This window comes from Sus scrofa, chromosome 16 (assembly GCF_000003025.6).
Source record: "Sus scrofa isolate TJ Tabasco breed Duroc chromosome 16, Sscrofa11.1, whole genome shotgun sequence".
Taxonomy (NCBI): domain Eukaryota; kingdom Metazoa; phylum Chordata; class Mammalia; order Artiodactyla; family Suidae; genus Sus; species Sus scrofa.
This window is the reverse complement of record NC_010458.4, coordinates 63,117,813-64,174,463: the sequence shown is the minus strand read 5'-3', so window position 1 is coordinate 64,174,463 and position 1,056,651 is coordinate 63,117,813. Positions and strand designations below refer to the sequence as shown.

At 43.1% G+C, this 1,056,651-nt stretch overlaps 9 protein-coding genes, 6 long non-coding RNA genes and 1 pseudogene across 39 annotated transcripts; 7 read left to right on the top strand and 9 right to left on the bottom strand.

The window, feature by feature from the left end:
- On the bottom strand, positions 15,535 to 31,196 carry IL12B (interleukin 12B). Its single transcript, NM_214013.1, is given in 8 exon segments — positions 15,535 to 16,595; positions 17,078 to 17,209; positions 18,573 to 18,730; positions 20,411 to 20,613; positions 22,207 to 22,324; positions 22,884 to 23,159; positions 27,130 to 27,217; positions 31,144 to 31,196. Coding segments are annotated over 6 exon segments (975 nt in total). The 5' UTR covers positions 31,144 to 31,196; the 3' UTR covers positions 15,535 to 16,595.
- Positions 32,230 to 84,687, top strand: LOC106508256. Of its 3 annotated transcripts, XR_002339668.1 has the most exons (5): positions 32,230 to 32,354; positions 36,243 to 36,466; positions 53,996 to 54,302; positions 62,433 to 62,576; positions 80,074 to 80,126. It is a non-coding gene; the product is annotated as an uncharacterized LOC106508256 (long non-coding RNA). The 3 variants fall into 3 exon arrangements; XR_002339669.1 differs by lacking the exons at positions 36,243 to 36,466; positions 80,074 to 80,126 and adding an exon at positions 84,482 to 84,687; XR_002339667.1 differs by lacking the exon at positions 36,243 to 36,466.
- On the top strand, positions 163,626 to 624,341 carry ADRA1B (adrenoceptor alpha 1B). 3 transcript variants are annotated; one of them, XM_021076920.1, is made up of 9 exons: positions 163,626 to 163,697; positions 297,927 to 298,056; positions 334,053 to 334,144; positions 336,959 to 337,014; positions 473,922 to 474,212; positions 542,582 to 542,739; positions 561,236 to 561,314; positions 571,680 to 572,821; positions 623,206 to 624,341. In XM_021076920.1, the coding sequence occupies exons 8-9, from the start codon at positions 571,873 to 571,875 to the stop codon at positions 623,811 to 623,813; spliced, it is 1,557 nt and encodes a 518-aa protein (XP_020932579.1). In that variant the 5' UTR covers positions 163,626 to 163,697; positions 297,927 to 298,056; positions 334,053 to 334,144; positions 336,959 to 337,014; positions 473,922 to 474,212; positions 542,582 to 542,739; positions 561,236 to 561,314; positions 571,680 to 571,872; the 3' UTR covers positions 623,814 to 624,341. The 3 variants fall into 3 exon arrangements, with proteins under 3 accessions (XP_020932579.1, XP_020932580.1, XP_013840339.1); XM_021076921.1 differs by lacking the exon at positions 542,582 to 542,739; XM_013984885.2 differs by lacking the exons at positions 163,626 to 163,697; positions 297,927 to 298,056; positions 334,053 to 334,144; ... (1 more) ...; positions 473,922 to 474,212; positions 542,582 to 542,739 and having other exon boundaries at positions 561,112 to 561,314.
- On the bottom strand, positions 205,288 to 292,354 carry LOC110257290. Its single transcript, XR_002339713.1, has 4 exons — positions 291,586 to 292,354; positions 212,360 to 212,409; positions 207,856 to 207,926; positions 205,288 to 205,397 (listed from the first exon to the last, which is right to left on the bottom strand). It is a non-coding gene; the product is annotated as an uncharacterized LOC110257290 (long non-coding RNA).
- LOC106506544 lies at positions 432,282 to 473,124 on the bottom strand. Its single transcript, XR_002339712.1, has 5 exons — positions 473,032 to 473,124; positions 437,106 to 437,228; positions 436,755 to 436,886; positions 435,309 to 435,703; positions 432,282 to 433,913 (listed from the first exon to the last, which is right to left on the bottom strand). It is a non-coding gene; the product is annotated as an uncharacterized LOC106506544 (long non-coding RNA).
- Positions 437,565 to 440,440, top strand: LOC106506543 (annotated as a pseudogene).
- On the bottom strand, positions 597,923 to 614,864 carry LOC110257291. Its single transcript, XR_002339714.1, has 3 exons — positions 612,913 to 614,864; positions 608,449 to 608,692; positions 597,923 to 598,044 (listed from the first exon to the last, which is right to left on the bottom strand). It is a non-coding gene; the product is annotated as an uncharacterized LOC110257291 (long non-coding RNA).
- LOC110255245 lies at positions 634,953 to 651,268 on the top strand. 4 transcript variants are annotated; one of them, XM_021076918.1, is made up of 4 exons: positions 634,953 to 636,672; positions 636,751 to 636,948; positions 645,447 to 645,662; positions 651,110 to 651,268. In XM_021076918.1, exons 1-4 carry the CDS (start codon positions 636,431 to 636,433, stop codon positions 651,234 to 651,236), a joined length of 783 nt encoding a protein of 260 aa, XP_020932577.1. In that variant the 5' UTR covers positions 634,953 to 636,430; the 3' UTR covers positions 651,237 to 651,268. The 4 variants fall into 4 exon arrangements, with proteins under 4 accessions (XP_020932577.1, XP_020932576.1, XP_013840338.1 ...); XM_021076917.1 differs by having other exon boundaries at positions 634,953 to 636,948; XM_013984884.2 differs by lacking the exon at positions 651,110 to 651,268 and adding an exon at positions 647,608 to 648,103 and having other exon boundaries at positions 634,953 to 636,948.
- On the top strand, positions 658,947 to 716,114 carry TTC1 (tetratricopeptide repeat domain 1). Of its 3 annotated transcripts, none has more exons than XM_005672575.3 (8): positions 658,947 to 659,077; positions 660,400 to 660,760; positions 691,252 to 691,312; positions 692,742 to 692,854; positions 697,631 to 697,667; positions 703,299 to 703,447; positions 705,832 to 705,886; positions 715,483 to 716,108. In XM_005672575.3, the coding sequence occupies exons 2-8, from the start codon at positions 660,431 to 660,433 to the stop codon at positions 715,614 to 715,616; spliced, it is 879 nt and encodes a 292-aa protein (XP_005672632.1). In that variant the 5' UTR covers positions 658,947 to 659,077; positions 660,400 to 660,430; the 3' UTR covers positions 715,617 to 716,108. The 3 variants fall into 3 exon arrangements, with proteins under 3 accessions (XP_005672632.1, XP_003134145.2, XP_020932575.1); XM_003134097.5 differs by having other exon boundaries at positions 658,995 to 659,103; positions 715,483 to 716,114; XM_021076916.1 differs by lacking the exon at positions 658,947 to 659,077 and adding an exon at positions 659,137 to 659,264.
- PWWP2A (PWWP domain containing 2A) lies at positions 724,467 to 764,566 on the bottom strand. 10 transcript variants are annotated; one of them, XR_002339711.1, is made up of 4 exons: positions 763,897 to 764,566; positions 741,380 to 742,344; positions 732,834 to 732,912; positions 724,467 to 729,394 (listed from the first exon to the last, which is right to left on the bottom strand). XR_002339711.1 is itself a non-coding variant. In XM_005674533.3 (4 exons), exons 1-4 carry the CDS (start codon positions 764,475 to 764,477, stop codon positions 726,864 to 726,866), a joined length of 1,680 nt encoding a protein of 559 aa, XP_005674590.3. In that variant the 5' UTR covers positions 764,478 to 764,566; the 3' UTR covers positions 724,467 to 726,863. The 10 variants fall into 10 exon arrangements, 8 of the variants coding, with proteins under 8 accessions (XP_005674590.3, XP_020932569.1, XP_020932573.1 ...); XR_002339710.1 differs by lacking the exon at positions 732,834 to 732,912 and having other exon boundaries at positions 724,467 to 726,877; positions 727,692 to 729,394; XM_005674533.3 differs by lacking the exon at positions 732,834 to 732,912 and having other exon boundaries at positions 724,467 to 726,877; positions 729,275 to 729,394.
- On the bottom strand, positions 826,995 to 841,134 carry LOC106506541. Of its 3 annotated transcripts, none has more exons than XR_001301908.2 (4): positions 839,893 to 841,134; positions 833,440 to 833,586; positions 828,917 to 829,290; positions 826,995 to 828,203 (listed from the first exon to the last, which is right to left on the bottom strand). It is a non-coding gene; the product is annotated as an uncharacterized LOC106506541 (long non-coding RNA). The 3 variants fall into 3 exon arrangements; XR_001301907.2 differs by having other exon boundaries at positions 828,917 to 829,081; XR_002339716.1 differs by having other exon boundaries at positions 840,218 to 841,134.
- Positions 870,789 to 876,870, top strand: FABP6 (fatty acid binding protein 6). Its single transcript, NM_214215.2, has 4 exons — positions 870,789 to 870,923; positions 872,039 to 872,214; positions 873,682 to 873,771; positions 876,756 to 876,870. The coding sequence occupies exons 1-4, from the start codon at positions 870,857 to 870,859 to the stop codon at positions 876,807 to 876,809; spliced, it is 387 nt and encodes a 128-aa protein (NP_999380.2). The 5' UTR covers positions 870,789 to 870,856; the 3' UTR covers positions 876,810 to 876,870.
- CCNJL (cyclin J like) lies at positions 884,168 to 947,524 on the bottom strand. Its single transcript, XM_003359830.5, has 6 exons — positions 946,638 to 947,524; positions 946,132 to 946,246; positions 911,725 to 911,938; positions 890,603 to 890,905; positions 888,616 to 888,775; positions 884,168 to 886,233 (listed from the first exon to the last, which is right to left on the bottom strand). The coding sequence occupies exons 2-6, from the start codon at positions 946,192 to 946,194 to the stop codon at positions 885,810 to 885,812; spliced, it is 1,164 nt and encodes a 387-aa protein (XP_003359878.3). The 5' UTR covers positions 946,195 to 946,246; positions 946,638 to 947,524; the 3' UTR covers positions 884,168 to 885,809.
- On the bottom strand, positions 988,526 to 1,007,377 carry C1QTNF2 (C1q and TNF related 2). Of its 5 annotated transcripts, XM_021076524.1 has the most exons (5): positions 1,007,235 to 1,007,377; positions 993,844 to 994,052; positions 991,774 to 992,026; positions 989,302 to 989,319; positions 988,526 to 989,097 (listed from the first exon to the last, which is right to left on the bottom strand). In XM_021076524.1, the coding sequence occupies exons 1-5, from the start codon at positions 1,007,347 to 1,007,349 to the stop codon at positions 988,706 to 988,708; spliced, it is 987 nt and encodes a 328-aa protein (XP_020932183.1). In that variant the 5' UTR covers positions 1,007,350 to 1,007,377; the 3' UTR covers positions 988,526 to 988,705.
- LOC102168193 lies at positions 992,336 to 1,041,121 on the top strand. The gene is made up of 4 exons (XR_001301904.2): positions 992,336 to 993,189; positions 997,675 to 998,801; positions 1,037,766 to 1,037,833; positions 1,040,170 to 1,041,121. It is a non-coding gene; the product is annotated as an uncharacterized LOC102168193 (long non-coding RNA).
- SLU7 (SLU7 homolog, splicing factor) lies at positions 1,028,809 to 1,056,038 on the bottom strand. The gene is made up of 16 exons (XM_003134093.4): positions 1,055,645 to 1,056,038; positions 1,053,510 to 1,053,695; positions 1,052,269 to 1,052,422; positions 1,051,855 to 1,051,935; positions 1,051,135 to 1,051,299; positions 1,050,035 to 1,050,103; positions 1,047,404 to 1,047,451; positions 1,047,077 to 1,047,208; positions 1,046,581 to 1,046,678; positions 1,045,797 to 1,045,864; positions 1,045,523 to 1,045,662; positions 1,044,221 to 1,044,382; positions 1,042,035 to 1,042,139; positions 1,041,807 to 1,041,878; positions 1,041,144 to 1,041,260; positions 1,028,809 to 1,040,507 (listed from the first exon to the last, which is right to left on the bottom strand). Exons 2-16 carry the CDS (start codon positions 1,053,677 to 1,053,679, stop codon positions 1,040,328 to 1,040,330), a joined length of 1,761 nt encoding a protein of 586 aa, XP_003134141.1. The 5' UTR covers positions 1,053,680 to 1,053,695; positions 1,055,645 to 1,056,038; the 3' UTR covers positions 1,028,809 to 1,040,327.

Below are 1,056,651 nucleotides of genomic sequence, written 5' to 3'. Positions count from 1 at the left end.
CCTTTTCTAGGGCCGCCCCTGTGGCATATGGAGGTTCCCAGGCTAGGGGTCTAATCGGAGCTGTAGCCACCAGCCTATGCCAGAGCCACAGCAACCAGGGATCCCAGCTGCATCTTCGACCTACACCACAGCTCACGGCAATGCCGGATCCTTAACCCACTGAGCAAGGCCAGGGATTGAACCCGCAAACTCATGGTTCCTAGTCGGATTCATTAACTACTGGGCCACAACGGGAACTCCCCACTAATATTCTTCTATAATAAAATTTATTTTAACAGCCCCTGATCTCCTGAATAGTAGAAACTTATTCTTGGTCATTTTGGAATTCCCTATGCTTTCCTCAGTGTTGGATCTAAGCCCTGGGCTCTAACATTGTGCCAAACCATTGGGGGCCTGGGATTGAGATGGACAGGGTGCTGGTCTTTGGCTGTCATTTAGCCACACTGGTATCTGCTAAAGTCTCTGAAATCTGCTCCAGACCTTGGCCACTGGTCCACATAGGCCATTGCTACCTCAACCCTTCTTCCAAGTCAGGACCCATTTTTCTCCTTCTTATGTCCATACTTCTACTAAATGCACAGAATTCTGTGGTTCCCTCAGCCTTGAGTCACTCTGTGGAGCCAAAACCCTGTGCTACCTTAGAGCCACTCTCAGCAGCCTTCCTAAGGCCCCCTTCTCCTCTCACAGAAGGGGAAGCTGAGCCAAGGGAAGATGCTTGGAAGCCTCCTAGGTTTTCTCTGCCCAGGGGCACTATGCAGTCATTTCTTTTCTGAATCATGGTGCTCTGGGTGTGGGGCAGCCGTGGCCTGTGGTGTCTTAAAGCTGGATCTCAGTTTCCTGACCAGGGATCAGATGTGGGCCAAGGCGGTGAGAGCACCAAATCCTAGCCATTAGACCACGAGGGGCATATCTTCTTATCTAATAAACATGTAAAATGCTTCTTAGATGAGAAGATAGGCCCCTCGTACAAGAGCCAGGGTTGAGTTTATTAGGAGAGAAGATGTGTGGGAAGAAAGCATGGGGGTGCTCAGAGAGAAAGGGAGAGCCGTGTGCTTTTGGGTGTTTTAAATCACCTCTGTGGGGGTAGTTCTTCCGGGTTTCCTCTAGCCAGCCATCTTGCTGTGTCTGGCTCTGAGTCCATATTTGGTCTGAGTCAGCCCCCACCCCCGCCCAGTGGGCATGTGCATTTTTAGCCAAGTTGGATTCCTGTGCAAAGGTCTCTGGGAAGTTAACAGAACATCTTATGGTCTAATGTCCCCTTCCCTGAGGATCCTATTTGTGCATGTGTAGCTTGGCAGGGGGTGGGAGGGGAGTGCTTGAGGTTTCCTTGACCTCAAGAATGAGAAATATGTGGTCTCTTTATCTTTTATCCAAGCAAGACTCAGCTCCTCCTTGCTCCTGCCATTATCTTTAGTTCGAAGGATCTGTTCACAGGGGACAGATTCCAGCAGCTCAGCTTGGGCCCATCTGTCTTGTGCTTCACTGGTACCTCTCATGGGCACCACTTGAGAAGGCATGCATTTGCTTTATCTTTGATCTCATAAACCTTCATGGAGTTCTTCCTGCCCCCTTTCTTCCTGGGGTTATTTTTTTCCTCATACACTTACTCAATTCCAGAAGAAACTAATCTAGTTGGGAGGAAGTTTTGATCTAACTTATCCCCTGTGTTCCCGAAATTATTGCCTAGCTTTTGAGATTCAAAAGCCCAAGGCCAATTAATTTATTCTCTGTTTTTCTCTGAGGTACCCATTCCCCAAGGCAATGAATGGCTGTGTGAGGGGGAGGAGCAAGAGGTGCAGAGAAATACAGGGAAAAACTTTGTTTAATATTTCAAATTTATCAATCTACTATAAACAGTATGTTGCATCTGGTAGACATGCAATGATGTGTTTGAATCTGTTAAAACACCAAACAATTTTAGGGGGGCCTTTCTTTCCAGATCAGGCTGTTAAGGATTGTTATCCTTGGGAAAATATGATTTATGAATGGCATTCCCTGATAAAGCAAAGTTTATTTTATTCCCACTTTTCCTCGGATGCATCCAAGCCATGAAACAAGAATTACTTGAGTTTAAAATTATACTTAGGGGGAGTTCCCGTCGTGGCGCAGTGGTTAACGAATCCGACTAGGAACCATGAGGTTGTGGGTTCGGTCCCTGCCCTTGCTCAGTGGGTTAAGGATCCGGCGTTGCCGTGAGCTGTGGTGTAGGTTGCAGACGCGGCTCGGATCCCGCGTTGCTGTGGCTCTGGCGTAGGCCGGTGGCTACAGCTCCAAATTGACCCCTAGCCTGGGAACCTCCATATGCCGCGGGATTGGCCCAAGAAATAGCAAAAAGACAAAAAAAAAAAAAAAATTATACTTAGGGACATAAATATTCATAGAAGCATTATTCACAAATAGCCAAAAAGTGGAAACAACCCAAATGTCTATCAACTGATGAATGGATAAGTAAAATGCGGTGTATTAATGCAATGCGATAAAAAGAATGAAGTACTGATACATGCTGTGACGTGTTTGAACCTTGAAAACATTATGCTAAGTGGAAGAAAGAAGTCACAAAAACCGTATGATATAGTTCCATTTACATGAAATGTACAGAATAAGCAAACCCATGAGGCAGAAAGTAGATTAGTGATTGCCTTGGACTGCTGGCAGAGTAGGAAAATGCTGGGATTGGGGCTAATGGCTAAGGGGTGCTAGGTTTCTTTTTGGAGCATTGAAAATATTCTAAAATTGGTTGGGATGATGGATGTGCAACTTTGTGAATGTACTAAAAGACACTGAATTGTATGCTTAAATGGTCAGTTGCATAGTGTATGAATTATACTCACTAGTTGTTAAAAAACCTTGATATTCAAATTGTAGTAGCTAATCATGACTTCAGTTGATAGAAAAGTGAAGCCTGATGTGAGAGTTTATTTATATATATTTAAACAACGTTTTCATCATTTAAAAGTAAAATTTTCCCTTTTTGTGGATCTGGGCCTGAATGTAAACTTATAAATTGCTTATTGGTATATATTAATTAGCCTTTTAGAGGTCAGTACTTAGTATTTCTCTTACCCAGTGAAGTTTTGTTCCTGAATGCAAGTTTTTATGCTCCATGCTCAGTGAGGACAAACAAACTGAAATGTTGGAGTTTGGAGCAGAGAAATGTTTGTTGCAGGGCCAAGCAAGGAGAACAGGTGACTCTGCTCGAAAAACCCAAACTCCCCAATGGTTTTCAGGGAGAAGTGGTTTTTTGTTTGTTTGTTTTTTTGTTGTTTTTTGTTTTTGCTTTTTAGGCCCACACTTGCGGCATATAGAAGTTCCCAGGCTAGGCATTGAATCAGTGGAGTTGCAGCTGCTAGACTACACCACAGCCACAGCCACATGAGATCCGAGCCACATCTGTGACCTACACCATAGCTCGTGGCAATGCTGGATCCTTAACCCATTGAGGGATTGAACCTGCATCTTCATGGATACTAGTTGGATTCCTAACCCACTGAGCCACAATGGGAACTCCAGGGAGAAGTTTTTATAGACAAAATTTGGGGTGCAGAGTGTGTAATTTTTCTTCTGATTGGTTGGTGGGGAGGTAATTGGGGGCATTCCAGGATTGTCAATCATCAGCCTGCCTTCTGGTTTCAGCCAGTCTGGCGTCTCAGCAAATAGTTACCATCTTCCACCTTGCCTTAGTTCCTGAAGAAGAGCTGAAAGATTTTGTGTATATTCCTTGAGGAGGAACCAGGACCCTGTCCCAAGGCTGCACTCTTGTTTCTTCCCTTCCCTGATTAGCAATTGTTTAAATCTGCCCTTTGGAACTCGGGAAAAGTCTAGGAGGCTGAATGAGGCCTATTTCCTACAAACCAGAAATGGAGGACCCAGAAAGGATTTGTACACAGGGGGGCCCCACAGGTTTCAGTTTCAAAATTTACAGAATTGAAATTACTCAGATTTAAATTTCAAAATTTATTTATGTACAGAAAAGACATATAGCAAAAGCATTTGAAAGCAGATGGTGGATTTTTCTGAAAAGTACAACATTTGGAGTTTTCATATCACGATCCAGTTAAATCCTTTTGATTTTGTTACCAAAGTAAACTTGGGTCTGCTCGCCTGTGCAGTAAAGCTAATCTACCGACACCAGGTTGTGGTGAAGGGAAGTACAGTGTTTAATGCAGGGGGTCAAGCAAGGAGTCCAGGACGTCTCATGTTCTCAACACTCGAGTTCCCTGATGGGTTTCAGCAAAGTTCTTTTAAAGGCAAGATGAGGGTATGCAATTGGCTCATGCACAGTTCTCTGACTGGTTGATGGTGAAGTAACCAAGTGATGTCACAGGGGTTGCATTATCAACCCTTAGATGCCAGTTGCTCTGGGGGCTCCAAGCTCGTGGTCATCAGGTAGTTAATCCTTCCATTTGATGAGGGTTTTGGCCTCTGCAAAACAGCTCAGGAAATGTACATCGATACCATTATCTAGGTCTTTAGAGAGGAGCTAAAGCAGAGGATATGAGGGAGGGATCTGCCCCTAGAAGGCCCCATTTTCACCCTGCTCCCTCTTCGCTTATGAGCCATCCTCCTGGTGGAGAGAGCTGGCTGCCAAAGGGGAAATGGCTGGGTTGAGAGCTGGTAATAATAAAATTCAGCTGCTGAGCCAGGCGGGCATACTCTGAATTCTGACCTCTTCAATACAATAACATTTTTGCATGATTAAGTCTGCACAGTTTGTTCCAAAACATTACCTTGCGAAGCAGGCTGTTCTGTGCCTGGATAGCATCCTAAGCTTGGTCCTCGTGGTTTGTGAGCAAGGAACTGAATACTGAAGGCTTGTACAGAGTAGACCATGGACTGGATCAAGCACAAATGGTCACCCCAGGGATATGTGCAGGGAAGTGGGGGCCAGCCATGCCTTGTATTTCCTATGGCAGCATGTATCAGAGATAACAGGTTCTGCGTCTAAGGATCCAGGACTTACAGGCCAGGGTACGTCAACGCATTTGCAGACTCTAGAATCACCCTTAGAAAATCATGTCCTCCAGAGCTTACAGAGAGGCTGCCTGTCCCTCACAGAGCATGTGCAGACAGGGGATGGGCTTTAATTTGGCCTTGTGGCTGATTGGAAAATATTTTTACTTTCTGGACTTTTCTGAGCAGGCACAGCATCCTTTCCTCCTCCAAGCCCCTAAACAGCCCCCCTACCGTCACTGGAAACAACTGTAAGGGTCTTTTAATTTTTTTTTTTTTTTTTTTTTTTTTGCTTTTTAGGGCCACACCCATGGCATATGGAGGTTCCCAGGCGAGGAGGTCAAATTGGAGCTGCAGCTGCTGGCCTACACCACAGCCACAGCAACACCAGATCCTTAGCCCACTGGGTGAGGCCAGGGATTGAACCTGCAACCTCATGATTCGTAGTCAGATTGGTTTCCTCTGCACCACGATGGGAACTCCCATAACATATGTTTCTGTTCAAAAAATACAGCGAAGCCAAAAGAAGGATATAAAAAAAAACAAACAACAACAACAAAAAAAAAAACCCCTTAAGATATATCCATTGTTATCTCCTTGGTATGTATTAGTCCTATCCAACAAAATGAGATGAGGAGTTCCTCTCGTGGCTCAGTGGAAACAAATCTGACTAGTATCCATGAGGACGCAGGTTTGATCCCTGGCCTGGCACAGTGTTACTGTGGCTGTGGTATAGGCTGGCAGCTACAGCTCTGAATCAACCCACATCCTGGGAACCTCCATATGCTATGGGCGCGGCCCTAAAAAGTAAAAAAAAAAAAAAAAAAAAAAAAAGTTGTGGTGGGAGAGTAAGTTGGAAGTTAAAAAGCTTGAGACTTAGCAGCAGAAATCTGTCAATATGTATAGCAAAAGGGGATGGACACAAGCACCACCCCCACGGGCAAATGAGGCAGTTGTTGCCCCTAAAGCAGAAGTGGGATACTTGCTGCTCCTTTTCTTGAAATGTTTCCTGTACCCCCACCTCCACACCAACTACAGGGCTTCTCCCTCACTTCTTTCAGTCTCTGCCAAGGCTTTGCTCAGCTACCTCATCTGAGGCACCATCCCTCTTCGCTCACACTGTCTGAACTAGAGGTTCCTTTGTGTGCCATTCTCTCTCCCCTCACTCTGCTCCATGTTTCTTCAAAGCAGCTGCCACTTACAGGATTTGTTATTTTGTTTGTAGTTTATCTCCCCCAAGAAACCATAAGCTCTATAGGGCAGGGGTTCAGTTATTTTTGTTCACTTTGGTCCTGGTACTTAGAGAAGAAGCTGACACATCCTGTGTTTTCAGTTAAGTGGTTGTTGAATGAATGCCCGATTGATTAGGAGAAGGATACCTGAAAAGAGGAGTAAGCAGGCCCTGTTATTAGTGCAAATAAATGTTTTCATAAAAGACAAAGTCATGGTTTTTCTTTTTTATAAGAAGAGCAATTTTGTTTTCAAGTACCTAGAATAACATTAGGCTAACTAAGGACTTCTGGAATGCTGTGGGATTTCTTTGAATGAAGAGATGAAAATTGTATCTAATTAGCATTAATTTTTATGTGTAAGTGGGTGCATCTAAATTGTATAAAAGCAGTTCTCTTGAATCATTTAAACATCCTCTTTCACCCTTCAAAGCATTTAACACACACTTCCCTCAAAGATTCTATTAATGGGAACTGAAATCATGAAGTTTAAATGCAAAATAATGGAGTTTTTTTCCTTTATGGAGATACGAAGTGAATACCTCAGAAATGGGCAGACCCAACAAGCAGTAACTAAGGACCCCGGGAAGTTAACTCATTGGCCTTGGATAACCTCAAATTTATTAAAAAGAGTATACAAAGAAGGGAAACCCTTTTTATGGGAGAATTCAAATTTAAAAATGTGGCAAGAATTATGAAAATAAAAAATCAGCATTAGGCAAAACAACTGCTGCAGGCAAGTGTCATCACCATATGCTAAAATTAGTGGTTGAAAGTATAATGGGAAAGAGGCTATTAACATAGGCTCGAAGTATCTCTCCATAAGATATACTGATTTTCAAGAGAAAATAGAACCTTCCCAGTGAAGGAGCCTGGTAGACACTACCTAATCAGAGTTAACGTCACCAGTCCTGAGGCTGCAGCACATCAGCTCTGTGATTCACTGAGATGGGCACAGTATCACTGTGTGGGAGCCTTGGCAAAAATGCAGAATCCAACTTAACCCTGAGGAAATGTCAGGCAAACCCAAATTGAGAGGTACTTGACAAAATAACTGAATGCTGCGCTTCAAAAAATGTAAAGATAACAGTTCCCTGGTAGCTCAGTGGGTTAAGGATCGGTGGTGTCACTGCTATGGCTCGGTTGCTGCTCTGGAGTAAGTTCAGTTCCTGGCCTGGGCACTTCTGCCTCTGCTGGCATGGCCCCAAAAAAAAAGGAGAGATGATGAGTGATTAAGGAAGACCAAGGAACTTGGATTTGAAGTAATTATGGGGGGAAGGAATTAAGTGCAATGTTGGATCCTGGAATAGATTCTGTCCCAGAAAAAGACGTTTGTGGGACAATTAGCAGAATCTGGGTAAGGTCTGTGGATCAGTTAATAGTATTGTATCAATGTTACTTTCCTGGTTTGGATACTTATACTAAGATTATGGATGCTATCAACATTAAGGGAAACTGGGTAATAGCTATAAGGGAATTTGTATTATTTTTTAGTTTTTTTTCTGTGTCTGAAATGAATTCAAAGTTTAAAAAAAAGGAAAGATAGGCAGATTTATTTGGTCATCTGAATTGAGCAGAATAATGATGTTAACAGTAATAATACTGGCTGTTATGGGTTGGATCTTGCCCCCAACCTCAGTTCTAACACCCTCAGAATGTCACCTTACTTAGAAAAAGGAACACTGTAGATGTAATGAAATTAAGATGAGGTTAGGGAGTTCCCGTCATGGCTCAGTGGTAATGAACCTGACAAGGATCCATGAGGAAACGGTTTCAATTCTTGGCCTTGCTCAGTGGGTTAGGGATCCAGTGTTGCTATGAGCTGTGGTGTAGGTCACAGACACAGCTCAGATCCCACACTGCTGTGGTTGTGGTGTAGGTTGACATCTACAGCTCCAATTTGACCCCTAGCCTGGGAACTTCCATACACCAAGAGGGCGGCCTTAAAAAGCCAAAAAAAAAAATTAAGATGAGGTTATGTTGGAGTTGGGTTTCCCCCTGGGAAACCTAGGTTTTAATATGCATCCTCTCTCTGGCAATCAGCTATTCATTTAAAAGCAGTCTTCTGGAAATTATAACTTAATAGAATGGGAACTGCCAAAATGGAAGTCAGGAGCCCCAAGTTCAAGTGTGGACCCTGGCATTAATCAGGCTCCAGGTGCTCAGGCAAGGTACTGACCTTCTCTGGCCTTCAGTTTCCTCACCTTGAAAACTAGAGGTTCTCAAACTGTGCCCTGCTGAGTTTAGGGGTGTTGAGGTGGGGCCCGAAGCCTCTCAGTGGTGAATGGGGAGGTGGGACTGAGCAGATGGGAAGATTCAGCCAGAGCAGCTCCACTTTTGTCTGTTTTATGTATAGGACTTAATAAAAATTAATTTTTAATTATGCAGGAAATCTGCTAATGCATCCTTTTTGTAAGCAAATAGAACATTGTAGAAACAATTAAAGCCCCACTGGCACCCATCCTTCCCAGACCCTCTGTAACTTGGGAGTTCTTTGAGATTTCCATTTGAACGAAGGGATCCTGGCTCAAACAAGTTAGGGGACTATTGGTCTGGTTATCCTCTAAGGACCCCAAAAGTGCAAATAAGAGGGATTTCAGAGAAAGGGGCAAGCCGCGACTGGAGAATGTTCTGGAAGGTTGAGTGGAAACCCATGCAATGATTTGCTGAAACAGAATGTCATTCTGGGTGCTGTGATTTGGGCCAATGTCACTGCTGTGTGCTGGCAGTGTACCTGGGAGAGGGCTGGTGGGTGGGAGGACATAGATTTCTGAGTTAGAACAGGAAGGCTTATGTACGTGTCCCAAACCTGCCCTCATCTCCATGGGGAGGGACAGTGAGGTGGCAGTAGGATTGCTTTTGGGGGGCTGAGTTTAGAAAAACAGCAGCTGCAACTAACATTGTGTGCTGGCTAGTGCTGTGAGTCTGATCTCTATTATCCCTCACAGCTTCTCCGGGAGCTGTGACCCTGCCAGCGTACTTGTTTCAGAGGTGAGGAAACTGAGGCAGAAGAGATGAAGGAATGGCCCTGGGGCACATCCCTGTCAGTCGGGAGTGGGGATTTGGGCCTGGGCCAGGTGTACATACCTGTGCTCTGCCCTCTCCAGCCAGTGCCTGCTGCCACTGTAATTACATCCTACCTATATGAGTGCCAGCTGGTGGGTGTGGGAAGGATGAAGCTCACTGGACACTGTTGTCTGTCTAAGATTTGTCCCCAGACTTTCCCTCTCTCCCAAACTCTGGGACCATGAGCAAAATGCTCAGTTCCCTGGACTGCCCCCCTTGCTCAGGTTAGCAAGCAGGTAAGGAAGATGCCAGGGTGGGTGGGGGTGAGAATGGGGGTGGGGTGGCTAGGGCGAAGGGCAGAAGAGGGACGGTTTGTGCTCTTTATAAGAGGAGAAGGGACACTAGTGAGGGCCGCAGAGCCCTGCAGCTTATCACTGGGGCATCCACGCGGAGAGAGGCTGCTCACGACCATGCAGGACCCAGGCCTGGGAGAAGGAAAATGCGAATCAACTCCACTTTCTGCAGGAGGCTTTTCATATGCACGCCTGGTCTCCTGAATGCTGATTTTATTTTTGCATTTTATGAGCTTGAGGGAATTCATTTTCTTGGTATAATATGACCCTCTGGAGAAAGTCTTGTCCAAATCCATTTTGCTCACAGATTCTGTCCTGGAAGAGGGGCTGTACTGAAATGAAATAGAAAGAGGTGATTAAAGTCTGATTTATAGGTGAGGTGAATTGGTAGTTTTAATGCCGCTATTGTATCCAGGAAGGTGAAAGGGAATGAAAAGCTCTTCCTGGGAGCTGGAAGCCTTTGTAAAAAGCAATATTTAAGGGTGCACATGCTCTTATGCCATCCAGGCTGTATTTTAATATATTCACCATGTTTGCCCCTTTTCTCTCTCTCACTAGACTGTACAATCCTTGAAGAAAGGAGCTGGGTTCTTTGCGTCTTGGTATCCCCCACCGGGATATTTTTGCAATTTTCTTTATAAGAAAGGGATTCTACACTGAGGAGCTCTTTAGTCTCAGGAGACTGAGCTGCCTCTTTTTTTCCCCATTGGCTAATTAATATGCCCTCATCCAAACCCAGTTCTTAGAGACATCAGGGCCTCCTAACAATGACTCCTCCGTCTCCCCGCCCTCCAAAAACACAGGGTCTAGAATTAGCCTTCTTTCAGGTGAAAGTACCATGATAAGAATATTAGCAGTAAATTTTTATTGAGGATGTCTGTGGGTCAGATAATTGTCTAGGCATTTTCCAAATGTTAACGCCATTTAATCCTCACAACTACCCTGTGAAATAGGAACTGTTATTGTCCCATTTTACAGATGGGAAAACTGAGGTTTGAGGTGCTCCAGGAAGTTGTTCAGGATCACAGAGTGAGTCAGTGGAAATAGTTACCATGTGCTGGCTGCTTACTGTGGACCAGGCGCTTTGCCAGTCATGTTAAACTGATGATCTCATTTCACATGTTCTTAACCTTCAAGAAATGACCTCCAGTGCTCAGAACGTAAAGCTTAATTCTTTGGAGGCTGGAAACTGTGTGAGGGCAAGGTCTTGTTCACCCTTGTATCCAGAAAGTAGAGGCTGGTGCCAGAGGCAGAGTGATAACACAACCAGTGTTTATGGAGTGAATGAAGGAACAGCAGAGGTGTATGTCCCATGGGATCTGCTTGTCCAGACCACCCCCATACCCACCTCACATAAACATGTGAGTCCTCCTAACACTACGGCTGCCCTTGGAGCAGGCTTCCTGGACATGGTCACCTCTCTGCAGGCACATAGGGTATCACCAGGACCCTACCTGGCACTGCTGGAAATCAAGTGCTCCAGGGTTTCCCCAGGACCATGCCAACTGTAAGGGACACAACCAGATTTTCTGGGTTTTTTAAAAATTTTTTTTATTAAAAAAATTTTTTTTTATTACTCAAATGAATTTATCACATCTGTAGTTGTATAATGATCATAACAATCTGATTTCACGGGATTTCCATTCCACAGCCCAAGCACATCCCCCCACTCCCCAAACTGTCTCCTCCAGTGACCATGAGTTTTTCAATGTCTGTGAGTCAGCATCTGTTCTGCAAAGAAGTTCAGTCTGTCCTTTTTTCAGATTCCACATGTCAGTGAAAGCATTGGATGTTGGCGTCTCATTGTATGGCTGACTTCACTTAGCATGATCATTTCTAGGTCCATCCATGTTGCTAAAAATGCTGGTACTTCGTTCCTTTTAATGGCTGAGTAATATTCCATTGTGTATATGTACCACATCTTCTTGATCCACTCCTCTGTTGATGGACATTTAGGTGGTTTCCATGTCTTGGCTGTTGAAAAGAGTGCTGCAATGAACATTGGAGTACATGTGTCTTTGTGAGTCAGGAGTGGGATTGCTAGATCAAATGGTAGTTCTATTTTTAGTTTTCTGAGGAATCTGCATACTGCTTTCCACAGTGGTGGTACCAATTTACAATCCCATCAGCAGTGTACTAGGGTTCCTTTTTCTCCACACCCTCTCCAGCACTTATTATTTGTAGACTTTTTGATGATGGCCATTTTGGCTGGTGTAAGGTGGTACCTCATCATGGTTTTGATTTGCATGTCTCTAATAATGAGTGATGTTGAACATCCTTTCATGTGTTTCTCGGCCATCTGTATGTCTTCTTTGGAGAACTGTCTGTTTAGATCTTCTACCCATTTTTTGATGGTTTTTTTTTTTTTTTTTGGTATGGAGCTGCAGAAGGTGTTTATAAATTTTGGAGATTAATCCCTTGTCAGTCGCTTCATTTGCAAGGATTTTTTTCCCATTCTGTGGGTTGTCTTTTCGTTTTGTTTAGGGTTTCCTTTGTTGTGCAGGAACTTTTAAGTTTAATTAAGTCCCATTTGTTTATTTTTGTTTTCACTATCATTACTCTAAGAGGTGGATCTGAGAAGATGTTGATATCATTTATGTCAGAGAGTGTTTGGCCTGTGTTTTCCTCTTAAGAGTTTTATAGTGTCTGGTCTTATATTTAGGTCTTTAATCCATTTGGAGTTTATTTTTGTATATGGTGTTAGGGAGTGTTCTAATTTCATTCTTTTCCACATGGCTGTCCAGTTTTCCCAGCACCACTTATTGAAGGGGCTGTCCTTTCTCCACTGTATATCCTTGCCTCCTTTGTCATAGATGAGTTGGCTGTAGGTGCGTGGGTTTAATTCTGGGCTTTCCATCCTGTTCCACTGATCTATATTTCTGTCTTTGTGCCAGTACCATACAGTTTTGATGATTGTTGCTTTGTAGTATAGTCTGAAGTCCAGGAGCCTGTTTCCTCCAGCTCCATTTTGCTTTTTCAGGAAGGCTTTGGCTATTCTGGGTCTTTTGTGCTTCCAGACAAACTTGAAAATATTTTGTTTGAGTTCTGTGAAAAATGTCCTTGGTAATTTGATAGGGATTGCATTGAATCTGTGTATTGCCTTAGGTGGTATAGTCATTTTGATTATATTGACTCTTCCAGTCCACGAGCATGGTGTATCTTTCCATCTATTTCTATCATCTTTGATTTCTTTCATCAGTGGCTTATAGTCTTCAGAGTACAGGTCTTTTGTCTCTTTAGGTAGGTTTACTCCTAGGTATTTTATTCTTTTGGATGTGATGGTAAACGGGATTGCTTCCCTAATTTCTCTTTCTGCTCTTTCATTGTTAGTGTATAGAAATGCTATCGATTTCTGTGTATTAATTTTGTATCCTGTGACTTTGCCAAATTCGTGGATGAGCTCTAACAATTTTCTGGTAGCGTCTTTAGGATTCTCTAGGTATAGTATCATGTCATCTGCAAATAGCGATAGTTTTACTTTTTCCTTTCCAATTTGGATTCCTTTTATTTCTTTTACTTCTCTGATTGCTGTGGCTAGGACTTCCAAAACTATGTTGAAAAGTAGTGGCGAGAGCGGACATCCTTGTCTTGTTCCTGATCTCAGCGGGAATTCTTTCAGCTTTTCACCATTGAGAATGCTGTTTGCTGTGGGTTTGTCATATATGGCCTTTATCATGTTGAGGTAGGTTTCCATTATGCCCACTTTCTGGAGGGTTTTTTTAATCAGAAATGGGTCTTGGATTTTGTCAAAGGCTTTTTCCACGTCTATTGAGAGGATCATATGGTTTTTATTCTTCAGTTTGTTAATGTGGTGTATCACACTGATGGATTTGTGGATATTGAAGAACCCTTGCATCCCTGGGATAAATTCCACTTGATCATGATGTACAATCCTTTTAATGTATTGTTGGATGTGGTTTGCTAGTATTTTCACAACCAGATTTTCTGATGCCAGTTCTATCCTGGCTGGCCTGGCTGCTTTGTCTGACTTGGCCAACAGCCTCTCATAGATGAGGATCTGAATGTTTAGGAAAATGACTTTATTTAATTTTCAGTTTATTCATTTTCTTTTTAAAAAACAAGTATGGAGAGTTAATGTTTATTGGGTACAGAGTCTGTTTGGAAAGAAAAGAAAATTCTGGAGATGGATGGTGGTGATGGTTGCACAACAATGTGATTGTAGTTAATATCACTGAACTCTGTGCTTAAAAATGGCAAGTTTTATGTTATGTGTTTTTTGCCACAATTTTAAAACCACATATATGGGTCTGTTTTTCTAACATGAGAAGTCTGGGGTAGGTAGTTACGGAAGTTGTTTCAACCCTTTGATGATGTCATTAGGGTCCCAGCATCTTCTTATGTTCATAATCTTTGCATGGTGGTTCCATTCCGGGTGCAAGGTGTCCTCTAAGACTTCTGACATTCAAGGAGAGGAGGGGAGATGCCAGCCATAGCTCAGTCTTTTATCAGGAGAACCCCCCCTCCTTGAGAATTTTCTTATATCTCACGAGTCAGAACCGGGTCTTATGGCCTTGCAGGGCAGCTGGGGCCAATGGAGAAGTGATTACTTAGCTCCCAACCTTTGAGCTGAAGAGGGAGAAGGCAGGTGGGAGTGAGAACTGATTGGACAACTAGCAGGTTGTGTCCAGTGCTCTGACGAGGGTCAGATGGTCATGTAGGAGGGCTGGCCAGGCCCAGGGCTCAGTCTCCTGGTTCCCAGCTCTGAGGTCTTCTCCTAGGACATTTGATACATTTGTAGTGGCTAGTTTCCCAATAGAATGGACTGTCCTGGAGAATATCTTTTCAAAGAGAAACTCTGTCCATTGCTTACATGTAACTGAAAGTAATCAACTGCTAAGCGGTCTTGTTAGTAAAGCACTGGGCATGGTGGGAGTTGGAACACCTGAGTGGTGCCCCAACCTGGCCATAAATTTGGGACAGGTTCCCAGGTTTTGTGCTTATAAAGTATGATTACTTTTTTCTTAGTTAGTGTGATCATTAAGTGCCCATTAAGTGTTTTGGTGTCTCTATATGAAAGGCCTTGAGGAGGATACATAGTCGTTATTAACGAACCATGTGAAACCTTATAACCCAAGATGGTATGTTTCAAAAGTTGGATGAGGGTGACAGAAACGTCACACCATCCCTGTAGGACAAGAGCAGAGTGGAGCGAGGGCTTCAGGGGACACGTAAAATAAAGAGTGTAAACGAACATCCCTATTCTAATTACCTTGCCACCTCGAGGAAGTTGAATGGGTGCACTTAGCTTTTGAAGATAGCAGAGCATGGACACCACTCTCTCTGGTCCCACCAGTTGCACTTTCCATGGGAGACACCACGAGGAATTGGCAGGAATATTTGAGCCCAGAGTGAGCACCTCCCCTTCTCTATCAAGCCTTCCTGGGTGACTCCAGGTTACACAATTGTTCTTCATTCTCACCCCAGGGTACCATATACACTGAGCATTTTAGTGTTGGGTGGTATTGAAGTTGACTTTTCATCCCAGTCTCATAAGCTGTGCCAGGAGTGGGCACTGTTTGGGGGTGGAAACCTGAGGTTTTTCAGACTTCCTCAACCCCGAGGCCTATCTTATGTCCAGACACATGGCGAAGCCTCAGTAAACATGAGCTGACCCTACAGGGATGGGCTGCACATAGCTCTACCAGGTCGGTATTTTTTTTCATGATGCTTTGGAAATGAGTAGAGTCAATTCTAGGTTCAAAGGTGAAAGAAACAAGGGTATCCAGTCCCCGAAGGGGCTTAATGCAGTTCAGCGCCTTTGCAGAGTCCCTTGTTGTTGGAACACAGGGACACCACCTGAGCTCAGCGAGACACTGACTTTGGGGATGCTATAAAGGGAAAGGGACACTCTGCAAAACTCAAAATGAAATTGTGTCAAGGAGGGGCCAGAGTTTCAGTGGTTGTGGAAAAACACTGCAGTCCTGGTAAATGTGGGGACAGGATATCCAGTCAACTGAGGAAGCTCAACAAAATATTATTGCAAAGAAGAATTATATTTTATTTGTATACCATCAGAATATAAAAATAAATAAGTAAACAGAAAACAAATGGAATCACTTTACAGGAAGCACATTCATTACTTAAAAGTAGCATTTTAATGGCTAGGCACTTTCTGGTCACATCTGCTTCTCATGTTCCCCCATGCTGACAAGTAAGAAATTCTTGGCCTTTTTCCTCCACATCTGTCTGCTTCTTCATGTGGCATTAAGGAGCAACCAGCAATTCTGACAATTTTATATCCTTAACCATAACTACACTTGTCTTCTGTCTTGAATCATAAGATCTTTTTACTTTCCAGAGACTTATCATGTCTCTCCTATGTCTTACAGATAGAAGGGGGTGGGGAGTGAAGTTGAATTTCAATTTCAATCATCATTTTTTTAGCTCTACGTTCAGGTATCTAAAGGCTAAACTTGCCTAGAGGTACCAGTGGCCCTGAATTACCACCACCCCTTCAAGGAAGTTTTCATGGACACAGGAACTAACATGTACTCTCCAGGACCTCCTCAAAGAGTTTGGGTCTCCATGCCTCATTTAACTATCTCTTGTGTTCCCACCCATCAAAAATGTATTGTGGCACTGGAATTAGGACATTATGTTCTTACTGTTCTTACTCTTACTGAGGGCACTTGCAGGCTAGACTGAAAAATTGTCAGTATAAATAACACATACATTCACATTTTGCATAATAAGGCCCATTCCTCATAAATCAGGTCATGAGTATATGAAACATACATCTTGGCACACACATGTTAAATAATAGTAATAAATTAATAAATACATAAATTACTTAAATATTTAAATAACATAAAAGTCAGCTGTGATCTGCTAGCTGGAAAGCCTATAAATAAATTAGTTGATTGTTTCAGTGGACATTTAACATTTAAATAATAAAATACAGCAAAGACATCTTTATAATCCTAAAAAAAAGCAAGTTGGTAGAAAATATCTTTGGGGGAGGGGTCTGCTCCATCATGTCTTTTAACAATTTAGCATAATCCACTTTTCCTCCATGGTTTTGTCCCAAGATTAGAACCTGAAAAAGAAAGCTGAAAGTCTATATGGATTCGAAATTCAGCAGCAAACCCTTCTTTGTCAGATAACACATTATCTGTGGCAATTGGGTTTGGGGATTCCATATCAGAAGGGTCCAGCCCTTCCTTATGTGACTGATTTTGCTGGTACCATGCTTGCTGAATAGCCCCCAGGGATCCCCAGCTAAGATTCTCATTCCTGGGAACAGCTTGCAGGCCACCCATGCTCTGACCTCTGGCTACTTCTGTTTGCCTTCCCTTCTAGAAGGGCAGGACCTGTGTGTCCCTGTGCCCAGCATAGGGCATGGAATAATATGGTCATCAACTAAATATCTGTTCATGACCCAATGTATGTTTCTGCCCTGGCAACTGTGTGTTGGGCACTCCATACCCCCTTTCTTGTCCTGCAGCATCCCCACCATTGTCCTGCATGTGGGTACACTGAGTATGTAAGGTCTGGGCTGGACCTCATGGGCCTGCTCACCTAATTGCAGGACACAGATGCCCATTCACTCCAGGAGGAGCTGTAGTAGCGGTCCCGGGCTTGCACGCGGATGTTGGCATCCTTGTGGCATGTAACCTTGGCTGAGATTTGGTCCGTGAAGAGTTTATCTTTCTGCAAAGGAGAGGGAAATCTTTGGGAACACAGTCTTAAGATGGACTGGGCATATTTTGGCAAAGCACAAATCTCCCCATATAACCACACCTTGGTCTTGGGGCACCTCACTTGTGATTCATTGGGGTGTGTGTGTGTGTAGAATTTGCACTATCTACTGACAGAAGCTCTCAACAGAGACTCAGTTTTTCTACTTTGTAAGATCTAAGGGATAAAGTGTTGGGTCCAGCTTTCGTCTTTCTAGCACAGCTGCCTTGCCTGGGCCCCATGTGGACTCACCTAGTCCAGGCCAGTGGTGGGACTGAGACAGATTTGCTCTAGCTGTCCCCTGGATATTCTGAAATACCATATCCTGATCCTTTTATCAGAAAACTCGTGTTCTATCCCAGGCATTGCAACTTATTAGCTAGCTCTCTGGCCACAGGAAAATGTCTTAGGCTCTGTATTCTCAGTTTTCTCATTTATAAAAGAGGGGTAATAATCACCACTTCTTCACAGAGTTGTACAATTTAAAGTAGCAAAGTATTTAACCATGTAGAAAGTGTGCTATAAATACTACCTATGAATGATACAGATCTTACATGGGAAAGTATCTATGCAGGTTTTGAATAATATTTAGGTAACATATACTCCAGAATAGCTTTTCCCTACCCCACAAAAAAATTCTTAGGAAGTGACTGGATCACTGAATTCTGCCATAGGCTAACCATTACACCCTTTATCCAGTTATTTCTAAAACCTGGGTCCAAGGAGACTCAGGCTTTATAAAAGGGCCTCTAAGGAAGGTTCAGGTAAGGAAGTTTGAAAGCCACTGCCATAGCCTATGTAAACACCAACATTTTGTAAAATAAAATAATTTCACAAAATGTGGAACAGCTGGGAATTATCTGTTTTTGGCTGAGAGAGAGTAGGAATATTCTGTCATCCATTATATTCATTCATCTGAAATAATATTAGGCTCCTTGAGCCCAGATGTCCTATGCCAGGACAAGTTCTGAGAGCAAGAATTAATGATCAGCCATACTGGTGGCAGTAGGGAGGTTAGGTACATGGTCTTGGTGTCCTGGAGACTGAGGTTGTGCCCTGGTTGTGCCACTTCCTGGCTGGGTGGCCTTAGGCAACTCCCTTAACCTCTCTGAGTTTAAATATCATCGCTAGTGAAAGGGAACAAATAACACGGCCTGTCTTTCTGGAGTAACTGTGAAGATTAAGTGAGATATACCTGTGAAGCCCTTAGCAGTGTTTCAGGCACCTAGAAAGTGTCAAATAAACATTGGCTGTTCTTATCATCATTAATCTTCCCCTAGATGTGGACATGCATAAAGCTGACCCCAGAATAGATGGCCCCTGAATCACATCGTACCTTTTCTCTTTTGTTCTTGCCCTGAACTTGAACACCAAACATCAGGGAAAAGTAGGAATGTGGGGTGCTCCAGGTGTCAGGGTACTCCCAGCTGATCTCCACGTGTCGAGAATTCTTTAATGGATTCAGCTGCAGATTCTTGGGAGGGTCTGGTTTGACTGTGGAAGAGAGAGAAACACCCTTTATTTTCCCAAGGGGGCCTTGGAATGAGGTGGTTCTGGCTTTTGATCCCACTTTCACCTCCGACCAGCTCTGAGTCCACATTATAGATACTTAGCTTCCCCAAGCACGTGGTTAGCAGATGCGAGGAACCCCCGCTGGCTGGCGCTCTTGTTGGTGCCCTGGGAGGCAGCATTCACCACGGCCGCCTCCTTTAGGCTCAGAATCCTTCTCATCACTGCCCAATCATACGGGCCCTGGTGGCAGAACCACCTCTGCTTGGAGGAAAGTTCTTAGAGTCAACAAGACCCTCACATCTGGACTTGCAGTGAAGGGTCACCCTCTCTGTAATCAAACCCCCTCTTTGCCCCAAACTTGGAACTGGGCCGAGCCTTTCACTGGGGGCAAGATGAGGGATTTTTCACTTAGTGTTCTTTCTTTAGTCTTTTCATGGAATCTGACACTGCCTTGTCCAATAGCAGTTATAGCCAAATTGTCTCTATGCTTGGGGCACTCAGGTATTCTCTTAAAATCCCCCATTAGGTGGCAGCCATTGGACTGTGCATGGAAAGGGAAGCCATGAGGGTCAACAGACTATCCTCAAGTAGTGTGCCTTCTTCCAGAAAGGTCAGGGGTGGGGACCGTCCACGGAACAGGCTTGGGCTCTCTGGACCCAGCACCTCTCTTCACAAAGACCAAGGCTCCTAGCACAATGCTCCATAAATATTCTTTCCTCTGTTCTTAACACGATGACATCTTTTCTTTAGGACTCAGCTAAGTGCCACCTCTTCACAGAGACCTTCCCTCACCACCCTGTGTGCACAAGACGCCACCCTTGGCGTTCCCATCGTGGATCAGTGGAGATGAATCTGACTAGCATCCATGAGGACGTAGGTTTGATCCCTGGCCTTGCTCAGTGGGTTAAGGATTCGGTGTTGTCATGAACTGTGGTGTAGGTTGCAGATGAAGGTCAGATCTGGCATTGCTGTGGCTGTGGTGTGGGCCGGCAGATACAGCTCTGATCCAGCCTCTGGCCTGGGAACCTCCATATGCCATGTGTGTGGCCCCTCCCCCCAAAAAAAGATCCCACCCTCTCCTTCCCACCAAAGGTAGTCTCCCCACAAATGCTAGAGCAGGTTCTGTGATTCGATCACCTCTTATTTCATGATGCCTGTTGAGTGGATAGATAGTAAAGGAAATGACAAGTGGCAAAATCTCCATCTGCCAATTAAAATAGATGTCCATTTTGGAGGGGTTTGTATTCCAATAAAAAGTCTTTTTCAAATGCTAGGGAAACATTACCTGGGAATAATTGCAATTAGTAGGGGGACGCTCAGGTCCTGCATATAAATAGCATGCTTCAGGGAGTGCTCTTGGATTCATCACAGAAGATGCGTGGGCAGCAGAATAGAAGTGTCATCAAGAGTCTGCTATTTCTAGTGGGGGCAGATCTGAATTGCGAGCTGTGAGGTCTGCAGCAAGCGGTGGAACCCAGCTAGGACTCAATTTCCTCTTCCTTAAAATGCAGGTAATTGTATCTACAGCGTAATGATCTTGGGGGGGGCGGGTGCACAATAAATGAGATAAAGCACGTAAACCCCTCATTCCAGTGCATGGGGCCCTGTGAACCTATGACGGATATTAAACCTTATTAAGCACATAGAATCCAGCAAACTCACTGATGTCCCTGATGAAGAAGCTGCTGGTATAGTTTTCATACTTGAGCTTGTGAACAGCTTCCAGCACGACCTCAATGGGCAGGCTCTCCTCAGCGGCTGGGCAGGCACTGCCCTCCTGACACTCCACTCTGTACTTCTTATACTCTCCGAGGTCCTCTGAGAGCGTTGCCGTGCCACATGTCACGCCACGGGGGTCAGTGGAGCTGGAATTAAAGAGGCATTATCCTGTATCCCTCATTGGCAGGTGAATCCCTAGCAGTGGCAGCCAGACGGCCATCTGAGGACACGATTTCTCCAACTGGTTTGGTTCTTCTCAAGGGGATTGTTCTCATGTCCTTTCCATGAGAACAGGCTTTGCCTCTAGGTAATACAAATGTTTAGAAACCATTCTGCACTTACGTGCCTCTGGCCGAAATGAATCCGAACATTTTTAGAGCCAAAGTTCCTGGTTAGATCTCCTTATTAAAAATAGCCATTTCTTTTCCTGATTTTAATTGCAAAAATCAATATATACCAATTAGAAAAAAATTTTAAAAAGATGTCTATAAATGAAATTTGTATGCCTCTTTTAACCCAAATTCCTTTTTTAACGCTAATCTAACTCCATAGATAGAAATGCTATTGACAGCTTATTGTATTCGACATTAACAATAATCCCAGACATTATTCTCTGATTGCTTAAAGCAATCAATCATATAGCCACATGTGTATACACACACGTACACATATTGTGTATATATATATACAGATAGATTTATGACTAGGATCTCTATATATAAAACTAAATAAATACATTTATACATATATGCAGTTATATATTTGTAAATAAATTAATTTTTATATACGCAATAATTATATTTTATATATATATGCATATATATATATTTATAAACAACCATGTTCCCCCTTCTGAACACATTATGGGGACTGCTCCATGATTTGAGACTGCGTATTAAGCTGGGGTGTCATGCACCACAGTTCATTTAACCCGTGCCCTGCTAATTACCAAGAACATCACAGTAACCCTTGCATCTACGTGTCTGTGCACCTGTACAAGCATTTCTTTAGTAAGCATTTTCATTTTAAAGATGAAAAAGTAAGACCTCCAAGGTTAATTTACTCTGTTAAATAGTGGCCGGGCCAGGATAGTCACCTAGGGTTCGCTCTGTTGTCCTACATTGTTTGGGAGCTTAGATGAGAGGGAAGGAAGTCACCTAGAGGGGCTAGTGTAGGTTCTGTATCCCTGGGGACGGGTTTCTCTGGGGAAGCCCAAGTGCACTGGACAAACAGTGAACTTCAGATTAGTGGTGTCAGCAGAAGAAAAAGGGAATTGCAGTGGTCTTGGAAAAATTTCTAGAGGCTTCACAGAGTTTTGGAGTCTGCCTCAGGGCTTTCAGGACCTATGCCCTAGAGCTCTTGTTTCTATTTTTGACTAGAGGGGCAATTCTGGCAAGTCCTTCCTAGCTTCGATCTCTCCTTTTATCCTTCCCGGTGGTGCCATGAGCCTTAATGAACCATCGCCAGGCAGTTTGGATGAGTGGGTTCAAGCACAGCAGAGGCTATTCCCAGGACCCAATAACGTCCTGCCCTAATGCATACATTTGTTCAGGCAATTAGCTTAAATCTCCATCTTCTTTCCCTAATTTAGGCAAGGGCGTATGTGTGGGGGTGGGGGGTGGGTGTTGAAAAAAAATAGGTTTGCCTTTATTTTCTCCCTTAACTGATAGACCATTGCTAGGCTGCCCTTATTTTCTGAGTGAGAAAGTTCTAGGAGAATGCTGAGTGGTTTCACTTACCCTCTGCTGCTTTTGACACTGAATTTCAAATCAGTACTGATTGCTGTCAGCCACCAGCAGGTGAAACGTCCGGAGTAATTCTTTGCCTCACATTTTAGAAAGCTCTTGTTTTTGGGCTCTGGATTTGAAAAGAACAAAAATTCAGTGTTTAGGGGTTTTCTTTCTTTTAAAATTATGAAGATTTTTATTGCGATGAATCACAGGCCACTGAATAGCGAAGATAATCCATTAATTTCCTTGGAAAATGCTGCTGTTCTCCTTGAAGGTGGTTCAGCAAAGACTGGGACTGTCTCAACAGGATGCTGATTCTATAGAGTATACTACATATCGAAAGGAGGTATTAAGTTTTTTCAAGGCTGTCAGCCCAGTGCTGAGTTATGCACTATGCACGTTAACTTCCATTCGCCATCCAGTAATGTCACTGTTATTTAAAAAGAACAGCAGGAAAAGCATGCAATCCCCATGAACTCAACATGAGATTTTGATGGCTAATAACCCAAAGTGTCCAGCAAAGGAAAAACAAAGCAAAGGAAAATGTAGATTTCAGGTGGTTCAGTAGGAGACTTGATATTATTTCTTTAACTACATAATTATGTCTTGCCTTTTAAATTTTTATTTTTTTCAATCTCTTTTGGAGCAAAAGAGAAAATTGACACCATCCAAGGGAATGGAATTACCTTTCTGGTCTTTTAAAATATCAGTGGACCAAATTCCATCTTCCTTTTTGTGAAGCAGCAGGAGTGACTGGCTCAGAACTGCGCCTCCTTTGCGACAGGTGTACTGGCCAGCATCTCCAAACTCTTTGACGTGGATGGTCAGGGTTTTGCCAGTGCCCAAGACCTCACTGCTCTGGTCTGAGGTCCACGTGATGCCGTCTTCTTCAGGGGTGTTGCAGGTGAGGACCACCATTTCTCCAGGGGCATTGGGGTACCAGTCCAACTCTACGACATAAACTGGAGAGCACAGGGATTGGGGGTCAGGCTATAAGCTCCACGAACTCCAGGATTTTTGTTTTTGTTTGTTTTTGTTTTTTAGGGTTGCACATGCGGCAAACGGAAGTTCCCAGGCTAGGGGTCAAACTGGAGCTACACCTGCCCGCCCACGCCACAGCAACGATGGATCCGAGCCTCGTCTTCGACCTACACCACAGCCCATGGTGAAGCCAGATCCTTAACCCGATGAGTGAGGCCAGGGATCGAATTGGAGTCCTCATGGATACTAGTCAGGTTTGTTACCACTAAGCCACAACGGGAACTCCCCGACTGTGTTTTTTGACCACCTGGGCAGCTGCACAGCTGAAGCACAAACTTGATCAAACAGCTAAGTGGGTTCCGCGGGCGCAGTGTACGTCCGACAGGACCATGGGGCGGGCGGTCCTGCCTGCTAGTGGCGATCCGGCGTGCGTGGCTGTGGTGTAGGTTGCAGCGGCCGGATCGAGTGTGGCTCTGGTAGCGGTGCACAGCTCAAATGACCTAGCTGGAACTCATATGCCAAAAAAAAAAAAAAAAAAAAAAAAAAAAAATAAAAAAATAAAAATAAAACAGCTAATGCTTACTGAGATCATCCAGGGAACTGGGCCCCACTTGGGTTCAAGGTTGTAGAAGACAGAAGCAGAGTTTAATAGTGTTCATGGACTCATTACTGTTAGGCTGCCGTTAATAATTAACCTCTGATTAGCTGGCTGGTGAGGGAAGCCTTCACACACCAAAAAAATGAAAACAGCACAGTATTCCTTCCTGAAGGCCTGGTGGAGATGAGAAGCTTCCAACACAATTCACTTTCATAGAAACTAAGTGTTGAAAAAGATAGACCAGCACTGACATACTGTCCCCACTAGCTGGCTGGGGAATTGGAGAAAGATGTTAATCACCTGAGCCTCAGTTTCCTCATCTGTAAAATGGCAATAATAATAGTCTCTGCCTCATAGATTAGGTTGTGAGGATTAAATTAAAAAAACAGGTAAAACATTTAGCACAGTAGCTGCCACTCAGCATTAGCTGTTATTGTTATTCACAGACCAATGGTCAGACAACTGTTCAGAGAAATTGCCTTCCAATTTTCCATGGGGATTTAAGGATTTAGTTCCCTACTGCATGGAACTCACCAATGGAGATTTTCATTCTCTGTTTTTTTTTTTTTTAAGCTATTTTACATTTTTATGAGGCAATGCAGCAGATCCTAGTCTTCCCATTTTAGAGAGAAGGGAACCGAGACCATGAGGTTAAGCAAGGTTACATCAAGTTAGAAACACAAGAGCTGTATCTCAGATCTTCTGCTTTGCAGCCTGGCATTGGGTCTTCAACACTAGTATCTAAACTGACACGTGAAGAATACCATTTCAGAGTATGTCACATTAAGTCTTCATTCATGCATGCATCAATTATTAATTAGATGGAATTGTTTAATGCAGTGGTTCCCAAAGCATGATCATCAGCTACTACCAGAGGCAGCAGGTGAGACTCTGTTAGCATTGCAAATTCTCAGCTGCATCAGGAATTTTGACACTGGCCCAGTCACCTGTTTTTTACCTCTCCAGATGATTTTGAAACCCACTCTAGTTTGAGAGTCACAGTGGTTAAAAGCCTAGATTTTGGAGTCACACAGGTCTGGGTTTAGATTTAGTCTTATCTCTTGTATTAGCCTGTGGCTTTGAGTAAGGCAATCAATTACTCTGTTTCAGTATCATCATCTTTAAAATAAGCAACATACTAGTACTTGTTCCAGAAGGTGGATATATGAATAACACCAGCTAATTCACATAAGAGCTTGACACAGTGCCCTTAAAGGCCCTATAACTGGTGGCTCTGGTGATTGGCATCCAAATGTAAAATGCTGTGGAAAGTCAAGTTTACGCTTGACATCAAAGGGACTTGTAACTGAGTGGGTAACAGAGATAGAGGTACAAAGCGCCTGGGGCCCAACTCTCAAAATCGCCAGCTTTGCTGCCACAAGACCACGTGGCACCTTTTGGCTTTCTCTCGTTTTTCTCTGTCCCAGGGGTGACTGAACAGCATGGCCATTTTCCTGTCACAACTAAGACTCAGAAGCCGTCCAAGACCCTTGCCCAAGGGCAGGGGAAACAGTTGTGAAGGCAGCCTGAAGAGGCAGGTCTAGAACCTGTGCTGGACTGCATCTCATTGTACCTCCACAATTGGAAGCCGTCTCCGTGTTCTTGCATTGCTCTCTGCGGTTTTTGTGGTTTACCAAATCAGAAGTAACTGGGGGTGGACTATGCAAAGGCCAACACTCCTGAGCTCACGAAAAATCCCAGGGTTGGAAGGGATCTGGTATAATCATCTGACTCAGGCCTTTATCTTTTTTCAGGGGAGGGTCTAGAACTCTCTAACCCTCCTGGGGCAGAGCAGAGACACCTGCTCTGCCTTCTTCCAGAAATTCTTAAGACTGGAGGAATAGCCCCCAATTTTTTTCAGGCATGTTAGTGTTGTATCCTCCTCACTATTGAAAGATCATTTCTGATCATCAGCCAAATGTCTTCATTTTAAGTGTATAACTATTTCCTCTTGCTCAGCTGTCCAAGGACAGAGGAAACAATTGCTTCATGTCCTTCTTGTAAAACCATCTTCAAATACCTTAAGCACAAGCACTGAAGCAAGACAATTGGGATCAAGTTCCTGTTCCACCCTTACTAGGTATGTGAAATTGGGTAAGTTACCTAATCTCTGTAGCCTCTATTTTTAACATCTGTAAAATGGGGTGCAAATATTCCCTATCTCTTATGGACGTTGTGAGATGCTTTGCTCAATGAATAGTCACTGTTATTATTATACAATTAAAGACAGTAGTTACCAACATTATTAAGTTGGCTTTAATGAGAAACATCTGAGGGTCTTTCAGGCCAGCTCACAATCCGTTAATACATATTTACTGTGTGTGAGATACTAGAAGGACAGAGGGAACTTCTTATTCTAATAATACCTTTTGTTCTACTAATAATTTTTATTGATCACTGGTGTAATAAATAGGTTCTCTTGAATCACCAGAGACATTATTTTAAACAACCCAAACAATAATACTCGCTAACATTTACTGTCACTTCATCATCTGCTGTCTTCTGCATTCTCTAGTACATTTAATAATCCATGTAGGAGTTCCCGTTGTGGCACAATAGTTAACGAATCTGACTAGGAACCATGAGGTTGCGGGTTGATCCCTGCCCTTGCTCAGTGGGTTAAGGATCTGGCCTTGCTGTAAGCTGTGGTGTAGGTTGCAGATGCGGCTCGGATCCCGTGTTGCTGTGGCTCTGGCGTAGGCCTGCAGCTACAGCTCCGATTCGACCCCTAGCCTAGGAACCTCCATATGCCAAGGGATCGGCCCAAGAAATGGCAAAAAGCCAAAAAAAAAAAAAAATTCCATGTAGTAGGTATTATTTTGTAATCCTCAGTTTACAGTCAAGGGAACTCAGGCCCAGAGGTGACCCAGCTCAAAATCACATAACCAATAAGTGTCAGAATCAGACTGGAACCCCTGTCAGTGTGAATCTAAAGTCCATGCTTTCCCCAAAGTGCTTGGCCAGAGCTAAGCCATCTCGGTGCCAACTGAGGGGGTGATAATTTGTGCTGGAATGGAAGATGATAGACATAGGTCTTAAACATTTCAAATCCTTCACTCTGGAATCTTAATCATATGATACAGCTGGTTTTAGTACGACTGGCAAAGTCCACATCCCTTCTTCAACCACAGTCAACAAAAACCTCCTTCTCTGGTATGGAATGTGGAAGCCAAACAATAGAGGTACCCTCAAGGGTGAAGCAAGGACATGGACCCATGTTTTCCCGGAGTGAGGCTCTCATCGGAAGCCCCAGTGCAGGCCTGCCCACTGCAGTCTGACTTCCCAACAGGGACTGCCTGACAGTCCTGGCTTAGATGCTGGGCCTCTGTAGAGAATTAGGAAAGGCTAGTTACCATTTTTCTCCAGTTCCCATATGGCCACGATGGGAGATGCCAGCCAAACCAGGGAAAACCAGGAGACAACCAGCTGCTGAAGGTGCATCTGCAGGAGGAGGAGAAACAGAGGAGAAGACAAGAGCAAGAAGAGGAGAGAATGTCAATAGTTACGCAGTCACCTTTGGAAACCATATTCACATTCTATCGTACATTGTTTTTGATCTTTATCTTCCTCTTCTTTTCACTGCCAGGTTAATACTCAGTGAATTCCAGAAGCCTCTGCCAGTCTCTGGCTGAGAACATCTCCAAATAGAGAACCCCAGACTATCTGGAGCTAAAAGAGACCTAAAGCCAGCCAGCAGATATAATCCTCTTATTTTCAAGATGAGAAACTTAAGGCTAAGAGAATGAACATGGTTTGTTGGGTCTGACATTTAGACATTATTTACTTGGTACCTCCTACATAAAGGGCACTGAGCTGGAGCATTTGACAGTGAAAAGGGATTTTTACCCTGGACCCTGACTTCCAGGCGCAAATACTTTCATTCCGCATTTTTTTTTTTTTGCTTTTTGAGGGCTACATCTGAGGCAAATGGAAGTTCCCAGGCCTGGCATCAAAAAGGAGCTGCAGTGGCCAGCCTACCCCACAGCCACAGCAATGAGGGATCCAAGCTACATCTGCGACCTATACCATAGCTCATGGCAATGCTGGATTCTTAACCCACTGAGCAAGGCCAGGGATTGAACCCGCATCCTCATGGATATTGGTCAAGCTCCTTACCGCTGAGCTACAACAGGAACTCCCCACAAATGTTTCTTAAGTCAGTGTGTTGAATACCTTCTCTATAGCTGGGGAGAGAAACGTCACACCTGTGTTGCTATAGCACAAGGCAGTATGTGTGGTGAGTAACCCCAGGCCTAAAGGACTTGGACTGAGGGAGGAAAGGTAATACTGAAGACATCTTTCAAGTTCTGGCTATGAGGCTAGACTTTGTTGGAGAGGTTTACTCTCTCTCCCTGTTTAGACTGCAGTTGCTCTAACTCAAAGATTACTTCCTCCCACATTATGTAACCAGTGGTTTTCAAACTGCAGCATATGTCAGAATAGTCTGGAGGCATTGCTTAAGCACAGATTTCTGGCCTCCACTCCTATCCTGACCCTAGAATGTCTGACTCAGCAGGTTTGGGGGCGGGGGCCTGAGAATCTGCATTCCTCCACGTTCCCAGGGGAAGCTGATATTGCTGGTTTGAGGATTATTCTTCGAGATCCATTGGTGTAATCCATGTTCAGGGTCCAGGGCCCCTGAAAATCAAGATGCTCTTTGGGAGAAGACCATAAAATATTGATCTATCCACCATGAGATAAAGAAATGCATAATTTTCTGCTAAATCAGCCACCGTCTTAGAGTGAAACTCAGTCTAGATTAGTATCCAGGGTTTATGAACATCTTGCTATACCCCACCTGTGAATTAGAGAGCAGTGATTATTATTTATTTTCAGTCTGTAACACCTCCACCTATCTTGGAGACACCAGTGTTCTTTGGGAACATGGTTCCAGAAACCATTGGGCTAAATGAAGAACAAGACTGAAGTTTTTGACCAAATATCCATCTCAAAGGGTTGCTGGGAGCCTGCAGGGAGATGACAAATCATGGAAGCCAATCACATGTGTTAGCTTGTACCAAGGGAAGAGATAAAGGGAAAATCTGATTTTCCTCTGTGTTGTATGTGATGGATAAGGAAATAGAGGTGCTGCAATTACACAGGCCTACAAAACCCAGATGTCGGCACTCTGGGATGGGAAGCAACAGAGATTCCTGGCACCTCTGGTGATTCCGTTATGCTCTCTTAACTCTGGGGTTTCCCTTTGGCTAGGTGCCTGGCACTTCCTCACTGGGCCTCAGTCAGAGGCATCTGAGAATTTCAGGTGAACGCCACCTCAGGGTCAAGGGAGCCATGGTGATGGTTCTAAAAACAACTCCATCTTTGCATCACCTACATCTGAAACCCCAGGACACTGGCAGAATGTGGCAGATGGTGGTGGGTCACTGTCTGAATCAAACCCAGGGGAAACCAAAAAGGGAGCAGCATGCAGATGCCCTGCTGTTCTCTAGACCCCCTGAAACCATGGGCTACAGTTCTGGTTCCACCCCTTGCTAGTTTCATGATACTAGCCAAATTACAATCTGAACCTCAGTCTCCTCAGCTGTAAAATGGACATAATACCCATCTGAAAGGGTGGTTGGGTTTTATTCCACAGCCCACATTTTTTCGGCATGCTAAGTTTGAGAGTTTGAAGAATTAAACATTTTAAAATAATTTCATTCGTTTTCTAAACTCTGGAAATCCTTGTAGGAGGGACACAGGGCCCTTAGGTGTGTTCAGGCTCTTTAACACTGGTGCCAACATGGGCATGCCAGTGACACTTGGCTGGGCATCCCTTTTTCAAGTCTTATTCTGCTTGTTACTTTTTTCATGAGAAAAGCGAATCATTATTTAAAAATAAAAAGACGTAGTCATAAGAGGTGTGAGTAGCACATGCAGAGGGTCCCAGTTCTAGAGACAGGCAGACCTGCGCTGGCATCCCAGTTCTGCCACTTGTTGGTGGTGTGACTCTGGAGGAATCATTTGACCTCTTTGAGCCCCATACTTTTAATCTGCAAAATGGGCAGCTGGTTGTAATGAAAACATAATGAAGTAATTAACATAAAGTATCCAGATTGGTGCCCTGATGAAGTCAGGACTCCCAGCTGTTTCCTCTTAGAGCACCATTCCTCCTTTCATGGGGCTGATTACAATGCAATCCTGTAGTTACTTCTTTTTTTTTTTTTTGTCTTTTTAGGCCATACCCACGGCATATGGAGGTTCCCAGGCTAGGGATCGAATTGGAGCTACAGCTGCCAGCCTACACCACAGCCACAGCAATGCCAGATCTGAATGGTGTCTGTGACCTACACCACAGCTCACAGCTACACTGGATCCTTAACCCACTGAGTGAAGCCAGGGATCGAACCCGCAACTCATGGTTCCTAGTTGGATTCGTTCTGTGGCACCATGAGGGGTACTCCCCCTAGAGTTACTTCTTTCATGTTTCTCTTTCCCACCATACTGAGCTCTCTGATGGCAGAAATTATGTCTGTCTTATTCCAGAGTCTAGCAGAGAGGGTCCAGCCTAGAGGGGTTTAATTAATTATTAAAGCCTGTGTGAATAGACAGAAATCATAAAATTTCAGTAAAATGAACTCTTAAGAGGCTGCCCAAATTCCTTCTAATATCTTGAAATTCCTTATTTGAAAAAACTGGGCCATCAGCTCCAGTTTAGTAATCTTTGTCTTAAAATGATATTTTAACCTGATTGTTATTTTTTTTCTAACCTGAAAATTGTCGCACATAATTTACGTGGGTAACTGTAAGACACCAGTACAGTAGACTATCATTTTTCTTCCTTCTCACATTTTAAAACTTCAGAAAGTAGTTTTAAACATTGGTGTTGCTTTCTATTTTTAAAGTGATTAGTTAATGCAAAAGATCTGGGTAACCCAGCTGTCAGTCTAGTTGACTGTCACAGCTCTTAAGCCTGTCACAAATATGGGACCAACTATGCTCACTTATGCGGTATACGTATGAATTCAATTATTTATAGAATTCATTCTTATTTACTGAATGAAAGCTTTTGAAAAGTTTGTAGTTATAAGGGAAGCTGTTACTATACCATCCCTTAACTGGTGAGTATTAATATTAAGGAACACACTTTTACATACATACCACTTTAAAACAAGACAAACTTTTCTATAAAATATGCGTTTGTCCACAGACCTTAGTATACAATTATTATTAGTTGACTTTTAAAACTAATACTTTATACATGAATCCCCAAAGCACTGACTTTTCACTAGTGTCCCAGAAAGTAATGCTTTCAGGAGTCCACGCACTCCACGATGCCTGGTACAGGGGTAGCACACGAATGGTGTCCACCCCTGGACAGACTACGGGCCTGTGGAAGGGGTGGCAGGGCCTAGGGAAGTGCTTACCTTGCTCTGGTCAGGCTGCAGAGTTCGTCGGGTCTGAAACCGTTGTTGCTTCTGCTGCTGCTGCTACTATTGGACCTTATATACCCTGCTCCTACTAAGCTTTCTGATGGAAACTTAAACTAGAAACTGACTTGTTCCAAGTTGCAACACTGAAAACAACTCTCAAAACCTTCTGGGGGAATTTCAAGAAGTTCCTTTTTTCTCTCTCTCTCTCTCTCTGTGTATCAATAATGCAGAAGGAACATAGGCATCAAAATCCCAGGTAGTGAACTAAGAGGAAATGACTTTGGGGTGGGGAAAAAGGAAGGAGATGGGATGCTCAATTCTTTGGGTTGACATCATGGCCAAAGTGCTTAGAGACAATACAGGCAGCCTCCCTGGGCTCCAAAGACTAGAGAAGAAGGAAGGCCAAGGAGAGGTCACCCAGGAGGATGAGTTCAGGACAGGATCCAGCAGTTGTATGCCAGAGCACCCCAAAGTAAAATCTAGGTTTCTTCTGAAGTCAAACAGGATGAGATGAAGGGCAAAAGCACCCTCTGCCACATTATTCCTTTAACATCGGGATTCCAGAAACACGCTATTAGTGGTCCATGCAAACCCCCCTCCCCCGTTGTGCTCCATGCACGCCCCCCCCCAAGTGCACAGTCATGCAGACACAGCCCTGGGGAGATGATAAATGAACATGTGTGTATTACTAGTAACACTCAAATATACAACAGTACTGCCTAGCTCATAGGTACTCACTCATAGATGGATGGGAGCAGAAAGTGAAATATCCACAGTCAGGCATACAACCCATGCCACACTGAAGGCACATCCCTTTGGGCACCTATGTTATATCTCCACACTCATTTGCACTCAAATCTATGGCCCAACGAGCTCTACACAGATGCACAGAGTTAGAAGGACTATCTAGAAATTTCTAGCAGAATTTCACATTGCTAAGAGGGGTACAAAGTTGTACACGGGTGTACACGGATCGTAGACATCCCGACCCCCACCTGCACAGCAGCAGGAGCACCTACACCAAGTACTGCAGACAGAAAGATGAGTGCCATAGTCAAATACGTACGCCGCCGACAGATGGCGCTACTGCGAGGCGGTCCTTGCGCGGCGGCGACGCGGACCGGGAGCGCACCCGCCGGTGACTTCTGCATGTTGGTCTCCAGTCCCAGCCGCGAGGGAAGTTCCTGGGGCCGGCCGGGCGTAAGGTGGGTGCAGATTTCCGCACTAACTTTCCTCTCAGTCTCAGCCGGGGAAAACGGGAAACCCGGGCGAGAGCGGCGGAGCTTCCCAGCCACACACTTCCTCTCTCCCTCCGGGTGTCCTGGCGGTGGGAGGGCGGAGGCCCTGCTTAGCTGGCAGTCCCACTGGTTATCCGACCTTGTGCTTTGGTTTGGGCGGGGACATTACCTCTCGCTCAGAGCGCCTTCTCCGTCGCCTCTGTCCTCTAGGCTTTAAGTGGAACGGAAGTTCTTTTCAAATGAAATAGCAAAGCTAAACATTCTAGGTCGAAAATACATGATTACGTGAACAAAGTAGGTTGCATTATATGTTGGTTGAATGTGTGTGTGTGTACGTGTTCAAATGTGCATGTGCCTTTTACAGTGGGCCTCCCTGAGGAGTATAGCCAGGTGGTGATGGGGAAGGGGCCTTTCCACAGTTTACCTTTGTTGTTGTTATTTTAGGATATGCACCGCGCATTAAATATGTTGTTAAAAATAGATATTAAGTTGGGGGGTTCTTTCTGTAAAAATGCATTCATGTCCCCTGATATATCATCAGATGTTACTAAACCGAAATTTTAAAATGAATTTGATGTGAAATAGTTTCACTGATTCATTTATAATGGCTGTACCACTGCAGGTGGGCCCTTCTGTGACCCTCCATAAAAACATTCATACATAAAATAAGACAAAACATGTTTTCAATGTGTTCATAAAAGCATCTTTAAAATTTTAAAAAATCGATCTGAAACAATATCTAAGTAAGGACAGTGTGCTATTTATGCACAAAAAAGATCAAGATCAACTTTTTCCACTCAGATTGCAGCCCCAGGGCCAGTCCTATATAAAAAGTATGGGGTCGCCACTGTTCACTTACCCCAAGGACAAGTACTAAGTGTTTAAGAGCATAGGTTGTGTAATTAGAGACCTGGATTCCAGCACCTGCTCTGCAAATTACTTAAGTAACTTCTCCAAACCTCTGTTCCCACATTGGTAAAGTGGGATTGGTAATAAATAGTACCTGATCTTGGGTTTGTAGTGAGGATTAAATGAGATACGATGCAATGTAGTTATCGCAGCCTCTGGCTAAGTGTTTAATCAGCAGCTATTTTTACTCGTTTATTCATTTACCCTGCCTGTCCCAGGAAAACTCTTGGTAGCTCACTAGCAGACATTTGAAGATGGCAAGAGGAATGAAAGAAGTCAAGGAATTAATGAGAGGAGCCAGAAACAGGGCTCCTAATCATCCTCATGCCATGAAACCGTATGGCAACAGTTGGGCCATTCATTTGGCTCTGAGCGTCCAGGTATCCAAGATGAGAAAAAAGAATCTGTCCTTGCCCTACCTCTGCCCCAGAGGACTGACTTCCTGTTTTGATGAGGCCACTTCACCCACCAAGGAAAGTAGTTCTCATACTTGATCTACAGATAAGAAAAAAAAAAAAATGAGGTTTTTGCCCCCCGCCCCCCAGAGGTGGAGATTCGCTAGGTCAGGAGTGGGGCTGAGGAGTTTACATTCTAACAGGTTTGCAGGTGATTGTGATGTGGGAACTGTGGCCCACACTTGGGGCATGCTACACAACCACTGTGGCCACTGCCCTGGAGATACATCCTGTGCCTTACTCATCTTGGGATGCCCTGCAAAGCCGACCAGCACTCTGGTGATGTCAGCCAAATGCCCACGTTCTGCTTTCACAGAAGAGGTTTATCTCTCTGTCCCACTTCACCTTTCAGACCCTGACCCCAGGCGAGCTGAGCCAAAGTTCGTGATCTCTCTGTAGCTTCTCCTGTGGGAAAGGAAGTTCGGTGACAAACAGGAGGCGTGCGGAGCTCTGAGATGGAGAGGATCCCCCTAGAAACTGAAAATAACTTGAAGAATTTTTTTGACCACAGATCTTTTTTTTCTCTGGAAGAATGCTGTGAATTCTAGCACAAGTTTCAAGTAAAGGGGAACCCACGCATACTCTCTTAAAATTGAAATGTTTTAGGAGTTCCCTTCGTGGCCCAGTGATTAATGAACCCAACTAGGATCCATGAGCATGCAGGTTTGATCCTTGGCCTCACTCAGTGGGTTAGGGATCTGGCATTGCCGTGAGTTTTGGTGTAGGTCACGATGCAGCTCGGATCTGGTGTGGATGTGGCTGTGGTGTGGCCCAGCTGCTACAGCTCCAATTCAACTCCTAGTCTGGGAATTTCCATATGCCGTGGTGCGTCCCTAAAAAGAAAAAAAAAAAAAAGACATCTTTTAGAAAATTGCATAAGCAATCCATCTGGCTATATAATTGGATTGTACTATACATATTCTTCAGCAAGTTGCTCTTTTTTTCATTTTTTAAAGTTTTATTTAAGTATAATTGATTTACAACTTTGTGATAATTTCTGCTGTACAACAAAGTGATTCAGTTATACATGTACACACATCCTTTCTTTTTCAAATCTTTTTTTCAAATAGACCATTACAGAATATTAGGTAGAGTTCCCTGTGTTCTACCATAGGTCCCCATGGCCAGTTGTTTCAAATCACAAGTTGCTCTTTCATTATTATAGTCTCTTTTGTGTCCGGTGACCTCCTGTGTCTTCCTCTAGGTCATCTGGACTCTTCTATCTGGGTCACGTAAGGTGCTTCAGACTTTCTTCCCCAGCCAGCTTCTCTCAAGCTCCTAAAGTGGCTCTTCAGTTCCAGGCATTTATCTACACAGGACAGCTTCTTGGACAGCAAAAGGCCATCTTTTCTCGTGTGTCTCTTTTCGGAGCAAAGACTTTGTACCAGGAGCTCCCATGGCTTTCTCTTTGTCTCCCTGGTCCCCTACAGCCAATCACTGTGAAGGAAGATGGGCTCCCAATGAAAGTGTGAGCGAGTCAGGTTTGCCCTGAGTTGTGAAGGGATCAGGATTCCACAGGGGTGTATTCTGCAACCAGGTGGAAATGGATGGACCATCAAGAGGCAGATGTGCCTCTCGGGTGAGCCCCAGTGGTTCGTGCTGCTGCCAAAGTGAAGAAATATGGCATTTGTGGGGCTCATGAGGACCAAGGCTTCTTCCCCTAGATGGTCAGTTGCTTTTGAAGAGACGCTTGCAGTTTAAAGGCCTTGGCAGTAATTCCTATCTGCCATCTCAGAAATGTGTGCTTCTGCAGAGAAAAGCCTGGAAGGCTTTATAGCCAAAAATGTAATAGTATATATACCTGAGTGGTATGAATTGTAGATGATTTTTGTCTAATTCTTTGTGATTTCCTAAATAGTCCAGTGTGTCTACAATGAGCTGGTATTACTTTTCTAATCCGAAAAAAATGTCATTGAAGAAAGAGATGAATGAGGGAGTTCCCGTTGTGGTGCAGGGGAAACGAATATGACTAGGAACCATGAGGTGGTGGATTCGATCCCCGGCCTTGCTCAGTGGGCTAAGGATCCGGTGTTGCTGTGAGCTTCGGTGTAGGTAGCAGATGTGGCTTGGATCCCGTGTTGCTGTGGTGTAAGCTGGCAGCTATAGCTCCGATTAGACCCCTACCCTGGGAACCTCCATGTGCGGTGGGTGCGCCCTAAAAGCAAAAAAAAAGGAAAAAAAGAAAAGAGATGAATGAAGCAAAAAAAAAAAGGCAGAATATTTACTGGTTAGGAATTTATATTCTACAACCAGACAGTCCCGGGTTAGATCGTGAGCCCTATGTCAACTGTAATTGATTGCGCTCCTGGATTATAACCTTCTCCTGGGATGAAAGTTGCCAAGTCACTGTGAAGTGCTGTACTTTATGGGTGGTGATAGAAAGGCGTCTGTGCTAGGAATGATGTTCAGGCAGAAGACTGCCTGAAGTGATCTTATTCAGTTATTTCAAGTGTCCTTCAAATACTGTTTTTTTTTTGTTTGTTTGTTTTAGTGCTTTGTAAAAGATCCCTAATGTCAGCTTCATCTTAAAGAGACAAGACGTCTTCACCAACCTCCTCCCCTTCAGCCGTATCCATAACTCTGATCACATTTCTACAGTGTCATCCTTCTCTCCTGAGCCCGGGTTAAAAAGGCAGCTGGTGTCAGAAGTAGTTACGGCTGAAGCTTATCATCCAAGTGGGTATCTCAGGCTTGCTCTACTGGACTGACAGCAGAGTAAGTCATATATTCCACTCTGAAATTGATTTCTCAATTTGCATATGGAAATCTTTTTCTCTTCCTTTCTACATGTGTTTTTATGTTAATCCCAGTGAAAGGAATGGGTGTGTGGACAGCCGGAAGGAAGTGGGTATGGCCTGGGCTATAGAATTGCTGAGGTATTTAAATGCTTTTGCTGAAAGGTGTGGGAACAGTTGGTCTGGCCTTGCTGTCAGCACAGACAGGTAGAACAAGACAAGTGGGACAAAGATGGAGACGGCAGGCTTCTGGGGCAAAGCCCTATCGTCTGCATCTGGTGGTCCCTTTCGACATCAACTCAAACCAAGATAATTACTGTATGTCAACTGGCTGCCCCTGCACTTGTAGGATGAATGGTTAAACCATCCTTTAATGAAGCATATTTCCTGCTGTTACTCATCCTAGAGCACATAGAATTCTTTAAGTGAGAAGTAATGTGGCCAAAAATCAGGGCCTGGGATTTGCATCTTCCATTGTGACTTGGTTTGGGAACTCACGTTTGAGGCTCCATTTGTTTTTCTGTTCATAGGAATTTATATTCATCTGGGCTTTTGTTATATCTTGCTCTAGAAATCTGCTCTGGAAAATAACTATTGACCCTAGTCTCTTGCCCTGTCATTTTCTCTCCAGTTTTGAGGCTTAAAAAATCCTCTCCATTTATCTGTCTTTATGTTTGATGGTACTCAAAAAAACAAACAACAACAACAATAACCAAAAAAAAAAAAAAAAAAAAAACCAAACCAAAAAAACCCCATGCTGCTGGTTTAAAAAAATCAAAGAGTACAGGAGTTCGTGCTGTGGCTCAGAGGGTTAAGAACCTGACGTAGTGTCTGTGAGGATGCCCTGACTTCTCTCAGTGGGTTAATCCTCAGGCTGTTGGTATGGGCCTCAGCTGTGGCTCCAGTTCAGTGCCTTGCCTGGAAACTTCCATATGCCACAGGTGCAGCCCTGAAAAGAAAAAGAAAATCAAATAGTACCAAGGTTATTAAATGTATTTACCTGCTTGAGGTACCTTATATACTCCCCAGTGTGAAAATTGTTTATACCTCAGCCAAGTCAGGCTGTCCTAAACTTATCCTTCACATTTGGTGATGATTTTCCAGTCATTTTACTTGAATATATAACAACTGAATATGTAACAACCAAGTAGACAGAAATTTAATTTTGTGCTTTTTTTTTTTTTTTTACTAGCTGAAAGATGTTCCTTTAGGCCTTGGGAATTAGTATCATAAGACTAAGACTTGGGCATTGTGACAAACAGGTTACGTTCATGGTGGGGAAACTTGACAAGGCATGAACGTTAAATGATGCCAAGATGAAAGTGTAGCCACACCCTGAATGGGTGATTAGAAACCAAATGAATTTATGCCTAAGGCATTATCATGTTTGGGGTATAAGCAACAGTGGTGATGAAATACCACTCTGTAGGATTTGGGAAGCCAGAGAAATTTAGGAAAAAAAGAAAAGCTGCATCCTTACGAAGAGCAAGATGCAGCAGATCAAACAGATCCTGGAGTTGAGCAGCCCTGGGTTTTGGCCTCAGCTCTGTTCTACTAGCTGGATGATCTTGGGAAAATTACTTCAACTTTCCAAGCCTCGGTGTTCTCATCTGAGGAAGGAGGTACTACTTATAGTACCTACCTCAGAGGAGTTGTCAGGATCAAATTATATTTTGTGTAGAAGGTGGATCAATAGGTGATAACTCTTATTAAAATTAAATAATATAAAAAAGAGGAGTTCCCATCGTGGCTCAGTGGTTAATGAGCCCAACTAGTATCCATGAGGATTCGGGTTCAGTCCCTGGCCTTTCTTAGTGGGTTAAGGAGCCAGCATTGCTGTGAGTGGGGTTATAGGTCACAGACGAGGCTCGGATCCCCTGTTGCTGTGGTGTAGGCTGGCAGCAGTAGTTCCAACTCAACCCTTAGCCTGGGAACCTTCATATGCTGTCAGTACAGCCCTAAAAAAAGACCAAAAAAAAAAAAAGAAAAAAGAAAAAAAGAAATGTGGTTGATTGCCAGACCAGCCTCTGGTCTTATATTCGAGCAATCATTAGGTCTTAGACAAAAGCAGGTCATTAGGTCAGTTGCAAAGCTTTTACAAATTATTTTGTCTTTATTTGGTTGTTTATTTAATTCATTACTTTTTATTTGGCCCCAGTTTTACTGGGCACCTGTTTTGTGCCAGATGCTATGTCAGTGTAGGAGGAACACTGTCCCTACCAGTAATGTCTCATAGTAGCCTGGGGAGCAACCAAAAAGCCAAGAGGCAAGGATACTGCAGTGTGACACATCTTACTATGGTGATTGGGGCAGGGTGCATTAAAAGACGTGCATTTTTGGGGTGGTGATCAGGGAAGGCTTCCCAGGAGAGGTGATGTCTAAGCTGAGACCTGAAGGATGAGGAGTTTGTGAGAAATAATAATGGCAAACTTATTGAATATTTGAAATAATAGCTAACTTTTGTTCTTCTGTCTACCAGGTACCATGCTAGGTGTTTCATGTGTGTTTTCTCATCTAGTACTGACAACAAAACTATGAGGTAGATGCTATCCTACCCACTTTACAGATGAGAAAACAGAGGCTCAAAGATGTAGTTAACTTGCCATGGAAAATGTAGCTAGTAAGTGGGGAATCTGGGACTGAAACACATCATATGTTTGAGTCCTTTGGTACCACCCGTCATGAAAGGTATATTTTGTTTATAAAGTGAGGGCAACTCAGGTTAACAGGAAAGGCATTATCCTCAGCTAAGTCATATGTATATAGGAGGCCAAAGGGATAAGTGGTTTTCTGAGATGTGGAGACATGTGAAATGGGAAGTGCAGAGAGCTCTTGAGAAGAAGAATGACCCGATTCCAGTGGTTTCTGAGAATGATGCTTCCCATATGAGGGTCCGGTGCAGGGAGACTGGGTGCAGAAGGCTCAGGAAAGAGAATGCACAGAAGTCTCGTATGGATGAAGACACCGCTCATGTGTCCTCCCCCTGCACGTAGCATATCTGCTCTCTGATGATGCGCTTCCCAGGTGCCACTGGGTAGACACCAGGTTGCACTGTGCTTACTTTTAAGCCTAGAATATGAAGAGGGCTTGTTAAGAGGAAGCAAGCAAAGGATTGGGAAGATCAAGCAAACACACTTAGTGCTTAGTGTCATGGTACAGGCCAGGTCTAGACAAATTAGCAGTTATCTAGCTAATACTTTCCATTTCTGTTATCCAACTGGATAATCAAGTTTCCCTACAAATTCTTTTTGTTTCTGATCTTGAGTTGAGCTAGGACCACCAATAGGTCTGGGAGTTCGTTGCTTATGTATCAGTTTTTGCAGTGATTTATATATTCTAAAATGAGCAATAAATAGATAAATAAATAAAATAAAAAGAGCAAGAGTCATTTGGACCCATCAGTTTCTGAGGCCAAAACTTCTCCTAAGAATGACCTGTAGGCTTCAGTGGGGAATCCTTGGATGCTGTCTTCATAATGACAGCTCACTTCTTTTTGAAACACTTATTTCTTGCCAGACACCGATTAAGAGCTTTACAGTTAGTTCTCATAGCAACCCTTTTATAGGCAAAGTCACTGAGTGTAGAAAGACAGAGTGAGTAACTTGCCCAGTGTGAGCCAGCAGAGAGATGGCAGAGCTGGGATTCCTGGTCTCAATGCTGCCCTGGACCACCTCTGCCCAGGGCTGGCGATGTAGTTGGTCCTCATTGTTGTCTGATGGACTCTTTGCCAGAAAAGCCTTCAGAAGGCTTTGGGCTTGAAAGGACCCTAGTCAAAATCTGATCATTTGTTTTCAGTGATGGACTGATTGACAAATTATGCGCTAAGTCACTGTGCTAAGTTCTGTGGACACCGCTGTGAGCAGAACAGCCAGAGACTCTGCCCCCCATGGAAGGAAGAATGGATGTGCCGAGGATGGAATGCTGCAAAGAGGATGAATGGTGGGCGAGACAGAGTAACAGGGAGCCCTTGCTGCAAGAGGTCAGCAGAGCCCTTTCCTATGAGGTGGCATTTAGGATGGGACCTATGAGAAGTGCCCACCATGGCAAAGAGCTTGGTGTCTTTGAGAAACTGAAAAGAGGCCAGTGGGAGGAGAGATGCCCAGTGAGGCCGTGATGCCTTGGCTGGATTCTGTTTCAGAAAGGCCTTGTGTACTGGGCACCTCAAGCACCAAAAGGTGGAAACATTACTGAGCTGAAGCGACCACTGGATGCAAACCAAGACCAGGTACAAATGAGGTTCCTGGGGGCTGCAAAGCATCACTGACTAGACCAGAGGGTTTCAAACCAACTCAGTTTATGGAATGCTTAGCGGCCTAGTGGGATTTTTTTCTTGGTGCCCTTAGGCCAAAAGAAATACATAATGGTTCCATTTATAATTGTGTTCTTTTTTTTCTTTCTTTCTTAACAGCTGCACCTGCAGCATATGGAAGTTCCTAGGCCGGGGTTTGAATCAGAGCTGCAGCTGCTGGCCTACACCACAGTAGAGCAAGATCTGAGCCACATCTGTGACCTACGCTGCTGGCAACACTGGATCCTTAACCTACTGAGTGAGCCAGGGATTGAACCTGCATCCTCATGGATACTCGTCGGGTTCTTAACCTGCTCAGTCTCAATAGGAGCTCCTTTCATGGCATTCTTAAATCACGCAGTTGCTAATGGGATGCATGTGCCTATTAGGCACTGGACAACTGCTCAAACTTTGGAATCTCTGGAATCAGATTGGATACTTCCACCTTCATTCCCTCTGCCACAGATTGCCTTGTGGTACTCGATTTTTATCACAGTTGCTGAAGGAAATATGACCTCACAAAGATATGGCATCACTGAATGGAAAGCAGCATGATCTAATGTTGACGCTGAATAACCTTGGGTTGGTGCAGCATTCAACAGATGTTGAGTATTTCATGTTTCTTTCCGGGGATTTCAGGGGTCTCACAGCATTTCCATGAATTTATATGGTGCCTCAGGGTGACTTGGTTTCCAGTTTAGGGACCACAGAAACAGACATATTACTTTCAGAATATAGAACAAAGATATTCCTTTGCTGCTAAATCCTTTCTCAAAGCCACATTTGAGCACCTAGTAACATTAGGTGTGGGGATTCCAGCAGGAAAATTGTCACCTTTTCTGGAAATTGTGTCCTGTTTGCCTATAAAACAATAGGGATGGCCCCAGAGTGCTACCTCAGCCTGGCTACTTTAGAGGAGAGGGGGGAAAAGGTGAGAAACACATGTAGTTCTTCAGCACTAGCGTGAAAGCATGTGCTGTTGAACAAAGAGGAAATGAGTGTCTGATGTGCAATAGTGATTAGAGGTCCCCTGATGAAGCAATAAATGCCGAGATTCTGAAGGTTGTTGTCAGAACCTGCAGTTAAACTGGCCAAGCCTTGGGGCGTTGTCCCTTGTAATCAGGAACATCCTGCCAGAAGGCAATCATAGGACATGCAAAAAAGGAATTCGACACCCAGCTCCACCAGCACATTCCTTTGGTTGCTCTCATCTGTTTTCTTTCTTTTCTTTTTTTTTTTTTTTTTTTTGGTCTTTGTCTTTTTTAGGGACGTACCCACGGCATATGGAGGTTCCCAGCCAAGGGGTCTAATCAGAGCTACAGCTGCCGGCCTACGCCAGAGCCACAACAATGCCAGATTCGAGCCACATCTGCGACCTACACCACAGCTCACAGCAACGACGGATCCTTAACCCACTAAGCAAGGCCAGGGATCGAACCGCAACCTCATGGTTCCTAGTCGGATTCGTTTCCGCTGCGCTGCAACAGGAGCTCCTCATCTGTTTTCTTAGCTGGATGCCTTTCTTGGTGAGTGAGAGAAAGTGTGAGAATTAGTGAGCAGCAGATAAGCAGACCTGTCTTTGGAATGCCCCAGAACCTTGATGCAATCAAAGTACCGTGTTTTCTTAATGAACAGTAATGGGTAGAACCAGCTGACTTGAAGGCAGTTGAACTTTCTCTTTCCGCATGATATCATGTATGCAAATTTTCTGGGCTGGTTGAGACACTTATGAAACCAGTTCCCACAGCAACAGGGAGATTACCTTACATCATCCTTGGGATGGTTCAACTCAGGAAATCAGCTGGAGAATCCACAGTATCACTCAGAGGTGGAATGTGTTCTCATTGGTCAACATTTTAGGCATGAGAAAAATCTACTTTGAGTGAAGAAGAGCTCTTAGGTTGGTTAGGCCATCTCCTTCTGTCTGGTAGATGATTAGAGACACTGGGGGGAATCCTAGCCTTGGAAATTTTGCACTTGTAGTCACCACATTGAATGGTCCAAGTTCTCTTTGCAAGGTGAGTGTTCTCCTGGATCCACTGATGTGTCATGGTGTGCCACCTGGAAAGTGGTATCAGTGGTTAAGTTATGTAGAAAAAGCATTGTGTTTTTGGGGGCTGAGAGTGGGGATGGAAAAATAGCGGTTTATCCTTTCGAACTTGGTTGATCTGAACTGGAGCCGCCTTTCCTTGATACATACTACATTTATTTATTTATTCATTTATTTATTTTGCTTTTGTCTTTTTTAGGGCCACACCCATGGCATATGGAGGTTCCCAGGCTGGGGGTCGAATTGGAGCTACGTCTGCTCGCCTACGCCACAGCAACGCAGGATCCAAACTGTGTCTGTGACCTACACCACAGCTCACAGCAATGCCAGATTCTTAACCCACTGAACAAGGCCAGGGATCGAACCCGCAACCTCATGGTTACTAGTTGGGTTCGTTAACCACTGAGCCAGGTTGGGAACTCCACATACTACATTTAAAGTAAACTCATGCCACTTTCTGTGGTGGCATACAGGGCATAGTTAAGCATCATGATCTCTAAGAGCTTAGTTGCTTAAACACTGACTCTACCATCTATTGTTTATATGGCATTGGGAAGGATATTTGATCTTTCTGTGCCATACTTTCTCATATTAAATGGGGATGGTTTTTCTAGTGCCTCTACAAAGGGCTGTTGTGAAGATTGAAGGAGATACTGTACGGAGAGGACTCATATGCTCTATGAACACAACCTGGCTTATCACAGACATTCAGTACCTACTAAATATTTTTTTTTGAGACACCTGTCATCCAGGACTATATAAATAGATTACAAGTTCCTTGAGTCAAGATGCCTATTTTTTCTTTCTCTTCTAAGCCTTTCAATCTTTAGAACAATATTGGGCACACACTTGGTGCTGTTGATGAATAAATTATAAAAAATGTTTGCCAGTGAATACTCAGGCATTTCTGAAAGCTGCAAGAACTCTCAGGGGGATGAGGGGAGAGAGAGAAACCCAGTTGCAGAAGCCCCTCTATAAGTCACATGGCTTCTGGCACCATCTCTCCTGGTTCTCCCTTCTCTGCTGATACTTCCTTTTAAGATCCAAAAGGGCACAGCTGACTTAAACCATCTCCAGGGCCAGACACTCCTGGGTGAAAATGAGGGGCTTCTCGAGAGGAAATGAAAGAAGGTAGAGATGTGGTTTTGCCTTAAGTTTCTCTGTTGTGAACCACTGGACGGACTCATTTTGAAATAGAAAGAGGGGCCTGAAAGCGTGATGTAAGTGCAGGCGTTTGAAGTCTCTGCTGGAGAACACACAGAGGTGAGGAGGGATTCTCCAGAATTGTCTTGCTGGAGTCTTTGGCTAGGATGTGGGCTGTGGTAATGGAAAGGGCACAGAAATAGAAACTAGACCATCTGGGGTCTTCGATTCCGTGTTTTCCAAAGGGCAAGTGCCATGTGAGGCGATATTAGGCTGTTAGGGGAACAATTTGTAAACAGTTACTAATTGCACATGAGAACTTCTTTCCATTTCAAGGTTTTTTCTGATTCCCTTGAAGAGGAAGTCTCAGTTTTGGGCTAGTGTGTCTCTAACGCCTCTCCATCATTTGCTGAACTATCTTTTTAACAGAGAGGCGTCCTCAGATACAGAGGTTTCAGAAGGCAAAAGTATCAGGTCCAGAGGGTCTCATCCTTGGCTCTCACTCTACAGAAAAAGAGCTGTAAAAATTACTTTTGCCTGGTCTCCTCCTTCCCCTGAAGAAATCTGTTTTAATCGGTCAGAGATAGGGCCTGGGCATTGGGACTTTTCAAACCTCTCCAGGCAACAGTTTCTAATTAGAATTTTATATTGTATATATTAATCTATTTATGGCAGGAGATCCTGATTTTCTATTTAAGGTAATGCGGTAGAATTTCTTCTCAATGTCAGTCGATTTAGGTAAAATTAGCAAGTGTCTGTTTAAAAAAATGGCACAGTGCAGGTGGCATTTAGATATGGAGATAACAGTGGAGTTCCCCTTGTGGCACAGCAGAAACAAATCCAGCTCGTATCCATGAGGATGCGAGTTCGACCCTGGCCTCACTCAGTGAGTTAAGGATCCGGTGTTGCTGTGGGCTGTGGCTTAGGTTGAGACACTGCTTGGATCCTGCGTGGCTGTGACTGTGGCATAGACTGGCAGCTGTAGCTCTGATTTGACCCCTAGCCTGGGAACTTCCATATGCTGCAGGCGTGGCCCTAAAAAAAAAATAAATAATTGAAAAGAGGTTCAAACTCAAATGCCTTCAGCACCAAAGAGGTGACCCAAATGTATGGCTCTGCCGAGGAAATTGGGAGTGGTCAGGGCTGTGGCCAGGTGAGAGCACAGTCTCATCATAAAGGTATTCAGATTCAGTTTCTAAAAATATGGTGTGATCTAAATAATAATTCTGCAAGATAACAATTGCCGGTTCTTGGATATGGCAGTTTCTAAGATCTCCTTTAGTTCTAAAAATAAGTTTATGATAGTAAAAGAAATTCAAAATTTCTGCTAGAGGTTTTTGATATGATGGCTATATTCAGAACCCAGGGGCTTCCTTGATTATAAGGCCTAACACTTATAATAAGAGCTAAAATTCATATGCTAAATTCTTTAAAACCGTTGTCTTATTTAATCCTTTCCGTAGCCCTGTGAAGTCAATACGTTTCTAACTGCCTCATAACAAATGAGGAAATTGAGAATTTAAGTCTTTTGTGTATGGTCTCTAAAACAGCACCATCCAATAGAAAATATAATGTGAGTCATGTATGCCATTTTGAATTTTCACAGTCATATTTTTAAAAAGTGAAAAGAAAAAAGTGAAATTAATTTAATAATATATTTTACATTACTTAGAACAATATCATCTCAAAATGTAATCAATATTAAAATTAATCACTGAGGTAGCTTACATTGTACTCAGTACTTGAAATCTGATTTTTTTTTTTTTTTTAAACATAGCTTAGAGTTTCCAGTGGGTTAAGAATCCAACTGCAGTGTCTTGTGTTGCTGTGGCGTGCAGGTTCAATCCCTGGCCTGGGAACTTCCATAGGCTGTGACTGTGGCCATAAAAAATTAAAAAAATTAAAAAACACCCCCCAAGCTTTATTGAGCTTTAATTTATATACTATACAATTTCCCATTAAAGTGTACACTTCACTGATTTTTAGTACATTCACATTTGTGCATCCATCTCCATAGTCAAGTTTAGAACCTTTTCATCACCTTGAGATGAATCCCATACTCTTTAGCTAATTACTCTCCTGGTACCCTGGCCACCCTCTCTTCCCTAAGTAACCACTCATCTACTTTCTAAGGGTTTCCCTACTCTGTTCATTTCATGTAAATAGAATGATACATAGTCTTTTGTGACTGACTGCTTCTTTTGTTTTCAAGCTTTATCTGTGTTACATGTATCAGTACTGCATTCCTTCTTATGCGCAAATGCAAATAATAATATTCCATTGTACGGCTGTATCATGTTTGGTTTGTCTGTTGATGGATATTTGAGTTGTTTTCACCTTTTAGCTACTATGAATAATCCTGCTATGACATTTATGTACAAGTTTCTGTGTTGACATGCATTTGAATGTCTCTTGGGTAATTACCTAGGGTTGGAATTACTGGGTCATATGGTAACTCTATGCTCAGTCGTATGAAGAACTTCCAGGTTGTTTTCCAAAGTGACTGTACCGTTTGACGCCCCCTTCTGTAGTGTATGAGCTTCTATAGTCTTACCAACATTTGTTGTTTACCTGACTTTTTTATTCTAGCCGTCTTTGGTGGGTGTGATGTAGTATCTTATTGTAGTTTTGATTTGCATTTCCCTGATGACTAATGATATAGATTATCTTTTCATGTATTTATTGGCCATTTAAGACCTTTCATGGAGAAATGTCTATTCATATCCTTTGCCTCTTTTTAAATTGGGTTATCTTTCCATTATGTAGTTATAAGTGTTCCTTATGTATTCTAAATATAAGTCCCTTATCAGATAAATGATTTGCCAGTATTTCCCCCCATTCTCTGGGTTGTCTTCTTACCTCTTTTTTTTTTTTCTTTTTTTCTTTTTAGGGAATCACCTGTGGCATATGGAAGTTCCCAGGCTACGGGGTCGAGTTGGAGCTGCAGCTGATGGCCTACACCACAGCCACAGCAACACAGGATCCGAGCAACATCTGTGGCCTATATCACAGCTCACAGATCCGAGGCCAGGGATCAAACCTGCATCCTCGGGGATACTAGTCGAATTCGTTTTCACTGCACTACATGGGAACTCCATCTTCTTACCTTCTTGATGGTGTATTTTGAAGCAGAAAAGTTAAATTTTGATAAAGTCTAGTTTATCTATTTTTTTCTTTTATTGCTAGTGCAGCAAAAGCTCTAGGATGGAGGTATGTAGTTGTAAACACTTCATTAAGTGAAAAAAAAGATCTCAAATAAGCAATCTTAATTTATACCTTAAGGAACTAGAGAAAGAATAACAAACTAAGCCCAAAGTTTGCAGAGGAAAGGAAATAAAAAATATCTGAGTGGGAATAAATGAGAGATAAAGAGACAATAGAAAAGATAAATGAAACTATAGCTTTTTTTTTTTAAAGATAAAATAGACAAACTGTTAGCTAGCTTTACCAAGAAAAACAGTGAGAGGACTCAGATAAAAATTGGTAATATTCTTGTCTCTAATTGTGGCTTTTCTTTTTCTGCCTAGAGAAGTTCTTTTAATAGAGCTGATTTGGAGGTGCTGAATTCTCTTAGCTTTATGCTTGTCTGATAAGCTTTTGATCTTTCCATCAAATCTGAATGAGAGCTTTACTGGGTAGAGTATTCTTGGTTCTAGATTTCTGCTCTGCATCACCTCAAATAAATTTTGCCACTCCTTTCTGTCTTGTGGAGTTTCTGCTGAAAGATCACCTGTTATCCTTATGGGGGTTCCCTTGTATGTGATTTGTTGATTTTCCTCTGTGGCTTTTAATATTTTTTCTTTAAACTTAAGTTTTATCAGTTTGATTAGTATGTACCTTGCTGTGTTACTCCTGGGTTTATTTTGTACAGAATTCTCTGTGCTTCTTCTGTTTGAGAGAGTGCTTCCCATTTTTGGGAAATTTTTAGTTATGATCTCTTCAAATATTTTCTCTGGCCCTTTCTCTCTTCTCCTTCTGAAACCCCTGTGATGAAAATGTTTAGTGTTGTCCCAGAGGTCTCTTAGACTCTCCTCAGTTTTTTTCATTCTTCTTTCTTTATTCTTTTTTTTTTTTTTAATGAGAGTTGCAACATTAATTTCAGGTTCTCTCTCTCTCTTTTTTTTTTTTTTTGTATTTTTTTTTCTTTTTTGCCACACAGGCAGAATGTGGGAATTCCTGGGCCAGGGATTGAACCTACACTGCACAGCAGCAACCAGAGCCACAGCGGTGAGAATGCAGGAGCCTCAACCCACTAGGCCATCAGAGAACACCCTCTTTATTCTTTTCTGTAGCAGTGATTTCTGCCACTCTGACTTCCACCTCAATTATTTGTTCTTCTGCCTCTGTTAACCTGCTATTAGTTCCTTCTAGATTATTTTTCATTTCAGCTATTGTGCTGTTCACCTTGCTCTTTAAATCTTCTAGCTTTTTGTTAAACATTTTTTTAAGTTCTCCATCTGTGTCTCCATTTTTTTTCCCAAGTTCTTGGATCATCTTTATGATCATCACTCTGTTGAAAACATAGAGTTATTCATGGAATGAATGGGCTCTATGCTCAGGGTCAGAAGGTCTGGATTAAATACTTCTGAACCTATTATGTATCAACTGTATCAACCATGTGAACTTGAGCAATCAAATGAAATTAAAAAAAAATTTGTATGGCCACACCTGTGGCATACGGAATTTCTTGGTCATAGATTGAATTCAAGCTGTAGCTGTGACCTATGCTGCAGCTGTGGCAATGCTAGATCCTTTAACCCACTGTGCAGGGCGGGGATCAAACCCGCACCTCTGCAGTGACCGAAGGTGCCGCAGTTGGATTCTTTACCCACTGTGCCATGGCAGGAACCCCTCAAATGAAATTTTCTTAGCCTTAGTTCCTTTATTTATGCAATGAGGATAATAATGTTTCTCTGAGATACTGAATATAAAAGTTCTTTATATGAAGTATAAAATCATAATGAGACTTTTTAATGTGATAGAAAATGTCTTATATGTCCCAAATTTCTTTCTCTTTGGATTTCCATGGTATTAAAAATTCACTCCTTTGGAATAGACATTTTGTTGTGTTTGGTTCTGGCTAAATTATGTTTCCTGGAAAAGATAACATTTTTACACTTCTGTAGCCTTTAACATGTCGCAGGAATTCACAGACTTCATTGTCACTAAAGGCATGGGATATAGGAGAGATATCTTTTGATGGAGAAAGCAGCAAATAAAGATCTGAAGCACGCAAAAAGGAAGTTCTGGAAGGGCAATTTTAAATGAGCACTAGGGAAAAATTAAGAAGTCTTTTATTAGCTGGGTTAGGCTAGGTTATGCTACAATAAAAATCCACCTCAAAATTTCAGTAGCCTAACCCAGGAAAGGTTAGTTTCTTGTCCATATAAAGTTTGCTCTGAATCTATGCTACTCTCCAGGGATGGAGGCAGGAGTAGTTGTGTAATTTACATTTTCGTGTGGGGGACATAGTAGGAAGTCTTAATTAAACAACTTTAATAAATTTAATATAGTTTAAATGAGATAATTAAAATCTTCCTATGTCTTGGTGGAAGATTTTACAGTTTATGTAGGAATAAACTTTAAAATATATTTAATATACTATTGTGATTCTGTATGGTTCCTAATTTATTATTATTTTTTTTTTATTTTTAATATATTTTTATATACTATTGTGATTCTGTATGGCCTTCCACCTAGAGTTTAGGTATGATTATTGCATTCTCCTACTGAAAGTTGTATCATGTGGCTTAATGAATGTATGTGTTTATGGGGGGGGATGGGACACATCATTTGAGTTAGAACATTAACAAAAATGCTACCATTTATGTACCATACTAAGGGCTTTAGATATCCTGTCTCATTTAATCCTCAAAACAGTTTCCCGAGGTAGGTACTAGTGCTGTACCCACTTCATAGCGAGGGAACTGATGTTCAGAGGTGTGAAGTAGTTCGACTTCAGTCACACAACCAAGTTAGACCAAATTCAGGTCTGGTTGGCTCCAGAGACCATGACCTTAACTATAATGTAATGCTGCCTGTCCCTTCCTGTCTCTGGATAGTACATCCTGGGTGTACAGATTTATCGACAAACCAAAATTGATGAGGATGATAAATGCAATAAAATGGTGGGGGTTATATTTGATTTGGCAGCATTTGGGCTCTAGTTTAGGCTGCCAAAGGTGTCCTATTGTACATGTTTAACATTCCTTAACATTACTCCTTTCGGTTAAGACTTTGTGTGTGGTACACCCATTTAAATGCAAATATCTTTCTCAGGCGCAATAATAATTTAACGGCAGTCATTATGACTACATCATCAAAAAACCCAATTTCTGTCATCAGGGAATTGTCAAGTACAGAAGCCGAAATTTAAAATAGAATTGCTAGAAGGCAATTAAATGCAATATATACTCAAATGAGAATTTAACTATAGTTGATTGGAAGGTGCTTTTCATATAAACATAATGGGAAAGCCAGTGATGGAATGGTTTCATAATGGTCAATTATAATAATCAGGAAAGACTTCTTGGAGTAGGTGGCACTTGAAAGGAGTCTTGAAGTCCTGGTTGACATGAAAACTGTATGTTTGTCTAATAATCCTGATTTCCTAAACCACTCTCTAGTAATTGTCTATTTTTTTTCTGCCCGTAACAGTCTCTCTCCATTTTCTCTTCTTTCTTGACACTAATTTAAAAAATGTAACAAACCCGACTAACATCCACGAGGATGCGGGTTCAATCCCTGGCCTCAGTGGGTTAAGGATCTGGTGTTGCCAGGATCTGTGGTGTAGGTCGCAGACACAGTTCAGCTCTCGCATTGCTGTGGCTGTGGTGTAGGCTGGCAGCTACAGCTCTGATTTGACCCTTAGCCTGGGAACTTCCATTTGCTGTGGGTGTGGCCCTAAAAACACACACACACACACACAAAATGTGACTTGAGTAGGGCTTCATCTTTTCAAAGATCTCTCTCCTAGGTAGTGTTCATTGGCTTAAAGGTAGGCACTTGATCTACTCTGAACCAGTCCTGATACTCAAACTTACAGCCATCATTGATGAGTTCAGTGATGGGTAGTTGACCCAAGACAAACCAATCAGCTCTGTTTGTAGGATTTTTGAGTTTGGGACTAGAGAAAGTAAGTCTGGGCTCCTCTGTGGGTTTGTGCATTGTGAGATCTGAGATACTGGAGCTGCAGGCAGCCATGCTTCTGGCTGATCTATTTCAAGAAACAATAAAGTTGACCTGAAGAATGAAACAAATGAGAGGCGCAGAAGGGTGTTGGTAGCATTTAAGTTTCCGATTCTAGGGTCTTTGAGATCCACTTTTATGCACAGGTTTGGTTGTTGAATCTTCATATGAACAACTTCTAATATTCCCCGCACCCACCCCGACTCCCACCATCTATCTTTTGCCCTAAGCTTGTCTAAGTTGAATTTTTTTGTCACGTGCGACTAAAAAGAGTTCTGACCAGTATTTCATTGTGACTTCACATTGAAATACATAGAGAAGGGATTATCTTTATTTTATAGAGGAAAAAGTGAGGCTCAGAAAATATAACTAAAATACTAAAAAAAAAAAGAGAGAGAGAGAGAGACGATCCAAAGCAAATACCCACATACCCACTCTTCTCACACAGGAGAAAACACTGGTAGGTACACAGAGATGCAGGCAGGGAAAGTTTAGGAGACTCAATATATAAACTATGAATAAAATAGTTTCCCATGGTTGCAGGTATTTTGAGTTCTCTGATGCCAAATTTTGGTATCATTTTAGGTTGGGTTTTTTGTTGTTTGTTTTTGTTTTTGTAAGCAAAACCTTGGCTTTTGAGGAAAAAGTAGGAAGCCTGATTCCACCACAGCAGCCACTTCCCATTTTACTTTAGGTCCATGGGGTTACCCAGGTCTGAAATAAGTCATAACTCTCTGTTTGTCTCTTAGTGATGTAATACTGAAAAGAATGGCTTTGACAAGGACCAACTTCAAAATGGTACTTCATGATTGTTTCATTCTTATCAAAGCATGCTCAAATCTGCATTAACGTAGGGATACCGAAAATTCAGAAAGAACAATCCCTGGAATTTAAGGACAAATTTTGTTGTACTGTCTTTAAAAAAAGAAAAGATGGAGTTCCCGTTGTGGCACAGTAGAAGTGAATCCGACTAGTATCCATGAGGATGCAGGTTTGATCCCTGACCTCACTCAGTGGGTTGGGGATCTGGCATTGCCATGAGCTGTGATGTAGGTGGCAGACTTGGCTCTGATTTGGTATTGCTGTGGCTGTGGCTGTGGCATAGGCCAGCTGCTACAGCTCCGATTGGACCCCTAGCCTGGGACCTCCATATGCCGTGGGTGTGTCTCTAAAAAGAAAAGAAAAAGAATTTAGGACATTTAAAATTTTATCTCCCTTTTATTTTGAATAAGATTTAAGGTGGTTTAGAAAGATATAAAAATATAGAAAGACAATAAGTTAAACATAGAGGAAAAATAGAAAAAAAAAAAAACAACAGTAAGAGTTAGAAGAGGGGCTTATAAATAACACATGTGACATAGCTCTATATATATTTGACAGCTGGTCCCCAGTTTGGGCCTTAAGCTTTCTTGTCAGTGCAACAGGGAAACCCAGCCAATTACACAGTTTGCAATGTCCATGAAATAAAACAAAACCAAGTCCTTGGGAGAAGTACAACTGTATCTAATCCTGTGACCAAAAATAAATGTGCCTCTGGGTTCTTACAAAAAGAGTGCTATGTTATATAAAGTCAAAGGCCTCAAGGGCTCCTTCCAGGAGACTCAGGGATAAGGTTCACAGCCCAGGTTCTCATAGCCAGCAGTATTATTTCTCAATTTTTCTTTTTCTTTTTCTTTTTTTTTTAAGGGCTGCACTTGAGGCATATGGAAGTTCCCAGGCTAGGGGGTCACATCAGAGCTGCAGACACTAGCCTCCGCCACAGCCACAGCAACACAGGATCTGAGCCATGTCTGAGACCTACGTCAGAGTTCACAGCAATACTGGATCCCTGATCCACTGAGAGAGGCCAGGGATTGAACCTGCATCTCATGGATACTAGTCAGGTTTGTTACCACTGAGCCACTACGGGAACTCCCTGTTTCTCAACTTTTAATCATTGTTATGATTTCTGCCATATCTACTTACTACATTTAAAAATTATTAACCTAATGTATTTTTTGTCTTTTTTTTTTTTTTGGTCTTTTCAGGGCCACACCCATAGCGTATGGAGGTTCCCAGGCTAGGGGTCCAATCGGAGCTGCAGCTGCCAGCCTATGCCAGAGCCAGAGCAATGCCAGATCTGAGCTGTGTCTACAACCTATACCACAGCTCATGGCAAGGCCGGATCCTTAACCCACTGAGCCAGGCCAGGGATGGAACCGGCCACCTCATTGTTCCTAGTTGGATTCATTTCCACTGCACCATGATGGGAACTCCAAACCTAATATATTTTTATATTTTTAACATAGGTTTCACTAGTATTCTATTTTAAACTTAATTTCATCTTAGCAAGGTAGATGGGCTAGCTCTATTTTTCTAACACTCTTTAAGTTTATAAGTCTATCATAACCAAAAAATTTCTGATGTACCCTCCTCCCTCCCCACCCCAGTGCTACACTTTGGGAAACACTGCTTAGGGAAAAAGACAAATGCAATATTTGAATAACCATGACCTCATTACGTTTTTGTTTTTGTTTTTTTTTTTTGCCGCACCCACAGCATGTGGAAATTGCTGGACCAGGGATTGAACCTGAGCCACAGTGACAATGCTGGATCTTTAACCCTCTAGGCCACCAGTGAACTCTCCTCATTATGTCTTAATGTCTCTCTAGCGAAATATTATGACCATCAGAGTTGAGAAAACTGAGGTTGAAGAATTTGCACAAGGTCCCACCATAACCGAGCCAGATAAAGCTCAAGTCTTCTAATGAAATTCCAGTCCAGATGAATGTGTGGAAGGCCGTTGCCCCAAACCGAAGTTCAGGTCCTGTTTGACCGTTTGGCCCTTTGCTTCCTCCCAGGATGCCTCACCCGCTGCTTGGTGCACAGATGCCAGCCTGTGGTTATTGGAACCTGTCTGCCAGACCAAAGGGAGGAAATCTGCCAGACAAGATGTGGAACCTAAAAGCGGAACGTCACTAACTGCTGTGGGCATCTCTGCCACTTCATGACCCGTGGACTTTTGGGGAAGTATTTTTGTGGCTCACCAGTCTCTCATTAGGCAAGGGCCAGTTCTCCTGGGCTGGCCTTCTCTACTGGTGGAAAGTACAGCTGGGAGATTTGGAATGGTTGCTGTTTGACTCTGATTCTTGGCCATGAGCTTTTTTGGTAAGATCCTGAGCTGAAATTTGCTGTTGAGGATTGCAGGATTCCTTCTAATCTTTGGGAATGTTTTGAATCATAACTGGCAGTGGCTTTCCGAAGGCAACTTGAGCAAGCTCAGGGAAGAAGCCATCACCCTCTCTCACATGAATGTGCCTTTGGGTAAATCACCCTGAACCCCAGACCCAGAAATGCCATCTGCCTTTTTCCTGAGCCCTGATTTAGAGTGTAAACCTTTTTCTTCTTTTTTACATGAGTAGATGTATTGTTTTCTGCTTCCTCCTTCTCTTAAAGGGATTTTTAAAGTCTCCTGTAATTAAAAAACTTTTTATTATTGAATATTTTTTTATTTTGAGATAATCATAGATTCATGTGCCTTTGTACAAACTGCTGCAGAAACATCCCATGTACCCTTGGTCCAGCACCAGGGATGAACTTGGGTGTTTTCTGTCAACATGAGACCATGTGTTAGTTTTACCCATGGTTTCAGGCTTTATCACTCAGGAGGTACATCAACATTTATTTTGATATCAAGTCGATTTGTTTCATATTTCTTTATTTTTCCATTGGCAAATTCTTTTTTGTTAAATTATAGTTGATTTATAATGTGTTAGTTTCAGGTATACAGCAAAGAGATTCAGTGTGTATATGTATGTGTTTCTCTCTCTATAGTCTTTTTCAGATTCTTTTCATTATATGTTATTATATGATATTGATTATAGCTCCTTGTGCTATACAGTAGGACCCTGTTGTTTATCTATTTTTAAAATAGTGGTGGGTATCTGTTAATCCCAAGCTCCAGATTTATCCCTTACCCCCTCCCGTTTAGTAACCATAAGTTTGTTTTCTATGTCTGTGAGTCTTTCAGTTTATAAATAAGTTCATTTGTATCACTTTTTTAGATTTCACATATAAGTGATAGCATATGATATTTGTCTTTCTCTAACTTCACTTAGTATGATAATCTCTAGGTCTATCCACGTTGCTGCAAATGGCAATATTTTGTTCATTTTTATAGCTGTGTGTGTGTGTGTGTGTGTGTGTGTGTGTGTGATACATCTTCTATACCCATTCATCTGTTTATGGACACTTAGGTTACTTCCAAATCATGGCTATTGTAAATAGTGCTGCTATGAGTATTGGGGTGCATATATCTCTTGAAATTAGAATTGTCATCTTTTCTAGAATATATGCCCAGAAGTGGGATTGTAGGATCATACGGTAGCTCTATTTTTGTTTTGTTTTGTTTCTTTTTAGGTCCGCACCCATTGCATATGGAGGTTCCCGGGCTAGGGGTCCAATCGGAGCTACAGCTGACAGACTACGCCACAGTCACAGCAATGTGGGATCTGAGCTCTGTCTGTGACCTACACCACAGCTCACGGCAACGCTGGATTCTTAACCCACTGAGCAATGCCAGGGCTCGAACCCACAGCCTCATGGTTCCTAGTCAGATTTGTTTCTGCTGCGCCATGACGGAACTCCCTGGTAGCTCTATTTTTAGTTTTAGGTTTTTTTTTGTTTTTTTTTTTTTTTTTTTTTTTTTTGAGGAACCTCCATACTGTTTTCAGTAGTGGCTGTACCAATTTACATTCCCACCACAGTGTAAGAGGGTTCTCTTTTCTCCACACCCTCTCCAGTATTTGTTGTTTGTAGACTCTTTGATAGTGGGCATTCTGACTGATGTGAGGAGGTACTTCGTTGTAGTTTTGATTTGCATTTCTCTAACAATTGCTGATGTTGTGACTTGCTCCATATTTTCCCCTTGCCTCCTGTGGTCTCTTCCCAAGGGTGGCTGTTAGCCTGTATATGCTTTGAGTAAGACAATTTGATATAGGCCCTGTAGTGTAGTGGTTCATACTCTGGGTTTGCTTCTTTGATCTTCCATTTACCACCCTTGTCAGAGGGTGTGTTGTTTACTCTCATTGTACCAGTTACTTACTTATAAAATAGGGATAATTTGACCTATGTCCAAGGATGGCTTGCAAATTACACAATATCATTAATATTAAGGACCCAGAAAGATATCTGGCATACAGTAAGTGCTCTACACATGTTAGCTATTATTGTTCATATTTCCTTCTTCCTGGCCCTCCTATTTGAGGCATCTATCTACTGTTTCTGATGCATTGGTCCCCTGGGAAAATTCACTTGGTGTTGCCCAGAGCCCTCAGGATGCCAAGGCTGCATTTATTAATTCATTAAAAAAAATGTAATCGAGGCCTGCATGTGTCATTTGGTTCTAAGCATTAGAGTCATCAGCTATGAACACTGTAGAAAAGGAGCTTGTGTGCTAGAGTGCAGGACTGACAATAATCATAAAACAAAGAAATGAGCAAAACACTTTCCACGTGCTCACTGTTACGAAGAAAAATAAAATGGTGACATGATAGAGAATGAATAGGTAGCTACTTCACATTGAGTGCTCAAGAAAGGCCACTCTGAGGAGCTATCATTTGACCTGAGGTTTGCACAACAAGAAAGTATCATCTCATTTAAAAATCTAGAGGAAGAGGGGTTCCCACTGTGTCTCAGTGGTTTAAGGACCTGACCTGGTCTCCATGAGGATGAAGGTTTGATCCCTGACCTCACCCAGTGGGTTAAGGATCCAGTGTTGCTGCAAGTTGCAGCATAAGTCACAGATGTGGCTTGAATCCTGTACTGACATAGCTGTGGAGTAGGCTGGCAGCTGCAGCTCCAATTTGACACCTAGCATGGGAACTTCCATATGTTGCAGGTGTGTGCCTAAAAAGAGAGAAAAAAAAAAAATCTAGAGAAAGAGTGTTTTGGGCTAGTGGAACAGGAAGTACAAAGGCCCTGGGGCAGGAATGAACTTCACTGGTCCAGGGAACAGGCAATAGGTCAGAGTGGCTGGAGTACACAGATTACGGGAGAAGAGGAAAGCTGATGAAGTCACTGAGCTACCCAGGGGCCATACCACACACAGGCCTGGCAGACCAAGGCAAAGGTTTTGATTATCTTTTAAGTCCTAGACAGAGGGTTTGAAGCACAAGAGTAACACGACTTGCTTTATGTTGAAATGTCTCACTTTTGCTGTAGCATGGAAAGATGGATTGGAGGGTAACAGGAGAGGAAGCAGAAAGGCCATCAGTCTCAATGTGAATAGGTAGGGAAGTAGGTAGGAAAGGCAGGGAGAATGGCTCCTTCCTAAACTCTTTCCTTTTCCATTCATTCATTCATTTATTCCATGGCACTTTCTTGAGTGTCTGTTACGTATCAGCAGCATGTTAGGCCTGGGACTATACTGATATATGATATTGTTAGGAGCTTTGCTACCACTGAACTGTCAATGAAATGTCCCTCTCAGTTTCCTGGGTCCTCGAACAGTGCTGTCCATACATCTTCTTTCATGAACCTTAATCCTACAGTCGTGTACCTGAACCAACCACATGCACCTTCACGTGGGCTCACCACTGGGGCGAGGAACCATGTCAGATTCTATTCTCCTAGGTACCCATAATGTCCTGCCTCCCTCAGCAAAACACCAGAGATGCAAATGTGGGGATGCAGAAGAGACGTGGGGGGTGAAGGAAGGCCTCTGAACTGACCCACCAGAAGCCTAGAACCTCCTGGAAGCCCGAGTGTATTTGTGAGCTCCACGTTACAGGGGCCTCTACCTCCAAGGATCGTTGAAAGAACCGCAGGTCATAAAGATGACCTTTGTTTCTGGTCTGTTATCAATGAGGTCATGCTTTTTTTTTTAATAAGATAATTTTTTTTAAGGTAGTGAAACAACATAGCCTAGTATGAAGAGCACTTTTTCAGATTCAATTCACAACCACAGTTTCTTGTGTGAAATTCTGGGTCTAACCACATTTCTCAAATGGTAAAGAAAATGGGTAATCAGCTTTTTTTTTCAAATGAAACCAAGCACCTAATAACTGTCTTTCACTGTCTGATAGTCAAACCCATGAAACTAACTCCGAAGAAAGTCCACTATGTAGGCTAAACGCCATGATATCTTCTTTACAAAATAGAAATGACAGTTACAGTTTTTCATGGCGAGAGGGAGGTTCAAGTTCAAGGCACCAATGACCTTGTGGGTTCTTGGGGTCAGAGACCTACTCTTTGGAATGAAGAATACCCAAGGGGCATTCTAGAAAAAGGACAGGTGAAAAAAATCAGTTTAAGCTAGCTTCAGAATTTTTTTTCATGGCAGGATAATCCTTTGTTTCAGAATATTATTCAGAGACCCAACATGAAAAAGAGAAAATAGGATCTACTTTGAAAGTGGGAGAGTAAGAGTAAGGCTCGGCCTGTTGCCACCCACCATACATCTCTCCATCCCTGGCAAGTCTTAGAGCCTGAGACCTTCAGGGAATCTAGCTGGAACCTTATTGATTTAAACCATGTTAGAGAACAAAGATTGTGTTAATACCTTGCCCCCAAGTTAAATTTTCTTTAGAGTACACCATGTGTAAGGCACTTTGCTATCGAAACAGCGTACGTACCCAGTGCTACCCTTGATCTCATGAAATGTCAAGATGAGGTTCAGGGCGCTAGATCATGCACCCAAACTTACACCGTTACTAAGGGGCCAAAACTCAAAACTGGCACCAAAGCTTTTGCTTTTAACTAGTAAACTCTCCTGGCTCTTTCTCTTTGGCAGATTTCTTCAATTCTCATCAGAGCACAAGTATTTCAGGGAATGTTTATAGAAAGGAGACAGGGAGGAGGAGGAGAAAGAAAGAGTAATATGGAGGAGGCCAGGGAGAGTAGGACTTAGACTAGTGACAAAGAGGAAATTAGTGTAAAATGATAAAAACCCAAGGAACCAGCTGCTAAGAAATGAAACTCCATGGAAAATCCCAAGAAAGATAATACCAGGATGAGAGAGAATGAAGAGGTGGGGGTTCAGCTGTAAGATCACTGCTTATCAGTGGCTGAAATGCCAAAATTTCAACCAGGGCCAGACCCTAGGTTTCTATTGCGGTCTGATTACTTTGTCCTTGAAAGCTGGATTAATATTCACCAACAAACAAATCAACTTCACGAACAGATCAGGAGACTGGTCCAGGACATAGGAGTCCTGCAAAATTGACTTGGACTGCAAAATGAACTGGATTTTGGGCAAGCTCATAAAGCCAGACAGTGCCCAGGCCTTGGATGGTGGCTTTCCGTAATGTCAAAGCATCATTTTCCCCCCATTTACCGAAGTTTTAGCTAGGTTGCTGAGATGACTGGCTGACAGTGAACTCACCCAGGGGACAATCCAAAAGACAGGAATCTGACTGTGGGATGTATTGTTCTCCAAAGGAATAAAGCAGGGAAAAGAAACATCTTGGCTTGTTTGTTGTGACCGGTCTCTGCCATTGGTTGGTTCACTCAATACCTCTAGTGTTGACACAGTGGAGCACCCACCTCACGGGCAGAGTTGGTGGCAGAGCTTCTAATACTGTTAGGGGTTGGCTGAGTGACTGGGTGACAGTTGTAGGGAAGTGCCTGCCCCGAGTGTGAGGGGCAGATGGCTACCTGATTCTGTGCCTCTGTTCATCTCTCTGAAGCACTCCACTCATATTTATGCCTTACCTGCTTCTTCAGGTAAGGGATGTGGGGTCACAAGCCAGGAGTGCTGGAAGGCACCTCGAGTCTTATAGGAAGGAAAGGAGAGAAACATTCAATGAGGATATTCTGTATCCAGGCAATTCACAGGCCTTCTCTGATCAGATTTTTTTCTTTTTTTAAGGATAGGCACTATTACCTCCTTTTTTGTTTGTTTGTTTGTTTTTGGGGGGAGGGCTACACTTGTGGCATATGGAAATTTCCAGGCTAGGGTGGAATTGGAGCTGTAGCTGCTGGCCTACAGCCACAGCCACAGCCACAGCCACACTGGATCCGAGCTGCGTCTGCAACCCAACCACAGCTCACGGCAACACTGGATCCTTAACCCACTGAGTGAGGCCAGGGATCGAACCCTCATCCTCATAGATACTAGTTGGGTTCATTTCTGCTGACTCACAATGGAAACTCCTAGTATAGCTCCATTTTGTAAGAGATACTCAGAAGTTTCTGAGACTTGGAGAGATTGTGTTGTCTGTCCAATTCTTCTCCACTCCTTGTTGCATCCCCTTCTCCTTTAGCTGCCCTGCATCCTTTTAGATGCTTAACCCAAACTCAAGGACACCAGGATAGACACCAAAAGGCTGGTCAGGGCCACTCCATGGGCTAAGCAGATAACATGGCTATGGGAAGCAGTCACGAAAGGGGTAACAGGGAGAGGAGGCTAACAAATGAAAAGTACATGTAAAGGCATTCAGCTTTGAGGAAAATACATCGGTGAAAAGGATAAATAAAGTCAGAGCTTTCCAGCTTGTAGCTTCCTGACTAGATCAATCCAATTCATTTCCAATCCCAGGGTTTAATTTTTTTTTTTTTTTTTTTTTTTGCATCCTGTCAAAACTAGCATATCCCTTTTCTGTTCTCTTCAGGCTCTGCTTTCTGTTGGTAGGAGTGGGTGGTGGCAATGAGCTAATCAGACATGCTAACCTCTACTGTGGGCCAATTAGCCAATGGGCAGCTCTTCCCATGACTTATTGCCATAATTGGATTAAAGTACATCCCTTCTGATCTTGACCTGAAGGATTGACAAATGGTGGGAATTCACACTTCTGTGCCCAGCATCCCTGGGGACAGCACCCAGTACAGGGCTGGACAGGAACTGACGTGTGACCCAGCCTGTTTCTCTGCAATTGTGGCATCAATAAAATGGCTGGAGTCTATTATTTGGACTGAGAACTCTGGTTTCTGTATTATGTGGCGGCCCTACAAGGGGGTGGGAGGTGACAGGGGTGGGGGAACCATGACAATTTTAAAGTTATTTCTGCCCAGCTGTATTGAGAAATAATTGACATGCATCACTGCATCAGTTTAACGTGTACAGCATGATGGTGTAGTTTACACAGATGGTGAAATGATTACTGCAATAGGTTCAGCTAGCATGTATCTTCTCGTATAGATACAGTCAAAAGAGAAGAAAGAAGAGTAAAGGAAAAAAAATTTCTCCTCGTGATCATAACTCTTAGAATTTACTCTCTTAACAACTTTTCTGGACTGTATGCTTGAGTGTAGAAAGATTGTAATGAATGTAAAATGGGGGATCTGGGAGGGATTTTCCATAATTGTGGAAGCTCAGGTTTCAGAAAAATAAAGACATGCATTATCTTGGGTTTGTAGAAAGTTTTCTTGTTTACACAAAGGCTTTCCTATTCATCATTATATTCAGGTCTCTTACTGGCTCTCCGCATGGAAACGGGGAGGCAGTATTATTTCCACGGCATAGATGAGGAAACCCAAGTTCCCAGAGGTTGAATTTCCCAACAGCCAGTGCACACATTGCGCTAAGGGCGTGGGTGTGGCAAGCCTTACTTCAGTGGCATCTGCAGTCTTGCGGTTAGATTTCAGGTGTGGTGAGGAGAGGGTGGAGATGTAAGATAATTCCTCAGATTTCAACACTTGGCAAGGCTGGCTGTTTTGCATAAGCTGACAGCCAGCTCTGGTTCAGGTACTCTCCTGACTTTACTTTCCAGGTTTAAATTGGCTCCTGGCCCTGGGTTTCCCAGGTATGGAAATGGCACCACCACTGCTTGAAGCAGAGGAGCAGCTGGAGCGCCAGGCCCTCAGCCAGCCTCACCCTCCCACTCTGGGGCAGGTTGGAGGCTGGGTCGCTTCTTCCCAGTGTCTGTGCTTCACATGCCGGTGCCAGCTTCTCTCCCTTTTTTCCTTTACCCTTCCCTTAATTATGTGCCATGGAAGGGGAGATGTCTCTTTCCTCCTTTCACCTCCTTTGCCTCCAAGGAGGGTGAGAAAATGGCAAGAAAGTCAGGCTGGTTGAGGGCAGTACGCCAGTCCGAGTGCTGTGCTCCTGACATCGGAATGTCAGGGGACTTTAAGTTCACTCTCGAGGACCTCACAGCTGTTTGGGATGGTTGGTCAGTCACATAGCAGTGTATATGAGTTAGGAATCAAAGCAACAGAGGTTTTAAGAGTCTTTCTTTCTTCTGAATTCCCTGATGTTTGGAGCTTGGTGGCCCAGGACTGGTCTGATTGCTCTGTGGTGTCAGCATTATGCAGATTCCTTCTTTTCTCCTGATCCTTTTTTTTTTTTTTTTTTTGAAGGATTGCTTCATGGTCAAAAGATGGCTGCTAGAGATCCAGTTTTCATGTCTCAAACAGGAAGAAGGAGAAAGCACTAAATGCCAACAGAGTCTAAGACCAGATTATACCCTCTTTGAACTGATTTCCTGGAAGCCCCGCACCAAGGTATTGACTTAACATTTCCTTGGTTGCCCCATCTGCAGAGGTGGCTGGGAGATGTTGTGTCTGTTACTTTTTTTTTTTTTTTTCTTAATTTGGGCATATTGCTATCTCCGACAATACAGTCTTTGTTATTATGAAAGAAGAGAAGCAATGTTGGGTAGATCACTAGTAGCCTGAGCTAATCTAGACAATTTTAGTGCATGGCGGTACATTCAGTGCATTCTGCTGAATGCGTGGTTAATTTATTTAGCTAAGTAATTACACCACTCTGGGTCTCAATGTTCTTACCTTCAAAATGGACATAATAACACCTTGTAGTGACTAAATTTTTAGGAGCATTATGAAAATTCAGTGAATTTTATGTCACTATCTTAGATCTACAGGAGGTATACCAGAAGTGCCTAATAAATGTTAGTTGTGCTGGTGATTACAGCAGGTAATGATGATCCATCTTTTTTTTTTTTTTTTTTTTTTTGGCTACACTGTGCTTGGAGTTCCAGCTAGGTCTAATGGAGCTGTAGCGCCCACGCATGGGATTGAAGCATGTCTGTACCACCAGCTCACGCCACGGATCTTTACCACTAAGTGAGGGATTGACCTGCATCCTCATGGATACTGACAGTTTACATGCCATGATCTCTGATCTTGTCAGACCGCACTTCTGCTCGTATGTGTGTTTATGATTCGTTTTTTTTTTTTTTTTTTTTTTGCCATTTCTTGGGCCGCTTCCAGGCATATGGAGGTTCCCAGGCTAGGGGTCAATCGGAGCTGTAGCCACCGGCCTACGCCAGAGCCACAGCAACGCAGATCCGAGCCGCGTCTGCAACCTACACCACAGCTCACGCAACGCCGGATCGTTAACCCACTGAGCAAGGGCAGGGACCGAACCCGCAACCTCATGGTTCCTAGTCGGATTCGTTAACCACTGCGCCACACGGGAACTCCAAGTTCTTTAGTGGTCAAATAGGAGAATGAGAGAACTTGCCTCTTTGAAATGCTCTCATTATGGAGATGATCCGTGTACAGAGCTTAACAAAGTGTGTGGTGTATCACAGGTTCTCAGCGAATGTTACTCATTATGATGGGAAGCATGGAGAAGGGGTGTGTGACCGACTCAGTGAGGCTCAGTCAGGAAGGCTTCCTGGGTTAGTGGTCCTGGGTTGTGTTGGGGCAGGTGTAAAGGGGGAGCCAGTGAAGAAGGTGGGCAGGGTGTCACCAGCTCATGGTCTGTTTTCAGAGCAATGATGAGAAGCGTCTGGTGAGACCGGGCCTCAAGGTCAAGGTAGGAAGCTGGCTGAGGTGAGGTAGGGAGGAAGGCAGTGTTTGGGACCTGGAGGGCTTGTGTGCCATGATGAGGAGCCAGCACCCTTGCTGCCCATCTCGTGGGGCTGGTTCCTGAGGGTGGATGAGGTCACATGCACAGAATCAGACAGGGAGTTAGCTGATCTGAACGGTGCTTGGATTGTTGGCATCTGTAAACTGCTACCTGTTAACCGAAGGCCTGAGGCTCCAATGTTGCTGGGATCCTCTGCGAACAGGCCATTAATCAAATAAGGATGGCCACTTTGGCAGAGAAGGGAATGCTAATACCTGGGAGGCTGATCTTATGACTGGGAGAAAGGAAGGCTGCCAAAGGCTCTTGCAGGGATACTGTGTAGCGTAGGGAACTGTATCCAATCTCTTGGGATAGGACATGATGGAAGACAGAATGAGCAAAAGAATGTATATATATGTATGATTGGGTCACCATGCTCTACAGCAGAAATTGGCACAACACTGTAAATCAACTATACTTTAATAAAAAATAATGTTGACCCATTTCTACCGAGCTTTATTCTCCATTAGAAAATAAGGACAGATTTATTTATTAGATTCCCCTAGAAATTATGGTGTTTTGAGGCAGCCCAAGAGGTAAATTCAGAGGTGAGGAGAGAAAGAGGAGGTGCTAGGAAGATGGGGACATGGTGCTTAAGGGATCAAAGGGGCAGCTGGGGCCTCCGTGGGGAGGTAGAATAGAAATAGCACTTGACGTTAAGTCCTGAGTACTTGAGTCCAGTTTCACCTCTGACCCCAAGTTCCCCAAAACTATGTACAGTGTTCTGTAAAAGACGGACAATACTTCCGCTACTGGCCTGACCAGGCTCTTTGATCAAATGAGAAAACACATGGCTGGAAAGTGCACCCAGAATAAAATGCAACCACTGCCCCCATCTCCCAGGCCTCCTGACACATAATAGGACACACTAGCCTCTTTCCCACCTTTATCCATGTGATCCTTTTCCTACTAAAACATTTTTAAAATTTTTTGTATTTTTTATGACCGCTCCTGGGGTTTATGGAAATTCCTGGGCCGGGAATTGAATCTGAGCCACAGATGTGACCTACACCACAGCTGTGGCAACACTGGATTCTTAACCCACTGAGTTGGGCTGGGAATTAACCCAAGCCTCTGCAGCAGGCCAAGCTCCTGCAGCCGGGTCCTTAACTCACTGCACCACAGTAGGAACTCCTGTTTGGAACATTCTTCGGCTGGTGCTTTCCAGGCTTCTATCAGTTTATGTGTCACTTTCTCAAAAAGGCCTTCCCTGGCCTATAGACAGCATGCTCTCCCCTCTGAGCCTCTCCTGCCTAGGACAGTTCGTGGTTAAGCACTCAGGCTCAGAATCAAGTCTCTCAGGTTCAAGTTCACCTCCGGCACATACCAGCAGTGTGACCTTGGGCAATCACCCACATTCCCTGTGCTCCCCTTTCTGCATTTGTAAGGTGAAGGTTATAAATAATATATACCTCACAAAAGTAGTATGGACAAGGATGACTTTAATAGATGTCAGCTATTATTACTATTTATCAGAGCAGGGCACTTTATTTCCTTTCTAGAACTAACCATGTTTATAATTAATTTATTTGTATATATGCTTATTAGCCATCACTCACCCTTTTCCATAACGGGATATTGATGAGGGCAGTGATCATGTCTTTCTCATCCTTTCTTATATACTCTGAGAATAGCTTGGAACTAGAAAATGCTCAAGAAATAGTTGTTGGGGCCAGGAATGTACTGAATGATCATTTCCCAGAATCAAGCCCTGGGGTGACCCAGGCAGTCCCAGGACCCACCAAGGAGCTTGTCAGATGGTCCTGCTTTGCATTTCCTTGTCCCCTTGGTAGGGCTTTCACTTATGTAATGGAACAGCACTGTATCTGAGGGCTTCCCCTCCAGCCAGCCCAGTATTTGACCACAAAAAGGGGGAAGAAAAAATAAGAGAAAAAGAAGAGCTTCAAACTGCATACTTCTTGGGACAGAAAAATGAGCTGTCTTTTTTCCCAGAGTCATGTGAGGGTATAGTGACTGGTGGCAGACTGGGCTGAGCCTCAGAGCAACCAAGCCATGAGGAATCAAGGGCCCCAGCCTGGGTGTCAGCAGTTGAGGCTTTTTCCACCCCTGACCCTAACTTGCTGTGCAACCTTCATCGAGTCACTTTCCCTCTCTGGATCGCTTTAGTGTCTCCTATGCAAATTGAGGGGATTGGAATAAATGATTAAGGTAGAATGCTCAATGCAGTCTTGGTTTTGCCTGTAGATCAAATAATAGTATAATTATTAAGAATATCCTCTTTCATTTTCTAAGTGACCTGAATTAGGTGATAAGTTATAAGGTCCATTTGATTCAAGTCACACTGTTTCCATATTTTTTGATATGATAAACAGCGCTACAGTGAAACTTCTCATGTTTTTTTTTTTATTTGACAAATATTTGATTAGTACCTATTACATGCCAGGTATGGTTCTATGTGCTGGGGGACTGGGAAGAATTGGACAGATAAGATCTGTGTGGAAATTACATCTTTGTGAGGGAGGCAGATGATAAACTAGAAAACAACAACAACAAAATAAATATTAGGTAGTTAACAAGAAAATAAAGGAGAAAAATGTGATAGATGGTAATAGTGGTCCTACTTTATAAAGTGTGGGGAACATTCTCTTTGAAGAGGTTGCATTTGAGCTGCAACCTGAATGATAAGGAGCCAGTTATATAAAGTCCTAGGGAAACTATACAGCACATGCAAAGGTCCTGAGGCAGGAACAGTGCTGAGTTTGAAGAACAGAAACAGAGCCAGCATGACTGAAGTAAACCAAGTGGTTGGAAATGAGGTTAGACAGATAGGCAGGGATCAGCCCTTAGATTACATAGGGCCAAGGAATTTGAGTTTCATTCTTAGTGCAGAATATCAGTTTGTATTTTTTTTCTTTTTTGGCTGCCCCTCTGCATACGGTGTTCATAGGCCAAGGATCAGATCTGAGCTGTAGTTGTGACCCACATGGAAGCTATAGCAGTGCCAGATCCTTAACCCACTATGCTGGACCAGGGATTGAACCTATGTCCTGGTGCTGCAGAAACGCCAATGATCCTGTTGTGCCACCAGGGGAACTCCCATGTTGTATTTTTTTTTTTTTTTAGGGCCACACCTGAGGCATATGGAGGTTCCCGAGCTAGGGGTTGAATTGGAGCTACAGCTACAGGCCTATGCCACAGTCACAGCTACACCAGATCCAAGCCATGTCTGTGGCCCACACCATAGCTCATGATAGTGCTGGATCCCCAACCCACTGAGCGAGGCCAGGGATCAAATGCACGTCCTCAAGGTTACTAGTCAGATTTGTTTCTGCTGAGCCACGATGGGAACTCCTCAGGTTGTATTTTAATCACTGGAAAATCATAGAATAAAATTAGCTCTGTGTAGAATGGACTGTGAGAAAAAATTTCACGTATCGGGTTAGTTGCAGCTCAGAAAGCCGTTAACTTCACCCCAGGCTCTGTGGCACTGTGGAAAGAGAATGAACATCAGAGTCAGAGATCTGTATTCCAGCTCCATTGGTATATATCCAAAAGCAGTGAAAGTGGAATCTTGGAGAGATTTGTAAATCCATGTTCATAGCAACATTATTTACAATAGCCACAAAATGGAAGCAACCCAAGTGTCCACTGATGGATGTGTAGATAAACAAAATGTAGTATATAGATACAATGGAATATTATTCAGGCTTGAAAAAGGAGGGAAAGTCTGACACATGTTACCAGATGGATGAACCTTGTAGACATTGTGCTAAGGGCAATAAGCCAGACACAAAAAGACAAAAACTGTAAAGTTCCGCTTACATGAGGCACCTAGATAGTTCAATTCACAGAGACAGAAAGTAGAATCGTGGTTGCCAAGGACTAGGAAGAGGTCAGACTGGGGAGTTGTTTAGAGGGTATGGAATTTCAGTTTTGTAAGATGAAAAGAATTCTGGAGGTTGGTTGCACAAGAATGTGGATGTATTTAATACTACTGAACTGTACACTTAAAAATGGTAAAAGCTAGTAAATTTTATGTGTTTTACCATAATTAAACAATTTTTAAAAATTCCAGCTACATCATTTGTGGGGAGTGTGATTTTGGGCAGTGTGGGCAGTGGCCATTAATCTCTCTGAGCCTCAGTTTTTACTTATGTAAAATGGAGACAGTAATATCTCCTAGCTCTTGTGAAGACAGGCTCAGATGCTGTCTGTTGTAGAATTTCATTGCAGACTTTGGAATCTCAGGCTTCCTAGCCTTCCCAGGCAACTCCCAGACCCCTTCTATGAATCTTGTTTGAGTTGCCCTTGTGCCTATATAGAATAGATGCTCAGTGAACGTCTGCTAACTGACTGGCTGACTGGACCCACTTGTGTTGACATGATCTAGAAGAAGCCATATGTGCAAGGAACTATGTACCTGGTACGTAGTTTCACTCCATAAATATTTATGCAACAGGTGAATGAACAAAGTGGATGATACATCTGCCATGAATTGTAAAACAGGCTGCTTTTCCAAAATATAAGCAAGATTTTTTTTCTCCTCTGGTACCATAATACTTGCTTCAGAAAACAAAATAACTGAAAGCCCTTCTGACTGAGTCTTGTGTGAGCATCTGTAAAATTTTCTATTCCTAGAAAATAGCAAATTTCCACAAATTCAGTGGCTTAAATAATAGCAATGTATTACCTTACAATTCTGTAGGTCAGACGTCTGACATGGGCTTACCAGGGTAAAATCAAGGTGTCGGTGGGGCTGTATTCATGGCAGGAGGTTTCAGGGAAGGACCTATTTCCTTGTACATTTGGGTTTTCTGCAAAATTTATTATTTTATTTTATTTTTTTGTCTTTTTACCTTTTCTAGGGCTGCTCCCCTGGCATATGGAGGTTCCCAGGCTAGGGGTTGAATCAGAGCTGTAGCCACTGGCCTACACTACAGTCACAGCAAAGCGGGATCTGAGCCATGTCTGAGACCTACACCACAGCTCAAGGCGTTCCTTAACCCACTGAGTGGTGCCAGGGATTGAACCCGCATCCTCATGGATACTAGTCAGATGCGTTAACCACTGAGCCACGACAGCAACTCTGGTTTTCTGCAAAATTTAGTTCTTGTGGTTATAGGACTAAGATACTGTTTCCTTGCTGGCTGTCACTGAGGGCAATTCCCAGCTTCTAGAGGCCACTTACGTTCCTTGACTTGTGTCTCCTTTTTTCATCTTCAAAGTCAGCAACTCTGACACAGAAGAGAAAGGTTCTCCACCTTTAAGGACCCAACTAATTAGATTAAGCTCAGCTGGAAAATCCAGGCTACTCCTCTCATCTCAAAATCCTTACCCTTAATCCCACCTACAAAATCCATGTGAGAGATGAAAGATTCTGGGGATTAAGGCAGAATGTCTTTGGAGGGTTATTATTCTGTCTACCACTTCATCCATTATCACTTTGGAAAAATTGGTTTCTCAGAGCAGGTAATTGTCTCTTAGCAAAGAGCTCTGGGAAATGAGGCCAGCCAAAGGGAATTTTGGATGAAGGGCAGAGGGGAGGCATTGGCAGTAAATGTGTTGGCAGACCTGAGAGGGATGCGACAGAAAGGTTCCTGGTTTCATGGAATCGAAGTTGCTGAAAAGAAGAAAGATGTAGTCACAAAGGCCAGAAAGTTAAACTTGGTGTGTCTTTACAGTTTCCCCTCTGATTCTGCTCTGTTCTGCCAAGGAACAAGCAATCTTTACCTGCCAGGAATAATCAGAATTCTTTCTCCCATCGTTTTCTTCAGTTGATTGATGGGTTGTTAGTGGTTCATTGCTGCCAGAATGAAGAATGCATGTCTTCTTTGCTGGCTTGGTGAAGCTTCCAGATGTTATCAGAACAGGCATGACTTCAGCTTAGCCAGCCCTGGCATAGACTCTGCATGTTGTCATTGGCTCCTACAGCAGGTTCATCCACTAAGCGGGGAACTGGTGGCGTCTGACACAGACCTTTATGTCATTTCTGGATCTTCCTTTCCAGAGAGTCTTAGTAAGTTATGTTACTAAGATGCTGTCTATTTCTTTTCTTTTCTTTTTCGGAGCCTTTTCTTTTTCTTTCTTTCTTTCTATCTCTTGGCCATCCTCCTTTCTCCCTCCTTCCTCTCTTTTCTCTTTTTGCTAGCTTCCTGATGTTTTAGGATGGAAATAATGGAAAAGAATAGAAGCCAATTCAACTAGGGAAGCAATCCAAAGAAGGAGTGTGCACCGTTGTTGTGTGTGATTTCAGATCCACTTGTTTATAACAAAAATGAAATTGTTTTTAAGAGTGGAGTTGTTTTGGGAGTTTCCATCGTGGCTCAGTGGTTAACAAACCCAATTAGAAACCATGAGGTTCTGGGTTTTGATCCCCGGCCTCGCTCAGTGGGTTAAGAATCTGGCGTTGCCGTGAGCTGTGGTGTGGGTTGCAGATGCGGCTTGGATCGGGTGTTGCTGTGGCTGTGGTGTAGGCTGGCAGCTACAACTCCGATTCAACCCCTAGCCTGGGAACATCCATATGCTGCTGGGGGGCCCTCAAAAGACAAAAGATGAAACAAAAAAAAAACAAAAAGAGTGGAGTTGTTTTGAGCTAAGAATGCAGTTGTCTTTATAAGTAAAGTTGTTTTTATACGAAGAAGGTGCAGGAGATGTCTCAACATCCATGGTTGCCAATAAGCCCTCGGTAGCTCAGCTTCCCACGGGCCCCACTGGGAGTTTAGCATTAATATGAAGAAGCTTCTATGATGAGGGGACCATGTAGGCTATAAATACCCAGAGTTTGAGAGGATAATCCGAAAGTTTGGGTTTGGGCAAGGTGACCCTTTGCTGATGTAAGCAGTGCTCTGAAGACTTTGGGACGTTATGTCCTGCCCGGGTAATGTGGTGATGGCTACTCTTTTAGCCACAGTGGGGAAAGGGATGCAGGGCCCCACGCAGGAAATCACAAATGGAGTTTCCCTAGCAACGTGCTTCAGCTGCAGGGGACTTTTGTCTTGCTGGTAGCTAGATGTCAGGTTCTCAGTTGGCTAAGCTGACTCTCCTGCAAAGGCACACCTTGATTAAATTAGGACTTTATTCCTTTCCTCTCCTCTTGCCTGGAACAATAGTGTAATTAATGTATTAGTGGTTTGGAATATGTTATTTCTTTATTGGCTTATTAAGAGACATCACTCTGTATGCTATTAGCTTGTGAAATTATTACAGTTCCTGAAGTGCACCTGTGTTAAATATTGTCAAAGACAACCTTGGGCAATGAGATTCTGCTGTATAGAACAGGGAACTATATATTTAAGCACTTGCGATGGAACATGATGGAGGATAATGTGAGAAAAAGAATGCATATATATTTATGACTGGGTCACTTTGCTGTACAGCAGAAATGGACAGAATATTGTAAATCAATCATAATAAAAAATTTAAAAAAAAAGACAATCTCGGTCTTGAAGCGTCATTTGCCCCAAGCAAAACTGAAGTTCACTGTTCTAATTTTCCTTGTTGTGATAAAAGGAGTGTATTTTCTGCAAAGGAACATATTTTCTGGTTCTCTTTGGGGAAATGAGGCAATGAGGCTGAAGTGGCCCTGCCCTGGGGGGTGGTGGGCTGTGTGCTGCCTGTTGATGGAATGCAGACTAAAGCCAGAGGGAGGAAATGGCCACTTTGAGGCCACCGGGGTTATAGGTTTCATAACCCATGGTGGTAATAATTCTCCCGCATGTCATCCTGCAGTGGGATGGCGAGGAAACTCTTCCCCACTGTTTGCTCTGAAAGAAGGTGTGTGTTGGACTTGGACTTGGACTTTCTTGATGCTGCCCAGTGGGAAACCAGAGTCTCATCGGCTGTTAATAGAGGTTACAGCTCTTGGGGATGGAGGTTGTGACAGAGAGGAAACTCCCCCCTCTGCCCCTGACCACACTGTAGCTTCTCTCACCCAGTCACTCAGATTGTTCCAACAGAGGCTGCTCTGGGCAGGACATTTGGAAAAGGCATTAGAGGGTTGAAACTATTGGTGTGGTGTCGTCAAGAAGACTCTGTGGGAAACCCAAAGGAAAAAGAGGTAGTTGAGCCAAGAAAGATTGCTAGAATTTTCTTTGGCTTGAGACATTGTAGACATTTGAATAATCATAACCAAATTAATATTGAGAATTATAGTATGACTTGAGCCACAGTTATGTGCTGATCGTGGTTTTACATGGTTTATCTTTAGTTGTTATACTAACTCTAACTCTGTGAGGTGGGCATTATCTGTATCCTATAGATGCTGAAGTTGAGAAAGAGATTAGGAGAGATATCAAAGGCCAAAGGGCATGGGGGTGGGGCTGAGATTCAAGTTCAGATTCTTTGTTTGTTTTTTTTGTTTTGTTTTGTTTTTTGCTTTTTAGGGCTGCACCCTCAGCATATGGAAGTTCTCAGTCTAGCAGTCAAATCGGAACGACTATGCCACAGCCACAGCCAGAGCAACGCCAGATCAGAGCCGCGTCTGCAACCTATACCTCAGCTCATGGCAACCCCAGATCCTTAACCCACTGAGCGAGGCCGGGGATTGAACCTTCATCCTCATGGATACTAGTCAGATTCGTTTCCACTGCACCACAGTAGGAACTCCCAAGATTCATTAATTTTAAATCTTATTTTCTTTTTCCCTTCCTCCCTCCTTCCCTCCCTTCCTTCATCCCTTCTTTCTTCTTCTATTTTCTTTTTGTCATGCTTGCTTAATATCCTCTTTTAAAATAAATAAAATGTGAGCTCTCACTGTGGCTCTGCAGGGTAAGGACCACTTAGTGTCCATGAGGATGTGGGTTCAATCCGCGACCTCACTTAGTGTGTTAAGGATCTGGCATTGCTGCAAGCTGTGGCGTAGGTCACAGATGTGTCTCAGATCTGGCCTTGCCGTGGCTGTGGCAGGTATGGCTGTAAGAAGAAAAAAAAGGAAAAAAAGTTACACTTAGTGGAAGTCCCTTTGTGTCCCTCCTCATCTCATTCCCCTTCCTTCCTATCCCGAGGCAACTTCTCAATTGACGTTCGGGAATGTCACTTCCATCCTCATTGTGTATGTCTATGGCCATAAATCTCATATAACGTGGTGTGTTTTAAGATTTTACATATGTGAAAAAGGGATAAGAACTCATTTACAGAGAAAGAGATACAAATGGCTATTAACTACAAGAAGAGATTCAACATCTCATTCATCAAAAGAGCAAGGTGAATGAAATCACCTTGAGATACCATTTTTTAAACCTGTTAAATTAGTCAGTACTCAAGATTTGGTAACACAGTGTGTAGAAGAGGTTGTGGGGAAAGGGGCACCTAAATTTTGACTGTGTATTAGTAAATCAGTATAATCTCTATAGATGACAATTTGACAATCTCTATCGTAGAGCAAATGCAAAACATTACAATGGAAATTCCATTTCTGGGAATTTGTCTTTAGATATATTTGAATTTCTTTAAAAGCCCATGTTTAAGGTTATTCATTGAAGTATTGCTTGTAATAAAAAGACTAGAAAAAAAATCCATGTATCCATCAACAAGGGACTGGTTGAATAAATTGTAGGGTATCCCCATAATGGAATCCTCTGAAGTTCTGAAAAAGAATGAAGACACTTTCTGTGCTAATATGGAAATTTCTCCAATACGTATTGAGTCAAAACAAAACAAAACAAAACAACAAATTGCAGAAGAATGTGTACATAGTATGTAACCTTTTTTTTTTTTTTTTTGCAGCAAAAGTGAAAATGAGCCTAGTTATCCATTGTTTTTTGTTATGTGTGTAAAGAAACTCTGGAAGTTTATATATAAAAACTAATCACAGTTTTGCACGTGGGAGGAAAGAGGGGTGGGGTAAGAGAAAGAGGAAGATATTTAAATGGATTCCTTACAAATCTTTTTGAGCCATGTAGATGGACTGTGCTCCCTATTGCAAAAGTTAAATGAAGTCAGAGTGATGTTGCACTGTGCTTGTCACTCCATACCTAACCTTTTCCAGTCTGGTTTATATGTTCAAGGCCTAACGGTGTGGTCATGACCCCCATCTTGCCATTCATTATGCTGCCTTGAACTGTAGAATTTTACAACTGGAAACATTCCTGGGGATTACCCAGCTCTCAGCTTTCGCATTAGAGGAAAGAGAACTGAAGGTGCTGAAGTGGCAAGTGGTTGGCCCAGCAGGCCAATGGCAGAATCGGGCTTGCCCTCAGTTCTGCCCACCCCGACTGGGAGTCTGGGGCTGCCATTCCACCCTCCTTGCCCAATGCCAAAACCACCTCTGGATTCTTACTAAGAGGTTAGTAACTTTATGTGTTATCCTTTCCTAGGGACATTTGCTTTTCCGAAACAAAACAAAGATAAGCAACCATCTTCGACCAAAAACTGAGTGGTCACCGTTTTAAGCCATAGGGGTTATTCCAGTCTCAGAGGGTATTAGAGAAAGATGCTTTGGGGTGAGGGAAATGGTTGGGGGTAGGGGATGCTAACAGTGGTGGTGTTGGTAGCCAAGGATGGGGTAAACTGTCTAGTATCTACTTTCCCCTCTTCTCCTCCAAAATAAATAAGTAGTAAAAGCAAAGGCAACTATAAACAAAAGACAACTGAGTCATCACTCTCTCACTTATAAGATAGGTTCTGCCTTCAGCTCAGGAAGGAACCCATTAGAGGTTTGGATGGGTGATGGTATTGTTGCAAACATTGTTCATGTAACAGTATGTTATCAGACTTTTTGTTGCCGCAGAGACAGTCAAGGCATTACTAAGAAACCCCCCAGCCCCCACCCCAGCAAAGGAGAACTCTGCCAGTCATTGCTCTGGTCCACTTCTCTGCCATCAGGCAGTACCTCATTAACCATCCTGACAGATGAGCACCTTTTAGAATTTACCTTGATCAATGACCCCAGACCTTCTGGAGCTCTTACAGTCAAGCACTCTGTCAAAGAAGTGAGAATACAAAACTCAATAAGTTATGTACTTTCCCCTCAAGTTAAATGGCATAGATGGGTGTCTCCAAAAATTTTATAGCAAGATATTTATTTTTGTTTTTCTGGCCTTGCTCATGGCACGTGGGAGTTCCCAGGCCAGGGATCGAACCTGTGCCACAGACAGTAGCAACCTGAGCCACCACAGTGACAATGCTGGATGCTTAACCCACTGTGCCACAAGGGAACTCCTGCAGCAGAATACTTATAATGGAGTTCCTGTTGTGGCTCAGCGGCTAACGAACATGACTAGTATCCATAAAGATGGGGGTTCGATGCCTGGCCTCGCTCAGTGGGTTAAGAGTCCGGCATTGCTGTGGCTGTGGTGTAGGCTGGCAGCTGCATCTCCAATTTGACTCCTAGCCTGGGAACCTCCTTATGCTGCGGGTGTGGCCCTAAAAAGACAAACACAACAACAAAATAGATAAACAATGAAGGAGCAGCCCTTTCCAAGCTTGGAACTTTGATCACATTTGGGATTTTACCATATTACTTCATGCAAATGCTATTATATTAGTAAATTCCACTAGCAATATAAATAGGTTTCCTTTACTGTTCACATTTCTATTCTATTAACCATTTTTTTCTCCCCAGTCTTCTAGTAAAACTGATGCTCCACGAAGATACCTGTGTTGACTAGTGTATTTGGATATATTATGTGTGGAGCCCAGATCTTTGTGTACTCAAGTTTAAGAAGCATGGATTAGCCATAAGTTGAAAGACTTTTTTTTTTTTTTTTTTTTTTTTTTAAGAAGGCCAGACAGTAAATATTTAGGCTTTGTGGGCATATTGTTTATGCTACAACTGCTCAGCTCTTTCTTGTAGAGTAGCAAAAGCAGCCATAGACAGTATGCTAATGAATTGGCATGGCTGTATTCCAATAATCATTTGTTTACAAGACAAACAGATTTAGCCTGTGGCCTGGATTTGGCCTTTGGGCTGTACTTTACCAACTCCTGGATTAGACCATAAAAGCCCAAGAGTTTATAAATGGAAAATATTTTCAGCTGGGACAGATAAGGAAGAAGAGTGGGAATAGAAATACCTTTGATCATTGAAGGCTACACAGTATTTCAAAGAGTAGAGAGGACACGACAACATTTTTAATAAGCCAGGGTAGACAAAAGTGAATGTTTTTAGATTTATGGATAGGTAGGGGACAGGAAGTACAGTAAGTAGATCAATTTGTCTGGAGGAAGGAAGTCATGTCTAAGAGAAGCATTCTTAAGTTTCAGGGCTGAAGTTCCTGTCGTGGCTCAGCGGAAACAATTTGACTAGGAACCATGAAGTTGAGGGTTCCATCCCTGGCCTTGCTCAGTGAGTTAAGGATCCAGCGTTGCTGTGAGCTGTGGTGTAGTTGCAGATGCGGCTTGGATCGTGTGTTGCCGTGGCTGTGGTGTAGGCCGGCAGCTGTAGCTCTGATTCGACCCCTAGCCTGGGAACCTCCATATCCTGCGAGTGCGGCCCTAAAAAGCAAAAAAAAATAATAATAAAAAAATAAAGTATCAGGGCTGGAAGAGACTTTGCTGATTTTGCTTCTCATCATATTTCCTATTGATTGGGCAATTGAGGTCAAGAGAGACTTTAGATCTGGAAAGAGCCTGAAGAGTACTTAGCCTTGAATACTAAGCTAAGAGATCTCCCTTCTGCCGCATACTGCTCAGTGAGGTTTCAACATTTCATCATTTGAATGTTTATTTGTTAATCAACTTGCTACGTGCCTCATGACCAGATGTCTCCCAGGATTTCCTTTGGGATGGAGTTACTTCTCAGCCCCTGTACACCATTGTGTTTCCTTTCTGGACAAGCGTCATTGATTATCTTACTTCTGTCCTTAATCCCTCCAAGTCATCCTCTAGGAAACAACCTGAAGGCTCTTTTAAAACATATAAACCAGGGAGTTCCTGTCGTGGCGCAGTGGTTAGCGAATCCAACTGGAACCATGAGGTTGCGGGTTCGATCCCTGGCCTTGCTCAGTGGGTTAATGATCTGGCGTTGCGGTGACCTGTGGTGTAGGTTGCAGACACGGCTCGGATCCTGCGTTGCTCTGGCATGGGCCGGTGGCTACGGCTCCGATTGGACCCCTAGCCTGGGAACCTCCATATGCCGCAGGAGCGGGCCAAGAAATGACAAGACAAAATAAATAAATAAATAAAATAAAACATATGAACCAGACCAAGTCACTGGATGGACTCGATGGAAACTCATCAATTTCTTTGTTTTCTTCCTCTTCATGTTTGTTATCTGTCTCCTCTCACCCACCACCCTGCAGACACACGTGCCTTCCTCTGTTCCTTGAACATAGCACACTCCCGGCCTTGTCCCTCTGCTTTTCGCTTGGCCTGGAAGGCTCTTCTCAACCTTCAGGCAGCAGCTGTGGAGACTGAGACAAATCACTGGGTTCAGGATATATTTTGAAAGCGGCAGAGTTGGCGCCTGTTGAGCAACTGGCCATGGAGGGCTGGGCTGGTGCTGGTGGGGGTGCTGGTGAAGGGAAGGCAGAAATCAGGGGTGACTGCTGAGTCATTGTTCCAGCCACCTGCTCCTCACAACCACCAAGGAGTCCTAAGCTCTAGGGGTCTGGGATGTCTAGGAATCTCTCACTTAAGACAGCTGAGCCTTTAGCGCGAAATGAGGTAGGGAGCAAAGTAATATCGATGGTTGAGAAGGAAGAGAAATAGAAAGGTGGGCTATTTGAAAACTAAAATTGCCTTGAATTCTATTACAGGCTGTCCTGGAAACAAGAAGAGGAAGATAGGCTGAGGGGGGAGGTTAGTTTTTAACCGTTTTTTTTTTTTTTTTTTTTTTTTTTTTTTTTTTTTTTAAGGGCTGCACCTGCATCATATGGAGGTTCCCGGGCTAGGGTTCTAATCTGCTGTCTACACCAGAGCCACAGCAATGTGGGATCTGAGCCACATCTGTGACCTACACTACAGCTCACAGCAATGCTGGATCCTTAACCACTGAGTGAGGCCAGGGATTGAATCTGCGTCCTCATGGATGCCAGTCAGATTTGTGTCCACTGAGCCATGACGGGAACTCCCTACCAAGTGTTTTTCTGCCAACAGAGGAAGAGAGACCAGAACCACAAACGAAGTTAACATTTTGTACTTCAGCATCATTTGATCTTAAAAAAACTCCCTAATCTTAGGAGGGGTTGTCCCTGGATAAGGAGTTCTGTTCTGAACTGCAAGATCTGAGTGAAGCATGGATGAAGTTTAGGGTCCCTTCCTCAAATCACTCCTCCTCCGCATCCCATGATGCTGGAATTCCCCAGGGTTAACTTAACTTTCCTTTTGGCTACAATTAATGAAGCTCATTTAATGCATTCCACTACCGTGTCTCAGTTTACAGATGAGCTAATTGAGGCTGGGAGAAATTAAACCGTTAGTGCGAGTTCATACACCTGGTAAACCACACAGGGCAGGAAGAGGACCCAGGTCTGTTTTGAGTCCAAACTCCTTCTGTCACACCAGCGGCCCCAAAATATATTTACTCTTTTAAAACTGGGTACCTTCTCTGTCGACTCTGTTACATGGTACATTAAGCAAGGTAGCCAAGTTCTCAGATTGGGGTGGGCTTTGGGGTCAGGGGGGCTTGGGTGTGAGTCTTGACCCCCTCATTGATCGATCAGTTGTGTGATTTTGGGGAACCTAACCTTCCGTCTACTCAGAAAGGAGGATAGGCTGTGAAGAAGAAGTCCAATAGTATGTGGTAAACATTTTACAAGATGATTTTAATTTTTTAAAGCTGTATATTCTTTAGCCATGAGCTAGCGGTAGCAGAACGGGAGAACAGACAACAATGATCAGAACAATAGCTAATATTTACTGAGTGCTTAGGATGGATCAGACATTGTGCCAGGTTCTCTCCATGTCCTATCTTCCTTCATTCTCCAAACAATTCACTGAGGTCTGTACAATTAACAACATCAGTGCATGAACAAGAAGCACATCCAGCTACAAGTAGAGGAGCCAGGATTTGAACCTTGGTGGATGGACCTGGGGGCTGGTGCTCACCACCATGGGATAAGCTAGCATAGGTCTTCTTGGGAAGTTGGAAGGAGGTTGTGATGCTTGGGGGCATGAATGGGGGGCTTTGGTCCTGGGGCAGCAAGGGGATTTGGGCATTGGAGAGCAGAGAGGAAGGTGACAGGAACAAGGCTAAGATAAGATAACCATGGACTGGGGAGTTGGGTGTTTGAAACTACTGTCGCCTGTGGGGTGATGTTGAGGTAAGGCAGCTGAAGCTTGATTCCCAAAGTCAGCCTGTTGGATTTGCCCTTACCTAGAGTCGGTCTTCTGACGGTCTTTGAAACCGTGTTCCACGGTCCCTCAGGGTTCCCCATGGGGTGGGTGAATGGAGGTAGCTCCCTTTGAGATACAACTTAAAGCGCAAGGATCTGAATGATAAAGCTTGGTGAATTTTTATATATGTGTGTGTCCATGTAGCCACTGCCTAGATCAAGATAAAGAATACTCTCTGCACCCTGGCCCAGCTCTCTACGGTTCCTTCTAGGCAGTATCCTCCTCGAAGGTAACCACCATTCTGATCTGGCCTCTTTTTGAACTTTGTATAAATGGAACTACAAAGTTTACGCTCTTTTGTCTGGATTCTTTTGCTCACCATTATATCTGAGAGATTCATCCATGTTTTTTGCAGGTGGCAGTAGCCTGTCCTTTTTTGTTGCTGCGTGGAATTCTGTTTTGTCACTGCTCTGGAATTCTGATATGTCACTGCATATCACTATTTATTGATATTTTCCACTGCTGATGGATGTTTGGGTTGTTTTGAGGTTTTGGGTTTATGAACATGGCTGCTATGAACACTTGTGCACAAGTCTTGTGGTGGACGAAAATGCTTTCTGTGGAGTCTCTACTCCTGGGTGCATCTAGGGTGGCTGAATATTTAGTTCTGGTAGTTCAACTCTCCTTTTGAATAGATGTTTCATAAAGCGGAGATCCTCATAAGGTTTCACTTGGGGAAAGGGTGTGGTTGCTTAAGATTTATCTTAAAATAAAAGTAAAAACGCCTCCAGTGCAATCTTTTTTTTTTTTTTTTTTCATTTAAAAATTCAGGACGTGAGTCTCAGAGAGGAGAGTGATTTGCTCAAAGTGTGGGAAAGCTGCATCTGGAACCCAATTACTAGACTGGAAGTTTCATATGGACTTTTTTTTTTTTTTTTTTTCGCTTTTTAGGGCCTATACCACAGTCGTAACACAACAACGCCAGATCTGAGCTGCATCTGTGACCTGCACCACAGCTCATGGCAATGCTCGATCCTTAACCCATTGAGCAAGGCCAGGGATCGAACCTGCATCCTCATGGGTACTAGTCAGTTTTGTTATCTTTGAATCACGATGGGAACTCTTCGTATGGACTCTTGAGCTCCCTGAAATGGGGGCTAAATATCACTCAAACTGGCTGCTGGTCAGATGTGGAGAGGACGCCACCATTCAAGTCCGAAGCCCTGGGTTCAAGCCCTCATGCTGTCACTAACCAGTGTGTGACCCAGGGCAGGATGCCCACTGCTGGGAGCCTCAGTCTCCATCGCTGAGAAGTGGATGCTCCTGCTTGACAGCCTTCTGGGATTAAAGGAGATGACGGTGTGGAGACTCTATAGGCTCAGGAGTATCGTTAGCATCATTATTGTCAAAATGTATTCTAAGGAGTGCTTTCGTAGTCATGCTGTGTTCTTGCAATATTAATGCCTATAATAATTCACTGCTTTACATTTTCTCCACTGTTGGTGGGGATGTTAATTGGTACAACCACTATGGAAAACAGTATGGGGGTACCTCAGGACACTAAATGTAGAGCTACCATATGATCCAGCAATTCCACTGCTGGGCATATATCCAGACAAAACTTTCATTGAAAAAGACACATGCACCCACATGTTCATAGCAGCACTATTTGCAATAGCCAAGACATGGAAACAACCTAAATGTCCATCGACAGATGAATGGATTGAGAAGATGTGGCATATATACACAATGGAATACTACTCAGCCATAAAAAGAACAAAATAATGCCATCTGCAGCAACATGGATGGAGCTAGAGACTCTCATACTAAATGAAGTAAGCCAGAAAGAAAAAGACAAATACCATATGATATCACTTATTTGTGGAATCTAAAATATGGGACAGATGACCCTATCTAAAAAAAGCAAACAAAACAAAAAGCAAACAGAACATGGCCAAGAAGAGCAGACTTGGGATTCCCGGGGGTGGGGGGAAGGGGAGGGAGTGGGAGGGATGGGCATTTTGGGGGTTTGGGGAGTGCAAACTGCTATATCTGGAATGGATGGACAATGGATCCTACTCTACAGCACAGGGAAATGTGTGTGATTGGGTCACTTTGTTGTACAACAGAACTTGATGAAACAATGTAAATCAACTATAGTTAAAAAAAAAAGCTAATGTGGGAGTTCCCATTGTGGCTTAGTGGGTTAAGGACCTTATGTTGCCTCTGTGAGGATGTGGGTTTGATCCCTGGCCTCGCTCAATGCGTTAAGGATCCGACGTTGCAGCAAGTGCAGATGCCGAGGTGCATTGTGAAGGTCGCAGATGCACCTCGTATCTGGCATTGCTGTGGCTGTTGTGTAGGCCGGTGGCTGCAGCTTGACCCCTAGCCTGGCAACTTCCATGTGCTGCAGTTGTGGCTGTAAAAAGAAAAAAAAAAAGCTTATGTGGCAGATAGACTTTTCCAAAGATGGCCATAGCAACGTATGCCCCATCCTACATGCTGCGCTTTGATGGGACATTTTTATAAAGTGACACATTTCCATTAAGTGTAGGGGCCAGAGGGTCAGTGTTCTCCCTTCTCAAACCTGGGCAGACCTTTGTAGCTACCTCGACTTAACCCATCTTGGCAGAAATGATGGTGTGTGAGGATGAAGCCACAGTTAGAAAGGAAAAGTCTACATTTTGTGGGTATTTCCTAGCGAGAACCGAAACATCCCTGGGGAAACACACCGCAGTAGTTTTTACCTTTCTGATTTCACATTGTGGTCCTTTTCATTTCTCAAGTCTCTTCATTTAAACTTTCCACACAAAGGAAGAAACTTCTAGGTAACACCCCCTCGAGTTAAACGTGAGACTAGAACTGGGTGCTTCTATGTTCCAACTCGGGCGGAATTGTAGTCCTTAGTGAAGAGCCCTCTGACTCCTGGAAAGAGACCTAGGGGCCACATCCTCCTCTGGGGTCTGGGAGTTGGGGGGTGGGAGTGTGGGTGAGGGCGTGTGCACCTGGGATGAAGATGGCTCGCCTGAGCCTGTGAGGACAGCAGACTCCTTTCACCCTGAGTCCTAAAGGTGGAATGACATGGATGGGTGTGGGTGGCTGAGAGTCACATGGAGAACTAAATTTTTGCCTCTTCGCTTTTCCTGAGAGCTCTAGATTCCTGTGAAAGAAGGTCCTTCTGTCCAGGAGATCTTTACTACAAATTTAAAAATAACAGATACTTCACATATGTAAATTGCTTCACCTATTGGGAAGCAGGTTCCCATGTGTTGCTTATTTGATTTTTCCAATAGCCCTGTAAAAAGCCAGAAACTGAATCATCAAGTTCATCATTTTAATTTTCCATTTAAAGGAGCTGAGAAGGTCAGGGCCTTGCCCATAATCCCATAGCTAGCAGGCAGAAATGCCAGTGAAAGAACAAGGTCTACTGGCTTCTGGGCTAGTTTCCTTAGCACAGATTCCAGTGGGAGTGAGAGTTTGGGGCACCAGAGCAGATTGATGGCAGAGTAACTTGAGGGGGTTAAATTACCTCCTCACTCTTTCACCCATCAGACTGCCCAGTAGCTCTTTGCTGTAGGCATATTGTTGGCTTTATGTGGAATAAAGTGCCGTAAGTTGGTTACCTCTGTTACCCCTATCAGAAAAGAACCGTTATATCAGTCATTTACATTTTAGTGAGAATTTCAAACCTAAGTTCCCTTCTCAGAGATACTTGCACCTTATGTCTTACCTCTTAGTGTGATTTTTGACACCTGGAAAAGCATTTTCTCAGGGGCAGGCTGGAAGTGCATAGAGAGATTTTATAGACACCCTGGCCCCCAATGACATCATATCAGCAGATGCTAACTGCTTGAATCACAAAAATTCAGTTATCAAGTGACTGGGTGCTGGGCGCCTGGGACACAGTGATGAGTAGACTGTGGTCCAAGGAAGCAGTCACAGTCTGGTAGGGTAGACAGGCAAGGAGGCAAGTATCTGTAATATTATATGGTCAGTGTTCTTATAGATGTATTCAGGGTGCTATGGGTTCAAGTAGGCACTGGAGCAGGAGTGGAGGATGTATCGGAGCTTCCCTAGAGGAGGTGACATCATTTGGGCTGTATCTGTAAGAAGCACTGGAGTATCTTAGCCCAGGTTCTCTGTAGGAGCAAGTCAGCTGATGCTATGGAGATGTGCAGCCTCAGGGAAGCAGGTGTGAGGGGAAGGTGCACGTGTGGAGAGAGGGTAACAGCTTACAACAAGGGGTGAATTACTGCATGGGTCCAGCTCTGGAACTAGCAGGCTGCTTGCTCCATCATGCTGAACATCCTCAGAGAGGCTTTATGGAACTCTGTCCCTGCAGTATCCTGTTGGGGGATGGAGAGGAAACATTTCTTATGCTTCTCTCCCATTTCTGATCCCCCAGTGGCCAAAGTTCACCTCCTGGGGGGCGTTAACTCTCATGCATTTTTAGTTCAAGTCACAGGACCTGCAATTGGCAATTTCTCAGAGTCTGAGTCTGGAAGTGATGGGAGGTGCCAGGAATCACCAGTGGCAGCCTTAGTGGCAAACGCTGGTGGCCCTGGTGGTTGCAGGGGAGATCACCGCAGCCTGGAGTAGGCATATCTGCAAGGTGCCAGGGCATTTACACACACTGGAGTGTCTCATTCTCACAGTATCTCTGGGATGTGAGTTGCAACATGGACCCCCCTCCTCCAAAGATATGTTGAAGTCCTAACTCTTGGTATCTGTGAATGTGACCCTATTTAGAAATAAGGTCTTTACAGATGTCAGTGAAGGCATTCTCATGGTGATGTAGCCTTAATGAACCCGACTAGTATCCATGAGGACTCAGGTTTGATCCCTGGCCTCACTCAGTGGATTAAGGTTCTGGTGTTGCTGTGAGCTGTGGGGTAGATTGCAGAGGTGACTTGGATCCCGCTTTGCTGTGGCTGTGGTATAGGCTGGCAGTTGCAGCTCCAATTAGACCCCTAGCCTGGGAACTTCCATATGCCTCAGGTGTGGCCCTAAAAAGACAAAAAAGAAAAAAGAGAGAGATGTAAATGAAGATAAATCCTACTGGTGTAGGGCTGCCCGCAATCCAATATGTCCAATTGTCTTTAAGAGGAGACGCAGAGACAGTTACATACACGGAGAAGAATGCTGTGTGGTGACAGGGCAGAGATTTGAGGGTGCATCTGTGAGCGAAGGATTGCTGACAAAACTAGAAGCTGAGGAAAAGGCATGGAGCAGCTTCTCCCTGGAACCTCTTGAGAGAGCACGGCTCTGAAGATGATCTTGGGCTTCTACCCTCCAGAGGAATAATGTGAGGGAAAAAATTCTTTTAAGCCACCTGGTTTGTGCTGTTTTCTTATGGCAGCTCCAGAGGGACGGACAAGCCGACCAGAAGCACAAGATGCAGATAACTGCTGCTGAGACCTGTAGAGTGAGCCAGGGTGATGACAAGGCAGTGATGCTGATGATGGAGAGAGCTAACGGCTGCTGGGAACATTCTACATGATGAGTGAGGTTCTTTTTTTTGATTTTTAAAAATTATTTTATTGGAATATAGTTAATTTACAATGTTAGGTTGATTTCTGCTATATAGCAAAATGGTTCGATCTCTCTCTCTCTCTCTCTCTCACACACACACGCACACACACACATCCTTTTTCCTATTCTTTCCCATTGTGGTTTATCATAGGATATTGAGTATAGTTCCCTGTGCTGTACAGAAGGATGGAGGTTGTTGTTTGTCCATCCTATATATAATAGTTTGCATCTGCTAATCCCAAACTCCAAATTCATCATCCCTCCCCACACTTCCTCCCCCTTGGCGACCCACAGTCTGTGAGTCTGTGTCTTTTTTTTTTTAATTGTTATTTGTAAATAAGTTCATTTGTGTCATATTTCAGATTCCATATATAAGGGATATCATATGGTATTTGTCTTTCTCTTTCTGACTTACTTCACTCAGTACGATAATCTTTAGTTGCATCCATGTTGCTGCAAATGGCATAATTTCATTCTTTTTTATGGCTGAGTAATATTCCATTGTATACATGTACCACATCTTAACCCATCCCTCTGTCCATGGACATTTAGGTTGTTTCCATGTCTTGGCTATTGCGAATAAGAGGTGGACACTGTTCTGAGTGCTCTACATGTATTTATTCATTTGATCCTCACTGGACCTGGTAATGAGCAGCTTTTATAATCTCCATTTTCTGAATAAGGATAGCAGGTAGAGGGTCTAAATAATGTGATTAATGTCACAGGCAGTAGAACTGAGACCTTGGCCACAGAGCCTGTGGTCTTTGCTTCCACGCTGGGTTCATTCATCTAAGGTTGTAAAATGCCCCCTCAGTGCTAGACATTAGATGCTAGGTACAGAGATGAACATGCTTTGGTCTCTCTAACCCCAAAACTCTCACTGTCTTTCTGATCCAATCTAGCTGATGACCCCGCCCACACACTGGAGAGCTGTGCTGTCCAAGTATGACAGCCACTACCATATTTCAGCCACTGAGCTCCTGAAATGTGGTCAGTTTGAACTCGCACATGCTGTGTGTGTAAAATACACACTGGGTTTAGAAGACCTAGTACAACAAGGATGTAAAATACCTCATCAATATTTATTTTACTTTATTAAAAATTTTTATTGGAGTGTAGTTGACTTACCCAGCTGTAAGTGTTGTGTTAGTTTCAGGTGTACAGCCAAGTGGATCAGTTATAAATATATTCATTCTTTTTCCCATAGAGGTTTTTACTAACTATTGAGTAGAGAGTTCTCTGATGGCCTAGTAGGTTAAGGCTCCCACATCTTCACCACTGTGGCTCTGATGACTGCTGTGTGGTGTAGGTTCGATCCCTGGCACAGGAACTTCCCCATGCTGTGGGTATGGCAAAAAAAGAAAAAAAAATTAAAAACAGAATGAAGCAAGAGAGAACCTGAAATAAACATTGCAACTCTCAGTCAAAAAACAGACTATTGAGCAGATTTTCCTGTGCTCTATAATAGGTTCTCATTAATCCTCTATTTTTCACAGTAGTATGTATATGTTGTGCTTCCCTCCCCTTTCTTCCCTCCCCCCAACTCATCAATAATTTTTAATACTGACTGTGTGCTGAAATGATTATGTTTTGGATACAGTGGAATAACTAAAATATATCATTCGAGTTCATCACACCTTTTAAAAAAGTGGCTATAAGAAAATTGAAGTCACGTGTGCTCACGTGACACTTCTCTTGATGGTACTGCAGTAGAATGTGAGTTCCTTGAAGACAGGTGCCATCTCTGCCCCCTTTACATCTGGTCCCAGGAGCCAGGACCAACATTCAATGGTCCCTCCATACATAGGTGTTGGACAGTGGAGTGAATAAATACACGAATAACCAAATCCCATCCTCTCCTTCATCTGCTCATCTGTTCCTGAAACACGTAGGTTGGACCTCACTTTTACCTTGCTTTGTCTCTCTGGGCAGTCTCTCCATTTCCCTGAGGCTTACAGAGAATGGATGCTACTCTGTGCCAGGAAACTAAGAGGCTGGATGCGTGGAGGAATTTGGAGAATAAAAACAGAGTATTTCCAACCACAAGGGCAATTACCACTCACTGGGTGCAAATTACTGAAGAAAAAAAAAATGTGCCTGCTGTTGTTCTCAGTGCTTTATCTGGAGTGAGTCATTTAATTCTAACAACCTATGATGTCAGTCCAGCTGTCAACTCCATTGGACAGATGGGGGAAATTAAACCTCAAACAGGTTAAATCTCACCCCCAGGATTACATAACTGGATTCATACTCAGTGACTGATACGACACTGATATGGCATCAAGCATAGGGAAGGGGGGACTGGTGTCCCCCACACCAACAAGAATAATCCTGCCTCGGGTTCCCTTTGTTCTGAGGCCCCAGAGCACCTTAGACAGCAGGTACGCCAACTCTAGGGACACTGGGGAACATATCAAGTGTGGGTAGTACCACAAAGCATCTGGCCACATCCTGCCTGTGCATCCAGCCATTTCCTGTCTCTGCATCTTCTTCACTAGATGGCTGGGATTCCCACAGGCTGGCTCTCTTCTGTGCCCGTGATGTGGCAATGAGTGAATAGGTGAGTGACCATCCCAGGTCAAGGAACAACCCTCACCATGCCCTCTGATGACATATCCCTCCCCGTCCTACTGGACCTCAGCTTCTACAGCCAGGACTCTCAGAGAAGCCCCAAACCCCTTATCCTGGCACCACTGAGGGAGACATGCCAAACTTCCACAAGTCTGTGTTAGTTCCTCGTCCCTCCAGGCCAGGTGGTGGGTCTGGAGGTCATGAACCCAGGCACTGGGGGCAGCAGAGTGCAGGTCAGTTCTGAACCTCACCTCTAATGAGCTGTATACTGTTGGAGAAGTCATTCTTCTCCAAGGCTCAGCCTCCTCTTCAGTGAAATGGAGATAACAAGAATCCACTTGTATTATTACTACTCCTGGTCAGGGTGTCACCCCCAGCCTCTCCTTGACCTTTGCTGACCCCCTATTTTAAACTGCTACCATAATCCCCACTGCTGCACAGATTAATATCCGTTTATTTATAATGCCATGTGGCAGTGTTCGTGGATCTGGCAGGTTCGCAAGGACCTTGTAGGTAAATAGTTTACAATTTACCCTTAAGCAGGTGCTTGAACACCGCAAGCCCACTCCCACCTCAGCATCTCTGCATGTGCTAATTTGCTTGCACGCTCCTTGCCCCAGATTTTCTCATGGCCAACGTCCTCTTATCCTCCAGGTCTTTAACCAATGTCTCCTCATCATGGAAGACTTTCCTGACGTGCTTTTCTCCCTGGCCCGTCTCACCTTCCCCCAGGGCACTTATGCTCACTTGGACACCTTGTGCGTTTATCAGGTCACCATGTCCCCTTACTTCCCCCTGAGAGGTAAGGCATGGTTGTGAGGGCGCCATTTTGCCTGCTCACTGTTGCACACCTGAATTAGCGCCTCCTGGTACAGAGTGGGTTCTCGAGAAACAGTTTTGAATAAATGAATATGCATACCTACACATTTGTGTGTACATAGATGATATGTACCTGGATGGAGTGCATTTATCTACTTTTCCTCATTGATCCATTGCAATACTGAGGCTCAAAGCTGAAAATCTGCTTCTAGAGCAAATCTGCGGAATCCCATAACTATAAATGAGCCTTGTGCTCCGTGACCTTCACAGCTACGTCATACCCCTCTGCATTTCATTTCCTTATTTTTAGGGCCACACAGGCAGCATATGGAGGTTCCCAGGCTAGGGGTCCAATTGGAACTACAGTTGCTGGCCTACACCACAGCCACAGCAACACAGGATCTGAGACGTGTTTGCGACCTACACACAAGTCATGGGAATGCCGGATCCTTAATCCACTGAGCAAGGCCAGGGATCAAACCTGCATCCTCATGGATCCTAGTTGTGTTTCTTACTGCTGAGCCATGATGGGAACTTCTGCATTTCACTTCTTCATCTAGAAAACAGAATAGAAATAGTCCTTACCTGATGGATTTTTTTTTTTCCTTTGAGGATCAGATGAGTTAACCAGTGCTTAGAGCAGGGCTTGGTTAGAGGAAGCAGTAAATAAATATTAATTAAATATGGACCGTTATCACTGGTTTTTAGTGAGAGGTATACCTGGGTGGCAGTGTCTTCTGAGGCACTTGACTATGCTGGAGAATTGGAGTGCTTCCTGGTGAGAATGTATGGTGTACATTTGTTTGATGCACATTAATTGAACACTTACTGTATGCCAAGCATTCTGTCATATACTGAAGGTCAGAAAATGAAGACATTATCTCTTTTCAAGAAGCTCTCAACCCACTTAGGGTTACAAACACATTCATTTACATATTGAAGTATTGTTAATAGTAATTATGGACAATATAGTTGATAATATGTAAATAACAAGTAATGAATTATTAACAAAGATTGTATTTAATCACACAATGCATATTTTTGGGGTTGTTCCTATGAACGCATGTGTGGTACATACCATGATGGAGGGCACACATCTTATAGCCGAGAGGGGAGAGAGCCACGAAGACAGCACAGGTGACAGATGGCGGGAGGCTACCAGCACACAGGGGAAGATGCTCAACTCCGTTCTGGGGGCAGCCAGGGAATCTTGAGGAGAGAAGGGGCATTGCAGCTGAGTGGGAGGGATATGTAAAATCAGTTGTGGGAGGTGAGAAGAGAATGTTTCATGCTGAAGAAATAGCTTTAGCAAAGGCCTGAGGGGAGAGTGAGTGGGGCATCTTATAGGGACAGAACAGGTTTTTTTTTTTTTTTTTTTTAGGGCTGCACCTGTGGCATATGGAGGTTCCCAGGCTAGGGGTCGAATCAGAGCTACAGCTGCTGGCCTTTGTCACCGCCGCCGCAGCAACACAGGATCTGAGCTGCATCTGTGACCTACACCACAGTGCACGGCAACGTCAGATCCTTAACCCACTGAGCAAGGCCAGGGATCGAACCCACATCCACGTGGATACTAGTCGGGTTTGTTACTGCTGCACCGCAACGGGAACTCCCAGAACAGGTTTTAACTGCAGAGAAGGGGAGAGGAATGACAGGAGGTAGGCTTGCGAACACAGAGGCCATGGAGGGCTGTGAGATCCGTTAAGGGTTGGACTTTATGTGAAAGGTGTAAGGAATCCAGTAGGGAGCATGTAAAAAGAGTCATTTAATGTGAGGTGCTGGAGCTAGCTTGTACTTGCTCACAGGGGCCAAGGGTTCAATTTTTAGGAAATTTGCAAGCCAAATTTGTATTAAATCACCATAGCTTGCAATCAACGATGGTAAGAGCATTTATACCATGGAAACTGGCAAACACTACAAATCATGGCTCCCCTCCCACTCCGCCTCCCCAGAGAGCTGTAGTTAAACATTTACCACCACTTCACTGCCTTTTTGTTTGTTCGGGTATTTTTGTTTTGTTTTGCACTTTTCCTTAAAAGAAAAATGTCAAACAACCCAAAGTGCACAGCTGAAAAACCAACGATCTCCATCCTTCACCAGCCTCCACAAAGATGAGAAGGCTTTGCTCATCTTTCCTAACACTGGTACAGAAATATAAAAACATTCATCCATAGACAAAGGGTTGTTTTTTCCCCCAGCAGATGGTATCATGCTGCATAATAACTACAACTTGCTTTTTTCCTATTTTCCATTTCACATTAGACATGGGCATCGACACCTATAGCTCTTATTCATCCTTTTAGAAAATTAGATTATATTCCATAGAATGGATGTACCGTAACACACCACAAAGGGTTTCAACAGAGGGCTGTGTGAAGCGCTTGGGGGATATAGAGAATGAGGCTGTTGGTGTTACCTTACTCAGCGTGGGCTTCCCAGAAGAGGTAGTATTTAACTGGGTCCTGGAAGATCAGTTGGGAAGGAGCGGGGGAAGGCACGTCCTATGGAGAGAGAGCAGCAAGGGCTGGAGGTGAGAATCTGAAGGCCAGGGAAGGGGCTTGCCCCCTCTCCTGGGGCCCTGGGCAGCCATAGCAAGTCGTGGAGCGCCGGTATGGTGGGCATTGCTGAACCCTGCATCTTAACAAGCCTAGCCTGGCTGTGGTGTGGAGAATGGATTGGAGGCAGAAGGTCAAGTGCTATTGGAAACCAGCTCCTTTTGTGCAGTGATGGTAAGTGAGAGTTAGGAGGAGATGATAGACTGTGCCTGCCTTCCTGTTTTCCTTGACAACATTGCAGGAGAACTTGTCCCACGCAGGTCCCAGCTGCCTCTCTCGGGAGTCAGTTCATAATTGGCTGCAGAGCATTCTGGGAAACAAGGGAGATTGCTATGAATCTTTGTAATGAAGGATATAATGGGTTTACACCTGATCTGGGGACCTCCCTTCCACCCAGGCCCCTGCCACAGTCAGTCCCCCGAGGGCTCTAGAAAGTGGGCGAAAATAACAGCAGGAGTGGGCACTTTCTCAGTGTCAGCCTCTGTTCAAGGCTCCTTACCTGTGTTAACACCCTTAGTTCTATATCCGTGCTTCTCCAGCTACTCCAAAACTATGTTAGTTTGAGCATCTATTTTTCTCATTTGGACATTTTTTTTGTCTTTTTGCCTTTTCTAGGGCCTCTTTCGCAGCATGTGGAGATTCCTAGGCTAGGGGTCCAATCAGAGCTGTAGCCGCCAGCCTATGCCAGAGCCACAGCAACGTGGGATCCGAGCCGTGTCTGCAACCTACACCACAGCTCATGGCAACGCCGGATCGTTAACCCACTGAGGGAGGCCTGGGATCCACCCTGCAACCTCATGGTTCCTAGTTGGATTCGTTAACCACTGTGCCACGACGGGAACTCCCTCATATTGGAGTCACCTCCTAAATGGTCTTTCAGCTCTACCTTTGACTCCATACGGTCTGTTCTCTACACTGCAGTCAAGGTGCAAGTGTTCAGTGTATTAGTGGAGTGTGTCCTTGAAGGAACAACAATTGTTCACCCCATTTTTACAGGTGAGAAAATCAGAGAGATAAAGTAACTTGCTCAAGGGCCAGCCAGTGAGTGGAAGCGCTGGGTTCACACTCCAGAGCCCAACCTCTTAACTGCTGTCCTCTGCTGCTTCTCCATGTTCAGATATTGTGCTTATTATTTGTGCAATCATTACAGCTCCTATTATTAGTTCCCATTTCATAGATGAAGAAACTGAGGTTCAAAGAGGGTTCACAGTTGCCCCAGGTCTCGCTGCTAGTGAGTGGCAGAGCCGGGACTTCAACTCACATCTGTCAGAATCTGCAGCCTGAGCCACGCCTTCCAGGAAGGGAAGGGGGTAAGAAAAGATGAGAGACGGTAAGTATGGGGATCCAGCTAGGACCCCTCACCAGAATGCGGGTGTTCTCCAGCCTCTGATGTTTGGGTCTAGCATCTTCAAAAGGATGACTTTTGTTTTCATAGTTTGGAAATCCCGTAGCACAGCACACACATCATGAGCAACGGCTCTGCCTGGCCACACCCACCTCCTCTCTTGGCCAAGACTGCCTTCAGGATGTGACAGCAAAATCTTGCCTCAGAGTTGGAGTCTGCAAAAGACAGGGCTCCCCTCTGGGTCTGGGGGATAGGTGTTTCAGGAAGTGGTTTCATCCTGCGTGGAGAAAACTCCTGTCCAAACCTGGTCTCACATTTCAAAACTCTGCTCCCAGGCAGTGGTATTGGTGCCCATCCGTGATGGGTAACAGACACCCAGTGATGGAGTCTGAATCATTGCTCAGGGGCCACCACAGGCTAGGGAAGAGCCGAGAAACTGGCATATAATGAATCAGGCATCGCTTGGTTTCCTAGCCAGCCTCAGAATTCACTGATGCTCACCTTGCAGAGCTGGCCTTGAGGAAGCCAAGAATCAGTATAACAGTAACTCACATAGGGAGCACTTGTACGAATCAGGAATCAGCATGTTACACACACCATCCGCTGAATGGTCAATGCTGTGACAGGTTTTATCACTCCTGGTTGAGAGATGGGGAAACTGAGAGTTTAAGGGGCTTACCTCAGAGCTGAGTCTAGATCTGAACCCAGGTCAGACTCGATATGCACAAACAGAACACTTGCACCTTGGCTGCTGCATAGAGAAAAGACTGTAGGGGGTCAGGGGTGGAGCCAAAAGAGCATTTAGGAAGTGACTTCAATAGGCCAGGTGAGAAAAATGGATGCTCAGACTAACATAGTTATGGAGTACTTGGAGAATATAGTTGATTCACAATGTTGTATTAGTTTCAGGTCTACAATTCAGTGGTTTGATATTTTTATAGGTTATATTCCATGTAAAGTTATTGTAAAATCCTGATTATCTTCCCTGTGTTCTACATTACATTCTTGTATCTTATTTAATTACCTAGTAATTTGTACCTCTTAATACTCTTCCCCTGTCTTATTCCTTCTCTAACCCCTCCCCACTGGTAACTACTCGTTTGCTCTCTATCTTTGAGTCTGTTTTGTTATACTTGTTTTTTTAGATTTCACATATAAGTCAAAGCATATAGTGTTTGTCTTTCTTTATTGGACTTACTTCACTAAGTATTTAACTCTCCAGGTCCATCCATGTTTTTGCTAATGACAAAATTTCATTCTTTCTATGACTGAGTAGTATTCCAGTGTGTGTGTGTGTGTGTGTGTGTGTGTGTGTGTGTGTGTGTGTGTGTGTGTATACATACCTACCACATCTTCCTTATTCACCTGTTGATGGACACTTAGGTTGCTTCCATATTTTGGCTGTTGTTGTAAGTGATACTGCTATGAACATAAATAATGTGGTTACATGGTGCACATATCTTTTCAGGTTAGTGTTTTCATCTTCTTCACATATATGCCCGGGAATAGAATTGCTGGGTCATCTGATCATTCCTTCCTGCTGTGAATCGTGGTTTAACACCTGACTTCACTTCTGGACTCTTAAGTGCATGAAGGAAGGGCCAGGCTGCTTTGTGTCGCCAATGCATGCCTTGTGTCGAGCCCAGGAAGTGGCATATAGTGGCATATAGTAAGAGTGCAACACAAAATTATTGACTGAGTGTATAAGTAGGTGCTGAATGCAGGACCTAAATGAGCAGATGGCGTTCCCCTAGCAGAGCAATGCAGGTGTCTCTGAAAGGTTGTTTAAAAGGCAAATATGATACCAAATCTTACTCCACTTACTTTAATTACAATACTAAGGAGGAGGAATAAATCTCGCTCTTGAAATGCAATAAAGTCATACTCTAAAATCTGGGCGGACTCTTCCACTCGCTTATATATTCAAATAAGACATAAATAATGGCACCTAAAATAGGTTCCTGACTTGGCTCCACCGCTAACTAGCTGCTGATTATGGACAAGTCAGTTAACTCTGCCTGTCACTATGTGCCTCGTATGGTTTTGGGAGGCTCTAGGTTGGTGGTGTGAAAACCCTTTGAAACCACGGTCTTATTTATTATCCATTCTTCTCAGCCTTGTTAGTAACAAGAAGGAACAGGCTTTGAGCCAGAGAGAGTGGAGTTGATTTGCAGGGCTGGAGGATTGAGGCCACAGAGAGGAATGAAAAGGTGGAGAGATGCTTCAGGGGGTGGGTAAAGGGGGGAGAGGCCCAGAAATCACGAGGAAGGGGATTATGTCCTGCGGGCTAAGCATAAGGGGGGAGGGGGTGACTGATGGTTTCTGAGCTGGGGAGGGTGACCTGAATAAAATCCCCCTGGTGGCCGAATGCCCACATGAGGGAAGGCAAAAGAATAACCCCTTTGGCTGGCCGTGTGGTTACACCGGAGTGATGCTGGGCATCCCCTAGGAGACCGTGGCTGCTCTGGGCTGCGGCTCTGAGCACAGGTCTGTGAGGTTGCACCCCGCCTGGCAGCCGTGGGAGGGCAGAGCGTGGAATCCCTGGGAGTGGGCATGGGAGCCGCCAGCCCAGAGCAGGAGCAAAGCCAGCAGGGCAGAGCCCAAGGCCAGGTGGAGAGTGTGAGGAGGAGGCAGCCCGGAGGGGTCGTCCTGCACAGCCTGCCTGGGTAAAGAGGCTGCAGTCCCCCTGAAACAGCCCACAGTTCCCGTGTGGGAATGGGGCGCCATCGTTGACAGCAGGCATTTCCAGAGAGGCTGGGTTTTAAATGTGGGATTATGCTATTTGCAGTTAAAACAAAACCCAACCAAACAAACCAAAAAAACCACAGGCCCAACAGGACAGGTCTGAGGCTGTGCTCGGGCTTCTCTTGTGAGATCCCATTTGATCCCTCTCCCTCCCCTCCCCCTTCAAAGGAAAAAGCCCAGCAAACTCAACTCATCCTCCCTCTCCATCCTGTTCACGCCGTTGTCCGTTCTCCTTGCTGGAGCATTTAGTAGCAGCAAAGTTGGTATTAGCTGGAGTCCACTGAAGATGAGTCCACTCGTTCATTCATTCATTCATTCAACAAACTTCCCTCTAGGTATCACACACCGCTTGGTGCTGCGAACACCGCCGCTGTGGTGATGAATGCAGAATTTACATTCCAGTGGGAGAGGAGGACTATGAGACGTAAACAGACTTGGAGGAAAGTGTCCGCTTGTGATAGGCCCTGTGAATAAAGATACCGCGGGGAGAGAGAGAGCAGATATTTTAAGTAAGAAGACCAGCAGAGGCCTCTGTACCCTCCTTTTCCCATGCTCTCAGTGATTTAACAAGATGTCACGGGGCTTCCCTGGCCTCACTCATGGGTGCTAATGAGCAGCTGGGTGTTGGCTGAGTAGCTGCAGGGATTAAAAAGGGTTTCCCCTCCACCCTCTGGCCTCTGAAGTAGCTCAGCCCCAGCCAAAGGGAGCAGGTGCAAAGCCCAAATCCTGATTAAGAGCAGGAATTCCCTTTTGCTTGTACAGCTGGAAACATCTGACGGCTGAGTCTGCTGGGAGGGAGGTTGCAGGGGAAGCGCCAGGCTGTGGTCGTCCATCTCCTGCTCGGGCAGGCTGATGTGAAGGGGAACAGACACACGGTACAGGGTAAGTCAGAGTAAGCCTCGCTGCGCCCCATGTATCTCCTGCCTTCCAGGTATCCCTGATACAAGTCTTGCCATGGGTTACTCACTTTTTTGGAAGGTGAAATGGCATCTCGAAATCTCTTCTTTACCAAGACAGATAATTGTGGGAGGTGTGACAACCTCCCATCTTGAAGAGAATGACAGGGTTCTTAGCATGACCCACACAAGGCCCTGTGTGATATGTAGCCCTCACTCACTCCCTGGTTGGGGCTGCAAGCTCTTGGGGGCCCAGTGCACAATGACCGGTTGGCTCACTGCATGATTGTGACCTCTGGGAGGGCAGAATTTTTGTCTTTCTGTTTGGGTTGGATGGCTGCTCTGTGGCCAGTGCCTGGCTCCTGAGAGGCTCGCTCTGTGTTGTTGAATAAGGCATAACGTGAGTCATGAGGTGGATGTGCCAGTAGGGCTTCTTTTAACATGTGTAAAGGACCTTCTGTGTGTCCAACACAGGGCGAAGGCAGTGGTTTTCAACCCTGTTTGCAAATGAGAATCAATCGCCCCCGGAATTTTTAAAAATCCCAATGCCTGGCTCCACCCAGAGCTGTTCTATCAGAATCTAGAGGGGGAGGGCCTCCGTATTTTTCCACATTCCAATGTGAGCCAAGCGTGAGGACCAGGGACCCAGCTGTATTCCACTTGGTGCTGAAGGCCTGTGTACATCAGAATCACCTGGGCAGCTTGGTTACTGCTCAGATGCCTAGGGCCATCTTCAGAGATTCTGGACCAATATGTTTGAAATGGGGTGGCCTGTTTATACTAAAGTTTAAGAACCTGAAATATCTTGTTGATGTCTATGGTTATCTCTGTTTTACAGACAAGAAAAAAAGAGGCCAAGAGAGGCTACATAGTTTGTCCAAAGGAACAAAATAGGTGACTGGCATTACTGGGATTGGAACCCAAGGCTTTTGGAGCCATGGTCTGGGCTTACCCATGAGCTCCTCTGCCTTTCCTTAGTGATGAAAACCCTAAGTGTACTCTGGGAGTAAGGGGACAATTTGATTTTGAAAATTAAATAAACTACTATTTTCAAGATGGGCAAATTGGTATTACTACCCCCATGGGAAGGAAGCAAGTCCAGCAGTGCATTGACCTTCATCTCTAGGGTCACCCTGGCTTTAAGGGGATGAGCTGGGATTCTGACCCTGGTTTCCAGACTCCAAATCTGGCCCATTTCCCTTAGATCTTCAATTCCACATTAGCGAGTGAATCACTGAGGACCTAGGGCATCTGGTAATTTTGTTGCTTGCGTCCTGCGCATAGTAGGTTCTCAAGCAGTGAGATTTACAATGAGCAGCCATGGGGGTGGCTGGCTAGCCGGGTGGGTGAGAGAGGGAGTAAAGGATTCTGGGTGCAGCTTGGTCTCTGTGGTGGGTTTACTGTCTCTATTTTTCAATTAGAGTTGATACCACTAGAGGGCGATATCGGACAAGGAAAAGAACAAAAGATGCTTCTCCGCTGTTTCTAGGACTGGAAAAAGTAATATGTTTGTGGCATGGATTTAAACCGGAAGGGGAGGCTCTAATTCACAGAGCAATTAAAGTGAGCTTTGTTTTCCCCTGGGCTTGTAGGCCATTGGGAACCTTCTTCAAATGATGGGAACACATGGGGCCATCCCTGACCTTTCTAGATTTAAAATCAACAGATCAAGGGGAGGAGAGGGGACATCTTGGCTTGAAAAGTGGATGCTTATTGAATAAAAGGCAATTTTTAAGAAAAGACATTCCGTAGCTTCCCAGATTTTACAACATTGATGGGAGTTAATGTTTCGAGTATTATGATGGAGGTGAATGCTGAATTAATTTTCCATAAATAAAACCATACATTTTCACAGACTGCTTTTTCTGCCCTATCATGGGGGTGTGAGCTCCTGGTGGGTGAACATTCTCTCCCCTTCCTTTACCCACCCCATCTCCTCTCCACGAGCCCTGGAGTCAGATAGACCAGCTTCGAAGCTGGGCCATGTTGCCACTGGTTTTGACTTGGGGTAAGTCACTTAACTTCTTAGAGGTCAGAGTCATCAGCTGGCAAATAGGGAGAGGAATGATACTGCAGGTTTGTCATGGGGTTCAAATAGAACACGTGTGGGAAAGTCCCAGCTTGCTGTTGAGCCCTGGACACATGGGAGCCTTTTCCTTGGGATCAGCGTCAAGACTGAGAGGTAGGCTAAGTCTCCTTGGGAATTCCTAGCTTCTGCCCCTTCCCCTTCCTCTCCTCTCCTTTTACACGAGGCACAGAAAGTTCAGCCTTCAAAAGAACAGCCAAGTCAACAGTGAGAACTAACCAGTTGCTCTTCCCTGGGGGCTACCAGGAACTCACCTCAAGATTTGCATTTTAGGAGAGGCCTGAGTTGGAGAGAGACCCAGAGGAAAGACTGTTACATGGTGGCCTTTCAGAATCAACACCTATTTTGTGCTAATAATCATGATAATTCTAAGAACATTTCCCAGCATGTATGCTAAATGTTTTATATGCATTGTCTTTAATTCTTACTACAAACCCTGTGAGGAAGGTGTTTTATCAAGTTCTTTTTGCAGATGAGGAAATGGAGAATCAGAGAATTTAGTAGCTTGGGCTGAGGTCACACAGCTATTAAATGGCAAAGCTGGAGTCAACAGCTCTGCTGTTGCTGTTGAGAAGGGGGCTAGAGTAAATACATGCATCATTCACACCACTCCATGTGGATGTCACAGCAAGGTGTAGCGTGTCGGGGAGGTTGAAAGGAAGGAGAGGACACGTGTGACAGAGAGACCCAGAAAAACGGAGGTGGTACCATTTGAGCAGTGCCCTAAGGACCAGAAAAGTTTCCAGCAGATAGAGATGTGAAGGGAAGAGGGCATTACAGCTGAAGGATCCACTGAGAGCAGAGGCAGAGAGGCTGGCAAGCATGGGGTTTGCTTTGGGGACATGGATGTGTCCAGTAGTACGTCACTGTATGAGGGTGGTGCTACTTATTAGTATTTTCCCTTGTTTGGAGAAGGAATATGAGGCACAGAGAGGGCAGTTAACTTGGCTAAAGTCACACAGTCAAGTGGTAGAGCTGGGATTTGAACTGCCGTTTGTCTGACTCCAGAATCTCTTTAAGGTGGAGATCATGATGGATCTCGGCTCAGTCACTAAGAAAAAGGCTTTAGTACTTGCAGCTTCTGGGCAGATTCCAGGCCCAGCAGCCCAGCCATACCCAAGACAGCAGACCAGTGTGTGCCCCTCCCTAGAAGGGTGTGGGGCCAGGAAGGGGGAGAATATTGAGGAGCAGGACAGCGTTCAGATCCTAAGACAACTGTGGTAGGACATATGACCACCTGCCTTCCTTCCCCTTGTGCCTTGGCATCTGGTTACTCTCGCTCATTCTTTTGCGTTGAATCATAATAATAGCCCATTAACCACATGCTGACCCTGAAAGAATAATGAGTTAGGAGGTGGACTTCGGTTTAGAGACCTCTTGAGGTCACAGAAGTGGCGGATGGAAGATTCAAGTGCAGCCAGTGCTGCTGGCCACTGCCCTACTCGCCTCCTGGTGATTCTCATCCTGGTCTCAGAACAGCCCCAGAGAGGTAGGTCCCTGAGGCTCAGGGACTCGAGACTGTTGAGCCTGACTCCTGGCCCCCTGCCCTCCAGCCCTCAGAGCCTCCAGGCACCACCACCTCCTCCGTCGTGTCCCCAGGCAGCAGTTGTGATGGACCCTGAGTGTCCCCACCATCCACAGGTCCTGGCCTCAGGCTCCTGTCACCTGAGCACTCTGCCTACAAGGGCAGGAACCCCAGGCCACTTGCGGATCTGTTTATGTGGGTTCTAGGATCCATAGGATCTGACTCATTTCACATCTGTGACCAGAAACCACCTCGGCCCTGGAGGGACATCTGTTGGGGAGGGACAATAGCCAGCGATGGACCAAACAGAAGTCTCATTTAGAGGAAGGTGAGGTGTGAGGGGTGCCGGAAGGGATTCCCGCTGCGGATTTAGAGGGATTTCCAAGGTGGTGGGCAGAGTGGAGACTCACCTCTGTGTCTTTGTGGCGGAGAAAGGAAAACAGGTGTGTATTCATTCTGTCATTTGGTGGTTCATCCGTTCACCCAACATACACACATCCATCACCTGTTCTGCCTCATTCACACTGGGTGTAATTGAAGCCGTGGGAATGGAGGAGGGAGGGTACTAGCCATGAGTAGTCAGAAGTGAGCTGAAACCTCTGCCCATTAAAGCTGGAGATGTGTGTGCCTGGAATGGCTAAGACCTTACTGACGTGGAAACCCTGCCCATCTCCATGCCCGAGTTCTGTCTGAGGAGGCACGGGGGCTGGGGTAAGGAGAGGTCTAGGGTCTCCTGGGTGTTAGCTCCCTTCTCAGGGCCTGAGGGCGTTTAATCAGCCTTCGAGAGATACTGAGTCACTGGACACCCTCGCGTCTGAGTCAGCCCACGTCCCGCTCCCAGGAAGGGCTCCCAGTGTCTCTCAGAGGCAGCACCACCTGCCTGGTTTATTGGAGGGGCGGGAAGGCAGGGGTGTGCCTGTCCTGGACAGAGGGCTGCAGAGTGTAGTCAACATGGGATCCCTCATGACAGCAGCACACAGAAAGCATTTGCTGGGCTTGAGGGTGCATGACACACAATTCTGGTAGTTGTAGCATGTTGGTCTTTTTAAGATAGTTTCTTGGGCCACTTTTAAAATAATAACAGCTGACATTTATAGCATCCTCATTGGATTCTAGACCATGTGCAAAGCATTTTACCGGCACCATCTCAATTCATCCTCACAGGTGGGCACTCTGGCTGTGCCCATCTTACTAATGAACACATGGGAGCCCAGAGAGGAGAGAAGTGCCTTGTGCTGGGCTGTGCAGTTTGGAGTCAAGGGACCTGGGTGTGAGCCCCAGCAGGCTGATGCTAAGGCTCCTACAGTTGACCACCTTATCACATAGCTGCTGCCTGGTGTGTTCTTTCTGAGAAGATGGATCTTTGCCATGTGTATTTTCTTGGCCTCATGCTCAAACACACCCGAAGCTCATTCCCAGCTTTCCCATGGGCTGGCACGTGACTTGGGCAAGTTGCTTACTTCTCTGTATCTGTCTTTGTCTTTTGTAAAATGAGATAATTGTGCCCATTAAAATAGGATTTGGGTGAATCTAAGGGGAATGACACATAATGATTGTGGAGCATTTAGGGCCATGCTTGGAATGTAGTAAGTGCCTGTGGCAGATGGTACTGCCCAAAAGTGGCTGTGTCAGTATCTATCCCATCCCACGGGCTCCTTTCCTTGTGTTCTGGCAATACTTCTTCATTGACCATTGGGTTTAGAGTGCCTCCTCTTGAGCCAGGATGTACCTTGCTCATCGTCTTGACCACCAGAATATGATGGAAGTGATGCTTGGTGACTCCTGAGACTAGGTCTGAAAGTGTCCACTGGTTCTCTCACTCTCTTGGGACCAGAGCCCAGGGAACCGTGACGCAGCATGTAAGTTGCTTGGTTACCCTGAGGCTAGCATGCTGGAAGCAGCACGTGGGGAGACCCCCTTCAGAGATGGAGCCCCAGCTCGTCCAACCCCCAGACCTCTGAGTCTTTCACTTGAGGCACCAGGCAGAGGGTGAGTAAGGCTGAATGCCTCGCCTAAGCTGCCACCGCTGACACCGAGTGGAGCAGAAATGAGCTGTCCTTACTGAGCCCTGGCCAGGTTGCAGATTGGTGAGCAAAGTAACTGTTTTTGTTTGAAACCCCTGTGTTTGGAGGCGGTTTGCTATGCAGGACTAAATATGAGAGCAAAGCCCAATCACGGCTTCTGGTATGATTACTCTGCCTGGATGTGCACCAATTCCAGAAGCGAGTGATGAATCAGGAAGATGATGTCCCAAGATGGGGTAAGTTGGGGGCTTGGAAAATCCAAAAAGCACGTCATTTGGGGAGCTAACAAATGGCTGTAGAGGCTAACTGGCTCGTCTGAGACCAGAAGGTTTGGACTGTGCAGACGAAGGACAAGCAGGAGGCAAGCCCTCTGTGTGGCCGTGTGGGGAGGGGCATTCCTCCTGCACCTCATCCTTGGGAGACCTCTGTGAGTTAAGATAATTTTAAGCTTTCCTCACTACTTCCATGTCAATAGTCTCATATCAGCCACACTGTATGCCTCCAGGATGATGTAGGACTGGAATTATTTACTCCACACTCCTGCCGGGCCAACTGAGGCACAATGAGGGGAGGTGGCAAGATTTGAGGACTTGTAGTTGCTTAGGGACAGAGCAAAGCAAATATATTCTCCTTGCTTTCAAAGCCTAACTCTTCAACTTGCTAGCTGTGTGACCTTAGGCAAGCTACTTGACTTCTCTGTGCCTCAATTTTTCATCTGTAAAACAGGGATAAAGATGACACTGTTTTAGAGAGCTGTGGTGAGGATTCAATTAGCTCTTTCATTCGAAGTGCCTAGGACATTCCTAGCACGTAGGGAAAGACTAGGAAGTGGCTGAATTGGCTTTCGAATCATGTAGTCACTGCCTCAGTAAACCATACTTTATACCCTGTAGGAAACAGTGTTCCTCTCACTCGAATAAGGTGAATGAAGAGGGTTTTGCTAAAGGTGAGGGCAGAGTTAAAGGAATCCAATAAGGGAAGTTGATGTATCCTTGGCGCTAACAAGAGCTGGCAGCTTTCCCTCTGCTGTGCTTGACCGGGCAGGGGAGAGAACAGTTACTGGGGCCAGGAGAAGGTGGTGGGAGTTGTAGGGTGCCTGGCAGGACCCGTGGCCTCAGGTAGAGGGAGGCAGTGAACCCAGTGGGAAGGAGCTGAGAAAGTAAGTATCTCGACCTCATTCTCTCCTCCTCTCCAGTCTCCTGCCAGTGCTTTGATTGGCATAATCTAACTGGAGGCCAGAGGACAAGAGATCCTATAGAAACAATCCATAAATGTTACCCTCCTCAGGGCACAAAGGGTTGAGACAGGTGGAAAGTGCGTCTCGGAACAGCATATGGAAAATATCCAGCACATGCCAAACCAGGTCCCTCTGCAATGTGCTGTTCCAGATGACTGTACTTTCTCACTGTAATGCTCCTTCTGATGTATTGTATCTGCTGGGAGACTAAGCACGTGGTGAGCACTGTGTCAGATTTGTCCCTAGACCTATTCCCAGTGCCTACGCCTGTGCCTGGTTGGCAGTGGTGCGCATTAGAGCTTGGAAAATGAGTGGGTGGATATGTCTGATGTCCCCTCATGGGCCATAAAAGTCTGTGGGAACAGCAACTCTCCCAGCACACTGCTTGCACGTAAAAGGAACTATTGGGTGAATGAATGTCTGTGCAATTGAATGCATGGATGAATCCTAAGGAAGGGCTACCTAGAAGAGCCGATGGTGCCAAGTGCATGTCAAGATTCAACCTCAAGTTAATTAAATTTACCAAGACCTGTTCCTTCCTCAGAGGCACGGTAATGCATACATGAGTCTTCTCCCACCTGTATTGGCACCTCCCTGGTCAGGTGGCACCACCTCCACTTCCGCAGAAGCAAACTAGGGATAGTTGCCTTAAATCCCCTGCTCAGCGCTAGTAGAGGAGTGAGTTGTGGCGATCAGACTCTCCCTGGGCATGGCCTCTCAAATCCTCTGATGATGAAAAATGTGCACTTCTCTTTGTTCTCTCTCTCTTTTTCCCTTTAAGTTGATCACAGGTAGTATTTGTTGTGTTCATTCAAAAACCTATTCACTCAGACTCTGGGAGAATTCCAGGCTCCTCTGGCCATATGGTGATATGGTTAAGTCTTGGGCTTTGCAGCTGCACTGCTTAATTTGAATTCCACCTCTGCCACCTCTTGGCTGTGTGACTTCAGGCAAATTACTTGCCTTCTCTGTGCCTCAGTTTCCTAATCTTCAAAATGGGAGGGTCCAATGCGTTGAAGCAGGCACGTACTTTTAGTACAGTGCCTGGCACGTGGTGAGCACTCCGTCAGTATCATCAGGGTCTTGACCATTCTAGCAACTTGAGAAAAAAAAATTGATGGAAGTTATACTTCTTTGAACAATGGGGAAAAGAAGAGTCACAATCATAGAATAAATTGGGATGAATTAGGTCTCCTTGTGTCTTCTGGCCCACTCTGCTCTAGGGTAGGTACAGAGGGAAAAGGCTCTAATGCTATTTCTAAAGGAGGCATTCAAAAATGAGCTGGTGCCTTTTTAATTTTTCAAGAAAATCTAGAGGCCCATGGCTGTGTCTGGTATTCTCTCTCTCTTTTTTTTCTGGGAAAGTTCATGGGTTCTTGGCTCTAAATACGCTTAGGTCGCTATAGCTTCCCACAAGGAAATTAAATTTTCAGGACCTGCACAAAAGTTTACTTATCACTAATATAATCATCGGTGCTGTCACTGTAGAGCTGTAGGATCCAGGAAGGCGGAGGATGGGATTTGGCGGCAATGAAAAATCATTCCACTGCTGGCACTCTCTCTCAGACATGCAGACCTGTGTCCCTCAAACACACACCAGCCCCACCATGCACGCCTATACACAGTGGGATGGGGCTTCCTCAGGAGCAGTTATTATCCTGAGTGATTAAAACAAAAAACAAAAAACTTCATCCCAACTAGCCTTTTGGGGGTGCGTGGTTAGCCTGGGCCAAGCATTGAGGCAGCAGGAGAGAGCAGGATGCTACCAGAATGTTTATGTCCTGGTCTTGCCTTCCAGGAGATTCCAGGAGATCACAGAGCCATGTGCTGGGGGACAGAGAGACACCTACCAATAGAATGTAGACTGTGATAAGAGCTATGTAAGAGGTTAAAAAGTTGCCAAAGTTTGCTTTCTTTCTTTCCCTTATTTGTGTGTGACTCTGGGTAGTTTCACACATTCTCAGTGTGGTTTTGGAGGCAAGCAGCCTTGTTCTTTATCGGTCTGGATTTGGCTACAGATTTGCTTCTTAAGAGTAGTGAGTGACACTTTCCGAGGCTGGTGTCTTAGTCTGTAAACAGGATATTAATATCACCTCCCTGGATGTGTTAAGATCACATTCCACTGCAAATAACAGAGGTCAGATGGCTGTGGCTTAACCAAAGAAAAGCTTATTTTTCTCAGGGAAAGTTCAGAGGTAGGCAATCCGGGCTTGGTACCGTTGCTCAAGGGACTCAACCAGGACCTGGGGTCTTGTTGCCCCCTAGTTCAAGGCCACAAGGTGACAATCTGAGTTCCAGGCAAAGTGGCTGGAGGACAGCTATCTGTCCCCCTTTGAAGAGTTTTCTGGAGAGCCCTACCTAGTGACTCCATCTTATACTTCATTGGTCACAGCTGTGTTGGGATGAGCAGCCCTGTCTGCAGAGGACTCTGGGATATCAATTATTTTAACTGGACATATGGTGATCTCAAACTAAGCTGAAGTCCTGTGAGGGAGCAAGAAGGGGAGGGCCCAGCACTATCTGCCACACTCTGTTGGGGATTTGAGAGGTTTCGCTGAGATTATTTATGTCGAACTCTTGACCCAGTGCCTAACATGTAACTGTCATTATCAACTGAGACTCTTTCCAATGTCTTCCCCAGGGATCCCCCAGCAGAGTGGACAGTGGAAGCTCAGGCTCCTTCCCTAAGGGACTCCCCCCTCCTCAACCCCTGCTTGTCAGAGCCTGACTCATGCCTCATGACTCAGACAATCTCAGCTGCTCCACAAAGTCTTCTTGCATCTCTCTGGTCCTCAAAGGTATCACCTGCTCTTTGGCCGACCTGTAGCCTGAAATGGCATTACTTGCATATAGTGTAACATATGTTTCCTGGAATGACTTAACTTACCCCCATGTGTTTATTTTTTTTCTCCCAACTAGGCTGTACATTTCTTGAGGGCAGAAATTGACTTATTCCTAGATCCCTGCCTCAGAGCTCTTGCTACTGGTTCTTACCCATAGAAGATGCCCACATTGAATAGACTGTAGGGTATTGGGAGGCAGCCAGCTTTTGTTTAAGTTGCTAGTAGGGCTGAGATTGTGGTACTCCAGAGATTGGTCCACCTATGTGCAGTAATGAATCATGTTCTTTTTTTTTTTTCATGTCAAATTGTCAGAATGAATCACTTTCTTTGGGTCACATGCTATTCTGTCTACATGGTTTTTCAGAGCTAAGACAGCCAAGATGCGGTTGAGTAAACATGCATTGGGGCTACTCTGAAGAAGAGAGGGGATAAAAAGTGAAGTTTAGAATACCTGGATGGAATCAAGTATTCATTCATTCATTCAACCCTCTGAGCGCCTGTGGTGTGCCAGGCAGAGTGCTGAGTGTGAACCTCATGATCCTGTGCCACATCCCACAACTTCTTCCCACCTTGAGGCAAGATGAGCACCTTTGCACAGCAGTACTCACTTTCTGTGGGTATTGACTCAAGGGGACTTCCTGAGCCCATCAATTTCAAAACCATTTCCTAAACATGACTCAGCCACTTGCTTTCAAGGGGAGCCCTGACAAATAATTAAGAAAGAAGAATGTGAAGCAGGACTACCATGGATGGGAAAGACCTTTTTTTTTTTTTTTTTTGGCCAGCTCATGTCCTGCTCCCTTCAGGGTCTCCAAAAGAGCTTTCTGTGGCCCCCACTCTCTAGTCCGGTGGAAAAGAAAGGATTTGTCTTCAAGCAGATTAGATTTCATTCCCTTAGATGAATGAATTCAGCAAATGATGTCTGAGCCCTTGGTATGTATAAAGTACTTTGCTGGCATGGGTGACAAGAACACAGAGACAGTAAGTCAGTTAAGTAACTGATTAAATGTTTGATTGGACTGTGCTGGCTAATGGGAATATCTTCATCTTTGTAAGACTGATAGAGGACTTTCTCTGTGCCAAGCCTGTGCTTAATGCTGATCATACTTTTTCTCCTTGCATCCTCTGAGGATTTACATCAACACTTGGAGAAAGGTGGAAGATGGAATAATTATCCTTTATCTCCCCCCAACTTCTGCTGGATTCTGTGTTGAATCTGTGAGGGAGAGGGGAAGGTGGGGGATCTGAAATTCTGGCAAGAGACCACTTGTTGGTGGGGCGCCCCATGCCAACACAGGATGACTTCAGGAGAACAGGAATGTCAGAATTTTTAGGTGGTGAGGGCCTGAGATATCTCGCCCACACCTGAGTCTTTCTAAAGTCCAGAGGGCGTGGATGAGATCTACAAATGTCCCCGTGTCCCTTGATAGGGGCGAGGAAGGTAGTTAAGAAGTCAGAGCCAGATGCCTGCCATGAGGTCACTGGGATGTGGTTTGAAGGGATGTCATGGCAGAGTCTTCTGTATAGATGAGCTATAGGTGGGGCCTCAGGATCAACAGAGCCAAAGAGATGCTGAGTCACAGGGAGGACAGCCTGCATTTATGGTGCCACCATTATATCAGCTGTGGACCCTTGAGAAGTTGGTGTGAGCGGTGACATATCTCAGTGGAGGCTAGCCATGATGTTGGGTGGTACCTGGATCTGCCAGGATGACAGGCTTTATCTGTAACAGATGACCTTCCCACAAGGCTGGGAGGGTGGGAAAAATCCTTCTGGGAATTTAGCTTCCCCCTCAAGGGAGACAAGAAGAAGAGGGAATGGGGAGAACTTTCCATTCAGTGGAATAAATTACCTCCATAGATAGGGGCTTTAGCCAGAGAAGAGATGGCATTATCTTAATGTGGAAAGATTAAGAGTTTTTTCACCATTTGTAGGAACAGTGGTTCCAAGTTTGTGACTATGAGTTTTATAAACACAAGAGGAGTGTAGGTAAAAACATCCTCAAATATTTTCTTTTCTGGTCTTCTACTCTTGGCTCTCCTCTCAGAGAAGCTCCTCATAATCTGAAGTGCCTGCCAGGACCCAGGTAGATATTAAACCCATGAATAATGGCTGAGGCTTCATTCGTCCCCTCCACGGTTTCCCCGAGGGAGCATGTATTCACATTCATCTTTTAATCAATGAAGAAACAGGAGGATGACTTGCCCTTCGGAGCTGAGAGGAAGACCGGATGCTCTTGATTAGAGTCCCTTGGGCTTCTGGTTCCTTCCAGGCGGGGTCAAGGTGGCCCTGGGAGGAGGGCGTGCGAGAAGGGGCAAGAGGTGCTGGCGGGAGAGGTGCCAGCTATTCTGAGCCTGGGGCTCTTCCTGTCAGGGACTCCATCTTTACTCGGACCCCGGGCCCCAGGTCAGAAGTTCGGCTCACTTCTCCAACACCCACTCTCAGATTCACACACACACACACAAAACTGTCCCTCACCACAACAGCGAGCAGTGACCCTGCCCTAAAGCCCTTTCCTCTTCCAAAGGCGGGAAGAGGAAGGAATTATGGGAAAAAAAAATACCCAAACCAAAAAAACCTGCTCTGCAGGGAACAGCTTCATTCCTCCCTTCCTTGGAGTACGAGCGATTCTACTTAATTTCTTTCACACCAAATGAGAGTACCGAGGGCCTTGAAACATTTAAACGGGGTGACCCCCACAGTGTGGGTTCAATTTACAGAACCTGGATACACCAACTTACAAACGGGATCAATTCAGAGGTGATTATGCACTTTATAGGCAGTTGTTTTGCTTCAGCATGGGATTCCTTTGAGCTGTGGCTTCTTACAGCGTTTAAGAATTTGCTTATAGATCATGAGTATTTGATGGAAGGCGGAGGCAGAGAAAGAGTTAGGAGGCATTGTCTGCTATAGATCTGGGAGGAATGAAGGAAAAAAAGATGAAGTGCCTCCATAATTATATAAATCAATGGGGAAAGAGGATGGATTTCCCAAATTCAAGGTATACAGAACTTTGCATAGCATTGTAAAATAAGAGCTTATGCAAAAGCCCAACATTTACTGCTATATACTGAACTAGATGATTTACTTACATGAATCCTCACAACAGCTGTGAGAGGTAGGTATTATTATCCTCATCTTGCAGATGAGTAAACCGAGGCCCAGAATGGTGAGAAACTTGTCAAAGGTTCCAGATGTTTCAAGTTCACATTACTCCATAAATCACCAGTTATCAATCTAATCGTGGCTGTGTATGTAGGTCTCCCTCTCTCTCTTTTTCTTTCTTTTTGCCACGAAACACAAAGGGTTAATCAGTATTCACTTCTCCATTTGAAAAATGTTCTTTAAAAAGGAAACTATTTTTGGAGAGAGTGAATTGAAGAGTAAACACGAGTCTCACTGTTAGTTTATTTTCACTGAGTGCACGCACGCCTCCAACGATAATTCATCCAGGATGTGAGCTGGAACTCATTAGAAGTCACTGGGCCTGGGGGAGAAGATAAAACCACGATTAAAGACATCTGAGCCCTTAAGGACAATTTATTATCTTGGATTTCATTTTTAATAGGAGACACTAATTCACACAAAACGTCCCCGGGGCAAATGAGCAGTGCCTTGTAATTGTTGTGGGTAAATGGAATGTCCAGGTCCATGCTGGCTCCTGAGCTGAGCGGTGTACCAGGCGTGCACCAGAGATGCCAGGCCTGGGAACTCCTTGGAACCTTGACCAACCTGGCATTGGAGGGAGGACGATCTCTCGTAGCGCCACGAAATGGAAGATGACTCCAAGTGGTCCCTTAGGTGTTGGCTATTTTTTTTTTCCCTCAAAGATTTCTCCATTCATCCCCCTGGGAGGCTAGAAACTTGGCCTGTGAGATCAGGTTCAAAGCATTAAGATAGGTAGCAGGTGGTGGAGAGGAGAGACTGACTTAATGAGAACCTGATTCTTCGGGTTAGCAAAGTGGGTGATAATGATCCACGATGGACCTCGGGTCCCTTGTCTGCAAAATGAGGTGATGACGCAGCCTCCAAGTCCTTTTCAAATCGGTGGCAGAGTTAGAAAGGCAGAGCGGGGGAAGGCTTCCTCTTTTTCAGTCCCCTCTTATACTGGGATATTGGAAATGCCTATAACAAGAGCAGCAAAAGAATGTTGATTGTTTACTCATTGCCAGATGTTATGCTAAATTCTGTAAATATTGGGGCAGTTCTTTGAAGTAGGCGTTGTCATTATCTCCATTTCATAGTGAGGGAATTGGGAGCACAGACGGGCTGGGAGACTGGCTCAAGGTCACATGAGTCTGGGTAGTGTAACGTCAGCATCTGCATTCTCAGTCAATACAGTCTGTAAAAATGGGAATAAGGGTGCATCTACCCCAGAGGATGACAGTGAGGATGACATGACATTGTGAACTAAAGTGCTTAGCAGAGTTCCTGGCACATGATAACAGCTTGTTAAGTAAATTGGGTTTGTGTAGCTTGGAAAAGCTAATGAGAATAGGAGACTTAATTATGGTCTTCAAATATATGAAGGATTTTTAATGATTCACTTATGTTTGATGAATATTGAATCCCTACAGAGCCAGCCTAAATGCTTTGTATTATTCTTAAGTCTCTGTCATTCAGGAAGAGAATTTAATTTAAACAGGAGAAATGTAATTAGACATAAAAATAACATGACCTTTATACTGGGTATAAAATTCCAGAATAAATGATTGCAATTAGCTGTGAAAGTTGTATTCATAGTGTTTAAATGAAGAACCAGTATTTGAATAGCTTCCGGGTACAATTGTGCAGGCTGTAGACTGCACAAAATCAGGGGCTTCCATTTATACCATAGTGAATATGTGAATAGGCATTCTCTGGAGTTGCATAGTATACAACCTGGATGGCCCTTTGTGGCAGTCCTACCTATTAGTATCAAAGTGTTTAGCTTGAAGCTGGTCTCATTCCAGGTATAGGAATCCATGGCTTTGAATAAAAGTGGAGAGTTGAGGTAATTATCTAGGAAAGATAACTATGTGGCTTGTACCATACAGCTCACCATTCAGGGTTCCATGGCAGTACAGTTGTAGATGACAGACCATGGCCTCAGAATTCCTCCCAATGCAACACTCAAGGGATTTGCTATCAATAAATCAGATCTATCACTCTGGCTGAAACGAAGGTGGTTTAGCACAGTGATCGGTAGACATTCTGAAGTCAGAATGACTGGGTTTGAATCTGAGCTCTGCCACATATGACAGTGGTGGTGTTCACATTGTGGCTCAGTGGGTTAGGAACCTAATATAGTGTCCATGAGGATACAGGTTTGATCCCTGGCCTCACTCAGTAGATGAAGGATCCAGCATGGGCACAAGCTGCGGTGTGGGTTGCAGATGTGGCTCGAGTCCAGTGTTGCCCTGGCTGTGGCGTAGGCCTCAGCTGCAATTCCAATTCGACCCCATGTGCTGCAAGTGCAGCCATATGGAGAAAAAAAAATGATACTGGTGACAGTCAATCAGAACAGCCACATTTTGCTGCAAATAACAGAAACCAAACTAAGAGATATAGAGGGATGCCCTCTTAAGAAACACTGTATCACTGAAGCCCTTGAAGGAGCAGAGGATGATCATATATGGAAAAACTTAAACATTGATGACTCAGTGCTGAAGTGATTCATGAGAGTTTCAGTTCTCATTGTAAAGCAGATTCAGGAACACCTTGACTAAATATTTATATTTTTAGTCAAAATATATGTATATATATTTTTATACCACTTATCACTCTTATACATATTTTTAATCAATGTATAAGAGTAATAAGTGGTAGAAGAAATCTTGGAATGAGTAAGTCTAAATGTACTCTTTCACCAAGTATAATATAAAAATTCTAAATAGTTGTAGTATAGTATCATAGTTTATTTGGCAGCATTTTTTTTTCTTTCTTGTTGGACACAATGCAGTGGTGCATCTTACAACTGATGGCCTCTTAGACTAGAAGAAATGCAGTATATCCTATCCCAAGAAGGCCAGAGGGAGGGCAGTGCTAGGGTTGACTAACTCAGCAGCTCAGCAATGTGGTTAAGAATGTGGGTTCTTTTCATCTTTCCACACTGCCATCCTTGGTCTGTTGGCCTGTTCTTTTAGGTGGCTTCCGTCATGGCCCCAAGGTGGCAGCCCCAGTTCTAGGTGCTGCATGCAGGTGACAAAGTCCAGAGGCAGAAGGGGAGGGCCTCTCTCTGGAATCTTGATTTGGTCAGCAAGGATTCCTAGCAGACTTCTTTTTGTGTTTTACTTTCTGTAATGGGCTCTCCCTTTCCTGATCATCTTCCACATGATTGGGGTCACCATTGGTTTAGGCCAATTACGATGAGTCCCTGGGCCTCTGGAAGGACTCCACTCCCCTGAAAGATGTGATCCCTGACGGAACTGTGTTTCTTTTTCTTTGGCTGCACCTGTGGCATGTGGAAGTTCCTGGGTCAGGGACACAGCAATGACAACTCCAGATCCTTAGCCCACTACACCATAAGAGAACTCCATGATTGAGTTTCTTTTTTTTTAGATTTTTATTTTTTTCATTATAGTTGATTCACAGTGTTTTGTCAATTTCTGCTGTACATAAAGTGACCAAGTCATATATATGTGTGTATATATTCTTTTTCTCACATTATCTTTCATTGTGTTCCATCATAAGTGACTAGGTAGAGTTCTCTGGGCTATACAGCAGAATCTCATTGCTTATCCACTCCAAATGCAGTAGTTTGCATCTACTAACCCCAAACTCCCAGTTCATTCCACTCCCTCTCTCTCCCCTTTGGCAACCACAAGTCTGTTCTCCAAGTTCATGAGTTTCTTTTCTGTAGAAAGGTTCATTTGCGCTTTAGATTAGATTCCAGATATAAGTGATATCATATGGGATTTGTCTTTCTCTTTCTGACTTACTCAGTATGAGAGTCTCTAGTTCCATCCATGTTGCTGCAAGTGGCATTATTTTGCTCTTTTTTATGCCTGAGTAGTATTCCATTGTGTATACATACCACATCTTTTTAATCTAGGCACCTGTTGATGGACATTTAGGTTGTTTCCATGTCTTGGCTATTGGGAACATGATTGAGTTTCTGATAGCAGGGGAGAGACACAGGAATGACTGTTGATTAGTCAACCAGAAGTGTCTGCCACCCTCGATAAGTTGCTTTTCTTTGTCTCAGTATTTTCATGTATAAAATATGATAATAATAACTACCTCAAAGGATGGTTTGGATTAAATAACACATATAAAGTACTTAGAATAGTGCCTGATAGATGGCAAGGACTCAAAAAGTGTTAGCATTTATTGGTACTGTTGTTATTCTAGTTGTTATTGTAATTTATAATGCCACCCTAAATCTAGATAGGTAAGAACCCAGCCTGCCAGTGAAGAAAAGGAAAATCTGGGCCTGAATTACCTAAGATATTGGGACAGACACTAGTCAATGAGGAAGGTTTTCTGGGGGCAAGTCCCTGTACTAGGTGTTGTTTACAATTTGGGGAGAGTTAAAGGCTTGAGGAGCTTATGTTCTGGTTGTAGTGGCAAGACTTACACTTGGAAAACAAGCAGAGAGCCTTTTACCTCCTAACATTTGCGCATATTCTTCCTTCTTCCTGCAACACAATTTATCATTACCTCTTCCCAATCTTAGCCCGACAAACTCCTATTGATCCTGCTGTGTCAGCTCAGGTTCTTCCCTGTCCCCAAACTTTAGGTAACCTGTGTATGCTGAAGATTTTCATAATCTCCACCATGATAGCAGTATTATAGTGCAATTTCTAGTGTATAACACAGAGTAACTGTGCAGTGTGAGCTTGTTAAATAAAGGAGTAAATGAATGTGTTTCTCTCAGAACTCTTAGTTGTGACAGAAAAATCTAATATAACTTGGCTGAATCCAAAAGAAACTGATGAACCTTATAACCGAAAAGCCCAGAGGTTGGTCTAACTTCAGGTATGGCTTGATCCAGGAGTTCAAATGATGACATTAATATTCTGTGTCTTTACATTTCTCAGCTCTGACTTTCAGAGTGTTGGTTTTATTTTTTGGCTTTCCATGGCATTCCTTGGTATTTCCAGATTTTTATCTTTCCAATTCAATCCCAGTGGTAAAGAACATGTTCCTCTTTCCTACTAAGTCCATCAAATGTCTCATTGATTCTGATTGGGTCATATGTTCATCTGTGAGAATCATGGCCAGGGGTGGAGTTGGGGTAGAGGTTCCCTCTCCTAGAGCATATGGACTATGAGAGAGTGAGAGGGGTAGTGACTCCCAGAGGGGAATTTGGGATACCACATTAAAAGGGAGATAATGGGTGCTAGACCACAAAACAATAAATGTTCACTATAAATGAATGAATGGGTGAATGAATAAATTATATAGGACCAAGTCATAAAATTAGATATTGAGAAGAAAGTGTTATAGAATTTGTAGCAGGGTAGAACAATGTCCATATCCCAATCTCTGGCACCTATGAATATATATTACCTTACATGGCAAAGAGGAATTTAAGTTGTGAATGGAATTAAGATTGACAATCAGCTGACCTTAAATTAAGGAGATTATCATGGATTATCTGGGTATGCCCAGTGTAATTACAAGGTTCTTTAAAGGAAAAGACAGAGGCAGAATAGAATGTCAGAGTGATATGATGTGTAAAGGACTCAACTCACTGTTGCTGGCTTGAAGATAGAGAAAGTGAACCATGAGTCAAAGAATGCAGGCATCCTTTGGAAGATAAAAAAGGCAAGGATATAGATTCTCTCCTAAATCTTCCAGAAAGGAATATTTTAGTGAGATTCATTTTGGGCGTCTGACCTGCAGAACTGTAGGATAATACTTTTGTGTTGTTTCAAGCTACTATGTTTGTGATAGTTATAACAGCAATAGAAAGCTGATTGAATTAAAACAAAATAGTAGATACTCCACAGGAGAATAAATGAATGCATAAATGAATGAATGATACGGGGTCATGTAATGAAATCAAAGAGAGAAAAGTGCCGTAGAGTTTGAAGGGGGGAGAGTACTTTACTGATGTCGTCAAGAAGGGTCCTGGGGAGGACAGGATTGTAGTTGCAGTATTTTGCAAGCTTAACCAAAGGAGAGAGACTTCTGGCTGAGAAAAAAATGGGAGGTTCAAAGGCAGGAATGAATTGATACATGGGGAAATTCACTGAAATTGTAGGTTACAGTTGGAGAAGAGTATGAGATTAGGTTGGGAAGGTGAGAAAAGGGTGACTGATACAAGTTCTGCAGGTCTGGGATAAGATATTTCTATTTGTTCCAGTTAGCTGAGAAGGGAGGGTAGGCTTTTGAGCAGAAATTGTTTCTGATGAAAAAAGTGGTGCAAAGGCCGGATTAGGGTCAATGGAGACCAGAGCTTGGCTAGGCTGGTAGTGTGGAACTGGAGACAGGCAGCCTGTCTCCAGGAGCAATGGCTGGAACTCAGCAATTAAATAGAAACGAGAGAGATTGCAGGGAGCCTTGGAAGGTAGGGGATATTAACCTGGGGCTCTCCTCTGTCTATGACTTCAGGTTGTCAAAGATACTCCTAAGATTAGAAGCAAAATTTTGGGTGTTGGCGAGTTTCCCTGGGAGAAGGTCCACATCCTTATTAGATTCTCAAAGGTCTCTGTGTCTCCAGAAAAGTAAAAGTCACTGATGTAATTTTAATTCACTTTATTGAAGAATAATATACATACAGAAAAGTGCACATATTGTGAGTGCATAGCTTGCTGAATTTGCACAATCTGAATATCCCTAAGTAACCAGCACCCAAATCAAAAGACAGAACCCTGGCCAGGACCCCAGCAACTGCCTCTCAAGCCTTTCCTGTCATGCCCCCTGCCCCTCCCAGCCACCCTAACCACTGCCTTGTTTTCTAACTCTGCTGAAGCGTGAGCCTGGGGCTGCAGGGGGCCAGCCCCATAGGAATTGAACCACCATTTCTAGAAGCAAGTGTAGGCTAGAAAACCACATATTGTGGCCTTCGTCCAGCAGTTTTGAGATAAAATTGGATAAGAGAACTGCTTTCCAAACATCCCCGTGTGGCTTTAGCTCAGGGCAGAACCCCTCCAAGCAGCCCCCCTCTGATCTCTGACCATCTGACTTGCTGCCAAGGCCGAGCTCCCCTCCAGGGCCTAAAAATCTCTGTGTTTCACTCTGTTTGCTGCATTAGTCACTGTAATCCTGGGGGCTGGGCCTCAGGAAGAACAAAATCTAATTTGGGCATTTCATTTTATGAGTTGATCATTATTTGGTTTCCTCTCCGGTTCAGAATCAAGGGCCAAGAACACAGGCTCTTAAGTACATAGTTACTGTGGTGTGTTTTTATGCTGCCGCGAGTGGCTGAAATGCGTTGGAGGGTAAGAGGATTAGACCGAGAACGGTGTCTGGTAAATATTAATAGGAAGTCATCCCTCGAGGGTGATATAGAGCATTCCAGCAGACCTGAGGCTGGAGGAGACGCAGATGGGACATAATAGGGTTCAGAACCTGTTTGCCTTTCAAACAATAGTCAAATGAATAAGGGTGACTGGATTTCAGATTCAGCTTCTGCCTCAACACATAAAAGCAGGGAACCCAAGCAAAAAGAAATGAGGTGAAGTTTTTGTGTGGCCTCACCAAGAATAATGGATACTGTCAGGGGAGAAAAAAAAAAAAAAGAAAATTAAGTTTCCTCAGAGAAACAGGGAGGGCATGTGTAAGGGGAGGTGAGACGACCATGCCTTCCTTGGTCCGGGGGCAGTGAGCCTGCCCTCCCCGCTGGCCACATCAGGTACACAGGCGGGTCACAGCCTGTCATAGCTGATTATGAGGGGCTGCCCTAATTCTTGAGTTCTGTTGGGATTTGGTGGTATTGATTTGTGTCGGGTTCAGCATCGGCTGGGCTTTTAAACTCTTGGAGAGAGTTTCATTAACATGGGCAGAGAGTTCCCCTGGGCAGACTATGAGGTGGTGGCATTTGTTTGGGTCATGCTTCCCTCTTCTCTCCCTTCCAAGCCATCCTCCTCTGCATTTTCCCTCTGCTGCTCCTCACACCCAGCTCTTCCTTTTTCTTCAACCTGAATTGGCCCTATAGTCCAGGGAACCCCCCCCACCCTTTCTAGTGCCCAGGCTGTGCTCGTTAATGTTGAAAAGCTGTCAGGAGCAGAGATGGTACTTTCAGTGTCCTCTCTGCTTTTTTGTTTTGTTTTGTTTTATTTGAGAAAATGTATGGTCAAAGCTAGTAAGATTTCAGAAAAGCTCTTTAAAATGTTAATTCATTCCTAATTACACTAGGAAATAAAATATATTTATTTGAACATAAAATAAATAACATAAAAAGGTGCTGTAATGTAAAAAATTAAGGTGCCCTGAAAGCTTCCATTTAAATGTGGCAGAGCGAATAGCTCTATTAATCTGGACTTCCTCCCCAGGCCCAGCGAAAATGACATTAATTCACTGAAGATGGTAAAACCCATAAAGACAGAGAAAGAAAATGAGAAAAGTCAACAGGATGGAAGATTGGAGGTAGGAGTGCTAAGGGGCTTCTTAAGGAGTTAGGGGAGCTGAGACCTAGGAGCCTGTAAGGTAGGGGGATGGGAGGCTATAAAAAGCCCATTGGGAGTTCCTGTCGTGGCTCAGCAGAAATGAATCTGACTAGTATGCATGAGGATGCAGGTTCAATCCCTGGCCTCACTCAGTGGGTTAAGGATCTGGCGTTGCCTTGAGCTGTGGTGTAGGTCACAGATGCGGTTTAGATCCCATGTTGTTGTGGCTGTGGTGTAGGCCAGCAGCTAACTACAGCTCCTATTCAACCACCCCTAGCCTGGGAACCTCCATATGCCATGGATGGGTGTGGCCCTAAAAAGACCAAAAAAAAAAAAAGAGAGAGCACATTGACTCACCCCACAGAATGTCTACAGATTCAGGAGTTGGAGGCACTGGGCTCCTCTGCAAGCCAGGATGCAGGTGGCCAGGATGCAGGTGGCCCAAATACAGGATGAGTTTAAAATCTGATTAAGGAGCAGTTAGACCCCCAGGCTCCCCCTCCCAGCCTGAGAAGCTGGATAACTCTCTGTTCCTCCTCCCAGCTGACCACAGAAAATGTCTTTTTTGGAGAATTTGAACTTGAGAGGTTCTGGGCTTGGGACACAGCTGAGCATAGGGGTGATGTGCTTCATTGGAAACGGTATTAAGTGAAAGGCTCTCATTGGATATGGAGAGACCCAGCATCCTTTCATCACTCAGCTCCCACAGTGCAGTGGTCTGCCGCCCACCTCTACACAGGTTTACTGGATGGATGTTCTCGGGGGCACTGAAGCAACACAACAGATAGTCTATAACTATGGGGTCCCTCCTGGTCAGTACTTCCCCCGTAAGTGAGTGAACAGTCAAAGCCTTTGTCTGAGTCTGTTTGGGCCGATTTAACAAAATGCCACAGACTAGGTAGTTTATAAACAACAGAAATTTGTTTTACTGTTCAGGAGGCTAGGAAGTCCAGGATCAAGGAGCTAGCATGGTTGGTGGGGCCCTCTTCTGGGTTCATAGCTGGCACCTTTTTGCTGTGTCCTCACATAGTGGACGGGGGCAGGGACTGTGTGGGGTCTCTGTATAAGAGCATTAATCCTATTCAGGAAGGTTCCATCCTTATAACCTAACCACCTCCCAAAGGCCCCATCTCTTAAGACCACCACAGGCATTAGGATTTCAACATATGAATTTTGTGGGGGCACAAATATTCAGATGATAGCAGCTTCCTTCGGTGTAGCCAAACACTGAGAACAGCTTCGCACTTGAAACACAGACAACAAAATAAATTAATGGGAGAAAACAAAATATGGAGGAACCAAAGACAATGGAGTGATAAAGAGAAAGGCTTAAAAAAGCATTGTCTTCAGAGAGTTGAGAAATCATGTCTATGAGATAAGAATCGGGTGTTGTAAAGAGTACTATTTGACAATTAAAAATTTAGAAATAATGAGTAAACATTTCAGTAAAAGTCTGTGTGAGACTTTGAAATCAGGCTTGTAGTTACCAAAGGGGAAAGGTGGCAGGGAAGGATGGATTGGGAATTTGGGATTGGCATGTGCACACTACTGTGTATGGAAGGCATAGTCAACAGGGACCTGCTGTAAAGCACAGGGGGCTCTACTCAATATTCCGTGATAACCTATATGGGAAGAGAATCTGAACAAGAATGGACAAGCGTGCGTGCGTGCGCGTGCGTGTGTGTGTGTGTGTGTTTGTATGAATTACTTTGCTGTACAGCAGCAATTACGACAAAACTCAATTACACTTCAATAAAATTTTACAAAATGAAATAAAAGACCATGCAATAGAGTAGAGAAAATCTCCTTGAAGGTAGGTGGAAAGGAGGAGAGAGAAGATGGTAGATAGAGGAAAAATAGAGGATCTGTTTCACAGGCCAAATATCAGTTAATAGCGACTCCGGAAAGAGGGAAAAGGAAACTAGAGGAGAAGGTAATATCAAAGAAATAATATTTCCTGTAACTGAAGGACCTAAATTTCTAGCTGCAAATTGTCCACCAAAGCATTCACAACAAGGACAGCAACAGGACCTACATTGTTAACTTCCAGAATGCCAGAAGCAGAGATGATCTTAAAGCTTCCAGAGAGAAGAAACAGGCCATGTACAAAGGAAAGAAATCAGAATGGCATCAGGCTTCTTAACAGTTACACTGGAAGCTGGAAGTCAGTGAAAAAGTATCTTTGTATTGTTGAGGGAAAATGACATCCATTCTGGAATTGGTTTCCCAGACAAGCTGTGAGTCACTTGTGAAGAATGAAAAAAGATATGTATGATCTTGAAAATTTTATATCCCATAACATTCTTTCTCACTTTGTGTTCTGCCACCTTGAAGGAGTACAATTAGAAAGAGAAATTTGGAGTTCCCGTCGTTGTGCAGCAGAAACGAATCTGACTAGGAACCATGAGGTTGCGGGTTCAATCCCTGGCCTTGCTTAGTGGGTTAAGGATCTGGCATTGCCATGAGCTGTGGTGTAGGTCGCAAATGTGGCTTGGGTCTGACGTTGTTGTGGCTGTGGCATAGGCTGGCAGCTACAGCTCCAATTATACCCCTAGCCTGGGAACCTCCATAGGCTGCTAGTGCAGCCTTAAAAAGACAAAAAAAAAAAAAGGAGAAATTCTTGGCATCCAACAGAGATGAGAGCAGGAGGGAATTCCTAGGCAGATGGTGAAAGAGGTTCCAAAAGGAGAGCTGCCTAGCAGGTGCAGAAGGCACCTAATAGGTTGGAAGTAAAGGATAAAGGATTCCAGGGCGGATGCCCCTAAGCAAAGGGGTTGCTAAGAGATTGCCAGTGGATTTGGATACGCTGAGAGAAATTTAGAATCCCGTGAGGGCATTTAGAGATAAAGTAGTGACAGATACATAGAAAACTAAGCAAACAATAATGTCAGTCATGACCACAACAAAAATAAGGCCAAACGACTCCAGGAAAATAAAAAAGTTGAATAAGAAAGAAAATGAAGTCATAGCATGGCCACTTCTGTGAACAACACGTACACGATTATAGCATTGTCAATGCTAGATGATGATTAACAAAATCGTGATCTAGGGAGTTCCTGTTGTGTGGTTCAGCAAGTTAAGAACCCAATTAGTATCCGTGAGGATGCGGGATTGATCCCTAAAGATCCAGTGTTTCTGCAAGCTATGGTTGCAGATGTGGCTCAGATCCCGCATTACCATGGATCTGGTGTAGGCTGGCAGCTGCAGCTCTGATTCGACCCCTAGCCTGGAACCTCCATATGCCACAGGTGCAGCTGTCAAAAGAGAAAAAAGCAATAGCAAAAAAAGAAAAAAACCCCAAATTATGATCTCAATGTGTTAGGAGAGTGGAGAAAGAGAATGAGCGTATGGGGAGGGGAAACATGTGAGAAGGTCAGGGCCACAGAGGAAAGTCGATTGATAAATTTTAAAATGGGGAGTTCCTTTGTGGCTCAGTGGTAGCAAACCCGACTGGTATTCATGAGGATGAGGGTTCGATCCCTGACCTCGCATAGTGGGTTAAGGATCTGGCGTTGCTGTGAGCTGTGGTGTAGGTTAGACATGTGGCTCAGATCCCACGTTGCTGTAGCTGTGGCGTAGGCCAGCAGCTGCAGCTCTGACTCAACCCCTAGCCTGGGAACTTCCATAGGCTGTGGGTGTGGCCCTAAAAAAACAATATATATGTGTGTGTATATATACATATATACACACACATATACATATATATATATAATGAAACATTCAGGAAACACTGGCTCATGAATATTATTTAATATATGAAAATAAATACCAGGAGAAACATTCCGAAGAGCTGAAAGTCCCTGGCCCTAGAGAGGGAATGGGGTACTGAGACTGATAAAGAGAACTCTTATTTTTCTGACAAAGGCCCTGTAGAATTATTTGACTTTTTAGAAGTCTTATAGTAATTGTTCTCATAAATTTAACAAAAGGAAAAAAGGATCTTCTAATCCTACCTTCTACATATTAATGGTAAATAGTTTGGTGAATATTCTTTTGGTTTTCTGTGTTCTATAACACAAGTATAGTTTTTTATTTTCCCATCTTTGAATAGTTGTTTTCCTTTATGCAAACCGTCTTCCATTTTCCTTTTGACTTGAATCTTCAGTAATTTTTCTATGTTAGAGGGGTTAATAGTAATACTTCTTATTAAATGTATGTTTATTTAGTCACAGTTGCAACCTTCTACCTTGGAGAAACCTTACATCTTATACATGTAAGTGGGACAGCCAGCCCCCAGGGCCCCATTTTCTCTGGGCATCCCTTCAGCTGGCTCACCACTGGGTATCATTTGTCCCTACTCCTACTCAGGTATTAATCAATCAGGGCTTAATCAATTATGGCTTCTCCCAGACACAGATGCAATTTAATGGATAACTCCTGAAGATTAAAGAAAAACAACATAACTTTAAGAATGAGCTGCTAATAAGAAAGTTCCAGCTGCTTTCACAGAAGGTAGAAGGGGTGGTTTCTGTGTAAAGAATTTCCAGTATAAATACTTTCCTAATCCTGCTTCTTGTTTGGGAAGAGGGAACTCCCCAGTGTGGGAGGTATTGGTGAGAGGCTGTTCTCTGCCCTTTCTGTAGAAATCCTCCCCGTCTCTCCTCAGCCCCAGGCAGCCAGGGGATGGGCACATGCTCCAGGCTTGACACCCTTTACCCAGGACTTTGACTTGGAGAGTGACACAGAGATGGAGAGATGCTGTTCATGGTGGTGTGCCATGTCCATGCCGCATCCCCAGGCTTCCTCCCAGCCCCTTGTCTTGTCACTGTGCTGTCATCCACTGCTGCCTGTTCTTGCTACCCTCTCTCTGGCCCTGACATCTGCCCTCTTGAACCTGTTCACCGTTGGGCTGAGCAGAAACCTGGTCCCTCCATTTCTACAGTGCCAAGAAGCCAGGACGCAACCTCCAAGGGGAGCATAGTGATGGCAGGGGACAGTGGAAGAGGAGCACACGGGATAGAACCACCTCTGAATCTAGTGCAAATCTGCCTTGCTCACAGCCTGCCTCTGTGTTAGCAGGGCCAGCAACTTCCCACATCTGTCCTCTTCTCCTGTGGAAGTGCTCTAGGTAGCTTTCAAACCCCAGGGAGGAGAAAGGGTTTCCTCTACTGCCTGTGCAAGGACCGGGCTCTTTCCCAGAGTGCCGGCAGTGCGAATGCTATTTCTCTTCTGGACAAAGCAAATTCTGTCTTCTTTAAGAAACTTTGGTCAGGTCCTATGGCCAAGACAAGACTACTCCAAAATTGTTTGAGATGGATACATTTCCCAAACTCTGGGTGATTCAGTCTTACTTATGGTCATCTGTCACCCTAACAAAAAACAGGGTGTAATTACCTGTCCTGCCTGGGTTTGGCAGTTGGAGATTTGCTGCTCAACGCATGTGTCTGCTTAACCAAGTGGTGGAAGATGGACATGCAACGCTCACTAAGAGATAGGAGTCACAGTCCTGGTAGCCCCGGGAATGCCCAATATCCATGTGCAGAATCTGTGATTAAAGCCGGCACAGAACATATGGCTCAGGCTCAAGGCTAATGAGGCCTCTTTTTCACATCCTGACCCATGTGCTCAGGCATGCCGACAAGCAGTGGGAGATGCAGCAGATCCCACATCCATTTTCCCACCAGTGATGAGGACAAGGATGGCAAGCCTGTCTTGACCATCTAGCTGGGGTGGGCCAGCAGGACCAGCAGGAGTAATACTGCTCATGGTAAAATGTCAAACAGGGATGGCCAGGTGGATTAGCCTCCCCTCTGGTTACGTGGAGGAGGGGGTAGAGGATGAAGATGAGGATGAATATTGTTCTCTGGGGAGGAAAAGGGGAAAGGATTCTCCACAATACCTAACAGAGTACCTGGCATTCGGTGTCTGCTCAGTAAATGTTTATTAATGACAAGCAACACATGATCAGAAGCTAAGGAGACACACAAGACAAAGAAGAGTTCAGAGAAGCCTTCGTGGAGGAGGGGCACCTGTCATCTCCCCCACACGGCTCCTTCGAGATTATTTGCTTAAAAGGTTTCCCTAAGCAGCTAATGCACATGGAGTTCTATGGCCATGGAGAGTAATTATCTGTCATCACTTTGGGTTGGCGTTGACTGGAACTTCTGGATCCATTAGTAATTGTCACTTAAGTTGAATATAAATAAATGATATGAGCTAGATGTCCTTAAATTTCATCCCACTAAAATGACCTCCTAAAACTTAGGCCTTCTAAGGGGTTACTGACAACAAGAAAAATAAATTTCAAGAAAGCTTCCGTGTACACTTGACTAACAGCTGAATCACATCCAAAAGTCATATACCAAACATGGAGTCTCTCAATCCTCCATTCTTATCAATAAATCACCCCAGCTGCCAACCCACACCCATGCATAGATTTTGGCAGACAAGTGACAAAACTGAAAAACTTGAATGTCCATGGCATCATTGGCAGGGAGGAGGAAGGACGCCAAGATGAGAGAATGGAGTACACAGAAGATTTGTACCAAGAAATGTCCATGGGCTGGTGAGCACTCACAGCTGGCTGCTGAGTTAACCTGCTCATTCATCACTCTGCTTCTCAGTCACAAGGAAGTACTTGATATCCTAGCCCAGGAAAATTGCCTTCTTAGGGGAAGAAGGTTATTGACAAGAATTTAGGGGTGCTTTGGGGATATTCCAAAAGTTTGTGAATTGCCAACATGTCCCTCTGTTTGCCTGTGAGAAATAATGTGGGGGCTGATCCCCTCAGTTCAGGCTTCTGCTGAGAAGCCAGAACTGAAAGCACCAAGCAGACCAGCCGGCTCAACTACAGACCATGCCGCTCTCACCCTACCCAGTCACCAAACCTATACCAGTGACCTAATTCTTAGAGTGGTCATGCCAACCTCACACTTTTTTTGGTGGGGCAAGGGGCAGGCTCTAAAGTCTACAGGGCTAAAGGGGGCCTTAGGATATCTCCCCTTCCCTTGGCCGTGCTAAATGCAGAGCCTCCATTTGCCAGAGGAACCTTTCCCTCGTCTCTGGAGACCGGCCTCCTTCTCTTCTACTGTGGATGAGCTTCTGCCATGTGGAAGAGGATGTAGAGTTAACTCCAAGTTCATAGCAATCAAACCTAGCAACCTTGAGAGAAAAACAGAGGACTTAGAGTTCAGAAGACTTAGAAATCCAGAAAAGACTCTTAATATTCTGTCTTGGGTCTCTTGCTCTACCTTTGAACCAACTTCTCCAGCCAGGGAGTTGGGAATGGGCCATATAGTGATTCTTTCAGAGGGAAGGGCATGGAACTGGATTGAAAGTCCCACCAGACTCACAGGGGAAACCTGATAAGGTGGCAGCGATGCCGTAAATGGAAGTGTGTGTTTGGGAAGGCTGTTATCCAATGAACCAGGCAGGAGAGAGTAGATAAAGCAAAGTGGCTTTGTACCCCCACACTGGGGAAATCAGAAAAAAATGAGCAACTGGGTTTGGAGTGAAAAAGAAGCAGACCATGAAGAAATCTGGAAGTAGACAGTGATACCTGAAGCTTTCTTTAGGATGCTAGAGGCTTTAGATGTGGATGGAGAGGAAGCTGTTAAGGCATCAGCCAGGCCCTGGAAACTGCTAGAAAAGTGACTGCAAGAGCCCGTCACACCTCTTCCTACGTGAAGGTCTGTGGACCCTGCCTGGCTGGAGGAAGCATGATACTGACCCTTGGTGGCCTCTTGGTTTAAACTTATTTTCTCTAACTTAAGTAACAAAGATATCCTGGCCTCTTTCTCATTGCTTTGGGAGATTTCTTTCCCATTGCTTGTGGTCACTGAGCTGTCAGAATGGCTGTCAGTTTAGCTAGAGGAAATTTAGTGCTTTTATTTAAACTTTGGAACAATTTATTGTATCCTGAAAGGCAGTTTGCATCATGGTACCATAAGCTGTGATGGAACCCCATGGATAGGGAGGGAGTATTGAATATTTAGAAACACAGGTGTGACCGCAGGAGCCACAGGGAAAATTGGGTCAGCTAAAAGGAGATCTGCTGCTTTCCTAGGAAAGGGAAATCAATGACAGCAGTATGGTCCTCCGACATGCCTCTAAGGTAATATTTTGGTGTGGCAGCACATATCAAAATCACAAATCTGCTTGCCATGGATGGCTCCTGAGGTTGAATGTTGAAGGGTGCTTGGCATATTGTGTTAAGAAGGATTCAGAAGCAGTACCTGGGCTCAGCCAGAAGCAGTGCCTCATGGATACAGTGAAGAATTCCAGTGTCATCAAAACAGAGCATGGTGGTTTACCTCCACTGTATTTGTCTTCTTCAAGCATGCGAGACTCTCATTCCCAAGGATTTATCCCAGGAAACAACTGCGATGGAAGAAAAAATGCTCGAGGCCACGGAAGTGTTCTCCTTGGTCTCATTTACTTCAGCAGCAATTTGTTCTACAGAAGGGTAATGGTCACTTGTCAGAATTAAATTGTTGACCATGAAGACCGCAGAGAAATACAGGAAGATGTGGTACATATTTTGTTGAGGAAAAAGCAAACATTTATATGCATGAAATGATTGCAAATGGATTTTTAAAAAGACCTATAACACATACATATTTGTGAGCATAAAGGGGCCATTTCTTTCATGTTCATTAGTATATGGAACCCAATTCCTATCACATAGCAGGTACACAATAAATACCTGTAGACTATTTTATTGCTAGCTTTATATATTTTTACAATAAAATAGTTCCCCAAAGAAGGAATAAAAACCAAAACCAAAAATCCAAACTGCAGAAATCATAATTTGTTCTGCCTTCTCAGTCAGCATGGCATCATACTAAAACTCATTCTGGGACTTCACTGAGCAACTCCAAAGACATCTGTAAAATTCCTCCAGGCAGTCACACTTACCAAGAAAGTCTTAGCCACTCTTCCTTTGCTTCCAGATGCTCAGGCTTGGGCTTCTGAAAATCTGAAACCACCTTTGTTTATTATTCTTCCTGAGATTGTTAACTTGCCCTCAAGAATGTTTTTCTTTCATTTTGTTTAGTCAGAGAGGTAACAACCTATGAGAATGACTTCAATAGCATCTCCAAGGCCAGTTGAAAGTTTTTGATGGAATTCAGAATTCATATCTGAAGTCTATGAATATGGTTACTGGAGTGATTGACAGATTGAGGCCAGGTATCAAACAGACCTCCAATGTTGACAAAACCTCTGCACGTTGGAATGAACTCTAAATATGTGGACAAGTGATCCATTTCTGTGTAACTTCACTAACTTCAGAAACTCTCCTAATATTCCTTAATTCTATCAAACAATAATTATTCTTTTTCTCGGATCTGCACAAAGCACTCAGAACTCTCGACTAGGAAATTAAAATTTATTTTCAATTTCCTTGGCCAAGGCAAAGGCAAGGGCAAATTAACAGTCTGTAGCATGTCTGGAACTAGAAAAGCATTGAAAATGTGATGGGGAATTACAATGTAGGAAAGTCGTCCAAAGACAATGCAATATTTAGCTGATGGTAATCTCACCAAAATAGACCTGGAGGACAGAGGCTGCTGGATGAACAGGCAGTATCTCTGGGAGCAAAGAAAAAAATGGATAGAGGAGGCGGTTTTTGCAGTGATTTAAACCAAGGAAAATAAAAGCCATGGTGTATCTGTCTACCCCAATCTAATATACAGACAACACAACATCTGTCTATTTCACTGGGCCCAAAGTAGTCAATTCACTGTCACATGTAATTTACTCATTATACAGTAATAGTTTTCTGTCTCTCTTTATTTCTCACCTAAATATCTTCTGTTCCTAGTTCCTTCTTTTTAGTACCATCATTTTTTATTCTAACAATAATTCTTGCATATATCTCCTCTTCAAATTTTATTGCATGTCTGTTGTGAGCAGGCACTATGTAAGCACAAGGGATAGAGGGTGAGTGATAAAAAATGGTTAGGGACACAGGCAATTACAATTTGGTGTTATGATACAAGGATGTATTAGGTGCTCTCAAAGCACTAAGGAGGAAGCCTAACCTTAGTTGGCCAAGGCTTTCTAGAAGAGGTGGCAGATAGGCTAGGTCTGAAGATAAAATGGCTTGGGTGGTGGGAAGAAGCATCCTACATCTTGTATAGATGTAGAAGCATTCTGTAATCCTTCTTCTCAGATAAAAGAACTGTTAACATTTATGTATGTTTCATACCAGTGTTTTTCTTCTGCATGCACACAGACAGGTAGGTAGATGTACAGCTGTGATAACAATAATGATTATATAGATATTCATAAATTTACAGAACTGTGATCATAATCCCTATGTATTGTTCAATGCTGTCTTTCCATGCCTTGAAATATGTATCAAAAACATGGATTTTAATACATGAATGATATTATATTGTGTAGATGTTTCATAATGTATTTATTTGCTCATTCTCTCTGTGTCCATCAGAGTTTTGTTTTCCAAGTCAGAAGAACCAACCCTGGCTAAATTAAGTGGAAGAGTAAATATGGTAATAATATTAGGTAGTCATAGAACGTATGTAAGGGCTGGGGAAAAGGTTAAGAAAAAAGGCAGGTAGACTCAACACTGGGAACTCTATATAGGGTTGACCACAGAAAGCAGTTTTTGCATTTACTTAGGTTCCAATGTTCTGAGAAGGAGCATCTTGCTGACCAAGCCTAGGAAGTGTGTCCCACTGTACCTACAAGGAAGTCGACTTTTCTGTGTTCATATGTTCAGCCTGTATCTCATTCAAATTATATTTTGAAATCAAACACCTACTGGCAAAGTGCACAATTCAGTAAATAAGTTGTTTATTTTCTTGAGTTTATTTGAGATAATTACCTTTATTGATTTTCTTCCTCATTAATTTGATTAATTTAGGGGCTGTTTCTTTTAATATGCTATAGAGAAGCCATTTCTTTTTTCATTCTGGATGGGAAGTGTTTACAAAGGAGAGAATGTGTCTGAAATAATAGAGGATTGAATTCTGCAGGTGAAGCTCTGAGAGCAGGGCTCACCCTGCTTCAGTGTGATGCTGCTGCTGGCTTGGGCATCTTTCTCCCAGACCTCCTGGTAGCAGGCGTGCGGCACATCTCCCGATTATCAGTCCTTTCAAAAGGCCATAGCAGTGATACAAGTCCAACTGCCCCTAACCTGGGATGAACATGAACACTAGAGAAGGATGAACTATTTCATGACTCTTCTATAAACTTAGAAGAATGTCTTTTTAGCAAGAATTGGAAGGACATGAAGAACGTTAGGGCCTGGGCTTCCATTAAGTGAATTCGAGTGGGGTCTGGGAAGAAATATTTGACGAGGAGTCTGGGCCCCAGAATGCTGGTCCTGCTTTGCCATCAGCTATCTCTGTGGCTTTGGGGAGGTCATTTTACTTCTCTGGATTTCACCAGGGAGCAGGCCACAGGATCTTAAGGGAACTTTCCCTTCTGATAGCCAAAGATTCTAAGGTAACTTACTTCAGATTTTTTTGATATTGTCTCGACTTCAAATGGCGTATCTTTCACTTTGCTGTCAGGTAGGAAGGAACTGATTGAATAAACGTATATCTTTCCCCCTTACTCTCAAGCTCAGGAGCCTCTCTGGGGCCTGAAAGACCTAGCCAAAAGTCAGGCATAAAACAGACTGAATTCTTCTAGACAAAGTCACTTGTTTCCCTCTGTTTGCATAATTTGATTCTAATGTTCTGCCCTTGTCAAGTTCTTTCCTGCTTGTAGACATTTATGCAATGGGTTATAACTGTATTATTTTATTGTTGGTCGTTAACCATGGGTGAGTCACCTTTTTAAATGGGTTCATGTGGCTTATTAAGGATTCCGTACACAAGGACTAGAGATAAGTCTAGACTAGAGATTTTGGATTGCTGGCATGAACAAACATTGCTGGGTGTCTGTGCTTGGCAGGCAGCCAGGTTGGTGCCAAGATTTGATCGCTTGGGTGTTCTCACAGCCATGTGGCTTCAGGTCCAGGTGATAGTGCACATTCATACGACAGTGGGCAGGGACACCTCTCTGTGAAGGAATATTGAGCTCATTGAGAAGTTTCTATAGCATAGAATTGTTTTCAATTTTCTCTAAGTACATACCTGGCAAGGCTCAGAATTGGATCAGATCCAGTTCTGCAGATAAAATGCCCCCAAACACATTTTCCCTGGAGAAAGGCTGAAAATGTATGCACATTTGTATTTGTCTATTTAAGCAAATCTCATTAATGTGAATGATACAGAAAAATATACAGTGATGGAGTGGTTCATATTCTCAGGCTAGTCTGGAAGGGACTTCATTATGGTTCAGCAGGAAGTTCGCATTTACTGAGGCTGTTTCTACATGAGATCTTTACAAATGTAAGACCCTTGTCCAGGGGTATCAAATACATGGTACTCATGCCTCAATTCTTCCTTCCCAAGGCCAGCGCAGACATGGGTAATGGAAGATGACATTCTTTTCTGCTGAGGCAACCAGACATCCAATGAAGTACCTTATCCCTCCCCCGCCCCAAAGTGTCAACCAGCTTGTCTGTATGGGAAGTCACCTCTGTTGGAGTAGAAGGGAGATCCTGTTACTTCTTGGATATGATTTATGTTACAAAATCAAGTTCTGCTAAGCTCATAAACCAATGGACCAGAATGTTAAATTGATTTTCATTGTATTTGCAGAAGCTTAACTAAGTCCCCAGAGTTGAAGGCAGTGAGTGGTAAGTACTCATGCCTTCTGGGAAAAAAGACGTTAGACACTAGATTCACCCATGGAGAGTTACTGAGAGTCAGCAAAAATGGCACCTCCTGTCTATTGCTCACCTCCAGCCTATTTAAGAGGAAGACTAGACATTGGAGAAGATGGGGTTGACAGAAGGGATGTCTTAGGAGAGCACTTTGGACTCCTCCTGACCACCGTTACCACTTCCAGGTGAATAATAAAAATTCAGAACAAATGTCTGGAGGTACTGGGGGTACCTCCCCTTGCCTAGAAGACTCTGAAGGATGGAGGTTGGCTGGAACCTCCTGTGATGGTGCAGCCAGGAGGGAGGGTAGCAGTGGAAGCATCGATCCTGTGTCATTTGTGGGGCAGGATGATCGTGTTTCTGATGGGCTAAGTAGAAGGTAGGGTAGTGGAGGGTAGCCAGGATTCAGGTACTCTGAAAAGCCCCCACCTTAGAGGGATACTCACCAATCCTTTTATCCAAACGTAGGTTCAAAGGTTATGTCCTCAGAAATGTCTTCTCTGACCACCTAGGCCAGTCACACCTTATTACACCTCTTGGTTTATTTCCTTGGCAGCATTCTGGCACCTGTTCAAGCCTTTTTTTTTTTTTTTTTTTTTTTTGACGGGGACCTGGAGTTAAAGGTATAGAAGTGAAGTTTTGAGGAAGGACTCTCAAAGAGGCCAAACTTTAAAGAGTAAAAAAGTTTATAAGATCGTATTCAACTTATTAATTATTATCCCCAGTGCTCAGAACAGAACCTGACACATAGTAGCTGCTCAATAAAAATATATAGACTAGTAAATCTCTGCCAACCAAGAGCCCTAAGAGGTCAGTAGATATCTACTGGTTCTGTGAAATGCAATTTCCTCAGTCTATAGCCTGCTTGTCTGTGTCTGAGTCAGAGGGGTTTAGTGGGAGAAGCGGCCAGGAACTCCAGATTGGAATAAAGCTTGTCCTCATTGGGTTTCTATTTTTCCTATGCTTTACTGCCTAGATAATAGTGAAGCAATTATTTCACAAAGGTCTTTCCTTCTATCCTGGACTCTCCTAATCCACAAAGTCTCTGGTCCCCTGGACACTGACATGAGTTCTCAGTCAGTTTTGATTAATTTGCTTTGCAGCCAGGTGCTCTTCCCAGCCTTGATATGTCTCCAGGCTTCAGGGAAAGTTGAGCACTTGCCCAGATGTTTGGAGACAATCTAGAAACATGGAAACATACAAAGGCCATGCATTTGCTAATATTGCTTGTGGCTTTCTACACATCCTCCCAAGGGTAAAAATCATTTGCCTTAAGCAGGTGTGTATCCTGAATGATAGGGACCCCAAATAAACACATTTATGAGAAAAACATGGGAAAACCAGGATATATATATATATTTTAAGTCATTGATTTTTCCATGCTTCTGATTGGAATCACAAATGAAATCTCTGACAACCCCAGTCATATGCTGATGAAGGAAATCATAGCCTGTCCTTTCTATAAGATCTTTTTTTTTTGAATGACAGAAATAAAAATCCTCTACTTTGCTAGCATATTACAGTTTACAGGCATTTCTACCTATTTTGTATCATTTGCTTGAAAAAAAGTTAACCATCTGCTAAACTTTCAATCCCTCACAAAACTGAAGAATCTTCTGGGTGTTCATTTAATAAATGAACGCCTTTTGGAGTACAGGGTTGAGACATAACTACCATTGCATGTTCCCTTTAGAGTTAAGAATATACATGACAGGTCACATTTTTAAAAAGTGGGCAAGGCTGTTTTGTGAACTAAAAGGTGCAAAAAAATGTGCAGTCAGGTCTATATGTAAGATTTTCTTGGCCCAGAGTGAGAGTATCTACAAATGGAGGCTCGCTTACATATGTATGAATATTTAAAATGTGTAAACCAGGAGTTCCCGTTGTGGCTCAGTGGTAACAAATCCAATTAGCATCCATGAGGATGTGGGTTTGATCTATGGCCCTGATCAGTGGGTTAAGGATCCAGCGTTGCCATGAGCTGTGGTGTAGGTTGCAGACATGGCTAGGATCTGGCATTGCTGTAGCTGTGGTGTAGGCCAGCAGCTGCAGCTCCCATTCAACCTCTAGCCTGGGAACTTCCATATGTTGCACGTGTGGTCCTAAAAATGCAATAAAATAAAATAAAATGTGTAAACCAAGCCAGGAAACTGCTGAATGAGATACATTCCACCTTCCTACCTTGATAAGTAGACCTTTATAATGCTCTGGAGGGCCAGGTTTGAATTGAGAGTTTGTGGACACCTCAAAGAAATTCCCTGCAGAACATGGTGGGGTAAGGAGAGTCCGACCTGGGTGCCCGTCCTTCTTGCTCACTCCCACCTCGCTCCTGAACCACAAGGAGCCTGAGCACAGGTGAGTGCACACCTAGCCCCACATAAGCAGCATCCACACCCTCTCAGGAAAGAGGCTCTGGGAAGGAGGTCTGCATGGTCCCAGAAGTGGACTCAGGGCCAATTTGGCAGGAAAGGTGTGGGTGCAGGAGTCTGGTAGACAAATTCCCTTGGTCCCTGGGAGTCTTCACTCCATGGGGAGAGGTATGGTCAGAGGAGGGAATAGGTTTCTCTTAAGTTCAGGGACTTGAGCAGGGTCCTCCTTGGCTGGGTCTAAAGGAGGTACTGAGTCCAGTGATAATTGGAATTAAACTGAGTGTTGTTTGCTCAACCTGTATCTATTACCCTTTACTTTAAGTGGACATTTATAAATGCTGCACTAATCAAGGGCCAATTTAAAATGAAGCTCAATTTAGTCTTGACTTTTAACAGTCATTTGGGGCCACTTGGGAAAGAGTATCTGAGAGAACAAATGGACCTAAATTTGAAGTAGGAAAATAAAGTGTGCTGGTGCTAGTCTATACAGATGAATCAAAAGAGCAATCACTGTAATCACGATGCCTTTAGTAGTAGAGTTCTTTGGTTTCAAAGCTCTTTCATTCATATGTGTATTTGTATATATGTAGCAAAGGATTCTTAGAAGAATAAGCACATGTACTTTGAAGTTTGAAAGATGTATACTCTAGGCAAATAAAAAAGACACCCAACTTGACATGTTGAGGAGTACATTTAAAGAGAGTCCATCGTGGGAGTTCCCGTCATGGCTCAGTGGTTAACGATTCCGACTAGAAACCATGAGGTTGTGGGTTCGATCCCTGGCCTTGCTCAGTGGGTTAAGGATCTGGCGTTGCCATGAGCTGTGGTGTAGGTTGCAGATGTGGCTCAAATCCCTCATTGTAGGCTGGCGGCTACAGCTCTGATTTGACCCCCAACTTGGGAACCTCCATCTGCCACTGGTACGGCCCTAAAAGACAAAAAGACAAAAAAAAAAAAAAAAATCCACTGGCCTGAGGGGCCAGTGTAGAAGGAAAAATCAAAGATGACTATCAAAGTCTTCAACTTTGGGCCAGTTCTGATTAGTCTATAGTATCTGCTTGAAGTGCTTGATTCAAAAAATCTCAGGCCATGCTCAATCTTAGCGGTTGGTACTGAATTGGGTCAGATAGGGGCCATGTTGGCATGTATGCCATGAATGTGCCACCTTTGGGCTTGTAGAATGCATGTGACAGACACTAAGTGTAAGCAGGATTCTTAGGGTCATCTTTTGAAGTTGTCAGCAAGGAGGAAAATCAACCCAAACTCTTAACAAGAATCCTGATATTCTTGAACATTTCTGTCTTCCTCATACAAAAGTGATTCATCTCTGTTTTCTTTGAGAAAGATCTTGCTTTCAAGGTGCTTTCCTGGGTTAGAAAAAGATGGACTAGACACCTGCTAAGGTATTAATTGGTGATAACTGGATTAATATGAGATTTGTGTTTTCTTCTCATCTCTGTCACTAACTAGCTGTGTGACCTTGAGCAAATCCCTTAAGCCCTCTGGACTTCTCTTTCCTTGTCTTCAAAATAGGGGTACTATCTCAGTGTTTCTCAGAAGTTTGTGAGGCTTAAAGCAGATAGTGGCAAAGCAAGCACTTGAAATTAAAAAAAAAACCATTGTATAGATGTAACCTATCATGATTCCATTAAAAAATGAGCAAATTGGACTAGGGTAGCTTTTCCCAAAGTTTGTTGCTTGAAATCTTAGTTCCATGGGATGTCAACAGGCATTACACTAAACCCATCAAACAAACAAAAAATGTTCTCTGGTCAAATGAATTTGGAAAACTCTGGGCTGAACAAACTTAAGTAGGCGTCATTGCCACAGAAATTATTAGCTTTTACTGTTTAATGTGCACTGTGAATCTTTAAAATTGGGACGTGATATGCAGTGGTTCATACACCTATTTGGATACAAGACTCTTCTAAAAATATTAGTCCCTCAGAATTCAGTCCTTTGGAAGTCATTGAATAATCTGCTCTCTTAAGTTCTCTTCAAACTTGAATGCCCTCTGATTGATTTACTTATCAACAAATGTTTCTAGAACTTCTGTCATGGGAAGCTACTGTTCGATGTGCAAAATATATCAATGTACACAACAGAGACAAGAAGATCCCTACTTTCTTAGGCCTTACCTCCTAATGAGCTTTGATGTCACTCACTTAAAGGATGCTTATGCTTAGAGAAGAGAATGGTGTCCATTAACTCAAAGAAACAAAACTTTTGAGGAGCGTTGTTACAAACAGAGAAAGCCAGTGGGGAAGGATAGTTACTGGGCAGGTAAGGAAGACTGCTCTTAATTGTGACTCCTGAAACAGCCCCTGAGTTAAGGTTAAACCATGAGCGTTGTTGCGAAGAAGCCAATGCCTTTCTTCCTGGGGACAGTAAATAGATCTCATTCATGCATTTATTCACTCATCCATTGACTAAATACTTCTGGGCATGATACATATCATTCACAGAAGTGCATAAGATACAGTCTGCACCATCAGAGTCAACTTTAAGATGGGAAGGCAGGTAAAGATGGTAGTGATCGCAACTAAGCATGTTCTGTGTGCCATAGTGGGATGTAAATGGTGAGGTGGGAGCATGCTAATAGGGCATGGGACCCCAGATTTTAGAGAAGGCATCTTTTTTTTAAGTTTGTTATTATTATTATTTTTTAACAAGTATTTCCCCAATACAATTTTTTTTCTACTGTACAGCATGGTGACCCAGTTACACATACATGTACACATTCTTTTTTCTCATGTTATCATGCTCCATCATAAGTGACTAGACATAGTTCCCAGTGCTACATAGCAGGATCTCATTGCTAATCCATTCCAAAGGCAATAGTATGCATCTATTAACCCCAAGCTCCCAATCCATCCCACTCCCTCCCCATCACCCTTGGCAACCACAAGTCTATTATCCAAGTCCATAATTTTCTCTTCTGTGTCATATATTAGACTCCTGATGTCAGTGATATCATATGGTATTTGTCTTTCTCTTTCTGACTTACTTCACTCGGGATGAGAGTCCCTAGTTCCATCCATGTTGCTGCAAATGGCATTATGTCATTCTTTTTGATGGCTGAGTAGTATTCCACTGTGTATATTATACCACCTCTTCCTAATCCACTCATCTGTCAATAGACATTTGGGTTGTTTCCATGTTTTGGCTATTGTGAATAGTGCTGCAATGAACATATGGTTGCATGTGTCTTTTTCAAGGAAAGTTTTGTCTGGATATATGCCCAAAAGTGGGATTGCTGGGTCATATGGTAGTTCTATGTATAGATTTCCAAGGTACCTCCATACTGTTCTCCATAGTGGCTGTACCAACTTACATTCCCACCATCAGTGCAGGAGGGTTCCCTTTTCTCCACACCCCCTCTAGCACTTGTTATTTGTGGGCTTATTGGTGATGGCCCATTCTGACTGGTGTGAGGTGGTATGTCATGGTCGTTTTGATTTGCATTTCTCTAATAATCAGGGATGTTGAGCATTTTTTTCATGTGCTTGTTGGCCATCTGTTGTTGGCACTCTTCTTTGGAAAAATGTCTGTTCAGGTCTTTTGCCCATTTTTCCATTGGGTTGTTGGCTTTTCTGCTGTTGAGATGTATAAGTTGTTTGTATATTTTAGAAATCAAGCCCGGTTGTCAGTTGCATCATTTGAAACTATTTTCTCCCATTCTGTAAGTTGTCTTTGTGTTTTCTTTTTGGTTTTCTTTGCTGTGCAAAATCTTGTCAGCAGACAAACAAAAGAAATAAAAGGCATCCAAATAGGAAGAGAAGAGGTAAAACTGTCACTGTATGCAGATGACATGATACCACATATAGAAAACCCTAAAGACTCAACCCCCAAACTACTTGAGCTGATCAACAAATTCAGCAAAGTAGCAGGATATAAGATTACCATTCAGAAATCAGTCACATTTCTGTATACTAACAATGAAATATTAGAAAAGGAATACAGACATACAATACCTTTTAAAATTGCACCCCAAAAAATCAAATACCTGGGAATACACCTGACCAAAGAGGTAAAAGTCTTATATGCTGAGAACTATACAACATTAATCAAGAAAATTAAAGAGGATGTAAAGAAATGAAAAGATACTCCATGCTCCTGGATTCGAAAAATTAATATTGTAAAAATGGCCATACTACCTAAAGCTGTCTATAGATTCAATGCAATCCCTATCAAATTACCCATGACATTTTTCGCAGAACTAGAACAAACAATCCAAAAATTTACATGGAACCACAAAAGACCCAGAATTGCCAAAGCAATTCTGAGGAGCAAAAACCAAGCAGGAGGCATACCTCTCCCAGACTTCAGGCAATATTACAAAGCCAGTAATCAAGACAGTGTGGTACTGGTACCAAAATAGACACAGAGACCAATGGAATAGAATAGAGAACCCAGAAATAAACCCAGATGCCTATGGTTAATTAATCTTTGGCAAAGGAGGCAAGAACATAAAATGGGAAAAAGACAGTCTTTTCAGCAATTGGTGCTAGGAAACCTGGACAGCTGCATGCAAATCAATGAAACTGGAATACACCCTCACACCCTGCACAAAAATAAACTCAAAATGGCTTGAAGACTTAAATATAAGACAAGAAACCATCAAACTCCAGGAAGAGAACATAGGCAAGACATTCTCTGATAGCAACCTTACAAATGTTTTCTCAGATCAGTCTCCCAAAGCAACAGAAATAAAAGCAAAAATAAACCAGTGTTTTTCTTCTTTTTAGGGCCACACCTGCAGCATATGGAAGTTCTCAGTTCAGGGGTTGAATGGGAGCTGCAGCTGCCGGTCTACACCATAGCCACAGCAATGTGGGATCTGAGCCTCATCTGCAACCTACACCACAGCTCACAGCAATGCCAGGTACGCAATCCACTGAGCGAGGCCAGGGATGGAATCAACAGCCTCATGGATACTAGTCAGGTTCTTAACCCTTCGAGCCACAGAAGGGACTCCTGAAATCTTCTTTCTTATAACTCTCTGCTGGCTTCAGTTCTTTCTTGTCAGTAGAAACCCTTAGTTCAGTGGCTGTAAAAATGGTGGACTGTGGCAAAATCTGGCCCGAGACAGGATCATTCCTAGCACAGTTTGAAATATAGTTGAGGGTAAGTGCTTCAGGTGGGTAGGCAGGGTCTTTTACCTGTGGTGCCCATAAGTCCCTATTATCCTACTCCTTGGGAGCTTCCAAGGGTTATACTTCCTGCTTGAACTGGGAAGGGATTTGATTTTGCAAATCCGGGTCTAATTCTTTCATGTGGTACTTGATAAGGTATTTTAAAACTGTAGTGTGACAGATAAAAAAGGGAAGTGGGAGGGAAGAGAAAGAATGGAACTTGAATTACACAGTTCGGTGAATTCTTCTGCTTCAAAGCATCACCTTGAGGGGGATGTACACTTTGTCCAATGATACTGCTTTTGCTCAAAAGGATTTTCAACCTCCTCTTGGAATTGTTTTCAGAGCCTGAAGCAAATCCTTTGAATATCATACTGGGGGCAAATCCTCATTCTTTGAGAGTGGTTCTGACTTTTGGAAGAAGCCATAATCATTGGGAGCTGAGTGTTGATGAACAGGTTGGCTAGCACCGCTGCCCGCCTCCTCCTTTCTGTGTTTAGAGCAAACCACAATTTTGCAATCATGAGGCTGAGGCTGAGGTCCTTGCAGACTCATTTAAATTGTTTTTTGTTTATTTTTTATTTTTAACTTCATTAATTTAGTATCCAACGTATTCACGTGGTTCACATTTCAAAGGGCACAATAGGATAAGTGGTGAAAAGTCACCTTCCCATCCTTGTCCCCACCCTCTACCCCCAGTTTTCTTCCAGGTTTTGTATGTATTTTTCTAGACAGGTTCTGTGCCTTGAAGAAGCCCCAGAAGGGTGTCTATAAATAATTGAAGCATTGCTTAGATGCCTTTTTAGGATCACATCACTACCTTGTGTGTAAATTCTGCTATGTTTGTGCCAAACAAAGGTCTCATTATTTTATCATTATCTGACCTTAGGTATAAACTGCTGCCTTCCTTAGGGTTAAAGTAGGGTCCTGAGAAGTCTCTGTAGTGGGTGGTAGTCTCTTGGCTTAGCTGCCTGAGCTGTGGGAAGAGACCTGGTAAGCGAAATGAAGGTATCTATTTGGTTTCCTCATCTGTGAGATGGAACAGCCCATTGTAGGTTATTGTGAGGATTAAGTGAAATGATGAATGAGAATGATCCAAGGAGGGTATGATGGTTAATTTTATTTTTTTAATGGCTGCACCCGAGGCATATGGAAGTTCCCAGACCAGGGGTTGTATTTGAGCCACAGCTGTGACATCCTTTAAGCCACTGAGCCAGGCTGGGGATCAAACCTGTGCCTTCACAGCCACCCTAGCCGCAGCAGGAATTCCTGTGATGGTTAATTTTATGCGGAAAATTTGGCTAGGCTATGTTGTCCAGTTGTTTGGTCAAATGCTAGTCTATGTGTTGCTGCTGTGAAGGTACTTTGTAGATGTGATTAGCAATCAGTGGACTTTAAGAAAAGCAGACTACCCTCCACAATGTGGGTAAGCCTCACCCAATCAGGTCAAGTTGTCTAGGGAAGAGGAATTCTGCTTCAAGCCTGTAATTTAAACATTCTTCTGTAGTTTCCAGCCAGCTGGCCTGCATTGTGGGTTTCAAACCCCAGATTGCATCAGCTCTTACCTGAATTTCCAACCTGCTGGCTTGCCTTAGAGATTTTGGATAAGCCAGCCTGCATAATCATGTGAACTAATTCCTTGAGAACCCTGAACCCTGATGCAGAGGGAGAAAACTCTGGGGTTTTGAGGTATGTGTGTTGGGGAAGGGATTACTTAAAACAACAACAACAACAACAAAAACAAAACCACAAACAAACAGTGGCTTAGCGGGTTAAGAACTCAGCCTGGTCTCTGTGGGATGTGGGTTTGATCCCTGGCTTCAGTTGGTGGATTAAGGATCTGGTGTTGCTACAAGCTGCAGCATAGTTCACAGATGCAGCTCAGATCTGGTGTCACTGTGCCTCTGGTGTAGGCTGGCAGCTGCAGTTCTGATTTGAACCCTAGCCTGGGAACTTCCATATCCTGCAGGTATGGCAATAAATAAATAAATAAATAAATAAAATTCAAAACAAAACAAGCTTTAGTCCTGGCATTTCCACTGGACAGTGAGCAGCCCTGAGCAAGACTCAGTACTGCTAAGCTCTAATTTCCCACCTCTCAAGGTTGCCGGAAGAAAGATTCTGAAAATGGTTTGTCAGTCATCATACACAGGCAGGTGATTATTATCTGGGTCTGGCTTTCTATGAATGCACACTTATTTTTAGGGTCACCCTTTGGTGGCCTCCAGACCTACAACTCTCCAAGATGTCCCATTCCTAGACATTGATTCTTGTCTCCATCTCTTGAGCCCACACCTGGAAATGAAATCCAATCCTGTTAGCAAGTAGTAGTTGAGGGGGCTGAAGAGCCCCATCCCAGGCCTCAATGGGCTCCGGAACCACAGGCATGGAGAAGTAGAGAAAGAGGAAGAGAGGAACTCATCGAGATGGGAGCAGGGAAGCGGGAGGGAGGAGGAGAGAAGGGGGGTCGTGTGCCAGGATGGGTTCCTGGGGGTCCAGGGCTGATTTGCTGGGATAGCTGGATCTGTACTGCAGATTGCAGGCTGATTGCAATAGATTAGCCTGGACCTAAAAGGGGCCTCGTCAGAGCATGAATACAGCACTGAGTGTTCATCCTGGGGATAGAGCCAATCAAACAGGAGAGGGTCAGGGGGAGAGGCACTTTGAATAACCTGCCTCCTTTACTATCACAGGGCTTCAAAACACTACTTGGTCCCATTTCCACTTGTTTTTTCCTTCGCCAGCTGGCCCTTGAGAGGGATGAAACTTTCTGCAGTGTCTGAGACTCCCCCGTGTTGCTGCTCACCCTATCCTGATGTTATCTCATCACTCAGCCCTATTCTTTCATACCACTTATCACAAGCTGAAATTATTTGATAAATAATTGTTTACCCAAACCTGCTTCCTCCACTAGAATGTGCCGTGAGATCAGGACCCTTATCTAACTTGTTCATTCCTGTAGTTATAGCTCCTGACAGGGTAGTACATGTTAATGCTCAAAAAATTTCATTAAGGAATGGGATGAATACATATAATTTACTGAGGACTCTCTGTGTGCCAGGCAAGGAGCCCAGATCTGTGCAGGCATTTCTCATCTTCTCTCTCTTATTTTATTTTTGTCTTTTTTTTTTTAGAGCTGCACTGGTGGCATATGCAGGTTCCCAGTCTAGGGGTCGAATTGGAGCTATAGCCACTGGCCTATGCCACAGCCACAGCAACACCAGATCCTAGATGCTTCTGCAGTCTGCAACCTACACCATAGCTCACAGCAATGCCGGATCCTTAAACCACTGAGATCCTTAAGGATCAAACCTGTGAAATAATGGATACTAGTCAGATTCGATTCTACTGAGCCATGATGGGAACTCCCTCATCTTCTCTTAATGATAGTTCTGTGACGGAAATATGACAGTATTTTACTGATAAGAAAACCAAAACTCAGCCTGGTTAAGTAACATGTTCCTGGTAATACAGTCAGAGCTGGGATTCTAATCTAGGTTTGACTAATTCCAAAGTATAGGTTCTTAATCACTATGCCAGGAATAAAATATGCTTCATCTATAGTTTCAACATGAATTGATTGGGATTTGCTTCTAGGAGCTGTTAGCTGGAAGAATATTGAAGCATTTCCCTGACTTAGCAGGAAGAGTGCTGAGATCAATTAGTAATGTCTGCAAGGGGTAAGGTATGATATTTAGTGGTACATGTGCTGTTTGGCATTCTTATATTATTTCACTCCCTAAAGATATGCAGTAGAGGCAAAGGGAAAAAATGAAGAGAGGCAAAGAACAATTAGGAAGCAGAGCACTTGATTTCTTTTCTAACACCAGTTTTCACTTCTTGTTACCACTCATTTCTTTGCAGTCACAACACAGCTACCTTTAGGATTGTTTGGCAGATAGAATGCAATCAGAGGTAGGAACCAGCTTTGAAGAGTCTTGCAAACAAGGGTTGATCTATTGCTTAGTGAATTGACATCATGTTGATGGCCGGGTGTGTCTTCAGGTCATGTGACATTTCTTTGGGTCTCCAATACCTTTGTGCAAATGTGCTATTATTATTTCCCAAGGACCCTTCTGTGATTGAAGGAACAGGGAATATGGAGAGGTAGGTGACAGGCTGCCAAGCCAGATTTAGGGGATTGGTGACTGGTTTCAGGTAAGCCTTTGCAACCCACTGGTCGTGGGATAATCACCATATGTTTATTCTGTGTAACAGAAACTTGGGAGGGGGCATATAGGATGTTGATTAAGATTGGGGCTTGTAGATTTTAAGTCCCAATTTTGCCACTTACTGTGTAACCTTGGGTAAATCATATAACCTCTTTGAGCATTGGTTGCTTACTTAAAATAGCATCCTATCAGGGGCTTATTGTTTTTTTTTAATGATTTTTATTTTTTCCATCATAGCTGGTTTACAGTGTTCTGTCAGTTTTCTACTGTACAGCAAGTTGACTCAGTCACACATACATATATACATTCTTTTTCTTATATTATCATGTTCCATCATAAGTGACTAGGTATACTTCCCCGTGCTCTACAGTAGTATCTCATTGCTTATCCATTCCAAAGGCAGTCGTTTGCATCTGTTAACCCCCAATTCTCAGTCCATCCCATTCCCTCCCCTTCCCCCTTGGCAAGCATAAGTCTGTTCTTCAAGTCCATGGTTTTCTTTTCTGTGGAAAGGTTCATTTGTGCCTTATATTAGACTCTGGATATAAGTGATATCACATGGTATTTGTCTTTCTCTTTCTGACTTGCTTCACTTAGTATGAGATTCTCTAGTTCCATCCATGTTGCTGCAAATGGTATTATTTTATTCTTTTTTATAGCTGAGTAGTATTCTATTGTGTATATACACATCTTCCTAATCTATTCATCTGTAGATGGACATTTGGGTAGTTTCCATGTCTTGGCTACTGTGAATAGTGCTGCAATGAACACGCAGGTGCATGTGTCTTTTTCAAGGAAAGTTTTGTCTGGATATATGCCCAAGAGTAGGATTGCTGGGTCATATGATAGTTCTATATATAGTTTTCTGAGGCACTTCCATACTATTGTTCACAGTGGCTGTACCAATTTACATTCCCACCATCAGTGTACGAGTGTTCCCTTTTCTCCACACCCTCTGCAGCATTTGTTATTCCTCGATTTGTTAATGATGGCCATTAATGACAGGTGTGAGGTGGTACCTCATTGTAGTTTTGATTTGCATTTCTCTAATCAGGGATATTGAGCATTTTTTTTCATGTGCTTGTTTGCCATCTGTTGTTGGCTACCTTCTTTGGAAAAATACCTGTTCAGGACTTTTGCCCATTTTTCCATTGGGTTGTTGGCTTTTTTGCTATTGAGTTGTATAAGTTGTTTGTGTATTTTAGAGATTAAGCCCTTATTAGCTACATCATTGCATCATTTGAAACTATTTTCTCCAATTCTGTAAGTTGCCTTTTTTTTTGTCTTTATAGCAGCACCCGCAGCATATGGAGGTTCCCAGCCTAGGGGTCTAATTGGAGCTGTAGCTGCTGGCCTATGCTAGAGCCGCAGCAATGCCAGATCTGAGCCTCGTCTGTGACCTACACCAAAGTTTATGGCAATGCCAGATTCTTAACCCACTGAACGAGGTCAGGGATTGAACCCACAACCTCATGGTTCCTAGTCAGATTTGTTTCTGCTGCACCATGATGGGAACTCCTCTTTTTTTTTTTTTTTTTTTTTTTTTTTTTAATGGTTTCCTTTGCTGCAAAACCTCGTTAGTTTGATTAGGTCGAATTAGTTTATTTTTGCTTTTATTTCTGTTGCCTTGGGAGACTGACCTGAGAAAACATTTGTAAGGTTGATGTCAGAGAATGTTTTACCTGTGTTCTCTTCTAGGAGTTTGATTGTGTCTTGTCTTATGTTTAAATCTTTAAGCCATTTTGAGTTTATTTTTTGCCTGGTGTGAGGTTATGTTCTAGTGTCATTGATTTACATGTGGCTGTCCAGTTTTCCCAGCACCACTTGCTGAAAAGACTTTTTCCCATTTTATGTTCTTGCCTCCTTTGTTGAAGATTAATTGACCATAGGTGTTTGGGTTTATTTATGGGTTCTCTATTCTGCTCCATTGGTGTCTGTATGTCTGTTTTCATACCAGTACGACACTGCCTTGATTACTATGGCTTTGTAATATTGCCTGAAGTATGGGAGAGTTATGTCTCCTGCTTGGTTTTTGTTCCTATATCAGGGGCTTATTGTAAGAAATAAATGAGACATGGAAGGAAACAATTTGGCTTTGGTATAAAGCAAGCACTCAATGCATGTTTGTTATTATCTGTGATGAACCTATATGCCTATGTGGAAACTGGAAAATCAAGGCAGTTACCTGAATGAATCTATGTTGCCCAAACAGATAATTGGTGGGTTTTTTGTTTTTGTTTTTGTTTTTGTTTTGTCTTTTTGCTATTTCTTTGGGCCGCTCCCGTGGCATATGGAGGTTCCCAGGCTAGGGGTCCAATTGGAGCCTTAGCCACCAGCCTACGCCAGAGCCACAGCAACACAGGATCCGAGCCGCATCTGCAACCTACGCCACAGCTCACGGCAATGCCGGATCGTTAACCCACTGAGCAAGGGCAGGGACCGAACCCGCAACCTCATGGTTCCTAGTCGGATTCGTTAACCACTGCACCACGACGGGAACTCCGGTGGTTTTTCATTTTTGTTTGTTTGTTTGTTCCCCCTAGTTTACATCTGGGTGTTTTGAATACTCAGCCTCAGTGTTTTTAGGACCAGAAAAGATAAAGGCAGTGTTGTTCAGAGCTCATCATCTCCTTGAAATATACAGTCTGCTGTCCTTGTTGCTACTGTCAGGTCTCTCTCTAACTAAATAAGGGGAAAAGCCATCCTCCCACTGTATGCTGAAAACTATTTTGAAAACATAAAGTTGGGTGTTGTTGCACTTGCTCACAGTGGAAACCCACTGGTCCAGAACAACCCCTCTTCCCCTAATTTTCCATAGGAAATGGCTTGGATCACAGCTACCTATCATTTATTGAATAGGAGGTGTGTGCTGGAACTTTATGCTCTTGACAGCCATCTAAGGCAGCCACTCTTTCCATCTTGGTTCTGAGATGAGACAATGGTAGCCCAGTATGTTTACATTATTTGTCCATAGTCTGGTAGTGGCAGACCTGGGAATCAAACTCAGGCCAGCCAGGCCTTAGCAGCCCCATGCTTCCCAAAAGCCACACTACCTCTCAGAAACTCAGGCTTAATGAAGATGTCTTTTTGGCAGCGGAAGTCAAATGCCAGATGTGTAAGTCAGGGGCTGTGAGAGATAGTGGAGGGGAGGGAGCTGTGGTTCTTGCTCCCTGATGCACACCTAAATCACCTGGGGAGCATTCATGAGGTAGAGATGCCGGTTCAACCCTCAAAGACTTTGATGCTCTTGATCTAGGATGGAGGTGGAGCTTCTCAGGTGGTTCTGATAGGTTTCCAGGCTTGAGGACCATTGAAGCAACAGAAGAAGATCAGAAAGGGTTTAGCAAATTCCTTGTGATTAGGAACTTTTCTCCCTTCTTGGAAGTGGCTGATTCATATTGCAGGTGATGTACCTTCATTTCGGTATCCCCATTGGTAGTGTGTGGGCAATGGAGCTTGACAGCACTGCAGGGTGTTGGGTGGAAAAATAGCTTGTAAAGTGCTATTTAAATGGAAGGCATTGGGATGAAGTGTTCCTGGGGCTTGAAATGACCTGATTTCAGTTTCAACGTCTTGGTGCTCTGGGCCACATCCCTCCCAGTTCCAGATCATCAGTAACCACTGAGGACCAGGGTTGGAGGTATCTGCTTGCACAGCCTGGGGTAACTGGGGAACTCTGATTGCCCCATCCTTTGACTGAGGAAGAGTGAGCGGATGCATAATTAGAACCATTAATTGGCTCTCAAAACGGAGAATGAGATTTGTGGCTCCCTCTCACAAAGGAAATATGAAATAGTAAACACACTTCTAGTTATGGATGGGACTAGACACACAATTAAACTGAATGCTAATGGCTGTCTCCTGCTTCCTGTGAACATTTCACCGTGGCAACCAGCAGGTGCCCTTTTCTTGCCTTCTCGTTCCTCTTCACTTAATTCTTTTCTGCCATGGCTTTTTGGATGATAATGGGCACATGCCTGAAATAATAGTTAAAAAGAGAATTAAAATTTTTTTAAAAAAAGAAAATTAGATTAAAGTAGGTTTTCAGCTTCTCATGCTATTTGCTTGTAGGATGTAGTAATCTCAGGTACTGAGAACAAGCCAAGACAGGTGAACATCTTTAACTGATATGCCTATTTTTAATACACTGCCTACCAAGGGCACCAAAGCTGGCTTGACTTCTGAAGCTTTGTCAGTAAATTGTGGGAGTAGCAAAATTAAGGGCTTAAGAGTAATAGCCCAGGGGATTGAGGCTTTGGGGTATAAGCCCGTTGCTGTTGCCTAAACGCTAGGTGAGGTAATTTCCCTCTATATGCCTACTTTCCTCTGATGTGAATCAGGGATAATAATAACCATGTCTGGTAGGGCTATATTGGGGGTGGTGGAGGTGGAGTGGGATAAGGGTGTGGGCTGGTTCATGAAAAATAGGTATAAAGCTCTTAATATAGTGCCTGGCACATAGTAGGTACTCAATAAATGATAGCCATTCTGATGATGATGGTGATGAGTAACACTGGCTGGGCAATTTGAGGCCATTAACTTCCTTGAGCTTCACATCCTTCATCTGTACAAGGCAAGCTAACACCAGTACTTGGGGCATTTGTTTAAAGCTCTGGATAAGAATTAAATGATGGAAAGTACTTGGCACAGGGCTTGGCACATAATAAGAGTTCAATAAGGACTTGCTGAATGAATGGAAAAAAATAAACAAATGCTAGACCAGCTGAAGAAGCCCGATCATCAGACCTGGAGCGTCTGATATTAGACACGGAGGGAGAAAAATACCAATAGCCCTGGACTTTTTGTCAGTTACATTTTTTTTTAGCAGCTGCAGACTTCCCTTTGCTTCTTCTCTCTTTGTTGCGCCTGCTCCTCCCTTATCAAGAGTGTGTGCTAGAAAAGAGAACACGTGATGCTGACATACATAAATGAAATCCCAGTGTCACAATGGGCGCCTCGGACAAGAGGGGCTGTGAATAACAGCCTCCTATGCATATCAGCTCGTGAAGCTGGCCCTGGGCTCTTGTCACCTGCCCCAGCCGCCACGTATCCAGCGTCCTCACCTAGCGCTCCCTCCCAGTCTGGTCTCCAGGGCAGTGACTCACATGCTGACTTTGCCTCCTCTCTGTCCTGCACCACCTTCAGCTCCCCTCCCCTCCCTGTCCCAGATCTCTCTGGAAGAAAACAACCTGGTAAACCAGGGGCGGGCATAGCTGCTTAGTCAGCTACTCACAGGAGTAACTGAATTGTCTTTTAGATAATACTTAGGGTTTTAATTTCAAATTATGAAAGGGATACTTTTATAATTTGAAAACTTCAGGGGAAGAATACGGAGAAAGAAACCAAGCACACGGAAGTAAATGAACATCGCGAGACCCAAGGCAACATCCCAAGCCAATTAAATCAGAATTCCTATAAATGGGATCCTATATCATCATTGCTTTTTATTTTTTATTTTTTAATTTTAATTTTAATTTTTTGTCTTTTTTAAGACTGCATCCGTGGCATATGGAAGTTCCCAGGCTATGGGTCAAATCGGAGCTGTAGCTGCTGGCTTACTCCAGAGTCACAGCAACACAGGGTCCGAGCTGCATCTGTGACCTATACCACAGCTCACAGCTGGATCCTTAACCTGCTAAGCAAGGCCAAGGATGGAACCTGCGTCTTCATGGATGCCAGTCAGATTCCTTTCCGCTGAGGTATGATGGGGACTCCCATCATTGTTTTTTTAAATTTTAGAGGTGAGTCCAATGTGCAGGCAGGGCGGAACCATCAACTTAGAGATACTTGCCAACAGCGCTTTGAAGTAGTTCTTGTATTTTTCTTTATTGTTATATTTGGATCATACTGTATATACTATTTGAAACCTGATTTTATTTTCTTTGGCCTGACAATATATTATGAATATCTAACCCGAATCATTAAATATTCTTCTGTGACTTCTATTCTTCTATGTAATTTTAAAAATTGGCTATGTAGTTTTCCATCTTATGGACCGCACCGTAATTATTTTTAGCCCATTACCTATTATTTGGCACTTTTCTAAAATTTTACTGATTAAAATAATACTGAGATGTATTTCTATTATCTCTGATACTTAGCTAACACAAACAGTATATGAGCGTATGCTGGATACTATTCTAAGGCATTAGGTGTATTTTATTTAGTCTCCAAAACCAGCCTCTCAGGTAGGTCCTGTTATCATCCCCATTTTAGAAGTGAGGAAACTGAGTCTCAAAGAAGCTAAATCACATGACTGATTAGAGGGTGGAGCCAATCTGACTCCCAAGTCCACGCTCTGGAATTAAAATTGCTAGATCAAAAAACATGAACATTTTCAAGGTTTTGTCTTTTTTTTTTTGTTGTTGTTGTTGCTATTTCTTGGGCCGCTCCCACGGCATATGGAGGTTCCCAGGCTAGGGGCTGAATCGGAGCTGTAGCCACCGGCCTACGCCAGAGGCACAGCAACGCAGGATCCGAGCCGCGTCTGCAACCTACACCACAGCTCACGGCAACGCCGGATCATTAACCCACTGAGCGAGGGCAGGGACCGAACCCGCAACCTCGTGGTTCCTAGTCGGATTCGTTAACCACTGCGCCACGACGGGAACTCCTCAAGGTTTTTGAAACACTTTGCCAAATGGCCCACCAGAAAGGTTTTATCCACTTATTTCCTCACCAGCCACATAGGTGAGACAGAGCAGGGCTCTTTGAGTTGAAAAATCATTCTATAACCAAATGATTATAACCAATTATCTATTATAGCAAAACTTATTGAGTTTCTGATGTTTTACTGGCCTAAAGCTACTTGCTCAAGGGAAGCTGATTCAGCTTCTTCCAGCTGCTCATGAGAGTGAGTGGAACTGGTTTTTGGGAACCTTAGAAGGAGGACAGAGGAGTCTTCACATCCAAGAGGACAAGGGAGTCCCAGGAAAGAGAGATAGGTGAGAGAAGAGACTTCTGGAAGCCCACTGAGGGGCTCCATGCGTGCTTATGTGTCTCAAATACAAAACTCTGTGCACCACGTCCCCAGTTCTTCTATGTATTTGTCAAGTCTAATAGCTTGATTATTATTATTTTTCTTTCGGAAAAGGATTTTTAACTACATAAGACTTTTCCTGTCATCCCTTCTCCCCACCACATGCACACTGATATTACCCTTGTTTCTGAGGGATTTCCTATTTATAGCAGGAAAGTAAAAGAACTTGCCAGAACTATGAACTCCTTGAGGACAGGGGCCTGTGTCTTTTTTTAAAATTATATTTATTCTCAATGGAGCTGGCAGGTCATAATTTTTATTTCTATTCCCAGAGCACCACATCCTATTAATTGATGCTTTACTGTGGTTGTTACAGAGGCCCAAATCAAACTCTCTTTAAAAAGGAGGAGAGTCTAGGATGAAGAGGGAATATGGTTGAATTCAGAGATTTGAAAGATGTTGTCTATCTGTCTTTCTCCTCTCTGGGCTGTGCTAATTCTTTTTAACATAAAAATGGGCTCCCTTTTAACCCTCCCACTGTTGGTGGGGATGTAAGTTGGTGTAGCCACTCTGGAAAATGGTATGGAGGTTCCTCAGAAAACTGAAGATAGAATTACCGTATGATCCAGCAATCCCCCTCCTGGGCATATATTCAGACAAAGCTATAATTCAAAAACAAAATACATGCTCCCCTATGTTCATAGCAGCACTATTCGCAATAACCAAGACATGAAGCAGCCTAAATGTTTATCAACAGAGAAATGGATTAGAATGTGGTACATGTATACAGTAGAATACTACTCAGTCACAAAAAGAATGAAATAATGTCATTTGCAGCAATATAGAAGCAACTGGAGATTCTCATACTAAGTGAAGTCAGAAAGAGAAAGACAAATACGATATGATATCACTTATATGTGGAATCTAAAATATGGCCCAAATGAACCTATTGAAGAAATGGAAACAGATTCATGAACACAGCAGTGTGGCTGCCAAGAGGGATGGGTTGTGGGGGGGATGGACTGGGAGTTTGAGGTTAGCACATGTAAGCTATTATATATAGAATGGATAAACAACAAGGTCCTACTGTATTCAATATTCTATGATAAACCATAATGGAAAGGAACATTAAAAAAGAACATGTATATATATGTATAAGGGAATCACCTTGCTATGCAGCAGAAGTTAACATAACATTGTAAATCAACTATACTTTAATAAAAAAATAGGGAGTTCCCTTTGTGGCTCAGAAGTAAAAAACCCAGCTAGTATCCATGAGGGTGCGGGTTCGATCCCTGGCCTCGCTCAGTGGATTAAGGATCCAGTGTTGCCATGAGCTGTGGTTTATTGAAGACATGGCTAGGATCCCGCGTTGCTGTGGCTGTGGCTGATTCAACCCCTAACCTGGGAACTTCCATACACCCTAAATAAATAAATAAATAAATGTGATGTGGATTACCTAGAATATTAAATGATGTAGACATGAGTATGCATGAGGTATATTATTATTGCATGTATATTTGTGTGTATATTTTAAATTAATTCATTCATTTTAATGAAGTTTTTATTTTTTAAATAAAAAAAAGATGAGCTCCCTTCACATGGCCCATTTCTTCTCTTGGATTTTATATACAAGTACTGGGACAGAGAATTCTCTTTTGTCTTGGGCCTGGCTAATCTGGGTTGATGAGGCCAGGAGCTGCCTGTGCCCATCTCCTGCCATGGGATCCCAGCTTAACCTCAGGGAGAGAGAGGACCGCTCTCCCCTAACATCTGCATGTCAGTCCCAGAGAGGGACTGGCCGACTTGGCTCGAATCACACCAGATCAATCAACCATCGCATCCAGTGGGATAAAGCGTCATAAGAGGCTAGACCATTTCTGTGGTACCTTATGTGGTAGGATGCTGCACCTGGTACCCACAGGAAGGGATTGGAAAATAGTGCCAGGAAGACAAACTAACAACGAACTGTGTTCAGACTCCCTGTCTTCCTAGCCTGGGGTTTTAAATTAATTCGGATTTTTTATTTCTGGGGTTAATGGCATGTTCTTTCTAGTACTTTCCATTCTGTGGATAAGACAAACACTTGTTTTCATCAAAATATGATTTTTTTTTTTGGTGTTTTTGCTATTTCTTGGGCCGCTCCCGCGGCATATGGAGGTTCCCAGGCTAGGGGTCGAATCAGAGCTGTAGCTGCCAGCCTACGCCAGAGCCACAGCAACGCAGGATCCGAGCCACATCTGCAACCTACACCACAGCTCACGGCAACGCCAGATCGTTAACCCACTGAGCAAGGGCAGGGACCGAACCTGCAACCTCATAGTTCCTAGTCGGATTCGTTAACCACTGCGCCACGACAGGAACTCCAAAATATGATTTTTTTAAAAAGACTTCCTCTTTGCTCATTGCTTTCTTATAATTTTAAATATGCAGATATCGTCACATTTATTGCCAAATTTCTCAAATGAGGAGGTCAACCTTTGAAGCCTCCATGTCTCAACCAGTTACTCACTATAACTTGCTTTAGGGAGTTCCTATCGTGGTGCAATGAATCTGACTAGCATCCACAAGGATGCAGGTTCAATCCCTGGCCTCATGCAGTGGGTTAAGGATCTGGCATTGCCATGAGCTGTGGTGTAGGTTTCAGACGTGGCTTGGATCTGGCATTGCTGTGGCTGTGGGTGTAGGCTGGCAGCTGTAGCTCTGATTGGACCCCTAACCTGGGAACCTCCATATGCTGTGGGTGCGGCCTTAAAAAGACACACACACACAAAATTGCTTTAAATATGGGGTCTGGACACGCATCTCCACTGCAGCAGCCTCTTGTAGGCCTCTCATGACCCCTGAGTCTCTGAATCCATTGTTATTTCTTGGCCACGTTCTCCTTGTTGTTCCGACAGTTCATAATGTGCAGTCTTCCTTTTGAGAGCTATCTCCATTTCAGGAGCAAAGAATGTCTTCGTGAAGGACCTGGATAGACTGTTTCCCTTCCTGGCACTTCTGCCCCTTGGGGTCTGGTTTTGTTCTCCGCCTGTAAATAGAGGTCAGACCCACTGTTTGCTCCCCACCCCCAACACCTTCCATCTGGCTCTGTTTTGCCTTTGGGTGGCAGAATGGACTTGCAGAAGGAACATAAGCTTTGGAATTAGACAAATTTGTGTTCGCATCCTGGTTCCACTGCTTACCTGGTGTGGGGCCCTCATTGAAGTGACATTTTCCTCCAGATTTCTTTGGGCATCAGTTTCTTCTGTAAGTGGAGGGAAACAACATCACCTGCCTCGTAGGATGGCCACGTAGCTTTACAAGTGAGGTGGAGGCACAAGGCCAGCATCCCAGGAGGTGTGCCAGAGATGCAAATTCCCTTTCTCCCCTCCCCTCCTCACCTAAAAGATTTGGCTTGTCCTTTGTCACCTTAGGAATCAGCTCAGTTATACAAATCACCACAGTTATACATTCTAAAAAATTTGCCAATCCATCATATATTTTAAACTATATTCTTACCTTCCATATTCTAAAAAAGCTGGCCTTTAGAAACAAACTGAAAGCTAACTATTCTTTGGTAAAAGCTTCTCTGCTTTTTTGTCTATATAACACTACTTTTTCCTGTCACTCTTCCTGGTGTACAGCCATCTATCCCATGCCCTCTCCCCTCCATCCTTTTCAGCACCTGCTCCATTTTCCTGTGGAAAGAGCACACTCTCTTCTTTTAGGAACTGTTCCTCTTTCTTGCCATCTGGCTCTGGAAGGCTGAGGACTATCATGTGAGCAAAGCTCGAACCAATTGTCATAACTCATTCCCTCGCCAGAGCAGGTGGCTGAAGAGTTCCCATCGAGACGCAGCAGTAACGAACCCAACTAGTATTCATGAGGACGTGGGTTCGATCCCTGGCCTCGCTCAGTGGGTTAAGAATCCAGTGTTGCCATGAGCTGTGGTGTAGGTTGAAGGTGCAGTTTGGATCTGGAACTGATGTGGCTGTGGTCTAGGCTGGCAGCTGTCGCTCCAATTGGACCCCTGGCCTGGGAACTTCCATATGCCACAGGTGCAGCCCTAAAAACGGCAAAAGAGAAAAAAGAAAAAGAAAAAGAAAAAAGAAAAGCAGTTGGCTCAGTGGTGGCCACAAGATCCGAGTTCGGTTTGGTGATATCCTCCTCTTGAATTTTATGTGTGGGTTCTCAAGACATCTTCTTCCTCCTTGAGCATTGCTAATCGAGACTGATAAAGGCTGGAGCTGCCTGTGCCAGGTCTCCTGCTGTGTGGTAAAGCTCTTCCGTCTTAGCAGAGAATGAGTCCAACCCATGGAGAGAAGCAGAGAGCTGAGCTATGGGGTGAGGAGGGAGCAGAGAGATAACATCATTTGATTTCCTGAGGACACTCTAGTCCTGACCTTCCAAGATATGAGCCAGTGAATTCTGATTTTTTTTCTTAAACCAGATTGGTTTGGTTTCTACTTCTTGAAGTCAAGGGCCCTAATAAACTTCTAAAGAAATGGCTACCTTATAAATGAGACTTGTGTATGTGTCACCACAAAATCTGACAACCAGGCAAAGTTGCTAATAAGGCATAGAGTCACATATTGAATTCCTACTAAGGGCAAAAGGATCTGGGGCTGCAAAGGCCCTTCTACATTTTTATTACTGGAAACTGGCATAGTTCCTGGAACATAGAAGGTCCCAATATGTGTATAGGAGTAAAGTAGGGCATGAGGGGAGATCTAATTGGTTCAGTTGGCCAGTCACCTTTCGGTCCAGGAGAGTCTCATTGGCCAGGCCACTGAGTCCCACATGGGCCTTGGCCAGTCCATACCCTGGCTATCTATAGGTCAGGCCAGTTGTGGGTAGGGATTCATGATGCAGAAAATAACCTTATTGCATAAGGATTCTTTAATTTGACTGTGGGATGGCAGATTCTTGAGTCTCACAAGGGGACAGAATAGCCTGGCACTTTAGCTTGGCTTGTCCAGGCCATTTGAGCCCTCGATGAAAGGTTTGGAGAACCACTGGGGGAGCTCCAGAAAAAGCTGAGCTATTCCTGTCCTGAGGGTCTCCCCTGGGCTTCTCTTCCAGAGCAGGGCAGGGATCCCAGACAAAGGGGGTAGTTCTCTGAAGCCACTGGAGTCTGAGCACCTGCCAGAGGTTGGCTGACTCCAGGGTGACCTGCTGAGGCCTGCTGGTGGGAAACAAGCTCCAGCTGTGGGGAGCCTGACTGCTGCCTCTTCTGGGGACCGGGAGGCGGACTGCTACCTCTTCTTGGGATGGGAGCCTAGGAGAGCAATAACACTGCTGGTGTCAGCCTGTTTCTGACCATGTCCCCAGGCTTTGTTCCCACTGTAAGCTGACGCTGGTGGAGAAGGGCCCCTCACCTCCTCCTCGAAGAGTCAAGGGGTCTCAGGGGCAGAGTTTATTCTCAGACACCAAGCAGCTTCCTGTAGGGCTACAGAGTGAGTGTAAGGAAAGCAAACCCCACAGAACAGGCTTGGTGAGGAGGGCTTGGCCTTGGAGGGTTGGCGTTTGAAGTCAGTTTGAATCTCTGCCCTGTCTGCACAGCAACAGAACTAACCAGGAGGCAGTGAACTATACCCAGAGGGGCCCACAACAGGGATCTGGGGACTCAGGGATTTTCCCAGCTTTCTCTAAGCAGCTGTGGGACCAGGGCCAAGCCTCAGTCTCCTTATGGTAAACTTAGATAACTTGGGTCACTTGCTCTTGGAGGATTTCTCTTGGTGAGTAATCACACTTCCCATTCAATGATTGATCTAAATTCACTCTTTCTGTTGAGATGATCAGTCTGGAAAATGTGGGCCTCAAAGGTGATTTTCCTTATAGGCAGTAAAGGATGGATGAGAAGCAACATTATTCCAAATGGAATGACAATAGGAATAATTGTTATAAGAATGATAATAACAAAATGACCATTTAAAAAATACTCACTCTGGAGTTCCCGTCGTGGCTCAGTGGTTAACGAATCCGACTAGGAACCATGAGGTTGCGGGTTTGATCCCTGGCCTTGCTCAGTGGGTTAAGGATCTGGCATTGCCGTGAGCTGTGGTGTAGGTTACAGACACGGTTCGGATCCTGTGTTGCTGAGGCTCTGGCGTAGGCCAGTGGCTACAGCTCCGATTAGACCCCTAGCCTGGGAACCATCATATGCCGCGGGAGTGGCCAAAGAAAATAGCAAAAAGACAAAAAAATAAAAAAAATAAAAAATACTCACTCTGAGCCAGACTATTAAGGATTTTACGGTATATTACTGTATGGATATTTTACCACACTCCTCTGGGATGCGTGTGATGATTCATGTTTTAGAGATGAAACTGTTTAAGTTCAGAGAGGTGAGGTTACTTGCTAGTGGCAAAGCTTAGATTTGAACCTAGGTCTGCTTGTTTCTAAATACCATGTTCTTGTCTCCTCTGTTATCAAGTGGGTGAGTGGTACCTTACACTTGATGCGGTGAAAACAAAGATATATAGAGGCAGCAATTACTCACCGCCCTGCTTAGAAGACAGGGCTGATTGTCTCTCAGTTGTTACTGTGTCATTTAAAGCCCTCAGCAACGTAGCCCCAGACTTCTTTTCTCAATTTCATTGCTCACTTTCCCCATTACCTTCATCAGACTCATGCCTCATTCAGCACACTCCTGCTCAGGCAAGATTCAGGTGCTGTCACAGTTTTGAAGATAATCTCTGGTTTTCCCAAACAGTTAGCCAAGTGCCCTTTTGCTTCCGTGGTAGCATGCTACCTATTCTGCAATTACGTTTTAGTCAACAGTCATTTAATGCATATTTACTGAGTGATTCTCTGTGCTTAGTATTATGTTAGGTGCTTGTGAATTTTCTCCTGTCCACTCTCCCTACCCTCTAAGCAACCAACACATAATCAAACTCACAGATCTTTTTTATCAGAGATGTGTCTTATTCCCTGTGAATCTCACATAATTGACAACTTGGCCTGGTACATTAAAGATCCTTGATAGCTATTTGAAATGTCGATACATGACCTAGAACCTACTCCATTTTTTTTCATTTTATTATTATTATTCTTTTATAGTTATTTCCCCAATATTTTTTTAAACTCCATTTTTTGAATAATGGCTAGTTTCTTTCCTGTACATCCTTCAATAGATTCTTAGACTCTTGTGGACAGGAGCTGAATCTTATGTTGTTTTGTCCCCTTTGAGAAGGAATTTAATACATGTTTATTGGATGAATGATTAGTGAGAAGGATGAGTTCTGGGGAATGCTTGTGCTAATTCTATAGGTGTTGATGAAGCACCTGAGATCATTACTTGAGTGGGCACCATGAAGAGTCAATCCCGTGTAAATCTCATGACTCAATATCCCGTGTGTCTAGTGACCAGGCTTCTGCCTACAGAGTAACATGGGAAAGATTCAGCAGAGGGAGAAAGCAGGCACCAACAAGACACCACTGCTGGTCCCTGGCCACGTCCTCAGCCCACCTGTGGCTGCGATTCCCACAGCGTCCCTCCCTTAGAGGGCTCTCTGCCTCTGGGTAGAAATGAATGTGGCCTGTGAAAAAGCCCTGAGATATTGCAGAGATGATTGCCCTGTATAATTCAACAGTAACTAAAGCAGAAAGAAGGATTGGGACCCTTCCTGAGTCCAGAATCATTGCTCTTGCAACTAGAAAAAGCCAGAACAGGTCATTTGACCTGATTCTAATATTCTGTGTGCAGAAATGATTGAGTGGCTTGGGCCTCAGAATTCTCTTTGGGAGGAGAACTGTCTTGAGACCCTGGGGACAGAGTTGGCAGGAGACAAAGTAATGAAGAGAGAACTGGTGTTTTTTGCATAAAAATAAATAGGGGTTTTGCTTGAGAGAATTTGAAGGAAGAGAGGAAATAGAAGGGAGAGAACCCAGCAAGGGAATATTGGACCTTGACATTTGCATTAGTGGAAATTTTAAGAATAAGGATGTGTGATTTTTGACTGCACATTTTTTGTGTGTGTCTGAGTGCTGTAAACTTTCTCTGTCTTCAATAGACACACACAAACATACACACACACAGACACACACGTCTTGCATAAGTGGGTTGGTAGGGGGAAAAAAGAAAGAAATTGTAGAGAAAGTGCTGAGTTTCTTGTTTGTATTGGCGCAAAGAACCCACACAGGATGGTGAGATTGTCCATTAACTGAAATCATTCAGTGGAAGCAGGTGATTAAGACAGAGGTAACAGGACATCCTCAGAAGTGTGGACAAGAATTAGGATTAGGTATTATAAATAGGATGGGGTCTCAAACCAATTTTTATTTGATTTTCAAAGAACAGGGACATTCACTAGGGTGTCTGGTTTTAAGTAGCAGAAGTGGATTCTGGCTAAAAAGCAACTAGAGGACTTTATTAGGTGGATTCTGGGTGAGAATCCAGAGAACTAAAGAGAAAATTGAACAATCAGGTCACATTGAATAGGAACTAGAGGATACTTCTTCAGAGCATCCCTGTGGGGGTGAATCAGCCCAGCCTTTTGCCATGCTAGTGAGGCTCCGCTGAAGATCAGACTTCAGAGAGGAAGTTTTATGGAGGAGTTCGGGTCACACATGCCAGGACCCACCCGTCCCCATACTTGGCTGGAGTAACATGGAGTCATTGACTGTCATCATTGACCACCTTCTCAGGACCACATGAGAGAATAAGAGGAGACTTTTCAAAGAAAGGAAAGGGGTACTGTAACCAAAACTCAGAGGAAGGGCTGCTGGGCAAGCATAAGCAGCAGGTGTCTACACTCACATACCTTGGCTAGGAGATGCTGCTGCTGCATGTACTGTTTGTAAAAATACTGAACACAGGCGGTACAAAGTTCAACCATGGAGAAAGGTATTAAGATAAAAGTGAGGCTCCCCTTCACCTCTGAGCTCAGTTTGTCCTATAGAGGCCACCACTCTTTCTTGTGTCTCCTTCCATGTCAACACACACACACATGCTCTACTGCTGCCACCATAAGGGCCTGTCCCCCAGACTCTGAGCCCTTTGGGGGCAAAGCCTCCTTACTTGCCTCTGGGGAACTGACAACTAGGACAGTCTGGCTCCCCACTGAAATTCAGCAGCCAACTGCTAAGAGCCAACTTCTTGCAGGAGGGAGAAAGGGAGGGAAGGAGGACAGATTCTGTCTGAGATCATTTGGTGCCTCACTCCATGATCTATGAGTTGCTTTTAATTTCCTGTGCTCAGCTGCCTGGCAGCCTGATGAAATGAAGGAGATAGCAGGGCTTCAGATCTGGCTGTGCCTGGCCCAGGGCTTGTCTGCTCACTGCAGGACCATGATCTCTAGACCCTGAAGAGAGAAAAGCTCTGTGTGTGCCCCCCGTCCTCCGTGTAAAGAGGGTGCAGAATGGGCTGCTCAAAAACTAACACCCTTCCCAGAGGCGGGGCAAATTTCACTACTTAGGCTTTGGGTGTAGACAGGGATGGTTTGGTTCTGGCTCTGTTGCCTCCTGGCTAGTTGCCTCATTCTCTGAGCCTCAGTTTCCTCAATCATAAGTAGAGGAGGTAAGTAGAAGGGACCTCAATTAGTTCTTATGAGGATCCAAAGAGCATGAATTCAATGTGTGAAGCAAGGTGCCTGGGACCTGGCACATACTGAGTTTGTGCTTAGTATTATCATCATTCTTTCTATTTACCACAAAGTCACCAGGATCAGTTCTCAGCAAAATGGCCCAACTGGTGACTTTGTCTTCCATCTTTCCTTGAGCGCACCTTTCCTTTCCAGGTACAGTGTGGTTTGATCTTTCCTCATCTCTTCTGATATGGACAATAAGAACTCCTTCTACTGTTGGCTGCTGCTACTGCCAGTCTTACCATCATAACCACCTGCCACTGATTCAGTGTTAATTTTATATCAGGCATGGTGCCCTGAGCGTGAGGTGTGCCACCTAATATTTAAACAGTCGCTATTCCCACTTCAAGGCTGAGAAAATGTAGTCACGTAGAGTCAGGGTGATTTCCTCCCGATTGAGTGACTAATTAAAACCAGCATTCTGTTTTTATAATAGGATGTAGAGATTTAACGGATTATCTTCACCATTAGGTTTGCATTTTCAAAGTAATCTTCAAAAAGAGGTCAGAGTTTACTCGGAAGAAATGAATTGATAACTGGAGCAAGTCAAACTTCTTTGATGGGCTTGGGGAAGAAAGACTTGTGTTGGTGAATAAGAAATGCTTTCCTACTACCCTTGAAATAAAATAGAATCCATTGCCTGCTCCATCTCAAGTTAGGAGCAATCCTAAATGTATCTGTGAGAGAATAGTTCAAAATTCCTTACTGGGTTTTTTGTTTGTTTGTTTGTTTGTTTGTTTTTTTTGGCAAAACAGAGTGGTTGATTCTTAAGAATTCTACTTCCTTATGCATGAGATTGGGTAACAAACACAACTCTTCTCCAGACTCAAGATCTCAAGAAAACCAAAGACCTTGCTCCAACTTCAGTGAGGTTCTACTGTTGGGTACTGAGACTTCACCCTGAGAACCCACAAGGCTTCCTGTTTGTAGATGTTGCTGCAGTGACTTGCCCATCTGGTGTCTGGCAGGTGACAGGGATGGACAAAGGAAAAGGGAGTCAGTCGAATAGGGGCTGGACACCAACCCCAAATATGACACATTCTCCAGCTCCATGAGCTCTTAAGGGATGACTGGTCTCATTATTTTTACAAAGACTTCCAAAAAGTGGGAAGTGAGCAGGCTTGGGTTCCATACCTGCAGTCAGTGAGTGACATGCTCAGAATTCACTTGAAGAGGCGTCTTTGGTGAGAATAATTAGAGTGTGCAACATCTATGTAGCTCATTGTTCATCAAGGGCTTCTGCTGTCTTTCTTTGTCCCCTTTCCCCTGCCTCCCTTTCCTTCTTTGCTTCCCCCTTCATTTCTCCCTCTTCCTCCTCCCATCCTTGTGCATTTCCAACTTTTTAAAGTTGAATAGAAAGGATATCTCATGCCCAATTCACACTAAGGTAAGTGGCAAAAGAGGGACTGAGACTGTAAATGCCATCACCACCCTTGGCGGTGGTGCAGTCCTTGCTCTGTTACTGGCAACTCAACGCCTAAGAGCACCTTCCTTCATCTCTCTAATTCTCTGCTTCCTCTGGAAACAGGACAATAATAGCAGCTACCTCAGCGGGTGGCTGTGAGGACTAATTGAGATATGTAAAGTACTTATCAGAGTACCTGGCACATAGCAAGTGAATGTCACTTTATTCCTATAATCCTAGACACTGTCATCATGTAGATTTGGGGCCAATTAGCTGACTTCACATATTGGACTCATGTTTATATGGTGCTTTGCACTATAAAAGATTTATTTTGCAGTGCCATAATTCACTTTCCAATGGGAACTGCTGTATAGCACAGGGAATTCTAGCCAATACTCTGTGATAATTTATATGGGAAAAGAACCTGGAAAAGGATGGATGTGTGTTTATATATAACTGAATCACTTTGTTGTGCAGCATAAATTATAACATAATAAATTATAAATCAACTATACTTCAATAAAACTTAAAAAAACCCTCCAAAACCAAAGAACGAAACAAAGAAAGAGAAAATATAATTCACTTTTCATTTGGCAAAGATGTTAATACCTAGTGCTGGTTAGCTTGTGGTGAAATGGGGTTTGGTTCCTCTCATCAGGGCTTGCTGCATTCACACAGTGCTGTGGATACTATTACACTTTATATAGTCTTACAAGGAGGTGAGCCCGGTTCTCATCCCAGTGATGGGATGGGACTTGTTGTCAACTTTTGGAAGGCCGACTTCAGTGTTCACTTGACACTCTAGAAAGTTCCACTGGAGCCAAAGCAAGATCAACTAATGTCTGAAGATGACATGAAGTGACCTGTAGGGATTTAGACAAATCAGTAAGCATTCTTCAGGGAGCGGCATTAAAACAAGGGAAAGAAATTGAAAATGACTCATCTGTGTGTGTGTGTGGTCAAATGGAGGAGGAATGTTTCAGACTATTGTTTATGGCAATGGAGGAATGACCCCTGAAAACTGGAGACCTTAAAAACACACTTGCAAACCCAGTTGGATGACTCACAGACTTCTCAACCTTCCCTGTCCACACCTGCACTTTTGATTCATTCCATCCCATCCATTGAACCCATTTCAGGTGGTTCCACATGTGCTCAGTTAAAAAACCCAGGTGGCATCATCAATTTCTTCATTTTCCTAATGCCATCCAAGTGATCAGAAGTCCTGTGTTTTCTGCCTCCACTGTGCATCTTTCATCAGTCCCCTTGTCATCTCCCTGCCACTCGCCCCTTCACTGTACCATTACACAACCCTGTAACTGCATTTCTTGCTTCCACTTTTGCCTCTGCGAATCCTATCTCCACAAAGCAGGAAGTGATTTTAGGCATCTGGGCAAAGACTTGGAGAGGGCCTTTGAAAATATGTCTGATCATGTCACTTCCCTGTTTAAAAATCCTCATCAGTAAGATGAGGATGGTGAGCATGTCTTCCTCCTAGGGTTGATGGGAGCAGTAAAGGAGAGACCTCACCTTAAAAGGTCAGCACACAGTGTGTGCTCAGGAATGGTAGCTGTTCTTGTGGGGGACATGATGGTCCCTGCTCTCTTGGACCAGGTTTCTTTAATACTGACTAGGAGACAAGAGACCTGTCCTCATTTGCCATTCATTATCTGTCTTCATTAGCTCTGTAGTCTTGGATAAGCTGCTTAATATCCTCTGAACCTCAGTTTTGTCATCTGTGAAATAGGAGTGATAATATTACCTGCCTCATTAGGTTGTTGTGAGTATTCATTGAGATAGTACATAAGGTGCCTGGCATGATACTTGACACATAGTAAATGCTGAAACAACAGTAACTGTGAGTTTCTGTTATAATTGTTACATCTTGCTGTCTCCCTCGGAGGTGGTTGGTTTTCAGTAATCATCATCTGTGGTACCCCTGACTGGCATGACTGGTGCAGTTTGCCTACCTCTGGGGTAAGTTCAAGACTCCAGTCCTCAGTATCTGGCAAATAAAATAAAGATGGACACACTGGGAGCATTTCCTCCTGCATCTGCCTTGACTCCTTGCTATTTAGGAGCTGTGTGTTGTGCATCTTTTGCAGGTGAGGCCACTACCATAGCACAACTGGGATGCCATATGCAGAATGACTGGTTCTGGTTTGCCACCCCATTGTTGCCTTTGGCATTCAGGTCTTTGATGGAGGGATGCCATGGTTGCATTCTTCAGAGCAGCAAAGAGAAAACAGCGCAGCTCTTGCCAATTTCCTTGAGCTCCAAGGGAAAGAAACAAGTAACATGAGTAACAACATGAAAATGAGATTGGGGTTGTGTTGGAATGAGCTGAAAGCCTTAGGGGCATGCTCGAGGAACATCGTTGTTCCTATCTGGCTGCCTGGGATTTTTCATACTGCTGGGTGTAATTTGCTAACAGAAGAGAGGCAGTATTCAAGTGACGGAGTGGAGACAGGAGCCCTGGTGACATGGCACCTAAGGAGAGGGAAGACTGGACAGAGAAAGGAGTGATGTCTACAGAAGACTAATAGATTTCCAGTGTAGTGTGTGATGTAGACCTCTCTTCCTCCCCTAGTTCAACTCATAAAGACACTTGCATTCATCTCCTGTATATGGGGAATTGGATCTGCTTGGGGGCATGTGGCAGAGTGCTAAATGTAAACTCAAGGTTGGCATTAGGGAAGAGCAGAGGGAGTCAAAGGGAACCCTGCATGTACTGATCACCATTGTATAAAGACGCAGTAACTTGCTTGGTTATATAAATCTTATCCTCCCCATGAATGTAAATGTTATACAGAGAGTACTCAGATTGCTGTATTAGTCTGAATTAATAAGAAAAGCTGGCTAACATAAACCTCTCTTTCTCCCACTCTTACCCCCTGCAAAGAGAAGGAGCATTGTTTAGCTAAAGCAAGTTGGAGGAAATTATATAGGATCTTTGGAAAACGGGAGGAGACAAGAAGGATTCCTTCAGACTAGAGAGAGAGGGAAGAGAAGCTGCTGATACTTCGACTGTTTTGTTTTTTTAAAAATCTGTTGCTGCTTAAAGAAACATCCCCAGACTTGATGACTTAGAACAGCAACAACATTTATTTTGCTCATGAATCTGTAGTTTGGCCAGGGTTGGGCGGGAACAGTGTGTTTCTCTCTCCACTCAGCTGGGGTGGCTGGAATCTTCTCCTGGCATGTTTACTTTCTGGGCTAGCAAATTCGTGCTGGCTGCCACTGGGGGTCCTTGGCTGGGGCTGCCGACCAGCACACTTACTCCTTCCCCTGGGGGCCTGAGCTTCCTCTTCACCACGTGGCGGCCAGGTTCTCAGGTGAGCATCTTGGAAGTGAGAACCAGGCAGAGCTGTGTCACCTTTTCTAACCTAGCTTGGGAATTCCTGCAGCATCACTTTAACTGCATTTAGTCATTAGAAGTGAGTCACCAAGTGTGTTAATTTGCTAGGGCTGTCATAACAAAGTACTAGAGGGTGGGAGACTTAAAGAACAGAAATTAATTTCTCACAGTTCTGGGGACTAGAAGTCCAAGATCAAGGTATCAGCAAGGTTGGTTCTTCTGAGGAAATTAATTTCTCACAGTTCGGGGGGCTAGAAGTCCAAGATCAAGGTATCAGCAAGGTTGGTTCTTCTGAGGACTCCCTCCTTGTCTTGTAGACTAGCTGTCTGCTCCCTGTGTCATCACGGTCTTCTGTGTATGTGTGTGTCCTCTAAGCTCTGCTTATTAGGGCACTGTTCAGATTGCATAAGGTCCCAACCTAATGGCCTAATTTTATTTACCTCTTCAAGGGCACAATCTCCAAGTGAGGTCACATTCTGAAGTACTGGGTGGTCAGACCTTCCGTTTATGAATTTTGGGGAGCAGGGGTGGAAGGGGAGATGCAAGTCAGCCTGCAATACCAAGGCTAGCCCATATCCAAAGAGGGAGGAATTAGACCCCGTTTTTTGATGGGAGGAATATTAAAGAATTGGCAGATGTGTTTTAAAACCACCACAATGGGGCAAGTGTTGGGGGTTTTGGCAAAGGCTGTAGTCGATAGGACCCTATGCCCCACCTCCACCCCGCACCCTGAAGAGGTTGTGGAATCTCAGAGAACAGAGAGATAGATCACAGCTTTCAGAATAAAGCACAGAAGTGTGAGCAGCATGGCAGCACCAATACGGTGAGACCGAGTTTGGTTCAGAAGCAAAGGGAGGCTTTATTCTTTGAACGAAGAATAGAGAAACCCAAGCTCCATCCACTGTGGAGCGCATGCTCTCTCTCTAACAGGTTGTGGGCGGGGCTGCTTTATAAGGATCTAGTTCTCCTGGGGAGGCAGCGAGTTCTCCCGGAAGGGTGCAGGTGCTGCTCATGCTCCAGATGGGGCATCTATGCAGTGTCTCTACGCTTGTCCCGCTTCGGTCATCTTGGATTGAGGTTTCGCCCTCGAACTCTGGTCTGAGGTGCCAAGCACAAGGCCTCTGCCTGTGGTACCCTGTGAGCTGGTGCAGCCAGACTGAGCGCAAAGGAAAAGGAAAAAAAACCAAACAGGTTAGACTTTATTACCCAGATTCTGTTTTTATTCCACGGGAATTGTTTGTGGGTTTTTCTGCTGACTCATCTTTCTTAGGTCCTGCTTCTCCTTCTTAAGGGTGTGCTGAGCGGGTGAATGTCTGTCTTCTGTAACTGAGTAACGCGGATTTGGGCACTGTCATAACCCAGGGGAGAGGAGCAGAACTTCTCCACAGTGGCCTTTAGATGTGTTTGGTTGTCACCAGGCCTCAGCCCTAACTGTATCCCCGAGTGACCACCATTTGAAGCTGTATAGATTCTAACTTTTGGAGACAAAGGATACTAGACAGTATAGGATGCATGGCCCTCACATTAGCAAGAGAATAAGCGTCATTAAGGGGCTCAGGAAAGGTAAACAAGTGACTCTAGGGAGGGCTTTTTTGACCCTGTTCTACTTTGTTAGGCCAAATTATGCTAAATTATTTGAAGGTGAGGCTGGTCAGTTTCATTGGCCATTATCACTGTGGGGGTTGTTACCTTTTTTTCTGTTGTTTTTTTGATGGTGTTATAAGTAGTTCCTCCAGCCAAGGTCCCTAACACCCCTCTGAGTGCAATGATTCCTACAATTAGTAGTCCCTTCCTATTTCAGATTGGGCCTGACATCGAACCATCTGTGAAATTCCATCCTTCCTGAATACCCCTGGTCACATTTCTGTTGTTTTTCTGAAGAGAAGCTTCAGGTCAGAGGTTCACTTGAGTAGTCAAGGGGTTCTGTTGCCCCAGGTTGTCTTTCTGGAGTTTGGGGCTTGTGGCTTCTCCCCTCAAGTGTGATGTCTCCTCTGAGTGATCCTTGTAATTTCAGGGCAGAATAGGAGGTTAGGGTCATTGTGTCATGCATTTCACTCAGGAGTGAGTTGGTCTTGTGGGCTGCTGGTTTTCCACAGCTTCAGGCTCATCTGGTCTCCTGGGTGTAAGGGATGGAGGGCCAGGTGGGTCGTGGCAGGCGGCACCTGGTTACCATATTCCATGAAGGCTTTCGTGGTTTCGCCTACCTGGAGGGCATACTTAAGTTGTTCCATTTCAAGGGGGCTAAAGTGTTACCTCTCTGGCTTGGGAAATGGGTCTTCCCATACATGACATCAAATGTATTTACATTTGTCTCTTGGAGCTAAGAGTATACAGAGCAGAGCACCTGGGAGTAATTTAATCCAATTTTCTTGAGTCTCTTGGCATAGCTTGGCTAAGGCTTGTTTTAAGGTCTAATTGAATCTTTTTACTCTCCCTGATGATTGGGGTATCCAGGCTGAGTGAGAGGTCCATTTTATATCCAGGGCTCTTATTATCCCTTTTGTCACTTGAGACATGAATGCTGGGCCATTATCACTTTGTAGGGGTCCTGGGATCCCACATGTGGAGATTATCTCTTTTAGGAATGCCTGAATGTCACTTCAGCTGCTGTTTCAGTTCTACCAGAGAACCCATCTACCCACCCTGAAAACATGCCTACTAGCACCAGGAGACACCGGAAGATGCCCGATGCTCTCAGTATGATAGTGAAATCAATCTTTCAGTCTTCCCCAGGATATGCTCTTCTGGTCTGAATGGATCCTATCTGGGGTATGGTGTTGGGTTGTTCCTTGTGCCAATGGGATGTGTCTCATCTATCCAACTGATATTTTCATGCCAGGAGTTACTGTGACCTCAACTAACCAATTACATTGGGCTTCCCACCTGTAGTGAGTTCCTTGATGAGCCTCCATTATGGCTTGATAAGCTACAGTTTGGGGAAAAAAGTATTGCTCATGTTCATTAATTAGCCACCTAACGTGGTCTCCTAGATCTCTATGGAAGCCCCATTGTTGGCTTTGTCTAAATCTTCCTTTGTTAAGATTGGGGAGCAATTGGATGGATCTGGCCTCTTAGGTATGAGGGTTAATTGTCAGGTTACTAGTTTTAGGGCCACACTTTTGACAGTTTCATCAGCTTTGTTTTTTCCCTTTATTATTTCTGCATTTCCTTCATGATGACCCTTAGAGTGCATCACTGCCACTTTGTTCAGAAGTTGCACAGCTTCTAGGAGTCTCAGTGTGTTTAAGCCATGTTTCACCTGCTTATTCTCTGCAGTAAGCATACCCCTTTCTCTTCCAACAGTCCTGTGTGCATGCAGAATGGCATTTGGCCTGCTGGAACCTGTGTAAACATTTAAGATCTGCCCTATCCTGAGCTCTAAGTCTCAGGTGAGGACTATCAGTTTGGCCTTTTGGGCTGAAGACCCTGGGGTTGGGCTTCATGCCCCTATGACTTGGATCTTGGAGGGCACTGCATATCCTGCCAGCCTTTTCCGCTCCGCCATAAAACAGCTCCCATCTGTGAACCATTCCTAATTAGCATCTGGGAGAGGCTCACTTCTAGGTCAGGGCAACTGGAATGGATCCTGTCTGCAGGACCCTCTTTCTGTGGGTAGCAGGGTGGTAGGATTTAGTGTGTGACAGGTTTTTATGGTACCACTGTATTGTACTAAAGCCTGAACCTGTTTTTTGGAGTCCATATCGTGCAAACTTTTCAGCCTCCCTTGGCAGGGTGGTGGTACTTGCTACTGCCCGTATCATCCCTTGGTGGTTGGATCTAATTGTTAAGAGACATAAGCAACCACCTGAGTAAGGGGTCTCAGTTTTTGAGCTAATTTCTCAAGGATGATTCTCCTTCTCTAATAAGCATAAAGGGCAAAGGGTTTAGCTGAATCTCAGAGGGCCAGGGCAGGGGCCTGGAGGAACTGATTTTTCAGTTATTGAGACTTTCCTTTGTATTCCAAATTCTACTCAAAAGGATCATCATCCTTTTCTTTCAACTTTTCATATAGAGGCCTAGATATTAGACCATAATTAGGGATCCATATGCAGCCAAACCCAGCCACTCCCCCTCCCCCCAGAAACTTTTGAGCTGGCTTCTAGTTTTAGGAGGGATGAGGCTACAAATGGCTTTTATGTTCTTTTCTGAGGTAGGCGTCTCTGAACTTTCGTGAGAATGAAACACAGGTAGGTCACCCCAGTTTGTGATATTTGAGTCTTTTTCTTATATCCATTATTGGCTAGGTGGTTCAAGGTGGTTACTGTATTTTTGTCAGAGGCACCTAAGTAGGGCTGTTGATCAGAATGTGCTGTCTACATCCTGAAGGAGAGTTCCCTCCTCCAGGTGTAGGTTTCTTAGATCTTTATCTAAAATTTCCCCAAAAGTGGGAGGGGGAGGGCAGATTTTGAACCCTTAGGGCAGGGCTGTTCAGCAATATGATTGTATTTGTTGCATGTTTGGGTCCTGCCACTCCAAGGCAAAAATTTCTTGTAACTCTGGGGCTAATGGAATACAGAAGATGGCATCTTTTAAATCCAATACAGAATAAAAGGTCTTGGTGTTTGGTAGAGTAGCCAGTAAGGTGTGGAGATTAGGAACTACTGGATGGTGGCTTGGCCTTGGTGGCTTGTCGACTGCCCTAAGGTCCTGTATCACTCAGTATTCCCCACTGGGCTTCTCTGTGAGTGTAAAGGAAGACTGGACAGACAGGCTGTATTTGCATATAAGGTGAGACGTGAAGACATGAAAGAGGTATTGTTCTAGGTCCATGAGTGGCTGACCCAGCATCATTCCTGGTGCGTACAGTAGGTGAACACATGACCCAAACTTTTTCATCCACCCTTGTTTCAGCCTCAAATTAACTCCAAGTTTCTGGCACCAGAAAGGACAAACTGGCCAATCAAATGCCTATTCATTGCCTACTCTTCCTTTACCACACCAGTCTCCACAGATTAAAAAAAATTAATAAATTCGACTACATAAACATTCAAATATCTTTATGGAAGCAAATTCCACAAAGTGAAGAGACAAATGATAAAATGGTACACAATATTTGCAACACATACAATGGACCAAAAGACAATTTCCTTGTTTTACAAAAAGCTCGTATAAATCAAAAAGAATAAATATGGACAAATAAACCAAGACATGGGCAAAGGATATGAAAGGTAGTTCACAGAAAAACAAATGCAGACAGCCAATAAATGTTTAAAGAGATGTTCAACTTTCTTCTAATTAAAAACTTGCAAATCTAAACAATGAGGTGCCATTTTTCATCTATCAGATGGGCAAAAATCTAACAAGTTTGAAAATACCCAGTGTTATTGAGTGAATAAAGAAACAGAGACTCATTCACAGTCAGTGAGTCCATGTAATATATTTGTTGGGCATTTGGGCAACATCAGTCCTAATTGTAAATACCCTTTGACCCATGGGCAAGAGTTCAATGCACATATATATTCACAAAAGCAGGCCAGATTATAGCTACAAGAATGTTCATTAAAGCATTGTTTGTAAAAGGGTAAAACTGGAAAGGGCTGTAAATGGGGTTGGTTATTCCAGTTATGGCGTATCCATATGACAGAATGTTATTCAGACGTTCAAAAATGTGCTAAACCATTTTGAAGCTATTAAAGGACAGAAGCAACGTGTAGAACAGTACTCACAAAATGGTTCCATTTGTGTGAATAAAAATGGATATATATGCTAATACACGCCTAAAACACTTCTGGAAAGATTCACAGAAAAAATTTTGGGAACGAGGTAATAGTCAAGAGTGAGAAAAAGCAATTTTACTTTTTTTTTTCATACACTTCCATTGTATTCATTTTTTTAGCTTTTAAAATTTTTATTATAGTTGATTTACTATGTGTTAATTTCTGCTGTATAGCAAAGTGACTCAATTTTACATGTATATAATCGTTTTCATATTTTCCATTATGGTTTATCACAGCATATTAAATATAGTTCCCTCTGCTATACAGTGGGATGTGGTTGTTTATCCATCCTATTTATAAGTTTGCCTCTGCTAGTCCCAAACTCCCAATCCTTCCCTCCCTCCACTCTTCCTCCTCCTTGGCAACCACAAGTCTGTTCTCAAATCATTTGCATGTCTTGCTTTTATTTTATTTTTCGAAAAGATTTACAGAAATCTCCCTGTAGTATAATAGCCTATTTACATGTCTGTTTTCTCTATGAGTCTGAACTTACTGGTTTGGGTGGGGCCAAGCAGAGTCTACCTCTGTGCAGGAGGAATGACAGGTGGTGGTAATGCCAGCCTGATTTCTGAAGTCACATGAGATCCTGGTGGGAGGCTTGGGAAGCTGAGGTATTCTGTGAACAGAGTAGAACAAAAACAGTGAAATGCCTGGTTAGTGTTGAAACTTCTCTGTACTTCCAGACTGGTGGGAAATAGGAAAACTTGAATCAAAGGAATATATATGCTTTCTTTCTTGTCTCCCAACTTCTCATCAGTTCTGGTTAAAGTTTTAGAATTGCAGTCTGGAGCAGAAGTTAAATCTACCAACCACTGCCAAACGAAAAGAGAGTTTTGCAGATGTCAGTTCTTTGTGTGTGTGTTTGTCTTTTTTTGGGATTTAGGACTGCACCTACAGCATATGGAAGTTTCTAGGCAAGGGGTCCAATTGGAGCTGTAGCTGCTGGGCACAGCCACAGTCACAGCTACATCAGGTCTGGGCCACATCTATGACCTACACCACAGCTCACTGCAACACCGGATCTTTAACCCACCAATTGAGGTCAGGGATTGAACCTGTGTCCTCATGGGTACTAGTCAGATTTGTTTCTGCTGACCCACGACGGGAACTCTCAGATGTTGGGTCTTGAGCACAGTACCCCAAGAACAGTCTTTTGACTTTGGGGACATCCTCTGACTTTTTTTCTCCAAGCAGGAGTGCTGGCCCATGCAGGAACAAGACAGAAGTCTGGTAATTGTAGGGTGATTCTGCATAAGAGCAGAACACAGGTACTTGGCATCAAACTACTCTTCCGCGCAATGAGTACCAGGACGGAAAGTGTGACCCACCGTGTCGGTGATCCACATCCTTCAGTCTTACAGCCAGAGTGTGAGAATGTCAGAGTAACAAACGAACTCAAGTCTTTTATTCCCAGTCTTCATCCACTGTGGAAATAACACACAGTGTATGGCAGCTCTCAAACTTAAGCAGGCATCAGAATCACCTGGAAAGCATTTTAAAAGAGATTGCTGGGTCCCATCCCCAGAGTATCTAATAGCACAGATGGGACATGACAATTTGATTTCTACCAAGTTCCTAAATGATGCTGATGTTTTTGGTCTTGGGACCACACTGGTTTATAAGGACACTTCACAATTTTTTTTTTCTCTCCCGTTAATCATCCTCACATCCCTTAGCTGTTCTCAGGATCTCTCCTTCAAATTCATTCATGAAGCCATCTTCTTTTATGATCTCTAAATCTTGTACCTCTCTTCCCCTTTCCTTTTTCCTGCCATGTGCATGTGCCAAAAGACCCTTCTAGCCTCCCTGAAAGGATGTGGAGAGGAAAAAACTAAGCAGGCAAAGCCAGACTCCTCTTTCACAGATAGGGAGAGGACTTGGAACACTTATTTGTTCATTTTCAGCTTCCCCTTGGACAAGTGGACATTTATCTTCTATCAGGGGCTGGGCATACTCTCAGCATGCAGCAGGGGGTAGGTAGCTTTTGTTTCTGAATCAGCCTTGAGGCCGCCTACGGATGTGGACCACAGAGGGTCCTTGTGGCCTCGTTCCCAGAAGGGAAATTTTGGCAAAAATAGAGAAAAGCCATCCAGAATGTTTGTTTTTAGAAGCTCACTCAATGGGGCCTGGCTCCCTGCAGAGCCCTCTCTGCTTCTTGTTCCTGCTTCTCGTTCTCTCACTTCCATGGCCTCTCTTCTGCCTCCTCCCCTGGATGCTCCAAGGACCTGCCTTTGAGGGCAAGTGTCAGGGCCCACTGGCAGGGATTATTCCAGCGGGGACCATGGCTCCTGGGGAAATAGAAGTTGGATCATTTTTTTTTTCATTGTTGGAAGATAATAGGACCTTTTTTTTTCTCTCTTTCTCCATGTTCCTAATAGAAAAGAAAAGGAAAGAAAAAGAGAAGGGAAGAAGGGAAGGAAGGGAGAAAGAAAGGAGAGAATTTGATTTAAAGTTTACTCAGTCATTATGGGCTGAACAAACCCTGTTCAGAAAGCCATCCTTCCTCCTCCTCTGAGTGACATCAGTCTCCTATATAGACATGGCTCTTGTCCAAATTCAAAAGCATTTTTCTAGAAAAAAAGGAAACTGAGCCCAGCAGTTAAATGTGTGGTCTCATGGAGTGGTGCTTTCTAAAGTTGGAGGTTATGGGTATCCCCTGGGGAGTCATGGTAAAATGCAGATGCTAATTCAAGAGGTCTGGGTAGGGCCCGAGACTGCGTTTTTAATGAGCTCCCAGGTGATACTAATGTTGCTGCTCTGTGGACAACACTGTGTAGCAAGGTTGTAGAGGGCTTACAAATGGAAGTAGCTTTAGAGATAAATTCGAATCCAGTCCTTTTGCCAATAAGATAACCGATTTCTGAGTAGTTGTGGGACTTCCCCAAGGCCATACAGCTGGTTAAAGGCAAAAACTGCACCCCCCCACCCCCAGCACTCTTTCTACTTCCCCAGAAGGAAGGTGAGCATATAAAGCAGGTGCCCCCAAGTTAGGGCCTGGGACTGTGACCCTCTCCACTTAGCAGCTGATTTGAGAAAAGTCACAGATTTGAGAAAAGCACAATTGGGTGTTTCCTTGGTTGGGTCTGGTAATGTATGGTGGTTGTTAAGTTAGAATCTTAAATGAGTGCCTTTATGGTCCACCAGGCACCTCCTGGGGAGACAGAATTGCCTGGAATCATGGGCTGGGCTGGGGCAGCTAGGATCCTCACCGGGGCAGAGCCTCAGAATAAAATCTAAGAAGTGGCGATTGGTATACTAGAAACCTAGTGGATGTTTGATTCCTGAGAGCCCTTGCAGGAATCTCCTGGGCCCTCTCATTTTTATATTGCTCCTCCTCATCATTTTGAAAGTAGCACTTTGTCCAAGACAGCTGGGAATCCTGGAACTAGAAATAAAATTTCCCAAGTGGGAAAACATTTGTTCTGCTGTGTTGATCAGGCCAAACCACTGTGACAAGCTGGGTTACTACAAGAGGGCACCGATATTGAATATTTCAAGACTTATAATTCAGGCCTGATTGTTTTACTTACCAGCTCTGGAGAGAGTTCCTAGGAGGCTAGTACCATTCACTCACTCGCTCACTTAGTCAATCCACAAACATTTATTGAACACTAACTCATGTGCCAAAATTCAAAGACACAAAAAATCCTCTACGCTCTCAAGAGATTCATAGCCTAACATGGGAGATGGGTAAGCCAATTAGTACTTACTATATAGCTGAGTGGTGTAGGAAACATGGTGTTTGGAGCATAAAGGAGACACAGTGACATCAGATTTGTTGGTGGGAGAAAGCTTCCCAGAAGAAGTGATAGTTGAACTGAGTTTTTAAGAAAAGAGTGGGACGAGGTGGGGTTACAGAAAGAGCCTTCTATGCAGAGAGAACAGTATGCACATGGCTGGGGCCTTGGAAATGCTCAGGGGATTGCAAGTTTTTAAGTGTTGTTGGACCACAGGGTTCATGGTGGTGTCACATGGGTGGGTCAGGTCATGAAGACCTTGTGCTTCCTAAGCTATGGCTCAGTTTCAATTAGATAAAGCTGTGAGGTGAAAGTTTATGTAATTAGTTACAATAATAATTATAATCATCATCATAATTACATTTATTAAGCCTAGTGCTATAATTTGATCTTCGCAGTAAACCTATGAAGTAGCTACTGATACTGTACCTGTGGCACACATGTGGAGTTTGAGGCTCAGAGAGGATAACACAAAGCCATGCAGCTGAAGTTCTAATACAGAGGACTTGCTTTCAACCCCATCAGATTCAGGCCACTCTTTCATAACATATATTTTTAACCCTCCTTTATCATTGTGAAATGAAGTTCAAACATAAGATTCATTTAAATATATAATTTGGAAAATAATATAGTGCCCACCCGTAATGTAAGTAAAAAGAAAAATAATTTAGAATAAAATAATACATATTTCAGTGTGGAAATGCTCAGACCTGACTATTCTAGAAGCCTTATAAAGTAGTCGATGGTTGTACTTGGATGTAGAATCACCTTGAATGCAATAGCTGCAGAAGCAGACTGGTATGTCTGTGTTGAAGGAATGGATACTGTGAGCTGTGACATGCAGAGTGAACTGATTTTCTGAAATGGGGAGCCAAGCTTGGTAAGGGATGAATAGCAAAGGACAATGTTCTCTCAAAAGATTGGCGGCAAAACTGGGACGTGAACTCTGATCAGCTAACTGCAGAGCAAACTGTCCCCTACTTGGGGAATATTGTTCCCTCCTGAAGGTGACTTCCTATCTCAGGGGTGGCTGGGAGGGGTCTGAGGAAACCCCTGGGAGATAGGAGTGTGGTGCTGCTGAGTTCAGGGTTCCCCATAGCACTTTGGGATGACAAGTTGGGTTGCCTTGCCTGCCCGACCTTGTTCTCCTAGTGGTTGAGGTCTCTTTAGTTCTGAGCTCTTGGCTGAGACATTTCCCCAGTCCTTCAGTAGGGACACCCAAGTCTTTTGACTAAGCTATAGCAGGAGTCTAACCTCATCTAACCACTTGTGGGACATGTAACACTTTGCACACTGGACTTAAAGAATAAGGCCGAGTAGCTGAGCCTCAGTCCCCCAAACCGGGGACCTGAGGCAAGAAGTGGGAGCCCTGCACCAGGACCACTCCCCACTGCCCACCTGACTCCCCCTCCCCCTACGGCCCCTGCCCAGGAGGCCTGTGACACTCCTGCAAGGACCCCTCAGGACCAGACTCTGAAACCTTCCAAGCTTTCTTTTCACTTGTCTTTTACCTTCAGCAATGCAGGGTATCAGCCAGGCCTCTCAATGACAAAATAAAGCAGCTATTTTATACCCACCCCCTGCCCTAAAAAAAGGCTTCAGAATAAGAGGCTGTTCAGTGATTTTTTTTTTTTTCTGTCTTTTTGCTATTTCTTGGGCCGCTCCCGCAGCATATGGAGGTTCCCAGGCTAGGGGTTGAATCGGAGTTATAGCCGCCGGCCTACACCAGGGCCACAGCAACGTGGGATCCGAGCTGCGTCTGCAACCTACACCCCAGCTCACGGCAACGCCGGATCGTTAACCCACTGAGCAAGGGCAGGGACCGAACCCGCAACCTCATGGTTCCTAGTCGCATTCGTTAACCACTGCGCCATAACGGGAACTCCCTGTTCAGTGATTTTATAAGTTTGTCCCAAACCCCTGTTTTTTGGTTATCTGTTAAACAAACCTTAGTAACCTAAAATTACAATAATTGTTTCTCAAGATGTTCTGGGTTGACTAGGAGGTTCTTCTGATTCACACAGTGTGGCTGGGGCACTCAGATGCCAGTTGGTCACGAGGGACTCTGTTTATCCCTCTTTGTGAGCTCTTCCACACGGCTGTTTAGGCTCCCTCACAGCATGTCTGCTGAATTCCCCAAAGAATCTCTCAGTGGCCAAGACAGATGCTGTGTGTCCTTTTTAAGGCACAGTCTCAGAATTTGCACAGTCTCTTTTCTGCAATATTCTTAGGGTCAAAACAAGTCATGGAACTAGTCCAGATTTAAGGGGAGGTAAGATAGAGCCCATTTTTGGATGATAAATTGCAGAGAATTTATGGCCATCTTTACTCCACCAAAACTGACAATGTTCAAAGCACAGTGCTATGTTCTTGGGAATATTAAGGGTGAGCAAAATCAGACATGATCTTTACTGTCATGAGTGTATAATCTAGTGGCAGGAGAAAGAAATAGGTTAGCTACACAAGTACTTGCTTAAATCAAAGGGCCATGCAGGGAGGTGTTTGATGCTTTAAGACCATAAAAACAGGGAACAAAATCAAAAACAAGAAGGTCAGGGAAGACTTACCTGATAAATTAATACACAAGCTGAGATCTGAAGAATCAGTGAAGGTATTTAAGTTGTTTATATGCCTAGTATATGGTAATTCTTCAACTAGTATTTGTTGAATGCACAGTTAAAAGAATGATGAGCATATGCAAAATTTTTGTGGCAGGAAAACCAGTGCAGGTGGAGAGTGGAAAAGATGCAGGATGTGGTGTGAGAGCAGGCCAGAGGAGGATAGACCATCGTAGCTGTGTTGGGGACTGTCTTGGGGATTTGGGTCTTCAGTCTCAGAGTGATGGGGTTTAGGCCAGAACAACGCGGTCTAATAAGGTTTGGGCTTTGGGAAGGTCACTCTGACTGTAGTGTGGAGAATCGCATGGTTTGGAGGGGTAGGTGATAAGTGGGAGGCTCAGAGAAGAGGGATAGGGGAGAGTAGCTAGGATGCTATACAGTCATCCAGGCAACTGATGCCAGTGTGGTGACCAAGTGATGGATGTAAAGAAAACTCTGAGGAGGGAGTTCCCATTGTGGCTCACAGGTAACAAATCCAACTAGTATCCATTTGGATGCAGATTCGATCCCTGGCCTTGCTCAGTAGGTTAGGTATATGGATGGCATTGCCATGAGCTGTGGTGTAGGTCACAGACATGGCTCAGATCCTGTGTCACTGTGGCTGTGGTGTAGGCTGGCAGCTGCGGCTCCAATTCGACCCCTACCCTGGGAACTTCCATATGCCACATGTGCGGCCCTAAAAAGCCAAAAAAAAAAAAAAAAAAAAAAAAAAGAAAAGAAAAAGGAAAATCCTGAGGTCCTCTGTCAAGACTCTGGGAAGAAAATGGCTCTGGAGAGACAGGATTAAGAAGGACTGGAACGCACCTTCTCTCATAATAGCAGCAAATTACAACCAACTGCTAAACAACCTTCAACAAAATAAGACTGCAAACTATCAAAAAAGATATCCTGCTCCAGAAGACAAAGAGGAGGCCGCATTGGGACAGTGTCAGGAGCAGTTAGGTGATATAAGCTACCCAAACCCCGCTGGCTGGGGGGCCTACAGGCTAGTAAGTAACTATCACAGAGGCTCAGCATGGAAGTGAACGTTCTGAGCACCACATCAGGTCCCCGTGCCAGGGCATCTGGCATTGGGAGGAAGAGTCCCCAGAGCATTTGGCATTGAATGCCAGTGGGGCTTGTGCACAGGAGCTCCCAGGACTCGGAAATGGAGACTCCATTCTTGAAAGGTGCACACAGGCTTTCATGTGCGCTGGGTCCCAGGGCAAAGCAGAGACTCCATGGGAATCTGGGTTAGACCTGCCTGCAGTTCTTAGAGGATCTCCTGGGTGTACAGGGGTGACATGGCACGTTGTTAGGGGAAGGACATTGGAGGCAGAGGTCTCAGGAGTAATCGTCCGCATGAACTCCTTTAGAAGTGGCTATTTTGGAAAAGTCTGACCAGTTCCTCTTCTGTCAGCTGCCCCCCAACCAAAAGGCTCTGAGCCCTGGAAGGCAGTTTGCGGCATTCTCAGAGAAAGTCACTGGAGAGACAACCACAGCTTGCTTTTGCCCCTGGAACTGCAGTTCAGGCTGGGGCACCTTCTCTTACCCCAGGCTCTGAAGAGGAACATTGATTTCTGCAGCAGAGAATGTAATTCGGGCCTTTGCTTTCACTTTCAAGTCTCTCCTCTTGTGCTGCTCTTACCCTGGGGCAAGTGAGACCATGGCTCTGGCCATGGATGGCTGTGAACAGGATGAGGCTGAGGAGAGCAGGGTTCTTTACTCAAGCGAATGCTGTTCAAACGTGGTGTGTGAGTCATTGGCATCTCCCTGAGACACAGTAGCCACAGAAACAAGGGCCGCATATCTAGGATGCTCCATCAGTGGCTTGGTGAGAGTGTTGCTTTTAAATTTTTTCATTTTGGAAAATTTCAAACTTATTTACAAAAGGAATAGTAACATGAAGTGCACCATCAGCTCCAACAGTGATCAGCTCATGGCCAGTCTTGTTTTGCCTAGGTTCCCAGCCTCTCTGCCCTGCATCATTTTGAGGCAAATCCTAGATGGTACAGAAATTCATCTGTAAATATCTTAGTATGATTATTTAAAAGACAGGGACCCTTTAACTTTAAAAAATAAGCTTAGAGGGAGTTCCCTGGTGGCCTTGCAGTTAAGGATCTGGTGTTGTTACTGCTGTGGTTTGTTGTCACTGCTGTAGCCCTGTAACTTCTATATGTGATGGGCATAGCCAAAAAAGCTTAGAAATATTAACAATTAGAAATAGCATATTTGTAATTATATGTTACAATGCAAAGATTAAGAGCATTGTTTTTTACCATCAAATAATTAATAGATATTTGTGCACTTTGCCCTAATTGTCTTATTTAAAAGTTTTTGTTGTTATTTGTTTACCTGAATCAGAATCTAAATAAACGCCATACATGGTAATTGATTACCATGCCTTTGAGGTCCCTTGTAATCTATAGGGACCTATTGCTCTCTTTTTAAAATTTGTTCTTCTATCCTTTTTTGGAAGAAACTGGATAGGGTGACCTGTAGAGTTACACCCACCGAGATCTTGCTGACAACATCACTGTGGTGATATTTAACACATTTCTTGTTTCCTTGTGCTCACTGTAAATTGGTAGCTGGATGTTGAATTTTTGTTTATTTTTATTTTCTTGTCTTTTTAGGGCTGCACCTGCAGCATATGGAAGTTCCCAGGCTAGGGGTTGAATCGGAGCTGCAGCTCCTGGCCTACACCACAGCCAGAGCAACACCAAATCCGAGTGCGTCTGTGACCTACACCACAGCTCACAGCAATGCCAGATCCTTAACTCACTGAGCAAGGACAGGGATCCAACCCACATCCTCAAGGATACTAGTCAGGTTCATTACCACTAAGCCACAATGGGAACTCCTGGATGTTGAATTTTGGCTATACTCACAATCAATATTTTTCAACAAGACTGCTTCCTTGGTGGTGTCCTGTTCTTCTACCAGGAGGTACACAATGTCTGATTGTCTTTCTGCAGCATGAGCAGGTTGATCATGGCTTAGATTCACTAATTCATATTGCTAAATGGCATGGACTAATTTTATATTTCACCTTTTTTTTTATTACCTAGAATACCCCTGTGCAAAGAAACTTTCCCTCATCAACTATTTGGTTATGCTGAGGCATAGTTCTTATAGGAAAATATAACTAATTAATATTCAGTTCTTTTCCTTTATTTACCAGTTTTCTAAATAATATGTTGATTCCAAAGCAAGATCTAAGGGTAATTAATGATTATTTTTAAGTATCATGAACTTAAATATATTAGATGTGATTTGTTGGCTAGATGCTCACATTATTTCACCTTTGGCTAATGGGAGTTTCTTCAAGTTGGCTCCTGAGTCCTTTTGATACAATTGTCATAATCTTTGATAGTCTCCTTGCTTTCTGGTTTGACAAAGTTTCCAGCTCATTTTGTACATTTCCTGCCCCAGACATGAAATCAGTCATTTCTCTGAGGCGTCTTTGTTTCTTATAGTGAGAAATGGTATTTAAAGATAACAATCTAGACACAAGGAGTGCTCAGGGCTTCTGGATTGTTTTTAAGCCTTTTCTGCAGACCTAGGAAATATGTATCATGCTGATATGTATCACACAGATAGTTTTTATTCAGGTTCAGCCTTACAGGGTTTTACTCACTACCGTCTGTCTTACACCCGTCTTTCCTTTCTCCCATGTTGAAAGTCTTGGTTTTCTATGGTACAAAATTATTCATTTGACTTAAGCCCGCAACAATCTCAGAATAATAATACCAACATTGCTGCCATCAATACGATTAGTTAAAAAAAGCCTCCCCCCTCCCCACCGCCGCCCCAGGTCCTTATGTACTTAGGATATGTCTTAGTGGAGCTATACAGTCAATTAACTGTGCTTTAAAGTCAGTTTGAATAGTTCCTCTATCTGTGGTTATACCAACAACTGATTACACACTTAAATTTCTTTGCTTGATTTTTACCTTGAATTTTTAGGGAGGGCTTTATAAAACAACATGTATTTTTAAAAAGTCCCTGCCGCCTCAATTCCTTCCTTTTTGCTCTAAGTAACCACTGAAAAATTTTATGTTCTTTCTGTTGCATAGATATTACTCTATAGATGGATAAATAATGCTTCATCCATTTAAGTTGTACCCACACTCAGATAAATTGTAGTATCTTATACATATTTTTATCATTTTTTAACTTGATGATATATCCTGAAACAGCAAACACTGGGTTCAAATCCCACCTATGCCTCTTGGGTCACCTTGTGCTCTTAAGCCCTCTGAGCCTCAGTCTTCTCATTGTAAAATCAGAGTAGCAATACCCAAAGTCAAGGATTGTTGTGAAATTTACATAGGTATATAAGTACCAGCACAGTATATGACACATAGTAGGCACTCAGTGTGTATTGATGAGCCCCTCTTTGTCCCCACCAGTGTTCCATATTGAAGCCTGAGAAGGGTAGGTGGGCAATTTGAGGGTCATTGAATAAAGATGCAAAGAATTACAGTGTTAATCCTGGCTAGAGCCCTGAGGGAGCTCAGCATCTCTCCTGCTTATTTGGCAGGGAGAGAAATAGAGACCTAGAGGGACCAAGTGACTGGCCTAAGGCTACAGACCAGGATGGGAAAAGTCTGCTGGCCACGCCCAGCCCAATTCTTGTTCAAAGTAACTTTTCTCTAAAGCAGAGTTTATCTTCTGCAGTGGGTAGAAGTTTCTCTGCACGTTCCAGCATTCTCTCTGTAAAAGGAGGAACCGGGTGAGGGATGGGTCAGGGAAACTATGCCTTGAAGAAAGTTTCTTCCCTCCCTTGGTATGTAAACATAGTAACACGGCTGGGGCTGATCCCTATCACTGAGCAAGGGCTCATGAATACATCCAGTTGGGGATTGTGGCCATGATAAGGAAGTTCAAGGAACAGTCCTTTACCCTCAGGGGGCTTTAAAACAATTAAAACAACTTCATGTTCATTTAAAAACCAAACATGGGCTGTAAAATTGTGTGTCAGTGCTTAAAATAATAATGCATTTTAATAGCATTGTCTTATATTCATTACCTCAAACTTTGGAGGTTGTAACTATTATTACTTCTGTTTTGTACATATGGAAACCAAGATTTGAGTAGATCTGGTAACTTTCCCAGGGTTACACAGCTAATGAGCAGAAAAGCTGTGTTTGAATACGGATGCTGACAAGACCAAGACGTTGATGCATTTCCACTCTAACCTGTTTCTGAGCTCATTTGTTTTGGGGACAAAGAGAAGGAAAAAAACCAGGAAGAGTATATTTGGGAACAGCTTGAAGGCACTTGATAGTTAACTGATTAAGATCAGCCTTTCTTTCATTCATTTTGTGCTTCTTAAGTGCCTTTAGAGTCTGGGCTCTAAAGCCAGGCTGCCTGGGTTTGAATCCTGCCTCTACCACTTACTAGCTGAGCAGGTGACTTCTCTGTGTCTCAGTTTCTTCATCAGCATACAGGGGGTAATAGTACCTACCTCATGGGCTGTTAAATTCATTGGTAAAAGCATTTAGAACTGTGCCTGGTCCGTGCTAAGGGCCCAATAATCATCCTTATGTTGCTTCTGCAACTGAATGATATGTTTGGTGATCTGAGTTCTGGGCTCTGGTTTGGCTCTATGCCCCAAGAACGATGTGACCATGGGCCCTTATCTGTCACCCTTCAACCTTAATTTCCTTACCTGCCAAAGTAAGGAAGTCTCTAAAGTCTTTCCACTTTGAAGTTTCAGTGTTTGAGGGGGGGGTCTGTCCTCTCTTACCACAGATATGGGAACCCATCTTAATAGCATAGTGTCGATAGCTGAAAACTCATTTTTAAAATGACCCTATTTCACTCTTAACAGATGAGGAAAGGGAGGCTAATGCCTTTTTCTCCCCAGTCTATTTTCTTTTTTTTTTTTTTTTAACATTATACACTATTATGTAAGTTACAGGTATGTAATCAGTGAGTCACAATTTTTAAAGGTCATACTCCATTTATAGTTATTATAAAATACTGGCTGTATTCCCCATGTGGTACAATATATCCTTGTAGCTTATTTTATACCTAATATTGTATACCTCTTACTTCCCTCCCTGTAGATCAACCCCTCCCATATCCTTCTTCCCACTGGTAACTACTAGCTTGTTCTCTGTATTGTAAGTCTGCTTCTGTTTTTTTGTTTTTGTTTGTTTGTTTGTTTTGCTTTTTAGGTCTGTACCTGTGACATATGGAAATTCCCAGGCCAGGGGTTGAACTGGAACTGCAGCTGCTGGCCTACGCCACAGCCACCGCAACACGGGATCCGAGCTGTCTGCAACCTACACCACAGCTCACGGCAATGCCAGATCCCTGACCCACTGAGTGAGGCCAGGGATTGTACCTGCATCCTCATGGATACTAGTCGGATTTGTTTCCACTGCACCACCAGTAGGAACTTCCTCATTCTGTTTTGTTATATTCACCATTTTGTTGTATTTTTTTAGATTCCTCATATAAGTGATATCCTACAGTATTTGTCTTTCTCTGACTTATTTCCCTCAGCACAGTGTCCTCCAAATCCATCCGAGGTGCTGCAAATGGCAAAACTTCATTCTTATTTATGGCTCAGGGGAGGGAAAGGGAGGCTTATGCCTTGTCTACTGTTTTTCTCAAAGTATGATCCTCAAACCTCCCACTTCAGAACCACCTGAGCTGCTGTTAGAAATACTGATGCCTGGGCTTCAATTCACCCACCAAGTCAGAGCTTCTGGGTGGATCCTGGATAACTACTATTTAATAAGGGTCCTGGGTGATTGCTGTGGAAACTCATGTTTGAGAACTGCTGGAGAAGAGAAGAGAGAAAAACGAATGCCAGCTTTAAGTGAGATAAACCAGAGCAGGGTTCTCAAACTTGAACGTGCCCTTTTGTTGGTTGAGAAGCTTGGTTAAAATGCAGATTCAGATTCAGGAGGACTGAGGTGGGGCTCAAGAGTCTGCATTTCTTCCAAAATTTCAGATAAAGGTGAAACTGCTCATCCATGGACCATACTTTGAATAGCTAGGCTTCCTCCCCCATTCATGAGCTGTGTGACTTTGGAAAAAGTATTACTCTCAGCCCCAGGTTCTTTATAAAGACAGAGAAAGAAAGTGCCTACATCATAGGATTATTAGCTGTGTTAAACCAAATACCATACAGAAAGCTGCTTGCCATAGCACTTAGCATGTCGGCAGTTGTACAAGATATAGCTTTGTCTCTGTATCTCTGAATATCTACTACAATAACACAAGTTCCATTGATTCAGACTTTGTGGCAGTGGGACGCTGGAAATGTACATTTTTAAATGAAGACCTGTAGGTTACTGTTATGCACAAGAAAGTTGATAACCTGCACTTGTCTCTGTCAAGGGCAGGAAAATCCCCAACCTAATTCTGAGCTCTCCAAATCCCACAGGCATCAGTTTGAAAATGTTTTATTTAGGAAGCCATCTGGTGAGGCCTTCAATAAAACTGTTGCTCCCCAAACAGCACAGGTAATGAGAGTTTTGTGAGGCTGCTTTCATTGCTTTCTAAGCATCATACATCGGGAGACCCCTGTTTCTCCTCAGGATGTCAAAAGTGGACCCAAATCATCAAATACGTGAGCATGACAATCTAACTCTTCTATCTGGGCAGGCATGCCAGGAAATAAATGGGAAGGGGTGCCTTGGATGGAATGCCAGTTCACAGGCTCAGAGCTCTCGACGGTGACTGAGGTTCCTGTTGGAGAGAAATCCGTTTGCACAGCAAACCATTTCCCTTTCCGTGTGGGCCTCTGGCTATAACCTGACCTGGATTTAGATTCTGAAGTTTTCACTTATTGAGTTTGGGAAATGCAATTCACCAAATCTTTATTGAGCATCCATCGTGCTAGGCACTGTGCTAGGTGCAAAGTCACAAGACTAGCAAGACAGTTAACATCCTCGGGAGAAGTGTAGCAGGAAATAAGTACATAAACCAACAAATGAAAAAATAAGACCATTTTATTTTATTTATAATGATTTTTACTTTTTCCATTATAGCTGGTTTACAGTGTTCTGTCAATTTTCTGCTGTACAGTAAAGTGACCCTGTCACACATAATGCATACATCCTTTTTCTCACATTCTCCTCCGTCATGCTCCAACTTAAGTGACTAGACATAGTTCCCAGTACTATACAGCAGGATCTCATTGCTTATCCATTCCAAAGGCAATAGTTTGCATCTATTAGCCCCAAATTCCTGATCCATCCCACTCCTTCCCCCTCCCCCTTGGCAACCCATATTAGATTCCCATGAGGGCTAGGAAGGAAATAAGCAGAGAAATATAAAAGAAAAAGATGAGACTGTTGTGTGAAGAGGGTTAGGAAGGACCTTTTTGAGGAGGTGGTAATTTAGGTAAGGTTCATAGCATGAGCATGAATTGGCTCTTCATAGAGGAGAGGAAGAACAGCCCATGAAGAGGGAACAGTGTGTGTGAAGACTCTGAGGAGGTAAAGAACTTGGAACTGGAAAAATATCAGCATAGCTGGGGAGTGTGTGTGTGTGTGTTAGGGAAGTGATCCCAAATGAGGTTGAAGAGATGACTAATAATAATGGGTATAACTTCTTGAGGACTTACCAGTGTACCAGACCCTGTTTGTTCTAAGTGCTTTGCCTATAATAATTCCTTGCTGCTTACAACAACTTTTATAATATCCATTCTACAGATAATGAAACTAACGCACAGAATGATTGATCAGGGTCAGAGCCAAGTAGGACCTCATCTACTAACAGTTTTCAATGTCTGTTCCCTGCAAAATATGAGATCAGATAGCCCACTTTAGGGACTCTTTACTCATGCCTTGCTTTTTCTAGGCCTCTCTCCTTACCCTTTTGGTATTACTACCTTCTCACACCCCCACTTTTATACCCCTGTTCCCACCCCCAGAGGTTACACAGTATCTTAAGGAGAAGTTGAAAGGTTGGAAATTGTGGGAGTGGGGGGATTGCTCTAATTTTGGCCTATTATGGACAACCAGCTAAGAGTTATTAATTGTTTTCCTTTTCTCTCATGATGACATTAAATAATCATTCAGTAAGAGCAATGTGGCAGACTGGTTAGGGTAAGGACTCAGATGGAACAGATTTGAATGTCCACTCCTCCATTCACTATATATTCTGGAGCCTGAGAACCTATCAGGTATAAGAAACATCATTAAGGTAATAAAAATGGGTCAGTGGAGATAAACTACACAAAAAATGTACATCAGTTGTGAGATTACCTTTATTCCAGAGATGTTAGAATGTGAGAGGGAATATACATGGTATTTTAGAGTCAAGGAAATAGGGTGGGACAGTCGGGTAATTTCTCTAAACCTCAGGTATCTTATCTATAAAATGTGTATAAGGACCCCTCCCTTGCTGGGTTATTGTGAGCAGGTCTTGATTTGTGAGAACAGGCAGACTATATTCTCAAGGTGCTAGTGAAGTGGAAAAGAAATGTGCAAAGTTCAGCTTTGATGAGTGAATTCCAAATTTTGCAATGACACCTTGAGAGAGACGCTATTTTAATTTCAAAATGCATGCAGGCTTTTAAAATTTGATGGACGACATGTATTTTCATGTTGAATATGCTTGGCGGGGTGCACTGTCATCTTTCCTGTGCCCACATTTTCTGGAAGTTTAATCTGTACCCTGTTAGGAGTGAATGAAATAATGCACGGTGTGTGAGTAGCACAGTGCCTAGCACATGGCAAAGGCTTTGCACATGAATTCTTTGTCATTATCCTCCACATCAGACCTTTGGTTCTTTAGTGGGGGGACATGAAGGACTATGACCAGGGTGACCGTATAATTGTCACCCAAACAGACAATTTTGAGAGTGCAAGAAGTCCTATTACTCATTAAATAGCAATGACGGGCATAAACGGAGACCATCCCTTGTAAGCCAGGACGTGTGGTTTCTGTAACCACAAAGTCCTGATCCTATTGTCCAGGAATTTATTGGCTACTGGAGAGATACTAATAAACTTGCACCCCCACATTTTATGGGGTTCAAAGCCTTTCCAAGCCATGAACAATAGTCTACCTATGTAAGAGTTCTTTTTTTTTTTTTTTTAAACTGTGGTCCAAGTTGCCCATAACAAAAGATTTTGGTTTGTGCATGTGATTTTATTATAATAGAATTTTTCTTTGCAAAAGCTTCAGTAAGCCATGGGGATATCCTCCTGTGTGATGTAACAAAAATTCCTCTCCCATCTCTGGAGAAAAGACTTTGTAAATTACAATGTCACAAGGAAAAGAAAGCCAATTAATTTCAGACTCCACCAACCTGGGATCTCTATTAACTTGAGCAGAGGCTGGGACTGATTTTTGCTTTTGCTTCAGCTATTTAATGTTTGTAAAAATGCATTTTTTTTCTTGCATATGCATGAAGTAGGGGCCTGGACATAGGGTTTAGAGAGACTTAAAACTACATGATAGTAATAGCTGATGTATTTTGAGTGCTATCTGTGTCTTAAGGAATTTGGCTAAGCTTTTCTTCTGTATTAATTTATCTAATTCTCACCTATGAAATTGGGACAGAAATTGAAGCCTAGAGACATTTGATTAATTTTGCACGGTAAATGAGAAAATGATGGCGCCCCAAAACAAACTACTATCCTCTACTATATTTTAAGTAAAATATTTTACTTACATTTAATTGATATGAGGTTATTCTGGGGATGCAAAAGAAATAAAAATTGTGTAGTTCAAAATTTGCCTTTATTCTGAAGCCAACAACACCTTGTATGTATAGCTTATATTCTAAGTTTTTATTTTTATCTTCCCTCTAGACTTTGAGTAACTTGTAGTTATATGCAGATCTGTCATATTTGGTGTTTAGCACATTGCCTGGTACTCACATTAGTGCTCATTATTTTGCTTACTGATCGATATTTATTTTAGGCCCTTGGTATGTCAGGCACTCTGCAGAGTATGGGGATAAACAATGAAGAAGATCCACCTGGCTCTTGACCGAATCCAGGTTGTTATCCCACAACCCTAATTCATCATTACTCAATGCATAGTCACAGGAAGGACAATTGAGCCACAAAACTGGAAGAGCCTTAAATTCTCTCTAATGTCACTCAGAGTCACAGGCAACACAGAGCCTTCAGGTTAAGAATAAGAGGGAAAGATGAGCTGTTGCCTAGACATGTAAAAATAATGCAATTTTCCTCCAACCCCAGGGTCTATACAGATCATCTGAGGAACTTGTGAAAAATGCTAATCCAGACACTGTTCCCAGAGGATGTGATTTAGCGGGTCTGGGGCACTCAAGATCATTTTTTCATTTACTTAGCAAATACTTCTTGAGATCCTACTATGTGCCAGGTGCTGTTTTGGACTCTGAGGTTGAGCAGTTAATAAGCTAGACATGTCCTGACCTAGAGGGAGCTTACATTCCAGATCATTCCAAATTGGGAAGAATTTTATGAAGTAGGTGATGAGATGAAGCATGGCATGCTAGGAGGGGTAAGGGATTGCTTTATGCTTGGGGGTCACTTGAAAGCTTTACAAAGAGCTGATATTTGAGTTGACACTTGAACTGTGAGAATGAACTAGCCATGCAGAGAGCTGGGGAAGAAAGTTCTAGGGAAAATGTCTGTGGGATTGCCGTGTAAAAGGAACAGAAAGACCAGTATTGGACTAAAGCGAACTACAAGATGAGATCAGAGAGGAAGGACCAGATCACATAACACCTTGTAGGCCATAATAATGGGTTTGAGTTTTATCCTAAGAGCAGTGTGAAGCCTTAGAAAGTACTGAAACAGGAGAAAGCCATAATTCTTAAACTACACGTTGAGAAACACTAACCGTGGGGTTTGACCTTAGCCAAAGAATTAGGCTCCTGGGAAACTCACCTTATCACCTTTCCACCCATCATTTGTTCTTCTCAGAGTATCTTTCCTTTGCAGGGGTGGCCTTCTTCCTCTGTCACTGTTACTACCTGAAGGCTCAGTGGACACGTTCGACTGAGGAGCCAAGACAAACAGTTGACACAGTCACCTCATTAAATGGTTGTAGCTGATTAACTAAGGGGCCTACACTCCTTCGGAGGCCCTAGTGTCCCAAGGAGAGAAAGAACAGCTGTTTCCTCCGCTCTCATTAAGGACTTAAGCCTTCTTGATATTAAAGAGCTTCCATAAACAAAACCAGAGATTACTGGATGTTCGCATAGAAATTGTTTGTGTAACTGAAGGGCTTCTGCATAAAGGGGAGCCCCAGGGTTGATGAGTAGCATGATCCCAAGGCCTGGAGGGCCGGAGGGCCAGGGCAGATGCCTGAGCTGCATGGAATTGTCCTTCGTGGGTTAATTTTGTTCTCGAAGATGAATCCTGGACCTGAGGAATTGATTATAATAATCTTGTTTCGCAGGCTCGGCCTCAGACTACTGATTGAGCGCTGAGTTTATCCTGCATGGCTGTGCCTTCTCTCCGGGTAGCTCAGGGTTACTTTTGAACTAGGAGTGTATGCCTGGTTTATCTCCCCAAGGTGGCAGCACAGTATTCTTCTTGGGTTGTTCTTGTTTTGGGGAGCATCTCTGTCTTACATCCCCAAAATGCAAGATGATGGAGAGCTTCCGGAATCTTCTAGATAATCCAGGTGACACTAGATGTTTATTCCTAGCAAGTCCTCTGTGAATGTCATGTTATGCATCCTTGAGACCCAGGCCAGCCCTCCCACCTCTTTGAGAACTGCCTTCTCCTTTGGCCCCCATGTTTATAGGATGGGATCCTTGCCTTTCCGGCCAAGGCTGTTAGAATGAGATATGAACCCCTGAGTCAGTGTGGGCCAACAGAGTCTCTGTTCTGAAATATTGAAATGGAGATGCCATCCATTCTCAGCTGGTTGCTAAAATCAAAGACATAGGAACTCTAGATATGTGCTGTCTAGTTTCTGCCACTAAACATTGGTCATTTGAAATGTGGCCAATCCAAATTGAAATATTCTGTAAGTGTAAAATACACACTAGATTGCAAAGACTTGGTGTGAAGAAAAAATTGACTATCTCGGTAATTGTTTTGTATTGATCCTATGTTAAATTATATTTTGAATATTTTGATTAATGGTATATTAAAAAAATAATTTTACCTTTTTACCCTAATGTGTCTACTAAAATGTTTTAAATTACATTTGTGGTTCACATTGTATTTCTTTTGGAAAGTGCTACACTTGATCTTTTCCCATGTGCCTGGAGAAAGAGAAAATTGATCCACAGGGAAAGAAGAATAAAGCAGATGCTTAGAGAGATGCACATAAAAAAAGAACCTGTGACTCCAGAAGGAGAGAGAGAGAATGGGAGAGGAGGGAGAATGAGAAAGAGAAGAAAGAGGAAAGGAGAGGGAAGAGAAGAAGGGGTGGGGAGGGATCGACTAGAAAGAGTCAGAGACAGAGAATCAGAGACAAAGTAATAGGAGAAGTTTGCCTGAATTCCTGATCACAGTTCAGTTCTTGGTTTCAGCCCATGGAGAAGCCTATCAGCCTTTCCGGTCACTTGGTTCTAAGAGACAGCTCCATGTTCTTTTAATAATATTTCCTTTTTGGCTTAAGTGTATTTGAGCTCTTGCAGTGAAAAAAGGTATTTCTAAGACCCAATGATCTGCTGATTGGTGAAACACAGGAATAAGGTTAGAGTATAGATACCATGATGTAGCCTGTGATGGCAAATAGCTGGCGCATTAGCTACCGGTTTTTTTCTATGCCATGCCAGACATTGCTAATCAGTTACGACCCTAGGCATGACTTTAGAATCCTGTTCAGTGATCTCTGATCTCTGGTCAGCCACCCTCAATAGACCAGGAATGGCATATGAGGAAAACCTTATTTGTTATAGGGACAGTTGTGGACATAAAAGCCCAAGGAGATGCAGATTTTTGGTCTACTTGACACATGAACTTTTTTTTTTGGTCAAGTCATTTCCTTTTTCTAAGCCTCAGTTGCCTTGTCTATAAAATGACAATAGTGGTAGTACCTACCTACAGGGTTGTTGTGAGAAATGGGTATTATAATAATAGACACAGTAGCCCTTGGAAGTAAAAACAAGATCCGAGTTGCAATTCTGACCCTCAGCATTAAGAGCCAACCAGGTTCTCTTCTTCCCTGCCCTTGGCCTCAAGACATCTTTATCATAGAGGGGCACTGGGTTTTGGAAACAATTCCCAATAACTCTTTTAAGTGAAATGGTGTTATTTTGAGAAGCCAGCCAAGGCCTATCAATTTCAGGTCTTCTTATTTTATTGTATTTTATTTTTGCTTTATTTTCTGCATAGAGGAAGTTGGCACTAAGAGACAGTACTGAAAAGGGAGATTTTGGAAAATGACTCATCTGGAATTTACTGGAGGCATCTGAAATTGGTGGAATTTCAGCCTTTGGGAGAAGAAGAATGTGCATGAGAGAGAGAGAGAAACAGAGAGATTGATTGATTGATTGGTTGATGTTCCTAAGTGCTGTTCTGTCCCTGAAGCATCTAGAAAGCAGTTCTCGGGGAGCAAGAACACAGTATGACTGAGTCTGGGTCTAAGGCAAGTGGTGTTTCTTCTTGGGTTGTTAAAGTGTTTGTTGAAGGCACAGTCCTGTGGATTCAGGCTAATGAAATCTACTCATAATTGTGGCAAGAATGTAGGACAGTTTTTGTTTAAAATCATCTTTCTCACTTACCTAATAAGCATAATCAGAAGTGTGAACTGATATGGTCTAACTTGGGGTTTCGAAAGTATGGCCACCATACCCGTAACGCACTGTTTCCCTTCTTCAAGCACGAAGAAGACTGTCATTGTGGAGTTCCCGTCGTGGCGCAGTGGTTAACGAATCTGACTAGGAACCATGAGGTTGCGGGTTCGGTCCCTGCCCTTGCTCAGTGGGTTAATGATCCGGCGTTGCCGTGAGCTGTGGTGTATGTTGCAGATGCGGCTCGGATCCCATGTTGCTGTGGCTCTGGTGTAGGCCGGTGGCTACAGCTCCGATTGGACCCCTAGCCTGGGAACCTCCATATGCCGCGGGAGCGGCCCAAGAAATAACAACAACAACAACAAAAGACAAAAAAAAAAAAAAAAAAAAAAAAGAAGACTGTCATTGTGACCACTTGTGAATCATATGCACGACCAAGGGGATGTATCTGTCATGACACTGTCCATCTTCCCACGTCCTGGCTTCAAGAGCCTTCATCCTAAAAGTACTCAGGAAACAATATAGTACATTTGATGATAACTCACAGTTATGTTACCCTTAAAATGTGCCTTCCCCTATTCTAAGAACTTTACACATATTCATATAATTTAATCCTCACAACAACACAGAGAGGTAGGGGTTGCTTTTACGCCTGTTTTATAGATAAGGAAACTGAGGCACAGAGAGATTAGGTGATTTGCCATGATCCTTCAACTGGTGAGTGGAAAAAGTTACACTCTTTTTTTTTTTAATCTTAGTATTTTATTAAAATATAGTTGATAATGTGCCAATTGCTGCTGTATAGCCAAGTGACCCAGTCATACATATACATATTCCCTTTCTTACATTATCTTCCATCATGATCTTTCCCAAGAGATTGGATATGATTCTCTGTGCTGTACAGTATGCCCTCATAGCTTATACATTCTAAATGCATGAGTTTGTATCTACTAACCCCAGATTTCCAGTCCATTGCACTCCCCCCTTGGCAACCACAAGTCTGTTCTGTCTATGAGTCTGTGTCTGTTCTGTAGATAGGAACTTTGTGCCACATTTTAAATTCCACATATGAGTGAAACCATAAGGTATGTGTCTTTCTCTTTCTGAGAAGTCATACTCTTAATGACTCTCTGGAGACCTGGGCCATGAAGTAGGAAGAAGTGAATTCCAGAGCTATTATGAGGAAAGATCATTTTTAACCATCTCCAGAAATAACAATGCAGAATGTCAGGACGGAAAAGGAAGTTGGTGACTGCACAGGCCTCCTTATTTTGGAAATGAGGAAACTGAGTTCCGGAAAGTCTAAGTTCTTTGCCCAAGATCATGTAGAGACTAAGTGGCAGAGCCAGGAGATAACTCAAGTGTCCTGACTCCTGTTCTGTTGTTGATCCGCGGTTCCCTCACTGCCGTGTGTTCCTGGTGGAAAGTTCTGTCCAACTGCTGCCCATGGCATTTCAGGTTAGGTCTCCTAGGATGCTTCCTGTTCCTCTGCTTTGGCTGATCTTTCCTACAAAAGGAGTTGAGGTCCCAGTCTTGGAATTCAAATATGATTTCTGTCTCCTCCCTTTTGGCATTGTCATCAGTTCACCCTTCACATTTCCGTCAGACTGTGTTTCTCACACTGCTACTTGACAATTCATCCTTCCTCTGCTCTAGAGTTTCGATGGTCTTCCATCTCCCCTAAGATGTGGTGCAGGGGGCCACTTCCCTGGGCACAGTGATGGGTCCAGAGTCATGCATGTGGCCTTGGCTGAGTCACTGATACTCCTGAAACTCAGCAAAGGGTTATTCTCTTTCCTAGGGAGTCCTTAAGCGTATAGGATATTTGCCTGGTGGGCAAGCTGAGATTTGTCTGAGAAAAAAGCAGCACAGTGGCAATTCATGGAGCTAATCATATCAGCCAATACTTTCACTTCTTACTGAAGCCAATTCAAATTGGATTTCTGAGAATTTATAACCAAATTCTGCAATATTCCTAATTTACCAATATATCAGTATTTCTTCAAGTTTGTTCCTAGACAATCCATTAATTAGATAAATGTCAAGTATCTACCATAAGTATAGGCAACAAAGACCAATAAAGGTGAGTTGGACACAGTCCTTGCCTTCAATTGCCTATTAGTCCAGCAGGGAAGCTAAGACTCGTACTTAATTGTTGAGTATACAAAGCAGAACATAAAAATGGCCTGAGAGATGCAAGCAGCGTGCTGTGGAGGTACAAAAGGAGGAAGAGTCCGCACTCAGTTGGAGAGCAGAATAAGGCATTTCTTAACAGTATGCAAAATTTGAGATAGGATGTAAAGATTTGGCAGGAATGATAAGAATTGAAGACAAAGAGACCCACATAAACTAAAACACAGAAATGGGAACTTTCTAGACACAAAAGGGGAATAAATAGTCCAGATTATTCAGAGCAGGTATTTCAAAAGGAAGAGTACTAGTAAATTCAATCTGTGTGTCAAATATGACAAAATGTGGCCATATTAATATATATTAATGTCATTCCACCTAGAATAGATTAGGATCATGTCTGTCAGGCAAACAGCTGTCTCTTCAACACATTCTTTTTTTGAATGAAGGAAGAAAAGAATCTTTACCCTTTTCTCTCACTATACAGAACTTCTACGAAGGCAGGGAACACGTTCTTGGTCTTCATTTTATCTCCAACTCCGAGCACCGTATCTGGCTCAATAAATATTTGTTGAATAAATTAATGAGTATTATGGAAGGCTTTCAATGTCAGACCAACAGCTTTGTTCCTAACTCAACAGATAATGAAGGATCCTCAAAAACTTTCAGGAAAACCCAATATTTAACAAGCACCAACGATGTGCCATTTGCTCTGCAGATGTGAGGGCTGTGCTTTAGAGAGAAAGACTAGGTAGTAGTGGAGAGAAAGAAAAGACATTGAAGTAGCTAGTATCACTGTTAACTCGTATCAAAAGTTATTTGAACCTGATCATGAAGACAGTGTCATTAGAATAGAAAGCAGAGAACACCTACGAAAGATTTGGTAGCAGTCTCAGTAAAGTAGTCGGGAAGAGGATCTGAGGGATGGTGTCGAAAAAATATTTTCCAAAGATAGCCACAACAGTACCTCCTTTCCTACCACATCAAAAATAAAGGTTAATTCCCCTCCTCTTGAATCTGAGTGGCCTTATTCCACTGCAACCAAAACAATTTGGTGAAAGAGACATATATGACTTCTGACGGGAAGTTGCAAAAAGTGATCCAACTTCTGCTATGCTGTCTGGAATTTTTTCACCCTTGATATCTTCAGTCATCATGTAAACAGCCTGGCTACTCAGAGGTTTCCATGCTACAAGAAAGCCCAAGACCACGCTTACAGAAAAAGAGAGAGAAGCTTGAATGGACTAGCAGGTGCAGCCCCTCACTATTCTAGCACTATTAAGAAACATCAGGGAAGAACGGCCCAGCTAAGGCCTTCCTGAGTTCCTGACCCACAGAAACCATGAGAAATAGTACATAAAGTTGGTGCTAGTTATGTTGAGTTTAAGAGTAAAAAAGCAATCTGCAGACATGATATCCTGCTCTCTGCTGGGAATATGGATCTGGAGTTTTTTTAATTTATTTTTTATTTTTATTTTATTTTTTTTTTGCTTTTTAGGGCTACAGCCACAGCATATGGAAGTTCCCAGGCTAGGGGTCAAATTGGAACTACAGCTGCAGGCCTACCCCCACAGCCATAGCAACATGGGATCCGAGCTATGTCTGTGACCTACACCACAGCTCATGGCAAGCTGGATCCCTGACCCATTGGGTGAGGCCAGGGATTGAACCGGCATCCTCATGGATACTAGTCCGGTTCATTACCACTGAGCCACAGTGGGAACTCCTGGATCTGGTAGTTATAAATAAAGGCCAGACTAGGGAAATGGACTGAAGCCTCACTGAAGCATCTATGAAGTTATGAGGAAAAAGTTGCCAAGGGAGAGAATGTGGCCAGAAGAGAGGAGGGCCAGGGCCACATTTGCTTGGGTGAGGAAGCGGAATTTGTGTAGAATAAAGAGGTGTTATTAGATGGCTGCATAATTATTTGTTGGTTCATATGCTTATTGTCTGGCTCCCCTGACTAGACTATTAGATTCATTAGAGCAATGATCAAATCTGATTTGCTGCATTAATAAGTACTTTAGTCAGGCTTGCTATAGTAACAAACTGCCCCATAATCTCAGTGGCTTCCTGCAAATAACACTTTTTCACTCCTATAATACTCATGTTCTAGTGTGGGTCAGAGTGGCTCTATTCCAGGCTGCCATCTGCTCCATGTACCTTCTCATTCCAGGGTTCAGTGGAGATAACAGTCTTTAGCTGGGATATGCTTTTATTGGGAAGAAGAAGAAGAGCAAGACGTCTGCGGAAATTGGTGATACCTTTGAAAGCTTCTGCTTGGATGTGCTGTATGTCACACCTGCTCCAATTCTGTTGGCTAGGGCTTGACACGTGACCTAAGCCAAAACAACCTCTAAGCAGCACCACAAGTTATACTGTACTGGATGAATGTATACCCTGTTACAAAGATGTGGGTGGGGCTGAAAGATTGCAAACCATAATTTACCCCTCCCACCAAAGTAATCCTCACGCTTAGCACAATCCCTGTTAACCTAGCAGGTGCTCAAAAATATTTGTTGAATAAATGAATGAACATGATCAGGGAGGTAGAAGAAGATCAAAACATAAGCAGTGTTCAGAAACTCAAGGAAGATTTGACCTCTTAATTTCAAAAAGAATCTGAGAGCAGAAAACATTAGACTTTATGAGTCCAATGAGGTCATATAAGTGGACTGCACATGTAAGTGGACTTTCCTTTTCCATGAGAAATTTCACAGACATTTGACTCAGGTGTGGATTCTACAAAAGGATTCATTTGCTTAAAGTTCCAGGACAGTTCAACTCCGCATCCTTCCTGAACCCTACCCTTCCTTGCTTGCTAGTGCCATTTGGATCTCTTAGAAATGGAAGCTGTTTGGTGTGAGATTGGGATGCAGATGTTCAATGCACCTAAAACTATGTGAACTATCAAAGAACTATGTGATAAAAAAGAAGCCATTCTCCACATCTTCTGTGTGGCACAAGATCAGGTCATGTTCTTTAAGAGCACAGAGTGGGCATTGCAAAACTAGCTGTGGATATGGAAGAGGGGAGAAGAGGGACTGGGAGTTGGCCCAGTAAACAACACAATGAATGAGAATGCTGCTGTGTTTTAATTTAGAAATATCCACGTAAGCTATGCTTGTTAGCTTTTTTTATTTTTAATTCAAAGTAATGAAAAATTGAAAGGAAATGAGATGTTCCATGAGATTTAGCCAGACACTGAATAGGTCTTGTGGAATCTGACTTCAAAATTAGTTATGGATGGCTTTTGGCAAAACCCACTACTGAGATTAAAACACTGCTTGCCTGTTCCTAAAAGGCAGTGGTGTGTACTGCAAGGCCCCTGGTAGGCTATTGCAAGGTTCCCTGTCATTGTCCTATTTATAATTAACCTAGAAGATAAATTAAAAAAAAAAAGTTTAACTATGTCATATGATATATACCCCGCTGGGGTTTTTTGGCCAAGAAACAAGATCAAATAGTGAAGACAGAAACTTTTTAGATTGGTTTCTGAAATTATTTGTGTGTGTATATAGTATGTGTATGCATGGGTGTTGGGTGTGTGTGTATGACATAGAGATGCAACAGTCTGTGAATTAGAAACTATGAGAAAAGCAAGCACTGATTCTTTTCCCATATAGATTATTACAGAATATTGAGTTCACTGAGCTATACAATAGGTCCTTGTTGGTTATCTATTTTACATGCAATAGTGTGTATATGTTAATCCCAGAATTGATACACACACACATATCTGAATCACTTTGCAGTATACCTGAAACTAGCGCAACATTGTAAATCAACTATACTCCAATAAAAGTTTTTTAAAAATCAAGAGGAAAAAAACAACCACTGAATGATTGTAATACTTTTCTTGCATGAAGCTGAGTATCTCACGTGAATTTGTCTATCTTCAATATCTGAAACTATTTGGGGGCAGTGAACTCTGAAACCCTGAGTATCTAGACTTAACCTTATCTTGAACTCTCAGCAGGAGCAAAAGGGAGAAATGGGAGCTTACTCTTCTTTTCCTTCTAGCCAATGGGTAGTTTAATAGATTTTCATGTTAATGCAGCAAGAGCCTATGGATCAAATCCACTTGGTTTTGTTCTGTCATTTTGATTTCATACATCATTCTGGCTTGCCAGGTATCTTGATAATTGGGTAGAAGGATGAATACAGATTATCCCTCATTGCTAGCAAGCATTTGCGTGTTAGTGCTCAATGCTCCTGCCATGCTGATCTTTTTGTTCATGTGAGCATCTAAGCTGTTTCCAGGCTCTCTCTGTAGACCTCTCCACTCTGTCTACACTGTGTTCTTTCTCCATTGCGCTTTCTCATAGCATCCTGCTCTTTGAACTTTGTGATTCTCTATTTGCCTGTATGTTTATTGTTGTCTCCGACCACACTCTGAAGATAGGGATAGACTCTATTTGGTTTACCACTGCTTCTTCAAGTACCCAGCAGAGTGCCATGCATATGTATGCTTATAGTTTCTGGATGAATAAAAGTTCTAACAGTAGATTAGTAATATCCAGGAATGTTTCACTTTAGAGATGTCAAGACTTCGGAAGTCATGTGAACCTCATAGCAGATCCATGTTAATTGATAGCAGTTTTGTTATTTTCAGTCTATTCTACAGGGGTGCCACAGTTTATTCTTCCAGCATTTGGCCTTAGTTTGTTCCCTGTTTCTGGCTATAACAAGCAATGCACCAATCAATATTCTTTCATATATGTCTTTGTGCACATTTGTAATGATTTGCCTAGGGCATATGCCTAGGAGTGGAACTGCTAGGTAATAGAATATGCATATCTTTATCTTTACAAGATAACACCATTTATTTTCTAGAATGTCTGTTCCAATCGTCACTCCCAGTAGTTGTCTCTGAGTGTTCCTGTTGCTCCACTTCCTTGGCAGTGTTCAATTTGAACAGATTTCTTAACATTTACTAATCTCGTGGGTGCAAAATGGTGGTTTCAATTTTCATGAATCCCATCTGTTTAGGCCAGAGGTTGCAAACCAGCTGTGCATGGCTGAATATGGCCTGCAGTCTGGATGACATTCATGGATATGTTCTGTTTGACCAAAGGGTGTTTTTGAACCAAAAAATTGAAGTAGTTGCCAACATTTGAAAATTGGAGGATTTCACTGAAGAATCTGGATTTCTGTTTTTTTCTTGAGGGAAAAATGGGATGACATCACTACTCAGAGCCCTTGTTCACACGTGGCAACAACGGGCAGTAGTTGAAGGGCAACTGCTTTTGCTTGTCGGGTAGGGGATGTACTTTGAAAACCAGCCACAGTCATACAGCCAACCTCTATCTTTTGGTTATCTTAACTTTTTACCCTCTCTAGGTTTTTAAATTGTCTGCCCTGTTTTGAGCTTTCATAAATAAAGACCTCAGAAGTGGAACAGTGGTAGAAGTTACCCCCTCCACCCAAGTTACGCCAGGAATAACTCTGCATAACAGAGCACTGGACACATGGTTCCACGTAAAGCCCAGAACAGTCTCTGAGCTCAGGGCCTCTTCCTCTCTGAAACCTCTCCATCATCTTGCTGTGCTATATGCTCCCCTTTTCCTACCCCTTCCTTGGATATGATTTTCCCTGATTCTGAACTTCCTGAGCCTCTTGGTGTTCACTCTACTCCTTTTCACCATTTGTTATGGTTATTTGTGTACTTGCTCCCTTTGCTCTAGTTTGCAAAACTTGTTGAGGTTTGAGACCATGTATTTACATGTTTTTATTTTTAATATTTGTTTGGTTTTTATTATTCATGGCACTTGAAAGTGGTGGCTTGCACATGGAAGTTTCATTCATTCATTCATTCATTTCAATATGTATTTACTAAGTGTTCATATGCCAGGCCTTGTGCTAGGTACTAGGACCATGAGATGCCATCATTGTCCACAAGGATCTGACAGCACTCCAGGAGAAAGGACCCCATTTGTTCATGTGTTTATTCCCTCAAACAATAGACTTATTATTGAATGCTTACAATCTAGGCATTGTACTAGATGCTGGGGAGTAAAAACAGACAAGATCCTTGCATCATGGAGTTTACAGCCAATGAGGCAACAGATACTCAGTTGCTGGTAACTCAAGAAGCTGACCTAGTCTGTGTTGGACAGGGGTTGCAAAGTTAGATTTGAGCTAAGATTGGCATGATAAACATGTGTGAAAGCCCTATAGTGGTAGGATGGAAGCCCAGCTCACAGACCAGGAAGCAGACTCAGTGTGGCTGGAGCCTAGTTTTAGGCACAAGGTTGTGGGAGATGAGGGTGAAGATGAAGATAAAGGTCAGACCCCAAGTCTGGAAATGAGTGCAGTCTAGTATTTAGATGCTAAAATGGAGGTGCATGGAATAGAGACATTCAGCTGTTAATTGAATTAATACACAGCTAAGTGAATTTATTAATGACTGTTCTAGAAGCTTATCATCTAATAGAGAAAATAGAATGTCTAATAAGTTATTGTTCTTTAATCATAAAAGGGAAGAATGGATGTTGAACTTTTCACAGACCTGCAGATTTTGCACTAGCTACAACAAGGAGAATGCTCTGAGCCTGGAGATTTATTAAAGATGGATGGTTCTTTGCCCTCACACCTCACTGAGAAAGGAATAGTCTTCCCCAGGCTTCTATAGTCCCTGAAAAGAGCAGGATTGTTGCCTGTAGAGGATTAACTGAAATAGGTCCATAATGAACCAGCCCTAAGTTATTGACAGCACTTGGCACTTAACTGTAAGGAGCAAGTCTTATTTCTTAAGCTCTTGCCTTACCAGTGTACCTCGAGGCTTCCAAGGTGAACAATCCTAATAGGTAGACTTTTTTACCTCTCTCTAAGGGGCTGAGGATGACTGAAACTTCCTGCCCCTGAGTTGATATTCTAGGCCATGCCCTTGGCTGACCTTTGTCAGGAACACAATTGAAATCTAAAGCATCCTTGGGGAAACCTCCCTGGTGATCCAAGGCCACTCTTAAGAATGGAGGAACTTATTTCTTATAGAATTTATTAAAGTTGATTCCTAAAAGTTATAGCTACGATGTGTAACCTGCTGCTGCCCTATGGCTGGGTTGTTTGTTCTACTGTTATCAGTCTATCAGATATTAACATAAGGAGCCACCTTCGCCCTGATAGCTGGTCCCTTTGCTCACTCTGTCCTTTTGTCTGGAATGCCGTCCCCCTTTGCAATGGTCCTGCCTTCCAAGAAGCCTTTCCCAATAATGCCAGACCGCAATGTTACATCTCCTTCCCAGCCTGCCCATAACTCTTACCAATTACTCTGTATATTTTTGTATTTGATTATATTATTTGCACTTTTTAAATTAAAATATAGTTGATTTACAATATTGTGCCAGTTTCTGCTGTACAGCAAAGTGACTCAGTCATACATATATACATTATTTTTCTAATACTATCTTACAATATATTTTATCCCAAGAGATTGGATATAGTTCCCTGTACTACACAGCAAGATGCCATTGCCTATCCATTATAAATCCAACAGTTTTCACCTACTAACCCCAGATCCCATACCATCCCCTCCTCCCCCACCTCCTTGGCAACAGCAGGTCCATTCTTGATGTCTTTGAGTCTGTTTCTGTTTTGTAAATAGGTTCATTCATACCATATTTTAGGGATATCGTATGGTATTTGTTTTTCTCTTTCTGACTGACTTCACTTAGTATGAGAATCTCTAGTTGCATCCATGTTGCTGCACATGGCATTATTTCATTCTTTATGGCTGTATAGTATTCCATTGTATATATGTACCACATCTTAATCCATTCACCTGTCAATGGACATTCAGTTTGTTTCCATGTCTCGGCTATTGCAAATAGTGCTGCAATGAACATAGGTGCAGATATCTTTTTGAATTGTAACTTTGTCCAGATATATGCCTAGGAGTGGGATTGCTGGATCATATGGTGGTTCTATATTTAGTTTTCTGCAGAACCTGTTCTCTGGGTTCCTACTGTTCTCCCTAGAGGCTGTACCAATTTACATTCCCACCAACACTGTAGCAGGGTTCCCTTTTCTCTACACTTTATCCAGCATTTGTTATTTGTAGACATTACTGATGGCCATTCTGACTGTTGTGAGGTGGTTCCTTGTACTTTTGGTTTGCATTTCTCTAATAATTTGCAATGTTGAGGATCTTGTCATGTGCCAACTGGCCATCCACCTGTCTTCTTTTGAGAAATGTCTATTTAGGTCTTCTGCCCATTTTCCAATTGGGTTGTTTGGGTTTTTTTGTTATTGATTTGTATGAATTGTTTGTGTATCTTGGAGATTAAGCCCTTGTTGGTTGCTTTGTTTGCAACTATATTCTCCCATTCCGTGGGTTGTCTTTTTGATTTTTTTAAAAATGGTTTCCTTTGCTATGCAAAAGCTTATAAGTTTGATAAGTTCCGGTTTATTTTTGTTTTTATTTCTTTTGCTTTGAGAGACTGACCTAAGAAAACATTTGTATGATATATGTCAGGGAATGTTTTGCTTATCTTCTCTTCTAGGAGTTTGATGGTATCATGTCTTATGTTTAAGTTTTTAAGTCATTGTATAAGTAAAAATGACTTATACAACTCACCAGCAAAAAAGCCAACAACCCAATGGAAAAATGGGCAAAAGACCTGAACAGACATTTCTACAAAGAATATGTACAGGTAGCCAACAAACACATGAAAAAATGCTCAACATCCTTAATTATTAGAGAAATGCAAATCAAAACTACCACGAGATACCACCTCACACCAGTCAGAATGGCCATCATTAATAAGTCCACAAATAACAAGTGCTGGAAGGGGTGTGGAGAAAAGGGAACCCTCCTTCACTGTTGGTGGGAATGTAAGCTGGTACAACTACTATGGAGAACAGTGTGGAGGTACCTTAGAAAACTATACATAGAACTACCATATGACCCTGCAATCCCACTCTTGGGCATATATCCAGACAAAATTTTCCTTAAAAAAACACATGCACCCGCATGTTCATTGCAGCTCTATTCGCAATAGCCAAGACATGGAAACAACCCAAATGTCCATTGACGGATAATTGGATTAGGAAGAGGTGGTATATATACACAGTGGAATACTACTAAGCCATAAAAAAGAATGAAATAATGCCATTTGCAGCAACATGGATGGAACTAGAAACTGTCATCCTGAGTGAAATAAGCCGGAGAAAGACAAATACCATATGATATCACTCATATCTAGTATCTAATATACAGCATAAATGAATTTTTCCACAGAAAAGAGAATTATGGACTTAGAGAATAGACTTGTGGTTGCCCCAGGGGGAGGGGGAGGGAGTGGGATGGATTGGGAGCTTGGGGTTAACAGATGTAAACTATTGCTTTTGGAATGGATTAACGATGAGATCCTGCTGTGTAGCACTGAGAACTATGTCTAGATACTTACAACGAAGCATGACAATGGGAGAAAAAAGTATGTAAGATGTATGTGTAACTGGGTCCCCATGCTGTACAGTGGGGGGAAAAATTGTGTTGGGGAAATAACAACAACAACAAAAAAGTCCTCCAGGGACTGTTCCAGAGTGAGTGAGTGATGAGGTGAAAGATGGCATAAGGGGATACCTGAAAGTAAAACAAAGTAGTCTGGAGCAGGATGGCATTTCCCAAATTCACAGTCCTCATTACCAAGCAGTATGGTTATTCCCTTTTCACTGTTTCTCCATTCTCAAAGAGGAAAGTTTGATGAGTTTTCATTTGATAGAATCCTGGTTTGATGGTCCTTGTTCAGCTCCACTTGAACCAATGTTAATTTCCTTTTTTTTTTTTTTTTTTTTTTTGTAAAGAAGAGCCTTTACCCTGGGCTATAATCCTTTAATAAAATATTGTATATTTTAGCTGGGATTCAATGTAATTGTTCTGCAATTGAGTTTTATGACTATTTTTTAAGTAATACTGTTTTCTCCATTAATAGTACATATAAAGTTTCCTTTTATGTATATTTTTAGCAAAAAAAGAAAGAGATAATCCAAAATTAAGTAAATGAAATATAGGATGTCCACAGGAAAATAAAATCATGAAGGTGGAACACAAATGACTGAATCAAAAATCCCTAGGCTGATAGTTAGAAGGGATAGAATTCTATACAAATTCTGCCCTTCAGAAATTATGCAACCTTGGGAAATTCATTTCCCTTGCCTGAGCTTCTCATTTTCTGATCTGTAAAGTTGGACAAGACAATCACCATGGTTCTGTCTAGCTTGCATATTCTAACATTCAGTCAGGGGAGGTGTCAGAAAAGCCTCCTTGATAGTGGAGGGCTGAGTTGACTTGGAAGGATTTGCTTTGTAGGGAGGTGGGGAACAGTGAGACTGAACAGATGCACCGTGCCAGGGACACGCAGGGTATATTTATTCTCTGGCTATATTTATTCATGCTCACCAGCCCCAAGTTGCCGTCCTTATTTTAGTACTGAATATGTTCGTTTCAGACACCCAAACTTGGAATTGGCCAGTAAATCAATACCAACATGTGACCAATTGATCTCTACCTATTTCCCAGATTTCCTTTCCTTATGACCTTGGAAAAATATGTCTTTACCCTTCTTAAAGAAAATGCTCTTAGTGGGTCCTATTCCCTATTTTCTGACTATTAAGTCTATAGACAACACTTACCAAACTTTTAGCAGGTAGCAGGCACTCTGCAAAGCACTTTAAGCATATTAATTAGCTTAATATTGCAACAGTTTGTAGAGGGAGATACTGCTGTTATCCCTATTTTACGAGGAGACTGGGGCTCAGAGAGTTTAAGTGACTCTTCAAGGTCACATAGCTTATAAGAGACAGAAATGGAGTTCCAGTACAGGTCTGTTGAATTACAAAGCCCATGCTCTGAAATCTTTACATTATCCATTTTTATCATTTTCTGTATCATTTTTTTTTTAAATTGAAAGTGAAAGTCAAAGAGTTGAGAATCTAAAATTGAGAGTTTCTTTTAAAAATTTAAATTCATTCAAGACATGTTAATAGAATGGAGTACTATCATTATTAAAATCACAAGTGTATGGGCTGGGCCAGTGCAGGAAAATGTTTGAGTGAAATACCCTGTGAAGAGGGGAGTGTATGTACTGATTGCAGCTCTGCTAAAGCAGTCTTAATATATAGCGGCATAGACTGTAGAGTATCTGAAGGATTTAGACAGTTCAGAGTGTAATGTGTTTTAGACACTTTTTCTCTGCAAGGTTACATAACTCCTTAATATGCAAATTTATATAGAGAAGTAAGGCAGTTTTTTTGAAAGTGCATAAAAAAGGAGTAATTTGCCCCATTGTGGCTAGAACTCTGGGTTCACACATTATAGGCCCACTTGTAGTATTTAGTGAGCAGGTGATTTCAGGAGAAAATTTTAAAAATTTCTCCTGAATTCCCATTCCTTTCCTGTCCTGAATCAACTTAATTGAATCAGAATTTAGTGAGAATGTTTCTATGCCCAGAAGTTTGTAAATATTTTGGATAGCATCCTCAAGGAAAATGCACATGTGAACACGCTTGTAATACTTTGCACTTTCTGTGGGCCCATAAGCCCCTGGTCTCAGGGGAAGCCCCCTGCTTAAAAAAAATTTCTTCTGGAGTTCCCGTTGTGGCTCAGTGGTTAACGAATCCAACTAAGAACCCTGAAGTTGCGGGTTCCATCCCTGGCCTTGCTCAGTGGGTTAAGGATGTGGCGTTGCCATGAGCTGTGGTGTAGGTTGCAGACTCGGCTCGGATCCTGTGTTGCTGTGACTCTGGCGTAGGCTGGTGGCTACAGCTCCGATTAGACCCCTAGCCTGGGAACCTCCATATGCCGTGGGAGCGGCCTAAGAAAAATGGCAAAAAGACAACAACAACAACAACAACAAAATTCTTCTGAGGTCGCAGCTTGGACAATTGGAATAAAGTTGGGGTGAACCTGAAAGGGTCTGGGTTTCATGGCAGGAGAGCAGAGATGCTCATCCTGGCAGTCTCTTACCTTGGTGTAAGGTCTTGTCATTTTGTTTGCTTTTTGTTTTTAAACAAAGACATTCATGACTCCTTGATCTTCACAGCTACCTTCCAGACCACACAGGGCAAATGATTTACACTGTTGTTTTAAGGGTGCAGATTTGGGAGCTAGTTGCTAGTATTAAAATGCCAGTTACTTACTATCTGTGTAACATTGGACATGCTACTTAGTTTTTTGAAGCTTGTCTCTTCTTCTATAAAGGGGAGATGATGATAATGATGATGAGAAGGAGGAGGACACTGCGTAGCTCCCTGGGTGGTTGTGAACATTCACTGATACATGTCATGTAGGCACAGAGAAAACCCTAAGTATGGTCACTTTCCATATCCACAGGTTCTCAATCCTCAAATTCAAACCCAAATGCAGATCAAAAATATTTGGAAAAAAATTCCAGAAAGTTCCAGCAGGCAAAACTTGAATTTACATAGCACTTACACTGTATTGACAACTATTTACATAGCATTTACATTGTACTAGGTATTATAAGTAATTTAGAGATAATTTAAATTATACAGGAGGCTGTGTCTAGGTAATATGCAAGTACTATGCCATTTAGGATAAGGGATTGAGCATCCTTGCATTTTTTTTTAATATTTTTTTTTTTATTTTCCCACTATACAGCAAGGGGGTCAGGTTATCCTTACATGTATACATTACAACTACATTTTTTCCCCCACCCTTTGTTCTGTTGCAACATGAGTATCTAGACATAGTTCTCAATGCTATTCAGCAGGATCTCCTTGTACATCTATTCTAAGTTGTGTCTGATAAGCCCAAGCTCCGATCCCTCCCACTCCCTCCCCCTCCCATCAGGCAGCCACAAGTCTCTTCTCCAAGTCCATGATTTTCTTTTCTGAGGAGATGTTCATTTGTGCTGGATATTAGATTCCAATTATAAGTGATATCATATGGTATTTGTCTTTGTCTTTCTGACTCATTTCACTCAGTATGAGATTCTCTAGTTCCATCCATGTTGCTGCAAATGGCATTATTTCATTCTTTTTTATGGCTTAGTAGTATTCCATTGTGTATATATACCACCTCTTCCGAATCCAATCCTCTGTCGATGGACATTTGGATTGTTTCCATGTCCTGGCTATTGTGAATAGTGCTGCAATGAACATGCGGGTGCATGTGTCTCTTTTAAGTAGAGTTTTGTCCGGATAGATGCCCAAGAGTGGGATTGCAGGGTCATATGGAAGTTCTATGTATAGATTTCTAAGGTATCTCCAAACTGTTCTCCATAGTGGCTGTACCAGTTGACATTCCCACCAACAGTGCAGGAGGGCTCCCTTTTCTCCACAGCCCCTCCAGCACTTGTTATTTGTGGACTTATTAATGATGGCCATTCTGACTGGTGTGAGGTGGTATCTCGTGGTAGTTTTGATTTGCATTTCTCTTATAATCAGCGATGTTGAGCATTTTTTCATGTGTTTGCTGGCCATCTGTATATCTTCTTTGGAGAAATGTCTATTCAGGTCTTTTGCCCATTTTTCCATTGATTGATTGGGTTTTTTTGCTGTTGGGTTGTATAAGTTGTTTATATATTCTAGAGATTAAGCCCTTGTCAGTTGCATCATTTGAAACTGTTTTCTCCCATTCTGTAAGTTGTCTTTTTGTTTTCTTTTGGGTTTCCTTTGCTGTGCAAAAGCTTTTCAGTTTGATGAGGTCCCATGGGTTTATTTTTGCTCTAATTTCTATTGCTTTGGGAGACTGACCTGAGAAAATATTCATGATGTTGATGTCAGAGAGTGTTTTGCCTATGTTTTCTTCTAGGAGTTTGATGGTGTCCTGTCGTATATTTAAGTCTTTCAGCCATTTTGAGTTTACTTTTGTGCATGGTGTGAGGGTGTGTTCTAGTTTCATTGCTTTGCATGTTGCTGTCCAGGTTTCCCAGCAATGCTTGCTGAATAGACTTTCTTTTTCCCATTTTATGTTCTTGCCTCCCTTGTCAAAGACTAATTGACCATAGGTGTCAGGGTTTATTTCCGGCATCCTTGCATTTTGATAAAGGGAGCAGGGAGGTCCTGGAACCAAGTTTCTATGGATACAAAAGGAAGTATGAATGACACAAGCAGCAGTGAGACTCTATCTCAGATCATTCATCAACTCCAAATCCATTTCTTATAATTTATAACAAATTATAATGCATTCATTTTGTATTTTTCTGCCAGATGTAGTTCTGTAGCTATATAACTACATATCATATTTCCCCCCTTTTTTCCCTCTTTCACATAAAGTAAGCAGTTTTTTAGAGAAATTTGTGAAATGGATCAAGAAGTATTCCTGACAATACATCTTATTTCATAGCAAGGTTAAAAGTTTGTTCTTAAGACATACTTGTAAAATTTTGTCATTTAAATCAAAGGCTTCACTGAAGAAAGCTTCCTAGTAATTTATGTGAAATTGCCAGTGATTAATCCAACCCTTTCTCTGCCATCCTTCCTTGTTCTCTCCAAGGTCCTCCTTCCCTTATCCTGCCTCCCATGGCTCCTCCCAACACCCCCTCCCCCATCTTTCATATCTTGGTTCTGGTGTTTCTTCCTCAATCTTCCCTGATCACCCGGACCCCCTCCCCTGACTCTCCCCTGCCCCACCCCAACTAGCAGCTCCTCTGCTTTAAATTCTCCTTTGTTAATGTATTTATCTCTGTTTTTAATTAAATTGAGTAATTCTTTGACTCATGTCTCTTTATCAGACTACAGCAGACATGAAACAGAGCCCATATATTTGCACCCACTCTTGTGCTTAACTTTTGGTTGAATAAACCAAAATAAACAATTTCGTTGAGGCACTGACTCTGTGCCCAGCACAGATGGTGCCTCTCATCCTCATATCGAATTTGGGGGCAGAGGTGGTATTTTATTCATTTCATACCCCAAGCAAGCAGAGGGTCTGAGGGGATAGACAACTTGCTTCAGATTACAGGGCAGGTAAAAAGCCGAGGCCCCACTGCCTCCCATGATGTCTGGAAGCCCAGGGATACCACAGCCACTTAAAGGCTGGAGTATGCAAACCCTTGGGGGGGCGGCTGGAAGCAGGATTCATGGAATTCCCCAACGCCCCAGAGAGCAACAGTCCGCTGCAGTCTATTAGAAGAGCAAACATCGGAAACCAAGTCCCCCAACTAATGAGGTGCCTGAAGTTGAGATGTCACTTATAATCTCTTTCTGTCTACACAATCTGGACCAAAATTGAAAGGTGGTAAAGAATCCTTTCCATTTTTCTAAAGGAAATCTAAACACTTGAACATTGAAAAACAGCTTGTCATCAGAGAGAAAGTTAAAATGGGTTTCAGTATTAACTTCTTAATGATTTTTGAAATATGCAGATCTTGTTGGAGCAGATGTGCCTCAAATGGATGGTTTCCAGTGTCCTGTTAAGATCTGGGATGCCTCAGAGGCTATAAAAATAAAATTCTGAACACAATTTTATTCTGGCAAAGGCTCGGTAACCGTTCTGGATTGGACCAAAATATCTAATTGGCTCAGGCAGAGAGGATCAATGGCATTTTCCAATTGGTGAAGTTCTTATGTGGAGATAAAGTGGAATCATGGGATTGTAATTAGTCGTAATTATAGCAATAGTTTCTTCTGTTTTTGTCTCTTTGCTGAGGTAATCGCCTGTGATGGCTTTGGAATAACTTGTTCCTGAGCCTGGGAAGGGCTCTGAAAAGGAAGTTTTCCATTCAGCTCCCAAATACTCTCCTTAGGCATTAGGACAAAAATGAGTTGTTTTAGAGTTATTCGTGTCAAAGGGCCCTTTTTATTCTTCTTCCTCAAATGGAGGCACCAAGACCACTACAAGGTGCAACCAACTTTGTCACTAATGGAGAAACACCGGCCCTAAGGCAGGAAGACCAATAATGAGGAATGAGACCAAGCAGAGTTTCACTCCCCTTGGGGAAGGCAGTGAGTCAGATGTGCTGCCTCACACTGGGCCGTTTGCACAACTGCTTTTTTGTTCTTTTCCAGCGGTGGGGTGTTAATGGAGGTAAATTACTACTGGCATGTCTGGAGCACACCCTCTGTGGGACACTGGTTCTCCTCTTCCATCTCTCATCTGACTGCTGATTTCTGTTCTTTTCCTCCACTCGATAAGAAAATCCTTTGGTGAAAATATCCATCACATCATTCCTTTTGTGAGCCCATTCTAGTAAGAGATGGAGAGTAATACGAGTCCTAGAAAATTGTGGAAACAACTTACCCTAGGCAAGTGTACATTCTTTATCAGATTCCAGGCCCCACTGACATGTGGAAACATTTTAGACAGGGTCAAAATGAATTTTACTGCTTCTCTAGAGGGAAGGTCTGTCTAGCAGGATTTTTATTCCTCATAAGTAATAAGCATAATAAGACACAATTATATAGCAATTACTGTGTACCAGTCAATCACCAGTTCTTTCTTGCATACACATTGAGCTGCTAGCATTGTTGGAACCATTGGGAGTAAAGCAGGGACACTGTTGCAAACCTAGTCCTTGCTCTGGCGGTGCTTACCTTGCAGTGGGAAGATGCCTGTTTGAAGCCCGTTCTTTGTCATGAAAAGGAATTAGACTTGCTTGGTCATTCTGGGAATCAGAGTTAGGGAAGAGACAGTGGAATTAGAGGGAGGTAGATGGGCTTAGGCCAATAGTTCTGAAGTGTGGTACTGGACCTGCAGCTCCTGGAAACTTGTCCCAGTCACACATTCTCAGCCCCACTTCAGAGCTAATGAGGCAAAAACTTGTGTTTGACAAACCTACCACTGATGGTGACGTTTAGACACATAAGGAAGAATACTCCACCCAGAGAAGTTTTCTAGCATCAAACCGAGCTGTCACTGCTGGTGGAATGGCATTTTCTGTCACTGGATGGGTACAAACAAGACAGCTTGAAAAAGTGAAGGCTTGGACTTTAGCAATTCCCAAACTTATTCAACAACATAATTTTATAATTACAAGGTACTGACAGGACACAATGGGAGCTAATAAAATATAGTGCACTGTTGCATTAAATAAAGTAGATGGTGCAAAAGTGCTCCCACATGAAATAACTGCTGCCAGAAATTATCAAAAGTTGTTTTTATAGTTCATAATGTACACAAAACACGTCAGGGTAATAAGATAATTTAAGAATGTGTTAATATGAGTATTGCTAATATAGACATTCTCCCACCCCTTGCAAATACCCAGTACCATATCAAGAATGAGAAAATCAAATGCTCTAGTGTTTGTTTCATCCTGAAAATATACTCTAGAATAAAGTGGAGGGGAGCGGGAATTATATTTTTAATCTTTCCATTCTTTCCCATGACTTTTCTATCTCTCCATCACTCTCTTTTTTTTGTTTTTTTTTTTTTTGTTTGTTTTGTTTTTTTTTTTGGTCCTGGCAGTTCTCCATCCTTGGCTTGAAACCCTTTGGGTTTGGGACCTAGTGTTTTCCTCTACCTCCCTCCCCCAAATCTCAGCCTTCCCATTCTTTCCTATATTCTTGCTCCCAGGAGGCTTTATCCATCCTGATCAGCCCTCCAAGTTCAGGGCATCTATCTGCTCATGAATCTGTGCTGATGGTATTGCAGTTGGCTGTGAGTTGTCAGTTTATCTCTTGGAGAACCTGTTTCCTATTTAAGTGGAGCCTTCTAGAGCCAGTGCCTATTAGGGAGAGAGTTTTAGAAAAGACAGCTGGGAGAGGTGCACAACATGGAGAGAATTTCTCAAGGTTGGCCCCTGGAATAATTCCCTGAGTCAGAATTATCAAAGTGTTTTGTTAAAAGTAAATTGTCTGCTCCTACCCAGATACGTGAAATCATGAATCTGGAAATGGTCCCTTGTTTTTGCCTTTTTACAGTGTCCCAGGGGAGTCATGCTCATTCAAGTTTGGGAACCATGGGAGCCTGGTCCCTTCCCTAACTCATGCAGAATCACTCTTCTGTCCTCAGTCAAGTCCAGACTTGACCTGTCTAGTATTTTCCAGAGTGATTCTTCACTGGAGTTGCAACTACCTCAGGAACTGAAATGGATGGTGAAATATAACCATCAAGTTGGCTTAAATTGGATACAGCCTGGGGAAGAGATGGGATGTTTCAGTTGCATTCCTGTTACTCATGTGAAGTCTCCACCAGCTACCTCCTTGGCATTACAAATCAGTTTGCTTTCTCTGCGGTGGGTCTGGGGGTAAGGTGGGCAGTGTGGGGATGACGGGATGAAGACAGGGAGGCAGGAACACTTTACTCTGCTTTCCCCACAACTACTCCATGCAAATAGAGATGTTTAGGTCACTTGTCCTCTGTGATATTTTGGCCTCATTTATAGTGGGAATTAACGTGATCAAGAGGCAACATTCTGGGATCCTTTGCAATAATCTAAAAATAAACAAAGCCCCAAAGATCCATTCCTTCTTTCCAGTAATTTGAAGGAAGGCAGATGGTGCCCAGTAACCTGATTTGAATTGCCAGTAAAGCTCATCTTTTTGCTAAGCACTTGCCGTTAAATTTTAACGGATGGTGTCAGGAGGTGCAGAATGAGTTTTGAGAAAGGTTACTTTGGGCCTCTGGGGTGGGAAAGTAGGGAAATGGAATCTGTCTCCATAAACCTTTGCTGTGAAGGAGGGGGCTTGAAATTTAAAGATTGAAGGGAGAAGTGTGGCAGAAAAGGATGACTTGGCAGGAAAGTGGTGAGTTTCAAAGAACCTTGACATCCAAGTTGTAAACTTGAGGCCATCAACTTTGTCTCACTTATGGCTACCTTCCCATAGCCATATGGCTACGTGTGGCTACCTTCCAAACATCCTTATATGTTTGATGGGTAATCAATAAATGCTGGCTGAGTGAATGAGGAAAACCCTTGACTGGTAAAAAGGATAACCAGAATAAAGAGGAAAGAAAGTAGGACCAAGACAGGCTAAGAATATGCTCCCACAAAGAATTGCAAAGATGAAAGCAGGAGTCCTAGCCTGGGAGCTTGGGTTCCAGTCCTGATCCTGATATTATGTCACTGATAAAAGTGTCATAAGCCACTAGATGGAGGAAGGTGGGGATCACATTGTGTTGGTGACCTGTCTCCTTCCTCTGGGACCAGAACCCAAGACTCCAAACCTTCCAATGCTGTTTCCGTAGATGTCAACAAACTTGTGTGCTTAGTGACTGGTTTATTGATTTTTCTAACTCAAAATGGATAATTTGGTTGATTTTTTTTTTAAATGTCAAAATGGATAGAGTGGAAGATCAATAAGATCCGTTTCAACCCTAAAATTCTGTCGTGTATTTTATTACATTTGTAAAGGGCCAGGTTTGGTTTGTTTTGTTTTGTCAGTACCCAAAATGTTAGGGTTCCCAAACCTGCCTAACTCAGTTACTGGTCTGCGAAATCCTGAAGGATTTTCCTAGAGAAGAATCAGTTGTGGCCTGGCTCTCTTTGCCTCAGGAATCAGGCATCTTTCTCTATTGCTGGATTTGGATAGCTTTTGCCTGCCTATTAACCATTCCTGTTATTCCTTTCATCATGCCTCCCCCTCATTCTCACTTCATGTGGTTATGGTTGGGCTGACCCTGCTCCCACCCTGCCTCCCATGGGTGGACACTTGACTAATGTTTAGCCAACTAGAGTATTGTATAGCCTCTGGCCACAGTACTGGGTTCAAGATGAAAACTAAAAACAGCCTAATGAGACAGCCTCATTTGCCAAAACAATTGAGAATGTGGTTCCCTGTTTTCACCTGAGTTTCACCTAAACTATAATTGTATATGGCCATCAGCTCTTGAGGGGAGCCTAGACCTGAGAATGAGGCCAACATGGAGGAGAACAAAACTGAACAGTGAAGAAAGAAATTCCTGGTGCTGGCATATGACCATTTTTTAATTAATTAATTAACTGCTTTTTAGGGCCACACCCATGCATGTGGAGGTTCCCAGGCCAGGCTTGGGAATCAGAACTGTAGCTGCTGGCCTACACCACAGCAACGTGGGATCCAAGCCACATCTGCACCTACACCACAGCTCAGGGCAATACTGGATCCCTGACCCACTAAGTGAGGCCAGGGATGGAACCCACATCCTCATGGATACTAGTTGGATTTGCTTCTACTGCCCCACAATGGGAACTCTTACCATGTGACCATATAGATCAAGCTATACCTGAAGGTAGTTCTATCCTGGACTCATCAGTTCTATGAGCCAATGTATTTCCTTGTCTGATAAAGTTTATTTTAATTGGGTTTTTGTCACTTGGATTGAAGAATGTCCCAAGTAACACAGTTACTTTGATGCTCAGGGTGAAATGCAAGGACAAGACAAAAGGCCATCTGTAAGGTAATGAGCAAACATAGTGAGCAAGAGCACATAACCTGCTGAGTTTGGATAATCCCAACTAGCAGAGGAGCAAACTTTAGTACTACTACTTTGTTATTTTATGGCTAAATTGCAACTAATCTGTTTATACCTGACCTGTTACAGTCACAGAGGTAGTATGCCACAGTGAGGGTTTGGCAACGTAGAGTCCTCAAGTTCTGGATGTTTGTTGAGAATGCAGATTCCTGGGCCTACCCCAGAATTATTGATTCACGTCTGAGTAGAAGACTGGAGTTGGCTTTCTTAAAAGATTCCAAGGATATGCATTAATGTGTGAGGTATAGGAGAAGGAGATCAGACTTTAAAATTAGATGGTCTGGATTTGAACATGGCCTCTGCTATTTCCTATATGACCTTGGGCTAGTAGCTTAGTTTCTATTCAACCTCAGTTTTCTTATGGTAGGATGTGGATAATAACGCCTCACAGGATTGTGAGGATAAATGAAATAATGCATGCGTATAAAGCTCTCAACCAAGTGTTTTTATATAAGAAGTAGTATTTTTATTAAAATCTAAAACTATAAAAGAAAGGAGCAGGCCTAAGAAAGCTCACAAGGAAGAGATAGATGTTATGTTTGAACTGTGGTGCTCCCCAGAATATGACATAACATGCACAGTGGTTAGAACTGGAGGTTCTGGAGTCAGAAGGCTGAATCAAGTTCTGATTCTGCCACTTACCTCTTGCGTGACTTCCTTCTTGACTGCCTTTCTGCCTCAAGTCTTCTGATCTGTTAAATGAGATTAATGGTGGTACTTAACTCACTGGTCTTTTGGTAATGATTCAGTAAGATAAGGAATGTGATGGAAAAAATTTTTTTAAAAATTTAAAAAATAAGGAATGCAAAGGACATGACAATGGTAGTTTATGATGACCACTTCCTCCTTTTCCTGTTACAGTAATGCTTCCCCATGTGCTTCACAGCCACATGGACTTAATCCTCTGCGATCTTCTCCCACAGGCCCCAGACCCTGTTATAGCGTGAAGAAATTAGATTCAGAGAGAGAGGGCCTTCTTGAGCTGAATCCCCCATAACGAGGGCTCCAGCTGGGAAGTAGCAGAGGCTCCTGTTTTGTCCTGTGGGGGCCTGGTTTTTTGTGCCAACAGCATACATGATAGGAGAAATGTCTAGAAATTCGAATTGGCATTTGCAAAGTGTCAATGCTCTTAGCATTTTCTTTCTGACGAAGCCTCAGGAAACCTCAGGACCCAATGTATTAAGCAAATGAAGAATGTTTGGGCCCCAGGTCCTGCTGATGGATGCAGCCCTCTAGTCCTGCCTGCTAGCTCTGTGTAGCTATTGAACGTTTACAATCCTGTTCAATATGACTTTTCAAGTGGAAAAGGTCTAGCAAGCCATGTAACAAGGAAATGGCTGCAGGAGCAAAATGACTGGCTATGCTGTAAAAGTGCTTGGAGGAGTTTGAAGGAGTGTCTACACCTGAAATACAAGTTGGGTCTCATCTTCCTCATGTAATAAATGAGATGATCTTTAGTATTTCTTTTAACCTTGACTTTAAGATTTTTAGATTCCAGATTCTATCATGTTATTCAGAAGTGCTTCTCTTAGGAAGTCTCTGTATCCCTCTGAATTGCCAACAGTGGGAAATAGGATGGGTGACATCTGCAATTGAAACCAGGCCATGTTTTTGAACAGTTGGCAAATCTAAGTTATTCTCTTCTCACTAGGATGGGTGCAGGGTTGCATATTAATTTACAATTACTCATAAAGTAGACAGCAAAGGCTTCTCTTTTGTCAACACTTGGACATACAAATTAGGTAATATAGAATGGGCAATGAATATTTATTTCATTTCCACCTTGCCTCATGGTGCCAGTCACCTTAAATGAGACCAGATTAACATCAGAAGTGACTCACACTTGGTTAGGTATCCAAGTCTGCCCCCTCAGATTTGCTGCATTTGGGCCTCAATTTGTCAGATGAATTCTGTTACTAACTATGCAAGCACAGAAGCAAAACCACATAAGCCTATCTCCAGTTTATGGTGACGATGAACTTTAGTATTTCAAAGTGGTCTTTCGTTCTAACAGTATGACAAAACAAATTCATAGAAAGACTGAATAAATAAATAGAATTTTATAAAATACTCCAGTATAAAAGACAAAAATTTCTACAGGCAAGAAAGAAACACAGAAATCAAAGTCAGGACAATAATGAAGGGCTGACATTTCAGCAAAATTTCTGACCCAGATGTAGGCTTTAAGAGCTGAAGCTTTGGGATCTGACACTTGCTCAGGTATAGAAGATGTGACCTCAAGTCCTCAACAGCAGGGAAATTAGAACAAGCTTCAGCATAAACCTGGGAACCTCCTCAAGCTGCACTTTTAAGGGAATGGCAACTGTAACAACTCTACATTTGGGTCTAGGAAAGAAGCCCTCCTTCTAAGGCCCTGGTTTAAAAGAAGAAAAAAAGTTGTATCTAAGAAAATAAAACCCCAAGTCTGCACCATACATAAGTGTGGTATCCAAATTATACTGGTTACAAGTTAGCACAGACTTCTAAAGTCATTGCCCAGGACTGAGGGATTGCCCAGGACCTAAGATTTTCAGTGCTAAAATAGAGAATTTCTGGCAAACCAGAATGGTTTGTCACCCTGCATCAATTGGTAATTAAAGTGAGTTTAATAAGGACTTATTTACAAATGAATGGACAGGGTTTGGGGAACCTAGTAAGGAATGATGCCACACCCTGGGCCTACCAGTCATGAGGAGACATTGCCACCCCTAATCCTGAAGGGGCAAAGAGAGACTGTGGTTACTGAAACCCAGAGAAATAATCTCCCTGGAGCTTGCTGCCTGCCAGGCGCCTTTAATGGAGAAGATCACACCAGTTTCCTTCTCCCTTCCTTCTGAGCTCCTTTTGGGGCTTCCCATTGGATAAACTCAACTAAAAGCCAGAGGACAATGGAGCCCATTGTCATAGACCATATAAGTCCACCTCCTGAGACCCGGTGACACAAGGTAAAGAAGGATGCAGAATGGATCTTGACAGACAAATGAAAAATAACCAGGAAAAACCCTTAATGAAATTGATGGTTGAGTACCTGAAATGTCCATCTCCTGTTTAGTAGGTCATACAATATCAGAATGAGAAGAATACAGGGTAAGGCTTAGGAGAACTGAGCCTTGTGGTACAACTGGTATTCACAATCCATGGGACTTTGAGAAAATATCTTTCTTTGCATCACACTACTTATCTACTAATTATGAAATCTTTCTAGAACAGAAGTCTCATGCTGGACATCCATGGATCAAATCTTAATGCATATGTATATTGTTGGGCCAGTACAATATTTTAAAATAAACATGACATCTCAACATTGAAAACGTCAGGAGAATTTACTAGTTTAGTCAGCATCCCCCCCCATTCCTAGTTCCTTAGACTCACCTGGCTTACTCCACTCATTTATATTACCTGTCTGCTCTCCATCAGAATTTGATTTTGCAACCCTTGAATGAGCTCTTTTAGCTTTCAGCTGTAACAGTCTGTGAAATTTAAGGCATGCTGTATTTTTTGCATATGAACATAGGCTTTTTGAATTTTCTAATCTAGGTAGATTATAAAGTTGGCAGGTGTTTATTTTTGCATATCTTCCTTTACATCTTAAACACAGCACATATGCAGTTTTATGAAGCATATGGTTTTCCATGTGCCTAAATACACTTTGTTGATTTTTCCTTTTCCCAAGTTCTCCAAAAGCCCAGTAGAATAAACACAAGCTGCCACATGGAAAACAATTCTGAGGAAGAGCCCAGCTGGGGTGGAAAATGTGAGGGGATACGATAAGCTGCCAAGTGACCATATTCTGGGTCCAAGTTTCCCTAGTTCATGAAGACTACGATTCTTTTTCTCCCCCTTTTCATGGTACATGGTGAGCATGGGTGTGAACCAGTTTGAGTGTGGAACTGCCTTTTGCTTTTTTGGCTTATGATGAAGGATGGAGCAAAAAGGCAAATTTGGCCTCTCTATGGCCAACCTTGAATGGAAACACCTGGAAATGTTTTACTGGGTGATGGGGCCCTGAGTTTTATATCTCCTGACAACAGTCATGGCAGGAAGTCACAGCAAGGAGGAGACTGTTTTCCAGGCCCAGAGAGAAGATATTCTGAAAAGAAAATTTTCTCCATAGACCAGCCCTGTTGAAGAGATGCTAACAATGAGCTTGTTGGGTCAAGGAACCTTGAGGTAGGTGTTAGTGGGAATTGCATTTAGATTCCCAGAAGGACTGAGAAACTGACACTGTCTAGCCAGCATTTGATACTGAATCTGACTGCTTGCCCAACTCAAAAAGAATTTCCCCTTCAGCCCTCCCTCAGCACTTCCCCTGTTACACTGTTTCAGTCATTGCTGGAAGATGATTAGGCCAAAGGATTAAAGTGTTGAAAAAGAAGCTTCTAGCTCCTTTTCCAGAATAAACAAAGATTTGGGTTGAACATAACTTGTGAACAAGTGTTAGTTTTTCTCAAGGAAAGGTAAGTGTGTTTTTGAGTGTTGCAGGCTGAACTGGCACTGATGAAGTTGTGAAGGAGAAAATTTGGTCTTAACTGTATCCCCCTTCCTTTCTGGGACTTTTTTTGTTGCCCATAACTTGCCATTCCTATGCCTTCCTGCATCCCAGCACTTCCTATTGTCTTTATGTACCTATCTTACCTGCTAGCTACCTGACCCTCGGCCCCCAGAACAACTTACCTCTCCTCTATGTCCCTGTGTCATTGAGATTTCTTGCCGGGTTGGATGACCATAGAATTTAGTGTTCAAATCAGGACACTTAAAAAAAAATTGGGGTGGGAGTTCCCGTCATAGCTCAGTGGTAACAAACCCGATTAGTATCCATGAAGTTGTGGGTTTGATTCCTGATCTCTTGCTCAGTAGGCTGAAGGATCTGGTGTCGCTGTGAGCTGTGGTGTGGGTCGCAGACATGGCTCAGATCCTGCATCATTGCTGTGGCTGTGGCATTGGCCACCTACTATAGCTCAGATTCGACCCCTAGTCAGGGAACTTCCATGTGCCGCAGGTGTAGCCTTAAAAAGACAAAAAAAAAAAAAAAAAAAATGGGGTATAGTTAACTTACAGTATTGTGTTAGTTTGAGGTGTACAACAAAGTGATTCCATTAAATTTTTAAGATTATAATCCATTATAGGTTATTATAATATATTGAATATAATCCCGTGTTATACTGTAAATCTGTGCTGCTTATTTATTTTTTGTATAGTAGTGTCTGTTAATCCCATACTCCTAATCTGTCCTTGCTTCCCTCCCTTTCCCCTTTGATAACCATAAGTTCATTTCTATGTCTGTTAGTTTATTTCTGTATTGTATATAGATTCATTTGTATTATTTTTAGATTCTACGTGATATCATACAGTATTTGTGTTTCACTGACTTAATTCACTAAGTATAATATTCTCTAGTTCTATTCATGTTATTGCAAATAGCAATATTTCATTCTTCTTTATGACAATATTTCGGGGTGTGTGTGTGTATACACTATATATTAAGCCAGTAATCTGTTGATGGACACAGGTTGTTTCCATGATTTGGCTATTATAAATAGTGCTGCTATGAACATTGGAGTGCATGTATCTTTTTGAATTAGAGTTTTCATTTTTTTCTGGATGAATAACCAGGAGTGGGGTTGCTGAATCATATGGTAGCTCTGTTTTTAGTTTTTTAAGACACCTCCATACAGTTTTCCATTGTGGCTGTTCCAACTGAACATTTACACCAACAATGTAGCAGGGTTCCTTTTTTCCTACACCCTCTCCAGCACTTATTATTTGTAGACTTTTTAATGATGGTCATCCTGACCAGTGTGAGGTGGTACCTCATTGTGGTTTTGATTTGCATTTCTCTAATAATTAGCGATGTGGAGCATCTTTTCATGGAGTCTTGGCTATATGTATGTCTTCTTCTGTTTAGGTCTTCTGACCATTTTTTACTGGGTTCTTTGGTTTTTTTTTTTTTTGTCACTGAATTGTATGAGCTGTTTGCATATTTTGGATAGTGAGGATATTAACCCCTTGTCAGCTACATCATATTTTAAATATTTTCTCCCAGTCTGTAGGTTGTCTTTTTTTTTTTTGGTGATGAAAACCAGTGCACTTTTAAGAGGAAAAGAGTGCTCTTAATAATTAGACCTACATGACAATGTTTTATCCTCCCAGAGAATATATTTGTATTTCCACAGGGGCTTTCTGGCAATTAAAAAAAATTAAAGTATAGTTGATTTACAGTGTTATATTTATTTCTGGTATGCAACATAGAAATTCAATATTTTTATAGGTTACACTCCATTTAAAGTTATAAAATATTGGCTATATTTCCTCTGCTGTACCTTACATCCTTATATTCATTTTATATCTAGTAGTTTGTGCTTCTAGTGATATCTATATCTTGACCCAACAAAAATTTCTAAGGTTGGAGATTTTCATACCCTGACATAGTAGCAGGTGAGTTGAACAATTTGGAAGCAGGTAAGGCTTTTGTACCAGGTTAAATCAAACCAAGTGAATGCCTAGGGAGTCCCATTTGGGATAAATAAATCTGACACCTACCCTTAGAAACTTTCAATTTAATTTGGAAAGTCAGTACTGGTGGGGATAAAAAAAAGTGCTTGAGACAGGTTTAGAGAAAAAAACTAGCATATGTTCATTTTTAAATGCTTTATCCCCACACTTCCAACAATGAAAAATAAAACACTGAATTATTATTGACATGATTGGTAATTTTTATTCTGTGCGCAGTCAAGAAGAAGTAACTAGACCACAAAATATGCAGAATTGTTAATGTCATATGAATGAAACAAACTAGAGGCAGAGACAAATAACCAAGGAGAGCCTCTTCGGGGTAGTCAAGGAGAGCCTCTTGGAGGAGTTGGCATTTATCTGAGACCTGAAGCATGAGAATGAGCCAGCCATATGAAGGTACATGGGAGAGTATCCAGCAAAAGGGACAGCACATGCAAAAGCCTGGGTTACTAGTGCATGCTTAAGATCCTGAAACAAACTGATATGCCTAGAAGGTGGGGATGATATGTCTATCAGTACTGTATTCATTCCTGTAATTTGCTGAGAAGTTTTCTGTTGTATGCATATGATATAATTTGTTAATTCATCAGTTGATGAACATTATGTTGCTTATAATTTTTGGCTGATATGAAAAAAGCTGCTGTGACTATTTAAATGTAAGTCTTTGTGAAACCTTATGTCTTGGGTACATGCTTAAGAGGAGTTGCTGGGTTATGTGGTGGCAATTGGCTGATTGATTTTTATTTTTGTTTCTCTGTATAGGTCCTACTTTCTTGTTTATGTATCATATATATATTTTTTCATTGTAAACTTGACATTTTACGTAATATAATATGGCAGCTCTGCAAATCAGATTCCTTCTCCTCCCAGAGTTTGCTGTTGTTGCTGTTTGTTGTAGTTAACGTTGTTAGTTTGTTTACTGACTTTTCTGATCTATTTCTGTAAAATCTATATTCTTTGTTGACTGTGGCCAGGGCTTAGTTAGCTTAGCTGTCAGTTAATGGTTAGACAGATTGCCTTAAAACACCAAGAACCATCATGACTCCCAGTCTTTGAAAAGGAGCTCTGTATGAGTGTTTAAGTGTGCCTTGAACACTTAACCAGGCAAATGAAAGCCTCGGTTCCTGCTTGCACAGAACCTCACAGTCAGACAGAAATGAGAGTGTGGTGCTTTCTCAGGTCTTTCCTGTGCCTGTATACAGTCCCATGCATGCCCATAGCTTTTTAGATTCTCAGGAATATGTCAAAGCTTTTCAAACACCCATATGGATATCTCATTTCCCCAACTTTGCCTTTCAAGGTTTTTGTTAGTTCATTGTGTTATCTACCAGCTCAGACAACCATGAAATTAAGCATTTGCTTGTGACTGTTTTTGACAAATGCCCATAAGGAGACACTGGGTGAGCTCTGACTCTGGTCAAATAAATATAGCTTTGAAAGTGAGATCTTCCAGAGAACTACCAGACATGTCAAATAATGGCAGTTCTTTGGGAATGGGGCTTTGAAGTACCTCAAGTCCCACAATACCTCCTTCATTATGTGCCTTGCTGCTGGTTTTCACCATAATTTGAGACTGTTAACTTTCAAGGCTACTCTAAATCTAGAGAGTGGGGATAGGACTAAAGCAAGTTTAAATGCCACAAATTGTTGTGACTAAGATTTATCTGTGTTTCTTACATAAATGCTCCCCAGATTGCTTCCAGAGTATTTGATTTCCATATTTATAAAAAGGTTGATTCTAACCTTACTTTGCCAATTTTTCATTGCTTTTATGGAGGAAAGAATTTTCAGAGATCCTTACTCTGCCATTTTCCCCATTTAGCTTTAATTTGCATTGCCATAATGACAAATAGTACTGAGCATCTTTTCATGTGCTTATGCGCCATTGTTACATTTTTGATGAAATGTCTATTTAAATCTTTTTTTAAAATTTTTTCCTAATTTTACAAATTACACTATTTTTCCTCCTATTAATGAGTTATGAGAATTTTTAATATATTTTTGTATACAAATCCTTTATCAGATAATGTTTAGCCAACATTTTATCCCACTCTGCAGCATATATTTTCTATTTTTATAATGGTATCTTTCAAAAAGAAATTAAAATTTTTTTGATGAATCTACATTTATGAATTTTTTCCTTTTATGGTTTATGTCTTGTGTTCTTTCTAAGAAATCCTTCCTTGACTCAAGGTCACAAGATTTTATTCTAAAAGTCTTATAATTTTAGTCTTATGTTTAGACTTATGAACTCATTTTGAGTTCATTTTTTGTATATTTATATCCACTCACACCATTTATTGAAAGGCTATCCTGTCCCTCACTGAATTACCTTGACACCTTTGTCAAAAAAGTCAATTGACCATATATGGTGGATCTACTTATGGATTTTTTACTCTGTCCCATTGTTAGATGTCTCTCCTTATATCATTATCATATTGTTTGAGTTTATAGTAAGTGTTGAAATTGTATGGTTTATGTCCTCCAATTTTTGTCTCCTTTGTATAGGTATATATTTAACTTTGTAAGGAATTGCCTATAGTAGTTCAAGTGGTTGTGGATTTTATCCTCCAAACAGCAGTGAATTTGAGTTCCAGTTTCTCCACAAACTTGTCAACATTTGGGTTGTCTGTCTTTTTAAATTTCAGCAATCTAATTGGTACTTCATTGTAACTTTAATATCCCTTGCCTTGATAACTAATGATTTAGAGCACCTTTTCATCTGCCTGTTGGCCATTCACGTGTATTCTTTTGTGAAGTTTCTTTAATTGGGATTTTTGTTTTTGTGCTATTTGTTCTACACACACACACACACACACACCCCAATCCATCTTCTCAGTCTGTGACTTTTTTCATTCTCTTAATCATCTTTTGATGAAGTCCATTTGATCTTTTTTCTTTTATAGTTAATGCTTTATGTTTTATATTTAAAAAGTCTTTGCCTTCACCATGGTTTTCAGTTATTTTCCTAAGTTTACCTCTAGAAGCAATAGAGTTTTATTTTTTATGTACAGATCTGTGTTTCACTTTCAATTATATTTTTGACCATAGAGGGGTTAGTTTCTTTAATTTTCCAGATGTTCAGCCAGTTGTTCCAGTGCCAGTCCTTTCTCCTTTTGAACTGCCTTAATGATTATTTAAAGGATATTAAGCAAAGAAGGAATGTGATGTGTTTGCTAATGTGAGGAAAATGGATGGAAAGCTGTGGGAATATCTGTGAGAAGGCTACTGTAGCAATCTAGACTTGGTATGATAGTGGTCACAACCAAAGCAGCAGTAGTGGAAATAGAATCATTTGTCTAAACTAATAGTTACTGGTTTGTGTTGATCCTGCATGTTTCCCACTCTTACCCATCTCTACAGTTTCAGTGCACAGAAAAGGATAGCATAACATGATGGACAATTCCATGAGTAATGAGTTAAGTGTTAAGATTTTTTTTTTGTCCAGGCTCTGCCACTGAGACTTTACTAATCTTATGACTTATCATTAAAACCTGTTTTACCATTAAAAAAAAAATTGGTCATCAGTGATGTCCTACTCTACCCTAAATTTATGATTCTCTGCTATTCTCTGAATATTCCAGGAAAGTTGGTCAATGAATTCCTGATATCATTAAACTCTCTTTGGTCCTTATTTGAGCTCTCTGTCAACTATAGAAAGCTATAAAATACATTAACCATTCCTTCCTTTTTGAAACTCTAGTATTCTTGGGCTGCAGTGCTTCTACTCTCCTGATTCTCTAATTTCCTCTCTGGCCATCACTGCCTACTCTCCCTTTGCACAACTTTTAAATGTTGACTTTAGCCACAGTTCTTGCTATGAGCATCTTCTAATTATCTGTGTTTTTTGGGGGGGCTATCTTGTCTATATTCATGACTTCAAGTTATCTGGATGTTATTGACTCACAAATTTCTACCTCCAGGTTAGGTCTTTTTAAAAAAATTATTCAATGACTTTTATTACATTTATAGTTGTAACAGTATAGTTGTAAACAATCGCCAAAACCCAACTTTATGGCACTTCCATCCCAAACCCCCAGCCCATCCCCACCCAAACCCCCAGCCCATCCCCACCATCCCTCAACCTGTCTCATTTGAAAAACATAAGTTTATGAAAGTCTTAAGTCTGTATCTGTTGTGCAGACAAGTTCATTGTGTCCTTTTGTAAGAGTCCACATGTAAGCAGTAGCATAGGATGTTGTTGTCTCACTGTCTGACTAACTTCACTTAGCATGATAATTTCTAGGTCCATCCATGTTGCTGCAAATACTGTTATTTCTTTCCTTTTAATGGCTGAGTAATATTCCATTGTGTATATGTACCACATCTTCTTTATCCACTCCTCTGTTGATGTCTTGGCTATTGTACATAGTGCTGCAATGAACATTGGAGTATGTGTCTTTGTGAGTCATGGTTTTCTCTGGATAGATGCCTAGGAGTGGGATTGCTGGATCAAATGGTGGTTCTATTTTTAGTTTTCTGAGGATTCTCCATACTGTTTTCCACAGTGGTTGCACCAATTTACACTCCCACCAACAGTGTAATAGGGTTTCCTTTTCTCCATACCCTCTCCAGCATTTATTGTTTGTAGATTTTTTGATGATGGCCATTCTGGCTGGTAGAAGTTTGTACGTCATAGTGGTTTTCATTTGCATTTCTCTAATAATGTGATGTTGAACATCTTTTCATGTAATTTTGGGCCATATGTATATTGTGTTTGGAGAACTGTCTTTTTAGATCTTCTGCCCATTTTTTGATGGGTTTGTTTGGGTTTTTGGTATTGAGCTATAGGAGTTATTTATAAATTTTGGAGATTAATCCCTTGTCAGTGGCTTCATTTGCAAATATTTTCTCTCATTCTGTGTGTTGTCTTTTCATTTTGTTTAGGGTTTCCTTTGCTGTACAGAAACTTTTAAGTTGAATTAAGTCCCATTTGCTTATTTTTGTTTTTATTGTCATTACTCTAGAAGGTGGATCTGAAACAATATCGCTATGGTTTATGTTGAAGAGTGTTTGGCCTTTGTTTTCCTCTAAGAGTCTTATAGTATCTGGTCTTATATTTAGGTCTTGAATTCATTTTGAGTTTATTTTTGTGTATGGTGTTAGGAAGTGTTCTAATTTCATTCTTTTACAGGCGAGGTCTTAACTTCTAAACTTGGTTTTTAAATGGTCACCTGCACTTGACTATCTCCTAAGTCACTAACATCTCCCCCTAAACTGCATCCCCTCTTTGTTTTCCTGATAACTGACATTGATCCAGCCTCTCAATTTCAGATGCCTGAGAGTCATCCTAAACTCTGTTCTCTCCTTAACGCTCCACACCCAACTCCCCAAACCATTTATCTTTCCTTAATATTTTTCACGCTCTAATCTAAATTGGAACACTTGGAAAATGAAGGGGACACAATTAGGACCTAAGCCAGAACAAGTGATATAAACTAGGAATGCTCTAGGCAGTGATTTGTGATTAGCCAAGACCTGAGACACAGAAAGAATTCCAGAGTGGTATGAGAAAGCACATTGCTTTTGAAAAACTGTGAGAATGGCCATCTGGCTAGTCTAGGGTGTATGTGATTGTGTGAGGGGGAAGGTAGAGTAGTGAGAGATGAAGCTGGAAAAGTAATTGTAATGTCAGATTCTGCAGGTTCAAAATGTCTCTTACCTTTAGGATGAACCATGAATGTTATTGGAAGCATGCTTAGCATTTGTTTCCCCCTCTTTCCTAACAGAGCCATTTCCATGTAACCACATGCTTCAAGAGAAACTGATCCTACCCCTAGCTCCACCAGTGGGTCTAACTGGTCCAAGAGTCACTTCTGTCCCTTTGCCTGGGATTGTTTCATGGAGCACATGACCCTGCTTTAGCCAATGGTACATTAGGAGACTCTCTTAGAGGGTGTCCAAGGAAAGTTTTCTCATTCCTAGCAGAAAACCAAAATGATTGCCAGATCTCAAAGTCATTTCTGTAATCACTGCAACCATTTTAGTTACTGATCTGAGGCTAAAGCAGTCATTGATGGTAGAGTGAAGAGATGGAAAAAAGCAGGCTTCTGGATGACTGTGTGAGCTGCTGAACAAAATCCCTGCCCTACCTCTGGACTTCCATCAAATATGAAGCAGTACGTGCTTTATTACTTAAATCTTTTTGAGTTGAAAATTTCTGTTACCAATAACAATAACCAATAATGCTCTGATATACCAAGAGACTGAAGGATGTGAAATAATGGGCTTGATTTTATGAGAACTAAGGGGAAGTGTGACCTGACCTGCATGTCACTTCCTGTCCCTATCACTTGTTTGACAACTGTTGCTGCTGTTTACTTGACATTGTATTGTTGTCTTTCTGATATTTTTGAATAATCAAATGTCTGGAACTTTTTTTTTTAATTTGGGCTATATCTCTGCCATATGTAAGTTCCCAGGCTAAGGGTCAAATCAGAGCTACAGCTGTCGGCCTACACCACAGCCACAGCAATGCAGAATCTGAGCCACATTTGTGACCTATGCCACAGCTCATGGCAATGCCAGATCCTTAACCCACTGAGCAAGGCCAGTGAGCCAACCTGTGTCATGGATACTGGTTGGGTTTGATATTGCTGAGCCATAATTGGAACTCCAATGGTTTGAAAACTTTTTGAATCAAGGACAGAGAAACCTTTTACTTCTTTGTAGCCCTACAACCCTTTACATAATCCACACATTTTTGTTTATTCCACCCACACAGCTTCTTTCAAAAGATGACTGAAATGTTATCTCTATTTGGAGATAATAATTAGTCTCATCTTTACTGGCTTCCTCTTGAATGTGGAGGGAATTATTGGATGAAAGAATAGGAACATGGTGGCCATGTGGCCTATTGCCCCTGAGTACTACTTGGAGACTAGCCTGGCATGGAAATGACCAGATGTTTGAAGCCGAGCCACTGGTGAGTGAAAGAAATAAGTTAGCTGTCATACTTCCCTTTGCGTGAATGGTTTCTGCATTGCAAAGCTACTGGTGCTGATAATCTCATACAGCTGCAATTGATCACTTAACCCCTTCCTAAACTTGGAGCTAGAAGACCCTGGAAGGCCAGTTAGACCTCATGGGTGTGGGTACACTAGTGTTCATCTCGTACAGGCTTTGCTGGAAGAAGTCATCTCAAATCATCACCTAGGTACACAGGTGTTTCTGGATCTGAGGAAGTTAACTGTAAAACGTGAGCAATGGCTAAGTAAAGGCAACAAGAAGGGAAGTAGAGGGGTTTATTAGGCAGCTCTGAAAAAGCAAAGGAAAGGCGATGGTCTAAAATGTAGGGAGTACCAAAAAATAAAAGTCTTTTAGTTTACTTGAAGACATAAGCAGAGTCTCTCTGCCCCCAACACCATCCTCCCCCCACCATTTCCCTCTTTCTTTGGATATCGACTGTTTTCGAGGCACTGGAAATATAGTTGTGATCAATAATGTGCGTAATATTTTATCTCATGAGACTTTGGGTCTAGCAGAAGTGACATATAGACATAAAACTGCTCTAAGAAATATTTAATTTCAAATTTGGCAAACTTGACCAAGGACAAATGCTGTCTTTTGAGAGAATGGGGGTCCTAACCTAGCCTGTAGGGCATCAGGGGTTTACCTAAGGAAAGAACCCTGAATCTGAGAATAGAATGATGAGAAATTGCTGACCAGAAAAGGCAGTTATGTGTTGGGCCAAGAAGATAAGGATAGTGGGCAGGCAGGGAGCAGAGGGGGATGGGAAATCTCTTGGTGGAGGGAACAGCTTGCCTGGGGGCCTGATGAGGAGAGAGTAAATAGACGGGGGATTTGTGAAAGTTGGAGAGGGAAATAGGGGTTGCATCCTATAGGGAAAGTATCAGCAACTATAGCCTTTAGACCAAATCCAGTATCTCCTTTTTAAAATAAAGTTTTATTGGAGCAGAGACATGTGTCTTCATTTACATAATGTCTATGGTTGTTTTCATGCTGTGATATTGGAAATGTACAGTTGCTATAAAGACTGAATGGCCTGCAAAACCTAAACTCTTTATTATCCGACTCTTAAAGAAATATTTGCTGACCCCTGCGGTAAGGTCTTACAGCTGGGCATGTGGTGAAGTTTTTTTTTGTTTTTTTTAATTACAAATACAATAGGAAGGCTTTGAGAGGAAAGCAGGGACGGAACCTAACGAGATTTCCTTTCAAAAGGAGAACTCCAGGCACAGTAGGGGAGGACAAATTAGAACTGGGGACCCTTTGCAGATACAAGGAGCCTCAGAGTTTCCAAGAGAGAAGGGCTGGTGGTTTGGACTAGAGGTATGCCAGGTGGATATAGAGAGAATTATAGGCATACCTTGGAGATACTATAAGTTTGATTCACCTTCACCACAATAAAGGGACTATTTCAATAAAGAGAGTCACATGCATTTTTTTTTTTGTTTTTCCAATGCATTTAAAATTATGTTTACACTATACTGTAGTTTCTTAAGTATGCAGTAATGTTATGTTGAAAAACAATGTTACATACTTTAAAAATAATTTATTGCTTCAAAAATGCTAATCATCATTTGAGGCTTCACTGGGTGGTAATCTTTTCACTGGTGGAGGAGCTTGCCTCAGTGTTGATGGGTGCTGACTGATTGGCATGGTGGTTGCTACAGGTTGGGGTGACTGTGGTAATTTCTTAAGATAGCAAATTAAGTTGGCCATACTAATTGACTCTTTCATTATTTCTCTGTAGCCTGCATGTAGAATGTCTTTCAAAACTGGAATCAGTCCTCTCAAACTCTGTTGCTGCTTTATCAACTAAGTTTATGTAATATTCTAAATCCTTGGGTGTCATTTTAGCCATCTTCATAAAACGTTCACCAGGAGTAGATCCCATCTCAAGAAACCGCTTTCTTTGCTCATCCATTAAGTTTTATCAGGAGGTTGTAGTCACATCTCAGGAATTTAGTCATGTCTTTGAGCTCCACTTCCAATTCTAGTTCTCTTGTTATTTCCACCACATCTGCAGTTACTCCCTCCACTGAAGATCTGAACACTTCAATGTCATCCATGAGGGTTGGAATCAACTTCCAAACTCTTGTTAATGTTGATATTTTGAACTATTCCCATGAATCATGAATTTTTTTTTTTTTTTTGGTCTTTTTGCCTTTTCTAGGGCTGCTCCCGCAGCATATGGAGGTTCCCAGGCTATGGGTCTAATTGGAGCTATAGCTGCTGGCCTATGCGAGAGCCACAGCAACGCGGGATCCAAGCTGCATCTGCGACCTACACCACAGCTCATGGCAACGCCAGATCCTTAACCCACTGAGCAAGGCCAGGGATCGAACCCGCAACCCCATGGTTCCTAGCGGGATTTGTTAACCACTGAGCCACAACAGGAACTCCGAATCATGAATATTCTTAATGACATCTAGAATGATGAATCCATCCAAGAGGTTTTCTACTTTGCCCAGATCCATCAGAGGAATCACTGTTTATGGCAGCTGTAGCCTTATAAAATGTATTTCTTAAATAATAAAACTTGAAAGTTGAAATTTCTCCTTGATCCATGGGCTGCAGAATCGATGCTATGTTAGCAGGCATGAAAACAATATAAACCTCATTCATTGTCCATCTCCATCAGATCTCTTGGGTGACCAGGTGCATTATCAATGAGCAGTAATATATATATTTTTTGTCTTTTGTCTTTTTAGGGCTGCATCTGCAGCATGTGGAGTTTCCCAGGCTAGGGATTGAATAGGAGCTGTAGCTGCCAGCCTACGCCACAGCAACAGCAACGTGGGATCCAAGCCAACACCTGCGACCTTCACCACAGCTCACAGCAATGCTGGATCCTTAACCCACTAAGTGAGGCCAGGAACCGAACCTGCAACCTCATGGTTACTAGTTGGGTTTGTTAACCCCTGAGCCACGACGGGAACTCCAGCAGTAATATTTTGAAAGGAATTTTTTTTTTTCTGAGTAATAGGTCTTAAAATATTCATTAAACCATGGTGTAAACAGATGTGCTATTATTTAGCCTTTGTTTTTTCACTCATAGAGCACAGCAGAGTAGACTTAGTGTAATTCTTAAGGGTCCTAGGGTTTTTGTAATGGTCAGTGAACACAGGCTTCTGCTACAAGTTACCAGCTGCATTAACCCCCAAAGGATAGAGTCACTCTGTCCTTTAGAGCTTTGAAGCCAGGCATTGACTTCTCCTCTCTAACTATGAAAGTCCTTGGTGGCATTTTCTTCCATCATATCCAAAATAGGGTTGTTTCATATACGCTGAAAATCTATACTTTAGTGCAAACACCTTCATTAGATATCGTTAATTAGATATCCTGGGTAGTGTGCTGCTTCTGGCACTTCTGTGTTATGGAGATGGCTTCTTTCCTTAAATGTCATGAACTATCTTCTACTAGCTTCAAACTTAATTCTGCAGCTTCCTTACCTTTCTCAGCCTTATTGAATTAAAATTAGAAGGCTGGCTTTGGATTAGGCTTTGGTTTAAGGAAATGCTGCAGAAGGTTTGATCTTCTATCCAGTTAAAACATCTTCCATGTTCGCAATGAGTCTGGTTCACTTTCTTATCATCCATGTGTTCACTGGAGTAGTGCATTTAATTTCCTTCAAGAACTTTTTTTTGCATTCACAGCTTGGCTAAGTGCTTAGCACAAGAGGCCTAGCTTTTGGCCTGTCTTGGCTTTTGACATCTCTTCCTCATTAAGCTTAATCATTTCTGGATTTTCACTTACAGTGAGGGACGTACAACTCTTCTTTTCAATTGAACACTTAGAAACCATTGCAGAATTATTAACTGGCCTAATTTCAGTATTATTGTGTCTCAGGGAATAGGGAGGCCCAAGAAGAGGGAGAGAGATGGAGGAACAGCCAGATGAAATGGTGGAACAGTCAGAACACATGCTGTGTTTATCAAGTTTGCAGTCTCATATGGGTGTAGTTCATGTCGCCATCCACCCAAATTACAACAGTAACATCAAAGATCACTAATCGCAGATTATCATAACAAATATAATAATAATGAAAAATTGTGAAATATTTTGAAAAGTACCAAAATGTGATACAGAGAAATGAAGTGAGAGAATGCCTTTGGGAAACCGACACTAAGAGACGTGCTTCATGTAGGGTTGCCACAAACCTTCAATTTGTAAACAAACAAAGGCAATTAAAGGAGTTCCCATTGTGCCTCAGTGGGTTAAGGAGCTGACGTAATGTCGGTGAGGATGCGGGTTCAATCCCTGGCCTTGCTCAGTGGGTTAAGGATATGGCATTGCTGCATGCTGCTGCGTAGATCACAGATGCAGCGCAGGTTCCATGTTGCTGAGGCTCTGGTATAGGGTGGCAGCTGCAGTTCTAATTCGACCCCTGGCCGAGGAACTTCCATATGCTGCAGGTGCAGCCCTAAAAGAGAGAGAGAGGGAAAAAAAGGCAACTAAGTAAGCACAACGAAATGAGGTATACCTGTAGATGGATTTGTGATCTCTAGGAGTTGTGTGGGGTAGGGCAGGGCTTGGTGATCAACTTGGATCAGGGAGAGAGAGGATTCCAGGACCATTCCCGGATTTCTACCTGGTTTACCTGTGTGGATGAGGATGTCATCAACAGAATGGGGAGCACCAGAGCAGAAGCAGAATTGAGAGGGAAAGACTTGAGCTTTGAGCTAGTACCTGCCTAGTTTACTACAGTGGGTGAATATAACCCATTCTTTTTATAGAACCTGTAGATGAGTTGTACTATTTTTCTCTAAAAATAATATGATAACCTCCTTTGTGCATTTCCTCGATTGTTTCCTTAGGATACAATCCTATAAGTAGAGTGGTTGGGTAGAAGGCTATGTACCTTTTTAAGCAATTTGATCTGTATTACTGAATTGCCCTCCAGAAATGTCATTTCAATTTATACTTCCACCCGTGTGTGTGGCTGAGGCCAGGTTTGGTTCAATAGGCAGCATATTACTCAGAGTTGGGTGTCAGAATCTGTCCTATGACTTTTTTTTTTTTTTAAATCTCCATTGCTTCCGGCTCAAGGTATCAGTGCTTTAAAAATTTTCCATGTTTGAAGGGATTTTTGTGGTGCTGATATATACTTTGACCATTTTATGGTGGAATAACATTTTTCAGAACTGTGGTTGACATTCAAGGCAGGAATCCTGGCACATGAGCCTTTCCTGTTCCACCTCTCCTTGGTGTGATATAAGTTAATTTACTACCTGAGTCATCTTATACCCTACAATATGTTAGCTGGTGTTCTGGGTCATATCTCCTCTCTGTCTCCAAAGAGGCTTTTGTTTTGTGTGGCACATCCATCCTCAGTCAAGCTCAACAGCCTTTATCCAGCCTAGCAGTTTTAGCTGCCACCCAGTTGCAGCCAGGCTAATGAAGCCTTTTGGCACAAGGATCAGGTTTGTAGTATCAAGGAAGCTTTCTGGGGTCATAGTGAAGTGGGGGGTTTGGCTTTGGAGCAAGAACCCCCAATCTACCTATTATTGATTGTCTGTCTTGAGCGGCCCCGTGATTATTCTTTTTCTTTTTTCCAAGTTCTTGACCATTTATTAAAAATTTAATTTCCAGGAGTTCCCGTCGTGGCGCAGTGGTTAACGAATCCGACTAGGAACAATGAGGTTGCGGGTTCGATCCCTGGCCTTGCTCAGTGGGTTAAGGATCCGGCGTTGCCGTGAGCTGTGGTGTAGGTCGCAGACGCGGCTCGGATCCAGCGTTGCTGTGGCTCTGGCGTAGGCTGGTGTCAACAGCTCCGATTAGACCCCTAGCCTGGGAACCTCCATATGCCGCAGGAGCGGCCCAAGAAATAGCAAAAAGACAAAAAAAAAAAAAAAATTTAATTTCCAGAGTTCCCGTCATGGCGCAGTGGTTAACGAACCCGACTAGGAATCATGAGGTTGAGGGTTCGGTCCCCGCCCTTGCTCAGTGGGTTAATGATCCGACGTTGCCGTGAGCTGTGGTGTAGGTCACAGACGCAGCTCGGATCCCGCGTTGCTGTGGCTCTGGCGTAGGCCAGTGGCTACAGCTCCGATTCGACCCCTAGCCTGGGAACCTCCATATGCCGCGGGAGCGGCCCAAAGAAATAGCAAAAAGACAAAAAAAGATTTAATTTCCATGTAATACAGCATTGTAAGTCAACCACATGACTTCTGAATTTACTCTCTCATCTGTAAAATGGGATTTTTACTAGCTAGTTGATGAGTTTTGGGGAAGGGTAGCAATAAAGCTTGTCAGGTAGTAGGTCCAGTCCTTGGCACTGAGTAGGTGTAGGATAAATGATACTTTATTAAAAAATAAAGCAGGAGTGGTGGTGTCTGTGGAGTTTGAAAGGGCTGCTCCACTTCATGCCTTTAGTTCCCTAAACTCTGAGACCCTAAAGTCTCTCCACACAGCAAATTGATCACAGTTCCTTATTTAAAATTGAGGAAGTGTTTCTGAGAAGGGAGAAATGATAAGTGAGGTTAATTTTCCAATCCCTGGTCAGCTCGCAAATGGAAAAAAGTCATGGATAAAATGCAGTGCAGGACCTGTCTTCCCCAGATGTCTTTCTCACCAGCTGGATGTACCTCCTGAAATCTCTAACATGTATTTAGGTTAAAATGTTACTAGTGTTAAAATACAGTTATCTTTTAGAGGAGGTGCAAGATGATCTGGGGGTAAGCTCTGCCACTTTTTACTGTGTGAACTTGGGCAAGTTACTCCATATCTCTGTGCCTCAGTTCTGACATCTGTAACAATAGGAATGAGAACAGGGTTTGGGGAGGAGTAGATAAGATAATTCCTGGGACGTAAGTACTCAATAAATTTAGCTGTTGTTAGTAGCTATTGTTAAACCCTGCGAAGAAGAGATGGGTGATGATATGACTCCACTGGGAATAAATTTAAGTTGCTTTCTCCTTCATGTAGGTCAGTCTCCATAGCCTTTGCAAAATAGGCACTATTTTCTATTCCTGTTTGACCTAGGAGAGCAACCAAATCTCAGAAAGATTAATTGGATCTGAGTCACATACCTTCCTCAGGATGCACTCAAGAAACAGGGTATAATGCCCACCCCTCCTTCAGCTGTGATTATAATAACCCAAATACCCCTTCTGACTTCCCAAGAGAGGGCTGGTGGTGGTAGCCATTGACGTCTACCTGGGCCTCCTCTCAAGAGAGTCCTGTTGAAGAGCTCCCTAATGCTCTCCCTTTTGGAGGAAGGCAGGGCCCTTGCTTGCAGAACAAGCTGCAAAAGCAAGGTCACATCCTATACCTGGAGGCCACAGAGATTTTACATCTCAGCTCATACAGCGATGACTCGGCATTTAGAGATGAAAAATCATCTCCAAAACTACGTAGGCGACTTATTTACAGATGATTGATCCCACTGTGTACTACGGCCAAATCCACTTCTGGCCTCATGCCTGGTAACGTGGGGAAAATACCACGGCTGCTGTGTCTAGGGTACATTTCCATCTGCCAGGCATTCTCTTGTTCCTGGGGGAAGTGAGTCAACAGTCTGTCGATACTATGGATTTAGTGTCTTCATGTGGGTTCTGGTGTGAGAGTTTTTGTAGTGCTTTACACTCTCCCACCTCTACCAGTCACAATTATGATATCAACCCCAGAGGCCAGACACTGGAGTCTTCTCTCTCCTCCATCTTTAGATTGTCTGCCTGATAGAGTCAGAGAATCCTAAGTCCATTCAGTAGGTAGTTTATGAGTGCCTACTCTGCGCTCAGTGATGTCCCAGAATAGAAGGGAAGTCACCAGAAAATGCGGCATAATTAGATGAAACTGAGCTCAGACAATAATAATTACAATATCACCTATTGATTAAGCACTTTGTTGCCATCCACTGTGCTAGAAACATTACAGTTCATCCTTCCCTGATCCCTCCATTGCATGTGCTATTTTCATCCCATTTTACTCTTATTGGAACAAAACACAGAGAGGTTAACAGGCTGCCCCCAGATGGCACAGCTAGGCAAGTGGAGTTGGATTTCAAAACCATTTCAAATTGGTTTTTGGTATTCATGATAGTTATGGCCTATCAAGTCCCCATAAACAGTGAGTGAATACTGAACCATTGCTTTTAGGGGAAATACAGGGTTAGGGTGCTCTTGTTGTCCCACACCAACTGTAAATGTGTGGGTTGAGTGACTCAAATTGTTTGATGCTTTGCATGTGTCTGTAAATGACTACAGAAATGCCATGAGTATTGACTTTGGAGTTACAAATACATTTTAGAAAGTCGGCAAATTCAAAAACATGGAGTCTGTGAATAATGAGGATTGCCATAATCTTACTCCACAACATCTCTCTGGGCTTCTTCACCCTTTATAATGCTGTGGCTGACGGCCTCTAGGATGACCCCCAGTGGTTCCCACCTTCTAGCCTTCATGCCCTCGGCAATTCTCTTCCCTTGAGAATGTCCTAGACCTAGTGAGTGATTTCTAAGAAGTAGAATGTGGTGTAAGGTAATAAGATGTCACTTTCAAGATTTAATTACAAAAGGACTATACCTTCCATCTTGGACACCCTCCTCATGCTCTTGCTGGCTCTTTGGGAAAGCCAGATGCCTTGTTATGAGTTGCCCTATGAAGAGGCAAACGTGGCAAGGAATTGATAGAGCCAGCTAGGAAATGGGGCTCTTTATTAAGCAAGGAAACAATTCCTGAGTGAGCAGATAACTGGTCAAGCCTCAGATGAGACTGCCCTGGCCAACATGTTAGTTGTAGCCTTGCAAGAAATCTGAAAATCAGAGGCAGGAAGCTCAGCCAATTTAAAAAACATTTTTAAATATTGTGTTAAGCCAGTAAGTTTTAGGGTAATTTGTTATCTAGCAAAAGATAACTAACGTAACCAACTTCTTCTAAGCTGGATTTGTTATATTGTGTAGCAATAATGTATTTACACAGAGAGAGCAGGCTGGATTTGACCCAAGGATATAGCTTGCAGAACCTTGAAATTACAGTGCTCCCTTTGTCCCTGAAAAACACATGTTTCCCCATCATCCCCTTTCATATCTCACTTGACAGATTCTCAGATCCCAAACCCAGGACTCTTCATGCCTCTGTCAGCAGCCCTTCCTTCTGGCTCTGGCTGTCAGTGTCATCACTGTCATTATCCTGCTCCTGCCAAGCAGTGTACTAATCACCTCATGAGCATTATTACATTAATCCTTTCAACAATATGGAGAGGTAGCTATCATTCTCCATCTAACAAATGAGAGGGCTGGGGCTTAGAGAGCTAAGCAACTTGTCCAAGGTTACTGTAACTACTTAGTGACAGATGTGGACCTAGCTCTCCTGATTTATAAATACCAATCTTTTAATAAATTCTCTACTAGCTCTAAATAGATGATTTTATTCTAGCATGATGAGAAAGATCACCAAAGTGAAAAAGAACCTCAAGTAACACATTGAATCTCTTGATCCCAACTGTAGACTTCAGAGAGCTAGAGCTGTGATCACTAGGCTAGTGGTTACATGAAGGGTAAGCATCAGACTCTCCTGGGGAGATTGTGAATACGCATGCACATTTCTGGCTTGTGCCCTCAGAAATTCTAATTTCACAGACATGGGATGGGGCCTAGGAATCTGCATTTAGACCAGCACCCATGATGATTGTGGTCTAGGAATCCTAGGTCCAGTGGGAAGCATCACAGTTTCTGAGATCCTGCTAGAAAGCTCTGCAGTCAGGGTGCTATAACTAAGATGCTTTCAGATGCCCCTTTCTGAGTTTCTGGTCCTTTTGAATGACTCAGTGGCACCACAGACTTTGCTGATATACTGCTAATAATGACCTAATACCACACCCTTAGAAAGCATAACTGTTTCACTTGAAGTCTCACACTAGGAAGACAACAGACAGAAAGTCTGTTTTTCTCCCCCTGCTTCCTGTGTCCTTCAGCCCCATTCCTGGTGTGTCCATGCATACCAAATAAGTTAATTTTATCAGAAACCTTTAATACCTTAATATGGATGTCTCTAGCCCCACTGAGCTTTGGAGGGAAGAAAGGGGATCATCTGCATTTTAACTTTCTATATAACTGCTAGTACAAATAAGTAAGGGATGGCCCTGCTTAGCACATAAGGGGTTGGCATTTGTGGGAATGTGGAGGTTAATGTAGATTTTGCACAAATGATTTTTTTTCCTGCTTGGTGATTTAGACGTTCATCTCTCTCTCCTTGCAGCAGCATCTTAGCTACAGCGTGGGAGTCAGTGAGAGCTCTATTTTGGAAGGTGGTCCTATCCTTTCAAATTGACAACTTGCTTGCTTTTTGGTCAATCCTCAGATGCCTGCTCCAGACCCATTCTTTCCAGAGGTGTCCCACTCTCCCATTGAATGAGAAATGAATGCGCCATTGCAGTCTTGCAGGTGCAATGCATCATTCTGAGCCAGTGCGGGCTCCTTTGCTTCCACTACACACATGCCATGAATGCTCAATTGGGACCACTGGCTTTCTCCAACCTGACTTCTCATCTAGTGGATGTTGTTTGCGTGACGGTGGTAGAAAGTGAATAATATAATGTATTTCCATGAAGATACTTGTAATCAAATATTTCCAGGTCCAGTGTTTCAAATCACATTATGATGTGTGCTCTGGGAAGAAGTGATATAAGAGTGTGTGTGTGTGTGTGTGTGTGTATGTGTGTGTGTGTAAAATTGATCAGCTTTATCTCCTCATCTGTTAGAATAACACAAAGCAGCTCAGGCAAAAACAGGAAATGGGGGTCAAGATGTTTCATTTGTGACACAGAATAATCCATGACTTAGGGTATTTCATTTGATGAGTTTAAATCACAGTACTGAGGAGCACAGATGCTGAATCCAGGCTCCACCACTCACTGCTCTGTGACTTTGACCACCTTCCATAACCTAAATTTCAGTCTCTTTATCTGTAAAATGAAAGTAATACAAGTACTTCCCCCACTGGGTTGTTGCAAAGAAGAAATGAAATGGTGTTTGTGAAAGTGCTTACCTGCCTGTCATGTAGTAATTGCTCAATAAATGTTAGCTATCTCTTCATTATATTTTCATTCAGAAAATATTTATGGGGTGCCTTTTATGCACCAAGCACTGTTTTTAGGTACTGAGGCTAAAGCAGTGAATAAACATATAGGAATCCCTGAAGAAGTCAGACAAGTTAACACAACTTGGTAATGAGGGCAAGCACCAAGCAGGGGAAGGTGCTCGGCTCTTTTTCCTGACTGCCCTCCTGGGAGCCTTGTGGGGTATGAGGAGTGGCTTGGAAGTCCTGGGCAGCTTATGATGATTAGAGAAACCTTGGATAAGAGGCATAAAGAGATTAGTTCTGACCTGACCGTGTCAAGGCAGTCAGTATTGGACGCAAGATGGAGCCAAGGGCCTTTGAGGAGCACACAGAGTTCTGGGCCCCCTCTTGTCCCTGGGCCAGTTAGTGGAGGCTGGGGAATGGCTGCTTGTATAGACCATGATTATCATCTTTGCTATAAAACTTTTCTAGCTTGGGATCAATGGTTGGGGTGAAGGGGGCTTCTAGATCTCCAAAAGTTCTATGCAAAATAATGTACATTTGTGCAGGCAGAATGATCATGAATTTCATCTCATACTCAAAGGAGCCTGTGACCAAAACTGGGTTAGGACTGCTTGTCTCCACATTCCTAGGAAGAGTGAGCACACCAGACCATGCCAGTCTGTACCTAATGTTCTTGCATAACTGTGAAGAGGGCTTCCTTTTACTTTCCAAGCTGTCTAGGTGACTTTTTGGTTTTTTAAGCTGTAAGGCTTCTACCTTACTTCTTTGTATTGTATACATCTGTATCTTTTAGATGACTTTCAGCCCTGAATTGAAAAGAAGTCTAGAATTCTGTTCCGGTGGGATGTTGGGATCAGTGGTAATACCACTCACTGACTGCCTAGGCTGATGTCCCTGGGTACCACCTGTCTGCACAGAAAGAAACATAAGTGTCTTTGCTGTAGGAATCATTAATAAGATTTCAGACGATTCCTTCCAACAGGCTGGAGAGTGTGTTTCTGCTCTTGCCTTAATTCTCCTCTCCTATGCTTCCTCATTCGCAAGCTGATAATAAGACATTGTGCCAATTCAGGCAGTAGGCAGGATGAGGCAAAAACACAAAACACCTGGATAATCAACAAGATAGATGATTAGAGCTGACAGCCCCTAACGCTGGAGACTTAGGTCACAAAAATCCCCAGTCTGTTTCTGTTGACCTGAGCATGAGGTATGTGTCTGCATGTCCAAGAGGCTTAGCCATAACGGTGGCTGGAATATGCTTCCCTTCAGGAACTAAAAAAATGTCTGAATTTTGCTTCCTAATCAGCAAAACAAACAGAAGTAAAGGGAAAGTACATGTCAAACAGCATAAAGAACCAACAATTAAACATAGATGAATGACTTAATTTAGAATGTTCACTCCAACTTCCTACCTTTTTATTTTTCCTCTTTTGTCTCTTTATGAGTTTACCATTTTCTATGCACAAGAAAAAGAATGATTTTGGCTAACGACTTTAGACTTCCTTGGGTTTTCTAGACTTGGAGAGCCAGGAAATAGCACAGGGTTAGGGATAGAGGAAGAGAAACAAGAAAAGAGCAAGTAACTGTGAATCAGAGTGTCCTTTGAGAGAAATATTCCAGCTCACTTATGTTTGAGGTCTAAGGCTTTCAGTGAATGTTACATTTGCTCTATGGCTTTGGTATAATAAGTGAAAAATGACCAGAGATAGAGCTTTCCAACCAGAAGACTCCTATTTCCATATTTCTTTCTTTCCTTTTTCTTTTTTCTTTTTCTTTCATTTATTTATTTATTTATTTATTTTTACATGGCTGCCCCTGTTGCGGCACATGGAAGTTCCCAGGCTAGGGGTTGAATCAGAGCTGCAGCTGAGGCCTATACCACAGCCATAGAAACACTGGGACCCCAGCTGCATCTGTGACCTTGCTGCAGCTCGTGGCAACTCCAGATCCTTAGCTCACTGAGTGGGGCCAGGAATCAAACCTGCATCCTCAGAGAGACTATGTCAAGTCCTTAACCCGCTGAGCCACAACAGAAACTCCCCTATTTCTTATAGAATTATTGAATATAGCAAAAGATTATCCAGTATGATATTATCTGACCTGTGTAAAGCACAGCTTCCTATCGATATACCTCCACAGGTACATACACATTCCCTTGGGCACATACTCCGTACCCCAGCCTTTCCTTGGGGGCTTTCTGCAGTCCATGTGAGTATGGATCAAAGCTCTGAATGCTCTCTTTCCAGAAGCCACCTAGCTGAGCACAGGGGATTAGCTCTAAGGTGAAGTTCAGAGTCTTCAGCCAGAGGTGGGACCCTCAGGCACCAGAAAAGCATGAGCCCTGCAGTGGGAGCTAAGGTCATGGTTCTCTGGGAGCTCAGGGAACTCATCCTTGGTACACACTAAGTTTGACTAGTATACATGGTGGCTCTGCTAGTTCCACCAGTCAGGCTGTAAAGCCACAGACTGCATTCATGCAAATCAGGCAACTCTAAGGTATAGATCCTGGTAGTATGCAGTGGCCTTCCCAGGGACTTCGACAGCTCTCGTTATATTTGGGTAATAAGATATTACATGACTCAGAGATGTAATTTAACACATACACCATACTCTGCAAAGGCCATGGTTCATAGTGGGTCTGCAGGCATAGTTTTTTATTAGTATTGCGTTGTTTTTGCCCTGACAGCATTTGGGGTTTTGCTGTGGTGGTGGTTGTTGGTTTTGGCACTCACAATTTTAAAACAGTGAGATTTCACATAATGACCCAATTTGTTGTTTTTCTTCTCTTCACAAGGTCTAGTTTCCCTAGGTCCTCACTACCACCAGCCAAACGGAAGCAGCCATTTGCTCTTCATTTAGCCCAGTTTCTGTCTGGCACAGTGCTCTGTCGCTGCAATCTAATCACTCTGCCACCTTGATTTGGAAGCCCAAGTTCTCCTCTGTGGTAAATTTGGGCCACTAAGCCCCCTCCTATAGAATCTGGCTGGTGCAAACTGGCGATGGCCCAAGGCTCCATCTAAGGAAGGAACTTTCTAAGGACCACCTCTGCTCTTTCTGACAATAGATCTGCACTGGTGATTGCCACCTACAGAGCTTGGCACACTGTGAGCAATGGTGCCCAAATTGCAAAAGGAGAGCCCGTGACCCCCTTTCAGATGAGTGTATAGGTATAAAAGCCCCCCATGAGTAAAGGGAAGGAGAAGTCTGTTGGCTATTTTCTCATCTAACCTCCTCATTTTATAGATGAGAAAACCTAAGCCCAAAGAATTCCTGTGATTATTCCAAAGTCCTACACCTTGTCAAGAGCAGATCCTACTAGATCCAGGGTAAAGATTCAAGCCTTCTGATCCTTGGTCCAGACTATTCCCTGCTTCTTTTTTCTTGCCATTATTTTGAGCATATTACCCTGGACTGAAGTCTGTTTCTTCCCCTCCCAGTGGAGGCCCCTTAATAGGTGTTCACCCTCCTTGTTAGTCAGTGGTCATGAATTTCACAAATACTGCAAATGTGAATTGTCTGGGTTGCATCTCCCAGTTGGAGTCTAGGGCAGTCAATATTTTCCCAGGGTGTTATCTCTCAGCAAGACTGAAGCCAATAAGTGGCAAGCAGGCAATCAACAAGTACTTATTAGTCCCCTGATCTTTGTTCAGCTTTCTCAAGAAGTATTACATTTAATTCCTCTTAGAGCAAGTGACAGACATCCCTGTCACAGTTGCTTAAGTAAAGGGGAAATCTGTTGGCCCCAGAAATCAAAGCATGAATATCCAGTTGTGGGAAGGGCAGGGTCACAGCTGAGCCTTGGGAGAATTAGAAGCAGAAAATCAGCAATATCAGGACTCTCTGGTTCTCACATCTACTATGCCCTGTGTGTTGGTCTCATCGTCACTGGTAGAAAAATGTCCACCAGTGTTTCCTAATTTTACGCTTTCTGCCTCTGCCACTGGGGGAAATTCTTTGATCGATCTAACCTAGGTCAGGTGCCTGTCCCTGACCCATCAGCCACAGTGTGGGTGGGGAGGAGGGAGATGCTCATCCAGTGTGAACCAGTCGGCTGGGACCTGGGATGGCTCCTCCTGTACTAAGAAGACAGCTTCCTCTTGAAGGAGGGTGTGAAAGTGGTGAGGGTCTCAGAAAAGGAGAGAGAGGAGCCTTGGAAAACTGTCTTAATCTGATGGGGTTGTTATTGTGAAATGCCATGAACTGGGTGACTTAAACAGTAAACATTTATTACTCATCTTTCTGGAGGCTGAAAATCTGAGATGAGGGTGCTGGCTGGCATGGTTGTGTTCAAGTGAGAGCTTGCTTTCTTGCTTAACTGAACCTTGCAGTACCTTCTCTCTGTGTCCTCACATGTGTTTTTCTTTGTGTGATAACCCTCTCTTTTTTTTTTTTTTTTTTTTTTTGGTCTTTTTAGGGCTATACCTGTGCAATATGGAAGTTCCCAAGCTAGGGGTCTAATCAGAGCTGCAGCTGCCAGCCTACACCATAGCAACATCAGATCCAAGCCATATCTGTGACCTACACCACAGCTCATGGCAATTCTGGATCCTTAACCCACTGAGAGGTGCCAGGAATTGAACCCACATCCTCATGGATACTAGATGGGTTTGTTACACTGAACCACAATAGGAATTCCTCGTGTCTCTTATTAAGGGCATTAATCCCATCATGACAGCCCCACCCTCATAATCTCATCAGACTTTAATTACTTCCCAAAGACCTCATCTCCAAAAATGATCACATCGAGGGTTCAGGGTTTCAGTGTAGGAATTTGGGAGGGCACAAACATTCAGTCTGTCCTAAAGAGTAGACATTGCATCCAGTATATCTGCCCACAGAGTCTTACAATTGAGTGAGGGTTAAAATTTACATATAGAAGCATCGGTGATAAAAGACTGCCTTGCATGTCCCTGATGCATCATTGATTATGTGGAGGAGGCATGTCAAGAGGGTGCTCCTATAATCAAGGATGACACCCCACAGAGTTCAGGCCTTCTCAAATTGGTATACTGGGGTAGAAGGTGCTTGAATAAACACGATCCTTTTTCCTGGTGCCTCAGTTTTACTCAAAATTAGGTGTAGGTAGGGGGAGTCCATTAAAACCAACATATGACACATACATTATAAAGGATAATATGCAATTTGTATGATTTTTAAAAAGATGAAGTTCCCATTGTGGCTCAGTGAGTTAAGGACCCCATGTCTCTGTAAAGGTGCAGGTTCGATCCCTGGCCTCACTCAGTGGGTTATGGATCCAGCATTCCTGCAAGCTGCAGCGTAGGTCACAGATGTGGCTTGGATCTGGTGTTACAGTGGCTGTGGGGTAGGCCACAGCTGCAGCTCCACTTTGACTCTTAGCCCAGGAACTTCCATATGCCACAGGTGTGACCATAAAAAGAAAAAATAATAAGTAAAATAAAACACAATTTAAAAGATGAAAAAAGAATGTATACATGTATGTGTAACTGGGTCACCATGCTGTGCAGTAGAAAAAAAATATATATATATATAAAGAAATAAAAGTTAAAAAGAAATAAATAAAAGGTGAAGAAATTCAAGCTTTTTGGCCAGTCCCTTTCCCAATACAAATTCACACTCTACTGTGTTAATGAACTTTGGTAAAGAAGTTTAAAAAGTCTGCAGGGTAATCGTGAATTCCTGAGTAAACTCCACTTGTAAGAGCCTATGTGGGCTTGGGGTACTTAGTAGCTCCTCTGGGCTAAAGGAATTTGCTGTGGGTGAGGAGGGATGAGACAGGCTAAAAGGAGATGCCTGAACTCCCACTGGCAACAGTATGTAGATTTTTATCTTACTTTGGGAAGTAGAATTTCCTCAGTGGCACCACAAACCAGATGAGATTTAATTGGTTTATGCCTCTGTAATCTCACTTCTGGGATCTAATTTATTATTTTATAGTTCTACAACCTCAGTTTTGGGATCTCCAGACTGTCCTTGTGATTCGCATATCACTTTCAGGACTTTCTAGGTAAATGCTGCTTAAGTAATGCAAATGAGAGGGGCTATTTTGCTAATTAGATGGATTAGATTGAAGGGTACCAGGCCTCAAACTAATAGGAGAGACTAGAGAGAGTATGGCTTTAGGATGAGGTCAGTGGAGGTAGAGATGGGAGGCCTGTGGATAACTTTTTTTTTTTTTTAGTGGAGAAAGAATTAGTTTGGAAACTTGAAGATCTCTGTTGGATAGCTCCGGAACACCTACTTTGTGCCAGGTTGTTTTTCTACCTGTTCCAAGGGGAGCCATACCCTTGTCTAAGGCACACATCTCCACTTGTGTCCTGAGCACCTTCCTCCCCTCCTTATCGTGGATCAGTTGATTGTCAGTAATTACCACTTCATGTGTTTACTTTTGGCCTCTTCCTCTTACTGGTGTCTTCCATCTGTGTTAAAGACGGAGAGGCTCTTCTGTCCATCTCCCATATTATTGCCGATTCCTCTCCAGCCACACTGACGTCCTTGCTTCCAGGCGGACTCTTGCTCCAGGGCCTTGTACTTCCTGCAGCTTCTTGCTGGAATGCTTTTCTCCCAAATATTCATAAGCTTGCTTTCTTCCTTGAATACATTGCTGAAATGCTTTTCCTCCCAAATTTGTATTCCTGAAGACATTGCTTAGTTGTCATCTTCTTGATATAACTTTCTTGGCCTTGAAATCTAAAATTTCTTCTCTCCTTCCCCAAGCTTATCCACCTCCCTGCCTTTTTATTTCCTTGGTAATTACTATTGTCTGCTCTGCTACATATTTTTCACTTATTTTTTCTCTCTCTCTCCCACTGGAATATAAACCACATGAGGGCAGGGATTTATTTTTTATTTTTTTGGCAGAAGGTCTTCTGTTTACCAGTAGATTTCTAGACCTGGCACACAATAGGAACTCTCTAAATGTTCACTGAATGAATGAATTTAGTCATTTGGGTATCACCTCTATAGTTTTTGCCAATATTTTAATTTTAATTGGTTCACCTTTTTTTCCCCCTGTCTTTTTAGGGCTGCACTTGTGGCATGTGGAGGTTCCCAGGCTAGGGGTCTAATTTAAGCTGCAGCTGCTGGTCTACACTACAGCCACAGCAATGCCAGATGTGAGACGTGTCTATGACCTACACCACAGCTCACGGCAACACCAGATCCTTAACCCACTGATCAAGGCCAGGGATTGAACCCGAGTCCTCATGCTGAGCCACAAATGGGAACTCCCCTAGCTCACTTTTTAAACTCTAATTTTCTTATAAAGAAACCTTATATCACTATTAATGGAAAAACCAGTATTGTTTTGTATAAATAAAAAGTATGCCTCAACACATTTATTATAAATGCATAGTTATTATATAAAAGTTTATTTCTAGGGAGTTCCCGTTGTGGCTCAGTGGGTTATGAACCTGACCGGTATCCATGAAGATGCAGGTTCGATCCTTGGCCTCCCTCACTGGGTTAAATGTTCCTGCACTGCTGTGAGTTGTGGGGTAGGCTGGCAGCTGACCCCTAGTCTGGGAACTTCCAGATGCTGCGGGGACAGCCCTAAAAGAAAAAAAAAAAGAAAGAAAAAAAATAAGTTTATTTCAATATAACTCAAACTTGATTTAGCTCCAGTGGTATTAAAATGATATTTTGAAGTACATTGCATTAAATGCCTATATATTTCTTGAGGTTCTGCCCTAAGTTGGTCTTTTCGATATACTTTCTATGGGCAAATTCATCAGCAGCACATCATCTCATTTTCCACATTGTTCAAATGGCAATTCTCTGACACCATCTGGATGTCCTATAATTATTTCAATTCCGACCCTAACTCCCTAGAGTTAGTTCAGACCCCATAAGTTAAGGACAAGGTCCTTTACAGGTTGCCCCCACTTCGGACACAAGCCATGAGTCTCAGGGATCACCCACACTTCTGGTCCCCTCGTATTTAATAATTAGCTGAAACAACTCACAAGACCCACTGAAAGTGCTACACTTAGGATTGTACTCTTATTATTAAGGATATAACTCAGGAGCAGCGAGATGCACAGGGCAAGATCTGAGGAGGGGGGAGGGGACACAGGGCTTCTCTGCTCTCTTCTCCTCGAATCCAGGCACATGACCCTCCTCCCATCACTGCAATGTGCTCACCAATCAGGAAGCTCCTCTGAGCCTTGGTGCCCAGAGTTTTTATTGGAGTTTTATTATATAGACAATATTGATTAAATCATGAACATGTGATTGAACTCAATCTCCAGCTCCCTTCCCTCACCTGGGGTTGGGCTGACCTAAGGTTCCAATCCTTTAATCATGTGGTGGGTCTTTCTGGTGACCAGCTCCCATTCTGAAGCTAACTAAACCCACTAAGAGTCATTTAATTAGCATAACAAACACACTCCTGTCACTTAGGTAATTCCATCTTTTTTCAAGCTTTGTGCCAGGCACTGGGGACAAAGACAAGATATATTTTTTTATTATGTCAGACACAGATATACATATGAATCACAAATTTATTAGCTCAGCTCATATCTCTCTTGTGAAATTGAGGGTCTTAGAAACAACTGCTACCTGGGTGTCTTTTTTAGGAGATACCATGGTACTTATGATCCATCAGTATCTAAAAATAAACACTTCTCCCCATCCCACCACCCTATCCCACAGATAAATGCTTTTTCCTGTATTTCCTCTTAGTAAACATCATTATATCACCATCCATCAAGCTGTACAAGTATGTAACTTGCTTTGACCAATTAATTTAAGCATAAGTAAAGTGAGAGTGTGCCAGTTCTGCACAGACACTTTGAGAAAATAAAAGGTTTTTGTCAGACCTCTTAAACTTTTGCCCATAAAGAGTAAGAACCAGGTAGTCATTGCTGTCTTAGCCTGAGTTTTAGAATAAAGACTCATTGAACATATTTAAATTTAAACCATAGATTGGAGATTATCCTAGTCTAGTTGAGCCAAGCCAATCCATAGGCAACCTACATTACCATAAACATGAAATAGAGACTTCTTTTTGTAAACCACTGAGATTGGAAGGGGCAGTATTTGTTACACAGCATTGTCACAGCAGAAATGTGACTAATACATTGGGTATCCATCTAATAACTTTGGTGGGGATAAAAAACTACATGGCTGTAGCTATTTCCCAGGATACAAAAATGCCCTCAATTTTTTTCTGGTGACACACTATTAAAGTCAGTGCCATGAACTCAGTGCTTTTTTCTACACACTATGAATCTTAGGATCCAGACATGGCAAGACAGGGCTCCCTAAAAGAATCTAACCTATTTATATTGGAAAATCTACCTTATATTCACAGATGTTTCTCCCACAGCTTGAGTTTTCATAAAGCAAACTAGATGTGGTGGTGTCAGTCACTTAAAGCATACAATTTTAGCTGTGTGGAACAATAAGTCTCTAATATAACCACAGGGGAGTTGCCACCACTTAAATGAGAAAAGCTGGTCTCCCAAGGCAGTGAAGCACATTGTTACCTGTCAGGGTATTGAGTTTCTCAGTGTGGGTTTTCTTTTGTTAGCCATTCGAAGCTATGCATTCAGCTACTGCTTATTTCATTTTGTGCTACCAATGCATGGTAAAATGGATGAAACTGTGTGAAAAAACCTCTTTAATTCCTAATCTCTTTCTCCACTACTAAAACTTTCTTATATTTTTTGTTTTAAATCAGAAATGGGTTTTAAGATTTATTCTGGAAATTTTCCATTTTGTAAATGGAAATAATAAAAATAAAATCTAAATTGTAAGGCTAAAAAAAAAAAAGGGAAGCAATCAAGGATAGTGGTTATGGTAAAACCCTATGAATTAGACTTCTTTGAATTAGACTTTGAATCCAGGTCCCATCAAAAATGGTGTAAAAATGACTTAAGTTCCTAGCCTCAGTTTCTTCATTTGTAAAGTGAGGATAATAAAAGTGCTCATCTCAGGATTATGACAAGTCAGTGAAATAATCTTTTGAGGCTTAGCACAGTGCCTAACAGACAACAAATAGCCAGTAAATGATAGAAATTATGATAGGGAGAATTTTGTTAGTGTAGTTTTTCTTAGGAAAGTAGCTGTTCATTATAGAAAGACAGGCTGTATCATGGCATTTGCTTTGACCTTTTTATTATTGGGGGAAAAAAAAAAACCTCAAGACCCAAATTGTGATTAATTTATACACTGTGTTTATGAACAGCTAAGCTTTCACTACTTCAGTTCTCTGAGAGGAATAAGGGTCGATGACACAGAAAATTTGGACTCACCACAAAATGAACACTTCTGGAACCTTCATTTAGTTGCAATCAAAATAGACTGGGCTCTCTGGTAATACACTGTGGGCAAGTTTCCAGGCAAACACAGAGTGCTCTTGGATCCCTCCACACATAGCACACTAGAGTGACAGCAACTGTGCTGTAGATCAGCCACGGTGAAATGTCTCTCCAGTGAATTTGCAAGGAAGATAAGAACATTCCAACAGCTGACGTGTTGCCCAAATGGCAGGTCACCTCACTCTCAGGTCTACTTTTTTCCTGACTGCAAAGAACACCAGGGTAGACAGCCTTGGGTTTATGAAAAATGTGATTGCTAAGGAAAGTTAATTCTTTACAGAAACTGCAAGTTGATAAGGGTTCAGATTGATAAGAATTTGTTATAAGACATATTTGACGTTTACCTTGAAAGATCCTGTGAAGTACATGTGTGTGTGCCAGTGTGTGTGTATGCATGCACATTGCTGGTACCTTTTGTTTGAAATGAGCAAGCAGTTATAAATTATATAAACCAGCCATTTGAAATAATGTCTAACATTCCTCCCCTGGAGAAAGAGAATATTTTCTCTCCCATCTAGGCATTCTGTTTCTGAGTCCATTTACTTTCTGTCAACCACTTCGGAATGCATTTAACTTAAAAGCGAAGCTAGGAAAATTTACAAATTTATTTTCTGTAATACAGAGCTTGGGACTTGTTCCCATTTGAAGTATGTGTGTGTGTGTGTATATATATACACACATCTATATATAGACAAACACATACATACAGTCTTGAGTTCACTCAGAAAATAAATAATTGCTATGTAATCCTAGAGCAAAGATTAATATGACTCACATGAAAAATTAATGAAGAATCACAGTAAAAATACACTTTATTTTCCTAGAAGAAAATGCAAGGCATTTTACCTCTCCAAGAAACAAAGAATATTATATATATGTATATATACGTATATATACCATTATTCAATAAATAAAAAAGAAAAAAATATACATATTAAGTATACCTTATGAGGGAGACAGTAAAGAAGAAAAGAAAACAAAAGATAAAGGGGAAGAAAGAGACATAGAGAGAAAGTATAAGTGAAAAATGAGATAGCTACACACTAACATAAATGCATAAACATAGTGCCAGACATTTTCAGAGGGTAGCATTGCTCTGTATTACTCTTTGAAGGCAGTTATTACCGTCTCTAACACTGGGCCCCAGTTCAGATGTTTGGTTTGTGGCTCATGCTCTGTAGCCTGATGAAATTTATTTAGTAAATGGTCAGACCCAGCCCATAGTTTAGGGTTTCTTCTGCTCTGCAGTAGAATCTGGTGGAGATGGATGATATTCTCTTTAATTGACTCACTGCGTGAGGCTGAGGGCCATTTGAATCCCTCTTGAGAGAGACAGTACCGAATGACAGGTGAGATTAAATTTTCTTTATACATAATCATATTGTTTTATTTGCTACAATAAGCAGGAAATAAAATGAAACAAACGAATCTCATACACACCCAGAAAGGCCATCCGAGAAGAACCTGTGAAAGGGACTAAGAAGGAATGTTTTGGGTAGAGGCAAGAGGAAATCCCTAAAGGGTGGTGTCCCAGATGCCAAAGGAATGGTTAACCTACATCTCCTGGAATTCTACTTAATTTTTTCCAGTAATTTTACTGAGGTATAATAAAAGGCATAGTAAAATGCACACATATTGAACACACAACTCCATGTCTTTTTATCAAGTATATACCCGTGTAATCACCACCAAGATAAAAATGTCGAAAAGTTTCATATCCCCAGAAAATAATCTCATGTCCCTTTCCAGTTAATATCCTTTTCCCCTGCACTCCTCAAAGTAGTCCTTTAGCTCTACAGGCCAGTTTCCTCTGTTCTTGAACTTCATGTAAGTGGATTCAAATAGTGTCTATTCCTTTGTTTCACATCATTTGCTCAGCCTACATTTAAAAATTCATTCATGTGGTTGTCGGTATCAGTAATTTACTCCTCTTTCTAAATAGTAGTCCATTGTATGAGTATGCAGCATTATCTATTCCCCTGTTAAGGGACATTTTAGGCTGTGACAAGTAAATGCACTACAAATACTCCTTTACATGTCTTTTTAGATCCACTCATTTCTCTTGGGTACAGACTAAGAGTATAATTGCTAAGTCATGAAGTGGGTGGAGGTTTAACCTTATGAGAAACAGTTTTCCAAAGTATTGTGCTAGTGTATGCTTCCATCAGCAATTTATGAGCATTCCAGTTGCTCCATGTCCTTACTAACATGTGGTACGATTAGTCTTTTCAAGTTTAGTCTTTCTTGTTCCCGTGTAGGGTGGTATCAGTGGTGTCTCACTGTGGCTTCAATTTGCATATCCTTGATGGCTAATATCATGTATCACTTTTTCATATGCTTATTGGCCATTCAGATATTTTCTTTTGTGAAATGATGCCTACAGTTTTTTACCCAGCTTAAAAACCTGTTTTTATTTTTAAATTATTTTAACTTAAAATAATTTAACAATTTAAACATTTTAACTTTAAATCATTTAAATCAGTTATTTGTTGGAATGTTTAGTAGGTTTACATTTAAAATGATTACCAGTAATTTGCTGTCTTGTTATTTGTTCATCCACTTTTCCTGCCTTCTCTTGGATTCAAGTGTTTTCTATTTTTCCATTTCATCTTCTGTGATGCCTTTTGCCTATATTTCTTTGTATTATTTTTAGTAATTAAACATTTAGAGACTATAATCTTTATTCTTTAATTTATTACAGTCTACCTTATATTATTTACCAATCTATCAATAATGGTAGAACCTTACAAAAGTACAGTTCTGCCTTTTGTCATGTATTTTACTTTGTATATATTATAAACCTGAGGATATATTGTTACATATGCTTTAAAAAATAGTTTTGTAAAGAAAAATATTTAAATCTTCCTTTCTATTTCTGCAGTATTCATCCCCTTAAGTGTTTTTCATTTCTCCCTGTAGCTGTGGACTTAGGTTACATCTGGATCATTTCTCCTTTAGCCTGAAATATTTTTCTAGTGTTTATGTAGACCAGGTCTGCTGGTCATAGGTCCTCTGTTTTTGATTGTCTGAAAATGTCTGAATTTTGCCTTTGTTTTAGAAGGATATTTTTACTGAATAGAACATTTTAGATGGACAGTTTTCTTTTTCTGTCAGCACATTCAAGATGTTGTTCTGTTGTTTCCAGTGAGAAATCAATTGTGATAATGTTGCTGTTTCCATAAATGTAATGATTTTCTTTTCCTCTGATTGATTTTTTAATTTTTTATTCTTTATTTTTTGTCTTTTTAGGGCCGAACCTGTGGCATATAGAAGTTCCCGAGCCAGAGGTCAAATCAGAGCTGTAGCTGCTGGCCTATGCCACAGCCACAGCAACGTGGGATTTGAGCCACATCTGTGACCTACACCACAGCTCATGGCAACACCAGATCCTTTAAGCAACGTGAGATTTGAGCCACATCTGTGACCTACACCACAGCTCATGGCAACACCAGATCCTTTAACCCACTGAGCAGGGCCAGGGATTGAAACTGTGTCGTCATGGATACTAGTTGGGTTTGTTACCGTTGAGTCACAACTAGTACTTCTTTGATTTTAAGATTTCTTCCTTTTTTTTTTTTTTTAAAGCAGTCTGTAATGTAGCTACAAGTGGGTTTTTTGGTATTTTTTTCTGTTTTGTGCTTTTAAAATATTTGGGTTGAAGTATTTTCATCTGTTTTGGAAAATTTAGGGCCATCATCAATGCAATCTTTTTCTCTGTTTTCTCTCTTCTTTACTCCTGTGACTTCAATTACACTTATGTCATTTGAATTGATATTGTTCCATAGGTCTTTGATACTGTTATTTTTTCTCCTTTATTTTTCTCTCTGTGCTTCAGTTAAGTAACCTCTATTGATTCTCTTCCAGTTCACTAATCTTTATTCTGTTCTGTCCAGTCAGCTGTTAAGCCCATTCAACAATTTTCTTTTTCTAAGATATAGTATATTTTAGTTACAGAATTTCTGTTTTGTTCTTTTGTAGAGTTTTCATTTATTAGACGACATTCTCAATCCCTATCCCCATTGGCTCCTTCTTTTCTTCTAACTTCTTTAACATATTTGTAACAGTTATAAGTCCTCTGAAAATTTCATCATTTGGCTCATCTCTGGGTCTGAATCTATTGATATGTTTTATGTCTTTTAACTTTGAGTCACCTTTTCCTGCCTCATCATATGTCATAGTGTTTTATCAGCATGCCAGACTTAATAAGTAAAAGACCAGAAGAGACTGAATTAGATTATCATTTCCACCAGAAAGGGCTGACCCTCTGTCTCACATGCAGCTATTTTTAGGGGCTGAGCTCATCAACCTGGTTAGCAGTCAAGCTACATTGGAGCTGGATGGCCAGTAGAGTTAGTTTTAGTTCATCTCTGGTTTAAATATCTTGAAGGAGACTGGTACCCCTCCCACCCCACCCCCCGCCCACTCCAGCAGGTGTGAGGATATTAGCACCATGACTATGAAATTTTCTACACCTTCTTCTAGGCTGTCTGATCATTCCACTTATTGAATGAAATTCCCATGAGGGAAAATTGGTGGATGGGGAGGGCTAGTTCTGAGTTTGGGGTTCTTCCACATTCCACTGTGCCATGCCAGCCTGTACATAGCCTTTAAAAACTTGGCTGATTTCCCCTTATTCCCATAAATTTAATTGCTCTGTCTACCACAGGCTTGCTTTTCCCCCAGACTCAGTAGATCCCCTAGAGATTGAAATGGTCTCCAGTCTGTGCCCATCTAAAAAAAGGTCGTCTCCTTGTCTGGATTTCAGTTTCAGATTTTTTTTTTTTTCATTTACAGACTTAAAAGGCTTCAGAAAGATGTAAGGGGTTGGGTTTTGCTTTGCTTTTTTTTTTTTTTTTTTTTTTTTTTTTTTGTCCTTGGTTTGTTTTGTTGAGTTTTTGTTTGTTTTTTAGTTTACCTGGGTTTTTATTGTTGTTAGGGAGTGATGGTGTTGTATGAACCTTAGTAACCTGATAGTAGAATTCTTGAATTTGATTATCACTGAACAGTAGATTCCTTTAACAACCCATTTTATTTTCAAAATAAGGTGATTAATGATTTATGGAATTATAATCCACCTGTGGATGATTTTTCCCAACTGTAGCGCCCAAAGCCAGCTAACCTTCAAGATTGTACTTTCCTGCCTCTTTGAGAGGCTAACATAGAGATCATAAGAAAGGCCTATTTTACAGACAGGAAGGGAAGGGTAACTAATATTTGTTAAGTGCGAGAATGTAGTGTGTCCCTAAGAGTTCTGCTTGGCCCTTTACATACATTACTTTAAATTTTAAAATGGGAAATGTTTATTGGGCATTTACAGTAGGGTAGAGGAAACTGGTCAAGATGGAGTTTGCATGGGAACCATGGGGTCAAGGTCGCAGCCAGGGAACATGGACAGAGATGAAGAACAGGTCTTTCTGAGGGAGGAGGGGAGCTATGTAGTTAGTGTTGATCTTGGGAATGAATTTACTTGTTCCTGATTTAGTGTGTACCAGGAGCCAGGAAATGAGGCATCTGGACCCCACATGCAAGCTACACATGCTGATGCTTGGTTCTTTGTTCAAAAATAGGACCCCGTGGGCGCCACCAGGGTGGGAATCTCAAACACAGGACAGTCTCACAAATGTGGAATGCTTAGCGACCCTGAATTTCTCACTGCATTATGGACATTTCACTTACTTTTGCTGTTCTGTTTCCTGGGAAAGATTTTGTTTGGCATGGAAATAATGACACCACATGGCAGTGCCTTAAGGTGAAGGGCTTTTAATGCAGCTTGGGCACAACTGATGAAATTGTGAGTAAGCTACATTATTCTCTGTGGGAAATGGTACATTCTGAATGATGTTCTCCCAAAGTTACATGATGCCTGCTGTAAAGAAAATGAGTGGTTTCTTCCTGTGCTTGTCATGTAGCCCTTATTTCTACTCTGCAATTCCACTTCTCATGCATTTTCTCTCCTCTTCTCTTCCTTTTCTTCTGACTTCCCAACCTTCTTCTCCCTTCTCCTCCCTTTCTTTTGTTTTCTTAGCTGCTCTTTTCTTTCCTCTTTCCCTCTAATTGTAAGTGCTGTTGGTTTCACTAATAGTCCTTTATTCTTAACTTGGGGTGATCAGTGTTATCATTATCTTCTTAGGCTTTCACATAGTGCACTTAAATTTTTCAAAGCCTTTCAGATGTAATAATAATGACTATGATGATGATAGCTAATACTTGTATGGTGCTTACTTTGGTTGGTTGCTTTTACTAAGTGCCTTACATGTATTACTCATTAAAGCCTAACAAAGCTTTTTGAAACATGTTATTATTTTTATCCTCGCTTTGCAGATTAGGAAACTGAGGCACAGAGAAATAATTTGCTCATTTGGTTTACAAGTAGTGGAACTGCAATTTTTAATCCAGGCAGTCTATCTCCTGGGTACTTGCTTTTTTAAACACCATCCTAAATCATCTCTCATTTAAACTACCTTATTATTATTCTAAGCCCAGGGGATCTCTAGAGAAGACACTATTTTTCTTATTTCAGAGATGAAGAAACTGAGGCTAGAACTGACCAGACACTCTGAAATGATAGACTTGCAATAACTTTTTGAGGAAGATAGGGCTTTAGCCTTGGGAATGGGAGGAAAGCGAGTGTGTGTGTGTGTGTGTGTGAGAGAGAGAGAGAGGACTTAGGACACTCATTGTTTAGGAAAGATCTCTCCTTTACATCTTTATATATTGGGTTAAAAATCACAGAAAACCTAACAACAACTAAATCATAGATTTATTTCTTAGCAAAACAAAGTAGAAGTTCCAAGGAAGGTTGATAATTCAGCAAGATCATTAGAACCCAGCCCTTTCCATCCTGCCATCCTCAGCATTTTAGTTGTTCACCCTCATCCTGGAGGCCTCATGATTGCAAGGTAGCTGCCTTAGCTACAAGCATCACATTTTCTTCTGACCACATAAAAGATAGAAACAAAAGCAGTCAAGATGTTGAGAAACTGCCTCATGTGTGTCTCTCTCTTTATCAGGGAGGAAAGTATTTCTCAGCATATTTCTCATTCCATTTCAGAGAGCAGTACTCAATCATGTGGCCACAAGGAGAGTCTGGAGATTATCTGACAAAAAAAAAGCTGAGTTTGCCATGATTAAATTAGCAGAAGCAATCATGATTCTTCTCTCATGGCTAAGTACTTGGCAACCCAAACGAAATCAGGTTTAAGTTAGTGCTATGTTGTGTACATGGTAATTACCTTAAAATACTTCAGCGTAAATAGTGATGTGTATGTGTGCAAGTTAATACTAATCAGCACTCTAGGAATGAGTGGTTAATTAGTATATGAAGAGCCCTTATCTGAATGATTACCTTTGGGTTAGTTAATTAACATAAGGAATGTTATGAGTAATTTTTATTGGTGAAATAAATTGTTGAAGATCTGTTAGAAGTGGGGTGACAAGACCCACAACCTGTGCGTGAATACAGTAGGAGAGTCTCATATGCTCAGAGAGCAACACCAGAAGTGGAAGTTCCAGAGCCCCTTGGCCTGCATCTTCCCGTGGAGGAGCCCACCACCTGGTCTGGTGATGAGGCCACTGATTAGGGTTTAAGAGCATCCATTTCTGAGGGAACTGCTCTTGCAAGGGGCTTTCTGGGGAACCTAAAGGTAGAAAGAAGGGTAGTCTCTCCTTAGACCCAGATGGTTGTTTGCCTGCTTGGTAATAAATATCTGTATGCTTGGTGAATTTTGTCTGAGACTTGTTTTTAATTGAAAATACCACCATAGAACAAGGTTGCTAGAACAGGACTACTGTACCTCTTTCTCCCTCTAACCACCAGAGGCTATCAACCAAAAGGAATCTGATATTTGCCAAACGGTCAGCTTAGCTTAGGTCTCTTCACTCGAGTCAGCCCAGGAAGAAAGAGGGATCGCTGTCGAAGAGACTACCAGACTGGGAATATCACATAACAGGATTTTAAATTGAGACCATTTCAGTGGAAACACCACAATATAATAGGAATGAAATTCCAAAGTAAGATAATAAACCAAAATACAATAAAAAATAACCATTTTGGAGACACCAAATGATTAAGAGTAGATTTTGAAGAAGCATTTGTGAAAAACCATCTTTACATTGATTGGATGCTATTTGGTAAGACTTAACCTTCCAGAGGCAGAGGTGGTGGGTGGTTTACCCCTTACCTCAAGTGTAAGGTCAGAACTTTGCCAGAAGATCACTTGACACATTGTTATATGTCCCTTGGAGATAAAGTGGGCATGACTGACTAATGTTTCATACACACTTGAGAAATGTGATGAATTTCTAGGTGGAGATGGCAAGGCAGAAGGAAATGGAATTGCTGCTATATTGGGAGAAACTTCTGTCTCCACTATTGGAGGTGAAAGGTCCAGGGACACAGAGGGCCAAATATGGAATCCATGGTAGAAACGTTTGCATAGAGCTATCTAAAGAGGAATCTTGGAGTTTCCTTGGTGGTGCAGCAGGTTAAGGATGTGGCATTGTCACTATTGTGGCTTGTGCCTGATCCATGGCCCTGGAATTTCTGCATGCCATGGATGCGGCCAAAAATATAAATAAATAATAAAATAGAAAGGAATCTTTTCCCAAAGAGCTTCTTCCAGAAAGCAAGTCACTCCTGCAGAGAGCCTGTATGATACCTTTCAGAAAATAAACTGAAGCTGAGAAGGAAGGTGGGGAACATTCATATGAAAGAGGAATTTTGCCTGAATTAGGAGAATAGCAGACAGAGGGACTCAGCTGAAGAGCCCCCAGAAGAACCCACAAAGTGCTCAGAAAATAAAGAACCAGTATACACCTCTGCCAGGCCCATAGAGCCCAGAGTCATCTTATAGCAGTGTCAGATGAATAAGTCTCTCCCATCCATCCCTTTCCGTACTCCAAGACTGGGGAGAGCAGAAGCCATGGTTAGTAGTCTGAGTAAAGAGAAGTAGAGAAAGAAATGAAAAGTTCCCCCCATGCCTCTGTTTAGAAGGCAGGAGGCTGGCACATGCCTGGCCCTACTGAAGCAAAGGAGAAAGAGAAACCCCCCAGTCTCATTTACAGTCCACTTGATTACCACAAGGGGGTAGGCGTCATAAGTACCCGGCTGAGGCCATGTTTGCTACTTAAGGTGATGGTAGGACTTGCATTTACCCAAGAGTGGTCCAGGAAGTCCTAGGCCTGCTGGAATTTCTGTGTGCATCACTGAGCATATTTGAAACGATAGGGGACTCCTCAGCTCACATAAAGGGACCCCCTATTGGACTCCTTCCCCAGGTCTTTGACCTCCTTTGCTCTTTACGCTCATCTTCTGTTTCTTTTTCTTGGTTTCTAGATCTGTTATCTTTTGCTGTGTAACTCATGACCACAAATTTATTGACTTAATACAAGCACACATTTATTATCTCATCATTTCTGTGGGTCAGGAGTCCAGGCCTGGCTCAGCTGGGCACCTCTCACAAGGCTTAAACTGAGGTATCAGCTGTCACTCTGATCTCTTCTCAAGGCTCCACTGGGGGAAAGACTGGCTTTTAAGCTCACAAAGCTATTGGAAAAATTCAGTGCCTTATGGCCTGTTGGATTAAGAGCCTCAGTTTCTTGCTGGCTGATACATGAAAGCTACCCCCAGGTTCTAGCTGTTTTTTTATAGAATTCTGCCTTCATTTCTTTGCTGCATGAACCTTCTGATCATGGCCACTTGCTTTACTAAAGCCTGCTGGACAGAGTCTTGTTTGCAAAACTGGTGTTAGAAGCTCTTGTAATTGGAGTCTTGACATTCATTACTTTTGTCGTCAGTTCTTTTGGTTGGAAGCAAGTCACTGGAGGGATTATACAGGATGTGAATACCAGAAGGCAAGGATGGTTGGGGGACCATCTTGGGGTGGGTCCATCACAGCTTGTAATGTCTACACCTTGTGCAGCTCTAGCTTGGTGGATGAGGATAGGAAAAGTCAGCAAAATAGCTTCAAGGTGGAATGCCTATTAGACACATGCAGTGTACTATTGTTGAGGCCAAACAACTCACCCAGTACAACCCCACTGGATTATTATGGTAGAAAGTGTCTGCCTCTTTTCTCAGTTTTATCCACATCTCCTGCTATACCTGTTGGGAGTGTGCCATGGCTCAGAAGCGGCTGGGTATGGTCTCCAATTGAGACAAGAGCTGAGGGGTAAGAAAAGTCATCCCAACACACTAACTTGTATGAAGCACATGCTAAATACTAGACTCATGGTAAGCACTTTATATGCATTGTTTTAAAGAATGCTCTCACTCTTATGAGGGAGGTACTCTTATTAGTGCCATATTACAAATGGAAAAAAAGGGAGGCTTAAAAGTTCTAAGTAACTTGCCCAGAGTAAGAAATGGAGCCAGGACTTGAAATAAGGTTAGTCTGCCTCCAAGCTACTCTTACCACAATCTTAAAGAAAATGTAGGCACCTCAGCAAATTCAGGGGGCCTGCAAATAGTACTTTATTTGGAATCAGGAGATCTGAGTTCAAGTGCAGCGCAGTCTCTTATAATCTGTGCTTTGGGGCTTCTTACTTGACCTCCTTGAATCTCTTTTTTTCAGTCATTCAAAAGGGAATCATAAATAATTTCATCATTCATATGGAAAAAAATAAACTTTGACCCTTACTTCACACCATGCACAAAAATTATCTTAAAATGGATCAAAGTCTTAAATGTAAGAGATAAAACTATAAAACCTAAGTTAGGCAAAGATTTCTTAGATGTGCCATAAAAGTAAAATCTATAAAAGAAAAAAATTAATAAATTGGACTTCATAAAAATTAAGAACATTTGCTTTTAGAAAGACACCATTAAGAAACAAAAATATAAGTCACAATCTAGAGAAAGTAGTTGCATAATATATATCTGATAAAGGGCTTGCATCCAAACAATAAAAATAATATAGCTTAGTAATAAGACAACCTAATAAAAAAAAGGCCAAACATCTAAATGGACACATTACCAAAAAGATATTGGAATAACAAGCATATGGAAAAATGCTTAATGATATTAGACATTAGGGAAATACAGTTAAATCTACAGAGAGATGTCACCACAAATTCACTATGCCATATATTAATTATATCTTTGAATCTTAACCAAGACCCTTTAAGTGAGGCACTTATTCCCATTTTACAGATAAGGTTCTTGTATTAAGTGGAAACTCAAGGTCACAAGCTAAGATGCAGGGCATCAGGCTTAAAACTCAGCACTCTGGTCCCAGTGCCCAAGTGCTATCATGACTCTCTTACTCTACTCCAATATCAGGTTCAAGAGGGCAAAGACATCACCTGTCTGGTGCACAGCTGGAGCTCCAGTTCCTTACATGTAGTAGGCACTTGGTCTTGCTCATGAATGAAAGCCAGTCAGTGCACAGTAGGGCTCAGTCAGCACTTTCCTACCATCAAAGAGCCTTTGTGAATGGGCAAGGCATACCTACTATGGTTTGGGATGCCCTTTTATGATGCCTTTTATTTGAGTTCAGAAAACTCTACAACTAGTCTTGGGTGGGTCCTCTTCACATTCCCCCGATCCTCTCCTTCTCCCCTTAGTTCCTCTTTTTTCTTTCTTCATTCCTCTTCTCCTTTCCTCTCTTCTTTTCTTTCTCTCACCACACGTGCAGTGTATGGTAGTTCCCAAGCTAGGATGCAAAATCAGAGCCACAGCTACAGTCCTACACCACAGTAACACTTGATGTGAGCCACATTTGGAACCTAGGCAGCAGCTTATGGCCACGCCTAATCCTTAACCCAATGAGTGAGGCCAGGTATCAAACCTGCATCCTCATGGACACTATGTTAGGTTCTTAACCCACTGAGCCACAGTGGGAACTCCTCTTCTTTTCCTTTTCTTTAATGGAGTAATGTGACTTTAACTTTGTCCATTGGAGAGGACACATGGTGATGCCAACTGCCAGGATAAGCTGTGGGGCTTCCTGGGACAGCATCCCTGAGGCTACCTGGCCTGCCCCAAGGCCCTGTTCCACCTGTGGTGAGCTTTTGTGGGCCTTCGCTGCCCACAACTATGAGGGAGCTTGGCTGGCCCACCCCTTCTACCCAAGGGAGGTTTGTCAGCTTTAAGTCAATCCACTGAGGAGCAAAATATGCTCCTTTCTAAGAGAGAACACAGAAGGGCCTAAGAATAGTCAGGTGGAGGAAGCAGGCAGCAGGATTCAAGTCAGGCAGGACCTGGCACCACACCACTAGCTAGGAACCACCTTTCTCCTCTGAGGGTAGGAGACACAGAAAATAAAGTTTGCTTCCCCCTCCCAAGAAGAGGGGAGGATGGGGGCTAAGTTGGATTTGCTTTCAACTCTTGAATCAACATTGAGCCTGCCTTGTCTGCCAAGCCATATGGTTTGCAGAGAGGCAGCTGCAGACTGGGTTTTGGCAGATGGAGGGAGCTATGCTGAAAATGACAGAGTCTAGCAACGGGGAGGCAAGGGGGCTGGTAGGTGAGAACCTGAGGAGGAGGCTGACTGGGAGCAGGAGGAAAACCTAAGAGAAAGGCAGGAGACAAAGCAAAAGGAAGTATTTTCTGATAAATCAGGTAAAGAAAGGGGGAAAGTATTATTTGTCTTAGAACATCAAGGATCCCGTAGTACAGATGCTTGCATGGCTACACAATAATTCACAAGCTTTTTTTTTTTTTTTTTTTTTTTTTTTTGGTCACAGTCCTATACTACCTATACTATATTTTTTTTTAACATTTGGCTTTATAGTGACTCTTGAAACACTTAAATTTATTTAAAAAGGAAAATGTCATCACTGCTACATGTTGAAAGTTTGTTATAATTGGATGGGGATAAGGAAAAGGAAGACAATATGGTGCTGTTAAATTCTAAATAGATACTGTTGCCTCCTGAAAATTCTGCACTTGGACTTCCTCTTTGTTAAAAAAAAAAGGAATTAGAGTGTTAAAGACAAAATAGCATAAAACTGAGACTTCTTAATTGATATGATCAGAAAGTTTGAAAAAAAGAACATTTATCATTGTGTTAATCAGTGTTATTTAATGCAACAGTATATCAGTGATTCATGTTTTACTAGAACATTTCAGAAAACCATGACAGAAACAGCAGAACCAATTCCTAGGGACCTAGGAATTAGAGGCTTGGACTTCCAGTTGTAGCTCTGCTACTATCATCTTGGACACATTTCTTTGCTATAGGTCTCAATTTTCTCATCTCCTGGGAGGAATAGAGTTGAACCTCCCAAGAAATTGCAACTTGGTTTCTTGTTTTCAAGTTACATACTGAGAATGATTCTGAAGCTGTAGCTGAGCTTAGTGTAGGAAAGAATGTCGTGATAGGGAGTTCCCGTCATGGCTCAGGGGTTAACGAATCTGACTAGGAAATATGATGTTGCGGGTTTGATCCCTGGTCTTCCTCAGTGGGTTAAGGATCCGGCGTTGCCGTGAGCTGTGGTGTAGGTTGCAGACGCAGCTCGAATCCCGTGTTGCTCTGGCTCTGGTGTAGGCTGGCAGCTACAGCTCCAATTTGACCCCTAGCCTGGGAACCTCCATATGCTGCGCCAGCGGCCCAAGAAAATGGCAGAAGACAAAAGACAAAAGACAAAAAAAAAAAAAAAAAAAAAAAAAAAAAAAAAGAATGTCGTGATAGATTAGTGATGTCTGCACAGGTGCAGAGCTAGAAATGGTGAGATGCAATGGCCATCTACTATTCCTAGATTAGAAAATCTCTAGGATATCCTCTGATGTTGGCAGCCTGTGGTTGCATGATTTACTTAATCAACCAAGAACATATGTGCTTGTTTATTTTCTCATGACCAATAGCAGAGTATGAAATAAGACAATTTTTGTAAGTGATAAGCAAATACTCATTGAGCATCTACATTGTGCCAGGCCTTGAGCTAGGGATGTAAGGATGAATAGTAAGATATAAACCCTGTCCTAGTGGAGCTCACAGTCCTGGAAAGTGTGGGGAGGCTTAATGAAGATGCATAGGCATATTTCATGTAGGTTTTACATCATGTAGTGAGTACATTAGGAGTACGTGAGGGATATTGGGAAAACTCAGAGTCCCCTTGATCAAAGGTTTCCTAGAATCGTATTCTGACCAAGGGGTGATGCAGTCCAGTACTCTGGAAGTTCTCAGGGATTCATGGAAACTGTTATAGTTTGAATTGTGGCTCTAAGAAAAGATATGCGGAAGTCCTAACTCCTGGTACCTATGAATATGGCCTTATTTGGAAATAGGGTCTTGTAGGTTGTTTTAAGCTGAATTGCTCCTCTCTCTGTCAACCCATAAAAAAGTTGTGTTGGAGAATCCCAATCCCTACTACCTCCAAATGTGACCCAATGTGAAGACAGGGTTTTTATAGAGATAATTGTTAAAATAACATCATTAGGGTGTTCCCTAGTCACATATGACTGATGTCCATATAAAAGAATGGGGAAATTTGGGCATAGAGACACACACAGAAGGAAGATGATGTGGAGAGACATAGGGAGATACAATAAGATGGCCAAAGATAGACTTTGAATAGATCCTTCCCTCATGTTACCCAATAGAAGGCAACACCCCACTATGAACAACTGTATGCCAACAATTTGACAACCTAGAAGAAATGGACAACATTCTAGAGAATTACAGCCTGTCAAAACTGAATCAAGAAGAAATAGATCAACTGAACAGACCAATCACAGGAAATGAAATTGGATATGTAATGAAAACACCCGCTATAAATAAAAGTCCAGGACAACATCGATACACAAGTGAATTCTACCAAACATACAAAAAGGAACTTACACACATCCTCCTTAAACTTTTCAAAACTGTTGAAGAAGAAACACTACCAGAGACATTCTATGACACCACCATCACCCTAGTACCAAAACCAGACAAAGATACCACCAAAATAGAAAACTATAGGCCAATAACTTTGATGAAGATAGACGCAAAAATTCTCAACAAAATTTTAGCCAACCAAATCCACAACATATAAAAAAAAATCATGCACCACGACCAAGAGTGATTCATCCCAGGTTCATGAGGATGGTTCAACATATGCAAATCAATCAATGTCATACACCACATTAACAAAAGAAAAGTCCAAAAGCACATGATCATCTCAATAGATGCAGAAAAAGCATTTGACAATGTCCAACATCCATTCACGATAAAAACTCTTACCAAAGTGGGGATAGAGGGAACATACCTTAACATAATCAAAGCCATTTATGACAAACCCACAGCAAATATAAGACGCAATGGAGAACAACTTTTGAAAGCCTTCCCACTAAAATCTGCAACAAGCCAAGGATGCCCACTTTCACCACTGTTATTCAACCTAGTATTGGCAGTCCTAGCAAGAGCAGACAGACAAACAAAAGAAAGAAAATGTATCCAAATTGGAAGAGAAGAGGTAAAATTGTCACGGTATGCAGATGACATGTTACTATATACAGAAAACCCTAAGGACTCAACTGAAAAGCTACTTGAACTGATCAACAAATTCAGCAAAGTAGCAGGATATAAGATTAACATTCAGAAATCAGTCACATTTCTGTATACTAACAATGAAATATTAGAAAAGAAATACAAAAATACAATTCCTTTTAAAATTGCACCCAAATAATCAAATACCTGGGAATAAACCTAACCAAGGAGACAAAAGACCTACATGCTGAGAACTGTAAAACATTAATCAAGGAAATTAAAGAGGATGCAAAGAAATGGAAAGATATTCCATGCTCCTGGGTTGGAAAAATTAACATTGTAAAAATGGTCATATTACCCAAAACCATCTACAGATTCAATGCAATCCCTATCAAACTACCCATGACATTTTTCACAGAACTACAACAAACAATCCAAAAATTTACATGGAACCACAAAAGGCCCAGAATCGCCAAAGCAATCCTGAGGAACAAACACCAAGCAGGAGCAATAACTCTCCCAGACGTCAGGCACTATCCCAGAGCCATAGTCATCAAGACAGTGTGGTACTGGTATCAAAACAGACATACAGACCAATGGAACAGAACAGAGAACCCAGAAATAAACCCAGACACCTATGGTCAATTAATCTTTGACAAAGGAGGCAAGAACATAAAATGGGAAAAAGAGAGTCTTTTCAGCAATTGGTGCTGGGAAACCTGGACAGCTGCATGCAAAGCAATGAAACCGGAACACACCCTCACACCCTGCACAAAAATAGACTCAAAATGGCTGAAAGACTTAATGTAAGACAAGACACCCTCAAACTCCAGGAAGAGAACATAGGCACGACATTCTCTGATAGCAACCTTACAAGTGTTTTCTCAGATCAGCCTCCCAAGGCAACCGAAATGAAAGCAAAAAGAAACCAATGGGACCTAATCAAACTGACAAACTTTGGCACAGCTAAGGAAACCATAAAAACAAAAACAAAAAGACAACTTACAGCATGGGAGACAATAGTTTCAAATGACGCAACTGACAAGGCCTTAATCTCTAAAATATACAAACAACTTATACAACTCAACAGCAAAAAAGCCAACAACCCAATGGAAAAATGGGCAAAAGACCTGAATAGACATTTCTCCAAAGAAGACGTACAGATGGCCAACAAGCACACGAAAAAATGCTCAACATCGCTAATTATTTGAGAAATGCAAATCAAAACTACCATGAGATACCACCTCACACCAGTCAGAATGGCCATCATTAACAAGTCCACACATAACAAATGCTGGTGAGGGTGTGGAGAAAAGGGAACCCTCCCGCACTGTTGGTGGGAATGTAAGTTGGTACAACCACTATGGAAAACAGTATGGAGGTACCTCAGAAAACTATACCTAGAACTACCACTCTTGGGCATATATCTGGACAAAACCTTCCTTCCTTAAAAAAGACAAATGCACCCATGTGTTCATTGCAGCATTATTCACAATAGCCACGATATGAAAACAACATAAATGTCCATCGACAGATGATTGGATTAGGATGATGTGGTATAAATACACAATGGAATACTATTCAACTATAAAAAAGAACAAAATCATACCATCTGCAGCAACATGGATGGAACTAGAGACTCTCATACTGAGTGAATTAAGTCAGAGAAAGATAAATACCATCTGATATCACTTATATCTGGAATCTAATATATGGCACAGATGAACCTTTCCATGGAAAAGAAAATCGTGGACTTGGAGAACAGACTTGTGGTTGCCTAGAGGGCTTTGGACTGGGAGGGACCGGGAATTTAGTGTTAATAGATGCAAACTATAGCCTTTGGAATGGATAAGCACTGGGATCCTGCTGTGTAGCACTTGGAACTATGTCTAATCACTTATGATGGAGCATGCTAATGTGAGAAAAAAAGTGTATACATGTATGTATAACTGGGTAACCATGCTGTACAGTAGAAAATTTATAAGAGCACTCTAAACCAGTTATAATGGAAATAAATGAAAATCATTATATAAAAAAATAAAAATAAATTAATAAGTCCACGCATAACAAATGCTGGTGAGGGTGTGGAGAAAAGGGAACCCTCCTGAACTGTTGGTGGGAAGGTAAATTGGTACAACCACTATGGAAAACAGTATGGAGGTACCTCAGAAAACTATACCTAGAACTACCATGTGACCCAGCAATCCCACTCTTGGGCACATATCCAGACAAAACCTTCCTTGAAAAAGACACATGCATCCGCAAGTACACTGCAGCTCTATTCGCAATAGTCAAGATTTGGAAAGAACATAAATGTCCATTGATGGATGATTGGATTAATAAAATGTGGTATACATACACAGTGGAATGCTACTCAGCCATAAAAAGAACAAAATAATGCCATCTGCACCAACATGGATGGAACTAGAGACTCTCATACTAAGTGAAGTAAGTCAAAAAGAGAAAGACAAATATGATTTCACTTATATCCGGAATCTAATACAGTGCACAAATGAACCATTCTACAGAAAAGAAACTCATGGACATGGAGAACAGACTTGTGGTTGCCAAGGGAGAGGAGAAGGGAGTGAGATGGATTGGGAATTTGGGGTTAATAGATGCAAACTATTTCATTCGGATTGGATAAGCAATGAGATCCTGCTGGACAGCACTGGGAACTGTATCTAGTCACTTATGATGGAGCATGATAATGTGAGAAAAATGAATGTGTACATGTATTTGTGACTGGGTCACCTTGCTATAATGTAGAAAATTGACAGAACACTATAAACCAGCTATAATGGAAAAAGATAAAAATCAATATAAAATAAAATAAAAAAATAAAATAAGGAAACAACTTGATTTTGAACTTACAGTCTCCAAAACTGAGAGACAGTGCAATTCTTTTTTTTTCATGTATTTTTTTATTAACATATAGATGATTTACAGTGATGTGCTAATTTCTGCTGAACAGCAAAGTTACCCAGTCATACATAAAAATATATTCCCTTTCTTATGTTATCTTCCACCATGGTCCATCCCAAAAGATTGGATACAGTTCCCTGTGCTATGTAGCAGGAACTCATTGCTTATCCATTCTAAATGTAGTAGTTTTCAACCACTAACCCCAAACTTCAAGTCCATCCCAGTCTCTCTCCCCTCCCCCTTGGCAACCACAAGTCTGTTCTCTATGTCTGTGACTCCATTTTTGTTTTGTAGACAGACTCATGTGTGCCGTATTTTAGATTCTACATATGAGTGATATCATATGGTATTTTTCTTTCTCTTTCTGACCTACTTCACTTAGTATTATAATTTCTAGTTGCATTCATGTTGCTACAGATGGTATTGATTTCCTTTTTTATGGCTAAGTAGTATTCCATTGTATATATATATATATACCACATCTACAGTGCAATTCTATTGTTGAAGCCACTCAGTTTGTGACACCTTGTTGTTGATACTTTGTTACAGAAGCTTTAGCAAACCAATACAAAGATTTTTAAATGCAGGATGAGGTCACACTGGATTAGGGTGAACTCTTATTCATGACTAGTGTCTTTATATGAAGAATAAATCTTAGAGACACACATACACGGGGAAGAACTCCATATGACAATGGAGGTAAAGAGCACAGTGATGCACCTACAAACCGAGAGATGCTAATGATTGCCATCAACCACCAAAAGCTGGGGGACAGATATAGAACCAATTGTCTGTAGAACCATCCAGAAGGAATGAGCCTTGCCAACCTCCTGACTTCAGACTTTGTCTCCAGAACTGTGAGAGAATACAGTTTGTTTTAAGTCACTCACTTGATGGTGGTTTGTTATGACATTCTTAGAGACTAACACACTGATCCTTTATCTTGCTCTCTTTCCCCCATCCCACCTCTTATTTCTCCTTCTCTGGGACTCACAAAATAGACTACGCCATCTACCAAGGTGAACACCATGTTCAGGAGATGAAAATGTAAGGTGTTGATACTTTGAAATGTTGACCTTAGTTTTCCCAGTACTTTCCGTAACCATTACCTCTTTTCCCCTCACATTTGGATGGCTGGGTGCAAGTTCTCATTGCACAAGTAGGTCTTAGCTTTGAGTTTACAGGGTAAAGTTGAGAGGTCTTATGATGGGAAGAAGAGAACAGAGCAGTAGCAGTGTTCTGTGTGGGGCAAATAAGGAGAGATAGATGAGAATAGGACCCTCTCGGTGGGTGCCACCTATTGCTGGGCTGGATCACCCCTTCTCAGTCCTCCTCTAACCTGTGCAAGACCCCTGAAGCTCAAACACAATCCAGGAGAGATCAAGGGGGGAGAGAGGTGCAGGCGTGACTGATAACGATTCCATTGCCAGTAGAATGAGATGTGTATTGAGGGACAAGGTGAGAAGAGGGACCCAGAATACAAATGAAGTTCAATTTAGAAAACCCAAAGTGACTTTTTTTACAGTTGAAGATTGAGTAGAGAGAGATACCTGCCACAAGACTGTGATTCTTCTTTCTCTGGAGGTGAAATAAGCTCAGATATGACTTGTGTATTTGAGTTTTATTTATTATTATTATTATTATTATTATTATTGGTAAGTTTATTGAAGCATAACATATATCCAAATCAAAAGCATACAGCTCAACTAATATTCTCAAAGTAAACTTATCCATATAATCAGCACCCACACAAAAGAACATTACCAGCAATGTAAAAGCCTTCATTACCTACTTCCAATTTTACTAACCCCTGCTACACCCAGAGGTTAACCACCCTCCTGACTTCAAATAATTGCTTAGACTGTTTTTAAACTAAAATGGAATCAAGTCCAAAGTGTAGTCTTTTGTGTCTGACTTATTTTGCTGAACAAGTTTGTGAGATTCTTCCATGGTGTCACAAGAAGCTGTAGTTTATTTCATCCTATGACTGTAAGGTGTTTCCTTGTCTGAATATTCCAGGACCTCTCTATCAACTCTGTTCTAGGCAGGCATGGGGGCTGCTTTTACTTTTTAGCTATTGCATTTAATGTTACTATGAACACTCATGTACATATCTCTTGGTGCACATAGGTTGGCATTTCTGTTGGGAACAATCTGAGGAGAGGAATTTCTGTGTCTCAGAGCATGGTTCAGTTTTAGCAGACACTGCCAAACAGTTTTCCAGACTGATTGTACACTCTCATCAGAAGTGGACAAGAGTGAGGGTCCATCCACATCCTTTCCAATACTTGTATCGATTCTTTTTCGTTTTGGTCATTCTAGTTTAAGTTAGGGTTTTGGTCAGTGTGTTTCTAGGATGAGCACAAGTAGTGAGTTATAACACACATTAGTGAGACACTAATTCCAAGATGCTGCATGGCATTTTCCTGATCATTTCCTGTTGTAATTGGCCCATCTGCTCCTCTGCTCCCTCTGCTAGGGAATTTGGGAACAAAGGGACAACTCTGTTTTCACCACCATATAACATGGACATGGAAGAGAGGTCTTTTTTTTTTTCTTTCACTTTTTAGGGTTGCACCTGCGGCATACAGAAGTTCCCAGGCTAGGGGTTGAATCAGAGCTACAGCTGCTGGCCTATGCCACAGCCATGGCAACATGGGATTTAAGCCACATCTTCAACCTACACCACAGCTCATAGCAACACCAGATCACTGACCCACTGAGGGAGGCCAGGAATTGAACCTGCATCCTCATGGAGAGTAGTCAGATTTGTTTCCATTGTGCCACAAGGGGCACTCCCTGAATAGGTGTCTTTTGAGATCATCTGTCTTACTTCCTCTTTATAGTGATGAGAAAATTGAGTAGGGGGGATGAATTTTCCAGAATCTTCCACCTTGCTGACACCTGAGTTAGGACTAGGGCTCAAGCCTCTGATCATGAATCCACTGGATTTTCTACCTCCCTATTCTATTTCTTCATTATAATGTCCAAATTTTACCACCAAATTTGGCAGTTGAGTTATCATCTTGGGAAAGAGTAATCAATACGTATCAGCCTAGGTCTGAAGTATGAGCCCATCTCTTTGGGTAATGTGGACAGTCATGGGAGGGTTTCTAGATAGAATGGATGAGCTGCATTCTTCAGCCTAGTCGTCTGCTCAGAGATTGAGATGATATTGCATTTCAGAGTTTCCCAAAGCCTCTCTAATCCTCAGTTCTCATCAGCCTTGGTATCTGCCCTCCAACTCTGTGTCCTAGTTCCCAGACAGAGCCATGCCATCAATCAGGAGGGGGTGCGGTGATTGTGTTTTTTCTCTCTGTCTCCCCATATTATGTGTCTTTTAATGTCAATAAACTGATCTAGTCACTTTTTCTTAGATAAGGAGAATACTAAGACTTATGGAGTACATGCTTTGTACCAGCTACTACATCATTTAATGCTCGCATCAGTGCTGTGAAGCCAGCACTCTTTTATCCCTATTTTTAAAATGAAGCATGGGAATTTTACAGACATCAGTTTGTCCAAAGACCCACTGTGGTGGAGCCAGGACCTGGTCCCAAGAATTCAAGGCCACACTCCAAACCAGGGCCTGGCAGCCTCCGTTACTGCAAACCATTAACATGGGATTCAGTAGGGAGAAAATGCTGCTCAGGGCATGCTTTCTTTAAGAAAACCATATAAAGGAAAATCCGAAGCTATAAAGCAGATGTATTTCCTTGCAGAAGAAACACGGTGTTGTTTAAATCCAGCACTCCACCGGGAGCACTTAAAATGTTTGTTTTCACAGAATTCACTACTTGACTTAGGGGCTTGGCAGAGTCAGAGAAATGCAACTAGAGTGTTAGGGAACTTCTAGCCTCCAGTGATCATTGGGAAATTAAGATAAAGCATCTCTTCATTGGAAGGGCATCAGGGAGGCATTGTGTAATCATAGATTTTAGAGCTGCTCCACAGGCAAAAATACCTATGGGTAAAAAAGGTAGTGGGGAAAGAGAATTGCAATATACAGGACAAATTCAAGAGGGCTCTCTTCTCAGAGATGGAGGTTCTTTTCCTGAGAAGTGAGAGGAAACTATTGCAGAAATGAGATTCCACAGGGAGAAGTCAAAGGTACATCTTGCTCTGATGGTAGAAGGGATGAACTTATATCAATTAGGGAGAAGGATGTTCAGGAAACACATAAAAATTTATGTGAAATCTTGACTGCGGGTAGAGGTCAGTGTTGGAAATTTTGATTTTAAACCTTTGAAGCCTGCTTACCACATCCTCCCTCGTGTCACTATCGACTCTTCTGCCTAAAACCTGCCAGTGGCCTCCCACTGCAGTTAGAATAAAACCCAAACTCTAGCCCATGTCCTGCAATCCATACCTTGTCTGGCTCCTTTCTGCCTTACCAGCCTCTTCTCATCCCACTCTCCTCTTTATTTCTCCAGCCACACTGGTCTGGTTTCTGTTTCTTGAACATGCCCTACTCATGCCTGCTCAAGTCCTTTGAATTCACTGGTTCCTCTACCTGGAATTCTCTTTCTTGGCCTTTGCGTCACTGGTTTCTTCTCATCTTTCTAGTCATTTTTCACCCCCTTAGAGAGCTTCACATTTATCAGGTGATTCCACCTCCTTCATAGACTTACCATAACCTCTAATTAGCTTGTTTATGTGTCTTTTTTTTATTATTATCTATCTTCACACACTAGATTGCAAGCTCCAAGAGTGAAAAGAACTTGGGTTTTCTTTGGTATCATTCGTACCTAGAACAGGGCTAGGGATTGCTGGACACTGAATGTAAACTTTCCAAATAAATGAATAAACTGCCAGTAGAACTAGATATCTCGCTAACCATGTGAAGAATGGTAAAGTTCCTACTAATAAACACTGGTTTTAAAAAAAAGAATAGGATCAGCCATTTTTTAAAATCCAGCCTAAACCTTCTCCTATGATTAAGAGTACCCCATATCCCAAATATAAACCCATCAAGTACAAATATCTGAATTGCAGACAATGAGATTGATTTCTTGAATCACATCATGAGGGGCTTTATGAACCCACTTACTCATGAAACTGGTAAAAATTATTTAAAAACAACCATTTCAAGCCTCTGAAAATGGTCCTAAGATTATATAGCAAATGAAATATCTGTTCAAAAGAATCTATGAAAATTTTGTAAGAAAAGTGGGAATCTGTGGTTTTGGGGAAAAAAAAACAAAAACAAAACATTCCCTCTATCTCCATTCTAAAGCCATTAGAACTTCACTCCAGACTGCTGAAACTAAGAACACAGGACTGCTTCTACCCCTGGTTCTGGATGGAGGACTTTCTTCTAGGAGGAGCAGGATATCACTTCTTTTTTTCTTTTCTTTTCTTTTTTTTTTTTTTGTCTTTTTGCCTTTTCTAGGGCCACTTCCTGTGGCATATGGAGGTTCCCAGGCTAGGGGTCTAATGGGAGCTGTTGCCGCCAGCCTACGCCAGAGCCACAGCAACGCGGGATCCAAGCCGCATCTGCGACCTATACCACAGCTCACAGCAATGCTGGATCCTTAACACACTGAGCAAGGCCAGGGATTGAACCCACAACCTCATGGTTCCTAGTCGGATTCGTTAACCACTGCGTCACAACGGGAACTTCAGGACATCATTTCATATCCTGTCCCCAGTGACTTGTTGCTGAGGCTAAGTCCCAGATGAATGTGATCTAGAGGAGGAGGCTCCTTCTTACCCTTTGCAACTCAAAGAATGGGGCTCTAGATTAGGTATGGTGTGCTGAGAATACTGGCACCCTAGCCGCCCCTGCTCTGGCTCATAAGTTTGGGATTTCATGCCAAGAGAAACAAACTTAGAAGAACTCAGGAAGCAGATCAAGATGGTGGAGGAGTAAGACATCTCGCTCAATTTCTCCCACAAACACACACACACAAAAATACATCTACATGTAAAATGACTCGAACAGAACATCTATTGAATGCTGGCAGAAGACCTTAAGCCTCCAAAAAGGGCAAGAAAATCTTGACATAACTGGGTAGAACAAAAGAAAAAGAGAGAAGGAATCAGGACAGGACTAGCATTCCTGGGAGGGAGCCGTGAAGGAGAAAAGGAACCCACATCCTGGGAAGCCACCTAACCGACTGGGAGATCAGCCAGGACAGAGGGACCTCAAAGTCTCTGAGAAAAGTGCAGCAGCTGTTCTGAGGAGGGCAAAGCAGAGTGAGAGCCGCACAGATAATCTGAACCACTGGCCCAGACACCACAGCCTGAGATGCTCAGGCAGGGCCTGGGTGCTGAGACTCAGACTCTGGAGGTCAGGCATGGGGAGCGGGCTGGTGCTGACTGTGTGGGGACAGCCTTGGGGGCTAAGGAGTGATGTGCCATGGGCAGGGGAGTGGAACACCATGGCAGAGGGAAACTGGGAGAAGGTCTGGGCCTGCAGGAGAAGCAAGGTGCCATTGTTGTGTAAGGTGAGAGGAGGGGCAGACTGCCACAGGAATCTCCATGGGCATGCGTGAAGGCTCTCGGAGGGCCAGGTGACTCTGACACAGTCTACTGATGGCAAGAAGCCATTTGCTCAGGCTACAGGAGACTGGACACTTCTGTGTGAGCTGGGGGCAGCATGGGGCTAAGTGCAACACAGTGCCCTTTGTGTGATCAGCAGGTGGCAGGGACAGACCCCAGAGGTCTTCTTGGAGGCCAGAGGGAGGCATGGCCTCCCACCACTGGAGGCCTGCAAGTGGGCTCTGCCTGCAGCCCCAGTCACTTCAGAGGCTGGCAAAAAGCGCATGCGCGGGGGCGGGTACTGCTACCAAGCACCACATGTTGCTCTCATGCCCCTGGGAGCATACCGCCCTGCAGCTGCTACAGCCAAATGCTTTGGGTGGCTCCCAGATGCTTGATCACTGTCCCTTCCCAAGACACTACAACTAGGAACAGTTGGTGCAGCACCTCCTGCATGGGCTAAGTGGGATGGGGTACTTCCTGTGCAGCCTGCAGGTGACAGGGCAAACCACTGCAGTTATCACTGACTCCAGAGGTGGATGTGGCCCACCACCAATGGGGATCTCTGAACCAGAACCACTTGCAGCCCCAAACACCTCAGAGGGCACCACAGAGGAGGACATTGTGATGAAACACCACCTGTTGTTGCTCTTGCTTCCCTGGGAGCACACCTGCTCAGCTATTGCCACTGCCAAGTGCTCTGGGCAGTGTCCAAATGCTTGATCACTGTCCATTCCCAGGAACCTGCAACTAGGAGCAGTTGGTGCAGCACCTCATATGGGGGCTAAGCAGGACAAGGTGATCCTTGCATGGTCTACAGGTGGTGGGGGCAAATTATCGCAGTTATCACTGACTCCAAAGGTGGGCATGGCCCACTACCACTAGGGGTCCGTGGACAGGCACCACCTGAGTTTCCCATTACCTCAAGCGCACCACAGAAGAGGACACTGTGACCAAACACCACCTGTTGTTGCTCTCGAACACCTGGAAGCACACAGGTGCAGTTCTGCTACTACTGAATGCTCCAAGCAGTGCCCACATGTTTGGTCTCTGTCACTTCCCAGGATGCTGCAACTAGGAGCAGCCTGTGTGGCACCTCCTATGCAGGCTAAGTAAAACGGGTTGCTTCATGCAAGGTCTGCATGTAGTGGAGGCAAACGACCACAGTTATCACTGACTCCAGAGGTGGGATGGCCAACTACCATTAGGGATCATTGAACAGGCACCATTTGCAGCTCCAGTTACCTCAGGGGAGGGTACTGCAATCGGATACTACCTGTTGTTGCTCTCACTCCCATGGGAACTCACACAACCTGCTGCTACCACTGCCAAATGCTCTGGGCACCTTGTCAATCTGCATAAGGCTCATTACCACTTCTCAGGGCCCTGCAACTAGGAATAACCAGTGGCACCTTCCTGCAGGTCCTTGCTGCTGTTGAGAGCCCAGCAACCAGGCACTGACTATTGGCCCTACCCATTACCTCCTTCTCCCTAGAAACACACTCAGCACCCTGGGGATAAAAGCTTGCTCACACTAAAGGAAGAGACAGCAAATATTCAAACTCCCACACCAAAAATAAATACTAACCCCCACAAAAAAAAAGGACAAATGGGTGCCCTTGCATAGACGTAGCCCCCAAAGACTACAGTTTGGCTTCCCCAAATTCACAGAACAACATAAGCAAGATAAAGAAGCTCAGAAACCATTGCCAGTTAAAGGAAAAGGAGAATTCACCTAAAGTAGCAAAAAATGAAACAGACTTCTGCAGTCTGATAGACATTGAGTTCAAAAGGGAGGTAGTGAAAATACTGAAGGAATTAAGGCTGAATATGAATCAATTAAGAGTGGAGATAAAAAGTAATGCAGATTCCTTTAGAAAGGAACTAGAAAATATAAGGAGGAACATAGAAAAATGAGAAAAATCATTTCAGAGATGCAAACTGAACTAAAGGCACTAAAGAGCAGAATGAATAATGCAGAGGAATGAATCAGCGACTTGGAAGATAGAATAATGGAAATCACCCAATCAGGACAGCAGACAGAAAACCAAATGAAAAAACACAAAAGCAATGTAAGAGATCTATGGGATGATGCAAAGCAGGCCAAACTACACATAATAGGAATTCCAGGAGGAGAAGAAAAAGAAAAGGGGATTGAAAACATATTTGAAGACATTATGTCTGAAAACTTTCCAAATCTAAAGGAAACTGATACCAAGATACAGGAAGCACAGAGGGCCCCAAACAAGTTGAACCCAAATAGGCCCACACCAAGACATATTATAATAAAAATCGCAAAAGTTAAAGATGATGAGAGGATTCTAAAGGCAGCAAGAGAAAAACAAAGCATTAAGTATAAAGGAACCCCCATAAGGCTATCAGCTGGTTTCTCTACAGAAACACTACAGGCCAGAGGGGAGTGGCAAGATGTATTCAAAGTTCTGGAAGGAAAAACCTTGCAGCCTAGAATACTCTATCCAGCAAGAGTATCATTTAAAATACAAGGGAAATAAAGAATTTCTCCAACAAACAAAAGCTGAAAGAGTATAGAAATACTAAACCCATTCTGAAAGAAATACTGAAAGGGCTTCTTTAAATAAAAAGGAAGTAAGAAGAAATAGGATGGAGGAAATCACACCTGGAAAGCAATCACCTAAATAAGGCAGCATATAGATCTAAAAGACAAAAAACAAAAACAAAAACAAAAAAACCCCAAAACTACTGTATAAGCAATGATAAACACAAGGAACAGCAATAGGATGCATATGAAGATATTGAAAAAGGACCACAAAATCATAGAATGTGGGGAAGGAAAGTAAGAAAATATAGATTCATTTTTTTTAATAAAGTGTTTGAGTCTATGTGGCTATCAGGCTAAAGAAAACAGATACAGGAAGGGGTTAACATATTTAAAAAACAGAGCAACCACAAATCAAAACCAAATATTACATTCACAAAAACTAAAAAGAAAAGTACTCAAGCATAAAATAAATGGAAATCATTCAACAAAAAAGAAAGGAAAAAGGAGAAACAGAATCAAATGGAAAACAAGGTTTAAAATGGCAATAAATACATATTTATCAATAATTACCTTAAATATCAATGGACTGAATGCTCCAATCAAAAGAGAGTGGCAGATTGGATAAAAAAGCAAAAACCTACAATCTGCTGTCTACAAGAGACTCACCTTATGGCAAAGGACACATATAGATCGAAAGTGAAGGGATGGGAAAAGATATTTCATGCTAATGGACAAGACAGGAAAGCAGGAGATGCAATCCTCATATCAGACAAAATAGACTTAAAATAAAGGCTGTAAAGAAAGACAAATAAGGACACTATTTAATGGTAAGAGGATCCATTCAAGCAGATATTACAATCATCAATATATATGCCCCTAATATAAGAGCACCCAGATACCTACAACAAATACTAATAGACTTAAAAGTAGAAACTGATGGAAATACAATCATAGTAGGAGACGTTAACACCCCACTCACATCAATGGACAGATGCTCTAGACAGAAAATCAATAAGCAACAGAGATCCTAAATCATACAATGGAAAAATTAGAACTAATTGACATTTTCAGGACATAACATCAAAAAGAAATCAGAATATACATTATTCTCAAGTGTACATAGAACATTCTCAAGGATTTATGACTTACTGGGGCACAAAGCTAACCTCAACAAAATTAAAAGTATAAAAATTATTTCAAGTATCTTCTCTGACCACAATAGAATGAAAGTAGAATTCAACTACAGAAAAGAAATGAGAAAAAACAAACTACATGGAGACTAAACAACATGCTACTAAAGAAACCAGTGTGTCAAAATGCTCAATATCACTGATTATTAGAGAAATGCAAATCAAAACTACCATGAGATACCACCTCACACCAGTCAGAATGGCCGTCATTAACAAGTCCACACATAACAAATGCTGGTGAGGGTGTGGAGAAAAGGGAACCCTCCCGCACTGTTGGTGGGAATGTAAGTTGGTACAACCACTATGGAAAACAGTATGGAGGTACCTCAGAAAACTATACCTAGAACTACCACTCTTGGGCATATATCTGGACAAAACCTTCCTTCCTTAAAAAAGACAAATGCACCCATGTGTTCATTGCAGCATTATTCACAATAGCCACGATATGAAAACAACATAAATGTCCATCGACAGATGATTGGATTAGGATGATGTGGTATAAATACACAATGGAATACTATTCAACTATAAAAAAAGAACAAAATAATGCCATCTGCAGCAACATGGATGGAACTAGAGACTCTCATACTAAGTGAAGTAAGTCAGAAAGAGCATAACATGTGGTGTAGGTCACGGATGCAGCTTGGATCCCGCATTGCTATGGCTCTGGTGTAGGCCAGTGGCTACAGCTCCGATTTGACCCTTAGCCTGGGAACCTCCTTGTGCCACAGGAGCAGCCCAAGAAATGGCAGAAAAGAAAAAAATAAAAGAAAGACAAATACCATCTGATATCACTTATATTTGGAATCTAATATATGGCATAAATGAACCTTTCCACAGAAAAGAAAATCATAAGTCTTGGAGAATAGACTTATGCTTGCCAAGGGGGAGAGGGATGGAGAATTATGGATTGGGAACTTGGGGTTAGTAGATGGAGACTATTGCCTTTGGAATGGATAAGCAACGAGATCCTGCTGTGTAGTGCTGGGAACTATATCTAGTCACTTATGATGGAGCATGATAATGTGAGAAAAAAGAATGTATACATGTATGTGTAACTGGGTCACCATGCTGTACAGTAGAAAATTGACAGAACACTGTAAAGCAGCTGTAATGGAAAAAAACATACACACACACACACCCCCCAATGGGTCAATGAGGAAATCAATAAGGAAATTTAAAAATACCTCGAGACAAATGATAATGAAGACACAACCACTCAAAATCTATGGGATGCCACAAAAGCAGTGCTCAGAGGGAAATTCATAGCAATACAGGCCTTCCTCAAAAAAGAAGAAAAATCTCAAATCAACAACTTAACCCATCGCTTAAATGATTTAGAAAAAGAAGAAAAAATAAAACCTAAAGTCAGCACAAGGAAGGAAATCATGAAGATAAGAGAGGAAAATCAGAGGTTAAAAAAACAATAGGAAAAAAATCAATAAAACCAAGAGCTTGTTTTTGAAAAGGTAAACAAAATTGACAAACCTCTGGCCAAACTAAACAGGAAGAGGAGAAAACCCCCCAAAAAAAAGAAATGAAAAAGGAGAAATCACAACAGATACTGCAGAAATACAAAAAAAAAAAAAACAAACAAACAAACAAAAAAAACTTCTAAGAGAATACTATGAACAATTATATGCCAACAAATTTGACAACCTAGAAGAAATGGACAACTTTCTAGAGACATACAGCCTGCCAAAACTGAATCAAGAAGAAATAGATAAACTGAACAGACCAATCACTAGAGATGAAATTGAATGTAATAAAAACACTCCATACAAATAAAAGTCCAGGACGAGATGGACTCACAAGTGAATTTTACCAAACATACAAAGAGGAACTTACACTCATACTGCTTAAACTTTTCCAAAGTGTTCAAGAAGAAACACTACCAGAGACATTCTATGACACCACCATCACCCTAATACCAAAACCAGACAAAGATACCACCAAAATAGAAAACTATAGGCCAATAACTTTGATGAAGATAGACGCAAAAATTTTCAACAAAATTTTAGCCATCCGAATCCAACAACATACAAAAAAGATCATAAACCATGACCAAGTGTAATTCCTTCCCAGGTTCACAAGGATGGTTCAGCATATGCAAATCAATCAATGTCATACACCACATTAACAAAAGAAAAGTCCAAAAGCACATGATCATCTCAATAGATGCAGAAAAAGCATTTGACAATGTCCAACATCCATTCACGATAAAAACTCTTACCAAAGTGGGGATAGAGGGAACATACCTTAACATAATCAAAGCCATTTATGACAAACCCACAGCAAATATAAGACGCAATGGAGAACAACTTTTGAAAGCCTTCCCACTAAAATCTGCAACAAGCCAAGGATGCCCACTTTCACCACTGTTATTCAACCTAGTATTGGAAGTCCTAACAAGAGCAGTCAGACAAACAAAAGAAAGAAAATGTATCCAAATTGGAAGAGAAGAGGTAAAATTGTCACGGTATGCAGATGACATGTTACTATATACAGAAAACCCTAAGGACTCAACTGAAAAGCTACTTGAACTGATCAACAAATTCAGCAAAGTAGCAGGATATAAGATTAACATTCAGAAATCAGTCACATTTCTGTATACTAACAATGAAATATTAGAAAAGAAATACAAAAATACAATTCCTTTTAAAATTGCACCCAAATAATCAAATACCTGGGAATAAACCTAACCAAGGAGACAAAAGACCTACATGCTGAGAACTGTAAAACATTAATCAAGGAAATTAAAGAGGATGCAAAGAAATGGAAAGATATTCCATGCTCCTGGGTTGGAAAAATTAACATTGTAAAAATGGTCATATTACCCAAAACCATCTACAGATTCAATGCAATCCCTATCAAACTACCCATGACATTTTTCACAGAACTACAACAAACAATCCAAAAATTTACATGGAACCACAAAAGGCCCAGAATCGCCAAAGCAATCCTGAGGAACAAACACCAAGCAGGAGCAATAACTCTCCCAGACGTCAGGCACTATCCCAGAGCCATAGTCATCAAGACAGTGTGGTACTGGTATCAAAACAGACATACAGACCAATGGAACAGAACAGAGAACCCAGAAATAAACCCAGACACCTATGGTCAATTAATCTTTGACAAAGGAGGCAAGAACATAAAATGGGAAAAAGAGAGTCTTTTCAGCAATTGGTGCTGGGAAACCTGGACAGCTGCATGCAAAGCAATGAAACCGGAACACACCCTCACACCCTGCACAAAAATAGACTCAAAATGGCTGAAAGACTTAATGTAAGACAAGACACCCTCAAACTCCAGGAAGAGAACATAGGCACGACATTCTCTGATAGCAACCTTACAAGTGTTTTCTCAGATCAGCCTCCCAAGGCAACCGAAATGAAAGCAAAAAGAAACCAATGGGACCTAATCAAACTGACAAACTTTGGCAAAGCTGAGGAAACCATAAAAACAAAAACAAAAAGACAACTTACAGCATGGGAGACAATAGTTTCAAATGATGCACTGACAAGGCCTTAATCTCTAAAATATACAAACAACTTATACAACTCAACAGCAAAAAAGCCAACAACCCAATGGAAAAATGGGCAAAAGACCTGAATAGACATTTCTCCAAAGAAGACGTACAGATGGCCAACAAGCACATGAAAAAATGCTCAACATCGCTAATTATTTGAGAAATGCAAATCAAAACTACCATGAGATACCACCTCACACCAGTCAGAATGGCCATCACTAACAAGTCCACACATAACAAATGCTGGTGAGGGTGTGGAGAAAAGGGAACCCTCCCGCACTGTTGGTGGGAATGTAAGTTGGTACAACCACTATGGAAAACAGTATGGAGGTACCTCAGAAAACTATACCTAGAACTACCATGTGACCCAGCAATCCCACTCTTGGGCATATATCTGGACAAAATCTTCCTTCCTTAAAAAAGACAAATGCACCCATGTGTTCATTGCAGCATTATTCACAATAGCCACGATATGAAAACAACATAAATGTCCATCGACAGATGATTGGATTAGGATGATGTGGTATAAATACACAATGGAATACTATTCAACTATAAAAAAAGAACAAAATAATGCCATCTGCAGCAACATGGATGGAACTAGAGACTCTCATACTGAGTGAATTAAGTCAGAGAAAGATAAATACCATCTGATATCACTTATATCTGGAATCTAATATATGGCACAGATGAACCTTTCCATGGAAAAGAAAATCGTGGACTTGGAGAACAGACTCATGGTTGCTTAGAGGGATTTGGAGTAGGAGGGACCTGGAATTTAGTGTTAATAGACGCAAACTATTTCCTTTGGAATGGATAAGCACTGGGATCCTGCTGTGTAGCACTTGGAACTATGTCTAATCACTTATGATGGAGCATGCTAATGTGAGAAAAAAAGTGTATACATGTATGTATAACTGGGTAACCATGCTGTACAGTAGAAAATTTATAAGAGCACTCTAAACCAGTTATAATGGAAATAAATGAAAATCATTATATAAAAAAATAAAAATAAAAAATTAATAAGTCCACGCATAACAAATGCTGGTGAGGGTGTGGAGAAAAGGGAACCCTCCTGAACTGTTGGTGGGAAGGTAAATTGGTACAACCACTATGGAAAACAGTATGGAGGTACCTCAGAAAACTATACCTAGAACTACCATGTGACCCAGCAATCCCACTCTTGGGCATATATCTGGACAAAACCTTCCTTCCTTAAAAAAGACAAATGCACCCACATGTTCATTGCAGCACTATTCACAAGAGTCAAGATTTGGAAAGGTCCCATTGGTTTATTTTTGCTCTTATTTCTATTGCTTTGGGAGACTGACCTGAGAAAATATTCATGATGTTGATGTCAGAGAGTGTTTTGCCTATGTTCTCTTCCTGGAGTTTGATGGTATCCTATCCTATATTTAAGTCTTTCAGCCATTTTGAGTTTATTTTTGTGCAGGGTGTGAGGGTGTGTTCCGGTTTCATTGCTTTGCATGCAGCTGTCCAGGTTTCCCAGCACCAATTGCTGAATAGACTGTCTTTTTCCCATTTTATGTTCTTGCCTCCTTTGTCAAAGATTAATTGACCATAGGTGTCAGGGTTTATTTCTGGGTTCTCTGTTCTGCTCCTTTGGTCGGTCTGTCTGTCTGTCTTGATGCCAGTACCAGACTGTTTTGATGACTGTGGCTTTGTAATATTTTTTGAAGTCTGGGAGAGTTATTGCTCCTGCTTGGTATTTGTTTCTCAGGATTGCTTTGGCGATTCTGGGTCTTTTGTTGTTCCATATAAATTTTTGGATTGTTTGTTGTAGTTCTGCAAAAAATGTCATGGGTAATTTGATAGGGATTGCATTGAATCTGTAGATTGCTTTGGGTAGTATGGCCATTTTTGCAATATTGATGTTTCCCTCACACCAGTCCAAATGGCCCTCATTAATAAGTCCACAAATAACAAGTGCTGGAGGGGCTGTGGAGAAAAGGGAACCCTCCTGAACTGTTGGTGGGAATGTAAACTGGTACAGCCACTATGGAGAACAGTTTGGAGATACCTTAGAAATCTATACATAGAACTTCCATATGACCCTGCAATCCCACTCTTGGGCATATATCCAACAAAACTCTACTTAAAAGAGACACATACACCCGCATGTTCATTGCAGCACTATTCACAATAGCCAGGACATGGAAACAACCCAGATGTCCATCAACAGATGATTGGATTTGGAAGATGTGGTATATATACACAATGGAATACTACTCATACATAAAAAAGGATGACATAATGCCATTTGCAGCAACATGGATGGAACTAGAGAATCTCATACTGAGTGAAGTAAGTCAGAAAGAGAAAGACAAATACCACCTGATATCACTTATATCAGGAGTCTAATATAGGGCACAGATGAACCTTTCCATGGAAAAGAAACTCTTTAACTTGGAGAACAGACTCATGGTTGCCAAGAGAGAGGGTGAGGGAGTAGGAGGGAGTGGGAGATTGGGGTTAATAGATGCATACTATAGCTTTTGGAATGATAAGCCCTGGGATCCTGCTGTATAGCAGTGGGAACTATGTATGGTCACCTGTCATGGAGGATTATAATGTGAGAAAAAGGAAAGTATACGTGTTTGTGTGACTCAGTCACTTTCCTGTGCAGCTGAAAATTGACAACATTATAAATCAGCTATCATGGAAAAAATAAAAATCATTATAAAATATAAAAATATTTTAAAAAATTAAAAAAAGAGGACCCCAGATTACTACACCCTTCCACTAAGTGCTCAGCTCCCAGAGTGGGAGTGTTACTCTCAAAGATGCAGGCCGTTGTCTCTACCCCCGGCTCCAGAACTCTGGTTCTAAGATTCTCTCTGGGGGAGAAATGGACCATAAAATAGCACCTGATTTCTTCCCAAAGGAAACAACTTTGTTTGCAATATTGTGGTGTTCAAGCCAAATGGTGCTCTCAAAAACAGTGGAAGTAAAGATGAAAAGCAATTGGGAGGACATTCCTAGTTTCGAAGAAGATACAAGCTAAACTGCAGGCTGACTATATTGTTGGACAGACCTAGGAAGGTCAACTGGGAGGATCCTTCCTGGAGCCAGAACAAATGCCATACACTGACCTCAGGAATGGTTTCTTCAAGGGAGCATCTCTGTTTGGATTAGTGTGCAGAGAAGTTTATGTTCAAGAGCATTATTCAAAACAATAGATAAATCAGCTGGCAATCAGTAGAACCTTACATCTGGGTGTGGCCCAAGAAAGAGATGAAGAACACTCTGAGAAACTGTTATCACCTAGAGTGACTGTAAGCATACCCAGAATTGTGCCCTCCTGAGTTTCAACATAAGAGTGTTAAAACTGTGATGGAGTGGGCGTGCAGGGGGATATACTTCACTAAAACAAACCAGCCAATCACTAATCAAGTAAATAACAATAATAGCATTAAGAGATAAGGAAGTACACAATACATTATGTAAAATGTCCAGTTTCCAATAAAAAGTGAGACAAGCAGAGAAACAATGAATTATAATACATTTACTGGAAAAGAAAGTAGATGACAGAAACTACCTGGGAAAGTGACCAGATTTGGGGTTTCACTGAAAAAGTCTTCAAAGTAACCATTACAGATACATTCAAAGAATTAAAGTAAACCATAATTAAAGAAGGAAGATACAGTGACAATGTTGTACCAAATAGAGAATATTGGTAAAGAGGTAGAAATTATGATAAAAAATTCATGGAAATTTTGGAACTGGGAATTGCAATACCTGAAATAAAAAATTCACTAGAGGAACCAGTACTAGATTTGAATTGGCAGGAATAATAATTAGAGAACTTGATATAAATCAATCAATTTATATTCAATGCAAAGAGAGAAAAGGATGAAGAAAAATGAACAGAGCTTCAGATAAATGTGGAACACCATTAGGTGCAGTAACATATACATAATGGAAATGTCAGAATGAGAGGAGAGAGAAACACACAAAAAAATTAAGAATAATGCCCGGAAACTTCCACAGTTTATTGCAAAACGCTAATCTACACATCCTGGAAGTTCAGTGAACTCCAACAGGCTAAACCCAAAGAGGATTACAAACATCCAAATCATAGTAAAAATGCTCATAGTCAAAAACGAGGGGAAAAAATGTTGAAAGCAGCAAAAGCAAAAGGAGTCATTACTTACAGGGGAACCACAGTAAGATTAACAGCTGACTTCTCAGTAGAAACAAAAGGAAGCCAGAAGACAATGGGATAACATGTTCAAAGAAAAAAAACCTGTCAGTCAAGAACCCTATACTTTAAAAAGCAATCTTTCAAAAAGATGAAGGGGAGGGAAGAAAAACAAAATCCTTAAATAGTCCCAGATAAACAAAAATGGGGAGAATTTGTTGCTAGCAGACTCAGATTATAAGAAATACTAAAGGAAGTTCTTCAGGCTGAAAGGAAAGGATCCTGAATGGTATTTCAAATCCACACACAAAAATCCAAAGATCATCCAAAAAAGTAATTAGGTAATTATAAGGGACAGTATTAATGCTTATTTTCTCCTTTTTTTCTGTTAACTTATGCATACTGAGGAGGAAGATCCTGCTGCCAGTCCCAAGTAAGGATTCCCACTATGTGAAGGATGGCAAAGATAATAGCAATACCAGTCACAGTAGAGCCCACAGATCTTGGCCACTGCATCTTCTGCAAATTTGGAGTCACCAAGGAGAACTCAGCACAGGTTCTGGTTGAAACAACACTTAACTCACAAAAAGGAGAAAACATACAGCAAGATCAGCATCTGTGGTATGTCCTGATCTTACATGGCTAGTGGGTCCTTTGAAAGAGCTGATAAAGGGTGTTGGAGTGTGTGCTCCCCCTGTCATGCTAGAGTTTAACACCTGTTCTCTCCCCCTGGGGGAAAGATATACTAGTGCAGCTGGCTGGGTGGGTGCTATATTGATGCATTCACTTAAGCAATACAAGGAAGTTCACTATATAAACAGAACAGAAGAAAGATTTTTTTTTCTAATAGAAGAAGAATGAGAGACCAAGCAATAGCTTGGCCCCTAGCCACCATGCAAAGGAATGTTCCATGCTCAGGGCACTATTTCAGAAATCCCAGGGAAGGGCAACACATCACAGAATCGCTGCTTCCCCAACAGTATAAAAAGCAGTCACACAACCAAATATGTATAAAATATATTGTTGGACTGAAACATAGAGAAATATATTTATTTTTTTTAACTTAATGATTTTTCTTTTTTCCATTACAGTTGATTTACAGTGTTCTGTCACTTTCTATTGTACAGCAAAGTGACCCAGTCACACATACATACACACACACATATATATATATATTCTTTTTTTCACCTTATCTTCCATCATGTTCCATCACAAGCAACTAGATATACTTTCCTGAGCTACACAGCAGGATCTCATTGCTTATCCATTCCGAAGGAAATAGTTTGCGTCTATTAACCCCAAATTCTCAGTCCATCCCATTCCCTCCCCTTCCCCCTTGGCAACCACGAGTCTGTTCTCCAAGTCCACGATTTTCTTTTCCATGGAAAGGTTCATCTGTGCCCTATATTAGACTCCGGATATAAGTGATATCAGGTGGTATTTGTCTTTCTCTTTCTGACTTACTTCACTTAGTATGAGAGTCTCTAGTTCCATCCATGTTGCTGCAGATGGCATTATTTTGTTCTTTTTTTATAGTTGAATAGTATTCCATTGTGTATTTATACCACATCATCCTAATCCAATCATCTGTCGATGGACATTTATGTTGTTTTCATATCGTGGCTATTGTGAATAATGCTGCAATGAACACATGGGTGCATTTGTCTTTTTTAAGGAAGGAAGATTTTGTCCAGATATATGCCCAAGAGTGGGATTGCTGGGTCACATGGTAGTTCTAGGTATAGTTTTCTGAGGTACCTCCATACTGTTTTCCATAGTGGTTGTACCAACTTACATTCCCACCAACAGTGCGGGAGGGTTCCCTTTTCTCCACACCCTCACCAGCATTTGTTATGTGTGGACTTGTTAATGACGGCCATTCTGACTGGTGTGAGGTGGTATCTCATGGTAGTTTTGATTTGCATTTCTCAAATAATTAGCGATGTTGAGCATTTTTTCATGTGCTTGTTGGCCATCTGTACGTCTTCTTTGGAGAAATGTCTATTCAGGTCTTTTGCCCATTTTTCCATTGGGTTGTTGGCTTTTTTGCTGTTGAGTTGTATAAGTTGTTTGTATATTTTAGAGATTAAGGCCTTGTCAGTTGCATCATTTGAAACTATTGTCTCCCATGCTGTAAGTTGTCTTTTTGTTTTTGTTTTTATGGTTTCCTCAGCTTTGCCAAAGTTTGTCAGTTTGATTAGGTCCCATTGGTTTCTTTTTGCTTTCATTTCGGTTGCCTTGGGAGGCTGATCTGAGAAAACACTTGTAAGGTTGCTATCAGAGAATGTCGTGCCTATGTTCTCTTCCTGGAGTTTGAGGGTGTCTTGTCTTACATTAAGTCTTTCAGCCATTTTGAGTCTATTTTTGTGCAGGGTGTGAGGGTGTGTTCCGGTTTCATTGCTTTGCATGCAGCTGTCCAGGTTTCCCAGCACCAATTGCTGAAAAGACTCTCTTTTTCCCATTTTATGTTCTTGCCTCCTTTGTCAAAGATTAATTGACCATAGGTGTCTGGGTTTATTTCTGGGTTCTCTGTTCTGTTCCATTGGTCTGTATGTCTGTTTTGATACCAGTACCACACTGTCTTGATGACTATGGCTCTGGGATAGTGCCTGACGTCTGGGAGAGTTATTGCTCCTGCTTGGTGTTTGTTCCTCAGGATTGCTTTGGCGATTCTGGGCCTTTTGTGGTTCCATGTAAATTTTTGGATTGTTTGTTGTAGTTCTGTGAAAAATGTCATGGGTAGTTTGATAGGGATTGCATTGAATCTGTAGATGGTTTTGGGTAATATGACCATTTTTACAATGTTAATTTTTCCAACCCAGGAGCATGGAATAACTTTCCATTTCTTTGCATCCTCTTTAATTTCCTTGATTAATGTTTTACAGTTCTCAGCATGTAAGTCTTTTGTCTCCTTGGTTAGGTTTATTCCTAACTATTTATTTTTTTAGGGTGTGATTTTAAAAATTATTGTATTTTTGTAAGTAATACAATATATTTGAAATGTATTTGCCAATAACAGTACAAAAGAGAGTGGGAGCAAAGCTGTATTCAGCCAAGGAAATGTTTACAGATGATAAAATGATATTTATAATAATGTATTTTTGGCTTTATATCATTAATAAATGTGTATAGATTTGTAGATATCCACAAAAAGGGGAAAATGAATAAAGCTATATAGAAATAACATTTCTATGTATAATCAGACTTAAGCTAGTGTAACCATGAAGCTTATTTCATACAGTAGAAAAAAAATGTATTGGTTAAATAACTATTAAAAAAGTAAGTTATAATGTAAATAGTAAATAAGAAACAAAATTTTAAAAGTCAATTTAAATGTTTCATTCAAAAATATTCACTTAATGCAGAAAAAAGCAGTGAATAAAGAATATAAGAACAAAAATACAGGAGATACATCAAATATAAACAGTAAAATGACAGACATAAATCTGATTATATCAATAAGAACATTAAATGTAAATGGATTAAACAATCAAAAGGAATTGATTGTCAGATTGGATGAAAAAAATAAGATCAAGCCATATGTTATCTATAAGAGGCATGGCTGTAGCTTCAAAAAGATAAATAGATTGAAAGTAAAAGGTTAGAAAAAGCTAATATCATGCAATTAGCAACCATAAGAAAGCTGGAGTGGTGTATCAATATCAGACAAAATAGACTCCAAAGCAAGAAATGTTACTAGAGATAAACAGAGACAGTTTAAAATGATTAAAGGATCAATCCTCCAGTATAATATAATAATTATAAACATGTAGTAACAGAGAACCATGTACAGGAAGCATAATGTGACAAAAATGGGTGGAGAAATAGACAATTCAATGATGATAGTTGGAGACTTAGCACTTTATCTTCAATAATGAGTAGAACAATTGAACAGAAGAACAGCAAGAAAATACAAGACTTGAACATGACAAATCAACTAAACCTAACAGGCATTTATAGTATGCTCCACCCAACAACAACAGAATATATATTCTTCTCAAGTGTACAGGAAATATTTTCCAGGATAGACCATAAGCTATGTGAAATTAGAAACCAGTAACAAAAAAAAAGGGGGAAACTCATAAATACGTGAAGAGTAAACAACACATTCCTAAACCAGTGGGTCAGAGAAAAACTCAAAATGAAAATCAGAAAATACTTTGAGATGAATGAAAATGTAGACACAACATACTAGAATTTATATAATGCAGGTAAAGCATGGCTTAGAGGGAAGCTTATAGCTGCAAATGCCTATATTAAGAGAGAAGAAAAATTCCAAATCAGTAACTTAATCTTCTACTTTAGGGTATTGGGAAAATGATGAACAAACCAAACCTAAAGAAAGAAGAGGGAAGAAAATATTAAATACTAGAGCAAAATGAAGAATAGAAAAACAATAAAGAAAATCAATGAAACCAAAATTTATTTTTTCAAAAACATTGACAGAATTTACAAACTTTTATCCAGATTGATGAAGAAAAAATAACACTCAGGTTACTAGAATCAGAAATGAGAGGACATCACTATCAACCTTACAAAAATAACAAGGAGTGTGAAGGAATACTATGAACAATTGCATGCCCATAAATTAGGTTACTTAGAATAGATGAATTCCTAGCAAGGCACACACACATGAATACATAGGACTCAAAAAGAAGTAGTCTGAGTAGACCTGTAGCAAGTTAAGAGATTGAAATAATAATAATAATAATACCCCCAAAGATAACTCCAGGCCCAGATGATTTTGCTGCTGAGTTCTACCAAACATTTATAAAAGAATTAATATAAACTCTTCACAAACTCTTTCAAAAGACAGAGGAGAATAAAATATCTCCAAACTCATTTTATGAGGCCCGTGTTACCCTGACACCAAAGTTATACAAAGACATTACATGAAAAGAAAATGAGAGACCACTGTATTTGACAAATATGGATGCAAAAATCCTCAACAAAACACTAGAAAACTGAATCTCACACCATATGAAATGCAGTGTGCCATTTTGCTTGTTGCCTCCCTATCGCAAAATGGAAGCTCCAACTCTACACATCACATCTATGCTCAAGGCAGGAAAAAAAGGGGGGTAGTACAAGCATTTCATTTTCTTGTATGAGTACTCTTACTTGTATCTTTTGTAAAAACCAGTCGTTTCCAAAAGTTTCTCAGCAGACTTTCACATTTATTTATATTATTGGAGAAAACTGGGTCTTTTGGTCACCCCCTAGATACAAGTGAAAATGGGGAAAAGGCTGAGTAGTAAAAGTGAAAGAATGTCAAGGTTGGCTTACAACAATCATGATTCATCTTTTGAGGCTGGAAAAAGTCCTCCCTTGAACAGAATCAGGATTCTCTTAGCAGGCAGGAAGCTGGGTAGGCTTCTCACAGCATTTGCCACAACTACCATGCCATATTTTTTTCCCAAACCCTTGTGTCCTCAGATTCTAACCTGTGTCATCCTTACAGCCTGCATGGTAGCCATGTAGGTTCTGTGTTAAAGTTAGACTCTGATAGGTGAGTGGCTCAGAGTGCCCTATAGAATTTTCTACAGTGTGTTTCTTGGAATGAAAACTGGATTCTGTGGTCAAAACCTTTAGGGGAAATATTATGTTTAAAACTTGGTGTTTAAGCTAGGGTTATCGTTTGCTGAGTACCTCTCATAAGACAAGAACTGTGTGAGGTGCCTTAGAAGTCCTATCTCGTGTAATCTTGGTAACCCTATGACATAGGTTCTGCTGCAATCATCTCATTTTTACAGATAGAAGTCCAAGTTTTGACAGGTTAAATAGCTTTTTCAATGATGTACAGCTGTTAAGTGACAGAACCAGTATTCAGATCAGGGGACTCTCTTCCCACAGCCAATACTCTTTATGAAAGATTGCCACAAAGCTAAAAAGATTGCCTTGTTCCAGGACTTCTCAGGGCCTTTACTGTACTAGAATGTGTTGTGTAAAATAAAATGTATTAGAACTTCCAAGAGGAAGGTCTAAGTTATTGACCATGGAAATCTCTATTCATCAACTATCTAGCAGGACTTTGAAGGATTAGTGTCCTGAGTAACACAGTCCCGCAAATACTGGTGTAGTGAAAAAACATTGAACCACGAATTAGAAAACATGGGTTCTCTCTGCCATTCCCCAACCTACTTCCCTGGTTCTTCTAGCTAATTCTTAACTGCCTCTTAAAAATTCACCATCTCGTTTCAGCATATCATCTCCAGATAGCTTTTCTGGATCTCCAGGCCTGATTTTCGTGTTCCATCCTATGATTAGATACTGCTCTCTGCAGTGATTTCCCAACAGGGAGAAAATGCCCCCTCTCCAGAAGCAGTAACAATGATTGGAGACATTTTTAGTTGTCAAAACTGGTGTAGGGGCAGGGTGCCATGGGCATTTGATGAGTAGAGGCCAGGGATACTGAGCATCATAAAATTAATAGGGCAACCCTCCCCCATGACTGAGAATTAGCCAGCCCATGTCAAGCATGCTGATGCTGAGCAATCCTGATCTATGTTTATTTGAAACATATTACCTAGCACACTGCCTGAATCTGGTATTTATTTGTCTGTGTTGATCCCTCACCCATTGTCAGTTTCCTGACTAGAAATCAGGATTTCTCAGGTCACAGGCAGGTCTTAACATCAACCACTTAAGTAAGGGGTGAAAAGTTGTAGTAGGTTCATTTGGGAGTATCTATCTTACACATGGCTCCCATTCTTGAACACTGCTGCATGTGAAATTGATCCCAGAAGTAAGTTTGTACCACATGACTCTTCTTTTGTCCTAATCATTGGAACAGAGGTAGATATGAGCCCATCACATTTACTCTCCAGGGAATTTAGGTTTGACACTGAGAGGAACTAGTCAGCCTCTGCTGGTTCTTTTGAACTTGAGGCTTATCAAGCAGCCATCTTTGCCACAGTATGTGAAAAAATCTGATCAAAGGAAGAAAATGAATCCATTGCAGATGGGTACCGACACAAGAGAATGTGGCATTCTGGAGACAGTATCCCTGGTTCCTAATGGCTTTCGATTTGCTGGTTCCACTTGATACCAGGAGCATTCCTCTTGTACTTTCTTTCTATGGTTCCATTCATATACCCTTATAAGAAAAAAGAAAAAAAACTCCCTCTCTTATATGTTTGTCCAAGTGGGTTTCTGTTTATATGCTACCAAAAAGTGTTGATTAAGCTACAAGTCAGGAAATATAATGCAGTTTTCTTAGCCTTTAGTATAAGTTTCTTCCTTTCCCCCAAACGTGAAAGTTTGGAGGAGAAAAGAAATAGATCAGAGAGAGTGTATGAAATGGACATTAGAAGTCAGCTCTATAGTTGCATTTTCAACTACAAAGGGTAGCTGGAAAGGCCATCCCTATTTTTAGATGATTACCCAGAAAGATGTGACTAATGCCTGGGGGGCTTGCTTTAGACTCTAAACTATATAATGCTACAGAAGCCTGAGTTTGCCTCTGTAAATGAAAGGCATTAACAATCTACTCCAGTTTCAATACATCAAAAGAGGCTTGTGGAGACAATTATTTGCTCAAGGGGCACATGACCTTGTTGGACCTGACATTCATTTTCTCTTCCTTTGAAAACAATTAAAATTACATAGTTGAAATTGTGCACACTCTTTTGCTTCTTGATGACTACCACAAAGAAATAATAATAATGTTAATAATAAGTGGCTGTTAATTTGAAATAGACTTCTGGAGTCTTTTTTAAAAAAAGGGAAAGAGGCAAAATGAAAACTTCTCTGGATGTACAAAGGTTTCCGGATATGGCCATGTAAACCTGAAGCACCCTTGGCTGTGATGGCTGGAAAAGCACAGGAAATAGTAGCTACAGTGGATGGTGTTAGCCTGGCCATCAAGTTTGAGTTCTGTGGTTGGCTCCAAGTTGGCCCAAGAACAGATTCTGTCAACAGTGTGTTTTCATACAGGGCCAGCCATTTCCCTGAAGCAGGCCGACCCTCTGCTTATTCCTTGACCTCCGCCCACAAATCTGGGATGGTTTTCTAGAGAAATAGCTGTTACATTCCCCTGCCTATTTTGTCCTTGATTTTCACAGCACAAATGCCAAGAAACATTCACACAATGGATTAAGGTACCTCTGAGATCGCTACTGTGCTCAATGGCAGACTGCGTATTTGCAAAAGCTTGCCTACGTCTTTGTCAACACACGCCATTTGTTCTTTTTCTTTACCTATCAAAATTCCACCCCTTATTATTTGAGGCAAGGGGTAGGAGAGGAGGGCCCTACTGACCTTTGTTTCCAGACCTCAAAATAATTTTTTCTTAATTTATTTGCTTTGGTGATCCCCAACTCCAGGCACCTTCCTTCTTGGTGCTGGTTGAATTATAATTCTTTTTTTAAAAAAAAATCCTATTTTCTTACAGCTTTTATTTTAGGCTATAGATCTTCATAGGTATAGAGTGTATTAGGCAAGCCCTTGGTTTGGCACATCTTTGCTTTCTGCTTCCTAAACCTTCAGTGTCAGGATTAGATGTGGAATAACGAGTTTAGATCATTTTATTAACTTTGTAATTAAACAAAAATCTCAGATTCAGAAAATTTTCTATTGGCATGAAAGAATTTTTTACATTGATTAAAAGAAAGTATAGGAAAGAATAAGATGATTTCTTGGATTATTTCTAGCCAATAATCGGAGTCAGGATTTCTTTGACTCTGAAGAAAAATCCCAATGCTGGCTCACTCACACTTCTCTTTCAGAAGCCTCTATTAGAATGTGGACAAGCAGGAGTGGGGGAGGTCTGTAATTTTAATGGGACTGCAGAGAGTACTTTAAAAAATTGAGCATTTCCATGAGAACAAATATAATAGCTCCTACCTGATGTCATAAGCATTTGTTCTCTTTAAGAATCCAGGCGTGCAGGCAAGTTTTTCTGACGTAGGAGATGACTGGGTCCTTCAGGACACTGAAGGGTGTCACTTGCAGGGCACTGTCGGCTCCCTGCTTTGTGACTTTCCATGAGTCTGGGCTTTGATTTGATGTTGCTTCTCTAAAGCCACGGACATTGCAGCCAGGCAGTGACTCAAGCAGATGGCTGACTGTGACAAGCCTCTTCTGATTGGTAATAAAAATACCAGAAGCTACACTGCATTGTGTACAAATACGTGAGGCTATTGCAGATTCCTTTGTATATCTGGATTCTATTTTGAGAGTGGGTTGATCTTTTCCATGCACAACCCTCACAGAATGAGCAAGCACGCCAGGTGTGTGTCTGAAGCATCTACTGCAGTTTGTGAGAGTCAAGATTTTTTTTTTTAATCAGCCTTCTAAACCTTATTTTTCCCCTCTAAGGTTTCTGACAGGCTGTGCATGGTTTGGGGATAGGAGAGAGAAAAATTTCGATCTTCTTATACCATCAGAGATACTCCCAAATTGAATGACTAACTCACCCTGTATTGCCTCTCTCTTCCCTTCAGAGATGCTGCTAATGAACAAAACAATGAGGAAGCGTAGAATTGAGGGTGGGAGCAGACCTTTGGGCAGGAAATCCATTCCCTGGGCAATAAGTCCAGTCAAGAGTTGATTTTGAACTTACTTTGCTTAGGTTATTGCGTTTGGTCATGGACATTTCAGCATCAGCATCACCTGGGGCACTTTTACAAAAATGCAAATTCCAAGGCCATGCCTTCCGAGGTCCTAATTGAGCATGTTTAGACTGGAACCAGGGCATCTTTATTTTGAAAAAGAAGCCTAGATGATTCTAACCTGCTACTTCTGCATTAAAATGTAATATGATTAAGTTTATAAGTCAGAGGGCCAATTGCAACCCTGAGTCAGCTAACTGCTAACTCTGTGGCCTCAATCTGCCAATCATATGGATTGTGGGTGGGACAGAGAGGAGCAGTGGGATGGAGAGAAAAGATAGTAGATATAGTAGATGAGGGGTCTGAAGGTTCCATTTCTAGTCCTTGTTTTGTCATTTATTAGCCATGTGACCTTGGGCAAATGTCACTGGGAGGCTCAGTGTCTCATCTGTAGAATTCATGCCCTGCTTACCTCATTGGGTCAGGAGGATCAAATGAGAAATAACTTTCTAAAACATTGCATGTTAGAATCACAGTATTTTTATAAAGAAGCAGTATTTTCCTCTTTGAATCTAATGATGGCATACTCATACTCAGCATCCCCAGACCCTAAAACCTTTGCTCACTCAACCAAAGGAAGCCTGGTGCGTTGTTGTGGTCGATTCTGAACACAGCTGTCACAACCTGGGAAGGCAGTGGTTTTCAGAATTGCCAGTTTCAGAGTTCCCATTGTGGCTCAGTGTGTTAAGAACCTGACATAGTGTCTGTGAGATACAGGTTTGATCCCCAGCCTCACTTGGTGGGTTAAGGATCCAGCATTGCTGTGGCTATGGTGTAGGCCAGCAGCTGTAGCTCATAATCGACCCCTTTCCCTGGAACTTCTGTAGGCCACATGTGTGGCCCTGAAAAGAAAAGAAGGAAAAAAAAAAAAAAAAGAAAAGAATCACCAGCTGCATGCATAAAAAGGGAAGATTCTGGGGCTCCTTTCTAAATCAGAGTCTCTAGGACTGTGAGCGAGAGGCAATGTGCCATTTTAGTAATACAGAGATCATTTGTATTATATTAAAAGTAGGGGAGGAGTTCCCACTGTGGCGCAGTGGGATTGGCGGCAGCTCTGCAGTGCCAGGAAGCAGGTTTGATCCCCAGCCCAGCACAGTGGTTCCAACTGCAGCTCGAGTGGGGTGGCCAAAAAATCAAAAATAAATAAATAAATAAAGTAGCTGGGTAGTAATAATGGAAGTTGGGGGCCTGAGAGCTGACTATGACCTCCCAGGCCTCTCTCCTACTTCCTCTGGCCCAAGAATGAGATGTGTCTTTGTGCCCCTATCCTCACCTTTATCTCCCACCCTTCTCCTCTAGCCCATCCACTCTTTTAACCTACTCCTCAGGCCAGTCCAGCTACACGCTACTGCAGCCTTGGACCTCTGCTCCAGAATTATCTCCCTTTGTCAAGCCTCGTTCCCCTCCTGCCATGTCTCAAGCTACCTGCCCCCAGTGCAGTTCCCATGACGGTGTATAGTAAAGGTTCTGTTGCTCTCAGGACTCAGCTTTTGTTTTTGAAACATATTTTTTGCATTTTATCATTTGACCAAAGCATCCTGTCCAGGCATTCCTAGAGAAATTCTGATAGAGGAGTCTGAGCCATCATCACCAGGTCAGGCAGGATGATGGTGGAAGGAAAGGGTACAGTCCCCGAGTCTGTGCAGCCGTACAAGCCAGGCTAGTAAGGCTTAATGCTGGTCAGCCCGATTCCTGGACTCCTCCATCCTCTCCCCTGTGCCCTCCCTTCCACTTTCCAAAACAAGGCAACAGGGGGTTTTCCTCTCTGAACATGGAAGGTCTCCATCCCCCGGCCTTCCCTTATTTTATTACCCAGCTCCAGAGAGTGATGTGGCTCTGATCTGACACGGCTGCCGTGGATTTCCTAAAGGCTGCCAGTTCCTCTCCAGGGAGCTGGAAGCCTCCTTTCTGGGCAGGGCCTGGCCCATGGAGCCCTGTGTTTCTGTTGACGGATTTCTGGTGTGACATGGAGCTCATCGTATCAGAATTCTCAAGGCCAATGTTTTCCCAAAGTACCATTAATGAAACCTCATTCCCCGCGTCCTGTGTTTTGTTGAGGGCAGTATGTCTTCAGCCAGCAAACAATTTTTAAAGATTGTTTTTGCTTATTTTGAGGGACAATATTTAAAAACAAACAAACAAACAAAAACTTCCTGCTTTTAAATTGAAAAATAAAATGGACAGAAAATTAGGAAGATAAATATGGGGGGAAGGGTTGGAAAAAAAACACATTTTAGTGATCTTCAGTGGGGGTTAGGAGATGACAGGCCCTCCGTTTGGTAAGACAGCAAAATCAGGCAGCTAAGGGTCATAGAATGCCAGAAACGAGGGAAACAGAGAGGGGCCAGAACATAGTAACTCTTTTATGATATCCTATGTCTTACAGAAATACTTTCAGGAATTAGAGGCTGACGTGTCCAGCTGCATCTCATCAACATCTTGAACAGGGGTCAACAAACTGCCATTTGCCCCCTGTTTTTATAAATAAAGTTTTGCTGGAACTTTGCCATGCCAATTCCTGTTGTCTCAAGCTGTTTAGTTATAGACCAGCAGAGTCGCTATAGCAGACCATATGGTCCAACACACCCAAAATATTTGCTATCTGTTCCTTTACAGAAAAAGTTCACTGACCCCTGGTCTAGAATGTTGTATCCCCTGGAGAACTACTTTATAAACGTGTCCCCTTAGCAACAGAGTGTATTTTTGCAAAGCATGTTTTAAATGTAGATGGCCATGAAAAAGATATGGGGTGTTATGAGGAGGGCTAAGAATCACAGTCTAGCTACTCAGCCATTCCTCTGAATCCTGTCCCCCAGTCGTATCACCAGAACTCAGCGTTCTACGGAATAGAGTTTGAAAATCACTCAGCACATATGCTTCTTGAGAGCAGGGTACTGCCTTCGTTTTTTATGTGTCTATTTCACGACTGACTCATAAAACACATTCAAGATAACATGATGGATGAGTAATAGAATGAAACACTCCCATCCAAAACCCCAAACCCCACGGCCACTGTCAAATCTGTCTGTGTACTCGGTCATCTAAACAACTACCCCAAGATTAATTTATGGCTGCTATTTCTTTTTCCCATACCCTCATGTTGCCGGTTTCTGACCTTAGTCCTATCCCTCTGCTGAAACAATTGTCATTGAGGTGCCCAGTGATATTCTTAGCTACCACAGCCCTGGATGTTCTTTGGTTCCTATTTTCTAGTGACCCGCTAGACGTTTGACAATTTGAATCTCCCTACCCCCTGGCTCCTTGTTCTTCTGGATTCTCCTGGTTATTTGTGTCTTTCTCTGATCTTTGCTTCCCTGTCTCTGTAATGGGCTCTGTTTCTCTGGCCTCAAATGATGGCGTAATTTGAGCCTTGACATCACCTCAATCTCTGTTTAAATGTTGAGCACTCACAAGTCACTAGTTCCTAAATTTCAGACTCATTCACCTCATCCTCTGCTAGACAACTCCACCTGGTACCCCAAACGGTACCTGTCTCAGTCTGAGTTCCCCATGGTCATGATGAGCTGCTTCCTCTTCAGTATTCTCTCTTTCACTTGATAACATCATCGCCTGGCGAGTTCTTGCCAACTTCAACCTTATAACTGTGGCATTTCAAATCAAACACCAAACACCAAATTTTACGCATTTTGTGATCTAAGGATTTCTTGCCTCCATCCCCTTTCTCCACCTTTCATCACCTCTCTTGGGATGGTGCCACAGTCTCATAACTGATCTCCTGAGGTTTGTAGCATATCCCAATCTCCACTATGCAACTCCAGAGATTATGTCTCTCACCCTTCCCCCAGCACTCACCTATTTACATGCTCTGAAAGGCTTCCCAGTGCACATGGGATAAAAACCAAAATCCATTAACATGGCTTACAAAGCACTACAAGGGTTGGTCCCTGTTTTTCTCTCCAAGCTTATCATGCAAAAAAAAAAAAAAAGTTTTTTTTCACTCATTGTCCTCTAGCCATGCTGGTCTTTCTTTTTGTCATATATGCCCTGCTCTTTACAACCAAGCCTTTATTCATGCTGTTTCCTCTGCCTGATATGGTCTTTCCTAAATAACTCCTTTTTGTCTTATAAGTCTTAGCTCAGACACCACTTTCTTGGAGATGCTGCTTTCCCTGAGCAAGCCAAATGTAGCCATCATAAGTTCTTAGGGCATCATGAACATCTGCTTCCTAACTCTTGTCACAGCTGTCATTTTACACTTGTCCTTACAATTATTACTTGATGTTTCTCTCCACTCACTAGACCCTAATCTCCAAAAAGGTAGGAGCCAAGTCTGATTTTGCTCCTCCACATATCCAGTGCTCCCTATCTACAGCCTCCAGCACAGGGCCGTCACCTGAAATGGTTAAGTGAATGAAATTTCATCCCTTTCATCCAGAATTGTTCCCCTTAAATCTTCCCTGAGTACATTCTACCTAAAAGACCCAGCAAACCTATTCCAGCCTGCCCTTAAATGGTTCCTCATTGGCTGCAACATAATGTCAAGCCTCATGCCATGCAAACCCTGTCATGATTTTGATCTTCCGTGCTCATCTGCGGCCCTCACTATCAGACATTTTATACTCCCAGGATCCAGATCCACTTCCTGTTCTCAGCCTATTGTGTCCTTCCTGGCCTGTGTTATACCTACAGGCCTTTGCTCCTTGAATAGGCTTCAGCAGGATTTGTAGATTGTTAACATTTAAGCATGTTGCTCTTCCTCCCTCCCAATTGACTTCCCCCTCTCTTTCTCTTCTCTGTCTCTCTTTCCCTCCCTCTCTTTTTTTCTACGTGTACGTGCACTTGGGGGAGCATTTGAGAATAAGTTGAAGCCATCAATGGTACTTCACCCCTGAGCATTTCAGCAGCTATCATCTAAAAATAAGGCCATTCTTCTCCACAACCACAGCATAATTATCATGCTTGGGAAATTTAGCATTAATATAATACTATTATACAGAAAAAATTCATGTTTCCCAGTTATCTCAGTAGTAAACTTATAGCTTCTTGTTTTCTTTTGTTTTCCATCATTTCATTCCCCCAACCCCATTCCTCTATTCAATGTCTGTTTTGCTGACTCTAATTCCTCATTTCCACACTTATTTTGAGAAGGGTGAAGATTGAGAGCTGTACATCAAAACCTGTTTCTTTTTCCTAAGCTAAGAGCTTGACCTCATTTCTGAGTCCCCCTTAAAGTTAAGTGTGTGATTTTTTTAAAAAATCCTTTTAGGGCTGCACCCCTGGCATATGGAGTTTCCCAGGCTAGAGGTCAAATCTGAGCTGTAGCCACTGGGCCACACCACAACTCACTGGACCACACCACTGCTCACAGCAACACCACAGCTCACTGGACCACACCACAGCTCACAGCAACACCAGACCCTTAACCCACTGAGCAAGGTCAGGGATCCAACCTGCATCCTCATGGATACTAGTCAGATTCATTTCCGCTGAGCCACAATGGGAACTCCATATGTATGTGATTATATGACCAAGTTTTAATAGCTGTAATGGGTGCAATGTCAGGGTTTAAGTTTCTAAGAAGTAGCAAAATCTTATGCTCTTCTCTTTTGCCAGATGAGTGTAGACAATGAAGACATGGCTCTGGGAACAGTGGAGCCGCTACAAGATAGGAATCCTGGGTCCTCAAATCACTAGACAGAAGAGAGTCTCATGCCAACCAGGCTCACCTGCCTTGAGTTTTTAGGTGAGCAAAAATACATTTCTATTATGTTAGTCTTTATATGTGGGGATCTATTTGTTAGAGCAGCCAGTGTCACCAAATGGGGCTAGTGATCCTTCTATGGAAAAGGGACTATTGCAGTTTTCTTGTCCAGAACCTCTCATCTCAGGAGAGAATGAAAAGTGGAGGGGAAGGTTTGAGCCTCACAGGCTGAAAAACAGGTGGTCCTAGGAGCTATTACCCTGAGTCAGAGAAGGAGCTTCAATAGATGCAGGAACTCAGGACATGGAGTCTCATGTCCCAGATATCTCTCTTCCAACATGTGTGTGTGCTTATGTCTAAATATCCTTTGTGCAGTGAGGAGTCCATTGAAATTAAGTAGCACAGAGAAAATAATCAACACGAAGAGTTTTTATAAATAAAGAACTAACAAAATGGAAAGAAAAAAAATCCATGAAAATTTGGTTTGACAGTATGAAAGTAATATGACTAAATAATTACAGCCATTATGTTAACTTCTCATTTTGTCTAATTACCACACAGCACAATAAAAAGATTTATCATTAAATATGTCAGCTTTCCTTTGTTGTTCATTTATTTGATCACAGTTCCAAACTTTGTTCTTGAATGTACAGGCTGCATTATTTGTTCATGTTGCTGCTCACAGCTTAAAAAAATTAGAGGGAAACTTTCTACCCTCCTGTCATAAACCATATTAACACTGAGTAAAATTTAAGAACATTCTGTCGATATTGAAATCTTAGGGTTCTTGCTAACTTGTTTTAATTTTTGACTGTGTGAATTGAATTGGAAAGGTGCTGAAGAGTGAGAACTGTTTCTGAGCAAGGGATCTGAAGCTTTCCATGAATTCTCTGGTCTGGCCAAAGCCTGGTTGCTTCATGCCGCACTTGTGGTCAGTTAGACCAGATAGGGTTTGCTAATCAACCTGACTTTGCTTACAAGACATCAGCATCTCCATACATTTGATTAATTGCATGTATTCCTGACAGTATGACTTGTATATGTTAATTGTATAATAATATACCAGTGGCATTAAAGTGTTGAGGCAGAGTTACTCTGCACGAATAAAAATGGAAAACCTCACACTGTAACATCAACAGATGCTATAAAATAATAACAGCATCTGACACTGACTGGGCAGATACAGTATACTGGCCAAGCACGGTTCTGCGTTATATCCTAACGGATCTTCACAACAGTCCCATGAGGGAGCTTTAGTACTTCCTCATCTAAACTTTGAGAGGAGATGGAACTTGCCCGAAGTCACAAAGCCCAGGTAACTGGGACTATCTTACAGACAGGTCAGTAAACCCGTTTACCTTTTCCATCTCCTCTCCCTCACGCTTTCTCCTTAGTATATTCTGAGAGAATACCAGTCCTGGCTTAGGCAAAACTGTCACATAGGGAGATTTGTGTTCACTGCTCCTCCACTGTGCCTTGAAGATTTGGGTCCTATTGACATTGATTCGAGGTGAGATAGGAGAATTCTCACTATATGTATTTCAACTATTATCTGTTCCCAAAGAGTATAGTATCTTGTGTGTGAGTGTGTGTGTGTGTGTTCAAAAATATATACCATGTGCTAGGTGCTGAGGACAGCCCCATTCTCAACAAGCTTTTCATCTGCTTGGGAAACACTGAACCAGATAATCATAGTAAGTGCCGTGATGGGAGAAACATAGAATTCTGTGGGATCTTCTAACCCAGGTCTGGCGGGAATCAGGGAAGGCTTCCTGGAGGAAGAGACATCTATGTCAAGGCCTGTAGTAAGGGAGGGAACCAGGAAAAGGAGGAAGATAAGAAAAGAGGGTCCCAGACAACAGAACAAGCACGTGTGCTGTGTGGGCCAGGAGAGACTGTTGCATACAGCTCTTGATAGGACAGACTTCACTGCATAAGCGCTGAGTGATCCTTTCTAGAAAGTTTTTCCCTGTTTGCTACAGTACATGATTTTCTCAACATCGCACCGTTAACAGATATTTCTATCAATAACTCAATCAGATTTAAGTATTTACTATAGAAGGCATTGGGTAAGGCATTGAGAAGAATTTGAAGAAGGCTGAGACCCTGCTTCTACTTTCAAAGAGTTTACTGAGAATGGAGTTGAAACATTCTCAGAGGAAAATAAAAAACAGAAAACTTTTAAACAATAATGCAGACATTTAAATAGGAGGAGGAAAAACTTGAGGTTGCAACTCTCAAGCTCTGGATTCCTACTATAAGTCCACCACTTTCCAGCTGTGCAAACTTGCACAGATTCCTTAACCTTTCTGGGGTTCAGTTTGGACCTATCAAATTGGAATAATAAAAGGTCCCTTTCAGGATGCATCAGGGATTAAATAGGTAATGTCTATGCAGCATTTGGCATGCTGCTCAGCCCAGAGCAAGCTCTCCATAAAAGTTTTAGCCACTAAGGTAGTGCTATAATATACTCCATAAATACCCAAAGGCCTCTTCTCTGATGCCACACTAGCCATCACCCTAGCATCTGACTCTCCTCCTTCCATCGGATTTCCTTCTCAAGCCAGCATCATCTTCTTGCCAAAGAAGCATAAACCACAGGCTTTGGGGAAGCTGGTTTGTCTGTCTCACAAACAAGCCTCAAAGCCTCCTGCATACCTTCCTAAATCCCCCTGCATGGTCTGTCCCACCACACTGTTGGGGTGAGAGGGACCACTTTCTCCTGACCTCTCAGCCCTCTCTCTGCTTTCTTAGCCTTCTGTCCTTGCTCACATGGCAGCTAATTACAGACCATCCGCTGACATCTTTTACCATGCTATAAGATATTTTTATCCATTATTATTTCTTTTAACACCTAACATTTGTCGAGCTGACAGGACTTGAAAAAAACACTAAGATCTTATCAATTTACCCTTTAAAGAACAAGTGACGGTTTTGAAATAACAACACTAAAAGCAACTCATTTATTTACTTACTTATTTGGTGGGTAACATTGAAATGTCTGGTCATTGCCTGGGAAAATTGGGGCACCTTTAGAATCTGGGGAATGATAAGGGAGAGTAGGTTTTTGATAGTACTGATGGGAAATGGTAGGTTTAAAATTGTAGATGAGTTAATTTCAAGGTTGTGGTAGGCCATGCAAGTGAAAATATCCAGTCAAGCAGTGGACTGTTTTGGGAGTTCCTGTTGTGGCTCAGGAGGTTACAAACCCGACTAGTACCCATGAGGACAAGGCTTCGATCCCTGGCCTCGTTCAGTGGGTTAAGGACCCGGAGTTGCTGTGAGCTGCAGTGCAGGTCACAGACATGGCATGGCTCGGATTCCATGTTGCTATGGCTGTGGTGTAGGCCAGCAGCTATAGCTCTGATTCGACCCCTAGCCTGGCAATCTCCATATGCTACAGGTGCTGCACTGAAAAAGCAAAACAAAACAAAACGCAAAAGCAGTTGACATTTCAGAATGGAGTTGAAGGGAGAGGATGTGGCAGAAGTAGATTTAGGCATCCTTCCTAGGGGGATGACCCCACTTTAAATAAGAGTCTTCTGGGTCAGAAGCCCCAGTGACAAAAATTGACAGAACACTGTAAACCAACAATAATAAAAAATATTAAAAAAAGAAAAGAAGTCCCAGTGAAGGGGCACATGTTAACCAGGGTGAGAAATGCATCACCAGGACTACATGTGCTTCTTTGCCCAAGACGAGGGAATCAACTGAGACCCAAGACTTCTGGGGCTGCTGTCCCCAGGAGGCTTACCTTTCAGGTCTCCTCTTCTATATTAAAACGCCATGTGAATTTTTCAGTTTACTCTGCAATATACAAACAAGATTTTAAATTATTTGTGAGTAAAACTGACTCTGCAGGATGGTAGGGAGCGTTTAGCTTGTGGCTTCACATGGAACAGATTATCCTAGGCATACCCACATGGAAGGGAGCTCGCACTTTAGTTCCTTTGCAATAAGGAGCTTTGAAAAAAAAATTAAAAGTGTTGTTGCTGTTGTTTTAGTAGGAATTTGATCATCACATTGGCTGACCAGTGAATAGGAGAAGTCGCAGGGTGTGAGTGGGACCTCAGAGAAGTGTTGAAGAGGGTGAGACCGCCAGGAAGGGGGTACAGTAGAGGGGTTGCCTGGGTGATGCCAGGTCTTAGCACCTTATGGGTGCAGTGAAGGGTTCTGGAAGGGAGAAAGAAGAGTTAGGAAGCTGAGTCTTGGCAGTGCTGTTGGCCCAGAGTAGAAAGGAGGGAGAAGGCCTTGGGCTGGGTGATCAGGGCACTGCTTGCTTTGAAGCTCTGTGAACCAAGGACTCTCTAAAGTTCTCTGTAGGGCTACCAGCAAGCTGAGATTTCTCTGTGGAGTGGAAACAGATTGCCAGAAATTCCATCCCACAGCATATTTCACTGACAGATTGGGTGTGATTTTTCCTGAGATGGGGGTGTTTCAAAAGCAAAGGAGGAAAGGGAGGCTGGGAAGGGGGAGGTAGGTGGGGGAAGACAGCTGTCAGCTTCACTGTGGCTTCGGGACAGCTCTTGCAGATGTGGGCAGAGCAACAATCGCCAGTTCCCCGAGCCGCAGGCAATTCACCAAATCCCAGAATGGGGGAAGGTGGGGGCAATCCAGATTGTAGGAGAGGATCCCAAGAGTCTTTTGGACACAGAACCTAGCCTCAGGACAGGTTCACTTTGCGTGTAAAGGAACATCTCTCCTTGCACCAAATTAAATCAACTTGATCAAAATTTGTAATGCAGAGGAGCATAATTAAATCGAAGATTTTAATTAGGCACAGTTTTGATGAAACTTAACGGGAGCTGGCAGGAATACTCTTGCTGTCTATTAAACATAATCCTGCCTGGTGAAGAGCTCTTTAGTTGATGATCTTTAATGACTGCACAGCTCTCAGCTTCTTCACTGGTGTTCCAGTCAGTCTGGAGGAGGATGGGGAAGATGGGGAAGGGCATAGGGACTGGCCAGAGAGAGAAAGGAGTGGGACATGCAACCTGCAGGGAGGCGTCTCCTTCAGAGCAGTGTTGGTGCTAAACTTTCGAGATACCCACTTCCTCACTTTTCATCTGTCAAAGTGGAGAAATGGCAAAGGGCCGCTTCAGGGTAATGAGTCAGGGCAGAGAGGGCAGGGCTCCCTGCTGGCTCAGAGGCGTCTCTGCTGGCCCTTTTTCACTCATCACTTCCCGCCTCTCAATTTCACTTCACAGGGCTGGAATCTTACACTGGCCTCCCAGTGGGGGAAAACAAAAACAAAAACAAAAACAAAAAAGAAGTCTTCTGGGAGCAGAGATCCACAAGAGCCCTCAGCCTGCTGGATTGGATATTAGTAAATGCTACATCGCTGAAAGAATGAGGGGATGGACAGGGCAATTCACCCTAGAACTCTGTTGAAAAAGAGGAGATAAAACGTATGGGCCAGTCATGACTGCTGCCTTTTTATTAAAAAAATGGGCTTTAAAGAGAAATTCTTCCTTCTTCATCTCTCCTTTTCTTTCTTTGTCCAATCAGTGTTCTACCGAGGTAGCACTATGGCAGGTACTCTACCAGGAACTATATATTTGATGGGGAATACTAAGAGTCTGAGCTCTCTGCCAGCATGGAACTACCAGACTAGTGAGAGAGACAGGCAGCAGGCACATGTTTAGGACTTATGAGAAGCTCTGAGAAGGAATAACAGAAGAGTCATCATTTGTTTAGGTCAGGGATTAGCAAACCACTGCTGAGACTCCAAGTCTGCCTGTTGCCTATTTTTGTAAATAATGTTTTATTGGAACACGGTCAGGCATATCACTTGCATATCGCCTGCGGATGCTTTTGCTACAAAAGCAGAGTTGAATAGTCATGACAGAGATCTCAAGGCCTGCACAGCCCAAGAGATTTCCTATCTGGCTCCTTACAGAAAAAGTATGCCAAATCTTAGCTTAGATGAGTAGGACAAACCTCTTGGAAAAGAAATTTAACCCAGACTAGAGGAGGAGAATTTAGCCTGGTGAGGAGTTGCATACACTGGGAGAAGCAAGAATGATAGCACTGTGACCAGGAGGAGTTGGGTGTGTTCAAGGACCTGGAAGGACGTCCATGTGATTGGGTGGTAGTGATGGAAGGATACAGGGCCTGGAAGAGATGGAAGAAAAAGGTAACCCTGGAAAGGGATTTGGATGTGATTCTGAGTGCACTGGAACACCACTGAGGAGTTATAAGCAGGGGCAAGAGGTGCTGTAATTTTTAAAGAGTCCTCTTGCCCCAGTGGTCAGAGTGGCTTGGAGGAGAAACAGTCCCAGCTCCTGTTAGACGAAGTGAAGATGCTAGCGACTTAGATCAAGGTCATGGCAGTAGAGGTGAAGAGTCATGGGCAGATTTGCAATATATTTGGGAGGTAAACTTGACAAGATTTAGAAATAACTTAAATGTGGAAGGGGTTGGTTAGGAAGAGGGAAGGATCAAGAATAATCCCCCTTAGGATTTTAGCTGAAGTGGCTGGGTAAATGATGATACATACCATTTACTGAGGTTGAGAAGACTGGAGCTGGAGAGGAAAAGGTTAGGTGGAATGATTTAAGAGTTCAGTACTTTTCAGCTTTCTTAAAATTGAAATTCGTATGAGACACCAACTAGAGATGACAAGGAGACAGTTGGATATATGACCCTGAAGTACAGATGAGAGGCTTAGGATGAAGACAGAAATTTGTGAGTCATCAGCATGTAGATGCCATTTAAGGCAGGACTGGATGAGCTCACCTAAGATGGGCAATAAAGAGAAAAATAAAGGGGACCTATAACTGATGATTTCCCACAGACTGCTTAGCTTCAGCATGGTCTGTTTCTCATTGATATGTATCAAAGCATTAGGCTGAGGGTAAATTACTGAAGAGACTTAATTAAAGAATATCCTGAAAGACAAGTAGTGAATTATTCTGAAGCATGTGCAGTTACTTCGAGACGACACCCAAAAGTAATACCAAATGCAGGGCCTTGTATCTCTTTATATATGAAAGTATTGGTAGTGTATGCATTCTTGAATGGTGCATGACAGACTTGCTCTTCTGAGCTTTTATATATCCTTCTTCAAGTTGGATAACTGTTGAGTCATTTTAAGTGGTTGTTCCCAATCACATCTTCCCGGCAGAGTCATCTGACCAGCTAGTTGAAAATATGAATTCCCTGGGCTCCCACCCAGAATGATTTGATAGATCTATGGGAAGTTCCCAAGAGTTTGTTTTCAATGAAGACCCTGGAAGATTTTGATATGGGAAGCCCATTGTTTGGCATTTGGTAACTACAGTCTTCATGGATATTTCAAAGGCAAACTTGAGATTGTGCCACTCCAATAACCATATCTTCTAAACTGACTGGGATCTAAATTTGTGAGTTTGGGGGAGTTCCTGCTGTGGCTCAGTGGGTTAAGAACCCCTCAAGGTGTCCATGAGGATGCAGGTTCAATCTCTGGCCTCACTCAGCGGGTTAAGGATGCAGTGTTGCCACAAGCTGTGTAGCATAGGTCCCAGATGTGGCTCATCCTGTGTGGCTATGGCTGTGATGTAGACTGGAAGCTGCAGCACAGAATGAACCCCTAGCCTGGGAACTTCCATATGCTGTGGGTACAGTCCTAAAAAGAAAAAAAAAATCATGAGGTTGGTATAAGATATAAATATTGTTCTTATACATACAGTAGGATTATTGGCTCCCTCCATATTCCTTCCTCTTTCTCAACACCTCACCGAAGCCTGAAGATCTTAGTCTATAAAATGTTTCCAGGAGTTCCTTTGTGTCTCAACAGATTAAGGCTCCAGTGTGGTCACTGCTGTGGCTTTGGCTATAACTGCCGTATGGGTTCAATCCCTGGCTTGGAAACTTCCACATGCTGCGGGTGCAGCTAAAAAAAAAAAAAAAAAAAATTCAGCCAACACACATACATACAATACCTTACACACATTATGTTTCTTCTTATCTTTCCTTCTCTCTTCCTCTTGTGCATGTGGACGTTCATGTGCACACACACCCCTCTGTATTTATCTTTACCACCATGGCCTTGGTTCAAGTGTTCATCATCTTGCAGTCAGGCCTTTGTAATAGTGTCCCAGTGGCTTATGTTGCCGGTCCAGTCAATAGTCACTCTCGTTCATCCTCCAACTTTCTGCCAGAATTTACTTTCATAAATCAGATTCCTTCAAGGTCCTACCCTGAAAGAGACTCCCTATTGATGCATCATTGCCTATTAGCAAAAGTGTAATCCCTTGGTATAGCGTTCAAAGACTGCTGTAGAATGACACAGTCTCCTTTGTCAGCAAGCCTTCCTTCGTTCCCGATACCAATTCAGTCCTGTCATCCACACTAACCCCCCTATACCTGCCAGTGCACGTCTGCCCCTCATACTTGCTCACCCACCTCTGCCCCTCTTCACCTGCCTTTTTGTACCTACTCATATGAATGAACACAACTTCATATCTCGATCTGAAATTCATTCATCCCTATAACTACCTGATCAAGTTTTATTCATTCTTGAAGATTCAATTCTTATATTCCCTTTTTTCTAAAGTCTTCTTAGGCTCCAAGGGCAGAGCCCGATATTGCATTTTTTTTTCTCAAACTAGCAATTTGTACATATTTTTACTGAGATGTTTGTGATTGTTTCTTTCTCACAAACCCCTAAGTCCTAAATCAAACTGAAATTATTCACCTTTCTATCCCTAGCACTTAACTCAAAGGTAGGTTTATTATTCTTTTAGCCATACCCATGGCATGTGGAACTTCCTGGGCCCGGATCAAACTCAAGCCACAGCTGTGTCAATGCTGAATCCTTAACCACTACTCTACCAGGGAACTCCCAGAGATAGGATTAAAGTGGGCCCTTGACAATGCATTGATTTTTTTTTTTCTTTTCTTCTTGCTGTCAGGTCCTCACTAAGCTGAATTCTTAGGGTGATCAGTGTATCTGTCTGTAGTAGCCCATCTTCCATCCTCTGATTTGCTGGTGATTAGGAGAGCAGAGAGCTGAACTTATTAGAATTTTGTGAAAAACAATCGTTGATACGTTCCTGCTGGGCACCAGAGTGACTGTCTTTGAGTGAAATGCTTCCACTTTAGTGCATGGTCTTCTTGTAGACTTGTATCTTGTACCTTGCTTCTTTTTGGGTTTTCTTACATGTGTTTTGGTAATTTAGGTTACTGCATAGTAATCTTTGAACAGTCAAAAAATGTGTGTTTTCTATTATGTTCATTGCCCTCATACTGAAGTTTAAAATGGAGAACAATGAAGACGAGAGGCCATGAAAATTCATGGACAGTAGTAGGTGTCCTTATAGACACAGTAGGTTGTCCTTAACACAGTGTCTACAGATGGGCTTAAGGCATTCCATGAGTCCTTGCTACGTTATATACAACATGTGTGATCATGCATGTGGATTCTTCTGGGCATAGGTTCCATAGTTTTGTAAGATTCTCAAAGTTACCTGAGACCCATAAGAGTTAAGACCTACCCATGTAGAATACATTTTCATGCCTTTCTTTTTTAATGCCCACCTTTAAAATTAGCGCATGAATCTTAAAATACCTGGAGAATATGAATGATTTCTATGCTCTGTATTGACTCCCTTGTCCTCCACTCTTCCCAAGAATCTCCAGACTTGCTCTGTTCACCCATTATTTTAGCCTCAAAGCCAAGGAGAGAGGAGGCGGAATCATTTCTAACAAGTCCTGTAAATAAACCCAGCGTCTGCCATATTAGATCATTGTAAAACAATTCCCTGAAGCCCAAGGGATTAAATAATAGAAGAAAATGCTTTTCACGAAAACATGCAGATGATAGAAAATATTCTCACTGTGGTAATTTACACAGATTACTTCATGACAAATTGGTTGTTTGAGCTGGTCCTGTTGATCACTGAAACACTGTACATTTTCTCCTGAGTTTGGAAATAACTGCAAATGCATTGTGAGGCCCAGGGCCTTTGTTACTGACTCACCAGCATGCAAATGAACTTTAAGAGATGCCTGGGGGTCTTAAAGCCACAGCTAATGTGTTTTGTTTACAAAACAGTTGTCTTCAGTATTCCACATCAATAGGTAGAAATTGCCAGTGTTCATTTAACCTTTTTTGAGCCACGCTGCCATTAGGGTCTACTGGAAAAAGGATATGGGATACCACCTGGTAATAAATGCCTTGCTGTCCTCATCTCTCCTCCATCTCCCACTGTCCCCAATCTGTTCTTCCCCATGTATTTCTGTCTCATTAAATGATACTCATTCACCCACTTGACCAGAGGGGGAACCATGGGCACCATCTGGACTCTCTCTCTCCTCATTGCCTACTGCTAAGTCCTGTTGCGCTTACACTCTCTTCTCATAACCTCTCGCTTAGGTTCAGGACACCAGAATCTCTTGTCTGGATGTCAGCTGTGGCTCCTTGTTTCCCTCACTCCAACCTGTAACACCTTAACTTTGATGAACAAGTGCCTGTAACCCTTTCCAGGTGTCTGGGTGCACATGCCCATACCTACTGATCATAGGGTAGGATGGGTAGTGTTTGTTCACTCCACTTCAGCCTGCACTTTTTTTTCTGGTCTTTTTAGGGCCACACTTGCAGCATATGGAGGTTCCCAGGCTAGGGGTTGAATCGGAGCTATAGCCTCCGGCCTATGCAACAGTCACAGCAATGCCAGATCTGAGCCGTGTCTGCAACCTACACCACAGCTCACGGCAGTGCTGGATCCTTAACCCACTGAGCAAGGCCAGGGCTTGAATGTGCGTCCTCATGGTTGCTAGTCAGATTTGTTTTCGCTGAGCCACAACCGGAACTCCCATTGGCCTGCATTTTATAGTCCATCTAAGGTGGAGCCCACTTTTTCTCCGCAAATTACAGGCCTATGTAATCCAATTTGAGACTATACCCTAAGGATTCAATCACTGCTTTCTGTGATTGAATAGCAAGAGGTTTAGAAGACTCAGTTTGAGAAAGTCCCTCTTTGATAGCAATAATTTTTTGATTGCCTATTCATAGTCTTCTTTTGTCCTCCAGAGGGAGTCTTTCATTCTCTGAGGTCTGATGAAGCTGTCAATTTCAGCATCCCAGCCCCACCATAGGAAACACCTGTGACCCAGATTGGCCAATCCACATATCCCTGACTCCTGGGCCGCAATGACTGGCTCATGTCTAGGCATGGAACCAGACCAGGCCATTTAGAGCCTCCTGAGAGTAATGATTAAACACAGACAAAAATAAATGCTCTTTCCTTTGAGGATGCTACGCTCAAAGGATATAGGTGTATAAGCTGCTGGTAGCTATTTTGCCATTGATGAAATCTTGTCTGCAATATATAGTCAACAAAGGCAAGTGACTATGGTAGTGGTGGAGGTGATGGTAACGGATAACATTTATTAAGTGCCACCCATATGCCAAGAACTATTCTAAGAGCTTTATGTATATTAACTCATTTAACCTTCATAGACCTTATACTTATAATCATTATCATCATTATTGTTGCTATTATTTTCCCTATTTCGTAGATGAGAAAACTATGACATTTAAGGGTTAAATAATACGAGGTTATAAAAAAAGCTCTTAAGTGGGGGAGGCACAGTTTGAACCCAGGCAGCCTGGTTCCTGAGCCTGTGCTCTCAACCATTTCATTCACTGTTGACAGAACAGGAAGAGGAGAAGGAAGGGGGAGGAGGAAGGGGAAGGGAGACATGGATCCCCAGGACCTTGCTAGGGTCCTTGGATCCTGAACTCAGGGTTCCTGGATTCCTAGTGGTAACCAAGAACCTTTCATTTTTTTTCACAAGTCAGTTTGAATTGGATTTCTGTTCCTTGCAGCTTGACTAAAATATTCTGCCTCTCATCATTGCTCATTCTGTCTCTTGTCTTATTGCTTTGCCTTAAATAATAATAACAGAAAAATAATAGTAGTGCATGGTATAAACTTGGAGGATATAAAGAAGATATCTTAAATGAAGATGTCATAAGATTTGCATGTAATATAACCAATTCAAGGTTGTTATTTTTGTTTTCTTCCATTCTTTTTTTCTAATCATTTACTTATATACACATATAGGGTTGTGTATATATATATTTTTTCTTATCTTGTTCTCTTATCACATGTGCATTCCCCCGTGTATATTTTTGAAAGCATGATCTTAATGGTGGCATACTGTGTATGTATGTATGGGTATGTCTCTCCCTGACTTGTCTGTGTTTCCTAGTATTTGACCTCTTTCCTGATTGACCCTTTTTATGGGGGACCAGGAAGGATACTAAGGTCTATGGTGTCAGGCTTGGCTTCTGCCTGTATTCCTTGGCCTTCGTCTCAGTGAACAGGGCCCTGGGGACCAGCCTTACACCCCACATCAGCCCCTCCCACAACTCGGTTTCCCAGCCAGGAAGGAGACCATGTGGGGGATGTCAGAGGCAGAGCCATCTTGCCGCGGCTCATCCCTCCGCCTGTGAACCAGAAGGGCTCTTCAGCCAGCAGACTGGGAATAAGACACACTCAGGAAAAGGTCCAAACTTCTTCACAGATCAGCAAGCAGAAAGCCAGGAAGGCTCGGCAGTTCCAGGCGTAATTTATTCTAAGGCATGCAGAGTTACCAGTTAGCACAGTAAGAAACCTCTTGTTCCTGCCTTTTTAACTCCACACATCAATAACAATTTGCTTGGCAAAGCCCCGGGTGCTGGATCTAAATATGCAAACCACCGGGGAGAAACACAAGGATAACGTTGAGAAATTAGATTTAAAATAGCAAAAAAACTCTTTTCACCATATCCCTCTCAGTTCGTGCTGAATAAAGGCTCCTAACATTTATGAAGCATTAAACACCACATAAATGACTAGTTATTGATGTGTAGATGAAAAAGAATGTGAATGAAGGAGTAAAAATAGCATAGCTGTATATAATGCAGATGTCAGTCTCCTATTTGATAAATCTCTGGATGTTACTCCAAGTGATGAGCAGTGGTTGATGAAGAGAGATTTTAAGCCTCCCTCCTCCCAAAGTACTGAAGGCAAAGACTAGAGACAGAAGGGGTGCTAGGTAGTCTTCAGCCAAGGAGAATGTGAAGCCAGAGGAGTTCAGGACAGTGTGGTCATTCTAAGTCAAGTCACAAAAGCAGAACCATCCCCCCAACCATCCATTCATTCATAATTTATTATCTATCAGATATACTCCTGCTTTCAACTTTGGCCTTGCTATCCGCTACTGAGGGCTAAGTTTGTGCCAAGTATTTTACAAAGTGTTTTACATGAATCTTCTCACTTAATCCTCATAACCATCCTTTGAATTTTTATCTTTCCCATAAACTGATGAGAAAACTAGCTCAAAGAATTTAAGTGACCTGTGGAAGGATGAGCAGAAAGCATGTGCCATACCTACAGACCCAATGATCCAGATCTCTTCTCCTACCTATTGTAGCTGTTGAGTTCCTACCATGTATGAAGCTTTGGATTAGGCATTGGAGCTTAAAACGGAACCTTCAACAAGGCCCCTGCTGCACTAATTCCTGGGGTAGGTATAGCTGAAATTGACTAGAATCTTTGGAGTCAGAAGACTGATGGTCTCAGAGCTTGTCACTGGAATACCCAAAAAAGAAGGTCCAGAGGGTCATGGTGACCTCAGGAAGAGACACCTAGCTGCACTTGGGTGGATTTGGAATAATTCAACACACATCTTGAAGAATGAGTCATGTTCATGAAATAGAAACGAGGGAAACACTCTAGGTGGAGGAAGTAGCACAAGCAGAGACAGTAACAGTTAACTATAAAATCACACATTCAAACACTGTAGAAATTTGAAAAATACACACAAACCATCTATGAAGAAAATTAAATTTCCTGAGAGACATGAGGAATATGGCTCTAGCCAGTGATTCAAAGACCACACAGCAGAAGTGAGAGGATTTGGGAACCAAAGTATCTCTTGTACTAAAGGGTGTGTGTTGACATACAATTCACTGCAGCTGAGAGCCTAAGGGTGCAAACACATCAGTGCCTTTGTAAAGCTGACAGTTTCTCCTCACCATCCCCCACCTAAGTCTACAACTCTCACCCTCCACCTCAGCCCTATTACTAGATCTCCTTAGCTTGAATTTTTTCACAGTACTCAACACTGAAATAGTAAATGAAATTGTTTGCTTCTTTACCTGGTTATTGCCTTTCTTCCCACAAGACTGTAAGCTTAAAGAGAGCAGACTGTGTCCATCTTTTCCTCTACTCTTTCTTTAGTAAGTAGAATAATGTTTGGCATGTGGTATAGCCTCAGTACTTGTCAAATAAATAAATGAACTCGACAGAGAAAAAGAGCAAGATTCTGCCAATAGTGGAAGGCAGGCTCAATGAAGTCCTGTTATGGGCCAGGCTCCTGTCATTCACCTGGGCCTCATGGTTTCACCCTAATCACTTTTAAGTGGTTTGGAGTCAAAATCACTTCTACTGCCTTGGAATGGTTTGGGGAATATCAGAAGCAGTAGTCCCAGGCCTACTATCCAAATGCTTCTTTTTATCACCTTTCAGATACTGGCAGGCAAATTGCTTGCAATCGCACTTAGCCAACACTTGCCCCTCCTGCACCCATAACAGACATTGCAAATCAATCATGGCAATTTTTCTTGTAGCTTTAGAATCCTTGTCAATACCACACTCCAGACAGACATGGCTAATCGATAGGAAGTGGCATTAAAGATAACACTTACTTTTCATCTTCTGAGCATGGAGAAAACTAAATAGATGTGAGAAGGGAGTAATATAAGTAGATATAAGGAGGAAGGGACAAATCTATATTCCAAGAAAATATTGTGAGCTTTATGTCTTCAGACTCCTCCAACAATGGCAAATAGAACAGCTTTGAGACTTTATATAACACAATGGTTATGAACATAAACACAGATGTCATGATAGCTGGGTTGCAGTCCCAGTTTTATAGTTTTCTAGCTACATAGTTGAGAGCAAATTACTTAACCTCTATGAGCCTCAGTGACCTCATCTGTTAAATAGAACTAATAACCATATCTAGCTCATCAGACTGTTGCAGAGGATATGATAAAATAATTCATATAAAGTACCTTGTCTGGTGCCTAGGACACAGTAAGTGATCAATAAATATCAACAGATAAGATCAATAAATATTAGAATTGACAGATTTATAAACATAAAATTAGCCAGGAGTTGAATCTTGAACTCCAAAAATTGATGCCCTCCTTCTCAGGAACATAGAAGACTAGTCTACTTTCTATTCAACTCCAGCAAGTTTTCTATTTCCTTCTTCTGATTTTTATTCATTCATATTTAAACCACTATTATAAAAACATTAAAGAAAATGTTTTAAACAATAAGCACTTAACCATAATTACAGCCCTTTTACACAACTCATTTCATTTTTCCTATTCCTTTCCAGGCTTTTCCCAAATGTAGGGTAATTTTTTTTAATGGTAATCTGATTCTTCCTGTTTTTATTTTCAATTTTTATTTTTATTAATGCTCTGAACCAGGGGGTTTAGTTTTTAGACCTTTCTCCACCACTTCATTGCCATGTTCAAATCACTTGGCCTCTCTCAGACTTAGTGCCCCCCTCTGTCCAATGGGATAATAACAAGTACATTGCTCACCTCATAGATGAGAAAATGGATATGAAAATATAAGGTTTAAAAAACAGTCTTAATTACCTCAAAGGGAAAATATATATGGGAGCAAATGAAATGATAAATGTGAAGAAACTTTTGTAAAATGGTATTATTAAATGAGCAGGGAGGAGGAAAGTCAACATGTAAAATTGAAAGGAAACTAGGGAATAATTCTGTAAGTTGTGGAATTGAAATCCTTTAAAATGATAGTAAATCTTACTTAAATAAATCTCTTTGCCGATTATGGTAAATTATTGGATTTTCTTGTTTGCTTTTATTTTTTTCTCTTTCCTTCAAAACATTTTAGATTCAATGGCAGTTTTCTTTCCTAAGTAACAGTATTCCCCAGGGTCCTCAAATATTTAGAGAACCTATTGAACAAAATGACCTATAAGTTATACTGAGTAGAAAATAACTATCAAGCTGAAATCACAGGCAAGTTAGATAAGCAAAAGTAAATGGTGTTTGAAACCCAGACATCACCAGTCCCTTCATCTTTCTGGAACTTTCCCAAGGGAATCTTCTCACAACAAAGGATTAGTGAACAGTGTTGGATTACCTGAGGACCTCCCAGGGGAAATGACAGAGTTTAACCACAGTGAACAAACCTGAAAATTTCTGCATCAGTAAGGATAGTTGAAGTGATGTTGCAGTAACAAACAATTCCCACACCTCAGGGTCTTAGCACAGCCAGTGTTTATTTCTCATGTACATTAAATGCCCAGAATGGGTCAACAGGGAGATTCTGCTCAGTGCGCTTATTCAGGGAAAGAGGCTCATGGAGTCTCCATCATGATATGCGTGTCTGTGACCGCCTCAGCACAGGGAAGAAAACAATGCACACAAGTAACATGTGTCTCTTCTCACTTCTCATGTTCCATTGACTGAAGCCAGTCATGTGCCACACCTAAGTTTAAAGGAGGTGGGAGCTGCACATGGCTGGGAGGAGAGCCAGGGGTGTTAGACAGCAGTAAGGATCATCATTACTACTTAGATAGTCTTCATCTCTGAGGTCTTTTTATCTCTGTTATTTCCAAGGAGTGTTGGGGAATAAGATGAAATAAGAGAAGGGGTAGAGGGAATCCTTTTTCTCTTTATATCATATTTGCAGTTCTCAGTCTTCCTAGCTTTTATTTCCTTCCAGATCTTTCCCTGGCCTCTAAATTCCTCAGTCTTTTAACGTAAGAGAAATCCCACTGTGGCATATTGTGTTATTGCTCTCAATTTTTCATATCCATTACTGGCCTTAGCTAATAAATGGACCTGCTAGTACCAGATCCTATCTTCCTCAGAGGGGTGTGTGTGTGTGTGTGTGTGTGTGTGTGTTGCAGGCAATGAAAGAAAAATCTTTTTTTAAACACTTATTAATTGGTGGAGTGGATATTTCTTTGAATTTTACATTAGAAAAGTCTTAAGAGGATGGGAGTTCCCGTTGGGTTGCAGGAGAAAGAATATGGCTAGTATCCATGAGGATGCAGGTTCAGTCTCTGGCTTTGCTCAGTGGATGGGGAATCCAGTGTTGCTGTGAGCTGTGGTATAGGTAACAGACACAGCTCAGATCCTGTGTTGCTGTGGCTGTGGTGAAGGCTGGCCACTGTAGCTCAGATTGGACCCCAGCCTGGGAATTTACATATGCTGCAGGTGTGGCCCTAACTCCCCACCCCCTGCAAAAAAAAAAGTGTGTGTGTGTGTGTGTGTTGGGGGCAATAAAAGAAAAACTTTTCTTTAATACATATTAATTGGCGGAGTGGGTATTTCTCTGAATTTTACATTATAAAAATCTTAAGATGAGCACACAGTTCAGCTTTAAGTGAAGAGTGTGGGATCTGGGGCCAGGCAGTCGTGGATGCATCTTTGACTCCTTCATTTACCAACTGTGTGACTTTAAGGAAATTTCTTAGCTTCTCTAAGCCTCAGTTGCCTAATCTGTAATATTGGCAATGATAATTCCTATTTCTCCATGGAGGTGTAATGAAGATCTAATGTGGACAGTACCTGGAACATAGGGAGCATTGAGGAAATACTGGCTTTTGTTATAATGCTCATATGCTCCTGCACCTAGGAGTTCCTTTCTTAACCTTTGTGACCTTTGTGACTAGCACAGAAAACAGTAGGACCATCGTCTCCTTGAGTGTGGGGCACTTTTCTGTTAAATCACAATGTTTAGGATATTTTGGCTCAAAGTGTCAGGAAACCAAACTCAAAATGTCTTAAAAGCAAAAGAAACAAAAAGCCATAGGACTGGAAGATCAAGGTTAGCCAATCGAGGCACGGTTGAATCCAGCTGCTTAAGTAATAACACCAGAGCTCCCTTTCTGTTCTCTTTATCTTTTCTTATTTGTTCTGTTATCTGGCTGCTTTCTTCCTCACAGTGATAGAAAGACTGCCAAGAAGCTTCAGGGTCACTTCTTACTTTCTCAATAACTCTGCTAAACAGAGATTTTTCCTTTGCCCAACATATTTTAATAAAAAAATCTCAGAATTGCTTTTGATTCGTTCTGCTCAGATATCTGACTATCCCTGAAATAATCACTGTGGCCATGGGAATATCATACACTGATGGGGGAAGCCTAGTATTCACTACACCAGAACTGCAAGCAGAATTAGCCATCATCTGCACTGGAATAAGCTGCTCTGAGAGTGTTGGAGGAGTTTATTTCCAGAGGAAAATAGGTTTTACTCATCAGAATGGTGACTGACTGTTGGGCAAGAAAGCGCAATAGGTAGCTATACACATCTTGTGGATAGACATCAATTTTGAAACAGCACTGTCCCACCTTTGGCAAATAGGCAGTATCTACATCAGTGTCCTCCCATCCCTTACCCACAGCCAACCATGGAAATCAGTCATAGTCCTCTTGTCCCTTGAGCTCAGAATATACTTCAGAATCCTGCTCGACACAGTGCTCCTGGAAGCTAGTACAAATTGACAGAAGTTTCCATGAAAGATCAAACTATTTTCTTTTTCCAGGTCATTTTCGGGTGAACCACTAAGCCATGTCATTCCTTCCTCCTTGCTTTCTAGTTGACTTTTTTTTTTTTAAGTCAAAATATCTTATTTCTACTTACAACATTTTATCTAGCCACATTTGGACTATTGTCCTGATCTGTTGGGATCTTCAATCTTGGTTCTCTCATTCAAGTTTCTGTTATACTTCAAGTTTCATGCCATCCATAAGATCAGGCCATGTCTCTTTTGATCAATGAAGAGTGGGACGGCCAAGAACTGAGTTCTTGGTACATCTCAAAACCTCACTCTCTAGTTGATTGCATTTTGATTGTGAACAACAAAATTGGCTGACATTCTAGGATGGGAACATACCAAGTAAAATATACATACATATGCATTCAAATGCTATTATACCTCCACTTTTTTCTATTTTTGATTGACTTGGTAAAATAAACTGGTCATGCCTAAATTCATCAGTCAAGGTTCAATCACGACAAAAGACAATTATCTAACAAAGAAGAAAATGAGCTTTAGATCTCTCTAAACTAAGTCCATCATAGCGCCCAAAGAAAAAAATCTTTTTCCCCAACATGGCAAGTGACAGGAAGCACCATGGCCTTGGAAAATAAAGTGCTTGGGTGAAGCAGAAACAGTTTGGCTCACGTCAGTAGTTTGTTTAGCTTGATGTAGGAGGAATTTAGGGGCATACATGGAGTGGGAGAGCTGTGTCTTGCCTCCCATGGGAATCCAGATATGTGGGGCGGGAATATAACTGCACATCAGAATTCAAACTCCTCCTGGTATTTGGGAATCTGCCTCTTGCTGCTTAACACAGACTGTTCTCACACCCCAGCCTAGAAGGTTCATCTTGGATGCTAAGGGACAAGGCCTCCATGGGACATTCTACTCTGTTGTAGAAGGCTAATCAAGAATGGTCATATTTGTTTTTTGCTTTTTTACTAGCGTGAGGGTACATGAGACCAAGGGCTGGGCTCATTGCACTGTAAAGACCCCATCAATCTTTTTCTTTGGCCCTCAGCTGCATGAAGAGGTCTTTGTTATCACTTCTGGGACTTGGGAAGCCAAAAGCAAAAGTGACATTGCTGCTTATTAGTTGATCTTAAACCATCACTATATCTCCCAACTGATCCTGTGGTATTGTTTCTTGGGCTGAAACCTTCCCTTGCTTTTTCAACATTGTCATGGGCCTTCTATTCCCTTCCCTCATTCCTACCACTGAGATCATTCTTTCCTACTGTGTGCAGAGGGCTCCAGTATTGGAGGAGCTGTATCAAGCATTCTACATCTATTACAGCTTATATAATATTCACTCAGTCCCTAAGAAAGAAGCAGTATTATAAACTTTCTTTGCAAATAAAGGCATTGAGGCTCAGAAATACCAAGGGACAAGTGCACGGGAGCAGAAGCAAGCATCTAAGCCAGACCTTGCCTCTAAGCTAACTGGTACCCAAGCATTCGGCACCCTTCCCTCCTAGTGGGTAATTCAGCCAATGTTGACTGAATTCCTACTACATTGTGCTAGCCTTGTAAGGACATCATGAAAGATGTAACTCTTTCGAGTCTCCAAAGAAGCTGCCTGGCATCACTTTAAATGCTGATCCAGAGCAAGGGACTTGTAGCCAGCAGGAAATTTGTTTGTGGTCTAAAGTAATGCTCCCACCCCTGAGCTGAATCCAGAGGTAGACTTAGATGTGCCATAAATGCTGGTCATCACATGCATCCAGAATCCTTTCCAAAGGCCCAATGTGCCTCTTTTAAAGATGTAATTGGCCAAAGATGCCTGCGATAGCACTGGGTACAGGGCCTTGGTGGGGGGTGGGATGCCTCTGTTTGCCTGAGCCAAGTCCAGACATGCAATGGCTGTGTCTACACAGAGACATGGTTGAGGGTTTGCATCTAGGCTTGTAGATGACACTAGTGATCCCCAAGTACTATTTGGATGGGTGGGTGGGGGGCAACAGAAGACCCCTATTAAAAATATTGCTCTGGGAATGATGGAGTGGGAAGTGATTGTCAAATGAATATAGAGTCTCCTTGGGGGAGATGGAAATGTTTGGAACTAGATCAAGCTGATGGTTTTACAATATGGTGAATGTACTAAATACCACTAAAACGTACACTTTAAAATGGTTTATTTTATATTGAATGAATTTCACCTTTATAAAAATAATAAGTAAAAAAAAAAGAAAAAGAAAAAGAAAAAGAAATTTCCTCTGCTCATTGCCATAGTGCCTGCAGTGCTATTGTTCAGAGTAGGACTAACCATCCTTTACTACAACCTCCCTCCAGCCCCTGTTCCCATCTGGACCCATTACACAGGACCTTCTGGTTCATCTGAAGCACTGAGCAGGTAGCTTCCAGACCTCCTCCTTTTTCTTATTTTCTCTTCCCTGTGAGAAGAGCTATGCCTTCCCAGATTGATGGAATTGGAGAAAAGAAGTAAATCCTCTCATGTCTTTGTCTTAAGGTCATCCATGGTCCTAGTTAGCAGCTCTGGGTTTATTTTGTTACTTGTTTTACTACATATACACAAAGGGACCTGAGGCCTTTCTGCTGCCCAGAGCTACCTCCTTCCTCACCAGCTGCTCCCTGAGTCCTCGTCCATCACGAGATCTAAGTGTACCTCTTTCTTCATCTGCGTTCATGCTCTCCTTTGCAGGAGTGCATTGGCCTCATTTCTCTGGGAAGGGCTTTTCTTTAAGGAACATCTTACCACTTCCTCATCCATCTTGAAATTCTCAGTGTTCAACAGCAACCAACAAAAATGACATGAAACTATTTGTGTAGTAAAAAAATGTAGTTATTGATTTCCTTTACATCAGTTTGCATTTCAAATTCAAGGCAAGAGGCCATTTTTACAGTCAATCACCAGCTGCTTTGGTTACATTTGCCCTTCTAGGCCAATGGACTAAACATTTAGAAGGACAAGTAAGCTCACTCTTGCAAAATCTATCATGTTCAAAATCTGGAACTTCAAAGGAAAACAAAAAGGTCTTTTCACCCCTTTCCTTAGTTCGAGTTGTTTCTTCTTTGGAAGCTAATTTCTAACAGTAATCACAGGAGAAAGGAGGTTTGAGCAATTATGCTGTGAATCTGATCTACAGAGGCAGCCCACTGGGATGCTCTTTTCCTCAGGAGCTATAATTTTGGCCAAAATCATCTGGGAAACTTTCCTCTTCTAATTTATTCTGCCTATGGAGACCTTGTTAATCATGCCAAAAGTGCTTCACATTTGTATAGCCATTTTAGATTTTTTTCCAAACCCTTGTCACATTAATCATCTCACTTGATCTTCATCAGTCTCTTGAGAGGTGGGTAGAAAAGGGAATGGGATTTATACATTACAGATGAGGAAAGTGAATCCCAGAGAGGTTAAGCAACTTGCCTGAGGTCACACAGCCTTCCAGTCAGAGAGTACCAGGTCTTAAGAACATATTTCCAACCCTCTAGCTTTATACATAGACTGAGTCACAAATGTGGATTGATGCCCCACTGGTCTGCATCAGAAGTCCAACTGAAAAAGTTCCAAGAATTGAAGTTCCATCCCTGGACATATTTGGTTCTCTGTTCTCGTTAATATTTGACTTGGGCATCACAGTTGTTCTTCTGGAGTTATGGTTATCATGAGGTGACTTGTTGTTCTCTTTGCCACTTGCCTGATGCGTGCAGAAATCAGAGGATGGGGGAGTGATTTGGGTAAATTTTCCTTTGATCTGTTTTAAATGAAACCCTATTTACAAGATACACTTCACTTCTTTTGATGTGCAGCTCACTAATTAGCTCACATCTGAGAGCAGGTTCCCTGGGAGAAAAAAAAAATTAATTAGCTCATTCCATCTCAAAAAGACACAATTCTTGAACTAATTATGGTATTTGAATGATTAATCTCCTTTAAATACACATGTGTTCAGGAATTTTACAGTTAGGAAGAGTATATAATGAGAAAAAAGACAAAGTAAAAGGGGAGAGCAACAAGGTAGATTTCAAGGCAAAAATCTGCCCTTGAGATCCAGGGAGAAAGTTGGGGATCCTTTTTTTTCCAGGTAGAATATCGTTAATTTGCAAAATTATGGAGTAAGCAATATTTATCTTGAACAAGTCTCAAGTGTCTATTTTTTTCTTCTTTACCTGCCCTGAAGGCCAGTATCTTTATTTATAAATATATATATAATTATTTTTATTTTTTCCATTTTAACTGGTTTACAGTGTTCTGTCAATTTTCTCCTGTACAGCATGGTGACCCAGTTACACATCATGTGTAGATTCTTTTTTCTCATATTATCATGCTCCATCATAAGTGACTAGGCATAGTTCCCAGCACTACACAGCAGGATCTCATTGCTAATCCATTCCAAAGGTAATAGTCTGCATCTATTAACCCCAAGCTCCCAGTACACCCCACTCCCCCCCTCCCCCTTTGCAACCACAAGTCTATTCTCCAAGTCCATGATTTTCTTTTCTGTGGAAAGTTTCGTTTGTGCCATACATTAGATTGCAGATATAAGTGATATCATATGGTGTTTAAACTACTGTGAACTTGCTATCAGAAAAAAAAGATGTGTGGGGGGATTTGTTTAAATTATACTAAATTGCTAAAAACCAATAACAACTGTTTATCTAGCTTTACTCCTCCCAAATTATTTAGTCTCTAATAGAAAGCTGAAATTGTATCACAACGACTGATCCTCTATTTGTCAAGTTTAGGAGATGGCATTATATTCCTTTCTGATTAATTGTCCGTGGCTGTCTGATTCATGTCACAGCTGTATACTATACATTGTGAATAATAATTCTATGACATATCATGATGTCTGCCATGGGAACAAATATTTAGAGTGACCATATATAAATCATGTGTCTACCATCCGTTTATAGCTTGTAGGAGAAAGCAACATTATTTGGCAATGCAGGGAGCCCTCTTCAGGGTTTGTAAAATCGCACTATAAAGGGTATCACCTATTCCACTCAAAAGGTTGGCTGCCACTATAGATTATATTTCCAGTGGGTAAGTGTTTTTCTTCAACATTTATATTGTATATTCCTTGAGCATAGAAACTATTTCTTTTGGTATCTCAAGGGCATGGCTCTTGGTTGGCCCTAAATAAATATTTGTTGAAAAAAGCACAAAGAAGATAACAGTAAGTGTGGAAAGAAATGTGCTACTAAATAACAGTTGAAAGCTGGGTGAAGCTGAAGGAAGGGTGTCATGTAATATACCTGTCATCATCAGGGTTCTCCAGAGAGAATAAGCCTCTCTCTATCCCTATCATTTCTATTTATTATGAGGAATTGACTCACATAGTCATGGAAGCTGAGAGGCTCCAAGAGCTGCTCTCTGCAAGCTGGAGACTCAGAAAAGCCAGTGGTTGTAATTCAGTCCAAGTCTAAAGGCCTGAGAACCAGAGAAGCTGATGGTGTAAGTCTCAGACGGGGGGAGGAGACCGATGTTCCCCGTCCAGGAGGAACACATTCTCCCTTCCTCCACCTTCGGCTCTAGATTGGATGATGCCTGTACTCCTGGGGGAGGGCAGTTTGCTTTACCGAGCCCACTGATTTAAATGCTAATTTCATTTGGAAACATTCTCATAGACATACCAGGAAATAATGTTTAGCCAAATATCTAGACACCCTGTGATCCAGCCTATTTGACACATAAAATTAACCATCATAAGACCCCTCAGATGAGCTGGTAACTGAAATTAAGCAGATTTTAACTCCAGTCATCCTGGCAGCCAACACAAAATGAGCAACTTTGGGGGTCATAGAGTTCTCATTCTGTAATTTGAAAACCTATGCAGATCCATCTGGAGGGACAACATTTTTCCTGCCACTCAGTCTTAGGAAAAATAGATCATGTGGCTTATCCTTAGTAAAGACCATTGAGTAATAAAATGGCCAGATCTTTGAAAAAGGTTTTGCAGATGATTCAGTAACACTTTTTTTTTTTTTTTTTTTTTTTTTTGTCTTTTTGCCATTTCTTGGGCCGCTCCAGCAGCATATGGAGGTTCCCAGGCTAGGGGTTGAATCAAAGCTGTAGCCACCGGCCTGCGCCAGAGCCATAGCAACGTGGGATCCGAGCTGTGTCTGCAACCTACACCACGGCTTACGCCCAATGCCGGATCCTTAACCCACTGAGCAAGGCCAGGGATGGAACCCGCAACCTCATGGTTCCTAGTCAGATTCGCCAACCACTGAGCCACAACGGGAACTCCTCAGCAACACTTTTTTAAGTGGAGCTTTTTGTATCAACTCCCTAAGATAGAGTGAAATAGGATGAAATTGTGACCCAGTGAAGCTATTTCTGAAATAATATGGAAAAAAAAAAGAATATGGTAGGAGGGTTAGCTTTGGAACTCCTGTGAGTGCCCCCACCCCAAGGAAAACTCCAGACTTCTCTGTTAGCCTTTTCCGTGGGTCTCACTCTAGTACAGATAGTAATCAAGTCACTTATTGACATTAAAATTATTGACACTAAATAGCTGATAATGTCTTCATGCAGAGCTGCAAGGAGTGCCTCTTTCTGCTCACCCCAGCCCCCTCCTAATGGGAGAGAACTGTGAACCTTCACTCCTGGAGGTGGTGGAGTTTTGGAATGGGCTAGAGGCTTTGCTTGCAAAACCCCACAAGTAAGACATTTCTCTGAAGTCTCATGTGGTATTTTAATATGCATTCATTTTTGCTTTCTACTCCACAATAGCATCTGCTTTAATTCTTAATTTGTATTTCTTACCAAGTAATGCAGTCAAACCCCTGCCCTGCACAACTTCCCTCCAGTTCCTGCCCTTCCCACCACACATCTGTGACTAAAACACACTGTTCACGCTGTAAGAAGGTGCATGGGGTTCACCATGGTGACCTTGGGAATAGGTTTATGTAACAATGTATTAAAGTAAACATTTTCACTGAGGCCTCAGATGTTTAAGTCAGTTGAAGAAGACCACAACGCAGACATGGCCTTTGAGAATTGGTTAGGTGACACTTAAATCCCATAGTAAGGGTATAAAAGTTTTGGGAGAGATTTGTGGTAAGCATTTATTATTATTATTATTATTTTGAGAAAGCCATGCTTAAAGGTATCCAGGGGCTTGACAGCACACAGGAACCGAATCTGGAGGGTAAGAGAAGGGCTGATTAGAGCCATGGGAAGCTGAGGAGAGGTGACTATGCTGGGATCGGCTGGAATTCCCAGAGCCAGAAATCCCCGTGGACCAGACACAGGCCATGAGTGAGAAAAAATATGTGGGCAGTAGGGGAGGATGGGGAAAGAAAGATACTGGTGCCCTTCCTACACCCTCTACCTAGTTGAGGGTGTGTGACAATTATGAGTGAAGTTTGGAGTTTTGAACTTTTGAACTTTTTAGGACCAAGTGAGACTACAGTTCACAATACTTTGTGTTGTATAAAATTAATCAGAAAACCATTCCTCCCCCTAGTAAGAGAAAGAGAAAATAGGAGAATAAAACATGACAGTGTAATGCAGGAGTTAAGATTCTTGGCCTTAGCACAAGTGAAACTTTCTACAGAAAAGAAACTCACGGACTTGTAGAACAGATTTGTGGTTGCCAAGCAGGAAAGAGTGGGATGGACTGGGAGTCTGGGGTTAATAGATGCAAACAATTGCATTTGGAGTGGATAAGCAATGAGATCCTGCTGTATGGCACAGGGAACTGTATCTAGTCATTTGTGATAGGACATCATGGAGGATAATGTGAGAAAAACAATACACACACATATATGTATGATTGGGTCACTTTGATGTGCAGTAGAAATTGATAGAACACTATCAATCAACTATAACGGAAAAAAATTAAAATCATATAAAAAAAGTTTGTAGCTCCCATCGTGGTGCAGTGGTTAATGAACCTGACTAGTATCCAAGAGGACTCAAGTTCCATCCCTGGCCTCGCTCACTGGGTTGAGGATCCAGTGCTGCTGTGAGCTGTGGTGTAGGTTGCAGATGCAGCTTGGATCCCTTGTTGCTGTGGTTGTGGCTCTAATTCAACCCCTAGCCTGGGAACTTCCATATGCTGTGGGTGTGGCACGAAAAAAAGATAGAAGACAAAAAACAAACAAACAAACAGATTCTTGGCCTTAGGATGTTATATACTCTTGGATAGTATATTTATATTAAAAGAGGAGCAGATAAAAGAGGAAGCTTACTACCCGTTGGATTAATTCCAAAGAGTGGTATTTCAGGCCCCACGCACCTGGCTGGTCAGGGGGATATTTGGTTTCTGGTTCCTCAGATTATACCAAATTACCATTTATAACAATAATGGTGTCTGTGGGTGCCCTGTTGTGGCTCAGCAGTAAAGAACCCGCCTAGAATCCATGAGGATGTGGGTTCAATCCCTGATCTTGCTCAGTGGGTTAAGGATCCTGTGTTCCCAAAAGCTGTGGTGTAGGTTGCAGATGAGGCTTGGATCCCACATTGTCCTGACTGTAGGCCTGTCCTGTCCTGATGTAGGCCTGGCAGCTGCAGCTCCAATTTGACTCCTAGACTGGGAATTTCCATATGAGGTAGGTGTGGCCCTAAAAAGCAAAAAACAAACAGACAAAAAGTGATGTCTATGATGTGTAGCTAGTATTTGGTCCTAGAAAAATAGGAAGATCCAATCTAGACAAAGGGATGCTCATAACAATAGATGTAATCATTTACTGAGAGGTCACCAGGCACACTGTACTTTTCTTACAATAAAACCCAAGTGGGTAATTTATATCATTTTATAGAAGAGGAAAATGAGGCTCAGAGAGGTTAAGCAACTTCCTCTAAGTCCCACCAGCAGGAAGCAGCAGTACCAGAATTTGAATGAGGTTTTGGTTACTTTAACCACTACTCCCTGCTGATCTGCTTTCCCAGTCCAACCATGGCTGTAGGGGTTTTATTGTGCTTTTTCATCTCTATTCTCTTCTTCATCCTCCTCCTTCTCTCCCAGATGATGAAATTTCATTCCCAGCTAAACTCAAGTCACTTCTCCCCATTGTCACTGAGGACACTTGAACAGAGTCTCAGCAATGTTTTGCCAGTGAACTTCTCTGGCTCCCCAGGAATCTTAGCCAAATCCTGCAAAAGGCTGGGCAGGCAAAAAACCAAAGATAGAAAGTGAGTTCCCAGTCCTTGTGCAGTCATGTCAGAGTTCTGTCAACATGGGTTAGGTTGAGGTTGAAGAGGAATCTATCTGAAGGTTCCAAGAAAATATCACAGTTGGAGTTTGTAGGATAAAACTCAAATGCCACCATATCATTAATTTGTCCACTCCTTCTGGCTATACTGAGAAAGCATTTATCTGTTTAGTATCCATCACAGTAAAGCAGTTTGCCCTTGGAAAGTGGGTCAGCAGTGTCTTGCTTCCTTCTTTCAGGGCAATGCTGGAGCACACCCATTCAAAGCTACAGGAGTGCCCCCATAGCAATTGCAGGACACCCTCAAAACAGCTGAGCCCCATTAATACAGTCTCTGTGGGCATTATTTCTTGCTCATTCTTCCCTGACTGCTTAATTATTTTTCTTAGGCTTCTATGGTGGAACTTAAAAGAGAGTATTAACACAGCCAATATAATCAACAATTCGGCAGACCTCATGCTAAAGCAGCATTAGGTTCAAATGACATTTTTTGATGAACAGTGTTGGATCTCTGAGTTACACAGGACTCTTCCCAGAATGAGCTTCTTGACCTGGGAGGAAGCCAGAAGAGCACTTTTTGACTGGATCTTCTTGTGAACTCTGCCCTTGGATGTACATTTGAAAGAAGATGATAGAAATTCCTCTCTGCAGACAGCTGATCTGATCCCTGATTAAAACATATTCAACCCTGAAATTAGTAGAGATCAGTGAAAAGAAATGAATGATGGCTTGATTCTGAATGCTAGAGCTTCTTTACTGAGAAGAGGCAAGACCCAGAGCAGGAAGAGATAACAATGAATCATTGCCAAAGCAGCACCAGGAAAGGAGGCCTCAAAGAAATTCATCCACAAAGTCTTTCATTGATCCATTGATTTCTAAAAAATATTTATTTAGCACCTAGTAGGTTTGGCATTGCTTAAAATAATAAAATGGATGATAACAACAACAGAAAACACTTTCTGAGCATGTTATGTCTTCGTGAGTTTGGGCTGCTATAATGCAATACCATAGAATGAGTGACAACATTTATTTCTCATGATTTTGGAGGCTGGCAGTCTGGGATCAGTGTACCAGTATGGTTGGGTTCTTGGTGAAGGTTCTCTTACTGGTTATGTCCTCAGATGGCTTTCCTTGGTGCATGCACACCATACAGGGGTCTCATGTCTTTCCCTCTTTTTGTAAGAGATCCCATGTCTGTTTCTCTTTTTACTAATCCCATGATGGGGGCCTTACCCTCATATCCTTATCTATACCTCACTGCCTTCTAAAGGTCCCACCTCTCAATGCCATCACATTGAGGATTAGGGCTTCAGGATAGGAATTTGGGGGTGGGATGGGACACAACATTCAGACTATAGCAGTCTAACTATGGGCTGGGCTCTGGATAACTATTTTAAATGTATTGTTATATAATCTGCCTAACCCAGCCTTATCATGTAAATACTACTGATATCCTCATTTTTTTTTTTTTTACTTAGAACAACAAAAACTTATTATCTCACAGTTCTAGGGGCTAAAAGTCTGAAGTTAAGGTGTTGCCAGGGTTGCCAAAGTCTCGAAGAGAATTCGCCCTTGCCTCTCCCAACTTCTGGTGGCTGCTACATTCTTGGCTTATAGCAGCATAGCTCTCATTTCTGCCTCTATCTTCACCTGACCTTCATTTGTGTGTCTTCATATGACCTTAAAAGAATACCAGTCGTTGGATTTAGGGCCTTCTCTAATCCAATATGAAAGCTTCCGAACTGATTATTTCCCAAGAAGTTTTCATTCTGAGGTTCCAGGTAGATAGGAGGTTTTTTGGAGGACATTATTCAACCTAATGCAGTAATCAATAAAATATTTGGTTATTATTTTACCAAATAATCATTAGATATAAGATTTTACTGAGAGTAAAAAAAAAAATGTGTAATACTGGCCACAAAAAAAGACTTGCTCATTAATATCCTCATTTTTATAGGTGAAAATTTTGAAACCAGAGAGATTAAGGAGGGTAATTAAGGTCACACAACCAGTAAATGCTAATACAGGACAGGAACCTCACCATGCTCTTTACCATCTTTCAGTCCTGCCCTAAAGGACAGAAGCTTAGGCAGATGAATAGAATGAAAGCATAAACCAAGAAGGAAACTACAAATAGAACTTTTGCTTCCAACAGTATTTTAGACAGTATACTCTCAAAGGCCCCTGTGTCAGTAATCTATTGTTTCGTAATATTCCAAGATTTAGCAACTTCAAACAGATGAACAGCGATTTATATTTGTCATAATGCTGTGGGATGGTTGGACTCAGCTGGGCACTTCTGCTCCACATAGTAACTTATGTAGCTCACATAGCTAGAAGCTCAGCTGGGTTTGAAACTTCTATGATGGCTCCTCCATCTCACCATGTGGCCTCTCCAGCAGTTTAGCCTGAACTTCTTAGGTGGTAGACCTGGGCTTCCAAGAGAGCAAAAGCAGAAGCTTTCTGCCCTCTTAAAGCTGAGGCCTAGACCTGGCAGTGTCAATTATGCAGCATTCCATTGGCTAAAGCCAATCACTGGTCAGTCCAGATCTAAGGGCAGAAATACAATCCACCTCGCATAAAAGCAGCGTGCATGTGTTGGGATAGAAGGAACTATTTATGGTGTCCATTTGTGAGTTGTGAGCCTGCAAGATTGGGGACCTGAACTTGAGACATTTTCTTTAAGTTGGGCCCTTCAGAGGGAAATAAAGTGGTTGCAGGTCAGGAATGCTTCCTAATTTCCTGAAGAAGCAGATGCAAATCCTTTCTGGAGAAAAGCACCCTCAATATACTCCAGCAAGATCCTCATTAAGTTGAAGTGAGTATGAGTGCACAATTTTAAAAATCACCAAAAACACGAGAAATAAGCCACCATGAGTAAAAAGGAATTTAAAAAAAACATTAAATTTAATTTTAATGGGATCCCTCAAGGGCTTCAGATTTTGAAATTATCATATACAGGATATATGTATGAAATATATTTTTAAATGAAATATTTTTATTTGATGAATTAACTATCAACATGACCCAGCCAATATGAAAAAGGGAACCTTTTAGAAATTATAAATATAATTATTGTTATTAAGTCAATGCTAGGGTTAAATAGCATAATAAGTATAGCTTGAAAAACAATAAGTAAACTAGAGGATGGAACGGAAGAAATTACCAATACACCACTGAGAGGCAAGGAGATGGAAAGTATGAGTGATTAAAAGACATGGAGAATAAAATGAGAAAATAGCATTGCTTGCATTGTTTAATAGAGACCCTGGAGAAGAGAATAGATGAGAAAATTATTCATAAAGGTAATGTCTGAGGATTTTCCAGAACTGAAAACCCACCTGAGTCTACCAATGCAGGAAGCACAGTGTATAATAAGTAGGATAAATAAAAAGAAACACATGTCTACTGCACTGTCATGAAGCTGAAGAAAAAATCAAAGACAGAAAATAATCTTAAAAGTAGCCAGAGAAACACATGCCCCTCCCATAAAGATGGCTATCAATTTTTCAATAGTAACAATGGGTATGAAATGACAGGAAAACAATCTTCAAAGTGCTGAGAGAAAATACCGTCAAACTAAAATTGTGTGCTCTGGAACACTACCTTTCAAGAATGGAAAAAATAAAAAATATTTTCAGATAAACTGGGGGACGTTACCTCTGGCACATCCTCCTCACAGAACTTTTGTGGTCTTTCCAAGGAGGAGAAAAATGATCCCATTTATCATAAAAACATTAGCAGAGAAGATAAAGGAATTTCTTTAGCCAAATTAAGAATCCTTATCAGAACTCCCACTCCAACCTCATTCTTAGTGTTGATATATTAACAACATTCTCTTGAAAATGAGGAACCAGGTAATGAGCCTGTTACAGGCTGGGCTCCACGGGAAGCAGACAAAATGCAGTTTGCTGAGTTCTCCTGAGATGGTTATACGTAGAAAGAAGAAGGAGAAGGCTGGCTTAAGCAGAGGGAGAAATTGAGCTACACAACATTTCTAATGAAGACCTCGACCAAACTCACAGAGTTCTGGAGCCAAGAAAGCCCTTTATAACTATACCCAGTTGGGACAAAGAGCCTAGGCCTTTCCCCCTCTTGTCTATTAGAAATTGAATGAGGGTTGGTCCTGGGAGGAAGCATACCTTGAGTGGGACCAGCTTTCTTCAAATAGACTGATCCCGAGAAAGGACTTAAAAGTGAAGGGCATCTTCTAGCAGCACTCCCAGCAGCACTCTGTGAGAATGAATGTTTGATTCTTGAAGGGTTATCTTAGTAGTATATTATGTCATCCACCACATATGGCCATTAACACAATTTCTCTTCAATATTGTCTGGAATTTTTCCAAAGAGGATATACAGATGGCCAATAGGCACATGAAAAAATGTTTGACATCACTAATTATTAGGGAAATATATATCAAAACTATAATGAGCTATCACCTCACACCCATAAGAATGGCTATTTTTTAAAAGGCAAGAAATGACAAGTATTGATGAGGATGAGGAGAAAAGGAAACTCATACACTGTTGGCAGGAATGTTCCTTGGAGCAGCCATAATGGAAAACAGTATTAAAATTCTTCAAAAAATTAAGAATAGAACTACCATATGATCTAGCTATTCCACTGTTGGGTATTTGTCTGAAGATTATAAAACACTAATTTGAAACATTAATTACTTTAGGTTCATTTCAGCATTATTGCCAATACCCAAGATATGAAAACAATCTAAATGCCCAACAAAAGATGAACAGATAAAGAAGATATGGCTCATGTATATATGTATGTATGTACACACATGTACACATCCCTGCATACCTACTTATACACACACACAATATGTAATATTACTCAGCCATGAAGAATAACAAAATCTTGCCATTTGTGACAACATGGGTAGACCTAGAAGGTGTTATGCTAAGTGAAATAATTCAGGTAGAAAAAAGACAAATGCCATATTATTTTACTCATACGTGAATTATAAAAAAAAAGTTAACCAAAATAAATAAATAAATGAACAAACCAAACAGAAACAAAGATGTAGATACAGAGAACAGAGTAGTGGTTACTGGAGGGGAAGGGGACAGGGAGGACAGGGCAAAATGGGTAAAGGGAGTCACGTGTATAGTAATGGGTACAAACTACATGCTGGTGGTGAACATGCTGCAGTATATACAGAAGTCAAAACATATTGCTTTTACATATGAATCTTAAAATACATATATATTGTCTAGTCATCCAACCAATGCAGTAAGACAAGAAAAAAAATCTGAAGAGTTAAAAGGATTAGAAAAATTTCCAGTATTTACGGATAAAATAATTACCTAAAAAGCTCAAAATAATCTACAGGAATATTATTAAAATGAACAAATGATTAAGAAAGTGGCAGGATCAGCAGGTTAAGGACCCAGTGTTGTCTCTATGAGGATGCAAGTTCGATCCCTGGCCTCACTTAGTGGGTTAACAATCTGGCGTTGCCACAGGCTGCATGGTAGGTCGCAGATGTGGCTCAGATCTAGTATTGCCATGGCTGGGGTGTAGGCCTCAGCTGCAGCTCTAATTCAACCCCTAGCCTGGGAACTTCCATATGCCACAGGTACAGAAAAGGGAAATAAATAAAAAATAAAAAGAAAGTGGCTGGGCATGAGATTAAAATGTAAAAATCATTTGCTTTCCTAATCACTAGCCAAAACAGATAGAATTCTTATATCCAATAGCAGTTTCATGGACAAATTGTTTTATAATTATGCTTTGCAAATTGTACATATATTGCAGGTACTCTTTTGTATGTATCAAGCATTTTGAAATTAAAAAAAATTTTTTTCTTTTTTGGCCACCCCCAAGGCATATGGAAGTTCCTGGGCCAGGGATAAAATCTGAGCCAAAGCTGTGCAGCAATGCTGGATCCTTAACCCACTGCACCTGGGCCAAGGACTGAACCAGCGCCTCCACAGAGATAAGGCAGATCATTAACGCACTGTGCCACAGGAGGAACTCCTGAAAATCTTTTTAAAGAAAGAAAACCTTGCATCATGAGAGATAATGGATATGTGTCACGTGGAAAGACTAGAAAAGGCTTTATGGAGAAGATAGATGGGAAACTGGCTTTGCATTACAAATAGGACTTGAGGAACAATGAAACTAGTTGAATGGCAAGTGACTGAAAAGAATGTCAAAGACTGCCTCTCGCCACCCAGCCTAGTGATAAGGCAGTACTTAGAATTTTCTTAGGACAAAAGTGCAACCTTTTTCAAAATGAGGAGAAAAACCTGCCCTCGCTTCTGCCTGTGAGAGCTGTGGAGCTTGGTGAATTGTTGGCTGGAGATACAAAAGAAGGAATGCAGAGGCTGCCCAGTATGACCACATTAATACCTTAGACCTGAGCCCAGGCTTAGGTACCAGGAAAAGTTCTAAATTTCTAGAATTTGACCAGAACAAAGCTTCTCACTACCATATACAGCATGACCACAAAACCAATTCTTTGGGAATGTTGTCGTATTTCATAGATACAAGTTTAGTGAGTTGACATCTAATGTTTTTTGCCTACCTGATGAAAGTCATCTACTTTTCTTTAAGACACTACACCTGAATTTTGCTTAGGAGAATAACCCCTCCTAAGTTTCAGCCCCTGTAATTTAGAAGGGTTTTCTCCCATAACCTCCAAGGATGGACAGTTGACCTAGGTCTGGACAATTAAGTCATTTCTTTTCAGTTGGCCATAGTGAAGCTTCAGAGGTAGGCACTGGATGTAAGCCAGACCTGAAATACACAGTTCTAGGTTTTTAACTAGGACCGAGGGGAGAGAGAATCATTTTTCCTATGGGGGGTTGCTGAACCCATAGGATCTAGGTCTGGTACTGATGGGGGCCGTGTTGTCACCATGGAAGGACAGATTGCTGAAGAACAGAGTGAAAGCAAAGCCAATAGTGGGAGAGGAAGAGTTCCCTGGTAATGAGTACTCTGTTACTTACACTGAAAGAGGCTTAACTTATGGTTTGAGAATGTCCTTCAGTGTTGGACTGGGAAAAGCAGTGTGGTGGAAAAATCAGAGAGACGTGACTCAGGTTTTCCTCTAGAACAGAAACGTTAGTAGCACCCTAGAAAAATTAATTAACATCCTGTGCCTAAATTTTCTTATCTGTAAAATGGAGATTAATAATAGTACATATCCCCTACATTGTCAAGATTAAATGTGATAACACAGTACATGACACACAGAAAATACACAGTAAATATCTACTATTTTTCCTATTAGCATTTTACATACTGCCTTTGCTACACTCTGCTGCTCTGCTATTTGCTTTCCTTTCCTTTCTCCCTATGAAATTATTTATTTTGAATCTACTAGTAGGGAGAAAGAGATTGAGATTATTCATCTAGTCTCCAGAATAAATAAAAGCAATTTAAGCCTGAAACAAAGCAAGAAAATGGAATTTCTTGTCAAGGAAGATGTGAGCAATGACTGGTTAGCAGATGACAGCCCTATGGGCTTTCTTTGACACTGTCAGTCAAGCTTCACTTCATGTTAAGCTGACTATTACTACTGCAGAGAACTTGTCTGGGAAGTTGAAGAGGGTTAACAAACCTTACCCTATGGCCCCTGCGGTTACGTGGAAACCTAATGCTTGTCACGTTGGATGTGTCCAGATGTGGTCCAGGTCACCTAAATCCTATATGTCATGAAGAAGCTGGAGCTTTAGGATAGCAGTGTCACATAAATGCTCCTATTTTCCAAAAGAGGATGAGAGCTCCTAGAATCCCCAAAACACAGATCGCTTGAATGGAGGAGACCGGTCCAGACAATTCTCCATTTTCAAATCAGAGCCCAAAGTAAGTAGCCTAAGGTCCCTCATCATCCAGTTAAAATTACAAACCTCTTTGTAGTACTTTTCTCTGCTGGAATCAGGAAGAAATGTGCACCCAGGTTTGTAAATCAGTCTTAACTAATATTCCACTTCCAAACAGTTGGCATTTGAAGCAGCACTGCTTTGTGAAAGGTTCCCAGTCTGCTCTAGAAGAAAATAGTGTAGTAATCCATTAGCAATCCATGGAAAACAGTCAGGAGAAGTCCTGTTGGCTACAAGTTTGCTGACCTTTAAGAGTGGGCCAACAGGTGGTTGTAATAGGGGCGGGAGTTGGAAAGTTCAGCTAGCTCTCCTTCCTGGACAGGCCCTGTTATTTCCATTTATCTCATCATGTATTTGATTTTGCATGTTGTCAGAATGATTGTGACTCATCACTCCAGGTTACTCCCCATCGTCCCTGAGATAAGAAGATAAATTGTAGAGTATTACAACTGGGCCAGCCAGATAACAGCTTTTTTGTTTTTCCTTTTACAGAGGGGTGGTCTCCTGTCCCAACAGATATCCCCAGTGCATGAGACTAGCCTGCTGCAGAAGCCTATTGTTGCCTTTTCTTTGACTTCTTTGAGGTAAAGATATCATTGATTCTGAAATATAGGAGAGGCTTCTGGGACCGTCTGGTAAAATCTGATTTTATAGATGAGGAAACTGAGGCCCAAAGGAAGGAAATGGTTGGTCTGAAGTTACAGAGGGAAATGCAGACTGCCAGTCTTTCTGCAACATTATTTTCATTTACTTTATTTTTCTCCAACTTTATCTCCCCAGTTATGGTCATCAAACTTCCCAAAAGGAATTTTTTGAAAAATAGCAAATAAATTAACAGCATGTGGCACATTGCACCCTTAGCAGAAGGAGGTAACGTAAATACATCATGACCATGACCAGCTTATATCTCAAAGGCAAGCAACAGAAAGTGACAGACTTGAAATGGTGCTGATAGTAATATTTTACTAAGGAGTGTGTCCCATTTCCTACCTCACATCAGAAATATTTCTAAGATGTAACACATTTCTTTATCTGTAATATCTGCTGAAGATAGTATCTGAATAACATATTAATAATTGCACATTTTGATAATTTTGAAAGTTTTGATTGTTTTGCATTTAAACAAATATGTACTGAGCCCCTACTCTGGGCCAGGCATGTTGCTGGGTGTTCGTAAGACACAGATGAATTAAGCACAATCTCAGATTTGAAAAGCTCACTATCTGGTTGGGAAGACAAGTAGACTAAAAAAAAAATGCAGTGAAGGATGAAGGAAATTATGTGTACGGAAGGCACAGTAATGGCACAGAGGAAGGGAAGATTAACTTTGGAAGACAGCAGGGAAGTTTTTACAGAAATAACATCCAAGCTAGGCTTTGAAGGATAAAGAAGAGTTTTTTAAATAGCTCTTGTCCACTGATCCACTTAAAACAGCATACCCAGGACATGCCAATCAGTCTTTTAGGTACTGGAGGTTGAGATACATTAGATAGAGTCCCTGACCTCTCAGAATTTATAGACTAGACAAGAGGCAAATATATAAACAAAGAATTACATTGCAGTATATTAAGAGCAAGAATCATTGAGAGAACCCAGGACAGTCATAAGGAAAAGCCATGTTGTGGAAAGAACTTGGTGGGTATTTTCCTTCTGTTTGTAATGCTCCTTTTCAGCAATTACTTATGGATCATCTTGACAGCAATGGTATATCAACAGGAAAATAACTATTTGCAAGAGAATTAATGAGAAGATAAGGAAACATGAAAAAGTCATAGAAACCTAGCTGTCAACTTCCATTTAACAAAAATTTTTAAGCCCCTACCATGTGCTAGGCACCATACTAATTTGTGGGCCTATAAGAGAGAAAAGTATGATGTGGCCGTAAAATCAAGGGATTAATGGCGTGGGTAATGGAGTAGGCCAGCCTATGTTCAATTCCCAATTTCCCACCACACTAGCTATGAGATTTCAGACTCATCGAATCTCTCTGTACTTTAGTTTCCTCATCTATAAGTGGATGACAAAATAACTGGTTATTGTGATATTAAAAATAATAAAACAGGAGTTCCTGTTGTGGCTCAGCAGATTAAGAACCTAACATAGTGTCCCTGAGAATGTAGGGTCAATCCCTGGCCTCACTCAATGGATTAAGGATCCAGCCTTCCTGCAAGCTGTAGCATAGGTTGCAGATGTGGCTCAGATCTGTTATTGCTGTGGCTGTGGTGTAGGCCTGCAGCTGCAGCTCCAATTCACCCCTAACCGGGGAACTTCCATATGCTGCAGGTACAGCCTTAAAAAGAAAAAAATAATAATAATAAGCAAAAGAATCAACTTAGTCCTGGGCACATGGTAAGTGTTCTGTAAAAGTGTTAGCCATTGAAGAAGATGAGGAAAAAGAGGAGGAAGATGGTAAATAGATGCTGAATTTGAAGGGCTTTGTAACAAATTTAGACTTCCCCTTCAGCCACTGAAGCCATTAAAAGATACTGTGAAATTGGATTGTTACGATCATTATACAACTACAGATGTGATAAATTCATTTGAGTAATAAAAAAATAAAAACTAAAAAAAAAGATTTTAATCCAAGAGCAAGAAGTGACATGATCAAATTAAATTTTAAAAATATACTTATGAAATAAATTATAAATATACACAAAAGCAGAGAAAGTACCATAATATATTCTCATATACATATCACTCAGATTCCACAAATGTCTAGACTTTGCATCATTTGCTTCATCTATCATTTTTTCCTCTGCTTAAGAATTTTAAAGTATTATAAAGCAAATCATCACAGACATAACTTCATACTTACATACCTATGAATTTATCTTTTAAAAATATGGATATTTTCCTACAAGACTACCATGCTATTATCATTCTTAACACTATTAATCCTACGGTGTTATCTAACACACATTCTACATTCAAATTTCTCTAGTTGTCTTAAATAACTTCATAGTTGATTGAAATCAGGATCTAAACAGTGCCCACATATTACATTCAGTTGGTCTTTTTAATTATTTTCCCATACCACAGTTTGTTTGTTTGTTTGTTTTTAAAGAATTAGATTTCTCTTTTTGCTTATTTATGGTGTCATTTAACTTGTTCCTCTATACCGGTTTTCCTATAAATTGGAAGTTAACTCTAAAAGCTTAATTATATTTGGGTTCAGCAGATTTTGTCAGGAATATTTCATCATTGTAAGTTTTTCAACAAAAATGTTCAGGTCTCCTTCTGGATGTATGATTGAATAGCATTTCCCTGCCGCATTAAAATAAGCTGTAATCATGTGACTTGTTTTTGTTAATTAAATAAGGGTGGAAGCAAAATGTCTATTCCTGGGAAGAGCTCTAAGAGCCAGTGTATGATTTGCCTTGTTCCTTTCCCTCTGCCAGTGTGATCATGGAAAGGCATGTTGAGATGCACTTCTACCAGCCTGGGCCCATGTAAGGTAAGTAGCCACAGATATTTATGCATATTTGTTATTTCAACATAGTCTTGTCCATTTTCACTAATATATTGCATCAAATCATAAGGTACATAGTATCTAGTTGTCCCACTTTCAGTAATTAGTTGGTATATTCACTCTCTTCAAGCATTAATGAGACGTTCTTCAGGATAGTTCATATACTAGGCTATAAAATGAGTCTCAGTAAATCGAAAGGATTGAAATAACAGAAAGTATGTTTTTCAACCAGAACAGAATTGAATTAGAAATCAACAGCAGGAAGAAATTTGAGACCACAAATATTTGAAAATTAAACAATACATTTCTAAATAACACATGGTCAAAGTAGAAACCACAAGAGAAATTTGAACTGAATTATAATAAAAACATAACATACCAAAATGTATGCGATGCAACTAAAGCAGTGATAAGAGGGAAATATGTAGCTTTATAAATGCCTCTGTTAAAAAAAAAATCTTAAATCAATAACTGAGTCTTCCACCTTAAGAATCTAAAAAGCCAAGAAAACACAAAGTAAGAAGAAAGGAAGTAATAAAGATTAGAGTAGAAATCAGTGGATTATACCACAAAAAGTTAAGAATGTCAATAAAATCATAAAATGAATGTCTGAAAAGACCATCAAAATTGAAAAACCTTTAGCCTAAGGAAAAGAGACATTCATCAAAATCAAGAATGAAAGAGAGGATATCACCATTACCACCACATAAATTACAAAGATAAGGGAAAACCATGAATATCTTTATACCAACAAATAGACAACTTAGATGAAAATACTTTTAAATCCCCAGAAAAACACAAATTACCAAAACTGACCCAAGAAGAAATAGAAAATCTGAATCTATCCACAGCAAGTAAAGAAATTGAATTAGTAACTAGAAATCTTCCCACCAAAAAAGCCTAAGCCTAGATGGCTTCATTGGTGAATTCTGTCAAACATTTAGAGATATAATAGCAACCCTTCACAAATTTTTTTGTGGGACTAGTATTACTTTTGATAGCAAAGCCAAAGACATAACACAAATGAAAAATACAAGGCTGTATCCCCAGTATAGACATAAAAATTCTCAACAAAATGTCAGCAAGCCAAATCCATTGTCATAAAAAGATCAGACATCATAGTTAAGTGAGAATTATCCAGGAAAGCAAAGTTGGTTTAGCATTCAAGGGGATGGATGCTTCATCCCTCCATTGTAAGTTTCCTTCTCAGTTTTTAATGATTTCATCCACTGATGATCATTGTCTAAATCAATTATTTCATTAAGAATTGCAGAATGAGGAGTTCCTGTCATGGCTCAGCAAGTAACAAACCCAACTAGCATCCATGAGGATGCAAGTTCAATCTCTGGCCTTATTCAGTTGGTTAAGGATCGGACATTGCCATGATCTGTGGTGTAGGTTGCAGACACAGCTTGAATCTCGTGTTACTGTGGCTGCGGTGTAGGCTGGTGGCTGCAGCTCTGATTGTACCCCTAGCCTGAGAACCTACATATGCTGCAGGTGCAGCCCTAAAAAAAGACAAAAAAAAAAAAAAAAGAATTGCAGAATGATGAGTCTCTAATGCTCTCCTTCCTAACACATTTATTAGTTAGACTCCCTCTGTGAAATATAAAAATTTCCCTCAGCAACTAGGGCTATTATGCTATTTGGAATACAGTTCACCCAGGAAAGGTGGGATATATATTTTGTTTTTTTCCCTTTAATTGCAAGTTTGCAGAGTAGGGTGTTGGTGATCTAGTTATTTCTAATAGTGTCCAATGACATAATTTTCTATTTTTCTCCTTTCCTTTTCTTTTCACATTCTATTTTTTGAGTATCATTATGAATTTATGGTTTTTATAGATTCAATGTATTTTAATAAATTTTAGTCATTATTCTTTTGATGCATAGATTGTCCTGTTTTAGCCAATGGAAAGTCCCTCATATCAGATGGTAATCTTTTTAACTGGACCTCATTACTCTTTGTTAGTTTCCTTGCTTCCAGTTCCTTACAAAATAACATCCACAACTCAACTTTTCTTTTTCTTGCCATTTCTACAAGGATCTCTGCTTCCTTTTTGTGGGAAGGTATTTAGAGATCACAATCTGAGTCCTAGGCTTATTCATTATTCCTGAGTTGCCAATGCTTCTAAGCTTTTTTAGTGGACAACTAGGAATAAGTGTTTTTGAAAAAGAATCATGAGTTCACAGTGATATTTGCAACTTATTTTGAGAGCATTATGCTAAGTGAGATAAGTTAGAAAAAGAAAGACAAGTACTATATGATATCACAAGTATAACTTAAAAAAGGTAAACATGCGAAAATAGTAAAATGATGGTTATCACAGGTTGGGGGATGGGTAATTGGGAGATGTTTAAAGGTAAAAATTTGCAACTAGTAGATAAATAAGTTCTGTAGAGCTAATGTACAGCATAATGACAATAGTCAATAATATTATATAAAAAATTCAAGGTTGCTAATAGACTAGATTTTTGCTTTTCTCAACACAAAGAAGAAATGATCATTATGTGATATGATAAAGATGTTAGCTAATTTTACTGTATCATATTGCAGTATACACATTTACCAAACCAACACGTACACCTCAGACTTATACAATGTGATATGTCAAATATATCTCAATTAAAAATGTATAGTATTTATTAACTCCTAAAATATAGTTGTATTATTTTATTTTGCTAAAAATCTTTGTCCTAACAACATTTATATGATTATACTTATTTGTTTTATCCTATAATATACACAAAATATTTCCCAAAGTAATACCAACTTTCCATAATTTGTACTATATTTATAATATATTTATATGACATATATCACCTATAAAATATGCTATATTTATAATATGTAATGTTAGTATATAATAATATATTTCTGTACTTATTTGCAATATAAGAAATAATCATTTTTTGGGTAAAAATTGGTGAAATATTGGTAATTTCATATGGTTCAACCTAATACTAACAATAAGACTGCTGAATGAACTTTAAGATTTATTTGCAGCTTTTCTTGGTTCTTAAAATATATTTCACAAGAATTTAAAGTCAAAGTACTTTTACGAAAGTTACTTGAAATAATCATTTTCTTGGTGTGGTTATTTTAATAAACAGTTGGTTTTTATTTCAATTTTGTTTTAATTTTTAGAAATATCTTGTTTATTTTACTTTTACTTAATGTTATCTTTTGAATGTGTAAACATTTACATGATTCCAAAGTCAAGATATAAGAGGATACATTCAGGAGTTCCCATCATCGCTCAGTGGAAATGAATCCGACTAGGAACCATGAGGTTGCAGGTTTGATTCCTGGCCTTGCTCAGTGGGTTAAGGAGCAAATGTTGCTGTGAGCTGCAATGTAGGTCGCAGACAAGGCTTAGATCTGACACTGCAGTGGCTGTGTTCAGCGACTACAGCTCTGATTCAACCCCTAACCCAGAAACCTCCATATACCATGGGTGCGACTCTAAAAAAGCAAAAAAAAAAGGGGGGGATACATTCAGAGAAGTTTTACTGCTAAGCTGTGCCCTCAATTGTGCATGTCCTCCCAGTTTTATAAGTTTTGGGTTTATCATCCAGAATTTTCCTTTGGAAATATAAGCAAATAGTATATCCATATGAGTGTGTAAGCTTGTAAGTGGTTTCTCCTTTCTTATACAAAGTGATATATATACTCTTCTCCATCTTGCTCTTTCCTCAGGAGAATACCAGATTAGCATTTTGAAAAGATCACTCTATTTTCTGTAGGCAGAAGAAATTGGAAATAAACAATCCTACTGCAAATAGGGAGGCAAATCAGGAGGCTACAGCAGTTGTCTTAAACACGCAGTACTGGTAGTAGCCAGGACTAGGACAGTGACAGTGAAGATGGACAGAAGTAGACAGATTGCAGATAATTCTTGGAGGTTAGAGGTACAGTATTAGCGGTTATTTGGATGTAGGGGGAACCCACAACTTTGTGCAGAAAATTCAGGTCATCCCCCTGGTCACATTTCTATTCCCAATGGGATGAAATTTTCTATGAAATAGAATACTAGACCATATTTTTACTCTTTTCTTAAAAAAAAGTTATTATAGAAAATTTCAAATGTACTTAAACTAAAAGAGGACACTGGACCCCAACATACTAATCACAGAGATTCAACAACTACCAACCTATGACCTATCTAATTAATCTATACTCCCAGCTTATCTTATCACCCTCTCTGACCCCTAAGAATATTTTGAAGCAAATTCTGGGTATCTATCTTATCATTTTATCCATCTCTTCAGTGTTTTCTGGTACCTTGGGGAGACATTGTTATCCAAATCTCAATGTCCCCTTTTCTGATCCCTGCTATTCTGCTAACTGACTCATTAAAGTTCACTCCTTTATTGTAAAGCTTTGATCCTTTTAAAAATTCATTACAGCTTGTGTTTCACAGAGATAACCAATGCACAGTTTGACTTAAAAATAGAATCCCTTTGCTTGTTGGAGGGTAGTGATGGAGAAAAGGTCAGGTATAATGGTGACTTATTCACCCGCAAACACTCGAGGAGCCTGACTTCCCTATGAAAGCCCTGCAGTTTGGTTGACACTAGAAGCCCTAGCCAAGTGCCCTTGTGCCACAAGGCAGAGAAGGGGACATGTTATTCCTCCTAGAGAAGCTTCCTGACTGATAGAAACCAGTCAGCCTCTCCTTTTGGACTTCCTCCTGAGCCATGACTCAGGGATAACTTTCTACTCACATCCCCAAACACTTGGGCTGCATGTATTGCAGCCTATCTCCTTGCCTCAGTGGAAGGCCTTTCCTCCTACTTGGAGTCTTCATTGTCATTACTTGTAGCCTGAAGCTGCCCTGACTTAGCTCAGTGTCCTTTGCACCAATATCTGCTTTACTGTACAAGCTGTCTCTGTAGGAGTTACCATTGCAATGCTCAGTTAGTTACTGGTAGTTTTCCTAACCTCCCTCAAAACTCCATTCTCCCATCTTGAAGATAAAGCCCATTTTACCACCTACTTCATAGCGTCAATGTGATGATTAAAGATGGTGCCTGAAGACACCTAGCACCATGTCTTAGGTACATTGTTGTTACTACATTTAACTCATCTCCTGGATACTCATTCAGTCTACCGCATTTACCCCATGTTCTGAGTGAACCCTCTTTCTTGTCTGCTTATATTATCGTTGTTATACAGTATGGACCTAGGAAAGATTCTTGATCATTGTGAGTCTCAATATTCTTATGTGTAAAATGGGATTTTAAACATGCTCTGTAAAATGTGTTGTGAATTAAACAAAACAACAACAACAAAAAGGGATATAAAAGGGGCCAGCACTGTGCATGGCACATAGTAAGTGTTCAACAAACACTTGAATGATTGCCAGAGCCTGGGCTGGGTTATTGGTTGGGGTGTATCTCTCCAACAAGTCCTTCTCCTCAGGGTGGAAAGATTTCAGTGTCACCCCCTGAGGTGGGCAGAGAGAAATACGTTTTTCCTAACAAGTCTAACAAGTCTGATGTCAGAGGGCTGTGAATAAAAGTTGTTCTTGGAAACTGGACCCCAAAGCAAGCTCATCTCCAACATCAAGTTGTTTGAGCTAAGCAGAATTATTTAATAAATGCCACAAATTTCCAGAGTTCTACAGGCTAAAATGAGCTAGTTTCATTATTTATCAATTCTCTCCATATTATCAACCATAGTCAACTAATCACTTATCTTGTCCTGGAGCTAGGAAATAAATCCATTTTAGGTAGATTGTGACTATAGTTCTGCAACTCAGTAGCCTTTGTGCTACTAAACTCAGTTAAACAGGTCCCCAGGGATGAGGGGGTGGGAAGGAGACAGCACCATAGTGGAAAAAGTGGTTTTAATTTTAACTTTTATTCTGTATTAACCATTTTCCCACACTGCTTTGTAAATCACAGAGAGGAAAAAGAACAAAGCAATAAAAGCAAAATATATTCAAATAGAGCCCCACAGTGTAGCATAGTAGTAGGTGGTAGTGTCCTTGGAGGCTTAATTTTTTTTTAATGCTCCATTTGCTTCTGAATTTGAAATTTCAGAAGGCAGAAAAAAAAGTTTTGACTTGTTTAAAAAGTAGTTTAGATTGCCTTTAAACCAAGACCAAAAAATGTCCCCTCAAAGCTCTCCTCCAGGACTAAATTCTTTTAAAAAAAAATTTTATTAGGATATAGTTGATTTATAATGTATCAATTCCTGCTGTACATCATAGTGACCCAGTCTCATATATGTATATATATACACATTCTCTTTCTCATATTATCTTCCATCGTGATTCTTTTTTAGTGACAAACGAGGAGGATATTAGCCTCTTACTTCAAAGGTTTGTTGAGGGCTATTGTATTAATTCATCTCTGCGTATAGTGGAGTTGCATGATATACACATTAAATTGAATTTAACTGCCTGCATTTGGCAAAAGAGGAGAGAGGTAGAAAGGATTTGAAAAGTATGGGCAAGTCCACCCACCACTCCACTTTCCCCTGAGCAAATGTTCGTTAGTTTCAGGTGGATGCACTAATTGCAAAAGTGCTTCTTCAGGCCAAATGTGAGTTTTGGTGCTAGGAAACCCAATTTTTTTACAGTAAAATCTTAAAACTTCTTTATTTGGTGATCAAAGGAAGAAAAATCAATGTCTTCCACCCCTGAAGAGAAACATAAAAGGGACTCTGAAGGGTAGTTACAGCTTTATACACCAACTTTAAATGAACCCCCATAAGTGATGGGACTCGACTGCAAGTAGCTTTGGGAGCCATGAATCAGGGTGGCCATCCAGATCACAGCAATTTCCACAATGGCACCTTCTGTCTTGTCTCCCTGGCTGAATGATCCTGGGGCACAGACATGACCTAAGCAAGGACAATCAGATTCTCCATTCCAAGAACCTTAAATCTGAGAGAAGATATGCAGACAGAGATGTCTCCAGAGCAGAGTTATTTGAGGGGCAGCTTCAGTGACTCCCAGGACTAAAATCTCCCAAATTGCTCTGGTTTCTGTTCTTTTCAAATTCTAATTGTTTGGCAACTCTTAGGATTCTGTGACTTTTCCTAATATCTTCAAGGAAGTTAGCCAGAGTTGCGTTTTGTGTTTGCAACCCAAAGAACTTTAATTAATACAGCAAGTTATCATCCCATTAAGTTAAAAGCTTCTTGGAATTAGAACAGAATCATTAACAAAAGCTCGAAGGGCCTGGAAGGTGCCCACTACACAAACAGCTCTGAATGATACAAAATCAAGATACCAAAGGACAGGACCAGGGCAGTTCAAGGCTATCGGCTGATATTTTTTAAGGTGAGTTCCATGGAACCCTAATCCAGCAAAATGATTTCCGACTAAAAGGATTTCATGGTCAAGTAAGTTAGAGAAATGCAGTAGACATTATTCCTCACCGAGAAAGGCAGATATGCCCTTCAGACTCACTTAAAAGCCCAGCAGTAAAGACATTTAATTTGCTAAACCAGAATTTTTTAAATGTATCACATTGCATCTAATCTTATCCACCACTATTCCTCTAGTCATCCCTCAAACATCTATTAGCATGTATTTGGGGAAGTATTAATAGAAGCTACGGGGAGGGTACTGCTAGTGAGATGTTTCCTTGAGCCTCGGCTTTACACTTACACCTTTCTAGTAAAGAGATCTGGTCTCTCCATCCTTCCCTGGTGTTTCCTGAGAACTATACTGTGCCCAGCCCTGTGCTGGGTGTTGTAGGGACAGCCATGCTGAGGTGGGAGGAAGCCTGGTGGAGCCCTCGCTCTGACCTGGAACTCACAACTGGCTTTGTTCCCAGGTGCAAACCTTGACCTCATTCTGAATCAATTTCCTTGTCTCTCAAGGGGTCTAGTAATAGCAGTCTCACCTCATGCCTGGATTGTTAACAAGATATAATAGGATAATGGATGTGAGGGCACTTTGTAAACTATAAAGTATTACATGAATATTAGCTATTAGAAGGTATGAATAACTTACAGAATGATGTCAGATATTAGGAGAGAGAGAGACATCAAGCAAGCTGTAGGATCACAGGCTTATATCTGTGATTTTTTGCTACAATAAATATTTTAATATCACAGTCGAGCATTAAGTGTGTCAAGACAATTTACTAATCCACTGAAACACGAATTTTTCTCTTGAACTTGTGTCTGTTATTCTACATGACAAACTACCCCCCAATTCAGTGGCGTATAGTAATCAATATTTATTTCTTATGTGATGTCTATAGATTGCCCAGGATTCAGCTGATCTGGACTGGACTTGGCTAGGTTTGGCTCTAATCTGTGAGTTGTTCCAGGTCTGCTCTATATGTCCCTTACCCACCTTGGATATATGGCAGTGATAATGGCAGAGTACAAAAGGGCACATCTAACCACACAAGCACATTTCAAGCTCTGGCTTGGTCATGTCCGTTAACCTCCCACAGGACAAAGCAAATCACATGACAGATCCCAGTATCAATGGGATAGAATGGGATTCCATGTAGGTGGAATATGGGTAAGGGTAGAGAATATTTACTGAGCAATAACTCAGCTTCTGCATTCTCCATGTTTTTACCTTCTTGCATTTCAAACAGGTATTCAGATCTAGAAAAGTTTACTTCCTCAGGGATTATTTTGGGTGTAAGAGGCAGTGAGGGTAAGACTGGAAATTTTCCTGTTTGTAATAAAAGCCTAAAAATTACTGAAGCAACTATATGTTTTGAGGTCAAGTGAGAGAATGCCTTTGAACCAGAGAATAAAGAGGAGCATTCACAGAATTTAAGAAGAAACTAGTGAGGATGGAAATATCATTGGCCAAAACATGGTTCCTAAGTACTGAGATGCCATGCCTCAAAAAAAAGTCCCCCTAGAGCCCTCCTACACTGCTGGTGGGAGTATAGATTGGTGCAACCACTGTGTAGAGCAGTGTGGAGTTTCCTTAAACATACCCCTAGCCCAGGAACTTCCATATGCTGCAGGCCTGGCCAAAAATAGGAAGAAAAAAAAAAAAAAAGCCCTAAAAATAGGACTACCATGTGGAGGGAACTATATCCAATCTTTTGTGATAGTGATAGAACATGATGGAAGATAATATGAGAAGAAGGTGTATCCATATGTATGACTGGGTCAGTTTGCTTTACAGCAGAAATTGTCCCTCTGCTGGGCATATACCTATATAATTCAAAAGGATACACACACACCCCAGTGTAAATTGCAGCATCATTTACAATAGCCAAGACATGTAAGCAACCTAAATGTCCATCAATAGATGATTGATTAAAGAAGATGTGGTTTATATACATAATGGAATATTACTTGGCCATAAAAAAGAACAAAATAATGCCATTCGTAGCAACATGGATGGGCCTAGAGACTATTATATTAAGTGAAATTAGAAAAAGACAAACCTCACATGAGATCACTAATATGTGGAATCTAATGAAATGATACAAAAGAACTTATTCACAAAACAGAAACAGACTCAAAGATTTCAAAACCAAACTTACAGTTACCAAAGGGGAAAGCAGGGAAGGATAGATTGGAGGGTTTATAGACACACTACTATACACAAAATTTGATCAATAGCAAGGACCTGCTGTATAGCTCAGGGAAGTCTATTCAGTACTCTATGATAGCCTATATGGGGAAAGAGTCTGAACAAGAATGGGTATATATGCATACATACAGGTGATTCACTTTGCTGTACACCTGAAACTCACACCACATTGTAAATCACCTATACACCAATAACATTTATTTTAAAAAGTTCCCCTATCCCCCATACTTAAAGTGACCACTGATTCCTAAGCCATAAGGACATCTCTAGCAACCATGATATTGGAGTTCTGAACTCTTCTCCCACTCTCTGGATGCCACCTAAGGTTCTGGATTGAGATGAGACCCTGAGATGGTGCAGGTCCCATTATGACTGAAGCTGAATTTCCTGTTGTCTTTGACACTCATAATAATAGATTGCTCTTTTAAAAAATTAAAAAGATGATATAACTTGCACAGATGTATTTACAGCCTGAGATTCATAACTACCATGTGGGTTATTTCATTTTTTTGGTATTATAAATGGGTGTAGTGAACTTTTAGGGTGATTTTTAATTTGTTGCTGGATTTAGCACATCAAAATACAGATACCCAATTAAATATGTATTTCAGATGAACAAATAATTTTTTTACTATTAGTATATCTAAGCAATATTTGAGGCATCCTTCTACTAAGAATTCTTCTTTATATCTCTGAAAGACATATTTAATTGGGTGTCCTGTATTTTATTTGATAATCCTGTGTAGGGCTCTGTTAAGTGTAAAGCACATTTGGACCAGTAAGGGATAACTTTTGGATGACTTGGCCATTTCTGGACTGTCCTGTAGCTATCCAACATACTCATTGAGGGGTAGAGTTAATCCAGAGTCATGAAAGAAAGAAAAGGTGGACTTCCCACTAGGGACACTGAGGGGTACTCCCTTACCCCTGGTGAATCGAGTGCTCGCCCACAACTTGGCCTCTCTGTTCAGAAGACATGTCAGGCAAAAGCATTAGGAATTCTCACATCCAGCTTGCTTCTTCCCTGACCTTACTAATTTAGGATGGTTTCCACAATTTTGTGGACATAGCTGTGTAATCTAATAAAGGTAGATTAAATTACAGTTGAGTATTTTCAGATCTGAACATGGGAAAAATGTATCCTGTTTCAAAAAACGATAAACCTCCCCATACTCGTTCTGTTTTTCTTTTATCTGGGAACTGGGCAAACAGGAACTATCTTGGGTTATTGTATGTGAAAGTCCTCGAAGCTGTGTTGGTTTTGTAACCAAAAAGAAAAAAGAGAGAAAGAGAAAAAAAAGAAAGAACAAAGCAGAAGAAGAAAGAAACCCCTCAAATCCACAAAATTTTGTTCTACCATGTATCAAAGATATGAGGAACCTGAGCTATAACTTCAGAAATAGATATTTCATGATAGAAAATAAAAAATAAAAGCACTCATCTTGATCTCCACCACACAGCACACATACACACTTGCACCATTTCTGAAGGCTCTTCAAGTGAGAAATGCTGGCTACTAAATCACTTAGGTAATTCTGTGAGCAGAAAGAAAGAACATGAATTTGAACCAAATGAAATATTGGTTCTGTTAAGGTTCAGCTAGCAGCATATTTAGATACAGAGATTTTGATCTGGTTCAATAGGTTTAGAATATTAGGTTGGTGAACTCTGGTTTTTGGTTCACAGCGGAGGTTGAGCCCTAAGAGAGAGAAAATGATGTTCTTTCCCACTTTGCATCTTAAAAAAAAAAAAAAAAAAAACCTGTGTTTCCCATTATTTATTCATTGTTTGGCAGTATTAGCTTTGTGTAGTCGTTTTATGCATAATAGCACGTCTCCAGTGAAGTGGAGTTTGTTTGCTTAAAACTGGTGTGTGTTTCTTGGCCATTTTCTCATGAGTGGCATGTGATGGGCAGGACCCATGGCAAGTCCAAGAGGCTGGGGTTGAACAGAAGACTATCAGAAATGCAGTCTCAGTCGATTTTGGATACCCTCCAAGAAATTTTTTTCTTCTTGCCTCAACAAATGGATTTGGAGCATCCTATAACTCAGAAGATTCAAGATGAGATGCTCAGAGCTCCAGAAAGCACTTAATTCAGGCACTACGTATTTTCAATCTATTGCTTAAAGTTGCCCTATGTTTTAAGAATAAAATTTCTGAAAACAAAGTGAAAAATGTATCTAAATTAACCCACCCCCAAACAAACAATAAAAGACCTTTGAGGAGTAAAATTAAAGTGAAAAGATAACAAAAAGTTTTAAATACTGTAAAACTCTTTAGAAACACCTCTGTATAAGGTACCACCTCACACCTGTCAGAATGGCCATCATTAATGAGTCAACAAATAACAAATGCTGAAGGGGGTGTGGAGTAAAGAGAACCCTCCTACACTGTTGGTGGGAATGTAAACTGGTACAACCACTATGGAGAACTGTATGGAGGTACCTCAGAAAACTAAATATAGAACTACCATATGATTCAGCAGTCCCACTCTTGGGTGTATATCTGGATGAAACCTTCCTTGAAAAAGATACATGCAACCATATGTTCATTGCAGCACTGTTCACAATAGCCAAGACAGGGAAACAACCTAAATGTCCATTAACTGATGAATGGATTAAGAAGAGGTGGTGTACACACACACACACACACACACACACACACACACACACACACACACAATACAATACTACTCAGCCATAAAAAAGAAGAAAACAATGCCATTTGCAGCAACATGGATGGAACTAGAGACTCTCATACTAAGTGAAGTAAGTTTGAAAGAGAAAGACAAATACCATGTGATATCACATATCTGGAATCTAATATATGGCACAAATGAACCTTTCCACAGGAAAACTCATGGACTTGGATAACAGACTTGTGGTTGCAAAGGGGGAGTGGGAGGGAGTGGGATGGACTGGGAGTCTGGGGTTAATAGATGCAAACCATTGCTTTTTGAGTAGATAAGCAATGAGATCTTGCTGTATAGCACAGGGAACTTTATCTAGTCAGTTGTGATGGAATATGATAGAGGATAATGTGAGAAAAAGAAAAAATATATAAATGTATACATGACTGGGTCACTCTGCTATACTGTAGAAATTGACAGAACACTAAATCAACTATAATGGAAAAAATAAAAACATTAAAAAACAAAATAAAGGATGATAGAATACTGTCTGGATGATAGTATTAATTCTCATCTCATAGGTATATTAAATACTAGTGGAAAATATGAACGAAACAATTAGCTACATCCTGAAGAAAATTTGTTTATATGTAATAGAATTTTTTCTTATTTTCTGTATAGTCTTCTTTCCCTGAAATAGAATTGATGTACTTGTATGCATTACAAGAACAAAATTTCCATAAAAAACGAAACACTATGTTCAGTGTACAAGTTACAAATAATTCTTAGTTGTTTATTTTTAATATTTCCCCCCAAAAATCTTTAAGAAACAGATAAATCCCCTCTCACCACCACAACTCCACAGATATACCTCTCATATCTAAAATACATTTATTGCGTGAGAGGTGTCTGTCCTAGTTAGATTACATAATCAGCCCAATAACTTAAACTTACTACAGGTGAAGAAACAAAGGAATTTCAAGCTATCAAGGGCCATAATCCCTTGATTTTGCAGATGAGTAAACTGAGGTTCAGAGAGGTGAAGTGATTTACCCATGCATTATGAAGCTAGAACAAAAACTTGAATCTCTTGCTCTTGGGTCAGAGCATAAAAAGAATTGATGCTCATAATACTATCCCAAAGCCTCAGAACAACCCAAATCATCCCAGAGAGACTCTCCTGGAATGGCTGACCTTTAGCCATTCTGTAGTCCTTACTAGGCAAGATATGGACATTCTGGAAAGATGTTGAACAATCCCAGGATTAGAACAAAAGGATTTTCTGCCTGACCCTTAATTACTTACAGAATTTCTGAAACAACCCAATTTCTGTAAGCATTCATAGTTGTTTTGCCTCATGTGGGGGGCCTTACATTCTCTCCCCCTTTCCCCTACTAAAAAAATGATCTTTGCTAACTTGGGCTTAAGCCATAGGATTTTTGAAGCTGTCGTAAGAGGGTCCTGCCTGCCTGTAACTTGTTTTTCCTTAGGGACCTAAGGCCTTGACCTGTAGGACATTGCTATTTGTTAAGCAACATGGGATAATTAATCAATATTTTGCCATCTTCTCTCTCTGACTCCATGAGGAGGACATGGCTGTTCAGCTTCTGTTTTTTCTTTATGGCAACACTTGCAAACCCTGAGTCTTGGTTGACAAAGAAGAAAAAAATTTGTAAACATCCTGGGATTAATTACTACTGGGATCTGTCTGCTCATCCATGCTAATAAAGTAGGAGACTTCCGTCTATTTATCATCTTTATTTCCTCAGAGACACCAGAGAATAGCCCTCCCTAGCAGAGTGGAATGAGTCTGATTAGGGCAGGAGCCCAGCCGCCTGAATCCTTCATCACACCATCAGAAATTCTAAAAAGTGCTGGGGCGGGGGGGCGCAGATAGTACAGAGTACCTATGTGACCTTTTGTCTCTTGTAGACCACAGTCATCAGCCAGATTAGCATCTGAGGCAGGGAGTGGAAGGGCCTAATGTTCAGCCCTGTGTTTTTGCTGAAACTAATTTCCTTCCAGCATTTGAGCCCTCGGTCACCGGGCCTTCCTGGCAGGTCTAGCTTTTTTGCCTAAGAACAAATGTCACAGTCTTTCTTATCTTAAAAGGGAATGTGCTGTCTCACTGGCCTACAGTGTGTTCCTGGGACCCCCAGGTGCCTTGCTTGTGCTTGCTCTTGACTAGTTGCAATGAAGATTGGCCAGAAGCAATGCCTAGGCTCTTGGCATGGTACCCCTTTAGTCAGTTCTTCCTGTTCTTTTGAAAGAAAAGAGGATTAGCGCAGTTAGGGGAATAGGTTTTTGGGATAGGAGAAAGGCAGAAGTCAACACAAAGAAGTCATAAAGTATGGAATATGTTAGATCCCTCAGGCTAACATGGCCTTCAAAGCCTTGCATGGCTGACCTCTAGTTCTTCAACTTCCTCTCCCTTCACAGGCCCTACACTCTGTGCCCTAGACATACTGGCCTTGTTTCATAGCCGAGTTCCCTCCCTCCACAGTGCCTTTTGCATAAGCTGTCCTAAATTCTGGAACATCCCTACCCCCCACTGGTACCCCATCCCCTTAGCTCTCTAATTTTACCCAACACTCAGCTCTTAGTTCCAACGTCATAGACTCAGGTTGCTTTGCTTGGACTTTTGAGCTAGGCAGGGCCCACCTCTGTAAGGACTCAGAATACCTGCTTTCGCTGTAATTTTATACTCGTTTGTGGGCACAGTTGAATATCTGTTCCTTTCAAGTGATGATAATCTCCTTGAAGTCAGCTTCTGCATCCTGTTTCCCCGATGTCTGAAGCCCCCAGCACACTTATACCACATAGGAGATGTCTGTGGAATGGATGCAGTCTGGTTAGGCTACGCAGGTGTTATGAGCAGCCTTTTTCCCAATAAGGAAAGTAAGCCCTTAGAGAGGTAAAGCACCTCACCCAAGATCATGAGCTAGTTAATGGCAGAGCAGAGACTAGAGACTAGGCCGTGTAACTTCTAATACATAATCAATACATAATTACTATACTAATATGTAATTACTATACTGATAAGTAGGTAGTTTCAAAGAACTGGATTTTGATCTTGACTCTTCCATTTCCTTACCATGTAAGCCTGACCAAGTTACATAACTTCTCTAAGCCTCATTTTCCTCATTTGCAAAATGAGGTTAATAATGTACCCACATCATAAATTGATATAACTCCTATAATAACTGTCAACCATTATAATTCTAGGGATGCCTCAAAAATCTAGACTTTATTAATTAAAAATCTGTGATAATTCAGGGAAGAATTTGGCTGGTGTTGGCCTTTTCAAAATCTATGAACTCCAAGCTCTTGAGCTGTTCAGAACCTATTTGAGAAGAGGGGAAAGAGGACGAAAGAGTTAGAATGCAAATGGAAGGTTTTAAAATATTTGGGAGACAGTGTATTTAAACTGCTTTAAAGGACAAATTGTTTTTAAAACGTCAAGTTAGGCATTTTTAGAAGCATTTATTTACGGACAACCGTGTTATGATAATTACAAACACTTTTTTTCTATTCATTAAAGTAGGTTCCCTAAGGGATTTCTATAGTACAGTTATTTATTAGCCTGCTTCCAATTAGTATTGATGCTTAAAAGTAACAAAACTACATGTCCCTTAAAATATTTTGTAATTGATCGTCTCACTGGTTCCAGCAAGTCCATGTATCCCAGCTCTGATGCCGCCTTTTTTTTTTTTTTTTTTTTTTTTTTTTTTTTTTTTTGTACAAACCAAGCTCCTCCATGCCTCCAAAGCTTTCCATTTGCTCTTCCCTCTGCCAGGAACACTCTCCCCCAGATCTTCAAAGAGAAGTTCGCTTCTTATTAGAGCCAGGTACATTCATTCCTTATTGTGCACCTTGCTAAAACAGTCCTCTTCCCCTTATGCTGCTTGATTTAAATTACATCATTCCACTCCCAACTTCCATTGGGAATTATGTAGATCTTTGTGGCTTTATTTATTTCCGGTCTCCACCTCTAGGTTGGGGGATTCACAGGAGAGGCTTCTCTCTGTTTTGTCTCAGTACCTGCGACAGTGGACAGTGCCTGGTATGTAGCTGGTGCTCAGGAATTATTCAGTGAATGAATAAAATGTGCAATTTCTAGGCCAACTTGGTAACTGGGTTAGGAAAAGCTGTTTGCATCTTGATACATGCAAACACATAAACAAAGTCTTTAAAAAAAATCTCTCTAGTGCGAGAGCTCTTCCTTTCAGAAATAGCGTACAGTTTCAGCATTTTTACAGTGAATCAGCTTCAGTATTGGCAAACACCAGTAGTCAGGGAGATAAGAGCTGTTGAAAGGGTAGTTAAGATTGACTGATGTTTTAATGAAACAACCTACAATAAACCTCACCTTTCTCTCTCCTTATCCCACCCACACAACTCCACCCCGCTTTATGAAAATTTTACCCTAGAAACTCTTGAGACAAAATGCCTTGTTTTTTGAAATTAATTCAAGCTGGAAGAAGGTAGTAATGGTATCATTTATATGGGTACACAAATTCTAGGCTTGATAAATATTAAACCAATCATCCAGGGAAGCCAATATAAACAGCATGTTCTCATTGATTAATTTATTTAAGAAATTCCGTCTGATTTACTCTCAGAGGAACCCCATGGAAATTTCATTATTTGATGATGAACATGTTGATGCAACCTTGTACTAATGAGGAAAGTTACTGACCCACAAAGACTACATGACTTGTTTAAGGAAATACGGGGAACCAGTGGGACAGATGGAACAGGAAAATTCTGACTCCTTTTTCCCCTTGGCAAATCTTCCTCTCCTCTCACTGGATTTTTTTTTTCCTTTCCCACTTGCAAATCTTCTCTCTTTTCACCTCTACTCCCCAGCTGCACCCTCTGTACCCCTCCTTTCAAAACCATCTCTCAGTTATTGCCTTTGTCCTCAGGTCTATATCTTGTGGATAGCTGGATAAGAAGAAGTTGGTTTCACCAACTGGTAACTCAAAGTGTTGTGTATAAACTAAGGCTCCCAAACTCAGGTACCTCCAGGGACTTAGAAAATTTAAGTAAGTGAACCAGGCTGAGTGCCACACACTGGAGAGTGGTGGAGACTATGGAAAATGGCAATAGCATGTGTCCCATCAAGAAAGGACAGCTGCTACACAGCTCTGGTCCATTGTTGCTATGAAATGTGAACCCAGCATGACCAGATTTTTCAGGCTGGATACTTGGGGTTTTATGGGGAATTTTCTAAATTTGAAAACCCTGTATGGGCCTCCAAATTCATGTTTGATTGGATTCAGTCCATAGGCTGCGCTGGCTCAGAGTCCCTGTCAGTGGCTGAACTCACTCCACCTCATAGGACCTCATCTTTCTGTCTTACTCTCCTGCTCCTTTCCCACCACAACCTCCCCCCACTGCCCAGCATGTACTTTTTTTTTTTTTTTTTTTTTGCAGCATCCACAACATATGGAAGTTCCCAGGCTAGGGGTTGAATCAGAGCTACAGCTCCCAGCCTGTGCCACAGCCACAGCAATGCCAGATCTGAGTTGCGTCTGGCAACTCACCGCAGCTCATGGCAACGCCAAATCCTTAACCCACTGAGCAGGGCTGGGGATTGAACCTGCAACCTCACGGCTGTTAGGTTTGATAGTGCTGAGCCACAATGGGAACTCCCTGCACTCCTTTTTTTAAAAAAAAAAAAAAAGTTTATTCTCTCTCTGCCTCTCTTTGTGTACTCTGAAGTTGAGAGTTGTGTTCCCTCACAAGGCAGACTTAGTGGAGAGAAGAAAGGTGGAACCAGGAAGAGTGGGGACTCACTTACGGGCTCAGGCTAGGGGCTTGCAGTGGAAGAAGACAGAGCAGAGTAGAGTAACTTGGTTTGGCTATAGCCCTGGTGCTGATAAAGATCCAGCTTAGAAAAATATGGAGAATAAACACCAAGCAGGGACCCCAGCAATTCCTGTGCTCTTCTCTCACTTTCCTCTCAGCTTCTCCTTCACTAATTCTGTTGTGATAACATTATCCAAAGTTTTCTGTGGGCTTTTCCACATGATCCAAGAACAATAAGTAAACAACCAGAAAAAGAATTTATAATGGCTTCCAAAGCCAAATTCTAGGCTAAAGTTGTAAGGACAGAGTGGACACCAGCCCAACTTCTGTCTTGGTGGGAAACTGTCTGCCAGCAGCTGGGGTCCATGACAGTGACCTTAAGAAGCTGACATCAGTCACAGCCCTGTCCCCAACATCCAAGGCATTATTTAATAGCCTGTCTCCCAGGAATGGAAAACAGGCCACAATATGTGGAAATAACAGTCCCAATGGCAAGCTTTAATGCTTTACATGTATTATCTATTAATTCTACGTCTATGAGATATGTACTATTAATTTCATTTTATAGATGGGGGAACTAAGATACAGAAAGGTTGAACAATTTGCCCAAGGTCACAAATATACCTTTTCTAGGTATATTTGAAAGCTAAATGGGATTCTGCATGTGCTACATTAATAAGATGCAAAGTACTGAAGAAGTGTTCATTTTAATTTTAAACTAATTTGCACAAAGCTATTAGCAGCAGATAATATGTTAATATATTACCCTTCCCAGGGGACTCATTCACTCAATAAATATTGATTGAGCATCCACTATTGTGCCCTAGATGTAGGAATGCATATAGGACGTTCTAGAATCTCCAAGACTCAGTCCAAAGTGGGGTCATGTGAGGACCCCTCCTACCACATGGCCCTGGACCAGGCATATACTTGGACTCGTTCTTAAGCTAGGTGGTTCTTTCAAGAGAATGCACCGTTCAGTGATAAGCACCTACCCAGAAGGCCCCCTTGCTGTGCAGGACTGCTGAGTCTCTTGTCTGCCTATGAGTGGACAATAAATCCTCAAGCCCTTATGCCACTCAGCACCACCTTTGCTGCCTTTGTTTGCTCTGCATCAAGGCCCCTTTCCAGACACTCCTTGCTTACATTCCTACTCCTGGGCTCCAGGGTCAAGTCCATGATAGGTCACCTCTACTCGACTATAAACGGCAAGTTCTGGGAAAGGCCTTAGATGAACCCGCTTCCCTTTACTTATCATAGGACAAACCCCTTCCTCCTACTTTGGGGCATTTCAAGGACATCCAAAAAGACTAGCAAAGTGGTGACCTACTAGTGTATGGGAAGGTACTGGGATTCAGGCCAACTGATGCTTGTCAGCTGGAAAAGTGACTTCCCTCTGGGGAGTCACATTTTCTCCACAAATAAGCTGGGAAGTTTGGTCAAAATATTCTCTTCTTTCCTTACTGTTATCACTGTCATATTCAAAAGACCCTCTTAGAGACTCAGACAGATGGAAGGGGATATAGGGTCACTCTAGGCAAAGCCAGGCTTTCTCACAAGCAGGGTGGACATGCACCTCTAGGGTGTACTTCCAGGAGTGGTAGGCTCTTCCACCTTCCCAAGGACAGAAATGCTCCCAAATTATAATTATTTGGGAAGTCTGAGGCTATGTTTAAATGCAGTATCCTTACTTAGCTTTAAGTATCCTTAACTCTGAAGGGAAATGCATCTTGGGGTTGCATTAAAAAGGAAAAAACAAAAAACACCTCACTATGGTGTGAAGCTGGCAGTTGCCAAGGGAAATAAGTAAGATAGGACTTTGGAGAACTAGCAGAGAGAAAGCATTAGATGAAGTCTCTTGAGAGGATAAATAGCATTTGTCTTTTTACTACTCTATTCCTGGTACATCCATGGTCCTCTATCTTTAAGCCCATCTCTATCTGACCGACAAGTGAATGAACAGTCCTCAACTTTAGGCGAAGGAAAGTGGAGAGAACTCCTGGGAAGAACCTTATGCTTCCTTTAGAGGACAGAACCAATCCAAGAGCACAGACAATTCAGAGTTGCACAGAGATGGAGGTCCCAAACATAAGCCTATAGGAGGGAGCCTAGAAGAGGCCAGAGGGCAGGACAGTGGAACCCTTCACTAGCCCTCTGCTTCCATTCTTTTGATGTTATTCATGTTGGGTGGGACTCCTGCTAAGAGAGACAGTGTACTTAATGGTTCTGAGTACAGGCTTTGGAATCAGAGAGACTTGACCTTGAACCCTGGTCCTGTCACTTACCAGCCATGTGACATCAAAAGCATTACTTCATTACTTTGTGCCTCAGATCCCAGTATGTTAAACCGGATGCTAATGGTAACTAGCCCATAGCAGTATAACAAGGGTTAAAGGTGAAACTGAAAAACACCTAGCTCGGGGTAATGCCCCATAAATGATACAATGAAGATGAGAAAGTACAATTGATTCTAAGGAACTAGGCTTATGAACACCAGTGCCACTTGGTGTGTGAGTGAGGAAATGAATCACACCATATGTTCTGATGCCAAGACCCAAAGGAGTCTGGGCAAGTCCCTTACCCAGAGTCTGCAAAAGGGGTATAATATCTTCCCCATGGGAGTTCAGAGAGGATTAATTTATTCAGCAAATATTTATTAAACAACTATAATGTGCCAGGAGTTTCCCTGTGTATTTGATACATCTGTGAACTAAATAGGTAGAAGTTCCAGCCCTCCTAGCCAACATGTAGATCTTTTGAAGGAGTCCCTGGCACTTAGTAAGCCCTCAGGGAAGGAAACTATGAGAATGTCAGAGACAAAAGACCACCTGCAACCCAAGACAGCTTCATAGACTCAAAACCCAGATTTGCCATTTCCCCAGCTTCATGACCTTGCACAAGATCTTAACCTCTCTGGGTGTCAGTTTCTCTCATGTGTGAAAGGGTGGTAACTGCTCCCTTCTTGAGAGCTGGGTAATACGGAAGTGCCTGGTACATGTTAGGCCATTTCTGCCTGTCAGTTACTGTACTAGTTTCCTAAGGCTACCATAACAAACTTGGTGGGTTAAAATAGCAGAAATGTATTATCTTGTTATTCTGAATACTAGAAGTTCAAAATCAACATGTTGGCAGAATTGGTTCCTTCTGGAGGCTCAGAGGGCGAATCTGTTCCTTGCCTCTGGTTCTTGGTTCTGAACCAGAACTAGTTATAGGCAATCTTTGGTGTTCTTTGGCTTATAGCTGCATCCCTCCAATCTTGCCTCCATTTTCACCTGTTTTGCTCCATGTGTCTGCATGTCCCCTCCTCTTCATTTCAGGGCTCCTGTCATTGGATTTAGAGCCCACCCTAATCCAGTATGGCTTCATCCTAATTACATCAACTAAGACCCTTTTTTTCAAGTAAGTGAAACAGAAGGGAAGAGAGCAGGGCACAACCCTTAAAAGAACGACATAGTCCTTGAGTATATAACAAAAACCAGTTAGAATCAGCCAGTTCCAAGGCGGTGGGCTTGACGTCCAGTGGTCCTTGAGTTTCACTGTATGCTCATTGTAACACATTAGGAACAGAATGCCATGTCTGTGGACTCCATGACAGTTCCAGGGCTAACCATTAGAGGACAAAAAGTGGGTGGTGGCCCAGTTCCTAGAAACACTCACCCTTTCCCAGAAATAGTTGGAATAATCCTCCCACTCATCAGCCTGTGAAATTTTCCAGCTCATAAAAACACAACCGCATATTTCAGGACCTTTCACATCTCACCTTCCAAGATGGCCCACATTCTGTCTCTTTCTCCCAGGGCCATTGTCTCACCTCTTGAGATGACCCGCACTTTATCTATCTCTCAATAAATCTACTTCTTTTCTATCACTTTGCCTCTTACCTTTTCCTACTGTGCTGAGCGTAAGGAACCTTAGCCCCAGTAATTCCTGATGCAGTGGGTGGTTCTAATTAAAGGATTATGAGTTTGAATCTCAGTCTGAGTCTTGGCTGGGTTAGAGTCACAGATGTGGATTTGAGTCTCAGTCTGAGGTGTAAGATTTCAGCATCGCATTCTGAGGTTTCAGGTGAACATGAATTTGGGCTTGGGGGGACCCCTATTCAACTCACTATAGTTCCTTTCTAACCTGTCTCCTTCTGTGCAGGGTTTCAGAGCAACGCCTTTTGAGTGGACACAGCAGGCTTCACGGTCAGTGAAGTGTTCTGTCCCCACTGTTTCTCCTGTATCACCGCTAGAACCAGAAAGATCATACTGGTCTCTCAGTAAATAGCTACTAAATCGTAACAGGGAATGAGCTAGAATCCTACAGCCACTTGAGAATCATTTCCCTAATGACAGAGGAAGGTTTGAGAGTTTCCCATGTGTATCCACAACCAAGAAATGAGGCACTGCTCACCTTGGAAAATGAATCCATTCTTTCTAGTCCAGTGGTGATTTAACTCCAGGGGCCAAGGTATTAATGAGCCCATTACGTTTCTAGCTATTATATCTACATCTCAACAGAGAACTTCTGGAGATAAGGTTTTAAATCAAAGGAGTGGCTCTAATGGTAGAATTTTCATGTGCTTCGATGGGCTGCTGTGAGGTTATTTGGAGAAAGGTAGAAATCGTAGTCATTCAATTTAATTGTGCTAACATTTCTTGAGCAGCTCCCACACATAGGGCACTGATCTAAACACCCAAGTGGAGCTCTCTAAAAGAAATCCCAGTTCCTGCCTATCAGGGATTCATGATAAAGTAATAGCACATAAATAACAATAATGCAAGGGAGATGCACTATGAAAGAAATACGAAGAATATACACACAAAAGGCAGAGATTAATTTTAATGGCAATGAAGTGTGGGGGAAAACCAAAAAACCTTGAGGAATAGGCAGATTTTAACAGGTGAATTCACAACTGGAGGAGGCAAGGATGGCATTCCAGGTGAAGCACCTAGGATGAACAAAGATGTGGCAATGGGGAAAGCAGAGTACACCCAGCAGCTATGTGTTATCTGATCTAGTGTCAGAATGTGCTGTGAAGCCATGTGGGAAGTTAAGAGAACTAAACCTAGTCTTGGTGGTAGAGGGCCTGGATGGCCAGGCTCAGGCTGTGGTGTTGATCCTGAAGGTCATGGCTAATGCAGGAGAGCAGCATGCTTAGGAGTACCCGTCTGCCTGGCATCACGCTGCTGCCCTTGCTCTGAACATGACAGAAGGTAATTCTCAGACAACAGTCTTCTGGTCTAAAGTATAGGTGGCACTTCTCCTATTTTGCAGCCTCCTTGTAAAAATTCCACTGAGTAATGCACGCAACTGCTTAGAACAGAGCTGGGTGCATACCAAGCAGTTAATAAATGCTCATTATTAACTATAAAGGTTTTGACAAGAGAAGTGATTAAATTGAGGGATACTTGGCTGGTTGGTTGTTTTCAGGATACAACTCATGACTACCCAGACAAGCTGCCTGGCTGAGTGAAGAAAACTGAGGGAATAGAGGACAGAGTAGCTGCATTTTGCCATTAGGACAAGCTGGTCCAAAATTTGGGGCAGGCTGAGGGGAACAAGACTGCAGCTGGGATTGGGGACAAGACTGCATCTGGGATTGGGCCCACAGGCAGCCCTGCATGCAGGAGACTGAAGCGAAACTGAATTTTGTCAGCAGCCAATAGAGGGAGGAATAGTTTGCTTTTGTTGTCCCAGGGAAGCAGTTTGTCTTCTCAAGAGAGGGAAGAGAGGATCTTGGAGCATTGAGAACATCTGTCAGGAGCTACTTAACCAAAGGAGTCAAGGGTAAAGGAAACAGCACAAACAAAGGCCTAGAGGTGAGATGCAATGTATGGAATAGCCAAGCAGGTGCTGGGCAATTGCACTCATCTGGCAACATCCTGGTTCCTGCTCCAGAGGTGAAACTGGCACCAATGTCCTGCACTTGTCTTGTTTATCCCAAGGCCTGCATGTCCTCCTTCTCCCTTGCTTGTGCAGAGTCTACTTGTCTTGCCCTGTTTAGGCTCACACCCTGCTTGGAACCTTTTCCAACAACTCCAGCCTATGCCGGTCTCTGTCTTCTCTAAACACCAGTTGTGCTCAAGACAGACTGCAACTATTTAGCACTGAAGTTGTTCTTTCATCTGCCAGACAGGAAAGATGACTACTCAGAGGTTTCTCCTGTAGGGCAAATGAAAACCTATATGAGTACTCAACACAGTTACCTGGTGCCTAATTAGTGCACAGTAAACATTGGCAGTTCTCCTGATGCTCCTCCTCCTCCTCCTTCACATCGATATTATTGCCATTGTTTGGAGACACATGGTGGATTGCATCCTTGGGAACAACACACCACTGAGGACATGAGTGCGTGGGCATGAGCTGTTTTGCCAACCCTTTTTCTTTCCCTCAGGAAAACATTCTGGAGAGCTAAGTGAATGAATGTGACATTATTATTGCAATAACCTTGAATCCACTCTAATTCATGTTTATTTTTTAATCATCTGCCAGCTTTGGTACTTAAGCTTCATGAGTCACACATTCCTTGTGGCAGACCTCATAATATATGGTGACTCACCAGTGTACTGTGGCCCCGAAGGTGAGAACGTCTGCTGAAGTTTTCACTTGTATTATTTCTCCCTTCCTGGCTAGAGTGTAAACTCTGTGAGGACAGGGACTCTGGCTGACTTCTTCCCTCCCAACCTTGGTATCCAGCACAATGGTTGGCTTGTAGCTGTTGCTGACTAGTTGTGTCTGATGAACTGATATCAGGCTTATCAGCGTCAAGCTTATATTCCCTCAGCAGTGTTTATAGAAAGGCATATGTTTGTTTGAATGCTGGAAATTTCAGAGGTATGTCTGCAGTTTTAACCAGTTCCTATGAAAAGCTCTAAAAAGGGAGAGAACTATATATTTATCAAGACTTTGGGAGGTATAAGTATCAGAAACCTTAAGAAAAAAAGGGCAAAAATGCATTTATGTAACTGACAAGTCCAAAGGTATCGTTTAGTTCAGGTAAGGCTGGATCCAGGTGATCCTATTTTATCAGCAGGAATATATCTTTCTAAGTCCCTCAACTCTGTTTTTTTCTCTAAATTTTCAAGCAAGTTCTAAGTAACTTGGCAAAGAGACACCAACAGCTTTAGGCTTATGTTCTATCAGCTTAACAACAGCAGGCAAAACATTGTCATTTTCCCAATCATTTTAATAGAATCTGAACCTGACACTCCTAGAGTTAGAATAGGCCACATACAATTCCTGTGACTCAGTGTGATCAGGTATTGGTTACCTGTTGAACTTAGTCATGGGGTGGGACAGATATTATCCAAATCACTGGTTTGGATGTTCAGAAAGAATGAGCTTCCAAAAGGTAATCTTTATGCAGTTCCTAGAGACAGGAAATGGGTACTAGGCAGGCAAATATTTTTGACATTTGGCAAGCCTAAGTAAGGAACAATGATTATGTGTAGAAACAGGAACAACTGTTTCCATGTCAACTGCTGTCACCATGGTGAGAAGGATACTAATCCATTGCATCATCTATGGACAGAGAAGGGCCTTTTGCAGCAAACTCTAGACTCTGACTTTGGTGCTAGCATTTCAGAGTTACACTTATGAGACCCTCTCAAAGAGAGCCTGTCCCCACAGACTGAAGAGCTATTGGTGGAATATGCTAGCTATGTGAAGAGGAACCTTGCATATGAGTGAACACAATTTACATAACCAGCATTGGGGAGCATCTGGGGACAGCTGCTGATCAGTTAGCAAGAAGGTGAATGACCTTTGTCCTGGTCTGATTGCCCTATCCCAGAAATTACCTTCTCATGTGGCCCCAGAAAAGACAGTAATGCACCATTCCACCCCAGTGCTTGATCTTCCCTTGTTCTTAGTTTTCTGTTCCCCATTAGTGAGAGTTGACCCTGGACAGCATTGAGCCTTACAGCAACTTACCGCTATGGAGAAAAGCACTGGTTTGGCAGGAGCATCTTCAAGATGATGAAGGTCTTCTTGGCCAGGGTTCTCTTTGTTTCTTTCTTTCTTTTGTTTTTTCCTGAAGAAAGATTAGTTTCATTTAGATTTCTGTGCTCAAGTTACTAGTCAAGTGTGGGGTTGAAGTAAACACATTTTGAGGCATGCAAGGTCTTGAAATGATTTACCAAATAAAAAGTTAAGTGATTATTATTTCCAAGGAAATAAAAAGTAGGTTTACAGAAAAATAAAAATACTAGACATTATACAAGAAAGATAATTTGAAAAACACTAGTGTTGGGAAAAAAGATTTACTTCATTCTAAAAATCTAAACTCTAACTGTTCATCTAATACAAAATTGTATAATGGAAAGATTTGGAGAGGGAGAATGTAGGGGTAGAAAATTGGGAAAGATTTTTTTGTTTGTTTTCTTGCCTTTTTCTAGGGCCACTCCTGTGGCATATGGAGGTTCCAAGGCTAGGGGTCTAATCGGAGCTGTAGTCACTGGCCTACACCAGAGGCACAGCAATGCAGGATCCGAGCCACATCTGTGACCTACACCACAGGTCATGGCAACGCCGGATCCCCAAACGACTGAGCAAGGCCAGGGATCATATCCACAACCTCAGGGTTCCTAGTCAGATTTGGTGACCACTGAGCCATAACAGGAACTCCAGGAAAGATTTTTTTTTTAACTCAGTGAATTTTATTACATTTATTGTTGTACAATAATCATCACAACCCAATTTTGCAGCATTTCCATCCCAAACCTCCAACCCATCCCCTCACACCCTCCTTTCTCCACTGGAAAACATATGTTATTCAAAGTCTGTGAGTCCATATCTGTTCCGTAAAGAAGCTCATTGTATCATTTTTTAAAATTTCACATATGGAGATGGGATTAAGATGGCAGAAAAGAAAGACTGGAGCTCAACTTCTCTCCTAAAAACGACAAAATTCACAACTAAAAGCTAAGCAATCCCCACCCAAATGGACCGGAAACCTTAAAAAAAGATATCCTACTCCAGAAGAAAAAGAGGAGGCCACATCAAGAGTTAGGAGGAGCAATTTCGTGACATAAACAACCCCATACCTCCTGGATAGGAAGCTCCACAGACTGGAAACTAACTGGTTCACAGAGACTCACCTACAGGAGTGAGAGTTCTGAGCCACACATCAAACTCTCATGTGTGGGGATATGGCACTGGGAAAAAGAGCCCCTGGAGCATCTGGCATTGGAGGCCAGTGGGGCTTGGGCACAGGAGCTCCACGGGACTGGGGGAAATGGAGACCCCATTCTTAAAAGGCACACACAGACTTTCACGTGCACTGGGCCCCAGGGCAGAGCAAAATCTCCATGGGATTCTGGGTCAAACCTGACCACAGTTCTTGGAGGACATCCTGGGAAAACAGGGGTGAATGTGGCTTGTTGTGAGGGAAGGACATTGAAAGCAAAGCTCTCGGGAATATTCAGCAGCAGTGCCTTTCTCTGGAGGTGGCCATTTTGGGAAAATCCGGCCCCACCCTTCAGTCAGCTGCTGAGAAGCCCCAGGGCAAACAACAACCCAGGTGGGATCAAAGCCCCGCCCCTCAGCAAAGAGGCTACTTAAAGACCCCTCAGGCACACAGCTGCCTCTAATCCCATCCAAAGACGAAGCCCCATCCACCAGAGGGATTAGAATCAGCTCCACCTACCAGGGGGCAGGCATCAGCCCCTCCCATCAGGAAGCCTTCAGCGAGCCCCCATACCGACTTCAGCCACAGGGGGGCAGACACCAGAAGTAAGAGAGGCTACAACTCTAGTATCTGTAAAAAGGTCACCACACCAAAAACCTATAAAAATGAAGAGACAGAGAACTGTAACTCAGATGAGGGAGAAAGGAAAAACCCCAGAAAAATCAGCTAAGTGAGGAGGAGATTCTTAGCCTCCAGGAAAAAGACTTTAGACTGTTGATGCTGAAGATGATGCAAGACATTGGAAATAAACTGGAGGCAAAAATGGATAACTTACAGGAAACACCGAGCAAAGAGATACAAGATATAAAACTTAAACAAGAAGAGATGCAAAATACAATAACTGAAATAAACAATTCACTAGAAGCAGCTAACAGCAGAATACAGGAGGCAGAAGAACGAATAAACGAGGTGGAGGACAGATTAGTGGAAATCACAGATGCGGAACAGAAAAGAGAAAAAAGATTGAAAACAAATGAAGAGAGTCTCAGAGAACTCTGGGACAACATGAAATGCATGAACATCCGTATTATAGGGGTGCCAGAAGGAGAAGAGAGAGAGAAGGAGACAGAAAAATATTCCAAGAGATAATAGCCAAAAACTTCCCTAACATGGAGAAGGAACACCACTCAAATCCAGGAAGCACAACGAGTACCATATAAAATAAACCCAAGGAGGAATACACCGAGACACATATTAATCACACTGACCAAAATTAAAGACAAAGAGAAAATCTTGAAAGCAGCTAGGGAAAAGAAACAAGTAACATACAAGGGAACCCCGATAAGGTTATCAGCAGATTTTTCAGCAGAAACTCTGCAGGCCAGAAGGGAATGGCATGATATACTTAACGCAATGAAAGGAAAAAACCTCCAATGAAGATTACTCTACCCAGCAAGGCTCTCATCCAGATTTGAAGGAGAAATCAAAACCTTCCCAGATAAGCAAAACCTGAGAGAATTCAGCAACACTAAACCAGCCTTACAACAAATACTAAAGGAACTTCTCTAGGCAGAAAAGAAAAGACAGCAACAGGAAACAAAAATTCCACAAATGACAAGGCTCAGCAGTAAAGGTATATATACAGTAAAGATACAAAATCTTCCATGCACAGTTATACCACCAAATTCAGAAATCATGAGAAGAGGTGGGTACAAATGCAGGACACTGGAGATGAACTTGCAATTAAGAGAACAACAGCTTAAAACAATCTCGTATACATATAGACTCTTATATCAAAACTTCAGAATAACTGCAAACCAAAAATCTACAATTGATACACAAACAAGGAATCTCTGAAGAATAAATATATCTCATAGTAAGTAAGTGCATAATCCACCATGAAGGGGGTCATTTGACATCATTCTTGGAATGCTGAAGTCTTCTTAGAACTGATTCTGGTTTCTTCTCCATCAAAGAATATATGATAATTATAATTAAATAATGCAACCGTAAAAATAAAATAAAATCTAAATTATATCCAAAAAACAAAAAACAAACAAAACAAACAAACAAAAGGCACAACAATCCAAAACCAAGAGGTACAGCAATAGCAGTTCTAAGAAGGAAGTTCATAGCAATACAAGCCCACCTCAGGACACAAGAAAACCTCAAATAAACAACCTAACTTTACATCTAAAGCAGCTTGAGAGAGAAGAACAGACAAGACCTAAAGTTAGTAGAAGGAAAGAAATCATAAAGATCAGAGCAGAAATCAATGAAATAGAAACCAAGAAAACCATAGGAAAGATCAATGAAACAAAAAGCTGGCTCTTTGAAAAGATCAACAAAATTGATATACCCCTAGCCAGACTTATCAAGAAAAAAAAAATAGAGGACTCAAATCAATAAAATTAGAAATGAAAAAGGAGAAGTAACAACGGACATCACAGAAATACAAAGGATCATAAGAGACTAGTATATGCAACTATATGCCAATAAAATGGAAAACCTAGAAGAAATGGACAAATTCTTAGAAAAGCACCATCTTCCAAGACTAAACCAAGGTGAAACAGAAAAGATGAATGGACCAATCCCAAGTACCAAAATTGAAACTGTGATTAAAAAACTTCCAACAAACAAAAGTCCAGGACCAGATGGCTTCACAGGCAAATTCTATCAAACATTTAGGGAAGAGCTAACACCTATCCTTCTGAAACTATTCCAAAAAATCGCAGAGGAGGGAACACTCCCAAACTCGTTCTATGAGGCCACCATCACCCTGGTACCAAAATCAGACAAAGATACCACATACACACAAAAAAATTACAGGCCAATCTCACAGATGAACATCGATGCAAAAATCCTCAACAAAATACTAGCAAACCAAATTCAACAATACATTAAAAGGATTGTACATCGTGATCAAGTGGGATTTATCCCAGGGAAGCAAGCGTTCTTCAATATCCGCAAATCCATCAGTGTGATACACCACGTTAACAAACTGAAGAATAAAAACCATATGATCCTCTCAATAGACGCGGAAAAAGCCTTTGACAAAATCCAACACCCATTTCTGATAAAAACCCTTCAGAAAGTGGGCATAACGGGAACCTACCTCAACATGATAAAGGCCATATACGACAAACCCACAGCAAACAGCATTCTCAATGGTGAAAAGCTGGAAAGCATTCCTGCTGAGATCAGAAACAAGACAAGGGTGTCCACTCTCACCACTGCACTTCAACATAGTTCTGGAAGTCCTCGCCACAGCAATCAGAGAAGAAAAAGAAATAAAAGGAATCCAAATTGGAAAGGAAAAAGTAAAACTATCACTATTTGTAGATGACATAATACTATACCTAGAGAATCCTAAAGACTCTACCAGAAAACTGTTAGAGCTCATCCACAAATTTGGCAAAGTCGCAGGATACAAAATCAATACACAGAAATTGATGGCATTTCTATACACTAACAATGAAAGAGCAGAAAGAGAAATTAGGGAAGCAATCCCATTTACTATCACATTGAAAAGAATAAAATACCTAGGAGTAAACCTACCTAAAGAGACAAAAGACCTGTACTCTGAAAACTATAAGCCACTGATGAAAGAAATCAAAGATGACACAAATAGATGGAAAGATATACCATGCTCTTGGATTGGAAGAGTTCATATTATCAAAATGGCTATACTACCTAAGGCAATCGTCAGATTCAATGCAATCCCTATCAAATTACCAGGGACATTTTCCACAGAACTCGAACAAAATATTTTAAAGTTTGTTTGGAAGCACAAAAGACCCAGAATAGCCAAAGACATCCTGAAAGAGAAAAATGGAGCTGGAGGCATCAGGCTCCCGGACCTCAGACTATACTACAAAGCAACAATCATCAAAACTGTATGGTACTTGCACAAAGACAGGAATATAGATAAGGGGAACAGGATAGAAAGCCCAGAATTCAACCCATGCACCTACAGCCAACTAATCTATGACAAAGGAGGCCAGAATATACAATGGAGAAAGGACAGCTTGTTCAACAAGTGGTGCTGGGAAAACTGGACAGCCACATGGAAAAGAATGAAATTAGAACACTTCCTAACACCATACACAAAAATAAACTCAGAATGGATTAAAGACCTAGATATAAAACCTGACACTATAAAACTCTTAGGGGAAAACACTGGCCAAACACTCTCTGACATAAACGACAGCAATATCTTCTCAGATCCACCTCTCAGAGTATTGACAGTAAAAACAAAAATAAACAAATGAGACCTATTCAAACTTCAAAGTTTCTACACAGCAAGGAAACCCTAAACAACACTAAAAGGCAACCCACAGAATTGGAGAAAATCTTTGCAAATGAATAGACTGACAAGGGATTAATCTCCAAAATTTATAAACACCTTCTGCAGCTCCATACCAAAAAAACAAACAACCCCACCAAAAAATGGGCAGAAGATCTAAACAGACAGTTCTCCAAAGAAGACATACAGATGGCTGAGAAACACATGAAAGGATGTTCAACATCACTCATTATTAGAGAGATCAAATCAAAACCATGATGAGGTACCATCTTACACCAGCCAGAATGGCCATCATCAAAAAGTCTACAAACAGTAAATGCTAGAGAGGGTGTGGAGAAAAAGGAACCCTAGTACACTGCTGGTGGGATTGTAAATTGGTGCAACCACTGTGGAAAGCAGTATGGAGATGCCTCAGAAAACTAAACATAGAACTACCATTTGATCCAGCAATCCCACTCCTGGGCATCTCTCCAGAGAAAACCATGACTCGCAAAGACACATGTACTTCAGTGTTCATTGCAGCACTGTTTGCAATAGCCAAGACATGGGAACCACCTAAATGTCCACAACAGAGGAGAGGATCAAGAAGAGGTGGTACATATACACAATGGAATATGACTCAGCCATTCAAAGGAATGAAATACAAGCATTTTTAGCAACATGGATAGACCTAGAAATTATCATGGTAAGTGAAGTCAGCCATACAATGAGACGCCAACATCCAATGCTTTCACTGACATGTGGAATTGAAAGAAGGACAGACTGAACTTTTTTGCAGAACAGATGCTGACTCACAGACATGGAAAAACTCATGGTCACTGGAGGACACAGTTTGAGGGTTGGGGGATGTGCTTGGGTTGTGGGATGGAAATCCCGTGAAATCAGATTGTTATGATCATTATACAACTACATATGTGATAAAGTCTTTTGAGTAATAAAAAAAGAAATAGAAATTTAAAAAGATAAAAAATAAATAAAATGTCAGATATAAGTGATAACATAGGATGTTGTTGTCTCACTGTCTATCTTCACTTAACATGATAATTGCTAGATCCATTCATGTTGCTGAAAATGCCATTATTTCATTCCTTTTCATGGCTGAGTAATATTCCATGGTATATATATATACCACATCTTCTTTATCCACTTAGTTTTTTGTGGAGTCTCCATCCTGTTTTCCATAGTGGTTGCACCTATATATGCTCCCACCAAAAGTGTAAGAGGGTCCCCTTTTCTCCACACCCTCTCCAGCATTTATTGTTTTTACTCTTTGAAGATGGCCATATCACCATGTGTAAGGTGGTACCTTGTAATAGTTTTGATTTGAATTTCTCTAATAATTAATGATGTTGACATCTTTTCCCATGTTTTTTGGCCATCTGTATGTCTTTGGAGAACTCTCTGTTTAAATCTTCTGCACATTTTTCGATGGCATTGGGTTGTTTTTTTTTTTTTTGATATTGAGCTACAGGAGGTGTTTATAACTTTTGTAGATTAATCCCTTGTCAGTGGCTTCATTTGCAAATATTTTTTTCCATTCTGTGGGTTGTCTTTTCATTTTGTTCAGGGTTTCCTTTGCTGCACAGAAACTTTTAAGTTTAATTAGGTCCCATCTGTTTGTTTTTATTGTCATTACTTTCAGGAGGCCAGGTCTGGCAGCCAGGGAATGTACACTTTTTCCCGATTGGAGATGGACAGCGTTGGTGAAAATGTACAATACGGAGACAGCCTCTTTGTCCCTTCTTTCACGGCGCTGGACTGCTCAAATTTTTTTGGCATAAGTGGTTGATTATATAGACAGTTTTTTCACTACAGATTACATCATAGTGTTAAAAGTACATTGGTTAACTTTTACATGGTACAGCAGCTGTACATCATGTTCTAAGATCATTGTTTTAACTACATTTAGTGAGTACAATTTAAGGGCAATTAGGTACAATACATCATGTGGAAAGGAGGAGACTCAGTACAAATCATCCCATGGCCAGCAAGTCTCCACAAGTTGAAAACGTCATGGACACAAGAATTTTGCATTTACAAATCTTGTTTTTAGACTAATGTATATCTTTAAGCATTATGGCAGGAAGACAGTATAGGAAAATATAAATCAACTTAATTAGCTACTGCTTAGAAGCTTCTAAAATAAAGGACAAAACTCACAGCTGGGTTTCTTTTGATCAAGAATAATATATGTCTAACTTCTATAAACCTCATTAAAATCCTAACTCTAAAGTTTACTGTAACTAGTTAGTAGATAAACACTATGCTTTAACTAAGTTGGATATGAATAGGGAAAAGTCTTTCAGGATGAAATTCTTGTTATTTTATTATTGTAATTTTGTTAAATCACAAATCACCACAGGAAAATAACAATGGAAAATAAGAATAATAAGTAAATAATCAGGAAAGACTAAGGAAAACTGAATAACAAAACAGTAGGAAAGACTAGGTCACCCGAGAAACAATCCATGTTCTCCAGCGCAAACATGGAAATTGTTTTCCCAGAAAAGCCCCAATTCTTCCACATAAACATCAAAATGAGAGCTGTATAACCTGAGGCCTGTCCTTGGAATGTACCATACAGGCAGGCTTTCATCCTGACCAGAGACCCATCTTTGGCATGCACCATTCAGTCAGCTCTTTTTCCCAGTGCCAGATCCCCACACATGAGAGTTTGATGTGTGGCTCAGAACTCTCACTCCTGTAGGTGAGTCTCTGTGAACCATTTAGTTTCCAGTCTGTGGAGCTTCCTATCCAGGAGGTATGGGGTTGTTTATGTCACGAAATTGCCCCTCCTAACTCTTGATGTGGCCTCCTCTTTTTCTTCTGGAGTAGGATATCTTTTTTTAAGGTTTCCGGTCCATTTGGGTGGGGATTGCTCAGCTTTTAGTTGTGAATTTTGTCGTTTTTAGGAGAGAAGTTGAGCTCCAGTCTTTCTATTCCGCCATCTTAATACTCTCTCAGATTGTTGTGCCTTTGTTGTCATTTGCTTCCAGGTATTTTTTAATTTCCTCTTTGATTTTTTCAGTTATCCACTGGTTGTTTAATAGCATATTGTTTAGTCTCCCTGTGTTTGTGGAATTTTCTTACAGCTTTTTTTCTTGTTGAATTCCACTAATACAGCATTGTGGTTGGAAATTATGCTTGATATAATTCAATTTTCTAAAATTTATGAGGCTTGATTTGTGGCCCAGATTGTGATCAATCCTAGAGAATGTTCCAAGTGTACTTGAGCAGAATGTGTGTTCTGTTGCTTTTGGATTGAATGTTCTTTTGATATCTATTAAATCCATCTGGTCTAATGCCTCAGTTAGGGCCTGTGTTTCCTTGTTAATTTCTCTCTGGATGATGTGTCCATTGCAGTAAGTGGGGTGTGAAAGTCCACTGATATTATTGTGTTATTATCAGTTTCTCCTATTAAAGTTGTTAGCAGTTGCCTTCTATATTGAGGTGATCCTATGTTACATGCATATTAATTTATAATTTTTATATCTTCTTGGACTGAACCTTTGATCACTATGTAATGTCCTTCTTTTCTCTTAAAATATACTTATTTTCTTTTTTTATTTTAATGATTTTTATTTTTTTCAATTATAGATGATTTACAATGTTCTGTCAATTTTCTACTGTACAGCAAGTTGACCTAGTCACATTTACATATATACATTCTTTTTTCTCACATTATCATGCCTCATGATAAGTGACTAGATATAATTCTCAGTGCTATACATCAGAATCTCATTGCTTATATTCCAAAAGCAATAGTTTGCATCTATTAACCCCACATTCCCAGTCCATCTCACTCCCTCCCCCTCCCTCTTGGCAACCACAGGTATGTTCTCCAAATCCATGATTTTCTTTTTTTTTTTTTTTCTTTTGTCTTTTTGCTCTTTCTTGGGCCACTCCCATGGCATATGGAGGTTCCCAGGCTAGGGGTCAAATCGGAGCTGTAGCCTCCAGCCTGTGCCAGAGCCACAGCAACACAGGATCCGAGCCGTTCCTGCAACCTACGCCACAGCTCATGGCAACGCCAGATTGTTAACCCACTGAGCAAGGGCAGCGACTGAACCTGCAACCTCATGGTTCCTAGTCAGATTCATTAACCACTGCACCACGATGGGAACTCCAAGTCCATGATTTTCTTTTCTGTGGAGAGGTTCATTGGTGCTATATATTAGATTCCAGATACAAGTGATATCATATTGTATTTGTCTCTTTCTGACTTACTTAGTATAAGAGTCTCTAGTTCCATCCATGTTGCTACAAATGGCATTATTTTGTTCTTTTTTATATCTAAGTAGTATTCTATTGTGTATATACACCACATCTTAATCCATTCAATGGACATTTGAGTTGTTTCCAAGTCTTGGCTATTGTGAAGAGTGCTGCAATGAACATATGGGTATATGTGTTATTTTCAAGGAAAGTTTTGTCCAGATATATGCCCAAGGGTGGGATTGCTGCATCATATAGTAGTTCTATGTATAGTTTTCTAAGGTGTCTCCATACTAGTGTCCATAGTGGTTGTACCATCTTTCATTCCCACCAACAATGCTGGAGAATTCCCTTTTCTCCACACTCCCTCCCACAGTATATATTTGCGGACTTGTTAATGATGGCCATTCTGACTGGTGAAAGGTGGTACCTCATAGTAGTTTTGATTTGCCTTTCTCTAGTAAGTGATGTTGAGCATTTTTTTCATGTGGTTTTGGCCATCTGTATATCTTCTTTGGAGAAATATCTATTCAGGTTTCTGCCTATTTTTCCATTGGGTAGTTGGCTTCTTTTGCTGTTGGTTGTATAAGTTGTTTGTATATTTTAGAGATTAAGGTCTTGTCACTTGCATCATTTGAAATTATTTTCTCTCATTCTGTAAGTTGTTTTTTGTTTTTTCTTATGGTTTCTTTTGCTATGCAAAAACTTGAAGTTTGATTGATCCCATTGATTTATTTTTGTTTTTATTTCTATTACCTTGGGAGACTGATCTGAGAAAAACATTTATAAGGTTGATATCAATGAATGTCTTACCTATGTTCTCTTCCAGGAGTTTGTAATGTCTTGTCTTACATTAAATTTTTAAGCCATTTTGAGTTTATTTTTGTGCAGGGTGTGAGGGTGTGCTCCAAATTCATTGATTTACATGTAGCTATCGAGTCTTCCTAGCACCACTTACTGAAAAGATTTTTTCCCATTTTATGTTCTTGCCTCCTTTGTCAAAGATTAACTGACTCTAGGTGTCTGGGTTTATTTCTGGGTTCTCTATTCTGTTCCATTGGTCTGTATGTCTGTTTTGATACCAGTACCACACTGTCTTGATGACTATGGCTCTGGGATAGTGCCTGACATCTGGGAGAGTTATTGCTCCTGCTTGGGTTTTTGTTCCTCAGGATTGCTTAGGCAATTCTGGGCCTTTTGTGGTTCCATATAAATTTTTGGATTGTTTATTGTAGTTCTGTGAAAAATATCATGGGTAATTTGATAGGGATTGCATTGAATCTGTAGATGGCTTTGGGTAGCATGGCCATTTTACTACATTAATTTTTCTAACCCGGGAGCTGGAATATCTTTCCATTTCTTTGCATCCTCTTTAATTTCCTTGATTAATGTTTTATAGTTCTCAGAATATAAGTCCATCACTTCCTTTGTTAGATTTATTCCCAGGTATTTGATTATTTGGGTGCAATTTTTAAAAGAATTGTATTTTTGTATTTCTTTTCTAATATTTCATTGTTAGTATACAGAAATGCAACTGATTTCTGAATGTTAATCTTATATCCTGCTACTTTGCTGAATTTGTTGATCAGTTCAAGTAGCTTTTCGGTTGAGTCCTTAGGGTTTTCTGTATATAGTAACATGTCATCTGCATATAGTGACAATTTTACCTCTTCTCTTCCAATTTGGATACATTTTCTTTCTTTTGTTTGTCTGACTGCTCTTGCTAGGACTTCCAATACTAGGTTGAATAACAGTTGAGAGTGGTCATCCTTGGCTTGTTCCATATTTTAGTGGGAAGGCTTTCAAAAGTTGTTCTCCATTGCGTCTTATATTTGCTGTGGTTTTGTCATAAATGGCTTTGATTATGTTAGGGTATGTTCCCTCTATCCCCACTTTGGTAAAAGTTTTTATCATGTATGAATGTTGGACATTGTCAAATGCTTTTTCTGCATCTATTGAGATGATCATGTGGTTTTTGACTTTTGTTAATGTGGTCTGTGACATTGATTGATTTGCATATGTTGAACTGGCCTTGTGAACCTGGGATGAATCACTCTTGGTCGTGGTTTATGATCTTTTTTATATGTTGTGGATTTGGTTGGCTAAAATTTTGTTGAGAATTTTTGCATCTATCTTCATCAAAAATATTGGCCTATAGTTTTCTATTTTGGTGGTATCTTTGTCTGGTTGTGGTATTAGGGTGATGGTGGTGTCATAGAATGTCTTTGGTAGTGTTCCTTCTTCTTAAACCTTTTGGAAAAGTTTAAGGAGGATGTGTGTAGTTCCTCTTTGTATGTTTGGTAGAATTTGCCTGTGAAGTCATCTGGTACTGAACTTTTATTTGTAGGAAATTCTTTATGACATATTCAATTTTATTTCTCATGATTGGTCTGTTCAGTTGATCTATTTCTTCTTGATTCAGTTTTGGCAGGCTGTAAGTCTCTAGAAAGTTGTCCGTTTCTTCTAGGTTGTCAAATTTTTTGGCATACAATTGTTCATACTATTCTCTTACTTTTTTTTCTGCAGTATCCATTGTTGTTTCTCTTTTCATTTCTTATTTTGCTTATTTGGTTTTTTTTTCTCTCCTCTTCTTGTTGAGTTTGGCCAGAGGTTTGTCAATTTTGTTTACCTTTTCAAAGACCCAGCTCTTGGTTTTATTGATTTTTTCTATTGTTTTTTGAATATCTATTTTATTGATTTCCTCTCTGATCTTTATGATTTCCTTCCTTCTGCTGACTTTAGGTTTTGTTTTTCTTCTTCTAATTCATTTAGGTGGTGGGTTATGTTGTCAATTTTAAATTTTCTTCTTTTTTAGGGAAGACCTGTATTGCTATGAATTCGCCTCAAGCACTGCTTTTGTGTCATGCCATAGATTTTGGGTGGTGTGTCTTCATTATCATTTGTCTCCAGTTTTTTTTTAAATTTCCTTCTTGATTTCCTCATTGACCCATTGGTTTTTTAGTAGAATGTTGTTTAGTCTCCATGTAGCTAGTTTTTTCTCATTTCTTTTCCTGTTGTTGATTTCTACTTTCATTCCATTGTGGTTCAGAGAAAATATTTGAAATAATTTCTGTACTCTTAAGTTTGTTGAGGTTAACTTTGTGCCACAGCATGTGATTGATCCTTGAGAATATTCCATATGCACTTGAAAAGAATGTATATTCTGGGGTTTTTTTGGATGTAATATTCTGAGAATATCAATTAAGTCTAACTTTTCTATTGTGTTCTTTAGGATATCTGTTGCCTTACTGATTTTCTGTCTAGAGGATCTGTCCATTGATGTGAGTTGGGTGTTAAGTCTCCTACTATTATTGTATTCCCATCAGTTTCTCCTTTTATGTCTGTTAGTATTTGTTGTAGGACTCTGGGTACTCCTATATTAGGGGCATATATATTAATGATTGTAATATCTTCTTCTTGAATGGATCCTTTAACCATTAAATACTGTCCTTATTTGTCTTTCTTTATGGCCTTCATTTTAAAGTCTATTTTGTCTTATATAAGGATTGCAACTCCATTGGCATGAAATATTTTTCCCATTCCCTCACTTTCAATCTATATGTATCCTTTGCCATAAGGTGAGTCTCTTGTAGACAGCAGATTGTAGGTTTTTGCTTTTTTATCCAATCTGCCACTCTGTGTCTTTTGATTGGAGCATTCAGTCCATTGACATTTAAGGTAATCATTGATAAATATGTATTTATTGCCATTTTAAACCTTGTTTTCCAGTTGATTCTATGTTTCTCCTTTCTTCCTTTCTTTTTTAGATTGGATGGTTTCCATTTATTTTATGCTTGTGTACTTCTCTCTTTAGTTTTTGTGAATGTAATGTTTGGTTTTTATTTATGGTTGCCCTGTTTTTTAAGTATGTTAACCCACCCCTTCCTGTATCTGCTTGCTTCAGCCTGATAGTCATATAGGCTCAAACACATTATTTATTAAAAAAAAAAAAAAAGAATCTCGATTTTCTTACTTTCCTTCCCCACATTCTATGACTTTGAAGTCCCTTTTTAACATCTTCATGTTTGTCCTTTTGCTGTTCGTCATGTTTATCATCTCTTTTACAGTATTTTTTTTCTCCACTTTTATATCTGTATGCTGGCTTATTTAAGTCATTACTTTCTAATTGTGGGTTCCTCCATCCTATTTCTTCTTACTTCTTTATTTAAAGAAGGCATTTCAGTATTTCTTTCAGAATGGGTTTAGTATTTCTATACTCTTTCAGCTTTTGTTTGTTGGAGAAATTCTTTATTTCCCTTGTATTTTAAATGATACTCTTGCTGGATAGAGTATTCTAGGCTGCAAGATTTTTCCTTCCAGAACTTTGAATACATCTTGCCACTCCCCTCTGGCCTGTAGTGTTTCTGTAGAGAAACCAGCTGATAGCCTTATGGGGGTTCCTTTATAATTAATGCTTTGTTTTTCTCTTGCTGTCTTTAGAATCCTCTCATCATCTTTAACTTTTGTGATTTTTATTATAATATGTCTTGGTGTGGGCCTATTTGGATTCAACTTGTTTGGGGCCCTCTGTGCTTCCTGTATCTTGGTATCAGGTTCCTTTAGATTTGGAAAGTTTTCAGACATAATGTCTTCAAATATATTTTCAATCCCCTTTTCTTTTTCTTCTGCTTCTTGAATTCTTATTGTGCATAGATTGGTCCACTTTATATTATCCCATAGATCTCTTACATTGCTTTTGTGTTTTTTCATTTGGTTTTTCTGTCTATTGTCCTGACAGAGTGATTTCCATTATTCTTATCTTCCAAGTCAGTAATTCATTCCTCTGCATTATTCATTCTGCTCTTTAGTGCCTTTAGCTCAGTTTACATCTCTGAAATGAATTTTCTCATTTTTCTATGTTCCTCCTTATATTTTCTAGTTCCTTTCTAAAGGAATCTGCATTACTTTTTATCTCCACTCTTAATTCATTCATATTCAGCCTTAATTCCTTCAGTATTTTCACTATTCCCTTTTGAACTCACTATATGTCAGTCTGCAGAGGTCTGTTTCATTGTTGACTGCTTTAGATGACTTGTCCTGTTCCTTTAACTGGGAATGGTTTCTGAGGTGCTTCACCTTGCTTATGTTTTTCTTTTTCTGTGAGTTTAGGGAAGCCAAACTGTATTCTTGTAAGGTTAATTCTATGCAAGAGCACCCCTTTATATTTTGGGGGAGGTTGCTATTTATTTTTGGTCTGAGAGTTTGAATATTTGCTGTCTCTTTCTTTGGTATGAGCAGGCTGTTATCCACAGGATGCTCAGTGTGTTTTCAGGGAGAAGGAGGTAATGGGTAGGGCCATCAGTCAGTGCCTGGTTTCTGGGCTCTCAACAGCAGCAAGGACCTGCAGGAAGGCACAGGCTACTCCTAGTTGCAGGGCCCTGGGAAGTGGTAATGAGCTCTAGGCAGATCTACAAGGTGTCCAGAGCATTTGGCAGTGGCAGCAGCAGGAAGCATGAGTTCCCAGGGGAGTGAGAGCAACTACAGGTAGTGTTAAATTGCAGTGCCCTCCTTTGAGGTGATTGCAGCCGAAAGTGGTTCCTGTTCAGGGACCCCTAGTGGTATTGGGCTATGCCCACCTCTGAAGTCAGTGATAACTTCAGTGATTTGCCCCCACCACTTGTAGACCATACAAGAAGCACCCTGTCCCACTTAGCCCACACAGGAGGTGGTGCACCGTCTGCTCCTACTTGCACGTCCTGGGAACTGACAGTGATCAAGCTTGTGGGTGCTGCCCAGAGAGTTCAGCAAGGGCAGTAGCAGGCCTGATGTGCTCCCAGGGGAGCAAGAGCAACAACAGGTGGTGTTCGGTTGTAATGCCTTCCTCTCTGGTACCCTCTGAGGTGATTGGGGCTGCAAATGGTGCCTGTTCACAGACCCCTAGTGGTGGCAGGCCATGTCTACCTCTGGATCCATAGATAACTGTCGTGGTTTGCCACCCACCACCTGTAGACCATGCAGAAGCACCCCATCCCACTTAGCCCATGCAGGAGGTGCTGCACAGCTGCTCCTATTTGCAGGGTCTTGGAAAGGGGCAGTGATCAAGCATCTGGGCATGGCCCAGAGCATTTGGCAGTGGCAGCAGCAAGGAAGGTGTGTTTCTAGGTGGGGGTGAAAGCAACAATGGGTGGTGTCAGGTGCAATGCCCTCTTTTTTTTTTTTTTTTTTGGCTGACCCCTGAGGTGACTGGGGTCACAGGTGGAGCCCACTCACAGGCCCCCAGTGGTGGCAGGCCACGCCTCCCTCTGGCCTCTGAGACAGCTACTGTGATCCATCCCTGCCACCTGTAGATCACACAAGAGGCACCATATTGCACTTAGCACCTCCACTGCCCTTAGCCCACACAAGAGCCTGCACAAGAAGCACATACATAGCCTTCACAAGAAGCACCCAGTCTCCCGTGGCCTGAGCAAGTGGCTTTTTGCCACCTGTAGCCTGCACCAGAGGCACCCCACCCTCTAAGAGCCCACATTCATGTGCAGGAAGATTCCTATGATTGTCCACTCCTCCTTCTCTTTCCCTCCTCAACAATGGCAACTTGTTTCTCCTGTGGGCCCAGACCTCCTCCCAGGTTCCCTATACAATGGCATTCCACTACCCAGTCCATAGCACACTGTTCCCCTGCCTGTGGCACATCACTCCTTAGCCCCTTAGGCTGTCCTTACATAGCCATTCTTAGTCCTCTCCCCAGAACTGACCTCCAGAGCTGGAGTTTTAATACCCAGCCCCTGCCCAAGCATCTCAGGCTGTGGTGTCTGGGGTGGTGGTACAAATGATCTGTGAGGCTGTCACTATTTTTCCCTCTTCAGTTCAGCTGCTGCACTTTTCTCAGCAACTTTGAGCTCTGTCCATCTCGGGTAATCACCTGGTCAGTTAGTTCCGGGGTGTGGGTTCCTTTTCTCTTTCATTGCTCCCTCTCAGGAAGGCTAGTGCCACCCTGATTCTTTATCTCTATCTCTTTGTCTTTTGTTCTATCCAGTTATGTCAAGAGTTTCTTGCCCTTTCTGAAGGTTTAATTTCTTCTCCCAGTATTCACGAGACGTTCTGTGCAAATCGTTTTACATGTATATTTTTTTTTATGTGTTTGTAGCAGAAGGTGAGTGTGACATCTTAACTCTCTGCCATCTTGATCCTTCTCCTCTTATAATATACTTTATTTTAAGGTCTCTTTTGTCTGATATGAGTATTGCTGCACCAGCTTTATGTTGGTTCCCATTTGCATGGAATATTTTCTTCCATCCTCTCACTTGAATTTGTATGTGTCCCTAGAAGTGAAGTGGGTCTCTTGAAGACAGCATACATTTGGGTCTTGTTTTTGTGTCCATTCAGCCAGTCTATGCTTTTGGTTGGGCCCTTTAGTGAATTTACATTTAAGGTAATTATTGATATGTATGTTCTTATTGCCATTTTATTAACTGTTTTAGATTGGGTTTTGTTGGTCTTTTTTCCTCCCTTCTTCTCTTACTCTCTTCTCTTTTGTCTTGATGCTATCATTAGTGTTGTATTTAGATTGCTTTTTCTTATTTGTGTGTGTATCTGTTGTAGACTTTTGGTTTGCAGTTACCCTGAAGCTTTGATATAGGGAAAAAAAAAATATATATATATATATATATATATATAAGTTTTTGGTCTGATTTTGGTGGCATATTTGTGTGTGGGTGAGTTCCCAACTTTACTACATGTATGCTTTTACTGGTGAGCCTTGTCATTTGTAATATTTTTGTTTTCTTTTCTCTTCCACCTAGAGAAGTTCCTTTAATATTTTTTGTAAAGCTGGTTTAGTGCTGCTGAATTCTCTTAGCTTTTGCTTGTTCATGAAGCTTTTGATTTCTCCTGCAAATCTGAATGAGAGCCTTGCTGGGTAAAGTAATCTTGATTAGAGTTTTTTCCCTTTCATCACTTCAAGTATATCATGTCACTCCCTTCTGGCCTGCAGAGTTTCTGCTGAAAAACCTGCTGATAACCTTATCAGAGTTTCCTTGTGTGTTTTTTTTTGTTTGTTTGTTTGTTTGTTTTTATTCCCTAGCTGCTTTCAAAATTTTTTTCTTTGTCTTTAATTTTGGTCAGTTTGATTAATATGTGTCTTGCCATGTTTCTCCTGGTTTTATGTTACACTTATGTTGTGCTTCTTGGATTTGAGTTAGTGATTCCTTTCCCATGTTTAGGAAAGTTTTTGGCTATTATCTCTTCAAATATTTTTCCTGTCCCTTTATCTCTCTCTTCTCCTTCTGGCACCTCTGTAATAGGGATGTTGTTGCATTTAACATTGTCCCAGAGTTCTCTTAGACTGTCTTCATTTCTTTTCAATATTTTTTCTCTTTTCTGTTCCACATCAGTGATTTCCACTAGTCTGTCCTCCATCTTGCTTATTTGTTCTTCTGCCGCCTCTATTCTGCTGTTGTTTGCTTATAATGAATTTTTAATTTCTGTTATTATATTTTGCATCTCTGCTTGCTTAGTCCTTAAATCTTGTATTTCTTTGCTCAGTGTTTCTTGTAATTTATCAATCTTTGCCTCCAGTTTATTCCCAAGGTCTTGAATCATCTTCACTATCATCAGCCTAAAGTCTTTTTCATGGAGATTGGTAATCTCCAGATCACTTAGCTGTTTTTCTGGGGTTTTTTTCTTGCTTCCTTATCTGGGTCATAATTATCTGCCTTTTCATTTTGTATAGATTTTTGGTGTTCTCTCATTTTGGCAGACAATAGAGTTGTAGCCTCTCTTGCTTCTGATGTCCATCCCCCTGTGGCTGAAATTGGTAGAGGGGCTTGCTGTAGGCTTCCTGATGGGAGAGCCTGGTGCCTCTCCACTGGTAGGTGGAACCAATTCTTATCCCTCTGGTGGGTAAGGATTTGTCTCTGTGTGAGATTAGAGACAGCTCTATGCCTGAGTGGTCTTTAGGCAGACTTTTTGCTGATTGGTGGGGCTATGATCCCACCTGGATTATTGTTTGACCTGGGGCTTCTCAACCCTGATGGGTGGGGCCATATTTTTCAATAATGGCCACCTCTAGAGGAACACACACTGATGATTATTTCCAAGACCTTTTCCTCCAATGTCCTTCCCCCACAAATGGATACAGTCACACCTGTTTTCCCAGGAGATCCTCCAAAAACTACAGTTAGGTCTGACCCATATTCCTATAGAGTCTCTCCTTTGCACTGGGACCCAGTGCACATTAAAGCCTGTGTGGGCCTTTCAATAATGGCTCCTGCACACAAGGCTCACTGGCCTTCAGAGCCAAATGTTCCCAGGGCTCCTCCAAATGCCAGATTCCCAGGCAAGGGGGCCTGCATAGGGCTCAAAATTCTCACTCCTGTAGGTGATTCTCTGTGATATAGTTACTTTCCAGTCTGTGGGCTGCCCACCCAGCAGTTATGGTGTTGCTTTCATTGTGTAATTGCCCCTCCTACAATCTTGATGTGGCCATTTCTTTGTCTTCTGGAGTAGAATATCTTTTTTGATAGTTTTCAGTCTATTTGGTTGAAAGTTGTTCAGTAGTTGGTTGTAATTTTATTGCATTTATGAGAGAAGATGAGCTCCAGTCCTTCTACTCCACCATTTTAATCCCGTTACCACTGCACTCTTGAAGAGAAATAAAATACAACTGAAAGACACATTTTACTTGCTTTGATAAACCTCTTTCCTTGGGTTTTCCTGCTAGAGAACTGTACTAAGAGGTCTTAACTGACATTGTGGCTATTCTACAATAATTCATTAATACTAAGAGTGGTGGACAGAATAAAGACCATAAAATTTTAGAATAACCAAATAAGAAGTAACTTTATTAATCACTAATTTATTAATCATTAATCATAAGCTTTGTGAGTTCATCAGCTGAATCTGTCTTGTTCACTGCTATATAAGAGTCTGGCATAGTGTCTAACACTCTGCATTTGCTGCCATTCGTGATTACAGTGTTCGTGGAAGGCATCACTAATCGATCAACTTTTTCCATTGATTGAGTATGATCTCAGAATAAACAACCTAAACCACCACTTAAAGTATTTAGAAAAAGAAGAGCAAACAAAACGCAATAGAAGGAGGTCAGCAGAAGGAAGGAAATAATAAAGATCAGAGAGGAAGTAAATAAAATAGAGACAAAAATGGAAAGATCAATAAAGTCAAGAGCTATTTTTTTTGAAAGAATAAATAAAATCGATAAAACTAGGTTCACTGAAAAGAATAGGACCCAGATAAACCAAATAGGAAATGAAAGAGGAGAAATAACCAAAATATTAAAAAAAAATCATCAGAAAATACTACAAATAGTTATATGGCAACTAATTGGACAACCCAGGAGAAATGAACAAATTTCTGGAAACATACAACTTGCCAAGACTGAATCAAGAAGAAACAGACAATTTGAACAGACCAGTCATCAGTAGTGAAATTGACTTGTAATAAACAAACTCCCAACAAGCAGAAGTCCACAACTGGGTAGCTTCACAGGGGAATTCTACAAAACATATAAAGAAGAGCTAATACCTATCCTCCTCAAACTATTGCAAAAAATTGAAGAGGACAGAACACTCCCAAATTCATTCTGTGGGGCCACCATCACCTGACACCAAAATCAGACAGGCACTACAAAAAAAAATTGCAAACCATTATCTTTGATGAATATAGATGCAAAAAATCCTCAACAAAATATTAGCAAACTAAATCCAACAGTATATAAAAAGGATCATACACTATGATTAAGTGGAATTTATTCCAAGGACACAGAATAGTTCAATATTTGCAAATCAATCCATGTTACATACCAAATTAACAAACAGAAGGATAAAGATCACATGATCATCTCAATAGATGCAAAAAAAAAAAAGCATTTGAAAAAATTCGTCATCTGTTCATGATTTTTAAAAATGCTCATCAAAGTTGGTATACATATCTCAATGTAATAAGTGCCATTCGTGACAAACCCACAGCTGACATCACAGTTGTGAAAAGCTGAAAGCCTTTCCTCTAAATTCAGGAACAAGATAAAGATGCCCACTCTCACCTTTTTTATTTAACATAGTATTAGAAGTCCTAGCCTCAGCAGTCAGACAAGAACAAGAAATAAAAGGTACTCAAATTGGACAGGAAGAAGTAAAACTGTCAGTATTTGCAGCTGACATGATATTTTATGCAGAAAACCTTAAAGTCTCCACCAAAAAAACTGTTAGAACTAATAAATATATTCAGTGAAATTGAAGGGTAAAGATTAACATATATAAATCTGTTGTTTTGGTATACAAATAATGAAATATCAGAAAATGAAAGTTTAAAAAATTAAAATTAAAATTGTATCAGAAAGGGAGTTCCCATTGTGATGCAGCAGTTAACAAACCTGACTAGTAACCATGAGGACGCAGGTTCAGTCCCTTGCCTTGCTAAGTGGGTTAAGGACCCAGCATTGCTGTGAGCTGTGGTGTGGGTTGCACAGGTGCCTTGGATCTGGCATTGCTGTGGCTGTGGTGTAGACTAGTAGTTACAGCTCAGATTCGACCCCTAGCCTGGGACCTACCATATGCCATGGGTGCAGCCCTAAAAAGACCAAAAAAAATTGCATCAGAAAGGATAAAATCCCTAGAAATAAACTTAACCAAGGATTTGAAAGACTAATGCTCTGGAAACTATAAAACATTGGTGAAGGAAATTGAGTCTGACACAAAGAAATAGAGCCTTGGCTCTTTGAGTGGAAGAATTAATGTTGTTAAAATGGTCCTACTACTTAAAGCATTCTACAGATTTAATAAATTCCCTATCAAAATACTCATGACATTTTTCACAGAATTAGAACAAATAATGCTCAAATTTATATGGAACCATAAGAGACCCAAAATTTCCAAAGAAATCTTGAGAAAAAAAAAAAAAAAAAAAAAAAAAAACAAAGCTAGAGACATCACCTTCCCTGACTTCAGACCATACTACAAAGCTACAGTAATCAAAACAACACAGTTCTGGCACAAAAACATACACATAGGTCAATGTAACAAAATAGCCAGAAATAAACCCATGTACCTATGGATAATTAATCTATAACAAAGGAAGCAAGGATATGCAATGGAGAAAAGACCATTAATTGATGTTGGGGAAACTAAGCAGCTACAAGTAAAAAATGAGATTAGGACATTCTCTAACACCATATACAAAAAGAAACTCAAAATGGATTAAAGACCTAAATGTAAGACCTGAAACTATAAAACTCCTAGAAAAGAATATAGGCAGAACACACTTTGACATAAATCATAGCAATATTTTTTTTAATCTCTTCTAAGGCAAATGAAATAAAAGCAAATATAAACAACTTAAATATAAGCTTTCACACAGCAGCGAAAACCATCAAAAAAAAATAAAAAGCCTACTGAATGGGAGAAAATATTTACTAATTATCTGACCAACAAGGGGTTAAAATTCAAAATATATGAAGAATTCTATCAAGAGAGCAAATAGCCCAATTGAAAAATGGGTAGAAAATGTAAATAGACATTTTTCCAAAGAAGATACACAAACTGCTAATGGGTACATGAAAATACGCTCAACATTGCTAATTATAAGAGAAATGCCAATCAAAATAATAAGATATCACTTTATACCTATCAGAATGGCTATCATCAATAAGAACACAACAAATGTTGGTGAGGATGTAGATAAAAGGGACTTCTTGTACATTGTTGGTGGGAATGCAAATTGGTGCAGCCACCATGAAAAAGCAGTACTCAGTTTCCTCTAAAAACTAAAAAAAAAAAAGAACTACCATATGATCTAGCAATTCCACTCCTGGGTATAGATCCAGAAAAAATGAGAACACTAATTCGAAAAGATACATGCCACCCCAGTGTTCGTAGAAGCAATATTTATAGTAGGCAAGCTATGGAAGCAACCCGTGTCCATTAACAGATAAAGGGATAAAGATGTAATATATATAAGTGTATACACACACACACACACATACACACACACACACACACACACGTAGGAATATTACTGGGCCATTAAAAAGAATAAAATTCTGCCATTTGCAACAATGTGGATGGATCTAGAGAATATTATGCTTAGTGAAATTAGACAGTAAAAGACAAATACTGTATGATATCACTTATATGTGGAATCTAAAAAATAAAGCAAATGAATGCATATGGCAAAACAAAAACAAACAGGTACAGAAAACAAACTAGAGGTTATCATTGGGGAGAGGGTAGAGGGAGAAGCAGGATAGAGATACAGGATTAAGAGATAAAAACTACTGTGTTTAAAATAGATAAGCAAAAAGGATATATTGGACAACAGAGAATTATAGCCATTATTTTGTAATAACTTATTGGAGTATAATCTATAAAAATACTAAATCACTCGGCTATATACCTGAAACTAATATAATATTGTAAATGAACTGTATTTCAATTTTTAAAAAGAGTGTGGTCTCACAATCATTCTGTACTCAGAATCCCAAGAATCTAATGACTGTCAATCAATTTACCATAAGCTGAAAGTGATTTACCATTTCTAACAGTCAGTATGTCAAGAGTTTGTCTGAATCTTAAGGAAAGATTCTTTCAACTATGTGGTTTCCATTTAGGAGAAAATAGAGACTTCAGCAGTTATCAACTAGAATAGTTGCTACTTTAGGCTTTGCAGTGCTGCACAATTTCTCCATTCTATAGCTTTTACATTAGTCCTCAGAAGAAATTTTTTAAAATAAGATATTATACATACAAATTAACTTCTGGGGAATGCATGCTGTTAGCAAAGAGTTTTAACTTCTTAGTAATCTGCAGGCTAATAATTGGCATATAGAAGACAGTCTACTTCAGTGAAAGGTTTGATGCTCAGATACTCAAAGAAGATCCTCAGGAGTTCTTTCCCTTCCTTCACTGCTGACCGTTTATCATTTCAAGTGGTAAAGAAATGGCACTCGGAATGAATAGCTCACTCAGGAAGCACATTCCTTTCCTTTCAGATTTTTAGGCTAAGTGACATTGAGAAGCAGTCAATTATGGACAATTTAGGATCCTGAAAATAACTGTAGAAATTACATTGACTTTTTTATAAGAGGAATATGCTCCTGGAAGATATCTATTCATATAAACCCATTATGCAGAGCCATGGATACAGCCAGAAAGATTACTAACAGGTCAGTCAAATTACTGTGGTAATAGGAGCAAGAAAGAAACTAGGGCTGCAGATGATCAAAAACTCCTTTGTTGAACTGAACTAAGAAGTCCTAAATTGGCATCAGTTCCAGTAAACAAGAACTATAACCACACTTACTAGCAATAAGATCATGCCAATAATACCTGACAGTTAAATTCAAGAAAGGAGTAAGGAAATAGTCATTTCCATACAGGTTGACTTGAAGACTATTATACAAATTCAAGGAACATATAGAGTCTGCTAGTCGGGACTCCTAAGTTATTATTGGGTTCTGAAGGGCAATTAGCCATCCCCTGCTACCTGCTAGGAAGAGGCAAGAGCACCTGACGTCAGTCTTCGGTTTTGGGTGTTATTGGAATGACCTAGTGATTGGGCATCAGTTCGCAGCAGGGCTCAACATCAAGGTTCTAACTTGGATTAGCACTGGTGGGCTGGGGTACCTCTTACCATCAGACAGAACTCACCTTCATGTTTGCATCAACAATTGAGGCAATTGTATTTACACTAAGAAGGAACAATTTAGGAGATAGATCCCAACACTTTCAGAAAGAGGAAATTAGCCTCTAAACTCCTTGAGCACAAGTGGTTCTCCCTGTTATTAGAATGAGGGATGGGTATGGAGAAATTGTGGAAGAGTAGTTAATAGCTTGGCTTTGGTATCAGGCCTGGGAGCATATCCTAGTTCTGCTACTTTATAGCTGTTTGGCACCAAATCTTTATTTAAATTGATTGACCTTTTTTCTTTAAAATGGGAATATAGCATCACCTATTTCCTCTTCATTAAAATGGAGATATAATAATAAGCATTGTTGTGAAGATTATATATTAAAAAATATTTAAAGTGCTTAATACCATTTGGAATATCTACCAAGATAGACCATATTCTGGGAATAAAACAAATCTTAATACATTTAAAAGGATTCAAGTCATGCAAAATATATTTTCTGAACAAAATGGAATTAAATTAGAGATCAGTAAGACACAGGTATCTATAAAATCCCCAAAGAATTTGGGAACTATATAAAACACTTCTTAATAACCCTTGAGTTAAAGAAGAAATCAAAAGGAAAATAAAGTATTTTTAACTAAATGAAAACAAAAACAAAGCATATCAGAATTTACAGGAAACTGCAAAAGCAGTACTTAGGGAGAAATTTATAGCACTGAAATGCCTATGCTAAAAAAGATCTCAACTCATTTACATGAGCTCCCGCCTTATTAAACTAGTCCCACCTTATTAAACTAGAAAAACAAGAGTAAGTTAAAGCCAAGGTAAGCAGAAGAAAGAAATATTAATAAAAAGTAATGAGCATGTGAATTAAATAGAAAATAGAAAAACAATGAGGTAAATTACTGAAATCAAACATTGATTCTTTGAGATCAATAAAATTCATAAACCTGTAGCCAAACTGAGTAAGAGACAGTGCCAGATATCTGGAATAGGAAAAGTAACAACACTACATATTCCTTGGATATTAAGGCAATAACAAAGGATATTATGAACAGCTCTATGCCTATAAAATACATAATAAATGCATGTACATTTGACAACTTAAATGAAAGGGACAAACTCCTTGAAAGATGTACTCTACCACAGTTCACTCAAGAAGAAATAACCTGGATTTGTAGTTAACTTTTTCAGAAAATAACAAAACACAAGGACTAGGTAGTTTCCTTGGGGAAATGTTTAAGAAAGAAATAATACACAAACTCTTAAAAAATTGAAGAGGAAGGAATACTTATCAATTCATTCTCTGAGCCCTCCATTACAAATGAATCACTACCTGATTTCAAAACTTATTATAAAGATACACTCATTGTCAGTGTGACGTTAGTATCAAGACAGATAAATGAGTGTATCAGAATAGAGTCCAGAAATAGATCCACAAGCACACGGACAACTGTTTTTCAGTAAAGGTGCAAAAGCAGTGGAGCGGACAAAAGATCTTTTCAACAAAAACTTCTAGAAAGTTGAATGTCTGTATGGGAGTTGGGGAGACAGAACTTTAATTCATACTCTGCACCATATCCAAAAATTAAGTCAAAATGGATCATAGATATAAATTTAAAACCTAAAACTATAAACTCCTAGAAGAAAATATAGGATGAAATCTGTATGATCCTGGTTTGGGCAAAAATTTCTTAAAGATAACACAAAAACACATTTTCATGAGAGAAAATAATATATTGTACTATATCAAAATTAAGAACTTCTGCTCTTTTGCATTACACTGTTGAGCAAATGGAAAGACAAACCACAAAATGGGAGAGATATTTGCAAGTCATGTATCTGTCAAGAATATTGTATTCAGACTACATAAAGAATGCTAAAACCCAATGATAATAAAGCAAACAATCTAATTTTAAAAATGGATAAAAGATTTGAACTTACACTTCACCAAAGACATACATGGATGGAAAACAAGCAAATTACAAAGATATTCAATATCATTATCATTAAGTAAATACAAGTAAAACAATGAGATACTGTCATGTACATGTTAGAATGGCAAAAATTAAAGACTAACCATAGTTAAGCATCGCCAAGGACATGGAGGTTCTGAAGCTCTCATACACTGCTGATGAGGATGTAAAATGGTACAACCACTTTGGAAAACAGTTTGGTAGTTTCTTAGAAAGTTAATCATGCATGTACTCTATGCTCAGCCATTGCACGCCTCAGGATTTACCCAAGAAAATGAAAGCGTGTGCCCATACAGAGACTTATACATGAATATTCATAAGTTTATTTGTAATAGCCAAAACCTGCACATTTCTGTCAGGTGGTAAAAAGATAAAAGTGTGGTTGACGTTGAAATGCTACTCAGCAGTAAAAACAAAGAACTTTTGATACATGCAACATGGCTGATTCTCCACATCATTACCCTAATTGAAGGAAACCAGACCAAAAAAGGGTACTTATTGGAGGATATCATTAATATAAAGTTCTAGGAAATGGAAACTAATTTATACTGAGAGTAGCATATCAGTGTTTATCTGGGAATGAGTGGGGGCTGGGAGGGATTATCAAGGGGCCCTAGTAGACTTTTGGTAAGGCTGGATATGTTCATAATCCTGAGTGTGGTAATAGTTTCACAGGTATGTGCATAGGTCCAAATTTATCACATCATACACTCTGAACATATACAGATTGTTATTTCAATTAGACCTCAATGAAGCCATTTTTTACAAAGTGTTTAGGCTGGCATGCAATCATGGGTGAGCCCACATGAAGGGGATCCTCCTAGCTGAGAAGCCTAGAGATGCGACTCTGGAACCTTCTTGGTAGAAAGGCAACCCCAAAAGAGTGTTCCCCCTTCTGCACCTGATGAGGACTGGATGGTTCCTGCTTCTACTGCTGTTGTGGTAGTAAGACAAACCTAGTAGACAGATTTTTTTTAAAAAAAGTTTAGCACCCTGTAGATGCTTTCTTTTGATTCCAATTATTCCATGATTGGCTATGCCGTTTTTTTTTTTTTTTTCTTTCTTTCATGATGAATTTCCAAAGTAGGGAAAGCTTTGATCTCACAGGCCAAATATATTCGATCTCACAGATCAAATTCTAATCCACAGGCAGAGGGTGCAGTGCACGGAGAAGTGGGGTTGGTTGAATAATAGCCTCCAAGGATGCCCTCAACCTAATCCTGGGAACATATGATTATACTTCTTTACATAGCAAAAGGGACTTTGCAGATCAATTAAGTTTCAGATCTTGAGATGGGGAGATAACCTTGGATTATCTGGTGGGTCCAGTCTAATCGTGCGTCCTTAAAAGTGGAAACCATTTCCTGGCTATAGTCAGAAAGTGATAGCAGCCTGAGAAGGATTTGATGCCTTCTTGTTGCTGGTTCTCAGATGTAGGGGGATATGTTCATGGGCTGTTTCAGCTCTAGAAGCTGAAAAAGGCAGGGAAATGAGTTCTCCCCTTGAATTTCCAAAAAGGAAAGCAACCCTGTCAAAACGCAGAATTCCTTAGTCCAGTGAGAACTGCTGGATTTCAAACCTACAGAATTGTAATATAATGAAGTTGTGCTGTTTTAATCCACTAAGTTTGTGGTGATTTGCTACCTCAGGAATAGCACACTAATCTAGGCAGGGAAGAATACTGTGATCAATTAATAATGTCTACCATGGACACTATAAGGGAAAGAAGCACGTGTGTCTGTCAGATTGGCTCTCATCTTCAAGTTGTACTGGCATGGGAATGAGGGGGGCACTTTCATTTATGGTATCTACTGTGTGCCAAGCTCTAGGCTAGGCTCTTTACTTGTTTTTCTTAGTCATCTTCATGTCAGCTTTGTCATGATGTACCTATCATTTCACCTTTTTATAGGTAGGGATCAGAGAAATTAAGACCTTGACTCCAAATTAAGATCTTAACTCCAAATGCTAAGGTTTTTGCCAAGCAAAACACAGAGCCCCAAGAAAATCTAGGTGAACTAGGTTTCAAGTGTTGATGCAAAACAAGAACAAACACAGATGAAGAGCCTTTATCTTGGAACAATACTTCTGGCCCTGGAAGTAGCACATGTAACATTATTAGCACAGCTGGAGCTCCTAGAAGTGTCTTGGGAGTGGGAAGGAACAATACATTTCTAGTATTTGGTAATTATCATGAAAACTACTTGCTCCTTGTTTATGCTTAAACTTCAGCACAGAGGAATGCCACTTATTTTCCCTCTCAGCACCGATGTGTGTGACACATCCAGCCAGCTGCCTCTCTAGGCTCCTGGCCCCCTCTGGGAACCGGGACTTGTTTATGCCTCTGCCGAAGAGGATGCAACGCTATGCATCCTCCTTGCCTTTACTCCCTCTTCCAAGATTGCTTCATAAAGACATGCTTCAGATAACACTGCTAGATTCCTCTGTCTCGTAGTGAAATTGCAACATCATGTGTTGGGGCAAGGGAGGAAACAAGACCCCAGATATCCTTCCAAACAGAGCTGTGGAACCTGGCCAGGTCAGTGTCATTTGCCATTTCACCATCTTTACTTTGAAGGAAACTAATGAGCTGGGGAGGCAGATGGAAAATGTCGAGAACGTAGCTTTAACACTGAATACTTCTATGACTTAATCTCTCTGAGCATTAAATTCTTTTTCACCCAAAATATGAGAGTAATAACAGAAGCCTCACTGGGATATAGCAATGGTTATGATTGGTTGAGCATGTTCTGTGAATTAGGCACTGTGGTAAGGGCTTTACAAGCAAAACTTACACATCCCAACATCCTTATGAGAGATATAGTACTGTTATTACACTTTGCAAATGAAGACACACAGGCTCAAAGAGAATTAGTTACTTGGCTAAAGTCACACAGCTGGTAAAGAAAACTAACCAAGCTACTTGACTCAGTGCATAGAACCACTGTGGTAAATTAGCACAGTGCTTTTTATAGGGCACGTATTCAATAGATGTGAGCTAGAATTATATAAGCTTTCATATTAGTATTTAGTATTACTGAGGCCCCCTTAATCCTTCTCTCCTTTTATTACTTGTTTATAGTAAAACAAAACACAGGTATGGGAAACCACACAAGCCCCAGAAGCCCTCCCACAGACCCATCTAATCACAGATGCCCACCTACAGGTGACCTTGACTTTTGTGGAAGTAACTCTTAGTCAGGCTGCTATAACAAAATGCTATACATGGGGTGGTTTTTAAACAACAGAAATTTACTTCTCATGCTTCTAGAGGCTGGAAGTCTGAGATCAAGGTGCCAGCATGGTTCTAGAGATGGTCCTATTCAAGTTACAAACTGCTGGCTTCTTCTTGTGGCTTTGCATGGTGTAAGGAGAACAAGAGAGCTCTGTGGGGCCCATTTCACAGGCCGTTAATCCCATTCATGAGGATCCCAGCCTCATGACCTAACCACCTGTCATAGGCCCACCTTCTCATATCATCACATTGTGGGGTAATAGTTTAACATATGAATTGGAGAGGGAAACAGATGGAGATAACAAACATTTGGTCAATTACTATAATTTTGTTGAATTTCCTTTTAGTTTTTTCACCCACTGTGGATCCCTAGATGCTATAGCTAGCTTTCCCCAGTCTTTAGGATGTTTCCTGCCTCTTCTAATCTACAGGTTTCTAGCCCCATCTCACCTTCACGTACAGTTCTTTCTTTTTCTTACACTTTTTCTAGCTTGCTTTCTGAGATTTATTGACTCTTCCTTCACCCCCCAACTTTTAACTAGACTCTTTTTTTTTTTTTTTTTCATCTCTATTGTCCACATCCTGCTCTATTCTTGTTCTGCTTTCAGAGGTCTTCCCCACTGTGGGTCCCTCTCCTGGAAGAGGAGCCCTAATGGTCAATTTCAGGAGCCCATGAGAGCTAGACTGCTCCAGCCCTCCACCCTCTCTCTGGACCCCTTGTGCTTCCCCACCAGGCTTGGGCAAAATCCCCCCAGGTTCAGCTGCCACTCTCAGATTGGCCCTTGTATTTTTCAGCAAGTTCCTGATGCTTTTATTGGGTTTCTTGCATTCTTAGGACTATCAGATACCCCATCACTTCCTTCCTCACACACAAGCATTGATACTGTGATCCTTGGAGCAGTTGCTGCTTTGTCCTTATAGCTTGTATTTCAGGATTCATGAAATACTATCTAATTTTGTTTTTGGCTCTGTTATGTATTTGCTTTGTTATCTGGTGATTAGGATAAATTCAAAACACTTTGGTCACACTCTCATCTTCCAAAATCCCCTAGAACTCTTGAATCCTTTGATTACAAGACCCTGTCCATGCCTGGATTCTCCCTTATGCATGGAAGACCTCCAAATGTATCCTACAGGTGCCTGCCTCATGTTCCACCCAACCCCACGTTCTCTCTCTAGTGGTAGAAACAATTGGTATGTTTTGGCAAGACAGGTCTATTTTTCTTCACAAAAGGGTTTACCTTGACATGAGAGATCATTTAAAAGCGTTTAGCAATGAACAGAATTGAAAAGAGACCAAAGAATCCTGTAGTGGGAGGAAATTGGACCACAGATTTAAAATCCCTTCCATCTTCAATGTCTTAAGATCCAACAATTCAGGAAGAACTCCCTAAGCACTCCCAGCTTCTTTTAATTAATCTTATCTTGAGGCAGCAGTAAGCAACCCTAGCATTTGGACCTCCACACCTTTGAATTCAAGATTTCCAGAGGTCACCAGAGCAACATCAGAATTTCTATTCGCATTTTCATAATTATAGGCATGCAAATGCTTGTATACAAGAAGTTCCCTTTTTGCTTGACTGCATTAGACATCATCCAAAGTGGGAATCATTTCTCCTGCTTTACATGAATTCAGAGTCTGAGTTAACAGCATGGGTTATCATCATTTTATATTTATTTCATCTCGCATTCTTCAGGAACCCTCAAAATAACATTTGCTTCAAGGAAGCAATTTCTCATTTTTTTGGACATTCACATTAATGGAGAGGAATTTTTGTATCTTTATATTAAAAGAGAGAGAAAAGCTTGTACAACACAGAAGTTTTGTATCTGTTCTTACAAATACCTCTTCCAGCTGTATTTTGCAAAAATTTAAAGAAAAAATCAAACCTTTTTAGAACCCTGGTGTTGTGTTGGGAGAGGAGGGGAAGAGGACGTTGTAGTCTTTTTCTCCTAGCACCTCCACACCCATCTTTTTCCAAGAGAAAAGAGTTATCTGATGGGTCTCACTTGAGGGTGCTATTTGGATCCCAATAAATAGTAGGCAAAATTATTTTGTGTGTGCTGGAAAGCTTTAGCCTTGAGCCAGAGCTCAGTGTTCCAGCCCAATTTGTCAAAGAGTTTGTAAATGGGTGTCAGGCACAAGACCAGCTAATAATCAGATGGTACATGAGTTTCCCTTGTGTGTAGGAGGCATGGCATTGCAGAGCCTCTGGTCTGATGCAAACAGCACATCTAACCACACTTCCAACCTCTTTGGTTACTTTGCTGTCTGATTGGTGGGCTAAGAAAGCAACCACATACATGACTTGGGGCATGTTTTATCTCTTTCCTTGCACACAACTCCTTCCCACTTCCTATGTGTTTTATATAACCTTCATATTGATGCCTGGACAATTTCTGGTTTTTAAAGCACAGGTAGATTCATGCCCACTTTCTACTTCTAAGAAGAAAACTATGAGCAATAGTCTCATTGCCTAAGAGGTTAAGTCTTATATTTTCAGCATGGCATTTAGTTATCCTTTTACTCAGACTCCAACATACATATGAAGATTCATTTCCTGCCACCCCCTACACCCTCCATCTTAATATACACTGTGTTGTAGCCCTTCTGAGTTGCTTGCTTCCCTAAAGCACATGTGTGCTTTCACACCTCCATGCCTTTTTTCAAATTGTGCCCTCTGCCAGAAATTTTCATTTCTGCTTCCAGCAAATCCTTCCAAATATAACTCACAAGTTATCTTTTCCATGAAATCTTCCCCTGGGTCCTTGTCTCCAATGCCTTCCCTAGAAGCAGGGGAATAGAGTGGATTTACTCCTCTCTCCTGGGAGCTCTACTCGTATTTCTCCCCCTTTTAGGGATTCACTCCCATTTATCCCCAACCCTCCACCAGATTAATGCCTCATTAAGCCTGGCAATGATGGGCTAGGTTTTGGGTTCCTTGCTGCTTATTACAATGCCTAAAATATTATAAGTGTTCCATAAAAGTCTGCTAGGTGACTGAATTAATGGGTTAAGGGTGTGTCCAATCTTTAGAATCAGTCAAAAAAAAATCGACTACCAACTGTATACAAAGTACCATGTTTTCACTATGAAAAGTAGTCCTGAAAGCATGGACTATTAACTGGTTATAAGTTCTTAGAGTCTTGTTATCTCTACTAATCATAGGGAAAGATCAGAACACTTGGGACTTGAGTCAGCTCTGTCACTTCCTTGCTCTGTGGCTTTTAAGTCGAAATCTCAATTTCCTTATCTGTACGATGGGGTGAAAAACTATCATAGCTGTCTTACCTCCCCTTAGGATTAGTGTGCTAATCAATGTCATTATGTCCATGAGAGCAATTTAAACTAGCTTCCCTCACAGAGTAAGACCTGGAGGGCATAAGACAGAGGAGAAGTAAGTTTTGGTAAAGAAAAAGTAGTAAGCAAGGATCCAGGGGTCTGGAAGAAGGCAGATCTGGGCTGGATAAGGATGCTAAGTATGAGGAGAAAGACCAATGATCAGGAGGAAAAGGAAATCTAGACCATGTCCATGGAAGAATATGGAGAGACCAGGTAGGGTGAAGAAAGAGAAGAGCGCATTCTAGTCTTGGGAAGGTGAGGAGGATGGGTAACCTGCCTCCAAGTCCAGATAGAATAGGACTTAATCATATAGCAAAGCTTAGAACAGCATGGCACTTTCTCTTCCAGTTCCCAGACCCAGTTACTATTGGACATTTCTGAATGATCACATGAGTTATGAGTTTGTTCCCATCCCTAAACAGTCCTTTTTACCTGCTATTTGATGATCACAGAGTTTGGGGCCAGAGCCACACTCATTAGTCACTTGCTCTTGCTGCTAGAAAAGCCCGCAAAGGGGAGGAAGGAGTGTCTTGTCCTATGACGGATGTGAAAGGTAAGGAAATGGAGAAAGGTGGAGGCATGTCCAGGGGTTATGCCCCCACCCCATCCAATCCACTGGATGATTACAGAACTGCTCTGGCTTCAATCAGAACAGCTAAGTGAGGCTTATCAGTGAATTAATGTTTCTCAGGTGGCATTATTAGTTTCATTCTGGTGCTAAAAGACAACTGTTAGAGGCCTAGAGTATTCTCATAAGCCCTTTCTCTTCTGCTCTATCAATAGTTTTTCAACTACATCCTGAGAACTCAAAGGATCTAAAGGCCATCTTGAGTCTTTAAAAAATTGGTCAAATTTCATTTTTAAAGACATATAATCAACTTTAAAATCCGTCATAAACAAACATCCCCTCAAATGTGCTATACTAAATTTAAGACCTTTAAATCTATCATATATATTAAGCTGTCCTGTGGGGTTAAACATTTATGTATGAATAGATATAGATTTGGAGTAAAGCGTCTCCTTTTTTTGTTTGTTTGTTTTTTGAAAGTATTTCCTGACATTGCAAGATAAACCACTTTCACAACTATTATCATTTATAAGTGGAATCTAAAAAATACAACAAACTAGTGAATGAAAGGGGAAAAATAGCACACTCACAGACGTAGAGAACAAACAAACCAGTGGTTACCAGTGGGGAAAGGGAAGGAGGGAAGGGCAAGATAAGGGTAGGGGATTAAAAAAAAAAAAAACCCACTATGATCACTTGCAATGATTTGTCTGTTTGAATAAGATTTCCTTAATTCTGGATAATGGTCAGTTTTGGTTGCAAGAGACATAAACTCAAGTCATACTGGCCTGAGAGACAAAAGGGACATAATTGGTTTATATAAAAGACAACTCCAGGGATTAGGCTGGATTAAGTTCCAACTAGATCCAGACACCTTCTCTTGGCAGAGCTTTCCCCTGGGTCGTCTATGTGCAACAGTCGCCAGCAACTCCAGACTGATGCTCTTTCTGTGTGCAAAAAAATCTTCCATTTCCAGCACTCTTTGGTCCTGCCTCCCAGGCCCACCTTTGTAGCCAAGAGTGGGACCAGCCACTTCAGAGCCACTTAATCCAAAGTGGGAGATGGGAAATGGGGAATAGGGACTGGGTAGCAAAACAACAGAATTCCACTTTCCTGGGGAGGCTGAAAAAAATACCCCAAACTGCACTGTCTCCCTTTAATCTCAGTCCCTAATTTCAGCCCCCTGTGGTTCCCAAAACGACCTCATTGTTCTTATATATTGATTTGATAATAGGTTTTTTGAACCTAAAAGTTAAGTGTATGCTAATAAAGTAGCTCTTTTATTGGTTTATAGAGTTGATAATTTCTTCATAAAAATTTGTCCAAAAAGAGTGGGGTTTACCTGCAGCCAATTAACCTATGACAAAGGAGGGAAGAATATACAATGAAGAAAGGACAGCTTGTTCAACAAGTGGTGCTGTGAAAACTGGACAGCCACATGTGAAAGAATGAAATTAGAACACTCCCAACACCATACACAAAAATAAACTCAAAATGGATTAAAGCATTTTTAGCAACACGGATGGACCTAGAAATTATCATGCTAAGTGAAGTCAGCCATACAATGAGACACCAACATCCAATGCTTTCACTGACATGTGGAATCTGAAAGAAGGACAGACTGAACTTCTTTGCAGAACAGATGCTGACTCACAGACATGGAAAAACTTATGGTCACTGGAGGAGACAGTTTGGGGGGTGGGGGGATGTGCTTGGGTTATGGGATGGAAATCCTGTGAAACTGGATTGTGATGATCATTATACAACTACAGATGTGATAAATTCATTTGAGTAATAAATAAAAATAAAATAAAATAAAATAAAGAGGTGGAACAAACCAATAGAAAAGTTAGTGGCTTAAAACAGTGAGCATTTATTTAGCTTAGAAATATGCAAGTTGGAAGTTTAGACTGGAGTCCACTGGCAGTTCTGGTTTAGGCTCACACGTCTGAGGGGGTTGACTGACAACTGCCTGGCCTCACCTAGAGTGGATGGCTGGCCAACTTGGCTCTCCTCCAGCAGGGTAGCCCAGGCACACTCTCATGGTGAAGGCAGAGGAGCAAGTGCTTTTCAAGGCTCTGTTTATGTCACATGCGCTAACATCCTATTGGCTAAAGCAAGTCACATAATCAAATCTAGAGTCAAAGCTGAAGGGCACTACCAGGGTACATAGCAAAGGATGTAGATATAGGAGGGATAAAGAAATGAATGAAACTAACCTACTGCAGGGAGACTAGACAGATGCACTCACAGATTATTAAGTTTTATATAAATGCCTAATAAAATGCATACATAACTAACATGTGACGAAGGATAATGATTTGTAATCCCATAGCATTTCACTGATTCTGAAGTTCTTTTCCCCAACATCATCCATTTTAATCACCCCCTGTGATTATGGAGGAGTCGTAACTTTAAGTAGATAAGCATGAACCTGAAATTCTAATGACAAACCTCCACCTTAACCCATGTCTTTCTAAACCAAGAGACAAACAAGTGGAACACACACAAAAGGAGCAGCAGTCTCCATGAATTCAGGCAGCTAAGGAATCTTTGAAGAGACCAAAGTCATCTGGGATGTGGCTATATGCAAAACGATGAGTTTTCAACCTTTTTAATGCAGTAAACCCACTCTTTTTTTTTAATTTTTGCCTTATTTTATTTATTACTCAAATGAATTTATCACATCTGTAGTTGTATAATGATCATCACAATCCAGTTTCACAGGATTTCCATCCCATAACCCAAGCATATCCCCCCACCCCCCAAACTGTCTCCTCCAGTGACCATAAGTTTTTCCATGTCTGTGAGTCAGCATCTGTTCTGCAAAGAAGTTCAGTCTGTCCTTCTTTCAGATTCCACATGTCAGTGAAAGCATTGGATGTTGGTGTCTCATTGTATGGCTGACTTCACTTAGCATGATAATTTCTAGGTCCATCCATGTTGCTAAAAATGCTGGTATTTCATTCCTTTTAATGGCTGAGTAATATCCCATTGCGTATAGTACCACATCTTCTTGATCCACTCCTCTGTCGATGGACATTTAGGTTGTTTCCATGTCTTGGCTCTTGCAAACAGTGCTGCAATGAACACTGGAGTACATGTGTCTTTGTGAGTCATGGTTTTCTCTGGATAGATGCCCAGGAGTGGGATTGCTGGATCAAATGGTAGTTCTATGTTTAGTTTTCTGAGGAATCTCCATACTGTTTTCCACAGTGGTTGCACCAATTTACAATCCCACCAGCAGTGTACTAGGGTTCCTTTTTCTCCACACCCTCTCCAGCACTTACTGTTTGTAGACTTTTTGATGATGGCCATTCTGGCTGGTGTAAGATGGTACCTCATCATGGTTTTGATTTGCATTTCTCTAATAATGAGTGATGTTGAACATCTTTTCATGTGTTTTTTGGACATCTGTATGTCTTCTTTGGAGAACTGTCTGTTTAGATCTTCTGCCCATTTTTTGATGGGATCATTTGTTTTTTGGTATGGAGCTGCAGAAGGTGTTTATAAATTTTGGAGATTAATCCCTTGTCAGTGGCTTCATTTGCAAAGATTTTCTCCAATTCTGTGGGTTGTCTTTTCGTTTTGTTTAGGGTTTCCATTGCTGTGCAGAAACTTTTAAGTTTGATTAGGTCCCATTTGTTTCCACCTCTTTATTTTGGCAAAAGGGAAGCATTATACTCCCTAATGTGGAAAGCTAAAATCTTGTCATATCTTATACATCGTAATTCTGAAATTTCCTCAAGCCTCTCAAGAAAAGGGACAGAAGTAGAATTCCAAGGAGTTCCCATCATGGTGCAGCGGAAACGAATATGACTAGGAACCATGAGGTTGTGGGTTCAATCCCTGGACTCACTCAGTGGGTTAAGGATCCAGCATTGCTGTGAGCCGAGGTGTAGGTTGCAGATGCAGCTTGGATCTGATGTTGCTGTGTCTGTGGTGTAGGCCAGCAGCAGTAGCTCTGATTAGACCCCTGGCCTGGGAACCTCCATATGCTGCAGGAGCAGCCCTAAAATGACAAAAGACAAAAAAAAGAAGAGGAAAAGAAAAGAAATGGAATTCCAAGATTTTTAAAGCCTTCTAACTAATATTCAGGTACCCTCTGAGGCAACATTTATGAAGTACCTCATTTAATCACAAGGATTTTGTGGCGAGGTGATTAAATGAGTGGCAGGGCTGAATTCTCCCCCAAATGTGCCTGCTTCTCATGACAGGTCTCAATATCTGCTGTATTTGACTGCCTTATACCCCTTATACCAAGGTCAGAACTGTTCTACTTGGCCTTACTCTAGATCCATCTTGTTCTCCAGTGGTGTCATGTTTGTGTATCTTGGATCATGGATTTATCTTTTCTCAGGTTTTTTTCTTATCCTCATTGTACTGGAAGACGATCTATTTATTAACATACTGGTTTGACACTTTAAAAATCACAAATTATCAATTTCCTCATATTTGTTTCTAAGAAATTTTGTTGTAAATAAATGGGGGAAGGGAAGTTGCTTTCCAAAGATCTCAAGAATCTAGCATTTTCTTAGCCCAAATTTGGCCCTCACTCTGGATTTCTGGCCTCAATATTTGAGTTGTTCTCTCCACACCCAACAGAGGTTATTTTTAAGTTGCAATTTTATCCAAAGACCATTTTTCAAAAAATGTCTTGGAAGGTCCTGCATTTTCTCTTCAGCTGGGGAACTGTCCCTCAGCCACACCCCCTTGGTCTGGGAATTTATTTTGGTATATGCAAGAGTCACATGTTTTTTTTGATGAAGTCATCAGAGTATTTTGTTTCCCTGCCCTTGATCATATTTTCTTAAGGAAGGTTGGTCTCTCTCATCTGCCAGGGACAGAGATGTGGGTGCTATTTGCTGTCATTTTCAGAAATGGCATCACTACGGACTAAAGCCATGCCTCTGCTCCACACAAACCCCACCCACGCTTTACCTGGGGTACCCCCAATCCAAATCCTTCTCTGTTTCAAGTCCAACCCATTCGCTTTTCCGTGATGAAGAGTTCCTTGATTCCGGGTTCATGACAATATCCCTCTGTTCTGAACGATTAGAGCCTGAAACACTTGATTATGAGATAATTTAGCACATTCTTACTAAATGTATACATGTGCCAGGCTCTACCTTCAGCAACTTTAGAGCCTACTGAGCATAGCGAACCCACAAAACAAATAAATAAAACACAGTAAGGTAGAAATAATGATAATTTTTTAATAGAATAATGGAATAGAATGAATAGGAGGATCAAGGGCTGTTTCAGATAAGGTCATGGGGAAAAAGATCTCTAGGAAGTGACATTTGCATTGAAATGATTCGACCCTCTCCTCTATAGAAAGAGCAATCTGGGTGAAGGGTTTCATAAATGCAAAGGCCCTGAGGCAGGAACTAACCTTGTGAACAGTGTGGCAAGAACAGAGAGAGTCGGAGTTCAGTACTGCTGGATAAGACTATAGAGGAACAACAGCTGGCCTACCAACTATGCCCGAGTAAGGACTTTGGATTTTGCTCTAAATACAGTTGAAGTATTGGAAGGATTTAAGCATAGAAGTGATATCTGATTAATGTTTATTAAAATCCCTGCAACTGCTGTGTCAAAACTAGATTAACCAGAGAGATAAGTGCGTGTGATGGATTTTTACACTAAAAATAATAGAGATTTGGTTAAAGATGGAAGAAAAGTTGGAATGATTTTTTTTTTACCAGCTTTTCCCTGAAAGTAATCATTTCTTTCCTCTGTGTGTTATCTGTTTTCTTTTAAACTTGGGCTGAATCTTATGTTTCATTCTACTATTTGCATTCCCAAATCAGAATAGAACCTGTGGTATGTACTTAGATATTTGACTAATTAACTCTGCTAGGTTTTAAAGCTAGGCATTTAAATTAGGCATCTGGTCAACCCCCTTAAGCTATACATTAAAGTTGGAATGCACCAGTGAAGTCCTTGGGTTTAAGCTTAAATTTCAATCTGTCAACGAGTAAAACTTTTCATGCCAACCGTCTTTTAGACTTAGGCACACCAGAAATTCCCATGACATTTATACTATGGTGAAACAGTTACCTATCTATTTCCAAAGGATGGAAAATAAACTTCTGTTTTATGTAAGCCATGGTGGTCTGGTCTCTGTACCTTGTAGCCACCCACAATCCTAACTGATATCATTGGTCATCTGAACATTGATAAGTCATGCTACTGGCTTCCACTCTGTGAAACAGTCAGTGACATGTGGTAGGTAGTTTCTAGGACTCTGCCAGACACCATTTCAAGGCTTTCACACGTTTTCAAGACAGCAGGTGACACCTGGGAAGACCTGGGGCATTTCCAATGCCTCCTCTTCAATTATTTCCTCACTTGCTGTCAGATTTCACTTCTCACCAACAGAGCTTATTATTCAAGGTGGCTAAACTCCAGGTGAAGTGAGAATATCTTGACCTTTCTCTATGAAGCATCACTCTTTCTGTAAGCTTAAACAGTGTTGCTAATGGATGGTAAGATGGTCTACCACACACTTTATTTCCTATAGACTTCTTAGGTTTATTTGAACAAGTCTTCCCTCTGCCCTTGGTAATTGGCTGAGCCAAGGAGGTATAAACCAAACGAAACCACTTGTGAACTTGTAGTTTCCTCTTAAGCCAGAGGGTTCCTTGAGGGTAAAGGGCTGTTTAGTTATAGTATAGAACAGAGGATTTTAGAGCCTGAAAGGGGAGAAGGAAAATGTCCAGAAAGCTGAAGTAACTTGACCAGAGTTACAAAATCTTTAGATGATATAGTAGCTGTATTAGTATCTGTAAATATTCACTTCCCTCTCCCCATATTGGAGTATATTTTGCAACTCTATACATGTTGGGCTTGGCCATTTGACTTGCTCTGGCCAAGGGAAAATGAGCAAACATGACGTAAATCATCTGAGAAAAAATTTAAATGTGATTGCTTGGTTCAATTTGATTTCTTGTTCCTGTGTCCTCTGCCATGAGGAGTTATGCTCCAATAGCTGCTTTTCTGCTAACACAAGTCCTGGAATATAAAGTGGACTTAAACCGTGCCATTACCTGGAAAAGAGCTATAACAACTGACCTGCAGCTGCTACTATGTAACATAAGAAATAAGGAAATGTTTTTGAGACTTGGGGGCTGTAGGTTATGCACCATGACCTTGTAAAAGCTCCTAAACACAGATAAAGCTGGGACCCATACCCAGTCCTTTCTAGCTCCAAATTTTGTGCCCTTTTATTCATCACACATTCCTGTCTATCCACTCTAGTCTGTGTTAACCTCACCAGCAGATACTGATTTTTCAGACCCATGCTTTTAAGCCCTCTCCCTCTCCAACACTCAAAGCATTTTCTTCTATTTTCCTTAAATGCAAACTCCTGCGCTCATAGAAGCCCTTCCATCAGCTCTCAGCAAATGATAAACCTTCCTAGATCACAAAGGAAAAGATCACCATGCATGAACTTCTTTACCTTCTCTGCTATATTCCCACATTTATTTATAAAACAGCTTATCCTTCCTCCTTGCCTCTCAGCTCATGGGAAAGCTGTTCTATCTGCTGTCCAAAGCTGATGTCTCCACTATTCTCTTAAATCTCCTTTGGAATCTCACTCCAGCAATTATCTCCTCTTTTTTTATTTCTTTCATTCATTTTCCACTCTTTATTTTTTTCCCACCAGCCTACACACATGGAAGTTTTCCTCTTTTTCTAAAACAAAACAAACAAACAAAAATCTTCCCTGATTTTCTCATCTTATCAAACCACTTTTCTATTTTGCATCTTTCTTGGACATCAAAATCCTCCACAGAATTGACTCCCTCCCTAATATTGCTTCCTTACCACCCTCACTTCCTCACCATCTTTGTTTCCTTGTTACAATCTCATAGCGTTCAGGTTCTGCCCATGCACAGCACATCAACAGCTTCCTGATTGCCAAAGCCAATGATTTCCAGTCATCCTTAGTCAACTTATAAGGTTGACAGATAAAATATAAAACCCCTAGTTATATGCACTATTGGGGCATATATACATACGTAATTTATCTGAAATGCAAGTTTAACTGAGTGTTGTGTATTTTTATTACTAAATACGACAATTCCAGCAACTTTCCCTTCTTCTAATATGACCTCAATGGCAGTTCCTTCTTCCTTGGAATCTTCTATAGTCTCAAGACGATTATTTTTCTCTTCCTGCCTCTGTAACTACTCCTCTTTCTATCCTCACAAATGTTGGTGTTTCCAGGGTTAGACTTCAACAATCTTCTCATTCTATATGATCTTATTTACTCTCATGGTTTCGTCTCATTTATGCTGATTTCCAAATATCTACTGCCAATTTTATTGTGCCTTGCAAGCCCTAAATTGTCACACCTAACGACTGGACACTCTACTTGGATGTCCCATTAAAATCTTAACCTCACATACCTTAAGTTACACTAGCTCCTTCCTGAAAACAGCCCTCCTCATGTGTTTTCTATCTCAGTTTAAAGCATCATCCAGCCCAGAAATCTCAACAAGTTCATTGATTCCTACCTTGCCCTTTAGGCAGTCTCATGAACTTAATGTCTGTCTTTATTCTGTTTCCTCCTTCCTACACCATGATCACTGTCCTGGCTCAGATTCTTATCATTGCTTATCTGGATGGGTATAGTGGCTTATTCCTTCCCATCTCCTTGGTCTTGCAACCCCTCCTGGCCATACTCTGCAGTGCAGCCAACCCATCCACTAATTTCCAATCTATCCCCTCTCCTACTTAATATGATTGGTTCCTATTGTTCATAAGATAAATCCAACTCGTTAATATGATATTCAAGTCTCTTCAAAATAAGATCCCATTCTATTCTTTTAGCTTTATCTCTTGACACATCTGTTCATGACCCCTATATCCACAATGGATGACTCATTATTCCAATCACTAACTATAGCCACAATAGATGACTCATTATTCCAATCACAAACTATAATTCATTTGTCATACTGATGTATTGCCTTTGCAAATATTCCAAAAATATGTTACCATCCTCTCTGCCACAATAGTCCTACCTCTCCTCCCCTATATACATATGTCATATCCCTAGAAAGGTTTTACACACCCTAAAAAGACCAATTCATAAAAGCCGGCTCATTCCTTCTAAAGGAGTTTCCCTGGATAATGCAGCACATGGAAATTTCTACTTCAGATTTGTCAGTGAGTTTTCTAAGACAAGCTCACATGAATGAATGCATCTTATCTGATTCCTAAACATCAAAGAGAATTTGGTCTACTAGAGACTACAAGTCACTTTATCATAGTACTCAGAGTTACATGGTAATAAAGAATATATAGCTTAATGCCAACTCTGAGGGTGTTTTGGCTCTGTCCTCTGTCACCCCAGGTTGCTGAGTTGGATTGATTATTCTGACTAACAGAGCAAATGTTTCTTTCATCCCATCTAGCTTCACGTGTATACCCTTTAGCTTCTAATTTGGGCAAAGAGGGCAACCACCCAAAGCATAAAACAGGACTTGCAGGATGACAAACACGTTTCATTTTGGGGCCAACACCTTAATCAATTAGTAATGCCTTCCTAAAGTGCTAAAGTCACATCCAGATTCTAAAGCCACATCCAGATATAAAGAGTAGCATGATTGATTAGTTTTGGCTGCTATGGACCTGGAAAAATGAGTAATAATTATGTCATAATTTTGCCATCTTATCAAGGGTATTTGAATAACTACCATCCCATTCTATAGTCACCAAATAAGTTTTCATGGCTATACTTTTAATATGAAAATGAGCTTCTTTGCCTAAAATTCTAATGGTATGAACATTTCCTTTACATGGTGTTTTTGTTTATTAGACTTTATAGCTTTAATTAGAATATTTAATTTAAAGAAAACCAGTTTTTTTGAGCATACAGTATTAAGCAAAGAAGCATGAAGTGTAGTCTCTGCTTTCAAGGAAATAACTCTCCGGATGGGAAGACAAGCCACAACTCATTAAAAGTTTTTTTTTAAGTATGTGAATTTAAAATAACAATACAAATAATAATGCAAACTACATCATAATCTCTGCCTGGTTAATTGCCAAATGGGTGCTTTGAATTATAATGATGGAGATAGCATGAAGTTATTTGCTATGGCCTTAGGCATTCCTGGCATTAGAAGAAAAGATTCAGTGAGTTGTATCCTTTCTAGAAAATGTAAAATGTGAAATACCCAGCACAAATCTGTGAGATGCAAATACATTACTTGTCAGGAATAGTAAGATAATAAGGAGATTTTAGTTTTAATAGATTATTTTTTATTGGTAATCATGACTGATTTATATTTTTTCTCCTCTAATGAGTTCCTGATTGGTTAGTCATCTGGGTGAATATCTGAAATGTTTTGACCACCCAACACCACTATATTTCCATAATTTTCACATGGTGATACATATGGATGAATCACTGCTTCTTACTCCAGTGATAAAACTTGAGTCCCAACACCTATGTCTAAGGCCGTTACATTCCTTGGCCACAGTGATTATTTTGGGATAGCCATGCGACTCACACCAAACTAGTTAGATTCTCTTAAAATTAATTGAGGAACATTGCTTGTAAGGCCAAGAAGAAAGAGGTATTCGCACTTCCCCACCAGGCTTAACCTTGAGATATTTGACTTGCTCCAGCTCCCTTGTCAGCATGCAAAGCCTAAAAATGAAGGCACCACACAGAAGAGGGTTGCTGAGTCCAGCTGTGTCTAAAGTAAGTTACAGCCTTGGACTTTTCAGTTATGTATACCAATCAAGCCCCTTTTCTTGATCAATCCATTGTGAGTTGAGTTTCTGTCATTTATAACCAAGAGTCATTAGCGTTAAAATCCTTAGCCTCATTTAAGCATAACATCTTGACTATAACATCTAGCAGGCTTCACTTAGAAGGTCTCACACTAGAAACTATCATGCTAAGTGAAGTCAGCCATACAATGAGACACCAACATCCAATGCTTTCACTGACATGTGGAATCTGAAAAAAGGACAGACTGAACTTCTTTGCAAAACAGATGCTGACTCACAGACACGGAAAACTTATGGTCACTGGAGGAGACAGTTTGGGGGGTCAGGGGATGTGCCTGGGCTGTGGGATGGAAATCCTGTGAAATCGGATTGTTAGGATCATTATACAACTACAGATGTGATAAATTCATTTGAGTAATAAAAAAATGGGAAAAAAAAGGTCTCACACTATCCCCTTTAACTTGTTCTTCCTAAACTTACCCATCCATTAACTTGCTCAATTTCTACCACAATTTTCTGAAGTAGAACAGAGTTGGAATTATTGATCTCAGTAGATAGACACATTGACTTTAACCCAAAGAAGCTGAGATACTGTCACTATCACTAGGAGTCTCCAAATTAAAATCCTTAGATTAGGGCTCAGGACTTCTGATTCTTAGCTCAGGTTCTTTTGCTAAATCTTCCCTTTTCCCCCATATTTCATTTCTGCACCTGCCAGTTTTATAACATGGTTCTCATAATTGTGGTTCCTACTTTGATTCTGGTAGAATGGAAGCAGCTTCTTGGCTGACAAACATTTTGGAGGGTGTGATAGGGTGAAGCAGATTTTGTTGATTAGAGTTTCTTCACCCAGAAAATTGCCCCTATTATGGGATAATTACAGACCTATCTGATGGGGCTTAATCTGTAATGGTGATCGATGATGATGAAGATAATGATGATGGTGGTGGGTGATGATGATGATACAGTGTTGGAATGAGAAACAGCTGCAAATGGGTAGTAGGATCTAAGGAACCAAGATTTGGATATTGACCACATTTGCAAGTAGCAGTGACCACTATGGACAACTCTGCCCTTAGCCGATTTCAGCCTTGGCAGTCACAGTTTGTACTAAATTAAGATGTTCTCAGGCTGAGTGATAGAGTATAGCATCACTGGAAATCAGACCCCCAGGTGCTGGAAGCCATTGGAGCCTGGCACATAGGCAGAGTCACTTGGCAGTACAACGTCCCCCTTGGGAAGAAAACTGGAAGTGAAATAAATGAACTTGACAGCGTGTGCTATTGCCAAGCATAAAACTGTTTCCCATAAGCAATCACTTGCAAGACAGTAAGAGAATTCTGTCCTCTAGAGAAGGGATCCCCAGTGAAAAGGTTAGAGCCTCCTAGTGGATCTCAGGGTCTTCTCAAATAGATTTTAGATGCCAGAATGTAGCATTCTTCACCTTATTAACATCAAGAGCTGATTCACCTGTACGCCAATAGTGACCACCATACACCCCACACTCACTCATCCCCAAGCTTTGATGAGTCTCCATGGGGAGGCTAGTTCAACTTCCTCTTTTGGCCCTCTTGGGAATCTTAATTCATGACTTCTCCATATCATTCAAGTACCCTCCACACCTTAATCCATCCCAAATCTTCCTGGAGTAGTATTTACTCTTCTAAAAATACTGATATCCTATATATAAATGCAACCTCATTATTTGTAAATCACCTTACCAAAATCAAGCTCATATTGCCTGGGAACATGTATTCATTTATTCATTCCCTTAGTGAAAATTTATTCATCTTCTACTGTGTACAAAAGCTCCAACATGTCAGAGGCTGAGAGTTCAAACTATGCCGTGTTCACATCATAGCACAGTATCTGATGCACGACTTAGCACACAGCAACATTCAGCAAATGCTGAATAAATTAGTAAGAGGGTTAAAGAAATTTAGTATAAAGCCCTGTGCCTCAAGGAGCTTGCCGAAAGTGCCTTGCTGTGTAAAACTGAAGAAAAGGATCGCTAAGAACCCACCTCTTCCTAAAATTCTAAGATTCGTAGCTTTTAAGTCTTGGTTAGAAGAAGGATAGGTATGTAGGTAGGTAGATACATACATACATACATACATTCATACAAATATACATGCATATATAGATGAAGAACCTATATATCAAAAGATGAAATGACATAGCAGGTGATGTCACAAAGCATTCAGTAATAAGGCCCATGTAGGAGATAAGAATTGGAAGTGATCAGAGGAGGGAGTGATCCCCGTGGCCTAGAGAAGGAAGTTAGAGGAAGATTTAAAGAGGAGATAGGACTTGCATGAGACCTTGAGGAAAAGCCAAGTTTGGTATGAGCACAGAGTTGATGAAGCTGGGATTTATTCAAATGGAACAGGAGAACTTAGCCTCTACAGGTCTAAGTGGGACAGAGCTTTCTGACCAGGAAGAAAAAGTGGCTAAAGGTGATGCACCTGTCTTCTATGTATGGCGCACTGTTCTATTTACTTATCAAATACCCTTACAAACATTCAACATTGTTTTTTTTTTTTTTTCTTTTTGACCACCCTGGGGGCATATGAAGTTCCTGGGCCAGGGATCATATCTGAACTGCAGTGGTGACCTATACTACAGCTGAGGCAACACCAGGTCTTTAATCCACTGTGCTAGGCTGGGGTTCGAACCTGTGTCCTGGACCTCCAGAGATACCACTGATTCCATTGTACCATAGTGGGAACTCCACATTTGACATTATTTATTGAGCACCTAATATATGCCAGGTACTCCCTTCAGGTGCTAGGGACACTGCAGTGAACAAAATGGACAAATTCCATGCCCTCGGGGAATCCCCATTCTAGTGGGAGGTGCTCAACAAACATTTATTGAATCATTTACAAGTCCAGAACAGTAAAGAAAACAAAATAGGAAGAATCCAGAGAGGTTTCTGGGTATCTCTAGGGAGGAGAAAACAATGGCTGCCATGAGAGAGATTTGGGGCTATCTATGGGCCTGGATGGTTCTTCCCTGATTTTGGAATGAAACACTAGCCCATCTCTGGCTGCTACACAATCTAATATATTCATCATGTGACTTACACCTCCCACCCCCCAGCAGCCTCTGGATTGTACATTATTTGGAGTAATTGCCAAGCACTTAGAAAAAGCTGTTTATTTTTAAATGTGATTAGGACCTGTCTCTTGTGTTCTGGAAAAGCATGTGAGCTGCTTAGAGATACAGAATACTCACAATCATTAAGCACTCTTAAAACCAATTTTTTTTTTTTTTTTGTCTTTTTGTCTTTTTGCAATTTCTTGGGCCGCTCTCGCAGCATATGGAGGTTCCCAGGCTAGGGGTCTAATCAGAGCTGTAGCCACCGGCCTACGCCACAGCCACAGCAACTTGGGATCTGAGCCGCGTCTGCAACCTACACCACAGCTCATGGCTATGCCGGATCCTTAACCCACTGAGCAAGGGCGGGGATCAAACCCAAAACCTCATGGTTCCTAGTCAGATTCGTTAACCACTGCACCACGACGGGATCTCCAAAACCAACTTTTTTATCTTGCTAAACAACAAACTTGCTAAGTTGGTTTAGGGCAAAGCATAACCATTCCCATATGACTGATAGAAAAACAGAGATTTAGGGGTGATTAAATGTACCATCTGAGGCCAAAGAATTTGGTTGTTGCATTTTTAGCATACAGCGACTATAGCCACTGTACCACTGTGCCGCCTCACCATAAGTTACAAATCCCTCTCCTATGCAAATAATGCAGATAGTCCCCTGAAATGAATACTATTCTAGAAAAAGGAAGCCACTGCCTTCTTGATTTGGTGTTTTACTTGGTGGCAGGGCAACCAGTCGTTCTAACTAGGCCACAGGAAGACTATTTCTCTTTAAAAACCCATTAGCAAGCTGGCAAAATCTCATCCTATTACCATGTAAATAAATAAGGATAAATTTCTCCACCTTAACCTCCCAGGGCTGAACCAAAGCTTTCCCCATTCTGAACATTTTTGATAACCTGCTCATTCTGGAATACCTCACAATTAAAGATAGCGTGCACTGGAAGTCAATAATTCATTGTGGAGGGGAAAAAAAAAAGGATGAGATAATTAACATTCTCTGGCTGATTTTGGCTGGGAAATGGCTTAGTAAGCACAAGGACATTTTTTGGGCTCTTTCCATCATGAGGGTAGAATAAATAAGATGGAATCTTTTACTCTCTGAACCTGAAGGATCCCTATCAGGCCGGTTGGCCCCAGGGCTTGGCTGAGCTAGGTTAAGGCTTTCTACCTGTGGTGAGGGGAACCGACCAGCAAAAGCAGCCCTGAACTGGTATGCAAATGCAACCCACTGATGGGTGGGTTATAGGAGGCAGGCAGAGGGTGTTTCCAAGCAGCTTTTCCTTAAGCTTCTCCCCAACACCCCAAGATTTAACTTGTCAGTGAACTGTTCTCTGACTTCCAATTTTTTTTCCTTCCCTGATCTCCTTTATCAACCCCAAAGAGCCTTCCTTAGCGTGCCCTTCTGTAAAGGGGGAAGATAATACATAGCAGGCAGAGTTAATGAAGATGGAAGCATCAGCATTATCTTTACCATTATCATCGTCATCACTAGCTTTTATGAATCATTTATGATGTGTCCAGTTTTATGATGTGCTGAATGTAATTCATTTGCATTATTACATTTGATCACTACTGGGATAAATAGCCACTCTTTAAACCTCAAAAAAAAGTAAGCTAGAAATAGATTTTTAAAATTCTGTGTCACACAGTGAGAAGTAAACTAATGAAACACATACCCCCAAGGGGGATGGCGCAGGCAGTTGGAGAGAGTTTGGGTACATTTATGCATGACAGAACCATAAATGGGTGCTGGGATATACCTAACCTTTATGGTTGACGTCAGCAGAGAAACGGTTTCTCTGTCTCTTAACCGAGATCAAGTGTGGGTACAGCATGACTGTGCCCTCTGGGTGCCCATCCCATGGGACCTCGCTTGGCAGCAGAACGTCAGCCTGAGCAGACCATGGGTCTGTCCCAGTATGGAAATTCCTATATTTTATGGTGCTATGATTCTTAAGATAAATTTTTGTAGCTATTACTTTGGTTTCTATGCTGACCCACTGACCACTAGCCCAGTCCCTTTGTTCCCTCTTAATTCTATTTTCTCAACATTAGCAGTGAGATTCTGGTGGTAATTCACTACATCAAGTCAGAAGGGAATTGTCCTAAAATGTTGTAACCCTTTAACCATCCCATGGAAAGTTGTCCCCCATACCCATCCTTATTATAGACCTTAACACCCCCATACCTGTCTTTGTCTCCTTCTCTGATGAAAGGGTCATCCTCCTTCAATCTAAGGCTAATCCCTCTGGCAGTCTGGATCCTACCCCAACACATACTTCCTCAGAGACCTGACCACATCCATAAACTCTCCCTCTGGCCTTCATCTTCAGCCAAAAACCATCCCCCTTCCCAGAAGCAACTACACTTGTATCCCTCCCTCATCTTACAAAAAAAAAAAAAAAAGGCCTCCCTTGATCCCTCATCTTTTTATAGCCATTATGTTGTCTCTTACCCCATCAAACCCAATGATATTAGAAACTTGTCCCTCCTTGTGTCTTCAGTTCCTCTCCCCACCCACCATTTCTGCCTGCAGTCAAGCTGGTTCTACTCATGTTCTACCTCTGAAACTCCTCTCATCAAGACTACACTTTTGATAAGATCCACTAGGCACTTTGAGTCACTTTATTGGCTTGCTCTGTGATGGTGCACAGGGAGGGTTTCCTTCTTAAAATTCTACTCTTGGATCACTAGATTTCCTCATATTTCTCCAAGTCCTCCTTTTCACTTTCCGTCAAATATTTCCCCTGAATTGAGCCTTTTCCAGGCTGTCCTCATCTCTCATTCTATGCTGTCTTACTGGGAGATCCGATACTATGGTCCAGTCCATTTGCCAGTGACTCTCCATCATGTTCATTTCTCCATCCCAGGTGTTTTCTCCTCACGTCCTGTACATCCCCATCTAGATATTCCACAAGCTTCTTGCATCGGTTTCCTAATGCTGCTCTAACAAATTTCCACAAACATAACACTTTAAAATACACAAGTTTATTATCTTACAGTTCTGGAGGTCAGAAGCCCAAAATCAATCTCAGTGGGCTAAATTAAGGTGTCCACACAGCTGTGTCCTTTCTGGAAGCTTCAGGGGAGAATCTATTTTTTTGTGTTTTTAGTTTCTCTAGGTGCCTGCATCCCTCAGCTTATTACCCTGAATCACTCCAACTTCTGTGGTCATATCTTCTCTGACTCTGACCCTCCTGCCTCCCTCTTATAAGGACCCTTGTGATTGCACTGGGTCCACCCAGATAATCCAGGATAATCTCTCCATCTGAAAATCCTTTACTTACTCACATCTGCAAGGTAAGGTAACATAGTCACAGGTTCTGGGAATTTGCATGTGGACATCTTTAGGTAGCCATTTTTATGCCTACCATACCAATAGGATTCAGCATATCCAAACCTCTTTTGCACCAGGATATCTCTGTTTTGGTGATGAACCATCATCCACCCCACTGAGCCAGCCAAAACCATGGCATCTTTCTTGACTCCTTCTTTTCTCTCATCCCTACATCCGTGAATAAGCCTGTCCTATCTATTCTTACCCTCTCTTGGTTAAATGCACTTCTTCCCACCCCTTGGTTTGAACTATCATCACTTCTACTCTGGATTACTACCACAAGCTCTTCACTGCTAATCTTACTTCCAATTTCTGTCCACAGAGTTTTCTTTTGAAAACACAAACTTTAATCTTAAAACTCATAAAGTTCCACCACCACTACCAGGATAAGATCCAGGCTCCTTAACATAAGGTCCCTCATGGTCTGGCCTCTGCCTCCCTTTATAGCCTTATCTCCTGCTACCCACCTCTTGCTCTCTTAGCCTTTGATCACAATAACCACTAGCAATTCCCCCATAAGATATTTGGACATTTGAACATGCTGTCACATCTACCCTGCATTCCCTTTCCTCCCACCCCTGAAACTATTTCACCTCACAATTCATTCTTAAAAACTAGCTCGGTCAGCACCTCCTCTAGAAAGTCTTCCCTGATATGATAGATGGCAAAACTACCCTGAATTCTTTACCCACCCTCTCACTGTATTCTTAGCTTCTGCAAGATGGCTTAATAGCTCCTCCAGTTAAGAGGTGGAATCTACTGGGGTTACCTTGTGATGCAGTGAGTTAAAGATCCGGCGTTGTCACTGCAGCAGCTCAAGTCATTGCTGTGGTGCAGATTTGATCCCTGAGCTGGGAAGTTCTGCAGATCTCAGGCAAAGCCAAAAACAAACAAACAAACAAACAACAACAACAAAAAAAAAAACCAGAGGCATGCTCTACTTCCCCATATCTTGATGAGTAAGGTCATATGGCTTTCTTTGGCCAGTGTCAATGAGGTTTTAACAGTTGTCCCACAAAGAGATGCTTACAAAGCACTTGCACCTTGTTTTTGCTCTGCTTTCACCATGAGTACCTGCCTGGACTAGCCTATTAAAGGATGAGGTATGTGGAACAAAGCTGAATTAGAGCAGAGCAGCTCCCAGCCAAGGCTGTCACTGACCAGCCAACAACCATTCTATGCCCAAATATGTGAGGGAGCCCAGCCAAGATCATCTAGACTCACTAACTGATCTGCAGCGACCATGGATATTTGAGTGATCCGAACCAAGACCAGAAGAACCAACCAACTAACCCAAAGACCCATGAGCTAAATGAAGGCTTGTTTAAGCCACTGAGTTTTACGGTGATTTGTTATGCAGAATTATTTTGATTAAAAATATCGGAGTTCCCATCGTTGCACAGCAGAAATGAATCTGACTAGGAAACTTGATTAAAAATGCCTAAGACACCTGACCTCCAGACTGGGTTATATACCCTTCCTCTGTGTTCTCATGCCAAGCTCAGTGTATTACTGTCATAGCTCAGCAGGTGTCTTACTCTGTTGCAGCTGTCTGGTTACTGTCTGTCTTTCCTTCTAGCATACTCAGTCCAGGAGATTATGGTCTATGTCAAATTCATCTTCAACTTTGTATTTCAGTGCCTAACATGGTAGCTGGCACATAGGAGACCCTCTGTAAATATATTACAAATAAATTTTAGCAAAGCAACTATGAAATTTTTTCCATTTTACTATGGTTGAGTTGGCAGGTGAAACTTACAGCTGCTTTTGTTTATCAATCACAATAAAACCTCCTCCCACCCCTCAACCTCAAAGAGAAGGAGGATAGCTTTCCAATCTAGATATAAGGAATAGTTTGTACAACAACAAGGAAGAGCATGCACAAAGACAGGAATTAGGAATGAGCCTGCCAGATAAATGTGTTTAGCAAGAGCAGAGTTTCATGAATATCAGCTGTTAGCACAGCTGGGCTTTACTCTCAACTCAGCTGCTTATTGGTGGTTTTATCCTGCAGGAATTAAATCACCTTCCCAAGCCTCAATTTCCTCATTTCCAAAATAGTGAAAGTAGTACCAACCTTGTGGGGTTGTCATACAGATGGACACGCCATGATATTATCCCAGCAAAGAAACAAAGAAGATGGGAAAAGAGAATGTCAGTAACAATTATGATAATCATCTACCATAGGAGCTCCTCTGATTCTGTCAACCCTGGGGTTTTTAAGGATGAATTTCTAGGTGAAATAGTGACAAAGGGAATACAGGGTAGATCCATCATGGTAAGTCTTCAATGTGGGCACAGGACATGACACATCCCCAGTGTCCTCAAGGTCCCACCATGTGGTCCTGCTTCAACCCTGCGTTCTAAAATTGTCCTTTAACATGAACTTGTGCAGAAGGCCCACCTATAGGTCTGTTTCCTGATTGGTAAAATGAAGGTGCTCAACAAAATGAACCCTGCTAACTCTTTTAGTAAAAGAACTCATAGCTCACTTGATGTTCTCTTTAACCCCACTCTACTGTGCAGAATCTGGAAAGCTAAACTCTGCTTTCAGACTTCCTTTCACCTAGAGTTTAGATGTGGTGTAAGTTCTGCCCATTAGATGTATATACACAAGACTTTGATCTGGGATTGAATGTAGGAGAGAGGACAGAGTGAGAGACATACATTTTGCCAGTGAATGGTAGAAAGGTGGCATGCTTCTAGGGTCATGTCCATGGTGGCAGTTTCTCATTTTGCAGCTCAGGTGGAGACCTAGTTCTGTCCTGTCATTTGCAGAGTGGTCCTCCTGGAAGCTTGCCCTTAAATCTGTCAATTCAGCCCACCCAACAATTATATGAGCTATTTAATAACTTCCTAACAACAAAAACAGTAATAAACATTGATCTATTTATTAATAAAACTCTATTTAAATTTACTAGTTCTGTTGCCTACAACTGGGACTTCTAAGCACCATAAAGGGGAAGGAAGGGAAGAAGCAAAAAGAGGAGGGGAGAAGGAAAATAAGCAAAAGAGAAACAGCAATCAAAAAGGTATCTTATGGGGTTAATAGATGCAAACTATTGCTTTTGGAATGTATTAGCAATGAAATCCTGCTGTGTAGCACTGAGAACTATATCTAGTCACTTATGATGGAGCATGATAATAGGAGAAAAAAGAATGTATACATGTATGTGTAACTGGGTCACCATGCTGTACAGTAGGAAAAAAAATTGCATTGGGGAATAACAACAAAAAATTAATGGAGTTCCCGTCGTGGCGCAGTGGTTAACGAATCCGACTAGGAACCATGAGGTTGCGGGTTCGATCCCTGGCCTTGCTCAGTGGGTTAACGATCCGGCGTTGCCGTGAGCTGTGGTGTAGGTTGCAGACACGGCTCGGATCCTGCGTTGCTGTGGCTCTGGCGTAGGCCGGTGGCTACAGCTCCGATTCAACCCCTAGCCTGGGAACCTCCATATGCCGCGGGAGCGGCCCAAGAAATAGCAACAACAACAACAACAAAAAGACAAAAGGACAAAAAGACAAAAAAAAAAAAAAATTAACATAATGGAGTAGTCCTGTAAGAAAAGAAAAAAAATAAAATAAAACAAAAGAAGTAAAAAGAAAAAGAAGGCAGCTTATTTTCTCTTTATAGATTTCTTAAAATTATAGGAAGTTCATGGAAAGATGTCCATGGCATACTACATTTTTAAAAAGGTGTATAAATATCCAATTTTTGCAAAGAAAAAATATATACACATACATTCATGTATATGGATAGTAAACATTTTAAGGAACACAAACCAAATGATAGCAACTGTTATTTCAAGATAATAAAATCACAAAGATTTTTTAAATTACTTCTAATTATTCTATAAAGAGCATGGATGATAATAATAGCTATGTCTCATTTCCTCTGGATCCCACTCTTATTCTCTAATCTTGGCTGGTTACAAGTTTATCAGATATATTAGTCCTTGCAAATGTATGCTAGACTGAACATACATACAATCTCTGGAAATACTTCTACAGAAAAGACAGCTGAGGCTGATCCAACTTAACTTCTTTTAATGTGTTACCTCTCCCAAATAACAAATTCCAGTAAAGTGACTAGAAGTACTAGTTTCAGAGTCAGAGTTTGGTTTCTAAATCCGTTTGGACATTGAACAGTTATGTAGCCACAGGAGTTTCTTCCATGAGCCTGTTTCTTTCATCTAAAAATTGGGTATAAAAATAGTACCTGCCACCAGGGTTGGTGTGAGGATCCAATGAGATACTGCCTCTGAAAAGCATGCTTGTCAGATCATGCTCAATAAATATTAGCTACTACTACTATTATTACTATTAGCATTTTACTGTGATAAGATTTTAGTACACATATTTCTATAATTCTGAGAATAATAAGGGTAAAGATTTTTCGCCTCAGACACATTAAACTAATGCTGATTCTGAGTTCTGCAGAAGTGGAGATGCTGTCCTAATCATCTTTGTATTCTGAGCATCCAGTGTAGTGCATGGTAATTCGAATGAACAGCTAGGTAGATGAATAATAGGTGGATGGAAAGATGGACAAAGACAAATAGATGGGCGGGTGTTAAATAAATGAGTGTATTTCTGGTGGGTGGATACGGGGAGGGAGGACCTTAGGTGACTTGGTGTATCAAATCCTGGATGGGAAGGCAGGTGGTTGAGTGGTAGATGAATGATGGAATGGGTATTTGGGTGGGTGGGTGGATGGGAGGAAGAGTCTCAATGTCTTAGTGTGTAGAGAAGGCCAGGATGGATGGGAAGGCTGGTGATTGGGCAGGTGACTGGATAGATGGATGGATGGATGGATAACAGACAGACAGAAGGATGTTTTCTCCCCATCCATCACCACCGCCCTCTCTTCTTCAGTTCAGGGTCTCCAAGTAATGCATACAGACCCTGCCAGGGCGCTCCCCAAGGGGTTAGCATACTTGTTAAGCTACCCAGCTGCCCTACAGCACCGAGGACCTGGGGGGAGAGCAGTGGTGCTTTGACCCGCAGGACAGTGCAGCAGGGCGGGGATGGGGTCGCCTGCCCCCACCCTGCTGCGACCCAGCCGATCTTCTGCGCTGACGTTGGCGACGTTGGCGGCGGCGGCGGCCGCGGCGGCGGCGGCGCGGCTAGGCTCTCTGGGTCCTCGGTGAGTTATAACGCACATCTAGCGCCGCTGCTAAAAAAAGGGCTGTGACTCACCGCGGAAACTTCCACCAGTGCTGGCAGCATAGGGGTGGGGGTTGGTGGGCGGCAGCAGCGCCTGCAGCCAGGTGTGTCTCTAAAACACACTGACCTGGACCGTCGTGGCGTGGGAGTCAGGCGGAAGCCCAGGAGACCCCAGCTTCCACCCATCAGCCTGTCCGCAGCCTGGGTTCCACCGCTTTGAGCTCAGAGCCAGCCCTTTTGGGATAAATAACCTGGAGCGGCTGGTGGCAAATGGTTGGTAGCCCACACTTGGGGTGCCTAAGCGCTCTACTGATCTTAATTCACTTAACCCTCAGAACAGCCATTAAGCAAAGAGATGTGATTATCTCTCCTTGGCAGATCCAGATTCTAAGGCCAGAGAGAAAAAGGGACTTAGCAGAGGTGATACAGCTGGTACAACCAGGTCTCTCGGTTTATTCAGTAAAGTAATTTGTAAAATCATGAATTTTTTGTGTGTTAATTTTTTCTGTTAAAGTATAATTGATTTACAATGTTGTGCCAATTTCTGCTGTACAGCAAAGTGATAGTCATACACACACACACACACACACACACACACACACACACATATATACACATTCTTTTTCTCATATCATCATCCCCATCACATTACATCCCAAGAAATTAGACAATTGGACACAGTTCCTGTGCTACACAGTAATGTGACAGAGCTGATGCAACCATGTCTCTCAATATATTCAGTCAAATTATGGAACCCCTGCTCCGTGCCCAGGCCTTGGCTGATGACAAGGAGATGGAGGAGCATGGACCTTGAAGAATAGAGCTCATGAATGCTCTTTCTTTGTCATCTCCATAAGTGTTGACATGGGGGAACTCAATTCCATCCCTTTCCACCCCATGAATTCAAGAGAGTTTGAGCCCTACTCTTGTACAGAGCATAGTGGCACAGAGAGGACAGAGTGAGGGTTAAAAAGGTGACTATAGCAGCCTTAATTCATTCATCTGTTCATCCACCAAGTAGTTATTAAACACCCACTCTGTGCCAGTGTAACCCTGACTGGCTCCTACCCTTGCGGAGCTCAACCTGTGGGTAAGATAGGAGAACAGGTGTGAGAAGGGCTCCATCAGGTGCTAGAGGGACATGACACAGAGAGGGTACACCCAGGCTAAGCCAGGCATTAAGGAAGCTTTCCTGATGGAAACAATCTTGTTATCAAGGCTTGGAGGATAATTGGAAGTCAGGCATGTGGATATGACGTGGGAAGAGAGTTTCAGTCAGAGAGGATGTCAAGTGCCTAAGTCCAGAAATGTGAGCCATTGTGCTGTGTTTGAAGAACTGAAAAGCATTCAGTGTACCTGCAACAATGAGGGCAAAGGAGCAAGAGCAGTGAGTAACCAGAGGTAGGAGCCAGGTGGGGAAGGAAAATTTGCTATGGTTTTGGGACTAAGCCAGAGGGCAAACAAGCTAACAACCCAGCACACAGCCAGCTGCATTTACCAGGAGCAGAGCCATATCAGTTCTATTTGTGCCAAAGAGGGCATAACAAATGTCATGCTGATGAGAAAGGGACACTATGGAAGGCTTCATGGAGGAGGAGGCATTTAGGCTGTTCCCGGTTAATAGACTTTCTGTTGAAAGGGAAATGAGAGAGCAATAGAAACCATCTTGGAAGCAGCATGGATGGCATAGACCTCATCCAGCTCTTTATGGACCCTCTAGAAAGGCCAGGGAGATGTTCACAGGACCAGGACTAATATAGCATGATTCTTCTAGGTCCTGAATATATATGTGGGGGTCTAGGGTGTGGATGAAGTAGCTCACAATGACACTGTGAACACAGCAGACACAGCCCTCTCCTTAAGAGATTGCTATTCATTGGTGCTGGTGACTGGAAGACAATCACTTCTCTTGAATGGTATGTATGGAGCACTTACTACATGGCAGGTGCTATGATAGGCATTAGAAAGGCAGTGGAGAACAAAAACAGACATGAGTCCTAACCACATGGAGACTGATTCAGTAAGGGAAAATATTAACCAAATACAAGTCCCAAATAAATAAATAAGACCTAGGCACAGGTATGTGGTGCTAGGAAAAGGCAGAAGAGGATGGCTATATTTGGGAGAGCCCAGACAAGACTCTTAATGGTGTTACCATTGAACCAGGGTCTGGAGGATAAGTAGGTTACAAGACAGAGATGGGAAGGAAGAGTGTTCCCTGCAGAGGGACCAATGTGTACAAACCTCTCTCGGGGGAAGAAGGTCAGGGTGACTGGGGTGGAGAATGGGGAGGGAGCTTGGGACACCATGAGACTGGTCAGCAGGGCCTTGTAACTACCCTAACGACTAGGAGGTGTATCCTAGGAACAGTGGCGATCGTTGAAATGTGTATAACCTGGGCAAAGTTGTGGACGAAACACCCCAAGTGCTCTGGATATGGAGAGAGCCAGAGAGGAAACAGAGATGCGCCATTTATTGACCTCATCCTTTATTCATCTGACTTCACTTCACTTCAACAATAACTCTGCAAAGTTCTGATCTCTGCCAATGTCATGAAGAGAAACCCAACGCTTGAAGAAGTTATGTCCTCAGCTTGTTAAGTGGAAGATTCAAACAACAATCACTACAATCTCCGATCTTTCTAATGGGGATGAAATTGGCTTCCCAGAAGATTGCACCAGAAGTTAGTAAAATAGGACTTGGATAACCATAAAGAAGTTAAAGAGGCTTTTTCCCTTAAGGGCAAGCCATCAGCAATAAAGAAATGAGACTGAGAATGGCCCAAAAGAAAAATAGTACAGGAACTGCCTACATAGAACATAATGCAGGGGGAAAAAAAAGGGCTGGAAGGAAAGATACAGAGTTTGCTCTCAGAAGCTTATCTCTAAGGGTTATGGATAATGCTTATTGTTTAATTTGCTTAACTGCTTTTTCTTAATTTTCCATGATGAATAGATGTTTCTTATATAAGTAGGGGAAACACTAGCAGTTACAGATTCAGGGGATCATATAAGCTTTTTCAGTTCTCACAGGCAGTATCTATATTGTGATTGTTTTTTCACCTTCGTATGGAGCCCAGTGTGATGCCCAGCGCATAGTAGGTGCTCAATAAATAAGTTAATGGATGCCCGGCGCATAGCAGGTGCTCAATAAATAAGTTAATGGATGAAGTAGTTGGAGATAAGAATTAAGGATGGAAGAAGGATGGCTTTTTTTTCCTGAAACAATTTTCTGGTCTTCATATCAAGAATCACTTAGCCTTGAAACAAACCAATGAAACTGTTAATTTACCTGCAGTCACCTTCATAGCAGAGTGACCATACCTTCACCTATGCCAGCCATACCCAACAAATGCCTCAGCGAGTTTTAGTTGAGCTCTTTCAAAGTGTTCAGCCACGCACAGGGTCTGTGAGGGAATAGATACAGAGCAGTATAAACCAGAGCCCCTTGCCAGAGCAAATATTTTGGTGCTGAATGATTTGGCTGCATCTAAGCAAGCGAGACCTGAGAACACTCACTCGCAAGGCTGTCTCTCTTAACCAAATGGCACCCCATACTATGATGTTATAATATTAGGTTCTTAATCATGGAAACACTGGCATCTGTTTCGGCAGAAGCTCCCTCCCAGATGGCGCGTCCTACTGTTTTTGTCGTCTGGAACAGTGTGAGGTTTCTTAAATGGCTTTAAGCTTCCAAGTCTCTTCCACACAATGGCAGCCTGTTAATTAAGTGGTCCCTTTGTGATTACATTTGATAAATATGAGATGAGAAGGGTTTATTGAGATGTGAAGAAAAAAGGAAGGCAAAGCAACAGGGAGGAGCTCTTGTGGGCAGAAAGGCCTTTGTGTGGGCTTCAAGGGAATCAGGAACAGCTTAGGATGCACAGAAAGGAGAAAGCTGGATTCACAAACAAAGCTGCTGCCCCTACTTGGTGGGCATCCAGCCAGATGCACACGGTGCGTGACCACTTTCTGGTGACCGTGCCTCGACCGTCTCTTTCCACAGAGGCAGGCAGGGAAGGTGGAAACCTTCCAGTTCTTGCTCAGAGTTGAGTGACTCGCCGACGTGTGATTGTCAGTCACCCTGCCAGGCGCCGTTTTGATTCTAGTCGCCAAGGTTCGGGAAGTGCAGCTCCAAAAAAGGTATCTGCTTTGGAAGCAGTGTTCTGTGTTCTTGGAGCAGCAGATGACTAGTGACAACACACAATTAAATATAATTGTATGAACTCAGCTTGGAGGGTTGGTGAAGTTTCAGGTCTGACTTGTTAAACTTGGCCTTCTCCAAGGACCTAGCAACGGTTCTCCAAAAACAGCACTCCAAGGAATCAGGCCTAAGGATAAGTGGAGGCTTCAGTTTGAACACAGACCTCTGTCAGCCACCCTCCTGCCGCCTCCAGGCAGAAATACATCAGCCCCGGGCTGGAGAAAAAAATCTGTGATAGCTGATGACTTCCTTGTCTTGCCTACTGTTTCATTGTTTGTTCAGCCACTCATGCAAGAATATTTGTGAGGTATCTTCTAGGAGGGAGACATATAGCTGGGGATGTAGTAACTGGGCTTCTGTGCAACTGCCCTTACGAGCTTGCAGTCAAGCAATCTCAAGATTCTGTGAACACTTGAGGGCGTAGGCTTTGGCTTTTCTCTTTATATTCCCAACACCTAGCACAGCTCCTGCTGCATAGTAGGTGTTCAATAAATGCTTGTAGAATGACTGCATGAATGAATGCTATTTGCTACCGGCTCCTGTAGTTAGTATTGTTCTATATCTTTCTTTACTTCCTCCTTCTGCTGTCATTATACTTATTTTTCTGGCTTTGGTGGCTATTGAGAACAGCTGTTTCTTAACTGCCGTACCCTAGCACTTGGAAATGATTAATAATTCGCCTTTTGGCCATCGCTCCTCCAGTTCCCTCTGATCCTCCCCTGGTGTCATCATCTGTTCTTAGTCACCTGTAATAAGAAAAATCATTTGTTTTGACTTCTAGTGATTCTTTACTGCTTGCAAAAGTTTTAACTTGTAAAGTGTGATTTCAGGGACTGCAAGAGAACCTCTAACAAGCCCCAGTACCACTCAGGCTGCACCCACCCAAATACTACCCCTAACCCGAACCCCCTTCAGCCTTAAAGTTTAGCATCAGGAGATTTAAACTTTCATTCCACCATTAAAATAAGATTTAGAGAGTATTTCCCCTAAAACAGGCACCACATTGACAATCACATTTTTGCACACAGTAGTATAAATCATAACAGATCCTGTGCCAAAGGTGGATTGTTACACAGCGGAAAGAAAACTGGAGAAAGCACAGGAAAGTCCAGATAATTGGCCCCAGGCCAGAGCTGCCCAGGCAGAAATCTCCGAGGTTCAGCAGTTAGGAACATATTTTTATTATTGCTATTATTGTTACAACAACAGTTAATGCTATTACCATTAGTGTTTGCTGGACACGAGTTCAGCAGATTTCAGTTTCTTTAGTGATATGAAAACTCAGCTGTCAGTTACATTTTCACAGTTATCCACGACTAAGCTGATCCTTTTGTTTTTATTCATTTTTAAGTGTCAACAGATGTTCTCTTAAAATATTCACAGGCTGTATCAAAGGGAAAGGTTTTGATGGCTAGTTAACTTAAATAGAACTGGAGCTAAGAGGAAAGGATTTCTTTGGGTAATAAGCATAAAACAGCATTCCTTAACCGTCCCTTAACCAGGTTCTTCTTCCTGTGGAAGGGAACTCCTCAGTTCAGCCTCGAATTCTGCAGGACTTTGCAAAAACTGTTTAAACTTGTTGTCATATGTGGCATTGATGAGCCAGTGGAATCCTTGACTCTGAACATGTTACCCTACATGTTCTTCACTATGGCAGCCTCCTCTGGACCGCAGGGTGGCCATCTCCAGGGTGGCCCCCGCCCCGTGCAAGAAAGTTGATAAAAGGTTTTCCCACTGGTCAGATGCTCCTACCTCCTATCCATTACCCAGTGTATTTGCCTGGCTTCTGATCTCCTACCTTCTGAATTCCATATATATTTCTTGACTCCTCACCCCTGGTCTGTTTGAATTTCTCTCCTCCAGAGGCTTCTTCCAAGCATGGTGCCCTTTGGCCTCCTCATTTCTCCTAGCTTTCTTACTAGTCTCTGTACACCATCATGACCATGCCTCTCCCCACAGAAGAAATACAGAGGATACAAACCTACGTCTTCCCCATCATACCCTGGCTGCAAATTGTAACAGCCTGGCTGCAAATTGCTGGGCAAGAAATAGGACACAAGTTACTGCAAGCAGGGCCTGGCTCATTCTTGTTCCCTAGTCTGTGGCCTAAACTCTTCCTCACAAGACTGCAGCTACACTCTGATGCTTCTTTTATCTTGACTGGCTTTCCTGGCAAGATAGAAGATCTTGAAAGGCAAATCCCTAGAAGTGGTGGAGTGTTCAACTTCTCCCTTCAGCCTTGCTCACAGGGACACATAATTTCTGCAGCAGCATAAGAGAGAATGTTTTTTTTTTTAAATAAACTTTGTTTTTTAGCACAGTTTTTAGTTCACAGCAAAGCTAAACTGTGAAACAGAGTTCCCATATACCCCCAGCCCCTACCTATGCATAACCTCCGCACTAACAACATCCCACACCAGAGTAGAACATCACTGATGAACCTGCATGGACCTATCACTATCATCAAAGTCCATAATTTACATTAGGATTCATTCTTGGTGTTGTGCATTCTTTGGGTTTTGACAAATGTACAGCAGTATGTATCCACCATTACAGTGTCATGCAGAGTAGTCTCACTTCCCTCAAATTCTCTCTCCGCCACCTATTCATCCCTCCATCCCTCATGACCCCTGACCACCACCGATCCTTTTACTGTCTCCATAGGTTTGCCTTTTCCACGATGTCATATAGTTGGAATCATGCAGTAAGTAGCCTTTTCAGATTGGCTTCTTTCACTTGTAATATGCATTTAAGTTTCTCCACATCGAGGGAATAGAATTGACTGGGAATTTGGGGTTAGTAGATACAAACTATTACATTTAGAATGGATAAGCAATGAGGTCCTACCATATAGCACAGGGAACTATATTCAGTCTCTTGTTATAGAACATGATGGAAGATAATATGAGAAAAGCAATGCATGTGTGTGTGTGTGTGTGTGTGTGTATGAATGACTGGGTCACTTTGCTGTACAGCAGAAGTTGACGCAACATTGTAAATAAACTGTATTTTATTTTTAAAAATTTTTAAAGCTTCTCCATGTCTTTTCATGAATTGATACTTCATCTTTTGAGTAATTCTTCTGAGTAATATTCCATTGTCTGGATGCATCACAGTGTATTGATAGATTCACCTGCTGAAGGACATCTTGATAATCTCTACCTTTGGCAACTATGAATCAAGTTGCTGTAAACATTCATGGGAAACATTGTTTTTAATTATATTTCTAATCAATGATGACTTTTGGATGAGCAGGAACGAGTGTCGACAAACATATGGGTCTCAGTAAGTAGGATATATAGCCAACCCCAAACCTCCCAAACACCTGTTCTCAAATTGTCTGTAGATAAATCTCTCAAGGAGCTTGTAAAAGACATAGATTTTTGAGCCCCACTCCCAGAAACTGACTCAGTAGGCCTGGGAAATCACCAGGTAAAAGGAACATAAGCTTAATCTCCATAAGGGAGGAAGCAATGGAAAGTTAAAATCTCCTCATTTGCACCCAGGAGGATCATAGATAATGAGGAGTTGGAGACAAATAACCAAAACTCATTTGATGAAGACATTTTGTTCTCTGAGCCTCTTGGGGAAATGACATGGTGGCTAAAAGAATTGTTGATATGTACTATCCTCTCCCATTAAAAGGAGCTAAAAAAGCCCTGGGCACCAAGATGTGAACTATTTCCTTCAGGGTAGAATGGAACCACTAAAAATAGCCTTGGAAAATAAGGAGTTGTAGAGGTTCAACAAGGAAAACAAATCAGAAATAAATTTGGCACCAAGAAAGAAAGGAGGAGAAGGAGACAAACTCTCCCAAGAAATAGAGAAAAAGAGGCTATTAGCTTGGGTACATAAAAGCAGGTACATTTTTCCCACCCACAGAGCTGCTGGCTGGCTCTCCTGCAGTGTAAATCAGTCCCTCCAGAGCAGAGGGAGATGAGTCAGAGAATCAGCCAGGATAGGCTGGATCATGCTAGAGTAACAAACAACCCATCAAATCTCAGAGCACAGAGGTTTGTTTCTCATCCCTGCTATCTGTCTCTTGAGGGTATAGAGTGGCTCTGCTCCTTGCAGTCAATCAGGGGCCCAGCTGATAAAGGCTTCATCCCCCCATGTGCTTCCAAGATCACTAAGGGGTGAGGGTGTGCTGCACTGTCTGGCACTGACAATTAAATGCATAAGCTTGGGGAGTTGCCATTGTGGCTCAGTGGTTAACAAATCTGACTAGGAACCCTGAGGTTGCGGGTTCAATCCCTGGCGTCGCTCAGTGGGTTAAAGATCTGGCATTGCCACGAGCTGTGGTGTTGGTCGCAGAGGCGGCTCGGATCCCGCATTGCTGTGGCTCTGGAGTAGGCTGGCAGCTACAGCTCCAATTAGACCCCTAGCTTGGCAACCTCCATATGCTGCGGGTGCAACCCTAGAAAGACAAAAGAAAAAAACATGCATCAGCTTGGAAATGATGCAGAGCACTTTCACTCATGTTTCATTGGCCAGTGCAAGTTGCATGGCGCTGCTTGTATTGAAATGAAGATATACCATGTGTCCAGGAGGAAGAGAATGAGAAAAGGTATAAACAACTCTGCTGAATATTGTAGTCAGAAATAGGTGCTGAGACAGGCTGGGTGGGAACATGGAGGAGAGGCTCCCTGAAACCACCAACTGGCAATTTGAGTTTCGTCTCCGTCCTTACTAATCAAGGAAGCAGGCCTCTCCAATGCCCGTGATTGTGTCCTGGGCTTCACTTCCTGTCTGCGAGAGAAAGGGCACTGTGGTGATGAACAGGAGTCAGGCCAACGCTGTTCATATCTGGAACCTCCTAGTTGTGTGACCTTGGACAAATTATTAATCTCTCTGGACCTCACCTTCCTCAGCTGTCCAAGGTGGATGACAAGAGCACTACCTGGTGGGGTCATTGTAAACATTATGTGAGATCATGCAAGAAAAGAGCTTTAGGCCAAAGCTGCTCAATCTAGGCCCTGCCAACACACCACTCAGAGCTTGTTAACGTGCATTTCTGATTCAAAGGTCTTGGGTGAGGCCTAAGATCTTGGACTTCCAACAAGCTCCCAGTAATACCAATGTGGCTGGTTCATCATTCATTCCTTAATAGCAAGGATTGTAGAACAAACAATATCCAGACAAGGTAGATTCTTCTTAAAACTGGATTGAGAGATTCCAAAGATTCTCCTGCCCCTGCCCTTGATGAAAGGAAGTTAAAGCTGCTTGTTGGTGCAGATGTTTGTGTCTGACGTTTCCATGGCAGCCTTGTGGTTGGTGGAATAGCTTCTAGAATCAGGAGGTCTGGGTTGGTATCCAGATTCTGCTACTCAGAAGCTCAGGGGGTTGGGCATATCGTGGAAACTCGCTGAATATCTGTATCTACATCTGTACAATGAGCGTAATATTTCAGATCCACAATCCATCATCTGTGGTTCCACAATCCAAGGAGCTCTGAAAACCAAAAGTTTCTTTACTCAGTTTGGCATACAATGACATGGCAGCAAAAGCTGACCCATATTGGCATGAGGGTGTTATTCAGCTTTTATTTTATGCCTTTGTGACTATTTCTGTATTTCATCATAGAAATACGAACGGGTGTGATAAACACTGGTGCAGACCCTGCTAGGGTTAGACAATGTAGAGCAGGTGTACCGCTGACATTTCTAACAACTAAAAAATTCTAAAACACAAGGGTTTTAGAACGGACATTATGGACCTGAAGTCCCTCTTTTTCCCATAGTTGAAGGAAGAACGGGAAAAATGCTTGTAAAACACCAGGCACCATACTTAACACAAAGTAAGTGTTCAACGAACAGGAGTCATTGCTGAAATGATTATTCCTCCCAGGACTTCCTTGGACAGACAGGAAAGGAATTTGGGAGGCAGGTCCCCTAGACCTATAAGGACAGGATCTATTTTGTCCCCTTGTTTTCGGCCACTTGATTTGTCTTCCGTTTTCTCCTGTAAAGGGCAGGGGGGGAATGCACAGAAATGAATGTATACTGTGAGAGTGCAGACAAGGAGATGGAGCAAAAGCAAGGCTCAGGCAGATGGAAAGAGTCTCCCTGTGCCCACAGAGGCAGCCAGGCAGGAACTCAGCTTCATAGGCAGCCTAAGACAGGTGTTTTCCTTGAGGCCTCTGAATACACTGGTGCAGAGTGTCACTTGAGCGAAGGACTCGGAGGGAGGGGATGGGATCTCCAGTCCTTACCCTGCCGTTCACCTCCTGGGGGCACTCTGGGTTCCTTCCTCTTCACAGGTCTCAGCTTTGTGTGTGTGTGTGTATGTGTTTGCTATTTTCTTGGGCTGCTCCCGCAGCATATGGAGGTTCCCAGGCTAGGGGTCGAATCAGAGCTGCAGCCACTGGCCTTCACCAGAGCCACAGCAATGTGGGATCCGAGCCGTGTCTGCGACCTACACCACAGCTCATGGCAATGCCGGATCCTTAACCCACTGAGCAAGGCCAGGGATCGAACCCATAACCTCATGGTTCCTAGTCAGATTTGTTAACCACTGAGCCACGACGGGAACTCCAGTCTCGGCTTTCTTATGTGCCGACAGGACCAATAATGCAATCCCTGCTCCAACTGCTGTCGCAGGGGACACATTAAAAGCGATTTCAGGAGTTCCCGTCATGGCTCAGTGGTTAACGAATCCGACTAGGAACCATGAGGTTGCGGGTTCGATCCCTGGCCTTGCTCAGTGGGTTAAGGATCCGGTATTGCCATGAGCTGTGGTGTAGGTTGCAGATGCAGTGTGGATCCCGTGTTGCTGTGGCTGTGGCGTAGGCTGGCGGCTACAGCTCTGATTCAACCCCTAGCCTGGGAACCTCCATATGCCACAGGAGCGGCCCTAGAAAAGGCAAAAATAAAAAAAAAATTTAAAAAAAGGCGATTTCAGATGTGAATGCATTTTGAAAGGGAAAGTCTGCCTTTACAGGTTGAGTATAATTATTTGACTAATTTGACTACAAGCAGGAGACTGGTGAGAGGACTGACATCACACAGGGAACTCTGGTTAGCATGTTCTCTAATCACACTTGTGCTGTCAACTCTAATGGCATTGTTATTTGCACTTGGCTCCCTCACCATCGCCACAGCCATTTGTGCTTGTCAATTAAGGCCAGTGTGATTGAGTTTCTACAAGATTAACTCAGCTGCTCCTGCCCCACCATTTCTTATAGACAACTGAAATCAAGGCTTTTGGATATTGTTATTTGGACTAACAAACAATTGCTTGAAAAAAAAAGCAAACAGGACACATTTGAGAATCTGTCCTTCCTATGTCTATCTTTATCTCTGTCTACAGACTCTTTGGCTAATGGCTTTCCCACTGTCTTCATGGCCCAGGTTAAGAGCGTTCGCTTTAGGGTTGGATAGACCAGAGTTAACACACAATCCAGACTCTTCCACTGCCGTGCTGTGTATCTTTTGGCAAGACACTGAACTTTCTGAGCCTCAGTCTCCTCATCTTTAAAATGGGAATAATTGGAGTTAGCTAGTGTGTGTTATTGTAAGATTTAGATATATGGATGGGATATTATAATTAAATTCCTATTGTCTCCAAAATCTCCCACATGGGATACAATAAAAAGTAAATATACCTATATGCTAAACAGGGGTGACATACTGATTTAATTTAAAAAATTGGAGCACAGAACCAGGAACAGTAACCCCAGGAACCAGCAATGGGAGAGAAGACTAGAGGTTCAGAAGGTGTTGGAGGAGTCTAGAAAGGCATCTTGTTACATGTCTTTCCCTAGCTCAAGAGTGTTCCTTCATAACCCAAATGTGTTGGAGTGGGTAGTGCAGCCACAGAGTTTGGAGATGTCTGGAAGAAACTGATGCAGGTAACTTACACCTGGCCATGTCTTCACAAAGGTGCAGAATCACAGAATCCAGTGCTCTCCTGGAAACAGGCCAAGAACAGTGGGAGGACTCCTGGGACAGCCTGGCATGCTTTTGCTGGCATTCATGACAAGAGGCTGGTTTATAGAAGGCAGAAGTTTGGGTGGAGCCACATATCACATTGGGTCTAGGAGATAGGACTTCATAGGCCAACGAGCTGCCCATTTCCGAGACAAATATGCATGGGTTTCCCATGGGCCTAGGGGATGCTAGCAGAAGCCAACAGTGCCTGAGCCCCCATGATGGGACCCCAGAAGTTAGATGTTCTAGCACAGACAACCAGGTAGGAGCTAAGAATGTCGTAAGAGATCAGCTTGAGCATACAACCAGAGCCTCTGAGAATCTACAAGTGTGCACGAGAGCCACCAAGTGGGTACCTGTCAAAAAAGGCACTGACGACTTGTTCTATCAGCCTTGTAAGGGGGTCTTTTGCCCTAATCCCCACCTCTACCCTGACTCTGAAAAAGCCATCTAGTTACAGGGACAGGAAAGAAGTTAAGTACAAGTTGAAAGAGAGGTTATGCACCCCTGTAATTCCCCATTGCAGATCCCTATGGTTAGAATTGGAAGGGTCAGGAGGACTTTGAATAAGGTGGGAGATTGAAGTTTAGGTCTCACTTCGAGGGGCCCACATATTACCTGAATTTGAGTGTGAACGAACAAAATAGGACTTGTTTTTGTAACTTAAACCAACGAGAAAGCAGGAGATGGAACTATCCCAGATGTCATCAAGGGGGGCTGGGCAGGAGTCTGCAGAGCACCCGGGGGTGCAGCTTAGAGGGCAAAAGAAATTAGCTGTGCCTCCCTTGAGTTCAGCCTACTCAGTACGTTGGGTACGTGTATCAAGTGTTTAACTCAGACACTGCTGCCTGGCTCAGCTGTCACATGACAGTGATCACTACAATTATCTTTATCTTAATATTCATCACAAACTGATTTAGACCTTTTGGTCAATGTACAGAAACACAGTATGCCTATTAAATGAGAGGATGGGGAGATTTCTTACTCTGCTTAAAAAAATTTAGAAAGCTCCCATCTTCACGGAAAATTCAGAACCATCTACAGCATCAGGCTGCCTTGCGGTCTGTCAATACTGTATAATTGAGAGCTGCAAAGGCCCTTCTCACACCTCAGAATATCATGGTGATGTTTTGTCTGTCACCAGCTTCAGCCGCAGGGTTGGAGTGAAAGGTTACAGATGTGACTGGTTATCTTCCCAACGCCTGGTTAAGGTGTCATGAAAGTCAGGCACTCTAGACTTCCCATCAGAACAGAGACCCCAGCATGCTCAGAGCCGTGCTCTCATTGTCCCTGATGACAATCTTCCTGTCCTAGGGCTCATTTCCTTCTGGTCCTGCTCTCTGCTTTCCTAGCATGTCTGATAAACCAAGCTGTTTGTTGACAGAGCTTCAGGAGGCCAAGGGCCCAAATGTGAACCCTTGCTCTGTCATTTATTATCTGGGATCCCTGGACAATTTTCTCCCCTTCACCTGGCTTCTGCATTTCCTTCTGTAAAATAGGAACTGTGGTGTCTTCCCTTTTTGTCTCACAGGGGTATTCTTGGGTTCAACTGCAGTTGTGGATGTGAAAGGGGTTGGAAAATATAAAGCCGCATTTAAGTTATATTGAGATGCTCAGGAGTGTTATGTCCTCATTTATTAAACCCAGAAAACATTCTGCTTATGAATTGGTTGGACCTCAATGGACTTCAACGGTAGGAATCCTGGCAACGTGTTAGGGTCAGTATGAAAAGTATTTTTATACATACAGTCTTCACTTTGCTGTACAGTAGTAAATTGACAGAACACTGTAAACCAACCACAGCGGAAAAAATAAAAATCATTTAAAAAATAAATTTTTTTTAGATTTTTAAATAATAAATAAAAAAAGAAGAAGAAGAAGAAAAACATTTTGACAGACCTCAATCTGTCCCATGAACTGCTTTAAGATCCAGTGATGCTTCTGATAATAAAATGCCACTAGACTCAGTGTTTGATCTGGCCCAGTCCAGGATCTGCCCAAAATTTGCTGTTTAAAAATTTAGGGAAGTGCCCATTGTGGTTCACTGACAACATAGTGTTCTTGAGAATGTGGGTTCAATCTCTGGCCTCGTTCAGTGGGTTAAGTATCCAACACTGCCATAACCTGCTACACAGGTCGCAGGTATGGCTCAGAAAAGGCTTTGCTATGACTGTAGTGTAGGCTGGCAGCTGCGACTCCAATTTGACTCTGAGCCCAAGAACTTCCATATACCATAGGTGTAGCCTTAAAAAAAAAAGGAAAAAAAATTTTAATTACTGTCAAATTAAGAGGCTTCTTTGGAACTTGTTCCTTTTTTCCACAGATGTGTTGTTTTCCAAGCTGGGCAATCAGTGCCTCTGCAATAGCCCAGCCCTCCTCCTGTGTAAGGAATTGCATTATATTTGATGCCTTAGAGCAGGCGCCCTTGCTTCACCTGTGCAGCCCACTGACCCAGAATTTTCTGAGGAGAGGACTTTGTCCTCAGTGCTGACAGGCAACATGAACTCTGTGAGGCCAAGAAAAACATTTCCATTGGCCCCCAAGAGGTAACGTCCAAGTCTAGAGTGGCTCCAGACTGAATCGAGCAATTAAATCCTTGTCTGCCCCTACCCAAAACCTCAAAAATGTTAACATCTTGCACGTGTCAAGAGGGTTATTTATGAAACTATTTGCTTGTCAACCCCAAGAGGACATTCTGTACTTTTTTGCTGGAATACTGTATATTTATGAACCGTAGCTTGAAAACTAACTTGTGCAAGAATATTTATCAGAGAAAAACTCTACCAGCCTCTCACGAAGCACAGTCTGCATGCAGTCACCGCTGCGCGGTGGCTGGACAGGGTCCTGGTAGAGCGATAGTTTGTGGCTTGCTGCAGCAGAGAATGAATTCCAGATGTGTGCTTCTTCAGGGGAAGGATTTCACTTTTAGATAAGAGGCTTGTTTTCTTTCTCTCTCTCTTCTTTCTTTTTTTAAAACTCTAGTGCCTCCTTCCCAATCTTGAACAATTAGTCCTGAACTTTTAGAACATGTGGTATATTTGTTGTTTCCTGCACAGGTGCAGCCTTAAAAAGAAAAGAAAAAAAGTGATGCTTTAGTACCCACCTCCTTGACCTTGTCAAGTCGCGAGCTAGCCTTCTGATCTCCCAGTTTTAGATCTGATTATCTGGTTATCTGTTCCCAGAGCATGACATTTGGTTGGAGGAGAGAGGGCTTGGTGTAATGCGGGCTAGACTCTAATCTGGGACAGTAAAATCCCTGCGAGAGACTGTTGACACCATTCTTCCCCAAGGACTGCCCTATGGGGCCAGCGCACCTCCAGCATGTCTCTGTGGCCAGCATCATCAGCCAACAGGGCCTCCTGCTGACAGGAACACTGAGCCCATCCATCATCACGGTGGATTCCTTGCTCTCTCTTGAGCTTGGGCAGTGAATTTATAATTCATTTTTCTGTTCTTTTCAGAATTGAAGGGCCCAAAAGGGGAGTAGTTTGTGAGTGTGTGTATTGTACAGCGACAGGTAACAGCACTTCTATCTGGGGACCTAGAGAGACCTGAAGGGACACGGAAATCTTCACATACACAGAGTGACATGTATTTAATCCTCATGTTTTCCACAGCTGTAATGTCCATGTTTCTATTCTTCAAAGCCTCTGAACCTTGATGTAGGGCTTATTCCTAAAAGTCTTGGCTGGTAATGTCATACACACCAGGTAGGTATACTTGGTGATAAAATGAAATCCTTTTAGCTCATTTCCTTCCCACACCACAGAATAGTAATACTAAGTTATTACCATTATGGCCATTTGTCAAATATTTAGCATTTAACATACTCTCTTTCTGATTCTTAGAAACTGCAAAGATTTTATCATCCCTATTTTACAGGTTAAAAAAAAAAGTGGAGACAGAGAGGTTAAGTATTTTTCCAACAGCCACGTGACTGATTATAAGTGGAACTGGTATTTGAACCCAGAATGTACTGGCTCTCTGATGGGAGAGAAGAAAAAAGAGATAAGAAGTTGGAGGAAGTAGGGGAGGAGAGGGAGTTGAAGCATAAAACAAAACCATCAACCCTTGGAAGATGGGTATTTTTTACCCCAGCTGTCATTCCAGCCTCGGTTGACCTCCATGAGTGAGGCACGCTGCCTGAAGGACATGTCCCTGTGTGGAGGGCCCCAGTGTGTTCGTCCAAGGGGTTTGGGAAGGGAGGTCTCCGTGGGAGAGGACCTGGGTCATCCTTGAGCTTCTTGGCTACAGAAACATCAGCCTATCCAGCAGGGGGTTATCCGGGGCCAAGTCAGGAATCTAAAATCCCTGAAAGTTTCTGGGGCTGGTCACTGGGATTCAGACTCCCCCAGTGTCTCTCTACACCAAGGTCAGGACACAGAATCAAGCCGTCTCTCTGCCCTGGCCTTTGCCCACCCCACCCACAGTTGGTACCTTGCCAACAGGGAGCAGTACCTTTTGGGAGAGCCAGGTCCTTGGGCCTCAGGCCACAGTCCAAGCTTGGGAGACTGTGGGAGGGCCCCCAGGGGTGTGAGGGCAGCCCGGGCTATAAATCCCAGGTCTGGGCATGGGCACAGAGCCAGCAAGCTCACATAGAGAGCATCAGACTGGGAGGGCCAACTGCTTAAGGAAAGACTTCAGGCAGTCTCCACACCTTGGTGGAGAGGAGGCTGTGCCTAGAGGTGTCATCCAAACACTGTTTGCTTCATGGAGTCATCATATTTCTGAGTCTTCATATCTTTATGAGACCATGTGATTGTGTCACAAATACCCCATCCATAAAGTTAAGCCCAAGGCTAGTTCTACTCCTTATTCTGCTGTAGTGTGAATTTAGGCATGTCTCTTGACACCTGAAAAAAATAGGAAACAATAAAAAAAATTGTTTAAATAGGAAGAGCACTTTATAATCTAATAAAGATTAGAAGGTAGAAGTTGTGTATTTGAGCTCTTAATTGACATCCCCTTAACTTCCTGAGTATATGACATTCGATAAGTTACTTAATCTCAGTTTCCTAGTCCAGAAAATGGAAATAATGAAAGATCCACTCTATAGAAATGTTGTGAGGATAAACTAGAACACGAATATAAGCGAATTTGGTTCCCGGCACCTAAGTGCTCAATAATTGTGAGCTTTCAAAAAGTATTAACTTTTAAACTTTTAATTTAACTTCCTGGAAACAAAACAAAACCATAGGAATAGGAATGTGCTTGGGACACTGCATATTACTGTGAGTAATCGAGTGCCTATATACAAGGAGGTAAATTAAATTCAAAAATGTTACCAGATTTGGCCAAGCTGCATAGCCAGGCATCACTGGTTTGGGAAATGAAATCACATCAAAGATTATGAGAAAATTGCTCCGAGGCTGACCTTACTAAAGGAAAGTTTATTTGCTGGGGAGGGAGGGGGGCTGGTGGAAGGGCTTCTGAAGGCACTAGATTAAGCCATTCCATGACCGTCCTGCTGCAGTTAGACCTTCCAGGAGGATGAGGTGTCCAAGAATGTATTTTTGCCAGGCTCCCAATGGTCCACCCTTGCTCAAGTCTCCTGCCTAAGGGAAGAAGGACTGCTACAAATGGGAAGAATTTGTTTCCCAGATTTGGACTGTATCCCAGCCAGCGGGCATTAGTAGGAAAAGCAACTGTGTTGAAGGCAGAGAATCCGAAATTCAAATCTTCTCTTAGCCATTTCCTCACTGACCTTGGACAACCTACTGAACCTCTTTGAATCTCAGTTTCCCCAGGCTCCAAGTTATGGATAGCACATGCCTATGTCTTTGGTTTGTGGTAAGGCTAAAATACATTAGTAGTAGGGGATTTCTCCTTCCTGCTCACCTCAGTGACAAATCCTGAAAAATAAGAGCACTCTCCCCCATTAGTAATGCCCTAATGGCCGAGTACCTGGAGACACAGATCCACCTTCCAGTCAAGATGGCAGAGTGCAGTGTTCCCTGGAGGCCTAGTGGTTAATGAGTCAGAACTGTCACTGCGATGGCTCGAGTTCTATCCCTGGTCCAGACCTTTCTGCATGTCCTGGGTGTGGCAAAAACAAAAACAAAACAGCAGAGTGAATCAAGGCAAGAAGCCCTGCCCCTTCAACATTCAAAATACCAGACTAAATATCATTTTTAATTTTAACCATAATGTAGTGGCTGGAAGTCAGGAAAATCTGCAGATTCCAGGAATGAAGAGAGAAGTCAAAACTCTTTAGATCTAACATATCTCACAAGGAGAGGAAAACTGCTGGCTTACATCTGCCTGAGGAACTGTAGAAGCCATGGCTGCTCAGGGCAATGATGTCAGAACTGGGTAGCATTCTTCATCAGCAGAGTCATTTTGTCTGGGATGCTACTCTTCCAGAAGCAGGAAAGTCAACTGTAGAAAGATTAATCCTGAAGTGTCCAGTAAACTCCATTAGCAAAAAAAAAAAAAAAAAAAAAAAAAAAAAGGAGTTCCCGTCGTGGCGCAGTGGTTAACGAATCCGACTAGGAACCATGAGGTTGTGGGTTCAATCCCTGGCCCTGCTCAGTGGGTTAACAATCCGGCGTTGCCGTGAGCTGTGGTGTGGGTCGCAGACATGGCTCGGATCCCGCGTTGCTGTGGCTCTGGCGTAGGCCGGTGGCTACAGCTCCGATTAGAACCCTAGCCTGGGAATCTCCATATGCCGCGGGAGCGGCCCCAAAAATGGCAAAAAAAAAAAAAAAAGAAAAGAAAACTCCATTAGCCAGAATTCCACACTCTGCTGTTTTTATCCCGTTGAGGTTTTACCTTGGATATCAGGAAATGATTGTGCTGGTTTTTCCTTTTATCCATAATCACTCAACATGTTTAGCCATTTTTCTGTTCTGTATTTCTTGGCTCCTTTGGAGGGGAATGAGAGAACATCCCCAAGCAAGAATAACATAATCTGACTCTGATTTTAAGGGACCAGGAGCTTCTTTCCAGTGCACCATTAAAGGCTATTTACAGGAGAAGGAACGGAGACTAGGACTTTTGGGGTGGAGGGCATGAGTGAGAGTCAGAGAAGCAAGGTGGTAGGGGGTCAGGAAGGGGTTGGTGTGGAGGGAAGGCTCCTCAAAAGAAGGAAAGGCCCAGGGTACACATGGACATAGGACACTGCAAAGACCTCCGTTTGAACCATGCAGAATTTGCCAGTCTTCATAGGATCTGAGGACAGAATGATCTGAGCCCTGAAGGGAAGAGAATTAGAGTTAGCAAAAAGCTGTGTACCTGCCAGGAAATGTATGATTATTATTAGGGTGATAGAGCTTTAAGATGCTAAAGAAAGACCTACTCAAAAGAATATATTCCTACAAAGGAGGAGATTGCAAATGCTTCCTAAAAAGAACGTTGCTTTTAGATTTATAAAAATGCCCCCAATTTAAATATCCAGCTGATAAAAAAAAATTTCCAAGTCATTGATTTTGAAAGTAGAATAGTGAAAATAAAATAAAACACAGCTGTACCATTTACTAAAGGGATGGCACAAGGATGTCACTTCTTGTTTCTAAACCTGCTTCTTCACCTATAAAATGGGAATGGTAATAGTACCCACTTCATTAGGAACATTGTGAGAATTAAGTGCATTTAAGTCTTTATTAAGGACAGTGGTCGTTCGGCATAAGCCCTAGCTATGGTTTAGGCAGGGCTGTTTCCCCAAGATGCCCATTAGCTGTCCTGAGACCTTAAATGACGTGACTTTGCAAATCTGAATTTGTAGATATAGAGATCAAGGGTATAACTGCCCTAGTTGTAAGAGTTTGAGACTGGATCCCAAGATGGCCATTTTTCCAAGGAGTGAGTTGGGACACATGATATAACCTCACTGAGCCTCGTTTTTTATATATAGAAAATGGGGTTGATGATAGTACCAATCTTAGCAACCTCTCAAAGGTTGATTATTATTGTTAATATTAAGAAGGGAAGGTCCTCTCTCTGCTTAGCCTTCCATTGGGGGCCTCTGAAGAGAATAATCACCATATTCACTGCAGGGATTTTGCACTCAGTAGGTCAGCGGCCAGCAGGCAGACTATAAACAGTTATATAAGATGTGGAGTGTCTTATCTGCACAGATTGGATTCATCACAAATTTACAAGGTCAAAAATTCCAGTTAAAGCATTTCGGCCTTGACTTGAAGACCATGAAAAAATAGGGCAGGATCCATAGCACCTTCATAAACTGCACATTGTTACCATCATAAAAAGTACAAAAAGGTGTCCATTTGGAGAAAAGATTACAATAAAGATGCTTGGATTAGAACTAGAATATTCTCAAGTTCACAAGAATATTCCTTCTATGAATGCAAAACTGACAGTGGTTAAACATGTGATAAGAAGCCCCTGAAGTTATTTCGAGAGGAAGCCATGTGTAACGCCTGCCTCACCATCACTGGAGAATTACTGTGTGGCTTCTAGACCCTGTGGACCAGGAGGCAGTGAAGTCCTAATGCTGGAGCAGTTTCAGATTTAAACATGCAAATCATCTTTATTTAGAGATCATGAGAAAGTGTTTCCTTTAAAATATATTTTAAATACTTAAAAAAGAAAAAGGCAAGTTCCCAGTTGGCTTACCTTCCCTTTGCAGATCTGAGCTTTTGGTGTCCTTTAGGCCAGACCCAAGTAGTTATCCTTTCCTCGCTGTCCTTCGTACCTTTCCCCCATTCCATGATGAAGGAAGAAACAATGAGGGTCCTACACCCACTAAAACTACATCCTATACTAGGGATCACATCTGAGTAACTTTCAGGTTTTAATGTTCAAATGACACCGCTATGGTTGCTGCCTCTGCATCACCACGCAATTCCTCTTCATTATAGGGACAGCCCACATATTGGCAGAAGAGATCAGAATTGATATTATTAAGAAGAGGACCAGAAGGAGGAGGCCTGGAATTACCTAAGGGTAAAATCAGCCAGCAGTAAACAATCCTAACTAATCGTCTAGAAAGAAAAGGTTCCATCTATGTGCCCACTTCTACCATCCCTTTCGAAATCCATTTCAGAAATACAAAGGTATAGATTAGAGCTCAAATACATAACAAGTGAGTCGAAGTATTTAAAGGGAAAGAAACTCTGATTCATGTGCCTCTGATTGCAGTTTATAATTGCTCCTTTCTTGCTAAATGGGCTTTCCCAGGCCAAGATGGGAAACCATGCAGCAGCCCTGTTCTGGGTTCTGGGTCTCCCTCATGTCACTTGCCTGTGCTGTACCAAGGTCCACCCTCACCGATGGAGTATCAGAGGCAGAGATAAAAGTGTGAGCCCATCAGTGGGAAAGTTTGGAGTGTTGAACTATTAAAGCCAGGGAACAGGGAAGCTTAGAACCCAGATGGTGAAAGACAACAGAACTGGTGTCAATCCCATCACTAACTGTGTGATCTTAGAAAGGTGATTGAACCTCTCTAAGGCCCAGGCTCCTCACTTATGAAATCTCATGGAACTGTGGGAGCACTAAAGTAGAGCTCAGCATAGTACCTGGCACATAGGAAGTGCTCTGCGACTTACTCATTCAACATGTGCTCAGCCAACAAATACTTACTGCCTGCAGAGTTCCTGTTGTGGCTCAGTGGATTATGAACCTGACAGGTATCCATGAGGAGGTAGGTTTGATCCCTGGCCTGGCTCAGTGGGTTAAAGTATTTTGTATTGCTGCAAGCTGCAGTGTAGGTCACAGACGTGGCTCGGACCTGGCATTGCTGTGGCTATGGCGTAGGCCTGTGGCTGAAGTTCCAATTCAACCCCTAGCCTGGCAACTTCCACAAGTGTGACCCTAAAAAGACAAAAAAAAAAAAAAAAATAGTGCCTGGTATTTTGAATAGATATCTCAGGCCCAGAGGAAGCAGGTGCTTACCCAAGGTTACTTACTCAGTCATTAGAACTCAGGGTTCCTGGGAGTTCCCGTCGTGGCGCAGTGGTTAACGAATCCGACTAGGAACCATGAGGTTGGGGGTTCGATCCCTGCCCTTGCTCAGTGGGTTAACGATCCGGCATTGCCGTGAGCTGTGGTGTAGGTTGCAGACGCGGCTCGGATCCCGAGTTGCTGTGGCTCTGGTGTAGGCCGGTGGCTACAGCTCCGATCGGACCCCTAGCCTGGGAACCTCCATATGCCGCAGGAGCGGCCCAAGAATTAGCAAAAAAGACAAAAAAAAAAAAAAAAAAAAGAGCTCAGTGTTCCCAACTCCCAGGTCAGTGCTGTTTCCCTGACCTGGGCAGTATGATCTCAATCATTCCTCCAACTCTTTGCTGGCATAGTCCCAGGGAATTAAGGCTGCCCTGTTTTGGAGGCAGTCACCAGTAGAGCATGATCTGGGGGAAACTGTGAGACCCCAAGTGCCTCAGGAGACCTCCCTAATGGATTCTCCTCCCTCCTGATCTGAAGTTCCTCATTCTATCTGGGTTAAGCAACGGAGCAGAAAGAGACTAGCAATTCCTCAGTTCCACTATATACCAAATACTAGTTTTGGAAGGTTAAATATATCTTTTTGTTTAGTCCTCATAATACCTTTGTGAGGCAAGTATTTTTGTCCCCAATCTGCAGGTGAAAAAACTGAGGCACAGAAATGTTCAGTGACAGTTTGAGTTAAATTGTGTCTTCCCCCAAAAAAACATGTATGTTGAAGCCCTAACTTCCAGTAACCCAGAATGTGACCTTATTTGGAAAGAGTCATTGGGAATATAATTAGGTAAGTAAGATGAGGTCATTAGAGTGGGCCCTAATCCAATATGACTGGTATCCTTATAAAAAGGGAAAGTTGGGACATAGAGACATGTCCTGAGGGAAAACACCACATAAAGACGAAGGCAGAGAGTGGGGGGAAGCATCTGCAAGTCAATGAATGCCAAAGATTGCCAGCAAACCACCAGAAGCTAGAAGAAAGGCATGGAATAGATTCTTTCTCAGAGACCTCAGAAGGAACCACTCTGCCAACACCTTGATCTTGGACTTCTTGCCTGCAGAAGCATGACAGGATAAAGTTTCTGTTGCTTAAGCCACTGGTTTGTGATGTTTGTTTCAGTAGCTGTGGCAAATTAACATAGTGACTGTGGGTCCACACATGACCACTTGGTTGCTCAAGCCAGAAACCTAGGAATCATTACTGATTCCTCATTCTCTGTTACCTTCCATCTGAGCCATCAGATCCTACTGATGCTTTTCCTCCTTAATATTTCTAATTCATAACCTCATTCTATCTCCATTGCCATCGCTGTCATTCAAGCCACCATCATCTCTCAGCTGCATCGCCACTATCAATTTGTATCAGGTTTTCCTAACTCTTGCCCTATCGCAACTCAAATCCATTTTCCTCAAAATAGCCAGAATAATCTTCAAATAAATCATACCCCATCCCTCCCCTGCTTAAAAACTTTGCAGTGGCTCTCCAATCCTCCTGGGATAAAGCCTGAACTTTTTCCTAAGCCAGAAATCCTAGTGTCTGCCTCAGTCCTACCTCATCTCATCCCTGATCTCTGTGTTTCATCCAGATTTACTTACTTTTAGTTATTCTCATTCATCAAATTTAACTCTCTCATGGTCTTTGCATATGCTGGTCCTTATGCTTAGAATGCTCCTCACCCGCAACCCAATACCTGCATTTTCTATCCTGCTAACTGCAGTGTAACTTTCAGCTCTCAACCTACACGATTCCTCAAAGAGGCTTTCCCTGACCACCATCGCCCTCTAAATTATTTCTACCTTGTTATTCTCTGGCTAGAACCATGTTCTTTTTCTTCAAATCTCTTACTGTAATCTGTATCTATATATTCTCCAATGTATGTACTTCCTGAGGAGATATTTATAAGAACGGAGACTTTGCGTTCTATACACCTTTGTCTCCCTTAGTGCCTGGTAGGTAATACGTGGAATGGTGTTGGCACTCAATAAATATTTCTTGAATGGCTGAATGAAAGTCAACATTGGCGTTCAAACCAGGTTCGATATGACTCTGATGTTCTTCCACCATAGCATGCAAACAATTACCTCTTGAAGGTTTTAGTGAAAATTAACTTATTATATAATTTCTGCTTCTAGTTACGATAGAGCACCTTGATTTAGACCGATCCTTTTATTATTTTTAATTAAAATAACCCTAAAAGCAAGATTAAATTCAAGGGCAAAAAAAAAAAAAAAAAAAAAACGTCTGTTTCATAGCATCAGAGAACAACCAAGGCAGCCAGGACTTGAAGGCATAAGATTCCAAGGGAAAGAGACTCCAAGAGAGGTGAGCTTGATATTTGCTCCACTTTATGCTTTAAGGAATTTACAGCACCCTAAACTGAGTGGGAGTGAAAGGCCAAGAAACCAAGCAGAAGGCAAGTGGTCAGAAGCCAAAAATACTAACTTTTACAGAGCTGGAGAGACAAAGGTGAAGTTCATGGACATTAGAAAGAGGGGTCCTAATAAACACTCCATGCTTCCAGTTAAGACCAAGAGTCAAGACAAACTGGGAAGAGACTAACCCCCACTAACTCTCAGTTGAGAACCATCTCCATCCCTGTTTGGACAGACAGGATCTGTTCTTTCTCTAACTGCTAGCCAGAAGAAAATAAATTTTTCCCTGGAGAAAGATGACATCATCGAGAACCTTCACAGTTTCTCATATACCACATCCCATACTTCCCTCATTGCCACCCTATGACGTTCGTCATCTTCAGAGAAGACAATGTGAATTCCACATAAGTCTGAATCCCCTTGGACAGGCCCAGGCAGATGCCAAGGGCAGAGCGCAGGACTCAGAGAAGGATCCTGAGTGACTAGTCAGAGCTGACAATTTGAATTGAAATGAGAGCTCAGCTGCCTGCAGTTTCGCTTTGAGAATGGCGATCTGTCTACTGTGCAGCCACATGTGGACATATGGAGACCCAAGGTAAAGAGCGCACAGAGCGAATGTCAGCAAAGGAATGACTTCCTTTTCGACCAGCCACGGATTTGGCTTCAACTATTAGAATAATGTGATATTACAGATGGAAGGACCTTTAAAATTTGCCTAAGCCAAACCTTTAAGTCTTTTGCTTGCACTGATGAAGCCCTGAGGATGGGAAATGATCTTCCTACATCCACACAAAAAATCGAGTTGGTTCTTGAGCACAGGCGGCTGCACTCTGCATCCAGCTGAACTCCTTCCTGGGTTCACTGCCTCAGTGAAGCTCCAAGCTCAGATGACTCTAGCCAGCAGCCCATCAGCACTGCAAACAGCTTCAACAAGACCATAAATGTCATGTTAGACATTAGATGATAAATGTGACTTCTCCGTAGCAAAGAGAGCCCTAATGGGAAAAGACAATGGGATTCCCATGGAATTACATTCTTCCTCTCCCCAAGGACATCACAACAATTTCCCATTTATAGTGTTGTCCTAATAAATACAAAGGAAGTCATAATTCACAGCCATTATTTAAAGTAGTCGTGTTGTTCTCACTTTTATAAAACAATTAGGCAGGATGTTTTCTATCAAGTAAGCAGCTGGGCCTTTAAAAAACAACAAAGCTGGCACTTCCATCTGTGCTATTACCTTGAAAATTGGGATGGAACCTCAGAGTTTGGGAAAAGGGCAGCCAACGAGGTGGCAGGAAGGCCAGGTTCTTGTCCTTGTTTTTGTTTCTGGTTTGGTCTGGATGCTTTGAGCAAATCTCTTAAATTCAGTGTGAACTACTTGTTGAGCTCTGTGCTAAGAGCTGACAAGGCTCCTCTCCTGTCACCTTCATGACAATCTTCTGAGATAGCGGCCAAGGAAATGAGGGCTCAAAGGGCTTCTGACTTAAGTAGGGCCTCTTGGAACTCTCATGATAGATGGGATTCTAACTCAATTACTGAGTATTTGGCTTCAGAACCAGAATCCTTTTTGTTGTATTGTGTCTGTTTGTTTTTGTTGCATTGTGTCTGTTTGTTTTTGTTGCCTTAGCTTCCTCAACTGCCTGCAATGTCAGTGTCAGCTGAAACTATTCATCTCTCAGACACGTAAATAACCTCAACTCAAATATCTTCCTATGTGGCAGGTCATAATTTCTCAAAATCCTCATGGTCATGCCTTATCATGAGCACTTTTGACTTTAGATCTGCAAGTACTATCTCTGTCCATCCCACACCAGCATTTCCAGGTGAGAAACTCAGGTCCTATGTGTCCAAGAAAGAAAGAAAAAAGGAAGGTGCAACTAAGGTCCTATGTGTCCAAGAAAGGGAAAGAAAGGAAAGTCCATTGGCTTACTAACTTTAAAAACAAGGTGAGAGGTCACAGGAGGACTCACAGCTCATAGTTCAGGCTCACCCTCATCCCACCCCATCTAGCCAACTGTCTCTTCCTTCCCTTCCCCCAGGACCCCAGAATGTCTTGAGTGCAGCAATTCTTTCAAAAGCCTTGAGGTTGGCCAACATTGTGGACTACAGAGTCCCTGGCCAAGCAGGAGTATCCAACCAAGCATTGCCTCAGTGATGCCAGTGTTTTCTCTAAACAGGAGTCTCAAGCATCTGCTAGGAATGCAAATCTTTCTCTATACATTACATGCAAAATAAAGGGGCTAAGAGAGATGGAAGATGCCCAAACTGGTATAGCACAGGGAACTCTAACCCAGTATCCGGTGATAATATATATGGGAAAAGAATCTAAAAAAGAATGGGTGTATGTATATGTATAACTGAATCACTTTGTTGTACAGCAGAAATTATCACAACATTGTAAAACAACTATATTTCAATAAAACCTTAAAAAAAAAAAAAAAGATGCCCAAACTGGGTTCTCTGAACCCCAGGACAATAGGCTATATTCAAAACCCAGATTCATCCTATACATTTTTCCTCAGTGAAGGCACACACAATGTCAGGCATTTTAAGCTAGAATTATATCCAGCTTTGTGTGGTATCTATGATTTTCTCACCAAATTCTAGTATCAATTATTTATGTTTCTGGTTAATTTAAAAAGGCTCACCGAAATCCTTTACTATCTGACATTTGATCATTTACTCCTTCAATAAACATTTATTGATCAATTAGTCTGTGCCAGGCTTGGGTGTTCAGTGGTAAATAAGATGAAGTCCTTGCCTTCAAGGTTGTGACAAACAGTGAATAAACAAATCAATTTGTCTATTTACAGTAAATAAATAAATTTGCGTAATGACATTAGATAATGACTGGGGGACTTAGAATTCCAAGATATACACCCGTGTAAGTCCCCCTTTCAAATCCAGCCTAAGGAATTCTAATTAGTTTTACACACCTTTCTGGAATGGTTTTAAGCTAGAACACAGTCCAACCAAGAATGTGAGCCCAGGTGAGACTTTGTGTCAGTCTTCACTGGATTATGAACATGAAAATGTTTCTTTGGGAGATACATGACATTCAGCAAGAGCGTACAAGCTGTGCAGTTATAAGCTAGTTCATTACCTATTTTGCATACAACACAGTTTGGATCTTAATTTAGACCTTGATGCCAAAGCCTTTTTCCACAGAAAGGGTAGAGAGCAGAGGAAGATGGCTCAGAAAGAGCAAAGTTCCTTCCAATTCTTCGCTCATGCTTTAATCTCCACAGAAGTGCAATTAACCAGGCAGCCCCTTCCCAGTGCTTTCATCACCCTTACTTAGAGAGGAGATTTCTCTGGGCACAATCAAGTGCTTTCAAAGCCTGAAAGTCATGGCTTTTTAGTGAATGTAGCTTGTCCATTTCCATTTCATTCAGAACATGAAGGAAAGAGATTGCTCTTTGTCAAGTGGATAAGGAATAGGGGGTGGAGGGGAAGACAAAAGACCAAGAAAAATCTATATTCTGACAGCATGTAAGTAACTGTGAAGATGTTTAAATATACAGGACTGTGAACAGCCTTTTAAAAGATTTCACAGACCCATAGAAAGTACAGTTGGAGAGAATCTTAGAGACCTATGAGCCCAGTACTGTGCTTGACATAAGGGGAAACTGAGTGCCCAAAAGGAAAGCAGGCTTTCTAAGGTCTTAAGGTTGATTGGTAGCCAAGTAAGAACTAGAATCCTGACCCTCCGCTGCCCTTTCTGTAACCAGACTGTTTCCATACTCCCTTTCTTCATGTATCCTCTTTTATGCTGTTTTTATCACTTTGTTCCAGCACAGAGAATCCTCCCTTTTGTCCTAACCCAAATATTCTCCAGTTTGCAAAGAACCACTCTAAATTCCACGTGCTTCAAGAAATTAACCTAGTTATGCTAGGAATAATTTCTGCTCCATTCTCTGAGATGACCATATTTGTAATGTGAGTCATGCATTTGTTTGTGTTGTAGGTTGCAAGTGACAGTTTACAATGTAAACTGTCTTAAGCAAAAATAAAAAGGCACAGTTTGTTAGCTGCAAAACTGAAAAGTCCGGGGATAAATCTTACTTCAGGCTTGAGTGTATCCTGAGGGTTTAACAATAGCTTCAGGACTCAGCAGGATTTTCTCCATTTCTCTTCCTCTGGGTGAGCTCCTCTCTCAAGATCTACACCTCATGATGGCAAGGTGGCTGCCAGCAGCTCCATGTTGAATCTTGTCCTCTTAACAGCACCAGCAGGAAGTGGCTTTCCTCTTTCCCTGCAGTTCCACAGAGTTCCCATGTAGGAGTCTCATTGGATCTGACTGGACACATGCTTGTTGTTGACGGGCTGTGCTCACCTCCTCCTAGACTCAGGAGATAACTGTCTTCATTAGACAGTTGTGGTGCCGGCATAGAAATACTTGGTTGTTACTGTATGATTTGTGCACAGTGCAACATGATAGTGTTAAGGGCAAACTAAGAAACTGACAAGGCTTGCTAAAGTCAGATTTTGCAACCATGATTCTACAGTTTTCCGATATGATGCCTCACTGCAGACTTCCTGAGTCTGTTGGGATCTTGTGCCTGATGGGCCCAATTCCACCAACAACAACCCAAAAGCATTTTCCATGGGAAGCTAGGGCATCTTCAAGATACTGAAGTCTCTGAATACCCTACAGTCCATTGTCTCCTTGTATGTTCTGTTGATAATATATCCTTTGAGCTTATCAGATTAATCTGTAACTTCTGGAAGAGTCAGTTCAGAGGGTACATTTTTGACAAGCTTCTGATGACTTTCTGCCCTTCTCTGAGTCAGTTGCTATAGCCACAGGAATGTGATGCTTCAACTGGTCTGGCCTGATTCACATGACTACCTGAGTAGCTCCACATGGCCATATAGTAGAAATGAATATAGTGTTGGATTTTTTTAATACTATTTATTTTCTGGAGGATGCTGAACAACTCTTAATAGCATAGAGTGTGGAGTGGCAATTCTAGCAAGGAAAATTAGGATGTGTTACCAGGAAAAGAGGAAATGGATGTTGGGCAGAGAAGAGAAATGTAGTTCCATCACAGGTAGTGTTCTCCCACCATTTTATATGTATAAACTTGGCTTTTCTGAATCAATTTTAGGCCCCTTGGGGGTAAAAACAGAGCTCAATATTTAATCAATAATAATTACATTGTTATTGAGTAGTCAAAAATGAGCATTTATTAGGCACCCGCAGAGAGCAAGGTCCTATGATGATCAGAGGAATCTTAAAGATCAAATATTGCTTCAGATTTGGGACTCCAACTCAGTGCAAAAACATACCCTAAATATCTCCCCTATGCCAAGTATGGTGTTAGTGCTGTGGATACAAAGTTGAATAAAATATAACTCCACCCTAAAAAGCCTCATCTAGTGGGAATAAGAACAAAAATACCACCTTTTCTTGAGTATCTACAAATGTGCCTATATTCCATATACATTAATCTTAAGTCTTAGCACAACCCCTGCAAGGTGTGATGTATTATTTCAGTATGGTTTTACTGAGACCCAGAGCATGACACCTAATATCAAGTTTGGAGGCCAAATAAAGTGTTAAGAATGTCCAAAGTCACACTGTAATACGGAGTAGAGTGGAGAATTTTAGTTGCAAGGTGGCTCATAGTTGCTTCTGATCATTTAGGTATGTAGATATTAAAATAGTAAGCGGGAAAGAGGAAAATGAAAACCCATTGCAAAGCCCTTTTAGCAGACCCTCTCTTCTGAAGAGTTCTGAAGAGCCCTTAAAGCTTCCTGCCTGCTGCAGTCTTTAATTTTACTTTTGAACACATTACATCCTCAGCCCTTTTCTATGTGAATTACAGAGCCATTCAACCATCAGAGGAACTCAGTGCCAGATAAATACAATGTATTATAATTACCATTTTGGTCATAATTCTTTTTTCTTTAATGGAGCATAATCTTTGTGGCCACTGAACACTACTTCTGGCTGATTAGGCTCTTAGTATTTAATACGTTTCAATAGGAAATGAGCAGAATTAGTACAGTATCTTGAATAATGAGCTATTAATGTATTTTTAATGACCAAGATGTTCTGACAAGAAACTTGTTGATTTTTGTCACCATAACAGTATTGCAGAAATAATCTGCACGTGTAGTGGATGGTATTATGTGAAGTGAGATGATGCTTTAGTACATTCAGGGCACTCTTTTAGAAGGCAGCTCAACTTAGGGAAGTTGTCGCAAAAGAGGAAAGAGCTTAGAGATCTGAATTGAATTTGAACTGTAACAGTTTCATAGTATTCTAACCATAAGAAATTTATTTCCCATAGAGGATTTCACTTAATCTTCTTTTTCCTTACTTGTTAGTAGCTATTAACCCACTTCACAGATTGGCAAAGTGGAAAGGTTTGTCCTCCTTTTCTTTCCTCTAATCTAGAAGGATAATTTCTATCTGACTCTAAGCACAATCATAGAATCAGCTCACTGTTTTGTTTTATTGTCTTGTTTTGTTTTAGTAGAAGAGATTATATAATCTCTCTGGGTCTTGGCTTCTTCATTTGTTAAGTGGGGATAATGAAGTGCATGTGTCATAGGATGTTATAGGAATTAAGTTAGATTAATTCATGCAAATCACCATTAGGTCTTCTCCTCCTTTATCCCCTAGGCCAAGTCAATTAATGTCCCCTGCTGAAGATATTACTCCTTGAGGAAATTTTACATAAATTTTAGTAGACTTTAATATCCTACTTGAGTTGTGAACCCCCTAAGGTCAAGGGCTGTTCCTTACCCTTTTTATGTCTTGCATTTAGCACAGTATTGTACACAGAGAAGGTATTCAATAAATACCTGTCAAAAGATTGCCTCTCAAATACTTTTCAGCATGTTCATGCTACAGCTATTTCCAATAGACCTCTCAGAGATACAGAGGGCAAATTTATACCTGGTGTTGCCTGCACTTTTTGTGGAATCAGGGCCTAAAAATATTAGGGTTCAAATTAAGAAATATGAAAATGCCTCATTGAATGGTCATTGACTGTCATCAAAACTTTTCAATGAATTTGATATAATGAATATGTGTTGAGATACCATAAAATTAAGTTGACCAACGAAGAGAAGAAAGGAAGAACCCAAAACCTAGTGTATTTGTGTGCAATGTTTTTTTATAATGCTTTTTATCTTTTTCATTAGAGCTGATTTACAGTGTTCTATCAATTTTCAACTGCACAGCAAGGTGACCCAGTCACACATACATGTATGCATTCTTTTTTCTCCCATTATCATGCTCCATCACAAGTGACCAGACATAGTTCCCATGTTTTATTGTAGATGGTGATTTTTAGTATGTAATTAGATTGGGATATTTTAAATAGGGAAGACTCAGCAAGGAAAGAATATTTGCCATCTAAGAGAACGTTGCTGATGATGGTGATGACAGTTACTGTTTCTAGAGCAGTTAGGACATTCAGCTGCTACACCAAACAGTGTACATGTATTGATTTATTTCATCTTCAAAACACTAAGAGGTAAGTGCTATTGTTGCCATTTTATAAAAGTTAAATCCCTTAACTTAGTCATATAGCCTCTATCTAATAGAGGCAAAATTTTAACACAGTTCTAATGATTTTATTTAAAAAAATTTTTATCATAGTCGATTTACAATGTTCTGTCAATTTCTGCTGTACAGCAAAGTGACCCAGATATACGTGTGTGTGTGTGTGTGTATTCTTTTTCTCACATTATCCTTCATATATTCCATCACAAGTGGCTAGATATAATTCCCTGTGCTATATGGCAGGATCTCATTGCTGATCCACTCCAAATTCGATAGTTTGCATCTATGAACCCAAAATTCCTAGTCCATCCCATTCCCTCCGCCTCTCTCTTGGCAACCACTTGTCTGTTCTCCAAGTCCATGAGTTTGTTTCTTTTCTGTAGATAAGTTCATTTGTGCCATATATTAGATTCCAAATATAAGTGATATCATGTGGTATTTTTCTTTCTCTTTCTGCCTTACTTCACTTAGTATGAGAGTCTCTAGTTCCATCCATGTTGCTGCAGATGGCATTATTTTGATCTTTTTTGTGGCTGAGTAGTATTCTATTGTATTTCATATATACCACATCTTATTAATCCATTCATCTGTGGATGGATTTAGGTTGTTTCCATGTCTTGGCTATTGTGAATAGTGCCACAATGAATATATGAGTACATGTATCTTCTTCAATGAAAGTTTTGTCCAGATATATGCCCAAGAGTGGGATTGGTAGATCATATAGAAGTTCAATATTTAGTTTTCTGAGGTACCCCATACTGTTTTACATAGTGGTTGTACCAATTTGCATTCCCACCAACAGTGCAGGAGGGTTCCCTTTTCTCCACACCCTCTCCAGCATTTGTTATTTGTAAATTTACTAATGATGGCCATTCTGACCAGTGTGAAGTGGTATCTCATTTTAGTTTTGATTTGCCTTTCTCTAATAATTAGTGATGTTAAGCATTTTCTCATGGGCCTGTTGGCCATCTGTATGTTTTCTTTGGAGAAATGTCTATTCAAGTCTTCTGCCCATTTTTCAATTGGGTTGTTTGTTTTTTTGCTGTAGAGTATATGAGTTGTTTGCATATTTTGGAGATTAAGCCCTTATCGGTTGCATCATTTAAAACTATTTTATCCCATTCTCGAGGCTGGCTTTTTTTTTTTTTATTGTTTCCTTTGCTGTGCAAAACTTTGTCAGTTTGATTAGGTCCCATTCATTTGTTTTTATTTTTATTTCTATTGCTTTGGGAGACTAACCTAAGAAAACATTAGTACAGTTGATAGCAGGGAATGTTTTGCCTGTGTTCTCTTGTGGGAGTCTTATGGTGTCTTGTCTTAGGTTTAAGTCTTTAAGCCATTTTGAGTTTATTTTTGTGCATGGTGTGAGGGTGTGTTCTAGTTTCATTGATACATTCAGCTGTCCAGTTTTCCCAGCACCACTTGCTGAAAAGACTATCTTTTTCCCATTTTATATTCTTGCCTCCTTTGTCAAAGATTAATTGACCATGGGTGTCTGGGTTTATTTCTGGGTTCTCTATTCTGTTCCATTGGTCTGTATGTATTTTTTTGTACCAATACAACACTGCCTTGATTACTGTAGCTTTGTAATATTGTCTGAAGTCTGGGAGAGTTATGCCTCCCTGATGATTTTTCCCCTCAGGATTTATTTGGCAATTCTTGGTCTTTTTTGGTTCCATATAACTTTTTGGATTGTTTGTTATAGTTCTGTGAAAAACGTCATAGGTATTGCATGACAGGGATTGCATTAAATCTATAGATTGCTTTGGGTAGTATGACCATTTTTACAATGTTAATTTTTCCAACCCAGGAGCATGGCTTATCTTTCCATTTCTTTGAATCCTCTTTCATTTCCTTGATTAATGTTTTATAGTTTTAAGTATATAAGTCTTTCACCTCCTTGGTAAGGTTTATTCCTAGGTTTTTAATTTTGGGGGATATGATTCTAAAAATTATTGTGTTTTTACATGCTTTTTCTAATATTTCATTTTTGGTATACAGAAATGCAACCAATTTCTGAATGTCAATCTTGTATCCTCTACTTTGCTGAATTCATTGATCAGATCAATTAGTTTTTGTGTAGAGTTCTTAGGGTTTCTATATATAGTATCATGTCATCTGCATAGTGTGACAATTTTACCTCTTCTCTTCCAATGTGGATACCTCTAATTTCTTTTTTTTGTCGGATTGCTGTGGCTAGGACTTCCAATGCTATGTTGAATAAAAGTGGTGAGAGTGGGCATCCTTGTCTTGTTCCAGATTTTAGTGAGAAGCCTTTCAGCTTCTCACCATTGAGTGTTATGTTGGCTGTGGATTTGTCATAAGTGGCTTTTATTATGTTATGTTCCCCCTACACCCACTTTCAGTAAAAGTTTTTCTCATGAATGAATGTTGAATTTTGTCAAATGCTTTTTTTGCATCTCTTGAAATGATCATGTAGTTTTTGACTTCTTTTGTTAATGTGGTGTATGACATTGATTGATTTGTGTATGTTGAATGATCCTTGTGAATGTGAGATGAATCCTACCTAATTGTAGTGTATGATCTTTTTTATATGTTGTTGGATTCAGTTGGCTAAAATTTTGTCGAGAATTTTTATGTCTATATTCATCAAAGATATTGACCTATGATTTTCGTTTTTGTTAGTATCTTTGTCTGCTTTTGGTATTAGGGTGATGGTGGCTTCATAGAATGTCTTTGGGAGTGTTCCTTCTTCTTCAACATTTTGGAGAAGTTTAAGAAAGATGGGTACAATTTCTCCTTTGTATGCTTGGTGGAATTCACCTGTGAGGCCATCTGGTCCTGGACTTTTGTTTGTAGGGAGGTTTTTATTATATATTCATGTCTAGTGATCTGTCTGCTCAACTGATCTATTTCTTCTTGATTCAGTTTTGGTGGGCTATATGTCTCTGGCAAGTTGTCCATTTCTCCTAGGTGGTCAAATTTGTTGGCATGTAATTTTTCATAGTATTCTCTTATGGTTGTTTTTGTTTGTTTGTATTTCTGAAATACCCATTGAGATTTCTCCTTTTTCATTTCTTATTTTGTTTATTTGAGTTCTCTCTCTCCTCTCCTTGATGAGTCTGGCCAGAGGTTTGTCAATTTTGTTTGCCCTTTCAAAGAACCAGCTCTTGGTTTTATTGATTTTTTCAATTCTTTTTGAATCTCTATTTTATTGATTTTCTCTCTGATCTTTATGATTTCCTTCGTTCTGCTGAATTTAGGTTTTGTTTGTTCTTCTTTTTCTAATTCTTTTAGGTGGCAGGTTAAATTTTTGATTTGAGATTTTTCTTGTTTTTTGAGAAAGGCCTGTATCGCTATGAACTTCCCTATAAGAACTGCTTTTGTGGCATCCAATAGATTTTGAATGCCTGTGTTTTCATTATCATTTGTCTCAAGGTATTTTTTAATTTTCATTTTTATTTCCTTTTTGACCCATTGGTTTTTTTTAGTATCATGTTTTTTAGTCTCCATGTAGTCAGTTTTTTCTCATTTCTTTTCCTGTGGTGATTTCTAGCTTCATGCCATTGTGGTCAGAGAAGATAGTGGAAATAATTTCAATACTCTTAAATTTGTTGAGGTTAGTTTTGTGCCTGAGTATGTGTCAAACCTTGAGAAAGTTCCCTGGGCACTTGAAAAGAATATATATTCTTATTTTGGGGGATGTAATGTCCTGAAAATGTCAATTAAGTCTCATTTTCCTACTGTGTCATTTAGGATCTCTGTTGCCTTATTGATTTTCTGTCTAGAGGATCTGTCCCTTGGTGTGAGTAGGGTGTTAAAATATCCTACTATTATTGTATTCCCAGCAATTTCTCCTTTTATGTCTGTTAGTATTTGTTGTATGTATTTGGGTGCTCCTACATTAGGGGTGTATATGTTGATGCGTGTAACATCCTCTTCTTGAATGGATCCTTTTATCATTAAATAGCGTCCTTCATCTTTCTTTTGGTTTGTTTGATTGTTGTCTCTTTCCTCAAGGTGTGCAGGCTATTATCCATTTGATGGGGTAATCACAAGCTTCCAGGGAGATGGAGTCAATGCAGGGCTAACAACCAGGCAGTGGTTGATGGGCCCTTGACAGTGGTGACAGGAAGGTGGTGTTGGCTCCTCCTAGTTGCAGGACCCTGGGATGTGGCAGTGACCCTAAGGCCAGTGTAGGTAGTTCCTGGAGCATTTGGCAGTGTCAGCAGCAGGGCATGTTCATTCCCAGGGGAGTGAGAGCAACCATGGGTGGTGTTTGGTTGCAGTGCCCTCCTCTCTGCTGACCTCTGAGGTGACTGCAGGTGGTGCCTGTACATGGACCCCTAGTGGTGGCCATGCCCACCTCTGGAATCTGAGATCACTGTGGTGATTTTGCCCCTACTGCCTCTAGACCATGCAAGAGACACCCCATCATGCTTAGCCCAAGCAGGAGGCCACATCACCCACAGCCCATGCAAGAGGGGGCCACCACCCGTAGCTCATGCAAGAATGCCTCACCACTCCAAGAGTCTGCACATGCACAAAGAAAGATAATCCTATGACTGTCTGTCCCTCCTCCTCTTGCCATCCCCTACAATGGTACCTTGCTTCTGCTGTGGGCCCAGACCTCCTCCCCGGTTCCCTCAGCTGTGACACTCTGCTCCCCACCCCCTGGCCACCACTCCCTAGCCCTGAGGCTGTCTCCAAACAGCCAACCCTAGTCCTCTCCCTGGTACTGACCTCTGGAGCCTGAGTCTCAGTGCCCAGCCCCCTTCCAAGCTTTTCAGGCTGTGGTGTCTGTGTGGCTTTCTCTCTGCTTTGCCCTTGGCAGTCCATCTGCTGTGCTTTTCTCTGAAGCTTTGAGGTCCCTCCGTCTTGGCTGTTTTTCCCATCATTTAGGTGGCTTCCAAGGATGTGGATTCCCTTCCTCTTTCACAACTCCCTCTCAGGAGTACTAGTCCCAGCCTGATTCTGGGTATTTTTTTTCCCTCTCTCTCTCTTTTTTTTTTTCCTTTTGTTCTACCCAGTTATATGGAGGGTTTCTTCCCCTTTTTAGAGGTTTGAGATCTTCTGCCAGTGTTCAGTATATGTTCTGTGCAAATCATTCTGCATGTAGTTTTTTTATGTGTTTGTGGGAGGAGATGAGTACTACATCTTACTCCTCTGCCATCTTGATCCCACTTCCTAATGATTTTAAAATAGCATATTTAACTAATTTAACCAATTTTCTAGCTCTCTCTTCTTCTAATGCAACAATAAATTAAATAATAATTTAACTAGAAAAAAATTTCTACTATATGTTTAGAGAATAAGAAAAACCCTATGTTGAATGTGCTGGTTTATTTAGCAATGTAATAATAAGAATTTCTAGGTGCTTATGAAGAGTTCACTCAGGGAGTTCCCACTCTGATGTAGTGGGATTACAGTGTCTTTGGAATGCTGTGACACAGGTTCAATCCCTGGCCGGGCACAGTGGATTGAGGAATCAGCATTGCCACAGCCACGACTTAGGTCAAAACTGTGGCTTACATCTGATCCTTAGCTCAGGAACTCCATATGCTGCTGGGAAGCTAAAAAAAAAAGAGTTTATTCTGGGGTAGATATTTTATACAGAAACATTCTAGATGTTATCTCTCATTTACAAACTCTGCAAAGATATAATAGCCTTGATTTATAGATGGGAAAACTAATGTTTATGCCACTAAAATAAACTCCCCCAGTTCCCAGAGGTGGTAAATGGCAGAGCACAGGTATTTCTCCTTTTACCTCTCCTGAGGCAGTATTATACCAGGGAAAGTTTTAATATATAAAAAGCATGATTGGGGACAAGCTATGGAAAAGACATAATAACTCAGCATTCTTCTCAAGTTGTGAGGCTCAAAGGGGTTTGGGTATTTTTGTATTTTTTAAGAAATTATTGAAAAACATCTCTCAAATGTTTGGGATTTGAGTAAGGGATGGAAATATGTATTTGTTCCCTTGAGAATGTTCTCCTCTGTGTATATAGGTCTCTGTGTAATTTCAAACAAAATTTAGTCCGTATGTTCCTGATTCACTTCCTTAAACTTATTGCCGTGTTTGCAAGGCCCATTTAAAGTCTGTGACTTTCGAAGTTGCTCTAAGCTACTTGTCTTTAAAGCAGAGAGTTGTATTTCCCATGAGGGAACTGGACTTGGCCCTCAGAGAAAAGAGGATGCATTCCATGCTCCAAGATGCATATGATTTCCAAGCCTGGCTGGGGTCTCCTTTTCCACCCCTCTCCTGGAGGTCTCAGTCCAGTAACACTTTACTCACTGCCCAGAATCAGGATCTGTTTCATCTTCCTTTTCCTCTTATACTCTGTTCAAAATTCAATATAGTATTAAAATCTAATGTTTCTCTCCCTGAATTATTTTTAAGTACATTGAAATTTATTGCAAGGACAACAGAAATATCCTTTTTAAAAGATAAAGAATACATTAAAAATAAAACATTTTCATTTTTTCCAAGTTTCCCTCCATTTTTTACACACATTCTCAAATTTTTACAAAGCTGTAATCAAAGTGGAGATACGATCCAGACAAAATGCTACTTAAAAGAGACACATGCACCCGCATGTTCATAGCAGCACTATTCACAAGAGCCAGGACATGGAAACAACCTAAATGTCCATCGACAGATGATTGGATTCAGAAGATGTGGTATATATACACAACAGAATACTACTCAGCCATAAAAAAGGATGACATAATGCCATTTGCAGCAACATGGATGGAACTAGAGACGCTCATCCTGAGTGAAATGAGTCAGAAAGACAAAGACAAATACCATATGATATCACTTATAACTGGAATCTAATATCCAGCACAAATGAACATCTCCTCAGAAAAGAAAATCATGGACTTGGAGAAGAGACTTGTGGCTGCCTGATGGGAGGGGGAGGGAGTGGGAGGGATTGGGAACTTGGGCTTATCAGACACAACTTAGAATAGATGTACAAGGAGATCCTGCTGAATAGCATTGAGAACTTTGTCTAGATACTCATGTTGCAACAGAACAAAGGGTGGGGGAAAAAATGTAATTGTAATGTATACATGTAAGGATAACTTGATCCCCTTGCTGTACAGTGGGAAAATTAAAAAAAAAGTGGAGATATGATTTTATATCATGAAAATTTCACTTAATCATAAACATGTTTCATCTTAACTCTTAACTCTTTTTAATGTCTGCATAATATGCCATTAAATTGGTGTTCCATAATATAAGTTCAGAATTGTTAGATTTTTTCAAATAGTTTGAAACATATGTCCAAAGAGTAAATACATTCAGAGTTCCAGAGTTCCATTTCAGTGTGGTAAATTAAACTCCTAACGGACTGACCATCCTACAGACAGTAACTATAGACTATGGAGAATATGGTTTAAAAACAACATTCAGGAGTTCCCGTTGTGGCACAGTCAAAATGAATCCTACTGAGGTTGCGGGTTCGATCCCTGACCTTGTTCAGTGGGTTAAGGATCTGGCATTGCCATGAGCTGTGGTGTAGGTCACAGAGGCAGCTCAGATCTGGCAATGCTGTGGCTGAAGCATATGCCAGCAGCTACAGCTCCGATTCAACCCCTAGCCTGGGAGCCTCCAAATGTTGCAGTTGTGGCCTTAAAAGAAAAAAAAAAAGACAAAAGACAAAAAAAATTTAAATAAAATAAAAGCAACTATCAGAAGCCTCCAGAAAATGAACAAAATCAAGTATATTTGGAGGAAAATCAAAACTTGGAAGAAGAGACTAATGCAGAGCTTCTAGTTTTTATAGTTTTGGCCTCAAGTGAGACCTAAGTAGTAGTACAGAATGAAGCAGGTAAAACTCCAAAGAAAACCCACCATCTTTCTAACCTGAAGAACTAGAGGAGAGAGACTAGGTGAGCATAAATGCTGAACAGTAACATAAAAGCTCAGAAAGCAGAAAACCAGAAAAGAGGTGGCCCTAATTCTACATAAAAACTCTTCCATAGTATCTGGCTAACTTATATACCATGTATGAACAAAGCAGACAAATAGCATCTTGCAAGTAGAACTGAGCCAGAGCGGAGCTATCACTCATCACAGCAAGAATTTGCAGTTTGAGTCTAACCAGTACGTGCTAATTTCCAGCTGAAACAAAAACATCTACACTCTTTCAGGGGATGTAACGGAATCCAGAATCAACACAATATAGCATTTGTAATATCTGGGATATAATTCAAATTTACTCAGCAAATAAAGAACCAAGAAAATGTGAATCATTCTCTAAGGAGGATCAAACTCTGAGATGACCCAGATGTTGGAATTATGCAAGGACTATAAGTAGCTAATATAATCTGGCTAAATGAGAAAAAAGAAAATATTCTTGTAATGAATGAAAAACAGAAAATCTAAGCAGATAAATGGAAATATTTTTAAACCTGATGGAAACCCTAGAACTGAAAAATGGGATATCTGAATTTTTTAAAAAAGCCATTGGATGGGTTTAATAGCAGAAGAAAGTTGACAAAAAAGCATTGGTAAACTTGAAAACAGAGAAATATAAATGATACAATTTAAAAGATAAAAAGAACATTGAATTGTAAATTGGTGCAACCACTGTGGAAAACAGTATGGAGATTCCTCAGAAAACTAAACATAGAACTACCATTTGATCCAGCAATCCCACTCCTGGGCATCTATCCAGAGAAAATCACGACTCGCAAAGACACATGTACTCCGATGTTCACTGCAGCACTATTTGCAATAGTCAAGACATGGAAACAACCTAAATGTCCATCGACAGAGGAGTGGATCCAGAAGATGTGGTACATATACACAATGGAATATCACTCAGTCATTTAAAAGAACGAAATACCGGCATTTTTAGCAACATGTATGGACCTAGAAATTATCGTGCTAAGTGAAGTCAGCCATACAATGAGACACCAACATCAAATGCTTTCACTGACATGTGGAATCTTCTTTGCAAAACAGATGCTGACTCACAGACATTGAAAAACTTATGGTCTCTGGAGGAGACAGTTTGGGGGATGGGGGGATGTGCTTGGGTTATGGGATGGAAATCCTGTGAAATCAGATTGTTATGATCATTATACAACTACAGATGTGATAAATTCATTTGAGTAATACAAAAAAAAGAACATTGAAAAAAAATGACCATAACCTCAGAGAACTGTAGGATAAGATCAAAAGATCTAACATATGTGTAATTAGATTCTCAGAAGGAGAAAGTGGGGGAAATGGAATAGAAAAAAATATTATAATGGCTGAAAACTTTCTAAATTTTGTTGAAAGACATAAATTTATAGATTCAAAATACTCATCACAATCCAGGCAGATGGGGGGAAAATACATAACAGATTACAGATAAATTGCTGGAAAACAAATATAAAGAGAAAATCTTTACAGAAGCCAGAGAAACCCAACACCTTATATACAAGGAACTGATGACTCAAAAGACCCACAAACTTCTTATTAGATATCATGGTAGTCAGAAGATGAGAGCAATAGCTTTAAAATACTGTAAGCAAAAAATGATTAATTCATATTGTTATATCTAAGGACATAATTCTTATACCTAACCTCTTTTAAAAGGGAACTTCAATGAAATTTTCAGTTAAAAGAAAACTAAGACAATTTGTTGTTGGAAGAGTTCTATTTTCAAGAAATGATATGAGTTCCCACTGTGGCACAGTGGGTTAAGAATTTGACTGAAGCGGCTCAGGTCGCTGTGGAGGATTGGGTTCAATCCCCAGCTGGGTGCAGTGGGTTAAGGATCTCGTGTTGCCACAGCTGTGGTGTAGCTGCAGCTGTGGCTCAGATTCAGTCCCTGGCCCAGGAACTTCCATATGCTTCAGGTGCAGCCATTAAAAAAAAAAAAAAAAAACTGGAGTTCCCATTGTGGTGCAGCAGAAACGAATCCAACCAGTATCTGTGAGGATACGGGTTCCATCCCTAGCCACGCTCAGTAGGTCTGGAATCTGGCACTGCTGTGACTGTGGCATAGGCCAGCAGCTGGAGCTCCAATTCAACCCTTAGCCTGGGAACCTCCATATGCCATGGCTGTGGCCCTAAAAAGCAAAAAATTAAACAGCAGAAAATGATAAATTCCATCAAGCATAATGCAAATGATACCAGAGGAAAATTCAAATCTTTAGGAAGGAATTAGTAGCATCAGAAATGGTAAGTATCTGGATAAATATAAAAACTATTTTTTTACCCTTTATTTCTTTAAAATACATGTGACAGTTTAAGAAAAAACTATAATATTGTCTTGCAAGGTTTATAATATAAGTGGATAGACTATGTATGACAACTACAGCATAGTTGTAGGTGGCAGACTGCAGAGAGGTAAATAAAACTCTATCATTACAAGTATTCTACATTTTATGTGCCATGGCACAGTATTAACCCTAATTAAACTTTGAAATCTGAAAATTTCATATTATATTCCCTTAGAGTAACTACTAAAAATTTAATGCAAAGAAGTATAGCTAAAAAAGCCCATAGAAAAAAATTGAGAAGTCTAACATTAAAACAATCTGAAAGAAGTCAAGAAGAATAGAAGACAGAGGGCAAAACGGAAATCAAATATTGAAACGATAGGTCTAAATCCAGCCATGTCAATAATTATGTTAAAGGTCATGGGCTACTAGTATGCATTGTTGCTAATAGGAGAAACTAGGTATATAGTTATAGGAATACTCTGGATTATTTTGTAATTCTTTTGTAATTCTTAAACTGTTTTCAAATACACATTTTTTTTTTAAATGTGAGGGACTAAACACTTGAACTAAATTATCAAAATGGGTATAAAAGAAAGACCAGACTATATGCCACCTGCAACTCACACTTTAAACGTAAAGGCACATGTATGTTGAAAGTAGATAGGTATTCCATGTACACCCATGGAGTAAATCACTACATCATGCATATAATAAACATAAGAAGGCTGAAGTGGCTACATTAAATTAAAATTAAACATATTTTGAGGCAAAAAGGTGATGCCAGAGATAAAAAGGGGCATTTAAAAATAAAAAGGGCCAATTAATCAAAAATACACATTATCATAAACAGATAAATGCCTAATAAAAAGCTTCAAAGGACATGAAAATTGATAGAATCAAAGTACATAAACAAATCAATCATCAAAACAGAAAAATTTACTCTTTGACTACTGATAGAGCTAATTGGGTGCTATGACAGGGGCCCCCAGATATCAATATTTTAAATTACAGAGAAGGCTATTTACATCTCTCCTATCTTGTTGCTCCGCAATCCCCAGGATATACTTTTATCTCCATGGCCCATGATGGTTCATCACTGCATCCTCTCTCAGAGTCAGAAGAGGAAATGGGAGGGACCATACCCCTTCACTTTAAGAGTGTAGTCAGTAGAATTTGCACACATGTTTCTGCTCACATGTAGTTGGTCAAAATTAGCCACATGGCCACCTCTAGCTGCAAAGGAAGATAGAAAATATAGTCTTTATCCCCTGTAGCCAAACGTCCAGCTATAAACCAGACGTTCTATCACTATGGATAAAGAGAAGGGATTAAAAAAAAGACAGAGAAGGGATAACAGGATATGGCCAGAAGTCTCAGACACACCCCATTTTATGAGTTCTTTACTTGTAGAAAGACGTTCTTTGAACAAGCAGAACAATAGATTGTCATGTCATGTGCTCATAGTTCTTAAAGCATGCGATATTTTAGGGGATCACCTGGTGCAACTCCCACTCAAGTTTTAAAAGGCAGAACCACATTTTATAGGATGTCTCAAAGCTCTTGGGAATCTGTCTTGCTTTCTTGTTCTCGCTTCCTCAGAGCCTAAAACAGTACCTGACACATAATAGAGACTCAATAAAGCTTGCTGAGTAAGTGTTCACATGTTTCTCAATTCTATTTCTTCATTGTTTGGGAATTTCTGGATCTGTTCCATTAAAAACATGAGTTAGGAATTATTTGGGGCCCCATTTGACAAGGAATGTTAGGAATCTTCTGAAGCAATTTAAGGAAGAGCTTTTATGAACAGGACAGAGTAAAAGAGAAGCATTATCAGTCTTCTAGTCAGAAGGACCCCATGCAAAACCCTGAGCAGGCTTGGCCCTCCTGCTTTAGAAGTTTCTGTGCTGTGACTTAAGGCTCTCTCATCCCACAAAGTCACCCCCTTGGCCTATGCAGGGGCCTGAAACTCCACCACCAATCATTCCTGGAGGTAAATCAGTTATGTGAGAGGCACTGTGACCCAACAGATCACTGTGGTTTAACAACACCTTCTAGAATACAATTCCATCAGACTGTAGCAAGCAGAGGACTGAAAAATGGGAATGGTAAAAAGACATTTTTTTTTAATTGTGGGGCAGAGCCCAGATCATAGGGAGCTTCCCAAAAGAGCAGACCAATATGAGAAAAAGAATTTGCATGTATGTGTGTGTGTTGTGTATGACTGGGTCACTGTGCTGTACAACAGAAATTGGCACATTATAAATCAACTATACTTTAAAAAAAAAAAAAAGAGTAGGTCAGAGTGAGGGGAGAAGGTGAACAGAAACAGACCAGTCCAGCCAAGAAGCAACTTGACACTGGACACTGGGTGGGGACAAGAGACCCAGGCTCACATGTACAACCCCTCTCATGTCCCAGATGGCAGCAGGCGCTAGAAAAATATTTGTTGATGAGATCAATGGCATGTGATATTTATTTAATTAATTTATTTAATGTTTATACCATGCTAACTATGTGCCCGGCCCCATTCTAAGTGCTTAGCAAATATTCACTTGCATTTAACCAATGCAACAGCCTTGTCAAAAGTAAGAGTTTGAGAGCCAGTTCTACCAGTTACTGGCTGTGTCCTTGGGCCAATGACTCATGCCTTTAGAGAGGCTCATTTTTAATCATCTCTAAAAGGGGTACCATTAGTGATGGTACCTCAGAGTCACTGTGAAGAACTGTCTAGCTAAGAGCCATAAAGGCACTTTATAGACTGTGAAATGTTTTGCAAATCATGACCAGTATTATAAGTAAACCCAGGACTGGCTCAAGAGCGAATAACAACTAAAAAAAATCATCCTCTTGGTAATCATGATTACTATCATCTTTTACATACCTGTGGACTCTGGAATTGGATGATTTTGTTCAAGTCTGTGTTCCCAGTCTATTAGCTACATGAATTTAGGCAAGCTGCTTTCTCTCTCAGAGATTCTGTGCTCTCCTCTATAAAACTAGGACTAACAATAGTCCGTATTTCATGGAATTGTTGTGACAACTTGGAAAAGAATAAAAATAAAGCACCTGGGACAACAACCTGGAGTAAATGCACCGTGAAAGGTATAAACTTCCACTCCTTTTAAAACACACAATGTATGAAGTAGGTATTATTGTTATTGTCCTTATTTTCCAGAGGAGAAAGCAGAGGGACAGAGAAGTTGAATCTCTTGCCTAGTGCTACATACCTAGGGAGTGGTAAAGTTGAGATTCCTAGACAAATCTGTCTGACCTGGGCTTTTGTGTGGTTGCCTAAGTGAATGTTCTCATTCTTCATAATGACACCCCAGAAATGCTTAAGGGAACTCTTGAGCAAAAGAAAAAAGATTAAGGAAGAAAAAAGAGAAGGAGTTCCCACCACGGCCCCTGACTCTTAGCCACCCAATCTCTGCCTAAACCCTTCCAGTGGTGGGTGATTCATTTCTTCCTGAATTATTCATTCTTCAATCAATTAACTTATGTGTTTTTGTTTTGTTTTGTTTTTTTGCAGTGTGGTTGATGTGCAATATATGTGTATATATATATAATTTCAGGTGTACAATATAGTGCTATATGCCATTTATCATTTTTATAAAATATTGTCTATACTCCCTGTGTTGTGCAATATATCCTTGTATCTTATTTATTTATACATAGTAGTTTGTACCTCTCACTCACCTAGCCCTATATTGCTTCTCCCCCCTTTCCATTCCCCACTGGTAACCCCTAGTTTGTTCTGTTTGTGAGTCTAAGAAATTAATACATAAAGGCCCTAAGTCTGTTTCTTTTTTTGGTTACATTCACTAGATAGTTTTATTTTTTAGATTCCACAAACAAATGATATCATATAGTATTTGTCTTTCTCTCTCTGACTTATTTCAGTTAGCATAATACCTTCCAGGTTTATTCATGTTGTTGCAAATGGAAAATTTTTCATGACTGAAATAACATTCCATTGTGTGTATATACCTCATCTTCTTTAGCCATTCATCTATTAAGGGCCACTTAAGTTGCTTTCATTGGCAGTTATAAATAATGCTACTTTGAACACTGGGGTGCATGAATCTTTTTGAATTTGTGTTTTCATTTTTTCGGATATATACCCAGAAGTGGAATTTCTAGGTCGTATGGTAACTCTATTTTTAATTTTTTGAGGAAATTCCCTACTGTTTTCCATAGTGGCTATACTAATCTATGTTCCTACCAACATTGTACATGGGCTCCCATTTCTCCACATCCTCACCAGCATTTGTTATTTGTGTTCTTTTTGACAATAGATAGCTGTGAGGTAATATTCCAATGCGGTTTTAATTTGCATTTCTCTGATAATTAATGATATGAGCATTTTTTCATATGCCTATTGGCCATCTATGTCTTTTTGGTAAATGTCTATTCATGTCTTCTTCCCATTTTTTAATCAAGTTGATTTTTTAATGTTGAGTTGGATTAGCTGTTTATATATTTTGGATATCAACCTTTTATTGGTAATATAATTTGCAAATTCTTTCTCCCACTTGGTTGTCTTTTCATTTTGTCAGTGATTTCCTTTTCTACGCAAAATCTTTTAGTTTAATTAGATCCTATTTGTTTACTTTTTTCCTATTTGTTAATTTTTGCTTTTATTTCCTTTGCTTTAGGAGACAAATCCAAAAAATATAATTTATGTCAAAGATTGATCTGCCCATGTTATTTTCTAGGAGTTTTATAGTTTGGGGCCTTAATTTGGGTCTTTAATCCATTTGTAGTTTATTTTTGTATACAGTATTAGATAATGTTTTCATTTCGTTCTTTTACATATAGCTGTCCAGTTTTCCCAGAACCACTTGTTGAAGAGAACATCTTTTCTCAACTGTATATTCTTGCCTCTTTTGTCATAGATTAATTGACCATAAGTGCATGGGTTTATTTATGGGCTCTCTATCCTGTTCCACTGATCTAAATATCTATTTTTTCCTGTACCATACTATTTTGATGACTGTAGCTTTGTAATATAGTCTTAAGTCAGGGAGCCTGATTCCTCAGTTCTGTTCTCTCCCAATATTGTTTTGGCTATTCAGGTTCTTTTTTTGTTTCCATACAAATTTTTAAATTATTTGTTCTACTTCTGTGAAAAATGCATTGGTATTTTGAAAGGGATTGCATTGAATCTATAGATTGCCTTGGGTAGAACTAATGTTTATTGAGTTCCTACTATGTGACAGGCCCTGTGCTAGGCACTGGGGAAGCAAGGACAAATGGGACACAAGATCTCTAACATCATGAAGCTTGTCGCTCAGACTGGTCAGTAGAAACCAAACAAGAGAACAGGAAGTAGGCACAGTGTTTATTGACTTTGATAAGTAAATTGAGGGAATTAAGCAGATTGATGGCACAGAGCTGAGGGAGGATCAAATTTAGGTGGAGGAAGAGACGGGGAGGAGTTCATAGAAGTCTTCTCTGAGGAGGTGACTGAGAGAAACACAATTATTGGCAGACATCCTTGATGGTTCAAAAAAAAAGATAGTTGAGTTGCTGTTGTTGTTGTTTTGCTTGTATTAGCAGGGAAATAAATCTCCTTTAGCACCACATCATGTCCTAATTATATAGCTTGGGGTCCCAGAGAAGTCTATTTTTTCCCATTTCTGATTTACAGCTTCTCCAATGTCTAGGATTTGAAGATAGCTGTCATCTCTCCTATCCCCCCAAATCCCTTCTCCCCAGGCTTCTCAAGCAGCCTCCACAGGGTTTGGAGACCCAGACATATGCTGCAGTTATTTAAAACAGCCCATGGCAGCAAGGATTCAGGTAAACAAGGGGGTCCCAGAGACCCCCAGTGGAGAGGCAGTGCGGATCCTCCCAATATCTTGGAGATGACTGGCCAGCTCCCACAACATTGCTTGTTCATTTCCCTGGGGCTGCTGCTGATTGCTGACTGCTGACTGCTGGCTCCTGTCAGGCGTTAATTCTCTGACATTGGAAGGGAGCAGGCGAGGTTAGTGTCTACAAGGGCTCTGGCTGGAAGCCTTCCCTTCTCTCTCTCTTGAAAACAGTTTATTTTTTCGATGTTAAAATCATGTCCCTCCCCCTTGGTTTGAACACCAAAACAAACCCAGCTGTCCCAAATGCTAGGCCCAAACCACAGACCTGTGGCTGCAGAGCCAAAGAGGCAGTAGGAAGAGCTGCTCAGAGTCTTGCTCCTCCAGATTCCTGCTATGCTACACTAAGGAAGCAGGGGCGGCATGTTCTGCAAAGGCCTAGCCTCCCCTTCGTCAGCATTAAGCAGGAAGGCACCTCAAAGGCAATAAGTCTGCCCTGTCCCACAGGAGGCTCACAGGAGGCAGAGTCCTATGTAAACTCCTAGGGCCTCAGGGTTAGCTGACACCCCCTTCCCTACCTGCCCTGAATGGTCGCCAGCAACTCTAGGGGCTCCCAGCACACTCTCCAAATGTCTTCCTTGCTTGGTTTGGAGATAAAAACAACTGCTGCTCCTTGCTTTCTCACATTTTCCACTGAGGTCACTTGGGGCAAGACTGAGTCAGGGCTTCCAGAAGGTCTGGCAATAGTGTGGAAGCAAACAGTGGCGCCATTAGTACAGGACACACTCTACCCAGCCCACTCCACAGCAGTAGAATCAGAGCAACAGCATGCAGCTTGAAAAACTGGCCTTCAGTGGCCTTCACGCCACTTTGTCCACTTACTGGGGTCTTCTCCACTCAGCCTGATCTGTGGCTATGTTCCCCTGACTCATATCTCCTCCCTACCCTACACCCCACTCCTGCCATGCTGAGAGCTGGAGGTAGGGTGAGACTAGTGAGGCACCCAGGGTGCAAAATCAAAGGAAGTAGTCTCCAGGTCATGCAAGTTCAATGTTTTTTGCACCCTGGGCACTTCATTCCTCCCATCCTGCTGCAGGCCCGGCACATGCAGTGTTTCATTCAGTCTCCTATATTTTATTTCTCTGCTCTCTCCCATCCTCCATCCATTAGAAAGAATCTATATATGACTTCATATTTCTATATAAAAGATCAGGTCTAGCTTGGAGAGGTCTTTGTTTGTTTATTTTTTTGGCCAGATAATACTTCAATTTTTCTATTGTTGTCATTGCCTATGCTTAAAATTCAGATGATGTCAAGTTAAAAAAAAAAAAGATCTGCATTTCTGGCTTCTTTCAAAAACACACAAATTTCAAAAGAAGTTTCTGACTGGAGCAGAGCTACAACTACCTCTTTAGGCTCATTGGACATGGACTATGCTCTCCAGCCCCCCACAGCCCCACCTGTGCCAACTCACCATTATTACCTGCTTGACCCTCACAGGCATTTGAGGTGGCCACCTTTCATCTAAAAACAGATTATGTCCAGGCATAAAGTAGCTTGTCTCTTATGGTACAATTCTGCTGGCAATGACTGACCAGGGTGGGAAACTGAGGCAGGAAGGAAACAGGCAAGATTTTCTGATGTCCTTGAACTCAGACCATGGAGATAGGTCCCCATTCTACCAGCCAGGGTGTAGAAAATATTGAAACCTGGTTTGGGGGGGAAACGTGTTGTGTGACAGCATCAGAAGAGCTGCAAGGACAAAGGGATTAAACTTGAGATGAAAACAGCACTGACCAAGGGTCAGGAGGCCTGCCTGGTATCTCACATTTTCCGCTGACTTCTGTGTGATGTTAGACATGACCCCTCTGAAGCTTCAGTTTCCTCATCTCTTAATAAGGTGGATTATTTCTAAAGTCCCTCTCAGCTCTAACTCTCTTGAATATAATGCTTACTATTCTTCATCAGAATTATTCTAGTAAAAGAGAATCTCAGAACATTGTTCGGACCAGCTTAAAAGAGCAATTGAGGGAAGATCAGAAACCACATTTCACTGATAGCATGGAATTTTGCAACTTTCATAGTGCTCTACTTATCTTTTCATAAGTTCTCTGATTCCAGGGAGAATATACACTTAGAGCTCAAACAATAGCCTGACTCAACAGTCTCTTGCCTTAACAATCACTTGTCTGCTTGAGAATTCACTAGGTGTGGAATCTATTCTGCTAAAGACTGTGCCTCTACCTTGAAAATGCTGGAGGATAGGGATGCTCTCTGTCCACACTGCAGGAGGCAGTCAAAGTGGAATTCAATGCAACAGATATCAACAAATATCTAAATAGCTCTCTGTGCAGTGTGGATGGTAGGCAAACCAAGAAACACAACCAGGAATAAAGCCCAGGTCTTGTGCTCAAGGAGATTACAGTAGGGCAGTGAGGTTGATACAATGTCCACAGAATCCACACAACACAGAGTAAGATAAAAGTCAATCAGAGTTATAAAGTGCCAAGAGGAGTCAATAAAGGAGTTATGCATATGTTAGGAGGTAAAATTTAGACCAGTAGTGAAGAATGAATAGACGAGGATGGGGAGGAAGGAACACAGGCTTTAGTAACTTACTGATCCACCATCTACCATGGATGGAAGCTTTCTACTGCCTGTCATTGCTCTAGGCACAGGGATGTAAAGCTTAGCAACAAAGGAAGGAGCCCTGCTTTCATGCACTTACTTCCTATAGGGAGATTTAGACAAGCACACAAATATGTAAGATAATTTCAAATATTGTTAAGTGAGAAGAAGAACATGAAACGAATTGATTGTCATAGATGGTGATTTTAAGGTAAAAAGGGAGGACCCCTCTGAGGAGGCTCCAGCTGAGCTGTGTCTAGAGATGATCTGGAGAAGAGCACTCCAAGTCATTTCCAAATATTATACATTGCCAGTATCCCTGGGAGACAGAGATGCCCCAGAGGAGTACTGATACAGGTCCTACCGTAGCTCACACCATAAGGCTACTGGGACTGGCTTGGGTCTTTCTTAACCTAAGACTCATACATCCAAAATGGTTTTTTCACAACATCATAAACCAACTATACTTTTTAATAATTTTTTTAAAAAATTTATTATTAAAATGATTTTTCCACCAAACTAAAGGCAGCATAAATTGGTTCCCAACAGAGAAAAGACAAATTCCCTCTTACAAAATGTTGTTTTACATCCATATCCTCTGGCATAGCCCCCATTTCTCTAATTGAGTGAAAGTAACATGGCATAGGGGGCAAAGAGTGATGGAGCCAAGGAGGGTGGAATATTCCTTTCTAGGGCTATACACTTGCAGACAAAGGGCAAGACAAAAGCTCCAACTTGAGAGAGGATTAATATGGTGGAACAGAAGGACTTGAGCTCAACTTCTCTCCTAAAAACGACAAAATTCACAACTAAAAGCTGAGCAATCCCCACCCAAATGGACCAGAAACCTTAAAAATATACCCTACTCCAGAAGAAAAAGAGGAGGCCACATCAAGAGGTAGGAGGGGCGATTTCCTGACATAAACAACCCCATACCTCCTGGATAGGAAGCTCCACAGACTGGAAACTAACTGGTTCAGAGACTCACCTACAGGAGTGAGAGTTCTGAGCCACACATCAAACTCTCACGTGCTGGGATCTGGCACTGGGAGAAAGAGTCCCGGGAGCATCTGGCATTGAAGGCCAGTAGGGCTTGTGCACAGGAGCTCCACAGGACTGGGGGAAATGGAGACCTCATTCTTAAAAGTCACACACAGACTTTCATGTGCACTGGATCCCAGGGCAGAGTGAGGTCTCCATGGGAATCTGGGTCAAACCTGACCACAGTTCTTGGAGGACATCCTGGGAAAACAGGGGTGAATGTGGCTTGTTGTGAGGGAGGGACATTGAAGGCAAAGCTCTCGGGAATATTCAGCAGCAGTGCCTTTCTCTGGAGGTGGCCATTTTGGGAAAATCAGGCCCCGCCCATCAGTCAGCACTGAGAAGCCCCAGGGCAAACAACAATCCAGGTGGGATCACAGCCCTGCCCCTCAGTAAAGAGGCTACTTAAAGACCCTCAGGCACACAGCTGCCTCTAATCCCATCCAGAGACAAAGCCCCACCAACCAGAGGGATTAGAATCAGCTCTACCTACCAGTGGGCAGGCATCAGCCCCTCCCATCAGGAAGCCTTCAGTGAGCCCCCATACTGACTTCAGCCACAAGGGGGGCAGACACCAGAAGTAAGAGAGACTACAACTCTAGTATCTGTAAAAAGGTCACCACACCAAAAACCTATCAAAATGAAGAGACAGAGAACTATAACTCAGATGAGGGAGAAAGGAAAAACCCCAGATAATCAGCTAAGCGAGGAGGAGTTCTTAGTCTCCAGGAAAAAGACTTTAGATTGTTGATGCTGAAGATGATGCAAGACATTGGAAATAAACTGGAGGCAAAGATGGATAACTTACAAGAAACACCAAGCAAAGAGACAAAAGATATAAAACTTAAACAAGAAGAGATGCAAAATACAACAACTGAAATAAAAAATTCACTAGAAGCAGCTAACAGCAGAATACAGGAGGCAGAAGAACGAATAAGTGAGGTGGAGGACAGATTAGTGGAAATCACAGATGCGGAACAGAAAAGAGAAAAAAGATTGAAAACAAATGAAGAGAGTCAGAACTCTGGGACAATGTGAAATGCACCAACATCCATATTATAGGGGTGCCAGAAGGAGAAGAGAGAGAGAAGGGGACAAAAGAAATATTCCAAGAGATAATAGCCGAAAACTTCCCTAACATGGGAAAGGAACCACCCACTCAAATCCAGGAAGCACAACGAGTACCATATAAAATAAACCCAAGGAGGAACACCCAGAGACGCATATTAATCACACTGACCAAAATTAAAGACAAAGAGAACATCTTGAAAGCAGCTAGGGAAAAGAAACAAGTAACATACAAGGGAACCCCAATAAGGTTATCAGCAGATTTTTCAGCAGAAACTCTGCAGGCCAGAAGGGAGTGGCATGACATACTTAACATGATGAAAGGAAAAAACCTCCAACCAAGATTACTTTACCCAGCAAGGCATTCAAATCATTCAGATTTGAAGGAGAAATCAAAACCTTCCCAGATAAGCAAATGTTGAGAGAATTCAGCAACACTAAACCAGCCTTACAACAAATACTAAGGGAACTTCTCTAGGCAGAAAAGACAAGACAGCAACAGGAAACAAAAATTCCACAAATGACAAGGCTCACCATATATAGTAAAGGTATATATACAGTAAAGATACGAAATCATCCATGCACAATTATACCACCAAAATCATAAATCATGAGAAGAGGTGGGTATAAATGCAGGACACTGAAGATGAACTTGCAATTAAGAGAACAACAACCTAAAACAATCTCGTATACATATAGACTCTTATATCAAACCAAAAATCTACAGTTGATACACAAACAAGGAATCTCTGAAGCAGAAATATATCTCATAGTAAGTAAGTGCATAATCCACCATGAAAGGGGTCATTTGACATGATTCTTGGAATGCTAAAGTCTTCTTACATCTGATTCTGATTTCCTCTCCATCAAAGAATTTATGATAATTATAATTAAATAATGCAGCTGTGTAATTAAATAATACAGTTCTACAATTGTATTATTAATAACCATTTCTCTCCATGGTACAATGTAAGGTCTATAATGTCTTGTTTATCACATCACCTAGAATGGTGTAATGCCTATATTGAAGAATCAATAAGATGTAACAAATTGTGAGGACATATTTATATAGTTACACTGTTTTTTAACTAATTTGTGTATTATATATTTTGCTGATTTTCAGAGGGTGTATTATTGTTATTCTTACCAGTTAAGTTATTCTTTTTATTATGTTATATAAAATATTTAATGGTATATAAGGCTTTCTTCTTTATAAATTTTAGTTGCATAATATACACAATTTTAATATAATGCTAATTTTTAAAGAAAAACTGAAATGTAATAGATAATACTAAATAGTAAAGATGAAAGACATACAAAATGGAGTAAAGCATAAAATAAATTTCTTATTTGTCTCAGCATATTTTCCATTCCACTTCTCCAGAGGGAGACACTTAATATCTGTTTCTTAAATTCCATGATATAATAATCCATTTGAATGTAATCGTATTTAAATATATGTATTTTATTCTATAAAAAAATATTCTGTGATAATCTATGTGGGAAAAGAATGTGAAAGAGAATGGATGCGTGTACACGTATAACCGAATCTCTTTTGTTGTACAGCAGAAATTATCACAACCTTGTAAATCAACTATACCTCAATAAATTTTTTTTAAAAAGGAAAAAAAAAAGCTCCAACTTACCCTTTTTAGTGTTAGTACAAGCCTCCTGAAGTCCTGGCTCAAGATGGACAAGGCAGCATCAGGAATTTATTTCCATCATACCTGTTGTTTGAGGTAGAGTTTTCATGGCTATGTTGGTCTATGTTTTATTTTTATTGTGCTTTTTAAAGAGGACAAGAGGGGAAAATAAAGTATGATTGATTTAACAGCTATACAACAAGCACCTATTGTGTCTTCACAAAAACATTTTTCTCATGAGCACAAGAAAAGACACAGTGGTGTAGAATCCCCAGATGCATTTGAGGAACTGCAAGTCCTGGGTATGGCTGGAGTATGGGTCCATAGGTGGCCCAGCAAGGGCCAGGCTGTAGAGGAAGACTGAAGAAAGAACCTCAAGGGTCTTGAATGCCAGGCTAAGGAATTTTAAGTTCATCCTATAGGGTACAGATAATAGGGAGCCATAGAAGACTCTGAAGCAGATAAGTGTCATTGTGAGATTCTAGGCAACAAGCAGGGAATAGACATTTCTGCATGAGAAAAGTGAAGAGTCTGAGGATTCACCATCCTATTCAATAGCTGAGGGGCCATGGGGTTGATACTCACCTTCAGCAGCATTAACCTTCTGACCCTGGATTCTATCCCAACCCTGTTTCTCCACCTGTTGGTGCAGCTCAGAGTGAGGGGTGCAGGGGCGAGATCCAGGAGCCTCCCTGGAAACACAAGTTCTGTCCAGCAGCTGCTCCATCGCTCAGGATTGATGGATTCTGGCTCCCAGAGGGTCAGAGGGCCTTGCCTCTGAGGGAGTGGGAGATGGAGCTGCCTTGGTGTGGCTCAGAAAACTGGACCAGGCTTGGCAGCACTTGAGAATGGTTTGGAACTTCACACCAGGTTTTGCTTTGTTTTGTTCACAGGCCCTGAACTAAGCTGCAGGAATAGGGTCTGTGGGCTTGGATCTCCTATTGCTCCTTGGTTCCCACAAGCTGCTGAGGGCCTTTCCTGGCTTGGAGCCACACCCAACTTATCAGCATGGTCATCTTCTTTCCAAAATTGAGCCTACCTACCAGAGGGACCATGGTTCACTAGATCACCTCCGGAGCTGTTAGTTACAACAATACCCGTGGTTTATCGAATGATTTCCACATGACTGAAGCCAAGTTAAATACATACATCCTGTCATCTGATGGCCAGAACAGCTTAATGAGGTAAGTACAACTCTTTTCTTCATTTATGAGCCCAACCAAGGTGCAGAAAGCAACTTGACCAGCCACACAGCTAATATTTGGCAGAACCTAGATTCAAAGCTGGTTCTGACTCCAAAGCTAGAGCTCTGTGGCCCCTTAATCCCCATTTCTCAGTGCTTCCCTTGGGCAGCTGCCCCTTCCTCTGCCCACCAAGAGTTCCCATTACCTTGCAGCTGTATTTTCTTAGGTAAATATCCAGTTCCTCCTACATGGAGCTCCTTTTTCCAGGGAGTCTCAGCTCTGCAATGAATTAGTTCTACAACCCTGGAAAAAGTCCCTTTATCCATCTGGGCCTCAGTTTGCTCATCAGTAAAATGGGGATGCCCTGCCTATTTTTAATAGTTGATGCAGGAATTTAATTATCTGCTCCTAACATCTCAGAAACCTGTGATGGGCAGATAATCAAAAGGTTTTATCACGTCATTGAAGAAATGACTCATCCAGTCAGAGGTTCAAGTCCTGCCGGGGGCAGTGAGCACTCATGAGTTCTCCACAAATAGTCTAGGGTAACAGGTATCTGTACCAGGGGCAGCTCTATTCCTGCCAAGTCTGCTGGCAAAGCTCTCTCTTGGCTCTTTCCACAGAGAGAGGTCACATTCCGTGGCCTGACAGCCCAGCACAGGGCAATAGTCCTGTCCAGACACAAAGAAAATGATCATTAAAGGGCCTCTGTTTGTTCATAAAATGTTTATGAGCCTCCAAGTTCTCTTTTTCGTTGGTGAGGTGAGAAGATGGGAAAGGAGAGAGGAGAGACTGTCTAAGGAGAGCATAGAGGATCTCCTTGTTTGTTCTCAATCTTCTGTTAAACAGAAGTACTGTCTACCCCAGGCTGAGACCAATAGCTTTCCCTACAGGCTGGCTACGCACTGCTGTGTTCTGAGCTCAGATTTGGGTCTGACTTAAAGGAGCCTGAAGGCATCATTCTGGGGCTCCTATCATATCTGTCATCTTGGTTTCCTGGAGTTGTATCAAAGTACCCATTATCTGGGTGGCTAAGTGAAGCAGAAATGTTTAATAGCTCTGGAGGGTAGAAGTCCAAAATCGAGGTGGTGGCAGAGCCACATTCCTTCTGAAATGTAGAAGAGAAAGATCCTTCTAGTCTCTTTCAGCTTCTGATAATGTTACCAACTTCAGTCCTTGGACTTTTTAGTCAACAGAAATTGATAAGAGACCAGACAAGGAATCAAAGGAAGGCTTTCCTGGGACTCTTGCTGCAGGATGAGGGAGCAAAAACAAGTAACAGATTCCTTTTCTTGCTCTCTGAGGTGGGGAAACTAGTTCCTTAAAAGGAATGAGGGTAGGAACACATTGGTGGGTTGGGCAAAAGGAGTAGCTTAGGTGGTCTGCCCACCTCTTGAGTGGTGCTGTGTGCAGGGATCATGCATGGTACCCTGCTTTTGCTCTTGGCACCTCAGAAGTTGCAGTTGGTTTGTGGTCTTTCTGTATCTTATCATTCATAATTGCCCCAAATGCCCATGAGTAGTTGTTTTTAATCTCTTACGGTTTCTTTGTATTCTGTTGCTTATGGAGGCATTTGTCTACTTGCAAATGCTTTGGTAAAGGATCCCCAGTCTATCTCAGTAGCCCCAGAGATTCTCTGGCTTCTGACCTCATACTTCCAATCTCTGCCTTCTCCATGGCATTCTCCCCACATCTTCACACCATCTTCTATCTATTAGCATCTGTATCCAGATTGTCCCTTCTTATAAAGACACAAGTCACTTGGATTAGGGCACATCCTGATGACCTCATTTTTACTTGGTTACCTCTGTAAGGGCTTTTTTTCCAAGTTAGGTCACATTCTGAGGTATGGAGGTTAAACTTTGACATGTCTTCTTGGGGAAAACAATTCAACCAATAATGCCTGCCCTTTTCACACTGTAGGGAGAAAAAAAGTGGCCCAAAAGATTTGAATCTGAGTCCAGTTATGCCCGTAACTGTCTTCTTGGTTTTGACAAGTGATTTTCAACACAGTTCCTCATCTTTCTGATGAGAAAGATTAAATGATATCATAGAAATCACTAACTTTACAGCTTAAAGTGACCTCTGAGATCATGCATCACTTCCCAAAGTACTCACAAGAATATTAATCCTACAAAGCCTTCTTAGGATAACACTGGAGATTGATGCTTTGAGTCCCTCTCAGAGATTCTCAATGTGCATTAGCAGGACAAAGGCCCTGAGAAGTCCTATAGTAAAAATATACCTTTTTGTCCCAGAATCTCTCCTACGCATTTCGCTGTGGAAATCTATTACTTAGATAATCTCTTGTAACCCTGTCTTGATTACTGATCCGCACTTGAGAAATGGTCATCTAGATTAACCCCTCTGGTTCATTAAAAAACCAGGACTTAGACTTCAGTCACCTCCTACATTAACTACCGCCAAATCCCAAATTCTCATCTTAGGTTCAGTTTTGATAGGAACCTAAACTAAGACATCTTTGTTCCCCAGAATAAAAACAACTTTACTGCTATATTTAAATTTTTTAAAACTGTTTTAGGGAGTTCCCATCGTGGCTCAGCAGAAATGAATCTGACCTAGGAACCACGAGGTAGCGAGTTTGATCCCTGGCCTCACTCAGTGGGTTAAGGATCGGGTGTTGCTGTGAGCTATGGTGCAGGTTGCAGACACGGCTTGGATCCTGTGTTGCTGTGGCTCTGGCAGAGGCTGGCAGCTATAGCTCTGATTAGACCAGCAAGCCTGGGAACTTCCATATGCTACGGGTGTGGCCCTAAAAAGGCAAAAAAAAAAGAAAAAACTATTTTAATACTATGTACTCACTAGTTAATTTTCAAACAATGCAGAAAAGAATAAGGAAGATAAGTAAAACTCATCTTAAATATTTCCACCCCAAAATAACCGGCCAATATGAAATCTTTATTATTTCTTTCACATTTTGATTGGAGAAGAAAGTGATGGGGCTTAGGAACTGGGATGAGAGCTGCACCTAGAATCAGTGAGCTCAGAAGCATGTTCTGATGTTAGTTCTTGCTCAAATTTTATGTAAATTCCCTAGCCTTCTTCTGCCTCTGCTTCCCCTTACCCCTCTAGGGGAAAATGTGTCTGTCTAGTGAAGAGCCTGAAGATTGGTAATATTAACGGCTACCATTTATTGGGTGCTTACTAGGTACACACAATATTATATAACATGTTACTTCAAGAAATTAATCTTCATAACTACCAAAGGATGGACGTGAGAATATTGAGACTTTAAGTGCTGGTAGTAGCAACAGAGCCAGACATTGAAACTAGATCTGCCTAACCCTGGAGCCTTCCACATAACCACAACTCTACAACTTCTTATACCAAGTGTTGCAGACATCAGTTGTGTTTTCTGACTATTTGGCTCTGATTAAATGCTTTTGCTATATGAAGTGTTATTTCGGCCCTTTGCATCTCACCTCTCCAAGGCAGAACTTAGGAGAACTCAAATCCAATTCCAGTCTTGCTTGCAACTTGAATGAAGACATGTGTCTCAGATTCTGCTAATTGAACACACTCCTATAAATTTTGATTCCGAAGATAGTAACTCAAAGAAAGTGATTTTCAGGAGATCCATTTTGCTGGCAAGAATAGTGGCAAGGGGGCTGACTTTTGAGATGACAATGTTTGTAAGGTTGAGATCCTGGCACAGAGGCAGGGTGGCTTCCTTGAGAGTTTGGTGGTCCCTCCACCATAGCAGGGGCAGTGGTTCCTCCCTCAGTCCAGTCCTAATGAGTAATGTTTTCATTTCCCCTGGAAGCTTAGCTTCAAGCCTGGCTCTCCATTTCTCCTAACAACAGTTCTCAAATGTTATATCCTCAAAACAATTTTACACTTTCAAAAATATTGAAGACCCAAACAGCTTTTGTCTGTGTAGGTTATATCTGTTCTTACTCACTGTGTTCAAAGTTAAAACTGAAGAAAAAAATTATGCATTTATAAATATATTTTCAAAAATAATAATATTACATGTTAACATAAATAACATATTTTTTAAATAACTACTTTCCAAGCAACAACAACAATAAAAAATAGTAGGAAGAGTGGCATTGTTTGACATTTCTGCAAATGTCCTTAATGTCTGGGTTAACAGAAGGTGTTTGGATTCTCATATTTCCTTCTACATTCAGTTTGTTGTGTGTCACATGTCATGTGGCCTCTGGAAAACTCCAAGGAATACTTATGAGACAATGAGCCTGGAAGAGAAGCACATACCATTTTAACATTATGAAAATAGTTTTGATGTAAACCTCTTGAAAAGATTTCAGAAACCTCCAGGGGTCTCCAGACCACAGTTTGAGAACTATTGCTCTAGTCTCTAAGCTTCTACGTGCCTTACATCCTAGGATTCCAATTCGGGATGCATCTGATTCACATGACAGATCATTTTACATCCTAACTGTCACCCTAATAATATGGTCCCATCCTTCAGAATTATTCTATTCACTGGTCCATTATCCGTCTGCTTTGAGGAATCATTGAGTATTAAAAGCTCTATTCAAAAAGCAGAGAAGCCTGGTTCTGCCACTAACTAGCTGTGTGATCTTGAATAGATCAGCTGTCCTCTGTAGGCCTTAGTTAGCCACTTGCCAAATAGATATTTTTTACTTCATGAGACGAGTTAAAAATTAAATTGAATAGTAGGCATGAAAATGCTTTTAACACATTCATGTTCAAGGACCTCACCTAGAAGTCCTCAGCAAATGTCTCCTGTTGGGTCCAATTTGGGTCAAGTGCCCATCCCTGAACCAATGCCAAGTTCTGGGTGATAAGATAAGTTGATTGCCTCAATCAACATTTACTTCAGAGCTGGGGGTAGGATGACTTATTCAAATCATGTGGCTTGGAAATTCTGCATTCTGTTAAGAAATTAGAAGGTCGCAATAGTTGTTTGGATGGTAATCAATGAGTGTCCAATACAACATCATGGATCTGATTTATTGACCAAGGAAAATGATCACAACATACAGTAAAAATTAGATTAAGAAGAGTATGTCTACTAAGACGCCCGTCTTATGAAATACCTGTATATGTATGTATGTAAAATTTGCTTAGCTGGAATGACTGAGGAATAGCATTTTGGGTAATTATGCACTCTTGTTTGCTTATGGGTTTGTTGGGGGTTTTTTTGGTTCATCTAGGTTTTATGTAATAGAAAGTGTAGTACTTTATGCAAATTTCAATACAGGAACAAGTCTCCTACAAAGATAGGAAGCATAGGCACTGACTAACCTATTTCTTATTCCTAGCACCCATTAGCCTTCCATCCTAGGACCTAAGGCTGACCTCAACTACCATCCCTCATGCTACCTAATGGAACCCTAGATGAAGGACAGAACTAGCCTTAAGAAACTTCTCTCATCTGTGTACATTTTGCTTCAACATCCTTAAAGAATCACTAAACCAGGATCTCTTGTCAGAATAGAAAGCAGTCTATTTTCATTCATATGCAATTCTAATTTTCAGTGGTTCTCTTCCCCTTTCCTCCCCCTCTCCTCAAGCCCTCCATCAGCTCCCATGACCTTATCATGATATTTAGAATAATAGTCTTTTCCCACAGGTCATCAGCTTCTAAAATAAATATATTTCCATCAACGGAAGCTGCAGAGTCACAAAAATTATTATACCTCAGTTCAGAGTCACAAGCTCATTAAAGACTGATTATTGTGCTTTTCCAAAAAGAATGGCAGCGGAAGAAGCAGGATGATTCTTTTTTATTTAACTAGGGAAATAGATGCATAGGCAGATTAATGTAAATGGCAGCCTTTGGAGGAGGCAGCTGAGTTAGCTCGTAGGTAAGAAAATGAGGGAACAACAACCAAAGAATAACCCCACTAAGGTTTTGATAAGCATTTCATTATCATCTGAATTTTTCAGGAAGACATCAACAGCAGTGAGGCATCTTGGACAGAAGGAAGACTCTAGAAGCCAGGAATTCTAGATCCTATATTGCACTTTTCTCACATTTATGCCTTGTCCACCTCTCTGGGCCTTTGAAATTGGGTAAAATCAGAGATGGCAAATGACTGACATTCCTCCACTGTCCCCTCCTTCCTCTGCCTGGCAACCATGACTAATCCATTCCAGAATCCTTTCCCAGTGAAGCCAGATGTGGCCTAAGAATCAGCATCCTACTTCAAGAAGTTACTCTCCACTGATCAGTGAAGACATGAGCTTGTCTATTATCCCTGGGCTAATGATTTCTAAAATTCCTATAAAATCCCGACCCTCTGGTTTCCCTTTGCTAACCCAGGCTTACTTCATTTGTTAAATGCTTATATCTGGCATTTAACAATCAGTCCACTATTAACATCTCATTCATAAAAACAACTGATAGTTACTGAGTGCTTGGAGTTGAGAGGAAGTTGAAACTGGCAACATGTCTGACTTTAAATGTCAGAGGAAACTATCGTGCAGGAGAGTCAGTATAGTCTGTGTGGCTCCGAGAGATAGGATGGGAACCACTAAGTGCAAGTTACAGGAAGACAAATGGTGGTGTTTGCAGGGCCATGGGCTGACCCATACCTCTATCTCTGGAGGTATTTCCGGCAAAGTGGGCTCAGCCACTTCCCAAGGAAGGTGTAGGACATGGCTCACAAGACTAAACACCTACAAGGCTGGGCAGGTTACGTGATTATGTGAGGCAAACCAAGTGGAAGCAGTACAGGGCATGGCAAGGCTGATGGTGATCAGAGACCACATGTCCAGTCTAAAGGGGGAAGCCATCAGGGTGCTCCAAACAAATGCACCTCTGTGTTTATCTCCTCCCTGCCTCCCAGCCCTCCAACTTCTTGTTTCCTCACTAGGCAACTAGCAGTGTCTATCACAAATGCATATGTGAAAAATGAGAAGGTGGTGTAAATGGCATATGAAAGATGCTATGGGAACACAGAGCAAAGGGATATGGATGTGGGATTATGAGGCTGATGGAGACCTCCTAGCACTAGCTCTGGAGTCCAGTGCACAGAGGTAAAAAGGAAGGGCTCTCCAGGTAGAAAAGTAGTACAAGCAAAGGCACTGGGGTGAGAAAATCTTGTAGCAGAGGAAACATGAAGCAGGAAGACAGAAACCTGGAAATGAAAGTCCTAGACAGATCACAAAGGTGTTCATATGCTTTCTCAAGGAACTTGGGCCTTAAGATGGAATTTAGGGGTTTTCCTATTGTTCCTCACTCCTCAGCTTTCCCATTGCAACCCTTACGGTGTCTTGACCCCACTCCTTACTCATGCCCCCCCCCCAGCCCCCGCAGGAGGTTGGGAAACAGGCACAACTCATCTGATTCATGGATTGGGTTTAGAGGAGGAAATGGATGCTAGTGGCTTAGGCCCCATGGACCTGCCTGCCCACAGAGCACTTGTGTTCTGGCCTGCTCCCTGCCATTGCGTCAGAGGCCAAGGTCCTTTCCCCAGGAGGCATACAGTGGTTCTTCTATGCTTGCAATCATATAAGTCTGTAATCCAGGGATGGAAGTGCTAGAAAGCCTATTGGTTGGTACAACTAAAAATAGCATTCTTTAAACAGCCTCATCGAGAAGAAAGGTGAATTTTTGTTCCACGCTTGACTGATTCTTGTGTTTCCTCAAGTGGTTCAGAACTCAGGCTTGCAAAGGGGTGAGGGAAAATTCTGGTTGACCACCTGAAACGCCAATTACAAACCTCTCCCCAGATCTACTCAATCTCAGAGGCTGAAGCCTAAGCATATATCTTTTGAAAAAGTTTCCAAAGTGTTTCTGATATACAACCCTGGTTAAGAACTCTCCACATAAGTACAAGGGAGCCATAGAAGGTTTTTGAGCAGAAGCCTATGGCAGAGACTGAGCGTTGCATACCCAAGCATCTATATTCCTCATCATCCTAATTAATAAAATTCATTTAGAGCAGAAATGTATCCTCAAAAAGGACTGCATTTTCCAGCTCCCTTGCAGGTAGATATAGCCATGTGCTGGTCAGTGAAATTAAAGCAGAAATGTTGTGGTGGCAGCTTCTGGGACGCTGTCTTAAAAGATAGCTGGCATGGGCTCTTTTTCCCATCGTATGCTTCATCTCTTCCTGTAAACTTCTCCCTAGAGTTTGGATGTGATGACTGGAGCTCTAGCTGTTATCTTGGACCTTGAGTACAATGGTCATACCCATAGCATAACAGCTAGAGATATCTGAGCCCAAACTGCCAAGGAACCACCATATCAGAGGAAGAAATAAAGTCCTGTATTGTTCAAGCCTCTGTTATTTTCAGTCTTCTGACACCTGCTGCTGAACTTCATCCTAACTGGTAGAGAAGGAATATGGACCAAAATGTATTTTAATCACACCACTCCCTGTGTTGGGCTTACTTAAATTAGTCACCCAACACATTGAAAACCCATAATGTGCCAGGCACTGAGAACAAAATGAGGGACAAAGCAGACAAAATCCTTCCCTCTTATTGCTTGTAATCTATTGAAGAGCATGGATAATGATCAAGTAAATAAATAATAATTACAAAACAAGAACAATACAGGAAACAGATATGATACTGAGGAAAGGAAGTGGGGAGGTAGCAGTGGTCAGAAGACCTCCAGTAGACATGGTGGTCAGGGAAGCCTCTTTAAAGAGGTGATGTTTAAACAGAAGACTAAAAAGTGAAAAAGAACCAGTCCTGTGAAATGGAGGTGGAGGGAGGAGACTGCAATAAAGGTGATGATATATACAACGGCCCTGGGGCAGGAAAGGGCCCTGTCTGATAAAAGAAACTTAAAGCAGACCAGGGTAGCTGGAGCTGGGCCATTAGTAGAACAAAGACAATGATTCTCATAGCAACTGGCATTGACCCAATGACAAAAGGAACAAATCTATTTGAACATAGATCTTGCTAGTCCTCATTTTAAAATTTGACATCTTACGTGACATAACTTTCTGAATATAATGGATACCTCTGTGAAACCAAATGGCATATGTTCATGGCCAGAAGAAAGGAGCAAACAAGCCTTCATATATTGTGGAGCTGAGGGTGGTGGTGGAAAAACAGATGGTTTTCCTGTTGGGAAATAAACTTCCAAGGAGAGTAGAATATGTCCTTTGAGTTTATTCATGAGTCCACAAAGCTCAGCTTTCTTAGCCAAACACAGCACACCACAGGAACCTTTAGATACCAAATATTAGCATCTTTCAAGAATTTCCACTGGAAGTGCAGTGATCAGTGGTAGCTTTTCAGGAGGGAATGGAAATCAAAAGAAAAATTTTTTTAAGGGAAAGTTTTAGTGCTGATTAGAAGAAAGAATGGTGGAAGAATCAGAATTCCCTGGCAGTTTCTCCAAACCAAGCAGCTAATTTGTCCTAGAGCACAGAATTAAGTGAAGGATTTTTCTCGAAAGTGAGTTAATACTCCAAAGGCATCAGTTCTCAACCCCGTAAGACTAGGAGCACTGAGACCCTTGCTTCATAGGTAGACACGGGGTCCATTTCCAATTTAGATTCAGTAAATGGGCATCAGGGCCCAGGGGTCTGCCTCTTTAACAAGGACCGGGTTTTTCTGCTGTCACTGAGAAACTGTCCCATCTGAGCTGGGAGAGTGGATTGTTAGGGGAAGAAGGAAACAAGTCCAGGGACCTTAGGCATTTCACACAGCTCTGGGGTGCATTCATACTGGGCCAGGTTAATGCCTGACTCAAAACCTGAGGCTGCTCACTTCCCACCTTAACCTCCCTGTGATCTGTGCTGTCACTCCCTGCTGTCACCCTCAACTCCTCACCTCACTCCCACTCTGTCCAACCTCTGGCAAAACCCCAGTCCTGAATAAAAAAAAAATCCAACTTCCTGTCACCCCAAGCAGCTTGCTGTGGCTAGAAAAGAAGACACAGACAAGGCTGCTGAGTCTTACTTTAACTTTTGGGCCACAGATCTCAGATCCCCACTGATCTTCCTGCCAAGGCCAATAGTCCATCTGTGCATTGCTTCTCTCCTGCTCAGGGACTTTGCTAACATCTTCCTCCCTGTGTACTCCTTTGTACACAAGCTTTCCTTCTTCACTGGATCACTAGGCCTACTGGCTGTGATATCTCCTGTCACTTTGGTGCCTACATCTATCCGCAGTGGCTACCCACTTTCCTCTGTCCTCCCAGAGCAAACTGCCTTTAAAAATTGTCTCTACTTGCCACCTTCAATCCCTTCCCATGCATTGTCATTGTCATCCTCTTTAGCTGGGCTTCCAGTCCTCTGTTATACAGAAGTATCTCCCCTCTAAGGTCCCTAGCCACCTCCATGTCACCAACCCAGTGGTTGCCAATATCCTTTGCCCCCACTAGCAATTCTTTTTGAACGGCCCACAGCATTTGGCACAGATGGTCACCCCTCCCTTTTCTTCACTAGGCATCTAGGACCCCATCCTCTTCCAGTTTTTCTCTCTCTCCAGACCTCCTTCTCTATTTCTTTTACTGCTGCTGTTCCCCTGACTCCTCGATACTGGGGGACTCCTGGGGCTCTGCCCTGTGTCCTTTTGTCTCCATCTTCTATCTTCACTCTCCTAATGAACTCATCCAGTCCTGCCTGTGGCTTTAAATACCATCCATATGCTAACTCCCAGACTTAGATCTTCAGCCCAGCATTTCCCCTGAATGCCACACTTGGATTAGCTAACTTCTCACTCTTAATGTCTTTTAGGCATTTCAAACTTAATATGTCCAAAGCAGAATTCTGAATTTCCCTCCCTGACTTCTACTTTTAAAAAAATTTGCTCCTCCTTCAGTGCTTTAAAGCTCAGATTGCACCTCATTCCACCAGGTTCTCAGGCTGAAAATGTGTCATTCTTAACACTTGGCATCCGATCTCTCAGCAAGTCCTGTTGATGTGCTCAGTCTGACCGCTCTTCACCACCTCCACCCAACACTAGAGTGCACACCCTTCTTCCTCCCCTGGATGACTGCAGAAGCCTCTCAGCTCATCTCTCTGCTTCCACTCCTGCTCCAGCCCCCATGACCTGTTCACACAACAGCCAAGGGAGTCTTCACCATCATTAAATAAGATCATGTCATTTTCTTGACCCAAACTTTTCCACTCTTTCTAATCACATTTGGAATGAAATCTAAACTCTTAGAGGGAACAACACATCCCCACACAAGACCCAGCCTACCTCGTCAACCTCATCTGGAGGAGATGTAACCAGAAGCATTTAAGAGAAATTGGCTCTAGCTCTGTGCCCAGGAGTTTTCTGCCACTTGCCATGTCTTTCTTGCTTATGAGGCTCATGATGGCATTTAGCTCCTCCTCTGATATATCTGAGAGATGGATAGGTGAAGAACATTGATTCTTCACCACATGAAGAATCACAGGCAATAACCTCACAGGATTTGCTAGAACCATCAAGCGCTCTTGTTTGTGAGTTATAGAAAGCCCCACTCACAGTCTTCCTACAAAATGGGCTGTGTTAGCTCACATAACTGATAGGTCCTGCAGGATTGCTACTTCAGTCATTGTTTGACAGTCATCAGGACCTGCTCTCTCCCCATCTCTTGCCTCTGCTTCTATTTATGATTTCTCCATTCTCAAGCTCCGTGTGTGTTAAGTGGGCTACCCTCTCCTGACGTACATCCTTCCTGCCTCAAGCACAATTGAAAAGACCAGTATGCTTTTTGCTCAGCAATTCTCTGTGGCCAGAAATGGGACACATGCCCATCCCTAACCAGTCCCTACAGCCAGATGCCTGAGAGGCCAGTCCAGAACCCCTAAGGCCCAGGCTTGAAGCCAAGTTAGTATTACTTCTCTCAAAACATATGGATTGTGAGTGGAGTTAGCATCAGGAGTTCCTAGAGGAAAATTAAGTATGATACCAAAATAGGGGGGAATGGATGCTTGCTGGCAAAACAAAAGCCTTTTATATATATCGCAGACACATGGTCATTCAGCCCCTACTAAATTCACTTAATGGACAGGAAGCTCACTACCTTATGAGAGTGATCTACTCTATTTTTTTTTTCTTTCTTTCTTTCTAGGGCTGCATCTGTGGCATACAGAAGTTCCCAGGCTAGGGATCTAATCAGACCTAAGTTGCAGCCTACACCACAGCCACAGTAATGCAAGATCCGAGGAACATCTGTGACCTACACCACCAAACGTGGCTTGATCATGCTTGACTTGATCACATGATCAATTGCTTGCATTTAGGAAGCTGCTTGCATTTTAACACATGGTATTGTAATATGTACCTACAGAGAGTAGCATCAGACTCAACACAAGGAGGTACTCCTACTCAGAGAGACACAAAAGAAATGAAACTAGAACACCCAGCTCTTAATCCGAGGCATTCGCAATCACTGAGCGGCAAGGCAAGCAAAGCCTCTGCACAATTTAAGCACCTCTCTCTCTCTCCTCTAATCCTGCTGCCCCATCCAAGTCCATAGACTTGAAATTAGACTTCACTTGTATTAATAAAATCTGCAATTATTAGCCTCACCATACTGTTAGCAGCCATTTTATACTAGTTTATATTAAACTTATTCTCAACCAAACTTCCAGGCTTTCTGATCTTGACAATTATCAAGTCACATCTCTCTAATTTTCTTTTTGTGTAGTTGGTTTTTGGAATCTGAATACTGTATCTTAATAGTTATTTCAGTTCACTTTCATTCTGCTGATTTTCCCATGATTCTTACCATTTTAGGTATTGCACAATAATATGTATAATTCGTTGTGCTATACAGTGAATCCTTGTTGCTATTTTATATATAGTAGTTTGTTAATTACATACCCCTAATTTGTCCCTCCCTCTTCATTTTCCCCTTCAGTAACTACAAGTTGTTTTCTGTATCTGTGAGTGGCTTCAGTTTTGTATAATCATTAAGTTGTAGTATTTTTTAGATTCTCCATCAAAGCAATATCATATAGTATTTGTCTTTCTCTGTTTGACTTATTTCCCTAAGCATAATATTCTCTAAGTCCATCCACATTGCTGCAAATGGCAGAATTTCCTTCTTTTGGCTGAGTAATATTCATATATTCATATATATACCACATCTTAATTCAGTTGTCTGTTGATGGGCATTTGGTTTGCTATCATGTCTTGGCTATTATAAATAGTGCTGCTATGAACATTGTGGTGCATGTATCTTTTCAAAATTTTAATTTTTTCCACATATATACCCAAGAGGGAATTTCTGAATCATACAGTAGTTCTATGTTTAGTTTCATAAAGGAACACCCATACTGTTTTTCCATAGTGGCTGCACCAGTTACATCTCCACCAACAGCCGTGTGACTTTCTGTGCCCTCCCGTGGGAGGGATGTACTTCCTTGCCCTGTTAATGTTAGGCATGGACTTATGGCTTGCTTTGGACAATAGGATGTAAGCAGAAAGCAGACTGTTTAAGCAGACTGTATAACTCACTATGCCCTACCAGGCCTGTCCCTTCAGCCAGGGCCCAGAATGAAGGTTCCCAGTCACTGTCTCGAAGAAACAACTGAGCCAGCATGAAACATGAGCAAGAAGTAGACCTTCGTTAATTAGAAACCACTGAGATTTAGGGACTACTTATTGTCACTAATACATAATTAATGTTCAACCTTAATACATGGGGAAATGGAGACCCTAACACCCAGCTAGTTAGCACAGCTATTTGATACCTTTCAGTAGAGCTAAGTAGAGTTACTCAGGTCTCCTAATATTTAGGATATTAACTTACCCTTCAATAGATGCACATTGAAGTTTTATCAAGGAAGAAAGAATAAAGTTCTTAAAGTTCATTAAGGAATTTTTTCTAAAGGACGTTATTATAATCATCCTACTGATATTAGTAGGAAACCCTTATGATAAGAACCAAGAAGTGTTATATGGTGTGTTAGTTTAGGCTGCTATAACGAGTTGTATAGACTGGATGACATAAACAACAGAAATTTATTTCTCAAGTTCTGGAGGCTGCAACTCTGAGGTCAAGGTGCCAGCAGATCCCATGTCTGTCGAGGGCTCACATCCCGGTTTGCAGATGGTCGTCCCTCATTGTGTCCTCACATGGCCGAGAGCAGAGAACAAGCTCTCCTGTCTCTCTTTAAGAGCACTGATCCCATTCATATGGGGGCCACTCTTAGAACCTCATCATCTACCAAAGACCCCCACCTCTGACGACTGCCACAGTGGGAGTTGGGATTTCAACCTATGAATTTTGAGGGGATTCAAATATTCAGCCTATAATCTGTGGGAATTTAGATACCTAAATGTATCCTTAAGCATATTGCAAAATAGGCAAACTGGAATTCCCATCGTGGCTCAGTGGAAACAAATCCGACTAGTATCCATGAGGACAAAGGTTTGATTCCTGGCCTCACTCAGTGGGTCAGGGATCCGGTGTTGCTTTGAGCTGCGGAGTAGGTCACAGACTGGGCTCGGATCCTGCGTTGCTGTGGCTGTGGCATAGGCCGGCAGCTAAAGCTTCAATTGGACCCCTAGCCTGGGAACTTCCATATGCTGCAGGTGTGGCCCTAAAAAGCAAAAAATAAAAAATAAAATAAAATAGGCAACTTAGTTTGGAGTTTTCAGTTCAGTAATCATAATGTACTCAGCATGGACTAATCAGTGTGGTAGATACTGGGTATTCAGGTGAAAGTAAGATCCAGGCCCCCTTCCCCCCAAATCAAACTTAAGCCTAGTCTACTGTTCCCACAGTGTGATTTGAGGATGAGCTTTCTTGCTAAGTACTCTTTTTTTAAAATTGAAGTATAGTTGACTTACAGTGTTTCAGGTGTCCAGTGAAGTGATTTAGGTATATATATAATATTATATATATGTGTGTGTGTGTGTGTGTGTATATATATATATATATATATATATATCAAGATATTCAGTATCTCATAATAAACTATAAGGGAAAATAATCTAGATATATATATGTACATAACTTTTTTTCAGATTCTTTTCCCTTATAGTTTATTGCAAGATACTGAATATAGTTTCCTGTGCTACACAATAGGTCCTTATTGCTTATTTATTTTATATACACAAAGTGCTCTCTTTAAAAAGGTAGACATGTGGTGTGTTATTTTGATCCTCCTCAAAAAGGCATGATAAAGCTAACAAGCTCTCAGACATCCTAGGGTAGAAAAACCTGCTCAATTTTGTTTAAGCCGTTATGTCCCCAACTTATTTGGCCATGGACTCTCCATTTTGAATAACACCCGTTCGTATCCTGTGAACTTGTGTTCCCAGGTACAGTCTCATGAAAACAATGTTCCCACCCTGCTCCAGTGCTGCTTACGCCCTCATCCCAATGCTACGGGGAGTGCCACCAAGATTCCCCTTTTCAAAGCCAGCAGCTAGGCCTTGAGTCCTCCCTTCCTCTGGTCCCCTCCTTTCCTTCCTGCCCATAGAATTCCCTCATCTGGGCTCATGGGATCCTGGAGGGGAATAACTTAATAAAGATGTAGCACCAGTCCTGGGTAAGTGAATTTCATGCTCACCAGGAAGGAGCTTCCTGGAGTGGGCCAGGAGATGGGGCTATTTTGGTGCAGGCAGGCAGGCGGTCAATCACAGGACAGAGGCAGCTGCCCACTCCTCCTACTCTCAGGCTGCCCTGTGAGATGTTCTCACTCTGTGCAGTCCTGCTGCTGCTCTTCCAGAATGTCACCCTAACTCTGCACTGTTGAAACAGAGCTGGGGTGTGTGATTTGCCTGCATACTGTGTGTGCATCCCCCTTCTTTGCACATTCCTTCTGCCTGGAGTTACAAGAATCCAGAAGCAGGAGGAATTTATGTCCAGAGCTCAGCTGGCCCAATACCCTAATCTTACTGATGAGAAAACTGAGGCACAGAGAAGCTAAATGGCATGCCTAAAGGTGGGAATTAGGAACAAGAGCTGAAGCTTGTAGACCCCAAGTCCAAGATGTTTTCTGCACTATAATGAGGTGTTAATAATAGCAAAGAAACTCTAGATCACCACAAACTTCTATGCTGTACGTACATACACATACCTTTGGAAAATATATATGCAAAGATATGCATATTCTTTTAAAAAGTCAAGTAGAACCATGCATATTGCAGCAGCTTGTGTTTGTTTTGTTTTTCACTTACTAATGTTTTGAACATCTTCCCCATGATTACAGCTCAATCTACCGCCTTTTAAATTCCTGGTGTCCCTGCTTTGTCTCTTGCCTTCTCATCATCATTGCTGAACACAGCAGTCAGAATAATCTTTTTAAAATGTAAATCAGGTCGTATAACCTCCAGGCTTAAAAACCTTCAGTGGCCTCCCATTACCCTTAAGACAAAGGCCAAACTGCCAGTCTGATCTCCAGGCCGTAGCGACCTTGCTCCTCCCTTCCTGGCCTGACCTCTGGCAGCCACACAGACTTCTCTCCTTAAAGGCACCAGGCTCCTTCCCCTACCTCAAGCCCTTCTATAATACTCTTCCCTCTGGGTGAAATGCCCCACACACATGCACACACATGCAGCACACATGCATGCATGCTCTCATTTGCACGTGCATTCACACACACACACACACACACACTCCTCCTCTAGTCTTGAAAACTCAGCTCAAACATCATTACCTGTTTCTCCTGATCTCTCTTCCACACCTAGACTATACCAAAGCTATTACTACTCACCTTTAGTGCAGTATTTATTTTTCTTTGCATCTTTTCCAGGTTGTATATACATTTATTTATATTTATTTAATATGCATATATTATATTTATGTATAATAATATAAATATATTTGTATTATATATATATATATATATATAAAATATACAGTAGGAGAATTTGATGAATAAGTTTCTCTCCTGTGTATCTTGTAAGGTCTATAGGGGACCAGCTTTGTGCATCATTATATCCTTTGCATTTAACTCAGTGCTTAGCAAATAGCAGACCCTCGATTAATGTTTATGGGGTGAATGCATAAACGGAAATGCCAAAGGAATAGCGAGTATGTGGAAGTTGTAAGGAAATCATGTCAAAGGAAAAGACCCTCCTTCCCCTGGCTGAGTCTGAGGCCTAGAATTAGGAAGACAAGTGCAAATTGCAAGCCCCAAATCCAAGTTTCAAAGGAGTAGTGCCTTTTTTATTTTTAAAAAAATATTTATTTCCCCTCCTCTGAGCCCTCAGTCTGCCAGACTGGAGATGGAGAGGCTAAAGTCTTCTTTGGAGCACCCCATCCCCTCCCAGCCAGGAATGAGAACACAGCACAAACAGTATAATCATGTGATGCTCTGAAAACAGAAAAAAAGGCCTGTAATTCCAGCCTCTCATGGAAACCACTGAAAACATCGAGGTCCACCCCCTACAGTGACCCTTAAGCCTGGCAGCCCTGCTCACTCTCTGTGCTCTGCATGGGCGTAGAATTCTGCTATGACTCAGCTCTCCGGTTCCGGGGTCCTGTCTTCCTGGGAGCACCAAGCTGCCATTCCCACAAAGTTTCCTTATGTCCTCAGGGGCTTCCTGCAGAAAGGTGCACCATCCCTCATGGCCTGAAGTACCTCCACACAAAGCAGAAAGCACCACTCTTGGAGAACGTGCCTGGGAGGTGCATCCCCTGCCCCCTACCCCAGCCAGCCCCTTTCCCAGACCTCTCTTCCCTTTCCATACCAGAGGACATGTGTTCATTGCCTCCTCTTTCTGTTCCCCCAAGGACATCTGGTGATATTTTTTCACAAGTTGCAGATAGGCTGTGGGCTGTAGACTGCTTCTGCTGATAGGAATCCCCAAAGCAAGAAGCCCAGAAGGGCCAAGCTACCTGTTTACAATGGGAAGGAAGAAGAGAACTGAAGAAGCTCAAACACAAATTAATAGTCCAATAAATTATCTTGGCTCACAAGTCACTTTGATGCCTCACACACCCCCACGTCCTGCCTGAGATGAGACACTGTCAGCTTCAAGAAGGTTTTGATCACCAGGACTCAGCCCTATGGGAGGGATTGCGGCTCAGAGAAAAGAGAGGGACTTGAAGAGGAATGGGGGCTACTAAAAAGATTGAGACACAGGAGGTGGGGCATCTGATAGCTGATTTCCCAAGAGCCTACACTAGAAGGCTTTTCCCTCCCCACAGTCACAACCAGCACCCCCTTTCTCCCTATACCACCTTAAGGCACTCTTCTGAGACCTTCTGAGAACCTTTTCCACCTCCATGGGAATTTAGTTGGGTCGAGTCTGGAAAAACAAGAACAGCAGAGCTCAAGAATGGGACTTTTGCAAAGGATGAGAGGTGGGTGGTGAGTAGAACAAGCCCTCCCAATATTGACTGCTAGGCAGAACGGACCTCAGCCCAGCTTTTTACAACTAATCAACAGAAAGTTCTTCTCACCCCATGGCCCCTGCCTATCCAAATTACAGTTTCTTTTGAGGAAGCTATGGCCCATCAGCAGTTAGAAGACAGCCAAGGGGTGGCTGGTGAGACTGTAGCCTAAAGATGAAAGAATTAGTCACATACCTGCAAGCCTGGACATCCCCATCCAGAAAGCTTTCACCTGAGCTCAGATGTTACCTCTAGCAGCTCCCAGCCCTCCAAGGAAGATGCTGCCAGCTCCTGCATGAACCGCAAGCGGCCAGAATGACTTGTTCTGTTAGCTGATCTGTAGCAGCCAGTCTGTTGGCTTGTGACTCAAGGGCAGAAAGAAATTCCTCCTTTGGTTCATCAGCACTGGTTTCTGCCAAGGAGCTGGGTAGGGACAGGTTCTGGGCTTTCATTGGCCTCTGCCTGACACACGAGCCCAGACTTAGACTATGGCCAATGGAGCCACTGGTTCCCCGGACCTTGAGTTGTGTCCAAGATATCATCTGAGGTGGAGTATCTCCTTACCACAGGCCCTCCTTGCTGGAAATGGCCATTGGATCCTGTGGGGATAAGGACAGTGATTACCAGGGCTTTACCCTGCCTTGTCCTAGACAGAGGTAAGAACCCCGCAGGACTAAATATCCGTGCCAGTGTTGGCCATCATCAAATGCTTGAGTGAATGAATAACTGAGGGGAATACATGGCTTTGTATCAACAAATATTCATGATCTACATGTTTCCAGAGCTATTTTACATGCTGTGGGGGATATAGATATTGTTTTGGATGCTCTCCATATATAATTCTTCTAGGTAAAGAAACCAGATTCATGCAATGAGCTGTATTCACTCAATACGCAGTTACTGAGCACCTACTCTGTGCTGATCACTGTGTTGGGACAGCAGCTATGATCAGCCCCTGCCTCCATGGAGCTCACACTCTCATGAGAAGGACAAGAAATTAAATGAATAATTTCCAAGTGTGATGAATATTTCTGAGTGCTGTGAAAAGCAAAAAGAAGGGAGCCTCATGAACATGCTATTCAAGAGAAGTCTTTCTGGGAAGGGCAGAAGGAGGAGGAGGGAAAATAGGGACCTATGCTACAAAGATGAGAAAGCAGACCATCACTGGACATATGAGCTCAGAAGCTAGTGCAGAAATTGAGACACGGCCAGCTCCTCACATTCACTCCCACCCATCAAAGAAGCTATTGTTTGATCTTGGACAACTTCCTCACTTGGAGCCTCAGTTTCATCATCTGTGATAGAATAGTGATAATAATATGACCATCTCAAAGGGTGGCTGAGAAAATTAAATGAGGTAATTAATACAAGAAAAGACCTTAGCAGAATAAGTCTCAACATGCAATAGCTAATATTGTTATTATCACAAGAGCTTAGCTGAGGCCAGAGCCAGGGAAATCATAACACTAGCTCAATTCAATTCATCCTGATGCAGCAAAGTCATGAGACTTAGTGACAAGCTGTGTCTAGATAACTGAGATGGAGAAAGGATCAGCAGTGATCCACTCATCATTGATGAACAGTGTGGAAATTACAATGAGCTGTGAATTAGGACAGCAGAAGACTTGGGCTTGACTCCTGACTCTGATATTTGGTAGCAGGGTAACTGGAAAATCACTTAGGACTCTGAGCCTCAGTTTTCACATCTGCAAAATGGAGATAGCACTGGCTTCTCTGTGTAGGTGGTGGTACTGCAAAGCAAGGGTGGTACTGCAAAGAAAGCAAAAAAGTAGGTGTGAAGTCACTTTAGTCAAATTGTAAAGTGCTACCAGTGTGTGGATTATTATTATCCAAAAGTTCTATCTCAGGAAACCAAAAGTACATGCTTTGGACTGAAAGCAACAAAGAGAAGATGCTGTATTTTTTTCTCCTTTTATTTGCTTTTAAAGTTACTAAAGCTGGGCGTCTCAGACTTTACCATGTCTACAAATCACATGGGTGTCTCAATAAGTGCTGAGTCTGATTCAGTAGGTCTAGGTGGGACCTGCATTTCAAACAAAATCATGGACCATCCCGTGGTTGCTGGTCCATGGACCACACTTTGAGTAACAAGATTCTCTAGAGGACCACCCAGGAAAAGTGGTTACATTCCTTGAGGTGAGCTGACAGCATAGTCTAAGGGAATATGTGGGAACCTGCAAGAGTGTTCAAGATCTCCAGCTGTCAGTGTCCTACCTGCCACTCTTCCTTCATTGACAGTCACTCTTGCAATTCAGCACTATCAAGCACTATCAAGAGTGTCAAGAACTATCTAAATATTTGGCAAATATGTACTCATTTGATGCACTAAACAACCCTATATGATAGCTACTATATTTGCCCCTATTTTACCGATACGGAAATTAAGGCTCAGAGAGGTTCAGTTGTTTGCCCAAGATCACACAGCACATAGTCATTATACTTCCCACTCCAGAGCGGAGCCCAGAGTAGAGAGTAATAAAACAAAACACATTCTACAATCAGCTGCCCCTCCAAGCTACAGAGCAGAAAAGCAACTGCTGATATATCATCCACTGCCAAAGGCTGTTAGAGCTGAGTCACTCAATGGCAGTGACCAAAACATACTGTTGCTGATCTGTCCTGGTTCCTGTCCCACCTGATGTTCATCTCCTTCCCATTCTGTGAGCTACCTCTTTCCTTGTGTATATCACAGCTTAAAAGCTTTGGCTCTGAAGCCAGACTACCTAACTTCAAACCCAGCTTCACCACTTACTAGTTACTTCATTGCCCAAAGGTTCAGTTTTCTCATTGGTAGCACAGAGATAATAATAGTGCGACCCTTTAGAGTTGTTGAGAGGATTAAATGTGATGATGCATGTTCAGCACTTAGCCCAATATCTGATACACAGTATAGGCTCCATAACTGTCCTTGGTGTGATTATGTACATAAAAGTAAGAACCAGCCTATAGCTGCTGTGCTGTGAACTCAGCCTGCCACACCACAGCTACTTGACTACTTCCTCAAATGCTGTGAGGAGGACCCAAGGCATGTGGGCTTGGGCAGCATGAATGACTCGTACTTCTGGCAGGAATTCCAGGCCGCTGCACCTGCCCGCCACATCTGCCACTGGTTCTCTTAGAAGATGGGGAATGTGTCACATTTACGCACGTTGATTGCACGTTGGGGAGCATTTTGCACAAATGTATGGGTCAACTTCTCGTGACTCTGGCCCCGGGCCTGCTATGAATCAGCCTTGCGTCCTTACTTAGCACCACACCCCCAGAGACGTCCTGCTCCCTACATCCTCCCTCCACTCCTACCTGCTGTCACCAGTTACCACCCTGAATCCCCCAGAAACCCGGGGTGGAAGGGAGAGATGTTGAGTGATGTGAATGACAATTGCCACAGAGCACACTGGCCCTCCAGGATTTTTTAACTGCTATTAAAAGATACTCCAAGTCATTATTGCGGTGTTATGGGGACTTAGCTGATTGCAGCTAATCTCAGACTCCCTTTGTGTTCCTAATGGAGGGGAGCGGCCTCATGTGAAAAATCCCATTTTGTGCCTTTCTTCTAAAATTTAGTTTAAGAAAAATAACTCTGGGCCGTATGTGATATTCAACCATAGAAAATGAATAAGATAAGAGTTTAGGTACAGAGCAACTGAGTCAAAGGAGAGTCAGGTAGACATTAGAAGTGGAGACACACAGGATGAGTTAAGGAGTAAGGGATATTGAATCATTTGGGGAGCAAATTGTCCTCTTTCAATTCTCCTTAATGCCTTCCAGTTGCATCAGTAAGAAACTCTTCTTTAGAGCTAGTGTGTCCTTAATATCTTCTAATACTGGCTAATCTCCCTTTTTAACAAAGAAACAGTTGGCCCACCCTGGCAGGCAACATGGGACAGCCTGCTTGGATTAATATCCCAGGGAGTTCCCTTATAGTGCAGCAGGTAAAGGACCCAGCGTTGTCACTGCAGCAGCTCATGTCACTGTGTGGCACAGGTTCGGTTCTTGGCCCAGGAACTTCTGCATGTCACAGGTGCAGCCAAAAACAAAAAACAAAAACAAAAACAAAAAAAAACCAGCTAAGATACACATTGACCTTAAGACTGAGGGCAAGTTAATCAACCTTCCTGTAGTTCAGTTTCTTCATCTGTAAAATGGGAGTAATTATAGTCCCTCTTTCACAGAGTTACCATGAGGATTGAATGAACAACTTCACATGAAGCAGGCTTGGCACATAGCACTCAGCCAGTGTGAGCTCCTGACTCTATTTGGCTGACTGGAATTCAATAGCTTTGTTTTCATTGTACTTATTTTGAAGATTCTCTTCTACTTGGGGGATATGGTACTGGTTGTCCTTTTTTAGCAGTAATATAAAATATTTGTAGGAGTTCCCATCACGGCTCAGTGAAAACAAATCTGACTAGCATCCATGAGGGTGTGGGTTCTATCCCTGGCCTCAGTCAGTGGGTTAAGATTCAGCATTGCCATGAGCTATGGTGTAGATCGCAAACATGGCTCATCCTGTATTCCTATGGCTGTGTGTAGGCTGGCAGCTACAGCTCTGATTCAACCCCTGGCCTGGGAACCTCCATATGCCATGGGTGTGGCCCTAAAAAAAAACAAAAAAAAAATTTTTTTAATTTTTAAAAAAAGTTTTGTAAAGGAGACTTGTATACTCAGTCAAAAATAGTATACCAGCAATAAAACATGTAATATTAAGTAGTGGCAAAAATCACAATCAAGTGGTACTTGAACAACTGAATTTGGAGAAGAATGATCCAGTCCAATCCATTCATTTTACAAATGAAGACCTGAAACCCAGAGAAGGAAAGTGATTTTCCTGAGGTCACTCAACAAGTTTCAGGTCGAGCACCTCTAGAATCCAGAACCCTTACTCTCAGCCAAGTGGTTTACCCAACACACTGTGCTCAAGTCATCAAGTTGATAGTGTCTTAAGGCAGGACAAATTAAAGGGCAGCTTTGAAATAAGTAGTCACTCCTTTTGAAGACTTATAATTGGAGCTATTGTTAGGGAAGTCAGCTTCAATGAGCTCCTTTGCTCATGAACACACAAAAAAGAAATAATATCATTTTCAAGGCCTTCAGAGTATTCAGGCCAGGCACAAAAACAAGTCAGAACCCAGAATAGTTTTCTTTGGAGCATATGCAAGATATGTCTTTGGGCACCTAACTTTTTTTCTCATAAAAGCATAGTCAGGCTAAAGTAGAAAACACTGTAATGATTTTTTTAATATAAAAGTAAAAAGAGCAGGCAAGAAGGTGTTTGTCTTGTTGGAGAACAAAAGATGAATTTACGTGGTCCAGTGTAACCACAGCGTAACAAGATTACAGTGTGGGGGGACATCAGTCCAGTGGTGATCGGAGAGCCAAAAACAAATTTCTCCCTAGCTACGGGCTGAGTGCTTACTGATTCCAAAACTGAACACTGAACTTTCAAACCTCTTTATCCTTTCTCTTTAGTCATCAGGACCAGGGGGGTGATGAGTCTTTTAATTTCCATCCTTGTTTGGTACTGATTACTTGCAAATGCTCTGGATACCAAGGAATGGGCGTCATTCTATTAGTAGGAATGACCACTTCCACCCACACCAATTGCAATAAGCAGCATACTGAACTTCATCTCTTGAAGAAGCCCCACCTTCCCTTTCAGAAGATCAAACTCATGGCTTAATAGAATCTAGAGCAAAGAGAAAGAGTACAGTGTGAAACAAGAAAAAGAGATGTACCTAGGAGTATATTATCTGATAAATATGAATGTTTCCCAGCTATACTTCCCATGCATTATTCCATGAAGATCACAAACTCAGAAGTCTTCAGGGTCCAGCAAGTAATGGAAATGAGAGGACTAGGCCCTCTTGGGGACAATGGGTACCTGGAAAATATGTATTCCTCTGAAGAAGCAGCAGCACTTCAGCTCCACTCACCTGTTGCCTTGTGATGTGGACTCAGTATTACCAGCTCTTTCCATCATTAAAGAGAAGCCAGAACCCACATTTTTATGTAATTTTTTTTATTTTTTTTAAATGTCAATGATGAATTTGCTTTTTCCCAAAACTCAGTGTAGGCTCCACACAAGCATCTGAGCACCAGATCCAGCCTGCAGGCACCTCTGCTCCGTGCCTCTCCCTAAACAGTCTCATTCCTTCTGAACTTCAAGTACAAAGCATGAGCAATGACTCCCCAGGCCACACTCCAGCGTTGCCCTCACCAGTGTTCTAAATCTGCATTTTTTCCACTCAGGACCTCCTTATGTTCGTTCTTTCTTTGTTTTGGACCAACATTTAAGGCATGGATAAAGGAGAAGGAGGAGGCAATGAAGGAAAGAGAAGAACCTTGTCCATGGCATCCAACATGGGGGAGCTCAGGATGTTCTCTTGTTCCTCCTGGTAGCCCCAACCCTGAACACAATGTCCAGGGCATAGTATGTGCTTAATTAATGTTTGTGAATAGATGATAAAATGAAGAAATAAACTATAAAACAAATGGAGTCACTGTGTTGTCCATAAGGACTAATAAGCCAGGATCTGAAGCCACCGAAAAAATTATCAGCCACTGTAGAAGAATCATGGGTGGAGAGACTGGAGCTTATGAAGTCAGAGGTCAAACTAGGGGAGTAAAGAAAGAGAGAATTTTAAATTCCAGAGCCTGAATCAAAGTTGGGATATATCATTTGAAGACAGAAAGCATCTGAGTCATTTTTCTGCAAATTATTAGCCACATGATTTGGGTCAAGTCATGGAAGCCCACTGGATCTTGGTTTCTATGTCTGGCCAGAATTATCTGTATTCTAAAGGGTGGGCTAAGTGGTTAACGAATCCGACTAGGAACCATGACGTTGTGGGTTCAATCCCTGGTTTCTCTCAGTGGGTTAAGGACCCGGCATTGCCGTGAGCTGTGGTGTAGGTTACAGACACGGCTTGGATCCCGCGTTTCTGTGGCTCTGGCATAGGCCAGCAGCTACAGCTCCACTTAGACCCCTGAGCTGGGAACCTCCATATGCCGCAGGAGCAGCCCTAGCCTAGAAAAGGCAAAAAGACTAAATAAATAAATAACTAAAATGCTTAATAAACTGAAAACACTCAGAAGTGGGTGAGGGGACAGGAGAGTCAAATCACGTAGAGGATGATGAGTCAGAAGGATGATGCAGAGCCAACATGTTTCTTGGGCTGTCTGCATCATTTAACATGTCAAGATGACTGTTGGCTCAACCCTTGGCTTGAATCATCCTGAGGAACAGGTGCCTGGCCAACCAGGAGTTTGACTCCAAGCTGATTGGATGACTAAGTGGGGAGGAGCTCCTGAACTTGGCCAGGGACTGGACAAAGCTAAGATGGCAGCCAAGAGGTAAAGCAGCCTTCCCTGTCCAGCCCAAGGACAACAGGGTTGTCTACAAACCTCATCCTGCAGTCTGTTTCCAAGGGTACACATGTAAAAATTCTCTTGGGGTCTCAGTGTCAATGAAGAGGGCACACCAATGAACAAGATCATTCAGAGTGTGAATTATTTATGTTCATAACATGCAAGTTTATACAGATCCATTAACAAAAATTACATCTGGCAACCATTTCTAAACAATTACAGCAACTGTGGTTTTAAGCAGTGAGTAAGACAATAAAATAGAGCAGCCATCCTCAAGCCTGCAGAGTATCGCCTTGACCTCAGCAACTGGGAGCTGGATAAATGGTTAGGAACATGGTCTCTGGTTCACATCCTATCTCTCTCACCTGGGGCCACTTAAGCTCTCTGAGTCTCAGTTTCCCCAACTGTAAAATGGGGAATAATAATAGTAGCTACTTTCAAGCAAAGTTGTTGGGATTAAATGAGATGCCCTTTGCAAGATGCTAAGCACAGTGCTTGCCTCAGAGAAAGCAGTCCAGAAATAGTAGATAGCACGTCTTCCTCTATGGCCACTTTGGAATTCCATCTTAGATCTAGTCTCTTTATTACTGGGATCTGGAAGTTTCTAGGCTGCTAAGGGTGGATGAACCATATAATTAAGACTCTTGAGGACAAGAGGGGCTTTTTCCTTGGTGCCAGAGAGTATCTTGAAGGTCCATAACAAGCTTTTTTGGGGAGACCAAGAGGACCCCAAATTTAAAAACTCTAGACCACCAAAGAGCTCTTCACCCAGCACTTTGATATGTTTTCTTACACTGCATCTCAGTGTAAGATTTTGCTTGATGAAAATTGTTTACTTATAAAAGGAATTCAAACTCTTTGTTGTACAAAGAAAGAAGCTGAAACCCAGAGTGAAGTGACTTACCCAGGGATACTTTGTGAATATATGACAGACACCATACTGGCATTTATGTCTCCAACCTTTGTTAAACATATATAATAATTAGTCTAAGTTATTAATTATTGGATAATTGATAACTCCAATGTGACTATCCTACCCTCAGTCAGATCAAAGTAACACTCAGTCCAATATGCTCTTTCTGCTTTGCAATGTAGGCAAGATGACATTATCTCACATCCAGGGATATTGGAAATCTCACGTAGATATGTAATATTTATTATATACTTCATGCCTGGCATTTGCAAAACAACCCAAGAACCTTCACCTTCTGTTGCTTTACTTTGGCTTCTATTTTCAAAATGGTGGAAGAGCAAACCCAGCCATATTAAAGACGATAGGGAGGAAATTAGGAGGGAGGGAGAAAAGAGAAATGAAATCCCAAATTAGAAGGGTTCTAGATATGTACAGTATCTAACCTCCAGAAATACCATGAAATTCCCACGATCATGTCCTTGCATGCATCCTCAGAGCCAGCAGCTATTGAGTGTGTTTTTGAGCCAGGGCACGTGCCAAGCACTCTGCACATGTTTTCTCATTTGAATCTCTCAAGAACTCTGAGATAAGTATTATTATTCCCATTTTACAGATAATAAAAAAGTAGAGAAAGAATTAAGTACATAGCACAAGATCATAAAACAGGGGTCAGAGTCAAAATTTGAAATAAAATTTGTGTGACTCCAAAATTCTTGCTCTTATCCATGATATACTATGGACTCACTCTAATGCCACATGTAACTAAGGCTCAAACAATCAAAACAGCTAAAGAGAGAAATAATACAATAGTGTAGGGGGGGTCCCACCTGTCCTACCCACTGATCATGGACCCCAGGGAGAATGTCAGATAGAAGTTGTGCTCTGATGGTTGGTCCACCACCACATGCCTTTTGCAGCATCATCACCACTGCCTATAGAGAGTAATTCTAGACGTGATTTTTCATTTGACCTAACGGTGAGCCAGTTATGTCACTTGAGAAGCAGCAGCAGTCAGGTCCAATACTAGGAGAAAATGACTGTGTTTCGACTCCATCAGTCTCCAACAAAGGCAAGTCCTTCTAAGGGATGGTCAAGGAAAATTTTGGCCACTCATCATTTTTCTCCATACTTGCTCACATTAGAACCCAGTTCCCTTAGAAGTTATGCCTCCTTCTTTAGACTAGCAGAGAGCCCAATAGGAAGACAGGAGAGCCAGCTCTTTGTGCTCACAATGCCACCAGTCACGAGAGAGATGCCTCCTCACTCTCTGACTTCTGAGGAGCCAAATGATTAATAAGCCTGGACCTGGTATTCGGGTCTAGTCTCTGAAGGCTGAGGGAACTAAGTTAAGCTAAGTTGATCTGTTTAGACCCTCGGGAGGCTCCAGATCTTACATAGCAGACACCAATCAACACCTCCACCCCCTTCCCTGGGAAATCCACCTTGCCTAGTGCCCAGGCCAGGCCCCTTCCTGGCTCTGTGGGGAAATGAAAGGGACAGCTTCCTGTCCTGGAGGAACAGTCATAGCTGGGCTAGGACTGGGACTTAGACCCAAGAAAACAGAGGCTACAGAGCCTACAGAGCTGCTCTCCTGAATCAGCCCCCCTCCTCTGCCCAGCCAACCAGCCTCTTGATAATTCATAATCTCGATGACAGGAGAGAGGTGGGGGAGCCAAGAAAAGAAAAGAGATCCTTTCCAGCGAACTGGGATATGAGCTGTTGAATCCAGGAGTTTATTTTATTAAAAATAAAAAGGGGAAAGAACAAAGTTGACCAAGTGTGATTACAGCGTGTCTGAGGATGCACAGGGCTGGGTGGCCTGTGAAACATGAGGACTTTCTCCTTCAGCCAGTGGTTTTTGTCTTCCTTGTGCCAAACCACCCACCACACTCCCTTTGCTTTTTCTAAACGAATTGACCCGTTTTATTCAAACAAATAGACCAATTGTTTGAGTGCCAGGCAACAAAGCCTTCATATTCTCCTGCAACTTAGCAAAGTTTCTCACACAACAGCTTGCCTGCCTTCTTGAGCTGATGAAATATACAATTTAATCATCTAAGACCATGAGCCAAGGTGACTACTGGAGGAGACAGTCAAACATAGCCGTCTACATGTAATGAAGGTCCAAGGCCCTGTGGAACTCAGTGGAAAACAGTGCTCTTTGGAGCTGCATCCTATTAAGTCATTAAATTTTCCTCCAGTTGGCGTTTTCACTTGTAAATACTGAAAGCATCAAGAAACAGTTCTAGACTGCACCATTCTGCTGCTGACAGCCAACTTTGTAATGCAGTACCCCATGACTTCTGCCCCTTGAAGAGGGTCACTCTGCCCCTAACCATTTGTGCTCTGCAGACCAGCCTGCTTAAGGAACGAAGCCCCTCTCTGCCTTCAAAGGCTGGGGCAGGTACTCATTTGCTGCTGGTACACAATAAGAGAATAACTCTGGTTTTAGTAGTGAGTGTTTACATACATATCTGTAATTAATATTAATGTGATATTTTTTCTGTACCTGTGAACTGTAATACAACCCAAGAACCTTTATTTCCTGTTGCCTCACCTTTATTCTCAAACTCGTTCATGAGTCTTTGCTTTTCTTACCAAGCTATGAATATCTCTTGTTTTTCTAAATCAAGAGAACTACAGTGGATCTTAAAGGAGAGATCTTAAATATGTATTTTTCTATCCAATATTTGGCTCCCTGCCCCAGAGCCACCGCTACAGGACCAGCTCATGGTTGACATTCAGTAAATATTTAGCAACTTAATCAGGGCATTGGTTAAAAGGCTAACCAGTGCTTGCCTGATCAAAGGTGACTTCAGGTCTTGTTGGCTGTGCTTCTTTGACTAGACTAGAGCTGCAGGGACTTTTGCCATCATCTAATAAACACACACATGCAATTATAAGCTACACAAGAACAGATTGGCATCCTCCCTTTCCCAAATGGTTCATTTGGAGGGTGATCCCAGGAAGCACACAGAGAAGATTAGGGAGGAAACGTGAAAAAAAGCACCTAAGATGAGATGTGTCATATTTCCAATGGGAACCTTTGAGAGAAAACAGAGCGCATACCCCAGAGTTGCCCCCCACCAAGGGGTATCTTCTACCAGCTCTAATCTGTGAATTGAAGGATACCCCTGCAGATATCAGTCCCCAGACTGCCTTTCCCACAGGCTGAGCAAGTTGCTACAGCCCAAGAAAGGCTCCAGGTGGAGTCACAGGTGCGTGAGGCAAGAAGCTGGCCAGCAAGAGGATGATGAGTCTGGGGTAGGAGCAGGATACTGACAGTGGATGATATAGCTGGACTCCCTAATGCCTATAGCAGTGCCTGGCTTATAGCTGGTGCTCCAAAACAAAGTTGTGCAAATGAATGCATTTATTTTATTGGTTTTATTTTTAAAATTTTAAGGTGGGCACTTTCTTCAAAGGGAATCTTAAGAGCAAAATTCATAATGTAAATGAGATTAAAAATGATTTGCCTGATTTAAGGACTGAAGCCCCATCGCCTCCTCTCACAATACACAGATAGCTGTGAGGAACATCTAGGGTGCCTCAGAGTACAAGGTGGGAACCCCTGATTTAATTCCTGCCCCTCGTTTTACAGTCAAGACAGTCGAGGTGCCGTGTTTGTGCTGACACCACAAGTTAGTTCTGGGAGGGAGCCAAAGGCAGCCCAGGAAAGTTGGTGAGTGAGGGTGGGAACAACCCTGAGCACTGGCTGAGAGTTATCAGGACCCTCCCCTGAAAGCACCTGGGAAGCTCTTGCTGAGAGCTGGAATGTTTCTCCTCCAAAATTGGCAGGGGAAGAGATGATCATCAGCTGCAAAGTTATGACACCTCATCAGTCTCCAAAAACACAAGTAATTAAGTCTGTTGTCATTCACATCCCATTGCTCCAGAACCAAAAGTTAGCACCCAAGGGGGATGTTAGCACCTTCCATTGTTGCATCACCCAAATCTGCTTTCCACATCTGCCAGAAAGACTGTCATACTGGACATGCAGACTCCACACCCCCATGCAGATTGGGTCCCCTCTTCCCTGGGAACACATGCCAAGAAAATCTTGAGGGGGCATCCAGGAGCAAAAATCCTGAAGAATTTGAAAACATGAGTTTCTGCTAGAAAGCCAAGTTTGAACTCAGTTTGGACAGAGAGAAAGAGACTGAGATGTGGAAGGGAAAATTTCAGCATTGACTTCCAGGAGCTTTTGGATTTCTTGGGGCAATGTTTGGATCTGTGCATGGCACCCACCCCTCTGAGTCTAGGTCTCCTGTTGCCAACACTGAAAACTCTCAATTCATCTGCCTTTCTTCCATTCTTGACATCAGTCTGAAAACCATGTGAGGCTGCCAAGACCACCTACCAGTTGTACAAATGCAAGAGGGAAATCCTCCCTCCTAATTCTCTCTGAAACACCCAAGCCTTCCTTCTGCTGACAAGAAAGAGAAAAGAAATCATGAGGAATGGTTTGGTGTAAACCCCAGTGGAAATTAGATCTTCATCTTGGTCTGTTCTTCAAAGAGCAAAGCTCAATGGATCATTCCAATTGGGGCAACTTGCCAAACTCCTCATTTTCACAGTTGAGAATTTAAGGCCCAAAGAAGAAGTGACTTGCCTAAGGTCTCACAGTTATTTACAGAACATCTGTGACCAAAATACTCATTTTTCCTAATTCCTGCTCTAGTGCCTTTTTTCCTATACTAATTTTATGTAAAATCTACCTTTTTTCCTTTTGCTCTTTTTCTTTTCATTCTTTCTTTGTTTCTATGCATTTGTTTGTTTGTTTAGCTTTGTGCCTGGCACACAAACTCTAATCAAATATTTGTTGAATAAAGGATTATATAAATATATGAATAACTCTCCCTGCTAAGAGAAATCCTGAGACTCTTTTAAAAAGATAATTTTTTCACCTTCAGAGGTCTTCCAAACAGTACAAACATAAGCATGTTGAACAAACTGCAATTCCTTTTGAAGTGAAATATCGTTGACGTATGATTTTACGTTAGTGTCAAGTGTACTACTTAGTGACTTGACATTTGAATGTGATATGAAATGATGACCACAGTAAGTCTAATAACTGTCCTCACACAAGGTTGTTACCACATTTTGACCATATTATTTATCCTTTATGCATATTATATCCCCATGGCTTATTTATTTTATAGTCAGAGGTTGGTGGGCCTCTTAATTCCCTTCACCTACTTCATCCCTCCTAAGTCCCTCCCCTCTGCAACATCACCCATTTGTTCTCTGTGTCTGTGAATCTGTTTTCATTTTAGTTTGTTTGTTTTTTCAGATTCCACATACAAGTGAGATCAGATGGTATTTGTTTTTCTCTGTCTGACTTATTTCACTTAGCATAATACCTTCTAGATCCATTTATGTTGTCACACATGGCAAGATTTCTTTTTTATGGCTGAGTCATACTCCATTGTAAGTATGTATGTATAATATATATACACATATCTTCTTTATCCATTCATCTGTTGATGGACACCTGGGTTGCTTCTGTATCTTGACTATTGTAAATAATGGGGCCGTGAACATTGGTGTGCGTATATCTTTTTGAATTAGTGTTTTTGTTTTCCTCAGGTAAATAACCAGAAGTGAAACTGCTGGATCATATGGTAGTTCTGGTTTTAATTTTTTTAGGAAACTTCATACTGTTTCCCATAGTGGCAACATCAGTTTGCAATCCCACCAAAAGTACATGAGGATCCACTTTTCTCCACGTCCTCACCAAAACATATTATTTGTGTTCTTTTGGATGATAGCCATTCTCACAGTGTAAAGTGATATCTCATTGTGGTTTTGATTTGCATTTCCCTGATGATTAGAGATGCTTAGCATATTTTCATGAGTCTGTTGGCCATATGCATATCCTTTTTCAAAAATGCCTATTCAGGAGTTCCTGTCATGGCGCAGTGGTTGACGAATCCGACTAGGAACCATGAGGTTGCGGGTTCGATCCCTGGCCTTGCTCAGTGGGTTAATGATCCGGCATTGCCGTGAGCTGTGGTGTGGGTCGCAGACGCGGCTCGGATCCCGCATTGCTGTGTCTCTGGCATAGGCTGGCGGCTACAGCTCCGATTAGACCCCTAGCCTGGGAACCTCCATATGCCGCAGGAGCAGCCCAAGAAACGGCAAAAAGACAAAAAAAAAAAAATGCCTATTCAGTTCCTCTGCCCATTTTCTTTATTGAATTTTATTGAGGTATATAGTTGATTTACAGGTGTTAGTTTCATGGTAAAGTGAATCAGATATATATTATATATAATCAAATATTATATCTAGATATATAGAGATATGGATATACACAGATAAACAAAAATATCCATTTTTTAGATTCCCATATAGGTTATTCTGGAATATTGAGTAGAGTTCCCAGTGCTAAGCAGTGGGTCCTTGTTAGTCATCTATTTTATATATAATAGTGTGTATATGTTAATCCCAAATTCCCTCTGCCCATTTTCAATCAGGTTGTTTGGGATTTTTTTAATGTTGATGTGTATGAGTTATTCATATGTTTTAGATATCAACCCTTTACAGATATATCATTTGCAAATAGCTTCTCCGATTCAGCAGGCTGTCTTTTTGTTTTGTGGATAATTTCCTTTATTGTATAAAATCTTTTAGTTTGTTGTAGTCCCATTTGCTTAGTTTTGCTTTTGTTTCCCTTGCCTGAGGAGACAGATTCAAAAAAAAATATGTCATTAAGGTCAATGTCAAGGAGCATACTGTCTACATTTTCTTCTAGGAGTTTTATGATTTCAGGTCATACATTTAAGTCTTTCTTTTTTTATTTTCTTTAGGGCTGCACCCACAGCATATGGAGGTTCCCAGGCTAGGGGCTGAATTGGAACTGTAGCTGCTGGCCTACACCATAGCCACAGCAATGCGACAGACAAGCTGCATCTACAACCTGTACCACAGCTCACAGCAACACTGGATTCTTAACCTACTGAATGAGGCCAGGGATCAAACCTGCGTACTCATGGATGCTAGTCATATTCATTTCTGCTGAGCCATGATGGAAACACCACATTTAAGTCTTTAATTCATTTTGAGTTTATTTTTGTGTGCAGTATGAGACAGTAGTCCAGTTTGATTCTTTTACATGTAACTGTCCAGTTTTCCCAGCACTACTTATTAAAGAGATTGCCTTTTTCTTTTAATTTTATGTCCACACCCACAGCATATAGAAGTTCCCAGGCCAGGGATCAAATCCAAGCCACAGCTGTGACTTATGCTACAGCTGTAGCAATATTGACCTTTAACCCACTGTGCCAGGCTGGGGATCAAGCCTACACCTCCACAGCAACCTGAGCCTCTACAGTCATTTTCTTAACTTGTGCCACAGTGGGAACTGCAAGACTGTCTTTTCCCTACTGTTTATTTTTGCCACTTTTGCCATAGACTAATTGCCCATATAAGCATTGGTTTATTTTAGGGCTCTCTATTCTGTTCCATTGATATATGTGTCTGTTTTTGTGCCAGTACAAAAAGCCTAGACTACTTTAGTTTTTGTTGCATGGTTTGAAGTCAGGAAGCATGATACCTTCAGCTTTGTTCTTCTTTCTTAACATTGCTTTGGCATTTGAGATCTTCTGTGTTTCCATACAAATTTTAAAATTATTTGTTGTAGTTCTGTGAAAAATATCTTTGGTATTTTGATGAGAATTGCATTGATTATGTGTTGTGTTGGGTAGAACAGTCATTTTAACAATATGATTTTTTCCAGTCCATGAGCATGGTGTATCTTTCCATTGGTTTGTGTCATCTTAATTTCTTTCATCAGTGTCTTATAGTTTTTAGACCACAAGTCTTTTACCTCTTTGGTTAGATTTATTCCTAGGTGTCTTGTTCTTTTCAATGCAATTGTAAATGAGATTGTTTTCTTAATTTCTCTTTCAGTTAATTCTTTATTAATGTATATAAACATAATACACTTGTCTCTAATAATTTCTGCATATTAACTTTGTATCCTGCAAAATTGAATTCATTTATTAGTTCTAAACAAACTGCATTTTGTGTGTGTGTGTCCATGGTGTACAGCAACATGATGTGGAATCTCAGTTCCCAGACCAGGGATTAAACCTTGGCCACAGTGGTGAAAGTGCCAAATCAAAACCAGTAGACCACCAGGGAACTCCCCCCAAACTGCATGCTCTCTCTTTTTTTTTTTTCCCCCCTTTAGGGCTGCACCCACAGCATATGAAGGTTCCCAGGCTAGGGGTCAAATTGAGCTACAGCTGCCAGCCTGCACCACAGCCACAGCAATGCAGGATCCGAGCTGCATCTGCAACCTACACCACAGCTCACAGCAAGGCCCAATCCTTAACCCACTGAGCAAGGCCAGGGATGGAATCCCCAACCTCCTGGTTCCTAGTCAGATTTGTTTCTGCTGCGCCACAACAAGAACTCCCCAAACTGCATTCTTGATAGAAGGTGCAGTTGCTCAGTGGAGGGTAATGCAGCTCAGAGTTCACAATTAGAAGGGATGATGGAAAGTAAGTGGCACTTGGCAGCAATTGAGAACACCACTGCAACAGTACCTTCTCGGGGGTTCTTAGATTCACTCCCTATTGCTTAAGGCAGGGAGAAAGTAATCAAAAACTTGCTTCATGGCAAAGTTGAAATTACTTCCAGTTCTAAAATTCTGTAATTCAGTATAGCAATTGACTAAAAATTAAGATATCTCTGCTACTGGCTATGGTCATGTCTACACCTTCAAAACACTTAACTTGGGAGTTCCCATCGTGGATCAGCAGTTAAAAAACCTGACTAGCATCCATGAGGATGCAGGTTTAATCCCTGGCCTTGATCAGTGGGTTAAGGATCTGGTGTTGCCATGAGCTGTGGTGTATGTCGCAGACGCGGCTCAGATCCCGAGTTGCTGTGGCTGTGGCGTAGGCCAGCAGCTACAGCTCTGATTGGACCCCAAGCCTGGGAACCTCCATATGCCGCAGATACGGCCCTAAAAAGACAAAAATAAAAATTAAAAAATTAAAAACTTAACTTGATTAGGTCATTTGGAAAAACAAGAATTTATTTCAATCCAAAACAGTTGCAGGGATTTCCACCTAAGAGAGAAGTCACTAGACACCAGTCCATCGCTATTACAGCCTGAGCTTGTCTTTCTTTGGATTTACCTACTTATCATTGGCACTAGAGCATTGCAAAGCAAACAATAGATTTTATTTTTGTTAATTTAAAGGTTGCTATTCACTAGTCATTCTTTTATTTTCAACAAAACAGCCTAACTGTAAACACTGTTTTTTAAACACGCAGACATTAACAATGAGAAATTCTTAAAATTTTACGAACATTCTTCCTTTCATGTCTCTAACTCTGTCATTCAATATTTTAATCTCATCCTGGTGCTTCCAGTCCCCTAGAACTACCTTTCTTTGACTACATTGGGCTGAGGCTTTTATGTTACATTGTCTATTTTTTTTTTTTTTTGTCTTTTTGTCTTTTGTTGTTGTTGTTGTTGTTGCTATTTCTTGGGCCGCTCCCGCAGCATATGGAGGTTCCCAGGCTAGGGGTCTAATCGGAGCTGTAGCCACCAGCCTATGCCAGAGCCACAGCAACGCGGGATCCGAGCCGCGTCTGCAACCTACACCACAGCTCACGGCAACGCCGGATTGTTAACCCACTGAGGAAGGGCAGGGACCGAACCCGCAACCTCATGGTTCCTAGTCGGATTCGTTAACCACTGCGCCACAACGGGAACTCCATGTTACATTGTCTAATTCTCACAACATCCCCACGATGTGGCAATCATTAGCCCTATTTTACATATTGGAAACTGAGGCTCAGAGAGTTTATGACCTGCCCAAGTGTACACACCAAGTGACAGGGATCAGTTTCAAGTCCAGATTTACCTTATTCCAAAGAACAAGTCCAAAAAAAATACGTAGAAATTGTTTTTATACCTTTACTATGTGCCTGCAGGCACTGTGCTAAGTATCTTATATGCATTATCTTAGAACTTGACAGCAAGTTGATAAAGTAGGTTTTATTCTATTGCTGGGAAATCTAAGGCATAGACAGATTAAGCGACTGGCCCAGAGTCACTGGCAGTGGGCAGAAAAAAAGAAGATGCAGGGGTTTTGACTGTTAGGCCCAAGCTCTTAACAAGGAAAATACACGGCATCCTCCGTTCTACCAGTCTAGCCGTATTTTCGCATTCATGAAGTCACAATCTACACACTGTTCTGTAACTTGGTTTTTTTCCTTTGAGGTAAAGGTAGTGGGTTCTCAATCCTTGACTTTAAACTTGAAATGACACAACTCAGTCCTGCTCCCTTAAACCAACAGTTGGCCCCTGCTCTCCCCGATGGCCCCACTGCTCCATCACAGCCCACATACTGACCTCTCACCTCAGTCTTCCGCCCCTCTGTCGCACCTCAGCTCCTCACACTGGTTTCACCTTCAGCTCGTCATCTTACACCTACCCCTCAAACCAAATACCGTATAGAGGTCCACTGACCAGACCTCAGGTTTCAAACAAGCTTTCGTCTCCATGATCTGGCCACGTCTGCCCACTCTGGTGAGCCACCTCGTGCCACCCAGCCTGCTACCCAGAACTAGAACCTTCAACACAAACCCTTCCTCGCTACCACTTGCCACCTTTCCTAGACTGGTTCTCACTTCATGAACAAGTCAGCAACAGGAATTCCAATTTTCCTTTAGTTTGAAAATAATATCCGATGTTACCATTTAAATAAGGAGACGAGAATTTCTTAGTAAATAGGCATGGACTACACCGCCCAGAGGTTGAATTACATCCACTGCTCTGCTTGAGCTAATCTCACTATCTGGCTTTGGGGAAGTCACTCCAGCTCTCTTGTCATCAGTTTCTTTATCTACAACAGGTAGAAATAGATGGTTCCAGACCCCTGCAAACTTTATTATCTATCCTATTACCTCATCATTAAAGAAATGACAAGACTAGTAGATATTCCTGTCATCAAGGTTTTGGTCAAATCATCAACCAAACAAATGAGGCTGTTTAAACAATCCAACTGCCAAGTTCACCTTGGGGAAGAAGGGGAGGAATCAGGGCATTTGGACATTCCAGGACCTCACCGGAGGCCACACATGAAGTTGATGATAGTGTGCCGGCTACAGTGAAATGAAATCAGGGGATCCTCGAATAAATGGGGTGCACTTTGGAATGAGCGAGCACTTTCAGTGAGTAGAAGACTGTTGTCTGACTGAAACCAAAATGAAATCTACTTTTTTTTAAATGTTTTTTTTTAAAGTTTGGCTTAATCTCTTGTTTTTCTCTCTTCCTTATGTAATCTTGTCGGATGCGGCGTCAGAAAATCATAAATCATTCATGGTGCTCTGAGGAAAAAAAATCACTTGTGCAAAGCAGACGCAATATAAAATGAAATAGGAGAAGTTTTTGTATGAAACCCAAAGAAAAGCATACTTCAGATGGTTTCTAGCTCATGATGATCGCTAAGTCCCACAGTCACTATGTTGCTCAGCCACTTGTTTTAAGCTTTTTGTGCTTCATTGTAAATGGAGACTGAGTTAAAGACATAGCTTGTCACAACTGTATTGCATTTTTCCAGGAGTCTTAGAAAAGATACTTCTAGTCATGGCAATTGTGGGGACGACTTAAGCTGGCATGTTTTATTTTCTGCTTAAAGAAGCCAAGAAAGCCCCCTCTTTGTTCAAAAATATCATTTTCAATATGCCCATCACTGCTGTCCATAATTCCTATGAGTTCATTAAATTCCCTTTGTAAAATATGCCTTCCCAAACCCTACATACAAAGACACAAGTAGCCCCCAGCAGAGGTAACCCGTAAAGCTAACGTTCAAATATTAATGCCTTAAATAAATTGGTTTAGCTTTATGATTTCAAATGTGACACCTAGCTGTGATGAAGTTTCTCGTAAACAAGCAAATTATGGGATTTTTTAACCTCTTTCATAATCATCAACTCATTTGAGCTTCATAGAAGTAGCACGGCAGAGTTCCCATTGTGGCTCAGCAGACTAAGGACCTGACATAGTGTCCATCAGGATGCAGGTTCGATCCCTGGCCTCTCTCAGTGGGTTAAGGATCTGTGTTGCCACAAGCTGTGGCATAGGTTGCAGATGAAGCTCCAATTCGACCGCTGGCCTGGGAACTTCTGTGTGCTGCAGGTGTGGCTGTTGAAGAAGAAGGAGAAGGAGAGGAGGAGGAGGTAGCAAGGGCAGGTATGTGTTCATTCATTAAGTCATTTCTACAGCAAACATTATTGATAATCAAGCACTATTCTAGGGTGCTAAAAATACAGACAAGATAACATGGCTTGCCTTTGAGCCACTCACAATATATGGGGTGACAGGTAAAAATCATTTTAGAGAGAGAAACGAAAATAAATACAACTCTCAAAAGTGAAATACTTTGTCCTAAGTCAAATAGCTGGAAAATTTTAGAGCAGAGATTTCCTCCTAGGTCTCCCAAGTCTAAGTTCAGAACACTCTCAGAGAAATGCAAATCAAAACCACTCTGAGGTGCCATCTTACACTAGCCAGAATGGCCATCATCAAAAAGTCTACAAACAGTAAGTGCTAGAGAGGGTGTGGAGAAAAAGGAACACTAGTACACTGCTGGTGGGATTGTAAATTGGTGCAACCACTGTGGAAAACAGTATGGAGATTCCTCAGAAAACTGAAAATAGAACTACCATTTGATCCAGCAATCCCACTCCTGGGCATCTATCCAGAGAAAACCACGACTCGCAAAGACACATGTTCTCCAATGTTCATTGCAGTACTATTTGCAATAGCCAAAACATGGAAACAACCTAAATGTCCATTGACAGAGGAGTGGATCCAGAAGATGTGGCACATATACACAATGGAATATTACTCAGCCATTCAAAGGAATGAAATACCAGCTTTTTTAGCAACATGGATGGACCTAGAAATTATCATGCTAAGTGAAGTCAGCCATACAATGAGACACCAACATCCAATGCTTTCACTGACATGTGGAATCTGAAAAAAGGACAGACTGAACTTCTTTGCAGAACAGATGCTGACTCACAGACATTGAAAAACTTATGGTCTCCGGAGGAGATGGTTTGGGGGTGGGGAGATGGGCTTGGGCCGTGGGATAGAAATCCTGTGAAATTGGATTGTGATGATCATTATACAACTACAGATGTGATCAATTCATTTGAGTAATAAAAAAAAAGAAAAAAAAAGAACACTCTCAGAGAAATCCTACAGCTTTTTGTAAATGGACAAATTTTGATGGGGAAAATAAGGGAAAGAAAGCTCCCAGATTCAGGTCCTTCCCCTTAGAAGAATAATCTGGGTTAATTACCTTAGGAACTAGTGAGCAACCAGCAGAACTGACAGAGAATTCTCAGCAGAACCACTGAGGGACAAATTCCCATAGGTCAAGTTCACAATTTCTCTCAGCCCAGAGATGACGTCCAATCTGGCAAAGTGCCTGGCATTTGGTTAGTCCTCAAAAAAATGTCTATTTACTCTCTGTCCAATTGAATTGAAGGTAGTCATGTGACCACTTGTGGCTATGTTACCAAATGACAGACAGTTGCCCAAAAAAACTTTTTGAGATCTCTGTGATATTGCTTTAAATGCCCAGTTCCATAGTATGGGAAAGCTTTAACACATCCTCAAGATCTTTGCTTTTTCCTGATGCTGAGGATCTTATCATTTGGTTCATTATCAATATTTACTCCCAGGTACCAAGGCACAATCTTGTCCCCATTTTCCTTTTCTCTCTCTCCTCTCTCTCTCTCTCTCTCTCCTCTCTCTCTCTCTCTCTCTCTCTCTCTCTCTCTCTCTCTCTCTCTCTCTCTCTCTCTCTTTTTTTTTTTGTTTGTCTTTTTAGGGCCATGTCCATGACATATGGAAGTTCCCAGGCTAGGGGTCAAATCAGAGCTGCAGCTGCTGACCTATACCACAGCCATAGGAATGCCAGAGCTAAGCCTCATCTGCGTGACCTATACCACAGCTCGAGGCAATGCCGGATCCTTAACCTACTGAGCAAGTCCAAGGATCAAACCCACGTCCTCATGGATACTAGTTGGGTTCATTACTACTGAGCCACAATGAAACTCAATTGTCCCCATTTTTTCAAGAGAAATCTGTACCAGCCATTTGCTAAGTTTCCAAGAATTTACTGAACATCAGACAGTTGTGGAGGGTAGTTACATCACGCACCACTCAACACAGCTGATTCACCATCTTCTGGTTCTACCACGCCCGCTCTCTCCCTCTGTCATATTTCCCACTCCCTTTCCAAAGCAACAAGGATGTCCTTCCTCTTTCCTTAGGCTCAATTATACCATATATCCAGAGTCTTAGTTTCTACCACAAGAGGACTTACCAAGGGCATTTTCCCACCAAAGTGAATCTTTCTTTAGAAAAAAATTCTCACATCAACTGATAAGACAGTAAGAATTTTCTTCCTTTCAGTCTACCCAAGACTAAAAATCAAAACTGTAGACCACTGCCCTTTGTGTTCAGTATTTTTCTGTGACTATATGATGAAAGACGGCAAGAGTTTCTCTCATAATATAGTTTCTAAATGCAAAACTAAGGATTACTTTTACTTCAATCCAATGCCTCTCATATCCACCTGGATTTGATTTTTTGCCACCACCTGCTTTCTCTACCCTGAGTATGGTGTGATGTTTTCTGGGTCCATGCATTAATCAACAGAAAAAAATCATCAACACTATGCTAGGGAATGGGGAAAATTAAGAATCATGGCTCTGTCCTCTAAGAACTCGTAAGCTAATCTTTGATCATGTAATCTTACTGTGGAAAATGACAATGTTCTAGCTTAAGTTTCCTTATCTGTAAAATGATGGTGTTATAAACATCTATCTCATAGGGTCATTGCAAAGAGTAAATGAAGTAAAGCCAAAAAAAGGCAAAATGTGAAGTTCTTGGCTTGGCATGTGGCTAACAATAATAATAAATTGAGGGCAAAATTATAGATCAGTATTAATTGCTGAATGAAACAGGAAAATATACATAAGGCAGACTTGGATAAATTTCATAGAAGAGATAAAAGATGCTAGGATGGTATGTGGGAGGGTAAGTTTCACTCTCATTCAAAGGATTGAGAAAGACTATTCAGAGTGGATAGAAGTTGAGGGGGGTATGAAAAATGAGTAGGATTAGACAAATGGTCTTGGAAAGTCCCACAAGGAGTTGATAATCAGTGTTGAAAAGTTTTCTGTTTCTGGCAGTGTTTCAGTCTTGAAGGATGATGATCTTGGCTCCTATAGGGAGTAAGAAGCAAAGTTGCTGTATTCAGAAATTATTTGGTTGGTAGAACTCTTCAAAACTTTACATCTAAGATTCTCCTTGATGCCTGTGCAATCTCTGAGTGGCATAGAAATGTAAGATTGGGCATTACATTACCTGAAAATATCATTTAGACCAATATTCATTAGATGTCTCAACTGTAGCTGTAGGTACAACATCCCTGCCCCAAAGTCATCTAATTATCAGTTTGTACACCTCCAATTACAGGGGGTTCATTGCCAGTACAATTTTGATCACAGTTAACATATTGAAAAGAACCAGAGGTGGGGAAATAAACAGGTTTATGGGAGATCATGGTAAGAAGGTCATGGATTCCAGAAAGCACAATTTTAGAAGGAATCTTAATTTTATTACTAGTTTGGCCCTAAGCAAGCCACTTAATCTCTCTGGACCTCAGAGTATCTCTAATATAGCTCTAAGATCTTTGAACCCCTAATCAAAAAGTTAACACAGCTCAAATGCCATATTGTAGAGAAAAATCAACTGAAAATAAGCATGCAAAAGTATTTTGTAACTTTTCAATTATAAAATAAAGGGATTTTTATCACCACTATAAAATCACTTGACTTTAATTCAGTAAGCAGCAGCACATCAGTCTCCAGGAATACAGAGATAAATATCCCCCCCCGCCCGGACTTAGCCTTCCTGGAAAGCCTTGTATCCAACATGGACACCACAGTTTAATAGGGATGCCAATACACGATGGTTTGACCAGAGATTGGACCTATTGCTGGGACGCAAGCTGTCATTTAATTGGAAAGTCTTATTAGAGGTATGTGGAAGAGACTAAAATTCTTCTAAACTACTGAAGGCAGAACAAGTATCCACAGGTAGAAGTTCCATGGAAGTGAATTTCAGCTTTGTGGAAGAAGAGCATCTCAATAGTTAGAATTTGGAAGTGAAGTGAATTTCTTCTTTGTGGAAGAAGTGAATTTCAGTTTTGTGTAAGAAGAGCATCTCAGTAGTTATAGTTGCCCATTTAGAACAGTTAGTAAGAAGTTCCTATTGGGGCTTAGCGGGTTAAGAATCTGACATAGTGTCCACGAGGATGCAGATTTGATCCCCGGCCTTGCTCAGCGGGTTAAGGATCCAAAGTTACTGCAAGTTGTAGCATAGATTTAAGATGTGGCTTATATCTGGTGTTGCTGAGGCTGTGGTGGTGCAGGCTGGTAGCTGCAGCTCCCGTTCCACCCCTAGCCTAGGAACTTCCATATGCTGCAGGTGCAGCCGTAAAAAGACAAAATAAGGGAAATGTTGTGAGTCCCTATTACCAGAAGTATTTCAGAAGGATATGAAGACTAATTCTCCAAGTAGCCATAGGAGACATTTCTGTAGGTTCTAGGAGGTTAGCCCAAAAGTTATATATATCCTCCTAATTTTGAGCCCACAGTCCCACCATACACATTAATGTTTATCATGGTTCATTCATTTATCCAACAAATGTTTAGTGGCTACTCCTGACTTTGGGATGAGCGTGCTGGGTTTAAATCTCAACTCTACCACTTCCTAGCCATAAGATTTTGGGCAAGTTAGCTTTGCTGTATCTCAGTTTCCTCATCTATAAGATGGAAATCATAATGGTTCCTGCTCATAGAGTTGCTATAAAGATGAAAGATGATTTGTGCAAAGCACTTGTGAACAGTGTCTGATACATCATACACAGTCACTTACTAGCAGACGTTTGGAGCAATAGGACTATATGTCAGGCATTGGCTAGATACAAAGTCATCGGGGTTAATAAAACAGATGTGAATCCTACCTTTCATGAGTGTAAAGTCATCCAGTAGAGTATAAAAGATATTAATCAAAAAGTCAAAAAGTATAAATACAGCTTCAAACTATGACAGTTGTACGAAGGGGAAAAAAAGGATGCTATGATAGCATATGACAGAGGAGACGGACTCGTTTAGACTGGGAGGTGCAGGGAAGCGTTCTTTAAGAAGCAGTTGTAATACAGACACATCTCAGCACCAGTGGTTTAAAGGGGTTCCCAGTGTCTGGCCTTAGCATAAGTCAACCAGCTGTATGCTAGGGTACAAAGTCATCTGTCTATCTGAGTCCTAATTTGTGTATCAAGCCTCACATGAGTCAGTGTAAATAGGCTCTCTTTGCTTTGGCTATTAGTTCTCATTTGATTTTTCTCTGAAATCTGGGAAACTCATCAGTCTATCCATCTGTTCATATATACATATATACATAAATACCACATACATAAATATAAATATATAAATATTTATATACATACATATAGTTTCATCCATTTCACCTCTAGGGAATTCAAAGATATGCAGCCTCCAATCTCAAGGAACTCCTGTAAAGGAGGCTGATATGTGCACAAGTTCCTATAAGTAAAGATGCATTGGGGAGATGGAGGAAAATGTGGAAATTTGAAAAAAAAAAAACTGGAAATTCAACACAGGCGATGCAGGGAGAATTTTTTTTTAAAAGGTGTTATGTTGAAGCATGCTAGGAAATTCTAAGCAAAGCGAATTCAGAGAAATCAAATCTTATTAACTTTTGGGTTATTAAAATCAATGCATAAAGCTAAACACATCATGACTAGGTGATATTCAAAATCCTTTGAAAATCCTTTATCAGAGACCATGTTGAAGAATGACATACCATCTCTCAAGAAATCCAGTAGAGCCAGTATTTCCTCTAGTCCTGAAATCAATTGCTTTTGGCTTCAGTTGAGCATCAGATGGATCTTGAGGTGCTATGTTATAAGAAAAATATGAATTCTTAAATGCTGAGGTCACACATAGTGTGAGGTGCACAGGACAGGAGAGAACCAGTCATCACCTCACCTCCTGCATCCTCCAGGGTGGCACTTACTGTGTGGAAAGGAGAAGAGCTGTCCCCAGTAACTTAACTGTTAGTTCACTCTTACTTTCTACCTCTCTCTATCAATGAATCTGTCTTTTATTTTTTGCCAAATCAACAGTTAAATGTGCATGCAATATATATAAATTATGTGTGTCCAATGCAACGTGATCAAAGACCTGAGGTCACTAAAGAGATGTGCTTTCAGGAAATAGCTTACTTACACTATACAGCTGAAAGTTGGGGTCTGTATTCATTTCCTAGGGCTGCCTGGACAAACTACCACAAAGTGAGTGGCTTGGAATAACCAAAATGTATTCTGTCACAGTTCTGGAGGCCAGAAGTCTGAAATCAAAGTGTCAAAAGAACCATACTCCCTCCAGAGGCTCTAGGGGATAGCCTAGAGCCAACCTTGCCTTTTCCAGCTTCTGGTGGCTCCTGCATTTCTTGGCTTGTGGCAGCATAGCCCCAGTTTCTATCTCCATGTGGCCATCTTCCCTGTATCTATGTGCCTCGATCCTCTCTCTTCTCTGAAAAAGTCATATGGATTTAGGGCTTGCTCTAAATCCAGGATGCTCTCACCTCGAGATCCTTAACTTAATTAGCATCTTCAAAGATCTCATTTCCAAATAAGGACACATGTATAGACACTTTTGGTTAGAACTTGGGCATGTCTTTGGGGGGCCACCATTCAACCTACAAGATTCAAGGAAGAGGATAATAAAAGTGAGTTAAAGCTCTATTTTGACAGGCTTCGAGTGCCAATTCCAAACATCTTTGAGGCCTTAATCCTTTGCAGAGTTGTGATGCTAGCAACTTTGATGTCAAAAACTATTTAAATGCCCCTGCTATAGGGTCCCCTCCTCTGCAACCAGTTGACACCCTTCAACCTTCTTCCCACTAATTTAATTACTCACTGGGACCCCTGCAGTTCAAGAAGCCTAGACATACTTCAAAGTCTGCTTTTCCACATCCTAATAAAAATTCCATGACATATCCCATTCTCTACATGAATGATGGTGAGTCAACTAAAATAATCCTAATTAAGGCACTAGCTCATTAACATTGTTAAAACCTATAAACTGTGCCCTTAAAGTGTGATAGTGTTGATACCAGCTCCCCTCTGTGAACAAAGAGCTGCTGCAGGAGATACCACCTGAACTTGATGGGAAGAGGAGAAATGCCCTGGCTAGCCCCTTCTTCTTGCCCCCAGATCTCCCACCATTGGCCCAACCCAGCCAGAAGCCAGCTGACCCAGAAGTATGGAAACAACAGCTTACAGAGATCAGCTCCCTGCAACACAGAACAGAGGAGGGAGTAAAAGGCATGGATCTGAGGTCACGGAGCCACAGGACAAGCACATATTATTATCCCCATTTTATGGAGTAGGCCATGGAGCTAAGCAAAGTTTATTAATTGCCCAGAGTTACACAGCTAGTAAGTATTACTGTGGACTTTGAATTCATGTCTATCTGAATCCAAACCCTGACTTCTTGCTCTGTTCTGCTCTCAATACCATCATGGGCATTTCAGTTGCTTTGTCCAACTGCCTTGGTCAAGAGATAGCTTGGGGTTCTCATAGGCTGTTTCTGGACTATCACATCATCAAGAGGATCTTCTCTAGGTTCAATATTTGGATTTTGTGGAGGACACAAAGAAGTATTGCTTATACCTCCTTTCAAGGAAAGACTCGCCATACCTGCGGCTGTGAATACTGTCCTCTCAAGCAGGGCTATTTCAACTGCAGAGAGCTATCTAGTGTAAGACTGTGCCCTTCCCTGGCAGCTCATGTCCACTAATTGATAAAGGCTGGGTTTCTCGGAGCCACTGTGGCAGAACACCACAAACAAGCATCACAGTTCCACTTCTCCCACTGCCCAATCCTGCATCCTCTCCTTTCCACAGGTGTTGATCCCTAACACGAAACCTTGTCTCCACACCTGCTTCTAGAGAACCCAGTGTGTGATGGGCTCTGTTGTTGTTAATGTTCTTACCCTGGCCCATAAACCCCCAATCTAAACATACTCAGTTTGATGGTACAGCAACATCCATTACACTGGACAGTCTGCAGTATACAGTCCTCTTAGTCTACAGGCCTCTGAACCCGCCCTCACCGAGATTTTTCTGGTTAGGCTAACAAGCAACTGCATTACTCTCAGATGGTGAGGCATTTGGTCATTTTTCTTGATGTTCATACTTGGCTGGTTCCCCCAGAGTCAGTTACCAGAAAAGCATTTGATCAGAAGGTGTGTATGAAAGACTTATGTGCTGAGAATTATAAAACATTAATCAAGGAAATTAAAGGAGATATAAAGAAATGGAAAGCTATTCCATGCTCCTGGTTGGAAAAATCAATATTGTAAAACTGGCCATACTACCCAAAGCAATCTACAGATACAATGCAATCCCTATCATATTACTCATGACATTTTTCACAGAACTACAACAAACAATCCAAAAATTTATATGGAACCACAAAAGACCCAGAATTCCCAGGAATTCTGAGGAACAAAAACCAAGCAGGAGGCATAACTTTCCAGACTTCAGGCAATATTACAAAGCCACAGTAATCAAGATAGCGTGGTACTGGTATGAAAACAGACATACAGACCAATAAAACAGAGTAGAGAACCCAGAAATAAACCCAGACATCTATGGTCAATTAATCTTTAACAAAGGAGGCAAGAACATAAAATGGGAAAAAGACAGTCTTTTCAGCAATTGGTGCTGGGAAACCTGGACAGTTTCATTCATATCAGTGAAACTGGAACACACCTTCACACCCTGCACAAAAATAAACTCAAAATGGCTGAAAGACTTAATGTAAGACAAGACACCATCAAACGCCTAGAAGAGAACATAGGCAAGACATTCTCTGACATCAACTTTACAAATTTTTTCTCAGGTTGGTCTCCCAAAGCAACAGAAATAAAAGCAAAAGTATCCTGCTGAATAGCATTGAGAACTATGTCTAGATACTCATGTTGCAACAGAAGAAAGGGTGGGGGAAAAACTGTAATTGTAATGTATACATGTAAGGATAACCTGACCCCCTTGCTGTACAGTGGGAAAATAAAAAATTTAAAAAAAGCAAAAGTAAACCAATGGGACATAGTCAAACTGACAAGATTTTGCCCAGCAAAGGAAACCGAAAAGAAAACACAAAGACAACTTACAGAATGGGAGAATATAATTTCAAATGATGCAACTGACAAGGGCTTAATCTCTAAAATATACAAACAAGTTATCCAACTCAACAGCAAAAAAGCCAACAACCCAGTTGAAAAAATGGGCAAAAGACCTGTATAGACATTTCTCCAAGGAAGATAAATGGATGGCCAACAAGCACATGAAAAAATGCTCAACATCCCTGATTATTAGAGAAATGCAAATCAAAACTACCATGAGGTACCACCTCACACCAGTCAGAATGGCCATCATTAATAAGTCCACAAATAACAAATACCGGAAGGGGTGTGGAGAAAAGGGAACCCTCCTGCACTGTTGGTGGGAATGTAAGCTGGTACAACTACTATGGAAAACAGTATGGAGGTACCTTAGAAATCTATACATAGAACTACCATATGACCCAGCAATCCCACTCTTGGGCATATATCCAGACAAAACTTTCCTTGAAAAAGACACATGCACCCGCATGTTCATTGCAGCTCTATTCACAACAGCCAAGACATGGGAACAACCCAAATGTCCATCAACAGACAATTGGATTAGGAAGAGGTTGTATATATACACAATAGAATACTACTCAGCCATAAAAAAGAACAAAACAATGCCATTTGCAGCAACATGAATGGAACTAGACACTCTCATCCTGAGTGAAGTAAGTCAGGAAGAGAAAGACAAATACCATATGATATTGCTTATATATGGAATCTAATATGCAGCACCAATGAACCTTTCCACAGAAAAGAAACTCATGGGCTTGCAGAACAGACCTGTGGGAGGGAGTGGGGTGGATGGGAAGCTTGGTGTTAATAGATGCAGACTATTGCCTCTGGAATGGATTAGCAATGAGATCCTGCTGTGTAGCACTGGGAACTGTGTCTAGTCACTTATGATGGAGCATGATAATGTGTGAAAATAGAATGTGTACATGTATGTGTAACTGCATCACCATGCTGTACAGCAGAAAATTGACAGAACACTGTAAACCAGCTATAATGGAAAAAAATAAAAATAATTATATAAAAAGAAAAGGTCTGTAGAAATACTATCCCCAGCTCTTTAACTTCACCTCCTGTTTCTTATGCAGAGGGTAGGGACTGTCTTCTGAACCACTTACTTTCTTAATTGTGAGGACTGAAACACATCCTAGTACTTCTTCCTGTTAGGGTCCATAGCACTTCTTCATGTTAAGGTCTACCTGGATATAGCCAAGTTTGGGCTATGCCTTTTTTGCAGAATGTCCTTTTGAGGCACCCAAAATGCTTAGAAAAGTGCTTAAACTCATCAATTTCTGCCTGCTAGCTCTCCTGGCCATAATGAAGTGGCTTCTAGAAGCCATCAAGTCCACCTCTCCACCCTTGAAAAAGGACCCTTCTCTCCAACACACCAATATTTTTTCCTTTAATATGAAAGAGAATCCCTTTTTTCCTTGGCTATCCAATCAGATGGCAGTGAGCTACAGAAGTTCTGTAGGATGGTAGCTGGCCTCCCCCACATACTGTTTTCTTCCTTGCCAACTAATTCCTGCCCTTAACCTTCTTAGGTGTTAGTACAGCACCTATTATTCATGACTGCACTGACATTTCTTCTCAATCCCCGAAGCCGGTGGTGACTCATCCTCCCCTGTCATCGAAGGGCATCGCTGGACTGTGTACAGTACACTGCATGAAGTCCATGTTAGCTCTTCTCTGACGTCTTTCAACAGAGGCACTCTGGAAACTTTTTGATGACCTAGAAGCAAACGTGAAGATGTCCAATTTTATGGCCTATAGACTAAATTAAGCCACTTTCCTGGATCACACAGGGACACAAGGACTCTGGACTTGCTTGGGGGAGCAGAGTCCACAGGTTAGTTTGGCAAGGGTCTAAAATGTCCATCACCTTCAATAGGGGTATGTGTTTGAACTTACCCACCCTCCACAATGCTCTTAGCACAGAAATGCTCTTACCTCAGTGCAAGCCTCTTTCTTCAAACAGTGTCTTTTTTTATAGGATATTTTTATTCTGCTGAAAAGAAATGAGCACTTATTGAACTGGATAAGACTCGGAGGCTTGATCCCAGATAACATTTGTGTCTCCTCAGCACTAATGAAGTCACATAGGACTTCCTAGCCTCATGGATGTTTGGTAGGACAAAATTCTCCTCACTCCTGTTCTTAGAGCCTGAACCATAGTGATGCAAGGATAAGAGAAGGGAACCTCTGGTAATGGAACTTAGTGGAGAAATTGACGGTGACCTTTTGTAACACCTACCACCTATGAAAGGCATGGCCATACAAGGGCATGATTGTATTAAAATGACCCTATGTCAGCTGGGATGCTGGGGAAGAATTGAAACAAGGCTGAGCAGAATCAACCCCTGCAATGTCTATAGGGTTTCTACAATGAGCCTGGGATACAAAATAATCACTTTTCTCTTCTTATGCACTCCATTTTGCCCAGCTGACAGTAGGATCATCTTGCCATGAACTCTACCACCCCTTGCCACAGTTAGGGGCCTAGTGCTTGTGTTCTCCTGGCCAATAGGAGGGCAGGTTCCATCCTGACACAGTCCCAGAATTTGCTGTCCATGTTTTCTTCTCCCTAAGGCATGCGTAAAAAGCAATTGCCCATGGGAGCAGGCCTGGGACTCAGTCCTGCAGCTGGAAGGGCCATTCATCTGCCTAAGGCTCTTTCCCAAAGGAACTGATGATGCGGCTTCTGGAATTAGAGCCTCAGGTCATAAATCAGGGCTTGTTGCCTGGTCCCTTGTCACCTCTTCCTTGGCTCCATTAGTCCCAGACAGCCTCAGAGCCATAGACTCTGGGAATGGTTCGCAAATAAAGCTTTAACTCCTGGTCCAAGGTGCCTTCCCCACTTACAACACACTCTGCTAAGCTGGAAGGACTGGGTGATGTTGGTGGCCCCAGATGGCCCTGGGACTATAGGAAGACCCTGTCAAAGCTGCTTCCATCCCATTGCACCAGACCAAAATGTCATACATGAGCTAGTCTGGGAGTGTCCTTTATTCCCTCTCTGTGCCAGGTGCCCAATCCACGTCCAACAGCACATCAGTTAGCAGATTTCAAAAACTAAGAAATGAAATAATTATTTCAATGCTCTGTATTGACATCATACTCTCCAGGCTCCTAAACACTTCCAAATTCACTATCGTATCAGATACTCCTGACAACCCTGAGTAGCCACCAGTGCAGGGATCAAAGAACAAATTTGTCATCATACTCACCATTTTATAGACTGCCTACTGTGTGCTAGGAACTGTGCCAAGTGCTTTCCATCCATCATCTCATTTAATGCTCCCAACAGCCCTAGGAGGAAGGTACTGTTCCTGACAGCATTGTACAACTAAGAAACCTGAAGCTCAGAAAGACAGTGCAACATGTCTGAACTAGCTAGTGACAGAGCCAGGTTTCAAGCTCAGGTCTAAAACCTTAAGCTTTTAGTGACCACTCTGTTATTCTTTCAGTCTAAGAAGTGGTGTTTTAATGGTAGCTGGAATGACCATTATTCATCCTGAGGATAAGGATGGGTATTATATCACAAAGTGACTGTCCTCTACTTCTTCATTCTTCATTTTCTCCCCAGAGTCACTTTCTACTCTCCCTTGCCCTCTGACTTCCTCCCAGAAAAAACTTCAAGGCTCAAGTGCTGGCTCAAGCTAGGTGCTCTGTATCCTAGAACAGGTTCAGAGCTCTTCAGCTTGGTCCTGTCAGGACTCCAGGGCTGAACTAGATCTGAGAGTCAGAGGAGGGAACTGGCAAGACCAGTCACCAGATCAGCATCAGGCAACCCTGACATGTCCAGATGGTCAGGACCAGCAAGCCCGGAATGACCCACTTGAATTAAGGGTTCAAAGATAAGCAGCAGCTCTTACCTATGCCACATTCAGGGCCAGGAGCCAAAGTGAAGGTTAAGAGCCAAGAGGAAGAGCATGTGAGAGCAGGACACAGGGTCTCACTAAATGGCAAGTATCCAGTTCAAGGGATCTCCCACCTCAGCTAAGTCTAGGCTCACACCTGAGCCAACTGAGAACCATGAGAGCTAAGAGGAGAACTACACTCAGAGCAGGGTTCCAGGCCACTCAGAAGGGCTCAAAAGTAAGGGACCAGTAGAACAAACAGTCCCAGACAGTCTTGGGGAGGGGGCTATCCCCTGTTCCCTGTCAGGTGCAATCTGGCCACTTAATTCAACTAAAGTGTTATTGGATGATAGTAGCATATATCTCTTAGGTAGCACATAACAGAGTGAAGTATCATCTGTAATCCTTAACACAGCCCCACAAACATAGTAGGTATCAGTGAGTTCCCATTTCATAGATCAGCAAACTGAGGCGTGAACTACCCAAAGTCTTCTAGGAGAAGAGGCAGGATTAGCGCTCTGGTCTTCCTGGCCTTCTTGAAAATGTTCTTTTCTCTCTAGCATGCATCTTACCTAAGAACCATTAACTGGCATCCTCATATACTAGAGAATTAAAGAGGTCATGCATGTGTCCAGTTGTCAGCTAAGGTATTCTAGGTACTGCCTCTATATCAAACAGTATTCTGGGTGACTCAAGTACAACAGGAGATGAGACCCAGAGTCTTCAGTTAAATACCTCACTGCCCACCTCTCCTTCCAGACTTGGCCAGTGTCCCTCAAAGCCCAGCAAAGAGCTAACTTCTTTCTACCCAGCCCTGGCCCTTGGGAGGGCAGGTTGAGCCTGGTGTTGCATTGCCACTTACTCTGCTCATTACAGGAACCACACCGTTGACGGAGGTAGGACCATTGGGCCAGTGGATTAGACTGTATCATTTTAATCTAAACAGTATCCTCTGTGATCAGTGGCCTCTGCAGGCCCAAAGGTTTCTGTTTGTTTGGAGCTGGGAGGATTTGCTCGGATTAGCATAGAGATTGCACACCAGGGAAAGGGGCCCAGCAGCTGCCGATGGACCGGCTAGAATGCAGTCAGCAACCCCTCCCCATGGACCACAGCCCTGGAGTGACACAGCACTTCACTGGGCTCAGGCAGCAACAGGCGTCTGCTTCTAAGAGAGCGTGATGGTGGGAATGACATCTCTTGGTTATCTTATCACTCTCCATCAACTGAAGCTCCTTAGGAATGATTTCAGCCCCCTTCCTAGCAGCCAGTGCTATAAATAAAGATTCCCCAGGGATGCTGAATCCTGCCCTTTATCCCGACTGCCTCTGTGACTCATCCTACAGGCGGATTCTTCCTCCATCTTCTTGATTACAGGGAGGGGGAAGTGAAAGTCTGCAAGTGGGTGTGCATGGCCACGCTTGTCTGCATGCCATGTGCATTTGCTTAGGTGCCATCTGTGTGCGTGCATGAATGCATATCTGAGCATAGAATTATGTGTGTATACTGCATCTATTTGTGACTATTTAATTTTAAAGCTAGAGAGGGCTTGCATTCTTATGTAAACTGTGCCATGAGGGCTGTTAGCTAAGACGCCATATTAAATCACATCTACTAATATTTATTAAGGCCCTTCTTTGTGCACAGCCCAATGCTAAGCAAGGAGACTAAGACATAAGCTATATTATCTTCATGGACTACAACTGCTTAAAGCAAATAATATCCCTGAAGTGACAGCAGCGGTTGAGAAAGCATCATTTCATGAAAAGAAAAGCCTCACCTGTAGCAAAGAATCAAGAAAGCACTCACTTACTGAGTTCTTCTCTGTACCAGGTCCTTACTAAGTGCCTCATAATTTATTTCTCACAACCACATCTTACAGATGAGAAAACAGCCCCATAGAAGTTAAATAACTTGCCTAAAATCACACAGACCATAAAAGTCCAAAGTAAAATTAGAACCTAGAGCTTTGGGGCAGAATTTTAGAGGTCATCTCATCTAAACCTTCATCTGATGTTTGCAGCTATCCTGAAAACTATTCATTTGGCTCCTTGGTGGGAGGAACTCAACTTTCTATCTGTAGACATTGCCAAACTGCTGGAGAGCTCTCTCCTAGTTCGAGTCCCAGTGTACCCCCTTCTTATTTCTGCCCACCATTCTTATGCCCTCTGGGGCTAACAAAACAAGTCTAATTCCTGTTCCTATAACTTCCCTTCAGAATCCTCCTGCACTGTCAGTGGGAATGTAAGCTGGTACAACCACTATGGAGATCAGTATGGAGGTACCTTAGAAATCTATGCATAGAACTACCATATGACCCAGCAATCCCACTCTTGGGCATATATCCAGACAAAACTTTCCTTGAAAAAGACACATGCACCCGCATGTTCATTGCAGCTCTATTCACAACAGCCAAGACATGGGAACAACCCAAATGTCCATCAACAGACAATTGGATTAGGAAGAGGTTGTATATATACACAATAGAATACTACTCAGCCATAAAAAAGAACAAAACAATGCCATTTGCAGCAACATGAATGGAACTAGACACTCTCATCCTGAGTGAAGTATGTCAGGAAGAGAAAGACAAATACCATATGATATTGCTTATATATGGAATCTAATATGCAGCACCAATGAACCTTTCCACAGAAAAGAAACTCATGGGCTTGCAGAACAGACTTGTGGTTGCCAAGGGGGAAGGGGAGGGAGTGGGGTGGATGGGAAGCTTGGTGTTAATAGATGCAGACTATTGCCTTTGGAATGGATTAGCAATGAGATCCTGCTGTGTAGCACTGGGAACTGTGTCTAGTCACTTATGATGGAGCATGATAATGTGTGAAAATAGAATGTGTACATGTATGTGTAACTGCATCACCATGCTGTTTAGCAGAAAAATGTATTGCGTAAATAACTATTAAAAAAATAATAATAAAAACTTCCCTTCAAATAAAGGATGACAGCCATCATGCTCTCTTCTCACTGAGCCAGACCCTTCAACTGTTCCAAACTTGAACGAATTTTGAACCCCTAAGTATTTATTCATTGCTGCATCCCTCTTGCTAGTATCCCCAGCAATGGCACATTTCAGTTAAGTAAATATCAGTTGAGTGAATAAAGAGATAAATGAGCCCTTTCAGGATAGATGGTGCCATGATTTGTTTCATTAAGTCTTTCGTCTTAATTAAAGATTTCCTGAGTTCCCGTCGTGGCGCAGTGGTTAACGAATCCGACTAGAACCATGAGTTGCGGTTCGTCCTGGTCCCGATGGGTACTAAGAGCCTATGCTTCTCTTAACAGTTGTCTGGGCTATATGCCAAGAATAGAAAACAAAAAGACAAAAGATTCCAGGGATCGTTCTGAAAGGAAGGAAGGATCCAAGGGTCTCTAAAGAAAGCTAAGTGTGGAAGGATTAAAAGCCCTGTGGGGAGTTCCCGTCGTGGCGCAGTGGTTAATGAATCCGACTAGGAACCATGAGGTTGCAGGTTTGGTCCCTGCCCTTGCTCGGTGGGTTAACGATCCGGCGTTGCCGTGAGCTGCAGTGTAGGTTGCAGACGCGGCTCAGATCCTGCGTTGCTGTGGCTCTGGCATAGACAGGTGGCTACAGCTCTGATTGGACCCCTAGCCTGGGAACCTCCATATGCCGTGGGAGCGGCCCAAGAAATAGCAAAAAAGACAAAAATAAATAAATAAATAAAAGGCCTGTGGAACAGGAACTGTATCAGAAAGCTCCCACCACCATCCCCTCTCTGCTTCCTTGTGTTCTCTGACCTCTACCTTCACTTCCTGTGTCTACTATGTTCTCTTCTTGGCATGCTGGTTTCCACTATTGCTCATGGCCCGACGTTGTAGCTATCCCATAGCAATGTTTTCATGTGGCTCATGTCCATCAGCATTAAGTAGCAGGGGCTCTGTGTCCCAGCAGAAAGGAACTAATTGGTTATATTTGAGTCAAGTGTCTACTCCTAGACAAATCAGCATTGGCCAGTAGGCAGTGGGGAGCAGAGAGGATCATTGAAGACATACATGCACCCTTCAGCACCCCTTTAACAAGATTCAAAGGGTATGTTAGAAGGAAGTGAATATTCTTTGGGAAAGGAGTATGGGCGAATAGCAATTCTGGTATCTCTGGTACACCTTTAAATATCAATATTATAAATCAATATGAATGGCTCATGATGCTCTCAGAGTTGTAGTTTATCCTTAGGATGTCCAAACATGGGCCTATGGTCTAGGGACTCCCAGAACTTCTGTAATTCTGCTTCAGGGCCACAGGGCCCTGGAAAGCCTGAGCAGTGGCCAAAAGTGGTCTGGAGAGGGCTCAAGCTTCCCACCTGCAAGAGGATATTCTACTGGAGTTATTAGTGTTTTCTTAGGTCTTATCAGTGATCTTAGAAATACAGAAGATCAAATTAGCAAGAACTAAACATAAACAGCCCATTCTCTTTTTCCCTTTTTGCATAGAGAAGGCATGTGTACATGGAGTATTGAGGGTTATGGTTACAGAAGGGCTGGAGAAAAGGGAAATGTGGCTGTTTTATAAAGAAATTAAAATTGATTAAATCATAGACTGGAGTGTCCTTAGAGATCACCAAGCTCTGTGGTTATCAAACTGTGTTTCTCAGACCACTAGAGTTCCCCAGAAGTACCCAAAGAACCAAAGGATGAGGTAACAGTAACAACTGACTGGGCAGATTTCCAACCACTGCCTCCACCTGGCCCACTAGCGTTTTCCTGGTAATCAAAGCAATTCTGCTGTTCTTAATATTATATGTTGGGTTGCTCTGTGTTATTTCACTCTTTTATAGGTGAGTAAACTGACTGCAGAGAGAGGTAGAGTGACATGCTCAGGATCGTACAGCTAGCTAGAGTCTGAGCTAAGCTAGTCCAGCTGAGCTGCCTCCCAGAGCCCTCTGTCTGTTGGCACAGGTCATATTGAGGCAAGAAAGAGTGCAATGATTTTTGACAGGGATAAGTATCATGACAGCTAACCATCTGTGATTTTCTCCTGCAGCGAAGCATTAGGCATTCACTACTGACATGTTTCCATTGCCCAATAGCCTGAGTGCAAAGCTGTGCTTGGCAGTGTTCAAGTGGCAGGACAGTGATGAACTAGTAGCTTCAAGGCTCAAGCCCCCTAAAAGGCCAAACTCACTCCTTACATGTCTGTCCATTTTGCAATTGGCTAATTCATAAAGAGACCCTGTAACCAGGTAATTTAATTGCAATCAGCAGAGCCCAACACTAACTAGCATGAAAGAGAGTTTGAGAGGAATATTAACACGATCTCCAAACTGACAATGTCAAGCCACCGTGGCTGGAATGAATGAAGGTCAACCAATTTTCCTGAGATGTGAGGTCATAGGAGAGGGAAACAGGGGAATGGATCAGTTCACATGACCACCACCTTAGTGTTCACTGAGGTTCTTTTGTACAACTGCTGGGTCCAGGCTGTCCAGGTCACCATGCTTACTGCTTCCCTTGGGCCAAGTCCTGGGCAGCATGGCTCATCCAGTCAAATGATACCTAGCTCATTGCTCCTTCTCCTGTCTCCCAGTTTGACCTGGCTCTTGACATGCTTCTACTACTCCCAGAATCATAACATTAAACTCTCATCAGACCCCCAAAGAGAGTTTCCTTGCTGTCTCAGGGTCTTGCACCCTGGTGTTCTGATTCCTTTATTTGATTCACACATACAGTTTCTGACCATGCCTTCTCTTCTGGGAATCTGGGAGTGGTTTCTTTGGGACCAGGATTGAGGGCAAGATGCAAAAAAGTGTAGCAAAATTACCCCCTTCTTTGACAGGCTATCTAAAAACTGGACTCAAGGGAGTTTCCATCATGGCTCAGTGGTAACAAGCCCGACTAGCATCCATGAGGACTCGGGTTTGATCCCTGACCTCGCTCAGTGGGTTAAGGATCTGGCGTCTCCATGACCTGTGGTGTAGTTGGGAGACACAGGTCAGATTCTGTGTGGCTGTAACTGTGGCGTAGGCCAGCGGCCACAACTCTGATTAGATCCCTAGACTAGGAAGTTCCATATGCCATGGATGAGACCCTAAAAAAAAAATACAAATAGATAATAGATAGATAGATAGATAGATAGATAGATAAAACTGAACTCAAACATGGAGTTAGTTCAATTCAAGGATTTAGGGACAACACTATTCCCCATCTTGGTTCATGAATTTTAGCCTTAGAGAACACAGTCAGCTCCAACATAGTTCTTCACCGGCTCTCCTAGAAGGCCTATGGGGACTTCATACAGACTGAATCCCTTATGTCAGAGTCGCTGCAGCAAAGACAAATTAGGCCCACCCCATGGACTTTGTTGCACAAACAGTTAAACTCATAACCTCCAAAGTCACTTCCAGCTCTAAGGGTTCATGATTCTCTGATGAAAAAAAAAGGGGGGGAATTTATTTCTAAGAAGAGGGTGATGAACATCTTATTCAATGAATCATAATTGATCCAGCCAGATTCTGGAGACTTCCAGGCTGATCATTGAGAACACTGCTAGGATGCTGAATTTCTGCCATTTTCCTGGGAGTTTATGACATCAGAGAGCAACATTTTTCCTGACTCTTGGAGGAAGAATGTTATCTAAACTATGAGGTGATAGACCCTGTCTACCCTCGGAACCAAACACATCACTTTCTGGTTGACTCAAACTAATCGACCAGCAGCTGAGGAGTTATGATTATTGATTGAACTGACCACTTACAACAGACAGGAAAAGTTGTCTATGCCATCTGCTCAGCAAGCAACCTTCATTGTGGCCAAAAGCCAAGGATAAATTCAAAAGAAAAAAATCAATTCAATTATGCATGTGAAACTAAGCTATATTTCATGGTGGGGGAGCTAAAAAGAAATTGGTCGTCCCATGTAACTGAAGAATATTTTCCCAGCCCTCAAATGGCATATGTTTTGAGTTGTTTCTCCAAAATGAGAGTGGTTTTTTTTTTATCAACCATCCACAGTAATCCTTCTTTTAAAAAAAAAAAGTGTTAGCCATGCCATATGTGACCACAAAACACAGGGGAGCTAGAAATGTTTAATCCACTGCCCTTCAATCCTGAACACTATTTGAGGTAGACTCGCTATCTTGGGTGAGCAAGGATCCCCAGATATATTCCTAATGTATAAAAAGTCAGACACTTTAGCACATAATCAACTGTATCATCAGGTCAGTTACACAAGTCACCGTTGTGAGAGACAACTGCTGGGATCTTGAAATCAATTTCCTTTCCTTTGGCTGGTTCTGAGTAACTCTGCACACCTGGAGTGTTTGGCTTGCAGTACTTCTGAGAAGAAAATGAAAGTTGGAAATAGAAATGATACGTTGCAGTTGCCCTCTCATTAGAAGAGGCAGGGGCCAAACTTAGCCCAGCACATGCTGAGAATGCTGAATAAGATCAGACTCATGATTGTCAGGATAGGAAGAGACTGGGAGAACAAGCAATCTGAAGCAGAAACTGGTGATAAAAAGAGTAATGATAAAAAACAATAGTAAAACCTATTGATTGTAGAGACTTTAGTTAGATGCCTAGCCAGCATCCATAGCTCCCTTCTTCTTTCCTGACAGAACTTCAATTTTCTTCAGGCACCTCCCTCCATATAGCCTTAGGGGAAGTTAACTGTACTCTTCAACGCCAGGGTGAGTTCCATTGATTAAATACTTCTCACGAGTAATTGGTCAGATCTGGCGTGTGACCCAATTCTGGACAATGAGAAATATGCAGAAGTTTGCTGGTGAGATTTAAAACAACAAAAACTTCTTTGCTTCAAGTAGAGAATCATAGGAGAGACAAACTTCTTCTCCAGCACAGTGACACATCTAGATATGGTGTCCGGAAGTAAGTCAGCCATCCTGATACCAGCCTAAAAATTGAACCAGGAACTCAGGATCACAAATAGGAATATGGAAAGAGCCAGGTTCTTGGTTACCTCACTGGAGAACTAATTTAACTAACCCTGAAGACATTCTCTCCCTGAACTTTCAGTTATGTGAGCTATTGAATACTTCCCTTTTTAGATCCACTTTGAGGTGGAGGTTCAATTACTTGCAGCCCAAAACATCCCAAGTTAAAGAATGCTTACCATGTGCCAGTCACTATGCTTGGTAGCCTATAAGCATTATGTCCCATATTTGTCTTGTGGCAACCCTGTGAGATGAATATTGTTATCTGATTCTACAGTTGAGGAAAATAAGTCTTGGAGAGATTAAATAATTTTTCAGAATCAGTTGGTAAGCCATGGAGATTAGATTCAAAGTTTAAGCATGTCGACTCCAGGGCCTACACTTTTAGCCTCCATGCTCTATAACAGAAAAGGAAAATATTTCCTCCAAAAATCATGATACGTCAGGATTATTGGGGGATTAAAACTGAAGTCCAGGGCTCTTTTAAGGCTCTTTTGGATGGTGATGATTTCAGAGATCATGAGCTAATGTGGTCTCTCCCATTACCCTTTAAACAAGGTATCCCTTTTCACGGGACCCATACTCTCAATTAAATGACTGGCCCTTCTCTCTAATCCTTGGCCACATTACCTGGCCTCTATGCCCTTCCACCTTCTTTTTCATTTCTGCCTTTTCAGCTCATTAATTGACGTATTACAGCCACTGAAGAGAGATTTATTATCCTAGAAAATCCCCCATGGCAGGGGAAGATCATTGCCAGTAGGAAGTTCTCACCAGGAAGGAGATGAGGCTCGGGGCTTGTAGGATGAGTTGGCAGCTTTCCTATGCTAATTGGTCTCAGTCTTGATTCAGCAGGTCTCCCAAGCCATGTGACAGCTCAGTAGTGGCCAACAGACCCAGCCATGGGAGAAGGCAGCCGCCTGAAGCTGCTTCCAGCTGAGGATGTCACCAGAAGTTCCCCCATAGGGACCTCACAGGCCTTTGATTATCCATGAGTGGGAGGACAGACTGACATCATCATGCAGAAATGATGCATTGCAAGGTCCTGGGAGTGGGAAGGAGTAGGATGGCATGGTTTTGAGCATGGTCTCATAATTAAACAGATACAAATTTGACTCTCAATTCAGTTACTTGTTAGTTAGTGGATGCAAAAAAAAGTGAGTAACAGAACTTCCTTGAACCTCAGTTTCCTCTTCTGTAAAAAATAAGGGTAGGATGATTGTGGGGGTTAGATATGATGAGCATTATGCCTGGCACATAGTAAATACTCAGTGCCTTTGAAGAAACTATTACTGGCTATAATAATGATGAGGATAATACTGAAAAATTGCGTGAATAGAGAACACATGTTAATTCTAATGGTCAAAATGTCTTCTCCTTAGTAACAACTCCCCATAGGTCCCAGCCTTATTCAAAAACACTCTCCACTTCTATTTTGCACCATGCTCCTATGTTTCTTCCCTCCTTAAGGAAAGCTCAATTCAGTGCACTTGAACTTTACTCAATCAATTGGCTCTTCTGTGAATAGGTACAAAGATGATTTCCTGTTGTATCAAGCTGTGTTAATGGTGAACACCCACCACAGCTCACTGGAGCCAATTAGTCAGGCAACATACGGAATTGGAAAAGGTGAACCAACACAGATATGGTTAATTTCAGGAGGAAATGTTGGTTATAGGGTAACTCAGCCTCAGTATTCAAAGCTATTACAATGATCTTATAGGTTTATGGTGTAAAGACTTGGACTACTCGACTATGCTTATTCAAATATCTCCCCAGAATTCCATTTTATCTGCTATTGATTACGATGTGGTTATCCAGTTGGCAAAAATATACATGTCTTATTTGACATAGTACAGGGAATATTTGCACCCAGATTTCTTTCTCTCTTTTTTTTCATTTTTAAAAGTTTTATTGAGATTTAATAGATTAACAACGTATGATAATTTCTGCTGTACGACAAAGTGATTCAGTTATACATATACATACATCCATTCTTTTTCAGATTCTTTTCCCATTTAGATTATCACAGAATACTGGGTAGAGTTCCCTGTGCTATACAGCAGGTCACCATTAGCCAATTGCACCCAAGTTTCTAAGTCTGTTGGTTGAGTAAGGTCATGGACAGATTATCCTTTGAGCAATGCATGGACTTGCTATTTAATTGGATCATCTACTCATCGTGCCTGTATATGTAAAACTGAAATATATAGAAAAGCTGATCTAGTGCAGATTTATAACTTTGCTCTGTGGTGCCCTAGAGGAATAGTGAAGCTGCCACCAAGGGTTTAGGGCTAGGGAAACACTGGAGTTCATAGAACTCCAGAATGAATGCCCATCCTGACTTCAACCAGGTTGTCTATTTCTGATTTCTATGTTGGGTTTCCATGTAGTATTACTCAAAACTTTTTTTAGAAGTTTGGAAATCACCCTCCTGATTGAACCTACTCATTTTTCAGGAGAGGACACTGCAGCCCCGAGAAGTCAACTGACTTCCAAGGTTGCAGAGCTAGCCACTAATAGAATCTGAACTAGAATTCCAGACTCAAAGATCAGCATACCTGCCTAACAAAAGCTACTGTACAACACACTTCTAACCTTCATGACTGTCACTGTGAACATCAACAAACACTACTGTCGAATACCTCCCTGCGGTGTGTGGTACTGTAGTTAGCACCTTGGGGCTTTGAGGGGCAGAGTGCAGGGGTAATATCAAGAAGACTTCTGGGAGTTCCAGTCATGGTGCAGAGGAAACAAATCCGACTAGGAACCATGAGGTTTCAGGTTCAATCCTTGGGCTCGTTCAGTGGGCATTGCCGTGAGCTGTGGTGTAGGTCATAGACATGGCTTGGATCTGGCATTGTCGCGGCTGTGGCACAGGCCAGCAGCTACAGCTCCAATTAGACCCCTAGCCTGGAACCTTCCATATGCTGTCAATGTGGCCCTAAAAAGACAAAAAAAAAGACTTCTGGAGGATTAATACCCAAAGTTTTGAACAGGATATATGAGTTTACCAGGTAGAATAGGGAAGAAATGGGAGCACTCCAAACATGAAACCTCTTTAGAATTGAGAACCATGTTATAACTATAAGTCCTATTGTTCTGAACAAATTACCAAGTGTAGTAGTCAGAGTCCAGTCAGGAAATAGCAAGCATATTAATATTTCAAATCAGAGGATTTAATCCAGAGAATTACTACAAAGTGCTGGAAATGCTAAAAGAACACAAAGGGAAAGTTGAGGTAAGCTAGAGACTGGGAAAATGGAGAAAGCAGCTACTACCTCGAGGGTTGGAACAGAAATGAGAATATGCTATTATTTAAGTGCGGGAATGCACTTAGGACTGCACCACTAAGAGTGCCAAAAAGGGGGATGGAACTACAAGGAGAGGCCACTGGATCTATATGAGGACCAACAGGGAGGGCTCTCCCAGGATGGTACTGAGCTATTGTGGCTGAAAGAATTGTCAGAGATGCAGTCACTCCCAAAGCTAACAGAAAGAACACACCATCTCATTTCCCCCAACCTTTCAGCTTCCTCCTAGTCCTTCCCCTTGGCTGAACCTACCAAGGGGGCATGGAGTCTGAGGTCTGCATGGTCCAAGCCCTGTAATGCAGAGCAGATCCTGGGAAGGTAAACAGGGTGCTGAGAATAAGCAGAAAATAATCAGCACACCATATTTTCTAAATTTAATATTCTTCCCAGAAATTTCCCCAGGGTCTGTGTTCCCCCTCCCCTACAAACACATATTTACAGAGTAATGTACCCACATTAGCAACCCAGTCATGGACATTTGCAATTCTTTGTCATCCGGTACATGAAGTCTCTTCCTATTTGGTTGGAGGATCCCCACTACACAAAGATGAAGCTCCAGAGCCTTGATTTCCCATTTTCCCTTACAGTAGGAGGTTGCACATGACCATGGCTCCACCAATCAGATACATCTATTCCTGGACTTGAAATCAGGAGCTAGTGACAAAGTAGAGACAAGGGAGTTCCATCCTTATGGAGAAGTAGCCACAGCCAGGTTCCAAGTGCTGTGGCAACTGTGCCTGACATGTGATTTAGCCCTTAATCACTAGCTTCCCAGGGACTTTGAAAACTATCCAAATCTGTCAATTATTTTATTTTCTCTTAAATATCATCTAGAATAATTAATTGTCTGTTGCTTGCAACCAAGAACCTCTACTAACATAAACTCCAGCCTTGATTTCCTGAAGATTCTTATATCTTCAGTCTAGCACTTAATGATTGCCCATGAGTTTTAGGGAGCTTCATCTCCTACAATATCCAAGAGAAATAGCCAATGGCAAATAAGTAGGCTTTGGCATAGAATCCTCTAGATGTCCTGAGAGGCTGAAATATGCTACCAGCCTCTAGTATCCAGAGGAATGGAAGCAGGCTCCTTCCAGTCTTGACTGTGGACAAGAATCACGTGGGGAAGCCTTGAGGGTTAAGTTTCAAACTCAGTGGCTTCAATCATCTTCATATCTCTCCCACAGAGATACACCCTATCCAAGAAGCTCTTGACTTTGTTGCATCTCATGCCCTCTCCCAGGCCAAGCACTTTCAAAAGTTATTAACTTCCATTCTTTTGCAATTTCAGAACTTCCAGCCTCCTTGCAATATCAGCCAAGGCTCTTTAAGGATGAGGGTTCTTGTCCTGCTCCTCTTATTCTAAATCATCATCTATTAAATTAGTCATCTATTGCTGCATAATAAATCACCTCAAAACTTAGTGGCTTAGGGAGTTCCCATTGTTTCTCAGCAGGTTAAGAATCCAACATAGTGTCTGTGAGGATGCAGGTTCAATTCCTGGCCTTGCTCAGTGGGTTAAGGATCTGGTGTTGCCATGAACTGCGGTGTAGGTCGCAGATGCAACTCGGATCTGGTGTTGCTATGACTGGCATAGGCTGGCAACTGCAGCTCCAATTCAATCCTACCCCAGGAACTTCCTTATGCCACAGGTGTGGCCATAAAAAGATAAAGAAAAAAAAAAACCTTGGTGGCTTAAAACAATAATAGTAGTTTATTACCTTTAATGGTTTCTAGGGTCAGGAATTCAGTCAGGACAAAATAGGAATGGCTTATTTATGGCCTCAGCTAGGAAACTCAGTCTGGAGGTTACACTTATCTTAGGGCTCATTCACTCCTCAGTTCCAGTTGATGCTGGCTGTTGGCTGAGGACCTAACTGGGGGAGATTGACTGAGGCACCTCCTATGCCTGGCCTCTCTATGGCTTGGGCTTCTTTACAACATGGCAACTGGTTTCCAAGAGCCAAGAAGAAGCTATATTATCTTCTAACCTAAGAAATCATGTGGCATTACTTTCACTACATTCTATTGATCAAGGTAGTTACAAAGGACTATCCATTTCAAGGAAAAGAAACAAAGACCACCACGTCTCAATGGAGGAATGTCAATGTCATTGTAAGGCAAGCCCGTGGAATGGGAGATATATTGACACACCTGTCTTGAAGATACTTTCTTCCCCAGTCACCTTCAGTAATTCTCAGCTTTAAAAGGCCTCCTTGGATCATGTAACGACTCACTCTGTACCTGACCTTCTAAGTATACCCATCCTCGGTGAATCCAAAATAGACTACACCTTCCCACCATCGAGGATGGGGATTGCATTCAGTGGGTCTCAGATGTTCTTCTCAATCCTTCTCCTGAATAAAAGCAAATAAATGCAAATGTCATCTCAACAGAGCTCTCTGCTACACACACAAACTCAATGATACTGATTTCAATAACCTCTTAGAGCTCTACGCTGCTTTGTGGTTCACACTGTGTTTTTGCTTGCACAGCTCATTTAATCAATAAACTCCAAGATGATTTTTCTGATGAAAAAAATAAATAAAATGACACAGAATTAAGTACAGACGTGGCTTGAAAATTGCACATGCTACACTTTCCCTGCTCAACTTCTGCCACCTTGAATTATATTCATGAAGACCCAACCTCTCAAGGGCTGACACCTCAGCATAAAATACATTCCACATCAGCAAGTTTGTTGAGGTGAGAGAGGAAACCAGGTAGGAAGGTGGCTCACACAACAGGAAGAGGAGGCGCTAAAGTTGAGTTAATGTTCCCAAGCTAAGGATCCTGCAGGATCTGGATGACGTTGAGGCAGAAAAGCACCAAATAAATTAACTGTGCTTTTAGCCCTTAGGCAAAGCTTCCGTGATTCATTGCTGAGAATTTTCACAACACCCTCCTGCAGCTTTGCCCCGTCAGTCCTTCATTGTAGGCCAGGCCCGACTATATGTGAGATGAGGGTGAAGTTGTGTCAGGGAAGCCAGAATTGAGTGAAAACTCTAGACTAGTCAGTGACATAGAGATTTTGGTGGGAGAGAATCACTTTAGGTTTCTACCAGGACTGTAGAATAGGAGTCACCTGCACTTGTCAATAGCTTTAGTTATCGATGCTCAGATTTAAAATTGGGCCTCTCATGGTAAACAAAAATAATAGCCATTTGAAGACACTTGGTTTGTGCCAGTCACTGACACGCCAATCACTGTGCCCTTCACGAGTATTTATTGAATTTGATTATTCAATCAGATCAATCAAACACGTGTTATTGATACCGTCATGATATCCTAGAGCTTATATTCTTTGAGGTATGGACTATTAGAGCTGGGCCCAAAACAACCTCTGTGGGGTTCCAGAGCTCGACACATTAACCACAAAGACATAGAACTCCATTCTGGTAATACATGTGTCTTCCATGACCTGAGGGGTTAGTACCAGGCATCCAAGGGTCCATCTTGAGCTTCAGGGCTCAGCAAGTTGAACAAAGAGTTTAGAGTATCTAGTGATTTGTGGGGACATCTCAAAGGAGGAAAACAGAGATGTTCTCACAGGTCCAGGCTAGGTAGAAAAGGTGTCAGAAGGACTGGCCAGGCTGAGGTTAGAATCCCAGCTCTGCTAGCTATGTGACCTTGGGTAAGGTACTTCACCTCTATGAAAAGAGGGAATAAAATAAGATTATGAGCTTAAGTATAGTGCCTGGATCACAGGAAGTGATCATGCAATGTTTAATGAAGATGAAGATGATGAGGGTGCAGCCTAGATGGAGGGTCTCCAAGTGGCAGCCAGAACCTGGAAGCTAAGAATGAGATTATTGCAAAACAAAGTGGGGCACAAGATACACATTCCAGCATCTCAGAGGTAAAGATTGGGAGTTTTCACCAAGCCAGGAAAAAGGGAGAAATTCAAATATCAGTAAAGATGCAAATCACTCTTTCTTTAATTCATTCCTCCATTCAATCATTCAATAAATATTTCCCAGGCACCTGCTAAGGAATACAGGAACTGGTACTGTCTGAGAATGCTGGAAAGAGAGGCATTCAGGATCAATCATCAAAAGCCATTTGGCAATACCAGTCCAGAAATGTGGAGCTATGCTGGTGGATCAAGAAACAGTGTGGGGACTTGCAGCCTTCTCTCCCATTTCAAATAGCCTCACAGGCTTTGAATCTACCACCAGGGAGTTTAAGATGCCACAGGGAACTAGATCGGAAAGGCCTCTCTGGATGTCCCTGTCCACTCTGGACCACCCCAAGTAAACCTGACCACTCTTAGAGCCAAGCTCTGAGACAGACCTGGTTTCAGGGCCTCAGGCTCACCCCTCACATGGCCAGAATAGGAAGCTGCTTACCCCTGGAAGAGGCCAGTCAGCCAAAGCAGTCCTTGCTGATCTGCCAGACCCCCCTCACCAGAGCCAGGCCATGGTGGCCCACAGGGAGACATCCCCTCAGTGGCCCCACTCACATATACCAAGTGCTTATTATGTGCCTGTCTCTGGTCTAGGCCTGGGGATCTAGTGTTAAATAAAACAAACAAGGTCCTGCCCCACTAGGGTATATTTTCAGGTTAGAGAAACAAACAACTGGAGGGCCACAATCCCTTATCTGAAACCTTCACTACCAGATGTTTTGGGGGGATAGAGAAGTTTTCACATTTTAGAGAGATCATGCAGTTCAAATTCCATGTAATACGTTATACCCCACAGAGTCTGGACCAGCTCTTCGAACACATTAGCTATTCTGTAATTGCACCTATCCGTATTTACGCTAAGAGGGATAAATTGAGGAAGATAGTTTCACACCAGATCAGGTCAAATTTTGCTATAAAAGCTGCAAATACATATCAAAAACTAACTGATGAGTGCCAAGCCTATTTTTTTAATGTTCCCGTTTCAGGGCATTTGGAATTTCAGAATTACAGAGGGTAACTGTAAACAAGGTAGTTTTAGAGAGTGATACAGGCAATGAAGACAATCAAAGAGGATCATATGATCCCAAGTGGGGTAGAAATGGAGCAACTTCATGTAAGCTGTGTTCTCATCTAAAGCACCACGCGAGGCCCTCACACATGGTCTCTCCTCCCTGGGAGGTAATGTGATCACTTTCATTTTGCAGTAAGGAACTGGAGAACTGGCCCCATTCAGAACCTCATTCTAGGCCAGCATTTCCCACATCTCCGCAAACAAGTACCACATTCACATCCCACTCTGCTTGCCCTTAAGGTTCTCCTTTAAATCAAATTTCTTTTCACTTACATAAATTTATTTCTAAAGGAAGCATTAGAGAACCACCATAAATGCAAAGATGGTATCTTTGTAATGCACATAAAAATGTTTGCCTCTGCACTGTCTAAACATTATCTATACAGAACTCACTTTGAGAAATGCTGACCTAGGCCAACAAGTGGAACTCAGCCTGAACCCAGTGTTCTTCTCACCAGGCACTGCCTTTCTCGACCAGGATGGCAGCAAAGACCAACTAGACCCATTTCAGCAGCTCACCCCACATCTTAGACTCCACAGAATCTTCACCTTCCTAGGAACATGTCCAGAATGGACTCTGAGGGTCGAAGAAGAGAACTAACCTCCAGGTACTGTGGTAAGTGCTTTACAAAGAGTACCTTGTTGAAGCTTCGTAACCCTGGGGTAGATGATGCTGCTACCCTCATTTCACAAAGGGAGGCCAAGGTCACAGAGCTACCAGAGGCTAAGCCGGAATTCACACTCAGCTCCCAGGCCTCTAGAGCTTGCACTCAGTATTTACAACCGCAGCCCACCCCAGTATCATTTCCATCTTCCCTTAGGCATTCCAAAGCTCTCTGCTGTACAACTCAACTGAAGTTCTCACAGTGGTTTGCAGGTGTTGTGGTTGTATCTTTCTTACCCACCAGGCTGTGAGCTCTGAGAAGGCACAGCCCATGTTTTTATGCTCCCTGAAGACTGTAAGATCTATGAATGTGGACATGATTTCTGTCTTGTTCAATTTTGTATCCCCTTCATGTAGTGCAGTGCCAGACACCTCCAGGAAGTACTCAGTAAAAACTTGTTGAATGAATGAATGGATGGACAGAAAGAGGCTAGGTAGCCACCTACAAATCTGGTATCCCAGTACCCAGCACAGCACTTGGCATATAGAAGGATCTCAATAAAGATTTGTGGAATCATTAAATGACAGTCCTGTTTCTTTCAGATTAAAGCAGAACTAAGATTTTCTGATTCTATTATCTAAAAGTCAAAAGAAAAGGAATTTTAAATGGGATGTTCTTCTGTTTAAATACATAAAAAGCAACCTACCAATAGGCAAAGAAAGAAGAGAGAATATTTTCCAGTTCAGTTACTCAAAATCAATTCAGATAACCTTAAAATGTTAAAACCCTTGGATGTGTAACCAAACCTGAGCCCCAAAAAAGACACCTTTTCGTCAATGTGCTTCCACAAGAACACTTATTGTAATTCCCAGCTTTTATATTAACTCCGCAGAGTTGAATGGCACCAACTAATTTGAAGTGATTAAATGTGTTCCTGGAATTCTCAAGTGTTCCTCCTGACTCAGATGGAAGGTGTGTGCTCAGGGATGGGAGGGAGCACATGACGGTCTATTGTTCACTTAACGTGGGTGTGGAATGGTAGAGAGAAAGGGTAGGGGCCCACGAGTCCCTTATTTCACAGAGCTTGGAAATTTAACACGATGTGAAACCAACTGCATGTTGAAGAGCACATTAGGTTCTCTGTCAAATCCATTCTTGTTTTATGACGTGATCATCACAGGAAACACACTCATCGGCCACGCTCCAATGGAATCTCAGATGTAACAACCTCTAGACACAATACTCAGGGACAGAGAGTGCGGTCTTGCACAGGGCAGAATGAGCATCTTATTTCTCCAAATCACCAAGACAGAAAGATGCAGGATCATTGTACATAGTCAAGGATAACAGGGGAAGTGCCTAACTCAGCGCCTAGCACATAAGAATCCAAGAATTCACTTCTGTGATAATAAAAGAGGTCCATGTAACCAAACTCTGTCGAGGTTTCAAATATTTATTTACATAATAGAGGCATTTTGGAAATTGCCTGCATTTCTTTCATTTTTTCCTGCCCAGCAACCCTCTGAGGCCAACTGACAATGGCTTTATTATCTCCATGCAGCTAAGGAGGAAATCAGGATTCAGATAATCAAGTGACTGACCCAAAGTCACACAGCAAGGAGGTGGCAGAACTGGGATGGAAGTGCAGCTTTTTTAGACTCCATGGGCTATTTCTCTGGAGTTCTCAGCCTCTCCCACTGGATGATTTGACAGCGTCTTGACGGGCCCCACCCATTGATGAATCAGGCAGCCATTTGAGCAGAGTGATTTTTCAAAATTTCACTGTCTCCAAAAATGTCTTCTTGGAGTTGCAGCTCAGTGTGATAAAAACCCAACATAGTATCCATGAGGGTGCAGGTTCATCCCTGGTCTTGTTCAGTGGGTTAAGGATCAGGCATTGCCGCAAGCTGCAGCATAGGTCACAAATGTGGCTTGGATCCCATGTTGCCATGGCTGTGGCATAGGCCTGCAGCTGAAGCTCCTATTCGACCCCTAACCTGGGAACTTCCATATACTGCAGGTGCAGCCATAAAAAGGGGAAAAAAGTCTTCCATAATTATCTTCCAAATTTCCTGAAGTGCTTCTCTTCAAGGTCAAGTACCAACAGGTAACTTTCACAGAGATGTCCCATCGCGGTTTTCAAAATAACCCAGTCCTGTTCCTGCTGGTGAACACTTGAGTCAAGATTTTGCTTCCAGAGCCCCAGTGCCTTCTTCTATGAAGAAAAGAGTTTGGGTCACATGATCTTCAAAATCCCCTCCTACTGGGACATTCTCTATCACTCTGAGTCTAAGCAGACATCTAAAGAGTTTGACCACCTGTTCCTCTTCCACTTATAAAAAGCCCAATACCAGGATAAGGACAAAGGCTAAAACAAATAATCCTAAATTTGATATGGAACCGCAAAAGACCCTGAATTGTCAAGAAAAAAAAAATTGAGAAAAAGAATAAAGCTAGAGGTATCACACTCCCTGACTTCAGACTATACCACAAAGCTACAGTAATCAAAACAGTATGGTACTTACCCAAAAACAGACACATAGATCAATAGAACAGAATAGAGAGCCCAGAAATAAACCTACACACTTATGGTCATTTAGTTCACAAAAAAGGAAGCAAGACTATGGAATGGAGAAAAGATAGTCTCTTCAGTAAGTCGTGCTGGGAAAACTGGGAAGCTACATGTAAAAGAATGAAATTAAAACATTTTCTCATACCATATACAAGAAAAAGAAACCTCAGTATGGATTAAAGACCTAAATGTAAGTCCTGAAATCATAAAGCTCCTAGAAGAGAACATATGCAAAACACTCTTTGACATAAATTGAGCAACATTTTTTGGATTAGTCTCTGAAGTCAAAAGAAAAGCAAAAATAAACAAATAGGACCTAATTAAACTTAAAATCTTTTGCACAGCAAAGGAAACCATCAACAAAAGGAAAAGAAAAGCTATTAAGAGAAAATATTCACAAATGATATGACCAATAAGAGGTAAATATCCAAAATTTATAAACAGCTCATACAACTCAATATCAAGAAAATCAAACAACCTAATTTTTAAAAAGTGACAGAAGATATTTTTCCAAAGAATACGTATAGATTGATAACAGGCACATGAAAAGATGCTCAACACTGCTAATTATTAGAGAAATTCAAATCAAAACAAAAACAAGATATCACCTCACACCTGTCAGAATGGCTATCACCAATAAGAACACAAATAACAAATGTTGATGAGGATTTAGAAAAAGGGGATATTCTTGCACACTGTTGGTGAGACTGTAAATTGGTATAGCCACTATGGAAAACAGCATGGAAGTTCCTCAAAAAACAAAAATATTGCTATCATATGATCTAATTCCAATCATAGGCATATATCCAAAGAAAGTGAAAACACTAATTTGAAAAGATACATGCACTGCAATCATTATTATTTACAACTACCAATACATGGAAGCAACCTATATGTCCACCAGCAAAAGAAAATGTGTACTAATGAGGTTCTGTGTTATGAATGTTTTTAGAAGATTACAATGTGGTGGACTGCAGACCTCCTTTGTTAGGGTGTATGGTGTTAAAAGTATTTTGAATTAATTGCAACATTTACACATTGGAAGGTTTCACAGAAAAGTTCTGAGTTTTGGATACTTGTGAAAAATCAGAACTAGCAACACTGGATCTGCCTTCCTGGATAGAGAAATTAAATAAAGCTGAAGAGCATCTGACCCCTTTATAAGACTAAGCATCTCCAGGCTGCCATGGTCCCCTCCTTACCCCTCGAACCCCCCTCCTTATAGTAATACACCTAATTTCCATGGGCAGGCAAAAGCACTCCTGCTTGGTTCCTGTATTCATATGACTCTGCAACTTCTTTTTCTGCTCTATACCTAATACGTGGCAGATAATTGATGATCAGTGAATACTTATCAAATGAATGGGGAAAAAAAGAAAATGCAGTGTGTCTGTGTGTATAATGAAATATTATTCATACATAAGAAGAATGATATTCTGTCATTTGCAACAATGTGGATGGACCTAGAGGGTATTATACTTAGTGAAAAAACAGAGAAAAACAAATACTATATTTGATATATTTTATCACTTATATATGGAATCTAAAAAAAATGAATATAACAAAACAGAAACAGGCAGTTCCTGTCATGGCACAGCAGAAACAAATCTGACTAGGAAACATGAAGTGGCAAGTTCGATCCCTGCCCTCACTCAGTGGCTGGGATCCTGTGTTGCTATGGCTGTGGTGTAGGCTGGTGGCCATAGCTCCAATTGGACCCCTAGCCTGAGAACCTTCATATGCCACAAGTGTGGCCCTAGAAAGAAAAAAAAAAAAACAGAAACAGACTCACAGATATAGAAAACAAACTAGTGGTTACCAGTGGGCAGAGGGAGTGGAAGGGGCATGATAGGGGTAGGGAATTAAGAGACACTACTATGTATAAAATAAATAAACAACAAGAATATATTGCACAGCACAGGGAAATGTAGCCATTATGTCATAGTAACTTTAAATGGAGTATAATCTATAAAAATATTGAATCACTGTGTTGTACACCTGAAAGTAATATGTTGTAAATCAACTGTACTATTAAATTTTTTTAAGTTTTTAAAAAAGAATGACACCAATTGTGCTGGTGTCTATGATCCTGCTAAGTGTGTTTGGCTGCTTCTGCATCATCCATGAAAACCACTAAATGGTGGCCCCTCCTAATCCTTGTCACCACCACAAGTTCACTGGTTTCCTATGAACATAGAAAGCAGGGGGCAGCAGGTGTGAAGGAGGGAGAGAGACAGAAGACACTGACTCATGAGATGGTCATAAGGTCTAAGAAGGGAGACAATTATGCCCACTAGATTTTAAAAGCCACGGGATCTTGGAGTTCCCTTTGTAGCGCAGTGGAAACAAATCCGACTAGGAACCATGATGTTGCAGGTTTGATTCCTGGCCTTTCTCAGTGGGTTAAGGATCCGGCGTTGCTGTGAGCTGTGGCTTAGGTCACAGATGCAGCTTGGATCCCACGCTGCTATGGCTGTGGTGTAGGCCGGCAGCTGTAATTCTGATTAGCCCCCTAACCTGGGAACTTTCATATGCCGCGGGTGTGGTCCTAAAAGACAAAAAGACCAAAATAAAAATAAAAAATAAAAACCACAGGATCACAGAACCTGATCCCCAGAAGGAGAAAGAGGGAGAGAACTGAAACTCTCATAAGAATTTCAATCATACTCAGCAATGTATACATCTGATTTGTGTTGATAACCTAGGAGTTAGATCAAGAATACAGACATTAGGGGCTGTTAGCACCTCAAAAATGTGACTTTTAAATATTTTATTATTATTTTGAATTATTAATTATTGACCATTCACAAGATGCCAATCACTATCTAAAGATTTTATTTGTATTATCTCCTTTAATCCTTAAAACGTTCCATGAAGTTATCCTGACAGTACTGACCTCTTGTTTTGCTTGGGAGTTTTCTCACTATCTGATGCTAGTATCAATGAACAGATGCTAAAGTAGAGGCTTGGGAGGGAATCATGCTGAGGACACATTTGAGCTGCTTACTCTAGTATAGGATGGCAAATAGATTTTAGCACAAGTGCCAGATACATTGAATGCTGGTGGTAACCTAGAGTGTGGGTTGAGAAAGATTCTTAGATTAAATCTGGATTTTGGAGTTCCCGTCATGGCTCAGTGGAAACAAATTCAACTAGGAACCATGAGATTGCGGGTTCAATCCCTGCCCTTGCTCAGTGGGTTAAGGATCTGGCATTGTCGTGAGCTGTGGTGTAGGTCACAGACGTGGCTTGGATCTGGCATTGCTATGCAGCAACAGCTCTGATTAGACCCCTAGCCTGAGAACTTCCGTATGCCACAGGTGTGGCCTTCAAAAGACAAAAAAAACCTAGGTTTAGTGGGAGAGTGACATGATTGCCAGGCAATGTCTGATGTGAGTAGTAGAGGGAGAAGTATCACTATATGTGACAAATATTTTCCAGCCCCACTGAAGAACAACTTCCAGATCCTTACTCCCATGCAAGACTCCTATGTATGCCCAGGTATGCTCTGCACAACTCTGAAGGGTGTCATTCATAGAATTCAAAATCACTGTAAATGGAACCCTCTGGAATTGTGCAGTCCCTAACCTACACAACTGTGCTCAGTAGCCCTGCTCCTGAGGGAAATGAAAACTGAGGTAGGAGTTGATCACCTGGTCTGAAGAGATGTGTCCTTAAAGAGTAGATATTTAGTGCAAAGAGTTCCAAATGGGAAGTAAAGGGTCCTTGGCCTGGCTCTTAATTTGGTGCTTGGCCTGGAGCAACTTCTTTCACTTTTCTGGCCTTCAGTTTTATAGCTTATTAAATGAGCTGTTGGACGACAGGGTCTCCAAAAACCCTGCTAAATGTGCATGTGGTTAACTCTGTGTTGTTCACCTTTGTTGTTCTCCTCCCCCTCTTGTGACATCATAGCCCAATTTTGTTTGGGGGAGCTGCCCTTCCCACTCTCAACTTTTATGCTTTACTCCAGCCATGAGCATATGACTAAACTAAAGCAAGCAAGGCATCTCATCCAGCCACAGTGACTGGTTCAGAGCTGGACCTAAACAGGGCTAATGAGATGCAAGTTCAGGGACTTGAAGTGGGCTTTACCTTTCCTATTGGATGTGCCTAGAAGGATGTTGCCCCAAGAAAGGTTGGTCGTAAGTTGGTTGAGCATGAGAGGAAACTCTTTTTTAAAATAGAGCCCTTAGCAAAAATTCAAAATCAAAAAAAAAAAAATAGAGACATTGTACTCTGGTCAGACATTTTGAGCCCTATACCAAGCTTCTCCTGGAGCCAGACATTCTCTAAAATGAACCCATAAATTCCTTTTGCTTAAGTAGATAGTGGGACTTCCCATTAAAAGAATCCTAACTGAAAATGTATGAATTCATGGATCTAAAGAGTGACTGTTGCCTCCTCTCACTCTGGCCAGAACTAGTCTTGATATCACTGACAGGAGCACAACAGAAATGAGAAGTCTGCACGATGCTTTGAGATGCTCGTGTCATGATGCACATTCTAGATTCCATTGGAGTGCTTCTCCCACACACACCACACGCACACAATGGGACTAGAAAACGAAACCAGTTATGGCCATGCTTACCGAGTTTACACTTCCAAATGTGTGCTGTCATGCAAGCAGCCACCTGGGGAGTCAGGCTGTACATTTTTTTTTTTTATATCAGCAATGCTTCTAGTCCTCTTTTGGAAGGTCTGCAGATCCAGGCGTTTTCAAAACCCCCATAGAGAACACCCTAGATCAAAATAACAACCATCCTTTACTGGCCACCCCTTAGGTATAAGGGGCTATGACAAACACTGAGAGATGAGCAACAATAGAAATGTCCAGAACCTCGAAACATTTATAATTTAGATGGAAAAAATAAGGTTGGTGTCCAATCCATTGAAACGTTACACTCCAGTAGGCTCATAAAAATAATTTTCACATTTTAAGTGGGTTTCTAGGCAAACCCTTAGGCTCTTCTTTCCTCTACCCCATTTTGGGTCTTTATGTGCTTTGAAGTGAATACCTGTGAGGCCCTTCTTGCTGAGAACTGTCTCTTCCTCATCAATGCAGTGACTATATATGCTATCCCAGAAAAATGCAACCTCCTTTCTCTGACCAGTGTTTACAGTTCAGGGCCGGTCATGTACCAAAGCCTAGCCAGTGATAGAAGCCATTGCCTACTGATAGCCGTTTGGTCCAGATCAAGCTCCTGACTCTCAGACTTATCTGAGCCCTTCCATGGGAGTCTTGGGACAAGATGGATGTAAAGAAGCCAGGCTTTTTATGGCTGCCCATGTACTAAGACGTAAAAAAGAGGAATTGTTGTGGTCTTGTTTCTTGTGCATCACAGAAAGAGAGTTTCATCCTGTGGAAAGGAACAGAGATGAAATATGGTACATGAGGAGTAATTCAAAGGGTCTTCAATCCTTGGGTCCGATTGCTCCTGAAGCCCAGATACATGGCAGGTTTTGAATTGCATCTTATATTCACCTAACACAGTATATTCCTGTTTTTGCCTAAGTTTCTTAAAGCTAGTTTTCTAGAACCATATGTTCTTTCAAGCACATGGTCCTTATAGGTCTCAAGCCTCTGCTTCCAGTTTAAGTCCACCCAGCCAGAGTTAGTCACTCCCTGATTCCTGCATTTGGACCTTCCTGGCTGTGAGCCTTGAGCCCCCTCCAACTTGATGCCTTCTGTTCTCTCAGGCAGGACTTCCCCACCCTCATCCCAGTCTGCAAAACTCCATCTGGATTCCTGTGAAGGTAGGGGAGTAGAACAAATCCCCAAGAATCTGTGATACCTGGGAGGAGGTGTGGACTGTGCCAGGGCTATGTCCACAGTGCTGTGGGAGCCCCAAGGAAGGAGCAAGCAGACTGGGCTGCAGAGGCGGGGAAGGTCCCCAGGGACTTTGCTAATCCTCAGAGATGGGTGGGACTTTAATATGCGGAGAGACCTGGGGTCATTAGGAAGAATCCAGCATAGAAAGAATATGTCTAGCAGAAGAAAAAAAATGAGCCAAAATGTTTGCAGGAAAATGGATAATACAAGCTTTAGCACATCCCTAAGCAACAAAGTCTTCCATCTTGATTTCTACATGATTTAACAGACTTGGCTCCAACTGACTTTGGCCTTTCAAAATAATTCTTGAGGAGAGAGGGAAAAGGTTGATTACATGTCCATTGTTTAAAAAAAGAAAAGAAGAAGTTCCCATCGTGGCTTAGTGGAAACGAACCTGACTAGCAACCATGAGGACGCAGGTTCGATCCCTGGCCTCACTCAGTGGGTTAAGGATCCAGCGTTGCTATGAGCTGTGGTATAGCCCAGCAGCTACAGCTCCTATTCGACCCCTAGCCTGGGAACTTCCATATGCCGCAGGTGTGGCCCTAAAAAGACAAAAGAGAAAGAAAAGAAAGGGAAGGGAAGGGAAGGGAAAGGAAAGAAAAGAAAACCTACCAAAAATATGGAAAATTATGAAATCACCTATAATCTCTCCACCTACTCAGACACAAGCTCAGCTAATGTATTTGCCAATATATTTATTACCTCTTTTTAAAGCATTTAAACATTTATATATAATAAAAGTAGATTTGAACTATTTGTATAGTTTGGCACCGTTTTTTTTTTGCTTTTAATATTTTATGGATAGAATGTCATTAATATATACATCATAATTTTACACCACTGTTATTAAATAGCTGCATGGAATTCTCTGTATAGATGTATGATAATGCCTTAACCAGTTCCCTTTTGGCAGACATTTAGGCTGCTTCCAATAAGGGGGAGGGGAGTGTCTGTGACTTCGCTTTTTTATTTTATGATTTTATTTTTTTATTTTATTTTATGATTTTATTTTTCCCTTATGGTTGACTTACCGTGGTCTGTCAGTTTCTACTGTACAGCAAAATATATATATATACTAGATATAGTTACCTGTGCTATACAGAAGGATCTCATTGGTTATCCACTCCAAATGCAATAGTTTGCATCTATTAACCCAAGATTCCCTGACCATCCCACTCAGTCCCCTGTCCTCTTGGCAGCCACAAGTCTGTTCTCCAAGTCCATGAGTTTCTTTTCTGTGGAGAGGTTCATTTGTGCCATATGTTAGATTCCAGATACAAGTGATATTATATGGTATTTGTCTTTCTCTTTCTTACTTCACTCAGTATGAGAGTCTCTAGTTCCATCCATGTTGCTGCAAATGGTATTATTTTGTTGTTTTTATGGCTGACTAGTATTCCATTGTGTATATATACCACATCTTTTTAATCCATTTATCTATCAATGGACATTTAGGTTGTTTCCCATGTCTTGGCTATTGGGAATAGTTCTGCAGTGAACATACAGGTGCATGTGTTTTTCAATGGAAGTTTTATCTGGAATATGCCCCAAGAGGGGGGTTGCTGAGTCATATGGTATTTTTTATATCCAAACTGTGATGGACTGATCTTTATGCATTTGCTTGCTTGTTTTCTTAAGGACAATTCCAGCAAGTGGGATCACTATGTTAAAAGGCTTTCATATTTTCAATCTTTTGACACATACTGTCCACCTTTAGAAATGTGCCAATTTGCACGCCCATCATCACTGTATGAGACAGTCAGTTTTCTCTCACCCTTTTCACTTTTTAGACTCAGTTTTATTCTTTTCTATTTGTCCAGTGGGTAAAAAACAGATACCATTGTTATGCAATTTTCATTTCTTTTATTAACATAGAAATTTCTGCATGATTACCCATGCATTTTATTTAAGATTGATCCATTCATGTCCTTTTCACATTCTTTGGAAGTGATTTATATTTTCATGATTTATCTATATGGATTTTTTCTTTTTTTATGGCCAAGGCTGTTGCATATGGAAGTTCCCAGGCTAGGGGTCAAATCATAACTGCAGTTTCTGGCCTACACCACAGCCACAGCAATATGGGATCCTTAACCCACTGAGTGAGGCCAGGGATCAAACCCTCATCCTCATGGATACTAGTCAGGCTCTTAACCCACTGCACCACAATGGGGACTCCAAGGATTTTTTTTAAATATCTAATATTAATTATGTATTATTGAAATAGGTTGACTATATCGGGGGGGGGGGCAATTGGTTGTTTGCTTGCTTGCTTTGTGGCCACACCCATGGCATCCATATGTTCCTGGGCCAGGGGTTGAATCTGAGAAGCAGTTATGACCTATACCACAGCTACGGCAATGCTGGGTCCTTAACCTACTGTTCCACAGTGGGAACTCCTATCCTTTGTATTTTCACTGGATAATATGTAAATTTTTTCTACATACATTTTATATTTTTATTGATACTCTTTCTTTTATGGCTTCTAATGTTAATGCTGGTGCTAAAAAAAAATTTCCCTAACCCAAGAAGCTAAAAATATGCACCTCTGCTTTCTTTTAGTATTTTATAATTTAGACATTCATATTTAAATATCTAATTTATGTGAAATTTATGTTATGTAAGGTGAGAAGTAAGACTCTAACTTTATTTTTTCCAAACAGCCAAATATCCAAAATTGACACCAACTGTAGAAAGCAGAAATGTCACCTTTATCACATAATTTTCATGCACAGTTGGATATGCTTTTTGATAATCTATTGTATTCCAACTATCTGCCAACATAACCCTCCACTAGTCACATCATAAAGCTTTTTAATCTGGTAAGGCAGTTCCCTACACATAACCCTCCTTTTTCAAAACATTTTTCTCTATCCTTAAGCATTTATTCTTCCAGAAACACTTCGGAAACATTTTGTTAGATTCTTTCCAAAGCCCATTGATATTTTGGATGGAATTGTCTTAAATTAATAGACTAAATGGTGGGGCATTGACATCTTTACAATACTTCCAGAAATATAATATATCTTTCCATTTATTCAAGTCAACTTTCATGCTCCTCACTAAATTTTTTCATTTTATCTCTCTACGTCTTATACGTTTCTTGCTAAAGTTTATTCCTGGGTATTACTTAGTTGCTATTGTCAGTGAAATCTCTTTTGTATTAAATTTTATTGCTAGTATATAGCAAACCCTTGAAATATATATGTATAGATATAGATAGACAGAGATGGAGATGGAAATGGAGATAGCTAATATTGGACCTGTCTGGTGGAGCAGGAGCCATGGAAGTGCCTCAAGAAAGAGGAAGAGAGAGAGATGTCTTGACTTCTCCTATTTCTCCCCTTCCCACCATGCCCACCACTGACCAAACCCAGCTAGAAGCCAAGTGACCAGGGAGCCTGGGAACTGCAGCCTGGAGTGAGGGATCAGCCCCCAGCCATTTTAACAGCACAGGGGAAGTTGTGAAAGCAATCCTGGACAGAGGGGACAAGGACCAGTGTTAGGTGCCTTCATAAGAACTATCAGTTGCTTCTAAGAATCTGCTCTTCAGAATTCCCATTGTGACTCAGCGGGTAGCGAACCCAACTAGTATCCATGAGGATGCAGGTTCAATTCCTGGCCTCTTTCAGTGGGTCAAGGATTGCCATGAGTAGATGCGGCTCAAATCTCGCATTGCTGTAGCGTGGCCTAGTCCAGCAGCTGCAGCTCTGGTTCAGCCCCTAGCCTGGGAACTTCCATATACTGAAGGTGTGGCAAAAAAAAAAAACCTGCTCTCAAATCATGAATGGTTTTGACTCCACCATGATGATCACAAGAATGTGCATTGGAACAGGATAGAAAGCCCAGAATTAAACCCACGCACCTACAGCCAACTAATCTAAAGGAGGCAAAGATATACAAAGGAGAAAAGACAGCTTGTTCAATAAGTGGTGCTGGGAAAACTGGACAGCCACGTGGAAAAGAATGAAATTAGAACACTCCCTAACACCATACACAAAAATAAACTCAAAATGGATTAAATACCTAGATAGAAGACCAGACACTATAAAACTCTTAAAGGAAAACATAGGCCAAACACTCTCTGACATAAACGACAGCAACATCTTCTCAGATCCACCTCTTAGAGTATTGACAATAAAAACAAAAATAAACAAATGGGACCTAATCAAACTTCAAAGTTTCTGCACAGCAAAGGAAACCCTAAAAAAATTGAAAAGACAACCCACATAATGGGAGAAAATCCTTGCAAGTGATTCAGCTGACAAGGAATTAATCTCCAAAATTTATAAACAACTTCTGCAGCTCCATACAAAAAAAGCAAACGACCCCATCAAAAAATGGGCAGAAGATCTAAACAGACAGTTCTCCAAAGAAGACATACAGATGGCCAAAAAAACACATGAAAAGATGTTCAACATCACTCAATATTAGAGACATGCAAATCAAAACCATGATGAGTTGCCACCTTACACCAGCCGGAAAGGCCATCATCAAAAAGTCTACAAACAGTAAGTGCTGGAGAGGGTGTGGAGAAAAAGGAACCCTAGTACACTGTTGGTGGGATTGTAAAGTGGTGCAACCACTGTGGAAAGCAGTATGGAGATTCCTCAGAAAACTAACCATAGAACTACCATTTGATCCGGCAATCCCACTCCTGGGAATCTATCTAGAGAAAACCATGACTCACAAAGACCCATGTACTCCAATGTTCATTGCAGCACTATTTGCAATAGCCAAGACATGGGAACCACTTAAATGTCCACAACAGAGGAGTGGATCAAGATGTGGTACATATACACAATGGAATATTACTCAGCCATTGAAATGAACAAAATACCGGCATTTTTAGCAACACGGATGGACCTAGAAATTATCATGCTAAGTGAAGTCAGCCATACAATGAGACACCAACATCCAATGCTTTCACAGACATGTGGAATCTGAAAAAAGGACAGACTGAACTTCTTTGCAGAACAGATGCTGACTCACAGACATTGAAAAATTTATGGTCTCTGGAGGAGACAGTTTGGGGGTTGGGGGGATGTGCTTGGGCTGTGGGATGGAAATCCTGTGAAACTGGATTGTGATGATCATTATACAGCTACAGATGTGATCAATTCATTTGAGTAATAAAAAAAAGAAAAGAAAAGAATGTGCATTTGTTTTAGAACAATATTGAACGAGGATAAAAAATAGGTGATTCACAGACTAAGTCTCTGAGTCCTCCCACACTTTAACATCCATCCCTGGCAAAGGTTTCTGTTCCATGTCTTATCCCCTGCTTAGTTGATAGCGTTGTTGATGGCAGAGTCTGTATTTTTTCCATGTTTGCATTCCCCGTATGCCTGGCACAAAGTTCAACCAAGTTCATCTAACACATGAAAGAGCAGATAGAATAGGGCTTCAGTGTTCCTATCTATCAAGTGGGAGCCTTGAACATCTGCCTTTTTGATGCTCTGTGTGAAGGAGCAGTTCCTCTTGGTCTTCTTGCTTTGGGGAGGTGAGAAGTGGGTTTTCCTTCTGTGCCGCCCACATGTTTCTGTTCTCCTCATGATGAGTCATCTGGGAGCCAGACACCACCGCTCTCAGACAGAACATGTTAGGTACTTGCTCAGGAGCAGGAGGGCCATAAATCTGTGCCGCGTCCCCGTGGTTACCTAGGGAACACTGGGGCACAGCCAAGAAGGGGGGACTGTAGACAGAGAGGGCTCTGGCCAGTGTCCCAGCCTCTTGGCAACAGCCCAGTAAGCACTTCCCACTCTTCTAGTTTGGAAACAGTGTCCTGTCCCCTGTGGAGGGCAAAGGTGGCCCCTGCCAAGAGGCTCTGAAATGCACCAAGATCCCCTACCAAACATTCAAAGAGATAAAAGGGATCAGGCAGCAAAATGACTATGACAGGAACCAGGGCAGCTGGAATCTGGTCCTGCACGTCATCCCTTCACCATTACACAGGCAATCATAAACAGATTCCCCCTTCCATTCTCTGCAGGTGTGAAAATTAAATGAAACAGTATACTAAACTGCTTGGCATAAGTCCTGATCACAGGAAACAATTAATAGAAGCAGTTGTAAATTTAATTATTAGTAGTAGTACTGATAGTAGCAGTAGTAGATTATTCTCACCATAATCTCCCAAATTTTATTCCACTTTACTAATGAGGAATTTGGGCCCAGAGAGATTAAGCAACTTGCTCAAAATCCTTCTACTAAGAATCAGATCCACTGATAACAGCCAGCTAGCTACTGTAATGCATGGGGATTATTCTGGAAAGTCCTGTGAGAGTGTGTGGGAAGAATGGACAGTATCACTCAGCTCCATTCAGCTCCACACCCAGACAGGCACCCTTACTGTGGTTGTATGATGGATGGAACACCTCTGGACCTTTCTCCAAACCTTACATAGTCTCATCCTCAACCTCTGAAAACAGAGTCCCTGGGCTCTAACTGGCTCTGACTGGGTCAGAGTGTCCACCCCTAGAGCTGCAGGGGAGGGTCATCCTGGGTCTGAGAGGTCGGGGGCTTAGAGAACAGTCATGAGTACAAAGGGATATAGAATGGAGGCTATAGGCCCAAGCAAGATGTGTGTGTGTGTGTGTGCGTGCATGTGTGTGTGTGCATGTGTGTGTGTGAAGCTGAAAAACATTTGCCAAAATGTTTACAGAAGTGCTCTCTCTGGATGGTGGAATTAAAAAGCTGATTTCCCTTTTGTTTTCTAGACCTTTCCATAAAGTTACCATAAGCACATAGTTTGATGATTTTTAGAACTATTTTCTTTTTTTTTTTTTTTTGGTAGAGCATATCATCATTTATTCAATCCTTTTAGAAGCTATTTTCCTTTGCTTAGTGGTTAAATAATGCACATAATATATAGTTATATTAAGTGTATATACTTTTAAGAGTTTGAGACTGGATATTTGAGGCCTCAGTCCTGGTTCTGGCTCTGAGTGACCACAGTCATGTGCCTTGTCTGGCCTTGGTTCCAACATCTGTGAAATGAGGGGAGGGCCACACAACCTCTACAATCCCTTCCAGCTGTGATTCTCTCCCCTTCGGTGTACATACAGCAAGTAAAAAGGTATGAAACAGCTGGATCCTAAGAGCCTGCTTGAATATGAAGAGAATAGAGTTGACCCTTGAACAACCATTTATATATGTACATATAGGTGTGTATACATCTAAACATATATGTATGCATATATATTATTTTCTGTAATTGTTTCATAATAGAAATAAGTTCTGAATGAAAATGATACATTCATGGAATTGAAAAAGTTGAATATGTTCCTAGAGCCCCCAAGAGCACCCCTCCTCACTGGAGACCCCCTTACCTACTCCAGCCCTGAAAAATATCTCCCTCCTTTAGAGGAAAGAAAAATTAACATTACTGACTGGAGCTACTATGTGTCAGACCTAATACACAAAGTGTTAGGTATGATACACACAGTCTAATTTAAACTCATAGTGTGGGAGTTCCTGTTGTGGTACAGCGGAAATGAATCCAGCTGGTATCCATGAGTATGCAGGTTGAATCCCTGGCCTCGCTCAGTGAGTCAGGGATGCAGCGTTGACCTGAGCAGCGGTGTAGGTCACAGATGCGGCTCAGATACCATATTGCTGTGGCTGTGGCATCAGCTGGCAACTGCAGCTCCGATTTGACCTCTAACCTGGGAACTTCCATATGCTACAGGTGCAGCCCTGAAAAGCAAAAATAAATAAATAAATAAACTCGTAGTGTGGTTGGCACAAATGGCAAGATTTCTTTTTTTTTTTTTTTTTGCTTTTTAGGGCCTCACCTATATATGGAAGTCCCCATGCTAGGAGTCGAATCAGAGCTACAGCTGCTGGCCACAGCAATGCCAGATCCAAGCCATGTCTGAGACCTATAGCAGAGCTCATGGCAATGCTGCATCCTTAAGCCAATGAGTGAGGCTAGGGATCGAACCTGCATCCTCATGGATCCTAGTCAGGTTTGTTAACCCCCGAGCCTTGAAGGAAACTCCCAACGAGCTTTCATTTTCTATAGCTGAGTAATATTCCTGTGTGGTGTGTGTGTGTTGTAGGTGTATACATATATCATATCTTTATCCATTCATCTGTCTGTGGACTCTTAGGTTGCTTCCATATCTTGCCTATTGTAAATAATGCTGCAATGAACTTTGGAATGCATATATCTTTTCTAATTACTGTTTTTGTTTTCTTTGGGTAAAAATCCAGAAGTTCAATTGTTGGATTATATGGCAGTTCTGTCTTTAATTTTTGAAGATCCTCCGTTCTGTGCACCAATTTCCATTTCTACCAACAGTGTAAGAGGGTTCCCTCTTCTCTGCTTCCTTGCCAACATTTGTTATTTGTTGTCTTTATAATATGGAACAAAAGCAAAAATAAACACATGGGAGTATATCAAACCAAAAAGCTTTTGCACCTCAAAGAAACTATCAATAAAACAAAAAAATAGCCTACTGAATGGGAAAAGATATTTGCAAAAAAAAAAAAAACCATCCAATAAGAGGTTAATATCCAAAATATACAGCAAACTCATACAAATCAACATCAAAAAACAAACAACTCAATTAAAACATGGGCAGAGGGCAGAGGAGCTAAATAGGTATTTTTCCAAAGAAGACATACAAATGGCCAACAAACAGAAGAAAATATGCTCACCATCACTAATCATCAGGGAAGTGCAGATTAAAACCACAGTGAGCTATAACCTCACACCTGCCAGAGAGCACTGGGATCTGGAGCAGAGGTTAGGGCTGAAAGGAAGCAGGGGTTGCATAGAGGAGAACAGATTTCCAACACAAAATTCACTGAGAAGATAGATTAAAGAAATAAACAGAGAGACAATCAAACAGAGCAAACTTTCTACACAATTTTGCCTACAAGAAGCGCCGGTTTTAGGGATGGGATTAGAGGTTGGCATCAAAAACCTGGGTCAAAAACAAGAACCCCCTGGAGTTCCCATCATGGCTCAGTGGAAACGAATCTGACTAGCAACCATGAGGATGCAGGTTCGATCCCTGGCCTCGCTCAGTGGGTTAAGGATCTGGCATTAAGGATCTGGCCAGTGGGTTATTGGATCTGAGCTGTGGTATAGGTCACAGACGTGGCTCAGATCCTACAGTGCTGTGGCTGTGGCATAGCCCAGCGGCTATAGCTCTGATTCAAGCCCTAGCCTGGGAACCTCCATATGCAACAGGTACAGCCCTAAAAAAGGACCAAAAAAGAGAGAACCCCCAAAAAAGTCTAAAAAGAGAAACCCCATCAAAGGGCACAAGTTTCACAAATTCTTCTTAATTTTGACTCTCGGTTAAGACTTTTATTCACTCATTCATTCTCTTATTCATCTAATAAATATTTATTGAACACATATGAGCCATCTAACAGTGTATTAGCCCCTGGGATGTGCAAGAAGAAACACCCTGCCTGCTCTCACTGAGCCTGAAGTCTAGGGAGGGAGGGAGCTATTGATCCAATAACCACAGGGAGGAGTGAGTAAACACAAGCCAGGGGGAATGCTCTGAGAACAGGGATATGGTTTTCTGAGAGCAGTCAGGAAAGGAACCTCACCTGGACTGAGATGGGGAGGGACAAGACTGTCTTCCCTGAGGAAGGGACTCTGGCTCGAGACTTGAAGAGCCACACGCCCTTGACAAGGAGAATAAGCCACGGCAAGTGGAGGCCAATGTCATCTTTAATGGGTCCAACCAAGACAAGACTGGCAGTATTGGTAATCGTACAACCTAGGCTTAACACCTACACCCTCTGAGACATTCAGCCCACTCATTTGCACTTTCTGGGCCTCCACTTGATGATCTGCAAAATGGGGTGATGGACTAAAATGATGTTTCACAAAATGTGGCCTGCTGGGCTTCTGGAGTAGAATCCTTGGATTTCTTGCAAAAAAAAATATATATATATAAATTCCTGGGCCTCACTTCAGACTTCCTGGATCAAACTATCTGGGACTAAGAGCCAAGAATCTGCATGTTAAGGCTCACTCAGGGGAATCTTATGCTGAGTAAAGTTTGAACATCGCTGGCTATGTAGGAAAACTTTTGTCTGCTAAATGACTCCCTGTTTCTTTCTGAATTCCTAGGTTCCCCATGGAGCAGCCGCAAGAAGAGGTAAAGCAGGCAGTCCTCAGGCTGAGCGAAGGAACATTCTCAAGTTTTTAGGTAACAACAAAGGTCTAAATATTTCTACCTGGAGCTGGTCTAACAGCCTTAGGGACAAGTTCCTCAGCTTGACTTGAGAGAAAACAGCTCCAGACCGAATAATTTTTTTCTTTTCACTTTCCACCCCTGGGATTTAATTGAAAATATGTATTCACTGAAGTCTGTTCCCTGCCCTTTTCCCTCCTTTTCTTCTTTCCTTCTCACGGAGCTGATTCTCTTTGCAGGATTGAGGGCTAGTGGACATTCACATGGGTCTCCCTTCCCTGCTTTCTTGGGCACGAACAGTCGCCCTCTGACATGATGGTTTATAGTCTGTGGGCCTCTTTGGTCTGACAAACAGGGAAAGTTCCTCTTGACACTAATTGTACCAGTGGCCAAGAATTACAGGCTGCAAGCTAGCTGCCCCAGCCCGCTGGACCAAGCAGGTTCCCTTCCCCTCTGCCCAGCAAGTTCCCAGGACCCGCCGCCTCCACACCGCACTCCCCAAGCCCACCAACACCCACTGGTGTTGGTCTCCAACCTAACTTTGAGTTCTCTATGTGAAGAGACATTTTCAGCAAGTCCTGGACTCTCTACATGAGGTACAGCCAATCTCACAAGTTGCTTCTCAAAGGCCAGATATATCATTTCCTCCTACTTGATAGAACTCTTAGGTTAAAATGAGATCGTGCATGTAAAGCACAGAACACAAGCCCGGCACACCGTAAGCTCTCAACAGATGTTACTTAGTGTTCTTTCTATTATTGTTATTTTTCAAGCCACTCTTTGTTCATGGCTATTTATATCAGAAAAAAAAGAAAGAAATCAATTATATCACCTGGCAAGGAAAGGGTTGAAAGTATCACCGAGACATCAACTAGGAAAATCTGTACCCAAATACTCCAGATACTGAGAAATCTGTTGTATGTGTTTAAGCTTATAAAAAAACATCAACAATAACGACCACGTTTTGAGGGCTTTAGAGATGCCAAAGTCTCATTCAATCCTTATAACAACTTGATGGGGTAAATACTATTAAAATCCCCATTTTACAAATAAACAGAAGCTTAAATAAATGAAGTAAAGTCACAAAGCTAGGAAGGGGCAGCAGCTGGAATTTGATCTGATGTTTAATAAGCTACTTCCTTAGGTCTAACTGACATATCTCCTGCTGTCTTTGGAGTCTACATCTACATTCTCTCTCTTCCATTCCACCCTCCCCCCTCTCTGAGATAGACAACAGTTAGTTGCCATCATAGGATCAATAACCTTTACAGTCCTTAAAGGCAATTATTGGATCAGGTCTCCTTCCCTTCTTCTTGGAAGAATTAAGGCTCAAGCCTGATACAAGACCTTGACCTCACTTGAGGTTCCCAGGGAGAGGTTAGAGAAGAGGTGTAATCCTCAGATCCAACCCAGGAGAAGGGCCTTTGTTTGCATTGTACAATAGGGTACAAACCAAAACAATCTCTGCCTCTCTGCCCCGTGGCTCTGGCCTGCTGAAGTGCCCAGAAATTCCTGTCACTTTCTTTATCAGTGAGGTCAGCCTGCAGCCCAGCTTGGGTTACCTGAGAGGTGAAAAGTATCAGCTTTGAGTCAACCACTTTGGCTCTAATCCTGTCTCTGAATAATATTGAGCAAGTTAATTAATTGCTTGTATCCTCTGTTTCCTCACCTGTAAATTGGAGCCAACAGTGTCTTTCACCAGGTTTAGTTTGGAGTGATTAAGTGAGATAATGCCTATGAATTAGCTCAGCACATGCTTGGGGCATTAACTGCACTCATAGTTAAAACAGAGGAGGCAGTGCTTACCTCTCGTCGGAGAGCACTCCAAAGGATTGGGGTGATATTTGAAAGCCCTTCCAAGAACTCGGAATTCATACGATGGCGCTAACTGCCATTATCCCAGGTGCTCCTGTCTAGAACTTCCCACAAAATCTTCCACATACCCTACCCCTGAGCACTTACCAGGGCAGTCTCACAAGAGGCAGAAAACCAAGACTCCTCCTCCTACTCTCTTCATCTTTTCATGACTCCCAAGGCAACCTTCCAAATCCCTCTGTCTGGCGTCTAGTAAACAGTTGAGAAACGCTGGGCATTTCCTGTCCCGGCATTCCTCAGGACATGGTGGAGATGGGCAAAGAAAACTTGCCTCTTTCTCACACTCCTCCCTCCCTGCGGTGCCCATGGGGCCTGAAGTGACGTCACTATTTCCCAAGCATGCCCACCCCCATCCCAGGGTCCTACCCTGTCACCTCTGCCAGAGCAGGCAGAGATCACTCTACGACATCACTTCCTGGCCGTGCTCCCCAGGGGCTCAGCCTGTCCTCTCCAAAGCTGGGCTCTAACTCTTTGTCCAGATACAATTTTTAGATGCCCCCAAGGAAGAAGGTTCCCACCACTTCCTTTAGACCTTTTTGAACTTGGTGGCCACCCCAAGTGAAAACCCCCCAGAAGGGATTGGATGGTTTTGTTCGAAGAGCACAAAAGAGGAAGAAGAGGAAGGATAGAGAAACTTGAGATGCATGTCATGCATTTATGTGTTTCCTTATTTAACTCACATCACTGTTCAATGTCAGGCATGACTCTCTACATTCTCAGAGGGACATTCCTGTTATTCATCTTAAGACTGTGAACTCTGAGAAGACAAGAAAGGCCAGCGTCCATTCACTTTATTCAGTGCAAGTTCTGCTCCATGATGAATGGTAAAACACTGGATTAGTTCTGTTTCCCAAAAGTGAGAGTTTGCACCAAGATAGAGTGAGCAGGAGAGAGGCTCGGCAAACAAAAATAAGAAATAAACAGGGTGGAAATCAATTGGTCAAGGGGCCCTGCCAGGAACTTGGCACTGAGGAAGCCCCTACGAGGAATTTAGGGAAACTGTGGAGTAAAACAACATATCCACAGCTCTCAGTAAGTTCTAGGGGCCAAAAAGTTAAAGAACCACTGGGAAGAGGTATCCCTTTTTCTAATGAAATTTGGAGCAGGGAGGAATAAGATTAATACACATAAAATTACAGAGGACATCAACATAATAATCTTGCCACTTTGGGCCAGGTGTTTTTTATGAGCCAGGTCCCAGCATAAGCATTACAGACTATAGCTCCCATAATTCTTGCAACCACCTATGTATTGTGCATTATCTCAAAAAACAGAAAGCATTATCCCCAGGTCTCAGATGAAAAAAATGGAGGCCAAAAGAGTGTGTGTAGCTTGTCCAAGGTTACTCATCTGATCAGCCCAAGCTAAGATTCATACTTAGAGTCTGTGTCAGGCTTCAGAAATGGGTGACAGTGGTGGCAAAAAAGAGGCATGGAGTGGAGTCACATCTCCAGGCTATGGACCCTGATTCTGCCTTAGGTAAATCCCTTCCCCTTTCTAGGCCCTTGGGTCTCTACATGTGGTTAGACTAGATCAAGGGTCAACAAACATTTTCTATAAATGGCCAGAGAACACATGCTTTAGGCCTTGCAGAATAGCCATCTCTGTTGCAGCTGAACAACCCTGCCATCAGACCATAGACATACCCTAGACAATACCCAAATGAATGGGCGTAGCTGTTCTCTAATAAAACTTGTGTATACAAGAACAGGCACAAGGCTGGATCTGTCCCATGGAAATCTAGTTTGCTGACCCTGGACTAGATGGACTGGGGTCCATCTGATTCTAACATTTCAGATCTTGATTTTAGCAGTGGAGCCCAGAGGGGCCAATGTCTTGAAAAATCAGCTGTATGGCACCTACTGCCACAACTTTGTTTCACCTTTGATGGTTGCAACAACTGTGGTTAGAAAGTAAACTCTCACCGTGGCACTACAAAGACAGCTCGGAAGTGTTTTTAGCCCCAGAAACACTCCGTCAGCAACCTGATACAGACAACTACATCTGTCTTGTGAAGAGCGTGGTGCAAACACAGCTGTGTGCTCACCTTCACACAGATTGCAACCCAAAGACCTTTTCTGGAGAAATTTGGGGGCCACCAAAGATTTCCAGACAAGCAATGGGCAAAGCCAGAGTTATTCAAGAAAACGGCATACGCTTCCCTTGGCCCTTAGTTCTGCAGCACTGCCTGTTGGTGTTAGAGACCGGTTACCTTGTCCTCCAGGAGAAGCTGCTGGGGCATGAAGGAGGAGGGACCCATTCTTTGTTCCAGACTCAATAGGCTTTTCACACTCCATACTTTGGCTCTATAACACCCCAGCCCCCAATTCAGGGCTCCGGGCTCTCCCCAAATGTGTGTGCTCCTGACATGATTTCAGCCCCTGGATGACTTGGCAATTAATCTTCAACAGCCTACTGCAAAAGGCTTCTCTGAGCTCTCTCGCTCACAGGGAAATGCTATCAACTGGAATTTCTGGGCTGGAGGAATCCTTGCTCACCAAAGATTGACAAATTATAATTTCCAGAGAGAAAAGCAAGTTTGCCCAGAGAGAGCTGAAATCCTTTGCTCCTGTAAACCTTCAACTTGCTGCCTGTGGAGGCAGAGGAAATGCCGCCACTGCAGCCACTATCTCCTACTCAGAAGAAAAAGTGCTTCTCCTCTCTCCCACCTGGGCTATAGCAGTGGCAAAAATCCTCTTTCAAGTCTTCAGAAACCCTAGCGTATCTCATGAAGCAGAAGCCCCACACCTCCAATTCGTTTTTCAATTTTAGTCTCATTTACTGGGTGGTCTCTATTCCAGCTGTGCCACCTGCCAGCCCTGTGGCCTTGGGCAACCAGTCTGAGATTCAGTTTGCTCATCTCTACATTGTCAATAATAATAGCATCCACTTCACAGTATTGTTATCAGGATTAAATAAAAAAATATACATAAGGCATTTGGGGCACAAGGCCTAGCATGTGGTGAGCACTTGATAACTCTTGGCTGATATTATCACTATTACTCTGTGCCAGGCACTTTACACACATTGTCACATTTAATCCTCCCCTCAGCCCTTCAAGGAAGGGACTATTATGATTTTCATTTCAGATAAGGAAACCATAGCTCAGAATGGTTAAGTGACTGGCCCAAGGACACACAGCTAATAAGTTAGTCAAACTGAGACACAGACCCAAGGCTGTCAGATGTTAGTGTTCAGACTCTTCGTCCCTTTACCATCCTGCCCAAGGTCACGTTAGCAGCTGTTAAATGAGGAAAGCAGGATTACAGTCCAAGTCGGCTCTCAAATCCTCAGCAGGCCTGGCAGCAGTGCTGACCTGGGAGCCCAGAAAGCCTGACCCAAGGAGCTCCTCTGCAGAACCTTCCCGCCTGGACAGCTCTGCCACGCCGTCCCCTCCCTGACCTCTGCCTCGCTCGGGAACCTGATCACATTCTGTCTTCTGCTGTAATTTCCTTTAGGGCTAACACTGAACCTTCTGCTGCCTTTTTTTTTTTTAAATCTCAGTCTGGTGCAGAGAGAAGGATGCAAGCTTTGGAGCCAGACAACAATGCTTTGAATACCAATGCTCTTTACTCCTTCAATGGGCTTGACCATGTCATAGAACCTTTCTGAACCTCAGTTTCCCCCTTTCTAAAATGGGGATAATTTCTACCTTGTACTGTTGTGAAGATGTAAGTACACACACACAGTACCTAGCACCACGCCTGCCACATTGTATGTACTCTCACCATCATCATCATCTCCCATGGCACCTAGGTCAGTGCGAGGTTATTGTTTGGTTTAAATCACCTTAGATTTGTCCTTAGCACCTAGCATGGTGCCTTACACAGAAGAGATGCTCCTGTATACAGCTAGTTGAATTGAAAACTGGAGAGAGCGAGAGAGGAAGTACCATGCAAAACTGCACCATCACAGGTGAGAGATCTCTTCCCACAAGTTCTCTAAGCAGATCTCTGAATCTCACAGCCTTGGTCTCCCCCAGGTCAAACCCAGTGACAGCTTCTCCTAGAGGGCTCACAGAAATGGGAGTTTGCAACATCAGAGGTTTCTAATGTAATCAGATGGATAATGAAAAGGTTCTTCTTCCCCAACTCTCAAGTGAGTCAGAGCTCTGTGCTTGGCTTTGCCCCAGGGAGTACCGAGAAAATGAAATATCGTTTGTATTGTCATGACACCTAAACAAATGGTCGATTCCACGGGTCAAATATCAGCCAGAGGAGTTAAGGAGCATCTTCAGTGAAGGGAGGAAAGGAGCAACAGGGAAAGGACCATAAGCAAGACGCTCAGTGGCATCCTGGTACGTGGCTCCTTTTAAGACTAGTAATACCTGTTTGCCTTATGGTGGGATGTTTGTTTTACTTTCATGAAAGATGCTGGTAAGTTAGAACATGTCTAAAATCTACAAGGATTTTGAACCCCTCTATCTGGCTCAATAATCCTTTCCACATCCTGAGACCTGAATCAAGATGTAAGGTTTCAACTAGGTTAGAAACCATTCTCTTAAATAACAAGTATAAACCAAATCTGAGTCTCAGATTTGCTCTTTTTTTCCTGGCCTTTTGCCACCACAGAAAAATGTCAGATAGGCTGAGTTTTCTCATTGCAGCTGGTTACTGTGATTATGTAGACACAGCCTCCATAAATTCAATGGTGTGTTGCTGGCTGTTCAATAGCTGGTGAAATTAATGCCCAGGGAAGTGGGAAATGGGCCACCACAATCGAAATGTGGACTCGGAACTTGCTCTTCATTCTGCCCCACTCTTTCCCTCCCACATCACTGTCTTTGTGCCAATTGCCAGCTTTCTGCCAACTTCCTGGCATTCTCTTTCTCCTTCCACTCCCCCTTGGTAGTAAACCAGTTCAAGAGAAGTGCCATCATCCTCGACTTGAAGATATGTGAGGATGGCGGGAGCTGAGTGTATGAGACCTCACTCCCCCGACCTTGGATGATGCGTGGCAGAAGGGGCAGCAAGGTTGCCTTTAGAGGCCACTTTATCCAGCAAAAGGAAGCCAACCACCTGGAACTAGAAGACCTCAAAATATCATCTGGCCCAACTCCTTCTTCCAGACAGATCAGTACATGAGCCACTCAGGACCAAGGACAATCTGTCCTCTTCATAAGAACCTCTGGCAGAGGGCTGCCCAAGTTGCCCCCATCTCACGCCCTACTGTGTAAGTCACAGTGGCTGCCATGTATGACCTCCCTCAGGGGCAGAGGAAGAGCACAGCTCTGTGGACCAGGGAAACGGATTTGAAAACCAGCTCTACACCTGACTGGGTATGGGAGCTTACCAATTCCCTCTGCTTCCTGGACCCCCTCCAGGATAGGAAGATGGGCAAGGGAGGGTTCTGCCAGCTCTTGAAGAGCTAAATCACAATAAACCTGTGACTCCCTTATTTTAAAATCTTCAAATACAATTTAAGCTGGTTTAATTGAAATTTTTAAAAGTATGCTTTCAGGCTTATCTCTACCACAGATTCCTTAATCTCAGGGAATTCCTTAAAATCATGTATGTTGTGCATTTGAGAGTCTGTAAATTTTGGTGGGAGAAGATTAAATCCTTAGGTTGTGATTTTGGTGGGAGAAGATTAAATCCTTAGGTTGTGAAGCTTAAATCCTTAGGTTGTACAATATTATGTGTGTGTGTATGTGTATACATACATATATATATGTGTGTGTGTGTATATATATGTGTGTGTGTGTGTGTGTGTGTGTGTGTGTGTGTGTATAAAATAAAGACTTTGAGGACCCACTTCTAGGATGAAAAGTTAAATGTACATCACCCTGAGTGGCTTCCCAGTCCCCTACCCCTGAATATCAGATTATAGTGACTATCAAGGGCAGGAAGTAAGAAGCCCTAGATGAAGGATTTTGGATAGCAGTAAAAGCAGGTATCAGGCTTTGCTTTTCAATCTCCAGCTGTCACTGCCTATTGCTCTGCCATATCTCTACCAGCCATACAACCTCAGGAGTGTACTAACTCTCTGAACCATGGTTTTCTCAACTCTCAATAGAGAACTGGTATGTTTCTCCTAAAGGTTGTCATGAAGAATTTCTTTAAAAAATTAATAAATGCTTGGCTATCAGTGGAAACTCACTAAGTGTGAGTTCCCACACAGAGCTAGTAACTGCTCAGGTCCCAAAATTGACTATTTGGAAGACAGGTCCATCTATAACAATCAATCCACCCCTACCTCAGATGTATATCGGTATAATCACCATGGAAAATAGTACAGAGGTTCCTCAAAAACTTGAAAGTGGGACTACCATATGATCCAGAAATTCCACTTCTGGGTATATATTCAAAGCAAGTGAAAATAGGATTTGGAAGTGATATCTGCACTCCCATGTTCATTTGCTGAATTATTCACAATAGCCAAGATATAGAAACAACTTAAGCATCCATAAACTGATGGGTGGACAATGACGATGTGGTGTGTATATATACAGTGGAATATTATTCAGCCAAGAGAAAGAAATAACTCCTGCCATTTGCAACAAGATAGAGGAGACTTTAGGGCATGACAATATGTAAAATAAATTAGACAAAGACAAATACTATATGATATCACTTATATGTGAAATCTAAAAAACAAAAAATTCATAGAAACAGAGTTAAGGTGTGGTCACCAGGGGTTGGGGAGAGGGCGTGGAGTGGGGAGATGTTTGTCAGAGGGTACAAACTTCCAGTTATAAGATGAATAAGTTCTGGGGCTCTAATGTACACTATGTGATTGTACATATAATAGTGTATTATATACATGAAAGTTGATAAAAAGTATAGATCTTAAATGTTCCCACCACAAAGAGAAGTGGTATTTATGTGACTTGATGAGGGTATTGGCTAACACTATAAGGGTAATTATTTTGCAATATATAAGTCTCTCAAATCAACACATTGTATGCCTTAAGCTCACACAATGTTATATGTCAGTTATATCTCAGTAAAGCTGGGGGTGGGAATTTACCCACAACCTTGCTTCCGGGGGAAAAGTGTGACACCGCAGCTAAGTGCTCAACTTTGGATAGACCTGTAGTTGGAAATTCTCTCCTTGATGGTCATATGGATTTAGGCAAAGAATTAAACTTCGCTCTATCTTGGTGTCCCCATAAATGAAAATGATTATAAGAATAGTCCTTCTTTCCGTGGGTAATGGGGAAAAAAAATGCGAGAAGTACTTAGCATGCTTTCTGGGATGGGGGCATGACAACAGTTGGATAAATGTTAACTAACATAAGGCTCTCCCCCAGCATCTTTTGCCATACCTACTCTTCTAAGTACCATTCGGCCACCTTGGGGAGGTGGTGTCCCTATAGCTGAATGTCCAATATGGATATCAGGCAGAAAGGGGAAAAAAAATCAACAAATAATCCAAATCACCCAACTCTCTTCCCCACAAGCCCGAGGTCTCTTATCCCACCCCCACCCCGTCCCACCCCCAGATAGCTCACAGTTTGTCCTTCATTTCTTTGAGGTCTTGACTCAAACATCACTTCAGTGGCATCCCAAACACTTGTATAAAATTTCACATGCCCCCACACACCATCCTGTCACCCCATCCTTGCTTTATTTTCTGTTACACCTGTCAGCAAAGGAATCTGTTTACTTTAAGGTTTGTTTCCTCCCACTGGAATATAAGTTCCCCCAGGGCAGGGATCTCTGTCTACCTGATTCAGTGGCTCTACCCACAGCCCCTAGAACAGACCCCAGGGCAGACAGCAGGCACCCAGTTAACACTGTGTTGAATGAATGAATGAGTGTCTGAGTGAGTGAATGAACGAATGACAAGAAGATTCTGAGTTTTAATTATGAGACCAGAGAGGTTTCGCAAGGATGGGGGCTGGTCTCGGATCTGACTCAAGTCCCTCTCACCTGCCTAACCTTGGAATTCTTCATCTTTTAGCTGCCACACAAGTTGCATAGGCCCCTATATCTGGGTGCTGACTCCAGGCGCCGTTCATTTAAAGGAAAGCACCGCCACCCTACTTTTGAAACTGCAGCCTGCATAGGAGTGAAAAGAGTCCCAGTGGGCCACCTCTGGGTGGGGGACAGGGGGATCCCCGCGCCCGGGTCACTCCTCCTCCCCACCCCTCCCACCGCCTCTTCCCCTCCCCCCACCGGCTTACCCTGGGGGCGGCGGGGGCGCAGCGGGCCTCCAGGCTGAGCCCGGTGGCGGCGGCGTCGAGGCTGCGGGCGCCTTCGCTGGACCCGCATTGCCCCCTAGTGCCGCGCGGAGTCAGGGCGCCGGGCTCCCCCGCCTGATGTCACCGCCGTGCAGTCAGCCCAGAGGCGGCTCATTGAAAGCAGACCCTCCTCGGCGCTGGCTGGGCGGAGGCGCAGCTGTCCGCAGACCCGCCACGGGCCGGGCAGAGCCGGGCGCCCCCTGCCCGGCTGCCCGCTCCTCCCCGCCGCTCCCCGCGAGCCCGGCCCGGCGCGCCTGACGTGGACCATTAAACTTAGAGCTGCCGCCTCGTCCCCTCTCTCCTCCTCCTCCCTCTGACAGGCGAACGAGCGGCTTGGTGCAGGCAGGAGACGTGCTGCCGGGCTGGCCTGCCCGGGGGAGATGACTTCTCGTCAGGAGGGCGCCTCTGGGAAGAAGACCACGGGGGAAGCAAAGTTTCAGGGCAGCTGAGGAGCCTTCGCCGCAGCCCTTCCGAGCCCTGTCACCCCCCTGGCTATGGAGGGCGGACTCTAAAATGAATCCCGATCTGGACACCGGCCACAACACATCAGCACCTGCCCACTGGGGAGAGTTGAAAAATGCCAACTTCACTGGCCCCAACCAGACCTCGAGCAACTCCACACTGCCCCAGCTGGACATCACCAGGGCCATCTCCGTGGGCCTGGTGCTGGGTGCCTTCATCCTCTTTGCCATCGTGGGCAACATCCTGGTCATCTTGTCTGTGGCCTGCAACCGTCACCTGCGGACGCCCACCAACTACTTCATCGTCAACCTGGCCATTGCCGACCTGCTGCTAAGCTTCACTGTGCTGCCCTTCTCAGCGGCCCTGGAGGTGCTGGGCTACTGGGTGCTGGGCCGAATCTTCTGTGACATCTGGGCGGCAGTGGACGTCCTGTGCTGTACAGCCTCCATCCTGAGCCTATGCGCCATCTCCATCGACCGCTACATTGGGGTGCGCTACTCTCTGCAATACCCCACTCTGGTCACCAGAAGGAAGGCCATCTTGGCGCTCCTCAGTGTCTGGGTCTTGTCTACAGTCATCTCCATTGGGCCTCTTCTTGGGTGGAAGGAGCCGGCACCGAACGATGACAAGGAGTGTGGGGTCACTGAAGAACCCTTCTATGCCCTCTTCTCCTCCCTGGGCTCCTTCTACATCCCTCTGGCGGTCATTCTGGTCATGTACTGCCGTGTCTACATCGTGGCCAAGAGGACCACCAAGAACCTGGAGGCTGGCGTCATGAAGGAGATGTCCAACTCTAAGGAGCTGACCTTGAGGATCCACTCCAAGAACTTTCACGAGGACACCCTCAGCAGTACGAAGGCCAAAGGCCACAACCCTAGGAGTTCCATAGCTGTCAAACTTTTTAAGTTTTCCCGGGAAAAGAAGGCGGCCAAGACCTTGGGCATTGTGGTCGGGATGTTCATCTTGTGCTGGCTACCCTTCTTCATCGCTCTCCCACTTGGTAAGTTGGAGCCTTGGCGGAAGGGAATTGGGCATTTTCAGATCTTGGGTTGATTGATGAGCTCACTAGAAAGTTTTTGTGGGATTTGGTTTTTCATGCAGCCTGTGTGTGTTTGGAGGCTGGGGACTGTTGCTTGTTCTGCAAAGGCTTTGCAGATTAGGTAGCTGGCTAAGAACCAACTCAGGTGTTAGTGGAACGTGCTAAGTATGGTACGAGTCACTTGAAATAGAACCACAGGAGGAAAATCTGGTATGTGGAATGACTCATTCAACAGCTTCAGTTTAATAATTAAAAAGGACACTGGATTTGAACATCACACTAGCATCATTTCAGTAGTAATGATGTGCCAGCTAAGGCAGCATCACTAATGCAGCATACAAAATAGTTTGTAGTTGCCGCAGACACGGCGTTTGGGAAGCGGGGAGGCAGCTCGTACACAGAAAGGCAGTTTTTCATTCAGCATCTTCAGGGCTCTTGCAGAGACCCAAGCTCCTCAAGAGCTTTGCAGAGGCTACGTTCTTCCCCTCCTCCCTTCGCCACTTGCTATCACCTCCATGCTCTCCCTTCACTGGGAGTTAATGAGAGCATTTTGCAGCCTCACAGCCCCAACCAGCCTTTCTCTAAAGCTTAAGATTTGAAAGAGAAGGAAGATAGCCAGGAGGTCACATATTCTCAGTTTTCTCCCAAAAATTTACCTAACTCTGGTGATTTATGGAATGCCTAGCGTTATAGTTGCCTCTCACATTTGGCTGCCAGACACCAAAACCTGCTAGTATGAAACTGAGCCCTTCCTCTCCCATAAAGATGTGCCCATTTTCTCTTGTTTGGGGATCCTGCTAAGTGAGTTCCTTAAAAGGCTACCTGACCTCCTCTAAGGATGAAGCTGAGGTCTGGTTAGGAGGTAAACCTAGAAGGTTTAGGTAAACCTAACAAACTGTCCACATGGCTCAGGAAACACTTGCCCCTTCTCTGAGGTACTGATCTGCTTTGATTTCTTTGTCTTTCCCCGGGGGGACACTCTAGAAGATGAATGGATGGAGGTGATCATGACAGAGTCATGTGCTGTGATATCAGAAGAGGCAATGGCTGCTGCATGCTGGGGACCACTAATGCTCAGTCACCCCAGGGGCTCCGTTAGAACTGAACATAACCCAATCCTCAAGTAACAAAAATCTTAAAGACACACTGCTTCCAAGAGAAAGAGGCAAATGGAAAGAGGGCAAACTGATGTCAGGAGTTTCCATCTAAAAATGATAGAGAAAAAAAAGCTGTTTAACCTACTCTCCATGTTGTCATTTCTGAGGCAATCTTGCAAACTAATGCCTTTCAGAAATATTTTCAGTGTGTTAAGTGGAAGGGTTTGAAGCTCTACCCCTCAGCAGTGATCACATCTCACTGCACAGAAGCTTTCTTTTCTTTTCCAAGGTCTCTGGACCCTTTTGCAGGTTGGTTGGGATAGAGTAGATAACTGTTCAAACTGCATTGGACCATGCAAAGATTATGGTTATACATAGAGGTGATTTGGCCCCTAATTAGCTATGTGACCTTGGGCAAATGATAGCTCCTCTGTGAGCCTCAGTTTCTTCATCTGCAAAATAGGACTAATTACTCTTTGCTCCGTGGGGTTTGCACTAGGGCATGGGAAGGTCTTAATACAGTGTCTGGTACAGAACAAATGGCTCAATGAAAGTTAGCTCTTAGTACTACAAATCAAACCCCAGTCACCCTGCAGCCATAACTGTGTTTTTTCTCCTTTATTCATTTGCCCATCTCACACCTGTTGTTATAGGCTTATAAGGGAACTAGATCTTTTTCCTTTCTTCCTCTTCTCTTGAGCCTCAGCCTGCATCCTCAAGAGGGGGACAAGGCTGCAGAAGGATGCAGGAATGGATCAAAGGTGCAGGCTTTCACCTTCAAGGGCAGGGAAAACAGATGAGGAGGCTGCCAGCATGTTGAAATGGAAGAAGCACTGCTCAGAGTCAGGAGCAATAGAGTTTGCATATGAGCTGTGCCATCAATTAGCTCTGTGAACCTAGGTTTGTTGCTTTGCCTTTCTGGGCTTCAGATCTCACTTCCAGGGAAAGAGGGCTCTCAAACTTTAATAAGGATCAGAATCATTTGGGAGCTAGATACAAATTCAGCTTCTGTGGCCTAATACACAGAGAATCCGATTCAGTAAATTGGAGGATTCCCGGGAATCATGTGTTTAGCCCACCAGGTGATTCTGAGCAGGTAATGGACAGACCAGATTTTGAGAAGCACTGGCCAGAGGAACTCTCCGTTCCCTTCAGGCTCCAGCCTCCGATACCAAGATTTTTAAATGCTACAAAGATTAGTGCTTCTCCAGCCACTCAGTGGTGCAGGACCATGTGGCTTCTCTCTGGGTCCCTCTCTTCACGCCCACCCTCAGTTTCTTCTCACTTACTCTATTTCCATTTCCCCCCTTTCTGTCTATGCCTTTCTGAGATCTTGTCTTCCTAACATCTGGGGTTCTGGGTTTCCACACCATAGAAAGCGAGACATTTCTTGCCATCCTGATGCTATCAGGGTTTGTTTCTCTTCTCCTTGCCATGAAAACTTTCTGACCAACCATTATCTTCCAGAGATTCTCCCAGTGTGGTCTCCCTGAGCTCACTCCATCCACAGAAAGGGTTCTTCTGCAAACCCAACCCTTGGCATAAGGAGTATGGACTTCTGGCCTTGAGCGCGAGATGGACTCCAAAGTTACTCAAGAGTTTCAAACAGAGAAGGTGCTTAATTAACATCTTCTTAGTAATTTAGAAGGAGCATCTGAACAGAATGGAGATGTGGGCTTCCACTTCCTCTGAGTTCAAATAACACCCAGATAAAAGTAGCATGATATAGAGCAAAAACCCCTTTGAAATCTGAAGCAGGTTCCAAATTCTAAATTTTCCATGAAAGCCTTTTCACTCAGAAGGGGAGAAAGCAGATCTGGGGGAAGAGAGTGGTTGGCAAACAGAGAAGCCCAAGTAGGAGTAGCTTCCAGTTGGCGATAGACTTCCAGGTGCCTGGATGGCACGAGATCTCCATCACTGTGTTTGTCTTCTCCATGGGAGAGAAGGGTTGGGATTCCTTCTGGGGAGAAGAGAAAATAGCCTTGCCCTCTACAGGATCCTGGTCAGGGGCCCCATTTATTTTCCTTCCTCCCTTATTTTTATTTTTAGGAGCAATTTGGGGCTGCCTGCAGAGCCAGGCTTCATCTCCTTCAGAGCCCGCCCCACCTGTAACACCCTCCCTACCTCCTCCTCACTCTTCCCCTGTGGCCTCAGACCAAGTCGGGCCAGGGACCAGCTCTCACTTACTCAGGAGCAGGGATAGATCCACCAAACAAGGACCTCTTTATTCAGCCCCTGGAATCAGGCCATGAAGGGACAGGAAATAATTGGAATATAACATAGCAGCATTTCTCCTTGATGGGCCATGTGCAAGATGTCCAAGGAATCTTCAGCTGTCCTGCATTATAATGAAAGCCAACTCCCACCCGCCTGAGGAAGGCCTGGTCAGGGTCTCAAGAAGTGGCCAGGCTACTGAGGGATGTTCATTGCATTGGGGAGGGTTGCGGGTAGCAGGAAATGCTGGGCAGCCAACTGGAAGCTGGGCTTAGTGTGTTGTTTAGAAAACACTGGAACCTTGCCTCGATCCAAATCTTTCTTCCGTCTTTTAAAATGCTGAAAGGCACCAGGAAGCCATTATTGAGCTAACTGCTTTCCCCTCCAAATAAATGAAGGTCAATTTCAAAGAAACGGTTGTGCTCTCTATAGTACTGGAACCAAATAGGAATCCCTCTCTCCATTGATTTGTTTCTCCAGTCCGCTCATTCAAATTAGGGCTGATGAATTTCCACCTCCCACAAGAGCACAAGGGAGGGTAAGGGTCTCAAAGATGACTCAGGACAGAGCCATCCCCACAAACACACATACTAATCCTCCAGTTCTAAGGTTTTAAAACACAGGGATATGAATTGTTCCCAAGGAAAACAGTTGGTTTGAATGAGGGGAAATTTTACATACAGGGAATCCTTCCTAGAAGAGAGACCTCTTATTACAGGAGAATACATCCTACCATTTATGAAATCATTAAGGAAGACTTCCTAAAGCATCTACTGTGTGCTAGACATTGTACTAATCACCGGGTTGTTGACCCAAAGCAAACATGGGCCCTGCCTGCTGATGGCCTAATAAGATCATATTATCATGGAGCACATACTATGTGCCAGACATTCTGCTAGGCCCTCTGCAGACATTATCTCACTAATCCTGACAGCTACCCTGACAACTCCCGAGTAATTGCTCCTTCTCAGCAAATGAACATACCAAAGCTCAGAGAGGTTAGACTTCTTGCTCTAGGTCGCACAGCAAGTAAATGAGACAAGAATTGAATCCAGGTCTGTCAGAACTGCCGCTTACCTGGTCCCCTGCGCAAAGGAGTTGTCTGACCTTTTTGCTTTCTGGTCCCAACCTGCTCACATAGCAGGTGTTCTCCAGAAACCCCAAAGCCATGTCAAAAGCTGATTATTCTACTTATGTTACAAAACCCTGTCTTTCTTCCACTCCCCACTCACCCCTGAAAAAAAGATTTACTCATAAAATGTCAGGGAAAGTCATTCACATTCTAGCTCAGGGCTAGACTTTCTCCACAACCTCCTGCACTGTATATGGCATGGGTCTCTCAAGATTTGGCATGTAACTGAATGCAGAACTTATCAGTTAAGAGGCCTTGGGTTTGTCATTCTCTCCAGGTGTGAAAATGAAATAGGGAGTTCCCGCTGTAGCTCAGCAGGTTGCAAACCCAGCTAATATCCATGAAGACGCCGGTTCCATCCCCAGCCTCGCTCAGTGGGTTAAGATCTGGTGTTGCCGTGAGCTGTGGTGTAGGTTGCAGACATGGCTCAGATCTGGCTTTGCTGTGGCTGCAGTGTGGGCCAGCAGCTGCAGCTCTGATTCGACCCCTAGCCTGGGAACATTCACATGCCACAGGTGCTGCCCTAAATAAATAGATAAAATAAAAAATAAATAGATAATACTACTTACCTGTTAATGTTGGTTATGAAAATTAAAAATTAAAACTAAATCAGGAAAAGCACATACCAGTTGTTCTTCCAAAGCTCACTAAGAATAAAGTTAAACATATTCATTACTATCAAAAAAGATTGGGCATTTAGTCACCCCCGCTAGGAAGAAAAAGTGGGACCTTGCCCTTCATCTAGAGACCTAGCTCCACATCATTAGTCATTCGCTTATTCATTCACTGATAAGTATGTATTTATTGGAAGCCTACTAGGTCCAGGCATTGTGCTGGCGATTGAGTTGTGAGCAAAGCAACTATGCTGCTTGTTCTCATAGAATTTAGTTCTGGTGGGAACACAGGTAATTTGAAAAATACACAAATGCAAATAAACATAAAGACAAGTTATGGTAAGTGGCTTGAAGTGGTGTGCTTGTATGGGAAGTATACCTCAGTATATCACAGGGGTCCCTGAGTGGCATTTAGGCAGAACTCTAAACAGTTTGGAGGAATTAATTCAGTGAAGGAGACGGGCTGAAGAAGAGATCTCCAGGCAGAAGGAAGGGCCTACCTGAATGTCCTGAGGCAGGAGCTGGTGGGGCACTAACAGCCTGGAGAATAGAGGGGAGGCAGGTGCAAGCTGAGGCTAGAGGTGTGGGCAGAAACCAGGCCATGCAGGGGCTTTTAAGGGGCTTTTAAAATCCTTAGTCTAAATTAAGGATTTTAGATTTTATCATAAATTGCATTGGCCTCTACCAAAGAGTTTGAAGCAGACAAGAGGTGCAGTCTGAATTATGTGTTTAAAAGATGACTGGGGCAGCTATATGGAGCATAGATCAATGCTGGGGAAGTTAGGAGAACATAACCCCAGGGAGAGCTGGTGGTAATTTAGATCAGGCTGGAGATGGAGAGAAGTAGATAGACTCAAGGACTTGGAGATGGGTTGGTTATGATAGAGGAGGGTTAGTGAGAGCAAGAGATGTATCTGGAAGAGCCCTGAGGTTACTGGGTGAAACACAACCAAGAGGATTCCTCCCTGGAGATTCCGCAGACACCATTCATCAAGACTCACGAGATACCATGCTAAGAACAATATGCCAGATATTCTTTTTTCTTTTTTTTTTTCTTTTTAGGGCCACACTTGCAGTATATGGAAGTTCCAAAGCTAAGGGTTGAATTGGAGCTGCAGCTGCCAGCCACAGCAACACCAGCTCCGAGCCGCATCTGCGACCTACACCACAGCTCATGGCACTGCCGGATCCTTAACCCACTGAGCAAGGCCAGGGATCACACCCACATCCTCATGGATACTGGTTGGGTTTATTACCACTAAGCCACAATAGGAACTCCTGTGCCAATACTCTTTGAGTCGAATAGACAATATGTCCCAACCCAAAGCCAGGAGCCGTGACCATCAGCAAACCCATATGCTCATTAGAAACATGTGGTTGGGGGAAGTGGTGGTTGCTGTTTTCAAAAGCATAGATTCTTAGGCTCCACCACAGACCTTTTGTATCAGAATCTCTCATGATGGGGCAATGAATCTCAATTTTTAGCAAGTTCCCACAGGCAATTATGCCACCAGCATAACACCTATCTTACCCATGCCTGGGAACCTGGAATGAACACCCCATGGAGAGCCAAGAAAATTTAGTTAAGCTTCCCCCAATGCAGCCAGAAGCATCCTCAATCCTGCCCAGTCCTTCAGTCCGCATGAAGGAAGGCAGAAGATTATTAGGAGGGAAGATGAATTCTTCAAACTAGAGCCTCCCTGGAGAAGGGGAGGAGATGAACACTGTGGAAGCAGGTCTTCAATGTTGCAGGTACACTGCTCAACACTGAATGTTCAGCACAGCCCCTCTGCAGAGCCAGCATCATCACCCTGTGTCTAGAGTTCAGAGAGGTTTGGCAGATTGCCCAAGGTCACACAGCTAGTAAATGATGGAGTCTATTGGAATCCACATTTGGCATTCAGTAAGCATTGTTATATTATTTTTGTTGTTACTATAGTTCTTCGAGACATTTGTCTGAGGTCTGGTGCCCATGGGTGATAAAATTTTTACTGGCTTGTGATAAAATGAAAAAAAAAGTTAGGAAATTGTGTATTTTTCCAAATGTATTCAATATAAATGACTTTTCTTTTATTCTAAAGACTATGTCCTATCTATTTTGGGACACTGAAATAACATTTCTTTAATGGAATGATAGTAATAAGCGGTGGTGATAGTCATTGTGTGAGTGTGTGTGTGTGTGTGTGTGTGTGTGTGTGTGTGTGTGTGTGTTCATGTACAGCATTCTACTTGGCAGAATAGTAACCCTATGTCTATACTCACCAAAAATTTTTTTTGAAATTTTACTATAAACCTCTTAAAGTCTTGGAATCACAGGAGGCACCATGATAGTTAGACATAATAAATAATTGTGAGAGAAAGCAGGAAGAAAGGGGAAGGGTGATTTATCCTCTCAGTGATGGATCCGTGAATTAGCCTCAGCTTTGCCACGAGATTCAAAAGCTTAGAGCAGAGGGGCAGAGAGGGGGAAGGATGATGTGTAAAGGGTCATGCCTGTCAGGGATGATAGGATGGGGGCCATTTGTGGAAGCGCCCAGTCCCGCTGGGGTGAGATGCCAGCTGGTTGGGTGTGTGTGGCTGCAGTGCGTTACAGATGGGCCTATTAAGATCTGTAGTGCAAGAGATGCCTTTACCTGAGTACGTGTGGCTCATAAAAATAATGGATGGCCGCCAGGCCACACTTGGAAATTGCTTTCTCCCATAGCTGTGGGATGTTTCCGCAGTCACTGTGCTCCCCAACCAGGTCTGATAATAATAATACTAATAGCTACCATTTATTAGGTCTTGCCATGTGCCTGGCTTATGCAGGGCTAAGGGTGCTTTCTCTGAGTTCTCTCATTCACTCTTCTCTAGAGGCTTATATAGTGGACACTATTGTTGTCCCCATTTTACAGATGAGGAAACTGAAGTTCAGAGAGATTGAGTAGTTTGCTTCAGGCCCCCCAGCTTATTAGTGACAGAACCTGTATTCACATGTGGACCATCAGATAAGGCTGAAGCGTTCATGATCAAGAGTACCTTAGGTGTGGGGCCCTAAGCTCTGATTTATGGAAGCCCAAAAAGCCTAGGGAAACCAGAGTCTTATTCTGAAAAAGTGGAAAGGAAGAGCAAGTGGCTGCCTATTATTCAGCAGCCAAGCGGCACCGTATCCTGGTGAGAGCATAAAGAATATAAAAATAATTGGGTCTTTCCCCGAGCAAACAAAGTCAAAATTTCTCTTTTATTATGGGTGCTTTAGACTTTTTTTAGCTTCACAACTTATTATTGGTATTACCTTATACCTTTAAGTCTTTTATCAAATTTGGACTTTGGGGTTAAACACATAACATTTAGAAGACTTTTTCACAGCTTAATTTCTGGCTGCATACATTTCCGAACTTGATTCTCCTCTGCTCCACATAAGCATGGTCTCAGCACCACAGGACTCTGTCCTGTCTTGGATCAGCCTCTGGTCCTACCTCTTGATGTCTGTCACAAGGCTGGCATCGGGGACAAGAGAGTATTTCTAGAAGCTGTTTTTCCACTTTGCAGTAACCCTGGCTAGTGATGACCTAGCTATACAGAAAGAAAAGTCTGCACACCATTCATGCATATTCAGCAGAACTCCAGAAAAATGTATCTTATCTCTTAGCTAGTTCCCCAAAATCCCATGGCCCCTGTACTAACACCTACATGAAGGAAACTATGACGGAAGGAAATCTGGGTGAGAATAGATAGCGGACCTTACCAGTTGCAGGTGATAGATCTTGCTTGTTAAAACTTTACAATATCATGCAACTTGGAGGAGACATACTGAGGTCCCTCCCAGGGCCTTGGGGGGTCTCATGATAAGAGTTGCCCTGAGGTTAAGTAAGTACCTGTGGTCCATCCCAAACACTGCAGGATGGCTCTCTAGCAACCTCATAACTGATGGACTTCTGTGTGAACTTCATGTCCGCAGTGACCGTGCCTTTCCTCTTTGCCTAACGCGGGTGCTAGGAGTGTACTCTAACTCAAACCACTTGCTGTTTGGCCAAATAGCCATTGCATTTTCCCTCCCCTAATTGTTTGCTCATAGTGTTCCCTCTAGCAGGAATGCTCTTCCTCTACCCTCTGAATATCCACATGCTGCCTACCTGTAGACCCCCAGATTTGTGATACCTCTCTTAGTCAGTCTTTCCTGGTCCCCACCTCTTTTCCTGGCAGTGGTGGCTGCCTTTATATCTTGTGTATAGTGCTTGTCACATGTGTTCATGGGGATCAGGCCTGATGGGCACATCTTTAGCAGTGTTACCAGGCTGCAAACCTCTGGGGGAAAGGGTCTGGGTTTCACTCACCTTCCTGTTCTCCATGCCCAGAGGTGAGTACCTACTACCTCCCAATAAAAATAGCAGTTACAGCTGTGATTCGTACCATATTGCCAGACTTCCTCTACCATTTGAACCTCCCAATGGGCTATCAGGTAAATATTAATGTTCTGCTCCTTCTATAAATAAGGAAAGGGGCTTCAAGATTAGGCGACGTGTCCCATTCGTTGAAACTACCACAAGCACGTTGATAGGAAACTGTCTTAACTGCAGTTATGAAACCAAAATGCCAATATAGGCCTGGTCAGGGGGCCAGTGAAGAAGGACTGCATAGGTGAATACCAGAACAGACACAAGGGAAACGCTTGAAAACTGGACAGCATCTTCATTCTTTATAAAAGTTGCCATTCCACCTGCCTTTAGAGGAAACCTGTCTATTGCCATTTGGTCCCCACTTCCCCTCACCGTATCAACCCTTGTTACCTCCTTCTCTCCTCTGGGAGGGATGTGATCAGAGCAGGCCCCCACAGAAGTAGGAAAAGAGGAAACGATTTCGATGACTTTATAGCAGAGCCTGATCTAGACCTTTTAGAAAGGCCCGAGGTACTGAGAAGTGAACTCTGCCCCCACCTCCAAATATAATTCTAGATTTTCTCTCTTTCTCTCTCTCTCTCTCTTTCTCACACACATACACAGCCCTAAAATAAATGGAAGACCAACATTTTGATTTATCCCATGAAGTCTACTTTGGTTTCTTTAATATCAAAGAATATCCCCCCAAAAAAGTGAAGGTGCCCAGCTTTGCTAATGCTCTAAAGATATGCTTGGTCTATTTGTGAGTAATATCACATCACTCTATAATGGGGCAATGAGACACCCCACTTTGCCTGAGCCAGTCTCCACTTATGTCTGTTACTAAAGGCACCATGATGATTATTATAACCCCCACTTATTCTCAAAAGTGTCTCAATTTGAATGATGAAAGTGCCTCGATATTTTAACTCCCAGAATAAGAATGTTTACAGTGGCATATTCAATAGTGCCTTGGTTTCACTGAGGAGCCTGAGATGCGGGAGGAGAGAGAGTCTGGTACCCAAGGTCTCAACAGTCCAGAAAAAGACCATTAATGAGAGAAGGAAGTGAACAGTAATTTAAGGAAGAAAGACACAACTTCACCTGTGTGTTTTTTGTGGGAAAGAGAAATTAATAGAAAAGTTGATTGGATGAGTTTCCTGGTGGCCCAACGATTAAGGACTCAGCATTGTCACTGCTGTGCCTCATTGTCACTGCTGTAGTAGGGTTCAATCCCTGGCCCGGGAATGTCTTCATGCCACAGGCATGGCCAAAAAAGACATGTTTACGTCTTCATTCAATTTACCTGAGTTGCGCAAATGAGTAACTGAGCTGGGATCTGCATCCATGACTGGCTGACTCTAAACAGGTAATGAGTACGTAAATGAAGGAGTGGATCCAGTACAACAGAAGACAAATGGTGTGATCTGAATGATGAGCGCCTCCAGATTGAAGAGGAGACGGAAAGGGTGGGTGGAAATATTTGGGGAAGGAGAGAAAAGAGTATTCTATCTTAGGGACTTCTCAGGATGGAAAGACTCTAAGGGAGTCTTCACCATCTATCACTCCCTCCTGGCCTGACAGAGTATAGGTCAGCCCAGGATACTGTCCTCACTGGCAGGCTTGTGTTCTTTGGACTCTGTCAGTAGCACACTCATGACCACAACCAGAAACAGCACTCGTGAGCCCCCTTTGAACACTCAAGTGCCCCACTCTGGTGTGAGCACACAAAGTGCACTATAAAAAGTCACACTGATGAACAGTTCAGGCCAAAATGTTCAGAAACAGAATGTCCTAGCACATGCAAGTGGACCTTTCCTCGCAGAGCCCCATTTAACTTTTTCCAGGAGTATCTGCCCACAGTGGCTTGCTCCCCTGAAGCTGGGATGCACAGGGGGCTTGGTTTCACATGCTTTTTAGAATTCTTCTTTAAGACAGAATTCCCTACCAAGCTGACAGGCATCACTTAGAGGCTGAGCTCAGCACCCTGGCCATGCCCCAGAAGGAGGTTAAAATAGGACCAAGGGCAAGCCAGGCTCACTGTCATTCTCAGGCATGGGCCCCAGGGCTCACACCACCAGCACAGGGCCGGGCAGAGATCCAGAGAGGCAGCTGGTAGGGGAGGAGGGGATGCCACCAACTGGAACAAAAAAAAAATTACATCTCCAACTTATATATTCAGGCCATCAATCACCCCCTGGCATCAAGAGAAAGTGGTAGGGGCCTCTCCCTGCTGCCAGGTATACCTTTACAGTGTCATTTGTGACTCCTTGTTCTGAACCCTTCAGGAATTTATCTTAAACAAGGGTTCTTAGGCTTTTTTGTTGCATGGGCCCTTTTGGCAACCTGGTGAAGCCCCTTCTCACAATAAATACATAAAATGAGAGACATAGGATTTCAAAGAAAATTGATTATGTTGAAATAGTTATTATAACATTGAAGAAACAAATTTATTGCAGAGTAAAACAGTGTTCTTTATTAATATATTAAACAAACAATATCTAGCAGCAAGTCGCATAAATAACTACTATAATTTGAAATAGTGACAAGTGGAAATATTTCAAGATATCTGCAACAAATGTAATATCGTATCATAAATCTGATTTCTATGGGTGACAAATCTTGCTCATTCTACTATGGCTTGCCATCTGCATTCCTATTGAACAAAACGCTTTCAGGCAAAGGTTAAATTTTTTAAAAAAAGATAATTTTTCCCACACAAGTTCAGGAACCCCTTAACCCCAGAATAAGAATCCAGACTTATGACATTATAAAGAGGTACTTCAGGGCATGAGGTTTTCTATACTTTATTCTCTCAAATTATGTAGTCTTGGGACCCCAGGGAACCTAGACTATGCCATCGTGCTTTGAAACTGTTTTGCATGATTAGCAATTTTTCTACTTTATTTAAAAATAGGGCATACACTTTTATTTAAATCAGAAAGGATGAAAAAAGAGAAAAATTCTTGTGTCCACCCTGGACTCCAGGCCCAGCTCTATCCAGTACCTTCAGTCTTTTCCCCCAGGAGCAAATATGTTATCAGGGGCATATGGTTCCAGAAATATTCTGTTTATTCATAAGCATCCATATACGTGTGTGTGTGTGTGTGTGTGTGTGTGGAATGTGTGTTTCTATCCTGTTTATTGTTACAAATGGCATCATTTTATAAACACTGTGATGGAGGTTCCATTTTATTATACTCAGCAGCACATCTTTGACATAGTTCTCTGTCAGAATGTATAGTTACTGCTTTTCTTTTCATGACTGTATAGTAATTCATTTACAGAGTACCCTATTTTATTTAACAATTTTCCAGTTGATTAACCTTAGGTTATTTTTGGTTTTTACTACTAAAAACAATGTTGCAATGAGTGCATTTGGGTGTATGTCTGTGTCCACAAATTCAGGATAAATTCCTAGAAGTGGAATCACTTAAGCAAAAAATATTTGCTTTTTTATTTTATTTATTTGTTCATTTATTTATTTATTGGCTTTTTAGGGCTGCACCCACATCATGAGGAGGTTCCCAGGCTAGGGGTTGAATCGAAACTATAGCCACCGGCCTGTGACACAGCCACAGCAACACAGGATCTGAGCTGCGTCTGTGACCTACACCACAGCTCACAGCAACACCAGATCCTTAACCCACTGAATGAGACCAGGGGTTAAACCTGCAACCTCATGGTTCCTAGTTGAGTTCGTTTCTGCTGTGCCATGACAGGAACTCCATACTTGCTATTTTAGATTTAACCTGATTATCTTCAAATTTACCAAATAAGGAATTTAAAATATATTAAAAGGTGAAGTGTTGTTAAAACAAATAGATTAGATCTATGTCTGATAATCTATCATGTAAGAGGGTTGTTCATGATCTTTAAGTAGAAAAGTAAGTCATGGAATAAAATGTAATCCTATTTTTTTTCAGCTGTGCCCTTGGCGTACAGAAATTCCTGGGCCAGGAATCGAGCCAGAGCCACAGCAGTGACAATGCCAGATCCTTAACCTCTAGGCAACCAGGGAACTCCTGTAATCCTATTTTTAAAAGCTATTAATTTAGTCACCTCCAGGGGTAGAATGAAATGAAGAGGAATATATTAACTTTTTTATACACTTCTGTATTATTTCATATTATTTCACATGTGTATATATGTGTGTGTATACATATATATGCAGGTTGGATCCCCTAGTGTTTTTATCAGTAAGTATCTTGTGTGGACCTCTGGCCGTTTCAATAATCTGAATCTTTTTTTTTTAATTTACATCTCACATCTTTTTAGTGATGCATTGCAACCCATAATAGAAGTTACTATAATGCGAGAATTCCCGTTGTGGTGCAGCGGAAACTAATCCAACTAATATCCATGAGGATTCAGGTTCAGTCTCTGGCCTTGCTCAGTGGGTCAGGGATCCAGCATTGCTGTCAGCTGAGGTATAGGTTGCAGACATAGTTCGGATCCCACGTTTCTGTGGCTATGGCATAGGCCAGCAGCTGTGGTTCCGATTCGACCTCTAGCTTGGGAATTTCCATATGCCGCACGTGCGGCCCTAAAAAGCCAAAAAAAAAAGAAGAAGAAGAAGAAAGAAAAAAGAAGGTACCTTAGCCAATACACTTAGAATAAACATATGTTCTACTTGTGATTAAGAAGATGTGATAGAATATACATCAAGTTCTGATAGAATTATGATGGGACTTGTATTTTTTATGATTTGGGGGGGAGTTAGTGGCTATGTATATATATATATATTTGTTGTCTTTAGTCTATTTTTTTTTTCCTTTTTTTGGTCCCCCAGGGCATATGGCATTTCTAGACCAGCGATCAGACCCAAGTCACATTTGCGACCTATGCCACAGCTGCAGCAACACCAGATTCTTTAACCCACTATGCTGGGCCAGGGATTGAATCTGCATCCTGCTGCTGCAGAGACACTGCTGAACCCTTTGTGTCACAGCTGTCTTTAGTCACTTTTATTCCAATTTTACTTTTTATATACTTAATATAGTTCTACTTTATATTTCCTGCTGTACGATCAGCAGCTGTAGAACACTTAAAAATTACATAGTCTACTTCCTCAGCTTGGTATAGCCTGCCCACTCCCTCAGTTCAAAAATGTGTTGTCAATGTGTTGATTTTTTGCTTTTTTTTTTTTTTCAAAAAGAGAGGAATTTTCTCTCTCAGTAGCAAAAAATAATTTAGACACAATAACAGGATACAAAAAAGAAAGGAACAGTTACCTATAATCCTTCCCTCTGTATAATCATGTGTGTTTTCCTATGGAACTTTCCAGAATTTTCTCTTTGTATGTATTTGTGTGTGTGTGTGTTTACAAATTGGGTCATTTAGCGCTTTTATCACTAAGTATCAAATGTAGATGTCTCGCCATTTCACTAAATCTGAATCATTTCATTTTTTTTAATTTATAGTTCACATTATTTAATGATGCATTGCAATTGGTAATAGAAAATACAGTTAGCAATGAGATCCTGCTGTGTAGCACTGGGAACTATGGCTAGTCACTTATGATGGAGCATGATAATGTGCAAAAATAGAATGTGTACATGTATGTGTAACTGGATCACCATGCTGTACGGTAGAATAAAAATGTATTGGGGAAATAACTATTAATAATAATAAAAGAAAATACAGTAATGTACTTAACCAGTCCACTTATGACCTAGGGGTCACATTTATGTAAATAGGTAAGGCACACACAAGATACCATATTCACCAAAAAAAAAAAAAAAAAAAAAAAAAGAAGATACCACATTCACAAGACCTAAGTGTAGAATGAAAAGAAAGTCGTTCTAATTTCCCTGGTCCCTACCCATCTAATTCCCCTGCCTCATGGCAACTACTATTACCAGATTCTTGCACATCCTTTCAGAGATGTTCTATGCATATCAAAATATTTGTTCTTTGTTTTTTTAATAAAAATAACACGCTATAAATACTACTCTGCACCTTGCTTTTTTCACTGCACAATGCATCTTGGAGATGTTTTGACTTCAATATAAATAGAGCAACCTCCTTTTTAATAACTTCATAGTATTCCTTTTTTTTCCAAATAGACTTCTATAGAGGGGCATTTAGATTGTTTTAAATCCTTTATTATTACAAACAATACTGTAGTGAATATTTTTGTAGCTACTTCACTATTTCCCACATTATAAGATTAAAATCCTAGAAGTGGAGTATTCTGAGTAAATTTCTTTACTTTTTATTAAAATTGCCAAATCATCCATCAAAGAGATTGTGCCAGTTTACATTTCCACAACTGACATTTGAGAGCAACTACTCACTTCTCAGCAGTTTATCGATTTTTTTTCATCTTTGCCAACTTGATGGGTGAAACTTTTGTGAATGAAGTTAAGCATCTTTTTGTATGCTTGATAACCCATCCCTTCTTGATGTACAATTGTTTTGAGTTTTTAGCTGTGAGAAATATTCATATGCATGGATTTTCCTTTTAATATATTTTGTACACCTGCCTTTTAAGATTGCCTTAGGCTAAAATCCACTTTGAATAGGTAGACTCACATGAAAAGCCTCAGACAGGTATTTTCAAATTACCCTCTGGGAAGGATGTAGCAATTTGCACTCCCCCTAAGTGTATTTCAGCACAGCTGAAGAAACCACTTTTTATGCTGATAGCTCCTCCTTGCCTGGGGAAGTCTCAGACATCTGCATGGCAAGTCAGCTCCCCCTCCGAAGGGGTAAGATGACTTGAAAGCTTCAAGTCCTTCCAACTACTTTAGTGTCAGCTTCCCAGAGTTCAGGGCTAGCAAGCTGCTCTTGGAATGCAACATCCCATCCATCAGAGGAGCCAGAGCAAGCAGCAGCCTTGGAATGTGTGTATTTTACCCAGGATCTGAGAACAAAAAGCAGTCACCCACAGTGTGTAAACAGATTTGATCTTTCACATGCTGCCAGGCCCACCACGATCCACATCCATGGTTCGAGTCTCTGGGGCTGATGTACTAATTTAAAACCATAACAAAATAAAACACTTCCCTCCCCACCCCTCCCCACCCCAGGAAAACAATCAAGGTTGAGGCCCTCAAGGATGAGTTAATAAGGAAGAATTCCTCTGGGCATCTACGTTTGCCCCACCCAACGCTGGGGGACTGTGAGAATCCAGGGAACACAGTGGACAGTCTATATTTAGACAAGGGCATGGCAAATGTACCACATTTTAGTTGCAAAATTCAAATTGGCTCTGGAAGATGCCAGCCTAACAAATTGAAAATTGAATTGAGCCTAAGAAGCAAGGGGGGAAAAAAAACCCATAGTTCCCATTGTGGCTCAGCAGTAACAAACCCGACTAGTATCCATGAGGATGCGTGTTCAATCCCTGGCCTCGCTCAGTGAGTTAAGGATCCGGTGTTGCTGTGAGCTGTGCTACGGGTCACAGATGCAGCTTGGATCCCGTATTGCTATGGCTGTGGTGTAGATCAGCAACTGCAACTCCAGTTCCCTAGCCTGCGAACTTCCATATGCAGCCCTAAAAAGAAAAAAAAAAGAGGAAGAAGAAGAAGAAGCAAGGAGATGGCCTCTTGAGCAGATTCTGCTGGGAAAGGAGGCTTTTCAAGAAGCAGTCAATGGGCCTTGGTCAGTCAGGGTCATGATTTAATCCCGACCTTGAACTGCTGGTTTGGATGGAGAGGCAGGTTATCTTCATACTGTAGTAAATCTAGAGGTGTTGGAACCAGCATCTAGGACAAGACAGGGAAGGGTGAACTTTGACCCACTTCCACCGAGTTGGGAGATGAAGATGTTAAGCCAGGAACTGAGATCAGCCAGGGATTTTCAGAGCCTCAGGAAGGGCTTTCCTGCCACCTGTCTCTGTCACTGACATCCCCCCCCTCCCCGCCGCCCATAAAGAGGGCTGGCACCTTCCCTTCTCCGCAACATCCCTTTTAGCCCATCGTGAGTCCTGTTTGACTGGCAGCTTGAAGTACTAGAAAGAACAGAAGCTTTGAAATCAGACAAATCCAGGTCTGAAGTCCTGGTTCCGCAGCTCATCTCTAAGCCTCAGTTAATATATCTGTAAAACAAGACTGAAATAATCTGTTCATAGGATTGGAGTGAGGAATAAATAGGAAAATGGATGAAAAGGACTCAGCTGGGTGCCAGATACTAGTAAATATTTCATAAACATCAGCTATTAATGTATGTGAAACCTCTCATATAAAATCTCCTTTGGAGGAGATATTTCATAAGTATATTTTGATAAATTGATACTTTGATAATTCTATGAGCAGACTGTGTCTTTGGAGGAAATGGGACCAAGTCCTTCTCATTAAAAGGTTAAGGGATCAAAAATAATTGGAAACACCCATGACTCCTCCACCTGGATTTAGCAAATGTTAACATGTTGATGAATTTGCTGGTGTGTCTTCTTTCTTCTCTTAAGAAATAATAATCTGTTGCAAATATGCCTTAGAAGCCCCCAGTCCTCATCCCATTCCTGTCTCTCCTTCTCAGAGGCAATCACCAGGGTGCATATAATTAGGTAGACTTTCTTCTCTACATCTTCCTAGCTGTGTCCTCTTAGGAGTGATGAAGAATGAGGCTTTGGATTATGTCAGTTCTGTGTTCAAATTCTGATCCTACTCCTTTGTCAGTTTCATAGTCTTTGGCAAATTGCTGAACCTCTCAATTTCTTCTCTCCTGCACTCCTCTCTAAGATGTAACAAATAACCCCTACTTGGCTGGATTCTGCAACAATGAAATAAAATTATTCAGGTAAAGCAGTGAGTAGTCCACAACCAAGGATGATTTTGTTTCCCCACCCCCACCCCCTGGGCACATTTGGCAGTGTCAGGAGACATTTTGGATTGTCACCACTGGGATGTGCTCCTGGCATCTAATGGGAAAGGCCAGGGATATAGCTAAACATACTACAATGCACAGGACAGCCCCCACCACCATGACAAAGAATCTATCCCAAGATCCCAATAGTGCCAAAAGAGAGAAACCCTAATGTAAAACCTGTTGTCACTTTATAAGGGCTCAAAAATATTTATTTCAATAAATGTAACAAATTGTAATTTTTAAGACATATGTTAGACACTTTCACATGCATTATCTCACTAGTATTCAGTGAGCTGCCCCTTCTCGGTAAAAAGAATGACAGAAGGCAAACACCATTGCTTTTGCTTGCTGAGAATATCTATCTTGCTTATTAAAGTCATAAACTTATTTTAAATATAAAATTTCAAGCTAATAGATTAATTGGAAGTCGTGATTCAGAGCCTAACCCCTTTCCTTTTTCTTTGTGAAGAACAAATTGTATCAGCACTTTCTGCCACAAAATGGGTTCATTTAAACCACAAATATCCCTTCAATCTAAGTAGCCCCAGGGATTAGCATGGCCAAAAAAATAAGGCATCATAATTAAAGCAATATTTTTGGCCCTTATTCACAAAGACTGGCTCCCAAATGCTCAAGAGACCACATAAGTGGGGTAGAATATGGGGAAGAGGAGCGAGACAAAAACTCTGCATCTCTGATTCACCCCAGGCTCAGGTGGACTCCAAATGTTCTGCCCAGGGATTGGAACCACTATGTGTGTCGCACAGAGAGCACTCACCATGAAAGGACTTTGCAGTGCATCCCTAAGTGTGGTCTCCAGCCTAGCAGCATCCACATCACCCAGGGACTCTATAAAGATGACCCCCCCAGAACTACTGGGTCAGAAACTGGGGGAGAGGCACTCTGGACTCTCAGATTCTCCTGGTGATTCAGATGCACACTCAAGTTTAAGAACCACTAACCTGAGTTGCTGTCGTGGCTCAGGGGAAATGAATCCGACTAGTAACTATGTCTCACTCAGTGGGTTAAGGATCTGGTGTTGCCATGAGCTGTGGTGTAGGTTACAGACATGACTCAGATCTGTGGTTGCTGTGATGTAAGCCAGGGGCTACACCTCTAATTCAGCCTCTAATCTGGGAACCTCCATATGCCACAGTGCAGCCTAAAAAAAAAAAAAAAAAAAAGAACCGCTAGCCTAATAAGACCAGATCGCACTTTCCCTGCCAGTCCATTTCTTGTTGTCCATGGCCCTCCCTGCTGTAGCTACGCGGCTCACCCATACCCATTCAGAAGTGGAGCCCCTCCTTATTGGCATTGCCCTCGCCCTGGAAGCTTCACCCATATTCTTTGACTTTCAAAAGAATGTGAAGGAGATACCATTATCCTTTTTTCCAGATGAGAAAATCACAGCTGAGAAAGCTAAAACAGCTTGCCCAGGGTCATACATACAGAAAAGGGCTGAAATCAGGATCTGAATCTAGGTCAGCCTGCCACCAAATCCTATCTTCTTAATGAAGACATCACTCTGCTCTGTGAAGATGAATAGAGACAGAACATGAGCAAATCAGCCCTGTTCAGGCCAAATTGTAAGCCCTGCCAAGTTAGTCTTTTGTGCCCCTCAGCACCTTTCCTGGGTACAGGTAATCCCCTGAGGTGCTTAACCTAGAGGCCAAGGCTGCCCACACTACAATACTCTTCTAGCTTTTTCCTTATGTCTTGGGACTTCAAAATCCCACCCCTGGGGTGCTTAACCTAGAGGCCAGGGCCACCCACAGTGCAATACTCTTCTAGCTTTTTCCTTATGTCTTGGGACTTCAAATCCCCACTCTTCCTCTTACTAGCTACCTGACTTTGAGACTGACTCAATCTCTCTGTGCTCTGTTTATCATCTGTAAATCAGTTATAATAATATAGTCATATCAAGATTGTTAAGAGGATTAAATGGGATAATAAATATGAAAATATTTAGCCGGTGCCTGGTGCATAATTAAAAAAAAAAAACCTCTTTTTTTCCCCCATGTTTTGCACACCAACAATTATCAAAACTACTCAATCCAGGGTTGAGTCTCTTGCAGTCTCATTTATTGGCCAATTTGCTAATATGATGAGCTAATCTTCACTAAGGTATTAATTCATAATAATGCTTTTCCGCGTTAGCTCCCAATATACCATTTGCACTTCAACGAGGAGCCTTTAGTCTCTGAAACTGCACAGTTTGGGAGTGATTAGTGGTGGAAATATTAGGGAATGTAGAAGGCCAATGGGGACCCCTTCCCCATCTTTCATAGTACTCCAATGCAACCCTAATAGACAAGGAATCCCAAAGAAATGGGAAATGAGATGAGAAAAGGAAGTTTCGAGGTTGCAGCTGGCTTTGACGAGAAGAGACAGAGCTACTGGCATCTGAATTTTAGGATAGGTGGGAACAATGCAAAAAAGAAGTGAAATCAAAGACTAATGAGCCGTTTGCCAACATTTAATACAATTGCTTGAGATCTGCGTAGTTGGATGTAATAAAGCTTCATTAAAAAGTAGTTATAACAACTAATAAGACTCTAATTAAATTACCTTTCACTGGGCAAGCTGCTTGTGAGGTCTTAATTAGGTTATTTGCCTCCATTGGCCTAGCCTGGGAACAAAAGAATGTCTTCAGTGATGCCTAGAAAGCCAGATCTCTAGATTCATGCAGGAAATGCTAAGAGTCTCTAAATTTGGGGGCAGCCAGTCTGAGACCATCTTAACTTTCCAAATCCACAGAGTGTGGCCAGAGTGAAATCCTGTAATAGGTCCCACTGCTCTTAGAAGCCAGACAGTTTTAAATATGGAAAGGGTATTTAAAGATGGAAATTCTAAACATTTCATTTTACAGAAGAGGGCCCTGAGAATCAATGTGTTTGAGGTCTTCCAGCAAGGAGCAATGTCCCCTCCCCCAACTCCCTCCCACTATGGTCTGGAAAAGACACAGCACTCTGGTTGCTAGTATGGATTTTCATTTGGGAAGGGAGAAAGAAATAAAAAGCATTGGATTCTCAGAGGCTCCTATCTTTGAAGCCGTGTATGTGTATGCGTATGCGTGCGTGCGAGCCTGCATGTGTGTATAATGTGTTGATAAAGCCCAGATAAATAGAAGACCTCCATACAGTGTGAGCTGAGCTCTCTCCAAAACTGTCTTTGCACTGCTGCCACAATGATCTTCCTAAAACGTAGTTACAATCACCAGCGTTCTGATGGACTCCCCAGGGGGCCCCTTCCAGGTTCTTGAGCAGGGAGAAAAGTCCCTTCACAATTGGGTTCCAGTCTACCTCATCACTCAAGACTAAGCTTTGTGCCCAACAAACGGGAGTCCCAGCTCTGCCCTCACTAGCTGGGCAACCTTGAGCAAATTACTTAATCCTTCTCCACTTGGGCTTGCTGCCTATAAAATGGGAATACATTTTACTTATCATGGGAATAGGAGAATTAAATGACAATAAAGCAGATAAACCACAGGTGACTCGTGCTATTACCTCTCCAACCACACAAGAGCAATCTCCTTTCTCTGAGCATGCCTGGCTCACTCATGTCAGAAGCCTTTGCACATGCTCTTCCCTCTGCCTACAAGGCTCCTTGCCCTCTTCTCTGCATCATGAATTCTTCCAATCCACATATCCAGCCCAAATGTCATTTCCCCTTGCAGTCTTCCAAGGCTCCCCAGGCAGTGGCCACTCTGCTCATGGGCTTTCTCTACCTCACTTTACCCCCATCAGAACCTTTGTCACACGGGACCAAATGGGGTTTTGATGTCCCTCTTCTCCAGGAAACTGGGTCTCACCTAGCATAAGCCTGGCACACAGAACAGAGTAAGTGAGTAAAATCTTAACACAGGAACTATGAGGAGGAACTGTGAAAAAGGAACAAGGTTGGTTCCTCTGTTGCTTTTGCTCATGTCCCCAAAGCTGAAATAAAAATAAATTCTGTGTATGTGCACACACCCCCCCCAAGATATTAGCAGTAATTACCCGCAGTTGTTTTTGTTTTCTTCTTGTGCTTCTCTAATACATATGCTTCTCTATGTATTGCTCTTGTTATAAAAAACTGAAGAATAAAGACAATTTTTCAAACAAAGCGTGCCGAAAGCACAAAGGAGATACATGAAGGGCCAGTTTTCCAAACATCTCTGAAAAGGTTGAAAGTTGCCTGAATTTCAGTGCGGTACAGTTCTGAGTTAAGGCCTTGCATTCTCTGAATTTCTTGTCTGTGATGTCTATGACAGGAGCTACTTTGGAGGTATGAGGTGCAGACCAGAAGGCAAGTCACTTTCTCAGTATCTTTAAGGTGACCTTTTTGGGAACTGTGAGTTTTTAGGGGCAGGAGAGTGTTAAGTACTCTTCTGTCCAGTACAGTAATCACTGCCACAAAAGGTGAATTGAACTGATCATTCATTAAAATTACATAAAATTAAAAATTCAATTCCTAAGTGACAGGAATCACATTTCAGGTGTTCAGTAGCCACACATGGCTGGTGGCTACCACAATGGGCAGCACATCATTGCAGAAGGTGCTACCAGACAGCACTGAGTTAGTGTTTCTAGGCTTGCTCCAAACATGGTTGGTGATGTCTCAAGAGAATAAACACATCCATTTGCCCCATGAATATGTTATTTCTTGCTTAAATATATATATTTATTCATGGCAATGTGAAACAATGCAGTAACTTTGGAAAACAGTTTGGCAGTTCCTCAGAAAGTTAAACATAGACTTGCTTCATGACCCAGTAATCTCATTCCTGGTATCTACCCCAAAGGATTGAAAACATAAAGATTTGTACACATGGAGTTCCCCTTTAGCTCAGCAGTAACAGATCTGACTAGTATCCATGAGGACATGGGTTCGATCACTGGCCTCGCTCAGTGGGTGAAGGATCCAATGTTGCCATGAGCTGTGGTGTAACTTGCAGAAAAAGCTTGGATCAGGCATTGCTGTAGCTGTGGTGTAGACCGGCAGCTGTGGCTCTGATTCAACCCCTAGTCTGGGAACTTCCATATGCCGCAGGTACAGCCCTAAAAAGACAAAAAAAAAATGTACACAAACCTTCACAGCAGCATTATTCATAATAGACAAAAGTTGGAAATAACTCAAATGTCCATCCGTTGAAAATGGATAAATAAATTTGGTATACACGTACAGTGGAATATTATTTAGCCAAAAAGAAAGATATATGCTACAACATGGATGAACCTTGAAAAGGATGTGCTAAAGGAAAGAAGCCAAACAAAAAGGTCACATACTGTGATTCGTTTATTTGAAATGTCCTGAGTAGGCAAATCCACAGAGACAGAAAATAAATTAGAGGTTGCCAGGGGCTGGGGCGGGTGAGGGATGGGAGTGATTGCCAATAGGTACTAGGATTTTTGGGTTTGGTTTTGGTTTTTTGGGGGTTTTTTTGTTTTTTTTTTTTTTTTTTTTGAGAGTGAAGAAAATGTTCTGGAATTAGATAGTAGTGATAATGGTACAACTCTGTGCATACACTAAAAACCACTAATTATACACTTGAAAAGGGTGAATTTTATGGTATGTGATAGGTCTCAATGAAGCTATAATTTTTTTTAAACATACTGTCCTAATGGGGAAACAACCTAAATGTCCATCTATAGGCACGTGAAGAAAAATCCCTGACCATGTAACAGCTTTGATGCAGTTATTAGAAAGAACAAATTAAATCTACTGAAGAAAGATCCTCAGGACAAACTGTTGGGGAGGGGGACAAGCAAGTTTCAGAGAGTTCCACACAGTATAAAATGTTATATAAAAAATACGAAAATCCCAGGAGTTCCCGTCGTGGCGCAGTGGTTAACAAATCCAACTAGGAACCATGGGGTTGCAGGTTCGGTCCCTGCCCTTGCTCAGTGGGTTAACAATCCGGTGTTGCCGTGAACTGTGGTGTAGGTTGCAGATGCGGCTTGGATCCTGCGTTGCTGTGTCCCTGGCGAAGGCCGGGGGCTACAGCTCCGATTCGGCCCCTAGCCTGGGAACCTCCATATGCCGAGGGAGCGGCCCAAAGAAATAGCAAAAAGACACACACACACAAAAAAAAAAAAAGCGAAAATCCCAAATATTCCATTTTCTGTATTTCATAACAATACAGGCATTGTTAACATTTCTCTTTATTATGCTTCACACATACTGTGTTTTTCTTTTTTTTTGACAAATTGAATGTTTGTGGTAACCCCGAATCAAGCAGGTCCCTTGGCACCATTTTACCAACAGTAACTTGCTCACTTCATGTCTCCGTGTCACATTTTTGTAGTTCTCACTATTTATTCTATCTGTTAAGGTGATCTGTGATCAGTGATCTTTGATGTTACTATCATTATCGGGGTGGGGAGAGATAAACTGTGTCCATATAAGACTTAACCAATAAATATGTATGTTCTGGAGTTCCCGTAGTGGCTCAGCAGGTTAGGAACCCAGCTAGCATCCATGAGGATGCAGGGTCGATCCCTGGCCTCGCTTAGTGAGTCAAGGATCTTGCGTTGCCGTGAGCTGCAGCATAGGTCATAGATGCAGCTAGGATCCCAGTTGCTGTGGCTGTGGTGTAGGCCAGCAGCTGCAGCTCTGATTGGATCTCTAGACTAGGAACTTCCATATGCCACAGGTGCAGCACTAAAATATCTAAGTAAATATATATATGTAGTCAGCTGCTATCTTCGAGGCAAGACCCTCCACCTGCAAAAAGATTACAACTAATGAAAGCTCACATGATAGTTAACATTTTTTAACAATGAAGTATTTTTTAGCTAAGATATATATTGGTTTTTTAGACATAATGCTATTGTACACTGCATAGACTACAGTATAGTGCAAACATACTTTTATATGCACTGGGAAACCGAAATATTTGAGTGACTTGCTTTATTGCATGGAATATTCATTTTATCACGGTGGTCTCAAACCAAACTGCAATATCTCTGAATGCCTGTAGAAAGAAAAAAAAAAAACTGTAAGGTTTTTCACCAAAAAGATACCCATAGCTACCTCTGAAGGAATAGCCTGGAATTAGGGGCAGTGGTCAAAAGATAATTTCTTAATTTTTGCAAAGAAAAAGGGTTTATTTGTGTATGTAATTTAAAATTTTGTAAAGGTCTCTTTATTAAAACAAAAGCATAAATTAGATCTCTGAGAATAAAAAGAAAGCTTTAACTAAGAACAAGCTTCAAAGAAATAAACTGCCTAAGTATAAGCTGACACTTTGTTAATTTAAGTTCTTGTATTCGCCAAGGAAACGCACATCTTACTTTAAAACTTTGCTAGCCCTGATGTCTCCAGAGCCCACTTCCTCTGATTTCCCTGCTAAAAGAGCTCCAGACCTGAAAGTCCCTAGCTCCAACCTGATTAAAAGTTGTTAGTTGAATGATTCCCTCACTGTGTCAGCTGTCGTCGCCTCTCACTAGCCAGATCTATCTAGGTAGCACCTTGAAATGCTTTTATGCTTCCTGTAGCCTGTGCCTCTGCTGAAATGATTGAAGACACTGCATGCGACCTATTTAGGGGATTTTTTTTTTTTTCAGAGTTGGGGAAGAAGAGATTTGCTTTTCATTTGATTTTTCCCAAATTTTCTTCAATTTTTTCTTCCCCAGATCACAAGGGGAAAAAAAAAGGCAAAAAGAAAAAGAACATAATGGAATACTTTCTCATTCCGTAGCTAAAATGTCTGTGATGCTTTTCTTCCAGTCAATATATTATTACTGAGTGACTTGACGACCATAGTTGGCTCTCACTCTGATTCATTCTCTCTCTTCCTCTGATTCTCACTGGCCAATTTTACCTTTCTGGGTTTTCTCTTCCTTTCAAACCAATAGCTCTTTGTCATTTAGTGAAGTTCTTTACCCACAATTTGGCCATTTATTTACACCACTGTCTTGGAGACCACTTTTACCTTTAGGAACTTTATTTGCTGTTGTTGTTCTTTAGGGCACACCTGCAGCATGTAGAAATTCCCAGGCTAGGGGTGGAGTTGGAGCTGTAGCTGCCAGCCTACACCACAGGCACAACAACACCAGAACTGAGCCTCGTCTGCTACCTACACCACAACTCATGGCAACGCCAGATCCTTAACCCACTGAGCAAGGCCACATCATCATGGATACTAGTCGAGCTCGTTACCATTGAGCCACAGTGGGAACTTCCAGGAACTTACTTTTTTCTTTTTAGGGCCACACTCATGGCATATGGAAGTTCCTAGGCTAGGGGTCGAATTGGAGTTACAGCTGCCAGCCTATAGCACAGCCACAGCAACGCAGGATCCGAGCTGCGTGTGCAACCTACACCACAGCTCATGACAACACCGGATCCCTGACTCACTGAGCGAGACCAGGGTTCAGACCTGCCTCCTCATGGATACTAGTCACATTCGTTTCTGCTGTGCCACAACGGGAATTCCCCACCTTTGGGAACTGCTTAAAGCAGGCAGGTCCTGCTCCCTCTGAACCTTTCGAGCATACTTTTTTTTTTCTTTTAACGAAACTCTCTAAAGATACCAATTTACTCAGGATGACCCAGGAACAAATAATCCCTTTTGTAATAGCAGAATGTCTTGGCAATCTGCTTTCTCACTAGCCACCATCTCCTGGCCTGAGTGTTCTGCTCCTGTGTTTTCATTTCTTACATGTCTGACCCTGGCACAGTGTCCTGCAGGCTGCTCATTCTTCCGGATACAAATTTCATCTGCCCTGTCTTTTGAAGAATCATCGAAATAGCACAAGGTCTCTGTTAATCAGTCAAAAATTGATTAACATACAGAGAATGGCTAAGAGCCAAAGAAACATCAGAATGATGTTGAGAAACCTGGTCTCTCAACATGCTATGTTACAATTTTGTCAAAGTGTCCCTAATGAAAGATGATTGCTTGCTCATGACAAATGAATCAGAAGCCTCTAGTATGTATGAGATTGACAAAGCCCTGCAATTCGCACCGAGCCAGCACAGCCACCATTTGTACAATGTGCCAGGCACTGTGCTAAGTGCCTCACATACATTGTCTCCTGTGATCTTTACAACAGCCCTAGAGATATTATTAGCCTAACGTTACACATGTAGAAACTGAAGTTCAGAGGTTAAGAGGCTTACACAGATCACATAGTCAGGTCACATGTTGAGTGCCTACTGTGTGTCAGGGTCTCTTCTTGGCACCGTGGCTCCAAGAATGCATGAGGCAGGCAAAGCCTCCACTTTCATGAAGCTGCCATTCTTGGAGGGTGGGTATGGACAAATACTACTTATATAAGAGAACAATCGGGTCATTGTAAGTACCAGAGAGAGAGTAAAGCAAGATGGTGTGCTAGAGGGGGCCAAGAAAGTGGCAGCCAGAGTGCTGGAGTGAAGAAAAAGAGGAGAGAGATGACTAGAGGATGTCGGATGGAAAGATAGTATGGACATTTTTTATGGCCTTCTGGGTCATGATAAAGAGTTTAGAGTTTTCTCTAAGTACAGTAGAAAGTCATGGGAAGGTTTTAAGGGAAATAATATAATCTATAAAGAGCTCTATGGATAAATGGAGAATGAATTATAGAGGCTCAAAAGTGGAGGCAGGGAGGACGCTTGGGAGGCTTGTAGCAGTGGTTCAGGAGAGAGGTGATGGTGGCTTGGGATTGTGCTCTGTTCTTACATGTAAAAAGCGAAAGCACGGGGGCGGAGTGGAAGGTGGGACATGATCTAGGGATTTCCCTTGTCGTGCAGTGGGTTAAGGATCCAGCACTGTCACTGCAGTGGCTTGGGTCACTGCTGTGGCTTGAGTTCAATTCCTGGCCCAGGAACTTCCACATGCCATAGGTAAACATCTGATGCAGGATTTATAGAGAATTCCTTGCCTTCCTTCCTAAATCGACAGGAGACATCTTCAGGCCTTGTCCTATCTTACAGTGAATGTGTATAAAGTGTGTGCCACTTGTTTTTTGAACTTTTTACTGGAGTGTGACATGCACACAGAAAAGTGCAGCCGTCATAAGGGTGGAGCCCTACTGATTTTCACAAAATGAACACATCCGCATAAGCAGCACCCAGAACAAGAAAGAAAAGATTATTCCCACTCAAAAGCTCCCCTCATGCCTCCTTCCTGTCAATCTCTGGCATTCCAAGTATGTTTTTCCAGAATGACATTCTGTAAATCAGTTTTCTCAGTCTTGCTTAACCCATGACCTCTTTTTCTAAACTGAAAGCTGCATGCTCTCTGCCATCAGATTCTCTTACACCACCAGCCAAGAGATTAGAGCTTCTTTTCTGTAATGGGTAGTATGAAAACAACAAGATTTTCATATTTTAAAAATTATAAAATAATATTCAATGTGCTTTTTTCAGACGACATAAATTCCTATTCCCAGATTATGTTGCAACCCCTTTTAAGAATCACATGCACAAATTCTGAAAAGACTGCAAGTTGCCCTTGTCTAGAAGGACAATCTGTAAATTTAACAGCACAGATAGTAGGACTGGGATCCATGAATCTGCAATAGGACAAGGCCATGGTAGAGTTCCCTTTGTGGCTCAGTGGTTAATGAATCCAACTAGGAACAATGAGGTTGCAGGTTTGATCCCTGGCCTCGCTCAGTGGGTTAGGGATCTGGCATCCATCATTGTCATGAGCTGTGGTGTAGGTCTCAGACACAGCTCAGATCCCACGTTTCTGTGGCTCTGACGTAGGCCGGCGGCTACAGCTCTAATTAACCCCTAGCCTGGGAACCTCCATATGCCACAAGTGCGGTCCTAGAAAAGAAAAAACAAAGAACAAAAAAACAAAGAAAAAAACAAGGCCATGGTTTCCAGGCTTTGTTCAGGAGACAAGACACTGGCAGAGAACTAATATTTACTGAGCATTTATTATGTCTCTGGCACTGAGCTAAGTGTTTCTTTTTTTTTTTTTTTTTTTTTTGCTTTTTAGGGCCTCACTTGCGGCATATGGATGTTCCCAGGCTAGGGATTGAATCGGAACTACAGCTGCCAACCTACACCACAGCCACAGCAACGCTGGGGATCTGAGCCACGTCTGCACCCTACACCACAGCTCACAGCAATGCTGGATCCTTAACCCACTGAGCAAGGCCAGGGACTGAACCCACAACCTCATGGTTACTAGTCGTATTCGTTTCCACTGCGCCACCATGGGCTCTCCTGAGCTAGGTGTTTCAGATGGTATCTTATTTAACCTTCACAGCACTTTGAGGATGATATCATTCTCCCCATTGTATAACTAAGAAAACCCAGGCTAGGAAAGATGCAATAATTAAGCCAACTTGTCAGGGCTCCTAAGTGACCAGACTTGAAACCAGCTCTGTCTGTTTCTCTATCCCATTCTCATTTCACTCACCCAAAGCAGCCTCTCATGTTTCTCTTCCTTTGATCTGTACTTGATAAATTGAAAATGTTGGTCTCAGTATTGGGTTCCTGCAATAAGCTGCGTTTCTTCTAATGGTTTCCCATTCACATTCTTTTTTTAATGTGTGTACTTTCAAATCAACAGTAAATCTATTCGTAAATGAAATGGGGAACCTGGCCGTCATTTTGCTTCCTTCCAGAAAGCGAGGGCTCTTTAAGCCTGATGAAGTGTAATGCTGGCTATAAATCGGGGGAAAAATGAATGAGCACAATTTAAATCGCCCAACCAAGAGCCTGGCCATGTGAGCGACACGGAGCCACATTACGTCACCATATTATCCGTTATTGAGAAGGGAGCCAGCAATTAACAAAGCAATCTAGATTAACCGTGTTAACATCTCTGGCAGAGAAATCCATGTTCTCTGGCTTTCTGGAAGCTCTTCCAAGCTCAAGCTGTCCCTGGGTTCCTTGGCTTTGCGTCATGAAGGGAATTGATTTGATCAATTATATTGCTGCTGCCTAATTAGTAAGCACGGCCACACTCGCCCATCGGTTTCACAGAGATTAAACTTGGGATCCTGACTGCAGACCAATTTCGTAGCTGAAAGTCGTTGTGCCTTTCATCCTCGATCCATACGAAGTTCCCCAGAGTTAATCATACTAGGACTGTAGTCCAGAGCTGGGGGCAGGTTTTCAAAGTCCAGGCAACTGGATCTCCTACATAACAACACAGATTATTTTGTGAAAGCGTCTCAGAAAGCCTCTGCCTTTCTGCACATGGCAGGTATCACCCTTCGCAAAGCACATCCACCCTTGCCCTTTCATTTGGGTTTCCCCATTTCTCAAGAAGAAAAAAGGTACAGCTTTCATTTTAGACACTAAGAAAGGCACCTGCCCAGAAATGATTACTCAAGGCCACAAAGTGCTTCTCTACCAAGATTAGTCATCCTTTTTTTAAAGTAACTTTTATTGGATTAGTTTTGTCTTATTTCAAGAAGTTATACATGCTCACTGTAGAAAAATTCATAAGATACAGAAAAGCAAAAAGACAGTGATAAAAAGCCAGCCTTCAAACATAACCACTGAAATGACTGATGCATGTTTATTCAGCTATTTTCCACAGGATGGTATCATATGTACTATTTTGTAACCAACTGTTTGTCTTTTGATATATTATGAACATTTTTCCAATCATATTCACTAATCTTGATTGGTTGATATATACAGTTCACTAAGCCAGTCACGTATGTTGGATATTTAGGATCGTTCCAAAATTTTAGTTATGATAAAAAATGTGTCCATAAAATCCTTGTATCTAAATAATAATAACTAACATGTATTGAGTATTTATTATGTTCAGACACTGTACTAAGTGTTTTGCATGTTTTATCTAATTTAACCCTCCCAAGAGTCCTGTGGATAAATAATATTACCTCCATTATACAGATGAGGAAACTGAGGCCCAGAGAAGTTAAGTAATTTGCCTACCATGACAGAGATAATGACTCCCAAGGAGGCACCCACAATCACTAAGATAAATTCTTAGAAGTATAATTTCAGGATAACTAAATACATGAAATTGCAAGGTCTCTGAGTCATATCACCCAACTGCCCTCCAGAAAGCATGTCCCAATTAATAATTCCACCATCAGGAAGAGTTCCCATTGTGGCGCAGTGGTTAACGAATCCGACTAGGAACCATGAGGTTGCGGGTTCAATCCCCGGCCTCGCTCAGTGGGTGAAGGATCCAGCGTTGCTGTGAGCTATGGTGTAGGTTGCAGACGCAGCTCGGATCCCGAGTTGTTGTGGCTCTGGCATAGGCCGGCGGCTACAGCTCCGATTCGACCCCTAGCCTGGGAACCTCCATATGCCGTGGGAAGCGGCCCTAGAAAAGGCAAAAAAAAATACAAAAATAATAATAACAATAATAATAATTCCACCGTCAGGAAACGAATGCCCACGCAGTTGCATCATCAGTAGTGCCCAACACAGGGCACTATTCATTTGTATTGTCGTTAGGGAAATGAAGCCCAGACTTCTGTTAGCTTATTCATACTCTTGAGAGCATGCATGCAACCCAGTTCCCAATCAAAACATTGATTTTCTTTAAAACCATTTTCCTTTTTCTGGTACATGGGCCCCTTTGAGAATCTGATGGAGACTATGAAGCAGCTACACAGAAAAGGCACAAGTGCACATGGAATAACCCTGTGTTTTTCAGGAGTTCAATTCCCCAGCAGTTAATGAACCCGACTAGGATCCATGAGTTTTGATCCCTGGCCTCGATCAGTGGCTTAAGGATCCAGCATTGCTGTGAGCTGTGGTGTAGGTCACAGGAGTGGCTTGGATCCCACATTACTGGGGCTGTGGCAGTGGTATAGGACAGCAGCTGTGGCTCCAATTCGACCCCTAGCCTAGGAACTTCCATGTGCCACGGGGGCAGCCCTAAAAAAAGCAAAAAATAAGTAAAAAAAAGAACTCCTGTGCTTGCTAGAGTTTTTCTATATCAACAGCACCAAAACTAAAACTAAAAACAAGGCTAATAAACCCAATCAAATGCTAATTTGACCAGATTATGCTTTTTAACAATCCTGCAGTATAAGGAACCAGATCAGAAGAGGCTAGAGTGAAACACCAAGGCACTCTAATGGTGCAGTTGCCATGTGGAGAGGAGGTACCCAGGTCAGAATTCTCTCCTGAGGTCGTAATGTCCTCCACCAAACCAGCAAGACCTCAGAGCAGATGGACAGGCCAGTACCGGCCTGCCTGCATTTGTGTGCTTCAGCAGCCTCCCAAGAACAAGGCTGGGATCCTCCTGCCAAATGCACATCTCCACAGGCTGGTGCCTTTCATGATCTCTCTCTCACATCCTGCTCCTTTATGGTTTGGAAAGCCTTATCCCAGATCAGTCAAGCCTCCACCAATCCTACCTGCTCATGCCAGCCCCCTTCCCCCACTTCCATCACAAGCATTAGATGAGGACGAGAAGGGAGGAGAGCAATGGGGGCTAGGGCCTCGCCCATCCACCTGCTGTGTTGCTCTGCCGGGCAGATTTTTCTGGGAGCTTTCCTTGGCCTGAGCACATGTTTTGGGCGCCATGATTGATAACGATTCACCAAGGCTCAGTGACATTTTCAGAACTGAGGGTGGAACATCTGGTCTGAGCCTGCAAGGAAAGAGGTGGACAGAGGAATTAGCACTCTTGAGTTGAATTGCCCTTTTGGGTGACCCAGTGGAGAATTTGGTTCCATCTGGATAAACAGGCTGGGGCTGCCAGGCCACCATGAGACACATGCAGAGGATGCAGGCACCTCCGCGGGCCACAGCCTGAGCTGCTTTATCCTTGCTGCCCATCCATGGCCACCTTGGGGTGTCTCATTTTTGCACAAGACCACCATATCCTTGTCAAAAATATGGGGAGGAGTGGTGCTGGGAACGGGGGCTGTTCTTTTCTTGTCTGCTTAATTCTGTCTTTTGATGTCTATCGATTTTTCTACGTTCTGTGTCCTATCCTCTTGCTTTTGTTCTTGGCATTGCCAGGATGATCTCTAGATGATGGAAGGATTTGTGAGTTAAACGTCCCTTCTCCTTCCACCTTCTTGGGTCCCTCGGACTTATTTTAACAAGGCCAGGAGGTGGCAGAGGATGACTTTTCAATTCTAAATAATTATAGTTCCTCTTGAATTTGGCTGGGAAAATGAGTCATCTGAAAACTAATGTATTCACACCCAAACATGGCTTTTCTGTTTCCCTCTGCACCCCTACACTCCCTTGTGGAATCTGCCTCACTTTTCTTTTTTTGCTTTTTTTGCCTTTTTTTTTTCTTTTTTTTTTTCTTTTTTCTTTTTTTTTTTTTTTTTTTTTTTTTCTTTTAGGCCACATCCACAGCATATGGAAATTCCCAGGCTAGGGGTTGAATTGGAGCTGCAGCTGCAGGCCTATACCACAGCCACAGCAGTGCCAGATCTAAGCCGAGTCTGTGACCTACACCACAGCTCACAGCAATGCTGGATCCTTAACCCACTAAGAGAGGCCAGGTATCAAACCCAAATCCTCATGGATACTGGTAGGATTCGTTACCACTGAGCCACAACGGGAACTTCATGCTTCACTTTTTAAAATGTCCTTTTAGTTCTTTGTGCTTCCCTCACAAGTTCCAAATTGCCAGTGAGACTTAATAGCTTAATATCTCTGTGAGTGACTACTTAATAACTGTGATTTTGAGCAAATTACTTCTCTTCTAAGCCTCAACTTCAACATCTGCAAAATGGCAACAGTAACTATACCTCCCTCGTTAAATTGTCTTGAGTACTGAGTGAGATAATGCATGTTAGGCATTTGGTACAGTGCTTGCCTCCTATAAGCTCCCAATAAATGATACTGTTGTTGTCATTATTATTAAAGTCAGATCACCACCATGATCTGTATTTTCTTTGGCAACATCATAAAGACTGAGTCCGTTTCTAACTATCACGAGAGTCCGCATGCAAACTCCACCGTCCTTGTGATCGGGACCCTGTGCAGGAAATCAGGCCCCCTCTCTTAAGTACTAAATAGCCTAAAGTCACCAGCTCTCTGAAACACACTTGTCCCACTGCCACCGCACCCATCCACAAAGGCGATGCAATTCCCTGCTCTGCCAGCTCCTGTTTCCTCAAAATATGCCAAGATGAAATCATTTTGCAGTAAAGTTCTCTGAAAGTAGCGATGTCAAATAACTGCTCCTTCCCAAACTGTCACCCACACACATCCCCCTGTCCCAACACATGACCAGGGCCCCCTGGTTTTCGACTAGGCACCTTCATATGGAATGTTCCAGGGAAATAACAAGTCTCCAGTTTGTGGGAATCAGCACTGGGGTGCAGAACAATCAGTTGCTCTGGAGTCAGGCCTAGAATTGAATCCTGTCTCCACCACTATGTAATCTTGAGCAATTTCTTTAATTGCTCTCAGGCATAGGGTTTTTTAATCCATAAAATGGGCATAATAATTATATCCACTTCACCATCTTGTAGGGACTGAATAAAATAATTGCTGCGCTCTCCTTGCTTCTGCAGTCGGTGTTAATCTCCTGGATTAAATTCTCAACCAGTTCCAGGCACCTAAGATATATTCAATAAAGACTCTTCGAAAAGTGGAGCAAAGCTTGGGGACCACCCATGGCAGGCAAACATCTAAAAACCTACATCACATTGAGAACAGAGCATTTATTTACATGGAAAGAGATGGAGAAAATTGTATTTTCTGAAAATCAAGTTCTTTGAGGAGAGGAACTGTCTTTGGGAAAATATCTCTTTTTTTTTGTATTTTAGGGCCACACCCACAGCATAAGAAGGTTCCCAGGCTAGGGGTCCAATCAGAGCTGTAGCCATCGGCCTGCGCCAGAGCCACAGCAGCGCAGGATCTGAGCCATATCTGCAATCTACACCATAGCTCACAGCAATGCCAGATCCTTCACCCACTGAGTGAGGTCAGAGATCGAACCCGTGTCCTTACGGATATTAGTCAGGTTCGTTAACCGCTCAGCCACAATGGGAACTCTGGGAAAATATCTTAATTAGAGCTGAAAATGGAAAGTGAAACCCATCTCCCCCAATTACCACCCCCATCCACCTCTTCCTCGCCGCCCTCAACAAGGCTGATGCCAAAGCTACCAAAACAGAGAATGGAAATGACTGCCTTAAGAAACAGTAAGAATTAGGAACTCTTGGAACAGCCTGGGAGAGAAGCTGAAGTGTGAGAAAGCAAGGGATAGGGTGGCCATGGAGCCCAGCGTTAAGTGGTTCTTTAAATGCTTGGTGTGGGTGCTTTTCCTCTTGTGGAATCACTGCTTCCACAGAGCAGGTGGTATAAGCAGAGCAGGTGGTATAAGCAGAGCAGGCTGTCAAGGAAAATGGAGCCCAAGAAGCAGGGAAAGTTATTCCCCCCTGCCCCACCCCAAGAATCCAGAGACTTTGACAGAGGGCTTCAGACGTCCCAGGGTTATGGAAAAAGGAAGTCAAGATAATCTCACCTGGTTTTCAAGGGGCAGGAAGGCCCCCAGCTGATGTCTGGGCTACACATATGTAAACAGCACACGCAGTAAATATTGAACTGCATCCAGTCCCTTCTTCATGGAAATTCTCCACAAACATTCTCCCATGGCTGCAGCAAGCCCAGTCAGCTCTCTGTCATACAGGCCATCTCTGAGTTGAGCAGTAAATTGTCCCCCAAGCACTTCCATCTGCAGAGTTTCCCAGCTGTGAGGAGCCTTTGAGCTATAAGAAAAGGCAGCGATTTGGGGATCATTTTATGGCGTGTCTGGGGATCTGGACCAAAACGCAGGAGATGGCCCAACTTTGCTAAAATCTGGACAGCAGCACGTACTCAGCAGCAAAGACTAATCACTTCATTATACAATATTCATGACCTCAGCGAAGTGCCTGGCCCTCAGGATACAGAAAGGCAGGTGAGGGCTCTGGTGAGAAGAGAAAATGCCCAAGAGAGAGCAGTCTGGCATCACTCCCTCTGAGGACCGCAGGTGAAAAGGAAGGCATGATGCCCAGATGTGGCCCCCTTGGGGAGCAGTACATCCCAGACCAGGCAGACAAGTGGAGAGAAGATGCAGAGCGGTCCAGGAGTCCAGCCGTCCAGCCTGAACCCAGCAAGCCAGTATGGATCTAGGGGAAAGTCTGGATTACCACCAGCCAAAGGACAGAACAGAGGGATGAGTCACAAAGAGTCAGCAGACAGCTGCTGAGAGAAGGGATAAAAGGCATTGCGTGGCCCCTAATGGCCTAAGTGGCCCAATCTCTGCATTTTACCACCTAATTCCCCAAGGCCAGTAATTGTCCCTGTTCTCTCTGGAGCCTTTCATCCAAAAGCACCAAACCTCTCTGCCAAGCAGCAGGTTCTTCTGCTCCCTCAGAGGGCAGGATCCAGTGTTGCACAGCTTGTATTTTCTAGGCTCAAAGATACTCTGGCCACAGGCGTGTTTGTACCTTCTCCCCAGTCCTCATTCCACCTCTAAAATGGGGTGAACACAGCTGAGAATTCAAGAAGCAGGGAGCCCTAAGCTCCTCTTTTCCCCTATATTCTCAATCTCTCTCTCTCCTTCTTTCCCCTTCCCTCTCTCCCTGTTTGTCCTTAATTACAAGAACAATGATTATTCATTGTGAAAAAATTTTTTAAATAAAAATGAAAATCTTCCTATAAAACCATCCTCGATAAAAAAAAAAAAAATATGAACAATTTTCTTTACATTCACCCAGGTTTTTTTTATATGAACATATACACATACATACACACACACAATTTTTTTGTAAAAAGCAGATCATACTAGACATTCTTTCCTGAAATTTGCTTTTTTTCTACTTAACTCTGGTCATGGGCTTCATTCCATGTGGACCTAGCTTATCATTTTAATAGATGTATGATTTTTTCAAGATGTGAATGCTACATGGTTTATTCTACAATCCCCCATTGCTGGAATTTTGGTTATTTCCCATTTAGGGGGAACATTATTGCAATTTCCTGTACATTTATCTTTGCTCCCTTTTAAGGGTACTTCTGTAAGATGAATTCCTGGATGTGGAGTACTTCCATCAAAAGCTAAAGCTACACTCATTTTAATTGTATAGATAACACCAGTTTTCCACCCAAAATTTGCATACAGAATGTATGAAAATGTCTGTTTTTTCATACCTTTGCCAAACTAATAGACCTGAAATATATTACTGATTTTTAATTTACAATATGTGTTTGGTAAAGGAATTTTATGATGTTTTCATTAATTCATTGTCCATTGTACTTATTCTTCTTACTTGCTTATCCATATGATTTGCTTTGTTTTCTATTGAGTTGTTTTCTTGATTTGAGAGTTTTATGTATTAGAAATATTATTCTGTTTGCTGTCATTTGAATTACAAATATTTCTCTCAATTCTTCTTTAAACTTTGTTTTCAAAGTTTGTGACCTTACAGAAATGTCTAGGCAGGAGTTCCCATTGTAGCTCAGTAGTAACAAACCCCATTGGTATCCATGAGGACGCAGGTTCAATCCCTGGCCCTGCTGAGTGGATCAAGGATCTGGTATTGCCAATTGCCATGAGCTGCATTGTAGTTCACAGATGTGGCTCAGATCTGGCATTGCTGTGACTGTGGCATAGGCCTATAGCTGTAGCTCCCATTCGGCCTCTAGCCTGGGAACTTCCATATGCTGCAACTGCAGCCTTAAAAAAGAAAGAACTGTATAAGCAAATCCAGCAATACTTTTCTTTATGCATCCTGAACTTCTGTCATGCTTAAAAATTTCTTTCCTATTTCAAAATCATAAAAAATATTCCCTTATATCTTCTAATATTTTAATAATTTTTAATATTTAAAATCTTGGCTCCATCTGGGTTTATTTTAATGTAAGAAATCCAGCTTTGTTTCTAAATAGCTAGACTCTTATTATAATGGGAGTTCCCATTACGGCACAGAGGAAACGAATCTGACTAGTATCCATGAGGATGCAGGTTTGATCCCCGGCCTTGATCAGTGGGATCCGGCATTGCCATGAACTAGTGGTGCAGGTTGCAAACACGACTTGGATCCCGTGTTGCTGTGGCTGTGGCCTAGGCCAGCGACTACAGCTCAAATTCAACCCCTAGCCTGGGAACTTCCATATACTGAGGGTGCAGCCCAAAAAAAAAAAAAAAAAAAAAAAAAAAAAAAAAAAAAAAAAATAGCAGACTGTTGTCTCAATATCACTAACTTTTTTCTCAATACCACTTATAGAATAATCTGGTTTTTTCCCCACAAGCATATAAAATTCTTGTGGATCTTTTTGTCTTTATAAATGATGTCATTTCATTGATCTATCTGCCTTTTCTTATACTTCCTGCCCTAGTATTTTTAAATTACTTTTATGATATGGTTTTATGATAAGTTTTAATATCTGTGCAAGTGAGTTTCCCTGCCTTCCCACACCACTGCACCATTCCTCTTTATTTATTTTAATTGACCTGGCTTTTTTTTTTCATGATGATTCTTCTATAATCTACATTCTTCCATACATTTAGTTTGCAATCATTTAGATTCCCTTTCCACTCACAGCCCCCTTCCCCCGCAAAAAAAAAAAAGAAAAAAAAAAAAAAAAGAAAAACAAAAAAAACAAACCTGATAGTATTTTAAAGAGATTGTCTTGAATTTACAGATGAAGTTTTCTTGGATAGAGACTTTCTATGCTAAAGCAAGCTATGTCTCTCCATTTATACACGTCTTTTTTTTATGCCCCTTCATGAAGTTTCATAGTTTCCTTCACATAGGTCCCACCAACGCTCAGTTTTAGAAGGTTTTTATGGGGAAATTGTTATTTCCAGCCAAGTCAAAGCATGGAACATATTCAGTTTGGCCTCAAAGATGGACCCTTAAATACTGCAGAAACTACTTCATCCCACTTGCTCCCAACTCTGAGCCTAAGCCAAGAGGTAGCTTCCCTCTTTGAAGCTGGAATGGGTCCATCAACTAACCAGCCAGCAGTTGATGGCACTGACCCCATGCCCAGCCCTGTGCTAGAAGCATAAGATAGTAACTCCATCCTCAAGGAGCTTTGACACTGCATGCAGAGACAAGGGGCACATCCCTTAAGAATGGCATTTTGTGTTATCCCATGTAGTATGGCCTCTGTTTTTATGGGAAATATAGGACAAGCAGGCTGGAGCAGTCAGGAAGGATTTCAGAAGGAGATGAAAACTGAACCAGACCTTGGCATGTGGTTACCACTTAAATAAATGAAGAGGAAGGAAGCAAATTACAAGCAGGAGAATCACTGCACAGTCATTTATGTGGCACCTACTATGAACCAAAGTTTTACACTTCACTACAAGCCATGCTCTGTGTTTGGTGTGAGAGAAACCAAGACAATTAAGTTTGATCCTGGCTCCAAAGAGCTTATAAACAAGAGAGACAGACCCTTAAACAAATAAGTTTAGCAGCTGCTATGATAGAATTCTGTGGAAAGAATAGCAGAAACTTCTAATCTGGTGAATATGCATCTCTTGGATACCCATGGTTGGCATTCAGTGAGTCTGTGAGCCCCTGAATTTATACGATGCTACATTATTTGCATCATAACCAGCATTTTCAGATTAAGAAGCACTGAGGCAGAGTGCCACAAAACTCTTGGCTTCTAAATACTTGTATTTTAATGAACAGATCAAATACATATAAAGACACTTACAAATAACAATTCTAGCCCAAGCTTCCCGCAGCTCAGAAGTATTCTGAGTGTTCAGAGACAATATTGTCTGTTGTAGAAACGCCCAGTTTTGAGACCAGGCAGATTTGGTTTTGAACTCCATCTCTGTCATTTAATAGTTGTGTAATATTGGGGGAGTTCGGTCCACTTGAAAACTTGATTTCCTCATCTATAAGCTGAAAATTGAGAATTACAGAACCCACTCCTCCCTCCTGCCTTATAGTGAGGGTGAAATTCGGCAAAGCGTGTCGGTCACCTGGATCTCAGCAGGTCTTCACCGCCTGCTCATTCCTTCCTTCTGTTTTCACACTTCAGAGGAAACTGTGCGTGGTGGGCTGTGGTTATGAGAAGGAGGAATTTGAGCCAGGCCTGGGAGGGATGAAGGGGCGGAGGGGAAAGGAATGGAGATCTCAGGCTAGTGGACAGAGTAGATAAAAGGAAAGGAGCCAAAAGAGTCAACTCATGTTGCAAAGAATCAGTCCATTGCAGCCAAGCTGAGCAGTTCTTAAATTCCAGCCTAAGCAGTTTGAACTTTATCCTATAAACTACAGGGGCCGCTGGAGGGTTGGGGACAAGGAGGTCAATCCCATGGTGAGGTGGCTCTCAGGCCAGCCTTTGCTCATCCGTAAATCCCAAGATAGCCGGGAAAACAATTTTTAAAATCAAATTGTAATGTGGACTAAGGCAATGCTTCTCACCTTGGGATCTTGTGAAAAAGCTGATTCTGATTCACTGGATCACTGAGATTCTGTATTTCTAACAAGCAGTCCAGGGTTGTCGATGCTATTTACCCTTGAACCTCACTTGGAGATGCCAGGGGCTAACATCTTTTGGGTTTATTGCTTTTATTATTAATATTGTTCTTGTACCACATGTTGGCTGAGTGCCTTCCTGTGTCAGGCACTGTGCTAGACCCTGCGGAGAAAGAGAAGAATCAGACATGAACTCTCTTTTGTAAAAGCTCACGGTCTAATCTGAGATGAGGCATAGCCCTAAGCAACTGTAATTCAAGACAAAAAGTGATAAATGCTGTATTTTAGCTTCAGATAAAATAGTTTGATAATCTGGTGAAGACAAAGATTGTTCCCAGTTGAGAGAGAAATTGTCTGGTGCTTAAGGAAATGAATGGAAATTTCTTTTTCTTACTATTAAACAGTGAGTAGGAACCCGGACTTCAGACTTAGATTTTAATCCTCACTCTGCCATTTAATAGACATGTGACTTCATTCTCTTAAACCTCGGTTTCCTTATCTGTAAAATGAGATAGAATCATAGCAGGGCTTCTGGAAGGATTGTATGAGGGAATGTTTATAAACGTAGTACCTCATACCTGATTCCTAGTTCATTGTATGCGATGGCTTTGGTGACTATTACTGTTTTCAGCATTTGCTATAAAACTTAACATGGGTCTGTTGGCCCCAAAATATTGCACTTGTTGGAGCATTTTGTGATCTCATTCCAGGGTTAAGTGACAAGTGAAAATGTAAAAACCTCAAAGGGAATTTCCAAATCCAAGGAAACCTCCTTCACAAAGCCAGGGCTGAGAGAATTAGCAACTAGTATTTTAAGTGTTTTGAGTTTTTATTGGGCCAAACTGTTTCCACTGGGGAGACTTGGCTGAAGGTGTAGCCAAATACTCCTAATAAGAACCATGTTGAAAGGGAGTGCCACTCTATGTACAAGCTGATCAGAACGGTTCTGCCACCCACTGGGCTCCCTGGAGGTCATCTGCTTATGTGATGCTGACTGTGAAATCAGTCAAATCAAATTTATGATCCTGGAGACCCAGACTGCCAGAGCTCAGAGGGATGTGACAAAGCACCAGCCCTGGGTGGACCAGATATATGATGCTTTTCATCCCTCTATGCCTTGCCAAAGGCTCCGAGTCCACCCTTGGTCAGTCCTTCAACCAAGACCCCCTCTCCTGCCCCAGAGAGGGAGAATAAGGTATATCAGGGGACCCACAGGCACATCAGGAACTAACAGGGGAGACTGCTGAGCTTAACCACAAAAGATCTCATTTCACACCTCTCTCTCATATGACCTGTGTGAGACCTTGGGCAAGCACTGCCTTTTAGCTGCAGCTCCATGGCTTCATCTGTAAAGTGGGAGAATCCCACTTTGCTCAGAGAGTAGTCATGGAGATTAAGTGAAGTAGAACATAAGAAAGTTGCCATGGAGTTCCCGTCATGGCACAGTGGTTAACGAATCCGACTAAGAACCATGAGGTTGCGGGTTCGGTCCCTGCCCTTGCTCAGTGGGTTAATGATCCGGCATTGCCATGAGCTGTGGTGTAGGTTGCAGACGCGGCTCGGATCCCACGTTGCTGTGGCTCTGGCGTAGGCCGGTGGCTACAGCTCCGATTAGACCCCTAGCCTGGGAACCTCCATATGCCGCGGGAGCGGCCCAAGAAATAGCAACAACAAAAGACAAAAAAAAAAAAAAAGAAAGTTGCCTGACACATAACAAGGACCCAGTAAACACAATATCTTTTGGTTCATTTTTCATTTTTTAAATAATATTCATTTAATTTTTCCCAATCACAAAAGTAATTCATGTTTATGGAGAAAATTTTGGAAAATACCAGAAGGCCCAGAGAGGGAAAATTCGCCCATAATTTCACCCCTGAAGGATAAACACTGTTGATGTTGCCCTCCTTTCATGTGTATTTTCCCAGCCTTTTATATACATCAACATCTGTATTTTGTTTCCCCATGAACTGAATTGGAAGTGATTAACAGCTTCTGTTGGGACTGCCTAGGTTCATATTCAAATTCTATCTCCCACTAGCCCTGTGCTTAGAACAACTTGCCTGCCGTTCCCCCAAGTATAACAGTCATGCCTCCAAGAGGGTCGTTTGGGTTGGGCCATCAGGGAGTGCTGTAGACTGAAGTGTGGAATGGCGCCCCCTAGAGCCGTGCAGGGCACAGTCATGCCGGACTGTCTTGGGAACGGAAATAGTTGAAAGAATAACTGTGAAAAGACGGTTCTTGTGATGGAATGTGATGGGGGATAATGTGAAAAAAAAAGAATGTATATGAATGTATGGCTGGGTCACTGCTGTACATCAGAAATTGATAGAACATTGTAAATCAAATATAATAATTTTTTAAAGGGATTTTTTTTTTTAAAAAGTTAGTTACACATTTAGAAGTTCCTGCTGTGGTGCAATGGGATTGGGGGTGCTGGGACTTTGTTTTTTGGCTTTTGTTTTTTGCTTTTTAGGGCCGCACTTGCAGCATATGGAGGTTCCCAGGCTAGGAGTTGAATCGGAGCTGCCGCCGCCTACATCACAGCGACAGCAATGCAGGATCTGAGCCGCATCTGCGACCTACACCACAGCTCACAGCAATGCCAGATCCTTAACCCACTGAGTGAGGCCAGGAACTGAACCCTCAATCTCATGGTTCCTAGTCAGATTCTTTTCATCTGCACCACAACAGACTCCTGGGACGCAGGTTTGATCCCCGGCCCCACATAGTGGGTTAAGGATCTGGCATTGCTACAGCTGAGGCTTAGGTCGAGATCTGATCCCTGGCCTGGGAACTCCATATGCTGTGGGGCGGCCAAAAAAGATGGTTGTGCATCTAGCCCAGGGGCTAACACAGAATAAGAGCTCATCAAATAGTAGCCACTATTCTACAAACAAACTGGTTTTGATGAGTGAAGTTTTATTTGCTGAACATGATCCAGCCAAAAGGGCTTCTCCTTGTGCTGATACTGCAGGCTTTGGCTTTTGGTCCCTGCACTTCACTGTCCCGATACATGGTGCTCGGGCAGGCAAAGGCCAGCTGGTGTGGGTGGCTTCACTGCACCATCTGCTTGCTGCTTTAATTCTTCCCTCTCAAGTTCTCCCTCCTGCTCTCCCCACCATGTGTGAAGCTTTCAAACCCCCACCCCAAGCTCTTTCAGAAGTGGCAACTCATGTGATATGCTTAAAAGTCCTCAGTAAGAAGCTAGCGAAAGGCGTCTGAGTGGAGCTGTGGAGCCTCTTGCAAGTGGATTCCCAGGACTGCGCCCATAACACTGCTCAAAATGACTATGAATCTGAATGATGTGCAAGATAGCTTGAAATGACAGCTTGAGATGGTACAGGAAACTCTGACTCATATATTCAGTCAGTGAACAAACATTTATTTAGCTACTACTATTTGCCAGGGGCTGAGTTCTCCAGGAGAAAGTATTACCTGTTTACTTGTCTTTCAGTCCTTCAAGTTCCTCAAAGAGGAATTCCTCTCATCTTAGGGCCAACAAGTCTTCATCACCCTTTAATCCCAGCAAATCTCCTTTTTTGAAAAAGAGAGCAGGCTCAGACCCACCACTGTGTGGAGCCATCTAGAGGTACTAATATCATTTTGTTTTCATCTTAGTTTCTTTACCCCTGCATTCTGTTTATGGCAAATGATACAGGTTTTTAAATAGTGAGAGAAAATTTCATTTTTAAAAAATATTTAGTTTACGGAGTTCCTATTGTGGCACAGTGGAAACGAATCCAACTAGGAACCATGAGGTTGCGGGTTTGACCCTTGGCCTCGCTCAGGGGGTTAAGGATCTGGCATTGCCCTGTGCTGTGGTGTAGGTTGCAGATGTGGCTCAGATCTAGCGTTGCTACGGTTGTGCTGTAGGCTGGCAGCTGCAGCTCCAATTCAACCCCTAGCCTGGCAACTTATGTATGACACAGGTGTGGCCCTAAAAAAGAAAAAGAAAAAATATACTTGTTTATTTAGTTTAGATACTGAAAGTGAGTAGATTGAAAGAAAAGCAGGAGTTCCCATTGTGGCTCAGTGGTTAATGAACCCAGCTAGCATCCATGAGGATGTGTGTTTGATCCCTGGTCTCACTCAGTGGGTTGAGGATCTGGCATTGCCCTGAGCTGTGGTGTAGGTCACAGATGTGGCTTGGATCCCACGTTGCTGTGGCTGTGGTATAGGCCAGTGGCTACAGCTCTGATTGGACCCTTAGCCTGGGAACCTCCATATGCCGCAGGTATGGCCCTAAAAAGACAAAAGAAAGGGAAGGGAAGGGAAGGGAAGGGAAGGGAAGGGAAGGGAAGGGAAGGGAAGGAAAGGAAAGGAAAGGAAAAAGAAAAGCATTAAGTAATAGGTGGTCCAGGTGGTAGAATGACTATTCACGATACTTAGGAAGCCCTAGACTTGAGATGGGTGAGGCTTAATTAACCCTTTGAGGGTTTCTGACCCTGTCAAGCCCATGATGACAGCTATGGATTCTCCCCCAGAAAAATGCGTGAACATCACATATAATTTCAGCAAGCTCAAGGACCACTTAGAGCTCCATCCTTGGGCCTGAACTGGAAAGCGTAGTAGGGTGAGGTTCCCAATGTCTGGTCTGCACTGAGAGCTCATCCTCTTAGCTACCTTCCTCATCTTCATAGCGGTAGTACTGGCAGGAACAGCAGCGCTGGCAGTAGTAAGAGTAGCTGTGCTTGCGGCAATCAAATAGCTGTACTTATTGACTGCTTTCAACATGCCAGGCACTTACCAAGCCTAAGATCAACTCATCCATGTGTTGATGGATGATTATCATTATCCCCATTTTCCAGGAACCAGAGCTCAAGTAACTTCTCCAGGGTCACTCTGCTGGGAAGTCAGAGTCAGCCCTTGAACCCAGGTCTACCTGCCTGTGATGTCATTCTACCCTTCACCAGTTGAGTGACCTTGAACAAGTCCCTCACCCTCACTGATCTTCCTTTAAGGAAGAAGGTTTCCCAGTCCTGCCAAGCCATGATTCTCAGACACACGGCAAGGAGCAAGGAACCATTGCATGAGCAAGAGAAGTAGAGCCAGGCCCCCAGACATGCACTGCGAGTTGGTGGCCCTGTCAAAGAGCAGGCTCAGCCCTAACTTCCAGCAGAGAGAGCAGGCTTCCAGGAACCAGCATTTCCCGTTGACATTTGTTCCCTCTCCTGGCAGCTTCACTGCCTCCCCGCCCCAAGGTCTGTTTGGGTGTCCAGAGAAAAAGATCCCTGTCACTGATCCATTTTCATGCTCCAAGAGGCTAAGCACTTTCCCTAAACAACGAGGGTTTCTTGGCTCCCACCGGGGCAGGCTGGTGTAGCAAACGGGGCCCCTAATCCTGGTGGCTACTGTGCTGCTGGGGAGAGAGGGAGGAGGGAAGGGGCAGAAATATGTGTGGAATCCAGGCGCCTGGCAGGCCAGGCCCTGACCCACACTGCCCCTCTGTGGTGGGTCTGGAGAAGCAGAGATGGGCAGGGTTTTTGGCTCTGACCTCATGGAGACTGAATGGTGAGGCTAGAAAGGACTCAGATCAAACCCTCAAGTAAAGGAGGAAAACTATGTCAAATTATTATGTAGTACAGCTGAAACTAATATCATATTGTCAGTCAACTCTATTTCAGTAAAATAAATAAATGCATTTTTAAAGGAGGGAAACTGAGGCCGAGAAAAGAAGAACAAATTACCCAAAATGATACATCGTTATCAAACATAGGTTTCCTATAATTAGGTTTCCAGCTCAATAAGTGGTTTACAGAAATTATTTTTTTATTTTTTTAATGAGAGTTGCAATGGGTATTTCAGGTTCTGTCTTGGGGGTGTTTTGTGTATTTTTTTTCTTTTTTGCCACACAGGCTGTATGTAGGAATTCCTGGGCCAGGTATTCGAACCCACACCACACCACAGCAACCAGAGCCACAGCCCTGAGAATGCAGGAGCCTTAACCCACTAAGCCATCAGAGAACTCCCTACGGGAATAATTATTATTTGGTGAGTTAGCATTAATGCAGAGTTGATTTAGGTGGCAGGTACCTAGTACCCAGCGTGCTAACAAAGACTTCACGTATTTTATCTTGTTTAATCCTCACACCAACCCAGGGAAGGTTGTGCTCTTCTTAACTCTATTTTATCGATGAAGAAACTGAGGCTCAGGGACAGTATGAAACTTGCCCAAGGTCACATGTCTGATGAGAGAACCAGGATTCTCACAAGAGTTGGAATCTAAGAAAAAGGAAGTGTTTGTCAGAAGTCACTGAGGGCTTGCTCAGGGTGGGTGAGCCCAGCTGAGGTCTGCTGAGTACCTCTCAGAAGCACTCTTGGAGAGTGATTTGGAAGAAAGTAAAGGCAAAGATCCAGCCTGTCTTTGTCCTTGACAAAGTGCTTCCATGTGATAGAGGTGAAAAAGAAGCTAGAAAGAAATGTCAAATGGTATAAGGCGACAGAATGATTTATGCCCCTATCACAATGCCATGTGCATTCTGTTGCAATGACCTGTGAACACAGCAGCCTCCCCACAAGCCTGTGGACTTCCACAGGGCAGGTACCACATCCCTTTTTGTCTGTATCCCCATAGCTTGGCCACATGCCTGGCACTTAGCAGAGCTCAGTATTTGTGGAATGAATGAATACATAAAAATGTAAAAAGCTACCACTCTTATATGCTGGTGTCCTGATCTGTAACATGGCACCAACTATAGACCCTTCATCATGCAATTATTGTGATAATTAAATGGGCAAATGGTGTAAAAAGGGTTTAGTGTAGGACATATCCAGAGCACACACAACATAAATGACAGTTCTGATGAACCTTAGCTATTAACATTATTGTTAATTCGTGTATCCTTTAAAAGCTTGTCCCTCAAGATGCCCCTGATTTTAGCAATTTATTGCTCATTTTACTATCACCTTCAACAGGGTTGACATGCAGAGCTACCAGTGTGTCTTCAGCAAGCATGTTTCCACACCTGGATCTCCTCTCCACCTTTGCCACAACTGTCTGTGCATCCCCAGCCTCTATCCCAGGCCCTACATGTCCTCGTAGGTGGTGTGCCTACCTGTGCATATGCTCATCAGACTTTACCCTCTAGGATAACGCCCAAGGTATCCAAGTGTTACCTGCCTCTCTCCACTTCCCCACATTTACTCTACAGTGTCCCATTTTGTCAAGACCAGTTTAACTATGCTCTTTCGACTCAGTCCCAGAAACAAGACCCTCCCCAAGGACAGAAACAACTCACCCCACCATGAATATGAGGTGTACACACATCATATTTGCCTTTGCACTGGGCCCTTCTGTCCAGCGTCTTATTTCTTACAACAATCCGGGGTAGTGGAACAAAAACCTAATGAGGCAGCCCTTGTCACAAATCAGGCCAGCAGGTGGTGCCCTCATGGGCCTCACGTTGGGTTAAACCAAGTGTCTTCACTCCCACATTTCTCCTGAATTAAGTCAGTGTACTTTTACTTAGCAGTTACCCCGGGTGTGAATAACTCTCTTTCCAAGTTTAATCCCTCTCTGGCTTAAGCCTGCCCCAGGGAGCCTGGCTATTTCCACACCCCATTACCCACCCACCTCCCCCCAACCCCAGCCATCATCTCTGTGTGGCCAAGCAGAGAAGTAGGAGGCTCCCTGTAACCACAAGCCAAAGCTCAGATAATCAAGAAGGGCAAGTATTACAGGGGAGATACTCAAGTGGAATCCAAAATAGGCATTTGTACAGCATCTGTGCCACCACTGTGAGATCTTCAGCCACTTTCTGGGTCTCAGTGTTTCCATCTGCAAAGCAAGGAGGTCGGACTTCGTGATTTGCTAAGATTCCTCCCACTCAGATGCTCTTCATTCCACAAATGAAGACCAAGCCCTTAGGAAGCTCACAGTATAGCAGGAGAGATAAGGAAGGAATATGAAAGTCCTGTACCACAGGCAGTGTGGCTAGCTTAGGGACATGGCTTGAAGTCACAAAATGTTCTATAAAGTATAACTGCATTTTTGAAAACATTTACCTATGTATATACAACAGAAAAAAGAAATCTGAAAGTATCTGCGCCAAAATGTGGTATCTCTGCATTGTGGGGTTATGTGTGCTTTTAAAATATTTTTTTCTTTTTGCTTTTTAATAGTTTCTCATTTTCCGCAAAGGGTATAATCATGAGCATTTAAAAAGAAAAAATCTTGTTTCATATTCAAATGGAACTGAGTTTAAATCCCTGCTATATTACAAACATGCTGTGTGACCTGGGGCAAGTCACTTCACCCCTCCAAGTCTCAAATGCTCACATTTAAAAGGGAAATTGTTTTTAACGTAATATTGCCATAAAATGCTTTTGGACTTGACATTCAGAGGAATGAGTTGATCATGTTTCTCAGTTCATGGGACCTCACCTCACATCGTCATCAGTCTAATTCAGGCCTCTATCTTATTTTATTGATTTCTTTTTATTCTCATTTCCTATTCCCTTTTCCCTCTGTCTCACCCTTAGGCAACCATTTCGTATTTGATATGTATTTTTTAAGCTTGAAAGTGTTTTTGAAAAATGTGTGTGTGTGGTGTTTGGTGTGTTACTTTAAAAGTATTACGTTATAAATTTCATTGTTTCCTACTTTTTTCACAAAGAACAGAGTAGTTAAGATCTTTCCATATAGCTTTTTGGACAGTAATCCAGGACCTCTAACTGCTGCATAATTGCTGTGCTTACATATACCCTACCCTACCTTCCCATGATTCCTTGCAAGAGGGACCCAGGTGTTTTCCAACTCCGTCACTGTAAACAACACTGTCCTGAGCCCAGTTGTACATGACTTCTGATAGACCTGTGTGAAAATTCTTTGAGGTCTCTATCCTGGAGCAGAACTGCCAGGTCAGGAGGTATGTGTGTGCTTAATGGGACCAGAAGGTCCTCACAGCCTGTGCCCCCACCCACCAGGCAGGAGACTCCCCATGTCCCCACATCCCTGCCTGCACTTGGTACTATCAAGCTTTTAAATTTTTGCCAACCTAACATATAGTCTATCATTCTGTGGTTTTCACTTGAATTTGACTACCTAATATTTTGAGCATCTTAGCATATGTTTATTAGCCCTCGGGTTTCCTAGTTGGTAAGCTGCCTGTTCCTATTCCTGTTCCTTGCCCACGTTTTACTAGGATTGCTGTCTTTTTCTTGTTGACTTTCAAGAGTCCTTAATCTAAATATCAATTGCTTGACTGTCTCAGACTTTGTAAATATCTTCTCCCACTCTTGCCCCGTAGTTTATCTTTTTGAAGCGTTAAGTCGTTTTTCTTCACCTCTACATCCGTAAAATCATCCCTTGCCTTGTCTCCTTTTACCTTTAATCTTTCACCTTCAGGTCTTTAATACATCTCATATTTGACTTGGAAATACTGTATGGCATTCTGTGAACGATGAAATGATACAGGTTAAGCGCCTAGCACAATGCCTCTGACCCAAGAGCTGTACAATTGTGGGTGATTGTTACTATCATTTGAATACAAAGTGGTGAGCGCTGCCCTAGGAAATCTAGCGTTAAGGAGAGTTTGGATGCTGTTTAGCTAGGTCAGGAAAGGTTTTATGAACGAAGGTGAAGTGATGGAGGTTGGCTTTAAAAATGGATGTCAGAGTCATTTATTTTGAGAGGAAAGGCAGTATTCCAGGGAGAGGATCGGGCCGAGACAAAGCCCAGGATGCAGGAATGCCATCGCTTAACAAGGTTTAGGCAAATCACACCGAAGAGAGGAGCTGACTACTCACCCACTGCTGTCTGTCTTTCCGCCCCTGCCCACTCCCCCTTCCCCCTGCAGGCTCCCTGTTCTCCACCCTGAAGCCCCCCGACAACGTGTTCAAGGTGGTGTTCTGGCTGGGCTATTTCAACAGCTGCCTCAACCCCATCATCTACCCGTGCTCCAGCAAGGAGTTTAAGCGCGCCTTCGTGCGCATCCTCGGGTGCCAGTGCCGCGGCCGCCGTCGCCGCCGCCGCCGCCGCCGCCTGGGCGGCTGCGCCTACACCTACCGCCCGTGGACGCGCGGCGGCTCACTGGAGCGCTCGCAGTCGCGCAAGGACTCGCTGGACGACAGCGGCAGCTGCCTGAGCGGCAGCCAGCGGACCCTGCCCTCGGCCTCGCCGAGCCCCGGCTACCTGGGCCGCGGCGCACCGCCGCCCGTTGAGCTGTGCGCCTTCCCAGAGTGGAAGGCACCCGGCGCCCTCCTGAGCCTGCCCGCGCCCGAGCCCCCCGGCCGCCGCGGCCGCCAAGACTCGGGCCCGCTCTTCACCTTCAAGCTCCTGACGGAGCCCGAGAGTCCCGGGACCGACGGAGACACCAGCCACGGGGGCTGCGAGGCCGCGGCCGATGTGGCCAACGGGCAGCTGGGCTTCAAAAGCAACATGCCCCTGGCGCCCGGGCAGTTTTAGGGCCCCGCGCACCGCTTTCCATCCCTGGGGAGGCGGTCATTTGGGGGGAGGGCGGGGCGGAGGGGGGGAGGGCAGTGTTGGCGCCCGGTAGACGCGGGCCCCACGGGGAAACGGGGGGAGGGGGGCGGGGAGAGGGGCAGCTGCTTTTCTGGCAGGGGCATGGGTGCCAGGTACAGCGTGGTGAGCTGGGCCGAGCATGCTGAGAGCCTGGGGGACCCGACGCCGGCCGGGATTTCCGTCTCTCTCTCTCTCTCTCTCTCTGTGTATATATCTAAACGAGTCCCTCTGTACATGTATTTAACCGTGGGTACACGTGCGTGTGTCTGTGCGGTGTACGTGTGGTGTGAGTGTGTGCGTGTGTGGGGCCGCCCGCGCGGGGGCAAGAGCGAGTGTGCGCCCAGGAGGCAGCGGGGGCGTTTTTTGTCTTGTGACTTCGTACCTCTCAAGCCCCTCCTTGTACTTCCTGAACGGTGGCACTTTGGCGGGGTTGGAAACAAAGTCGGACATTAAAGGTGGTTTCTCCTGTTCCGCTTTTGAGTAGTTTGTGAACCAGGTGACAAGCAGGATCTTGAGTTTCCTTTTCCTTCGCGTTCAGGTGTGCCCTGGTCTCTCCCACCAACCGTATGGGCAATGGTTTGCTGCCCCCAAACCCACGTTGGCCCCATTTCTGCCTTTGCCATTCCTGCCTTCCAGAGCTAAACAAATCTGACCTTGTGGCTGAAAGTGACCCCCTGAACTTGGCCCATAAATCCTGCTTGCCTGCTTTTGACTCCTAGTGGCAACTGAATCCTCCTGCTGTGGGCAACACTGGGCAATGTCCGGCATGGCCCTGAACCTCAGGACTCCAATCTTATCTGGGGCTACCAGGTCAGCACCCTAGGTGGGCGTGTCACCTGATGGAGGTTGGGTCCCTTACTTCATACAACATCTTTAGACCAAATACTGTTTGCCTGTGCCCATGGAACCTGAAAAGGAAAGCAAGAATGCAGAATTCTCTGGACAAGATAAGAACCCATGTGTCAATACAGCACACATGGGCACAAGAACCCTCCTAAGCTCTGCTGACTGGCCAGCCTGCCTGGGAAAGGAGCACTGAGGAAAGTCCCACAGAGAGGAGCATACCTTGAAGAAGGTAACTTCTGTTCTAGTCTCAGAGCCTGCGACCAGTTTACTACATGACCTTGAGAAAGTCACATCCCTCTGGATCTTGGCTTCCCTTCTGTGTAATAAGATTGGTTCTAAGATCTTTTCTGCCTCTAAAAGCCGCTGGTTTTCTAAAAGAATTAATTAAGGATGAGGAACAAAACAGGTAGTATTTTTCTCCTCTGAAATTAAAAAAAAAAAAAGTATGAGAGGAAAACTCCCACCCCAATCCCTTTCTCTTCCTTTGTTTTTCTCTTTCTTTTTTTTTTTTTCTTTTTCCTTTTTTCTTTTTTGGTCTTTTTGTCTTTTTAGGGCCACACCCACGGCATATGGAGGTTCCCAGGCTAGGGGTCCAATCGGAGCTGTAGCCACCTGCCTACAGCACAGCCACAGCAACATGGGATCCGAGACACGTCTGTGACCTGCACCACAGCTCACGGCAACACCGGATCCTTAACCCACTGAGGAAGGCCAGGGATCAAACCCGTGTCCTTGTGGATGCTAGTCAGGTTCGCTAACTGCTGAGCCATGACGGGAACTCCTTCCTTTGTTTTTTCTAAGTCGAGAGTCGTAATTTTTCAAATGGCAAGAGCCTCTTCCAATAATATTAGTACATCAGTCATTTATTCTATAGGTAGTTGGAATAGAAAATGCCTTAAGTGGGGACGGACATTCATTTAGCTGAAAAGTATAGGAGTATCAGGCATGGCTGGATCCAGGGGCTTCAACAATATTGTTAGGTTTCCTCACAAACTCTTATTCATCTAGCTCCCATCTTTAATCTCTGCTTATCTTTGTATCCTGTCCTTGTTTTTTTTCCTGCAAATAGCTTTCTCACATCATTCTTAGAACTTGAACTCTCCCTTCCCCCAAGGAGAAATAAGATTTCCTAGCATCCCTACTCCAAAAAGAAAAAGAAAATCCTGAGAAGCTAGATGTTCTGTATCACAGACCTCTTTGAGACTCTGATAAAAGTTATAAGTATGCATCCCCCCAAAAAAATGCACATACCAAAAAATTGAAATATCCATGATATTCTGGATTCACTAGTTATTTGAACTAAAGTAAACAATCAAAATTATCTAGGTTAATCCCCTCATCTTTGCAGATGAAGAGACTGAGGTAAATAAAGTCACATTAGACTAGGACTAGGACCTGGGTCTGCTACTTTGCTGTAGTACTTTTTTATTCCTTTGTGCCACCATCTTGGGGCTGAAAGCATCTTCCAGTAGAGAGGAGGCCTCTTCTTGCCTGTGTAGAGAAAAGGGAGTCCTAGGGAAGAAAGAATCTGCACCCAGGCTTCTTTCCCAGGGAAGAAGGTACAGTTTGGGGCAATCCTCTGAAAATATTTTGTTAGCAACACAAATCTTTCAGACAGTCTGACACAGAATCCTGATAGAAGTGCAGCCCAGCTTGAAGTGGGGAAAGGAGGACAGAGCCTGGCCCCCTTGGCCTCCTCAGCTAATTCACTGGGCCACCCCACACACCAGAGAGCTCTGGTGAAGTTTGAAAATAAAGTTGAAGATCTGTAGTCTAGTGCCAGTGAAAGGGACTTGGATTCAGTAGGACTTGGGTTCAAGTCTTGACTCTAGGTATCTTTTGGTGATTCACCTTGCCTCTTCTGGTCTGCTTCCCATCTCTCATACGGACATGATCCTCACAGCCCAGCAGGAAGCACAGAGGATTCAATGAGATCACTGTGGTATAAACACTGACCTGTGAATCACTGGGCAGAGGCAAGTTATAATTTGGACCTCAGATATCTGAAGCCACAGGCACCGAAGGTATTTCCTGAGCTGCTCGGTTCCAATGACCTCACACTTTACTGGTGTTTGGAGGCCACCCAGGCAGCACAAGGAGACAGTGGCAGCCTGCTAACTCTTGCCAGAAGGAAGCTTGGCCAAACAGTGGCTCACATCCCTGGGGAGTGCTAGGTTTCAGATCTGCCCGCAGCAAAAGCTTGCCTTATGCTGACCTCTCCAGGTCACCTCACTGTGGTCAGCCTTAGAGAAGGCCCCAAGTTCATCAAGAGCCCTTGGAGTGAACAGGCCACAAAGAAGCTCTACTTTATCCTCTCTGGCTACCCAAACACTGCTGGGTTATTTGTCACCCTGGAGGCATGCACAGAGATACATGCTCCAAGCAAAGTAGAGAGGAAAGTGGCTTGGCAAGGGTCATAGTTACTCCTGCAGTGCTGGGCTCAAATCCCACCCCTGCTACAGGTCTAAACCTCAGTTTCTTTAACTATAAACTAGGGATAATAAGAGTGCTTACTTCATAAGGACATTAGGAAGATCAAATGAGATCATGAGGGTGATACCACACCCGCCACTTGGAAAACGTCCAGTAGACAGCAGAGGTATTAGTTATTCAGTTCATTACTTTGATATATGAAGTTTAGAAAATTTGAGTAAAAGGACAAAGAAAATAAATTCAGTGCTATTCATCAGATGCCAGGGTTTCAGGACTCAGGGTCCACCCTGTAGAAGAAAGACACAAGTTTACAACAGAGTAAAAGAATTTTGGGAGTTCCTGTTGTGGCCCCACAGTAACAAACTTGACTGGTATCCATGAGAACACAGGTTCGATCCCTGGCCTCGCTCAGTGGGTTAAGGATCCAGCATTGCCCTGTGAGCTGTGGTGTAGGTTGCAGACGTGGCTTGGATCTGTCATGGCTGTGGCTATGGGGAAGGCCAGCAGCTATAGCTCCAATTCAACCCCTTAGCTGGAAAACTTCCATATGCCACAAATGTGGCCCCAAAGAGATTAAAAAAAAAAAAAAAGAAAGAATTTCATGTCCTACAGGATGGAGAAACATGTTACTCAAAGAAGCAGTGATCAGCCCAAACTAAAAGGAAAGGTGAAATTTAATAAAATAATGTTATGGAACATCCTATAGGGACAAAGCCAGAATAGGTATTTGGTGAGGAAAGCCTGGATGCTTTAGGAATGGTATATCCTGCACCTCCAATAGCCCTTTCCCACTTTATTTTTCTCTGTAGCACTTATCACTGCTTAGCATGTTATGTATTTTACCTGTTTTATGGGTTATTTTTGGTCTGTCTCCCCACATACACTAGAAATACATGTTCCATTAGGGTGGGGACTTTTGCCTATTTTGTTCCGCTGCTGTAATCCTCAACATCTAAAGGAGTGCCTGCTGGGTGTTCCTGTCGTGGCTCAGTGGTTAAGGAATCTGACTAGGAACCATGAGGTTGTGGGTTCGATCTGGCCTCGCTCAGTGGGTTAAGGATCCAGTGTTGCCGTGAGCTGTGGTATAGCTCGCAGAAGCGGCTCCGATGTGGCGTTGCTGTGGTTCTGGCGTAGACCGGTAGCTACAGCTCCAATTAGACCCCTAGCCTGGGAACTTCCATATGCCACGGGTGCAGCCCTAGAAAAGACAAATAATAATAATAATAATAATAATAATAATAATAATAATAAATAAAGTAGTGCCTGCCATATGGCACTTAGAATGAACGAGTGTATGTTACCCCATGGTGATTGTGGGAGTGCTACCATAGCAGTAGAGCAAGTGCTAGGGGTGCTCATAGCAGGGGCTCCTACCTCTAACCTGATGATGGGAGCCACGGCAGGGGGTAGTTCTGGTCAGGGAAGCCTTCCCGTAGGAAGTGGCATCTGAAGAATATCAGCTGGGCTCCCTGAAACCCCTGTGTTTCCATTATTATGTTTTTCACTTGCCCTCCATGGAGACAGGAGTCTGGAGGCCAGGCATCTGGCCCTCGCCCAGCCCCTAAGTCCCCACCCCTCTAGTCCTCCATGTGCTGTCTGACAATCAGAAGCATTAAGCCAGAGACAATCCCTAAACTCTACCAATCTGTGACTTCACTTTTTGTTCTCTCCTCAAAGCACACTCCTCAGAGACAATCTATTTCTGGAGACATCACTGGGATTAGTAAGATAAACAGCTTTGGCCCTTGCCGATGGCCTCATTCAGAAAAGCAGCATCTGTACATAAGCTTCCAAAACTGCTTGGGAGCAGAGGAAAGTGCTCAAACCTAGTGACTGCCGTCACGTGTACTGCCAGCTGCTACTGTTAGAAGCACATTTATGTCTCTCCCAAATACCATCTAAAACCAGGCAACCACTTACCCCTGTATTTCTCTCCCTCGTTTGTTCTTTCATTTATTCTACAAGCGATCACTGAGCACCTACGCAAAGCTGGGAGCCAAAGAAACAAAGGAGAAAAAAATACAGTTTTGCTCTCGTGAAAATTTCAGTCTGGTAGAAGAGATCGGACATGCCCTCAAAAAAACACGTACACAACGTAGAGAGAGGTTCGTGTAACACAAGGATTAAGCATTCAAACCAGAGTCAGACAGAACTGAGTGAAAATTCTAATTCTCCTGTTGATGAGTTTCGTTTTCTTGGGCGAGTCACCTCCCCTCCGTGAGAGGCAATTTTCGTGGTCTCTAACAGGGAGATAATCACGCCTCTCGTAGAGCTTTGCTGTGAGGATCGGTTTCCATAGGCTGTGTTCGGCACAGGGTAATTGCTCAGTACATGGCCATCGTGATTACCAGGTGCCGTTGGAGGCATGTAAATCTAGGGCTCTGAGAATTCAGGGGAGAAAGGGCTCCTATCCATCTGTGCAGAATCAGAAAGACTTCACAGAAGAAGTGACATCTGAGCTGGTTCTAAAAGACGTGACTCAATAGAGATGGGAAAGAAACAGGGGACTGAGAAAACAGGCCATGACAAGGAAGAGGAGGAAATGGGAGGCAGCTCAAGGCAACTCTGAGAGCCACTGATGCAGGACCACTCTTGGGGGGTAAGAGGTCACTACACAGACGGACAGAGAGAGCACCTGGGGGAAGGAGCGACTCCAGCCTGGATGGACTGTAAGAAGGAATTATGGACTGAATGTGTCCTTCCAAAGTTCATGTGATGAAGCCCTAACCTTCAGTGTGATGGTGTTAAGAAGTGAGGCCTTTGGAAAGTAATTAGGTTCAGGAGCGGTCATGAGGGTGGAGCCCCCATGATGGGATTTGTGCCTTTATTGGAAAAGGAAGAAACACCAGCGCTTCCTTTCTCGGCCATGTGAGGACACTGAGAAGGTAAGCCCCTTGCAAGTCAGGAATAAGGTGCTCACCAAGGACAGGATCTCCTTGCACCTTGACCTTGGACTTCTAGCCTCCAGAACTGTGAGAAATCAATGTCTGTTAGGTGAGCCACCCAGTCTGTGGTGTCTGTTGGGCAGCCCAAGCTGATGAATACAGGAGGTTCTGAGAGGTCAGAAATGAGGACCTGGACAAGGAACCATCTGAAAGAGGTGAGAAGTGACAAGGTGGGTGTCTAAAGGACATGCCCAAGCAGTTCCATGTCCATGCTGCTGCCAGAGCACAATTTTCCTACGACAGGCTGAGCAGGTACAGTAATCCCCACCTGACAGATGAGAAAGCTAAATCTCTAAAAGTCCCTTTCCCAGATCACAGGCTAATGAAGGGGAGAGTTAGAACAAGACGCCACACTGCTTGGCCCCAGCCTAGAATGTGTTCCCTGCTACTGGATCTGTCTGTGTCATAGACGTGTTTCAAGCCTAGATTCCATTCAGAGCATAGCTTGGAAAATGGCAGTGCAGGCCCTCGTTAGGGCTGAGTTCAAACCCTAGCTCTGCTATTCACCAGCATGTGGTTCCAGTGAAGTGATTTTTTTAAGCTCCCTGAGCCTCAGTTCCTGCACTAGTAAAACTGCCATAGATAGAATGTTCTTCACACAGTTGCTATGAGGAATAAATGAGCCAGTGCCTGGAACTGAGATGTGTTGGACTATAGGAAATGCTGGACTAGTATTAGCGATTAAATCCATGTCCTCACTGTGAGGAAGAAAGAAAGCAGAAGAAATGAATACTGCACCCAGGTCACCTGAGCAGGGGCAGATGCTACCATGTCTCGGTGAAAGGATTCTGGGAAGGAGTCTTTTCCCAAGGCATCTTGGAGCCTAGGGGCTCTCACACCTGCAACCCATGGAATGGAATGGAACATTGCAAGGTGCAACCCAGTATATGTAGATAAAGAGGTTCACATCATCAGGATTTCTTAGTCTCCACACCGTTGAAATTTTGAGTTGAATAATTCATCTCTGGAGGGTGGGGAGGGGGCTGTTTTTTGAATTGTAGGATGTTTTGCAGCATCCCTGGCCTCTCCCCAATTAAGGTCAGTAGCATTTCCTGTCCCCTTCAGTTGTGGCAGTCAAAAATGTCTCCAGACAATTCTCCAGATGTCTTCCGGGAGACAAAACTGCCCACAGTTGAAAACCACTGATGCTTATCGATAGAAGGAACAAACGTTTTGCAAAGTTTATCTTACTTACAAAATGTACTCTGATAGTCTCATTTTGTACTCTCAGATGTCACTTTTTTAAAAGTGCTAATTGTGGCCCCCAACTTAATTTCACAGTGCAAGAACCACAGTTCAAGAAACACTGCTCACCCTTCAGAAACTCAGTTGTAACTGTTTTCCAGTGTCCCCTGTCCTTCCCAGAGGGGAATCCTTATTGAGAATTGAAAAGATGTTTGGGACAGGAAAGTTACATCCTCCTAGGACCTCTGTCCCACCCTTCACAAAATGGGGGTCAAATGCTTACCTCAAAGGCTGGGTGGACAATAATGTACCAATCCCTTGAATAAGCACTATCGCTGAGCAGTTGCTATGTGCCAGGCAGTGTGCTAAAGGATTTGCACACATATTTCCTCATTTAATTCTCATACCATTTCTGTGAACAAAGTCCTGCATTTTACCGTTACTTTAGGTGAGGAAACTGAAGCTTGCAGAAGCTAAGTAACTCGCCTAAGCATTCAGACTTAGATGTGGGGTTTTTAAATACTTCTGCAGGCTCTTCGTCCTCTTATTAAGAGGTAAAGTCTAGTTATCCACTCCTTGAATAGAATGCAGCAGAAGTGACTCCTTTGGGATTTCCAAGGTCATGTAAAATGATTCTGTCTCCGGAGTTCCCACTGTGGCACAACAGGATCAGCAGCGTCTTGGGAGTGCTGGGATGTAGGTTCGATCCTCAGTCTCACACAGTGGGTTAAGGATCTGGCATTTTTAGGTCACAACTGTGGCCCGGATCTGATCCCTGGCCCAGGAATTCCATATGCTGAAGGGCAGCCAAAAAAGGAAAACAAAAAACAAAAAAAAAGACTCCGTTTCCCCGTGTCTTCCTTTCTTGAAATGCTTGTCCTTGAAACTCACCTATCATTTTATAAGGAAGCCCAGGCCACCTGAAGAGGCCATAGATGATGTTCCTACCAGACAGGTAAGTGACCCTTGAGTGAGAACCACCCAGCTGAGCTCAGTCACCCCCCCACAATCATGATAGATAATAATTAATAACTGTGGCTGTTTTGCTCCACCAAGTTTGTTTTACAGCAACAGATAACTAGTAAAGAAGGGAAGACCTAGAAAGAAAGAAAGAAAGAAAGAAAGAAAGAAAGAAAGAAAGAAAGAAAGAAAGAAAGAAAGAAAGAAAGAGAGAGAGAGAGAAAGAAAGGGAGAAAGAAAGAAAGGGAAGACCTAAGATTTCTACTGAGACAGCCTGATCCTCGAACCCACACTCCTAACCATTACCCGTAGCACCAGCAAGTGCCCATAATATGGTCATTCTCTCTTGACAGAGCTAAGGAAATGCTGGCCAAGATTTGACTTATAAAGGAGACAGAGGGCATGCTAGGAAAGAGCAGGGAATCAGGGCAGGAAGGGTTTGTGCTTTGTGGTTTGATTTTTTTTCCCCAGCTTCACTGAAGTTCAATTGACAAGTAAAAATTGTATATATTTTAGAGTTCCCATCGAGGCTCAGCAGAAATGAATCTGACAGCATCCATGAGGACACACGCTCGATCCCTGGCCTTGCTCAGTGGGTTAAGGATCCAGCGTTGCCATGAACTGTGGTGTAGATCACAGGCACGGCTCAGATCTGGTGTTGCTGTTGCTGTGGCTGTGGTATAGGCCGGCAGCTGTAGGGGTCTGATTTGATCCCTGGCCTGGGCACCTCCATATGCCATGAGTGCGGCCTTCAAAAGACAGAAAAAGAAATTGTATATATTTAAGATATACGGCATAGTGTTTTGATCTAAGTATATATTCTGACATGATGACCACAATCAAGCTAATTAACATATCACCTCACATGTTACCCTTTTGTGTATATGTCACAACTTAAAAGCTACTCTCTCGGCAAATTTCAAGTATACAAGGCAGCATTATTAGCTATAGTCACCATGCCGTTCATTAGATCTCCAGAACCTATTTATCCTGCATATCTGAAACTTTGTCTTCTTTGACCCCCATCACCCCACTTCCCACATCCCCCATCCCCTGGCGACTGCCATTTTATTCTTCGTTTTTATGAGTTCAGTGTTTCAGATTCCACATGTGAGATCATACAGTATTTGTTTTCTGTCTGGTGACTTCATCCATTCCTGTGGCTTTAAACTCTCTTCACACAGGGATGACTCCCAAATCAGGTCACCAGCCCAGGCCCTGCATAGGCTTCTCAAATTTATCAAGTTCCCAACTGACCTCTCGGTTCCTCCCCAATCCTAGTAACTGCATCACCATTCACCAAATTCCATCAACCAAATAGCCCTCTGTCTACTTGACTTTTCTCTGAATCTCAAACCCCACACCAATCATCAAAAGGTCGGCTAGCTTCTTTTGCAAAATGCACCTAGAATCCATTCACCTCTCATCCCCTCTGCTGCCACCACCACCGCCACATCCTCCAGCCTGAGCTACTGCAGTTGCCTCCCAACTCACTTCCCTGCATCCCCCTTAGAAAACTGTCCATTTGCACCACCCTTCCCAGCTGTAAGAATGACCCCTTTGAAAAGTAAAAGAGGAATTCCTGTTGTGGCTCAGTGTGTTAAGAACCTGACTAGTTTCCATGAGGGTGCAGGTTTGATCCCTGGCCTCGCTCAGTGGGTCGGGGTCCCGGTGTAGTCAGGAGCTGTAGTATAGGTCACAGACAAGGCTTGGATCCAGTGTGGCTGTGACTGTGGTATAGGCTGGCAGCTGCAGCTCCAATTCAGTCCTTAGCCTGGGAACTTCCATATGCTTCAGGTGCAGCCCTAAACACACACACACACACACACAAAGTAAATGAGACCATGCCCCTACTCAAACCCTCCAATGAGTTCCCACCACAATCATTCCACACTGTGTGCAATGATCTGCCCCCATTTCTTCTCCCACCTCCTCTCCTACACTCTTCCCTCTCTCCTCTTCTTTAGCCACACTCTGGCCTCCCTTGATGAAAACACCAGGGACATTCCTTTCTTAGGGCTCTGCTCGCTCTATACCCTCTGCCTTTGCTATTCTGGATATTTACAGTTTTCACCCTTTGGGGGACTTGGTTCAGATGTCACCAGCTCAGAGAGGCCTTTCCTGATCACACATTCTAAAATACATCATCTGACTCTGTAGCTCCTTACCTGGCTTTCCCTATCTTATAGCACTTATTGTGAACTGACCTTTTAAAAAATTATTTATTTAGGGAGTTCCCATCGTGGCTCAGTGGTTAACAAATCCAACTAGGAACCATGAGGTTGCGGGTTCGATCCCTGCCCTTGCTCAGTGGGTTAAGGATCTGGCGTTGCCATGAGCTGTGGTGTAGGTCGAAGACTCAGCTCAGATCTGGCGTTGCTGTGGCTCTGGCATAGGCCAGCAGCTAAAGCTCCGATTAGACCCCTAGCCTGGGAACCTCCATATGCTGCAGGAGTGGCCCTAGAAAAGGCAAAAAGACAAAATATATATATATACATTTATTTATTTAGGAGTTCCTGTCGTGGCTCAGCAGAAGCGAATCTGACTAGCATCCATGAGGATGTAGGTTTGATCCCTGGCCTTGCTCAGTAGGTTAAGGACCCGACGTTGTCATGAGCTGTGGTGTAGGTCGCAGACACAGCTCAGATCTGGCATGGCTGTGGCTGTGGCCAATGGCTACAGTTCTGATTTGACACCTAGGCTGGGAACCTCCATATGCCTTGGGTGTGGCTCTAAAAAGACAAAAAAAAAATTTATTTATTCACTCATTCATTCATTCATTGGCTGTCCTCTCATTAGAATATGAACTCCATTCAGGTAAGAACCTGATCTGTTGTATCAACTTCTGGATCCTCAGATCAGAGAATAGCAACTGGTACCTAGTAGGCACTCAGCAAACAATTGCTGAATGAATGAATGATATTTTGGTACCTGGTCCCTGGCCAGGCCTCGAGGAGTGTTGTGCCAACGCTGCCTTTTCCCAGCTCTCAGACTGATTATGATCATCTCTTTCCAACTTTGCATCCAGTGACATTACACTGGTAGCTTAAAATCTGCTCTGACGGGAGTATTTATACCACAGAAATCGGCAAACATGACAAATCAGGACTTTGATTTTTCCTTTTTTGGAAAGCAGTTTACCATTACACCACTTTTAATCTCTGAAACTCTTTCCTCCAAGGACTTCGGAACACTGGGAGTGGAAGCAGTGCTACCTCTGGGCCCTGGTGGCAAAATCTGTTCCTGAGTTTGAAATGGAAGTATTCTACCTGGAACAAAGCTTAGTTTGGGTTCTGTGAGACCTGAAGGGAAGAAACCTCCGTCAGGCCTTGAGGGTTTGCTGCTTTGAGAGGGCAGGGACATAACCCCACAGGGGAGAGCACGCTTCTCTGGCGGAGCTGCCCTGGTTATACTTGTGGCTACTCTCTCATGCATCTTGCAGGAAGCAATTATTAAAGAGATGACATGAGAAAATGAACTCACCGGGGGCCCAGAAACATTTAGGGAGACTTTTCAGGGGGAGAGATATTTGATAGATGGGGGCTTACAAGGCAGAAGTAGTGATTATTCTTATGCACCCTCTGACTGGTGGGACTATAGCTAGACCAGCTTGGAAGGAAATCAGAGGCTGATTCTTGTGTTTGAGCTTCCAGCTTTTGGTACCAAGAGCTGAGACTGCGGTTCTCAGACTTAGGGAGTAAAAGAACCACACAAGAGCTTTAGAAATACAGACTCATGGCGACCCTCTCTGGCTTCCTCCAGATTTAGTAGGTGGAAATAAACCAGTTATCTGCATTTTTTTAACAAATGACCCAGTGGTCTGTAGAACACATTTTGAGAAGCCCTGTACTTCAGCATGCAACGCATCTGGAAAGGGACCAGGTTTTACTCCCCACCAGATCCCTTAAAGAGTCTACTGTCTTCCGAAACCCAGTCGGGTAAACATTGAATTGGAAGGGCCATTCCTCTCTCCCCCAATCACTGCGTTTGTCTGTCACGTGCCTAAGCCCAGGTGGCTTCAGGAAGGAAGCCTCTCAGCTGAATCTATTTCCCAGATTGCTGACCTCCCCACCTCTGCCTCCTGTGAGGAAGGAGCCAGGCTTGGGGCTAAAAGAGTGGTGTTCTTAAGAAGCTCGGGGAGCCGGTTTCCAGAAATCAAACATCAGTTAGTTTTCATGTTTTTTAAATCACATGGGCAGGTTTCAAGTTCCTCCTTTTGCAGGCGCATTAATATTTGGCATTCGTTTTCTGTGTTTTCTGCCTCTGCGGAGAGCTGGGATCACGATTCCCGGGCGGGGGAGCAGCGCGCCCAGGTGCGCGGAGTTCTCCTGCGGGCGCCCGCGGCTAACGCCGCCAAGTCTCCAGCTGAGCGCAGCAGAGATGAAGCCTCCAGGGGCCGCTCCTCGCCGCCCAGAGCCGGGCTTCCTTCCTCGGTACGTGCAGAGACTAGAAAACAGTTCTTTAGACACCGCAGTGACCGAGACCGCTCTACGCCCCCTTCCCCTGAGCAGGTGCTCGGAACTGGGCGAGCTCGGCGGTGAGGCGGACCCGGGCGCCACCTGCTGTCCATCGCGCCTAAACCACGAGAATGTAAAGGGAAAAAATTGCTTTGCAATTCACTGGCCTCCCCAGCAGACAAGTCCAGGGACAGAAAGTGCACCAAACACCGAGGAAGTGGATTTGCTGAACTTCTTCCCTGTACCTGAGAGGTAAGTCTACATCTGGTCCCTTTCTGGAGAGCTTTGGGACTGGTGAGGAACATAAAATTCAGATTGCATTTTTCTACCACGATCGTACAGAGGTGTGCCAGCAACTCAACGAAACTATGAAATGTGTGAAGCATTTCCCGGAGCACTAATTGTATGGGGTGAGACAAGAATTAAAACGTCTTTAATATAAAACTAGAATTTTAGGATAAAACGAGGGACTTGAAAGAAATGTTTCTCTCCTATAGTGCTCCAGTTTTGCTCCCCAGACCTTTCCGGTTCTGCATTCACTCTCTCCTGCCATTGGGGATATTTTGGTGGGAAAATCTGAAAAGCTCTAGATTAATAAACAGATGCTGTTGAACAAGCAGTGGAAAATACCGTTAGATAAGCCTTGACTACATGGAGGCCTCCTGGCAGAGGTGAAGCAGGGGTTTCCACGAAGACTGCTAAGGAGCTCAGCCCACCTGGAAGGACTTGGAGGAGGAAAGAAGGGGGAAGAAGGATGGGCATTGCTAGAGGGAGAAACAAGAATACAACCTAGCTTGTCGCCACTGTGTCAGTGGGGAAAGTGGGCAGTGTGGTTGGGGGCTTCTGAAAGCACAGCAGGGAGTTTTTTTGTTTTGTCTTTTTGCCATTTCTTGGGCCGCTCCCACAGCATATGGAGGTTCCCAGGCTAGGGGTCTAATCGGAGTTGTAGCCGCTCCCACAGCATATGGAGGTTCCCAGGCTAGGGGTCTAATCAGAGCTGTAGCCACCGGCCTACTGCCACAGCCACAGCAACGCAGGATCCAAGCCAAGTCTGCAACCTACACCACAGCTCACGGCAACGCCGGATCCTTAACCCACTGAGCAAGGCCAGGGATCAAACCCGAAACCTCATGGTTCCTAGTCGGATTCATTAACCACTGAGTCACAACGGGAACTCCCAGCAGGGAGTAATTTTTTAACTGGATAATCTGTTGAGAGTGTGAAAACAAAGGCAACTTCATACAGTGCTTGGAGGTGGGCTTCGTTTTGGAGGGCAATTTGGCAATATCTGAAACATTTTAAATGAACAGTCCTTCAGCAGAGCCCTCCGAGGCCTCTGACCCACAGTGATACTCTTACAAGCCCACAGGGATGTACAAGGATGTTCACTGCAGCATTGTCTGGAGAAGGAAAAAATAGAAGCGATGTAAGTGTCCGTCCTGAGAGAAGGGCTTAAATAGAGTAAGCACATCCACGCTGTGAAATAAATGCACTGGTTAGAAAGAATGAGGTCACTTGCTCTGCACTGCCATAGAAAATCTCTAAAATGAGAGAGTCTATGGAAAAGAGTCCTAACCAAAAAGCAGATATAACTGTACATGTAGTTTCATTCCACTTAAATACTTTTTTTAAGCTATATGTTTGTATGTGTGATTCCCATCAGGAAATGGGAATGAGCGTGGGAATCAGGGGGAAAAAAGTGGAGCAGGGAAGATTTTTTATTTCATGTATTTTCTATCTTGGCTTTTTCGTACGCAGATAATACATATATTCTTAAAGTACTCTAAGGTTTTTTTTTTAATTGTGGTAAAATACACATAAAAATTTACCATCTTGCCCATTTTTTAAAAAAATATATAGTTGATTTACAATGTTCTGTCAATTTCTGCTATATAGCAAATGACCCAGTTATACATATATATGCATTTTTTTTCTCATATTATCTTCTATCATGTTGTATCACAGTGATTGGATATAGTTCCTGGTGCTATAGAGCAGGACCTCATTGCTTATCCATTCTAAATGGAATAGTTTGCATCTACTAACTACCAACCCCAAACTCCCAGTCCATCCCACTCCTTCCCTCTCCCCCTTGGCAACCACAAGTCTGTTCTCCATGTCTGTGAATTTGTTTCTGTTCTATAGATATGTTCATCTGTGCCACATTTTAGATTCTACATATAAGTGATATCATATTGTATTTATCTTTGTCTTTCTGACTTACCTTAGTTAGTCTCTAGTTCCATCCAGGCTGCTGCAGATGGCATTCTTTTGTTCTTTTCTATGACTGAGTAGTATTCCATTGTATATATGTACCACATCTTTTTTTTTTCTTTTTTTTTTTTTGTCTTTTTAGGGCCGCACCTATGGCATATGGAGGTCCCCAGGCTAGGGGTCTAATCAGAGCTATAGTTGCCAGCCTATGCCAGAGCCACAGCAATGCCAGATCCGAGCGGCATCTGTGACCTACACCACAGCTCATGGCAACACTGGATTCTTAACCCAATGAGGGAGGCCAGGGATTGAACTGTAACTTCATGGTTTTTAGTCAGATGCTTCCACTGCATTATGACAGGAACTCCTTTTTTTTTTTTTTTTTTTTTTTTTTTTTTTTTTTTTTTTTTTTAACCACATGTTCTTAATCCATTTGTCTGTAGATGGATTTAGGTTGTTTCCATGTCTTGGCTACTATGAATCGTGCTACAATGAACACAGGGGTGCATTATCTTTATGAATGAAAATTTTGTCTGGATATATGCCCAGGAGTGGGATTGCTGGATCATATGGTAGTTCTATATTTAGTTTTCTGAAGAACCTCCATGCTGTTTTCCATAGAGGTTGTACCAATTTACATTCCCACTAACAGTGTAGGAGGGGTTTTTTCTCTCACACCCTCTCCAGCATTTGTTATTTGCCATCTTACCCATTTTTAAGTGGACAGTGGTGTTAAATATATTCACATTTCACATTGTTGTGCACCAATCTCCAGAAATTTTCCATCTTCCAAATCTGAAAATCTGTTAAACAACAACCCTATTAAACAACTTGTTAAGCAACAACACCTCATCCACCGTCCGCCTCACCACCCCCTGGCAACCACTGTTGTACTTTATGATTCATTTTTTAAAGTTTTATTGAAGTATGGTTGATTTACAATGTTGTGATAACTTCTGCTGTAAACAAGGTGATTCAGTGAAACATGAACACATCTACTTTCTGTTTCTATGAGTTTGACTAGTCTGGATACTAGGTATTCGTCTTTTTTTATTAAAATATAGTTGATTTACAGTGATGTGCCAATTTCTGCTGCACAGCAAAGTGATGCAGTCGTATGTATACAGACATTCCCTTTCTTTTATTATTTTCTGTTGGTACTCGTCTTTTTGTGATTGGTTTATTTCACCTAACAAAATGTCCTCAAGGTTCATCCATGTCATGGACACGTCAGAGCTTCCTTTCTTTTTAAGGCCAAATAATAGTCCATTGTATGGATACATCATAATTTGTTTATCCATTCATTCGCTGATGGACGTGAGGGTTGCTTCCATATTTTGGCTTTTGTAAATAATGCTTCTGTGAACATGGGTGTAAAAGTACCTCTTCAGGACCCAGGTTTCAATTATTTTAGATGTATATCCAGAAATGGAATTGCTGAATCATCTGGTAATTCTAATTTTTTGAGAAACTGCCATATTGTTTTCCATAACAAATACACCATTTTACATTCCCACCAACATTGCCCAAGAATTCGAATTTTTCTACCTTTTTACCAACAGTTGTTATTTTCTGTTTGTGTTTTTTTAGTAGTAACCATCTTAATGGGTACGAAATGATCTCGTTGTGATTTTGGTTGGCATTTCCCTAATGATTAGTAATGGTGACCATCTTTTCACATGCTTGTTGTCCATTTGCGTATCTTTGAAGAAACGTCCTTTGCCCCTTTTTAAATTAAACTACTTATTTGTTTTTATTCAGTTTCAAGTAAGTCTTTAAAGTCAGTTTCCTTGGAGTATAATTTTTTTTGGCTTTTTTTTTTGTTGTTTTTTTTTTAGGGCTGCACCCACAGCACATGGAAGTTCCCAGGCTAGGGGTCTAATCGGAGCCACAGTTGTGGGGCCTACACCACAGCCACAGCAAGAGCAACACAAGATCTGAGCCACATCTGCAACTTACACCACAGCTCATGGCAATGCCAGATTACTTAACCCACTGAGTGAGACCAGGGATGAAACCCACATCCTCATGGACACTAGTCAGGTTCGTTTCCACTGAGCCATGATGGGAACTCCCATTCAGGTATAATTTACATAAAATAAAACTCACTCTTGCAGGAGATAAATTAGGAGTTTGGGATTAACATATACACACTACTATATATAAAACAGATAAACTACAAGGACCTAGGGAGTTCCCATTATGGCTACCCAGGTTATGAACTCAACTAGCATCCATGAGGACGCAGGTTTAATCCCTGGCCTTCCTCAGTGGGCTAAGGATCTGGTGTTGCCATGAGCTCTAACATAGGTTGAAGATACAGCTGGGATTCTGAGTTGCTGTGGCCGTGGCTGTGGCTGTGGCATAGGCTGGCAGCTGTAGCTCTGATTCAACCCCTAGCCTGGGAACTTCTATATACTGCAGGTGCAGCCCTAAAAAAAAAAAAAAAAAAATCCAAGAACCTACTATAGAGCACAGGCAACTATATTCAATATTCAATGTCCTATAATAACCTTTATTCTAAAAAAGTATACACACACACACACACACACACACACACACACATACACACTCACACGTACAGTCTTCATCCTGAGACTAGAATCCAAAAATTAAGTGACATGATTAGATATACACTTTGGAAAGATTAATTTGGTTCCAGCTGGAGAATGAATTAGAGAAGGAATGGAAAGTTACTGCTCCATCAGAATTAGTCCAACTCTCTAAATGGCTATAATTTAAAACAACAACAAAAACCTAAAAAATAACAAGTGATGACGATATATGGATAAATTGGAACTTTTGGGGATTTTGGGAGGGAATATAAAATGGTGCAGCCCCATGAAATACAGATGAGCAGTTTCTCAATAACTTAAACATAGAAAACCATTTGACAATTCCAATCCTAGGTATAAACCCAAAAGAACTGAAAACAGGGACTCAGACAAAACTTGAACATGACTGTTCATAACAGCACTATTCTCAATAGCTAAAAGGTGGGAGTAACCCAAATGTACATCAACTAATGGATGGATAAACAAAATGTGGTATAGCCATACGATGGAATATTATTCAGCTATGAAAAGGAATGAAAAGTACCAATACATGCTACAAGGTGAATGAAACTTAAATCATTCTAAGTGAAAGAAGCCAGATACAAAAGGCCAGAGGTATGATTCTGTTTAGATAAAATATCTAGAGTCAGCAAATCCATAGAGATAGAAAGCAGACTAGTGGTCACCAGAGCTAGGAGAGGGGGAAATGGGAAATGGCTAATAATGGGTATAGGGTGGCCTTTGGGGGTAATAAAAATGTGCTGGAACTAGATAATGGTGATGGTTACACAACATTGTGAATATACTAAATGTCACCTATAGTAAATTTCATGTAATGTGTGTTTTACTACAATTAAAAAATGTTTAGTTTGTCCTCATCTGTACTGGAAGGAAGTTGATTTCGTTATGCCCTTCTGGGTATAACTTTTTAAGATGCCGTAACTGTTCAGGTTTGCACAACCGCTCTACTTGCATGCTGCCTACCTGTAGGATGACTAAAGTAAAACACCCGACAGGCAATAATATTAAATCATACAATGAGAGAATATTCTCTTTTCAGTCTCTCTTACTCCTGACTTTACTCCTTCAAGTTGAAAGTCCCATTTGTATGCTAGGAAAGCCCTCACATCTAATAGTTTCTCTCTCTCCCTCTACCTCTCTCCCTCCCTACTGCCCACTGTCCCTCTCTTGTTTAATAAGAGACCACAGGCCTCAGGCTCAGAGCTTTAGGCAAGCAGCCTTAGAGCTCAATTTTAATAATACTGTTTTGTTTTCATCGTATTTACTTTTACTGAAAACTCTTTAGAGCAAGTGGCATGAGGATTTCAACTATGCAGATGTGACATAAAATTTTCCTTTTAAAATAAAATGTATTAAGTGGTAAAATTATTTTTAAATATACATAAATAACAGAAGACCACAGAAAAGCAAAAATCAGGATGTGGCTATTGCTCATGACTGAAGTTTGGGAAACAGCACCCTGTTCAATTACTGCTGTTACTTCTTAGGAACTATCACCCATCAAATTACAGGCTGTGGACAAAGTTCTGGCTCAGACTCACATTGTACCCTCTCCCATCCACCCCTACCCTGTCACTGTGTCACTGGAATGGAGCAAAGGGAGTGAGCCAGAGAGGCCTGTGGCTTGGAAATTAAAGCTCAGGAGACAGGAGCTGGCTTCTCCTCCAAGGTCTTTCAAGCGACCGTGAGGGTAACTGGGGACTCTGCTGTATGTCCTTCACAGAGTCCTGAGCAGAGGAAGGGATGGAGGAACAGTGAAACAGTGAAAAGAATCAGTCAGCCTGGTCTGCCTCCCAGCCTCCCAGTTGCCACCTCATCCTCAGGAAGTGAGAGGATCTTCTAGAAAATAGGTCTTGATGGGTGTTCCTGTTACGGCTCAGCAGTAACAACCCTGACTAGCATCCATGAGGTTGTGGGTTCAATGTGGACTTGCTCAGTGGATTAAGGATCCGGCGGTGCCATGAGCTGTGGTGTAGGTTGCAGATGTGGCTTGGATCCCAAGTTGCTGTGGCTGTGGCATAGGCCAGCAGCTGCAGCTCCAATTTGACCCCTAGTCTGGGAACTTCCATATGCCACCGGTTCGGAGGAAGGAAGGAAGGAAGGAAGGAAGGAAGGAAGAAAAAGAAAGAAAGAAAGAAAGAAAGAAAGAAAGAAAGAAAGAAAGAAAGAGAAAGAAAGAAAGAGAAAGAAGTAGGTCTTCATGTGTTGTGCACACACTGCTAATCCTGGTTATCCTTCTGAAAGGATGCTACGGGCAGACTCTGTTCCTGTGAGAAGGGGTCAAGGTAACTCTCCAAGCAGCCTCCACAAGCACTCAAATTTCTTCTCATCCTTCATCCTTTTCAAGGAACCGCTCACAGCCATGATGACAAAAAAGCCCCCAAGTGAACACTACTTCTAAATCTAAGATCTAAAAGACTGTTCATTTTAAGGTATAATAAAAGCAACTCTTGCGCTTTAGTTCTTAGAAAAATCTTCCTAGAGAAGAGAAAACATTTTGAGGGGTTCCCAATGCCCTTCTAGCTGATGCCTTGAGAGCCTTGGGATTTTAGTGTAGATGGCTGGATTAAATAGCAAGGCAGCTCTGTGGTTTCTTAGGGGGAGCAAGCATGTATTTAAAAAATGCTAAAACATCACTGGGCTAAATTAGTGGAAAAGTTAACTGGTATCATTCCTGCTTTTGATGGTGAAATTTTCAAAAAATTCACTCATCCCTAACACAGACCTAACTCTGTGCAGTACACATGTTTGATCAGTGTCAACAAAACAGTGATTAATCAGAGCAAAGAGTAAAGCTCCTCCTTTAAGCTCTGCCTCTGCCTGGGAACATTCTCCTACAAATGTTTCTTCTCCCTTTAAAAATAGAGTTGTTTTTTTAAAAGTGTTCAAATAGTGATTACGTTTTGGCTCAATATGTGTCGCAGATGAAGATATAACTTCACACAACTCCCCAGCAGAACCTAGCCAGAAGAAAACCCTCATTAACTGAACTCAACTCCTAGGGTAGAAGGGTGCTATTTACCAGCTTGGAAAGAGATGGACAGGAGGAAGCTTGTTCTAGTCTAAGGGACAAGACTGGACGGTCAGGCTTGGGAGGGGTCCTTGTTGAGCCCTGAGACTGTTCATGTGTGTCGTCATGGTGGTCCATCGGCACACGTCCTCACATCCAGCCCTGTCCTAGACATGGGAGAGGGAGAGATCGAAGTTCCTTTCACGGATCCAGAAGGAACCATTAACTTTGGGTTAGAAACTTCTGCCTAGAAAACAGGTCCCGGAGTTCCCTAGTGGCCTAGAAGTTTAGGGATCCAGTGATGTCATTGCTGTGGCTCATATTCAACCCCTGGCTCAGGAATTTCTGCAGGCCTCCGCCTCAGCACCACCACCACCCCCCAAAAAAGAAGAAGAGAGAGAAGGAAAGAGAAAGGAAGAAAGAAAGAAAATAGGTCGTGATCTTCTGCCCTCAAGTCAGGAGAAAAGGGGAGTGGGAGGTAGACAGTTGACACCATTCCTTGCTTTTCAAAACTTTTGGTCCACACCAGAAAATAATGAATTTCTTTTCTTCCCAAGTACCCAATGGTAAAGCGCAATTAATTCATTTCACCTGTGAGGGTGGGGTAGAACCAAAGTATGCTGAAAATGATTTAAATAATTGAAGTTAGCCTCACAAAGTCACGAAGCCTCACTGTAGCCGAAAATTGAAACTAAATAATGTATCGTGGACTGTTTATGAGGACTGGGTAATTTGTTAAATAATCTTAACTTTGCACCCTTCAACCTGCCTCCTTCAAAGTCATCTCCTTTCAAAAAAATCACAAAAGAGAGTTAACAAGAGAATAAGTGTATGGAACAATAAGACATGCTCCCCTGAATTTTTTTTTTCTTAGAACATTAATTTTGCTTTGCCGGTGGAAATGGACACTACTGAGTGGTTAATCTGTTTCTATACATTTGTATTTCTAGAAAATCAGTTCCTCCTCATCCTCACAAAACAAAATCTAAGGGACAAACTCTGACCACCTACTCTCAGAGAGGACACAGGCACACATTTTCATGTCACGCTCCTGGGAATGGAAGTGAAGAAAACCTCTTATGGGGGAAAGCACTTCAGCCACCCCTGAACAAAGGAATTTCTAACGCTGACTGTCTGCATGGTGAGAGAAGAAGAAATAGAGGGGGGTAAGCACAGTGAATATTTTGATAAATTGTCTTGTTCGTGTACTTGTATGATGAAGTCGAGAGTATTAGTCAGCTCGGGAGGCCATGACAAAATTCCACAGACTGGGTGGCTTAAAACAACAGAAATGTATTTTCTCACAGTTCCGGAGGCTAGAAGTCTAAGATCAAGGTGTTGCCAATGCTGTTCTTTGCAGCCTCTCTCTCCTTGGCTCGCAAATGCTGGCCTTCTCACCGCGTCCTGACATGGCCTTATCTCTGTGCCTGCAAACCCCTGGTGTCTCTCCCTCTTCTTAAAAGGTCGTCAGTCCTGTTGGAGTAGGGCCTCTCCCTTATGGTCTCATTTCACCTTCTCTACCTCTTTATAGGTTCTGTCTCCAAATACAATCACGTTGGGAATTAAGGGTTTCAATATGTGACCTGGGGGTGGGGGGACACAATTTAGTCCATACAGTCAGTGTATGGAAATCTTCTGGAAGGACACACACAAAACTCATTAACATCACCTCTGGAGGAATGGTACTGAGATTCCAAGTTAGTCCTATGTCTTCTACCTGAATTTTTTCTTTTTTAATCTTTTTAGGGCTGCACCCATGGCATGTAGATGTTCCCAGGTTAAGGGTCGAATTGGAGCTGTGGCTGCCGGCCTACACCACAGTCACAGCAACTGAGGATCCAAGCCACATCTGCAACCTACACCACAGCTCACTGCACCACTCCGGATCCCCAACCCGCTAAGCGAGGCCAGGGATCAAACCTCCGTCCTCAAGGATGCTAGTCAGATTCATTTCCACTGAGCCACAATGGGAACTCCTACCTGAATTTTTTAAATGATACTGTTTTAATAAATAATGATAAAAGGATATGAATCAGAAGGGATGACAAATTTTAGCCTGCTCCGTACACTTACAGACATACAACCAGCCGTGAGTGTAGATAGCCCTCTGCCTCCCTTCTAGGCCCCAGGGCTAAGAAAGCCTACCTTGGAAGGGATTAGCCTCCCAAGTGGTCCCCAATCCATCAATGCTCAGGGAAGTAATGTCCAAGGAAGGTAAGGACCAAATGGGGAAATAGCAACATTCTGTTGCCAAGGCTGTAGGCCAAGAGTGTTGTCCATGCCACCCAGTTCTGATGGCAAAGGTCCAGCGGAGTGACCACAGGAGGAGTGGAAGGGGCATTTGGAATCTGAAGGTTTTTGACAGCCCCCACAACCTCACCACTCATTTCTCATCCCACATTCTTCCTGTAAAGCCAGCACTGCTGGCAGAAATAACATCTCAAGGGCTTATGCAAGAAATCTGAGGGTAAATGAGAAATTGCTTTCATCCCCTGAACTTACATAAACCTCTTAATTGCCTCCATGTCTGTGGTTGTTAGCCACTAATTATTAGGTGTTTTGCCTCTGTCAGCATTTTCATAAAGTGTTCCTTTCTGTGAGGAATGATAAGCATTTAATCAAGGCTGAATTAGAGGCATGTGTACCAGAGGGAGGGGCGGAGTGGGGTGGGGTGGTGGTTGGGATTGTGAGGCTGTCTGTGTGGTTTTGAAGCTGTGAGCCAACATGGAAGAAAGCACTGAACCGCAAGGCACTGAAACAGTCGTGGTAACAGAAGCTGCTTTAAACTCTGCACTTGAAATTGGGCCAGGTGCTGCGTTAAGACCTCTGTATCCTCTGATTCTCACCAGAAAACCTTGGCGGTGCTCTTATAAATGAGAAGCTCAGAGAGAGTCAGCCAGCAAGAAGTGTGTGCCAGTGAGCTGGCTGCACCTAACAGAACAATCGACAGTGGCTGGAACGAGTCAGAAGGGTTTTTCTCTCACATGAGACGTCAGGGGGTAGGGGACCGAGGGCTATTGTGGCAGCTCTGTACCACAAGGAGAGGCCTATGTCCCTTCTAGCAATTTACCTGCACTACCTTCTAAAGTGGACATAATGTCTCTCTTCCAGGCAGGAAAAGGAAAACAAGGGCAAAATCTCATCCAGCTGACTCTGCCCCCCTTTTATTGAAGGAGATTTCCAGGAAGTCCCATCTCTGTGTGCCTCTACTGCATCAGATGGCTATGTTTTCTGCAAGATGGCTATTATGTGCCTGAGATTGTGGGGTACAAAACATTTGCATGTTGTATTTATTGTTCATAACAGCCCTGTAAGGAAGACCTTTTCAACCCTGGGTTCTAGTTTCATCCTTGCTGTTATACAGCTAAGTAATATGAGATAATCACTTTCCTCCTGGCCCCCAGTTTTCTCACTTGTTTTATGAGGGTCTAGACTAAATAAGGAGTCCTTAACTTAAGGTCTATATACCCCTGTGGGGACCGTGGATAAAATTCAGGCAGGAGCAGAGTTCCCTTCGTGGCTCAATGGTAATGACTAGTATCCAGGAGGATGCAGGTTCGATCCCTGGCCTTGCTCAGTGGGTCAGGGATTAGGCATTGTCATGAGCTGTGATGTAGGTCACAAATGTGGCTCAGTTCCTGCATTGCTATGGCTGTGGCACAGGCTTGCTGCTGTAGCTCTGATTTGACCCCTAGCCTGGGAACTTCCATATGCCTCAAGTGTAGCCCTAAAAAGACAAAAAAAAAAAAAAAAAAAAAAAAAGCAGGGAGGAGGGCTGTGAATTGAGGTGGGGGAAATTATTACATCCTTGTTTTCCTTAACTTCTGGTTGAAATTTAGCATTTCCTTCTATTATGACTCTAGGCAGTGGACCACAGTAATATTAGCAGAACCTATGAGTTTTTCACCAAAAGAAATCATAAATATTTTAGAGCATCTTATAGTTGTTTCAGATATGTTAAAATATCATTTATGTTCACCACTATTTCAAAATTATGGTAGTTGTTACACCTGCCCTATTTAAGGTGTTAATAAAGAGATATACATCTATATCTATACAGATATCTTACAAATTTTGTTTTTAATATTCTAGTAAATATATTTCAATATAATTTATTTTCTTCATAATCCTGTATATCTTGCTTTATGCCTTTAAAAACATTTTTTCTGAGAAGAGGTCCACAGACTTCAGCAGATTGCCAAAGAAGTCTATGGAACAAATGAGACAAAGCTTCTGGAATATGAAATCTCTTTGCTCCTCTGCCTGTAAATGAAACTGCCACTAGCTAGCACAGTCATCCTGAATAAGTCCCTTCATCTCTCCATTTCCTCAGTTTTCTCTTCTGTAAAATGGGAATGAGGAGTTCCCATCATGGCACAGCAGAAATGAATCCGACTAGGAACCATGAGGTTGAAGGTTCGATCCCTGGCCTCACTCAGTGGGTTAAGGATCTGGCATTGCCGTGAGCTGTGGTGTAGGTTGCAGACATGGCTCAGATCCGGCATTGCTGTGGTATAGGCTGGCAGCTGTAGCTCCGATTACACCCCTAGCCTGGGAACTTCCATATGCCGAAGGTGCGGCCCTAAAAAATAGACAAAAGACAAAAAAAGAAAAAAAGGGGAATGATACCTGCCTTATCTGGTTAAGAGCTGCTAGGAAAACCAGAGAAATCTGCACATGGACATACGCATGCAGAGCTTGTGCGTCTTCAGTTACTGAAGTCAGCTTCTGAAGTGCTACGCAAATGATAAGGTTTATGAACGTATTCAACTTTAGACCTGTTTTGCAGAGATGCTGATATTTTTCTGTCACTTTGAGATGTGTCCTGAGACAGCCATATATTTTTCTAGTGCCAGACTGGGATTGAACTAGTATAAAATTCAATAATAAAGGGGAAGTTGTACCTTAAATACACTCGGATAGAACTTTTTAAGACCAGAAGGAGATAACATGAGATTTTTCCAGTGGGTTATAGAGTTCCAGTTATCTTTCACTCTGAAAAACTTTAGCCAATATATCATGGCTTTAAAAACAAATAGATCAACCAGTCATTTCTTCTGTAATCTCTAAATACAGGGGTAATTGGACAAATAGGACAGGAAAGTTGGTTTGTTTCCTTCATAATCTGTGCCTTTAAAAAAAAAAATCCGTGTTTTTACATCTGCCGAGGTGACCATAATTCATGTTTTAAATAGCAAAGTAAATATCTACAAATATCTTATTAAATGATATTTTAGAAGGGATGTCAAATTACATTTGGATGTTACTTAATGCTTTCATAGTTTTAAACTGAAAGACATGGGGTACAGGAGAGATCTTGGCCAAGAAAGATGGTTCCTAAACAAGCTAGTGTTTTGATCAGTTTCTCCAAGGATTTATGGAAATACTCTGGGATGTTTTTCTTGGGGAGGATATCTTGTTTGCACAACGAAAGATGTCCTTTGTTTTCTGGCTTTGAGAGAATGTCATTCTGATACTGAGGTATGAGCCATATAGATAACTCAGATAAAAGTTAGGATTGGTAGGAGTTCCCGTCATGGCTCAGTGGTTAACAAACCTGATGAGCATCCATGAGGATGTGGGTTCAATCCCTGGCCTTGCTCAAAAAATTAAGGATCTGGTGTTGCCATGAGCTGTGGTGTAGGTTACAGACGTGGCTGGGATCCCAAGTTGCTGTGCCTTTGGCATAGACTGGCAGCTGCAGTTTTTATTCGATCCCTAGCCTGGGAACCTCCATATGCTGTGGGTACGGCCCTAAAAAGACAAAAAAAAAAAAAAAAAGTTAGGAATGGGAGAAATGTTTATGCTATTAAAAAAGAAAAAGAAAAGCCTACTTTTATATTTAAAAAAAATAGAATATAAACCCTGGTTTTCTTATCTTGATACTACTAAGAGATCATTCATTCATTTACTCATGCATTTGTTTACAAGTGTTCCTTGACTACCTGCTTTTTGCAAGGCATTGTGCCAAGCATGACTGATATGGCCCCGCTCTCATGACACTTAAAAGACTAATGTTGAACATTAACAAATTTGGAGTTCCCGTTGTGGCTCAGCAGTAAGGAACACGACTAGTAACCAGGAGGATGCAGGTTCAATCCCCTGGCCTTGCTCAGTGGATTAATTATCTGGCATTGCCATGAGCTGGTGGTATAGGTTGCAGACGCAGCTCAGATCCTCAGTTGCTGTGGCTGTGGCGTAGCCCAGCAGCTGCAGCTCTGATTCGACCCTAGCCTGGGAACCTCCATATGCCACATGTGCAGCCCTAAAAAGAAGCAAAACAAATTTTTTAAAAAATCTTAAGAGACAGGCTCTATTCTACATATTGCACATACGTTAAATCATGTATGCGCCCCACTCTAGAAGGAAAACACTCTTACCCCATGTTACACTACAGATGAGGAATCTGAAGTTTACTGAAGTTAAGGAGCTTGTTCAGGTTTACAGGACTAGTCAGAGACTGAGCTGGGATTCAGTCATGGCCAGTCTGATGCCATGATCCATGCTCTAAAACAGTGGTTGGCAAACTACTGCCCACTGGCCAAGTCCAGTCCAATGTGTGCTTTTGTAAATAAAGTTTTATTGGAACACAGATGTTCTCATTCATTTACAGGTGTCCATGGCTGCTTTCACTTGAGGATAGCAGTCCAGCAGGTGCAGCAGAGATCACATTGTCCACAGAGCCTAAAATATTTACTACCTGGCCCTTTATAGGAAAAGTTTGCCAACTCCTGCTCTAAAACAGCTGTACTTTCTCTCTAACAGAAAGATAGGAGGTAAGTAAAATAATTGAAAATAATTTCTTAATGTGCCATGACTCACGAAATGAAGTGTTATGAAAGAGAATCACTGCAGTGACAGGATGTGGTTAAAGGCATCCCTCTTTAAAATGTGAGCACCCAGAGGGGGGAATCTTCAAGAGGAGGTCTGAATCCTGGGACAGAGCTTATTACTGAGGAATTTGTAGATTATTTAGCTTGCCCAATATCCAGTGCCTCTGCTTTGACCTGAACAAAGGATGACAAAGAAACCATTCTCCTTTCTGGAATGAAAAGATTTCCTTCCCTTTCAAATGGGAGCCTAGGATGATGCAGTGAGGGGAATGACAGATGAAAATGTTCAGCACAGTGTTTGACACCAACTTGGCACTCAACAAACACCCCCTCCTTCCTTCTTGTCCTTGCCACCTGCTGGACTACAATTGGCCTGCTGCCTGAACTTGCAAAGATTTGTACATCATGAACACAATGCTTTATGCTTTAAAATGGGCATTGACATTTAATATAGTAAAGTGAGGGTTAGAAATGTGTCTCCTAACTCAGAATACATTGTATTGTCCAGCTGATGAATCCCAGAGGGAAAAAATGTGCTAGCTCAGTCACCCCATTTGCGATTGGGGCACAAATTCCCTTTCTTGGTCCAAATGCCCAAGGCTGAGGGCAAAAGAGGGTTGGGCAGTCAAGCAAGTGGGTGCAGGATGCTTGCCTTGGCAGTCTTCCGCATGACTCCCTCCAAGATTGTCAGTCTCCGTTTTATATGGTACCTTGATCCATCCATTACCAGCAATAAAGACTTCATCTTTAACCAGGCTCTGAGCCATTTGCCTGACAAGGAAAAAATGCTGAGTTTTCCTGCCAAGTATATATCCATATATATTTTTACAGATATAAATCACCTTCAAAGCCACTTCTGCTTATTACAGTTAAGGTTACTATATCTGCTCACCCCTTTTGTCTTAGGAAAGCAGAGACTTTGTGGTTAGACCCAGCTTTATGTCCTTGTTCTGTTCTACTAGACATAGAACCTGGAGGAAAACTTGTAACCTCTCTGAGCCTTAGTCTCATCATTTGCAATAATATCTATCAATGCCATCCATTTATACACTATTAGAGTACCTGCTGTGCACCAGCACTGTGCTGAGCTCTAGGAATATCAAAGCAAAGAAGACAGACAAGATTTCATTCCTTGTAGTTCTTACAGTCTAGTAGAGACAGTTACAATAACTGAGTAAATAAATACTCGAGATTGTTACAGATGTGATAACTGGTATGGAGGAGAGAGGGTGGTGTAATAGACTGAGCTATTTAAGTGATATTGAGGCAAGACCTGCAGAATGGGAATGAGCAAACCATGGGAAGAGCTGTTAATGGCATCAGGCAGATGGAGTGGTAAACAGAAAGGTCTGCAGATGAGGAAAATATTGTGTTGTAGGAACAGAAAATAGTACAGTAACCAAGAAGAACAGTGGTACAAGATGAGGTCAGAGAGGTAGGTATAAGCCAGCTCACATGGGCCTTATGGGTCATGGACAAGGACTTTTAGATTTTGTTCTAATCAGACTGGGAAGCCAATGAAAATGATTAAGATGTGCCCAGGATTCGTGTGTTTTAAAAGATCAGTCTGGTTACTGCATAGAGAAGGGATCTTAGGAAACAAGTATGAAAGTAGGAAGGCCAGGGTCTTGTAAGGATTACTTACAATTACAAATGTAAAATAATGAGCACAACCCCTAACCCATGGAAGTTCTCCATGAGCATGAGTTAGCTGTTATTCTGGAAAATCGAATCCTATCTTGTCTGGTATAGCAGACACTAGTTTTATGTAGTTTTTAATTAAAATTTTAAATTAAAAAACTAGTATTTCATTTGGTCACTGGGAAATATATCTGAGAAACTTGGATATATGAATCTACTTTTTTAAAAAAATTATGGCCACACCCACAGCATATGGAAGTTCCTGGGCCAGGAACTGAATCTGAGCCACAGCTGCAGCAACACTGGGTCCTTTAATCCACTGTGCTGAGCCAGGGATTGAACCCATGCCTCCATAGCAGCCTGAGCACTGAAGTCAGATTCTTCACCCACTGTGCCATAGCAGGAACTCCTGAACTTACTTTTTAAAAACTGTAAATTCTATGAAATCTGAGTACAGAGTCAAGTATTTTTGATGAAAATTTAATGTCCAAATTGAGATGTGTTATAATAGTAAAATCTACACATGATCCCAAAGACTTAGTATGATAAAGAAAATGTAAAATATTCTCTTAATAATTTTTATATTGATTACATGTTCAAAGTTTGGACATACTGGGTTAAATTAAATATTATTTGAATTAATTTCACTTCACTTGTTTTTAAAGCTACTAGAAAGTTTAGGAGTTCCTGTCGTGGCATGGCAGAAACGAATCCGACTAGGAACCATGAGGTTGTGGCTTCAACCCCTGGCCTCGCTCAGTGGGTTAAGGATCTGGCGTTGCTGTGAGCTGTGGTGTAGGTCGCAGATGTTGCTCGAATCTGGCATTGCTCTGGCTCTGGCGTAGGCTGACCGCTGTAGCTCTGATTACACCCCTAGCCTGGGAACCTCCATATGCCACAGGTGCGGCCTTAAAAAGACAAAAAGACAAAAAAAAAAAAAAAAAAAAAAAAAGGTACTAGAAATTTTAAAATTATATATGTTACTGAGTCCAAGGTTATATGGCTTGCCACACGAAAGGCCAATAAATGGAAAGATGGAGAGTTGGGGCAAGGAACAGTGTCTTTATTCAGAAAGCCAGCAGATCAAGAAGATGGTGCACTAGTGTCTCACTGAAACATCTTATCTGAGTTAGAATTCAGATTTCTTTTATACTAAAACGTGTGACTGGTTATTGCCAACTTCTTGGTGCCAGAATCCTTTGTTCTCACAGCTGTCCACCTAGGCCTGATCACAATGTTCCTATAAACCTCCAACAAGATAAAAGTTATTCTCTGTTCTGCAAATTTGTTGTTGTTTTGGCTGCACCTGAGGCAAGCAGAAGTTTCTGGGCCAGAGACTGAACCGGCACCACAGCAGTGATCCAAGCTACTGCAATTACGTCACTGAACACTCAACCCCCTGAGCCACAAGGGTGTTGTGCAACTTTTTAAGGGAAAAGTGTTATACCTTAAAGGTCGAAGCCTTGAGGATGGGCTGTCCTGTATACTTCAGGCTAAGGCAACATTCTTTTACAAAGGTGCAGAGCCAGCATGACTAAGCACAGGCCACAGAGCACAAAGGCTAGAGCTAAAGGAATAGATCCAGTTAGGTGTCAGATTTGTTCTTCTCTGTTACGCATGTGTGCTCACATTTTACAGCTTTTGGACATGCTAATCAAAAGGAAACAGGAATTTAGAAATTTAAATGCACAAAATGTTAACTTCTGATATGTCTCCTGTAAGAAATCTCAATTTGAAGATTATAACTGGGTAAAAATAAAAATCAGTAGCATCTTTTGGAAACACTATGGGAACACAGGGTCTACATCTTAATTATATATTTTATATATATATCTTATCCTCAAGGAATTCTTTTGGCATCCCTGACTATTCCTGGATAATGGACCCTGCTTTAGAAAATTCAGGCACCCCAACTCTAGGAGAAAAGGCTCAGGATTTAGAGGATCCCTGAGTGTAAAGTGTTATCCCCAAAGCTGGATTCAGTAAGCCTTGTGATATTAATGTATCCACTTTAAGCACAAAAAGGACCCAGTTAGTCTAGCATAGATTTAAATCTCTAGGTCCAGGAAGCAAAGATGCACAGAGCCTCCCAAAACTTAGTACAACGTATGCATAATAAGTCACCGGGAGAGGTAGGAGTGATTTCCATCTCTGCCTGCAGATGCTCCACAAAGCAGTTAAAATCAATTGCTTTAACTTAACTTTAACACAGTTAAAGTTTGTGCCATGACCTCTATGAAATACTTTAGGTTCATTATCCCATCTAAGCTTCATGAAACTTTCTGAGGTAGGTATTAAGGTTCAGTGACTTGTTCAAGATCAAATCACACAGCTGCTAAGAGGCAGAGCAGGGATTCGGATTCAAATCCAGGCAATCTGATACCAGAGCCTGCATTCTTAAACACCATACTGGACAGCATTGCCCTTGCAATGCCAGTGACTCGGAGAACCACCCTTGAGGATAAGGCCCCTTCTCTTGCACCTTCCATCACTTCCAGCCATTGCTGAGATATGCTTACCCCTCCCTAACTCCTTGTTCTGCTCCTAGCCCAGGGATAACTGGCCACAGACCAAGAGGACAACTTCTTACTGATGGAGAGATGGGCAAGTGCTGCTAAGAAGTCACCCATCTGCTCCCACAGAAAGAAAAGCAAAAAGTAAATGATTATTTTGCTACTCTTCAGATATACTGCTGTAACTAGCAGCATTCATTCATCCCTTCAGCAAACTTTGGCAGTCAGTCCCCTGTCTGGGGGTGTGTGAATGAAAGCTTCACAAATATTGTCACTATTAATTATATTATTATCATCAGTAACACTAATAATAATTAATCAAATTACAATTACTATTAGTAATTGGTCATAAAAGTGATAATACTGTTAACACCTTCATTAACAATAATAATGATTACAGGAGTTCCCGTCGTGGTGCAGTGGTTAACGAATCCGACTAGGAACCATGAGGTTGCGGGTTCGATCCCTGGCCTTGCTCAGTGGATTGAGGATCTGGCATTGCCGTGGGCTGTGGTGTAGATTGCAGACTCGGCTCGGATCCCGCGTTGCTGTGGCTCTGGCGTAGGCTGGTGGCTACAGCTCTGATTGGACCCCTAGCCTGGGAACCTCCATATGCTGCAGGAACAGCCCAAGACATGGCAAAAAGACAAAAAAAAAAAAAATTTTTTTTAATTTTTAAAAATTTAAAGTAATAATAATAATAATGATTACAATAACAGCAAATATTTATTGAGCACTTGCTGTGCTAAGTGCTGTTCATATTAAAGGATTTTTTTTGAGTTCCCTGGTGGCCTAGTGGTTAAGGGTTTGGTGTTTTCATTGCTTATTCTTTGGAGCTCAGTAGTGCCTTTATCCCCCCTCTCCCCCCTTCCCCACTCCCCAGGTTTGATCCCAGGCCTGGGAACCTCTGCATGCCATAGGCATGTCCCCTCCCGCCCCCATCCCCACAAGAAAAGTATTTTTTTCCCACCTTGAGTACTTACTTTCTGTGTTTTAGATAAGACATGTTTAATTCTTACAACAGTGGGATAAGGAAATTCCAGACGTCACAAAATCTTTTGACACAACCCATCAGAGCACTGAGTTCCTCTGTGTTTTGGTCATAAATTCCTGAAAGAGGACCATTCCCCCATGTGATAACAGGATGTTCACTGACCCCTCATAACTGTAAACAAGACAGAGGAGATCTTTGTGCTGGGAAAATAACAACAGCACTGCTCTCTAGATGAATTTCCTTTTACAGAGGGGTTTGTAAGCAAAAAGAGACAAAATCTCTGCGGTTCCAGGAATTGATTGGTTGGCTTGCATCTCTAAAAATATTTTTTTGATGTCCTTCAGCCTCTCCTGTTTTTGTCCTCTTAATGAATTATTCCTCTTTCAGCAGCCTAACTCAAATGTCTTATTAGTAAAGATCTACCAAACTGGCCCAACTGGATGTTGGTCTTCTTGATATAGAAAGAAAAGAGTGGATTGCTTATTCTTTGGGGCTCAGCAGTGCCTTTATTCCCCCCTCTCCCCCCTTCCCCCACCCCTGACTTCTTACGGATGGGACTGTTTCATATTAGGTCTCTTGTCTCCAGCTGTTGTCACAAGGCCTGTCACGTATTGTCTTTAACATTCATGAAACATCATGTGCCTAGGCCTGTGGTCCTTGTCTTCTAGATTTTCTCATTTCTCTCTGCCAAAAACTTAAGTGGGAGGATCCAGTGTTATCCAATTTTTGCATATGAGATAAATTTATATATTAAGCTTAGAAGCACTAATTAATTTGCTCCAAAGTAATACAGGTAGTCAAATGATGGAGCCAGAATTAGAATTCCAATAATCAAATAATCCACCTAAAGCTTTTTTCATGACATGTAGTACCTAATAAGCACATAATCAATGAAGGTTAGCTATTAGAATTACCATCCAAAGTTGGACAGCTAGTAAAGTAAAAAAGCTGACACTGGAGTTTCAGTCCTGGCTCAGCGGAAACAAATCTGACTAGTATCCATGAGGATGCAGATTTGATCCCTGGCCTCACTTGGTGAGTTAAGGATCCAGCATTGCTGTGAGCTGTGCTATAGGTCGCAGACTCGGCTCAGGCCCCATATTGCTGTGGCTGTGGCATAAGCCAGCGGCTTCAGCTCTGATTCGACCCTTAGCCTGGGACTCTCCATATACTGTAGGTGCGGCCCTAAAAAATTAAAATTAAAGAGCTGACGCTATAATGCATTTATTTTATTTATTTACTTAGTTTGTTCTAAAATTTACAGCCTTTCTATCACACCAGAATTTATTAACAGGACTTCTTAAAGGTCTTAAAATCTAAACACTTTTTTGAAGTTCCTGCTGTATTTTAAAAATTAAGAAATATTAAAAAGTCTCCAAAATTGACACACACATATATACACAGGTTTTTGTTTTTGTTTGTTTGTTTTGCCTTTTTGTTGTTGTTGCTTTTTAGGGCTGCACCCACAGCATATGGGAAGTTCCCAGACTAAGGGTCGAATCAGAGCTATAGCTGCCAGCCTACACCACAGCCACAGCAACGCGGGATCCCAGCTGAGTCTGCAACAGACACCACAATTCAGGGCAATGCCGGATCCCCACCTACTGAGTGAAGCCAGAGATCTAACCGGCATCTTCATGGCTACTAGTCAGATTGCTTCCGCTGTGCCACAATGGGAACTCCATTGCTTGGGGTCTAATAAACATTCAGTAACGTTTTCTGAATGACTATGTAGGCCAACAGTTTGCTTTTGGTTTCAGGGCCACTTAACATTCTCAAATATTATGAAGGACCATAAAAAGCTTTTGTTTATGTGGGTTACTGTGTAAGAACTGAAAAAATTGTAATATTAATTTATTAATTCACTTAGGATAACAATACACCCATTACATGCTAACACAAATAATCCTTTTATAGATGATAATTATGTTTTCCAAAACTATATATACATATACATATATATATATACATACATATATACACATATACATATATATACATATGTGTATATATATATATATATATATGGTGGTGTTTTACCTTTTTGCAAATCTCTGGCTGAATAGAAGACATCTGAATTTTTATCACTCCTTCTGTATTCAATCCATTGCGCTATCACAGGACACAAAGCCTCTGGAAAATCCACTGAACATTCATGCGGGAAAGAACATGGAAAGGCAGATAACAACTTATTATTATCAACACTGTTGATCTAGCAGTGAAGCCCTTAAAATGCACACTGCGAGAACCATTCGATCGAAAACTTTACTTTTGGACAAGTAAAGCTTCAGGATTCCTCTGTACACAGCACAGGCAGCATGAGAAAGGTCAGAGCCAAGGTGTAAAAGGAACAGCACAGAAACAGCCTTTCTCTTTTTCTTTTTCCCTCCGACGCTGAGTTACACGGAGACTAGCCGTAACTCAAGATGGCAACCGTCTCTTATACTTCAGGTCGTACAATGACGTCACACAGGGACAGATACGCCCTCTCTCCTGGAGGTTTTACTACATTTCCCAGGACGCTTTGCGAACAGCGACGCTATTGGCGCCGACGGAAGAGCCCTTGACTGAGCGGAAGAAGAGGATCTCAAGCTGGGAAGGTGAGGACGCTAGGAGCTGTGAAGCAGTAAGTAGCCGCCTAGGTGTCTTCTCTTCAGGTTTAGGGACACAGCTAGGGTACGAATCCTTGGGGAGCGTGGGGTGGCCCGTCTTTAACCCTGGGGCCTCAACCTCCTGCGTTTTTCCACTCCACCTGGGAGCGCAGAGAAACAAAACGTTGCTGTGGAGGCAAGTCTCCTTATTAAAATCGTGTTGTTTTAAGTTTTCTTGAGACGTGCTGGAGGGAATTCGGGCTATTGTCGCAACACAAGCAAGGGTCGTTGGCGTGAATTTGTTGCGACCGGAGGGGCGGGGCTGGTGACAGTCTGACTCAGCTTCTGCAGCAGTGGTTCTCAATTGGCTGCACGTGAGAATCACCTGAGATGCCTTTTTAAAAATACAGATGCCCTGGCTCCACACCAGACCAGTAAATCAGAATCTGTAGAGTGTAAGATAGTGAGCACTCGTTCTTGTAAAGCGTCCAAAGTGTTAATGTTGTGCAGCCAGGGTTGAGAACCACGCTTTTAGTGGCTGATTCTGACCCCCTTGAGAATCCTGATTAGGGCCACCTGAGCCAGGGCTCCCCTTCCACTCTAACCTGCCTCGGCTCTACCACACACATTTGGGTGAAATTGATAATTACTCTTTTGGTAATTCGTGTGGTGGTGCTGGAAAGACAGGCCATAGTTTCTTATTTACAACCTGCTGTTTATTCTGAATAAAGGTTAGGGACTCTTCATTTTTCTTGCCATTGTTTTCACTTCTGCCTACTTTTTTGCTACTGGGACAAACTGGAAGAAGTGGAAAGTGGAAGAGTCACGTTTAAATAGGTTTTATCTTGTTGCTTATGAGAAGTGCTGGGGAGTTCCCATTGTGGCTCAGCGGCTAACGAACCCAACTAGTATCCATGAGGATGCAGGCTGGATCCCTGGCCTTGCTCAGTGGGTTTAGGATCCTGCGTTGCTGTGAGCAGTGGGGTAGGTCCCAGAGGTGGCTAGGATCTGGCATTACTGTGGCTGTGGTGTAGGCCAGTGGCTACAGCCCCTATTTGACCCCTAGCCTAGGACCTTCTATGTGCTACAGATGTGGCCCTAAAAAGCAAAAAAAAAAAAAAAAAGTTCTGAAAAGTATCGGTTAAAATTACATTTGACATTGTTTATGGACTTATGATATCCTTTATATGTGAATACATAAATGAATGAATTTCAATGAAAAGATGTTAGGGTACAATTTGGGCTTTGATGCAGGAATTTGTTCAGATGTGATGGTTAGCATTTGATAGGTAGATAAATAACCATTACCTAACATGTTTTCTCTTTCCCAGAGTTTGAGCTTCACCTCCTTCACGATTGAGCATGGGAGAGAAGTCAGAAAACTGTATGGTTTCAGAGGATATGTTCAATGGTTTGAAAGTTACAGATACCCACGAAGCAGAATGTGTTAGCCCTCCAGTTGCTAATGCCAAAGATGACCATACCCAGAGCAAGCTGCACAAGGATGTTGAGGCTCGTCCCCAGGAAGACCAGGAAGAAGAGGAGTGCTTTCATGACTCTAGTGCCTCATTTGAGGAGGAGCCAGGACCCAACAAGGTTGAGAACAAATCTGATGATGATGTGAATTCCTCTGAACTAGATGAAGAATACCTAATAGAACTGGAAAAAAACATGCCAGATGAGGAGAAAAAGGTATATATTACATTTATTGTGCATGATTTGCTATGTTGTCTAGCTTCCTTTTGTTTTTGTTTTTTTTTTTTTAATGGCCTCTTCTACCGAATACAGAAGTTCTGGGTCACTCATTGAATCTGAGCTGCAGCTGCCCACCTACACCAACACCGGATCCACATTTTATCCATAAAATGAGAGGGAAAATTGTTACTTGTGTTTTCATTTAATCCTTAGGACATACCTATGATATGCATACTGTTAGCATTCTGTAAGAGAACAGCTAAGAATAGTATAGCAGCTTGCCTGGAATCACATATCTAATAAATGGCAGAACTAACCTTCAAAGCTGGATTTCTTTGATTTCCAAGCCAAAGTATAATGTAGAATTTAATAACAAAAACAGCTGTTTTCCTACAAAGCAGATGCTGTAATAAAACGTATACTCTGCTGCTACTTTGCCCCTGGGCTAGTGACTGTGCAACTCTCTCACTTCGGGAGACAGAGGCTTGGTGTCCTCCATACTGATCTCATAAGTAAGGTCACCTGAAAAGTTACCGTAATATCTGAGTTTGTCTGCAACGAACTTGAAAGAGGTTTGTAACTCATGCCTCCGAGGAGCTCACTCGCTGAACAGGTTTTGATGGATTGGTGATGGAATGAGATGCTAATATGCAGTATAACAGTGGGAGTGAGGATGTAGTGAGAGGTGAGGTGAAGCAACTTGTCTGTGTTCCTCCTTAAGCACTTTTCGATATCAAATCTGTTGTTTTTAGCTTTGGCGTGCCACCAGAAGAAAGGATAAAGGATAAGTATAGCCAAGTTTGTAAACTGTTTCAGCAGAAATGGCTTGGAAAATTAAATCGAGTACCATTCAGTAACATGAGGGAAATGATTTTCCAGAAAGCGAGTGCTTGGTTCAGCTTTCAAATCACTGGTGCAGGCTTTTTAGAAACATTAATTCTGATACCTTAATATATTTTGCCCTGCTAAAGTGAGTTTTCTCCAGTGCCATCATTTGGACAACCAAGTGGTTTATCTCAGAGTGTTACATGCTTTGTTCCCCATTCCCATTATAATAAAACATTTTTTGTCTCCTGATCAGGAAATTTTAAGTTCTGTAAATATTATTTGAATATTTTTTGAAATATTATTATTGAAAAATTACTTGAAATAATTCCTTTTATTGTTTATAAACTAAATATCCTAAGTAGCAAAATACTTTTTAAGTTTTTTCTTTTTAAAAAATTACAGTATTTACATATTATGAAACTTTTAAGTTCTCATGTGAACAGCTCAATGAGTTTTGATGACTATGTACACCTGTGTAACACACCAGTTGTAGTTCTCCCCTATTCTTTTTTTTTTAGTGCTGTTGTGGTAAATATCTCTGTGAAATTATTAATAGGAAAACCACCAAAGCAGATGAAGAAATGCCTCTTTGCTGCTCATAAGGTTTGGTTTTGTAGGTCACAAGTGGCCAAAACATAGGAAAACTCTCAACCTCACTAATTTTAAATGCAGGCGTTCCCTTCATGGCTCAGAGGTTAACGAACCCAACTAGGATCCATGAGGATGTGGGTTTGATCCCTGGCCTCCCTCAGTGGTTAAGGATCTGGTGTTGGCATGAGCTCTGTTCGCAGTGGTGTAGGCTAGCAGCTGCAGCTCCGATTGGACCCCTAGCCTGGGAACTTCCATATGCCACAGGTGTGGCCCTAAAAAAAAAAAGCAAAAAATAAAAATTTGAAAAAAAAAAAAAAAAACAATTAGGGAGTTCCCATCATGGTGCAGCAGAAATGAATCTGACTAGGAACTGTGAGATTGCAGGTTTGATCCCTGGCCTTGCTCAGTGGGTTAAGGATCTGGCGTTGCCATGAGCTGTGGTATAGGTCACAGACGTGGCTTGGACCTGGCGTTGCTCTGGCAGTGGCATAGGCCGGCAGTTGTAGCTCCAATTGGATGCCTAACCTGGGAACCTCCATATGCCCCGTGTGTGGCCCTAAAAAGACAAAATAATAATAACAATTTTTAAATGCAGATTAAAACACTATATTCACTTCTCAGATCAGAACATTGCTCTGATGTTGACAAGGAAAGAACTCCTGTGCCAGTGTTGGGAGTTTGAATTGCTACATCATTTCTGTGGGATACAGATATCAAATTTTTATGTGAACTTTTCTTTAGATTAGGGCTCTCAATAGAACCTTCTGCAACAGTGGGAATGGTCTGTATCTACACTGTCCACTATGGTAGCCACTGGCCATTGGCGACCACATTTCAACAGTAATCTGATTGGTGAGCAGTTGAAATGTGACTAGTACAGCTGACAACTAAAATTTTAAAAATTCTTGGAAATTCCCTGGCAGCACAGTGGGTTAAAGATCCAGCATCATCACTTCTGTGGCTTGGGTCACTACCATGACCAAGCACAGGTTCAATCTCTGGCCCGAGAACTGCATGCCACAGGCATGGCCAAAAAAAAAAAAGAAGAAGAAATTATTAATTCATTTGAATTTAAATAGTTACTTGTAGCTAGTGATTGCCCTATTGGATTGTATGGCTTTAAACCTCTTGTTCTCTTTTAGTCATTTATTTTAAGGAAGTTATTAAATATGTGTATAGATGTATATATAAAGATATGTTGTAGGGTCATTCATAATTTTGGAAAACTAGAGCTGGCATTGAACAGAGGATGTTGCTTTAAACAGTTTTGGCATACGTATGCAGTAGTGTATAATAGTTATTAAAAGGAAGGAGATAAATCTTAGTGTTGACATGGAAAACTACCTGTAATGTTAAATGAATTAAGCAGATGTGGTAATATGATTTATAATAAATATGTACTTGGTATCTGACCAGTTCCTGGCACAGAGTTCCTAAAACCTTTGAAATTTCCTAAGTGAAAAGAGGTCAAGGTATATTTTGTTATTCATAACAAGCCCCTTTCAACCATATCTTAGTTAATGTCAGGGAGGTGACTTTTGGAAAGCCCCTAAGGATGAGGTCTGTCAAAATTTGGAGCTCTCGGTCCCATCCCACTCCACCACCACCTCTAGGGAAGGGAAAGGGGCTGGAGGTTGAACTAATCACTAATGACAGTGATTAATCCATCATGCTTATGTGATAAAGCCTCCAAAAAATCTCAGAAGGATGGGGATCAGAGAGCTTCAGAGTTGGTGAACACATGTAGGTGTTGTAAGGGTGACACATCCTGAGGGCATGGAAGCTCAGTGCCCCTTCCCACAAACCTTGCCCTATGCACCTCTTCCATCTGACTGTACCTGAGTTATATCCTTTATAGTAAAGTGGTAATCTAATAAGTAAACTTTTCCTGAGTTCTGTGAACTGCTCTAGCAAATTAATTGAACTTGAGAAGGTGGTCATAGAACTGCCAATTTATAGCCCATGGGTCAAAAGCAGAGGTGACAGCCACAAACATACATGGAGTTGGAGGGTGTTATGCTAAGTGAAATAAGTCAGAGAAAGACAAATACCATATGGTATGATTTATATGTGGAATCCAAAAAATAGTGAATATAAAAAAAAGAAAGCAAACTAGTGGTTAGCAGTGCAGAGAGAGAAGGGGGAGAGGCAAGATAGATAGGAGTGGGAGACTAAGAGTTACAAACTTCTGTATATAAAACAAGCTACAAGGGTATATTGTACAATATGGGATGTAGCCAATATTTTATAATAACTATAAATGGAGTATAACCTTTAAAAATTATGAACCACTATATTGTACATCTGTAACTTACGTAATATTGTACGTAAAGTATACTCAACAAAAAGGAAAAAATATGGAGTTCCCGTTGTGGCGCAGTGGTTAACGAATCCGACTAGGAACCATGAGGTTGCGGGTTCGATCCCTGGCCTTGCTTAGTGGGTTAACGATCTGGCGTTGCCGTGAGTTGTGGTGTAGGTCACAGACGCGGCTCGGATCCTGCATTGCTCTGGCTCTGGCGTATGCTGGCGGCGACAGCTCTGATTAGACCCCTAGCCTGGGAACCTCCATATGCTGTAGGAGCGGCCCTAGAAAAGACAAAAAGACACAAAACAAAACAAAACAAGACTTGCCCTGTGGCTGAGAAGATAATCTAGGCTCAAATGGGTGATGGTTCTCGGCATAACTCATAGATCAAGAGTAATGGAAAAGGAGTTCCCTGGTGGCCTAACAGTTAAGGATTCATTGTCACTGCTGTGGCTTGGGTTTGATCCTGGCCTGGGCCTGGGAACTTCTGCATGCTGCAGGCACAGCTGAGGAAGGAAAAAAAAAAAAAAAAGGAATAATGGAGGAGGAGGGCAGTAAAGTTTGGGTTAAAACAGTCAAAATCTCTTAAGGAAAGAACTGTGTATGTGTTTCAGCAGCAGTCTTAGCTCTTTGTGAAAACTTAAATGTAGATAGTACTATCCAGAAGAATGAGATTTTTAACTACCATTTGAGAGGTGCTAGATGTACAAACCAAATAAGTGATTGTTATTTATATATTTATTTGGCTTTTTAGGGCCACACTGGCAGCATATAGAGGTTCTCAGGCTAGGGGTCAAATTGGAGCTGTAGCCACTGGCCTACACCACAGCTCACAGCAACGCCAGATGCCTAAACCCAGTGAGCAAGGCCAGGGATCAGACTTGGGTCCTCACGGATACTAGTCAGATTCGTTTATACTGAGCCACAGTGGGAACTTCCACATAAGTGATTCTTAAAGGCTTGTCTGAGGTGGACGTATCTGATAGATGAGAATTATTGCTGTAATAATATGATACAAAGATGCTTACAGTTTGGGAACCTATAGAATATACTGCCTTGTGGTGGCACCTTCATGGGCTGCTCATCACCGTGGAGTTCTTAGGCCTCATGTGTAAGTAAGTTCTCTGCATACTTCTTATGCATGCACTAAAGTTTAAGGACTGCTGTTGTGGGGCCTTGCACATTAATCCTTCATTGAATAGCTGAGTAAGTAAAGTTCTATCCCATGAGGGTTCTTAAAAGTTAGAGATTTTATCTCATTCATTTATTTTAAAAAGTTTGCATTTCTTCCACATGCCAGGTATTGTTTAAGGCACTTAGAAATGCAGTGGTGAATAGACAGGGTTTCTCTTCTGTCATACACATATTCTAATTGATGGGTATGGGCAGAGGTGGGGAGAATGATAAGATGAAGCATTGAAGGGATAGGATTTGGAAGGATGGGCAGAACTGCTTTAAATTGGTTGGTCAGGAAAGGCCTCTCTGGAGAGGTGCCATGTCAGCAAAGACTTGGAGGGGAAGAGAAGTCAAGTGTGTGAGGATCTGAGAGGAAACATTCCATATAAGGGGAGCAGTTAGTATAAAGGCCCTAAGGTAGCTACAAGCTTGGTATATTCTTGCACGCAAGGATTGGAAGGACCAATAGCTGGAGCATAGCGATTAAGGAAAAGAATGGGGTGATGAAGTAAGAGAGGGTCTGATGATGGAACACTTCGTCAACTGTGGTAGGGAATTTGAAGTTTTTTCCAAATGCAGTAGGAAACAGATGGGTAATTTTAAGCCAGGAGAGGTGTAAAAGTTATTTACATTTTATTAAGAGTATTCTAGTGGTTGTGCAGAGAACGAAGGGGCAGTGAGGAACATTAAGACCAAATAGGACCTAGTCTGGTAGCCTGGGCAAAGATGATAGCTTGAACTGTGGATCAGGTGGCAAGAAGTGAATGATTTCAGGATTCATTTTAGAGGTGGAGTAGAGAAGACATACTGGATTCATTTGGGAGGGCTGGAGTGAGCAAATAGCATGATTCCTTGGCTTAAGCTGCTGGGTAGCTGGTGATGCCCTTAATAGATACAGAGATGACGGGTGAACTTTGAGTTTGTCAGGGCTCTGGTGATTTAATTCTTGCATGCAAATGAAAAAGTTTTTTAATTTGTAAGCCCAAATGCAGATTTCATCATTTTAGTAGGTTTGCTTCCTGGTGCCATTTGCTTGCATATAGTGTTCATTTACAAATCCACGTAGATTCATTTAAGGGAGACCAAAAATCTGTTGCTTGGTGAACATGGATTCAGAGCACATGGTTTCTGGAATTTTAAAACATTTTCCTCAGGTTCTGAAACTATAATGGATTGTTCTTCCCTTTAAGACTGTTTAATCTTTAACCAGGAACCATTATGGAAGTATTGGTTTAGTTCTGTATCAGTTCTTAAATGATTTTTATTTTTTCCATTATAGCTGGTTTACAATGTTCTGTCAGTTCCCTACAGTACAGCAAAGAGACCCAGTCACACATACATATATACATTATTTTTCTCACATTATCCTCCACCATGCTCCATCATAAGTGACTTGATGTAGTTCCCAGTGCTATACAGCAGGGTCTCATTGCTTAGCCATCCCAAAGGCAGTAGTTTGCATCTATTAACCCCGGATTCCCAGTCCATCCCACTCCCTCCCTCACCTCCTTGGCAACCACAAATCTGTTCTCCAAGTCAATGAGTTTCTTTTCTATGGAAAGGTTCATTTATGCCATATATTAGATTCCAGATATAAGTGATATCATATGGTATTTGTCTTTCTCTTTCTGACTTCACTTAGCATGAGAGTCGCTAGTTCTATCCATGTTGTTGCAAATGGCATTATTTTCTTTTTTTTTTTTTTTTTACAACTGGGTAGTATTCCATTGTATATATATGTATACACATCTTCTTGATCCATTCATCTGTTTATCAGTTCTATATCAGTCTTTCCCCCATCTTATTTTTCTTAAATCCCACATTACTTAAGCCTTTTGATTTCCATATTTCTGCTACCTCATTGCATTATCTTAATCTTATCAATGTTGTTAAAACAGTGGGCATGTTTGCAGAGAACAATCTCTTGGTTGCTTCCAGAAAGTATTAAGTAACTTTTCTGTAGTGGCCTGAATATTCTGTTAACTTCATGAGAAAATCCTTTCTGATTTTTTGTTTACCTTTTATTTCATTTTTAATGGGCATCCTTTTGAACTAAGGTTACCATATTTCTTAGAGTTTACCAGTATTGAGTTGAATGAATGCTACTGACAAGTGATTAAATAAAATTGTAGAATTTAAGAACTGAAAGGGACCTTAGATTTCTTATCTTGAGTTTAAACCAGGGGAAGCAAGGGTTTTTTACTTTAAAACATTTGGAAGTTATTTACTGATGGAAGAGTTAAGGTGGCAGTCAGTGTTTCCTGTGTTTATTAAGGAAGATCTCTTTATGTAGATCATTGGTTCTCAAACTTAGTGTTGTGTCTAAGAATGACAGGAAATTTACTAACCATGCAAAGCCCTGAGAAGTGTCTGATACCACAGACTTGCAAGGTGGCATCCAGGAATCTCCTTTGTTAATAAGCATCCCCCAGGTTTTTTTGGTTTTTTGAAGTATAGTTGATTTACAATATTGTATTAGTTTCAGATGTACAGCATAGTGATTCATTTATATTTTTTCTTGGTTATATTCCATTATAGGTTATTACAAGATTCTGAATATAATTCCCTGTGCTATACAGGAAGTCCTTGTTGCTTATATCCCAGGTCATTTTGGTACAGACAGAACTGTGGCCACACCTGGGGAGACAGAGAGCTAGATTGACATGGAAAACCAGTGTACTGACTGTATGCAACATCGGAAGAACTTAATAATAGGATGTTTTCTTTTATCCTGATCTGTGCTCAAGAAAATAAAAAAGACTTGTTGGACAGAATTTAAGCAGTATCAAAATAAGGAAATTTCTTTCTGTTAAATCGGGTTTTGGGAAATGGACTTTTCTAAAAAACAAGGAAATATTTCTGACACCAATCATCTTTCCTCAGAAGGGTAAGACAATGAGAATCAGGTTCTAACTACAGCTTAAATCTATAGATCCTCCCTCCAAACTCCCATCGGACTTCTAAAAGTGGCTTGTGGAAAGAGCAAATGTGTTGGTATATGTAACACAAATGATTTCTGATTTCATAGAAACTAAAACTGATGCTTTTGTTTCCTTTTTAACGATAAAAAATTCCCTTCAGAGTAATTTGTAGCACTGGTGTCCCTGGTGTAGCCCTGTCTCTGTGGGGTTTCCTCATCCATTTAAGATTGAAACAAATTTTTATTGCCTGAACTTACATTTCCCAGTCCTTTAGCAAGTAAAAAACCCTTTAAAGTCCTCCTTTTTACCCAGATGTAATTGCTCTCTGCTCACTGTGCTTGACATAAAAAAAAGCTTATTCCCATTTCTTTTGTGGCAGTTACTTTACAAAGCTGCAGGGGGAAGCAGAGAGCTGCTGATAGATTCATAATATGGAAATTAACTTGCTGATGTGACCCTCTTGGTTTTCTTCCTATTGTCTATTAAACACATGCTTACAGCAGAATTATTTAATCAAGAGATTTTTTCCAATGTACTTAATGCAATTTTTGTCGTTTAATAATGACGGAAGGGATATACACTTGTAAGTTCCAAGTCAAGTGTGTTAATGTTGTGTTCATTGACCAAAAGTTTAGGGAATATCCCTCACCAGCTAATGCATTGACAGGGTCTCTAATTGAGAGTGGTTGTTTCATGATTAAGAAGGAAATGGAGGAGCATCTTGTGACATTTTTGGCAGGTTACACCAGTGTTTACACCAGTTGGAGTTCTCTAAGATTTTGAGTGACAGAAAGCCATTCCCTACACTGAGGTTAAAGAGGTATTCACCTATTTTCTTCTATGGTTTTACTTTTTACATCTAGGTCTGCAGTACACTTGGAGTTTATTTTTGTGTATGGTGTGACATGTCAAAAAAAAAAAAAGATTTTATTTTTCCAGGTGTTCCCGTCGTGGCGCAGTGGTTAATGAATCCGACTAGGAACCATGAGGTTGTGGGTTCGATCCCTGGCCTTGCTCAGTGGGTTAAGGATCCAGCATTGCCATGAGCTGTGGTCATAGACATAGACGCAGCTCCGATCCAGCATTGCTGTGGCTCTGGCATAGGCCGGCAGCAACAGCTCCGATTAGACCCCAAACCTGGGAACCTCCATATGCCGCAGGTGCAGCCCTAGAAAAGGCAGAAAGACAAAAAAAAAAAAAAAAAAAGGATTTTATTTTTCCAAATGACTACCAGTTTGTCCCAGCACTATTTTTTTTTTTTTTTTTTTTTTTTTGTCTTTTTGTCCTTTTTGTCTTTTTGTTGTTGTTGTTGTTGCTATTTCTTGGGCCGCTCCCGCGGCATATGGAGGTTCCCAGGCTAGGGGTTGAATCGGAGCTGTAGCCACCGGCCTACGCCAGAGCCACAGCAACGCAGGATCCGAGCCACGTCTGCAACCTACACCACAGCTCACGGCAACGCCGGATCGTTAACCCACTGAGCAAGGGCAGGGATCGAACCCGCAACCTCATGGTTCCTAGTCGGATTCGTTAACCACTGCGCCACGACGGGAACTCCCCAGCACTATTTTTAAAAGTCTTGCTTTGCCTCAGTGATCTAGTTAAATTTTAGTATCAGCTAAGACCAAGTTTGTATCCTCTCTCAAATGCTCACTTTCTTCCTGTTTGTCAAATTATCATTTAAAACCTAACTTAGTTTACAATGGCATTATTTACAAAAACAAAGAGCCTCATTTAGACTCAGATTGGGTCACCAGAGATTTGAGTGGTAAGGAAATTTTAAAATAACTTAGGGAATTGGTTTAAAAATACACAAGTATGCTGTTGAGATGGTTTTCTGCAATATAACATTTCATTCTTTCATCTTTAAGAAAGTGTCGTTCCCCATGTCTTGACCTTGTGATCCAAGAAAATAATTTCCTATAAAATAAAAGATCCTGAGCATCCCTGCATTTGTGAGGGCAAAGAATAGATTTTAAATGCTTGTAGATTAAATTCATTCATCTGCAAGGAATCTTTTTTGCTAACTTCATGGAAATGGCCTTGGATTAACTGTAGAAGAAAAACCCAAGGCCTGTGGTACAAGTCCCTGATTCAGTGAGGTAGAGGTTTATTTTTAACATGGGTTTCAAAATGACTATAGATCAGGTGTCTGGGACTCGATGACATGTTCTGGAGCAGTGTCATTCTTTTTTCAAGTGCTCTAATTCTTGTAGCAGGAGAAATAAAAATGACTTTTTTTTTAGGACTGTGAAGCATGTAAGCTCTGTGCTTATTACTTTTTTACATCATTTTCTGTGCCTTGCTCATTTACTTCTTCCTGCATACAATTCTTTACCTGTGGCAGACAATATATTCTTGTGGTTAAGAGCATGAAAAGTTAGACATATCTATTTAGCTCCATCATTTAACTTGCTGTAAAGAGGGATAATAATAGTAGCTCTCTCACAAAGTTGCAGGGTTAAATGACTAGCACATAAAAGGAATCAGAAAATGTTAGATTTAGCCAGGTCAAAATTCAACACAAGTGTAGACTGAAGAATGCATAGGGGTCTAGAACCTCTAAAATCTCTTAAGAGTCATTTTTAGACACATTTCCCCCAAGATGGCAAGCATAAATGGATGTCACAATTTTTTAGAAGTATGCTAACTTCAGTGATCTATGAATAACAAATTGAGTGGGAATTTGGGGTTAGGGTGAGAGAGGAGGAATCACAAATTTGGAAGGGGCAATGAAAATTTTCTGGCAGGTTTTTTTGTTTTTGTTTTTTAATTTTCAAGCCTGTACCTATGGCATGTGGAGGTTCCCAGGCTGGGGTTCGAATCAGAGCTGCAGCTGCTGGCCTACACCATAGCAACACAGGATCCAAGCTGTGTCTGAGACCTATACCATAGCTCATGGCAACACCAGACACTTAATCCACTGAGTAGGGCCAGGGATCAAACCCACATGGTCATAGATACTAGTTGGGTTTGTTACCGCTGAGCCACAATGGGAACTCCTGTTTTCTTTCTTAATCTGAGTAGTAGTTATGTGGACATAAATTTTACAGCAGTGTATTAGGCTATACTTTGTTGTATGTATATTTCTCCATATGTATTTCTATCTACTCTTGATAGTGAGATATTGAAATCTTTAACAGTTGATTGGTGGGTTCTTTGTCTCCTTTGAATTTTGTCATGGTTTTTACTATGTTTTTTTAAATTATTCCATGAATTTTATTACATTTATAGTTGTAGTCACTATGTATTTTTTTTTTTTGGTCTTTTTTGTCTTTGTTGTTGTTGTTGTTGTTGCTATTTCTTGGGCCGCTCTCGCGGCATATGGAGGTTCCCAGGCTAGGGGTTGAATCGGAGCTGTAGCCACCGGCCTACACCAGAGCCACAGCAACTCGGGATCCGAACCACGTCTGCAACCTACACCACAGCTCACGGCAACGCCGGATCGTTAACCCACTGAGCAAGGGCAGGGACCGAACCCGCAACCTCATGGTTCCTAGTCGGATTCGTTAACCACTGCGCCACAACAGGAACTCCATCACTATGTATTTTATAACTCTGCTGTTAGGTGCATATACATTTATAGCTGTTATATTTTCCTGCTTTATTGACTCCTTTATCATCATGAACTATTCCTTTCCTGTCTAGTAATATTTCTTATTTTAAACGCTATTTTATCTGTTACTTCTAGGCACTGCTGTAGAGTGAATGGTTTCATTCCTCTCCCCCATTTATACCTTAAAAACCATTGAATATCTTAACTGGTATTAAGAGACAGAGCCTTTGAGAAATGATTAAGTCTGGAGGGTGGGTGGAGCATTCATCAGTGGGATCAGTGCACTAATAGACCAAAGAGAGTTCCCTTGACCATTCTGCCTTTTGAAGTTAAAGTGAGAAGACCTCTGTGAGCTAGGAGGCGGGCCCTCACCAGACAAACGCTGAATCTGCCAGCACCTTGATCTTGGACTTAAAGAACTGTGAGAAATTTTTTGTTGGTTATAGGCTACCCAGTCTATGGTCCTTTTGTGATAGCAGCTCAAACTAAGACAGCCACCCTCCTCTCTTATATGGTTACTATTTGTTTATATATTTTTTCCTTCCTTTTACTTTCACCGTGTGTGTGTCTCTGAAGTCTGTCTCATAGACAGTACACAATTGGATCTTAAATCCAGTCTGGAATTCTCTGCCATTTGATTGGCGTGTTTAGTCCATTTACATTTAATGTGGTTATTGACATGGTTGAATTTACATCAACCGTTTTGTCTTCTGCATATCTTGTGTCTTTTTTATTCATGTTTCTTTTACTGCCTTTTTTACATTAATTTTTTAGTGTACCATTTTAATTTTTTTTTTCTATTTCTTTTTCTGGCCACACCTGTGGCACATGAAAGTTCCTAGAGTAGGGGTTGAATCGGAGCTGCGGTTGCCAGCCTACACTACAGCCACATCTATCTCTGGATCTATACCACAGCTTGCAGCAGCTAAGCCTGATCCTTAACCCACTGAGCAAGGCCAGGATTGAACCCATTTGAACCGTCTGTTTCTTAACTTAGCTAAGTTTTCTTAGTGGTCACTGTATGAATTACATTATGCATTTATTCCAGTCTATTTTAATGCTATGTAAAATACAGAAATTTTGCTTTAGTGTAGTTTCATTTCCTTCTCCCTCCTTTGCTGCCATTGTCATATATGGTATGTCAATGTATTTTGTAAAACCAACCATATCTTATATAACCTTGTCTTTTAGAGAAAATAATATATTTATAGGACCTTTGATATATTTAACATTTTCAGTGCTCTTCACTTTTTCATGTAGATTTACCATCTGGTGTCATCCCTTTTCAATTCAGAGGACTTCCTCTAGTATGTCTTGTAAGGCAAGTTTGGTAGCAGCAAATATTTTTCTGTCTTTATCTGTAAAATGTCTTTATTTTGCCTTCATTTTGAGGTATGGTCCTGCTAAATATCTAATTCTTGACTGGCAGTCTTTCACTTTTTTTTTTTTTTTTTTTTTTTTTTTTTTTTTTTTTTTTTTGGTCTTTTTGCCTTTTCTGGGGCTGCTCCCGTGGCATATGGAGGTTCCCAGGCTAGGGGTCAAATTGGAGCCATAGCTGCTGGCCTATGCCACAGCCACAGCAATGTGGGATCTGAGCCGTGTCTGCAACCTACACCACAGCTCACGGCAACGCCAGATCCTTAACCCGCTGAGTGAGGCCAGGGATCGAATCTGCAACCTCATGGTTCCTAGTCAGATTCGTTAACTACCGAGCCACAACAGGAACTCCTCACCATTTTAAATATATCATTACACTGCCTCTGGCCTTCATTGTTTCTGGTAAGGAATGAAATATTGGAGTTCCCTTTGTGGCTCACTGGTTAACGAACCTGACAAGTTTCCATGAAGATGCAGGTTTGATCCCTGGCCTTGCTCAGTGGGTTAAGGATCCAGCATTGCCATGAGCTGTGTGGTGTAGGTTGCAGACACAGCTCAGATCCTGTGTTGCTGTAGCTCCGACTTAGCCTGGGAACATCCATGTGCCATGAGTGATTGCGGCCCTAAAAAGCAAAGGAAAAAAAAGAAAGAAAGAAAGGAGATGTTAATAATTCTGCTGTTCCCCTATACCTAAATTGTTTTTATCATGTTGCTCTCAGATTGTCAGTTTGTTTTTGAACAGTTTGACTCTGGTATCTCTAGATTTGAATCCATGTCCAGATATTGTGAAGAGTCTGTTCATTTTTTTTTTCCATCTTTTTTTTTCTGCTCTTAGTTCCTCAGGTTGGATATCTGTTACTCTAAAGTTTACTTTTTTTCATGTCACTTCAGATCTGCTGTTGAGCCCTTCCATGAACTTTTCATTTCAGTTATTTAAGCTTTCAACTTTTTGTTTTATTTTTTTTCTTTTTAAATGATTTCTGCCCCATCTCATGGTTATTTCTTTTTTTTTTTTTTGTAAATCTTTGTCATCATGCTCTCATATAAATCTTTAAATATATTCCTTTTAGTTCTTTCAACAAATTATTTATTGCTGTTTCTAAGTCTGTTGGATTTAATATCTGTGTATACTCAGATGCTTCTGTTGACTTTTTTCCTGATTATGAATCAAACCTTTCTGTCTCTGCATAGCTTATAATTTTTTTGTTGAAACTGGGCATTTTAAGTAATATTGAAGCAACTCTATAGAGTCTGATCTTCCCCCACCCCTACCACCCAGTTACTTTTGTTTTTGCTCTTTGGCCCTTCTGCTTGTTTGTTTAGTTATTTACCCGGACTGAAGCTGTTCAATTCATTTTCTGTGGAGTGTGTGGCTGCTGATAGCTCTGCTTAATTGGGTTTTGGTTTTGTTCTTGTTTATATTTTTAAGTCTGGCTTTCCTGGTATTGCTTCCGTTTCTGCACAGCTTACTTGTCATCTAATAGCTGGCTAGAGATTATGTTCAAACATCTCAAATGAGTAAGGCTTCCACCTGCTATCACTGGATCTGTGTGTTGATTTAGAGGTGTATTCCAAGTTAAATAATTTTCAGGTCTGCCCCAACTGGACCCTCTTGAGTCTCCTCAGCACATTTATACAGGCTTCTGATAGAACAAGGATGTGTGAATAGTTTTAGCCCTCTCCATTTTTCCTAAGCATGTATACCAACTCCGGTCAGCCAGGGATATTTGAAAAGCTTATCAAGTACCTCTATGAGTGTCTCTTTTTATATCTTCCCGTTACGTTTCTGTCTGGTCCCTGGGTTCCTTTGTTTGCTCAACGTGATTGCAACCACAAATTAGCAGAACTCCTGCCCTTCCCCATTCAGATTGCAGCACCACTGAGCATGGATTGTTTCACCTTCTCCTAATCAGGACAGCCTTCTCCAGCAGTGGAACTGCTGTTTTTTCATAGCCTACCTTTCTGTGTTACAATTACCACATTGAATGTTGGAAGGAAGATGAGAGCAGTCTCTAGCAAATGTGCCACAGATTTCCACGGTTCTTTCTTGAAGTTCAGTAGTTTTTCATGAGTGTTACTCACTTTGTTGTAAGCCTTTAGTCCATTTCCAGGACACTTGAAGTAGTTGTTTTTGATCTTTTTGTCCAGTTCCATTGTTGCTTTTAAGTTAGAAGATTTGGCAACCTCCTTACTTAGCCACATCAGAATTCCCACCTATGAGTTCCCTCTGTGGCTCGGTGGATTAAGGATCTGGTGCAGTGGTTCGGGTTCGATCCCCCATCTAGCACAGTGGGTTAAGAATCCAGCATTGCTGCAGCTATGGCATAAGTCATAGTTGTGGCTTGGATTCATTCCCTGGCCTCAGAACTTCCAGTTGTGGGTGTGCCTGGAAAAAAAAAAAAAAAAAAAAAAAGAGTCCCACCTAGTATTGAGTGTCAAACTCTAAATATTCTGCACATTCCAATATTAAAACTAAATCAGAAGGGATAGGAAGAATTAAGCCTTAAAATGAATTACAAACAGTAACAAATTAATGTAATTATATCAAATTGATTGCATATTAACATGACTATCAAATTGATTATATAGAGAAGATAATTCCAATAACTTGGACATAGTCCTCTGCCTGTACACTGTTAATAGGATATATCCTAAAGTCAGAAAGAACTGCAAAGAAATCTTTAACTTAATATAGTAGGTTATTGGTAGCCATACTCATAGTGTAATTTTGAAACTTTTTTTTTTTTTTTGTCGTAGAATGGAGCAAATGAGTAAATATATTGCAGTTACTGGGAACCAGAATTTTCACTGTGGGAGTTGGTGTGATGTTCACTTATCTGTTTTTTGTTTTTGTTTTTGTCTTTGTCTTTTTGCCATTTCTTGGGCCACTCCCTCAGCATATGAAGGTTCCCAGGCTAGGGGTGTAATCGGAGCTGAGCTGCCAGCCTACACCAGAGCCACAGCAACATGGGATCCGAGCCGAGTCTGCGACCCACACCACAGCTCACGGCAACGCCGGATCATTAACCCACTGAGCAAGGGCAGGGAGCGAACCCACAACCTCATGGTTCCTAGTCGGATTTGTTAACCACTGCGCCACGACGGGAACTCCTGATGTTCACTTATTTGAATACATACATAAAAGACTTCACTTGGTGCATTCTTTGACTCCTGGGATTTTTGTTTTGTTTTCTTTTTTTAAGATTTATTTCCATGGGTTTCTTCACTGAGAGAGCCTAAAAGCAGTGACTCCCTGTTTACAGTGAACATGCTAGCACGTAGATCTTGGTTTCTGCACTAAAAGAATCCAGGACTCCTTGGAGAAATGGGTGGTTCCAGGTAATTACAAAGTAATTACACCTGGAATATAATGTATACCTGCAGCAAAGCCCACCCTTAGGGGGACAGATCAGGCAGTTTTATGCTGATACTGAAAGTAGGCTAAGAAGACTCGGGCAGGAAATCTGGAGACTGTCCCAACAGGGCCCCATGAGAGGAAGGGTGCAGTCAGAAGAGGACCTTAACAGACCCCTCTTGCCCAGGTCTAAGGGGGATGTACAGTATTCTTCAACCCATGAAACCATTTAAACATTATGTAACATTCCAGACTTTTTGCAGTGCTTTTTTATTCTCTTAAAAATACCCTGTGAGGGAGTTCCTGTCACAGCTCAGTGGTAACAAATCCAGCTAGTATCCATGAGGACGTGGGTTCAATCCCTGGCCTCGCTCAGTAGGTTAAGGATCTAGCATTGCCATGAGTTGCAGTGTAGGTCACAGACCTGGCTTGGATCTGGTGTGGCTGTGCCTGTGGCTGTGGCTGTGGTATAGGCTGGCAGCTACAGCTCCAATTTGACCCCTAGCTAGGAACTTCCATATGCCACAGGTGCCGCCCTAAAAAGACCCTCAAAAATAAATAAAAATACCCTGTGAGGCAGAATTGAATTGCCAGACTAGAGGCATTATGTATAGTCTGCATTCAGGGGAAGATCTTGTGGGGGAAGGAAGTGAAAGGTTGTCCTGGGGGAGAGATAGGTTTTGTGCTAGACTTTGAAAACAGGAAAATTTGGTTTGGACGGTTGGAAGGAAAATATGGAAGAGAAACAAGGGCATTCCAAGGTGAGTGCATAAGCAAAAGAATGGAATGAAGAATAAGATCAGACTGAAAGGGGAGGGATTGTGTAGTGGTGGGAGATAAGGTTGAGTAGATTGGAATAGAAGTTTGCTGTAGTGTAAAGAATAAGAGATTTCCAAATCTTGATATATTTGTTTTTAACCCATGAGATAGGTAAATACTTCCATTGCCTATCTCTTAGAATTGTCTTGAGAAGCAGATGGGCTAACATGTGACAACAAATTTTAAGCAGTGAGAAGCTATGCTGATATGGGTTGTATTTACTTTTGAGTAGCAGGCTGGAAAGTTTGCAACTGTAATAACCACTTGTTGCAGGAAACCCCATTTATCAGGGGCGTTGTCTATTTGAGATTTGCCTTCACAGTTCCTGTGATGATTGACAATGCAAAATAATATCACTGTTTCCCCCTGAGTTTTCAGTGATGGGGAGGAGTACTTGGTAAAGAGCCCTGTAAAAATATCTTTGGTTCCCATTCTTAAGGAAATTCAGTTCTAGGGTAGTTGTTTCCCCATGAGGCCTCTAGAATGCATTAAAAGGCATTGTGGAGGCACGTGAGAGGGCTCTTAACCATGTTAGACCAGAACCTAGGAAACTGGCAGCTGATAATGCTGCAGAATGCCAGCACTACCGGTTCCTTTATGTGTTCCTGGCACTTAGCATACTAAGTAAGACTTAGACTCTGCGAAATCTGTCCTTGGTTTCCAGTAGCATTGCACAGTGTAAGTGCATCCTTAGGAAAAAGAGTATGTTCCAGCAGCAGAATAAATCCTAGGCTTTGTACTGCAATCAAGTTAGTCTCTAGGCACAGCTGGGAGATAGTGCAGCCTTCTCTTCAAAGTGCTATTTTTAGCTGTTTCCAAGGAGATAGTCAGCATGATATTGATAATTGCATTAATCCTCAATTTATACAGTCTGTGGAAGCAGAGCTCTTTTCCAGTGTTTACTGCTGAATGGGTCACTGAGTTGTGATTTATGGAAAAATAAAATGCCTCCCTTAGAATAGTTGGCCTCTGAAATACATTCTGGAGCCCGGCTCTTTGCCAGTTCTTTTAGGCCTAGTTATAAAAATGCCATGAGTTTTTCTAGGGCTGCCTACTCAGGCTGGCTCTTATCAGTAATTCTTTCTGGTGTACCTTGTATCTAGGCTTTTCCCATTGGGATCTTTATGTTCTAAATTTACCAAATAATAAAACTCTTAATACACAAACATACACAGACTTCACAAAAGCCTGATCTGGCGATCTGAATGACTCATCTGTGTTCATAGAACATTCTTGATAAGTTGGAAAACAGATTGTAGAGAACAGATTATAGATCAGAGATCTATGGAGATCAGAAAGTAGCTTGAGATTAGAATTAAAGCAGAGAGATTGAAATTCATTAATAGATAGACATTTAACTTTAATAACCTGATGAGTTGACCTTCTCTAGAGAATTTTTATTTTTAGTGTAACTTTTTACAAATATATATTACAAAAGTTCCCATCATGGCTCAGTGGTAACAAACCCAGCTAGTATCCATGAGGACATGGGTTTGATCCCTGGCCTCGCTCAGTGTGTTAAGGATCCGGTGTTGCTGTGAGCTGTGGTGTAGGTTGCAGACATGGCTTGGATCTGGCGTTGCTGTGGCTGTGGTGTAGGCCAGCAGCTGTAGCTCCAATTCAACCCCTAGCCTGGGAACTTCCATATGCCTTGGATGCAGCCCTAAAAAGACACCAAAAAATATGTATATATAACAGAATTTTAAGACCTGGGATGCATTTATTCATATGATCATATAGTTTCCTCTTATTAATATGCTAACTTGCATTAATACATTTTCTAATGTGAAAGCAACTTTTCATTGTTAAAGTTCACTATTAGAACTTGATTAGTCAATGATGAGTAGGTTTGTCTGTATTTGTGTGAATTTAAAATTGATCAAATAAATTTGCTTTTGTGGGGTTTTGATTTTACCCTAATTGAAATTATTTTATAATTTATAAAAAAATTTTAAGGTTTTTATATATCCCTTCACTCATTTTTTCCATCCCTCCCAAGCCCTGACCTCTGACCTTGGTGGTTTTTGTTTTGTTTTGCTGTTTTCCTTAGATTCCACATATAATAGAAATCATATGGTGTCTGTCTTTCTCTGATTTATTTCAATATCATAATGCCCTTGGGGTCCATACATGTCGCAAAGGGCAAGATTTCATTCTTTTTATTCACTGAATAATATTACATTGTGTATATATACTGCCGTTTCTTTTTTTATAGCATTTTTTATTGCTCAATTACTTTTATAGTTGCACAATGATATCCCAACCAAATTTTATAGCATTTCCTTCCCAAACCCCCAGCACATCCTCCCATCCCCCAACCTGTCTCATTTGGAAACCAAAGTTTTTCTGTCTGTGAGTCAGTATCTGTTCTGCAAAGAAGTTCATGTCCTTTTTTTAGATTCCACATGTAAGTGATAGCATTTATGTTGGTGTCTCAATGTCTGACTGACTTCACTTAGCATGATAATTTCTAGGTCAATCCACGTTGCTATAAATGCCATTATTTCTTTCCTTTTAGTGGCCAAATGATATTCCATTGTGTATATGTACCACATCTTCTTGATCTACTCCTCTGTTGATGGCCGTTTAGGTTGTTTCCATGTTTTGGCTATTGTATATAGTACTGCAATGAACATTATAGTACATGTATCTTATCGAGTCATGGTTTTCTCTGGACAGATGCCCAGGAGTGGGATTGCTGGAGCAAATGGTAATTCTACTTTTAGTTTTCTGAGGAATCTCCAGACTGTTTTTCATAGTGGTTGCACCAATTTACATTCCCACCAGCAGTGAAAGAGGGTTTCCTTTTCTCCACACCCTCGCCAGCACTTATTGTTTGTAGACTTTTTTGATAATGGCCATTCTGGCCAGTGTAAGGTGGTACCTCATAGTGGGTTTGGTTTGCATTTCTCTAATAATGAGTGATGTTGAACATCTTTTCCTCTGTTTTCTGGCCATCTGTATGTTTTCTTTGGAGAATTGTCTGTTTAGATCCTCTGCCCATTTTTTGATGGGGTTGTTTGTGGGTTTTTTTTTGGGGGGGTGGTATTGAGCAGCAGAAGGTGTTTATAAATTTTGGAGATTAATCCCTTGTCAGTCGCTTCATTTGCAAATATTTTCTCCCATTCTGTGGGTTGTCTTTTCGTTTTGTTTAGTGTTTCCTTTGCTGTGCAGGAACTTTTAAGTTGAATGAAGTCCCATTTGTTTATTTTTGTTTTTATTGTCATTACTCTAGAAGGTGGATCTGAGAAGATGTTGCTGTGGTTTATGTCAGAGAATGTTTGGCCTGTGTTTTCCTCTAAGAGTTTTATAGTGTCTGATCTTATATTTAGGTCTTTAATCCATTTGGAGTTTATTTTTGTATATGGTGTTAGGAAGTGTTCTAATTTCATTCTTTTCCATGTGGCTATCCAGTTTTCTCAGCCCCACTTATTAAAGGGACTGTCTTTTCTCCATTGTATATTCTTGCCTCCTTTGTCATAGATGAGTTGGCTATAGGTACGTGGGTATAATTCTGGGCTTTCTATCCTGTTCCACTGATCTATATTTCTGTCTTTGCGCCAGTACCATACAGTTTTGATTATTGTTGCTTTGTAGTATAGTCTGAAGTCTGGGAGCCTGATTCCTCCAGCTCCATTTTTCTTTTTCAGGATGTCTTTGGCTATTCTGGGTCTTCTGTTCTTCCAAACAAACTTTTAAATGTTTTGTTTTAGTTCTGTGAAAAATGTCCTTGGCAATTTGATAGGGATTGCATTGATCTGTAGATTGCCTTGGGCAGTATAGTCATTTTGACAATATTGATTCTTCCAATCCAAGAGCATGGTATGTCTTTCCATCTGTTTGTGTCATTTTTGATTTCTTTCATCAGCATCTCATAGTTTTCAGAGTACAAATCTTTTGTCTCTTTAGGTAGGTTTATTCCTAAGTATTTTTGATGTGATGGTAAATGGGACTTTTTCCCTAATTTCTTTTTCTGATCCTTTGTTGTTAATATATAGAAATGCAGTCGATTTCTGTGTATTGATTTTGTATCCTGCAACTTTGCCAAATTCATGGATGAGCTCTAACAGTTTTCTGGTAGTGTCTTTAGGATTTTCTTAGTATCGTGTCTTCTGCAAATAGTGATTGTTTTACTTCTTCCTTTCCAATTTTGATTCCTTTTATTTCTTTTTCTTCTCTGATTGCCATGGCTAGGACTTCCAAATCTATGTTGAATAATAGTGGTGAGAGCAGACATCCTTGTCTTGTTCCTGATCTCAGCAGGAATTCTTTCAGCTTTTCACCATTGAAAATGATGATAGCTCTGGGTTTGTCATATAGGGCCTTTATTATGTTGAGGTAGGTTCCCTCTATGCCCATTTTCTGAAGGGTTTTTATCAGAAATGGATGTTAGATTTTGTCAAAGGCTTCTTCTGCATCTATTGAGAGGATCATATGATTTTTATTCTTCAGTTTGTTAATGTGGTGTATCACACTGATGGATTTGTGGATATTGAGGAATCCTTGCATCCCTGGGATAAATCCCACTTGATCATGATGTACAGTCCTTTTAATGTATTGTTGGATTTGGTTTGCTAGAATTTTGTTGAGGATTTTTGCGTCTGTGTTCATCAGTGAAATTGGCCTGTAAATTGTGTGTGTATGTGTGGTATCTTTGTCTGGTTTTGGTATCAGCATGATGGTGGCCTCATAGAATGAGTTTGGGAGTGTTCCTTCCTCTGCAATTTTTTGGAATAGTTTCAGAAGGATAGGTGTTAGTTCTTCTCTAAATGTTTGATAGAATTCTCCTGTGAAGCCATCTGGTCCTGGACTTTTGTTTAGTGTAAGTTTTTTAATCACAGTTTCAGTTTCGGTTCTTGTGATTGGCCCATGCATCTTTTCTGTTTCGCCTTGGTTTAGTTTTGGAAGATTGTACTTTTCTCAGAATTTGTCCATTTCTTCTAGGTTTCCCATTTTATTGGCATATAGTTGCATGTAGTAGTCTCTTATGACCCTTTGTATTTCGGTGATATCTATTGTAACTTCTCCTTTTTCATTTCTGATTTTATTGATTTGAGTCCTCTTTTTTTTTTTTTTTTTTCTTGATAAGTCTGGCTAGGGGTATATCAATTTTGTTGATCTTTTCAAAGAACCAGCTTTTTGTTTCATTGATCTTTTCTCTGGTTGTCTTCATTTATATTTCATTGATTTCTGCTCTGATTTTTATGGTTTCTTTCCTTCTGCTAACTTTAAGTCTTGTCTGTTCTTCTCTCTCTAGCTGCTTTAGGTGTAAAGTCAGGTTGTTTATTTGAGTGTTTTCTTGTTTCCTCAGGTAGGCTTGTATTGCTATAAACTCTCTTAGAACTGCTTTTGCTGCATCCCATAGGTTTTGGAGTGTTGTATCTTTGTTGTCATTTGCTTCTAGGTATTTTTTAATTTCCTCTTTGATTTCTCCAGTGCTGCATATGTTGTTTAGTCTCCACGTGTTTGTGTTTTTTGCAGTTTTTTTCTTATTGTTGATTTCCAGTCATATAGCATTGTGGTCAGAAAAGAGACTTGATTTGTGGCCCAGAATGTGATGAATCATAGAGAATGTTCCGTGTGTACTTGAGAAGAATGTGTATTCTGCTACTTTGGTTTTTGTTTGTTTGTTTACTTTTTAGGGCCGCACCCATGGCATATGGAGTTTCCCAGGCTAGGAATTGAATTGGACCTGCAGCTGCTGACCTACAGCACAGCCACAGAAATATGGGACCAAGCTGCATCTGTGACCTACACCACAGCTCATGGCAAAGCTGGATCATTAACCCACTGAGTGAAGCCAGGGATCAAACCCACATCCTCATGTATCCTAGTCAGGTTTGTTAACCACTGAGCCACGAAGGGAACTCCTGTTCTCCTGGTTTTGAATGGAATGTCCTATGAATATCTATAAAGCCATCTTGTCTAATGCCTCACTGAGGGCCAGTGTTTCCTTGTTGATTTTCTTTTTGTATGATCTGTCCATTGCTGTAAGTGGGGTGTTAAAGTCCCCCGCTGTTATTGTGTTGTCAGTTTCTCCTTTTAAGGTTGTTAGTAGTTGTCTTATGTATTGAGGTGATCCTATGTTGGGTGTATATACATTTACAATTGTTACATCTTCTTCTTGGATTGATCCTTTGATCATTATGTAATGTCTTTGTCTCTTAAAATGTTCTTTATTTTAAGGTCTGTTTTGTCTGGTATGAGTTTCACTACTCCAGCTTTCTTTTGATTCCTGTTTGCATGGAGTATTTTCTTCTATCCTGTCACTTTCAACTTGTATGTGTCCCTGAAAGTGAAGTGGGTCTCTTGAAGACAGCATATATATGGATCTTGTTTTTGTATCCATTCAGTCAGTTATGTCTTTTGGTTGGGGCATTTAGTCCATTTACATTTAAGGTAATTATTGATTTGTATGTTCTTATTGCCATTTTATTAACTATTTTGGATTTGTTTTTGTTACTCTTTTTTCTTCTCTTGTTCTCTTGTGATTTGATGACTATCTTTAGTGTTGTATTTGAGTTTATTTTTCTTATTTGTTTGTGTATCAATTGTAGATTTTTGGTTTGCAGTTGCCCTGAAGTTCTTTTTTTTTGTTGTTTTTTTTTGTTTTTTTTTTGTTTTTTGTTTTTGTTTTTTTGTCTTTTTTGTCTTTTTGTCTGTTGTTGTTGTTGTTGCTGTTATTGCTATTTCTTGGGCCGCTCCCGCGGCATATGGAGGTTCCCAGGCTAGGGGTTGAATCGGAGCTGTAGCCACCGGCCTACGCGAGAGCCACAGCAACGCGGGATCCGAGCCGCGTCTGCGACCTACACCACAGCTCACGGCAACGCCGGATCATTAACCCACTGAGCAAGGGCAGGGACCGAACCCGCAACCTCATGGTTCCTAGTCGGATTCGTTAACCACTGCGCCACGACGGGAACTCCGCCCTGAAGTTCTGATAAAGGAGTCTATATATATACAAGACTGTTTTAAGTTGCTGGTCTCTTAATTGCAAGTGCATCTCCAGTGTCCTGTATTTGTACCCTCCTCTTCTCACAGTTTCTGATTTTGGTAGCATATTTATGCATGGATGATTCCTGCCTTTACTGTATGTATGCTTTTACTGTTGAGCCTTGTCATTTGTGATACTGTTTCCAGTTGTGGCCTTTTCTGCCTAGAGAAATTCCTTTAGTATTTGTTGTAAAGCTGGTCTAGTCTTGCTGAATTCTGTTTATCTTTTGCTTATCTTTAAAGCTTTTGATTTCTCCTTCAAATCTGAATGAGAACCTTGCTGGATAAAGTAATCTTGGTTTGAGGTTTTTTTCCTTTCATCACGCTAAGTGTATCGTGCCACTCCCTTCTGGCCTGCAGTTTCTGCTGGAAAATATGCCAAACCCTTTTTGGGGTTCCCTTGTATGTTGTTTGTTTCTTTTCCCTAGCTTCTGTATTTTCTCTGTGTCTTTACTTTTGGTCAGTTTGATTAATATGTGTCTTGGGGTATTCCTCCTTTGGTTTATTTTATATGGTACTCGTTGTGTTTCCTGGATTTGAGTGAGTGGATCCTTTCCCATGTTAGGGAAGTTTATGGCTAATATCTCTTTGAATAATTTTTCTGTCCCTTTCTCTCTATCTTCTCCTTCTGCCACCCCCTATAATACGGATGTTGGTGCATTTAACGTTGTCCCAGAGTTTTCTTAGACTGTCCTCATTTCTTTTCAACCTTTTTTCTCTTTTCTGTTCTGCATCAGTGATTTCCACTAGTCTGTCCTCCACCTCGCTTATTCATTCTTCTGCTTCCTATATTCTGCTGTTGGTTGCTTCTAAGGAATTTTTTATTTTAGTTATTGTATCTTGCATCTCTGCTTGCTTAAGTTTTAAATCTTGTATTTCTTTGTTGAGTGTTTCCTGTAAATTACCCATCTTTGCCTCTAGTCTATTTCCAAAGTCTTGCATCATCTTCAGTATTGTCAACCTAAAGTCTTTTTCCTGGAGGCTGATAATCTCCAGATCACTTAGCTGTTTTTCTGGGATTTTTTTCTTGCTCCCTTTTCTGAGTTATAGTTCCCTGCCTTTTCATTTTTATAGGTTTTTGGTGTGGTTTCCTTTTTGCAGACAATAGAGTTGTAGCCTCTCTTACTTCTGATGTCTGCCCCCCTTGTGGCTGAAGTTGATATGGGGGCTTGCTGTAAGCTTCCTGATGGGAGGGACTGGTACTTGCCACTGGTAGGTAGGGTTGATTCTTATCCCTCCGGTGGTTGGGGCTTTGTCTCTGGGTGAGATTAGAGGCAGCTGTGTGCCTGGGGGGGGTCTTTAGGCAGCCTATTTACTGATGTGTGGGACTGTGGTCCCACCTGGATTGTTGTTTGGCCTGGGGCTTTTCACCGCTGATGGGTGGGGCCAGACTTTCCCAAAATGGCCACCTCCAGAGGAACACATGCTGATGAATATTCCCAAGAGCTTTGATTCCAATTTCCTTCCCCCACAATAAGCCACAGTCACTCCATTTTCCCAGGAGATCCTCCAAGAACTGTAGTCAAGTCCGACCCAGATTCCCATGGAGCCTCGCTTTGCCCCAGGACCCAGCGCACACAAAAGCTTGCATGTGCCTTTCAAGAGTGGGGTCTCCGTTTCCCCCAGTCCGTTGGAGTTTCTGCACACAAGCCCCACTGGCTTTCAATACCAGATGCTCTGGGGGCTCTTTCTCCCAATGCCAGATCCCCAGGCATGGGGCCCTGACGTGGGGCTCAGAACTCTCATTCCTGTAGGTGAGTCTTTGTGATACAGTTGCTTTCCAGTCTGTGGGCTTCCTACCCAGCAGGTTTGAGGTTGCTTATATCACGTAATCACCCCTCCTGCCTCTTGATGTGGCCTCCTTTTTTGTCTTCTGGAGTAGGATATCTTTTTGCAAGTTTCCAGTCTATTTGGCTGAAAGTTGTTCAGCATTTGGTTGTTAAGTTTTTGTTTTTATGAGAGAAGGTGAGCTCCAGTCCTTCTATTCTGCCATCTTAACCCCCCAACTCTATATCACCATTTCTTTATCCATTCATTCTCAATGGGCAATTAGATTGTTTCCATATCTTGGCTATTGTGAATAATGCTGCTGTGAATAAAAGGATGCAGATACCTTTCTAAGTTAGTATTTTCATTTTCTTCAGATGAATACCCAGAAATTGAATTGCTGGATCATATGGTAGTTCTATTTTTAATTTTTTAAGGAATTTCATTACTGTTTTCCATTGTGGCTGTACCAGTTTACAGTCTCACCAACAGTGCACAAAGGTTTTCTTTTCTCCACATTCTTGGCAACACTTGTTATTTCTTATCTTTTTGATAATAGCCATTCTAACTGGTATGAAATTATATCTCATTGTAGTGTTTGATTTGCATTTCCCTAATGATTAATGATCTTGAACATCTTTTCATGGATGTGTTGGCCCTGTATGGCTTCTTTGGAAAAATGTCTATTCAGAGCTTCAGCTCATTTTTAAATAAGATTTTTATTTGTTTGTTTGCTGTTAAGTTGTATGGGTTCTTTTTGTATTTTGGGTATGAATCCCTTATCAGATATATGATTTGCAGATATTTTCTTCCATTCATTTTGTTAGTGGTTTCCTTTGCTGTGCAGAAGCTTTTTAGTTTGATGTAGTCCCATTTGGTTTGGGGTTTTTGTTTTGTTTTTTGGTCACACCAGAAACCAAACCTATGCCACAGCAGCAGCCCAAACTGCGAATCCTTGACCTCCTGCACCACTTGTTTATTTTTGCTTTTGGTATCAGACTCAGAAAGTCATCACCAAGACCTGTGTCAAGGAACATACTGCCTTTGTTTGCTTCTTAGGAATTTTAGAGTTTCAGGTCTTTTGTTCAAGCCTTTAATCCATTTCAAGTTAATTTTTGTATATGGTGTAACGTAGCAGTCCGTTTTCATTCCTTTACATGTAACTGTCCAGTTTTCCCAGCACCATTTATTGAAGAGACTGTCCTTCCCCATTGTATATGCTTGGCTCTTTTGCCGTAAATTAATTGACCATACGTGTGGGGGTTGTTTGTTTTGTTTTGTTTGCTTTTTAGGGCCACACCCATGGCATGTGGAGGTTCCCAGGCTAGGGGTCTAATCGGAGATCCAGCTGCTCCAGCTGCTGGCCACACGGGATCCAAGCCACATCTGTGACCTGCACCACAGCTCACAGCAATGCTTGATCCTTAACCTGCTGAGCAAGGCCAGAGATCAAACCCAAAACCTCATGGTTCCTAGTTGGATTCGTTTCTGCTGCATCATGACAGGAACTCCATGTGTGGGCGTATTTCTGGGATCTCTATTCTTTTCTATTTCATGAATCAGTGTGTTTGTTTTTGTGCCAATACCATGCTCTTTTAGTTACTATAGCTTTGAATTTAGTTTGAAATCAGGGGAGTGTAATGCCTCCAGCTTTATTCTTCTTTCTCAAGATTACTTTGCCCACTTGGGCTTGAAATAACCTTTAACTGGATTTATTATGCAGTTTGACTTCCAGCATCTAGTACCCCTTCCTGTATGGAGGAATTCCCTGGTTTTATAATCTCGTTGAATGACAGTCCCCCATGTCCCTCACATCATTCTCTGACAGCCAAGGCATGTGACCTACACTTGGCTCATTGGATGCCTCTGACCAAAACTTTAAGTCTAGATTGGGGCATGGTGTGGAGTCCTGATCCAGATTTAAAGTTTTGGTCAGAGGCATCCAGTGAGCCAAGTGTAGGTCACATGCCTGCTCTGTAGCTCAGGGAATTATATCTAGTCACATGATGCAACATGAGGAGGAGCATGATGGGGGATAATGTGAGGAAAAACAACGTGTGTATGTGTATATATGTGTATGTATGTCAGAGTGAGTGGGTCACTTTGCTGTAGAGCAGAAATTGACAGGACATTGTAAATCAGCTATAATAGAAAAAATAAAAATCTTTTAAAAAATCTGGATCAGGGCAAAGAAAGGAGAATGTCTAGGATTTGTTGGCTGCTATTATAGCATGTCTTAGCAGAGCTGCCTTTTTTTTTTTCTTTTAGGGCCTCATCTGAGGTATGTGGAAGTTCCCAGGTTAGGGGTTGAATCAGAGCTACAGCTGCCTGCATACGCCACAACCACAGCAACTCAGGATCTGAGCCACATCTACAACCTACAGTGCAGCTCACTGCAATGCCGGATCCTTAACCCTCTGATCAAGGCCATGGGTAGAACCCACATCCTCAGGAATACTAGTCAGGTTCTTAACTTGCTGAGCCACAGTGGGAACTCCCAGCAGAGCTGCCTTGAATCCTGCCTGTTTTCTAAGCCTGTATTTCAGGCTTCCCTCACATTGATTGTATGAGCCCCACAGTAGCTTTCCAGTAAATAGGCCCTTTTAATTTTTTGTTTTTAAGAGAAATAGTCTTTTTGCTTGCATCCAAAGATCCTAACTAATACAATAAAGACATTACAATCCATGGACCTCCCTTCTGGGTAGTACTAGGTAAATGTGGACATATTTTTGTGTTTTGATTGCCATCACCACCACCCATTTTATTTTTTGCTTATTCTCTTAAAATATCCTTTCTCCAGATGTGTTATGTCCTTTTTTTTTTTTTTTTTTTTTTTTTGCCTTTTCTGGGGCCATTCCTGCAGCATATGGAGATTCCCAGGCTAGGGGTCTAATCAGAGCTGTTGCTACTGGCCTACGCCAGAGCTACAGCAACTTGGGATCCGAGCCATGTCTGCAATCTACACCACAGCTCACAGCAACGCCGGATCCTTAATCCACTGAGCAAGGCCAGGGATCAAACCCGCAACCTCCTGGTTCCTAGTCGGATTCTTTAACCACTGAGCCATGACGAGAACTCTCCAGATGTGTTATGTCTTAAAAGGAATCTGATCTGCTGAACATCTGGCATATAATAGATACCATAAAAATTAGATTCAGGGAGTTCCTGTTATATCTCAGTGGGTTACAGACCCAACTAGTATCCATGAGGATGCAAATTCGATCCCTGGCCTCAGTGACTTAAGGATCCGGCTTTGCTGTGAGTTGTGGTGTAGGTCATAGTTGTGGCTCAGATCCAAAGTTGCTGTGGCGTAGGCCAGCAGCTGCAGCTACAGTTCAACCCCTTCCATATGCCACAGATTCAACCCTGAAAAGCCAAAAAAAAAAAAAAAAAAAAAATTAGATTCAGCTTATGCCTGCCTTTTTTTAGTTTCTTTATTTATACTCATCAAGTGCTCTGTTTCATCCAGAATATAATAAGGTATTTGGAAAGCACCCTCTCCTCCAGCTCATTTACAGATCTTCTCCTGTAGTGACAATATTTTTAATTTGATTCCTAAGCTTAAGAGTACTAATTTTGGAGTTCCCATGGTGGCGCAGCGGAAACGAATCTGATTAGGAACCAGGAGGTTGAGGGTTCGATCCCTGGCCTCACTCAGTGGATCAAGGATCCGGCCTTGCCATGAACTGCGTTGTAGGTTACAGATGCAGCTTGGATCCGATGTTGTTATGGCTGTGGTGAAGGCTGGCAGCTGTAGCTCTGATTGGACCCCTAGCCTGAGAACCTCCATATGCCTAAAAAGCCAAAAAAAAAAGTGGTAATTGTTTAGGGTCCCAGCTTGTACTTTGGATGAAGAACCCTGCTAACAGTATTTTCCTTCCTTTGAAGTTTTTATTTAGTCAGAAACCCAAGAATGAAGAAAGATATTTGGAGATATTATCTTTCTTAACACTGTCAAATGTGGTGTGCAGACCCTTCTGACAGTTCTGCTTTTGCAGGGCTGAAAGCACACAGGGATCAGCACATGTCATCTTTGCTCTACAAAATAATGCTCAACTCTGCCTTTGAGTTCCCTGAGTTCCTGGCCATCTATGTGAATTTCTGTGTTGTTAGAATAAGCTACGAAAAGAGAGCCTTATCTTACTATCTTCAAATTTCGCTGTTACCTGCTATAGCCTACTGCCCTCACCCTGCAAATAAGACTTGTCCCCCATAGTGCGCTCTGCTGGTATCGTATGTTTCCTTCATGACACAGACTGCAGTTGTAGCTAAATAAATGTGAAGTTACTTATCTTACAGAAAAATAATAGCTCATATTTGTTGGGCCCTTATTTGCCAGTCTCTTATGAGCTTTACATACATTATCACGTTAATCCATAAATCTTTTAAAGCCTCAGTTTTTAGATGAGGAAACCAAGGCTCCGAAAGATGTGGAACTTGTCCCAAATCATGCAGTTAATAAGCCATAGATCTATAATTTGAATTTATAATGGTAAGCCACTGAATATGTTGGTTAGTTTCATTTTAATAGAAGTTACTGTTCCATGCAAAAACAAGAACCATAGAAAAGTTAGGTTTTGTCTTTTAAACATCAAGAATGTGGTTGATGATTAGCCAGATGGTCAGGTATTTTTCTCTATATCTCTTTGAGATTTAGATAAAACTGACCCTCTTCTCAAAAGTAAAGCTGCTGCCTATTAAATAACCTAATGTGTGAGGGAAGGAAATTTGTAATGAAATGTAATTTGTTCACTTAGAATAATGTTGTGAGAAATGATGTTATTCTCTGATCTCTTTCAGAGAAGGAGAGAAGAGAGCAGTAGACTAAAGGAGGAGGGAAATGAGCAGTTTAAGAAAGGAGGTAAGATACCTTTTTCAACACTGATGCTGGGCATCTTGACTCATTCTTTTGTAGTCTGTGAAGAACATTTGGAAACAACTAGCAAACCTAAACTGCTAACAATACTGTGTTGCTTCACAACACCTTGGAATTTTGTTTTTTACCAGGTCCAAATTATTCACAGCTGACAGTGACCAGTTAACATGTGGCTCTAGGCCCAAGCATAGTTTTACTTTTCTATAATCCACTGTCTGTATAAACCCATTTAAATTAGGAGGAAAAACTCCTCAGCTATTGCCTTGGAAAAAATCTAACCTGAAAGGTTAAAAGGCTGCTTACTGCTGTGAAAACTGGCCCAGTGGGTCCTGCCATGGCTTGTACTTAGCTCTTTCCTTTGCCTTTTTCTGTGGATGCCTTAAGTAGAGAGGTGTTCTTCATGTCCTCTGCATTTCCTGTATTTGCTTAGGAACAAGTGGGGTTTATTCTTATAAAAAGCTGGGGGAACTTTTTGATCTTGAGATAGCGTTGTTTTACATCTCAAAGTGTGACTGCTTTAAAAATCTGGAGTAGTAACATTTTCTCCTAGTTACTTTTAGGGTAAAAAATATTTTTTTTTCTTACATCCTCATTTAGCAGCCATCACCTTTTTTTTTTTCCCCTAGGAGAACTAATGTTTCCAATTTTGAAAGTGTATTGTATATATTGTATCTATGTGTGTTTTAGTATTAAATATTTCAAACCTCAAAAAAAAAAAAAAATGGAGTTCCCGTCGTGGCTAATGAGACCAATTTGTACGCATGAGGACGCAGGTTCGATCCCTGGCCTCACTCAGTGGGTTAAGGATCCAGCATTGCCATGAGCTGTGGTGTAGGTTGCAGACACAGTTCGGATCCTGCCTTGCTGTGGCTGTGGTATAGGCTGGCAGCTGTGGCTCTGATTCAACCCCTAGCCGGGGAACCTCCATATTGCTGTGGATACAACCCTAAAAATACACACACACACAAAAATTCTATGTATATATTTGAATTAAAGACATTATGCTTTCATGGAGTCAACCTGCCTAAAATTGGTCCCATGAAATGTTTGGAGAGATGTTTTATGGAGCTAAAAGCAACAATGTGAAGATCAGTAGTTGACTGATTTATAAAAGAAAATGGTGATTAATTTATACATTCATTGCCCCCCACAGAATTATGGTCAGGGCACTAAAAGAAAATGGCCTGCTCAGCTCCTTTGTGGGTATTTTTTTTCATCTCAGTCTGTTAATCCCAGACTTTAGTTCCCTAATTCCCTTTCAAAACTCCTTTCTAATTTGATAAGCCAAATGAAGGTTGAACATGCAGAGACCTTTGTCCCAAGAATGGAAAGCCATGCATTCTGAAATCCTTTGGAATACAATGATATCAGAAATAAAATCATAATGACCTCTTATATTTTACCTTATCCTCAGATTATATAGAAGCCGAAAGTTCTTATACTCGAGCCCTTCAGATGTGTCCATCCTGCTTCCAGAAAGACAGGTCTATTCTGTTTTCAAATAGAGCTGCTGCGAGGATGAAACAGGTAAGTATCTTTGACGTTTTCATTTTAAGCACGTGAACTTAACGGTATTTTGGTAGAACAGCTTCTCTTCAGAAACAAGCATAGGGACGTTAAAGTTGCTGCCTCTCTTTTCCTGCACGTATATTTCCCTGATGTAAAGAATGGAAAAATATTTTTAAAAACTTAAGTCATATTACTGGTCACATTCCTCATTAAAGTGGTCAAGTTGGGAGTTCCTGTTGTGGTGCAATGGTTAACAAATCCGACTGGGAACCATGAGGTTGCAGGTTCGGTCCCTGGCCTTGCTCAGTGGCTTAAGGATCTGGCGTTGCCGTGAGCTGTGGTGCAGGTTGCAGACGCGGCTCGGATCCCGTGTTGCTGTGGCTGTGGCATAGGCCAGCGGCTATGGCTCCAATTCGATCCCTAGCCTGGGAACCTCCATATGCCGCGGGAGCGGCCCAAGAAATGGCAAAAAGACAAAAAAATAAATAAAAATAAAGTGGTCAAGTGAATGCTTTCGTGGAAGGAAGGCTTACAGTCTCCACCAAACTAGGGCAGGTTAATCAAACAAGGGGCCAAGTAGTACATGTCCTAGAACAGCAACAGCAGCTTATTTTAGCCTCTGGAATGCTAAGTAAAGACTCAAAGGCAACACTGATTAAAACTCTGGACATCAAGGTGCTTATTCCTGAGCTTCTGATTTTCTGTTCAAAGTGGGGACACAGAAACATCTGAGAGTTGAGATGAGAGGTACCCTTAAATGCAAAACAGGTGTCAGGGGAAGTTCAAAAGTATTTTGTATTTCCAAATGATTGAGAACCTGATATAGCAGGATGTAGAGGAGACAAGAGTGCAGTTATATTTGGTACCGTGTTGGTATTAAAAGTTAGATTTGTGATTTGTTTGATATTTATATTTAGTCAGTATAGTAAATCTCACCTGATTATAGTAAATAATGAGAGCCTGACAAAAACCAATTTCACTTGTTTAACTGTGACTACTTGTATTCAAAGCAGAGGGGGCAGATTTTTGTTTTTGTTTTCTTTTTAGGGCTACACCTGCAACATACGGAAGTTCCTAGCCCGGGGCTCAAATCAGAGCGGCAGCTGCCAGCCTACACCACAGCCATAGCCATGCCAGATCCGAGCTACATCTGCAACCTACGCCACAGCTTGTGGCAACATTGGATCCTTAACCCACTAAGTGAGGCTAAGGAGCAAACCCTCGTCCTCACAGACACAATGTCAGGTTCTTAACCCACTGAGCCAAAACAGAAACTCCAGAGAGCAGGTTTTGTTTTGTTTTGTTTTTTTAACACTTCATTAAGCAACCATGAAGCAGACCTAAGATGAGGTGAAGTAGTTTTCTGTTTGTTTAGATCAGGTATCAACGTCACTTTCTTTTTCGATGTTGCGTAAGATTCTCTAGTGCTTCTGCCAAAGTTACTTTGGTTTTTTGTGGGGGGGTTTTGTTTTGTTTTAATTGAGGTGTAGTTGATTTACAGTTACAAGTGTTGTATTAGGTGATTCGGTTGTGAATATAGATATGAATAAGAATATATACATTCTCGTTGCAGATTCTTTTACATTATAGGTTATTACAAGATATCGAGTATAGTTGCCTATGCTGTGCAGTGGGTCCTACCAAAGTCACTTTGGATGACAGGTTTTTTTTAAGGTGGGAGGTGGGGGGGTGAATATTTGGACATGCAAAAAGTTTTTTTCTAACCCAGATTTGTATGTTTATTATTGGATTCAGTGTCAAAGGTGAAGTATTTTTTAGAGTGATTCATATGGCATGGGAGAAGGAGTAAATCTAGAGTATACAAACATATTTTGTATTAGGGGAAATAAAACAACTGATTTAAGTTTGTTTAAAGCAATATTCATTGAGTTTTTCTGTTGTGGCTCAGTGGAAAAGAACACAACTAGTAACCATGAGGATGTGGGTTCGCTCCCTGGCCTCACTCAGTGGGTTAAGGATCAAGCATTGCCGTGAGCTGTGGTGTATATTGCAGATGAGGCTTGGATCTGGCATTGCTGTTGTTGTGGTGTGGGCCGGCTGCTGCAGCTCCGATTCAACCCCTAGCCTCGGAACTTCCATATGCTGCAAGTGTAGCCCTGAAAAAAAAAAAGAAATTTTCATTAATATATCCTACCATCGATGAGAATTCACAGCTAACAGTTTTTACACTTAGCTGGAAAATTCTGATCTTTTGCTTTTGCCTCTCAGAGGCATCTTGCCATGTTCTTAGGCTGGAAATTGTCATTGTGAAGTGAGATCAATGATGCTTTCAGTGTCAGAGAAAATGCACCATACCCATTTGACCCCTGAATTTGAGATTCTTTGTTCACACAGTTGCTAAGTTATTGGACTGGTATAATCAACTTGTTTTTGAGTTAGGAAAATGTATGGCCTTGCTAGTCTTTTGTGTGTCACATCTGAGGAGGACTTAAAAGAGAATTGCTCTGTGACTGTTTCTTATACAAAGGGTAGGTCTGTTAGTGGGGGTTTTTTGTTTGGTTTGTTCTTCTAACTTGTGTTCTTAATATTTTAAGAACATTCTAAAGTTACGGACTTGGGAGTTCCCTTGTGGCACAGCAGGTTAAGGTCCAGTGTTGCACAGCTGTACCACAGGTTCAGTTCCTGGCCCAGGATCTCCCACATCCCGTAGGGGTGGCCAAAATATAAAAAAAAAAAATAAAGTTACAATTTTGGAAACTTTCAGGATTATGTGCTAAAATGATTTAAGGAGCATAGTCTGAATTGAAGGAAATGATGGGTTAACTGCTTTAATAAAGAATTTCTGAAAGGCAGGTTTGCCAGTTCAGCCTCCCTGACTGGTGTGCTTGGCCGAGCTTTATGTTTCATGTTTGGAGAGGGAAAAGGCAAACTGGAATAAGGGCAGAGTTTTGGCTCTAGGTCTGGGCACACAAGAGCAGACAAAGCCCTAAAAAATAGGCTCTAAAGATAGTAGCACCGTAGCAGTTGTACACATACTCCTATTTCAGGAAAAAAACTTTGAACACACCCTCACCATGCAGAAGTTCCAGGGGCAGGGATCCAGCCTATGGCACAACAACAACCCAAGCCACTGCCATTATAGCTCTGGATCTTTAACCTGCTGTGCCATGAAAGAACTCCTCAGAAACTTTAAAATATGAAATTATGTGTCTTAGATTTATAGAAATCGGATAAGTTGGGAAAATACTAACAGATTTCTTTACTATAGGACTTCTTGTTAGAGTTTTTAATATGTGAATTGCAGTGATGAACATTGGAAGAGATAATATAGTGTTTCTTATATGACTCTTGAACCTTTTTTGCTTATTGTGGGTAAGATACACATGATATAAAATTGACCATTTTAACCATTCTAAAGTATACAGTTTAGTGCCACTAAATACATTCACAGCATTAGGCAACAACCATCACAACTCTGGTTCCAGTCAGTCACTCCCTATGCTGGAACCGGTTTTTTGTTGTTGTTTTTGTTTGTTTTGTTTTTTAGGGTTGCACCTGTGGCATATGGAAGTTCCCAGGCTAGGGGTCCAATTGGAGCTGCAGCTGCCGGCCTACACCACAGCCACAGCAACGCAGGATCCGAGGTGCATCTGCAACCTACACCACAGCTCATGGCCACACTAGATCCTTAACCCACTGAGCGAGGCCAGGGATTGAACTTGCATCCTCATGGATACCAGTCAGATTTGTTTCCTGTAAATCATTATGGTAACTCCCCTGGAACCATTTTTGCTTGAATCCTGAAACTCAGTTTGGTAGACCTTGCTCTAAAATATTCTCAAAATGTTTGTTATTGCTACAGTAGCCATTATGAAAGTATGGGACCTTTATTTGAACTAAGATTGCTGTAACATTGTGGAAAATTTCTAACTTGGGCAAAACATACACTTGTAGAGCTTAGAAAGTTAAATTACAGATTAATGTCAGAGCTAGAACTAGAATTTAGTTATTTTGATATCCAGTGTTCTTTCCACTGTCCTGTGCTTCTCCATTCAGCTAGTTAAACAAGTTATGTATCTTATTTGGCAAGTTTTTTTGTTTTGTTTTGTTTTTATGGTCGCAGTTCCTGGACCAAGGGTTGAATCAGAGCTGCTACAGCTGCAGCCTACACCACAGCCATGGCAACACCAGGTCCAAGCTGCATCTGCTACCTACACCGCAGCCTTTGGCAACGCTAGATCATTAACCCAATGAGTGAGGCCAGGGATGGAACCTGCATCCTCACAGAGGCAACTTGTGTCCTTAACTTGCTGAGCCCACAGGGAGACTCCATGTTTTGTATTTTTCTTTCATCAGTGGATAAATTAAGGTTCATAACTGAGATGTGACAAGCCGTACTGTGTCTGTAGTTGGACCATCCGTATACTTTCTGGAAGCTCTCTTTGGGTGTGATATATAACAACTAGCCACAGAGGAGGGTTATTAATTCATTGACTCACAGTCAATCATTTGCCCTGTTTATTGATCACAAAGTTTTCTCAATGTCAACATTCTAATGTAAAGTGTCTTGCAAATACAATAGGTCACTTAAAACAATCTTTAAAGATACTTTAGGAGGAAACTGCTTGAATAATTTGTTGCCAGGAGGCTTTCAGGACAGAGCTGTCACCCTTTTTGAAGCTCGGAAATAACGTGTATGTTTTGGTGTGATTTTTTTGAAAAGCATTCTGCATCTCCTTAAGCAGTTACTAATGATCAGCTTATATCACTGAACCTTTGAGCTATTGAGGCAGAACTAGAGTGACACATATTTAATGATTTCTTTCCTTTTAGGACAAGAAAGAGATGGCCATCAGTGACTGCAGCAAAGGTACAATTTTTGGTCTCCTTACATGTTAACACACAAGAGCTTTATTCCAGCTAGACAGCCAAATACAGAGGCTCTCTCTCAGTCAGCCGTGTCCTTGTACACATGTACTCTTCTTCTCGGGCCATTAAAGAAGAAACTTTTTAGCCTGTCTTAGAAACGGACTGCAGAGTAGTCATCTCCATGGAGGGATGCCTTTGAATGGTTCAGTCAGTTAATCCTGTGTTGGTAAATAATATGGAAGATAATTCAAAGCTACCAGAGCCACAGAAACTTGTGGAACAGAATTTAGTTTCTATATGTCCAAATTACCCCACTTTGAGATTGAAAATGAAGCTCTTAGCTGCTATTGGGGCATCCAGATCTGTGTGTTTGAGAGGGCAGCTGTGGAAGGAGGAGCTTCTGTTAGGGAGTTGGTGTTCTCTTCAGATGTATTTATTCCTCCAAACCGCCTTGCCGTCATTTTAATTATTCTTTCAAGCTCCACACAATGAATCAAGCCGTTGCTGTACGCTATCTGAGTTCCGTCATGATCTTTCAATTCCAGCTGGTAGAGACACCCCGAGACAGAGGATCGCTATTGTTTTTTTCAAAACTTTACTGATAGGCCAGGTGTCTTGCCTTTATCACCTGCTTGGGTGGAGAACACACATGACTTTTTCCTGCATCCTGCTACTCTCATGAGTTTTTTAGCTAACCACTACTTTTATAATTGGTGGGTTTTTTTTCTGTTTTCCTCCTTTGCATATTTTCTCTGAGAGAATTGCAAAGTTGAAAAGATCTTCATATATTATCTAATCCCATTCTCAGACTTAGCATGAATTCTCTCTTTTGTTTTTGGATTTTTTTTACATTAATTAGTCACCCTCTCTACTGGATTTCTTTTCTTTATACTTGGTTATTTTTTTAGAGTATCTGAATGAAACTTAACTACATTAGAATCTAGCAGAATACTTCTGATCTATTATTACTATCTTAGGCTGAAACTAATTCTGAATGTACTATTTCGTTTGGAAGATGTTTTAACCTTAATCTTTGTGAGATATGTGGGTTTGAAGAGTTTAAATTAGGAACAAGCTGCTGATTTTCAGAGTTCTTTTCTCTATAACCAAATGGTAAGAAAAACGCCCTATAAGCCTGATAAGCAAGGTTTACACAAAGGAACAATTCGTTTCTAGCTGTAGCCCTCAGTGTAGGAGCCTTGCAGAGGAAAGTGAGGAAAGTGTTTCCAACCAAAGTGTTTTCCAAATTTGTTTCTGGATTTGGCTAAACCAGTCTTCTTGTGCTTATTCTTAGTTGTTATGGGTTCTGTGTAATGAACCCCTGGGCAGAATACCTTGACAATAGTGTGGTTTATTTGTATTAAGGACTTTCTCCTCCTCCTCCCATCACCCCCAGACACATACCCATTCAGTGCAGAAACTTTAGCAAAGACTCAGCTTATTACTTTCCCTTTTTTTTTTTTTTTTTTTTTTTTTAATCTTTTAGGGCCACATTCTTGGCGTATAGAGGTTCCCAGCTAGGGGTTAAATCAGAGCTACAGCTGCTGCTGTACACCACAGCCACAGCAACACCAGATCCAAGCCAAGTCTGTGACCTGTACCGCAGCTCATGGCAATGCCGGATCCTTAACCCACTGAGTGAGGCCTGGGATTGAACCTGCATCCTCATAGATACTAGTCAGATTCATTTCCTCTGAGCCACGATGGGAACTCCAATTTAGCTTATTTCTGAGATCATATTTGGAGTTCATCACTGTCAGTCATATGGAACAGTATTTAATGCCAGTCACCTTAGGGTTTTTAACTTTGGCATAAACAAAGTTTAGGTTCATTCTTTTTATATGGGTTAAGAAAGACAATCACAAGTGATAAGTTGATTTTAGAGGTTTGTACAAGGTAATCCTGGGAAAAGTTCCTTGTCTTCAATACACATTTGTATTGTTAGAAGCCATCCACTAGTTGAGAAGGGGACAGTATCTGAGTTAAAATGTAATTTTTGTCTTTTTTTTTTGCCTTTTCTAGGGCCACTCCCGCGGCATATGGAGGTTCCCAGGCTAGGGGTCGAATTGGAGCTGCAGCCACCGGCCTACTCCAGAGCCACAGCAACGTGGGATCCAAGCCGCGTCTGCAACCTACACCACAGCTCACGGCAACACCAGATCGTTAACCCACTGAGCAAGGGCAGGGATCGAACCCACAACCTCATGGTTCTTAGTTGGATTCGTTAACCACTGCACCACGACGGGAACTCCTTAAAATGTAATTTTTAAAAGATGTAGTAGAGGTCATTGGAATATTTTGTCCTGTGGATGTTATGTAACTGGAAATATTTTAAGAGAATATGATGTGTTAGACTAAGGGGGAGTTGACACAATGTAAAGTCTAAATGTTGAGGTTTGGGTTCTTTCAGAAAATCTTCTCCTGGACAGTTCCTGTTGTGGAGCAACTAGTATCCATGAGACTGCAGGTTCGATCCCTGGCCTCGATCAGTGTGTTGGGGATCCGGCATTGTCATGACCTGTGGTGTAGGTCACAGATGCGGCTCGGATCCCGTGTTGCCGTGGCTGTCGTGTAGGCTGGCAGCTGTAGCTCTGATTCGACCCTTAGCCTGCCACAAGTGCAGCCCTAAAAAGCCAAAAAAAAAGAGCTTCTCCTGAACCAGTATCCCAGTCCAACCACTATACCATTTCTGTGAGCCTCTTCCTTAAAAGATTGTCTATGCTTGGTGGTGTGTCTCTTTTGTTTTCCCCCGTCCTCTCCTCACACATCCATGGGGCGGCTTCTTTTTCTTTTTAATTAAGCATAGTTGATTTACAACATTTCTTCAATTTCTGTAGTACAGCAAAGTGACCCAGTAGGGCGGCACCTTCAGCTTATGGAAGTTCCCAGGTTAGGGGTCGAATCAGAGCTGTAGCTCCCAGTCTAGGCCATGGCAACTTGGCATCCGAATCATGTCTTCGACCTACACCACAGTTCACAGCAACACCAGATCCTTAACCTACTGAGCAAGGCAAGGGATCAACCCTGCATCCTCCTGGATTCTAGTTGGGTTCGTAACCCACTGAGGCACAACAGGAACTTCCCCATCAGGTTTCTGTTTCATCCATGCCCCCAAAACCCATCTTATAAAGGTCACCACCAACTTCTTGCTCTATAGTTGCTTCTCTGTCTTCATCTTACTTAATGTCACAAAAGCATTTAATGCAGTGTGTCATCATTCCTCTTTTTTTTCCTGCTTCATTAGCTGTTCTTTCTTACACTCTTTTGCTGGCTTCTCTGCCAACCTCTTCATTTTGGAAGTCCCTAGAATTTATTTATTTATTTACTTTTCTTGTTTTTTTAGGGCTGCACCCCTAGCATATGGAAATTCCTAGTCAAATTGGAGTTGTAGCTACAGGCCTACATCACAGCCACAGCAACGTGGGATCCAAGCCATGTCTGCCACCTACACCACAGCTCATGGAAACACCGGATCCTTAACCTACTGAGCAGGGCCAGGGATCAAACCCACATCCTTCTGGATACTCTTGGGTTCATTACCATTGAGCCGCAAGGGGAACTCCCGAAGTCCCTATATCTTTATCTATAGGCCCCTCCTCTTTTTTTTTCCCTCTATATTTTCTCTCTGTATGAGCTCATCCACTTCTAAAACTTTAAATAACCGTCTGTACACTAGAGTTTATATCTTTGGCTCTGCCCTGTGGTCTGAAGCCCTGTATCCCATTGCAAACTTGACATCTCTTGTGGAATGTCTAGTAGGCATTGCAGATTTAATGTGCCCAGAACAGAATCGAGTGCCTCCCTTGTCTCCATGGATGCATGTAAGAACATAACCTGCAGTTAAGTTTTTTTCATTCTAGTAAATGGCATTATTATTCTGAAACTAAAACCTTTGGAGTCATCTCTGATGATTCTTTCTTTCATTCCACATGGTTTAGTTAATTAGCAAGTCTTTTGGGCTCTGATTCAAAGACATTTTCATAATCTGTCCTCCTCTTTCCATCTCCACTGCTACCAGTTTAGCCAGCGTCATCTCAACCAGATCACTGCAGCGACCTCCCATCTGTCACTGCTTTCTTTCGCTCATCCTCTCCACACCATAGCCAAAATGATCCTTTAAACTGTAAATGCGATTATGTCTTAATCTGCTTGAAACCATTCCACTGTCTTCTTATCACACTGACGTAAAAGTCCAGGCCCCTTTCCCTGGCTGGTTCCCCTCCATGACCTAGGCAGTGTAGACATCATTAACCTCATCCCTTCAGCAGCCCCTAACCAACATGGCAAAGTTTTTTTTTTTTTAACCCAAGTCACAGCAGTGATAAGGCTGGATCCTTAACCTGCTCCACCACAAGGGCACTCTGTGCCAAAGTTATTCTTGCTTTAGCACCTTTACTCTTGTTAGTCCCTCTTCCTATACACTCTTCCTAAGCTTCTCAAATGGCTGGCATCCCTCAGATACTCACTTTTCATATTCCTTGAGCACTCTCTAAAGTTAGCTTATTCCCCTCTTCTCTTGAATTTACATTACCTTGTTTTATTTTTCTCTTTAACACCGTAACTATCTGAAATTACTTCTAATTTCTGTGCTGTGTACTCTTGCCTCCTAGCATAGCTTAAAGCTTCATGAGAATATGGACTCTGTTCTGTTTGCCGCTATACTCCAAAGGTACACTGCATTAGATACATATATTAGGTTACTAAATAAGTAGTTACTGAAATCATGAATGAATTTAAAAATGTGTATATCATCTGAAAAGAATGAAGATTCTAAAGCCATGATATTGCTTTCTAACAAAAAAAAAAAACAAGAATAGAAGAATTCAGTATACTTGAACCAAAACATAGACACAGGATTATTAGGACCATTGTTGTTGGATAAAGGAAAGGATCTTAGGCACCAGTGACCTGAGGGTATTTAGAGTAGGAGTTGGAAGAAACGAGGGTTTAATGAAAAGTATAACTTCACTAGTCATGGGGTGACTTTAGTAGTTGAGGCCTAGAAAAAAAGACAGTGATAATAAAGTCTGTCACCAAACTGTTATCCCTCAACTTTTAGATTATACCATCAAATTCCCTCTCACTCTTTCACTCTGCACCCCAGCACTCTGTTCTGGCTGCTCTGAAGTGGGGGAAGGACTAGTAGGTAGAAACCAGGACATGAAGTATAGACCAGGATTTGGTAAATTATAGCTACTAGCCAAAATCAGACTGCATGCCACCTGCTTTTGTACAGCCCGCGAGCTGAGAATAGTTTCTACATTTTTAATTGATTAAAATTAAAAGAGAAATAATCTTAAAATTAAAAGAGAAGTAGTATTTCAGGATACATGAAAATAATGTGAAATTTAAATTTCAGTATCCATAAAGGTTTGTCATGATACAGTCGCTCTTCTTTATGCATCGTCTATGCTTGCCTTCGTGCTGAAGTAGCAGCATTTTTCAGTGGTTGTAGCAGAAATAGTCTGTCCCACAGAAGCTCACATCTTCACTATCTGCCTTTTACAGAAAGTTTGCCTACCCCAGGTATAACTTTTGACAAATGGAGAGTGGTTAATAAAGAAACCTGATGTAGCTAGGAATGCGTAGGCTCTTTTCCACATGGTAACAATTATTTCTTCTCTTTTTACAGCAATTCAGTTAAATCCCAACTATATCAGGGCAATATTGAGGAGAGCAGAGTTGTATGAGAAAACTGACAAGCTAGATGAAGCCCTGGAAGACTATAAATCCATTTTAGAAAAAGACCCATCAGTACATCAAGCAAGAGAAGCTTGTATGGTAAGCCTAATTATTTTGTGTGTGTGTCTTTTTTTTTTTTTAGGGCCACACCTGCGGCACCTAGAGATTCTCAGTCTGGGGGTTCAGTTGGAACTGCAAACTGCTGGACGCCACAGCCACAGCAACGCAGGGTCCAGCAGCATCTGCAACATATACCACAGCTCAGTGCTGGATCCTTAACCCACTGAGCAAGGCCAGGTATGGAACCCACATCCTCACGGATACTATCAGATTCATTACTGTTGAGCCACAACTGGAACTCCAAACTAACCTACTTATCTCTCTTAAAATGACTCTAGTTCTTGTCCTTAGCACCAAAAATCCTTTTGCTTCTAAACATCATAATATTATGTCAGTTTAAATTAACTACAAGTTGCTGGTTTTCCTTCCTTTAAAAACAATGACAGCTTTGTGCTTTTACCTTTAGCACCACTCTGATTGTCTCTAATGCCCAGAGCAACTTCGAAAGGATATACCGCAGAATTGGATGTGTATGTTATTGCACCCAAATAGCAGATGTTCAAATAAGTTTAAGAAACACTGGTTCTGGGAGTTCCCGTTGTGGCTCAGGGGATTGAAAACCTGACTTGTATCCATGAGGATGAGGGTTTGATCCCTGGCCTTGCCCAGTGGGTTAAAGATCCGGTTTTGCCATGAGCTGTGGTGTGGGTCACAGATGTGGCTCGAATCCTGTATTGCTGTGGCTGTGGCGTAGGCCAGCTACAGCTCTGATTCAACCCCTAGCCCAGGAATTTACCTGTGCCGCAGGTATGACCCTTAAAAAAAAAAAAAAAAAAGGGCACCGGCTTTAACTAAACAAGTTTCTTTGATGCCAGACTTGCAGAGGGCCATTAGGATAGAGAGGTCTTTCCTGAACCCCGTATGGAGCAGAGATGCAGGCCAGCGGGCAGGAGTGGGGAAACTACAGACATGTTTTATTTAAACCAAGCTTTTTTTTTTTTTTTTTTTTTTTAATTGAGGCCACTTTCCAACATTTAAAAATGGAAAGATTTTACTAGATAAAAATCTAAGTTAGACTCCTCTTAAAAACTGGATGATGTGGACATGCCGACTCCTTCTGGAATTCCTGCATGCTGGCCTTGGGCTGAAGCTCTCCAGTTCCACTGCTGAGCACACTGCAGGCTAATGCCTAACACCCATTCCATTACTTAATTTCCATTTCTCGTCTGGGCCCTGGCGGCATCTGAGCCCCTGCTACACAGGATTTCCCATTTAGTTCCGGGGACTGTTACTCCACCGATGACCCGAGAAATGTTGGCTCATCTCCCTGCACTGATAGGCTTTGGTTTGGGTTTTGTTTTGCTTTGTTTTGACACACACTTGAAGTGAATCCCTTCAGTAGTAACAGATCTTTTATTTACATAGAATGTAATTATAGGAGAAAGACTCATTGGGGTAATTAAAATACAAAAGTTATTTGAAAGCAGTTTTAATCCTTTATCTGACTTTTAATTTATCTCTGAATGGTGTTAGGATTTACTTAAATATAACACAAGGAAAGGGAATAGAGTTCTTATCATCTTGACTAAATTCTTGGTAACCTTTATCCTTGTCAAATTACTTTTAAGACTTCTGTGAAAGGGAGCCTTTTATTAAAGCTAGTTGTCACATGCATAACACTTTATTTTGAATTTATATTATTTTGAATTATTATGTCTGAGTTAATACTGTAATCCCAGAGTGCTTGGGGGCAATTACAGAGCTAAAAGTAGCCAGAGAAGATTGTCGTCTGGATCAGTGGTTCTCAGCTGGAGGAGATTTGATTTCCAGGGATGTTTGGCAGTGTGTGACACTTTGTCATGACTGGGAGGGTACTATTGACATCTAATGGGTAGAGGCCAGGGGTACTGTAAACATTCTACCATGCATAGGACAGCCCCCACAATGAAGAATTGCCCAGTCTAAGATAACATCAGTGCCAAGGTTGAAAAACTTTGAATCTAAGTGATCATTTAAAAACTTCCAATATTGATGCTTTCTCAGCAGATTAGATTGTATAAAGAAAAAACTTCAGAAACACAAAGGAGCAAGAAAATTAAGTATCGCACATAATCCCACCACCTAAATATACCAATGTACACATTTCCTCTCAGGCATTCTGTATGTGTATTTTCACCACATTTTTACTGAGGTCCTCCTCGCCCACTGTGCCAAGAACTTGGAATATAGAATTGAACCAAATAAAACCCTTGTCTCTGTTGCTCACCCACAGACAGATACTTGATGTTTTTCTGTATTTAATAGGATTATATATATATAATGTACTTAATCTGATCTCTTTTTCACATTAGGTTTTTAATGTTTTTCAAATTCAATAAAGCCAAAGGATTTTCACAACCCATATTTCTGTGCTTTTCTCTCAGAGACTACCTAAGCAAATTGAAGACCGTAATGAAAGACTAAAGGAAGAGATGTTAGGTGAGTCTGCTTCCCTTACTTTCTCTTGACTGTAAATAGCTAGGAAGCCAGAGATGGGGGAGTTCAGTACTTTTATTCATTAGAGGAGAACACAGCTGTTAGAAATAGCTTTGAGGCCCTTCCTTTGTTGTGGGCACCAGTATCATGGGGCTAGTGAGTTTTGGGCAATTTTTGACTCTAGAAAGAGCAGTATGGTTTAAAGTGGGTATCAGCTTTTCAAAAACTAAACCGTTTTGGTTTTTGGAAAATTTTCCTGCCTTGAAGAATGCAAACATAGTTCAACTCCCAACCTGGTGCACACCAACCTCTATTTCAGATCATGAAATTCATAAAAGCAGTTGTGTTTCTTCAGAGAGTAAACAACTTAAGGTTTTAAGTTCAAAGCCAATACCATGTCAGAAGCAAGGGAATTTTGTTTTGAAAATGGAGTCAAGAGTCTCTTTGGTATCTGAGAAGATATGAGAAGGCAGGAAGTAGTAATTAGTAAGAAGGAAAAGACTGGGTAGAGGGTTAGGAAAATGGATTTATTTGACCCATGTTTTACTTCTCGCGTTTGCCAAAGTATTTTTATGGTTGGGATTAGAGAGCTTCTCTCATGAACAGTCTGCTTGACTAAGAGGAGTAAAGATTCTTAGACAGAGACCTGCCTAGTGTATTTTGCATATAACCTGTTGATAATTCTCTGTTTAGGATCTCCTATATGTCCTTCTACATGAATATTTTCAAAATCTATCTTGTGAGTTATAATCACATGGGCCTAAAAGAGAGTCATTTAAAATAAATTGCGTCTGGTCATTTATTGGCTTTTAGGCATCATTATGCAGAGAATGATACAAATTTCTCAAAAGATCACTTTGATAGCAGAGCTGATGGAGAAGAAGCCATTAAGGAGTTCCCTGGTGGCTCATCAGGTTAAGGATCTGGCATTGCCACTGCTGTGACTAGGTCACTTCTGTGGTACAGGTTTGATTCCTGGCCTGGGAACCTCCACATGCCACGGGTATGGGAAAAATATGTATAGAAGCCATTAACCTAATTGATCCTAAGCACTTTGGCCCCTGCTGGGTAGATTTTTCCAAAAAGAACTGCTTCAGGCTTGGGAAATTTCTAGAATCTTGCCCAGTTTTTCTGAAAATGGATCTTTCCCTAATATATGTATTTAATTAAATTTGAAACTGTGTTTGCGCAGAAAAATTATTTTGGAAGTACTTTTCCTTCAAAGAAGAGGGAAAAGTGTTTTCTCACCTATTCACAATGATGCTTATTTTAGAAAAAAAATTGCATTTAGCCAAGCTGGTTTTCATGCTGAAAGAAATGACTTTGTGAGTGACCATAGTGAATTTGGAAAAGACAATTAGATACTAGTCTCTGGGTCCATTTTTTTGAACCAGCATGAAACAACAGAATAGGTATAAATTGAGTCTTACTGGAATTGTCAGTTCCAAATGGAATCCAGACTTCCAACTTTCCTTGTCACCCTAAATTCTAACGAGCTGATATTTCCTGGTCTCCATAGCATTGCCTTTTACTTATATCATTCCCTTCATTTGAAATATTCAAGTAGAATTCATCCTTCGGTTGCTTCTGTAATGAATTCTTCCATCATACTTAAACAACTTAAGTTGCCTGGTAAATAATATGTCAGTTTGTTGTCACACATCAATAATTTGAATGGCTGGACTCCTTCATTTTCTTAATGAATATGAGTCATGAATGAAATATTTCGTCTAGGCATTGCGCATCATAGGAGAGCCTTAAAGGGAGACACCACTCTCTGCATGGCCTCTCAGCTCCACAAGAGCGTTCTGGTGGTCTTCCCTCCTGTTACAGATCACCTAGCTTTGTTTCATGTATGTTGAGCTCCTTGGAGGCTGGTTCCTCTAGGTGCAAAGTCATGTCACTTCTTAGAAGATCTGAGCAGGGTGTTTGCAGTGGACTGCATGATGTTTAGTCCTTCTTTGGGAATGATGGCTCCTGCTGGAAGACTGACAGTTAACGATTTTTAAAAGTGCTTAACACCATTTGTCCTTGGCATTTACAAAGTTATGTAACTAACTAAATGAGGTTGCAGGTTTGATCCCTGGCCTCACTCAGTGGGTTAAGGATCTGGCATTGCCCTGAGCTGTGGTGTAGGTTGCAGACTCAGCTTGGATCTGGCGTGGCTGTGGCTGTGGTGTAGGCTGGCAACTGTAGCTCCGATTGCACCCCTAGCCTGGGAACCTCCATGTCCTGAGGGTGCGGCCCTAAAATGACAAAAAACAAAAAAAAAAAGAATAATCAGGCAACTTTGAGAAACAAACGTTTGCAATCATAGGGGTTTGGATGGCAGGCACAGCCTTTTGGGTATAAATAATTTATTTCTTTGTTTTGATTTCATGGTATTGAATTTTTTGCTGACATAGATGGGTTTTTTTTAAAAAAAAGATTCAAAGTAAAATATAAGAGCTCTTTTCAGATCCTTGTAGCTTCTCTGCTGAACTGTGGGTACAGAAGACAGACCCATAGTGTGCTGCTCTGCATTTAGGAGTGTCTTCAAAAAGCCTGTCTGTTTAACCTTGTAGGGGAGAGGAACCTTCCTGGAGTTAGGGTCTGTCCATAGAAGGTGGCAAGGTGAGCTGTTGTTCTCAGCAGCCGTGCTGGACAGGCGAGAGCTGTGTGCTTGGAGGCCAGATGATGATGCTAACGTAGGTCTCTGAACAAGCTTTGGTTACAAATAGAAAAGAATGTAAGGTTAGACTTCTGTCCTCACCATTTGCAGATTGTTTTATCCTGTATCGTGGTGCAGCCATCAAACCACAAATATGTGGAACTGCTAAGAATCTTTCTGTGTACATTTGTGATTTCTTCCCTGACCTCCTGTCATCTCAGTGTGTCAAACTGTGAGGCGGAAGAAAAAGTTGTCTGCTTTCTCCAAAAAGTAACATGGACTACTTTTCACATCATCTAAGAGGAATGTCCTACCCAGGCAGTGTCAACCCTCTAATCACTGGAAATAAGTGTTGTTGGGTTTTTTTAGTTTAATTTTTAATTTTAATTTATTTTGGCTGCACCCATAGCATATAGAAGTTCCTGGGCCAGGGATCGAATCCGAGCCATAGCTGTGACAACACTGGATTCTTAATCCCCTGTGTCCCAGCAGGAACTCCCAGTTGGTTTTTAATATCAGGCATCTGATCGAGATTTCACTCGACAGCTGCTGGTTCTCAAAATATTATGCCCAAACCAGTGCATTACATGAGGACTCGTCCAAAATGCATATTTTCCAGCCCACCCTAGGCCTACTTGAATCAAAGTTGGAGATGAAGCCCAGCACTCTGAGTTTTAACAACCCCTCTAGGTGTTTCTGATGCATGCATACTTGAACTTATCCACCACCACTTGGGGATATGATTGGTGAGGGACAGGACAGTATAGTGGCAGCTGGGGGTGGGGGACAGGGGTGGTGGTGAGCAGCTCTGCTTGGAGAGAGGCCTGCTGAGCAGAAGCAGGCAAGTCACTGGGTTTACCTTTCCCTCCTTGTGCTGTAGCTGCAGCAGAGGGAGAGTAGAAAGTAGACATTTCAGAACATGTGCTGTTCTGATTCACTCAACTTGAAATATCACATGGCTCTCTGTAACAAGCCATTCCTTGCCAGGTTTCATTTCTGGTGTTTATTTGGACAAACTGTCACTGGAGAAGTTGAGTCGGCTCACTATAGGTTATCACCATTTACCAAGTATAGGTAGGGAAACCACCCAGGTCCTGGGTTGCGTATTTCCAGATAGCATGTCTAGCTTATCTTCCAACCATTCCATGAGATCTGCTCTTCCTACCTCAACCAAGAGCTGCCAGGTGGCTGCCAGGTCCTAGAAAACCTAGGGTTGTGGCATGAAACTCAGTGATTCCCCTGCAGGATCCAGAGACGTGGGCAGGGCATTGCCCCAGGAGCCCTGCCTTCCTTTCACTGGCACATGCAGAGGCCTCCGTCGTCACCAGCCCAGGTTTCCCTGTCGTACTCTCCCCTCCCTCCACTTTCTTGGGACGTGTTCCTGGTCTCCTGACTCCTGAAGTTACTCAGATGTTCACTCCTGGCCACTAGCATCCCAGTGGGCGCACATTTGTGAACTGAATGCCACCTTGGATGATCCACGTTCAAGAGCTCTGTTTGGAGCTGAAAGTAACGTCATTGTCATTGTGAAGATGCAGCCCATTCTTTTTTGGTTGATCCTGTGCATTCATTAATTACATGGTTCAATTCTCTGCAAGTCGTAGAAGGTCCTAGAATCACCCCCCTCACTGAAAATCACAAGCTTTGAAATTGTCCCTTAAAATTGCTGGAGCCCGAGTTCCCATTGTGGCTCAGTGGTTAATGAACCCAACTAGTATCCATTGAGGACGCAGGTTCGATCCCTGCCCTTGATCAGTGAGTTAAGGATCCAGCGTGGCCATGAGCCGTGGTATAGGTCAAAGATGGAGCTTGGATTCCATGTTGCTGTGGCTGTGGCGCAGGCCGGCAGCTGCAGCTCCCATTCAGCCCCTAGCCTGGGAACCTCCATGTGCCAAGAGTATGGCCCTAAAAAGACAAAAAACTACTGGAGCCATCCTGTGGGTATGGAAATCCAAGCTTTTTTTTCTCTCGTTTCTCTTCCTGCTGCCCTAATACTCATTACAGACTGCTGCACACACGTGCTCTGTGCTCTGACCACAAGAGAATCTCAGCTAGTTCTGTTTCTCTGTGGCCCACGCAGTAGGGAATGTCAGTTTGGGGTGTCTGGTGTCCTGCTTTTTGTCTCATTTCTTAGTTGCTGCTCTGTTAGCGTCTCCTCTCAGGAAAACCACTCCTGCTGCTTTGACATTTCATGGTAAGGCTTCCTTCATCCTCCACTTTCACCTAAGAGATAATATAAGCATTTTGAATTGGGTGTGAATTTTATCTTCTCTATTCTGTGCTATCTCTTAAATTGCTTTTTGCTCAGAGGGAAGCCAGAATCAGCTGCATGGGTTAGTTTCCTGCCTCCGGATTCAGTTGTATGCATTTCGATTCCCTAAGAAGAGAAAGTCCCAAAGGACCTAGTCTGTTAGACCCAAACCCCAGTGATCTTAAGGAGGTGAAGATAAATGGCCTTCCCAGCTCTCGTGACGGTGAACTGACTACTGCACAGTCAGTATCTCCAGTGAGAAATTATGCATAATGAGTCAGGTTATTATGATACAGTGTTGCTTAGAGACACAGAAATTAACATTTATCAGAACTAGATCCATTGCCAAGTATTGATCTGTAGTCATGAACATTCTTGTCTGGGCATAAGCAGTGTTGAAAACTCTTCTCTTTGACATGGTAATCTGATAGATGAGGTCCTAACAGGGACATGTGGGCACTTTCAGGCTGAGTGATGGTGCCAGATTTGTTACAAGTGGGGAATAAGGGAACCTGATTGATTACTGCCCAGGTAAGGGGCGGTGTGGTGTTTGGTGGCCAGTAGAAAGTATGGCAGATAGGCAAGGTTGGCCAGCAGTCCTGTCTTGGGTACACAGAGGCTGCTCTGGGCAGCCAGCCTAACTCCCAACCTAACTCCAAACAGCAGTAGAGAATTTGTGAGTTTGTGAGTGTCCACACCCCAAGCCTGACCTCTACTGAAGGTTCTTCTCTGCTACCATCATAAACAGTAAAAGGTGAATTTTTCAGACACCAAAAACTTACTGGTTCTACCTTAATGTTATGCTCTTGCCTGTGTTACTGCTGACCCTGTGCTGATTTTAGAGCTTTTTTTTTTTTCTTCTTCAAATTCAAGTATAGTTGATTTATAATGTATTGCTTCAGGTGTACAGCGTAGGTTCCAGGTTCTTTGCAGATTATGCACCACTTGGGGTTATTACAAGATAATGAGTATAATTCCCAATATATCCTTGTTGTTTATTTTATATATATTTTAGCTTTTAATCCCATACCCTTAATTTCACAGCTGCTTTCCCTAACACCGTAGACATCATACATTTGTTCTGTGTCTAAATGGCCTCTTTCCCATTATGTTACCCTGAATTTCGTCAGAACCACATCAAGGCTCTCCTATTCTGGTTCATCTTTCACTTTGCCCCACAGAATTATCAACCCTGAAAGCTGTTCTCACACCATCAGTTGGCCTTCACTGTGGCACACGATCCAAAGACCACTGGGCCTGGCTCACTGGAACTTGATGGCTGCACCTTCCCGCTTTCCTTTCAGCTGTTGCCCATGGCTGCTGCCTATCTCCAGACATTTGCTCCATCCATTTTTGCCTGCACTGCCCACTTCTGCTTTCTCAAGTGGTTGCACACCTGCCTGTCCTTTGGTGGCAGTTGAAATGCAGACTCTCACACACAAACCTCTGGAGAGCTCCCTCCTCCCTGCACGTGCTGGGAGGGATCTTCTTACTGACTCTCATAGCTTTTTTTTTTTTTTTTTCTTTTTAGAGATGCATCTCTAGCAAGTTCTCAGGCTAGGGGTCAAATCGGAGCTGTAGCTACCGGCCTGCCCTGCAGCCGCGGTAACTCAGGATCCAGGCTGCATCTGTAACCTACACCACAGCTCATGGCAACACTGGATACTTTAACCCACTGAGTAAGGCCAGGGATTGAACCCATGTCCTCATGGATACTATTGGGGTTCATTACCACTGAGCCACGACGGGAACTCCTCGTAGCATTTTATAACTCAGCTACGTATGAACTGGCTTCTGTATGTGTCTAGTTTTCCATCATATGTGAGCTTATTCTGGTGTAAAGACTGTGTTGTGTATCTTTGCATCCCTGCCAGGCATATGTACTTAGTACACGTTGGTTGAATTAATTCAAGCCAGGTAACCTCAGGTCTTCTCTAATGTGGAGACTGTTTAATTACATGTCCTTATTAGGTGACTGCTACCTGCCAGGGACTTTATGTATGTAGTCTGTTTAGCAAGCAGAACTCTCCATCATCTACCCTGCTGGTCTGGAGATAATAGACTGTTATGGAGTGTTATAAATAGGCAGAGATTTGAAAATAAAAGGAAAAAGAATAATGCCGTATGTGTTAGGCTGGGTCCTTAGAGAAACAGAAGCCAAGATTGGATTGGAAATACAAGACATTCATTGAGGGAAACACCTACAAGGGAAAATGAGGCAGAGGGGAGGGGGCAGGAGCTGGAGGTGAGTGAGAGCCCCATCTGCTGCCAGTGGAGGAGGCAGGAGCTTGAGTTGGCAAAGTCCCGCACCACAGTGTAGTCCTGAGGATGTTTCTGCAAAGCCGCTGGGGAGTAAAAGTTACCTGTTGGGGCGGCGGGGGGTGGTCCTCTGCTCTGTCCCTGCCGTGCTTGGTCACTGACTCTGAGCAGCTGTGGGACCCACGGCCTCCACTTGGAGGGCCATGGCTATGCTCCTTGCGTCTGGAGAAGTGCTTGTTCATGGCCACTCTGTGGAATCAGCCAGCTAAGGTTCAAGGCTCCTTGTGGTGGGCGGGTCCCTCAGCCAGTTAGGCAGAGTGAAGGCCTGCAGAAGGCTGCCTGCTCCAGTTTGAATCCTTGTGCTCTTGCTTTGCCACCAAGGAAGGCACAGTGGCCTGCTCATCACCTTCAGTAACTACCCCCTATCCTTCAGAACACTGCAGAGCCTCAACTCTCCTAAAACATCTTCCTCACACCCCTGCATGGGCCTGAGAGCCCCTCTCGGCTCACCTCAGTCTCATGTCAATCTGCCCACTAGCCTGGGAGCAGCTCAGAAGCCAAGAATCACTTGTGTTCTTTAGATCCTAGTACCACATATATAATAGATACTAAATAAATGGTGCATTTTCACTTTCAGTTGTTCTGGAAGTAGAGGTGGACTTTCAGTCATTCCTCCACGCAGGAGGTGGCCCGTGGCTTGGTCGATAGTCCAGAGTGGCCCTGGGAAGGGCTCCTCCTGAGACATGTGGCATGAGATGCCTCACTTCACTCATTCCATGTCAGAAGAGCCAAGAATTGTAGCAGCAGTGACATTTTATTGGGCTTCTTTAAATGTTTGTTGCCTCCCTGTTCTCTCTCCCCAACCCCAGCACAGACAGACTGCCAGAGCTCTGGCTAACTCATGTTATCCTGGGGAGGCCCTGTCTTTTATTGGCTTATTGTGATCCCCTATTCATGCATCCATCTGCCCACAGCTGGGCTCTCGGCCTCTCTGTTCTGCCACCTGTGTGCAAGGACGAGGCCTGTGCCAGTGATTCTCCTTAATCAGCAGCACTAAGCATGTGTGTTACAGTTTTAAGTTTGGGAAGCCTGCCTGGAGAGTGGTCAGTCTGGGTTTTAGGAGCCTTCTCAGAATATGATGAGCTTCTGGGGGCAAAATTTTCCATATGCTGCAGGGGCAGCCCTAAAAAGACAAAAAAAAAAAAAAAAATTCAAAATACTCCTAGTTTCAAATATTCCATCCTATTGCCCCACAAATCTCTATAAATCTCTCAGATATCCTGGAAACTTTGTTTTGCTCTTTAGGGCTGCCCGCACAGCATATGGAGTTCCCATGCTAGGGGTCAAATCAGAGGTACAGCTGCTGGCCTACACCACAGCCACAGCAATGCTAGATCGGAACCACATCTATGACCTACACCACAGCTCACAGCAATGTTGGATCCTTAACTCATTGAGTGAGGCCAGGGATCGAACCTGCGTCCTAATGGATGCTAGTCAGATTTGTTTCCGCTGAGTCACAATGGGAACTTCTCCATGGCCCTCTTGTATGTAGAATCAGCATAAAAATACATGGTTACATTACATGTCTTAAATTTGGCATTATGACATGAACTCTCCTGGTGATGAGTAAGTAAAGCTTGAAACTCCAGGGCAGGAGAACTGGACTGTTGAGGTTGATGATGCTGTGCAAGTGAACAAGATCTCCCGTTTCCCCACAAATGTTTTGTGTGGAAGCTAAGGCTTTACTTAGAGCTAGCAGCTCTTTTTTTTTTTTTTTTTTTTTTTCTTTCCTTTTCTAGGGCCGCTCCCGCAGCATATGGAGGTTCCCAGGCTAGGGGTCCAATCGGAGCTGCAGCCACCGGCCTACACCACAGCCACAGCAACGCTGGATCCTTAACCCACGGCGCAAGGCCAGGGATGGAACCCGCACCCTCATGGTTCCTAGTGGGATTCCTTAACCACTGCGCCACGATGGGAACGCCCCAGAGCTAGCAGCTCTTGAGTTTGAACCCAGGTTTAGTAGCAACCTGGAGAGTAGAATTAGATTCAGCAAGCTGCTCTGCTGTTTCATAGAGCCTTGGGGGGACCCCTGCCCTCCCCGCCAAGCAGCCATGGGAGCAGGCCACCGCTCACCCCAGAGCCTGTGTCCTCCAAGTGGCTCTGGTCAGTCTGAATGGGAAGCTTCGCTCTCCAGCCAGGCTCCCTCACATTCATCTGCATAGGCAAGCAGTGGCTCAGGGCTGGATGGCTCTGAAGTGACTGTACTGCTCAGGCACCCTGGGAGCTGCAGCTTTCGTAATTTTAAAAGAGGGATTTCTCTAACTGCGGAGAGATACTCTTTCTGCTTTCTAATCAGATAAGTGAGGCAAGATCAGTTGGTGTCGTCCTGCTTCTGCTGATTCTCTGTATTTATTGGACTTTGCTTTTACATTGCAGGTAAACTAAAAGATCTTGGGAACTTGGTTCTCCGGCCTTTTGGACTCTCCACAGAAAATTTCCAGATCAAACAGGATTCCTCTACTGGCTCCTACTCCATCAATTTTGTTCAAAATCCAAATAATAACAGATAACAAAGATAACAATAGCTTTTAAAGCTGGTTTGGAAATTGCGTGCTGCTTGCTGTTAGCAAGGGAAAAGGCCTTGCCCATGTTTAACTTTCAAAAGCATCTTATCTCAAAGACAGGCTATCTACTAGAGCCCAGTGCGCCCTCTCCCCCTTGTTTTATGATCAGGGTGAAATGCACTTCCTGATGCAATGAGCCTAATTTGATTTCCGTTTTAAGGTAGTGTCTGTGCAGCTCTTGCCCTGGTTCTGGCTGTCCCTCATTGTGTCCAGGAGAAAGCCTGCTTGTCAAGGCTTACCTCCCGAAGTGCCACAGAGATAAGCCTAGCCAGAGTCATTTGGGCCGAGCAAACCTGCCGGTCGGAGACTAACCCAGCCAGGATTGATGGCATTCCCACCTGCTGCCCCCAATCCCCCATCACACATGCCACCCAGGCTGCTGTGTGTGGGCTCAAGCGTCCCCTGAGTTCCTCTGTGGTAATAAATGCTTCTGTGATGGTCTGAGCCGGGTTGTGAATTTTGTCCTTGTGATGACAGCTAAAGCAGGTTTTCCGGCTTTAGGAGCAGCATTGGTTTTGAGCACTTACTTGTTACTGGATTGCAGGAATCTGCCCAGAGCCTTAGTTCCCACCTTGAAGATGATCTTGAAGAGTTAACCATTCTACCAAATGCCAGAATTCAGAAACTCCCACCTTATAAGCTGCCTGTCTCTAGGTTTGTGCAGATTATTATGAAATCATTGCTTTCAACCAAGCATCAATCTTAGTAATTTCAGCTTAAAATAGCTTCATTTGGGAATGGTAGTATGTGAATCCCAGAACAAAACCGTATTCTTCTAGACTCCATGAACCCAGAAGTGTCAAAGATAGCCTTTTTTACCCCTAGTTGTTGATGCTGATAATAAGCTTTCGATTGTTACAGTTTTTCTTTTTTTTCTGAAATTTTTTTGTCTTTTTAGGGCCACACCCAGGCCATATGGAGTTTCACAGGCTAGCGGTCAAATTGGAGCTATAGCTGTGGGCCTATGCCACAGCCACAGTAATGCTGGATCCGAGCCACGTCTACGACCACAGTGCATGGCAACTCCAGATCCTTTAACCCACTGAGCAAGGCCAGGGATTGAACCTGTATCCTCATGGATGCTAGTCAGATTTGTTTCTGCTGAGCCACAACAAGAACTCCCGATTGGTATGGTTTGAATGTCAGAGGCAGTAACATGCGGGTTTCATCTTAGAAATGAAGTATGCATGGGAGTTCCTGTCATGGCACAGTGGTTAATGAGTCCAACTAGGAACCATGAGGTCGCAGGTTTGATCCCTGGCCTTGCTCAGCGGGTTAAGGATCTGGCGTTGCTGTGAGCAGTGGTGTAGGTCGCAGACGTAGCTTAGATCCTGCGTTGTTGTGGCTGTGGCGTAGGCCAGCAGCTACAGCTCAGATTAGACCCCTAGCCTGGGAACTAACGTATGCCGTGGGAGCGCCCCTAGAAAAGGCAAAAAAAAAAAGTACGCGTGTAATTCTGTAAGTGGTGTGCGGTAGGCATGCTCTCAGTGTTAACAATTGTGCTGTTTGTTCTTTTGATCTGTTCCTCAAAGGCCCTGAGCAGTTGTTGGTAGGCAGTGGACATGTGTGGTATCCACACTTTGTAATTTCCTAAGCCTGTCTCCCAGATTGAAATGAAATTCTTCATGCAGTTTCTAAGGGGAAAGTGAGAAGGACAGAGTGTGGTAAGCCTTGCTTTACTGTCTTTATGATAAATCTGGCATCTAATTTTTCCCCAAAGGCATGGGTGAGAAACGACACAAGTTACACAGAAACCTTGGCTGAAAGCACTGTGGCCCAGCCATTGGTGCTAGGTGCTTTCTGGGCAGCCAGGACCCTGCTACAACAGTACTTCTCAGAACACTTGACCCTAATACCTCTCCACACACAAAACAGCTTAAAGAGCACTTTAGTTTATGTGAATTATATCTCTTGATGTATATCATATTAGACATTAAAACAAATTTCTTAATATTAATTTAAATAACATACATTTTTTAATATATTTTTAGAAAAAGTATCTTCTAGGAGTTCCTGTCATGGCGCAGTGGTTAACGAATCCAACTGGGAACCATGAGGTTGCGGGTTCGATCCCTGGCCTGCTCAGTGGGTTAAGGATCCGGCGTTGCCGTGAGCTGTGGTGTAGGTCGCAGACGCAGCTCGCATCCAGCGTTGCTGTGGCTCTGGCGTAGGCCAGTGGCTACAGCTCCGATTCGACCCCTATCCTGGGAACCTCCATATGCCACGGGAGCAGCCCTAGAAAAGGCAAAAAGACAAAAAAAAGTCTTCTAAACAAAATCTTTTAGTAAGAAGAGTTGACAGTATTTTACATTTTTGCAGACAACTTTAATGTGTGGCTTGATAGAAAATAACAGGATTCTCACATCTGCTTCCAGACTTAGTGTCATGAAACCACATGTGGTGTAGCCTGGAAAATTCTGCATATTTGTGACAGAATGATGGTGAAAAAAGCAAATAACCTCTTAGAGATGATTTCATAGCCACTATGGAAACAGTTTTGACTCCTTGGGAGACTGCAAGGATCTCAGAAACCCCTGGGGAGCCTTGGAACTACCTAGAGGACGACTTTGTCAGATTGAGACTTTTGAGCTGTTACTGAGACTAAGCAAAGGTCAGGGCTTTGCTTACAGCTATCTCAATCTCCAAGGAATAGGAAATAGACTGGAACAGGCTTTCTTAAGATACTATCGTGGCTGCCCAGAGTAGGGATTTTTCTTCTTAGGCCTCCTCCCTCCACCCACGTCCTCCTCTGCTCCCTCACTGAAGTCTTACAGGAGGCCTAACAAGACCTAATTAAGTGCTTCTAATGAGGGGGCCAAGTAATGTATCTGGAAAGAAAAGGAAGGGGATCTAAGTAGGTGTAACTTTGCTGGAGCCAAAGAGTCTATCTACCACTGTTATTATTCTACTTTTCAAAATCTAGAAGAAAAGATAGATTCAAGCCTTTTGAAAAATGTTTGACTATAGAAAAATCCTTAAAGAGTTGAAAAGTAGGAAAAGCGTACGTATAAGGATGCTAAGATGTATGATTTAAAGCCTTGTGATGCTTTCTTCTTCCCACCAAAAAAAAAAAATACACCAGAATTTACTGCTAAGGCAATCGCACCTGTGACATTGTTTATATTCTTATGTGACATTGCAGTGAGTCAGAATGATTTTGGTCTCCTTTTAGAATTTCCTTGAAGATTCAAAGACTTTTTTTTCTTTAAATACTATCTGCCTCCAAGAATAGGCCTTGAGCTCCTAGAAGATAAGGGGCATATTTATATTCAATAGCATCAGCATCTACCGCATTATTAGAAACTTAGTCATTTGGCACTAAAGGACATTCCGTAAGTGGTCTCAATGTGAAAAAACCATTCTATCCAAATGTCTGTAGATTCTGTGGCCTTCGTTTTGTACCTGTTTTTAAAGATGCCTCCTTCACTTCTAACCAATATCTGTTATCAAGATGAGTAGAAAATAGTCATCTTCAAAATTTCAAGACCAGGCAAGTGATTTAAATGTCAGCTTAGATGGTTAACGTGCTGTTTTTCACCTTCCAAGAAATGTGGTGGGAGGCGGTGAAGGACAACAGCTTGGTCTCCCCTGGTAACAGCCAGAGGCTTGATCGGTGAGTTCGTGAGTTCTTGTATTGTCCAGAATGACCTCAACACCCCAGCCTTTATGGCCCCCATTAACTTCCTGCAGTAGTGTGTTCATTTGGATAGGTATGCTATCTGGCCAGTGTGGAAGATTCAGCTATTTCCCAGCAGTGAATCCAGTAATTATATACTCTTTGTGAAGCTTAAAAAGATGTTTTGTAAGGAGTCCTTTTAACAGTCAAGCCCCTCTTGTGCGGCCATGTAAAGTGACCTCAGACAGTGATTATTCGACTTGGCCGATAAACATATGACTCCTGGCTTTTCATTTTTGCATCTTGGATATTTTTAAGAGCTTGTCTTGAGACTTTCAGAAATCCCCAACTTGTCCTCTAGTTGCAGCCTCCCCTTCTCCCGGGTCCCATTTCCAGTGCAATCTTGTGTTCTCTGCATGTTTCCACAATGTCTCAAGCACCTTCACACCTCTGTCACAGGAGCAGGTTTTCCACCTGATGGATCCTCTGTAGGCTTACCCAGGATATGGCTGTTACTACAACAAATTCAGTCATACTTTTTCTGTGCAGAGTGTACAGTGGATTAGCTGATTTTCCTCACATCACGGATCCAAACCATAGTTAAATCCTGTTCTTAAAATCCAGCCTCCTTTTGGAATTCCCTTCGTGGCTCAGCAGTTAATGAACCTGACTAGGATCCAGAGGATGTGGGTTTGATCCCTGACCTTGCTCAGTGGGTTAAGGATCCAGTGTTGCCTTGAGCTGTGGTGTAGGTCAGACGTGGCTTGGATCCCATGTGGCTGTAGCTGTGGCATAGGCCAACAGCCACAGCTCTGATTTGACCCCCTAGCTTGGGAACCTTCATGTGCCCAAGATGCAGCCCTAAAATAGCCAAAAAATAATAATCCAGCCTGTTTTTCTAAGAACTAACTTTCGGTGTTTCCCTTCCATCACAAGCACTGCATCTGTTCTTCCCCTATCCTTTTGCTCCTTGTCACATTACCCAAACCCCCCAAAATGTGGCATCTTATCACAAGTTATTGTGCTTATAGGCATAGAGAACATTACACCATGCCGAGATGCAGAGGGCTAGGAGTTGGCCGTGCCTGCCGGCTAATGACCTGAACACTACAGCACTGGGCCTGCATTTGAGCTTCAGTAAAATGACAAGACTCCACATACTGGACCTCCAGAGTTGCTCAGGTATAGTCAAAGACTTGAATATTTGTTTAGTCCATAAATGACGAAAGTCATGATTCCTACAACAGTTTGTGCAGTCAAAGGTAGGGAACTGCTTTAGGAAATGTTGCTGGGCCTGGTGATTATTTCTGGTGCTTCTCAGATTTCTGCACTGGCTTCCAAGACCACTGCTGAATCACATCTGACACAGCTCTCAAGCTAGAATCCAGACTGCTTTAGGAAGACCAGGTACAGACTTTCCCGGAGGCATGTTACTGTCAGGCTGGACTGTTGTGGACTGGGGAGCTGGCAGCAGCTGTTAAATGTAAACCGGATTGGGAAGTGTATTTGTAAGGTGGTTTGTCTGATCCCAAGAGCTAAGCAGACTTGCAGATTCTTTTATAACTGGTTTAGCAGAACTTGGAATGTCAAAGGGAAAGGTTGTGATAGGAGACCAGGGAGGATGGGACTCGCCATGCAAATTATTGGTTGCTTTAATCATGAGATCTTTAAAGAGAAGGGCCCAAGAACCCCTCCAAGACCAGCGTGTGAATCTGAGACACCACACAGGACAGGAGAAATCCGTAGTTTAGGCCCCTGCCCTTTGTCTGTGCTTTCCCATGAGCTTGCTATTGGTGGAAGGAAAGCCTGCAGCCCACAGTTCTGTCCTGGCTGCTGTGATCACTTCCGCTTTTGACCCTGCCTTTCATCTCCCTACCTCATCCAGCCAGCCCAAGAGCTGGGGCTAAAATAGAGTATCAGAGTGACTGCCTAAAACCCTCCAAAGAGCGAAGAAACTAGTGATAAAATTAGTTTATGAAAACAAATGAGAATGTCCTCATATTTCAAAATATAAAAAATTTGGAAGTTCCCCTGTGGTGCAGCAAGTTAAGGGTTCCCTGGCCCAAGAACTTCCACATGCCACAGGTACGGCCAAAAAAATAAACTTTTTTCAAACTTCCTGACTAAAGGTTAGTAGCTGTTGAAGCTAGGGATGGGTACATGGAGTTTGTTAAATTAGTTTACCTTTAGAAATGTTTAAAACATTCTACAATTTTAAGAATACTCAGTTTTCTTCTAATTTCCCAGCCCTCTGAGGTCCGCGGGCTAGGAATCAGCTCCATCACACAGGAGTTCATTTCCAGCAGCCAGCTAAAAATGACTCCCTACACCTGTGATTTCCTTTCCATCAAAGGGGAAACTGGAAGCTTGCATTTCCTTCTTAGTTAAAGCATGGCAGAGCCTGCTGCCCCATGCCAAGGAAGCACACAGCTAATAAACTGTGGCTGATTCAGTCCCAGCTGCTAGTTCTGGCTTATTGGAAAATACAGCCTGCTCTAGATGGTAACTGTCAGGCACTAGGGCTCCTAAGCCATCCGGCATCAAGACAGATGGGAGGGGAACTGACCCAGAGGCTCTTCAGGAAGCCCTTAGTTTCCAGTGTCAGGAGCTAGTTCTGAAGATAGTGGAGCCTCACTGTCCTTGGTGTGGTGCTGTGCCAACCTGCTGCCTATATCAGGCACCCCACCTAGACACAGGGAGCCACCTCATGCTGCCAGACCCACAGGTGCCTTCCAAGTCCCCAGACTTATTAGCAAGTCAGAAATCCACAGACATGCAAGTCCTCAAGCAAACTAAAAACAGAAGCCCTCAGGGAGGCCAGGGATGAGAAGCAGGAGAGTGGAGTGAGGGGACAGAGTGTGTAAATTTCAAAGGATCTGTGGACTCTGTCAAGGGATGGTTTGACTGTCCCCAAATAGAAGGTCCTATGTGCATTTGGCCTCAGGAAGTTAGCGAGGAGGAAGCAAAGTCTGATAATTTCTTAGAGCTGGGTGATACTGACTGGCATTGCCACGGACAGAGCTGGCATCAGAGGCCCTAAAGCTGCCAAAGCTTTTCTACCCTCTCCTTTTCTACAGGCATTAAAGCAGCTGCATATAAACAAGTAAATCAACCCCATCACCATCAGCGATAAAGCTGCTTTATGTCTTACTGAAGTCCCTGGCTGTGCTTTTTCTAGGGCAGTGACACATCAGGCTCCCCTTAACCTCATGGCATTTCCCACTGCAGATGTTTCACTTTTAGATCACAAGTTTGAGTGGCTGTGAATTCAGACACAAGTTTAGAGAGTATTTTACATAGGGAAAAAAATTCCCTGATGTTGCTTGGCTGAATTAAAGAGAATTAAAGAGCTTGGGAAGTTCCTGTTACGGCTCAGTGGTAAGGAGCCCAACGTCTATCCATGAGGATGTGGGTTTGATCCTTGGCCTCGCTCAGTGGGTTGAGGATCTGGCATTGCAGTGACCTGTGGTGTAGGTAGCAGACGTGGTTCATATCACAAGTTGCTGTGGCTGTGGTGTGGGTTAGCAGCTCCTTGCTCCGATTTGACCCCTAGCCTGGGGAACTTCCATAAGCCGCAGATGCAGCCTTAAAAAGCAAAAAAAAAAAAAAAAAAAAAAAGCAAAAAGGAGAACTAAAGAGCTTGTTAAGTGAAATGTGTATATTTTCCATAGCCCATTCTGGCCCTTGTGGCCACTGAGTGATTCTTCTGTCAGGATGGTTAACTGACAGAACTAAGATTCTAATCCATGTCTCTACCTTTGACAAAAAAGCAGGTTATGTGAAGAAAAGCATTATCCTAATATCACCTGCTCTCTTTCAGTCCTTCCTATTGGAAGGTTGCTTCTATAAACATGCTTCAGGAGGGAATGACAAAAGGGCTAATCCTAGAGTATTACTTCTTAAGGACAAGGACTGAGCCACACGTATTTGGCCAGCTCTTTTTCCCTCTGGCACAGAATTCCTGAGGTGTATTCTCTTTCATCCCAGGGTCATACCTTCTTGATATCAAAGCAGAAGTGTTGTTAGTCCATGAAATTTCCTTTTGAATAAGCAAAGATTTGGCAGGATGCTAATCACTAGAGAAAAGTATACTTAAAAAAACACACTCTGTTCAAAGCCCTGAGGAAAAAAATCGTTACATAAAAGGAGGAGAAACAAGCTATCAGGTATAAAAGCAGCAAATGGCTTACATAAAAGTACAGTTTAAAAGTGTGGTTATATACCTGGCATGCCTAGGGTGACACCAGTACACTCCGTACATGATTTGAGGGCATGAATCTAACCTTAATAAATGATTATGCTTCCTTAGCTGAAGACAGCACCCAAAAAGATCCCAAGTTGCAGCCATGGCTTTTGTCACTCATCCCCTCTATGTTGTAGGAGTTGATCTATACTGACACATACACTAGATGATCAGGAATGGTGTTGGATGGATCTCTTCTGGGCCTGCCCAGGTAATGTGCATATGACGTGTTTACCTTACCTAGTTCTCTAGTTGCATTTTCATTTGTAGGAAACTTGAGGGGAAAAAAAGATATTAACAGAGTCAGATTCTAGTGGCTTCCTTTTTTACACTCATTTAGATAGACTAAAATGAGAGAATGTTTGTGATTGAAGATTCCATATACACTCTGGAATAACAGGCAGCCTTCTAGAGGCTGCTTTACTCAAATGGGGGGGAGGGAAGTATACTGACCAAAAGTTTCCGGGCCATCCCTAAAATATCTCAACTGACTGGTAGGTTTCAAGAGGCTAATTTTTCCTGGCAACTCAGTGTTTGTTTCTGGTCAAACACTTGACCTCACACTGAATGTATGGGGCTTTTAAAGAAGCAACCATTTATCCATAAGGGTAGGACTACTTAAAATTAAAACAAACCTACCAGTAGATGTTTAGTTACATCCAACATTGGGTGGCAGGTTGTTGGTTTCCATGAGAAAACAGTAATGTTGTGCACGGGGTCCTAATTCAACTTTTCTCCTTTCCTCTGTCCTTGGTCACAGAGATCCCATAAAATCTCCCAGTGATTAAAATCCATTTGTTCTTCTAAGGAAGCAACACTACTTAGAACAGCTAAAACAGCTCCCTAAAGGACAAATTTTAACAATGTAAAAGCTAATCCTTAAAACCTAACTCCTAAAAAGTAAACAAATAGTTTTTAAATAACTAATTCTTTAAAAAAAAAAAAAAACAAGCCTTTATTGGATACATGTTCCACAGCTTTCTTTAGCATTTAGGTCTCTGCATATTTTTAGATGAGAAACAATGTCATTCAAGTCTACAAAACAAAAACAGGCTTGTGAAGATTTGAAATACAGATGACGGCAGCATGAAGCAAAGCTTAAATATTAAGCAACTAAAGCAATGAAAGTGAAATAGCAACATAGTATGTCTACATTTTAAATACCACCAAGTTTCACTTTTTAAAAAATGAAAATTGGGTTTATAACAAACACCATTGAGAATGTCATAAGAAAAAATAATATGATACTTAAAACCTGATCTCTCCCAAATTCTTTTATATTAGTTCCTGGTCATTTCCATCACTCTGCACAAATACTTATAAAGCTTAGTTAGAATTTTTTATTACACAGAATCTGCTATGACCTAGGAGTTATCTGGTTCTGCTTGGTTACAGATCTCAAAGAACAAGATGGAACCCAGCCTAGGGCCAGAGGCCAGGGCACCGGGACAGTGTGCCTGCGCATTAGCTTGAGCCCTCCCTGCTGCTGCAGTTCCTGAGCTTTTTCAGACTTGATCAAATGTATAATGACTTCATGATAAAGAGTTTTCCATAAAGACAATTTTTTTTATTTTTTTAGGACCGCACCCGAGGCATATGGAAGCTCCCAGGCTAGAGACCTAATTGGAGCCATAGCTGCCAGCCTACACCACAGCAACTCCAGATTGGAACCACATCTGCAACCTATACCACACAACTCACAGCAAGGCCAGGGATCGAACCAGCAGCCGCATGGATACTAGTCAGATTCATTTCCTCTGTGCCACAAGAGGAACTCCCTTTATAAAGACAATTTTAGAATGTGATCAAGGCTTCTAATTACTCAGAGTGTAATTAGGATTTGCATTAACTTGCTAGAAACAAGACTGCCTACCTTTTCTCGAGTTGTAAAACAAGTATCAGTCAGGTATAGTAAATATTGTAAAACTCATCCAGAAATTTTTGTTAATTCTGAGTGTGGGGTTATTAAGTAACTGCAAACCTATATAGTTTGACTGCTTGAGCCAAATGCTTAGTTATGTTGCTTCAAATAAATTTTTTTTGGCATTTTTCCTTTTTTTTTTTGTATTAAGTAATCAATATGGATTATCTTTCTGGTTTAAAAAATAATTCAGTATTGCCACTAAAAAACTTCAGTTTTATTATTAAAAGTACGGCACCATCAAATATAAAATGCCTTAAAAATGTAGTACTAACAGGTCTATCTGGTTTTCTCATTGTTTTTTTCTCTATTCATTAAAAAAAAAATTAAGGTTTTTCAATAATATGTATTTTCTATAGACAAGAAAAACATCTAGGTCTCCATTAACAAGAATCCATACCCCATGCATGAAAAGTTCACCGTCTTTATGGGTCTGTTCCTGTTGCTTGTTCCCCAGGGTCAAGTCCCACCTGACACCTGTGAGAACTTCTTGCACTTAGAAAGCTGTAGAGAGAGGTCAACATCAAAATTGAGATATTGTCACCTTTTCTGAATTAGATAAAATCAGTAAGGACAGAGAAAAAAAGCTTCTCCGGCTCAGCAGAAGAACTAGCTCTTAAGAGTATATTTTCACTCCAAAACGAACACTAGCCTATCCACTTTGAGTCAGAATATGAAAGAATGTAGTAAAGAAAATGTGCACAAAATGTTAAATACTGGTGGCAAATAAATACATCTTACTTAGTATGTTCTAACAAGCAAATGTATATTTAAGATACTATAGCCCTGCTTTATTAAAGAAAAGATCCAAATTTTCTCGGTGGGGCGGGGGCACTTTGCCATCCTTTTCGTAGGATGTTAGATAATCTTTTCTTGTTTCCACTGGCACCCTGAAGGAAACATCGGCCTTGGCATTTGTGACTATTGCTGTTTCAGAGGAGAGCCATTCTAGAAACACCTTTGTTCATATCTGAGCTGATTAACATTAAACTGTGAATACACGCAAGTTTTAGTATGAAAAATAACTCAGCATTTCTATCATCATCCCATGCCTTTTAGGCCTGTCCAAAATGTACTGAGAAGAACTTCACATTCAAAAGAAGTTACTGTCAGTGATTCTTCATACATAAAATTCAAGGGAGTTCTTCGCCTATTTCACATCACTTTTCTCCTCATCTCACACATAATTTATTGCAGTAGTCTGTTTTTAATAAAATATTCCCCTAATACCTTTTCTTCAGCTTAACACAGCACAATTTGCAAGTGCCCCTTGTATAGACTGTTGGTTTTAACCACTGCCTGATCATTTACTTCTTAGTGCAGCTTTAAAAATCTGAGTCTCCAATTTCATTCAGTCCTGATGCTCTGGTGTTCTGTGTCACTGTGGTGCAGGTCCATGAAACCAGCAGCCTGCTAATGTCTTTGTGCTGAAATATAGTAAAGAAAAGGAAGAAAACGTAGTTAAGTACAAGTAATTTATATGAGAAAAATGATATCCCTATTTAAATTAGAGCTATATAGATTGTATCACATCCAGTTTTTTTCTTTTAAATCAGTTAAACTTGAACAGCATGGATTTTTGTGAGAAAACAACTCACTGCCACTATAAACCAGCAGAAACATTCATGTTATTTATGAAATATATCTGGCCAAATTCCAACACAAATAAAATGGTTGTCACTTTCAAATAGTCAATCTGCACATGAGTGTTTTTTTTTTTAATACTTAATTGTGAATATTTGCCAAATAAAGGGGGGATTTTGCTTTGTTCTTTATTCTGCCATTTCACAAGTAACAATATTAAAGTTTGCAAGTCAGCTTCACCACTTGGACTATGAAACACCAGCAGACTTCCTCTAGCACAGGCTGCCTACAGGCTTAAGACACAAATTTATATGGGGGGGGGGAAAAAAACAGCTATGTAAAACTCAACTGCAGATCACACTGTCCACAAATGTGCAAGAGCAGAAAAGGAAAGGCATGGAGGGTGGCTCCCCGGTGGTAGACACACAGCACATCAAAAGGCATCAAGAGCACCATTTGGCTACTAGAAGCAACTTACGTACACGGGTTCAACTGACCACAGCGTCCCTTGTTAAGCCAGCAAACCACATTATCAGCAGAGGCACTCTGCACCTTAGCTCCAACAGAAAGCAGGCCACCAAGCAGAACGTTTATAAAGGGCAAGACCTGTAAAAATTACTGTCAAGTAGCAAGACTAGAATACCCAACATTACTGACCTTGCTTTGATACCAAACGGTGGTAGAAATCCCATTGAAACCTCTACAATCCCTGGTTATGCCTTTCAAACCTGGGAGCCTAAGTATCAATGAGAGTTTAAATTCCAAAACATGTGAGCAGTGGAAAGAACGACGATTATTTTTGGTCCAATGTATTTTTAAACTAAAGATATGGTACCTTCCGTGTAATAATAACAGACAAAACATAGAAAAAGAAAAAAAAACCACCCCATCCTTCCCAGTATTTAACTTCCAAACATTTCAAAGTAGCTGTATTTCTTAGAACTCAAGATCTTCACTTCCAGTGCTGCCATGCTTCACTTACTGGATCAAAGCCTATAAAATAAACTTCACAGGGGGGTCTATCACATTTCTTCTCAAGCAATGAAAACTGGCTTCTAGCCATAAATATTGCACACATCAAAACAGAAGGTGATGTAGTCCTTGCTACTAAAGAAACAGAATGACTAACATCATTTTAAAATTAAACACTGAGCTAAGGAAAGTTTTTATGTCTAAAACTAAGATACTGATATGATCATAATAAATTCAGACTCAGGGAACTTTGGAAGTAAGTATCCCCATTTTATAAACTGAAAGAAAAAGGTAAACAGCCAATCCCCTGTACAATTTCATTTCCTTCTATTTACAACTCAACCTTAGTGAAGCCTATTCAAGTTGGCAGGAAAGCCAAGGACCAAAGCAGATCTTATTATTCCCATAGGAGGTGCAGAAAACTGAAAATGCTATTCCCTCAGATCACCTGGTAGCTATCACTCCTACATAGGTAAGAGTCCAAAATATCCCAGCCTCAATCTTGAATCCAACATGTGCCATTCTGACCCAGTTTGCAAATCACAGCTCACATACAATGATACAATTCAATTAATATCTCTTTACTAGCTTCAAACACTAGTGAGTTAAATAGCCTTAATTCAAGAAAGAAAAAAAAAAAACTAACTTCAAAAGCAGCACAGCAAAATTTCCTCAACTTTTCCTGCTAGCCCCCAAATAAGCCTTTTAGGCATTATCCTAGGTGGTTTTAATAAATGTACTTAAATAGATTACAGATACATTTAAGCATTCCTCCTGAGTTTTGACTTGCCTTTTGTAAATGACAACGGTTTTGAGGTTTAATTCACTTATATACAGCTACACATATCCTTATATATTAAGTAATGACTAAGAAGTAATGAGTATAAAAGTGACAGAGACTGAGACAATGAAAAGATAAATCCGATACTTGACTTCCAGTGGACACTCAGTCATCCTTGACAAAATTCTGCAGTTGTGACACCCAACTTCTACCCTAGGAGTAACTCCTCTCAATTCAAGGAAGCTCGTGGGAGGCTAGCTCTCCTTTTATTCTTCTTTTTTTTAAACACAGCAGCTAATACTGGTTAAAAGTTATTTTCACTCATTCAAACTATCACTTACATGAATACACCCAGCTAACCAAGGTCAGTAAAGACAAGGAGAAAGAACTAATGCATCCCCTTTAAATCTAGCCTAACCTACTTTGGGAATGATAAGGATGACATGATGCCCTCTTCACTCTGTGGCAGGGCTTAACACAGACAGACCTGCCCGTTTCACTGTTAACTTCAATGCTCCCAGTCTGAATCCACAGTGGTCTGTCAGACACTGTAAGGGAGCAGCAGGATTCGTCACTGTCTGATGTAATAGCTGCCATTTGTTGAGACCTATGGTAGAAAAAACCAAGTTAACAAAAATAGAGCAGTCATTTGAGTTCTTTTTAATCCATCTTACCAAAAAAAAATTTAAAAATAAGACCAAACTTCAATTGAATTTTTCATAATTAATTTATCCTAGGTAACTCACTGGCTTCAAAGAACGTGAAGCTCTGGTAACAGGAAAGACTTGGTGTGTGCACACCAGTGCTGGCCAGGAGAGGGCACTCTCCAGCCCAAGTCAACTGAGCAGCCAAACGCCTAAAGGCTCATGAAGATGTTAGCCCTACAATAATGCTCACATTTAATGCTCCTGACAAAAAATTTTTACTAGCCTAACACTAGGCTAGTGTTGGAGTAGTCATGATCTCCTCAGTATTCAACAAGGGCCAAAGTTGTCAGCCTATCTGTAGCATATCATGAATGAGCTCAGAGTTTCCCTCTTGAAGACTGACCAAAAACTGCCCGAGTCCCATTCTCCTTTAATGCCAGGGGGGAGCATCAGGCCTGAGCTTACTGTGAGCTAACCACCTGCTTGAAATGGGTTTGACAAGGTTAGCTTTCTCATTTAAGCATAATTCAGGTAAAAGATTGTTGTTTTAAGCCTTACTTTTTAAACTATTTACTTGTTTCCTACTTCCCTACTTTAAATACAGTATAAATAAGAAACAACTCATCTATCTCATCAGTGTAATCAACTCTGGGATCACAGATTTAAACATGCAGTCCCTACAACATGTTTTTAAATGCTAAACCAGAAGTGTAGCATATAATCAAAACCTTAAGGCTCTTCTGGCACTGAAAAAGAGAAACTTTATACACCTGATCTAGAAATACATACACATGTTTACTTAATTTTAATAATTTTTTTGTCTTTTTAGGGCCACACCCATGGCATATGGAGGTTCCCAGGCTAGGGGTCTAATTGGAGCTACAGCTGGCGGCCTACACCACAGACACAGCAGCACCAGATCTGAGCCACGTCTGCGACCTACACCACAGCTCATGACAATGCCAGATCCTTAACCCACTGAGCAAGGCCAGGGATCAAACCTACAACCTCATGGTTCCTAGTCGGATGTGTTTCTGCTGTGCCACGACAGGAACTCCAAGAGTAATTTTCTTAAATGAGGTTTAATAAGTTTAAATAAAGGCTATTTATCCTTTTTTTTTAATGAGAAAACAAATATACTACTAGCTACAATGGAATAGCAGTCACACAAGAAAAAAAGATGAATGCACAAGGAATTTATCTTTTGAACCTCTCTATATTTAAAACTTGGGTTTCAATAATCATTCTAAAAAAATCTTTTTTTTTTTTTTGTCTTTTTGCCATTTCTTGGGCCGCTCCCGTGGCATATGGAGGTTCCCAGGCTAGGGGTCGAATCAGAGCTGTAGCTGCCAGCCTACGCCAGAGCCACAGCAACGCGGGATCCGAGCCGCATCTGCGACCTACACCGCAGCTCACGGCAACGCCGGATCGTTAACCCACTGAGCAAGGGCAGGGATCGAACCTGCAACCTCATGGTTCCTAGTCAGATTCGTTAACCACTGCGCCACGACGGGAACTCCAAAATCTTCTTTTCATTTCTAGCCAAGAGGAAAATCAAGAAACTGCATCAAAGAATGGTGTTATCCATGTGCATTTCCCCTCTCCAGTGCCGTGTAAAAAACAAACATGCAAGACCCCAGACCACAGAGTCTGGCCCGCTAGTCTTTTGTGTTCATGTTCAAGATGAGTTTCCTCTTAATGCTTTTAGGATCTCTAGGTCTGTCCTAAGAAACTGGCTGCAGTCATAGGATCCATTAGCAAGGGCCAGGGCACGCTGGCAATGAAGCGTAAAAGTAAGGAGACCGCATTGAAAAAGAAAAAAAATAAGAAGACGGCCCTGATAAAAGGCTACAATTTCACTGGAAATTACTTATTTTGTCCTTGAAGAGAAAGCTTACATGCAACAATGGCAGCTATTCCTGGGACGCAGCAAAGATATAAAGGGGCAAATCAGAACGAGGAAAATAAACATTCAATCTCCCCATCTCCCTTTCAGATTGTGAGAAAGGAGCAGAGGAGGTCACACTCTTAAAGCAAAGCCCAGAACTAAAAACTGAAGAATTAAGATTATATACATGTAGCTACTGTCTTCCTGGACAGTTGATATAAATTTTCTCTTATACAATGTAGAAAAATGCAATATGAACAACAAGGAAAGGCATAAATAAGTGCCTCATTTTGTAACAGACATTCTGGTTTCCTAGTCTTTTGTTTTTTGTTTTCAGGGCTGAACCCACGGCATATGCAAGTCCCAGGCTAGGGGTCAAATCAGAGCTGCAGCTGCCGGCCTACACGACAGCCACAGCAACACAGGATCAAAGCTGCATCTGTGACCTACACCACATCCAGCTCAGGGAAATGCTGGGTCCTCAACCGACTAAGCGAGGGCAAGGATCAAACCCACATCCTCATGGATACTAGTTGGATTCATTTCCGCTGCACCACAATGGAAACTCCATGGTTTTCTAGTCTTAATATTATTTTTCTAACCAGTTAATTTTCTAGAGTTTTAGACAAACTGCAGCACAACAGGACTCACACCAAAATATGGCAATAAAAAGGCAATGTTAAAGTCTGCTTTTTCACCACTTGGCAGAACACCACTGTCCAGGAAAACTCAGCTAATCTGCACAACTTAAAAGCTAACAGTACAGCTTTGAGGTTCTAATACCTTTGGAAAGTCCTCCTAAAATGACCTCTACTCCACTGAACCCACCAGCTCAGATACTTCTCATGCCTTTGAAAGGATGTGAGATGTGCCAGGCTTCAGAGCTGGTGACTGCTCATTAGTACATAAGTGTCTGAATCACAATTACTTTTTCATTCAAGAGTCTAAATATGTTAATGCACCTCTACCCTCACCATAATCCCTATAACTGCCAACCCAGTAGCCCTCCACAAATGCCTGTTGGAACCAGTCAGTGCATGGCTACTTTAGTTTTGGCCAATCATACTATGATTACTGGAATTTTCAAGTAAGAATAATATTTCTGTAACACTTTTTTCATCTATATGTTGCAGAAAGATACCATCAAAAGTTACCTAAATGAAATTTCTATGCCACACAAAGTGGTAATTGTGGTGATGACAGCAAGTATTTATGCAAATCTTAAGCGAGGCACTTTATTGCTTTAAACATTCAGATTCTTCCAATTACCTTTTGAGGAGGTACTATTACTCTCCCCCATTTCACAGATGATGAAACTGAGGTAACCTGCCTAAGATCACATAGCTTCTAAGTGGCAGATCCAAGTCAGGCTTAGCCTAGAAATCTGTCCCAAGAGCCTGTACTTTCATCAACCAAATGCCTGAAAAGTGAAAAAGAATGCTTCTTTGCGCAATGAAGGACTGATTATGAGTACTATTAGTGCAAAAATGTTAAGGAACACTCCAACTCACCTGTACTACTGGCAAGTAATATTCTCATTAAGTATCCATTTATATCATTTGTAATCAACAGGATAATCTTCTCACATTTCTAAAAAAGAGTATCCCCACATAAGCAAAAAACTTATACTTCTCCTGGGGAAAAAAAATTTATTACTTCTAGGCCTTCTTGGTAGCTTGTAAGCAGACTTTGACTGCAGAGAACTGAGGTACACTGAAACTACAGAATTATATTAAATATTTAAAAAACAGGGCAGTTCCCATCATGGCACAGTGGTTAAAGCATCCGACTAGGAACCATGAGGTTGGGGGTTCAATTCCTGGCCTTGCTCAGTAGTAGGTTAAGGATCTGGCATTGCCGTGAGCTGTGGTGTAGGTCACAGAGGTGGCTCAGATCCCACGCTGCTGTGGCTCTGGCGTAGGCCGGAGGCTATAGCTCCAATTAGACTCCTAGCCTGGAAACCTCCATACGCCAAGGTGCATGAGCTGTGGTGTAGGTTACAGGCACAGCTTTGATCTGGTGTTGCTGTGGCTCTGACGTACATAGGCTGGCAGCTATAGCTCCAATTAGACCCCCTAGCCTGGGAACCTCCATATGCCGAGGGTGCGGCCCTAAAAGGACAAAAGACAAAAAAAAAAAAAAATTTAAAAACAAAAAACAAGCCCTTGCTAAAACTTGATATGCATTGTAATTACAAACTTTTAAATTTACATAAGGGAAAAAGTGTGATTATAACAAGTCTTAACATTTTAGTTGTGGAGCATCTGTTTTCCTTTTTCCTCTGTTTACTTTTTAGGGCTGCATCTGCAGCATATGAAAGTTCTCAGGCTAGCAGTCAAATTGGAGCTGCAGCTGGGAGACTGAGCTGCAGCTCCTGGCCTATGCTGCAGCCACAGCCATGCAGCATCCGAGCCCCTATCTGCAACCTCCACCACAGCTCTCAGCAACACAGGATCCTTAACCCACTGAGCAAGGCCAGGAATCAAACCTGCATCCTCATGGATATCAGTTGGGTTCTTAACCCGCTAAGCCACAACAGGCTGGGAACTCGTTTTTCCTCTAGATATCTGCACTGGGATAGAAAAAATTATAATTAAGTTTAAATCATGGTTTGGGGCAGTAAAAGATTTCTAAGGCTTTAACAAAAGGAGGTAAATTGTCATATTATGATAGAAGGAAAATTCCATATTTGAATAATGGCCATTTTATTCAACTTATTTTTCATTGAGATCTTAGAAATATAAGGAATTTAAAGAAAAACATTTAATTCATATTTTGAGTTCAGACCAGTTATTATAAAACAGGCCATTTTCAACATCTAAGTTTTTTTGTTTTTTGGTTTTTTTTGTCTTTTTGCCTTTTCTGGGGCCACTCCCATGGCATATGGAGGTTCCCAGGCTAGGGGTCTAATCAGAGCTGTAGCCACCGGCCTACGCCAGAGCCACAGCAACGTGGATCCAAGCCGCGTCTGCAACCTACACCACAGCTCACGGCAACGCTGGATCCTTAAGCCACTGAGTAGACAAGGGATCAAACCCGCAAGCAACCTCATGGTTCCTAGTCGGATTCATTAACCACTGAGCCACCGCAGCAACTCCTCCACATCTAAGTTTTATGAAATTTATTAAAAAAAAAAATGTCCAATAGAAGGCCTACAATTTAGACACTATATACAGCCATCCAAATTTTTTATTAAAAAATGAGAACTTGACACAAATTCATTATTTGAATAAATCCTTATACTTTTTTGGGGTTTTTTTTTGTTTGTTTTTTGGCGGTTTTTTTTGGTTTTTTTTTTTTTTGCTTTTTAGGGCTGCACCCGTGGTATATGGAAGTTCTCAGGCTAGGGGTCCAATCGGAGCTGCAGCAGCTGGCCTATGCCACAGCCACAGCAACACAGGATCTAAGCTGCATCTGCGACCTATGCCACAGCTCCTGGCAATGCCGGATCCTTAACCCACTGAGCAAGGCCAGGGATAGAACCTGCGTCCTCATGGATACTAGTCAGATTCGTTTCCGCTGAGCCACAACAGAAACTCCTAAATCCTTATACCTTTTGAGTCTAGAGTTTCTTCTTGTTTTACACATCCCCACAGCCAATCTTTAGTTTATGCTTACATAACATAGGAAATCTCTAAGCAAAAACTCAAGTTTGGCAGTTAGCTTTCTCAGAGATTAGATTCATCAAAATTTGGGAGTTCCGCTCAGCAGAAATGAACCCAACAAGTATCCATGAGGATATGGGTTCAATTCCTAGCCTTTCAGTAGGTTAAGGATCTAGTGTTGCCATGAGCTGTGGCACAGGACACAGATGAGGCTCTGATGCCACAGAGCTGTGTAGTGTAGGCCAGCAGCTACAGCTCTGATTCGACCCCTAGCCTGGGAACTTCCATATGCCCTGAGTATAGCCCTAAAAAAAAGAAGAAAAAAAATTTTGACTCAATCTAAACAAGATGATTTAAAGGAATGGTATACAACTTAGTATTTCCTACCAAAGTGTTGTATATAAGATCTTAGACTCTTAATAGAATTATCTACCTATGTCTAGGCATGTTCATTTTCCATTGATAGTAAAGACATAAAAAGTAGAAAAAACAAGGAGTTCCCATTGTGGCTCAGCACGTCAAGAACCCAAATAGTATCCATGAGCATGCAGGTTCAATCCCTGGCATTGCTCAGTGGGTTAGGGATCTGGTGTTGCCACAAGCTTCCATGTAGGTCATGGATGCAGCTCAGATCTGGTGTTGCTGTGGCTGGGGCGGAGTCCGGCAGCTGCAACTCAATTTGACTCCTTGCCCAGGAACTTCACATGCTGAGGGTGTGGCCCTAAAAAAGACCAAAAAAAAATTTGTAATAGTACACATTTTATAAAAATACGGCAAAGAGTGTGATGGTATATATATAAATTATGGAAACTAACTCCACTACTGAAACCATTTAAATGGTTTCCATATTCATAAAATTGTCTAAAACTATTGCTTTTGTCACTAGGAGGTAGTAGTTTTAAGCTAAAAACTACTCTTAAGAGTAATTACTAGATAAAGGCAGTCATGCACATTGACCTAAAGCAGTTATAGTTCTTAGAAACGGCACCATTAAGACTGGTGCACGGAGTTCCCGTCGTGGCGCAGTGGTTAACGAATCCGACTAGGAACCATGAGGTTGCGGGTTCGATCCCTGCCCTTGCTCAGTGGGTTGACGATCCGGCGTTGCCGTGAGCTGTGGTGTAGGTTGCAGACGCGGCTCGGATCCCGCGTTGCTGTGGCTCTGGCGTAGGCCGGTGGCTACAGCTCCGATTCGACCCCTGGCCTGGGAACCTCCATATGCCGCGGGAGCGGCCCAAGAAATAGCAACAATGACAACAACAACAACAAAGACAAAAAAGACAAAAAAAAAAAAAAAAAGACTGGTGCAGGACTGCAGGCTGACTAGGAAGGAGTGCAGGAAGCCAGGCTGCCAGTACTATGAACCAACCAGTGCCTAAGAGCACTGCTGTGACTTAATTTCCTAACATCTTCAAAAGCAATGCCATTCAAACTTAAAAGATTTATATCAAAAACCCAAATTATAGATGGATGGTACCATCCAACAATGTGGATGGTATTTAATGCCACAGAACTATACACTGAAAAATGGGAGTTCCCTGGTGGCCTGGCGAGTTAAGGATCCGGCACTTTCACTGATGTGATACAGATTCAGTCCCTGGCCTGGGAACTTCAGCATGCTGTGGGTAAGGCCAAAATGGTAAACTTTATGTTAAGTCTATCTAACAATTTTTTAAATACAAAAAAAAAGCTCAGCGAATCACAATCCTCTATTAGTATGAAGGAAAAAATGATTTCACCTAAAGTCTCAAAAAAAGTTAAGGGAAAAAAGCTCCCACTCAAGTCATGCCCCTCACCCACCCCCCCACCCCAAGGCTGTACCTTCAGCATATGGAAATTCCCAGGCTAAGGGTCGAATCGGAGCTGTAGCTGCCAGCCAACACCACAGCCATAGCAAATGGGATCCAAGCAGAGTCTGTGACCTACACCACAGCTGCAGCAGCACTGGATCCAAAACCCTGAGGGCAGGGATCAAACCTGCATGCTCAAGGACACCATGATGGATTCTTAACCTGCTGAGCCACACTGCAGCATATGTAGTTCCCAGGCCAGGGACAGGATGAGATCTCAGCAGTAGCTGCAGCAACGCCAGATCCTTTAACCCACTGTGCTGAGCCAGGGACCGAACCTGTGTCCCAGCAATCCAGAGATACCTCAGATCTCATTATGCCACAGTGGGAACTCCAAGCTTTCATTTCTTAAAATTCTATTCACTCTTTGTTGAATGAAGGAGTAAACTGTAAATACAGAATATGAAAGACTATGTTAACTAAGTCAGAACTAGGTAAAAGGCAGATTAGCCATTTTATTTCTCCTGGTAATTGGCATGTAACCAGCTTTCGGTTCTATTTATGAATTCCCTCTATTAGGAATTTCAGTTTTAATAGCAATCTTATTAGTACAATATCAAAGCAAACACTAAATTTGTCCCAACTTATAAATAGGTTCATCAAGCATTCTTTCTAGCAAATGCTCTACTGGAGGCCACCACTGGACACAAAACACTGTCCTGAATTAAAACATTATCTTTTCTAGACATCTGCCACTCTGCTACAAGCACTAACAAATGTGAACCAACGCAGCATTAAGTGTAGAAAAACTCACAATTTAAAATGTGCAAAAGATAAGTTTAACATATTTCCAATTCCCAATTCAGGTATTCTGCATTTTATATATAAAGGGATGTAAATGTATATCTTCTCTTCAACATTACCAGTAGTGCTCAGTGTTTTACAAATTACAAGTTCAGACCTAATGAAGTTATATTCATTTAGCTGATCTTATTGTTCCAATTCCTTTGCCTGCAGACCATCCTTATTTCTGTAATTTGGGTATATTGCCTTTTCTGTTTAGTACCAATCTAAAATTACTTATAAACTCCCCAAGTCCTGCAAATGGACTTCACACTAGTGAATTCTACTTTCTGTCTTACTGTTACCTCAGGTCTCTTGTTCCCGATCTATAAATGGGAGTCCCTTCCAAATTTAAAGAACAGACCCCTATAAAACGGTAAAACACTTTAAAGCTTTACATCTCTCGAGAGTTTTAGAAAAACACCTTTAGTTTTTTTCCTCACTTAGTTTCCCCCTCTTACTAATCCTGTTCTAGACACTTTTCTTAGACCACAGTTTTGGCCTAAGCCTAGTTTTCTCTCTGCAATGGGAAAAAAAATCCATGTTTACCTCCATACAAAAAGGGTCTCCTTTTTGTTGTTAAAAGAAATCTAAGAACTAATTGGCTACACTTCCCCTCAACTCTGTCTCCATATACAGTAGGTACTGGACTGCTATCTTAGCTGCTTAAGAAATTTCTATGTGAATAAAACATTGTTTAACATGCAACTGTTGGATTAGTGTCTAGAATATACAGTACATCTTATAGATTATAGAAATTCCTTAAGATTTCTTGTTAAAACTTCAGATAAATACGCCAGACACCTGGTTTAAAACAGAGGGATTATTTGGCCTAATTAGAGATCACGCACATCTGTGATTATGCTTCAACTTTTCCCTCAAAGGTATGGACTATATCAAATTGTTATTTTCGAACACAACAATCATGATTTTATCATTTTCTTCTTTTTCCCCATGGCTTCTGTAACAAATCAAATTTGGTTTATGCCATAAGGGCCCATTTGCCTGAGCAGTTGACTGCATTAGGAATATTCAGTGTTAAAACCACTATGTTATATATAACTCACCTGGATCACTACGCAAAGCCTTGGATTATAACATTGATGACTCTGCTTCGCCTGATTTAAATCTTTTTGCACCTTAGATTTCAAACTCTGAAAATTATCTGAATGAACAAATTTACTAGTCTGAAATACTTGGAATATCTTTTAAGATATTTCCTTAAAGCCTCTCAATCATACTGTGAACTTCTTTCAACCTGTTATAATAAAAGAATTTTCCAAATAGTATAATTGTTTCTGTTTGCAGGAAAGAATATGTTCTATTCAAGTGAAACCTTTTTTAAAATTGTGTGTTTATTATAATCAAAAAGCATTGACTGAGTTCCCAAGGAGAAACTCTACTTGCTTTTACAGAATCCTTAGATAAATCAAAGAAGTCCATAAGCTTAAGAAAGCTGTCAAAAGACTACAATTTTTAACCTCCATTAATCTTCCCCATAATTCCATAGTAACTAAGGTATTTCAAACTGGTTACTTAGAAATCCATAAAAAGTTCTCTTTAAAAGTGTCAAATTGACATTAAAAGTTAGACAAAAAAGTATGAAAGCAACTTAAAAGTTTTTAGAACAAACTTGCCTCCACAGGCATTCAGATTTTTAAGGATACAAAGATAAAAATGGAATATAAGAAATCAACTCTAAGGGACAAATAAATGGACCTTGTAGAAAATAGTATAAGCCCCAAAAGTAATGATATGTGAGGCATAAGACCAAGCAGAAAAGAGACTGGTTGTAATTACCCAAATGATAAAAAAAAAAAGAAAGAAAGAAAAAAGAGGCATGTGATGAAGTATTAGGCTCAAAATGAGAAAATTAAAACCCACACACTTATGAGAAATTGGCAGAATAGAAATTGCTTCTATTCTCAAACCTAGAAGCATACCAGACCTCTATACTACAAAACCTCATTTTAAGAATATATTGATTACTTATTTGAATTTTATCTATGCTCAGAGTATTATATATTCCCTGATAGGGCAGACAGGAAAATAAGTGATTTTTCACCTTCTCTAGACACTAATACAAATAATTTTCTACCATCTTGAAATTTTTCAAAGCTTTTTGAGAAACACACACAAATAATTTGGATTTAGTCGATTTTATTTACAGCTTTTTTTTTTTTTTACATTTCAGAGCATTACACAATTACATTTTTTCATTTTCTGACCTGCAAACAGATACCTTAAACGGAAATATTTTTTAAAAATTATCAAACTAGGTACATCCAAAAACGCAATAATTACACATATGACAATGAATTCACAAAGTGTAATTTACCAGGACGTATCCTAAGAATTTAGGAACAGTCTGTCAGTCAGGAGAAATCTGACCAAATTTAGCAGTCAACTATTTACATATCCAAAGACAAACCTATCTAAACTCCCAAACCAGAAGTTTGAAAGTTTTTAAGTCTCCATTAAACAAAAGAGAGTAATGATTCAAACCTAGCCAGCCTTGACAGTCTTAATTCCCCTATACTGGGCTATTTCCCCAGTCTGGAACTCAACAGCAAGCATCTCAGTTTGTCAAACTACTAAGTATCAAACTCTTGTGCCATTATGCACATAGAACGGCAAAGTGTGCATTAATTAAAAGACAAGTAGTCATTAAACATCCAAACTATTCCCCCAGCTCACCAGCCCTTACTATGATCCCAAATATGCAACCTGTGTCACATAGTGACAGGCTATATTTTCTATGTGTATGTATCTATGTATATATACACACATACACACAGTACTAGATACAAATGTCAATTAACAGTCCCTGCAAAAATTCATTTTCAGTTGAGGCTATGGCTCCTATGCCTTGGGATGATATTAGACTTCAAAACTGAAAAACACTGCTAAAATATCACTTCCTTAAGACAAAATTTGATTCCTTGGTTCAGTTTAAGCTTCTCGGTCTAAAAATGGCTATAAGGTTAAGTATAAAAAAGCAGCCAACTGAGTGCAATCTCTCTCCAGTTTGGCCAAGCTATTTCGTAGACTAGAAAATCTGTGGTGCCTTCCAAAGGTTCTTGCCTACCTTTACTGTCCATGTTCACGTTTCAAACTGGGTCAACAAAGCCCGCACTTCAGGGGTCAGCTGCTTGGCAGCCTTAGCTGCCTCTGTGATAGCCTTGCGATACAGGCCCTTTCTCTTCTTATTAAAGCGTGACTGGAAGTTTTCTAAAAAGGGGGAGAGTTGCGAAAGAGCCAGGAAAGATGTTGTTGGAGACCCGAACCATGAAATACGGGCCTCCTGTCGGACTAAAAGGCCGTTATCTTTCCGGCTCACAGTTATAGTAAGAATACGGGCTGGCCACCAGGGGAAGCCATATATCTTGGCCCAAACAATGTCCCCTACACATATGGTCCTGCCATCTGGTGTGACACACTTAGAGACGTTTTTGGAAAAGACTTTCATTTTCAAGGAATTACTGAGCTTTTTCTCTTCCTTTGAAGAGGAGGGAGTGGAGGTGGAAGGTGCATGCATACACCCTGGAGGAAAATCAAAGCTTTCAGAAGAACTACACTCAGAGTTGGAGGATTTCAAATCATCTGTGCTATCAATGCTACACACTGAAGCACTGGAAGAGTCAGATTTCTTTTGATTTAGGGTCATGTAAACAGAGATATTGCTTTTGCTGCCCTTTTTGCCCAGTGTCTGTGGTTCATCCTGCTCACCAGGCACAGGCACTTGAGTTGTGTCCTGAACCTCACTGCTGGCCTCTTCAGGGCCTTTGGAAGGACTCTGATTTTCTGAAGGGGCCTCACCTGCTGAGCGCGTAGAGGTGCAGCGGGACTGAGGCTTGGGTGCCATCTTGCCACTCCGCATTTTCTCCAGTCCTGTCTTCAGAGAAGAGTCATTTTCTTCATTCCTGTACCTCTGTGGTTTTAAACGAACCCGGGGTGGAAGGGAACCTGAGCTAGGATTCTGATATCGACGTGTGAAATGGACTTTTGAATGCGCACTTCTGGACGTAGAGGTGTCACTTTGCTTCTTCTGTGCCTTTTCTTTGGCAATTTTCAAAACTTCCCGAGCTTTTGCATGATCCATGTTCTTACTCTGGAGCACTTTTTTAGTACTTAACTGAGCTTTTGATGTATTTGCCTGAGCAGAAACTTTGACTACTCTGCCTCTGCTGTGAGCAATATTTGAAACCTTAACCACAGCATTTCTTTTCTGGCTTTCGTTTTGGTTTTTCCCATCCACTTTATGGTCAGTTTTCAGTTTTTTGTTCACAGTAGTTACACTTTCATTTCTCCGTTTTTTATCTTCATATTTAGAAGAGTCACTTGCATTACTACCTTTTCTAATTTCTTTTTTTTCAGCAACAACACTGTTTTTGCATTTGTCACACAAGACTTGCCTGGGTCGTAGTTTAATAGCATTCATTATTGAAGTAGGTTCTTCCCTGTACATTTTTCGTTTGGGTCGCTTAATTTTCCGAGGAGGTGGCTGAGGTATTGATTGGTTATATGTGTCCCTGATAAACAAAGGGGGAGGATAAGGTGCTCCTTCATGGAAGAGAGGCGGTGGTTTGGAAGTCCACAGGCTTTCGGCCAAGCTCAGCTCGGGAGGTGGGACAGGAGAAGGGACATCAGGAACAGCACCATTCACTTCCCGCTTCACTTCTGTCCCTGCTTGGAATGTATTACTTTGGAGCTGCATGGCTTCAGGTTTATCCTTATATTCCCTTTTGGGAAATATTGTCACAGGGATCCCATGGGGCCCAAACCTTTGAAAGAAAGGAAAAGAGCCATTAAGTTAAGGTCTTTAATTTTCTTGAAACCGATGTTTATTTGAGCCTTCTTGAAAACTATTTCACATTTAAAAAAAAAAAAAAAAACCTATGTAAGAACACCTCCCTGCAAAAGTGCTAAAGCATTCCTTTTTTTGGTCTTACATTTTAGGTAAACTTGAGGAGAAATACTTAGTGCTCTAAGCAATGCCAGAATAACTGACATTATCTAAAACAGATCTTGCCCGTCTTGAATCAGAAAGGATGTGCTATCAGGTAGCTTAATGTTTAATGTCATTTGATACAACATTCCCTCAACTATAGACAGCATATTCAATAAATGCAGTTATAAATCTGTAACATATGTATCTTCCTCTGGCTATAATAGCTTTTAAAAGCTTCACAAGCAGAGTGAGCCTTAACTACCCCAAAATTTTTAATCACTAAAATCCCATCTCCACTTTACTGTTTAAACACTAAAGATTCAAAGACATTTGCTTCTTTACTCTTCTACCCTCTTTTTTCTTTCTATTTTGGCCACCCCTTGGCACATGGAGTTCCGGGATCAGGGATCATATCCGACCTACAGATGTGGAAACACTAGATCCTTAAATTGTGCTGTGCCAAGGATCAAACCTGCATCACAGAGCTCCCGTTGCAGCCCAGTAGGAACTTCTACTGTAACTCTTAAGCCTTTTATCCACCCTGACCCCCCATTCCTACCAAGAAGAAAAAAAGCAACCACAAAAATACTGGAAATTCAGATTCACAAATTACCGCAGAAGCAGAGGTTTCTAGCTTTTTTTTTTTTTTTAACCTTTTTAGTGCCGCACTTGCAGCATATAGAAGTTCCCAGGCTAGGGGTCAAATCAGAGCTGCAGCCACCACAGCAACACGGGATCCAATCCGCATTTGCGACCTACACCACAGTTCATGGCAATGCCAGATTCTGAATCCACTTAGCGAGGATCTTCAGTGATACTAGTCCAATTTGTTACCACTGAGCCACGATGGGAACTCCCACTAGCTTTTTATGTATTTATCTTCTGTTTTTGTCTTTTTATGGTGGAGCCCTCAACATATGGAGGTTTCCAGGCTAGGGGTCCAATTGGAGCTATTGCCGCTGGCCTACACCAGAGCCACAGCAACACCAGATCTGAGCTGAGTCTTCAACCAACACCACAGCTCACAGCAACGCCAGATCCTTAACCCACTGAGCAAGGGCCAGGGATCAAACCCGCAACCTCATAGTTCCTAGTTGGATTCGTTTCCACTGCGCCGCGATGGGAACTCCCCCACTAGCTTTTTAAAATAACATCATATATTAAGAAATATCTTCACACTGCAATCCAGGAAAGTGTTTTATGTATGTATACATACATGCATATATACATATATAAATATACACTTAAGCAAAAAAAAAAAAAAAAACGCTTGACCTTATATTATCTTTTCCGTTAATAACTGTCTTTTTCCTACTCTGGTCTATTTTCATTTCTTCTGATACTAGGCAGATGCATTAAATGAATTTCAACACTTCCTTTCAGGGCGTTCCCATTGTGGCACAACAAAAACAAATATGACTAGTATCCCTCAGGATTCGAGTTCAATCCCTGGTCTTGCTCAGTGGGTTAAGCATCCAGCGCTGCCATAAGCCATAGGGTAGGTCACAGATGCAGCTCAGATCTTGCATTGCTGTGGCTCTGTGCTGTGGCTGAGGTGTAGGCCGGCAGCTGTACCTCAGATTCGACCCTTAGCCTGAGAACCTCCATATGCCTCGGATGTGATCTAAAAAAGAAAAAAAAACGTCCTTGCGGGTCCAGACCTAATTTGCAAAGTCCTTGCATGGAACACAAGTCTTTACAATTATCAGTTTCTAATCAAACAGGGGTCAAATAACCTTCCTGCTCACGCAGACGTATAAATGAGCTAAACACAAAAGACCTGTGAATCTAGGAATTCCTGTGAGGATGCTGGTTTGATCCCTGATCTCTCTCAGATGATTAAGGATCCAGCATTGCTGAGTTGTGGTCTAGGTCACAGATGTGGCTTGAATCCCGAATTGCTGTGGCTGTGGCATAGGCTAGCAGCTGCGGTGCTGATTCAACCCCTAGCCTGGGAACTTCCATATGCTGCATGCAGCCCTAAACAAAAGAAAAATAAATAAAAAAACCCTTAAATCTAAACTTGCTATACTTAGATTTCTGCACCAAAAAACAAAACCAGGGGAGTTCCCGTCGTGGCGCAGTGGTTAACGAATCCGACTAGGAACCATGAGGTTGCGGGTTCGGTCCCTGCCCTTGCTCAGTGGGTTAACGATCCGGCGTTGCTGTGAGCTGTGGTGTAGGTTGCAGACGCGGCTCAGATCCCGAGTTGCTGTGGCTCTGGCGTAGACCGGTGGCTACAGCTCCAATTCAACCCCTAGCCTGGGAACCTCCATATGCCGCGGGAGCGGCCCAAGAAATAGCAACAACAGCAACAACAACATCAACAACAACAGACAAAAAAAAAAAAAAAAAAAAAAAAAAAAAAAAACACTGGAGTTCCCCTTGTGGCACAGCAGAAACAAATCCGACTAATAACCATGAGGTTGAGGGTTCAATCCCTGGCCTTGCTCAGTGGGTTAAGGATCTAGCATTGCTGTGAGCTACTGTGTAGGTCACAGATGTAGCTCAGATCCTGCGCTGCTGTGGCGTAGGCTGGCAGCTGTAGCTCCGATTGGACCCCTAGCATGGGAACCTCCATATGCCGAGGGTGTGGCCCTAAGGTGGGGAAAAAAAAAAAAAAAACAGTACCAAATAATTACATCCTATACATGTGAACAAATGGTATTGAACACAATACAATTCTAATACCTATCCTCTAAGGCAGAGGTGCCTAGAGCCCAAGGACAAGCATCTAGGCATCACAAAGTAGTCCTAACATTATTAGATGCAGGTGTTTATAGGTCTGCTTTTCCAAAGAATGAGTCTTGGTTCTCTGTCTATAAAAAGTCCTATGTACCCAAAAAAGTACAGAATATATTTATTGGCAAGAAATCTTGAGATCGGAGAGTTCCCAACGTGGCACAGTGGTTTAAGATTCTGACTAGGAACCATGAGGTTGCAGGTTCAGTACCTGGCCTTGCTCAGTGGGTTGAGGATCTGGCATTGCCGTCAGCTATGGTGTAGGTTGCAGATGCAGCTCGGATCCTGAGTTGCTGTGGCTCTGGTGTAGGCCGCGAGGCTACAGCTGTGACTGGCTCCCTAGCCTGGGAACCTCCATATGCTGCGCGAGTGGCCCTAGAAAAAGCAAAAAGACAAAAGAAAAGATCAAGTTCTTTAGGGCTGTAGATACACCCAAACTTTGGCAGGAACAGAGGAAGAGCCAACACCAGGATATCTAGTTTCAGTGCCTAAATGGTTTCTTCCTTAAGTCGTTTGCTAGCTTCGCTACCACAATCCAGTAAGGTATAGCAAGTACAAACCACTAAGTGAAGAGGAAAGCCTTTTTTACCTAGGGTGGGACAAGTTTGGGTCTGGGTTTAATCTACAAAGGACACATTCCCCACTACATCAGACTTGGGGAAAAGCAGTTTTCTAGTCTAGCACAGCGTTTGGTACCTAAGTGTTAGCCTTCCTGACTATTAATTGCAAGGCACTTTGAGCATCTGATCTTCTCTCATATGTGCGTGCTCAATAACCACTTTTTCAAGATGACAAGAAAGAGGTTTTGTGTTTTAATGTGGAGCTGCATAAAACAACTCATCTGAAGTGAGACCACTATTTGTATTAATAAAATTTTCTAACTTGTATTAAGAAACCATCATTTTTATCACTTATAACTGGAATCTAATATCCAGCACAAATGAACATCTCCTCAGAAAAGAAAATCATGGACTTGGAGAAGAGACTTGTGGCTGCCTGATGGGAGGGGGAGGGAGTGGGAGGGATCGGGAGCTTGGGCTTATCAGACGCAACTTAGAATAGATGTACAAGGAGATCCTGCTGAATAGCATTGAGAACTATGTCTAGATACTCATGTTGAAACAGAAGAAAGGGTGGGGGAAAAAAATGTAATTGTAATGTATACATGTAAGGATAACCTGACCCCCTTGCTGTACAGTGGGAAAATAAAAAATATATATATATATATATATTAAAAAAAAAAGAAACCATCATTTTGCCCCATTGAACTTTCAGATATTTCCATAATTGAACAAAGGATAAATCCTTCCTTTTTAATACAAAAAAAATTTTTAGGGCCATACCTGCAGCATATGCAAGTTCCCAGGCTAGGGATCAAATTGGAGCCACAGCTACCAGGCTACACCACAGCCACTGTTTTTGAGCCACATCTTCGACCTGCACTGCAGCATGCAGCAACACCACCAGATCCTTAACCCACTGAGCAAGGCCTGGGATCAAATCCTCATCCTCACGGTAGGGTTCTTAACCCACCGAGCCACAACAGTAACTCCAAATATCCTTCCTTTTATTAGGAATAACTAAGCTGCGATTATCTTTTTTTTTTACCAGGTTTCACCAGCTCTGTATCCTTACACATTACTGAACCTCTCTAAATTCAGTTTTTACATTAAGCAAAAGGAAATAACACCATTTCCTACCTTGGGATTCAAGGGAGGATGAATAAGTCAATAAATACTAGTCTTTTTTCTTGGTTAGAAATTACTTCATTTTATTTACTTCATTTATGGAGTTCCCATCGTGGCTCACCGGAAATGAATCCAACTAGGAACCATGAGGTTGCAGGTTCGATCCCTGGCCTTGCTCAGTGGGTTATGGATCCGCTGTTTCCATGAGCTGTGGTGTAGGGCGCAGATGTGACTCGGATCTGGCGCTGCTGTGGCTCTGCCGTAGGCCAGTGGCTACAGCTCTGATTAGACCCCTAGCCTGGGAATCTCCATATGCCGTGGGTGCGGCCCTCAAAAAAAGACAAAAAAAAAACTTACTTCATTTAAATAACTTGATCTTATTTTCAACTAATAATTACTAGAGTTTGGGATCCTTTCTGTATCTCTAATTTATGATCTCAATGTGAGGATGATCCAGCCAGTTATTTTAAAGTTGTTTATGTGGAATAAGCTGTAGAATTTAGTATGTTCACCTTCTAGGGTCTTTTTCCTTGCCATTCCTCCTAATCATGTAAAATACAAGCATTAAATGTTTCTAATAACACACGAAGGCACTTATTTATGTAATGGTGAATAGAATCTGCAGGCACCAAAAGAAAAAAAAAAAACACAGAAGCCCAAACTGGTAATTGTGGGTGATGGGTTGACAAAAGCAGAAAAATATTTTTAAGTAATAGCAAAACTTCCTCAAAGAACCAGAAGATAAATCATTTTAAGAGGAAAGGGGGATCAGTGTCCTACTCTGTCTTAGCAATCATGCTGTTACCCCTCCATGGACAACACTTAATACCGAGGCAATGTTTTCAAACTGCCTGTGAGGACACTGATTGTGAAATCAAATTTTTTTTTTTTTGCTTTTTAGGGCCATACCTGCGGCACATGAAGTTTCTAGGCTAGAGGTTGAAGAGGAACTGCAGCTGCTGGCCTCCGTCACAGCCACAGCAACCCGGATCTGAACTACATCTGCACCCTACACCACAGATCACCCCAATGCTGAAGCCAGGAATTGAACCCTCATCTTCATTGATACTACTCGGGTTCTTAATCTTAACCTGCTGAGCCACAACAGGAACTCCCACAACTATAATTTACATTAAAAAAAAAAAATCACAGTGTAAATACATATAACTGCAGTGAATCTGCTTCATTTATGTGTATAACGTGTATGTACAGGGGTCCACAGGTAGCCCACAACTACACTCAGAAGTTTCAAAGCCGGAGTTCTCAGTCTGGCTCAGTGGAAACAAAACCAACTAGTATTCATGAAGATGCAGGTTTGATCTTTGGCCCCACTCAGTGGGTTAAGGATCTGGCATTTTCATGAGCTGTGGGGTAGGTCACAGATGCTACTCAGACCTGGCGTTGCTGTGGTTGGCAGGAGTAGCTCTAATTCAACCCCTAGCCTAGCAATTTCCCCACTGCATAGGTGTGGCCCTAAAAAAAAAAAAAAGTTTTTGGGGAAAACCATGTAAAGTGAGAGACCACCCTACACTATCTTTGTGAATTCCTATAAATCTATAAAAAGTTTCAAAATTAGCTCTCATCTTAATAATTTAGGAGTAATGAGTGTCAAAATTTTGCAGAGGGAGAATATTGAGACTTAATAGTTATTATGTGTCAAGGCAAAAGAAAAACACTATGAAAAATAATCTTCAGCTAATATAAATGCCAAAGAAATGCTCAGGAAAAAAGTTCAGGAGGGTTAGTTGAGATAGGCCCCAATGTTTTGCAGCTTTTTTTTTTTTGGCCAAGCCCCTAGCAATCGGAATTTCTCAGGCCAGGATCAAACCCACAACACAGCAGTAACCAGAGTCATAGCAGAGGCACCACCAAATCCTTAAAACCCACTGAGCTACCAGAGAACTCCTAGGCCCCAGTGTTGTCTGGACCAAACCTCCCTCTAATAACTAGATCAAGAAAGAACTATGTCTAGATACTCAAGTTGCAACAGAAGAAAGGGTGGGGGAAAAAATGTAATTGTAATGTATACATGTAAGGATAACCTGACCCCCTTGCTGTACAGTGGGAAAATAAAAAAAATATTTTAAATAAATAAATAAATAAATAGATCAAGGAACAAGAATCCTTTCCCTCCCAGAATTCTTTCCTTAAAGAACATACAGGAGGAAAAACTATGCAATTAATGTATTTTTTTTAACTATCTAAATTTATTTTCATTTCAAGCAGATGTTTTCACAGACCCCCTTCCTTAAATTAGCAAGAAATCATCAAGAAGAGAAATCTGGAGTTCCCATCATGGTGCAGTGGTTAACGAATCCAACTAGGAACCATGAGGTTGTGGGTTCGATCCCTGGCCTTGCTCAGTGGGTTAGGGACCCGGCGTTGCCATGAACTGTGGTGTAGGTTGCAGATGTGCCTCGGATCCTGCATTGCTGTGGCTCTGGCATAGGCCTGTGGCTACAGCTCTGATTCGACCCCTAGGCCTGGGAACCTCCATATGCCTCGGAGCAGCCCTAGAAAAGGCAAAAAGACAAAAAAAAAAAAAAAAAAGAGAGAGAGAGAGAGAGAAATCTGCGAAGCAAACTTAAATTTTGGTTCACACTGCATCTCTGTTGAGATTGTTTATTGTCAAAGCTTACTCTCAGGACAAATGAAATTAAATCAATAGTCAGCTACATGCAATAGAAAATTTTACAAAAGAAAATTTACATTACACCTATTCATCAAAAAATTAAAAATACAAGCCAGCACACCCCACTTGAGTATATATATCCAAAACAAACCAAAAAGTCTCAAAAAGATACGTGCCCACCCATGTCCACAGCAGCATTAATACTAGCCAAAAGGTGGAAACAACCCAATGCCTATTAACAGACAAATGGATAAACAAAATATTGGTACATATATATACAATGCAGTCTTACTCATCCTTAAAAAGGAAATCCTGTCACATGCCACAATGTGTATGAACCTTGAAAACATCATGCTAAGTGAAATAAATCCATCATAAAAAGAGAGAAACAGTGTATGATTCCACTTACATAAAATACCTGAAGTCGGAGTTCCCGTTGTGATGCAGCGGAAAGAATCCGCCTAGGAACCATGAGGTTGTGGGTTCAATCCCTGGCCTGGCTCAGTGGGTTAAGGATCCGGTGTTGCCATGAGCTGTGGAGCAGGTCACAGATGCAGCTCAGATGTTGCTAAGACTGTGGTGTAGGCCAGCAGCTACAGCTCTGATTCAACCCCTAGCCTGGGAACCTCCATTTGCCTCAGGTGCGGCCCTAAAAAGACAAAAGACAAAAAAAACATTAAGCATAGAGTTTTCGTTTTGCAAGATAAAAAAAACTTCGGAAGATCTGCTTCACAGCAGTGTAAATGTACTTAATACTGCTGATCTATATATACTCTTAAAAATGATTAAGATGGTTTATTTTATGTGTTTTTCGCCACAATTAAAATTTTTAAACTTTCCCCTCTAATGTAGAGGGAAAAGTTTGATGAAAAGCAGTTTATTTCCATGCTATTAAAGGATCTGTTAGCACAGGGGAAATAACAGTAATTACACTGGAGAATAACAGAACAACACTCTGACCTGAGAGAGGAGCCAAGTGAACACCACTATGGAGGACACATGCCAATCAGGTTCCTGCACATGTACCCTGAGCGCACAACACTCCCTCTATAACCTGAGCCTCTCCTGGTTAGGTATCAGAATAACCTAAATTGAGTAATAGTTCCCATTCCATATACTGTACTAAATCAATACATGGTTATTTACTGAGGAAAAAGGCTTAAAAGGACATTTTTGTAACAACTGACAAATTAATAAAATATGGGCTACAAAATAGATAAAGTCTTCATATCAGCATTTCCTGAATTTAAAAACTATGTTGTGATCATGTACCAGAATACCTTTGATCTTAGGAAATAGATACTCCAGTATCAAGCGGTAAAGGAGAATAAAATATACAACCTACTCTCAGTTCAAGGGAAAAGACATGTTTTTATAAAGAATGATCAATCAAGCAAAATGGGGCAAAATTTTAAAAATTAGTGAATATAAAGTTTGCTCTGCTTTCAAATTATTTCAAAATAAGGTTTTAAAACATTACTTTTTTTTTTTTTTTTTTTGCTTTTTAGGGCCACACCTGCAGCATATGCTAATTCCCAGGCTAGGGGTTGAATAGGAGCTACAGCTGTCAGTCTACACCACAAATGGATAAACACAGCAATGCAGGATCCAAGCCTTATCTGTGACCTACACCACAGCTCATGAGCAAGGCCAGGATCAAACCCACATCTTCATGAATACTAGTTTGATTCGTAACCCACTGAACACAATGGGAACTCCCTAAAAATATAATCTGAAGTTTAGTTTATCTCAGTTCCATCAAAATCTTCAAGCAAAGAAAGTATATTTAAAAAAAAAAAATTTTTGTTCTACTTAAGCATAAATGCCAGCAAAATCACCAAGTACCACTAAGCCCAAAATCTGTATTGAAATACAAGTATTTGTCAGATAGTATAAAAAACTAGGTCCCAGCCTTAGGATCCAGCTGTAGCAGGTGAGACCAGAATGCCAAAGTCACTGCCAAAAGAAGGTATCTATAGACTAGAGGGAAAAAAAAGCACTGAGGATTAGTAATTAGGCAATTAGCTTTGCAGGAAGGGGACTTCACCTTTGGGCCCAAATAGATTAAGTGAAGAGCAAAGTAACAGTGGCTGCCCATTTGTGAATGTTGATCACCAACTTAGGTTAGTTTAAACAAGTGAAACACTGAGTAGGTGAGGTAAAAGCTAGCAGGTTAAAAGCAGCATCAGAGGAAATCACATACCAACCTGATTCCCCCTTCTGTAGGAGGCAGGTAAGGAATCAGTCTTTAACAAACAATAAAATACAGATAAGCTATCTGATGAAAAGGCATGTTGCTGTGTGTATGAGGGTTAACTAAGTGTGATGGATGGAGAATAGCAGTCTCTTCATAAGACAAGGCCAGTGAAGGCTTCTGATTATATACTGATGGGACCAAAAGTGTAAACCACTTTATTAAAAACTTTAGTTCAGTTGAACTTTAGTTAAAGTTCAACTATACCACAGAATACAAAAACATCTTCCTTTCCCTAACTTTGAAATGTGTCAAAGGTCAGCCCTTTTCAATTATGTTTTAAAAGCACGTTAAGAAGCAGAAAGACTCTAAGGACTAATTTCCCTAATGAGACTGTAAGTTTTCATGACAAAGCCCATAATTTCCTCTCAAGCCATCTGCCCCAAGAAGTTATTGGGAAGAAGAGATTGAGATGCTTCCCCCACGATTCTGAAAACAACTCCTAGTTGTCTCATTCCTTAGTAAAATCTAAATGCCATCCTTCCTTAAGAAAAGGGGGAAATTATCCTTCACTAGCATTACCTGAAGCTTCCACAGACGTCTTCAGGTTATTTGGAAGATGCAGATTATACTGTAGGCCACAACACATCTAGATCGAGTGTCTATTCAAGCTAACTACTGGCTGTAATAGCTGTTGTCATTCATCTTAGTTCTGCACCTATATAGCACTATGTGCCAGGCACTATGCTAAATATGCACTTATTTACATCATTTAATTATCACAATACCACCACCCCCTTTCATAAAAGGTTATCACTATTTCCAATTTACAGTTGATGAAACTAAAGCAAAGGGTATTGGCCTTCCCAAGATCTCACAGCTACAGAGTTCTGTAGTGGCTCAGCGGTAGTGAACCTGACTAGTATCCATGAGGACACAGGTTCAATCCCTGGCTTCACTCAGTGGGTTAAGGATCTGGTGTTGCCATGAGCTGTGGTGTAGGTCACAGAGGCGGCTCAGATCTGGCATTGCTGTGGTGTAGGACAGCAGCTGCAGCTCTGATTCCACCCCTAGCCTGGGAACTTCCATATGCTGCAGGTGCAGCCCTAAAAAGACAAAAAATAAATTAAAAACCTCACAGCTAGTAAGCAGTAGAGCCAAGATGAACCCAGGCAGTTGGCGCCAAGTCAGGTTCCTGACCACCACTACCGCTTCCCTTCACTTTAAGTTACTTAACCCCTCTCCTTCAGGCCCATGGCCCCACTGAGCAAGTGGGGGAGCTAACAGGTCCACATCCTCCTAACTACAGAGGTGGACAGGCTTCAGAATTCAGAATTTTTCCTAGTTTTCAAAAGATAACAAGCATTCTATCATCAAGCATACTAATATTTTAGCTGTGAAATGCGAAAGAACCTTCACAACAAATGGATAAATACATACAACATCCTCACATAATTTCAGCCAGGTTAGGTTTGGCCACCAAAAACTTAAAGTTCGGTTTTCAGAGCTTTTTGGATATTAGAATTGCAGTTAAGGGAGTTCCCACTGTGGCAGAGTGGAAACGAATCCAACTAGGAACCATGAGGTTGCGGGTTTGATCCTTGGCCTCACTCAGTGGGTTAAGGATCCAACACTGCTGTGAGCTGTGGTATAGGTCACAGACTCGGTTTGGCTCTAGCGTGGCTTTGGCTGTGGTGCAGGCCGGCAGCTGTAGCCCCGATTGGACCCTTCCTTAGCTTGGGAACCTCCACAGGTCACAGGTACAGCCCTAAAGACAAAAACAAAAGATTAATATACATAATTGGGAGTTCCCTGGTGGCTCAGCAGATTAAGAATCTGGTGTTGTCACTGCTGTGGCACAGCTCACTGCTATGGCACAGGTTGGATCCTTGGCCTAGAATCTTCCACATACCATAGGTATGAACAAAGAAATAATAAAATAAAGAGATGGTGGATGGAACTGTTTTAAAAAAAGTACACAGGGAGTTCCTGTCATGGCGCAGTGGTTAACGAATCCGACTAGGAACCATGAGGCTGCGGGTTCCATCCCTGCCCTTGCTCAGTGGGTTAACTATCTGGCGTTGCCGTGAGCTGTGGTGTAGGTTGAAGACGCGGCTCGGATCCCACATTGCTGTGGCTCTGGCGTAGGCTGGCGGCTACAGCTCCGATTCAACCCCTAGCCTGGGAACCTCCGTATGCCATGGGTGTGGCCCTAAAAAAAAAAAAAAAAGACAAAATTTTTTTTTTTTTTTTTTTTTTTGTTTTTTTTTGCTGTGTTGTTGTTGCTATTTTTGGGCGTGGCATATGGAGTTAGGCTAGGGTATCGGAGCTGTAGCACCGCCTACGCAGAGCCAGCACTCGGATCCGAGCGCGTCTGCACCTACACACTCACGCAACGCGGATCGTTAACCACTGAGCAAGGCAGGACGAACCGCGCTCATGGTTCCTATCGATTCTTAACATGCGCCACGACGGGAATAAATTTTTTTTTAATAAAATTAACTGGTGGTAGAGGGTTGGGGGGTTGCTGCATAAAAGTCTTGAAAAAAAATCTCTGAAACCTTAAGAAAAGTCTATGTAATCCGCTTTTACAAAAATAGCTTTTGGAGGGAGGGAAAGAGAGGTTAAACACAAATAATTTAGATTTTCGGGGTGCTCCATCCACAGCATGTTCCCAGTCAAACCCACACCACAGCAGTGACCCAAGCCATTGCAGTGACAAGACCAAATCCTTAACCTACTGAGCCACAAAGGAATCAATCTAAAATTTAGATTTTAAGCTCCCTATCACGTAACATCAAACAATCCTCTAAAAACACCTTACATGGATATTTTGGAAATATAAATGAAAACAACTATAGGCAAAACACATGTCAGAGTTTTTAAAAGCAGAAACAGTCATAATATCTGTACGGTACTCAAATTATTTAGCTCCCTAATAATTTCTTTTTTTAAAACAACCATCCAAGAAAATGGTAACAGCCACAAAGGGCAAACTATTTCTAAGAGCCAACAAATCCTGACTTCATTTTTGTACATCGCTTAGAGAAACACTCTTTTGACTTTCTGCAACGAGAATGAACTCTGATATAAAACAACCTAATTATTAATGTAAATACTCATCACAGTTTTCAAACACTTGAAAAGAATTCTGTTGGTCCTGTCTCAGGACACCAATAAGCAGTGTTAAATTCTGTTTCCATTATGACTTCTATGTACATTTAATATTTCTATTTATTATTATATCCAAAAGGGTCCACCACAGAGGTCAAAGTTATTTCTCGAGAGCTCAACTTTTTTATTTTTTGCTTTTTAGGGCCACATGTGTGGCATATGGAAGTTCTCGGACTAGGGGTAAAATCACAACTGCTGCTGCTGGCCTACACCACAGCAACACAGGACCCAAGCCACATCTGCAACCTACACCTTGGTTCGTGCCAACACTGGATTGATCCTTAACCCAATGAGCGAGGCCAGGGATGGAACCTGCAATCTCATGGTTACTAATCAGGTTCATCACCGACTGAGCTAAAACCAAACTCCCAAGATGGACCTTTTTCTTTCTTTCTTTCTTTTTTAAGGGCCACACTGGCCGCATGTGGAGGTTCCCAGCTAGGGGTCGAATCAGAGCTACAGCTGCTGGCCTACACTGCAGCCACAGCAATGCCAGATCCAAGTTGAGTCTGCAACCTACACCACAGCTCAGGGCAACACCGGATCCTTAACCTACTGAACAAGGCCAGGGATCGACTAGGATACCACATGTTTCCTAGTCAGATTCATTTCTGCTGTGCCACAACACGAACTCCTCCTGGACTTTTTTTAAAAGGCAATTTATTTCACTATTTCTATCTTACCAAAAACAGGCTGTCCAACAACTTACTGTATTTTAGTCTTACGCTTTTCCTATTCAATCCTCCAGTACTTAAGTCAATGCTGGATCTTCTGCTCACAACTAGCTTCAAATCTGACATTCTGTGAGTCCTCCCATGATGAAATGGTGTCCACTGCTGCCAGGGGCACACCAAGCAGGACAAAACATTTAAGACCCAGGACTAAATATGAAAAAGAAACCCCTCTTCTAAAAATGCCCAAAGAGTTCACTAAATTGAACTGAAGAGCTGTTCATATTTTAAAAGCAAGCAACTAATCCTGTGAGTGAGGAACAAAGTTCTCTACAATTTCTACCTACCAGGGTAACTCCCTACCAAGATCATAAGCTAAATGGTAATGGTAAAATACAGTTAAATGTATTAAAATTAGAATGGGATTTTTTTCACATCTTAGAGAATTGTGCATCACTCAAAAAGGCATCTTCAATTTCTTTTTTTTTTTTTTGCTATTTCTTGGGCTGCTCCCACGGCATATGGAGGTTCCCAGGGGAGGGGTCCAATCAGAGCTGTAGCCACTGGCCTATGCCAGAGCCACAGCAACGTGAGATCCGAGCAGCATCTGCGACCTACACTACAGCTACACTACACAACGCCGGATCGTTAACCCACTGAGCAAGGACAGGGACCGAATCCGCAACCTCATGGTTTCTAGTCGGATTCGTTAACCACTACGCCACAACGGGAACTCCAGCATCTTCAATTTCTCAGTGCTTTCTTATTCAAATCAAAATGTAATTCTCAAACATCACTGTGACTCTCAGGATTCATCTTATTTCACAAGTAAAAGCATCTTCCATACCTATTGATATCCACCACTTATAATTTTAGGCAAATTACTAAATCTGAGCCTTGGCATCTTTATCTGTGAAATGGAGATTAATAGAATTTAAACTCACTGGATTTTCCAGAGTAAAATGAAACAATGTATACAAAGTGCTTTGGCTCAGTTCCTAGTTTAGGAGTGGGAAATACATAGTAGCTATTATTAATTACACAAAGTAAGCTTGGCAACCTTCCTAGATGGTGCAAATAAGCAAAAAAGAGAAGTCAAATATTAAAGGATGTATGTGTTTCACAAGTCTAAAAAAACCACTCTATTTTAAGGCCACTTGGTCCAAAAGGAAAGAGATAAAAATTATGGACTACTTAAAACTTCTAGTGGGCAACCAGATTTAAGAAACCATTTCCAGGTCTAATTACCATTTCTACAGAAAGGATCTGGATCTGCCACCCAAGTGGCCCATCCTCACATGTATATAGCTTACTTCGTAATTACATTCCAATCAAATTACCCAATAACCTTTGTAACAGGTTGAACAGATTTATGGTCCTACTATTTTGGCAAAACTACTCCCTAAAAATCAGTTGTCTCCAAATATGGTCTAGGAATCCGATGCATCAGAATCACCTTGTTCAAAACAAACTGGAACGGAGCTCAGAAATCTTAAGAACATTTAAAAACAACTGCCCAGAAGGGTCTGGCAAAAATGTTCTATATTAAATCCACCCAGAGTATAACTTAACCTCCACTTACTTTCTTACAAGCTCTGCCACTAAAGCACTTCTGTTCTGCTCATGTGTCTGAATTAATTGGAAAATTAAGGGAGAACAGGACCAAAAAAACATTAAGAAATAAAGACACGTCTCAAATAGTAGCTATTTCAAGTAACTACTAGGGACAGTTTTCATTTTTTAATCAATAGGACTGATATTGACTCACCTATAGAGAAGATGAAGATGAAGGAACACAGTCTTTGAAGCCTCCCCCCACCCCCAAGAAAACCTGATCTTAAGATTAAACGTAGTAAACTGTGCACAACGAAGTATGGTCTTATTTACACATAAATGATTGAAAATTAAGCTCATGAGAAACCCAAGTCCAAAAAAACATGCATGGCAGAGTTTGTGTCTAACACACCTAGTTACCTAATTTATAAAATTTTAGTTATTTGCTTATTTTTGGCCACATCTGTGGCATATGAAGTTCGAGGGCCAGGGATCGAATCTGAGCCATAGCTACAACCTATGCACTGCTGCAGGAACACCAGACCCTTAACCAATTGGATCCTGAACCTGCTGCCACAGTGAAAACTCCTCAAACTGGACTTTTAATATCCAACTAATCACTTCCAAAGTAAATCATTAGTACAAGAAGAAGAAAAAAAGAAGTGATTAAAAAAAAGCCAACTCTCAATACAGTGAAATATTAGTACAGAAGTGTGTGTCCTAAAGCTGCTTAGGTCAGAAAAAGTGATAAGCACTTGCCTCTATGCTATTTTACTGTGGAAATCCTTTAACGACACCTTGGGATATAAGCAGGATAACAACCAAAAACATTTTAAGTGTTTTAAATAATGTACAACTCCACACAATCATTCAAGCATACTACTTGAAGTCCTTAATTCTCAACCTGGACACTTAGTATAAGCTACTCATATCACTACTCACTGCTTCACCAGAATGGCTGTATATTTTTCCCACCAAAAGTACAGCTATTGCACCATACGTTTCATGGTCTCTGTAAAGAAAAAAAATCAGACTTGGTTTATATTTCCTTAAAACACAAGTAAATTTTCTACAAATTGTGTTAAGAACTTAGTGAAATCTTTTCAATTATTTTTAATGCAACAGTATCCCACATACATAAAAAGACAGTATTTGTAAAAAGATCAATTCCAAAATACTAATAGCCACAACCTTTAATAAACATGTACCACAAAATTAAAATGAACAAGGGCGTTTATATTTTTATTTTTTTATTTATTTTTAACTTTTTTGCTTTTTAGTTCCCAAGCTAGGGGCTGAATTGGAGCTGTAGCTGCCAGCCTACACCACAGCCACAGCAAAGTAGGATCCGAGCCTACACCACAGCTCACAGAAATGCCAGATCCTTAACCTCTGAGCAAGGACAAGGAACGAGGACAAGGATCAAACCTGCATCCTCATGGGTACTAGTCGGGTTCATAAACCACTGAGCCACAAAGCGAACTCCCTCCCAACAAGGGTTTTTAAACCTAAGCATTTACTTCATGGTTCCTCAATTCATATCAGATCTCAGAATTTCAAAGCAGCTTTATAACTTTTTTTTTAAGATGTGGAGAACAGTAATAAACTATTTAAATCATCCCTCGTACAGTAAGAAACCACAGGTCTTATTAAATATACCCCTTCAAGTATAGAGAAGGCTGAGAAACTACCTTTTTTTCTCTTTAGCCTCACCTGCAGCATTTGGAAGTTGTCAGGCCAGGAACCCATGCTCCAGCTGCTGCAATGCCAGATCCTTAACCTGCTGCACTGGGCTGGAGGATGGAACCAGCGCCACCATGGAGACAAGTAGGAACTCCAGAAAGTACCTTTTTTAGAAACCTGCGCTGAAGGCCTCTGCCCTTGGAAGATTATCTTGGCTGGTTAGATTTTCCTATTTTCAGAGTTACTAAAGTTGGAGGTGTGTTTAAGCGAAAGGCCTAAAAGTTTGCAGGCAGGTAAGAGATAATGTTTCCACTGACCCAAAACAAGGGATGAGAGGCTTTCACAAGAGGCCCTTAAGAGACTGCAGTTGTCCCCTTAGTTTGTTCCTGAGGGAAAAGAACTATTTTAAAAAACATGGAAATGCATTCAAGGAGATGTAATCTGAAGAAAAATCCAAAATGTGGAAAATTCTACCAAAGTCTATGGCTTAATAGATACACTGCCAGAGAATAAAAGTAATGGCAGGAGAACCACAGATGAAAAACTTCTCAACCAACTCCAATGTACCAACTTTCCTTGAGTTCTAATTTGAACAAAACAATGTTAATTGAGACAATCAGAAATTACCACTGACAGGATATATGATAATATTAAGGAACTGTTGCTATTATTTGAAACAGTACAGTTACATTTTAAAGTCTGTATCTTTTTTAGAGATCTGTACCAAAATATTTATGGTTAAGGGGTATGCTTAGGATTGATTAGCTTCAAAATAATCCAGTGGAGGTGGGCTTATGATAAAACACTTTTGGCTAACAGTTAATAAATGTTGAAACAAGAGTGATACACACATGGAGGTTCACTTATCATAAGGAAATTAAATATTATGCTACAACTGATTATTCTAAAATCATCAAGACAGTTTAAAAACTGACAGAATGCTTATTACATAATGCTAAATGAAGAAACAAAGGTACATATGTCAAAATTGCAAAAGATAAGGAAGAAAATAGGAAAACCAAACTGAATTTGTGAGTTAGTTGATTATCTAATATATCTGCCAGTCATTAGACTCTGCTAATAAATTCAGGAGTAGGCAGGCAATCTAAACTACCTATAAGGGCTGGGTATAAAACAACAGTGGAGGAGCCTGGAGTAAACTAGAGAATGCAAGCCTCACTTTAAAGGCATTCAGTTTCAAATAAATACTATGCTACACAAAATCTGCTTGTAACCAAATACTCAAATATCCTTAGGTTGAGGGTGACCATGCCATTTATCTACCAAAGCAAATTACTCTGAATAAAAAAGGGAGGCGGTGACAACAAACCAGGACAGTACAGGAAAACCACCTGGTCACCCTCTTCACTTTACATATATTATAAACTGAGGTATAAAGTTTTGTTTGCTTATTTGTGTTTACAGTCTCCTGCAGAGCAGTTCCTCTGTGACTCAGTGGGTTAAGTATCTGGTGTTGTCATTGACCTGTCTCAGGTTGCTGCTCTGACTTGGGTTTGAACCCTGGGCCAGGGAACTTTCATATGCCATGGGCATGACTAAAACTTTTTTTTTTTTTTTAAGTCAACTGCCTAAAGTCAAAACGAATTGGCTTCATAAGGACTAGAGACTGAATCCCAAAGAGGAACAGAGGTTTACCCAAAGTGTTAATTGGAGAGGCAGATGCTAGAAGTCAGCACCCCAGTATCCAGACACTATCCAGCTCCATCTACTGTTTAGTCCCATTTTCTTTTCCGTAAGTTTTTTGTTTGTTTGCTCATACCCACAGCATACACAAGTTCCTAGGCTAAGGATTGAACCAGCATCACAGACTGGCCTATGCCACAGCAGAGACCTGATCCACAGCAGTGATTAGGCCAAATCCTTAACTGCTAGGCCACCAGGGAACCCCTAGTATATTTAATTACATGTGCCCTGCTCATTTTTTCCACAAAAAGATTATCTTTAAAAACGTGTTCTTCAAGCAAATAATTATAAAAAAATAAGGCAAAAAATACAATGACAGTAAGGTGAAGAATGTTTAATGCTTTCAAATGTAGACCCTTGCTCAATTCAACTATATATGAAATCCTGTACTCTAGAATCACTTTTTCTACATGGTGGACAATTCTTCCAACTTTAAAAGACATTTTCGTACCATGCATGGTGTTAGAATAACTAACTAATAAAAATAGTTTGACACTTTTATTAAACTCCCTGTAATTACCAAAAAAAAATAAAATAAAATAAAAATAAAAATAGTAACTGGCCCCTTGGAAGATTGAAGAAAAGCACCCATATATTGATGTACTTAAGTCTCCCAAATGTTGGTTCTTTCCTGATTATCCTACAAAACAAGCAAGAACCACGATTTCAGAGCCCACTGTTCCCAGGATACAGCTAAGGAAATGGGGGACTCTCCAGAGCAGAAGGTGCGATGGCTATGAGCTGAATGAACAATATGCTTGGCTCCAACACCCTTACAAACCACTTTATCTCATACAGCTACTGAAATGAAGATAAGCATTGTATTTCAGAAATATACAATTCTTTATTTACTGCTTAATAGGAAATTTGCCAGCCAAATTACCTTTCTAATACGAAATTAGAAAAAGCATAGGCTTTAGGATCAGACCAACCTACATTTGAATCCTTTGCCATTTACAAGCTAAATGGCTGGCCGAATTGAATGAACTTCTAATTTCCTCCTATATAAATGAAAATTCCACCAGAGTTGCGAAGACTAAAGCATGGTACTTAACAGGCACTCAGTAGGAAGCTCTCGTGTCTAAAGGTTTCATTCAATGGCCAATTCGAATAGGATACAAACTATTTTTAAAGCAAGTGACGACTACAGCCATGGTCTTGGCAAAGCCAGTAGAGAGTTATCTCTCAGATCATCAATTAACATCAACACTGTGCAGTAAAACACGCAATCAAGTAAGTGCAGATTACAAAACATACTACATTTTTCCGAATTAAACTATGAAAAAGATATTCAACTAGTCAATCATTGGCCCATAGTAATTCCTTGAAGGGCTAAATTTTATTTTATGGGGGGGGATAAAATTTTAAAAACACCGTCTGATTTCCTCACCACTTCCAAGATGTGTGTGCATCCTATATAAGCTTCTAGAAGGCAGAATACATATAATACTCAGAATGCCTAGGAGAGTGCTCTACACGGATGTGCTCAATAAATATCTGTTGAATGAAAAATTGATATGGTTCCCTTAATGGCTTTTTAAAAATTACTTTAGTGACAGGATCCTTTCACTTCAAAATGTTAAAATGTGAAAGGAACCCCAAGGAAAGAAACTGCTCTTTCTAAGTACTGTCAGTAAAAATAGACCCAAACTCAAACAAATTGCAGTTCCCTACCAAAGAAAATTTTAAAATAAATAAAACACCAACACAATGAGCACCTCAAAACAGAATAGCACCATCCATTCTATTTCCAGAAACAACTTACCTTTTTGCACTTTCCTTTTGCAGATTTGAAATCCAGATTCTCACACAATCACCGGCCTTCACTTCTGTTTGATTCAATAGCATACACACTATCAAGCATACACTCTCTCTTTTGCTATTAATCAGTAGAAAGCACTTTGGTCTTATTTTGCTTTCTAACGACAAAAAACAAAAGTATTTAAGTCCTGACGTAAATTCTACTTCAAAAAAAAAAAAAAACAGCCAGTTCCCGTTGTGGTGCGTTAGAAACGAATCCGACTGCTAGCCAGTGGATTCGGGTTTGATCCCCGGCCTCGCTTAAGTGGGTCAGAGATCCAGCGTTGCTGTGAGCTGTGGTGTCGGTTGCAGAGGAGGCTTGGATCCCATGTTGCTTTAGCACAGGCCAGCAGCTAAAGCTCCGATTAGACCCCTAACCTGGGAACCTCCATGTGCCGTAGGTGCGGCCCTAAAAAGCAAAAATAATTTTTTTTAAAAAAGACAAAAAAGAAACTAATTTTTTTAAATTTTTTAAAAAATGTAAGACGTAGGCGTAAAGGCTCCCATCTTCTCCCATGCTTCAATTATGTATCCCAAATGAGGAAAGATTCTTAGGTCTGGACGGGAGGGCAAGCAGCTAAAAGTAAAACATACTAAAATTAACCATTTCTAAACAGGTGAGACACTAAGTGTGTGCTGTTGCAGGAAACAGAATGAAGAGCCGTGAATGGGAGTCTCTGCACTTCATATCTGCAAAAGAAGAGAATAAAAAGGTTAAGGTAACTCTAGACCTAGAAGAAAGTATCTTCTTCACCTGTTTAAAGTAATGCCCAAACAATTAAAAAAGGAAAATGTGGTACAAGAGGCTGGCTATTGAGTTCACACCCAAACGTTGTGGGTGAACTCAACCATTTAAACTGTATCGTTTGAGAAGTTAGTATTTGAATACTTTTATACCACATCTCGATACTAAAGGTTAAAAAAAAAAACATCTCTTCTTTAGACTTTTCTTAAAGCCATCATCATGATGAACCAAATATGCTTCCATACTGAACTTATCTAGGGGGAATTAGTTCTAACTAAGAATAACAGTCAAGGATCTCATTTTTAATAAATGCTTTTCCCTTTATAAGGAGTGACAGCCTTTTGGGAGTCCCAAAGCACACACCCCTTTTTTCAACCTCATTCAAGGCTAATTTGAGAACAGGGCAGTATCCCCCATCCAGCACCCCGTTCTCTGCAAAAAGCCTTCTGCATTTTGCATTAACCCATCCACCCTTGTGTGGGTGAGCCAGGGCCAGGTCATAGGAAAAGGCCGAGGCTGGGGGTGAGACCCGCAAGGCCGTCAACACCCGCGCCCCCGACCCGGCGGGACACCTGCACTCGCGGGCGTCCACCTGGGGCAGGGCCCGCCCTCCTGCGGCCCCACGCGCCTGCCCCTCTCGGAGCACGCGCCACGCGCCGCGCGGGACCCAAGGGCGGTACAGGCAGCAGGGCGCCTAAGAGGCGGGAGCCCGAAGTGAAGGGGCCGCCCAGGCTCGATCCCTCCCCGGGGACCGTGGGGGCCGGGGCGCCCGGGGGCGTGCTGGGGAGGACGCGGTACCTTTTGGACAGATCCATCAGGACCCCCGAGAAGAGCTTCTCCCCGAGGCGGAACGACACGACGAGCGCGTCCTCAATGATGTGGTCCAGCGTGACCCGCACCTCCGAGCCGGGGATCAGTTGCGACACCGCGGAGTCCCCGCCCGCCGGCGGCACGAGCGCAGGGGCTGCTGGCTGGGGCAGCGGTAGTTCCTGGCGCTCCTCGGGAGCTGGGGGCTGCTCGGGCGGCGGTGCAGGGGAAGGTGGAAGGTCAGGCCCCTCCTGAGACGCGGCTGCCGTCAGCTCCACAACACCGGCAGGCAGTTCGTCCGCCTCCAGCTCCAGCTCCGCCGCCTCCGGGCTGCAGGCGAGCTCCCCCGGCGGCGGCGGTGGCGGCGGGAGCGGGGGCTCGTCGGCCTGAGGAGAGGACTGCTGCCCGTCGGCCTCGGCGTCCGGCACAGATGCTTCAGTGGCCGTGACCGGGAGCGGGTCAGTGCCGGCCTCGCTGCCGGGGATGGGCTCCATCTCCGGCTCGGCCTCGCCGGCGCCCCCCTCCCCGGGGGACGCTGCAGTCGCTGCCGCCTCTGCAGCCACAGCCGCCATTTTCTTCCTGGCTTCTCCCTCCTCCAACTCCGGCTGCTGCTGCGGCGGCGGCGGCAGCGCTGCTGGGTTCCCCGGGCCTTCCCCGCCCTCACGCTAACAGTTTTGTCCCGCCCTTACCCCCCCCATGCTCGCTATTGGCACTGCGCCATTGGTTCCGTCCTACACCCCTCCCGCACTTGTGACATTCCACTGGTCAAATCAGGACGTCTATCACCCAGTCCATCCCTCCCATGCAGAGTAGGAACTTCTCATTGGCCGGGCGAGTTGTCAAATGTGGTATCTTAGAGGAGGAGTTGGGGACGGGCTCAAAGGGGGCGGGGGAGTCACCGAAGCTGAGCCTTATACTTAGCTCCTCTTTCTATTGGCTGGAGGAGAAAATAACGTCTTACAGTTGGTCTACCCTCCTGCCCATTATCAGCCGGTTTTTCAGAGGTGGAGTAAACGAGGGAATCACGTGGCGTTCCTACTCTTTCAAAGGCGACCGAGGGGTGGAGAAACGAAGTAATAAGGGAGGGGAACCGCCTCCCAGGAATCCCTGCGCAGAGGTCCTTAGAATAAATGTTATTTCTAGGCGCAGACCTGCTTGCTGCCGCGTGTGGGCACAGGCTTCTTTGAGAGGGACAACTAAAAGTTTGAAGATAATTCTAAAAAACAGTTTTTGAGCTCCTACCATGCAAGGCACTTGCACGGGAATAGAATAGAATAATGTGTAAGACATTCCCATAACCTCACTGCAGCTGCTCAAGCTCCCACAAAAAGTGTTTCCTCGACGTCGCTCTACTTTCTAGGAACAATGCACCTACTTATTCCAAAGTAGGAAAATGCTAACGAATCTCTTGCGAAGGAGGGCATTAAGAATCCTAAAGTGTCACTGAAGCAGCCTGGGTCGCTGCCACGGCCTGAGTTCAATCTCTGGCCAGACAACTTACATAGGCCTCAGGCGCAGGGAAAGGAAGAGGGAAGGAGAGAGAAAGGAAGGAAGAAAACAGGAAGGACACCATGCACACTAGATTAAGCTGATGATTGTCAGCTTAATGTATGTCAGAGAGCAGTCCTGGACTTTCTTGTGAACACTACTTTTTGGAAAGTGGTGACACCTGGCTCCTTGCTCCAGCTTTTTTCGTTCCGGGCCTCTCCTATGCCACAGGTGCAAAAAATCCTCTCTCTTCACCGCCCTAATGCTCCTACTTCTCTGTTCCCATTTTGTTTCTTCACTTGTGTAGAAGAATCTATTGAACCCATTTCTGACTAATTGCACCTCAGATTGAGTCTTTTCTCCAGAAGAGACTGTAGGCACTGAGAATGCCTACAGCAAAGAGAGAAAAGTTACCAGCTTTAGGTGGAGTGAAAAATGAAATTCTAAAGATTACTTACAGCTAATGTTTATTGAGCACCTCCTACGTGTAGGCATTAATACAAACACTTAGTATAATATCTCATTTCATCCTTATAACACTCCTATAAAGCAGGTACTATTAACCCCATTTTATAAATAAAGAAATTGAGGGAGTTCCCCTTGTGGCTGAGTGGAAACAAAACCGACTAGTATCTATGAGGATGCAGGTTCGACCCCTGGCCTTACTCAGTGGGTTAAAGATCTCAGTGTTGCTGTCAGCTTAGTGTAGGTCACAGATGCAGCTTGGATCTGGTGAGTCTTGGCTGTTGCATAGGCTGGCAGCTGCAGCTCCAATTCACCCACTGGCCTGGGAACTTCCATGTGCCACAGGTTCAGCCCTGAAAAAGCATAAATAAATAAAGTGGTCTTCTTAAAGATCACACAGATGCTATAGAAACCAGGTTTTTGCAAGTGCATGAATGTTTCACTCATCCATTGAACAAAATAGTTTATCTCCTGCAGGCTAGATGGCTACAGAAAACAGGCATGGATCCCACCTTACAGAGTTTTCACAGTGATCAATTGTCTATATTTCACCATCATCACGTAACTAAACATAACATATAGCTCCTTGACACTATTAGACCCACACTGAGTTCCCATACTGTATAATATCCCACAGGGAGGAAAATACCCCTCAAGACCTAAGACCTGATTATCTCTTGCAGTAATTCATTGCAAGACACTGTAGTGAGTCATTTAAATTAAGGATTTATAGCAGATAGTAGCATACCAAGTCACCATTTGAAATCACCATTTTCATCCTGCAACTCAAGAGGCTAAACTGGCTTCTTACAGTCACATCAAGTATATTCTCTTCTTTTTGTCATTCAAGGCCCTCTCTGTTTCTACTCTTTCCGGGTCTGTTCTCTATTAAACTTCAAGCTTCCTAAACTGGTAAGAACTTTCATCCATTTATTCAACAAATAAATATTCAAGGCAAACAAATAAATCTGTCACTTACTGGGCTAGGCAGGCAGAAGGCATGCAGAAAGAACATGAAAGCCTTCTAGGACTTACTTTTCTAGCAAAGGAGCTAGAAAATAAGCAAAGAATAAATAACGCTATTACAGATCATGAGCAAAGCCATAAAAGAAATAAACAGGGTGAGGTGATAGGGAGTAGCTGGAGGAGGGGCAGAGAGTATCTCCTTTAGATAAAGTGGTCAGAAAAGGCCTAAGGGCAAAAATTTTTTTAAGAATTTTATTTTTTGGGCGTTCCCCGTTGTGGCGCAGTGGTCAACAAATCCGATGAGGAACCATGAGGTTGCAGGTTCAATCCCTGGCCTTGCTCAGTTGGTTAAGGATCTGGCGTTGCCGTGAGCTGTGGTATGGGTCGCAGACGAGGCTCAGCTCCTGCGTTGCTGTGGCTGTGGCATAGGCCAGTGGCTACAGCTCCGATTAGACCCCTAGCCTGGGAACCTCCATATACCGCAGGAGCAGCTCAAGAAAAGACAAAAAAAGAGACAAAAAAAAAAAAGAATTTTATTTTTTGGTCTCATCTATAGCATGCAGAAGTTCCCAGCAGGGATTGAACCTGTGCCACAGAAGTGACCTGAGCCACAGCAGTGACAATGCCAGATCCTTAACCAGCTGAGCCACATGGGAACTCTGAGTATAAAACCTTTTAACTAAAATGCAAAGCATAAGAATAAGCCATATGACACTGCAGAATGTACCGTATGAATCAAAAGGAACAGCAATTGCTTAAGTCCTCTAGCAAAAGAGGGCTTAGTTTATACCAGAAAGAGACCAGTGTAGTTGAAGAGGAAAAAAGCAAGAAGATAAGTAGCTGAGACAAGATTGGAAAAGAAGGCAGGAGTACATCATATTTTATGCACTGCAAAGACAAAAACAAGCAATTCTGCCCTCAGGGAGTTCCATAGCTACTGAGAACCCAGCTTTTACATGGGCTCCTAGTCTCTTCTGTCTTCAGCCTCCTGCTGGCATACAGTCAGCATAGAGGAAGCCGTTGGTATTTGTGGAATGAATAGCTACATGGTATATGTTGCTGAATGGATGGAGGTTTTGATGAAGGACTGGAAGGCTGGATGGTGTCTTAGTCCATTCATGCTGCTAGAACAAAATGCCACAGACTGGGTGGCTTATAAACGAGAAGAAATTTATTTCTTACAGTTCTGGAGGCTGGAAGTACATGATCAGGATGCCAGCACGATGGAGTCAAGGCCCTCCTCCAGGCTGCAGAATTCTTATTGTGTGCTCAATGGCAGAAAGGGGCAAGGGAGCTTTCTTTGCCCTCTTCTTTTTTTTTTTTTTTTTTTTTTTTTTTTTTTTTTTTTTTGCCATGCCCACAACACACAGAAGTTCCTGGGCCAGGGATTGAACCTGTGCCACAGCAGCAACCTGAGCCACAGCAGTCACAATGCCAGATCCTTAACCCACTAGGGCACCAGGAAACTCCTAGGGCCCCTTTTATAAGCGCATCAATCTCATTCCTAAGGGCCCTGCTCCCATTACCTAATCATCTCCCAGAGCCCCACTCCTAATGCCATCACCTGGGTGGTTAAGATCACAACAGGTGAATTTTATTTTATTTTATTATTATTATTATTTTTTTGGTCTTTTTGCTATTTTTTGGGCCGCTCCCGCGGCACATGGAGGTTCTCAGGCTAGGGGTCGAATCAGAGCTGTAGCTGCCGGCCTACACCAGAGCCACAGCAACACCAGATCCGAGCCACGTCTGTGACCTACACCACAGCTCACGGCAACGCCAGATCTTTAACCCACTGAGCAAGGGCAGGGATCGAACCCGCAACCTCATGGTTCCTAGTCAGATTCGGTCACCACTGAGCCAGGACGGGAACTCCACAACAGGTGAATTTTAGAGGGACACAAACATTTAGACCACAACAGATGAATAGTTGACTGGACAGATCATTGAAGGGATGGGTAGATGAATGGCAGGGATAAGGAGTCCAGCTGACTACCCAAGTGCATCTTTGCTATCACAAGCAGACTTTGACCTCTGAGTTCTGCAGGGTACTAGGTTTGGTGGCTAAAAACTCAGAGAGTGAGGAGTTCCTGTTGTGGCGCAGCAGAAATGAATCTGAGTAGTATGTGTTAAGACACGGGTTCAATCCCTAGCCTGGCTCAGTGGATTAAGGACCCGGCATTGCCGTGAGCTATGGTGTAGGTCGAAGACACAGCTTGGATCTGGTGTTGCTGTGGCTGTGGTGTAGGCCGGCAGCTGCAGTTCTGATTCAGCCCCTAGCCTGAGAACTACCTTATGTCACAGATGCAGCCTAAAAAGCAAAAAAAAAAAAAAAAAAAAGAAACAAACAAACAAAAACAAAAGAACCTCAGAGAGTGAAACTGAATGAACCTGTATGTGACTTCCCAGTTGGGCTCTGACTGGAGTTCTCATTGTGGCTCAGTGGTTAACAAACCCCACTAGGCTCCATGAGGATGTGGGTTCAATCCCTGACCTCGCTCAGTAGATTAAGGATCTGGCGTTGTTATGGCTGTGGTATAGGCCAGCAGCTGTAGCTCTGATTGGACCCCTAGCCTGGAAACCTCCATAGGCCACAGGTGTGGCCATTAAAAAATAGTAATAATAAAACAAAACAAAAAAAACAGTTGGCCTCTGACTAGCTTATGATCTGGCATGATTTTATGCAAGCTGCTTAACCTTTTTTGTGGCCACACCCACAGCATCTGAAAGTTCCCAGGCTAGGGATTGAATTGGAGCTACACCTGGCCTATGCCACAGCCACAGCAATGCCAGATCTGAGCTACATCTGCCACCTACACCATAGCTTGTGGCAACACCGGATTGTTTGTTTTTTGGTCTTTTTGCCTTTTCTTGAGCCGCTCCCACGGCATATGGAGGTTCCCAGGCCAGGGGTCGAATTGGAGCTGTAGTTGCCAGCCTATGCCAGAGCCACAGCAACGCGGGATCCGAGCCACGTCTGTGACCTACACCACAGCTCACGGCAACACCGGATCCTTAACCCACTGAGCAAGGGCAGGGACCGAACACGCAACCTCATGGTTCCTAGTCAGATTCGTTAACCACTGTGCCGTGACGGGAACTCCCCAATACCAGATTTTTTTATTTTATTTTATTTTTTTGTCTTTCCAGCAATGAAGGATCCGAGCTGCATCTGTGACCTACACCACAGCTCAAGGCAAGGCTGGATCTGTAACCTACTGAGCAAGGCCAGGATCAAACCTGCATCCTTATGGATAGTCAGATTAATTTCCCCTGAGCCACAATAGGAACTCCAACACCGGATTCTTAACCCACTGAGTGAGGCCGGGTATCAAACCTGCATCCTCACGGACACTACGCCAGGCTCCTTACCCACTGAGCCACAATGGGAACTCCCTATAACGTGTTTTAATAGTAACTACCTTCCTATAGGGCTTGTTTTTAAATTATGCAACACATATAGGAAGTGCTTAATATATATCATAGTCAGTATAGCTCAAAAACTGTTAGCACCCTGATCTAGAAATTCAGAATTATCACTGCATCTGGGGTTGACCATATTCCAGGAGCTCTGACTCCTAATAACCAAACTTGTAAGAGAAGTAAAAACCCTAACACTGGAGTATTGGTTGTTGAAGAGGGATAATACAGCTAATTATGTCTTAGGTTTTTTTTGGGGGGAGGGTGGTTTCCTGGGCCGGGCCTCTCAGGAAATCAAATGCAGACAACAGCATGGGTAGCAGAGACTCAGGACAAAAGAAACAGACTGACAGCACATGGCTGTGAAGCCACAGTGACTAAGTTGTTCCTCCTATTCTAGGCTTATTTCTATCCAAGTAACCAATATTTCTCTTCTGACATCAGATCACCTACTCCTGGACCAAGACTGTGATGGGTAACTACAGACAGACATGTCAATCACAGGCTCTCTCCCCAGGTGTCTCAGCAGTTCTCAGTGTATTGAGGGATCTCTGAGAATTCAGTAAAAAGCTGTGTTTTATGTATTGTGCGATCGCATTTATGTAAAGTACAAAAACAAGCAAAACAAGGAGTGCCTGTAGTAGCTCCGCAGTCACGAACACAATTAGTATCCATGAAGATGCAGATGGGACCCCTGCCCTCCCTCAGTGAGTTAAGGATCTGGCGTTGCCATGAGCTGTGGTGTTGTGGTGTAGGTCACAGCTCAGATCCCGAGTTGCTATGGCTGTGGTGTAGGTTGGAAGCTGCAGCTCTGATTCAACCTCTAGCCTGGGAACTTCTATATGCCACGGGTGTGGCCCTACTAAAAAAAGAACACACACACACACACACACACACACGTAAAACAAATATATGCTGTCAGAAGTCAAGAGAGGGGTTATTCTTGTCAGGGGAAGGCGGACAGTACAATCAGTGACTAAAAAAGAATATGAGTGGGGTTTCCTGGAATTCTGAGAATTTTCTGTTTTTCAGTTACTCACTAATACAGGAATGTTCATATTACAAAAATTCATCAAGCTGTGCAAATATATGTGCTTTTCTGTATTTTTTTTTTTTTGGCTGTGCCCATGGCATGCAGAAATTACCAGGCCAGGGATAAAACCTGCGCCACAGCAGTGACGGTGCCAGATCCTTAACCATTAGGCCAACAGAGAACTCCATACACGTGCTTTTCTGTATATAGATCTGTATAAGTTGTCTAGTGTCTTAAACAATATACATTTATTTTATCAGTGTCTGGGGGCAGAAATCCAGGCATGCCTCATCTGGTTCCTCTATTTAGGGTCTCTCTCAAGGCTATAATCAAGATGCCAGCAAGAATTGCAGTCTCGTGTGGAAGTGTGACTAGGGGAGCTAGGGGAGTCCACTTTTTTCTTTTTCTTTTTTTTTTTTTTTTAGGGCCTCATCCACAGCTTATGGAGGTTCCCAGGCTATGGGTCGAATTGGAGCTACAGCTGCTGGCCTACACCACAGCCACTGCAAAGCCAGATCCGAACCACATCTGCAACCTACACCACAGCTCACAGCAATGCCAGATTCCTGACCCATTGAGTGAGTCCAGGGATCAAACCCAAAACCTCATGGTTCCTAGTCGGATTCATTTCCACTGTGCCACAATGGGAACTCTGGGAAGAGCCCACTTTTAAGCTCACTCACATGATTTTGGTGGGATTCAGTTCCTTGGTGGCTGCTGTTCAGAGGCTTCTCTCAGCTTCCTGTCATGTGGGCCTCTCCATAGAACTGTTCACAATTCACAGCTTGCTTCATCAGAGCAAGCATGTGAGAAGAGCCTGAGAGAACTGGTGCAAGAAAGAAAGAGTGGTCATAGTTCTTTACAGCCTAATCTCAGAAGAAGCATCCCATCACTTGTGCTGTATTCCCTTCAGAAGCAAGTCACTAGGTCCAGCCCAAACACAAAGGGAGAAGATCATAGAGGGACATGTGAGCTGATGGTCACATAATTTAAAGGTTTTAAAAGATGCAAAGAAATAACACTCCAGGGTTTCTCCAAACCTCCATTCACCCCCACATCCTCATACCGACTCCGAAAAAGCCTCTTGCTCAATGTGAATGCTTTCTACCTCATACCACGTGATCACTAGCAACAGATTCTCACCTCAGACTAGCAGGTGGAAGAGACTATCATACTAAAAAAGGAAGTCCTGGAGTTCCCACTGTGGCTCAGAGGGTTAAGAACCCAACATAGAAGTTCCTGCTGTGGCACAGCAGAAACGAATCCAACTAGCAACCATGAGGTTGTGAGTTCGATCCCTGGCCTTGCTCAGTGGGTTAAGGATCTGGCATTTCCATGAGCTATGGGTAGGTCACAAATGCAGCTCAGATCCTGTGTTGCTGTGGCAGCTGTAGCTCCATTTCAGCCACTAGCCTGGGAACCTACATATGCCGTGGGTGTGGCCCTAAAGAGCGGGGGGGGGGGGGGGGGGGGGGGGGGGGGGAACCTGACTCATATCCATGAGGATGCAGATGCAGGGTTTGATCCCTGGCCTCACTCAGTGGGTTGGGGATCCAGCGTTGCCGTGAGCTGTGGTGTAGGTCACAGACGTGGCTTGGATCCTGCATTGTTGTGGCTGTGGCATCGACCCCCAGCGTAAGAACGTCCATATGCCATATGTGGCCCTAAAATGCAAAAAAAAAAAAAAAAAAAAAAATACCTTTACCCCAAGAACTATAAGACGCTGATGAAAGAAATCAGAGATGAACAAATGGAAAGATAAACCATGTTCTTGGATTGGAAGAATCAATATTGTCAAAATGACTATACTACCCAAGGTAAATCTACAAATTCAATGCAGTTCCTATCAAATTATCAATGGCACTTTTTACAGAACAAGAACAAAAAATTTAAAAATTTGTATGGGGAGTTCCCGTCGTGGCGCAGTGGTTAACGAATCCGACTAGGAACCATGAGGTTGCGGGTTCAGTCCCTGCCCTTGCTCAGTGGGTTAAGGATCCGGTGTTGCCATGAGCTGTGGTGTAGGTTGCAGACGTGGCTCGGATCCTGCGTTGCTGTGGCTCTGGTGTAGGCCGGTGGCTACAGCTCCAACTGGACCCCTGGCCTGGGAACCTCCTTATGCCGTGGGAGCGGCCCAAGAAATAGCAAAAACACACACACACACACACACACACACAAAATTTGTATGGAAACACAAAATACCTCAAATAGCCAATGCAATTCTGAGAAAGAAAAACAGAGTTGGAGGAATCAAGCTCCCTGTCTTCAGACTATACTACAAAGCTAAGTCTCAAAACAATATGGTGCTAGCACAAAGACAGACATAAAGATCAATGGAACAAAACAGAAAGCCCAGAAATAAACCCACACAGCTATGGTCAACTAATCTACAACAAAGGAGGCAAGAATATATGATGGAGGAAAAGACAGTCTCTTCAGTAAGCGTGTCCTGGGAAAACTGATGGCTCCATGTAAAAGGATAAAAGTAGAACATTCTCTAACACTATACACAAAAATGAACTCAAAGTGGATTAAAGACCTAAATGTAAGACTGTATACTATAAAACTCTTCAAGGAAGACATAGGCAGAACACTCTTTGACATAAATCGCAGCAATTATGTTTTTGGATGCACCTCCTAAAGTAATGAAAAGAAAAAGAAACAAATGGGACCTAATTAAACTTAAAAGCTTTTGCACAGCAAAGAAAACCAGAAACAAAATGAAAAAACGACCCACAAAATCAGAGAAAATCTTTGCACATGTAGTGACTGACAAGGGATTAATCTCCAAAATATACAATTCATTCATGTAGCTCAGTGTCAAAAAAAACGAACAACCCAATCAAAAAATGGCGAGAAGATCTAAACAGACTTTTCTCCAAAGACGACATACATCTTTAGAAAGAAGATGGCCAAAAAGCAGATGAAAGGATGCTCAATGTCGCTAATTATTAGAAAAGTGCAATTACAATGAAAATTACAATGAAGTTTCACCTCACATTGGTCAGAACAGCTCATTAAAAAGTCTGCAAGTGTAGATCTTGCTGTGGTGCAGTGGGTTAAGAATCTAACTACAGTGGCTCAGTTTGCTGTTGAGGTGTGGGTTTAATCTCTAGCCCAGCACAATAGGTTAAGAGTCAGGTGTTGCCGCAGCTGTGGCTTAGGTTGCAGCTGTGGCTGGGATTTGATCCCTCACCCAGGAACTTCCATGTGCCCTGGATGTGTGTGGGGGGGAGGGGAACAGGACTGGGCAAACCCTAATAGTTGTTCCTTGTCTTGAGGAAATGAAAACTGATCTATGCAAAAACCCAGCAAGAAAGGGAGCCTCAGAGAGGTCACAGAAAACTTCTAAAGCTAGAGAGTAGGCCTGTCAGTCTCCAAAGAATGTGCTCTAGGCAACTTTGATTTTTTGGCTGCTTCTTGTATTTCTTTAGCCATCCCCTGGGACAAGATCCTTGGGTAAATGGCATATCAGTGTATATTTTTGTTCAGTCTTCTAGTTTCAAGCCCACAGGTTAAATCTGACCTTAAAAATAAAAGTAGAAAATATGAAAACAAAAACAAGAACAAAACCTGACCTTAAAATCTGTACACCCCTGATTGCATCCACCCCCTCAAAAAAATTCTGAGAACATTTACTTCCTCAACATTCCTCTGAGTTGGGTTCTCCCACCATTTCAAGTGTGGCAGTTATTAGATTATTAGACCCTTGTAAAGTAAGACTTTATTTTATAGCTTCCTTAGCATAGTGCTGGGCCAAGTAATAATATCTAATATTTATCAATTGCTTACTTCACATCAGGCTTCCGTATTATATCCCTATGAGGTACATTGCATAATTATCGCTATTACAGATTAGGAAACCAAGAGACAGAGAGGTTAAGTAAGATGCCCAGGGTCACACAGCTAGAAAGTGCAGAGATAATATCTTTTTGCTCATTGATTGGAAAGCACTTCCTATGTTTTTTTCTAGGAAGACTATCATTTGCTCTGACAGCCTTAAGTGAAGCTTTCTGAAAAATGGGTGGAAACCTTTGCTAAAGAGGTACCTATGAAATGACATACATTCTTGAAAAGCCACAAACTCCTGATCATTTTGCTAGTATTGCTTCTGTGTCATCACAGTTTCTCTGTCTTGGTGTCCTTGTCTCTACCTCGAATAATAATGATCTACCTCAAATAAACTGGACCATGTCTATGAAGCAGCAAGTATTTTTATTATCCCTCCCAAAGGTCTGGAGGACTGGGCAGGAGCGTGGAGGTCCTCTGGTTCATCCTATGTAAATTCTGAGCCAGAAGCTGGGGGCCGGGCCCTGGTCTTAGCATTCAGTTCACAGCAACTCTCTTCCAAGCACCTATTTCAGTGTTTATTCCTAGTGTTTCTCATTATACAGTTGCCACATATGCAAAATACAAAAATGACCTAATTTTTTTTTTTTTTTTTGTCTTTCTAGGGTTGCACCCATGGCTTATGGATGTTCGCAGGCTAGGAGTCAAATTGGAATTGGAGCTATAGTTGCCAGCCTAGGCCACAGCCACAGCAATGCCAGATCTGAGCTGCATCTGCGACCTACACCATAGCTCATGGCAACACCAGATCCTTAACCCACTGAACAGGGCCAGAGATCAAACCAGCATCCTCATGGATACTAGTTGGGTTTGTTACTGCTGAGCTACAATGGGAACTCCTACTTTTTGTTTTATTTCTATTTGTTTGTCTTTCAAACAGCAGGGATTTTTTTTTTAGGAAGTTCTGTGTCTACAGCTATACATAAGAAAAAACCCTTGCGGTGTCTGCCTTATTCATCATTTGCACCTCTACCACATGGCACAGTGCCTGGCATACAGTAGGCCTTCAAAAATATTGGTAGAATTCAAAAACAAATGACTAAATCGGTGAATGGTTATTTCTGGGGGTAGGATCACTGTGGATTTTCTTTTCATTCTTGTTTTTTGTTTTGTCTTCTTAGGGCTGTACCAGCAGCATATGGAAATTCCCAGGCTAAGAGTCCCATCAGAGCTGCAGCCGCTGGCCTACCCCACAGCCACGGTCACACCAGATCCATGCCTGTCTGGGATCTACACCACAGCTCACAGCAATGCCGAATCCCTAACCCACTGAGTGAGGCCTGGATTGAACCCACATCCTCATGGATATGAGTCAGGTTCTTAACCCACTGAGCCCCAAGAGGCATTCCCGAGTCTTTTCTTTTTGCCTATCTACAAGTCCCAGTTACCCTAATTTTCTCACTTTTCTACAATGACCATGTATTTTTTAGGGAAAGTGCTTAAAATCTTACTTCAGCAAGTAACAACATAAATAAGTGAGTAAGATGGAGCCTAAGTAGTCTTGTAACAGGAAGATTGCAAACACCGGCTCTCTGGACAGAGTGTGTGGAGCTGCAGGCATGACTCAGCTGTCTGGGATCTCATGGGGAGAAGGAACAAGGGAGTCTTCATCCTGGAACCAAGTGGCTCCACCAGCCTCCCATTTCTGCTCCCTTTTGGGTCACAACACATCATTTTTTGCTCTCATATATTTACTGGGTGAAAGTGACAAGCAAGTCCTAAAAGTTTTCCAAGAACTCTGAAAGACTCATAGGGAGTTCAGAGACCTTGGCCGTCTCCGTGGCGCTGCCCTCAACTGTCCCACCCCAACCCCCAACCGTCCCTGAACCTTCAGAGGTGACCCTAGCCTGTAAATTGGCCACCCCTATCCAAATCCAAATTCCTTACAGACTCAGCCCACCCCACCCAGGTCTGTGGATGCTGAAGGGAAGAGACAAGCCAGTTTAGTTGTACTCCTCTTTGTTCCCTTGACCTTGAGGCACTTAACTCGGTTGAGCTCACGGTGGGGGGGAGCCGAGCAGAGTTATTGAATGAAAGGCAAGAGACCTTGGAGGGCTCTTGGAGCCCGTGCTTCTTCTCTCTGCTTTGGTCACCATAGTGACTTCTCTCTAAAGCCTCAACCCTGTGATTTTTTGCTAGATATTCATTCATAACAAGGCCACCTCTGCGTTTCCGCCCACGGGGAACAGAACAGAGTGCATTTGCAGGCACGTGGCTGACGCACTGGGCCTTTAAACTGGGGGCCAGGCGGGGCGTGCGGTGGGGGCGGTCGTCTGCTAAGTGGCTGGGGAGGAATTCAGGTCTGTTCTGGTTCCCTCACTTCAGTTTACAGAGGAGAAAGGACTTGCCCAAGGTTTCTCAGCCCTTTGAGGGACAGCCCGGACTGGAACGTGAGAGCCCTGACTCCTGGCTCACTACTCACCGGAATCCATCATCAGGGGTACCCAGCACCCAGGGTCTCATCTCAGATTTTCTCACTTCTTGGCCTCTTGTGCCAAGCACTAGAGTCACATATACTGGGACTGTCACTGAAGGCTACTGAAATTTATGGTAATCAGATCCTGATCAGCTCCTAGAGAAAGGCCAGAATTAGGATTCCTGTAGTGAGACAAAGCACTGCCGTTTCCAGTACAGATTTGCAAGTAAAGTAACTAATTTAATCCTTTCTCCCTGCAAAGTGACTGTTATTATTCCCTTTTAAATTGAGAAAACTTCTGAGAGTGGTTGAATGGGTTAACTTGGAGTCAGAGGAGAATTTCAATGTTAACTGCAATTTAAGGATAAAGAATGGCACAATAGCTCTTTGTTACTGACTTTAGAGTCACTGAGATCAAGGCCCTCCATTTCCCTGCTGTGTGACTCTGGGCAAGTTACTTAACTTCTCTGAACCTCTATTTCTCCATCTCTAAAAACATGACAACATCTGCTTCATAGAGTCATGGTGAGGATTTAATGCAGGAATGGATGTAAATCACTGAGCCCTGTTTCAGGGTTTCTGTACTCCAACTTTAGAAGTATTCTCCTGGTAGAACGTCTGGTCATAGACAAAAAGAGAAAATCTACACCCCTTTTCAAGGCTCACCCAGAGCCCAAAGTCTTTGCTTTGTGTCAGCCAAGGAATAGAGTGTTTTAAAAAAGGACATCCCAAAGAGAGGAAAGTGAATTTGAAATATGCTTTCCATAGCTTGATTTCACATTTTTAAAAGATTCAGACAATGGACAAGAAGGTAAGAGTAGAAATATGTATCTTTCTATAGCCTTGCTGCCGATACATACAGAGCTATGCTGTCCATCACGGTGGCCACTAGTCACCTGCGGTTACCAAAGACATGAAATTTACATGGTCCTAACTTTTTTTTTTTTTAGGGCTGCACCTGAGGCATATGGAGGTTCCCAGGCTAGAGGCTGAATCGGAGGTACAGCTGCCAGTCTATGCCACAGCCACAGCAACACCAGATCCAAGCAGCATCTATGGCCTACACCACACCTCACTGCAACGCCAGATCCTGTGAGAGGCCAGGGATCAAACCTGCATCTTCATGGATACAAGTTAGATTCATTTCCACTGAGCCACGATGGGAACTCCTACCTGATTCTAAATGAGATGTGAAGTAACTATAAAACACATACTGGATCTTAAAGATGAGATAAACTATTCCATTGATAATTTTCATACAGGCTACATATTAGAGTGATATTTTAAATAAAATTTTACCCCCTCTTTCCTTTATTTTTATGGCCACATTCATGGCATATGCAAGTTCCCAGGCCAGGCACTGAATCTGAGCCACAGCTGCAGCAAAGCCAGGGGCTGGGGATAGAAACTCCACTTCTGCAGAGGCCCAAGCCACTACAGTCAGATTCTTAATCCTCTGTGCCACAGCAGGAACATCCATTTTTTGATGTTTTTAATATGGCTACCAGGAAATTTTCAGTTATCAGTATGGCTCACATGGTAATTCTGTAAGACAGAGCTGGTATAAAAACTCTTAATTCCAACTCAGCTGACTCTGAAGGACATCTCACATTTCTCTTCTTTAATTCATACAAACAATATTGTCTGGGAGGTATTGTTATCTACATTTTACTCCTGGAGGACAATCTTAGGGATGCCAACCCTACATTTTGCCTGATAAGGTCACCAGATTGTTATCAAACAAAAGTTCCCATGTCCTAAGCACAGTGAAGCCAGATAAACTGAAATATCAGAGTTTGGAGCTGAGAAAGGTTTATTGTAAGGCCAAGCAAGGAGAACAGGTGGCTCGTGCTCAAAAACACCCAACTCCCCAATGATTTGGGGGGGGAGGGAATTTTTATAGGCAAAATTTAAGGTAAGGGCTGTAGGGTTTGTGAGTTTCTACTGATCAAATGGTGATGAGGTATCAGGGCACTCCAGGAATCTGGCACTCAGCCTGAAGTTGCCTGGGTGGGGACCTTAGTTCTCCAGAAACGCTTAAGATATTGTTGTGCATATTACTTGAAGAGGAACCAGGACCCTGCCCCAAGCCTGCTCTATTGTTTCTTGACAGACTCCTCCCTTGTGTCTGCAGCCCCTCCCTTCACAGATTAGCAACTGTTTGAACTTGCCCTTTGGAGCTCAGAGAAGGTCATGGAGGCCCAATGAGGCCATTTTCCTACAATCTAGAAAAGGGGGACGCAGAAAGAAGTTGTACCTGAGACCCCACAGGGTCCTGACTGGTTTCAAAAACACTATTATTCTGTATTATCCTCATTTCCTAAAGACGTCTTTAATTATAACAAAATCGAATATTTCAACCATGTAAAACAGTACATTAACCATCCCCTCCAACTGTCTCCCATAAAAGCAGCTGGCATTCCTTAAGAGCTTATTATTTTATAGGCACTGGGATAATGTATGCTTTATTTCATACAGTTCTTTTTTTTTTTTTTTTTTTAAGTTTTGAGGCCACACCCAAGGCATATATAAGTTCCCAGGCTAGGGGTCGAAACCAAGCTACAGCAGCTGGCCTACACCACAACAGCAATGCCAGATCCAGACCGCATCTGTGACCTACACCATAAACAGCTCACAGCAACGCCCGATCCTAAACCCACTGAGCGGTGCCAGGAATCAAACCTGAATGCTCATGGATACTAGTCGGGTTCTTTACCGCTGAGCCACAACAGGAACTCCCTCTTATTCAGTTCTTTAAAACCCAAGAGGTTGGTACTGCTATTATCCCCATTTAACAGATGAGAAGCCCAAGGCTCTGAGAGCAATTTGGCTTATAAATTAGGGCTATGGGATTGTGAGAAGATAGGGCGATAGGGTGGGGGCGGTCTCCAGAAAAAGAGAACCCCAAATGGCTTTCTTGACATAAGAGAAACCATTTTGGCCTAAGTCATTTTGTGATTTAAGCCTGGCCAAAATGCTTCCCCTGGAACAAGTCTCAGCAATCAATGATCTTAGCAAACAAAGGAATGCAGGAGCAGAGAAACGGCAGTCAAACAATAGTGCAGTGATAAAGTGTCCTGGAGTTCTCATTGTGGTGCAGCGGAAACAAATCTGACTAGTATCCATGAGGATGCGCATTCAATCCCTGGCCTCGCTCAGTGGATTAAGGATCCCGCCGTGGCTGTAGCTGTGATGTAGGTCACAGACATGGCCCAGATCCAGCGTTGCTGTGACTGTCGCATAGGCCGGCAGCTGTAGCTCCAATTCGACCCCTAGCCTGGGAACTTCCATATGCGTCAGTGTAGCCCTAAAAAAAGATAAAATAAGGCAAAGATAAATAAAGCAGAGTGCTGTTTCCTCCACAAGGGGTATACGTAAGTATAACTCTGAGCTCTGTATGAACCAAGGCCCCACCCAGGTGGAGGATGGAATGTCCACCTTGACCCCAATTCTATGGTGACGTCTCCTCTGCTCTAGCATCTTCATGACTATACATATACCCTTAACTTAAAACTTTCCAAATTTTGCTGTTGGAGGAGATACTGCTTTTGGAAAGACCCCTGGTGTTCTCCTGACTTGCTTAGAGTAATAATATATCCTTCCTTCTCCCCATCTTTGGCCTAGTGTATCTTTGACTCAACACCCACCAAGAGGTCAGCCCAGATTTCTGACAGATTTTCAACTGCCAAATGACAAAAATAGTACTATTTAATAACGAGTATCTTGTCCTTTACTTCAGGGAAAATGATCCATGGATTGGGGGAGGGCAGTGCCTCATAAGCAGCAGAGTACTTCTGAGAGACTTGGGGCAAGAGCAAAGTTCCATAGAACATGAGATGAGGCAATGCAGAAACAGGGCATGATTGGTTAGGTCAGGGATTTCTTTATAAGGCCAGCAGGCCTGTTTTTCCAGGGTAAGGTAAGTCAACAAAAGCTGAGAGGACTGAGATGGGTATCCTTACATTTCCTAGACAGGGAGGCGTTTCCAGTAAGTATGGGCTGACTTAGGTTCAGATTTGTGACTTGGGCCAGGCTACTAGGGTTACGCATTTTGTGGGCCTCAATACAGATGTATGAATATGAATATAAGAATTTCCTTGATTAATTCCCCACTTTTTTTTTTTTGTCTTTTTGCCATTTCTTGGGCTGCTCCCTCGGCATATGGAGGTTCCCAGGCTAGGGGTTGAATCGGAGCTGTAGCCACTGGCCTACGCCAGAGCCACAGCAACATGGGATCCGAGCTGCATCTGCAACCTACACCACAGCTCACGGCAATGCCGGATCGTTAACCCACTGAGCAAGGGCAGGGACCGAACCTCATGGTTCCTAGTCGGATTCATTAACCACTGCGCCACGACGGGAACTCCTAATTCCCCACTTTTGATGAGTACTCTTGGTTGTACTAGAGTACTGATCAATTTTAAGATGTGGAGTTCCCATTTTGACTCAGCGGCCTAAGAACCCGACGTGTCCATGAGAATACAGGTTTGATCCCTGGCCTTGCTCCATGGGTTAAGGATCCTGTGTTGCCTCAAGGTGTGCCCATAGTCACAGATGCGGCTCTAATTCAACCCCTAGCCTGGGAACTTCCATATACCACAGGTATGGCTGTAAAAAAGAAAAAAAAATTTAAGGTGTTAGCTCCCCTCTGAGCTATTGCTTTTTGTTAATGCTGGGATCAGGTCGGATCTCTGACTACAATTTTTTTTTTCTTTTGTCTTTTTAGGGCTGAACCCATGACATAAGGAGGTTCCCAGTCTAGGGGTGCAATCAGAGAATGGACTATGCTGCCGGCCTATGCCACAGCCACACGGATCTGAGCCATGTCTGCAACCTACACCACAGCTCATGGCAATGCCGGATCCTTAACCCACTGAGCAAGGCCAGGGATCGAACCCATGTCCTCATGGATGCTAGTCGGGTCCATTAACTGCTGAGCCATGACAGAAACTCCTCTGATTACATTTTATAAGTTAGTCTTTTTTTTTTTTTTTTTTTTTTGTCCTTTTAGGGCCGCACCTGTGGCATATGGATGTATCACCTCACACTGGTCAGTGTGGACTCAAGTTTGGCACTTGCCATCATCCTCTACATGGAGGAAAACATTAGCCACTGCAGCTGCTGACCTGAAGCCCCCCTTGAATGGAGCTCAGGGTTGAGACCAGGAGTGAGGCACTCTGCTCTGGGAAACCTGGAAGAGCAGGTCTTCAGAGAGTTAAATATTTTCAGGAGATTTTATAGCCCAATTCTTGCATCTCCTTATATCTAGGAAAACATTAAAATCCTTCAATGATGACTGATGTCTTTGCCTAGTAGAAACAAACAGCAAACTTCTGGAGTTCCCGTCGTGGCGCAGTGGTTAACGAATCCGACTAGGAACCATGAGGTTTCGGGTTCGGTCCCTGCCCTTGCTCAGTGGGTTAACGATCCGGCGTTGCTGTGAGCTGTGGTGTAGGTTGCAGACGCGGCTCGGACCCCGAGTTGCTGTGGCTCTGGTGTAGGCTGGTGGCTACAGCTCCGATTCAACCCCTAGCCTGGGAACCTCCATATGCCGCGGGAGTGGCCCAAGAAATAGCAAAAAGACAAAAACAAAAAAACAGCAAACTTCTACAAAATGTGTGCAAGGCAGCATGTAATTCACCTGTCACCTTTAAGACTTCTATCTTGATACTCTTTTCTCTTTGGGGCAGTATTTCAGAGCTATCTGAAATATTGCCTCCTGGGCTGTAGTTAGTGGACAAAATAAAAGGTGTCATGGTCATCTATGAGAAGAGCCACTCCCAAAGGTAGGCCAGTGAGCCCTGAGGGAACTCAGGACAGAAAAGACAAGACTGCCCCAAAGCTGAGGTGCCTATCAAAGGAGTGGTTCCAGTAAGCCCAGACCTTTAGATCTTCCCAGAGAAAGTGGTTTCCTGTAAATCTTCTTCTGTAAATGTGGGTATCTCTAAATCTTTGGTTTCTACTACCTTCCCTTTGTTGCAAAATTCATATATCCTAGCTTACCCCCAACCCCCTTGGAGTGGCTTTTGGGGGCTACCTGAGATGCTATCGTCTGTGCTTAAGTCTTAATTTCACCCCAAATAAAACTTAACTCTCAATTTTCAAGTTGTGTAATTTTTTTTTTTTTTTTTTTTTTTTTGGTCTCTTCTAGGGCCACACCCTCGGCATATGGAGGTTCCCAGACTAAGGGTCTAATCAGAGCTGTAGCTGCCAGCCTACGCCACAGCCACAGCAATGCGGGATCTGAGCCGTCTCTGCAACCTATACCACAGCTCACAGCAAAGCCGGATCCTTAACACCCTGAGCGAGGCCAGGGACTGAACCTGCAACCTCATGGTTCCTAATCAGATTCGTTAACCACTGAGCCACGACAGGAACTCCAGGTTGTGTAATTTTTTTTTTTTTTTTTTTTTTTTTTGTCTTTTTGCTATTTCTTGGGCCGCTCCCGTGGCATATGGAGTTTCCCAGGCTAGGGGTCTAATCGGAGCTGTAGCTGCCAGCCTATGCCAGAGCCACAGCAACGCAGGATCCAAGCCGCGTCTGCAACCTACACCACAGCTCACGGCAACGCCGGATCCTTAACCCACTGAGCAAGGGCAGGGACCGAACCCGCAACCTCATGGTTCCTAGTCGAATTCGTTAACCACTGCGCCACGACGGGAACTCCAGGTTGTGTAATTTTTTAAGTCAACATCAGAATGGCCATCATTATAAAGTCTACAAATAACAAATGCTGGAGGTGTGGAGAAAAGGGACTGCTCCTTTACTGTTTGTGTACATTGGTACAGCCACTATGGAAAATAGTACAGAGGATTCTCAGCAAACTAAAAACAGAACTGCCACTGATCCAGCAATCCCACTCATGGGCATATATCTGGAAAGGATGAAACCTCTAATTTGAAAAGATACATGCACCTCAATGTTCATAGCAGCATGATTTCCAATCACAAAGACATGGAAGCAACCTAAATATCCATCAACAGATGAATGGATAAAAAATACATGGTATACACACATACACACACAAAACTGAATACAACTCAGCCATAAACATGAATGAAATAATGCTATTTGCAGCAACATGAATGGACCTAGAGGTTACCATACTAAGTGAAGTCAGGTAGAGAAAGACAAATATCAGATAACACTTATACATGGAATCTAAAGAAAAAAAAAAAAAAAAAGATGTAGGAGTTCCCGCTGTGTCTTAGTGAAAACAAACCCAACTAGTATTCATTAGGATACAAGTTCAATCCCTGGCCTCACTCAGTGGGTAAGGACCAGCCTTGCTGTGAGCTGTGATGTAGATCACAGATGTGGCTCAAATCCTGAGTTGCTGTGGTTGTGGTGTAAGATGACAGCTGCAGCTGATTCAACTCGTAGGTTGGGAACTTCCATATGCTGCAAGTGTGGCCCTAAAAAAAAAAAAAAAAAGCAAAAATAATATTAAAATGATACAAATGAACTTATTTACAAAACAGAAGTACGCTCACTGACATAGGAAGCAAATTTATAGTTACCAAAGGGGAAAGAGGGATGGGGAAGGATAAATTAGGAATTTGGGATTAAAAGATACACACTACTCTATATAAAACAGATAAACAACAAGGATCTACTGTGTAGCATAGGAAACTCTACTCAATATGCTATAATCACTTATAATGGAAAATAATCTGTAAAAGAATTATACGTATATATACATTTTATTTATTAATCCAGTTGTATGTATGTTACTGTATCACTTTGCTATATACCTGAAACATTGTAACTCCACTATACTTCAATTAAAAAAAAAAGAGAGAAAAATTCATACTACAAAAATAAACACTTCCAGGGCATGTACTCTCCCACTAAGTTGTAGTATTACTGGACTCATTTGCCGGGATTTTTTTCATTTGCCCTATGAAGCCATGGATCAGTTAGGTTTACATCATATTCCAGAAAGTAATTTCCTATTCTAAAATCAAAGGAACTTCTTCTTCTTCTTCTTTTTTTTTTTTTTTTTGTCTTTTCTAGTTCCTCACCCATGGCATATGGAGGTTCCCAAGGCTAGGGGTCTAATCAGAGCTATAGCCGCTGGCCTACGCCACAGCCACAGCAACGAGGGATCCAAGCCGAATCTGCGACCTACACCACAGCTCATGGCAACACCAGATCCTTAACCCACTGGATGAGGCCAGGGATCAAACCCGAAACCTCATGGTTCCTAGCCGGATTCGTTAACCACTGAGCCACGACGGGAACTCCAAAATGTACTTCTAAATCTTTTGCAGAGGCATGTGCTTGTAGGAAAATTTGCAGTGCTAGGCTAGGAGCAGTTTGTATTTAGGTAATCATAAGAATGTGGTCATGAGACTGCATCGATGTTTTTAAAGATTATGCTATCTGTCTGAGCTCATGTAGTTATGACAGGAAAAAGTTAAGGCAAGGCACTGAATCCTCTGGCTGTAAAATTCAGACTACGTAAGTGACATCTGGTGGGGGGTGAAACTATATTTTATGGTGACACTGGGACTGGAAAAAAAATTGGTCACAGGGAGGACCGAGGGGTCTCTAACATCACGGACAGATCGAAGTTTTAGATGGCAAATCTGAAAGAGTACCCCCCTAGCAATGGCCTGGAAGATACAGATGATAGCATTATCTTTCCAGACCAAGACCAAAGGAAAGAAAGAGAAAAGAAAAAGAAGGGTTTTGGAGTTCCTGTTGTGACACAGCAGAAACAAATATGACTAGGAACCATGAGGTTGTGGGTTCAATCCCTGGCCTTGCTCAGTGGGTTAAGGATCAGGCACTGCCATGAGCTGTGGTGTAGGTCACAGACATGGCTGGATCCCAAGTTGCTGTGGCTGTGGCGCAGACCAGGGGCTGCAGTTCCGATTGGACCCCTAGCCTGGGAACCTCCATATGCCACAATGCCACAGGTACAGCCCTAAAAATTTTTTTTTTAATTAAAAAAAAGAAAAAGAAAAAGAAGTGTTTCATGTTTGAGATTAGAGTATGAAGTTTTGATCTGGCAACTTGGGTGGAAGCAGCCTACTTTGTTTTTTTGTTTTGTTTTGTTTTTGTCTTTTCTAGGGGGGCATCCGTGGCACATGGAGGTTCTCAGGCTAGGGGTTGAATCGGAGCTGTAGCTGCCAGCCTACACCACAGCCACAGCAACGCCAGATGCAAGCCAAGTCTGCGATCTTCACCACAGCTCACTGCAATGGTGGATCCTTAACCCACTGAAGACCAGGGATCGAACCTGCAACCTCATGGTTCCTAGTCAGATTTGTTTCCTCTGCGCCACAACAGGAACTGCGAAAGCAGCCTACTTTGTAATGTCAGCGGCTTTTCACCCTAGTCAGCTTGAGATGAAGGCCAGTGCGAGTCTAGGAGTTGGGATGCCCTTAAGTTTAGCTGCTGTGTTGATGGTGAGGAGCACTTGATAGGAGCCTATGCCCTGAGGCCCCAGGGCATTTGTGTGTGTGTGTGCGTGTGTGTCTCATCCAGAAGATCCAAGTTCCAAGTTCTAGGTTGTGGGGAGGAAGGTTCACAGAAACTAGATCAGGAAAGAATTCTTTAACTTGTTGGAAATACACCTTGGCATAATGCATAAGGGATTTATAGGAGTTCCCATTATGGCACAGTGGGGTAAGGAGCTGGTTTTGTCACTGTAGTGGCTTGGGTCACGGTTGATGTGCAGGTTTGATCCTGGGCCTGGGAGGTTCCACATGCAGTAGTCACAACTGGGGGGTGGGGGGAAATAGAGGGAGGGGGAGGGAGCACTCTGCAATATTGTATCATTTCAGGATAAATGAAAAAAGTATCAATACGGGGTTTGACCATAAGGGTCATGGGTCTCTCTGTGACCATTTAATAGAGTCGGTTTGTGAGTTCCAAATGGTGTGCTTCATATAGCATGTACAGCTAAAGGCAGAACATTAGGCTGTGGAAATCTCATGGATTCTGAAAACTCTGGTAGTTTAATCAGGATACCACTGGTTCTCTCAATTTTTTCTGATGATTGAGGATGGTAATGCCACATAGTATGGAGAATCTTACTTAAAGCCCGTATAATTTACCCAGTGAATTAATGGTACACCCTAAACTGGGATAATATGATCTAAAAGAAAGGGTTTTTTGCAACCATAAGGGCATCAGTCTTCCCGATGGGAAGGCTTAAACCCATTCAGGAAGGAAGCAAACAATGACTGGTAATATTGACTATCTTGTGCCAGAGGCAACTGAACAAAATCCAATTGCAAATGCTCAAATGGTCCCTTTGGGGGTGGAGTTATTTCCCCTGAAATGATTTTACCAGGAGTTTATGATTTTGACTATAAAGCACTGATTAAAAACTGCAGTTGCAGCCCTATGGCAATTTCCCTACCAGTGCTGTCCCGTAATTTGGTTTGTTTCTCTGTTCCCATGGTGTATCATGGAACATAATGTATGGTAGGGGTACCCTGGGAAATCCAAGCGGCCATCCTGACTCTCCCAGGGCTTGGAGGTCTTAGTAAACATAAACCCTTTGATTTCCAGTATCGCTGTTCCCTGAGATGGGAAGGACTGCATGGTAAAATGATGACCTATGACATTACAAGTTGAGTTAGAATATTAATGGGCCTTTGAACCCCGAGATTTCATCAGTCTCTGTGGATGCAGTAGCTTTGGCATGAAAATCTGCACACGCCTTTCTCTGGTATATGGTATTGGTTGTTTCTTTTAGTGTGAGTCTCAGTCTTATTTATAGCAAGTGAAGACTGGAGCAGAATAGCAGAGAGAAGTACTTCTACTTGCACCTCCCCTTTATTTTATTTTATCTTTTGTGGCTGTACCCATCACACATGGAAGTTTCCCAGCTAGGGATCGAACCTGCACCTCCAGCGGCCATCTGAGCCACTGTAGTCTGATTCCTAGTCCATTGTACCACAACAGGAACTCCTGTCCCCCCTTTATTTTCCTTGTAGAGCCTCGCCTCTGGCATAGGAAATTTCCTAGGCTAGAGATCCAATCGGGGCTGCAGCTGCTTACACCACAGTCACAGTAACACCAGATCTGAGCCACATCTGTGACTTATACCACAGCTCATGGCAATGCCAGATCCTTAACCCACTGAGCAAGGCCAAGGATCCAACCCGCATCCTCATGGATACTAATCAGGTTCTTAACCCGCTGAGCCAGAATGGCAACTCCTGTGCCCCCTTTTTAATAGGAGCATCACTTGGGAGTTCCCCTGTGGCACAGTAGGTTGAGCATCTAATGTGTCACTGCTGTGGCTTTGGTTGCTGCTGTGGCATGCGTTCAGTCCACATCCAGGAGGCAAGGCAAAAAAACAAAAATGAAAATGAAAATAATTGGAGGTCCCACTGTGGCACAATGGGATCCAAGGTGTCTTGTGAGTGCTGGGATGCAGGTTTTATCCCTAGCCTGGCATGGTAGGTTAAGGATCTAGTGTTGGCACAGCTGCAATTTGGGTCACAACTGCAGCTTGGATCTGATCCTTGACCTGGGAACTCCATGTGCTGTGGAAAGGCCAAAAAAGGGGGGAAAAAAGGTGCCACTTGCAGTTAGAAAACCTCTTTGTTTGCCTAACATTCCAAAACTGTGTACCACACCAAAGGCATAGCAGCTAACAGTATAAATGTTAACTGATTTTTCTTGAGCAATTATGCATCCTACTGTGAAGGCAAGTAATTCTGCCTGTTGTGCTGAATTACCTTTCAGGAAAGGTCTACCTTCAATGAACTCATGTTGAGTAGTGACCATATCACCAGCTTGATACTTTCCCTGTTTGTTTTCGGTATAAGACCCATCCACATAAAGAATTAAATCTGGGGGAGTTCCCGTCGTGGCTCAGTGGTTAACGAATCTGACTAGGAACCATGAGGTTGCAGGTTTGATCCCTGCCCTTGCTCAGTGGGCTAACGATCCGGCATTGCCATGAACTGTGGTGTAGATTGCAGACGCGGCTCAGATCCAGTGTTGCTGTGGCTCTGGCGTAGGCTGGCATCTACAGCTCCGATTAGACCCTAGCCTGGGAATCTCCATATGCCACGGGAGTAGCCCAAGAAATGGCAAAAAGGCAAAAATAAATAAGTAAATAAAGAATTAAATCTGGGTTATACAGGTCTACGTCCTTTAGATTTGGACATGGGGTAACTAATTGCAAAATGATTGTCTCACAGCTATGTTCTTCTTCCACACCTGTGAGGCAAGTAAGGTAGCAGGATTAAGAACATTGCAGGTGGAGTTCCAATTGTGGCTCAGCAGTGACAAAACTGACTGTGATTCATTAGGAACCAGGTTCAATCCCTGGCCTTGCTCAGTGGGTTAAGGATCTCAAGTTGCCATGAGCTGTGGTGTAGGTCACAGACGCAGCTCAGATCTGGTGTTACTGTGGCTGTGGGGTAGGCTGGCAGCTGCTGTTCTTATTCAACCCCTGGCCTGAGAAACTCCATATGCCATGGGTGCAGCCCTAAAAGAAAAAGTAGGAGTCCATAAATAGTGGGTCTACTTGAGGAAAGATACTGAGTTTAGAAGAACAGCATGAAGTGTTTGGAGATAAACATCATTTCCTAAGGTCAATCTGAGTCCAGCAGCCTGCTGTAATATTCAACAGGTCTAATTCTTTCACCATGGTCCAATCTTGAGTTAATATTCTTAAAGCCTGGAGGTCTCACTGTGCTGCAGTGAGTTAAGAAGCTGACTGCAGTGGCTTGGGTTGCTGTGGAGGAGCAAGTTTAATCCCTGCTTAAGACAGTGTGTTAAAGGATTCAGCGCCAGTCACAGCTGTGCCTCAGATTCAATTCCTAGCTGGGGAACTTCCATATGCCTTGGGTGTGGGCATTAAAAAAAAAAAAACCCTAAATCCTGATTATTCCATTCATGGGGGACTAGGGTCAAAGACCTTTAGTTGGGTAGACAAAGTGCCAGGGAGTTTTGGAGGGCTGTCTTAAGGTCCATAGATGGCTCATTTGTGTTTGTCTTCCTGTGATGGGGGTTCTGGTGTGGAAGTTTTGGTGAGTTCATACAGAGGGGAAGATGTTGAGGATAAATTAGGAACCCAAAGCCTACAATATTCTGCCAGGCCTAAAAACCCTCTACGTTGTTTTTTGAGGGGTAGGTTCTAGAAAGTTTTGTATTCATGTATATGTTTTAGAGAAAAGCAAAATCTCTTAGTGCTTTAAGTAATGCCCTAAATAGTGAAACCGCCAGATTGCAAAACTCAAAGTTTTCCCTTTGAGGACTTATGACCTTTGTTTGCCAACTCTTAGAGTAAATACATTGAGTCTGATTTAGAGGCTTCCTGTATGGGGAATATAGCAACAGATCACTCACATATCGTAAAAATGAGGGAATTGTAAGGTATTTAGGTCTCGATAGAGGGACTGGGAAAAACATGTGGAGCTTCAGTAAACCCCTGAGGCATTATGGTCCAACTATACGGCCAATGCTCCATGAAAGATAAATAAATGTTGGTGATTTGGATCCACAGGGATGAAGTGAAGTCTACCACTGTGAGCTATTTAGTAGTGGCACCTGTGATTACAAGCTCTTTGGATTGGGTACCATCAGAAAATGAGGTATCACAATTTTATGATTTATTCGTTTATTTTATTGTTCTTTTAGGGACACACCCACAGCATATGGAAGTTCCCAGGCTAGGGCTTGAATCGGAGCTGTAGCCACTGCCTACACCACAGCCACAACCACAGGATCCAAGCTATATCTGCAGCCTACATCGCAGCTAACGGCAATGCCAGTTCCTTAACCCACTGAGCAGGGCCAGGATCAAACCCACATCCTCATGGATACTAGCTGGGTTCATTACCGCTGAGCCATGATGGGAACTCATCTCCTCTATCATTGACAGCAAATCGTAGGGCACATAATAATTGTAATTCAGGTTCGTCAGGGAATTCAAGGGTTTTTTCTTCACCAGGAGAGAGGTATATGTGTTCTTGTATGTTATTTTATTTATTTATTTATTTTTGTCTTTTTGCCTTTCCTAGGGCCGCTCCCGCGGCATATGGAGGTTACCAAGCTAGGGGTCAAATCAGAGCTGTAGCTGCCGGCCTACACCAGAGCCACAGCAATTCGGGATCCGAGCCATGTCTGCGACCTACACCACAGGTCACGGCAACACGGGATACTTAACCCACTGAGCGAGGGCAGGGATCGAACCCGCAACCTCATGGTTCCTAGTCGGATTCGTTAACCCCTGTGCCACGACGGGAACTCCTGTGTTCTTGTATTTTAGATCAAGGATCTCAGCCCATTAACTTCAAAGGGGTTGAATCACAAGGTAGTAAGGAATGATTATTGGAGATTTTGGTGCTAGGGTCATCTGGACCAGTTTTAATAAGTATTCTCAGTGTATCTTGTTTGAAATCCCCACTATTTTATATTGCTTTTCACTCTGAGAGGTAGGTTGTTTTTAAATGCTAGGGGCTGACTTAGATTTAGATTTGTGACTTGGGCTGAGCCAACTGGGACAGCCTCCATTTTGTGGGTCCCAATATATGAATTTCCTGTATGAGAACCCACATTTGATCAACCAAAGCCTGTTTGTCATAAGTTCTACCTTCCCATAACTGTCCTAGAAGTGACTGTAGTTTGTTTTTTTTGGGTTTTTTTTTTTTGGCTTTTTGCCATTTCTTGGGCCGCTCCCGCGGCATATGGAAGTTCCCAGGCTAGGGGTCGAATTGAAGCTGTAGCCACCGGCCTACCTCAGAGCCACAGCAACGCAGGATCCGAGTCGCGTCTGCGACCTACACCACAGCTCACGGCAATGCCGGAACCTTGACCCACTGAGCAAGGGCAGGGACAACACGCAACCTCATGGTTCCTAGTCGGATTCGTTAACCACTGCGCCACGACGAGAACTCCTGCAGTTTGTATTTGGTTGTAATTTGATGAGGTTTTTTGTTTGGGGTTTTTGGGGTTTTTTGTTTGTTTTAGGTTTTTTTGTTGTTGTTTTGTTTTGTTTTTTTGTCTTGTCTTTTTAGGGCCATACCTGTGGAATAAGGAGGTTCCCAGACTAGGGGTCAAACTGAAGCTGTAGCCACTGGCCTGCAATTTAGCCACAGCAACACTAGATCCAACCCTCCACTGAGACCTATACCACAGCTCACAGCAATCTTAGTTCCTTAACTCACTGAGTAAGGCCACCATTGAAACTGTGTCCTCATGGATGTTAGTCAGATTCGTTTCCACTGAGCCATGACAGGAACTCCGTTTTTTTGGGGGGGAGGAGGTTGTTTGTTTGTTTGCTTGTTTTGCTGCACCTGTGACAGGCAGAACTTCCTGTGCCAGATATGGAACCCTAGCCACAGCAGTGACAACATCAAATCCTTAACCACTCGGCTACCAGGGAACTCCTGTTTTCTGTTTATTTGTTTTTAAGAATCCTGTTATAGATTCATTTCTTTTCCCTCCCCAGTCCACCCCAGTCTGTACTTGAATTTGGAGAAATGTAATTATAGATGAAGTGACGCATACACCTAAAAGCAGCTCAGTACCTCTGCCTTCATCCTGCAAGAATGGAAGAATATGGGATTTCTACCTAACCAGCCCTTCTCACTTCCCTTCTGACGGGAAATGTCAGGAAGCTCTGGAGAAGGCCCGGCTGTTGTTGGGCTGCCTGCCTCCTTCTCACCCAAGGCTTCCTCAGCATCCTTCCGGGCAGTTCCTAAGGGCCTGAGAGAGTTTTCACCTGGCAGGGGATTTAGAACCAAGCTTCCCATGCCTGACCTACAACTGATTTCTAACTTGTCCTCCTGGCTTTCAGCTGGCAGAGTGCAGCCCTTAGGGTGGTCATGCCTGACTTTGAAAGCTGAGACGAAACCTGCCCAGCATTAACTTCCAACTGCAAGTTCAAATCCTGAAGTTGCAGAGTTGCAGGGTGGGTGATTAGGGTAGCTGGCATTTTAAAGCTACAAGCATAAGGGGAGGCCATAATAATCAAGTCTCTTAGTCATACTGGACTTGGGATTATAAGGACTTCTACTTGTGTGATGCTTTACAAACATGGTATCCTTTAGCCTCATAGCAACTCTAGCTCACCATACACGTGAGAGAACAGAGGCTAAGGGAAGTGAAGGGATCCACCCTAAATCACACAGCCAGTGAGGGCTGAGCCAAGGCCCCAAACCTGGTCTGTCAGCCTCCAGAGCTGAGAACCGTGAAATAGTTTGCCCAAGGTCCCGTCATGGCTAGTAGATTACCAAAATTCCAGTTAATGAATCACATTACTGTACATGGAAACTAATACAACATTGTAAAGCAACTATATTTCAATTTTAAAAAATCCAATTAAAACAAAACTGAGAGACCATGCCTTCCCCAACAAACATGCAGAGATGAAAGAAATAATATCAAAAATGAGTGAAGGTCGATGAGATGAGCATTGCTTCAGGCCCTCAAGCCTCTGCAATTTCTTATTTCCCTTTTGAAAGGCAATTTGATAATCTATACAAGGTCCTTAATTTTTCTTTTCTTTTTTGGCCACACCCACGGCATACGGAAGTTCCCGGGCCAGGAATTGAAACCATGCCACAGCCGCTGCAATGACGATGCCGGATCCTTAACCCACTGTGCCACAAGAAAACTCCCTTAATTGTTCAATTCTGTTTCTAGTGAAGGAATTTTTAGAAAACTTTATGAACAAAGTATTATTATGAACTTATTCAAGAGGAGGAAAAAGAAACACACTAGATTTCACCAACAAGATTTGGTAAATAAATGGTAATATCGCCACTCAATGGTACAGTGTGCAACTTTAAGTTGTATTCATAAAGATCTGCATTAACATGAAAAGTGCTTTGACAAAGTAAAAGGATAGAAAGTATTACAATGTTCAATTGCATAAAAAACCCTGGGAATAAAAATACTCTAAAATATTTATAATGATATTTGAATGTTAGAAATAGAAGCTATTGTAATTTTTCTTCTATTTTTTGGCATGATTAAAATTTTCCATAATATTTTTCCCTTAATGGGTAAATATTGGCCACTATAAAGAGTAATCAAAAGTATGTACTCTGGTCTTTGAAAGCTATTCCAAGAGAAGGAAAATCAAAATGAGTAATATTAACATCTTTGGTAAGTGTAAAGCAGCTCAAAGTGACTAATTTGAAGGGAGTATGATAATTTATTCAGACTCTGCATCTCCCCCTTTCCTTTCTACTCCTTTGTTTTATTTTCTTTTCATTGTCAATCACTACCTGAAAGGATAGATCTTATTTACTTAGGTACCTATTTACTTAATTGTCCCATCTGTTCCCCTCTCTCCCAGACTGTCCTCACCCCTGCACCTATAAGGGTTCCTGGCAGTAAGCAGACCTTAATAAAAATGTGTAGCCTGGGCTCATGTGTGCCTACCATCACGGCAGAGGATACCTTCCAGCTGCCCAACCTTCAGGACCCTGGCATGCCACCCATCGCCAAGATCACAGTGCTGGAGGAGGAAGAAGCCAGGGCCCTGGGAGTCCAATGACAGCTCAGGGACATGGGGCTTCCCAACCCTGGTCCAGGCCTATGTGCTCCAGGGGGACCCAAGAGTACCTGCCACTCAGCCCCAGCCCAGTCTGGCACCAATGAACAGGTCCTTTACATGTAGGTGCTGGGCAGCCCCAGAGGCCTAAGTCTGGGCACTACCTCCACTCGGCTACTCTTGGGGGGCCTCACCCTCAGCCCCAAGTCCTTTGAGAACCTCTGGTTCCAGACAAGCCCCCTGGGGACCTCAGAGCCACTAGTCCCAAACCTGGAGGACAATGGTATCTTTGAGTCACTTCTTGACTTCTTCTCCTGCAGGGGCTCCAAGTCAGTGGGCTGGAGGGGCTCGGGGGCTTCTAGAACTTCCTGGGACCCCCACCTGGGCCTACTTCTTGATAAGCCTGGACTATTCAAAGAAGAGGCAGCCAACAAATCCATGACTAAAAAAACTACCCAGCCCCAGGAAAGGCAGAAAGGCTCCCAGTCGCCCCCAGCATCCCTCCCCCAACACCCCAACTCAATGGACTGGGTCTCCCACTTCAAAGGCCAGAGAAAGCTCTGTTGAGACCTGCCCACCAGCCTTTTGCACTTTTTTCCTATAATTTCAATGTCTTAAACTGGTTTATGGTTTGATTTGGTTTGGCTTTGTTTTGAGAAACTCCTGAGTGTGCCTGAAAAAAATAAATAAAAAGTGCTCAATGGTTAATAATCTTACTAGTATCCATGAGGACGCAGGTTCGATCCCTGGCCTCACTCAGTGGTTTAAGGATCCAGCGTTGCTGTGAACTATCATGTAGGTTGCAGATGAGGCTCGGATCCTGCATTGCTGTGGCTGTGGTGTAGGCTGGCAGCTGTAGCTCTGATTTGACCCCTAGCCTGGGAAACTGCATATGCTAGGAGTTTTTTGTTTTGTTTTGTTTTGTTTTGTTTTGGTCTTTTGACAAAGACAAAAGACAAAAAAAGACAAAAGACCAAAAAAAAAAGAAAATGATATCTAGAAGGAACGAATTCACTCTTGCCCTGACGTTCCCCTAAAGCCAAAGTGCCTTATGACACTTTGCTTATAGTACAATGTTTTTTACGTTCACTTGAATCAGTAGTTCAAAGACGAGAAACTGAGAAGGGAAGGACTAGAATGTAATTTAAAAACATCTCTGATCCGGCAGCTGTTATAAGAACCAGTGGCAACTACAGATGTGATACATTAATTTGAGTAATAAAAAAAAAAAAAAAAAAAAGAACCAGCGGCAGCCTGCAATGGGTCAGGATTTCCATAATAAATCATGCCCACTGCCAAACTTAAAAAAAGAATTTCCATTGTTGACCAAAAAGCTAATAAAAATAATGACCATATTTGGAAGGTTTACCACATGCCAAGGACTGTGTTAGTACTTCTCTGTATTAATAACATTTCATCTCCGTGATAGCCCTATGGATAGACATTATTACTCTCACTGAAGAAACTGAGTCTCAGGGAGGTTAAAAAACTTGCCCAAGGAGTTCCCGTCGTGGCGCAGTGGTTAAAGTATCTGACTAGGAACCATGAGGTTGCGGGTTCGGTCGCTGCCCTTGCTCAGTGGGTTAATGATCCGGCATTGCCATGAGCTGTGGTGTAGGTTGCAGACGCGGCTCGGATCCTGCGTTGCTGTGGCTGTGGTGTAGGCCAGTGGCTATAGCTCTGATTAGACCCCTAGCCTGGGAACCTCCACATGCCCTGGGAGCGGCCCAAAGAAATAGCAAAAAGACAAAAAAAAAAAAAAAAAAAAAAAAAAAAAAAAAACTTGCCCAAGGCCATCCAGATGGCAGATGGTAGAGCCAGAATCCAATGTGAAAACATTATATATAGTTTTCATCCCTGGCTAAGCATGAGAAAATAGAGGTTAGCAGACCCCAGCGAAAGTTGCCAACTCAGGATATCCCCAGTCTGGCCCTGAGATGTACTGAAAAGTCCCCACAGGTGACTTGAAATTCCCCAAAAGTTGAACATCTAGGCCCGGTTCAGTCTTAACGCAATCTCAGCTTTTTTTTAAATTTTTTTAGTATTACAGGGCCATTCCCTGCATGTATATATGTATGTATTGTCTTTTGGGGGCTGTATCCTTGGCCTATGGAAGTTCCCAGGCTAGGGGTTGAATCGGAGCAGCAGCTGCCAGCCTACACCACAGCCACGGCAACTCGGGATCCGAGCCATGTCTGGGACCTACACCACAGCTCACAGCAACACAAGATCTTAACCCACTGAGCAAGGCCAGGGATCAAACCCACATTCTCTCTGGACTCCAGTTCTCCCATCTGCTTTGTGGGTTCCTAATTACCCCCCCTCAAGAATATTATGAAGTTCAGGTGACCTGATATACATCAAACAATCCCAAGATGCATCACACCTAGCAGCAGGGCTACAACACAGTTGTTTTCTTTAATCAGTCTCTCCCTTTCTCACCTCAGTCTAAAGACCATTCCAATAAGGCTCTAGCTTTTTCCAACGAACATTCTCCAGCTGAGATAAAAAGGCAGCTGTGGCCTTTGCTTGCGTCTGCCTGCTTCCTCACTGAACACTTCTGCTATTTCTAGCTCGTCTCTCATCAAGGTCTTTTTCCTTTTCCAAGGTAGCTAGGATACAGGCTTGTTAGGCCTGGCTCTGAATTCTCAGAGGTGGCCAAAGCAGAGCCTTGGACAAGTAGCCACATGGGGAAGCTGAAAAGGACAGAATCAAGAGAAAAAATTTTGTCCTGAGAAAGGAGACAAGGCCAGCCAAGCCCTTTCCTCTGACAGCAAATCAGGAGCAGAAAAGGAGGGGGTGGGGGGACAAAGGGAGAATCTTTATTCACTCTTTCCTACCTTCCTTCCCTTCCCCTCTCTTTCCTTCCCTCCCTCCTTTCTTCTTTCCTTCTTCCCTCACTCCTTTCCTTCCTTTCTTTCTAGACAAAAGAGGTCAGTGTTCTTGAAAGGGCTGAATGATTCGGGACTCCAAATAACCTGATTATCGACTAGGACTCCTGACCAGCTAAGAAGGACAGTGTCTTGGTAGGGACAGGCTACTGTGGCATGTTTAGGCCGAAGGAAAAATGAGAATAAAAACTATCTCCCCATGGCTCTTTGTTTGGTTGAGTAAACTTCCTGCTTGGCAGTGCAAACAACTGGCAGAACCTCTCCTGCGAGGGCATGGACCACTTGTCTCTAAAATCACTCTCCCAAGCCCCAGTGAGAACAGGAGAAAGGGTACAGGAAAGAATCCACACAAACATCTTGGTTTAAATGCCTCCTTCTTTCAGCTAGGTCTCCTGATTTCCTTTTCGATTTTTTTTTTTTTCCCAGATTAAAACCTTTTTTTCCAATAAACACATGTACATAATGAACAATTCAGACCACTCTATTGAGTGAAAAGTAAGACTTCTTTCCACACCAGTTCTTAGATTCTTGGTTACAACTATTTTCTTCCCCACACCAAAGGTATTACATAACATCGGAATTCCTGATCCAAGAATTTTTCTTCCTATAAATTATTTCTCTCTCTTTTTTTGACTTTTTAGGGCTGCCCTTGTGGCATATGGAGGTTCCCAGGCTAGGGACTGAATTGGAGCTACAGATGCTGGCCTACATCACCACCATAGCAGCACAGGATCCCCAACCCACTGAATGAGGCCAGGGATTGAACCCACATCCTCGTGGATACTAGCTGGATTTGCCTCTGCTGCTCCACAACGGGCACTCCATTCCTATAAATTATTTCAATCACCAGATTTGTATGGAGCCCTACTTATATGGCTGGCACTAGACTAGACACAGAGGATACCATGATAAGCAGAGTCACAGTCCCTGGCCTCAGGAAGCCTACAGTCTAGTGAGGAAGAGCATCAGTAAACAAGTAACTACCTATGCATAATTGTGAGAAGTGCCATAAAGGAAAAATGCAGGCATACAACATGCCTGCCCAAGAAAATGACATTTAAACTTGTGTCTGAAGAGTTTTAGAAGTTAATACAACAGCAAGAAGTTTTCCTGCCAACAGAAATAGCATGTGCAAAGGCCCGGCAGCGGAAAAGTGTCTGGCAGGAGAGACTGAGAGAAGGCAGTGTGGCTGCACAGAGTGAGAGGCAGGTGTGAGGTGAGGTTTAAGGACAGGCAGGGCTGGCTCACACAGCCATCTGGCAACTCTGGCAACAAGCCCAAAGCTTTCCAGAGCTGGGGCTGTTAACAAGGCCCTTTGCCGAGTGCTTTAGAGAAATCAAAGACCTTCCAGAAATGACTTGAAAAAATAAAATACGGCCAAAGGAACCAAAAGCTAACAGCATGGAATTCTAGCAGGGGGAGGGGGTGAGGGAGGGGGCAAGGCAGAACACCCCTCAGGGGGCTTAGAGGCAGGACAGAAGCCATTACCAGGCGGGGAAGGGAGGGAGTACCCAAAAGAACTGAAAGCAAGATCTTGAAGAGCTATTTGAATACCCATGTTCATAGCAGCATTATTCACAGTAGCCAAAAGGTGGAAGTACCCCCCATGTCCATCAATGAATAAATGAATAAACAAAATATGGCCCATTTATACAACACAACATATTCAGCCTTGAAACAGAGGGACATTCTGACACATGCTACAAAATGGATAAACCTTGAGGACATGATGCTAAGTGAAATAAGCCAGTCACAAAAAAGACAAATACTGTATATAGGATTCTATTTATATGAGGTACCCAGAGTCATCAAATTCATAAAGACAGAAAGTAGAATGGTGGTTTTAAGGGGCTAGGGTGTGAGGAGAATGAGTATAGAGTTTCAGCTTGGCAAGATAAAGATTTCTGGAGATTAGTTACCCAACAATGTGAATGAACATTTGTAACACTGCAGAATAGTATGCTTAAAAGTGGTTAAGATGGTAAATTTTTTTTTTTTTTTTTTTTTTTTTTTTGCTTTTTTAGGGCCGCACCTGCGGCATATGGAGGTTCCCAGGCTAGGAGTCCAATCAGAGCTATAGCTGCCAGCTTTCGCCACAGCCACAGCCATGCAGGATCCGAGCCACTTCTGCAACCTACACCACAGCTCACGGCAACACCATATCCTTAACCCACTGAGAGTGAGGCCAGGGATCGAACCAGCAACCTCATGGTTCCTAGTCGGATTCGTTTCCACTGCACCACAACGGGAACTCCAAGACGGTACATTTTATGTTATGTGTACTTTACCACATTTTTTTTTAATTTTACTATGATATCGCAACCAGGATACTGGCACTGACACAAATCACTTGCCTTATTTATCTCTCCCCCATTTCACTTGTACTTGTGTGTGTCTTCGTGTGTGCCTTAATTCTATACAATTTTATCACCTATATAGGTTCCTGTGTCCACTCACAGGGAAGATACAGAATAGCTCCATCACCACAAAAATCCCTTGTGTTGCCTTTTTCATGCCCAACCCCTGTCTCTCATCCATCATCTCTTTCTAAAACTTGGTCATTTCAAAAATGTTATGCAGGAGTTTCCATGGTGGCTCAGGGTTAATCAACCCAACTAGTATTCATGAGGACTTGGGTTCGATCCCTGGCCTTGCTCAGTGGTTTAAGGATGTGGTGTTGTCATGAGCTGCAGTGTATGTTGTAGACTCGGCTCAGATCTGGCATTGTTGTGGCTGCAGCATAGGCTGCCAGCTGCAGCTCTGATTTGACCCCCTAGCCTGGGAACTTCCATATGCCGATGGTGCAGCCCTAACAAGACCAAAAAAAAAAAAAAAAAAAAAAAAAAAAAAAATTATGTAAATAGAATCATACAGTATGCAGTCCTTTGGATTTTATTTTTTTCCCCTCTAAATTCCCTGGAGATTCATCCAGGTTGTTGCATAGGTCAGTAGTTTATTCCTTTATGTTGTCAAGCAGTAAATTTTCCATGATGTGTATGTATTTCTGTTTGTTTGGCCAGTCACCATTGAAATACATCTGGGTTGATTCCAGTGTTTGACTGTTACGAATAATGTTGCTGTGAGTGTTTGTATACTGGATTTTTGTGAAAACCTAAGTTTTTCTCTGGTTGAATGCCAGTTGTATAGTTTTTAAAGAAATTGCTGAACTGTTTTCCACGGCTGTACCACTGACATTCCCAGAGTGATTCATACTCTCTGCATCCTCCCCAGCATCTGCTGTTGTCACTAGTTTTTATTTTAGCCATTCTGATATCGTGTTGTTGTTTTAATTTGCATGTCCTTAGAGCTCATGACACTGAACATGAAAATGTGCTTATCTGCCATCTATATATCCTTTTTAATCAGTTTTCTCTGTATGTTTTTTACCCATATTCTAATTAGACTGCTTTTATTTATTTTTCTTCCAAATGTGTAAATGTTTATTTGCAAGTAAGCAAAAAAAAAGGTAGTAAGTTACATTATGGCTCAGTGGGTTAAGAATCCAACTAATATCCATGAGGATGAGAGTTTGACCCCTGGCCTCACTCATTGGGTTAAGGATCTGGCATTGCTGCAAGCTGCAGTGTAGGTTATAGATGCAGCTCGGATCTGGTGTTGCTGTGGCACAGGCCAGCAGCTGCAGCTCCTATTTAACCCCTAGCCTGGGAAATTTCAAATTCCATGGGTGTAGCCCTAAAAAGACAAAAAAAAAAAAAAAAAAAAAAAAAAAGGAAGAAGTCATAACCTGCTCATGGAAGGTTAAGGACGTTCTCAGCCTACACCATGTTTATGAGAGGTTCACTCTGAGGTGGCTGCAGCAATATCCAAAGAGCAGAATCAGGAGTTCCCATTGTGGTGCAGCAGAAACGAATCTGACTAGTATCCATGAGGATGCAGGTTAAATCCCTGGCCTTGTGCAGTGGGTGGGAGATCTGGCGTTGCCATGAACTATAGTGTAGGTCCTTTTATTTTTTAATTCTGAGTTTGAAGGTTCTTTATTTATTCTAATAAATAGCTCTTTGTCAAATATGTGTTTTGCAAATATTTTCTCCCTTTGGGTAGCTTACCTTTTCATTCTCTTCACATGGGATTTCACAGATCACAACTTTTGTACTTTAAGGTCCAATTAATTAGTTTTTCCTTTTAGGAGTCATACTTTTTGTATTAAGTCTAAGAACTCTTTGTCACATCTTATATACTGATTTTTCACATTTTTTCTAAACATTTTATAGTTCTACAATTTACATTTAAGTCTATGATCCATTTCGGTTAACTTTTGCATAAGGTGTGATGTTTAGGTTGAGGTTCATTTTTTTTGCCGATGGACATTTGATTGGATTTGCTTGATTTTTTTAAAGACACATTTATCTAGCCTTAAGATCAGGCATTTAGATTTAGCCATCAACAGCATGGATACCAAAGAAAATTCCTCCAAAATCCACATTGAAACCCTTTGTTGTAAAGCGTTACATTTTCCATAGAACAGAAAGTAAAATGACCTGTTATATGATTAGACACAAATGTAGTCCTTGGGTTTTTTGTCCCTACACATGAGTAGTCACTAAAACATGTTTTCTCTGTAGCAGACAAGCCCTGCCACCACCACTCTGCAGCTTGGCTGAGTTCACAAATCTCTTGTAACCTGTGGCTTTTCTGTCACTTCTCTGGCTCTCCTCTCCTGCTAAGCATTATTTCCTGGCAGTAATTAAAACCATCTGCCACCGTTACAGTCACTGCAGCTGCTGGAACTGTCACAACCACCTTGGTTTCATGGTTTCACGGCTTAACAAAGTATTGGTCTCTACCACTAGAGAGGCCAGAGCATTTGCCTTCAAAGTTTCCTCTTTCTGTGGGTGTAGAATTTGAAGAGTAATTGCAATTGCCACCTCAAATTTTGCTTCTATTGTTACCAAAACTGTAATAGCCACCACTGCCATCATATCAACCACCATCACCATGACTGCCACCAATGCCACCCTGACCACTGAGGTTTCCTCCATGACCAAAGCTACATTCCCACCAAAATGACCTCTACGACCACTTCAAAGGATGACCTATAATGTTAGAGGTTCAGTTGGAATATGAATGGGGCTTTGAACCATGCAGGGGCTCCTGGACATGGATGCATGTACCAGTACTTGGAGCTCTTCTGCAGAAGTATTCTTCATTCCAGAGGGAAGGTCACAGTTTGAAAACCTTGAGAACATAGAAGCTCATCAGGAGACAAACTGAAGCCAGATTAAAAAAAAAAAAACACGGAGTTCCCATCATGGCACAGTGGTTAACGAATCCGACTAGGAACCATGAGGTTGCGGGTTCGGTCGCTGCCCTTGCTCAGTGGGTTAACAATCCGGCATTGCCGTGAGCTGTGGTGTAGGTTGCAGACACGGCTCGGATCCCACGTTGCTGTGGCTCTGGCGTAGGCCGATGGCTACAGCTCCGATTAGACCCCTAGCCTGGGAACCTCCATATGCCACAGGAGCAGCCCAAGAAATAGCAATAACAACAACAACAAAAAAACAAAACAAAAAAACCACACACACACCCTGATCCCTATCAGCAGTTCCACCCTTGAATCATTGCTATGAAACTTCTCACCAAATATTCACAGGTTGGGACACTGAGGTTTTTCAAGGCATGAGTCTGCTCTGACCCCCTTTGCGATAAGCTATTTTTTTTTGTCTTTTCTGCTATCTCTTGGGCCGCTGCCACGGCATATGGAGGTTCCCAGGCTAGGGGTTGAATCGGAACTGTAGCCACTGGCCTCCGCCAGAGTCACGGCAACGTGGGATCCGAGCCGCATCTGCGACCTACACCACAGCTCACGGCAACGCCGGATCGTTAACGCACTGAGCAAGGGCAGGGACCGAACCCGCAACCTCATGGTTTCTAGTCGGATTCGTTAACCACTGCGCCATGACGGGAACTCCGAGATAAGCTATTCTTTTCTCCTTCACCCCAAACTCTCTCCGAGATTCGATTTGACCACCATGCACAAAGGCCAGGTTTCAGCAACACCATCACAAAGATAAATTCTGTGTACTGGGGGAGGAGGGGTAAGAACGCTTAAGATCTACTCTCTTAGTAAATTTCAAAAACATAATGCAGCACTGTTAACTATAGTCATCATGCAATACATTAGATCCCAAACAATCATCTTATAAGCGAAAGTTGGTACCTTTAGCATGGTGTTTCAGAATGAGAATTCTGTGTATGGAGTCATGGTCACCAACACGTTACAAGAGGAGACCCCTTCGTGCCACTGCCTTGGTCAGTCATGATTTCAATCACTTCGATTTTCGCACACTGCTCGAAATAACCTCTTGGGTAATGCTCTTCAGTGTCTTCTGATGCCGCCAACAAAAGTCCTTTTCACTGTTAATTGGGCACCTGGTCTTTGAGAATCTTCTCTTGACACATCCCTCTTTGGCCACCCGCCTCGCATTCACAGCTCCATCCACAGTGGCAGTAGGGGACAACTCCAAAGCCCGAGAGCACGGTGTCTGGACCTCTCCTGACTGCAGTCCCGCGAGCGTTCCCCATGGCTTGAGATGGCTCTCTGACACTCATCTCTTGTTTTGAAGTGAAACCCTCTAATGAAGAGCCTCAGCTGTTGGGCCTCTTTGGGAGCCTCTGACTAAACGGGACGCCAGTGGGAGGAGACTGTAGTGAGGCTTACTCAGCAGTGAGCACCAGGAGAAAGTGGGTTTGCTTGATTTTTAATCATCACCTCTCTCCTCCTGTTACTCATTCTCAACACAGAGTAGTCCCCACTCCCAAATCTTCTAGTATGTGCAGGGTTAGGTTTTGTTTTGGTCTAAAATAAATTGACATTACCTCTGTTTACAGACATTCACAGAATCCCCCTAAGGTCCTAGAGACCTTTCAAGGTGTCTCCAAAACAAGATTGGGCATCAGTGCACCAGAAGCCTTAGGGAGTTTGATGTATTGTTGCTTTTCTGATTTTCTTCATTTTTATTTCTTTTTTAGCGCTGCACCTGTGGCATACGGACTTTCCTGGGCTAGGGGTCGAATCAGAGCTGCAGCGGACCACCTATGCCACAGCCACAGCAATGCAGGATCCAAGCTGCATCTGTGACCTACACTGCAGCTCAAGGCAATGCCAAATCCTCAATCCACTGATCGAGGCCGGGAATCAAACCTGCATCCTCATGGGTACTAGTTGGGTTCTTAACCCACTGAGCCACAACTGGAACTCCTATTCATTGATTTCATATTACAATTTATAGTCATGCTAGTAGTTATCATGTATGGTGTCCAGGTGTACATAATGTTGACCATATGATGTCAATTGCTTTACACTATTTGTCTCTTTATCTTCACATGTGCCAGGCAATGTCATTAGCTATCACGTAATGTAAATTAAAACTAAGAGATGCCAATCACACTCATTAGGATGGCTATAATATGAAAAAGATGAAGAACAGCAGGGTTCAGTCAGGATGTGGAAAGACTCGGACCTTCACATACTCTTGATGGGAATCTAAAAAAGGTGCAGCTGCTTTGAAAAGATGCAGCTGGATGTTTTTCAAAAGGTTAAACCAGCATTACCATCATGTGCACCATGATGGGAACTCTATCAAATGCCCATTAACTCATGAATGATTAAAAATAAAAGTGTGGGAGTTCCCATTGTGGCACAGTGGAAACCAAATCTAACTAGTATCCATGAGGATTCAGGGTTGATCCCTGGCCTCATGCAGTGGGTCAGGGATCCAGCATTGCCGTGAGCTGTGGTGTAGGTCACATACACGGCTCAGATCCCATACTGCTGCCGCTGTGGCTGTGGCTGGCAGCTGCAGCTCTGATTCGACCCCTGGCCTACGAATATCCATATGTCAAGAGTGTGGCCCAGAAAGCAAAAAAAAAAAAAAAAGAAAAAAAAGTGTGGAATATCCATACAACAGAAAATTTGGGGGCAATGGACAGAAATGAAGTACTGATACATGCTATAATCTTGAAAACATTATGTGGGGGTTCCTTATGACTTAGCAGTTTGGAGTGTCTATTTTAGTTCATGGCTTTCCCTTTCAGGACCCTAGTCCCAGTCCAGTGACACAGGTAGCACAGGTGGCTCTGAGAGCCCTGACTCCCAAGGACCCACCACCAATTTGCATGCCACCAGAAGTGGGTATTTCTGACCTTAAGTACATCAAGCAAGCCCTTCACCAGGATCTGAGGCAAGAGGCACAAAAAGCAGACTGACCCCCTGGAGACAAAGGAAGAATGGGTCACCCAAATTCTGGTCCTGGTTCTGCCCCCAACTAAACCTTAAATCCTATCACTTTTAGGGGCCTTAGTTTCTCCTTTTGTGAATGGGGGTGGGGAGGGGGGCAGTGGCTGGACCGGTTCTGGGTTGACTGAGACCGGATCTACATTCTGTCATGCATACCATTGCCATGGCAAATGTCACTGATGGATCACAGCACTGGAGATCCAGCTTCAGACTCCTCAACGCGGTGTGCTAATCAGCTATCATACCATCAATAGATCAGAGTTAGCACAGAGCTTAGCACCTACTAGCTATGTACCTAAACTGGGTTGTTTCTGATGTCCTGATGCTTTGAGCCTCTAGGTTTGCAAACAAAACAGAAATGGGACATAGGAGTGGTAGGAAAGGAATGGAGGCATTACAATCAGAAAGTCCTGGGTTTGAATTCGAGCAATGCCATTACTACCTGTGCAATCTTGGGTGAATTAGTTCTCTTTGAACTTTGGTTTATTTTTTCCTTTTTTGGCCTTGCCCACAGTATGCAGAAGTTCCCAGCCCAGGTATCAAACCTGTGCCACAGCTGCAACCCCAGCCTCTGCAATAATGCCAGATCCTTAACCTGCCGTGCCACAAAGGAATTCATTGAATTTCAGCTTGGTCTTCTCTATATGATGAGAACAGGGTCCCTAACATAAAAAGAGTTGTACAAATTAAATAATACTTGTAGCTTTTGTTGCACATGGAGCATAAACAGACATGTCCAGCAAACAGGTACACTAAGAGACTTGTCTTCCACTCTGCCATGTTCCCCTCTCCGTCCCACGCAGCACAGAAGCCCTGACAAGTGGCTCCTGATTTGTGCTGCTGGTGTCCCCTCCCTACAGGACTGTCTTTTCTGTTGATGTCAGATGGTTCTCTGCCCTTCCAGCGTTCCCTGGGGCCTGCCAGCATGTCAGGGAGCTCAGTCAGGACAGCTTCACAGTCTTCCAGGCAAAAAGAAAACCATCGGAGGTTAGTCAACCGTGGGCTTTCCCCTTGATTTTCACACTTGGCCTCTGCTTAATGACAGCAGCACCAGATGCTGGATGAAGGTGGGAATATTGTTTCTGAGAAGCAGTGGTGTAGCTGGGCTATTTTTTTGTCATTTAGTATAGGTTCCAGGGGCCACTGTGGGGAAACTTGGCTTATAATTTCTTCAGGCCCTAGATGGCAAGTTCATGGCCCAAGTGTCTCCAGTCTCTCCACCTTAGCCTATCCCCCATCACCATACCGACTTAGAGCTGGGTTTTCTGGGAAGTAGACTCTGAGATAGGGATTTGTTGGTTTTGGTTTTGGTTTTATTTTTTTAGGGCCACACCTATGGCACATGGAAGTTCCCAGGCTAGGGGTCGAATCGGAGCTGCAGCTGCCCGCCTGCACCACAGGCACAGCAGTGCAGGATGTGAACTGTGTCTGCAGCCTATGCTGCAGCTCGTGGCAACATCGGATCCTTAACCCACCAAGCAAGGCCAGGGATCGAACCCACATCCTCATGGATACTAGTCAGATTCTTAACCTGCTGAGCCACAACGAGAACTTCCTGAGATAGAGATCTGCATGTGACAAATTTACTAAAGATGCTTTCACAGTCAACAGCTGTGGGGAGGGAGGGAGGGAAGTGGGTTGGAGCATCGGAGAAGGTGAATTATGATGTACATGCAACAAAGGCCCCAGTGTCTCCTTCTAGGAGCTCAGGAGATGGAGTGGCCTGGGCAATGTTGTGCCTCATGCTGTTGACCCACACTGACCAGTGGGGTGGGACTCTTCAGTCAAGAGCAGATCCTGGAGAAGGTCCGCAACAATACTCCCAGCAGATGGGTGAATGAAGGATTGTGTCCAGGAGGCATAAGCCCACAGCACTGTCTCAGAATCCATCACAGGCTCACACAGACACTGCATGTCTTCTCTGAGGCAATGTAGGGCTTCAGAACTGTCTTCCAGACTGCGCTCCCGGCAGCCATCAGCAATCCGTGAGGGCTAGCAGGCTAGAACAAATGTCTGTGTCACCCCTGTTCTAATCTTAACCCTTCCTTTTACAAAGTCAGAAACTGAGGCTCAGAGAAAGAAAGGCACGTGCCCAAGACCACAGAGGTTGAGTTCAAATGAGAGGCAAGGCTAGAATCCTTGACTGAAACTGATGCTTTAGACCGCCTCAGGTGTATGTATGTATGTATGTATTGCTTTTTAGGGAGGTTCCCAGCCTAGGGGTTGAATCAGAGCTACAGCAGCCAGCCTACACCACAGCCACAGCAACATCAGATCCTGGCCGCATCTTCGACCTACACCACAGCTCATGGCAACACCGGATCCTTAACCCATTGAGTGAGGCCAGGGATGGAACCCGTGTCCTCATGGTTCCTAGTTGGATTTGTTAACCACTGCGCCACGGCCGGAACTCCTAGACCTCCTAAGATTTAGATTTAAATTAACTCAAGTTAAAAGAATTAGTTCCTCATTTGCACTTGCCGCATTTCAAGTACCTAACAGTCACATGTGGCTGGTGGCTACTGTATTTGTCAAATGCAGGTCACTAGAACAGGTCCATCGTGGAGGAATGTTCCACTGGGCAGCACTGCCCTGGACTCACTACCCATTCTGCTTCTTTGTCCTCAATTTCAAAAGTGAGGATACCCCCCCAAACACCTTTGTTATCCTTAGCAACCCATCTGTCAGTGGTTGGTGATGGTGAGTTATGATAAGGGATATGCGAAGGTGGATGTTAACAGAAATATCTGCCTAAGTGCAAACTCTCCTGGGGCTACTAGGGACCCAGGGATGGACTGTTTTCTGCAAAAGGAAGTCATTATTTGTCAGGAGAGACGTACAGTTCATACTTTATTTACTCATTCATTCATTCAACAAATCATCAGCTTCAGTCTAGGGCCAGGCACTAGCTGGGTGCTGGGGACACAAGATGATTAGACAGGGAGTTCCCGTCATGGCTCAATGGTTAACGAATCCAACCAGGAACCATGAGGTTGAGGGTTTGATCCCTGGCCTTGCTCAATAGGTTGAGGATCCAGCGTTGCCGTGAGCTGTAGTGTAGGTCGCAGACGTGGCTTGGATCCCGAGTTGCTGTGGCTGTGGCGTAGGCTGGTGGCTACAGCCCCAATTAGGTTCCCTAGCCTGGGAACCTCCATATGCCACGGGAGCAGCCCTAGAAATGGCAAAAAGACAAAAAAAAAAAAAAAAAAAAAAAAGATGAATTAGACATAGCCTTGCCCTCCAGATGTTCACAGTCTAGTGGGGGAAACACAAGGTACATCTTTCCTTTTCTTTTTCTTTCTTTTTCTTCTTCTTCTTTTTTTTTCTTTTTTAGGGCCGCATTCACAGCATCCGAAAGATCCCAGGCTAGGGGTTGAATTGGAGCAGTAGCTGTTGGCCTACACCACAACCACAGCAACATGGGATCTAAGCTGCATCTGTGACCTACACCACAGCTCATGGTAACACCAGACCCTTAACCCACTGAGTGAGGCCAGGGATCGAACCTGCATCCTCATGGATACTAGTCAGGTTCATTAACTGCTGTTGCCATGAGCTGTGGTGTTGGTCACTGACGCGGCTGGGATCTGGTGTTGCTGTGGCTGTAGCTCTGATTCGACCCCTAGCCTGGGAACCTCCATATGCCACCGGTGTGGCCCTAAAAAAAAAAAAAAAGAAAAGGCCAATTCAAGAGGGACACTTTGGTCCTCCTTTCTGTCTCCCTGAAAGCAGGAAGTATCTCTCTCCTGTGAAAACTGCACCTTCATCTTGAAGTAGAAGGACACCCTTATTGCCAAGGATAAGGAACTTGGGCCAAGAATCCTGTATAAACAAACCTTGTTACATCTTCAATTTACTACTCCAAGCCCAAGCTCTGTTTAGATTCCTCATTAAAGGAGCACCCAAAACCTATGTTTCTTTGTCCTATCAATTCCTCACAAATTTATTATTTGTCTAAAAAGTATAAAATTGCTGCTTTAGCCACTTTTCAGGTTTCATTTCTACGGGACCTCCTTGAATTAAAATGTGTTCATGGAGTTCCTGCTATGGTGCAATGGGATCAGCGGCATCTTGGAAGCACTGGAACACAGGTTCGATCCCTGGCCTGGCACGGTGGGTTAAGAATCCAGGGTGGAGTTCCCGTCGTGGCGCAGTGGTTAACGAATCCGACTGGGAACCATGAGGCTGAAGGTTTGATCCCTGCCTTTGCTCAGTGGGTTAACGATCCGGCGTTGCCATGAGCTGTGGTGTAGGTCGCAGACGCGGCTCGGATCCTGCGTTGCTGTGGCTCTGGCGTAGGCTGGCCCCTAGCCTGGGAACCTCCATATGCCACGGGAGCAGCTCAAGAAATGGAAAAAAAAAAAGAAAAAAAGAATCCAGTGTGGCCACAGCTATGCCTCAAGTCATGACTGTAGCTTGGATCTGATCCTGGCTGGGGAACTCTATGTGTTATGGACCGGCCAAAAAAGAAAAAATCTTTATTTTTCTCCTGTTAATCTTGTGTCAATTTTTTTTGGCTGCACCTGTGGCATACAAATGTTCCTGGGCCAGGAAGTTCCCATTGCGGCTCAGCAGTAACAAGCCTGACTAGTATCCATGAGGACGTGGGTTCGATCCCTGACCTCGCTCAACGGGTTAAGGATCCGGCGTTGCTGTGAGCTGTGCTATAGATCACAGACTCAGCTTGGATGCAGAGTTGCTGTGGCTGTGGTGTAGGCCAGCGGCTGTAGCTCCAGTTCAATCCCTAGCCTTGGAACTCCCATATGCTGTGGGTATGGCCCTAAAATGGAAAAAAAAAAAAAAAAAAAAAAGTTCCCGGGCCAGGAATCAAATCCAAGCCACAGCAGTGACAACACTGAATCCTTAACCACTAGACTGCCAAGGAACTCTGGTCTTGTGTCAATTTTATTATTAGTTCAGCCACTGATCTCAACAAGAGAAGAGGGGAAAGTTTCTCCCTCCCTGACACTTCCCTATTACTGAGTGAAAAATGAGCTGGAGAGTATGGAAACTGGGAAACCTCTGGGAAAGCTGTTGATGATGGTTGTCATGGAGACACAGAAAAGAACGATGGGGCAGCTATGGGGCTTTGTGACAGGCCATGGTAGAAGAGAAGACACCGTTGTCACAACAGTGATTGAGGAGTTCCCTATGGCTCAGCAGATTAAGGATCCTGTGTGGTTACTGCTGTGGCTCAGGTAATTGCTGTGGTGCCAGTGGTATCCCCTAGTCCAGGAACTTCCTCATGTGGCCAAAAAAACCCAAAAAACAACTGTAATTAAATAGCTTTTTGTGCAACTGAAACTGAGCAGGACTCTGCTGATCCTTCCTGGATACAAAAGGCCCTCTGTGCCCCCTGTTCTTGCATATAGAAAAAGGCTTTGCTCTCCTAGGCTTTCCCTGAGTTCCAAAAAGCAGACTCAACTGTTACTAATTAGGGAAGTGAGAGAATGCAGAAACAAAGGAAGAGCAGTCAAGAAACAATAGCTCTGCGTAAGACTCCTAGTTCATCCTCAAGGGATATGCAAATAACCTGACAGCGTATCTTTGAGTTGTTCTGTGGGAATGAAGACTACCCTTCAAAGGGAGGATGGTGACCACATGCTAAACACAACCATGCAGACCGCAGACTGGGCAGAATCAGAAGGTTGATGATTAAGATTCCCAATGCACCACCCTGTTACCCCACCACCAACCAATCAGAAGAAAGTCAAGCCTCTTGCAACCCTCACCCAAAATGTTACCTTTAAGAACTCTTCCCTGGGAGTTCCCACTGTGGTGCACTGGGCTAAGAATCCAACTACAGTGGCTCAGGTCACTGCAGAGGCATGGGTCTGATCCTTGGCCTGGTGCAGTGGGCCGAAGGATCTGGCATTGCAGCAGCTGTGGCATAGGTTGCAGCTGTGGCTTGGATTCAATCCCTGGCCCGGGAACTTACATATGCCATGGATATGGTCAAACAAAAACAAAAACAAAACCCAAAGTCTTCTCTGAAAGCCATCAAAGAATCCAGGCCTTCAGAACACAAGCCACCATACTCCTTGCAGGTTTGTCACCCTGTAAATAAACGCTGTCCTTTCCTTCACTACAACTCAGTATCAGTATATTGGCTTTGCTGCATGGCAGGTGAGGGAGCCCAAGTTCAGCTCAGTACCTAATTAGCTGCTTAATGTCTTTCTTCTCCCCTCTTGGACTGAAAGCCCCAAGAAGGCAGCAGTGGCATGTCTTTTGGTTCATTTCCTGACCTTGGGCAAATTAATTCTTTTTTTTTTTTTTTTTTTTTTTTTTTGTCTTTTTGCCTTTTCTAGGGCTGTTCCCAGGGCATATGGAGGTTCCCAGGCTAGGGGTCTAATTGGAGTTGTGGACTCTGGCCTACGCCAGAGCCACAGCAACCGGGGATCCCAACTGCATCTGCGACCTACACCACAGTTCATGGCAATGCCGGATCCTTAACCCACTGAGCAAGGCCAGGGATTGAACCTGCAAACTTGTGGTTCCTAGTCAGATTTGTTAACCACTGCACCACGACGGAAACTTCCCAAATTAATTATTTTAAGGCTTGGTTTTTCCCTTCTGTAAAATGCAGATAATACTGAGAACCCTCCTTCTTGGTATTAGGATTAAATGAACAATCCAGCAATTCCTCTTATAGGTTGCAAAGAAAAAATGTTGCCTGCCATTCCAGTTTTGGAAGAATCAAGCCATTACCCACTGCAGTCACCCACCTGAGGGGAATTTAGGATGGAGAAAAAACAGAAAACATTCTGTGCCTTGGATATATTGGCCCCTCAATAGCTAAGGTGTCTACCTAAGGAAAATTTTCAAATTACTCCATATATAGAAAAGCGCTAAAATCATTAACTTGGGATGATTAGCAGTAATCTTTTTATGCTTGACAAAAAAAGCATATATCTTCTGGATCTTGTTTCCCTTCTCAGAGCAGTTCCTCAGAGCTATCCGATAGGCTGTCTCCTGGGCTATAGTCCTCAGTAAAGTGCCAAAACAAAACTTAACTCATGGAATTCCCATCGTGGCTCAGCAAAAATGAATCTGACTAGTACCCACAAGGATGCAGGTTCGATCCCTGGGCTCCCTCAGTGGGTTAAGGATCCATGAGCTGTGGTGTGGGTCACAGACATGGTTCGGATCTGGCGTTGCTGTGGCTGTGGTGTAGGGCAGTGGCTACAGCTCCAATTTGACCCCTAGGCTGGGAACCTCCATATGCCACAGGTGTGGCCCTAAAAAAAAACAACAAAAAAAAACCCCTTAACTCACAACTTTTATATGGTGTTTTCTTTCAATTGACAGGGTATATACCCAAAAGAACTGAAAGCATGGACCTAAACAGATATTTGAATACTCATGTTCATAGCAGTATTATTCACATTAGCAAAAAGGTAGGAGCAACCTGATATCCATCAGTGGATGATGAATAAATAAAATGTGGTCCATACATGCAAGAGAACATTATTCATACATGAGTAAATTTCATACATGCTACAACATGAACCTGAAGATGTCATGCTAAGTGAAATAAGCCCGACACAAAAGGACAAGTATTTTGTGATTCTACTCATATGAGATATCTAGCATAGGCAAATTCATAGAGACAGAAAGTAGAACTGTAGTTACTGGGGGGTGGTTGCACAACAGTGAATATACTTAATGCCTCTGAACTGCATGCTTAAAATTGGTTGACAGTCTGTAGTACCCATTGGGGCTCAGCAGGTTAAGAATCCACCTAGCATCTGTGAGGATTCAGGTTCGATCCCTGGTCTTGCTCAATGGGTTAAGGATCCAGCATCACCACAAGCCATAGTGTTCACTGCAGATGTGGCTTGAATCTGTCATTCCTGTGGCTGTGGAGTAGGCTGGCAGCTGCAGCTTGGATTCGACCCCTAGCCTGGGAACTTCCATATGCCACAGGCACGGCCCTAAAAAAAAAAAAAAAAAAGGTTGATATTCAATTTTACGCTACATATGTTTTACCACCATCACAACAAAAAGATTAAATGAGACACCTTATAAAGCCTCTTAGCATAAGGCCAAATACCCATTGTCATCATTTTTTCCCCTATTACTGCTTTAATAAAGGGAGAAACCAAGAGCTAGGGGAGCAGAAGCAAGCAAGTTGGCTAACTCTGTGACTGCCTCAGGGACTGGTCACAGCTGAGATGACACTGGAGTGAGACTCTGCTGCAGAGTTGGAGGGGAAAGCTCTGGGAGGCCAAAGCCCCACATCAGATGAGCCTGAAACAACCAGACTGTCGTTCTCGAGAAGGGGGCTCCACACCCTTACAGAACAGGAGTTGGGGGTGTGGGGGACGTCCACCTGGGTGAGCCCTTCCCCATAACTGCCTAAGAACCTGTCCTTTGTCTTCAAAAGGCAGGAATTTCTGGGCCTGGGTGCATTTGCTTTTGGTATCTTGACTGCTGACCTGTACCAGCAGCTGCTAAATATGATATGCTTTCTCTAAAACCCAGTGGGCAGGCAGAATATAAGTTAGTCTAACCCTCCTAGCTTTTCTGTCATAATTACTATTTTATTCCTTGTGGAGAGAGAAAATAGCCAGAGCACCTGCTCCTGGAGGCATCAGTTGCCCTCAGCTTGCCTTGGTACGTTCCTTTTTTTTTTTTTTTTTCTTTTTAGGGCTGCACCTGCAGCATATGGAATTTCCCAGGCTAGGGGTTGAATCGGAGCTGCAGCTGCCAGCCTATGCCATAGCCACAGCAACTCGGGATCTGAGCTGCATCTGCAACCTACACCACAGCTCACAGCAATGCTAGATCCCTAACACACTGAGTGAGGCCAGGGATCAAACCCATGTCCTCATGGATCTTAGCTGAGTTTGTACCTGCGGAGCCGCAATGGGAACTCCCAGTACATTATTTATATGTATATGATTTTTGGGGAAAGACTTTTAGGAGTCTTAGTCTAGCCCACTCATTTTACAGCAAAGCCAGCACAATGCCAGAGAAGTAAACAGACTTGGAGAGCAAGGACTGTGGTAAAATCCTAGCTGCCCACTTCTAAACTCTGCAAATTATTTATTTCTCTAAAGTTTTATTGACATATAATTAATTTACAAGGTTGTGATAATTTCTGCCAAACTGTCCAACTTGGAGCAAGTTCTTATATATATATATATATATATATATATATATATAAAATGATTTTTATTTTTTCCATTATAGCTGATATATAGTGTTCTGTCAATTTTATGCTGCACAGCAAGGTGACCCAGTCACATATACATGTATATACTCTTTTTACTCACATTATCATGCTCCATCACACAGGACCAGACATAGTTCCCAGGGCTACACAGCAGGATCCCATTGCTTATCCTCAAGCAAGTTCTTTAACTTCTAGAGGCCTCATTCCTCCTCAGTACAGTAAGGATAATAACACCCTTCTATTGGAGATCTTCTAAGGAAAGAAGGCCAAGACAGAGTTGCAAATTCTGGCAGCTGACTGGAGGGAAACTTGGCTGCCCCTCCTCTGGGAGGGCACTCTGCACCAGCGGGTCTCTTCACGCTCCATCTCTCGCCTGCTGCTATTGTCTCCCTGACATTTCTCCTCCCCTGAAATTGTTTGTGTGTGTACTTGTTAGTTGTATTCTTCCCCCTTCCTCCAGCAGAAAGGAACTCTGACCCACTCTCAACCAGCAGCTAGGACTGTGTCTGGCACATTAATGGCCTTAGTAAATGTTCGTGGAATAAGTGGCACTCCTGAGTCACTCTGGGGTTCGATCCAGCCTCGTTTCTTCAAATCACCGTAGGGCACCGAAGGTAAACTATTTCAGTAACTGTTGAAAAGCCGTCAGCCTACTTATAGCTGTGTGGACCAGAAGTAGTTCCTATCTCCAAGGCCTAGAAAAAGAGGGTAAGTAAAAGGAAGGCTTTGTGTACCAGCACCTCTGTTGCTGGAACTCAGTGCCCAGGTAACCCAGGAAAGGCACTGGAGTTCTGAGGGCTGAGGTGGGAAGAAGATGGATGTGAGGAGGGTAAGACTGAGTGGAGAGAATAAAAGAACCCAGAGCAGGATGAGCTTTTTAAAGCTCTGAGTCCTGGTGCACCGAGCAGTATGTTGGCACTATGGGTGCTTAGAAACCACTGTGTTGAACCACAGCTTAGGAATGAAATACACCGGCTCTAGGTCCAAACCTAGGTCCATCCCTTACCTCCTGTGTGACCTTGTCATCGTAAAACCAGCCCCAATCTGACCCTATCCTCCTGGTTCTAACAAGACACCAAGGGGTTTATCAGAAAGCACAGGAAAAGCACCCCCGCAAACCCTGCAGCCAAAGCATGCAAAGCAGCGCCAAGGAGAGAATTTTGACCTCAACACCCGGAACCAAACTCCCCCCACCTCCCGCCGCTTCACGGAACCAAAGAAGAGGGACACGGCTGGAACCTGAATGCTGGAACCCTTTCAGAAAGGACAGGTCTGTCGTCCGGGAAGACGTGGGCCAGAAGCCTCATTCTCACACCTTACCCTACGTGGCCAAGTTCCATCTCCCTCCCATCAGAACCTGCCCCACCATGGCTTCTGAGTACCAGCCCTCCTCCCCTAAGTCAAAAGTATGAGTGACTCCCAAATGGCGAGACAGATTTGAGCTGTATTTCCAGCCTCCTTGCTGACCGACCTCACAATAAAGCTGTTTTCTTTCTCAAATGCCAGTGCCATAGTACCCGCTCTATGCACAGCAGGCAAGCCCTTTGCTCAGTAACAATCTGTGTTCCTGTTTATTGCTTCTCTGGGTCTTAGTTTCCTTATCTGTGAAATAGGATGATAATGATAATGATAATGATACAAGGTACTTTACAAAGTTATCCTGTGGTTAAATGAGATCAATCACCCAACACTCAGCAAAACATACTGTTGAAATAACATTTCTAGGACCACAATGGAGCCACTCCTGCTGGGGTGCCAAGTTAGCAAACCAAAACTTAGATACTTTCAAGTCCCTGTAAATGCTCTGCCTGACCAGGTAAACAGTACAGCCAATCCCCAGAAGCCAAGCTAACTCTTGTCTCTATACTTATTTCCTGTTATTTTTTTCTTTATCTATTTTTCTCCTCTTTGTTCCCCCTTTTTTTTTGGAGGTGGGCACCAGACCTGTGACATATGGAGGTTCCCAGGTTAGGGGTCAAATTGGGGCTGTAGCTGCTGGCCACAGTCACAGCAATGCTGGATCCTTAACCCACTGAGCAAGGCCAGGGATCTAACCTGTGTCCTCATGGATACCAGTCAGATTCGTTACTGCTGAGCCACAACAGAAACTCCATTCTTGTTCCTTATTTTTAACTTAGAAAACCTTTCTGTCTTCTGCCCTATTTTGCAGTGTTTGGACACTTGGGAAAAGAGACTGCCTGCTCTTGAAGCGTTTATATTACCTGAATTGTCTTTTTTTTTTTTTGGCCAGGCCTGCGGCATGTGGAAGTTCCCAGGTCAGGGATCAAACCTGTGCTACACAGTGGCAATGCAAAATCCTTAACTTCTAAGCCACCAGGGAACTCCCTAGAAGGGTTTTTATAGGCAGGGAGCCCAGGCCTCTCATCCAACTGCTTGTTTCCTCTGCAGAGCCTCCCTCCGGAAGCAAGAGAAGCAGACATAAGGGCCAGAATGCTTCAGAAAGTATGTCTTTATCCCTACTGAGAGCAGGTGTAGATGGAGGGTCCTAAAACCCCCTCTACATCCAAGAAGTGCAGGTGCAAATACCTTTCCACTGGCTCGCTATGCACCCTTGGTCAGACCCTGGTCTACATCTTTCTGGGCCCAGGTTAGTCCTGCAGAATGAGGGGGTTGATTAGATTGAGGTTGCAAACTCAAGTGTCACTGGGGCTAGGCTAATGACAGAATTATCTAGGAATATTCGTTTCCTCTACAAAGAAGAAGATTCTCTTCTGATTTCCTTAAAACATGCCACTCTCATTAGATAGAGGCAAACTATCTAAAGTAATAAAGACAAAACTGCCAGTGGTGAAGAAAATGGCAATGGGTCCTTAGTCTCAGTGGAGGGGACAAAAGGGGACAACCTGTCTTCAGGGGCAGCTGTGAGATGCCAACTCTGTCTATCAGGGTGTCTGACACTCAGCACCACCAATGTGGACAGACAGGCCTGATGTTTGCAGGACTTGTGAGCTTTCTAAAGAAGCTAGACACATGAATTTTTATGTGAAATCTCCCAATTTTTTAAATGTTGGCTCAAACTTTTCTTAAACAGTGGGAGGGCCAAATACAACATGTTCTGAACTGTGATCCACCAGTTTGCAATCTCTGGAGCTGGTGTTTTTAAAGCTTCCCTTCTCCTGGAACATGGAGGAAGAAGTGAAGGGAGAAGGAGGACAGGAAGGAAGGAAGGATGGCAGGAGCCGCAGGGGAATCTCTGAGACCTGGTTTGGCCTCTGCTGAGCCTCTGAACCTCTGCTGGTTCAGCAGAGGAGAGGGGGAAGGGGGAGGGGAAGGCCCAGCCTTTCCAGGCTGTGAGGCTGTGTTTAGTAAACCATCCTTTCCTCTTGCTTTCAGTTCTCACTTGGGAGAAACATAATGGCCCCAGGCCTCAGGAGTGTCTCAGCAGGTCTGAACAGGATGCTTCACTTTGTGGTTGAAGAGGCGGTGCCCTGGCTCCCAGGACTGGTGGAGGAAGGGAGAGGAGGGGGGACTCAGCATCTTAGGCCAGAGGAGGGCCCCAGGCCTTGGCCTCGGGCTGGATTGCTGCCTGCTCCCCAGCTTGCTTCTAGCTCCCGAGGAGCCCTGGATAGCTTTCCAACTGGGCCTCTGTGTCAAGGAGGGAGTTTATAGCCCATGGTCAGCATGGCTGACCGCCAGACTGGCAGATGGCCAGAGCCCAGAGCACATTGGGAAGGAGCATAAACAAGGCCCCTGGGGGGCAGCTGTGACCCAGAATCTTCCAGCAGAGGAGCAGTAAGCTGGGAGGAAGAACACCAGGGGGACACTTCCCCCCAACCTCTCAGGCTCCCTGGCCCAGGCATCATCAGCCAGGCACAGGGTGGCACCCTGGGGGCACCAGGCAAACAGCTGTCACAAAAGGGCTGCAGGAATCCACTTTTAAGGGGCCTTTCAGCACTGATCTTCTGAAACTCTGTGAATCCATGACTATGACTCAGCTTCTCTCCTACTGTAGTTCTCTCTGTAGAGAGGACATCTGTGGGTTCCCTTGCCTAGAATCCACTTCTCTCCTTCTGTTAGCAGCACCCTAGTAATCCTTTTGGATACTACCCTTTCTCCACTCAGTCCATGCACGTTGGGTAAGACTGACCTGGCCTTTCTACCTGCCTGGTTCCAGGGTGGGTGTATGTGCCAGGCCTGGCCTGGCTGATCAGCCAGTTTCTGCTGGGCCCACTGAGACCCAACCCAGGAAATTTTGCTGGAACTCTCTGGAAAAGAGACATTGCCAGCAATCAGCTTACTGCACATCTGGAGGGGCTGGAGACCATCTGGCCATGACATGGGAGGGGCTTGAGACGAAGCCACCACAAAAGAAGACAGCATGGAGAAGAGGGAGAGAACTAGAGAGGGAGCGAGGGGACCAGATGGATGGATGCTTTGATGTATATACAAGGTAGGGACTTGACAAAATGGTTTAAGCCCCTGGACCCATCTTTCACTGATGAAGTATTAAAGCCCTGTACTTTTCAGGGAAAAGTCAAGAATATGCCCCTGTGGCATAAAAGTTATTTTGAGCAGGAAGCATTTGAGTTCCTAATCTGCCTAAAAGCATAGCTTCTGAAAAGAATTCACTTGTCCTGGAGTTCCCGTCATGGCACAGTGCTTAAGGAACCTGACTAGTGTCCATGAGGACGAGAGTTTGATCACCGGCCTTCCTCAGTGGGTTAAGGATTCACCACTGCCGTGAGTAGTGTAGGTCGCAGACGCAGCTTGGATCCAATTCAACCCCTAGCCTGGGAACCTCCATATGTCATGGGTGCAGCACTAAAAAAAAAGATGAAAGACAAAAAAAAAAAAAAAAGAAAAGAAAAGAATTCACTTGTCCTAAAGGGAAGATTGACTAGAGACTAGAGTTAGCTGCCTAAATGGACATTGTCATAAAGCTGTCCTGTCTCCCATCTAGCCTCCTAAAGGCCCATTTCTCTTTCCTCATAATCATTTGTTTTCCTGTAAGTGCCCTTCTCCCTCCTCTCCTTCCCTTATTAAGATGGTATAAAAACCTCAAATTCTAACCACCTTTTTTTTTTTTTTTTTTTTTTTTTTTTTTTGTCTTTTTGCCATTTCCTGGGCTGCTCCCGTGGCATATGGAAGTTCCCAGACTAGGGGTCCACTTGGAGCTGTAGCCACTGGCCTACACCAGAGCCACAGCAACGCCGGACCCTTAACCCACTGAGCAAGGCCAGGGATCAAACCCGAAACCCCGTGGTTCCTGGACGGATTCATTAACCACTGAGCCACGACAGGAACTCCCTAACCACCTCTTTAAGTCACATTTTTCTGTATACTCCTGTGTGTTATGTGATTAAATCTACCTTTTTTCTAACTAATCTGACTGTTGGTTTAATCTGCAGGCCCCCAATTACATAATGTAAGAGGGTAGAAGTAAAGTTCTTCCTCTCTTACATCATTTATGTATGTTATGTATTTATGTATTTGGCCGTCCTGTGGCATATGGACCACGGAGCAGATCTGAGCTGCAGTTGTGACCTGCACTGCAGCTGTGGTGCCGCCAGATCCTTTAACCCACTGTGCCAGGCCAGTGATGGAACCTGCCTCCTGGTGCTGCAGAGACCCTGCCCGTCCCGTTGCGCCACAGTGGCAACTTCTCTTATATCATTTGTATAAACAAAAAATCTGACAACAGCTTCCAGGACTCCAGCAGTCCACATGAGATTATATAATGATATTATGTAATTACACAATAAATTTATGATTTACACTGTGATTGGCCTAAGGAGTAAATTTGACCTTGTCTACTTTATTTTAGCATGTAAAGAAGCTAGCAATATCCTGGGCCTCTGAAATCCTGCCTTGGTTGCCTGAAACTAGAGGAGTTTTCCCAAGAAGCTCAAGGATCCTGGTTGCATTCCTGCCCTACCTGTGCCCCCCACATACATCCTAGATAGCTCTGGTCAGTGCCTACACCTGCAAAAGGGAATGCTGCAGGTCCCAACGGTGCCCTTTATTCATTCATTTGCTAATTCCACACATATTTTTGGAGTATCAACTGTTCAGAAATGAAGTTCTTTTTTCTGTTGTTCTTTTTTTTTTTTTCTGCTTTTTGGGGCCACACTCACGGCACATGGAGGTTCCCAGGCTAGGGGTTGAATTGGAACTACACCACAGCCACAGCAACTTGGGATCCTAGCCACATCTGCAACCTACACCACAGCTCACGGCAATGTTGGATCCTTAACCTACTGAGTGAGGCCAGGGATAGAACCTGCAACCTCATGGTTCCTAGTCAGTTTTGATTCCAATGTGCCACAACAGAAACTCCCAGAAAAGAAGTTCTTATCCTCAGAGGTCTTCGAATTTGGTGAGGAAAACAGACCAGTAAGACAGATTTCCTCAGAATGTGACGGCTGCTATGCTAGAAAAAAACACAGACTAGGGAGAGTGGCAGGCATGTCATAGAAGCTTCCTGAAGGAAGTGACCTCTGAGATGCATTCCACAGGATGAGAAGCCGGATAGAGGGTAGAGGAAATGCTTTCCAGGCAGGCAAAAGGAGCAGCATGAAATGCAGACTCCAGGGGATGGAGGCAGCTGAGGCCTGTCAGCGGGACAGGCTGGGGTAGAGCCGGAGTCGGGAAGAAGGGCAGGGGATGCCCATCGGGGAACAGGCCCTGTCTGACAAGCTACCTTTGATGAGGACTGCTTCCTGTGTGTACAAATGCTCAGAGAGCAAGACAGTTCAGCCGCAAACCTGCAGTCAGGGCAAAGCCTGACTCACAGCCACAGAGGAAAAGACAAACAAACTGGAGGATGCCCAGCCAGGGTCTCAGCTCAAGGATGTGCAACAAGGCCCTGGAGGCCACCGAGGACGGTTGGATCTCGCCACTGGAAATGACGGAAGGCAGAGCCTAGAGCCTCATCTTCCCCCGCCTCTCCCACTCCCCATTTCCTCCCTTCCCCATGTGTGTCCTCCAGCTCTGCAGGGCCTGTGAGGATGGGAGCTATTATGGGTAAAGGTAGGACTTTTGGAGTCAGGCAACCTGGATTCCAGTCCTAGCTGGGCCATCAAGCACGGCCCTCTTCCTCAGCCCCTCTGTGTCTGTCTCCTCCTCTGCAAAATGAAGCTAGTAATAGTATAGATTCAATAAAGTGATACCTATCTGGTGGCACAGTCATGAATTCATTCCCTTACTCTTTCTTTTTTTTTTTTTTTCTTTGTCTTTTTGCCTTTTTTATGGCCGCTCCCGCGGCATATGGAGGTTCCCAGGCTAGGGGTCTAATCAGAGCTGTAGCCACTGGCCAACACCAGAGCCACAGCAACTCGGGATCTGAGCCACGTCTACGACCTACACCACAGCTCCTGGCAATGCTGGATCCTTAACCCACTGAGCAAGGCCAGGGATCGAACCCACAACCTCATGGTTCCTAGTCAGATTCGTTAACAACTGCGCCACGATGGGAACTCCTACTCTTTCTTTTTATATTGTCTGCATAGCACCCCTTTCTTCAGGGATCTACAGCATTCCATGTGCTCTGTGGAGACTTTCAGTCACAGAGCCTTGACCTCTTCCAGGCCACAAGGATGGGACCCAGCCATTCATGCTATCCCCTTCATAGAAACAGTGGTTGGTCTCTAGGGTGGACTCAAGACTCCAGCAGGCCAGCTAGAGTGTTGATCTCTCCTCTCTGGTCTTACCATGCTTGGAGAATAGGAATTTGCAGAAAGCCCATCTACCTACAAATTAAATCACATTATTATTATTATTATTATTATTACTTTATTTTTAGGGCCACAAGCCTAAGATATGGAAGTGTAGTCTGGAAACTACACTACAGCTCACAACGCCAGATCCTTAACCCACTGAGCGAGGCCAGGGATCAAACCTGCATCCTCATGGATTACTAGCTGGGTTCATTACTGCTGAGCCAGGACAGGAACTCCCAAAGTCCCTTCTTAGAAGGGAATAGGGCCAAGATGAGGAGGAGGAAGAGGAGAAGGGGGAGGAGGACATCACCACGCATTTCTTGAAGTCAAATCTATTCCTAAACTTCCCAGTTTGAAGAACAAATTCACTTGCATTTTTCTTAAGCTAATCTAGTTTTTTCTTTTTCTTTTTCTTTTTGGCTGCACTCACAGCATGTGGAAGTTCCTGGGCCAGGGATCAAATCTGCACCACAGCAGCAACCTGAGCTGAAGCACTGACAACACCAGATCCTTAACCTGTTGGGCTACAAGGGAACTTGGGTTTCCCTTACATGCAGCTCCAACACTCTTACTGAGCACAGTATCTGCCTGCATAGGAAGAGGCACAGTGAACTGTCACCACAATGAAGAGGACAAAAATGGTCTTAAGCTCCTTCACCATCACCCCTTTCCCTCTCAGTACCCAGTCTCGCTCCTTTCCTTCTGGCCTGGGGAGCAGGCTGCTGGCTGTGTTGGCTTCCCATGTGCAAGAAGGGGCTGGGGTGAAGGATATAGTGACAGACAGGCCAAACACCCAGGGCCCACCAGTTAGCATGGGAGCTGCAGCAGCCCTGCCAAGGTCCTCAGCCTGCCTACCAAGAGTGATGTGGATTGGCTGCCTGGTAGAACGGCCAGACACTGGAGTCCTGGTCTGAATCCTGTTACTATAATCGTGCGACTCCATTACTTTATTTTTCTGGGCTTCTGTTTCCTTGCCTATAAAAGTGGAACCAGAACAGCTCCTGTTTCTCAGAGAAGCTGTAAGGACTAATTGAGAAAAAAAAAATTAATTATAAACATAGGATTCATTGTATGCTTGACATATTCCAGGCACCATTTTAACCACTTTACAAACTATTAGTCCAATTGACGTCCACAGTAAGTCAAGGAGATAGGTACTATTATTATTTCACTTTACAGATGAAGAAACTGAGGCATAGAAAGGTTAATAACTTGCCCAGAGTCTCAAAAACTAGTAAGGGGTAGAGCTAGGATTTGAATCCAGGTATTCCAACCTCAGTCTGCATCCGTAGAGGTTCAGGCAGGAAAGAAACACTGATGTCAGAGTTTAAGAGAAGGAAAGTGGAATTCCCGTCATGGCGCAGTGGTTAACGAATCCCTAGGAACCATGAGGTTGCGGGTTCGATCCCTGCCCTTGCTCAGTGGGTTAAGGATCCAGCGTTGCCGTGAGCTGTGGTGTAGGTTGCAGACGCGGCTCGGATCCCACGTTGCTGTGGCTCTGGTGTAGGCTGGTGGCTACAGCTCCGATTCAACCCCTAGCCTGGGAACCTCCGTATGCCGCGGGAGCTGCCCAAGAAATAGCAAAAAAAGAAAGAAAGAAAGAAAAAGAGAAGGAACGTAATACAGGCACATGGTTAGAAAGGGGCTCGAAAACTGAGGGAAGATGAACAACTGTAGATGAACCATTTCTCCAGAGATGAAGGGATGAAGGGAGGAGTGGGTGTCACTGAAGCCCAAGAAGCGCCTTGGCCAGCTGGTAGGAGCTGGGACACTGCAAGAAGGGGCCATTCTCTGTAGCCACTGCCAGAAGCTGCAAAAGTGGTAGTGGGGGGGGGGGGTACATCGCCACTTCTCCCCAGCCTCGGCTCTAATTCATCAGTACCTTCCATTGGCTGAATTTACTAGGAAGCCAGCGGGCAGGCGAGCCTGGGAAATGTAACTGAGCCCCCAGATGTGAGCCCAGCAAGGGAAGGACAGGGAATGGGGCTGAGAACAAACAGTAAATGACTTGCATATCCACCGTGCCATACAGCCTCGTCATCAAAATGCAGGCACATAAGGGCAACTGTGCCCATAAATGGCAATTGTGGGGACAAGAATTTAGGTCCCTGACTCCTGGTTCAGTGATGTATCCAGTACAGGAGTAGAAACCAGCAGTTACGGGTGCCCTATGACACTGAGGAGCAGAGCAGAGCAGGGGGCTAGTGGGGCTCCTGATGGTGCCTCCTCCTCTTAGTCTTTGCATATCTGGAAGCTTCTACAGATGGCTCTCCACACATCTGCCAGAAGAAGCAAGCATTGTTTTTCTCTTTAAAGGGAGTGAGAGCAGCCTGAATCTTCCCAGCAACTGCTTTTGGATCTGAGAGAAACAGATGCAGCTGCTGCTGCAAATTAGAAGGCAAATAAATGGGGTGAGGTGCCCCACACCCTCCTTTTGCAAAGACCATCATCTCTGTCTCTGCAGAGTCCCCTCACTCCCCTCATCCCTGCAGGCCCCATTGTATAACCTCAGTGAGTAGCTGGGAAGCATCTGCCACCTGCTGCCCTGGAAGCAGGCAGGATCCCACAGATGACAGCATGAGCAAGAGCAGAAGGTCCAGGCCAGAGCACAAGAGACATGGAGTCTGAGCCTGTCCTGCCAGGACAGAGTAGAGATGGTCATGGGAGCCCTTCTCTTTGACCAGAATTCTGCCTCTAGAGATTTATCAGAGATAAATCTTACTCAAGGGCATAAAGCTTTCTGGACAAGGCTATTCCCTGCAGGGTGGGTTACACTTCTCAGAATACTAGGGGGAAAATGTAGCCCATCAGAGATGATTTGATTAAGCAAATAATGGTGTCCCTGAACAATGGAATGTTCTGTGCACCTACAAGGAATGAAATGTCTACATGAGCTGAAATGGGCTGATCTTCAAGACAGACTGTCAAGTGAAACATTCAAGGGACAGAACTGTGTGTCCAGTGTGCTCACGTCTGGGGGAGGGGCAGGGAAGACATGTTTTCCTATATTTATACAAGCACCTCTTGCTATCCAAATCCATTTGGTTTCTGGACTCAGAGAGCAGGGATTCAAAGCAAGAGATGCCACATTATTAGAAACTGGGACTCCTGTATTTCATTTCCGGCAGCAAATGGCAAGAGTCCAACAGTTCATCTAGAGGCTACCTGAACCCATTTTGCTACTGAACTCGAACAGTGTTTGGATAACCAGGGTACACAGTAAGGTTGTCTGTGTAAATATGAGTGTCAGGCCTGTGTATGTATGGGCTCTCTGGGAAGATATACAGGGAACTGATTAGCAGTGGGTGCTGCTGGGGAGGGTAATTCAGTCCTGATGGATGGGGCAGAAGGGAGACTTATTTTTCAGTTTACCTATATATTGCAATGGCTTTAACATAATGGCCCCCTGGAGTTCCCTGGTGGCCTAGTGGGTTAAGGATCCATTCAGGATTGTCACTGCTATGGCCCAAGTCACTGCTGTGGTGCAGGTTCAATCCCTGGCCCAGGATTGGGTACAGCCAAAAACAAAACAAAACAAAGCAAAAAACACCCACAGCCCCCAAATTCTTTGAGGGGTGGGGTCTATGTCTCATCCTGTTCCATATGAGCCGGTTTGTATCTGCTTAGACTGTGAAGAATGATGGAAGTGATACTGTGTGACTTTCAAGGCTAAGTCATAAAAGGTCATCCAGGAGTTCCCGTTGTGGTGCAGCAGAAACAAATCTGACTAGTAACCATGATGTTGCAGATTCGATCCTTGGCCTCGCTCAGTGAGTTAATGATCTGGCGTTGTCATGAGCTGTGGTGTAGGTCACAGACGTGGCTCGGATCAAGCATTGCTGTGGCTGTGGTGCAGACCAGTGGCTGTAGCTCCCATTAGACTCCTAGCCTGGGAACCTCCATATGCCACAGGTGTGGCCCTAAAAAGCAAAATAAATAAATAAATAAATAAATAAAAAGTGATGCAGCTACATCTGGGACACTTTCCTCTCATTCTCCAGCCACCGCTGGGAGAAGTCCAAGCCACTTGGAGGGGCCCTGTATGGGCGCTGCGGTCCACAGAACCACCTGACCTCCAGCTCCAGCTGACATGAGGTCTCTTGGAAGTTCAGCCCCAGTCGAGCATTCACATGACTGCACCCTCAGCTGCCATGTGACCACAACAACTTCAGAGACCCTAAGTGAGAACCACCCATGTGAACCAAATCAGCACATAGAAGAGACAATAAAACATTGCAAGAGACAATAACACACTGTTATTTCAAGCCCCTGAGTTTGGGGGTAGTTGTGTGTGTGTGCATGGGTGTGAATATTAACTAGACCACATTGTGTGTGTGTGTGTGTGTATTTTTTTCTTGGCTGCTCTTATGGCATGTGGAAGTTCCCAGGCCAGGGATCGAATCCGTGCTGTAGTTGCAGCCTGAGCCACAGCTGCATCAATGCTGGATCCCTAACCCACTGTGCCACAAGGGCACTTCCTAGAACACACATTATGAACATAGATCACATATATTACCTACTCAAAATTAGTAATATCTTCCTTGTAACCATACAGGGATGGTGCTAAATGTAAAATGTGCAGTATCTCATTTATTTCTCACAAGTTCACTGTAGTCATCTCCGTTTCAGAGATGGGAAAACTGAAGCTCTGAGGGGTTCTTTGGTTACTGCCCAAGATCACCCCTCACAAAAGGCAGCCCCGGGATATGAAACCGGGAGGCCTCTCTGGCCCTGGGCTAGCCCCTGGGAACCTGCTCTCGCTCCCTGCCCCCCGTGGGCCTCACCTTCCCCCATGAGGAGTAGGGGAACAGGGGAGGAGTGGGAACTCACAGCCCACAGGGGCCTGATCAGTAACACAGAGGGGAGAAGTGGGCGTGGTGGGCTCAGCCCTGGGAAAGCCTGCTCAGCGTTGCCAGATTGTTAGATTTTTAAATAGAATCCAGAAATCAGATTTTCATGTGCAATCCATTCCTGTTTTAACACTGGCAACTGGATTTTTTTTTTTTTTTTTTTTTTTTTTTCATGTGTAGACTGAAAAGCAAAACAAAAACAAGAGCCTGTGGATTTGCCTCTCTGGACAAGAAGATCTCCAAGGAGTCTTCGGCGCAGACATCCTGACTTTCCACAGAGCCTCTCCAGGGAGACAGCGCAATTCCAATCTCAAGAGGCTCAATCTGAGGAAGGAGAGGGAAGGATGAAGACGAGAGGCCCCAGCTTCTCCTGCCGCTTCCCTCCCCGCAGGGAGGGGGACACAGTGGGTGCCGGGAAGCCGGGCCACAGGGAGCCACAGCAGTGCTGGAGAGCAGCTGAGCCTGCCGTCAATCAGCCGCCATGGGCTGCCCCCCTTCCCAGAGCTGTCTGTCCACTCCCTGGGGCTGCTGGAGGCAGGCGGGGCACCAGGGGAGACTGGATTTCCGCTGCTGCGGGCACCACCCCCGCCCATACCGGCCCTCTTCTCCACCTCCCTGCTCACCCCACCGCTTTTCCAGTGGGAACCCTGCCCCTGCCTCCTCCCCTGATCGACCCTCCTTAGCAGAGGGGATTGATCTAGTCCTCAGCTGTCTCTTGGGGCCTCTGCCCCCACCCCCCACCCCACAGTGTCTTCCCCACTCCCTCCTCAGCCTGCGGCCTGTTCCATCTTCACTGACTTGTCTTCCTCTGAGATCCAGCCAGGCAGAGCACAGCGGCGTGATTGATGAGCTAGGGAGCTCTGGCTGGCAGGCCAGTGGGCAGCCAGCCAGAGCCATGGCTCTCACAAGATAGCAGAGCTGCCCCTGGGAGAGCCCCCAGCTACCAAGATTCTCCCTGGGGTCACCCCTCTGCCCAGACTGACATGGCAGCCACTCTGTCCAGAGCAGATAACCCCAAGGGCCACTGGGTACCATACCTGGCACGCAACGGTCCTTCATTTGATGAGAGCGCTCTGTTCTCTCTCCATTCCAAAAACAGAGACCCAAGAAAATAAAGGCAGTGAACGCCTTAAAGCTGGAAACATTGTCATTCAGCCATGCCACTGAGTCCAGGTGTCTGTAATTTGTTCATTCATTCATTCCTGCAACATGAGGGTTTGCTCTGAGGATCACCACTTCATTGTAATTCTAGTGTGGTGTCGAGGGGCAGACTGGTTTGAATTCAGGCTCCATCGCTTCCTGGCTACATGACCTTGAGCATGTCACATCACCTCTCTAGGCTGCAGCTTCTTTCTCGTGGTTACTGCTGTGAGATTGTCAGATAACACACGTAAAGTTTTTTGGACAGGGCCTGGCAGATAAAAGAGATCCAGAAATGTTCTCATTCAACAAGTAACTGAGGGCCTACCACGTGCCAGGTTCAGGGGCTACAGCTCCAGAGCCAGGCAGATAAGATCCCTGCTCTCACGTAGCCTGCCTTGGAGAGAGGGAAGACTGACAGAAAACACCTAACTGAGCAGACAAACAGGAAAGAGCAGGAGAGCTAACAGGTCACAGGATGGTGAGTGGTGGCCAGGAGCCATGGGGGGTGGGGCGAGGGTAGGCCTGTGGACCCCTCCAAGGAGGTGATACTGGAGTAGAGTTGGGATGAGAGCACAGCCAGGTGAAAATCTGGGGAAATAGCTTTTTAGGTAGAGGGAAGAGCACATGGGAAGGTTCTGAGGCAGGCATAAACATTGGAATATGTAAGAAACCAAAAAAGAAGAGGGAGGGGCCAGCGTGGCTAGAAGAGCAAAACAGAAAGCATAGGAGATGTACTGGGAGACCTAGACAGGCCAGAGCAGCAAGGATGCGTAGCCTGGACACAGGCCTAATTGCAGATGCCATGGCGGGTACAGGATGGTCTGAGAGGCAGAGGAAACAGGTCTTTTCCCAGAGGCCCAGGAGGAGAAAATTGAGTCAGGCATCTGTGATGATTCCTCAGGTTTTTCTTTGAGGGGCTGGATGAACGGTGGTGCGGTTTACTGAGATGAGGCAGCTCTGTGGCTGTCGTGTACTTCGCTTTATGCCATCATTCAAGAACAGCATTTAGCACTGGTGGTCTCCGTCTTTAGGGACTTACGGTTTGGGTGGGGAGTCAGAGAAATGAGCAGGTGATGATGACACAGTGTGACAGCTGCTAGGATGGGGAGGGTGAGAGGGAGCACCCACCCAGCCTGGGGGAGGGGCCCGGTATCCCGAGAAAGGACCTCTGGGCTGACGTGCTCCAGTCCCTCTCTCCAGCCTCCCTCCCTCCCCGTGCTCCAGCTACACTGACCTTTCTGCTCTTCCAAAGAGCCATTTTCTTTCCTGCCTCTGAGCTATGCACATGCAGTTGCCTCTCCTGTCACAGCCTGTTTCTATCCCCCTATGTTCAACTCAGAGTATTTAATTTAATTTTTTTATGGCTGCACACACAGCATTAGGAAGTTCCCGGGCCAGGGACTGAATCCAAGCCACCACTGTGGCAATAACAGATCTTTTTCTTTCTTTTTTTTTTTTTTTTAATAATGAATTGTTAATTTTTTTTCCCTTTCCTTTTTCTTGTTTATAACCACACTTGCGACATATGGAAGTTTCTAAGTGAGGGGTTGATTCAGCCTACACCACAGCTACATCGACACTGGATCCAAGATACATCTGTGATCTATGCTGCAACTTGTGGCAATGCAGAATCCTTAATCCACTGATCAAGGCCAGGGATCAAACCCACATTATCACCGAGACAGTGTTGGGTTCTTAACTTGATGAGCTGCAATGGGAACACCCATGCTAGATCCTTTAGCCCACTGCACCAAGTCAGGGATTGAACCTGTGTCTCCACTGTGATCTGAGCTGCTGCAGTTAGATTCTCAACCCATTGTGGGAATTCCCAGATTATTTTATTTTTTTGGCTGAAATTGTTTAATTGACCATCTCCTCCTACAAGAATCTGAAAAGGTGATAAACCGTAATGGAAAAGAATATGAAATATATATATATTGGAGTTCCCATTATGGCTCCAATAATAGAGGAAACTAATCTGCCTAGTATCCATGAGGATGCCAGTTAGATCCCTGGCCTCGCTCAGTGGGTCGGGGAGCCGGTGTTGCCATGAGCTGTGGTGTAAGTCAAAGCTACAGCTCCAATTTGACCCCTAGCCTGGGAACTTCCATATACTGCAAGTGCAGCTCTAAAAAGCAAATATATATATGTGTGTGTGTGTGTATATATATATGTATATATAACTGAGTCACTTTGTTGTACAGCAGAGATTAACATAACATTGTGAGTCAACTATACATCAATAATTTTTAAAAATAATCTGAAAGGGGAGGGGAACAGAGTGTGTCTTATTCATTCCTGGATTCCAAACCCTCGGCACAACCCAGCACATGATAAGTGCTTTATTAAGCATGGGTTGAATGAATGAGTGAACAAATGAAGGAAGGTGAGGCCTGAAAAAAAGAATTGAGTTAGACAGGCAAAGAGCAGGGGAGGTGAGACTATTCCAGGCAGGGGGGATGGCTTGTGCGAAGGCCAGGAGGTGAAACACCATGGCATAGTCAGAAAATCAAAAAGGGAGTGCCCGTTGTGGCACAGCAGAAACGACCCAACTAGGAACCATGAGGTTGCGGGTTCGATCCCTGGCCTTGATCAGTGGGCTAAGGATACCGTGTTCTGTGGCTGTGGAATAGGCCAGCAGCTGCAGCTCCAATTAGACCCCTAGCCTGAGAACCTCCATATGCCGCCGGTGTGCCCCTAAAATGCAAAAGACAAAAAAAGAAAAGAAAAGAAAACCAAAAGGACTGACAGATCTGAAGCTACCTGAATTTCCTCCGTGCCCTCAGCCTGGCACACGGGGGTCCTCAGTAAGTGTGGAGGCCTCCCTCCTTGCTCCCATGTTGTGAATAGAGTAACTGTGCCTCACTCTGTGCTGGGCACAGACTGGCACATCGTAAGTGCTCCATAATTTTTGGACATTGAATAATGCTGAAAGGACATTCACCCCTCAGCTGCAAAAATGATAGGACTTGGAGCTCTCTTGCCGCACAGAGGGTTAAGGATCTGGTGATGTCACTGCAGCAGCTTGAGTCACTACTCTGCTGGCATGGATTCGATCCCTGGCCTCAGAAGTTCCACTTGCCATGGCCCGGCAAAAAAAAGAAAAAAAGTGACAGGACTTGACTCCAGAATGTTAGCTCCAGTGACGCCTTTACAGCCCAACCCGCCTCACATCACCAATGAGCAAATGGAGGCCTAGAGAGGGGAATGGATTTGGGCAAGCTCACAGGGCAGGTCAGTGGCAGAGCTGGGATGGGACCCAGATGTCCTGACTGCTGGCCCAGAGCCTCTCCCACCCTGTCCCCACTTCTACCAGTCTTCCTCCTTCCCTCCCCAGCCTTCTGCCTTTTAAGATGTCAGAAACCAGCAGATTGGAGCCAAGAGAAAATCCCTGAGTGCCTTTCATCAGGGTGAAGGCATAGTGTTACAGGGAGGGCAGATGGGGCCACCCATTAGCAAGCTATTAACACTGAGTTCCTGTGGCTTCCACTGGTGCCTCTGATTAACCCATTAGCACCCACTGGAAGCAGGAAGCACAGAGGCCCCAGAGGAGTGAGTAATGGAGTAAGGCAGCTTTGCTAAGTCCAAGGGAGCAGAGTAGGAGAGACAGAAAAGGGGTCTCTCCTGTTTCCTTGGAAGGTGGGTTTCCTTGGAGAGCCTGCCAGGTAGTGTCAGGGATGGAGGAAACCAGGCAGAACTCAGAATCACGGCATTTCGAGCTGGAAGGAGCCAGTTGAGCTGACCCTTTGTACTGGTGGGAAAACTGAACAGCAGAGAGGTGGACTTTGTCTCTGAGTCACTCATAGAGGACCCAGGATTCCTGCCTATCACGCTGTACCACAGGACTCAAGTGTGTTATAGGAAGTAGGCCTAAAAACACAGCAAACCATTATTAGGACACTGAGCTCACTGCTCAACAAATATCATCTTATTCTCACAGCAACCCTGAGAGGTAAGTACTGTTATTTATACCCAAGCTGAAGCTCAGAGTGGTTGAGTAATCTGCCCCAAATCACACAGCTAATACATGGAAGAGCCAGTATTTGGACCCAGACTGACGGATCGCCAAACCCCCGTCTTTGTCTTCAGGCCATCTTGCCGAGCAGCACAAATAAACAAAACTACCATTTGATAAACATTGTCTGCAGGGCCCTTCACTTCGTCATGCTTTTCATTTAAAGCACTCGAAGATGATATTATTGTCTGATTTTACAAGTGAAAAGCCCCAGTGAGGCCAAGGCACCCACCTAATGTCACACACACACACAGAAATACTGTCAGAATTGGAATGCAAACCCGTTTATCCTACTCCATTGACAAAGCTCTGGGGCAAAGCTCTGGGGCAAAGCTCTGGGGCAACTCCACTGCATGGATGTGAGGATCCCCTGCTCCAGGACAAGTGTGTAAATGTGCCTACCTCTCTGCTTGGCATCCAGACAGATCCTTCCACTTGTTCATCTAGTCATTCGCGCGGACACAAATATAATATTCACTGCCTGCTGTGTCTGCTGGGCCCTTGCTTATAAGACCAATGGGATTCCAGCTTGTACAGCTTCCATTCTACCTGGGGGACAGGAAAGACAAGTGGCAGTTCCAATAGGGTAGGGATAAGCATAGGTCATGGCATCAGCAGTCCTAGGGGACAGAGAAGTCCAAGCTGAGACTTACAGGCCAGTTAGACCTTGGTCAGGTAAAGAGGAGCTGGGAGCAGCCCAGGCAGAGGCCCAGAGGCATAAGAGAGCTGCAATTCCACCAACAGCTGAGGCCAGAGCTTTAGCTCTGGGAGAAGCCTGATGGAACTGGAGATTCAGGAAGTGGTTGGAGTGTGAACTTTATCCTCAAGACAGTGGGGAACCACTACAGGATATTAAGTGTGTCATGAAGATTTGCATTTAGAAAGCTTGACTCTGGAAGAAGGACGTGCTGGGCTGGGGGTAGATGCCTGGAGGCTGGTTTGGTAGTTTCCAAAGATTAGGAGGGCTAGGGTGATTGATTAGATCTGGGAGTGAGGGGCAGGGCAGACGGCTGATTTCTGACTGGGCTGCAGGAGGAGGGGAGCGGGGGTTGGGAGGAGGAAGACGAGTTCCTTGGACCTGCTGAGTATGAGATGCCTGAGGGCATCCAAGGGGCTCTGTCTGGAGTGTGGCTGGACTTACTGGCCTTGATTTCTGGCCTCCTGGTCATAAGTTTGTGCAGAAAATGGACTCCAGACCTTCCTACATGTGCCTCAATTTCCTCATTTGTAAAACGGGTAACAACATCTCATAGAGTTGTGAAGATTAAAAGGATATAAAATATACAATTAATGTATAGAGCATTTAACATAGCCCTAGGTTCATGAAGATGCTTAATAAGATCAGTTGAATAAATACATGAATGGGAGTTCCCATTGTGGCTCAGTGGTTAATGAATCCAACTAGGAACCATGAGGTTGCGGGTTTGATCCCTGGCCTTGCTCAGTGGGTTAAGGATCCAGCGCTGCTGTGAGCTGTGGTGTAGGTCGCAGACACAGCTCAGATCCCGCGTTGCTGTGGCTCTGGTGTAGGCCAGCAGCTACAGCTCAGATTAGACCCTAGCCTGGGAACCTCCATATGCCCCGGGAGTGGCCCTAGAAAAGGCAAGAAGACAATAAACAAACAAACAAACAAATAAATACATGCATGGATGATTTGGTGGGCTATGGCTGCTCAAAATTATTTGAGAACAAAGAATTGATTTAAAAACTCTTGGACCAGGAGTTCCCATCGTGGCACAGTGGTTAACAAATCTGACTAGGAACCATGAGGTTGCAGGTTCGAACCCTGGCCTTGCTCAGAGGGTTAAGGATCTGGCATTGCCATGAGCTGTGGTGTGGGTCGCAGACGTGGCTCGGATCCTGAGTTGCTGTGGCTGTGGTGTAGGCCAGTGGCTACAGCTCTGATTCAGTCCCTGGCCTGGGAAACTCCATATGCTGTGGGGGCGGCCCAAGAAATGGCAAAAAGACAAAAATAAATAAATAAAATAAAATAAAATAAAAACTCTTAGACCAGAGTTCCTGCTGTGGCACAGCAGAAACGAACCCACTAGGATCCTTGAGGGTGCAGGTTCAATCTCTGGCCTGGCTCAGTGGGTCCAGGATCCAGCACTGCCGTGAGCTATGGTGTATGTAGGCTGCAGACTAGGGGTGGATCTGGCACTGCTGTGGCTGTGGTATAGGCTAGCAGCTACAGCTCCAACTGGACCCCTAGCCTGGGAACATCCAAATGCCTCGGGTGCGGCCCCAAAAGCAAACAACAACAACAACAGCAGCAACAACAACAACTCTTGGACCTTTTCCTTCCTTCAATGTACAGGGCCAGGCCGGAGGGTCGGGGAGAAGTATAGTGATGCCAATGTGAACCTGGAAGAGACTGTAAGGGAAGGGATGGTGCCATTTTCCACCCTCACCCTAACCTGGAAACACACACGCACACAGCTCTAGGAGGCAAAACCTCTCCTAGATACTGAATAACAAATAAACCTATACAACAGGGGGAATCTGAAGGCTCTTAGGGATGTTCTACGGGTGTAAAGTTTTGTGACATGGTTTTGAGAGGAAAGGAATGGCCAAGCCTTTCTGTGCTCTCTCAGTGGAGCTGGGGATCTTTCTGCAGGAAAGCCTTTCTTTCTTTCTTCCTTTCTTTCTTTTAATCTTTTTAGGGCCACACTTGCCACGTTGGGAAGTTCCCAGGCTAGGAGTCGAATTGGAGCTGCAGCTGCCGGCCTACACCACAGCCGCAGCAACGCCAGATCCAAGCCAAGTCTGCGAGCTACGTGGCAATGCCAGAACCCTAACCCACTGAGCGAGGCCAAGGATCAAATCTGCATCTTCAGGGATATGAGTTGGATTCATAACCCGCTGAGCCACAACGGGAACTCCAAGAAAGCACTTTTTAATCTAGGGAATAGAGAAAAGAGATCAAGGTAGAGATCAGAATTGAGTTCATTCACTTACTCACTCAATCATGTAATTCATTCAACTAATTCAAAGGTTCTCAACCAGGGGTGATTTTGCCCCTGGTGAACACTTGTCCATGCCTGGAGACATTTTTGGGTGTCACAACTGGTGGGGAGGCGGAGGTGTGCCCTTGGCATTTAGAGGGTAGAGGCCAGGGAAGCTGCTAAATATCCCCAAATACACAAGATAATCCCCATATCAAAGAAAATTCCAGCTCAAAATGTCAATAGTGTGAAGGTGAAGAAATCCTGATCTAGTTAGTATTTACCGAGAACCTATTGTGTGCCTACTTGGAGATACTGGAAGGAAAGGAGACAGTCAGCTTTACTACCAGGGAGGGGAGACACACACCAAATTTATCAGGTGATGATATGTGTCATTAGGAAAATGTGAGCTATGCTGGGGCTGCAGCACAGGGAAGGGGCTTTGACTATTTCACTGCAAAGAGCTAGGGGACTGGAACTGCTAGGGCAAAGGCCCTAAAGGCTGCCAGGAATCTGGCTTCAGTTATTCTGAAAATACTTCTGAAGTGCCTCCTGTGTGTTAGGCACTGTCCTGGGTGCAGCAATATAGATTGTAAGGAAATACAGACACGAATTCCTGCCCTCATCAACAGTGCAACCTCTGGCCCCTAAGAAGACTTTATAACAATGGGGGAAAGTGCTTGCTTTGGGCACTGAGAAGGTAGCACTGAACCAAATGTGGGAGCTGAAGAAGGGACCCTCCCAGGGAGAGGGGCCCTCTAGTGCAATGGCCCTGGAGCATACGGAAGGAACAGGGGATGGGCCGTGTGGGTGAGTGAATCAGCAGAAGATGAATCAAAGAGGGGTTAAGGGCTGAATGTTTGTGGCACCCCCCCAATTCATATGTTGGGATCCTAACCCCAAAGTCCAAGTATTAGGAAGTGAGGCCTTTGGGAAGAGATAAGGTCACAAGGGCTTTCATGGGGATTAGTGTCCCTATAAAGGAGGCTCCAGAGAGATCCCTGTCCCCCGTGGTGGCCCTGGTCTCTGACTTCCAGTTCCCAGAATTGTCTGCAAAATAAATGTCTGTGGTTTAGAAGCCACCCAGTCCATAGTACTTGGTTACAGCAGCCCTTACAGACTAAGAGGTCATGGGACCCTGATTATTGGGCCTCGTGGGCCACTGTAGGGACGGTTACTCAGAGGGAAGTGGCAGGAACGACCGGGTTCTGAAGAGAGGCATGACCTGACCTGTCTGTGGAAAATAGACTGCAGGATCTCCAGGAAAAAGCAGGGAGACAAACCAGTGAAAGGATGTTGTGATCATCTAGGGAACGTGTGTTCAGGGCTCAGACTTACATGCGGGAGACTCAGGGGAATGAGTGCTTTAGGAACATGTTCTCAGGCGACAAGGACTCCTGAGAGGCTGGTTGTGGCCATGGACGGGGGAGAGGAATCGGAGATGGCACTTTGAGCAACTGTGGCTGCAAAGGGGAAGAGTGGGGAAGCAGGCCGGGAAGACGTGGAGAGAATCCACCCGTGGGAAAACAGCAGAAAGTCACTACCATGCGTGCACGCTGGCTTTGCAATGACTGCCAGACAGCCTCGTGGAGAAATTGGACCTAAAGAAATACACCTGGGCATGATGCTATTACACATGTTTTTAAAGTCAAGGTGCATAGGAAGAGACCTAGGAGAACATCAGTATTAAAAAGAAGGGGTGCAAGAATCACATGGTGGTGGGGAAAGTGCATTCCATTGTGATGCCAAGTAGAGGAGGAGTCTGTTTTGGAGACTGAGAAGGAGCGGCCAGGGAGGAGGAAGAAAACCAGGACATATGGGAGAAGGATAAAAGCTTCTCAAGAAAGCACGAGGAAGTAATACATACAAAACTGATGCTAGTGAGTGAGTCTGGGGAGGGACACCTGGTATTAAGGGACAGGGCTAGAAGGAAGGGGGACTAAGAGGGACAGTAGGCTGGAGGCCCAAATGCCATTGAGGAGATGCTGCAGCAAAGAGTAAGAAAAGGAGGGGGAGGAGGTGCTGGTCAAAGGGAGTGGGAAGCCCTGAAACTGGGACTCTGACACTGGAGGAGGTGTGATGCTGGTGTCAGAAGTCAAGGATAGGACTATGGGAGGAAGTGGTGGGGTCGGGGGTGGGGGGCTTGAGGATGAAGTAATGGTGACAGTGTAAGCAGAAAGAAAGAGCAGGAATGACTTTCTTTTCCACATGCCATTTCCCCGGCCGGGATGGAACCCATACCACGGGAGTAACCCAAATCACTGCAGTGACAATGCTGGATCCTTAACCTGCTGAGCCATAAGGGAACTCCAGGCATGGCTTTCTTGACGGAATAGAAGCCATGTCTGGCCCAAGCCATTGTGATCTCCGCTCGGCCACAAGGCTTGCCCTTGAACAGGTCTCAGTAATCAGTCATCTTAAGGAAAGTAAGAGAATGCAGGAACAAAGGAAAAGCAGTCAAGAAACAAGAGTTTGAAGATAAAACAGAGTCACAGTTCCTCCTCCAGGGATACCCAGGACAATCTAACACAGTCTTTGTGTTCTGCGGGCCCCCACCCAGGTGGAAGATGGAATATTGACCCACCTGGCTTCAATCAACTGAAGCTTAGACTCTGTCCACCAGCTCCAGCATATATTCATGAATATGCATATAACCTTAGCTTAAAACTTCCCCAAGTTTGCTGTTGAGGAGATACTGTTTTAGAAACAATCCCTGGTAGTCTTCTAACTTCCTGCAAATAATAAATCCTTCCTTCCCCCTCTCCCCCTTCTCTGGCTCGGTTGTATCTTTTGGCTTGACACCCAGAAACGAACTCAGTTTTCAGGTAGTAACAGGATTAAAGGAGATGATATCTGACAAATGAGAGCCTCCTCTAAGAAACCTGTAGGAGAGAGTAACAAGAGGAATTGTCTGTCTGGACTGGAAGTAATGTGGAAGGAGGGGTAGAAGGAACGAGTTGCAAAACTCCACAGGAGCAAGCAAGAGAGTGTCTAGACCCAGATCAGGGGAAGATACAGGGCCCTGAGGTGATGGGGTCGGGCAGGTTTCAAGCCAGAAAGAGAGGGAGTTCCCAGAGTGGCGTAGCGGAAAAAATCCGACGAGGAACCATGAGTTTGCGGGTTGGATCCCTGGCCTTGCTCAGCTGCCAGTAAAGGATCTGGCATTGCCATGAGCTGTGCTGTAGGTCCAGACACGGCTGGGATCTGGCATTGCTGTGGCTGTGGTGTAGGCCTGCATTCGACCCCTAGCCTGGGAAACTCCATATGCCATAAGTGCGGGCCTAAAAAGCAAAAAAAAAAAAAAAAAAAGCAGGAACAGGAAGGGACTGAGAAGAGGCTGAGAATCCAGCAGAGCTCTGATGAGGACTGCTGGCGTCTGAAGACACCATGGAGGAGCGCGGGGAAGAGGGGGTACTGGGTCCGCCTAGGAGTCGTACTGACGCTCGTGGGAACCAGGGTCCAGGTGATGGAGGATGGACGTCGTGAGAAGCTCAGGCTTCTTGGAACATAGTTACTCTCGGAACACCTATTCTGAGCCACACCTTTAATCAATGTTTGCTATTGCTTTCATTATTTCTCCGGGCTGCCAGAGGAAAGAGCTTCTGAATTCCTCCGGGCGGCCCTCCCAGTTCACCGGGGAGGGAAACCGGCTGGGGTGGGTGGGTCTCGGATTCCAGCCGGGCGGCGAGAGCCACCGCACACCCCTCAGCTGCCCTCCGGAAGCTCCTCCCGATTCGTTATCAGCCAGGAGCTCCCCAACCGAGCGCCGATCCCAAGCCGCTTTCAGAGCCCCAGGGAACTGGGTGTGTCTTCCACGCTTTTGCAAAATCGGAAGAAAAAAAAAAGGGGGGGGGGAAGCCCGGGCCAATCTCGGGTCCCAGCCAGCGAGCTGGCTGTGCACTGGACTCACCTTCAGAACTAGGCGGCGCAGTAGGAGCCAAAGCCGCGCGCTGCTCCCAGCGGGGAGCGGGAACCAGGCGGAGGCCCCGGGCGCAGGCACCTCCCCTTTCCCCGGGGAGGAGCCTCCTCCGTTCCCAACTGCAGCCACTCTCCCGGCCCTCAACTGAACCTCGGGAGCGAGGCAGCTCCCAACCCGGCGGTTAGCTGCGTGCTGGGTGGCCTTGGGCAGGTTGCCTCCAGCCTCTGGGCCTTAGCTTTTGTCTTCTAAAAAGAAGACACTAGACTCGACTTCTCCAAAATCCCTCCAGGTTAAAGCCGACCCTGCAATGACCTACCTTCGCTGGATCTGAAACTTTTCCCTCTCCATAGCCTTTAGGCGCAGCCTGGGTTATCGCAGATGGTATTTGTCCATTCTGCATCCTTGGGGGCAAAACTATTGCAGTACAGCTGTGCTTCCCAGTGGAGGTCTGCACGCTTTTTCTATGAAGGGCCAGATAATAAGCATTTTAGGCTTTCTAGGCCATACGCTCCCTGTCATAACTATTCAACTCTGCCTTTGTAGCAAAAGCAGCTGTGGACCATGGTAAACTAATGAGCCAGGCTGTGTTCCCATAAGGCTTTGTTCATGGCAGCTGATTTGAATTCTTCTAATTCTCAGGCATCGAGGAATTTTTATTCTTTAAATACTTTTCTCTTTCACTTAAAAACACAGAAAGCATTCCCAGACTAGCAGGCTGCACTAAATCAGGCCTCTTGGCCTCAGGCAACACTTTTTTGGGGTTGGTACCCTCACTTCTCCAGTGCTGTTTCCTCATCTGCAAAATCCTGACAAATGGCAGCATGTTTGTGGGGATGAAGTCAGGCCACAAACGAAGCAGCTGCATAACTGATGTCATTCTCCATGTTGTAGCTGTACGTGTCCCTGATGGAAGACAGTGACTTAGAGAGGTCAGGATGGTGTCTTGCTGGGTCCTGCACTCCCCCCCATTTCCCGAGTGCTTGCCATGTAACAGGAACTGTGTGAGCGGCTCAATGTGCAAATCTCATTGAATCATTTCATGCCTAGGAGATAGAAATTGGAGGCAGATAGGATGGGGGAGAAGGAGAACCAGGCATGGCTTTCATGACAGAAGAGAAGCCATTTTTGGCGTAAGTCATTATATGATCTAAGCCTGGTCACAAAGTGTGCCCTAGAAGGAGTCTCCGTAATGAATGATAGTGATAGTCCTCCTGTGGCTCGGCTGGTTAAGAACCTGACATAGTCTTCAGGAGGATGCAGGTTTGACCCTTGGCCTCACTCTGTGGGTTAAGGATCTGATGTTGCTGTGAGCTGCAGCTTATGTTACAGATACAGCTCAGATACAGTGTTGCTGTGACTGTGGGCATAGCAGCAGCTGCAGGTTTAATTTGACTCCCAGCCTGGGAACTTTCATTTGCTGCAGGTGTGGCCTTAAAAAGGAAAAGAAAATTAATGATTATAAGTGAGGGAATGCAGGAACAAAGGGATAGCAGTCAAGAAGCAACAGTTTAGTGATAAGGCACAGTCCTAGTTCCTCAAAGGATACACTAACAATCTCTGAGTCCTGCAGGAACCAAGGCCTCCACCCAGTTGAAAGGGAATGGTAAGGCTGATTTGAATCAACTAAAGCTTGGATGCCTAAGCCCCTTCCTGAATATCCACTCACATCTTGGTTTAAAACCCCCATTTCTGCTGCTGGGGAGATACTGCTTTGGGAAAAATCCCCAGTATTCTCCTTACTTGCTGCAAGTAATAAAACCTCCCATTCTTCAACTTTGCTGTGTCTTTTGGCTCCACACTCCCCAAGTAGCCAGCCCAGTTTGAGGATAACAAAATGACATATTCCTACTTCACAGGTAAGGAGACTGAGGCTCAGAGCCCAGATTTGAACTGGGTGTTAGGTCTGCCTCCAGAACCCCTTTCTTTGTTTTCCTCTGAATAAACTTAGAGCAGCTCAGTCTGGCAATGTGACTTCAGGCAGAGCACTTTGTTTTTCTAGACATCTGTAAACACTTTGCTCAAGAAACAAGAATTAATACCCTCTATGTGCAGATGTCATTTTGTCCCCATTTTTTAGAAGAGAAAACTAAAGGCTCAAGAGGTTGAAAATTGAATTCTGGACCTGTATGATCCTAAACTGAGCTCTTTTGACGAACAGCTTCCATGTAACTGGTTACAGAGCCCACAAACCTAGGAGCCCTCTAGGTCTCCTCCATCCCTTACCTTAGGTCCAGTATGTTGGCAAGTTTTTGCTTTTTTTTTTTTCTTTTCCACACCCATGGCATATGGAAGTTCCCAGGCCAGGGATCAAATCTGAGCCAGAGCTGTTACCTAGACCACAGCTGCAGCAATGCTGCATCCTTAATCCACTGCACAGGGCACACTCTGCTGGGCCAGGCATTGAACCAGCACCTCCACAGAGGCGAGCCGGATCATTAACTCGATGTACCACAGTGGGAACTAGCAGCAAATTGTTTTGATCCATCCTTGAAAATACATCCTGAATCTGTCATTTCGGGGAGGGAGAAGAGCTGCTCTGGGGCTACTGTAGTCTTTTTAAAATGTAGGTCAGATCTTACCATAACCCTGCTTAGATCCTTGGAAACTTTTCTGGCTGACATGGAATAAAATCCCTAAACTTACCTTGCCTTCAGGGCACTGTCCCATCTAGCCCATCTCTCTCTCTGTCCCCTGCTCATGGCTGCATTTCCTTTGCTCCAGCCTCAGTGGCTTCCTCTCTGACTCGCCAGGGTCCCCTGTCCTCACCTGAGCTCTTGCCCTTCCTGCAGGTCTTCAAATGAGAGATGGGAATGATGCCTCCCTAGCCAGGCTTCCCTGGCCACCCCTCCCCCCACTCATCACAAGCCCTGTTTCCTCCTCTGTCCAGAAGTTACCGCAACCTGACACCCTGCACACACTGTGTCTCCCGCAGTGGAATGTAAACTCCATTCCAGCAGGAACCATGTTTGCTTGTTCTCTCTCTCTTTTTTCTCTTTTCTTTTTTGACCACCCTGCCACATATGGAGTTACCGGGTCAGGGATCAGAGCTGAGTCGCAGTTGCAACCTATGCTGTAGCTGCAGCAGCACCAGATCCTTTAATCCACTGTGCCGGGCGGGGGATTGAACCTGCGTCCTGGCGCTGCAGAGATACCGCTGATCCCATTGTGCCACAGCAGGAACCCTTGCTCATTCTCTTAAATCCCCAGTGCTTCAGCCAGGTCTGATGCACAGTAGGTGCCCGAGAGTAGGTGCCCTACAGTATGTGGTGAGCTAATGACTCATTGTGCCTGGATCTCTAGCCTTTCTGTGGGAGATCATGAACTTGCTGCAGAACCGCTGGACAGACATTGAGTCCTACCATATGCCTGGCCCTGTGCCAGCCAGTGAAGCACAGCCACAAAGACATGCCCAATCCCAACGCCCTGGGCAGAGACAGGTGCTCACACAGTAAGGCCAGACAAGGTGGGCCCAGGTTCTCCTGAAAACCGTCTGAGCACAAAGGTAGTGGGTGATGATGCCAAGTGGCTCCTGAATCCTAAAGGAAATCCCATCCTCTCTGTCCCAGAGCTGGGCCTCTCACCCCAAATGCCTCCTGCCTGAACCACCCTCCTCCCCTGCACCCAAACCCTCCCTGGCTTTGATCCCTCAAGAACCATCCTCATGGTGTAGCTTTAGTTGAGCCCAGTCCTAGCACTTATCACTTTTCAGGGTCTGCCGGTTTCCCTGTCTGTACCTGCCTCCCACCCCCACCCCACGGGGCTATTTTTTCCAAGGAACTGGGACTTTGATCAGCACTCAGTGCAGTGCTAAGCACAAAACAGGAGCTTGAAAAACATCTGTTTCCTGAATGAACAAATACACAGATCTTCTGAGAAGTTAGAATTTCATCTGAGGCCAGGACAAGAGCCTTTCTGCATAAGCCATAGCCCATTCTCTGTGTTGGCCACTGGCCTGGCCTGGCCACCCCCATCCCTCTAGGGACTCTGGTGTCAAGCCCGAAAGTGATTCCTTTCCTTTTCACTTTTTTTTAACTAGTCCACGATGGTACACATTTCTTTTTTTCTTTTCTTTTCTTTTCAGTCTTTTTTCATCTTTTTTTAGGGCTGCGCTGACGGCATATGGAGGTTCCCAGGCTAGGGGTGGAATCAGAGCTATGGCTACCAGCCTCTGCCATAGCCACAGCCACGCCAAATTCGAGCCATCTCTGCGAGCTACACCACAGCTCATGGCAATGCCAGATCCTTAACCCACTGAGCAAGGCCAAGGATTGAACATGCATCCTCATGGATGCTAGTCAGATTCGTTTCTGCTGAGCCACGACGGGAACTCCTGGTACACATTGCAAGAAGTACGAAGGAGGAGTTCCTTTTATGGCTCAGCAGTTAACAAGCCTGACTAGGATTCATGAGTGATGCCAGAAAGATGGTGCCGGAAAGATGGTACCAGAATCCGGGTTCTTGTTCATGGTGGTCGAAGAATGAACTCCGTGTACACACAGGCAGCAAACAAGTACAGTTTTTATTAAAGGCAAGCAGACAGCGCCCAGGGTTACTGGGAGGGGGGGAAGAGCCCCCTTTCTCTATTGTCCTTTAGGGATTTTTTCATTCCTTAAAGTTGGGGGTGGTACCAACGTGGGGTCCAGAGACATGTGGTTTTCTTCCACTGGCCTGGATCAGTTACCTATATCAATACTTGTCCAGTAGGGTCCTAGGGGTGGAAATGTCCTGTAAGTCCCACAGTTTCTTTGCCCTTTTCTTCCCGAAAACACAGGGGATTAGAGATTAATGTCCTTCTGGGTGTAGGTACACTCCCTACAGTAAACAAGACCCGTGGGCATGTTATTCCCTGGAGCCCTTAAGCCACAAATGTTAATCACATCAAAAAATGCATCGGGGAGTTCCCGTCGTGGCGCAGTGGTTAACGAATCCGACTAGGAACCGTGAGGTTGCGGGTTCGGTCCCTGCCCCTGCTCAGTGGGTTAACGATCCAGCGTTGCCGTGAGCTGTGGCGTAGGTTGCAGACACGGCTCAGATCCCGCGTTGCTGTGGCTCTGGCGTAGGCCGGTGGCTACAGCTCCGATTCGACCCCTAGCCTGGGAACCTCCATATGCCGCGGGAGCGGCCCAAAGAAATAGCAAAAAGACAAAAAAAAAAAAAAAAAAAAAAAAAATGCATCGAAGCCCCTGCTCCTTCACTGACTACCTGAGTTAATATTCTGCCTCACGAGGACACAGGTTCAATCCCTGGCCTTGGTCAGTGGATTAAGGATCCAGTGTTGCCGCGAGCTGTGGTGTAGGTCACAGATGCGGCTCGGATCTGGCGTAGCTGTGGCTGTGGTGTAGGCCAGCGGTTGCAGCTCCAATTTGACCCCTAGCCTGGGACCTTCCATATGTCAAATGTGCGACCCTAAAAAAAAAAAAAAAAAAAAGAGGTACTAAAGAGTATGTGCGGATGTTTCTCCCCCTGTTTCTTCCGCAGAAGCAGCCACTGCTACTGCTTCCCCTCTTCCTTATGGTACCTGCCCCAGGGATGCCTGCAGCTGTATTTCCAGGCCTCTATTTTTTTTTTTTTTTCATTTGTTTTCTTTGGTCTTTTTAGAGCCGCACCCATGTGATATGGAGGTTCCCAGGCTAGGGGTCCAAATCAGAACTATAGCCACCCGCCTATGCCATAGCCACAGCAATGCTAGATCTGAACAATTTCTGTGACCTATACCACAGCTCACGGCAACACTGGATCCTTAACCCACTGACCAAGGCCAGAGATCAAACCCACGTCCTTATAGATGCTAGTCGGGTTCATTAACCACCGAGCCTCATCAGGAACTCCTACAGGTCTCTTGAACCACAGGGAATATGCCTGCTGGAAGGAAGAGCGTCAGCTCTAGCATGACTGGCCTCACTCCACCACAGAGTCGAGGCAGAGATGATGGATGGGGTAAAGGCAGAAGGCTAGAATATTCCCAGGCTCCAGGGCAGCAGGAGAACCCCTTTCAAAGAGAACAAAGAGTGCCTGCTGTCCCCCATTCCAGGGTCTTTGCTGGGCTTCCTGGAATCTCTTTCCTGAGATGCTACAAGTCTTGACAAAGGATGCGGAGAGGCCCAGGCACTCTGGGGGAGAAATTATCCACCAGAGTGGGACTGGAGAAAGGGCATCCCCAACCTGGCTCCTTCTGCCAGTTCCATTTCCAAACCTTCCCCAAGAAGGCCCTCTCTGCCCAAAAACATGAATCCAGGCAATACTATGTTAAGACGAATCTTATGAGGAACAAAAAGGTAAACCTGGTGGGTTCTGAGGAAGACTAGTTCCCTAATCCTGGGTCTTTCTGGCATGCATATGAGCCTCAAGTTTTGTTAATCTGTTTTGGCTGCACCCATGGCATGCAGAAGTTCCCAGACCAGGGACTGAATTCCAGCCACTACAGTGACAAGGCTGAGTCCTTGCCACTTGGCCACCAGGGACCTCTCTTTTTTAATGTGGGGATGACAGCTCCATTTTTGAGTCACCAATGAGTTGAAAAGAGTGGGGAGTGTTCAATTTCCTATTTCCCATCAGAGGACAGAGGCAGCAGATATCCTATATTCACAGCCCCGCCACACCCCTGATGGCCCCAGACCTCATTAACTATGGGACCTTGTCTGCTAAATAATGCATGTTTGCACCCAAAGATGAAAACCATTTGTCATTCCTGCTCTAAATGTAGCTCTGCCTTAGCCCTACTAGCCCACGAGGTAGACCATGGGAATGGCATCCCCTGGAGTTTTGCAGTGCACAACTTGTGCATCCCTCCATGAGGGCCCTTCCAAGGTGAGAGATAGCTCTGAAGGCACCAAGGGGAGGATGGAGTAGGGGGTAGCGATGGGGGGCTTTGATACTGTGACTGAGCAGGGCCCTGTTAGTCTCCTGGGCACACAAGGCTCTCTGTGTCCTCCACTTCTTGTTTTTAGGGAATAAGCTTCAGCCTCTACGATCTTCCCTGAGTTCCAGAGGGCAGTTGCTAATGGAGGAAGGGTGGGGATGCAAAGACCGGAGAGGAGCAATTAAGAGACAATAGTGCAGCCTTGGGGCAGGGTCCTGGTTCCTCCTCAAGGAATATACATAACAATATCTCAGCCTTTCTGCAGAACTAAAACCCCCAACAAATAGAAGAACTACTTGATGACACATTCTTCATTCCGGGAGGAAGGAGGACCACCAGAACCAGTCCTGGGGGCCACTAAACACCAGCTTAGAAAGACAATGGCAAGCTTGCCACAGATCCTTATCTGTGGCCCTATTTTCCACTCCCCAAACTATAAAGCCACCTCCTAAACCCTTCCAAAGTGGGCACAGTCTTTAGGGCATTAGCCTGTTGTAGCCCCCTTTGCCTGGCAAAGCAATAGCTATCTTTTTCTCCTCCCCCCAAAACTCTGTCTCTGCTTTCTATCTGGCAACTGCAGATGGAAGCCAGGTTTTGGCAGTAATACTCTCCCACTGCCCAGGGAGTACTCCTTTCTCTCTTACACATTGGACTTATTAGTAAGGACCTCAGTGGAACAAAGCATCCATTGCTAATAACAATGACACATTTTGTGAAGTCCTGTCACAAGAGGGGGGGCCGTTGAAGTCACAGACCTTGGAGCCTCTCACTGCCTGTGTGACCTTGGGCAGATGACACCACCTATCTCCCCATGTGACTGAGAGAGAGAGAGAGAGAAGGCAGGTGCAGTGCAGTCATAGAGGGACCACCTGGTAAATGGCAGTGTGATGACAATGGAATTGCAATCGAGAGGACAGTCATTTCCAGACTCTCTGAACCTCAGCACTATTGACATCTGGGGCCAGATCATTATTTTGTTGTGGGGGCCAGCCTGTGCCTCGAAGGATATTTAGCAGCATCCTTGGCCTCCATCCACTAAAGTCTGTCCCCCCCCAATTATGATAACCAAACATGTTTCCAGATAAGGAGACTAAATCACCTCCAGTTGAGAACCATGCTGCTGGAGCCGAGAGGGTGGCACAGTGGCAGCGGAAGCAGGAGGTGGGATGTGAAAGGCAGCAAAGGCTGCCTCCCTCTTTGCAAAACTCCACAGTCAGCGCGTCTTGCTCTGTCCCTGGAGACCCTTTGTTTCTGCTGGAGGCTTTCTTCTGAAAAGTCTGCAGTAACTGTGTGTGTGTGTGTGTGTGTGTGTGTGTATGTGTGTGTGTGTGTTTGTGTAGGTGGGGGCAAGAAGCCAGAGAGAGAAAAAAGAGAGGGAGACTGCAGATAGAGGGGCAGGAGGAAAGCTCTATGGCCCCCTGGTCACTACCCTCCGAACACACAAAAATACAGCCCTTGGGGCATCTGGCAGTGGCGTCTAGGGTCCTTTGACCCTCCTCTAATTGAGCTGAGGAGAATGACTTAGTGGCCCAGCCCCAGGCCAGAAGCGAGGAAGGGGAGGCACCAGCCTGATCTCAGCTCCCCTCTCCCTGCCAGACTGCCCACCAGCAGGGCCGGTCCACCAGGCCTCTCATCGGAACCTGACTCCTCCCTGCGCTGGCTCAGCAACCATCCCTCTGCACCCACAGACTGCAATCACCTCCCAGGTGCCTCCCTGCTTCCAAGCAGATGGGATGACCTATAAAAATAGTAAGTCAGATCCTGCCATTCTGGCTCAAATCCAATGACTTTTCCCAGAACCAAATCCAAACCCCGGCACACCTGCAAGTGTATTTGGTCCCTGGCCCCCACCTTCTACCTGAAGTTCCCCTGCCTGCTCTCCCTAGTCCTGTGTCCTCAGCACTAAGGTGTCCTTTACCAGGCAGGCCTTCCCTGCCCACCTGGTCTGAAAATGACCTCCTCACACTTTGGCACCTCCTCCTGCTGTGAAGTCTTCACAGCACCATTGACCACAGGATTACCTTGTTTCTTTGTTGTCTGCCTCTCCTTGCCTGGAATCTCAGTTCCTTGCCTGTCATTAATTTCTGCATCCCCAGGGCCCCTGTGGGTGGCACCTAGTAGAGGCTTCATAAATACTTACTGAGTAGACAAACAAATGAATGATATGATGGTCTCAAGAGCCTCTCTCTGCACTATGGTTCTAAGTCTCATCACAGGCTTTGTGGCTTCTGGCTCAGCAAGGCTCACAGGCAGGGCCGGCTCAGCCCACAGTGATAGGGCAGCAAGTACAGACCAGGCAGCCCTAGGAAGGTGGGAAGAGGTCATCAGAGACAAAGGCAAGGCTGTCCTCTCACATGGGGAGAACATTTGAGAGGCTTGGACATCCTTCCATGTCTAATGATGATCCCATGGCTTCAAGAGTCCTTTCCCTCCTTTCAGCAGTCTCTATGTGCCTCCCCCCCTTTTTTCGCTTTTTATGCCTGCATCTGTGGCATATGGAAGTTTCCAGGCTAGGGGTCGAATTAGAGGTGCAGCTGCTGGCCTATGCCACAGCCACAGCAACACCAGATCCTAGCCACGTCTGTAACCTACACCTACACCACAGCTCATGGCAATGCTGGACCCTTAACCCACTGAGCAAGGCCAGGGATCGAACCTGCATCTTCATGGATACTAGTCATGTTTGTAAGCTAAGGAACCAAAATGGGAACTCCTCTTTGTGACCCCTTTTTAAGAGTGCCTCATTGTTTCTATTACTATTATTATTTGCAGTCTTTTTTTTTTTTTTTTCCCCATTTTAGGGCTGTACCCGCAGCATATGGAGATTCCCAGGCTAGGGGCTGAATTGGAGCCACAGCTGCTGGCCTACACCACAGCTACAGCAATGCAGCATCCTAGCTGAGTCTGTGACCTACACCACAGCTCCTGGCAATGACAGATCCTTAACCCGCTGAGCGAGGCCAGGGATGGAATACTAGTCCTCATGGATAATAGCTGGGTTTGTTAACTGCTGAGCCACGATGGGAACTCCTCATTGTTACTATTATTATTATTATTATTTATTTTTGCTTTTTAGGGCCACACCAGCAGCATATGGAGGTTCCCAGCCTAGGCTAGGGGTCCAATTGGAGCCGTAGATGCTGGTCTACACCACAGCCACAGCAATGCAAGATCTGAGCTACATCTGCAACCTACACCACAGCTCATGGCAATGCCAGATCCTTAACCCACTGAGCAAGGCCAGGGATCGAACCTGCGTCCTCACGGATGCTAGTCAGATTCTTTTGTGTGTGTGTGTGTGTGTCTTTTTAGGGCTGCACCCACGCATATGGAGGTTCCCAGGCTGGGGTCCAATCAGAGCTGTAGCTACCGACCTACACCACAGCTCATGGCAATGCTGGATTTCTAACCCACTGATCAAGGCCAGGGATCCCCCAGATGCTAGTCGGGTTCACTAACCACTGAGCCACGATGGGAACTCCTAGTCAGATTCTTTAACCACTGAGCCATGGTGGGAACTCCTGTTACTATTATTAAGCTGGCTTTTCTCCTAGGAAGGACACTCCTGGGAATGGTGGCAGGCCCACCTTGGTCCAGAGATGACCATGGGGGAAAGGGGGCCCCTGCTTCCTCTCCCAGGCCCAGCCTTCCTGGGTCAGGCTGTGGAGCATGCCACCAGAGGGCGCTCCAGGTCACATTATCCCGGTACATTGGCCACCAGAGGCGGGTGGGCGGGGCTGAGCTCTGCTGTCCCACATGCTGGGGGCCTCTCCCCCTCTCTTTCTCTCTCTCCATCTCCCTCTCTCCAATTCATGTCCTCCTCCAAGAAGTGGGGATGGACATGCCTTCTCTGTGGAGGAGGTTCCACATCCCACCCTCTACCCCTAGCCAGTTCCTCTTGGACTGAGCCCCTCACTGTGCAGTCACAGGCCACGTGAACTTCTGAGCCAGAAAAGGCTTAGTCAGGGTCCCACTGCCTTATCTCATTGAGGGATAAGCTGAGGCAGTGAAGCACATGAACCCAGTGTTAAGTCTGGGTTCATATCTTGACTCTGTCACTTAAGAGCTGGACAACCTTAGGTAGATCCCCTAACCTCTCTGAGCCCAGGCTGTAGACGTTCCAGCCCCTCTCAGGGCTATGAGAAGTGATGCATGCAATCTGATTAGCACTATGCATGGAGAGAACCATTACCATTATGAAAGTGGCCTCCCCAAGGGCACCTGTCAAGCTGAGGTGACAGATCTGGACCTAGAATCCCTTAACTCTCAGGACCCTGCTCCTCCTGCTGTGGTGGGCAGAAACCACCTCTGGTTGCATACTTATTTGGGGGAGAGGTTATCAGTTGATGTCACAGGGCTCTTCTCAGGTGCCTCACCTGTGCTTTTGAGCCATGGGCTTCCTTTAGGAATAGTTCCACCCATTCTCCTGGCCTGGCCACACCTGCGCTCCCTTCAAACCCAGCCCGGGGGCAAGTGGTCTCCAGGGTGCTGGGGGAGCATGAACCCTCATGGAGGATCTGGCACCTACTCTGTCCTAACCCTTCTTAAGGAGACATAACCCTACAGGTAAAATCTTACAGATATGAAGTAAAGAAATGCACAGCATTTCCCACTGCAGTTTTGTTTGTAGTAACAGATGGAAGTAACCTAAATGCCCCTTCAGTAGGTGATAGGTCAAATATATTATGGTAGAATCATAGAATATTAGGCAGCTGAAAAAAAGAACCAGGACCTTCTTCTTCTTCTTCTTTTTTTTTTTGTTTTTGTTTTTGTTTTTCTGTCTTTTTAGGGCTGCACCCTCGACATATGAGGTTCCCAGGCTAGGGGTCAAATCTGAGCCAAAGCTGCAGGCCTACGCCACAGCCACAGCAATGCCAGATCCGAGCCTCATCTGCAATCTACACCACAGCTCATGGCAACAATGAATCCTTAACCCACTGAGCAAGGCCAGCGATTGAACCTGGGTTCTCATGGATGTTAGTCAGATTCGTTTCCACTGAGCCACAATAGGAATGCAGAAGAACCAGGACCTCTTTGATCTCAACACGGAACATTCTTCAAGCTGTATTAAATTAAAAAATCAAAGTGTAACAAAGTGGGGAAATATATACACACACGTAAATGTATACACATTTGCATATATATGCCTCATGTTTGTCTGAAGGATACAAAATTGATCATTTTGTTTACCTGGGGTGGGGGGAATCAGGGTGGCAGGAGGCCTGGGATTGAGGGGAGATTTTCTTTGTAGCCCCTTTTGTTATTCTTGCATATTGAAACAGGTAAATATATTAGCTGTTTTGAAAATTAAAAAATTTTTATGGCCACACACAGCATTTGGAAGTTCCCGGGTCAAGGACTGAATCCGAGCCACAGCTGTGGCAATGCTGGATACTTAACCCACTGCGCCACAAAATTAATTTTATTTTACTTTATTTCATTTATTTTTTTTCTTTTTAGGGCCACACCTGGGGCATATAGAAGTTCTTAGGCTAGGGGTCGAATAGGAGCTGCAGTTGCTTGCCTATGCCACAGCCACAGCTAACACCAGATCCAAGCCACAACTGCGACTTACACTGCAGCTTGAGGCAGTGCAGATCCTTAACCCACTGAGTGGGGTTAGGCATTGAACCCGCATCCTCATAGATACTAGTCGGGCTCATTATCCCTTAGCCACAATGGGAACTCTATTTTATTTTTGACTGCACCCATCACTTGTGGAAGTTCCCAGGCTAGGAATCGAACCTGTGCCACAGCAGTGACAATGCCAGATCCTTAACCCAGGGAACTTCTGAAAATTAATTTTAAAACTCTTTAGAAGTTCTCATCCTGGTGCAGGGGAAACGAATCCGACTAGGAACCATGAGGTTGTGGGTTCAATCCCTGGCCTCACTCAGTGGTTTAAGGATCTGGCCATGCTGTGAGCTGTGGTGTAGGTCGCAGAGAAGGCTCGGATCCTGCGTTGCTGTGGCTCTGGCGTAGGCTGACATCTGTAGCTCCTATTGGACTCTTGGCCTGGGAAGCTCTATATGCTTCCAGTACAGCCCTATAATGCAATATAAATAAATAATGATAAATAAATAAAAATAAATTGAAAAATAAAACTCTCTTTAATGAAAGGAAATGATGGCCAAATAAAAATTACATAATATAATACCACATAATATGATAGGACATGATAAAATGTAAGCTTTTGGGGTTGGAGAGAATCCAGCTGGGATTCCTTCTCCCCTCTCCCTCCCCCTCTCCTTCCCTCCTTTCCCCTTTCTCCACCCTCTCTTCAGGGAGCTGCCTTTCCTGGATCACACCACATGGTGTCTCTGAACTCATTCATTCCTTCATTCATTCACTCATTCATGCCTTTGTCATATATTTATTCACCAACTGTGCTCAAGGACAGATGCAGGAATCTAGGCAGGCATAACTCTACTTTCTGCTGTCCATGGGGGAGAAAGAGTGTGAACACAGTGTCATTAGAATTAGTATAAGTGCCAGGAAGGAGAGGTGACACAGCAGTACAGAAAAGGGGACCTGACATAGCCTGTGGGGCTGAAAAGGTCCTTCTGAGGAAGTAATTTTTTTCCTTTCCATTTATTTTTGAACAATCTCTTAAAACCTCTTGTGAAAGAATTCAAACACATAGAAAAATAGGGAGACTGTTATTGTGAACCCCAGGCACACATCACCCAGTTCCCACAATGAGCACCTGTTTGGTGTCTGCCCGACTCACGCCTCCACTTCACCCCTACACAATTATTTTGAAACAACTCCCATGCATCGTATTATTTGCTCTGTAAATACTTCATTATATATCTCTAAAAGATAAGGACTCTTTAAAAAGAAAAATAAAATCACCACACCATCATCTTGCCTAAACAAAATGAACCTTTCCTTAGGAGAGGAAGTGACATTTAGGCTGACAGCAAGCCAAGCAGGTACAAAGACCTGAAGCAGAGAGGGGAATAGGAGAAAGTATATTTAAGGAATAAAGAGAAGCCCCGTGTGGCTGAAACAAAGAAGACAAGGTTGGTGGGCAGTGGCCAGATCATCTGGGGCTTTGTAAGCCATGGTGAGGAGTCTGGCTTTGAACTTCATCGTCATAGCAATAAGTAGCCCCTGAATGGCTGTAATCAATGTTGAGAGATGATCTGTGGGCAGTGAAAAAAATAATTCCAGCCAAATACCTGGGCCTCAAATTAAGCCTGAACTGTGCTTTGCTATTTATTTATTTATTTATTTATTTATTTGGGCTGCACCCGCAGCATACGGAAGTTCCTAGGCTGGGGCCAAATCAGAGCTACATCACAGCCACAGCAACACCAGATCCGAGCCCCATCTGTCACCTGTGCCACAGCTTCCTTCAGTGCGGGATCCTCAACTCATTGATTGAGGCCAGAGCTCAAACTCGAATCCTCATGGATACTAGTGCAGTTCTTGAGCCACAACAGGAACTCCTGAACTGTGCTTTTCTTTGAGCTTGTGTATTGTAGGCTGAGTGGTTTTATCTCCTTTAAGATGTTTTGACTTCCATTTGACAGGATGTGTGTTCTGGAATCAGGCGGACTGTTTAAATCCCACCTCTGCCCTTGAAAGGGGTGTGCTATGGGCAAGCCTGTCTCTTTCTGAGCATCCTTCTCCTCATCTGTAAAAACACCCATGGAGTTCTTGCTTCAGAGCTCTCTGGGGAGACAGGAGGGAGTCCACAGGGGAGTCCCAGTGACAGGCTTTATCCTTCCTGATTCTTACCCCCCTCCATATTTTCTTTCCTGGAAAATGCACTTAAGAGCCTGAAAGAGAAGCCAAGGGCTCAGGACCCATCTGGGGCGGGAGGCCTCACCCTGCCAGCAGCCTTGAGCTCTGGCTTCCTGCTCTCTCTGAAGTCTGTCCTGGAGTTTACAGCCCCATGGGTAGGGCTGGGGTGGGGAGTCTGGAGGGAGGCTGTAGAGCAGCTACGCTTCCCCATTGGCTGCTCGAGGCCAGTGGTGCCCCAGGTAGAAAACCCCCTGAGTCAAAAAAAATGTGACGGGTCTCCTCCTCCACTGCCAGCAGTGTGGTTTTAATTTATGATAAGGCCTGAGTCTTCTGCCTGGCTTCGGACTCAAGGCCTCCTGGTCAAGGACAAGATCCCAGTAATGATTAGATTGTTACCCTTGGCCAGGATGTGCAAACTCAGCATATCTACTCAGGAAAACCACAGCCGGGGCGGGTCGATTCCACCAACTTTCCCCCACATATGCCACACAAGCCCCTGGCTAAGGTGCATGCTGACACCTGTATACATCTCCTTGTGTGTATATGTACTTTCCTCCCCACATCCCCGCCTACACATGCATATATGCACAAGCATGCATGTGTAAATAGACACATGCACACTTACATAACACTGACACACACACCCACAACCTTTTAAAACATACAAACAAAAATGCACACACTCAGATACACCCACTCTCATGTTCAAGACACATCTACTGTGATAGCTCATTTCTAAAGGGGGCTGCCATTCATTCTTCTCTGCATGTGCATGCTGCTCACCTATCAAAAGGGCAATCCTATTTCCTTCTTCTTGAATATCTGTGGAACAAGTAACATTCTGAGATTTCCGAATCCAGGCTATAAGAGGACAGGCAGCTTCTACTCCCTCCTTGTTGGAAGTCAACTGCCAGGTGAGAAGTACAACCATTCTGAGACGGCCATGCTATGAGGAAGCCCAAGCTTGTCAGATAAAGAGGGAAGGAGGAGCCATGCTGAGGGCCACTAAACGTCAAGCACATGAGGGAAGCCTTCTTAGACCTTCCAGCTTGGCTTAGCTTGCAGCAGCTTTGTGAGCCACCCCTGGTGATGCCATTTGGTGCAGATGACAACCCAGCTGCAACCCTGCCCAAATTTCTGACTCATAGAAATGATTGGAAATGATACAATTTTGTTGGTTTAAGCCACCATGTTTTGGAACCATTTGCTGTATAATAATAGTCATTGAAACACCCGAGCCTATTACATACTCATTTATGATCATATGTATAAACTCATGTACGCTCATACATAGATGTGCTTGCATATATGCACATACCTTCCTCTGAGACAGTAGTTACTGTCAGCCCAACATCCATTCCCACTTGACTTCCTTCCAGACACAACTCTGTCAGCTGTCTGCCCTTTCTCTAGGCAGCCTTGTTCTTTGAAAGGCTGATCCCATCCTCAGCTCCAGAAGGGGGATCCTCATAAGTCTAAGCCATACTTGGTCTAAGCCAATCTCTTGCCCCCTTAACAGAGATTGGTTTAGCTTTGGCTATGTTTAATTCTAGTGAGACATGGGGGGAAGTAGGGTTGGGACTTCTGGGAAAACTTCCTCATGCTTAGGAAAGTTCCCCCTGAAGCAAAGATGAATTTATTAGTCACAGTATTTATTCTTAGTGTCTGAGTGTAGGATATGGAAATGCTGCAGCCATTTTGTGACCATGAAGATAAAGAATTAAGCACAGTGGAGAGGTGGGCATTATTATTATTATTAGTCTTTTTTTTTTTTTTTTTTTGGTCTTTTTGCCATTTCTTGGGCTGCTCTCGCGGCATATGGAGGTTCCCAGGCTAGGGGTCTAATCGGAGCTGTAGTCGCCAACCTACGCCAGAACCACAGCAATGCAGGATGTGAGCCGTGTCTGCAACCTACACCACAGCTCATGGCAACGCTGGATCCCCAATCCACTGAGCAAGGCCAGGGATCGGCCCTGCAACCTCATGGTTCCTAGTCAGATACGTTAACCACTGAGCCACGATGGGAACTCCTATTATTAGTCTTTTTAGGTCCTCACCTGCGACATATGGAAGTTCCAGGCTAGGGGTCAAATCAGAGATGCAGCTGCTAGCCTACACCACAGCCACAGCAATGCAGAATCCTTAACCGACTGATCGAGGCCAGAGATTGAACCTGCATCCTCATGGATACTAGTTGGGTTCAATACCACAGATCCACAACGGGAAATCCAAGGTGGACATTATTAATCCAATCAGACAGTTTGACAGTCCCATCCCTGGATATGTCATATGAGATAATAACTTTTATTGTTTGGGACGGTTGCTTGTTTGTTTTTTGGCCATGCCTGTGGCATGCGGGAAGTTTCTGGGCCAGGGATCAAACCCATACCACAGCAGCAACAATTCTGGATCCTTAATCCACTGAGCCACCAGGGAACTCAGTGATGGAATTACAGATGACCCTTATCGTTCTTCGGGTTTTTCTGCATTTTTTTTAATGTTATGCAAAAAAGCAAATGTTACTTTTATGAGGAGAAAATGATTTCAAACTAAAAAAAAGTTTATCCCAGGTTTCAGCACCAAAAACAAAAACAAAAACAAACAAAAAAGCAAAAAAAACCCCAGAACAAACAAAGTTTAATCGACATTTTAGCCAAAAGTATGAAATTGGTTGTAAGAAAATGGAATAAGGAAACGAGTTCTCTTGTGGTGCAGTAGGTTAAGGACCCAACATCATCACTGCAGTGGCTTGGGTTGCTGCTGTGGCACGGGTTCAATCCCAGACCCTGGAACTTTCACATGCCATAGGCACAGCAAAGAGAAAAAAAGAAAGAAAGAGAAAGAAAGAAAGAAAGAAAGAAAGAAAGAAAGAAAGAAAGAAAGAAAGAAAGAAAGAAAGAAAGAAAGAAAGAGAAAGAAAGAAAGAGAAAGAAAGAAAAAAAGAAAAAAGTGGGAAAAAGGAGAAAATTTCAAGGAGAAGTGGCAAAAGGAAACATAAAATCAATTTGTGCATGACGGAATCTTACAGGTGCCTTCAGGAGTCCTGACCTGCCCTTACCAAGGGAGTCTTGTAGCCTAGCCTCTGAACCAAGGCCGAACAGGTAAAGAGGATCATAGACACAGTTCCCACTGAAAGGAACGTCTGATCAAGGCGGCAGCCTGAGTCACGTGTGAGCGAAAGGCATGTCAGGCAGGAAATGAGAGGTGAGCTGGAAACCGAACCCACCTGGGGGTGGGGAGGCATGGGTTCTGTTCCCAGTTCTGGCACCCAGCGACCCTGGGCAAGTCATCAACCTCACGCTCTTATCTGTCAGATGTATAATGACAGTAATGGGGATGCTGCGATGATCAGATGAGATAACCTATCTGTGACCGCTCTGTGAACTCTGAGGCGTGCTATAGGTCACCTTTCAACCTGCAACTGTGTCTCTGATGCAAAGGAATCTCTCCCTGTGCTGGAAATCCAGACTCAAAGCAAGCAAGTGGAGTCCACCATTTGGGGGCAGGGCCACCTTTGGATGGTCCTTCAAGACCCCACCATGCAGGCTGCAGCCTGCACAGCTCTGACATTACGGAATATGAAGTCAGGAAGGGCACTCATGCCTCAGCTCAAAGACCCACACAGCCGGTTCTCCTGTAGAGCAGTCCACCTCACGGAGATAAAAAAGAGCAGCAGCCACTTCCTGGCCTTCTCTGAATGTCCGATCCTTTCCATACTTTAACTGCCTGCTCTGGATAATTACTTTTCTCCTGCTTATAAGCTTAGAGCAATAGTAGTTCCCAATAACTCGAGACTTAATAAGGCTAAATTATAATGAGTGTCCTGTGGAATTACACACCACATTAACACCAAATGAGTTCATTAGAAATTCATTAGGAGTCATTCCGGTGGCTGCCACAGGAATTAATCACCGTGAGCCAGCAGCAGGAGAGGGGGCAATGAAGAATTGCACAGCAACTGGATGAAGACCTTTTGGCATCTGATTTGGCCTGAGGCAGTATTTTTCATGGGTCATGGGCTGCTCTGGTCATTAAGTTTGGAGGTGACGTTGCTTGGATGGCGTTAGACCCACCTCCCTTGATTCATCCTCCTTGCTGGCACTGGTCTCAGCTAGGATTAGACAGAAGACATGCAGATGGGCAGGCTTCCTGTCCAATCCTGGCATGCTGAGAAGTTATAGAGAGGACTCAGGTTTCTTGTGTGCCTGGCATGCATGTCCCCTTCCTCTGTAAGAGCCCTTCCGAGTTCTTTCCATGTTCCTTGAAGAGATACCTTCCCGCTGCTGCACATGGGTCTTCATGGGCCTGTCAATCAAGACCCTCTACCCATTCCCAGGAGTCAGATACAAACTAGCTAGGCCAATGGAACATTCTGTCCTGGTACCTTTTATTAGCTAGCATGTACTAGGTATTTTCTAGGTGCCAGGTCCCTTTCTTTTTTTTTTTTTTTTTTTGTCTTTTTGCTATTTCTTGGGCCGCTCCCGTGGCATATGGAGGTTCCCAGGCTAGGGGTCTAATCGGAGCTGTAGCTGCCAGCCTATGCCAGAGCCACAGCAGCTCGGGATCCGAGCCGCGTCTGCAACCTACACCACAGCTCACGGCAACACCGGATCCTTAACCCACTGAGCAAGGCCAGGGATCGAACCTGAAACCTCATGGTTCCTAGTCGGATTCGTTAACCACTGCGCCACGACGGGAACTCCGCCAGGTCCCTTTCTAAGTACCTTTACATATTGAGTTACCCAGTCCCCCCCACCCCTCCCACCCCCGCCCCCATGTCTCTAGGAGCCGGGTTTAACTATTAGCTCCATTCTGCCAACAAGGAATTCCAAACACAGAAGCTAAGTAACCTGTCCAAGAGATACAGCCAGTAACTGGTTGAGGTGGGAATTCGAGTTTCAGGTGGAGGGCTGTAAGGATGGAAGGTGGGTGAAGGTGATTTATTCAACAGCTGTGTCCCATGGGGTTCTGTCTCTTCCTTCCTTCTTTTCTTGTTCTTTTTTTCTTTTTTGGGCCACAACCGTGACATGTGGAGTTCTTGGGCCAGGGATTGAACCCATACCACAGCAGCGACTCAAGCCACTGCAGTGACAATGCCAGATCCTTACCCCGTTACACCACAAGAGAGCTCTTCTTCCTTCCTTCTTGCTCTCTGGTGCTGTGGGCTATCTTAAGCTCTGGTGGCCTAGCTTTGCCATTCCTTCTATGTGCTACTCCACACTCTCCAAGAAATCCCTATCCCCTGTCCCTCCTTTTTCTGCTTTTGAGGGCCACATGTAGAGCATATGGAAGCTCCCAGGCTAGGGGCTGAATCGGCCTACGCCACAGTCACAGCAATGTAATATCCCTGACCCACTGATAGAGGCCAGGGATCAAACCCACATCCTCATGGATACTAGGTGGATTCATTTCCGCTGTGCCACATGGGAACTCCTCCCTGCCCCCTTTTTAAAAATCTTGCTGGTCACATCTGAAAGAGCCCCAAGTCACTCAACAAGTACCTGTAAAGCCCCTACAACAGGCCTATCCTGGGTTAGGTGCTATATGGGTCACACAGAAACACAAGGCCCATTTCCTACCTTCCTGCCACTTATGTCTCAGATAGAAAAACAATGGTAACAACTGAATCCAGATTGTAAGTGGAAGAGAGCCAGACCTGGGCGGGATAGATGGGAGGAGAAAAAGGCTTCACGGAGGGCACAGCACATGAGCTTTGGGGAAAGTCACTGTCATGGACACCTATTGGTCATCTGCCCATCCCACAATCCCTTCTTCAAACACTGTCCCTTTCTTTTCTTTTTTCCTTTCAGGCCACCCCCCCAGCATACGGCGTTCCCAGATTTGAGCCACAGTTGCAACCTAAGCCGAGGCTGTGGCAAAGCAGAATCCCTGACTCACGGTGCAGGGCAGGGATTGAGCCTACATCCCAGCACTCCCAAGACACCTCAGATCTTTTTTTTTTTTTTTTTTTTTTTTTGTCTTTTTGTTGTTGTTGTTGTTGCTATTTCTTGGGCCGCTCCCGCGGCATATGGAGGCTCCCAGGCTAGGGGTTGAATTGGAGCTGTAGCCACCGGCCTATGCCAGAGCCACAGCAACGCGGGATCCGAGCCGAGTCTGCAACCTACACCACAGCTCACAGCAACGCCGGATCGTTAACCCACTGAGCAAGGGCAGGGACCGAACCCGCAACCTCATGGTTCCTAGTCGGATTCGTTAACCACTGCGCCACGACGGGAACTCCACACCGCAGATCTTGATGTGCTACTGTGGGAACTCCAAAACACTGTCCCCTTCCATCAGTTGAGTTGGTCCCAATGGCCAAAGGGGTTCCTCAGGACTCCCTGTGTGAGCACCTGCACTGGGTCTCTATTTAGAGAACTCCCTAGTAGGAAGCTGAGAAGGCCAGACACTTGTGTTCCCCTCACCCCATCACAGGGCAAGGAGGTGCCTGCTTGTGACCTGGGCTTGACCAATTCCCAGGAAGACATTTTCTCTGAAGCTTGCAATGCAAAGTAGCAGGGGCAAGAAAATCCACTCTGGTGGGGGGGGGGGGGGACACATCCAGTGCCCAAGGGAATGCTGGCTGCAGTGCCAGGGTACAATGCCACTCTTGATAAGGGCTGCAGACTGCCCCAGTCTGCTTTTGGTGGTACTGGCAGTGGGAACCTCACAGAACCATTTCTGTGACATGATTGTGGCTGTGGTTCTAACAATTTGTCCACTCTCATTCCTACTTTTTTCCAAGCCTGAAAATTCTGTGATCTGATAACCTCACAATAAATTTTCTGCTCAAATCAGTTTCCATCTCTCTCCAGACTTAGCCACCAACAGATGTGTGTTCTGAAAGCCCTGCTGCCTGAGAGTGCAAGAACAGCAGAGAAAGGAGATCTAAGGAGAGTCTAGCAGACAAATGAGATAAGCTACAAGAGAGAGAGAGAGAGATTCCTCTAGTTCCTCATGAAACCTTCTGTTTCCACCTCCTTGGGTTCCCCAAGTTGCCCCTGAATCATTGAAATATTAGGTTGAACTCTATGAAATTGTCGTTTTCACAAGTCAAAAAGGTCAAACAGCAGCAATTATGTATGTTGTAACCTTATGAGTTCCCCTTTTGGCCTAAGCTAGCTCAAGTGAGTTTTTTTTTTGTTTTGTTTTTTGTTTTTGTTGTTTTCTGTCTTTTCTAGGGCCGCACCCACGGCATATGGAGGTTCCCAGGCTAGGGGTCTAATCGGAGCTGTGGCCCCCGGCCTACACCAGAGCCACAGCAACGTGGGATCCGAGCCACATCTGTGACCTACACCATAGCTCACGGCAATGCCGGATCCTTAACCCACTGAGCAAAGCCAGGGATCGAACCTGCAAACTCATGGTTCCTAGTCGGATTCGTTAACCACTGAGCCACGACGGGAACTCTTTTTCTTTTTTAAAAAATTTCTTATTTTTTAGGGCCACAGCCTCGACATACGGAAGTTGCCAGGCTGGGGGTTCAATCAGAGCTGCAGCTGCTGGCCTACACCACAGGCACGCAGGACCTGAGCCGCATCTTCAGCCTACACCACAGTTCATGGCAATGCCTGATCCTTAACTTACAGAGTGAGGCCAGGGTTTGAACCCACATCCTCATGGATACTGGTTGGGTTCATAACCCACTGATCCATGATGGGAACTCCTCAAATGAGTTTCTTTACTTGCAACTCAAAGGGCTTTGTCTGCAACAGGCAGACACGCCATTAGCTCACAAGCAGGGTGTGAAGCAGGCAGAGACACAGAGCAGAAGCAGGCGACAAGGGTTTTCCCTGCCTGGCAAAGACTGTCCCCGGGAGGAGACCACTCTGCAGACAATGGCTACCGGACTTCCCCTTTCTCCTCTGGGCATTAACTCCGTGGTCACTGTCTCCTGCTGGTTTATGATCCCTGAACACCTAGAACTTCAGCGCCTCCCTACTCACCTCAAATAAAACCACAGCTGATCCCTGAACAATAGGGGACTGAACTGCCTGGGTCCACTTACACGCAGACTTTTAAAAATATTAAATACTATAGTACTACACAACCTGAATATGGTAGAATCTGAGAAAGCGGAGGAATCACAGATACAAGGGGGACCGTACATTTTTCAGATTTTTGACTACACAGAAGGTCCATGCCTTTAATCCCTCACGTTGTTCAAGAGTCAGCTGTATTCAGAGGAGTTCCCACTGTGGCTCAGTGGGACTAGTATCCATGAAGACTCGGGTTTGATCCCTGGCTTCACTCAGTGGGTTAAGGATCCAGCGTTGCTGTGAGCTGTGGTGTTAAGTTGCAGACACAGCTCAGATCCCGAGTTGCTGTGGCTGTGGCATAGGCTGGCAGCTGTAGTGCCTATTTGACCCCTAGCCTGGGAACCTCCATATGCCTTGGGTGTAGCCCTCAAAAAACAAACAAAAAAAAAGAGTTAACTGTATTCACGTTAACACATGGTCTTTTTCGGGGGCGGGGGAGGGGGGCGCTGCACCTGTCGATGCAGAAGTTCCTGGGCCAAGGATCAAAGCTACACCACAGCAGTGAACCAAGCCACAACAGTGACAATGCCAGATCCTTAACCCACTGAGCCACTGGGGAATTCCAATATTTGGCCTTGTTTTTTGCTTTTGTTTTCTCCACATGGTGTTTCCTAGTCATGTGTGCACTTTTTCCTACCTAACCTAACTGTCCAAAACCAGGGGTCTGGTTGAATAAGGTGTGGTATATCCATAGAGTGGAGTGCTACATGGCCATTAAAGTGACAGCTGGGACTAGGGTGGCACTCAAGTGGTGGAAGTGATGTGGAAGACTTGATAAGGGTAGGTGGCATGAGGAATGGCGTTGGGAACCACCCACTGATGAGAGGAAGGACCACTGAGCTGTTCAAAGCCTGGCTGGGGGTAGACTACGAATCGGTGGTGGTAAAGCTGCAAACCTAGCTAGCCCTAGTAACTTTTACTTAACACACTCATATACTTTCTGCCAGGCTCTGAAAAAAGTGCTGCACAGAAATTAACTCATTTAGAAGTTTCCATTGTGGCTCAGCGATAACGAACTGGACTAATAACTATGAGGACACAGGTTCAATCCCTGGCCTCGCTCATCAGTTAAGGATCCAGCATTTCCATGAGCTGTGGTGTAGGTCACAGACCTGGCTCGGATCTGGTGTTGCTGTGGCTGTGGTGTAGGCCGGCAGCTGCAGCTCTGATTCAATCCCAAGCCTGGGAACTTCCATATGCCTCAGGTGTGGCCCTAAAAATACAAAAAAAAAAAAAAAAAAAAAAAAGAGTGAGAGAGAGAGAGAGAGAAAGAAAAAGAGAAGAAAAATGAACTCATTTCATACTCATAACAACCCTTTACGTTAGGAGCAATTATCCTCTCCATTTTGCAGATGAGAAAAGGGAGACACAGGAAGGGAGGTAACTTGCCCAAGGACATACAACCAGCAAGTGGCAGAGCTGGGATTCAAACTCAGGCAGCCTTACCTCAGAGTCTCTATCTCTTCTAACTATAAATTTCTTATTCTAATTTCTTGTTCTTGTTCTTCTTCTTCTTCTTCTTTTTTTTTTTTTTGGCTGCTCCTGTGGCATGCAGAAATTCCAGGGCCAGGGGTGGAAACTGCACCACAGCACAGACCCAATCCATAGCAGCAACTATGCCAGATCCCTAACCCACTGAGCCACCAGGGAACTCCTACTTCTAATTTCTAATGGTGGATAACAAAGTGCCAACTGGACTTTCCAAGGGAATGCTGGATTTCCTAGTCTCTGACCCCTGAGAGCAGAGCTAGCAGGATCATCCTGGAATAAACTGCCACCAAAGGTCCCATTTGGCCTTGATAAGCTAGGATCGACCCCAATTAGCATCTCAGATTCTTGGCTGAGAAAAGTTTGATCAAGGGGTCTATAGACCTGATGCATCACTTACTCCATGCGTGGCCCTGGAAGGTCCTGGGGTGGGGAGGTTCCAGGGAGGCCAAGTACTCCTCTTCCAACCATGGACTCCAGCACTTGCATTTCCCACCTTCTTCATCAATTACACTCAAGATAAAGGTGGCTAATTTGAGGCAGGAGCCAGAGTCCAGGTGAGACACTGGGGTGGCCCAGGGGGATTAGCCTTAGGGTCATTCTTTATCTCCAAGGGGTATAGCTGCTCTAATGGCTCAATTGTCCCATAAAACCCCACTCTGATATGAAGGCAGTTTGAGTTCATTTACCCTCTTGGAAGATTCTCAATGAGTGTCTGAATAAACAGGTGAAAAGAGAGAGTTAGGGTGTGTGTGGGAGGAGGGTTGGAGGGTCAAACACACACCTAGACTCCAGTGAAGGGGAGCACTGCTGAGTAAGGCGTTCTGGCGCCAATCCTGTCCTTTCCCACACCCCTGCCACTCCCTTCCTGGCCTTGATGCTGACTTTGGATGAGCTGCTGAGGAGACCAGCTCTGATGGTACGGGAGGAAGTCAGTGGGAGAGGGAGTGAAGAGTGGGTCTGGAGGGGCCATGTAGTCCACTGCCTGCTCTCGCTCCGTTCCCTGGCCTGGAGCTTCTCAGGGTAACTGCAGCACAACCACCAGGGAACCTGTCACATGCAGATTCCAGGCCCCCATCAGGCTACCAAATCAGAACTGCTGTGGGTCAGGGTCCAGAGGGCTCCGTTTTTCACAGGCCCTCCCCTCCTGTATCCTCAGCAGTGTGTAGAAAGACCCCATTTGAAAAACACAGTCTCACAGCCTATTCCACAGAGATCTGAACAAATAAAACGATCAGAGGTATCCCAGTGCTTACTAGGTACTCATCCATAAGGAAGTACGAAATGCAGCCTCTCTTTTTAAAGAGATTACAATCTAATTGGCAGATGAAAGATATTTGATGAAGAGTTAAAACTAATGCTACAATAAATAATGATTCTGGAGCTCCTGTTGTGGCTCAGCAGTTAACGAACCTGACTAGCATCCATGAGGACACAGGTTCGATCCCTGGCCTCGCTCAGTGGGTTAAGGATCTGGTGTTGCTGTGGCTGTGGTGTAGGCCAGTGCCCACAGTTCTGATTCAACCCCTAGCCTGGGAACCTCTATATGCCACCGGTGTGGCCCTAAAAAAACAAACAAACAAAAAAATAGTGATTCAAAACAATAGGCAGACAGGTTGGACAAACCTCCGAGTGGGAATAATAACATCATTCAATGAACACCTACAAAGTCCTAGATCCTGTGCTTAAGCCCTTTATTTATATACTCTCATTTAATCTCATTTTAAAAAGCGCCATCATTGCTCAGCAGTAACAAATCCAACTAGTATCCATGAGGATGCAGGTTCAATCCCTGGCCCCACTCAGTGGGTTAAAAGATCCGGCGCTGCCATGAGCTGTGATGTAGGTCACAGATGTGGCTCAGATCCCGTGTTGCTGTGGCTATGGTGTAGTCTGGCAGCTATAGCTCTGATTCAACCCCTAGCCTGGGAATTTCCAAATGCCGCAGGTACAGCCCTGGAAAAAAAAAAAAAGATTGTGTATATGAAGGCTTGGGGCTAATGTACATGACTCTAAAGTCCCCATTTCCCCCTGAGTCATTGCAAGCAGCTGGTAGACATCAGGGGATTCCCTCTAAGGGACAATCTACAGGTTGAAGTAATCAGAGAAGGCTCCCTGGAGGAGGTGGAGTTGGAAGGACAATTTAAATTTGGAAAAGACAGGAAAAAAGTGAGCTGGCATTCCAGGCAGGCCAAGACATGAAGGTGGAATTCTATGAAGTGCATACTTCCTCAGAGACTAGAGACCCCAGGGAATTTCAGGTCACTGACTATACTCCATCCCCTAAGCATCTCTAGTTTAACCATCAATTGTCTTTTACATCCAACTTACATCCCAATTATTGCTGTGAAATTATTTTCTTTCAAGGTTTACAGAGAGATAGCAAACGTTCTATTGTTTTTCCCATGCCTACACCAGTGTGACATAATGCTTTCTATCAGTGGCTTTCCCCATCTGGAAAGTCCCTTTTTTTCCTTCCCCCGCCCCTTTATAGGGTCGCACCTGCAGCATATGGAAGTTCCCAGGCTAAGGATCAAATCAAAGCTGTGGCTGCTGGCCTGCGTCACAGCCACAGCCATGCCAGATCCAAGTTGCGTCTGTAACCCACGCCACAGCTCACGGCAATGTCGGATCATTAACCTGCTGAGAGGGGCCAGGGATCGAACCCACATCCTCACAGACACTATGTCAGATTCTTAACCCACTGAACCACAGTGGGAACTCCAGGATTTACTTTTTAGTATGATAGTTGGAGAGGGCTCGGAGAAAAGAGAACCCTCTTACACTGTTGGTGGGGGTGTAAATTAGTAACACCACTGCAGAAAACAGCATGGAGGGTCCTCAGAAAATAAAAACAGAACTACCTTATGAGCCAACGACCCCACTCCTGGGCATGTATCCTAAGAAAACCACAATTTGAAAAGATACATGCACCTGTATGTCCATTATAGCACTACTTGCAAATAGCCAAGACACGGAAGCAACCTAAATGTCTGTAGAGGAATGGATAAAGAAGATGTGGGACATATATACTATGGAATATTGGTCACCCCTAAAAAGAATAAAATAATGCTATATGCAGCAACATGGATACTAAGTGAAGTTAGACAGTGAAAGATAAACATCGTATGATATCCCATATCACTTATATGTGGAATCTAAAAAAAGGATACACATGAACTTACTTGCAGAACAGAAACAGACTCACAGACTTGGAAAACAAACTTATAGTTATCAAAGCGGACAGGTGGAGGGAAGGATGGACTGGGGTTTGGGACTGGCATGTGCACACCGAGGTATATGGGATGACTGGCCATCAGGGATCTGTTTTATAGTATAGGGAACTCTACCCGATATTCTGTGATAATCTACATGGGGAGAGAATCCAAAAATGTATATAATGTATTCAGTATACCTGAATCACTTTGCGGTACAGCAGAAATGATCACAACATTGTAAATCAACTGTGCTTCAATAGCAGTTCCTGTTGTGGCGCTGCGGAAACGAATCCGACTAGTGTCCATGAGGATGCAGGTTTGATCCCTGGCCTCGCTCAGTGGGTCGGGGATCTGGAGTTGTCATGAGCTGTTGTGTAGCTAGCAGACACGGCTCAGATCCCACGTTGCTGTGCCTATGGCATAGACCAGCAGCTGTAGCTCTGATTCGACCCTTAGCCTGGGAACTTCCATGTGTTGTGGATGTGGCCCTAAAAAGCAATGGGTGTGTGTGTGTGTGTGTGTGTGTGTATGGGTGTGTGTATTTCAATAAAACTTTAAAAATGGGAAAAAAGTAAAAATAGTAACATTGTTAAGCTAATGGGATCATGGAGGATTTCTGGAAACAGAGTCTTTAAAAACTGTTGAAAGTCATCTTGGTAGTAAATATGAAATATGAACTATACACAGGGGCTCTGTCCGAGTTACTATACTTACACTATACTGAACTATACACTTTGTGTGAGTTACTTACTTACTCTGTCTGAACCTCTGTTTCCTCCTTGGCAAAATGGGAACAATAATGGTACCGACTTCAGAGTTGTTTGGAAGATTAAATGAGATAAATGCAGAACACTCAGCATCATGCCCAATGCATGATAAACACTCAGTAAGTGTTAGCTATTATTGTCATTGTTATTTCATTATTATCAATAAAGGGAAATTCTCCTATGTTCTAAGTGGGAGCATAAACTGTTCTAGCCTTTCAGGACAGCATTAGAGTACAGATATAACTAATATAGAAATTTATATAACTTTAGATACAAAATCCCTTTGTTCTAGGAATTCATTCTTAGCAAATTAATTTTAGTAAATAATTTGACATGTGCACCAAGAGGGGTGAATGAAAATGTTTACCTCAAGAGTTATTTATAAAAGAAGATACACAATGGAATATTACTCAGCCATTAAAAAGAATGAAATACCAGCATTTTTTGCAACACGGATGGACCTAGAAACTATCATGCTAAGTGAAGTTGGCCATACAATGTGACACCAACAGCAAATGCTTTCACTGACATGTGGAATCTGAAAAAAGGACAGACTGAACTTCTTTGCAGAACAGATGCTGACTCACAGACATTGAAAAACTTATGGTCTCCGGAGGAGACAGGTTGGGGGGTGGGGGGATGTGCTTGGGTTATGGGATGGAAATCCTGTGAAATTGGATTGTTATGATCATTATGCAACTACAGATGTGATAAATTCATTTTAGTAATTAAAAAAAAGAACAAATAAATACAAAAAAAAGAGTTATTTATGAAAAGAAGAAGGTTGGGAACAACCTAAACAGCCAGCAGTAGTTAGGTAAATTATGAAACATAGACTATGTATACAACATACCTTTATGCAATGACATACACATGTACTTACAACATTACATAAAAAAGGTGACAGAACAGTATTATCTCATTTATATAAGAAAGTACATGTATGCATTTTATTTTATTTTATTTTTTGTCTTTTTGCTATTTCTTGGGCCGCTTCCACGGCATATAGAGATTCCCAGGCTAGGGGTCTAATCGGAGCTGTAGCCGCCAGCCTATGCCAGAGCCACAGCAACGTGGGATCCGAGCCGCGTCTGCAACCTACACCACAGCTCACGGCAACACCAGATCCTTAACCCACTGAGCAAGGGCAGGGACCAAACACGCAACCTCACGGTTCCTAGTCGGATTCGTTAACCACTGTGCCACGACGGGAACTCCCATGTATGCATTTTAAAAGCTAGAAGAAGAACTATGTCTAGATACTCATGTCGCAACAGAAGAAAGGGTGGGGGAAAAAACTGTAACTGCAATGTATACATCTAAGGATAACCTGACCCCCCTTGCTGTACAGTGGGGAAAAAAAAAAAAAAAAGCTAGAAGAATAAATACCAACTGTTATCAAGGGCCATCTCTGCCCTATGAAATTTTAATATATATAATTTAGCATCAGAAAATCCATAATGCAATATGTGGAGAAGGATGTGGGTGTATTTTCTTTTCTTTTCTTTTCTTTTTTTTTTTTTTTTTTTTTTTAGTAAGACCCTTGGCTGGCGTAATGAATTCTAAGATTGGAGATTACAGACTGGAAAAATATGGCAAAGCTGGTTTCATCAGTTCAGAAACCACTCAATCCCAGGTTTTGTGGTTGGCAACCCTGATGAATTCTGCTTTGGACTGAAATAATGGGGCGTCTTGGAAAGCTGACTCTGGAAAAGGAGAGAGACTTGCAAAATTTTCCTTAATTAATAATAACAGGAATGAGAGCCTTTGTAAGTTGCTTCATACTTTGCACGGCCCATCTGTCTGATCCAGAGCGTAGTCCCGTGAGACATGCAGGGCAGGAGTTATCACAGAGAAGATGGAGTCTTTTAGGGTGAAGCGCTGCCAGCATCAGAACAGGGACTGGAAGCAGGGCTCTGAACTCCTAGCCCTCCCAAGTTGTGAAGCTGGAACAGAGTAAAATTCGCCACACTTTTAACCCTTGCCTGGCAGATGGCAGGTCTGTGGGGCACCAGCACCCTGGGTCCACGGGCTGCTGCCTCGTGTTGCTTGTATTATCTGCACCCATCTCGTGTCTGTTCTCCTTCAAGTGCTGTTTGCTGCAGCCAAACTCACTGTTTCATTACGGCCCTCCCCACCTTCCTCACATTGCACCCCTCATCTTAGAATGTGATCTGCCTAGGTTCTGTCTCTTCCAACCTCATTGCCTCTCCAAACATCCAAATCCCTTCGAGACCTGTATTAAATGCATCTCCTAGGCAAAGCTGCACCAGCCAGCTGGACACCATGGCTCCCTCCCCAGGCCTTAGATCTCTTTTGGGACACATCACAACCTGCTGGCATGAGAGTTCTCTGCAGGTGTGTTTTGTCTCTGGATCTCACTGGGAGCTCTTTTGGGAAGGGGGTATATCTCATTGTTTCCTCAGTACTGGCCCCACACTGAGGTGCCAGATGCACTTTGGTTGATGAATGCCGGGGTGACTGAGTAAATGAGGGGTGATGAGAGCACAGATGGAGGGAGGGAGGGCTGGCCACAGGTGGATGACACCCCAAACCCTGTGCAGAGCTGGCCCTGGACTTGTGGGAATGGCAATGGGATTCCAGCCAGCAAGTCCCCAGGGTGAATAACCTCAGGGCACTGCTCCTCCAAGTCCTACCCACATCGTAAAACTGCAGGTGCTTCCTCTTCAGGGGCGGGAAGGAGAAGTGGGGTGACTTGGGGGCTGAGCCTCAGCACCTGGCAGAGTATATAAGCTGAGGCCCCAGACTCCTCAGCATTGCAGCCCTCCTGCCTCATCCTTCGGCTCCTGGACCTCCCAGCTCTCCAGCGGCATGGCCTTCACCGGCAAGTATGAGATCGAGAGTGAGAAGAACTACGATGAGTTCATGAAGCGCTTGGGTGAGTGAGCTCCTGAGAACACCTTCCTGGGGCTGGGCTGTCTTGGCCAGCTCTGTGCCAGGAACCCAAACTCCATGAGACCCAGAGAAGCTAAGTGACTAGTGCCAGGTCACACAGCTAGTTAAGAGAGGTAGAGATTTGCTTGGTTTATTCACTCAAATATTTCTTGAGTACCTGCTATACGCATGGGCCAACCCAATGTTACTGCTGCGACGCCTCAGCAAGACTTGCCCAAGGCTTCACTGTGCATCAGTGGCAAAGAACATTAGATCCTCTAGATATGATGATGAGATGATGAGAGGTGTCCCCACAACTGGCCTGGAGAGAGGTGATCAAGGAGTGACAGCACAGAGTCTAGGTTTGACAAGCCACTTGTTCATTGAATCATTCAGCAAACAGGGGCCTCTTACAATGCTAGGCACTGCGGATGGAGTCAAAGACACCAGTCCTTTGACTGCTCCATTGCAACACTGGTTGTGAGGAACCAATGAGGCAGTGGACTTGACAGTCCTGCAGGAATCTTAGTGGGCCAGCTAAGTGGGAGGCAATGCAATTGTCTAGATTCAGAGGACAGTCCCAGGAGACCTCGGCCTCACCTCCTGGTGGGAGAAGGACCCTGAAAGCAGGGCCTATGTGGGGAGGCAAGAGCCCTTCTGAGTTAATTAACCAGGACTGGCCCTGAAGGAACAGCAAGTTGGCTTCTTCTACAACAATGTAGTTACAGGAAACTTATATGTTAAATAAAAGCATTAGAAGACAGTCCTGAAGGCCCTGTTCCTTCTCAAACTTTATGACCTTGGCAAATTTCTAGTATAGTTCAGAAGAGCAGCTATGATTTATTGCTAATTATACACTAGGAGCTTTACCAGACACAGTCACCATAATCAAATCCTTGCAACGGTCCTGTGAAATGGGCCTTCTCCCCACTCTGAGGATAAAACACTGAGGTTGGGAGAGGCAGTGACTTGCCCACGCCCCTCGGCTCTCGACAGAACTGAGACTTATGCTCTTAACCCTGAGGCTAGCCTGCCGCAGGGCAGGCAAGGGCATCCCCCAAACCACAGGTTACAGGCACCTCTTACAGGCTTACGAGCTCCGCTTGTCTCCCGGCCCAGCACTCCCCAGCGACGCCATTGACAAGGCCCGCAACCTCAAGATCATCTCGGAGGTGAAGCAGGATGGCCAGAACTTCACCTGGTCCCAGCAATACCCCGGGGGCCACTCCATCACCAACACGTTCACCATCGGCAAGGAGTGCGACATAGAGACCATCGGGGGCAAGAAGTTCAAGGTGAGAGGCCGCCAGCCCCCCTCCCTCCTTCCTAGTCATGTCCCCCCTGCCCCCCAGCTGCTCCCCAGGCTGAGGCTTTGAGAGCTGGAGTGACTTGCCAATGCAGTCATTCCTGGTTTTTACTTTTTATAGCATTTTTTTTATTACTCAATTACATTTATAGTTGTACAATGACATTCCTGGTTTTTAATGCTACCATCAATAACGGGCACTATAATGATAGCAGAAACTAACATTTGCTGAATCCTTAACGCACACATTCCGGACACTTGCTACCTCTGTCATGCACCTTAATGCAGGTAAGCCCATGAGGCCACGACAATTACTGCCATTTTACAGACCAGGAGCTGAGCCGAGACATGGAATTAAGTAGCTGCCAGGTTCCCACAGCAGCAGCAGCTCTTCGCACCTGGGCCATCAGGCTCCAGAGAGCACAGCCACATTTTTACGGGGCCTCCAGGGTGGCCTAGAGATGAATGGGCCCAGGCCCTAGAATCAAACTCATCTGGGTTTGAAACTGCCATCTTGGGAAGCAAAGAAGTGTTACCCAAACAGGTGGCTGTTTGTCCCCCTCCGACCCAGACTGGCCCCTCAGGTCTTCCTCCTGGTCTGGATCCCCTCTGCAGTCCCCAACCCTGACCACGAGAATACTTTATTCTTCAGGCTGCAAGGTGGAGGGTAAGCAGCCATAATATTAATATTCTGCCACTCGGGCATTTAAAAAATTTAACCACTTCTCACAGACGTCTTTCTGTGTCAGCACATATTGACTTTGTTTTTTTGTTTTTTTGTTTTTTGTTTTTAGGGCTGTACCTGCAGCATATGAAAGTTCCCAGGCTAGGTCAAATTGGAGCTGCAGGTGCTTGCCTATACCACATCCATAGCAACACAGGTTCTGATCCGAGTCTGCGACCTACTCCTGCTGAGCCACAATGGGAACTCATGCTTATTTGTTTTTAAAGGCAGCACTGTATCCTATCATATGGAAATGCTATCACTTACTGCTCCCTCACTGATGGATATTTAATTATAGATGTTTAGGTTATTTACCAGTGGATACCCCAGGCTGGATACTTAGGTTGTTCACCATCACAAACACTGCCGTACTCAACACCCTTGGATGCCACTGGCATCATTCTAGGAACGATGGCCACAACTGTCACCATAGTTTAACAAGACGTGCACATCACGGGGCCAGGCACTGCTCTATGCGCTTCACATATATCGCAGTAAATTATTTGATCTTTGCAATAACGTCACACAGTAGGTACAGTTACTATCCCCATTTTAGAGATAAGAAAACTGAGGCACAGTGAGGTTCAGTGACTTGCCAGGGTTTGGATATATGTAATTGTATGCCTACAGGGCAAATTAACTCCTAGTGGGGGTGGGGGGGGCTGCTGAGGCTGAAGACCTGGTCTGCGGTTGGGGGGCTTGCAACTCAAACTGTGTTATGTTCTTCTCCAGGCCACTGTGCAGATGGAGGGGGGGAAGGTGGTGGTGAACAGCCCCAACTACCACCACACCGCGGAGATTGTGGACGGCAAGCTGGTGGAGGTAAGTGTCCTGTTGTTTCCAGCACTGCTGATCAGAAGGCTTTCTGCCCCCAGCCATGGCCCCTGAGAGGCAGGCCTCTGGGCAGCTGGCTTCACGGGCATGCTCCAGGGGTCAGGCTGGGTGCTGGGTGCTCATTTGACCTTCACAATCTCCCTGTTAGATAAGGATTTTTATCCCCACTTTGCAGGTGAAGACACTGAGGCACAAGGAATCTAAATGATGAGCTGGAGGGCACAGAGTGTTCTGACAGAGCAGGGATTTATTTGGCACTAGGCAGTCTGACTCCAGTGTCCACACGAGGCCACCTCGGAGGCACAAGTCTGGACCCTTCCTAGAGTGTAAATGAAGGAGCCAGTCCAGGTGGCCTTGCAAGGGCGGCTCCACTTCCACAAGAGACTTCAGCCCTTGTGCTAGGGCTTCAGGTTTTTCAAGAGAAGCTAGAAATTAGCATTTCAAAGTGAAATTTCCAGATCAACAAATGTTGCTAACTAGTTACACACTTTTTTTTTTTTTGGTCTTTTGAGGGCTGCAACCACGGCATAGGTAGGTTCCCAGGCTAGGGGTCAATTTGGAGCTACAGATGCCAGTCTGCACCACAGCCACAGCAACACCAGATCTGAGCCTTGTCTGTGACCTACACCACAGCTCACCACAACACCAGATACTTAACCCACTGAGTGAGGCCAGGGATCGAACTTGCATCCTCATGGACACTAGTCAGATTCGTTACTGCTGAGCCATGACAGGAACTCCCATTACACATTTTTTTAAAACGCTGGCAGGGCCAGCTCACATATCTGTGGATGGACTGCCCACCCCGTTCTCTGTGAACGCAGGTGGGAGGTGCCGCCCTTCATCTCACGTGTGTACACCCCCCATCCCCCGTACCTTGGGCTCCAGAGATGGATGTGAAGTTACAAGGACAAAGCAGGTGTTTCCACAGTCACTGCCCCCTAGTGAGCCTCTATCCTGGGCTGAAGTCCCCTGGAGAAGGTCTGGTCTGTCTTCCCCAGGCCTCTCCAGAAGAGAAGTGACGAGGGAGCAGGGGTTGGCCACCTCCTTGCCTCCCTGTCTCCTATATCTCTGTCTCAATCTTCTTCCTTATTTCCTTCCTCTCAAGCCCTGTCTAGGGGAAAGGAGCATGTGGGCCCAAGAGGCTCAGTGTCTCCCACTACTCCCATTTTAAAGAGAGTCACAGAGGCTCAGAGACAGCAGGGAGCTTGTCTAAGGCCACACAGCCAGTTCATGGTAAAGGCAGGTCACATCAGCTGACTTCTAAACTTTCTGCCTGCTCTTCCCAGGCCAGTGGGTCTTTGTTCACACTTTAATTTCTTTTTTCTTTTTTCTGCCTTTTGTACTTTTAGGGCCATACCCTCGACATACGGAGGTGACCAGGCTAGGGGTTGAATCAGAGCTGTAGCTGCCAGCCTACGCCAGAGCCACAGCAATGCCAGATCCGAGCCGTGTCTGAGACCTATACCACAGCTCATGGCAACGCCGGATCCTTAACCCACTTAGCAAGGCCAGGGATCAAACCCACAACCTCATGGTTCCTAGTCGGATTTGTTTACGCTACGCCACGACAGCAACTCCTGTTTTAATTTCTAAAACAAACAAACAAACAAACGAAACCAAAAAATAAATATACGTACAGTGTTTAAAAAAGTACGTATGTATACTGGAATTCCCGTTGTGGCTCAGTGGGTTAAGAGCCTGACATAGTCTCCATGAGGACATGGGTTCGATCCCTGGCCTTGATCAGGTGCAGGTGCAGCTGTAAAAAGAAAAAAAGAAATACACATGTAAGTGTGTGTATGTATACATATGTACACATACATATACATGTGTGGCACAAGTGACTATACATTTTGGAATGGAAATTGATGTCTTGGAGAATCTGATGAAAGCTGAAGGTTCTGACTCCCAGAGGCAAGGCTCCCCATCCTGTGCAGGGTGCAGGGAGAACACAGGTCCCACATGGAGTGAAGCTGTTTCCTGATTCCGAGGGGTGCCCAGCCATAGAGCCTATATGGTATAAGCAGTGCCCAGAGCTCAGGGCCATCACGCACATGCAGGCACAGGCACACACACAGATGCACATGCACATGGACAAGACACCAGAGAGAGGCTGTCTTGGCTGTAGATCTCCCCCCTCTGGAGGCCCAGAATCATCCTGGAAACCTCCCTCCTTCTTCACCAACAGGGGTGCATTTCGTGAGCATTCTTCCTCCCGCCTCCACCCACCAGCAGCACGCCTTCTCTCATCACCTCTCCTCGAGACTGAGCCCCAGCCTCCTCCTTCCCTCTATCTTCTGTCCACCCCACACGCACATCACACCTTACTTCCCACTGCTGGCCTTTGACAAAACTGCTTCCACAAAACTCCATCTGCCATGCACCTCTGCTCCTGAGAAAGCGGCTTTCCTCTGCTGGGGATCAGGGCCAACCGATGCCATGCACACACCACATCACAGCACATCTCAATGGCCCCAGGCCCAGGGCGCCACATGCAGTGAGCCTCCTCCTCATGCCAAGCGAATAGAACCCTCTTGCCAGCCTCTTTCACGAGACCTTATGCTTCCCAAGGGCAGAGACCATATCTTCCCATCACCGAGCACAGGTGCCCCATAAATGCTAAACGGTACAGACTGAGCATGGTCCCTGATCCTTCAAGGGGTGATTGGCTTTTCAGTTTTCTCATCTGTACAACGGAACAACGGGACAACCTCCATATCGTGGGGAGGCATAAATGGGACACTGCAAGGGACATGCCTGGCACAGGTGAACTGAAATGGACAGATGGGTAGAAGGTTATCCCACAGCGAGTCCTGTAACCAGTCAGGAAACTGAAGCCCAGAGAAGTGGTGCAGCGGGGTTGACTCCCACTCAGGGCTGGGATTCGAGGCTGGTCTGCCTTGTCTGGGCCCCTACATGGTCCGTGAGGCCCCTACGCTAACTCCCTCTGTTCTCGCTGCTTTTTCCAGGTCTCCACTGTCGGAGGCGTGAGCTACGAGCGTGTAAGCAAGAAGCTGGCATGAGCTAGTGGGCAGGGCTCTGAGGGGGCCACAAAGCCACAAATAAACCTGGTGTAACAGTAGACCTCCGTTTGATCCAGAACTTCTTTGTCTTTGGTTCCCTAGTGTCTTGGGGCAGTTCTGGCTGGTGGGGGTGGGAAATCCTGAGGACGGCTACACAGGCCACACCTTGGCCCTGAGGCCCCTGGTGGGATCCATGTCATGGCATGTGGCGGGGAGACCTGGATGTGGATGGAAGACTCCTGACCCACAGGGAGAGGGCACGGTGGGCACAGTTCTGAGGACCCCTCACAATAGCCTGCCACTCACACTCTGAGTGGGCACCATCACCTGGGAGGGGTAACCCACTGACTCTCAGATGGGCCATAGGACAGGTGTATGGGGGGTAGGGGGCAGGACTGAGACTTCCAGGAAAGGCCCCCCCCCCCCAGCTGGGCTCTGAGGCTGCACAGACACCGGGATGGATGCACCACGGCTTAGCTGGGAAGGTGCTTCAGCATGGCTGTGACTCTCCACTAATTTGCTGCGGAGTTGCTTTTTTGGGGTTCACCTTACCTGCTGGCACAACAGGGGCCAGGAGGACCAACAAGGGACTGAGAAGTGAGTCTATGAGAAAGCACCAGGAAGGTTCTAAGGAACCAGGAGGTGTCATGGTTTGAGCCAGTAGGGCTTGGACAGGGGGGCCTGGGAGAAACATGGAGAGGCTGCGGTGGGCTGGGAAAGGTGTCAGAAAGGTCACTCTGATCCCTGGTGGGTACCCGGAGCCCTGCGTCAGGACGCTGAGCATCTGGATTGAGCAAACCTCCCTGATTCTGGCAACTGCTGGAGGCATGGGAGGGGAGAAGGGAGGTCTGCTCGACTCCAGGTAGGACAATGGCTGCCCTAGCGTCTGAATGGGATGCTTCTCATTCTCCTCTCTCCTTGGGAGTGTACTCCATCTGGGTACCACTCTGACTTCTGTTTATCTCATACTTACTCTAAGACAATTCACTTATCTTTACTACACTGGAAACTTTATATCTCTTCTGCACATGGAAAGCCAACATCATTTGCCACAAATAGATTTAAATTATTTTTTAAAAAGCCAAAGCTGAACGATCTTGATTTCTAGCCAGATTTTGCTGCCCAAAGCCATGAGCCTGAGGCCTCCCTTCATGAAAAGGATGAGAGACACATACAAGAGCCAGTAACATCAGAGAGGAAACTCTCTCCTTCACTAATCAAAATTCCTGCAGGACTCCTTGAAAAGAGAAGAATATACTCATTATAAGATTTGAATTATCTAAGTGTCCATTAGTGAATGAAGAGATAGATAGAGAAGATGTGATATATATATACATATCATTCAGCTATAAAATACCATTCAGCTTTAGAAAAAGAATGAAATCTTGGATTTCCTGTTATGGCTCAGTGGTAACAAACCCGACTAGAATCCATGAGGATGCGGGTTCAATCCCTGGCATTGCTGTGATCTGTGGTGTAGCTCGCAGACGCAGCTCAGATCTGGCACTGCTGTGGGTCTGGTGTGGGCTGGTAGCTAGAGCTCCGACCTGACCCCTAGCCTGGGAACTTCCATATGCCTCGGGTACAGCCCTAAAAAGATTAAATTAAAAAAAAAAATTAAAAAAAAAAAGGAATGAAATCCTGCCATTTGTGACAACATGGATGGACCTTGAAGGTATCATGTTCAGTAAAATAAGTCAGATGGAGAAAGACAAATATTGCATGATTTCTCAAAAAATCAAAACAAACTCATATAGATACAGAGAACAGATTAGTGGTTACCAGAGGGGAAGGGGGTTGAGAGGGATGAGCAAAATAGTGAAGAGGAACAGTTCTATGGTGATGGTAACTAGACTTGTGGAGATTACTTTGCAGTGTAGACAGACGTCAAACGATAGTGCTGTACACATGAAACATAATACAAAAAGAGCTGAATTATCTAACTTATCTTGAATATACAGATCCTACACATGGGATATTACAAATGAGGTTTGCCTGAGAGTTCCCATTATGGTTCAGTGGAAACGAATCTAACTAGTATCCATGAAGACGTGGGTTTGCCATGAGCTGTGGTGTAGGCTGCAGATGCGGCTCGGATCCTGTGTGGCTGTGGCTATGGTGCAGGCTGGCAGCTGTAGCTCCGATTGGACCCCTAGCCTGGGAACCTTCATCCACCTTAAAAAGAAAAAAAAAAAAAAGAAAGAAAGAAATGAGGTTTGCCCAACACCTTGCAAAGGGCCTGCCACACAGCAGGTGTTTAATAAGTGCTACCTGACCTCAGGTCCTTGCAGTGCATGTAATCTAATGGCCTTTCACTCAGAGGCCAGCCTCAGCCTGGACAGACAATACTGCCCAGCTCACTGGCAGCTCACTCCTTGCTTCCTTCCACATTCTGCCCTGAAACTTGTTTATCTTTCCAAGAACAGCACTCAGCCTCTCCCACCCACCCACCAAGCCAGGACCCTGTGAATTCCATCATTTTGCCAAGACTTATTGCTAATTAAGTGAAGTAGGTAAGCATTAAATTAAACTAGCAGTGTTGCTGTTTCCCCTCCAGACTGAATAATTACTCATAATGAGCTTGGATAATAAGTCTCTAAATAACAGAGAGTTAACCATAATTAGGCTGAAAATTGAGAGAGAGGAGGAAGGGAGAGGAGAAAGGTTAGACAAGAAAGGGGGAGGTGGGTGGAGAGAGATTGGTTTTACTTTGGTAACCGATTCAAGGACAAATTCAAATTGCTGGCAGGGGAGAAATTCTGAAGCTAGTATTCTAGAGTCACAGACAAATGCAATAGAAGGGCCTGAGAGCTCAACTAAATTCTGTATTCCACAGATACAGAAACAAAGGCTCAGAGAAGGGAAGAAATCCATCTAAGATCACACAGCAGAGCGAGTCTCAGATTATTTAGTGGCACTAGGCATCACTGGCTGATGGAGGCTCTAGTTTCTCATTCCAGCTTATGGATAAGTGGAATAAGTGGAGATGGAGGTGAAGCATCCATTCTGCTGGCATCTTGGAAAAGAGGTTTCCTCAGAGCCAGCAGAAAGGAAAGTTTTTAAGAGCTTCAATTCTGGAGTCACACTGCCTGGGTTCACATCCCTCTTCTACCACCTAGCGGCTGCGTCACCTTGGGGTAAGTTGATCCATTTCTCTGAGCCTGTTTCCTCTTCTGTCAGTGGGGGTAATAACTGCACTTACTACCTAATAGAGTCGTCACGCTCTGAATAAAATATTAGCCACTGTCACCACGACCACCATCACCTGTGTTACCACCACCACCACCTTCAAGCCAGTGTGATCAGAGTGCCAGGAGTGCCTCCTCCACTCATTTGCAAGGCACGTGGGCAAGCCGTGGTACTCTCTGCATCTTGTCTTTCCCTAGGTAAAGCAGGCTAATACGATTGTCCCTTCCTGGGTCACAGAGGAGTTGCAAAGGTAAAGGGTAAAAATTCATGCTAGGAATTCCCATTGTGGCAGAGTGGAAACAAATCCAACTAGTATCCATGAGGATGCAGGTTTGATCCCTGGCCTCTCTCAGCAGGTCAGGGACCCGGTGTTGCTGTGGCTGTGGTGTAGGCCAGGAGCTGCAGTTTCGATTCAACTCCTAGCCTGGTAACTTGCATATGCTGCTGGTGTGGCCCTAAAAAGCAAAAACACCACCACCAACAACAAAAATAAAATAAAAAAATCCATGCTACTGTTCAGATGCCTTCCCTGATCACTTCACCCACCCCCTAGGGAATAATCTCTTATCTCTCTGCAAGGACAATCATTTCCCTCCTGCCAAGCTCATCTGGTCAAAAGGAAGCTTCTCAAAGCATCTTTAAAGACCACCACTAGGTGGCGCTCCACCACCCACCTGTGGCCCCTAGGACACCAAGGTGTGAGTGTGTATGTTGGGGGTAGGGGAGAGTGTGACGGGGTGGCATCCTGAGTGAATGGGCAGTGGTGTGGTTGTGTACATACTTCCGAGGGGGTGGGGTAACACAGAGGCCACATGGCTCCTAAGGCAAACCCAGTCCCACCACCTGCTCGTGGTGAGACCTTGGGCCTTTAAACATGAGTATCCTCATCATGAAATCAGTGCTAATAATACTGGGTCATGATGTTGTCATGAGGACAAAGGAGCTGGAGGAACGAGAGCATAAGCAAAGTGTCACGTACAGGGCCTGGAATACAGTAAGTGCTCAATAAACAGGGCCCTTCTTGACAGTTCTGCTGGTGTGAATAACCACACACTGGGTCAGAGCTTTCAGAGCAGGGAGGACTTTTAGCCAGGGTGGAAGCCTGGCACTGCATGTGTATCCTGTGGGGGTCCTATTAAAAGCATAGGCCAGGAGTTCCTGTCATGGTTCAGTGGAAACGAATCTGACTAGCATTCATGACAACGCAGGTTCGATCCCTGGCCTCGCTCAGTGGGTTAAGGATCTGGCACTGCCATGAGCTGTGGTGTAGGTCACAGACGTGGTTCGGTTCTGGCGTTCATGAGGCTGTGGTGTAGGCCAGCAGCTATAGCTCTGATTAGAACCCTAGCCTGGGAACCTCCATATGCCAAAGGTTGCAGTCCTAAAAAGATAAAGAAAAAAAAAAAAAAAAAGGATAGGCCAGGCCCCACTGAAGACAGCAGGACACTTTAGGTACACAGACCAGGGAGCTGTCACTGTTCTGAAGTGCTCTCCAGCCACGTGTGACCCTGGAGAAAATCCTAGTCCCAACCCTCCCATTTTGCAGATGAAAAACCTGAGACCTAGAAAAGGGAAATGAACTGCTCATGTCCAGAGCCAGGGTATGAAGGCCTGACCTCCAGTATATGCTTCCTGCCGTGGCTCCACTGATACTCATCGGAGCTGGGCCTGGAGAAGCCTGACCACTTGAGTTCTTCCTTTAAGGCTAGAGCTGGGCTGGAGGGAGGCGCAGCTCTGGGGCTCATATGAGCCCTCACCCAAAGGGAGGGGCCCACTTACCTACAATATTCCTCATAGAACTCACCACTGAATAGTGATTCCACATGTATTCTATGCTTTCTTTCTTTTTTTTTTTTTTTTGTCTTTTGTCTTTTTTTGTTGTTGTTGTTGTTGTTTTGTTGTTGTTGTTGTTGCTATTTCTTGGGCCGCTCCCGAGGCATATGAAGGTTCCCAGGCTAGGGGTGAATCGGAGCTGTAGCCAGCCTACGCCAGAGCCACAGCAACGTGGGATCCGAGCCGCGTCTGCAACCTACACCACAGCTCACGGCAACGCCGGATCGTTAACCCACTGAGCAAGGACAGGGACCGAACCCGCAACCTCATGGTTCCTAGTCGGATTTGTTAACCACTGCGCCACGACGGGAACTCCTTCTATGCTTTCTTATTGTAAACCTAGTACGTAGTCCGGGCTGACAGGCTGCCCATCTTACCAATGAGGAGACAGAGATTCAGAGTGGAGAGGTAGCTTTTCTGAAAAAGGTAGCTAAGAGCAGACAAATTTGGACCTTCTACCTTTTAGACCCAGCGTTCTTGTCTACATACTGGGAGTTGCAAGTTTCCAGCCTAAGAACCACCTTAACTTACAATGTGTTTTATTAATCTTCTATTGCACTACAAAATTTTTCTGTATTTTTTAAATCACAAAAAAATTTCCAGTTTATACATTTCCAGTCTCTCTGAAAACCTGAAGTTGTTGCAACATGGAGCTTACATTCATGAAAAGTAGAATTAGCCAGAGCCGAAGAGAAGCCACATCCCCTACAGGGGATAGTTCCCACCACCTCACCCTGTCTCGGTCATCCAGCTGATTCACTATGTTACCTGCCTGGTCCTGGTGGGCTTTGGGGCTTGAGCCTCCTGCCAAAGGCTATGGCCTTTCTCCTGACATTCGTCACCAAGGGCTTCCCTGAGGAACAGAGAATGAGGTTAATGAGGCTGGTGAGATTCCTTCCCGGGAACTTGGGGCCACGGATTGCCAGAGCCAGGCCAGAGGTGGGGGTCCCTCCGAGGGGATGCCCTGGGGAAGCCCCAAGCCTGGTCCCAGATGGGGCTTGGGGAAGCCCTCCCAGATCAGAGCCTGTTGGGGGCAGGCAGATGGAGCCATCACATGTTAGCCTGTGGCAGCCGCACAAGAAGCTATGTTCCTGTATTTCTGTCTGTCGCCGAGCATGCTCTGAGAAACAACACCCCCACCCTCGTCACCGTGACCCTGTCAATCCAGAGCATGAATGCCTGGCAACTCTCTCATGAACCCATATCCATTACCACGTCTTCTCCATCAGGGGAGCATGATAGCAAGGTGGGGAGCCTCACACTCATTCAAAACTCCTGAATGAGGCAGCTCAGGGCAGCGGGGCACCTCCAGGCTGCCTGGGTCTGAATGGAGGCTCCCTCCTTCACCACTGCTGTCTGTTGGCAATGAACCTCTCTGAGCCCCTTTTCTGATCTGTAAGATCAGCTAATAATAGTCTCCACCTTGCAGGGTTGTTAGGATGATAGGAAATAAAATAAGCAAATTCCTTAGTAGAGTGCTTTATACACAGCAAATGCTTAAATGCCAACTGTTTGACGGTGCCACCATCACCAGGTGCTGATATTCTATATATTCTACCAGCAGGAGGTGGTGCAGGGCCCAGCCATCAAACCCAGTGAACAAACCAACAAGATTGCGCTAGATGATTTAACAGCTATAAAGAAAATAAAGGGGTTAAGGCGAGAGACTAGGGGGACGACAGAGACCTCTCTGGAAGGCAACATGTGAGCTGAGCGTTCTCAACCTTGGCACTGTTGTCATTTGGGGCCACTCCATCCCCCTTACTATGGGGGCTGTCCCATGCATCGTGGGATGTTGAGCAGCATCCCTGGATTCTACCTGCTAAATGCCAGCCAGGCCCCTCTCTCAACTGTGACAATGAAAAACATCTTCAGACATTGCCCAACGCCCCCTGGAAGGCAAAAATGAGCCCTGCTGGGAATCAGCGTTAAAAGGGCTTAAGGGAGAGGAGCATTCAGATGACAGAACAGAGGGCTTGGATCCAGAAGAGATTTACTTTGAACCCAGAGAGAATGAGGAACTGGAACCCTCACCCCGACCCTGATCCAGGTATTCCCAATGTGTAGCCACTTAACTTAAAACAAATCACTCTCATTACATATACACTGGGTTCTGTTTTTCTGGAGAACCCGGCCGGATTCGGTGGTAGAGCTAGGATGTCAAGCCTCACTCCCTCTGCTGCCCCAGCCCATGTCCCAGGGAGGCTCAGCTCCAATTCAGAGGACAGCAGCCAGGCTTGCTGTCACCCACCCCCAAAACCTCTCCACACCAGCGTAGACACCCACTCCCAGAGGCTGACGTGGAAGAGGGTAGGCCAGGAAGAGAACCAAAAGAGGCCACAAGCAGGTGACGTGTTTATTGTGGGATGGCTTCTTCTGGGGGCCAGGCTGGCTGTGAGGCTCTACTGGCGAGCGGGCGGCGGGGGGACCCTCACAAGCACTCAAGCGCCCGGCCCCAGAGCAGACAGAAGCGATAACTTGGGATCCAAACAAGTTGTACATAAATAGAAGGAGGTGGGCAAAGGAAAAGGAGAAAACAACAAACAAACGTGCACTTTCCTATCCGAGTGTGACAAAGTGGCCGCGCCGTGCCTGCATCCAGGCTCTTCTCTTACTCCGCTTCCACGCTGAGGCTCCGGTCTGTGCCAAACACCACCTTCGGATCCAACTCCCGGCAGCCCTCCCGCCAGTCTCCTGGACTGGCAACCAAGTCAAGAAAACCAAGATGGGTTCTCAAAGAAAACAAAACAAAAATCGCTTTTGTGGCTCTTGGCACCTCCCAGTTCTAGCGGGTGAACAACGTGTCCCCCGATCCCAAACCAACCAAAAAATAAAACACGTTGAGCATAAGCTGCGTCAGAATAAAAACATATTGCACATGGCTCCAAGAGTCTTCCTGAGCACCCCTCACTGCGGAGACCCGGATACTGGCTTTTGATCCAACCCCTCTCGGATCCTCTGCTCTGAGCCAAACTCCAGGCTGAGGCTGGCTTTAACCTCATGCACCAGACGCATATGGTGGAGGGAGGTGGGGGCTGCTGGTTTTAAATCTTTGTCTACTTTTCAACAACTTTTTTCCTCTGGGTGGAGAGTGAAGTTCTACAGGTGATCAGAGCATCCAAGATGTGGAATCTTCTGGAACCGAGAGCCTGGAAAGTGGTTCTCCCCAAGCATATACTTTTGCCAAGGAAAGTCTGTGGTGACCCATGGGCCAGTCCCAAGGAGGGTTAGTTAAAACCTACAGCCCTCGAGTGGGACAGGCAGTGTGGCAGTCACCATCGATTTTTCAAAGGAATTTTCAAGTATCACAAAATCCCTGATACAGCATGTAAACAAGACATCTAACTGAACAGAAAGCTAGGCCTCTTCGGGAAGCAGCAGCACATGAAATATCTAAAAGGCTGAAGAAGGTTTTCGGTTCCACAACAAAGCAGGACCGCCACGCACACGGCGCCTCGGCAAGCGGCCGCTTGGGCATGAACGCACACACAGGCCCCTGGGTATGGAGCCAGGGAAGGAAAAGCACCCTGGCAGGGGGGGTCCTGAGAACACACCAGGCTGCCCCCTTTTTTCAGTGGTGTAGCTGCCATCGGCAAGGAATAAAGGAGTCTTTGATGCTAAAACCTGGACGTGTTCGTGGACTGCTGGTGTGTCTCCAGGTCCCAGTCTCCTGGCCTCTTCCCAGGTCTTTTCTTTGCTGGCTGGGCCCTTCCCAGGGGGTGGCCACCGAGCCACCCCCTTGCACCCCAGCCACACGTGGAAGACGTTTTCCAGAGGAATGCTCTTGGGTGAGGTATGTCATTGACTGTTTTGCTCTGGTCAGTTTTATATAAAAAGAACACCGACTCTCTCTTCGAGGGCCCTCAGACTCCACGGGGACAGCCTCCCAACGCCTCGCTGGGCCAAGCTCCTCTCGTCAGTGTCCTCTTTTTCTGCCTGGGTCTCCAAGGCCTCCTTGTATGGCTAACTAACAGTGTCCTATCTGTCGAAACAGCCGGTGGGGAATGCGTGGGGAACGCTGAAGTAGCTGCTCCCATAGGTGGCGGCCAGGCAGTGCCTGGGCTCAGCTGCGATGGCCATCTGCATGCTGAGGGACGCGGGCAGCGGCACAGGACACACGTCCATGGGCTGGAGGGTGGGGTACAGGGCATGGAGGGATGAGCTGGTGCCCCCTGAGAGCAGGGTCCCTGCACGGTGGGCCTGCAGAGAGTCCCGGTAGGCCAAGCACAGGTCCTGGACGGGGCTCTGGAACTGGGCCAGGGCCATCGTGGTCGGCTGGCTGAGGCCAGGGTACGCGGACGGCTGGAACAGCACTTGAGTGGGGGCGGCGGGTGCTCCAGGCACCATGGCCAAGGCCTGGCTCTTGACTGCGACGGCATCCTTGAGGACATTGTCATAAGCTCTGAAAGGAAAGACTTGGGAGGTCAGAGGCCACAGCAGCAGACACCTGCCCTGCTGAAGAGGATGCCAGGAGATCCACAAACAGTTAGTGCCGGGCCCCTCCCAGACTGTGGCACTGGCTCAGCTGTTCTCTGACGAAACTCAGTCCCCAGCCCTCAGCTTGGAGGGTTTCTCTACTGACCCCTCAAGACTAGTCTTGCTGTCCCTGAAGCCCCTTGGCGCAGCCTCACCTCTGAGGTCAACACTGCAGACAACAACTTCCAGGTCACTACCTGGTCCCTCCCGTGGAGTTGGAGCTTCAAGAGGGAGGGCCTGTCTGCTTTTGCTCATCACTGCATCCACATGCAGAGCCCCTGGGACTTAGGTAGGCACCACCTCTGCCTTCAAGGCACTTCCTGTCAGTTCCAGCCCGAGCTGGCTCACTCCTAAGCTAGTAGGTTTCAATCAGGTTGCCCCTGGGTCCTTAGCGCCTTGGTCTGGAAAGGGAGATGGAACAGGTTTTTTTCCATCTCAAAAAACAAAACAAAACAAAAAACCCACAAAATAACAACAACAACATACCCCAATAAAACTTTTTGGGAAAACAAATCAATTAGAGGCTTCTGTAAGAAAGGAGCAAGTGGAGGTGTTCCTGCTGCCGCTCAGCGGACTGCGAATCTGTCTGATATCCATGAGGATGAGGGTTCCATATCTGGCCTTGCTCAGAGGGTTAAGTAACTGGTATTGCCACAAGCTGCAGTGTAGGTTGCAGGTGTGGCTCAGATCTGGCATTGCTGTGGCTGTGGCCAGCAGGTGCAGCTCCTATTTGACCCCTATAACCAGGGATATGCCTCAGGTGTGGCCCTAAAAAGAAGAAAGGAAGGGAGGGAGGAAGGCAGAAAAAAATTTAAGAAAAATAAAAGAGCAAGTGGAGGAGTTCCTGTTGGGGCTCAGTGGATTAAGAACCCCATGTAGTGTCTGTGAGGATGTGGGTTTGATCCCTGGCCTTGCTAGGATCTGGAGTTCCCACAGTCTGTGGACAATCTGTGGTGTAGGTCATAGACGCGGCTTGGATCCGGTGTAGCTGTGGTGTGGACATGTAGCTGCAGGTCTGATTCGACCCCTTGCCTGGAAACTTCCATGTGCCACATGGGGAGGGAAAAAAAAGTAAGAAAAAGGAGCAAGTGGAGGCTGCAGCAAGTCTGAGAAGGGAGCTACCCCAGAGGGACAGACTTGGGGAAGAGGCAGGGCTAGGGTCTCAGTACCCAGGGGCACCCATCCTTGCTCAACCCAGTGTTCTCCAGCTTTGGGCACCTTCTAAAAGGCACAGAGGTTAAAATAAGGGCTAGGGAGCAGGGCTGATTTCAGAGGCATAAGACAAAGACAGTTGCAACAGGAGGCTGAGATGTGGCTCCTCCTGGGCCTGGCCCGAGGTCAGTGGAGCCAGCCTCCGGGAGATGCCGCCAGCTGTTGGGAGGAAGAGAGACCAGGTACAGCAGGGCAGAAGCTTTCTGTCCTCTCCATCCTCCTCCCTGCAGTCCCTACCGAGCTCTTTGGCCCCCAGTATCGGTTTCGTGGTATTGTGTCCAAGATGCCTTTAAACATCCTCCCTGAAACACTGGACATTTCCTCCCCAAGATTCCCAGGGACCCGTGCAAGGAGGCTCTGGCCTCTTAGGTGAAGCCACTCTGGGCTTAGTGACTGAGACGGCTTTGCAGCTACATCTGAGAAAAGCAGCTTTTCTTTTTTCGGCCACCCCAAAAAAGCATACTGAGTTCCTGGGCCAGGGATCAGACCCAAGCTGCAGTTGCCACCTAAGCTGCAGCTGCAGCAACGGGATCCTTAACCCATGGTGCCGAGCCAGGGACTGAACCTGCATCCCAGTGCTCCCAAGATGCTGCCAATCCCATTGTGCCACAGCGGAAACTCCGAAAAGTAGCTTATAATGAATCTCTCTCTCTCTCTCTTTTTGGCTGGATCTATTAACCTACTGCGCCGGGCTGGGGATTGAACCTGCATTCCAGTGCTCCAGAGATGGTGCCGATCCTATCGTGCCACAGAAGAAACTCCACGAGAGTCTCTCCAAGTGAAAACCCAGAAGATTGACTGAGACACTGTGTCAAAGGGCCCAGGCTCTCAGAATGCTCAGAATGCTGTGCACAGAGCCCCTCTTCTCCCTCACTCTTAACCTGGAAACTGCAAAACCAAAGCTAACCAAAGCTACCCAAAGTTGGTAGGGCCAACCCTCCCACTCCCAATTCTATCAGGAGTCACCACAGCCTACTTTCTGTAAGTCACCAGCCCACCATCAGCCTTGGACCACCGGAAATCACCTGAGGTGGGCCTCATGAGCAAGTGGAACTTTGTATTTCAGAAACACAGACGGAGCGGGAGAGGAACTTACACCAGCAGGATTTCGATGCACGTGCTGAGCTGTTCCAGGGAGTAGTTGGAGATCCTCTGCAGGTCTCTGGTCCAGTAGGGAGAAAGCTGAAGGCAAATCCTAGAGGCCCCAACACACGCTGCGGCCACCACGGAAGGCTGGAACTTGTAGAAAATATGATCTGAAAGAGAATCACAGAGAGAGTTGGCATCGTAAAGCCCTGCTCTGGAGTCCAGGGCCCCTCCTGCCTGTGCCCTTGGGAACTGGTAGACAAATGACCAGGTTCAAGGTTGTTCCTTGCACACACACACGATGAGAAATTAAAACAGCATGAAGTTCACATCTGAATCCCAAACACCCTGGCACTCATTCAGCCTACAGAAGCAGTTTTCAAAATATCATCCCTGGCTTCCAGGGGCTGCAAGGGGCTTGCTGATGGGCTACAAGCTGAACTGCCAAACATCCATCCTTCCCTCTGGTTCTTAGGGGTGAATGACACTCTATTTAAAAGGCTTCTGTTTGGAGGTATGACTGAAGGCTACTTAAAAACAGTAACAAGCCTCACTAAAAATCTGCTTAAAGAATGAATGAGTGAAGGAGTATCTAGAGGAGTTTGATATTTGTAACTAAAATTGGTACCTGACTTACATTTACCGGGTAATCTTCCTCCCTTCTTCCCACAGCTTTACTGACACATGATTGACAAATCCCAACTGTACATATTATGTGTACAACGTGATGTCTTGGTACATGATTGTGAAATGATCTGAGAATTTTTTTTTTTTTTGGCCCGCATGTGCTGCACATGGACGTTCCAAATCAGAGCCACCGCTGCTGGCCTTCGCCACAGACACAGCAACACCAGATCTGAGCCGTGTCTGCAACCTACACCACGGCTCAGGGCAATGCCAGATCCCTGACCCACTGAGCGAGGCCAGGGATCAAACTCGTATCCTCGAGGATACTAGTCGGATTCGTTTCCACTGCGCCACAATGGGAACTCCATGATCTGTGAAATTTTAATGTCCCACTAAGATATCTGGCAACACAGCAAAGCTGGTACGTCCTATGAGCAAAGGCATACTGCTGAAATTCCCACAATTTTCATGACAAACACTTGCTTATTAGTGCATTACTATGCTGTCTTAAACTGTTTATGACTTTTGATGATTTCAATTTGGCTGTCAAAGTATGAATCAGGCAGGGTAGTATGGTTACAGGCACAGTCACAGGGTCAGACACCCCAGGTTCAAACCTTAGCAATGACCTTGGGTAAGTTACTTCATGTCTTAAGTATCAATTAAGGAAACTGATTTGTAAAATAATAGCACCTAAAAACCAAAAAATGAAAATAATAAAAAATAAAATAAGAACAGCAGAAATAGGATTTCCAAATGAGATAATGCATGCAGAGCACCAAAATAAGGTACCTGGTACACAGTAAGCACTCACTTAATGCTCGAGATCACCATCGTTGATACTGTTACTCACAACTACTTTTGGGGTGGGTTCTCAGGTGGTGACATCAACAGTGTTTCTGACCTAGTATTTTATGTAATACCTAGGTTTTAAGACATTGCGAAGAGTGAAATTCAAATAAAAGTTCCCAAACTGGGTAAGTTTATTGCTAAAGCAGATGTAAACATAATCTTCCCTCCACGCCACTTGCATGACGGCAGATCTTCTGGAATGACTACCTGTGAATCTGTGTTATTTAGATCACTTGCAATGTTCCAGGTTAGTGTACAAAAAACCACCAGGTGTTGTGTAAACAGGCGGGCTACCAGCTGCCTGCACAAAAGCTGCTATCTTTTTCACACGTTATTGCTAACACAGGGAGCGAGTCCTTACTCCTTCTCTGCTCATCCCTGCAAAGCGGGAGTGATGTGGTGATTTGGGTGGGTAGGCCCTGGTGGCAAGGACTCCCTGGGGGCAGACCTCTTGGGTACCCTGATCCCCACCCCCGTGTGCGTGAGGAAGGGCAGACAGGCTCTGACATCAGCCCCACCTTGCAGGGTGACCTCTAGGAAGTAGTGGGCATACTCCTTGAGGCAGTCTTTGGTCTTGCGGGGGCAGGTGGTGGGCCAGCTGTGGCAGTGGTGGTCCTTCTGGCTGACCGAGGCCAGGAGGTAGTAGTCGAGGAAGTGGGCAGGCGTGGGCAGGCAGAGGTTCCAGCTGAAGGCCTCCAGCAGCAGCAGCTCCGTGCTCAGCAGCTCCTTCTTGGTGAGAGAGAAGTTCTGGCTGCTCAGGATCCTTGTGCTGTTTATCTGCTCCAGCTTGGGGACATGGTCTTCCCTATCCTCAAACTTACCTGAAGGAAAAGCACAGGTTACTGGGAATCCGCCTTCACTGTCAAGGCCCAAGTTAAAGCACCCAGATGGTGTTCACAGAGAGAAGATAAAGCCCAAAGGCACACATTCCAGATCTGTCTCACCCGGGCTTGAATCCCCACACCATGGCTTCTAGCTGTGTGATCTTGGAAAGATGTCTCCCCCTCTCTGTGCCTCAGTTCTCTCGTCTGTAAAATGGAACCTAAAGCTCCACGGAGTTCCTGCTGTGATTCAGCAGGTTAAGAACCCAACTAGTATCCATGAAGATGTGGGTTCAATCCCGGCCTCGCTCAGTGGGTTAAAGGTCCAGCGTTGCAGCAAGCTGCAGCTTAGGTCATGGATGTGGCTCAGATCTGGGGTTGCTGTAGCTGTGGTGTCAGCCAGTGGCTCTGGCTCAGCCCCTAAGCTGGGAACCTCCATATGCCACAGGTGTGGCCCTAAAAAGAAAAAAACAAAAAACTGGAAAACAATAGAAAGACATGACATGTGACTTGTAAGGGAAGGCTTTAAGAGGCCTTACAGCCTCCACCTACCCCCCACCCCGACCAGAGTGCTGTACTGAGACGCCCATGTAAGGAAGCAAGTCTAGCCTATTGGAGGTGAAGAGGCCATAAGGAGGAGAGCCGAGGTGTTCAGGCAACAGCCACCACTGATGGTCACACCGACGAATGAAGCTACCCTGCACCTTCCAGCCCAGTGGACCCTGCAGCGATGGTATGAATGAGCCCAGGTGGAACCAGCGCAGAAACCTCCTTGCAACCCACATCACTGTTGTTTAATATCGCTAAGTTTTGGGGTGATTCGTTTTGCAGCAACAGATAACTGGAACACATTCATATCAATGGCTAGTGGCAAAAAAGGCATGAAACCCCACTGAAAGACATGCCATACAGAAGGAACAATGCCCTCATACCAGAAGGTCCTGAAAATAAACTGTATGAAATAAAGCCACATGGAGCTAGAAACAAGCAAACAAAAATAAAAGGGAGGCCTTGGGTTATCCCACTCAAGGGTCAGGATTTACACAGCAGTGCCCCTGTCCCCCCACTAGGCAAGTCACCACCTGTGGATGACCACGGTGGCAGCCTCTGCTCTGGGAGGCTCTACAGGTGAGGCTGCAGGGGCATCCAAGCCACACCCCCTCACTCAGGGGAAACCGCGCACACATGCCTCTGGCCTCGGCCACTGAGGTTCTCCAAGGCACCAAGCCCTCCTCGCCACCGCCAAGTCTTTGCCTGCATAGCCCCTCTGCCCGAAGCACCCTTCCCATTGCCTCTCCACTCCACCACCCTCACCCTGTTCTTCACCTCGGAGTCACTGCTCCTTGGAAGCCTTCCCTGACTAGCGCCCCCACGTGCTGCCTGACGCTCACATCAGATGGTGTGCCCTGAGTCCTGGCCTTGGTCTGGTCACCTTGGCCTCCAAGCCCAACCTCCCTGGGTGCAGAAGAGCAGCTGAGCAGGCGACAGAAGAGGCAGTGGGAGACCCAGGGAGCTCCACGCACACATCTGCGCGGATGAAGGGAACAGCCAACAAAGCATCCACACACCTGTGCACAACTGCCAGCACCCTGACCCAGTTCTCAGCAGACAGTCGTGCCGACTGAGAGATGAGGAAGTAACCACTTTGGGCTGCCCTGCAGCAAATACAACACAACACATTCCTCACCAAGGCCTCAAAGGACGTCACTGAGAAATGAAACACCGACTGTGGGAAGCCTGCAGCTTTGTTCTCAGGGCACCAGGAAACAGCCCACTGAAACAGCCCATCTTTGCCAGGGAAGAGCAGAGGGACAGAAATGATGACTGCCCAGTGGTTCTGAAGCAGCTTGCAGCAACCCAGGCTCATCTTCTTCCCGAGCCCCATCGGCAGGAGCTGGGCCCGGCAGGGCACGGCCTCCACAGCACACACGTTTTCTCACCTTATACCAGGGCAACTCAGGCAGGAAAAGGCAAGGACAGTGCTGCCTGTTCTCCAAGGGGAAGAGGCTCTTACACACCGAAATCCTGGCCACCTTGCAGAGCCTCATGGCCCTGCCCCCTCCCCAAGCACAGGATCCAGCCACACTTGGAATCTGACCCCTCTTCCAGCAGGACAGGCTCACCCCCTCATCCACTGTATCATGTGTCCTCCAGAGCTCTCAGTTCAGAGGCCACTCGGTGTCATCAAGGCACCTCTCACCCTCAGTGCTACACTCCAAAGGTCAGTTATCAGTGGCCAGCACCTGAGCTTTAATAGGTCATTAACAGGTCTGAGCCCCAGGAGGACAAAGGGTCCCATCCCTTTGCTGCTGTGTCCCCAGGTCCCAGCACAGTCCCCAGCACACAGTAGATGCCCAATGACTATTCCTTGAGAGAATGCATAGTTGAAGTGCAAGCCTGTTGAATTGTTCTCTGATGTTCTCCATATGTATTCCCTAATATTTCTCCAATGATTCACATATTCCTTCCGCAATTTAAAAAGAAGTTCCCATCGTGGCGCAGCAGAATGAATCTGACTAGGAACCATGAGGTTACAGGTTCGATTCCTGGCCTCCACTCAGCAGATTAAGGATCCCATGTTGCTGTGGCTGTGGTGGAGGTCGGCAGCTATAGCTCCGATTGGACCCCTAGCCTGGTTACCTCCATATGCCACAGGTGCATCCCTAAAAAGACGAAAAAATTTAAAAAATTAAAAAAAAAAAAAAAAAGAAGTTCCTGCTGTGGTACAATGGGTTAATGACTTGGCTCTGTGGGAGTGCTGTTCCTATTCTCAGCCCGGCGCAGTGAGTTAAGGATCTGGCATTGCTGCAGTGTGGTGGGGGTCACAGCTCCAACTTGGATTCAGTTCCTGGCGTGGGAACTTTCATATGCCACAGGTGTGGCTAAAAACAAAATAAATAAAAAGAATTTTTTTGTGTGAAATTGTCAAGGTTTCCCTGAACCGACTGAGCCAATGCTGTTCACAGACAGTCAATAGATACGAGAGCTCTTTTCTTTCCGGAGCAGAAGGTGGCAAGGTGGCATGGTGAAGGCAAGGCTCTGCCAGAAACGTGCATGGCATATAGCAGCACTGAGATCCTTCCACAGCCTTCCAGGAAGCCAGTAATCTATTCTAACAGGCAGATGTGCTTAATCAGATAAGTTCCTTGCTGCCCTCAGTGCTTTTCAAACCTTTCAGAGGCCTGCCTTTTCCCCAGACACCAGGCCCAAGAGGATTAGCCTCAACTGGAGGGGGCCATGGATTACTGAGGAATCTGAATTCACCTGCTCCCTCTGTTCCCCCGACTGGGGAGGCTGCACGGGGACCCACCGCACTGCAGGCCAGAGCAGGGCATAGCTGGCTCTGCACCTGACAGCACTCAACTCCAACAGGCTGTCGTTTCCTCTGCAGGAATACACCCCACGAGGAGAAAGCATGGCCACGTGGGATGCAAAGTGCTGTGACAAGTGCCCAGCACACAGAAAGGGACAGAGCCCCACACTGGGCAAGGGCACCAGGCTTTGTGCTGGACACATGCTGGATCCTCCCAGGTAGGTCCTGTTCCAAGCCGCAGAAGCTCGGAGAAAGTGCTCACACAAGCACTCAGCTCCACATCTAGGAGCAAGCTCGGAGCCCCTGGCTCCTAGCGAATGACACATTTTACAGCCAGCAAATATTTTATGAGTTTCCTGGTGTTGCACGTGCCAGGCAGACGTTTCCTCTCCTCCTCCCATGACCGTGCGCAGAGCGGCACTTTGTCCCCAGCCCACCACCCCTGAGCGCCACCACTCAGCTGCTTGCTCCTTATTGACAAATAGCACAGAAACAGATGCCTGGAAGTCTTTAGGCAGGTCCCCTGGTAGGGGCTGGGGACAGAAGTCAAGTCTTTCCAAGTCAGACGAGAGCCACAGACTCTCTTCAAATCGTTTGATGTACTTTTTATTTGGAAAAATTTCAAATCCACAGGATATGGCGGAAAAAAAGAATAATAAATCCATATGACTTTTCGCCAGATTCACCAATTGCTGACACGGAGCCACACAACTGCTGTGTGTGTGTGTGAGAGAGAGACAGAAAGAGAGAGAGAGAGAGGGTGGGGGAGGAGAGAGAGAGTGAGAAATGCTGGTTTGGCTGAACCATTTTAATTAAGTTGCAGAGATGACAGGCACCCCTGGGTACTTCAGCATCCATCCCTGAGGTCATTTTCCTCCAGAATCATAATGCTGTTAGCAATCCCAAAACATCAGCACTAATGCAGTCACACCATCTACCGTTCGATCCATATCTGACTTTCCCCAAGGGCCCCCAAATGCCTTTATAACCTTCGTTTTCGGATCCAGATCCAACAAGGCTACACATGGTGTCTGTTGTGTCTCTTCAGTCCCATTCTTTGCTTTTCACGACACAGGCTTTTGGGATGAATCCAAGCCAGTTGTCTTGTACTATGTCCCATACATTCTGGATTGCCTGACTGAAAGGTTCCTCACAATCAAACAGTCTGGGCAAGAAAATGACAGAGGTGATCTTCTGCCCTTCTCACTGGATCACACCAGGAGTTACGTAATGTCAGTCTGTCCCAGCAACAGCGATGCTACCTTTGATCGCTTGGTTAAGGTGGTGACACCAGATCTCTCCATTTTAAAGGTACCAATCCCCTGTGAAATTAATAAGCAACCTGTGAGGTGACACCTCAAGACGAAATGAATATCCTGCGGCCTAACAACCTCTAACTCAACGGTGTGGCATCCACAGATGATCCTGTGCTGAATAATTACACCGGGATTGAAAAAAAGAACTTTTAACAATTCTACCAACTCATCTACATTTTATTTTATTTTATGTTTTTGCTTTTTAGGGCTACACCCACAGCATATGGAAGTTCCCAGGCTAAGGGCTGAATCTGAGCTACAGCTGCCGGCTTTTACACCACAGTCACAGCAACGCAGAATCTAAGCCGTGTCTGCGACCTACACCACAGCTCACGGCAACATCAGCTCTCCGACCCACTGAGCAAGGTCAGGGATCAAACCCGCATCCTCATGGATACTAGCAGGATTCGTTTCCGCTGCACCACAACGAGAACTCCCTACATTTTTCTCTTTGGATAGTCATGTTCTTGGCCCCAACTCTGAACAGCAGGAGCACAATCAACACACTAAGAACAATAAAAAAAAAAAAAAACCCTCTAAACTTATCAAAGCCCTAGTCCTCACCCTGAATCTGGAAGGCCACGCACATGCACGTGAGCTGTTAGTGTTGGTGGTGAAGGTGAAACATGCAAATAACACCTTTTAGGATGCTCTGCGTCACTGTTCCCACCACTCTCAGGGGCTGGTGCAAAGAGAGCCTGAGCCATTCCTGGCAGGTCACACAGTTAGTGGACCGATGACCAAAAGTCCGACAAGTGTCTTAAACTCTTAATCACAGACTAAGCGATGGGGGGGGGCAGACACTGTAATCCAGCAAGTCTAAGGAGGGACATTCACACACTGGATTTTTTCTTTAAAAAAAATTTTTTTGGCCTTGCCTAGACATGTGGAAATTCCTGGGCCAGGGATCAAACCCATGCTACAGCAGTGACAATGCTGGATCCTTAACCTGTTGAGCCACCAGGAATTTTCTCTTTTTGCTTAGTTTTTATTTTTTTTCTTTTTAGGGCCACACCTGCAGCATATGGAAATTCCCAGCCTAGGAGTTGAATCAGAGCTGCAGCTGCCAGCCTATAAGCCACAGCCATGGTAACACCAGATCCCAGCCGCATCTGCGACTTATACTGCAGCTTGTGGCAACGCCAGATCCTTAACCCAGTGAGTGAAGCTAGGGATTGAACCTGCATCCTCACAGACATTATGTCAGGTTCTTAACCCAGTGAGCCACAACGGTAACTCCTTTTTTTTTCTTTAATAGTATTATAGTAAAATACACATAATATGTACCATTTTAACCATTTTTAACTACATTGATAGTGGCACTAACTACATTCACGCTGTTGTGCAACCAGCCTTCAGTACTCTTTTCATCTTGCAAATCAAAACCCTACACCCATTCAACAAGTCCCTGTCCCCCTCCCTCACCCCTGGTAACCACCTTTCTACTTTCTGTCTCTATGAATTGACTGTTCTAAAGACGGACCCTTCTTCCACTCACTGTCCTGACAATCAAGCCTTAAAGTAGACCAAACAGAATTTCTGACTTTTCTGAAATAGGAGCAACAGAAGCAATTTTTTTTCTTTTTAGGGCCGCACCCTCAGCATATGGAGGTTCCCAGGCTAGGGGTCAAATTGGAGCTACAGCTGCCAGCCTACGTCACAGCCACAGAAACACCAGACCCAAGCTGCATCTGCAATCTACACTACAGCTCACGGCAACACAGAATCCTTAACCCACTGAGCAAGGCCAGGAGAGAACCAAGTTTTAATACAACAGCCATTAAGACGATTCTTCTTTGCTAAAGAAGTGCAATTCGTTTAAAAGCAGGCAAAACTGCTGCTTCTCAAGAAAGATCACGCTCTAATTTTAAAGTCTTTTCTCTCCTCTTTTCATCGGAGGATGAGAAAATCTGATCAGGAAGTGATATCCCACGGCTACCCCTCCCCATTCCAGCCCCGCCTGACTCTGCGGGCTGCTGGTGACACAAGGAAGGGAGACAGGCGGGTCAGAAAGTAAAGAGCCATCCTAGTGGCCACCTGGCACTCCAGGTGGGCCTGGCATCTTTGCAGCTTACCATGGAAAGGGCTAGGCGGTAGAGGAGGTGAGGACCCAACAGGAGAGAGAAAGCCCTGGTGAAAGGTTATTACCCCAGTACCTGAAAGAGGAGTCCTGGGCCCTTTAGATTCCAAGCTGGGCCAGGCTGAATGGAGACCTTTCTGATGCTAATTCTTTCCTCCTTTCTCAGAGGGGAAAGAAATGGCCATTAGAAGGAGCGGAACCAGCTAGCTCTCTTTACAGCTAGTCCTGAGGATATTTATTGAGGGCTGAGCATCCTGTGACCAGGGACAACTAGGATTCTGGGGGAGGTCCTGATTGGAAACAGGCAAGACTGCCCGCCCCAAGGACTTCAAGTTCAAGCTCAGGTGCCAGATCTCTATCCTCACTGCTGTTATGACTTGTATGATTTCAAGCAGTCACTCGGAAACCCATACATCAAACGGTGGTACGAGGGCTCAAGGAGATAGCAGGTACTGTGACTGGCACAGGACCCAGGGAGTAGGGAGTGCTTTGTAAATGGCAGTAGCAGCTGCTGTATTATTTACTGAACAGGGCGCTTCTTATTTGCACCCTCGACTGGGGATCTTCTAAAGTCCTATTAGATGGGTAGAGATGAAATGCTACATTTCTGACAGGCTCAGAAAAAAAGGGTGGAAATAAGCCTGACCAAAGGTTCCCCCAGCCCCACAGATGGCACTGGCTGGGCTGTGCTAAAAGCCCTGAGAGGATGCTCTGGCCTCTCTCCCCTAGACTCTGACCTTGAACTCAACCTGCCTGCTGGTGGTTCCAAGGTTCACAGAGGGAGCAAGGCCAAGGGGAGTGCAGGGCCCAAGGCCTTTCCTGGAGGCGTCCTTCTCACAGGCCTGGGACTTTCCCAGGTCTTCTAGCTGCTGAGCAAAAGGCAGGAATCCACACACCAGGATGTGAGCCCAGAGGGCAGGGGGTTTCACAGTTCGCTTCCCTCTGCACCCCAGGCTCCACCACAGCACTGGAGGCATCAAGCAATGTGGGGCCCTCAGGGAGCGGCGGCCTGTCGGGGGGCAGCTGTGCTTGTTATGCCCTTCACAAGTGCTTTCAGTTCATTCTGGGAACAACCCAGAAGTTGGGAGTATTTTTCATGTGGAGTCAGAGGCTCAGAAAGGTTGAGTTGCCCAAGTCACCCAGCTGTTACGGGTGAGAGCAGAATAAAATGTCTGGCTGGCTACTTATTCCATGAGGATGGGGACCACATCTGTCTTAGAGGACATTATAGAGATCATTCCCTGCACCTATCACAACAGGCAGCATAAACTCAACGCTGAATAGTTTCTTCCTTTATTTTTTATGGCTGTACCAGTGGTATATGGAAGTTCCCAAGCTAGGGGTTGAATCAGAGCTGCAACTACAAGCCTATGCCACAGCCACAGCAATCGGGATCTGCGACTTACGCTGCAGCTTACGGCAACACAACACCGGATCCCTAACCCACTGAGCAAGGCCAGGGATCAAACCCACATCCTCACAGAGACAACATCGGGTTCTTAACCCACTGAGCCACAATGGGAACTCAGTTTTTTTTTTTTTGAATGAACACACATAAACGGCTCCAAGTCCAGAGCCTTCTATACGCCATGCAGGAAACCTCAGATCTAGTCACAAGGACCCCTGCAATCCCATAAAGTCTCCATAATGAGCGTATCTTTCTGGGCGCAGGAATTCCCATGGATGTGGGTGTCAGGCCAGCTGAGGCCTCTTTCCATCTAACTTCCTTGTTCTCCACCAATACTTTTGTCTCCATCATTCCTCCTGCTGATGCTACTTAGTAATTTAATTCCAGAGATTTTCCACTGAAGATCTGTTTGATCGAGACGTAAGTTTTTCTTCCAATGGCAGAACTTAAGTCAAACAGTGAATCTCCTTTCTATAATAAAGAACAACCTCTTCTCCACCCAAAGTAGCTTTTCATTAAAAAAGAACTCTTTGGCTTTGTGTAGGTATTGAGGTCAGAAGGTTGCTTGCTCCTTGTCCCCAAAGGCGCATGGCTCATACGTCCAGCACACCAGTGTCTTTCTGAGGAAGCAGGGGAGACAGATTTTGAGCAATTTCATAGAGAAGCCAGGAAACTAATCTGGGGACAGCACTCTCTGAAGGCGGCGTGACTGTGGTTTGACTCCCAGCAGGGAGCGGCAGAGGATCACCCTGGGTTCTCCGGCAATTCAGGCACTCACAGCTGTGCAGTCTGGGGCACACACCACGGGAGTAACAGAAGTAGACAGAACTGTGGTGAGGATGTCACGAGGGCGAACTTGCTCGGGTTTATAAATCTCCGCTCACTTCAGCACCAGCCATGCAGTCAGAAATACAGAGGGGGCAATGACAGGTTAATTTGCGGATAGGATTTGAGGTGGGGGAGAGAGAAAGCCAGGAACAGAGCAAGAAACCCCTCCAGCGAGAAGACAGTGCTTCTGGAGGTCTTCAGGGAAGGGAGGAAGCTGTAAATACCATGGCAGGTGGGAAGCAGCGAGTGTCCCACTCCCACTCTGTCCCTGAAGACCTGCTACAGATGCTACGTTCATGAGCTCCACTCTCCAGGGATCTGGAGGTTAGAAAGCGTCCTGCAGAAACAAGCCTGGACCTCCAGGCAGACCTTCCCTGGTGAAGCTCTTTTCTCAGGACACAAAGGAAGCTCCTTAAGGAATGTGCACAGTCCTCATCATTGAAGGTTCCTTCCACACACCTGCACCCACTAAGTGCTAAGCCTGGAAGACAGTGGCGCTCAAGACAGGTCAGGTCCGCATCCTCACAGGGCCTTACAGCTCCTCCCTCCTTCCTCTCTTCAAAGCAAGGCTGCTCTGTCCATGGCTGCATCTGGCACAGAGCAGAGCTCAATAAATACTGAATGAATGAATGAATGAATGAATGAAAGCACATTTTTGACAGGCTGACTCAATTCCTGAGTCCAGCTTTAGACTGGAGGTGACGTTATGGGAGGTTGTTTTCTCCAGGAGGAAACTGTAAAAAAATGCCTCTGAGGTCAGACATGGCATTCGGCCAGCTGGGTCACACACCGGCTTCCCCTCTGGCTGGGAGGACTTCCCCGTCTCAGGATGGAGCGACTGGTGCGATGACTTCACATGGTGACCCCAGCAAAGTCTGGGCTCCTTTGTGTTCCTCTGTACAAGTGACCCAGGTTATTTCACTGCCAGAAAGAGTGGGAGCTGTGGGATGTGGCCCTGTCGTGTACACTGCTGGCATATGCGGCGAGGGGCGAGCAAGGGCTTGGTGGGGAGGAAAGGAGTTCTCCCCCTGTAATGAAGGTCACTGCTTTGCAGACTGCCCACTCCCAGCGCACCAGGGGCTGCTCTGGACCAGGTCCAACCGGGCTGCCAGCTGCAAGAAGAGCAGAGAGCGAGTCCTTTTCGGCTGTGGTGCTGAAGGCGTGGACATCAGGGGTCCTGGATCCTTTGTTGTTCCAACCTCTCTGCTCAGAGCAGGCGGGGGAGAAGAGGAGGAGGAAGGGGGGGAGAGGAGGAGGAGGGGAGGCAATCTGCGCTGCCTCTCTCAAGGTTGGAAGGGGAGCTGCTTCTAGACTGCGACCCAGTCCTTAGGGCTGAAGTATTCATCCAGGTGAGCTAAAATGTGGCTCCACAGGCCAGAAAAGCAGAGAAACCAGGCATCTTCCACTGCTGACCTGACTCTTGCTGCTACAGCCAAGGAAGATCATAATCTGCTGTGGGACAAAGGCTGCTGTTGTGCGGCGGCTGAGAGCAAGGACTTGGGGGGATGGGAAGAGCCTACCTGGGTCCCCATCCTAGCGGTGCGCCCACAGGCATCACCCAACTGCTGGGGCTCACTTTCTTTCTCGGTCAACTGGGGAAAATGACAGTGCCTACTTCATAGGATTGTTTTGAGGATTAAATGAACCAATTCACACAAAAAATTCAAAACACTGCCTGGAGTATAAACGATAAATATTAATCATTCCATGATCACTGAGGCCAATCACATTTTGATTACATAAAAGAAAAAAATTTAGTGAATTTGCAAGAAATGTTTATTTTATTCTTTGTTTTTCCCATTTTCTAATTTCCTATAAAAAACAAGTATCACTCTCCTGCTGAGGAAAAGTGGTTACTACTTCTCAGAAGACAAGACGCCACTAATGGGGAGTTCCCTTTGCGGCTCAGCAGGTTAAGAACCTGACTAGTATCCATGAGTATGTGGGCCTCACTCAGGGGGTTAGAGATCTGGCACTGCTGTGAGCTGTGGTGAGGTTGCAGATGTGGCTCAGATCTGGCATGGCTGTGGCTGTATTGTAGACTGGCAGCTGCAGCTCCCATTCAACCCCTAGCTCAGGAACTTCCACGTGCCACAAGTGCAGCCCTAAAAAGCAAAAAAAAAAACCAAAAAAAACCCAATGCCACTAATGGGACCCTTAGAAGCCAGAAGTGGCAAAGTAACTGCCACAGAAGGTTCTCAAATGTGGATCTGCCCTTGTACAAGACTAGGACATAGGGAGAGGCAAGACATGCTCTGTGAAGACCATCTTGAAAATCTAGGCAAATACACCTAAAGTAAAAATAATTTCGTCTCACCACCCAGGGAAGGGATAGGCTGGCATATTTCCTTTAGATCTAGAAATGGGTTTTTTTGTTTTTGTTTTGTTTTGTTTTGTTTTTAGGGCCGCACCCGTGGCATATACAGGTTCCCAGGCTAGGGGCTGAATCAGAGCTGCAGCTGCTGACCTACACCACAGCCACAGCAATGTGGGATCCGAGCTGTGTCTGTGACCTACACCACAACTCACAGCAATGTCAAATCCTTTACCCTCCAAGCGAGGCCAGGAATCGAACCTGCAGTTCTCATAGATACTGGTCAGGTTAACCACTGAGCCACAATGGGAACTCCCCGGAAGTGGTTTTAAACCATCTGAGTTCTCCTGTGGTGCAGCATGTTAAGAACTCAGTGGCTTGGGTTGCTGCTACGGCGCAGGTTCGATCCCTGGCCCAGGAACTTCCACATGCAGAAGGTGTGGCCCCAAAAAAGAAATTAACCCATGCAGGTTAAGATTCTCCCTTCCCACACAAAACCTCAGAGACCAGAACCCCAGGCCCTGGGCAGACAAACGTGCCAGAGCAAATGGTGTAATTTCTGAGTTTCTAGACCAGCCAGCTGTCTGATAGGCACTGCACACAAAATCCTTCCCCACATAGTTCTAAGCCTGTAGGTCTGCAGAGATGGGAACAGGAAATGGAAAATCACAAGTCCTCACTCACTGTGGAGGAACACTGCAGCCCCGAGCTGGGATCTGCTCAGCAAGGCCCTGAGGTCACAGACCACTGTTTCCAGTCTGCCCTGTGCTGTGTGGCCAGCACTGAAATACCAATTGGAAAATGCATTGATGTTGCAGCAGCTTTTCTGAGGAAATAATGAACTGGCATATTAAGTGCACAAATCAAAGGTAAGACCCATCCTGATTCTTGAAACGTGAAACCACGGCAGGGAGGATACGCAGTCTTCCTCCTGGCTTCTCTTGCGTGAGACACAGGGAGTGTTAAATGATTTCCTGCACGGGGGAAGCCACATTTCCTGGCAGATTTGGGTTTAATCCTATAAATAAATCTGATGCTTTGTCTGAAGTAGACCCCTGAGCAAGGCCACCTGGAACACTTGTCCGCTTTGCACCCACGGCCTCTGATTAGTGCCCGGAGGGGTCTCAGGCATTCCTCGATTTGGGGCGAGCTGGAGTGCCTTCCTTCATCCTTGCCCAGGAGGGACATCCAAGAGGGATTAGGACTGCTTTTAAGTTTCTGTCTGAAATCTCCACAGGGGTGGGAGGTGAGGGGGAAGGGGGGTACCCCCCCAAGGTCCCTCCCCTCACCTCAAAGAAGCTGCTTCTCAGAAGTTAACAGTTGCTAAGTAATCAAAGCAGGGGGCAGAGAGGAGAGAGATGCAGGGGTGAGAGGGGAGTGAAGGCGGTTTACCAGGAGAAAGACAGGCCTCTCCTAGAATCTCCTGAGGCCCACAGGCAGTTCCTTTTTTCAGTACCTGCCCTAAGAGATGAGACTATTGATTTTTGGTTTAAGAAGCCTTAAAAAGCAATAGCTCTGGGAACTCATTTCTCACCTGGGCAGCGTGGATAGGATAAGGCAGAAAGGCAGGATGTGAACGCACTCCCCGCCGGGAGCACAGATGGAAGGCCCAAGCGGACAGTGATGAGGGGCCAGGATGGAGGAGGGCCGTGGCTTCTCCTTTGATGGTGTACTGCTCTGGTGGAAAAGCACGAGTGGGTCCAAAGGCCCCCCACATATGAAGTTCAATTTAAGAAAAAAAGGATCTCCTCAGCCGTTGTTTAAAACCTCTGCAAGGTAAGTCAATGCTACCTACCAAAATCTCTTTTTTTCTTTTCTTTTTGGGGCCACGCCCAAGGCATATGGAGGTTCCCAGGTCAGGGGTCTAATTGGAGCTACATCTGCCACAGCAACACAGGATCCGAGCCGTGTCTGTGACCTACACTACAGCTCACAGCAATGCCAGATCCTTAACCCACTGAGAAGGTCCAGGGATTGAACCTGCATCCTCATGGTTCCTAGTCGGACTTGTTTTCTCTGTGCCAGGACGGGAACTACCCTTACCGAAATTTTTTTTTTTTTTTTTTTGTCTTTTGTCTTTTGTTGTTGTTGTTGTTGCTATTTCTTGGGCCGCTCCCGCGGCATATGGAGGTTCCCAGGCTAGGGGTTGAATCAGTGAATCAGAGCTGTAGCCACCGGCCTACGCCAGAGCCACAGCAACACAGGATCCGAGCCGCGTCTGCAACCTACACCACAGCTCACGGCAACGCCAGATGGTTAACCCACTGAGCGAGAGCAGGGACCGAACCCGCCACCTCATGGTTCCTAGTTGGATTCGTTAACCACTGCGCCACGACAGGAACTCCCCTTACCGAAATCTTACACACCCCTGACCAAAGCCATCCCACCTCTGGAACTGTAACTCACAGACATAATTCAGTGAGCAAAGATGGAGAGAAAAGGACAGTTGTCATATTGTTACACCGGGTAAAAGAAATGGATGGCAACATAAATATCCAATTATTTTCTTTTTAGGACCACACCTGTGGCATATGGAAACTCCTGGGCAGGGGTCAGAATCAGAGCTGCAGTGGCCAGTCTACGCCACAGCCACAGCAACACCAGATTCAAGCTACATCTGCGACCTACACTGCAGCTTTTGGCAACGCTGGATCCTTCACCCACGGAGAGAGGCCAGGGACCAAACCTACATTCTCATGGATACTATGTCAGGTTCTTAACCTGCTGGGCCACAATGGGAACTCCAGAAATACCCATGGACAGAGCAATCATTCAAAAGATGGCAGTGTTGATAATACGGAGAACCCTGCAGTCCGTAAAAAGAGTACAGCAACCCCACATGGGCTGAAAGGAAAGATGTGCCCTAACATTCTATGAAGAAGGCACCTTGGTATTAACGCACTGTGTGAATGTATTTGATTCTGCTTATTCCCCGTGCACACCGACCTGGTGAATACGGACCCATGCTCCTAGAGGAGATGCAGGGTTAGCTTCCTGGGAGCCTCTGATCAAAAACCAAAGAACACGTAACCTGTTTTGTGTGTTTCTGCTTAATAGATGGTGGATTCATGACCACTGAACTCACAGCCAACAGCACTACGCCTCATGCCTGACAAAGCTTACGGAATGCACACATTTTCTCCTACAGTACACACTTCAGAGCATTCTTGAATGTAGGAACAAAACATCACACTTCAGCACAATGGTTGGGGGCCACTATACACAGCAAAATCACCAAGAAGCTGAGAAATGAAGAAATACGGCACTAAAGAGGGCAGGAAAAGGACACTTGTTTTAAGCATGAGAGCTGAGACAAGGCGGCAGAGCGCTGCCTGTTCGACCTCAGCCGGGGGTGTGCACGATGGGCGGCCCATCTTCTGCTGCTCTGCACATGTCCGTGAACAATCCCAGAAGTTCCAGGAGTACTAATTTCGGGGTTACAAATAAATTTCAGTGAGTGGACGACTTCACAAGTGCAGAATCTTAAAATTATGAGGGCTGACTGTATATGTTTGTATAGGCATAGAACATTTCTGGAAATTATACTCAATTGATTTGGAAAAAGATGTAAGAAATTGTTCCCAGAAGTTATCTTTGGAGAGGGGACAGGCAACAAATTTTTTATTTTAATTGATTAATTAATTTATGGTCTTTTTCTAGGGCTGCAGCTGCAGTACATGGAGGTTCCCAGGCTAGAGGTCCAATCAGAGCTACCACTGCCAGCCCACACCAGAGCCACAGCAATGCCAGATCCAAGCGGCGTCTGAGACCTAGACCACAGCTCACAGCAGTGCCAGATCCTTAACCCACTGAATGACGCCAGGGAGGGAACTCTCAACCTCATGGTTCCTAGTCAGATTCATTAACCACTGAGCCACAATGGGAACTCCAACAAATTTTTTATTTTAGTCGTTGAATCTCATTTTCAAGTGAGTATACCATTTCTGACTTTAAAAATCCAGGAGGGAGTTCCCTGGTTGTTTAGTGGTTAGGACTCTGCGCTTTCACTGCTGTGGCCTGGGTTCAGTGCCTGGGCTGGGAACTGAGATCCCACATCAAGGTGCTGCATACCATGGCAAAAAAAAAAAAATCTGTAGGAGGGAGATGGGCCTTTCTATAGAAGTGCAGCACCACGTGAGACTCACACTCAGCTAAGGGACCCTGCTCTGCAGAAGGACCTTTGCACAGAGAGGTCCCTTCCTTGTAGAGAGGCCAGGGACCACCCTCCTGCCTGATGCTTCCTTCTTTTGGGGAGAAGGAGGGCTGAGATGGAGGCCAGCACCAGACTACTCAGGCTCACCTACAAAAATACAGAAGTCAGAACTTTAATGCCAAGAACAGATGGACGTGTCACCCTTAGCCTCCACAGCTCTGCACAAGGCAGAAGCAGTCACCCATGGTCAGATGGGTCTCACCAATGACTCGGCACTAAGAAACCATGTTTTCCTGGAGAGAGGGGTAGAGGTCTAGAGGTCACAGTGAAAGAAAACAGAAGTTTGCAAAGAGAAAATATGACGGAATTGGGATTAGATGGAGAGGGGAAAAAAGAATGGAAAAAGGAGGAAGGGAGGGAACCTGGCAATTTTGTTTACTGGGCAGTTCATACTGTGTGATCTATGGCTCATTCTCGCACCCCCCCCACCCCTGGAAATGAAAATAGGTTTATTTTCTCAATAATAAAAATACAGAGGAGTTCCCATTGTGGCGCAGCGGAAACGAATCTGACTAGGAACCGTTGTGGGTTCCATCCCTGGCCTCCCTCAGTGGGTTAAGGATCTGGTGTTGCCATGAGCTGTGGTGTAGGTTGCAGACATGGCTCGGATCCTGTGTTGTTGTGGCAGTTGTAGCTCTCATGTAACCCCTAGCCTGGGAACCTCCACATGCCACAGGTGTGGCCCTAAAAAGCAGGCAAGCAAACAAACAACAGAACACAAAAATATAAATACACCTGGATTTGGAAGGTTACACACCAAACTGTGGGACTGGGGCTACAGAGCTGGCAGAGAACTAATTTTTAACATTAGGTGCTTCCATATATTTTGGATTTTTTTTTTTTTTTTTTTGGCTGCACCTGCGGCATATGGAAGTGGCCAGGCACCGAATCTGAGCCACATCTGTGACCTAGGCCACACTTGGAGCAACACAAGATCCTCAACCCACTGCACTGGCCCGGGGAATCAAACCTTTGCCTCCACAGAGAACCAAGCTGCTGTAGTTGGATTTTTAACTCACTGCACCACAGGAGGAACTCCCTATTTCAGATTTTTTTTTAAACAATAAAAACATATCTCATACTTTTTTGTATCAACCTCCCAAAGTCCTACCCTAGAAAAATGCCACTGGGCATGCCTCTTGCCTTTCTGGCTTTCTTTCTCACCCTCTTTTCTTCCTCAGGCTGGTCCAGGCCCTGGGACTAAGGACTCAGCACCCAGTCATCTCTGAGCAGTAACAATCAGGCAAAAGCAAAACTCCCAAGGTTCCTTAAAAAGTTCAACAAAGAATGACCATACATGACCAGCAATCCCACTCGTAGGTTGGTACCCCTAAAAGAATGGAAAAGAGGTGTTCAAAAAAAAATTGGAACTCGAACACTCACAGCAGCACTCATCCTAACAGCCGAAAGGTGAAAACAACCTAAATGTCCATCACTAGATGAACACAGAAACAAATTATGTTCTGTCCACACCATGGAGTGTATCATTCAACCATAACAAGGACTGAAGTACTAACGCATGCTATAGCAGAGATGAACCTTGAAAACAGAAAGCAAAAGAAACCAGACACAAAAGATTACATATTGCATGATTCCTTTTCATATGAAATATCCAGAAAAGGCAACTCCATACAGATCCAAAACAGACTGATGGTTGCCAGGGGCTGGCGGGGGAGGAATGGGGAGTGCATGCTTAATGCAGACATGAGTTCTTTTCGGGTGATGAACACATTCTGGAACCAGCCGCACAACAATGTTAAATGCCCTAAATGCCACGGAACTCTACACTCTGCAAGGGGTAAAACGGTGGATTCCATGCTGTGATATGAATTCTAACTCAAGCGAAAAAAAAAAGAGAGAGAGAGAATTCCACACTGTGTGACCTTGGGCCTCTCTGAACCTACAGAACAGGCAGAAGACAGCACCACCCCACAGATGGGTTGTGAGGATTCCAAATGATGTGCGTCAAGTGCTTGGCACACAGCTGGGCATGTAGAAAGGGACAGGTAAGCAATGCAGTCACCGCGGCCGGCGGGATGACGACTATTACGTGGGACTGTCAGAGCCAACTCACCTACACGTTGGGGGATTTCTATGTTGACAAATTATCCTCCGAATTCAACAACAATAATAAGACAGGTGGGGAGGGCTGCCATAAAAGATGAAAGACTAAAGAAGAGAGTGGCTCTACTCTATGGTATATATTTTTCTTCTTTTTCTAGGTCCGCACCTGCGGCCTATGGATGTTTCCAGGCTAGGGGTTGAATCACAGCTGCAGCTGCAGGCGCAGGCCTACATCATAGCCAGGGCAATATCTGGATCCGAGCCGCATCTGGGACCTACGCCGCAGTGTGCAGCAACACCAGATCCTTAACCCACTGAGGGAGGCCAGGAATCAAGGATAGTAATCAGTTTCTTAACCCTCTGAGCCACAACGGGGGCTCCTCTGTGGTGTATTTATATCTAGGTTATATTTATTAGGATTCTCTCCTGTGTTAAGGAAGGGAATGCAGTCAGTCTGGTCACAGAGAGGCAAAGGGTGGTCCCGCCACTGGTCTGCACACAACAACCTATAAGCTCTTGCTTTTCTGCCTCCTTCCACAGGCCTGGAGACACGAGCCCTCCTGGGCCATGTCTTATAAGGGCAGAAAGGGGTGTGTGTAGGTGAGAGAGTTCCATCTATGCAAAGGCCCTCACTTAGAAGAAGTTCTAAAAACCTAAGAAAGGACAGCTGGAGGCAAGAAAAACTGTCACCCTTCTCATCTAGGAGTTATCTGCTAAGAAATGAGAACTCAAAACTTCCTGAGGCAAGGTGACCTCCCCTTGTGGCTGACAGTCAGCCTGGGGAGAGGAGGGGGGAATGAATAGGATTTCAGGCTGTCATGGAAACTTTTCTTTCCTGGGGCCTCTGAGCATATGGCAGGTGTCCTGAAAAATCCTTCCCTGCCGCCTGCCTGAGGCCGGCTGCTACCCTCAGACATGAGGGTGAGGGCACCTGCCTCTCCCTCTGAAAGGCCCCCTCCCTCTGCCTCAGCGGCAGCAGCACAAAGGAGTCCCCAGTGTGCACCCACCACCCCAGTCCCCCCAGACAGACACCAGGGAGCTTTGGCGGCCCCATGGAAATCCAAGTCCCCTGCCCCCAGGGGCCTCAGTGCAGCCCACAGATCACAGACAGCAGCAGGCCAGAGGCCACATCACAGACTCCTCTGCCCCCCCCCGAAATGCGATGCCTACCCTGCCCTCCACTGACGGGGACGTCTTGCAACCCCCCCCCCATCTCTTTCCCAAATGAGGGAGAGCTGAGTGTTGGTTTGGGACTTTGAAGTACAGGGCAGGCCGGACTCCCAGCAAGAGAGGCTGTGCTGTATAACATGGGAAATCCAGCTGGCCCGAGGCAAAAAAACCCACAAATCAGGAGGCTGAAAACCTGAAGTTGCCAAAGGGATTAAAGTAACAGCAGGTGAAAAGATGCCAGGGTGGAAAACAAGGCAGAATTCTGAAAACTCTAAAGCCATGCACGTGGAGCTGGGTGAGTGAGCTGGGGGGTTCCCAGCAGCGTGCCCAGGACAGACAAAGCCACCGGAGAAAATGGGCACCATCTTCTCGAAGCATCAGTGGGAATCAAGGACTGGGGAGGGGCTCGTACAATAAAATAGGACAATAACATACTGAAGAGGAGAAGGTACAAACTGACCGACTGAATTTCAAGGAGAAAATGCTCTATGTCAAGGAAACAGAGCTGCAGCTGGCCACTCTGGGGTGTTCTGCTCCTGAGCATGGAGGGCAGCCTAGAGGAGCGTGGAAGTCAGGCTCTAAGAGAGTACCCGGCTCCGTTCATTTCCTTCAGTACATGATTTTTGTTGTTGTTGTTGTTTTGCCTTTTTAGGGCCTCACCTGCGGCATATGGAAGTTCCTGGGCTAGGGGTCCAATCAGAGCTATAACTGCAGGCCTGCGCCCCAGCCACAGCAACGTCCGATCCGAGCCCTGTCTGCGACCTACACCACAGGGCACGGCAACACCAGATCCTTAACTCACTGAGCGAGGCCAAGGATTGAACCGGAGTCCTCATGGATACTAGTTGGGTTCGTTACCACTGAGCCATGACGAGAACTCCCATAAATATTATTTTTGAGGTCTATGTACTGCTTAGTGGGGGAGGAAGGTGTTAATGAAAAGTCCACGAGGCCATGGGGCTGTACCTCAGGGACACCTCACCTGCCCAGGGCAGTGGGGAAGCTTTCTCCAGAATGCACGTGCGAGGCTTGAGTGAGGGGCCTGCATGACTTTTAACCAGGACCAGATGGCAGAGGGAGGGAATGGGAAGCGCTTGGCTGGAACCCAAGGATGGAGGGCAGAAAAGCATGAGGTCAGTGAGGCAGGACCCTGATGGCTGATCCTTACCCTAAGACTGTCAATAAACCAGGGGGGATTTTAAGTGGCAGGGTGGCATGGCAGACAGTGTTTTAAGCAGATGACGAGAAGAGCAGCACATTCATGTAGTTCTTCCTACCAAGGCAGATAGATGGTCAAAGCTATGCTGTGTTTTTAGTGAGGCCTCACTGGAAGAGACCTATGCCCAAGCCTGAGACTACATAATGGGTCCTGCTTGAGCCTCACGAAGCAGTCACGCTTCTAAAAACCTCTAAGAACAGTACGTGCTACGTTTCCCCCCCACACCCGCCAGCACATTCAGAGAGGCCCTATACCAGAAAGCAGCTGACATGGGGCTAAGACACAGGTTCTGATATCATGCAGTTCTGAGCTCAAATCCTGTCTGCTATGGATGAGCTGTGTGACCCAAGGCAAATTTCCTTTTTTTTTTTTTTTTTTTAATATATATATATATATTTTGTCTTTTTGGCATTTCTTGGGCTGCTCTCGCAGCACATGGAGGTTCCCAGGCTAGGGGTCGAATCGGAGCTGTAGCCGCTGGCCTACACCACAACCTGCACCACAGCTCACGGCAACGCCGGATCATTACCCCACTGAGCAAGGACAGGGATCGAACCCGCAACCTCATGGTTCCTAGTCGGATTCGTTTCCGCTGCTCCACGACGGGAACTCCCCAAGGCAAATTTCTTAACCTCTCTGTGCCTTGGTGAAATGGAGTACTAAAAGTATGTGTCTTCTAGGGTCACTGGATTAAGATCAATCTGCTAAAATCCTTATCTCTCAGCCTGGTGCATTACAGATGCTAAAGAAAACACTGATTATTAATACTACAGCATTCAGCTAAGGATGAACACAGAAGACACACAAACACCATGAAATACAGAATGATTCTCAAGGGCCTGGGATCACTGAGTGGGAGGACAGAGCATGGGGAAGGAAGCAGGTTCCACATACTTGCAAGCAGGAGACAGGAGACCGCCACGGCGTACAGCTGCTTAGAGGTGCTGATGTTATAGCGATCCAGGAAGTGGTCCAGCAGGTAGACGGCCAGGTGCCGGGCAGCAGGGCACAGCTGGCAGTGGCTGCTCAGCAGGGTCAAGATGTCAACAAAGAACCGGCGGCTCTTCAGGAGAGGGGAGTGGGCTCGGAAGGCAGGCAGCTTCAGCTCCTAGAACAGGCAGGGCAGAAGGTCAGGGCTGCCTCTAGAGGGTCTCAGAGGCCCACCTGCCAGCTGGTGAGTGGGCATCGATTCCCTCCATACCCTCTTCGTTTTCCTTCAAAGTTTCCAGGATGGTAGCCCCTCTATTTTAGACACCCCTGGATCACCTCCATCTGCCCTCACTGAGCACAGGCTTCGTCAAGTGTCAGGAACATGATGGCAGAGGCAGATGAAAGAGACCACCAGCTTGGCTCAAAGAAGCCCATCATTTCCAGGGAAAGGCTGACTATCTGAGATGCAAGAGGCCATGAAACATGTAGGCATCAGAGTTCCCGCTGTGGTGCAGCGGAAATGAACCCAACTAGTATCCACGAGGAAATGGGTTTGATTCCTGGCCTCGCTCAGCGGGTTAAGGATCCAGCATTGCCGTGACCTGTGGTGTAGGTCACAGATGCAGCTTGGATCCTGCATTGCTGTGGCTGTGGTATAAGCTGGCAGCTGCAGCGCAATTTAACTCCTAGCCTGGGACCCTCCATATGCCACAGGGGATGCCCTAAAAAGCCAAAAAAAAAAAAAAAAAACCCTCAAAAAAACCATGTAGGCTTTGAGTTGGAAACCCATGCCCAAATTCTGGTTCTTGTACTGAATCAGGATGTACGGCCTTGGTCAACCCATTCTCACTGTCATTTCCTCCCATTGAGAGCTGAGAACTAAACGAAACACACATGTGAACCTCTCAGGGTCCTCGGCTTCATTCCCTCTAAGGGTGGGATTATGAGAGACACTGTTTTGAAAAAACTAAATGTAAAAAAAGTTGTTAAAATGAGAGTACAAAGAACTCCCATTAAATGCTGACATTTTAGCTGTGTTTTCTTTCCATACACAGATTTTTTTTTCCTAACGTGCACCTCCTCCTCCAGAGGAGGTGACTTTTCCTTTGTAATTTATGCTGTGTCATATGAATTATTAGTCTAACACAAGAAAAACCGACAAGAGAAATGTCACCCAAGATTTTTCATTTTTTCTTTTTTTTTTTTTTTTTTGCTTTTTAGTGCTACCCCCACAGCATTTGGAGGTTCCCAGGCTAGGGGTCCAATTGGAGCTGTAGCTGATGGCCTATACCACAGCCACAGCAAGGTCAGATCCAAGCTGCATCTGCGACCTACACCGCAGCTCATGGCAACACCGGGTCCTTAACCCACTAAGCGAAGCCAGGGATTGAACCTGCATCCTCAAGGATGCTAGTCAGATTTGTTTCTGCTAAGCCACAACAGGAACTCCCAATCAAGACTTTTAGATGGAAAAACTTTTATTGTGTATCAACCATATTTATAATTTAACCAAAGGAGACCAGGCACATTTTATTTAGGAAATGTCTTGGCAACATTTTGCCAAATAGGGAAACTAAAGAGAAGCAGAACTGAGGAAAAACAGGAAAGGAGACGCTGGCAGAAAAGGAATTATGAGGGCAGGTTCGCTGGGGAGGAGACCTAAACAAACGGGTGCTCGTCCCCGTCAAGCCCTCTCTTAGCCCCGGGCCTTTACTTAAGTAGCAACGGCTCTGGGACCAGGAGACAACTATTTATTCACTCATTCAAGAAAAATCAGTTGGAGTTACAGTCTTGGCTCAGGAGTAGTGAACCCAACTAGTAACCATGAGGATGCAGGTTTGATCCCTGGCCTTGCTCCATGGGTTAAGGATCCGGCGTTGCTGTGAGCTGTGGTGCAGGCTGACAGCTACAGCTCTGATTCAACTCCTAGCCTGAGAACTTTCATATGCTGCAGGTGAGGACCTAAAAAGACAAAAACAAAACAAACAAACAAACAAAAAACCGAGAGATGACAATTCATTCATTTCACTCAGTAGGTATCAACTACCTTCTACATATCAGGTATTACTCTAGGCACTGGGAGTACACTCTGGAATGAGTCAGACACAGACCTAAATGTGTTAGAAAATCTAGAAAACTCTTGGAAAAAAACAGGAGCAAATCTTTATGACTAGATTAGGCAATGGTTTCTTTGATATGACATCCAAAGCAGAACAAAGAAAAAAAAACAACGTAACTAAAGATTTCAAAATTGTAAGCTTTCAAAAGATATCATCAAGAAAATGAAAAGACAACCCATGGGATGGGAGAAAATGTTTGGAAATCATATATCAATGAGAGACTCCAATTCAGAATATATTCAGAACTCTAACAACTCAGCAATAAAAAGACAAAAAAACCAATTTAAAAATGGGCAAAGGACTGAATAGATATTTCTTCCGAAAAGATAAAGACACTGCCAATAAGCACATGAGAAGATGCTCAATATTACTTATCTTCAGGGAAATGAAAAATCAAAACCACAGTGAGACACCACCTCACACCCATCAGAATGTCTATTAGAAAAAGAAAAACAGGGAGTTCCCTTGTAGTGCAGCAGGTTAAGGATATGGAGTTTTCACAGCAGCAGTCTGGGTTGCTGCTGTGGTGGGGGTTCTATCCCTGGCCTGGGAACTTCCACATGTTGGGGATGCGGCCAAAAAAACAAAAAGCAAAAACGGAAAATAAACAAAGTGTTCATGAGGATGGAGACAAACTGGAAGGCTCATATAGTGCTAGTGGGAGAGTAAAATCATACAGCCATTGTGGAAAACTATCTGGCAGTTCCTCAAGATGTGAGACACAGTTACCACACGACCCAGAAATTCCAATCCTTGAGGTACACCCAAGAGAACTGGAAGCACACAACCTTCTAATGGATACGGGGTTTTTCAGGGGTGATGAAAATGTTCTGAAATTAGATAGTAGGATGACTGCACAACTCTGGGAACACACTAAAACCGAATGCATACTTTTAAAAGGTGACTTTTACGGTATGCGAATTGCATCTCAATAAAGTTGTTATAAAAAAAATAAGATGGGAGCTGCCGTTGTGGCTCCGTGGTTAACAAACCTGACTGGCAACCATGAGGACACAGGTTTGATCTCTGGCCTCCCTCAGTGGATTAAGGATCCAGCTTTGCTGTGAGCTGTGGTGTATGTCACAGACGTGGCTCAGATCCCGCACTGCTGTGGCTGTTGCGAAGGTCAGCAGCTACAGCTTTGATTCGACCCCTAGCCTGGGAACCTCCATATACCATAGGTGGGGCCCTAAAAAGACAAAAGACAAAAAAAAAAAAAAAAAATATATATATATATATATACACACACACACATATTAAAATGGACACATCACCCACTTTCATGGAGTTTATGGCCCATTTAGAAACAGAGATGGCAATTTTGGAATGCCACCATGATCAACACCTACGAAGGAAAGTTACGGGCACTGGGGGAGCTCCCTCCCTTCCCTGAGGAAGAGCTCTCAGCACCCTGGAGCTGTGGCTCACAGAAGGGTCCCAAAGCCTGAATCAATTATTTCCTGTTCCTACTGTTTGCACATGAAGAAAAAGTTTGAAAAAGTCCTATCACCTCAGTGCTTTACTCAACCAGTAATAATCTAAGACTAGAAATAGATGTGAGACTCAACTAGTAATAGATCTGAGACTAGAAAAAAAATTTGTTTTGGCCGAGCCCAAGGCATGAGGAAGATCCCTGGCCAGGGATTGAACCCACGCCGCAGCAGTGACCCAAGCCACAGCAATGACAATGCTGGATCCTTAACCTGCTGTGCCATCAGGGAACTCATAAGAATTTTAATGTATCCTTTTCCTCAACCTTTTATTTTTTTCAAATAATGCAGAAAATCTTTTTGTTGTTGTTTTTTGGTTGCTCCCGCAGCATGTGGAAGTTCCTGGGCCAGGGATTGAACCTGTGCCACAGCAGTGACCCAAGCTACTGCAGTGACAAACGCCAGATCCTTAACCCGCTGCATCCCAAGAGAACTTCCGAGAACATCTTTTTTTTTTAGTAAACAATTTGTCATTTTTATTGAAGCACAGTTGATTTAAACTATTGTGTTTTTTTTTTTAAAAAAAAGAGGTGTTCCTGTCGTGGCACAGTGGTTAACGAATCCGACTAGGAACCATGAGGTTGCGGGTTCGATCCCGCCTTGCTCAGTGGGTTAAGGATCCGGCGTTGCTGTGAGCTGTGGTGTAGGTTGCAGACGTCAGGGTCAGATCCTGCGTTGCTGTGGCTCTGGCGTGGGCTGGCAGCTACAGCTCCAATTCGACCCCTAGCCTGAGAACCTCTATATGCTGCGGGAGCGGCCCTAGAAAAAGCAAAAAGACAAAAAAAAAAAAAAAAAAAAAAAAGAGTCCCCCTCGTGGTGCAGCAGAAATGAAACCGACTAGGAACCAGGAGGCTGTGAGTTCAATCCTTGGCCTCACTCAGTGGGTTAAGGACCTGGAGTTGCTGTGAGCTGTAGTGTAGGTTGCAGATGCGGCTCGGATCTGATGTTGCTGTGGCTGTGGTATAGGTCAGCAGCTGTAGCTCTGATTCGACCCCTAGCCTGGGAACCTCCTTGTGCTGAGGGTGTGGCCCTAAAAAAGCAAAAAAATAAATAAAATAACATAAAATAAAATATTGTGTTAGTTTCAGGTATAAAGTGATTCAGTTTTTTATACATATATATAAAGAATACATATACATGTCCTTTTTATTTTTTCAGATTCTTTCCATTATAGTTTATTATAAGATATTGAATATAATTACCTAATACAGTAAATCCTTATTTTTTTATCTATTATTTACATAGCAGTATGTATCTGTTAATACCATACTCCTAGTTTACCCCCCCCTTTCCCTTTTAGTAACCCTAAGTTTGTTTTCTATGTCTGTGAATCTGTTTCTATTGGGAAATTCATCTGTATTATTTTTTTTAGATTTCACATATAAGTGATATGATATTTTTGTCTTTCTCTGTCTGACTTACCTATGATAACCTCTAGGTCCATCCATGTTGCTGAAAATGGTATGATTTAATTCTTCCTTATGGCTGGATAATATTCCACCATATATATGTACCACATCTTCTTTATCCACTCTTCTGTTGATGAACATTTAGGTTGTCCCCATATCTTCTTGGCTACTGTGAATAAGGGTGCTATGAACATTGAAGTGCATGCATCTTTTCGAGTTAGAGCTTTCCTCTTTTCTGGATATATGCCAGGAATGGGATTGCTGGATCATGTGGAAGCTCTATTTTTAGTTTTTTAAGGAACCTCCATACTGTTCTCCATAGTGGTTGTACCAATTTACATTCCCACTCACAGCGTGGGACGGTTTCCTTTTCTCCACATCCTCTCCAGCATTTATTATTTGTAGATTTTTTGTTTTGTTTTTTAATTTTTTATTAGTTGATTGACAATGTTCCATCAATTTATGCTATACAGCAAAGTGCCCCAGTTACATATATAAATATACACATATATATTCTTTTTTTCACATTATCCTCTATCATGTTCTATCACAAGTGATTAGAAGTCTCTAGTTCTATCCATGTTGCTGCAATGGCATTATTTTGTTCTTCTTTATGGCTGAGTAGTATTCCACTGCATATATGTACTGCATCTTCTTAATCCATTCATCTGTTGATGTACATTTAGGTTGTTTCCATGTCTTGGCTATTGTGAACAGTGCTGCAATGAACATATGGGTGCATGCATCTTTTTCAATGAAAGTTTTGTTTGGATATATGCCCAGGAGTGGGATTTCTGGATCATATGGTAATTCTACATTTGGTTTACTGAGTTATCTCTTCCATACTATTTTGCACAGTGGTTGTACCAACTTACATTCCCACTAACAGTGTAGGAGAGTTCCCTTTTCTCCACACCCTCTCCAGCATTTGTTATTTATAGACTTCCTGATGACGGCCATTCTGATCAGTGTGAGGTGGTACCTCATGGATTTGTAGACTTTTTGAATCATGAAGAAAATATCAACTTCCTTAAGGAAAATATCTGACTTTGCGTATTATTCATCTTCATTGCTTCACGCATTCATGTCGCCGCCACGGGACTTCAAGCTCCTTGAAGGCAGGTATCAAGGTCTGCTTCTGCTCATGCTTGTTTTCCCACCATGCTGGTGTGGCAAGGACATGGTCAGGGGCCCACAAACTAACTAGTGAAGGAGTAAAGGGAGGGAGGGGAGGAGGGAGGGACTGCAGCTTGAGCACCGAACGCCCTAGGCCCCAGACGAAGGGGTGGACATCTCTGTAGGGTGGCAGGTCAGTGGGGACTTCAAGGAGAAGACATCTATTGAGTCAAATTTTGAAAGGACATCTAGGAATTAACTAACTATTGAAGATACAAGAAGGAAAGGAAACTCAGCAGGAAAAACAGCACCTGCAAGGCCACACTAGGGAATCTGAAGCCTTTGGAACAGCCAGACAGGGAGGGTATACCTGGACAAAGCAGGCCGCGAGGGTAGGCAGGGCCCCAGCTTGTATGTCCTACTAAGGTATCCAACCTGCCAGGAGGGCAACAGGGAGCCAGCAAAGGCTTTACAGCAGGGTGCTGACATGGGCAGGGAGGTCATGAGCGAGGTTCTCTCAGCCAGGTCCATGCTGGGCTACAACCAGTCCGCTGGTAATAGCTGGTAGAAGCCAATGTGTGGCTGCAGCCCCCTAATGATGGCCCCCCTTCCCCATCTTCCAGCAGCCCCCACAAGCCTGCAGCCTACTTGGGTATTTCCTCTTGCCAAGAAGCAAACACAGTCACAGATTCCTTGTGCTCCATAGACAGCAGCTGCCGGAAATTAGCTAAGTGACCTTTGTCCTGGGCTGCGCTGCCCTCATCAAAGCAGTTCAAAGGCCCCCAACCCAAGAAGTCAGATACGCAATGTCCTGACTTCCCTCCCTGCTCAGCTCAGCCCAGCCAAGCTTTACTCCCTCTGGATTCCCCCTTGTGTCAAGAGAAGCTCAACACAGCACACTGCAGGTCTTTCTGAACACTCTTCTAGGAAAAGGGCCCACTGGCCTGTGCAGATTTCACAGGAAGCCAGGGGTGAATAAAACAAAAAAAAGCTATGGACCTTTGGAACAGGCAAGAACAGCTCGAGAAGGAGTCAGCAGGAAGGGCTTCCTGGAAAAAGGTGTCTCCTGGGTGGGCAGGCTGCAGAAAGCTAGGACAACAGCTGCCTGCGATGTTCCCCATCCCCCTGACACAGGTCTAAAGGTCACTTCCTTAGAGTGGCTCTCTGACCCCTCATTGTTCCAAACCAGGTGTCCCCTGTTCTCTCTCTCAGCACACGGTTCTTCATGGCCAGGTATTTACTTATTTATGTGCCACTTCTTGCTACACGAGTTCCATAGCACAGGGGCCACATTCATCCTGCCCATACCATCTACCCAGTGCCCAGAGCCTGGCACAGAGGCAGGTGCTCAAAAAAATATCTGTATGGGAATTCCCGTCATGGTGCAGCAGAAACAAATCCAACTAGGAACCGTGAGGTTGCAGGTTCCATCCCTGGCCTCGCTCAGTGGGTTAAGGATCCGGCGTCACCGTGAGCTGTGGTGTAGGTCACAGACGCGGCTCAAATCTGGCGTGGCTGTGGTGTACACCAACCGCTGTAGCTCTGATTCGACCCCTAGTCTGGGAACCTCCATATGCCGCAAGTGCGGCCCTAAAAAGAAAAAAAAAAATCTGTATAAGCCAGAGGGAAGGACCAGCCATCAAAAAAGCACGGAGGAAACTTACACGCATATTACGGACTGAAAGAAGCCAGTCTGAAAAGGCTACCTACTGAAGACTCTCAACTGTAAAAGGAAACATTGTGGAGGGAAAGAAAAAGGATGAGTGTTGGCCAGGGGCTGGGTGGGGGAGAGATGACGAGGGGCTCACAGGGCAGTGAAACTACACGGTATGCACTGTGATGGCGGATACATCTGTCCTCACTCACAGAATGCACAATACCAAGAGTGAACCGCAATGGAAACTGTGTGACAACGTGCCTGTACAAGTTCCATGACTGTAACCAATGGACCACTTTGGTGGGGGTTGTGGGTAGTGGAGGAGGGGGTACATTGGGGCGGGGGGCAGGGGTGTATGGAAAATCCCTGTACCTTGTGTTCAACATGGCTGTGAACCTCAAACTGCTCTACAAAATGAAGTCTACTAAAAAAATAAGAATGAGCACAGGGGCGTCTCTTCCTGTTCCAATGCACCCCTCCCTGCCACATACGAGGGAGCAGCTTGGCGAGGATTGTAAAGTCAGGCAGTTCTGGAGCAGAGTCTTTTTTTAGGGCCACACCCAGGGGATATGGAGACTCCTGGGCTAGGGGTTGAATTAGATCTGTAGCCGCTGCCACAACATCAGATCCAAGCAACGTCAGATCCTTAACCCACTGAGTGAGGCCAGGGATCCAACGTGCATCCTCATGGATGCCATTCATTTCCACTGAGCCTCAACGGAACTCCCTGGGGTGGAGTCTTGCCTCCACTATTTACTAACCTCGGGCATGTGAGTTCTGAACTCCAGGGTCCCCATCTGAAAACCGGGGCTCACAAGGCCATTATATAAAGTATCCGGCCCTTAACAGCACTCAAGCATGCGTTAGTGGCCTTTCCCTCAAACTGGGCAATCAAACCTCAGATAAACTGAGCTTATCTGCCTTTGTCGGGCTCTCAAAGGAACCTGCTTTGGAGGGTGGAATGAGACATTCCACCTGGGGATTTATAGCTGGGCCTGGGGGCGTGGAAAAGGAAGCCCATCCACCCCACATGCTCTGCAGAACCCCTGAGCCAAAGGAAATGAGAAGCCCTGGCTTCTCCCCTGCACCTCAGAGCAGGCGACTCTTTGGCAGAAGAACAACAATGCGGGACAACGGCCTGCCTGCCCTGTTTGGTTTAGAGTCCAGCTGGTTACTCCCTTAACCCAATTAGGGGGGAAAGGCATTCATTACAAGGGCTTTGCTCTAAGGATCACATTCCTCCTCAGGCACTCTTGACCTATGCCAGCTCAAGACCACGGCAGCCAGCAGCAGGCTGCACAAAGCCAGCCCCTCCTCTGAGCAGCCCGGATTCCAGAAACAAAAGGGCAGCCCACGAGGGGTGGCTTGTGAAGCTCTCCTGGATTAGGCCGGCACTTGGCAGGCACACAGGAGAGCAGCCGGCGGGGTGGAAAGGGGGCAGGAACCGGCCAGGCAGAGTGACCTTGCTCATGGGGCAGGCGGCAGAGAAGCATCAGTGGGGAGGACAAAGATGAGGAAAGGCAGAGGGGCAGGCAGAGGCTTCCCGAAACTCTCCCTCCCACCTCTGGCCCATCAGCTGAGCCTCAGGCATATGTAGAGACGAGGAGTGGGGGGGCACAGGGATAGATGGCCATGAATGGGGTTCCTTAAAAAAACCCTGCTTTTGTTATCTCAGGAGTTTACCGTATTTTTTACAATAATAACAATGAGACTAGGAAAAAACTACTAGGTATACACCAAAATGTGAACCAATGGTTATCTCAGAGAGCTGCGATACCACATGATTTTTACGCCCATGCTTTTCAACACTGTGCAGATTTTTAAAAACATTCTATGTGTAACACTTCATTATTTCAATTACTGTTTCCAGCTTGAGAAAAATGGTGCGAGCGTGACTGGAAGACAGCCACTAGATGCCCGAGGACTCCTTGGCAACCTACATCATTGCTCTGACAAACTTAGTCTTTCACCAATAGCATGCCCCGTGCCAGCGAGGGCTAAAGATCCCATTTCATCCTTCCAAGACGCAAAGGCCCCACCAAGGCACTAGCTTGGAGTAGTGTTCTTTTCTTTCCTTTTCGTGTTCACTAATACATTTTCTAAAAAAGAATAACAAATATCACGTATAACTCCTGATGCAGAGAGACGTACTATCAAGTTTCACATGGATTCTTCAGATGCTTCTCTGTGCAAACTTTCACAAAACAGGATCCTCACCTACAAGCACGTCCCCCGCCCTCTTCAGAAACCTCGTAAGGTTGAGCTGTGACCTAACTACACCCCGATTTTGGACATTCCTCCTTCCCATCTCCCCCGACCCCTCCCCTGCCACAGCTCCCTCCCATGAACAGTAGCTACTGCTGATTCAAGTGTTCCTCTATTCCCCGACCCACCCACAGTGTGACCCCCAGGAGGGAGGGAGCCCCTTTTCTCCAGGTCTTGGCTGTACCCTTGGTATTCGACACACAGGTGCATGTGTATCAGCTGAATGAGTGAATGAGTGAATGAATGTATGAATGAATGAATGGGCTGTTCTGTGATGAATACAGGTGCACCCCAAGCAAACACCAACGGGGGGATCTTTCTACCTGGTACTGTCTCTGCCCTCCTCCCCTGTCTTTTTGACATGGTCCTGCACCCTTCCCTGGGGTAACCAACAGAAGAGGGGATGGCTCCCGAGTGAGAAACCCCAGGGAGACCAGACGTGCCATTCTGGGGGAGAGGATGGCGGTGGGTGTCAAGACAGACTCAAATCCTTGCTGCCCAAAAGCTCTGCCTGAGGCTTCGGAAGCAGAAAGAGGATTATCTGAGAGGGACAGTGCTTTGAGAAAGGGCAGGGACAAATGAATCATGACCCAGAGAAACCCAAACCGAGCTACACACAGAGGCAACTGGGCTGTCTGGATAGGCTTCCAGGACCCCAGGCTTCCCCCTCCCCGACACAGGTGCTGACCTCGGCAGAGAGGGCAAGTCCTCCACACCTGTGTTGAGCTCAGATGTGCCTGGAAGCATGGGCAGGGCCAGCTCCAAGTGCAGTTCAACAGACCTCAAGCCCATAGCCAGGACTGCTGGGCAGGGACCCCAACCCAGACGGGGGAGAAAATTCACTGTTGTGCCCATGTGCTGACATTTTGAGGTGAACCTCAGAGGGCTTTGAAGGTCACGTGCACTGTGAAAGTTCAGCCAGTCACCCTGGTTTCTCTTCATACTACGGGAGGAAGCAAAGTCTTCATTTGGCCCCTGGGTGTCCTGTACTGTGTTACTTTCTAATTGCCTCACTCTTAACCCACTATTCCTTCCCATCTCAGCTTAAAAGTCACTTCTGAGGCGTGTTCCCTATTCACGCCCCTGTCGGATAGTCCGTGAGCCTCCAGGACTTGCCATCCATCCATCCATCCGTCCATCCATCCACTATCCTTCCCCAGCCCTTGACTGTAGACATCATGAGGCAGGGGCTGGGTTCTTCTCGTTCAGCTCTGCGACCCCAATGCCTGACACCAAAGAGATACTCAATCCTCACCCAAGCTCCAAGTCTGGGGAATCGAAAATGCTTGAAATGAAAAGGTAAGAAGAGTGAGTTCCCTTCATGGTGCAGCGGAAACAAATCCGACTAGTATCCATGGGGATGCGGGTTTGTTCCCTGGCCTCACTCAGTGGGTAGGGGATCCAGCGTTGCTGTGAACTGTGGTGCAGGTCCCAGACACCGCTTGGATCCCAAGTTGCTAAGGCTGTGGTGTAGGCTGGCAGCTGTAGCTCCAATTCGACCCCTAGCCTCAAAACTTCCATATGCTGCAGGAGCAGCCCTAATAAGAAAAAAAAAAAGGTAAGAGAAAAGGCTTTTTGCTCATGATCTTAGGTTAAAGAAAACTATTCATCTTCTACGCTAACATTAGGTTTTTAATAAATGCACTTCACAGAGAAAAAAAAAAACTATTCATCTGAATAACCAATTCAAATTACACAAAGCCTGGTAATTGGGGTGGGGGGGGAGACAAGAAACTGGGGATGCTGAATTCCAAGGGAAAGAGAACGCTGTCCTTGCCTTGGGGTGGCATGTGTCGCAATCTACCCGACAGCAACAGAGGGTTACCAAGGAGGAAGCAGGTCAGTGTTTACAGAGGGCTGGGAGCTTCAGGAATTATAAATTATGCCCTCCTCACTTGGTCATTTCATAGGTAATGCTTCTCGATGTGTGTTCCATGACACCCCAGTCCCTGAAGAAAAAGGTTCCATGGGCCATTAGCTTGGGAAACACCACATACAACACTGCTTCTTCTGAAAAGAAGTCATATATTGGTCCATTAGAGACCCTGAAACATTTGTTTGGGAAAAAAATTACATGGTTTTGAGAAATGCCAGGTTAAATTTATTTATCCCCAGACCACTACCACCTTCCACCCTTTGGGTGGAGGCAGAGTAGCAACATCCCAGAGAGCTTGTTCTGATAAATGGTGCTTTAGGATGCTGGCGGTTGGGCTCTAATGTATTGGGGAAAATTAAATCCCAGTGCATCTGCAAGGCAAGACTGGCGAAAATTCTGGGCTCAATGCCTAATAATTTGATGATTTTAAACCAAGAAATTAACTGAAAACTTTGCTGGGTTAACTTAAAAATCACAGCTTCCACCTGCAGAATGGCCCTTGGTAAGAATTTCCGCATGGCTAGAAGGGCCACCAGAGGCCACAGATGCCAGCCAACAAAGCCCCGGGCAGCCGAGTGCTGGGTGTGCTGCCCTGAAGGGTCCAGACACTCTGTCCAAGATTAACATCCCCACCCATGTCCCATCTCTCTCTCTCTCTCTTTTTTATTGGTCTTTTTAGGGCCACAACCACAGCATATGGAAGTTCCCAGGTGAGGGGTCAAATCTGAGCTGCAGCTGCCAGCCTATGCCACAGCAACTCAGGATCCAAGTCACATGTGACCTACACTGCAGGTCACAGCAACACCAGCTCCTTAATCCACTCAGTGAGGACGGGAATCAAACCCACAACCTCAAGGATACTAGTCGGGTTTTTAATCCACTGAGTCCCGGCGGGAACTCCCCATCTAATACATATATATATGTGGGTACACATATAACTTTGGCAGCTCCCACTCCTCTGTAAACATAGACCTGGCTCCTCTTTGGTAACCCTCTGTTGCTGTTGGGTAGACTGAGGCACATGCCACCCCAAGGCAAGGACAGAGTTCTCTCTTTCCCCCAGAATTCAGCTCTCTGAGTTTTATACCTTTCCTCTGGTTTTCATGAGTATTTGAAATTGCTCATTATAATAAGCAGTTTTTTTTTGTCTTTTTGCTATTTCTTAGGCCGCTCCCACAGCATATGAAGGTTCCCAGGCTAGGGGTCGAATCGCCAGAGCCACAGCAACACGGGATCCGAGCCGCGTCTGCGACCTACACCACAGCTCACGGCAACGCCGGATCATTAACCCACTGAGCAAGGGCAGGGACCGAACCCGCAACCTCATGGTTCCTAGTCAGATTCGTTAACCACTGCGCCACGGCGGGAACTCCATAATAAGCAGTTTTATATGACTTTCCATTTTATATATACAGAGGTATTGTATATACCATCTGAAAGCTTCTATCTCATTTGCCAGCACTGCATTCCATGCATTTTACCCTCTCATCCTCCAACAGGCCCATGAGCTGAGGGATCATCAGCTTCCCAGTACACCAAACAGGGGCAGCTCAGAGGGGCTAAGGAACTTGCTAAAGGCCACCTGGTTAACAAAACATGGATCTGAACCTGGGCTTTCTGACCCCATGCTCTTAACATTATGTTTGAGAGCCTCCATGGGATAGTTTAGGTTTGTTTGTGTGTTTTGTTGTTGTTGTTTGTTTTTTGTCTTTTTAGGGCCGCACCCACGGCATATGGAGGTTCCCAGGCTAGGGGTCGAATCGGAGCTGTAGCCGTCAGCCTACGCCAGAGCCATAGCAATGCCAGATCCGAGCTGCATCTGCGACCTACACCACAGCTCATGGCAACAACGGATCCTTAACCCACTGAGAGAGGCCAGGGATCGAACCTCCTGCAATCTCAGGGTTCCTAGTCAGAGTCATTTCCGCTGCGCCATGATGGGAACTCCTGTTGTTGTTTTTATCTTTTTTTTTTATGACCGCTCCTGTGGCATATGGAAGTTCCCAGGCCAGGGATCTAATTGGAGCTGCCAGCCTATGCCACAGCCAGAGCAATGCCAGATCCAAGCCGAGTCTGCGACCTACACCACAGCTCACAGCAACACTGGATCCTTATCCCACTGAGCTAGGCCAGGGATCAAACCCACATTCTCATGGATACTACTCGGGTTCACTTCTGCTGTGCCACAATGGGAAGTCCCTGTTTGTGTTTTCTTTATAAAATAATGTTACATTTAACTGATTATAAAATATTTTATCACTACAGATTTAAAAATATGATGAGTACAAAGAAAATTAAAATCACCACCCCCCACCAGCAAGTGAGTACGTGCAAGTGTGAGTATAAGCCCTTCCAGTCTTATTTCTCTGCATACAGATGCCCTTGACAATTTAACCCAAGTTAGGCCCTCCATCTCAACAGCCAGCCTCTCCAGGTGGGCCCAGGCTGAGGTGCTGCCACTAACACTAGCACCCAGGAGACTGAGCCACAGAAGTGCAATGGCCAAGGCCACATCGCAGGTTAGTGGCAAATCCTTGCTTGGACATCAGAGGAGCTGACCCGGCCTGGGGTGTGACACTGCTTTAACCGTGACAACTGCTTTACAAAGAGCCCAAGGTGCAGAGCAGGGCTGAGCTGCTCCCCCACACCAGCCACTGAAAGAAAACCACTCTGGGTTTCCTCCCTGTGCTTCCCACCACGCTCATCCTCACTGCTGCCAACTGCTGCCTCCCCAGGGAGGCTGGGCCTCCAGGCACTGGGCCAGCTGCTTGGGAAACAGCTCCAGGGGTTGAGTCGGCCTGAGAACAAAGAGCCGCATGGTGAAGAAACACCATGGGTAACCAAGGTGACCAACAGGAAGTGAAGACTTGCAAATTGAAAGGGAAAAACAAAGGGGAGGGGGCGGGCTGGTTCTTTCGAGGCCTCAGGAGGACACACCACAGACCTGGGAGGCCCTGCTACGCTGGGGATCACTCACCCTCCTTCCTCTCTCAGTCAATTGCTTCATAAAGCCCAAGGAGGCATTTTCCGTAAAGAATCAACTTCTCTGCAGGAACATTATTTCAACATTCTCATGCAGGTGGCTTGCAGTACATGAGGCCAGCAATGCTGCTGACATCCCCTCCTGCTCATGCTCATGTCTGGCCGGCAGCTTCCTTCTAGCAGAGAGTGAGGTCGCCCCAGCCACCCCATCTCTCACAGACCCCCGGAACTCTGCAAATGGCAGGAAGGCCAGCTGCAAAAACACCTTTCATTCCCAAGAGACAGAGCCACTGCCCTTCAGGGCACAAAGGTAGGTCTGCCACCCCCTCAGTTTCCCCTCTCCCACCCCTGCCACTGAGCCCTGCCAGCACCCCATGGACAACACTCATACCTTATGATAAACTCCCCCTCCCTGCATTCTTCCATTCAGCAGCTTCCTGATATGACCACGTCCCACACCTTCTCTCAACTGGGGGTGCCCCTCATTCCCCCACACCCCTCATTGCCTTAGGGGCAGGGGGGCACAACGAGCCCCCTTCCATGCTGGTTCTCTGCAACAGGTCCAACCCTTGACTCTCTCCTCCTTTTACTCTGGGTCACCATTCCTAAGCTGTGGCTTCAAAAGCACCTCACGCCACACTTCAGCTCCCCTCCCCAATATCCAGATTCCTTCTGATGGATTCTCCTGAGCACCCTGACACCACTGTGCAGCCCGAGACAGGCCAGTAGGGTAAACACCACCAGTAGCCCCCAGTTGCTCCAGCTGGGATTCCATTCTCCTGCTGACCTGGGTTTCTGCAACTGTGATCGGTGGATTACAGGCATTGGAATCTCCCAGGAATCTACTGAAACACAGCGGCCTCCTCCTCCCCCCAGTACTGAGCTGGATAGTCTCTTCCAAATTCGTGTCCACCTAGAACCTCACAGTGTGACTTTATTTGGACATAGCATCTTTACAGAGGCAATCAAGTTAAAGTGAGGTCCTACTGGATTAGGGTGGGCCCTAATCCAAAGACTGGGGTCCCTAGAGAAAGAGAAAACAGGGGCTCAGAGACATGTAGAGGAAAGACAAGGCAAAGACAAACACAGGAAGAAGGCCTGGTGAGGATGGAGGCACAGTGATGCAGCCACAAGCCCAGCAACACCAGGATGCTAGAGGAAGCAAGGAAGAATGCTCCCTGAGAGCTGCCTGTGGAGGAGGCACAGCCCTGCCCATACTCTGACTTCAAACCTCTGGCCTCCAGAACTGCAGAGAATAAATCTCTGTTGTTTTAAGTCACCTAGTCTGAGGCAGCTCTAGGATCTACAATGCTCCCTTCTCCTGACTTAATCAGGCTTCCTGAGACAGAGCTGGGCCTCTATCTGCACTTTCCAAGCACTTCGTCCGAGTGTGAGGCTCGATGGTAAGCTTCACGAAGGTAGGGAATTTTGCTTTACTCGTCACCTGTATCCCCAGTGGCTAGCAGTGCATGGCATGTGGCCGGCTGTTAAAAAATGTGTGCTAAATGCAAGACTGTGCATCTGTGTGGCAAGAACTACTCAGTAATAATAACAATAAAATGAGACAATGTGCACCAAGCATTCCACAACATCTGGCAAATGGGGCCCAATAAACATCTACTCCCTTACCTTAGAGCTTAGAGCGCTGTGGGAGTCTTTCAAAGATTACACAGAAACCAGCAATTGTTGGAAGGAGCTTTCTAAAAACAATGTTCATCATGAACAAAGCCAGTCCCTCAGCAATGGAAAAACCAATTTGTTCCAATGAGTAAGAAATGTGAAGTCTTTCACTGTTTGTTAACTGGTCCTTTTGACCCTATTTCCTCTTTAAAACTCAAGTCTCCCCACTTCCTGCCCTGGTTCAGATGCCATCTCTTTGGATCATGGCCAATACCCATGTCTCCAAAGCCAAGGCCATTTTCTTTCTTTTTTTTTTCTTTTTTTTGGCCCCCTTGCAGCATATGGAGTTCCAGGGCCAGAGATCAGATCCAAGCCACAGTTGTGACCTACATTGCAACTGTGGCAACACTGGATCCTTTAACCCACTGTTCCGGGCGGGGATCAAACCTGAGACCTGGCACTGCACAGACACATTGATGCCATTGTGCCACAGCAGGAACTCCACCAAGGCCATTTTCCAGTGATCCAGCACTTCCCCCGCACAGCTCTCCTCATGTCTCAGGATAACTGTGAACATCTACAGAGACCTGCATCCCAGAGCCAATGCTCCTGGTCCATCTCCCTCTCCTCCCCTTGCCACTAGACCACCCCAGGCAGGTCACTGATGCATGACTATCTCATGCTGTCCCTTGGCCCTGGCAGGTGAACTTCCTCCACATCTCACCTCCTAAAAGCTTTTCGCACCCACCTAGGCAATGAGGGGCCACCATTGGTACAATGGTTAAGAGTGTGTACTTTGGAGCCAGGTTGCCTAGGTTCAAATCTTGGCTCTGCCATCTCTCTGCTATATGACCTTGGATAAGTTATTTAACTCTAAACTTTAGCATATTTCAGAGTTCCCATTGTGGCTCAGTGGTTAACGAATCCAACTAGGAACCATGAGGTTGCGGGTTCGATCCCTGGCCTTGCTCAGTGGGTTAAGGATCCGGCCTTGCCATGAGCTGTGGTGTAGGCTACAGACGCGGCTCGGATTCCGTGTTGCTGTGGCTCTGGCGTAGGCTGGCGGCTACAGCTCCAATTCGACCCCTAGCCTGGGAATCTCCATATGCCGCGGGAGCGGCCCTAGACATGGCAAAAAGACATAAGGTAAAATGGGGATAAATGAGGAGAGTTTAGTACCTACTAGAGGGGGGTGCCTGAGGACTTACATAATGGCAGGGGCCAAAGTCAAGCGCACAGCAAGCACCCACTAATGGGGAAGAGCACTGCTAACTTTCACTGGCTGTTTTAACCATTAACAAATGGAATGGCCATAAGGGGTTTGATGACTATCCTCAGCTGTGCTCAGGACCTGAGTGGGGCTTGGGCCTGTGGTATCTCTTGGTAGAGCCTCTTAGGGTCTGCATAATACACAAGGTTCAGTAAAGGGCTGCCTGATAACAAGCCGTCTGCCAACAAGCTACAGGGATGGTGGAAATGAGCCAGCACCCTGCCTTCTCAGACCCACAGCCAGGCTACCTGTGGCCACCTGGCTTCATCCCTCCTGATCTGAATGCTGAATCTCCTTTACCCAAAACAGGCTTCCAGAGAGGATCCTGACACCCACCTAGGCAATGAGGGGCCACCGTTGGTACAATGGTTAAGAGTGTGTACTTTGGAGCCAGGTTGCCTAGGTTCAAATCTTGGCTCTGCCATCTCTCTGCTATATGACCTTGGGTAAGTTATTTAGAGGTCAGATAAAAATTCTCCAGAAACCATTTCATGGCCCATCTTAAAAGTAACTACGCAGGAGTTCCCATTGTGGCTCAGCAGGTTAAGAACCTGACTAGTACCCATGAGGATGCAGGTTTGATTCCCTGGCCCTGCTAAGTAGGTTAAGGATCCAGCATTGCTGTGAGCTGTGGTGTAGGTCGCAGAAGCAGCATGGATCCTGCATTGCTATGGCTGTGGTATAGACCAGCAGCTAGAGCTCTGATTTGACCCCTAGCCTGGGAACTTCCACATGCCACTGGGTACAGCCCTGAAAAACAAAAACAAAAAACAAAAAACAAAAAACAGTAACCATGCAAAATAAACCCTGAAATATTAAAGGATAATGGAGTATCATGTCTGCAGCTTGGCCCAGTAGAAGAAAAATGTCTGAAGATAGAAAAAGGGAATGAGAAGGCAAATGTGCTAAAATGTTCACAGCTGTATACTGTGCTGGCAACTCTTCTAAGTTTGAAATTATTTCAAAACAGAAAATTAACACAGAAGAGATCAACGAGAGAGTTCCACTAAGAGCTGAGAGATCTGTACCACCCCAGATGGCTGCCCAGGGCGTTCCCCCGACCAAGGGGAAGTTCTCATTACACATCACTGTCTTCAAGGCTGGTTGCAACTCCCCTGCATGTCGAAAGCCAGACTCCAGACAGCAGATCGCAAGGCTTTAAGTTCCAGCTCTCCCACTTAGTTGAGGACCCTGGCTGAAGCCCTTGGAGGCTGTGTCTGTACCAGCAGATGGAGTTACTGGCAGCCATGCAATCCACCCACCAGACAGTGAGGTCTAGGAAGGCAGTGTGTGGGCTGTAAAGCGCAGACCCCCCAGATAAGGCATCTGTGATGAACATATACCGATGGCGGGGCCTCTTATGCAGCAGCTGCTCTGCTCAGAACTGGGGAGACAGCCCTGGCTTGTCCTCAGGGGCCTGCCATCTAGGGAGGGAACCATATCCAAATGGAATAATCCCATGAAAAAGTATACAGTTACAAATTGTGCTGAGTACTGAAGGAATAATTGGAAGCTAGTGAAAACACGGCAAGCACCCAGCCTAAGACAGGGAAGGTACCTCTGAGAAAGTGGCTGACAGCTAAAGAACACGTAGGTTACAGCATATTCTAGTCTCACAGTGAACACAAGTTAAGGATCCTACGAGGAAGGAACAGGGCAAATCAAGAATAGGGGGTGGCAGGAGTTCCCTGGTGTGTCTGCAGGTTAGGGGTCCAGTGTTGCCACTGCTGCAGCTCAGGTCACTGCTGTGGCTCAGGTTCAGTCCCTGAACTGGGACCTTCCACATGCCTCAAGCACAGCTAAGCAACAAAAAACCAAACCACCCGATTAGAAAAGGCAGGGAGTTCCTGCTGTGGCGCAGCGGAAACGAATCCGACTAGGAACCATGAGGTTGTGGGTTTGATCCCTGGCCTCGCTCAGTGGGTTAAGGATCTGGCGTTGCCATAAGCTGTGGTGTAGGTGGCAGACACGGCTCAGATCTGGCGTTGCTGTGGCTGTGGCTCCGATTAGACCCCTTGCCTGGGAACCTCCACATGCCGCAGAGGTGGCCCTAAAAAAAAAAAAACAAAAAAACACAAAAAACAGGGAGCACAAATAACAAATGCTGGTGAGGACAGAGAGAAAGGGAAACCTCCTACACTGCTGGTAGGAATGAAATTTGGTGCAGCCACTGTAGAAAACAATGTGGAGATTTCTCGAAAAACTAAAAATAGAACTACTGTATGACCCAGAAATTCCACTTTGGGTGTATGTACATCTGAAAAAAATAGAAACACTAATTCGAAAAGATACACACACCCCAATGTTCACAGCAGCATTATTTACAATTGCCAGGATATGGAAGCAACCTAACGTCCTTCAACAGATGAACGTATAAAGATGTGGGGTGTGTGTACATGTACATACACACACACACACACACACACACACACACACACATATATAATAAAATACTTCTTAACCGTAAAACAAAAATGGAATTTTGCCGTTTGTAGCAACATGGACGGACTTGACGGCATTATGCTAAGTGAAATAAGTCAGACAGAAAGACAAATATTGTATGATATCACTTATTTGTGGAATCTAAAAAATACAACTAGTGAATGTAGCAAAAAGAAGCAGACTCACAGACATAAGTAGTGGTTACCAGAGGGAGGGGAAGGGGCAAAATAGGAGGAGGGGAGTAAAAAAAAGCATTATTATGGGATTATATGAAGTCTTATCTGTGAAACTTTTGCAAATTGTGAAGGACTATAGAATTTAAAGAAGCTTTCATCCAATTTAAAACAATGTAATGCACGGACTTTATATGGATAGTGATTTGAACAAACCAACTATAGGGTTCTCATCATGGCTTAGCCGTTAGTGAACCTGACTAGTACCCATGAGAACAAGGACTCGCTCAGTGGATTAAGGATCTTGTGCTGCCGTGAGCTGTGGTGTAGATCACAGATACACCTCAGATCCCGCGTTGCAGTGTCTGCAGCTCTGATTCAAACCCTAGCCTGGGAACTTCCAGATGCTGCAGGTGCAGCCCTAAATAGACAAAAAACAAAAAAAACCCAAAGCAAGTATAAAAACCATTTCTGAGACAGCTGTGAGAACTGAGTACAGACTGAGCAATAGAAGGCTATTTTTTAAATTTATTTTTAGGGCTGCAGGGATCAAACACATATCCTTATGGATGCTAGTCGGGGTCTGTATGGCTGAGCCACAACAGGAGTTTTGCAATAATGGCATATTTGCTACATTTTGTTTCTTTGTTTGTTTTTGTTTTTTTGCTATTTCTTTGGGCCGCTCCTGCGGCATATGGAGGTTCCCAGACTAGGGGTCCAATCGGAGCTGTAGCCACCTGCCTACACCAGAGCCACAGCAACGTGGGATCTGAGCCGCGTCTGCAACCTACACCACAGCTCAGGGCAACGCCGGATCCTTAACCCACTGAGCAAGGGCAGGGACCGAACCCGCAACCTCATGGTTCCTAGTCGGATTCGTTAACCACTGCGCCACAACGGGAACTCCTGTTTGTTTGTTTGTTTTTAAAGGCCTTCATCTGTTAGTAGATATTGATGGGAGAAATGACACACTGACTGGAGAACAGGTGAAACAGGTACTGAACCTGGGTGGGAAGTACATGTGTATCTTTACTTCTGTGTATCTTTTAAAATTTCTACATAAAAGTTAAGGAAGAAATAGTGGTTCATACCAAAAAGTCAAAGTTCTCAGTGGCCTTGATTTTTTTTTTAACAGTGACCAGAGAAGCCAACTGTTATTACACACACAGTGATCTACTTCGTCACATCGAATGACTCCTCCTATTTTAGTGTAAGGATGAACCACAGGGAAACCAATTGCCCTTCAACACGCATTTAGGTTTTCTCCAACCTCTCCTCACAGTAACCGAGTCTATCCAATTCCTCATGCTTCTTTCTGTTCTTATGATCCTTCCCACCCCTCCTTGTCACCCCAATCCACCTCTCAGGTCAGGGGATGACCATTTCTGGACTAAGTAAGCAGCTGGTGCTGCCAGCATGGATGTCCCCATGACGAAGAATGTCCGGGCTCGGTACCACTGCTCCAGTGACCTGCAAGGGAGCCAGTGCCTCGGGACAAGTCAAATTTGGCCTCGGGTTTCGGTTTCCAAGCAACCGCCACTGGAGTGTAGAGGGAAGCAGACACTAGAGTGATGGGGATAAGAGGGAACTTGAGGGCTGAAGGTCAGCAGCTCTCACCCAGCCTGACACAGGTCGCAGGCTGGTTCCCTGCTGCAGATGGGCCTCTCCAGATCCTGGCAAGTATTCAGAGTTCTCCACCTCTTCTTTTCTATCCTTTAGTGCTTTTCCCATTCCGGGGTCCTGATCCTTTCGAATACAGCCAGGAGACATCATTTTGAGCTACTGAAAGGGCATGGTCTCTTTTATTAAAAAAAAAAATGGGGGGGACTGCAACCAAGGCATGGAAATTCCAGGACCAGGGATCAAACCCACAACATAGCAGGGACCAGAGCCACAGCAATGACAATGCCAAATCTTCAACCCACTAAACCACCAGGGAACTCTGGACATGAACTTTTTTCAAAGGCTAATATCCAAGGTTTGCAAAGTTATTGGGAACCAAACACCCTCCCTCATCACTGGTACAAGTGCAAGCTGGTGTGACATTTGGGAAATTTTTTTTTTTTTTTTGCTTTTTAGGGCCACATATGCGGCATATCCAGATTCCCAGGCTAGGGGTCAAATTGGAGCTACAGCAGCCAGCCTACGCCACAGCCACAGCAACTCGGGATCCGAGATGCGTCTGCGACCTACACCATACTTCACGGCAAGGCCAGATCCCCAACCCACTGAGCAAGGCTAGCGATCAAACCCATATCATCATGGATACTAGTCAGATTTGTTTCCACTGCACCACAACAGAAACTCTAACATTTGGGGATTTTTTTCAGCTGGTGAAACTCAGTTAAAATCACACCCGGCAACCAAAAATTCCATTTTAGGAATTTACTCTCATGACCACACTTGCAGATAGAAGATAGGATCTCCATTGCAGTGTGGTGTAAAATCAAATGCAACAGGAAAAAACGATTCAACTACCATCAGGAGAGGAATAAACGAACAAATTATGTATATACATAGAGGGGAATATTACTCGGCAATAAAAAAAGAAATAAACTCCTAAGAGAGGAGTTTCGGTTGTGGCTCAGTGGTAACGAACCAGATTAGTATCCATGAGGTCTTAGGTTCAATCCCTGGTCCTGCTCAATGGTTAAGGATCTGGTGTTGCTGTGGCTGTGGTGTAGGCTGGCAGCTGCATCTCTGAGTTGACCCCTAGCCTGGGAACTTCCATATGCCAAGAGTGCAGCCCTAAAAAGACAAACAAACAAACAAACACCTCTCAATAGATTCAACAGAGGTAAATCTCAAATTCTCCATTTTTATGACACTCTAAAACAGGCAAACTAATCCACACAGACAATAAGCAGATGAATGATTGCCTAGGGCTGGGAGCACAATGGGTGAGTGACTGAGAAAAGATACCTGGGAACTTTCTAGGTTGATGGAAGTGTTCATGTCTTACCATGGTAGTAGTTACATGAGTGTACACATCTGCCAAAACTTACTGTACACTTGAGGTTTATACACACTTAAGATCTGTACATTATACTATATATAAATTACACTTCAATTTTTTTAAAAACAAAGCTGCTCCATCTATATATCCTACAAAGAAATGAGTTAATCATGATGTTACCACACAATAAAACCTTATGAAGATATCATACAAGAACAGTTGACAACCCAGAGAGTTACATAGTATATACAGTTAAGAAAAAAATTGTGGGAGTTCCCATTGTGGCACAGCAGAAATGGATTCAATTAGTATCCATGAGGATTCGGGTTCGATCCCTAGCCTCACTCAGTAGATCAGGGATCTAAAGATGCTGTGAGCGGTGGTACAGGTCGCAGATGCAGCTCAGATCCCATGTTGCTGTGGCTGTGGTATAGGCTGGCGGCTCCAATTTGACCCCTAGCCTGGGAACTTCCATAAGCTGCAAGTGCGGCCTTAAAAAAAGAAAAAGAAAAAAATTGTTATGGAACTATAATATACTAGGATGAATAACATAAATATACTTTATGTAAAATAAAGTGTATATGTTTGGATTAAAAAAACAATGAGGAGTTCCCGTCGTGGCGCAGTGGTTAACGAATCCGACTAGGAACCATGAGGTTGCGGGTTCAGTCCCTGCCCTTCCTCAGTGGGTTAACGATCCAGCGTTGCCATGAGCTGTGGTGTAGGTTGCAGACGTGGCTCGGATCCCACGTTGCTGTGGCTCTGGTGTAGGCAGGTGGCTACAGCTCCGATTGGACCCCTAGTCTGGGAACCTCCATATGCCGCTAGAGCGGCCCAAGAAATAGCAAAAAAAAAAAAACAAAAAAACAACGAAAAAAGAAATGTTCCATGCATTCATCCAACACAAATATATTATATTGAGTATTTAATCTATATCTTTGTTGTTACAGTGTGCAGAAAAGACCCCTGGAAAAAAATCCCTTCTGGTTATGGAGCTTCTGTTTGGCTGTTTCATTAAAAAAATGTAAATTACTTAAATATAAACATTAAAAAAAATCAAATGGTGCAGGGAAGTGTGTAAATTCCACTACTACCTGGGTGAGAACACACACACTTCGTTTGTTTACGCACAGAATAATCTGGAAGGATTTATGAGAGATACTGGGATCAGTGGTACCTTTTAGGCCAGGAAACTAGAGGAAGAGGGGCAGAGGTGGAAGGAAGCCTCTTCACCATCCACCCTTTCCTGCAGCTTGGGGTTTCCTCTTTTTAAACCATGTTCTTACATATCTATTCTAAATAAACACAATCAATTATTCCTAATTTTTGCTAAAGTCCAATAATCAGGAATTGGATAGAGAAGAATGACACATCTGAAGTTCTCTGTCATGGCACAGTGGAAATGAATCCAACTAGGAACCAAGAGGTTGCAGGTTCAATCCCTGGCCTTGCTCAGTGAGTTAAGGCAGCTGTAGCTCCGATTAGACCCCTAGCCTGGGAACCTCCATGTACTGCATGTGCAGCTCTAGAAAGCAAAAAAAAAAAAAAAAAGTATGACACATAAATCAGAGTATGATATACTGTGAAATTAACAGTGTTTTGAAAAAAGATAATTTTCCATTTTTATGGGGAAAAAAATTCCAAAGTAAAAATGTATTGTGATGACACACATACAAAACTACAGAAGAACCTTCATTAAAAGGTCAAGAGATTACTTCCACAGGGTGGGACAGTGGGAAGAATTTTACTTCCTTCTGTTTGCTTGTATTTAGTTTTGCAGTTTCCTAAACAAACAGAAACCCCATTCTGTGTGTGTAATAACTTTATAAAAAAAAAACGAAAAGAGAGAAAATAGCAGACCAACAATGTCCCCTCTTTCTGCCAGATCCTCTCAGAGAATTGCTGGCTGCCCTCTCTTTACCCAAGGGGCTGTGTGGTTTAGGAAGACAAAGAACGCAGGGCCAACAGTCCCTCTCTCATCTAGGGGGCACAGGCTTTCCCAGCCAACCGAGGTTCCGCCAAGACCCGCCCCCCCCCCCCCCACACACACACAAGCCAGACGCCAGGGAGACTGGGGGAGGACACCCATACCCATTTTCTCCCAGGACATCGTGGAGGCTGGGGACAGTCTCTCTCCCAATTTACAGATGAAAGGAAGGCTACAAGCTAAGTCTGCTTCTTCCCAGATAAGGTGCACAGAGACCAAATCTTAGCTGAGTGCTGAAGGCACACCGAGCACTTCTGCATTCTAAGACATATTCTATATTCTAAAACACCAAGTGCAGATTCAGTTTTGCCCCCAGCTTCCTACAGAATACAGGTGAGGCAGTGGAGTCAGGGAGCCTCCAAGCTACCTGCCACATTCAATGACAGCTCGTCCAGCCTCTGAGGCCCATTGTCCATCCTCTGCATACACCTCAGGGGCAGGCCAGACCATTTCTGCAGGATGCACGCGGGGAAACTCCTGCTCACACCAAAAGCCTCACCTTATCTCCAGGAAGGGGCCCTGCGGGCCAGCTGCTTAGGGTCTCACTTGAAGACCACCACCCTAAGGCAGCCCCATCAGGAGGTACAGGCTTGTCAATACCAGCACTGGTTTTGAAAGTGACACACTCCTAGAACTAAGCTGGGCAGACACAGGGCCGTTCCTGGGCAGTCCCAAGAAAATTTTCTTGTGGGTAGATCTGGGTGTGCCTCATGATTTGAGAAAAACTGCCCGCCTAAGAGTGCAGAAACCCAAATGGAGGGGAAGGGAATAGAAAAACCACTTAGGGGATGACCTAGCCAAATGGCTAAGCATGGACCTGGGTCACCACCTTCTATAAGGAGACAGATGTTCAGCCTTACAGTGGGGGAAATCAAGGAATTTAAGGGGAGGAGTGAGAAGAGAGAATAGTGGTGTTGGAAAAGGGAAATAAAAGGATATACAATCTTCAGGGGTCACTAGAAAATGGTACTCTTTTTTTAGGATGCCTGCAGCATATGGAAGTTCCCAGGCTAGGGGTCAAATCAGAGCTACAGCTGCCGGTCTACACCACAGTCATGGCAATGCTGGATCTGAGCCGAATCTTCAATCTACACCACAGCTCACAGCACCGCCAGATCCTTAACCCACTGAACCAGGCCAGGGATCGAACCCTCGTCCTTATGAGTCCTAGTCGGGTTCATTAACTGCTGAGCCACAAAGAGAACTTCTGAAAGTGGAACCGTTTTAACCAGGTAAAGGACAAAGCTGGGATGGGATTCAGCCACATCTGGCTGTCAGAGTTCAGGAGAGAGAGGATGGCCCCCCAGGGAGGCATCTTTCCCTTTCCCTGGCCAGGCCAGGGGAAACAGCAACAGCCCACCTCGTCCACCACCAAGGTAGGCAACAGCAGAGGTCGTATCACTTCAAGGTGAGAAGCACCATGCACAAGTGACACACTAGGACCCACCAGGAAGTCAGCCCTTCCCAGTGCCCAGAACAAGGCAGAGCCCAAGGCTGCCGGCTGCTCAGGGTGGTTTAGGGAGATGCCAGCTCTTGAGGACCATCTAACACAAACTAAAACACAGAGCCTGCAGTGTCCCAAGAGGGTAAAGCCTTGATTGTTCACAGCCTTGTACTTCCATTCTTTGCTAAAATGGATGTTTTTTTCCTAAGCAAACTTATGTTCAGCCTTTGAAACAATTAGGAATTTGATCTCAAGACCGTTACTGACACCCTCTGAGTCCTGTAGTTTCCCATTTACAAAACAGGGTCAATCCCAGCTCTGAGGCAGCAGATACGAAGTGTAAGTGAGATAATACACAGGGGCGTGCCTGGCACACTGCCTGAAACACAGGAAGTGCTCAATTAACAGCAGCCCTAACATTATCTTCACCAAAGGTCATTTGTTTAGTGTTTTAGAAGGTCTTTGTGTAAATTCAGTCACAAATCAGTAAAAATGTCCTTTATCAGTCCACTGTTCAAAAAACATGGTCTCAGAGTTCTTGCTGTGGTGCAACGAGCAATTGATCTGGCTTGTCTCTGCGGAGGTGCCAGTTCCACCCCTAGGTCGGTGCAGTGGGTTAAGGATCCAGCGATCCTGCAGCATGGTGTAGGTCACAGCTCCAGCTCAGATTTGATCCCTGGTCCGGCAATGTCCATATGCTGCAGGGGTGGCCGAAAAGGAAAAAAAGAAAAAAAACAAAAACAAAAAAACAAACATGGTCTCAAACAGCGAGACCTTTAAGTATGTGAGGAAGCCAGCTTCAGAAAGCAGGAAAAACACATTCGGTGGCTTCTTGCTCTGCAGATCTCGAATCTGGGGTGGTGGAGACCCCTATGTGACTCCAATGCTGGGAGAAGGCGAACACTCTACGGAAGAGGAGGGAGCCTCTGGCACATGTGCTCCCGGAAGCCCCAGGCAATAAGGCTACCAGGTCACACCAAGCAGGGCTTGTCAACGGGAAGTAGAGGTCAGGAAGGGGGTACTTTTTCCCCAAGTACCCCCCCAAATCCCTATATTTAGAGTTTTCCATAGGCTTTCCAAGAAGCCTCCTATCACAGTGATGAGGGTCCTTAAACATTTCCTTTGTTTACTAACATAAGCACTTCCTCCTAACTGGAGTGTAGATTATGCATAAAATGAACATAAATCAAAAGGAGACCAGAGCAAGTTCCATCTATTGTGCTGCTCATTAGAAGATAAAATTCAGGAAGGAAAAACAGAACCTCCCAGCAGAGGTCTGGGAAGCATGATCTAGATTTCTCTTATCTGGGCTCAACTTGCAGCTCTTTTCCTAAGATCCCGAGGCTGCACTTTGGTCCAGACCAGTAAATCTGCCCTTGTGGGGAATTCTTTTTCTAGCCCTTCCCTTTCCTCTCCTCCCTGCACATTATCCAAGGAAAGAATGAGACTAAGTCTGTAGGAGGCTGGAGGTAGCCTCCACCTGATCCTGTGCCTGGCACCCCAGACAACACCATGGTCACTCACACAGACTGCCCCAGCTGGGCCAGGCGGCATCCCTTGGGACATGCCAAAGCTGGACAGAGGGTCCCTGGAAAGCATTCCTATAAAACCACTTGATGCGCTCTAGGAAAGTCCATCTGAGTCCGTCCTTCCCTTCTGTGCTCCCCCAGGGGCTGTGCCTGCAGCAGGTGAGGCAGTGGACACCCCTTACCTCCCTCCACACCACACACCGGCCTGGGAAGAAAGTGGAGACAGCAGGCACACCTCACGCCTGCAAGGAGCTCACAGTCTGCTGAGTAGGACAAGTTAATACCCAGGTGAAGGACCAAGACAGAAGCATGAGGTTGGGGCCTGCACACATGGGGTAGGGGAGAGAGGCCTGACAGACAAGAAAGTTGGCCCCCAAGTTGAGAGCTGTCCTGTGTCCTAATTTCATCATGTGCACGCAGGACCTGCTAAATTAAACTGGGGTGGATGAATCTTTCGGCAAAAAAAAACAAAACAAAACAAAAAACAAAAGGAGTACCCGTTGTGGTTCAGGGGTAACGAACCTGACTAGTATCTGTGAGGATGCAGGCTCGATCCCTGGCCTCACTTAGTGGGTTAAGGATCCAGTACTGCCATGAGCTGTGGTGTAGGTCACAGACAAGGCTCGGAAATGGCATTGCTGCAGCTGTAGTGTAAGCTGGCAGCTGCAGCTCCGACTCAACCCCTAGCCTGGGAACTTCCATATGCTGCAGGTACAGCCTAAAAAGCAAAAAAAAAAAAACAAAAAACAAACAAACAAAAACCCGAAAACACCAGAAAAAATAAAAGCTGTACACTCCTGGAGGCATATTCCTGGTTACTAGAAAAACATCACCAACAGCTTCCTTGTTACCATCAGTCTGCTCCTCCCCTCACAGTCAGTAAAGAAGTTCAAGGGCACAGGTATGACAGTTAAGAATCCTGATGCCCCGTCTGGCTGGCATTCCCAGTCCCAGCAGGAAGTAGCTGAATGAGGGGGGGCTCTGGGTCTGCTCCAGCAGAAGCAGTAGGGGCCAGGCAGGGGGTAGAATGATCAAAGGAGTAATTTAAGGCTGAGCACAGAACAAAGGTGGTGTGCAGAGGAAGGAGAGGCAGCCATCTCTCCATAGCGATTTGGGCAGGAAGAGGGTTCCACTCTCCCCCTCATCAGTCAGCAAGCCTTAACTGGGCTGGTTAGATCTTGCTGATGGGGTCTGGCTTCTGTGTCCTAGCCCTCAGCAGGTATGTGACTTACGGCCCACTTCTGCCTTTCCCAGCCTCACCTCTATTACCACCCAATGGTCCAGTGAGCCAATGCTGCCTTTCTTATGAGGATTACCTGTCACGCTTGTGAACTCCTCGGAGGGTTGCTCACAAACCCCAAGCTTTACCTTGACCATGCACTACACAAAAGGGGCTATCGGCCTCACATGGAGCATTCATTAGGTGGAAGAGCATGGCACCTGTCATGTACCTGTCATGGGCCTCACAAGGGTCTCAGGTGCTCTCAATGAATCCTAATGTTCCCAGAAAACATTTCCCCCAGTTTACAGAAGAGGAAATTAAAGAAGATTCCCTCTTCTCATCATTCTGCAGAGGAGGCTCTGTACTGGACACTGTGGCCTGGCGCTGAACAAGACAAACACAGGCCTGTTCATCTGCAGCATACATTCTCGTGGGGGCGGGGGGGGGAGGACGACAATGAGCAAACAAAAAATAATCTCAGATACTGTAAATGTTATAAAGAAAACAAAACAGGATAATCTGATAGAGTGACAGAGAAGCAGATTCCAGACAGAGGGAACACTCCGTGCAAAGGCCTTGAGGCATGAATGAGCTCGACTTATTCAAGGAAGAGAAAGGAGGTCGGAGTCGGATGGAATAGGAGACAAGGGAGGAAAGCAGGCTGGGCTGGACTGTGTCAGGTATTACAGGTGGTCCTAGGACTGGGGACTCTAAGTACAACGGGATGACAGTGGAGTTTTGAGCACAGAAATAACACAATTTAAGTTCTGGTTGTTTGAGAAGCACGGACAATGGGAGCCAGGTCTAAAAAGATTAAATAAGCCACTCAGGGAAGTTTCCATTGTGGCTCAGCAGTAACAAGCCCGACTAGTATCCATGAGGATACATGATCAAACGATCCCTGGCCCTGCTCAGTGGGTTAAGGATCAGGCAATGCCATAAGCTGTGGTGTAGGTCACAGACACAGCTCGGATCTGGCGCTGCTGTGGCTGTTGCATAGGCTGGCAGCTACAACTCTGACGCGACCCCAAATCAGGGAACTTCCATATGCTGCAGGTGTGGCTCTAAAAGGCATAAATAAATAAATAAATAAGCAAGCAAGCAGCTCAGGTTTCACCACCATTGCTAGCTTGCATTCAACACCAAGGTTTGTTTCCCCAATGTCACATCTTATACACTGTAATATCATGCTATATTAGAATCTCATATCTGACAAAGTGGGACTCCCACTATCTCCATCCTTCCTGCCTCCCTTCTTGCACCAGTCAAGGAAGGATAACTGCTCCTGGTTCTATGAGAACAATTCAGCAGCATATTTGGAAATACACTTTGTAGTCATCTGGCCACATTCAACAAAGAGTATGACATAATCACCAAAGGAACCCAGTATGGAGAAAAGGGAATCCTCCTACGCTGTCGGTGGGAATGTAAACTGGTACAACAATTATGCAAAACAGTATAGCGTTTCCTTAAAAAACTAAAAATAAGAAGAGTTGCCCATATGATTCTGCAGTTCCACTCCTGATCATGTATCTGGAGAAAACTCTTAATTCGAAAAGATACTTGCACCCCAATGTTCACAGCAGCACTATTTACAATAGTTAAGACATGGAAACAACCTACATATCCATGGACAGATGAATGAATAAAGAGGTGGTACACAGATACAATGGAATATTACTCATCCATAAAAAAGAACAAAATAATGTCATCTGGGAGTTCCTGTTGTGGCTCAGTAGTAAGGAATCCAACTGATAACCATGAGGATGCAGATTCCATCCTTGGCCTTGCTCAGTGGGTTAAGGATCTGGTGTTGGCATAAGCTATGTTGCAGGTCACACACGCAGCTCTGATTCCAAGTTGCTGTGGCTGTGGCTGGCAGCTGTAGCTCCAATTCAACCCCTAGCCCAGGAATTTCCATATGCTGCAGGTGCGGCACTGAAAAAAAAAAAAAAAAAAAAAAAGGCCATTTGCAGCAACTTGGATGTACCTAAAGATCATCATACAAAGTGAAGTGAAAGAGAAAGACAAATATCATATCACTTATATGTGGAATCTAAAATATGACACGAATGAACTTATTTACAAGACAGAAACAGACTCAGACCTAGAAAATTAACATGGTTATCAAAGGGGAATGGGAATGGGGAGGGATAAATTATAAATTTGGGATTAGCGGATACAAGCTACTATATATAAAATAAACAACAAAGTCCTACTGTATAGCACAGAGGAACTCTATTCAATATCCTGTAATAAACAATAATATAAAACAAAATGAAAAAGAGTATATATATATATATATATATATATATATATCACTGAATTACTTTGCTGTACACCAGAAACTAACACACTGGGGAGTTCCCGTCGTGGTGCAGCAGAAACAAATCTGACTAGGAACCACGAGGACACAGGTTCAATCCCTGGCCTCACTCAGTGGGTTAACCATCCGGCATTGCCGTGAGCTGTGGTGTAGCTCACAGATGAGGTTCAGATCTGGTGTTGCTGTGGCTCTGGCGTAGGCCAGCGGCTTCAGCTCCAATTAGACCCCTAGCCTGGGAACCTCCATATGCCATGGGTGTGGCCCTAAAAAGACAAAAAGACACACACACAAAAAAAGAAAGAAACTAACACACTGTAAATCAACTACGCTTTGATAATAATAATAATAATAATAAAAATCTAGGATTTACCCTAATAAGACCAGCTGCAAGGCACAGGTGACCTCAAGCATCACCTTCTGAATTTTCTATCTCTAACCTGTAAAACCTGGACACACCTGTCCTCCCTGAAGATAGGCAGTCCAGTGGTGAACTAATACGGCATTACGGCATGGGGGAGGCACAATTAATGGGGAAATGCCCGCCCTGCTCCTGTGAGTGGCTGGGAGGGGAGATGAGAACATTCTTGCTTGGACACAAATAGTTGAGGATTCTCAGATAACTGAGCTGATGGAGTTTATACTGCTCTCACAAATCCTTCTTGCTAGAAAAGAGCCAATGAGGTCAAAGCCATTCCTCCCCAGCTATAAGCAGAACTGTTGACAACCATTCAAGCCTACGATAAACAACGAAGCCCAGTTTCCATGGCAGGCCTCACTTTCATTCAGCCACTATCTCCAGAAAAGGACCAAGACCTTACGGCCTAGTCCACCATCCCAATACCTCTGCTTTTTAAAATGAACCATCAAGACTGGATTTCTTCTCCAGACACTTAGAATGTGCTGTACCTTGGGCCCTTCTATTCTGGAGATAAGACAGACCAAAAGAAGTAGAGTAAAGCCACAGTCAGCACAAGCAAAGCAAGAGAGAGACAGACCAGTAGAAACAGATAAATAAAAAGAAAAAATAACTGATTTGAGTGGAAGACAGAGACCCCCTCATGATGAAAAATCCCTGAATAGCTGGTAACTTTTTCTTTGGCTGCACCCAGCACATGTGGAAGTTCCTGGGCTAGGGATAGAACCCCTGCCACAGGAGCAACCTTAGCTGCTGCAGTGACATTACCAGATCCATAACCTGCTGTGCCAGGGAACTCTAGCTGGTGACTTTTTAAGCAGAACTCCACAGACACCAGGCACAAAGGCATTGGATGTGAGACCTGTTTATGTAGGGACCCAGGTAATCCACTAAGAAGACTTCTCCCTCACTCTACTGGGTTGCAGCGTGTCGCCCCCAAATTCTGCCCAGCACCTCAGAATGTGGCCTTATTTAGAAATAGGGTCTTTTCAGATGTAATTAGTTAAATTAAAGATGAGGTCATTCTGGATTAAAGTAGCCCCTATTCCAATGACTGATGTCCTTATAAGGAAAGAAAATAGAGACACAGACAGACATACAGATAGAACACCATGTGACAACAGAGTCAGAGATGGGAGTGTTGCATCTCCGGGCCCAGGAATGACAAGGAACACCAAGGAGTAGCATGGCCCTGCCAATACCTTACCTCCAGAAGTGTAAAAAGACGTATATTTGTTGTTTAAGTCCTCAGGGTTGTGTTACTTTGTCCCAGCAGCAGTGGGAAACCAATATACACCTCTATTCACATCAGTTCCCCCAAACCACCCTTCCCAGTCTCAACCCAGGGGCAGGCTGTGACTCTAATCCACCTGGACTCTTCCACCTTCCCAGAGCCCATCAGCGTTTCTCCATTTGAGGTGAGGGGAGAGCAAAGATCACATTTCAGCTGCCCCCACCTTCTGCCACCAGAGGCAAACAGGCAGGGGAGTGTTTATTCTCTCCACACGTTCTTCTAGTTTTGTAGCTTTTTTAGATTGGTGTTTCTTAAATCTTGTTCAGTCCCATCCTAGAGATATTTGGAGTGGTGGAATAACTATGTATGCTTTATACTATCACTCACCTAATCATTTTTTATATCAAGTCACTACTTTAAATTATTTTGAAAGGAACTGCTACATCGTTACAATATACAGAAAATCAGCACCATCCTATGCAGAACTTGCTAGACGTATGTTTTTAAAGTGCACATTAAAATAAGTACACAATAATTATTTTTAAAAGTCCATTCATGTGCCATTTAAAATAATCTCAGGTGACAACACTATGGGATATATCACCTTAAGGAGTACAGTTTAGCTGTCTAAGAACTCTGGGCTCCTAAGCAGAAAAATCAATGTAAACTCTCCTATCTCGTGTCTCACCCTCCGCCTGCACGACTGTGGCCGCAGGAGGAAAGAAAGGCACTGGGAGCTCCTAGTTTCCACTCCGGGGGACTTGAGGACACAGAGTCGAGAGGGAAAGGGACTTTAAATATCTAGTCCTGCGAGTGACAAGAGCGGGGAGGGACTTACCTTCTCGCGCAGAGTGCAGTGGACGTCCGAGGCGACGCGTCCTTCCCACCACGGCTCATCCATCACCGCTTCAGCAGCGCAGCGGTCTGAGGCTACCAGGCTTTCAGGGCGCACCCTGTGTGGACACGGGCAACTTAAGAGGCGGCAACACGCCCCCGGACTCTGACCCCCGGCATCCCTATCCTCGCAGTTCCCTGCCGGGGGTTTGGCTGGGCGCCCCCTCCTGCCCTGCTCAGCAGAGCTGGCGGTCGCCTCCCGTCCCGGGAAGGTTGCGGTGCCCCGTCCCCTCTGCTCGCGGAACCTGGGGCGACCTGGAGCTGTGCAACAACTTGCAGGATTTTTATCTTCCCTTCTGCAAAAGTTGCAGAGAAAGTTGCCGACCCCGCTAGCTCTCCTGAAGCTGGGGCTCCGGCAGCGGCCACCAGCTCGCCGTCCCCAACTCCTCCCCCGCCGCCCAGTCTTTGTCCTGCTCCCACATCCTGCCCTCGAGCCGGGGCGCAACTCACGCATCTCTCTCCGGGCGTGGGGTCTGCGGGCACCGGGCCCCTATCAGGATCGAGCCGGCGGTACCCGCGGATGCCTGCACGCGGTTGAGCCCTTGCTCTGGGCGTTCCACGATCTCGACTGCCGCCTCCGCAGCCCGGCTCGACCCCGCCGCCTCGCCCTGCGTGCGCTCGAGTCCCGCCGCGGCTCGCAGCCTCCCGGCCGCCGGGGGCCTCCCTCCGTCGCTGGGGGAATTGGGGGCCGGGCCTCGCGCATGCGCCGCCGGCCCCCGCACCTCGCGGGGCTGGGGGTTGGGAATTGCAGTCTTTCTTTCGCCGGCGCTGGCTGCGTTTCCTGTCAGCTCTCCTTCCCTGTCTCTGTGGAAAGCTTCCTCTCACCTTGGTTGAGACTCCCAGGGTCTCCTGGGCACCCCGCGGGGCTGACGCGGGAGCGCTGGGTCCGCGGCTCCACCGGCGCGCGCCACTCGTGAAAGGCGCGGGCAGGATGCCCCTAGAAAGTTCTCTGGCGCGCGTGCATCGCTCTGGCCATCCTTATCTCGGTTCCACCTGTTTTTTCTTTTACTTTTTTTTTTTGTAACCTGCTCTGCAGTGGGTGGTGGATTTCCAAACGGGCAATTCCCACGAAAGCTTTAGAAAATCTGCTCTTCATTATCCTCGAGTCCCTGTTTCCAAAGGAGGTTCATATCGGTATCAGGAAATCAACGGATAGTTTTTGTGCTCCCGCAAAGTGTAAGCTCTACACCTTACATTGGAAGAAAACCAGTCTTTTTGGAGGGTCCGGTAGATGGAAAGCTTTGTTTTTTTAATTCAGTTGATTGTTTTCGGAAAGGCACTCCCTTGAGTCAGCTCCTCTGGTGGCACAGCTTCGGATTGTCCCCTTGGCAGATTTTTTTTTTTTTTTTTTTTTTGGTAATACTTTGGGAGATTCACAGCCTTGTTTCAAATCCAGCTACCAACTGGGTGATGTTTTTCAAGTTCCCAAGACTCTCTAAGCTTGGGAACCTCACGTGTGAAATGGGAATAAAAATTGCAGCAACCTGCTGGAGATATTGTCATTAAGACATTTGTGTAAAGGGATAATGGCCATGCCAAGTATAAAACAAACACTCAATAAACCAGCTGCTTTCTGACTGGTTTCCTGAAAGCAAACACTTAACTTGGAAAAAAATTTTAAAGTCAGCTTTGATAAACTTCAATAGATGCTTAAAGAGAAGTTTTAATGAAAAAAAAAAATATGAACGGCTGTGAAAGTGAAAAATAACTAATAATAAACTTAAATGCAGGTTTCTAATAAAGAAATTATGAAGGTTGAACATAGTATAGGCTTGAAGAAATAGAATAAGGTGAAAACATCAACTTTGCTTGGATTAACTCAATAAAATTCTGAATGTCGTGGGTGCATAAGTGTGGGAGAGGGATAACACTTTCTAACACTCAACTGGAAGACTAGGAAAAAAGGCTAAGATTTTTGTACTTTAAAAATGGATGGATCTGTATGTTACCAAATCTAAAATCATATTACAAAGCTGTAATTCAGACAGTGTGGTGCTGACACGAGAATGGATGGGTAAGCCTCAGTGGAATAATTGAAAGCTTAGAAACATATTCCACAAACTTAAAAATTAACTGTGTGAGTGTGGCATTTCACTTTTGAGGGGGAAAAGGGAAAAATTCTTCCATAAATTTGGCAAGTGGAAATTTGTTAACATAGAGGGGCAGAGTAAAACTAGGTTTTATTTAAACTGTTATCAATTTAAATCCATGAACCTGCCAAATAAGAAAACTAAAACAACTTCATAATGAGTTTGATGGGTTTTTCCCTTGATTTAAGGGAAATCAGTTCATGTATTGAGAGAATACAGTGTCTCACAAGCAGTGGAACATTCTTCCTAAGAGCTTTTGAGCAAAAGTGAGTTTGTTTTTTGGGTTTTTTTGTTTGTTTGTTCGTTTTTGTTTTGTTTTTTGCTTTTTTCGGGCTGCACCCGTGGCATTTGGAAGTTCCCAGGCTAGGGGTCAAATGGGAGTTATAGTTGCCGGCCTGCACCACAGCCACACCACAACTCAGGATCCAAGCCATGCCTGTGACCTCCACCACAGCTCATGGAGATGCCAGATCCTTAACCCACTGAGCAGAGGCCAGGGATTGAACCCGCATCCTCCTGGATACTAGTCAGATTCATTTCGGCTGCGCCACAAGGGGAGCTCCCCCAAAGTGAGAGCATTGGAAGAGGCAACGAGGAAACAGGGCATGATTGTCTTTTTTTCTAAGGTAACGTGAGCCAGCTTAACTTTGAAGACTGTGATTGGTGTAATTAGGTTTTCTACACAGTGAGGTGATCCCATAAGAGTGGGCCTGTTTAGGTTTAGATTTGTAACGTGGGCCAGGTCACTGCAGCAGCCTCCATTTTGTGGGGCTCAACATAGGAATTAACTTTACCAGACCCGAAGAACTGCAAGGATACAACAGTGGGGGAAAAAAAAATCACAAGAGAGTTAACAGAAAATGTAGGTGAATTGTTTTAGAGGACGAAGCCGAGTTATTAAGGCATAGGAAGAAACCAAGGACAAAGATGCATATGTGTATATATATATATTTGAATGAATATGCAAGACTTAAACATCAAATATCAGAACATTGTCAATCAACTGTAATACTTTTTTTAATTATTCAAAGAGTTTGAAAAAGCTAAAAAAAAACAAGAAAAAAAAAACTAAACCGTTATGACGTGCTAACTATGAGCCAATTACTACCCTCCACTTATCACTGAAGCTCACAGTTTGGGAAATAAAGACAGAGAGCAAGACATTCCTACATATCTAAAACTTTCCCAGGTACAAAATAAGAAGGAAAAAGTTTTCTGTGACCATTCTGATCTTCCTCAGAGGACAAATCGATCTATTATCAACTGCTCACTTTTATTTTCCTTTGTCTTTTTCCCCCCATGTAATACAAGCTCTCACATTGCAAGTACGTCTTTGTTTGTTTCTTATTTATTTATTTACTTTTGACCACCCCACCCCGAAGCATGTGGAGTTCCCAGGCCAGGGATCAGATCCAAGCTGCCGTTACGACCTATGCCACTGCTGTGGCAACACCGGATCCTTAACCCACTGTGAAGGGCAGGGGATCGAACCTGCATCCCAGTGCTCCAGAAATGCTGCTGATCCCATTGCATCACAGGGTAACTCCTGTTTGTTTGTTTTTATGACTGCACCTGTGGCATATGTAAGTTCCTGGGTGAGGAGTTGAATGGAGCTGCCCGCCTATGCTACAGCCACAGCAACAGCAGTTCCAAGCTGTCTCTGCAAACTACACCACAGCTTGTGGCGACACCAGATCCTAAAAATCAAACCCATATCTTTACAGATACTGTCGGGTTCTTAACCTGCTAAGCCATAATGGGAACTCTACAAATACATATTTATGGTGAAATGAACAGCCTCTCATCCTGGTCCCAGGCCTTGTTCTCCTCCCCAAGGATAAGCATCCCCTTGTGTTTCCTTCCGGAAGTGATTCATGCACTTACCAACATGAACTCCCATGCCTTTTTTCCCTGTACACAAATGGTAGCCTAGAGAACACAGCCTTTTGCACCTTGTTTTTCCCTCTTGGTGTTTCATGGCTGTGCCCTCAGAACTGCCCAGTTATCCCAAAGCACAGACCCATTATGATAAATGTAACCAGTCTTCTTTTACTGGACAATTGGGTTGTTTCTAGAATTTTGCTGCCATAATCACACTGCAGTGAATATCCTGAGTGGAGGAGGGAGTCAGTGATATAAATTCTTCAAGCACTCAGCTTTTCAGGTTCTAAGCTGAGGTATAGACTTTGAGTTGTATTTCCTTAGGGTCCTAATGGTTTGCATTGCTCCATTTAGGACCAAAAGCATGAAGCCCGGCTCAGTTTATAGGGACAGAAGGAAGACATCTGGGCTATAAACTGAGACATAAGCCGTGTTTACCACTTTTGCCTTTAAGTAAAAACCAAGCCAACCCCATTAAACTCTTTCTAGCTCTGTTCCCTGCATAGTCAAAAGAACATTGGACAAATCCTTTAGGATCCTCAATTAGAAATTCTTGAGATTAGGCCTGAGATCTCAGCAAGAAGAATGAAAAAAGCAGCATTTTGCAAACAAAAATCAAAACCTAGTGTATTTATAATGCTAGCCCATAGTACTTCTTTCCTTTTTTCTTTTTTAAAGTTTTATCGAAGTATAGTTGATATACAATGTTGTCATAATTTCTGCTGTACAATGGTGATTCAGTTATACATATACATACATCTATTCTCTTTCAGATTCTTTTCCCACATAGGCTATCTTTATTTTTTTTAATTTTTTTTATTTTTATTTTTTGTCTTTTTGCCGTTTCTAGGGCTGCTCCTGCGGCATATGGAGGTTCCCAGGCTAGAGGTCTAATCGGAGCTGTAGCCGCTGGCCTGCGCCACAGCCACAGCAACGTGGGATCTGAGCTGCGTCTGGGACCTACACCACAGCTCACGGCAATGCCAGATCCTTAACCCACTGAGCAAGGCCAGGGATCGAACCCGCAACCTCATGGTTCCTAGTCGGATTCATTAACCACTGTGCCACAACGGGAACTCCCCTCACCCCACATAGATTATCACAGAATATTGGATAGAGTTCCTTGTGCTCTAGCAGCAGGTCCCTGTTGGCCAATCATACCTCAATGTGTGTATGCCAAACCCCTGGGAACCTCCATATGCTGCAGGTGCAGCCCTGAAAAGCAAAAAATAAAATAAAATAATGGCATGAGATCAAAAATGTACAAAAGGAATAAAAAAAATAAATATCCCTTTCACCTGGCCAGATCTTGGGTGAGTGACCTCTGCAGTTGTACAGGCTCGGGAGGGCCTTGGGCTTGATTTTAATGTGCTATTGTCACCACCCTGAAATTCGTAAGCATTTTATCTTTGAACCTGTGTTTTGCAAATCAAGTCCAAGAGGACAGAGGAGCATGCACGGGGGCAGAGGACATCTGTGCAGTAGGTGTCTGCTGTTCCTTGCCACCCCATTCACAGGTAGTGTTCTCAGTGCCCCATGAGCATGGAATTCCAGTGGACCTAATAGCCTTGGGAGTTCAGTGAAATCCAAGAAGGAGAAGGTTAGCCTGTTACATCTATAACTGGAGGGCAGGTGTTCCCGTCGTGGCTTAGAGGTAATGAATCTGACTAGTATCCAAGAGGACTCTGGTTCAGTCCCTGGTCTTGCTCACTGGGTTAAGGATCTGGTGTTGCTGTAAGCTATGATGTAGGTCACAGACGCAGTTCGGATCCCATGTTGCTGTGGTGCAGGCCAGCAGCTACAGCTCTGATTCAACCCCTAGCCTTGGAACTTCCATATGTTGTGGTTGCGGCCCTAAAAAAAGCCTTCCCAGAATAAAAAATAAATAAAATAACTATAATGGGGGGGACAGGGAGCAGGAGTACCTGACAATCCTGAGAGGCTATATTTGCCATTCAAACTAGACTTTCTTTGAATGCAGAAAGAAGGCGTGTCAGTTTTCTAAGGGCTGCCATTAACAAAATATCACAAACTGGGTGGCTTAAAACAATGGATATCTATTATCCCACAATTCTGGAGGCTTGAGGTCTGAAATCAAGGTATTAACAGGGCTATGCTCCCTCTGACTCTGGGTAGAATCCTTCTTTGCCACTTCCAGCCTCTGCTGGTGGCCATCAACCCCTGGTATTCCTTGGCCTGCAGCTGGCTGCATCACTCCACTCTCTGCCTCCATCTTCAAAGTGTTCTTATAGGGGAGTTCCTGCTGTGGTATAACAGGGATAGTGGCATCTCTGGAGCCCTGTGACACAGGTTCGATCCCCAGCCCCACCCAGCACAGTGTGTTAATAATGATCTGGTGTTGCTGCATCTTCAGTGTAGGCCACAAATGAGGCTCAGATGTGGTCCCTGGCCAAGAAACTCCATATGCCATGGAGCAGCCAAAAATGGGGGGAAAAAGAAAAGTGTTCTTACAGGGACACTAGTCAGTTGTCTAGAAATAAAGGTCCACCCCATTCCAGTATGATCTCTTCTTAACCAGTTATATCTGGAATGATCCAAAATATTAGGACTTCAACATATTTGGTGTTGAATGGGTGTGGTGAGACCCATTCAACCCATCACAGAAGGCAATAGCATTCTGGGAAATAAGAACAACCGAGGAAGCTTATCATGTAGCCTTTCTTACTGGTGTTGCTTCCTGGTATTAAGCAAGCACGTGCTATGACACAGCCCATCATTCCTTTTCCTTTCCAATCTTCCTTCCTCATGAGTGAACCAGAGGTGGAGAGTATTGATAAGATATGCACAACTCAAGAAATTCATTGCAGCAGTATTCATGACACCTGAGACATGGAAACAATCTGAGTTCCATCCTGCTGATGGATGAATGGATTAAGAAATTGTCATTTAGGAGTTCCCGTTGTGGTGCAGTGGAAACAAATCCGACTAGTATCCATGAGGATGTGGTTTCGATCCATGGCCTCGCTTAGTGGGTCGGGGATCTGGTGTTGCCTTGAGCTGTGGTATAGATTGCAGACACGGCTCGGATCCCATGTTGCTGTGCCTGTGGTGTAGGCAGGCAGTTGTAGCTCTGATTCGACCCCTAGCCTGGGAACTTCCATATGCTACAAGTGCGGCCCTAAAAAGAAAAGCAAAAAATGAAAGAAATTGCCATTATTTTCAGTCTTGAAAAAGACTGAATATTATGATTCAGTGTTAAAAAAGAAAGAAGTCCTGCAAAGGATGAAACTGGAGGGTAAATGAAATAAGCCAGACACAAAAAGACAAACACTGCATTGTATCACTTACACATGAAAGCTGAATCTGTAGAAGCAGATAGTAGAACAGTACCAGGGTGGGGAGCTGGAGAAAACAGAAAGATATCAGCCAAAGGGTACAAAATTGCAGTCCTGTAAGACAGATAAATTCTTGGGGTCGAATGTACAGCATAGTGCAGAGTCAATACCACTGCATTGTATCCTGGAAATTCGCTAAGAGAAGAGATCTTAGGGGCTCTTACCATCAAAAAAAAAAAAAAAAAAACAACAACAAAATCAAAAAACCCCACCAGGTAGCTATGTGTCCCAATGGGGTGATGGATATGCTAATTAGCTTGACTGGAATTATCATTTCACTATGTATATGTATATCAAGACACATGCTGTATGCCTTAAATACATACAATTTTTATTAAAAAGCAAAAACAAAGATAAAAACAACTCCCCAAAATAAAAAGAAACAAAAATAAGTGAAATAAAAAGCTATGTTAGTTTTGTGCAGCATTTCCACTGCTATTCTATTAAACTACATACAGATGAACAAGGAGGTCTCTGATGACCCAGTGGGTTGAGGCTCCTGTGTTCTCACCGCTGTGGCTCCATTGCTGCCATGAGGCATAGGTTCAATCCCTGGCCTAGGAATTGCCACATATTGCCTTGTGGTAAAAAAAAAGAAAAAAGAAAAAAATACACATACACACACAAAAACCTCAAGAGAGAACCTGAAATAAATGTTGCAACTCTTGTTTTAAAAATAAACAAATAAATACAGATGAACATGGGAGCTATGAAATGAGTTGCATAATTTCAGGGATCCTGCATATGAGTTAAATATTCTTATTTTTGCATTGAAACATGGCAATGCACAATATGAATGATAAGACATAGTAATATTTATAAGTGGGGTTGTTTTTTTTTTTTTTTTTTTTTTTGGTTTTTTTTGTTTTTGTCTTTTTAGGTTCCCAGGCTAGGGGTCGAATTGGAGCTATAGCTGCTGGCCTATGCCACAGCCACAGCAACACCTGATCTGAGCTGTGTCTTCAACTACACCACAGCTAACAGCAATGCCAGATCCTTAACCCACTGAGTGAGGCCAGGGATTGAACCTGTGTCCTCATGGATGCCAGTCAGATTCATTTCTGCTGAGCCACGACGGGTACTCCTTTTTTCTTTTCTCTTCTTTTCTTTTCTTTTTTTTTTTTTTTCGCTTTTTTTGGCTGTGCCTTGGCACATGGGGTTCCCAGGCCTGGGATCAGATCCAAGCCTCAATTGTGACCTAAGCCACAGCTATGGCAATGCTATATCCTTAACCCACTGTGCCAGGCTATGGATCGAAACTGTGTCCCAGCACTCCTAAGAGGCTACCGATTCTGTTGCACCACAGCAGGAACTCCAATATTTATAAGCTTTAATTTTTCTTTACCTAGGACATTAAATAGCAAACAAAACCATGGCAAGTTGAGAGGTGGCAGGAGATGGGAGGAACATTACATTTTAAAAGCTTTAACAGCACTTTTCCCTGCTTTTTGAACAACGAACCCTGTGTTTTTGTGCTTTCATTTTGCACTGGGCCTTGCAAATGGAGCTCACCCAGTTCCTGTCTCTGGTTCCACTGAACTCTATCCCAGAGGAAACCCATTGCTATGGTCTGAATGTTTGTGTCCCCTGCCCCCAATTCATATGTTGAAATCCTAACACCCAAAAGTGATGGTATTAGAAGGGGGGCAGGGGGGACTTTGGCAGATGCTTAGGTGATGCCTTGTAAAAGAGACCCCTGGTGCCTTCCACCATGTTGCAGACACAACGGAAGGTGCAGGCTATGAACCAGGAGGAAGGCTTTCACCAGAATTCGACTATGCTGGCATCTTGATCTTTGTGTTCCCAGCCTCCAGAACATGTGAGAAATAAATTCCTGTTGTTTATAAGTGACCCAATCTGTGATACTTTGTTATAGTACTTTGAATGGATTAACACACCCATTTATGTTTCTTTCCAAAGATAGTCTATGCCTTATAATTTTTTTTTCTTTTTAGGGCTGCATATGGATGTTCCCAGGCTGGGGGTTGAATCCCAGCTGTAGCTGCTGGCCTACACCACAGCCACAGCAACGCCAGATCCTTAACCCACTGAGCGAGGCCAGGGATTGAACATGTGTCCTCATGGATTCATTTCTTCTGTGCCACAGCAGGGACTCCTATGCCTTATAATTTTTAATTTGAACTCACCCATCCCCCTCCACGGACAATCCTTGGGGCAAAAATTTCCCCACTGCTCCCTGCCTTTGCTATTTCCTCTCACACCATTTAGGCTCCTTGAAGTCAAGATGGTAAATACAGGTTTACTGAATTAATAGATAAATGATGGATATATGGCTAGCAGAGCTAATGGGGTCTGAAGGAATCACCTGTCTCAGACTTCAGCCTGGTAAGGTGTTGATTTCAGTTTTCAAAAGAGGCCCAGAAAGTTGTGTGAGCCTGGACACTCATCCTCTTTCATAGTAAAAAGGAGGAAATACTGTTTCCTTCAAAAGACTGTTGTGGGAGTTCCCACTACGGTGCAGTGGGTTAATGATCTCGTTTGTCTCTGTGGCATTGCCAGTTGGATCCCCGGCCTGGTGCACTGGGTTAAGGATTTGGCGTTGCTCAGGTGAGGTGTAGGTCCCAGGTGCTGCTCGGCTTTGATCCCTGGCCTGGGAAATTTCATACGTGTTGAGTTTGGCCGAAAAAGAAAATAAAGAGAAAAAGAGAAAGTTTCCACTGTGGCACAGTGAGTGAAGAATCTGACTAGTATCTGTGAGGATTCGGGTTCAATCACTGGCCTCACTCGTTAAGTTAAGGATCCAGCATCGTGGTGAGCTGTGGTGTAGCCTGGCAGCTGCAGCTCCAGTTCGACCCCTAGCCTGGGAACTTCCGTATGCCATAGCCCTAAAAAAGACAGAAACACCCAAAAAGACAAACAACAAAAAAACCCCCAAACCTGTTGTGACTATGAAAAGGAAGGGGAAAGGTGAGGGGAAGTACAAACTGCTCACTAATATTTGTCCCTCAAAACAAAACGTGCCAGAGCCTTCTTAGGACGTTTCTCTTTAGCATCTGAAGCAAGCGCTAGGTAAATGCTCTGTGGGGACGCAGCAAGCAGCCCTCCTCCCACAGGCCTCACCTCAGTTTCTCCTTCTGTCAAAGGAGGGGGTGGGATTAGATCCCCACGGACACAAACCCAAGGGGATCGGGGAGTCAGGAAGACAATGTGAGAGAATCTTGCTGGGAGAGAAAACCTCAGAGCCACCTGTGTAATTCCCCTTACCCCTCCCCCGCCACTTTGAAAGAGACGGGGGATTAGACAAGTCTTCTCTGTGAGGAAAACAGCTGCACAAGTTTGATGGTCAACAGCCACCCCAGCTGAGGTGGAGGGGACAATAAGGAGCGGTGAGGACTGTGGTGAGCCAGGGCGCTCACCGCCCTCTCTGTGCCTCTCTGATCATTCCAGCTCCAGAGTTTGGGCCCATTATTGCCAGTTTGATTTTTCAAAGAAAGAAGAAATCAAGTTATCTCCCAACATATGTTTTTTAATACTCGCTTTTTTTCTTCTCTCGTCCTTCCTTCCTTCTTTCTCTCTCTCTTTTTTTAAATGCCATGTGGCCACCCACATCAGCCCTAGCTTGTGAACTCTGGACGAGGTGTGTGATAAGGAGCATTCCAGCCTGACTAGGATTCTGTGGGGAACAATGGAACAAGAGCCTAAGGACTAACTCCCCAGACTCCAGGAGGAAATAAAAGCAGCCATTAACTTAAAAGCCCCTGAACCTGCCAGACACCCCTCCTCTGACAGACAATGAACAGGAAGGAAACGGAGACTGGACAGTAAAAAGCAACCAGACGAGCCTGCTGGGGCCTGCCGGTGGGACTGTTGAGCCGACCGCCCGTGGCTGGTTCGCTGCTTTCCTCAGGCCACGGATGCCGTGAGGTCACCTTCTTTGAGGGGCTTCCAAAGCTTCCAGGTATGCAGAGACTCAGACTTGAAGTGCCAAGGATTAGGGCAGCAGCTGGGAGCGGGTAGCGGGGAACTAGGGCCAGAGGGAAGAGGGAGGAGGAGGGTGCTGGGCAATCTTGGATTTTGACTTTTCTGATTACACAGGTATCACTCTCCTTGTAACACTATTAAAGCAGGATTAAAATATGCTTAAGATCCTGAACAATCCCCATCTCCTACCATCACTAGGTAACAATGGGATATCAATGTGATGGTATCTGGGCTGGGCACATAGACAGTGGGGGGCAGGGAAGACTAGGTTCAAGGCTCCAGGTGGAAGTGATGGAGGTGGTGAGAAGGGGCCAGACGCTGAGCATATTTGGAAGTTAGAGCTGTTAAGATCTGCTGGTGAATTAGACCCCTAGCCTAGGAACCTCCATATGCCTCGGGTGCAGCCCTAAAAAAAACAAAACAAAACAAAAAAAAAGAAAATCTGCTGGTGGACCAGATGTGGGGTGTGAAAGAGGGGGATCAAGATGACCCCAAGGTTTTCGGTCTGAGCACCTGAAGGCAGCAGTTTTCATTTCCTAAGACCTTAATCCCATCACCCAGGACATGTGTGAGGTCTTGTCCTCCCCCAACCTAGCCTCTCTGCCTCCCACCAATTTGGTAGTTAAATCAGGGTTCTGAGTGATATTGCCCAGACCTGAGTCTGTTTTTTTTTTTTAATTTTTTAAAAAATATTTTTATTATTACTCAATGAATTTTATTAAATTTATAGTTGTTCAACGATTATCACAATCCACTTTTATAGCATTTCCATCTCAAACCCCCAGTGCATCCTTCCCAACCCCCAACCTGTCTTGTTTGGAAATCATAAGTTTTTCAAAGTTTGTAAGTCAGTATCTGTTCTGCAAAGAAGTTCTCATGTCCTTTTTTTTAGATTCTACAAGTGATAGCATATGATATTGGTGTCTCACTGTCTAATTTAGCATGATAATTTCTAGGTCCACCCATGTTGCTGCAAATGCCATTGTTTCTTTCCTTTCAATGGCTGAGTAATATTCCACTGCATATATGTACCACATCTTCTTTATCCACTCCTCTGTTGATGGACACTTAGGTTTTTCCATGTCTTGGCTATTGTATATAGTGCTGAAATGAACATTGGAGTACGTGTATCTTTTCGAGTCATGGTTTTCTCTGGACAGATGCCCAGGAGTGGGTGACATTCAGTCTTGATCTCACTTCTCCTCCTCATCACCTCAGGCAAGTTACTTACCCCAGATTCCTCATTTAGAGAAGATGATAAGCGTACTTCTTTGTAGAGTTATATGAATATCAAATGCTATAATGCCTGGTATGCGGAGCACTTGAGTGTCAGCCAAAATTACTATATAATCAGAAAGTTATTGTCACCTGAATGCATAGTTTCATATTCTGCTGTTTCTAAGCCCCAAATTATCTCATGAGCATTTTTCATAACATTAAAAATGTCTTTCAGAAATATTTTTGGTGGGTGCATAGTATCCTATCATGTAGCCAAATCATTTATTTAACCAGTCTTTTATTGTTGAACATTTTAAAACATGACCAAGTGTTTTTCTTTGGGAGTTCCCGTCGTGGCTCAGTGGAAACTAATCTGAGTAGCATCCGGACGAAGAGGATTGAGGATCCAGCGTTGCCATGAGCTGTGGTGTAGGTCACAGAAGCAGCTTGAACCCCAAGTTGCTGTGGCTGTGGCTGTGGCCAGCAGCTATGGCTCTGATTGAACCCTTAGCCTGGGAGCCTCCATATGCTGCAGGTACGGCCCTAAAATAAAAAGACCACTAAAAAAAAAAAAAAAAAAAAAAAAGGTGGCCCTAAAAAGAAAAAAAAAAAGGGGTATGAGCAGTTTTACACCTTCTGAAACAGTTTATAAATGGACCTCCTACAAGGTTCTACCAAAATACATTTCTGTTCACACAAATTTAGAAAGTGCGTGCTTCCCTGGACACTCACCAAGACTAAAACAGTTTTTTTCAAAACTTTTTTTCATTCCATTGTTTTGCTGGGAATGCTCCCATACTGTAAATTTTACATGGAAAAATATCTAACTTTGAACCCCAGCTAAGCATCGCCTCTTCCATAAAGCCTTTAGTAACTGCCTCAACAGTCCAGAGGAAATTTTCCCTTCTAAACGACAGTATTTTTCACAGGTGAAGTATATTATGGTTGTTTATTTATGTCTTATTTCCTGAACAAAAGTACATAAACCTCTGGGACAATATGGCAAGCCACTGCATGCAGTGAGTGCAAACTGGTTGCCTATATGATATTTTTAGAATTGAGAGCTTTCACATAAAAATCCCAGTTTCCACCTTCTGTTGAATAATCAGAGGATCTGGAGTTCCCTGGTGGCCTAGGAGGTTGAGAATCTGGCATTGTCACTGCTATGGTTCAGGTTCCATTCCTGGCCTGGAGAAATTCACATGCCCTGGGCAAGGCCAAAAAAAAAAAAAGGGAAGATCTGGACTATACAGATTATAGCCCAAGGGCCAGATCCCACCTGTCCTCTGTGTTTGTAAATATTTTATTGGCACACAGCCACACCCACTTGTTTACATATTCTCAGTGCCTACTTTCAAGCTGCAAAGGAGAGGTGAGTGTCGGCCACAGCGATTACAGATACCCGTAAACTTACTACCAGGCCCTTTACAGAAAAATTTGCCGACCCCTGCTATTAGGCACCAACTGTGAGCCACCACAGAGGCTCCCTTTAAATGGGGCACATGCCCTCCAGGTTGTGATAGAATTTCCCCACTCACTCTATCAAACCTGAAAGTATTTATCTTGCCATTGAAGCCTCTGAACCTTTTGTGTTTTTCATTCTTATTAATCCTCTAAATCACAACCTAATACAACATGAAAGCCATTATGTCACTTAACTGGAGTTCCCTGGTGGCTCAGTGGGCTGAATCCGGCTTTGTTCCTGCTGTGGCTTGGAGCACTGTTGTAACGTGGGTTTGATCCCTGGCCTGGGAATTTCCAAATGTTGTGGGCATGGCCCAAAAAAATACTAGGTCTTCATTACGTCACATAAGCAAGGCGATCTCTAAAAAATACCTTAAAGCATTATATTGTCATTTCTAAATGTGATGACCAAGTCTAAAGCTCAGTAACTGTAGCTGCTGATGAAGGAAGTTCTTGTAGTTCAAAGCTTTGGGGTCTAAAGTCAGACTGCCTGGGTTGATATTCTAGCTACATCACCAGTGAGCTGGGTGACCCCAGTAAGTGAGAATGAGTCTTAATTTCTTCATCAAAAAAAAGATAACAACAATACCTAGTCTAAGATTGGTTAAGGGATTGAGTTCCATCAACTAATATTACTGATACCTACTATCTGCCAGGCTGGGCTCTTAGGATACATCAGTGAACAGAAAAGACAGTCTACAGTAAGAGTCTACACTCTAGTGGGGACAGTCAGGCAGCAGATACCTTAGCCCATGGTGCAGGCTCTCGCCCCACCTCTGCATTTAGACACACTTGTCTCAGTGCTGACTTGCCTCTGGCGGCCAGAGCCTTCTCCAATACATCCTTGCAGCTGCATCTAGCCTGGCCTGCAGGCAAGCAGAACCCAGAAGTCAGGAATTAGTGCCCCAGAGGCAGTCCTCAGCCACAGGGTAATGGAAGCCGGCCCTTAAAGACTTTGACCTCTATTTTTAGCAGGACAATTCTGTGGGGTATTCTGTATGCTTCCCAGAGGCCCTCTGGAGATGGAAACCCCTCTCCTATGGGAGTGAGGCTGCTGCTAACACTTTTACACTGATGTGTAACACCCCTTCCCTGTTGCACTGCCCCTGCCTCCTCGTCCCTGCTTTCTGGCCACATCTTCCAAATAAGCTATCTGTTCCCACACCCTTGTTTCCGTCTCTGCCTGGGGGAAAAGGCGAAGTAGAACAGACATAAACAAACAAAACAAAGACGGTGGTGAGTACCCTGCAGGGAACTGAAATAGGCAGAACAAAGTAAGTGAGGTTGGGAGTATGGAAGGCCTTCGAGGAGCCCTGAAGGACAAGAATCTCGCCCTGCACAGACTAGGGGAAGGAATAATCTGGGCAGAGGGAACAGCTGGCGCAGCAAAGCCCCAACTCAGGAGTGTGCTTGGCATGTTAAAGAAGAGAAAGGTCAGTGAATCTGGAATTTAGTGTGTGAGGAAATGAGGTGGAGACAAAGGCCAGATGGTGAGGGGCTTTGTAATCCAGGAACAGTGATTTGGGACTTTAAAGGCCATGGATGAGAGGTCATAGGAAGATTTGAAGCCAAGGAGTAACATGGATTGATCTGCAGTTTCAAAACGACCCTGGGAGTTATGGGTTAAGGATCCTGCTTTGTCGTTGCATCAGCTGGGGTCACTGCTGGGACCCTGGTTTGATCCCTGGCCCAGGAACTTCCACATGCCGCCGGTGCAGCCAACCCCCCCCCCCACAGAAAAAAACCCCAAAAAACCCCACGCTGGGTGCAGGGACAGTGGGTTAGAAGTGGGAGTGAAAAGAGGACACCCAGGAGTTCCCACTGTGTCTCAGGGGCAACCAACCCAACCAGGACACATGACAACGCAGGTTCGATCCATGGCCCCGCTCAGTGGTTTAAGGATCTGGTGAACTGCAGTATAGGTCGCAGACATGGCTTGGATCTGGCGTTGCTGTGGCTGTGGTGTAGGCTGGCAGCTGCAGCTGTGATTTGACCCCCTAGCTGGGAACTTCCATATGCTGCAGGTGCGGCCCTAAAGGACAAAAAAAGAAAGAAAAGAGGACACCCAGCAAGCAATGATGGTGGCTTGAACTAGTGTCAAAATGGGGAGAGAGAGGAGGAGAAGACTTGGGATGCGTGTGATAAAGAATGGGAACCACAAACAGGGCCTACTCTCTGCCGAGCCCTCTGCTAACACCTCCATAAGTTAACGCACTTAATGTTCACAAATTCCCTCTGAGTTGGGTACTATTTGTTGTTGCTTTTGTTGTCTTTTTAGGGCCATATCCACGGCATGTGGAGGTTCCTGGACGTCGAATTGGAGCTGTAGCCGCCAGCCTACACCACAGTCACAGCAATGCTAGATCTGAGATGAGTCAGTGACCTACACCGCAGCTCATGGCAACCCCAGATCCTTTAACCCACTGAGCGAGGCCAGGGATCAAACCTGTGTCCTTGTGGATACTAATCAGATTTGTTTCCACTGAGCCATGATGGAAGCTCCTGAGGTGGCTACTATAATTAGCCCCAATTTACTTCTGGAAGATTGGAGGCACAGAAAGATTAACTTGCCTAAGGTCACCCAGAGCAGAGATTTGAACCAAGTCTGTCTGGCTCCATAGTCTAGGCTCTGACTGCCTCCCACTCCCCTTACCGCCCCCGTCTGTGAAGGATATGTTCCAAGTCCCTAGTGGTTGCCTGAAACCTCGAATAGTACCAAATCCTATATATACTATGTTTTTTTCCCTGTGCATACAAACCTAGAATAAAGTTTAATTTATGAATTAGGCACAGTGAGAGATTAACAACAGCTAATTGTAAAACAGAACAATTATAACAATATACCCTAATAAAAGTTATGTGAATTTGGTCTCTCTCAAAATACCTTGTACAAATCTAATGTATTTTCCTTCTTAACTAAGTGCTTTTCACACACAGTGGCTGTAACTTTTGCAGTTTGAGGTGTGACAGCAAAGCTAGCACGAGGGTTTTTTTTTCTTCACAAGTTGACAGCAAATTCATTCTTACCATAGATATTAGCAACCTCGGCCTATGATTTTTTTTCTTTCCTTATTGAGAACTTTCACCTTTCCACTTTATTTTATTTTGGCAATGCCCATGGCATGTGAAGTCTGGGCCAGGGACTGCACCTGAGCCACAGCAGCCGTGGTGACAACACCAGATCCTTAACCCCCTGTGCCACAAAGGAATTCCCACCTTTCCACTTTAAAGGAAGCACTTCCAGCTTCTCCTTGGCAGATCCAAATTGCCAGCATCACTACTATTGCACTCTGAGGCCACGAGTAAGTAGAATAAGGTGACTTAGGGAGACCCCATTGTGGCTCAGCAGTAACAAACCCAGCTAGTATGCATGAGGACACGGGTTTGATTCCTGGACATGCTCAGTGGGTTAAGGATCTGGCGTTGCCATGAGCTGTGGTGTAGGTTGAAGATGCGGCTTGAATCTGGAGTCACTGTAGCTGTGGGGTAGGCCGGCAGCTGCAGCTCTAATTTGACCCCTAGCCCTGGAACTTCCATGTGCCTCATGTACAGACCTAAAAAGCAAAAAAAAAAAAAAAAAAAAAAAAAAAAAGGAGTTCCCGTCATGGTGCAGTGGTTAACGAATCCGACTGGGAACCATGAGGTTGTGGGTTTGATCCCTGCCCTTGCTCAGTGGGTTAACGATACAGCGTTGCTGTGAGCTATGGTGTAGGTTGCAGACGCCGCTCGGATCCTGCGTTGCTGTGGCTCTGGCGTAGGCTGGCAGCCACAGCTCCAATTAGACCCCTAGCCTGGGAACCTCCATATGCCATGGGAGCAGCCCAAGAAAATGGCAAAAAGACAAAAAAAAAAACCCAAAAGGTGACTTAGACACAAGCACTGTGATACTGGGACAATGTTAATAAAGATATGGAGCACTGCTAAGGGGTGGGATACGCTCGTCACTACCAGGCCTTCCTCCATCCTCGTTCCTGTAAAACCTTTCGGCTTGGAACCTCTGGTCACTAGAGTGCAGCTCCCACCACCTTTCCTTATGGCTGTCACCTCCCGGCCACCAGGCTACCACCTCATGGATGGAGGATTTTCGTGCCTAGCTCACTATCATTCTCTCTAATTGGCTTCTATTTTATTTTATTTTTTAATTACTCAAATGTATTTATCACATCTGTGGTTGTATAATGATCGTAACAACCCAATTTCACAGGATTTCCATCCCATAACCCAAGCACATCCCCCCACCCCCAAACTGTCTCCTCCAGAGACCATAAGTTTTTCAATGTCTGTGAGTCAGCATCTGTTCTGCAAAGAAGTTCAGTCTGTCCTTTTTTCAGATTCCACATGTCAGTGAAAGTATTTGCTGTTGGTGTCTCATCATATGGCTGACTTCACTTAGCATGATAATTTCTAGGTCCGTCCATGTTGCTAAAAATGCCGGTATTTCGTATTTCGTTCCTTTTAATGGCTGAGTAATATTCCATTGTGTATATGTACCACCTCTTCTTGATCCACTCCTCTGTTGATGGACGTCTAGGTTGTTTCCATGTCTTGGCTATTGCAAATAGTGCTGCAGTGAACATCGGAGTACATGTGTCTTTGTGAGTTGTGGTTTTCTCTGGATAGATGCCCAGGAGTGGGATTGCTGGATCAAATGGTAGTTCTATGTTTAGTTTTCTGAGGAATCTCCATACTGTTTTCACAGTGGTTGCACCAATTTACAATCCCACCAACAGTGTACTAGGGTTCCATTTTCTCCACACCCTCTCTAGCACTTATTGTTTGTAGACTTTTTGATGATGGCCATTCTGACTGGTGTAAGGTGGTACCTCATTGTGGTTTTGATTTGCATGTCTCTGATATTGAGAGATGTTGAACATCTTTTCATGTGTTTTTTGGCCATCTGCATGTCTTCTTTGGAGAACTGTTTAGATCTTCTGCCCATTTTTTGGTGGGGTTGTTTGTTTTTTTGGTATGGAGCTGCAGAAGGTATTTATAAATTTTCGAGATTAATCCCTTGTCAGTCGATTCATTTGCAAATATCTTCTCCCATTCTGTGGGTTGTCTTTTTGTTTTGTTTAGGGTTTCCTTTGCTGTGCAGAAACTTTGAAGTTTGATTAGGTCCCATTTGTTTATTTTTGCTTTTATTGTCAATACTCTAAGAGGTGGATCTGAGAAGATGTTGCTGTCGTTTATGTCAGAGAGTGTTTGGCCTCTGTTTTCCTCTAAGACTTTTATGGTGTCTGGTCTTATACCTAGGTCTTTAATCCATTTTGAGTTTATTTTTGTGTATGGTGTTAGGGAGTGTTCTAATTTCATTCTTTCACATGTGGCTGTCCAGTTTTCCCAGCCCCACTTATTGAACAAGTTGTCCTTTCTCCATTGTATATTCTTGTCTCCTTTGTCATAGACTAGTTGGCTGTAGGTGCGTGGGTATAATTCTGGGCTTTCTATCCTGTTCCACTGGTCTATATTTCTGTCTTTGTACCTCCCCAAGACTCTGGCCTCTTGTTGCTCGACTTCCTACCCTCCAATCACCCCATCTTCATTATTATGTTCTCATTCTATCCATAACCTCAATTTCCAGTTCACTCCTTCTAGGATCCAGACCCCAATAATCCTTGAATTCCTGGTGGATCCTGACACCTCTCCAACTGCCACACCTCATCCAGATTCAAGTCCAAGGTCGGTTGAGTCACTCCATTGCATCTACCTTTAACCCAAAAGCCTTTCTCATGATTCGTAGCATTCACTTGTCTCAACTTCAGCCAAAGTTAAACCTACTTGCCTGTTCTATGTCAGCTCCAGTGTGACTGAGTGTGACTGGACAAAAACACAGCCATGCTAGCAGCCTTCAGTGAATCCACCACCATTAAGCACACATGGATGCTCCATTCTGAGGGGCAAGCTGGGAGAGTGGCCCTCATCTTGTGGTTTGCCAAGGGGATCCCTAACTAGGGATACATCAGCATCACCTGGGAACTTGTTAGAAATACAAATTCTCAGGCCCCAAGAGCCACTGAATCAGAAATTTTGGGGGTGAGGGCCGGCGCTCTGCTGTAGCAATTCCTCTAGATGAACCTGGTGCACAGGCTCTAGTTTAAGAACCATTGCTCTAGTCTATTTCCTCCTCCACTCTCCTAGATGACTATTTATACTTCATCCTCTTCCTGAAAAGGTTCAGTACTTCCTCCCCCACCTCACATTCAGCTTGCTTCCTTATTCACTAGAAGAGCAGAAGAACTTCCCACAACAGACCTAAGTTCCTCTTACTGCAGCTATGCCCTTACACCCTACCTGCTCTCTCCTTAGTAAGGACACACTGGCTATCAGGGCTCTTAAGACCACACCCCTACTACTTCCCTGGTCTAAACCAGCACCAACTCCTAGCTGAATTTTGGCAAAAGCTTCCTAACTAATCTCCTTACACCAGCCCTTGCCACCCACTTTGCCTTCCATGTTGCAGCCAGAATGATCTCATCAGAATGCCATTCGCATCTCTCCTTTGCCGCAAACCCTTCACTGGCTCCCCAGCTCACCAGAGTAGAGGCTGAATCCTTCATACACCATAGGGCTCTGATGATCTGCCCACCCCTCTGCTACCGGCTTTGACCTCTTCTACCCCCTCCCTTCACCTGCTATCACCACACTGGCCTCTCTCCTCCTCAGATGTTCTGGGCATGCTCCCACCTTAGGGCCTTTGCACTTGCTGTTCTTATTCTCAGATGTCTGGTCAATTCACCAATATACCTTCAAGTCTTTACTCAATGTGATCTTCTCAGTCTTTCTTGGCCACCTATAAGAGTTTCAACTCTCAAAATCCCTGTCGTGGCTCAGTGGTAATGAACGCAATTAGTATCTGTGGTTCAATCCCTGGCCTCGCTCAGTGGGTTAAGGATGCAGTGTTGCCATGAGCTGTGGTATAGGTTGCAGATGAGGTTTGGATCCTGTGTTGCCATGGCTATGGTGTAGGCCAGCAGCTGTAGTTCTGATTCGACCCCTAGCCTGGGAACCTCCATATGCAGCAGGTGTGGCCCTAAAAAGAAAAAAAAGAAGTTTCATCTCCCAATTACTGATAATTCAACTTTCACTGCTTTATCTTTTCTCCCAATATTTAGTATTAGGTAGTAGACTATGTATTTCACTTTTCCAATCTTCCTTACTCTTTCCCCCTAGGTGGAACATTCAGGTCCATGAGGGCAGGATGTTTTACTCTTTTGTTTCTTGTCTCTGTACCAGCTGAGTGCCAGACACTGTCAATTTGTACCCTCAACCTCCTTGAATAGTCCCTTCCTATTCTTTTTTTAATGAAAATCTGGCCCCTTTCTGAGAATGTGCTTCCACTGCAGCCCCCTTAAGTTGTTGGGTTTGTTTTCTGTTCCACTCCCCTCGTTCTAACTGGCCTAAGCGGGAGGTAGGTGACCTTGTGCCTCATTGTCACACCCCAACCATTCTCCCTCCCTCCTCTATCACCCCCCCCACGTCAGCTTAGAAATTCACATCATCAGGCTAGACCATCTTATCACAGTGTCCAGTGTCCCATGGGCCCCCAGGTCACTTCTCCTCAGTCCTTGGCAATCTCAGCTCATGCCTTCCTATCACTGTCTCTACCATTACCACATCATAATTCCTGGTGATTTCACTGTCTTGGTGGATGACTCAGTCCAGGACCCAGGTCTCGCTCTTCCTTGAGGTCTTCTCCAACGATCTTATCCTCCACACTGACACAGCCAAAGACTGTGATATTGCTAATAAGTGCAAACCATCCATTTCCAGCCCCACATGCTACAACCACCACCCCTCTGGCTCCACAATGCCCACAACCATTTCACCCCACTTGGTCCTCCATTCATGGGCCCCTCCACCTTTTCACCACCCCATCCTCCTGCTATCATGCCCATACTTGCTTCTTTATACAACACAGCACAAATTCCATAGCTTATCATTGAATCTATACCCTCTACTCTGCTGCCTTTTCTTACTTCACAACTGTCACCTGGTAAAACTCCAGCCTTGGGAAGAAGACAGCTCTTCATCTACTTTGCCCCTGCACAACTAAGTGTTGCAAAAAAAACAAAAAACAAAAAACAAAAACCCGAAAAAAACAAAACCATGCCAAAGGCCTCACTTTATTTTATTTTTAAAAATATTATCTATTTCATTCTTTTTTTTTTTTTTTTTTTGTCTTTCTCTTTTTAGGGCCGCACCCATGGCATATGGAGGTTCCCAGGCTAGGGGTCCAATCGGAGCTGTAGCCACCAGACTACACCAGGGCCACAGCAATGTGGGATCCAAGCCATGCCTGTGACCTTCACCACAGCTCATGGCAGCACCAGATCCTTAGCCCACTGAGCGAGGCCAGGGATCGAACCTGCGTCCTCATGGATGCCAGTCAGGTTCATTAACTGCTAAGCCACGACGGAATACCCTTTTATTTTATTTTTTTATGTATAATCATTTTTATTTTTTTCATTATAGCTAGTTTACAGTGCTCTGTCCATTTTCTACTGTACAGCATGGTGACACATTTACACATACATGTACGGATTCTTTTTTCTCACATTATCATGCTCCATCATAAGTGACTAGACATAGTTCCCAGTGCAAAGGCCTTACTTTAAATCAGTAATAATAGCTACATGTATTGTGTTCTCTATAGACAAGGTACTTTTTTTTTTTTTTTTTTTTTTTTTTTTTTTAGTTCCACCGCCATGGCAGGTGGAAATTCCCAGGCTAGGGTCGAATCGGAGCTGCAGCTGCTGGCCTACACCACAGCCACAGCAATGTCAGATCTGAGCCTCTTCTGCAACCTACACCACATCTCACAGCAATGCTGGATCCTTAACCCACAGAGTGAGGCCAAGGATCGAACCCACGTCCTCATGGATGTTAGTCGGGTTTGTTACCGCTGAGCCATGATGGGAACTCTGACAAGGTACTTTTTAAGTGCTTTGCATATAATAAGTCATTTTTCCTCATCACAACCCTGTAAGATACTATTATCACCACCCTCATTTTCAAGAGGAGACTGTAATGGCACAGCAAGGTCAAGATCACACAGCAAAGTCTAAGAATTAGAACAGAATCCAGGTAGTGTGGCTACAGAATCCACATGAAGAACCACTACACCAGCCTCCCAGGTCCACTAACTTCCTACGGATGCTCATGCCCAGGAATTATTTCACACCGAAGTGGGCTGGGCCTCCTCAGACCAGCCATCTGGTCCATGTGGAGGGCTTGTCAAACGCAGATGCCTGGCCTCACTCCCTGGGTTTCTGAGGCCCTGATGAGGAATGGGTCTGATCAACAGCATTTCTAGCAATGCCCAGGTGATGGTCCTGTGTGGGTCTGGGGATCTGCCTGTGAGGACCACTTCCAAGTCTGCTCCCCCCATCGCTCTCATAAGCCACCACTTCATACCTTTCCTCAACCTCTGATGCCTTGTCCCATCTTCACTCCTGACCGATGAAATTCCTTCGACCTCACTGAGAAAAAAGAAGCTGCCAGAAGGGAACTTTCACAAGCTGCCCCATCATATTTCCTCACCTTCCTGCCGCCTGCCCTGCAAGTTCTTTCAGGTGAACTGTTTCTTCTGGTTATTCCCATCAATATAGAAACATGCTATAACTTCTCCCAGCTTAAAAAAATTAACCTCAAATCTCCCTCCTTTTTTTATTCTTTTTCGGCTACACCTGCAGCATATGGACGTTTCCCAGCCAAGGATTGAATTGCCAAGCTGCAGCAGCAGCAGTGCTAAATCCTTTAACCCACTGCACCAGCTGGAGATTGAACCTGCACCTTCCACTGCAGCCAAATTCTTAGTGCATGAGCCACAGTGGGAACTCCCAAATCTCCCTCTTAGCTATCTCTCTCTGCTTTACAACAGAGCTTCTCAAAAACAGTGTCTCCACTGCCTCCAACTATTCACCTATGTCTCTTTTCATCTTCTAAGAAAACTTTGTGATAAAATACATAACATGAAAAGTGCCTTTCAACCCTCCTTTCAACCGTTTATTTTTAATTTTTGCTTTTTAGGGCCACACCCATGGTATATGGAAGTTCTTAGGCTAGGGGTCAATTTGGAGCTACAGCTGCTGGCCTACGCCTCAGCCACAGCAACGCCAGATCCGAGCCATGTCTGCACCCCACACTGCAGCTCATGGCAATGCCGGATCCCTGACCCACTGAATGGGGGCTAGGGATCAAACCTACATTTTCATGGATACCAGTTGGGTTTGTTTCCACTGTGCCACAACTGAAACGCCCTTTCAACCATTTTTAAGTGTATAATCCAGTGGCATTAATTACTTTCACACTGTTGTGCCACCATCAGCACTGTTTTCAAATTCTTTCCTAGATATAGGAAATCCCAAGGAATCCACAGGAAACCTGCTAGATCTAATAGCCAAGGTCAGCAGGGTTGCAGCTGCTTATTGTCTCTTGAACCTTCTCCAATCATGCATTTCCACTATTTCTCCTCCCAAACTGCTCTTTCAAAAATCTCCTCTGAGCTCCATCTTGCTAAAGCCAATGGTCAACACTCAGTCTTGATTTTATTTTTCCTACCGCATCATGTGATGTAATTAATCATTTCTTCCTTTTTGTAACAGTGTCTTCACTTGGTGCCACAGACTAAGTGTTTGTGTCCTCCCCACCCATGATGGTCTTTGGAGGTGGGGCTTTTGGAAGGTGATTAGGTCATTAGTGGGGAGTTTTCATGAATGGGATAAGTGCCCTTTATTAAAGAGATCCCAGGAGAAGTTCCTGTCGTGGCGCAGGGGAAATGAATCCAACTAGGAACCATGAGATTGTGGGTTCAGTCCCTGGTCTTGCTCAGTGGGTTAAGGACCCGGCATTGCCATGAGCTGTGGTGTAGGTGACAGACTCAGCTCCAATTTAGCATTGCTGTGGTTGTGGTGTAGGCCAGCAGCTGTAGCTCCGATTCGACCCCTAGCCTGGGAACTTCCATATAGCACAGGTATGTGTGGCCTTAAAACAAACAAACAAATTAAAATAAAAAAAAGAGACCCCAGAGTGCTCTCTTGTCCCTTCCCCAAGTGAGGACACAGCAAGGAGATGGCTATCTATGAATCAAGAAATGGGCTCTTCTTACCAGACAGAAAATCTGCCAGCATCCTGAGCTTAAATTTTCCTGCCTTCAGAACTATGAGGTACACATTTCTGTGGTTTATAAGATACCCAATGTATGGCACTTTGTTAAGCAGTCCAAAGGGACTAAGACACTTGGCTTTCAGCCTCCCAGACCCTTGACTCTCTCCCACATCTGTAGGAGGCAGAGGTTGGGACAGTGCGGCCACAGGTCAGGGAATTGCCACCAGAAGCTAAAAGATACAAAGAACGGATGGTTCCCTAGAGCCTTCAGAGGGAGCATGAGCCTGCTGATGCTTAGAATTCAGACTTCTGGAGTTCCTGTGTGGCTCAGCAGGATAAGAACCCAACTAGTGTCCATGAGGATGCAGGTTTGATCCCTGGACTCGATCAGTGGATTAAGGCTTTGGTATTGCCATGAGCTATGGTGTTTGTAGGTCACAGATGCGGCTCTGATCCCATGTTGCTGTGGCTGTAGTAAAGGCTGGCAGCTGTACCTCAGATTTGACCTCTAGCCCTGGAACTTCCATATGCTGCAGGTGTGGACCCACAAAAAAAAAAAAAAAAAAAAAAGGAATTCAGACTTCTGGCTTCTGGAATCATGAGAGAATCAAATTCTGTTGTTTTAAGCCACCAAGTATGTGGTCACATCTGTTACAGCAGCCCTAGAGAATTAACAGGGCTGTCTGGTAGACATCTCTAACTCAACATGTCCAAAAAAGAGTCTTCTTTTACTTACCTCCCATTCCCACCCACTGGACCTGCCCCTCCCACAGTCTTTCCCATCTCAGTAAAGGGCAATTTCAGTCTTAACATTACTCAGGCCAAAACCTTAGTGTCCCTATTGACCCTTTACTTTCTATCATATCCCACATCCAAATCACTAGCAAACACTGTTGGCTGTACCTTCAAAAACAGCTAAAGTCAGATCACTTCTAACCTCCTTCTCTGTAACTACCTGGGTCCAAGCCACCAGCATCTCTTGCCTGGATTATGACAATCATCTCCTGTCTCTCCAATTTTGTCCTTGTCCTTTCCAGTCTCTTCTCAAAATATTAGCCAGTATTTTGAGTATATAGTGGGATTGCTGGGTCCCATGGTAGTTCTATATTTAGTTTGTACCTTCATACCGTTTTCCACAGTAATTGTATCAATTTACATTCCTACCAATAGTGAAGGAGGGTAGTCTTTTCTCCACACCCTCTCCAGCATTTGTTATTTGTTGACTTGTTAATGATGGCCATTCTGAATGGTGTGAGAAAACTACCTCACTGTAGTTTTGATTTGAATTTCTCTAATAATCAGTGATGTTGAACATTTTTTTCATGTGCTCGTTGGCCATTGGTGTATCTTCTTTGGAGAAGTGTCTGTTCAGATCTTTTGCCCATCTTTCCATTGGGTTGTTGGTTTTTTTGCTGTTGAGTTGTATAAATTGTATAATTTAGAGATTAATTCCTTGTCAGTTTCATCATTCGAACCTATTTTCTCCCATTCTGTAAGTTGCCTTTGTTTTTTTGTTTGTTTGTTTGTTTTTATGGTTTCCATTGCTGTGCAAAAGCTTGTCAGTGATTAGGTCCCATTGGTTTATTTTTGTTTTTATTTCTATTGCCTTGGGAGACTGACCTAAGAAAACATTTGTATGGTTGATGTCAGAGAATATTTTGCCTCTGTTCTCTTCTAGGAGTTTGGTGATGTCTTGTGTCGTGTTTAAGTCTTTAAGCCATTTTGAGTTTATTTTCGTGCATGGTGTGAAGTGTGTTCTAGTTTCATTGATTTACATGCAGCTGTCCAGTTTTCCCAGCACCACTTGCTAAAGAGACTGTTTTTTCTCATTTTATATTCTTGCCTCCTTTGTCAAAAATTAATTGACCATAGGTGTGTGGGTTTATTTCTTGGTTCTCTGTTCTATTCCATTGTTTTGTATGTCTGTTTTGGTACTAGTACCACACTGTCTTGATTACTGTAGCTTTGTAATACTGTCCAAAGTCTGGGAGAGTTATACTTCTTGCTTGGTTTTTGCTCCTCAGGATTGCTTTGGCAATTATGGGTCTTTTGAGATTCCGTATAAATTTTTTGATTGTTAATTCTAGTTCTGTGAAAAACATCATGGGTAATTTGATAGGGATCGCATTGAATCTGTAGATAGCTGTGGGTAGTATAGCCATTTTTACAACATTAATTTTTCCAACCCAGGAGCATGGAATATCTGTCCATTTCTTTGCATTAATGTTTTATAGTTATCAGCATATGTCTTTCTGGATGTGAATTTAAAGTGAGACCAATTGACATAGTTGTTTGTTCTCTTTAACATTCACTTGGTAGTGAGTGAATGGGGAAAGAGGAGGGTTGGGTTTAGCCAGATTAAGGTTTTTCTAGGGAAGAATGATGGGGAGAGAAGAGAGAGGTCATTGAAGCCATTGGTGTAAGGGAATGATTATAATATTGGACCGTGAAATCTAAGCTAGGTAAGAAGGAATTAGGTTAGGTAGTGCATACAAAGCCCTTACTACAGGGCTTGGCACATTGTAAAGGCTCAAGAAGCATGAGCTATTATTACCACAAGCACTCATCTTAAGGATACTAAACGAATTCTTAAACCTAAAAAAGACCTGGCAAAATGAACGGTAGTACCACGCTCTATTCCAGAACTTGTGATTAAACCTCAATCCCTATAAACAAGAGGGGGCTTTGAAGATAGAGCAGTAAAATACAGGACCAAAATGATGTATCTTGGGTATTTATGTATCTTGGGTATAAATAGATAAAAAGTATATTTTGGACTTCACTACTATCTAAGTGAAAAGTCATAATTGCTTTTCAAGAGTTTATGAAAATGATCCAAGCACATCCTTCCATATGTTTAAATACATAAAGATTTGCTTACTCCTCCAAAGATGATATGGTGGTTTTCTCTTAGATGTACGCCTGATCATCACGGACTTGCCTTCAGTGATACATGAATGCTGACATGAAGCTAGCTTTTCATCTGTTACTCATATCTGCCAAGAGGCAAGCTGTGGTTGACTAATTGGAAACACACCACCAAATGGCTCAACTTTATCAATGTGTTCTGGGTACCCAAGGCCATGGCCCCTTTCCCTGTCAAACTTCAATATTATTCAAGGATTTGGCTAAGAAAAATGTGTTATTTTTGCATTAAACAAATAGAGATGTTTATGAAAAAATGTCAAAGTGACATACATTTTAAAGATGAAAACATATCTGCAAAATTCAGGAGTCAGGCCATGGAACAAAATCTCCACAGATGGGAGTGTGGTAGGAGGTTCCGTCTGCCAAGGTCCTGCTAATTTAGGATTGAGATGAACCCTCAGCACCATGTCAGCATCATGGTAAAGAGAATGAGTGGACATTTCTGAGGTAAGCACCTAGGAGGATGGGGTTGCCAGCTATTCAATGAGGGAGGAGGAGGGGGACCCAGGGTTGTGGGTTCGAGTCTCTGATTTTAGACTTCTAACTGTTGGAGACTCACTTTTCGTTATCTGCAATGGATGTAATAACTCCAAATGTCCTCAATTCTACCACTCTTTCTTTTCTTTTTTTTTTTTTTTTTGTCTCTTTAGGGCCACACCCACACATATGGAGGTTCCCAGACTAGGGGTTGAAATCAGAGCTGTAGCTGCTGGTTTACACCACAGCCACAGCAACACAGGATTGGCGCCGCATCTGCTGCCTACACCACAGCTCATGGCAACCAGGGACCCTTAACCCCCTGAGTGAAGCCAGGGATTGAACCTGCGTCCGCATGGATATTAGATTCGTTTTCGCTGAGCCACAGCGGGACTACCACTCCCTTCTAGTATTGAGAATGTCTTTATTTTTTTCACTACTACTAAAGCACAGATGATTTACAATGTTGTGCCAATTTCTGCCGTACAGCAAAGTGACTCAGTTGAGAATGTATTAAAATCAACCCATGCTTGTCTTTAAATGGAAAAAGAATAAAACGGAAGGCATTTTTTTTTCTCCGATGTTGATTTAAAATGTAATGAAGCAGAGAGGCCCCAGCATAAGGCTGTTGTGAGGATTAAGTGAGTGGAAGGGAGATGTCATACGTAAAGCTTTGAGGAGAGTATCTGGAGCCAGGGCACGGGGGGTGGGGGAGGGGCAGCGGCAGCTCTTCCCAGTCCAGAGTGCTGCGAAGGTCTCCCTGTCACCTTATCTGCGCCCAGACCTGGCAGAGCAAGGCAGAAAAAGGAGAGGGAAAACATCCCCGTCCTGCTCTGCAGAGTTATTCTTATCTATAATTTTTTGCAACCAGGTTCAAGGACTAGGATTTCTCTGCTGTTCTTTCCTACCCCCTCCCTTTATTTTGTTAATCGCTCTGAATCCTATTTCAGGACACTGTCAGATTTGGCCCACCCATTCAGCACTTCCACTGGGACACCTGGAGCTTGCATTTATTTCCTGTTTACATGTTTGTCATTTATGTAAAAGCTTTGTTCAACACGCCCCAGGGGCTCTGCATCTGCATGGTAAGCCCAGATCAGGTCAATGGTTCTTAATGCCAGCCCTGATGGCCCCACCATTGTTTCTCTAGCCTCCGTGGCCCCTCGGCTGTGCTGGCATCTCAGGCCCATGCTTGGTTGTACCCTCCTCCTGAAATGCTCCCCCTCCCCCGCAGCACCCTCAGACAGTCACATCTCACCCTTGAAAAGGTCTTTGCTCAAATGCCACCTTTGCATCAACACCTTTTATGAACACCTCACAAAATCTTAACCCACCCTTAACAACCTTCCCCCCACCCACCACTGTTCTCTCACCACAGTGGTAGCTAAGACCATGCAACCTACCGCTTTACCTATTTACCTGGTTTATTTCCTCTGTTAGAGTGTAAGTTCTATGAAGGCAAGAATCTTTTTCTTTCCTTCCTTCCTTCCTTCCAACCTCCCCCCCTGCCTGCTTGCCTGCCTCCCTCCCTCTCTCTCTCTCTCCCTCCCTCTCTCTCTCTCCTTCCTTCCCTCCCTCCCTCTTCGTTTTTGTCTTTTTAGGGCCACACCCACAGCATATGGAGGTTCCCAGGCTAGGGGTCAAATTGCAGCTGTAGCTGCCAGCCTATATACCACAGCCACAGCAATGCCAGATCTGATCCATGTCTGCGACCTACACCACAGCTCATGGCCATGCCAGATCCTGGAACCACTGAGCCAGATCAGGGATCAAAACCTGCATCCTCAGGGATAGTAATTGGATTCATTTCCACTCTGCCACAAATGGAACTCCCAAAGATATTCTTCTACATTTTTTTCTAAAAGTTTTATAATGTTTTGCATTTAAAGCTATGATCCATTTTGAGTTAATTTTTGTATAAAGAGTGAGATTGGGTTGAAACCTATGAATGTCCAAATTCATCCTGCATTTTAACTAATCTTCGGGAACATCAAGGTCGGAGAACTTCTTTTGTGGGGTCTAAATGCTGATGTGATATTAAGAGTTTCACAACCAGGTCTTGGTGGGGGCGGGACAATTTCCGTGGTATAAATACAATCCTTGCAGCCTGATTGCAAGCTACTGATTTGATGCCTATACACACAGAGTTGGAAAGAGATGCACAGAAGCACATCATTATTTAGTATGATACTACTAACGATACTTACGATAGAGGCAAATGACCTTAGAGGTATAGATAATAGGGAAGTGGAATAGGAAATGATGAGTTTTGAGTATTTATCAACTTCGTTTTATATATTACTTAATTTTAAGTTTAGGTCAAGAACTTTGGCGGTCCTTGGAGGTTACTTGCAAGCTAACACATTGTCAGTTTCATGCATGCTAGCAGAAGACATGAGACTCCTGGGTCAGAAACAAAGGACTTTATTATCTCCAGCAACTGCAGTAACTAGTGTCAGCATTATCTCATACTAGTTTCCTGCCCCAGTTCCCATAGGGTGGGATCTGAGCTATATCTTCAACTTACACCATGGCTCACAGTAATGCCGGATACTTAACCCACTGAGCAAGGTCAGAGATCAAACCCAGATCCTCATGGATACTGGTTAGATTCATTTCTGCTGTGCCACAGTGGGAACTCCAGAGGTTATCGATATCATCTTTTGTAATGCTCAGAGGCAGACATTCTATTTCTTATTCTAGACAATAAGTAAACCTTCTCCCCCACCCCCTTTTTTTCTGGAGGGAAACACTATACCAACAAATCTGAAAATATAGTCCTGAATAAAGGTAGTCAGTTCCTCTGCTCACAAGAGCAGCTGAAATGAGAGGAACTCAGGAAAAACTGGCTCCCAACAGTTAATATGATTTAACTTGTAATAATGGCTGTGTGGGCTTCCCATCGTGGCTCAGTGGAAACAACTGACTAGTATCCATGAGGATGTGGGTTTGATCCCTAGCCTCACTCAGTGAGTTAAGGATCCAGCATTGGCATCAGCTGTGGTGTAGGTCATAGAAGAGGATCAGATCCCGTGTTGCTGTGGCTGTGCTGTAGGCTGGCAGCTATAGCTCTGATTCAACCCCAGCCTGGGAACTCCATGTGCCATGAGTGCTTCCTTAAAAAGCAAGAAAAAAAAAAAGGCCATGTTTAACAAAATTTCTGAAAATGGAACAATAGGCCCTCAAAAGCCAGTACAATTTGGCTCTAGTATGCCAATGTATTTTGGGGGGGACGGGGAGAAAAGAGGGAGGAGTTCCCTCCAGGTTGATTTCACCAGCTGGGACCAAGAGGTCAGAATGAGGCCCCATCTATGGAGGAAGATGTTTCAATGGTTTGTTTTTCAGAATGGTTGTGATTACAATGAAAATTCTAATAATAGTTATTAAAATCAAAACAGCATTCACTCTGTTGCCTGTCAAATACAGGTCATGCATTTGAGGGAGTTTTAATCTCATTTAATCCTCAAACGACCCTATGAAGTGAGGACAACCACTATACTCATTTAATAAATGAAAAAACCTAGACTCTTAGAGGTAAAGGAAAAAAGCTGGGGATTGAGCTTCTCTGGTCAACTAGATCTGAGGAATTGAGAACTCAGCCTTTTTTAAGACTTTTCCACTCATGTTGACTAGTATTATTGGGACTCTACCTGAAATCAGCTCTTTTGCCTTTTTCCTGATTGCCCATTTCTATTCCCCTTTAACCATAAAAGAACCTAATTATAGGGATGAGATCCCTAAGCAATTGAAACTAACTCCTGACTGGATGCTCTCCTGAATGAACACGATGCCTTATCCAACCTGTTGATTCTTTTCCTATATAAAAAGAAGACTAGGATTACTTGGTGGCTTATTGGGTTAAGGATCCAGTGTTCTCACTGATGTGGCTTGCGTTGCTGGTATGGCATGGGTTCAGTCTCTGGCCTGGCAACTTTTGCATGCTACAGGTGCAACCAAAAAAACAAGACTAGCTTTCCATTCCTAAAAGCCCCCCTAAGCCGTCTTGCCCGCTGATCACTCAGGCAAGATAGTATCTCAAGTGAGAGCCAGCCAGTCTGCACGCAACAGAGACCCAACCTCCTGCCTCAGTGATTCACTGAGATTCTTCACCCTCCATTTTTCCCTTTAAAAAATGTCATGGTGGAGTTCCTATTGAGGCTCAGTGGTGAGCCAAGAATCCATATAATGTCCGTGAGGATGCTTGTTCAATCCTTGGCCTTGCTCAGTGGGTTGAGGATCTGGCATTGCCACAAGCTGCAGCATAGGTCACAAATGTGACTCTGATCTGGTGTTGCTGTGACATAGGCTGGCAGCTGCAGCTGCAGCTGCAGCTCCAATTAAACCCCTAGCCTGGGAACTTCCAGAATGGCCTTAAAAAGGAAAAAAAAAATAAAAAGAAAAAACAAAAACAGAAAAAAAAAAACTGTCATGGCTGAGCAGAATCTTTAGAGTTGGCCTTTGAACATGAGTCCACCCTCTCCCCAAATTGACAGCTTTTCTGATTAAATAAAGCACTTTTTTTTTTTTCTTTTTAGGGCTGAACTGTTGGCATTTGGAAGTTCCCAGACTAGGGGTCGAATTGGAGCTGCAGCTGCTGACCTATACCATAGCCACAGCAACGCAGGATCTGAGCCACGTCTGCAACCTACACCACAGCTCATGGCAATGCCGGATCCTTAACCCATTGAGTGAGGTCGGGGATTGAACCCACATCCTCATGCATACTAGTTGGATTTGTTTCCACTGCACCACAGCAGGAACTCCACAAGGTATGGTTTTTCACTCTCTGCTGCCCCATTTCTTTCTAACCTCTGGTGGTTGTGCAGCTACTGGGCTCAGAGAGAGCCAGGTAAGCATTTGTGACCTAAGTCTTTGGACTGCAGAGTGATGGTGGGTCAGGTGGGGCTGGTCTCCCTGGGGGCAGATAAAGGCACCCCAAGTGCCAGGGAGGAGGTGTCTGGGGGGAGCATGAGGCTTGGATACAGCCTGTCTCTGTGCCTGTCAACTCAGAGTCTGTTCAGAGATTTGTCTGCACCTCACCAGCCAAGTAGCCTGGGTTCCAGGCCCAGAGTTGCCAAGTGGGGGAGGGCATTCCAAGCCCAGGGCCCAGCAAGTGCAAAAGGACTAGAAGAGGGAATGAACTTGATAGGCTCAAGTGGAAGCCAAGTGGCCTGGCTGGAGAAAGGGGAAGTCAAACCTGCTCCAACCAGCAGAAATCCACAGAAGAGAAGGAACCCAAAGTGGCAGGTGAGGGATGTCCCCCTACTTTCCAGTGCTCCAGGTGTTCTCAAAGCCGCGGCTCAGTCCCTGGTAAGAGAGCTGACAGGTGGCCGTAGCTCCAGTTCTGGCAGTGCTCACCTGAGATCAGCTGACCAATTCTTTCTTTTCTTTTCTTTTCTTTTGCCACATCTGTGACATGCAGAAGTTCCTGGGCAAGGGATTGAACTTATGCCATGCCATAGCTGCCACCTGACCTGCAGCAGAGATAATACCAGATCCTTAACCCACTGAGCCACAAGGGAACTCTCCAGCTGACCCTTTCTCTTCCTCCTCTTAACTTATCTGCAGGCTGGGTCTGAGCCAGTGGGGAGAGGGTTGGCAGGGCTCAGAGGCTCGGCCTCGAGGACTTGGTTCTCCCTGCCCATCCCTTACAGCCAAAGAGATGTTAACCATTTTCCTCAGCCTCCATCTCTCAGTTCCAGAAACTCAGTAACCTTGGGGGAAAGGCTTCTGGCAGCAGAGCTGGGAAATCAACAAGCCACAGCCTCTCTGAGCAGGAAGGGAACTTGAAGGTCACTGAGTCAAGCCAGAGAGATGGCTCTCTGCTGCAAAAGTTTTCCCAGGCTGTGGGCTGGTGGGTCTCAACCTGGCTGACAACAGAGTTACCTGTCTATAGAAATTTCCAAGGTCCAGGTTGCTCATGGACTAATGGCATCAGAATCTCTTTAGGGGAGGATTTGAATTTTTACACCCTATTCAGGAGATTCTGTGGTGCAACCCAGGCTGATGATCAGGGCTGAGATCTCTTGCAGCTCTCTGGTGCTGCTGTCATCAAAAGTGGGACCTCTTGGAGTTTTTGTCATGGTGTAGCAGAAACAAATCTGACTAGTATCCATGAGGATGCAAGTTCAATCCCTGGCCTTGCTCAGTGGGTTAAGGATCCGGTATTGCCGTGAGCTGTGGTGTAGTTCGCAGATGTGGCTCGGATCCCAAGGTGCTGTGGCTATTGTAGCTCTGATTTGACCCCTAGCCTGAGAACTTCCATATACCACAGGTGTGGCCCTAGAAAAAGAAAAAAGAAAAAAGAGTGGGGCCTCTTGGAGTTCCTGTTGTGGTTCTGCAGGTTAAGAACCTGACATAGTGTTCATGAGGATGCAGGTTTGATCCCTGGCCTCGCTCAGTGGGTAAAGGACCTGGCCTTGCTGCAAGCCGTGGCATAGGTCCCAGATGCAGCTCAGATCTGGTGTTACCATGGTTGTGGTGTAGACTGGCAGCTGCAGCTCCGACTCGACCCCTAGCCTGGGACTTCCATAAGCCACAGGTGTGGCCATGAAAAAAAAAAGAGTGGAACCTCTGAGGTCAGACAGAATTGGATTTGAGCTCCAGATCTGCAGTTTGCCAAGTGACCTCAACCAACGTTTTGAGCCTCCCTGAGCCTCTATCCCCTCATCCGTAAAAAGGGCATTGTAGTAATACACCCAAAGGCTAAAAATATTAATCCACGATACGCACATGGCACAGAGTGTTCCTTCTGAGTAAGAGCCCAGTAAATGTGCTTACTGTTACTGCTTTCCCAAGGGCAAGCATTCCGTTAGAAAGCTCTTCTTTAGGTTAAGTTGAAATGTTCTTCTTATAGCTGCAAGAGTGATCTTCTCAAAACCCATGCTTGCTTATGTTAACTCACCCACTTAAAATCATTGCGTGATTTTCCTTTTAGTCTCAGGGTAAAGGCAGAAGTCTTGACTTTGACCCAGCAGCCTTTTGAGGTCTGAGCACTGCCCTCCACCTTCTTATTCTGCACTCTTTCCCCACCATGACCTGGGGGAGGGGACTACTTTGAATTCCCTGACCTGCCCTGCTTGTCCCACCACAGGGCCTTTGCATATGATGCTCCCTTCTCTGCTCCACTGGAGTATCTTCCCCACCCTGCTTCCCTGCTTCCTTACTATGTAGCCCTTAGCTTGGTCACATCATTTTACCAGTAAAGTTCTCCTTGACCCTCTTCTCAGGTCAAGCCCTCACCTTTCATTCTCATGGTACCATCTCACAGCTGACATTTCACAATTACTTTTCTATTCATTTGTCCAATGTTTGTCACCTGTGCTTAGACTCTAAGCTACAGGAAGACAGAGACCATATCTGCATTTTACTCACCTCAGTATCCCCAGGGACTAACTCAGTGCTTGGCACTGTGTTGAGGTTTGAGAAATTTCTATTGAATAAGTGAACTGGCCAAAATTGGCCTCTTGATGAAGTCCACCAACTTCAAGTTGGGCTCCTCACAGCAGTCAGGGCCTGGACCACAGGACTATCCTGGAAGGGTGGGCAGGCACCTTCAGGACCCCCACTCTTTTCCCCTCTCCATTCCTTATGGAAGGTGGCCCTTCCAGACCTCCGTGTCCTTCTCTGGTCAGCTTCTGGCTGTACAATGCCTGGAATGGGACTCAAATGAGTGGATGGGGAGCTTTTTAAGAACGATTTGCTCATGCACTTCTGCCAAGTGATGGGGCAGCTGAGAAGTGGTTCAGGATTTAGTGCCCTACTTAGCCTTTCACCTCTGAGGCCCTTGATCTCCATGTAATTAAGCTCATGCATTAAATAAGTTTTATGGGATAAGAAAGCCCCACGTGGAATATGGACTTTTCACACCAGGAGGCCATTTGGGATCATTGTTAGCCTTGGCTGGAAAGCCACTCATGGTGAGGATGAGTGGGTGTTGAGAGTTTCAAGGGCATCAACAAAAATCAAGAGCAGAGAGGAAGCTCAACTCTTCTTGTTTTTAATCAGGACAAAATGATAAAGCAGATGAACAACGTTGGTCTGAAAAAAGCAACTTACCCAGAGCCCCCTTTAGGCTCTTTCTGAGAAATTCTTCTTAGGCTTTTTTCTCTGAAGCAGGGAGAGGCCTGGAATTTTCGCAGAGGTTATTGGGAGCTAGCAAGTATTCTCCTCTCCCACCCTCAGCCACCATGGGGGGAGCTGGGCCTGTGAGGTCAACTTACAGCTCACCCCAGAGATCCTGGGCCAGCGTCCACCTGGGCCTGAGGACAGCTGTTGAAGGGACACCAGGAAAGGGGAAAGTGAAGAAAAAGGAGCCCACCCATGTCTGTCTCCCCTCCCTTCCCCCATTAAAGAGTAGAACCAGGAGTTCCCGTCGTGGCGCAGTGGTTAACGAATCTGGGAACCATGAGGTTGCGGGTTTGGTCCCTGCCCTTGCTCAGTGGGTTAATGATCCAGCGTTGCCGTGAGCTGTGGTGTAGGTTGCAGACGCGGCTCCGATCCTGCATTGCTGTGGCTCTGGCGTAGGCCGGTGGCTACAGCTCTGATTCAACCCCTGGCCTGGGAACCTCCATATGCCGCAGGAGTGGCCCAAAGAATAGCAAAAAGACAAAAAAAAAAAAAATAGAACCAGAGTCTTCTCTGTTATGGCTTTTCCCTCAGCCTGGCCCAGGAATTGGCAAGCCTGGCTGTACCTCAGTGTTGGCTGAGGAGCTTGTTAATGAATCAGATTCCCAGGCCAAATGAGCTAACTGAAGGGCTGAAGGAGGGGCAGATGTGTCCACACCCCTTTTTGCCCTGGAGGCTTCTGATGCCCCACTTGTCTTGCAGACCACAAGTGCCTTCCCTGGTCTTGCTACCTTGAGGCCTTAGGAGGTGTCTGTTGAAATGAAATAAAATCTTTAGTCGACTAGATAGGATCCTGCTTTGTAGGGGGGAAGTATTTGGGGCCCAACCCCCACCATCCAAGCGTGCTTCCAAGGAGTTCTGTTGTGGCTGAGCAGGTTAAGAACCCGACTAGTATCCATGAGGACTGGGGTTTGAACCCTGGCCTTGCTCAGTGGGTTAAGGATCCAGCATTGCCGTGAGCTATGGTATAGGTCCAGATGTGGCTCAGATCCAATGTTGCTGTGGCTGTGGCAATACCATTATTGCAGCTCAGGTGCCGCAGGTGCAGCCTGAAGAAGAAAAAATGTTTTAAAAGAGTGCTTCTCAGTCAGGGCGCTTGCCCTCATTTTTTTTGTCTCCCCTCTCACCAGGAGCACACAGTGTGGCAGGGAAGGCCTGTTGCCCACTGATGTGCCTGCTGGTGCCCAATATGTAGGTGAAGTGCAGCCTCTAATTTGGCTGCCCCGTTCCAATCCTAGATATTGGATTGACCATGAGCATACACCTAAGATTTCTATGACTCAAATTTCCCCACTTGTAAAGTGAGGATGATGATCATACTAGCTGCTCATAGGGGTGTTGAGAAGCTGAAAGAATACATATAAAACCCAGAATGTGGCTAATGCTTGTAATGGCTTTTGTCTTCTAGCTCAGGAAACCTAATACAGCAATGGCTGCAAGTTTTCAGTGGAAGCACAGGGCCAGAGGTGAAAGTTCAACATTTCAGAACATGCTGGCCAGATTTATTCAGCTGTTTTAATTTATGTTTCACGAATTTCAGGCTTGTTCTCAGCTTTGCTTTGGAGACAGAAGCATAAATGTTTAGTGCCAAAATGGGTTCTGAGATCAATCCTTTATTTCAGAGATAAGGAAACTGAGGCCACTTGATGTGAAATGGCTTGGTCAGAGCCACACAAGGAATCGGAAGGCAGAGCTAGGACTGGAACCCAGACTTCTTGTTTCCTGGACAACTGCTGTATTCTTGGACTCTGCAATTAGAATGTATGTGAAGTCCCTTTACCAGCTTGTCTCTGCAATTTAGAATATACATAAAATCCCTTTAATTGAAAATGCTAGGAAGACGTGTAGCTCTCGTATTCTTTTTCTTTTCTCATGGTCAAAAAACATCACAGTTCAGAATCCCCCCCCCCCCCTTTTCCTTGACTCAGAATCTAGAAAACAGCTTGGGAAGATTCAGGCTCTTTCTCCCAGCCTCTAAGCCTCAGGCTGGAGGTTTGTGTGGTAGACATTCTCCCCCTAGTGGACAGAGTGAAGATGACAGGAAGGGAGTGAAGAGCATTTCCGCTTCCACGCAGCTTGATGCCCAGAGGGTCTGATGGAGCCTGCACAATGGGCCTCCCTTGCATCTGACCCCTGATGCCAGCACCGTCAGATCCTGTTTTTACTTAAAATTTTTATTTATTTATTTTTTGCTTTTTATGGCTGCATCTGCGGCATATGGAATTTCCCAAGCCAGGGGTCAAATCAGAGTCGCAGCTGTCAGCCTATGCCACAGCCAGAGCAACACCAGATCCAAGCCACATCTGCGACCTACACCACAGCTTGTGGCAAAGTCAGATAGTTAAACCACTGAGCGAGGGTAGGGATTGAAACCACATCCTTTCAGAGATTATGTCGTGTCCTTAACCTGCTGAGCCATAATGGGAACTCCAAAATGTTGCTATTTTGTTCATCAAAACATTTTTGTATTAGTTTTGATTAAAATGTTGCATGAAAATGTTATTTATATTGATTACCTTTAAGGTTGTATTGAAGGTGAGTGCCTCATTTTACCTCCCCCGCCAAGGAGGCACTAGAAAACCCCACAGGTACCTGATGTGCTGACCCCCTCACATGTCAGAGGACCTGGAGGCCCAGTGAGGGCTGGGCAGGGCCGGCCTTAGGGCTGTGAGGGTCTGGTGTTCTAGCACCTTACTGATCAGAGCTGAAGAGTCCCGGGTTTTCTCTAGAATCAGATGGTGACCAAGACTCTCTCCTTGTCCAAACTCCAGGCAAGTTCTTCCAAGTCCTCTTCTTCTGGAGGCCTGGCAACCTCGGCCTATAAAGACTTATACAAACACCAACAGGATTCAAGGCCACACCCTTGAATGACCCATGCTCCCTTACTGTGGCCACCTGGAAACACTCCGGGCAGCCAACAGAATCTCCTGTTTGTTCCAGCCAACATTTGATGACAGGGCCCCTGGTTTCTGTGGGAGAGCAGGAGCCCCATTTCTATAGAGGCCAGTTAGCAAACCCAGGCAGACTTCACATGGGCCGGTCACACATTTCCTTTTGAGGTTTCTCACTTGAGTCTACAGCAGCCCTGCTCAGCCCCACCCCTATTTCCTCATTCTCCCTTTAAAACACCCAGTCATTGCTGCAGGAATCAAAGTGAATCCAATTCACAATGGATTCTTACCTACCGCAGTAATAGATGACTGATTAAAATCAGTCTTACCAGGAATTCCTCTTGTGGCTCATCAGTTAACCAACCTGACTAGTATCCTTGAGGAAGCAGGTTCAGTCCCTGGCTTCACTCAGTGGGTTAAGTATTCGGTGTTGCCCTGAGCTGTGGTGTGGGTTGTAGACAGAGCTCGGATCCTGTGTTGCTGTGTCTGTGGTGTAGGTCAGCGGCTACAGCTCCAATTCCACCCGTAGCCTGGGAACCTCCATATGCCTAAAAAGCCAAAAAAAAGAGAAAGTCCTACCAGTTTAACTAGTGTCCAGCTTTGCTTCTCTTTGATAATAGCTGCCTTTTTGTCCCTTATGAGAAAAGACCCTGGATCCAAGGGCAATTTTATTGTGCAAAAATGCAGTGAGTTCTGGGTTTTCCTCAAAGCCTAAAGCATGAAGGCCTAAAGAAAGGCCATGTTTGTTGGGACCCACAGTAAGCAGTCAGACTAGGAGGAGGGGCTGGTGCTGCAGTGTGTCTGGAAGGCCCAGCTTTTCACCCCTTCCTCCATGGGGCCTGCGTCCTCTGCCTGAGGACTCCAAGTCCTCAAGGCCTCTGGGAGGCAGCCACTCTCCAAAGTGTTAGGGATGAATCAGCCCTCATCTTTGCCATCACCTGGCTACCAGAGACCCCCTCAACTGTGTCAACTGCTTCTGCACACTTGCCACAAACCCAGCACTTCCAGCAGCCCTAGGCCACATCCAAGCAAGGTAAGGCCCCAGCCCTTGGTCCTGCAAGGTCTCTGCCTCACCCGTCCCCCCCCCCCCGAAAAAAATGCACCAGCCATCCCCCAGTTATCCCCTCCCCGCTCCTGGTGATTCCCTGACAAGCTTCCAAGAAGACAGGTTTTAGGTCAGGCCCAGAAGTGGCAACCACAGAGCTTCAGGGTTCTACCCATCTTTCTCAGGATGGGTTTATTACCCAGGCTTTCCAGGGTTGTATCAACTGCCTTCAAATGCCTGCATCACTGGGAGAAGGAAGAGGAAGTGGCTAAAGGTACTCTTAAAAAAAAGTAAAAATAAGGAAAAGAATAGACAACAATGCCCTTGAGCTCAGCTCCTGGCCCTTTCCTACAGGGGTGCTGGGCAGGACCCCAGTGACACACTAATCTGCCCAAGCCTCAACCCCCTCCCTGGGTTTCTCAGACCCATCCCAACCCCATCTTTTTGGGGCCCAAAGAGAATGGGATTATAAGTAAACCCTATTCTGTTTATGGAGGGGCCAACCTTCCAGGGCCAACCCAGAGGGCTATCCCCCCGCCCTACCTTTCCAGCTAGAAGTCAGTCAGCTCAATCTGCAGGGGGTCTGCAGCTGCATCAGAAGGTTCTCTCCAACAATCGACCTGGGAGGGGAGAGGGGCTTCTCAGCACCAGGCACTCAGATCTCCTCCCACTGGAAATCTTGGGGGCAGAGGTAAGATTCATTCATATGCTTCTCCCTCCTTCCCAGTGGTTCTCGGGCGTGCTAGGAAACGCTGTGTATCTCACTGATTGAGAAGTGGGCCTGCAGGTGATTTGTATCTAATAATGAAGTGCTTAAGTGTGATGCTGATTTGACTCAGGCAGGGAGCTGATTCAAGTTTATACCTATGTGAATGTCATGCTTATTCTTGCTTTCTTGAGCAGAATAACTTTTTGCTGTGGCCTGTGAGGTTCTGTATAACCTGGCAGCCTCCCACTTCATGCCCGCATCTCCTTTCTCACTTCACCCAACCCTTAGGCCTTCAGCTAGATTCTCAGATATTGCAAGCTCTTTTCTGCATCAGGACCTTTGCACCTGCTGCTCCTTTGGCCAGAACACCCCTCCCCACTTTTGCCTTGCTCTATCTCCTGCTACAGGGCTCAGCCTAAAAGTTACCATCTTTCCGGTACTGATTTGGAGGGGAGTTCAGAGAGTCTTGAGGAGTTAGGGGCTGGAGATACCTGTTCTTGATCTCCATGGAAGTGACGGGGGCAGGGGTACACGTAAAAATTCATTGAGCTATCCATTTAAGATTTGTAAGCTTTACTGTATGTAAGTAAAACCTAAAAAGATAAAGTCTAAAAAGATTTTCACCCTCTTCTCTGTCCCTGTCCTTCCTGTCACTTTTAACCATGACATGTGCATTTCCATCCTGGTACAATAATTACACTATCTGTTGATTTATCTATAAATTGTATCTCCTATTAGAGTGTAAGCCCTGTGAGGAGAGAGCCTCTGTCTTGTTCACGGAGGTACCTTCTGGAGTATAGCACAGTGCCTGTCACATAGTATATACTAAGAAAATTAGCAAATAGGAGTCCTGTGGTGGCTCAGTGGGTTATGAACCTGACTAGTATCCATGAGGATGGGGTTCAATCCCTGGCCTCAATCAGTGAGTTAAGGATCTGGTGTTGCTGTGAGCTGTTATGTGGCTCAGATCCCTGTTTTGGGGGAGGCCAGCAGCTGCAGCTCTGATTCAACCCCTAGACTGGAAACCTCCATATGCCTCAGGTATGGCCCTAAAAAGGCAAAAAAAAAAAAAAAAAAAAAAAAAGAAGAAAATTCACAAATGGATAGATGGAAGGATGAATAAACAAGCTTGGATTTAATGATGGAGGACAAAAGGGGCAGAGGGGGTGGGCCTGAGGTTAGAAGCTCCCAACTTCCAGTCCCCAACAGACAGTTTAGGGCTCTTGCTCTGGAAGCGTAAGTCCAGGAGCTGGTGCCCTCCCCACAGATCCAACACTGGCCTGTCTACACCTCATTGGGGCTGTCCTGGTCGGCGTAGATGAGGAAGCCTGTGAAGAGGCTGTCGGTCCAGTATGGGTCGTAGAAGAGCCCATTCTGCTCTGAGTAGAAGATCTGCAGCCAGACCTCATCACTCTGCTTGAGAGCCAGGATGGTGGAGCCCGAGGCCACGTCGTGGTTGCCCGTGTTGGCATCGAAGGTCCGGATGCGGTACTGGCCGTTGTGCACCAGGCCGATGGCCAGGTGCTTGTTGGCCAGCGTGATGTCGTAGGTGAAGTAGTAGATCCCTGGCACGCCGCAGACGAACTTGCCGCTGGACGCATTGTAATGCCCACCCTCATTCATCAGGATCTTGTCAAACTTGATGGGCAGCCGTTCCCGAGGGTAGCTCTTGGTCACTGCCACGGAGAAGGCCGACTTGGCATGGCCACTGCCACAGCTGCAGGGTCCTGGGAGGCCTGGCTCCCCCTTCTTGCCCTTGGGCCCCTTCTTGCCTGGCGTGCCATGCTTCCCTGGGGCACCACTGACCCCCTTGGGGCCACGAGGGCCGGCCCGCCCAATGGCCCCGGCTTTGCCCTTCGGTCCTGGCTTTCCCCGGTTACCTGTCCGGCCAGGTGGACCTGGAAGACAGAGCAGCTGGTGTTAGGGAGGGGACCTCAGAGAACTGGCCTCTCCATCCTTGGAGCACAAGCCCTTGGGTAAGAAAAGGAAGGCTGTAGGGTAGCACAGAAATGGGTGCAAGTCCTGATGGCGTTAACCAAGGGCACTTCTCCTGACTTATCTGGAAATTTGATTGGTGGCACTTACCCTCCCGAATCATGGTCATTAGGGCAAAAGTGACTCGTAACAATTCATGCCCTTCCCTTTTCCTGACTTCTAAGGAAGAGTCTTTGTCTGCCAGATCAATCTGTTGTCCCGGGCTATGTGAGTAATGGGTTGAGACGAATTGGAAGAACTTTCTTGACTTCAAAGGCTTGATTTTAGTGCAAGAGTTTTTAGGGCAGCATTGCTTACAATGGTAAAAACTAGGGACCACTAAATGCCCATCCAAAGGGAAATGATCAAAAATTATGATCCATCCATTATATGCAATTGTCTGTAGAGTTTCAAAAAGGCACAATTTACGTGCACCATATGAAGACTTCTCTCAAATATACTGTTAAGAGGAAAAAGCAGTGGTAGAAAACTTTTTTTTGTTAAACGGAAATCACAATTCTATTTCTATACATTTAAGAGCCTGGCATGTAGTAAATACTCGCTAAATACATTTGGCATATCCTGCAGCATGTTTCCGCAGTAATGCTTACCTGTAGAACGCCTATGAGCTGTTAATACCCATATTCTAATGATATGCATATATCTCAATATAACATTTTTGCTGTGATTATTAAATTTATTTTTTTTTTTTTTTTTTTTTTGGCATATGATTTATGAATAGCTTATGGTACCCCCACCCCCCCCGCCCCCCCCCCCCCCCCCCCCCCCCCCCCCCTGTGATTAATACTAGGAAGCATTTATATTTATGTCCCCCAAACTCAATACAACATTTTAAACAAAATAGTTGGGTCATGACTGGAGTCACATCCAATCACAATGGTGCAACTGGTACAACTGGTGGACTGGCAGAGCTGGGGGTAGATGTTTTGAAAAACATGGTAGATGTCAATCAAGGAGCCTGCTGCTGGAGGTTACTGGTGCTAAGTATTGTCCTAGCATCATTGCACACAAAGCAAGTGTTCGATAACCACCCTATGAAATGGGTGATCAGAAAATAATGTTGCAGATATTTTACATCCTAACAAGGCACCTTCCTTCTTATATGGGTACTTGTAGGCATTTTACTGTGTTTTAGAGCTTTGGCTTGATGTGTATCGCATTTAAATTTTTCTTATTTTTAAGTACGTGGGAAATAGATTCCCAAATAGCATTTTTTCCACTAAGCATCTATTTTCAGGAACAGATTGCTTCAGCTAAGTGCCTGGCAATGCCTGATATTATTATATACATATATGAATATGTAGAAAGAGGCCAGGAAGAATACACATTTAACCAATCAATGGTAGTTACCTCTGGAGGACGAGGGGAGTATGAGGAAGGGTAGGAATTAAGGTGGAAGCTTGCTTTTTAAAAAAATTATTATTATTATTTTTTTGTTTTTTAGGGCCACACCTGTGGCATATAGAGGCTCCCAGGCTAGGGGTCTAATCGGAGCTATAGCTGCCAGCCTACACCACAGCCACAGCAACACAGGATCCGAGCCACAGCTACGACCTACACCACAGCTCACGGCAACCCGAATCCTTAACCCACTGAGCGAGGTTGCAAGCCCATAACCTCATGGTTCCTAGTTGGATTCAGTTTCCGTTGCGCCACGATGGGAACTCCTGCTTTATTTATATTGTATGGATATACTGCAATGAAAATGTACTTGTTTATTACTGATGTAATTAAAAATAAATCAAAGGAATGGGGAGGGGATTTCTTTAGTGGTGCAGCAGGTTAAAGATCTGGCGTTATCATTGTAGTGGGTCACTATATCCTTGACCCAGGAATTTCCATATGCCATGGGGCAGCACCCCCCCCCAAAGGGAATGGGGAACAAAATAAAACTAATAAAGATCAAAAAGCTGTTCCTTGGGATCTCCTGTTGTGGCACAGCAGAATGAATCCAACTAGTATCCATGAGGATGCCAGTTTGATCCTTGGCCTTGCTCAGTGGGTTAAGGATCTGGTGTTGCCATGAGCTGTGGCGTAGGCTGCAGACATGGTTTGGATCCCACATTGCTGTGGCTGTGGTGTCGGCCGGCAGCTGCAGCTCCAATTTGACTCCTAGCCTGGGAACTTTCATGTGCTCTGTGTATGGCCCTTAAAAAAAAAAAAAAAAGGCTAAAAAAACCCCCATTATATATTGTTATATATAAATTATATACATAGTAAAAAAAAAACCCTCTAAAAATGAATGATCACAATAGTATTTGGAGCAAATAATTTAATTTCCTCCCCCTGCTGTGTTTTTTTGTGTCAGATGCAGTCACCACAGGTGGGAACAGGAGGGACAGGCACTGGGCTCTTACCTTCCTCTCCGCTGTTCCCCCGGTCCCCGTCCTGGCCATCCTGGCCATCTCTGCCTGGAAAGCCCATTCTTCCCACCATTCCCGAGGGCCCTGGGGCTCCTGGGGGGCCAGGTGGGCCCTGAGGGCCAGGCAGGCTGCAGATGAGTTGAGGGGATCCCTTCTGGAAGTCCCTGCGAGCGAAGGCACCAAGGAGCGGGTCAGCTGCACAAGGAAGGGTGCAGGCCAAGAGCACCCAGGGGATCATGGTGGTCACCTGTAGGAGGCAAGAGACCTGTGAGCAGGCAAGTTTGGCCACTGAGCTAACTGGCAGTCGGTCAGAAAGGCATCCAGTAGTTCCCACTGCGGCTTGGCTGGTTGGTTACAAACCTGACTAGTATCCATGAGGAAAGAGATTCTATCCCTGGCCTCACTCAATGGGTTAAGGATCCAGCATTGCCATGAGCTTTGGTGTAGGTCTCAGACATGGCTTGGATCTAGTGTTACTGTGGCTGTATCTGGCAGCTACAGCTCTGATTGGACCCCTAACCTGGGAACTTCCATATGCCACAGGTGTGGCCCTAAAAAGGAAAAAAAAAAAAAAAAGAAAGACATCCAGAGGAGGAGTGGGCATCCAGATTCGACCCCTGGCCCAGCACAGTGGGTGAGGGATCCAGTGTTGCCATAACTAGAGTTTACGTCATGACTGTGGCTCCCATTTGATCTCTGGCCCAGGAGCTTCATATTCGGCGGGGTAGCCAGAAATGACCGAAAAAAAGGGGGACTTGACCAGCGCAGCTTAGTTCTGGATATCTAGCCCTTTAGAGAGGACTCAAAGAAAGCCTCAGTGGGTGAGCTACAGAGGGTGTTAAAATGGAAATTTTCAGCGGGGCACGAGGTCACACGAGAGGTTGCACGCTAAACCACTAAGTTGAGGGGTCAGGCCAAAAAACGAAGAAGTGACAAAACAACCATTTGAGAGCCCATTCTATGACTCTGGGCACCCTTGGATTTTAAAATGTGACCAGCGTCCCTGGGAGGGGAAAGGGCATGGACATGCATCGTGAAAAAGGGGAAGAGGAAGAGAGAGCGCTCTGCTGTCCAGGAAGGGGGCTGACGGCCTTCCTGTCCTCCCTGGTCGATGGAAGGTACTGGACATTCTGCAGCCCCAGCCAGCCTGGGCCAGAAAGATCAGAACAGAAAGAGGGCAGCCCAGCAGCGATAACCATGCAGGGTGGATACCAGAAAACCAGACAACCAGAAGCTGAGGGTGAGGCCTGGACTTGCCTGTGAAAGGAAAGTGTGCAAAAGGCCAGGGATAGAGCAGCTTCACGACTGTTCCGGTTGGAGGACTCAACCTGGGAAAGCCTGAGGAGCCCACAGAAGGCACCCCACAGAAGAGACGTCATCAGTGTCCACCCTGTCCCAGCAGTGAAACAAGTAAGGACCCTCCTGTCATCTGTCCCTTTACCTCTCCGTCCTTCAACCTGGAGAGAGGTGGCCTGGGAGAGGGAGCAGATGGTCCTGCCAGCCTCACACCTGTGCAGGGGAGAGGAGAAGTCTCACCTTTGACTAAAGATGGATTCCTTGGGAGTGAATTACCAGGGGGCAGGGGTGGGGTAGAGCTCCCTCACTGCTAAATTATAAAGGGGCAGAGGGAGACAAAAATAAAGTTGCAGTTTGCTGTCCCCTAGTGCAATGTGTGCTCAGGCAAGCCTGGCAAATGTGGGGGAAGTTTACATGCAGGATGTAACTTTTGGAACACGGTGTCCTAGACACACTGTAGGCCCCAGGAATCTTCATCTCCTTACCTGGTCTGCTTGATGAGAGCCTTGCAAAACTGGTCTTAGTGTTACTTGTGAGCTGGGACACAAGTAGGGCCCCAGGAGAGAAACTGAATTCTCAAAGCAGGTTTGAAATAGTTAGGAAAGTGCCAACCTGAAAATATTTTCCGAGAGGGAGGGAGGGAAGGAGGGAAGGAAGAAGTAGGGCAAGTCTCCCAGGCAGATGAGAGTCTGCAAGTCAGGCAGGGGAGAGAGACAGCTGGAGGAGAGAAAGCCAGGAGGGAGGGGAAGAGCTCCTCTTTTTTCTCACCTCCACTCCCACACTCCAGGGAGGAGGGTCTTCTCTCCAGCCCACGTCCTTCCCCTCCAGCCTCTTTGGACCACAGGGGATCCCGCTCAGTGGTGCCGGCCCACTCAGGGGCTCAGGGGCTGGGTGGAGGCCTAGGGCTCTGGAACAAGCCGAGAGGAAGGGATTTCTCAGGGCTGGAGCCTGGAGGTTCCTGCAGCCTGAGCCAGGAACTGTTTTGGAAATAAAGGCGGGGCGATTAGATTCTTGTTCCAAACCCAGAGGGATGGAGAGGGCAATCTCCTTGCCTCCAGGACACCTCAAAACAAACAAACAAACAAAAAACAACAGGAGTTCTCATTGTAGCCCAGAGGAAATGAATCCGACTAGTATCCACAAGGATGCCACAAGGATGCGAGTTTGACCCTTGACCTTGCTTAATGGGTTAAGGATCCTGCATTGCTGTGAGCTGTGGTGTAGGTCACAGATCCCATGTCGCTGTGGTTGTGGTGTGGGCCATCAGCTGTAGCTCTTATTCGACCCCTAGCCTGGGAATTTCCACATGCCATGGGGTATGGTGCCCTAAACCAAATAAACAACCTCCCCAAACCCCAAAAACCCCCAAAACACCAGGCTCCAAATAACCCCACTCCCAGCCTCCCCTGCTCTGGGCCCCTCAGCCTATTCTCCACACCACGGAGGTAAAAAAACCTGGAGTCAAGAAGTGCTAGGAGAGGGTCCAAGGCCCCAAGGCATCCAGACAGGTTCATTCTTGCAAGATTTTAAAAATAAATTTAGAATGACAAACTTGAGGAGAGCCCCAGGGGGCCATCCAATCCAACCCCTTTGGATATAGACAGGGAAACTGAGGCAGAGGCAAACTGTCTTAAGTGGACATCTATAAAGTTCCAGGAAACATGCAAAGCTCTTTACTGGAATTATTTTATTTGAAGTTTACAATAAACCCTATGAAGACAGTAACCTTCTTGTGTTCAGAAGAAATAGAGGCTCTGAGAAGTGAAATGATTTTCTCAAAGTCATACAATTCGAATACTGGGAGAACATTTGAACCTGCATCTGAAGGGCTCTGAAGACTATTCATAATATATAATGTAATACATCTAGCTCCCTTCCCTGGTATCTACCCCCTGCACCGCCCCTGCCACCGCGTGCACTGCTTTATAGAAGAGGAAACTGAAGCTTGGAGAGGCTAATTTGCTCATATTTACACAACTAGTTCATGCAGAAGTTATATTTGAACTTAGGTTTGGCTGACCCTAATGCCCAAATGCTTTCCATTATGTCAGCGTTTCTCAGATTTTCTTCCTAAATATTCCAAATTATAGGAGAGATCTTGAAGCATATACCAAAGCCACACACAGCAATAGAGAAATTTCTTTGATATCTCTCATCTTTTATTATATCATTTTGCACGCACAAACATAGAATTCATGATTTTGAAAATGTGTAAGGGATGTCTTTTCTCCCTCAGGATACTTGAGGACCACATGTGGTTTAGCCAAGGTGATGGGGGCAGCCTCCCGGGCCATGACAGGAGTGTTAAAGGGGTGTCCCCAAGGGCTGAACCAAAAAACCAGGGTGCACAATGCACCACTCCCCCTCCCCCACATCATCAGCTCATTCCTTGCTGAGACCTGGAAAGAGCCTCTACCATGGTCCCTTGCGCCCTCCACAGGCACTCTTCATGCCCAAGCTGAAAGGATCATGTACAAACATAACTCAGCCACATTGCTTCCTGGACAGTCTTACTCCAGTGGCTGTTGGCTGCAAATATCAGAACCCCTGAGGTATCCCTAAAGGATATCCTGCCTCTCCCCTAACCTTCCCCACTCTTCCCACAACCCCTTCCCTGCTTCAGGCCAAGCTCCATTCCTCTCCTCTGCCTGCAACCCAGCAGCCCACCCTCTTGGCATGTGACTCTTCATCCCTGGTGTTGCTGCTTAAATGTCACTTCCTCCAAGGCCTTCCTCTCAACAGTTCTCCTTTTGGAGTCCAGATCCTTGTTCTGTCTTTCCAGCCTTTACGTTTCATCTGTATTCATTGCATTTGTCTGCTTGCCACCCTACGGGGCCCGCAGCCTCTCCCTTTAAAATGGAAGCCCCACGGGAGCAGGGATGGGTTGTATCCCCAGGGCATTCAACTGCCTTGCACATAGTAGGTGTTCAAGAAATATTTGTTTGATTAATGAGTGTGTTAGACCCAGACTCCACCCTGAGGAAAATCCACAGTGAAGAGAAAACAAGGCCATGGTCTAAATCCAAAAGGGCTCTGATACCCTTGGATTCAAAGAAGTTTTCACCTTGGCCCAGTTTTTCTAACTCAAACCAGATCCAGTTCTAATCTCTCCTTTCTTTTGATCTCCTAGAGCACATTGCCCCCCACTCCCACACTGGGGAGGGGGCTTGCAGAATATTTTACATAGAGCAGATATTCCATAAACATCTGTTCAACTGACAAAGAAAAAGTATTCCTCCTTCCTTACATTTAGAAAAACTATCTTAGTTCCTAAATTGTCCTTGCTTGTGTGAGCTGAATAGGGAAGACTGTATGATAGTCTTCCTGCTGAAGGGGAAAAAAATGTTAGTTGGTTCAACCGCCAAAATGGAGTCATGAGGTGCTGAACTTGGATGAAGTTCTTGAGTCTGGTTTTAATTTGCCCAGTCCCTGGGCTTCTCATCTCAGTTAAGTAGCTAATGATTCATAAAGACACATGTTCTAGGAAAACACTAGGAGTTAAAGTGCCCCAGCCTGATGTCCACTGTCAGGGCAGGAGCCTTCTTCCTCCTCCTCCCTTTTGTCCTTGGCCCTCAGGACAGAAATCCCTAGTTCATTCCCCAGGACACTCTATTCATACTGTGATGTGAGAAGGGCCAGCAGTGGGAACATGGGTCTCTCACTGACTAGCTGAACGTGGTCTGCCAGCCGAAAAATCCAGGGACACCTCTCTGGGCCTTGAACAAGCCTGCTGAGCCTGAGTTCCGTACAATCCCCCACGGGGAATGTAAGATATAAATTATGCTCAAATAAATTTGACATGTTGGTTACAAGGTTGGGACACACTGTCAGGTAGAGGTGGTGTTTAACTCAGTGATTTAGAGCTGTGGGAAACCCAGCCATTTAGTTTCCTCAACTATCTGATGGAAAAACTGTATACCTACCTCACGGAATTTGTGGACTAATGAGAGAACGTATTCAAAACTTCTAGCCTAGGTGTGACACGGTCAAAGCTCAGCAGGTGAAGAGAACTCTGCCTTAAATGCCCCTCATCCTAACTTGGTCCCTCTGAAGGCTTCAGATAGCTGTCTGCTTCATGCTTCAAGTCTCAGGTCTAATATCTTTTTAAAAGAAGTCCACCTCCGCTTGTCTGCTCAGACCACTCCGGTCTTCCTTCCAAAGCACTTGGCCCAAGTTGTGATTCTATCTTTTTTTGTTTCTTGGCTCACTAACTTTCTGCTGCCTGTGTCTTCTCTCCGGAGTGGAAGGTCCTGGAACACAAAAGCCCTGCCTGTCTTGCTCTGTTATGTCACCACAGCCCAGCACAGTGCCCACGCAGCACATAAGAGCCCAACTCATAGCTGTTTAACAGCCTAGAATGAAATGGTCACTCCTCATAAAAGAGCAATAAGAACAAAAAAGGATGACAAAGCCACACACACTTGGCTATGAGGAAACCTCAAAGAGAACACTGGTTTTAGATTCAGAAGATGTCCCAGTCCTAGTTTTGTAACTCACTGGCCATGTGGCTATGGAAAAATCACATCCTCTTAGCTGGGCCTCCATTTCCTCACCTGTAAGATGGAGATCGTAATAACCCTCACGCCATCTGCCTTACAGGGTTCTTCTGAGAATCAAGATAACGAATGTTGAAAGCACAACATGATACACAAGTTAGAGCCTTGTTTAAAATCGTAACTGACACGAACTGCAGCGGAACTAACAGCGTGCAGTCCTGGCCTCCCACCAGGAGCCTGGAGTGTTTCAGCAGGAGGCTACTTCTGTGTGGGGGAGGACACACGACCCAGCCCCTCAATTCTCCCTGTGCTCGCAGTTAAAAGCAAAGGGCTGGCGGTGGGAATGGGGTGGGGCTTGCTGGCAGACGAAGCTCACTGAAAATCTGCTTTGATGGGGAGTGAAAATTCCATGATGAAAAACAACCCATGCCCTCCTTGAATTCTAGGAAGCAAATTGGAAACAGCTTCTCTGAAAAGCCGCGAGAGGCCGACGGGAGGAGAGAGGGGTTGGCAGCCGCTCCTCTCATGGTACTCGCCCAACCAGCCCCCCTTTCCTGGGATCGGGAGACCGATGCCCCTTTGGAAACGCTCCAGACCTGAGTCTAAATACAGAGGATTGAAAGTCATGGGGCCTACTTGCCAAGAGGCCTCAGAAACTATGTTATCTGCTGTTTCCTTCTTCCCCCAACTCTGCTTCTGACTCAGTCTGGAAAGAGGTACCAGGCCAAACGGTGACCTAAACAGGATCTCGCGAAGTTTGTCTCGCGAGATTTGTCTCGCGGCACTCTGGGCCAGCACGCCGGAAGTCAGCCTCGCTGCTCCTGAGGTACCGCCGCCAAGCTACGCCTCCTGGCAGACTCACCAGCACGCGTTGCGTGTGGTGGGGTGGACGGGGAACCCACCCTCTGGGCCCTGGGCCGCTTCTTCTTGTACATCAGCTGCCCTGGCAGTGAGGGCCAGAGTCAGGCTCCCGGCCGCTGAAGCCAAAGCCGTCAAGCTTCGAAGCTGCGCACTGCTGTCCGCCGCCGTGGAGACCGAGGACCGCAGTGAGAAGCATGCAGCCCATGTGTGGCGTGTGAGGACCGATGAAAGAGGCTCCAGGGTGTTCAGAACCCTGAATCCAGCTTCTCCTGAGGGCTGGCCTCCAAGCGGCGGACCAGAGCGCTGCCCAAGGAGTAGGATGTGAGCCATCTGTGTCATTTTAAGTGGTCCCATTGCCACGTGAAAAAGGTAAAAAGCAGGTGAAATTAATTTTCATAATATGTTACCTCATATCTCAAAGACTATTTCACCATGTAATCGTTGTAAACACTGGAGGCATTTTACATTCTTTAATCAGCACTAAATCTTTGAGGCCCAGTGTGTATTTCACAATTGCAGCATGTCTTCATGCAGACTGGCCACATTTCAAGTGCTCAGCTGTCACTGGTGGCTACTGTATTAGCTTGAAGCAGAGCTGCTGGAGTTGAAATCCCACAAACTAGCTATGAGACCTCCTACACGTTATTTATTCTCTCTCCCTCAGACCTCCTCCTCTCCAAAATGGGGATGATAATAATAGCACCTACCTTTAGAAGGCTGTTAAGAGGATTTGATTTTCCTAGAGTAAGGTCCGGCATTTGGGAAGAGGTATAAAAGCATTAGCTATTATTTTTTTATTATTTGCCCTTCTGAAAAACAAACATGATGGTGGATTTGAAAGCAAAACATGATACAAAACTTAAGACCTTATTTAAAACTGTAATTGTCACTCACCAACAGCAGTTTAACCAATGAAAAATCACCCTGACCGCCCTTCTGGCATTTCAGGTGGAAGTATTATCCTAATAAGTTATCCATTTTTCAGGTAAGCTAGCTCGAGTTGTGTAGTTGTGTTGTCCGTTGCTACCAAAGGAGTGTCCTAAGGAGGCTTGGCCTTCACTCCCAATCTGCTGTTACATTCTGAGGGAAGGGTGGGGGCATTGGCTAGGCCCCACACCCTTGAGCTACCTGGTATGTTCTTCATGCTCCATAGTACAAAGATTGATGAATCAATGGGAGAGTATCTCATCAAGTGACAGGAGGCCAAATGGGATATCACATATGCAGGTGCTTGGTACTGTGGCTTGGAGAGGATGCCCAATAAATCATGTGGCTTATTCTTACTGCCTTGGAGGCCAGACACTGGGGATCTAAAGATGAAAAGTTGTGGTTGCTGCTCTTGTAGGGTTATGCTGAGGGTCACACCTGGCATACCTATCCACCAGGAGAGAAAGCGAGCCTTGCTTCTCCTTTCTCTTTGATACAGCCTCTCTTGAGGAGCATTCTGGACCACGCAGAAAGCAGGGGGAGAATATTTGGGGACTAGATGATTCCTTAGAATTGTACAGAAGGGACCATGCTTGAAGATCTAGGAACTGAGGGAGAAGAACAAAGTCTGAACTCTGAAGGGTTGGGGAGAAAAAAGCTAAGTTTTCCTTGACTTCCCTGGAGTCACTCCTGGTCAGGTCATGATGGGCATTCAGGGTAACTCTATAAAGATCTGACACAAAGCTGGCCTTTGACAGCACAGAGCTGGGCTGGTGGTTATAAGATGGTTAAGAGGGGTTCTTGTTATGGCTCACTGGGTTATGAACCTGACTACTATTTCAGAGAACTCAGGTTTGATCCCTGGTTTTGTTCAGTGGGTTGAGGATCCAGTGTTGCCATGAGCTGTGGTGTAGGTCACAGACTCGGCTCCATTCACAGTTTACTATGGCTTAGGCTGGTGGCTACAGCTCTGATTTGACCCCTTGCCTGAAAACCTCCATATGCCGCAAGTACAGCCCTAAAAAGCAAACAAAACAAAACAAACCAACAAACAAAAAAAAAAACCAAAAAAAGGATGGTTAAAAGTCATGTTCTAGCTGTTTAACCTCTTCTGAAGTTATTAAACCTTGTAGTTTTCTTGTCCATGAAATGGGAAAAGCAATACTATATGGTCTTGTTTGAATCATTTGAATTTGAAGTAGCATGGCATACAGATATTTGTTTCATGTTATGTCTGAAAGTTTGTCAAATCTTGCAAGGCTATTCTAATAGGTAAATTGAAATTTTAATGGGTAAGCAGAAATACCTGCCATCCTTCAAGAGGTGAGTTTTGAATTACACCAGTTGAAACTATATGAGGTCTTTAGGAGTGTCTGAGTAATTTGATTGCTTATACTTCCATTATAGAGTAATTGTGAATATTAAATAAGATCATGCAGTAACCAGCACACAGTAATGATTCAATAATAGTGTAATTCTGATATAGTTATATGAAAACAAGGAGAGATATAACAGAAGCTTAACTGAGCAGACCTGGGTCTGCTGTTTCTTCATCTGTAAAATGGTGAGAACAGTGAGCTTGTTAAGGAGATGAACAGTTGTGAGCTTTGGGATAAATGATGTTGAAGGCAGTTGTACCAACTGAGGTGATTTTACAGCATGGCATGAATGCAAAGATTCAGGAATTCTATGGGTGTTCCCTACTTACTTTAAACCAGAAATTTGTAAAATTAGAATTTAGTCATTCAGTGATCGGCTTTTTGTTAAGAATGCAATGTGCAGGGACCTCTGGTTGAGAGCTATGGATGATGGCCCTGCCACTGAGGAAGTTATAATATAGATAAGAGGTGACCAGCTGGCTTATCAATGGTCATATGCAAACCAGAGACTGCACTGTGCTTTTATTTAGTTTTTTAAATTTGGAATTGTTGCCAGTGTAAAATTTGTGAAATACTATGTTAAAATTTGAAAATAAAATAACTAGTAATAAATCTAACCAAGGAGGTAAAAGACTTGTACTCAGAAACTATAAGACACTGTGAAAGAAATTGAAGACAGTGCAATCGGATGGAATTATTATGTGGTCATGGATAGAATTATTAATATTGTTAAAATGACAATACTACCCCAGATAACCTATAGATTCATTGCAATCCCTATCAAAGCACCCAGGGCATTTTTCACAGAACTAGATCAAGTAATTCTAAAATTTGTATGGAAACTTAAAAGAACCTAAATAGCCAAAATGATCTTGAAAAAGAAGTACAAAGCTGGAGATAGCACACTCCCTGATTTCACTTTATACTATATAAAGCTGCTTTATACTATATAAATATACTATATACTATATTTCACTTTATACTATATAAAGCAGTAATCAAAACAGAATAATATTGTGCAAAAACAGACACATAGATAATGGAACAGAGCAGAGAGCCCAGAAATAAACCCACGCTTGTATGGTCAGTTAATCTATGGCAAAGGAGACAAGGACATACAATGGAGCAAAGGCAGCCTCTTCAAAAGATGGTGTTGGGAAATGGGAGGGCTATATGCAAAAGAATCAAACTGGACCTCTTCCTCACACCATTAATAAAAACAAACTTAAAATGGATTGAAGACTTAAATGTAGGACTCGAAACCATAAAACTCCTAAATGAAAACATGGGCAGTCTACTTTCTGACATTGGTCTTAGCAGTATATATATTTTTAATATATCTCTTCAGGCAAGGGCAACACAAAGAAAAATAAACAAATAGGACTACATCAAATGAAAAGTTTCTGCACAGCAAAGCAAACTTTTAGCAAGAGGAAAAGGCCACCTACTAAATGGGAGAAGATATTGCAAATAATATATCTAACAGGTTAATACCTAAAATATACAAAGAATTCATATAACTTAACATCAAAAAAACAGGACATAAATATATATTTTTCCAAAGATGGCCAACAGACACATGAAAAGATGCTCATCATCGGTAATCACCAGGGAAATGCAAATCAAAACCACAGTGAGGAGTTCCTGTCATGGCTCAGTGGGTTAAGAACCCAACTGGTATTCATGAGGATATGGATTTGGTCCCTGGCCTCACTTTGTGGGTTAAGGATCCGGCATTGCCATGAGCTGTGGTGTAGGTCATAGATGCAGCTCAGATCCTGTGTTGCTGTGGCTGTGGCATAGGCTGGTTGCTGTAGCTCTGATTCCACCCCTAGCCTGGGAACTTCCATATGCTCTAGGTGTGGCCTTAAAAAGAAACAATGAAAACTGCAATGAGGTATCATGTCACACTTGTCAGAATGGCAATTATCAAAAAGACACCAAATAGCAAATGTTGGTGAGAATGTGGAGAAAAGGGAAACCTCATGCACTCTTGGTGGGAATGTAAATTGATAGAGCCACTATGAAAAACAGTAAGAAAATTCCTCAAAAAATTAAAAATATAACTCCCATATATGATCCAGAAATTGAACTTCTGGGTATGCATCTGGAGAAAGCAAATACACTAATTCAAAAAGATACATGCACCCCTATGTACATTGCAGTAGTATTTACAATAGCCAAGATATGGAAGCAACTTAAGTGTTCATCTATAGATGAATGGATACAAAAGATATATATAATGGAATATTACTCAGCCATAAAAAAGAGTGAAGTTGGGGTTCTCATCATGGCTCAGCAGTAACAAACCCGACTAGTATCCATGAGGATGTGGGTTCCATCCCTGGCCCTGTTAAGTGGGTTAAATGATCTGGTGTTGCCATGGGCTGTGATGTAGGTCACAGATGCGGCTCGAATCTGATGTTGCTGTGGCTTTGGCATAGGCTGGCTGCCGTAGCTCACATTCGACCCCTAGTCTGGGAACTTCCATATACTGCAGGTGTGGCCCTAAAAAGCAAAAAATAAATAAAAAATAAATGGTTGAATGGAGGGTTGAAAGGGCACAGTTCATATTATGTATTTTAGACAAAATTTTCGGGTTTGTTACTGCTAAGCCACAATGGGAACTCCAAAAAGAGTGAAATCTTGACATTTGTGACAATATGGATGGATATAGAGTTTATTATGGTAAGTGAAATAAGTCAGGCAGAGAAGGACAAATACCATATGATTTCACTTATATATAGAATTAAAAAAAAAACCCAAATGAACAATCATAGCAAAACATAAACAGACTCATAGATACAAAGAAGAAACAGATGGGTGCTAGAGGGAAGGTAGGGGAAAGATGGGTGAAATAGGTGAGGGAGACTAAGAGTTACAAAATTACAGTTATACAATAAATAAGAGACAAGAATGCAAAGTACAGCATAGGGAATATAGTTAGTGATATTATAATAATTTTGCACGGAGATAGATGGTAACTAGACTTGTTGTGGTGATTATTTCAGTATATAAAAATATTGGGTGTTCCCATCGTGGCTCAGTGGTTAACGAATCCAACTAGGAACCATGAGGTTGCGTGTTTGATCCCTGGCCTCACTCAATGGGTTAAGGGTCCATCATTGCCGTGAGCTGAGGTGTAGGTCACAGATGCGGCTCCGATCCCAAGTTGCTGTGGCTCTGGTGTAGGCCGGTGACTACAGCTCTGATTTGACCCCTAGCCTGGGAACCTCCATATGCTTTGGGTGAGGCCCTAGAAAAGGCAAAAAGACCAAAAAAAATCATGTCACTATGTTATACATTTGAAACTAATGTAATATTGTAAGTCAATGATACATAAATTTTAAAAAAAGTTCCAGTTTTCTTGAGAATCTGGAGGATCTGGCAACATTCTGGCAGGGCACCAATTGGCTGCCTCTTGTACAAGGTGTTATAGGCTGAACTGTATTTCCCCAAAATTCATATATTGAAGTCCTAACTTCCAGAACCCCAGAGTGGAATTATATTTAGAGACAGGATCTTTGAAAAGGTAATTACTGTCAAAGTCATATGGATGGTTCCTAATTCAATATAAGTGGTATCTTTATAAGAAGAGAAGATTAGGACACAACACCCAGACCAAAGAATGACCAAGTGAGGTCACAGTCAGAGGTGGCCATCTACAAACCAAAGAGAGGGGCCTCAGAAGAAACTAAACCTGCCCTCACCTTAATCATGGACTCCTAGCTTCCAGAAAATAAGAGAAAATAATATTTTGTTGATTAAACCACCCAATCTGTGGTACTCTGTTATGGCAACCCTAGCAAACTAATACATGAGACCTTTAGTCTTCAGTGTCCAGTCCTTACCACTCCCACATATCACACACAGTCCCTGATATGCATATGAGCATGAGTTTGCGTATGAGTTTGCAACCCCTGATCTGGAGGGAAAGGGTATTCTTTATGTGTATTCTCCATATTTTTTATGTGTTTTTTATTTCAGAGCTCCGATGTTCATTTTCTCCTTTAATTATCCACACATTCTGCCCACTTCGCAAAAGAGAATACAGCAATCAGAAAAGTGAAGCCATTTTTCCCAGGTCGGAGCTAGGATGGAACCCAGGCATGCTGACTCTGGGCCTAGGGCTCATGTCCCTCTATCCCCCTCTAACACACCCCTCTCCTTGGGCACAGTACATAAAGCCTTAACTAATAGGGTAGCTGTGTGTTTATGCGTATTATAGAAATAAGCCATTTACAGCAGTGTAGAAGTCCAAGGAAAGATTACTTCCTTGAAGAAAGATTCGGCATAGAATTCCCTTGAAGAGTAAACCTAGATTAGAACTTGCTTAACAGAAATCTGACTGATGCAGGGGTTCATCTCATGGAGGCAAAGCCAGGCTGGAAGACCTTTGACTTCCAAAGGAAGGAAAGGGGGAAGTTATGAGTGTATACAGGCACTCTGTTGCCCCATGATGAACACTGAGGAGTAGGAGGCACTAGAGACTGGGACTGTAGGAAAGAAGGTCTGCTCATCTCTGTCCACTCTGGAGGTGAGGATGAGAGAAGGAATAGCAAGATAGGGAAGAATGGAGGGACCCTCAGAGAAAGAAGTCACTTCTTTTTTTTTTTTTTTTTTTTTTTTGTCTTTTTTGCTATTTCTTTGGGCCGCTTCCTCGGCATATGGAGGTTCCCAGGCTAGGGGTCGAATTGGAGCTGTAGCCACCGGCCTACGCCAGAGCCACAGCAACGCAGGATCCGAGCCTCGTCTGCAACCTACACCACAGCTCACGGCAACACCGGATCGTTAACCCACTGAGCAAGGGCAGGGACCGAACCTGCAACCTCATGGTTCCTAGTCGGATTCGTTAACCACTGCGCCACGACGGGAACTCCAAGAAGTCACTTCTTAGGGAATTTTCTGAATATCTGATGGAGGCTGAGTAGCTATGAACATGCCCTAGCCTTGTGAAAGAAATGTCAATTCATTTGTGTAATGACACATTGTACACAAGAACAAAGTATATGCAGATTTGGAAAGATGACCAAGATACACTGTTAAGTGAAAAAGCAAGTTGCAGCATGGAATGTAAAGTATGATTTTCTTTGAGTTAAAAAAAAGATAGACCCTCAAATACAGAAAGATAATGTATATGTGTGTGTGGGAAACTTCTGAAATGACACACATCTTTTTAAAGGGATTACCTCCCAGCATTGGGAAGGAATATGTGTGGGCTTTTATTTTTCACTTTCCACCTTTTCCTACTGCCTGCATTTCTTACAATGAGCACTGTTAGTTTTATATCATTTGAAACAAAAGGTAACCCTAAGGCTTGAGGATTGGAAGACAGGCAATGTTATGTCCCTGATTGGGGATGGGAAGAAGTCAGACATCTGGTAAGAAGGGAAGCCAGTGCTGCACCAGATATGCTAGAATGAAGGGCAGCAGTGAGGTTCTGAAAAGTGTGGGGGGTCTGCCAAGTGGCAATTGAAAGTGTGTGTAATGGGTATGACTACCGGATAACAGAATGAATGGGAGGAGAGCTGTGCACAGGGAAGAGCAGAAATGGAGAAGCCGAGAGGACTTTGAACAATGCTGAATGAACCTCGGCCACGTTGACGTTGTTGCTGTTGCTGCTGGTTTGGTGGGGTCTCTGAGACATGGCCAGTCTAAGGAGGGAACCCTTGACGGGTTCCATGCAGCAGAGTTTTGCAGTCAAAAGGCAGAGAAGGATTGCCCTGAGGTTGTGCAAAAGACTCAGGTATTAGGGGAGAGACCTAGGGTAGGAGGCTGCAGGGGCCGATGCAGCCATCAGTTGAGAGGTATGGTTCTGGAATGGGGCAGAGGCAGTGGAGATGGAGAAATAAGAGCAAAGTAAATAAGACAAGGCTTGGGGACAAGTAGTTTGAGGGAAGAGGGAGAGAGAGTGAATAGAGTTGTGAAGAATTGGGTGCCAATCCCAGCTTGCTGGGCTTTGCGATATATTTAATTAAATGTTATCAAGAGTAAATGAGATAATGCACTTGATAAGTAGCTATGACTGTAAGTTTAGGTATTGGACTCAGCTTACCAGGGTTCAAGTCTTTTTACCACCAGCTACTAACTGTGCAACCTGAGCAAGTTATTAATGTCCCTTAGCTCCTGGTGTCCCTTCTGCAGGTGGGGATAACCTTGTTATGGAAATGAAACACCTCAGGTGGAGGGCTGGCAGGGCCTGGCATAAATTAGGTGCTCAACAGATGGTATAGTTATTACTATCAACACTGAGCACAGAGACGGGCACACGGTAAGCGCTCAATAAATGCCGACTCAGGTTGTAACTCATAAGGCAGAGGACGAGGGCCAGGAATCCAGGGACCGCTCGGCCTGCAAAGATGGGACGTCGGCGAAACCCTCCCTCCCACCTCCTCCTACCCTCGCCCGGCACAGCGGCATAGCTTCTCTCTCTCCCCGCCCGCACTTTTGGCCCCTACCGGAAGGCTGGGCGGACAGCGCCACCGCGGATACTCACCCTCGCTGCCTCCACCGCCTTCAGCCAGCCACGTCCAGGGGCGTCTGGGGCCACGAAGCTTTTCAGCTTCCCAGCCTCCTGCAGCGGCAGCCCAGCCGGCGCCCGCCCCAGGCATACTTTTCACATCCCGTCATGGGCGGGAGCTCTTTCCGCCAGGTCACGTGGGCCGGCCCGGAGCACACTGCACTCTCTTGGGTATCAGTTTGGAAGAAACTTTAAGCTCCGGTGAGAACTTGAGTGCGTTGATGTATCCCTGTGCCTAGAACTTGTCAGTGCATTTGACAGATTTTCCGTACATGAGAGTGATTGTTACCCAAGCTTTTGCAGGAGTGTGGGTGTGTTGCTTACACGTGAGCATTCATCTTTCACTGTGGATCTCTAGGTGCTCTGGGTATGAGGACTTATACCAGAGGACCTTTCCTTGTGCACTGCTGTGCATGTACTTTAGAGTGATTATGAATCGTGTCGAGTTACTGTGTGCATGTGCATGCACGTGCCCAGGCTTGCAGCTTGGTGTGCAACTGAAGTATATTTAGTTTTAGTGTGTATATGATAATGGCTGTATATCAGTGTTGGGTGCATGTTTAAATGTGTGTATGAGTAGGTAATAAACACACATTGGTGTGTACAGATGTGCTGCTTTGTGGCCTCTGTACAGCGGCTCATTATGTATATGTATACATAACTTGGTGCAGATTTTCTCCAGATGTGAGTGTGCACCTACATAATAATGGACAGGCGACCCTTCGTCCCAGCCCTCATCTCCTTTTTCCTCCCCCAGAAGATGGGGCTTTTCAGGCCTCACTAACACTCTGGTCCAGCTTCAAGTCATTGGGAGATGTGCCCCGTGCTCAAGGGCCCTAGCTCCCATATGGGCAGAGTGACCATGTTTAAGTAGCAAGCAGACACTGTAGGAAAGAAAAGTCATCAGAGGCCTGGCTTTTGCTTCTCCCTGTTCTTTCTCTTCTCTCTTTTACTAGCTACCTGTATTTCACTTGGCTGCCAGTGCATCTGGTAAACAGATGGACTGAGACCCAAGGTTTACAGTCAGAATTTTAATGCAGGTAGGCATTTAAACTCTAATGTTGGTTCCACTACCTTAGACAAGTCAGTTACCTCATTGGCAGTGTTTCATTTTCTGAAAAGTGCAGGTAGCAATTATATTACCTGTGCTGTACACCCTCTCCCTAGAGTTGGAACACTCATAGAGATGTTTGGTAAGCTGTTGAACTATGTATAGAATTAATATTACATAAATATTATTTGAGGATGAAAGTCAGTGGGCTCAACAAACATTTAATAAGCATCTATTATGTGTCAGTCTCTGTTTGGGTGTTGGGGGATTTAGAGGTAAACCAAATCATCTTGGTGCCTGGCCTCATGGGACTAGTAGGAATGAATCAGGTGATTTTAAATGAAATAAGAGTTACAGAAGAGGAAGACATGCATATGAAACTGGGAGTTCAGGGGGAGGCCTGGGGAAGTGACATTCAGTTGAGCCTAAGGAATGGCAGGAACTTGTCTGGGTGTAGAGGAGGTGAGAGCTGTAAACACAACTGAAAGACAACACGTGAAGTATAGTGTGTCAGTTCACAGATGGCTGGAAAGGGACCGCTCTCCACCACTTGCTCAGGGTACCTTGGTCTGTTCCCAAGTGTGTCAGGAATGAAAAAGGTAAGGGAATGCAGCTTAGGATGCCTGGAGGCCATTCTGCATCTAAAGGGCTCAGGATAGCCTCTCTCCTAGGGTAGAGTAGGAATCTTCAAGTGGTACCCATGGGGCTCCACTGTGACAGAAGTGAAATCACTGGCATGCTTTTTTTTTTTTTTTTTTTTTTTCCTCCTTTCTGTTTGGGGCCACGCCTGCAGCATATGGAAGTTCCCCAGGGTAGGGGTCGAATCAGAGCCGCAAATGCTGGCCTAACCCACTGCACCACAATGCGAACTCCTGGCATGCTCTTGTTGGCAAGAAAATTGTTAATGGATAGTGTAGGGAAAGGCAGTGGTGCCATATTCAGTACCTGGCAAGCATCTAATAAATGTTTACTGGCTGCATAGGTGGGAGTGGTTGTTTTCCCAACTTTTGGAAGAGCCCTGGAATCCACATCACCTGAAGCTGAGGGGAGTCTTTGGGGCCTTGTCCTTTGGGTCCTTGGAGTGGTGATGGCTTCATGGAGCAGAAAATCCAAAATATTAGTTTAATGGCTATTGCAGGATATGCTTCAAGCTGGATGGGGCTCATGACTTCTTCCCACTAGTCTGTTTATGTCTTTTATTTAGTCCGCAAACATGTATTACCTATGTGAGAATGGAGACAGGGAGGTGAACTTCTGGTCTACAGAGAAAATGAATGCAAACATATTACTTTAAATATGTATCATGGGAAAAGTTCAACGTGTTATAAGAAATGAGAAGGCTTTCCCCCTCTGTTTGATTCAGTTACATTCATTTCGTAGTTTCATTCAGATAGAGGACATGCCCAGCATTGAATGAGAGGTGATGAATACATTAGGACATTGATGGCCGCAGAGAGTTTACAGTCAGACAGGGGCAGCCATGTGCCAGACAGGGGAGATCTGCTTGTTCCACATCTGTACACGCCTCTCTTGAGTGTGCCTACCTGTACCGCCAAGGCTGGAAAGCTAAAAACCCATTTCTGGAGTTCTCATTGTGGCTTAGTGGTAACAAACCCGACTAGTATCCATGAGTACCTGGGTTCAATCCCTGGCCCCGCTCAATGGGTTAAGGATCCAGGGTTGCCGTGAGCTGTGGTGTAGGTTTTGCACATGGCTTGGATCCTGAGTTGCTGTGGCTGTGGTGTAGGCTAGCAGCTATAGCTCCAGTTCGACTCCCTAGCCTGGGACCTTGCATATGTGGTGGCCCTAAAAAGACCAATAAATAAATAAATACATAAATAAATAAATACCTGTTTCCTATACTCCTTGCTGCTGGGTTTCTCTTTGAGATTTAGGTTTAGCCAGGCCTATGCTTGTGCAAGACCTGAATTCAAAACTGAGTTAGGGGAAAAAAAAAAAAAAAATTGGGTTGGGTGGAGAGGAGGCAGCAGCCGGGAAGAATCCCTTTGGCTGAGTTGACCCAAAAGGTACAGCATGGCACTGGAGTTCTGGTGGTAGCTCCCCAGATTACACTGAAATTGATTTTTCCCTGTAGCCAGAAAATGGGCCAGTGGCTTCCAGGACTCTCACTTCCAGATTGGGTGGTGAGGGTGGTGTGAGTACTTTGGTGGTGTTATGGAAGTCATTCCTGGACGCCCAGGCAGAACTTGCTCTGCATTGATTCTGAACTCACTTAATTCTCTTAATTAAATCCGTGTCTGCTTGAAATAGCTAGAAGGGTTTTGTCTCTTCACTTGAGCCCAACTGATATGTCATGCTGTGAACTGTAGGTGCCAGAAAAGTCAGAGAGGGCAGGTGAATGTGCAGCAGGGCAAGCAGGGAAGAAGTCCAGAGGACTGCTGTTCTCTCTGCTCTTTCAATTCTACCTTCTACCCTCAGCCCCTCTTCAATCCCATAATCCACCTTCAAATGAATTAACTGATTGATTTAAGTATCAAACAACTGCAGTGCACAAAGCACTCTGATGTTGGAGGTCACAGTTGTGAACCATTACACAAGGTCACTGTCTCCATGATGCTTAGGCAAAGATATGTTCTACCAGCACTCAGGTAAACTGGAGTTCAAGATCATGGTAAGAATTATGAAGGAGGGAGTTCTCTGATGGCCTAACGGGTTGAGGCTTTTGTGTTCTCACCACTGTGGCTCTGCTGCTGTGCAGTGTAGGTTCAATCCCTGGCCCACGAATTCCTACATACTGCCTGTGTGGCAAAAAATGAAAAAAAAAGGAGTTCCCGTCATGGTGCAGTGGTTAACGAATCCGACTAGGAACCATGAGGTTGCGGGTTCGGTCCCTGCCCTTGCTCAGTGGGTTAACGATCCAGCGTTGCCATGAGCTGTGGTGTAGGTTGCGGCTCGGACGCGGCTCGGATCCCGCGTTGCTGTGGCTCTGGCGTAGGCCAGTGGCTACAGCTCCGATTCGACCCCTAGCCTGGGAACCTCCATATGCCACAGGAGTGGCCCAAGAAATAGCAAAAAGACAAAAAGACAAAAAAAAAAATGCAACCCCCCCACAAAAAACCCAAGAGAGAACCTGAAATAAACGTTGCAACTCTCATTTAAATAAAAAAAATTATGAAGGGAAAGAAAAGGAAACCGGGAGAGAATGATGGTGTTAAGTCTGCAGGAGAGCATATTTTGATTGGGAAATCTGGGAGGATTGCTTGAGTAGGTAGCATTTAACGTGAGCCACAAAGGATAAAAAAGGGTCAGCTGAGCCACGGTAGCAGAGGAGGAATAGGAGAGATGCCAGGCAGAAAGAGCAGGGTGTGTATGAGCAACGTTAGGCTTTCTCAACATCTTTCCAGCACTCCCTTGTGTAACAGCCATAGGATAATGGCTCAACTCCTTACCCTTTCCGTAGTCTCACTAACTGGAACCCCTCTATGATTTGACATCTTCCCAGAGATTTCTCCTCTTTTTCCTATGTGACAGAGTTTCTCAACCTTGGCACTATTGACATCTGGGGCTGGATAAGTCTTCATTGTGGGGACTGTCCTGTGCCCTGTAGGATGTTTAGCAGAATCCCTGGTCTCTACTGTCTGGATGATAGTATTAGCCATCCTCCCTGAGTTGTGACAGCCAAAATCCAGACATTGCCAAATGTCCCGAGAGAGGCAACATCACCCTCCTTTGAGAACTGCTGCTCTGTGGGTAGCCCTGCTTTGATCAGGATGGTCTTCTTACTGGCTCTTGAATGCACTTTCAACTTTTATGTTTCCACACCTCCACTTATGCAGTTCCCTCTAAGTAGTACCAGCTCCTCTGCATCTCTACAAAGCCTTACCTATGTGCCTATGAGGGTAAGGCTTTTGTCTGCCCAGCATCCCTCTGTCTTTTGGGAAATTTGTCTTGGATGACTCTCATGTGTTTTGAGTGCTAGCGAAAGAGTGATCTGTGTGCAGAGGCACGTGCACTGGGTTCCCTTTCCTTCTGTGCTCAATTAAGAGCTCAAATGGTGGAAGTGAGGCCCACGCAGAGCCAACCAGTCTTTCCATTGGTTTTCCCTGAGTGGGCACTGCCTTTTTTCTGAATTGTTAACTCTGAGTACAGTGCTCTGGGCTGCCACTGGCAGGGAGCCTGCTACTTGGAGAGAGCCTGCTAATGGAAGGAGGCAGTGATGTTGATACGCAAGTAGAAGCAGATTCAAGAAGAACTGAAAAGTAGGGGGACAGTGCTATCTATGACCACATTATTAGAGGCTTTTTATTCGGAGACTTATACTAAAGCATTCATTCCTATTCTCATTTTTGCTGTCTGTTTTTGTCTCTGTCTCTGTCTCTCTCTCTTTCAGCCAGTTTGGGTGGTTTCTGTCAATTTGCATGGAAAGAGTCCTAATGCACTTTTCTTAAATGCTTCGTTCAGGTATCTTCTCTTTCATGAAGTCCTCTCAACACAGGACAGTCTGAAGAAATGCTTGCTTGGATTCCTAGCTGGTGGTTTTCTCGAGCCAGCAGCCAGTTCTGTGCCTCTCTCCCTAACTTTTAGTGATGTCCTGCTGGCATTTGAAATCATCATAGTGAGCATAACACCATGGAAATCAGCAAATGCTGCAAATCAAGGCTGTCCTTTCTCCCATGCCACCTGTTTACTAGCATACTGCTGTCTAAGTCTTCTCAACTGTGCCATCCATTTGGATATTATCATGTACTAATTCATGACATTTCTTGCATTTTGAAAATGGTGAGGTTAGGAAGATAAGTGCCCCAAATGTACACTGCATCTAAGTTTTCAGAAGCTCAAAGGAAGAAAGGGTCCTGAGAAATAATTTGGCCTGTGGTCTTCATTTCACACACAGGGGCAAAGAGGTTCAGAGACATTCAGGGACCTGGTAGTTAGTTGTGGAGTTAAGACAGAGTCTTTTGACTTACATGTATTATTAAAATGTGGGGGTTTCTGGCCTTCCCCTATGCCTTTTTCAACCTTTCCTTTCTCCAGTTTTGGTACACAAGAGTGTTTGAAAAGGATTGTTGAGTCATTCCAGATAGCTAAATGGCCAAGAACCAAGTTGTCAGTGCTTACTTTCACCAAGGGACTTTGGGGCTGTGAAGTTCTTCAGAATGAGGTCATTCCATATGGGGTCTTACTAATGTGGCAGCACTGGGGAGACAGCTGTTAGTAGAGGGGACTTGCTACCATTCCATGCAAAGACCACGATGTTGGAGTGAAGGCTGGCTGCTCTGTGTACTGTGTCACTTAGGATGAAATTGCAAGGAAAGCTTTGCAGATTTATAAAAATCTAAAATACACAATTTATTTTTTGACATAGATGTTGTATTTCCAGTAATTTATCCTGGAAGTGTGCATAAGGATATCCATCATAACCTTCTTTGAACTAATAAAAGCCTGGAAACAGTCTAAGTGCCAAGCAATAAGGGACTAATTAAATAAATCATGATACATACATACATAGAAGCAGAACTCTATGTACTGTTATGGAATTACCGGTAAGGTATATTGTTTAGTGAGAAAAGGTGCAGAACCATGTGTATAGTTTGCTACCATTCAAGTTAAACAAAAAATGTGAGCTAAACACACCCAGAAACACATGGACATATGAGCACAATCTATCTCTAGAAGGATATACAAAAAATTTTAACAGCAGAATTGTCTCTGGAGAGAGGAACTGGAAAACAGCAGTAAGAGGGAGAGTTCTTTTTTCACTTATGCCATTTGGAACAATTTGATTTTTAAAACAATGGAAATCTATTACTTGTTCAACACTCCTTCCCCCAAAAAATAATAAGGAAATTCTGTGTTTTAGTTATTGCGAAGTCCTCCTTTGCTCTGATGGATAAGATAGACCTGGGGATGGGGATGTGACAGAGTTTAGAGAGTTAATAACCCCCGACAATTGTATGCCTTCTTTTAAAAAAGCATTTCAAAGGGTAATCAGTTGCCGTCTTCAAAGTTTGGGACAAGTATTTTCCCCATTTTGCAGCTGAAGGGAATGGCCCATAAGCAAGGCCATTTTCCCAAGGTTACCCAGTGAGTACAGGGCAGTTGGGATGAGAGCTCAGATATTGCCTGAGCATAAGTTCCTTCTACTAGATGATGTTTAGCTGGGCAGAGGGCTTCAACAAGCAGAGTAGTTTTCATGGGAAGGAAAAGAAGAACCAGAGAGTTCTAAGAGGTTCTTCTAGTCTGAGGTTTCAGGGGAGTTAAAGCCCTGAGCCAGCTACAGTTCCAGCATAAATGAAGTCAGACCAAAATAGACACAGTTATATTCAACGGGAAATGACCCAGAAAAGATCCAAAAAGTTTCCAGATGTCACTTGAAAGGCCTCAGTCAGAGAGACTTCATTTTGGAATCTGATGCGGAAAGCTATTGATGAGGTTTCTCAACTCAGTCTGTGGATCAAAAATGAATTGGCATTTGATTTGAGGAAGATGCTAAGAAAGTCTAGAGGTTTTTGCTTTGTAAAAATTAAGCTCAGAGAAAGTAGCTTATGAGTGAGTATAGATACCAAGACTTTGCCATGTTTTGCCAGCATGATTGTAGGGAGAATATGAGAAATAAAGGGTCTATTCCTGCCTTTTGGCTGAGAAGAAAAGCATAAATCTTAGATTGAGGCAATGAGGCATGAGGAAACTGCATAAATGAGATTTAGCTGGTGGCTATAAAGAAATGTTTTATCTGCTAGCTGTTGTGAAGTGGAAGGAGACTAATTTCTCTAAATGTTGTATTTTAAAATACTTCTACAGGTTTCTTTTAAATAACACTCAGAAGACACTTAGCTATACATGTCTTATTCACTTATTATGGGTATAATACAAAATTAAAAACATCGAAAAAAAAAAAAAAACATCGAAGCATGCAAGAATGTGCCTAATGTGCTACCACCTATGGAGAAAAAAGGCTACACACACACACACACACACACGCGCGCGCGCTTATGTGTAACCATTCTTTAAAGACTTACAACCTGGTAGTGGTGGCTCCCTCTTGAGAGGAGAACTATGGAGTTGAGAAGGGGTGGGAGGTACAGCTTTGACTGTACTGTCTCAATTGAACAGATGCCTGTATTACATGTTAAAAATAAAACACACTCTTAAAAAAGCTCAAAGGGAGTAATCCCTGCTGTGGTACAATGGGATTGATGACATCTCTGCAGCATCAGGACACAGGTTCAATCCCTGGCCTGGCCCCGGGGGGCAGGGAGGGGAGGTGTTAAAGGATTTTATGTTGCCACAGCTATGGGGTAGGTTGCAACCATGGCTGGGATCTGATTCCTGGCTCAGGAACTCCATATGCCATGGGGTGTTAAAAAACAGTGGATTAAAGATCCGGCGTTGCCGTGGCTCTGGCGTAGGCCGGTGGCTACAGCTCAGATTCGACCCGTAGCCTGGGAACCTCCATATGCCGCGGGAACAGCCCAAGAAATGGCAAAAAAGACACACACACACAAAACAACTCAAAGCGAGCACTGAGCCATTAGAAGGAAAGAAATAATGGCATTTGCAGCAACCTGGATGAACCTAGAAATTATCATGCTAAGTGAAGTTAGACAGTGAGACACTAACATCATATGATATTACTTACATGTGGAATCTAATAAAAAGGACACAATGAACTTCATTGCAGAACAGATACTGACTCACAGACTTTGAAAAATTTACAGTTTCCAAATGAGACAGGTCGGGGGGTGGGGGCATGCACTGGGGGTTTGGGATGGAAATGCTATAAAATTGGGTTGTGATGATTGTTGTACAACTATAAATTTGCAATAAAATTCATTGAGTAATAAAAAAACTCAAAGGGAAAAACATACCTTTAAAATGGAGACATTTGGTGGTCACTCTATTAACCAAGTAAGGAAATTGAGTATTACTGAAAGCATAAAACCTTACATTATCTGATACAGCCAGGGTTTTAACCTGAATATAATTAAGCCTTTACACCTAACCTCTGACTAGCAAGAGACTCAAGGAGAGAAACTAGTTATATGACAACAGGAGAAAACAGTCCATTCAGAGAGTGGGATGTTCTTCAAAATGTTAATGTCATAACAATATTAAAAAGTGGTTCAAAAATTAAGAATATATTTTGGGGGCAATTGGAAGAACTTTGGGTATGGTCTGAGTATTAGACACTATTAGTGAATTATTATTAATTTTCTTGTGTGTGGATAATGGTTTTGTGGTTGTATAGGATAATGTCCTTACCCTTAGGATGCATGCTGAAGTACAGAGGGTGAAAAACATGATGTTGGGAACTTACTTTAAAAGTGGCTCAGAAAACACACACGAACACACAAACACTCACATACACCTTCAAACATTCATTCCCCGCCCCCGCAAATACACACAGAGTGCTAAGCTGTAGTCTTGGCCTCAAACACAGCTATGTGATGTCAGGGCTGGGACTTTGCAAATCACGTTTCTCCTTTGCCAGTGGGCCTTCTGCTAGACTGCCAGTGAGGGGCACTAGAAGGAGACTGGAAGTCAGAGGAACTGCTAGGAGCTTGCTTCTTTATTTTTATTTTTTTCATTAGTTTTTATTTTATTTTGGAGTATAGTTGATTTACAATGTTGCGTTAGTTTTAGGTATACAGCAAAGTGAATCAATTACACATGTACATATATCCATTCTTTTCCAGAGTCTTTTCTTGTATCAGTTATTACAGAATATTGAGTAGATTTTCCTGTGTTATACAGTAGGTCCTTGTTGATTATCTATTTTATACCTAGTAATGTGTATATGTTAATTAATCCCAGACTCCTGATTTATCCCTTCCCCCCACATTTCCTCCCCAGGCTTCTTTCTGTTTTGCTTCCTGTTACTCTCAGCCTCCCTCAGGCAACAGTTCCTTACCTAGGAATGATGGTTATTTCCTGGAGGAGCAGCTGGTTTAAGTTTACATTTTTTAACACAGTCTCAGGACCAGCCTCCTTATGCTTCTTTAGACATACCTGTTATCAGCTGGCAGATGCCTTCCAGCTGAAGCTCCGTGGGACCTTTGTTCAGTCTTCTAAGTTCTTTTAGTCCCAGTGAGCTCCTCTCCTAGTTCTCCCAACTTTAGGGATGGTAACTGATTTCTGTGTTTACTGCAGTATTCCTTTTACCTTTCCAGTTCTCCAGTGCCTGGTTAATAATTCTTTGTTTTTAAATGATTTTTATTTTTTCCGTTATAGTTGTTTCAGAGTGTTCTGTCAGTTTTCTACTGTACAGCAAGGTGACCCAGTCACACATACATATATACATTCTTTTTCTCACATTATCCTCCATCATGCTCCATCACAAGTGACTAGATACAGTTCCCAGTGCTATACAGCAGGATCTCATTGCTTATCCCTTCCAAATGCAATAGTTTTCATCTGTCAACCCCAGATGCCCAGTAAATCCCACTGCCTCCACTCTTGGCAACCACAAGTCTGTTCTCCAAGTCCATGAGTTTTTTTTTTTTTTCTGTAGAAAGGTTTATTTGTGCTGTGTATTAGATTCCAGATATAAGTGATATCATATGGTATTTGTCTTTTTCTTTCTGACTTACTTCACTTAGTATGAGAGGCTCTAGTTCCATCCATGTTGCTGCAGATACCATTATTTTGTTCTTTTTAATGGCTGAGTTAATTCTTTAAGTTAAATTTTCTTTGCAAAAGTAACTGGTGGAGTTTGTGTCTCCTGGCTGAACCCTGACTGATACAGAAATTGAAAGTAGAAGTCTCATGAAATAGACCTTTTTCTTAGGTGTTTGGGTTTGTCTTTAGACTTGAATGCGTGTTGAGCTCCTTGTCATGGAAATGAGATGCTGGTAACCCATGACCTGGAGTTGCCCTGACTAATCAGATTATTGGTTGTGATTAAATAATTATCACGATTATTTAATCATTGTGATAAAGAACCTCCTGAATCAGGTTCCCTGGAGGACCAAGTGACTACTGGGAATAATGATGATTACAAGGCCCATGGTGGTGGGATGCCTCCTCCAGAGTGCTCTGGAGTGCTTATAGAAAGAAAAAACAGCCCTTTAATATCTCAGCTCAAGTACAGGTCAGAGAACTAGAGAAATTCTATAGCAGCCCTAAAAAGAAATACCAAATCTCTTGTAGCTGCAAATTCAGTCACAGTATTTACTGGTGAGGTCTGCAGAATTAAATGTAAATTGCATGTATAGCCTACATCTTTCAGTGAAAGTTAGGATCAAGACTTGGGAAATTATCCCCAGGACTTAGAATGAGGATGTCCAAATTCATCTCAGATGAATCTGAGAATCTTAACTTCTAAATCACTGAGAGCCTTCCTTACCTTCACCTTCTGTGTCCAAGATTAGGCTTCTTTTGCTTGATAACCTTGTAGTACTAACCATATTTGAAGCAGGTGACTTTCAAGGAGATGTTTGTCCTCTTCAAGACCTGCTCCACTACTCCTTGCTGCCACTAGATCCAAAACTAGGTTTAGATCCAACATATTCCAAAGGAACAAGTACAAAGCTGAACCTAAGGGAAAGAATCTGTAATCCAAAAGAATTGCAAGATTTTTCTAATTTATAGAGGAAGGAACCTGATAAATATATATGGTAATGGAATTCTAAGTGTTAGACTAAAGAAGGCAGAATGTAACAGGCCAAATTTACTGATATGGCTGTACTTATCAGGATTCTGGATTTAATGTGTTAGCAGCTTATATAAGAATTTACTTGGAGTCCCTGCTGTGGTGCAGTAGCGGGGGCAGTGTCTTTGGAGTGCTAGTATGCAGGTTTAATCCTCAGCCTGGCAAAGTGGGTTAAGGATCTGGCATTACCACACTTGTGGCATAGGTTGCAACTACAGCTTGGATCTGATCCTTGGCTTGGGAACTCCACATGCCTCAGGGAGGGGGGTGCAAAAAAAAATTACTTATTTGGATGATAGCAACTTGGACCAAACAGTGATCTGTATACATATAATGAGTTTGAGATCCCAGAACTTCCCTGGCAAAATGTAGAGAAAGGGATTCAAAGACTTAGATATAAATGTTGGGTAAACCTCTCATGTGTGATCTTTGAACTCCTTTTACCCACTGCCGCTCACTACTATACAGTTCAAAAAGTCCTGCAGGACTCTCCTTCTCTGAGGTATTGAGCAATACGTTAGTGAGGAGACCACCAATATCTTTGAAAACCTCTTTGGTGGCTATTCTCTACAGGCTGTATGATGGTAGAAGATGCTGCCACTGAGATGAGTTCATTGATTTTAGTGGGGTTGAGAGGATTCTGGTGTAGCAGAGGCCAAGTGGTAGTGTTTAGCATGAAAGAGAAGGTGGATGCCCTTAATGTGAGGCAGAGACAAAAGGGTGATCAGAATATTTTGACCCATAGGGATTGTTGATAGTAGCTGTGATGGGAGTTCCTCTTGTGGCTCAGCAGGTTAAGAATCCTGCTAGTACCCATGAAGATGTGGGTTTGTTTCCTGGCCTCATTCAGTGGGTTACAGATCTGGTGTTGCTGTGAGCTGTGGTGTAGGTTACAGATGCAGCTCTGATCCCTGCTGATGTGCTGTGGCTTGTGGCATAGGCTTATAGCTGCAGCTCCAATTTGACTCCTAGACTGGAAACTTCCATATACCACAGGTGTGACCCAAAACAGAAAAAAAAAATTAAAAAGATAGTGGCTGTGATGGTTAATTTTTTGTGTTAATTTGCCTGGGTCACCAGGTGCCCAGATAATTGGCCCAACATTATTCTGGGTGTTTCTGTGAGGATGTTTTTGGATCAGATTAACATTTAAATTGGTGGACTTTGAGTAAAGCTAGATTGCACTACAAAATGTGGGTAGGCCTGATCCAGTGAGTTGGAAACCAGAATGGAAGAAAAAAACAAACTTCCCCCAAGCAAGAGAGAGTTCTCTAGCTGACTCTTTCAGGACTGGAACAGCAGCATTGGCTCTCCTGGAGTTCTGGCCTGCTGGCCCACTGGCTCATCCAGCAGAGTTCGGATTTGCCAGCCTTCATAATTATGTGAAACAATTCCTTATAATCAATTAATTGATCCTATTGATTTGTTTTATTTGGAAAACACTGATTAATACAGTAGCTAAATGCTACAGTGGATCTAGGAATGCAAATAGAAAGTCAGTCTACTAAAACATGGCTTGATCTTTTTAACAGGAAAAACACTGGATCTGGTGTCCAGAAATCTGACTAAAGTCACTTCAGAGAGAGTCACAGCCTCTTCTCCACTTTCCAGATCTAAACCACTTGTCTGATCCAGGGCTTCTTGATTGAAGGACATGCTGAGTTCCCTTAACTCCCTTAACTGTCACAAGTTGATGCTATAGACTTCCTCCACAGCTTCTCCAGAGACCTGCAGTGACTTTGTATTACAAAACAAGAAAATCCTAAGATCTTTTAGGGATTAACTAATAGGCACTGGCCCTGAACTGATGCTAATTCCTGGGACCCTAAAATACTACTATGGCCTACCAGTTAAAGTGAGAGCTTGTGGTGGTCAGGTAATGAATGGTGTGTTGGCCCAAGCTGAAGTTAAAGGAGCCCAGTAGGTCTGTGAATCCAGTAGTTATATCTATAGTTCTTGAATGTTTAATAAGAATAGACATAATCTATTCCTGGCAGAATCCCCAGATTTGTTTGCTGATCCATGGAATGAGAGCTATTACGGTAAAACAGGCCAAGTTAGAAGTCCCTGAAAGTTCCCTTCCCTACCAGGGTAGTAAATTAAAAGCAATACCACATTCCTAGAGGAAATTACAGACATTAATGTCACTATTATAGTGTTAATATCTATCATATCCCCATTTAATTTCATCTGCTTTTCCTGTGCAGAGTGTTGTTGGATCTGGAGCATGACTGTGGATTGTTATAAACTTAATTAGGCAATGACTCTCATTGCAAGTACTGTTCTGGATGTGGCATCTCTATGAGAGAGAATCAGCATAACCCATGGTACCTCGTGTACCATTAGTGATCTGGCAAATGCTTTTCTCATCCCTCTATATCAATTTACAGTGAACCCCATAAGCAGGTTTTCACCTTGCAGAAACAAGAGATTGCCTTCACAGACCTGCCTTGGGGCTACCTCAACTTAATGTCTGTGATAATCTAATCTGCAGAGATCTTGATCATCTTGACATTTTATAGAGCATCAAACTTGTCCACTTCACTAATTACTTCACTGATGAGATCATATAAGAAGGTAGTAGCAAGTACTTTAGGTGCCTTGGTAAAATTCTTGTTAGTCAGAGAGTGGGAGATAAACCCCATAAAAGTCCAGGGACTCATCTACTTTGGTGAAGTTTCTGATAGGCTAGTGGTCTGGAGCAGGTTGCAATAGTCCATTCCTTTTTTTGCAGTTTTGTCTATTTTGAGGGATAGAGCTCAGGCGGATCTGGAAGACATAAGCAAGTTGCCTGAGTAACTGGGCCAACTCCTCTGAGAGCTACTCCTGGTGCAAGGAGTAGCTTTTCCTCAATCTGTAATTTTGGCTGCCTGGGAAGTTCGTTATGACTAGCTGATTATAAGGATGAAGTTTAGGCTTGGTTTACAGTTTATTCTGCCCAATATGCTAGTATCAACCGGTTGCTACAAAAATTCCTGCACTATTACACCCCAATCAGGTATGTCTTTGAAAGATCTTACTAAAGAGAAATCTTTCCAGGGTTCAGAATTTTGAGCACTACATTTAGTTGCCTACTGTGTCTAAACTGAGCACTATCCAGAAGTATGGATCTAAACTCTAGTAATCAAGGGCAATTATTCATGGTTTGATGAATGGTGAGGGTCTTGGAAAGTAAAGATTTAGAAGACAAGTGACAAGAAGGTCTGGGGATGAAATAACATGGATGAACCTCTCACAATGGGCAGAAGATTGAAGATGATTTTGCTCTGTGTGAATGCTCACCAAAGGACTCTGTTGAGTCATGAGAATGTACTTTGCAGACATACAACTATAGGGAACACAACCAGAGCTCCAGCTGCTGCCCTCTGATGCTCACCACTGCTTCCCACGGGCTGCTCCTAGCAAATGACTGAGAGTGGCAGGGAAACTAAGGCAGGCCTATCCCTGGGATATTTGGGTCTCCTGTGACAGCTAGCTTTAGCCTGAGGACTTCCTGATGGCCTTGCTGAACCTAAATTAGTGAAGAGGAAGCTCTCAATAATCAAGACAACAAGATGACGTACTTTGTAGCCTCTTTCTCCAGTCATCCTAATGATTGCCCATGGGCCCATGGACAAGAATGGCTATGTGGGCAAGGATGGAGCCATTCTTCAACATGGACTTCCCTCCAAGGCTGACCACCTGAGTGCTGGACCTGCCAACAGCGGAGATCAGCACTTAGTCTCTAATATGGAAACTTGGTGGCAGGTTTATTACATTAGACCCCTTCTATCATGAAAGGGGCAGCTATTTATCCTCACTGAAAAAGACACATAATCTAGATGTGGCTTTGTCCTTAGTACTTCTGCCAGCCTTATTAAGTGTTAAGATATCCTGCATGGTAACACAGCATCTTATCAAGCAGTAGCTAAGGAGTGTGTGTTAGTCGGCTTGGGCTGCCATAAGAAAATGAAAGAGACTGGGTGGCTTAACAACAGAAACTTCTCAGTTCTGGAGGCTCGTCAGTCTAAGATCAAGGTGTGGCTTCCAGGAGGCCTCTTTTCATGGCTTGTAGGGGGCTGCCATCTTTCTGGGTGCTCACATGATCTCTTATTTGTGCCCCAGAAAGAGAGAGGTCAAGCTTTTTATAAAGCATTGATCCCAATGGGCCAGGCTCCAACCCTTGTGACTTCATCTAAACCTAATTACCTCCCAAAGACCATATCTTCACATATCACACATTGAGGGGTTAGGATTTCACCATATGAATTTGGGGGCAGACACAAACATTTAGTTCATAGCAGAGTGTGGAAGCAGACTGATGCCTGTGGAATTTATTGGTCTTGTCATGTACTTCATCACTCAGAAGCACCTGGTCTATTAGAATTACAGGATGATCTACGTAAGACTCAGTTAACTTGCAACTAGAAGTTAACCTAAAAGATAAGGTTCTGTCTTATAGGACACAATATGTGCTTTGAATTGGTAACCAATGAATATGCTTTTCTTTTTTCCCCCCAAGCCAGAATACATTGATCTTGGAATCAAGTGGTGGGCACCTAATAATTCACACATTCAGAATTTTTGCTTCCCATTGCTGTGACTGTGATTCTGATATATAGGAAGTCTTGGTTCCCAAGGGAGGAATGCTTTCACCAAGGGACATAATAGTGTTTCTTCTGAATTGGTAGTTGCGTCTGCTACTGACCATTTTTAGCTTGTACTATGAGGGTTAATGTCGGTGGGCCCGAAATTGCCTTGATCGAGGCATGGCATGTCCTGATAAGTAGTGTTGCTTTATGACTGTGTGCCTGAGGAGCTTCAGGGTGGTGTGTATCAGTTTGTCATTACTGTTTATTATAACAGTGAGATGGATTATTTATACCTGGAGACTTCTGTACCCCTCAACCCTGCCAACTCCCCCCCAAAAAACCCCAAAACTTAGTTGTTGGGGCTAGTTTTTAGCCAACAGAATAATTAATGGGACTGCTACGAAATTTGAGAAGTGAGTAGAAACTTTTTGTCTCCTTATTGTGGAGAAAAGGTAAGATCATCTTATTTGTACAGAGGATAGTTTCATCTTAAGCACAAAGCTATGTCTATTGTATAGAAATTCAGTTATGGATAGAAGGATGCTGAATAGCCAAAGGGCAGGACTAGGCTATCATCTTCTAGCTTCAAACTCACCGTTCTATACTTCCTGTAATCTGCTTTGTCATGCTGGGGCTGGAACCCCACAAAGTACATTTCTTTATCACTTAGTTTTCTCTTAGGCTCTGCAAATAAGGGATACAGAGACATGGTGGAGATCTACAGGAAGGACCAGGGACTCGATCCTTCCTCTTTTGCTTTCTGCTGCTATTTCCCTGGCAGTGAGAGTTAGTCCAGTAGTATCAGTTTTCAGTTTTTTCACACCTCCAGAGCCAGCCTCATCATGCATGGTCAGAGATGGCAGCACCAGTAGGCTGGCACCCATCTTCAGACTTTTGAGCTCTTAAGACAATAATACCGGTCAGGCAAGGGCTGTTTTTATTTTTTATTTTTTTGTCTTTTGTATTTTTAGGGCTGCACCCTCGGCATATGAAGGTTCCTAGGCTAGGGGTCTAATTGGAACTGTAGCCGCCGGCCTACGCCACAGCAATGCCAGATCTGAGCCTCATCTGTGACCTACACCACAGCTCACAGCGACACCGGATCATTAGCCCACTGAGTGAGGCCAGGGATCGAACCCGAAACCTCATGGTTCCTAGTGGGATTCGTTAACCACTGAGCCATGATGAGAACTCCTGTTGTAGATTCTTATAATTTAAAAATTGGTACAGTTTTTGTTCTTATTTGACCTTGTTTGATACATAAATACCTATACATTTATATAAATAGATTAGCTATGGCAAAATGTTAACAATTTTGGGATCTAGAAAATAGCCATATGGGTGTACATTGTATTATTATTAAAACTTTTTGGTATGTTTGAGACCTTTCATGATACAACATTGGGGATAAAGAAATCCTGAAAGTCTGGATAAATGTCAGGACCAGAATAAAAAAGTAAACCTGAAAAAGGGTGAAAGTCTCCAGAATTATAGGTTAGTTCTTTTGTTACAAGAGGGAAATGACACATAGGAACTGTGGTTGCTCCAGAAACCAAGCTGATGCCATTACGACACCACCAACAACAAAGCAAAAAAAAAAGGGGGGGGGTCTTTTCTGTTTATGTCTAGGAAAGGTCCTATCACCAAAATTCCAAAATTAAGTGAATGAAATGTGGCCTCTGTAGAAAAAGATGCAAAGCTTCTCCAGGGAACACTTGTTCAACTGTTTCATTTTATAGGGGAGAAAACTGAGGTCCAGAACAGGTGAGAGTTGTCCAAAATCACAGAGTAAAATTATTGGAGTCAAAACTTTCCCTTTAGCAATTCATAATAAGATTGGAAACCGAGTATATGAAGTAGGTCTCTTGGCTGCATGTGACAGGAAACTGCAAAAGGGGGAATTTGTTATATAACTGAAAAGTAAAAAAGTATGACTGCATTTAGGTGCTAAAGCAATGTCATAAGGAATCTGTCTCCTTCCTTTTTTGGTTTTGTCTTTGTTGGCTTCACCCTCTGGCAACAGAGTTGATCACTGGAAGCTCCAGACTCATATCCTGCTATTTTAGCTAGCATAACATCTTTCCCATTAATTCCAACAAAAGAAATGGAGCTGACTCTAATTAGCCAGGGTGGGACCATAAAAACTGACAGTGGGGTAAGGAAGTTCCTTAAAGAAAAATGAGTGCCATTAAGAAGCAAGCGAGGAGTTCCCTCTGTGGTACAGTGGGTTAAGAATCTGACTGCAGTGGCCCAGGTTGCTGCAGAGGCATGGGTTTGATCACCTCCCATGCACAGTGGGTTAAAGGATCTGGTGTCACTGTAGCTGTGGTGTAGGTTGAAGCTGCAGCTCAGATTCAGTCCCTGGCCAGGAATTTCCATATGCTATGAGTGCGGCCATCAGAAAGAAAAAAAACCCAGTGAATAAATGAATCATTGCTGAGCAGACCAAAATAAGAGATGCAGGGTTCGCCAGACCTCTTGATTTCTATATGCTGAGGGCTATAGAGTTTAGTCTGCTAGTAAGTAGCTGAATCCATTTCTGTATTAGAGTAAGACTTAGAGCAACCTTGTAAAACAGAAGGGAAAAAACCTTAGGTTCTCAGAAGATACTCTTAGAAGATAAAGCTAAAAATACAATGAATTAAACAGTTACCTTATACAGTCCTTCAGAAGCTTCAAATTTGATTTTTTTTTTTTTTTTTTTTGCCTTCTCTGGGGCCATTCCCGAAACATATGGAGGTTCCCAGGCTAGAGGTCTAATCAGAGCTGTAGCCGCTGTCCTACGCCATAGCCATAGCCATGCGGGATCAGAGCCACGTCTGCAACCTACAGCACAGCTCACAGCAACGCTGGATCCTTAACCCACTGAGCGAGGCCAGGGATCGAACCTGCAACCTCATGGTTCCTAGTTGTATTCGTTAACCACTGAGCCATGATGGGAATTCCAAATTTGACTTTTATAAATGCTTAGTAGATATTAAAGCCAAGCTTACACTATTTTGATATAATTTAGTGCTAGAAAGACTCTCTACCATAAATATCCTATTAAAAAAAATGAGATATACCTCACATAAAGTTCACCCTTTCAAAGCTTGTGTCTACTTGGTTTTGATTATCATTGGATCTTGTGTGAAAATGTTGACCTATCCACCCACTAAAAATGGCTTTTGGTGGCTTATCAAAGCAGCCAAGATGTCAACCCACATGTTAAGTCAGTTTTAGGTAAAATACCCTTCATATCTTCTCTTTCTTACTCTGTTTCCCAGATTTCCTGCAGTCTGGTAGTAATTGGCTCCAAGTTGTCACAAGTTTTGTGCCAGCAGAGGCTCAGGTGGGCATTTTTAATTTGAGCTATTAATCCCTTTTCTAGAGATGTTTAAAATCAGATATTTGGCAACATCTGTAATGAGAGGGTTTGCTTTCAACCAGTCATATGCTGACAGTGACATCTACTGGTCATAAAGGTTTCTTTATATTGTCTTGATGCCTTTTTGCAGTTTATCAGTGATCTTAATTATACTGTGAAATGTAAGAAAAACAATTATATCATCCTTGGGAGCTAAATAAACCAAAACATGTGCCAGTATATGTACCACTGTGGGGTATTTTTAAAACTAAAAAATAAAATCTAAATTTCTTCTTCATTTGAGAAGATACTGTGATCTCTTTCATTTGAACCGTTGGAGAATTTGAAAAATGAATTAAAAACTCAGTCATTTCCTTTAAAGTACCTTTTGGGGTTTTTTTTTCAAAGCAGAACTTAGTGAATTTAGTCCTAGAAAATTCTAGTGGACCTAATGAAAGACTGGCTATTAAAGGTGATTTGCTTCTGGCATTTCATCCTGATCTTGTTAGGTCCCAGATTTCATGCATGCCCTTGCTCCCATCCCTACTTCCTTCCTATCTGTAGCTATGCATACGTATTAAACTTCATAATACTCTTCCAGATTTGTTCCTGTATTAGCTTTGGAAACTTCCCCCACTGCTCTTGATATTAGATTATACTAGGAAAAATTAGGAGTTTCATTTTTCTAACTATATTTTTAAAGAAGGCATGTATTTATATTTATTGATAAAGCATTTTGAAGAGTAGTGATAAAATTTAATTTTGTGTAGGAAATATAATCTTCAATTTGTGTACTTAGGTGGCATGTAAATTTGATAGTCGGGCTCCATTTCCCTTCAAGCTTAAAAAAAAATGTCAAGGAGTTCCCGTTGTGGTGTAGCAGAAACGAACCTGAGTAGTATCCATGAGGATGTGGGTTCCATCCCTGGCCTCACTCAGTGGGTTAAGGATGCAGTGTTGCCGTAAGCTGTGGTGTAGGTCACAGATGCGGCTCGGATCCCAAGTTGCTCTGGCTGTGGTGCGGGCCGGCAGCTGTAACTCTGAATGGACCCCTAGCCTGGGAACTTCTATATACTTCAGGGGTGCAGCCCTAAAAAAAAAAAAAAAAAAAAAAATCAAAACGAAAAACCAAGAAAAAAATGTATTATGAGTGTTGTGATTATACACCTTATAAACTTTGTGGACACCCCTGATTCTTTCCATGTGATAAACCCCTAGAGGGAAAAAAATCCTTAACCAAAGGGCTGCAAAGAATCAATAGAGGGACTAAAATTAGTAGTATTATAACAAAAATTGGAAGTAGTAGGAGAGGAGAGGATGTTTTATAAATTCAATCCTTGCCTGTTATCTAGAGGAGTCAATATATAATTGCTGTCTGATAGATCAAAACTGGCATATGTATTTGGTATAACGTTATTACTGAGAGATACGAGTGGAACCTTAGGAAGTTAAAGCAGAAATTATTAAGGTAATTAGGTAGGAAGGGGCTGTGACACTTCATTTTAGGACTCATTATTTTTCCAGCCTTGATCATATGGATAAAACATTAAATTTTGAAATAAAAGATTACTTAAATTTTAAAATAAATCTAGTTAAATTATCATCCAGAAATGTATATTAACTTAGATTCCTATGGGGAACTTTTTGGTGGCCCTGAATTACTACAGTGACTTCATGTCAATTTCATTATATTCTGGTCCACTCAAAGGTTTTGAATTACCTTAGAAAATATATATATAGCATAGGATGTAAATAAGTGAGGAAACTGGGGTAAAGGAAAAATAGGATGAGGTAAAAGGACCAAAGAATCCATGGGAACCATCTGGAAAGCTGGTTAAGAAAGATCCTTGATCTTATCGCAGATCTGCTAAATCATAATCTCTTGAATAAGGCTCTGGGATCTTCTTTTCAGCAGCCCTGATGACTTGGAGTCCAGATGTAATTTTAAAAAAGACAAAGACCAACTAACAGGTTATTAGAATATTTATTAATGTCATGGAATTTAGAGTCTGAGAGGTAGAGGAGTGGACATTGTGAGACTGACCCCAAAGAATACGTTTAAAAATAAATCCTACAGGAGTTCCTGCCGTGGCACAGTGGTTAACGAATCCGACTAGGAACCATGAGGTTGCGGATTTGGATCCCTGGCCTTGCTCAGGGGGTTAAGGATCCGGCGTTGCCGTGAGCTGTGGTGTAGGTTGCAGATGAAGCTCGGATCCTGCATTGCTGTGGCTCTGGTGTAGGCCGGCAGCTGTGGCTCCGATTGGACCCCTAGCCTGAGAACCTCCATATGCCGCAGGAGCAGCCCAAGAAATGGCGAAAAGACCAAAAAAAAAAAAAAAAAAAAAAAAAAAAAAAAAAAAAAAAAAAATCCTACATAAATTGGAATCATCCCTTCTCTCACTATAACATTTCATAATCCTTTTCTGATTTCATTAACCTCCCCAAAACAAGCCTCAAGGATTTGGGAGGACTCAGTCTGTCATTTCATCTTTTGACCTTTAACATGAAGGTGCACGTTCTGGGAGGTTTTCTCTTGTTCTCTTGGCTCTATTCGTGGCCTACTGTACCATTTAGCTTGGATATTCTAGTGCTTGGGTGTCGTTTTTATGGAATCACATCAACAAGTGAAACAGATACTTAGAAAAATGCTGTGTCTCAGTGGTACTTAATTTTCTGCTGCTGTGTTCATTCTCAAAACATATTTTCCCATGCCTCATGTGAAAATTAAGTTACAGATGCTAAACTTTTAACATAGGATTTGGTATATCATAAATATAAAAGGAAAAAATTAATTTTATAATGGAATTGAGAATATATTAAAAACAATACATTTAAAAAGTCTATCAGGGAGTTCCCTGGTGGTCTGGTGGTTAGGATTCTGAGCTTTCACCCCTGTGGCTCAGGTTCAATTCCTGGTTTCAGAACTGTGATCCCACATCCAGCTGCTGCATGCTGCAGTCAAAAAAAAAAAAAAAAAAAAAAAAAAAGTCTGCCAGCTTACACTGATTTCTGCTGTAGCTGGAGTTTTTGTTCGATGATGTCTGAGAAACGAGGAACTTTTTTTGAAATAGCCACACGGATGTCATCACTCATATTCAAGCAGCTTCTGGACTTTGTTTTAAAATGTAAAAGTGAAGAAAATCCCAGCTCACAAAGGTATGTAGTTGCAAATGGTATAAGGATTTCTAGAGCGGTTTTTGACAGGCTTGGAAACACTGTGAATTGAGCACACCAGAAATCCTCAAGCTTCATTGTCTCAAATTCCATTAGGATTTGGCCACTAGCTCGTAATTCAGCAAGGTCATTTTTCATTAAATAACCATCATCAACAAAGTCCAGATTAAAAAGAAATGGATCCAGTATCCATTTACTTGCCTCATCAAGATCTCCAACAGAGAAATATTCGTGGAAGGAGCTGCTCAACTGTTGCAGGTGCAGTGTTATTTCAGCTGCAATGCATAATGCTTCATTATCTGAAACAATGATTTCTTCAAGAAAAGGAAAATTGGTAAAATTTCTTTTTTCAATGCGCTTAAGCCAAAATGGAAACTTCCTAACAAAAGCAGATAACTTCTCTCTAGCTGATACTGTGTTCATCCCAGTCCTCTGCATAGATGCACCAAGTTCATTTAGGTGTTTGAATAAATCTGCCAGGTATGCTAGGTGAATTTTAAAGTCTTTATTTTCAAAGCCATCAACTAAATTGCTGCTTTGGTGGTGAAGAAACTGATTTATTTCTTCATACATTTCAAAAATATGAGTAAGTATTTGGCCTCGGGAAAGCCACCTCATTTCAGTATGGAAAAGGAGAACACTATACTCTATTCCAATTTCTTCAAAAAAAGCCTGAAACAGGCGATGATTTGGAGCTCGCCCTTTGATAAAATTTATTACCTTCACCACAGTAAAAAGAGCATCCTTTAGTTTTGAAGGCAGTGTCTTTGTGACAAGTTCATGAGGGTTCAACAAACAATGTGTGATCACGATATGAGGTACCTCTTTTTTCACACAAGCAGCAAATTCTGAATTTTCTCCTAGCATAGAAGAGGCACCGTCAGTACAAACAGAGCCACACACATCAAGTGATATCTTATGCTTCAAAAAGAAGTCTCTGACTAGACAGAACACATCTTTTCCTTTCATTGTTAACTGCAATGGTTCACAGAACAGGAACTCTTCTATGATCTCTCTTTCTTTTATGTATCGAACAAATGCCATTAGCCGACTGCAGTCATCCATGTCTGTTGTCTCAGCAAGTTGGATACCCACTTTAAGAGGACTGGCTTTGATATCTTCTAGAATTTGCTGTAAGATATCCTGGCTCATTTCCTCAATTCTAGAATGGATCACATCATCTGATAAGGGTACCTGCTGAAGTTTCTTTTGTGCATCTGGTCCCAAAACTATTTGTGCTATTTCCAACGCACAAGGTTTCACTAGTTTTTCAGCTATTGTATGAGGATTCTTCTCCTTGGCACATAAATATGCAAACTGATATGATGCCTGAAGTAAGGCATCCTCCTGAGATGCAACTCCAAATGCTTTTAGGGTTTCACTCTGATCAGATGGTGCTGGCACATGTTTCAGGCTGTTGAGATCGTGCCCACCTACACCACCATGCCGTCTGTTGAAATGGTCAGATAATTTTGATGGTCGGAGATCAGCATTTGAAAATACTGAGTTACACAACACACACTGTGGGCGCTGAGTTCCATCAACCTCTGTCGTACAGGTGAACCAGTAACGAACATAGTCATCATCCCATTTGCGTTTCTTCGACATGGCACCCCAACACTCTCAGGTAGTATTCCAGAGATGTCGCAGATTTTTGCTTTGGGAGTAAAACAGAACCCAGACATTAAGAATCAGTGGCTAACTGAATTAAAACAAAGTCACACCATATACCATCCTGTCATTTATGTACATATCAAGAAATAAACTGTAACACGTCAGTCCAAAGTAAGCCATGACAGCATGACAGTCCAACTTAAATTTAGCAACTCACAGCTAAAGCCCTGGAATAACTAACTTGCCAGCAAGTTACATATGGGAGATCTGGGTTTATGCAAATTGTGAACACCTATAAGTCCTCTATTGGGGAGCTGAAGTTAAAGCTTATATTTGTTTTCAGTGATGTATGTTCCAAACAAATCAGGTTTATTTTGTATCCCCAGAAAAGGCATCTCACCACCACCCATTCCTTCCATCCTGTGCCAAGGAGGTATGCACACCCCCAGTTATGATCTAGTGAACAGAGAAGGGAGTAATTTACTAAATATTTTAAGGAAGGGCAGATTTTGATATGGTGGCTAGCTTTTTTAAAATTATTTTTTAAATACACATAAAGAGTTATTACTGAACTTAAAAAATTATATACACATATGCAATTTAACATAGCAAAGAGGCACTTACATTTTTTGTGCTTCACAAAGTTTCTTTTTTCTTTATTTTTGCTTTCTAGGGCCACACTCATGGCATATGGAGGTTCCCAGGGTAGGGGTCCAATCGGAGCTGTAGCCGGTGGCCTACACCACAGCCACAGCAATGCAGGATTCGAGCTGCATCTGCAACCTACACCACGGCTCACAGCAACACTGGATTCTTAACTCACTGAACAAGGACAGGGATCAGATCTGCATCCTCATGGATGCTAGTCAGATGCATTAACTGCTGAGCCACAACGGGAACTCCCACAAAGTTTCTTTTTCTACAAAGTTTAATTGTTCAGCAGTGAACACACCTGACCATGGCCACCTTGGCCCTAACTAACACATTTGTTCCTCCTATCACAGGTTTCTTCTTAGGCCTGTTAGTTTCCTTCTCTGCTAGGATCCATGGTTTTATCAGCTAGTTCCATGTGTTCACATTATGATATATACATGGATGTAATTATACACTAATATTTTAGTATCCACAGTTGATACCAAGGCCAGAGGGAGGTGCTGTTTCTGTGGTGAGCAGGGCTGGATTAAGAAATTTTATGGTTTCAACATTAAAGATTATCTGCTGGCCCCTGATTAACAAACAGAAGCAATACTAAACCATAAAATATCACCAACAAATTTCTAATAACTCCTGTTATAACTATATTGGTACTTTTTCTTTCAAGAGATCCAATTCTTTTTTAAAAAGGTTTTTTGGAGATTTAATTGACATACCACATTATATTAGTTTCAGGTGTACAACACAATTATTTGCTCTATGTATATACTGCAAAATGAGTACAATGTCTAGTTGACTGTCATCACTACACAAAGTCACAATTATGTTTCTTGTGATAAAAACTTAAGATCTACTTTCAGCAACTTTTGTATATACATAGACTTAAGGATTAAACAGATTTGAAACTCTTGATCCTCGAATAGCTTTGTTTCCAACTGAAGCAGAGAATTTCAAACAGGTGTGACTAAGCTACCCTTGACGTAAGAGTAGGATACACACTATCAGTTCATGATTCACACTGTCCATGTAGAAAAAGCAAAACAAGTTGCTCAGGAGAAACACAACTATTCTTATTACTGATACCTTAGACTTCAGAAAAATTTCTCTCGTCTAAAAGAACACCCTCAATTACCGTAGAACAGGATGTAGGAGGCAGTGGTTTTCTGGTGTAGTAAATGGAGGAATCATCTAAGTCTCTTACCAAAATCCAGATTCCTGGGTCCCAACTTGAGATTCTGATTCTCTAGCTCTAGAGTAGGAAACCAAAATCTGTATTCTAAATAAGCATTTTAGATAATTCTTATGAACAGTACCTAGAGCAGTTACCTTTAACAAGAGATGCCCATAAAATCACTGGGAACTCTGTTGAAAGTATACATGTCCCTATATTACCTTAGAACTAATAAATCATCATCTCCAGAAGTAGGACCAAAGAACCCAAAATAAAGTCGTCCAGGTGATTCTGATACACATCCTAATATGTAGGCAGATTCCGAGGAATGAAACATACCCTCTGGCAATCCCTAGCTTGCAGATATTCTAGGTTGCTAAGTAAACAGTCTAAATGATTTAATAGGCATTTATGTTTTCTGAGTTGATGACAACTTCCTATGAAAGTTGAGAGGCCTAAAAAGAAAGCCATACCTTTTTTTCTTTTTCTCTGAGCAATGAGCAAAAGTATAAACCATAGATAGGGCCAAATATACCTTAGAAAACAATTCTATCTGCCAGATAAATAAGCGATCCCCAAAGTCTCCAAAGTTCTATGCCACATAACATGGCTTAAATGATGTGATGGGGTACATTTAAATCCAAATGCTCAATTTGGCCATTAAAAAAATCACAGTAAGTAAGCCATGAATATTAAAAGTTTTCTAGTGACTCTGCCAAGAATAACTAGTTGTAAAATGTATCTCTATGTAACTACTAAGTTGATCTGCCATATGGTTGTTGTCAGTCAGTTTAAGTTGATCTGCCATATGGTTGTTGTCAGTCAGTTTAACATTGGAAGATGTCTGCCAGTCAAGACAATTTGAAGTTCGGAGTTGATCTCAAGCTTTCTTTGGGCAAGAGATGAGACTATAGGCCAACTGAACCTCTCCTAATTAATAATGATAAAATTATGACATGAACATAAAAATGCTTATACTTCTGTATTCTGTTACATGTATTTGGGGGGCAGAAGGAGTAAAGGAAAAAGCTTTACTTTAGTCTCATTAGAAATCATAGGATGAGTTAAGAGTACATTCTTATACACTCTGACTATGCTACTCAAGTATATTTTGACTGAAGAGTTATCTGCTTGGAACAAAAGAATTTTTAGAAACAGTCATTTCTAGTATTCTTCTCCATCCCCCTTGAAAAAGGAGAATAGGTAGAAAGAATTTTCAAGATCCTCAGAGATGAACTTACCGCCCAAGAGGCTTGCTTGTGTTTTAGAACCTTACAATTTTCACTTGCTCCTTTGTGGTATTTAGCAATCACAATATCCTAAAATAGGTAAACATTAAAAAAGCATCATCTTATTAAGTAATTATTGTTAATTGAAACAGTGTAATAATGGTATGGGTTGTGTTAAAAATAAGGTCTTTTTTTATTAGAGGTACAGTCTTAATTATTTACAAGTGAAATAAGATGTCTGGGATTTCCTTTGAAATACTGAACTGAACACACACACACACACACACACACACACATAATGGGGTGGAAATAGACTAGGATTGGCCTTGAACTGGTAACTGCTGAAGGTGGATAATGGGTACACATTCTCACTAGTTTCTATGTACACTGGAAAATTTCCATAATAAACAGTAAAATGAAAAGGATTATCTTATTGAGATAGACATAATTTGATTTTAGAATGATTCATTGGAGAGTTCGTTGAGAGCTTTCTGAAGATGCAGAATGAAAGACCAGATTTAACAAGAGTATTTTGCAAGTTTATGAAAGGTACACATGAAAAAGTACAACTGAGAGAAAAACCAGTTACAAGTGAACATTCACAGAACCGAAATAATGTGGGGAAGGCTAAAACATCAATATCAGCAGTGACAATACCAAAGTACAGTTGTAAACCTAAAACTCCAAACCAAATACAGTCCAACTTATTATACCTGGCCACCGCCTATGCCGGTCCATAGTTGGTGCGGGTGTCAGGGAGGCAGAGGATTGACTCATTACCTCTTACAGTTAAAAGCAACAGCCGGGAGAGAAGCGACAGGAATGCAGTCGCTGAGCATACTCTGCAGAAGCAAACGAACGCCTGGGATCCTGGCTTTGTCACTTAGAGGCTGGGTACCTGTCCAGGCTTCAATCCCTCAACTGGGGATGACAATAGTACCTACCTTATAGGATTGTTGGGAGGTTTAATTGTGAGCATGCATGTAAAGAACACCACCTTGTAACTAGTAGGACCTGTTGTGTATTATTAAGGACGGAGCGTTTAGGAGGCGGCCCGGGCGAGTTAAGTATGCTGGCGGCGCGGGAAGAAGACTGCTTGGTCTCTGCCCGCCGTCTCGGAGCCAGAGGCGCAGGCCCAAGGGATGCTCGGGCTTTTAGGCGCCTGTCTCAGGCTCCAATTCGCTCTCGACTCAGGCTGGGGCCCAGCCTCGGGGCGTTGAAACCAGCGGTGGCGCCTTGGGTCCGACCCCGGAGCAGGAACTTGCGGAGCGCGGTGAGGCAGGAGCGCCCGCAGTCTCCTCAGCTCCAGCCGCGCTGGGTTCCATCCGGGTTCTCCGGGTGGCTTCCCGCCCGCACACTGGGCGAGGTGCATCCCGGCACGCAGGCGCGATGGCAAAAGGCTGAAGGCACCGCTGACTTGACTAAGGAGCATGCGCGCTGGCCCGCTTTTCAGACTAGTGGCGCTGGAAATTTTTTGCTTATTGTGTCGGCCAAAAAGGATGAATTGTAGAGTCTCAGAGATGGAAGACACTGGACGTCCATATAGTTCTACCTTTTAACATTCAGAGCACTAGAAATGAAACTTTATATTGTGTCAGGGTTTGGGCTTGGAGATTATAAACTCCAGTAATTAACCATTTCCTATGTGTAATAAATGAGGTAAAAGAGAAGGAAGCTCATTCCACTCCCAAATTAAACATTCAGGCAAATGGGACAAGTTGTAAATGCCATTAAGATGCTAATGGTAGAGGATGAGTCCTCTTGCCCACACGTGTTGCCCTCTTCCCACAAATTAGAGCGTGTGGATGAATTTGCTAAGAATCATAGGAGAAAAGATTGTTTAAAAATTTTAAAGCCCGCACCTGCAGCATATGTTAGTTCCTGGGACAGGTATTGAATCCAAGCCACAGCTGTGACTCCAGCTAGCTGCAGCTGTGGCAACACCAGATCCAATAACACTGTGCAGGGCTGGGGATCAAACCCTCCTGAGCTGCTGCAGTAGGGTTCTTAATCCATTGTGCCATGGCGGGGACGCCAAAAGATTTATTTAAAATTCTTAGATTACAGGCTCTTAAAGATATAAATGCATGATAGACTTCAGAGAAAAACCCCAAGCTGTAAACTAGAAAATGGCAAAACAAACCAACCTACTCTTTCCTATTTTGAGGGTATTTAATGAAATCACATTCTATTTATTTTTTATATAAGCTTGTGAGAAGCATCCTGCAAAAGTGGGGGAAGGGAAAGTGTCAAAGAATGTAGGAGAGATGCATCATTTTCTTTCTTTTTTTTTTTTTTGTCTTTTTGCCTTTTCTAGGGCCGCTCCCCTCAGCATATGGAGGTTCCCAGGCTAGGGGTCTAATCCTAGCCATAGCCTTCGGCCTACACCAGAGCCACAGCAATGCAGGATCCGAGCCACGTCTGCGACCTACACCACAGCTCACGGCAACACCAGATCCTTAACCCACTGATCAAGGCCAGGGATTGAACCTGAAACCTCATGGTTCCTAGTCGGATTCGTTAACCACTGAGCCATGATGGGAACTTCTGGTGCATCATTTTCAAGTATTGAGGGTGAACCTGATAAAAAGATTGAGAGGCTATCTAAGGTTTCTGTCAGTGAGAGAAATTGCAAAAGAGCAGCCTTCCTGGTCCAGAAACCTGGGCTTTAAATGCAAGAGAAAGGAGTGGGCTTTAGAGTCAGAGACTTGGCTTTATGTACTGGCACCAACACTTTTAACTGATAGGACTTGAGCAAGTTACCTGGAGTTATTAAGTCCTTAGCTAACTATAAAATATGGCTGTTATCCATTACTCACCCCATGAAATTCTTTTGAAGAGATAACACATGAAAATTACAGGAGTTACTGTTGTGGCTCAGTGGGTTAAGAACCTGACTAGTATCCATGAGGATTCAGGTTTGATCTCTGGCCTTGCTGAGTGGGTTAAGGAGCCGGCATTGGTGCAAGCTGCAGCATAGGCCACATATCTCGCTCAGATGTGGCATCGCCATGGTTGTGGCATAGGTTGGCAGCAGCAGCTCCGATTTGACCCCTAGTCTGTGAACTTCCCTATGTTGCAGGTGCGGCCCTGTGAAGAAAAAAAAGAAAAAGAAAAAAAGTTCCAGCCCAAAGTTCCAGCATTCAAAAGGTAATTATTGAGATAATAAAATCACACCTCTTATCTTCAGTAATGTTCAAGATGTTACCTTTTTTCCAGAATGAAACAGAACTACGACATGATTTCAAATGTTATAGAATTCTTCCTAAAATCAGAGTAAATTAGGTTTCACAGAAGATGGAACAGAAGCCCAGAAATGTTGGAATTCCCATTGTGACACAGTGGAAACAAATCCAACTAGTATCCATGAGGATGCAGGTTTGATCCCTGACCTCAATCTGTGGGGCTGGGGATCCCGCATTGCTGTGAGCTGTGGTCTAAGTCGAAGATGCAGCTCGGATCCCGAGTTGCTATGGCTGTTGCGTAGGCCTGCAGCTACAGCTCTGATTCTACTCCTAGCCTGGGAATTTCCATGTGCCATAGGTTTGGCCCTAAAAAAAAAAGTCCAGAAATGTTAGGTGACACATTTTTCTTGAGTTGAAAGTGTCCTGAAGTTTCCTAAATCAAATGCACAAAAGCTAACCCAGGCTCCCACCAGCCCTATAAATCACTTTCTGCCAAGTATTTGAAAATATGCTACAAGCCACTTGCAGTTTTCTGAAGTATACATCTTTATTAACAAAGGGTAAATGAAATATAAAATAGACACCAATATGGCTTTATGTTGACTATCCTATTGTTAAAGTAGGAATATGAAAACAAATTTTCCTTTTTTTCTTAGGGCCACACCTGCATTAAATGGAAGTTCCCAGGCTAGGGCTCAAATCAGAGTTGCAGCTGCTGGCCTGCACCACACCCACAGCAATGCCAGATCTGAGCTGCAGCTTGCGGCAGTGTCAGATCCTTAACTTACTGAGCAAAGCCAGGGATTGAACCTGAATCCTCACAGATACTAGTTGGGTTCTTAATCTGCTGAGCCACAATGGTAACTCCGAAAACAAATTTTTGAGATTCTTAAGGTAGATTAAGAATTAGACCTATTTGCATTGCTGTTTTAATTTCATACTGCATTAGACTAGACAGCATGTATATTCATTGTATTTGACAAACTGATTCAGTTACACTCCCACCAGCACTTTTTCTTGTTTTTTTCAGGGCCGCATCTGCAGCATATGGGGGTTCCTAGGCTAGGGGTCAAATAGGAGCTACAGTTGCTGGCCTACACTACAGTCACAGCCACATCAGATCCGAGTCTCGCCTTTGACCTACACTGCAGCTCACAGAAACGCCGGATCCTTAACCCACTGAGCGAGGCCAGGGATTGAACCTGCAACCTCATGGTTCCTAGTCAGATTTGTTTCTGCCATGCCATGATGTGAACTCCATATTTCTGAGATGATCATTTAACGCAATATTCTAGTGGTATGGTAGTTGAGAAAAACAAGTGAACTATGAAAAGTCAGTGTCCTTATGTTAGGGGTTTTAAACAGGCTGTTTTCAACGATGCCACTGTTACTGTATTATTTAGCAGTGTTCTTAGTAGAAGCCTAAGAGTTGTGGCAGTCTCAGTTACTAACAGTCCCAAAAGCTGAACTTATTCTTTGAAGAAACCTTCAACTTCAGCTTATGTTTTTTTGCAAATTTTACAAGACACCTGTTGCTTATAAAGATTACATACAACAAATATTCTACAATATTTTAAAATATCCAATATTCATGATTGTTTTATAAAGGCATTCACAATGAAAACAACAAAGAGTATCACAAACCATATCCTCTGTGATAAAGGAAAGGATTTCTGTGTCTAAACACTCACTTCCAGAACGGTAAAAGACCTAGTACTGATCAGTCTACACTGATTCAAGAGTGATAATACAGTTTTGTTTTTCTCATTCAAAGGCTTACACTTCCTTGAATGTAAGATTCAAGGAAATACTTTGAAAATCAAAATTTTATAACCGCAACAAAATTTAAGAATGAAAAAAAATTTATAACCAAGTGGAAAACAATTATTACTACAAGTGGAAAACAATTATTACTACAGATTGACATCACGGATAAAGTTATTCAAGTAACCCAAAGCTCAAGAAAGGAGTAGTACTTTCAAATCAGAAAAATTTAAGAAGGTGAAAACAAATGATTACTATATAACTACAATTATAGTTACTACTAATTTAAAAAAAATGAAGCCCTTGTTCTGAGAAAGTAATTAGAGAAAGAGTAATTAATTGCCCTCTAAATGAGTGCTAAGACAAGATAAATGGCCATAAAAATTGAGGAAATAAAAGTCTGAAACTTAATAAATATTACAAAAATATGTGTGATAGGTGGAGAGCCAAGACTTCTTTCCACCTCACAAATATAAAATTGGAAATAAAACCTTACTCTGCCCCTAATGTCCTGCTTATTTCTTCTTGTTTCTTCAGTATGGAAAGGAATGAATTTTCTATGAGACTTCTGGATGCTTTATTAAAGCCAGGCAGCAAGAAGAATCGATATGGATTTTCCCATCAATAATCATCAGCAAGAATCTGAGAGAATATATCAGCAGTGTCTATCTTGGGTGACTGTCTGTGACCAGTTATTACTGTCCAAGGAAGGAGGCCATGGGGTCATCTGGCCTCTGACGTTTCATTCTGTAGGCCTCCATTTCCTCTTCAGTGGGTTCCCGAGTTTCATATACGCTGTTGTAAGGCCGCTTCCTCTCATCGATCTGCATGATCTCCTTGACATGAAGAAGGCGGGCCTCCTCTGCATTCAGTGCCTGCAGTGAGAAGAAAGACATGAGGACCATGACTCTTCATCAGATCTCTTTTGTTCAAAGGTGGCAGAGTACCAAAAGACCCCACTGACTATGAATTACTACATCAAAAACCTAGATTGCCTGAAAGAGCTTGGCAGTCAGCCCTTTTGCTATCAAGCTACAACTAATCACTATTTGACTCATATATTTTCATAAAGCACAAAACATTCCATGACATTTTCAATGTTAAAGAAATTTTATTTAACAACAAAAACTGATGTACATTTTACTGACAGAAGCTGGCAACTGATGCAATTCTGAATTTTCTCAAGACAGACTTGCTGACACGAATTATAGAGCTAGAAGACAACTTTCTCTGGGCAACATGTCAATAGCTCTAAAGTAACAGCTATACCAAGCACTTTTCTTCTGTGCATTAGTGACACTTAACAAATAGTTCAAGAAGCAGGCACGCCAAGTCACACAAAGTCTCTGTTGATTTTCTAGACCTGATAGGTGACGTCAGCAACTTTTCCAAGGTTGGGGCTCATTTGCTCATTTTAAAAATGAGCCTGGGAAGAGGACTTGACAATTTTCTAAGGTCCTTACAAATAAAGAATACTGAGTCACTTGTACTATTTAGCCTTTACAAAGTACCTTTTTCAATTTTTCATGTTTCTTTTCTTCATCATCGCTCTCTGAACTGCTCTTTCTATGTTTCCTCTTCTTCTTTTTTTTCTTCTTTTTCTCCTCTTTTAGTTTTTCCTGATGCATCTGACACGGAGAATTGAAATAGTGTTATTAATGCAAAAACAAAGCTCTAGTTCCAGTTTTATTTTATTTTTTTTATTTTTTTGTCTTTTTTTTTGCCATTTCTTCGGCCGCTCCCGTGGCATATGGAGGTTCCCAGGCTAGGGGTCAAATCGGAACTGTAGCCACCAGCCTACGCCAGAGCCACAGCAACGCAGGATCCGAGCCGCGTCTGCAACCTACACCACAGCTCACGGCAACGCGGGATCGTTAATCCACTGAGCAAGGGCAGGGACCGAACCCGCAACCTCATGGTTCCTAGTCGGATTCGTTAACCACTGCGCCACAACGGGAACTCCTAGTTCCAGTTTTAAAGTCCTCCCTCCAACACGTAAAAATTTAGGATGGGAGTTCCCTTGTGGCACAGCTGGTTAAGGATCTGGCGTTGTCACTGCAGAGGCTCAGGTCACTACTGTAGCACAGGTTTGATTCCTAGCCTAGGAACTTCCACACACTGCAAGTGTTGTCCAAAAAAAAAAAAAATTTGAGGACAATTGATCATGGACTTACCTCCATGAGGGTTTGAGGTTTCTTCACAGATTCTTCTCCAGTTGTATCATTCATAATACATTCCTCTGAATTCTGTGGAAAAATATGTGTAATCTAACTTGTGTCAACAGTTACCAATGATCTAAGAAAAGCTTAACATTTAAAACATAAAAAGATTTTTTCATACAGATTTTGACTTAAGAGCTTTGGCTGTTTTTCACTTTTAGGAAATAGAGGACAATGACTTACAGCAATCTCTTTCCCAGCTTCTCCAGTACAATAGGAATACTTGAAAAATGAGTGACAGCATTTGTATCCCCATCGGCCATCTTTCCAATAAGATCCCCAGATATGCTACAGAAAAAGAGAGAGGAGGTTATTTAAAAAGGAACCTGAAACTGGGATCTCTTATATACTGTTGATAAAAGAAGGAAAATTACAGGGATTCTAAGGCTAGCTAACAGAGGTTGTGGTCACAATGGTTTTACATTCTACTCCCCCAAAAACTTTAAATTTAGGATAACTGACTTCTTGAAAAATTTAGAAGGATTGGAAAATTCTGGGCCCACATTCCCACTTGTCAATAACTGGCTGTTGCTGACCAGCGCATGGGCCTATCAGACAGGTCTTGTGTTCTCCAGTGTGTAAAACTTGCCTGGCTCATTCATTTCGCTCATACACGATTACTGGCCTGGCTCCTATAAGTAGTTACGGTTTTTTTTTTGGTCTTTTTTTTGCTATTTCTTGGGCCGCTCACGCGGCATATGGAGGTTCCCAGGCTAGGGGTTGAATTGGAGCTGCAGCCACCGGCCTATGCCAGAGCCACAGCAATGCCGGATCCGAGCCACATCTGCAACCTACACCACAGCTCACGGCAACGCCAAATCATTAATCCACTATGCAAGGGCAGGGACTGAACCTGAAACCTCATGGTTCCTAGTCGGATTCGTTAACAACTGCGCCATGACGGGAACTCCTAGTTATGTTTTTTGATACTTAGACAAGTGCAGTTTGGGTACTTCAAACTACACTTGTACAGCAAATTATATGCTTTATGATGTGATGCAATATGATATATACTGCATCATGTGTGAACTGTTTCTTTCAAAATATTTAACTTATATCTAACCAAGCCTTTATTTCTGATCTTATTTATAGGAAATGCAGGGAATAAGGAATAAGTTATATGATATCACTAGGAACCAGTCAAATACAGAATATGAGACAGTTTACAAGATAAATGGCATGATCTGTTAAATAGTTGCTATCATGAAAAGGGAAATACATGCTAGGAAAAAAGATAACAATAACCAAATAACAATCAAAATAAACTGTAAACTGATTGAATTCTGTGTCACATACATATACATACAATCCCTCCCCCAACCAAAAAATCACCAACAGCTATTTAAAAGCATTTTTGGTTATATTTTGAAAAATGTGATTAAGGACTAGAGGTTAAGTGATAATGAGGCATTAATGTCAATTTTCTGAAGTGTGATAATGATAATATATAGGAGAACAATCTTAATTTTAGGATAGATGATACAATATTTATTAATGAAATGTCATATCATCTGTAAATTTCCAAATGTTTCAGTGAAAAAAATGTGTAGTTATACACACACACTCCCCTAGACAAAGCATATATGGCAATCTGTAAAAAAAAAAAAAAAATGAATCTAGATGGTGGATATATGAGTGGATGTAATAGTATTTTGCATCTTGAGAAAATTTCATAAAACAGCAATTGGTGCAGCTACTGTGGAAAATAATAATACGGAGTTTTCTCAGAAAACTAAAAATAGAACTACCATATGACCCAGCAATTCCACTCCTGGGTATATATCCAAAAAACCCCAAAAACACTAATTTGAAAAGACATATGTACCCCACTGTTCACAGTGGCATTATTTACAAATGCCAAGATGTAAACGCAACCTAAGTGTCCATCAATAGATGAGTGTGTAAAGAAAATGACTGTGTAAAGTGGTATACACACACACACACACACACATATATAATGGAATACTACTCAGCCATAAAAAATGAATTTTTGTCATCTGCAGCAACATGGATGGACTTGGAGGGCATTATGTCAAGTGAAATAAGACAGAGAAAGACATAATAGTGGTTATCACTTCCCTATCCCTCTGTGGGGGAAAGGGGCAATATAGAGGTGGGAGAGTGGGAGGCACAAATTATTGGGTATAAGGCCACAAAGATGTATTGTACAACATGGGGAATATAGTCAATATTTTCTCCTAACTGTAAGTGGAATGTAATTTTTAAAAATTGCATTTAAGAAACATTAAAGTTAAAATGTAAAAAAACAAAATACTGCAATAATTTACTAATGAGGTTCAAACAAAAAATATACAGTCCAGAGCAAAATGCTAAGAAGAACACAAAACTGGTTCTGGTTCAACAGATACCGTATGATTGTTGATCTTCACATCCTCCTCATACTTGGAGCAGGCAACAGCCCGCTCCTGTCCTTTGATGACCGTCCCATGTCTTGAGTACTCCACATAGTCTTCAGTCTGAGCTAAAAGCAGTTCGGCTGGAGGGGCATCCAAGTGTTCCTGGCCACCATACTAAAAGGACATTGAACATTATTAAGTAACTTTTACAAATATTTGCATTCAAATTCTCTGCTGAAAGCTTTATTTCCAATCAGAAAGATGGGTGGGATATTCCTCATGGGCTTTCTTATGCAAAACACTTTGAAAAAGTGAAAAAAAAAAAACCCACACCAAATTTTCATAGGTGAATAAAAGATGTCTCAGTTGCTATTCATCTGTGGAGTGTGGTTGATTACAAAATGGCTATAAAATCCGTCTTAACCTGTGTGCATGCCCATTTGCCACATGACTCTGCCGCTCCATCCCCTAATCTGGGCCTGGCTGTGCTACTTTTTGTTGCTATCTCTGGTATCCTAAGAATGCCATATAAAGAAACTGGGCCAGCTTATCAGAGGAGGAGAGCCCATGTCTGGCAGAGATGAGCTGTTTTAACTGAGGCCTTCTCAGGACAGATGAGGCCTGCTAATTGCTGGAAAGCAGAGTGAGGACATTCTAGATCGTTTTGCTTCAGATGGGCAGGCCCAGACCAGGAGACCCAACTAACCTAACAAAATGGTGAGAAGTAAGAAATACTTTTTAGTTTTGAAGTGGTTTGTTTTGCTGCAAAAGAAGAGAATTACCATTTAATCCAGCAATCCCACTCCTGGGCATCTATCCAGAGAAAACCATGACTCGAAAAGATCCATGTACTCCAATGTTCATTGTAGCATGATATACAATAGCCAAGACATGGAAACAACCTAAATGTCCACTGACAGAGGAGTATATAAAGAAAATGTGGTACATATATACACAATGGAATATCACTCAGCCATTAAAAGGAAAGAAATAATGGCATTTGCAGCAACATGGATGGACTCAAATTATCATGCTAAGTGAAGTTTGTCAAATAGTGAGACACAAAACTGGGTTGTGATGACTGTTGTACAACTATAAATGTAATAAAATTCACTGAGTTAAAAAAAATAACAAAAACAAAAAAAGCTCACTGACATAACTATACAAACATTATATACCAATTGATTAAGTCAATGGAAGGAAAGGACTAATCCTGATGGAACTGTGTATTATGTGCCAAATGTAAATCAAATGCTATTAACTGGCAATTTCTCATTAAGAAATGTTTTTCTTTAGCAACGTGGTCAAAATTACCTTTTCCAGGATGCTTTCTTTCTGCTGTTCTTTGAAGTCTTCTTTCTTGACTTTGAAGGACTTATACAACAGCTCTAGTTTTGTAGGATCGGCTTGCAAATGCACTTCAGACCCTTTGTCATAGGCTTCCCAAGCAAACACTAGAGTAATTTAAAACATCTTAATGAGTTGTCAATTGCATTTATTGCATGCTTCTTGAAAACAAGCATTAAAAAATGCACCCAAATTTATTATGAGCCAATATGAAATATCTTGACATAAAGGAAACACTTACATTGTGTCTGAGCCATTGATATGGTATCGCCTGTGTATCTAACAAAGTTATCCCCTGCATAGCTCACTCTGTAAACACAAATTTAAAAAAATTATTTCAGAGATTGACTTAAAAAAATTCTTTCTGACCCTGATCATAAGGTGATGCGAAAATGCTCATTTAAAAAAGAATTTTATTTTCAATTTTATTTTTATTTTTTTGTTTTTTAGGGCTGCACCTGTGGCATATGTAAGTTCCCAGGCTAGGGGTCGAATCAGCACTGCAGCTGCCAGCCTACACTACAGCCATAGCTGTTGTATGACCTACAACATAGCTCATGGCAATGCTGGATCCTTACCCCACTGAGTGAGGCCAGGGATCAAACCTGTATCCTCATGGATACTAGCTGGGTTAGGAAACATGCTGATCTACAACGGGAACTCCAAGATGCTTCTTCTAATTTCAGACTGCAGTGTTTTTTATTTTGTTTTGTTATTCTTTTCACAGCCACATCTGTGGCACATGGAAGTTCCTGGGCCAGGGGTCGAATCAGAGCTGCAGCTGCTGGCCTAAGTCAGAGCCATGGCAACACTGGATCGGAGGTCCATCTGCAACCTATACTGCACCTTACCGCCATGATGGATCCTTAACTCACTGAGTGAGACCAGGGATCGACCTGGATCCTCACAGAGTCAATGTCAGGTCCTTAACCTGCTGAGCCACAACGGGAACTCCCAGATTGCATATTATGAATAAAAACTCCCATCCCCTATGTTGAAATCTATACATCCACCTTGATACTTACTCATCTGGATTCTTTCCTGCATTGGCATAGGGATTCTCTCTCATTGCTCTAGTTTTGGGATCATAGTAAGCAGAATTTGGATCTAAATTCCGCAAATACTAGAAGGAGAAAAATGTTTTAAGATTGCATTAATGTTGCTGTACAGCAAAATTTGACAGGACATTGTAAATAAACTATAATAAACATTTAAAAATAAAGATTTCATTAATGTTTACTTCCATCAAAGAAGATTTCAGCAGACTAGTAGCAGGAGTCAGTTTAGTGTGTGTGTGTGTGTGTGTGTGTGTGTGCAGACTAGTAGCAGGAGTCAGTTTAGTGTGTGTGTGCGTGTGTGTGTTTTCGTGCGCGCCTATCTGGAAAACCCCAGAATGTTACCTACCCTTGGAAAGACTGACTGTATTACCCATACACTATACAGGTACCATATGAGTAGACAAAATTTAGGCTAGGAAGACCAATATTTTTTGAATATGTACATTAAGTTGGCAAGGCTTACTTTTGCTATATCTTCTCGAATTCTGAGATTCCGGACAGTAATTCGTCTCTTAGAGTCAAAATTCTGTCCAGGCATGTCAATATCATCTGCATATTTATCTTCATCTTCATCTTCACTATTATGATCTTTTTCCTGGAAGAGAAAGGAAAGGGGAAAAATTTTTAAGAAAAAAGGAGCAACAGCTAATTCTTATTTTCCCTTTAACTAAACCCTTACTCATTTTGTTCTTTAAACCTATTATTATTATGAATTATATATTATTATTATTATTAGGCATCAAAATTTTAAAAATGTCATCTATGCCCAGATAGGGCATATATTTACTACCGTTTGAGAATTTGGTTCCTCTTCTCCCCACTGGTGTTTTGGAGAATTCTGAATCACAAAAAAAAAAAAAAAAAAAAGGAAACTTGTAATTTTATTCCACTGAATCAAATGATTATTTGACACTTTAATTCCTAGTTAAAATAATATAACTTAAATTTAACCGAACAAATTCTCATTTTTCACTTGTAGCAAGCACGTTAAGTTTTAAATACAAGTATGTCATTGTGAATGGTTAATTTTATTAGACTGTCTACGAATCCAAAATTATCACTGATAGGATTATAAATCATACAAATATAACAGAAAAATAAAGCTTATCAATATACTTGATAAACATTCATTTCATATGTGTGCATCTTCAGACACAACATTTTCATTAAACTTCACTATTTTTCTTTTTTCTTTTTTTTTTTTGGCCTCGCCTGCAGCATGTGGAGGTTCCCAGGGCAGGGTTCGAACCCATGACACACTTGTAGCCTGTGCCACAGTTGTGGTGGCAACTCTAGATCCTTAACCTGCTGCGCCACAGATGAACTTCACTATTTTCCTACTAAGGCCAAAAAGAAAACTTACCAGGGTTATGTAATAAGTATCTTTAGAGCAAAAGCAGCCTTCGTAGAATCTGGGCAATGAAGAAATCTACTCAGGTGGATAATATATTGTGATTTAAGGTGAGTGTGAAATCCTTGCCTGAGACAATTTTTCTTCATTAGCCACGGGTCAGGATATTCTCTAACTGCACAAAATGCCCAAAGCAAGTTGCTCAGTACCTCCTCATATCTCTTTAAAAAGGCTTCAAAGGTTAGAAAGAATACCTTACGGCATTAGTGGGGGGATGTGGAAACATGCATGTCTCTCTCTCTATATGTATATATATAAAGAGAGAGAGGGGGAGAGGGAATATTGGTAGAAGTATAAATTTGTACAGCCTTTCTGAATGGTACCTAAGTGATAAGTCATCAAATTTTACAAACACATATTCGGTGCATTAACAATTACACTTTTAGGAATTTATCCTACAAAATAATATGTGTATTATATAAAGACATATGCATAAGAATCTAGTTTTGTGTACGATATAAATAACTGGGAAAAAACCAAATCAACAAGAGATACTTGGTTATATAAATTACTGCAATCAATAAACACTGAACAACATTAAGTAATTCTGTCCAAGGTGCAGAAAAATACATATACTTTGCTACTTTTTTTGGTTTAAAAAAAAGAGGGAGAGAAGGGGATGAGATTACATATTTGTATTTGTTTGTATTGACACAATAAACTGAAAGAATCTGTAAGAAAAATAAAAAAGGTTATGGGGACAGTGAGATTTAGAATCAGGTGGATAGAGGCTGGGGTGGGTGACTTTTCAATGTACATCTCTCTTAAATGATTTTTACTTTGAACTATGCAAATTTATATAAAAATGTTATAGGTCTACATTTAATGATACAGAGAACAAGTCCTCACTGCACATTTAATGATACAGAGAACAAGTCCTCACTGTATATCGTTTAATTGAAAAAGTAGGTTATAAATCAGTACCTAAAGATGAATCCATTAAAAAAAAACATGTATTACAGTCACATACATTCAGAGATAGTGTGAGGGGGTAGACTGGGACACTAAAAGGCCTACTTCAGGAGTTCCCATCATGGTGCAGTGCTTAATGAATCCGACTAGGAACCATGAGGTTGCGGGTTCGATCCCTGGCCTTGCTCAGTGGGTTGAGGATCCAGCGTTGCCATAAACTCTGATGCAGCTTGGATCCTGTGTTGCTGTGGCCCTGGCACAGGCTGGTCGCTACGGCTCCGATTAGACTCCTAGCCTGGGAATCTCCATATGCTGCGGGAGTGGCCCTAGAAAAGGCAAAAAGACAAAAAATAAAAGGCCTACTTCAAAATGTTAACAGTTAAAACAGGGGATATGTTTCTTCTTAATTTTTTTCTGAAAATGTGTAACCTTCAAAACTGGAAATGTTTTTTTTTTAAATAATTTTTTGCTATTGAGAGCTAAGTGTCTATAGTAGACACGGCTCTAGGCTATGTAGTTAATCGTCATATCCAAATGGGCAAAATTCTTCAGTGCCTTACATACATTTAAGCATGCTAATTATTGGGGAAATAAATTATGTTTATAAGAAACAACAACAAAGAATATGTTAGAAAAGAGTAACAAGCCTTTTTCCTTTTTCCAGAGTTGTTAATGATTAAGAACAATCCCAACAGTAGCTACCAATAACCAAGGGTTTACTCTGTGATATATATGCTAAGCCTCCTGCAGGGTAGGTGTTGTTTCTCTGCTTTAGGGATGATCAACTGAGGCTGATACAGAGGGAAGCAAATGAGTTTTCTGAGGACTAGTAGCTAGCCAGGGGCAGAACTGGCTTTTAACATCAATTACCTGCTAACTTGTGCTTTGAAAACTGACTGATACAATCTCTCCAAAATGAATGGATCAATTTATAGTCTCATGAACCCTGTGTCAGTTTTACTCTTTCCCCTCAACAGCACTTCTCTCTCCATAAAATCTTTTCTAACTGGAGAGATAAAAAATGAATTTCTGTCTAAACCTTCATTTTTTGTTTACTAAGAGTCTGGATTTTTTAAAAATGATCATTTTATTACTTACAGCCTGTTCCACTAACTTTCCTGAGGCTAATTCTTCTTGGAGTTTTTGGGCTTTCAGTGTTCGTTTTGCCTAAGAAAGAAAGAAACATGAAATTTATTTGTAGCATTCAAATGAACATTTGATTTTTACGTACATAAAATAAATAAGTTTATTGCTTTCAGAGAAGGTCACTGGACAAGGTCATGTCTTGCAGCTCTAGACTTCTGGCTCCTAAACAATAGGAGTGACCAACTCCTTTTTGAACCAGGCATTAATGTAAACTGAGTTAGACAGCACCAGGGGTAAGCTGCAGAGAGTAAGCCCTGCTGACAAGGGGCGTGGGCCACCTGACTCGAGATGACTGGCTCTTTCAAGCAGGCTCAGAATTACCACATACTTCATTGTGCAAGAAAAGATGAAATTCAGATTTTTATGTGGAATCCTATGATTTTAGTTATTTATTTATCTTTGGCTGTGGCGTGTGGCAACTTGATGTGGGATCTTAGTTTCCAGATCTGGGATTGAACCTGGGCCTCAGCAATGAAAGGACAGAGTCCTAACCACTACTACTAGGCCATCAGGGAACTCCCTAAAATCCCATGATTTATGTTAATTCTACTTTAAAAAAAAAAAAAAGCAGCAGTGTGTTTTTTTTAAAAAAATGAGACTGAAAAGGTAAAATCACAACAAAAAACTGAGGTTAAACTAAAATAAAATTCAGTTTCACGAAGTGAGTTATTCTATCCCCTTCTACCACCCTCAAATGCTATGTGAGACAACTATAAAACAGGCCCAGAGGCAAGATACAGTCAAGAGTTTCTAACTCCCAAAGCCAAAAGCTTTGGACACTAATCTGCTCTCATCCTTCCAGCATTTTCTGCAACCTAGGTCAGGGAGGAAAGGATAATACAAGAATTAAAAAAAAAAAAAAAAAAGTTGCTGCCAAATAGGGCTAGCACACTGATTACTTCACTATTCAATTAGGCTTACTATTATTACAATGATAAAAATGTCATCATTTTTATACTGCTTGAAAACTCAAAAAATAGAGTTGATAAATTAGAGATACAGCAAAATGTACATGCTTTAAGCACAGCAAGAAAGCAGGGAATGGTGCTCACCAGATCAACTTTGGCATATTCTTCTACAATTTTCATGTGTTCTTCTGGATTGTAGCCGTTCCACCGATCCCTCTTTCCATCGTAGTCAAACATTAGCTGAGGCTGGATATGTTCGTCTGGAGCTATATTAGTACCTGTAAATTTTGCTCCAACACGTCTAGGTCTCTGGAAAACAGAATAAAATCAAATCTTTTCCTAAATCCCTGTAGCCGAAAGAAAATTTCATATAATCTTTATAGAGTGTGTGTGACCAGACATGGGGCTTTATGATTTATTCAATTATCAGTTATTCTTCCAGCAAAAAATTCCGATGACTCGGAGTGTCTGTCATGGTGCAGCAGAAACAAATCTGACTAGGAACCACGAAGTTGCGGGTTCGATCCTTGGCCTCTGCTCAGGGCATTAAGGATCCAGCGTTGCTATAAGCTGTGGTTTAGGTCGCAGATGCGGCTCGGATCTGGCTTGCTGTGACTCTGGCATAGGCCAGCAGCAAGAGGTCTTATTAGACCCCTAGCCTGGGAACCTCCATATGCCGCAGGTGCAAAAGGCAAAAAAAAAAAAAAATTCCGATGACGCTAAACTAATTTCACTCAAATTAATTTTTATTTAACTTGTTCCTAAATATAGGTAATTTTAGAAAAATAAAATTAAACTCTCTAACAAGAATAAAGAAAGAGACTCTTCGACAACAGTTTCTAGAATTCTCAAAGGTGAACTGACCTCAAAGCAGTCTTTTTTTTTGTGTGTCATGGCTCCACAGTTTTCACATGCTCCTTTGCGGTACTTAGTAGTTATGGAATTCTGTAAGTGGATATAAGAAAAACAAAATGATTTATCTATCTAAACAAGTTAAAATAACTTTAGCTCTCATTAGTATATTGTCTACTGAAATGATTTATTTGTTAAGAGGAAAAATCAGTTAGAATCTCCACACTTTCATAAATAAAAGGTTTAAGGACTTCAGCAATATAAAATTATAAGATAAAGAAGCTAAAACAGTATGTATTGTGAATTTTAATACCTTATAAAAAGTTATGTAATCTGTTTCTGTTTTACATAGTATTGCATTTAATGTTCTTAAAATAAAATCTCCATTTCCCCATGCACACACACACATACAGGTTGCCTACATACCTCTTTCACGCCCCTCTTGTACCATTCTCCAGATGAGCTATACTGCTTCTGTTTCTCTGGCTGTGGTCTCTGGTGCTTTAAGGTAGGTCTTTTTGATGGATCAATATACCATGGCACTGAAGAAATATACTGAGGGATATGAGGATTGATGTCTCTGTAATAAAATGAAAAAAAAAAATTTTTTTTTTTACAGAATGAAGCTGAAAAATAATTGATGTTATAATTACAAAGGCAGCCTATACAGAATCTAAGAATATTGCAGTGAGAGAAGGGAGATAGAATATACTTGTTATCTCTATAATATCATAAAAAACAAAAATAAAGAAAGCAATTTATATTAGAGCAAAAAAATTTACAACAAAGAAAGTAAGAACAGCAATATAACTGAAGGGGGAGAAGAGATGAAGGGAGAGGAAGATAGGAACCTTTGTTAGTGAGATTAATCTTGTATCAGAGCAAGAAGTTAACTAATAATGCCTAGAATTAATTATAATAATGGTGTACGTATATTAATTAGGGATGTGGCAGGTCAACCAGAAGAACTCAAAACAGAATGATAACTAAAGTCATCCCTTAGTATCTGTGAGGGACTGGTTCCAGGACCTGCCTTGGATAACAAAATCTGTGAATGCTCAAGCTGCATAGCTTGGACCTGCATATCTGCAGTCTGGAATCTGTAGACTCAATCAGTAGTGGAATGCACACTCATTGACAACAATTTTGAGTATAAATGGACTCGCACAGCTCAAACCTGTGTTGTTCAAGGGTCAACCATAGCCATTTGTGCAGGGGAGGACAGGGAATGGAAAGAACTGAGAAGGACTAAAGCTATTAACTACAAGTCCTTCATTATTATTCAATTACTAAACCTTGTACCACATTGCTAAAATAAATAAAAACAAAAATGATGTAAATGGTGGTAACGAGATGGCCTCTTGTCAAAGCAAGGGATGAGAAACTGGTAAACTAAGTAGACATGAATTTGAGGCATTCCCGCTGCGGTGTAGTGAATTAAGATTGCATCAGCTCGGGTTGCTGCAGAGGCTTGGGCTGGATTCCTGGCCTGGCACAGTGGGTTGAAGAATCTGGTGTCGCCCCAGCTGTAGCATAGGTCACAGCTGTGGCTCTGTTTCACTTTCTGGCCTGGGAACTTCCATATGCCATGGGTGTGACCATGAAAAAAAAAAAAGTAGACATGAATTTGAATTTTGAATGAACAGATCTTATAAAAAATTACTTACTTTCCTTCTTCATCAACTTCTGCAGGGGCATTACCCAATTTTCGCTGTTCTTCTAGCTCCTTCTTCTTTCTCCAGTCCTCTCGGGTCATCTTCTTTGGTTCCTCCAAACTCATTTCTTTGGACCCCGACATGGGGGTAGCATTAACTGCATCCACAGCTGCAGCTGACATGGTTATCCGGTCTCCTCTATGAAAAGGAAGAAATATCTCTTAGTATAAACCAGGCCTTTGTGAATTCATCAGTGTGACTATCAAAAGTACACTCTAAAAATAATACTGTGGGTTGTATGAAATGTTTCATATGTTCTTATTCTTTCATAGTGTCTGTAAGGAAAAGGTCTCTTTTCCCTCCACAAAAGTGCCTATATACTTTTGTTTTCTCTCAACTCTAATTTACAACTGGAGAGAGACATACATAAAGATTCTTTCTCTCATATATATTCCTGAAGTCCTCTCTATGTGTGTGTCTCAAACTTTTCCATCACACTAACCCTTAGCAAGTACACAGAGTCCTACCTCTGCTCCTCTTAAAGACTGAATGCTTTAAGACTACCTATATTCAGGAGTTCCCATCGTGGTGCAGTGGTTAACGAATCCGACTAGGAACCATGAGGTTGCAGGTTCGATCCCTGCCCTTGCTCAGTGGGTTGACGATCCGGCATTGCTGTGGGCTGTGGTGTAGGTTGCAGACTCGGCTTGGATCCTGCATTGCTGTGGCTCTGGTGTAGGCTGGCGGCTACAGCTCTGATTGGACCCCTAGCCTGGGAACCTCCATATGCCGTGGGAGCGGCCCAAGAAAAAAAAAAAAAAAAAAAAAAAAAAGATTACCTATATTCATTGCATCTATTTCTTCATCTTCTACCTCCGTCAATCACTCTGATTTACCTTCCACTCCCACCACTCCAAAGATATACCACTAAGCTGTCAATGCGTTAAGTCCTGTGGACACTTTTTAGTTCTATACCTTTTTATATATATACACACACATATGTATATATGTATATATATACACACTAATATATATATATTAGTGTTTTAGGACCTTACCCATGGCATATGGAAGTTCTCAGGCTAGGGCTCAAATCAGAGCTGCAGCTGCTAGCCGATGCTGCAGCCACACCAGATCCAAACTGGTTCCTGTCTCCTTTGCAAGTTCATTCATTTCTGTACAGTCATTTAATGTTGGATTCCACAAGGCTCAATCCTAGGGCCTTCTTCATCACTCTTAACTCCAGCAGAGGACAAGCTTATCTATTTCCAAGGCTTCAACAGCCAAAATACACAACTGTTGGCTCTCCAATTTATTTCTCTACTCCAGACCTTTTATTTGAGCTTCAGATAAGTACATTACAATTACTTGCTTCAAAGTATCTCCACTTATATACCACAGAGAAAACTAAACTCAACAAACAGTTTTGTTTTGTTTTTTCCTCTCCTCAGTCTGCAACCAGAACGCCTCATGGCGACGCCAGATCCTTAACCCACTGATAGAGGCCAGGGATCAAACCCGAATCCTCATGGATACTAGTCGGATTCGTTTCGCTGCGCCACAAGAGGAACTCCCTGAACTCAACAAATCTTAATCTTCTCTCTGAAATCTAATCTCCTCCACTGTTCCCTCTCTTGATGAAAGACAGACACCATCATCCATCACTTAACAACGTTCTAGCTAGTACCCATATCTCTGTCAGCACTAAGTATTATTTTCACCTTCTGAATATCACTCAAATTCATCTACTTCTGCTCTCAACAACGTTATTACTCTTTCCTTTGAGTCTCTTCTGATTCCCTACAATTAATTCTCCACACTGCAGTGCTATTTTTTAAAACAGATTTAACCATATCATGTCCCACTACCCAAGCTTAAAACCCTCCAATGCAGGACTGTCCGAGAGAAATATAACACCAGCACTATATGTCATGCCACTGAAGATACAGTCCTGGTCTAACTGGGCACAAGTACCACGTATGAGGCCTAGCACGGCGGCATCCTTTTCGGTCCCCTGTTCCCATTTTCTCCTCAACCTGGCGTTCGTCAACGCCGTAAAGATATCTGTATTAGCCTCTAGCTCACTTCCCTGAGTTCTTCACCTTCACCCTCCTCCCCTTCCCCAGATTCTCACAATAATCCCTCACCTGGTCACGAAGTCGCGCAGTTGCTGACCCCAAAACAGCCGGACACGAAGGAAGCGGAGCGTCAATGTTTACTTCCTGACTTTCCTTCCTCTCCCGGCACCCACTGCGGCGCCTTCCGGACGACTAACACATGCGCACCAAAGACTCTGGGTCTCGGACACCCAAACGACGCTGGTCTCGCGAGATCTCGATCCGTACCTACCTCTCTACAGGGGGTCTCTAGTTTTGGGTTAGAATTGAGCAGCTCATTTTTGTTTGTTTGTTTGTTTTTTGTTGTTGTTGTTGTTGCTATTTCTTGGGCCGCTCCCGCGGCATATGGAGGTTCCCAGGCTAGGGGTCGAATCGGAGCTGTAGCCACCAGCCTACGCCAGAGCCACAGCAACGCGGGATCCGAGCCGCGTCTGCAACCTACACCACAGCTCACGGCAACGCCGGATCGTTAACCCACTGAGCAAGGGCAGGGACCGAACCCGCAACCTCATGGTTCCTAGTCGGATTCGTTAACCACTGCGCCATGACGGGAACTCCTGAGCAGCTCATTTTACATCCTGTGCTTTTTCAACTCTTTTTCTTTTTGAGTCGCAGAATTTTACGACGTAAAACAAAACATGCAAACAAAAGTTTTAGTGCCGAGAACAGACAACAGCTTATGCTTCACGAAATGAAATCAAAGTGCAACGAAATGAATGCGGAAGTGCTTGAAGTTAAAAAAGCAGTGAAAGTTTTCCTGCTGAGGCTCAGAGACACCGGCGGCGTTTCTGCCGGAGCGCTGCGAAGCGGGTTCCTTCCCCAGCCCGTGCGGTGGGTTAAGGATCCTGCCTGCAGCATAGGTCGCAGCTGTGGCTCGGTTCTCATCCCTGGCGAGGGAACTCCATATGTCGTTGGGCAGCCAAAAATGAAAGAAAGAAAGAGTTAAAATTAGTATTAATTAGTAGCTAGTGTAACACGCTGGGGACGTGGTAAACACAGTCTTTCCCTCTTCGAATTTACATCATACAGAGTGAGAA

Excerpts from the sequence above, each read along its gene's own strand:
- CCNJL (XM_003359830.5), bottom strand. The coding sequence starts at position 946,194 with ATGGATGAGCCGTGGTGGGAAGGACGCGTCGCCTCGGACGTCCACTGC. Across the intron at positions 888,776-890,602 it reads CCTAGAGGTCACCCTGCAAG|ATCATATTTTCTACAAGTTC; the intron begins GTGGGGCTGATG and ends ATTCTCTTTCAG. Across the intron at positions 886,234-888,615 it reads TGCATCGAAATCCTGCTGGT|AGCTTATGACAATGTCCTCA; the intron begins GTAAGTTCCTCT and ends CTTTCCTTTCAG.
- LOC110255245 (XM_021076917.1), top strand. The coding sequence starts at position 636,431 with ATGGGCAGGTTTCAAGTTCCTCCTTTTGCAGGCGCATTAATATTTGGC. Across the intron at positions 636,949-645,446 it reads TTCTTCCCTGTACCTGAGAG|AAAATCAGTTCCTCCTCATC; the intron begins GTAAGTCTACAT and ends TTGTATTTCTAG. Across the intron at positions 645,663-651,109 it reads AGAAGAAGAAATAGAGGGGG|GTGTCCATGGCTGCTTTCAC; the intron begins GTAAGCACAGTG and ends ATTCATTTACAG.
- SLU7 (XM_003134093.4), bottom strand. The coding sequence starts at position 1,053,679 with ATGTCAGCTGCAGCTGTGGATGCAGTTAATGCTACCCCCATGTCGGGG. Across the intron at positions 1,051,300-1,051,854 it reads AAAAAAAAGACTGCTTTGAG|AGACCTAGACGTGTTGGAGC; the intron begins GTCAGTTCACCT and ends TCTGTTTTCCAG. Across the intron at positions 1,041,879-1,042,034 it reads AAGCTGGGAAAGAGATTGCT|AATTCAGAGGAATGTATTAT; the intron begins GTAAGTCATTGT and ends ATTTTTCCACAG.
- TTC1 (XM_003134097.5), top strand. The coding sequence starts at position 660,431 with ATGGGAGAGAAGTCAGAAAACTGTATGGTTTCAGAGGATATGTTCAAT. Across the intron at positions 692,855-697,630 it reads CTGCTGCGAGGATGAAACAG|GACAAGAAAGAGATGGCCAT; the intron begins GTAAGTATCTTT and ends CTTTCCTTTTAG. Across the intron at positions 703,448-705,831 it reads AAGCAAGAGAAGCTTGTATG|AGACTACCTAAGCAAATTGA; the intron begins GTAAGCCTAATT and ends CTTTTCTCTCAG.
- ADRA1B (XM_021076921.1), top strand. The coding sequence starts at position 571,873 with ATGAATCCCGATCTGGACACCGGCCACAACACATCAGCACCTGCCCAC. Across the intron at positions 572,822-623,205 it reads CTTCATCGCTCTCCCACTTG|GCTCCCTGTTCTCCACCCTG; the intron begins GTAAGTTGGAGC and ends TTCCCCCTGCAG.
- FABP6 (NM_214215.2), top strand. The coding sequence starts at position 870,857 with ATGGCCTTCACCGGCAAGTATGAGATCGAGAGTGAGAAGAACTACGAT. Across the intron at positions 870,924-872,038 it reads TGAGTTCATGAAGCGCTTGG|CACTCCCCAGCGACGCCATT; the intron begins GTGAGTGAGCTC and ends CTCCCGGCCCAG. Across the intron at positions 872,215-873,681 it reads TCGGGGGCAAGAAGTTCAAG|GCCACTGTGCAGATGGAGGG; the intron begins GTGAGAGGCCGC and ends GTTCTTCTCCAG.
- PWWP2A (XM_021076907.1), bottom strand. The coding sequence starts at position 764,477 with ATGGCGGCTGTGGCTGCAGAGGCGGCAGCGACTGCAGCGTCCCCCGGG. Across the intron at positions 742,345-763,896 it reads CTGATGGATCTGTCCAAAAG|GTTTGGGCCCCATGGGATCC; the intron begins GTACCGCGTCCT and ends TTTCTTTCAAAG.
- C1QTNF2 (XM_005672558.3), bottom strand. The coding sequence starts at position 1,007,349 with ATGCCTGGGGCGGGCGCCGGCTGGGCTGCCGCTGCAGGAGGCTGGGAA. Across the intron at positions 994,053-1,007,234 it reads AGGCGGTGGAGGCAGCGAGG|TTCCTGGCTCAGGCTGCAGG; the intron begins GTGAGTATCCGC and ends TTTCCAAAACAG. Across the intron at positions 989,320-991,773 it reads GGGGAACAGCGGAGAGGAAG|GTCCACCTGGCCGGACAGGT; the intron begins GTAAGAGCCCAG and ends TCTGTCTTCCAG.